The 1,153,433-nt window shown below is 45.6% G+C and overlaps 2 protein-coding genes across 3 annotated transcripts in view; one reads left to right on the top strand and one right to left on the bottom strand.

Annotated features, from left to right (window-relative positions):
- The window catches only part of NR1H4 (nuclear receptor subfamily 1 group H member 4), a 570,288-nt gene extending 203,861 nt beyond the window's left edge, over positions 1 to 366,427 (top strand). For both annotated transcript variants that reach the window (XM_069629349.1, XM_069629350.1), the window contains exons 2-9: positions 61,532 to 61,897; positions 132,727 to 132,867; positions 169,695 to 169,834; positions 187,729 to 187,827; positions 220,210 to 220,309; positions 238,003 to 238,149; positions 352,873 to 352,986; positions 366,019 to 366,427. In XM_069629349.1, the coding sequence (XP_069485450.1) occupies positions 61,532 to 61,897; positions 132,727 to 132,867; positions 169,695 to 169,834; positions 187,729 to 187,827; positions 220,210 to 220,309; positions 238,003 to 238,149; positions 352,873 to 352,986; positions 366,019 to 366,257 (1,346 nt within the window). In that variant the 3' untranslated portion in view covers positions 366,258 to 366,427. The remainder of the gene's footprint in view (positions 1 to 61,531; positions 61,898 to 132,726; positions 132,868 to 169,694; positions 169,835 to 187,728; positions 187,828 to 220,209; positions 220,310 to 238,002; positions 238,150 to 352,872; positions 352,987 to 366,018) is intronic.
- Positions 366,428 to 528,187: 161,760 nt separating this feature from the next.
- On the bottom strand, positions 528,188 to 1,118,189 carry LTA4H (leukotriene A4 hydrolase). Its single transcript, XM_069629348.1, has 19 exons — positions 1,117,962 to 1,118,189; positions 982,490 to 982,620; positions 975,912 to 976,032; positions 932,847 to 932,915; positions 859,029 to 859,133; positions 851,125 to 851,177; positions 792,018 to 792,090; positions 782,169 to 782,309; positions 777,471 to 777,494; positions 728,306 to 728,376; positions 726,171 to 726,282; positions 703,060 to 703,204; positions 671,412 to 671,515; positions 642,990 to 643,060; positions 640,490 to 640,544; positions 634,406 to 634,501; positions 583,459 to 583,541; positions 547,012 to 547,116; positions 528,188 to 529,051 (listed from the first exon to the last, which is right to left on the bottom strand). Exons 1-19 carry the CDS (start codon positions 1,118,106 to 1,118,108, stop codon positions 528,925 to 528,927), a joined length of 1,833 nt encoding a protein of 610 aa, XP_069485449.1. The 5' UTR covers positions 1,118,109 to 1,118,189; the 3' UTR covers positions 528,188 to 528,924.
- Positions 1,118,190 to 1,153,433: the final 35,244 nt, after the last annotated feature.

Here is a 1,153,433-nt window from a genome sequence, read left to right as displayed (position 1 = left end):
TTGATTGATGAAATAAACAGCATCCATCAAAAGCTGAACATCATTTGCTGTGGGGATTTAAATCTAGATTGTTTGAAAGTATACAAGACCGACTGTGGTCTGCAAAATCCACTTAGAAAATTGGCGAAAAAATGGAGTACTGACCTAGAAGAAAGAAATGTAACCATGGTCAATGGGAACATCAAGGGAGACATCCCTCCTGAGTCAACTTGGAGATTTATGAAGCAATCGTCAATTATAGACTATTTCTTCATATCAGAAAACTTACATCACGGAGCGATGTCCCTCCAAATGACAACTAATGGAAATAGTGACCACAGCCAACTCAAGCTATCGTTACAGATGACAAATTCTGTAAAGCCTCAGCAATGGAATAATCAAGTGATAGTAGAACCCAATAGATTGCGGCTCAGAATAAAACATCAGGATGTGAAAATACTTACAAAATCATATGAACAGTATCTAACTGAAGCAACATACAAGAAAGTTGAATACACCACCCTTTTGGAACAATTCATGATCAAAGATAATGGAGGTAAAAAGTCAATGTTCAAACCGAAACATCAATTTGATCAACAAGTCAGTGAAAGAAAACAACAACTTCGAAAGGAATTAAGGCAACATAAAGATCTTAAAGGCGAGCAACAAAAACAAGCAATTAAAATCAGTAAGCAAAGATACAAAAACTGGCAGATCTCGCATAAAGCTATTATGTACCAGCAAGACAGTGAAATTATGCTGGCCAGTCTTAACTACAAAAACTCTTGTGATTTCTGGAAATTGATAAACGACATTGAATGTCGTCAAGATGCAATACAAATCAACATGGTGGGTGAGAGTGAGTGGGTTAAACATTACCAAGCAGTGTATGAGAAAAAAAACAACTCAATTGACCCTCCATTACCACAACTTGCAAAATGGGACCTGCTATTTGAGAGAGAGAACATTCTAACAAGAATTCGACCAAGCTCCTCATCAAGGGCCCCAGGACCTGATGGCCTAACTAACTGTGTCATCAAACAAAATCCTGATGAGTGGTCAAATTTCCTGGTATCTTTGTTTTCCTCAATTGCCAACAAAGGCAAAATTCCTGCAAGCTGGAAAACAGCAATCGTGATTCCAATTTTTAAAAAGGGTAACAGAGCTGATCCGAAAAACTACAGGCCAGTTGCCCTTTTAGACGTCTTAGGTAAAATATTTGCCACCCAATTATAGCAACAACTCCTAAAGTGGATCCAAGAGTCCAATCATATGGATTGTCGACAATCAGGATTTGTTAAAGGAGTAGGCTGTGGCCTAAATTTATTCCTCCTTAACATACTCAAAATGGATACAATAAAAAGAAACAGAAAAATCCCGCATTTGTGGACCTGTCACAAGCTTTTGACAGTATAGATAGAGAATTACTTTGGAAAAAAATGTCCGATTGGAAGTGCCCAATTAGCCTACTACTGGCAATAAAAGATCTGCACACCGACACCGAGATAAAAATAAGAATGGACAAAAATGGCACCTTATCCGAATCCATAAAAAACTTATCGCGGTGTAAAACAAGGGTGCCCTCTTGCCTCGATTATTTTCAATCTGTTCATATCGGACTTGGGTGACGCTTATGAAAATGAAAACATCTACCCTCCAAAAGTAAATGGACAACCTATCAACTGGTTACTGTATGCGGATGATCTAGTTTTGCTAGACCTCACACCAATAGGTCTTCAATGGAAATTATGCATCCTAGATAAGTACATCCAGCAAAATGGTCTGAATGCAAACACACAAAAATCAGAAATCTTAATCCTACAGGATCTGCAGAAAAACAAAGATCCTATAGGAAAAAAAAGTTTTCTTGGAAACTGGGTGAAGGAAAGATTGAACTAACAAAACAATCAATGTATTTGGGCATGTTGCTGAGTTCAAGTATAAACGATGCCCCATGGGTTGAAAAAGTAAAGAGCAAATGCAAACAACTAACAGCGCAAGCTTGCATTATAAATGCAAAGTATGGTAAACACCCTTTAATAGCCATCTTGACATTCTACAAAACAAAAGTAATTCCGGCGTTAATCCATGGAGCAGAAAGTGCCTTTGGCTGCCCCCGAAGTGTGGGCATCACTGGAACATTAGTTCTGGTCCAAAGTGTTGCGTCTACCACCGGGTGTGCCAACTGACTGCATATGATTTGAACTCAGTCTTCTATCAATCAATGGAAGAATAGCATGGAACACAGTTAGTAAATTTCGCAAAGCAACTGCCAAGAAACCAATTCCACAATATAACCTCCTAAAAGATTTGGCTAATGGATCGAGCGATTCTTTGCTAGTGTTGTGGGCAAAACGCTGCAAAAAACTCTTAATGGATATAGGAGCAGACTTGAGCCTACTACAAGAAAATCCAAATAAGGTTAAGTTAATGCTTTGGTCTCAAGACTGGATAGACACAGGTGATTCATGCAAAAAGCACAGAATCATGAATCTGATACCAATTGAAGAGAAAAAGCTAAATGTGATCCAGCCGTACTTACAAAAATTTCCAGAAAATAATTGTAGAGCAATTTTCATGAAATATCGCTTAAACCAATTTCCCACTCGAGGAAATTTGAGTATACGAGAAACACTAAGTTCAAGATCCTTGACATGCAGACTCTGTGGAAATGGTACGGAAACCCTGAAGCATCTAACACTACTATGCCCTGACTTGAACCATGAATGCACAACGCATTTGGGAAGATTTATAATGGAAAAAACATCAATGACTATGGAAGAATGGTGGAGATATTCTTATCTAGATTTGGATCGTAGACTAACAATGGAGTTAACATTTTTTTTGGAATCATTGGAAAAGAAACTAACAAATGTAGAAGCTAAATGAGTTCTCTATTAATGTCAATCTTTAAACATACTTGAGACATTCAAAAAAAAAATGGAGTAGATTGTACATTGTGCTCTTGTTGTAGATTAGCTTCAATGTTGTTAGTATGATGTTTTGTTGATGTTTTTCTTCTTCTTTTTTCTTCTTCTTTCTTTTTTTCTTAGTTTGATGGTTTGATGCCTTAGGGTCTTGATGTATTTCTTCATTCAAATTTTTTAAAGGTTTGTAACAAACCAATAAAAAATAAATAAATACATTTAAAAAATCCTTTATATGTGAGTAGCACAGTGCGGAGAGACAGTACAGTAATTAGGGCTAGGGGTACTCAGAGGTGCAGTTGGATGCAAATAATTGCTTTAGTGGAGTGTCAGAGTTAGATTTGAATGTTGCTTATGTGTTGTGTGCTAGGCATTTGTGTGGCAACCTGTCGAAAACAGGGGCTAACAGGTAACACTGAATGATACAGAGAAGGATATAGTAGCGACCCTGAGCTCTTCTTCCCTTTGCTCTACATGCCCAGGCGAATGGACACCCAAAGGACAGTGCTTCTATATGTGAAGTAATCCAGAAGTAACTTTGTCAGAGGTCACAGGGGCAGTGCCTAGATTGATCCTGGATGCTTCTTTTAGGTCTCCTAACCTCTGCAGGCATCCCTCAGGCAGATGGAAAGAGGGCTTCTGGCGGTGTTGGTGTGAGCTCTGTGTTGCTCCCAGCCCAGTTGAAGCCCCTTTTGGATGGGGAAATACCTTCAAAAGATGGTGGTTTAGGGATTAGAGATCACAGGGGCAGTCCCTAGATTGATCCGGGATGCTTCTTTTAGGTCTTCTGACCTCCACAAACAGCCTTGGGCAGATGGAAGAGGGCTTCAGGGGGTGTTGGGGTGCATCATGTGTTTCTCCCAGCCTAGTTGATGCCCCTTTTGGAGGGGGATTGCCAATGTTCTATACACTTGCCAACTGGGTAGTGTTGATGATCTTAAGCAATTCTCACATGATAAGTGGTCAGTGTGGCCATCTGAACTTGTCTAATTAGTTGTGGAAATCCTAAACTGCCTCACGGCTGGCATGCAGTTTGAATGGGTGATAAGCACTGCTCTGGCTATTTTCTCTGATGCAGGAGATGCATCAATTACACATGTGCGTGAGAGATTACTTCATAAATTTGAATGAGTATCTTATCTCCAACTACTACAGTGGGAGAAAACACCAAGGATGATAAAGATTCCTGTGCAAACCAGCTATCGTCATGTGGATGAAGCAGCATCAGTAAAGGTTGCAGAGACTTAGACTCTGACAGTTTTGATTGAATGCATTGCAAAATAAGTATTGTGGTAGCCCATGATCCTAAATATACCACACAATTGCAAATTGGAGGTTCGGCCTCAATGTCTTTGGCTCTACTAAACAGTGATGCCTCGAATGCCTTTTTAATAAACTCCAAGTGAGCAATGTCTTCACTTTTAAAACCCTCTTGCCCAGTCATCTAAAAGGGGGTGGGAATTGTGCAGGAGCATGTGCTTCGTCATAGCTTCAACCACTAGCTCACCTTTCAGCTCACACCAATTGACATTGGTCAGGCAATTCACGCAGTATATGCCTGCAATCCTCATCATTCTGTCTCACCTGTTCTACCACCACCAACAGGAGGGTGTGCTGCTAGTGGCGTTAACAGGGTCCTGCTAGTTGATGGTGCCCCTGGGCTCCTTGAACACATCATTGTACTACATCCTAACTGTTTGTACATTTAAAAGGTACCCAATGCACTCTTACTTGGGTTTTCCTGATGAAGTGTCTGCTGGCAGAGGTTGCATATTACACCACCTACCTTCCCACCAACAGTGAACCCGGGCAGTGGCGTCATGGGTCGGGATACAGTAGACACAGCCTCCAGGTCTTGCACCATCTGCAGGGGGACCATCTCTGGCTCTGTTTCCTGGTGCTCTGCTGCCTCCAGTAGCAACACCATCTCTTCCTCTCCCCTCTTCCTTTCATCCCAGTGCACCTTTGGGGATACCTCTCCCTGCTGCTTCGGGCATACCTCCTCCTCTCTGCCAACTTCAAAGTCAAGGTCCTTGCTGATCTTCTGATTCCTGCTGAAACCACATCCTGCTCCAGACTGATAACCATATTCTCTTCTAACCCTGTCTTCCCCTTTTTAACCACCATCTCCTTTAACCACTATGTCCCCATCCTCAACCCCAACCTTCCCCGCCTCAACAACAGTCTGCTCTCTTCAACCAATGTCATCCTGTCCTCAACCACTGTCTTCCTGCGCTCATGTCCCATCCTCCATTTGTCCAGCTCTACCTCAACCTTTGACACTGAGGTTAAGGGATAGTTTAGCTCCTCGTCTTCTCTCCCAGCCACTCCTTCCAAATAAAAATAAAAGGTCTCAATGTGCAAAACTCAAATGTGCCTTATGTGTCTAAGGTGTTTGTCCATGGACAAAAGAAAAATGTGTCCAAAAACAAGTAAAGGGATTCTTGTAAGACTCCCATGTTGGGAAAGGCCTCATGAAACACTCAAACATTAGGGAAGTTGATTGAGCCCAGCATGTAAAGGCTTCTCGGTTTCACGCCAAAGGTTTCACTGCAAACACAGAAAAGGGAACTATATTAGGAAACCTTTTTTTTATTTTAATGTTTGAGGTGCCATAAAAGGAACAGGGAAATGCACAAGGGGAACTTTTAGTTATTTTTTTTAAAAAAATAGGGTGATGTTGAAAAGGGAAGATTAGAGTGCTTCTCACAGATTGGGGAGGGCTATGGAATTTCATAGCAAAACTTTCATAAATCCTCAAGCTGAATAATGACACTATAATTAATGAATGTCTTTTTAGCAAGGCAATTGTACCTTCTCTTTTTAATAATAACTATTTTGTTAGGGAATTTCTTATTTATGATCAAGGGTCAGGATATTTTTGCAGCAACTTAACTGCACTATGCGTTCATGTTTTCTGTTATCTGGAAGGGTATAGTAATGCAACTGTTATAATAAGTTATATTTTTATATGATTGTGTGTGATGTTTATAAAACTTTATTTCCAGCAAACAACACACATTATTATGATTTCTCCTTTAATTTGACTCGGAATCTACTCGTAAGGGCCAGGATGACAAAATGTCATGTTTTGGTGAGTTGGACCCACTTAAGCAGAGCTCCATCCTACCTCCCAGTGGAAATGTGATTCTTCAGTGTAAAGAGCATCATTGACTGGGCTCTATATAAGGTGGTTTGGGGAACAAGTGCAGTGACAACAAATACAAAAAAAGCTGAAGAAGACTCTTCTAAGCGGTCTCTCGCAAGCACAAAAGCACAAAGCTAGTTTTGTCAACTGATTCCAACTGCAAGCCAGCAAGAGAGCTTTTAGCTAGTTATTTGAGTAGTTAATGCAGGCAGTCTTAAATAAGTATTCCATTGGGATAGGAAGCCAGCACAGCTCCCTTAGGATGGGAAACATTTCTTTGAATGTCTTATTTCCTGTTCTGAGTCATGCTGTGGTGCTAAGTGGGGTCAGAGTAATCACCAGACTGCCAGTGAGGAAGGCTTTTTCCCCATCAATGTGGGAAGTTAGCAGGGGCTGACTCTGGTTCTGAACTCCTCTGCTAAAAGGTTGGTTTTTATATTCCAGCTGAGGGTTACTTGGTACCAAGCAGTTTGGGCTTTTTTGTTCATATGGTGTCAGAAGGAGAGAGTGCCATCCTTAGTGAACCCGGATACATTGGCATTCTGGGCAAGCTGAAGTGTGAGCTCATCAAGGCGAATGTTGTTTAGGTACAATGGATTGGTGTCCTACTCAGATAGTTGATAGAGTATGCAAAATGTCAATCTTTGTGGGAGTGAGCATCAGGTATGTACTTGTCATCCAGGCTTGGACGGAGACAAGTCAATTCCTGAGGCCTAAGATGTCCTGAATACCACTGGATTTTAGGTATAATTGGGTGTTGTCAGCATATTGGTGGAGTGAGATGTTTGGGTCGTTGAGAAATTAGGGCTTTGGAATTTCGTAGCAAAACTTTCATAAATCCTCAAGTTGAATAATGACACTATAATTAATGAATGTCTTTTTAGCAAGGCAAGTGTACCTTCTCTTTTTAATAATAACTATTTTGTTAGGGAATTTCTTAATTATGATCAAGGGTCAGGATATTTTTGCAGCAACTTAACTGCACTATGCGTTCATGTTTTCTGTTATCTGGAAGGGTATAGTAATGCAACTGTTATAATAAGTTATATTTTTATATGATTGTGTGTGATGTTTATAAAACTTTATTGCCAGCAAACAACACACATTATTATGATTTCTCCTCTAATTTGACTCGGAATCTACTCGTAAGGGCCAGGATGACAAAATGTCGTGTTTTGGTGAGTTGAACCCACTTAAGCAGAGCTCCATCCTACCTCCCAGTGGAAATGTGATTCTTCAGTGTAAAGAGCATCATTGACTGGGCTCTATATAAGGTAGTTTGGGGAACAAGTGCAGTGACAACAAATACAAAAAAAGCTGAAGAAGACTCTTCTAAGCCGTCTCTCGCAAGCACAAAAGCACAAAGCTAGTTTTGTCAACTGATTCCAATTGCAAGCCAGCAAGAGAGCTTTTAGCTAGTTATTTGAGTAGTTAATGCAGGCAGTCTGAAATAAGTATTCCATTGGGATAGGAAGCCAGTACAGCTCCCTTAGGATGGGAAACATTTCTTTGAATGTCTTATTTCCTGTTATGAGTCATGCTGTGGTGCTAAGTGGGGTCAGAGGAATCACCAGACTGCCAGTGAGGAAGGCTTTTTCCCCATCAATGTGGGAAGTTAGCAGGGGCTGACTCTGGTTCTGAACTCCTCTGCTAAAAGGTTGGTTTTTATATTCCAGCTGAGGGTTACTTGGTACCAAGCAGTTTGGGCTTTTTTGTTCATATGGTGTCAGAAGGAGAGAGTGCCATCCTTAGTGAACCCGGATACATTGGCATTCTGGGCAAGCTGAAGTGTGAGCTCATCAAGGCGAATGGTGTTTAGGCACAATGGAATGGTTTCCTACTTAGATAGTTGATAGAGTATGCAAAATGTCAATCTTTGTGGGAGTGAGCATCAGGTATGTACTTGTCATCCAGTCTTGGATGGAGGCAAGTCAATTCCTGAGGCCTAAGATGTCCTGAATACCACTGGATTTTAGGTATAATTGGGTTTTGTCAGCATATTGGTGGAGTGAGATGTTTGGGTCATTGAGAAATTATGCCAATGGTTCTTTGCATAGATTAAAAGTCACCGGGGAGGAAATTGAATCTTGTGGGACTCTTCAGGTGATTAGGCAGTGGTTTGACCTGAAGTTGCCCATCTGGGTTTTCTTGGCACCTGCCTGACAGGTATGATGGGAATTAGTTCAGAAGTGTTCCTGTTTGCGAGTATGGTGGTCAGTGTCAGGTGGCCAACTTTGCCAAACACAGCAAAGAGGGTGATGAGCACCAGGAGGCATGAGTCTCCTTTGTTCATGGTAAAAGAAGTTGCATGGGCTTCAAGGATCTGGATCTCATTATATGTGATGAAAAAAACATGCATCATGTACTGATAATGGGTAACAAGGTTTTATCAGAATAAGGAGTGCACTGGTTGGTATATGATAGCTGTCCTAGGGGCAGCTCAGACAAATTCTTTGAGATCAATACCAGAAAAGGTACTCTTAACAATAGGCACTCAGCAGTCTTATAGCTTGGTCATGCCAAAAAGACCTCTGTACACAGTGGAGGGTAAGACCAGTATGGCATGAATGCTGAGTCTATCAAAACTTTAAAGGACTAGGAAGAGTGAACATAAGTCTTTGCTTTATCTGATCTGGTGCAGCGGCCAATCTAGGACTCACATGGTTGCATATATTGGGCAGATTAAATAACATTAGACTGATTTAGAACTGACAAAGAAAACCAGGGTGGAGCAAATAGCAAGTAAGCATAAGCCTACATCAAGGACAGAATGGCAGATACTAAACAGGGGGTAACAGAGGTAACTAACTCCTACTAAGCCATACTTATGTGTCAATGCAAGTACAAGAGAAAGTGTATTTAACATGTAAGGAAAAATTTCTAACTCAAGAAGACTTAGATAGCAATGATACAGGATGTCTCAGAAGGCTTAGCAAGGAACATTGTGTTCAATGCAGAGAGGTGGCACTGCTGAAACAACAAAAACAAGGAGGAGTCACTAGAAGTAGCAGTAAATCCAAGACACAAAAAAAGACTGGCTCAATCAGTGAGTTAAGAACCCTGGTTTGATTGTGGGTGTACTCAGTTCAGGAAGCAGGAAGTCACTGAAGAATTAATGGGTTCAAAGCACAGTGTGGGTCACTGCCCACATAGTCAATACGTGAAAGATGTATGCCCAAAAATAAACTTAGCAACGAGTTCCAGACTATCGAAACTACGCTATCAGGATCAAGAAAGACTGGAAAGCAAGGATGTCAAAAGTAAGTCACCAGGCTGCATAGGTAGCACTGAAAACAAGCAAAGGATGGGAGGACTGACCTACAGGGAACTCCGTAAATTCCACGGTGGGCCTCTGCATCATTGGCCTCTTTTGTGTTGACCCCTGTTATGGAGTATTAGCACTAGACAGAACCATTAGAGTTTGAGTCTGGGTTGAACCACGAGTGAAATTTTACTCATATTGATCTACATTGGTGGGAAAACATTTTGTTATACCAGGTTCCATGTTAAGTACAGGGCTCAGGATCTCAATCTGGCTGAGTCTGATTTCCCAGTCTATTGATTGAGGTCTTATGCACAGGTGTAAAGTTTGTATTCTTTGAGGAAGGTTGTGTTGGATCCAGTTCCTCGATGCTCATCTGTGCTTTTTTTTTTAAAAAACAATTTTCTTTATTTTCATTTAACAACAAACAAACACAAAACAAATAAACAACAACTCTCAACATTTGCTCTGGCACTTTCGGGTTTAAGTTCATAATGTACGTTATCCTCTCGGGTCACGGCTAGGCACCCTCCTCCTCTGTCGTGTTGTCCTGTCCTGTCTGCGTGCTGCTCCCGGCTGCGGGCAGGTCAAGTCTCCACTCCTCTCGGCTCACTCGAGTCAGTTGCGCTGTTTTCCTCGTCGCTACCAAATAAGTCTTGTACCAAGGTATGGTGTCCAGTCAACTCGTCGAAAAAAAACTGGTTTACTGCAATTTGGTCGACGCAATTTGGTCGAAAACCATTTCGTCGAAAACATTTTTTTATTTATATATTTATTTTTGGGTTTTCGTTTTGTAAAAAAATGGGTTTTTAGAGAAAAAAAGGGGGTTGGGGGGGGGACCCCCCCAAAAAAAAAAAAAACAAAGGGTTAAAATAGAAAAAAAAAAAAATTCGACGAAATGGTTTTCGACCAATTTGATTCGACCATTTGTCTGGTCGACCAATTTTTTTCGACGAATTCACTGGCAACCCCAAGGTATTCCATGCTAGTATTCTGGCCCCACTGTTCTCTTCTCCCCTCTGCGAGGTTCTGGTCCAGGCTGTAGTTTCTGCTATTGCTCATTTTTGTAGGTCCGGCCACCAGCCTTCTATCAATGGTCCTACGCTTGCTTTCCATGTCATTGCGATGCGGCATTTCGCCAGAATTGTCATCTGGTCTATCATCTTAGCTATATGGATCCTTTGCTTGTCGCCCCTCGGGAACAGGCCCAGTATGTAGGACGCCAGCGGCCAATCTCGCATATGGATTCCTGCCTTCAACGCCCTTTCCTGTATCGTATTCCAGAAGGCTGTCACACCCGCGCATGTCCAAAACATGTGTACCATATCTGCCTGTTCTTCCTGGCAGCGTGGACAACTCCGTATTTGACTGTCCCCCATGTATGACATTCCTTTAAGCGTTAAATATGCCCTGTGCACTGTGTAGAATTGCAGCTGTCTGAACCTTGTGTTTCTGGAAACTTTCTTCGCGTATTGAAGGGCTCTGTTCCATTCTTCGTCCCTGAGGGGTCGCTGAAGTTCCTCCTCCCATTTTGTCCGGCTGTTCAGTGTCCTAGAATTGATGGTGCCCAGCAATTGTTCGTAAAGTCTGGACACGGTGTGTCCCCCCTCAGATACATCGAACCAGGTGTCCAGCGGCCCATCCATGTCTTCCTCTTCCGGCAGAGTCTCCCACCACTTCCTTATTCCTTGGACCATGCTATTATACAGTATGAATTGGCCACTGTGTATGTCCTGCTCCTCCGCCAGGGTCTGAAAGTCTACCCAATGTCCTTCTTGCAACAGGTCACCTACTTGGGCCACTCCATTGTCTTCCCACTGTGTTCTGAATCTTGCCATGCCTGCTATATGGGTGTCTACCAGTCCCGCCAGGGTAATGTCCCTTGAACAGGGGTCTCTTATGATCTGCACTTTCCATGCTCTCTTCTACAGTGCTCGGCCTAGTTGGACTATTCTGGGAAGGATTTTTGCTTGGGTCTCGTTTATCCACAGTAGTTCTTTCAAATAGTATCTCTGGAGCGATGGTCGAAACAGTATTGCATCTATGGAGGTGTCTTCCCCCAGCCATCGGACCACGAATTGAAGTTGTGCAGCCAAGTAGTAACGCTCAAAGTCCGGGAGCTTGATCCCTCCCCATTCATAGCCCCTTTGTAATGTGCTCAGTGCTACCCTGTTCCTCCCTCCCCCACAGTGCTATCCTGTTCCACCCTTTTTAGCCGATTGGCCATTGCCGCTGTCAGTATCTTGGAATCCTAATTTATCAGAGAGATTGGCCTGTAGGACCCACACTCGAGGGGCAGCTTCCCGCTTAAAGTATCAGGACTATTACAGATTCTGACATACTGCTTGGGAGTTGTCTGCACTCGTACGCCTCCTCCAGTGTCTCTAGTAATCTCGGAGCCAAGCTATCTTTGTATCTTTTATAGAATTCCCCTGGCAACCCGTCGGGCCCCGGGGACTTCCCTGTCGGCAACTGGGCAATAACTTCCATCAGTTCCTCCACAGTAAAGGGGGCGTCCAACATCTGGGCCTGCTCTTCTGACAGTCATGGGAGTTTGATTTCCGCAAATGCGTCCTCAAGGTCTCCCTCTTCTGCTTCCTGTACTCTGGTATATAGTTCCTCATAGAATTGCGAGAACACCGTATTTATACCCTCCTGGGACCTTTCAATCGCCCCCTGACTATTTCGAATTGCGTTTATCGGTTCTCGCTTGGTCTCCTGTTTGGTTACCCAGGCGAGAAGTCTACCAAGTTTATCCCCTTGAGGGTGTAGCTTTTGTTTGTACTTCCCATAGTCTAACCGCCCTAATCTCTCCCAGGCTGCCATACACTGTTGTCTCAGAGTGGTGAGGTCACTCGTTCCCCCCCCCTCTCGCCCTGCCTGTGCTTCCGCCCTCTCTATCTTCCCTTCTATCTCATCCAATTCAGCCAGGGTTTCTCTCCTAAGGCCTCCCATTTTCCCAATTGCCGCCCCCCTGATCACCACCTCAAAGGCCTCCCATGTCGTACCCGCACTGTCTACACTACCCGTGTTGTGCTTGAAATAGTTGTCTATTGAAGTTTGGATATGGTCTTGGAAATCCCCCTCTAGGAGTGCTTCCGCCCTAAGTCTCCACGTAGGGTATGGGGGCTTTCCTGTATGTATGTGCCCATGTTGCTTCCAGTGGGGCGTGGTCAGATAGGGTTCGTGCGTGAATGTGTGCCCCAGTGAATTCCCCTAGTGTCTCTTTGCCTGTGAATAAATAGTCGATGCGGGTAAATGTCCCGTGTGGGGCGCTATAGTGCATGTATCCCCTTTCACCCCCATGTACCTTCCTCCAGACGTCCTCTAGCTCGAGCTGGTCCAGTGTCTTCTGCAACACCCGTGCTGGTGGTGCAGCCCTTTTGTGTTTGTCGTCCAACCGGTCCAGCCTGGGATCCAGTGTGCAGTTCAGATCTCCGGCCCAGATGGTCGTGGCGTTCCTATACGGCGCCAGCCGGGGTGTGAGTGGTTTAAAGAAATCTGTTTCATCGTGGTTTGGGGCATAGGTGTTCACCAGACACACGTCCCAGTTCTCCAGCATTCCGTGTACGATGAGGACCCTTCCTTCGATGAGTTGGAATGGGATACCCGGGGCAATCCAGGTCGCTACCCCTCTCGCGTAGTTAGAGTATGTGGAGCTGTATGTCTGGCCGCCCCACTTCTTGGCCATCTTGGCTTGTTTTTCTGCCATCAGGTGGGTCTCCTGCAGCATTGCAATGTGGACTTTCGGGTTGTTTTCATGCATGAGTAGACCCTCAGTCTCTTCATGTAAGCGTTTAGCCCCCTGACGTTCCAAGTCACCACTTTTAATTCATCTCGGTTCCTGTGTCTTACAGTTTCCTGTGGCCCGCTTGTTCCCATCGGCCTGTTTAGTTTGCCCTTTCTGGCCTGCTGGCCTGGGAGGTTCGTCCCTCATCTTCTCCCTATTATTCCCCTGGTAGCTTGCGGGTCCGCCTTTCCTTTACTTCCCCTGTCCTGGCGGACTGCTCTGCCACCCGTGTCCGCTTTTCTCCACCTCCGCTCTTTGGTGTTCCGCGCCGGATTCCCGCATTTGAGTGCAGCCTCACTTGCACTGTTGCGTTGTCTTTGCCGTGTCCGTGACCTCCTTGTTCATTATGTTTCCCTCCTCTCGTGCCTTCTTTTAACAAACTTAACCACACTACTACAACTACTCTAAACCAACGCCCAGCCTCCCTCCCCCTGTTCCGGCCCCGCCGCATTCCAGGTGCCGCCCTTGATCTGTGGGCGCACTCGTCACGGCGTTGTGCCTTAAAAACTGACACTGCTAACTTGTCACTACTTGGGGTCCCCTCTGTGGGTCCTGGCGGTCCAGTGCTGGAGGCCTCGAGCTCCCGGGTTGATCCATTAATTTATGCTTTTGGTTCTCATTCTTGCCATATCTCGATTCGGCATGGTGTCCTCAGTGTTTTGTCCGCACCCTCATTCCCTCCTTGCCGGGGTGCCTCACGATTCCTCTCAGCCCCCTCTCTTAGTTGTGGGATCCCCTGCTGGTCTATCCGCTCCTGGGCGTCTGCAGTGGTCAGAAAGATCTGTGTCCTCCAGTTGTGCAGGATTTTGAGCTTGGACGGGTAAAGTAACATGAATTTCACCCCTGCTGCCCGAAGGCGCTCTTTGGTCGGCCAGAACTGGGCCCGCTGTCTTTGCACAAGTGCTGTATAGTCAGGGTAGATGGTTATCCTGGCTCCGTTGCGCGTTATCTCCCCGCCTTCCCTCGAGAATGTCAGGATTTTCTCCCTGTCTTTAAAGTTCAAGATCTTCGCGATCATGGTTCTCGGTGGCGTGCCCGGGCGTGGTTTCCTGGTTAGTGCTCTGTGCGCCCTTTCCACCACAAAGCCCTGGGACAGGGTCCCTGCCCCTACTTCCTGGAGCAGTAAGTTCTCTCCGTAGTCTGTGGAGTCTCTGCCTTCCACCCCCTCCGGTAGCCCTACAATGCGCACATTGTTGCGCCTGACCCGGCCTTCTGCAACTACGGCCCTGCGTTCTAGAGTTTTAATTCGCTCCAGTGCATCCAACATTTGTGACTGAGAGGTGGTCACGTTTGCTGTATTGCTCTGCACCTGTTGTTGCACCGTTGTCACTCTCTCCGCTAGGTTCCTCGTGTCCTGCCTGAGGAGCCCCACGTCCACGATCACTGCCTCCAGCTTGCCCTCTATTGAGGCCTTTAGCCCCTCTATGGCCTCTAGGATACTGCCTTCCACTTGTTTGAGCTCCCCTTTCGTAGCGTATGATGTGGTTGTGTACACCGCCGCCGACCCAGGTTGTGAGTCCTCTCTGTTGTGGGCAAATGTCTCCATGCTTGTTTGCCTCCCTCTGCTGCCTTTCTATTTCTCAGGCATGCTGATGTTTGTGGTCTTGTGTGTCTGTGCTTGGATGGGGGCGTTGTGCCCCTGGGCGGCCTCCACTTTGTAGTCGGTGTTCTCCCTTCCATGCAGGTTATCCCAAGCGTGGGCTCTGCCGCTCCCCAGCACCTCCCTGGGCCCGGCACGCAACAGCTAAAGTCTCTTTGTGGCCACTCTGTCCAGCTGCAGCCTCGCCGTGGCCGTTACAGTTTCCTGCCTCTGCTGTCTCGACCTTACCGGGGGCTCTGGTTGCGTCTCTGCTGGTTGCTGCTGCCCTCTGCGCCGCCGTGGACCCGGGTCGGCAGCCCGCTTGCCTTCTGTGTTGAGGGCTGGAACAGGGTCAGGGTCTCCCCCTCCGGGCTGCCGCTGTGAGGGCGCACTCCGGTAGGACTTCTGTGCGCTGGGGGGCGCCCTGTTGGTGCCTCGGGCCGCAGACGCTGTGTTCTTCCTGTGTCTCGGCCCTCCGCTCTCCTCTGCCACTATCCTCGGTTGCCTGCTCCCCCTTCACGTGGCGTGGTGGTGTGCGCCTCGTTCCCCATCCATGTTAGGGAGGGCGGTCGGGTTTGGCACCTCTCTCGATCTTCAGCGGGTGGTCTGTGGGTATCCAGTGGGCAGCCGTCCACGCCCCCGCGCCCAGCCGTCTGCGTACTCAGCTTCCACTGCCCTTCGGAGCGCAGGCGGGTCCTCAGTGGGCCGCGGCCGCTATTTTGTGTGGTGGCCCCGCACCTCCGCTTCACCTCGTTTCTGGTCTTTCCGACCTCCGATTTTGTTCGGGCTTTCGCCCATGCGTGCCCTGGACCCTCCGGGTGCCGTTCCTTCGATTTGTTCAGGGTCTCCTACTGTTTTTCAGCCGTTTATAAGGATCGTGTAGCAGATCCCCCAGCATCTCTCGTGACTCGCTCACTCTCGCATGACCGCCAAGCCATGCCCTCATGCTCATCTGTGTTGTAAGATGTCACAGCGGTGTGCTTTAGTTTGTCAGTGTTCTTGTGGAGAGCATTATTCTCAGGAATGGCTGTTGATTCAGATTAGTCTAGTATGCTTCTATTTGCTCTGGTATTTGAGGGTACTGTTCTAGTATGTCGATGCAGTCTTGCCAACAGCCAATGTATTCACGTTTTTCTGAATATTAGGTGGTCTTCTGTGCACAGACAACTAGCATTTAGCTTCTAGAAAAATGAGAAAGAGAAGGAGGATCCACAGTAATGTTTCCACATGAAGTTTAGTACTGCCACTAAAACCATGTTGCTGGAGTGGAGCACTCTAGTTGGCGTGTAGTGGGGAATGTACTTTCATGTATTCTGGGCCTCTGATGTGGAAGGTGCAGTAGCTGGTACAGAGGGTTTTGAATTGTTTCCTATGTTTTAGCAGGTGCCAGTTCAGTGTTGGGTTGATGGGATGATGTGTGTGCATCTTTAGAGTATTGCTGCTCCGCTTTGCCTTCTTTTTTTATATGTTTAGCATGTATTGCATAAGGTACTGGCAGAGGCTGCTGTCGTTATCTATCAAGAATAGTACAAGTTAGATGACTGCCATGGACCTGGGCTGGAAAGTCAGATTTGGAATGCTACATGTATATTGCAGTTGGAGGAAGTACCTTCTTACAATTAATTTTACTTGAGATTCAAGTGGGAGGGTACTGTTCATGATGAGAATGAGGTTTCTGATCATTGTAGTTAGTTATGAGTGGGTTCCCATTTCTTCAGGGTAGAGGATTGATGTGGGACTGGTTAATGTTGAGCCGCATATCATAATTACAGTTTTGATTGGGGTAAGTTCGAGTCCGTTTGTTATTTATTTATTTTTTTAAGTTGTTTTAATCAAGAAACTTGATTTTTCAACAAATATCATAAATAATACTTTTGAAACAATTAACAAAATACAAAATATTAAGACGAAGGAATAATTGAGAAATTGTAGCAATAACTTGCAAGAATTTCAGAATATTCACAAAGACATTAATAACAATAGGAAATGCAATGGTTGATGACATTTTTAGGAAAAAATCATATCATTCACGATTGCTAACATGAAATCACAAAAGTTGCCAGACCATTCAAGAGAACCTCATTAGTATTTCGCTATATATGTTCACAATTTGCTATGATTTGATCTTTTGTCTTGGAGTTTTAAGCTATAAAGATAATTCAAAATAGCGTACTTGATTAACTGGAGTGAAACAATAGCTCCCACAATTTTTCAGTTGTTGTTATGACATAGTCTTGTAATAGAGGTTTAAAATGCAAAAGTCTCTGCTTAAGGAGTGATGGGCATTCTGCACATAAATGTTTCATGGATTCAATGGCTACTCCGCAGAACCTACATGGTAGCTCGTCATCAGTTATTAATTTACGATTATGCAATATTTCGTGAGTCGGCCATAAATTTAAGCGAAAGCGCAGAAAATCATTTCGCAGTCGAGAATCAGGAAAAATCATCAAATATTTTTCAGTAGATCCATAACATTTAATGTTAAAGGGGTTATTGGCAAAAGAGCGGTATTGATTACACGCTCTTCTGGTTTGTATCCAATCAAACTCCCATGAGCGCATCTTGGCTTTGTTTGGATTGGCTATCAAAAGAGATGTAGAAATGCCTGTATTGGTAATGATTTCCTGCGCCTGCGTTCGCCAAGTAAGAGGAAATATATCGTTTGATACCTTGCAATGATGTTATTGAGGCCATTTTTGTTCTCAGCCATAAGGCATTTTCTGTAGAAAGTACACATTTTCCACTTGTGCATGGCATATAGGGACAACAAACCCAATTCGTGCCTTACGATACATATTGGCTGAGATAACGGGAGACCTAGCACTCGTTTCCAATAGCAACCCTCAAGTAACGACCAATGATGGTATGATTTTTTTAGGGCAGCTTCCGTACCATACATTATGACTGGAACAAATTTTTGCTTATAATAAGTTATAATGGGACTTATTGAAAATTTGCAGTATTTAATTTTAATTAAACGTGCCTGGGACACCGCTGTCAGTACTTTTTGCTTAATTCTCAATTCATCAGGATTTGAGCTGCAGTTGTGCGTGACAATGGTGCCTAAATAGATGTAAGATGGCACTATTCTTACAGTTGTTAGTTGAAGGGGCCATTTTGTTTGGTACAATGTTGTCTAGATGTTCCGAATTGTATGACTTTAGTTTTAGATATATTAACAGTTAGACAATTTGCTGCTGTATATTTATCTAAAATTTGCAATAAGATGCAAAGACCATTCGCAGTCTTTGAAAGAAGCACCATGTCATCTGCATATAGCAGATGTTTGACGTGGGTGTTGTTGATTTTTGGCGAATCTGTAATAGCAGTTTCAAAGTCCTCTCTTATGTCCGCGATGAAGAAATTAACTATCGCCGATGCCAATAGACAGCCTTGCTTTAAACTACGTGCAGTAGTTATTGGCTCAGATAGTAAGCCTTTGTGGTTCAATCTAATTTGTATGGATGTACCACTGTGTAGTTGAATGATCCACTTCAATACGTGCCAGGGGCAACCTCTGTCCATACGTTTTTTGAATAATATTTCACGAGGTATGGCATCAAAGGCCATACGAAAGTCTATAAACGCCATATATAATGCCTGTTTTCGCTGGCGAGCTTGGTGGATGATTGAATTCAGAGTGATGACATTGACAGATGTGCCTAAACCTGGCAAAAATCCAGTCTGAAATGGATCACGCAACTTGCTCACATCCAACCATATATTCAATTGCTTCAATACCAAGCGGGCGAAAATTTTACCCGGACAATCAAGGAGGGCAATAGGACGATATGCTGAAGGGTCTGCTCTATTGCCCTTCTTGAAAATGGGGACTATGATAGAACGTTTCCATGAATCCGGTATACTGCCCTTTGCAAAAATGTGAGAAAAAATTGTGATGAGTATGGAGGACCACTCGTAGGGGTGATCCTTAAGCATGCCATTGTGCAAGCCATCTGGGCCAATGGCCCTCGATCGACTTAGATTTTTAATGCATAAAAGAATATCTGAAAATACAAGTGGGAAGGCATGTGATGTTACCATATTCAGTGAACTCAGATTAAAGTCTGGGAACGGAGATTGGTACAAGGTATTAAAGTGGTCATGCCATTTATCATTGGTTACAGCAGATGTAAGTATAGCTGCTTGCAATTTAAAGGTGGCAATGTTCAAACAATTCCAGACACCACTAGTTGATTTGGTGAGTATCTGTTTCAACATTTCTTCTCCATTCTTTTGATAGTGGAGGGCTCTCTCACTTTTTAACCAGCATCTATAAATTTTAAGCGCAGATCTATTGGCCAGGGGTTCAAACTTTAGGTTGCGTATATCTTGTCTTAGTTTAGTTTCTTTTTGCTGAAGAACTGGGTTATATGTGTGTTGATGCTTATATCTAATAGTATGATCTGGTAATTTGATCTGCTTAAAAAGCTGCATCATGCTAGCATAGGACTTGGGGGAATTATCAGTTGGGGAATTGAAACAACTAATCAATGCACGATTGTAGTGGACTAATTTCTCAGGGTTCCATTGTAAGCGAGAGCCACTATTATTCACGTATAAAGAGGATAAATGGGTGGATTTATAGACAGGACGCTGACCAGATGGTACTTTGAGCAGCATGATAAGTTTATGGTGGTCGCTGGCAGGAGAGGGTACTACATGTAGAGATTCAACCTGGGAAAAGTAATTTTTGCTGATATAAATGTAGTCTAGAGTTGCCTGTCGCGATAAGTACGCCCAAGTCGAGCAGCCAGGTACATCACCAGGCACAGCGTTATTAACCATGATAAATCCTCTTTCTTGCATGATGTTAGACCACATTAATTCTTCAGGAGTATATTTGTTATTATCAAATGGCAGGATATGTAGATTTAAATCACCGAGAATGATGGAACATGTAATGTTAGCATCGGCAGCTATAATGTCAAGATGAGCAGATAGGCAGGTAAAAAAGCAATCGACAGATAAGTTTTGTCTACTCCAATATATGTTTACAATGGCTAAGTTCAACTCACCTCGAGTCAATTTCACGCTCTGAAAGTAGGGAGATGGGAGGGATATTGTGTAATTCTAAAGCCACAATCATGCTTAATGGCGCCCCATTAACTTCTTAGTTGCAGGTGTTGAAACAATTGCATGTGAGGCCCAACATGGGGTCTCTGTAAGCCATGTTTCTTGTAGAATCAGCAGGTCATATTGGTTCATATTGCCATCTATTGAATTAATAAAATGAGCATGACCTCTAGTGTTCCAGCAAAGAAGGGTGATTGTGTCTATGTTATTTTCTAGTTATGAATGTGTACTGCGGTCTTGTGCGCTTGAAATTCTTGAGTCTTGGGAAAAAGATGTAGTTTTAGTTGTATCATTTTGTCGGGACTGATAGATAGGAATTTGTGATTTCTCAATTTTATGAGTACTCGGTTTGGATTCCTGAGACAAAATAAAGCCCATATCAAAGAAGACCATCCTTGCTTGCCAAAGTAAATCAAACACCAGACCTGAGCGGACATGTATTCTAACTTCCGCTAGGTCGTTTAAATTTATGAATTCTACCAAATCGATGTCAGTAGTAGAGAGTTCTTTCAGTTGTGGTACATCAGAACAAATGTTCAAAATACTTGTCCTGTTGAGGACATAGTTGGGAAATGGTGATGCGCGACACTTTAAATTAAGGGAGTGAAGTCGCAGTTTACCTGGAACGCGCAAATCTTGCAAGTTTGTTATTCCTTTGCGAGCTTGCGGATCACTAGTCCTATTTAGATTTTGCTGGTGGACCTGTTGTTTGTTTGTAATGTTAAATTCTTGTGGTGCAATGCACATTTTGGGCAAATTAGTCACTAGGGGAATTCTATGGTCTCTATCACAGGATTTAAGTTCGTTCATATATTGGTCGATGGATGATTTAATATAGTCTTGTACCTCTTGTGGCGAGGCAGTGAGTATAGGATTCGATTCATTTTGGATGTGGGTGACACCATTACAAGCCGCCTCAGAGATTGCTTGCACCTGTGGCCGATCTATTGAGGCGGTCAAAACAGACTTATTCTCGGCCTTGTTGGAGGTCAAGTCAGTAGGTAGTAGCTCACTCAAGTCCTTTGGGGGGCATATAATTAGAGATGATGCCTTCAGTTGGTCCACCGTTTGAGATGGCAAGATAATTTGGGGAGTTGGTAGCGAGTGGAGAGTATAAGCATGAATTGAAGCTCTTATTTCATCTCGCAATTGAGACATGATAGATTCAGTTTCTTGCTGCAAGCTAGTATTAGATGTTATAGGTATAGATGTGGCGGTGCCAATGAGACCATACTGCTTAGTCATTGCGGTGGAGACATTGGGAACTGGAGTAGGAAACATAGTGAGTGGAATAGGGTTCGGAAAAAACGGTCTGTTTCGCAAGGGTCACTAGATCACCAAGTGGCTTGTATGTGGCCACTGCTGGAATCTTGACCGCAGGAACGCCAACAGGAAGTGTATGTATAGGGGATTCTAGCCGAGTAGGAATTTTGATATATTTACGTGCAGTGTCTTTGGATTTTGGACAGTGTTTTTTTTTTTGACTTGATCTCTTCATCCTTTTCCAATCTTTTCTTGAACGACGAGCTCCTATTACTTTATTTGGTAAAGTTGCCGATGATTGCATGAAAAGATCGAATATGTTTGTTGACTTTTCAATGGTTACTTTAGGGATCTGTGATGGGTCTAACTCAGACACTATTTGAATTTCTTCAAGATCTAGCTGAAATTGAGTAGAATTACAATTGTTGGGCAAATCATGTGCTACAGATCGTAACTGTGCAATTTCAATAAGTGACTGTTGCGTCACTTTGTCAGCCCCTACTATATTTGATTTACTAGGAGGCGATGTTAATAGTTGTATTTCTTCATTGTTAATACTAGTCGCAGTCCCAAGACATGAGGTTTTGACGCAAAATTGTTCAATAAGTTTGGTCTGGTATGAAACTTTGTGATCTAACAGTTCGTATAGTTTTGCAATAGTTAATAAAGATGTATTCATAGCAGTCAATGTGTTATTAAGTGCCGGGGCCTCAGGAAATGAATAACGTTTATCTTGGGATTTGTGTATGAAAAAATCTGATGGGCGACCCTCTTCATGAAATCTAGTACGCCGTGGAGTAGGCGCAATAAAAGATGGAGATTCGTTAATGGTTTGATTATGAGTTTTGTCTAATACTGGGGAGGAAACAGAATTCAAATGATTAGAGCGTGAAGGGGGGCCAGGGATAGCAGGTACTACTGTATTGTTATGTGACTGATCCTCGTGCAATTGGATTAAGTCACCTGTATTTGAGCATATGTATAGTACATCAGTGCTAGGACAGGTTGAATTGTGAGATAAATTCATGGATTCCATAGTGTCTTCGCCCACCTCTCCCAATATTCGTAATTGCTCATGCGCTTGCCGTAGATTAACCCGTGCAGCTACAGAGCACTGGATGGGTGCCAAGGGCAATATTGAAGTTACTTGTACCTGAGGTAAATCGATGTTTTGTGCACTGTTTATCGCCTGAGTTTTATGAACAGGAGAGCAATATTTCTGTTTATTTTAATTGAGATGAAAGGTATCATGTATGTCTCCCGCTAAACATGCAGACTCTAATGTGGTATCTGTAACTTCTGCATGACTGCTTGTAGGCGGAACGCATTCAGCAGAATGGCACATGGTTGAGATGGTGCTAGGTAGATCGATAGGGATGGAACAGGTAAGTGGGATGTATGTTTGCTGTGCAGATTGAGGTATTGCTGAAAGTAAGGTCTCTGTGACACTGGTGGCTTGTGAAGACACAATGCCAATTTCTGTTGTAATTGCCATAGGCTTGACAGGGGGAGACAACGTTCTATCTGTTGATCTTTCACAAATTGTTTGGGAGTGGGCAGTAGCAGCACGCATTATTTGACTTTGAAAATTGGGAGAGGTGGGCGTAACAAATTACAAAATGGACTGCTTTAAAGAAGGGTGAGAAACAGCAGTAAGAGGGCCCGGAACCGAGTTCGGCATGCCTGTTTTCAAAGTATTTTTCACCATGACCATGGTGTTCTGCTATACAAGAGTAAAAACTTACCAATAAACAATTACGGTGTATATCAGAATAAATGATGATAAAAACCTATGTTAAATAACAATTCTCCTAACTTACAAATATATCAACTATGATTGTATCGCCTTGGGAACGCCCGATGGCTTGAGGAGCAGCCTTAATCCGTCTCTCCTCCCCACAGTTCAATTAATAACTAGTGAGCTGCACGATTTACCTTCTTTTGAGCCACCAGAGCCAAACAACAGCAAAACAGTTCTTTACATGTAAAATGCAGTGCCCTTTACTCTGCAGTCGGGCTTAACGCCGCAAGGGTGGCTGGGGCGGATTTTGTTGTCGGAATAAAGTCATGTGACAACTCATGTGACCGACGCTGGGCCCCTCCTCCTCCAGGAGGACACGCTGGCAAGAGTATTCCCGCACTCGCAGTGCCAGCAACAAATGGAAATAAAGAGCGTTTCAGTTCCTTTGTCAATAAACACGCCACTCGGGCGGCTGGAGCGGATTTTGTTGTCGGAATAAAGTCACGTGACAACTCACGTGACCGACGCTGGGCCCCTCCTCCTCCAGGAGGACACGCTGGCAAGAATATTCCCGCACTCGCAGTGCCAGCAACAAATGGAAATAAAGAGCGTTTCAGTTCCTTTTTCAATAAACACGCCGCTCGGGTGGCTGGGGCGGATTTTGTTGTCGGAATAAAGTCACGTGACAACTCACATGACCGACGCTGGGCCCCTCCTCCTCCAGGAGGACACGCTGGCAAGAGTATTCCCGCACTCGCAGTGCCAGCAACAAATGGAAATAAAGAGCGTTTCAGTTCCTTTGTCAATAATCCAAGCATCAGCTTGCATGAAGTGGCAAGGTCAGGTTTATTCAATAATGAAATATGTGTACGTTTAGTTGAAGCATTTGAGGCCTGAGTTTTTGATGCATTGTAGGTGGGAAGACATGTAAATGTTGAAGAGCATTTGTGAAAACCTGGATTTGTTGGGGTACTCTGCAGGTGATGAGGCATGTCAGGATCTGAAAGGAGCCAAGTGCATGGAATTGGTCCTGTCCATGAGAATTGAACCCAATTTCCTCTACTGCCAAGCCCGTAAGTGTTTTTACCAGAATGTATTGGCTGATCATATGGAATGCTGCTGATATATCCTGGATGATACATTTAGATTGTGTGTTTATATATTTAATTTATTTATTTGTATTTATAAAGCGCTCACACAGCCTAGGGGCATCGAGGCGTTTTTACAAGAATACGTCTTAGTTGCAACACATAGATGGGAGGATTAGGTTACATTAGCCCGCAAAACACATGTCTTGTTACCAACTGTTTAGGAGAGTGGCATTGTTACAGACGCCCTTCATTGGTTAGATCAGCGTGAGAGGTTCTTTCATTACTGTGTGCGGGCTTGATTACATTGCTGAACATGTGTAGGAAGCAGCAGGGTTACATTTTATCTTCTATAATACAGAATACATTTTTAAACAAACAGTCTGGTTTTGATGGCTTTGCGGATAGCGAGAAGTGTAGGTTCACTTCTGATGGAATAAGGGAGAGAGTTGCAGTGTTTACAGGCAATGACTGTGAAGCTAGCGCCATAGCCTCTTGCACATTTAACTCTTGGGATCCGCAGTATGTTGGCATATGGTGTTCGGATGGGTCTTGCAGCCGGAGGCAGGACGACTCTGTGGGATAAGTATGGAGGTGCGGTGTAGTGGATTCATTTATGCGTGATGGTGAGTGTCTTCAACACGATGCGCTGGCGGACCAGCAGACAATGTGCTTGTTGTCTGCCTGCAGAAATATGTTCCCTTTTAGAGATGCCCAGTGCTGCGTGGAGGGCATTATTCTGAATGTTTTGTAATTTATCTAGACTTTTTTGCTGAGGTTCCTGCATAGAGTACATTACAGTAGTCTAGCCTTGAGCCTAGGATGGCTTGCGCAATTGATAGGCAGTTGGTGGTGATAAGAATAGTCTGGTGGCATTGAGGAGTTTGGAGTAGTAGGCTGCAGAGGTAGCAATTGCGCTTACTTGTCTGGACATGGTTAGGTTGGTATCTAGGTAGACTCCGAGTGTTCTGACTGACTGGGAGACTGGGTTGGTGATGTTGGCGATGATGAATGATTGGTATTTAGCATCAAGGATGATGTGTGAGTGAGTGGGAGCTAGCAGTAGTAGTTCTGCCTTGTCCCCGTTCAGGCATAGCCAGTTTTCCGCCATCCATGTGTGGATGGTGGCGTAGATGGCGTTGAGGGTGTTGGAGTCATTCTCATAGTTGCCGGAGAGAGGAATGAGGACTTGAGTATCGTCGGCATAATTAGTGTACATCATGCCGAGCAAGTCAAGTAGATTGATAAGGGCGATTGTAAAAATGTTGCAGACTGTGGGCGATAGGCATCAGCATCAGCATTGTCTTTAAAAATGTGGTCTTATTCCAATTCCCTCTTGCCTTCAATTTATTTTGTGAGTTATATAAGAGGGTATTATTTTCAACATGATGTGGGAATTGCTAGATTAATTCCTCTAGGATTTTGGCTGGGAACTTGGTTAGCCTGCTCTTCACAACACTTCAGAATGAACAATTTACCTCTACCACTCCTTCCACTAAAGTTCCTCTCATCTCGTCCCTTTTATCTGGAATCATGGTTGAAGAGAATGCCAAAATAGCAGAGGACACACTATAGAAGACCACTTTATATTACATTGAATAGATTATCAAGGCAGTTAATACTTGAAACATTTTTTTAACAAATTCTACCGACAAACTGTTGACAACTCTTACCACATACCACAGTTTGGATATAGCAGACAAGGCAGGCATTGCACAGGTGAAGAAGGATAACCAAAGCCCACACCCTCCTCCTTGAAGAATGCTCTCATGCACAATACTGTGGCCAGTGCATTCACCACCATTCTAAGTAGTCATGCTTCAGATTAGATGAGTTCTTCATACCGAATTTCATTTTTCTGTGGATATATATCAATAGTGTTCTAATTCCTGCTTCTGATATAGACCTACTCTAAAAACGCATTTCACTTCCCATGTACTTTATTATAAACGTTTTTCGTATTATTTTAGTTTCATTTCTTATATAGCCTTTCCTCTCTTTTAACTTAACTTCTTCATTTCTTGCCAAACAACATGCAAACATATATCTGCCCCGTGAACAGTTGGTATCCCCTAATATGCTCACTTAGTAACAATTGATGTTTGGCTGGAGGCTTCAGAAATTTTGCATTTCTTAGAGCATTTACATTTTCTACAGAAATGTGGAATGTCTGGATCTTATATCAAAATTATGCAATATATGCATATTGATACAGTTTGTAAATTCCAATGCTACTTAATTTTTTCATTTTTCAAAATGCCCTCCTTGACCAGATAACGCAATCCTGATTCTCCTTAATTTCTCACAGTGATGCAGTGTTCAGGCTGGGCCATGATGAGACTGCAGAACATCGTATTCTTTTTATATTTATTCACGTATTTATATATTTTGTGTAACAGTTTAAACAAGCTAAATACACTTTTCACACAAAATATCACATTTAAAATAAACAGTACAGTTTAAGAGCAAATTAATCTATAAACAATTCAATAAAACAGTAGTCCCCATTACATGTTACATCACACAACAACATTCTAATTCAGTATATAATTTAAAACCAAGTTACAGACGAAAGTCAAGATATAACTCATGATATGATATGATATGATTGTTTATTTATATAGCGCCTATACACAATCAATCTATCCCCCAATATTTTAATTTAACAGGCCAATTTGTCAGGAAAGCTCATATCTAAAAATCTCATAGCTTCAATTATCATAAACACAGGTGGATCTACAAACAGGGTGTGCCACATTATTTCAGTTCCTTCTAGTATTGTAGCAGACAGAAATCTTCCAATTAGTAAGTTTAGAACATACCATTACCAAGTGATATAGGGTTTCAATTTCCCTATCACAAAGCCGACATAACCTCTCACATCTAGGAATGTTTTTTCGGGTCCCTTTTACCTCAAATGTGGACAAATAAGTTTAACTTCAAATAGAGGCACTTGCGCCTACGTTTTTTGGAAGGGTATTTTTACAATGTAACATTAATTCCCCTGCTGGATCTTATGTCGCAGATAAAGTGTTCAACACCCTATGTACCGACAGACGCCTCCTATTCTCAATCCAATCCAAGTCAAAGAGGCATTTCCTGGCTGCATTTGGTCTACACACAAGCATTTCTTCAGAGATTACACTCTCTGCTATAATCGTAGTACATTTTGTAACCCAATCAATGAGAGGTTTACAAGCATCTGCCCAAAGTGCGCGTCACAGCTCTCCAAACAGTGGGACAAACCGGCAAAACCGGTAAACTTCAACATAGTTGCAGGCTTCTCCAATCAATCCTGGCTTGGATTGATGTGGTGCCACTAAATGTCTTATTGCAGGGAAAACTGTACCCTGTGGCAGAGAGAGCACCTTGCGCCAAAGATTGCCCTCAAACTGCAACCAGGCCCACTTTGCATGTGTCACTTCAGCACCATGTATTACACTGGGAATAATTTTTAGGCAATAGAATTTCAATACAGGGAGAAGTGAAAAACGACCATATTTCCTGTCAAGTTGCCTCAACTGAGATATTGATTGTAACATTGAAGCCTTAGTAGGTGACCATTGTTCATAGAGTTAATTAGTGCTACAAATCTTAGTTCCCAAATATGTAAAACACTGTTAGTTTATTTAAAACAAAAACTTTAGATTTTGCAAAACACTAATTTCTAGGCCAACACTCTTCAAATAAACATTAGCTGCCAGGATTGCTCTCTGGAGACCGATATGGGTATAATCAAACTGAGGCAAGTCATCCACATGCAGGTGGTACAGGATAGAACAAAATCCCTGTCGTAGGCCCCTCTCACTCCTTATCCAACCTGAGGTGTTTCCAGTGGCCTCCAGTGTCACTTTTAATCTAGTCTCAGAGTGAAGGGCCTTCAGCATATCAAGCAGCGCAGCAGACAGCACTGAGATTTTAACTTTAACCACATAAAGGCTAGGTTGACACAATCAAATGCCTTTCTTATATCTAGGAAGGTGACAAAAATCTGTCTTTTGGTTACCCGTGCCTGAGTTGTCAATAGTGGTATAATATGACAGTTCAGGGAGATATTTACCCCTTTCTTAAAACCTGATTGGTAAATATCATTACTGAACGAGACTCTTGTTTGCTTTTGTAATTAATTCGAAACCAAGGTTGAGAAGTTTGTATATGACCCATCCAATAATGAAATTGGTCGATAATTTACCTGGGTCCAATCTGTCTTCTGTCGTATAGATTAGCACAACTGTCACATCCTTTCAAGAGGGAGGGATTGTTTTTGTTTTTTTGATGTTCTCAAAGAGCTCTAAGGGTATCCAAGATCATAGGTCTGGTGATGATTTTAAAGTGAGGTTTGAGAGGCCATCAGGCCCAGGCACATTCAAGCTTTTTTGACTTCATAATGGGCGCATGTACCTCACCCAGACTAATTTCCATAAAATCCCAATAAAGTGGGTCTTGTTCTTGATCCTCATTCGGTTCACTTACCTCCAGGGGCTTCTCCCCACAAAGGTTAGTAAATAACTCAACCTAGCCATTACTCAAAATCGGATTGGCCTGCACCGAGCTCTGGAAATTACTTTCCTTAACCAAAGACCAGAAAAACAGCATTCTTCTGTGTCATGCTAGTATTTCAAATGCCTCTTTGCCTTTATCCGGTTCGGGTAATATTATTCTAGAAATATACTGCACTGAGCAGGTGACCAAATTCTTTCAGGACTATCCTCTTATACTATACCATTTCCAGCTTTTTCCCCTATGGTACATCTCTACACCCATACACATGCCAATTAAACACGGGTGGCTGGCAGGGACTCAGCCAAGCCCTCATAATCGGTAATGGCCATTATGCACACACGCATACTAGCACCTCCTAACTTTCCCATAATTTGGACTTCGGCCCCTTCGAGGACATTCCACCGACAGTGTTTTGGTACCATACCCATGCTGAAAGGTGCTATACAAATGACAGCATTACATGAATGAAATAGTTTGCCACCTTAGTGTGCTTTTGTGTAACCACAATAAGACGGAGGTTTGCTCAATTCTGTAGTCTCTAGTCCCTAGTTCTTATTAATCAGCTCTGATATTACATTTTGAGTCTCACTGGTAAAAGTGTCCTTTTCCATGGCTGTCATGGCATTACAATGATACCCTTCATTTCTGTCATCAGACCCTACACAGCCACTTTGAATCAAACATGTTCGCAGGGTGCTTTATTTACTTTCTTCTAGTTTGCTCACAAGTGGTTGTGCTTACCAGTTGCATGAGAAGTGCATATTTGAAAATGTACCTACCAGAACGTTTACATTTTTACCCACCCCTACATAATGATAATGATTTTTTTAAAAAGTTTATTAAAACTCTTTAAATATTGTTTTGGTCCTTTGTTGTAGGTTCCTGGAATGCATTAGGCATTTTTTTTTAACCAGTCCCGACCTTCACTGAAAGCGTGTACGAACGGGATGGTTTGAACCAAAACATCCAGGGCAAACATTAGTACCTAGACTTACAAAAATGTTGAGAATTTGAGTGAGGTAGAATAAACCAAAAGCTGGTTGATATAGGTTTAACTCAAAAAGGTTCAACCAGGACTACTGGCTACCTGTGTCATCATGAGCAGCAGCATGTCATTAAATGTATAGTTCAGCTGAGCCCCTGCAAGAGCTGCCAACCATATACAAATCATTCTAACCTCAAAACAGCAGCCTGCCCTTAACTTCTATACAACATAGCGCCGCAATAGGACAACAAATAATCCGTTGTGTGTGTTTTGCCTCGTTGTTGACCATTAGTCTGATGAAGTCTGGCTCTCTATCTAAAATGATATGTTTCTATATGAATACTCCTTCTGGCAGAAATGTGATATATCCTCTGGGAATTACTCCAGCAGATTTAGGGTCCGATTTGCAGAGCGTTTTTCAATGGTGTTGCACCATTATAAAATGCTTCGGTGAATCAGGCCCTTATTCGCAGCTGCGCGATGAGAAAAGAAGATCAGCTGCATGGACATCTGTCCACTCAATCTTAATAGGATAAGAACTCATCAGCTAGCAGTTGCATTAAAAATGTCGGGTAGCGATCCACTGGGGAGGCCTTGGTGCTATGAGGAACATCTGTGTCTTAGGATGTAGTGGAAACATCCAGTAAATTGAGCCCATATTTGTTGTGAATTTAGGGCATGATTGATGGACTGCTGACTAGCAAGTGGGCAATAGTTGTATGCGGCAAAATCAGCTTTATGTACCACGTGCATGCATGAGAATCTCATGAAGGGAGAACATCAGAAAATCAAGACCATGGTCACTGGTGGTCCTCAGACACCTGGCCCACTGCAATCGGTTAAATTCCCAAAGCCTGTGATATATTCTGGCAGATGCTGTTTGCAGAGCATGAGAAATCCATTCCGTACATTTTAAAATATGGGAAAAAAGTGCAATATTCACAAAATCTTGAAGAAACCTTCTTTGGATCCCTCTATTCCCACTAACGTTCAGCCTATTTCTCTTCTTCCATTCTTATCTAAACTCTTTGAGCGTGCTGCCCACTCACAAGTGTCTGTCTATATCAATGTATACCGTTAGTATAACTCAGATGCAACGCGATTGTCTTGGAAGCAAGACAACGGAGCGCATCACAGGTTTGAGTTTGCGCTTACCTCTTTGGTGTAAAGCGTATTATAAATAACTAATTATAAATGTTCATTTTCTTTTGCCTCCTCTCCAATCTGGATTTCGAGCTTCTCATTCAACAGAAATTGCCTTCCTACACAATTCTAACGTTCTTCTTACAGCTCATCACTCTAAATGCACTTCTATCCTTATCCTCTTGGACTCGTCAGTGGCTTTCCACAATGTCAATCACTCCCTTCTGATATGATATGATGTGATAGGTTATTTATAACGTGCTGAATACCCAGAGGTTTCTAAGCGCGGACCCGGGATCAAACCTGTGTGGCTCTGTGTCGTCTTGCTTCCAAGGCGAGAATTTTGCCGCTGAGCTATCCTCCCGAGACCTATCCTTCTGATTTCTTCTCTTTCCACTCGTGGTCTATCTGGCTCGGTTCTCAAGAGGTTTCGCTCTTATCTTTCCCAGCACTCTTACTCAGTAAAGTGGGCTGCACACACTTTCCCATCTTACCCTCTTCTTTACGGTGTTCCTCAAGAATCGATTCTTGACCCTTTGCTTTTATCGCTCTACACTGCACACTTCTCTGCACTATTTGTATTTGTGTTTATTTTATTTGTATAGCGCACCTTGCCCTGGGGCAACTGGGCTCATGACTTAGAAAGGAGTGCATAAGGTTACATGAGGATGCATAGGATTATTCATAAATTACATAGTGAGTTACATAGTAATAGCAGGTCAGTACACAGTATTGAGCGGGTGCTAGGTTAGGCAGGGATACGTACATAAAGATTGCATACGGTAGTTCAACAGGGACAAGGTAAAGCAAATACATACAGGTGTAGCATAGTGAGCAGGTACATGAAAAGAATAGAAAGGGAAAGGTGGATAAGGTGAGGAGGGGTGGCGAAGTGGAGGATCCTCCAGAACACAGGCCAAGGGATGGTACCTTGTGTGTGCGAGCTGACGCAGTCAAGCTCGTGAAGCCAAAGTTTGGTTTTATTCTTAAATAGGTGGTAATTGGGTTTGGATCTAAGAGAGGAAGGTAGTGTGGTCCAAAGTTTGGCTGCAATCACCGGGAAGCTGGAACCACCAGCTTTTTGGAGCTTAAATCTAGGGATGAATAGGGAATGAGCTTATGTAGATCTTAATGGTCTCGTGGATGTGTGTGCCGAGAACCGGTTGTTTAAGTATCCCGGGGCGAGGTTCAGCTGGGCTTTGTGTGTTAATGCAAGGGTTTAAGGGAGATTCTATGATCTACAGACAACCAGTTAAGGTTGTGTCTTGTGTCCGATATGTGGAGTTTCCTTGAGATATAAAGGGCGGCTGTAATGGCATTGTTCTGTGTTACTTGTAACTTGTTGACATTTCTTTGGATAGTCCCAAGCTAAAGGGCATTGTAATAATCCATTTTTGCCATGATGAGGGTTCTAACAAGGGTAATACAGTTAGGTACAGTAAGGAAGGGCCTACACGCAGTAATTAGTTTGCAAGCGTAAGCTGAAGCTGCTACCACAGCATTAGTTTGTCGAGTGAATGACAGTGTGTCATCAAGGTAGATACCCAACGTTTTAGTGTTGTTGGATTTCCTCTTTTAATCTCTCTTTCCATCTTTACGCTGATGATGCTCAGATGTGTTTCTCCTTTTCTTCTTTTGATGATACTTTACATTATAATGTCTCTGTCCCTCTTCTGTTCAGAATTGGATGTCTTTACACTTTATCTGCATAAACTGAGGTTCTATTCTTTTCTGCCGCTGCGATTTCCCCCTCTCTTCCTCCTCCTTCTCTTTCCTTCAACCTTCTTCTCTTATCTTTTCCACTTCTGCTTGTAACTTGGGGGTAATCTTTGACCCCTCACTTTCCTTTTCTTTACATATTTCTTCGACTGTGCAATCATGTCCCTGTGCTCTTTTCAATATTCATCGTGTTCAACCCCATATTTCCTTTCATGCCACTAAGCTTCTTTTTTCCTGATTGGTCTTCTCTCATATTGACTATTGTTCATCTCTTCTTGTTGGTCTTCCTGCTTCCCATGTTCTTTCTTTTTGCTCCATTTATAATTCTTCTATCCATCTTCTTTTCTCTCTTCCTCCTTAATCTACGATCACATCTTCTTTACTTTCGAGATCTCTTCTCCCTTTTGTGTCTCGTCTTCTTTACAATTTTCATTCGATTGTCTTTAAGTGTATTGTAGTGTTTTATACACCTGTGCTTCCGTGTGAGTGTTCCTGGCGAATGTTGTGTGCGTAAGGTGTGGAATGTTTGGTGTCCGGTTCTTGAGAGAATGTGGAGGGAGTTTGAGGTTAAGGCGGTTGGAGAGGTGGATGTCAGAGAGAGCGCAGGGTCATTGGTGTATTATTAAAGGAGCTTTCAATGACTTACCGCTGGCTCCTGTGCCCATGAATTGAACACCACATTTGGCGACGAGGAGACCAACGGCCAATGAGGGACCCGTGCAGCAAAGAGGCTGAAAACGCTTTGAACTGGAGCTCCCTCCTGGCTGATTCAGGTGCTTGATCCCAAGGCCAGAGGCAAGAAAAAGTAAGTCACAGCATGAAGCAGCTGCAGCGATTTGTATTGAGAAATTAGCCTCAGGCACCCATGCGTCGACGTTGTGGACAGGTTTCGAGAAAAAGACCCTAGAATGTCATACAATGTGCCGCCATTTTGTGTAGGAATAAGCAAACCCTGGGCCCAGAAAGCGATCAGCATTCTTCCTGAAGAGCTTTCTCTTCCCAGTGATTTTAAAAAAAAAGGAAACAAGAGGAGAAAAATAATAGCGTGCAATGGAATACATACCTAATACTGTGCCACAAGCAAATACCTGTGTATTTTGCAATAAGGAAAATATAGTGAGTGATAGAGATTACAGTGCAAAATGCAAGGCATCACAGTGCATTCACCAGAAAGTTTTCTGCCGATTCCTGGTCAGCCACATTTATTGTGGCCAGAATGGAGAGAGTATTGGAAAAATTATATTAAAACAGTTGAACAGGCAGGTTTATCACCACAAAAGAAGACGTTACTATTATTAAATGCTTTGGGGCTCGAGGGCCAGCGCAAATATAGAGAAATGTCAGAATTGACTGGTGATGATGCTGGTGACATTGATGAATATGAATGGGCATCGATGCAATTAGACAAATGTTATGCTCCCGAGTTTAATGTCGCCATCAATAGGTATAATTTTTACAACAGATCACAGAAAGAGAACAAGACAGTGAAGGGGTATGTTTCTGCACTTAAAAAGCTAGTTAACATATGTCGATTTGGTGCAAGTATCACGTTAGATGAGTGGATCAGAGATCAGATCATCATCCACACCAAAGACCCCCTAGTTTAAGATCAATTGTGGATGGTGAGTAATCCCTAACTATCTGAGGCTGTGGTGATAGCAAAAAGAGTTGAACACACCCACCTTTGTGCTAGAGAGATCAAGAATAAGAAGACTGAAGTCCTACAAGCACAAGCTGGGAATCAGAACCAAGCGGAGACAGAGTCTGAGGAACAATCCCTTGTAAGTGTAGTAAGAAGCAAGAGAGACACGGCAGAGGGTGATGAAGCAAGTGAAACATGTTTGAAGTCAAGGGATCAAGATTGTAGAGAAAACAATAGAGGTATGAGGAGCACAGGGTTAAAAAAATGAGGGCAGAGATGATAGATGCTTCAGGTGTGGCAAAGTAAGGCATTATGATTATTCAAAAAACTGTCCAGCAATTAACCAGACATGTGCAATATGTAAGATGAGGGGACATTTTGCTGTGGTCTGTAGAAACAAAAAAAGCTGTCATTGGTACAATAGGATACGGATATAGAAGAGGAGCGAGTAGTAATAGAGGAACGTGAACCAGCAAATGAAGAATTGAAGTGTCCCAGATGTGACATAGTGATTGAAAACTGGAAGATATGGGTTATGGTGGATAGCTGCTCTCCTTGCACCATATTTACTGCTGGAACATGGGGGAGACATAAGTACCAAGGATTAAGAGCAAGAGTCCATCAGACCGACATCAAGAATCCAGAAGGGTATGAAGGATCAAGAATTCACATCTTTTTTTTTATTTTTTATTTAAAGTGCATTAGCCAAAATTTGACTTTTAACACATTTCATACACAATGTATTAACATGAACAATAAAAACAAACATTTGCAATTTCTAGATAAAAATAAAAGAAAAGAAAAGAGTAAAAGATCTAACCAACAAAATTTATTTTATCCTAAAACGAGAAATGAAGTTGTTACTAACTTCAATTTCTTTAAAACTCTACCCACTTCAATTGATAAAGCCATCTCATTACCAAAGGATAGTCTCACCCAGAAATCATCAGTATTCAAATGAGACTCCTCATGAACAAATCTGCCAAAAGAACTGACCCTGATACTCCAAGTCCCGATACACTTAGAAAGTAAATGCTTAGTAGTCTGCACTTCCATAGTTAAGCATCTATCACATGTTGGTGCAGTATCCCCTTCTTTATCCCTTATAGCCAGTAATTCCAGGGTAGGGAGTAGATTTAAGCGAAATCTCAAAAAAGCAGATCTAAACCAAAAACTGGGGGACTTCTTAAGATAAGCCGGAAGAAACGATAAACGCTTATCAAACAGTGTCAGTGAGGCTGATCTTGTAGTTCTCCGCATCTTATCAATCGTGTGAATTCAATCAGTCACTTTCAATCTTTCCTTTACTTTTAGAGGATTCTGTAAAAGGGACTCTACATCCGAGTCACCGCCAGACAATAGTGCTAAGCAAGTTAGTTCTAGCCTACACAAAAAAAGCATTATCTCCTTGTTCCCGCTCTACATCAATTTCCTCAAAAAGTGAGTTCCTAGGGGGATCAAGAATTGACCTATAGAGGGTAAGCCACTTCCAGGCTAGCCATGATTTAAGTGAAGACAAGCCAAGCTCATAACGTAAAGAAACAATCGGAACACAATCAGGAAGGGCCAAAGTGCGTTTCCAAATCTTTGATTCAATAGCATCCCAGTCTAGTTGGAAGGATAAAGGATTGTAGTCCATGCCATATAGGATTATGGGAACTACCTTCCCGTTATAAAATCTAATAAGAGGGAGGATGGTAAATCTGCCAAACTTAGAGTAGATTTTTTTCATCTGGGCTCCCAATTTGATCACCTTTAAATCAATAGAGGCCATCAAAGTAAGCCCAGATGGGAAGGATCTTAATTCAGCTCCCAGATAGGTTAATTCGGAGACAACCTCTACCCGGGCAGAATCTAACTTACAGATTATTGTCTTCACTATTACAAGAATATACAAGAATATTGGACTTGAGGGATTTATTTTTAATTTATTAGTCCTAGCATAATATTCTAGAGCAGTTAACAGACGCTGCAACCCCACTTGTGAGTGGTCCAAGACTACTATATCATCGGCATATGCTAACCAATTGATTTCGACGTTACCGATGGAAGGAGATATTAACCCTATATTCTGGAGCCAAGCCGCTATATTCGCCACAAAAAGGATGAAAAGCAGGGGAGCTAATAAACAGCCTTGGCGTACCCCTTTAGTTATCCTGATTGGGTCGGAGGGCAAACCGGACCTGCCCAGTCTGACCTGCATATAATTGTTAGAATGCAGCCCTATTAAGATAGAAAGTAGGCCAGCAGGAATACCACAGGCATCCAATTTACCCCATAATAGATTTCTATCAACCATATCGAATGCCTGGGATAAATCAATCCAGGCTCCAAAAAGGGCAGGACCCCCCTTGGTGAAGGACTTCTCTGCAAGAAAACTCAAGACTAACCCATTCAGTGAGGTAGAAAGACCCTTTCTAAAGCCAGATTGCTGCTTTAGAATAATTCCCTTTGTTTTCGCCCAAGATTCCAATTCACCTAGAACAATGCCCGTAAAGATTTTACTATCAGCGTCTAGGAGAGAGATGGGGCGATAGTTAGAAGCCAGTAGCCTATCACCCTTTTTGTAAATGGGAATAACTATTGAATGAGTGCAAGAGTCAGGGATTCTCCTCTGGACAATTATGTTGTCAAAGAGGGCTTTAAGGATCTTCGCCCACATTTCTGGGTCCGATTTCAAGATCAAATTACTTAAACCATTTGGACCAGAAGCTCTGGAAGTTGAGGATTTTTTAATTAACAATTCTATATCCAGAACGTTAAACTCAAGAAGCCAACTACGGGATACATCCGCAACCGAGCATATCGAGGCGTCAGAACCCTAAACCTTAGAAAAATGGTCAATCCAGATCCCCTCTTGAATAATTGAATCTTGTTCCTGATGTTGAGTAACCTCATTCAGATTCACTAAAGTCCAGAAATTTCGAGAATTCCTAAGAGACAGGGCGTAAAGCATTCTCTCAGCATCCTGTTGAACTACCAGATGATTATGTGCACAAAGCCAATTCCTATAGCTATTTTTCAGCTTTACTAACCCCTCTCCATAGGCTTTCTCACATAGGCCTGATCTCTTTAAGATAGATATCTGGGACCTCAATTCTTTTTTACGACTTATAATTTGCACATTGAAAGAATGTGTTTATGCAGCTTATGTGGTTTCTGCGCTCCACCGACGCCTGTACCGTTAAAAAATTCAAAAAAACACTAGGGATACAAAATTTAGACAAATTCTGAGTAGATAAAGGGCTCGTCCTAAAACGCAACTCGCCATTTAATAACTGGCCTCCTTTTTGAAATTTTTTAATTCACATCACAGGTTGGATCAAGTATGGTACAATTCAAAGGTCATCAGGCAGAAATCAAAGTTTACATAGCAAAGAAAGGGGTAAACGTTCCTGGCTGGAGAGATCAGGCTGCGTAAAGGATAAGATTGGATCCATGCAAGGATGAGCCTGTGCTATTAGTGAAGAACAGCAACCCAGATGTGGAGAAGGGTTTGAACAAAAATGATGGTGATGTATTTCATCAGGAGTTGGGGCTGTTGAAGAACTATGCTCATAAGATTGTTTTGAAACTGGGAGTGGCTCCAGTTGCACATACAAAAGCAAGGCCAACTCCTTTTGTCTTGATGGAGAGTGTGGAGCAACAACTCATTAGAATTGATGATGAAGGGATTGTAAGGGACTTCAATCAGGCACACACCCAAGTCTCGCCTAGCATGTAGCGTGCAAATGAAACCCTTATTTTATTTTTGTCTATACGTTCAATATTCTGAATGACATACCACTCATATCACACCCTTCTCAAAATACCCCCATGTCACACAGCCAGGAATCAGGCTAGTTTGTAAAGGTAAATATGTATTTATTTATTTTAATATTCAAATCACACATAAGGTGAATCTATATATATGGGGCAGCAATCACCCAAAGGGTGACAATACAATTCAGAAATAAGCAAAGCAATTGAATTCACTTATAAGGATGCACAATAGAAACACAGGAAAAAGAACAGTTTTGTGTTGTGCACAGATAGCGTTTAGGTTAAGATTCCCTCTGGATCCTAACATACATGAGCTATTATATAAACAACAATACACACTTTTGATCAGGATGGGATGGAAAAAGCACTTTAAAATGGGGAAGTGACACGTGTAAACTTGTGAATCTTGCACATTCGTGGCAAACTTTTACTATGCAATATTGAAGAAAAACAGGCCAAATACACTGTTCCGCGATGCTTTTAGTTGTGGAAGGGTGTTAGGTATCAGTGAGAGTTGAAATTTCGTTTCTATCTTTAAACCTAAAGGAGTTATAAAGGTTTTAGTGAGAGGCATTTTTGCAAAATAGGTGCGAAAATGAAAACAGAAATGCGCTTTTGAAAATGACAGATGGGTTTGATTACACTATATTATGGCTATGAAAAAGAGGATGCCACATATGGATCTTACAGTCACGTGATCAGCGTAACCCGTCCCGTTGTGAATACTCTACTTCCTGGGATTTAATTTAGTTATTCAAAATCACTAGGGAGTTATGGTTTTGGAACACAGGTGAGACAATCAGCGCAAGAAGGATTCTAACAATACTGGAGTTCTGAATTAAAGATGGGATGCGTTGAGATAGGGATAATACAATGCAGATATACTATGGGTCACTGTTCTTCCTGTTAATACTTACAGAAGAAGTTATTAAATTGGACCGTCAGCGCTGGTCAATGAATTGGATCTGGTCTACCGGCAGCAGGGCACCTCTAGCGGGATTGGATCAGCAAGGTGGTTCTGGTCAATTTGGACCGCATCTCAGACTGGATTTGGATGGGCCCTTCTGGTTACTGTACACGGTAGATAGCAGGATGCAAGTTTGCAGCAGGCAAGCCTTAATGGTAGCAAGCCAAGCTGAATCAGAATTAAATCCCTTCAAGTTTGGGATGTTTGCAATTGGGTCAGGTAAGCAATAATTTTGCAATGCTAGGGTCTGGATTCTGCAAAGAAATCTGGATCTTTCAAAGAATTCTGGAGTCAGCAACAAGATGAAAGGTTCTGCAATAAGGTGCTGAGCGGACATCTGAATGGGTTCTGGAAGCAGTCTTCTGGAAGCAGTGTGTTTCTGTGTGTAGTGAAACCCCTATATTTATCCATTACAAAGTTTATGGCATGGGCAGAACTTCAAAACACACCCCCATGGTTGTGAGTGGCTACAGGCATGTGCTTTGTTTTGCAGCCTGAACAGAGCTGTCATCTTATGACAGGATTTTGGAACTCCCACCTGGATTTTTACCCAAAACATACTTTTGTACAAACGTACATTTCTACCATTATGTACCCTCATAAAATTAGACACATATACTGTATATTCGAGTGTCTAAATTTACATTCACTTCCCATCCTTGTGAGAGCTGTATTGGTCATTCTATGTTTTTTTTACATAAATTTTACCCATAACACTTTGTATTGATCATTTATAATTTGATACATATCTGGGTGCTTATCAGTGGATCGTGTACATATAATTGTAAGTTTGCAACATTAATAGTTTTGCCACAATTAGACATTTTTCATAAGTGTGGTTCCTTAAATGGTATGAGTTTCCTCAATGTCTTCAAATCACAAGGCTGAAATTAGTTTAATGTCTACCAAGTTTCAGATTTATCCCTCTTTAGGTTGCTCAGTTATAGAGTTTTAAACTTTAATCAAAAATAAGGATTTCACACCAAAGTCCTTCTGTGTAACCTCCCCTTTTCAGGCAGCAGCTGTCCAGTCCTTTGAAGTTCACTGAGAAACCTCCTTCACATCCTGCCCCTCCTTGCAGAGGTCAATGCTCAGTCTGTCCTTTGTTCTTTGGTCAGCCAGCAGACGAATGTCTAATGCAGCCCCATTGTGTGGATTGTTGGCATTATGCGGGAACCATTAACAGCCATTAGCCTTCCTGTTCTCAAGGGAGTGTGAAGCAGAGATGTCAGATTTCCCAGGCCAGGCTGTCAGATCAGAATTACATAGTGGATTGGCACCAGACTGGGCTCTTTGACATTAAAGTCTTTTCATTTCAAATATAAAATATAAGCACAGTTTATAAAGGATTTAAACATTTTAAAAGAATTAGCCCTTCACAAACATGCTTGAAATAGTGGATTTTGCAATTTTTCAGGAAAAAGAAAAAACATTTAAACTGGGTTTGACAGCCAATTTCCTTAGGCAGCTGTCAGGCAGTGATGCCTGGATTCCTCTGACTGCCTGGAGAATCCATGGTTTTAGCACACTTTCCTTTCCGTAATTCTCTGGGAAAATGACTGAATTCTTAAGGGCATTTTCAGATTACGTCCTTCTGTGGCCTTTTTTCAGGTGACAGATGCCAGGTGACAGTTGACAGATGCCAGATGACAGCAATGATTCCTGCTTTTACACCACTTTGCCTGTGTATGTGGCAGAGCGTGCAGCTCTTTTGGTGGTTTATGAACTCTGCGCAATTTTGCAGATTTGGCGCGCACAAGGGTAATTGCCTCCATTTTCGTAGTTTTCTTTCCCCATTGGCAAAGGGGTGCAGTGTGGCGCATTGGTGTGTAGAAAAAACTGCACAGGATAATTAAGAGGATTGAATTATACAAATGGGTAATCTCCATTATTGTCACAGTCAAAAAGAATGGAAAATTGAGAATCTGCATAGATCTCAGGGATTTAAAACAAGAGTATTTTGATGGACAGATATCCGCTTCCCATAATGAGATGTTGAACTGCATTGAGGAGTCAAACCTGTTCACAACTCACCTCACAGAAGATTGCAAGAGCCTGGCAGCTTTCATCACACCTTTCGGCACGTACTGCTACACAAGAATGCTGTTTGGACTGGCATCTGCTGCAATGGTATTTCAGAGGGCCATGACCCAAGTGCTAAAGGGTCTAAAGGGGAAGTAAGTCTACCAGGATGGCATCATTGTGTTTGGAAAAGGGGAGTGTGAGCACAATGGAAGGTTGCATGATGTGCTGGGTAGATTGAGTGAGAAGGGTTTGAAAGTGGAGAAGAGTAAATGCAGGTTTAAGGAGCCTGAAGTGGAGTATTTGTAACGCTCACCTGATTCTCGCAGAGGCGCCGGTCTTGACTGGGCGACTACCGTATCTTCAAAGGTGATGTGTAGCACCCGGTTGGCTCTTTGGGCTGGACCTCTGTGCACTGTATGCCTGACGTGTAGAGTAAGATGTCTGCAGATAGAAAATATGGGGTTAATGAACTGGGGTTATTGGGGTGTCCCTATCTCTTTCCTCTTCTCCTCTCCTGTAGACCCCAAAGGTTAACGCTCTCACCTTAGGTAAGTGAATGCCGAGCTCTCCATCTGCCTCGGGGCAGGGTGCTGTAGCCAGTTTCTTCACTGGATAGGTAGCGCAGGCCTCTTGACTTCAGAGGACTGCTGTCCGTCGTTTACTGCATGAACGGTAAGTTTCAAGTCATTCAAATGTCTTTTTAAAGTCTTTAGTAATGATGTCTCTTGTTTTGCAGGGTTCCGGCGATGGCGGATGACGGGCTGAAGTGAGTTGAAGATGGAGCCCATGTGATGAATAGAAGCGCCTGGAAGCACGTGAGTAAGCGCTTGTTGCCTGCTTCACGATGCGCTCTAACTGTCTTTTTATTTTGCAGGTACGAGTTCGGAGCGGCTGCAGGGTGCCGGAATACCCACTGGATTAGATGTGGAAAGGAGTAATGGCACGTGAGTATTAAAGTTCCCCAATGTCTTTAAACGCACCTTGTTTTGTCTTTCAGATGCGGATGCAGCGCCGAAGGCCTCGGGAGCGTGCGAAGAGTTGGTAAGCTTTTGTCTTTCAGATGCCGGAATGCAGTATGAAGACCTCCGGAGCGCACGAAGAGTAGGTAAGCCTTTGCCTTTCCGATGCCGGAATGCTAACCTGTTCTTTCTTGTCTTTATAGGTGTTGCTGAAGACTGGATTCAGGATGGTAAGCCTTTGCCTTTCAGATGCCGGAATGCTAACCTGTTCTTTCTTGTCTTTATAGGTGTTGCTGAAGACTGGATTCAGGATGGTAAGCCTTTTTCCTTAGGCCCAGGACTGGATGCAGAAGACACGATGAGCGTCCTGCTGCAGAGGGTGCAGAATAACGCAAAGCAAGATTCATCCACCGGGTGTGGTTTAAATAGCCTCCTGTAGTGCTTAGGTGTCTCCTTCCACAGCCACGCCTAAGTAAGAAAAGAGTTCCTGGTAAGAAAAGAGTTCCCGCCTTCCAGAAGAGTTCCAGTGTTCTAAATCTAGGGAGTGGCTCCAGCCCCACCCAACAGGAAAAGTAGTTCCAAACAGAAGAGGATCAGAGGCTCAACTGGCAGGCAAGTAAGCAGCATGGTCTGCTGCAGGTAAGTCCACCCAAGCATTATGAGCCCGGCGCTTCCAGCGCTGGGACTGGGCATATTTATGAGCCTGGTGCCACTGGCGCCAGGACTGGGTCCAAAAGGTCCCAATTGGGACTGGTTGGCACTCGGAACCTGGGTTATGGATCTGCTTCCTAGGGAGTTGGGAAAACCCTGACCTTTTGGAAGCAGAGATCATGACAGTATTTGGGAAATGTAGTAAGTGGGGACTGTTATAAACCCAAGGTTGATGCTATGAGAACCATCAAGAGTGTGCCAGATCCCAAGAATAAAGAGGAGCTCAGGCCATATTTAGGACTTTGTGAATTTTATAAAAAGTTTGTGCGAGACTTTGCTAGCTTGACAGAGCCTATGAAAAGATTACTCAAAAGGGAAATCAAATTTTAATGGGATGCATAATGCAAGAAATCAGCTGAACAAATAGTGTGAGTTGAGGAAACTCAGAGGATTTGTGATTGAAAACAAAACCAAGATGACTGTGGATGTGAGTCGTATCGGATTAGGGGCAGTGTTATCAGAGGAAACGGAGGACGGACATGAGAGAATCATCTGCCATGCATGCAGGGCAGTAACTGAAATAGAGAATAGATACTCAGTATTTGAGAGGGAGCTGTTGGCTTGGGCAGTAAACTATTTTACGAAGTATGTGTGGGGAAATAGGTTTACAGCCTGTACTGATCACAAGCCTCTTGTTGAATTCCTGTTGGTGAGAGGCATGTGTAGGGCAACACCCAGACTTGCGAATTTGAGTTTGAGTTAAAGTTGGAGGGAGGGGGGCAAGTTGATGTAGTGGAGGTTGTTGCAGTAGTTCTGGATGTGATCCCAAGAGAGACGTGGATTGAGGAGTTGCAGAGTGGTGTGGTGTTGTGCAAGGTCATGGAGTATACAGTAAGAGGTAGCCAATAAAGGTTTGGTGGATGAGGGATGTCTTCCGTTTTGGGAAGTTAGGGATGAGTGTTCCATTCAAGAAGATTTACCACCCCAGAGTCTTAGAGAAGGTTTAGTTGGGAGGGTGCATCAGGGATACCCAGGTTCAACAGGCACCAAGCAGAATGTTAGCTCTAAATATTGGTGGCCTGGTGTAGATCTTAAAGTTGAATGGTTTTTGAGATGTTGTTGGCCTTGTCAATACTCAGACAAATGTTGTAGAGTCAGTAAAATTGAACCAGTGGATATGCGCAGGCTAGATGAACCATTGGAACAGATTGGAATTGATGTTGTTGACCCCTATAGTAATCTGGGTCGTGAGAATAGACCTTTGATTGTCATGGTGGATTATTGTTTTAAATTGTTTCAGATTAAAATGGTACATAACGTAGGAACGTCTGATGTCATATCATTTTTGGATCATGTGTTTAGCAGAGAGGGTTACCCAAAGACCATCATTAATGATAACAGTGTGCAGTTTAGGAGTAATGAGATAGCAAAGTATGCCAGGTTGGTTGGCATTGAGTGGAGGTTCTCAGATAATTACCACCCACAAGCGAATGGGTTAATGGAGAGATGTAATATAGTGATTGTTGAGGCTATGGAACAAGCTGTCAGAAACAAGAAGTCAGTACAAGGGGCAATAAAGGAAAGGTTGTGGAGTAGTAGGACATCTGTTCCAGCTGACTCAGTGAAGTCCCTGTTTGTGTTAATGAGAGGCAGAGAGCCAAACACAGCATTAAATCCTGTGTGGATGAATGGAAGGAAGGCAAGGAGTGAACACAACAGAGATTTGTGTAAAGATGTGGTTAGCTGTCCAGTGCAGGGACGTGTAGCACCTGGTGATTTGGTCAAGATAAAGAAATGAAGATTGGTGAGGAAGGAAGAATTGAAGTATTCCAAGACTGTGAAAGTCACAGATGCTTTCCACAATGCTGCCAGGGTGCAGGATGGGTCAATATAGAATAAGGATTGTGTGAGTAGATGGAGATGGGAAGATGCGAGTGTGGGCATTGAAAACTTTGGCGAAGTGGACCGAAATGGTATCGGGTTGTTTAATATGGATGCGGTGGAGGAAAGCAGGATGGTAGAAGAGACTATTACCATTTCAAGAGAAGAGGAGGATGACAATACTACAAGTCAAGGTGGTGTTTCCGGAGGAAGAAAAGGGAAGTTTCTGTTGTGGGCAAAAGACTATTTCATGAGATGACATTTAAGAGCTGGTTCCCATTCGTGTGTTTTGGAGCACTCTTACAAGGACAATTGTCTTGTTTTTGATTCTGGCTTATCATAATACGTTTTATTGTTCATTTGCTTTTAGGTTGGAGTTAGGTGTAATGTGTAGTGTCTTATACACATGTTCTTCCATGTGAGGGTTCCTGGTGAATGTTGTGTGTGTGAGGTGTGGAATGTTTGGTGTCCGGTGCGTGAGAGAATGTTGAGAGAGTTCGAGGTTAAGGCGGTTGGAGAGATGGATGTCGGAGGGAGTGCAGGGTCATTGGTGTACTATTAAAGGAGCTTTCAATTACTTACTGCTGGCTCCTGTGTCCTAGAATTGAACACCCCATTTATCCATGGTCTTGCTCCTCTATATCTTTCTTCACTCATTTTGTTCTACTCCCATTCTCGTCACCTCCGTTCCCAGAATCAGTTTCTTCTCTCTGTTCTTAAACCTCAATGTGCATCTTCTCATTTCCCTTCCTTTGCTCTTCTCACCCCTAAACATTGGAATACCCTTGCTCTCTCTATTTGATCCTCCTCTTCCTTTGTACTTTTCAATCTTATCTTACAGCTCCTGTTCTATCTGCTCCCTCTAGCAGTTAATCCTTACTCTTTTACCCTCTTCTGGTTTTCATCTGGAATGTTTTACTCATTCGTATTATTGGTTACTAGTGCTTTTGCCAAAACAAACGCTATATAAATGTAATAAAAATACAATTCCAAATACACTATTTTGGGGATCCAGGCTTTCAGAGGTGAACCTGAGAAGAAAACTGTGGCCAGCTGTTGCCACGCTTCATTTTTGGTGAGTCAGTCCAGAAACATGGATAAATATGCATTTGCTGGAGCTATCCAGCAAACAGGGACCTTGGCTGCTTGTGGTTTCAGTTCATGATTACAGGATGGTTTGATAATTGTGTGTCACAACGATTTTGAGATGTGGTTGTTATTCAGTGGGGTGGTGCTACCTCTGAAAATAGTATTAGTTTAAAAGTAAAGGCAACAGCAAAGGTAAAACAACAGCATTATTGAGTATAACCACTAAAAAAATAGGTTGGTTGAGGCTCTGATGCAGGTTCAGCGGCAAGCTTTGGTTAATGTGAGACCCGGCTACTTGTGAGCACAGGCAATGTTTGGTGGATCAGATCTACAAACTGAGTCACCAAACAAGGACCACAGGCACCTGCATACATGGTCCATTTTTGATGGATTAGTCAGGAAACATATATTGTAGCTCGGATTTGGTGATCTGTTCTGTCAAACACAGATTATGTCTATTTCTGGCAGTTGACCATCCTTGCGGATGGGTCCCACAAACATATTTTGGTCATTGACTGTGTTTGATGCAGTGATCTTCCAAATGTGAGCTATGACTCTTTTTCCTTATCTGATGAGTTGCTCAGACACTGGAGAGCTTCTGATTATGAAGAGGAGTCTACTAAAAATGGACTATCGCTGTTCATGTCTATTTTCTGTGTGACTTGTCAGTCTGGTAAGTGCATAACATGGTTGATTTTGTTCTTGGTCTGTGTCTTGGTTCATATTTGGGATACCGGTATAGTGAAGAATTTAGATCGTTGGTACTTGCAGGTATGCTTTGCTTTTGGTTAACTGGTGTGGAAAAAGCAAGGTGAAGCTACTGCAGTCTGGCCGTGTGCTCATGTTTGTTCATTGTTAAGGCACAAGCTGAAAGTGTGCCTATCATTTGCATTTGAGTACATTGCCAGGTAAAAAGGACAGGCAACCATTGTGATTTCCACCTGTATGTTGTGGTCTGTCAGTAATGAAGATAAAAGGTGTAGTGAGTAATGCACTCCGTGGCAGGGGCAAGAAATGGAATGAAGAGATATTCAAATGAATGTGTGCAATTTAGCAAAATCAACAATCTGATCTGGAAATCTCCAAATAAATACTGGAAAGGGCATTAGTGCCTCAAACATTATACTGAAGCATGAACACGGCTGTGGTATAATGGGAGACGGGAACCTGCTTAAAAGATGCATTTTCGAAATACTGTTAAAGTCAGAAGTGCATATTTTTAAAGTCTTTAACATAACAGACAGCATTTTTACCAGAGGGTTACATTTGAACGAAAGAAGAAATTGAATGGGGAATCAGCAACACCCTGTTATCTGTTGAAGAAGGAAAACATCTATTGAACATTTAAACAAATTTGGCGGCAAATGTTCATGGACAAAAGCTGTTACAATGCATATTCTGCAGTGGAAGGAGAGCGCGAGGAAGGAAAGACGCGAGTCTTAGTTGTGAGAATATCCACATGGAAACCGGTTGAGTGGGATTTAGAAAGTAATAGTAATTATAAGCTAATGTTTGCAGAATGAACTGTGCATCAACCAACATTACGATTATGATGATGCCTGGGGTGGGTGGCTGAAATGACACATTAGAAGTGAATTAGCATTTTAGTTAAGGAATGAGGTCCTGATCGGATGGACCTAATGATGCCAATGGACGATGTATACTATGCCAAGCAGCTATAGAATTGGAATGCAAGTCAGAGAAGAGGATTTCGGCTATTTATATCTCCCTGGATGAGAGGCCTAATTGCTGGCATGTTCCTAGCTAGGAAGAGAGACATGTGCCTGGTTGTCTAAAACATCAAGTATGCCGATGGTCGTGAACATTTCTTAGCAACAAATTGCGCATTTGGTTTCGAGCACAGGCTTCACGAGCCAGCTACTACCTTCTATTGCACAGCAAAAAGGGATTTGGAGTAGTGTTGAGGAGGGGCCTGACATTGGCAGATGCAATTCTACTTGCAGTGCTTGTGATGGACCTTCTGAGGCCTTATCTGAAACTGCTGGCCTTCAGCCAGGGAAAGAGATGGATAAGTGAATATGTGACTAAACCTAAACCACAGTTCAAATTAAACTGACTGTTTAGTTCTGTTTGTTTTTTCTTGAACAAGGATGCTATAATAATAATAATTATTATTATTATTAATATTATTATTATTGTTGTTACTATTATTATTTATTTATTGTGCACAGAGTTCACGCAAACGGAGCACTTTACAATCATAGGGGAAGAACGTGGGTAGGGAAGCAGAGTAATAAAGGAACAGGGAGTTAACAGAGGAGGGGGAGGGACCGCAGTTTAATAGCAAGGGAGTTGCAAGCAACCAGGGGAGGAAACAGTGGAGAGCAGATCGCCCCAGTCTCAGGTAGAGTAGGGGGTGGGGAATATGTGGGCCTAGGTGTTAAGGAGGAGCCATTCATTGAAAAGGAGGTTTTTGAGCTTCTTCCAGAACTGTAGAAGAGTGGTAGTGAGTCTGATATTGACAGGATATACATGCTAAACTCTTTGGTCACTATAATCAGTGAACATGACACTGGCACAGATTGTGCACATTTGTATGTCTCCTCAGGATTGAACAAATTACTGCACATTCTTCCATTTGTGGAATTCCACAAGTTCGTACTTTTCCAGATAAAACATTAGCATAAAAACCTACTCCAATGCCTGATGTTCTTTTGAAAGGATTTATATTCGTGCAGATATGCATCTTTTCCAACCTCTGCATATATAAATTGGCCCTGCTGCGGGCAAATATTGCCCCCATATTTGTTCCCTTGGCATTGGCATATCAGTTGCCATTGAAGATAAAATAGATCTTAGTCATTGTAATTCCTGTGAGTTTAACTATAAACTGAGTGGAGACATCACAATGTCAAAACCCTCATGGAGTTTTTGTGTGATAACTACTCTTTGGTATACAAAAAATGTAAATGACCAGCATGCAAGCGCGCTCTCCCTTAGAGTTTCAAAGCTAAATGATATTTTGATAACCAGTTCAGAACTGCTGGGCTGAAAACATATTATCAATGTCCAAGGTCCTTCGATATTAAATGTTACAATTTGACAGTCATAGCTAATATCCTTGTTTGAAAGTGTTTATTGTTTGAAGAAATCAGCTGACACGTGTTTCGACAATCATGTTGTTTTCAAGGCTGACATTATTAAACAACACAAATAAGTGTGAGCAATATAATTGCTAGCAACGTAAACAGAAAACACAAAAAAAGTATCCATGTCAGAAAGCAGTAACAGATTAAACAATACATTGTAATAAAGCATAATGTGATATAACATACCAAATTGGATGTAAAGCGGTATGGATTTGCACGAAGGGAGCAAGACAAAAGAAAACAAAAGGCGTTTAAAATGTATGATGTATCATACAATGAAAATATTGGACAAAAAGAGTCATTTGGCATGTGTGTCCAACATCACCAGTGCATAGACCTTACCCCCAACCTTCACCAAAGGGTGCATGCCACATATATGTGTATGTGTTATAAGTGTTGCGGTCAAAAATAGAAACAAGCTGTGTTATTAGGTAACATGTGACTAGGATGCTGTCTCTCCTTGGGTTAATTCTACGTGCATTCAAATGCAGTGTGGGTGACTGTTACAATGGGGCAAAGTGAGTTATGTCATCATCGTAAGACATGCTGTAAGAGCGAAGACGTGAAATGCTTGAATTGTACAGCATGTTTATATGTGAAATTCATAAGGCGTTATAATGCTGTGAGATAGATGGAAAATATGAAATGGGACTCACTATCCAGTAGTGATAATGCGTACTAAATTGCAAGCTTGATAATGGCTTGGTATTCTTTAACGCTGGATGCTGTTCGCTATGATATTGGTAAATAGAGCAATCTGCCAAATAATTACAACGTACATATTATACTGACATAACCGTCAAGTTATAAAATATTGTTAGGAATCGAATTATTGAATAATGTATCAGAAGTCTTTCGCTCTTACCTTATTAATGGGATAGATCCCAAGTCAAATAAATCGCACGCAAAGAAGCGAGTCCGCCGAAGGAACCAGTTTAAATACCGTCCGACATAGACAGATGGTAAGAGATTAATAGATGTAGTTGCGCATGCCCAGAAGTGGATGCGCTGATCTAATAAACATGCTCAATAGCATGTCAGTGTATTGGGGGTGCGCTTGAGTACTTGATATATTTGGCTGTTGTATTGGACAGTCAGGAAGGGAGAATAGTGTCTCAAATGTGCATGTGTACATTATACGTAAAGCATTACTTTTATGTCATTAAGAGAGTGTATGCAAGAATATCGCCAATGTATAGGATTGGGAGCGGTGCACAGCAATCTGGACATGTTGACACACATGCACAAATGTTACATATATCAGTTAACCAAAATTGTGAAAGAAGTGATCTCCTTAATCATCACAGTGTAAGCAAATAGACACAATCCGGTGGTATACACATTTATCAGGTTGTCATAAAGCTCAGTCAGCGACCATATCAGCTTCCCTACGGGGTGAGTTATATTGTGTATGCTTAGTCAACACTGCGTCTGGATAGTTTGTGGACGAACATAATCCCAGGAAATGCTAGTACTAAAAATGTGTATTAAAATATCTGTTGTGGAAGTCTTAAGTGAAGATGAGAGATGCAAGCAATGCCTAGCTTCAGGAATGTGTGTACCCTTGAGAGAGTCATAAGAAAACATGCATCTCATTATCGGTGTTGAGACCCATTACAGTGCATCAGAGAAAACAAATTAATTTAGCTTCCATTTGTCTCAACTTGAGGGTGATGTCACCCCCTCTTTTGCCCAGCTTTGCCTTTCTTAAACCAACTAAGCGAATATCTTCCTTGTTATCGGTTTGGTGTTTGGTTTGCCAATGAACTGCTAAAGGCAGTCTAGCATTCTGGCTGCCCAAGCTAGCCAAATGTTCTCGAATTCTAAAGCGTAACTGTCTAATGGTGGAACCAATGTAGATTGTGTTGCAAACACATATCAAAGCATATACTACATGGGTAGTTCTACAGTTAATAAAATCATGTATCTGAACTTTTTGACCGTTAATATCAAGCTGCTGAATCAGGTTGTTATCCACATGCTTGCACATCAAGCAGTTACCACATTTATGAAAACCAGAGACTGAGGACAACCAAGTTCTGCTTGTATTGGGGTTTGTAGGCTTGATCTGTAAAAATGAGGGACTGATTCTGTCCTGTATTGTCTCTGATCTGGTGAATATAAGCTTCGGTTTATCTGCTAAATAGCACCTAATATCTTGGTCAAGTAGTAAGATGTCCCAGTGTCTGTATAGTAGCCGATAGAGATGTTTGGAGTCCCTGGTAAACTTGGTGATCAGATCAACAGTAGGTTGGTGGCGAGATGTATGTTTTTTAGGTTGCAAAGTAGAAGATCTGTCCATCACACGGTATTAATGAAGACTGTTGCTAATGTTGGCTTTAGCATAACCACGTTGGATGACTGTAGTAGAAAAAAGTGTACATTCACGCTCAAAATCTGAATCTCTATTGCAATTCCTGCGAGCTCTATAAAATTCACCTCTCGGGATATTCTGTATGGTCGATGACCGGTGACAGCTGGTAGAGAACAAAGTGGAATTAGCCTCAGAGGGTTTACGAAATGTGTTGGTGTTAATACGTCCATCTTCAATGAAAATAGCGAGGTTAAGAAAGTCAATATTAGTATTACTATGTTGTGCAGTAAATTTGATGCCAAACTTGTTGTCGTTAATGTGTGCAAGAAAGTTTTGTAGTTCCATAGTGGAGCCTGACCAGATCATAAAAATGTCATCAATAAATCTTTTCCAAATAACAATATTGGACAAAAACTGCCTGTTATTAAGAATATGTATATCTTCCATTTGAGCCATAAACAGGTTGGCCAAGGAGGGGGCATATATAGCCCCCATGGCTACCCCTTTGACCTGTGCGTAATATTGTTTGTTGAATAAGAACACATTGTTTTCTAGAGTGAATTGGAGAAACATCTTGAGCATAGTGATATGAGCTCTATATGAGGCAGATTCCCCACGATAAGTGTAATCCAAGCATGCAATTGCAAGTTTGTGATCAATGCTAGTATAGAGTGCAGATACATCGAAAGTTACCAAAATAAAATGGGGTTGCCATTCTGTCTGCACAAGGATTTGTAATACATCTATTGTATCTCTTATATATGATGGCAGCCGAATAACATGCTGTTTAAGTGCATTGTCTAGGTCCTTGGATAATCCTTCGGTTGCCCAACCAATTCTACTTAAAATAGGTCTAACCTCAGGTAAGTGATCGTAGGGTTTATGAATTTTGGGTAAAAAATAAATGGTGGGCATAATGGCCTCTGTGATACTAAAAAAACTTTTTTTCCTCGTCTGTTAGCTACTCCAGGGAGAACCAGTCATTGATCAGGATCAACATTTTTTTAATCAAAATATTTGATACCTTGTTCAATTTGTCAATTATCTTTGTCAGAATTGTATTAATTAAAGCTATTGATCTATTTATCAAGATTTTTTAGAAGCTTTTTAACACCATCAATTAATTAATTCTCAAGTTTTCTTAATCAGTTCTACTAACTCATGCATATATCTATCCAGATGGTGTTTGACATTTTCAATAATAGGGATAATCTAGACCCTGGAGTATCTATTTCCTATACTGCTAAATTGTGGAAGGAACACTGACTCATCTATAAACATTATACAGATGTTTTGACCGGTAGATCCTCTAGTATTATTTTTGTCCTAGGTATTCAAGCATACATTTGTCATGAAGTTCAGTATGACAATGTTCAGCTATTTGATCAGTGTCAAGTCAACAGGGGCTGGAAACCCTGTATCTTTCCCCCAAATCTTTACCCTAGTTTCTCCAACAGGCCTAAAACTGCTCTCGCACAGCACACACACCTACAGGCTAGAAAGCAGCACCCACTCACCTGTTATTGAGGAATCTCCATAATGTTTGGTTTCATGATGTCTTAGGATGTTGATAACCCCTTGAAGGAGGTTCTTGATGGGGAGGCCAATGAGAAGCTGGAAAGTTAAAAGAAGAAGTTAGGATTCCTCCAAGTGACCCACAAAGCAGAGTGGACCTTAAAGTGGATTCTCAAACATTTACTTCTAATGGTGTTCTTACTTTGCTAACTGGGTTCAGTGAATTGTGGTTGATGGGTGTTATCCAGGCTTATTGAATTCAGGCCATATTGTATTAGATAAGCGTAGTGCAATTTGGCCAAACGAAATCTGTTCTTGCTTTGCTAGTGAAATATAATCGAGTCTGGTCTTGCTATGATAATCAAGAATAATAGAATATGTTTTTTCTATGCTAATAGAATCTTAACTTACTATTGTTACTGGGTAAATTGGAACCTTTTTATTGCTGCACTACCTGAACATAATGGATTCTACCCATACTGCAGTAAGTGGGCAAGATGCAAACTGGCGCTGTCATTCTTGGACATAATGTGATCAGGCTGGATTGTGCTAAATGAACATCATACTATAAGGCCTGAAATGTGATTACCAGGCAAAATGGAATCTGGGCATGCTGAGCTAACTTTATCAATCTGTACATTAACCGTGCAGGAATATAATGACACTTGCCATAATATTATCTAGCCATGATGAGCTTGCCTGAGCACAATGGAATCTGAACATTGCTGTGCTATCTGAGTATAGGAAAAACTGAAAATAAAGTACTTGCTGACAAACAGGAATCTAGCCATTATTTTCTGTAGCTGTGATGATGTCCCCTGCCTGACCCCAGATGTCTGTGGGTGAGTGACTATGAGGGTCAGGTGCCACCACTTACTACGTGATGCTCGGCCCACAGGAGGTATGGGGAGGACCCCCCGGTCACCTCCTCAACATGAGAATCAGGGGTCAGAAGCTCAGCTCTTGTGTGCTCCCAAATCCCCTGCCACTCACAAGCTCAAGTGAAGCACGCTAAGGGTAACAGGGATATGAGAGAAGGCCACATGGGTTCTAGTTATGGGTCCTCAAGAATACAAGCAAACACTTCTTTTCACTGTGCAATATCCGTGAAATGCACTTTAAAGCTGTGGGTGTTAGCTACAAGCAGAAGTTGAAATTTTGTTTCTAGCACAACAACTGACATAGTTATGGACGTTTTAGTAGAGGTGGTTTTGTCGGCACAAGAATGAAAAACAGGAATGCACTTTTAAAATGACAAAAGGGTTTCTTACACTAGAGGATGACTATGAACAAAATGAATACCACACAGGAACACAGTCACTTGATCAGAATGACTGCCTGTGGAGGAAACTCGCCTTATTCAGATGAAAAAAGACCAGCGCAAAGATAGTTTTAATAATACTAGTTGTGGAGGAAAGAAAGGATAGATTGGATAGAGGCTTCAGACAATTCAAAAATACTCCTAACAATACAGGTTCTGAATACAAGATAGGATGGGTTTAACATAGGGATTGGACTATGCAAGGTACATATGCTAGTGAGACAGTTCTTCCTATAGATACTCACTAGATATGTTTTTAAACGGAACCCTCGGGATTCTGGACCGTCAGGATTCTGGTCAGGGAATTGTATGTGGTTTAGGAAACACGGCTGGGCACATCGGACTGGGCAGGATCGGCAAGGTGCTCTGGTCAAAGCACGGCACAGGGCTGGACTGGATCTGCAAGGCACTCTGGTCACAGCACGGCACAGGACTGGATTGGATCTGCCCTTTTTGGTTCTGATGATAATTATTTTCAGCAGGCAAGCAGTACAGCGCAGCCTGGCTTTATTATGATGCTTCCCCTTAGGTTTGTGGGTTCTGGTTCTGGAATTTGAGGCCTAGCTGAAAATGGTTTAGCTATGCAATGGGTTTCTGCTTTGCCAAGTTTCTGGAGTCTGGAGCAAGGAAGATGTAGAGTTCAGCAGCAGGGTGCTCAGCCAGCATCAGGATAGTGAGTGAATCCGTCTCTTATGAGTGGTTTATGCTATGAACAGATGTCATAAATGAGGTGTGTGGGCCGGTTTAGCCTAAGCTTGCCCCTTTGACAGGTGATTGGGGCAGAGTCTACTCTCTGCTTTGATAGGAGAGAAACAGAGTGTCACCTTTATGGTGTGATTTTATGAGGCTGAGAATCCACCCCTAGCACCTGGAACACAAAATCTACTTTTGACACAATACATATTTACACATGTGCAACCTCGATAACAATCACATATACAGATTACATATTTTACATAGCAGGTACACCTCAAAACCCGTAGCTGTGGGATCTTGTCTCCGCTTTTCACAGAATTTTGCCCTTTTCATCAGGAACACAATGTTCAATTTTTAAGCAAATTTCTACAAATATGTGTGTTTAACATGAGCATGAGTGTATAACGTTTCATACTTCTAGCAGAAATACATTTTGCGTAAAAACACATTTCTTGCCATTTCTTTTCAGAACATGTCACACAATTTTTCTGCCTCTTGAAACGTGCAGCCAAAATTTAGATTCCCAAATCTGTTACTTTTATATTTTTCACAATTTTGACTGGCAAGTTATAAGTCTTTAAAAAAATGTCTTTGTTAATGTTCAGCCACAGATGGTTGTTTGGGTCTGCCTCTTTTTGTCTCTCTGCAGTCCAGGAGCAGTCTCCTCCCTGTTTGCTCCTGGCAGACGACATTTACGACTGTCTTCGCACTTCGCATTTCCTGCTCTGCAGCTGGTCATTGTTCCCTTTTGCCTCTGTAGACCAGGTTCTTTCCAAACCCTATAATTAACGCTTCTGTGTGATTTCCTGCTGGGTGGAAAGGCCTTCCTTCTGTGAGGAAACCTGTTATTCCAGTTTGATAGCTTCGGCCAAGCTTAATTTAATTGTCAACTCTGTTGAATTTTTCCTTAGCAAAAAACAAGCTTGTTGTATCAAATCACAGCTAAATTCTCATTCAAGATTTTAAACCATGGGATCAAAACAATTACAACATGGGTTACTATCAGTAATAGGCCTCTTAGTTTGCAAACATTTGGTTTTCATTTTATACATATTAAAGTTTAATCAGGCAGGCTCCTGACAGCTGTCATCACAGCAGCCCTCTGCTGCACAGAGATTTTCCAGATGACACGACAGGCCACTTTTGCTGTGGCTCTCAGCTTTTCAGGACCTTGTAAGTTCACAATGATTTCTTAAACTAAGTGAATTGTAGCACCCCGCAAGAATTTTGGATATTTTAAAGTGTTCTGTACCAGCATTCTGTAGTTTCAGCAACAAAGGAAAGGGGATTTAAAGCAAGATTTTGGGTGTTTAATTTAGCAAAACACTGCTTTTTCCTTCTGTACTCCATTTTCACGTGTTGTTGAACCCAGTGACATATTTCAGGATTGAGAGCTCTGTTCCACCATTGACAACATGCGTGGCAGATTGGGCAGCCATCTTTTTGTGCGTTGCAAAGCGCGATTTTCAGAGGTTTTGGCGCGCACAAGGGTTTTGCGGCCATTTTGCTATTTCTAGCACCATCATAACACAGGGATGCATCATAGCAGAGCAAAAGTGGGTCAATACATCCCACAGTATGGTTGTTTATAGCAGTGAGATGAGCACAGCCGAAAGGAGCATAGGAGGTATGAGGTGAAATAGAGTCTGATATGGAGTGGGGGCTTGGAGATTGAGGTGCAAGAGGAAGAGGTGAAGTTGGTAAATATGTAAATATGTAAATGTAGAAGTAGGTTAGGTTGGAGAACAACAAGGACAACGGAGCAGGAAAATGACAAGAAAGAGAGTGGAGACCAAACCTAGAGGAGAGTAGTTGCAAGGGACATGAGGAGGGAAAGAGATTTGTTTAAAGAAGAAAAGGTTTAAGTAGGACAACAAAGGAAAATGAAAACCCTAAGAGGAGATAATCAGAGGTTGGAGTGAAGGAAGAGGAGAGACTGTAGTGAGGGGGAGGCACGACCTATGCTTAAGGGTTGTGTGAGTGAGCTGGAGCAATGAGCATCTGGTGAGCCATTAAGGAGGAGTATCAAGAGGTAGAGAGAATGCAAGGACCAGACTAGGGTTTAGGTCACATAAGGAGACAAGAAGTAAAGTAAAAGTGCACTGGTTAACAACCAGGAACAGGACCCAGAGATAGATCCTGTGCTGCAACCTCAACTCTGGGAGAAATTGTGGATCTTGCTTAACATGATGGCTCAGCTGGAGGTGGGACTTTGGAACTGTTTGGAAAGCTGGCAGACTGCTAGGCTGGGGGGAGGGGCCCACCAATGTAGATCATTGACAAAAGACTGAACAGTCAAATACAGGGGAAGCTGATTTTCCTAAACAGAGACTGTGAGTGACACCAGAGAGACCCATACAGTCTGTTTAAAACATTATTGTCCCTGAATTAACCAGAAGACTTTAAACCATTCTGGCCCAGATTTGAGTTGCCCATGTTTATATGTAGACCCTTATTCAAAATTGTTTAACCATATTCGAGAGTTATGTTTTTTTCTGGATTCCACTCAGCTTCATGAAACTTATAAAGTAAAAAGGCCTGATTTGCTAAATGAAAAAAATGTATTCTGACAATGCTGCTACTAGCTACTTTACGGATAAAATAAAGAGAAAAACTTCTAGCAGACGACAAGAACTGCCAATTCCAATTGCCTGTTAGTACCAAGATTTAAACTCGCCAAAATTGGCACATCAGTTTCCCTGTGATAGCTGCCAAACTGTGGAATGCTCTGCCACATAACTTGAGAGCAGACCAACCGTTCTCACACTTTAGAAGGAACTTCATCAAACACATTAACTCTAATAACTTGTAGTCACCCTTTAGATACCTCTGTAGCCTTAGCATAACTGCACTGTATATATGTATTATTAGAAATACATCAACAAATGTATATAACATTGCATGTAAACTTATTGCATCTTTTTATATTAATCGTTTGTAACCACTTGCTTATACTTGCATCAGTGCAAAGTATGTATACTGTACATTTCTGCATCATTGTAAATTCTGTAACATTGTAAATTCCAGATTCTTGTAACATTGTAAGCTTTACATATTCTTTCTGCTGAGCCTAGTTACCTCTGGGTCTGGAGCTCATTACAAATTAATAAACAAACAAACAAACAAACAAACAAGACATGCTAATTGGCATTATACAATATGGTAATTGGACTGAAAACATTTGCGATCAGGGCCTGGTGTAAATTAGCAATGATGTGCTAACTGGGCATAATAGAAACTCGCAAAGGTGGGCTACTTGGGTGTAATGGTAATGTTCAAATAATTGACCGATCTTATTGCCCCAATGCGGGTAGCTCAATATATGGTTTGAAACATTGCAAATGATGTGAGTAAGGTCAATATGATGTCAGTAGCTGGGGTATGGCAATTATGTGAGTTCTGAGGCTTGTGCAAAAGGTGGAAGTAGGTTGATTTTTACGACAATCATTGACAGTGGTGTGTGGGGTTTTGATGGTAATACATGGAAATCGTTAGAGTACCTTGCATTTGAAGGCAATACTTGGTATACAATAGAAATATCTTGCATAAAATGTCAGTACCAGGACATATCATGGCAATACTTGACAAATGATAGTAATATCTTTGCATATAATAGCAATAGGATACGAATGGCATGAGTAAATGGGTACCTGATGGCAATGCTTGGCCAAAATGCCTTCATAATGCCTAACAGAAAAACAATGGGCTTGTGTGGATGGCTGACTAATATGTGTTATGATGTCGCCTTTAGGTGCCCTCCTGTTTTGCCCTATGTGAGACACCAAGGGATGTTTCACCTGCTAATCCCCGGGGATCTCTCTCTCTCAGGTGGCCAGGGCATGGTTGTGGCCTTTAGATCCAGACCCTGGGGGTGGACCAGTGTGGGAGGATCACCTGGGTGACGGGTCTTCGGGAGCGGTGTTGGACCGCTGATGGTGAGCCGCGGTATTCCTCCCTTTCCCGTACCCATGATCCATCCTATTTCATAGGATTCTCCAATGTCCCAACTCCCCCACCTTTTTACACATACAGCTGGCCGAGGAAGAGTCCAACTGAGAGTAACAATGCTAACTCTTACATATCACATTGGACATGTCCCGCTAATTGGGTCAGGCAATGTCAGGCACTTGACTCTAAGTGCATACATATCACATTGGACATGTCCCGCTAATTGGGTCAGGCACTGTCAGGCACTTGACTCTAAGTGCATACATCTGATACAAATTAGCTCTCCTCACACAGATAAAAGGCAGAACATAGAGACACACTCTGGTAGATACCAGTAAAAGCATGGCTTCTGGGGTGAAGGCGTACCTACTGGAGCAGAGCAAGGATTGGGGGAGGAGAGCCATAGGTGGAAAACTCCAGCAGTTTCCTGCAGGTGGTCATTGCCTCCAAAAGGGCACGAAAGAGGCGTGGAGAAGGCCAAAGCCCAACCAGAAGGCTGCATTGTCTTACTGGATGCCAGCGACCCTGCTGGGTGAACGGCAGAGTTGGGGAGGTGAGGCCAAGCCTGTGGTACTAACATTGACTCGCAAACTGGAAGACAGTAAAGACAAGAAAGAAACACACACAGCCGGTGAGTTGGCAAGCAACATGAGAGACCGGTGTGTGCTAATGAATGATGGAAGTGGCGACATTATATCGCACAATTGAAGGCTGCACACGTCTGGGTGAGACATGAAGAAAGGCAGACCTGCAAATGAACCTTGAAGTAATAATGATAGCTGTAAAGTCAGTGATACTGAGAAACAGAGTGGTCCGGCAAAAGGAAGTAGCCCACTTAAAAGTCTATGTGAAAGGTGAAAGGTTTGTAGCGATAAATTGAACAAACTGTAAAAGCAAGGTGATGAAAATTAACCTTGAGAGAAGGGGAAAGTAAAAAGGTGAACGTTGAACTGTGATGCATAAGACAGTGAAATACCCAGACCAAGAAGCACTGGGGAAAATAGCATAAGAGTGTGTGTTGAAAGCTGAAAGTTGAAGTGGTCCTGCAGAGGTCTGTAGAAAAAGCCACGCACACTTGAAAGTCTTCAAAATCAGGAAATGGTGCGAGTCCGACTGAGGGAGACCACAAGTGTAATAAGTTAGGGGAAGGGAAATCCTGAAGGAGGTGAATTTGGCTTGGGGAAGGGAACCCCTGCAGTGTTTTTGTTTTTCTGTGAAAGGTCTGAGCCCGACTGAGGGAAACTGATGTGAACTTTTGCATTGAAAGGTCTGAGCCCGACTGAAGGAGACCAATGTGAACTTTTGCTGTTAGAGATCTGAGCCTGACTGAAGGAGACGGATGTCAACTTTTGCCTTAAGAGGTTTGAGCCCGACAGAGGGGGACCAACGTGAATTTTATGGTGAACTGTGTTTTTGAAATTGGAAAGTAAGAAATTGGAAAGTAAGACTTTAACTTGAAAGGCCATGCAGGCCTCGATCTATGTTTTGAACTGCCTTTGTGTTAAGAATCTAAGCCAGAGTGTGTCATTGTGCCTACAGGAACCGCCGTACTCCGTGCTGTCCAACGTGGGGAGGAGAGCTGACTCAGCCACATTTACTCTTTATATTTGAACACTGACTTTCATTGCATACATATTCTCCTTTTCAGACTTTTTGCACAAGATATAAGACAGGCATTAGGTTTTGCTAGTATAGGCCATTTGTATTTGACAGACTATACTAGGACTGTTTTATTAATCATTTTATGGCCAAGACTATTCCCATTTTAGCTATAGAGAAAAGTAGGAGTTTCTCCAAACCCATTGAACTTCAAATAAAGGTTTTACAAATTGTACCTTTTGTGTCAGTGTGATACTTGTGATACCATGCCTCCCTTACACCTAGCATAGTTTTCTTTGTATCTACATATCTGTTTTTGCAAATGTTTTCATTTGATTTCATATGGAGGTGGCAGTGGACTGTACTGTGTGATTTACATAATGTGAAGGGGTTTATTGAGGCGGTATGCCCTGAGGTGGTGGGCCAATCCCTATGGGTAATGGCCCGCCACCCAAGATAAAGGCTGAAAGGCGCAGCGATGGTCCCTTATCGAGGGTTACGGTGGCATTACCAAAAGGGTTGGCACGCCATCTGTCTAGCTCCCTACACGGGTCCTAATGGTGTTTTAAAAAATAAATGTAAATATAAAAGGTAACTTTGTTTCGCGACCCGGCGCTGCACTGTGGTGCTGTCATCAGAAGTCCATTTGCCATGTTGATGACTGCCGTCAAAATGAAAACGGATTTCAACTGACAGCGGCACTGCACGGCGCAGGGGTGTGAAACAAAGGTACGTTTCTTTTTTACAACATCAGCACCCGTGTAGCAAAGAGGTGAAGAGGGAGCAGGAAAGGGAAGAGAAATCCCCTAACCCAATGAAATGCTCAGAGCGCTGGCTTTCGTTGGTTAATACAGGCGGTGTTCTAAGTAGTTTCATTGGTTAAAGGCGCTACCAATGGTGCTAATGTTAGAAGGTGTGTCAATGTTTTTCATATATGTAAGACTATGAAAAATAAATTAAAACAATGCAAGGGACATGATAGATGGTTTAAAAGAAATATCTCTGAGTGGGACATGAGGTTATCACGTGGGTTATCATGCAATCACTGATACTTATCTTGATACGTTCGATGCAGTGTAGATAAAACAGCTAGAATTCGACAGCAATAAAAGAGACATAAAAGGCATGGTATAAATCACAAGGATAATGATTTAGTTCATAGTGCATCAGTGATCCCTTCCCATCCCTGCAGTCTGCCTTCTCTTTTTGCAGCCATAATAAACGCAGGGACAATTATATTTAATTGGGGGACCATTTATTGTCCATGAAAGTATAGAGGGCCTTGAAAAAATAATAAAGGAGGACACGGGTACAACATTTCAACCATTGTAATCAACAAGAAAGGGAAATTACATGTAGACGAATATCCCTAGAGAAATGTCTAACTTCTATAACTCTGTGCAGGTGGCGCAATCTTCTTCAGACAAATACTTCTCAGTGATTCCGGAAGCCTCTATACATTTGCAGCATTTGCCAAATTCAACAGAATCGTTTTTTCTTTCCGAGAAAAACAGCACTGCAACTCGTTTTAATCTTAAATGGTTAATGGGTAAACTGTTTTTCGAGATAAGGCTTACACTACAGAACGTCATAGGACTTTTCATACTCATTCACACTGCCCTTTTTAACTCAAGGCTAATTGATTTTCTGACATGCATTAACCAAGTTGTGGTAGAAGGCGTTGGAAAATAACAAACACTTATTAACTCCCTGATAAATCAGTTGGTCATTAAATGTTATCACAATTAAACGTGCACTATTTGAATTATTTGTGAGTCATGTTATCGACAAGTCTAGAACATTTTTTGTGACTGATATTTTTACCCTTTCTATTTTTTTTTCTTAGCTACATTTGCAGATCAAGTTCACCCACCAGTGCAAGATCACAATGCTGCTATCAATACCACAAATTATTCCACAATGCAGTTTCCTGCAGTAATGCCTCAGATGTCCCCATCATCCTATTACCCCAATCTGGGCTATTGCCCCCAGCATAGAGACAAATGGCTTCCATCGGGATTGTATGAAATCAAAAGAATTCCCAGTGATGACAGCTTCAAGGCAGACTCGGATACGATGGAAACACCTGTAACAAGGAAAACCAGAATGGGAACCGCCTTTGGGAGAATTAAAGGAAATGAACTATGTGTGGTTTGCGGAGACAAGGCCTCTGGATACCACTATAATGCATTGACGTGTGAGGGGTGTAAAGGTAAGGACATGTCCAGGTCTTATGCTTCAATATTGAATTAACATGGGCATTGTGTAACTGTGGTGCCTTTTTGCACACTTTGAAATTAAGAGTCTCTTTACAAACCATGAAGGCAAACTTTGCCTTGAGGAATTGCACACTGATTGAAATGTATCGATCGTTTTTTTTCACAAAAAGCTCCGACATGAAAAACACTGACATAACGATATGGATCAGTGTTTGGCACATTAACTGTGAGGGCATTATTGAATTGATTATTGATTTCCATGAGCACCCATTGTATTGGAGAATGGATCAGACGCTATTGGAAGTGAGATTTATGTATGTATGAATTGTTGCTTTGTAAGACACCTTTTGTACCACAGCTACTTCAAAGAATGCACAGGGGAGGAAAAAGGGAGGTGTAGAGGTGTAATGGAAGGTGGATGGGGATAGGGAAAGCACTGTAAACATTCACAATACAGAACATAGTGCATGCTGGTATACCAATAAAACATACGTAATGTAAGTGATGCTGGCTATAAGTTGGATGTGACGGTTGCCATGGTTGTGGAAAACAATCACACACCACGATTTTGGTGTGGTTAGTTCATCAGATCTTTAATATCATCACTATAGGAAAACACAGACATGAAGAGAACAGAGATGTGCAGGACACTTTACAATATCAATCACTGATCCACAAAACCCCTGAAACAACCTCTCTTTGTACCTTCTTCACACTGTTCGTTTCAAAGCAGCAGACAGAATATTACTAAGAGATCATTCTTAGGAAAGATTTACTTTCTGCTGCTTTCCTCTGATAGCCTTCTTGTGGACACCCTTTCCTTTTGTGTGCTTTGAACACTGTACTGACTTTTTGGGGGCAAGTAAAGTCTTCTGATTTATTTCTCTTGCCTCTTTTGCTCATTCTTATGGGGAAACTGACTAGTCCCTAAGAGTATCAGTACTGTGAGACTATGGGCTCATTAGAAGTTTGCAAGTGGCATTCATTCTGTTACCGCCACTTTTCCTGCACCATCAAACTTTAATTTTGGTGCATTTACCATCGGTGGAGGTACCGTGCAGTAAATCTGCTGGTTTTTTGGGGGTAAACTGGCAGATTCACCTCTGGCTTGTTGGTGGTAAATCCTCCCCTTTACTTCCAAAAATCGGCAGATTTACTGCACAGTAATTCTGCCGGTGGTAAATCTGCCAGAAATCCCATGCAGTCCTATGGACTCTAACATTGGGGAATTACCTCTACTTGTAATCCTGTGGTAACTCCACGAGACCAAGTTGCAGTAACAGTAATGGAGTTTGACAGTATTTCGGCAGATTTACTGCCGGAACACTGCCAAACTCGTAATGTGAACCTATCTCTCGCTTTGCAAATTCTTGTAATGTTACAATTGCACACATCACCCTGCTGTGAAGTGCAGTTAGAATTCTTTGGATACTTTTATCTTTTTATATAATAATTTTTTGGTTACTTTGACAATGTGACTAAGACCAGCTGGCAGCAGCTGTGATAATGTTTCAATTTGTTTGACATTGTACTTGTGCACTTTTGCATTTAGCTACTAAAGCCCAAATTGTTCTCTCGCCTTCTTGCTGCCTTCTCAGGTCAGGAAATGTCTTATATGGAAATCCCTTACCTGGGGAAAGCTGTGGCTTTTGTGGGTCTAGGGCCGGTATGTGTGTGTGCCAGACAAGTCTAGTTGCTATCTACATCTCTGGAGCCTGAATCTCTGTTGCTAGACCAATGTGGTGGCCAGTGGCTATCCATGATGGAGAGCCATTGCCTGTTTGAATGGTGCATATCCTTTCCATTGATGGGTTTGGATTTGGAATTTCTCCCAGCCGGAATCTTGAATAGAAGGAGAGCTCCTGCAACTGTTCATCCGATCACCGCTGGAGCCAAGAACTCTAAGACTAGCATCAACTCCAGTGCTGTCCTGGTGAAGCTGTGCTCCTCTGTCCTTCCTGATCTCAAGAAAGCCTTTGTTGGTACTTCAACCCCACGACTGGTGGGAACAACCAGTCTTGACACCTGCTCGAGGATCTTTGACTACTGAGCCTTCAGCAGGGTCTATGGACCAATTGATGGGCTGACCAGCTCTCGCCTGGGCTACCTCACTGCAGCCGTTGTTGTTCTGAGCAGAGCCATGGAACTTTGCAGATCTTTAGCATATGCCACAAGTCACACACTCCTGCATCTTCAGCCATATCACCACGAGGGAAGATGTGCTGGGTCTGCTCCTGTGTTCGCAGATCGATGATCGCCCGTTGCTGCCATCTTCGTGTCCTAGAGGTGTCCTGTGGCTGTCTGACCTGGAGAAGTCTTTACCTGTCCTTGTTTGTGCTTTCTACTGGAAGCTGTCTGGAACTGATTCCTAAGCACCACGACTGACCAAAACTAACCCTTCGACCAAAAGTAACTTCTACTGTGTGGACATCTAGATGACTCTCACAAAAGGAATCGAGGCACAAGAACAAGCCTGCAACAGCTTCTGGAATCACCACAAGTGGTCTGCAGAGAACGCTGAGCCAGGGAGGTTAGTCTGTTTGCCTGTTGCTGTTCTCCCATAGGGTTACAAGGGCATACATTCCTGATCCTAACTTACTTTTACCTGACCATTTGTGGTCTAACCAATTACCAAGTGGTAATTCCACCAATGATCTCCAATAGAGTTCCATGGACTCAATAAATCGGGACAAACACTACCCTACCCCCACTTGTAATCCCATGGTAAATCCACATGACCAAGTGATGGTAAAGGTAACCGATTTTGGCAGTATTCCGGTGGATTTACTGCCGAAATAACACCAAACTTGAAATGAGGCCCTTAGTGTCTTCCCTGTTCACCATAATAAAGTGCCCTCCCAGAATCCTCCCTGATTATGGCAAGCCATTTTAGTTTTGATCATGGAAGGGTTTTGGTCTTCTCCAATTGGGACAATAGCAGTTCCTGTGATGCATCCCAGTCATCCAAGGTTAAATCTCTACACCTATGCAAGATAAGCCTGCAGCTGCAGACAACAAATACAATTAAGCCTTGAACATTTTCTAAACTTTACTAGTCTAAAAGTAACTTTATCATTGTATGTGAATATCATTTTGGCAGTGTAGGCGTTTCTCTAAACATTAGTGCTGCTGCAGCAGTTTCAAATGTGTGAGTGAACACATACTTAATTCGAACGATATTTGTTTCCATTCTTCCTGAATGTACAGTTTCCAAGATGAATTCTTCTTCATAGCTAAATTGAGGCCTAGTCTTCTCAACTGAACACACATTTCATGATCCCATCAGGTATATTTAGGTTTTTCACCTACACCACCAAAGTGCATTTTGGGAAAAGTTGGTTACTGTAGGCGTAGGGATAGTCCTGCATCTTCATAGAAGATAGTCTGCTGGATTATTGATATACTTCAATTAGGTACTTCAATTAGTCAACACCCTATCTAAAGAAGCTTAAAAACCCACCCTCAAACACCATGTGCCCAATTTATTTTATAGTTCTGAGAATCACTTTCTGGTCTTGAATAAGCCTCGGTTTAACATTTTAATTTGTAACTATCCCACCCTCACATTTAGAGACAAGCAACAAGCTGGTTTGCACTGACAATTTATTTTATTAAATACAATGGCATCAAAATAATGTGACAGGTGATTCCATACTAGAATTACAATGGGAATGCACCCACATCTCAGTTTAAACCAATTGTAAGTTATGACGTGAATTATGCTTTTAAATCCACAACCATCTTAAAATCAAAAAGGTGAAGCAGTTCTCAGAATAAAGTTTAAAATAAAACAGCTTATTTGAATTACAACTCATGTAATATTCTCCTATACTACGGCTGATTTAAATCTAAAATGTTAAACACTTTCTATGACAAAGTATTGCTTTCTAGCATCGGCATTAATGATATTTGACTTCCTCTTCAATGGAGTCCGACAGGTTGTAAATAATTATCAAGGCTTTGGTTTCTTGTAATTCCTGCTGCTTTTAAACTTCTGGGACAGCGGGGCCTACTTCGCTCACTATTTTCTAGGTATCAGGTTAACCCTTGAAACATCCGACTGTATTGACTGTGACAGACACCAATCAAATTACTTGATATTACGCATTTCAATTTGAGATCTCTAAAACCGGCATTTGGATTCAAAATGGGGGGAGAAGCCTCCCCCCCCCTTTGATGATTCGACCTAGGGTTTACATTTTTATTATACATTACAAATTGCACACATCTTGTACTAGATTCCTTTTTTGTTGGTACAGCTTGTACACAGGGCCCCTAAAATGTGTTCTAATGCTATATGGGATCATAGGCACTCCATTTTAGTTTTTCTTTCAAAGGCTCTTCATCGTTAGAGACATAGATGGCCCTTGGGAAGCTCTGCCAGGTATGTGTTCCCTTCAGTCAGTGCACCTGCACCAAAATCCCTCTGAGGTAAGCGTGTCCTGCATTGGGAAAGGACTGTTCATTCAGTCCAGTCTAGATAAGAGATTTTCCCATCGGCTGCTTCGAGTTGGAATTCAGATCGGTCTCTCTCCTGTGGGATGGAGTCCAGATTCCTATTGGTCACTGCACTTGACTGGTCTCTGGATCAAAGGGAAAATGACACATCCAAAACCCACCTTTTTCCTATTGGCTCTCACGTTAGAAGGCTGGATACAGGAGTGTCTGTCCCAGATTTTGGGCTCATTTCCCCACATGCCATCCTCCTAGCATCAATGAAATACATATTTTAGGCAGAACATATACACAATTTAAAAAATACAGATTCTGTTTATCCCTCAGCTTATAAAATCATATTTTTAAGGGTCTTGCACTGGGTAATTTGTGTGCAATTCACAACATATCTAAGATAAAAAGCTGAAAATATGTGATTTTCCTATTCAAGGTGCAAAACTTCACTTATTGGCAGCAATCTTCATATGTGAGGATGTGCACAAGTTCACACTAATGTTGCATGCTAGTTTTTGAAATCGGACATTGGGAGTAGGAGCCAAACATATAGCATTTTAGATACCTCTGAATTGTATACATATTTAAAATGTAATTCACCTTAAACATGACTTTCTTCACAGCAATCTTAAGATTGAGTTTCCTTTCTTTATAAACCTTTCCCCATGTCCTGCCTCTCATGTGACCTAGAATAAAGAGATCTCTGTTTCATTGAGGGTTTACTTTGAAAAGCTACTTGCACTTGTGAAATGCTTTTAAACTTTATGACTTTCTATAATTTGTGACCTGGGATTCATTTGAACACAATAGATCCAATAGGGCCAGCTCTTTCATTCGTATGTACTAATTTAAAGTTAATTAGCCAAGCAAATAGGTCATCATCTAAGAATACTCCATGGCTTTGACCTAATATGAGTGCATGGGACCTCATCTCAAGCTATTTATGAGGGAGTCTGGTTTTTCCCTATACAATGGGCTATTCAAATCCTATTGACCTGTATGTATTTGTATTTGTATTCATTAAGTTTATATAGCACTTTACGCCAAAGCGCTTTACATTATAACAACAAGAATACATAGAACATGATAACTAGAAGCATAATTACAAACATGAGACAAGCCATTAAAAACAGTATGTAGAACAATTTCTAGGTTAAAAGGAGTGAAGGAGTTGGGGGAGAGATGAAGGGAGTCAGGGGGGAATAAGATGGAGTTTCAAGGGGAGTGGAGGAAGTGTAAGAGGGAGGTAAGAGAGAAGAGGAAGGGAAGTGATGAGGAACATCAGGACGGGTAAAGGAGAAGAATAGATTTCAAGGAGGCTCGGAAGGAGGAGTAGGAGCTAATGGAGTGGATGGAGAGTGGTAGAGAGTTCCAGTGTAGGGGGGCAAGGAGTTGAAAGGAACGGAAACAAGAAGAGGCGCAAGGGGAGGGAGGAACAGTAAGTAGGAATCGATCAGCTGAACAGAGAGAGCGGGAGGGAGAGTAGAAAGAAAGGAGAGAGGATAGATAGGCAGAGCGAGATCATGAAGATATTTAAAAACGAGACAAAGGAAGTGAAATTTAAGTTGGGAGTAAAAGGGACGCCAGCCAAGGTAAGAGAGCGAAGAGGAAATGAAGAGCAAGAAGACAAAGGGTACGGATGGCAGAGTAGTGGAGAGATTTAAGGGGAGCAAGATGAGAGGCAGGGTGTCCAAAGAGGAGAGAAGAGCAATGGAAAAGACGAGAGAATACAAGGGAAGAGATTAAGAGTTTGGTAGCATGGAAGGTGAGGGAGGAACAGATTTTACGAATATTGAAGAGGTGGTAGTGACAGGCGCGAGAGGTAAGGGAAATATGGTGGGTAAAGGAGAGGGAGGAGTCAAAGTGGAGGCCTAGATTGCAAGCATGAGCAGAAATGGGGAGATTAGAAGGGGGAAAGTGAATGAAAGGAGGGGGATGAGGGGTGAGCATGTTGGAGGGAAAGAATAGGACTTCAGTCTTATCAGTGTTGAGGGAGAGAAAGTGTCATGTCATGCCGATTCTTCTACAGCAAATTAACTTTAACAGATCTGCTTACTTTGACCATAAACCTTCATTCTCACAGTTGTCTAAATACCTGGGGCATTGCTCTGAGAAAAAGGAATATTTAGAGAACACTGTTTTTAAATGAAAGAAACACTTGGTTCTTGGCCGTTTATATTACATTAAGTACTTTGAGCATAACACACCTGTGTACATTTAATAATTATGGAGAATAAATAATTAAGATAACTTTACTTTGCCTGTAAGTATAGAAGTCAAATATTGGAATAATTATCTTACTGCAAGCATTGCTACTAGTAATAATGACCAGCTCAATTTCGTTTTTGCGTTGTTTTGTCAGTTTAAGATTATTCTCTTGCTATTTCAATGCAAACTGCCTCATTTCAAGTTTGGCAGAGCGGTAAAAAAGTGATGGTAATTCCGTTACAACCACTCTTTTTGAGGTATCAGAAAAACAGCTGTTTTTCCCACACTTCCAAATCCCGAGTTTGGCTTTCAAGTGCAGGATTTACCTCCAGCGTGGGGCCTACTTCGCTCACTATTTTCTAGGTATCAGGTTAACCCTTGAAACATCCGACTTCAATGTGTTTATTAAGGAATAGATTTCAATTATTGTATTGACTGTGACAGACACCAATCAAATGACTTGATATTACACATTTCGATTTGAGATGTCTGAAACCGCCATCATGCTGGAGGTAAATCCTCCACTTTGAAGCCAAAAATCACCAGAATTACCGCAGAAGAACCGAAAACCCCATGGAGCCCTATGGGGACTAACACTGCCCTACCACCACTTGTAATCCCGTGGTAAATCCACAGGGCCAAGTGGTGGTAATGGTAACCGATTTTGAAGGTAATTCGGCAGAATTACCACTGAATTACTTCCAAACTCAGAATGAGGCCCAAAGTATCTTTTTAATCAAATTCATTTTAATAGACGACTTTACATTCAATCAGATAATATATTACAGTCCCGTTCTGTGGAGAGCTACAACAATAAGTCGCTGTCTATCTTGACATTTTCTGAAAAGACTTTTTTTTTAAAAAGCACTTTATTCTTTACACATATTTGCCATGATGTTTGTCCATTCTTAGGTCTTTCTGAAGAACGTTCCATTGGTTGGGTTCTATGACATTGACAGGTCTTCCACTCTGTCAAATTCTCTTGAATTTGCCAGGCATGAGTTTCTGCTCCATTGCAGATTTGAGGTCTCTTAGTTGATCACTTTTTAGATAGGGGGAAGGATATTTAGGAATAGTGGTTAAGTTTTGTTGCGATTAAGAGTGTTATAAAAGTGATTCTTGGTCCTACTGGCACACGGTGCAGGGCCTTGAGACCTGGCAAGATAAAACCCTGCTATTTTAAACCAGGAATCTTTCTGGTGAATCTTTGAAGTTAACGTATAATGACTTATGCGGTCGGATTAACCGAGGCTCACTAGGACCAGAGTTCTGATCCGAGTAATCTATTGTTCCATTTCTAGGTTTCTGGTATGATCTTACACAGAATATGAAGCTGGAAGCATTCTGTTGTTTTTTTGTTTTTTTTGGTTCAACGTTGCTTTGCAGCAGTTTGACAAAATAACTGCGCTTTTTTAAATTTGTCCTGATTTTTTAAATCAGAGGTTCCCCTGTTTACCTTTCACGGACCCACCCCTGCCCTACCCGTCTCCCACCACCCTCTTACCTCTAACCCTTAATAGATATGTATGTAGTAACTTCCCCACAATGTTATTTTGTCAAAGTAAAGTACAACAAAGTATTTTATTTTGGCCGAACAACAATATATGATATCTTTATTTTGCTGGTGGCAAGGCATATCAGGGTCAAGAAGGATACCTAGATTATTTATCCTGCTGGATTGGATTGGTGGGGTGCCCTGCAGTTCTTGCCATTTACATGGTAATAGAAATGATGTAGGAACAATCCCTCATGTTTCCATGTTGTTGGCATGAAGACACAAGTTGTTATCTATCATCTAGACGTGTACCCACTGTGGGAAATGTGTAATGGTCTATGGGAGCAGGGGATCGCTAACCAGCTAGATTGAAAACAAAATGGGAGTCATCTGCATAAAGATGCCATTTCTGGACATAGGGTATGGCCTCTCAAGAAAAAAAGAATACTTCTCCATGATGACTTGTGTGCTATACAACAAAACGTGATACACAATTCACAGTGCTGCAGGTGTTAACTGGTAAGGCAATCTAAGAGCAGCTGAGATCTTATCTTATCTTCAGTAGTAATTACTTATCTTTTTATATGTCATATGTTTCTGTGATGGTATAGATTCACCACTGGAGGCAAACAAGAAGTAAACTGACAGTAAATCAGCAGAGTGTTCTTTCTTGTTGTGCAGTATTTGGCTGTTCAAAAGTTACCACCAGCAGAGTTTGTCAGTTACTAATGACAGTATCATTACCACCATTTTCAGAATGAAGGCCAACATATAATAATGCCATTGGGTGATGTTTGGAGGGTTAAATAAATTGATCGCTGAGAGAAGCACAGATGGAGGGGTTAACATGGGCACTGTGCCTAAGAGTTGTTGGAACAAGGAAGCATGTTAACCATGAATGGGTGTGGATTTCTAAATACCTCATAAACTTTGTACTCTGTACTGTGTAAGCAAAGTAATTCCCTATATTTAAAGACATGTTTACTTTATGCGTTTTCTTTACAAATGAGATATTAACAGAGTCTGCTTTGATATGGATATAAATCTTTAGGTATGCCGAAGGAGGTGTGCCTTTGAATGCATGTGCTCTCTGTGAATAGTTGTCATCAAAAGCACTGTTTCTTTTCCTGTCTTCAATCTAATTGCTTAGTTCTAAAGTCTTACCTGCGATATTATTTAAACAATTATTAGAACATTATTTGAACATGTATCCTGTTATACAGGTGCGGATTTAGAGGTATCTTAAAAGGGGGTGGTGGTGTGCACAGTGTGCTAAAATTGACCTCCCAGCAGCATACTGTTTAAATATAGCAACCTACTCTAGTCACCTACTTTTTCAAGTGGACCAACATCAATTCTTACGTAACAAGCATTGTGCTATTGTACCTTCACACATAATGTACGCAAACTGGGTCTGGTATAGCATGCCCTCTGCCATTTGGGTACCTTATTGTAAAGCAATCAGCACTGAATCTATTGTGTCGGTTCCCAGTTTCTATTCACTACCTTGTTGCCACACACTGATTTACTTTCCAGATATGTCTTCAGAGATGTCCCCATTAATGTTGAGGGATTGTTGTGGCCAGTGTGAGAGGTATCAAACTTCTCACAAAAGTTCAAATGATCCCCTCTGTATGTGTGACGACCACCACTACTTCAGCATCTATGCAGCCCCACTCTCTCCCTGAGTGTACATCCTGTATGTGAAAAGGGACTGGAAACGCTCTGATATGTCATTGAACCCTGACTTTAAATATTAGATGTGGACGCATATATTGCAATGATATAGGATCAGGGAACCTCCTCGCAAAGTAAGCTACACAACTCGCTGGCACCAAACTTGAAGTAAAAATGTACTGTTTTGGAAGTTCTCAATTCCTCTAATGGCTCGGCTGCAAAGGCCTAGACCGGTAGGGCCTAAGTGGGCAAGGTCCATCCAAAATCTGTAAATGCCCACTTAGCAGCTGAGCATCAGGTGCAGCAGTGAAATGGTGGCAATCCGCCTCCACTGTGCATGTCAGGATCCAGGAAGCTCTCTCTGCTTCCAGAAACCTATGTGCATGGAGCAGGGGAATTGGAGGCGCTAACTGGAGAAATTAACCAACGGGATTAAGGGGGTTCTCCATGAGAAATAATTTTAAATGAAGAGCTAAAATGGTGCATTTTACAGCACACTTTTTGTGAAAAATTGTGTAAAAGGGCGCACAGTTTACAATCGATTTTGTAGGGTATGACATGCAAAATTCCAAAGATGCCAAGTCACCAACAAGGCACAGCAGTGGGAGCATTTTCCAATGTATTTTCATGCTGCCTTTGCACACTAAATGTATTTATTTTATGTACTGATTATTTATATAGCGCTTATACACAGGTGAAGTGCTTCAAAGTGCTTCAATGCATGAACAGAGCAAGGAAATACAGTAATCATTCTTAGGCCTTGAAGATTTCGAATGATCTAAACAGAAAAAACTGACATACTGGGCCTGGCAACATTTCTGCTACATGGGTACAGTTGAGACCAAGCTCGGGAGGGAGGGTGGAAAACAGTGCGGGCGGGGCCGACAGGAAAGACAAACTAACTGGTCCTATTACATTTAGGTCATGCATACGTACAGGCAGAGGTGAAGAGATGGGGGGGATTATTCCAACTATTATTCCATGCTGCACCAATACATGTGAGTATCCCCACATAAGAACATACTCTTGTTGGCTTTGCCCTTACTGCCAGTAAAAATGAAGTGCCACAGTAAGAAAACATTTCCTTGCTGGCTGCACAAGTACCCCCCATGTAAAACACTCATCATGTTTGCTTTGCCCTTAACGCAAGTAAAATAAATCTCTAAACTGCTAGGGGGAATTGCAACATAATAACCATGCCGAAAAAAGAAGGATACGCAATGGAGTGACGCAGTTCCACCTAATGGCCCACAAAGATGCACAGGTTGAGCAGATGGGAGACAGTTAAGTGCTGTAAGGGAACAGGGGTGGGATGGCAAGAGGAAGTACTGCAGTGGGAAAAGGGTTGTGGAGGACCCTGCTAAAGTAAAAAGGAGATAGGGAAGATGGAAGAAGCAGCCTTGCAGAGGGTAGCCTACAGCAGGCTGCCCTCTGCAACGTGAGTCTTTGGTGTTTGGTTTTTACTCAGATCTGACTATCCCTTGCACCTATTTGTGTGCGTAAAAGGAGATGGCCATCTTTAACTGCTGTGTCCCCCTGGCTCCAGGACTGGGGTCTTTAGTCACTCTGAAACCTGTTCTGACTGGCATATGCAGATGACTTTCTAAAACAGTCAGGATTAATTCATTTGTGTGATAGACCTTTACAGAATGCACGTCTCTGTTTGTCAGGATGGTCTACCCGCATCTGACCAACCCTCTGCTTGAACTGGATCTCTGAACCTGCGCTCTGGAAAGCCTGCTGCCCAAGGAAGGACAGAGGCTCTGCAACAGAAACCTTTGATGTGCCAAACAATTGGATGCTGAAGTTCTGTTTCTCCATAGAAGACCAGGAGGAACATTTTCTCCTTGAAGCTCCTGACTGTGCCTGCAGCACAGGGCCCAGAAGCAGGCACACCTTTGATGTTGAACCATCCCGGGAATATTCACCACATGAACCTAGGTAAGCACCTCTCCAAACCTGGGAAACTGTAGAGGTTGTGATGCCCCAATCTTGTGACGTCACTGTCAAAGTTGGCTTCCTTGTCCATTCTGCTGAGACTAGCTCTCGCCAGTGTGCTTTCTTCATCTTTTGTCCAATATCAGCTCTTTGTTTGGGTATTGCCTAGCCAAAGCTTCCCTCAGAAGTTGGGTCATGTGCCCGAGGATGACATGGGAACCTTGCATCCCTTTGTCAACCACAGACTACAGCAGTCTCTCCTATCTGCTCCTCTAGCTCTGACCTCTGATCTTGGAGTTTTCATGTCTTGTATAATCATCCTTAACAACAATCTTGCGGGCTCCATCTGCATCAGTGTGCCATAACTGGAGACCTTGAGATGGAGCCCTCTGTGGTTGCTGAACAACTTGCACAGCAACCACCTCTGGAAACCCCAAACCATATCCTGCTCACCCGTACCATGGGTATTGCTCTCCTGTCCATGTGACAGGGATTTTCTTCATTGTTTTCTTTAAACCCGGGGACTCTTCTTCATTTTCAGAAACTCTTCAGGGTCTCCCTCTAACTGAACTTCAGGGGCACTTTCCCACTAAAGTAACTGCCCCTATTCGCAATACTCTTCCATGCCTCTTGGCCTCTTGTGAAGTTTATTTTTCAGGAATGACCTTTGACTCTAAAAAGAACTCTTATTGAAAAAGTGATACCTACTTACTAAACTGTGACCTCCCTATTTTACAAAGTTTTGCTTACTTGTTAGTGTAATGTTTTTCCCTTTGCCTTTTCGTTAATATAAAGATTGCATTTCTGATACAAATATAGTGCATAGAACATTTCTCTTTCTGGTATCTAATGAAAAGTGTGTACAGTACCTGGGAACCCCACTCACAACCTCATTTGAATTCCGCCTGGTCTGCTATGTCATGAATGCTGCTTGAAAAGTTAGATGAGGGTAAGGAAATCATTACTAGATTCTCCTTGACCTCTCTGCAGCCTTTGATACCATCGACCATGGGATCCTGTTACAGAGACTGGAAAAGGCGGGGGTTGCAGGCTATCTGCTTCTTTGGATTTCATCTTTTTTGTCTGATCGTTTTCAGACAGTGTTTTTTCCCCCTTTCTAATATTCCCCGGTGGTGTTGACATCTGGCGTTCCCCAGAGCTCTGCCCCCTCTCACCTTTTAATTTATACCTGCTGATTAGCTGATCTCATTGCAGAACACAGGTTGCATTTTTACACCTAGGCAGATGACAAGCAGGTGCTTTTTCGTCTTAATACGGCAGGGTCAGATCCTCGTTCTAAGCTGCAGAATTGTCTGTCTTCCATTGGGCACTGGATGGCCCTGAATTAGTTAAAATTAAATGGAGAGAACACATGTCCTGGTGGTTGGCTCTCCTGCATTCAGCTCTTCTTGGGGTGCTGACTACTGTCCACCCTTTTTGGGGTGTCCCATGTCCCCTGCCAGTTGAATCGGTTCAAAGTTTGGGGGTTAAACTTATGTCCGGCAGCTCCAGAAAAGCTCAGATCTCCTCTGTCTGCCAGACCGGTTTTGTTAAACTGAAGATATTGAGTAAGATCTTACCTTTCCTCCCCTCTTAGTTCCGGGTTAAGGTGGTGTCCTCCACCATTATGGGGTCTGCGGACCATTGTAACAGCATCTATCTCGGTCAGCCAGCCTTCTTCAGCACTTACAGATCTTACAAAACTGGGCAGCATGGTTGGCCCCGGGGGCCCTAGACTGTCTCATTCTAAAGATTTGCTGTGCCAACTGCATTGGCTCCCGATTGAGAGTCAAATCAGTTTTAAGATACAGCGTATTGTGCACCGCACCATCCACAATACTGGTGCTGAATACCTTTGCTCGAGACTAACTCTCTATGGGCCTAGTAGAACTCCCTGATTGTCTTCTCAAGTCCTCTTGAGAGTTCATAGATTCTGCAAGGTTTGGGCTGGGAGTGCTCGTTTTCAGTCCTGACCCCACTCTGTGGAATTCTCTAGCAGTGTCCTTTCGGACAATAAAAAAGTGACATGTTTGAATTACCTGAAAACTCCTGGTGGGCCTCCCCTACCGTCCCACTGCCCAAATGGAGATAAGAAGAGACATTAGGGCGTAGGTCATCAATTCCCAGACCCCAGGATGTGCACAGTAGGGCGGTTTCACAGATAGCCTGCTGCTATGTGAATGCAGGTGCACGAACAATGGGAAAGAACTACATTACTTAGAAATCCCCAAGGGCATTTTGAATTGCATGCTATAAAAGAAGGCCTCAACTGAGGTGCTTTGCTTGGGAGCCTGAACATTTCTGGTGAAGGCACACATCTTCTAGAGGCTTGTAGGGATCTGGACCGACTTCTGGAAGAAATGAGGTGGGAGAAACATGTGCATCATGGCCATGTCTATCCTGAGCCAGGGTGACTCTAGACTTCCATTGATGTGGGATTCCTGGTGCATTAAGCAATGCGTTTGGACCCTAGCTCAGTGGACTGTATTACTGTGCTGAGTAGGAGAACTTTTTTTGAGCATTGAGTGATCAGCCCAGCCCAGTGATTGGTTGAGTATGCTCTCTTGTTTTATTTGTGTAAGTGATCTCAATCCGGAACTTCACCTAAGTCAACGCCTAGCGTGTAATGCACAACTGAAATCCTTATTTATTTTGTGTCTAAAAGTTCTTTTATTCTGAACGATGTACCACTTATATCAAGCCCCTCTCGTGGAACCCCCCTGGTCACACTGAACCAAGAATCAGGCTGGTTTGCAAAGTTAAAATATTTATGTATGTATTCACAATATAATCACACTATGTTTAATGGGTATACAATAATCACCAATGGGGTGATGTCACACTAAGCAATCTCTTTAATCACAAGGAGTAATAGTGAGCCAAACAATTCAGCACAGAAATAATACTTTGGTGTGTTTTCAAATCAAATAGCAATGTGGTTACTCGTTCCCCCTGCACACACCTCAACCCCCCCAACAAGAAATGTAAAGAGATAGGAGGAGAGAGAACAGGTTTCAGGAATGCAGAATTCAAACAAAATGTCAATTCCAATTTCCCCCCAGCAAACACAAGAGAGAAACAGAACTGATTGGCAAACTGTAAAAATGGTTTTTAAAGTTATCTGAGAATGAAATGGATAAAGTTGGAATTCCGTTTCTAGCATTAATTCTGAGAAAGTTATGGACGTTTTAGTGGAGGTCGTTTTTCTGAGATAGGCGCAAGAATGGGAAAACAGGGTTGCGCTTTCAAAAGACAAACAGGATTTCTTTAAACTAGGGGATGACTATGAAGAAGCAAATACCACACAGAAGCACAGCCACTGGACCAGGGCACCCCTGGATCAGGGCGACTGCCTGCCGAGGAGCTTGCCTTCTTCAGATGAAATATGTGAGCGCAAAGATATTTAACAATACTAGTACAGAAGGAAGTTAGTAGGGATAAGATAGAGAGTTCAGGCAAGTCAAAAAGATTTCTAACAAAGCAGGTTCTAAAGACAAGATAGGATGGATTTAGATAGGGATTACTATGGACAGTACATAGGCTAGTGACAGTCCTAAACTATGGATACTCACTAAATAGGTTTGAACAGAACCGTCAGGAATTCTGGTCCAGCAAGATCAGGGATTCTGTTCAGAAATTCTGCTGGGCACACCGGACTGGGCAGCAAGTCGCTCTGGTCTGCACGGCACAGCATGACTGCACTGGGTCTGCAATGGCTCTCTGGTCACATCACAGCACAGCACAACTGGATTGGATCTTTAGATTCTGGTAATAATTATTTTAGCAGGAAAGCAGTTACAGCACAGCGCAGATGTTTATTTTGTTCCCCTTAGATGTCTGGGGTGAGTTCTGGTTTCTGGAATTTTAAGGCCACACTGAGAATGGTTCAGCTATAGAATGGGCCTTTCTGCTTGCCAAGTCTCTGGAGTCTGGAGCAAGGAAGATGTATAGTCCTCTCGCATGGTGCTCTGCAAGCAATCGGTTATTGGGTGAATCTGTGTGTCCTCAGCTGTCTATATTTATGTGTATGATAAGGGGGTGTATGCTGGCTTATCCTAAGCGTGCCCCCTAGGTGGGCTATTGGCTAGAGTCCCCTCTCTCTCCCTTGATTGGAGGAGAAAACAGGGTGTCACCATGACGATGTGGGTTTATGAGTCAGAGAATCCTCCCATTGCCTTTTGAACATAAAATCTACATTTAGTACAATACATATTTACAATTGTGCAACCTTTATAACAATAACATATCTAGATCACACATTTTGTGGAGCAGATACTCTTCCAAGCCCTGTCGCTGTAGGATCTTGGGTCTGCTTTTGACAGAATTCCACCCTTTTTGTCCGGAACACATGGTCCAATTTCAGCACAAATTTCCACAAATGTGCACATTGTATAGGGGCATAAGGGTGTGAAGTTTCATGCTTTTGACATAATTACATTTGGTGTAATACCATAATTTCCACTGCTACTCCCCAGAACATAGCACAGAGTACTGGCGCCTCTTAAAATGTGCAGCTAAAAATCAGATTCACAAGTCCGGGGCTTACCTATTCTTCACAATTTTACACAGTAAATTATCAGTCTTTTAAAAAATTAGCTTTTTGTCCTTGTGAATCAACAAATGGTTGTTTGTCTCCGCCTCCTTCCTCTTCTTGCACTCAGGAGCAATCCCCTCCCAGTTCCTTCAGGCCATTTACGATCCTTCCTAATTAGCATCTCCTTGAGTTGGAGGAAGTCCATTGTCCCCTTCCCACAGCAGCCCAAATTCTCCTCCCGCCCCTTAATCATCACATAGGTGTGAGTTCCTGGTGGAGAGAGAGGCCTGGCCTCTTGGGGGAAGGTGTTATACTGGTTTGGCTTTGAGTCCAGCTTAAATTCAATGTCATTTTGTTACATTTTTTTTCTTGGTTTAAAACAAACTTGCAATTTTCAAACCAGCAGCTAGAACCCTTATTCCAGCTTCTAAACCATGGGATCTAAATAGTTACAACCTAGGTTACTCTTAATAACAGGTCACTTAGTTTTCAGACATTTTATTTCAGTTGCACAAGTTTAAATCTTATGATTCAAGCTAGAGTCAGCTGTCATACTGGCGGCCGCTGGTACTACGCCCAGATTTTGACAGATTTCACAGGCAGGCCCATTTTTGCTGTGAATGTTTTGATGACAAATTCAGCTTTTCTGGACATTGTCTGTTCATAATTATTTCTTGAATGAAGTGACTTGTAAAACCCAGCAAGAATATTGGATTTTTTATGGTGTTTTGAACCGGCCTTCTGCCATTTCAGAAACCAAGAAAAAAGGATTTAAGAGCAAATTCTGGATTTCTTTCAGCAAAGCACTGCTTTTCATGAAGTCTCCATTTTTACTTGTTGGGTCGCCAAGTGACATGTTTCAGCAGTGAAGTCTCCGTTCCACCACTGACAACATGCATGGTAGATTTGGCAGCCATCTTTTCGTGTTGTAAAGCGTGATCTCCATAGGATTTGGCGCGCCCTGGGGTTTTGCAGCCATTTTGATAATTCTGGCACCATCAGCACACAGTGAGGCCGCAGGGCAGAGCATAAGTGGGTTAATACATCCCACATTTGGGACTGACTTCACAGGCTTATTTAAGGCAATGTCATTGTAAATAACTGCAGACATATTGAAAAATACAATAATACATTGAAAGCACTCTGATAGGACATCTATTATCCAATTCAGTGAATGAATCTGGAGAAAGGCAAAACATACCGACATTGGTGGACACATTCAGTGCTAGTTGCTTTAGTTCGTATTAGTTAAGGTAGTTCGCAGAGAACATACGCAGGGAGAGGAGCCACTGTGTATGAGTATACAGGCTCTTAAGCTAGTAAAACTGGCACCCTCATACCCCTAACTCCAATTAAATGAGTAACTCTCACAAGACTGCTTTTAATAAACAATGACATTCACTTCAAGTGCAATGTTTGATGGCAAGGCTTGTTTAAAGTAAGCTCAACAAGATCCCATGAGGAGATGTTTTGGGCGGGGAGGGGCAGGAACTGGGTGAGAATGGCCATAGTGATTTATCATGGCCATGGCCAGTCAATGGGTGGGTACATAACCAAACAACGGCTCAGGCTGTGTGCCATTTCTCCCTATCTTTACTCTAATGCAATAGTTTCGGCTTATAGGTGTCGCATGGAACACCTACCAGCCCAATATAAAAAGGTCAATGGCAGTTAGATTTGGACTGTCAATTTCATCAGTCTACCACCCAATTTGAAGGACTTGGGGACACTGCTCTCAATACTTTCCAGACACTGCCAGGGTCCCACCAACCAGGGATTGTGGAGGCAGTGATGGAAGCCTCAAGTCCATGTTACCTTTTGACCACTGACAGGTAGCTCAACAGTTAATGATAATAATAATAATAATAATAATTTAGCATTTATATAGCGCTATAAACCCTCAGGTATCTGAGCGCTGCTTATTATTACCCACAGAGTGTGGTGCTCATTTATTAACCTTGGAAGGATGAAAGGCTGAGCTTGGCCCTGCCGGGATTCGAACCTGCATCAGCAGGCTCTGCACGGATGTCAAAGCAAGCACTCTACTCGCTGTGCTATCGGACCGGCTCATCTATCAGTTCTATCCTTTGTGCTGAGCACATGCTGCAGATACACGCACCTCCACGGCTTCCTTAAATAAAGCAGGCTGCATTGGGTGGTTTGCTCTGTTAGTACTTCTGCACTTACTTCGATGGCCGCCCGCCATGAACTCTGTCACACAGAAATTCTTTCATCATGCAGAGGCTCTAGCACCTCAAGGCCCTGAGAGAACATCAGACCCCAGGCCACTCTCTGCAAAGGGGAACAGGGATTGTGCACACAGATTGCACATGTGCAAGCTGAGTATTTAGGCGGGGTTCAAGGCCTCTGTTTACACAAAATTGTACTTACTTGCAGAGATAGATTTCTCACTAATGGCTAGTGGAAATGTGGTGACCTTTGCAGCAAAATGCATAAAAAGCTTGATTAATTGAGGTGTTTATTATCCGTGTGCAAAGCACCACACAGGTTGCCCTCATTTCCCAACAGCAAACTGAGAAACAAGTGCCACCCTAAAGCAAAGTTAAACTACATACATAATGGTTTCAATAGCTTTTTAATTTGAGTTTTCATTTGAAGATCCAGACTGATCTCATATGGATTCCTATTTTGGGTTACCTCAACCTTCCACAGATGCACCCACGACTTTCATTTGATGTGGTGAGGCCCCCATACAATATTTTGCACTGGGCCTGCGGCGGCACCTAGGGAAACAAGAGACTATGGAAATCTCTCCTTGAGTTTGTGTGCAGGATCCCAGATAAGGTTTATTACTACAACTGCAAATCAACTACAGCAAAGTTAGATTTCTCTAATGAAAAAAAGGTTTATTCCAGACTAACTTTTGTATCATAGGCATAAATATATATAGGATGGCATGAGCTCTCAACTCTGCCACCTCCAACTCTCTGAGGGTCATTCACATTTCCAAGCAAAGATTTGGGGGCAGATCTCTTTCTTCGGCTGGGGTCTCCCTCTGGAACAGACTCCCTACATCTCTGAAACTTGAGCAGAACCATCTCCGGTTTCGGAAGCAACTCAAGACCTTTCTCTTTGCTTCTGCCTTCTCTCTTCCTCTCCCTTGATGATCACCTGCCTGATCCATGCACTGCTTACCCTCTGAATTCGTGCCCAGGTCCCTGCCTGTCCAGTTACAATCCTGCACTGCCTCTTGGCTCCCCTGCAATTGTGGTCTGTATCTGTAACCCTACAGTCCCCTCTCTTGCACTTATTCTCCACCCGTTGGCTGCACTTATGAGTACCCGCACTTGCCACCCATAGGCTGCAGTCTTCTTTCTCCTTTGTTCCTGCACTTCTCCATCCTACCCCACCCTCTGCACTTCTCCCCTCCACCCTTCCCTGCTCTTGCACGATATGAATGACACAAGGCCTAGTAAGATCAGTGTTTTGTCCTCCTTTTTTGTTTCCCTCTCCTTGCCTTGTCGCGCCTAGAAACACTTGTGTACAGGCGCGTTATAAATGCCATATATCATTAAGGAGCACCCTGCCCCTATGTGCGCATTAAAACACACATCATACACAGTGACAAATGATGTACAGTGGAGGCTGGTACATTTCTGAACTTGAGGCTTAAATGTTTGTGCCAATTATGCAGGATCAACAGAGCACAGTAAGGGAAACCAAACCAAACAAGTGTTGCTTGAGGGGGGTTCTCACTCCCAAGAAAATGTTTGAAACATTGGCTTAAAATTATGCATTTTACAGCACTTTCTTTGCAAAATTGGGTAGAAATCCATACCATTTGCAATTGGTTTTGCATGGAAGCACATGTAAAATACCAATAGTTGCAAATAACAAACAGTGCAAAAAAACATTTTCCAAAACATTTCATGCCACCTTTCCACACAACATATGCTAGTATAAGTATATATTCATGCTTGTTGTTCTCATGTATGTCCATTTAGGCTGAATCAATATGTGCCATTATTACCATGTACGGACTCCCAGTCAGTAAACATGCCATGCCACAGAAAGTATATCCAGGCTGACTGTACACCATTAGTGTTATTACTGGCTAGATTGGCCTAAATTCAATGTGGGCCAATTTAGCCAATTAGTATGTTTGCTTTAACCTTGATGCATAGTCCTGTGCATCAAGGGTAATGCAAAAAGAGCATTGGCAATGCTAACAGTTTGGGCTTTCGTGTAGGCATGGGAAAGGCACTTCTGTACTGGTATTAGCTGGCCGTTGATGGTGCCAGGTGCAAAATGGTTTGAGTACCTTAGCAGCTAATAGCAGTGCCTGGCAAATGCCTGATACTTATACACAAGCCAAAACTGTTGGCTTTTCCAATACTTGTTTTTAACAGGACTTCAGCTAAAGACACGCAGGGTGCATTTAAATCGAGTGGCCGAAGGCAGACCTGATCAAGACATTTTTATTACACCAGTTCCATGTTTACAACTGCAATCAAGTCATTAACTCTCCGAAGACTTCTTTGAGAAAACACTTTCAGGAACATTGAGGGCAAAGTTTGATGGCTAGGCTTGTTTAAAGCTAGTTCACAGTTCCAATGAGGAGGTGTTTTGAGTGGGGGGGGCAGGAACTGGGTGAGAATTGCCATAGGGATTAGCATGGCCATGAGAAGTCAATGTGTGGGCAAATAACTAACCAACATCTACAAGCTTTGTGTCCCTCCTCATATGCCATTTCTTCCTATCTGTACTCAATCCTGTCATTGCGACACATCTTCCCAGATCCAGGATCTGGCAAAGAATTACTCACCAGATCTCAGATACAGCCCCACAATCTGGGAAATTTATGTGCACTATATGTTTATTTTAGAATGCTGTGGTGTGTTTGTGCTTTAAACTGTGTTGGCAGGGATTTGAACCGTGGTCGCTAGGTTCCAAAGTGAGACATTTCCCCACAAGACTTCTTGAGGGTCTGAGCGGGAGCCCTGTGAAATCACTTGTCAATGTTGCACTGTACTGGACATTTTGATGTGCATTTTTTAGGTTTAAAAGGGGTGCAGATTTTGAACTTTGCTGATGATAAATCATCTGAGGGAAGAGGCAAATGTTCATGGGGTGACTAAAATACCTGCCCTACACCCTCCTAATCCTCCCATCGCTGGACCCTCTTTCACTGCGGTAGGAGGGATGCCTCAGAAACAAAATTTATTTCCACCTCTGTCTGTTCGATAAAGCAATAGTTTTGGCTTATTGGTGGCACACAACGAATAACCCAAACAAAAAGAATGCTGTGCAGTGGTGCAACACCATTGAGGAGATCGTTATGGAGCGGCATCAGTTTCAAACATGCAAAACACAAAAACCTATCCATGCAATAACAACAGACTCACTTTGATAAAACCAAAGTCTTAACTTCTGGTCTCAGCTTTTAGATAGCCCACCTCTCCAGAGATTATGAAAGCAAACATCCTCTGAATTGGGGTGAAAGGTACGACTAGTGGCCAAAGGGAAGGTGCAATAGCTATTTGGCTTCCTAGCCGGGCTCAGGGAATTGGGAGGGGAAAAGGGAGCAGGGCTGGCTGAAGATTTGTCAGGGCTGGTGGAGGCCCATTTCTTTTGAATGTTAGGGCTACCCCTGGCCTTACTGATTGGAAAAATAGTCCAAGGCACCTCTGGAGTGATTAAATCAATAATGAAGTCAAAATAATGCAGCAAGGAGGTTAAAAGCTGCAGATTATCAGTAGGTTTCTGTGTCATAAGACTGCCAATATGGGGGCAACTTCTTGGCGGGCCATTTCAACTGTAAAAGCTGAACGGGCAAGATAGCATCCCTCAGTGGGGAGACCGACAGCGCAATGGGTTTATTGTCCCCACTCACTATCCACTTTCAAAACTGTCATCCAGCCCTTGCCAGGTTGACCAACAGAGCCATGGCCAGACGGAACAGGACACAAACGTTAAACGGTGCCTGGGCTTCGCTGTTAACAAAGGCCCTGCAATTACTAACATAAAACATTTCACTGTTAGCACCTGCATTCATATGCATACATTTTTAGGTAATTGAAATCGTGATGTGGGGTTAGCACTTGCATGCCAGGGAAGTGATTATAAGGGAAGTGGTGACGTTTCAGAAATGAAAGCGAGAGTTAGCTGCTTGTAACATTAAAGCTTCACCAGGATAGTCTAATTCCAATGTGGAAAGATGTTAGATGCCCCCACACAAGTAAGTTTGCCCCCCCTCACAGCCTCTGAAGTTAGCGCCTCTCCCAACATTTGAAGTGTTAGACCTCCCCTGACATTTTAGCCTAGGTGCACCTCTGATGCCATGAACCCACCCCTTAATGAAGTGTCCTCCAGGGTGGCTACATTAAGGGGTGGGGCTGAACACACACTCACATAAAATACTTTCACGCATACAATCATCCATCAGTTACACAACTCCTTACATGCATGCATACATAAAACCGAACACAGCATTGAAACAAACATAAACACCAACATGCACGCATGCATTCATACACATATACATTCTAATTTAAATAAAAAACACCTCCAGGCACCCTTCAAAAGCATCCATGCAGCCGACACGTAGGCATGCTGCCTGACAGGAGAGAACTCGTCTCCTATCAGTCAGCGTGTTCACACTTAGCAATGTGAATACATTGACTGACAGGAGAGGAGTCCTCTCTTGTCATTCAGCATGTCCACGTTGTCAGCTGAATAACGGGAGGCAGCAGAGCTCACTTCTGAGCCCTGCTGTCTCCCATTATTTTGCTGTTTGTTACAGAGCCAAACGACTTTACAAAAAACTGCAGATCATTGCAGGCCAGCACAGTCCCCTGTGTGAATAAAGGGACTCGGATGGACTGTGCTGCCTTCTGCTTAGGAGGGGGTGCAGCGAGGCCCCCAGCAAGCGCCAGGCCCGTGGCAGTTTGCCCCCCCCGCACCCATTTCGTGATGGCCCTGGATGCACCAACACATCCAGTGCGTTTCAAATGCACGAAAGGAGACGTTTTCTACCATTACTAACTACAGTGCCAGTCAATAGTGGTAATTTACTAACCCTAACTTGACATATAAACCCAGACCGCAGGCAAGTGTGCTTATACATGGCAAGTAACAATGTCAAAATGTCACTGACAAGGGCAACATTGCTCTGAGCACATTTCAAACCACCACCACTTCCTACTGCCCCCGTTCACTCCGTCTATGCATTTCCTTTGCATTTATGTTACAGTCCAACCTAGCATGGGCCTTTCATAGAAAAACAACCCACTGCACCTGGCAGTTAAGAAGGGAGGAAGTGTGCTAGAACTCCTGCGTGACATGCATTCCAGTTACAATTAGAACTTCACAGATAACCCATTGGCAATGTTGCTGTGTGTTAGGGGTGAGGGGGAGCGGCGCTCCTCCATTGTTTTCTTTGATTCTTCAAAGTTCCCATAGTATTGTTGTAAAAATAAATCGTTCTGGAATAGTTTCTTTTAACAATAAAATGAAACAAATTTGGAACTCACTCATGAAACATGCCCAGTGGCAATACTGCACTGCACAGCGTTTGTGTGATCCCCGACTCATCCGTCATTACTCCCTCGGGCCTAGGCAAGGGCTTGAATGCACATGCAGCCTGAACAGGCATTAGCACTGCCTTCATGATGTCACCGGCCTGCTACAAAGAGGAACATCTAGTTTCTGTTTTTAGGCCCCACAGAGGAAATTTGGGTACTTGCAATAACATGTGCCCGTGTACAACAACCGAATAACCCAACAATAACATTTGCACTTACAAGTGCAAAGGTGACATTTCGCACTTGTTGGACTGTGTAAATACTTCGGCAAAAGTGCAAAATTCCACAGTTCCACTACTATTGTTTTCACTTCGACCAATGATCATCGCAACGGTTTTCAAAATATATCACCTGACCAGCCTCACAATGACACTCAATAATAAAGTGGTCGGATCATGCCATTTGATAGGGAACTGGCGTGCATTTCTGCAAACTGAACTGCCTCTAGGCCCTTCCACAGTGTGGAAAAATAGGTAGAACTGCAACAAAGGAGGTGTTCTCCATTTCATTCTCAGATGCAGGTGATTTGCCTCGGGGCAAGGGTATGGGTGCAGTGTTTTATCTAACTTCTAAGTTACTCATGGCCTTGCCTGTGGATCCACTCGAGGGTGTAAGTCTTGGTCATTCATCGGAGACCCGGGGATGCCATGATTAATGATGGAAGCAATCAGAAACCAGAATTTCCAACAAGATATAGATCTGGATGCATACAGCTGGGTGATTCCAAGATGGGAGACTTGGCTTTCTGTATTAAAAGCTACAGAAATTTTGCAGATTTGTCTCTGGTCAGAGGTTCAGTAACTATTGCTTACGCTTTTCTCCAGCGCCTGTTACTTCATATGACCTTGACAGGAAGTTCTAATGCAACAGAGGTGACGAGTGTGAGGTGACTATTACCATTCCTATCTTTTAGTATGCGTAGCAAATGCAAAGCTAAGCTACTGTTAGCGCAATCCTGTACGACAAGCATTCAGCAACTCCTGAATATCATTGCAAATGCAAATGACACCTAATAGCCCAAAATAATAACCAAAGACACTGGAAAAAGTAATTCAGGTTGACTGCACCATCATCAGCTTAGTGGTTCAGGCAGTGGATAAGAAATTAGGCTTTCATCTACCATATTATGCTGGAGGAGGTTTTTACCCTCACATGGATTTTAGTGGTTCAGGTATGGGTTTGGGTTGCCTGGAGAGGTAGAATGTGCGGTGGTGCATGAACGGTGGTAACACTTTTTCTTTTCCCTCCAGTGTGTCACCAGGTTCAACTCCCAGCAGATTCTCCCTAACTCTTTTCCCACCCACCCTGTGTGTTGTTACAGTAATCTCTTAAATATAATTCAGTTGCTCACGTTTCTGGTGGATCCAAGTCATTCAGTGGGTTCCATGCTGGTTCCAATCTGCTTCTGTGGAAGTGCCAGTGATGCTCTCATTATCTGAGCTAGACTTATCAATATAAAGCAATGCCACCTCATATGATCTTTTATAGCAGATTCCGTTTCAGTCACCTGATCTGGGTTATTTATTTGCACAATGGACCAAATTTATAAAGCGGTGTGTTCACAACTGCACATTGAATATTATCAGGCTTCACTTGTACACCGGAGCAGCACTGATCCCCTGAACACCCCCCCCAAACAAACTGTTGCACACCTCACATGCTAAATCAACTTGTATTGTTGCAGAAACAATAAAACGCCTTTTTTGTTAAACAACTCTGGCAGTGTAGGCTAATAGAGTTGCGTTCCATTTCTGGCACTGGTTACCTATTACTCCCTTCATTGACCACCACTGACTTCCTTCCTAACAAACCTTCTCAAGGGGCTCTAGCCCATGGGGCTTGATGGACAAGCATTCCAGTAGTACCTTGCTACACCAACCCAAATGACCTTCTAATTAAACCCTCACAACCAAACCTATGGAACGCTAGGCTAAACATAAAAGACGTAACTTCACATACAACCTCTACACGTGCCACTTTTGTTCATATTCACAAGGGTTGCAATAGCCTTGCTTGCAATATCTATGCATTGTAGCCATAGCCATGGCCCTAGATAAGCAGTCACCACATGGTCACATTACTGTCCTATAAACATGTGCAGTTAACACTTCTCTAATTACAGTCTCATCCGTACCTCTAAGAGTGACAAACATCCATCAGGCTAAGCCCACCTGAAGCAACTGGTACCCAGAACTAGCTGTCTTCTGGAACCAAAAGTGTGCAGCGGTCAGAGTAGACTATATATATGGGACTGTATCCATGCGCTCATGAGATATGTAGTTGTCATCCTTATTCTTCCAGTTTCTGCTTTCTCCCTCCTCTATCATGCTTCTCTTGGACCTGTTTAGCCAACACCAAAGCACACTGTGGGAAGCCCTAAAATTACCTTGACCGTGACTGCACCTCAGTCATTGATGCTCCCAGCATTGGCCCCAAGCATGTTGTGCTCAAATCTACCTTTTGGTCAAATAGGTGTGATAAACCTGGGTGTCAGAAAGAGGTAAATAATGCTGGACTGGGGCTTTCCCCTGGATCAACAGCCTAAGGTAGAGCGATGAGGATGACCACCCCAGAACGCAACCGCAGGTCCAATGCCCCATTTCCTTGGATCCTGACATCGTCCCAAAACTGCTTTCTACCACTCCTCTAACTCTCATTCCATAACTCTCATTCACCATAACTCTCATTCACCCACCACCTCACCTGGAACTCTAAACCTCTTTTTCCATTACTTGAACCTTCTACTGAAACCTCTGTGCACCGAAGTCTCAGCCATACTCCTGGGTGAATCCAAGCTACCGATTTTATCTTTACTCGTCCCTCTGAGACCACTCTCTTGATTGCTTCCACAATTAGCCTAAACCCATTTATGGCAACTCTGTGGATCGCATCTTTCTTTCATCCTTCCTCCAATCCTCACCCGCTCTATTAAAACCTGCACCTCCAAACACCCACTATTGCATTTCACTGCATATGCCCCACCTCCACTTCTCTGTTCGTTTTCCCTTTCTCTCTCACTAAGTGTGAATTACGATGTGATTCCATGGCTCTCAAACTTCATAAATTCAGATCCTAACTCCAGGCGTTCTCTCCACCCTTTGCTAACTCCATTCAGAATGCCTTTCAACCCTTTATATATGCACTCTGTACACTTTTCAACCACCATGACCCCATTCGCTCCTTCATTAACTTCTGTCAAAGTTCTGAACATTGAATCACCCCACCAACAATTGCGCACTAACATGACTTCCTCCTACACCACTGGCACAACACCTGTTTCCCAGCTCACCTTACTGCATGAAAGGAATATCCTTTACTAAACCAATCTTCCTTCTTCTCTCCACTCTCTCTCTCACAAACTATTCTGACCATTCATCCTTCTCTGGTCTCCTTCCTTTTTTTCTCTGTTATTGATGTTACCTGTCACTTCTGTGCTAAAATCTCTGAAATCTGCAACACTCTCAATGCCCTCTTTCGTTCTAACCCTCTCCCTCTGTCACTCTTCTGTGCCATCCCCACTCCTACCGCCCCCCTCTTGCTAACTTTTTCATCACCAGTTTGGTGCAACTGTCATCAATTCTCCAGCCTGATAACCTTTTCTGTGCTCTTGCAGATCCCTTTTCCACTCCAGACCCAAGGCACATTTTGCTGCACTACTAATACCATACAAACTGCCCCTGGAATGACGTGTAAGAAGTAACCTTTTTTGAACGCTCTGCCTGTAACACCATTACATGTGTGGTGCTTATTGTATTGGCTGGCTGTTGTGTTACTCTTTGATGCAAAGAATGTATTTATCTAATATAGTGGGTATTTGTAAAGCACCTATACACAATTTGTTTTGGGGCACAACAAAATGGCAGCTGTTTTCCTTTCTCTTTGATATTTGTCAACTGTTTTCTTTTTTCGATTAGTTTTGGGATCAATAAGCCATATTGGGTTGAGTTATAAGGTGTTCCTTTGTAATGAGCCTTCCTATATTCTGTAGGGTGGAAGATGTGTACATGACCAGCATTTATGTCATCTTTGTTTATTTTCTGATTTTATAGTTTGTGAGAAACATGTGTTTTAATTGGAGTAGGGTGTGGAGCTGTAAAATAATCTGTTACTTTAGTTTATGCCTGAAGGCATAGGACAATCCATATTATAAATGAACCATTTCGTTAATACATGACTTTGTCTAGCAGAATTTGAAACAATATGAATTCATTATGTTTTACAGTGCTGAACCATTGCTTGCGCTACCCACACAACACACATATGTTCTCCCTTATCTGAAACATTCAAAACCATTAACCTGTGTTCTCAAGCCTTTATGGCACCCAACCCTTTCCCACTCTCCTACCCCACCCCTTACCTTAAGCATGATGACACACACCGCCTCATAAGCACGTTCTAATAAAAATCCTTTCTAGAAATCAGTCAGCTTGTTAAGACATTTTCATCCTTTTTTAAAAAAAAATCGAGTACCCTGTGTTTGTCCAAGTCAGTCCTAGCAGCAACCTTGCACACATGCCAACGTGCCACACTCCAATTGGAAGGTTTCATTCGTGAAACAAAGTGTGAGCAGGCGACTTGAAGGCAGTGTCCGAGCTACTTGTAGATCCTTTTAAACTGAAAGTAAAGCATGGTTTGAGGGCTGCACACATATACCCTTTGGTAACAGCCTGCTAGTCCCCACAAAACAACTTTAAAAGGTTCTGTAGTTGAGCAGTGGTTTCAATTAATTCGTGCTATTCAATGTTCAATCTTCTCATGCTTATATACGCCAATAAATAAAGTTGGTTCCTCCAATTGACATTTGGCTGGAATTATGAGTTGTACTTAGAAAATGTAACTCAATTATATTTAAAGCAAATGTAATGCTTTCTAATTGCATGTCATGGTTTTAAAATGGAAATGTATTGTTTTTCATTTGTTGTGATGAGTAGCCCGTCAACGTCATTTAGAATTACGCTCCATGGTCATACACACACAAAAACAAAATGATTAGGTGTGGTGAGAAAAACCGAATTGTTAGAAGAAAAATCTTTTGCCGTGTATAAGCATTGAAAGATTGTTAATTGAATGGCACCAATTAGACCCAACAATCACATACAGTAATAGTCATTTTTTAGTTTCGCCTAGGTGGAGTTACCAACTAGGAAATATTTGTGCAGCCTTCAAACCATGTATCACTTTAATTCTAAAATAATAATAACAAACACCTGTTAATCCAATTTACATTGCCTCCTCCATTTCGCCTAAAATTCATGACACTCTCATAGCCGTTCTCTCCCTCCCGCCTTTCACTGCCTCTCTGTCCTACACCTTCTACGGTCAACTACTTCTCGTCTATCTCTGCGACCAAATTAGCACTGATCCTTTGTATCGCCAACACATCGTAATCTTATGTTCGTACCAACCCTTTTGCTCCTAAAACCATCAAATACTTTTTCATCTGCTCTTATCTGTCTCAGCTCGTAAACCTCTCTGTTATCTGGATACTGCATTGCTTCCTTCAAATCAGCAACTGTGCCACCGCTTTTGAAGAAACCCTCTGCTGACACAAACGTACTGCAAACTACTGCACAGTTTCTCACCTTTCCCATTATTTAAAGGCCCTTGAGTAGCTAGTCTTCAACCGGATCACGAATTGCATTGGGGATAACGACCTTTAACTACTGAGGTATTTCCTTCCCAGTACTGAGCTCTTTTTTTGCATATTTCATTATGTTGGCATTCAATACCCTATAACTTTTTTGTTGCAAGTGAGATCCTTACCAAATGTGCACTTTTTTCTTCCCACATGAAGGCCGTCGTAACACCACCAAGGATTTGTGGTTCGCTGTTGTGGGATGAGAGAAAATATCAAAAAAGTGTTACATGTGTTTTTTCAGAAAATGCCAATAAAATGATGCACAAATAAGCATGTGTTTTTTCTTGTAAGAGCTAGGAACAAAAGGTTTGCAGTTTTGAATTTGACATTTTCCATGATTTCAAGAACAGGTTGAGAGGAAGCAAAAATGATACATTTTCATAAGTGTCCCTTTAGTTTTGTGAGAGATTTGGCAATTTATCCCTTTTTTCTAATAGCACAAGCTTGCAGAGAATGGAAGAGGAGGGTAGGAAAGCTGAATGGGAACACAGAAAGGCATACATTTCTGAAAAGTATATACAATTCCAAGTTCAGGAAGGGGTCATTTGCACAGATCAGGCAAGAGCTATTTACACACAATTCCCAGAATTTGCCAAATAATTGAAAAAATGACTGGGAAAAAAGTATGTGCTGGACATGTTTGCACTTGTAAAGTAATGGCTTCCATGAATTTTCAGAAAAACAAGGCACCGTTCTTTTCCCCCAACTCTTCTAGTTAGGAAATCACAGATTTTTCATAATGTTTCACAAAACAAGCCAGGAGTCAAAAGCCAAGCCATGGTAGGCAGTATTACATACTGACGGCCTATGGTGACCTAATTAGCATTTGAAAATAACAAAAAACAATGTAGTGAAGAATACCAACCATGCATTTTTGAAAGAGCACAGGCTGGCCTTCTGAAGGATAGGTGATGTGAGCATGTTACAAAAGCGTGCAGTGCCTGGAGCAGTGACTAAATGTCAGGCGCATTCGGGAAAGGAAAGGGTTGTGTAACAAAGAGCGGTAAGAATTGTATGAAAACTTTATCACAACCAAGAGAAAACAACAAATGTCTTACCATCCCTCATTCCCACAGTTGTTCTGCTAAAAATGGTACCTCACATGTGTGGGTGCACTGACCCTTGCCTAAAAGGAAATGGCGAAACCACTAGTATAGCAAACGCTCTCTGAAGTGTGTATTGGGTCTTGTGGTCAGCCCATAGATTTAGGGCTGGGAAATTATTTCCACAAAAGAAAATAAGGAACCAAATACATTTTCGAAAAGAAGACACATGTGGGAATTCAAATACACCCACTGTGCATTGTTGGCGCAAAAATGTCCTATCCAGAATGCACAGCAATTGTGAACAAGTTGAAAAAATACAGCATTTTGAAATATTTGCTACTGGGAAAACACTGAAATGTTCAGCAAACAGTGCATGACCTACCTTCTCACATTGCACAGGTGACCCGATAAAAATGGTACCTCACATGTGTGGGTCCACTGGCCTGGACCGAAGGGAAAGGACTAAACTGCCAGCATGGAAATGCTCAGTGAAGAGCATAGTTAGGCTTGCGGCCAGCACAAGCTTTGAGTGCTGCGGCATGCCATGCAGTTTTAAATAGGAGAAACCCAGGGCAAGCCAAATACATCTTGCTTTTGTTGATCGCAGAATACATTTTTACCCAGAATGCATGGCAAATTTGAAAAGTTGGAAAAATGCCATATTTTGATGTGTTAGCCATTGGAAAGCCAAAGAAACAGATGGGAAACACAAATATTTTTACCTGCCCACATTCCCACAGGTGTCCCATTGGAAACGGTACCTCATATGGTAGGTACACTGACCTGGGAGCAAAGGGAAAAGTGTAAACCACTGGTACACCAAACGGCCTAGGAAGTCCAAATCCATACTGTATTTGCCTTTGTAGACAACCCACAGATTTGGGAAACAGGCAACCCCATGTATTTCTGAAAAGAAGACACCCGTGGGAATCCAAAGAGGTCTCCCTTGCATGAAACGCGCTAGAATTTATTACACAGAATGCCCAACAAATTCCAAAATCTAGGGGGGAAAACCCCAGCATTTTTAGATACTTGCAACCAGGAAACCACTGACACACAAGGGCAACAACACATGTCCTACCTTCTGTGAGAAACCTAGGGCTATTCCCACATGTAGACCCTGAGAATCCTCTATTCAGCTCGCCAAGCGAGGGCAATCGCTCTTGGATCCCACCACTAGAGGAGGACGAGCGAGGCAGGATCACCTGGGTAGGAGAGCCCGGGGTTGTTCTCCAGATGAGGTGCAGTATTCCAACGGGGCGGCAGGCAAGTAGGAGCAAGTCCCAGAAGCCTTTGTGGAGTGTTCAGGTACCAGGCCCCTAACCAAGAAGGAGGTGAAAGTGTCACAGTAGAACACAAGCAGACAAGGAGGAGGGTCAGATTAGACAAACAGATAGTTTTAACTTTAACACCTACTTATCTTCCCCTGCCTTAGGCCAGAGAGACAGGAAATCACCCCAGGCATATACAGACAGGCCAGGGGACGTCCCTCTTTCCTCTATCAATCACCTTATACTGAATCGACCCCTAAATATCGACGAGTAACAGTCTTTCAGTCAGCCCTACCTACCAGTCTCTCTATGCTGGCTATTGTGTGTGGAAGAGGAGCGTTTCGCACTCAAATTGCCCATTGCCCGCGGAGCGGCGCGGAGTAGCGACAAGTAGAAGTCTTGCCGTCTTTGCTGGCTGCATTGCGAAGGTAGCAGTATTTCCATTACTCCGAGCATTCCAGGAGAAGTGGTGAAGAGTAAAAGCCCACAGTAAGTCCAGTGCTGTCTCTCCAGAGGTGAAATGCGAAGGTAGATGCTTTAAGTTCAAACTGCATGCATTGGGAGCAAATTGGGTCTTCATTATTACTTGTGAAAGACAATAAGACTGTCTTCGTGTGACTGCCATAAAAAGAGACTAAAATCTAGAAGATAGTCCTCTGGCTTTACAGTCTAGGTGGAATTAGCCTGATTTTTCTTTTCTTTCTTCCACTGTGCGATGGGCGACGACTGCGAGCAGAGTACCTTTGAGTCGACCGTTGTCTCTGAGCTACTATGGCTCATACATTGTGTACAGGGATGCCAAGCTGTAGCCAATTTCTGGAGGAAGATTTTGGGCTATTACATCTGATGAGGTTTCCGTTAATACAAATAAGGATGTGTCAGTGCCATCTGTTGCAGACTCTGAACTAAATTTGGATGTAACATATGTGACAATTAAAACGTGGGATGCTCTCAAACTATAGCCTATGTCCCCACAGGTGGTATTAGGGACGGAGGCGAGGTGCCTTGACTCTGGCTTTGTTTTGACCACAAAACCAGACCCACTATCAGGCAATTTGTTCCTTTCTGCTGCCCTTCCTGAGGACTCATGTTCTTTAAAGCACTTGGATTTGGAGGAGTTTGTCCTGTCCCAACCTAAGGACTTAATCTCCAACACTTCAATTTTCGCTCTGGTTGTGTCACAGGAACTGGCAAAACGTGTGCAGTTCTCTTTGGATTCAGCAGCTTTCCACCTGCCTGTTAATGACAGGAGGGAAAGTGTTTGTTTTTTCCCCATTCCAAAGACACCGGCCAACAAATCATCTCCTAAAGTGTTTCAGTCTGAGGTTTTTTTTACTCTTCATGGACCAGGAAGCCTGCTACTTATAACATTATGGACCATTCTCCAGTAACATTTAACCCAAATGGTTTTCACCAACAAGTTCAAGCAAATGTGCCCACTGATGAGGCGCCTATTCACATTTTTTTTTCCCAGTGTTATCTAGGCTGTTAGACACTATGGACAAGAGTCATGATATATTGCATGACGAAATGTGGGAAGTAAGGCAGGTATTGAAAATACTGTTGGGGAAAATGTCCTCTATGGAAGGCTTTATTATGGCAACTGTAAGGTCTATAAATGTGTCTGCACCTGATTGGTTTACGAGTGAAGTGGTATCTCCTAATATTGTTTCTATTTTGCCGGAAGCTATCCAGGTGCTTAAGTGTGATCCCAAGATTGACAGAATGGGTAAAGGCAAGATTAAGAAAACCCAACTTGGTTCCTTTAATATTGGCAAGGAGATGAGAAGGTTAACATTTTCAAGGAAGTTTTAACTGGGTTACCGGGTCCTTCTGGCTCGGGTATGAACCAGCCAGTTAAATTTTTTCATGAAGCAAAGACTTCAAAACAGAAAAAGAAACCAAAAACTCAAAAGAATTCAATTAAGTATTGTTCTAAGGGTTCACATAAATTGTTACGTATATTAAAACAGCATTGCCTTGACACTTCATTGTGGAAAACAACCGAGACTGGCCAATGAAAGTGTGATTGGGCCAAAATTCACACTTGGAGATGAGTAATTCTCTGAAGACTGGTAAAAATAATAAACAAAAAACTAGTGGCAACGTCAGATGTTGGTAAATAATCAAGGTACTATAACTAATTATTTAACCAAACTCGACGTATGACCTGAACGCTCCTTTAATATTAGTATTTTGACAACACACTCTACCTCTGACCTAAACGAGAGTGTATGGAATACTGAGTTGGAAACCACCACTTGCAAGGTTAGGAATGTTGATGGCAAAAGCCAGCAGTTAAACGGTACCAATACGAGCGATGGTGTGACTGCGAGGTTCTTCGAGGGTGATGTGATATTTTGTCAAGAGCACCGTAGAGATATCCCGAAATATGAATGTTTTTCCCATTTTTCAAAACTTTGGAATAAAAACGATAGATGCTTAATAAAATAACTCTCCCAAAAATGTAGTGAGTCAAAACCTGTCTAGGAAGCAAACACATGCAGGGAGAAAGGTGCCCTTTGTGTTGCAAAAACTGATGGATAGCATCAAGGAGTTAAGCCAGCCATCTCCCCTAGTAAATACCAAGTTGGTCCCGAGAAACATTGGCCCATGTCTAATATTGGAGCATACATTTAGTCTGCAAGGCTTTTTTCCTTTAAACCGACAATATATTCTGGCTCTCTTCAAAGAGTTACCTCATTGATCACGACCTCTGATTATTTTATACATTGAGTTTGTGGATAATGGAAGTATTGATAAGGTCAGAATTGGGTTTTAATCTAGGATGATGCATAACATTGTGTTAAATGAGATCTTCTAATTTAAGATCTTGGGCTATGGCTTGCAAGAAGCTGCAGCAGTGTGGCCGGGTGAGGTTGGACCCACTTTTGTCTCCTTAAACACACCTTCAATTATTAGGGAACCCTTAATGATGAGAGTCGATGGTATAAAATCCCAGGACCAACAGGGGGGCTTTGATGGATAGGTGCTTTGGAGCCACCCAAAGGGTGGTATCTTGTTACTTGGCTTCCGCAGTAAGTATCTTGCAAAATAAAAACAACTTGGCACAATATTGAAATTAATACTTCTAGACCCTTCAATGTTTTTCATGGAACACCTGTGGTTTTCAGCACTTGCTAAGTTAAAACGACCTATGATGTAATTATGGATTGTAGACATACCTTTGCTGGATGGTTTTGAGGTTTACCATGTCCCTGATATTAGGGGGAAAAGTTTGCGCCAGTGGGGGGCCTACTATGAGCAATTAAGATTTATGAAGATGTAACTCTTGATACCTTGTTAGATGACAATTTTAATATTTTGCAGGTGAAACGTAAGTGGAGGTACCTTATACATCAAAGGTATAGATACCTTGTGATTGTTAATGTGCATTTTAATCCTTCGGGATATGATGTAGATTCTTTTATCTTTGATCTCTGCTCGCTGCTCGCAAATGTCATGTCTGACGAAGTACATGTTATTATTATAGGTGATTTTAACGCTGATGGCCTTGATTCTAATTTAGAAAGCTCCAACAGTAGGAGCAAGTGCCTATCTGAAGCTAAGTCTATGGGCTCAAGGTTTAGGAATGTTTTGAGTGATTGGAGTCTGACGTTGGTCAGTGGTAACATGCTTGGTGACTTCACTTCAACTCCAACATGGTTTAATGGTGTTACTTTTTCAACCTTGGATTGTATTTTTATCTTTCAAGATCTTTTTACTCATTGCGTTTCAATGCGGGTTAATGACTCCCTTAAGGGTAGTGACCATAGACCCCTTATTATGACCATGGATTGGGATTTAGGCCCGTTAGATCTTGGCCCCCCTCCTCTTGGTGTAAAGGTGGTGGAGCGGAATCATGCTCTTCTCTGGAAGCCATATTTAGCAATAAGATTTAATAATGCTATGGAAAACAAACTTATTGGAGGCAGGTTTGTTTCCCTGCATCCTGATGACTATGCCAGTTTTTGCAAACAACTTTGAAGGGGTTTTCAACACTCTTCATCAACCAAGGTCTGATATGATATGATATTATATGATATGATATGATATGATATGATATGATATGGCATTTATAATGCGCCTATACACAAGTGTTTCAAGGCATGACGAGGCAAGGCAGGGGGAACACAGGGAGGACAGACAACGATCCTACTAGGCCAGCTATCATTCAGATCGCACAAGTGCATGGTATGGGGAAAGGGGAAAGTGCAGGGGGAGGGGGAAGGGACACTGCAGTACATGGGAATAGAATAATAACAATAATTTAAAGTAACAGCCAGCAGGTGGCGAGTGCAGAGGTAAGTGTAGACACCAGGTGTCAAGTGCTGGTAGTGGGACTGTAGGGATGCAGAAACAGTCTCCAAGTGTGGAGGTTGCCAGGCAGGCAGTGCGGGGGAGGGACCTGGGCCCAAGATCAGAGGGTGGCCAGGTAACCAGTGCAGTTGCCGTTTCAGCCAGGAGGTCAGCAGGGGAGAGGAGGAGAAAAAGCAGAAGCAAAGAGAAAGGTTTTGAGGTGCTTCCGGAACTGGAGATGGTTCTCAAGTTTCAGGGAGAACAAGGTAATACTTTGAGTAAGCCTTATACTCACACGTTTGATACACAGACTCAGAATAAAAAGAACATTTTGCGAAAAGCTGTTAGACAATTTAAAAAGGAAGGAGATCAAAGTATCCCTATTATTAGGAAACTTAAGCAACAATTTAGAAATTGGTGTAAGGCGCATTGAATATTCAAATTAAATAGTGATGCAGAGAAAATGGTTGGTATTATGGTACGTAGGTCTGCAATGGATTTTTGGTCATTGATCAAGAATCCTTTCATTCAGACCTCTTTGCAGCTCTAGCCTATCCCTGCACAATTGTGGTGGAAAGAACATTTTTCTATCTTGTATTCATCAAATTCTAATAATGGGAATGTTTCCTCTGTGTATTCTGGCGAGAAAGATTTGATATGTTGGGATGGATTGTCTATTGATCGCTCATCAATTAGGATTGATATATGCTCTGCTAAATCGTCAAGAGCTCCTGGGGCGGATGGTTTGTCCAATGCTACCTTTAAATCGGCTCCAGATCTATGGGCAAATATTTTATATGATTTGTTTTTAAAGGTGACACACGTGCACTTTATTCCTACGACATGGAAGGAAGCTACTGTTGACCTTATTTTTAAAAAAGGAAATCGTTTAGATCTGAATATTTATAGGCCACTTTCATTTTTAGACAGTTCATATACATTTTTTTAGTGTTCTTTTATTGAAAGAACTCCAGACCTGGGCGAAAGAGGTGAACATCATTGATCGTTTTCAATCTGGTTTTAAAATAGGTGTCAACACTGCCTCAAATTGTCTTATTCTGCAGCTACCTATTTCAGCAGGCTAAAGATCTAAACAGGCCACTGCATGTGGCCTTCCTGGACATATATAAGGCTTTTAATTGTGTCTGTAGAAATACTTTACGGAAAGAAATGTATGTTCAAGGATGCCCGAGGGGCCTGCTTAATTTACTGATTGCTAACTATTCTGAAAATAGGTTGAGGGTTCGCTTGGATCAGGCAGGATCCTATTCTGATTTAGTCCCTGTTAATCGTGGGCTGTGCCAAGGCTGTGTGTCAGCGCCCTTTTTATTTGGTTTGTCCATTCGGATTTTAACCTGGCATTTAAGACATCAGAGTTAACCCACCTAAATTGGGATCTGTGGCTTTCAAATATCTTTTGTTTGAAAATGACATTGTTTTTATTGATTATACCATGATAGGCCTACAGCATGCCCTTACTGCTGTTAAGGACTATTGCCAGAAGCTAGACTTGACCTTGAACGCAGAGAAATCAAATATTCTGGTGGTTAATGAAAAGCAATGTCAAAGATTGAAGTCGAATAAGCCATGCACCCAATGGTTTATTTCAGGGAAAAAACTGGAAAGGTTAGACAATTTTAAATACTTAGGTATAACACTGGCCTCTATTCCTGTTCTCCAGTCAAATTCTAACCGGCAGAGTCTTTTGTTCTCTTGGCAATTACCAAAATGTGTTGCCTAAATGGGAAATTTGGAAAATTCTCCTTATCTCCAACTTTACTTTATTATCACCAGAAACAAGTCCTGAAATTGATCTTTGGGGCTGAGGCATATTTGTTTATGGGAAACTGGGCTCAGGTCGAGGGAATGATATGGAGAAGGGTTCTAGGCTTACCAAATGGTGTCCCTCTTCCAGCAATTTGCCACATCCTGGGCACGCCCTCCTTAAGCTCAAGGATAGCTTGGACTCACACGCGTTTGTTCTGTTGTTTTTTGGATCCTCCAGAGAATTATTTTTTTGTGTTTTTGGCGAAAAGTCTTAACTCAGAGTCTTGTTCTGTTTTGAACGCTTGAGGGGAGAGTTTATAAGGGTTTTGAATAAAGTGGATACATCAGTTAATTAATTGTTGTGCTCCTCTCTAAAAGTCAAGAAAAAAGTCTTCCTCGCTGACTGGATTTCGAACAGAGAAAATCGATGTGCAGTCATAATGTCGAAAAAATAATGTTGAATTACAAAAAAGTCGAAAACTTAATGTCGAAAAAAAAATGAATGCTTTATTTTTTTATTTATGTTTTTTTGGGTTCTGCATGTAAAAAAAAGGTCAAAATAAAAAAAGTGGGGTTGGGGGAACCCCCCCATTTCGAACAAAAAACATAGTAAAAAAGACATTCAATTTTTTTTTTTTCAACATTATTTTTTCGACTTTATGACTTTCGACATTATTTAATTCGTCTTTATGACTATAAACCGAGACAATCTAATGGCATATAAAATCTCAGTCCACTTTCAGTATGATTTGAAGGCTCTGAATGGTATGCAATCTTTTTTGATGATACACCAATCGAGATCCTATTGGAATATATTGATTAAAATGAAGCTGAATTTATTTCTGGCATTGGATATTCTTGGGGCAAGAAGAAAGGTGCCCAAAGCAGAAAGACAATTTAGGTTGTGTTGCAACAAGTTTGAGCATTTGGAACACTTAGTTACTAGTTGCCACAAGATGTCGGACCATCGTTATATTCTGTTTTGTAAATGTATCGATCCTAACAAGAGTGAAGACGAAGTCTCCATGTACTTATAGCAATGTTTGTTATCTAACGTCTCTGCTTTATTGGGTATTGCTGCTATGAAATTCTTATCTTATTTATCTCCTCCCTTCTCTCCCTTTACCCATGTTCACCCCAGACAATGGCCCTCATTCCGAGGTTGGTGCTAGTCATGGCGCTTTTAACGGCATGACTAGCTTCAAGTCGGTACCACCACCGACTTGGTGGTATGGGGACTTACCGGTCTATTCCGACCATTGCAGGACCGGTAAATCCCCATTTGAAAAGCCATTCCCCATTCCCATTCAAGCCCCCATAGGGCTCAATGGGAAGCGGGAAGGCGGCAATAACGGTACCGTAAATTACGGTACCGTTATTGACCCCAATATCCCTTGGCGGGTCCCGTCCTTAACGCCTGCTAAAACCAGGTGTTAAGGAAGGACCCGCAAAGGGACCTCGGAATAGGGCGCAAAGGGATTACCGGCACCGGTGTCATTACCGGTGCCCGGTATCCCTTTGCGCCAAGCTTGTAATGAAGGCCAATGTTTCTAGACATGTCTGATCTATAAAAGTCTTGCCAAAGCAGGTTCTCCCTGCTCATTCAGAGCCATCAAGGACCACATTGACACCCTTGCTCCAGCCTTGGCGGATTTCTGCAATCACTCCTTTGCCACTGGAACCTTCCCCTGCCCCTTTAGCACTACTTTGTGCACCCCCTTCTTAAGAAGCGCTCTTCCTATCCTTCCTCTCTGGCTAACTATCACCTGATCTCCATCACTCCTTTCCTCTGCCAATTCTTGGAAAAACTGGCCCTTTCCCAGCTTAATCTTCACACTGAATCTGTTGGTTGTCTCCATGACTACCAGTCTGGCTTCAGAGCTAACAGAAGCATGGCAACTGCATGGAAACTGGTCTCCTGAACACCCTTGAAGACCTGCTCTCGAACCTTGACTCTAACCTTCCTTGTGTCCTCGTTCATCTTGATCTCTCTTCAGCTTTTGAAACGGTCAACCATGCCATCCTATTCAATCACCTCAGTGATAACCTGGGTATCACTGATTAGGCCCTGGCCTGGCTGACCTCCTTTCTGACTGATCAACCCTCTAAGATCCAACTGGGGTCTTTCCTCTCTTATATATCTCTCTCTACCTGTGGTGTCCCTTAAGGGTCTAACATTTCTCCCTGGCTCTTCAACCACTGCCTGGCACCTCTTGCCCACCGCATCGCCACTTTCTACTCCAACTTTCAGTGTTATGCGGATGACACCCAGCTCTCTTTCAGGCTCCCTTCAGCCACTTCTTCTCCTGCTCTCGTACCAGTCTTCTGGTCATACTTCAGGAATGGTGTACCGCCAATGATCGATGCCTTAATGCCAGTAAGACCGAGATCCTCCTCATTGGAACAACAGCTCCCATCTTTCCTCTCTCTCTTTCTTTGGCCACCCACTTTGGGTTCTCTTCCTTCTCCTACCTGTGAACCTTGGTGTCAACTTCTACTCCACCCTCTTCTTATCTCCTCGCATCTCTCATGTCTCTAAGAAGTCAAACAATCAGCTACACTTCCTCAGAGGTATTCTTCCTTTCCTCACTTTCCCCCAGAAGCTCACTGTCTCCAGAGCTCTGTTCCTCTTAGACTAGATTATTGCAACAACCTCTTTCTAAATATTCCTGCGTCTACACTCCAACCTCTACAACCTATCCAGAACAGGACTGCAAGACTTGTACTTGGCCTCAAGTCCAGGGATCGTATCTCTCCAACTCTGAAATCTCTTCACTGGCTCTGTGTGGTGGCAAGGATCAAGTTCAAGACCCTTTGCATTGTCCACAAGGCTTTCTGGGGCCTGGGACTGCACTATATCCAACTCTCTCTTCCTAAACATCTCCCTTCTTTAGCCCTCCACTCATCCACCTCCAACTCTCTGAGGGTCAGTTGCTTTTCCAAGCAGTGAGCTGGGGTAGATCTCTCTCTTTGGCTGGGGCCTCCCTCTGGAACAGGCTCCATGCCTCTCTCAAACTTGAGCAGAACCAGCTCTGTTTCCGGAACTAACCTTTTCGCTTCCACTTTCTCTCTTTCACTCCCCTGCTGATGCCCTGCCTGGCCCACACACTGGTCACCTGGCTACCCTCTGAACCTGGGCCCAGGCTCCTGCATGTCCAGTTGCCCGTTGCGCTGCATCCTGGCTCCCACAGCACTTGTGGCCTGTATCTGCAACCCTACAGTCCCCGGTTCCGCACTTATAGCCACTCGCTGGCTGCACTTATTGAGTTACCTGCACTTCTCCCATCCCCACCTCTGCACTTCTCTCCCTCCTCTTCCCTGCACTTGGGCGGTCTGATTGACACAAGGCCTAGTAAGATCGTTGTTTTGTCCTCCCTCTGTTTACCCCTCCTAGTCTTGTGGTACCTAGAAACACTTGTGTACAGGCGCGTTATAAATGCCATATCATATCATTTGTAGGTGATAATTGTATTTTGAAATTATTGTTTTTATGTTTGTGATGAACTGAATTGAATGTTAATGTCATTTTAATCACAGTATGAAAATAAATATGTTGGGATACGCAATATCTGAATAGAGTCCTCTGTACAATTTTTCAGTGCACACTGATATGGTAATACCCTGGTCTAGAGCGTAGAGTGTTCCTGCGTTTTTCAATACAGGAAAGTCAATTGGAGTCAGGTGTGCACAGTTGGGGAAAAGTGCCTGACCTTGCCTGGCTCTGTTAGTGGTACAGTTCAAAGGTGTTAGATGTTAGGCCTCACTGTGTATCCCTATGTTGTTGCTATGCGTAATTTTCATTATTCTCAGTCACCTCTTCCTCGTCCCAGTACTTGTTGGAAATGGTGAGAGAGCAAGATGGAAATTGATATTTTATTTATTTATGTATTTATTTATATATAAAGTATGATACAGTTAATAACAAACCTTCACTTGATACAAAATTTGCAAAGATGACTCAATCATGTATACATCAACACTCTAAATCACATTTAGGTTGCTGGAAGAACAAGATTTAAAAAAGTGCAGATGACCAAACTAATTTCTGCAGTGAACTGTTCAATCATTCATCAACATACATTCTCATACACACATCTACATACAAAAATACAAACACAAAAGTTTGTTTTATATGTAAAAAGACATTCAAATGACAACATGAAGATTTGGAGAGAATTTCATAATATTTCAGTAATTTAAGAACGTGTCATCAAATGTTGGAATGGATCTGGATAATAATTGACACAATTCATTTGATCACATCTCCAACAATGTTTCATTTCTGACCGGTTTCGACGTGTTGGAATTATTTAATCCACGTCTTCATCAGGAAATCCTAAATAGTATACCGAATAATTGGTCGCTGGTTCTATGGACACAAAAGAATATGCCTGCAATGGCGTGCCTGTGAAAGTGACACAGAGGTCTCACAAGTTGGAAGAAATCATTTTTCGCTTCCACTTAATAGTGCTGCAACCAATATTTTCATCAATTTGCAGCATAAGATTACTATTATAGTCTGAGTGACTCTTGTAGACAAAGTGCATATTCCAGTTTCACTGCATTTCAGCAAGGTCGTGTTTAGCTCATGCGTCCGTTCTGAAAAATATGTGTCCTTCGGCCTATCAATCGCAACGCTGACTCTCACCTGCAGTATATAAAGGGCGATACTGCCAGGGTCATTGAGCGGGCTGGAGTTGCTGGATGGAACCAAGAGGCCAAGGAGCAGCAGGATGCATAGGGAGGAGCCCAGAAGGAGCGGTGAAGTGCGGGACACTGAGATGCTGGCCCGGTGTGTGTGAAGAGCTGCAGCGGGGTGAGAGAGCCCTGTCTCCAGGGAGCGGGATGGAAGGCAATTTAATGGCCTTGTTTAGGCCAGTGCTCGTTCCCCTGGGATGTGCATGTGTCGTAGGGTTATCTCAGGGGCAGGTGGTGAGACCCTGACCTCGACCCAAAACCATTTGGACAGATTTGACCTGCTGATGAGTTTTGTGAAGCAGGGTGAAACTCAGTAGCATGCGGGTGTCCGGAGCGGCAGCAGGAGCGATGGGAAAAGAAGAGCCCAGTGACCGAAAGCGGGAAGAAAGCAAAGCGCTGGGAAAAGAAGAGCCCAGTGAGCAAAAACAGGAAGAAAGCAAAGCAAAGAAGGAAAAGTTGAAGGCAAAAGCAAAGCCGGCAAAAGTAAAAGCGGCAAGAGAAAGAACGCGTAATATATGTGATTAGCGCGCTAGAGGCACGGAAGCAGAGAAAGAGCAAGTGCGCTGGTGGCACAAAAGCAGCTAGGAGGGTGTGCGAGTGACCCAAAAATAAGGAGGGGGGCACAAGCAACCTGAAACAGAGAGTGACTGCAAAGAGACAGTGCAAAGGAAATAGACAATGAAGAGAGGGTGAAAGTAAGCTGAACATGAGAGAAGGGTGCAAGTGACCAACAGGAAACAAGAGAGCAGGGTGAGACAAAAGAGAGTGCAAGAGAGCACGGTGGAAAGTAAAGAGAAGTGTGCAAGAGGCATGCAAGTGTCCACAACATGAAAATACGGTGTGCAGGTGCAAAACGAAGTAAAGAAATAACAGAGCGTAAGAGGAACAGAAGAGGAAAAGGTGCTAGAGTAAAAGGAGAGGGGCTAGAAGTCAGAGTGGTCACGCCTGGTAGGGGCCAAGAACCCAGTGTTCCCAAAAGTCTCTGATACTACCCCCATGAAAGAACTGCAGTGAAAGGTACAACCTGGCAAGAGGAACTTTTTTTTGTTTATTTGAGACCAGAGGAGAACCCTAAGAGGCACACCTGAGACATTGGTGAACTTTGTAAGAGCCTACGCTTGGGGAAGGAAACCCTGGGAGGCCTGAATGGAACTATGAATCCTCGGTTGAGTTGTAAAGTAAGCAACTGTGAATCTTCTGACCCAGAGGGGCCTTTGTGAAGAGAGGCCTATACTTGGGGAAGTGAACTCTGCGAGGCCTAACAGGAACTGTGTCTTTTTGTTTGGAACTGGAAGGATCAAAGCTTGGGGAAGGGAAACCAGCAGACCTGGTGAACTTTAGTGATTCACTGCAAGAGCCCTACATGGAAGGTTCCAAGGGCAACCCTTTTGAGTTGGTCTATTTTGAACTGGCCGAACTACACCTGTTGGTAAAACTACCTGAGACCAATTGTGGTTTACTTTTTCTATTGAATCGCCAGTTTTCCTTTAAGAAGACCCCCTATCACATGTGCTTTAAGAGTGAGGGCAAGCATAGTTTTGGACAGAGGCAAACTTTGGTTTTGGATTTATGGATTTCAACAGCCCTTAAAATCATCAGTTGAGGGAACAACCCCCTTAGAGTTAGGGCCAGATAGGCATTACACCAACCGCACAAAGTCTGATAATAAAGGTTTTTAAACTGTTACTTTTGAGTCTGTAATAACAAAAACTTGCAGCCTTAAATGACAAACTGCGGTGAGTATTTGGTAGAAATGAAAATTGTTATTTGTGGTTTAATTGGTTGGTGCTGCCTTCATTCATGATATGTTGCTCTAAGGTCTGCACAGAGCTCACAATTGTATATCCAAAAAATACAAACACTGTTGACAGGTGCTCCACAATAGATTTATTTGTTAGTCTCTGTTTTCTTCACAGTTTAGTAGCATAATTTGCTCAAAATGTTTTGCACTTTTATGTCTGTGCCTATCTTGATACCATACCTGTCTCACACTTCCCACATTCCCACAAGTGTCCTGATGAAAACAGTACCTCACATGTGTGGGTGCACTAACCTGCAAAGACCAAATCCATTGTGTATATGGCCTTGTGGACAACTCACAGATTTATGCTTGGGGTGTCACAGCCACCAAGGAAAACCGGGAACCACATGCATTTCTGAAAAGAAGACACCCGTGGGAATCCAAAGAGGTCTCACTTGCGTGAATCGCAATAGAATGTATTACCCAGAATGCCCAGTAAATTCCAAAATGCATAGGAAAAAACCTAATTTTGAGGTATTTGCAATCAGGAAATCACCAAAATATGTGGGCAACAGCACACGTCCTACCTTTCCACTTACCACAGGCGTCCCAATGAAAATGGTACCTCACATGTGTGGGTGCACTGACCTGGGCGCAAAGGGAAAGGCTAAACCACGGGTACACCAAACGCCCTGGGAAGTGTAGGGTTTTATAACTCTGCTTACCTTCACTAGTTTGCTACCGCCACCTGCAAGCACATGCAATAAAGTTGAAAAGGAGTGTACTGAGAATGAACATGGATCAAATAACCTGCTCTATGGAATTTCTTCAACTCAGGAGGGGCTACAACCACCCTTCACAGAGGGTAGTCCAGCACTGAAATGCTAGGCAATTCTCCTCTGTAGGAGAGTACCAACAGCAACCCCAGACATGATATGCAAATGGTTATTTCTCCTATGTGAAAGGTACAGTGAGCTAAAACGTGGTTGTAGACCCTCCCAAGTGGGCATCTTCTGATAGAACAGGTTATTTGGCCGTGTTTGTTCATGGTAGAGGGGCTCACACACTGTTTTTTGCTTGCAATAATGTTGTATATCTCTTGTTTGCTAATGCATGCATCTAAACATGGGAAATTAGCATCCTCTTAATTTCTTTTATTCAGGTCCACTTTGGTTACAATCGCCAGACCTAGCGTAGGGCGGTGCACACTAATTTTACCACAAACAGTATACTGGGTTGCCGAATTAAAAGCCAGAGTAGATCTACTAGACCACACGAACAATGGACCAGCACACGTACTTGTGTCATCATGGATTTTTATATGTAGTTTGAATATCTCAGTTTATTATGCAATGTTTGTATGCAAAAGAATAAACTCAATGTATCAAAATGGATGTGACATTTGCAATCATGGAAAAATAAAAAAAACAATTGTAGTCTCACATTTTACATTGTAGAGAATGTACTCTCTATTTTTCAGACCAAGATAGTGATGCCTTAAGCTTTAAGCTTAAGCTTAAGCTTAAGCTTTAAAGCCACCCCTCTCCCTGCAATAAAGTTCTTTTCTCTCTTAGCAATTTTATTTACACTTCACTGTTTGGCTGAAAACACGTAGCTATCTGTAAACATGAAATGTATTAGAAATCTTGGCAGGCTTACGTTGCTTTCAGTTTGCTCTTAGAATATCTGCCCCTTTCACATGGAAGGGAAAGACACATTGAAAATATCTGTGCTTTTTTCACCTTTTTTGTTTTGAACCCAAAAGTACACCTCCCAGGCAAAGCTAGGGATCCTGCTAACCAATTGCTTTATTCATTATAATTGCTTTGAAAGGGCATTCTAACCTAATTCAGTGAGGAAACTCAGCTTGCATGGGAAGCCTTCGATAAGCCTGGTGACCTCTCCCTCATTGAGGTCTGTGACAGCCACTGCCTGCTGGAGCAGCCCCTCCTTCCTGCTCTGTCATCAGCTGCAGTCTCCAAGCGCTCAGTTCTGCGCACAGATGGTCAGCATACAGCACCCCTTTAATTTTCTGCTTCTTGCATCTTCTTCCTTCTTTCATCCAACCTCACTTTTCCAGCCCCTGGCACTCCTCCATCTCATCCTTTTAAGTCCACTTCTCTGCCATCATCTTTTACCCTCATTCCTGCATAAATGGTGATGTCATGAATAAAGTGCCTACAAAAGTGCCGCCCAACTTTAGCACACAGCCAAGTAATTTTCCAACCCTTCGTGATGCTCCATAGTGAACCTTATACACTGTTGAGCTCAGTGGTCCCGGATGAATATTTGAAACACTTGTATTCTTATTTTTGGTGCTTCCAGCTCTAAACAATGGCTGCTTTAGGTAAAATGATTCTGCAAATTCCTTGTGCTCTGAACCTCATGCCCCCATCGTAAAACAGTTTTAATTTGTGCATTTTATTTTCCAAACCAGCATCGCAGAGGCATGCATTCTGTATCTACACCCCCAGCTTGCACCCATAGTTTGCACAATTCTAATCACTAATCATTTTATTATGTTAGGGTTAATAGAAATTAGTAAAGGTTATATTTGTTAGTCCCTATGCTTCAACTACACTATACCTATGCTATGCTATGCTATGCAAAGCTAACTCCCAGGTCACCCCTTCTGTAGTTCACACCAGTGCCTCACATCATGCCAAGCCACACACACACACACACTGTATGCAATACCATCATCATCTTTGCACCGACACACATGTTTACAAGTCTTAGGTGCTGATGAAATTCCTAGACTGGTTAAAATGCTGCACTACTTGTAAAATACTGCATTGCTTGTCCCTACACTTCCCCCCTTGTTTCTTTAGAGACCTGAATATACATGGGCTCCTACAGAAACACTAATCCTGACTACACCACACCACTCATGTCATCTTGGGTGCATTTGTGAGAACATAAGCATTCCCACTCACTGGCTTAATAATCATCAGTTATTGTTTGCAACTTCAATCATTCACAAGTTTGAATGTCATTAAACAGGTTATAATGTGTTTTGCATATGAATTTTGCATATTATTGGAATCCTTTTTTCTCAATAATATTGATATATGTGTTCTTTTTTTAAAGTTTGTTTTAGTAGCTTACTAATAAATTGCCAATACACAATTAACACTGATTCCTTATTTGAGTCCTTTTGCTAAATAAATGATTAAAATATGTAATATTTGTCTATGTAGTTAATAAATGTTCATCCGAATAAATGGTTCTACAAGTCCATATCTAAAAATATGTTGAAACCAATATCTCTAATTTGAAAGGAGTGGGGCTCACACCCAGAAATAAATTCAGTTCAATGGTTCATGAGTCAAGAATGGATAAAGATTGGAAGAATGGTTCATCATTGAATTACTGTATTGTATTGATGGAAAATTAAGTTTCCTTTAAACTGCCACCAGTGCCAAATCCATCAGAAGGCCTAGAGTTGGCCCAGTGCACAATGCCACACATTTTCGCACAACATGGGTGCAGGCTTCCATTCCCCACATCTGTGTCACTCCTTTACACTCGCCAGTTTCACCATCTTCTTTTTCGGTCCAGGAGGTTTTAGTACAGGGGCCTCCAACTCGGGTTTCTCCACGGGTCCCCTCAGAAGACACCCAGCTCCAGGGGTGCTGGTAAAGGAAGTCAATTAATAATCTAAATCAAAAAAGAAATAGATTAAGTATCAAGTAAAACACTTTTTTGTAATATATATTACCAATATCGCAGTTCACTTCTCAGTCTGAAAAAAAATTATGTATTATACAACCTACAGGAAAATGATGTGTTATACAAAATACAAGTGCATCATATAACATCTCAACTCTACATCTCCTGGAAACAAAAGTATTTGTTAAAAGCATATAAACATATACATTTTATAATAAAACTCCATCTGCAACACTCTGAAAAAAATTGTATACATAAAATGTATGGCATAATAATAATGAAAACATACAATTCAAACACATCCCCACATTTGTTCCACCTATTTGGAAACCAAAAATGTATAAAACGTATCATTAACCTAGAAATACAATATTACCATAATCTAAACATTTTGAAATTTGTTTTCTTCCCTATTTGTTTTCACCTCTCACGTCCATACTCTCACACACACTGACTTACCTGTTTTATGCCCTTTTTACTACTTATGTTAGTAATACCATGCACACCTACTTACCGGCTACAGTGCATCAGCTTATCTGTTACAGTGAATTCCTTCAAAGTAAAATGCACATTTTTTTGGTGGTACTTTCATCTTAGGGCACACCTACACTTTTCATTCCCTGCTAGTTTCTCCAGTTTGTTCAAGCCTTTTAACCTCATGCTTTGAATGAAATGGCTTGATTTGATTGTTGTGGACAAATTGTTCCATAGTCAGCTCTCCTTCCCTTATCACAATTCTGTAGACAACAGGTGAAACCTTGTCCACAATTTTGTATGGGCGTGACAGGATGCTAGAAAGTTGCCATTTTTGTGTTTACCTTTTATAAAGTAAAATTGAAAAACCTGATCACCTTCTTCATACTCTCTCACAGATGTTTTCTTACCATAGTATGATATCGCATTATCAGTGTCTCTTTCTAGATTCTCCTGCGTAAATTCAAATGCATGCTGCAGATACCTTCTCAGCTCTCCCACTTATTCATGAATTGTGGCTTGATTTGCCAGAACCTGTTAATTGGTGTGGTATAGCAAATGTTGTGGCAAAACCATTTTCCTGCCTGTCATAATTTCATGTGGGCTGAGACAGTGGATTTTGATGCTGTTGACCTAATAAACATCAGCACCAGAGGGAGTCGCAAATCCCAGCTGGATCCTGCTCCAGCTACAAACCTTTTCAAAATATCAATAATTGATTTATTTCAACATTCCACACCTCCAGAAGAAGAAGGCCAATAGGAAATGTGCAGTTTCCTTTTCACTCCCAAAATTTGCCACATCTTTGTCATCACTGCACTGGTAAAATGACTCCCACGGTCTGATTCTATTCTTTGAGGTAAACCAAACCTATAGAAAATATGAGTCCCCAGCAATATGGCTGCGGTTTGCGTACTGCCGTCAGGTACTGGGATGCACTCCAACCATTTGGACATTAAACATGTGACTGTCAGTATATATCTGTTTCCCCGTTCTGATCTTTGGACTGGGCTAATAAAATCTACCCATAAATCTGACCAGGGAAGTGTCAGACCTCTTTTCATTAGTGGAGCCCTATGGGTTGGGAAGGCAGGCTGAAACTGTGCACACACTAGGCATCCTCGTGTATACAGCTCCACTTCTTGGAGCACGTGTGGCGAATAAGCATATTCTTTGAACATTTCAAATGTTTTCTGCGACCCTTTATGTCCTGCTGTTATGGCATCATAATCATGATGTAGCCTAAACCCCCGAAATGACAAAAGTACCACCCCCTGCATTTGGGCTGAAACGGACTCCCGAAACATCAGACCATCTTGTAATCGAATTCTCTTTCTGTTCTTTAACAACACCCTCAACTCTTCTCTCCCTTCACAGTCCTCGTCAGTCAGAGGATTTTGCTCTGAATCTAGTAAATGGTTATAGAGTAGACCTAAAATGGGATCTTCTTTTTGTGCCTTGACAAGTCCTGATCAGGGGAATCGAAACTCCACTGTGCCACAGGCTGATGAACTGTTCCCTGAGATTTGGAGCATGTTATCGCATCCACCTGGATTTCACCAAGTAGGTGCTCAATAGGAAAAAAAAATCCCCCATCACTGCCCTAATCTTGGCCAACTGATCTGCCTTGTCATTCTCCTCTTTGTCTTCCCCTGGTGTTTTCCATTGACCTTGTATTTTTCTCCAGTAAATAATCATATCATTATCTGACACCAGCTTATCTATGGCCTGAACCATTTTACTATGTTTGAATGGCTACTTGTTATATGTGACCATTCCTCTCAATTTCCACCCAGGTAAATATTCCACAAAACTATTTTGGGCATAATCGGAATCAGTAACTAAATCTACTTCGTTGAATCTATTTTCTACTGCTGTGGATATTGCCTTATTGATGGCAGCCAACTCCGTAACTTGACTGCTTTTGGAACCTAACCTCATGCTTACTCTTGGGATGCCATTACACTAGACCCACAAATTCCCTATTACTGCTACCAATTCTTTTTAAGAATCACCCCCCAAGTGATATGCACAGCCATCTACATGCACATTTGGGAGATCCCTACATGTCTCGTCATTGAATGCCTCTTGTGGGGATTGTTCAATTTCAATCAAATCTCCTTCTAACTCTGTGTCATCAGAGTCACAGACAGCTGCACAATCATGTAAGTCTGAGAGCCCTTGAACAAATGGGCTTTTTTATTCTGTCCATATCTAACTTTAACTGGGAACCCCTGCAATGACAACATCCATGATGTGATTCTTGACTGAGCTAAATTTCCTGATATGATTCTTTTACTCCGTAAAAATTGGGCAGAGGCTGATGATTTGTCTCAACAGTTACTTGCTCTCCCTGAATAATGGGGCGGAAGTGCTGTAATGCCCACACAGTGGTCAATAGTGCCTTTTCACATTCGTTAAATGTTGTTTCTGCTTGTGGCAGCACTTTGCTGGCACATGCTATGGCTTTATTTGAATCACGTTTTTGATATAAGAATGCTGACATACACTGATCTATGAACCCTATCCCTATAAAGAAATCTTGGTTCTTTATTGGATAAGCTAAACATGAGGCCTTTATCAAACTGTTTTTTTAACTTGTCTGCTACCACCACACATTGTTAATTTTCCCACTTCCAGTAATTTAGTAAATGGCTCTGTAATTTCTGCATAATCTTTAATATATTTCCTGTTGTAACTTGTCATTCCTAACAAACTCTTCAGGCCTTTAAGATTAGTGGGATCCTTTCATTTCTGAATAGCTTCAACCTTTTTCCTTTGTGGGTTTAACCCTTGCTCTGTTACTTCATGTCCCAGGATGTTCACCCTTTTTCTACACCACTGTGCTTTCTGTAATGATACGTTTGCCCCAACCTTCTGCACCTGGCTGAGTACATGCCTAATTTCATTGAAGTTACTTTTTATGTTTTCATTTTTTATCAGGACATCATTCACATTGATCATAGTTCCCTTCTCGGCCGCATCTGTGAATGTTCTGCTCCGAAATATCCCAAACTCGCTCCCACTAATGATATACCCAAATGGGTACGATTCCATGCATACTGTAATCGGTTAAACAGGAAGCCGAATAGGTTTTGAATATCTTCATTTAGTGGCACATCCCATTACCCTGCAGTAAAATCCAAAGTGGTAAATACCTTTGACCCTTGAGCCTCTGCAAGGCCTTGATCAATAAACGGAAGTGGTCACCTTGACAAAGGTACCCTCTTGTTTAATTCTCTTAAATCTGCACGCAAGCACCATTGACCATTGGGATTTAGCACAACTAATATGGGTGTATTTGAAGTACTGTGGATAGGCCTAATGATTCCTCTGGATCTAAGTTTTTAATTTTTTCTGCTAGGGGCACCAGACAGGCCATGGGTAACCTATATTGTTGTACAAATACAGGCTCTCTGCCACATCCCTCTGGAAGTGTATCAATATAAAAGTCAGTAAGCCCACAATCATAGGCGTCTTTGGCAAATACGTTTTTGAACTCCATGAACATTTTCCTCAACTGATCTCTTTCTTCTTCACTTGTGTAAGCATCTGCAGCTTGAATTTGTTCCTCTACCATTTTTGAGAATTCGGGGAAATCCTCTAAAGGATGGACTTCCGTGATTTCCTTTAGCTGTGTGGCAGCATCTGTTTGGATGGATACCACGCTCCAATATCTTGGCACATCAGATTCCATTTCAATTTGCTGTATTTTCTTTTTGCTGTTTTTTCTTTTTCATATTCACTCATCTTAAATAGGATACAATTATCCTGATGACAACAAATCACATCTTATAATTCATAAGGGTAAAAAGATTGAATCCTGAAAATCCCTTTTGGTTTAGAATCTAAGTACTCAGGCAATTCATCCCATGAAGTGACCTATATTTCAGGGATGTTTCCGATCATCAGCAGTGTAGTGGGATTCCTGCACAGCCATACCTAATGCTGTACCTTCTTCCAAATTAATGTTTTGTCACCCCTTGTTATTCACCATTATTAGAATAGGGCCATCCCCAATCTCTAATAATGGTGTATATTCACATTCTAGACCCTACTATCTATTGGATTAATTGAGACACACAAATGCATCAGGCCCTTGGGCCTCCTTACAAGTGTGCCGGTCCCGTAACAACGGTGCCGTTAAGCCTACCAGCACTATTGTTACCTGGACTGGCACACTACGAGAGTGCCGTCCCACCCGCAGAGTTTCAGGGAAGAACCAGCACTGTTATAAACGGTGCTGGTGCTTCTGTGGTCCCCATTCCCATTGAGTCCTAAGGGACTCAAATGGGAATGGGGATTAACATTTACCGGCACCTGACTTCCCGGAACGTCGTAATCCTCTGGTGTTTCTGGCAAGCCAGGTGCCGGTAAATATTGCAAGTCCGGCAGAAACCTGCCAGTTTTACCAGCACAGTTACCACTGGACTTGTAATGAGGCCCGTGTGTCTGTTTTTCCTTTCTGTACTTTAATGCTACAGCAACTTGCCTGATGAAAGCAGGAATAGTGACTTTCTTCTTTACCTGAAGTTCAATTGCATAGGGCATCATTTGGGCACAACAATCCACTTGTCTTTTGTTCTCAAATTCAGGTGCTGCTCCCCCCAGCCTAGACCAAACCTTTTGATTCAGATGGTGCAACACCATACACATTATGTGCATGATGTAATTTCCCAAATATAATTTATTTTTGGGCCCACTTACAATCCATGCATTGTGATGAAAGCTTTTGGACCCAATTGTAATTCTCAACATGCATCTTCCCACAATACTTTGTCCCAAATCAGGACCATCCAGACCAAAGATATGCTGATTTTTAATTTTAAAACTTGGTATCACTTCTCTCTCCAAATTTTTTTTTAAACACATTTTCTTTAATGAAACTCTTTTCCTGCACAACAATTCTGAAGATACACTTCCTCTGCATTCTCTGATTTTGCAATGTTGTGGCATTCTTTTGCACTGCTACTCTAGCACATTTCTTTTGTAGGTTTCAGGTTTTTTTTGGACAAAGACCACAACACCCCATTTACCCCATCATTGAGGGGTGACAGTCTTTTAAGGCAATTTGCTCCTATAAGTAATTGTATTTCTTCAATGGGTGTGACCACCACCTCCTGTCTCATTCTATGCGCCCCAGTCTTCATGTCCACTTCAATGACACCCTCCACTGGTATGTCTTCCCCATTGAAATTATGCACTGGGCCTTCACTCTGCCTCAACTTTAGTATGTCTTGTGGGAATCTTCCTTCATTTATGCTTTGCATTAATGTCCTTTACATCATAGTTGCCTGCGCGTCTGTGTCAATCATTGCAAATGTATTGCACCTCTCTTCAACAGTAATAGGGCCATAATACCTGTCTTCGCATTCTTCAAGTATACAAAAAAAGTGCAAATTATTGCTGATCTATGGGCTTATTTTCTTCAGGCCTTTGTCGCTTCTTGCTAGGAAAAAGGACATATGAAATTATGAAATGACATTTTACCACCTTTTTTTCCCATCTCTTTTTCAAGGTTCTTATTTATTTTTCTATTCTGAGGATTCAATTGGAGCATTGCCACTGACTGCCCTTCTGTGTCGGGACCACAGGTGTCCATCCCCAACTCCTCTTTTGCTTTTTCCCCATTACCTGGCTATCTTCTACTTACCTCCACTCTGGAACCCAGTTGTTCTGTAAAGTGTCATGTGGCAGTACATCAGTTTCTGGTGTGTGTGACACTTACCTATTTTTTGTACCTCATGAAATATCTGTGGCTCAAAATATTTTTCAGGGAATTAATTATCATCTGATCCTTGCAATATTTCTTTTCTGCTGTGACATGATCAGTATTAGAACAGTCTGGGAATGCAAACTCTTTACTTGTTTTTAAAGCATCACCTATCACTGTCATATCGCCTGTCCCTTTTACACTGTCTTTTGACTCTTTGTTCTTTGGGTTCTTCTTGTGTATTTATATTTTGTTCTTTCTCATTTTCACACACATGAATGGTTTGGTTCAACTCCAGATTAACCCATACCCCTTTTTGAGTGCATTCTCATTTCCTACTTAATTGTCATTCCTTTGTTTTCTTGGTTTGAGGTCACTACGCAATTCAGTTTGTTCTTTCAATGGTAAATCATTGTCATTGGCACTTTCATTGTGGGAAGCCTGGCTAAGTAGTCATTTGTTGTCCCTTCATGCAATGTCACTCTTGTGACCTTCTGCTCTTTTACACATTTGCTGGTTCTTTACTGCACACAGTTTTCCAATCTGCTCAGACAACATCTTCACCTGTGCCTCCAAGCACTGAAATCTGTCCATAGGCCCAAACTCATCCTCTGTGCTCTAGGCCAGTACTGGTTGCATTCACCCTGATTAGGCCTGTTCTGGCACCTTTCAAGTGACTGGTTCCTGTTTCTGTTTGCCCCTGAATTCCCTTGACGCAGGGGCTGGGGAGCATAGGGGGACCATCCTCTGACCATGCTCAACCTGTCGGGTGGACTGAGTATAAGGGTGAGGTGCATAGTTTACATTATGTCTCATTATGTCTCTCATTTGGCTGAAAGTGTTCCCTTTGTTGATTTCCATTTTCAATGAACCTATCTGCATACCTTGGTCTTGCTTGATTGCCGTATACCATTTTGGCAGGGTCAAACCTTCTCTGGGTCCCCAATGCCTGGTATGGCCCGCTATACATCTGATTCTGGCTATTATTTTGCCCTAGCATATCATAGCAAAATCCCACCTTAGGAGAGATACCAAGATACCGAGGACTAATATAGGAGCTTTTGTCACTGGGATCTGTGGATTGGAATAAAGGTATTTGGGGTGTTACTGTTTTCGTTTGCGTGGCCATGCCCCTCTGTTGTATGTCATTCCTTATTTGAATTTGAGCTGTCTCCAATGGAATCTTGCCAGATCTTACCTCTAGAATTGCAGGAGTAGATTCTTTAGCTTTTTTGTTTTGGTTCCTTACTCCTAACCTCCCCCTTCTCATGAGCGATTATTTAATAGATTTTAGTGGCTTGTTCAATGATCCATTCTAAAGTTTTATCCCTACTAAATTAACGGGTAAGCTGAGAAACCATGCCCCACTGCAATCCGTAGAAAAATGTGGTCTTGAACTCTGCTGAATGAGGGTCACATGCCACATCAAAACATGAGAATGCTATTTTTATTTTTTTTTGAACTTTTGTTTATTGGCAGGAAGTCAAAACAGGTACAGCATGGATAGCATACATGTAAGCGAGCATCATGACAGCACATAAATGCATTGCAAAACAGATAGAATCAACAGTACATAAGAGCAGGGGGGATATTGTGGGATAGCTCGGGCGGGGCATGCCTCATTTTTAGTCCGGTTGGGCAGGTGAGGGGGTGGAGGTCCATTCAACCCCATCCTTATTATTTAAATAGCTGCAAAATTCTGACCAGACATTCCTGGGGCGGGAGGGGGTGGGCAGGGATCCAATGTACTCCTCTTCACACGTTTGTACCCACGTGAGGGCCCTCAGCCACATGTTGAAGGATGGGGGGTTATGGCGCTTCCAGCATTGCAGTATACATTTTTTGGCAACAATAGCACCCACATTTAAGAATTTCGACTTTTTCCTCTCGTCCTCCCCAGTCCAAATACCGAACAGCAAGGCTAGTGGGGTCGACTCAATTGGGGAGCCAATTATCTCCGATAGCGCTTCTGTGACCTCACCCCAAAATGTGTCGAGCGCAGCGCAGGACCAGAACATATGACCGTGGTCTGCCTCGGGAGCTCTGCATCTCGGGCATGTGTGTGTGGAGTTGGATGCGAATTTTGCCACTCTATGTGGCGTGTAGTAGAGTCTGTTGAGAAGTTTGTATTGCATGCAGCGGAACCTGGCATTGAGTGAGACTTTGCGCGTGTGTGCACACATTTTGCTCCAGACTGCGTCGGTGATCTCTGTGTTCAGTTCCTCCGCCCATGCTCGGCGTGAGTCTGGGGTCGTGTTACCCAGTCTGTCCAGCTGCATTTTGTACAGGGAGGAGATTATACCCCTACAGCCTGAGGAGTTAGCTATATATTGGAGTTCAGGGGAGTCAGGAGGCTCATCAGGGAAGGAGGGCCACATCTCCCGTACCGCTGCTCTCAACCTGTAGTACTGCAACAGGTCCAGTGCTGAGCCGGGGTGTCCTGAGCGCCATGTTTGGGGAGTAATAAATGTGCCATCGTGGTAGAGATCTGTTAGGGCCCGATATCCTAGGTCCTCCCACCGCCGAGAGAGAAGGCGATCATGTGTCGGAGGGAGGCCAGGGAACCGCCATAGGGGGAGCCACTTGTAATACGGACGCTGCTCCCGAGTGGAAGGGAGGATATTGTTCCAAGCCCTAATCGTAGTGGCCACTGGGTCCGATGGGGCATCAGTACGGTATGTATAGTGTAATAGTAAGGTCATGGCGTGGGTGCCATCGCCAGCCATTTTCTCTAATTTGACGTGTGGGGCGGATTTGGGTGAGTGTACCAGTGGGTGGCATGTTGGGCCTGTGCAGCATTCCAGTATAGAGTCAGATCGGGGGCAGTGAAGCCCCCTCTTTCGTAAGGGAGGGCCATGTGTAGCCACTTCTTGCGGACTGCTCCGGAGTGCCATAGAAATTGGGCAAACGCTGTGTGGAGGTTCTTGAAGTACTGCTTGCCTGGCCATACCGGCACGTTGGCGAATATGTAGAGGAGCTTGGGTACCGCGATCATTTTGATTAGGGAAAGTCTGCCCGCCAGGGATAGTGGCAGGTTGCGCCACTTAAGCAGCTTGGATTCGATGAGCTGAGCTGTGGCTGCGTAATTGTCTGCCAACAGGGATGTTTTAGCTAATGACACTTGCACTCCTAGATATTTAATTCCGCCCGGGGACCAGCGCAGAGGGAACTCACAGGACGGTTGCTGAGTTGTTTTAGTTAGGGGGAAGATTTCAGATTTGGAGTAATTTATAGTAAAGCCCGAGTACGTTCCTATTTTGGTTATGTCGCGAATGATAGGGTCAAGGTGTATGGAGGGCTGTCTGACATAGAGGAGTACGTCGTCCGCATATAGTGAGATGATTTCTGGTGAGTCCTGCAAGCGTACGCCCTTCCGGGTGTGGCGGTTCCTAACGTGATCAGCCATGGGTTCGATGGACAGCGCAAAGAGGATGGGGGAGAACGGGCAGCCCTGGCGTGTGCCTCTGTGTAGTTCGAAGGGGGAGGAGGGGACGGAGTTGATGAGGACCCTCGCCGATGGCCTTGTGTATAGCAACTTTATGTAGGAGATCATGTTCGGGCCTATCCCCATTTTCTCCAGCACAGCCCATAGGTATTGCCATGAGACCATGTCGAATGCCTTTTGGGCATCTAGTGTGACTGCCACTGCGTCGGCATTTGGATCAATTCTGGACAGGACATTAAAGAGGCGCCGGATGTTGAGTGCCGTGGAGCGCCCAGGGACAAATCCGCTTTGGTTGGCATGGACCAGGTAGGGCATGGACGGGAGAAACCTGTTGGCAATTATTTTGGCAAAAATCTTCGTGTCAGTGTTAATAAGCGACAGGGGCCTATAGGAGCTACATTCGTCTGGGGGTTTCCCGGGCTTGGGGAGGACAGTGATCAATGCCTCTCTTAGGGAGGGAGGAAGGATGAGTGTACGTAGTGCTTCCGTCCAGACCCCGTGGAGTATGGGCGCTAGTATGGCAACATGCTCTTGGTAGAGCTCAGCTGTGAGCCCATCGGGACCCGGGGCCTTGCCCTTCGGAAGATCTGAGATTGCCCGAACTATCTCCTCTAGGGAGAACGGGGCGTCGAGGAGTTCTTTGGTGTTTTGGGAGATCAGGGTCATAGGAATAGATTCCAGTAGGTCATCTAAGTCCTGGGATGAGTGTGTCGGTTGGGGACCGTATAGGTTGGCGTAAAAGCCAGTAAAAGTGTCGAGGATAGCTTGGTCCGACCAGTGTCTCACGCCCCTTTCGTCGATAACACTATCGATCCGGGTCCTACCTCCCTCTGATCGCACCAGTTTAGCAAGGGTCCTGCCCGGCCTGTCCCCCTCTCCATACTTTCGGGCCGCAATGGGGCGAGCATGGTATCTCACCTCACTCAGGGCGTGCGTCTCAAACCGTTCCAGCTCCGTTCTGATCTTCGCTAGGGTTGCAGGCGCTGGAGTAGAGGCGTAATCTCTTTCTAGGTTTTTAAGCTTAGTTTCAGAGTCCCTCAGCGCCTGCCTTATGGCCTTGAGGACCCCTGCCTCCCTGGAAATGCACATACCTCTAATATAAACTTTGAATGCCTCCCACCTGGTCCCCTCGGGCGTGTCGCAGGCGTTGTTGTTTTCGAAAAACAAGGCTATGTCCGCCAGAATCTCAGCCTTAAAGACTATATCTGACAGGGCGTCGGGCTTGAAGCGCCATGCAGGGCGGGCGTCAGGGGCTCTACCAAGTTGGATCTGTAGGAGCACTGGGGAGTGATCGGAGAGCGTGCGCGGAAGGATCCTGACATCCGAAACCCTGCCCATGCGGTCACCCGACAGGAGGAATAGATCTATCCTCGAGGAACTGTCGTGTACCGTAGAGTAAAAGGTGCAGTCCCTCTCTCGGGGGTGGAGTGTCCTCCAGGCATCGATCAAGTTGAGGGAGCCCATATGAGTTTGAAGCCGTTTAGCCGCGCGAGACATGGGTCTACGGGCAGTGGCCGTCCTGTCCAAGGTCGCATCAAGTATGAGGTTCATGTCTCCGCCCCATATGATAGAGATATCGATATATTTCATGAGAATGGCAGATATGGTGTCTATAAACTCCGGGGAGTCAATATTGGGGGCATACGAGTTCACGAGCAGGCATTCGTCCCCGGCCAAGGTGCAGTGCAGAATTACATATCTACCTTCTGGGTCGATGTGGGATGTGTGAAGTGTAAACGCAACAGCCTTGTGTATAAGAGTGAGTACCCCCCTGGACTGGGTGGAATACTGAGTGTAGAATCTGTTTGGACCCCAGGTCTGTGCGAGGTTCGATGACAGGAGTTTCTGAGCGTGAGTTTCCTGCAATAGGAGCACTTTGATCCCGTGTCTCTGTGCGTACGCCGTTATCCTACGAGACTTAGTAAAGTTGGTCAGACCCCGTACATTCCAGGTCAGCACTCTGATGGCCATAGCAGGGGGTTACGGGACATCCCAAATGCGGGAACTGACTGCCACACCCACCAGGGGCGCCAGAGTGAAGTAGACCCACCACCCTGCCGCGTCCGTCAAGACCATCCTGCCATTTTGAATAAAGTAAACCCCAACTGTCCCACCCCCCACCCTCACCGCCCAGTAACAACTAGCAGTGCCTCGACACCCGCCCACAAAGCAACCTGCGTGCCATCCCCAACTCGGCAGCACCAAAAACATAGCCCAACAGGGGCTCGATAACATAACCCTCGCCTTAAGCGGCATTGCAGCTGCAGTGGGGGCTGCTGCTGCCGTCTAGACCACCTTTGTGCGATCATTGCATAATAAAGCATCGTTACAGTTTACAGTTTTTCCCCACCAGTGCGGCGGGGGTTACAAGCAGGAGGATAAACCGTGTTGTTCGAGATTGCAAGGACGAAGGGGCCGGGGATCCAAGATGTGAGCAGGCATCCCCCGGAGGAGATGCAATGTTAGACCCAGGGCCATGGGCCGGGGCAGGCCGGCCAGAGGGAAGTCAGGAGAGGGCCAGCACCAATCCACAGATGGGCAGACCTCAGTAGCCAGGGCACAAGAGGTTCATCTATGAGCACAGGGATGATAGTCTCAGTCCTCGCCAATTGGTTCCTCCGGGGGTTGTGGCAGTGGAATCTGTGCTTCTATAAACTTAACCGCTTCATCAGGGACCGTGAAGAAGTAGCTCTTGTTGCGGTGGATGAATTTCATGCGGGCAGGGAAAAGCATAGAGTATTCAATTTTCCTGTCTCTGAGCATCCTCTTCACCCCGCCAAATCGGCGCCTCTCCATTTGTACCCCTACCGAAAAGTCCGGAAAGATCCTGACAATTTGTGATTCAAATCTTAGCTCCCCCTTCTCTCTGGCCAAACGGAGTATATGGTCTCTGTCTTTGTAGCTCAGTAGCTTTGCGATGATCGGTCTGGGGAAGTCGCCAGGCTTAGGCCGGGGCGCCAGAGAGCGGTGCGCTCTCTCGATTGTAAAGAATGGTGAAAACTCCGGATCGCCAAGGAGATCTCTAATTAGCTGCTCGACCGCCACCTCCATGCGCCCTTTAAGTGCAGACTCGGGAACCCCCACAATGCGTATGTTGTTCCACCGGGATCTAGATTCTAAGTCATCATTCTTGGCTTTGAGCTGTTTCATGTCGTGGACGAGCTCAGTGACTGTGTTTTGGAGAGTATGAATATGGTCCTCGCTGGCCCCTATCCTCTGCTCCGTTTCAGTTATCCTGGTCCCATGTTGGTCCACCTTAGTCCGTAGGGAGGCCACACTAGCATTGATGTCGTCCAGCTTTTCGTGGAAGGATGCGAAGTTTTTCGCCATGGACTCCATCAAGGTGGTCAGATCCGGGTGTGGGGGGTCCAGGGGGGGCGCGCTATCTTCCTGTGCCGCAGAGGAGGACGCCAGGTCTGCCCTGGGCGCCGCTTTGGCAAACTTGTCCATAGCGCCCACTTTATTAGCACCCCGTGCTCTGCTGGACATGGCCAAGGTCGAGTCAAGGATGGGGCGACACGTGGGGGGTGGCAGCTGGTCAGGGGTAGCAGGGTGGAGGAGCCGTAGAGTCGGAGACTGGGCAGAGAAAGCGGGATATGGTGGTGGGAAGGTGGCGTGGTCTTGAGCGGCGGCAGCAAATGAGTGGGATCCCGTGCACTCCGGTGCCGCCGTGAGGTTAGCCAGCCGGCTGTCGAATCCCGGGAGCGGTGGCTCGTAGTGAAGTGTGTGGCTAGGGCAAAGGAGTGGGCCCAGTTCTAGCAGCAAGGTGAGGTAGGGGGGGGCCGCAGAGGTCCCAGCCCGTGTGTGGACAGCCCTCCGGGCGACTTAGGCCGATGGTACGGGGTCCGCACCAGAGGGGGCGGAGAGGGGGGGCCCCCCGCGTAGCGCCAAGCACCCACCTTCCTGCCCGTAGGTGGGCGAGACCGCCGCCTCCCAGGAGACGTCAGGGGATCAGGTCCGGATTAGCGGCCATCTAGTGGCGTGGTCTCGGTGATTTCGGGGGGGCGGGCTGCGTCCCTCAAGGCGCCCCCCGGACGGTGTTGCCGGCGGCTCCCGCCGCGGAGCACGCAAGGCCGCAGCCGGCAGGGGCGAAGCCCGCAGGGTCCAAGGGATCAGGCCGGGAGGCGGTGTCCGTGTGGGGGGGGCAGGAGGCCCCCGAGCGCTGCGCACAGGCAGACCAGTCGCGCCAGCCCCAGCCAGGGAACGGTCCACGGGAGCCTCGGCAATCAGTCCCGGCGGCAGGGGAGGCCTCGGATGGGCGCGGAAGGCGGCGCACAGGTGACGGGCGCCGGGACGCCACGCGAGCCGGAGGTCGCAGCGGCCGCGGCAAGGCCGTGGGGGAGAACCCGCTCCGGCGGGGCCCGCGCGGCTCCCAGGGTCCGATTCAGCCCGGGATTTCGGGTGGGTGTCGAGGACGGCTCCTGCTTTCAAATCGCAGCAATTGCTGCAGTTGCGAGTGCGGATTAGCACCGATGCGATGAGGATTCCGGTGGACTGCGACGGAGCTCTCGAGCTAAGCAGCCATTTTCGTTGGCTGCTCAACAGCGCCCCCTCAGAATGCTATTTTTAAATGAGCTGGCATGGCGACTCATTTAACTGAGCTGTCATACCGTATGTGGCATTCTTGGCCTCTTTGATTGAGTGATATAGAGAACATTGTCTCCTAATCTCTCTGTCAAAGTGCTCCCATGAAAAATGCTTCTGCTCATTTAAACCTCGAATGAAGTTAGCAGAAGCAGGGTCCATGGTAAAGTGAAATAATCTCCCATTTAGGGTCTTGGGGATTTCAAGTGTCTGAAATATTTCAGTTACATTCTTGATATGTTCTTCTATCGATATATCTGGATCCTTTTTGAATGGTTTGATTAAAGTCTTGATAGACTTCATTATGTTTAGTGTATTGCATGATATATTGCATGATGGATCACTTTGACCCCCCCCCTCACTCTGCTCTGGGTAGGCAGACTCAGTCTCGAGCACTAGAGAGCAGCTAGCTCTTTCTGAGTGAACAGCTGGCAAATTTCCCAGACTGTGGCTGCATTCAGCCTCAGTGAGAGTAATGCCCTGATGTCCATGGGGCAAGAACAGCTCTACACTCCTAACAACCCTGACACCCGAATGTTGCCACCTCTTCTCCCTACACTGTGCTTGGAGACACCGTCTTTCACCATACAGTGCAGAATTGTCTCTCCTCAATTTGGCGATTTCCTCATTTAATTCTGCAATTTGCATTTTAAAATTATCAACTGATTCCATTATTTTATCATTCTCATCCCTAAGCCTACCAATCTAATTATCCATTGCCTGTAATTCTTTAGATGATTGAGTACCACTCTTTCTGAGTGCCTATACCTCTGCAAGTGCTAGGTCTCTAGCTTTTCTAACACCATCCAAAACAGTTTTTAAATGCACAATCTCTTCCTTAGTCTCCGAAAACTGTTTCTCTTTCTGTGCCAATCATGAACTTGCATCATCATATTGGACCTGCAGGCAGTGCTTACCCTGGTTCAATTTCTCTTCCAATCTCAACATTTCCTCCTACATCACTGCCAAATCTGTGTGCAAGGCTGCAGTTACCAAACTGTCCTTCACTCTCAGTTAAACTAACTTATGTAGAGTAAACCAGGTCTTTGCAACCAGGCGGTTTAGACAATGTATCTGTTCTTTCCAATCACCTGAATTAAAAAGCCTCAACATACACATTTGTAGCACACTTCCATCAGCAAACAATTCTTCAGGAATTTACTTATCATTCTAAGAAGTTATTAGTTCCCGCCAACTGGCCAGTGTGTCAGCAGACCATGTTGCCAGAGCACACATTTCCATCCCTGCAAAAGTGCAAAGATCAGTAATCCCAATTTCAGTCATATTGTAGTGCACTAATGTCCACCCTATGCCACTGCAGTAAATGCCTTGTCAAAACACAGTCCAAGTGCACTTGTACAAATAAGAGAGAAAGAAAGTAAGAATAGATTTTAAAATGCACCCAGCACCATCACCGTTCTAATGAAAATAAATCAACCAGTAGAGAAAAACAAACTGGAATTCAGAGTTCACCAGCACCACACAAAAGACCATGTTTAGCAATTGTACTAACCAAAGAACACTGGCATCTCCACCAAAAATATGTAGAATTATATACCTCTGCTTACCTTCAACAGGTTGCTACGGCCACCTGCAAATACATGCAATAATGTGCCTATCTCTTGTTTGCTAAAGCATGCGTCTAAACATGGGGAAATAGCATCCTCTTATTTTCCTTTATTCGGGTCCTTTCTAGTTACAATTGCCAGACCTAGCATAGGGCGGTGCACACTAATTTTACCACAGACGGTTTATTGGTTTTCCTAAAAAAACTGTCAGAGTATATTTACAAGGCCACACGAACAATGGACCAGCATGCCTACTTGTGTTAGCATGGATTTTTATATGCAGTTTCAAAATCTCAGCTTAGTTATGTTATGTTATGTTATTTTGCACTTATATAGCGCCTTATATACCATTGATATGGTCTGAAGGCGCTGGTAGGTTGAACGCCCTTGGGAACCGAAGTTCAGATCAGTAGAGAGAGTAGAGAGAGTCAAAAGGTGCGTGTGAGCACCGGATATGTGTGCAGCTCGTGCGGTCTTCGTGTGATAGCTGCTTCTTAGCGATAGGTGTGGTGGTTAAGAGTTCAGGAGAATGTGTTCGTTCTGGCAGGATTTATCCAGAATGGATGTGGCTGCGTTAGGCCTGAGGAGAACGGCTGGCTGGGGGGGGTGAAACCAGCAGTGTTTACTTAGAGTGATGTGGAGTAAGCGGCAGATGTTGGTATGAGAACAGCTATACCGAATGGTGTCATAGTATCTCTGCGTTCTAGTTGAGTGGTGATGTAAAGGAGAGAGTAAGCGTGGTGGTGTGATATGATGGGTTATATGCTCTTTCAAACGTTCTCTGCATTCCAGACTATACTATATACGTCATGCAATTCTATGTGCTCCAGTCCATTCCGTGCACACCTATCTGCTCCATGCACCCACGTCTGGTCTATACACTCTGGTCTGCTGCACGCACTCATGCATTCTGACCCGCCCCGCCCCGCGCGCTCTAGTCCACCCCGCGCGTTCCGGTTCGCCCCGCGCATTCCAGTCTGCCCCACGGATGCACTCTTGTCCGCCCCACGCATGCACACTTGTCCACTTCACGCATGCACTCTTGTATGCCCCACGCATGCACTCTTGTATGTCCCACATATGCACTCTTGTCTGCCCCACGCATGCACTCTTGTCTGCCCCACGCATGCACTCTTGTCTGCCCCACGCATGCTCTCTTGTCTGCCCCATGCAAGCGCTTTTGTCTGGCCCATGCTATACGCATTCAGCAGCTCTTCGAACTCATCCTTTCTACGCACTCATCAGTACTGGATGCAATCCGCGCCAGTTTGTTCTACGTACTCGGCCACTCTACGCAACACATCCGTTCACTCTGGACACTCGTTCGCTCCAGGCACTCATTCGCTCCAGGTACTCATCTGCTTTTTGCCCCCTCTACGCACTCATTCTCCTCTACGCACTCATCCCCCTCCACGCACTCATGCCCTCCATGCACTCATGCGCTCCACGCACTCAGGCGCTCCAAACACTCATGCGCTCCACACACTCATCCGCTCCATACACTCATCCGTTCCATACACTCATCCTTTCCATACACTCATCCGTTCCATACACTCATCCGCTCCATACTCTCATCCGCTCCATACACTCTTCCTCTCCATACACTCTTCCGCTCCATACACTCTTCCGCTCCATACGTTCATCCGCTCTCTGTTTTTGCTACAGATCGGGCATTAAATAGGATGCAGTTCACGTCGGCAGACGAGGTTGGTCTCGGGGCTGGGGCGGAGAGGGGTAGTGGCGGAGTGAGTAGAAGCTGGGGAGGGAGAGGGTGGGTGATGATCGGTGGAAAGAGTGGGCGGGCAGAAGGACTGGCGGGCTTCGGGCGGGATTGGGTGGCTGCGTGAGTTGGGATGATTGGATTTGGTTCGGGGGATTTTAAGGTGGGGTGTGGGCGGTTAGGAGTTTCCATTCCAGTTGATGAGAAGTCGAGGGAGACGGGTTTCAGGGCAGGGGAAGCTACGGGGGACGGAGGTGACTGGGGGAAAGTGGAGGTGGGTCGGGACAGGGGAGGCAAGGAGTGCTGAGAGATTGAGGGGGACCAGGTGTGATTCCTCTTTAGTTTCCTTGTTGCGATTGGAGTATGAGAGAGGGAAGGGGGATCAGAGGGGGAGAGGGATGCGGCTTCGGTTCTTGCTAGGGCTAGGCGTGCAGTTTTTAGGGACGGGAAGGGGTGTGTTCGGGGGGGGAGGTGGTGGGGGTTTGTGGGCAGGGCGAGAGGTGGATGCTTGCTGGGCAAGATGGCCCGCTAAGATAGTGAGGGGAGAGGGCGTGGTTAACGTGGGCTGGCCGGTGGTGGGGTTCAGGGTGGAGTGGTATTAGGGTGGTTGCCTCGCCATCGTGCCCCTCTGGCTTGGTGTTTGGAGAGTGGAATGGTAGGGAGTGCAAAGGATGGTGGGGTGGTTTGGGGCAGAAGGTACACCGGGAAGTGAGGGCAGTCCACGGTGGTCGTTTCCAACAGACTCTGTTGGAGTGGGTGCACTCATGCTTAGTACGAGCTGTTAGGTGTGGTCTCAATTGAAACTTAAGTTTATTGGGCTTTATAGTTTATAGATATTAGGCTGTTTTGGGATGTAGCTAGACCCTAGGCTATGCAAGTTAGGCATTCTATTTAGTTGTAGCTACAGCATAGTTACGCAGTTGGTAGAGTTTCCTTCGTGGGCTGGCATTCCTCCAATAAGCTGGAATATGTGTAGGCTATTTAAGGAGAAGTTGAATGTAGCAACGCTCCAGGTATGGTTTTGGTTGGACTTTTAGGTGGAGTTTAGGAGGGCTTTCTGATTGTAGTTCTAAATTCAGTGGGAGCTCGCTGTTAGGTACACTTCCAAGTTCAATTTGACTGTTGGGTGCACTTCTGGCTTCAACTGTACACGGAGATGATGTACTGCTAAGTGTACTGCCAAGTGTTCTATGTGAGAATAGGAGGGGAACAATTTTACAATACCCCGTAACGGTTGGGGAGGAGCTTGTTTAATAACAAATTAATTAGCCTGCTTCACATTTGTTCAGTATTCAAAAGAGTTCCTTCTGTTTACCGTTACTTTGTTACAGTTTACAATGTTACAGTTTAGATTCCTAGCCTCGGACAGAGGGTGGTTACAATGTAACAGTGAACCCACCGGGGCTGGCTAGCATGTCCGTTTCTCCTCGCTGCCTCCAGGTCTTCTGCATCTGTTTCCCCCTGCGGCCCGGCCAACTCTTCCTTGCTTTTTCCCGAAGCTCCGTGTCTGCCAATACTAGAGCTCTCCTGGCTCCCACAGCGATATGGAGCTCGTCTGCTCTCAGTGCTGGGCTGAAATTGGGAAACACTATGAGTAGGTACGCTTTCAGCTGTGCGACCTCTGTAGCTGAACACTCGTGTCCTGAAGACCCTCTTAGGACTAGCATTTACTACGCACACCTCTGTGGTCCTGTCGTCTCAGCTCACAACTGAGTTCTGCTTCTGATGCCACATGGAGGTAGGAAGACTACTCCACCTTCTACTGCTGCTCTGATTCACCTTCTTCTTCGCCATGGCCTGAAACTGAGGGGGCTTTTTATGCCTCCCAGTCTCCCTCAGGTGTGGTCCATTAGTCCTTATTGACTGTGACTTGTAGTCCTGTGTCTCTGCAATCCTCGTCCTCAACCCAGTACCCTGGGAATTCTGGGACTTGAAGTCCACAAAGTCAAATTCAGCTTTTTCTAGGAATTTATCTGACCAACTTCATTATTCTCCTTATACATACTTCTCAGAGGAGTTCCGGAAGGATTCCATGACGCGTTTGTTTTACAGGCAAAGGGGATTTCTTATGGGTTACATTGATACCACTAAAAGACTCCTCTTCCTTATTTCTCTGGGACTTCTAGAGGTTTTCAATTCTATTAATGTCAGAAACGTGTATACTCCTAATACATGACAGGTTAAAATTGTATTCACCCTCATTATGACAATCAATTTGAGAAAATGAAAGCTTTCTCTGACAGCAAGCCGCTGCATATTCTGGTATCATGGATATTCCCTTCTTTGATAAAAGTAAATACTGCATCTCATCCCACAAAGTTCTCCTGTTCCCCAGGGGCCCTTCTGCTCCCAGGTGATCATCCCAGCTAACACGGCCCCCAGGGTTAGGATCACGAAGCGTCTGGCTTTCCCTGCCCCCCTGGGAGGAGACTTTAGGTAGGGTTCTTATGAGGACTCATCACATTGCCCTACACCCAAGTGCAAAGAATTCCTCTTAACCCACTACTATTTCCCATTTGGTACTCATATTTATCTCCAAATGATGAGGAGGACTGGAATGGCCGCTCAATTGGCACCGCAGTACATTAATCTATTCATTGCACAACTAGAAAATGATTTCCTTGCCATCTGTGACTGCATACCACTAAGATATCTTCGCTACATTGACAATATCCTCCTTATTTGGACCACTGGGAAATAGGATACTTTAAGCTTCTGAAGAAGATTCAATGAGTTCCATGCAACAATCATCAACCTCAAACTCTCCTACTCTCCTGTAAAAGTGCATTTCCCTGAGACCATCATAACAATAAATGATGGTTTGCTACAGAACACAGTGTATCACAAACCAACAGATCGTTCAAGCTATTTGTAAAGAGTGACAGCTTCCACCAAGCATACACAAAGCATGCCACGATATTCCACAATGCATTCAGCTACTACCAAATATTCTCAGACACAATAGACCAGGATAAAAACATACAAGCTTTCCGATCCGACTTCCTTAACCTTTGATGCAACTTCAGAATTGTAGGCAGACAGATCCACGGTGTAACAAGGATTCCTGGCAGCAATCTCCTCGAATGCAGAACAAATGGGGCACAAAATTGAGTGCCTCTGGCTGTCACTTACAATCTAGAGTTGGAATACCTTGACGAGATTGCTCGAGAATTACAACCCATTGTGGAATATGACAAACAACAGTGTGAATACTCCCTGGGAAATGCTGCCCCTTGCATTCAGACACCCAGTCAATCTCAAAGAAATGATGATAAGAAACAATTTACATCCACATCACGCACAACATTGAACACATCCATGCACAAGCAAAGGATTCTTAACACGGGACAGGATTCCAAAAAACAGTCAGTTTCACGTGTGCATCCAGCAGTGATGTTTATCTGATTTTGTGTATGAAAGGCGCCCTGGAGGCCACTAAATTGAGGAAACTGGCAAACAACTGCATGCGTGGATGAATCTCTACAAAGGCAAAACTTTGAGAGGCGAGGTAAGGACATGCCCATTAGTGAGCACCTTTTGGAACCAAATGACACCCTTGATGACTTTGAACTTGCAATGCTGAAAGGTAACTTTAGGACAGAAAATGCAAAAACACATAGGAATACAAATGCATGCAAACTTTCAATACACTGGAAAATAGTTTGAACAAACATCACGGCTTCATGAGTCAATATCTCAAATAACAAATTGCCATGATTGTTACCCAGGAAAGACCAGAGGTCGAAACAGATAGACCTGATGTTTCAAATAGCATTTTATGTGCCTCTTTACTGACACTTGCCTGACACAAACACAACCCCATCTGCTTCTCAGAGGCAATGTCCTGTTGTTGGACTCACTCCAATCCAAGCCCTCCCAGTGCTTTACTAGATATGCACCACAAGCTTCCCAGAGTCTGGTGCGTGTTCCTGTTCCATGTCAGATAGTTTTTTTCAGATGTAGAGAAGCACACTCTCAATACAGCATTACACTTTTCATGCCAGCCTTCACAAGCCAAAGGCCCAAACAATGACTGTTGTTCACCAACACTATTGGCCTTCCAGAAGCACGAGCCCAACGCATGGATAACTGTGCCACTATTAATCTTGCTAAGAGATCAGCACGACAAATGGTTGGCTCTATTTAAGTCTGGTCAGCCGTTTAGTGGCTATACTGAAAATGTGTCCACAGCTGAATCATTTTCTAAATCCAATTATCCCTCTGAGAGCGGCCAAGCAGTATTTCATTCTCTTGCCGCATGTCACTTTCATTGCCCCATTTAAATCTTTGATACTGGAATGCATTGGGGAACCTCTGAAGTGTAAGGCTTTTTGTGAAGGCAACACAAATCAGAATCAGACAGGATCAGATAGGACATTAAAAAAGGTGAGTACTTAAACTGCCCTGCTGTTTCAAAAGCCTTATTCTTACTGTGCCTGATGAAATAATCTGATGATTACGAAAGCTTGCAAATAAAGGACCTTGTTAGCCTAATGACTGTATCATCCTGTTTTCTTTGATTCAGTGATTTAACATGCTGAGAGCTGCATGTAGTGGCAGCATATGAGAATGTAACATATTAGATGCTGTGCAGCAAAACCGAAGAACCAAAAGCTTTTTCTTCCTTTTGTTTGGCAATTAAATCAATCTCCCTCCTGCTAGCCTGTTGTTTCTTCTGAACTTCTGGTCCCTCGGTCATCCAGAGCCAGTAGAGTGGCAAGTGAGGTCTTCCTTTGCGTTTTGGTAAATATGTTGACTCTCTTTTAACTGCAACTCAGGTTTAAGACTTGTCATTGGTTATGATGCACACAAATCAAAGATGTGTGATTTGTGCCAATTCATCCTTTATAAATGTTATCTAATGCCATGAAAAGTCATTTCAGATTAGTATAATATATACACACTCACACATAAATACATACTTACATATATATTGGTGGCATCTCTCCTTCCACCATGGTCAGGAGGTGCCCAGTAGCAAGCCCGATTCTAGGCTTCTAATCCTTCTCTTGTGGGAAAACGTTGGGTTTAGTTCCTTTTGATGTGCTTTCCAGCCTGTCATGCCAGTGACAGCGCCTTGTGCCCAGAAGCATCTGCATGCATTGCAGAGTTATCTGTGGTGTCATTTGAGATGTTCAGTGCTGATCCACTAGCCCTCATTGGAAAGATGAGAACATACACCAAATAATTTTGCAGTTTAACATATGCTGATGCATGGTCCCCCCTGAAAAGTGGCACAGTAAATCGGAGTACAGATTGTAATGCAATATTTCTGCACTTTCTATAATCAGTACATGCATCTGTTAGCACCATTTCAAATATCCAAATATTATTTTCACAGGTTTTTTTAGAAGAAGTATCACTAAGAATGCTGTTTACAAGTGTAAAAATGAAGGAAACTGTGAAATGGATATGTACATGAGGAGAAAGTGCCAAGAATGTCGCTTACGCAAATGCAAAGAGATGGGCATGTTAGCTGAATGTAAGTATATTGGCACCATGCAAAACACCTATTCAATAAAAAGCATACCAGATGTATTGAAATGTATGCCGTACAAGCCATTAGGAACCTTTTTCCTTTATGAATGTTGAACCCTCCTGCTATGAGTTGAGTTCAAGTCACGGCATTGTGGAATTCATAACTGCTATCGTTTTGTCTGTCAGGTATGTTGTGGGTCGCTTTGGAGAGTGGGAACCTGGTTTTCATCTAGCTTCCCCTTGCCGCCATCTGCAACGCATGTCTTTGGTGACACTGCAGAGAGGGAACAGGAATGCGGATGATGAGGTATACAAAACCTAACATTGTGGATGAGTAGCTCTAGGAGTTCAGGGTAACATGAAAGGCAACTCGAGCTTCACCTTATCTGTTAGATGCCACTGGGAACCTCTAAAAGGATTATAGACTGAAAGTTGCTAGCTACACATGTATAATTCTATAAGTGTTTTACCTATCAGACCTTTTCTCATTCAAGCTGCTTGTAGTTTCATGGTTTTATTTTGTATTGAGCACATGGTCATTGCATACAAATTCGTCACGCAAACTGGGGGAATTGCAAACAGTCAGAATTCTGCAGAGAAGCACGAGGCCCCAGAGGTGTTGGCATTTTCTTTTATTAATATGCCATAGTAATTGATCACTATGCACTAAGTACTTTTGTGGGGCCGCATTCTTGTAACCCTGAATCATGCCTTCATCCATGTCCTTCACAGCGCCTCGATGCCTGAGGGCTGTAGTGCGCTTTATAAATATAAAAATAAATAAATAAAAATAAATAGTCAATACATTGACTTTTCATATATAACCAGCATAGACATACTCATCAAAGAACATGTCTTGACCATTTAAAATCATTATAACAGAAAGAGAAATAAAAGAAATACAAGTTCCTACTAGTCCGCAGGGATAATCATTGTGCAAATCTAGAAATTTAAGTACTTTTACAAGTTCATGCGACAGAGAGGTTTCATGCCCTGAGGACAGTCGGTACCGAAGTCCATCGTCTGAAACCAGTCCAGGGAATCTACAAATCGACCAAATGCAGAAGTCATAGTTTCTCTTAGCCCTTGACATTCGATGATAATCTGAAAGAGAGACTTTTGATGACCTTACCCTAGATTTACAAGCTAAAATTCCCCCAGTTGGAAGAACACTTAACCGGAACCTTAAAAGGGCTCTTCTTCCTCAACCATCTAGAAATCTAATCAAATAATTAAGCAGCACCCCTCTCGGCTTATCCAACACAGAAAGACGACCATGAAGCTTTGAGTTTTGCATTCTGGCAAGTGTTCCAATACAATCTATTTCATTTACCAGCCTTTTCATTTTTTCTGGATTTAATATAGTGCAGTTGCAGCTGGAAGGGAGCAACTCCACCTGGGGGATATCACGTCATAGTGGAAAGACCTCGGATTTGCTCCAGTTGATCTTATACCCTGCCATTGGGCCATATTCCTGCAGGAGGTACCGGACCCTTGGAAGGGAGGCCGGGCATCTACTGGCATACAGCAACAAGTCATCTGCATTAAAGGAGACCCGGTGCTTGTCTGTTCCCCGCTTAATGCCTAACCAATCTGGATCAGTATGCAGTTTGACAGCGAGTGGTTCTATGGACAGAGTGTATAAGAGGGGTGAAAGTGGGCATCCTTGATGTGTACCTGATTGGAGATTGAACGGGGGGGATGTTATGTCATTTGTGACCACTGATGCTGTAGGTTCAGTATATAATAGATGAATAAAATTAATAAATGAGACCAGAAAGCCATATTCCATCAGGACCAAGAACATAAATACCCATTGGACTTCATCAAAAGTTTTTTAAGCGTCAACGGCCAGGATGGTGTCTCCCGGGTCATCGGCAAGAATGTGTAACAGCCTGATTATATTGTCCTCTGAGTGCCTAGTTCAGATGAAGCCTGTCTGATCTTTATGCATCAAAGATGGCAAAATCTCTTCCATCCTTTCTACCAAACACTTAATTAGCGATATTGGGCAATACGAGCTGCACTTGTCTGGATCGCGCAATTTTTTATGAAATTCCACTGTATTTGCTGCTAGCATTGTCTGTGGTAACCGTCCACGACCCCTCACTTCTGCGAATTCGGTTTCTAATTTAGGCACCAGAATGTCCACCATGACTATGTAAAAGTCAATGGGAATTCCGTCTGGCCTGGAGGCCATGCCCAGGGAAAGTGATTGAATCACGCTGTAAATTTCCACTGCAGTGACGGGGGCATTAAGACCATCCCGCTGAGCACCAGAGATCTTGGCCAGGAGAATGGACCCTAAGAAGCTGCACATGTTCCAGTCTGTAGACAGTCTGTAGACGGTCTGTAGACAGCTCGGAGGCCGTGTATAGCTCCTGAAGTATTCCGCAAACCAAGCATTCATTTGTTCATCTCGCGTAAGGAGGGTTCTGAGAGAGTCGCGTATAGAGGCAATCGTTTGTAAGACACTCTACACTATTCACCACTACCCTTTGATTGTTTATTAGCCGGCTTTGTTTTCCCTCATCCAGTGCAGTTCCTATTCCACTCCGCACTTGGTCCACTACAGATCTCATGTACATTCTCAAGCGTTTTGTATTTTTTCCATGATTGTTATTTTTGTTCTTTTTCTTCCTTATCCGCTCCTTTCTTTTCATCTTACCTACCAAATTTGTATTATCAGTCTGGACCATATCAGAGACTACTTGACTCACCACAACTCCCCCATGGGCTGGCAGAGGATCAAGGCCACCATTTTGTTGTAGGTTGGATAAAGGGATTTTCCCTCGACATTCTTGACCCCAGCCAACTTTAGGCACTTGAGGAGTCCTCAGCGCTTTCTCTTTGGCATTGACAGCAAGCATATTATCTGGGACACCTCCCAGCCCTACCACTGACGCAATCTGTGTTACATTCTTAATCAGGTGGTTCATAAGTAAGCAGTGGTGTGTCTCCATGGTATTCCCTAAACTTTCCACTTTCCAATTCAAATCTTCAAGAGAAGTTGAATTTTTTGTTTAATTAAGTTCTTATTAAGCTGTTTTCCCATCATGTAGTCCAACATACTAATCATTAGCTTTATTTTCCTTGTCTGTAATACATTTGCTGTGTTAAGGATTTCAATCGGGTGACACACACCAGACCAGGAATCTTGGTTTTAGCCTAAGAGGTAGCGTGCAATTGGAATGTTTTCTCTTTATTTTATGCAAATTCAAATTGAGATGGCACACAGCCTGTCTCACACCCCCTTTTACAAATACCCCTGTAAAACAGAGCGAGATACCCACCAACGGCCCATAGGTCAGTGCTCACCCTCTAGTACCTTTAAGACAAGATAGCTGCACCACATGAGGGATGGGGGTGCAGGATTCACTTACTCCAACACGACTCAATAATGAGGACTCAGTAATTTGGCAGAGGGAAGTCCGTTTAATGACAAGTACATCAAACAGGGAAGCAGTTGGGAATCAGCATCGTTGCGATCACCTGTCTCACTCCGACTTCCTCGAACTTCAGTTGAACAGCAATTTTTATACACAAAACTCATCATCATTGACGTCTAATTCTAAAAAGCTCTCATGCAATATAATTGGTTAGGAAAGGTAACTTAAATATAGGTGCTATATCTGTATATGATAATGGAGCATGCAAATTAGATAACTCTTATCGGGTGGGCGTCTACACCCCTCCCTCTACATCACACGTGATAGACGTCACTGCAAATACGACGCCCTATTGGTTCTACTATCTATAGGACCCTAGATAACTTGGTCCATTGTGATTGGGCAGGTTACACCCCTAGACATAAATTTCCACTTTAAATAGCAGCATGCAGACTGGACACCCAAGTGCCTAGTGTCCCAAGATTCACCCGGCCTCCCTTCCATCAATCAGTATCTTAGGGCTATGTGTCAATTAGTTGGCTGGGCATGGCCTCGAAACTGTAGCCACTTATCTGGAGAAGTTATGGCACCCTTGGATCTGGGTGACATCAGACATTGGTAATTCTTTGCGCCTTTCTTGGTCACATGTCTGTTCACCATGAATCTGCTTCAGTTTCCAGCTTTTAGTGTATTTAATTATGTTTCGGCCTCGCCACCGGCATGGGCTTCCCTTGACATTCATGGGGCAGGCTAGTATGCTCTGAAGTTTCGATTCCTGTTAGCTGACGCTCTCCTCCCTTTCTCTGGTTGACCTCGATTTCCCAGGCATGAGCTGCTCTTTGTTGAGTTTCGATTCTGCTTCTTCTCCTGGCTTTGGCTGGGATATGAAACCAGGCCTGTTAGGACATACTTCTGCTTTTACAAAATGGAGTCGCACTTGTATAGCGTGCCTTATTGAGGTAGATATAGTTGGCGCTTGCCGCTCTTTTCTTCTACTAAGCATTGCAAGCAGTATCGTTTTCTTAGCTTCTTGCGTTCCAAGCCTATTTACACGTGTTTAACTGGTTGGTTACTTCCATCTTGTCTCATAGCAACGTTTCCTTACGTTTTAACATCGACTCTTTCCTGTGTCCATTACATCTATTTTCATAGCTGCTCGCACTGGCGTGCTATGTTGGATAGCTGCTTTCATTCATTTGCGAGTCTGTCCAGGCCCTTGTGGCATTTTCACTGGCCTTCCATTACATCTCTTTCGATCTCTTCATGGACCGTCTGTAGGTACTCTTCAATTCGTCTCAGTGGCTGGTACGGCTGTCTGATAGGGTACCATGCTGCCCAGGGCTGTCTGGTTATGGGCGCTTCTACCGGTATGGATTTTCTGATGTACACTGGGCAGAGTCCCAGTGCAGTTCTTTGTTGGTTCACCTGCTCCTCATACGTCACATACCTTGGCGAGTCCATTCCTGGTACCTCGAAATGAGGGGCAGGGGTGCAGGCCATGTCTGGGACCTCCTCTACACTCCCCCCTCTGGTCGGTTCATCAACCACTTCTGCGATCTCTTTTGCATTTATTTCCTTTGATTCTTCGGTGTCATGTTCATCGTCTTCAGGGTTTGTACATGATGGTGTGAATGTGAGTCTTTGGAGTCCATATTTTTATCACCCCTTTCAAACTCCCTGCTGTTTTCATGTGTTCGTCTTTGTTCCATGTCATTAGCTGACATTATCCATTTGGACTGCAGTAGATCCATTTTCCTTCATACCTTCTTCGTTTCTTAGGATATGTGAACCTTGTTCCTTCTGGTGCAAATTTGCTGGCCTTCACAAAGTCTCTTATTTCTTCATCAGTCAGGTCTCTGGGTTTCCATCCTGGTTCGACATCAACCATTATTTTCATCCCTATGGCTTTCTTCGCAGTTTTCTGGCACTGTGTAATGATTATTTTAATAACACAGAATCCTAGCAGTACCACTGCTAGTAGGGCTCCCAGGAACCTGAATATGTCTGCCATCCATTGTGGGACCCATGAAAACAGAGCTCCAAACCAGCTGTCATTGTCCACTTCATCACTTTCTCCGATCATCTGGTTTTTCAGGTTTGTCAACATACTTATGGCTTCTGTCAGGGTTCCATTTTCTTCATCGTGCGATGGTATAAATGTGCAACATGATTATCCGATTTTTGCACAAACACCTCCATCTATTGCTGTGATCATGTCTAGTACATATCTGTTCTGGAGGGTCATCAGTCGGATTGCTCTTAGTTCTTCTTTGATCCCGTTAAATCCCTTTATAAGAGAGTTGATGGTCTGGAATAACTCCCATCTGGTTATCTGCAACCATTTCGTATTTACACCAACTTGGACGTGGGGCAGGAGTAGTGTTGTGAATACTGTTGAGGTGAGGCTAAACAGTCTGTGCTTGTATGGGATTGCATGGAATGCTTCTTCTGATTTGGTAGAAAAGTAATTCTCTCTCTTCATCCTGGGTACCAGTTCCGCAGATCTCCTTTTTCTTAGATGAGCATATGCCCTCAGGAAACTGTCAATACTCAGGTCATTTTTTGGGATCACTAGTGCAGGAACGTGGACGTTCACTAGTGTGCATATGCCTCCCCAATTTTTTGGCAACCTTTTGTATGCTTTGGATCCACACGAATGGTCCATAATTTCTGCGGTCCCTTGTGTCATTCCTGGGACTTCAAAAATTCGTCCGCAGTTTAGATTCTCTTCCATCTTCCTTGTGCCATTGTTTCTGAAGCATAGTTTCGGGCTCTCCAGTGGCACTATCTGCAGGGGTCCCCATCTATCTTCAACCCATGTTAGTAACTTTACTAACTTTGGCCATAGGGGTTTGCACAGTTTTTGAGAGTTTTCTATTGCTTCCTTGCAGGCTCCAAGGACCAATCATGCTCGCCATATTACTACTCCTTCTTCCCATCCACCAGGGGAAACTACTGTCCCCCAGATCTGCATTTGGCCTCTGTTCTTCCAAATTTGAGCCTCTTCTGCAGTTTTTCCTTGAACATTCAGTCTCAGGTTTATTTCCCATCTTATTCCTGATCCTTTGACACTAGGGTTCTCGTATCTGATCACGTGATTCCTAGTGTGCACCCTGTTTCTTGTTTTAATGTCCTGGATGTAGCCATCTTCATCTGGGTAGTCCTTTTCGGTGGCCCATATCAGTGAAGCGTCTCTTCCCATAAATTGTCCTCTGGTGTTGCACATTGCTACGTGTGACATACAGTGTGCTATGGGGACATCAATTTCTACAGCCACGAAGATCTTGGATTTTCCCATGCTGTACGGTAGGAGCACGCAGACGAAGCATTCTCCTTCTGATTTTCTTCGTCCTACTTCCTTCATGTGCTGATACCATATGTTGTTTCCGAGATGGGCTGTGCTGTCCAGGTAATTATTGAGTTCATTGTTGTCTTCATGTGGGTTTCTCTTGATCCTCAATGTCCTTTTATAGTTAGCTATAACCACGTCTCTAAATGTGTCTATATGACTCTTTCTTGCTGCAGGATTCTTGGGCATGCTTGTTAGAGGAACAGGTTTCATTACCTGTATCGCTGTGGTAGGAGAAGGTTTTGCGTTTCTTTTCCTTTCCTTTTGTAATTTTTCGTAGATGTTCTCTAGCCACCATTGACTCACCGGCTTCCCAACGTGTGGCTGTGTCATAGGCCTGGCACTTTTTTCTGGCATTAGAGCTGGTGTGCTTGCTGCTATAGTCTCTGTAGTTCTATTTTTCAGTTCCTCGTGTAGTTTCTTAGCTCTGACTATGAACGGGAACAGATGGTCCATTAGCATTTGTGTTTTCTCTGTGAGTTCCTTTGTGGCTACTTCTGTTCTTTTGAGGGATTTTGCTATGCCCTCTCCCTTTGGTTTCTCACTTGGCTCCTCTTGGTTACTTCCACTATTTTCTGGAGCTGTTCGTTCTGTAGGCAGCTTCCCTTTCTCTGGTGCCCTTGTTTGAGGCCCTGTTGCCATTGACACTTGCCCTTGTTTATGTGTGTTCAGCGTGGATGCAGTGGTCAGTGCTACATTTTCATTCACTCCATGCTGACCCTGTCTCCAGCCTTTTTCTTCATTCATTACCTCAAGTGTGTATGAATCACTGCTAATTACAATTAGTTTTATCTCGTTTGTTTTACCATCAGCTTTTCTGGGGACTGGGATCACTATATAGGGTCTAGGTGCTTTCGTAGGCACCAGACGTTCGTTATCTGGTGGATGCACTGACATTGGGACGCTTCATGCACCAATAAAAAAAGCAGTTCTGATAGTCAACGACAGAAAGACAATGATAATTAATAAGCATATACACATGATAGACTTGTAGGACATCTGGCAGCATTTCCTCCCAGGGAAGCGGGGGTGCCCCTCTGCTGGTGGTAAAACTAAGTTACTGTTCTGGGCCCCCATTTCGAACAAGTCCATAGTCAGTTATTTATTCCTTCTCTTGCTGTGATCTCGTAGCTCAAGAGTTCATTACTACTAAATTGACGAGTGCTTTTCAAGTGTCCCCCCTCTTGTGGGTGATGTCGGTAATCTCTGAGTATGCAGTACAGTTCCTTTTGCTAGTCTATGGAAAAAAGGGTTAGGCTAGCATCAACAGGTACATCACATTCATAATGCATATCTATAGTAGGTAAAGTCCCAGTGCACTCCTTGAATTTGCCTTGCTCCTGAGGACATGCTGGAACCTGTTAAATGCGAAGGAATGAAAAGACGGAACTGCCAAAAATCACACAAAAATAAAATGACGTAAAAATAAAAACAAAAATAAAAATAAAAGTGAACATAGAAAAAATAAGAATAAAAATAATGAAAAATAGAGGAAAAAGTAAAAGGAAAAATAATATGGTGAACTTTCTTGTTTCTGCTCTTCTCGATCTGTCCTTCGGCGGAAAATATGGCACTGTGTCTGTTTCTTTCAGTCTGTCCCATGGTGGAAAATTGAAGAACTGTGTCTCTGTCCCTTCGGTCTGTCCCACGACGGAAAGATAAGCACTGTCACTCTGTCTCCTCGATCTGTCCCACGGAGGAAAGTCTCACTGGACCTTCCTTAGGTATTCTCGCTGGAAGTTAGATAGCTCCACCTGGAGCATTATGTCGTGGAGGAGTGTGCCCATGTGTGAGATGTGGCTGGATCTCTAAGGAAGGTGATGAGGTCAACATCTGCAGACCTCCCCACCATTTCCGGATAGTCTGTGACTAGTCTAAAGAGGACGTTGTGCGCCAGCCGGGTGTCCTCGGGTGATAGGGACATTTGTTCTGTTTGGCTGGGTCCTGCTCATGAGCTTTCCTTTTGATTCGCACAGTCTCTGCACCTTCCTGTTACGTGGACTGCCATGAGGTGCTTTAGTTTAGTCCACAGCTGGTTCAACTGAGCTAGGTTTCCTGGGTCTCTGATGAAAGTACGTGTGTCAGTTGTTCTTCTGACGAGTCCTGGGCATTTCTCGATTAATTGAAACAACAAAGTGAATGTGAGTTCATCAATGTCTACCGGCGGCGGAAGCATTTGTGTCTTCCGCGCTGTGCTCGGGTAGCTCGGCGAAGGCTTCCGTGATGACAGTCAGCAGTTGCAAGATTATTTTCTCATTCGCAGGATCTTGAATACTGGTTTCTCTCCCTATGAGTGTCGGATATGATATTACCACCAGCTGAAAGTAGGTTAGCACATCCTACTTGAGGTCTCTGCTTGGAGATACCATAAATTCTGTAAACAAAGTCTTGACACTGGTTGCTTTCAGGACGCTGTGTTGCGCTCTCAAGAAATGTCCTTCTTTTTTTTTAGTCTTCAGAGTCTTGATTATTTATACTACTTGAGTGTGACGTTATTTCAAAAGTTCGTTTTATCAGCGTTGTTGTGGCTTTGTGTATGTAGTTCTCTTCTTTATCCTGCAACTGTGGTGCCCAGAGTGTCCGTATTATTGTTCTTTATCACCTTTCTTGGTTTGGGGAAATGTTCTTATTCAAAAGTCACAAATTAAACAGACTTCTTTGTCATTGTGTTGCTGCTCATGCATCCTTCTTCCTTGCCATGGATCTTGTCTGCACGTGCTGAGGTTCTTCCCCATTGTCTGTGGCTTCTTTGTGGTTGGATGCAGCTGGAGGGCTTTCTCCTATATAAGGTTTAATGTCATTCAGGAAGAGCCATGCCCTTCTGCCCTGGACTTTGGGGACAGCAGGGTAAGAACAGCATCTCCAGGGAAGATGAGAGGCGCGCCTAAACCTTGCGCAGCATCTGTTTCAGCATTTCCTGATGTATTTTGTACTGTGCTGCACTCTTTTCGCCGTCGCTGCAGGTGGCCTGAAATGACAGAGATGCTGGATGTCATACAATTCAAGTACTCCTGCATCTCTGATCTCTGTCCCCAAGACCTCACTTGTTGGTTGGGCATCACATCTAGCTCTGTCTCGGGGGGTAAGAGGGGTCCTCATCCTTCTGCCTGTGACTATCTCGTGCGGCGTGAGATGATGGTCGGAGCCTGGTTGGTTCCGAAGTGCATACAATGCCAGTGGTAGACAGTGCAGCCATCCCTTTTTCAATGTGAGTTTCAGGCTATCCTCTCCTTTAACAAGCCATTGAGCCATTCATATATGCCATTCCCATCCGGATGATACGCCGACGAGAACTTGTGCTTTATACCAAGCAACAAGCTGATTTGCTCGAAAACTGCATTAACAAAGTGAGCCCCATTGTCTGACCTCATTACTTCGCACACCCCCATCTAGGGAACACTTCCCTCACTAGAAATTTGGCAGCACAGGTAGAGTCTGGGTGTGCACAGGGACCTGCTTCTATCCATCTAGAGAAAGGACACACCACCACAATTAAATACCTGTACCCATTGCACACTTAAATCATGTCGACGTAGTCGATATGCTAGTGCTGGAATGGCCCATTTGGCCGGGGGATAACTCCTCTTACTACTTTTAGTGTGTGCCCAGCAGTGATTTGCTGGCAGATTATGCAGTTCACCATGTAGAACGCAACATGCTCTGATAAATTCGGTGTAAACCAGTCTTCTGCGAGCGTTGCAGCGAGATTTTCTTTTGACATATGTATAGGGTAGCGTAATTGCTCCAATGCTACTTTCAGTAGGGCGACAGGCATTACTGGTTTACCAGTGCTGTCTTGCCTCCACAACCCGTCAGAGGGGTTTAAGGAACACCCTCGACGTTTCCACAAATTTTTCTCCTCCTGAGGTGCTCCCCCTTGGAGTTCCATTAGCTGAGTCTGTCCCATGTTGCTATATGCCTCTGGTGTGGCTCAAGCTACCATCATACGCTCATGGGTACGTGCCACCTCCACGTTCATGATTGTTTCATCCTTGGATGCCATGCGCTTGGCTTCCGTGTCCGCTTCATGATTTCCACGTGACATGAAATCTGTCCCTTTGGTGTGGGCGGCACATTTCACGACCGCTATGTCCACTGGGAACTGTAGTGCTTTTATCAACCTGTCCAATAAGGCAGCATGTTGCACGGCGTGCCGTCTGCTCGGAGGTAGCCCCTCCTTTTCCAGCGTGCTAAGCCTGTGTGCACAGTAGATGTCACATAGGCAGTGTCACTGTACACCGTTACTTCCTGGTCTGCATGATTCTCAATGGCGAGTATCAGCGCCAATAGTTCTGCAGCTTGTGCAGAATAGTGCCAATAGCTCTGCAGCTTGCGCAGAATAGTGAGATGGTATTCGTCCACTGACGGGTACCTGGAACTCTCCATTCGCTAGGTGTTTTATCATGGCCACACCTGTGTATCTTTGTCCATCTTCTTGGTTGATTCTTGATGAGCCGTCAATAAACACGATCTCACCACCTGCCAGAGCATTTTCCTTTACCCTGGGGATTTCATCATAGAATTCCGCATAATTTGCACAGTCATGTACAAGTTCTCCCTCTGTGACTGGTTCGGCTATGAATGTAGCTGGATTCACAGTTTTACATCGCACTATCTTGATCGATGGGTTAGAGGTAATCACTTCATATGCGGATGCTCTCTGAGATGTCAGCGTGCACTTCGGCTTCTCTAGTATGGCGAATAACGAGTGCTCGACATACAATGTCATGGAGCACCCTATCCCAATGGATGACACCTTTTCAATGGCGAACGCGGCAGCAGCTACATTTTGTTTGCATGGGAAGTGGCCCTTCATGACCGTGTCCGGACTCCCGCTGCAATATGCTAGGGGCTTGTACCCCAGTGAGGTTTGCTGAGCGAGCACTGCCGTCATAAAATTGCCATCGGTATGTGAGAACATGTAGAATTCCTCTGCATAATTGGGAATCCCGAGAACTGGGGCCTTACAAATCACCCCTTTGAGTTCTGCAAACACCTTTTCCATTGTCTCGGTCCATTAGATTTTTTCCCTTGTCGCCTGGGCCTTCCTTAGGGCCTGAAGCAAGGGCTTGGTATACAAGCTGTAGTCGAAGACCCATGCTCTGACATAATTGCACAGGCCTAAGAAGCTTTGCATTTGTTTTATCGTGAGCGGTTTAGCCGTGTTCATGATAGCTTCAGCCCTTTCTGGAGTTACCTTTTTCCCTTCGTGTGAGATTAGCTGGCCTATGTACAGCACCTCTCGCTGACAGTATTGTAGCTTTTCCTTGTCAACTTTATATCCTTTCTCAGCCAGGATAGTCAGTAGCTGGACAGAGTCGTGCCTGCATTGTTCCTCAGTGACGCTGAAGATTAGAATGTCATCCACATACTGCAAAACAACACTGGCTACTGGAATATTGCTTAGGTCCATCTGCAGGACTCTGTTGAAAATGGATGGAGACTCACAGTACCCCTGTGGCAGCCTCGTGCTTTTCAGGTGCATTTGCCTGAAAGTAAATGATGTCAGGTCTTGTGAGTCGCGGTGCAACGGGATTGAGAAAAACGCATTTTTCAAGTCAATCACGGTGAAATATTTTGCCTCAGTGGGTATGTTGCACAGAATTGTGGATGGATTAGGGACTAGAGGGAACTTGGCTTCAACTATATCGTTTAATGCTCTTAAATCTTGGATTAAACGCCAAGACCCTCCCTATGATTTCTTGACAGGGTAAATCACTGTATTGCAAGGTGATTCTCACTAGAATGCCCTCCTCCATCATGGCGGAAATTGTCTTCGCAATCTCTTCATCTGCCTCTCTGGACATAGGATATTGTCGTGCTCTTGGTAAAATTGCTCCTGGTTTCAGTTTAATTTTCACTTCACCTGCCCCCTTCAAGAGGCCTACGTCATAGGGCCCTGCAGTCCATACCACAACAGGCACTTGGGCCATGTCGTCATCAAAGTATTCTGGACGTATCAGCGGCAACATCATTCTCTGTGGCACCTCCCGTTTGATCATTTTGACCCAAAATATGAGACTCACTTCCACCCTTGTCTCTGATAATCGCACACCATTGTCTGCCTTCGTCGTCATATCCTTTGACCAATACCACTTTCCCTCGCACTGCGGCAGATTGTATCATTAAGGGAAATACTTGTCCCTCTTCTTTATGCATAGGTATTTTTGCTCTGAATAGGAACTCATCAGGTGTCCTCATAGTTCTATCAGCGAGGCCTGGCAATCCCACCATGAGCACCCGCACGCCATATGCGAAGACTTCCGGATCTAATGGTATAGCTCTCATGGCTATACATCCTGAGTATGCTCTGATCATCTCGCACATGTTTGAATAATGCATTCCCAGAGTGGAGCATACTATACCATTCTCGGTAAACGAGATTGTCATATTCAACGTAGTCATTAAGTCCCGACCCAGGATGTTTACTGGGGTCTGACGTGAATACAATAAGGGTATATTCATCTTGCGTTCTCCCACAGAGACTGGGAGCACGTCTGTAAAGGGAACTCTACTGTGAGCTCCTGTGAAACTCTGAGTATCTATGGCCTCGCCGGACAAGGAAAATGTGCCTTCTCGTATGCACGAGCGCGTCGTACCCGTGTCAACTAAGAAGGAATATTCCTTACCCCCTTATGACAACATTCACCCTAGGCTCCCTATTAGGGTCTGGTGTCACTGATAGGATAAAACGCATCTGAGTCCCCCGTGAGCTGTCCTATTTCATATATAAGTTCGGCCCACTGTATACTTGCTGATTTTCCCCATTTCCAGGGTTGACTCCCCCGCCGGAGCTTGTGCCCCGCGACATTTGCAGCGGTGCCTGCTGGGGTTGTCCCTGCGGTACGTTCCCTATGTGCGAGGGTTGAACCACTTGCTGCGCACCTTGCTGCAAGCCTGATGCCTGCTGCTGCACTGTGTGATTTTGGGTACTGCTCTGGTGTGGTACAGCAGGCTGATTCACCATGCCTATTCCCATTCCTTGGCCGCTTTGCCACATGCCTTGGCTTCTGCACATGCGCGCCACATGTCCTGTCATTCCACACAGCCAACACACTGGCGGTGGTCGGGCCATCTGTCCATCTGGCGTAGCTGGATTGACCATCTGTGTGTTCTGAAAGCCACCTTGATTATTCCAAAAGCCACCCTCGTTACCTCGAAACCCACCCTGATTACTCTGCCATCCTCTTCCTCCAAAACCCCTTCCCCTTGGGTAAAATCCTGTGCTACCCTGATTATTCAGCAATGGGTTAGTCGCTTGCGGGGCGCGTAGTTCATCTGGGCTTGTCAGCATGGCTCCCTCGAGAGCATACTTTGAGACTTTCTTTTGCACCAGCTTAGCCTCCTCACCCTTACGAGTTGCCTCCTTTTTCCGATTCTTTTCTTGCAACAATCTACAGTAATGTGCAATTGTCAACTATATTTCAGCCCATGGTTTGGCTTCTATTCCTACAAATTTCTTGAGTTGTTTTTGCACTGGCTCGGGCAACCCTTGGCATAATATATGGTAGAATACAGGGATAGATTTCGTCCAAGACTCATGCGTTTCGAGCACCCACGCATCCTGAAAATTCTGGATATAAATCAATGGATCCTCTGACTCTTTCATTTTCCGCGTCATTATAGCTCCCATATCGGAAGTGTCTGGATATAGCGTTTGCAGCGCTTTCCACACTGCTGCTCTACAATTATTAAATGGCGCTCTGTCATGGGAGGTGTTAATTAGGGTTACCCTAGGGTAGCCTGCCCATTTCCATACATAGGGCCTCATTACACGGACGGCGGTGGACCAAGGTGCCACTTGTATAGTGTGCCTTATTGAGGTAGATATAGTTGGCGCTTGCCGCTCTAGTCTTCTAAGCATTGCAAGCAGTATCGTTTTCTTAGCTTCTTGTGTTCCAAGCCTATTTACACGCGTTTAACTGGTTGGTTACTTCCATCTTGTCTCATAGCAACGTTTCCTTACGTTTTAACATCGCCTCTTTCCTGTGTCCATTACATCTATTTTCATAGCTACTCGCACTGGCGTGTTATGTTGGATAGCTGCTTTCGTTCATTCGCAAGTCTGTACAGGCCCTTGTGTCATTTCCACTGGCCTTCCATTACAGCTCTTTGGGTCTCTTCCTGGACTGTCTGTAGATAATCTCGTTATGGGCGCTTCTACAGGTTTGGATCTTCTGATGTACACTGGGCAGAGTCCCACTGCAGTTCTTTGTTGGTTCATCTGCTCCTCATACGTCACATACCTTGGCTAGTCCGTTTTTGGTACCTCAAAATGAGGGGCATTGGTGCAGGCCATGTCTGGGACCTCCTCTAGACCCCAGGTCACAATGGACCATGAACCAGGCCAGTTGGTGGGAATGCAATATTTATTTATTTTAAAATTCAAAGAAATCACAAAAATTTTAATATTGGGCAGCAATCACCAATGGGGTGATAATCACAATGAAAAACACTGAAATACACTTGGTTAACCTTCAACAAGAACATTTCCAAAGCACAAAGGAAGAGGAGCAGTTTTGAAAAACGGGTAGATACCACCCGAGTTAAGATTTCCCCTTGCAATGTTCCCTCAACCCACAGCAGGTTGTCAGAGATAAGAGGCAACAAACAGAATCAAAATCCAACCTTCCCTCACAAAATAAGAGACATTTTAAACATTTTGCAATGGCATGAAATGACACTCGGCATTTGACAAATAATTAATTACTGTATGGTTAAATCAATGAAGCAAATATGATTTCTCACGATAGCAGGAAGGTATAAGCACTAGCAACCACAAGGCAGGGGATCAACAAAAGGCATACAGTTCAAAAATCAAGTGGAAAGCAAAAACACGATGCAGCCGAATCACACGATGGAAAGTTGCATTTTACTAATTTGCAGTTTTAAATGTCAAAAACGGTTTCTACGAAAAATGGGTGAAATACTTGAAATCAGAATGTGGTTTTTTGGTTGAGGAATAGATGCACACCACAGGGACAATATAGAAGTGAAATGATGTCTCTAGCTGAAGGATTGGATGAAATTTGCAAGATAAAAAAGGTTTGGTTTTGGAAAAATAAAGCCGCTAAGGAGAGAAAATTGGGTTGGAAAGAAAAAGTTTACTTATCTAGATTATCAAGAAGATAGTACTGCCCATGAAACAGGGTAAGCGGCCAGATTAACCCGCTCCACGTCACGTTTCTCTTTATGTGGAAATTACTTACCCCTTTAAGTGCCAAGGACGAGGTATCTCGTCCTTGGGATTACCTCCCCAGTGCCAAGGACGAGATAGCTTGTCCTTGGCACTTAAGGGGTTAATGAAGGAGAAAATGTTGGAAGGCTTTGCATGGTGAAATACTGAAATCACCAAAAAAGGCCTTGGCACTGGGGGGAAAACCCATGGCACTTAAAAGGTTAAATTATTCAAAATATTAGTAAGGATTTACAAGATGGGGTGAATGAAAGAATAGCTCTAGCACTAGGAATCAAGGACAGGATGCACAAAGAATTCTGACAGTTGAACAAATTACCAAGTCATGGATAGGATTACTTAGAGAGTAGAACAAAGACAAAGGGCCTCATCACGAGTTTGGCTGTAACCCTTAAATCCGGCAAGTGGTGTGGAGCGACACCCCCAGATTTAAGGGTCCGCCAAATCAGGTCTTCGGTGGATTTCTCCCCAGCTCTGAGCTGGGGGGAAATCTGCCAAAGATTCGTGCTATTACCGCCGGCAGAGAAATCCGCCGGTGGTAAGAATGCGAAAATTCCTCATTGAGCCCAATGGGGAATGGGGAATTCCCGAATGGGCTCAGTGGGGAATGAGCAATACCCGTTCCACCAAACCCGTGATCCTGCGCAATTAGCACCGGGGGGTTGGCGGTAGGGCTATTAACGCTGGCGCTAATAGCGCCGGCGTTACCGCCCAACTCGTGATGAGGCCCAAAGTATCATGATGGGGTAGGCTATGTGTTGCTATGGGATGGGGAAATACTCACAGTCCACGCTTGATTTTGGGACAGTCAACAGGGTTCTGGTCACCGCACGGTGGGCGCCCCTTAGAGCAAACAGGCAATTCTGGTCACTGGATGGCAAAGGTACAGCTGTATGGCAGGGGTACAGCGGGCATGCAGTTAGTGGGAAAAAAGCTGGTCTGGTCTCAGGATGCTCCCCAAAATGGTACCACAGCTTTTCCCCTTTGTTTTGGGGTTTTTTAGTGGGATTTCTGTATCAAGGCCTTGCCGAGATAGGGTCAGCTATGCTTTGGCCTGGCATCAGAATCTGGAATCTGGCAAGATGAATGTAGAATATCAGGATATGCAGGCGCTGGAAATTCAGGAGAGAGGGTCTAGAGTTCTGTCAGCCTCCCTTATTTATAAGGCCTGGTGACATCATAGGATTATATGGAGGGCCAGGCTTAGCTGGGCACACCTCTAAACAACTGGATTGGTCAGGGGTGATTGTCACCACCTTGCTGTCAGCTGGTTGGATTTTTTAGGGACATGACATCAGCTTTATGATGTGGCTTTACAATGCAAATGATCACCCCACAGTTACTTTAGCTAAAAGCATTCTTCACATAAATCATACATTTACGCAATTGTGGCATTTTTACAAATGATCTAGGCATCTTACATATTTCCCGCAGAGCATGACAGTCCAACTCTCTAGTTTGTGAGACTTTGTTTCGTCGTGTAATAGTTTTTTGTCATTTTCCCTGATAAATATTCGACCTAAAATTCTATAACTTTATACATGGGTATAGATTATCATAAGGCATGTAAGTATTGAATTTCAAAGTGGCATCATGTACACTTTCCTCAGAATATCCCCTTCTCTGACGTTTCTGTTCCCAATATGGCAGTGTAGGCTTCCACGTCTTGTTTAAAAGCCACACAAATTACATTTAAACTGTTAACATTTTTACATTCCTGGAAAGTCCTGTTGCAGAGATAAAAGTCTTAAAAGTCTATTAATAAGATAGTCTTTTGAAACAAATGGTCATCATTGTCTCCCAACTAATGGCATAGCTTACAAGGCTGCTCTTGAGCTGGCTTTGAAGCTCCCAGTGAAAGTTGCGACGACGTGTGATTTCCTATTTCACACGCATGTGTCCCAGAATCTCTATTGCAAGAGGCCTCTGCCCAGGTAAAAGTCTGATGGGCATTGGATGTTTTGCCTCTTTGTCTATTCAAAGTTTCCAAGGGCATCATTATCACACAGGTGTCCCAGAATCTGCTGTGGCTTCTCTTGGTGGTAGGGAACTCCTGTTGTCAGCAACCCCCCCAGGCAGAAATCCTGCTTGGCTAGTTCCATAATGCAGCCAATGCCTTTATTTATTTAGTTTTCCTGAATCAGAAAGCCAGGCTGCTGAAATCAAACATTATGTTATAGTTCTACCCAAACCCCCTTACATTTCTATGCAAGGACAGGTTTGTATTCAACATTGTACTTTTAAAGCAGGCATTTTTCTTATTTGTAAAAGCACATTTGGCACGTGGTGAATGCTGCTGGATGTCCCTTTCAAATTCGATTTTTCTCTCCCATCTGGATTACAAACACTGTTTGTAGCCCCAGGGCCTCATTACGACCCAGGCGGTAAGTTACCGCCTGGGCCGTGACTTTACCACCATGGAGTAAACTACGTTTACGCCATGGTGGTTGGCGGACTTACCGCCCCATTCCGACCTTGGCGGGGCAGTAAGTCCCCAATCCCCATTTCCCCTTCCCCATTCCCATTTTTGCCCCATAGGGCATAATGGGAGTGGGGAAGGCGTTAATTACGCCACCGTAAATTACGGTGGCGTAATTAACTCCATGGTCCCTTAGCGCCATGGATTTTAACACCTGCTAAAAGCAGGTGTTAAAAGCACCATGGCGCTAGGGGACCTCGTAATTGGCGGTAAGGGGTCGGCGCAGCTAACGCTGGCGTAAACCCCTTACCGCCAGGGTCGTAATGAGGCCCCCAGTCAGTTTCTCTTACACCACAGTCTGTATAAAGCAAAAGGTCCCTTGAAATGGACATATGCACAGATCTATTATTTCTTTTGCACGGTTTATTTTTGACACGTTGTAGCAAAAAGTCAAGTGCTTTTCCGTACAGCTGAAAGTAAAGTTCTTGGTGACTCCCAGATCAGGCCTGACACAGCCTGTCAGTCAAAGATAATGCTTTCTTTTGCTGGCACAATCTGGATATGGATGGGCATGGCAGGGCCTCATTGAGAAAATCAATGTGGTGTTGAACAGATGAAAATAGCGCCAGGACAGCATCCTATTCAATGTAAAATATTCCCTTTTCAATGGGAACTTTTTGCAAGCAGCAAAGCAGCGCTGCTTTTGAATTTGCTTCTTTTGGTGCACACAAGAACACATACTGGCGGCCTTTCTCAGTGTGCTCTCTGTTCCAACTTGCCCAATAGTTGTTTGGCAAGATGGTGCAGCCATCATTTTGTAGCTGCAAAACGCAGTTTTGATGCGGGGCAATGGTGCTCCAAGGGGCCAGCGCAGCCATTTTGCTGTTAACTGCTGAAGTGCAGCTTGATCATGGATGGGAATTCTGCTGAGTGGGTCAATGTACCCCACAAATTCCCCCCCGACTCTTCTGAAACTTTCTGTCAAGGGAGAGTAGGGAAAGCAGAGTTCATCAGGTGTAGTGCTTCCATCAGGGAGCGGTAAGCCACAATCCTCCCGTTGTCTCTCAAGTGGTGTGGAGCGACACCCCCAGATTTTCTTCGATCTCTCCTTTCCAGGCCCCCGGGGTGGTCCACCTTGGTTGATAAAGGGCGCAGACAGCACAAATCTATTGAATGAATAAGAACCAGTTACTACATTTTCCCACTGACTGCCTTCCAGGAAGGTTGACAGCAATGGAACACACATGCATTCAATTATTACAGTGCTTTGATAATAAAGACAAAAGATCACTCACAAGACACAGATAATCATTGATTTGACTAGATTTTTTTGGGAATCCCTTTCGTCCTGACAATGAAGAAAATACTTCCTGTTAAATAATTATACCTCTAACACTACCTGTTCCCTTCTGGTTCTTCTTGTTCTGGTCCTCATTCTCCAGATGTCCCCTCTACTTGATTTTCTCTGAGCTCCTCAATTAGTTGAAACGTGTGCCTAGGGTGACAACTCTTTCGCTGATTAATATGGACCCATTTCTCTTCTGTCAGCTCTCCTTTGGGGATGCGGATTCTACAGGCGACAGGTGAAATTTGATCTACAATTTCAAAAGGACCAAGCTAGCTCTGTAAACATTTCCGCTCCTTGGTCTGTTTCCTTTGGAAATTGTACAAGTAGACCCTGTCTCCTACTTGGTATTCTTTTTTGGTTGTTTTTAAGTCATATTGAGTCTTCATCCCCTCTGCATTTTTCCAGATTCCGCTGAGTTTATGCAAAAGCATGTTGAAGGTGTTTTCTTAGATTCTCAACATACTCATGAGTTGTGGAGGCGTCTATCAGTGTCTGCTCTTGTGTTCTATAGAGCAGATGCTGAGGTAGCAACATCCTTCGTCCAGTCATTTTGTCAAATGGAGACATCTTGGTCGCAGAAGAAGGTGTACATCTGATGGCCATCAGGGCAAGCGGTAATCAGATGTCCCAACTTGGCCCAGAGTCTGCCACAAACTTTTTTAGAATGCTCACAATAGTTTTATTGTACCTACCAACCCCCCCACTAGGGGGCTGGCAGAATGAAATGTGAAGTTTCCTTTTTACCCCAAGTATCTCCCAAATCTTTGACATCATTTCGCTGGTGAAGTGACTACCTCGGTCTGACTCAATCCTTGCAATCCTCCAGCTGCTTTTTCTGCCTTGCAATTTGGGTCGGGAGACATTTCAACCATTTGGTAAAGAAGCATGTTACTGTTAACATGTACTTGTTCCCCCTAGAGGAGCGAATCACGGGTACAATGAAATCTACTTGTAAATCTGAGCTTGGTGTGTCAATGAAGTTGGCTGAAATTGTGCACACACAAGACACCCCTTCAAATATTGGTCGAGGTCCTGCCCCATGTGTGGCCAGTATGCAACCGCCCACAAGATTTCTAAAGTAGAGTGAAACCCCCGGTGACCGGCTCTGGCCGCGTCATGGGCGTGACTAAGCATCAGGCTTGGGAATGAAGTAGGTACCACCCACTGGTCAAAGCCAGAGATGGATCTCCTCACCAACAAACTGTCTTGGATTTGGAACATTTTTGGACACTGCATCACCACTCTGAGGTCCTCTTTCCCAATGTAATCGGTATCCGTCAGGGGAAAGTTCTCAGGGTCCTCAATGTGTTGATAACATTTTCCAATAATCGGATCCCATTTTTTGTGCCGTGATTAAATCAGCATCTCGGGTCTCCTTACTACACTGGGCAGTTAAGAGTTCATTGTGAGCATTTGTCTGGGACCTAGTGATAGCAGTGACCTGGATTTCTCCCAACAGGGACTCGATCTCAAGGAGATCCCCCTGGATGGCTCCTTTTTTGACCAGCTGATCAGCCAGGTCATTTCCAGTTTTGCCTGGCCCCTCTATCCTGGAATGACCCTTGATCTTCTTCCAATAGATGGTCACCCCACTAGAGGTGACCAGATCATCAATATTTTGGATCAGTTCACCATGTTTAAGCGTTTTGTTATTAGCACATAGCATGCCTCTGGTTTTCCAATTAACCAGGAACTCCACAAACCTGTTCTGGACATAATCTGAGTCAGTGATTATGAGCAGTTAGTGGAGTCGGTGTTGGACGGCAGTGAGGATGGCCTGATGAACTGCCATCAACTCCACTACCTGACTACTGCGGGGACCGATTTTGTACCCAGCGATGGGTTCCAGGGCATCATTCACCCAGGCATTCCCAACGCCGGCCACCAGTTCCTTTTTGTCATGATTCCTGCCCCTCATGTCCCCAGCCCTCTAAGATGTCAGGCTGGAGCCAGGCCACGATCACCTACATGGCCCTCAAGGGCCTCTCCATCCCTCCAAAGACCGACTTGGAGTCAGACTTGGCGCTTGTGGCACCAGACTCACTCACTCCCATAGGATAACATTGGGGATTGGACTTGTAGTGCATTGATGGGGACAAGATGGATGCCCCCACATATTTCAATTCCCAGAACTGCATGTGCAGTCTAGTCTTTTGGGTGTGGTTCACCCCAGAGACACCTGGGATACGCAGAGACTATTTAAGCCACACCCAGGCTGAGAAACATGCTTTGTGTTTTCTGCACCTACAGCGTGACACTCACTGTATTCGGATCGGTCTCCAGTAGGCCTGCATCTTTCTTCTGTGCTCAGCTCCTGCAAGAACAAGAACACATTAGTTACCTTGCGGTGCTTCTGCCCATCATTCATCGCTTCTTCTGTTCTGCGGGCATCTTTGGCATTGTCATTCCCATCCCGGCACGCCGCTTCCTAAGGAAAAGGGAAAGAACATAAAAAAGGCATTAGTAAGCATTCAGCAAATCTTCGCTTATTTTTAAAGACTGTACGAGCTTTAGGTTTTGCTATCTCAGTGGCCTCCTCCTGCTGGGTGGAGAGGTCTCTGGTTAGACTATTGACCTGGACAGAGGGATTCAGGTAGGAGAGGCAGTCATTGTGAACCTGGAATATCACCTCATCCTGCCTGATGTCACAGGCCACCTCCTCCTCACCATAAGGGCAGGAAGAGTACACCAAGAAATTCCCCCCTTACCGGGTGAAGATCCTGTCTGGTGGTAAGTCATTGTCACTGTCATTTTCAAAACAATCATTGGGGATTGGTCCTATCAGTTAATTTCCTAAATCCATGGAAAAATGTCGGTCATCAACCGCCATTCCAATAATGGTGCCTGCGCCCAGAGTGATACTCCTGAGGTCACTGTTATCCACCACTATTGGAATGGTGTTGCATTCTAGATTGACTAATGGTGTTGGATTTAACCCCAACCCTGCTGTTGGAGATGGGCATTGAGGTGTACATATGCGTCAGGATTCTGCAGTTGCTTTCCTCTTTTAATTTTTAATTCAAATGGGAATTGTCGGTTTCGTCCTGGAATGGTGACCTCCTCTCCAATTTGAACTTTAACTGCATACGGCAGCAATTGGGCTGACCGAAAGGCTTTTTAAGAATCATCAAACCCTATGGGATTGCCCCCTAGTCGGGACCAGGCCTTGTAATTTATCAGGTCCAAATTAATGGCAAACCGATTGAGAATGTCACTACCTAAATAGAATGCAGCAGGGACATCTCGCACGACCCATCAATTATGTTCTATGCTTTTGTTACCTATAGAAATGTTGACCATACACCTGCTAGGCAGGATATGTTTGGAATTAGGAGTTTGCAGGCCCATTTGCCATTATCGATCAATTTAAATTTGCGAATGGCTGGATCTTTTGGGAGCTTTCTGAACATGGCTTCACTGATAAAGCCCTTTGCGTTGTTCATGCATACTCGGGCGAGAACAGACTCCTTCCCCTCATTTAACTGAATAGGGATGAACAATTGTTCTCTGATTTTCTGAATATCAGCAAAACTTTGAGCTGGCTTCTCATCACTTTTGACTATAGAATTGGGATTGTTCGATTGGGAATCAGTATAAAATTTCAAAGGTTGATTTTCAGGAATGGAGAGGAGTTCCCATCACCAGTTTGTTGTCCTACAGCAATTACTGTCATGTCAGGTATTTGATTGTTCTAGAAATTAAACTCAATATGATCAGATTTTTATTCAACCTTTTGGCATATGCCATTTAAACTAAAATGGTTGACACTCTGTTTTAATTTTATTGGCCTGTTAGTCTTAGTCCAGAGGACCTTGTTCTCACAGTCTGTTAGGAAGGGACAACCCGTGCAGGATGTCATTCCCTAGTAGACAGGGTGTTCCCTCTGGAGTCACGACTATGACCGGGTGTTTCACTTTGTGTCGCCCAATTTTTATTTCCAAATTCGCAGTGCCCTCGACAGGAATTTCCTTCCTTTAGAAGTTCTAGAGTTGTGCAGGAAGGGGGTGAGAGGGATCTGGTATCTCTCTGCCCTTCCTGAATTTAGTTGCTCAAAGGCCCTTTTTGACAGAAGAGTGGCTTGGGATCTAGTGTCACCAGTGCTGAAATTGTACATTGACCTTGCACTTGGACCGGGCATACAATCTCCCTTCCATTCTCCTCAAGCGAACAAAGGTAATGTGCATTTTGGGCAAGCTGGGTTGTCAATTTCTTTATTTTGTACTCCGGCATGGTGGAGTTTTGGACAATTATCTGTGGCGGAGTCTGGGAATCTGTCATGGAAATTTAGCATCCTGAAATAGTGGAGATTTTGTAATCCCCTGTTTTCCTTACTCTGTGCTGCCCCCGCTTACCAGGTGGCAGTCACTACAACCAATTTGTGGGGAGGATCCCTCCATTATAATTTTTTTCTCAGGATGACAATTCTGAGGTTCGGGGATGGGTGACTCTGAATCAGTCCCCACACCCACCCAGTCTATATTTAGATCTCTTGGGACCCATTTTTCTTTGGGAGGAGTACCCCCGTCCCAGAAGGAGAAGATTTCTTTCCCAAAATCCTTGTAAGGATTCTTCCCCTTCAAACTGGAGGATACTAGCTTCCTCCACAAAATGGGCCTTTTTACTGTCTTTGTTTCTCCAACCCACCCTCTGTTCCCTGGGTTGCCGATTTTCAGGGGCAAGATATTTTTGTTCTGGTTCCTGGGTGTCCAGGGGCTTTTCACAGGTGAGGAAGGAAACTTCCTCTAGGACTTTACACCCTCCTTCCCCCATGCCCCCTCCTCTGGAACCGGTGAATTATCGGGTTCTCTCCCTGTCATTGTTCTGGGGTGCCAGACCCTTGGTTTGAGGGGTTCTGAGCCGCCATGCTCATCTGAGGGTTATGCTGAGCCCTCAACATGCAACCCAAATCCTGTGTGAGGTTCTGGACCTGGTGCTCCATTTGGGACACCCGTTCAGGCTGATACGGGGGTCTCTGTCCATATCTAGGTGGTTCACAAGAAAGGTAATTATCCCTTCTCCCAGAGTACCCAGGATATTGTGGATTTCGGTAACCCTCCACCCTTGGCCTCCCCTCTCCCAGATTGGGTTGTCTGGGATCCTGAAAGCGGGGAAAGAAAGGAGAGTTGTCCTGCTGGTTGGGGTTTTGTGGATACCAGGGAAATAAGCTTAACCCAGTATTTGGGGGATTACTGCCCTCCTGGGGAAAGTTTGGAGGGAAGTTTCCCGGGGCAGTACTTACCTGATTGGATCCCCCTCTTGGACTGGGGAGTCCATACATACCTTGTATCTGGGACTTATATAATCAGCAGAGTTAGGGGTCCCATTGGTGGGATTGCCTCCCTGACCGCCGCCTGTTTGTGATTAGCCTGAAGGCTTTCTTGGCCTCTGGTTTTGCTGGTTTGGGATTGGTGCATTTTTAGGCTCCACCATTTCAAGGTCCAAAATGGGGGCGACCTTCACCTCCGCCACCTTAGCAGCAGCAGAGGTGTTGGTTGGCTTTGAGTTTTTAAACTGATATTTCCGTGTAGCCTGCTCTATTACCCAGTCCAGATATCTTTTATCATGGAAATGCCTCACCATCTGGGTCATAATCTATTTTGGGAGCGCATGAAAGTAGGTAGTGATAAATTCTCTGCTATCTGTGCTCACCCTCCTGGTGGTTTGGGCAAAGATGCGTTTTAATTCCTGTATAAATTCTGGGGGGCCTGATCTTCTCCACACTGTAAATTTTAGGCCGCTTTGCAAGCCTCTTGGGAGTTTCTATAGGTGGAAAAGTGCTTCAAGATGGCCGTATTGTAGGTGGACCATCTTGAATATTTTTGGTCTTCCATTCCAGCAAAGAAGCTGGAGTATTCTGGAGAGAATGTCCATTTGGCATAATCTATACAGTTCTGGCTATCTTGTATGTGAAATGTGTCCATCATTTGTTCATAGAGTTCTGAATGCTCCCAGACAGAATATTTTGCGTTTTTATTGTGCAGTGTCATCAAATTCCTGATGGCCTTGATCTGTCTAATGGGGTCTTTCACCAGAACTCTTTTTGGTTTATCTGCCTTCTTTCGCCACGTCACCTGACTTCATTCGGCCTCAGACTCAGAGGCACTACTATTTGAGGACGCCTCGTAATCATCTAGGCGCTCCCTGAATCTGTGAGGTTGAGAGGGGCTCGCAGAATGGTGGGGCCTAGTTTCTTCTCCCCTGTGGCGCACAGGAGAGTAGTCTTCTGACTTGGCAGAGTATCCTCCCCACTGCCTTGATTGGGTGGAGGTCTCCAGGATGCTCTTGTGAGGCCTCTTTTCCTGTTGTTCTTGTGCAAATCGAACCAAGTGGTCCCTTTGGAGGTAGTGATTCTGCAGATCTAATTCCCTTACTTTCTTCTCATAGGAGGTTTCCTGGTCAGAGACATGAGCCATTATATTTTTGCATCTATACAGTGATGCCCTTCTATCAATTTCTGGGAGGCGCTCGCTGACCTGTCAGCTCCATCATGCTAGGCCTATTTAATTCTGATGGCCTCATGGTTTCTGGCTCATGTGAACCGGTAGCCATGAAGTCAGCAGTGCACAAAGTATTAAACGGGTTTGAGTCCCTTAGTACAGAGGTCATCATACTATGATCAGGGGTTGCCCTTTCCCTCTCTACCTGTTCAGGACGCCTCCGATTTGGGTTGAATCTAGTATATTCTTTCTTCAACCTCGCTAGTTTCTCCTTCTCAGCCCATATCTCTTGATAAAAGGCAAAGATCTGAGCCTTTTGCTCAGCTATCAGGGTTTTACTGGCCTCTATGACCCGTTCTTGAGCTACCACTTGCTTGTTGAGCCCATCTTTCTCCACACTGAGGGCCTCATTATCTCTTCGGGCTGCCTGTATAGTTTGGGAACACTGAGCCAATTTTTGTTGCAGGAGACTCACCTCCTGAGTTTGTGCATTTTTAGTTTGGGTGTTCTCTTCCAGAGCCCCTTGTACCCATCTGGTGTGCTCCAATAACTTTCCATATTCTGTTTTCAGTTCATTTAGTTTCTGGAGGCCCAACACACTTTCCTGTAAATCTGTTTTTAAATTGCTTACTTCCTGACATAGGGCATCTTTCTCCTGATTTAGGGTGCCCCTCTGTTCAGCCAGGTCATCCCTTTGTTGCTTGATGGCATTTAGTTTTTGGCACTCTTCATCAAATGTTGATTGAGAATTAATTTATTATTTTCCTCTTCGACTTTCTCAATCTGCTTCTGCAACACGGTTATTTGTTCTGAGCAAACTTTATTATATTTTAGTTGTTGATTTAATTTCTGAGAGTCAACCTTTTCCTGACACTACACTTTTAATGCATCTAAGTGGGACTCTTTGTCTGAATTCGTTTGCTGTTGTAGAGCCAAGTCGTCTTTTAATTCATGAATGTAATTTCCAGATTCTACTTCCCAATCTTGGCTGTTTTGCAATTTTTGTTTTGCTAATTTTAGTTCAGTCTAAATTTTAGTTAAGCGTTCAGATTGATTTTGCGCAAGTGTTGTATTTTCTTCATGCTTTTCCTGCATCACTCCCATATGGAGATACATGTAGGCCGTGATGTAGGCCGTGATTCTGACAGTTTTAATCTGCTCCTCTTTCATTTTTGGAGTCATGTATAACTCGCTCAAAGCTTGATGTAATAGGCCACCATCCTGCCACATGTCCATGTTCATGGCAGTGACCTGTTGCATCATTTCTTCTAGCCAGACTTTTTCATCTTGCTCTGCCCATTCTCCTCTGACAAATAACTTGTGCAGAAGGTGCTCCCTGGCCATATTTATCTCTACTGTGATCATTTTGGAAAGTGTTCCTTCTTTATTAATTTATTTATGTAAGGGTAACCTGTATTCTGTTGCTTTTTGTCTATTTTGGGGTTGATTTAGTTTTAATTTTATACACAGGCCTGGTACTTAGGATATTTGTTTTGGGGAGGCGCTTCTACAGTGTAACCCAGTGTTGCAACCAGACAAAGTATCACTACCTTGCAGGTTAGTCTGCTGTGTTAAACTGCCATGGGTGGCAACACAAACCCAAACCCCGGCTACGAGCCCCCAATTTTGTTAGGGATTTCAATCAGGTGACACACACTGGACCAGGACCCTTGGCCTTAGCCTAGGATAAAGCGCGCCATTGGAATGCGTTCTCTTTATTTTCTGTGAATTCAAATTGAGATGACACACAACCCGTCTGACACCCCCTTTTACAAATGTGGGGATGCAATATTTATTTATTTTAAAATGGAAAGAAATCACACACATTTTAATTTTGGGCAGCAATCACCAATGGGGTGATAATTACAATGACAATCACTGAAATACACTGGGTAACCTTCTACAAGAACATATCCAAAGCACAAATGAATAGGAGCAGTTTCGAAATATGGGTAGATAGCACCCGAGCTAAGATTTCCCCTGCAATGTTCCCTCAACCCACAATTACTTGAATTCTGAGTGGATAGAAAGAAGCAGCAGGTAGTCAGGGATATGATGCAGCAAACAGAATCAAAACCTTCCCTAAAATAGGAGGCAAAAATTCTAAACCATTTGCAATGGCATGAAATGACACTCGGAATTTGACAATAATTAATTAATGTATGGTTAAATCAACAAAGCAAATATGATTTCTCACAATAGCAGGAAGGTATAAGCACTAGCAACCACAAGGCAGGGGTTCAACAAAAGGCATACAGTTCAAAAAGCAAGTGGAAAGCAAAAACACGATGCAGCCAAATCACACGTTGGAAAGTTGCATTTTACTCATTTGCAGTTTTAAATGTCAAAAACGATTTCAATGAAAGATGGGTGAAATGCTCGAAATCGGAATGTGGATTTTGGGCTGGGGAATAGATGCACATCACAGGGACAATATAGAAGTGAAATGATGCCTCTAGCTGAATGATTGGATGAAATTTGCAAGATAAAAGGAGGTTAGGTTTTAGAAAAATAAAGCTGTTAAGGAGAGAAAATTGGTTTGGAAAGAAAAAGACAAAGTTTACTTATACCAGATTAGCAAGAAGATAGCGCTGCCCATGAAACAGGTTAAGCAGCCGGATTGACGCGCTCATCATTGCGTTTCTCTTTATGTGGAAATTACTCAAATTATTCAAAATATTACTAAGGATTTACAAGATGGGGTGAATGAAAGAATGGCGCTAGCACTAGGAATCAAGAACAGGATGCACAAATAATTCTGACAGTTGAACAAATTACCAAGGCATGGATAGGATTACTTAGAGAGTAGAACAAAGACAAAGTATCAAGATGGGGTAGGCTATGTTTTGCTATGGGATGGGGAAATACTCACAGTCCACGCTTGAGTTTGGGATTTTGGGACAGTCAACCGGGTTCTGGTCACCGCACGGCATGCGCCCCTTACAGCAAACAGCTGGGCAATTCTGGTCCCTGGATGGCAAAGGTACAGTTAGATGGCAGGGGTACGACGGGCATGCAGTTACTGGGCAAAAAGTCAGTCTGGTCTCAGGATGCTCCCCAAAAGGTTACCACAGCTTTCCCCCTTTGTTTTTGGGGTTTTTAGTGGGATTTCTGGATCAAGGCCTTACTGAGATAGGGTCAGCTATGCTTTGGCCTGGCAGTAGAATCTGTCAAGATGAATGCAGAATATCAGGATATGCAGTCGCTGGAAATTCAGGAGAGAGTGTCTAGAGTTCTGGCAGCCTCCCTTATTTATAAGGCATGGTGACATCATAGGATTATATGGTGGGGTTGGCTTAGCTGGGGATGCCTCTAAACAACTGGATTGGTTAGGGGTGATTGTTACCGCCTTGCTGTCAGCTGTTTGGATTTTTTTTAGGGACATGGCATCAGCTTTATGATGTGGCTTTACAATGCAAAGGATCATCCCACAGTTACTTTAGCTAAAATCAGTCTTCACATAAATCACACATTTACGCAATTGTGGCATTCTTACAAATTATATAGGCAGCTTAAATATTTCACGCAGAACATGACAGTCCAACTCTCTAGTTTGTAAGACTTTGTTTCATCATTCTAATAATTTTTCATTATTTTCAGTGATAAATATTCGACCTGAAATTCTATAACTTTATACATGGGTATAGATAATCATAAGGCAATTAAGTATTGAATTTCAAAGTGGCATAATGTACACTTTCCTCAGAATATCCCCTTCTCTGCTGTTTCTGTTCCCAATATGGCAGTGAAGGCTTCCACGTCTTGGTTAAAAGCCACAAAAATTACATTTAAACTGTTAACTTTTTTACATTCCTGCAAAGTCCTGTTGCAGAGATAAAAGTCTACAAAATGAAGGTATACTAACAGGTGTCTAAACCCAAAAATTACTATGCCAGTGGGTGCATCTTTTACTCCAGAATTCACACATGAACGTTAAAAACATTTTTTTATTAAACATATAAATGCTAGTACTCATAAAATGATCACATTACATAAAACTCCATAAAAAAACATATATTACACAGAAACACAAGAAAGTACAAACAATGTGGGTTAAATCTCTTGGTCACTAGATCAACACCATGTGATACTTCACATTGGAGTTGTTTGCTTTTTTTACAATAATATTGTTATTGTTTTCTGAACCCAACTTTCACAGGTATCTGTCCCTAAAACACAGATAAATGTAGGACATTCATCAGGGGTGTTTAGTTGCTTGTGTTGTATGATGGTGATAAAGTCTTCTTTCCTATCACTCCTTCTCTGCCAAGTATGTTCAACAAATTATGAACCCTGTGGGTTAAAGACACTCTATTGGAACTTGTATTCGCATATATCTGCTATCACTAAGATCTTATCATTAGACTTTGATAGGTGTGCCCCGATCCACCTAGGGGGCAAGGTATGTTTCTCTCTTACATACCTTATAGATTGTGGTAGAAGTTTTCCACAAGCTGTATTGTACCACCAAATGGTAATGGGGGGAAGGATTTCCTTTTCTTGGGGAATATCTCTCCAAATGTCTTCTATTCTATAATAGATAAGTACAAAGGATACTATCTTAGAATTGTATACGTATGTTTCACAATGGGTATTCTTTTGTCATGGCAGGACCTCTTACAGGTAAAATCTGTACTCCCTCCAATATGAACACTACACCGTTTGTGCAGTAGATTGGCCAATGAGAGAGAGAAAGGACAAAAAAAAGCCTAACTCAGTATATGCTTTCATAACCAATCAATATCATAAGTTGTATACTTATGATAGTATAGTAGTTAGGGCCAACCCACTTACTATGAAACTGCTCATTTGTGCATGTCTCTGAAATGGATCTTCAGTGATTTTGAAAGCTTTTTCTCATTAGATGCAGGAAGGTGCCTGTCTTGGTTTTTGTCTATAGGAATAGAACATAATTCTTGTTTAAAAAGGGGCTGTTCACTGGAGCTGTACAGTTCCATGACACCAATGGGGAAAAGGATATTGACAGACTATTTGGTAAGAATGCTAAAATCCAACTTACCCAAGTAAATACAACAAATCTGTATGGATTTCTCTAGGGCTGTAATTCACGTACCGGTCGCCACAAACAAAATGGCCACTTTTTATAGAGCATGACTCTGCGCCTAGGATCTAACACTTACAAACTGTATGTTATGTCACTTTAACTATACAGATGATCATGAATCATCTCTGCTTACCAGGAAAAGCAGGTTAGTGTATCTCCATTCATGAAAGTTACCTACCTAGTTTCTTAAACTTTCTAAAGATCTAATGAGTGTATCCTTATACCTTGTAGGAATTCCAACCGAATTTTGTTGAAACTAAAGCACATCCTGCCCTGAAGATGGATTTCCAATAATCCAAAACGCGTTGGCACTGACTACTTAATAGGAGTGTCTTTAGGAAACTTCTGAGCAGAGTGATTGTAACTGCTCAGAAGCAGGGAAACACAAATGTGGTGACCACCCTGCCCATGAATTATCTTATCAGCTTCGCTGAGATAAAGTGTACTTTACTTTTGTTTTCCTTACTAAACACGGTTTGTTTTGAGCATTCTCTCAGCTCAATTGGAATTCTGTCCTTTGTTTTTTAATTGTTAATTGACTTGTATGAATTAATCTGTGAATTGAATTAGTTTTCCCACACTTTAAGGCAACAGTGTGGTGTAAATTAAATTTGATTATGTGTTGATATAATGAAGAATTGGGTCTGTCTCATATCTGTCTGCTCTCAGCCGGATTTATTCTTGTCTGTAGATTTACAGATTGGCAGTGCCTCATGTACCATGTTTGCTATCTGAACATTAGACAAAGTTAACTATACCACTTTGAAGGCTGTTGAGATCAACCCTTGTAGAATTATACTCCCAGGTGGGAGTCGTTGGTTTCTGCAAGGTGGAATTACCACTTGGGACTAGTTCCCGTTAGGAGTGCATCATAGGGTTACCGGCTGGCAACTGTCGGTGTGTGTCTTGTTCTTCATATTTTGAACTTCGAGTGACCTCGAGGTTCTCCCTGCTGCACCTGAAGTATTATATACCTAAATTACTAAATTTTGGATGGTGTAAACACTAACAATGTTCTAAACATCTATTAGTACGTAACTTTCAACACTTCAACATTTCTTATGTCAGGTATACGTAATCACGAGAACTCCTTTTGTAAAAATCTAATATAGATTATATACAAAATTAAAAAAAAAATTAAAAAAAAATATACCTAAATTACATACAGTAGTTAAAACCCATTGGGATAATTTACATACAGTGAATTTTACCTATATTTCGGAGTGCCTCCCAACCCGTTATTTTCTCCATGTTTTGCTTCCTGCTCCATTCAAAGTTTCCAAGGGCATCATTATCACAGAGGTGTCCCAGAATCTGCTGTGGCTTCTCTTGGGGTTAGGGAACTCCTGTTGTAAGCAACCCCCAAGCAGAAAACTTCGTGGCTAGTTCCACAATGCAGCCAATGCCTTTACTTAGTTATTTATTTATTTAGTTTTCCTGAATCAGAAAGCCAGGCTGCTGAAATCAAACATTATGTTATAGTTCTACCCAAACCCCCTTACATTTCAAGGCAAGGACAAGTTTTTATTCAACATTGTACTTTTAAAGCAGGCATTTTTCTTATTTGTAAAAGCACATTTGATACGTGGTGAATGCTGCTGGATGTCCCTTTCAAATTCGATTTTTCTCTCCCATCTGGATTACAAACACTGTTTGAAGCCCCAGTCAGTTTTTCTTACACCACAGTCTGTATAAGGCAAAAGGTCCCTTGAAATTGACATATGCACGGAGCCATGATTTCTTTTGCAGGGTTTATTTTTGACACTTTGTAGCAAAAAGTCAAGCGCTTTTCCGTACAGCTGAAAGTAAAGTTTATGGTGACTCCCAGATCAGGCCTGACATAGCCTGTCATTCAAAGATAATGTTTTCTTTTGCTGGAACAATCTGGATATGGATGGGCATGGCAGGGCCTCATTGATAAAAGCAATGTGGTGTTGAACAGATGAAAATAGAGTTAGGGCAGCATCCTCTTCAATGTAAAATATTCCCTTTTCAATGGGAACTTTTAGCAAGCAGCAGAGCAGCGCTGCTTTTGAATTCACTTCTTTTGGTGCACACAATAACACAAGATGGTGCAGCCATCATTTTGTAGCTACAAAACACAGTTTTGATGTGGTTTAATGGTGCTCCAAGGAGCCAGTGCAGCCATTTTGCTGTTAACTGCTGAAGTGCAGCTTGATCATGGATAGAAATTCTGCTGAGTGGGTCAATGCACCCCACAGCTTAAAGAGTATCTTTAATATTCTAAAATAGATTAGCGAACAAGCTTAAAACTAAATTCAGGGCTGAAATTGTTGGAGCCGTCAGTTTTACTCTGTCATCCATATCTTTTAATGTTTCATGTAATCCATTCTGGACGTGACCCTGCATTTGGCTTTCAGAGTTGACAGCAGAAGTTCAGATGTTCACTGAGGAACAAGGCCAGATCACCCACAAGATATAACCCAGTCTCTTCCGTAGATGTAATCTCACTGATGTCAATCACAAGGGGATTCTGATCTTCTCTAATGCCTAATTCACTCTCCACTCTTGGCAGGGCTTCTAAAAAACTTTGATCAGAGACTTCCATAGCAGATTTTCCAGAAATGATTTAGATCCCAGCCTTAAGAAAAATACTTTCATATTTGTCTGTGATTTCACACCTGAGACTTGAGGGGCCATAGGCCCATATAGAGGATCATGGTTAGACCCAAAATGTACTTGCACCTTAATTTGATTCGTATATTTACGTATTATTTCTAGAATGGCCAACGAGCTCTTTACCGAAGACATCTGCTTGACCAGAGCAAGCTCTACTGTTTTTTGTTGTGTTATGTTACCCTGTACTGCTTTCTTTGGCATTGATGTAGAGCTCAAAGCCTGGGCTATCAGTCATAGGGAGGTTTGCCCTGCCTAATTGTATAGACTGGGCTTCATTTTGAGTTTGAACATGCAGTATTGAGTCAGTTATTTTGTCCTCCTGGTCATCAAACAGACATGCTGCAGATGTAGCGCATGGTGCTTTCCTGATCTCGCTCTTTGGGGCTAAATCTGAATTCAGCCCCAAATGCTGCTGCTACTGCAGGGCTTAGATCAATCAACTCTCCTGGGACCGTAGCACACTGTTCCATCCTCCCTTCCTTGGAGAGAACCAGTTTCTTTCTCATATGTTGGTTGGCCATTATTTAGTAAGAGAGTGGATAGCTAACACCCTTCCCTTCACGCTCCTACTGCTTTCCATTCCGCAATGTGAACATACACCCACCACCCAAAATGAGTGGTATCTCCCATTAATCCCCGTAATTTTGGGTGTACTTAAAGAGATGGTGTACTCCCACCCTTACAAGACCACGTACTCAGAATTTTCCCCAACAGTCCTTTTATGCCTTTAATGTAAAAGCGATGGGGGCGTTAAGACCGTCCGGCTAAGCACCAGAGATTTTGGGCAGGACAATGGACCCTAAGAAGCTGCGCATGTTCCGGTCTGTAGTCAGCTCGGAGGCCATGTATAGCTCCTTGTAGTATTCCACAAACCGAACATTCATATTGGGCCATTTCTGGCTACACTTGGCAGATGATAGCAGACCCTCTATGGTTTTACCCTTTACAAATTGAGTTATCAGGCAGGTGAGGGCTTTGTATGGGCACGTAGGCTTCATTTGATAAATGCTGGCAGTACATGAAGTGCTATGCCTTACATATGGTGAATGGAAAGGCATTGGGTGACATTATTGTCGAATGTGAGGTTGCACTGTTTTATATAATGGCAGTCTCTGCAGGGCTATACATTATATATGGTGACCTAGCAGGCATTTCATGACTGTATTTGGGCATTTGAAGCTGCACTTAAAATGTGATAGGAGAAGCTAAAGGCATGAGCGTATACATTACATGTGATAATTATAGCAAGCGCCATTAATATTGTGATTGCCCAAACTATGTTCTTTGCTATTCCAAGAAAATTCAAGGGTTTAGGTCTTTAATATTGGATTTTCAAATTTAGAGATTATTGTTTATTGTAACAGTGGGCAGATTGTCCAAAGTAGCGATAGACAGATTGCTCAATGTAACGCACCAGGCTGGAAAAACGAGGGGAGGGGGGCTCTCTAAGGGTTGTCACTCTCCATTCCCTTCCGAGCCCAACATCACTCAACCCCAGGATGGTATCCAACCCCTACTGTCCAAGGCCTCTTCTTTCAGGTTGTGGTGGGTTAAAGGCAAATGCGTTATCTAGCTCATTCCAAACACTCAGGCCCCACTGGGTCGTATCCTTCCACACTTCCCTTATCTCCCCATACTCTCCACCCTCGTAGACCACCCACCATCTCTCCTCACACTCCCTGATGCTTCCTTCTCTATTTCACTGATATTCCCGTCACTCACTCTAGAGTTTACCTCCACTCTTGGATATTAATCAGCACTACTCTCCTCTGCATCCCTTCTACTTTCCCCTCCCCAAATCACTACTACTCTTCTCTGTACACTCTACTACTACTGCTCTCCCCTCTCCACACTACTATTAATCTCTCTGCACTATTAATCTTTCCACACTACTTCTACTGCCCTTCTGCACAGTGATACTACTATCCCCACACCACTCACTATGCCTCTCTTTACATCTCTCACTGCGCCCTCATTCTCACCCCCTACCCAGGGATATAGTGCCTTGCTCACGCTTACAGTGATATAATGCCCTTCACACTCTCCCAATAGAATCACTCTCACTATTCTCACACACCCTCACTTCTCTCTTGCACCTTTCGCCTCGCACCCCACTCCTACACCTCTCTCTATATCCTTAGTCTCCCCAACACCCACTCCTTTCCACTCTACCTACTCCCCTCCCTCCCTTACGTCTATCTCCCTAACTTCCCTCACTACTACCCTCATCCTTACACTCTCTCATTCACTGCCTCACACTCACAAACATTAACACTCTCCCGTGCAAATTGTTGCCAATTTGGTTTGTGGAGGTTTTCTGTGTCCCGAGTGTCCCCTTACAGTATTTATTCACTCCCAGTTCATTTTCATCTGACCCCCATTTACCTGGGATCGGTCTGGGCTTGTCAGGTCAGGCGTTTAATGTCTCATGTCTGTTTGGCAGGGAAATTGAAGTCCATCTCCTGATATGATAGGTTATTTATAGCGCGCTTAATATCCAGAGGTTTCTAAGCGTGGACCCGGGGATCGAACTTGTGTTGCTCTGTGCCGTCTTGCTTCCAAGGCGAGCACATTGGCGCTGAGCTATCCTGCTGCGACTGTTGCTGAGCTATCCTCCTGACTGTCCTTGGTTCTGGCCTCCTGGCTCTGGTCCGGTTTTTCCCAGTTGCTCCCTGGTGCACTGTAGGAGTTGGAGTTCTGAAATGAACACTGGTCAGAAAATGTACTTGGAAATATTTTTCAATAGGTGATGGCACCATTAATAGCAGGCAGGAATTACTTACAGGAAAGAAGGGATATGCGGGGTGCATAACGGGTCACGAAGTTGCAAACTGTGCACAACAGCAGAAAGGTCCACGTTTTGCTCTGTGTATGTAAAGGATATTATTATTATTTCAACATATATAGTCACAAAGATTACACATTAAACATAATCCATACAACTGTTTTTAAAATGTAATATTCTTGTTTCATTGTTTTCTGCTTTAGGTTTATTGACCGAAATACAATGTAAATCAAAACGACTACGAAAAAATGATAAGCAAGGATCAGATGCATCAAACAGCGAAGATGGTAGTGAGTTTGACTTGAAGCAATTAATATGCACATCAACAACACAATTAAATCAGGTAATGCAATGCTGCCTTTATTCTCGTGTGTAACCACTATGTCTCATGTATCATTTATTTGCATGGCATGATTACAGGAGAGTAGGAGAATTTGGGGTTGATGGTTGTTGCATGGAATTAACTGAATCTTCTGTGGAAGCTTAAAATGTACTGTTTCCTAGTGGTCCAAATAAGGAGGATACCATCAATGTTGCAGAGATATCTTAGTGGTATGCAGTCACAGATGGCAAGAAATCATTTTCTAGTTGTGCCATGGATACATTCCTGTACTGCGATACCATTTGAGTACTCATGCCAGTCCTCATCATTTGAAGATAAATATCAGTACCAAATGTGAAATATGATTGATTGATTGATTGATATTTTATTTCTATCGCGCTCGTACACAAGTGTTTCAAACATGACCACACAAATCACGTATGATTTAGAAAGAAATAAGCTCACTATTTGTAAAATGAAAAACAGGTAGAATTAAAAATGTTATACTAGATATGTATTGTTGTAAACATTATAATTGTTCTATCCAAAAATCCACAATTGATATCCAATATTAAATCTGTAATACTGTACAACATACAAAGTGCATCCCCAATATTGCTTTAAGAACTCTTCTGCTATAGAACACTAGTTATGTACAGAGAGATAAAGCACGTGAACCATCTAGCACCACAGAAATGTAGAAGGTTTACAACCATTAATTGTAAGGAATTCTTTACCATGCCACCTGTGCCACTTTTATATGCATTGAACACATTCTCCCAGATTAAAACTCAAATAACATTTTCTTATTGCTAGATCATGCATATCCTCCAGATACCTTTGGGCCTCACTTGCTTTAGGTGTAACCACTATTCCTGGCCAGTTTTTGCTGCGTTATGCAATTGCTCATGTCATTCATGTGTAGAATGATCCTTGAATAGTTTTTTAAAGTTATTATTTTAGCTACAGCTTGACATTTATGCTCCATAAGATTTAATTACTTTATCAACATCTTCACCTTTTTTCAATAAGTTATGTCTTCCAGGCTACTCTACCTCACAGACCGACCATTATGTGATGCATATGTCAAAGTGTCATTATCTGCAAGCGGCAATGCATAGCAGCTTCTAGCGATAGTAGAATACACTTTAGAAGTCAAATTGGTTAATGACAACTTCAGTCTAACTGCTTCCATTTTTGAAGATTTTCTAATCGGAAGGACATATTTCAAAAACGTACATTTGCCCTTTTCTAGATTCCTAAACAAAATGTGTGGCAAAGATGCAATGCCATACAGAAGAAGTGGGGCATTTTCAGTCTGTATGTCTAAGGGATCGATATTATGTTCATTGAACCATGCTATCTAAAGAAATGATTAGTTACTGTGCCACCGATAATGGCCTTTTTTAAAGTAATGATGAATGTTTATTCCATTTTAATATACAGTCAAACACAACTCTCAAATAGATATAATCCTATGAAATCTCGATGTTCTTAATAATAAGAAACAAAGGGTATTGGAGGTGTCTGCTACTCACAATCCTGGTGCAATCCATATTTATGGTGCTTGCCACAATACATTGCAAACCAATGGGAATCAGTCTGTGCAAATATAATTTTCTGCTGTGCACAGAATGAGGACCATCTGATATTTTCAGAGGAACAGCATGTACCATTTTGGGACAGTTGGTAAATTTCGATAAAGAAAAGGAGAATTAAAGAGTCTCAAGGAAACCACTTTGTTGCCTTTGTGTTGAGTGGTGTGATTTATTGGCTGTTCATATTGCCTTATTTAAAAAAAATTCTTTCACACAAAGCTTCTTTATCATACCAGTGAGAAATTAGATTTTAAAAAAGTTGTCATTTTTCTCTTTACACAAATACATACCCAATTCAAAGCTTCATCCTGACCAACAGTTTGTCAAACTGTTCTGTGACTGATGCCCACTAGATAACAATCAATAATCAGTTTATTTCGGCAATATTGCCATAAAAGCATAGAAACATGCATACACACATTAACAACAATACAAATCTCAAGAACCTGAATACAAATTCCATAATTACTAAGTTACAAAATCTGTTTGAATACCAATTCAGCAAGATAAAAATATACATAGATTATCAATACAGAAATACATAAAAAGCAACAGCTCAAATATGCTAAGATCTTTTCCATCACATTCCATTTCTTTGACTTTCACAAAGTCATATGTGTCTGCTCTTTTTGTTGTTATGAGCCAGACAGGTGCAGAACATCCGTCTGGTATAAATAATAGATAACACAGATGCCCTTCTAGCGAAAGCTTATCTCAGAAATGATAACAGTGACCAGCTCACATACAGTCTCTCTGCCCAGAGGAGATATAGCAAAGCATGTCAACATTGTGCAGAGTGTCTATCTTTAAGAACTGGGACCAGCGTTCTTGCTCTAATGTCTGTAAAAACTAATGTCTGTATCCTCCTCTGCATTGCAACCAAAGGGGCACACTTTGCCTTCCCTGCCCCCTGACCAGCGGGACAACATGGATTTTATTGGGAGGCAGTTAAATCATGCTTGAGTCAAAAGGTTTCTCTCTGCTGGATTATTTGCCATAATAGATCATTTGTAATTGCATCCGTTGAGATAATGGCATTTTGGTTAGTGGCCGTCTCTATTTCCATATATTCTCTGTCAGCTCTAGGGATGGATAACACTTAATGCTTGAGCTGTGTCTCAGCAGCTTTAGTGATGACCATGGGGTTACTCAGATGGTGTTCGGCATTCAATTTTACCAACCACTTCCTCACATGTGACAGCCATGGAATTTTCTTAATTCCCCCTCTGCCAAACAAATATTTGATTAGTGAATGTGTTACAACAGCCTTCCGATTCGCCATAATCTCAACCAGTGCAGAATTGGTTCCACCTCCATTGCATCGCCCCAAAACAGCATGCCTAGCTCATTATGGGCACCATAGTTTGGGGCTGATTGTGGAAGGCAGATAATTCGTTTTCAAAATGAATTCTCAGAAACCTGGATATTTTGTGTATTGCCATAGCACCGTAATGATGCTCCATATTTTTCAGCTGCTTTTGCTTTGCTAGTGTACATGGTCTTTATCAGGTCTGGTGGCTTGGTACTGGACATTGACATAAATCACCTAAACCCCCCCCTGCAGGTTTCAGATTGGGAGTAAGACATACCCCCAGATAGTTAAAGGACAACACTCTCTGGATTATTACACAATTCGTAAGCAGTGTTGCAATTTGTGGGCTCTTCCTGCACAGATGACATGACATAACAGCTGATTTGGCAGCATTAACTTTCAAGTCCAATGATGTCATAAAGTCTTTATACTCCGTGACAAGGTCCTGCAAGGCTCTTGGCGTGAGAGCTATCAGGTTTGTGTCATTCGCGTATGTCAAGACCGGGTATGACTTCCCATTCATTTTCGGCCTGCATCAATGTCTCCCTTAGCCCGTTATGTTCAGAGAGAACATAACAGGTGCTGTTAGGTAAGATTTTCACAGAACTGGTAAATCTTCCTGACCTGGGTACTTTTTCCACACTCACAGAATCTTTTACTCTTTTTAAGGGTGTCATTTTTTTGACTCTCCATAGTGTCTTTTTAAAGTTATCCTCTTTAACAAATTATTGGCAATAAGTGCCTGTTGTTGCTCGGTTGCCCTAGGGGCTCCCCTGTTAACTTTCTTTTGATAACCTTGGGTGAACTACAGTTCCCAAGGGTAGAAAGGATCTTTGGATCCCTTTTACATTTTATTCTGTGAAGCCAGCCCACCCCACCTTATTTGGAGTGCTTGGGAGATACAATGTATCCCCTTTCACAATAAAACTGTAACAATCCTGTTACAGGGACAAGCTTACCTTCAATGGCTGGTGGCAGTGATACCTTGTATTAATTTGGTGGACCTTTGCCGCGGGCTGTGTTCACAGCTGCAGTAAAGGGACCTAAGGGTGCTCATTTTACCAAAATGGCCCGTGTCTTCTTTTATTGACATTGTACTGTTTCCTGTTGTTTCTTGTTCCTTCCCCTGACATCCAGGGTGGGAAATTCATTTGTGTGATTTTTTACCTTCGGCGGGAGTCACCTGGAATCCCTGCCCAGGATCCAGTCTGTCTGTGAGGGCAGGAAGCGAGGGAGGAGTCCAAAACTCCCCAGCCCTTTGTCTTACATCTTGCCTGAATAGGACAAATCCCAGTGGGGGGCTGGCTGTCCTGATTGGACAACCAGACCACCCCTTCTTGTAAAATGCAAGGAGAGAATGCAGAGGTTGTGCCATAGTTCCTGATAAATACTGCAAACCTGGAAGCTGAAGAAAAGTCGACCACTGGAACCAAAACCGAAGAGGATGATGAAGGAAAAGCGGCTGAAAGGATTTCCAGCGACCAGAGAGCCTGCTGTCTAACCGGAGCCTGGTGTAGCCCTTCCTTCCAATACACCTGGGGACTCCTAAAACAATGACCCCGACCCAGAGCCTGGTGAGACCCACTAGATTTAAAAAGACCTGCATTTTGAGCCATCCCCCGCATTGCTGCGACGTTGCATTGCTGCAATACCCCAATACCCTGGGTCCTCAAGCCAGTGTGCGGTAGTCTTTCGAATTCCCAATCTCGCTGAAACTTCATGGACATCTTGGTGGATCTCCAGAGACACAAGGAGAGTCTGAAAAGTCCCCTCAGCAGAGTGCTGGGCCTTTGTAACGACAAGAATTCAACTGCGATTTTCTGTCTTCTTCTGTGCTCCTTGAAAAGGCACCAAATCTGCAGAACCACATTCAGCCGTGAGGGAAACCTTGCCTAGAGCCTCCTTCATCGATCCCTGCTGCAAAGTTCTTTCCAAGGTCTTGTTTTCAGTCACCACGACAAGGAATCCACTAACCAGGTATTTGGCTGCAGACCCTGAAGTCCTCCTGCTGCAAAATCTTTTTCAATGCTGAGGTACTGTGTTTGCATTGTATGTACTTACCTTAAGCCTGTTAGGTTTTCGGTATAGCTGTGAGTTGTTTTCTGTGATGGGGAGGCCTCTCATCCAGTGCACCAAGTCCCACTGCTAGAATCCTGCTAGGGTGTCTTCTGCGACGCGCCTGGACTCTCTTCTAACTTAGAAGTAAAAGTACTCACCTGTTTGCCCAGTTTTCCTAAAGAACTCTGACTTTTGCTACTAAAGAATGTATTCTGACACGCCCTGTTAGTCACTAGTCCTAGTGACCCCCCTTCTGCAACTGAGAACACTCATGCTCCAAGAATAAGGGAAAGACTTTCAAGGGATTGGGACTTTTGCCTTGAAAAGAAAATAAGTGTTCAAAAGTTACTTACTTGTAAAGAGTTGTTTGGTAACTGTAATTCTAAGAGTGAACAGTTGATGTATGGTTAACATCTTTTCTACCTTAGAAACTGTTTTGCCATTCTAACAGAAAGTAGATGTGAAGGTATATTACCCTCCTTCACTGGTGATTAGGTTGTGCCTCTTCCCAAAAGTAAAGTGTTGGTTTCACCAGATTATTCCTGCAGGGTAATTGTATGAGTGTCCTCCAACTGTTGGTATCACCAGATTAGTCCTTTGAGGATAATTGTATGAGTGTCCCCCAACTGGGTCTTGCTTCCCCTGACTTGCTGTTAGCCTGTCCAGAATAAGTCTGTATTGGGTTGTTGCCTACCTAGAATAAATTTGAGTCATTCAGTAAAGTGTAACATTGAGTTTTACTTTCCCCTTCATTGTGAGGTTAAAAAAGTATGTGGGTTTTACTTACCTTATGTTAGCTGTGTGCCATCCAAAAATAAATTAAAAGAGTTACTGCTTATCTCTATCTGTGTTTCACTGATCCCAAAAGCACCTGTGATTGAATATTACATCCTAAGGTTTTACTCACCTAGTATAACTGTGTGTTATCGCAAAAGTAGTTATAGGTTTTTACTGCACCTAGAATAATTCGGACCTCACGTTCCTTACGGTTCCCTCCAAGGGACCTCAGAATAGGGCGTTAGGGGATTACCGGCACCGGTCTCCTTACCGGTGCCCGGTATCCCTTACTGCCCTACTCGTAATGACCCGCATAGTGTTTCAGTGTTTCTTTGGACCATTTGTATTACAATTTCATGTGTACTGATTCTACAGCCCTCTCTCCCTCCTAAATAAAGCCTGGCTTCTCTTTCTATGCTACCATGTACTCAGATGGTACAGCCTTATACTAAGAGTGAAGTCTTGTACTGCCTCAGTTGAATGGTTTTACTAAACCCTTAGTTGGACTTCAGAAAAACTGTCCTAACAGGTGCCATTACACATACTTGGCGTAATCCCACCTTGACCTGAAAATAAGGAGTTCAATGGCCAAAGGAACCACTTCTCACACAGGCCTGGGACTTTATGTGCAAACTAGCCAGCAAATTATCCCCACTTGGCAGCCCTGTGACCTAAGCATAGCACACAACTTTGTCCTATTAACCTTATCATGTGCTCCGGTCCATGAAGGCAAGATATGTTGGTTCGCACTTTAAATAAAGTGAGTTGGCCAGAATCAGGTAGAGATTTTGAATGGGTGCACTTGTCCCAGTCCTGGGCAGAAACCCAGTTGAGGGCTGCTGGTATCAATCCAGGATTCGATTTTGCCTATCAGTACTCTTCCAAATATCTTGAACAAAGAGTTGAGGAGAGAAATCAGTCTGTACGAGCCCGGGTTATCTCTTGGACCTTGTTTGTAAATGATGTGAATGATCGCTTTCCCCCATAATTCCAGGAATTGCACCTTCACGCACATAGCATTAAAAGAAGCTGTCAATACTGGGGCCCACAGTTCTACATTTTCTCTAAACACGTCAGTCGGAATGGTGTGCGGACCTGGTAAGCAGCCGCATCTCTGATGGGCAATTGCGTCTGCTACTTCTTCATTTCAAAATGACATCATTTGCACTTCCTCTCTTAGTTGTCCTATTTCTAGAGTCTTGGGTGCACCGTAAGGGTCAATATTTTCCACACCCATTGCCACCTCAAGAGTATTGTAAAGGGTATCAAAGTGTGTGGTGCAGTCTGCATCTACAACGTTAGTTTGTAGCCCATCACCCAATCTTTTATGTTTTGGACCCAGGGAGACTAGGTCCCACAACTTCTTGGTGTTGTTGGTCTTGGCGGCCATCAACAAGTCATCCCATGCTTTCCTATCTAGATCTCGCTTACGCTCTGCTACTACCTGCTTATAATTTGCTCTAGCTGAGTGAATCAGGTTTCTGTTTGTTTCTTTCCTTTTTAACAGAAGAATCAAAGATGAGTTTGCCTTCTTGCACTCCTTGTTAAACCAGTCGGCCTGTTTTTTGGGACAATTTTAGTAACCTCCTTCTGACACCCTGCAGTCAATTTCCTGCACAAGAGATCAAAATCATCTAAGCCATTGGTGCCTCGACGGGTTCAGCCAGTTCCTCTATACGTTTGCACCAAGGTGCAGGATTACCCTATTCTCTTGCACTTTGAAGGTCACAGGCTGCAGTACTAAGGGGTGGTGATCAGTTAGGACATCCTCTAGAATATAAAAATCCTAAATCTTATTCCAAAAACGGATTGGGAGGCATGTGTTATACAGCCATGGAAAAACGTTGGCTATGGGATGCTGTTGTTCTCTTCTGAGATCCCATACTTTGGCACACTTTGTACTTTTCTGCCCTTTATCTAAAGATTTGTGGAATGGCACCTTCCCACCTGCTTTAGAAGGTTAGAAGTGCAGGGAGCAATCATAGCGTATTTGAGTTCTTGCCGGCCGTTTGCCGTACAAGTGGCGTCAGATTTTGAAAAGCACAAACAATCACTTAGCCTTTAGAATTCTGTCACAGAGCAGATGCAAACAAATTGGCCACTTTGGCCTAGCAGAGATTTTGAGGCGCCATTGACAGGAAATCAGAGTTTTAAATATTTCTGGCAAAATTAAATCCACGTTTGCACAGATTGACAGTCCCCTGACGGCCAGTCAATAGTAGGCTTTCGGATAGCACTATAATACAAAAAACAGTGTTGTGCCAAATCACCTTACATTTGGTGCAACATATTACCAGCGCCACAAGTAGCATGCATGTGCAATACAGAAATGAAGCTAACAAATGTGACTGATGGAAAACAATTCAGCGTATGACATATACATGCCGTACAGTGATGCCGGTGAAATCCCAATCAAAGAGACCAAAGCATCCAGGCATGTCCTTCTCACTGCCAGACTAGCGGGCATCTATAGAGGCACTCTCAGTGTGATAGTGACTCCCACAACTCTTCCGGAGATGATTCTGCAAAGCAGGTCCATGGCTGAAGATTTCACACACCATTAAATTACATTTAAGTTATTTATTTCTGATTTGCAAAAAAACAATCCATAAAACAACATTATCAAGAACAACAATAAAACAGGTGCCGGGTCAGATAAAAAACAGCACACTATGAGTATGGAAATATAAAGAGACACAAGAGGCTTAGCACAAAGAAATGTTAAATCACTTGGCAGAGGATCCCTACTTTTCTAAGCAGTATGCAAATTTAAAAGCGCTAGCAGCATCTTGTACACGTAGAAGTAACATAAAGGCAGGTCTCCAACAATGAAAACCAAAACCTTTGAGCGTGCTTTGAAGGTGCCATTCCACAAATCTTTAGATAAAGGGCAGACAAGTACAAAGTGTGCCAGGTATTCTGCTGCACCACAGGCAACGAACATCATTTTCATACTTCTTGGCAGACTAAATACTCGTCAATGCCCTAATGTAGGGTATTTAGTCTGGCTCTGGTTAATAAGGACCGGTGATGGTGCACAGTTATCAAGTGAAGATACCTGGCCGTCATTGCGAATGGGGAAAGAGAGAGGTACTTCCTTACCAAAGTCTTTGGAAGATTCACATCCTCCCTCCTGAAGCCCCATAATATGAAGAACATACTATTTGACACTTTCACGGGTATCATACTAAGTCTAGAGTGATTTACAAAACTGCCTTTCAGACCCACAGTTCCAAGAGTTTTTTTAAAATATAAAATAGCCGTTAGATTTTATGGCGGTTACCCAGAGACAGGACATGTTTGATCAGAAATGTGGTCAGATTATCCCTTGATCTGACCACAGGGAAAACCAAAATAGAACAGGCATAAGCAGTAAAGTCTCAGAAATGTGGTCAAGCCTGGTTTAAAGATGGGTGATATAAGGTGCTGTGTTCGAGGGCACACCGAAAAGACAGATGAAAAAAAGATTCTCAACTTGCAGCCCTTTTAATTGACCCGTGATAAATAAATAAGTAAACAAATAAACAAATAAATAAAAATATCAATATCAATACCCCACAATTCATCTCCATAGACTCCTCTAGCCACACACTTTCCTCTATAGGCAGTGAGCATGTGGCTTACACATTATTGTTTCCAATGTGTGGATAATGTAAAGATACTGTGTATAGCCTGTTTCATTTTCCACCTGCAAAAGGCTCCATTAGGTGACTATTAAAGGTTAGTCCTAAGTATTCAAAACTCTGTGTTACTTTTAACCTTTGTCCAACAAGTAGGATCAGTTAGGTCGAAAAAACACAGAACATAACATGTATTACTATTTACCTTCAGCCCCCTGTGAGACATAAAATGTACATATCCCTCGACAAGAGTTTGGAGAGAGTGTTTTTGCTTAAAAAGCCATGTCATTTGCAAAGCATAAGACGGGCAACTTCCTGCCTTCAGACTATGATACGTCAGCACCAAGACCTTCTAGAAAAGAAGGAACATGTTTAATGTAGAGGCTAAAAAGAAGTGGTGCGAACACACCCCACAGCCGAACCTCCTTGACCATGTTGACAGGAGAGTCAGCATGTAAGGGCTCTATGACTCTCAGAAGAGGCCTCAGGATGTCCATAACATCAAGGGTGCTCCACAAGAGACCCCTGTCTGTGTAATCAAAAGCTGAACTAAGACCCATAAAAGCCACCTAGACAGGGGTCCCCAGTAGGAACACATATGTGGACAGGAGCAAATAAAGACTGGCGCATTGATTAATCGTCCCCATGCCAGCCCTAAATGCCAGCCCTAAATGCCAGCTGAGTGTCAGAAAGGACATTATTCTCAGAGGCCCATTCCTTAAGGCTTTTCAACAAAATAGCAGAGAGAACAACTTTGATGTCCCATCCAGAAAAGTGATAGGGCGAAAGGATGATGGTAATGATTTCGTACCTTTTTTATAAATGGGTACACACATCATGTAGGGAGTTGTCAAATCACAAAATGGGAAGAGTGTGGTGGTTTTATTTACAGTTTTCAGACTGCTGGGCTTCCAGTGACAGAATAAGGTATCTTAATAAAACACTGCATGTAACCAAAGCGGCTGCACATGGATATTCATAGAACAATGACAACAACGCTTTGAGAATGGGCATGTCCAGGGTTCCTGGGAAAGGGCAAACAAGAAATGTCAAAACACGAAGCGTAAAAAATCATGGCATTAGCATCAAAACATGTTCCAGAAAAGGTTGTTTTGCATGGAAATCGAAGAAATTAACGAATAGAAAAAAAAAACAAATACCAGAAAATGGCAAAAAGGGCGTTGGGGAAAAACACAAATTACAAAAAAGTCGATCAATGGGTGCAGGGGCTGCAGGGGTGCCCCCCGCTCCCGTTGATCGACATGCGGGACTTCGCAACTTCCATAAAAAGTAAAGCGGAAGACAAGCAAACTTTAAAAAAAAAATGAAAGGGCCCTGCAGCTCCGGTTCCCTTCCACTGTCCTCATTGCACATCTACATGCCCTATTTATCTGTATTTATTTTATTGGTTATTTATAATGCGCTTATACAACATTACAGTGTATCAAAGCGCCACAAGGCAAAAAGGGAAGGGAACAAGGGAGCAATAAACATAGCAATTGACAATGAATAAAAAGACACAAAATAACGGTCCTACTAGGCCTTGTGAATTTCAGAGCGTGCAAGTGCAGTGAAGAGAGAGAAAGAGGGGGTGGGGGTAGATAAGTGCTGAAAATAACAAGTGGGGACATACCAAGTAGGAGTGCTAACAGGGTCCCCCAGGAAGGGAAGGAAGTGCCAGAGGTGCCTGTTGGAGGGCTTCAGGTAAATGCAAGGGCAGAGACATGCCAGGTAGGTGCAGAGTGGGGCAAGCAACATGATAGGAGGGTTTGGGCAAAGAGAGCAGTGCAGGGGGGATGCTGGTGGTGATTGGGCACGGGGCCAGGATCTTATTGGGCTCTTGAGAAATCAGGCCGTCAATCTCAGCGATGAGGGGGTGGTTAGCATGGAAGGGGCAGAGGGAAGGAGGAGGAGAAGAGAAAGGTCTTAAGTAGTTTGCAGAACTCGAGGTAGTCCGGTTGCAGATGGAGAGAGAGAGGGAGACTGTTCCATAGGAGGGAGATCTGCCTCCAGCTCTCTGCTTCGAGAACTGTTTGACCACCAGAGAGTTGGAGCGAGAAGATCGAAGGGATTAGTGGAAGATTGCGGATAGAAGAGAGAGGCAGGTTGAGGAAGAGGCTGTTACAGTAATCCAGCCTGGAGAGAACCAGAGCTCTAGAGAAATTAAGCTTCTGGGTGAAGGTGAGTAAAGGGAGATTGCCTCTAAGAAGGTAGATTTGAAAGTTGGCCTTCTTGGCAAGGTTCAAGTTGTGACGAGTAAAGGAAAGATAGGAGTCAAAATTTACCCCACGATTTCAGGCTTCAGTGGAAGGAGAGGGATGTGAGCCCATAGAGGACGGCCAGAGAGCAGGAGGGAAACGGGGAACAGGTGTCCCGATAGGAAGAATCTCGGTCTTACTTGCATTAAGACAGAGATCATTGGAGATGCACCAGGACTCAAAAGCAGATAGGAAGTCAGGGATGATAGAGGAGGAAGAAGAAGAGGAAGAGGGGACCTTAAAGAAGAGTTGTGTATCATCTACGTAACACTGGAAATGAGGAGAGAAGGCATAGAGTAGGTGTGCAAGAGGTGAAACGTAGATGTTAAAAAGCCAGGGCGAGTGGATGGAGCCCTGGGGAACACCACAAGTGGAGAGAGTGGTGGTGGAGAAGGGACCCAGGAGCATGTGTATGGCACAGTCCAGCCTTTGCACATTATTTGTAAATCCTGCTTTGTAACTTTTCACAACAACCTGAGGAGTACTAAGAGGTCGAATTTTTGAAAATATTGCATTTTTAAGGACATTGAGCAATTAACATGGTCACAACTACAGCTGCTCTATGTGATTGAAGGCAAGATCTGTAACAATAGAATCTGCATTAATAAAGAGGATACAGCCCACTTCATGGCAGAAAACAAAATGACCGCTCTGCCGAGTGTAGCCAAAACCAGTTATTAAATAATCTCTTTCTAAAGTTTGCTTATCAAATGTATGTATTTTTGACAAAAAGGCTGGGCCAGAAAAGGAAGACAAAAAAAGTAGAAAAAAAGAAAAGAGCGGATATTTGCCATGGTCTTCTTTAACACTTAACGGCAGAAGTGGGAGGAACCTACAATGATTCCTGAAGGGAATTTAAGATGGACATTCTCGCCCTTAGTACTTTAGGGCGTAACTGAAGGTCCTTGCCCCAACATTGCAGGTTTGCTGAGTTCAATCAGTCATGTCGTCTTTGTAACTTCCAGAGCCTCAGTATTACAGTTTTGCACATGTCACCGCTCTAAGAAGCTAACTATTCTCAAAGGGAGAGTCTGTTCATCCAGGAAGAGACTGTGCAACATGACCATAACATATTGAGCAGATATGCATGAGGTGTAGAGAAGAGCCAGCATTTGCCATTTTCTTTTAAGGCAATTTTGAACACTTATGGTCAAATTCTCAAATGAAATGTGGGCACAAATCCTGAGATACACTAGTACTACACTTGTGCCAAAGAAAGTGTCAACCCAATTCTCAAAAGGCATCTGAATGAGCACATCTTAGATTCACTCTTTCGGAGGCACTTTTAGAACCCTACGCAGATTTGTGCAATTACAGGGGTGTTCAGGGTGTGCATTTCAATATCCATACCAAATCCACAAACAGAATGCACATTGAAATGTGCAGAAAAAAGTCACTTTCCCTTGTGACTGTTTAGTAAAGGAGCAGGTGGAGCGCATCGCATGACGGGACATTTCTGACCATGCCACGTCTTTTTGACAGAGGTCTGACAGCAGGAGGCTGAAACGATGTTTTCCCACTTGTATTTCTATCCCCCAAACATGCATAGAAATGCTCTTTACATTTCATAATGATGGGCCTTGTAATGGCCTGTCAATGAGAAATGCTCTCCCACACTCCCGAATTTAATGTATGTGAGAGGGTTGGCCAGCAAATCATGTGTCCTGAAGTGAAGCGCTCTGGAAATGCATAGATCACCTTAAAATAAGAATAAGGTGACCTCCACATTTCCAGAAAAAGACACCCGTGGGCTTGTCCAATCTGCCTCTTTAGTATGCATGTGTAACACATATTATTTTAAAAAGCTGTTTCAGATAACCCCAGCATTACAGGCCACATTAAGGAGAAAACACTATCATTGCCACTGGTGCAAGGTGGCTTTTACCATTATGTAAGGAGAAAATACTGCCATTCAACAAAATCTACCAATGTTACCACCTGCGGTAAATTTCCATGTTATTTAATTTCTTAAAATGTGTTTAGTTCAGGATGACTGAAATGTGGCTCCAAGACACATTACAGATAACAAACAATAAAAATTGTACAAACATGACAATTTAAACAATATTTAATCAAAAACATAAACAATATTTAAAAGCATAGGTGAAGATTGTGTGCTTGATTTTGAATACTTGTGGATATAATCCAGTTTACTCATATTACTGTGATTGCTTAAGCTGCTGATTAAGTTGCACGTGTTTGCCTCCTTTTGTGTCCCTGGCCGACTGTTTGAGCTTGCTTACTTTAGATCTCTTAGCTCATCTAGCCACTATTTCAGATGATAGTTTGTTCTAAAAAGTTTGCCCTTGTTAAACCGAAGAATATTTATACTAACCTGCTGTTCCCTGTAATCATAACAGGAGCGTCGCTTTGGTGCATGTTTATTTAAAAAGATCTAGATTTGAATTTTGTTCAGTGCCTCAGAATACACTCAATTGTATTGTACACATATTTACTTACCTTTTGATCTGTTGCCTGACTTCTGCGAGCGCATCCCGCTCACTGAGCACTGTCAGTTTCTTGATACACGCTCTCACGCTGTAGCAAGATTCTGCAGTAGTCGTTGGGAACTCCATTTCCCAGATCTCCACAGGGTTCTTAAGACCCTCAGTGGCGCGTCATTGCCGGCGCGTTGGAGTAGGCGCCGGTTTGTGCCGGTTTGTGTCTGGGAGCACGAGCTGGACTCTTCTCCTCGCAGTAAGGTAAATCATAGTTGCCTGCTCCCTAAACTTTGTGTTGCCTTTATACTTATCATGCCTCAGCTTAATGATAATGGATAAATAGTGCTTGCTCCACTATCACTTGCCTACATTTTTCAATAGCTGAAGTAAAAGGCCAAAAAACCATGTCATCTACCGCTGATAAAAAATCAAGCAATGACTGATTCAACCTCTGCATTTCTAATGATTCCAAAAGACTCCACACCACGTTCTCTAAAAATGGCCCTCCTGAACACCCATTCCCTTGTCAAACAGGGGGTGGAGGTGGAGGACTACCTTTCCATCTCTGATGTGGACGTGATGGGTATCACAGGAACATGGCTGAATAACACAACAAATATGACAGGTGCTACCTCTACTCCTCAGACGTTTAACATCTACGGGCAGAACAGATGGATCAGAGGGGGGTGGAGTTGCACTAATAAAAAAGAAATCTGTTGACTATCATATGGTCACACATGCTGCCATAGAAGGCTGTGAAAGTCTCCTTATTAAAATAACAACTAGCCCTAATATTTCTGTTGCTATTCTAATTATCTACAGGCCACCCAAAGATTTACCTTTCTTTGAGGAACAGTTTCTGGCTCTCATTAACAGTATTACTAAACCCAAATCCACCATTATCATCCTCAGAGACTTTAACTACTGGGCTGAAGATAAGAAACAGAAACCCGCTAAATCTTTACTCAAAGCTTTGGACACCATTGACTACATCAATGGGTAAATGAATCTACTCATCAAGAGGGCCATATTCTAGACTGGGTTCTAAGACATCAACTAGAGGAATGTTTCAAGCACCAAATTTGTAGAACGGATGAAACCCAAACTGCCCTGTCCAGACTCATTCGAGAATTTTAGTGATTTGGTTGCTCATCTGTCAATTGCAATCAATGAAGTCACCGATGTAGTAACACCTGAAAAAATCAAAGCAATTAAACCAGAAACATTAAAAAATGCATGGTTTAATAATGCAGTACTGACATCCAGAATAGAGAAAAGGACTTGTGAAATAAATTGGCATAAAACCCCCACTGCTGAAACCCATTCCAAATACAAAAACTCAGTTAATAACTATAAAAAGGTTATTATCACAGAAAAATCAAGATACTTTGACCAAAGAATATGTAATACTAAATCAAGATCTCATTAACTATTCAAAGTCCTCAAAGAAGTCGAAAGGAAAAGTACTTCTTCTAATACCATCAAACAGGACTCTGGCTGGTGTCAATCAATTCAAGACGAGTTCTCAAATAAAATTCTTGGTCACAAAAAGACCATCTAAATTAAACAGCAACTATCAGCGGAAACAAATACTAGTACCTCCGACCCTTCCACTAACATATTCTAAAGAGGAGTTTACCTGTAAACAGTGCACAGAAACAGAGTTATTAAGAATCGTGAAACTTCTGAAACCTACTTCCTGTTGGAGTGATATTTGTCCATCTAGCATTATTAAAGAATCCATGTCATTTCTCATTCCTTGGATTACAAAGATGGTTAATTTATCATTTCTGGAGGGAGTGGTTCCTTCCACACTTAAAGAAGTGTGGATAACTCCCCTTCTGAAAAAGGGCTCACTGGATCATGCCTTGGCCAAAAACTACCACCCTATTACAAATGTTGCCTTTCTTCCTTTCTTCTCAAAATCCTGGACAAAGTTGCCTATCTTCAATTCCAGGAATTCTTGGAGCATAACAACATTTTAGGCCTGTACCAGTCTGGTTTTCGGGCAAGTCACAGGACTGAGACAGCCTTATTAGATCTGAAAACAACGCTGGCAAGTATAGTGGATGGAGGTCACCCAGCTCTGCTGGTGCTTCTAGACATCTCAGCGTCCTTTGACCTTGTCGACCATTCCATTCTTGTCAACAGGTTAAAAGACATACCTGGTTGTTTTCAAAAGACTGCGGACTGAATTGCATCCTCTCCTGGCCCCCGAATATCAAGAGTCCCAGTAGAGGAGGCCCAATCTGGCCTAGATGTCATAAATGCTGGAGTAGCACAGGGATCCTGCATCTCCCCATCTCCCCATCAGCTTGACCAACTGAGTGTCCGGTACAAATCTACACTGATGATATCCAGGTGGTCTTCGAGCTATCTGGGGATTTTGTACAGGATTCTGCAAGTATCAATGCAGTCTACAGGGCTATTCAGTCGTGGATGATAGCCAACTCACTGGCTCTCAATGACACCAGAACAGAGCTAGTTATAGTGGCTACCACGCAATGGCTGAACAAACTCAACACTGCCTATGGAAGTTTTAAGATTGATGACTCCTCTATACCAGTGTCTACTAATGTCAAAACACTGGGCGTCTATTTGGACTTGGAGCTTAATATGAAAGTCCATGTATCCCACACCCGAGCAGCTTGTGGGTATGAGGTTAAACTTCTCAATCAGATTAGGCCCTACATTTCACTTGCAAACAGATCGATAGTGGCCTCAGCTCCGATAATTTAAGGCTCAACTATTGCAACAGCCTTCTATCAGGTAACATCAAGAACAACATACAATACTAACAACTTATGCTGTTTGCGCTGTTTTTGGCCACTGAAAACATGAGCATGTTTCCAACTCCAGGAAGATGGTGCAGTGATCAGATCTCACACAAGATCCTGGGCCTCATTAGGACCCAGGCGGTGGCCGTGCCCTTATTAAGGGCACGGCTGCCGACGTTAATTCATTTTTCCCGGGTCCATGGAATGGGCAGTTACCGGGTCATGCCGACCTTGGCGGACACGGTAATTGCCCATTCCATGGACCTGGTAAAAATGTATCCCCATTCCCATTTGAGCCCCAGAGGGCTCAATGGGAATGGGGATGATACTAACAACGGGTCCGTTAATAAAGGGCCCGTTGTTAGCATGCTTGTCCCGTCGTGGGACCTCGTAATAGGGCGGTACGGGGTTAACGGCACCGGCACATTTACCAGCGCCGTTCACCCCTTACTGCCCTCCCCGTAATGAGACCCCCTGTCTCTGGCCTATATATGCTGGTCCTCCAGAGCTCCTGTATACTTGAATAAACAGCTATCTGCCGATCAACAGGCCTGTACCCTGCGCTCAGGAGATCTTCTCAAATTTAAACAGCCTCCCTTCAAGCTGTCAACATTCAGGGGCTGTGGTTTCTAAGTGTAGGCACATACATAATGGAATTCTCTCCCACTCACAATAAGGACTATCAACACGCTATCAAAGAAGCTCTTAAAACCCACCTATTTGGTTTAATTACTGGCTAAATCTTTGCTTGTCCTGCTTATACTTTGCTACCTTCCTGTTTCCTGTTTTGCTTGTCTTTTCTTTCTGTGCGCCCTGAGGCCCGTGGGCAAATGGCGCCATACAAGAAATAAAAATAAATACATAAATCAGGCTTAAAAAATTAGTTAGTGTTTCCAAATCTCAATTAAGTGCACTGAACACCTTTTTAAATAAAGGATGACGAGAAAAAACATAAAAAGTTGAAAATGTACTTCCTGGCATATGGCCTAGTATCTTTAAAGAGGGATGCCTGAGAGGTATGGTAATATGTAATGTGCAATGTTTTCTTAATTCTCTTGTTTTCTGTCAGCACAGGAGAACATGGAGTTTACGCAAGAACAACAGGATCTGCTGTTCTACATCATGGAGTCATACAACCGACAATGCATTCCACAGGACATGGCCAAGAAACTTGTGAGTACTGTCTGTAGCATGGGCCTGGTGGCAGAGAACGGCCAATGCTAAATTGATCAACTCTCTCTTTGCTGCAACATTGTATGTGTGGCCTTAATGTCTTATTTTGTGTTTCATTACCTTAGCTACCAGACATTTTCCCATTGTCTTTCTTTGAAGTTGGTCAGCGTTGTACGAACACACTTGAGTTGCTTTAATGAGTTCAGAGGCTTTTCTATGAATGATGACCATTTTACTGACAATGTTTACTGTCCCAAATTGTATTTGGGACAGTAAACCAGAAAGTCAGACCCTAACAGTTGGCCATGGAATCAGTGTTAGGGACCACCAGAACAATTGATAGTAGCCAACACTGGCCAATAACTGAGAGTCCTCCACTGACCCTCAGACTAAGACTCAATAACCCACAGTGACATAGTGTGTCCCATGCCAGTAAACCATAATCCCACTATGCACATTCTTACTATTGTACCCATAACTAATTTTGTGAACACAATACAAAAGATCAAAACATCAGCTCATAATTTCCACAGACTATTACAGGCGACTCCATACACTGGATGAGCACCTGACCATTAGGAAATCCCGATAGCAAGTCTGTTCACCAGACCACAGTAAGGAATATTTTGCTGACATTCTTACTTAGGAGGATGGAACCAATTGGGTCAGCTTGTTCACGTTTCCTCCTCATGATTGGACGCTACACACCAAGATTTTGCCCAAGACCAGGAAAACAACTCACACTCTACTATGGCCAAGCAAACAAACCATCAGGAAAAGGGCATAGAAACAAATCTAAATCAATGTCCCAATCTTTTTTAGCACCATTGCTATTATTAAAAATATTTCATTGTTGTAGAAGGAGAGAAAACAAGTAAAAGGGGTGAATGAAGGTAGATTGGCCATACCCAACAGACAATGTGACAAATGCTGCCAAAAACTGATGCAAAAAGAGAGAAACTATAACCAATCCTTTATTCCGCTCTCCCTTGAATTCCTATTCATGAGGTATACACAGTGTCTATATCTTGTTTTAGGGTATCAGCAACACATTTCAGATATCCCTATATACTTGGGTGACGATTTTCTGCAACACAAGTTAATTTAAAAAAAATGCTTGTGGGTTCAAGGTTGTTCTGCCACCTTTTGGGTGAAGGGAAATATGAGGTATTAGTACCCGGCGAGGGACCATCAGAGTGTTGCAAATTATCTGATTAGACCTCGCCGGGTCCTTACCAGCCCGACAACGCACCAGACACCTTCGCGACTCTCGGTGGTCCTTCCGCAAGTGGCCGCCATGGAAAGGGAGAAGGGACTGCATGTAGCCCCTTCGGACTAGAAGAGCTAAAGCCAGTGAGGATTTTAAGGAGTAGGCGTGAAGGAGAGTCAGCATGGGGAGAATTGACCCCCGGTTCCAAAATAGGGGATAGATTAAGGAGAGTAGTGGAAAGGCAAGAATGGCAGAATCGAGAAGATGCGACAAGGTTAGTAGAGAGCGAAGTGGAAGGGGTACAACAGGATATAAGTAAAAAGCAGGAAGACAAGAACAGGGAAACACAGGAAACAGAGGAAGGAACATGGAGATATGGTCCGATTCTCATATGGCTAGATAAATCTGTCATAAAGAGAGTAAGTGTGGACATGGAAAAGAAAGCACTGCTATAGATGCGGAATTAGAACAAAGGGGAAGAGAGGCAGCCTGCTACAGCAGCCTCAAGAGTGTACCTGTCCCCATAAAAGGATCAGGGGATGTGACACAAGGGACAGAGGAAGAAGAACAGGATGACTGGGAGACAGACAATGAGCAAGGAGGAGCCCACATGGCTGTAGGGAGAGGGGGAGGACAGATAAGGGAAGCCCCTCATAAAGGGAAAAGTGACTCAATACCCACTACTCCAGAAAGGTCAGGGGAGGTGGATTATGTCATGTGGTGACACATGGACTGGAATAACTTAATGAAGACACTTCCTTTGCTCACTGCAGGGGGGGGAAGTGGATTTATGCTCTAGAAAAACAAACTGCCAGTGCCATATTGGCAATTGGGCACATGAAAAACCTTTTCACAACCTTGATGGGGAAACGGGCAGATGAGTTGTGGAAGAAAGCGGGATATCTGGGAATTCAGTTAGACACAAACACCCACGATAGAGTGGCTTTCAATAATTATAGGACACAGGTTTGGGGAGCATTGAGGATAATGGATGCTGATAGGCATGCATAAATTCCATTTTTGGCAAAAACAATGAAGTTAGACTAGGATCCCACTGCCCAAGATCAATTGATTCAGGAGATGTGGAAGGCAGAGACGGCAGAATCATGGGACAAAAATGTGTCCACTTTTTATTATATGTTGAAAAGGGGACTTCCTAAAGAAGTACAGTATGATCTAGACAAGGTCGTAGGGATAGAGGCAAAGAGTTGGCAGGAGATGCAGGTGCACATTGTGCATTTCTGTAAGAGGCAACAAGAAAAGGAGAGTACAGACCAGGCATAAAAAGGCTGAGGCCACGCTGGTCCAGAAAAAAGCTAGCAAAGTTTTGTTTAGAGGGGGCAACGATAACCAGCACCATAGAGGGACAGCAGGGACAGTTAGGACAACAAGGAAAAATAGACTCTGAAATGGGACAAGCATGGAAAGATGGGTATGTGCCTGGACCAAGACTGATGAGAGGATTTCCATGGGGTAGGGGAGGATTTTCGCGAGGCGTTGGTTCATTCAGCGGATTTGGAGGAATGGGGCCCCAGTTCAATGGGCCAACAGGAGGGGGGTATTGAGGAATGTATGTAGTGCAATGTTGGGTGTGCGGAAGAATGAGGCATGTGTCACAGAATTGTTGAAGTCGACCACAGTATTTTAACACAGGTCCCCTCCAGATGAATACCCAAATATCGCCCTATGTCTTGAACTCTGTGCCATTGCAGCAAGTCCAGGTTGATCAGAAACTGGCAACTGAAATGACACAGACTCATGCCCCGATCATGTCAGCCCAGACACCAGTAAAGGCTTGGGAGAAAAATCCTCTGCCGAATAGGACAGTTACCAATTATACTAGAGGAAGTATACTCAGAGGAAACCCTTTTTCACATCCTGGTACTCAAATGTATCAGGAAAAGGCCAGCCCACAGGTATCTCTAATGTGTCCAATTCTATTGGTTACTACATATCCAGAAGAGGAACCCTGCATAGGTGTAAAAGTAGGTAAAAACACATTGGCCCTCATTACTAAGTTGGAGGTAACCATGCCGCATTTAGCAGCATGGTTGCCTCCTTACCGCATACCGGGCCTGGGTTCCTCAAATGAGGACTTACCGGGCCATGCCAACCTTGGCGGACCCGGTAATTTCTCGTCCGAGGAACCCGGACCCAGTCCATCCCCATTCCCATTCGAGCCCCCATAGGGCTCAATGGGAATAGGGAAGGAGCTAACAACGAGCCCGTTCATAACGGGCCCATTGTTAGCTCCCTGGTCTCCTCGCGGGACCCGGTATGGACACATGGTTTTACCAGGTGCCCATTGCAGGTCCCGCGAGGAGACCTCGTAATAGGGCGGAATGGGTTTACCGGCACCATTACCGGTGCCGGTAAACCGATTCCGCCAACCTCATAATGAGGGCCCTTCTCTTTCATGGTTGACAGAGGGGCCACGAAATCCTGTATTAAAGAATATGAATTTCCCCAATCAGGCAAAGCAACGGACACGCAGGGATTTTCTGGGGCTGTCCTATTGGTTCCATACACTGAATATTTGCGTATCAAGGTAGGTAATTCAACTTTATCTGCTCCCTTCTTATACTGCAAAGATGCTCCGACAAACCTTTTGGGAAGGAACCTCCTGAGCAAGCTTCATATGTCGATCACTTTTTCAAAGGACGGCATAGTGTGCTCAACTCCAGGATTGCAACTATTAAGAGAAGCAGCACTTTTCCCTGTGTATCGCAGTCACAGTGCACTTATGGGGATACCAGTACATTCTGCATTATTCTTGCATGGGCTAATAATAGTGGTAAGTTAGGTACCTAGAATAAGAGATCGGACATGGAGGCTACCCTTAGAATATGTGTTCCGGTCTGCCGAGTCACAGGAGATAACGCCAGGGACTATTGTTACCATTCATCTAGAAGCTGTGGTTGTGAAGAAGGACAGTGTTATTCTTTCAGGCACTGATGAGGAAGGAGGCAAAGGGCACACAGTGTTGTCTATTGATCCAATCTCATTGTTAAGAGACGTGTCTGATGAGCAATTGTTCGCGGATGCAGAAGACGCAGGAGAAATGGTTTTTGGGATTGGGGTGTCTTGTTGGGTAAAGGTGGAGCAACGGGAGGTACCACAGACCATGCTCATCGAGAAAAACATCACCATATTGGAAGGAGGATTTGGAGAAAATGCCAGACCACTTCCGGACCAGCAATCCCTATGATGTGGGATTTTTGAAAAGTGTAGGGGCAGTACAAATAAAATAAAAACCAGGAGCAGTTTTACCAAGGGTTAGGCAATACCCAATATGTCTAAGGAGGCAGACAAAGGGATTTTTTAGACCATTATGGCGTTGTTGAAGCAAGGCATTATAGAACCTTCTGTGTCCTCATGTAACACGCCCATTTACCCTGTGAAGAAGGCAAAAGGGTCTAGTTGGAAGATGGTTCAGGATTTGTGGCCTCTGAACAACATTGTTGAAGCAGACTTTTCAGAGGTACCAAATCCTGCTACCATTCTCTGTAACATCCCTACTGGGTTGACCCACTTCACTTCACAGTTATTGATTTGAAAAATGCCCTTTTCTCAGTTCCTTTGCACTCCGATTCCCATTACCTCATAGTGTTTACGTATCGTGGACAGAGATATGAACACACAAAGTTACCCCAGGGGTGCTGTGAATCTTCAAGTATTTTTAACGAGTCATTCAGATGGATTTGGGGAGCTTACAAATGGGTTATAGCGCTTCAGAGGAACAATGATGAGGAGACTCAGTCAAGGTGTACAAAGTGGACAAAGGAAAACTGCTATATTGTTAAACAGAAGTAGTGTATTTGGGACAAGTACTATTGTCTGCAGGGAGAAGGGCAATGCCTGAGAGAGCCACCACAGTTCAGAACACATTTCAACCGACTACAGTAAAACAGATGCAACAGTTTTTGGGGCTCTGTAACTATTGTAGGTCTTGGAGATTTGACTACTCTAGTTACACAAGTTTTGCGCATACAGATGGGAAGGTGATGACAGCAGTCCTAACACAGAAAACATTGATAGGTCACAAACCCTTGGCCTATTATAGTGGGTTGTTAGACTCAGTTATAGAGGGTCAGTTTCTGGGTGAGAAATCTCTTGCAGCAGAGGCCTTTCCAATACAAAAGTCCTCAGCCATCACTATGGACTGCCCAATGACACTGTACATGGAGCATGCAGTTTTTGCAATTTTGGAAAAATCAAAATCAACTTTGACTACTCAGAGAGTTTCATGGCACAAGGTTATTTTGTGAAATGCTTTCGTATGACCAGTGAGGTGTCACGTAGTAAACCTGGCAACATTTTTGGCTCACCCAGTGCAGCCTAGTGATAATGTTCATGATTGTGTGGCCTATGAGGGAACAAATACAAGTGTTAAAGAAGATGCTTTGGAGACAGGAAGAACACTTATAGTTGTTATATCATCAACAATTGATCTGGTGAGAGACATACAGGAGCAGCAGTTGTAAGTCTTGTGGTTGGTAAGTAGTGGGTGGAGGTGGAGGAGCGATTGCCCTCACTTTACTTGGAACAAGCAGCCAAATTGGTGCCGCTTATTGAGGCACTGGAAATGAGTAAGGGGAAGGCAGTCGTTATCTACTCCGACTCTGCATTTGTTACCACACCAATACATTCTGGGTTATCTAGATGGCAGAGAAGAGGGTTTAGAAGATCTGATGGGACCCCTGCCCAGCATGCTGCACTGTTTTCATGATTAATCAATGTGTTAACATTGCCTCTGGAGGTAGGGGTTGTCAAATGTGCTGTGTATACTAGCAAAACTGACTTTGTAGCACTTGGTAATGATGCCACGGAATGATCGGCAAAGGTTGCAATTTAATTGCCCCTCCCCGATATCCCAAAAATGTAAATGATGTCCCAACGAGCACAGCTGCCGGTCCCGTATACTGCAGTCCCCTTGTTACAAATTGTTGAACTACAGGGAAAAAAAACACAGGAGGAAAAGGAGCTTTGGGCAAAGAGGGGGTGTATGCTCTCCCTCACAGATTTGTTGTGGAGGCAGGAACTGTAACGCTCACCTGATTCCCACGGAGGCGCTGGTCTTGGCAGGAAGGTGTCTGTGACCCGAAAAGTGATGTGCAGGACTCGATTTGCTTCTGGGGCCGAACCTCTTTGCACTGTGTGTCGAACTCGAAGAGTGAGATTTCTGCAGGTGAAAGAATATGGGGGTTAATGATCTGGGTTGTTGAATGTCTCTCTCTCTCTCTCTTCTTAGCTTCTCCGTAGAGCCCCCAGGTCAACGTGCTCACCTTAGATAGGTGAATGCTGGACTCTCCATCTGCGTCTGGTGCAGGGTGCCGTTGCCAGTTCCTTCACTGGTGAAACATAGGCCTCTTGACATCAGAGGATCGCTACCGTCGTTAACTGCACGAGCGCTGAGTTGCTGGACACCTTTTTAGTCCTTTTAGTCTTTAGGTGCGCGGGCACGTTAATATAGAACAGGACTCTGTATAATGCTTTTTCCTATTTGTCTAGCAGGGCTCTTGAGATAGGAGATGGTGTGAAGAGAGCCGAAGTTGGAGCCAGAGCCTTGGAATGAAGCGCTTGGAAATGCGTAAGTAAATGCAAGCGCTCTAACTGTCTCTTTTCCCTTGCAGCTGTGAGTTCGTGCTGAAGAGATGCTGGAAAACGCCAGAGTATTTGCAGGCGTTCTACTGTGGCGAGCGCGATGGACGTGAGTAAATACCTGTCTAATGTCTCTTCGTTTGTCTTTCAGATGCTGGGTTGCAGCGTTGAAGAAATCCGGAATTCGCGGAGTGCCGGTACGTAATAACAATGCTTTTGTCGTCACAGGCGGAGGTGCAGTGTAAAGAAATGGTCGCTGCCGATGGATCAGGTGAGGAAAGCGCTGCGTGTAAAGGTTGCAGTGCTAACCTGTTGTTTCTTGTCTTTGCAGGTGCTGCTGAATACTGGATACAGGAGTGGTAAGTATTGTTCTTGCAGGTTCAGGATCGGAAGGAAGAAAGGCTGGAACAGACTCAGTGAGCGTTCTGCTGCAGATGCAGAATAACGCGAAGCACGTTTGTTCAATCGGGTGTGGTTTAAATAGCCTTGGAGTGATGAGGCGTCTTCCTCCACGGCCCCGCCTAGGTAAGAAAAGAGTTCCAGTTCCAGAATAGTTCCCGTGTTGTATCCAGGGAGTGGAGCTTGCCCCACCCAGGTAAGAAAGTAGTTCCTGTTCACAGAGGATTCCTAAGTGGCTGGTAAGTAAGCAGCATGGTCTGCTGCAGGTAAATCCACCCAAGCATCTTCATACATATTATGAGCCCGGCGCTTCCAGTGCCGGGACCGATGGCTTTGATGAGCCTTGTGCCACCGGCGCCAGGACAAGGTCCAAAAAGGTCCCAGTGGGGACCGGCTGGTGCCTAAGATAACGGTTAGGGGCCTGCTTCCAAGGACGTTGGGCTGTTCCTGACTCCTTGGAAGCAGTGATCATGACAGGAACTGACGGGGAAGGTAGTGATTGCCGTAGAGTTGCTTCTTGTGGCTTTGGAGCAGCTGCATTTCCGGGCACATGCTTGTCGGCAACAAATTGCAGCAGAACTTCAGGAGGATTGGTTTGTGCCCAACCTTTCTGAGCAGATGAGTAGGTCTATTGGTAATTGCACACCCTGTAAGGAATTCAATCCAGGAAATACTATGAGGGTGGTAAGAGGGGTTATACCTCGACCTTCAGGTCCTTTTAGGGAATTGCATGTTGATTTTGTTTATTTGGAACAAAGGTGTGGCACCTATCATGATTTAATTGTGGTTGTGTGTTAATTTTCCAGATGGCTTGAGGCTGGACCCTGCATGCACTCTGATGCCAAATCAGCAGCCAGATTCTTGGTGAGGGAGGTATTTCCACTGTGAGGTATTTGTGAAGTGTTAAGGTCCGATAACGGGACTCACTTCTTTAATTCTTTTCTTCTCTGAAATTACTTCATTTTTGGGGATACGGCACAGGTTTTGCTTGGTGTATCACTCTCAGGCTAACGGAGTGTAGAGCATCTCAATGGCTTGTTGAAAACTCAGTTGTCAAAAATGTGTTCTGATTTGCATAGGTCATGGCTATATTGCCGTCCATTGGTGTTGTTTTGTTTGCGGAATAAGCCTGGAAAGGATCACCACCTTAGTCCCCATGAGGTGGTGACGGTTCATAGAATATTTACACCTCTTCCACCCGCATGCATAGGTACTGATGTACATAAGTCAGCAGAAATTCTGGGAAATAAATTTGGGGACTATCTTAAGGCTTTAACCAAGAGTGTCAGAATTGTGTCCTCACAGGTTACTGCATCTCATCAGCAATAGAAGATCAAAGGCAGAATGGGACCAAATAAGCATCAGCATCCATTGTTACTCCCCAGGGAGAGGGCCTTCATCTGTTCATTTGACCGTGACCAACCAGTTTGGGCTGGACTGCCCCTTTTGGGGTGGGATCAAGAATGCTTTGCATATTGTCTTTCCACTTTTTTATGGCTTGGCAGGCAAGGAGGGATGGTCTGGAGGGTTTCTCAGGGTGGTGCAAATGGTTAAGATGAATTCTCAACCTTCCAATCATCACCTCTTTTGTTTTGCTTTAGTCACCACGAGTTGGACGCATATGCCCAGATGCGGGTCCCATACATGGTGGACCTAGAGACCCGAGATACTCCTCACTGATGAGGTCCAACAAGGCTGAAACATTTTAGGGGATGCTTGTGGTCTCGTGCAGAAGGTATGTGACCTAGCAATTCGGGCTGGACTGCCCCTTTTGGGGTGGGATGAAGCCTGATTTGAATATGGTCTTTCCCCTTTTGTAATGGCTTGACAGGTGAAGAACAGTGGTCTGGAGGTTTGCCCAAGGCAATGCCAGACGTTAAGTTTAATGTTAAACCTTCCAACCATCACCTCTTTTGTTTTGCTTTAGACACCCCGAAGCACAATTGGAGGCATAGAAGTGTGTGCACTGCCTTTTTACTCTCCCCTTTGCACTCCACCATGAAAATGAGTAAAATTGGGTGCTGGGGAGCATAAAAGTGTGAACTGAACAGGTCCCTACTGCCTGATTACATGGGACTAAAAAATGAGCCCTCATATGCTTTAAAAGAAAGCCCGTTCAGAATACAGTATCCAAGCAAATGTCCATTATCCTTGATTAGTCTGTCTTTCAATGGGGGGATGCTCCATAGTCAAATATACTTTTAAAGTTTCCCAGAAGTGTGCCAGGATGCAAGGCTGCAGAATCTGATAGAGAGTAGGATGTAGGTTTAAAGCTACTGTGATTACTACATGAAAAGCACAAGTTTCAGTTTGAGAGAAATAGGCATAAAATAAATATCCATGTGTCTATCACTTAAGATGCAAATTGCTACATAGCCCAGACTACCACTCTATGAAAGGGTAATCTTGGGCGTATTGTGATTTTGCAGTTCCGCTGGCAGTATGGAATCACTGCTGGAAGTGAATACCGCCTGTGGCAATTAATGCTGGCAGCCAACATGCAGCCAGTGGAAAACATGTGGTGACTTTTCCAGCAACTAAAAAAATAAATGCAGCCAGTGATAAAAATGTGTCTCCAGTAGTAATAAATATCCCTGGTCTTAACATATATAAAATCCAAGGTCAGGGATGGGGCCCATGCTGAACAAACCACTGGCTCATCAATACTTGAGCGTGCGTCCATCATGGCAGCAGCTGCTGATATATTTTATTCTTTTGTAACACTAACACATCAAGTTTCTGATTTTGACTCCTTTTCTATAATTGGTGGGTGGCACATTGTTATTTAATTGGGATAGTCAGTGGTAATGCAATTACCATAAGCAGAAATGCATTAACTGCGGATGCTAAATTAACCACCAGAAATAACTTTGCATAGTACATTTTTCAGCAAGGCAGTACTTTTCCTTTCTGTGAAGGACTGTATTTTACCAATTGTGATCATTTACATTTAATGTCTGTGCTAACCAGACCACGCTTTCTGAATTGAGGCCCCTACAAGTACCATGACCCCTTCCAGCTGCAATAATGTTCTTCTCAGGACACAACGATTTTGTAAATGCGCACATGTTCCTTGTTGATTGGGCACACATAGTTTCCCTTTGTCCCAGTATGTGGTCAAATCAATGGTATAGAAAGAGAGGAAGGGAAGGGAAGTTGAGAAGCAGAATATTGGATTTTCATGGCAACAGACAATGCGTGCAGCATTCATTAGCTGGGCTAGGTATGGTTGTGTTATGTGCTTTGCACCATATTAACCAACAAGGGGTTGCATTCTTAAATGTGGGTCACTCAGGAGTTTGGATGCAAGAAAAATCTGAATTACTGTACAACCTCGACTACTAAGTGCTGGCGACCTGAAGCAGTGCGTGCGCACTACACAGATCTCACACAACATTTGCTCACTGTTTCCCAGGGATTTCATGCATTCGTAGAAATTCATTGCCTTCTCCCTTCCCCTTACAGCCTAGGATCTATTCCTCTGCCAGTGTATACACTTCTCAGTCCCCCGTTGAATTTCATTGTTCACCTCGCTGTCCCCCCGGAAACGACTTTTTCAGAGGTGGGCTGTGCCTTTTCTCACACTTTCTTCAAGTGATTTATGTACATGCACGGGGATATAATGGAGCTGGCTGAGGAATTTGCATCTCAGGGGGGTAAAGATACTTTTTCCACCTTTGTTATAAAGTACATACTGGGTTTCATGTGTTCAGCCAAGCATGTGTTCAAAGTGTACCCTTTTGTGTGTAACAGAATACAATTGGCAGTCAGTATTGACTTTATTTCGGTTGATAACCGTAAAAGTACAAAACAATTTAATATAACTTTACATTATAACATTTGCAAACATCATTCCTAATAAATACAATACTTCAAAATTATTAGCATAAAAACACTTATGGAATACATTTAAAATAGTAATCCTAAAACAATTGTCCTACAAGGCAGTAAAACCTCTTTAACTAAATGTATAAGGATTTTCTCTCTTCTCCACCATGCCTTACCCAGATATCTTGAGACACAGAATATAATGACATGGTATTTGCCAGTTTGCATATTTCTTTGGCATTAATCTGGGAATATAAACTTCTTTTGCAAAACATGGTTTTAAGGTTTTCTTACGGATGTCGGCATACATGGGACACTGAAATAGAAAATGCGACACCGTTTCATTGTCCGCAGGACAAAATGGACAACAGTCAGAAAAGGCTCTTCGACACAATTGGCAGCATGCCCAAGCAAAACCTAATGAATAACGCTTGGTTGGTGGGGTTTATGATAAGGCGCAGGTACTCTTCTACCAAGCTACCTTTCTTGGTTAACAAATAGGTCTAACCAGTCGTTAGCTTCAGACGCTTGTCTATATGATGTTTTATGATATATTCAGAGTAGGCATCCAATACTTCCTTCCTGCTGTTCTTAGAAGTATGATTCAGATTGGCCCAATGGTGTTCTAGATTTAGCACACTCAACAAAACTTTAATATGTTTAGGTCATGAGATAGATTAAGCATTCTGGTAAATAAGAATGTCTCTTAAGGCTATTACGTACTTAAGATGGGTGTCGATACATACCCAGAAAATCAATGGCTTCAAATCAACTTAGTCATATTTGGACATACGGCCGAGTTCCATCTGTAATGGGGAATTTGGTGTATTTTTTGGGATCCACAACAAATGTTAGCTTTTTATGGCACTTCTTTGTTCTTGGAGCCAAGGATGATACCACGGCGGCTGCTGCTGCTCCTTCCTGCCTTGGTCAGCTAAGCCAACACACAATGCAGGATTCTTTACTCTGGTTTCCTGGCCTTATGCTTTCTGCTTTGAAGGTTTCTTGAAAGTAACAGCGTCTTACGAATCCTTCTGGTTTTGCCATCTTTCTCCCCTTATTCAGCTGCCGACTTGAAACTGCTGCAAATTCATGTGCTTTGCCTCGCTCCGAGTGTGCTTTTGTGCTCTGCCTTTTATCCATGTGGGGAAGTCTAATGAAGTCAGGTGTGAGTGATTGTCAGTAATTGCCTGACCTCACCTGATCACAGTAGCGGGACATGTCAGATACACTGTTCGGGTGTGAGTCTGTTTTATCCCAGAGCGGGCAGTCCATGTGAAAATGCTGGGAAAGGGAAAGGCATAGGGGGTAAGGTTACCACGTATCCTACCTGGAAGGATGGGGCAAAGGTGTTGCAGGGGAAGGGATGCCGCCTCTCGCCATCCAGTGTCCCACTCCCAGAAGACCCCTCTCCCAGATGATCCTCCCTCACTGTCCCACCCCGAGGAACTGGATCCAAAGCGATGGCTGTGTCCTGGCAGCCTGGATGACAGATCCCAGGGGACTAGCGGGTGAGACACCTTCTGGTTTCTCACACTATCCAGGCCACCCTCCCTGGGGCGTGGGTCCGGCGACAGCAGACCTGAGCAACGTGCATCACAGAGGAGGCCTTGCAGATGCCAAGTTCTCAGAGGTCTGCCTGGTCCCAAGCTCCGCCTGTGCTCAGTAGGGGGGTGAGCTTGTGCTGGAGGCTCAGTGTCAAGGGGACCTGAGGGACCCTAGGACGTGAGTTTAACCCTCCAAGAATGCACACAATAAAGGTTGCATGCCAATTTATTTTATGGTGTCTAGGATGCATGCTCAAGGAGGGAGGACGATTGGCTGTAGTAGGTTTTAGAAATTAGTGTAGGCCACGCAATAGGGAGTGGACGCAAGTGTGGGCACGCCTGCATTAGAGCAGGCAAGGTGTGTAGTGTGTGGTGGGCTCGGGCAGTTGGGAGTTGTGCCTAGTACCAGCGATTGTACAGCTGTGTCACTGGGGTAAGATTTTTGGCATCAAGTTTTTCTTGTTCTGGGGGTATAGAGAGGGAGAAGGGGAAGGTAGTTAGTGTTGTTTGATGGTGTGTGAGAAACCTGAAGGTGTTGCCTGACTAGTCCCCAGGGATGTGTCATCCAGGTGGCCAGGACATGGCCATCGCTATTGGATTCAGTTCCTGGGGGTGAACCAGTGCAGGAGGAACACCTGGATGTGGGGTCCTCGGGGAGTGGAAGTCGGACACTGATGGGTGAGACGAGGTATCCACCTTCTTCCAACACCTTTTCCCCATCTTATCAAGTAGGATATGCAAACACTCCCCCACACCCTTTTTCCTACACTAACACTTTTGCACACCTTGAAAGACAACACACTAACATCCGAGTCATTTACCTGACATGTCCCAACACAAGGGTCAAGCAAAGTCAGGCAATTAACCAGAATCACGCACACCTGACAACCTTTTCCCTTCCCCACAGGGATAAAAGGTAGAGCACAAAACGAGCAAGGCAGATGACATGACGAGAGAGCTTTCCAAGCACAGCAGTTCAAGAGGAGGAAAAAGACAGCGAGAACCAAAAGGGTGACAAGGAGAGAAGCGACCTTGCCCTTTCCGACCAAGGCCCGTGACACCTCTGTGGAAGGAATTGTAAGACCGCAATCAATAGCCAGCGTGTGTTGCACCAGATGTAAATGGTACACAGGCCCTCCTCCGCTGATAACCAAGCCAGGGAGAGACGCCTGATACTGTGGTACGGTCCTTGACTACAGAGACAAGAAAGGCCAAGCGGTTCATCACAGCCAGTGAGTCGAGGTGAGAGCGGATAAGAAAGCAAACTCAGTTGAATGAAAGTAGCAAACGGTTAATTGAAGAAAATACAAAGAACTGTTCATACGAAAGGGGAAAACCAGCTACATAGGTGTCAGGCACCACATGGGTGCTCACTTGAGAAACTCTCAGCGATTGCCCTATAGTTGAAACTACTGTTACCAGAAGACCTTGGTAAAGGTGCGAGAAAGGGGTCAAAGTGATCATACAGGGGTCTTGCAAAATCCTCTATACAGTCGAAAGTCATTGACCGGCAGAAGACTGTAAAGATTAGGAAAGTGAATCCCGCTTCATAAGAGAAGTAAAAGGAACTGTGTAATTGGCAAGAGTGAACCCGACAGAGGGATGCCAATGGAAAGGAGAAAAGTCTAAAGTCCCAATGAACAGTGTGTTGACAAAGGTGATCCCAACAGATGTCCACAGTGAACTGTTTAAAAAAACATTAAGGTTTGTGAGAACCATAACTGAAGTTGGTTTGAGGAAAGCCTTAGTGAACCTGATGGAGGGAGGCTAACGTTCGGGAGGGGGTCTGAACCCAGAAGAGGGTGATATAGGGGTGAAAAGGCATCACCCAGCATGCAAATGGAAAGGAACATTTTTTAAATTATCTTTGGAACACATCAGACCCTCAGAGGCAAGCGACTTTTTGTGAGAAAAGAGACTTAACAACCGAAGGTCCTGATAGCTGAAAGCGGAACTGTCACCTCGTGCTGGGGAAGCTCGAGGATGTGCTGTACTCCGGAGTCCCGCCTTATCCCGTGCTCAAAATGGGCGGACGGGACACCCCCGGCTACCATATCCAGACTTACCATTTGTGAACACTTCTTTCTTTCTTGTGAACCTTATCCGTCACTCTTTTGTATTTAGTTGTAAGAATTGGCAATATGTTTTTTTAGTATAGGCCCTTTTATTTGATAAAATGCTACTAGGACTGCCTTATTATTATTTGATGTTCGTAGCTTGCTCCTATCTCAGAATGTGGTTTAGATTAGGAGTTTTTCCAACCTACCTATACAGTTTAATAAACACTCTTGAACTGTGATCACTTGTGTCTGTCTTTACTGTTGCCACCATGAGTTCCTTACAGCTTGCGGTGGAAGAGTTAACACCAGGAGGTACCTCAAGTGAAATATTTCACTTTGCATTATGGCAGCAGATGCGTGCAGACGGTGCTGTGGAGGCACGGCACATATTTACTCTAACATAGGGAACATTAAGCCTGTGGAGTGGGCCGATGGATACTAATACTGAATGAGCGGTTGGGCCTGTGGAGAGAGCCAGTGTGATGAGTGTAGTGCCTGGCCGGGCCTGTACAGAGGGCCGGATGAACAGTGAGTTTGGAGTGATTGGGATGAGTGTGGAAAATGGGAGAAAGTGAGAAAGGGAACAAAGGGTAGCTGGGATCATAAGGAACAGTGGAGATAGGGGAATAATGGCTTATTTAGACAGCACCCTGGATCACATGTGCCGGAAATTACCCCAATTCCGCCATAAACTATTAAAGTATAATTTTCAATGGGCCCAGGAGACTGCAGATCAGTGCTTCCATGAATGGCAGAAGGTACTTTTGAAAGTAAACTAATAGAAAATACATTCTCATATCTGTTAACAAAATACAAGGGCTCCAAGCTGAAAAGCAGACAGAACATATTGGGGCTCTGGAAGCTATAGGTTGAGACAAAAGAAGGAAAAGTGAAAAAGGAGGAGTAGGAGACTGTGGGAGGGAGTGGATTGAGCTCACCACCCCCGCCCTATGGGGTTATATCCGATATTCTGGCTCGCTGCAGGGTACACCAACCCCCAGCGAGAAACTCAGGGTGGGGACCATGAAAGAACGTCAGGGGAAAAAGACAGAAATGCACAAAGGGAAGACATACACACAAGGGGAGAGAGAAAATATCTATCAGACAAATACGCGCCAACAGGTAGGCACATTATTCAGTGAGGCTGAAGGAGTGATAGAGGAGGAGTTGCGGAGGAAGAGCAAGGGAGACAAGGGGGAATGGCTATCAGGGAGAATACAATTCTTACTAGATGAAGAGGAGGAAGAGGGGAAGAAGAAGGAAGCAGAAAGAGGGGATGCCGATGATGCAGCCTCCGACAAAGGACTGATGGAGAATGACTGAAGTTATGGGGATAGTGACGAATGGACACCGGATAAAACAAGAGGGAGGAGAGAGAGAAAGCGACAGGACAGCAATGACAATATTGCCAGGAAGAGGTTGTATATTTGGGGCAAATAATATCAATTGAAGGGTGCAGGATAACACCAGAGAGGGTACACGTAGTACACTCCTCAGCTCGCCCCCGTACAGTAAAGGAAATGCAGAAGTTCCTTGGACTATGCAACTATTGCATGGCATGGGTGTTCAATTATTCCACATTCATAAAACCCCTTTTGACGGACCTTAAAGAGGCACAAAAAAAGAAGAGGGAAATAAAATGGATATCAGAAATGAATGAAAGCTTCACAGAGTTAATAGAAGCACTGGCCCATGCGCCGGTACTGGCCACCCCGAACTACAGGGAAAAATTCTATTTATTCTCACATTCAGATGGCTCAGTGATGACGGCAGTCGTCACACAAAATAAACCACAGGGACACAAGCCTGTGTCATACTACAGCATAATTCTAGACCCAGTAATGCAGGGCCACTTCCCCTGCAAACAAGCGCTTGCGGGTGCAGAGTTTGCAAAAGAAAAGGCAGCAACTATCACTATAGGGTGTCCCGTAGTACAGTACATGGAACACTCGCTATTTGCTATCCTTGCAAAATCAAAGAGTACATTGACAAAACAGAGGGCATCTGGTTATGAGGTAATCCTGACAAACCCAGCCATTGAAGTGGGGATGTGTCATGTGGTCAACCCAGCTACCTACATAGCAGAACCTATAGCAGAAGGGGACTACATACAGAATTTTGGCGCACCCATGGACAGAATGGAAGGGAACATACAGATAAAGAAGGATGAAATAGCAGGGGCATATATGGTTTATATTGACAGGTCATTAAGTATAGACCCAGAGGCAGGGAGGAGGTATACTGGAGCGGCAGTGGTGTGCAACATAAATGGGGAAAATGTAATAGTATCCCAACCATGACTGCCCTCCCACTATTCAGCACAGGCAGCAGAAATAGTAGCGATGATCAGTGCATTAAATATGATGGAAGGACATGCAACTAACATTTTCCCAACTCTGCCTATGTTACATCAACCATACATTCAGGTTTAGGACGATGGGAAAGGAGAGGGTTCTGAAGGAGTGATGTGTCCCTGGTACAACATGCAGAGTTGCTTCAACAGCTAATTGAAGCCCTAAAAGCACCATTAGAAGTGGCAATAATAAAATGTGCCGCCCACACAGGTAAACAAGACACAATATCATTAGGGAACGAAATAGCAGAGCAGCAAAAGAAACAGCCTATTTACCTAAAGGTAGCATCATACAGTCCCTAGAGCAAAAGAAAGTGCCTCACCCATGGCCGTGGAAAGGAGAGTAGGTGGGAAGGGAGAAAGAGAGGAAAGCTTCAACACAATACCCATTGTCCAAATTATAGAGCTGCAGGGAGAAGCACTGAAAGAAGAAAAAGAGTTATGGATACAGCGTGGGTGTTCACTCTCACCCACCGACTTGATTTGGCAGCAGAATAGCACAAGGAAGACTGTGATGCCCAGAAAATTGCTAAGTGTAGCGCTAGAGCAGCTGCACTTCCCCCCCTAGGCATCCAAAGAAAGCATAGCAGCAAAAATTAATGAAGGGTGGTACATGCCAAACCTGCATGAGAGAGTGGCAGAATGAATGAGAACCGTGTGAAGTGGCAACAGTTTTTGTCTCGTCATACATTAAAGACAATCCGAGGAGCACTACCCCTGTAAGAAGGGCCCTTCTAGCACTTGCATATTGACTTTGTTGACATGCAAGAAAGATATGCCTATTATAGGTGTATGTTGGTTGTTGTCTGTCCATTCTCACATTGGCTTGAGGTGGGACCCTGTGCAAAAAATGCTGCAAAAAGTGTAGCCAAGTTCTTGGTGAGGGAGGTGTTCCCTAGATGTGGAGTGTGTGAGGAGTTAAGGTTGGATAATGGTCAGCACTTCGCCCACAACCTTTGTGATGAGATTGTGTGTCTCTTGGGGATAAAACATAAACTTTTCACAATCGACCGGTTGCAGTGTAACATGATTGTAGAATGCATCAATGGCTTATTAAGAGAATGCCTGGCGAAGCTAACCTCTTCTCTGTGCGGAAATTGGCTTTCTTGCCTCCTCCTTGCCCTTTGTGCTCTGTGTAACTCACCTAGTGTGGATCATCACCTGACTTTGCCTGCAATTGTAATAATTGGAGGATGCATGTCCATGTCCCTCCTACCTGTTCAATTTCGGATGCTAACCCTAGCTCAGAAATACTGGTAGATGAAATGAAAGCATATCTAACTGAGATGCCAAATGTTCTCCGCTACACCTCCCGCCACGTTCAGTGACCCACATGTCAGCCGACCAATGTTGAAAAAAAGGACACAATTGCATGCCTGGAGGAGGACTTTCCGCAAGCACAGCATCTTTATCCAGGCGATAGAAATTGCCTTATCCAAAATGTGATCTGGAAGTGTAAGGAGTCCAAGTTTTGTGGCCCCTTCAAAGTGGTGCTTGCAACCGCAACTGCAGTGAAAATAAAGGAGAGACGCGCACAGACCCACACATCCAATGTTTGCAAAGACAACAGCACCGTAACGAAAGGACAAAGAGTGCCGTAATGGAGAGTATCAGCCAACTAACATTGACTTTGTGCACTGCAAAAAGGTTGTATAATAGGCCCATAGTTGAAAGAGAAGATGGGCAAGAGAATAGTACGGGGAATGGGGGAAGAACAGAAGTTGATGCAAATATAATAGGGATCGGATTGTTCTGTGTTTTTTTCTTTTGTCTTCTCCGCCTCTTCTGGTTCCCACTGCATAGGGGCAATATGAGCACGCCTACCGATAGTGAAAAGGAAACACGCACTAAGGGGATTATATCCAGGATTGAAGGATTTTACAATGCTATTGGGGAATGAGGGGACATAGCCTCTGAAAACATGGTGTACAGAGAGATGGAGAAGGGAGGCGGGGCAGCACCAATGGCACCTTCTACTGTGCTCACTCATTCCACACCTTGCAGGGACACCAAAACAATTTCTGTCCCAAGAAGTAACAGTAGAGGAAGGGGGATGTCTGATGCATATGTCATTGTTTAAGACCAGAGGGATTTTCCAGGGCCACCCCGTAGAGGTCAAATGGATAGATGAAGGGCAGGAGGTGTGCAACTAGAAAGAATGTCCCAGGGTAAAGGTACCAAGCGCATTATCCTGGAATATAACACAGAAGGAGCACAAAGGGGAAAACAGGTTATCACTGCCCATTGGAGAATATTCTTCAAGAGTGAAGCAGGACATGATATACCATGGTGTCACCCCAGACCCTTGATGCGAAGCTGGGGTTCGGTGTACTACGATGGAAAGTGGGAAAGAGGTATGGTATAGTGCCGAGCAAAAGGGGTGGTGGGATCTGAAGAAAAAGTGTTGAAGAAAATAGATACAGGATGTAGGAAGATATAGAATAATAACATACTTGCCTTAACTTTGATAGATGAAAAGTACCGCCCAGTCTACACAAAACAGTTCACACAGTATTCTGTGTGTACAGAGCAAATGGGACAGTGGTGCTGGAGATGAACACCGGCTGTGGGAAGAGGATGAGCATTGCAGCGTTGCTGAAGGGGCCTGCTGTTATGCTCACCTGGTCCACGTGGACGCCACCCAGCCCTGGTTGGATGATTTGCACTCTCGAACCCTTTCCCGGTCCCTTGGTAAGGCCTCTGGTTAAAGATGGGGCGGCAATATAGGAGAGCTGGATTCAATATCAGATTGTCTTTATGTTTTCCCACCTCCCTTGGCCTCACCTCCTTCCTCCCCCTTGGGCCTTCTCCTCACCTTAATATTGTAAAAGGTGGATTCTGCCTCATGCTCCTCGTGGCAGGGGTGCATAGATGTGGGGGGCGAGCAGCGACCAAGTTACTTCACTGGTGCAAGCCCCCTGTGGGAATCCAGGCCTGCTGCGACTCTGTAGGTTTGCTGCTTTACAGTCTTTATATGCAGTTCTTATGTTCCTCTTAGTTCGAATAATAATGTCTTGCTTCTTTCCTTTTAGGTATGGAAAGGTATTTTGGTCTTGTCATGCAGTTTGAAGATGAGCATGGGCCGGTAGGCGAAAGCGCAGTGTGCGCGATGCTGTCCGGTGAGTAATGCGCGATGCGCGGCACTGTTTTGCCTTTTATATTGCTAACCTGTGTCTTTTCTCTCCTTGCAGGTCGCGATGTTCCTCGCCGAGCCCTGTGATGTTCCAGCGATGAAACTGACCAGGAGATGACTACCCAGGTAAGAATTGTGTGGCTTTCTTCATTCAGGAGGAAACGTGAGTAAACGCTTACTAATGCTGTCTTTCTTTCTCCTCTTTCCAGGTTATGGTATTCCAGGATGCATGCGGTGCTGGATGATGGAGTTCGTACCTTCAGGTGAGTGGAACTGAAGTCGGCGATTGGATTGAAGACAGGATACTATTCCAGGTAAGTTTTGTAGTGTTCTTTCTCTCTCTGCAGGTCCTTGGTTTGAGGTTAGCTGGCATCAAAGAACTGGACACGGTGAGCGTTCAGCCTTCGTATTTCTTTCCTTAATTCCCTCCTTTTTACACATGTTTCTTCATTAAAGGAGTGCAGATGATTGTGCATCGGTCGATCTCCTACCAGTTTGGGTGTTTGAACATCCCACAAAAAGTCCACAAACGTTATGGGATTGTGAAGCAGTCTAAACTCAAGATCTTTTATTGACTGTACCTGTCTTTACAAACCTGTGTACAAACTTAACCCCCCTCCCACAGATTTTACCACTCTGTTTCTCTGATTGTTAACATTTACGGTGGGGAAGTACCGACTTTCAGAATTCACAACTACATTTTTGTATGACCAAACCAACGTGTCATGATCTCTCAACCCTGTTCTTTTAATTTTAAAATTTGTGCAATTATCAAATAAATCTTTTGTTAGAAATAGATAGTCAATGGTGGAACTCTGAGTCCCCCTAGACCAGGGCAATGCAGGAGGGACATCTCCCCAATGTTACTGTTAGCCATAAACATATTCCAAGCTTTTAAGAACGAGAGCCATTGCTGACCATTAGAAGTGGGTTCCTTCCATTTTTTTTTATTCACACGTGTTCTCGTACATTGGGAATTCAGATCCCTGTCAGAATTAAACTTGCTGACCCGTGGAATATCCCTATCTGGGTGAGAACTTGTGCCAGCCATCCCAGAATAGCAGAGAGTATTGAGCTGGAGGGTTTCCAGTATATATTGATCAATGATACAAGGAGAGCTTTTTATCGCTTGAATTAGTTGTTATTGCTAGAATTCCCAGGAATTCATTGCTAACTATCTCTAGAGAGGAGAAGATAGAATTTCTGAAAGCTAACAATAAGCCCCCTGCCAGTCTCCCTTTACCTTGGCATGACGCTAGTTGTTCAATTACTGTAAACCCATCTACCTTAAATCTTTTCACTAGTCAGGTCTCTTGCAGGGCTATTATATCATACTCACTAAAAATATCTTCTCTAGTTATCCTATTCTTAAATGAACTGAAGCCCCTCGTATTCCAACCTATCAATTTCAGTTCTCGTGAAACTAAAGTGAATCTTTGGCCAGCTTCAACTTATGAAAAGCCTGAGAAATAAACTCTGGTACCAGAGACCAAGCATTCTGTGACTTTATCATGAATTCAGTCATCCATTGTGTGTCACTCTTCTTTGTCATATGACAGGTTGTCCCTTTTGGGGGTAATGAGCATCCCTTGGCCTCCAATCCCTCCTGAGAATTCTGTCGAGTACCAAATGACCCATTATGCTCACGAAAGGGTTCTAGTGATATCCCTATACCATGGATCGTGAGGACCAGAGCTGCAGGCAAGATGGCTTTAGCCCCCAGTCTTGACTTCAATCCCATCTTTGTTATGTTATTAATACTACAGTCTGGGAATTTAACATATTCAATATTATGCGAAGAGGAAAGAAAGGGCTCATTGACCTTAGGAAAAATGGCCAGTATGCAACTCCTATTCCGAGATTTTCCTTTAATCCTTCCATCTATTTGTTTAGCCCAGACTTTAGAGATAGCAAATGGATTTGATATTGAGTCAGATTCCTCAAAACAATTACTTTGCCGATTGCACACTTGTCCTTGCAAGATGCCTCTCTTTTCCCCGTAGATTGAACTGGGCCTGGAGTTTCAACTGCCCTAATTTGGGAACAGTGCTGTTTTACTCTATCAGCAGATTTTTTTGCAGCCCCTTTTTGGGGCAAAATCATGTGCCCCACTCAGGTAATCATTATTTTGTGTACAATTTGCCTGACACCCAACATTACATGCCGTCTCCACTATTAGATTCTTAGCAGTATTGCTCGAACCTTCCACAACACTGTCAGCTGCACCATTATTCAGGCCTGTCAGTTTGAAAGCAGGCAAATACTGCATGTGTTTCTTCCCATGCACAAATATCAGGGCTACCCTTAGCAGTTTTTGAGGGGTTGTTGTTTGGACCCCAAAGGTATTTATTTAGCAATCCAGCCTCGCACAGAGGGCTCTTTCCCATGATGGTTTGCCCTCCCCACTTATAGGGCAATCTGTCACGATAATGAACCCATGCACATTGTCAGGTTGTAAATTACACTCTGTGGCCTTAGAAATGACCTTACTTGATTTACTGGTAGTACAGGGAACTGTAATACCTCACACAAACTGGAGCGTGGCTGATTTCTTCTTCCTGGAAGCCTTCTGGTTCTTTGTTTTTATACCTGAGTGATGTTTTGAGAAACCTTGTTTTCTCCCTCTACACTCCTTTTCTTTTCTTTCCTTCACGTCTTTGCCATTGATCTTATGTGGCTTAAGCCCCTGCTCAGTATTTACTCCGGTTGATAGTTCTTGAGAAACTAAAACAACCTTGTCCTTATCCAGAGGATTTTTGCAAGATTGACCCAAGCAAACAAACTCTTCCATAGTTGACTCGAATAGGGGTGTATCATTTCATTCATTCAGATCCCTCACTCGGTTATTCCTTTCTGACATTACATCTAAACTCAACCTCCTTTGAGTATCATCTAACAAAGATTTAACAGTAGCGGTCTATATATCAACTGAATCCTGTGTTGTTGACCATTTTGCATGCAGCTCCTCAATAACCGTGGACTGATGCTTAATATCCATTTTTAATTCTGCAAGTAATAGCCATGTGATTGAACATCACCTCTTAGCAATTCTAAAACATTGACCAAAGAATTTAAAACAAAATTCAAAGCTATTAAAATAGCCTCATTAGGTTCTTTATGTGACTCTAGCGGGGCATTGCCATCATTAGAATTCTTTAAACCCTTACTTTCTAAAACAGCCCTCCTTAAGGGCGCCTCCACCTGACCCTGTGTTGAACTTAGTGAGATATCCGTTGACAGAGAAGTAAGGAGGGTAATTGTGTTAGTCGCCTTAGTCGAACTTGTTTTCAGGGAGCTGATGTTACTATCTCCCAGGTGACAAGTTAAATCCAGAGTGCCCGTAATGTCATCCATTACATAGAGATCTGTGTCACCTACACTGCGACATTTCGTTCTTGGAAAGAAGTCTTTGATGATTGTTTTCATAGTGCTAGCTGTTAAAGTATATTCAAGACCCTTCTTCTGTGCCAGTTCTGAGCCCAGAGTATTAGCGAGTGGAACAGGACCCCTCATTTGTTATGTTATTTTATGTTATTTGGCATTCATATAGCGCTCTATATATCATTGGTATGACCACAAAACGCTGGTAGGTTAAACGCCCTCAGGGACCGTAATCTTGGTCAGTTGAGAGAGTAAGGTGTCATAGGGTTCTTGGGTGCACCAGTTATGTGTGCAGCTGATGCAATTGCCTGATGGTAGCTGCATCCTAGCATTAGGTGTGGTGGTATTGATATCAGTTGAATGTGTGCAGTCTGGAGGATGGACACCAAGACTGGGTTCTGGCTGCATTAGGCCGGTGTAGGACACTTATGTGTGCAGAGAGGCCGGTTTTGTCATGGGATGTAGCTGCGTTTTATGAGTATGATGAGATGTTCATAGGGTTATGTTCATATGTGAGCAGTTAGGCCGAAGTTTGTTCAACCACGTTAGCTCCCCGGAGGTTGAGGGTTTCCCTGAGTCAGTAGAGTGTTGAGTTTGAGCTCTTAAGAAAGTGTTACCCCAGAGTGAGGGTCGTTTTCCCACAGATCTTTCTATCACCACTGAGGCATCAAGTTCGGGTGCTCTTAAATCATCATCCAGTAACCCACTCCTTAGTTAATACATACATGACATCCTTAAAGTGCTGTGAGGTCAATGAAATGTTACACAATTATGATTTCTTGGCTCTACAGACCCTCTGTCCTATGTAAAAAAAATAATATGGATGGCTCAAAGGCACCTAATTCCACAGTCACCGCCCGAAAACTATACTATGCCATAAGCAAACTGACATGCAGCGATCAATAATGTAGGAAATGTAATTCCTCTTGCTCAACCTCCTTTGATGAGGTAAATCAGCTCAAAGGCACTCATAGCCTCCAGTCACTGATACAAAGGCGCCGATGAACAGATGGGCAACAGCTCGAAGGCACTAAATGCCTGCAGTCGCGGCCCAAAATACATATTTGGATCCCATGATGTCAGTATCACTAATCGTACATTTAAGGTCATTGAGCCACCACAATCGGCTCAAAGGCACTCGAGAGCCATAGCCACCTCCCTTAGAGTAGTTCAATATGCCAATTAATACAAAAAAAAAGTGAGTCAAAGAAGCAACACTCGTAACTGTTCAGTCTTGCTCCAGGAGTTACTTGGTAACGATGTAATAAAGTACAACACAAGCAGGTGTGAACACCCAGCTCACCTCTCCAGCAAGGTGTCCGCTTAGCTTCTTCCTGTCTTCGAGTTGTCCACAAGGCCCCTTGGTAAAACTGTGATATTACTGCCAATAGACAGACACAGTAGACACTGAGCGAGGGGGGCCCCAACCCACTCAGACTGCTCCGACTGCCTCTCTGTGCCTCTCCGACATTTAATTCTACTCCCCGACGGCAGTCAGCCGTGCCCATGCAGCTATTTTATTGGGTGGGAGCTGTGTGGTAACGGTTTCTTTGGGCTTCTTATTCTGACCAGTTTGTCGATCCATAATTCCAGCAATGCCACAATGCTCTGTCGGTGTAGCCGCCTCAACAAGAATTGCTGATATCTTGGTTGGATTGTCTCAGCCTATTGTCTTGGATAAGTCTGATATAAAATCCAGGCATTTTGCAAGGGTTTCTAAGTCCCTATTCCATGTGTCCTATATTGATCGCATCTCATAAGTTAGCTCGGCGATTGAAGCATTTAATTGGTTCAGGTATTTGACAAAATAGGCTATGCTACCATCCTACGCCTCAGTTGTGGTGTTCTTAAGGTTTTGAGTATGTTGAGTTAGTCTTGCTGGTGAACAATGTCATATCTCAGCATTGTTAACATTGTTATTACAATCAGTGTCCCCTGTTTGATCAAGCTGTAATATAGCTGATGGTACAGCCATCTTGACACCTGGTTGATGCTGATGTCTTAGGCGACTCACTGTTTTTAGGCTCGGGTTTAGAACAGAGCCGGTCAGATTTCGCCCATCACCAAGCGAATTGTCTGTCTCCTCTGTGTTATTGCCACTAAAAGCCAGAATAGCAGTAAAGGTTTTTTCAAAACATGGGCCTTCAGGGGTTCAGGTACTGACCATAGTTTTGAAGCCAGTATCCCATGAGACTTTCTATAACAGGCATGTTCTCTACATGAACTACTTCTTGGTTTGCCAGTTGAAGGCAGTTCTCCTCATGAAGGCGGTCAATACAATGTTTCAAGGCCTCCAGAATGGACCTATCAGAGAGAACCATAGGAGCGATAGAGGCACTGGAGACGGCAGGCTCACACCCAATTGGTTGAATAGGTTGACCCCCTCCCAATGGGACAAGGGTCACCGAAGAGACCAGGTGTGAGCACACCAAGAACTCTTCTTCTCTCACGTGGTCTTTTGTGAGCTGTACTGCACGTGGGCCTCCTCTGGCTGGCAGCTCACTCAGAGGTAACATCCCACTGCCACAGATAACCTGGTTATCGTCAGCGTCTGGTGTAGCAGTCATCGCAGGGCACTCTAAACATTCCAGTGGACAAGGTGGGCAGGGTGGGGGTAAACCGTGTCAGCCAACCTCAGAACCTACATGTACCTTCCACTCAGGGGATTCTGTTTGTATGTCAGACCCCCCCGAGGCTCCTTGGCATATGGGAGAAAGGTCTACCAGGCTATTTTCTGGCGAGAAAGGGATGACTGTGTGAATGGAAGCAGTGACAGCTCAGTAGCCCTTGTCAAGTAATTGGTTCACAGCCGCAGCCATGCTGCGCACAGTTCTCTTGTCAACCCACCAACCTGTTCATAAGCTGCAAAATTGCCTAACAGCAGCCCGGGCTCCTGTCGCTGCCCACTGTAGTATCTGGAGGGTAACGCTGTGTCTTCCTCACCTGACACATTTAAAACATCAGCCCATGCTTTGCACTTGTCCCTAAGGAGGCCTTCACTTCAGTGGCCAGTGGTGGTTGCAGCTTCTGAGTGCAGTCTGTGAGCTGGACATCTAGACCTGCCTTGCCTGCATCTATGACCCCCACCATTGAAGCAGCCCCCATCACTCCTCTGCATACCAGCATCAGGAGGCCAGCCATGTTCTGCAATGTGTCTCCCTTTAAATAAAGGCACCACCTTCCCATTCTTGCATTCAATTGAGCGTTGTTCTGAGTCATCCCAGAGCTGCTCTGTTTTTGGTTATGGAAGTGATCACTGGTGTGACCCTGAACACACAAGCCTTTTTCATGCTGTGCCTTCTGCACTAGCCACGCAGCATCACTTGGATGTATGATTCCACTGCTGTAAACCCATGCCTCTTCCTCACTTGCCCCACCATGAAGTGAATGTGGGAGCGCTATGCAAAGAGGGCTTTTAGTCCTCTGCCTCTCCTAGACCACAGCAGGTATGACCCCCCTTCCTTGTCTTTTACCAATGTCAATATTCCCTCCAACAAAATTAGGGTCATTCCGATGGGAAAACCGGCACTATAAACAAACATCTGGGAAATCGCATGCCTGATTTTTAAGCATCTTGAAGGTTTTGTCATTTATTCATGTATGTGATGTTAAAAGAGCATTATAGACCACAAGTGTTCTTCTGTTGTGCCCACTGCTGCAGAAGGGACAAACTATGTGAAATCTCACTCTGCATACTCAATATTTCCATAGTGTCACAGATGGCACAAGAATCAATCCACATTTCAGAGCATCCATTCCAGGCATCCATGAGGCCAGGTTAATACATATAAAGGTTGACCCCAACTGTTTTCGTAGGGAGGACGTACAGGCAGAATGACTTATCTCTCTAAACTCCCTCAGAGACTTCCTAACTTTCCCCGCTCCATTCACCTTTCTGTGTTCTACTGGGATATGGGAATGGTGCCTTACAGATATCCTGTTGGACTCAGTCCTTCCTCTATCATGCTCTCTCTCACCTCTCCCTTGCCTTCTCTTTGTTTTACCTCCATTACTCTGCCGCCTCCTTCCAATCTCCGATCCCTCGATGTTTCTCACTCACTCCTGACCTTAACACAACCCTTTGATGTTACTCCTTTTTCCACAGCTTTACTATTCCTCTACACTACTTTTCCCTCCTACGCACTACTACTCCTTCCGCCACAGTACAACTCCCTCCCCCACATTGCTAACTCCGCCTCTCTCCAACTACTCAAACACCCTCCTTTCACTCAGTACCATCCACTTCATAACCACTTCTTACACTAATCTTTCTAACAACACTTGTGACTCAAACACGCACACTCACACAGTAGTATCACATTCACTCACTCGTCAATACCTCCACACACCACTGCTCTTTCCTCCCTCCTGCTACTCTCTTTATCATTCACCACTTTCTCCTCTGACCCCACTGGTTAACCCACAATTCTTGCTACTTGTTGCTTCAATATATTTGCCCCACCTCCTGGTATTGGTCCTCTTTCCCTGGCCAATCTGGCCCTGTCTTCCCCAGCACCGGGTTGGTGATGTGTCATGTAAAGTTAGAAATAGCAAGCTAAGCCTTGCCCACTTTCATTGCTCAGGTCCACAGTGGAATGACCCTGTGCGGCCTAGGAAGTCAAATATCTATGATTGTGTTACGGTGCACCATTCAGGGTGCACCAATGGTAAGTTCCAAACGGGTGAGTGTGTTTTGGGTTCCCCACACGTCCCTGATAGCCTACGACATCTAGTGGCAGCTGTGTCTGCCTGCCCCTATCACCTGGCTTCACTGCGCATCTGTTCTCGCCACCACACAAAGGGAGTGTGTCTTCATTTTTCTAGTTTTGTTGGTTTCTCTCGGTCCAAAGGACATTGGGAAGATTGAATAACTGCTCAGGTTCAGGGTGCTCTGCTGCTACTGCTGGGTGCTCAACTCGGGCTCTCCCTGTGTTGCTTCGGGTTTGATTCTTGCCCCGATGTTGAATCTCCAGGAAAGTTAGCAAAAGACCAGCACGCATCTTGTCGAGGAGGTATGGCCTGAGAAAAATGTGGACTGCACACAAGCATGCTGGCACCAGGGCGTGAGACAGGAATTTGGTCCCTCTGAACTGCCACCCTCCCCCTCAGACATGACTCTGGATCGCTCCCTGGTAGTTCTCCCATGCCCAGCTGAGAGGGGGTCCCGCTAGCTAAGCAGCTAATTAAATTTCATCTAATGCATCCGTTTTTATGTAGCTATTTTCTAGAAGTATGTCTTTGCTACGTTGCAATTTTCTGGCAATATATATATTTATATATATGTATATATATATTGTTTTTTTGTTTAATGTTTACCTAAGCACCAAACTAGAATGCAGTGCTCAGGGTGCAGTTGTTGCCCTTGCACATTTTTGACAGTGATTGCACCAGCGTTATCAGGCATTAGTAGCTCGGCTGTATATAAACATCCTAGGTAAAAAATCAGGCTGAACTTAGCTCAGAATTCCAGTTGCTACAATAGTGCACAGAAAACCCTAAGTCATCCGGCAAACACATACAAGTAATCAGTAAAGTAAACATAGGATTTAGTAAGTTTAGAGCTAGTTCCATTCATCTATTCATCCGTAACAACATGGGCCAGCAGAGACAGATTGGATGAGTAGGAATAGGAAGGCTTCGGGTGAATACAAAGGGGAGTCCTGTGCAGGGAGCATTATGGCATCCTTCATCCCCATACCTGCAAGACACCAAATACATACGAGGTTAGCGCCAGCATTGCCAATACATCATAATCGTAACTAATGCACATTCATACCAGTACCTGAACCCTGGCTCACTCACAGCTCTGCCAATGCACCTCTAACCTGGCAAACACATATCTCTGACATTGCACCTCCATCCTGACCTCAAGGCCACCAAGCTATTCCATACTCGGCTACCTAGTGCATCCTAAACATGTCCTACAAACACTGCATCTCAATCCTGCCCCACCACTCATGCGTTTCCAGAATTGGACAGGCATTCAGCTCTGATGGTGCACCTCAGTCTTGACCTGAAGCAGAGGCGTTGCTAAGGGGGGGCTAAGGGGGTTATAGCCCCTGGTCTTTTGGTTGTAGCCCCGGATAGAATCTCTGGAGCTACAGCCAAAAGGTTAGCTAGCCCCGAGTCCTGACAGTTCCGACATCAGTGTAGCCCCGGCTCTTTTCCAGACCTAGCAACACCCCTGACCTGAAGCACCCTCTCTGTTGTTCTTGTTCTGGGGTAGACACGCAGTTCAGACAACCCACTGCTGTTCTGTCCCAGTGACCCTTGGACAGAGTCTCACCTTTCATAACCCCTCTGTACCTCCTCCTAATATCATTTGTTTCCTCTCTCAGTTCTACTTTTAGTAAGTGTGTTCTCTTCTGGGTCCAAACCCTTTGAGCCCTCCTGTACAGTGGCTGCCAAGATCTTAGCCTCAATAGAACCAGGAAGCCAGTGTATCCTTCTAGACTTCTAAGGACATCATACTCATCACCTGAAAGTGTCTGCAGGGTAAGGTACTAGGGAGCAAGTGTCCCCTACTTACATGCACCCCTTAGCGCATCCTGCCTCACACCTTTGTGCTTTCTCCCTTCCATATCTTTGGATCAAAATGCAATCTGCAATGAACTACAGCAAAGAGCCGTCTCTACCACGAGGTAGAAGTTGAGCTGTGTAAAGGAAGACTGTGCAACATAATATCAGACATGTAACAAAGTTCCATACTTAGTTCTGAGTACCACCAAGAGTTTGGCTCAGGAGGTGACTTCTACCCTGAATGACGGGCACAACGCGGTATGAGGAGGATCCTATGGTCACCATCTCTTGGTCACCATCATGTCTCAGAGGACAGATAAAGTTGAAACCTATGTGGACCCCTCCAAAACAAAGAGCCGTAAAACTCCTATTGGCAGACCCAATATCCTCTAGAAAGAGAACAAACACATCAGTTCATCAACCAACAGCTTTAAACACAAGATACCTTTAAAACCTATACTCTTACTGCTGCTTAATATCCTGTTGTAAATATGAAGTCATTTCAAAGGCTCAGAGAACTGCAAGGGATGCAATGCTACTGGTTCACAGTTTGTATTTTTGATAGCATGTTTTCCCTGAAAATTAACCAAGCTTACTTAACCATTGTCTACAGGCAGAGCATTCCCTCACAGGGGATGCAAAGTTGCATATTTACCAAGAGCCAGGATGTTGTCATTTCCAAGGGTTTAGGGTCAAAGATTCTATTACAAAGGTTTGAATAACAATACTTTCAAAACAAAAAGACTGAAAAAAAAATCAAAAGCATTTTTTTGGTTATTTGCGGGTGGGGGTCCTCCCACGAAACCCCTGTTTTTTGGCCAAAAAACATTATTTTTACCTATACCAAAACAAAAAAAAATAAAATACATTCAGTCTTTTTTTTCGGTCCTTTTGACGCAAATGTATTGCATTCAATCCTTTTGTTTTCGAATTAATGACTGGACACCATTTCCAAGTAGATCAGAGAGACTGCCAAAGGATTTACAACACCAGGTCCACACAATGAATCCTAGGGAATATTTGTCCTTTCCTGGCAATGCAGTGCAGTTTAAGGCATGGGGCAGTGGATTCAAAAATGGTGGCCAGGCTTAGTGAGGTCTTGGTCTGGCCTTTAAAGCCCAAAGTAAGTTCAGGTGAAACAAGGAAAACAGCCAATCTCGGGATTCACAACAATATTTGGACACAAGTGCAAACCCTTGGGGAAATCCCAGCCCAGAAGGAGGGAAAAACGATCTATAAATCCCAGAGACCCTATTGAGGCTGTGTGGGTTGTTAAAGAAGGGGGGTTGTGGCAGGAGGTTGGACACTGATACAAGTGGTGATGATTAGTTGCTGCAGGTGAGTGGGGTGAAAGGAGCATGAGAGGGATGTGGTAACATCAGGAGACAAAGATGGTATTGAGGATGGGGTGGTAACAGGAGGTGAGGTTGTTATTGAGGCGAGAGACGAAAGTAGATAGACTGAATAGTAAAGAAGGAGGCGGCTGGGTTGGCGCAAGGCAGATGGGGGGCAAAAAGGGTGTAGTCAGGGTGACAGAGGAAATGAGGTCCAATGACTAGTAGATGGGCATAGACAAGCCATGGGCACAGGTTGGGTCATGGAAAGTGCAGATGGTGGATCTGAGCTCTGATACATCCCAGCAGAGAAACTTTTAATTATGCCTGTGTTCTTGTGCAGGAAACCAGAATTCTCACTGCGAGGGATTTGTCTACACTGGAATATGGGTTCATGGATCCCTGAGGAAACCTGCCATAGGCTGTTTAAAGATTCGAGTGTTCAGAGATCCCTGGAAAACCCACAACAGGCTATTAAAGGATACTGTAGTGTTTGTCAACCACTAGGAAATACGCAACATCCATGACTGGATAGACATGGGTTAATGCCACACCCAGTTGGGGGAACGTTTGTTAACTTTATGATTACATTGTTGTTTTATGTTTTCTTTATTTTGTGTAATTAAAACCATTGATCTGTATTTCCTGAATGTGGCATTTTGTAGATTCCATGGGGCCCATATAACCAACAGAAGGCAATCTCGTTCAAAAATGTGTTCCATATTTGAACGAAAAAGGTATTTGAGCTGTGCATTTTCTTTAACATTGTGATTCGCATAGCAATTAAGAGGAGCATTTCAAAATAAATAGTATTTATGAGACTTCATAAGTCTTTAAGTTTCTCACAAATATTTGGACCCAGAGTTTCCAAAGAGCTTTACATCTGTTCAAACAAATATTGTAACAAAATAAGGCATTACACTGTTTCGGCTTCTTTCAATGTTTATATTTATTATGAAGTGATCCATATGGTTGAATATTTATTATGCTTTTATTTTTAATTTATGTGCTTTGTAGCTGCAGGAAGATTCCAATGCTGAGGAAAACTTTTTGCTTCTTACAGAAATGGCCACTAGCCACGTCCAGGTCCTTGTGGAATTCACGAAAAAATTACCAGGTATTCCTATTTGGATTTCTTCAGAAGCTTAATTGTGGTTTTCAAGTATTTCCTTAGATGATACAGTGTAAATCATGCCTAACATTTTCAATCATGTTAATGTATGTATATTTGTCAAATGCTGGAAATAGCTTGTCGCCAGTGCAAGGGGTATTACCGAGAAAAGGAGATTAACAGAGTATTTGCATTTGTATTTATTGAAGATTGGTGCTACATTTCGCCCAGAAATGACATACATAGGAAAGAGTATAATTTGTATTTTATTTGTATTTTATTACATTTATATAGCGCTTTAATCCAAAGTACTTTACAAGAGGATCAAGCAAAATACAACAAGCATTAATTAACAATAGAATCACAACCAGAAAACAGTACAAGGAACAATTTACATTATTGATGAGGTAAGACGAGAGTAGAGAGGGACCAAGGTGTGAGAGGGAGTGGGAGATTTGAGTAGTGGTAGAAGTAAGAGAGGAAGCGAGAAGGTGTAAGGGAGAAGAATGGAAGAGATAAGATTAGAGAAGTGCGGGAAGTAAGGTGGGAGGGAGTAGAAAGGAAGGAGAGGGTGAGGTGGTACAGAAGTAAGATAGGGAGTAGGAGGTGTGGGTAGAGGTAGTAGCAGAGATAAGAGAGGAAGCAAAAGGTGTTAGGGAGGTGAATGGAAGAGATATGATTTTAGAGAAGTGAGGAAGATAGGGTAGGAGAGAGTAAAGCAGATAGGGAGTGGGAGGCGCTTCCAGTGGAAAGGAGCAAGTAGTTGGAAAGAGCGGAAGCGAGAAGGGGCCCAGGGTGGTGGGGGAGGAGAGAGTAGGAAAATATCAGCAGAGCGGAAAGAACGAGAAGGGGTATAGAAAGTGAGAAGGGAGGATAGTTAGGGGGGGGCACGACCATAGAGGGATTTGAAGACTAGACAGAGGAACATGAGCTGGGAGTATGTGAGCTAGCCTAGAGAGGTGAGAGAAGAGGAGATGGAGTCATGGGGAGAAAGAAGGCAGAGGGAGCGGATGGAAGAGTGGTAGACAGATTTAAGTGGAGAGAGGTAAGAGGAGGGAAGTGCAAAGAAAAGAGAGGAGCAGTAGAAAAGTCTGGAGAAGAGGAGGGAGATCATTAAGAGTTTAGTTGCGTGAAAGGTTACGAAGGGTTGAATTTTACAAATGTTGTAAAGGTGAAAGCGGCAAGGTCTGTCAGTAAGAGAAATGTGGTGAGATAGGGAGTGGTGGGGGTCAATGTGAAAACCAAGGTTACGGGCATGGGGAGAGAAGGAGAGTTGGGAGGGGGGAAAGAGAATGAAAGGGGGAGGGAGGGAGGAGGGAGTGTGTTGGCAGGAAAAAAAAAGGACTTCAGTTTTGTCAGCATTAAGAGTAAGGAAGTGAGAGGACATCCAGGATTTAATAGCAGAGAGGCAAGAAGAGAGCTTATGCTAGATGTCGGGAGAGTAAGAGGAGGAGAGGAAGAGCTGGGTATCATCAGTGTAGAAATGGTGTGAGACACCAAATGAGGAGATGATGGGAGCTAAGAAGGAATGACATGCCTTCAGAATATATTGATATTGTCTGGTAATGAGGAGCCATTGCTGAGGACAGGTGACGGGATACATAAACCTGGCACAGAGTCCATATAAATAGCTAGTACACTTACATTATCCCTAGTGCCATGATATGTCATATCATACATATTCGCATACTTTCAACTGAACATAGGAATGGAGTGTTGTGGCTCTGTTGGATTGGAGTCAGGTGGGGATGGTGGGTAGAGCACCTCTGCAAGAGAGAAGATGGAAGTTAAGTCTGGTGTTGCAGCATAAAGAGATGGGATAGTTTTGATATCTGCGGCAGTGCAGTCCATTGGAGTGGGGTAAGCAAGGAAAGCAAGGAGAAAAAGCAGACATGGGAGAAGGCTAAAGAGAGAGCTAGTTTGGATTGAGAGCCAGTCGACACGGTGGCGGGGCTCAGAGGTGGGGGAGAAATAGGGCCGGTTTTGAAAATTGTGTGTAGCATAATTCAGCTCTTTCTTAAGGTGAGAGAAAGAGTAGGGGGATAAAGTGAGGAGGCTCATTGAGCAGTAATCAAGGTGTACACAAGCAGATATTTACATTTCAGCTGAGTGGTGGGTGAGGTGGGGGTACTCTTTTCTGATGTTGAGGTAATTGATTCTTTCAGCTGTGACAGTGACTGTAATAAACTCTTGAGGTTTAAGGTTGTTGTCAAAGTACCCATATATTTCAAGCCTTGGATGAAGGAATGAGGATATCCGTTGAAAAGGAGGTGGGAGAGTTGGTATGGAAATGGAGGGGGGGGATATCATTTTTGTGTTGGAAGAGTACAGCATCAGGCAGCATAATACCTAATTCCATCCAATGATGGATAGCTGTGGGCCAGTTCGTGATGTTTTGCGGGATGGCAGGGTGAAAGAAAGGAGGAGAAGCCAGAACATATGGGTGTCACCGGCAAAGCAGTGGTAGTGAATGCTGAAGGAGAAGATGAGCTTTGTTCAGGGAGGTGGCGTATAGAGTGAAGAGGGGTGGTCCTTAGGGAAAGCCCAAAGCAAGGGGCATCGAGGAGGTGATGTTCACGTGTTGGGAAATGTAAAAGAAGTGGTCAGAGAGGTAGGAGGTAACCCATCTGAGTAGGGCATAATTAAAGCCAAGGTAGGAAGGGCAGTGAAATGACAGAGGAGAGAGAGACATTGAACATGGAGGACAGTTGTGAGAAGGTAATAGGTGCAAGTGCATATATAATGGTTGAGGTCCAGAAGAGTCAATGAGTGTGCAGAAAGGGTTAGATGAGTGAAGGATCAGAAGCATTTCAGTGGGAAGTTGGGGTAAGTGAGGTAGTGAGATAGAGAAGAGCTGGAGACGGTGATAGGAGGTGGAGAGAAGTGGATGGGATGTGGAAGGGAAGAAGGGTGGTGAAAGCATTGTGAATTTCTGTAATTTAGGATGAGCGTGGAGCCACTCCTATTGTATACAGAAGCTCACTTTGATATAGTTCGAAATTGCCTTTAGTAATTAGACCACTTTTAGTCATCTTTTACATGAGTATTTTCCCCTACTTTGCAAAATAAAAAGAACAGTTAGTTTCTAGGTTTTTCATTAACCTTATTTAACACAGTGATTCTTTAGTCCTAGTTTTCATCCAGGGGGATCCCACTGTAGTCCCTTTTGCTAGGCATCAGCTTTTTCTACTCTTTGGTTCACTATACAGTACTCAGTCATGTTATTTATGTTTTCTTTAAGCAATGGATGTGAGCAAATAGGCGTTGGCTTCTCTCTCTTAACCCTTAATTCACAGAAAGTAACTTGTTGTTCGATTCTTTATTTTAGGTTCCCATTTGAACCACAATTGACCCTCCCTGAGACACCCCAATAAACGTGCCTTTTATATAACGTTATAAGATCCCATTATGTCCCAACCTTTACAAAAACTAACCACTGAGTGGAACTTACAAGAGCATTAGTCATTGCTCATCTGGACTACTGAAATATAGCCTGGCCACCTAGAAAAACATAACAATATCCTACAACAAGTAAAACAATAAACTGGTGGCCAGATGAGATCTCAACAGTGCAAGATGCCTGCTTTACTAGCGTTACACTGCCTTAAACTTGTGTTCAAACCTTAATTTAAAAGTCTTTGTACAAAGCACACAACCTACTGGTATAAAGGGAATGCTGGTACCTGAAAAAACTGGTTATAACATGTTTACTCTTCCGGACAATCTTTGCCTGACCTGCGAGTTACGTAATCTCTCATGGGGCAGTGGGGACTCTCAAAGGAACAAACATACAAATAGTCTATAAGGCACACAGTCACTGTTGATACACTAGAGAGAATCGCACTGGAATTAATGCATGTTCTGCACAAGCTGAAAACTGTGAAGTAGCAGTTCCTCCCCCTATCAAGTAAAAGACTGAGAATGGTGTAGAGGACTCCCTCCATAATTCACCTCTTCCTGCTCACAAATGCATCGGAGCTGGACTGGCTATTCCGTTAGGAGGGTGAAGACTACCGGTAAAAGACTCTCACAGTACTTCCTCATCTGTCACACTGATAAACCCATTACCAAGCTTACCTATAACCATGTCACATGGTTGGATGTCCAATACTTGCCATAACCAATCCATTTACTCCTTTTATGACCACCATGATCCTATGAAGCAGGACCCCCGTGAGCTTTGGCAAGTCCAGAAACTTGTGGGGAAGTTCTTGTTGCAGCCCCCACAGGAGCCGAGTACACCAGTCGTTGTTCTTGTTCCTGTCATTGTGGGCTACTGGATCATCACTTGAGATATTCCTTCTGCTCCGTAGTCTTCAGCTCTGGGTGGGGAGCCATGGCACCTCTACAACAAGGACTGTAAAAAAATCCTTCTAGCTGGTGGCCAATGGATGGCCTATACTGCATCAAAGGACTGATTGATACCTTCCGTCTTCTTCAACCATGAGCAGTGGCTTTGGAGGCTTGTGTGTGAATGAGCTGTCCCCTTCTGGCCCCTTGCACCTTATCATTTCTAGAGCTAGTCCTTAGTCCTACAGGTGTTTGTCCAACCTATATCTTAAACCCTATAAATTGTATACAAATACTGTTCACTGCCTCATCTCTAAGTGGTCCTCATTTTGCATCATTGCCGCACTGTTCACACCCGAAGTGCTGGACATGTCACTTTCGTATTGGAACATGCCACTTGGCACCTTAGAGTCCTCCACAGGTGGTAAGTGTGCACTATGCTATTTTTTTACACTTTGGGATATCAGCCCATGTGTTTTTCTTTGCATTGTCGCCCTCTGAAAAATTAAAGCAGATATCATGCAACAGAATGTCCTAAATGCTACCAGCCCTGTCAAGCGTGGGAGACATTTCTTAGATACCAATTAGGCACTTGAAAAAAACCCATTACCAAGCTTAGCCTTCACCCGAAGCCCCCTCTTAATAAACACATGCCAAGATGGTTGATAGAACCACTTTAGAATTGCACCCAGGGCAAACACAAAGCATGACCCTGCGCTCATGTGTTCCATAATGTGAGATATACAGTGGCACATGAACTAGATTTAAATCTCTGTATACAAGAAGAGAAACTCTGTGACTTATTTATGATTAATTCCTGGTTTAAGAAGGATCCAGAACCTTATAGACTGCTACTTATACCACCCAGAATGTCTAACATGTATCTAGACTGCCATTATAAACCTGGGTGTGAATTGGCTATCTTACATAAAGAGACTATAATACTACATCAGACACCCATGGTTAGATTATCTAACATTTGAACCAGTGCTAAAAATCAAGCAAATGCATGGATAATATGGATTGGCCCAAATGAGTCTTGTCACTATTCATATTATCTGAAAATGTTTTCACTAGTACAACAATGAATTAGACTGCTTTTGTACTATGTTTGCTGTGTAACATTCAAAGAAATATGGATACTTGCGTTTTGGTGCTGGACTCTCTTTGGGATGGCAACTGACTGATATGCAAATGGACATTTCTCCTCTTGTAAGGGAGAGTGAGCTACAACGGGATTGTCAACCTCCTGAATGAGAACTTTCCCACAGAACAGGCCTTTTAAGCAGTGTTTGTCCTCAGTAGAGGGGCTCTCACATTTGTGAGCAATAACTTGTCTTTGTTACTTCCTGAATTCTGCAAGCTTGGAGGCAGCCACATTTGGCACTGCTGTCCATGTAGAACTGTTTCAGATAGAACATAATCGGTGCTGCCTTTTACATGTGGTATGTGTTCATCTAAAAGAACATAGCAGCGATTTGATGCTTTAAACCAATACTGTTACATTGAATTGTATATTCTGACTCCATCATCTTAAAATCTATCTGATTTTCAAGTATGTCTGTGTAGCGGGGTGATCCGCCATCGCTGTGGGGTCTGGATGTGTGGCACGTAGCACCTGAATCAGTGGAGTAACTTTGCTGAAAATGTTGGGGGGGACATGACAACTGAAGGACAGGGGTGGGGTGAAACGGAGGGTGGATGGTGGCTCTCAGGGATTGTTTTGGCCAAATTGTTAAAAGAAATTTGGTCGAATGGTAGATTTGACCGAATTCGGTCACCACCATTAGTTCGAAGATACAGAACATGAAGAGCAGTGGTTTTTAGGGGTGGCCCCCTTACCCCATGTTCAGTATTTTTAGCTTCGGAGGTTGTGGGGGTGTCCCCCGCTTCCTCAGCATTGGTGGCAGGGACTGTGGGATATTTTGACCCATTCCAATGTGCCCCACTGCATCACGTTACACATGGTGAAAGAAACAGCCTAAAATGGATGCACTGACTCCTATGCGCGCCAAAATCCTGAAACTGCGTTTGGGTCACTACCAAAAAAAAAAAGAGCGGCACACCCCACACACAGTCAAGGGGGTGAAAACAGAGTTCTCACTGCAGGAGCATGTCAGTGGGCTCTGCCACATTCAACATGGAGCAAAGCAGCAGAATTGTGCTGAAAACCGAAAATGCCTTTTAAATGTTAGCTTTGCCACCTTAAAAAGTGCTGTTTTGGGCACAAGATCCATTCATTTCCATTGAATTATTCAGATTAAAAGGGTACTGCAATGCCCAGGATCATCCAGTGTGGCTGAGAGGAACCAGGCCTCATTGAATGACAGCTCTATAAAATGTATCTAATGAAAAGCAGCCCAGGAACCTTTGTTTTCATTTTCCACAGGAAAAATGCGGCTAAGATTGCACCACATTACAGAATCAGCTGTGCAGAGAGAAACCCTAAAAAAAAGGCAGGATACATGTATCCAGACTGCAAACAATCCCAGCTCTCAAGGGAGGAACTAATGCTGAATAAAATGTGTATGTGCTGCAGAGGAAAATCGGATTTAAAGGGGTAGTCCAGCTAAAAAATGTATTTAAAAAATAGATAGGCAACATAAAAGAAAAAATACTAGCACTTTTTTTTTTAAACTTCCTATGTAAAATTTTGAGCTATTCAAGCTCAAAATTCGCAAAAGCAAGCATATTCCAGATTCCAGATTTCTTTACAAAGCCAAGGCCTCGCCATTGTTGAACTCTTTTTCAGTTAGGCCCAAATCCTGAAATCATCCCGAAACAATTTTGATCCAGTCTGGCTTGCTATCATTCATGCTTGCCTGCTGAAACTCGCCATCCCACTGATCTACAGTGTCCAGCAACCAGAAGAGCCAATCCAATTCAGTCCAGTCTGAGGAGCCAGTCCAGTTGACCAGAACCGCCCAGCTGACCTATCCCGCCAGAAGTGCCCTGCTCTCCGTAGACCCGATCCGTGAGGACCAGAGCCCTTGACGGTCCAAAATCTTAATTTAAAGTGGACTGTAAGTATCAATAGGAATCATAGTAAACCATCGCATATATTGCCTTACATTGTCCTATCCCAATCTATAACCCATCCTATCTTTAACTTAAGAACTTGTAATATTGTCACCCCAGTGTTGAAACCTTCCCTTTGATTCCTTGTGCTTCTTTAAAATCCTTTTGTCTTGTGAAATCCCAAACCCTTAATCCTCCCTCGGTAATCGGACTGAGTCCTCTAGGGCGGACACGGAGGTGCTGGGGTTGGTTCCGCGGGTCAACTATAGAGCTTACTGTGTTTCAAACTGGTAACCAGCCTGAATGCCCTAGTGTAGAGCATAACTGTCATTGTAAAAATGGATTTCTGTTTTCTTTTTCGCTCCTTTATTCTCTAAAAACAGCTCTCATTTTCATTTCAAATCTGACTTAAACCTAAGACCTTTAGCTACATCCCTACCAAATAACCGCATAAACAAACAGTGTGTTTGACCAATTTTTCTTAAAAAACTGTTTAGTGAAAATTAGGCCGGGAATTCTCATTTCTGCTAAGTTTTACACGTGTGAATTTCGATTTCAAGTATTTACAAACTTCCATTCTGATTCAAAGTGTGTACTGTTGCTCATATTATAGTTTATGTTTGTTAGGATCTTTTCAGTGTTGCTCCCATAGTAATTTATATCAATGTAAGGATTTTTGCACACTTTTCATTGTTTTGCTCCTCCATTTTCAATGCCATTTTAAAAGTGTAAAATTTCCAAAACGTTTTTCTCTCGTGTTTGGGGAGGGAAGATTGGATTCAAACCCTATACACTGTTCTTTATTCCTGAATACCTGCTGCTTAATTACATCTGTGTAGAGTTGCTTCTTTGTGAGTTGAGAAATTTGCAGGGGGAAATCTTAACTTAAGCACTATCTTTTCAACAAGCCAAAACTGTTCTTTTTCCTGTGTTGTATCTTCTGTGTTGCTAGAAGCGAATTCAACTGCATTACCTACTTCCTTATTTGTATTGTCACCACATTGGTGATTGTTGCCCCATGTATTTAAACGTGTTTGATTTGAATTTTAAATAAATAAATAAATATTTCCTTTACCAGCCAGCCTGATTCCTGGTCCATTGTGACCTGGGGGTAATTTGAAAAGGGGTATGATATGAGTGGTATATCACTCAGAATATTGAACCTATAGACACAATAAATAAGTATTTCATTTGTGCATTGCATGCTAGGCTGAGACCCCAGTGTATTTCCTGATTGAAATCCTTAACAGGCCCCAACAAAAAAAAGAAGAAAAGGGGGGGGGGGGGGGGTTATGGGTGTATTGGCGGTTTGAAGGGACATGGGTTTGGTTATTTTACCGAGCTAAAAGCGTATTTTCAGCGAAAATGACTACAGTTAATTCCATAGTGATTTTATACGTCGGTATAACAACCTAAATCCCTGAGGGATAACACTAAACTACTACACCACAAGAGTCCATTGCTGACGCTCTGTTATAACTTTCATTAGACTGGTGGCGTATCTTTAAAATTCAATTGGGCCCACACACATCTACAGCCGGGCTGCCATGCACCAAGTGACACAAGCTAACATTCACAAACTCAATTCCACTAGAACATACAAACACGGCATTATTTATCATTCATTCAGACACAAAGGTCAACACACATATGATTGCACACACTCTAGCTCACACAGAAATGCACCCAGCACCTCCACTGACATACACTGTGTGCATACAACATTTATATGTACATTTACAATAACACATGGAAACAGTGGCGCAACGTCCATTGAGCAGACCAGATTTTATCACCCCCTGATACCTGAAATTTTGGGCCATGTTGACTTGACCTAGCTGAACTATTAAGCCCTGGCCGAAAGGACCAGATTCACTGTAATGTCAGCAACTTGCTTGATTTTTTCTTTCATTCAAAGGTAGAAACCATTGGGTAAAGCAGTGCAGTGGGTGACCAAGTATAATTGGTATAGATTGTTAAATGCCATATATCTCCAAACTTGGGTTCTGCACAGCACCTTATATGTCTACGTGATGATAGATGGTTTCTACAAGATTCTTACTGATTAAAATAAGGTATGTTTTCCTGTGTTCAAATGGCTCCAAGCAGTGGAGTACAGAGCAGGAGAGTTGCAACGGGTTGGTCAAGCTGCCCCCCTGTAGCTCTTTTAAGAGCCAGAACGGGACATTTGTCATTGGGACACCTCTCCATTCGGCACTTCAAAGAGGGCACCCAACAGCAAAAGTGTCCCGCTGGCAGGACAATTTGTGCTGAGCAATTCCTGCTCAGCACAATCATTGTCCTGGAAGCAGGACACCTTACCCGTTCTGAATGGTAGAGGTGTCCCACTGCCAGGACAATGTCCCAAGGAGCGCCGGCCAGCAGAGGGTCCTCACTGTGATGCTGGAAATGCATTGGAGGGACAGGGCCTCTGTTTTCTTGTCCTTTATTGCCTTATCATGTATGTTCTGTCTTGTTTTCTGCACAGGAGTTCATGTGGGACTCCTGGCGGTGCAGCTCTTCCTCTTTTTGGTTTGGTGAACAGACCCTTGGGATACCCTTATGGCACCCCTGGGTGGGAGTACGACCCTGTACTCCTAGTGTATGTTTTTGGGCACCTGGGTGTGGCCCACAGATCAGGGTATGGGCTGGTGGCAGCACCATGCTGAATTTGACAAGTGCTCTGAGTATCTTCCATTTTGGGATACCCAGGCCCTGCCATTGGAATCAGTTGATTCCTGATAGGAAACAAGATGGCCCCTGTGGCCTCTTGCTTTCTATTGCCTGTTACCTTGTATTCCCGAAGTCCTGGGAAGCCCTGACTCTGTCCCTTTTCTTCTGACTGGCTGGTGGGTGGAAGTTCCATATATGATAGTGTGGGGAAGTCCAGGCCAGACTGGCTGGAGCCTTCCCAATGACTGTATGTTGTGGGTACGCCCATGAGGTGGGACCTGGGTGAGTGGAGTGTGTGACGAACACGCATTTCATGTTATGAGTGTCTAGTATGTGGTGGTTGGCACAATGACTGAGACAGACCTGCCCGAAACTGGTATGAATGCAGTGTGGAGTGCTGAATGACAGCGTGCTTGTCCGAATCCACATTTCGTGTTGTGAATGTCTCGATGGAGAAGAATGGCCTGAATGCACTGTGAGCCTCATTGGCTGCCTGACTGCCTGAATGCCCTTCTGAATGATTGGTTGCCTGAGTCTGACCCATCAGAGTGAATGGGAGATCAACAGTATATCTGGGGGCCTCTCACTGATGGAAATTGTTCAGAAGCTGAAGTCAAAAGGGATGCTTAACCTTGAAGCCCAGTGGAAGAAGAAGAACTGCTGCTGCTGTCCTTCGCTAATCTGAAAGCTGCATGACTGTCAAGGAACTGATCCAAGAGAGGACCTGGCTTGGAGACCTCTTCCCGAGCTACAAGGGACCATCATGCACTAGCTGATCTTTGCCAAAGCTTCCTGAGGGTCAGACCCTCGCAAGACTGCCGACCAGGGATGGGGACCGCAGTGGAACTACGAAGAGTAGCTCCCAGACATTGGAGTCCACCACCACCGACCACCGCCGTCCACGACCGGAGCCGCAGTGCTCCCTTGCCTAAAAACATTGAAACATGGACTCCCTTGCTCATCCTTGTGGACCGCTTTCGTCCTGCCAGAGAAAGTCAAGGCCGCTGCCACCTGAAGACTGCATAGACGCTGACGACTTGACGCCCTTGCTGGATCAAAGTCCTTCATTGACTCCTTGCGGCAATGAACACTCGTCGAGGAGCACTGCACGCCTCAGCTTGCAGGACATTTTCATCCGATCGTCAACAAGCACCGCAAGAACTGAAGCTGCTGCCGCAACAACCGTGTTTACCCTTTTTCTTCACTGACTCTCGACGGCCCGTGGCTCCTGCCTGAAAAGGAGTGCACTCAAGAAGGGCCCGTCGACGACTCACCGAAGAACTCCCCGAAACCATGTACTTTGGGTTTGTGGAACCTTTTAGAAGAACTCGAGACTATATTAAGCATAAATGGACTGGGCTTGTCAAATACGCTTTATTTACAGTTTCCCCGGGTGAGGGGATCCTCACACAGACTGTCTCTAGTTAACGGGAGTCAGTATTCTGCCATAGCACAATTTAACTTGCATTATTTCTGTGGTCTATTGTTGATTCATTTTACAATCTGATTTGTATGTTATTGGGGCTGTTAGCCGTGGTGCATTTTTAAGGAATCGATAGTTAAGAGTGGTCCCACATAGACCTGTATATATTTGCCATTACATTGTGTGTTACTGTGATTGTGTACATAACGTGAACCATATTTTTATTAAGACTGTGTTTTCACTAACATAGTGTGTGAACATTCCTTTGCAGGTGCTTGGGGACTACACTGTACTTAAGAACCAGCCTACATCACCTCCAGAGAGCTTAAGCCTTGATTGCTAAACCTTAACTACCGCATAGAGAATCTTGGCTGGGGTGCTCTGTACCTCTCCTCTGCCCTATAGAGAGCAGGAGTACAGATGCCCCCTCCGGTGCTTTACATTCATGTTACTCTGTATCAACAGAGCATTACAATGTGAGTGATTAGGCACTGATGGGAGGGAGGGGGTACTATTAGCAGGAACGTTTGTCTCTTTAGAAATGTGAATGGGAGGGAGTGAGCAGAAGTGAGAAGGGTGCATAATGTTGCATGCTTTATGAAATAATGACTATGGTTTTAAAACCCAAGGAGGATTTGTTAGCCTCACATTAATCTGCATGATGCTATTGTGACTTGAATGGAGAGACAATATATATAGTGTATGGTTAGTTTACTATGAAAAGCTAGTTTATTATGTAATGTGGTTTGCTTCCAATGCATTGCTATAAATAATTATATGTTATATGTATTATATAAATGATAAGCACATGAAATGTAAAACAAAATCTTAATAAATATCGATATCAACTAAGCCTGAAAAGTTGTGCACGGTCGCTTAAATTGTCCACATCCCAGTTTCAACATTTACCCAAGTGTGTGATCCTGAGCAAATTATTTAATCACGTTGTGCCTTATCTGTAGCTTTGTAAGTGATTCTGATTCACTTCAAAGCTCATGTTAATGTATCATGCTATTATAATGGAAAATGCTAATGACTATAGAGTTGTTCCACATATAACAATAGTGCAACTTATTCTAAAGTCTCTTCCATGGTTCCTCCAAGTATCAAAGAATGATGATGTGCCTTCCAATCTCCTTTTCTGTGAATTCACTACTGTTGGTGCAATCCATATGCTAATTAGGATGTTTGCATGTATGTTGCATCAGAGGGCTTGGACAGAGCTCCCCAAGAAACATCACAAACACAATTAAAAAAATATGTTTAAAGTACCTTGGCTCTGCTTTCAAATGCTGCCCGGGCCACGTCTCATGTTACACTGACCTAACCTCTTTGCACTCACAAGCCTCCCGACAGAAACCAGGAAGCTGAATGAGCTTCCTAGTTCCTCTCTATGTGTCGCATGAACACGAAGCCGGAAAGCGATTCTCTGTGCCGCTGGCCCCAAGAAGTGCTGCTGCTAGCATGACAACACACTCGCCAGGCCCTGCAACACCCAGTTCAGCACCCTGGGTGCTGACTTTGAGTCAGGCCAGCAGGAGAGGGACTGAGCCATGCAGGGCATCCCAGCTCTGAATGTGTTGCAGCGCGGCTGCCAGGCATCTCTGCATTATGTAATGAGACAGTGAAAGCTTTGCTGAGCACCCCAGCCGGGTTTGCGCTGTCCAATTACATAATTGATGATTGTGGCCCCCCTGCCCTCCCTCCAAAAGATGGGGGGGACAAAAAGGCATGCCACAGAGGTTGGGGGGGACTAACCCCCCATAATTACACCCATGGCCTGAATCACTCTCAGTGCAGGACTGCGCAGACAATCAATGACGCAATGCCTCTTCTCCCGTTCGGTAGCCCTCCAGTCGTGTATCATCTGGTGGGTCTGGTCCGCCCAAAGTTAGTACTACTCTTCACCCCTCTGGTTTGGTTTCTCCCCTCCCCAGAGAAGGGTCTCAGGCGGACGTAGGGGCCATGCCCAAATGGTGTTGCGATGGCCTTGTGTAACACATCCTTAAAAGCAACCGGCATGGAGGAAGCAATCAGTTCAGCACTTCTATCCTCTGGTGTAGCACTGGCACACACTCTAAGCCCTGGTAGAATAGGGGTGCTTACGGGAGAAGACATGATAGCTTCTAAACTGGGTTCCTCACAGTGATGGGGTGCAGTGCTGGGCATGGCAGGATTTGGGCTAGGTATAGGTGGCGTGATTGGAACCCTGTCCGGGTGTTCAAAGCCCAGAGAGGATAGGATACTATTGGGTCGCCTCCATGGATGGTATGGGGCAATGTCTCAGGATCAACTCCATCAGGCCCATAGCAGGCCAGGATACTGGTTCCTGCTAAGCCAGGGGCTCTACCCATAAAGCAATGCTCCGACTTAATCCCCTCACCCTCAGCCCAGCTGGCTACCTGAAGCTGATCCAAATAAGGTGGCAAAGCCGGTAAAATAAAAAACACAGTGATTATAAGACTATATATAAATCCCTATCCAAAACTCGCACACACAAAAACTGATTGCAAAAAAACTGAAACATACACTAGCAAACTATAAACTACCCCAGGAAGGGAACAGGGTAGGTATAAGGTAAGTAGGTAGGATAGGGAGGCTATAGGCACACCGAAAGTGATCTCAGAAGTGCCTCCAAAAATGTAGCCCGGTGATCATCCAACGCACCTTATAGGGAGACAGTTGTGGGTGGGCACGCAATATACAACTTAACCATCCACTTATAACTTGACCCACCTCTTGCCTTTCTCCAAAACCCGCTCTCCTGGGTTCGAGATTACCCTGGTGTACTTTGATAGGAAGAAGGTAAGGGTAGGGAAGATCAAGATGTTAGGGCAGGTCGGTTTCCCAAATATCCCTAAGGAGGAAACACAAGGTTAGAGTAACTGGAGCACAAAAGGAGAGGCCGACAAAAGGAATGCCGGTGTATGGTTCTTTTTAGTTGTTTTAAGCTTTCTTATATACCAGTACACCAGCAGGGTTTTGTGAGGTTTTTTTTTTTACAAAAGGGGCAGAGCACATGTCATTATATACAGATTACACTAAACCTAGCAGCCGCGTTAATAAACAACACACATTTAAAAACAGTCCTTTAAAAATATAAAATGTCTTTAAAAATATACAGTGTATTAAAAAACTATTTAAAAAGACCTTACTTGTAAGACAATCTGGCCAGGGCTGTCTCAAGGTGCTTGCTGCTCGCTTGATCTTCCTTCCTTGTGCACTGTTTTATGGTGACTCTCAGGGCAGTGGGCAGCAGACGGCAGCAGCAACAGTGTGTGGGGGGACCAAAGTCTTTAAGTCTTTATGTAGGCTGGGCTGCGTATGTTAGATGTCAGATGCAGCCCAGCACTCAGAGGCAGTGTGGGGGGCCCACACTACTCACTCCAACTGGGACACCTCTGCCATGTGTGGCCCAGGGAGTTCTTGTGGGCCACCTGTAAGGGAGGTGGCCCTTATTTTTAAATTAAGCCCCCTAGAGGGCTAAAACAGATTCAAGGTGCTCCCTTGCTATGGGGACAAAAAGTAATTAAATGTGCCCCGGAATGAGGGCCACCTGGGGGCCAGCAGCATTGGGAAGGACACTCCCCTCCCTATCAGTGGAGCGCTTACAGGGCCCAAGCAGTGGTGTCTACAGGTGTTGAACGGAGTGCCATCAACCCTGTTGCAGGTTTTAACCAACTGACTCCGGTGCTGCGCTCGCACCTGCAACTGTTTTTTTTCTCTTTTGAGTAAAGGGTCCCTTGCATGCACACGCACAAGGGTCCTTTACTGAAGAGTTTTTTTTTCTTCCTCATTCGCGGTGTGGCTCTCGCGCCAGGAATCAGATTATGTTTTCCCCTTTTTGGGATCGCCGGCGCAGCATTCGTCGGGGGCCCGATTTTCCTTTCTCCAGATTTCGGGATCCCAGTGCGCTTGACGCATCAGGGATCCTTTCCTTTATCCTTTATCTGTATCATTTTTAGTGTTATTATAAACCCCTCGTGTAAACCTTCACTGGCCGCTATAGAGGACTTTTATTTGCCAGTATACCATCACTGTCTTTCAGAAAGTTCTGTCTATTAACTTTGATCTGATGAACCAGTTGTACTTTTAATTAGCAACCCATTAAGCCCACTTCCTGGATCTGATAGATGGAGTCCTTTTTTATCTGCTTTGCAGACTTTTTACGAAATTGCGTGAGATATCAAGATACGATCTATTCTTGAGAAGGCATCATGTACTTGGGAGAAGACTGTGTAGGCCCTTTCAACTGGGTGAAATGGATGCCACACAATACAGAGTTTGCATTTGTTTGTACCTTTTTATGGTGCTTTCCTGTTGTTATTCCCCTTAATTTGGAAATCTCTTTCCCCAACGCCATCTTTAAATATATCAGCTTTGTTCAGGAGCTCATCCTATATTTGGAAGATATATGTTCACACCATTTCTACATTGTTAATAATGAGGCTTAATATTTTACATCTGATGCAATCTGGTCTTTTAACCTGCCATTATGACATTTTGCACTGCTTCACAGACAATTTTCTGGATTTAGACACGGTTGCGTACACTTCTTCTGATTCAGTTTCAGAGAGGGAAGTCTCCTTAGAAGCCAGTTTTAATACTCTTAAAGTAGACGAGCAGCTTTTGGTCTTGGCAGGCAGGTCTGTGTACATTCCAAACGGTCAGCCAATGTGCCTGTGTTTTTTGTATGCAGACCTTTCCATTTTATTATCCATCCTAAAAAACATTTGTCACTGTTTTATTGCTCTTGCTGTAGTTTCAGTTTTTTAGGGGTCACGGTACAGTATCCAGGCTGGCCTCTTTTTTTCCATCCTATCTATAATATGATATTTTCACATTACAATTTCACATGCTGTATTGCAGTTCTTTGTTTCATTAAAGATGTTATAGCTCCTAATGTTCCTCTCTCCTATAAACCTGAAAGCAACCCCATTGAAGAGCTACGTACAGCATAGAATATGCTACCCTAAAATATCTCTATTGGACAACTGTACATTTTCAAAAATATACATTAGCAGATGCATTAAACCATATAGTCTGCCGATGTTTAAGCTGCACCCGTGCCAAGCTAGTAAAAAGCTAGTAATCGGTAGTCACCAAAGAAAAGTTATGCCAATGCTCTAACATATCTAGGAGTGAAGAGTAAACCTGATGGGCCAGTGGATTGCTCAGGGTCAGCACGCTCGCCTTGAGAGCAAGACAACACGGAGTAGCACAGGCTGGAAACCGGCTCCCGCACGCTGAGAGGCCAGAAAATACTTACAAAAATAAAAATAAAGAAGTTTCATGTAAATGGATTATGGATCAGGCATCTGATACATCTTTCAGCATGTTTCCACTTAATGCCTCGTTGCCTCTCCACGCCGTCAAGCGCTGATTTTAAAAGAGCAGATAACTCACAAAAGAAATGCAATTTAACATAACAGTCTTAATTTACAGCACCAAATGCAGTTCAGTTCATCTGGTCTCTAGTGTTGCGTGTCAGATCCCCGAGGCCTGTAGAGTGTAGTTACCACTTACACATATGTTTATTCATTTATTGAATATCTTTGTGAGGCACACCCATGTCACAAATGTCACTACACAGTGCAATAAACACAACTTCAATAAAATAAATACATAACTCATTTTTTAGGGAAAAAATATTAGCTTTCATGATTTAAATAACTTCATATTGAAGAAAATGGGTTGTATACGAATTGTTCGAATGTCAATTGTCTGAATAACAATTGACCTTCTGCACAATTGACCGAATTTAAACAGTCAATTAGGATATATATGCGGGGGGAAACCCCCTGCAGCCCCCCACCCAATCCAACCCCCACCCCAACTCCCCTCCCAATCCCCTTATATTATTATTACACCAACCCAACCCATAATATATATTAAAATGACCATACGGTCAATTGTGCAGAAGGTCAATTAGGACCCCTATTATTCGAACAATTGTGTCATTCGAACAATTGTAAACGAGCAATTCGGGTAATACCAGAAAATTAACATACAAATTTGGTTGTTTTCTCCCCACGCCCTACTTGCCTTCCCACAGTGAACATGAGGAAGCCAGTCCATTATTTGCAATCAATAAGCACTTTTTGGCAGTCACCCTCCTTTTTGAGGCTAGCCTTTTGTCCCTGTCACCAGCATGTAGTAAGCAATTCGCTCATCCTGATGCTGCAGGTGTATACATCATTCCTATACCAGAGAATTGGGGATTTTTCTATCTCCTTATATAAAGCAAGGAGCAACCCTTGCGTACCTTTTAAACTCCTTTTTACTAATTTTCCAGGCTTTCAAACATTAGATCATGAAGACCAGATTGCTTTACTAAAAGGCTCAGCGATGGAAGCCATGTTCCTGCGATCAGCTGAGATATTCAACAGAAAGTTACCACATGGGCACACAGATGCACTGGAAGAGAGAATTCGCAACAGTGGTAAGTATTTTAATGCAACATTAATTTTTGTAAATCTGCAAAATCAGTTTTTTCCTCGTGATGTGTGAGTTGACAACTCACGCAGCAGCAATCGAATATTGCAAACTGCAAAATGTTTTTTAGAAATGTTTTAAAGCTCTTCACTGTTATGTTATGTTGCTTAATATTGTGCATCATTCATTACCTTTGGGGTGATCTCCAGGTGCTCGTGTGACTCTGCAAGAAAGAGAGCATGGTGGGTTAGGGAGGGTAGAATGATAGGATTGATCCAGAACCAGGAGAAACTTGTGCTGTGTGTGTAGGCTTGCAGATGAGTTGATTGCATGGACTGGCTTGTTGCATCCGGGTGGGTGGAGGGGTTTAGTGGCTGGTGCCTTTCATTTGGTCCCCCATGCTGTCGCTGGAATTGTCCATTTTGAGCTGGTCATTGGCAGTTGAGTAGCCATGTTTTCAGTCATTTTCTGAAGGTGGGCCGGTCTTCTGTTGTCCTAATTTCCTTTGGTATTGTGTTCCATAGATTAGCAATTATGTGTGAGAATGCAAGTCCTCCAAATTTATTTTTTTCGTATTTGTTCATTATGGAGGTCGTTGCGTGATCTGAGGTCTCTTCCTGGTTGGTAGCATTTAATCTTGGCCTGGAGAAATTCAGCTCCTTGTACGTTTAATTACTTGTGGGCAATGCAGAGGGTTTTGAATGTTATGCGTTTTATTACTGGAGCCAATGCAGGCTTCTCAGAGCCGGTGTGATGTGGACTCCTCTGTTTAATCTGCAGTGTTTTGGATGTGTTGACGTTTTTTGGGTAGCCGTTTTGGCATTCCAAGGTAGAGGCTGTTTTCCTAGTCGATTCTTAACAATACTAGATAATTGCAAGGGTTCCATGTGGGAAAGAGAGACAGAGGATCATTCCCCTGAGTAGTCTGAGAAGGTAGATGCATTTATTTGTAATAGCGTTGTCTTGTCGTTCCAGTGACAGTGTTATCCGTGAGTATTCCTAGTTTTTTAAATCACGTTTGAAGTCTTTGGTGGGTCCCCATGCCCGGTGGCCAGTCCAGCTCTGAGTTGGTTGTGTTGCCCTCTGGGGGTAAGATTATTACTTCTGTTTTGGCCCAGTTTAATTTGAGGTTGCTTGTTGACATCCAGCTGTATATGTCAGTGAGGCAAGTGTTGAGGGTTTTGCTTCGGTCTTGGTTCTTGGTGATGAGTTGTGTGTCATCTGCATAGTCGTAGGCAGTCAGTCCGTGATTTCGAAATTATTTTCATCAAGGGGGACATGTAGATGTTGAAGAGGAAAGAGTAGAGGCTATATCCATGTGGCACTCCGCAGGTGATGTTTTTGGTGTTTGAGGTAACAGGCGGTCGGTAGGTTCTTTCGGTTCAATTTGTGAGAAAGGATTTTAGCAATTTTAAGACAGACTCTTTTACATCACATTCTACCAGTCTTTCTATTAGTGTTGTGTGACTGATTGTGTTGAACGCCACTAATATGTCAGGTAGTATGAGGGCAGATTGAGTGCTGTTGTCTGCATTTATTTTTAAGTCATCCAATATGGATAGGAGTGCCGATTCCATTCCTCTTGTGGGCCTGAAGCTGACTCGCGAGTGGCTGAGTGTTCCATTTGCTTCTGTGTATCTAAATAGAATTGTGTATACATGATTCTCCAGTATTTTCGCCGGGTAGGGCAGGTTGGATATAGGTCTGTCGTTACTGGGGTCTTCCGTGCTTTCCGTTTCATTTTTTACTAATTTAATATTTTTATTGAACTGTTAAAGCAAAACACAAAACACAGGCACAAGGTTGCAATACGACCAGAATCTCAAGTGCAGAGCAACATATGATTTATCAGTGCCTACAAAATGAATCAACTTGTGGCAATATACAAGCCAACAATCCTACCCCCGTTATAAGTCGCAGGCACAGTGCAACCTTGAACTTTAGACATGTGACGCAGCACAAGACCCCGAAACATCATATACCTGGGGAGGTCCAAAAGATGTGGTTGGCGGAGCCAACCGCCCCACTTTGCCTCCAGCAGAGGGGAGACTGGGCTAAGACCATAGCATATCATTTGCACGGTGTGTGGTAAGCACTATATATGATCTTGTACTGCATCTCCCTGTGCTTCAAAATGCAGGACACATATTTTATGGCATCAAAAGCATTGTATATGTCCTCGGCACAAAGTGGTGTACCCAGGTCCTCAGCCAAAATCTCTGCCAGTGTCATGTGCCTTGCAAGGTTGTTTGGCGTATAAAAGTTATAGAAAGTCCAAAGCTTGGGAAAGCTGTCTACATCCCCCCCAAATTCTGCCTCTCATTGCGATGGTTCCCTAACCCAAGCCTTCGCACTGATGTGCCAGGATATAATGGATTGTATAGAGGGATACGTTAACCAGCCCCGGGAGGTGAGCCCAAGGATCTCCTTGGCGGCAGTGAATGGTAGGATAGTCTGATCATCGCACAGATGCATGAATTGCACACCACTCCAAGTAGTGTTTTGCTGACTGTTAGGTAGGTGGAGGGATACAAATGATAGGAAAGCTCTCAGACTTATCCAGCTGGAATTTTTCAGACATCTGATCCCGTCAGTGTGCTCATACAGTGCCATTGCATTAACATGGGGCCTACATTGGGTGTGTCTTGTTCCGCCTTGGGAGCCATTTAGGCAGCATCATCAATATTTCATGTGGGGTAAACAGGCTCAAGATCTGCAATTCAATGGTCCTCCAGATGGATTTGTCTGAGACATTGACTCAACGATTAACTCAAGAGACCTGTGTTGCCAGGTCATAGGCGCGCCATGACAGGAGAGCAAGTCCAGAAGCTTAAAAGATGGCTTTATATAAGCACACTTTTTTGCCCGTCCAAATACATTGCAGCATTGCTCTATCAAACTCATTGTAAACCGGCTGTGACAGGGGCATAAGGATCATAAGTATATAAGCTTGGGCACAGAGTTCATTTTTATTGCATTCATTTGCCCAGTGAGCGATAGTGGTATGGCGTGCCACCTTTCAAGGTCTGCTTTTATTTTCTGCATTACTGGCAGATAGTTCAAGTCAGAGAGGCGTGCGCTGACCTTGATCCCCAGGTATTTAATGTGCTGGTCCTGCAACCTAAAGGTCACTACACCGCAAGCATCCCATGGGATATTCGAACAGATGGGGAGGACCTCTGACTTGTCCCAGTTTACGCAGTATCATGTGACTGGTCCATATTCCAATAGGATTGTTCGATTGCAGGTCACGGATCAGGTGCAGTTGCAGATGTAGAGCAAGCTATCGTCCGCATAGAGAGAGACTCTTTGCTCTTGCCCCCTTTCATGATCCCGTCCATTCCGCATCCAAACGTAATTTCATGGCCAAGGGCTCAATAGCTAGTGCATACAACAGTGGTGACAGGGGGCAACCCAGCCTCATGCCAGTATGCAGTGGAAATGGCTCAGAAGTGTGGCCATTGGTGACCACAGTGGTATGGGGTGCATCAGAGCAACCGGATCATATGTGAGGAGTAGAGATGCAGTATGACACCTGTTTGGTCTTGGTGTATTAGCTTGGGAACAAGCCTCTCAAGACATCTCGATAAGATTTTTGCATCTGCATTTATTATGGATATTGGTCTGTATGCGCTGCAATAGGTCAGGTCACGTCCCTTCTTAAGAAAGACCACGATACTCGCTTTGAGCAAATTCTCCGGGAGGTGGCCCATGTCAGTCTCCTCACAGAACCTATGTCCTAGTTTGGGGGCAACAACATTGCTCAGGTGCTTATGAATGTCAATTGGTAGGTCATCTGGCCAGACACTTTACCCGTCGTTAAGCACCTAATAGCGCGTAGTACTTCCTTGTCAGACAGGGGTGCATTCAGCGTGTCCAGATCCTCAGGGGGCACCATTGGGAGAGGCAGTAACTCCTGCACTAGTCCCATGTCACGAGGGGGGGTGCGGCATATAGACATTTACACCATTCAGCGAATCCCTAATTAATGGTGCTATCGCCGTTCTGAAGATTACCTGCCGCATCTTGCATGGTCTGTATGATCTGTGTGCATTGTTTATGGCACAGCACGAGTGCCATCGGTCTGAGTGGGTGATCGCCCTCAGAATAAAGTGTGTGGGCCTACTAACTAAACGCCTTCTGGGCTCTCAGTGTGGAGATTCGCACCAGCTCAGCCCTGGTGCGGAGTATCTGAGCATAGACTGTTGGGTACCTGGATAGTTTATGCTTGCGTTCATATACTGTAAGCGTAGCTACCTGCTCTTTCCAGGTGCGTAATTTGAATGCCCAGCTTGAAACGCACTGTCCCTTCAGGTTATGCCTTGAATGCATCCCAACAGATTTTATTCAAAACATTTTCAATAACACACAGAGGCGGCTCCTCGCTATCTCTCACAGAAATGTAAGAAATTGTTCTCTTCCAGACCTACCAGAACTGCATATGCTGATCGACTGGTCCAACCCAAATTCAAACGGCCAAGGCAGGTGGTGCAAGCTTTCCTACCATTGCAGCCACCCAATGGAACTTACTAATGATGGCCTTGCGGGCTGAGCAATCATACTGGACATTACAGAAATCGCTATAAACTTGGCTGTTTGCATAACTCCATAGCTTGGTCCACTATATTTCTATGCTCTCTGTAACTATGAATCTTACATGTAACCTGGAACCTAATAGCACCCTGATGCCCATGGGTTTGGTGCGCTCTACGAATGCAAAAATAAATAAATAAACAACATAGTTCTGAGTATTCCTCAGAGAGTGTGTCCCTCAAGAATCCTTCAGCATCCTCAGTCATATGTTGCACAAAGTCATGGAGGGTAAGCATCCTTAGATTAAGGCGCCAGGATGGACTGCACTGTAGCTTGTCAATTAGTGTAAGCAATAGAAGAACGGCTGCATGATTGGAGAGCATGGTTGGAAAAATAGTGCATTTAGTAACCATATGGAGGATAGTACAAGGAAGGAGCCAGTAATCTAGCCAGGAGTAGCTCCCGTAATGGTGAGAAAAGAATGTGTAGTCCCTCTCCCCCACCCTTGTGCGTAGCGCCAAGAGTCAGTCAGTCTGAGTTCATTCATTAGTGTGCAGAGCACCAATGACTTTTTCGGTGGTGGTGATATTATGTTAGCCCTACATTGTCTGTCTTGTGCTGGGTCCAGCGTGACATTAAGATACAGAATCCTGAGGTGTCTGTAGTTGGGGCATAGATATGTAAAAGGGTGATATGCTGGTGATACACAGTACCATGGAGCAGAAGGAATCTGCCCTCCTTATCTGATTTGGTGTCTAAAATCGTAAGGGGCATGCATTTATGCACTAGAATAGACATGCCCTGCTTCTCATGAACTGGAGCGTGAGCTGCTGTTCCAACCCACCTCTATCCAGTTTAGCTGATTTGATTGCATTTAGGTCAATTTCCAGTAAGAATAAGACATCTGCATTTAAGTTCCTGATATAATTGAGAAGTCAGCCCTTGGATGTTAAGGTTAATGCAACTAAGTCGCACAATCATTCACACACCATGATCTAGCACATAGATGGTAAAATAGTAGAAGCACATGGGTACATCAGTACAGAGAAGCCCAAACAAGGCGGTTGAGAAGAGAAGCACGACACAACATGCAAGTTACCACGGATGGAGCATAGAGATAGCATAACACAGCAATCCCACTCTCAGCTGTCTGACAGTAGGCGGGAAACAGTAAATTACGGCTGTCATGTGTTCTCAGAGGTTAGATCTTTTTCGTTTTTTATCAGTGGTTTGATGTAAGCCGATTTGAAGGATTTCAGTACTAGTCTTGTGTTTAGGGATACGTTCATCAGATGCTGGAAGTGTGATGCTGGGGCGCTGTGGTTGAGGACTTCTTTGTAGATGCCCAGAGACTGCAAAGGTCACTTGGAGATACTGTGAGGTTGGTGTCCTTTATAAGTGTGAAGAAAACGTCTTTGTCTATTGGTTCAAATCGAACTAGTCTTGCTCTAGTTGCCCTTTTGCCAGATATCATTGGTTCTGTAGTTGTATTTATAGTTGCAAAGTTTATGTCGATGTTCAGTTGGATTGTTTCAATTTTTTTACTAAGGTCGTTGGTGATGTCACATTGAGCTTGTGTTGGGATGGTGCCTTTTTTGCAGGATGTGGGTTTTTTTATCTCTTTGACGATTCTGAAGAGCTCTTTTTGGGTGTTGGTTGCATTTGATTCTTGTGGTGTTGTATGTTTTTTGGCTTTGAGGACTGCCAATTTGTAGTTTTCTTTGGTATTTTATTTTGTTTGGTTGATTGTAATGGTTTCTCCATATTGTTTTCAGTTTCAGGTATTTTTTGGAGTTCTCAGCTCTTCAGTGAACCACCTAGCTGCCATCTTTTTTGCTCTGGCTTTGAAAGGTTCTAGCTGCTAGTTGGCTTAGGGCCTCAGTGATCCAGGTGTTGAGTGTTGAGTTTTTTTCTCTGCTGAGTCCGGGGGCATTCTGTTCAGCTTGGCAGTGTTTGATTGAGTCACTTCCAGCAGGTCTGTTAAGGATTCCAAGTCAATATTCTTGAAGTTTCTTTTTCTTGTGGTGTGTAATATTTAGTTTTCGGGCAGTATGCAAGTTTGAAGTTTGACATTAAATGGTATCAGGTAGTAATCCCTCAATACCATTGGTATCAGTCGGGAGAATACACAGAGTCCTTCTCTGCTGAAGATTGCGTCCAAGGTGTGTCCGGCAAAGTGGGTAGATCCATTTACTATTTGCTAGAAGTGGAATGCTTCCAGCAGGGTGCAGAGTGAGTTTGCTGTGGTTTCAACTCTCTTTCAAACCAGATTTAGAAATCCCCCAGGACGGTTAGGTTGTCTTGGTAGGTGGAAAGGTTGACGATGGAGTTGGCGAGATGTGTTGCATAATTTGGGTAATAGGATGGCAGCCTGTAGATCAGACGGAACACTATGTTGGCTTGGTCATTGAGTTTGATCTTGACGAAGAGAGATTTGCAGGCTTCTATTTCAGTTGAAAGGAGTGGCATGGTGCAGATGTGCTCTTTGTGTTCTATTGCGATTCCGCCTCCTCTTTGGTTTTCTCTGTTGGCCTGCATTAGTTTGAAATTGTCAGGTATGGCTTTGTACACTATAAATGTTTGGTTGTCTGATAGCCATATTTCTGTGAGGAAAAGCACATATGTGCCTCCCCCGCTCCGGAGGTCATATATTTCTTTTTTGTGTTTACCCATAGATCTGATGTTGAGTAAACTGCAGTGTAGTGTGTCTATTTTCCCTTCTGGGTTGTTGTCTGTTCTTTTGTGTATCCCAGCCGGTGTGGTGTTCGACAGGTTTTCGTTACTAGGGATTCTCTCCTGGGTGGGGCTGCTTGTTGGGATTGTTCTTGGGTGTTCTATCTCCTCATTGAGTAGTCTAATTAGGTTGATGGTGGGGTTGCTTAGTTTTGGTTCATGCAGGTTTGTAGGTTGTTTCTGGGTGGGTGCTTTATTCCAGTCTTTGGTAATGTAGGGTGCGTTAATTGTTATGGACTCACGTTTGCCCCTGATTCTTATTGGGCTTTTAACAAAGGTGTTATCCATGTTGCTGTATATTGCTTTTTAGTGTATTTGGTGTGGCATCCTGCTGGGGTCCAAGTTTGTTTGGGTTCTTGCTTATGAGTTATTTGCCGGTTTGCAATTATCCATTGAATTGGAGTTGTAAGTGGAGAGTGTAGGGAAAAAGAGGCTCTGAATTTCAGCCAGGACAGAATTTCAGCAAAAACTCTGACTCTGACAGCAAGAGGTGTGAGACTCTGGTGTGAGACTCTGATATGGATCTGGTGTGAGTCAGCTCTGTGTACAAAGCAAAAAGAAACATTTAAACCAAGCCTTGCATGGTAGCCATACCGTAGCATAGTGCACCACGCCATGGTATAGCACGGACTGAGTTGCAATGAAGCATAAGATTAACAATTATTAACCGCTAACCTCTAACCTACTAATCTCTAATCTATTTACAGCTCAGTCCATAGCTCATTGGTGCAAAACATTGGTGAAGATCATTCGGACAAATTGGCCCAATTTATGAGTTCGCAAACACAGGCTTTGCAGAGTTGCTTGAAAAATGCAAGAAGTAAAGCTGCTTCTGCAATGAAGATGTGGAATGTGAAAAGCCATGTTGCTCAAAGTAGCTCCATTGTTCATGTTCTGCTGTAGGAAGCCAGCAAGGTGAAATGTAACATTTTGGCATCCATTTGCTGCCCTAAATCTCTATGGAAAGTTGACAGGCAAACACATGTTCTCTGGAAGATTCTAGAGGTTTGGCCAATTGGCGTGGTGTCTGATTGGCATGTGACATCACAGTCAGGGTCAGGCAATTCTTACAGTTTCTGTAGGAAAACATACATCTAGGGGCAGATCACAGAGAGAGGCCTTAATAAAAGAAGTGCAGAGAGAGTCAGGGGATGTCTCCCAGAGGGCCTGCTGCCTTTGCTGACTGATGACCTGGCAAGTCTTTTGCTGGGTTTGTCCTGCTGCAGATGAAGGGGGAGGCGCTGAGGGGGAGACAGCCATGCTGAAACCAACGGCACGCTGAAACTATTCCTCGCTGAATCTGCTGGTGTGAATATTTCAAACATTCTTTAGGTGAGCATAAAGTACAAATGAGGTGCGTGTAACTTTTTACAATTACAAACAGATAGCTATTTCCATGTGTTTTTCTTCACCATCCAAGAAGCAGATTTCATACATATAAACTGAAAGCTCAAGGCTCTGATAAAGTGAATGATACTTTTCAAGGCCATTAGATAGCAGTGTGTGTTCTGGGCTGCAGCGCTAGAAGTGTAATTGAAATCTATTGTGGGAGCAAGGGTTTTATCGCGGGGGAGGTAGTTACCGTGAAATGTGCCCACAGCTCTGATTTGGCCTGAAGTGTGGAGTCTGCTAACACTGAAAAAGGGAAAATATGAAATAACAATGTGTGCTTTCATTTCTGTATTGCAGAAAATTTCATAATCGTTTTATTACTCATAAACCCTAATTGCTTATAAAGTACCTGAAAAGAATTAGATCAGCTTTGGTCTATTTATTGTGTGTGCTAGTTACTCGCAATGGCACATAGACAGGTACAAAGCTAAGGAGGAATTATTACTACCACCAATGGTAAAAAAAACAGGTACACCAAAACACTGTGATCTGGGGCAAATCATAAAGAGTTGATTCTCCATATTACAGTTTCCAGATGACCTGGTAAGTCTATTGTGAGCCCCTACCACCAATGAATACCACAAAGTAAAACACCAATGTGCACACCAGGTCCGGTTTCTGGCTTGACACTCATGATCCCAATTTAGGAATAACACCAGGTAGCATGGGATTTCTGGGGCTCAGAAAATACTGCAACAAGAGGTAGCTGCCACTGTGCCATCACTGTAGCCCATGCAGTGAAGAGCAGAGAGTACTAGCTCAGTTTAATTTATTTTATTTTATTTATAGATTTATGTCTTGGCGGAAGGTATCACTGTGCTGGTACAGAAAAGTAGGTATATACAGACAGTACATAGTATGTTATGCATTCGAGTTAAAAAGACAAGTTTTCATGAGTCTTCTAAAGGCAAGATGTGATGTTTCATTTCTAATGTGTCCAGGGAGAGCGTTCCATCTGTTGAGCGCAGTGCTGCAGAAGCTAGATCCCCCAGCTCGCTTAAGATTGAATTTGGGCATACGCAGCTCAATGCTGGAAGAGGAGTGCAGAGGGGGCACCATTGATTTAACTTTAACTGAGATGCGGGGGACAAGATAGGAGGGCATTCTGGTGCAGGCATCAGTGTGTAATAGAGAATGTTTTAAATCTGATTCTCATTTTGATAGGTAGCCAGTGTACCTCTCTTCTCGTGGTAGAAATGTTGTCTGAGTATTTTCACCCTAGTGCTGCCCTTAGTGCCTTGTTTTGTAGGAGCTGAAATTTGGCAAGGTCTTGGAAGACGTGCCTGAAAAAAGAACATTACAATAATCAAATGTGCTACCTATAATGGCTTGTGCAAGAGTCAGGCAATTCTTTGGGAGATACATTTTCTACTCAGGGTGAGGGGTTTAACCATGTAGATAGTGGCAGAGGCAAGAGCATTGACATGGCAGGTCATGTTAAGTCCGGCGATGAGGTAGACCCCCAACATCTTCACGTGCTTGGGAACTTGGATGGACGTTCTGTTGACATGGAAAGACGAGAAGAAGGGGTCCATGGAGCTTAAGTGGTGAGAGGAGCCCACAAGTAGCAGTTCAGTTTCTCGTAGTTGAGGCAAAGATTATGGATGGACATCCAGTTCTGAATTACACTGTATGTTTGGTTAATTGTTATGACGTCCTGGTCATAGTTCCCTGATATTGGAAACATGATTTGAGTGTCATCTGCAAAGTTTGTGTAAGAAATGGTCAAAGCATCAAGGTGATCAAAGAGGGGCTTAGTGTAGGTACTATAGAGGGCAGGGGAGATGCACGAGCCCTGCAGGACCCACATGGGATGAGGATGGATTGGCTGTAGCGGCTCTGATGAAGACCCTGGAAATGTGCTTATTCAGCAAGTATTTGATACAGAGAGCAGCCTCCCGGATGATGTGAAAGTTTGACACAAGGTGTTGGCAAAGGATGTCATTATCAACAAGATCAAAGGCTACTGAGAAGCCGAGGAGGAGCAGGATGGCAATGTTGCCAGAGTCTCGGAAGCTATAAAGTTGGATTTTGAGGTCTAAAAACACTGTTTATGCACTGTGGTTAGGTATTAGGAGGCAGTGAAGTACAGTCATACTGGCCACTTACAGTTAGAGTACTGGCATTATTGGGCAAAGCAAAGGCATGCGTGTTCTTATAGTGTCTGATTCTGCGAGGATGGCAGGTCAAAACAGTCCTGGGTGTCTTTATATAGTTATAATACTGGCATTCTTGGGAAAAGCCAAGACAAGTATTTCCTTACAGTGGCTGGCAGTACTGCATTATTGGACGAAGCCATCATGGTTGTAGCCGTAATACATTGGAAATTCTGGCACATATTGTGGGTACTGGTATCCTATCCTGAAAATGTGCTGTAAAATGGGAAGTGTCCACTTTTAATAACATTGTTCACCCAACAGATTGACTTTGCTGACCAGTGGCCTGTTGGGATTAGCACATGTGCGGGATTGTGACTATGCTGAGTCACTGGTGAGACCCAGAGGCGACAGGGCAAACAGGTATGAAGTGGTCCAAGGGTTTCTGGGGTGGGTGAGAATAACTGAGGGAGGTGTGAGGTAGATGGATATAGGGGAGAAGCAGCAGAGTCATGAGACCTACAGGAAGTAGGGCGGGTGGGAGACCAAGAAGAAAAGGGTATCGCCTCCATGAGAAGAGGGATTGGGAGGGGGAACAATGTGAAGGGAGTGGGCCTGCCAGGAGATCTGCCTGGCAAGTTGCCTCCATGGGTTGCAGTGTTGGCCCCAAACATCAGATAAGGGATAAGGATGGGAGCTGATCCAGGATCCTGATTTCCCACATCGCCAAAGTTGGACCTGGAACACCTGGCTTGGGCAAACATGGCCTTTGGTAAAATAATGCTGTGTAATGTTGGTGACCTGGAATATATCTGATGTTCTCATTTCACCCTTGAAAAACAATTGCAAATTGTATGGCTTTTTTTTCCAGTTTCCAAATTTCAAGACTATTAAAATTTTACAAATTTTACCAAATATTTTTTAAAAGAAACCTGAGGTGGGAGAACCCCTGAATGCCCTTTAGTTGTTTTGGGCTCCCCTACTTCTCTTGTTCGCTCATGCTCATTGTTGAGAAATAGTTACACCCGCCCCCCCTCCCCATTAAAAAAAGTCCACCAGACCCCACTTAGTGAAGGAGAGTTGTGACGGAGGAGAGAAGGAAAATATAGATACAGATACACACGTCTTCAAAAAGGAATGTGTTGCAGCTTTAGGGAACTTTAAATAAAACTCAATTTCTCTGGCAGGTTGAAATAGGTGTAGCCAGAAAGGGAAGATCTGATGTGTGCAAAGAGCTGATAATATCGACTGGGCTGCAAACAGGCTTACTTGTCCAATGGATCTGAAATGACGCGTACAACTGATGATTTATAAACAGGCTGCACGCACGGACACCCACTTTAGATGTGTAATTTGTACATGAGTAAAATGCACATGAGACATAACAGTCAAAAGAAGTGTGATTTGCTCACGTTTCTCCGAACCTTCATGAACCAGCCTTATGTGGCACTCAAGAGGCAATTCACAAAGTTTCAAGAAGCGTTTTGCTTATAATGGACGCTTGTGTTTTGTCCTGGGATTTCTATTGTACTGCATGATGAGCTTCTTCACAGCAACAGATGAAGTGGGATGAGGAATGATAGGGAGCAAGATGAGTCAGGAGGGAAGTGAGAAAGAGAAGAGACAAAGTGCAAGAGGGGGCAGGAGGATAAGGAAAGGGATCCATTTTAAGCTTGACCAAAAGTCGCAATGTAAATACTTTTTTTCTGTTTTTACAAAACAGTAAATCTGTTATCGTTGCAAGTGTATGGTGGACTTCCATCAGTGGACGTGTGGAATTGTTCTCTTCGCTGCACAGTGGTCCGGGTGGGAAGTTTATTCTCCAGGGGGGTCATCAGCATCATCCTGAATTTTAAGTGGCCCCTGTGAAGACAAAGATTGTTATTTAGCGCACTCTACAATTTAGGAGTCGCACTAGGCAGCATCCTACTGACAAACTAATTTCCTCTTGAATTCTCAGAAATTTCTATTAGATTGATGGTTTATGGAGAGGGTGTATTGCCGTCGTTTTATGCTGTTGTAGTTGTCATTATGGGTAATCTACAAAACCTTGAAGATTATCAGGTACTCCAAAGGAAGCCAGTGGCAGAGATCCAGAACTGGCAGGATTTGTTCCTGCATCTTGGTGTTCATTATCATATGTGCTGTGTGAATGACCTAACGCGTCTTGTTAGTTTCCTTGAGGTGCTGATGTATACACTGCCACAGTAGTCTAGGAGGAGAAGAATCCGGCTAAACTATCTGCTAGTAGTCTAGGTGTGGAACTATTTCTTGAGGTTGTGCAGTTGGAAGTTCACTTTCTTAACCATATTGACCCGTGGCATAAAAAAGAGGACTGAGTCAAAGATGAAGCTGAGGTGTGTAGCTTTATAGAGATGGGAGCAGTGCCCAAATGTGTTGGCCATGTGAAAGAAAGGATGTTTATGTTTGCAACTTTTGCCCATAGTCGTACTAATCTTTTTGTCAAGAAATTTGAGTTGGTACATATTTTGAATGATAACAATCCATATTTAGCGTCCATTGTTTTGTATCACCGTTATATATATATATATATATAACATGTTAATTATATGGCTGAACAACTTGGGCTTGTTAAAAGCTTTCATTTTGTGGATGGACTCTCTGAATGGTAATCTGAAATTTACAGCATCCTTCAGTCATAAAGAAGTTGCATTTCTTGACTTTCTTATTCGAGCTTTGAAGGCCATCTTGGGGTAAGTAACACTGTTTAAAAAACCCACAGACAGAAATACTACTTTGCACAATGACAGAGAACATCCAGTAGTTTGCGCAAACAAATACCCTTCAAATTGTTTCTTAGAGCAAGAAGCAACTGCACAACATAGCCTGAATTTGACAAAGAGGCAGATGTTATGTTTGGAAGTTTGTTAAAAAGATGAAAAACACCTCAAATGTTCCCATCCGAGGGCCCTTTTCTTCACAAGAAAAAGTCTGGTACAACAGAAAGTACATAAATCAGTTAACAGATTAGTATCTGTCACTACATTTTGCCCCTTCAGTATTCTTTTTGAGAATTTAATTTTGAGAAATTGGCAATCTATACAATTCTTTGAGCGTGTGCTGCAAACTCTCACCTCAGAGCAGTTTATCATGCCATGTTCTTTCTGGAGAGGAGCGCCTGCTACCTTCTTTGAAATGTTTGAAAGGAACTTGGGGTTGGTCACCCTGAGTTACCTGGGGGCAACCAGACGTGGACTCCCTGCTCACTGTGCTCAGAGAGACAAAGCTTCACCTCACTGATGAGGCCCAACATGGCTGAAACACGTGTATGGGGTTGCTTTTGGTACTCTTGTTCAGACAGGAATTGCCATAGCATTTCGTTGCTGGACTGCCCATGTGGACGGGACAAAGACTGATGGATATTTCCCATCTGTGAAAGGTACAGTGAGCAAAAAGCATGTGCTGCAAACTCTCATTTCAGAACAGGTTATCATGCTATGTTCTTTCTGGAGAGGAGCACCTGCTACCTTCTTTGAAATGTTTATGTTGGCATAACAAAGATTATGCCATCCTTTTTTCCCATGTTAAGCAGATGTCACTCGACCTGCCACTAGTGACATAATAAATGCAATGCGTAATATCACTTGCCTGTTTGTCGCCTGCTCCCAGGTGATTAATCATTTGATCATCAGCATAGAGTTGGAAAGGTGGGGTCAAGGATTACATACGTGAGGCAAGGGGTTTAATGTAAATATTGAAGGGCAAGGGTCAAATTAATGAACTATATAGCACAACACATTTGTATGACCATATCTTGGAGAAGAATTGCACCTGTTTAATTTGGCAAGGTCTATTCTGACAGAACGATTAAAACCATTTGTGGGTTACTCAACCAATCCCCATAACATGTTAAAGGTACAGGATTAGTATAATGTGGTCCACCATATCGTAGGCAGTCAAGTGGGATAAGGGTGACTGGATGGTTCTTGTCAAGAGAGTGAAAGGACATTTTCTCTTTAGCTCACCACTGTAGACATAGTAGCCCTTGTTGAACAGAATTATGGTTGGCAGTCAGATGACAAAAAGCTATTTAATGTACATTGTAATACATTTTTATATTCAAAATCCAAGTGGTGTCTGGTCTCGATGATTTAGGCCAAGTTTCATTCTTGCTTACTCTGTTCTATGTCCATGATGCTGGCCTATGTTGTTCAGGTGTGTGCACACATGCATGCATGTGTCATGTTTTACTTCCAATGGCATATGATATGTTGTGGTGTGCATGACCAATGGATGGGTGTTAAGGTGCACTTGGAGTGTGCAGCGTTTGGTGGCATTTCATTTAATATCTGCTGCATTCATGTCTATTGGTCCACAGTGTGTTGGGGGTGTCCCATGTGGTGGTGCCTGCCTGCAGGTTGCCGTCACAGGTGGGGGGTGGGGACAGGTGGCGGGGCCTGCCTGCAGGTTGCTGTCACAGGCGGGGGGTGGGAACATGTGGCGGGGCCTGCCTGCAGGTTGCCGTCACAAGTGGGTGTGGGGACATGTGGTGGGGCCTGCCTGCAGGTTGCCGTCACAGGTGGGGGGGTCGGGGCATGTGGTGTGGGCTGCCTGCAGGGTATGGTCACGGGTGATGGGGGGACCATGTGGTGTGGGCTGCCTGCGGGGTATGGACAAGGATGATATGATATGATATGGCATTTATAACGTGCCTATACACAAGTGCTTCAAGGCATGACGAGGCAAGGGAGGGGAACTAAGGGAGGACGGACAACGATCCTACTAGGCCAGGTGTCATTCAGATCACGCAAGTGCATGGGAAGGGGGCAGGGACAGTGCAGTACATGGGAAAAGATGATAACAACAGTAAGTAACGTCCAACAAGTGGCAAGTGCAAGGGTAAGGGCATATATCATGTGTCAAGGGCTGTTAGGGGAACTGTAGCGATACAGAAACAGCCCCCAAGTGCTCTGGATGCCAGGTGGGCAGTGCATGTGTGTGATGCAGGATGGGGGGGGACCTGGGCCCGAGATCAGAGGGTGTCCAGGTAGCCAGTGCAGTTCCGGTTACAGCCAGGAAGTCAGCAGACGAGAGGAGGAGAAAAGGCAGAAGCGAAAAGAAAGGTTTTTAGGTGCTTCCGGAACCAGAGATGGTTCTCCTCAAGTTTAAGGTAGGCAGGGAGGCTGTTCCAGAGGGAGGCACCAGCTGAAAAAAGAGATCGCCCACCTATTTGTTGCTCGGAGAAGCGACTGACCCTGAGGGAGTTGGAGGCAGATGAGCGAAGAGCTTGAGAAGGAAGATTTTTAGGAAGAGAGAGTCAAAGGTATTGAGGCCCCAGGCCCCAGAAGGCCTTGTGGACGATGTAGAGGATTTTGAACTTAATCCTCGCAGCCACTCGGAGCCAATGCAGAGATTTTAGTCCTGGAAAGATACGATCCCTGGGCTTGAGGCCAAGGACAAGTCTTGCAGTCGTGTTCTGGATAAGTTGCAGAAGGCGGAGAGTAGAAGCAGACAGATTTAGAAAGAGGCTATTGCAATAGTCCAGCCTAGAGAGAACCACTGCTCTGGAGACAGTGAGCTTCTGGGGGAAGGAGAGGAAAGGAAGAATACCTCTGAGGGTGTGCAGTTGGTAGTGTGTTTACTTAGAGACGTCAGAGATGTGAGGAGAGAAGGAGAGTGTGGAGTCGAAGATGACCCTGAGGTTTTTAGTCTTGCAGGTGGGAGCAGGAAGAGGGCCAGGAGAGGCTGGCCAGAGAGATACAGGGAAGGAGGGAGCGGGTGTGCTGATGAGGAGAATCTCAGTCTTACTGGCATTAAGGCAGAGGTCATTGGCGGCACACCTCTCCTGGGTAGTAGACAGAAAGTCAGAGATGTGGGAAGGAAAGGAGGAGGCCGAGGGTAGCCTGAAAATAAGCTGGGTGTCATCCACATAGCACTTAAAGTTGGGGCAGAGAGCGGTGATGCAGCGGGCAAGGAGTGCCAGGTATTGGTTTAACAGCCAAGGGGAGAGGTTAGACCCCTGGTGGACAGCACAGGTACAGAAAAAGATAGCAGAGAGGAAGGACCCCAGTTGGACCTGGGAGGGTCGGTCCGAGAGGAAAGAAGTCAGCCATGCCAGAGCCTGACCAGTGATACCCAGGTTATCACGGAGATGTTCAAGCAGGATGGCATAGTTGACAGTATCAAAGGCAGAAGAGATATCAAGCAAGGTGAGGACGCAAGGGGTGGAGTCAAGGTTGGAGATCAGGTCTTCACGGATGTTCAGGAGAGCAGTTTCCGTGCTTCTGGCAGCTCTGAAGCCAGACGGATGGTCATGAAGACAACCAACAGATTCTGTGTGGAGATTAAGCTGGTAGGTGGCCATTTTCTCCAGGAGCTTGCCCAAGAAGGGAGTGATAGAGATTGGGCGATAGCTGGGCAGGAGGGGTCGCCGGAGGGTTTCTTAAGAAGAGGGTGCACAAGGGAGTGTTTCAGGGGTCATGGGAAGACTCCAGTGGCGAAGGAGTGATTGTAGAAGTCGGCCACGGCAGGAGCCAGGGAGTCGATGTGGTCCTTGATAGTTTTGGAGGAACAGGGGTGAACCTGTTTCGACAAGACTTTCATAGATCGGACTTGTTTATGAAACGTTGTCAGTGGAGAACAGGGGAAAGGAAGAGAAGGAAGGAGGAGAGGTGGCTGCAGAAGGGCCAGAGGAAGAGCAGGGAGTAAAGGGGGGATAAGAGGAGAGTGAGGACAGGATGTCCTCAGTTTTAGAGATGAAGTGAGAAGCCAGTGCTGTGCAGAGGGCCTGGGAGGGGACAGAGAGGTAGAGAATGCAGCAGGATTGGCCAGTTCCTTGCAGATTTTAAAGAGTTCAGCAAAGTTGTTAGATGCAGCAGAGACGCAGGCTTGGATATGTGCTCTCTTCTTGGTTAGGACAGAGAGCCGGTATTGCCTTTGCAGCAGGCTGCAGGCCAGTTTGTCAGAGGATGTACATGAAGCACGCCATTTCCTCTTGGCCACCCTGCACTTGCGTTTCAGGGTGACTAGGTCTGAGTCGTACCAGGAGTTGCTCTTGACTTTGGGCGTCAGGTGGATTCTCATGACAGGGGCAAGGATATCAAGAGTATCAGCTATATCAGAGTAGAGCGTGGAGAGGGCTGTGTCAGGATGAGAATCAGCCAGAGGGGGATGGTGGGTGAGAAGGTGGCGGCGAAAGCCTCCGCTGACACGCGCTTCATGGGTTGGATGACCAAGAAGGTGGGTGGCAGTGATGGAAGTGGCTTGGCCTGAGGGGTAGGGAGGGTGAGGTGGGAGGAGAGGAGAAAGTGATCACTCCAGGAGAGAGGAGTGGTGAGAGGGATAGAAAGGGGAAGGTCTGAGGAGATCAGGACATCCAGAGTGTGCCCTGCAGAGTGAGTCGGGCCAGATGGGAAAATAGTGAGTGAGAGAGAGTCGCAGAGGTCGCAAAAGAGTCCCGAAGGAGGACAGAAGGCATCCAGGTGGATGTTGAAGTCTCCAAGAAGGAGGAGTCGAGTGGTTGAGGCCAAGATTGAGGAGGAGAGGTTCACCCACTCAGAGAGGAAGGAGGAGATCTGACCAGGTGGTCGATAGATAGTAGCCACAGTAAGGGAATGGCCAGGGGAGAGAGAGAGCCTGCAGACGAGGCATTCAAAAGAGGAGTAGGCCTGTGTAGGAGTGACAGAGGCAGGAATCCACTTGGGGAAGATCAGGGATACACCCCCGGCAAAATTTCTGAAATGCATGTTGCATACTATAGTATGTACCATAATATTTGTTGTTATAGCTCTAAGGTCTACAAGCTATCTAGTGATCATAGCAAAGATGTTAAGTATTTCAAATAAAGTGCTTAGTGCATATAGATTGTAGGACGATTAAAAACCAGAATGTATGAAGGGGGCGCTGTTGCACAACGAAGATGGCCGCCTAAGAGCTGAGCTCCTCTCCGGCAGAAATCCTTTTTGAAAATATATCTAGCCATTGCATCCCCCGCACCGCCAAAACTAGCAGAGCTGCCTTCTTACAACTCACCGGAGTCTCTGAGCGAAACAACGGAGAGAATCCGAGCTGAAACACCCAAAATCCACATGAGGACGCGGGAGTGAAACAGTGAGCTGTCTCACAGAACCAGAGATGCTCACCCAGAGATCACGGCTACAGAAGTACACACAGGCCCTTACATGGGCAGAGCCTGCTAAGAAGATGACGGGCAGCAGCGACCATACTAATTCACCGCCGCGGCTCCTGGGGTCGGTGCCGGCCAATAAACAGGAAAGAAACTTCTGATCCTGGCAGGAGTGAGTGATGAGATGGGACACCTGTGGAGAGACCCACGCCACCTGTCCCCCGGTAAGGACACCACCATCCTGCCTGCCTCCCCGCAGCTCTAGAAGTGCATACGGAACTAGGGTTCTGGCTCCACGCTGCAGCGACCACAGACCATACGGTATGCAACCCCACTGGAAGCACCAGAGCCCCCCGCAGAGCAGAAGACATTGGAGGGGATGGATCCCCGAGAGCCTGCTTACCCCCACCACACCAAGGTCGCCCCACCCTTGCCAGGTGCCAACGCATACGAGCCCTGTCCACATCACAGGCCCAGGCTGACGCACGGAATCCTTGTCAATCCAGACGAGGTTGCCCACTGGGGCACCCAACAAGCAGGAAATGACCTTAGGGTCCCAGTAACAGCCAGCACAAAGGTCCCGAATGCAATGCACACACCACACAGAGACGGCCCTTGGCACTGTGAGAAGGGTTACCGAGTCGTGAGCCTCACACAGACCACCAAACAACGTAATAAGCAACGGCGCAATCAACAACATTAGCTCCCAGACCTATCCCCCGCAAAGTTCATCACGACCCACACCATATCCGGAACCGAGCGCTTCTGCTCTCTAACACAAGCTGGACACAAAGTCAACATGCTATAAAAATGTCCCACACGCGGGCACTACTCATCCTGGTCTGAACGCAGGTCAAGGAGAAGTAAATACGTGGGAGGACACAGTCCATTCTTGGAAACAACCAGAAAACACATAAATCAAAAGCCCAGCTAAACGAAATGCTCATACCAGCCCCCCAATAGAAACGAAATCCCTGGACATTATCCGACCTCATATTTGCAATTAATCACGTATAGAAATCCAACGCTGGGCTCATCAAGCAGGAGAAGTTCCGCAACCGAGAGACCAACTTAACGAAGACGAAAAGGCAAATAACACCCCTGCACTGTCTCTCACAACATCATTGCATCCCTGGCTCACATCTGCGTAGACCTCAATCCTGGTGAAGATGCTCTCGGAATTGGTCAGTTGACCAAACTCATCAGCCAGACAGTGCCACACAAGATAGACACTCTTGAGATGCCTGGGAGAAACGTTGTCAAGAACAGGAAGACCGGCCCAATGGATTCTTACACAAGCTCACAAACCCCAACTGACATCCCAGACATGGTCAAATTTGGTGTCGTCCAAGGCCGCTGAGGCCTTGGATGACACAAAATGTGACCGTCTCCTTGCCGCAGTGCAAAATGGATTCCTAGCGGTCAATGTTAAATTAGACGATATTGTCTCAACAATAGGGTCACTTAAAGCCTGTGTCGAAAAAGTAAGTCGGAAACTGAAAACCGAATCGTCGCCAATGAAGATTCAATTCATCAAAATACCCTCAACATAACACTTCTAAAAGGAGAGATGACTAAACTCTGGGGCAAATGCGAGGATTTGGAGTCGAGGTCGCGCCACAACAACATAAGGATTGTTGGGCTCTCCGAGTCCTTCTGCAAGGGCCCAGTGGAGTCGCACATTGAAACCGTGTTGAAATCCCTGTTTGGCGATGACTCCTTTTCCCCACAATTCTTGATTGAAAGGGCGCATCGTACCCTAGCCCCAGTGCCAAAACCGGGTGCCCCTGCTCGTACGGTCATCACTAAATTACTTAATTACAGGGACAGAGACGCTGCACCAAGATCGGCCAGAGAACAGGGACCCCTGAGACACGGAAACGACAACATCCACATCAACCCCGACTTTGCGGCGGGAGTTCAAACCCAAAAGCGATCATACGAAATGTTCAAACGTCAACTCAGGGTGATGAAGATCCCATACGCCCTACTGTTCCCTGCAAAGTTGTGAATACAACACAGTGGTCTGGCACATTTCTTCGAAACTCCAGCAGCAGCAATGGCTTACGTAGAGGCCTCAATCCCCCTCCCTCCTGGAAGAAATTACCACGATCTACATGACCTACAACAACCGGTGGAAGAAATGAGGAATCCCAATGACTGAAGGCAACTCCACAATATCCTTTATTCACTTAACTGTGTAACAATGGTGATAAGGGGGCGCAGTTCCTAAAATTAAGTTGGGGCCAGATGAGATGCGCTCAGATACAGGGACTGTAGCCGCAGCACACGCCCCCTCGGGAAGATCCACAAGATAGCAATAAGGGGTCATCATCATGTTGGGGTCGATGGTGTGGGTGGGTGTGGGCACAGAACACAGGGTATTGTTTTGTCGTTCGAGAATAATTGGACTTCCTGACAGATCCCCAGTTGGGCACCAGGAATCAAAGTTAACATGTTTGAATGTTTTAAAAATTGCGATCACACTATCACAAGCTGTACTATCCAAGGAAATTACTCCTTTTCTCACACACCACCCGATTATGACTGAACGGCACAACATACAAATCCAGATACAGGGTTAAAATTCAAACTGCTTACCTGGAATATCCGCAGGCTGAACAATAGATCAGAAGACAGCAAAGTGGGGGCATACATCAACAGACACCATCCGCATATAGCTATGTTACAAGAAACACATGCACTACAGAATGTTAACAATAGTATTTTATGACAATGGGGAAGCAACAGACATTGCACTGAATATTCATCCCAAAATAGGGGAGTCCTTACATTGATACATCCCGCTCTGGGTTTTGTAACCGAGAAAAGTAAAATTGACCCTCAGGGCAGGTATGTGATCGTATGGGGCTCTGTGGCGGGTGAGAAATTCATCCTAGTTAACACATATGGACCAAACACGGACGACCCCGACTTTTATATCAGTGTGTTAGCTGAAATTGGCGCGACATTAGACACATGTGTACTATGGGGAGGAGACTTCAACACCATACTCGATGTTTCTTTGGACAGATCCTCTGATAAACAGAGAAACCTCACTAGATCAGCCACGGTTCTACACCAGGCCTTGGTGCAGATAGCCTTTGTAGATGCCAGGAGAGGGATACATCTGGTGGACAGACAATACACGTTCTATTCATCGGTGCATGACACAGAGTCGAGGATAGACTACTGGTATATCTCCTCCTATTTGATCAATTCACTGACACAATGTGACATACTCCCCGTACGCTATCTGACCACTCCCCAGTTACCATTGAAGTGATGATCCAGAATATAAGACCACCAGCCAGGCGATGGAGAACGCCCCCAAATATTCTTAAAGACCCGAATGTGGTAGAGTCACTACATACTGAAATGGAAGTAGTTTTCCAGTTGAACAAAGGGTCAGTGGACAATTGGTCAACTATATGGGAAACCTTCAAGGTGTGGATAAGAGGCAACATAATGTCTAAAACAACTGGACTTCTTAAGTCTGTCAGAACCAAATTAACGGAAATTGAGTTGCATCTGCAAACGCTTGAAAATGATTATAGCACAACACACGACAAACAAACACTAGCTGAAATCAACTCACACCTCCAAAAATGTAATGAATTGGCAATAAAGGAACAAAAGTACATGGCCATACCAGTCAGGGCACGCAGGTATGGGGAAAGCAATAAGGCAGGGCACCTATTAGCACGCTTACTAAAAAGTGAATATAACCGCACCCCTATCACAAGTATCGTGACAGGAACTGGGGAGGTTGTAAATGGAGAAGAAGAAATAAATGCCAAATTTGCCAAATTTTATAACGACCTATACTCAAACCACGACACATGCTCTGAGGCAGACCTGAGGGGTTACCTGGGTAATATCACACTCCCTAGGCTCTCGCCAGGCGATAACATAGCCCTTGAACAACAGATAACCAGTAAAGAAATTACTGAAGCAATCAAATCACTGCCAACCGGAAAAACTCCATCACTGTATTGTTAAAACCTAGGCGCCCCTCCCATGAACTGTCCTCCTATCGTCCCCTCTCATTAATCAATCCGGATGCTAAAATTTTTGTAAAAGTACTCGCAACCAGATTCCTACCCAAAATGACTACCTTGATACACCCTGACCGATGCGGCTTCATTCCAACAAGATCCACAGCCTTAAACTTGCGTAGACTGCTCAAAGTCGTAGCTCAAATCAAACCATAGGTGCAGGCAGTCGCTATATCACTGGACACCGAGAAAGCTTTCGACTCGATCTCCTGGGCATACCTGTTCGCTGTCCTGGGGACATTTGGATTTGGCCCATACTTCATACAGTGTGTCAAACTATTATACACTGCCCCAAAAGCCAAGGTCCTTACCAACAGCACTCTGCCCAGCAATTTTATACTCAACAGGGGCACTAGGCAAGGTTGCCACTTCTCTCCCATCCTTTTTGCCCTCACGATAGAACCTGTAGCGGTTAGACAGGAGCAGAGAAGGGGGGGCATAACGGTTTATAGTGATAATTTCGAAAACAATAATGTCGAAAGTCATTATCTCGAAAAAAAATGTCAAAAAAAAAATGTTGAATATTTTTTTCAATACGTTTTTTTTCGAAATGGGGGTTCCCCTCCCAAACCCCCCCTTTTTTTTTACCCCTTTTATTTACTCCCGGACCCCAAAAGTAATATATAATTAAAAAAAAAAAGAATTCAACATTTTTCTTTTCGACATTTATTTTCGACATTTTTGTCATTCAACATTTTTTTTTCTAAATTATGACTGACCATCGGGCATAACGGTGGCTGGAATCACCCAATCCATATCGTTATATGCTGACGACACATTACTATACATACGTGAACCAGAGAAAAATCTTGCTCCCGTGAGGGAAGTAATGGAAAAATTCACTGCACACTCAGGCTATAAAATAAACACTAAAAAATCAGAGATTTTTCCACTAACACCAGCCACCACCTGCCCTACACACACAAGGTCTTAGATGGTCCCCTGACAATATCAGATATCTGGGAATTCTTGTGTCTAGAGATAGAACGTCCCTATACATCGACAATTACGAATCCCTGCTATAGGTAATCCATGTTAAACTACAAATATGGGCTAGCCTCCCTATATCATTCATCAGCCTTATCGCGGTACTTAAGATGGTAGTCCTCAAACTCCTGTACGTGTTTAGCAATGTCCCAATATGGCCAGGCAGATCTTTCTTTGATAATCTGCGATCCATGGCGACAACATTCGTATGGAACGGCGGAGCGAACAGAATGAAATGGGAGAAACTGGTAGAACCCTATGAAATGGGGGGCATAGCCGCACCCGACTTCAAGCTGTACTACCTTGTGGCTCAAGCAAAATTCGCTAAATATTGGCAAGACCCGACAGACAGAACACCACATGTTCCCATCGAGCGACACTCGGTCCGACCGATAGATCTGCGCTCCATAATATTCACAAAAACCCACAGGGATGATTGTAAATTCGATCCGGCAACCTCCACGATCGCAGCCTGGGCCGCAATCTGTAAAAAATTACAAATGGACACACCCTATGACTCACAGGCCCCGCTGTGGAACCTCCCAGGTATTAAACCCACATATGATACTAGTATACACAAGACATGGGTCCCGGAATATGAGATCAAAATGAGAGACATGTTCCCGAATGGGAGATTCGTAACACCAGAGGACTTTGCAGACACAGTGGGGGGAAACCAATTGGCCACCCTACAATACCACTGCATGAAATCAGCATTTAAGAAATGTTGGCCAACATTCGCAGAGGAACCACCCTTACACGCATGCTTCCAGTCACTATACTCTCAGACCGGCACTGGTGTATCGAAGTTATAAAACATAGTACAAACTCACTTACAATCATTGAATAATATCAAAACCTCTTGGGAGACAGACATGGGCATAACTATAGAAGAAGGGAAATGGTCAAGATATTGCCTTTTATCTAAAGAAGTCTCAATGAATGCCGGCCTCAGGCTGATACAGTTTAAAATGCTGAATAAACTTCATTACACTCCAGTTATAATGGCAAAATTCTACGACACAATATCTGGAAACTGTCAGAAATGCGGTAGTCCCGGTGCGGATGCTTTTCATATGTACTGGGCATGCTCTTTGATATCCGGGTTCTGGCGGGAGGTTGCGGGAATAGTAGAGGAAATAACACCATCCCTGTTCATCTCACACACCAAAAATACCTGTTCGGGGATATAGGGAAAGTGCCAGAGAAAACTAGAAGACTATTCAACGTTGCATGTGTAGTAGCAAAGAAATGTATTCCTCAATCATGGAAAAGCGTTCATGCCCCACGCACAGATCATTTCCTCAAAGAATTAACATACGTTAATGAATGTGAAGAACACTATGTAGGAATGACACCTACAACAAGTAGACCAAAAGATATCTGGACTCTGTTTCCAGCATATCTGCGCAGAACTTTATCCGACGCAGAGAACTCTGGCAATGAGTAGACTCTGCTCAGAACCTGTTGGCATGAAACTCTGTTTGACACATAAAACTCTGATAATGTGCAATTGTACCAGATTACTGTTTAGAGATATGGGATGAAAAGGATATGCTTTTAAACACTGTATACCTTGAAATGTGGAGCAGTTGTGATGTGATATGCAAACCAAAAATAAAAGTAAAAAAAAAAAACAGAATGTATAGTACATGGAGTAAAAGACGAATTGCATTACTCTCAATCAGGATGCCCTCACTTATAAGGGAAATCTAATGTATAAAAAACACATTACATATGGAATGCCAAAACCTGTAATGTCAAAGTGCATAGTGCCTGGAGTAAAGTGCATAATGCACAGCACCTAATATTATTATTCGGGCATAAGCATACATGCAGATTTTTAGAAATAAGGTTTGTTGCCAGACGCCAAATACCAAGCTCAATGAGTATTCTGACTTCTCTATTATTGAAGAGAATAAAGTGCCTAGTGCATCCACATGAGTTCTAATAAATCTAGGAAAGTTTTCCCTCACACATATATACACAGATGAGTCTATAATGGTCAGTGAATGTATGTCCTCATATACAGTGGAAAACGCTTGACATTCAAAGACGCTGGCTAGCAAGGCTCAAATATGCATTGATGTGCCCACTTGCTACATTTCATAAACAGCATCCCTACGAGAGTCACAGTTAATGTCGGAAAGTGGGACTAAGTGTTGTTTGTATGAATGTATGGTGCATGGATGGAGCCATAGCCTTTTTTTAACATTTGTAGTCGAAATGAGGCCCAAGGCTCCAGGGTTTCCTAGCCACGCCCGCTATGTTTGCAGAAGCAAATACTAATTTAATTTAATTTTGTATATTAAGTGTGCGCTTGGCAGCGCACATATTCCAGGGTGTCTTTGATGCACATCAGGCACCCACCTTGCAATATCCAGCAGAGCGCTAGTCATTAACACCCCATGGCATCAGATTGTGTGGGGAACCTGAACATTGAGAGCAATAAATTATAAGCAAACTTGTGTGTTCTTTATTTAGGTTTGTGACATTTTTTAATGGTTGGCAAAATTATCAATGCATTCCACTCAACTGTTCCGGAGGTAAATGCCAGTTCTGCACTAATGTTATCGATTCACTTGGAAAAAGTTAGTCCATTTATTGACTAGAGTGCGAGAAGGGACAATGGTAGCTGCAGAAGCTAGGAGATTATGCAAGTCCCTGATATCCAAGAAAGTTTGGGGCATTGTCTATTCTGATCCTGAAAAAAGTCCTCACTGATAACATAACATATTACATCACTTATAACATCCTCAATTGCATCACTGGAAACTATAGCACACGGATGAAATCACAGATGACATCACTGGTGACTTCACAGATGACATCACTGGTGACTTCAAATATACCATCACTTGGCCTCCTCAATGACAACACTGGTAAGTACCAGTCATGATGTAAAATGTATCATGCTCCATTTGAAGACATATGGGGCATACTAACACTGATCAAAACTTAATTGTCCAAAAAATATTTTGCCAGCATTGCAAATGATGGGCGGATATCTTCACAAAGAAGTTAATCTTCATGAGAAACTCCAATTCATGTACAGTTGAACGGGTGACTGCAACCTGGGAATCTATTGATGTTTTGGACTGCAACTACCGTTAGCCCTAGACTGCAAAGTCAAAAGTGGAGGTTCATGGGAGTCACCGTTGCAAACAGCTGGTGAACTCCAGGTTGCAGACCCCTGCACTAGAAAGATTACAACTTTATGCAGTGCAGTGCATTATCCACTTGTGTCCCGATAGCCCTGTGGCTAATGGTAGTTGCAGTCCAAAACATCAATGGTTCCATGTCCTTTCATCGCCAGTAATCACAACGCCTGGCTTTTAAACATGTACAGAATTACGAAAATGGTCATAGATTTTATGTGTGGGGCGGTTACCATCCAAACTCTTCTCCCCCACCTATTTTACCTATTTCCTACCCTCAACCCCTTATCTGTCCCCCCCTAAACATTTTGTTTACCATTTTCGTAATGCTGTACACGTTTAAAAGCCAGGCGTTGTAATTAATGGCGATGAAAGGACGTTATACCTGTCCTCAAAACATGCAACTGTATTTCCTTGTGGTTGTCCTTTACAGGCCAACCGCGATAACGTTTAGCTTTTGACGTGGTTAGGACATAATTCATGCACATTCTGCTCTAGTGCAAGGAGTAATTAGTACCCAAATTAATGGTACTTGTTCCTGCCACAGGATGTGAACTGGAAAAGGGCAAACCCAATGTCTGACGCATGCACTAAAACATGTGAGTTATCCGATGTGACAAAGTTACATGTTGGGGCAGGGTGATCGGACTGAGGTGCCACCACCTCCTTTATTATCTAAGCCCCAGAGAAGTTATACACAGAGTATTCTTCCGGCTCCCCAGCCACACCATCTTGAAGTACGCGGGCACCCGTGCAGAGTGGACATGCAATGCTCTAACCGCTTCTCAGCAAAACTCTGATGCATCAGGAAACATACATGGCTGTGCTGTGCTAAAACAAGGATTCAAGGTGATGGATATGTTATTCATGGAAAAGGTGCAAAAAAGGTCCTAGTCAGTATATAGGTTAGGGCTTCAAAAGGTGACCTGGGGGACAGGTTCAGCTCAAAGCACCTTAATCCAAGGTTTGGTGGTTTGATATTGTTGAATCAGGCTTCGAGCTGTACTGCAGTGCGAGTCGAACCCGGTTTCGGGTGCAGCGAGTCGTGCTGATTCAAGTGGTGACCTGGCATCTACTCAGTTCGAAGCTGGAGCTTGGTGAGGTTGAGTGCAATTTTACGGTCATGCAGTCTGGATGGCCAACTGGAGTCGGTTTAAGGGTCAAGTCGATTCAAGACATTGTTATAGGCAGCAGAGCTTGCCTCTGCCTTGGAATAGTCCGTCCAGTAGCCGAGGACTTTGGAAAGATCAACTCTCCCAAAATAGGTGCAAATTAATTCTTCCATAAGTTATGGATGGTCCAAAAGTGAATCAAAGAAGGTGATTAGACAAAAGGAGGCCTGCTTTAAGGGATCTGATTCCTGTCCTTGTGACAAATGGGCCTTGTCTTGCAACATACACAAGGGGCTTTGCGCTAAAGGGAGTAAAGGATACAGGAGAGGTACAGATATAAACAAAATAGTGGAACCCTTCTCCACTTGTGCTGAGCTCCCTATGACTCCACTAACCCCAACCCCATTCTCAGACCCATAGCATCAAGATCCCTTTGGTATGCAAAACCCTGGTGTGAGGCTAATCCTTTTTGTAGGGTGAGGCCTTTGATTCCTGTTTCGCTGGATAGCTCCTGCACCAGAGAGACAGCCAGTCTGGGCAGAATAAACACCACCTGTCTAACAGTGTTGACAAATGGATGATGCAGATTCAGGTCTGACTTTCATACTTATATGAAATACTAGCCATACCCCAAAGTCAAAAATAGCTCATGTTCAATGATTGTAACTGCCACCATGATAGTGATTTCTTATAATTATGTAGTTTGGTAACAAAGGGGCATATTTTAAATGCACCCCCCCCCCGTGCTGAAGTGACTTGGCTGTCACAGCTGTCAAGGGTACACCAGTGACCTCTAAACTTGCTGCGTGCCACTGGAGAGCAGGCGCAGCAGATCAGGAAACTGATGCAGGGTGGCAAAGGTGTACACTACGCTTTTGGCTTAGAGTTTCCTGAAAGGGGAGCCTGGAACACCCTTTCTGAGCTACAAGTATGTGCATCGTTGAATCACACTACACTCTTGCTCGATGGCAATCCTCCACAGTGAGAGGAGTTAAAGGAGGAGATAAGTCATCAAGTGGGTCAGAAAAATGTAACATCTAACAGAAAGAGTATGGCAAGGGAGGAGAGGAGATAAAGAAGGAAAGAAGTAATCAAGAGGTTAGAAAGTAAGCAAAATCTAAAGGAGAGTCGCGGGAGAAAAGTCTTGTATTGAGAGGAGGTGCTGAAAGGAGAGGAAAGGCATGGGGGGGGTAAGGAGGAATTTGTGTCAATGGGACCGGGGCAAGTAGAACACATGTCACAGGCATAGTGGATACAAAACAGTTTTGGTGACAGAAAGGAGAGAGGAGTAAAGGAAAACTAAAATGGGAAGAGAGTTGCAGTGAATTGAAAATCACGAAGGAGGAAAGGAAGGAGAATAAGTCAACGGAATGGAAGGAGAAAGGAAAGGCAGACAAGATGGAGGAAGAGGTGCCCCAGAGAAGGGGCAAAAGCCTGTTAGAAAGGGTGTAGCCTGAGTGCTGGTGGAGAGTGTGGCAAAGCCTGCCCTAACAAAACCCAGGCCCAAATAAATCTTGGCTAAGATCACCAGGGATTTGGTGGCCGGCGCACAGGGCCTTGCAATCCAGAGGTAGAGATGACTACTACAGGGAACCGTCACATCATGAAAAGTTTGATGAAAGCCAAAGTTCCAACTGCAAGAGCCAGGGAAGAAGTGTCAGGGCACTCAAAACCCCAAAGACTGTGAGGAATATTTCTTGACTGCCTGAAAGAGCATAATGGAGGGTGGAAGGAATGAGGGACTATGGACCTCCAGCAAGCTTGGTTTGTTCATCATTGTTTTTTGAGTTCCCACACTGCCCTGTTTCCAGTCCAACCCAATCCCTTAGAACATTTATGTTATAAAAAAAAACAGATGAACTTTCTAATCTGGGCTCTGAGTTGTTGGTTGATCCTACGGCCATGACACCATCCACACCTGTGTTTTAGGCAAATTCTAACACCTACCTGATTCCACTGTTCAGGTATGTATAGTGATTGTGGGCTTGTTTCTACATTAGCTAGTATATACATTGTTTGCTAGCAAAGTCATATACTTGTCTAGTTATAGTTTTACATCTTACCTTACCAGCTTTAAATGTGTAACACGGTACTCTGAGAAATAATTGCAGTAAAACATACACTTCTAGACGTTTAAGTGTGATATTATTTCAGTTAAGAAATATAATTTTACATTAAAAAATATTACTATCAAGCTGTAGTGTTACAAGCCAGAGATACAGAATCTATTGTGCTGCTAATATGGAGTAATGCAGATGTAGCATCTGTAAGTGGTATCAAACCATTGATGAAATCCAGCAGATGTTCCGCAGGCCTCCAGGAATACATGTTTACTTAATTAGAGTGAAATGCCACTTTATTGTCTTTTCCATTTGTAAAACATCTGTTAGTCTGCTGTTAAACAGCTGCTTAAGAATATGTGAATATGTCTCCAGTAACCAGAGGCATTGTTCTATAGTTAATTAAACAAACTATTCATGTAGACATTGTATTGAATTTGCATTGTAAACAGAGGGGTGGAATATAGGTTTTCTCCGGTTACATGTGTGCAAGTAAAGAAAACTCCCACTTTCTGCGCTCGTATTCATTCATGAAAGTGAATCTGCTTTTGTGCATCCAGATTCACTTTTGTGAATCAGGCTGAACATAGAATATGTGCAGTGTGGGTTGCCACCAATCAAAGTGCATGCAGGTTGACAACAGGATGAGCTTTGATCTGTTATTTATTTATTCGCATTTGTTAAGCGCACAGCAGCCCGTGGGCATCGTGGCACTGGTTACAGTGGTTGTTTGCAGCTTAGTTACACAGGAGAACAACGAAAAAAGCGCGGAAGGCATTGAGGCGCTCGTTACAGTAGATGAACATAGCATAGTGCATGCAAAAAACAGACATTAAGCTAACATAATATTTGAAGAGGGCAGTTTTAAGGTTTTTGCGGAAGGCATGGAGTGAGGTTTTGGCTCTGAGGGCTGTGGGGAGCGCGTTCCATAGCTTTGGGGCAAGATAAGGGAAACCTATTCCTCCTGCCTTGTCCCTATTGATTCGGGGCACTGTGAGTTGTATGGAGTACCCTAGTCTGGTGGGCCTTGTAGATATTGTTCTGGTTAGTGTGTCTGATAGGTGCTGTGAAATTGATGCATCTGTGTTTGGTAGTGAGAATTTTGAATGTGATGCGGTCTTTGACAGGGAGCCAGTGCACAGTTTTTCTTGCTTGTGTAATGTGTTCTCTTTTAGGTATACTGAGAGCTGCTCTAAGCGCGTTGTTTTGGGTGGTTTGGAGTCTAGCTAGTTTTCATTTGGAGGTGCCCGCTAGAAGTGAATTGCAGTATTCCAGTTTAGCTTCTATGGTGGCTATGGCAATAGAGAGGCAGTTGTCCTGTGTTAGAAATGGCTTTATCGCATTGATGAGTTTAGTACTCAGTGTGGAGGCCGAGGCAATGGCCCTAACTGGTTTATTCATGGATAGTGTGGCATCAATGTGGACTCCGAGCGTTTTAACAGAGGACAGGATCGAGATGACACAATTGTCGATACTGAAGTTGAGATAGGTCAAACCTAGTTTGGCTAGTATGGACTTTTGGCCAAGAATGAGGATTTAAGTTTGTCCCCATTGAGGTACAGGCCATTAGTGGCCATCCATGCTTGGATTGTGGAGTAAATTATTTGAAGGGTTGTAGCGTCTTGGTGATAGATCCCAGTGAGGGGGAGGAGCACCTGGGTGTCATCAGCATAGTTTCTGTATGTGATCCCAAGTGCATCCAATTTATCAAAGAGAGGCTTTGTAAATAGATTATAGAGAGTGGGGCAGTACATGATCCCTGGGGGACACCGCAGTGTATGATAGTGGGCTCCGCATTGGCTATGTTGGAGAACACTTTCATGGCTCTGCCTTCTAAGAAGGAGGTGACCCCTGTAACTGCGTGAATGGAGAAGTGTGCAGCATGAGTTAGGTGATTGGTGAGGGTGTTGTGGTCAACCAGGTCAAACGCTGCTGAGAGGTCTAGGAGTAGGAGTAAGGCTGGTTTGCCCTTGTCAAGGATGGTGGTGATTTGATTTTTTAAGTCTAGTAAAGCTGTTTCAGTTCCATGTCCTTTGCAGAACCCGACTGTCTCTTTCCTAGGATTGAGTTAGTTTCGAGGTACAGTTGGATTTGTCTGTGGGCGGCCGTATCTAGTATTTTAAGAAGAAACATAATGGTTTTTATGGGTCGGTAGTTATAAGGTTGAGATGGGTCTAGCGGGGTTTTCTTTAGGAGTGGGGGTACCCATGCCTCTTTGAGGCTGTCAGGGAATATGCCTGTTTTAAATGAGGTGTTGATGAAAGCGGTCAGGAGGGGAGCAAGTTGCTCAGCACATTCTTTGATGATTTTTGGTGGGCATACATCGCCCTTACATTGGGAGGGTTTAAGATGTTTAAGGATGTCTAAAACATCTACTTCAGAGATTTCTGTGGATAAGAATTTAGGATAGTTGTTATTTATGGGTCTGGACCGTGTCTGCTTCTGGTGGTTCTGCTTAGGTAATGCTTTGTAATGGTCTGCGATTTTGTTTTGGAGGAGGTCTATTTTTTTTTAGCATAGCAGATTGTATGCTGTTGCACCAGGCTTCAACTTTAACAATCTTGTCAGTACATATGGGAGGTACTGTTAATTCTTTACAGATAGTGAAGAGTTCTTTGGTTTGGGAGTTAGCAGAGGAGATTCTATTATTGTACACTTCTGATTTGGCCTTGAACATGGAGTCTTTGTATTCTTTAGCAATGGAATGGAAGTTATCTTTAGTAGTGTCACAGGGGTTAGCCTGCCAAGTTTTAAGCTTGGACTTGCGCAGGTTTTGGAGATCCTCTGTGAACCATGAATTGGAGCGGAATTATTTTTTCTCTTTTTTATTTTCTAGTGGGGCGACAGTGTTGATGGCACTGGTTAATGTGTCTTTGAATGATTTAGCTAAAAAATTAGGGTCAGGTGAGAATGGTGGTGCTAGGCATGGGAGGTTAAGATAAGCACTGATATTTTCTGCTATAGTTTTTTTGCGCTTCTGGCTATAGTAGCCGGTGCTGGTGTAGTAGGCTTGGCGCATGGTGTTAGTGGGATGGTGAATTGTAGGCAGTTGTGGTCCGTCAATGGGAGGCCAACATTGGACACAATGGTTGTGTCACAGTTATGGCCTATAACCCGTGCGTGGGAGAAATTACCTTCTGAGAGAAGCCAAGGTCAGTAAGGTCTTTCGTGAGTGAGGTGGCAGTTTTATCATTGGGGTCGTTGAAACCTAACTTGAGGTCGACTAGGAGCAGTGTTTTTGTAGATTTTTTAATATTATTCTCTAGAAGGTGGGTGACTTGACACTGGAAGTCAGAAGCAGTTCCTGGTGGGCGGTAAACAACATGGATATTTATAGTATTTTTTGGTGAGAGAGCTAATTTAGCTGATATGATGTCTACATTGCCTTCTCCTTGGTGGGGTAAAGGCCTGATGGATATGTCCTCTTTGAATATTAGAGTTACTCCCCCTCCTGTTTTGGCTAGCCTGCCCTGTCCGGACTATGTATGGAGGGCTGGCTGTGAGGCCATCAAACCCTCAGCCACCTGCGGCTTCGCCTTGCAAGTCTCCTAAGTACAACTTGCGCACGCCAAGCGGTGGGTACAGATGGGAGAGAACAAAGTGTCTCTGCGCCCACAGATCTTTCAGACCTACCCCTGTTGCATCAATGTGTCGCATTCGAAACTCCAGAGCGATGTCAATAAAAACCCCACACTTTGCAGGGTGACGTCTATATATTGTGGGTATATGCAAGGCTCCAACGGAGCAAGTTAGCAGGGCTGGTGCAAGGATGTATGTCCCCTCATGAGAATTGCATCTGCCATGGGACAAAATGTTATGTTTGTATGTCTCATTAATGTACCCCCTGAGCCAAACAGGGGATGAGTTGGCCAAAACAGTTTGCCTGGTGTAGAATAGCAGGGGATGCAGTATAGCAGAAAGTTGCACAGGCAACTAACCGAGCAGGTTTGCAGACGGTTGCTGAAATGTTATACGTTTAGACTTAGCTGAAAATCATGTCTTCTTTCCTATTCCTGCAACAAAATGTGGTGTTTTGATTTGGTGATGAGTATGGCTCCCACACTTCACTCATTGTGGGAGGGTTCGCCCCCATAGTGAAAATCAAAAGCTGGCACCCATGAATATATGTACAGTGAGCATATCTTAAAGTGAAACATACTTATTTAGTTCACTTGGCCTTTCCCCTTAGAAGAAACTTCACCACACAAATGAGCATTGGTCGTTTTCATTAGATACACTGGCCATGTATAAAGGTGCTCATCTTTTTACCCAGCATTATGAAGTGAAATATTCCCTAGAAAACAAAATCTTAATATGAGCATGTGCTTTGGTAATCATTTTATGCATCTTTGTGTAAGTGTCTGCACTGGAAACATGACAACATGGGCGAAATCCTGATAGCCAAATGCTTGAGCAAGCTTGCTGACCTCAAAAACACCCAAGAGGGTTGTGTCACCCTCTGAAAAAGGTTATGCTGACCACCCACATGTATCCTTTACTTGTGCCCTGAAAAGCAACACATGACAACAATCACGGAAAAATAACTGCACCATTCTCCGTGATTGTTAACTCTCTTGCGACATCCTGGGCAAATATTCAGAACTTGATTGCCCTCTCATCATTCCCCCTCCTCCATCCCACATCTGGCGTTTAACAATACTCTGCCTTGTAAAGATGACTTCAAAAGTAAACATACCACAGTAAGGTACCCATACAAATATACAAATCACTAGCAGAAGTACCCGTTCTCCGAACAGGTCCTGTAGACAGACATGATAACACTCTCCTTAATTGTTAAAAATGAATGATCCTGTAGGTCGCTGTGCCGTCTCATCCTGGCGTGGTGCATTTCGTTATGGTGCATTGCAGTGCAAATATCTTGGAAACCGTGCATCCTTGACCGCAGGTTTTGTTCCTTGTGTCAGGACCGGTTGAGAAACAGCATTTTTTGTTTCCCTTACCACTGAACATGTTTTGCAGCTTCGTCGGCAGGCACCATATCACAAAAATCCTCTGGAAAAGTTATTTCACCTGATGCTGCAAACATTTTTGTTTCCCTTCCCGGTGAACATGGTTTACGGCTTCGTCGGCAGGCACCATCCCGTAAAAATCCTCTGGAAAAGTAATTTCACCTGATGCAGGAAACATTTTTAAACTTCTGGAATGCTACCTGCCTTCTCCTTCGCCTCTAAGGTCTATTTACCTCTCATACATTTTTTGTTTCCCTCCCTGGTGAACATGGTTTAGGGATTTGTCGCCAGGCCACAAACCCACAAATATAATTTAACTTTAGGTGAAATCCAGAGAAATGGGTAGGGTGTCCAAATGTCATTTAGCCAGTTATATCTGCAGGGTCCTAACAGGTAGTTATGCACAATTTGGTGCTGATTGGTGAAACTGTGTGGAATTGTACAAGGAACAACGCTTCGCCAAGCCACAAACACACCAACATATTTTTTTGACTTGTGCTGAAACCCGGGCAATGGGGTGGGGTGTCCAGATGTCATGCAGCCATTATTGTCCATAGGGTCCTAACAGGTAACTACGAATCCTCACTAAAGTTTGCAAAGTTTGGTGAGGTTTGGTCGAGGGGGGGGGCAAAGGTGTAGGGGGGGTCCCAAAATTTCTTTTTTTCCCATAGACTGAATGGGGGAAAAAAATGTGCGCATGGCTACAGATCAAACCGCTGGACGGATTTTCACCAAATTTGCAGCAGGAGCAGCGATTTAGTCCCGAAAGCGTGCTTTTGCAAATTTGCTGAAAATCCATCCAGTACTTAAACGATCAAAAAGTAGGTCTAAAAAAATGTGTGATATCTATGTCTGCTCCGTGGTCACACTTCCCTGTTCGCTCCGCGGACAAGAAAACGATTGGCTAATCGGGCGCGTCATGTCTGCAGACATGTGACGCGTTCGCTCATTGGATGGTGAAGAGCGTGAAGTGCGTCAGATTGTTCCGATGCTTCTGCCATCTTTGATCCGTGTTTTGATGCCCGCGGATATCGCCGAAAAACCATATAAAAAAACAGAACATTGCACTTGTTAAACTTATCAAATACTGTCTCGGAAGGTGAGGGTTGATGAGGCTGGGATGGGATGTGGCAGCAAGAAGTAAAAAAGTGGTGTTTTTTTGTCAGGAAAATTATACCGTACATTTGGAGGTGTTCCTCTATATAATGTGCATAAAGTACAGGCGAAGGACTAATGTGTCTGTGTTACAATGTATTTAAAATAATATTGGAGTCTGACTGGCGGCCCCTAGCGTTTAAAGTACAGGCGAAGGACTAATGTGTCTATGTTACAATGTATTTAAAATAATATTGGAGTCAGACTGGTGCCCCCTAGAGTTTGGCATCTGAGGAAGCCACCTGCAGTGTTTGATGGAAACAGCGGCTCTGCACGTGTATGCGAGTACCAGTTCTCATGAATGCGTTGAGCCATGTTGTTGCAAAGTGAGAATGTATTTGGATTCTGAGTGAAGGTCACCAGCTTTGATTTTTTGATTGCGAGCTAAGGAAGCCCACGCATGGGACTGAAACTATAAGGGTCAATTGTTTTTTGACTTTGAGGGAAAGGGAATATTGAGTAAGAATGCAGGGAGAGGAGGTTTGTAATAATGAACATTTGATAAGGTTATGCATTCGAAAAGTTTGTAAGGAACATGTAAAATCAGTTCATGACGATTCTTTGGTGCGAGCGCATTGAGCATTGCAGTCGAAGTTACACAAAGAGAATGGAGACGGTGAATATCATGCAAGTTTGCTTTTGACGACTGTACACCGGAACAAGTTTTAATTTATTATTATCTGAACATTAATTTTGGCAATGTAATTGAAGTACTATCTTTCTGTGTGGTTGTCATTTATTTGTGGTTATGGGGAGTGCAGAATCTATGTAGACTATCACTAGATTCACCCAGGTTCAACGCTAATATTTCTTTAAAATGTCATGTATGACCATATCGATTTGTGTATCAGTTTCCAAGTTCTTTTTGTCTTTTTTGATATTGTTTGCTATTTGTGCTAATCGTTAGTTTAAACTGTATGCCAAATTAAAAAATCAATAGATGTATTGTATTAAAGGTTGGGTATTGATACATATTTTCTGTTATGTTTTCAAATTAGCTACATGCTCCCTTACTGTGATTGCCATGGATTCCAGGTGCCTACTGATGGATTCTTTATGTGCCAGGTGCACGTAGTCTCAACGGATGGATCACCGTGACTGTTTTGTGGGACGATCGTCCAGGGCCCATGTGTCCGTACGCTGCACTAGCGATTAGGAGTAACATAACATATTTTATGGTGGTCTAGGCCCAAGTTCATGCCGACGCCCTGGAATTCACTGTGCGACCCAAGCGGTTCCTTTATCGAAAACGAACACTTTGTGTATGGGAAAAGAACAATGTGTGCCTCTTGATTAACATTTGCGATCACAAGTGAAGAAACAAATTTGCAATTTGATTGAATATGGGAATAGTCGGATGTTCCCTGAGAGTTTATTGTGAAATAAAAGTACTTTACAAATTGTACAGTGTTATTGTTTCCTTTTAAAGACCGGTTTAATATTTTGAATTGTGACGTGCTATGTTGTTAGTCGATGTGTGTTGATTTTCGGGTTCTGTGTCAGAGCACGTAGGTGATTATGGGCGCATTTGGCTACGCTGAAGAGGAACGTCAGCGAGCAAGGTGTTGAATATCACTACGGTTGGTTATGTGGGGGTCAGGGGCAGAGCACATGATTTTCAGCCTGATTCATGGAATTATTTGCATGAAAAATGCAGATTTGTGCGCCTTTCTGCCCGAAAATCCCTGTTTGAAGTATGGGGATATTCGGGCAGAAAGGCATGCAAATCTGCGTTTTTCACGCAAATAATTCCATGAATCAGGCAGTTAGTGATATCAGGGTAGTTTACCTTAGGCAGATGCAAGAATGGATAAGAATAGCACAAGATGGATGTGCCCTGCTGTCACATTTCGAATGTTTCTAAAAGAGGAAAAATCAGGTAAGGTGCATTGGAAATGTTTGCCATAGATCAACGTATGTACAAAAATACATGGTCGAACCCTCGGGACAATAATATTTTCTGAGCGTTGCACTTGTGAAATTTATGAAATAATGTTTAGGGAAGTGAGGGGTAATGCTGATGGGTGGAATATTTCTGACGTGAATTCGAATGAGTTTACAAAGTTTGTTGGGATTTTGTGCACACCTTATATGACGAATCATTTGTGTATTCTTTTGACAGTTTAGAAAAAAATAAAACCTGGGTGGATTTCCAGCAAATTTGCATAAGGCTCATTGGCAACGATCGAAAAGCATGGTTTTGCAAATGTGGCAGTGTTTTCTTATTTGGCAAGCGTCATAATGTATTTTAAAAAAATTGCAGTATAGTTTTAGTGACTGAGGGGTAGGCTGTAGCCATGGGCAGTGGCCAGAATGTCAGGGTCATGGTATAAGGTCATGATCCGGACAATGTGGCTACTGGCCATGACCAGAAGGGACAAAACATAGGATTAAAGTGGCCATGTCCACCTGGGACTGGCTTTGTGGTAAAGTTATTCGAAATTAAGATACATTTGAAAGGGAAGAAAATTGTGCTTGTAGTAATATGGGCACAGGGTTTTGTTTTTGCCTTTTGCAGGCTGCCATGGAAAGCGAAGAGGGGCCCTGTATGGAACCCCCGCCTTCCCTTTCAATGATGGCCATCTTGGAAAAGGATTTTCCTTCCTAAACCGGGACGCCAAAGGCGTCCCGGTATAGGACGTAAAATCCTCTTTTTTAGCAGCACAGGTTACCGCTTTGGAAACCTAGCCTGCTAATGGCATTCATCCCCCATTTTAGGGGCTGAAATGGGGGGTAATGGTCCAGAGACCTCGTTATCCACTCTCGCTTCGATTGGGCTGATAACTTGGGCTGCTGGCCGTTTATCCACCGTTCCAGTCCCTGGAATGACCGCCACAATATTCCCATTAGCATAACACAAAATGCAAATGGAAATGTTGGAAAATCTTATTGCGACTATGTACTTTACTGAGAAATATAAAGTAGATGGAGACTATGCAGGTTTTTTTTAGTTCTATTCTTTAACTGTGAAAGGTGGTTCCTAAAGGAACATTTATTTTGGTTTTGAATGGCTAATATGGAGGGCCAGGTGGACGGGGGAAAATGTTGCACGTGTGTTATTTCTAAGGTAGGGCGCAGTGTTTCTCATGCTCCTTGATTACAGCAGTGGTGGTGTCTCTTGGGGAGAAGGGATGGCCTTAGCTGATGTCATTTTAAGAGAAATAGCAGGTTTTGCTAAAAGTATGTACTGTGTACTAGATTGTTAATGGCTGAGTATGAATAGGTGTTGGAGCTGTGCAAGGGAAATGTTGAAGTTGCAAGTTCCTACATCAGTAGAAAATGTACTTCCACACTGTCCACGAAGCACAGATCTTATTGTGAAATGAGTACGGGTTCTCGGACACGTCATCATGCTGTGCGCCACCATATGGTCATGTGGCATTCTCCGGACGGTGTGCAATGAAGTCAGACGTTCGTAGAGATTATGGTTAAGTTGTGGTACTAAAAACCTATGAAATTCAGTAAAGAAAACTTGGTTAAAAGGACAGTATGGTTCCAAGTAAAACCGAAAAACCCTTGAAATTTGCCAGTTATGGTAAGCTAAGCAACCATAACTCGCGCCACCACTGTGCACTGCTATGACTAACCCCAAGACATCAAAGATGACATCACAAATGTCATTGATGACATCACATGTGCATTTATTTTCATATGTACAAGGGATTCTTATGGTAATGTTGATCAAAAAGTGTGAAGGGTTATTGGAATAAATTTCATGAGGCACGTAGTGCATTAAGTAATGCATTGCTACTAACACCATTCTATTATCAGGTTCTTTCCAGTATACTAAGCTACTCATGTAGACACATAGGCATTGTGTGCAACATAGATGATGGATGTGCAATATTATTAATCTTACCATGTTCAATAGTAAAATGAAACATGCTTCTTATTATAGTTCTGTCTACTGGGCAACATTTAATAACTAGCTAATAAAACCCACTTACTACATAATTGCATTATTCAAAAAACGAAACACAAATAGCAACAACACATACAAATATCAGCATATACAGGGAAAACTAAGTATACAACAGTATTAGCAGCCAATCTTCATACCCCAACTGATTAACTTTAGAAACAGAAATGATCGCTGAGCTTCAAACCTATTAATTCGCTATGTATAACTATCATATAATGTGACTTGACCCTAAGGAGAGTACTGTACATACAATCTATACAAATATGAGCATATCCAGGAAAGTAAAGTAATTTAAAAAAGCCATAACAATAAGAAAGTGTTAATAACCTTACTGATTATCTTTATACACACAAAGCATTGCTGTTTTACAAATCTGTGGTTTCCCCTACGTATATGTTTCACATGCTGTGAGTGAAACCCAAGTGAATTACTGTAAGAACATATTTGAAGTATAACTCTACAAATATAGTACTTAAATATAAATAATGAGTTTATGATTTTTTAGTTTCTGACTGTTACTGGCCTAGATATATCAGTAAAGGAAAAAATAGGGAGCCAGACATGTGATGTCATCAGTGATGTCATCAATGACATTTATGATGTCATCTTTGATGTCCTGGGTGTTAATCATAGCAGTGCACAGTGGTGGCGCGAGTTATGGTTGCTTAGCTTACCATAACTGGCGAATTTTAAGGGTTTTTCGGTTTTATTTGGAACCATAACGTCCCTTTAACAAAGTTTTTTTTACTGAATTTCATAGGTTTTCAGTAGCGCAACTTAACCATAACATCCCTTTAACAAAGTTCTTTTACTGAAATATATATATATTATATATATATATATAATAGATTACAGCAATAAGTTAAGCAAAAAGTATACAGTTGTGGCATTATTCCCCCCTCTTGACTGGGAGACTACAAACACCAGAATGCAATTCAGCAAAATGCAAAAAATGGCCTTTGGGTTTTGAAAATGTATTTTCCAAAAGTATAAAAACATGTAATGTGTGAAAAGGTTACCTTTTGTTTTTGTGTTTGACAAATGCAGAGTTCATATATGATGTGATGAAACTATCACATTGTACCAAAAATAAACTCTTTTTGATGTGTTAAATATGAACATCTGAAAATAATGTAGCTAATGTATTTATGATTTTTTGCATTTATAGCAGAGCACAATACCCTCAGGCATCTAGGTGCCAATTACAGTAAGTGCCAAGTGACATTGTACAAAGTGCAAGATCACACATAGGGGTTACAACATACAGGTGGATCTTGAGAGCATAATCTGGCCGGGCAATGCCTCATGGTATTGGGGGCTTTTGCAGGTACAGATAAGCATGAAAGACAATCAGTATAGGTGCAGTCTGGAAAAGTCTCGCCTCAAACTACGGGGGCTACTTCAGGTAATATCTCAAATCCGGTAGGTTAACTCACGAGCACAGCACAGGGCTAAATAAGACACATCCGGTAGTTTCAGGAAGGTTACATTACAAACAGAAGTGTAAGCAGACTGGGAACCCTCATCACATGGTACAGAGCTGCCACCAACATGCAAAAAAGCACGCTAGACAGAAATAGTGCCTGGCAAGGCCTCATCTCATGATGAGGGAAGCAGCATAGGTAATGTGTGGCGGCAGATTCATGTGTTGCATACATCAGAGAATGAAGGTCCAAGTTAAGGTCCATAGGAGGGTCAATAGTGTCAAGATGGCCACTTGCAAGGAGCAAGATCAACAAGCCACAAAGGGAGAGGTGATATTGAGGGTCGTCCTATGCAAACTGGGAGAGCCTTACCCGAAAACCATAGCAGGAAAGATGCAGAGAATTAGAGAGTTGCTGGGTAATGGACGTAGTGTGCGTGCAGAGGGTACAAAGGAGGGCAGGGCATTCAGTGGCCCATGGGTGATAGCTATAGTTCTAGGTGTCGGGAAAGCAAACTGGTATGTGGCGGATCGTGCAGGGAGCAGTTAGGTGATTAGGTCGATCGGACCACATGCATGAGTGCAGGTAAGTCGGGATAAGGCTTTTCCTCACCTTATGTCGCAGTGGTAAACACTGCGGAAGGCATTGCAGCAGATGGAATATGCATGTTGAGTAGCAGATCCAAAAAAATATGTGTGGTACCTAGTTTAGTGCTGGATCGCCGTCCGCGCCCAGACAGGCCAGACAGGAAACGTAATGCCCCTTAGATGAGTTCCTTTGAGGGGGCCGGCTTGGCCTGCAGGCTCCCCTAGTGTCAGATCAATGAATCAAGACCACGCCGGTAGCGCAGGTGGGATTGCAGTCAATGGGACCCCAGTAATGGGCAGGGGGGCCGCTGAAGCCATGTTGTGAGGGAGGCAATGATTCACAAATGCTATTGAAAGCCTCACAAGCCTTACCTCAAGTATGCAGAGTCCAGGTGCACATCGGTCTTCTGTGCAAGTTTGATGGCCCCTGGATGTTAAACAGGCCCAGACAGGAAAACTGTTTTGTTTGATATATTGTAATTGGCCTGAAGTAGAGGGTAGATTTATGCAGCTCAGTGTTGCTCTGTGTGTGCTTTCAGAATGAAAATGCCTATTTGCATGTATTAACACAGAAAAGTTATGAACATCTCCTCCAAAACAATAGTCTCTTAAATGAGCCATCATTTGTAAATCGCCCCCACTTTCATGCGCTGCTTGAAGAAAGAAAGTGATAAGCAGTAATTAAAGGTCTCAAAGCTTGGCTCTTCTCTCAGGACGCATAACCTACCTCCAGTACTCTTTTCGGTTTAGTCAATGTAGTGGATTTAGGTAACGTACTTCAAGCAATGGAAAATGTACCTGTACTAACACTGCTACTGCTTGTAGTTCAGATCAACTGCGCCTCTGTAACCAGCGCCTAGTTGCCTCTGAGCTCATGTAACTGCTACTGTACCTGTACTAATATCAATTGTGTTCAAGTTAAACCTAACTGCGCTTACTGTAACCAGTGCCTAGATGCCTTCGGGTTTTGTGCGCTCTAAAAATGACAAAATAAATAAAAATAAAGGGCCTGCAGCATCTGATGGGCCGCTGGGAATAGGTGTCTCTCTCTAGAGTGCCACAGGGGGTTAGAGGTGACACTGTGGCCTCACACGAGCTTTGTATATGGAAGTTGCATAGCAGTTGAGGCAGACACTGGTGCCTTTGCAGGTTTCCTCTGTGGCTTTAAGCTTCTGGCAGTGGGGCTCTGGGCCACTGCACAGATTGTCCATGCCTTGGGCCACCTCTGAGGTCATCATAGAAGAAGAAACCTAATCATTTGGACACTATAATTGCAAGGCCGGCTCAAGTGCCAGGATGGACTGCCTTCATAACAGGGGATGTATACTTTTTGGACGTGGCACAATTGTTTGCGGCTGAATTGACTGTGGTCAATCGGGCCGCAAAGCCAATTTTGCCATGGCCAAAACCGCCATAATTTAAAATAATGAGACCCCCACTTACCTTTTCGCCATCCGTGCATGTTCTTACCCTGTAGCATCAGATCCGTCCCTCCTACGCGGGTCGGATCTAATGTCGCAGGGTCCGCTTTTTTATTTTGTAAACATTATTTGGTCCCCCGCCTCCAGACCTTCGGAAGTGGGGGACACCCCTGCTACCCCAAAGGCAAAGGCAATCACTACCAAACATAGGGAGAGGGGGAAACCCCTGCAACCCCCGCTCCCCATGTTTGGTAGTGATTACCCAAATTGGTTGTTTCCAAATGACCAAATGGTACTGGCCGAATTTCGGCCAGTTGTACCATAAGGTCAATTAGAACACCCTAGCAAGTGTGCAGATTGATTACAGCCTGTAGTTCGGGCTGCATGTGTATTCCTGAAAAGAACGAGTTAACTTTCCATTCCGAAATGCACGTTGGAAAACCAACGTGTGAACGTGGGCATGCCCAGTGAAATGAAACTGGGAAATGCACATAAATAAAAATGGGGCTGACATAAACTGCACTGCAGCCTTAGGTGGAACGTGTGGGAAAGATTGTTTGTAGGAGTGAAATGAAATGAAATGCTGCGCGCACTTCTGGGCGTTCAGGAGAGCAGGGAAGTGCCAATGGAGATGAAGGGCAAAGAAAGGTAAGTACATTGCCTGTTAATTTAATGTATGTGCAGATGTAACTTGCAGATGTATAGGAACTGCATGTTTGTGTTGAGTAATTGGTAGGTAACATTTGTGTAGTGGGGGGAGCACACTTAAAGTAAACTTAATTAGAGTAGAGGGCAGGCATACCCACACCCGATTCCACTTTACTATGATACTCCTCCCACCCTAGCACCTTCCACCACCCTATAAAAAAATATGAAACATTTTTATTGAAGTACAAAAAATGTCTGCAACAATTATTTACCATTTTGTAATATTGTGTACTTCAATTAAACATGTCTCATTTATTCAACTTTAATTAAAGAGTGAGGGTGTTCTAATAGCTTTATAGACCTGCAGCTCGTGCCGTACCAGGCATTATAGTCCCTCATACCTCGTTAAAGGCCCTCACTTCACTCGGGCCATTAACTCGCTCTTCAGGGCCCATAATGCCCCGTACGGCCGTCGCTGCAGGTCTATAAAGCTATATTAGAAATTAACCATTTGGGCAATACCATAACAGGTAGTGCTTGAAACTATTTCATTTCAGCAAGCAAAGGAATAAGAAAAGCGCTGCCAATTATCAGGCACAGCATAAGGGTCCAGAGGTGATCTGTATAGCTCAACAGTGGGCTTGGCGCCTGGAATTAAAATGGCAATTCCTCACTATGCTTTCAAACGGCATAGGGAGGAATATGATCACTTATTAGACTGTATATTAAAACAAATGATTTAAGATTTGTTCACAATAGGGATCTAAGAAAAACAAGTGGCAGAGTGCAAAACAAGGACGAGATGAGTTTCTCACACCTGAGTTTCCTAGCACCAGGTGCTTTCAATGAACATTGCATAAGAATTCCCAAACCCTGCATTATAAAAAAAGAAAAAAAAGAATCTGAATATTTAGTGTCTGTGGCATGTACACATCGTCAGATATGGAAATTACATACAACACGTTATGAGAAATGTACTTTGGCATCGTCCGCGTGATAACATCAAGTTAATTTTCATTACACATTCCAGTTATAAACAAAATACAATTTCAGCCTTCGATTTCTCACTGCTACATGTCAAGGCAGATAGGAGTATTTGGACAGGCTTTTAATGAAGGAGCTGGGTGTTCATTTGTTAAAAACAAACACTCCACTGCGGCAGATACTATCGGATTTAATATGGAATTTATTAAACTTGTTTTGAATAAAAACATCACTGTGCAATTGATGGTAGCTTTTTTTCAATGCAGATTCTGACAAAACATCTTATCTTTTTCAAAATTAAAGCCGCCTTTGCCCAACATAATTAGAAGAATCATCTGTTAGGACGGTGTGAGATTGGCTATTTTAAAAGCTGGGCTTGAATATAGAAATATGCGTCGGTGGTTTTTCATATCACTCCGTAGATATATTGTACAAAGGATACTAAAAAAGTGTCACTCACTGCTATTATATCTTTAAACGGTGATCAAAATTTATTTATAAAACAAATGAAAACGCACTTTCAATTCATTGACCTTTTTAGTAAAATATTCTTTTAAAAAAAGACCAAAACAGAATTTCATTTGAATTCCATCAAGTACATTTCACGGACCTGAAATCACTGCTAGGGAATCTAAGTGCTGGACCATTTAAGAAAATAAGTGAGAAACATATGGAGTGTAATGGCAGCACAGGATCAAATGAACTGCCTCTAGCCACGTTCATTTATTTATTTATTTACATGTAAGCGCACAAAACCCTACAGGCACCAGAGCGCTAGTTACAATGAAGTGGGAGGGAAGAGGAGGGGTGGAAGAGTAGGGTAGGAGTTGGGGGAGAGTGCGGTAGTATAGTCTTAGAGCAGTCCATAGTCAATTGAAAAGACTTGTTTTAGATGTTTCCTGAATGGCCAGTAGGAAGGTTTCAGTGTATAGGAGGAGAGGCAAGGCGTTCCATGGCCAGGTGGCAGTGGCTGGGAAGCTGAAGCTCCTAGGTTTGGAGCGCTTAAAGAATGGAGTGGTCAATTTGTGTCAATAGATTGACCTTGTGGGTCTTGAAGAGGTGCATTTGGTGAGCCTTTGTAAGAGAAAGGGTGTGGCAGAGTTGGAGAGACAGCGGTGAGTGGTGGAGAGAATCTTGAAGTTGATTTGTTCTCTAACTGGAAGCCAGTGTTCTGCTTTTCTGTGCACTGAGATATGATCATGTTTTGATAGGTTCAGAGCGGACCAAATAGCATTGTTCTGGATAGTCAAGAGTTGGTTGAGGTTGTGTGCTGATGTGCCAGCGAGTAGAAAGTTCCAATAGTCAAGCCGGGCGCCGATTATTGCTCTTGCTAGAGTTAGGCAGTCCTGTGTGGAGAGGAAGGGTTTGGTCGCATTAAGGAGTTTAGTGGTGTGGGTTTGCGATGAGGCAATCACGTTGACGTGTGGGTCATGATAAGGCTAGGGTCTAGGTAGACTCTGAGGGTTTTGACAGAGGAGGAGACCGGGATAGAGAAGGCATCAATGGTGAAAGATCTATAAGAGGGGTTCAGTTTGACTAGGCGTGCCGGGGGCCACAATAAGCATCTCTGTTTTCTCGTCATTGAGAGAGATAGTGTGCAGCCATATAATGTATAATGTTGTGGATGTTGTTGATAGTGCTTGAGTCTTGATCGTAGTTTCCTGAGAGGGGGATAAGGATTTGTGTATCGTCTGCATAGTTGGTAAAGGTAATACAGAGGGAGTCAAGATGGTCCAAGAGTGGTTTGGTATAGATATTGTATAGTGTTGGTGAGACATGGGAGCCTTGAGGGACCCCACAGGGAATCTGATTCGGTTGTGCTGCTGTGCTGCTGCGCTTCCTGAGAAGACACAATCAGTTCTGTCAACAAGAAACTAGGCAACCCAACTGGTGGCCTCTGGAGAGAAGTTAGCGGCTTGAGGAGAGGTGCAGGCAGAGTGTATAATGGTCCACAAGGTCAAATGCTGCTGACAGGTCTAACAGTAAGAGGAGAGCTAGGTTGCCAGAGTTGCAGATGTCATCCCTTTGGGTTTCTAGGTCAAGGAGTGGTGACTCAGTGCCATAGCCTGGGCGGAAGCCTGATTGACGAGGGCTGAGGATGTTGCTGTTCGCAAGGTAGGTTTGCAGGTGGCCCGGTCCAAGATTTTAGTAAGAAAAGGATGGTGGTGATAGGGCAATAGTTAGTGGGGATGGTAGGGTGAAGGGAGGCTTTTTTGATGAGGGGGAGATCCAGGCATTTTTGGTGTGGTATGGAGCTTGTGCTGAAGGAGGTGTTCACAAATGCGTTGAAAAGTGGCGTGAGAGCTGCCGCACAGTCCGTGATGAGCGGAGCGGGGCAGATGTCCCCTTAGCAACGTCATGGTTTTGAGGCCGGTAATGAGCTTGGACATTTCAGTTTAAGTGACAGGAAGGAAGCTAAAGGTGGAGGCTTCAGTCGGTAGGGTATGTGTGGTTGAGAGGGGGAGGTTGGGCTTGGGATATTTGGCACAGATGGCTGCTTGTTTCTCATTCATTTTGATCTGAAGGGTGGCTATTTCAGAGGTGAGGGCATCTTGGATGTTTTGGCACCAGGAGTCATTTTGGTGGAATTTGCTGTGGGGATGATGGAGTTTTACAGCGTGCGTACAATGAAAAATAATTCACGTGACTGGGATTGAGCTATAGAGAACTGTTAGAGAGGGCTGTGGCTTTGGCATTGAGGATGGCTTGTTTATATTCTTTGGAGAGGTAAAGGTAGCTAGTTTTGTTGGCAACCCAAGGTGATTTACACCAGGTGGTTTCTAAGGATCGCTTCTTCACAGGTATGCCTTGGAGATTTGGCGAGAACCCAGAGTTTATGTGGGTGGTGGGCTTGGCTTTGTGGGGTTTGAGTGGGGTGATAGTATCAATTGCTGATAGGATGGCTATGTTATAGGTGTTGAGTAGGTGGCTGGGGATGGAAGGTAGAGCTTCTCAAGTGAGGCTGTGATCAGCTGCAAGTATGGGGAAGTAGATGCTCTTTGGTAAGGTTGCGAGTGCATCGTGTGATTGCGGGGCATAAGGGTTGTGTCGTGGTGGTCTGCACATAGGTTTAAGGCAAATTGAAGAGGATAGTGTGGTGATCAGAACAAAGTTGCGGGTAATGGTGGTGTTGGTTGCATTACAGTTCAGGTCGGCAAGACACTCTAGAGATCTACCCAGATGGTGATTCGGGGAGGTCAAAGCTCCATAGCATGGCCAGCGTACTGAGGTGGAGTGTGTCAGGTGGGAGACCAAGACCGGCTGCATAGTCAGAGGGGCAATAACTGGTGGAGAGTGGAGCGGTGGGAGGAAAAGGGGAGGATGTGGAGTAGGTTGGTAGGCAAAGCAGGAGATATTGACTGAGAATCTGGTAGATGAGCTAAGCCTTGTTGTTGGAGGTTGGTGAGCACAAGCAGTGTATGGCATACGGTGTGTGGGGATTGGTGCCATACTGTGGGCAGTGCTGGTCATCAGATGTGACTGTCTTGGGAGGCCATGGCAGGGTGTAGAGTTATGGGCCATGGCCTGAGAGTTCAGGCCAGGTAGGGATTTGGACTGGTTTTTGGGGTCAGGGGTTTATGTTAAGGTGGTGAGTCTTCGATTATGGTACGATCAGAGCTGGAGGAAGAAGGTGGGCTGGATTGCTGATCAGTGGAATAGGGGCTGGCTGATCTGATGTTTGCAAATGGGTGGCTTTTTGATGCGGGAGTGCACAGGGGCTGTGGCTGTGAACATTGCAGCATCGGTGTCAGGCGCAATGGCGGGAAGGTGTATCAAGGTGCGGGTGAGGTTGTCTCCTGTTAGGCTTTAAACGGAAGACACCAGTAGTTGTACTAGCACCGAAAACATTACGGGCATTGGTGAGTATCTGTGCATGTTACGCTCACCTGGTCTCTGCGGGGGTGTTGGTGCATGGTTGCAGCCCTCCCGGGGTGAGGTAGCTCGGGTCCGACTTCGCCCTCTGCGCCTATCTGGTGACTGGTGGTAATAGGTGATGCTGCTTGGGACTGCTCCTGCATGAAGAATAGGGGGCGTGAGTATTCCAGCTTGTGCGCCTGATCCCCTTCCAGACCCCTTCTCCCAAACGGTGGTACCCGTGTGATCCGCTGTCCCTGGAAAGCTCACATGTTGATTAGTTTTGGCGAGCACTCCATCCTGCTGCTTCTGGCAGGAGCGCTTGTATGATCTGAACCAAGTTCCTTCACTAGTCCCTTGCATGTGGTAGTCATGTCCTGCTGCAACTAAGCCACTATACTTCAGGTAAGTGTTCCTGTTAGCCTTTGTCTTTCCTTGTCTGTTTTTGTTGTATTGTAAAGTTTGTTGTCTTGTATTGTTGTCCGTTCCACTTTTGATGTTTGCACTTTTGCTTTCTTAACTTGCAGGTGATGTTGCCGGCCCGGCAGAAGCTGCGGAGCTCGAGGTGACAGCTGGAGGGAATGAGGAACGAAGCTGCAGTGATACAGTAACTGGTAAATTGTTAACTAGGGAGCACGCAGGGTTCAAATGCAGCGCGGCCCTAGGATGGATGTTCTAACCTTGTCTTTCTTCTTCTTCACACGGTCTGAGTTTGTGGATGCGGAGTGCAGTGCTGCGGCATTGGGATCAAGATCACTGGATGTCAGTAGATGAGTCTGCAGATATGAAGCACCGGTTTCCTGGAGGTGAGTATGCAGGAGAACGCCTGGTTTCAAAGGTAAGTAAACTGGTCCAAGTGGCGGTGAGCATCACATTACATGCCAGTGCACAGTAAGGCGAAGCACCAGCCTTAAGGATGGATCAGCTTATACAGCTGAGCTTCTGAAGCCACGCCCACCAGGTTCAGCCTGCCCTCCACACCCTGACACACCCAATGAGTCAGCACATGAAGACCAGGCCTAGGAAGCCACACCCAATGAGTTAGCACATGAGGATGTTCTCTGGAATAAAGGCTTTCAGCTCCTGGAGAGTTCATGTAAAATAAAAGCACTCCTGCACTGAAATAAAGTGTTCCTTCTCACATCTCTATATGAGCCTGGTGCCAAAGGCGCCAGGACTGAGTCCATCCAGGGCCCCTGTGTTTATAGGTCCCAAAGGGACATAAGTGAGTCAAGTGACCCATTGCCTCCATCACTAGATGGTGTGGTTTTTGTGTTCTGGAGCCTGTGGGCATGACAGCACTCCCCCTCAAGGCCCCTCTCATGGGTGGTTCCCCCTGCCCCTGGTTTAGTGGCGTTATTGCAGTGGAACTGCCCGATTAATCGTGGAGCATGGAGATGCTCACTGGGTTCCCAGGTCCGATCTTGGGTTCCATAACCTTTCCAGTCTATAAGGTAGTATAACTTGGACCGGACCATCTTAAAGTCTAGGATCCTTTTAACTTCGTATTCTGGTTCTCCTTCAACTATTTCGGGATCCGGTGGAGTATCGATCCCCGTACCTGGTCTCAATGCTTTTAGGAGGGAGACATGAAACACTGGGTGGATCCGCATGTGGGCCGGTAATTCTAATTTCATGGCTGCAGGGTTAATCACATCTTCGATAGTCTAGGGTCCCAGATATCTGGGGCGGAACGCCTGTGGTACTTTCATGGGGATATTTTTGGATGCTAACCAAACCTTGTCTCCGACTTGGTAGTTGGGAGCTTCCCTTAGGTGTCGATCTGCAAACTGCTTCTGTTTCTCTTTGGCTCTGGCAAGATGCTCTGCTGCTTCCTTAAAAACCTGGGTGATGGTTTTGTGTAAGGTCGTTACAGCAGCCATTTCTAATGATTTGAGTGGGTTGAAAACGGATGTCTGTGGATGTTTGACCGTACATTATGTAGAACGGGCTTTGTCCCGTACTGGTGTGAATGGAGTTGTTATATGGTATTCTGCTAACCAAAGTATGTCCTTCCAGGTATCCTCGGTTTGTTGCCGCATACACCTTATGTATTGCTCGAGGGTCTGGTTAGTCCGTTCGGTCTGGCCGTCGGTTTGGGGTGATGGCTTGTAGATAACCGGAGGTCGATTTTGGTAATTTTATAACACCTTTTCCAGAATGCAGAGACAAACTGAGTTCCTCAGTCTGATATCAATATTGATGGAAACCCGTGTAGCTGTACAATCTGTTCCAAAAACACAGTATATTATATCGAAACAGAGTGGACCAGTGGAAAGGGATGACACAAAGTATTTACTCAAATATACATGTTTTAATATTTCATCACTATAAATTTCACATAATTAATGTATGTATGATATAAAACCATAAAACCAAATAATTAATTCTGTCAATTTGACACTCGTATCTCATACAGTCATTCTTAATCCCATACTCTCACTTTTAAACCATCAACAATAAAACCAATTTGGCATATCCGGGCAGTGTACAATACTGCTCTTAAATACAGTCTTCCTTAGTTTTTTTCATATACTGATGATCCGGTCCATGATATCAGGTGTCAAGAATCTGGTGTTTTTTATTAGTCCAGATGCACACTGCAAATCGCCGACACGTGTTTCGGTCACAAAAGACCTTCTTCAGGATGTATTGCACAGAATAACAACTCTGCCCTTTACAGAAGTGTATAAGCCAAGGTTCATTCCCCAAGACCAACTCTAGGGTAGTGTAACGCTCACCTGGCTCCCACGGAGGCGCTGGTCTGGTCTGGGTTGCTGTGACCTCTTCAAGCGTGATGCGCAGAATTCGGACCACCGACTGAACAGGACCCCCAAATCTTGCTTGTCTGGCCCGTAGGAATATCCTTCTGCAGATGAGAAAGGGGATTAACTGTCTGCTGAATAGGGTGCTTGCTCCCCCCTTTTCCCCTTCATTCTTCTCTGACTTCCTCCAAAACCCCTGGTTTAAGCTCACCTTATGGTTTGGAAGGATGAACTCTCAATCCTGCTTCTGGTGCAGGGGTGCGCGTTCGTCCAGTTACTTCACTGGTCTTCAGAATGGCACTGGCAAATCCACTTGACTTTTCTGAGCGATACGCCGTAAGTATGAAGATGCCAAAGTTCAGGTGTGAGCCTCCTTTTATGTTGTTTTTTCTGTCCTTTATTTCAGGTGCAGAACAAGAACAAAGGCGATGCGTTGAGGGGTTAAATTGCCGGTGGTAAAATCAGGTGAGTTAGTGATGAGGGCGACCCTTCTAAATATCTTTATAATTCCCCAGTAATGTCTTTTGTCCTTTCCCCATAGGGGCCGGGGTGCGGTACCTGCCAGAGATGCGGTGCCGACCCGAGATGTGGAATGGTTCACCAAGAAAAGCCGGTAAGTAATATGGATGAAAATTCGGCTTTCCTCTTGTGTTCCCTTGCTCACCTTTTGTCTCTTCTTCTCTCCCCTAGGTGCAGAGATGTGGCGACCGGTGCTGAGAGCCGCGATGGAGCCGGGCGGCGTCTCGGGAACAGGTGAGTGAAGCGCGGCGCTGCAGCGAGCAACGCAGTGCTTTTAAATGGAAGTCTTCCTTCAGGAATGCTGGCGTGAAGATTCCGGATGCAGGTAAGAAGGTTGAATAAGTTCTTGGTTTTCACCTTTCTCTTCTCTTATTCCCTTACAGGTGTTTCAGGTTCGAGGCGGGCGTGGCTGGAGTCCAGGTGCAGGAGCAGACACGGTGAGCGTTCAGCTGCTGGGATGCAGAACAACGCGAAGCACGTGTGGCTGTCCGGGTGTGGCTTAAATAGCCTTGGAAAAAGTTCCAGGTGAGTATTCTTCCACAGCCCCACCCAAGTAACAAAATAGTTCCTTCAGAAAAATAGTCCCTCCTAAGCCTTATTTGGCTTGGTTCTTCATGCAGCATGGTCTGCATCAGGTGAGTGTGCAGCATGGTCTGCTTCAGGTAAGTGCACCAAACACTTCCCCTTATGAGCCTGGCGCCTATGGCGCCAGGACTGATGTCCAACATGAGCCTGGCGCCAACGGCGCCAGGACAGAGTCCAAAGAGCCCCTATAAAGGGCTGCTGGGCTTTTACCCGGGGGCGTGATGCCTGCTCCCGGGGGTGCTGGGCCTGGCCTGGTGCTCTGGGGGTAGGCATCATGACACCACTCCCCCCCAAGGCCCCTCCCAAGGTCGTTTCCCCAGGAGGTTTCGAATTGTTCGGGAAATTCCGATGGAGCCTTTTTACTAGCCGAGGTGCATGTACGTGGTCGCTGGGTTCCCAAAATCTTTCCTGAGGCCCGTACCCCTTCCAATCAATTAGGTAGAAAAGTTTTGATTTTGAGATCTTAGAGTCCAAAATGTTCTTCACCTCGAATTCAGGCTCCCCATCTATCTGGATTGGTTCTGGTGGCTTTATTAATCTGGTTCCTGGTTGCACTGGTTTCAAAAGCGACACATGAAAAACCGGGTGAATCCGCATGTTAGCTGGTAGATCTAGCTTGACTGCCACTGGGTTAATTATAGCTTTGATCGAGTAAGGGCCTAAATACCTTGGATTAAAAGTCCGAGGTCCCTTGAGCGATAAGTGTTTGGTAGCCAACCATACTTGATCCCCTATTTGGTATGGAGGTGCCTCCTTTCGATGCAGATCCGCATTCTTTTTGTATTTCCCTTTCGCATGTTGTAAGTGTGCAGTAGCATCCTTGAAGGCTTGAGTAATCGTAGAATGCAAATGGTCCACTGCGGGCATTTCGAGGCTCAAAGGTGAGTCCAAGTCTGAAGTACGAGGGTGATGTCCATATAGGGTATAAAAGGGGCTCTGACCAGTTCCAGAGTGTATCGAATTATTGTATGCATATTCAGCCACCCATAAAATATCCTTCCAATTACCCTCCGATTGGTGCAACATACATCGTAGATATTGTTCAAGGGTCTGGTTCATTCTCTCCGTCTGACCATTGGTCTGTGGGTGGTGGCTGGTTGAGAGTCTTACGTCGATTTGTGCCAGTTGACAACACTTTTTCCAAAAATGAGAAATAAACTGTCTTCCCTGATCGGAGATTAGTATGGACGGGAATCCATGCAGACGGATGATATTTTCGAGGAATTCCTTGGCAAGAACAAAAGCTGAAGGTAATCCTTTCAACGGAATAAAATGGGCCATCTTGGAAAATAAATCCACCACAACCAGAATAGTATTGTATCCATTACAAGAGGGCAGGTCCGTGATAAAATCTAGTGACAAGGTGTGCCAAGGTGCTGGTGGAATGTCTAAGGGTTGAAGAAGATCGGCGGGTTTTGTTTTTTGACCTTTGTTTTGGGCGCAAACTCCACAGGACATCACGAAAGATTTAATATCCTTTCGCCAGGACGGCCACCAGAATTGTCGTTTAATTTTTTCCACTGTTTTGGCAATGCCAGGATGTCCTTCCATCAGAGTATCGTGATGACGGGAAATAACCAGTTCTTGCAATTCCTTTTCTGGCAAAAATAAACGTCCTTGGAAGTAAGGTAAGCCATCGTTGATTGAAAAGGCAGACCCCCTTTTGATCCAATCCTGCAAGGCTGAAGAGTCCAGGAATAGTTTTACCCGTGCTTGAATGTCTTCAAGGGTTTGTAAAGTGGTTATCCCCAAGATTCTTTGTTCGGGAATTATCGGCACAGGTTCTGAGTTTGTGTCCATTTGTCCCATTCCAATTCGAGATAGCACGTCCGCTTTGCCATTCTTACAGCCGGGACGGTAAGTGATTACAAAATCGAACTCAGCAAAGAATAAAGCCCATCGGAGCTGTCATGAAGACTGAGCCTTGGCAGTTTTTAAATATTGTACGTTCGGTGATCAGTGATCACGGTGATGGTATGCCTGGCACCAAGAAGATAATGCCGCCAAGCCTTAAAGGCGGACTTAATGGCTAATAATTCCTTATCGGTGATTGCATAATTTATCTCTGGCGGCGAGAACTTTCTGGACCAAAAAGCAACGGGGTGCAGTTGGTTGGTTTCGGGGTCTCTCTGAGACAGGACAGCTCCCATGGCTAAACTGGATGCGTCGGTTTCGACTATATATGGGAGATCAGGACGCGGGTGTTTCAAAATAGGTGCGGACGTAAATTTAACTTTTAATTCCTGAAAGGCCTGTTCAGCTTCCTCGGTCCATTCAAAACGTTTATTCTTCCGCAAGAGTGCAGTGATGGGTTGCACCACCCGTGAAAACTCCGGGATAAACCTGCGATAAAAATTGGCAAAACCAAGCATGCTTTGGACACCTTTCACTGAACTAGGTGATGGCCATTTGAGGATGGCATCCACTTTCCGTGAGTCCATTCGGACCCCTTTAGGTGTCAGGATGAATCCAAGAAACTCAACCTCGGTGGTATGGAAAACGCATTTTTCCAACTTTGCAAACAGTTTGTGCTGGCGCAATTTCTCAAGGACGGCCCTGACATGTTTTCTGTGATCTGATTCCGAAGAGGAGTACACCAGAATGTCATTGATATACACGACAACACAGACATCGATGAGTTCCCGAAGGACATCGTTCATGAAGAATTGGAAAGCAGCAGGCGCGTTGCACAACCCGAAAGGCATCACCTCGTATTCGAATAGTCCATATTTTGTACGGAAGGCCGTTTTCCATTCGTCGCCTTCTTTTACTCGTACCAGATGATAAGCCCCCCGGAGATCTAACTTGGTGTATATGCAAGCGTCCTTCACCTGGTCAAGGAGTTCAGGGATCAAAGGCGGAGGGTAACGATTTTTAACAGTTATCTGGTTCAATGCGCGGTAATCGATACAAGTTCTAAGGTCGCCTTCTTTTTTAGGCACGAAGAACAAAGCCGAGGATGCCGGAGACTTTGACGGGCGAATTAAACCATTGGCTAGGTATTGATCTAAATATTGTCTCAAATGCAGATTCCCCGGCTCAGTAAGGGCATAAATCCTGCTACAAGGGGGTTGTGCACCGGGCACCAGATCGATTTGGCAATCGTACGATCTGTGAGGAGGTAACGTGTTGGCCTGTTCCTTTTGGAAGACGTCCTGAAAGTCTTGGTATTCCGGAGGTAGTTGCCTGGAGACAGAGGTTACTGATGCTAGACTGATCTTCAGATTTTCTGGGTAGCAGGTTTGTGCACACTCCGGAAAGGTTATTCTCTTCGCTCGCCAATCAATTCCAGGATTATGTGTCTCTAACCAAGGGATTCCGAGAATAACCTGAAACTGTGGAGCCTTGATTACATCAAACACAACTGCCTCCTGATGGCCGTCCGGACCTATAAGTGTCACCTCAGCTGTGGAATGTGTTACCGGTCCCGAGGCAATTTCGGTTCCATCAACTGTGGTGATGACATCTTTGCTGGTTTTAGGACGCAGGGGGAGGTCAATCCTGGAGACCAATTCACGATCCACGTAGTTTCCTATAGCCCCACTATCGATGTATGCCTTTATTGCATGCAACCGCTTAGGCTGTTCCGGATCTACGAGGACCATTGGCACAGTGAAATGCGAGGTCTGAGAGTTCGTTTTCAAGCTCGGCAAGCGGACCCCTACGCTTGTCGGGCGGGGTCGTTTCCCGATACAGAGGTTTCATGGATTTTATCAGCGGCTCCTACCACCTTTCTGGGCGGCCTTGCCGGGCAATCTCGTAGAAAGTGTCCAGAGGATCCACAATAAAGACATAAGTGCATCTGCCGTCTTCTTTCACGTTCCTTTTGAGTTAAAGGTCCTATAACTCCTCCGATTTGCATTGGCTCAGAGGCTTCAGCCCCCTTGAGGTTAGCGTGGGTCTTGACTAACACCCGGGTCTCAAACTTTGACCGATCTGCTTTTCTGTTTTGCAGTCTGTGATCCAATTGGACCACTAAGTCTATATATTCTGAGCATTCTTGGGGCGGATTTACAACTTGGGCCAGGACATCTTTAAGTTCTCCGCGTAGACCTCGATAAAATAACGTGATTCTTTTATCCTCTGGCCACCCAGTTTCCACAATTAGTCTATTAAAGGTTGCAATGTAGGAAAGGAGGTCTTGATTGCCCTGTCGTAGAGATAGACGTTCGTCATCTAGAGCCTGCCCCTGGGAGTGACGAGCAAATAACCTTTGCATGCTTGCTTGAAATCCTTGAAAATCACGAAGAATCGGGTCATCTTGAGTTACCAGTGGAACTGACCAATCGGCAGCACTGCCGCTGAGATATGACAATACAAAGGCTACCTTGGTCTGGTCATTAGGGAAGGCCCCAGGTCTGCACAGGAAATGCAAACGACACTGATTCATGAATACGGCTAATCGTTTGGGGTCCCCAGCAAAGCGTTCGGGTGGGGCCAGCGGCATGTTTCCAGGTAGATTAATCTGCACCGGGTTACTGGAAAGCACAGGAGCGGGGTTCCCTCCGGAACCGGGTAAAGGAGTTTGTCCAGCTTGACCTTGCAAAAGCTGTCTAGCCAGGTCATCAGCTCTTTCCTTTGTTAAAATCACTTCCCTCCTGAGAGCATTAGTCTCTTGACGGGCGGCGTGTACTTCAGCCCGTAATTCCCCCAGTAGTTGGGCCAACTGGTCAGTCTCAGAAATTTCCATAGCGCCTGGGTGGGAATTTGTAGGAAGGCTTCGCGTTCTGTAATGCTCACCTGGCTCCCACGGAGGCGCTGGTCTGGGTTGCTGTGACCTCTTCAAGCGTGATGCGCAGAATTCAGACCACAGACTGAACAGAACCCCCAAATCTTGCTTGTCTGGCCCGTAGGAATATCCTTCTGCAGATGAGAAAGGGGATTAACTGTCTGCTGAATAGTGTGCTTGCTCCCCCCTTTCCCCCTTCGTTCTTCTCTGACTTCCTCCAAAACCCCCGGTTTAAGCTCACCTTATGGTTTGGAAGGATGAACTCTCCATCCTGCTTCTGGTGCAGGGGCACGCGTTCGTCCAGTTACTTCACTGGTCTTCAGAATGGCGCTGGCAAATCCACTTGACTTTTCTGAGCGATACGCCGTAAGTATGAAGATGCCAAAGTTTAAGTGTGAGCCTCCTTTTATGTTGTTTTTTCTGTCCTTTATTTCAGCTGCAGAACAAGAACAAAGGCGATGCGTTGAGGGGTTAAATTGCTGGTGGTAAAATCAGCTGAGTTAGTGATGAGGGCGACCCTTCTAAATGTCTTTATAATTCCCCAGTAATGTCTTTTGTCCTTTCCCCATAGGGGCCGGGTGCGGTACCTGCCAGAGATGGGGCGCCGACCCGAGATGTGGAATGGTTCACCAAGAAAAGCCGGTAAGTAATATGGATGAAAATTCGGCTTTCCTCTTGTGTTCCCTTGCTCACCTTTTGTCTCTTCTTCTCTCCCCTACGTGCAGAGATATGGCGACCGGTACTGAGAGCCGCGATGGAGCCGGGCGGCGTCTCGGGAACAGGTGAGTGAAGCTCGGCGATGCAGCGAGCAACGCGGTGCTTTTAAATGGAAGTCTTCCTTCAGGAATGTTGGCGTGAAGATTCCGGATGCAGGTAAGAAGGTTGAATAAGTTCTTGGTTTTCACCTTTCTCTTCTCTTATTCCCTTACAGGTGTTCCAGGTTCGAGGCGGGTGTGGCTGGAGTCCAGGTGCAGGAGCAGACACGGTGAGCGTTCAGCTGCTGGGATGCAGAACAACGCGAAGCACGTGTGGCTGTCCGGGCGTGGCTTAAATAGCCTTGGAAGAAGTTCCAAGTGAGTATTCTTCCACAGCCCCACCCAAGTAACAAAATAGTTCCTTCAGAAAAATAGTCCCTCCTAACCCTCTTTTGGCTTGGTTCTTCATGCAGCATGGTCTGCATCAGGTGAGTGTGCAGCATGGTCTGCTTCAGATAAGTGCACCAAACACTTCCCCTTATGAGCCTGGGGCCTATGGCGCCAGGACTGATGTCCAACATGAGCCTGGCGCCAACGCCGCCAAGACAGAGTCCAAAGAGCCCCTATAAAGGGCCGCTGGGCTTTTACCCGGGGGCGTGATGCCTGCTCCCGGGGGTGCTGGGCCTAGCCTGGTGCTCCGGGGTAGGCATCATGACAGGTAGGCAAGTTGACTGTCGGAATAATCCGGCGGCATGTCTCTCTTCTCGTTCGAACGAGAAGAGAGACGTGCCGCCAGATTGTGTGTTGAATACCACGAGCGTGTATCGTGGTGTAGACCTGGTTTGAGTCTGCGAATTGGTCTATTGGTGAACTGACTGGATACAACAATTGGAATATAACAGTGGACTGTGCCGTAGTCGTGTGAATGCTTTATCACATGAATCAACAGTGCTTGATGTCTGAAATACTATAGAGTCCTGTGGAGGATTGATTCCGACAGTCAACTTGCCTACCCTAGAGTTGGTCTTGGGGAATGAACCTTGGCTTATACACTTCTGAAAACCTAGGGAAGACTGTATTTAAGAGCAGTATAGTACACTGCCCGGATATGCCAAATTGGTTTTATTGTTGACAGAATTAATTATTTGGTTTTATGGTTTTATATCATACATACATTAATTATGTGAAATTTATAGTGATGAAATATTAAAAAATGTATATTTGAGTAAATACTTTATGTGTCATCCCTTTCCACTGGTCCACTCTGTTTCGATATAATGTACTTTACCTCAAGGACCAGGGACTAAAATTGCAGGTTTACCCCTTTCTTATAACCCCCCAAAAACACAGTAGCCAGAGTAGAAGCAGTTGCGAGACCTTTTAGGGGATTAAAGTGTGCCATTTTGGAAAACAGATCTACGACGAATAAGGTGGTATTGTATCCATTACAGGAGGTAAGGTCTGTAATAAAATCCATTGATAGTGTATGCCAAGGTGCTGGGGGTACTTCTAAAGGATGTAGCAGACCTGCAGGACTTTGTTTTTGGGACTTGTGTTGTGCACAGGTGCCACAGATTGTGATGAACTGGACAATGTCCTTTCGCCAAGTTGGCCACCAGTAATTTTTCTTTATTTTAGCATGGGATTTGGCTATTCCAGGATGCCCTTCTACTAATGAAATCATGATAGTTTTCAATGATTTGATTCTGTAATTTCTTATCCGAGATGTACAATCGTCCTTGGTAGTAAGGTAGGTTGTCCACGATCGTATACCGGTCTCCCTTCCCTAGCCATTCCTGTTGTGCTGGTGGACTCATCAAGTGTTGCAGGTCAGATTTTAAGTTGTCTAGAGTGGTGGTTGCAGCAATCATGCCTTGGATACGTCTTTCAGGGATGATGGCCACGGGATCTGGTGTAGTGAATGCCTCTTCTCCCTCACTCATGCGAGACAGGGCATCCGCTTTTCCATTGCGTACTCTGGGTCTATAAGTGATGACGAAGTCGTATTCCGCAAAGAAGAGTGCCCAGTGGAGTTGGTGTGATGATTGCACTTTAGCGGTCTTCAGATATTGTAGATTGCGATGATCCGTGACAACGGTGACTGTATTTCTAGCTCCAAGAGGATAATTCATCACGACCCTGGCGCTAAGTGAAAAACGATGGCGGTAAATGGTTACCGCCATCTTTTTCCGCCAGGTCCGATCATGACCTGTGACCGTTAACTACGATGCCATTAGCGGCATCGTAGTCAACGCTGCCGCTAACTGCGCCAAGGGTGCGCGCCCGCGTCCGCCCACACCGTACTTAGCGCCATGCCGGAAAGGTACGCAAATGCCGACCCAAGCGGACATGCACCTAACGCCATCACCCAGCCCGTTAAGTACCTTACCACCATGGTGCTAACAACGCCATCGCGAACCAACCGTAAAGGGCCATGTTAAGTGAATGCAGCTGCCACAGGTGCACTGAAACAGCACAGGTGAAGGCAATACAGACTCAGGAAGTACAAAAAGAGCCCACCCCACCCCTTCCCACACCCACACACACTCCACAATGATACCAATTCGAATGGCAATGTTGGGGCTGGAGGACCTGATAGCAATGCATGTGCTACAACAGCAACAACAACAACAACTACTACAACAACAACAACAACAACAACAACAACAACAACAACAACAACAACAACAACAACAACAACAACAACAACAACAACAACAACAACAACAACAACAACAACAACAACAGGCAGCACAGAGGAGACGCAGGAGGAGAAGGAGGGCAAGGCAGGCCCAGCAAGCCCCACCTGCACAGCCAGTGCCACCACGCAGGCAGCCCCCAATACCACGCATCAGAGCCAATCCATTCAACCTCACTGCTGAGCAGATCCACACCCTGTACCGTTTGGACCGGGACACCATCACCGCCATCGTAGACATGACACACAACGACATCGTCAGCATGATAGAAAGTCCAACCGCCATCCCCCCCTACTGAAGGTAGTGGCTGTACTCCACTTCCTGGCCACAGGCAGCTACCAGCACACAGTGGGGCACCTGCATGGCATTTCACAACCATTATTCTCGCAAACACTCATCCAAGTGCTTGATGCCCTCCTCAAGCACACAGACAACCACATCTCATTACCACGGACTGGCCAGGAGATAGCTAACACCAAAGTGGGTTTCCATGCACTAGCCGGCATACCCGGTTGCATTGGTGCCATCGACTGCACCCATGTGGAATTGGTGGTTCCACGTGCCGTGGAGGTACCGTACCGCAACCGGAAACAGTTCCACTCAATCAACGTGCAAATGGTCTGTGACTCCAACAAGATCATCACACATTGTTGTGCCCGATTCCCCGGATCAACCCATGATTCCATGGTCCTGAGGAACTCCACAATACCACGCTACATGGAGCGACATGCAGGCCCAAGATTCTGGCTACTCGGTGAGTCCAATGTAATGGAAGTGGGCAGGTGAATGACGTACCGATGCATACTCCACCTGGCTGAAAAGGGGGGGGGGATGCATACTCCACCTGGCTGAAAGGGGGGGGGATGCATACTCCACCTGGCTGAAAGGGGGGGGGGGATGCATACTCCACCTGGCTGAAAGGGGGGGGGGATGCATACTCCACCTGGCTGAAAGGGGGGGGGGGTGCATACTCCACCTGGCTGAAAGGGGGGGGGGATGCATACTCCACCTGGCTGAAAGGGGGGGGATGCATACTCCACCTGGCTGAAAGGGGGGGGATGCATACTCCACCTGGCTGAAAGGGGGGGGGGATGCATACTCCACCTGGCTGTGAGTAACACGGAGAACGGAGACAGAGGATGGGCACTCACAATGCACACAACCCCTCTGCATACATTGGGTGATGGCATGCAAAACAGGCCATGGAAGCCATGAGCATATACAGGTAGCATTGTGTGAATAAATTAGGTCATGTAGATGTGAGCCAAATTAACAGTTGGATGCAAGCCATGATGGAACATCATGTTCTTGATCAGACAACATGACTGACACATACATTCTCGCCTACATACAGGTGATGCAGGCTATCCCCTGAAGAGTTGGCTCCTTACACCAGTCCGGAACCCGCAGAACCAGCACGAGGAGGACTTCAACCGTGCACATACACGTACTCGTGTGGTCATAGAGCAGACATTCGGCCTATTGAAGGCACGGTTCCGAAGCCTCAGTAGGTCTGGTGGGGCACTCCTGTATGGCCATGAGAAGGTGGCAAAGATCGTCATGGCATGTGTAATGCTACACAATATGTGCGTCAGGCAGAATGTGCCCCTGCCCCCTGACGCAGAACTACAACCACCTGACGATGAGGATGAGGAGGGAGCAGATGGGGCGGCACCCCATGGAGGAGGCGATGCACAGGAGGGGCGTGCAATGCGCCAAACTATCATCGACCACTGCTTCTAGCACACATGGCTGGTGTGTGTCACATGGTGACTGCACTTGGGGCACTGTGTGGCACCGGGACATGCACACTGTGGACTGTACACCAATAAAGCACACATGCGCAAAGAAAAATTCAACACACTCTGGGTTTTTTTTCAAGGTAAAAGTGTATTCAAGCCATGGAACGTCGTGACCCACCACCTCCCACCTCCCCCCTGCACACACACCCCCCCCAACTCCCCCCTTAACTCCCCAACACACCTCCCCGCCACCCCCTTGCACACCCCAACACACCCACTCCCCCCTCCACCCTCCCCCCCCCCTGGAATCCCAACAAAGGTGTGAGTTAGTCTGTGCAGCAGTGTCTGAAGTAGGATTCCTACACTGTCCGGCCACTATTGGCAGCCCCCTCCACTGGCCCCCGGGGCACCCCTGCCTGTGCTGCGGAGGTTCCTCCCCGATCGGCGGATGGGGCTGCTCGGTGTCGAGCTGGCAACCGAGGAGGATCCTGCCTGCTCATTTGGACGCATGTCCCGAATTGTCTGCACAAGGTCAGTGATGGCGTGCCGCACAGCAGCAAGTTCCTCGCAGATGTCCTTTGTGGAGGACTCTATAGCGCCCTTCACTGTCTCAGCACATTTCTCCATTGCTGCACTTGACCCCCCACATTCTGCAACATGTTCTTCGAGCAGCGAGGAAAGTTGCTGCTGCCGGGTGACAATCGCCTCCAGGGAATGGTTGGTATTCTGGCCCATGGCTAATGGCAGTGGTATACCCATTGGGCTGATCACCCCCTGCAGCGGGGATGGAGTGGCTGGCCAATCGTCATCCTCTGGCTGACCCTGTGTGGCATCCGCATGCGGGCTGCTTAGGGACAGGTAGGGGGAATGAGGGTGGGCTGTGGGGCTTCTGACATCACTCTCCTCAAAGATCCCTGCTTCGCTATCGGAGGAGGCTGCAATGGCAGCAGTTTCCCCTATAGTGCTGCTTGCAGCAGAGGCTGTGCCTTCTGTGGGCATGATTTGTGTGATGTCTGCTGCTGCTGCTGCTGCTGCTTCTGTACTGCCTGCTGGGGTGGCTGTCTGTGCCCTGTCCTGTTTTCCTTGCATGGATTTTGGCTGCTGTGGGGTTTTCCTCGGGACGGCAGAGGTGGAGGGTTGTGGTGTTGGCACAGTTGTCCTGGCCCTCTTGGTGGGTGTGGAGGCAGTGGTGTCCTCTTCCTCAAGGTCGGAATTTGAGCCTGTGGTGGGACAAAGGAGGGAGAGTGTTATTGATGGGTCTGCGGACATTGGCCGGGCATTGTGGCGACTGGCATCTTATCAGTTAGTACATGTGGCACATTTCATGCAGGGGAAAAAAGTTGTCTCCCTTTTGTGTGGAAGTAGCATGGAGGTATGTGGGTGCCTGCAGTTAGGGTGTGCATACTGCATGTGTACAGGGTGCAGATCGGATGTATCTGTGGGCAGTCTCCTGCTGATGTGTTGCATTTACACTATGGGCCAACATTGTACTTCACATGAATGGACTTAGGTGAGATTTGCATGCCTTGATTTGAGCCACCTACCTGCATCGCCTGATGTCGGGGCTCCTCTCTCCATTCCTCCTACTCCTTCAATGCTCTGCATTCCGATTGTGGAGGCACAGATTTCCTCCCATGGCTGCAATTTAATAGGGGACTCCGATCCTCCCCCAGTTGCCATTGCCTGGTTCATGTTTGCTGATAGTATGCTCCTGACTCTGAGCCGGAGATCGTCCCACCGCTTGCGGCACTGTGTGATATTGCGGGGTGTTGTTCCCACGGCACTGACCCGCTGAGCTACCAGTGCCCATATGGCCTTCTTCTTGGATATGGCCGGTCTTGTCATTTGGTTGGAGAATACCACTGCGGCGTTCTCCTGGAGGGTCTCCGCTAGCATGGTAAGCTCCTCTCTGGAGAAGCGGTCTTGCCGCTGGCGGTCACAGGCTTTTTTCACCACTTTAGGCATTTTCCTGCAGGTAGAAGGTTGAAGCTGGTATTTGCGGGGTCTCAGGCTCGGATGTCCAGTGGTTGGGGAGGATGGCAATGGATTGTGTTTTTAAAGATGGCCGCCGTGCTCTTTCCCGTTCCGCCGCGGTGACGCTACTTCCGGTTCCGCTTATCTACGGTCAACGCTAATTGCGGTGACCGCTAACTACGGTCACCGCTATGTACGGTGGTCGGGGTGGCGGTGGTGCACCTTGCGCCGCATACGATGCTGGTAGGTGCCGTTTTGGGGGCATTACCGCCATGGCGCAGTTTACATTACCGCCATGGCGTAATGCTCGTGCGCGATGGGTCGTAATGTGGCGCACTTTACGCCATCGTCCCACGGCGTTAACGCTCATTACGCCATGGCGGTAATGACGGCGGATTACCGCCAGGGTCGTAATGAGGCCCAATGTCTCCACGCTTTGAATGCTGCCTTAATCGCTAGCAGTTCTTTATCAGTGATTGCATAATTCAATTCAGGGGCTGAAAACCTCAGAGACTAGAATGCCACGGGATGCAACTGATCTGTTTCGGGGTCTCGTTGTGACAGGACTGCTCCCATTGCTATGTTGGAAGCATCAGTTTCAACCACGTATGGTAGTTGTGGTCGAGGATGCCGTAGAATTGGTGCTGTGGTAAATGCTTGTTTTAGTTCCTGGAAGGCTTTCTCTGCCTCTGCGGACCAATTAAATTGTTTATTTTTCCATAGTAAAGAGGTGATTGGGTGGACGATCTGGGAGAACCCAGGAATGAATCAGCAATAGAAGTTGGTGAACCCGAGTACACTATGTACTCCCATTATGGATGTCGGTGAAGGCCAGTTAAGGATAGCGTATACCCTGCGCGTGTTCATGCGTACGTCCCGTGGTGTCAGAATAAAGCTGAGGAATTCTACCTGTGTCACATGAAAGAAGCATTTCTCCAATTTGGCATATAGCCGGTGTTGCCGCAGTTACCCAAAACTGCCCGGACAAAGTTGACATGGTCCTCCTAGGTGGTCGAATAGATAAGAATGTTATCAATATAGACAAGAGCGCAGACGTCCAACAGTTCGCGGAGCACACGTCATTCATGAAAAATTGGAACGCCGCCGGGGCATTACATAGTCCAAAGGGCATAACCTGATATTCATAAAGGCCATATTCCATGCGAAAGACCGTCTTCCACTTGTCTCCTTTTTTGACTCTTACTAGATGGTAGGCCCCTCCTAAGTCTAGTTTTGTATGTATCTGAGCGTTTTTGACTTGATCCAAGAGCTCGAGGATAAGCGGTAACGGATACCGTTTTTTTACCGTGATCTGGTTTAGTGCTCTGTAGTCAATGCAAGTTCTCAGGTCTCCCTCTTTTTTAGGCACAAAAAAGAGGGGCGAGGATGCAGGGGACTTGGACGGACGACTGAAGCCATTTGCCAGATACTGATCAAGGTAGGTTTTTAGATGCTGGTTTTCCTGTTCTGTTAGTGTGTAAATCCGGCTGCAGGGAACTTGAGCTCCAGGTACCAGATCAATTTGGCAGTCATACGTACTGTGCGGAGGTAGGGTGTTCGCTTGCCCTTTTTGAAAAACATCTTGGTAATCCAGGTATTCAGGTGGTAGTGAAATGTTGAGGCCTAGTATGGTTTCGTTTTTCGACGAACCTGGGTTGGTAAGACCGTTTAATGAGAATCCCTTGCTATAACAGGTGTTGGCACAGTCTTGGGGAAAGGTCAGAACTCGTTTACGCCAGTCAATCCTGGGATTGTGGGTCTCCAGCCAGGGCATTCCCAATATCATCTGGAACTGAGGAGTGCTGATGAGATCGAAGGTGATGTCCTCTTGGTGACCATCCTGACACAGAAGTGTGACCTTCTCTGTGTAATGCGTCACTGGGCCGGATGATAGCTGATATCCATCATCTGCTGTGACGATTTCCAAAACCTGCTTCTGTTGGAGAGGAAGGACTATCTTGGTAGCCAGATCTTGGTTCATGTAATTTCCCACAGCCCCACTGTCAATTTATGCCTCCAAGGCATGTATTTTCAACGGTTGCTTGTGGTTTACCAGGAGCAGAGGGATGACTAGATGTGAGGTCTGTATAGGTTCCTTTTCACCGCTCGACAAGTGAACGCCTACGCTTGCCGGGTGTTGGAGTTTCCCGAGTCATGTTCTTCTTCTTCACCCTTGTCAGTTGCTCCAACTGCTTTGCTGAGTGGTTTCACCAGGCATTCTCTGAGATAGTGACCTGCCTTTCCACAGTACAAACAGAACTGCTGCTGTCTCCTTTTCTCCCTTTCTGCCTTGGTGAGTGGGCTCTGCAAGCCTCCGATTTGCATTGGCCCAGACTAATCGTGTGATTTGGTTTGATTCTCACAGTGTCGCACGTAGACCGACCGCCGCTCGGCCTTGGCCCGATCCATCTTCCAATCCTGCAATCTGTGATCAAGCTGCACTGTCAGGTTGATGTATTCAGCAAATCTTTCCAGGGGATTTACTACTTGGGCTAATACGTCCTTAAGTTCCCCTCGCAAGCCTCAGTAAAAGAGCGTAGTTCTTTTCTCCTCTGGCCAGTTAGTTTGTGCTATCAGAAGATTAAAGGAAGTGATATATGTTAGTAAGTCGTGATTACCCTGCCGTAGTGATAACAGATCATTGTCCAGAGCCCGCCCTTGAGTATGCCGTGCAAATAGTTTCTCCATTTCACGTTGGAAACCTCTGAAGTCTCAAAAGCAAAGGATCATCCTGGTTTACCAACGGTATTGACCAGTCCGCTGCACTACCTCCCAAATATGAGAGTACAAATGCCACTCTCGCTTGATCATTGGGGAATGCCCCAGGTCTGCACAAGAAATGTAGGTGACATTGATTCATAAGGATAGCGTACTTATTCGGATCGCCTCTGAAGCGTTCTAGTGGGGTGAGGGGAACCCTCCGTGGAAGAACCACGTGTACTGGCGTGGGCTATGGAGGCACAGCAGGAGGGGCATACCCTGGCAGTGGGACCTGGCCTGCCTGTGCCTGGAGCATTTGCCTTGCTACTTCATCTCTCTGCTCCCAGATCACAATTAGATCCCTCCTTAGGGCATTGGTTTCCTGTCTTGAGGCATGAACTTCAGCCCGTAACTCTCCCAGTAATCGGGCCAACTGGCCAGTTTCAGAAGTTTCCATAACGCCCAGGCAGAGATTCGAAGAGGCTTCGCGTTCTGTTTCGCTCACCTGGTCTCTGCGGAGGTGTTGGGGCACGGGGGTGAAGTAGCTTGGGTCCGACTTCGCCCTCTGCGCTTATGTGGTGACTGGTGGTAATAGGTAATGCTGCTCGGGACTGCTCCTGCGTCGCGAATAGGGGGCATGAGTGTGTCAGGTTGTATGCCTGATCCCCTTCCAGACCCCTTCTCCCAAACGGTGGTACCCGTGGGATGCGCTGTCCCTAGAAAGCTCACCTGTTGTTTAGTTTTGGCGAGCACTCCTTCCTGCTGCTTCTGGCAGGGGCGCTTGTATGATCTGCACCGAGTTCCTTCACTGGTCCCTTGCACATGGTAGTCCAGTCCTGTGCGACTAAGCCACTATACTTGCCTTTGTCTTTCCTCGTCTGTTTTTGTTGTATTGTAAAGTTTGTTGTCTTGTATTGTTGTTCGTTCCACTTTTGATGTTTGCTCTTTTGCTTTCTTCCCTTGCAGGTGATGTTGCCGGAGGGAATGAGGTATGAAGCTGCAGCAGTACAGTAGCTGGTAAGTTTTTAACTAAGGTGTGTGCAGGGTTCCCATGCGGCGCAGCCCTAGGACGGATGTTCTAACCTTGTCTTTCTTCTTCTTCACAGGCTCCGAGTTCGTGGATGCGGAGTGCAGTGCTGCGGTGTTGGGATCAAGATCGCTGGATGTCAGGAGATGAGTCTGCAGATGAAGCGAGGAAGCACTGGTTTCCTGGAGGTGAGTATGCAGGAGAACGGCTGGTTTCAAAGGTAAGTAAACTAGTCCAAGCAGCAGTGAGCGTCACGTTGCACGCGAGTGCACAGTAATGCAAAGCAACAGCCTTAAGGAAGGAGCAGCTTATACAGCTGAGGTTCTGAAGCCACGCCTAACAGGTTCAGCACATGAAAACCAAGAACAGGGAATATGAGACTAAACTGGAGAAGAGAATTTGAAGGCACATGGTTGGCTGACAGACAAAAGGGCAGTATATCACTTGCAACTGCCAAATATCAAAATGCTGTTATCAGAGCACACACTAAATAAGCCTTGCATTTGAGTGACTACGCCAAAGGCCTGAAACGACTTTCCATTATGTCTTAACAGAAACAGTTACCATGGAAAGGTGTGCATTTGCAGCTCAGAACAATGAACACATGGAAAAAAAAATCACATTGCCAGAGTCATGTGAATATATATCAGGATCTAAAGCTGAACATTGAAGGCATGATACAAGATTAAAAAAAGGCCTTATATGTGAAGTAATTGTAACATTTAAAATCGCTGGTTTCTGTTCAGAATAATTGGCTTCAGTTTCTGTTCAAAACACTCAGACAGTGACTGTCCTCCTATCTTTGATCTACCTAAAACATCTATTTGAAGCCACATCAGTGACCATAAAGGCCTTTATGGTGAGTTGGGGATAGCAACTGGGTAAATAAAAGCAGCCCTTAATGAGTTGACCTTTCTAAAATACTTGGATTTAAAACTCAAATTGTGTTCAATCTCTCTGAGCTAATGACATTAGACAGATACCAGAAGGTGCTTTATGAGTCAGGTGTGGAGTTGTCTTAACCTGCATCAGGAGATGTGCATACCCAGGGTATGGCCATTGACTTTGCCAGACTGTTCATGGATTTTCACCAGGCCAAAACAAACAAAGGACGCAGATGGCCAGATCACATGTTCAGTTGAAGAAAATAAATGTAATGTCAATTGAAGGAAAAATATGTATATTATTATTTTGCCATAGGGTTACATAGAGGATCATCATTTGTTGATTTTCTCAGGGACCATAAGGTGCACAGGAACCATTCAAATACCTCTTAAAAATGCTTATGGAAAGCTCCATCCAATGATTTAACTATCATAGAAAATCAACCTTGGGAACTAAAGCTACACCCTAAAATGTGCTTCTAGCACCCCAGAAACTGTCACGAAGCAGAGAATTTGGGAGTTAGTAGCTTAGTGAATTATTTAACTGTATGAAACATTTTGCGACACTGACTTTTATCATTTTAAAAACATTGGTTTTATTTACTATGTGTTACGATTAGGCCGGGATTGTACAATTTGAATCACACACATGATATTATATCATACGCATTATCATTGTAACTGTGCCTTGAGAAAGCCTGGGCAAGGGTAAAACAATTGCATGTGCCTCCAAATGGAGTATGTTGTCACTTCATGAACAACTGTATTCTCACCTTGGTTTAGAACCAATAAATGTTCACTTTCACTTTTAAATCTCACTTGTGGGAACTCCTGATTTAACCAAGGAGTTAGGCGAAAGCAACCCAACAATACCACGCTATGTACCTTATTCACTGACTGACTAGTGGATAACAGTCATTGCTGGGCTCTGCAGCCAGGCCAGACCACCATATCAAATGCGCCAATAGATCCTAGACACCGAAGGGTAGGCACACTGAATATTATCCACTCCCGTCTTTCCAACATCAATTTACCTATCTTCCCTTACTTTTGCATCTGCTCTCTTTTTCTATTCTATACACTGCTCCCTCACCTTTCACCCCAATCACCTTCCATCAGCTAGCTCCCTCTGAACACCATTCCCCTCTACTACAACTTCCACCTACACCCAACATGCCTTTTTGTCCTAGCTGGGGAGAACTGAGGAAAATGCCTTTTCCTCCTCTGTGAGGGCTAAGCAACGAGGCTGCAGTACTTATTAAATCTCAGATGGTGTAGACTCAACAATGCCTCCTTGGACACTGTAGCTACTCCCAGCAGGCAATGGAGAAGGTGATTCTGATCCTGCCATCTTGTGGGAAAGACAGACCCTCCTCCAAAATACTGAAGCAAGGAATAGGACATTTTATTTCTTACAAAATGACATTTTGAAGCACAAAATTGTATTTATTTGTGTATTTTTGCAGCCACCACAATTTAGTTGAGTTGAGGGTGTGAAGGAGTGCTAGCATGCAGGTGAGAGAGGCATGGTGGGGGTGCTGGATCAGGGGGCAGATGGTGAAGGTTGAAGGGTATCCAGCCTCCTGGTATTGCTCCAGGTGTGGCGTGGCAGGGAGGAGGTGGCCTTTATGTCTTTGTCTGTTACATAGTAATATGCAATTGTCCATGACGACATCTTGTTTGTCATGTTTGCTTTAATTTGCTGTTAAATGTCGCAATTTTGCTCAATAAATGCAGTTTAATTTTTTCCAAGAAATATGTGTGTGTTTGTCCTTGGCCGACCTTGCCCCCTGTACTGCCCATCTATTAAACCAAGAGTGAGGCTTTTTAGAATAGATTATATTAGGGGCGCCTCATTTTGGCAGGTACTGCACAGTGAGATTAAATGATTTTCCCAGGATCATACACTATGGTTAAGTGGCAAGACCAGAATTTGAGCATAGCATTAAAGTTAGCTACTTGACCACACATCTTTCCTTGTTACAAATATGTGTTGAAGTTTGGTTTTGCATATATTAAAAAAACGAAATGTCATACATATTATTTAGAAAATGCACAAGTGACATAATAAATCAACCTGACAATGTATACATCACTGTAGAAACGTGTTGCTGAAAAAGAGCAAGGAGGGGGGGGGGTCATTTTGTTTTGAATCCTAAATTTCACAGAGGGGACAACTCCTGTTTCCATATGCTTGCAAAAGGGCCCCCTATATGCAATTTTAATTGTTTCCACCAAGCACTGGTAAGTAAATAGTAAAACGCAGGCAAAATTGCCTTTGCTCTTCATATTTCCTTTACATGTCTGAAAAAGTGTAAATCCCTCCAACAAATAACGATTGTGGGGAGCCATCTACAATGGATTGTTTTGCAATCTGCCTGCATTTACCAGGTGTAAAATTCAGGTGGTTTTCACAGGAATCCATTGGTTTTCCACCAGCATAAAAATACATGCTGGTGCAAAACCAATTGGATTTGGCAGCAGGAGCTGTAAGAGCAGACAAACATGTAAAGCCCGCTCTGCTCTCCAACTTTGCTTGCCAAATCATACAAAATCCAGCAGCACACAAAACGTAGCGGTAAATGCCTTTTGCGCCACTTTTTCCACTCTGCTTGACTTGGAAAATTACCCACTATGATTGTAGCTTTATTTTCACTATCCTAATTGAAAGCCTACAAGTTCCAGCATGCACATTTACGAGAACTCACAAAAAGTCACATAGAGACACAAAGTGAAATGAAAAACCTGACAAGGGCATTGTTCAACACAGCTTGTTCAGAACACCACAATTTCTAATTACCCAACAATCACAGTTAAATAGTTTTTTGAAAGCTTACTTAATTTAAAGAAAAATTTACCACATCAATGGTCACTGCCAGTTACCTTTTCCCATCTCTTATCACTTCCTGTTCTAAATAATCTGCTGCTGAGACACAATAAATGATAGGCCCTCAATGGGAAGGCCTGTGCAGCCCTGGTTGTTTGTCTTTCAGGGCGGAGAGGCAGAGCTGGGGGGCCACATGGGAAGTTGTCACTTGTCCCACTGTTGATTCTACCTCTGATAGAACTTTGCAGGTAATATGTAAATATACACATGTTTCTCCCTTGTGTTATATTCATGATTAATCTTCTGAGAGGAAAATGTTTATTGGGGGATGAGAACATTCCTCTTGTCCCACTCCCGGCACCCATGTCACTGGTGGGATACCACAGTAAATAATTTCCATTTCTGGCACTGCCTAAACAGCCAGAACCCAGCACATATTACCTTCTAAACATGGCCCACAATAAACATGATCTATTCTGTTGGCATACAAACTCTGTTGATAATTACTGAAACAGCATGAGGTTATCAAGTTAGGACTTATCAGTTTGAATCCTAAAAAATTCTGGCTGGGCAGGCTAGGCTTACACACACACAAAGATATGTTAAATGATGGTCCAACTCCACTGGTAAGTGTGCATGTGAAGATCTGAAACTGGGCCATACTTGTCATCCACAAGGCACAGCTTGATTCCCTAGGTGTAACAAGCAAGGAACCCACATCTGGCATATACACTTTCAATTGCTGAAACTAACTGGCATCGGCAAAGCCAACAGCTTGAGCTTTTGAGTAGGCATGGGATAGGCATTTCCCAAACTTTGCCATAAGTGTACCACCTAACCATGAGTTGGAAACAGCTAGAAACTGGTGCTGGTACCTTGCATTTGATGTAATTGCCTGTCTAATACCTATACACAAGTCAGAATTGTAGGCTTTGCAATAGCTTGTTTTAGAGAGGGCTGCAGTGCAAGGAACAAATGCACGACACATATATAGCTTATAAATGAACAGGCTACGGACACATATTGTTAGGAGATTTTCATAGCACCAGGATCTCATTTACAGAGGCATTGTAGTCATCAAACACTCTAAGGAATGCATAGATATAACACTGGCAGGCTATATACAGCGCACTTGTTGGTGTTAGATTGCGATAGAGCTTGCTCAAAGAGATCCCAGGAGGGTATGTTTTGTCAGGGAGGAGCAGGTAATAAGTGGGGTTGCCATTGGGATGAACATGGCAATGAGTAGTTCAATGAGTTTGTAAATGACCAAACACACCTATAGGCTGTGTGGCCCACCTCACATTCCATCTCCATCCTATCTGTGTTACAATGCAAGAGTGCTGGTTTACACCTAACAGCCAAAACTAAAAAAGTATGGATCTAAGTATCTGAATCAATCATAACCACCAGCATTTCTTTGGTCAGCCTACCAGGCCATTGTTTGCAAGTCAACCTTAGCTCTGCAACTAATGTGAGCAGCCATGCCCAAACTGCTTGTTCACTAATCCTAAAGATAGCTGTAGTTGCTTGTGTTTAAGTGCAGAGGGACATTGCCTGGCAATTGAGATTGAACTGCACCATTTGGTGGCAGAACCAAGACTCATTTGCTAATGACTTGTTCCCTTCTGTACTGGCACAGCCATACCAAAGGATTATGGCATGGAAGGTTGCCCAGAGCAATGATAGTGGTAATTTTAATGCAAAGGCTTGCTTCTATCACTTTTTGGTTTTACTACACTCTCCCCTCCAGAATTAAATCTTTCTTATTAACAACCTTATTTTTTCATGCATACCTAATTAGCAAATTCTGCTGAATATACACCTTGGAATGTAATTTGTAAGGACTCTTAGTCAGTAGATGCACCTGCTGCAGAAAGCTTGTGCAAGCAAAATCACCAGTAATGTATTGTTTGATACAGTTAACCATTTTATTAAGCATGATATGAATAACTGTTCCATTCCCACAAAAATAACATACTTTAAATGTCAGAAATCAACTTGTGGTTGTAGGTTTGGAAAAATAGCTACCTTGTAACTAAGACTGTAGGTAAGATGAACAGTGCAGTTAAAACACAGGATCTTGCTAGATATATTGTAGGCAGCCTTCTTGGGCAAGTGTACTACCACATGTGTGAAAAGCCCTCCATTTCCCTGGTCATTTGTGTTGTCATGGCTGTGGAGCATAAATCATTGCCCAGGGCAAGCAATCACATTCTGGCTGGGCCTACTGCAGTGCAGCCCCTCAGAAGTTATTGCTGCATGTTCAGAGAAAACTTTCCCTTGCCTGCCACCACTCCCCCCAACCTTCCCAATTTAGCACAACCGGCAAGGGCTCCTTTCTAGGGGGTTACGGGGTGGCCTTAGGGTTTTGGGGGGGCTGGCCCCCCTGACCTCCTGCTGGGGTCGGGCCTTCCTGAATGCTGTGTGTTTTCTTGGTTCTAAATATCTCATAACACACAGAATCTGCATTCTTTTTTTTAACTGTGCTACTGTCAGTCCTTGAAAGCTTTGCACCCATAATTCTTTTGCCTTTTGCTGAATTGCATTTTGGTATTTGTAGTCTCACAGTCAAGCTGGGGGGAATAATGCCACAATTGTACACTTTGTGCCTAACATAGTTCTATAAGGATTTATTTATTTGAGTGACACTATGGTATGTGTACTTTTCAAGTTAGCTTAATAAAGCAGAGTATTGGTGAAAGCCAGACATTGGGGTGAGGAGGGGAAATAATGAAAGGGCAAGTAAGTCACAAGTATTTGCACATGATGTGGCAAGAACGTTTGCAATCCTGGACACTGGTGCATTTATTTTCCCCTGTTTGTGGCAGCTTTTCAGGGCACCAGTAAAGGACACATGTGGGTGGACAGCGTAACATTTTGTTGGAGGGTGTAAAGCAACCCCTTGTTTTTTTTTTAAGTTGATAACCTTGCCCGAGTACTCAGGTTGTCATGTTCTTGACGCTTATCCACAAGACCACAAGCATTTGTTACGTATTGTGATTTTGTTTTCCATAGAATATTTCACTACAGATTGCTGGGTTTAAAAGGTGAGCACCTTTTATACTTTGCTAGCATATTTATCGGAAGATTTCCTCTCTCAGGTTATTTTTCTGGTGTTCATTACTTTTAATCCAATGCTATTTTGTCTTGCACATTTTCTTCTAAGGAGGTCAATTGAACTACATTTGTACATTTGTACATTTCACTTTAAATATATGGTCACTTACTGTGTGTATATTCATGGGTCAGAAAACAAAGGGAAACGGTGTCCACGAGCTGTGAAGCACTTGCGTCCCCTGCACACTCTAGGTTTTTGTCTAACAACAAACAGTGATTAAATTCAAATTTTAACAAGCTCACGCCCGTATTCTCAGAAGTTTATACTTGACAAGTGGACTGACCACTTGTAATGTTTATACACAAATAATTACCATATGCTCTTATGTTCAAAATTGTATTCAAAAACATTTCTTCATGATCATCAATATATACATGATGATTCAAAGAAACGTATACCTTAAATTAAAAAAAAACAAGAGATTCAAATTTTAGACCCATATTATATATAATATTCAGTCCATATTGTCTGTTGCATACTTGTCTATACATTTGATCTCCCACATGTTTAACAGTGAGCTCTACGCGTTTCGGGACTCTAGTTCCCTTCTTCAGGAGCAATAACTTATCAAGTGTCCTTAATTAGTGTGGTTTCTTCTAATACGTTCATCAAAATCTGCATAGTAAGAGGTAAGAAAAAGGTTTGCATTAGCTAATGTTGTGTCATTACTAAAGTGAAAATCCATGATTCACAATCATTATCATTGCATAATAGTGCCCTACCTCTCATAGGTGCCCCTTGGCGGCCCCAGGCTGAGGGATTGGTGTAAGGAGATTACCAGCCTCGGAACTGTGCAATCCTTGTAGTGAGGCCTGTGGGATGAAGATAAGGTATGTGTTGGACTAGGGCAGGATTTTCTAGGGGGGGTTACAGTATGTTGCTTTAATGACTCTAGAAAGCCTACCTGCTGGAGATCTGAATAGGTTCATATCCATGTTCCCATAAAGAAAAAGTCAAAATGTCTGCGCAATGCAGGGCAAAAACCACTGAATGGAATTGGACCACATAAGAAACAACTTAGGCATGAAGCATTGACTCAATTTCCACGAGGTGCCTGGGGTTATTCCATACAATAGTTTTTTAAATATTTGATGGGGAAGGCAGTTCCCCCTTCCCCCAAAATTATACCTATATTACCCATGGTGCGTGGCTTTTCAGAGATGAAAAACTGCCATATTCTTTTTTGCTCGATGCGAGTGATTAACACGATAATGTTAAGTTATATTATGTTATCCATTTGCTACTAAAGTACAGCGCAACTGACACCAAAAGGCAACCTGGCGCTAACAAGACTGAGAAGGCATCGAGGCCGAACAAGGAAATCAAAAGAGCATGGTTTTTAAAGCACTTGTGAACTGTAAGTGAGCGGAGATAGACCAAAGTGTAATGAGCAGGGCATTCCACAGCTTAGCAGCCCTCACAGAGGAAGAGTGGCCGCCAGTTCGGGCAAGGCAAAATCTAGGCACAGAAATGAGAAACCTGCCCCTTAAACGCAACAGATGGCCAGGAACATAAGGCCGAAAATTAAGTTGCAAGTACTCCGGCCCCACAGAATGAAATGCCCTGTGTACCAGACACAGAGATTTAAAATGCACACGCTTGACCACAGGAAGCCAGTGTAGAGCACGCAGAACAGGCGAGATATGATCCCTGAAAGGAGAACCGGTGGCAAGCCAGGCAGCAGAGTTCTGCAAAATTTGAAGGCGTTGTACCAGATAATGTGGTTGCGCCAGATATAAAGAGTTGCAGTAATCGATATGAATAAAGACTAAAGCTGCAACCACTAGGGCGCAAAGATTATAAGGAATAAACTGCAACACCTTTCTAAGGATCTTCATCTGGAAATGGCCCGCCTGGCAGACTGAGCTGATCTGAGAAGACATAGAAAGAGAGGCAGATAGTTTAACTCCAGGATTCTCTTCAGAAGGCACAGCAGAAGGAAAAGAACCAAAGGAAGAGGGCCAGATAGAAGGAGTGCAAAGAGAGGAGGCAGAGGCAGAACCCACGACCAAGACCTCAGATTTATCCCCATTCAATTTAAGCCAGTTTTTGCACATCCAGCTCCCAATGGCCTGCAGGCACCCCCTCAGCAGAGTGTCATGGGCAGGGTGGAGAAGGTCAGGCCAAACTATGATCTGAGTATCATCAGCATAAGAGTAGCATCTGAAGAGGTCGGAGCGGATGAGAGCAACAAGAGGCTGGATGTAAATATTGAACATGGTGGGTAGGAGGGCAGAACCCTGAGGAACGCCACACAGCAGAGCAGCAACAGCAGAAAGGAAGGGCTACAGAGATAGCGACAGAGCGATCAGAGAGAAAATAGCAAAACCACGAAAGAACTGGACCAGAAATCCCAGCAGCGGACAGGCGGCTGATCAGGATGGAGTGGTCAACAGTATCAAGCGTAGCCGAAAGATCCAGCAGACTCAATGCAGCCACTCCACCCTGATCCGCAATCAACGTCAGATCATCCAACACAGAGACCAAAACAGTTTCGGTACCCTGTCTAGGTCTAAACGCTGACTGAAAGGCATCAAACAAAAGCGTGTCTTCACAAAACCAGCCAAGCAAAGGGGCAACCAGTGATTCTAGTAGCTTCATAAAAAGAGGAAGCAACGAAATCGGTCGAAAGCTAGCAGGAAACAGAGGATCAAGAGAAGGCTTCTTAAGCAGAGGAATTACCAAGGCACGCTTAAGTTCAAGCAGAATCGTCCCTGTAGAGCAAGAGTGATTAATAGCAACCATAAAATTAGAGACCACCAAGGGCAAAATCTCTTTCACAATATTAAGAGGGATAGCATCCATAGGTGAAGCATATTTCACTCTCCCCACTGCCGAGATGATATCACAGGCCAAGAAGGGAGGGAAAGAGTCCCAACTGGGCCCAGAGGCAGGCACATGAATCTGAACAGATGCAGAGGATGAGAAAGAGACCATGGCTTCCATAGTTTGATAGCGTGCAAGCGAGATATGCTCACGAATATCACCTATTTTATGGACAACGAAATCAGCAAGTGAGTCAAAAAGGGTTTATAGTCATAATATCGAAAACATAATACCGAAATACAAAAACGTCGAAAAAAAAATGTTGAAAACAAATATGTCGAAAATGTATACATATAATAGAAAAAGACAATTAGTCGAAACAAAAATGTCGAAAAAAAAAGTCGAGCAACAGTACTAACATACCAATGTGAAGTATTGGTAATAGTCCCGTTTTTAATGGGGGGGGTTAATCACCCCAACCCCCCTTTACCTGTACGCCCTCAATCACCCACCCCCCTCTCGCCCACCAACACATAACTATTTGCCTATCTGTAAATAAAATACATTATGACTAACGAAAACCCCATAGAATGAAGAGTAGTAAGGGTTAAGCCAATAGGTGACACCCACGAGTAAAGAACCTTGCCTAAACACCAAGGAACAGATGACGGTTTTCACTCGCAAACACAGAGTTAAAAAAGAAAAAATACAGGGACTATGAGCAGCGACTTGATCAAATAGTACGTAATTTTAACCAAGATGACAAAGAGAACTACCTAGATTCAATAGCGTATAATTTAAAATGTTAACAATACTCACGTTTTTGAAGAATCACCGATCCACCATGAGAAATCCAAGCAGTAACCATAAAAAAAAACCAACAGCAAAATCCAAGGAACCCAAAATCCAGAAGGCAATCCATGGAAAAATAACATCCAAAAGAAATCCACATCTGCGATCCATAACAGTGAAATCCAGCAAAGAAAAAAAGTTGAAAATCCAAGAAAGCCCAGGAAAAAAAATCCACAATCCAACCCGAAAAAAAATCCATAGTTCAGAAAAACCAATACGTCCATCGAATCCAGCAAAAAAAAAAAAACATTGCATCCATGAAATCCGGTGAAAGTCCATGAAAAACCAAAAAAAAACAAATGAAAACACGGAGACGCGAACGCGATGGAAACGCTGCAAGAATGAACTTTAAAAATGGCGCCTACGCATACGTAGAGTTACGTAGCCTTACGTAGACATCAATGACATATCAACAAAATGAACAATCTCATTTCTTATACAATAGCACCATCTATTGGACAAAAACCTATTACATGGTAAATACTATTAATGTTCAAAAATACTTAATAAACCATGGTTAATACTATCAATGTTCAAAAATGCTTAATAAAAAATATATACATACATACATGGAAGTGAAATTATTCGAAAACAAATCGAAAAATATTCACATTTTTGGTATTTCGACATTATTATTTTCGAATTAATATTTTCGACATTTTGACTTTCGAAAATATTGCATTCGAAAATATGACTGGACACCATCAAAAAGCATTTGTGACGGAAGGATGGAATCAGCTGGGGCCGCCTTAGAAGACAGTGAACGTACAACCTTAAACGGTTCTTTAGGCTGATTGATGGACTTCTCAATTTGGAGGGTGAAAAAATAATATTGGGGAATGCACAAACAGAAAGTTTTAAAAAAGCTATTTGGAGGAGGAAAAAGATTTAAATTGCATAGAACTGGGGAGGGGGAAAAGAGGATATCATGTGACGCAGGGGAGTTGGGGGTGGTCTGTGGAGCCAGTTACAGTTTGGACATTTTCAGATTTTGGGGGAATTTCACTAAATTACCATGATAATAACAGAAGATGTGCTTGGAAAATAAATGTGTCACAGGAGCGTTATTGTGGTAATTGGCACATAATTACTGTGATATTACTGTGGTAGTTATTGGGAGATTATCGGGGGAATGGAAACTGAGGGAAAGAAATGGGGGGCATCTGTTGCGATCACATCTACTAGGCAGTGGGAAATGGGCCTTTGTGACAGTGGCCCTGGCCAGTGGGCCCCAAGTAAACCTATTGGCGCAACGTGTGCAGTGGCCACGGCCGAAGGCCATGGCTAGTGGGACATAAAGAAACCTATTGGTGCAACATGTACAGTGGCCAGGGCCAAAGGCCATGGTTAGTGGGCCTTAAGGAAACCTATTGGTGCAATGTGTACAGGCCATGGCTAGCGGGCTTGAAAGAAACCTGGTGTTTTAAAATATTGGCCCTGAATAATATATGGTATAACAAAGCCCTTGACATACACTGAAAACACATTAGTTAAGGGACAGGTAAGGGGATCAGATTTAATGCAACAAAACCCTCGAAATTCAGCAGATGTGGGAAGTGATGATCATCTTAACTCAGCGTGCCCGCGTTGCAAAGCCCATCAACACATACATAACAGATGGGATAGCTCCGTGGGTTGCGCGCTAGATGCTGCGATCTGTGTGGGATCTGCAGGTACGATTCCCAGCAAGGCCAACTCAGCCTTTCATTCTTCCGAGGTTGATAGATGAGTACCAACTCCGGTTGGGTGATATTGTTTGTTTGTTTATTTGGTATAGCGCAAGACCAAACCCGAAGGTAGCTGGGCGCAGACATTACAAGGATACTTGAGAACCTAGTTACAGAGTGATACAGTAATTCAGTATGATTAGGAAACATAGTTACAAACTGAGTAAACAGAAAACAGTTAAAGCCGGGTGACAGAAGCAGGGTGACATAGGTGCAACCATCAGATGGTCCCAGAGGTCAAGAGGGACCCAGTGACATTCCTAGATACTAACAGCAGATGCCAGAGTGTGTTCGGTAGGGGCAGGATAAACCGGAAGTGCAAAACGAGGGGTCCTAGGGAGGAGAAATGGTCAAGTTAAATGTCATTAGATCGTATCCAGGTAAGGACCTTCCGCCTGAAGCTAGGGTAAGGTTGGTCAGTTCTGAGATCTAAAGGGAGTCTGTTCCAGGATTGGGCAGCTATGACCGGAAAGCTGGAGCCGCCGGCTGTGCTCTTTTTGTATCTGGGCCCCACTAAGGTGTAGGCGTTGGTCATTCTTGTGGGGCGCTTTGAGGTTCTCTTGTTGACTCTATTTGCCAGGTAAGGAGGAGGTATGTTGTTGAGACATTAAGAGGTGAGAGAGAGGGTTTTAAGGGCAATCCTGTCCTTAATTTTTAGCCAGTGGATATTTCTTCTGGAGGCAGAGACATGATCTCTATTCGGGATATTTAAAGCTGCTCTAAGAGCGTTATTTTGGAGTGTTTGGAGTTTATCAAGAATGTACCTCTTAGATCCCGCGTATAGAGCATTGCAGTAATCCAATCTGGATATGATAAGTGCATTAGCCAGTGTGATAAGCTAGTCTCAGATAGGAATGGTCTACATGCTCGGATCAATTTGCAAGTATATGCAGTGGAGGATGCTAGGGTATTCATTTGTTTCTTGAAGGTGAGTGCTGAGTCAAGATAGACCCCAAGGGTTTTGACTGCAGGCATCACTTTGATGACATTGTTATCGATGCATATGTGTTCTATGTAAAGCACTTAGGCATATGCGCTATATAAATAACACATAATTAGCTTATATGGGTCATCAACAGGGGGACACCGAGTTAAGATGATCATCACTTCCCACATCTTCTGAATTTCAAGGGTTTTGTTGCATTAAACTTATCATCTTAACTGTCCCAACTAAAGTTTTTTAGTGCTGCCGCATCCAAAACATTGCTACAGAGTACTTTATTAGCAGATCTCTGAACAGGGAAAACACACGAAGTTGGATATTACACATTTCGCAACTAACATGTTGCTTGTTCACATACAGTACTGAATTGGTCGGTTACAGTATATATAGATCCTCTTTATGGTCATCATATAGAAAAACGTTGTCCCTCATTAGTGTTTACACTTTGTCTATCAGACCCCTATGTAGTGTAAATCTGTCGGCCATTTTAGCACTATGTGGCAACAGTTTATGTAATTAAACAAATCCACATATTTGTGATGTTTAAACCGTTTCAAAAAAAGGGGTTTAAAGTTTGAATAAAATTGCTGAACAATAAAAGTGCTTAGTGTTTATAGAGCAATGAGGATCACGGTCATATACAAAATGAAATGACCCTACAGTTAAAGTGCACTTTGCATCCTAATACAGAAAGCAATACAAGCCTACTGAATAATCCCTTATGGAAGAAACTAATAACTGCAGTGTCACAGTGCTACATGAATAAAATGCCTAGATCTTGGGGTGCATGATTTGCATGTTTAGAGGGACACACTGTATACAATCAAAATACAATTAAAATGATTATTATAACTGTGGACAGATTTCAATATATCACAGCTTGTAATGGAGTAACTCCACTGATGTGCATATGACTTGAATACAACTAAACTCATCATATAATAAAATGCACAGTGCTTGACCCAGAAGTATCTCCATTAAAGTGCATAGTGCTTTAACCTGGAATTTCTCCAATAAGGTGCATATGATTGAAGGTGCAAAATGCATATCATGAGGTAGTCACAATATCATCTCATAAAGTGCAAAAAGCTTTTCTAAAACAATTATTCCTCAATATGATGTTGCTCATTTCTAGTACACAAGACAGATCAATTTATCTCTAGATTAAAATACAAGTTGCAATCTCCAACACAATCAATATAATCAAAACATATAAATGGATGACCATATCAACAATACCAATAACAAGCCAGCGTAATAAACATCAAACATCCACAAATACATAGTGATATACCACCTAAAACAAAAATATCACATTTCCATAAATTTTACACAACTATTCCATGGTTCAATAGTTGATTCATCATCACAAAAATTGTTAAACCCACCCAAGAAATTCTTATACAACTTACCATGTGAAAAGATGGAAATATGAAACTATAAGTGATGACACCAAAAAAAGATACTGAAAGAACTGACTCAAATTAAATTAAATTAGATAACATTTTTAAAAAAACATAGAGAAAAGAGAAAGAAAAAAAACAGACACTGAAATCCATCAAAAGGCCTTAATTGACTCGCCCAACTATGTGTGAGATACATCAAAAATGAATGAATAAAATGCAGAAAGAAAAAGAAGAAAAGAAGAGAAAAAAGACAAAGATGGAACTGAGCGGGGGGCGTGGCTACATGGCCACAGTCTAAGATGTGTATTCCGTGTGCTCTCATGATCCGAAATTGATCTGGCTTAAAATAGGCATTTAACATCCGCGGAATCAAGTGGACCTGAAGCTGCTGCTGGGTGAACAGAAGGGGCATGCTGCGGTACGAAGTCTGGGAAGAACTGTGCTTGCAGGCAAGAATATAGAGGCTGAGAAGTTTGTGAGATCCTGCTGACAAATAACTAAAATGGCGCCCACCCGATAGAGGAACAAAGACATAACGCAGAGCTGCAGCCGGTGCGAAACGGAGCCCCGTTTTGCATGGAAAGCAGATCCGGTACACTAAATGGTCGATGGGAGATGTTGCGATCCAAGGACACACTGTAACGAGCGAGCCAAACTGAGGCAGATGCGTGCGGTAGAGGAGAGCACCCCCGAAGAAGGCGCTCCCACACAGTAAGCAGGGACGGCGAAAACGAAAGGAGGGAGCCGACATGCGTGTGAAGAAGAATGAAATAGCGCTTAAGGTACATGGGCCGCAGATGGCGTTGCAAGATCCTCTGAATACCGCGTGCCACACACAGAAGTAGCGGTTGTAAAATGGACAGCAGGCAGTGGATGGGGCGCAAGAGCTGCACGGCTTCACGGTGCGAAGCAGGACTCAACCCGCCGTGGGTGAATGGAAGAGTCAAGCACTACGACACTATAAGGAGTACAGCAGAGTAGCCACTGCAGAGTTCTGATTGCCGTAGGAGGGGTCAAGTGCACAACGGAATACAGCAGACCAGGTAGTCCGTGGGCAGACACAATCAGCTGATAACAAAAAGGCACCAGAACATAGATCTCTGGCATCCCCCCACACAATAAAAGGAACAAAACAACAAGGGGAAACAAGGAAGAGGCAGAGTACCAAAAGTGATACCACCATCGGAGTTTAACAGCTGCACGGATTGTGTGCACTCAACGATGAGAAGCCCTTGGATTAACCCAGGCTGAGCACGGCGAGTGCGCTAAGGTGGCTTCGATCGCACTGTGCTACATTGTTGCACGCATTCTGAGGCCTGTGCGGATGGACTGGCTCTTCGGTACTGCTGCCGATAAGAGGATAGCAACAATATTTCTATGAAGTGTCGGGAGTTGTTCCTATGCATGCCACTGTTAAGCAAGCGTAGCGTTAAGTTACAATGCAGGGAGCCAACACATGCATTTTTTCGGACGCAAGATAAGAACAGGAGGCTGAAGGGCGGCATGTGATTGGAAACATAAAGCACCTGTAAAGTATTGCAAGTAAGCTCGACAGCGACGGTCTAGATCCATTTCGGAACACTGGCCCGCAGACAAAGCAGTGGCCCCCAAGTTTGTGTGAATAGTCGGAGCCGTGCCCAAGAAACTACAAAATAGCCATCAGCTGTATTCTATGAACTTTATGGGGCACATGAAAGCAGTGTGGGGGAGAGAATAAGCAACCAGGAAATGTCCCACCTCGAACACCAGCAATAAGGGGTTTACAGCCCACCAGAAGATTAGCAGTGCAAAAAGGACATAAGACTCAGAGGGACAAGCCAACAGGCAGGCAGCAGAGATTATGGCGCAAAAGAGTGGCAAGACCAAGGTAAAACAACCAACGATGGATATCTTCACTAAACCATCACAATCCCCGGCCACGACAGCACAAGCGAAAGGTGACCCGCAGGACACTTCGGCCCTGCCACGAGAGGATCAGTTGATCCTGCAGGCCATCACGGACATGAAATCCTCGTGGACCACTACGATAGCGGATCTCAAAGTGGCACTGGAATTCAAGATCGATGCGCTGGGCGTGGATGTTAACCTTCTGCAGCAAGACTTCAGGAAGCTGGCGGAGCGCACAAGTACTCTCGAGAGCTCAGTGAAGAGCAACACAGAAGTCAGCACTACCAACGCTGAGTAGGTCCACATACTGAAACAACAAGCATGCAATTTGGAGGACCGAGCGGAAGAGGAAGAAGGGAATGCGAGACGCAACAACATCCGTCTGGTGGGACTGCCAGAGGAGAAGAAGGATCAGACCCCACTGCCTACGTCAAAAATATGCTGATCCAAGAAATCAGGGCTGGCAAGCTCTCCCAAGGGTTTGCGATTGAATGTGCGCAGAGAGCCCTAACAAGAAGACCGCAACCGGGAGCCCCCCCATGAGCGATTATTGCAAAGATTTTAAACTATAGAGACAGGGAAAAGATCCTGGAATTTTCTCAAAAGGGCGGAACAATAACCCGAGCGACAGCGACTGTCACAGTGTATCCTGACTATATCATGTTGGTGCAGGGACAACGCTTTAGCTATGTAGCAGTGAAGAGGCGACTAAGGGCAGTGGGATTTAAATATATGCTGTTATATCCCGCAAAGCTAAAGATCTTACACAAGGGCAAAGCACACTTCTTCGATGACCCAGAGGAGGCGACGAACTGGCTGAATACCCAAGGTTGCCCGGACGACGAAAAGGGGTCAGAGCGAGGCGGACAGGATAAGTGAACCAACGCTATACCAGTAACTCTAGCCTTAAGGGGGACGGTAGTGGGAAATGTAATGTAGCCACATGGGTCTGCCAAAATTGTATAGGGACTAGCGATTTCAAATTTTCAACATAAGGACTGGGAATATCACAGTTGGAGCACGACTTACCCCCAATAGTTAGAGTAGTCGGATCGCCAGTAAGGCGATGACCCCCTGCTGTGCACCTAGTATCGGCGGTAGCCAAGAAAGGAGCAAGATGTGGGATAGCCTGAGATCCAGGGATGGAGCTGGGCATCAGTTGGGGATTGGGGGAAGGGGGGGAGGACAGTTGGAGATTGGGGGAAGGGGGGAGGACAGTTGGAGATGGGTTGGACAGGGGGGAAGTGGAAAAGTTGGGAAGTGTGTAGTGGTGTTTTTTTTGGGGGCACAAGCTTACACCCACGCTGAAGCGCCTTCTACAGAGACAAGGGAGACAGAGGCGGGACGGGGCATGGATAAGGGATGGGAGACCTCAAGATAATAACCTGAAATGTCAGGGGACTCAACAGCAATCTAAAGAGAAATAAGATCATGTTATACCTCATGAGGCAAAAAATAGACATATGGCCTCATTACGAGTATGGAGGCAGCCATGCCCTTAATAAGGGCATGGCTGCCTGCATACCGGATCCCAGTACCGGGTTTCTTCAATGAGGAATAACCGGGTCATTCCGACTTTGGAGGACCCGGTAATTCCTCCTTGAGGGAACCCATCCATATTCCCATTTGAGCCCCCATAGGGCTCAATGGGAATGGGGAGGGAGCTAATAACGGGACCGTTATTAACGGCCCCGTTATTAGCTCCCTGTTCCCCTCGCGGGACCCGCTAAGGACGCCTGGTTTTACCAGCCGTCCTTACTGGGTCCCGCAAAGGGAACCTCGTAATAGGCGCTCCCGTAATGAAGGGAGCTGGTCCCGTACCGGCACCCTTCATTACGGGAGCGCCATGCTCATAATGAGGCCCATAGCCTTATTGCAAGAAGCTCACCTCACAAGAGAAAAACAAAGGACGATAGAGAAGAAATGGAAGGGGACCACTGTTGGAGCAACATATTCGGTTTATGCCAGAGGGGTGGTCACTTGGGTCGTGCTACAAGTGCCCTTTCAGTTAATACAGTCCACAGTAGACCCAGATGGGAGAATGGTGGTGATACGAGGAATGATGGCGATACGAGGAATGCTGGAAAATAGAGAATTGTGTATTATCAACACATACGCCTCAAACCAGGATACAGTGGCCTATTTCAAGACCCTGTACGGTAAAGTTAGTCAGTACATAGGAGGCACGGTCATATGGGGAGGGGATTTCAACTGTACGCTAGACCCCAGAGTGGACAGATCAGATAGGAAACTAGACAGGCCTACCCCGGCAGCCAAAACCCTGAGAACCCTGCTCGGCGATCTTCAACTAGTCGACATATCGAGGCAACACCACCCAGAGGATAGGCATTACTCTCATTACTCTGCCCTACAAAACCTGTATACATGATTAGATTACATGTTTGCCAACCCGGAACTTACCAGGGAGATAGTGAGCTCGGAATATCGGACCACTCACCCTTGATCTTAACGTGGCAACACCAGCCCCTCAGAGCCAAGATCCCAACCTGGCAGCTTAGGGCTGAGGCACTGAAGGATACAGGGTTCAGAGAGGACCTAAGAGAGGAGATAATAGAATATTTTGAAAAGAACACCGGTAGCGTAGAATCGGAAAGCACCTTTTCGGAGGCATTTAAGGTGGTGGTGAGAAGGGCAGCAATATCAAAATCCAAAGGGCTCCAAGGGGGCATAATGAAAGAGCTGCAAAAAACAGAAAGGAAATTAGAAGAAATTATGAGTAAAGGGGGCACCGCACAGGAAGATGCCAAAGCTATGAGCCAATTGCAACAAGAATGCGGGGAACACTGGGAGAGACTATGCAACTTAAACTACAAGAAATACATAGAAAGACAAGACGCTGGGAGAGATAAGCCGGGTAGGCTGTTGGCATGGCTATACAAACAGGAGATGCCTAGATCAGTGATAAGGGAGATAAGGGGAGTGAGTGGTCAAATAGCAGATACCCAAGAGAGCATAAATGAGGGATTCCTTCAATTCTATCAACACCTATACGAAGATGCAGAAGGAGCGGATGATAACGAGATGAGGGAGATACTGGAGGACATTGGGTTACCTAAACTGAGTGTTGAAGAGAAAGAGAGCCTAGACGCCCCTATTACATTGGAGGAGCTAGAAATGGTGGTCAGACAATTACCTACTGGCAAAGCCCCAGGAACGGATGGGCTCCCTAGTGAGTTTTATAAAACATATAGGTCGGAGGTGCTCCACCCACTGCTGACAATGTTAAACGAGGCCTTTAATAGGGAAACTACCGGAATCCCTGAGAGAGGCAATAATTATCCCGCTTCTCGAATCAAATAAGCCTAGCATAGATTGTGGGTCATACAGACCGCTGTCCATGTTGAACCAAGATAGTAAAATACTCACGGCGGTGCTAGCAAACAGACTCAGACAGGTTATAAGCAAACTGATACATCATGATCAGACAGGATATGTTCCGTGTAGGAGTATAGCTGATAACCACAGACAGCTCCATCATGTCATGGAACAGACTGAAAGAGATGCAAGCAGGGTCGCAATTGTCTCACTAGATGCGGTGAAAGCCTTTGATTCAGTAAGGTGGCTATTGCTGATGACGGCCCTAAAGGAATATGGACTGGGGCCTGGGTACTTGAGGTGGGTGAAGTTGTTGTACAGCTCGTCTCTTGCTAGAGTCAAAACGGGAGCGATCATCTCGGACAAATGGCAGCTCAGCAGGGGCACCAGACAGGGCTACCCATGGTCTCTGATGCTGTATATCCTCGCATTGGAACCCCTAGCGATATATTTGAGGCAACAATATGAAGAAATAGGGGTGCAAACTAGGGAGGGGCCGCACCTAATATCACTGTATGCAGACGACATGCTGTTGTATCTGAGGTATCCAGAAGAAAACCTGCAATACATCCTCAAAGTAATAGAACGATTTGCATCATTCTTCGGTATAGCGGTCAACCCCAGGAAGTCGTGCATATTCCCCTTAGAAGATATAAAGGCATTGCGCAGGATAACCTACCGGTATTACAAATACCCTGGGAGACTAGCACGTTCAGATACCTGGGGATTGATATTTACCACGAGATAGAAGAGGAACATAAACATAACACGGAGAAAGCAGTAGTTAACATTGAAAACAGTATGAAGTTCTGGGCTAAATTCCCCCTGGCTATGATGGGAAGGGCGGCACTGTTGAAAATGGTTGTATTACCTAGGCAGTTAAATTTCTTTGTGAATATCCCATACATGCAGCCCAAACGCTTTTTCAGTAAACTACAGAGCCTATGTAGAGGTTTCATCTGACACAATACTAGAAATAGGATTGCCCTATGGAAGTTACAAAAGGCGTATGAGAGAGGGGGTATAAAAATGCCTAACTTCGAGATATAACATCTGGCTGGGCAACTACAGTACGTGGCCAAATGGTTAGCTGAAGACACAACAGCAGAGTCCAGACTGCTGAGGTCAGAATGTGCACCCTTCTTTCTGAAAGAATTGATATGACTGCCCAAATCAGAGCTCAAAGTGCGATCGAAGCTGTTAGAATTGGGGTGGAGGACATGGCGCAAGGCATGCCACGTCATGGGGAACCTGACTCTGTGTTCCCCTCAAGTGACGCTAGTGGCGCTGAAGGGAGTGGATGCACAACTAAGAAAGACAATATGCAGATACTGGGAACCAGTGGGCATTGCAACACTGGGAGATGTGTGTCGGGATGGGAGGGCACTGGAATTTACAACACTAATGGAAGAAACCGGAGTACACCCTGGGCAGTACATTAGCTATACTAGGCTGGTAAGGCAGATAAGAGCCACATGGTCAGAAATAGTACTAGAAGACCAGCCAGACTCGGCCATATAGACAATATGACATTAATAATATGACATCTCGGAGGGAGGGCATGAGGTATCCCGGATTTATGAACTGGTAATGTCCAGGGTTGGGAAGGAGGTGACCCAGTTGAGACGGGAATGGGAAGAGGATGCGGGAGAACCCATGCAGGATGGGCAATGGGAAAGAGCACAGGTGTAGCACAAGAAGGTGTCCAGAAACAAGAGATTACAACAGATCCAGCTATATGTAACACACAGGGCGTACATGACCCCTCAAAAGATAGCCCGATTCAAGAGCACAGAAACACAAATGTGCCCCAAATGTGGGGAAGTAAATGCGGGGATGATGCATATGTTTTGGGCATGTCCTGAGTTTCTGAAATTTTGGGTGTAAGTCACTCACCGCCTCTGAGAAAGGGATCAAGTTAGACGTAGAATCGGTGTGGGCGTCTATGATGGGAGAATTTACCAGACCACGCAAAATGAAGCATGTCTGCAAATTTAAGGACTTGGCTTATATTTTGGCCAAACGCAGAATAGCCATGGGGTGGAAAGCGGGTCAGAGACCCAGGATAGAAGTGTGGTGGCATGACCTCCTGAAATGGGCAGAAGCGGAAACAACAGCATGGTATGAAGCAGCCTGCAGGGAGGAGGATGATGAAGTGGGAACGTTGATGGCCTGGAGACAGCTAGCGGCCTCATTAACCGAGCCCACCCAAGCCAGTCCAAACGAAACACGATACCTCCGGGAGCATGGAAGGAGGGGCGTCCATAGAGGAGTAAGAGTAGAAGTGCAATGGAGTAAGCTCCAGTTACGGGGGAGGGAATGGGATGGCAGCAGTGAATATATATTGATTCATCTGATGTTTGTACGCTTATAACTTTCACTGTCGGGTGTGCTGTGTTGTTTGTAAATTTGGAAAATGATAAAAATGTGTTAAAATAAAAAAATAAAAAGATGGAACTGAGCCCGTCATACAGGACCTTGACTCAATAACTGACTGTAACATCATCTTGGCTCCAATTTCTCAAGCACAAACCCATGACAAGATATCCCAGTAACAACCGATGTAGACTTTCTAGACTTCAGTTGGCAAAAATTTCAACGAAATCTATCAATACGCTGTATAGAAGATTATCAAAAAGTTATTAAAAAGTGTACAGTTCTTCATCTGTATTATGTCCAGATGGAAATTGGGTCTCAAGATCTAATATTGTTCTTGTCTCTTTTTGTCGCAAAAGTAATACATGATTGCCCCCTCTTAATGATTAAGGTATACTTTGCAGACCAAAGAACTTGAAACCCATCCACTCACTTTCATGTGCTTCTTTAAAATGGCCATAGGGTATGACTGATCATTGTTATTAATAGCACGGATATGTTGTAAAATACTTAATTTAAATGTACATAACCATGCTCCCAACATACCACTTATTGCATAAACACAGGAGGACATAAACAACAAATTCTGTATGGCATGATATCTTGTCCTTGATTTTCAATAAATGTTTAAGCACTGGATGCTCAAATGTAGTACAATTATGGGCATACTGGCCTGCCTTACATTTGGTACATTTCCGAAAACCTTCACTTGACATTTGCATCCACTAAGCCATTGAGGGTTTAGAATCTGTATGCATGAAACTCGAGACTAATAGATCTTTAAATGATGTGGACTGATAAGTGGTGCTATGATTGGTTGCAAAGTTTTACCCAAATTTTTGCCAAATTCAAACACATGCCAATATCGGTTCATAATAGTCCTGATGCTTTTGGATGCTTGGTCAAATGTGATGATAAACATGGACTCATCCACCTCTTTGTCACTTTCTATCATTGGATTAGTGGTTACCAAAAGACTTTCTCTTTGCATCTTACAAACTTTCATAAAAGCACACTCAATGACTTTCTTGGGATATGCCCGATCTTTAAAACCCTTAGCAGTCTCAAAGGTTTCCATAGTGGAACAGTTTCATCGAAGTCTCACAAATTCCCCATACGGTCTGCTCCAAATTAGCCTCTTGGGCTGGTTGCTTGTTGCATGTAGGGCAGTATTGGACCCGATAGGTTTTCTGTAAAAATTATTTTCAATTTTACCTGGTTGATGTTTAACTACCATATCAAAAATACAATCCTCTTGCGGCTATAGGACTCTGTAAATTTCAGGTTGGGTGAATTTTCATTTAAGTTTTTCACAAACCCCAACCACTCTCTTTCCGCCCCATTCCAGATGATAAAGATGTCATCTATAAACCACAACCATAATACAATTTTGTCCATATATTGCACATTCCCATCTGACCACACAATACATATTTCAAACCAACCCATTGTGAGATTTGTGTAAAAATGCACAAATGTCGAACCCATAGCAGTTCCCTGGAGTTGTTTATAGAATTTTTCATCAAACAGAAATACATTGTTCGTCAGACACAGTGCAATCATACCCAGAATCATTTCAGTATGCTTCAAGTAATTTAATGAGCTAGTATTCAAATGATATTGGCAAGCTTTTAAACCTATACCATGCTGTATCGAAGTATACAGTGATACCACATCCATTGTTGCAAACAGATATTTATCGTCTCATGGGATCTCATTGATTTTCCCCAAAAAGTCTTTTGTGTCTCTCAATAATGTGGATACAAATGGTAGAAGTACCTCATCAATTAATGTTGACATATGTTAATACAGTGAACCCACCAACGTAATGATGGGCCTCCCCCAGTAGTCTTTTTGGATTTTTATGAATTTTGGGGATGAAATAGATGGTGGATATAACTGAGTTCTTGGTAAACAAACATTTATAGATATCCTCATCTAGAAGCGCATCCATTTTCCACTGGTTTAGTAATAAACCCAATGAAATTTCCATTTCAACAATGGGGCTCCCAGTCAACACTCCATAACACGTTTTGTCATTCTGTTGTCTATTAGTTTCACGTATATAGTCAAGTCTATTCATTAAGACAACATTTCTCCCCTTATCTGAAGGCTAATAATACAAGTTGAAAGAGCTTGCAATTTTTGTATCGCCTTTCTAGATTTTGTATTGAGGTTATTAAACTTCATGGGTGTAGAAAATGTCCTTAAATTCCTAGGGTCCTTAATTAACAAACTCTGGAACGCTTCAAAATACCCACCCAATGGTGCTTGTTGGTTGAACTTCGACTTATATTTTAACTTAGATGTTTTCCACCAATCAGTACTAATACCAAGTTCCCCCCAATCTGCTGGAATCTGTGAATCCTCAGAATCTTGTTTATTTTCTGGATTTATGAGGTTGACAATTTATCCATATCTTCAATCGCAATGCTAGTGTGACCTTTTTGCCTGGGTATCTTTTTTCTGTGGTAAGGATTGGTACGAAAAAAGCTTCATAATCGCATCCTAAGCATGTACTGAAAGAAAATCGATCCGGGGCTGCACATAACCATCTGTTGCAGTGGGGCAAACATTGATACCTAAGTTCAACACTTTTCTTTGTTCAGCCGTGAGGATGTGATCTAATAGACACTTTCTTCTATTTCTTGTTGGTCCATCTTCCATAGTGTGTTGATCGCTCAAGACTGCCATTGATCTCTTTTCTGCCCTCGTTGGCCTCTACTTGGGTTTTTCTTTCGATGCCACGTGCTTGGCCCCTTCCTCTTGTGGTTTTGTTGGTTCTGCTGTCTTTTGAAAGAAGATGCATCTCATCTAAAAAACGTAATTTTACTATTGTCTCCTCATTTTCACTTGTAGAGATGTCAGACTCTGATGCCATGGGTAATTCACTGATGGATCCACTTCCTTCCTCATTTGAGGCTGGACACTTGACTGGTTGTTTGTGCAAAAGATCAAACATTTGTGCAAAGGTGTAAACCCTATATATTAATTGAACATTGAACCATATATGTTCTGCATCATTTGTAAAGGTTTCTAGGTTGTGGGAAGATCATATTGCTGGCTAAAAATTATTGGATCGTGCAGCGCTGATTCATTATGCTTTACAGTTTACTATCTATATACATGTGCCCATGGAGCCTGCCTATTTTCCTTTGCTGTGGCATGCCCATTGTATATTGTTCTGTGACTTGCTGTTTTTATAATGCTAACTTGTATTTGTTGTCAAAGTTGGGGAGAAGATTGGCGGTCTATCCTCTATACAAAAGATGAGAGGTTGCCCTATCTCGGTTTGTGGTCACCGAGTTGTATGGAACTCACAAGGCTGAGGAAAAAAAGATGAGAATTGGTTTCTGAATTTACAGAACCTCTGTACACTGCATTGTTACTGTGAGAAAGGACAGTGTCCTGGTGGACTCTTTTTGCATTGGTAACATGAGTAATCCTTCTTAAAGATGCCTGAAAGGTCATGGATGCAATATGGTTCTTTTCCAGGACATATGGTTCACAAGGTGCTGCCATCTGGTTGTGTGCTACCATAGATGAACCCTTGTTTATCTGTTGGTGAATAGTTTTGATTATCGAATATAACTGGCTAATGTAAGTGCTTTCAATCCAGCACTCCAACTAAGTCAATGCCTAGTATGGGATGCCCAATGGAAACCCTTATTTATATATTTTTATGTCAAAAGTTCTTTTCATTCTGGATGATGTACCCTTATATAATGCCCCTCTCTTTGAATTCACCCGGTCTCACTGAACCAAGAAATAGGTTTGTTTTGCAAATTAAAAGATTTATTTGAAGAATTGAACAATATATATATCACACTTTTATAAATATGGAAAATATCTGTATATCACACTTAGGAATATGAACAATGATCAGCAATGGGTAATATGACAATATCAACAATCTCTTTAATCAATTAGGAGTAGGAATAGGAAGAATAATGGAGCAGAGAATAACTTTGTGTGGTTCAAGGAAATGCAATGATAGGAAAGAATGCAACACAGAAAGAAACTTGACATGAATTCAACCAAAGACCATATAATCACTCTTTCCCCCTTTTGTTACTCACTCCCCCCAATATGCAATATGAAGAGATGAATGAGGGCACACAGGTATGAGGAATAACAATCAACAATTGCAGTTTCAATCCTGATTCCCCCAAGCAAGTTTAGAGAGAACAGTAATGATTTTAAAACAGGTCAATTGCTTTTAAATGTAATATGAATTGGATGGGAAAATGCTAAAAATGACTTTAATTCGCTAAATGGGATTCAGAACGAGTGAGAGTTAATTTGGATTGGGTCAGGTCAACACTAGCATTGATTATAGAATGATTAGCAGAGGGAAAACAAAATAATGAAGTTGAAATCAAGAAATAGCTGTTTTTACATGTGGTGAAATTGAGCCAAATGCAAATTTGCGGCAACTTTTCCGCGTGCGAGAAACGCGATTACGAAAAAACTATAACTTCAAAAGGAAGTTTAAATTTCGTTCCTAGCACATACGGTTCAAAAGTTACAGAGGTTTTAGTGAAGGTCAATTTTTCTTAAAAGGAGTCAAGATTTCAAATGAAATTACGCTTTGAATTACAAACAGGTTGGCTTACACTAACAATTCTCACAGGATTATATGGATGAGAGAAGGATTCAGGATGACAAAAGAGATTCTATAAAGCAGTCTGGATATGTTGGAATGGGTTGGATGGATTACTTTAAACTAAGAGATGATTATGGACAGTTCTACACTAAATACTCACAACTCTGGTTTAAAATGGACCGGTCAAAGATCTGGTCAAGGGTTTGGCCTGGGCTTCGCTCACCACCGGACAGGTCTCAGGCGCTTGGTTCTGCTCTCAGCACTCTGGTCTCTGCGCGGCCTCTTGGACTGAATCTGATGGGTCTGAGTTACAGCACTGCTGGACTGATCTGGATCTTGGGTTCTAGCAAAGGTTGTTGGCCAGAAGCAGCAAAAAGCTCAGCCAGGCTGTTGAATGAGTTAGGCCCAGTGGAAGTTTAAGGGTTAAATCAGGTTGCTAGATTTTTAAAGGCCTGCTGAAAAGGGTTCAGCTTTTTGGATTGGGCCTCTGCTTCAGGGTTCTGGAGGCTGGTTCTAGAGATGGGTTCTTCCAGCAGAGTGCTTCGCTGGTAGATCAGTGATGAGTGAAAGTGTGTGTTCCTGGGTCCTCAACAGTCCCTATTTATCAATTTTCCAAAGGGGTAGTGAGGCTGATTGTCTATGCCCAACCCTCTAAGGATCTGATAGGTCAGAGAATTCCCTGTCCCCTGATTTGAGAAAGGAACAGTGTGTCATGATGTGTCAGAGTGATGTTGCCATTTACAATCTAGGGAAGAACCTCCCCTTTGCTTTTACCCAGAAAATCTATTTTTCCCAAAAAACATTTTCAATATGCACAATTTGTTAATAATACATACACATCAAAGATTGCCTAAGGTACTTTTCTGTCAAAATCTTATCTTCCTACGAGTTTTGGTTCATAAATGAAAATTTTATGCGCTTTTGGTTGGTTAGACATTTTCGGATCTGTACAATTTTTATACATACATGCACATACCCTCTGGGCATATTCCTGTAATGTTTCATGTTCCTAGAATAATCACAATAGCTACAATATTAAAACATTTGTGGTTTAGTTTCTGAATGTCGCACAGATTCCAGATTAGTATTAAACTGTGAGTGAATTTTCCCAAAACATACAGTTACTTTAGTTTCCAATCCACATTTCCAGTCTGGCCCGCCTCCAAGCTTGGCTGAGTCAGAGAGTCACATGGTCTTCTTCCTGCCAGGGCAGTTGATGTCAGTCACACCCGAATTAGCATTTCATTCAGCTCAAGGAACCCATTGTCTCTTTCCCAGATCAGCAGAGCAACAGGCCAAAGTGTCCCTCCTCCCCTTATTAGCCTTCAAATGAAATTTCCTGTCCTTTTGGTGGGAAGCAAAAGGGTGGTATGTTCTCAGGGGAAGAAAGCCTCTTTGAAGTTTTAGCTGAATCAGGTTACCTTATGGTCAATTGTGACATAGTTCCTTGTCAAAAATTACAGTTACAAATTTAAAATAAGCAAACATATCTTCAATTCCAGTCTTTTTCAATATAAAAATCAATGTGTGGCACCCTATATGGCATTTGATGGAAGTCCCTTCTTTGGCATATTTAGCTTTTGAGACACAAGGTTCTCCTGTCAGATTTAGAGATCGCCAGCGTCTGACAGAGGCAAGTAATGGTATTGCACCCATTTTCTTCCCGGCAACCATCTTCAAAAGTGGGTTTTGTTCTGATAACATATACTCCTAACAATTTCCCTTTCTGCATACACCTCTCAAACTCCAAACCAAACACAACCAAAACCTACAGCACAACAAACCGCACAAACTTCACTACATTGCAACAACAAAACAAAAACACACATAGCCTTGCACAACAGTACACGACGACTACCGGCCGCAAACACCCCAGGCCCAGCCAACGGACCCACCAGGCTGAGGCCGCCAACAGCACATCACTGCTCTCTTGCACTCTTCCTGCTTCCTCCCACTAACTCAACCTCCCCTCCTCTTTCAGAGCCGCCAGAGCGCCAAGGGACCACTACAGTGGTGATAGTGCGTGGTACAAATGTCCTTTAACATTACCATTAACTCCTGCTGACATTATATTTATGTGGATTCTTGAAGAAGAAGAATGTTTAACACCCAACAACGAGGTTGGGTCTTTTGGGTGGTTTGTGAGCCATGATTTTGCAAATTTGACAACCAAGAATGGATTTTCACACAGCTCTGTGTTTCTTTTGCAATCAGCCTTGCTCTGTGGGCAGCCAATGGTGGGTTTTGACAGTGGTCTCCTGTGTTACCACTGAGATAAGCAAAAGTGGATGGCGGCTTATTTTTCAGATTTTTCCTGCGCAATTCTGGGTGATTTTTAGCGAGCAGCATGCTTTCCAGTGGCCATTCTGATGTTCCTGATACAAGCAATGCACAGTAATGTTGCAGGGCCTGGACTAGTGGGGGAACACATCCCACACTAAGGTGGGGCAAAAAATACACCTTACCTCCCAGGGCATTATTTTATCAATTCTGAATGTAAAGACAAATGTGGGGTGGATAAGTGAGTGAAAAAATAAGTCTACCTCTCTCCTTTACCACTCCATCACCCCACCAACTCTCTCTCCCAGGTTACCCAGTGAATCCTACCCTCATCTTTGTGGAGCCTCAAATCGTTTCCACCCACTTAAATACAAGCCACAATTTTTGGTTCCTGATTTTCATAGCCATTCCGCTCTTTTGATAAAAAATGTATTTGAAAATTAATTCTCACCATTTCTCAGTCAGTAAAATATACAAAATTACTTTCTCAGAATATCATCAGCTTCTATTGAAATAACATTCTAAAGTCACTTTTGCTAAATCATGCTATTTCAGAGTATTCTTATCAACGTCTGAGGGTTCTGCCGCAAAACTGAAGCTGTAAGTGCCCCCCATGCATCAGTTCTTAGATTTCTGCTCATCACCCTTTGTACCTCTGCCCTAGGCAGACTTGTGTCACCTTTTGGATTTCACTATACCCTCTTTGTTGAGAACACTCACATTGTATTCTCCTTTTCCCTTTCACTCCAGATATCTTTAACAGAGTACCAGCTGTCTCACTGCAATTTGTCACTGGATGGTGCTCCACTGTCTCATGCGAATCCTCTTCCAAAATGGAAGTCATCTTTCGTCTGGCTTCCAACACCACCTCTCCCCTCTACTCTTTTATCTCCTTTCCTTATGATCTCTCTGTTGCCTCACCCAAGGCTTGCAACCTTCGATAGTGGCCCTCGACTACAAAAATTCATCACTAACCACCTCTGCGGCTTGTATTACCCTACTCAACATTAAAAAAATATGTCAATTTCTTCTCACTACTCTACAAAAACTCTCTTTGCCTTGTGCTCAGCCGTCCTGACTACTTCCGGGTGCCCTCTCCTTGGCATTACTCTGTACTCCTTGCTCCCTCTAGACAAAGACCTCAATTTCACTACCCATGCTCTCTACAACCTACCCAGATGCCCCCTATTGTTACCTGCCAACATCATACTGGATGGCTCTCCATGCACAATTGCTCCCTTTTCAAGTTCTTTCTTCTAATCTTTGAAGCTATCAATGGCCTTGCTCCTCAGTACCTGGCTGAATGTATCTCTGTCTACTCACCCTCTCGATCCCTCTGCTTCTCCTCTGCACATACCCGGTTGCACGTGATATTATATTTTTTAAAACATTGGGCCTCATTACATGTTTGGCAGTAGCCTTGCCAGTAAAACCAGCAGGCTGCCGCCGAACTTGCGAATTCTTCCGGCACCCGCGAATGGGCAATTACCGGGTCATTACGGCCCCGCTAGACCCGGTAATTGCCCATTCGCGCGCGCCGGAAAAAATGCTCTCCATTCCCATTCGAACCCCATAGGGCTCAAGGGGAATAGGGAAGTTGGATGCACCGGCACCATTCGGAATGGTGCCGGTGCATCCGATATGCTCTGCTCGCGGGTGCCAGTACGCCCGCCAGGCCAGTCCTGGCGGGTGGGAAGGCACCCGCGAGCAGAACTGGTAGTTTGCCGGTTCGGTAGTAACGGCACCGGTAGCTTACTGGCGCAGTTACTACCAGTAGTATGTTCAAATAGGTATAAACAGTCCCTATAATAACATCCTACTCTACTGACAGGGATATCAATATGTATAATACAATAAAGAGTAAGATAACACGTCTTGTTTTACTTACATCCAACCCCCTTTACACAGGAACTCTATAAGGTTTTCCGGCATCACTAGTCCTGACAAAATGGACCGTCTGCTATAATTGATTAAAAAATGTGTATAACAAATTTTTATACAAATAATTCGAACTGAATTTAAACATAAAACACTACCCTCACCTAACACAGTGTACTAAACACTAAAAAACAGTTACTAAAACATGAAATACAAAGTTCACTTATTTGCATGACACAAAAGATATCACATAACATAACACAAAAAAATCTCAATGTGTCTCTAAAACAACAACCATCCCAACATGTTTCTGTTCTTCACTGCCCAGTTCGGGCGAACATTCTTCAGGGGAAATTTTTTTTAAAAAAAGCATCCACTAATCTCTTCAACACCGTGCTGAAAGGGTAGATTCAAACTTCTATACAGGCAAAGGAAGGAAAGAACCTCCGAGCCTTTAAATGGTGAAACTTCAAAGCGCGTCACAGGATGACAAATTCGCTGGTTTCTCGCCAAATGAGAGACCACTACTTCACAAAAGCGTCATAGTCCGCTAAAGTATCGCCACACCTTCACAGATGTAGGGATCAAGACTGTAACAAGCAAAGCAGCAATCAACGTGTTTGCAAAGGAGAAATCCACACAGTCAAGCCGTAAAGTATCAATCTGTACACTCAGAGGGATTAAATCACTCTAATGGCAGCTTCCAAACGCACACAGCCAACACTGAATTCAGTTACTACCAGACCAGCAAACTTATAATGAGGCCCAGCCTCTTTTTTCACTGGGAAATCAAAAAGTGTATAGGGGGAAGTTAGCACAGTATTGAATAAATGGGACACTATTCACCTTAGTAGCCAGGTCCGCCAATGTTTGCACAGAACTGTAGTCTTCTGTCCTTAAACTAATTATAAGCTTACCGGTACCGTTGTTACCGGACCGGAAAACTTATAATGAGGCCTATTGTATTGTAGGAATGTCAGTGAAAAAATATCTCTGGAAACATTGTCGGAAATTATCGATGCGCTGGAGATGGGGGAACCCAATATTGGTTATTTTTTAAGCCCTTAAGTGAAAAGAACAGAGAAATGTCATTCAGTGATTAACCAAGCAGTGCAGCTGTAAATTGTGCGGCAATGTGTAACTGCTTATATTACTGAGATAAGAGATGTGCAACTTCAGCCTAGGAAGAGAGATTTACGATCACAGAAGCCTGACCTGACAGAGATCTACAGCCACATTTCCAAAGGCAAGAAGTGGTTAGCTTACAAGAAATACTGAGTTTAAGGCCAATAAAATAAAGCGTGCAGCTTTGCGCTTCAAACTGTGAAGTCATTCTTTAACATTGTTTACAGATTTTATGACAGAAGAAACGGAATAGAATAAATACACTCACAGAAAGGAAGGAAGCATTTGGTCTACTAACCCTTCCAGGGGGACACCGCCTGCACCTCAGCCCTCCCATCCTAGTCCTCCCCCACCACTTCTTGGCCACAATATTATGTTTTAAACAGAATGTAGAACGACATTATATGTCATAGAGAAACATTATTTATGTGTGACATTATTCAATTCCTGCATTTAATTTTGTTTTTTCTCTGAACAACATTTAAGGGGAATGATTATATCACTGGCTACCTACATAACCTCACTTTCCCACACACCCTTGTGCGTCTTCCCACTTCAAGTCCTTCTCCCTACTCATCCCACTCCATCGTAACCGCTGTCCATAACAAATAAAGCATGCTTGACTGTGGATATCTTCAAAGCTCGACTTAAACTTCACCTATTCGCCAAAGCCGGAGCAAAGCTCCCCCTTCCACGTACCCTACCTGACCGCACAACTGCCTATAGTACTGCATAATAATGTATAGTTTATATTGGTACAGTACTCACCTATAGTTTGCAGTACTTAACCACCAAATTATCAAATGTAGAACAGATGTTTAGCTTCATGATTGCTAAAAGCTGGGTACATTAAGCTTCTTTCATGATTTGATTATATTTTAACATTTATAGAGCACATACCACATAGGGTCCAAGCAGAAACTGCATCTAAGTCCAGATGTTAAATTTCAGATTTATTATGAACCACACAGAGCTATCACTTCATACTTAAGTTGGTTGGTGAGCAAATTAAATAAAAAGATTAGTTTTTAGTTGCTTTCTGAAAGTGGACAAGGACGTAATCTGTCGAAGATTCAGTGCAAAGGAGTTCCAGGGCCGAGATCCAAAAGATGAGAAACGCCTGTCCCCCTGATGTTTTCATTTTAACAGATGGAACTGTCAGAAGACACTGGTCCATAGATCAGAGAGATCAGTTTGGGCAATGGTAATATTTGCGAACAAATAGGCTGGTGCAAGGCCATGAATGTACTTGAAAACCAAACATAAAACCTTGAACAGGATTCGATGATGAACTGGGAGCCAATGGAGGCTCTTCCGATATTGTGAAATCCTTGTCTTCCTTAGCAACAAAAAGATCAGCCTGATTGCAACAAAAAGATCAGCCTGATTGCAGAGTTCTGTGCAACCAGCAATCTCCTGATTTGGAATTTTTGGACACCCATAAGAAGGGCATTACAATAGTCAAATCTTGAGTTTGTAAGTATGGCTACCACAATTGGACGGTCCTTCTCAGTGATAAGAGGCAAGATGGACTTAATAAGTTTCAGTTGGTAAAACATAGATTTAACCATCTGATTGACATAGGTTAGAGTCCATGCTCCATTTTCCAGATACAGCTAAGATTTATTACTGCATCTGAGAATTTGGTAGGGGCTCCAAAAAGGCTGGACACTTGTAAAACCATTTACAAATTTTGCTTGAAAAATACATAGCTTTTGTTTTTGTAAAATGTACTTCTAACTCTTGCATTCTGAAATAAGCAACTACATTATGAATCTCATATAGCTGCCAGATGGGCATGTGGTCTATTTTAAAGAGACTGGGCCTCATCATAACCTTGCCGGTCCGGAAACAACAGTGCGGGTAAGCTTACCGGCACTGTTGTTTTCGGACCAGCCAAGTACAGGTCTTCCTGACGGAGCCGTTGTGCCCAACAGGTCTGACCGTGCCAGGCACAGCGGCCACGGTAGGCAGACTGTCACAGAAGCACCGGGACTGTTAGCAGCGGTGCCGTTGCTTCCGTGATACCGATTCTCATAGAGTCCCATAGGACTCTATGAGAATGGGGGCTTACAATTTGACGGCGCCTGACTTGTAATGCCCCGGTGTTACAGGAAAGTCAGGCGCCGGTAAATTATTGCGAGTCCGCCGACAACCCACCGGTAGCACTGGCAGGGTTAACGCCAGACTCGAAATGAGGCCCATTGTCTACATAAGCAAGTGACTGCAGACATGTTTGCTTAATTTAGGAGAAATGTACGTGTTTGAAATAAGGCCACAGAGACATCTGCTATGTACGAGTTGAATAGTAGCAGAGCTAAGACACACCCCTGTGTTTACCTAATAATTGTGGGTGCATCAAGTAGGACAGTTCCATTTGTATTAATTTAGACCCTCTATATTGTGTTTTCAGAAAGTGCAAATATCATTTTCAGTAGTCAACTCAGAATCACACACTTTCATAAATGTAACCAAATGTTGCTATTAATTACTCTGTCAAAATTAATCCACATATAGAGAGTATGAACTTTGCTTTATAGTTTATATAGAGTTAGAGAGCAAGTGATTATCTGTTCCAGTATTTGTATGCTTGTAGGGGCGGAGGGACCTATCCTTAGGCCAGTTTGAAACTTTGGTATGGTCTGGCTTTCCTCCAACAAGCTATTTAATTAAGAAGGCCTTAGCAAAGATCTTTGTTGGGGCATCCGGAAAAGCAATTCATCTGTAATTAGTGGGATATTGCCTCATACCTTTTTTGTTCATAGGAATTACAGTACTAGCTTTCCAAGATGTAGGTAACTACCCTACATTAATAATTTCGACAATTACAGAATTCATAACTTGACCCTGACAGAGGCGGACCAATTAAAATAATTGTTTACACAAACCATTTGGCCTACAGGCCTCAAATCCTTTTGTTCAACAATTAAGTGTGCTACATTGCTGCTGCTAGGCACATAGTTCCCTGAGCAGGCCAAAAGAAACTCATTCCAGTCAGGGGCTTTCTGACCCTGATAAAAAGTGTTCAGTATGTGTTCAACCCAAACTAACGTAGCATTTGAATTGAAATACATAGTCATTTGATTTGTGAAATAGCGATTTATCAGATCCCAGAATCATTTAGTAATGGAGTTATGAATGAAAATTGACATTTCATGCCCTTTCTCAGCCCTTTATCCCATAAAATTCAATGTTTCATTTCCAAAACCATATCTTGGCATGATATTAAAGGATTATGAAGAGACTGGTGTATTTGATTTTAAAACGTATAATGTGCATACCCCATAGGTACGCCGATGTAGACTAAATACCTAAAGGACAGGGGGGATTACAGAAAGAAATATGTTTTCAATGTTTTCCTGAAATCAGACAGAGAACCAATTTTTCGTAAATCCAGTGGGAGAGAATTCCAAGACCAAGGGCCCAAAACAGAGAGACATCTGTCCCTGCAGGTTATGGTCCTATGAAAGGGAGGAAAGACCATGAAAACTTTTATTTGCCTATGTACTTCTGTTTACCTTACCAAGAAACTTTGAAAAAGCAGAAGGTGTCTCACCTACTAGTCCCTGGGGATCTGTCATTCAGGTGGCCAGGACGCAGCCATCACTTCTGGATCTGGTTTCTGGGGGTGGAGCACTGCAGGAGGATCTCCTGGGTGAGGGGTCTTCAGGGAGTGAAAGTGGGACACCGGATGGTGAGATGCAGTATCCTCTTCCCTGTAACACCTTTACCCCATCCTACCAGGTAGGATACCTAGGAACTCCATCACCCCCAGCCCCTTTTACAGCACAAACACTGTCACATGGACAGCCCGCAATGGGAGAAAATATACTAACACCGAGCAGTATACCTGACGTGTCCCAATACAATGGTCACACGAAGTCAGGCAATTACTGAACATCCCACACACCTGACTCCCATTAAGCTTCCCACGTGGATAAAAGGCAGACACTCTGAGTGAGGCAAAGCACACAAGGAAACAGCACTTTCAGGAATGCAGCTGAACTCGAAAAGAAAGACGGCAAAACAGAGGGGGATCGCAAGGAGGGAAATTCCCTTGCCCTTTTCGACAAGGAACTTTAACTTTCCAGAATCCTCAAAAATAGAAAGCGTAAGACCAGGAAACCAGGCTAAAGAATTCTGCATTATGTGTCAGAGATATCCGGGGCCCTCCCACGTCAGTAATCAAGGCGGGGATAATCACCAGCCGCCATGGTACCATCCTTGGCTTCAAGAACAAAGCAGCATGAGTGAAATCAACACAGCCAGTGAGTTGAGGATACTGAGACAAGACCGGTATGTGTTGAAGCCAAGGTTGAAAGCTGCAACATTCTATATCGAGCGCTGGAACGAACATTGTTTGAAACACGTGTGATAAAAAACGTAAAGTTGAACTGCTGATGAGTGATTGTACTCTGAAGCCAAGATACGATACCTTTGACAGAGTGGTCTGGCAATGCGTGTGTGCTCAGTGGAAGGTCTCTGTAAGGTATCCAGCTAAGAAGCAGCAAAAGTGAAAGAGTTGTTAAGAATTTTGAATCAAAGTGGTTGTGCGATGGTTCAAGCAAAATCCTGCGCACAGTCGAAAGTCTTCAATGTTGATAAAGTAAAGAATGTTTGTGTTAAAGTAGATAAATTGGTCTGAGCCCGGCACAGGGAAAGTAATTAAACGTTTCATGTTAACATGGATTTGAGCTCGGCAGAGGGGGTCCCGAGGTGAATAGTGAATCACAGGAGAAATTGTGTACATGTGAAATCCTAAGATGGAAGGAACTTTAATGTGTGTTTGTTGCATCAGGCCCTCTGAAATAAGCTTTGAATGGCAGAGACTTTGGCAGAGAAAGCCCTCATGCTGAGATTTTGAACTGCATCCTTGTGCTAAAGAAGCCAAAGAGTGTGCTAAGCTCTAATGTGCCACCTTGTCACATGCTGAAATTGTGGGGAAGGGGAGCTAATGGCTCAGATATCCCGACATATTTCTTGAAAACTTTTCTTTTGCATACACATTGTTTCCTACACTATTTGTATTTAGAGGTAAGGATTGGCAATAGGTTTATGATTATTAGTATAGGCCCTTTTATTTTGCCAAGACTCTAATAGGACTTTGTTATTATTATCTGATGGTCGTAGCTTGCTCCCATCTTTAGATTTAGGATTCGGTAGGCGTTTTTCAAACCCCATTAAAGTGCAATAAACACCCTTGAACTGTGATCACTTGTGTCTGTCTTACTGTTTGATACCACACCTCCCTTACACAACACATTATCATAGCTCTTCTGTGCATTTTCTCTAATGTTCCCTCTAATAGTTTTCTTCCTGCAACTTAGGCGGGCCTGGACCAAATCATGCACAAATCTTTCATAGAGAATAAGTGAGTCCACCGAGTCGGGATTTGATGACTGACTCTACTACATAACACAGATCAGAGAAGTACTAATCATCTGCTTTTATCGTTGTATGTACTCATTTCCTGTTGGGCCATCTAGCATGATTCTTAGCTTGATTACTGGTAATATCACTGATATGGGTGTCTTTAGTTGATCAACATTTCTAGGCCTTTTGTAGTCATGCCCCTCAATACAAATGAGGGAAGCAGAAAGATCTATTGCATGTCTAAACGGAACGGGAATATCATCACGTCTTCTCCCTTCCAGTATATGCCTGTAGTTTAGCTTCATATATTGCAAACACGTTATTCCCTTTGGAGTTCAGAATTCCAGTTTGACAATAAGCTCTGAAATGCCCCATTCAACATCTAATATTTGTTTTCCCTCCCTTATCCCTAAAATACTGGGAATTATTGAATTAAAGCCACCCATAATACAAGATCTCATTAATGGTTTAATAGAGGCTTCTTCCCTTGTTAGCTTGCCCAGGTGGGTCATATGCACTGTAGCTAATAAAACAATAGAAAATATGTAAGCATGTAACTGTTGGATGTCAAAGGACTGCATATTGAGACCAGAAGTCCAACAGATTTCAGCATATTCGTATTGTTATTGACTGCTTTGAAGCGATTATTCAACAATCTGATATGTTTCCAGGATTTAGCAGAATTGTTCTCACATATTTTAGCTAAAGAAGTATGAACATAATGTAGTGCTGAGAAGGGCTCAGCGACTGGTGTAATTCATCAGCATTGGCCCATTCATTTGTAGATCTAATTATAGCATCATTTCTGGGATCCTTTCACTCACAGGTGCAGATGTTGCATGTAATGAAGAGATATCAGCGATTGTAGAATTCCTCCTTGGTAAACCTTCCATTAGAGCCAGGCTTGCATGCAGTGAGGCATGTTCTGGTTTATGCGCCGTAAAATACATTGATTTTTGACTCCATAATATCAGTTTAATTATTTCCTGACAGACCATCATACTCAAGATCAAGTAGTAAAATTGACTTCTTACAACATACATGGGTGGCAATTGTGTCCATTCATTTTGGGTCAAGACATTGCAGATCAGTAATCAGGGCACTGCTCGACTCCCGAAGTTCCACATTCGTTTTCAAAGAGACATTTGATGTAATTGTGTCTGATTATTTTCACTTTGTGCCTGGTTCCCTCACACTAGATATTAATGTAATCACTTCCATAAAGAATGGGGCTGCAGATTGTGCAGACACCAAACTATCAAATTTATATTAGTTAAATTAGGCATGTTTCCCGAGCTAACAGCCTTTTTTTTCTTGTAGCTTAAAGATGTACTGTAGGGCACACGGTTTAATTAGCATAGTTACATTAACATCATTTGCCAGTTTAGGTAAGCCACATTCCATGTCAGCTTGAACTATATTGCTTGTTGTGACTTTTAGGAATGTTTCTGCAGAAGTAGAATCATCTCGACATTCAGTATAGATGTCTCACTGTGGATGTTCAACGGTACAAGTTCAATAGCGTTTTGCCCCATTCATGTGCATGGGGTTTACCATACCATGGGAACAATCACAGGAGGGCAGTTTCTCCAAATTCCCCACAGGTATGGCAAGCTCTTCCCCTGCGACCTCTACCAGTCAAGTGGCTGACAGTGCCACATCAACACAGTTCGTGTGCTTCATATTCACTGCACATGTCGCTGAAGGGGCACTTCAACAAGACTACATTTGTTTGAAAGGGCAAGGGGCAGTGTTCTCCTCCCAAGGTAATTAGTGATTTAAAGGGCATTAGATAGTTCAGTAGTCACCATCAGCAATGCACAACAGACCAGCCAAATAATCACTCGGATTGCAAAGTGTGCTTCAGCGCGAATCGTTCTCATGAAGGTCCAATGCTGGGATTCGCCAAAGGTAATTACATTGTAAAGGACATTTGATAGTCCAGAAGGCTTCCTCATCATTACACAATAGACCAGTTAAGTAATCACATTGATTGCAAAGCACACTTCAACACAACTGTGTTCTTTTGACGGGCAGTGAACCAAACAGGTGTTCTCCTCTAAAGGTAATTGGTGGTTCAGAGGGTGTTTGATAGCCCCAGAGTCAGAAATCATAACCATGCTGAGTGCATTGCGCTGCTTCAGCTTTACCACATTTCTCTAAGGCCCAGTGGGCAAATATTCTCCTGATAGCCCCACAATCACTGTCAGCACCACACAACAGACCAGTCAAATAATCACACTGATTGCAAAGGGCTATTTCTGTGTGATGGCATTGTTTTGAAGGGACAGTGACTGTGTTCCCATCAAAGCTAATGAGCAGTTCAAAGGGCATTTGATAGCCCGACAGTCACCATTAGTAAAGCACAAGAAACCATCCAGGAATTCACACTGATTGCCATGGGCTGATTAAGTGAGTGAGTTCTCTGCTCCAAAGGTACTTAACACTTTAAAGTACATATGAGAGCTCTGCAGTCAACACCAGCAGTGCACAATAGGCCAGCTACTCACTTACGTTCTTTTGAAGGGTCAGTGGGCGAGTGTTCTTCTCCAAAAGGAAATAGCAGTTCAAAGGCTGTTTGATAGCTCCACAGTCACCAACAGCACAGCTGAATAATCACACTGATGCAAAGCACTACTTCAGCTTGGCTACATACTTTTGAATGGCCAATTAGAGGGTGTTCTCCGCCAAAGTAAATTAGTGGTTCGGGGGTCGTTCGATAGACCAACAGTCACTGTCAGCACTGCACAATAGACCAGCCAAAAAATCACACTGATTCCAAAGCAAAACTTAAGCCCAATTGTGTTCTTTCCTTTGGCAGAGCCAGCGGATAGATAGTCGCCTCCGAATAGAGCAGCTAAGAGGCTGTTTGATAGCCCCACAGTCACTTCCAGCACAGCACAGCACAATAGACTAGCCAAATAATCACACAGATTGCACAGCGCTTTGTCAGCTCAACTATGTTCTTTTGAAGGGCTAGTGGGCAGCTGTTCTTAATCAAAGTAATCAGTGGTTCAAAGGGCATGTGATTACCACACATACACTCTCATCACCATGCAAAACATTGCCCAAATAGTCACACAGGTTGCAAAGTGCCACTTCAGCAAATTTACTTCAGCACAACTGCATTTCTTTGAAGGACCAGTGGGCGGGTGTTCATCCCCAGCATATTCAACCTGCCACATACCCTTTCAATGCCTAGTGAAGAATGGTGTTAATGTTTTGCTATTCTGTGGCAGCTATGAACATTTACTGCCTATTGAATATCGCTTAACTTCCCATCCACAGGAGCTTTCCTTGATTACAAAGCTGGTGGGAAACGATTTGGCACTAGGTTTCTTACACAAATATCTAACCTTTAAAGAAGCATATAGCATATAGTCTGAGATCTATTTGATAAGGGAAAATATACAAATCTGGCTAAAAAATCAAACAGAAAGAAATGTTGCTAAATATAATCAGTGTACCCCTAACTAGAAGAGTTTCAGGTCTTTTTGAGATGTTTGCAGACCTGGGGCCGCAGTGGCTCAGTGAGAGAATCAACACATTTGGAGATTTAAAGTGTGAAATTAAGAGGTCAAGGTATCTTTTTCCATTATCAACAAGCTAAATTGTGAAAAATCAAAATACATTTGATGACAGCAAAGTGCTACATATTGTTTTCATGATGAGAGAACAAAAGGGGATACTGTCAAAATTATATAGCGCCGTATTAAATCTAACTGCAAAGGGACATCAGAAGATTTGACAAAATTGGGTGAAAATCGGTATTGTTCATAATGAACACAGTTGGAGAAAGAAGAGAAAGGGTACCCGCCAGCTCCCTAAAGGTGCTAACCTCAGGAGAATGCAGAATCTTGACTTGTATCTAGCAAATGGCTGCATGATATATATCCAACAGCGCACCCTCTTGTCTGGTGATGCCGTCAGAAGGTGAGGGACTGGCGTCACATTGTCTGGAACTTCCATTTACTGGATGAATTCCGGTCTGGGATTGAACAGGATGTTTTATTAATTGTAGGGAGAAAGGTGGTTTTAAAGAGTAGAGGAGGCAGACTCCTTTGAATAGGTGCATATAGGGGGGTTTCAAGATCTGGAATAAGGAGTTCTATTTACAGGAACTTCAATAGGTAGAAGTCTGATCTATTGAAAATGGAAATCCCCATTTCCTCTGACCCTTAGAGCGTGCAGATGGAATGTTGAATATGATATGACATTTGAAAAAGCAATCTGTGCAAGTAATCAAACACTCAAATCACTAGTCAGAGTTTGGGGAAAATATATATTCTTCATCAAAAAATGCATTTTGAGGGGGTAATTTTGGAATTGTATGCGGGGTGTAAAATACAGAATCTATTGATCTATCAAGCTTTTCCACTTGCTGTATTGAAAAATATGTGGTCTCTACAGTCGAGCATGTTGTTGCGCTCCAGTGAAACAGAAAAAAGGAAATGGTTGATACTTTTCTGCCTTCAACATTTAACTTTCTGCCCTTTCAAATTAGAGTGTTGCACAGAAAAAATATCTGAGCATGTAGGCGACCTAACACATGGACACTTAAACTACAAATAAATTAAGCCCGAACCCAAACGTGTTCTTATTACAGAGAATGCCAAAATAGGGAGGCAAGAATGACACCAGTGGTATTTGCCAATTGCATCCCCAGGTGTGGTACCACGCACCTCAGATGGTATTGTATTGTATTGTCTATTTATATAGCGCCTATACACATGAAAGTGTTTCAAAGCGCTCAAGGAGTGTGGGAACAAGGGCAAAAACAACAGTCGCTCAGAGCCCTTGAAATTTGGAGACGATAATAATAAGTGAGTAAAATACATTTAACAGTTGGGTTACAGCAAATGGGCCTCACAGCGATTCTGCAGTTTTCCAGTGCAATTAAGGGGAGAGGGCAAGGGAGAACAGACAGATGATCATCAGGCACGTTGCATTTGGGTTGTGCAAGTGCATAGAAGGTCACCGGGAGGGGGAGGTTCACATGCACCCAATCAGCAGAGACTGGGGTAAGTGCAGAGAGAGCCACTCTCTTGTGTTATTCTAAGTGCAGTGAGGGTGGGTTGGAGTAGGGCCCTGAGGCAAGTGCGAGAGAGGACTGGCGGGGGTGCCCGGGACTGGTGAGACTCTGCGGTACACCAGGCCACCAGTCAGCAAGCTGTAAGAAAGGGGAGGGAGAGATGGAGAGAGCAGAGGGCTAGGTTAGCAGGGTAGAGGGAGAACGAAGGAAGAGAAGAGGAAGGTCTTGAGCAGTTTCTGGAATTTAAGAAGGTCAGACTCAAGATGGAAGGCGGCAGGGAGGCTATTCCAGAGGGAGACCCCTGCTGAGGATAAGGATCACCCTCCAAATCTCTGCTTGGAGAACCGGCTCACTCGCATAACGTTGGAGGTAGTTGAGCGGAGGGCTCACGAGGGACAGTATTTAGGCTGTGTTGCAGGTAGGTGGGCCCCAGGCCCCAGAAAACCTTGTGGACAATGTAGAGAGTCTTTAACTGGATCCTTGCAGCCACGGGGATCCAGTGAAGAGATTTCAGTGCTGGAGAGATGTGGTCCCCCGGCTTGAGGCCAAGGATAAGTCTTGCGGTTCTGTTTTGGATGAGTTGCAGAGGGTGCAGGGCAGTAGAAGGGAGGTTGAGGAAGAGGCTGTTGCAATAGTCCAGATGATGATGAAAATGAAATCCAATCACCTGCTTGGTTCTTGCTGCTGGAAGTGAAATTATCAATGGTGGTTAATGTATTAAAGATAAAATGTAAAGCCCACAAATAGTAATAATTATCACTGATTATGGGACAAGATGAGCAAGTGAGATGTCTTCACAAATAGTACCATGAATACAGAGGGGTTCTGGAGCTGTAGAGGCTCTATTTCCGCCCTTCAATTTGCATCTCTTATGGCAGGCAGCTGTGCTGCTATCACGGTTGGTAAATGTAGCTGCTGATAATTATGTCAGAATCAGGACGCAGTAACACTGATTTTTATGTTTGCCTCTAGAGGCAATTCACACTGGCCATATTAGCAACAGGCAGTAAGGCCGTAATGCAGGCGCTAGTGCATAATTACCATACCACTAACTTTAAACACTCATCAGTGCTACTTTCTCAGACAGTGGTAATTTGCAACGGACAGTATTTCTTGTGTAATGAGACAGTATTGTTTCAGAAACATGTGAAGATCACATATCTTGGTTGCTTCGGGAACCATTTAAACTTAAAGCTGTTGAGTATGTTCTGACTCAGCCACTTCCCACTTTGTAGCTGGGGCAGTTATAGGTTTTATTGCCGCCCAACCGTGTAATATTGTCATATAGCCAACAGGGAAATCAATGAATAGAGAATGCCTGGGTGGTAGACGTCCTAAAGCATCGTCTGATATAGTTATGATTCCCACCAATGCGTATCACCCATGTTGAATTATTCCTCACTTCCCTGCCTCGGAGGGGTTTGGGGGGGTGGGGTGGGTTGGGGTTTGTTGGGCTTTAGCATGGTACTCTCCATTTGCATCTCATGTAATCAGCTAACCAGAAAGCTAACTCTGGCGCAGAGAATCAAGCAAAAGTAACGAAGGACTTGGTGATAATTCTGTTAATACACTTGCTATGCCCCTATCCCAAAGAAAGAGTGGGCCCTGGCTCTTTATCTGCCATGTTTGTAACAGCTGCCCTCTCTAAGGCATACTGGTGTGCCACCCACACTAGGAAAACATAGATACTAGTGAAAGGAAGGTTACAGAATGACAAGGCCCCCTGGGTGGACTTCTCTGTTGGAAACCACCTTCTATGTCAGGTCAGGACACTGGTGTTAGAAAAGCGGTTCATGCCCTATCTTCTTACATACATGTTTATGGCACGAAACAACACCATAATCCAATGTTACAAGCTCAATAGTGAGCAAGAAGCTGTGCAAAGTGTATAGGCGAAATGCAGTTGTTTACATGTTAGTAAATGCTCATAAAACAAGCCTTATCAAATACCTAGAATATTTCTGGCTTATTCCGAACATAAATTACTGCCTAGGATCAAGGCCAAATTAGCTGCTTGTACATATTTCTATAAGGAACATGTTTCTTTATTTGTATAGCGCACAAAACCCAGAGGTATCTAGGCGCGTATGCTTAAGAGATTGGTTACAGTGCTTCAGGTTACAGAAGGAAGCACAAGAGGTAATTACAACGGCGAGGAACGTACAGAAGTAATACATCACATGCAAAGTACAGAAAAGAGAACAGATGTACAAATGCATTTTGCCTAACCCCATGTTGCAGGGTGGCAGCAGCATACAAAGCAAAAGTCAGGTCTGACATTGATAAGTGTCAGGTTAGGTGGGACTTGATTTCTAAAATGTTGAGTGGATCATGAAGGATGGATCCCACATTAATGAAAGAAGAGGATTTATTGTTAGAATTGATCAGTATTAATACTGAGAACTTTGATCTGAATGTTGGGGTGGCCTTGACTGCCTGGGAAACCTCCACAGCAGTAATAGCATTGAAAACAGACCCTTGTAGAATAAAAATGGTAATTGATGGGATAATAGGAAAATTACGTCATCTGAAGAATATTGAAGTAAGTATTCAACTCATGCCTGCATTACAAAAGATCGTGTAAACTTTCCAAATGCACATATTCTCACAAATGCCATGAAGGATGTAGTATCGTGGGAAGATTTCTGGAATTTCAGAAATCATTGGTAAATGTTGTTTCAGGTGAGGCGATTGAGAAAGCAATTGCCAAATGCTTGCTGGTAAAGTATCAGGCATGGATGGCTTTGGTATTAGGAAATACAAAAATGCCAACCTATATGAATGCCTGAACTGCAGAAAATATACTATGTAATCATTTCTGGAAACCACCCACCAATCACATTTAAGTCTGGAAAAAATAATTACGTTTGCAAAATTGGTAACATGTTGTGAACTGTGAGGCTCTTAAATACCAGTAATTTTATTTAATTCTGTTTAAACATAATAAAGTTCTAGCTAAACAGGCGGGGAGAGCATTACTTCAATTGTTGGGACCAATGAAATGTGGTTCATTACAGGATGACAACATGCTGTCCACACTTATTTTGTATTTTATGTGTTGGACTATGCAAACATTAGTGATGCCTCAGCAGCTGTTTTATTGTTGGAAGCTGAAAAGGCTCCTAACTTGGGTAAGTGGAATTTCTTGTGGGCAACCGTGCAGGAAGTGGGCTTTCCCCCATAGTTTACCTGGGCAGGTTGGGAAGTTTATGGTCAGGCCAAGGCTGAGGTAATGGTTCATGAGGAACATGCAAGGCAGATTGAGATAGAAAGGGGAAACTTTCATGGGCCCTCCATGTCGCCTATGCTTTTTGCTCACTTTTCAGAACATTTAGCCATACTGATTCAGCAGATGGAATGGATCCAGAGGTGTCTGCTCATGGGGTTGCTAAGATACAGTATTACATTCACATCGCCTTGTATTTAGATCCAAATGTATAGCATTTTCAAATTGACACCTGAAAAAAGTTCAGGTTGGTTTAGGACTGTTACACAAAGCTAGGTAATCATTATACATTAGGGAGCTGTTTTCATTAATACAACCTTTCTGTCAAATTCCTTCCTGATCACTTTGTGTGCTGATTTTCTAAGTTAACCGTATGTCTCTATATCTCTCAGAGTCAATAGGTAGTTTAGTAGCAATTGTATAAATGCTGCATAGCAAAACCTAACATCTGATGCATTTACAATTTCAGGTATCTCTGAAGACTATATTACACCAATGTTTAATTTTTATAAAAGTATTGGAGAGCTGAAGATGACCAAAGAAGAATATGCTGTTCTTACAGCAGTGGTTATTCTAACCTCAGGTATGTTCACACTGATGAATATGGGTTCCATATGAAAAAGACTTCTAAAATAATATTCTATCATTATTAATGTGGAACAGCGATATTGCCAAAACCGATTTCTATATTTCATATTAAATTGAGATGTAGTTAAAACACAGGATGTTCACGTGGTCCCTCCCCAATCAGATGCATTGCTCATGAGCTATACCTACCATTAGTTTGTTTAACTTCTGTCAGGATTCATAGTATATGTGATGCCTAGAAAGCCCTTTACAACAACATCCTCCCTATGCAGTCTGTATAATGATTATTAATTACTTCCTGTGCTTTCTCCCTTGATGCCTGCCCACCTGTGCTTCGTTTTTAGTGATTGGTTATGCTTTAAGCTTGTAAAATAGCTCAGCGGGTTGAACGCTCTCTGCTGCCATCTTTGCATGATCTGCAGGTCGCAGGTTCGAATCCCAACAAGGCCAACTCACCCTTTCATCCTGTCGAGGTCGATAAATGAGTACCAATTTCGGTTGGGTGATATTGTATATAAATATGTGCACTGTAAAGCGCTTTGGATCAAGGCACTAAACACATCATTATCATCTGCCAAATGTAAGGGCATAGTTGATTCAACCATAATCGTTCCTATACTAGCCCAAATGAAAAGAAGGACAAACAATACACTAGTCGGTTTCACTTGCACTAATGAGTCACAGAAATTGGTCAAATGATAATCTCTGGATTATCAATTAAACACATTGCAATGTTCCATGTTATTGTGTACCTAAATATAATGACAGGTATACATGGAAGGCGATTACTGTTCTGAAAAAGCCAGCGAAGCAGCAACCAGAATTTACTTCTATACTCAAAAACAACTGATTTGTTCAAATGTATCCCATGGTACAGCACACGCTTTCAGAACTGAAAGGATATAAATCATGAGATGAGATGGGGAAGAAAGGGAGGAAAGCTAAGAAGAAAGACATTGAAAGGAAGAAGAAATGGAGAAACACATGAGAAGAAATTATTTAAATGGGAGACAATAATGAGAGGGAGAAGGGACTTGCCATGGCTGTGTAATAAGAGCAACAGGACGTTGAGCTTGTCAGGGGGCAGCATTGCATTCAAAGCCTCCAGAGTAATTGTTGTGTTGATTATGGTGGCAGGCACTTTCATTGCCCTGGTGTTATGGGAAGATCTCGAGCAGGTGTACATTCCTGTACAATCATGGCTATGTTCATGCACATGTCTTCCTCCATCAATGGTTGGTGCTGTCGGAATAAATTCATCATCTGAAATATCCAAGCAAGCAAAATATTATAATTTGGGAACACTGGCAAGGTGCCAAATTTTAGGCACAGAAAGTAGATTTACTCTTCTTTTATTAATGTATTAGAATAGCTGCTGCTTCTTCTTAAACGCTAGTCATGGGTTCTGTGCGGCTCAGCAAATCAGCTCTGCCCCACAGGGAATAATCTGCACACCATTAAAATCAGGAAGCTCTATGTTACCAGCCCTCTTTAGAGTTTTGAGTTAAAGGACGAACTTAGGCTTATCTAAACCGCACCGATAACCCTAGCATCCAATCCTGACCTGGATGTCACTTCTTAATCTTTTCAACCTCATAGCCACACCTTTTCTCTGTGGTTTGCTATGGGTTTTTGACAAAAAGACTGTGGAAATGTCTATCATGGTCTGTTATCTGGTTCTCCTGCCTCAACAAAACCTAGCCAGCAGACCACAGATTTCAGGCCCCCAACAAGTAAACTTGAACCAGCCCACAATCAAAAGTGAATCAGCTAGCTAAACCTTTTTATATAGATAAACAGTGGTTTTTATGAAAAGCCTGTAAAAATATTGGGTAGGCAACATTTGAATCGTTCCCTCCCATAACCATGAAGTATTTGTATTTATGGATTTAGATAGTGTATATAGCACAAACCTGGCTAGAAAGCAATGGTGCACTATACAATAAAGGGAGTGGTACAGGAAAGGGGATCGTCTTGTTAGCTTATTGTCCCACTTGTCAGTTAAGTGTTCTTTGAAGAGCAGGGTCTTCAGATCTTTCCTGAATCACAGAAGAGAAGGAGCCAGCCTGATGTTAGCAGGAAGGTTGCTCCAGAGAGTTGGAGCATAGAAGGTAAATGCTTGTTTCCTGGACTTCCCCTTCTTGTACTTCTTGGATTCTAGTCTGGCTCCTAGTGCTGCACTGACTTCCTGAGATGGTGATCTTTCCAAATAAGTCTGAAGGACATTAGAGCTTTGCACGGCATGCTGGCTGTCTTGAAGGTGATGCACGCTTGGTGGGGTAATCAGTGTAGCTCCCTAAGAGTGAGGTGTAAAGAAGCATTCTGGACAGCTTTCAGAGGGGCACAAGTATTTGTTGGGACACCTGCCATGAGGGTGTTGCCACCATACACCAGGGCAAGGATGATGTATCTGAAGTATGAGGCAGGGATGAAGGGCTGGATTCGGGGCCCATGTGGGAACTAGTACTATGCTGTTTATTTGTTTTCTATTGGCAATGTGTGCTTAGAATCAATGATGGAAGCTGTTGAGATCCATCTGGGTCAGCCAGGTTTAAACTTTGCTGTGTTTGATCAGTTTCTAAATGTCGTGAAGGAAGTTGACCTTCAGCTATGCGTCATCAGCATATTGGTGACTATTGATATTAAATGTAGCCAATTGTATCCTGACTGGTGCTAAGTAATAAATAAAAAGCTTACCCTAAACAGCACTACCAATAGTGTTGTTTATGTGATCCAGCAGTATATTTTAGGTGGTGCGGCGAAGAGTGGGACACAGAGGAGCGCGGCTTCTTCCAGACATGCCTGAAGGACTTTACAACCACGCACCGTAAAGCCTCTTAGCCATGACCTTACCCCTGCCTTTCATGTCGCTCCTCCTTGCTAACCCCTCACTACTAGAATCTTGCAACTCTAGACCACATTTGTTTCCTCTCAAAAACCTTGCTTGGTATGGTGCATTGAACAGATTCCCATGCAATCTGCTTACTATCAACTCTGCCACCACACCGACCACTGCCTTTACAATCCTGGGGCTGACCTTATGGCTAACACCTAAAGGTATCCACCAAACAGCGGTTCCACATAGACCCACAGGTAATGGGTGCCTCCAAAACTCACTCATCAACACCACAGGCTTACCACATTTGCTGTTCCTTCTATCTCACTAACACCCTCTGTCCACTTGTTTAGCAGAACCACATGCACAGGCCCGCATCACTGGACGAAGAGCACTATATAAGATCATTTACCTTACTTTAGCTTACCATGTGCCTCCAATGGTGACCAGGTCTGGATTTTCCTCAGCAGTATCACGTGATATGTAGATTGCATGTGCAACCGCATACCCAGCATTTAATGGGGATGTTTTCAGTCTGGCGAGTGATAAGTATTTCTAAAAATATTGGTACGTTTACTAGATGAACTAGATATTAATGTTCAATTTTACTTAAACTAGCTATTGTTTATAATAAAGTTGTGGAAAGACATCTGTATTTCAGAGCAAATTCTCCCCTCCCTGGTTTCCTTCGACTGTTTGAGGCTAACAGTAAACCTGTAAAGCTGCTCTTTTGCTAGTGCTTGATGAAGTCAGACCATTGGCTCTGTTGGGTAACTACAATGACATATATATATATATATATATATATATATTGATTTGTACTTGCATCCATGCATCACTACTCAGCTACATTAAGAGTGTGATATCATGGAAATTATATATTTAATCCTATTTAGCAATAAGTGTAATCATTATTATATAATACATGGCAGCCTGCAATATTTGTATAAAAGCTTGGAAATAATTGTCTTATTACAAGCTATTTGTGACATCAAAACGGATCTGTATGAAAATGACATCCCAACCGCTCTATAATCAGTTATTACGCTCCAATTGTAACATCACAATGTCTGCTGTGTGAGCCAGCTGTCACTGCAGCACTTAATTAAAGTTGTGAAAAGCTTTTCAAATTCCTTGCTTGCAAAGTAGCTTCCTCTGTCACTTTACAGGCATTAATTGACAAGGAACCATTTCTGGTAGTCTATTTAATTTGTGCACAGCTGGATCAGCGTGTTATTACTTATTTCAAAGCACAAAATGAACACTTTTTTCGATACACTTTTTTAAACTGCTTGAACTATTTTTCTGCAGCACAACAGGAGCTGCATTATTGCTTGCTAAAACCCAAATAGATTCTATCTGGATTATATGGATCAGCAAATGGAAGATCTCTTACATTATATTATGCAAGTGACGAGGTATTAAAGGGAATGACAGTGTGTGTCCATGTATTATAAGGAATAAAATACCCCTGTTAGGCAGCATTACATGCAGTACCCTTTGGGAACACTACACACAATTAAGACTACAGGTGTAAGCACAATCTCCCTACCTTTCTCATCCAGCTGACTCAGAACTGCACCTAGTATTGGAAGCGTCCGTTTGCACAATGAAGGTTTGGTTGCAGTCAGGAGCTCTTAAGACTGTAGCTTGACAAAGGGCTTTCTTAAGTCCTTCAAATGCTTGAGTGCACTCCTCATTCCACCTGACCTTTTTGGGAAATTTGGGTGAGCAGACTACATTCAAAGGAGAAGCTATGGTCCCATAGTTCTCTATGAAGTTCCTATAGTAACCAGTGAGGCCTATGAAGGCTCTCACTTGGTTTTGAGTAGTAGGGGTGGCCCAGTTTTGTACAGCTTATACCTTGCTAGGCAATGTCCCGATTTCACCTCCTCCTACCTCATGTCCAAGGTAGACCACTTTACTCTGACCAATTTGACACTTACTTGCCTTTATGGTCAGATGGGCCTGCTCAGGAGCATGCAACACATATCCTAAGTGGTCGACATGCTCTTTCCAAGTAGGGCTGAACACTGCAATGTCATCCAGGTATGCCATGCAGAAGTCCTCCATCCCATTCAGAACTTGATTAACCATCCTTTGGAATGTTGCAGGTGCATTCTTTAGTCCAAAAGGCATTACCTTACACTGGTAGAGGCCTGCTGGGGTGGAAAATGCAGTTTTCTCCTTGGCATGGTCTGTCAGGGCTATTTGCCAATAGCCTGACTTGAGATAAAATGTACTGAGGTACTTGGCTGAACCAGGTTTGTCCACCAGTTCATCTCTCCTTGGTAAAGTATGGGCATCAGTCTTTGTGATTGCATTAAGAGTTCTATAGTTGACACAGAATCACAACTCTTTGGATCCTGCCTTTGGCACTAGTACAACAGGACTAGACCATGGACTGGTAGATGGCTCTATTACCGCGAGATCAAGCATCTTGTTGACCTCTTCCTTTATGTGGGTTCTTACATGATCTGACATCCTGTAACCTCTGCTTTTAACAGGTAAACAGTCACCAGTGAGAATATCATACTGGCCCCAAGGGGTCAAACCTGGTGATAGTGAAAACAGGGAAGCAAACTGATTTAACAGAAACTTGCACTCCTCCTGTTGTTCCAGTGTCAGATTAGGAGAGAGATGGACTCCTATCTTCTCATCTAAAGGTTGTCCTCTGAGTAGGACAGTCAGAGGATCACTCTCCTCCTCCTCCTCTTGAGCTGAAGCTAGAAGCAAAGCTCCTACTTCTGGTATTGAGACATAAGCTTTTAGACGGTTGGTGTGAAAGACTCTGGGAGCCTCCTTAGGTTTGCCTAAATCCACCAGATAGTTGACCTCTCCAAGTTTTCCCACAACCTTGAAGGGTCCTATCCATTTGTCCTGTAAGGCCCTCTGCCTTGTAGGTACCATAACTAAAAATGTACCATAACTAAAACTTGCTGGTCTTGAGTAAACCCAACCATGCTGGCCTTCTAGTCATGCCAATGCTTCACCAGAGCCTGACCTGCTTTCAAGTTATCTGATGCATCTGCCATCATGTGTGACATTCTCCACCGGGAACCTATCACATAGTCAGTGACTATCACTGGCTTGGGGGAAGGAGCACTCTCCAACCCTTCCTTAATTAGGGCCAAGGGACCTCTAACTGGATGGCCATAGAGAAGCTCAAAGGGACTAAATTCTACTCCCTCCTGAGGGACATCTCTATAAGCACATAGAAGGCATGGCAGTAGAAGGTCCCACCTCTCCCCTTTCTTCTAAGGGGTTCCTCTAAAGCACCTATAATGCTGTTCATTGTCCAAACCTCTCTACCAATCCATTCGTCTGTGGATGGTAGGCAGTTGAGAACGTGTAAGTCATGCCACAGTTCTTCCACATGGCCTGCATGTAGTGGGACAGAAAATTGGATCCCCTGTCAGAGATGACTTCCTTAGGAAAACCTACCCTGGTAAAAATACCAAGTAGAGCCTTAGCAACAGCCTGAACTGTAACAGTCCTCATGGGTATAGCTTCAGGGTATGTATTAGCATGGTCTACTACAACCAGGATAAACCTGTTGCCTTAAGAGGTTGGAGGGTCTAAGGGGCCAACAATGTCGATTCCTACCAACATTCTTGGCTCCACTCTTGCCAGATGCCTGACAGCTCCTACAGAATGTATCTACATCAGACCCCAACCTAGGCCAGTAGAAATAAAGAGAAAGCCTTTCCTTAGTCTTCTTGAAACTCAAGTGACCAGCCAAAGGAATCTTGTGGGCTAACTGTAGGAACTGGTGTCTAGTTTCTAGAGGCACTACAAGTTGCCTGTAGTCCCCTGGGATAGACTCAGTTGGTTCATTGTAGAAGAGGCCATCTTCCCAGTATAACCTATGCTTCCCTGGCTGTTGCCCTTCCAGCTGGAAAGCTGCCTGTTGGCGAAGGCATTTAAGAGTGGGACACTCTGTTTCACCTCTGCTGAAGTCTGCCCTACAGGGGCCATCTTCTGCCAGTAAATACTGCAGCTCAGGATGGTCTCTGCAGGATCCAGATCTCCAAAAGGGGGAAGGTCTTCCTCCAGCTCTGAATCTTCAGCAGCTTATTCATCCAGTACTGGTTGTTCCTCACACTCAGCTTCAGCTGAAGGAGGAGTCACAGGTGTGACTTTGGACAGTCCTCTCTGAGATGTCCTTGTAGGTAGCACAGTAGTGTTTGCTGGCTTTTTCTTGGAGTTTTTAGGTTTCCCCTTTTCCTCCTTCTTCTTTGAAATAGCAGTCAGTAAGTCCTGTGGACTGGGGGATATAGTTTCCTCTATAATTTCCCCTAGAAAGCCTTTTAAGGTACTCTCTCTGGCCTTCCTTGTCTGCTCCTGTTTCTTTTTGCTGGGAGGCCTGGGGGTGCTTGATACAACTCCAAAAGTTTTTAAGTCATTCCCCAACAGGACTCTCCCAGGTACTTCACTCTGCACACTAACAGTTATCTTGACAGTCATGTAATTGCACTGGATGAGAGTTGGTAACTGTGGAAGCATTTGGACAGGGCCTCCAGCAAGCTTAGTGAGGTATTTGGGTGCCTTAGCAACATACTCTACCTTGAAAAAAGATTCATCCACTACAGTAATGCTGGCCCCAGTGTCTCTGATGGCAGGCGTCTCCTGACCATTCACAAGTACACTGTCTTTGTAATATTCTTTGGTATTGTCTGGGATGGAATTATAGACATCTAAGTTCTGTTGTTCCCACAGACCCAGGGACACTGAAGAAACACTGGCTGAGACTTTCATGGGTTTCTCAGCCAGTAGGTGAACGTTTCCACTTGCCATTTGTACTTCTTCCTCTGGGGAGAAGGCTATGGAGACAGTGTGGATCCCTGAAGGTTTACCCTTACATCTGGGATCCCTTTTCACATGGTCAGTTGACCCACAAGCAAAACATTTCCCAAATGTTTTGATAAATGGAGTTTTGGTCTGACCTCCCTCTGGTTTAGCACCAGAGGTTTCACTAGCCTGATTCGGTTTCTCACGTGGCTTACCCTTCTTATGTTTGTGGCCTTTTTTTTGGATTGGAGGTATTGGAATTCTCTTTGTTATCTTTCTTGTGCTGCTTTCCCTCATCCTTCTTCTGTGTAGTCCCAGAATCCATGCGAGTAGCCCAGTTGGCAACTCAGAGCAGCCTTTGCTAACTTCTTTGGATCAATTTCTTTGGAATCAGCCAAGTTCTGTCTGAGCTCAGGAGAGCAGGCATCATAGATAGACTCTAACATGAACAGATGTCTCATGCCTTCACAAGTGTTAACTCTGTAACCCTTAACCCAACCATCTAAGTTTTTCAAACATTCACACACCCAGGTAGCCCAAGGGGTACCATCATGCTTTTTAAGGGTTCTAAACCTCTTAAAATACTGGGAAGGAGTTTTCCCAAACCTAGCTATCAAAGCTAGGTTCACATTTTCATACTCCATCCTGTCTATTTCCCCCACCTCCATTACAGCATCAGTTGCAACCTGGGGTAGCCTAGACAAAAGCCAAGGAATCATCTGATTCCCTGTAATTTCCTGAATCCCATAGTTATATTCAAAAGCAGCCAACCAATCCAAAATATCAAGCTTAACCTCATACATACTTACTGCATCTTTGGGCATGTGAGGCCTCTTAGGACTGGAAGACCTGGAAGACTCTGGGATAGAACCATTCTCAAGAGACAATGGGCATCATTACAGGGATGGCGGTGGACCAAGGTGCTACTAGCACCTTGGTCCATGCCGGTAAAATACCGGCACCGCCTTGGTGGAAAGGAGAATTACCGCCCTATTCCAAAGGTTGGTGGGGCGGTAATTCCCCCTTCCCCCATTGCCCTTCCCCATTCCCATTTTTGCCCTATAGGGTATAATGGGAATGGGGAAGGTGCTAATTACGGCACCGCAAATTGCGGTACCGTAATTAGCTCCCTGGTCCCTTTGCGGGTTGGTTTTTAACGCCTGCAAAAAGCAGGCGTTAAATTCCCCAACCCGCAAAGGGACCTCGTAGTAAGGCGGTAAGGTTTTACCGGTACCGGTAAAATACCGGTACCGGTAAACCCTTACCGCCGTCCGTGTAATGAGGCCCAATGTCTTCATTTTAAGAACATGTTGCAATTCCATTTCCCTTAGTTTAAGTTCTTCATGTTTACTTTCAGTTTGTGCTTGGAGCCCTTTTAACTCTAACTCAACTCTCATCTTCTCAAGAGAGACAAACTCTGGACTCAGTACTGGACCTGGTAGGGTCCCTGTGGCTAAAGGTTGAGGCCTAAGAGCAGGTAGTGGTGCAGTGCGGCCTACATCCTGAGACTCCTCTGCCTCTTCTAACTCATCAATAACATTTGAATTGGACTCTGAAATATTATCCTCATAATCATTTTCCACATTTGCTGCAGGAGTAGGTGTAGCAGACCTACTTCTCAGACTTTCAAATTCCAACAATCTTTCTATCAATCCATTCTTTTTGCCTTTAACAGTGAGTTTCGTTGATCAACTGTTAAAATGACTATGGCCTCCTGTCTGTAGTTATTCCTATCAGGCATGATAAAACAATTGCTTCTCTGTGGTGTTTAGCCTTTGTGAAGGTTATTTGAATAACAGTAAGAGCAGCACTCTCAATGTAACAACTATACTTTATTCTTACCACTTGCCACCAGTGTTAGGCAGAATTACATGCAGTACCGTTTGGGAACACTACACACAATTAAGACCACAGGTGTAGGCACAATCTCACTGTTGGTATAAATCTGTACTACACAGTTTTGTGGTAGCAGGGCTGAGCAGCCAGACTTATCTCAAGAGGGATGTTAGCAGTACAAGGTGTTACACAAATGACTTGCAATCACAGTGGTTCAAACAAACACTTACTCAAGGTTTGTTGGTAAAACAATATTAATTTATTTACACAGTCATTTAGAAAACATTTCACTAGCAATAAGCAGCTCAATATCACGCTATAATACATCCAGTATCAAACCACTACGTTTCTGAACAAGTTAGGCTCCCCAGAAGTGGGAGCAAAATGGCACTTCAGTAACTTTAAATGGGAGTAAAAGAGCCAAGTTATAAGAATTAAATACAAATACTTTCTTAGGCAGGGAAAATAGTATCAGTTAACTATTAGAAGCAGTTCAATTCAATAGGCCTGGGCCAAAGTCAATGGACCAGTGTCTTGGATAGGATAGCACAGTTCTGGTAGTAAATGGTTAAGTCTTTGCCAATGTTCTCAGAAATAGTTTGCATGAAAAAGAGTTATATGTCGGATTAGGAGCGTACAAGACTCCGAAGTTGGAAAAGTGTCACAAACTTTCACCGCGGCAGAGAGGATTTCTTAACCGCGTTTGCACTGTACCTTGGTAATGAAGAAAAGCTGTAGCTGAGGCAATTGTTCCTGGCAGTTCCTGCAGATCTCGCCGTTCCTGGGTCTCAGTTGTGGGGACAAGAGGGAGGACTTTGGGAGGTTCCTGCACTGCACAGGGACGGATGCACAAGCTTGGCAAAACGTTGGTTTAAGGTGTGAGTGCCTTAAAGTCCACAAGCTGGTATCCTTCTCACTGGCTATCCGGTTTTCAACAGCACTCTGAAGAAAATTCGACCAGTATGGAGATGGTGTCCAGGTGAGTTGCGAGTTGGTTGTTCCCCCAGCTCAAGGGAAGAAGTTGTCCTTGAAGGGGCTTCTCTGTCGAGGGAGTTTCAGGCGATTCGGGCCTGCAGCAGGGCTTCACCGGGCAAACCTAGGAGTTGCAGCAGTCGTCTTCCTTCAGCTTGGCTTCAGTTCTTTCGTTCCAGTGGTCGTCTCTGCCTTCCAAGTCCCAGAGACCTGTCTTTTAAACAGTTTTCTCCCATTCATTCCAGCCTAGCTGCCACTCACCCAGCAGAGTGGCTGTCCTTGCCGGACAGTCAGCCAGCCAATCATGCCAAAGTGCATTCAGGTCTCCTACGGGACTAAGCACAGGGAGTTTCGGGCACCTCCCTAAATTCCTGTCCGCCCCAGACACTCAGGCGCCAGAGGCGGTCTTCAGTACTGAAGCCCACCAAAGGCAAGCGAACAAAGGGACCAAACCTGGTTTGGTGTGCAGAGACAAACACTAGAAGGACCTTACCACAAAGAAATGGCAGATAAAGTCAATCTGAACCTGTTTTTACAGAGGGGGCTCAGACGCCATCTTGAAAAACATGGCTCTGGTGAATTTTAGCTACCTAAGTGTTTAAACAGGTTGCAGTCGGGAAAATCATGGTAATACCACTGCCACCAGCCATTCTGAGAGGAAAGGGTAACATTTGAGTGCTACATGAGTTTTCTAGGCATAGGGAATACTAGGTATCCCCTCCAGCACTCTGCTGTAAGGCAGTGTGTGATGGGTCTAGCAATTTAAAAAGACTAGCAAAGTCAATTTAACTTTACATTCACTGGGAGACAGTAGTCAGTCCCAGAAAAGGTATTTAAACCTTTGGAAATCTAAAAGACATCCGTGTGCCACTGCATCGAGGGTGCTGTGTGACACACAAGAAAAGATGATGTCTATGGTGTTGTCTAAAACTCCATATCCAAAGAACACAAAAGTAAAACACACATCAAAATACATGAAAGAGTGGGAAAAAAGGCTCACACTCTTTCCAGGTAACAATGAAAGTCTTAAGAATCCAGCAAAGTTGCTGGGTCTCCAAAAGGTAAGGGAAATTAGCACATTTATGAGAATTCTCCCTAACACCTACCATGCATAAAAGTATATTACAAGTCACCTTGGAGTTCATGACCTTATAAAAGAACTCGCCCTTCTGCCTCTTTCCGCTATTTGGTCACAAAACTCCTCAGTAACCTGTAGCATCCTCATAACCTACATTAGGGGGTACTTTATACCATATATTAGCCAAAGCAGTGATGCAAAGAGCTTTTTTCTCTTGAACAAAAGATTACAAACCTACATAATTGTCATGAAAGCATGAATGTATTCATGATACATGTTTAAAATCGCAGAACACCACTGTATGTGTGGATAATGTCAGATCCTGTCCTAATATAGTAAAATATGTATGCAGCACAAATCGAGTGGCCCACCACAAGGCGGCGCATTAGCACGTGTTTCATTTTTTCCCTTTTTTGCCCAGCCAGTGCAGTTTGGTATTTCAGCCCACCTGTGATTCCAAATCATGCAACCATGCACAGTCAACTTAACTGGTGGAGCACACCCTCATTTGAATGGGGTGCTCGAAATGTAAATGCGGGAGTCCCCTCGTCATGTTTCTAAAATGGAACATGACAGGACAGAAACTGAGGGATGCGACTCGTTCCTGCCATGAAGGGAGTCCTACACACTTTGTGTCCTCCCCAACGGAAGCAAGAAGGGTCAGGAAGTGGGGTGGTCATGCAGGTCGAAGTCTCACCGAAGTGATGTCACCACGGACTTCCTTCCATTGCAAAGGAGCTGTGGCCCTCTCCCAAAGACCAACTGGAGGTTCTCGGTCCCGCGATGTGCAGCCTGGCCAGAGGACAGGTGATCCTGGTCATTGAGGCTGGTCCCCTGGTCCCAGTCAAGGCCTGGGAGCTATCTGGTACACGTTGAGAGGTTGGTGGATCAGAACCTCACTGTGTCATAGAGCGCTGTGTTGTGTGAGGTGCATGCATAAATTGTGGAGCACATTAATCAATGTCGTGGAACCGGCGAAGAATACAAGGCACAGCATCGTTTTTCCTTGTCTTGGTGCACATTACAGCGTGACACGTTCTACTGCAGAAGCAGGACAATGGGACATCAGGAATAAGGGGAATTTATTGATTTCCAGGCTAACTATTGCACTAAATAGCACGCATAACTCAACCTTTTTTTATATTTACATATTTATTTATTTTCAAAGTGCAACAGTTGAAAAGACAAAATAATCAAAGCACTTCAGTATATACAACATGAAACAAGAAATACAAACAAAACAGGATCAGCATGCCAAGCATACGACCATATATCAGATCATCTACACAAACCTCCCACATATTCCATTATACAGGTTCATTTTCTGTTTTTTGCCCAGAGATACTTTTTCCATCAGAGACAGTCCTCCATCCATGCAGAGATGCAAGGAGCAGTAACACGTTTCCAGTGTCTCATATGTTAACGTCACATGTTGAAAAGGTTTATTCTGGTATGCATGATTTAAAAAAAATATTTATCCCAGGTGTGTTTCTCTTGCCCTTGCATCCCAACAGATCGACAATACATAAACAACAAAGACTTAGTGGAAAAGCTCCAGGAACCACTGCTTGAAATTCTACAGAAACTCTGCAAGCTTTACCACCCGGACAACCCTCAGCATTTTGCGCGACTTCTTGGCCGGCTTACAGAATTACGAACATTTAACCACCACCATGCGGAGATGCTCATGTCATGGAGAGTGAAGGATCACAAATTTACACCTCTTCTCTGTGAGATATGGGATGTGCAATGATTACAACATGCAATTTGTGATGTGGGGCCTTTTTCAGGAAGTGTGAACACACTTTTGCTTAGGTCTTGAGATCTATTGTGTTTCACACACTTGGTTTTATGGATAAAATCTTGATTTGCTCAGAAATATGCATTTGCATGTAGTTGGGGGCAATACACGTGTTTCAATCTAGCGATGGATATTTAGTAGTGTCAATTGAATGTAAATGCACGCTTTTAAAAAAATATAATGTATCATACTTGACATCATTTTGAAAACCTTTTTTTTTCAAAAGCAAACAACTAAATATAATATTCATGTCTCCTAAAGAAAATATATGGTTTGCTTTAATAGCCAGTGAATCAAGGTGTTCTTACTTCTTTCTAGGAGTATGAAAACATTCTTTTATTTACTAAGCAATGTGCCTGATTTTAATTCTATATCATTATCCTGGCCCCACTTTGATAGATTTGGTGATAATCAGAAGTGGTTAAAAATATAATGAATGGGACAAAGTTGTCCCAAGTGAGGTCATGTAGCCATCAACAGCAAATCGTGTATTTATTAGCTGTGTATTTGGGTAACTAGAACAAAGGACGCGGAGCAGAATTGCAGTTGGAAATAACGCACACAAAATTGATAGATGTTGTTCTGATAGTTTCCTAACAAAACTGATATTGTGTTTTAATGTGTCTTTTGCCTGCCGTCTTGTGATCATATTGATTAGTATGCATCTGAAAGAAATCATTAACTGTACACTACCACCCTCAGCATGGCCACATCTCAGCCCCCCTTTTAGTAACATTTCGAGCAACCACAATGTCATGGTAAATCTTATGGCATTATATATTTTTTTAAATGCATGCTGGCTGGAATTCATGCATAAAATGACATAACTTAGTTAAGACCATGCTTTGATTCTACTGTCTAAGCCTCATACTGCGAATTATAGGCAATTCAGCCATTTCAGGATATCTATATGAGCAGAAAATGCATAATAATTTCCAAAATATCCTGAAGTCATGCATTGCTTATAAAATATCACTACAGGCTTTGGAGCCTCAGACCTACTTTTAAACTTCCCGACAACCATTCTTAGTTTTGGCTAGATGGTGGTGCTGTAGCGCCACTTTAAGCTGGAACTATGGCATGTGAGCACAGCTAGGAGGAGATGGCATATGAGGAGGGGCACAATGCTTATAGGTTAGAGAGGAGTGGTTGAGAACCTAGGTCATATAGGCATTGGATTAGTGAATGGTTAGCTGGAGCTTATTATCCGTTTTTGGAAGAAAATTCAGAGGAGCCTTGTCTTTAGTGTTGTTGTGATTGTATTACACAGTTCAGCTGACACGTGTCCTGACCAAGCTGGGTATTTTTCAAGGCGTGTGTAGGGTGACTGTAACAGTCTATGTAGATAAAGAGCCCTTCGTAAGTAGCCCAAGTTCAATAACAGCTGTGGGACCTGGATGGCCTCTGCATAAAGATGAGTGGTCTCTGCGATCTTACGATGATTGCAGAGACCGCTCATCATTATGCAGAGGGCATCCAGGCCACACAGATGATATTCAACGTGGGCTTCCAACAGAGGGCTCTTGATCTAAATAGACTGTTACAATCACCCTACAAATGCCTTGATAAAGACCCAGGTGGGTCGAAACACGTGTCGGCTAAACTGTGTAATAAAATCACAACAGAACTAAAGACAAGACTCCTCTGAATTTTCTTCCAAAAAACGGATAAGATCCAGCTAACCATTCACTGATCCAGCTCCTATATGACCTAGGTTCTTAACCACTCCTTTCCAAACTAAATTTCGAGACAGAAGGGCACCGTCTCCCAAGAACCAATTCACTGACAGCTGGAGCCTCATCGCTTACCCTTGATCAGTGCAATGATCTACTCATTCTAGTGCTCTACTCACCTCCACAATGCTTTTAGGTGTAGTTTGTTTATTTACGCACCATTGACTGCCCATGGCCATGAGAAACTCTATCGCCATTCCCATCTACTTCCTGCCGTTCCTTGACTAAAACACAACCCCCGGGATCTCTTAGAGTTAGCTTAAGCAGACTTAACTTCAAAGTTGGAGCTCGGTGTCCCTGTCAGTGTTTCCTCAAACAAGTCTTCTGTAACTTAATGTTTTAATTTGAGCTATACACGTGCTATAGTGTAATAAAAATGTCTGAGCCAGGTCTGCCTTAAGTCCCTTTATTTATTAGCAGAATGTGCATGCTTCACTGAAGTCCTGTTGAAATCAAGCACGGGCAAAGACAACAGTTTTGACGTGTTTATAGGTATTAGAAGGGCAATCGCCAGTCACAGCTATAAAATGCCCAGGTATTCGCACCATTTTGCAGCTGCTACCATCAATGGCCAATTAGCACCACTACATCAATGCTTTTCCGATGTACACACAAAAGCCAAAACTGTTGGCATTGCCAATGCTGGTTTATCCCTTGAATGACTCGCTCAATCCTTCCTTCCACTTCTTCTTGCCCAGCGTGTGGACCATGTTACACAATGTTACTATCCACCATGCACCTGTGCAACCGCCAAAACACCAACAGAGCGAAAACCTGCTTGAGACAAGGTTTAACTTGTGTATTTGTATCTGCTCCTTCAATTTGGGTTTCAGCATATTTTATCCACATTATTGTGTGGGAGGATAGACATTTGGGCACTTAGCAAGACATGATGTATACTCGGTAAGGGTGGGTCATGGAAGGGCGTGGAGTGAAAGAAAACTGTGCACTTCAGAAGAGGAATAATAAAGAAAGGTTGCAAACATTGTTCTCTGTGTCTTCTTAACTCTATAAATGCCACCAAAAACTACATGTGGGTATGAGCGGGGAATGGAATGGTGTAACCGTGAATGCTGCTGCTGTACCAGAGAGTGGTGGGATCGCCGTATGCTGTTTCACAGCCCAATTGTTGTCCGAGTGAGAGCAGTGTTTCTCTTTTCCTGGTGCCAGAGTGCATTGATCCCCAGTGCTGCTGGTGGCATCTGTTTCTGTTGTGGTGCACATCTGGCACTATGTCACTTTCGGTAGGACAAGACAGTCAGGGGGCCGTGGTTCGGTCTCTTGTACTTTTCCCTCAGATGCCTGTATTCCACGACTAATGTGTGAACTGTCTGATTTTCTTGCAGTATATGTTTAAAGAGCGTCATTGCGGTGTCTGAAATCTGGACTGATACTGATCTCTTCCTTCAGAGACAGACTTGCCTTCAGTCCAATAACATGTCTTTCGTCTATTCATTCCATTCAAGGGACTCACACTGGTCACTTCTGATGTCTGCTGGCATCCCGCTGACACCTGATTTTCAAGTACTTACATTGCAGCAGAATGTTCATGTGAGTCTACGGTTGTTTGATAAATACAGACTATGGGCATCATTACTAGTACAGCAGTATGGTCAAAATGGCAGTAATTCAGTTACTGATGTTTTACCGCAGAGCTGTACTACAGGTATGGCAGTGAGGTGGAGGAGAATCAGCCGCCTTAATCGGCAGAATTGCCACCAGCGGAATCACCGCCGGAGGTAATTCCACTGACAACCCCATGAAGTCGTATGGACTCAAAATAATTGTGACTTCCACTGTGGATTTACCACCGGAATACCACCAAACTTGTAATGAAGCCCTATGTCTGTCGATGGCAACTCCTTGGCTTTTGAAAGTTTTACATCTGTCCGGGCTTTTACTGCTGCAAAATAAACTAACTCTCAATGCACTGTCCCTGCAATTACCCATCCACATTCTCCACTTTGACATTTCTCAAAGTTGCAATCCCAGGTGGGTGAGATGGACATGTGACTTTGATGTTCTCATCTCTGCTATGACCCTTGTGGGTGGTGAAATAAATAGCATACTCTTAATGCACTGCATAGGCCCTGGGGTGCTTAGCATCACATTTGTGTTTCCTGAAGATGAAATGACTCGTGTGAAGGCCTCAGCCCCAGGAAAAATCTAGACTTTGGACACCAACTGTTTCACTCGACAGTGGCTGCCATATAGTTTTGTGATGAGACTGAAGGTGAGAATGAAACAAAACCATGCTGTATCCTTATTCAAATGGCCTTTAAAATATCAAGTCACATTGTGGTGTGAATGTCCTGTCTTTGGGAAAAAGGTTACTACAAAAAACAAAGTCTCTGCATGACAGTAGCCATGTGGAGTCTCTGCATGACAGTAGCCATGTGGAGGATATGCAAGTGAAGGCCAAGGAAATATCAGTCTCAACCTGAACTGTTATATAATCTCATTGAGTGACTGAAGGTGTTTAAACATGGAAAACAGGAATGCCTCCCCTGTGGCTACAAATACCCTCATGAAGGTAAATGTCGGGCACAAACAAGCAATACATGCAGTAAAACATACCAATTCCAGTCAGCCTGCTAAGCTTCCACACCCAAAAGACATGTCCCCTCAAGAAACGACATGTCACAATGACTGTATCATGCATGTACTAGTCTGTCAAACAGAGACACAAGGTCCACCCAAAGAGTGCACTGTGTGGGTGACCTATCTCACAGATAGAAAAATTGGCATTACACCCAAGGTGGGCCTAAAGCAGGTGGCTACATTTTTTCCATTGGGAAAGGGCACATTCATTGACTATAGACCCATCCTACTGCTACAGGTAAATGGGCAATCAGTTGAATTCCTTATCAACACAGGGTTCACCGAGATGGTGAAGAGGATACCTGCAGATCAAAGAGAGTCCTCCCTGTCTCCAGTCATGATGAAAAAATATCTATATGAATCAGATCAAGCTCTTTCTTGCAAAATGGCATTTCACAAACTAGTAAGATACAAGGACCATGAGAGTAAAGTTGGCATATTATTTCTTGTTATTAAAGTAAAGTGTGGCTGCATCCTAGCCTGCGATTGTCCTGCATGTCATACACATTCTATATCGAATCATGTGTGGCGGAAGAAGGTAACACCAGTTCATTCATATCAGCATAGGTCCCTTCATTCTTTAAAGGGACTGGAATGATGAGAGGCCAACAAATCAGTCTCAAAATGTATGACACAGTCTAGCCAGTAGCCAAACATTACAGAGGTGTGCCAAGCAAGTGGAGGCTGAAATACAATCGCTGCTTAAACAAGATATTAATGAACCAGTGGCAGGACCAATTTGCCGGCTCTCTCCTATAGCCTATGTACTAAAGAAAAGTAATGCACAACAGATCTGCATATGTGTCGACATGCATCAACCCAAGCACCCCATACAACATGAGTGACATGAGTGACCTGTCGCCCAACTTAATGGCCCTCATTACAAGTCAGGCGGTGGACCATGGTGCTATTAGCACCATGGTCCATGCCAGATTCCGCCATGGTGGATGGCGGAATTACCGCCCCATTCCAAGGTGAGTGGGGCGGTAATTCCCCATTCACCATTCACCATTTGCCCTTACCCATTCCCATTTTTGCCCCATAGGGAATAATGGGGATGGGGAAGGCGCTAATTACGGCACCGTAAATTACGGTACCGTAAATTACGGTGCCGTAATTAGCACCAAGGTCGCTTAGCGCCTTGGACTTTAACGCCTGCAAAAAGCAGGCGTTAAAGTGTGAATCAGGCGTTAAGGGTTAACGGCGCCGACGGCGCCGTTAAACCCTTAACGCCTGACTTGTAATGAGGGCCAATGACATGATACACATTCTAAATGGGACTACAGCATTTTCCAAGCTAGATCTGACGAAGGGCTGTCACCAGTTGTAACCACAACCCAGATAAATTACGACCGTTGTTGATACATAAATGGGCTTATATTTATGTTAACATCTCAGCTTCAAGGATTCCTCTGCAGCAATAGATTTCCAGGAGGACTTTATAAAGTCATACAACACATTCTGAAGTGCGTGAATTACAGTGATGACATTCTATTTATAACTCAGGGAGCCTGCAAAAAAAAGTGTACATGGCACTTGACGAAGCTCAATTGACACGTAATCTGGAAAAATGCCAATTCAATTTTCCAGTCACATTTTCTCTAATCAGGATTATGAATTTTCATGGTCCTGGGAGTGTCAAGATGATTTCCAGGATATCACAGCCTGCATTGCCAGTGCAGTGCGCATGGTATATTTCAATCCTGATCGGTTTACCGAAATGACCACTGATGCCATTTCAGTTGGCCTGGGAGGAATATTGGTACAATAGGAACTAGGCTATGGAGTCTGACGCACAATTTGGCTTACTCTCAAGCATAAAAGGGATGTTTAGCACCAGGCCTGCAACCATCATCCTCTTTTCCTTTATAGCAAGCAATAGAAATTCATCATTACTGATCCCCAGGTGCTTTTCAAAATATGTGTTCACCCAAAAGGAAAATGCCTCCAAGGACAGAACGTTTGGGTCTTCGTGTACAGGGCTATCATTTACATTTTCTACCCAAATCAGGTAAAAATCACCACCAGCTAACCAGGAAGGAAAACGAGGGGAGCAGATTGCCCAGTCTCATACTAAGTGGGTAGTGGAGGGGGTATGTACCTAGGAGTTAATGAGTTGACATTCCTTGAAGAGGAGAGGCTTGAGCTTCTTCCTGAAATGTAGAAGCAAGGGTTATTCTGGTGTTTACCGAGACCAGAGTCTGGAGCATAGACAGAGTAGGCCTGTCTTCTAGTTCGTTCCTTCCTGCAAAGGCAGAGTTCAAATCTGCTCATGTCCTTGCTTCTGGTGGATCATAGGCATCTAGAGATCCTGAGCTTCTCAGGGAGTTAGCCTGGGGATTTTAGGGCAACAGCCTTGTAGATGATATAGCTGGTTTTGAATGTGATACGTCCTTAGAGTGGACATCAATGTAGTTCGATGAGGGTAAGGGTGATGTGGTCGAATTTGCAGTGTTCTTCGATGAGTCCTGCTGCCGCATTCTGTCCACATCTCAGAGGTGGCACAGTAGTCACTGGAAGGCCTTGCAGTAGAGCACTGCTACCATCCAGGCAGGAGAGGACCAGGGCTTGGCCAGTAGATTTTAAGTTGTTTGCTTGGTGAAGGACAGGTGGTCAGCTGGGGGTGGGAAGCCCTTCAAGTTCATAGAAAAGATCCAGGTCTGGATTTCAGTGAGTTCAGAGTGGTTGGTCAGTAGTAGGAATTGGGTCTTCTAGTAAGCACTGGACACACAGCACTAGATCAATGTGAGGCAGGCCTTGAGTCTGTGGATGTGTTCAATGGAGGATATCTCAAAGCAGAGTTACATGTCATCTACATATTGGTGGATATCATTGCTGTATGGAGCCAGGAGAACTCAGAGCGGTTCCATGTAAAGGTAAAGGACCAAAGGATAGAGAATGCATTCTTGTGAGACTCCACAAGTGATGGGTAGCACTGGTGAGCTGGAAGAAATCCATTTCGATGAATGCATTCATGGTCATTTAAGTATTTCTGTTGTGTTATAGAAAACAGCTGTAAGACAAGAGTAACATTATCACTAGCTCTGAAACATCAAAAGAAATTGGTAATTAACATTCTAATATTTGTTTTCTACAAAAACCCATCACCTCTTACATTAGCAAGTGCAGGAACTCTAAAAAGAACAAGATCATATTGACATAATTGGCTATGGCAGGCTGATTGGTATTAACTCTTGTTAATGTCCCGAAACATTATGAGTCTGCTAGTGAGGATAGGAAATCTGCTCATTGGTTGAAATTCCAGGCAAATTCATGCTTTGTTGATTTGAGAGACATTTTGATGGCTTGAATGGCTGATTGGGTGGGGTCTAATGCAAAATGATTTAGAAGTGATGTGGTTGTGCTATTCTTTTGTTCTAAGCGCATGGTCAATGTGATATTGAATCTTTTTAGGCATAGCACGGAACCTTACAAGAATGGCAATGCGGTTTGGTTCTTGCTCTTCTTTTGTTATAGCAATTAAAACATCTTTTTCCCTATAAAGACAAATGCAAGTTTTCAATCATATTAATATCAAGAAATATTTTAGCTGGTGTTGGAACACAAAACCAGTTACAGAACACAAACTCTGTAAGAGCCAGCACCTCAAACAGGTATGAAGTTCTTTTTCCAATTGATGATGTAGATTGATTAAGGGAGAGGAATGAGCTTGCTAAATATTTTGGACACACCTCAAGTGCCCCACAAGTACTGTTAACACATTAAAAAACACCAACTGAGAAAATAGATCACTGTTCATTGTATGCCATAGTATCATGGAACACAGATGACTTTGGTGGTAAGTATGACTTCCTAAAACTTTTTGAAAGTTACTTTGCTTTGGTATGATATTATACTTTTACAATTAACTTGGTCTCTTTCCATTTTAATTCTACTGCTTGTTGGTTTTCATTCTATTTCAATCCAAGACAGAAGAATAAAAGGGTGTTTAACTTTGAAAATGTATGCACGTGGTCCTGCTGTGTGCAGTAAATGAGATCCCATGGAACTCTGTCCACCTATTCACAAATCCATGGTCACACTCTAATTGATAGAGATTTTTTATGATAAACGTTTACACTGCTCCTAGTAAGGAGTCTGACTCCTCTTCTGAACCGTTCAAGATTAATAGGTGTTTTTCTTACTCAGAGCATGAAAATACTTGGATGAACCAAAACACAAAGATACATTATTGAAATGTGAAAATGCTGATGTCATGATTGTGCCACTGGTGCACCAATTGGCACCCATCGTGGACTATTTGGGACTCAATTGTTTCCGTAATACTCCCTGGACAACACCTATTCATATTATTATCTTTACTTTCCGTTTACAAGGATTTGGAACTTTCGTATTTACTTTTACAAACTACATGTCCCATAATGCACCTTGTGGTAGCTCCTATTTCCTGGCTATTCCTATACAGCAGTTCTAACACTACAACCCCCCGGAGCCTTAGAGAACAGTGCAGCTTTCGCTTTAGCAGGACTAGAGAGGGCGGAGGCAAATTACATTCAGGTGTGCTGCTCCAGGTTCTGCTAATTAGCCTCCTTCAGCACAGGGCAGGTCAGTATTTAAGCAGCTGCCTGCAGGAGCACAGGCCTCTTGCATTGAGCTTTCTACCAGCCCTTTGTTGCCCTGTTCCTTGGATATTTGCTGTGTCATGTGGCTTCCAGTTCCTGCTCTTGTTCCAGAGCCCTGTGTTTCCTGCCTTGCTGCACTGCTTCTCAGCCCTCTCCCCCCTGCCTTTTGCCTGCACCTCTGTGCCATCCATACTGCCGCCCTGCTTCCTTGTTTGCAGCCCTCTGTTCCCTGACTACAGCCCCCTTCCTCTCTTCTTTGTTTGCAGCCCTCCGTTCCCTGGCTACAGCCCCCTTGCTCCCTTTCTCATTTAAATCCCTCTGTTTCCTGGCTACTGCTCCCTTGCTCTCTTCCTTGTCTGCAGCCCTCTGTTCATGATTCCTGTCCTTGTCTTCCTTGAGTCTTCAGTCCTCCCCTTTGGTTATCCACTTCAGTTATACCGCTTCCATAATTTCCCTCTGCTAGCTTTCTCTTGTCTTTCCAGACCTGAGTTACTGTTCTTGATTCCCGTGTACAGTTTCCGGTCGCCATTCCCTGCATTTAGATACTAGGTTTCTGCCCTTCCTTTCTTCCGGGTCTCTGTTCTGAACCTTGCTCTCTTTGGCTTCCATTTCCCTGGATATTTCTGTTCTTGTCTTCACTTGTGTTTATGTAAATCCTATGTACAGAGTTTGACTGTTGGATTCCAACAGGCAATCTCTGCCCCTTCCCTTGTCGCGTTTCAGTGTTGTACTTCGTGCCATTGTTTACAGTGTACTGGTTCCTGTTTCAGGAAGCAGTCATTGTTTGGTTCCTGCTGGACCCATACAGGCTTCAGTCTTGTGAGTACTGTTACCTTGTTCGTGCCTTAGGGTTCAGGTACAGACACCCACTGCTGTTGCTCCCAGCCATGAGCATTTAGAGTGGGCCCCTGTAATATCAATCTGTGCAGCAGGCTGGAGTTTCCAAAGGTCTGTGGAACACTCTTTCCCCATTCTGCGTACACCCCAAGAGGGAACCCAGCGTGTTTGTATCTTTGTATTCCCTGCCCCTTTTTGTTCACAGCCTCTGTTGCCGATCCTTTCTTGTCTACAGGACTCTTTGTAGTCCAGCTTCTTGTGTGCCTTTCTCCCTTTAGCTTAATGGGCACGCCCCTACCCTCATGCCCCTCCTGACAGCGGAGTTACTAACAAGATCCAAATGAATATGTATTCAATACATATATTCTTAAAAATGTATTTATTTATGAAAATTTACAAAAATACTTATAAATATACAAAACATTGAGACAAAACAAAAAGATAAAATCATATTTGTATAGGTGGTCAGTCATAATGTAGAATGCAATAATGTAGAAAGTCAAAATGTCTAATTTTTTTTAGAAAACAATAATGTCAAAAAACAATAATGTCGAATTTTTTCTACATTTTTTAGAATTTTTTCTAAAAAAATAAATAAATATATATATAATTAAAATGTATTGAGTATGAGGGGTGAGAGGGGGTGGGGGGTGGGGGGGTGGGAGGGGGGTGTTGGGTGAGGGGGTTGGGGGGGACCCCCCTAGTAAATGATACTCTTCTTGTTTATTTATTTATTGATAGTGCTAATTGACATTTTTTTTTCGAGATTTTTTTTTCTAAAAATTGACTTTTCATTTTATGTATAGGTTTTCGACATTATTGTTTTCTAAAAAAAATGTTCTACATTTTTGTAAGTCGACTTTTTTTTCTACATTATGACTATAAACCATTTGTATAGTTATGATCAGTATTAGGTTTTCTTGTACTCGCTTGATTGTTACAAAAAAGTTCAAATTGATCTTTATACAAATACATAATATGTTGTTGATAGAAGGCCTTGTAGTATCCTCATTTTCATGTAATGATTGCCCAGTTTATATCCTCATTTACATGATCAACTTTAGATACATATTTTAAACCTGATGTCCTTTCTTGTACTCTCTTAAATTTCCCAAACTTTCAAATTAATCTTTATATACATTCTTAGTATGTTGTTGGTAGTAGAGCTTATGATATTCCGATTTACAGGCGTATATTGTTAACAATGTAACCTAATTTGCGTATATTAACTTTATGTCCTTATTTCAAATGTGATGTTCTCATCCTTTCATCCTGAATTGCTTAGCTTGATAAATGTTTTTTGGAAACAATACCATTATAATATTAGAAAGTTGACTGACTGCTTTGTTGAAACTGAATTGAAAATGTTCTTTTTGCTTGTGTTGTTATTCTTCTCAAATCTTCTGTGACTAGCTTTTGAATATATCAATAGCATTGTCTGTGGGCAAACATGGTATACATTTATATTTAAGTTTTAAATGACTAAATACTGTAGCATCTGGTTTGATGTTTTGTTCTTCTGTAAAACTATGTATGCTGTGTTCATCTTCCATTCATCGAGATTAGTAATGTCAATGTGTCTTCAAAAAATGTCACTGACATATGAGATGCAATATTATAATATTCCTATAAGACTCCTTTGCTTGGAACTCCAAAACATTTTGAGCTTTAGATTTCTGCAGAATTTTAAAAGGTATATTTAAATTTGCATGTCATTAAAGTGATTAAGAGGGCTAATGTAAGGCCCTTACTTGGTGCTGACTTGAAGGTCTTGGGCCGCATTACAAGGTTGCTGGTGGGCGTTGGGTTAGCCGTTGGGTTACCGGTACCCCATAACACTGTTACCGCTGCCTGGCATCTCGATGCTACTGGGATATCACAAACGGCAGTGGTACGGTAAATCCCCATTCCCAATGCATGGGAATGGGGACACAGAAGCACCAGCACTGTTGTTAACGGTGCTGGTCCTTCATTGAAAAACATGCTGGTAGGGGCCTGAACTCCTAGCAGGTCAGGCCAGCCAGTAGCTCAGTGCCCCTGCCTGCATACTTAAAGTTTGGCGGTCCGGAAAATGTGCCGGTACGTTGCTACTGGCACCTTTATTTCCAGACTGCCAAATTCGTAATGAGGGCTGTTGACAAAGATGTCAGATACGTTACAAATGATGTATTCTTGGTATTCCGATTCATCCTCTTCTTGGATCCAATTACTATGCCTGTGTTTATTTCTTCTGGTCTTTTTCTTTTTCCTCCTTGCTTGACTCATTTCTTGCTGTTGACATTTCTCGTCTGCCTATTTGTTGTTCTTTTAACCTCTCCTGTCTTGGGTCACATTGTGTGGTCTCATACTTTTTGATACTTCACTAATTCTTCCAAACAAAATGATCATCTGTATCATGAGTAACTCTGTGTTCCCTGAATCTGAGGTGACTATCCGCCCAATACAATGGGACACACATTGCAGGTTTAAAAATCTTTTGCTGCTAGAATAGTCTTAAAAATTAATACTTTTGCATGTATTTTTTTACAGCACACAACCCCTAGTTATCTAGGCGCTAGTTTCATTTTGGAAGGGTAGGTTATTTATAACGCGCTTGTGTTCTTTTATTTTCCCCAAGCGCAGGTCCATGGATTTGAACCTGTGTTTTGCTCAGCGTGGTCTTGCTCCCAAGACGAGCGCGTTGCCACAGAGATATCCTCCCGTACTATCTGAGATAATCATGGACAACTTACTTTCCAGACACAAAGAGCAGCATCAACTATAGATAATTGTATTCTAAAAGGGATTGATTGAGCTTTGTTTAAAAACATGGTGATTATCAACAGGACTGAAAGTGATCAATCACCCTTGAGCCTGACATTGATTCTTTATTTAAACTGTAATAACCATAGTACTGACCCCAAAGGGTCCCCATGTTTTGATCAAATGTTGGTGCAACGGGAAAAATCGAAAATAAGGATGCCTCAAACAGAATGAGATTCAGCAAAAAATTATGAGAGAAGTGACCCCAGAGACTGAATGAACTGAGAAGCACTGCATGCGGCCTTATTAGCAGAATTTACAAGAATGTCAACAAAAGTAAAACGCCTCTTTGTAGCGACAACTCTACATACCAAACATCCTAGAACTAAATACAAAACTTAGGGTTGTTTGGGCAGCAGTGCAAAAGAACCAAAGAAGCTTTATTTAAGGCTTTAAAGATCAAGAGCACCTGCACACATTTATTGACAAGAAACAACCTCCTTCTGAACCCAGATTAAACTGAAATCATGGTGTGCTGCAATACTGCCCTTCTCCCGCAACCACTCCCATGCCCCCCTCCCTTGGCAGATCCCCTTCCTCCAAAACAGTCAAAAACCTTGGCTGCATTATGGACTCAGGCCTAACCCTCTCCCATCAAATCAATAATGGGCCTCAATACGAGTCCGACGGTAACCGAGCCGGAAAAACCGGCAGGTTACTGCCAGACTTGTATTACCATTCCGCCTCCGTGATTCCCGGAATTACTGGGGCATTACGACCCCGGTGACCCGGGAATTCCAGAGGCAGAATTGTGTAAGTCCCCATTCCCATGGAGCCCCATAGGACTCCATGGGGATGGGGACCATGGAAACACTGGTTCCGTCTATGACAGAGCCGGTGTTTCCATGTCTGCCTGCAGGCGGGTGGTGTTAAACCCGCCAGGTCAGACCTGGCGGGAGTGACACCTCCCGCCTGCAGGACTCTTAATCAGCCGGTCCGGAAAGAATGGTGGTGGCGGTTTTACCACCACCGTTCTTTCCGGACCGGCAGGGTCGTAATGAGGCCCAATGTATCAAAATCCTGTCCCTATACTTCAAACTCCTTAGACGCATTTTCCCTTACCTCATCTATCCCCACAGACTTGCCGCTATTATGTCCATTGTTATGTCAAGACTGGACAATGCCAACTCCTTATACCTAGGAGCACCGGCATACCAACTTAAACTCCAAAGAGCCCAAAACGTTGCCGCCAAACTCCTTCTTGCCCTGGGACACAGAGACCACATCACCCTCACTCTCTGCACCCTTCACTGGCTCCCTGTGGGATGAAGGACCACCTTCAAAAACCTATCCATTACCTACCGGGCAGTGCACAAGACCAGACTAACGTACTTTCAAGAGATGATTAAACCCTACCTCCCATCAAGCACCCTAAGATCAAGCACTGCCCTCTTTCCAGTGATTCCAACCTCCAATTCAGCCTGGATTGGAGGATCCGCCTTCTCAACCTTGGTTCCAACTCTGTGGAACTCACTCCCCCCACACATTTGGCACACCCAATACTACATGGCCTTCCGCAAACTCTAAAAACCTGTCTCTTTCCGTAATCCTGATTAAGACCATCTAAGGCCGCTGAAACCCAGCAACACCAGGAACCATGACTTCAATATCTTTAAATTGGAAAGTAATTACAGCCTGCGGACAAATGTTAGAGGAGATACCGAGCAATGACACCACTGAAAGCGACTAATAAATCACCAGGACAGAATCAGGAAAAGGATACCATAGATGACATCCTTAGCATCCTGCGGGCGCTGAGATATATGACTGCTGAATAGCCACTTCCTGAAGTCTACTACACTGGCCTAGCTGCCTCCTGTGCCATCTCCCTCTGAGTACAGCTACTGCGAAAGCAAGATTTTAATCCGGAACTGTGGGCTCGTAAGTATAAAACATCCACTCCAGACACGCACCTCTCCTATAACTATGCTCACTCTCTACTCTACACCAACATAATAGAGTGCAACTACATCACTTGATCAATTCGTCCTAGTTGCTCACATAGGAACAATACTCCATGCACACTCCAACATCCCACTAGAACGCAGCTATACCCCACGAACAAATCAGCCTAGCTGCATACATAAACGTCCTACACAAGCCTAATGCAGCCAGAATGCAGTCTCAGAGACCAACCACTAGACTGTACACATTCAACTGATCTCTTAATACCACCACAACTAATGTTAGGATGCAGTTACCATCAGGCAATCACATCAGTTGCTCACATATTGAGTGCATCCAAGAACCCTATGCTACCCTACTCTTTCGACTGACCTGGACTACAGTCCCCGAGGGTGTTCAACCCACAAGTGCTTTGAGGTCATACAGATATATTAAGCACTATATAAATGCCAAATAACATAACATAACATGAAGAGGATGTGATTATAGAGCGAGGTGCGAGAAGGCGAAGGAGGATTTTCCTCTCAATGCCTGGCTTAATAAGGAGGAGAATATATGTTTAAATAATAATATGACATTTTAGTAATGATTCTTTCAGGGCCAAAAACGTTCAATTTGAGGAAAAGCCAGGATATATATAACCTACCTACTTCGTGCAACACTTTATTAAATTTTTATCAAGACCCTCCTTTTTGTACTATTCAACTACCAGAAATTCTAATCAATGGTTACTGAAGGAAATCAGGAATTAGCATACTGAATACCCAAGCACTGCACAAAAGCCCAGGTCCAGATGCAATTCCGTGGAAATTATTGAAATATAATATTGACCTCTGGGCTTGATTTATGGGAGAGTTGTTATTGCCGTTTTGTCCACTGGATGGATCTCCACAATCTGGCATCACACCTTGATTGGACATATTTTCCAAAATGGGGGTGATCGCTTATCTCCGAGCTCCTACATTTCTATTTCCCTTTTAAATACTACATATATAATGTTTGGTAAATTGGTATAATTACAACTTAATGATTGGGTTTCAGCTAGTAACATGTTAGCTGAAACTAAAGGAGGTATTAGAGAAGGGCTGGGATCTACTGAGAAGCTTTGTTTACCTTTTAGTTGCTAAGGGGTCCAATTCATAGAATTCAGCACAGAAGTAGCGCACGCGCCTGGTGCAGTGAGGGATCGTACGCCAGGCGCGTGCACCAGGCGCAGCGCAAAACAGCATTTTGGTGCACTGTGTATTCATGGATTTCCCGAGCCATTTGCAGCCGTGGCGCAGTGATAATCCAGCCATGCCAGTAACGCCCTCAAGAACGCCCCTTGCGCCAGAAAAAGCCATAGAAAACTCCAATAGGGCACAAAGGGCCGCGCTAACCCTGGACCAGCATACAGTCCCCCTACACCGTATTTGCATGAAAAAAATTGCATGAAAAGGGCCTTGCAAAACTCTGCTAGATTTCGTTCCAGGCGCGCTAGCAAAATAGCGTGAAAATCTGCTTGCGCACCCCCTTGAATACGCGCAGCCCGCTTGCACCACCCAAATTGCATGAAAGACGCCTACCGTAACCCCTTCAATACATGTACCCCGCTCGTGACAGCCAAATCGGGTGAAAAGGGCCAACTGTAACCCCGCAAATACGCATACCCTGCAAGCGCCAGCCAAATCGCCTGAAAACTCCTTGTGCACCCCCTTGAATACGCGTACCCCGCTCGTGCAAGCCATATCATGTGAAAATCTACCCGCGCACCCCCTGCGCATGCAGGCCCCGACTCATGAACCCCACCCCACTAGTGATGGCAACCTGCATGCAGGCCCCTGACTCATGTCCCTCCCACCCCACCAGTGACGGCAACCTGCAGGCAGGCCCCCACTCATGTCCCCCCACCCCACCAGTGACGGCAACCTGCAGGCAGGCCCCCACTCATGTCCCCCCCACCCCACCAGAACCTGCAGGCAGGCCCTGACTCATGTCCCCCCACCCCACCAGTGACGGCAACCTGCAGGCAGGCCCCGCTCATGTCCCCCCACCAGTGACGGCAATCTGCAGGCAGGCCCCCACTCATGTCCCCCCACCCCACCAGTGACGGCAACCTGCAAGCAGGCCCCGACTCATGTCCTTGGATCTTTGCATTTTATGTGTAATGCGTGAGATGTAGGTAGGGTATGAGAAACATCCCCATGTATGAACACGTGCCATTGACATGACAGAGTTCTGTAGCTAATATGTGACATCTGTTCGCTAGCAGAATGATCTGTTCTCTTTCACATTACATTGTCACTTGACATTTGCCGTAACACTGTGGCCTCACTCCCGCCTGTGACATTGCGCCTGTACAGGATCTGTGCGTATGCGTAGTGTATGTATGTATGTATGTGGGTTGCTGTTGTAGTGATGCTTGGACACACAGGGCTGGATGTGCAATTTGATGCAAAATTGGATGATCCCATTGAAAGTCGCAAACGTGATTCATGGCCGCATATCTGGTGTCATTTCCAAACTTTGCACATGACACTTTCATTTGGTGCTGAAGTATGTGTGTAGTGATGGTATTTGGATCTGTGGCCATATCTTCGACTGTTGAATATGGATTACAGGACAACACACAACACTGCACATTGCTTCTTTCATCCAATCACATTCATACAACATCTTTGCACATGGCAAGTGATGACAGACAAGTATGATTCAGTTAAAATAGTTAATTGGTGCTATATACAGTCATTTGGGGAATGGCGAGTGGTGGATGTCACAATGTGGTGGCAGGTGGCTCAAGTGGGGAGTAGGTGGATCAGGATGAGGAGAAGAAGATGAAGACTCTGAGGAGGAGTAGGAGGCCACTTCCTGGGCCTCCCACGTCACTGTGTGAGTTTTGGCTCAGACTGGGATGCCAGTGAGGGCTGGGAGGCCTGGATATCTTCCTTACCAGTGGCTTGACTGCCTACGGGTTGATTGCCACCCTGGCGAGAGGTTGGCCTGCGGGTTGGCTGTGGCACACAAGGCAGGGTAACATTTGCCTGCAAGGGCATGTCCACCATCTCAGGTCTCCTCCTGTCCACGTTGTGGCTGTTCCTCTGCTCCACTGCCCTGCCTGCCCAGTCTCAACATTGTCTCACATGTAGTTTCCTTGCTAGTGACCAGTACAGCAATCTCAAGCCCTACGGTGCACCCTGTCTCATTCAAAGTAACCAACCGGCTGGCCACAGCAGTGATCTCACGCTGTGTGGCGACCCTACCTTGCCTGATTCCCTGCCCACATTGACCATTGCCTGGACCACGAGCCACTGTTGCTCCAGGATGATGTTTATCCAGTCTGAAGCCTCACCCTTGATGTTCCAGGAGGCTGATTTGGTTTGCCTGCCTTAGCATGGGGGCTGACAGCAGCAGCGGCCCCGCCTGAAATCCTCAAGTGCTCCACAGGAGAGGCAACTGGTTGATACTGGGGGCTTGGGGATGTGATGTGTGTGGACTCTCCACTGGTTGTCCAGGATTGGTTCTCCACCTGCATGAGGGGGATGCTGTCCTCGGCAAGTTCCTCTGAGCTTTCCTCCTTTGCAGGCAGGGCGATTTGGAGGCTCATGCACATGGCACCAGATGACGAGTCACCATGATGGACCACTTGTGTTGGCTAGATGACTTCTTCCTCCTACTTCTCCTCCTCCTCCAGCAGAGCACTCCCCACAGGCAGGTGTGGCTGATGTTCTTCTCTGTCCTCACTGCTGTCAGGGCATTCTTCTAGGGCACTTTTCTCTGTTGCAACAGTTGGGAAATGTAGAGAACGAGAGCAGCATATTGGATTCTTACGAGTTTCCTGAGCTGGAATGGCAGGGCGCCTGGATAAAGGCAGTTTGCATTATCTATGTGGCCGAGAATGATGGCAAGGATATCAGAGATTTGGCGTGGGTAGATGAGGTGCGGGAAGATTCAGCTTAGGATGCATCGGTGGACGAAACAGGTTCTGGGAGAGGGATAGATTGCAGTCCAGTGTGCATCCAAGGTATTTCACAGATGTGGATGTTGCTGGGGTTGTCATCTAGTGGTCGATATCAGAAAGGCATGAGTAGAGGTCTAGGCGGGCAGAGGCTGGTGATTTTGGGATCTTGAGGATGATCTGGGTGTCATATGCATAGTTGTAACAGATGAGGCTATGAGATCAGATGAGTGCAGGGAGAGGGCTAAGGTAGATATTGAAGAGGAGGGGAGACAGCGAAGTTCCCTGCTGAACCCCTTTCAGCACTGGGCAAGAGAGGCAGGAGAAAGGGGGAGGAGCATGATTTGCAAGCAATTAGAGATGAAGGAGGATATCCATGTTAGAGCGGAGTCCTTTATTCCAAAGGAGTGTAGCCTGTCTGTGAGTATGGTGTGGTCAATGGTATCGAGGGGGGTAGATAGGTCGAGATGGATGAGCACTGCACATCAATCTGCGTCCACTGTTCTATTTAAGTCATCCCAAACCGACACAAAGGAAGTCTCAGTTCTTCAGAGGGATCTGAAGCCTGTTTGTGCTGGATCAAGAACGTTGTTGGATTCTGTGATGAGGCAGAGCTGTTTATATGCTGTGCAGTCGAGGAGTTGGCCAATGAAGATTCCTAAGGAGAGGTACTGGTTAAGGATTGGCAGTGCAATGCTGCCTGTACAGGTTGTTGTCAGGATGTTCTTGAGGAGAGCAGGGGGTAGGGATCTCCAGGGGAGCCTGACGGAGGGCTTTGCGCTAGGAGCATGAGGAACTATTGGTGGGCAATGGGGGAGAAAGAGAAGAAGACTGGCATAGAGAGTGAGGTGGGTCTAGGGTCAGGTGGAGACTGGGGAGGGGGAATCAGTGCTATTTTAGAAAAGATGGCACATTGTCCATCAATAGCGATATTTGGAAAATTGTATAGAGTGTCACATAGGGACTGGGAGTCAGGGGGGAGGGGTTGAGCCATCTGGCGTCTTAAATTCAGAGATGATTCTGTGCAGTTCCCTAGTAGGGTTGCGCGAGTTCAGGATTCGGTTCCGTTCGAATTTTTCTTAGGCTTTCCTAATTTCTGTCCGGTAGGCCCTAGTCTGTGTTGCAAGAGAGGATTTGTTTTGAGGAGTGGGGTTGGTTCTTCAAGTCCACTCGAATCAGTGCTTGAGAGTATTGATAGATTTGAGGTGGGTTGTGTGCTATTTGGGGCTGTGGCCCGTTCTCTGAGAGGTATGTTTCGTTGGAGTGAGGGAATGAAGGCGCTGAAGAGCCAGTGATCAAAGAGTTCAATGGGGAGGACCTTTCTTGAGGGAGAGTGGTAGGAGTGAGTTGAGGAGATCATTTGTTAGATCAGGCTTAATGGTGACCTTCTTCCAGAGTGGGCTGTGGGCAGACTGGTGATCTGGGAGGGGGGAGGTCAGAAGGGAGAAGAAGATTTCGGAGTGAGCTGTGCAGATTGGGGGGGGGGGGTGGTGGATATAAGGTTTGTGTTGCTGAATACCGTATTGAGGGTTTGGCTTGCAGTGTGGGTGGGTAGGGATATGAGTTTTGTCACATTGAGGGCTTCTAGGTTAGGGTTGTAAAGGAGGGAAAGGGGGGGTCCTCTTGTATTTTATAGAGGGGCCTGAATCAGGAGGATATATATACTGTGGAGAGGGGGGGGGGGGATTCAGGCTACCTCTTCCTCTGAAACACTTGCAGGTGTGGCACACATATACATGTAACAGATCCTAGTACATGAGATCTGTGTTTTTATTATAATAGATAACAAACCTTTTAAGGTACACAACATTATTTATTTACACACAGGGGGTAGCTTCCTTTTTTTTATACATACAGACATATAAAAACTAAAAGTCCATGTTTACATTATATTGTATCATCGTATAATATAATTGTCTGGTAGACATAGGTAAAAGTGAGGGTTAGTATATCGTGACTCAGAGTGCGATGTTACTAAACATGCACCTATCGAGTCAACACTCAATTGTGTTTCCAGCTATGAACAAAAACAAGTGCAGATGATGTATTGTCCTATAGCTTTCCTCAGGAGTAGTTAGGCAGAGTATTGTAGGATGATCGTCCACATGTTGCTCGTAGTGCCAGTGACGCTGTGGGAACATAAAGGGTGTGTGTTTTAAAACCGTGTCTACATGAGGGGTAATGACTATAGAAAAACATGTAGTTGTGCCGTCACATACCTGTTACAAGTAATTTGGTGTCTCAGGGCTGGTTAGTTGTGAAAATGGCGTTGCTGGGTTCGCCAAAGCAGAGGGACTCAATCGGCTCTAGTTGCACACAAAATATGCGCTGAAATGAGGAACACAGTTGTTCACTAATCTGTCATTGTGTTTGACAGAGAACATGTATGCTATGCATCTGTGGGCGAGGGCCTGTGTGATATTTAAAAAAAAAAAAAAAGGATTAGTGATTGCACCAACATGGTTAAAGAGGTGCTAAAAACCCATGGGTTCGTTGGCGGTCAGTGCACGTGAGAAAACAAACCCCGTATTATTGGGTTTGCATGCAATATCCTGTCAAGTCGGCTATAGAGAGGGAGAAGAGTACCCGATACACCCGTGTGTGTTCTAGGGCAAGAGCGCAAGCGTGTGTCATTACCTGTTTGCTGCACGGTTCATTCAAAAAAGTGAGCTATGTTGCCCGAACGTCCTCTACAAATGCGCAATGGTGTGCAGGGGAAACGTGCGGTAACTCAAAACCCGTAGAACTGGGTTTGCATGCCATAGCAAGTGAAGTGGGTAATACCGCGGGTGAAAGTGCCCGATTCACCCAAGTACTTTTCTCGAGCGTAAGAGCAAGTGTTTCAGAGGAAGAGGTAGCCTGAACCCCCCCCCCTCTCCACAGGGCTTCTAGGTTATCCATGAGAGAGTGGGTCATGGAGCTTGAGGGAGTGTCAAACCAGATGTTGAAGGTGGTTGATAGTGCGTTACTCAGGGAGTCTGCGAAATTCCTGTTGTAGCCAGAGGATCTGTATAGGAGTTAAAAGCTGTGGGAGATAGCAGGGTGAGATTCAGAATTTTACAAGCAACGATTCACAATCAGTGTTGCAGGGTAAGGTGTCCTTGAGTAGGACTGGGATTTGGTGTTTGTGTAGGATGGGCAGCACCTCCTCCTCTTCTGGGTCTGTTCGGAACAATCAATTTGTACCCCAGAAGGGAAGGCGTCATGCGCCATAGGTTCGTAATCGTCTGCAAACCAGGTCTCTGTGATGAGGAGAATAACCAGGTTTTCATCTGAGATAAAGTCAAAAATGTAAAATGTGTTTTTGGAGACAGACCGGGCGTTGATGACTATGCAAGAGAGCAGGTTCGATTTCCGAGGGGGATTGTATTACAGATAAAAGCAGGGGTCGGTGTATGTGTTGTTGGAGAAGAATCTTGAATGGGAGGGCCTGATCGGGCTAGGGTCGCAGGGTGTGCTGTTGTAAGACAGGGAGTGCACGGAGTGGGAGGGTGGCAGATGAAAGGATGGGGTGTTGAGAGGACGGCATGGGAGCAGAAGGAGGGCAAATGGGGTTTGGTGGATTTGGGGAGAGGGGAATAGAGCTAGGACAGGGCTGGGATAGAGTGGAGCAGGGGAGAAGAGACGGGGTGGGAGGTCCCATGGCGGCCGAGACCGTAGCCCTTTCATGGGGTTCACACAGCCAGAAGGCTGTGAGTGAGAGTGTGGAGGAGCTGTTGAGATTGGTGTGTTGGCCAGGGCACCCTTTGCTGCACCTAGCATGGAAAGTGTGAGTTAGTGGGTTCAGGGGAGGTTGTGAGGGAGATGTAGGAAGAGGGAGAAGTGGATGTGTGTGGTGGGGAGTGGTTGGGTCAGAGAGGCAGGAGAGGAGAGATGGATGGATTCTCGAGGGGCTATTGTTTTCATTTCTAGCTTGCCAGCGAACAGCTCTGATTTTGAAGGAGCGAGATCTGCATCAAGGTTGGACGGGTGGGTAGATGGGGTGGTTGGTTTAGGGGGTGTTTAAGTGGGCTGAGTGGGGAGGGCGTATAAGGAGCGAGGAAAGCAGGTGGCAGGAGCCATGAGGAGGGTCTAAAAACAGAGCACAGGTTGCTTTGGGCTAACAAGTGGAGTCACAGGGCCTCACCTGATGGATTCCGCCTTCAGTGCTGCAAACTCTGAAATGCCGAGTGATAGACGTGGGCACTTCTAGCTGTAGTGCTTTCTACATCAGCTCATCCAATCACAATGGAGGAAGAGTGGGAGATGGGTGGTGTGGGTAAGGGGTAAGGAGCGAGGAAAGCTGGCTGCAGGGACCACGAAGAGGGCATAAATACAGAGTGCAAGTTGCTTTGACACAAAAGAATTGAGTCACAGGGCTTTACCTGATGGATGCTGCCTTGGAGGGTGTCTACGTCTATGTGTGTGTGGGTTACCAGACATTTGGTCGAATGCATTTGATCGAATTACAATATGGTCGAATCAATTTGGTCGAAAAAATGGTCTAATTTTTTTTTTTTTTTTTTTTTTGGGGGGGGTCCCCCCCATCCCCCGTTTTTGGTGTTAAAACAACTTTTTTTTACCTATTTTTACCTATACTAGAGCAAAAAAAAATATATACTTTTAAAAAAAAAATCGACCTTTTTTTTTCCGACCAAATTGATTCGACCAATTTGTCATTCGATCAAATATATTCGACCATTTGACTGGACAGCGTGTGGGTTGTAAGGTATGTCCCATGTTAGTGGTGTTGATGTGTCTTGAGGTGGAAGGTTGTTGAGGGTATCAGGGTGAGGGATGAGTGTGTGCACAGGGTTCATGTTTTTGTATCTGGCTTCTGGCAATTGATATTGGCCCTCATTACGACCCAGGCGGTAAGGGGTTTACGCCGGCGTAAACTTCGCCGACCCTTACCGCCTGAGTACGAGTTCCCGTAGCGCCATGGTGATTTTAACGCCTGCTTTTTGCAGGCGTTAAAATCCATGGCGCTAAGGGACCTCGTTGTTAATTACGCCACCGTAATTTACGGTGGCGTAATTAACGCCTTCCCCACTCCCATTATGCCCTATGGGGCAAAAATGGGAATGGGGAAGGGTAAATGGGGATTGGGGACTTACCGCCCCGCCAAGGTCGGAATGGGGCGGTAAGTCCGCCAACCACCATGGCGGAGTTGGCAGCTTAGCGCCATGGACCATGGTGCTAATAGCACCATGGTTCTCCGCCAAGGTCGTAATGAGGGCCATTGTGTGTATAGTGCTGCATAATTACGGCGGTGTATGTTCTGTCTTTGGTTTGCATTACTTCTGGCCACCACTGTCCCATGTATCTCCTGGGTGATGGAGTTAGGACTATTGTGTATGCATGTTTTGATGACTGATGGTGATGGTGTTCTCAGTGCAGGGGTACAGTGGGGTGTATGCTTTGACGTTAGCTACTTTGTCAAGTGGTGTTGCAACCTACATGCGTGTGGGTCAGAGTGATGTGGATGGTACTGCGTTGCCTGGACTAACACTGTATCGATGATGCAAAGGTCATTGCCAGTGTAGGCTTTCGTCGGGGGTGGACCTGTGTGAGGGATGGTTAGTGTTGTTTTGTGCAGATCTGCAGCCAACTGCAAATGTGGCATTTCTGATATCGAGGGTCCTTCTCTCTGTTGGCCCATATTGCCTACTATCTAGGGGCCATGCCATGTAGGCAGTTCATTGTATGCGTGCATTAAGAGTGGCATGTGGACTTGTTGATGTGTGCCATTTGGGTGAAGCATGTTTGTGCTGTTGCCAATGCGAAGCAGGCCACATGTCATTTGAGTGGCATTTTTCCTCAGTGCGTTCTGCTCTGATGCATTTGCTGGCATGTTGTGTGGCTTGGACTTGTCCTGTGATGTGTCCCGGTTTTGGCATATGTAGTGGTCACTTAGTAATGTGGCTTTGTACTGATAAGCATAAAACATATTGGGTTAGTACAAATCTAAATGTGAATTTTCAATGGTTCTTTGTTGCTGCTTTGTTAAAAAAGAATACTGGTTAAACAAAAGGTGCATACCTTCCCAACATTCAAAATCCTCAAATAAACATAGAATGTGTACTGGTTTTTAGGTTTCCCCAAAGGCACTAAACATGTATTGTCCTTTGAGAGACAGTTCCCCTTTTCCTTCTGAGATCTTGTCCTTGTCATGGTGGGCAACTGACACCAGAACACCAGTCTGCTGATGAACTTCAGCTGCTTGTGTAACATGGGCTGCCTAGCTTACAGTATGTTGCCCGCCATTTAGAGCATGGTTCCATCAACTGGTTAGGTGTTGGCAAATACTGTGCTCAGGTGTAATCCTAGTAATGGTGGCAGAATACTTGCTACATGTGGGGGTTTAGGCTGATGATGGCATTATGCCGCCTCAGCCAGTTCCCCTTGACTACTGACAGACTGCCAGAGGCTGAGCATTTGGTTTTAAGAAGCTAAGTGCCTATTCTTTGGTGTTTATGCTCATAAACACGTGTATTTAATGTATAGTGCTTCACGGTATTCGAGTTTACATTTTCTGTCTTGCAAATGTTGACATTATGTAGAAACAAAAGTGCTTTCAAGCAAATTGTTTTCTTTTTAGAGCAATAGCATGTTACAAGGGGATCACCTAAAAGGTGCTGATTAGTGTCAGCCGAGGCAGCCATTCCTCTATATTTGGGATTCACTGTAACTGCCAAGTAACGTGGATTGTTGCTGTGGTAGAGCGTCAGAAATGCACCATCGTGGCATGCTTATATTGAAAAGACACAAATGCAATCAATTAGTACCCAGCGAGAGACAATCAGATTGTTACACACAATCTGATTGGCCCTCGCCGAGGCTTTACCCGACGCAGAATCCCTCGAATCTTGAATATCCTTCATATACATATCCCCGGCGAGGGGGAGTGTGGCAGCCCCTCAGCCAATGAGGAGGCTCGGAACGGAGTAATCCCCGTCCCGAGCCACTACATGGCTGAAAGCTGCCATCGTCTCCCACCGGGGATTCAGGTAAGTTCCCCCACTTCCCCATCCAAACAATCCCCTCCCAGCCCTTCCAATCCCACTTACCTCGATTTTTGTCCTTTTTACAGAGCAAACGCGCTGGGAACACTTCTGTCCCCAGCGCCAAAGCTCGGAACGGAGTAATCCCCGTCCCGAGCCACCACACGGCTGAAGGCTGCCATCGTCTCCCACTGGGGATTCAGGTAAGTGTTTTGTCCCACCCTCCCCCCATATCCCCATCCAAACAATTCCCACTCTGTCCTCCCGATCCCACTTAGCTTCTTTTTGGTCCTTTTTTCGGAACGAACGCGCTGGGAACACTTCTGTCCCCAGCGCAACCTCTCCCGATTGCTCACATGGAAAGGGAAAGCGGACTCTCCGGCTGGCATTTGTTTTTACATTTTTTTTCTGCTCCTAAACGACAGAGCGTTTCAGAACAGAAAAACAATGCTATTAGTGCACCGGTCTTGCGGCCAGGGTACTAATAGCAATGAGCCCCGAGCCGCGGGGGCTTTACTGATTCAAGTAATCCCCCAGGGCTTTCGTTAAGGCCCTCGCTTCTCTAGGGCCTGTAACTATGGGCCCCGGGGCATTACCTGACTCGGTAATGCCCCCGCGGCTCAGGGTTTATTGCTTAATTAACTGTTAAAATGACTGTACATGAGCCAGTAAGAATGGTCTCCTATGCTCTTATAACTGACAGTCACAAACTTGGCAATAGGCCCCATTACATTCTCGTGATGATTGTCCAGCCACCAATACTGTAGTGCTCCTGATTTCACCTTATCCCTTTGGGATTCGTGGCATTGGTTTAATTTGACCATATTGTGTTGCTAGCTTAAGCTCTAGCTCATGGCCAGGATATTCAGTGCCTAAAAAGCATGCGTTCAGTAGCTAACAGAAACTTATAAAGTTCTTGGTCTCCTTTTTAACTTATCTATGTTCTAAACCTGAGTCTCCCCAGTCAATTTAATTACAAATATAGCGTGAGCTCTTCTATTTATGAATTACTGTAATATTCTGTTATTATTGCAGCATTGTGCCCGAGCTACTGTCAATGCATTCTAAAAATCTTCAAGGATATGCTGCGCTCTAGTGGATACTGTCACGTTGGCCTTCTTTTTCCATTGAGTCATTGCCATTGCTTCGATGGATTTACAAGCATATCCTGCATTCTAATTCCTTCTTTAAAAAGCAATATGACCCGAGTCGCGGGGGCATTACCGACTCAGCCATCGGGAGCGGACGTGCTGGGAACACAAGTGGGGAAAAAAAAAAACGTACCTGCGTCCCAGTCGGGGGACGAGGGAAGCACCCAGCCGTGTGGAGGCGCGGAGCGGGGATGACGCAGGAACAAGAAGGTAAGTTGGGGGGGGGCGGGTGGGATTTAGGGAAGGGAATAAAAAAAAAATAAGACTTACCCGAGTCCCCGGCGGGGGGCAAAGGCAGCCTCTCAGCCGCGGGGAGGCTCGGAGGTGGGATGGCCCCGCTTCGAGCCTCCTCATTGGCTGAGGGGCTGCCACGCCCCCCGCCGGGGACAAAGGCCGTGGAATCCCGATGGAGGGATTCCCGGCCTGGTAATGACTCGGCGAGTGCCAATCAGAATGGCACTTTCATTCTGATTGCGCCCCTGCCGGGTACTAATGTCACAATATAACATTCCATTTCATTGTTTCTTCACCTTCTTTGTGTTATTGCCAATGTTTAAGGGTTTTACAAGCATGTAATGCATTCTAGTTGCTTCTTTAATTTGACAATGTGGATAAATCCTGAGGCTCCAAAGTTGCAGTCTCTATTTTTACAGTGTAGGCTACCACACTTGAGCTCATGGCTGTAATAATGATCGATTCACCATCATCCGTGGGTCAAGCTAGCGTTCTTTATTACGTTGTGTTGTAATTGTTTCTGTTTTACCCTCCAGTTGTTCACAGAACAGTCTAAGAATTGTACAAGTATATGTTGCAATCTTGTAATTTGCTACATGACCATTGGGTGGATTGTTTTATGTTGTCCCCTTCAGGTAATTTTGTAATACTTCTGGGACATATCTACTACTTCCATCCTTGCTCCCCAAATAATTTAAGGCGATTATTATAGCCTTATGGAGTGAATGAGGAAAGGGTCATTATTGCCCAATAATGACTCGCCCCCAAGGCAGAGGGCCATATGTTGCGGAAAGGTCTTCATCCCAAGCGATCATGACCAATCCCGAAATAAAAGCAATATATGAAATTATTGTATTGAAGAAAACAGTTTTTTTAACACTGAGTAAAGTAAAGAGACAAACTGAGTTAATCAATTATGTGTGATTTTATTGTATGGCATTTAAATAACAAGGTTCTCTTAATAATTTATGCATTTTAATGGAAAGCTTAGTTGAAGTGGAATGGGTTTAAAAAGAACATGCATTAGACGTAAGAGTAAATGGTTTATCTCTGAGAAAGTGAAAGAATTTCTCCACGTTTTTACTTTCTCTTTGGTGCATTCAATTTAATGTGGCAGTAAAAAAAGATTCTCCCAGAGAGAGAGTGTTAGGCAGAATTATATGCAGTACCCTTTGGGATCATCACACACAATTAAGACTACAAGTGACAGTACAAATTCACCTTTGGTACAAGCCTGTACTACACAGTAAAGTGGTAGCTATGGCTGAGCAGCCAGACTTATCTCAAGAGTAAAGTGAGCAGTATCAATAGTTACACAAAGGACAGCAATTACTATGATTCAAACAAACACTGACTTTTTGAGTAAAAGAATATACAATTATTTACACATCAGTTATAAAACATGTCACTAAAGTAAAGCAGTTGAAAAATCACACTCTCAATACACTACACCACACCCAATAGATTCTGCACAAGTTAAGCTCAAAATGAAGTGTGAGGGAAAGACAGAGTTAGACAAAAGTTGAGCAGCACCAACAAGTAAGTAAGCAGGGCAATCTAGAAAAAGGAACTATAGTGAGGAAATCAAATCAAGGGCCCTTGGCCAAAGTCAATGGGCCAAAGTCTATGCAGAGTATTACACAGTTCAGGGTAGTTTGCGGTTAAGTCTTTGCCAAGAGTTCAGGACGAAGTTGGTCAGGCGAAAAGTTACGTTAAAGAATAGGGAAGGACAAGCCCTCGGATTGGTGAAATGTTTCACACACTTTCACTGCGGTCGGACGAAACGAACAACCGGATTTGAACAGTACCTTAAATGGAGAAGAAGGCTGTAGCTGAGACAGACGTTCCTGGCAGGTCCTACAGGCTTATGGTTCCTGAAGCGACTGTCGGACTGACACGAAGTAGGAAGAATGGAGGGTCCTGCACTGCCCAGCGAAGAAACCAGCAGCAGAGCAAAGCAACAAATAAAAGGTGAGCTCCTTAAAACCCAAGCAAGGTCCGTTCCTCCTGGCTATCCGGTTCACTGTAGCTGTGCACAGCAAATTCGACCAGAGGACGGAGGCCTGGCTTGCTTTTTGGCAAACTGTTTGTTCCAACCAGCTCAGGGGGTGAATATTCCTTGCAGATCTTCCTGTCATCGAAGCTTGGAGATTCGGACCCGCAGCAGGGCTTTAGCAGGAGGTTCAGTTGTGGTAGAGGTCCGCTTCTGTCAGTTTCTCTTTGGTTCTCACGATCCAATGGCAACTCTGCCTTCTCAGTTCCAGAGACCTGATTTGTATGCAGTTCCCCCCATTCACACAGCCTGGCAGTCAATCACACAGGAGTGCGACTTGGGTTACCAAGGGAGCCCATGGCAGGGGTCCTGAAACCCCTCCCTCATATCCTGCCGACCCAGACTTTCAGGCGCCTTAGGATGGCGAACAAAGGAACCAAACCTGGTTTGGCGTGCAGAGTAAAACACAAGAAAGACTTTTACAAAAAGAAATGACAAATAAGCACAGCCGGAACCAAATTAAAACAAATATGGTCCAGCGGGCTAAGTTCGAGGCTACCAAGATAGCCTAAAACAATACCAAGGCTATTTAATATACCCGCGGTAGGAAAAATCGGGTAGATACCACTGCCACCAGCCAAATCTTAATGAAAAGGGAACAGAATAATGTTCCATGAGAGACAGACAAAAAGGGATAACTATTAACCCTTTCCCGTACTCTATGTAAGATAGGTTGTACTGGGTGTGTGGTTTAAAAAGACTAATAAAGTCAATGGCAACTTTACATGTTCTGGGAGACAGTAGTCAGTCCCAGAAAATGGAGTTTGAGCGGGAAGTCTGAAAAAGACAACCCTGTGTCACTGCACTGAGGGTGCTGTGTAACACACAGTAAAAAGATGATGGCTTTGGAGTAGGTGAGGCTCCACAGTCTATGAACACAAAAATGTAACACACATGGCAAAACACATGTAAGAGTGGGGAAAAAGGCCCACACTCTTACCAGGTGAAAAAATAAATCCTAGAAATCCAGCAAAGCTGTTGAGGGACTCAGTAGGTAAGGGAAATTAGCCATCTTGGAGAATTCTCCCTAACAGAGAGTACATTGTGGAAAGAAATCATGCATGGAAAATAGCACTGTTTTCTCCCTGTTTGCTTTTGAAGTCATAATGTTCAGAATTCAGGCAACACCTGTAATTATTGACTAAACTCTGAACATTCTGATTACCTTAGAGGCAGTTAATAATCATCTCCAGGTGTTAATGCATCATTAATCCTTATCTCTTTCCTGGTGCTGCTGCTGTAACAGGATCCACACTGTAAGTACATGCCTTACCTTAACCTTGCCCAGCTCCTGTAATCAGATAGACTCCTTATTTCTTCACATTGCCCCACATCGCAAGTGCTCCTGGCACCCCCAGAGTCACCCGCTAATAAGCGCTACAGTGACAAAATTACAATAATATAGATTCGGCAGAAACCACCACAGGGGGCCAATGGCTAGATCTGTGAATCTTAAGCCTCTTCCTCTACTCCTCTTCCTATAGCATTGCTAAATCCACTAAATATAGATGCCCTGCCCTTACCTCCCCCTTCTGTTCAGCCTCCATCTTCTTCCCTCAAGTCCTGCTGCTATTCCTATACATACTCAAACACTGACCTTCCCTCCCTTCCTACACGTATCTTATTATCTCCTACCTCAAGCCTCATTCCCACAGTCACATCCATACCTCTCACTCTCCACAGCTGGTCCCAAACTCACTCACTCCAACGCTTGCCAACACGCCTACATCTCCCTTTAATCCCCAGAGTTTGCTGGGACTCACCCACACATCACCCTAAGGAAGACACAGCGCTGATTACAAATCTCCTTTCCATTTGATTGATTACTCACCAGGAAAACCGATCTCATCATCTGCCTGGCTATCGTCCCATCTTCATTCCTATCCCTAAACAGAGAGGATCTCTCATCATAACATCCACCATTCCATTGCTCATAAATGCCTAAACATAGCGCCTTGTTCAAGGACGTCAAGAAGTCACTAGTAAAACTTCACCTGGGACCTTTATCCGACCGAACCCCCCTTTCCTTTCCTTTCCCACTCCCACTCAGTCCTTTCTCTTCTTATTGACTAACGCACTCGTTAGATAAACATGATTCAGTACCCTTGGACTCACTAGCAATACCTCATCTGTTTCAAAATTTCCTCCACACTCCTCAGCTGTCTCATCCTAATGCTGGCTTGTCGGTCCTCCTGCTCCTCCTCTGACCTCAACCGAACAACTTCTGGTCTACCTGTGATTGGCCTACTTCTCCTGTCCACCTATCCTGTTCTTCCCCTGCCCAGGATGGGTATGTGTGCAAAGAACTAAAGCTCTCGCTAGAAAACAAAGATCATGTTTTTTGTAAGGGTCAATGACAATTCTGAAAAATGTTTAGTACTGTTTGGAAAATAATATTAACTGCGCTGCAAGGGAGGGCAGGCATCTCAGGAGCTGTGATCATTTTTGTCTTTCCTTAATAGGAATATTTTTGGTACCCACACGAAATACAGTTAATACAATTTCTCATTCGTAAAATCATTTCTCTTACTCCTGAGTTCAGGGTATGGTAGTACATACTAACCCTAGACAAACATGTTCCTGTACGCTTTTCCTGGCTCACCTAGTGGCAGATGTGGTCTAGCAACCAAGATCAATTCTTTGGAGAGAGGGTGAGCGGACAAACGTGCAGTACACAAAATTACTTTGAATAACAGAAGGCCTGTGTAGCGCTGTTATAAAAATATATATATATTTTTTAAAATGTTGCAGGAAAAGATTTAGGTGGGTAGACAGCTAATACAAGATAAATATGGAAAGTTTTTCAGTGTCTTCCACACAATAACCAACTGATACCCGGTTCTCTGCAGGATCAGCATGTTGACAGGGTGACAACTCAAGTAGGTTCCTGTCAGCTATACAAGATTGTTGAGTTGCAGACACTGCATCATGTACTCAACAACAGCACTGGATGGGCACCTAACGTCTGTCTGCATATTTAGAGATTCCTTAATCTGGTGACTTGGCTATGCCCAACAGAACTATGGAAGAGAGCACAGCTGTTTTCTCTTTGGAATGAACCAGTCCAACACATACAAACAATGGTAGAGCTTCACCATCAGAAGCAGCCTTTGATGGATACATTCCAAAAGTGCCTCCACACACTATCGATATCTCGTTCTCAGAATTGAAAAGGTATGGGTCCAGATGCTTGAGATAAATGGAAATTTGGGAGCAGAACATATTTTCAGCTCCTTGTGGCAGGGTTGCATCAATCAAATATTTGGCAGCAATCTAATCCATGGGTGTCGCTATGTTTAAGCTTTACCTGCCATCTTCCTGGCCTTCGCACTGTAAGGGTATCGAAGAAGGAAGCTGACACAAAGGTGGCATGGTTTTGGTTGTAAACCTTTATTTCTTAAGTAAAAGACCTCATTATCCTTATCTCTAAGAGGGGTTTCCCTGCCTCGGACTAAAACTAAAGGAATTGTCAGTATGTCAGTCAAATCAAAGTTCCACTGTCGTGTGTCGAATCCTACTCTAACCCTCACACTAAAATTAAAGTGTGAACAGGAATTTCCTTCTTCAGGAGAATGGCTCCTTTCTCCTTAACCAGTCGGCGGGTTGAGAACTTCCTTGGCATCCTCTTGCTGCTCTCCAGTTCTCTACAGCTTTCGGTCAGTATTTGAATCTCCCGCGCTGGAGACTTCGGGTCCCGGATGCTTTCCCCAACAGGACTGGATGCCGTGGCCCCGGCCACCACCGTGCTTCTCATTGTGGCTGACTTTTGCTCTGTGGCTGAGCTTCCTCAATCTAACAGTCCTTTGTTCATTTTTATACTTTGTATCTAGTTCCTCTCATGCAGAATGCACAAGTCCTTCTTCATTGTTTCTTTGTGACTGATCCTCATGCCTCCTTGGGGTCAGCTCATACAAGTGTTATCACAGTTCAAGATCTTTATGTCTCCTGTATTATTCTTCATCCTAGTACTTTTAGTCTTAGGCCTTATGTTACAACAATACATAGGCTTATTTCTCAATGTAGTGGCTCTGGACATTAGGAAGGGCTAGGGAATGGTGGGCAGTGGCAACATTCATTGGGCTGTACCCCCAGGTGATCATCCTTATCCCCAGAGGGGGGTTGTCTCCTGTTAAAGATATGGGGCCTCATTGTGAGTTAGCCGGTCCGGATTTAACGGCACCGTTTTCTGGACCGGCTACCTCTGAGTTATTTGGCTGTGTGGTGCTACACCCACCAGGCCTGACCTGGCGGGCGTAACACCACCAGCCGCACACGGACATGGAAACACCGGCACCATTACGACATGGTGCCGGTGTTTCCACTGCCCCATTCCCATGGAGTCCTATGGGACTCCACAGCAATGGGGAGTAATGGAATGCCGGCTCCGGAATTACCGGACCACCGGGGCTATAATGCCCCGGTGATTCCGGCAAGTCTGGAGCCGGTAAATCCCCACGAGTCCGGCAGCAGCCTGCCGGTTTTACCAGCACAGCTACTGCCGGACTCGTAATGAGGTCCATTGTCTGGGGAAGATACACCTAATCTCATGGTATTCTTTTATTGTGGTAAAATGGAGGTATAGTGTTATCGTGGTAATGCCATATATAGAGTGATAAGGCTCCACTCAGAGTATATCCCAAAACCTGTATTTCATCCTGGAGCCTCCCTAGGTGAAAGTTACCAGACTTATTACACTTGGATGTTGACAGTGTCACATTTTTCCCAGCAACTTATCTACGAGGCAGGGCTAATGCCTTGATGACAGATCTGTACAGCTGTAAACCGCAAAATTAAATATTGCACACTCACACACTTTCTAACAACAGAGCCCACAATAGATTAAATGACATAACCCAAAGGCCATAAAAATGTATCAGAACACATACTGATTTTTGTAATGTGTCTTTATCGTGACAAATAAACTTACCGATTATACAATACAACATTTATACATGACACATTTGTCAGTGCGAATGTGGAGAAGCAAGAAGAAAGAAAAAAACAATTTCAAAAGGCACAACTCAATAATAGAATGAACTGCAGTCAGCTCAACCCCGACCTTGAATCGTGGGACTTGGCAGAAGTTATGCTTAATAAAAAACACCTTGTAGTTTTAAAACTGCATTCACTTTCGACATTGAAACATTACACATGGAATGAATCACCCCTTGCTAACTAAACCGCATCCATCCATGTATGCCCTCACTTATTGACTGGTATATTCACCTTGATCCTCGCTCTGCTATCTCCTGAACACCCCTCTGTGTTGGTTTGGCAGCCAAAAGCAGTGTCACAACCTCCGCACACTCTGTCAGCCCACTGGAATGACACAAATTCTATGCCAGGATAGCTGCTTCACTTATTGACTGGTATATTCACCTTCATCCTCGCTCTGCTATCTCCTGAACACCCCTCTGTGTTGGTTTGGCAGCCAAAAGCAGTGTTGCGACCTCCGCACACTCCATCAGCCCACAGGAATGACACAAATTCTATGCCAGGATAGCTGCTTCCCCAGTCTCCTGGCACTTCCCATGAAGTTTCTGAAGTTCTGCTCTGTCAGTCTGGCTATACCCACTCTCTCCCTTGCTTTTAAATGCTAACTCTGTCAATCAACATGACCTGCCTCCCTTTCTGACGTGCACACATCATCCGAGCTGCCTCAGTATTTTTCCTTCAACACGATAGCTTTGCCAATTTATCTGCAACAATTGCTTCCTGCTCATACAAAGGTGCTTTTCAACAGTGCATCTTTCAGCCTTGCAGTTTGTACAATGCTGGAAGAAATTATACAGCCAGTAAAATATAATATTTACATGTATTTCCTCCATTGTAGAGAAGCACCTAATTTTGACATCTCATCTGAGCCCATTTTGCACTGATTTGTTAATGACAGGTTACAAATTATTGGGAAGGGTTGTTAATTGATAATTTCATTTTAGTATTCATGTACATAGTGCAAACCGGACAGATGATCTGATGTCCTAAACTCAACCATTTTAAAAATAATGCCATTGCCCAGAATGTGTGCCTTTCATTTGTAATGTGCACTAGCCATTCAAGATGTCTATATTCCCCACATGAACCTCCTGCCACTATTTCCCACCTCCTCTGTGTCATTGCTCACAGTGTCCCTACATCTACTGTGTTCTTCCTCGTCCTAGCACTATTAGTCTTAGGCCTTATGTTACAACAATACGTAGGCTTTTTCTCAATGTAGGGACTCTGGACATTAGGGAGGGCTAAGGAATGGTGGGTAGTGGCAACATTAATTGGACTATATTCCAGGTGATCGTCCATATCCTGAAAGGGGGATTGTCTCCCCATGAGGTGCTCCCATATTAAACCACCGCTAGGGGGACTATTGGGAAGTGTTTGCACTTAACTAGCCTCAAGGAAAAGGGCTCCCCGTGGGGAGTAGTGACGACACCTTGTGAATCATCAAAGCACACATGTGGTTTTAAGATCCAGTACAGAGACCATTAAAACAACAGAATATATCTGGTTCTGACCACTGCATCCCTCAAGCAGTAACCATGACCTTACATGCAACAGCTGCATCCCACTAGCAAGGCAGTCATATTATCATCTATGATTCCATACTCAATTTACAGTGGTGTTTCCATTAGGGACGTCATCTGGCACAGCAGATTGTACCCCACTCTAATCACACACAAGGCTGTCACAAAGCAGTGAAGGATTATATGTGCTTCTGTAGAGGCATGGCTTCTGGAACCCCCATCCATCAAAACGCACACACTGAATCACTCTCCTGTGGTCCCATCCACCAGAAAACCCTTTGGTCGAACCCCCTCCTTCCATTCCCCACTCACATTGCTAATGGAAGGATTCACCCTCCACATTTCACCTGCCCCGTTCATGCACTGAATGGAGGGCTCTGCCCCCATGCTCATACTGAGACCCAGCCAACCTGATGACCCCTGACCCCACTCCCCAACTTTGGCAAAATGACTACTGCTCTGCATTGTAAAGTTATATATTTTGCATTTAAACTTTGTCTTTAAGTCATAAACACTCATTAGTGTGACATGACTTTCTCACATCCTGGCTCATACAGTCTAACCCTGCAAAGGCATAGGCAATATTAGAGAAACTCAAAAGTCGTTAAAAGAATTAAAGTAAAATCCAAACAAAGGTGGTCTCCAGCTTCATGCCAGGGAAGCCATCACAATTTCATTTAGTACCCGACGAGGGTCAACCAGAATGTAAAAAGAATTCTGATTGGCCCTCGCTGGGGCATTACCCGTCCGGGCCATCTCCGCTCTGAGCCTCCACGCGCCTGGAGGCCGCCTTCGTCCCCCGCCGGGGATTCAGGTACTTTTTTTTTTGTTTTTTCCACCCCCCTCCCCTGGACAAAATACCCTCCCCGACATCCCAACCCCACTTACCTTCCTATTTCTGTTTTTTCGGGAGTCAGTGCGCTGGGAACACTTCTGTTCCCAGCACGTCTGCTCCCGATGGCCGCCACGGAAAGGGAAAATGGAGTCTGTTTTCCCTTTCCCGGCGGCCATTTCGTTTGACTTTTGTTTTTCTTTTCTGTTCCGAAACACTGGAGTGTTTCTGAACAGAAAAGAGGGCTATTAGTACCCCGGTCTTACATTCTGGGGTACCTGTAGCAATATGCCCCTCACCGCTGGGGCATTACCTGTCTCGGTAATGCCCCCGCGGGTCGGGGCATATTGCTTAAATATTAATAAACAATTAGTCAGCAAAACAAAATAAAAATTGTACCTGCCTACATGAATCTTACTAATTTACACACAAGAACTCACACAAGAACTCATTACCATATTTAATTTTCTATATCATTGAGCTGTTATGTTATCCTAACTTTATATAGCATAGCTATTACCCCAGGGTATATTGGCGCTGTTACTGTAGATCGGGGGGCTTTACGAAAGTTGAGATAGTCATCAATCAGCCTCAAAGTCAGGGGCAGGGCGTCCACAGGAGGGTCCCAAAAGCTCTAAAGAATAATAGACATTCTAAATGCACTTCTATTGCTTGTCCATGAATATCTCTCAAAATCCTTAACTTCACAAAATCATTTTAACATGAGGCATAACATGACATTTGAAATGCATCGAATTTCAGTCTTCATTTTCTCCAATGACACCCACCAGTTACAGAATCAAAGGACTGTTATACCATTCAGAGTGTCACACCTCAGGGTGGTGCACAGACTCCTTAACACGCGTGTGGCACATTAAATAAACAAGTGTGTGTACATCCTTCAATGAACATGTGTGTGTACAACTTTCAATGTGTGAATAGTATGGATTATCAGAGCAACTTTCTGTTGCACAAGTATCTATTTAATGACTAGGCGCCCGCCGGCGACAATGTTAAATGATATTCCATCAAGCAATAATATTTCATGACAACATTATGGCCCCGGTCATTCTCTATGATGATCGGAATTCATGGATTAAATTTTAAAGGGTGAGTAAATTTACAAAAATAAAAATGCATTTCAATTAAAAAAAATCTCAATTTTACACCTTCACTTTACAAAATGCATTATTTTTGTTGAACATGAAATCTCATTTTGCATTTCAGTTGAATAGGAGGCACGTGGCATTTTCCTTAACACTGCACCTGTTTTGCTGTCAAATTAGCGTCCCCTATTGCTCCTAACCCCTCTTATTGTCGCGATTTACCATGGACAGCTCTATAGGGCGATCAGGATTTATAACAGGTTTTCTTACTTACATTCTTAATGTGGCTTCTTAGTTTAGAGAATCAGCTTGGGCCCCCATGGCCTTGAATTACTGCATCAGAAAGGCCCCTTCAACTGCCTGTCTGGAAACCAGTCTCAAATATGTCCTGCTCATCTCTTTCTCAAAGGGTTCCTTTTTGCAGCTTGTATGAAAACAAGTCCCCCAGTTGGTCTCAGTTCACTTCCCAGGCAGCCATCTCTTTCCCAAAATTTCCAGAAAGCTCTCCTCCTCCGTTTGTGTGCCAGGTATTTTATAATATAAAACTCCTCTCCTAAGCTTATCACCCCTAGTCTTATGGCTGGAAAGGTGGGAGGGGAAATCACTGTAACCCTTGTAGGTATGCATTTGGACTTTGTAATATAACTATTTATGTCAATGTACTAGTTTACTAAAATGAATACATCAGGATGACGATTCGAGATGTGACATAATGTATATTTACAGAGATAATTATTTTTATTTTTTGATCAATACAAACCAGGCAGATTTAGCATCTGCTAAACAAATGATGTTTATCTCTAAATCACAATTGTTATCAGGGTGATAGTCTCTTTCACTGTAAAGTTATACATTTCGAAAAATGGCTTATATTTTTGGATTGTAATGCTACACGTGGCTTTGTTTCTTCAGCTTGATAAGAAGCATAGGTTAAATAAAGGCTGATTTTGACCACACAATGTCACTGGTGGTACATTGCAAATAAACTTTTTTTCTATAATACTTCTATAGCAAAGCTCCAAATATGATTTTATCTTGGGATAAACAATGAAAAACTGTTTAAATGGGCTTCAGACAGGTGACTCTTTCTGTGGAAACAACAACAGGCTCCTGCTCTGAGTCTTATGACCCCAATTCCTGAGGTGCAAGTAATGGAATTGGGAATGGAGTTTATTTTGTGAATGAAAACAGCGGGCTCGCCTGCTGTTCAATGGAACACTCTACCACTCTTAGGGATGACTCCTATGATTCATTCAAAAATGATGTCATCCACTTTGATGGTTTTGCACAAAATGTTTTTATATTTGTTTAAAGTATCCACAGTTGAATTTTGAATTGCCAATTTCATTCAAAATCCACATCTTTTGCTTGCTTCGGATGAACCATACATTCTTTAGCCTCCAAGTGTACAAAATTATTGCCACTAAATGTACATGTTTCAGTCCAACACATATCCTCTTCAGGTGGCTTAAAACCAATCGAAAAGGCTCCAATCAACAGAAAAATAAAGCTAGAAAATAATTATGATACTCTCACTTCCTAAATACTCACATTATTTGGCACCAATGAGCATTAAAATGCTTTGTGTGTGTTCTCCAACTCAAAACAGTCATGATTACCAACATGGTGTGGCTAAGGATTAATATGTCACCTAACTCCACCAGTGAATATCTATTGTGACAAGCAGGTATCTTTACAAATCATAAATCAGTGTGTGCCATGCAGAACATAAATGGCAAAGGTAACCTCACCTCTCGATGTAAATACCCTAAATGCGCTGACCAGTATGCCCTAAAACACAACATGTATTCAGTGCTCCATGTCTATACCCACATGCATACTGTGCAACTCAAGTGTGCTGCTCACTAAAACTCGAGTCATTCAACAACCCATTGTGCCACTGTGTATCGCGTGCTTACAAAAAACGAAGATTCTGCTTATGCGTGTGTCACCACGTTGTGTCAACACAGTTGCAAACATGCAAAACGAGACTAAACAGGAAAAGAACACTCCTTACATATACTGTCTGTTGTTTGTAACATATAATATAGCCAGTGCAGAGCTGATGTTCCCATTTCTTTAGCCGATGCACCCCCATCTGCACCCAGAGTGCCTGCCGTAACAGTTCGCTCGTGTTCCTGCTTCTCTCTATGCATACTGCACCCCGAATGCGAGCGCATTACATGGCAGTGCACCTGGTCTGTGTAAAAATTAATTAGATAGTGATGACGTCCGCTAACCCCTTAAGCATTTTACTTCAAATCTGGCAGCCATTTTGATGTGTAGTGCTCCCTCATGACTTCCTGTAATGTTAAAATTGAAAACCCAGACTTCACTGAACATTTGGACAAATCCTACCTGTGCATAATGAATATGTGACAGATGCATGCGATCAGTGCAGTAATAAAAAAAAATGAAATTAATTGGATGGTCACCTAAACAAATGGTGAAAATTCAGGAAAATAATGCAGTGAATCTGGAGAAAGTAAAGCAACTGCCACGTGTCATTCCATGATATGTCCATCCAGGATTCAACCCTGTGTCTGTGATACATGGTGTGTACCCCACCTCATGCTTCTAAGGTCCCCTCCAAACAATAGAGTACATGAAACAAACAACCACATTTGCTAAGCCACAGAGATACCTGCAAACTAAACAAAAGTGCAATTCAGGATATAAGAAGATAACTGCAAATATGTGATAAGAGTGATGTTCCCCATATGTAAATCTGGTGTGTCCTTAGATAATGAAAACCAAAACCAATGGTGCCATGTGGCCCCCACACCTTACCCCTGCCTATCCCTAAATCACATACATTTCTAAACCATCTTGTTCATAATTCTGATCACTAATGTCCTACATATTTACAAAAATGTTTCTAACGGCCATTCTTCGTTCATACCTGGCACCTCTTGCCTACCGCATTGCCACTCTCTGCTCCAACTTTCAGCGCTATGCGGATGACACTCAACTTTTATTTTCGGGCTCCCCTCTGCCACCTCTTCTCCCTCTTTCCTCTCTGACTGTCTGTCTGGAATCCAGAAGTTGTGTGCAGACAATGACCTCTGCCTTGATGCCAGTAAGACAGAGATCCTCATCATCGGCACACCTGCACCTTCCTTTCCTGACATTCTATGGCCGGCCTTCCTTGGCCCTCTTCCTGCTCCCACCTGTGAGGCTAAGAACCTTGGGTCATCTTCAACTCCACACTCTCCTTTTCTCCTCACATCTCTGACATCTCTAAGAAATCAAACTACCAACTACACCTCCTCAGAGGTATTCTTCCTTTTCTCACCTTCCTCCAGAGGTTCACTGTCTCCAGAGCTCGTCTCCAGAGATGTGGTTCTCTCTAGGCTGGACTACTGCAACAGCCTCTTTCTAAATCTGCCTCTTCTACTCTTTGTCCTCTGCAACTCATCCAGAACAGGACTACGAGATTTGTCCTTGGCCTCAAGCCAAGGGATCGTATTTCTCCAGCCCTGAAATCTCTTCACTGGCTCCCAGTGGCTGCACAGATCAAGTTCAAGACCCTCTGCATTGTCCACAAGGCCTTCTGGGGCCTGGGTCCTCTTTACCTCCAACTCTCTGTTCGGAAATATCTACCTACTCGAGCCCTTCGCTCCTCCACCTCCAGCTCCCTCAGGGTCAGTCGCTTCTCTAAGCAATGAGTTGGTGGTAGATCTCTTTTTTCGGCTGGGGCCTCCCTCTGGAACAGCTTCCCTGCCTCTCTAAAACTTGAGCAGAACCACCTCCGGTTCCGGAAACACCTCAAGACCTTCCTCTTTGCTTCTGCCTTCTCTCTTCATCTCCCTTGCTGATCTCCTGTCTGATACTGCACTGGTCACCTGGCCACCCTCTGAATTCGGGCCAGGTCCCTGCCCACCCAGTTGGACATCTGCACTGTCTCCTGGCAACCCTTGCACTTGGGGCTGTATCTGCAACCCTACAGTCCCCTTACCAGCACTTATTGACGCCTGGTGTCTGCTCTTAAACCTTACACTTGCCAGCTGCTGGCCGCACTACTTGTTGTTAATCCTGTGTACGGCACTTGCCCTTCCTCCCCCTCCCCTGGCACTTTGCCCCTCCCCTCTCCTATCTCCTATGCACTTGCGCAAGCTCATTATCACTTGTCCTAGTAAGATCATTTGTCTCGGTCCTCCCTCTCTCCTCCTCCCTTGCCTCGTCGCACCTTGAAACACTTGTGTATAGGCGTGTTATATATGCCATATCATAACATATCATTCCCAGTGGATACATTGTCTGTAATTTGAAGATCCAGAATACGTCGCGTTGTAGGAGTTATTTTCCCGGCTCCCTCCTCTAAGATATAGGGCTATTGTTTCAATGATTTAAAATTTCCATTCCATCACCATGTCCCATTTCGGAAAAATGTCTTGCAATTGGAGATTTCATGCTACAATTCCTGATGTCTCCTTTGTGTTCACCAATACTCTCCTTGATCATCCTAGTTGTTTCACCTACATACATCTTCCCACATAGACACTTTATGATGTATGCAGTGTACTCTGTTGATGTAGCCCCCGGCACCAGGAGGTAAGGCTTCGCCAGAATGTGCACCCTCACAAACATTGCCTTGTATACTTACCTGTACACCTGATGTAGCCAGAGGTGAGGCTTCGCCAGTATGTGCATCCACAGAAACATTTCCTTTTATGCTAACCTGTACATCTGATTTACCCCCAGGTACCATGAGGTGCGGCTTTGACAGTTTGTGCACCTACACACATGTTGATTTTATGCTTACCTGTACACCTGAAGTAGCCCCCGTACCAGGAGGTGAGGGTTTTCCAGTATGTGCACCTACATAAATGTTGCTTTCTTGCTCACTTGTACACCTGATGTAGCCTCCGTACCATGCGTTGAGGCTTTACCAGACTGTACACTCATGATCTACCACTTTGTTGTAACTGTCATGCTCAGTCCTACACACCATGTACTGTACTATTGCACTTGGAAGAAACTAGCGCCTAGATGCCTCTGAGTTTTGTGCGCTGCTATGAATGTTAAAAGAAAAAGAAAAATACATGTCATGAATTGTTTCAGGATTATCTTTTCTCCAGTTTGAGGGTGGTGAATGATATTGCCTCGAATGACATTGTTACAATGTAGGGTAACACAAAAACAACGGTTTTGTAGGAAAAATAGTATTCAAGGTGCATCGAATGTATGCCAAACAAATGAATAAATTGAAGTGCTCACACTCGATTACATGAAAAGGAGGGCCACCTGGCTCAGCGTACCTAGCCCTAAGGAAGAACACCCTGACCCTAACGGGGTGCCTCTCCCTGGGTTGCGCGTGATGTAACGCCTACTAAAAAGATATAGAGGAGAGTACTGTCCCTCAACCTTCTATACTGGTGGCGGTGTCTGAGAACAGGCACAAATAGTCCAACAGGGACATCTAAAAGTGGTAGACTTCAGCAGGTTGGGCAGCATGCAACAAAACTGTATATTAGATTTTGGGGCTGCTAAATTGTGTGGATACAACCTACCAAACAGGTCAACTGCTTATATTCCATTCAGAATGTATAACTTTAATGGTTCCCGTAGGACATTGTGGTTGGAGTTTAAAGCAGTGCTGCTGGAGACACCACTGGAGGGTGCAATAAAATCAAACACAGCCTAAGGGCTGTAGGGCTAAAAAAATGGCTCTTGTAAAAAGGGTGGTGTAGCTCGCTCTATTAAGGTGAGTGTGCTACAGTAAGCAATTTATTTAAGAGTGCAGTCTCTAAAGTTGGTGTGGAAGAGATCACGGATAGGTCATGAGAGCCCTCATGACCAAGGAAGGTCGACCGGTTTCGATGGCACGGGAAATTCAAACCATCTTCTTCAGGACCGTGACTTTGAAATGCAAGCTAAATTGCCAGATGTTCAGGTAAATACTGAACAAGGGGATGCTGGTGTCTCCTCTACGCCGAAATCTCTAAACACAAGGTCTGTTTAGGAGGCGAGGGATGACACTGGGTTGTTTAAATCATCATGCCGGTAGGAGGAATCAAAAAAACCCGCACAATTGGGTGAAAATGTGCCTATTTGGCTGTAACTGCTGGGCTCCGGAAGATCTGTGTGCTGACAGCACCCATGTGATCCCGTTAACGGTTAAAAGGACAAACACGGTCGTACCGTGCTTAGCTTTATAAGCTCTCCCTGTTGTTTTTGGATTGTTACAATGTATACAGTTGAGGCAGGGAAAAGTCCACATCTTTGGAGCTTGTAGATATGTTTGTTGGGATACTTTCTATCCAGTATCCGCTCATACTAACTTATCCCTCCGATTCTGTTGTCTCTTGTAAGCTATTAGCAGGAATTCATTGCAGATGGTACTCAAAGCTGGATCTGTTCTTAGAATGGGCCAATGTTTCTTCAATGCTGTAGTAACTTTATTAGTACCGGGTCCACTTGTCTTGGGGGACTAGACTTCCAATTTAACGATGAGTAGCGATCAGTACTTTTATGGAAAACAGTGAAACTAAGTGTGTGGTCCTCTTCTAAAATCACATTAGTGTCTAAAAAGTTCACCATATGTCAATACTGTGTTGAAGTGAATTTCATTGTTTCATGTATGGTGTTAATGTTACTCAGAAATGTGGCAAGATCAGATGATGTGCTGTGATGAATCAGAGCTGATTATTCCAAAGACCCTCACCTGGGACCCTTCTCAGGTGGCCAGGGAAAGGCAGACGCTTCCTGATCCTGACCCTGGGGGTGGTGTTCTGTGCAAGGATCACATGAGAGGGGACTTCGGGCAGGAGAATTGGGATAACCCTCTAACTAACTTCCCTCATGACCCAACAGTTTTAATGGGCTATTTCAAAATGTAGGCCTTTGATATAAAAAGGAACTAGAACATTAGGGACTTCAAGTCCCATAATGCTCTAAGTACTGGGACGAGGAAGAGGGGCTCAGAGGTACAGAACTGCAATGTGCAATCTAGTGGTTCTAATGACCCACACATGAGCAGACCTTTTTGAATATTTAAAGCCCCTTGAGGTGCAGACAATTAGAATAAGTAACCAGCAGCAGGGTTATCAGCAGAAGCAGAGAACTAAAGACGCCAGAGCCGCCGCTGTTTTCATATCGGATTACGGTCCCGAGAGGGTCATAGGAGTTGGAAACCTGAAGTGCAGAGGTCATGCAGCAGGAAGCGGTGCTGTGACAGGCTGTCCTGTTGGAGAGAGAAGCTCTCCTTATACTGTGCCCTACTCCAGTGGCTGGCGAGCACTGGTGTACGCGAGGCACAAGACAGATTCCCTTTTAGAAACACGCGGGCAGAAGCTCCGTAGCCGACAAGAGAAGAAGAGGTTGCAGCGGCAGTGGGCCAAGCTGATGCGCAGGAAGAAACCAGTGAGTTGCCCTTCGTTTGGTGACCCTGGGGGACTCTGTAGTAGACCGCTGGCCGCTTGCAAGTATTTTGAATACCGAAGTAATGAAAGAAAGCAATAGTGGCATGATATTCATATTGAAATAAAGGGGGGGCGTGGCTTGGGCAGCCATGAATAGGCTGCAAGCCCTGTGTGCTCTGTGATCCGGCATCCAGATCCGCCTGAAAACGCATTTTATTTTACACGATTTGAGCAGCAGAACACATCTAAACGTGTTGTAAGGCACCTGGCAGAACATGAGCGAGCGAGCGGCACACGAGAGACCGAGGAGGAGCCAGACGGATACTTTGTATCCTTGAGAGCAGCCGTGAATACAACACTAAAATGGCGGCGACTCCAGAGAACAAAGGGATCCCACAGGATGCGTCTCCGTAATGGAGTTGCCGGCTCCATTAGTCAGCTACAGTATCACGTGGCGGCTCCAATCAATTGAAAAGACATTTGCAGCTGCTCTGGGCTGTTGACAGCGTGCCTCCTCTGCCGGCGCAGCCTTGGACAGCACTGCACCAGAGAGGCACGTCGGGTGCGCGAGCTCGATCCTGAAATCCTGACGAAGGGGCTGCGCAAGGCCCGAGGCGGACAGCAGCGGCTGACCCAGTACAACAGGGGGCTGCCGCTAACATAAACAGCTGATGTCGGCCCGCGGCTGGGAGTCCTTGAAACGGGCGCATCGGAGCTTGATCCCTGGTAGATCAACCCTTGAAACAAAACAGAGCACACCACACTCATAAGGGCCAATAAATAGCAGGTTGGTGGACGCACAGGGACGGAGCATAGTGCTGTATGCTACGTGGAGTGCGAGTAGACTCCCTGCCACATTACATCCGGACATTACGACCTGTGGAGGTCCTGCACCAAAAAAGTAGCAGAATACAGTTACATATGATAGACCCTGCTGGCTGTAAGAAGATTGGAGGCAACCTGGGAAGTGGAGCGTTGCAGTACCTCCTGATGAGGAAAATTGAGAGTAATGGATATTAACTGGCAGATGAGGCATGTGACCGCGTGACACATTCTGACAAGGACATACCCTAACATTGCGAAAACCTACACATGACCTGGCAGGCCAATGCAAGGAGGGTGTGAAGTAATGTTGTGTTCGGTGTGATCCCCCGTAACACGCTGATGGCGCGTGTATAATTGTGCGCAGTAGGAAAACGTGGGAGAAGACAGTCCATTGGAAACATATTGTCGCGCGCCGCATCATAACGCAACCCCCCATGGCTAGCGCCCTAGCACCCAGAAGACCTGAGCACGACAAAACGTCACTGCATTGTGGGAACCAGATACGAAGGGGAATTGCGAGATGTCTGTGAAAGGACTGAGAGCCAAATCTAAACAATCCACAATGGAGGTCTTTGTGAAAACGCAGCGGACCCCTACGACAGCAGCACAGAGCACGGGTGTAGCCTCCGCAGATGGCGCCTCAGAAGGAGATAACCGTCAGGTCCTAGCGGACATAACAGAATTGAGCACCAAATGGGGCACAGCAATGGCGGACCTGCGGACAGCCCTGGAGTACAAAATTGACGCTGTGGGAATCGAAGTTACCCTGCTGCGACAAGATGTCCGAGCGCTGGCAGAGAGAACAAGTGGCTTGGAAAGCGCAGTGAAGGTTAACACGGATGTCAGCACAAACAATGCAAAGGAGGTCCACGTGCTAAAACAGCAGGTCGCCAACCTTGAAAATCGAGCGGAAGAAGCGGAGGGACGGGCGAGAAGGAACAACATACGGGTGGTCGGCCTGCCCGAGGGGGAAGAAGGCATTGACCCCACGGACTATGTGGAGAACATGATCCTCCAGGAGATAGGAGCAGACAAACCCTCACAGGATTTACTGTTGAGCGTGCACATCGAGCCTTGGTTTGGAAACCACGACCTGGGGCCCCGCCGAGGCCGATAATCGCAAGGATCCTGAACTACAAAGACAGGGAGAAGATCCTGGAGTATTTTCGTAAGGGCGGAACAATTGAGAGAGCATCCACCAACATCACAGCGTACCCCGATTACACGATGCTGGTGCAGAGGCAAAGGTACAGTTACGTGGTCGTCAAGAGGAGGCTGCGTGCAGCGGGCATCAAATATATGCTTCTGTACCCGGCGAGGCTAAAGGGGTTGCACAAGAGCAAGGCGCTTTTCTTCGACACTCCGGAGGAGGCGGCATCGTGGCTCGATCTGCAGGGCTGCCCGGAACAGGAGGCTGATGGAGATCATCTGGAGCATGATAAGTGAGGAGTCTGTGTCGCGGACATTAAGGGAATAAGTGGGAAGGTGGACTTGTTATGAGAACATGGGAGATTTGATTGACATTTTTGTAGCCTTTGGATCTTGTGCTCTGGCTGGACTAGAATATAGAGAATTAACTGCATGCTGGAGCTGAATAGCATTAACATCATGCATAGTAGTATGGGAAATAGGAGCAAAGGGATGGAAGCAACCTACCCCCGAGAATTAGTAGTTAAGTGGCCATTAGGGCGACTTCACCGTGCTGAGCCCTGAGTATAGACTTGCTAGGCAGGGCTAGATGTGGGGGTGCCTGAGATCCAGGGATGGAGATGGGCAACGGTTGGGGAGGGTGTTGTTGGGTGCGAGTGGGGAGGTGGGTGGGAGGGAGGAGGGAATGTTTGTGTTGTATATAGTTTTGGGGAGTTCTAGTTTAAATACGAGCCTACATAGAAGAGTCGAATCGTACTGCCCTGGTGGGAGGAGGAGAGGGATTCGGTTGTGCCATGGGGGACCTTAGAATAATTACTTGGAATGTCAGGGGTCTTAATAGTTATTTAAAGAGAAATAAGGTGATGTTATACCTCCAGAGACAGAAAATTGACATTGCTTTACTGCAAGAAACTCATCTGACGCGAGACAAGCTAGAAACGATCAAGAGGAAATGGAAAGGAACGGTGGTGGGGGCTCCATATTCGGCCTATGCCAGGGGAGTGATCACCTGGGTGGCGCCACATGTCCCGTTTCAGCTGTTGAAGACGCGGGTGGAGGCAGATGGGAGATTGATTGTGGTGAAAGGACTAGTGGAAAATAGGGAAATAAGTGTGTCAATGCGTACGCCCCGAACCAAAACACTGCAGCTTATTTCAGGACTCTGTGTGGTAGTCTGAGCATGTGTGTAGGGGGTGCGGTGATCTGGGGTGGGGACTTTAATTGTGTATTAGATCCTCGGGTAAAGAGGTCAGATGGGAAGCAAGATAGGCCGGCCCCATCGGCCAAGGCTTTACAGGCACTTCTAAATGATTTTGGATTAATGGATGTGTGGAGAGAGCGCCATCCACAGGCGAGGCAATATTTGCATTATTCAGCCCCGCAGCAACTGCACACGAGGTTGGACTATGTCTTCACCACTCCAGAGATATTGACCGAAATTACGCAAATTGAATTTAAAGCAAGGGTCCTCTTGGACCACTCGCCCCGGCTCCTCCATTGGCAATGTTGTCCCCCTAGAGCAAGGATACAGACATGGCGCCTCAGAGCAGAGGCGCTTAGAGATCCCATCTTTAGAGAAGACATGAGGGAGGAAATTGTCAGCTATTTCGAGACAAGCACGGGCAGTGTAGACTGAGCGGGTACTCTGTGGGAGGCCTTCAAGGTTGTGATTAGAGGAGTGGCTATAGCGAAGTCTAAGGGTCTGCAGGGAGGGATCCTCGCAGAATTACAGGAAGCTGAAAGAGAATTGGAAAAGGCACTGAGGGGCAGGAATGAGGCCACTCTGGAGAGTGACCTGATACTGAGACTGCAGCAAAAGTGTGCTGAGTGCTGGGAAAGACTGAGTAACCTTAATTATAGGAAGTATATAGAGAGGCAACATGCAGGGGGTGACAAACCAGGTCGGAATTCGGCATGGCTATGCAAGAGCGAAACTCAGAGACCCCCAATTAGAGTGATAGAACGGGAGGATGGAGGGGAAGCAGACACCCAGGAAGGAGTAAATCAGGAATTCGCGAAATACTATGAGTTGTTGTACGGTGATGACGGGGGGATGATCGCGAGAGAATAGAAGAAACACTGGAGGACATAGGATTGCCACAGATTAGTGCAGATGAGATAGAGGAAATGGACGCACCCATTACGTTGGAGGAGCTGGGAGAAGTGGTAAGGCAGTTGCCAACCAGTAAGACCTCGGGAGCTGATGGGTTACCGAGCGAGTTCTATAAAGCATTCCAGGAGGAGATACTCCCCCCGCTGTTAGACATGCTAAACGAGGCGCACGAGCGAGGCAGACTGCCAGAGTCATTAAGCAATCATAATACTGCTCCTCAAACCTAACAAGCCTGCACACAGCTGTAGTTCTTATAGACCTCTGTCAATGTTGAATCAAGATAGTAAAATTCTGACTGCTATCCTGGCTAATAGGCTGCGTAAAGTCATAAATATATTGATACACCCGGATCAGACGGGTTATGTCCCAAACAGGAACATATCTCACAATTTTAGAAGGCTCCACAGAGTCATTGAATATGGGAACACGAGTGGAGATGACCTGGCGGTGGTGTCGCTGGATGCAATAAAGGCCTTTGACTCGGTCAAATGGCTGTGGTTGTTGGCGACCCTTGCTGGTTACGGGATGGTGGCACAGCGAGTAGAGCGCTCGCTTTGACATCCGTGCAGAGCCTGCTAACGCAGGTTCGAATCCCGGCGGGGCCAAACTCAGCCTTTCATCCTTCCGAGGTCGATAAATGAGCACCACACACCGTGGGTAATAATAAGCAGCGCTCAGATACCTGAGGGTTCGTAGCGCTATATAAATGCCAAATTATCATTATCATTATCATTATGGGTCCGGGATACCTACGGTGGGCCAAATTGCTATATAGTGAACCTCTTGCTAGGGTTAAGACAGGGACAGTGATATTGGAGAAGTGGAAACTCAGCAGAGGTACCAGACAGGGCTGCCCATGGTCCCCCATGCTCTACATATTGGCTCTAGAACCCCTGGCTATTTATTTGAGACAACAGTATGACACAATAGGCATTCCTGTGGGAGATGAGCGACACCTGATATCATTGTATGCTGACGATATACTACTGTATCTGCGATATCCAGAAGAGAACCTTCAGCACATACTGGGGGTGATTCTCAGGAATGGTGGGTAAACTATCCAAGAACAATTCTTCTGACCCAGACTCCCCTTCCTCCTCACCTGTCCGTGATTCCTCGAATGAGTCTTCTGAAGATATCTCCCTCTGGCTTCTCCAGGCGTGCTCCGGCTTTTTTAGACGAGTCTTAGGAAGAGCCCTGCCGGAGGCCACCCTGCCTAATAGCAGCCGGCCCGGCAGTGGGGACCTCCAGGGGGACCGCCCCACAACCAGGCAAAAGCAAGGTTATAAAACCCTGGGACGGTGTTAAACTGCGGTTTCTTGAATGCAGTAGACTTCGTTGGACGAAAAGGCGTATCCAGTCTTTCCAGAAGGTGCTGAAGAGGATTCTTCTTAGGCAGCGACCCTGCCGCAGGAAGGTAGAAACTCCGATACCCAGAATACACTGGTGGGAGAACAAGATGCAAATGCGGGCTAACAGATGCGTAGTAGAAACACAAGGTAAGTGGAAGGGGGAAAACTCCAAGAAGACTCAGAGCGGAAGAACGCTCCGAAGGAAAGCGGAGCGCAGGGGAGGGGCAGAATGGCGGCCGATAGATCAGAACAAACCGCTAGGAGAGAGGGAAGAAGGAGGCACGGAGAAGGCAAAGCAAGGGAGGCGGGAAGGCAGCGGTAAAAACTAGGGGACACAAAACCACCAGAACAGTGGATGGAGAACAAGCATGTATACCCAAAGAAGGAGGGTTGCAACGCATCGTCGCTTAGGCGTGACGCGTATATGTACGTGATGCGCCGTAAATAACTAGAGCGCTGCATTAGTGTCATCATGCATACCCCCGGGCATCCAGACCACGTCCATCAGCCCCGGGAGCAGGCACCATGTTGCCTTGAGAAAACCCAGCAACCCCTGCTAGGGGCTGTCTGGGTTCAGTCCTGGCGCCTATGGCACCAGGTTCATATGGGACACCAGGCTCATAGGTGCAGACTTACCTGATGCAGACCATGCTGCAAGAAGATCCAAGCCCATGTGAGGCCTGGAAGGGACTACTTTACCTTAGGGACTATTTTGTTACTCGGTTGTAGTTGGGGAGGAAAACCACGCCCGAAGAGCATCACACGCTTTGCGTTATTCTGCATCCAGCAGCGTAACGTTCACCGTGCCAGCAGCAGCATCCAGCCTTCTGCCACGGCCACCTCGAACCTGGAGCACCTAGAAAGAAGGAAAGAAGAAAAGGTTAGAACAAGAGTATTACCTGATTTCTTACCTGATCCCAAATTCATCGCATCTTCAAACCAAGGCTTTGTTTTAAACGCGTTGCATCGCCAGCGCCGCGCCCTACTCACCGTTCCACGCAGCATCTCTTCAATCCGGCGCTGCCTCCATCTTTACATCGCCGAATCCCGGCACCTAAGGGTGACAAGAAACAACAAGGTAAGCAAAGAGAACAGACAGAGACAATCTCTTTAGCCGCCATATGCTTACCTGATTTTACCGCCAGAGGTATTATTCATCAGCACGCCACATCTTCTTATGCCGCACCTGTAAGAAAAGGAGAAAGCAGCAAGTTTAACCCTTGGCATTATTTACCGGACAGTGTTGGGTAACACAGACTTTTACCGCAGTGCTTTCAGCTGTCAATCTTCTTATTGGGTCAAAGCTGCAAGATAAAAAGAGGAATTGGACAGGAGTGAATTCCAGACATTTTGAACTCTTACGAACTATAAACTTTCAGCTCTTCGAAAGGACCTTTTGGAGTCAGGATTCATCTACAACTCTTCCAATATCTTCAGGCCAGTGAAGTAACTGGTCATCAATGCGCCTCTGCGTACTTCGCAGGATGGAGGGCTCATCCTTCAAGAATATAAGGTGAGATTGCTGAGAGGGCACTTCAGAGGTGATTAGTGGGGAGGACAGTGGGGGTGCTATCACTCAAATCCACAAGTGGCTAAATCCATCTCTCCACTTGTAGGAGAATATTTCTACGGGTCAAGCAGACAAGATTAGGAGGGCAGATCCAGTCAGTCATCGCTGCACTACGCATCACGTGGGTGGAGGCCGCAGCAGTCCGGGTCCGACCGACGCCCCTGTCGGAGCCAGGTGAGCGTAACAATTAGTTTCCGCTCAGCAGCCCTTCTTCCATTTCCACCATAGTTTCCAGGGACGGTGGATCATGACAGTATGACCCCTTCTTATGCGCACCCCTCCTGGCTTGCCTGGATGATTTCAATGAAACTGACATAGGAGCCTGGGAGCCTTCACATTCCTTTCGGTTTCCCATGATCTTTCGGACCAGGGATACCCTTTCCAGAGTATGAGGTATTGGACTCTGCCTTGTTTGTACCTGGAGTCCAATATTTGGGAGACCTCATATTCCTGGGTGTCATCTGGAGTTGGTGTCTTCTTTCTCAATCGCCTTTTATATGGGTTGAATTTGTATTCCTTGAGCAGGGATGTGTGAAATACAGGGAGGACTCTGCATAAGGAAGATGGCAAAGAGAGTCAGAAGGCTACAGGATTGACACATTTTTCAATGGAGTAAGGACCAATGTATCTTGGGGCAAACTTCCCAGGATGCACCCATCTCAGAAGATGCTTGGTTGACAACCACACTTTATCACTGACTTTCCATTTAGGATTGGGTCTTCTGTCCTTGTCGGCCCATCTTTTGTTCTTCTGGAGGCTGTCCGACAGATTCTCTTGAACCTCCTTGTGCATGTCTCTGAGCGTGTGCAGCAGCTGATCGATGGTAGGTAACGAGGTGGGTTGCATGGTAGAAAACGGGATGTGACGAGGATGGTATCCATAGATGCACTTGACTGGACTCATTCCGATTGTTGAGTGTACTGTGTTGTTATAAGAAAACTCAGCCACCGGTAATAGCTGATGCCAATCATCCTGTGTTTAGTGACAAAAACAACTTATGTATTGCTCGAGGGAGGCATTAAGACGCTCCGTTTGTCCATTGGACTCAGGATGAAAACCTGAAGATAAGGCTCTTTGGATCTGAAGTTGTTTGCAGAGAGCAGTCCAGAATTTCGAGGTGATTTGGGTACCTCTGTCAGAAACTATGGTAAATGGTATTCCATGTAGACGCACAATTGCCCTCATTACGACCCTGGCGCTAAGTGAAAAACGATGGCGGTAAATGGTTACCGCCATCGTTTTCCGCTAGGTCCGATCATGACCCGTGACCGTTAACTACGATGCCATTAGCGGCATCGTAGTTAACGCTGCCGCTAACTGCGCCAATGGCGCGCGCACGCGACCTCCCACACCGTACTTAGCGCCATGGCGTAAAGGTACGCGAATGCCGACCCAAGCGGACATGCACCTAACGCCATCACCCAGCCCGTTAAGTACCTTACCGCCATGGTGCTAATTACGCCATCGCGAACCAACCGTAAAAGGGCCTTGTGCAGTGAATCCAGCTGCCACAGGCGCACAGAATCAGCACAGGTGGAGGCAATACAGAGTCAGGAAGTACAAAAAGAGCACACCCAACCCCTTCCCAGACTCAGTCACACTCCACAATGATTCCAATAGGACTAGCAATGTTGGGGCTGGAGGACCTGATAGCAATGCAAGTGCTACAACTTCAACTACAACAACAACAACAATAGGCTGCACAGAGGAGACGCAGGAGGAGAAGGAGGGCAAGGCAGGGCCAGCAAGCCCCACCAGCACAGCCAGTGGCACCACGCAGGCAGCCCACAATCCCACGCATCAGAGCCAGTCCATTCAACCTCACCGCTGAGCAGATCCACACCCTGTACCGTTTGGACCAGGACACCATCAACACCATCGTATACATGATACACAAACAGCATGATAGAAACACCAACCGCCATTCCACCCCTACTGAATACCCCACCTGGCTGTGAGTAGCAGAGACAACGGAGCCAGATCATACCCTAAAGCAGCACAAACCTCAGCTGACACCACTAAACCTAATGCCCGATGTATGCAGCCCCACCACGTGAATGAAGGTGTGCCCCAACATTGACACAACCATCTGCAAGTGCATTGTACCAATTCACACCACATTGACCTCAACGAAATGCACCTACATGCACGTCACCAGACACCATCCACCGAAAGGCCTGTCCCCATAACTGCGCACAAATGAGGCACATGACGGACAGAAACATCAACACACCATCACACAGACAGCAAGGCCCACAAAATGTCCCTATCAACATCAGTATTGCTCACTGGGGTCATGATGATGCTGACAGCAATGTTGCAATGATGTGAGCGTAGACCTCACAGGACACGTGCCAGGCCACCAAAACAAACGGCATGAACGAACACAGTGGATGGACACTCACAAGGCACTTGACCCCCCTGCATACATTGGTTGATGGCATGCACCACATTCCATAGGAGCCATGAGCATATACTGGTCGCATAGTGTGAATCAATTAGTGCATTCAAAAGAGGTCCGAAGTAACAGTTGGATGCAAGCCATGGTGGCACGTCATGTTTTGAAATAGACGTCATGACTGACACATACATTCTCGCCCACATACAGGTGATGCAGGCTATCCCCTGAAGAGGTGGCTCCTTACACCAGTCCGGAACCCACAGAACCAGCACGAGGAGGACTCCAACCGTGCACATACACGTACCCGTGTGGTGATTCAGCAGGCTTTTGGCCTATTGAAGGCACGGTTTCGCTGCCTCAGCAGGTCTGGTGGGGCACTCCTGTACCGCCATGAGAAGATGGCAAAGATCGTCATGGCATGTGTCATGCTACACAATATGTGCGTCAGACGCAATGTGCCCCTGCCCCCTGATGCTGAACTGCAACCACCTGTCGATGAGGATGATGAAGGAGGGGATTCGGCAGCACCTCATGGAGGCGGCGATGCACAGGAGGGGCGTGAAATGCGTAGTACTCTGATCAACCAATTATTCTAGCACACGCGAATGGGGGGTGTCACCTGGAGATGACGATTGTGGCACTGTGTGCGTCTGTTATATGGACACTGGGGACTGTTTACCAATAAATCACACATACGCAATGAGCAATGTCCACACATCTGATTTGTGCAAATATGAAAAGTGTATTGTGAAAGTGATTTTGTTGAACACACCCACTCCCCCCTCCCCCCTGAACTCCCCAACACACCCACTCCCCCCTGAACTCCCCAACACACCCACTCCCCCCTCCCCCCTGAACTCCCCAACACACCCACTCCCCCCTCCCCCCTGAACTCCCCAACACACCCACTCCCCCCTCCACCCTGAACTCCCCAACACACCCACTCCCCCCTCCCCCCTGAACTCCCCAACACACCCACTCCCCCCTCCACCCTGAACTCCCCAACACACCCACTCCCCCCTCCACCCTCCACCCTGGAATCCCTACAAAGGTGAGAGTATGTCTGTGCAGCAGTGTCTGATGCAGGATTTCTCCACTGTCTGGCCACTATTGGCAGCCCCCTCCCCTGGCCCCCGGGGCACCCCTGCCTGTGCTGCACAGGTTCCTCCCCGATCGGCGGATGGGGCTGCTTGGTGTCGAGCTGGCAGCCGAGGAGGTTCCTGCCTGCTCATTTGGACGCATGTCCCGAATTGTCTGCACAAGTTCAGTGATGATGTGCCGCACAGCGGCGAGTTCTGCGCAGATGTCCTTCGTGGAGGACTCTATAGCAGCCTTCACTGTCTCCGCACATTTCTCCATTGCTGCCGTTGACCCCCCACATTCTGCAACATGCTCATTGAGGAGCGAGGATAGTTGCTGCTGCCGGGTGATGATCTCCTCCAGGCTTAGTTGTTCTTTCTGGCCCATAGCTAATGGCAGTGGTATTCCCATTGGGCTGCTCACCTCCTGCAGCGGGGATGGAGAGCCTGGCCAATCGTCATCCTCTGACTGCCCCTGTGTAGCACCCGCATGCGGGCTGCTTAGGGACAGGTAGGGGGAATGAGGGTGGGCAGTGGGGCTTCCGACATCAAACTCCTCAATGATCCCTGCTTCGCTATCGGAGGAGGCTGCGATGGCAGCAGTTTCCCCAATAGTGCTGCTTGCAGCAGAGCCTGTCCCTTCTGTGGGCACGATTTGGGAAATGTCTGCTGCTGCTGCTGCTTCTGTGCTGCCTGCTGGGGTGGCTGTCAGTGCCCTGTCCTGTTTTCCTGGCATGGATTTTGGCTGCTGTGGGGTTTTCCTCGGGACGGCAGAGGTGGAGAGTTGTGGTGTTGGCACAGTTGTCCTGGCCCTCTTGGTGGGTGTGGAGGCAGTGGTGTCCTCATCCTCAAGGTCGGAATTTGAGCCTGTGGTGGAGCAAAGGAGGGAAAGTGTTATTGATGGGTCTGTGGACATTGGGCGGGCATTGTGACGACTGACATCTTATCAGTTAGTACATGCGGCACATTTGAGGCAGGGGAAAACAGGTTGTCTCCCTTTTGTGTGGAAGTAGCATGGAGGTATGTGGGTGCCTGCAGTTAGGGTGTGCATACTGCATGTGTACAGGGTGGAGATCGGATGTATCTGTGAGCAGTCTCCTGCTGATGTGTTGCATTTGCACTATGGGGCAACATTGTACTTCACATGAATGGACCTTGGTGAATTTTGCATGGCTTGATTTGAGCCACCTACCTGCATCGCCTGATGTCGGGGCTCCTCTCTCCATTCCTCCTACTCCTTCTATGCTCTCCATTCCGATGGTGGAGGCACAGATTTCCTCCCATGGCTGCAATTTGATAGGGGACTCCGATCCTCCCCCGGTTGCCGTGGCCAGGTTTCTGTTTGCCGATAGAATGCTCCTGACTCTGAGCCGGAGATCGTCCCACCGCTTGCGTCACTGTCTCACATTGCGGGGTGTTGTTCCCACGGCACTAACCCGCTGAGCTACCAGTGCCCATATGGCCTTCTTCTTGGTTATGGCCGGTCTGGTCATTTGGTTGGAGAATACCACTGCGGCGTTCTCCTGGAGGGTCTCCGCAAGCATGGTGAGCTCCTCTCTGGTGAAGCGGTCTTGCCGCTGGCGGTCACAGGCTTTCTTAACCACTTTAGGCATTTTCTTGCAGGAAGAAGGTTGATGATGGTATTTGCCGGGTCCCAGGCTCGGATGTCCAGTGGTTGCGGAGGATGGCAATGGATTGTGTTTTTAAAGATGGCCACCGTGCTCTTTCCCGTTCCGCCGCGGTGACGCTACTTCCGGTTCCGCTTATCTACGGTCACCGCTAATTGCGGTGACCGCTAACTACGGTCACCGCTATGAACGGTGGTCGGGGTGGCGGTGGTGCACCTTGCGCGGCATACGATGCCGGTAGGTGCCGTTTTGGGGGCATTAACGCCATGGCGCAGTTTACATTACCGCCATGGCGTAATGCTCGTGCGCGATGGGTCGTAATATGGCGCTCTTATCGCCATCGGGCCATGGCGTTAACGCTCATTACGCCATGACGGTAATTTCGATTTCTTAGCGCCTGGGTCGTAATGAGGGCCAATGTCTCTGAGAAAGGCAAGGGCCGTCTCCGAAGCTGAAGGAGTGCCCCTCATTGGAGTGAAATGAGCCAATTTGCTAAAGGAATCGACTACCACCATGATTGCCGTGTATCCTGCCCAGTCTGGTAATTCTACAATGAAATCCATCGAGAGGTGTTGCCAGGGTCCTGAAGGAGGACCGTCTTGTTGAAGGAGTCTCAAGGGCTTTGCCGTATTATATTTGTTTCCTGCACAGGTGGGACATGAGGAGACGTACTCCTTGGTATCCTTAGCCATCCTAGGCCACCAGAAATGTTGACGTAATAGTTCCAGAGTTGCAGACTGAGCCCAGTGGCCTGCGGTAGGTATATCATGGCACTATGTAAGTGCCTTGGACCTGAGTTCCTGAGATGGAAGATACAATCCTTCCTCCCGAAACCAAAGGTTCCCTCTTTGAGTCAAGAGAGGAATAAGGGTGGTGGATGGGTCTTTCTGGGCTTCAAGAACATCTTGTAAGAAAGTGTTTATGGAGTTGATAAAGGTTTTACCCTGCAGTAAGTATTCGTGACCTGAGTACTTTCCTGATTCTTCCCCATGACTTCTAGAAAGAGCATTGGCTAAATGATTATCCTTCCCTGGTAGATAGGTCCGTTCAAAGTCAGATTGGGAAAAGTAATATGCCCATCTGGCATGGCGGGAATTCCTGCATTCCATTTGTTGTAGGATGCTAAGGTTTCTATGATCCGTGCAGACTTGTAAAGAAAACCTTGCTCCCTGCAGAAGATGTCTCAACTCCTCGCAAGCTTGTCGAATGGCAAGGAGTCCCTTTTCGATCACCGAATAATTCTTCTCGCTAGAATTGAGGGTTCTTGAATAATAAGCAATTGGGTGTTCCTACTGGTCTTCCTTTTTCTGTAAAAGAGCGGCTCCGAGGGCCCCATAAGAAGTGTCAGTTACAATGATAAAAGGCTGTGTCTGGTCAGGTTGGCTAAGTATTGGAGCCGTAGTAATGTCATGATGCCTACCCCCGGGCATCCGGATCGAGTCCATCAGCCCCGGGAGCAGGTATCCAGATACTCATTAAAACCCCAACAGCCCCGGCTGGGGGCTGTTTGGATTCGGTCCTAGCGCCTTAGGCACCAGGCTCATCATAGAAATCAGTGCTGGCGCCATAGGCGCCATAGGCTCATAGACTTTACTTACCTTATGCCGACCATGCTGCAAATGAGTCCAAGCCAACGTCAGGCCTGGATGGGACAATTTTATTACAGGGACTATTTTTCACTTGGGTGTGGTTCTGGGGAACTTCTTATCTGGGACTACTTTGCAGGCTATTTAAACCACACCCAAACAGCAGCCCATGATTTGCGTTATTCTGCATCCAGCAGCGTGACGCTCACCGTGTCTGCAAGTCAGCATCCAGTCTTCTGCCACGCCCGCCTCGAATCCGGAGCTCCTAGACAAAAGGCAAAGAAAGGAGAAGAGGTTAGATCACAGACATTATTTGATTCCTTACCTGATTCTGGACCCAGCACATCTCCGAGCCTGGAAAGGACATTATTTCAGCACACGTCGCTTCGCCAGCAGCTCACCAGTCCACCACATCTTTCGATTCGGCGCTGCCTCCATCATTTTCTTCATCGAAATCCAGCACCTGGGGGGAAAACAAAAGGAATAACAAGGTGAGCCGAGAAAACCAACAAGGACAATCTCTTTGCCACCATAGGCTTACCTGCTTTACCACCGGAGGTATTATTCTTTAATTCGCTGCATCTTCCTATGCCGCACTTATAAAGGGAGAGAAAACAGCAAGTTAAACTCATGCAACTTTTACCGGACAGGCAATATTCATTTGGACCCAGCTGCAACCTAACGAGGGAATGGAACAAGAGTGAACATCGGACATATTGAACTCTTTGAACTTTATAGACACTGGAGTCAATATTCCTCCAGAACTCTTCCAGTACCTTCAACCCAGTGAAGTAACAAGTATCTACGCGGCCCTGCATGCCATGCAGGATGGAGAGCTCATCATTTAAAAACATAAGGAGAATACTTCTACGAGTCCAGCAGACAAGATTAGGCGGGCCAGTCCAGACTGTCATCTCTTCACTACGCATCACATTGGTGGAGACCGCAGCTGTCCGGGTCCGATCGACGCCCCTGTGGGAACCAGGTGAGCGTAACAAGTAAATGCTTCTTTTAATTGATGGAAGGCTTGATCGGCTTCGATTGTCCATGTGAACTTTACACCCTTTTTTAACAGGGCGGTTATTGGTAGGACAATGTTGGAAACCCCGGTGATGAATTTCCGGTAAAAATTGGCTAAGCCTAAAAATCGCTGTACATCTTTGACCGAAGCGGGAGTGGGCCACTAGGATATTGCATTGACCTTGTTCGGATCCATCGTCAGTTGGTTTTCCGAAAGTATAAATCCTAGATAAGGAACAGAAGAGGCTTCAAACTGGCTCTTTTCAGGTTTTGCGAAGAGATGATTTTGTCTGAGCCGTTCCAAGACTTCCTTTACGTCCAGACGATGCTGCTCAAAGGTCTTTGAGAAGACCAATATATCGTCCAGATACACTACCATCTTGCTGAACAACAAATCAGAGAAAATCTTGTCCATAAACCTTTGGAATTGATCGGGAACATTAATTAAGCCAAAGGGCATTACCCCGTACTCCAAGTGACCCAGGGGTGTAAGAAAAGCCGTCTTCCATTCGTCTCCTTTATGTATTCTTAGTAAATGATATGCACCCCTGAGATCCAATTTTGTAAACCATTTTGATCCTTGCACAGCCTCCAGAATGTCCTTGATAAGAGGCATCGGGTAGCGGTCTCTGATTGTCTGACTGTTCAGACCTTGATAGTCGATACAGGGCCTGAGCTCCGTGGTCCCCTTCTTGGGGATAAAGAACAGAGAAGCCCCTGCAAAAGAGGTCGATTCTCAGATGAGACCATTCTGTAGATTGGTGGCTAAATATTCCCTCAGGGAAGTGCCCTGCAAGTGCTGTTGGGCTGGAAGGATTGCCGGTGAGCTGGTGTGTCGCTCGCTGTTTGTTGCCTGCGAGAAAGGACTCTCGCGCCCGCTTTGTTGGCGCCTATGCACAAGAGGAAGCTTGTGCTTTTCCAACTGAGGCAAAACGGTCCTCCAACTACGGATACCAAAATTCAACGCATGCGTGACACGCCCCCTGCCTCCCGTCGCCGAACTCCCGCCTTGCATATAACTCGGGTGCACACGCACCCACGCGCGCACCGCCGAAGTGCCCTGCAAGTGCTGTTGGGCTGTTTGGCGGTGCGGCGAGGGCAAGGGGCACCTACCTTTGGATTAATTGTGAGTGATGCTATGCTCGGTTAAATTAAGGCTGCACAAATATTGAAATGGTGTATATAATTTGATGTGGTTATCCTAGTCTGTAAATTGCCCTACTTTATGGTCAAGGGGGATCTTTTTGCTTAATTAGTAAATTTTGATTTCTCCTCAGAGTAACTAACACTCTATTATACTAATGCATACTCCATAATGGTGAATAGTCTACGTAGTGGACGGCAACTAACATATACACAATTATTATTACCTCCTGACTCTGATAGCCAGGATTTACCATTACCCATTGAGGATTTACCTACTATATCAGAGTCTATACAAATAGATGAGAAGGAGGAAACTCGCAGCATGACAACTAATACTTTAATTGAGTCAAAATCAAGGATATTAGAAGAAATGGGTATTGTTTCAAAAATTGATGTTACTGCTATGATCCATAGTTCTAAGAGTGATGCTGATGATGTTGTATCTAACATCAAATTTAAGCTTAAAGATTTAAATAATAGCGCATTAAATGGAACTACCCAAATAGATTCATTGCATGTTAAGGATACTGGTATGTATAGTGCCACCAACAATTTCTATACAGATGAAACTATTGATTGTTCAATGATGGGCCCTATAATAGAAGCTGAACTAAGTAAACGTGTACAACTTTCTTTGGGTCCTTCCACCCCAGTAAATCAGAAAATGGCTGGTAGAGAAGATGTCTTTATGATGAGCAATTATGTATCTAATAAACCAAATACTGCACTCAAAAGTAAACTAGAAGGCATAAGTGGTGAAAAGGCAAAATCGACATGGGAAATTGACCTTGACTCCAATGAATCCCTGAATAAACCTATGGTGAGCTCGCCTAATGTAAAGAGTGCTCAAAAAGCACTCAATGAAAGAATGATTCTAGATATTCAAGAATTTCAATCTAGCTTGAATGATAGAGCCAAAGAAGCTTCTAATAATGAAGCACGTTCTGAGAATATTACTCTCGATGCTCCATCTCTCAGTCCCGATTTTCCAGTACTAGCAAAAATTCTTAACCTTCTCGACAAGGGCCATGAGCGTTCTCATCATGAGATTGGAAGCATGAGGGTGGAAATTGGTGATCTTACAAATAAAATCAGTAGAATTTAAGGCCTTTTGTTTACATGTGATGCTGTGGCGGCTCTTTCTGAAAGGCAATTTAAAAAAAAGGATATGGTTGATAGTGCCTCTCAATGTGATGGAATCCCTAATATGTCTATGCAGAAAAAGTGCACCTTTGCGGGTGTACTGAACCCCATAGTATGTAAATCGGTCTATTCACAGACTGACGTAAGGGATGATGTAGTGCTCAAGGTTTTGACTACTATTCAAAAAGTTGAAGATTTTATGCATAACAAACAAAAAGACATATCTCTGGTATTGCCTTTGGAGATTCCCCCTATCAGTGTGGTTGAATCTACAGATAAATATCAAGGTCCAGATAGTGCCTCTCAATTGACAGACTTGACTGATCTTCCTGACGAATGTTCTGTTATGGGGCAAACTAAATCCTTGGATATAACAAAATGGGAGTTATTACCTAAATCCAAATTGGTCTTAACCCGTAGAGAAAAAAGGCTTGCGGGAAGGACACAAAAATGAAAGCTAAGGCAAATGCCCTGGCGAAGAAACAAGCCAAGCCTGCACAGAATGTGCAATCGAATGTGATATCTGCTAACTTTGAGAATGAGTTGGTGATTGATTTATCCCAATTGGATGATGAACGTAGGGTATTATTAGATGTTAACCCTGTCAGTAAAAATAAAGAGAAAATAATTGGGACAAACAAAAATGTGAGTGTGAATGTTCCTGAAAAAAGAAATAGGGACAAGAACCAGGATCAAAATACTCTACCAATAGGCCCCAATGTCCTAGATACTAAGAAGGGGGGATGCAAATGTCTCTCTCCCAGTTTTATCCCATGAGCCACAAACAAACAACACATGCTAAAGGGAAAAACTAAGAAAAGCAACCAGTGCCTAGCAATATAGAGCTAGGAGGTATGGAAGTATCACAGATTGCTACCTATGTCGAGCCTTGGATGTTGGGTGTTTTGGGTAGAGATCCGATACGATATGATGAACATGTGGAAGATCTCCCGGCCAAAAAAGGGGTAAGAATTCCAGTGTTAAAAGTAGAAATCCCAAAAGAAAATGTTAACATGTCAACTATGGGAATGACTATACCTGTTGTGGCTGGGATATCAAATGGATTAAGTATTACTCAAAAGGATGTTCTAAATGAGTTTGATCTGATCCAGGATCAGCCATATATACTTGGATGGGAAAGTGATGCAAAAATTAATGTAAAACTAAATTTGAATCGCTCATCCCTGTTAAAAGCCTTTCACACAATACCGTGTTTAAGACCAATATGTTCTGATGATATTGATTGGGTAAGACTGGGTAACAAATACCATAATAGGATGACATGTGGTTTTTACTCAAGATTAATTATGAAACTGGTATGGGAACAGAAAGAGAATTTTGAGTATATTGGATTGACGCCATCTATCATCCACTCAGACTTAGAGGCAAGAACTTTCTTAGAAAAGCCAATTGCTTCTTCTACAAGCGACAACCAGAATATTGAGCACGTGCAGATACCACAAATTAATGAAGATATCGTTAAGCAGATATTAGCTATGGCCGCTGCTCTTTCTGGCTATAACAACAAACCCCAAGTGGTGCCGATGACAACATTGACAGCATTACCCTAACCATGTGCATCACAGTAAATTATTCGAATGTTTGTCATGGAACAGCTGCGGGATGGCAAACTTCAATACATGGTGGGGTACCATTGATGAAAATGTACTTCCTGCTGTAATCTTACTCCAAGAAACCATGCATGTTTCCCATTTTAATATGGAAGGATTTGATTGCTTTTAGCAACCAGCAACCAGAGGGGTTAAGGGTAGACCTTCAGGGGGTTTAGCTATTCTCGTTAATAATGTCTGTGCATTTTCTACAAAGCTTATCTATAAGGACGCACATGTAATAGCTATAGAACTAACCCCTACCTCTCTAAGTGATAGTCCCCTACTTATTATGTGCATCTATTGGAACAGAAGCTTAATCTTGTTCAATGACATTATTGATATTTTGGATTCAATATTAGAAGGTGCATACACGCGACATGCACAGGTGGGAGTAATTGCTGGGGGTGACTTTAATTCTTCCTGTTTGCCTAAAAAAAAAGGTTCTGCCTCGATTAATATGCCATCTGCTAGTACAGTGAAGAATGGGAAAAAATGGGTGGAATTCTTCCTCAATTGGGATATTCAAGTAATTCCCACTGGTGAGAAGGATCCCTCCCACACATGGTCTAGAGGTGATTTGTGCTCACATATTGACCATTTTTCTAAATCCTCAACTCTTATTAACTCATCTGATATTGTTGTCATTAAGAATTTGGGACTCGTGACCATCATGCCATTTCCATAAAATTGATACTAGACGGCTGGGATCTTCCCCCAAATGAGACTTTAAAATTGATTGAAAATGATCGGGTAGGATTATTGGTGAGATGGAATCCCTCCATATGCCATCAGTTATCACAGCGAATTAAAGCTGACCTCGAAATGAATTTGATCCTGCCAACTTCCCTTTTCGATTCGCCTCAAGTAGACACAACCATCTCTAACAGGATTGATTTTAATCTATCTGAACTGATAAAGCATAGAAAATCTGACCCCAATTAAAAACATCATACTCACACCTTTAATGCAGAAATGTTTAAACTTAAGAAGATGAGGAACTATAAACTTCGCCAACTTTATAAGATGTCTCTCGAACCGTTAAAATATTATCTTCTAAAAAAGAATATCCTCTCAACCTACAAAACATCCGTGAATAATTTAAGATAAAAACTTTACTTGAATGATAACCAAAATATGATGTACTATATTCTTAAAAGTGACACATGGAAAATTTGGTCCACTTTAAGGTTGATAAATGGCTCGACAGAAGGTCAAAAGGAAAATGGTATATCTGCATTTCAGTGGGTAAATTATATGAAAAAGAAATATGACCTACCCGATAATCTCGAATACATACCCAGAAATGTATATCAGAATAGCATACTGCCACACTCTCCCTGGAGCCTAGAAGATGTATTTCGGGCTATCATGAAAGTAAATCCTTCTAGGGCTATGGGACCCGATGGGATTCCTGCTTGTTTATTTAGATCAGATGTACAATTAAGGGCAGAGATTTTGAAAAAAAAATGTGATGCAATATTTCTCTCCCAAACCATACCAATATCATGGTGCTCCGCAATTATTATTCCCATCTATAAAAAAGGTCCCATTGACGATCCCGGTAACTTCAGACCGATTGCCCTTACGGATGCATCTTCTAAGGTATTCTGCCAATTAATTCTCGAAGAACTTCAAGAACACATGAAAACAAATTCCATTCTCTCTAAATATCAGACAGGATTTCAACGCCAAATGGGTTGTGCTCTTAATGCCACCTTGATTGCCCATATTCAATGGAATTCTAAACATAATCATATGGGTGCTGTCTATATGGCTGCCTTCGACCTGAGCTCAGCATTCGATACTGTCTTAAGAGAACGATTGTGGGCTAAGATGAGGATGATGGATTTTCCAGGATATCTGATAGTGCTCATTAGACTGCTTCACTCATGCACCACATACAGAGTGCGTTTAAACAAACAAGGTATGCTTACCAATCTAATTCCCTCTAAAATAGGTCTAAAACAGGGTAGTACGCTGGCTGCTGTGCTGTTTAATGTATACATATGTGATATTGAGGAATGCTGGGGGAAGGAAATTATTCATCCCATCACAATTGGCCTTACTAAACTTAACTATATTGGTTTTGCCGATGATCTCATTTTTGACAAAACCCCCTTTGGGCTACAGAATAAGATCAATGCTTTTATTTGCTATGCTTCTGCCCATAATTTAAGGATCAATCATACGAAATCTCAAATTCTGATACTAACTGATGAGAAAAAAAAGAGTTGCTCCTTTAAGTGGATGATGGATGGAACCAAAGTTACTATAAATCAAGAAATTAAATATCTGGGGTATCCTCTATCGCACTCTTTTTCTAAGGCTTAATGGAAGGGAAAAATTCAAGAGAAAACTAAACCATTAGTCTCTCAAATGAGACTGATTATGGCTAAATACTGCGGATTCTCGCTTTTACCTGTCATCCAATTCTACCTCCTCAAAGTGGAACCATCAATCCTTTATATTCTAGATATGTGTATATTTGAAGTAGACGACATCTTAGATACTATACAAGGTGGTATATGGAAGAGAGTTCTTGGGTTACATGTTTCTGTCCCCAATGACATAGTTCGTCATGAACTGGGTCTTTTACCTCTATCTGCTAAACGTAACTGGCGGTTACTAAATAATTATGCAAAAATTCTTAATCCGCCTGGTAACTCACTTTATGAAGTTTTGCATGAACATCTTACTACAGGTTGTATGAGATCATTAACTAAGCATGCTGTAAGAATGAATGATCTATTAGAACTGCTAGGAATTGCAAAAGAAGATCTATTATTAGGTTTACCTAGTTGTAAATCCAAGTTGCATTTGTATTACTGGTGCTGCCAGGCAGATAGAATTGGATCTTATCGATCCTACTATGAGTATGCCCAATTCATAAGAAAATGGGGTGATAGATCATGTTACATCATGCAATTTCCATCTGTATCTGGTCGTAATTTATATCTGCGATGCAAATTCAACTTATTTCACACCAACAAACGATTATTACAATGGGGAATACGCAACAACGAGATTATAAATGGTTCCTGTAGATTCTGTAAAGATGTGTCAACTCTTGAGACCCTTAAACATCTAGTTATATATTGTGATTACTATGAGGGACTGCAACTCTCTCAGTTTGAGAACTATATGCACTCATGTTCTACCTTGTCTCATGAAGCATTATGGCAGAGATGTATGTGGGGTAATAGTATCAAGCTCATTATAAGATTAACTATGATTTTGGCAGAAATGGACTGTAAATTGAAGGAAATCAATGAATTATAAGAGTATGATATGTATGTAGATTAGAGAGCATTATTATTTCTGCTTCTTCCGCAACTTAGTTTGTACATAGCAAATTTTGAAATTGTTTTTAGCGAAATCTAAGTTTCTTTCGTATTGATATGTTTTGATTTTTGTTTTAACAAAATGTGAATATGTAATTTTGTAAAGGTTTTTAACCAAATACAATAAAAAAAAATAAAAAAAATATTCCCTCATGGCGTCTTTCTCTGGTAGGGACAACGGGAACATTCTCCCAACGGAACCTCTGCCGCTGATCTTAATTCAATTCTACAGTCTTCTGGTCTGTGAGGTGGGAGAGGCTTGGGTTGGATGTCGGAAAAGACATCTGAATACTCCTGGTATTCTTCCGGGATACAAATCACGCTCTTGATGGGCATCTTGTTATTAGCTTGAAACGGCTCGGTCTCTTGAGACAAACAGGTGTGTAAACAGAGGTCAGAGCGGAAATTCCAGCGTATTTGCGCTCCAGTCAATATCGGGATTGTGTCTCCTTAGCCAAAGGATTCCCAGAATGACTGGGAAGTGGGCCACCCTTATCAAGTCAAATGCAATTCTTTCTCGATATGTGTTCGTCCTGACTGTTAATTCATTAGTCTCTTGTTTGATGGGACCCGAAGATAGGGGGGAGCCATCTACCCCTTCCACAGGTATTGGTAGATGCTTACCTCTTCTAGGTATGGTGTGCTTTGTTGCCCATTTATCGTCCATGAAATTGTCAGCTGCTCCGCAGTCTAGCATGGCCAGGCATTTCACCTTACAGTTCTTCTTCCATTCTAATACCACCTTGAGAATCATGAGCTGGTGTGAGACTTACTCCGCTATGGTTTTTTTTGAAACACAGGGATTGGCGCTATAGAACCCTTCTGTGTCCCTGCTCACAGACGGGGTTGTTCGTTTCCCGACCTCCTAGGAGGGACCTCAGGACAATCCCTCAGGAGATGCTTGTCAGATCTGCAATACAGGCACAGGCTTAAGTCCTTTCGCTGTTTTCTCTCTACAGCTGTTAGGGGTCCTCTGGTTGTCCCAATTTGTATGGGTTCTTCGGTTGAAGGTTTACTCCTTTCTGGGGTGGTCTGCACACTGGTAGAAGGAAGGTGAGGAGCAAGCAACCTGGGTCGTCTTCTTTCTGCCCGGCGCTCCGACAGTCGGAATTCAATTTGTAGAGCTAGGGAAATCAGTTCCTGAAATGATACAGGGCTAGCAATTCTTGACAGTTTGTCCTTTATCTCCTCTTGTAAACCCCTTCTGAATAAAGTCTGTCTTGCAGAGTCTGGCCATCCAGTCTCCTGGGCTAACCTCTGGAAGTTGGTCACATATGTCTGAACGTCAGATGTGCCTTGCTTGGTGCCTAAGAGGTTTTCATAAGACGTAAATAACACCCCTGGTCTTTCGAACCTGGTCCGGAACTGTTGGATAAAAGTTCCATAAACAGTGAGGGCTGGATCGGCATCGGTGACCAGCGGGGTTGCCCAGGCCAGGGCATTACCCGTTAAGTTTGAGACAACAAATCCGACTTTAGCCCGGTCTAATTCAAACATTTTGGGACGAAAAGTGAAGTAAATTTGACAGGCATCCAGAAATTCTTTAAGTCTTTTGGGATTCTCATCGTATTTGCCACACGGCAAGGATACTGGTGGGAGATCTCCCCGATCTTCTTCTCTACGTAAGAACTGTTGTTTTAATGCAGCATTGTCTGCCTTCAATGCATTGTTCTCTGTTTTTAAAGTCTGTAATTCAACTGTAATACCTTGTATGACTTTAACAAGCTCTTGGTATTGTTCTAAACTGGCCATCTCTTGGCGTTGCAAACTCTCAGGAATGTGAGGTAAACTATCCAAGAACAATTCTTCTGACCCAGACTCTCCTTCCTCCTCACCTGTCCGTGATTCCTCAGATGAGTCTTCTGAAGATATCTCCCGCCGGCTTCTCCAGGCGTGCTCTGGCTTTTTTGGACGAGTCTTAGGAAGAGCCCCGCCGGAGGCCATCCTGCCTAATAGCAGCCGGCCTGGCAGTGGGGACCTCCAGGGGGACCGCCCCACAACCAGGGAAAAGCAAGGCTTAAAAACCCTGGGACGGTGTTAAACTGCGGTTTCTTGAATGCAGTAGACTTCGTGGGACGAAAAGGCATATCCAGTCTTTCCAGAAGGTACTGAAGAGGATTCTTCTTAGGCAGCGACCCTGCCGCAGGAAGGTAGAAACTCCAATACCCAGAATACACTGGTGGGAGAACAAGACGCAAATGCGGGCTAACAGATGCATAGTAGAAACACAAGGTAAGTGTAAGGGTGAAAACTCTGAGAAGACTCAGAGTGGAAGAACGCTCTGAAGGAAAGCGGAGCGCATGGGAGGGGCAGAATGGCGGCTGATAGATCAGAACGAACCGCTAGGAGAAAGGGAAGAAGGAGGCACGGAGAAGGCAAAGCAAGGGAGGCGGGAAGGCAGCGGGAAAAACTAGGGGGCACAGAACCACCAGAACAGTGGACGGAGAACAAGCATGTATACCCAAAGAAGGAGGGTTGCAACGCATCGTCGCTTAGGCGTGACGCGTATATATGTACGTGATCGCCATAAACAACTAGAGCGCTGCATTAGTTTCCGCTCAGTAGCCCTTCTTCCATTTCCACCATAGTTTCCAGGGATGGTGGATCGTGACAGTGATGGGAAGATATGCAGATATGTCTGGTATAGCGGTGAACCCTCAGAAGTCAACCATGTTCCCACTGGGTAGGTATAGAGGGATTCCCCTGGATCGCCTCCCAGTGCTACTGGTTCCATGGGTTGCCAACACATTCCGCTATTTAGGAATAGGTATCTACCCCTCTGTAGAGGAAGAACACAGGCGCAATACAGAAGTAACGGTCACGAAAATAGAAAACTGCATGCAGTTCTGGGTTAAACTCCCCCTGGCAATGTTGGGACGTAGCGCTATGCTAAAGATGGTGGTTCTGCCCAGGCTTCTCCACTACTTTGGGAATATCCCGTATTGGATACCTAAGAAGGTTTTCTGCAGACTAGCCAGTATGTGTCGGGACTTCATTTGGCAGGGCACGTGAAAGCGAGTAGCACTATGGAAGCTGCAGAATCCCTGTGAAAAAGGGGGTATAAAATTGCCCAATTATGAAGCCTATTATGTAGCGAGCCAGCTGCAATATGTGGCTAAATGGCTCTCGGAGGAGGTGACCACCGAAACCAGGCTGTTCCGACGGGACTGTGCCCCATTTTACTTGAGAGAGATAATGTGGTTCCCCGGACTGTATTAGACCGGCGCCCCAAGATGATGGTGCTAGGCTGGAAGATGTGGCGCAGGGCGTGCCAACTGATGGGGAACCCATCCACGTGCTCCCCTCTGATACCGTTGGTTGCACTGGCGGGCGGAGATGTACAATTTAGGGCGACAATTAGAAACCAGTGGGAGTCGGTTGGGATAGTGACAGTGGGAGATATCTGACAGGGCGGGACCATAACAGACTTTGAGGAGTTGGGGGTAGAAACAGGGTTGCACACCGGCCAGTATATTACGTACCATAGACGGGTGAGGGAACTTTAGGGAATGTGGTCTGAACTGGTACTTAAGGAAGAACCAGATATTACTATAAACACAATCTATGATATAGCCGAAGGGGGACACAAGATATCTAGGATACATGAGTTGGTGATGTCTAGAGAGGGAAATGAGTTAGTGCAATTAAGACTGGAATGGGAGGAAGAAGTGGGTATCTCGATGCAGGACGGGATGTGAGAACGAGTTCAGGGGTATCACAAGAAAGTGTCAAGAAATGCTAGGCTACAACAGATGCAATTGTACATTGCGCATAGAGCGTACCTGACACCCCAAAAGATGGCCAGGTTTAAGAATGTGGGACGGCAGGCTTGCCCAAGTGCGATGAGGAGAATGTGGGTATGGTACATCTGTTCTGGTCATGCCAGGTTATTGAAGGCTTTTGGGGAGAAGTTGCGCGCGCCTTAGAAGTAAAGGGTATTGGGCTTGTGGTGGATTCTGTGTGGGCCTGCTTGTTAGGGGGGTTCCCTGGGCTGCAAAAACTTAGGCATATTAGCAAATTAAAAGATTTAGCATATGCGCTTGCTAAGTGAAGAATTGCTATGGGGTGGAAGACATGCCACAAGCCGAGACTGGAGTTATGGTGGATGGACCTGCAAAATTGGGCAGAGGCTGAAACCATGGTATGACAAGAAGCTAGCAGCAGTGGGGAAGAAGGTGAAACTGAGACCCTGATAGCCTGGAGACTGCTTATAGCAGAACTATTTGGCACAACCCAGGACCCTTCAGATATAACGGAAAGCGGAACCTCACCATACAACGCAGGAAAGGAACGTCAGCAGTAGTAGGCTCGGAACGGGGGGAGGGTAAAGGGAAGCAGTGAACATATTTGACCAATGTATACATGAGAAGTTGTTGTATTTACTGCAGTTTTTGGTTTGTAATGTTTGTTAAAATTCAATAAAACTTTTTTTAAAAAATCATATTGAAATAAAGCGAGAGGAGAAGTTTATTACTATCAGTTCCAAAGTAAACAGGGGGCAATATTGAACCAAGATAATAACCATCATTGCAAAAGTAAAGAGGAGGCAATATTGGAGCAATACAACAACCAGCATTGCCCAAGCCAAAGGACAATTATAACTGAAAGGGGAAACAGTTTTCCTATAGAGAGAAGCTGGAATAAGAGACATTACCAGCAGTTAACTGGTGTGACTGTAGGAAATCAAAAGGGACAGGAGACAAGCCCTCCTTCTAGAATGTCTCATCCTTCTAGAATGTCTCAAGGGGGAGAGGCACAAAACGTGCATTGCATGTCGCAAACAAATCAGTGGAACAAACAGCATCAATGCGTATTGTATCCTTATAGAAGAAGTTGTGAATTTCAATGTTGTTGAAAGTCAAATACTTTTCTAAAGTTTGAAGTAAGCCTCACCACAGAGTACTTGTAGCAGTGTTAGGAGTTTTTATCCTGACATGCGGGTATACCAGGAAAGGAATTATTAGTGGCAGTCCTGGCAGGTTAGTGGACCAGGAAGAAGATATTGAAGTATTACATTGTGGTGGAAGGTTGTGGTGGAAAGAAAGTGGCAACGCCACTACTGTGTTATGAGTAACTGTGGTAAAACTATCCTGACAAAACATTGTTGTTGATGAAGAAGTAATTTTTTCTTCAAAGAAAAGAAGTAATATTGAAATATTGACTTGGAATAAGAAGATAAAGTCTTTTTGGTTTTGTGGAAACTGTGAACAATTATTTTGAAGAGTGATAAATCGTGTTCAATCAAAATACCATCCAAATGCCAAGTGAAAGACTTTTGGAGTGAGAAGAACTTTCTGTTGTATTCAGAGCAGAGCTGGGCTATTGAAAAATAACTTTCTTGATTGGAACTTTGACTTGGAAAATCCTGCTTTAAGTCTGTGGAAGGGGATCCGACCTCAGTTACAAGGATATATAGTTAAAAAGTTTATGTTTTAATATAACTGTTCTTTTGTTGAACTTGAATGGCCATATGATACCTGTATGATTTTGTTGTATGTACAAGTGTGAGGGACAGCATCATTTTATTAGAGTGTTTTCCTTTAGTCTTAGTTTGATAGGCAGGGAAATCTTGGTTAGGTTAGGGAAAGTGAGGTGGTTTTCACACCCTTATTATTTAATAAAATGGCTACTTGTGAAAAACCTTTATCTAGTTGTCCGCCTTGCATTTCTGACCACTCAGATTGCACTCCCATACACAGCAAACATTGTTTATGTACCATACCCATAATTTGCCACATTTTTTCCATTCTTCTATGAAAGTTTTTGGGGCCGATTCATGGAACAAATGTGCATCGAAAATCGTGGCGCAAGCTGGCGCAAGCGTGAAAAAGCAAGCGCATGCACACGCGTACGATTCATGGAAGGCCCTGCCTGCGCGTTTTCCCCGGGATGTGCGCCAAATCCGTGTGTGGCGCACACGGCGCACACGTCATTGCAACATCCAGAATGCCATACGCGACACGCACAGCGAAAGCGCACAACGTTACCACACACACCAAAAAGGAGGCGGAACACATGGTGGAAATTGCGGAATGGGGAAGAACGCGTGAAAATAAGGGCGTAACTAGGGAAGTACTGCTGGGAAGTACACGGTACGCCCACACGCACGCGAACTACATGTATTAATGGAATCGAATAGGGGAAACCCGTGCGCGGCCAAAGACACGCACCGGCCTAAACACATCTGCCACAGGAAGGCAGGCGGTAGCGTCCCTGAGCATTACAAAAGTGCACGCAAAAAATAAACACATATATACAGCTAGGATGAATGTCCCATTCTGTGGCCCCGTAGGAGAAATGACGTGTCACGCAACGCTCAGGCATCCCAAAAAAGCAAGAAAAAGAGATAAGCGACCCCTGCAGCCCACATGCATGTAAAAAAACACACGCAGTATGCTGTGGCAGCCAGGAACACAAAAAATACATACGTGATCAACATGCAGGCTAGTATGCCTGAAAAAAATGGGTACGCGACTAACAGGCACACCCGCATTAGGAAAAATAGCGTGTGCGACTCACTGTCTGCCTTGCGTGTAGAAGAACGTGTAGCCAACACGCACGCCAAAAGAAGAAGTACGCACTGTAGCCAATGTGAAGTAATCGCGTGTGAACCCCAACGTCTGGAAAACACACGCACTGCTTTTCATGAAAAGCACGTACAGAGCGATGGAAACCCACATGGGACCTTCAACCTGTGCCAGGGAAACGCCCACGTGCACGTTACATCACCTGCACGCTTACGCGCTAAGGGTCTTTCCTCAGAATTCACGCAAACGTGCTGTTTTTCACGTGCCAAATCACTCCGTATCAAGCTGACCACGCGACAACACACAGAAGACCATGCTCCTTCCCAGAAAGCCGAATTACTGTCCCCCAGAACCCAGAGCAGCCTCCCACGAGCCATCTGCTGCTGCCTGCCTGCCTGCTGCCACCGTGCCCTGCCATTTGGTGCCTGCACATCTGCCCTCTGCAGGGGTCCAGTTGCTGTGACCACCCCTGCTGGAGCAGAAGACTCCCGACTGGTGTTCCATCACTCCACAACCCAGCCCCAGGACCCAGTTGCCCACCCACACCTGCCTCGGGGGTTGCCATGTCCGACACAACACCTTCCGGCACCAGTGGCAAGAGGCAGAGGGCTACCAGCTTCAGTGAAAAGGAAATTGGTATCCTGGTGGAGCAAGTTCTGGGGCATTATGATGCCCTCTTCACACCATCGCGTGCCAACAAGGAAGGACGGAAGAGGATCTGGAAGGACATAGTGGGTGCCATCAACGCAGAGGGGGCGGCACCCTGCGACATCGAATACATCCAGAAGTGCTGGGAGGACTACAAGTCCAGGACCCTCAAGAAGGCCTGGCACCTCTTGGAGGCAGTGGATGCAGCGGGGCGCCGGGCCCCGCTTACCACCCAGCAGATGAGGGTCCTGGAGCGCATTCGCCCAGTGCTTCACCACCAGATCCTCAGGATGCAGGCTCGTCTGGAGTCGAGCAGTAAGTGGCCATGCATTCACGTTTAAAACAGTGAATGTTGCAGTGTGCTGGTAGTTAGCTACTTGGCTGCATGTGTGACATGGGTCATGTATGGATGTGTGTGTGCAGGGACATGATGGTGCTGCATGTGAGTCCAGTCAGTCGTGACCCACACGGATGGTGTATCTGTTACAATGCATCATGCAGAACGGCATGCGGAATGCACACATGTGTCTGTACCTTGACATGTTTGCGGTGTGATAGATGTGTGCTGCTGTCATGGACATGCATGGTGCACATGTCCGTGTGTCTGAGTAGTGTGTGCACCATGGATGCATGACACATGTCTGTGACGATGTGTTGAATCACTGATACAGCCTAGTCATCCTTGAATCCACTGTGTCAGGGGGTGTACAGGGCCAGATGCATGACCCTCTGGTGATGTGTGTGCATGTGATCACTATGTCCCATGATGCATGTGAGTTTCAACCCACCATTGGATATTACTACGGTGCCTTGGACATGTATGCAAATGTTCGTTGCATGTGCCATGCCTGTTTCTGCATGTGTGCTGCCTGCACTGACCCCTGTGTTGTGGAGGGACATGATGGAAGTGACGTTTGACAGTGCCACTCATGTGCTATTGCTTCCTGTCTAGGGGACTATTCTACAGTACCCTGATGCTTGTGTTCAATGTCTCCCTTTACACAGCGGCGAGTGAAGAAGAGGGCGGAGACGGCAATGTGGAGTAAAGCGGCATGGATGCTTCCACCGGATGGTGACGCAAGGCCCAGTCACCCTCCCACGAAATTCCATCATCCGAGAGCAAGGGGACTGGTGCTGCGTCCGCCAGTACGGCTGCAGCGGAAGGGGAGGGTGAGCAGTAGCGGCCTCCTCCTCTTCCGCACACACCACTGACCTGGATGGCTCTGCACCGTCTTCCGCCGTCGCAAGCCCCTGTGGGTGCTCCTAGGGGTGCGCAAGGATTTTTACATGCGATTGGCCTGGCGCGAGCGGGGAACGTGTATTCCTAGGGGTGCGTGGGAGTTTTACATGCGATTGGCCTGGCGCGAGTGGGCTATGTGTATTCCGGGGGTGCGCGTGGAGTTTTACACGTGATTGGCCTGGCACGAACGGGGTACATGTATTCCTAGGGGTGCGCGGGGAGTTTTACATGCGATTGGCCTGGCGCCAGCGGGGTACGTGTATTCCAGGGGTGCGTGTTGAGTTTTACACGTGATTTCGCTGGCGCGAGCGGGGTACGTGTATTCCGAGGGGTGCGCGGGGAGTTTTACATGCGTTTTCGTTGTTGGGGGGCTGTATGCTGGTCCACTGGCCTTTGCACCATGTACTGGATTTGTGCAATGTTTTTGGCGCATGGGGCAGGGTTGGGGGGCATAACTGGCGCTGCTGCAGGGTCACTGCGCCACTCTGCGCCACGGCTGCTTATGGATGTATAAATCCATGAATACGCTGTGCACCGAAATGGGTTTTGACGCAAGCGGCTGGCGCAGACCACTGGTGCGCCAAATTCTATGAAATACCCCATTTGTGTTTTCAAAATGTTGCATGAACAGGTTTGCATATATGCTGGTGCAAATATGGCCCCCAAGGAGGTATCTTTCACTTGCTGATAGAATTCTTTCCCAAACTTGAAATAACTGTTAGTTAATACAAATCTCAGGAGATCACAAAAGAACCAATGGTTTACGTCCATTACTTGCCTCCTTTCCAGTGCAACGGCTACTGTCTCAATCCATTCCTCATGTGGAATGTTGGTGTGAAGGCGTGCTACATCGAGTGTAACTAGCCAACATTCATACAATGGTACAGTCACGTGATCTAGTAATGTAATAAAATGTGTTGTGTCCTTACATGACAATTGTCCACTACCAGAAGTTGCAATATATGGTTGACATATATACAAATTTCCTCAAAAAGGGAGTTATTCTGTGCCAGGATGGGACGACATGGGGGACTATTTAAGTCCTTGTGGATTTTTGGAAGACAATAGAAAACTGAAATGGTTGGATGACTTTTATAAAGTGTTCTATGTGTAGCTTCATTTATGTAACTGGTTTGTTCAGTCTCCTCCAAAATACATCCCAAATCGTTCTGGATTCTCCATGTCGGATCTCCTGAACGCAGTTTATAAGCGTGATGGTCCTGAAGTTGTCAATTGCACTGTGCCTCATATTTTGATTTGATTTTGATTTTGAGAAATTTGTAACACGCTCGGAACAGGCTAAACCGTATAATGGCGCAGATGACATTGAAGAAAGCCAGCTACCAGAATTGTATAAATACATTAGGTCCCACCCTCAGAACCAAGTAAGGTTCCTAATAGGCACAGAAATTGACTATTTTTATTTAAACAGGAAAGTTTTAGGGCCTTACGAAACTTGGGGAGTGAGTCAAGAGTCCTAATTTCCCTAGGTACGCTATTCCAAAGTCTTGGGCCAAAGACTGCACATCTACTGTCCCCTCTTGATACACACGTAGACTGAGGAATAGACAGAATGGCTTGGTCCTGTAAGCGTAGACATCTGGAGGGCTGGTATGATTCATATGTAGAAGTGTTCATTATGTTGATCGCCCCGCCTTTATCCGCAGGTTTGATCTTCACATTTTTGTTAATACTCAGTGAATTGATCACTTCTGGCTATTATTTTAGAGATGTTTGTATTTTGAAAATGTTTCAACAAAACTTGATTTTTTTCAGATCCTCATGAAACAATTTTTGGAAACATGACATTGGGCCTCATTCGGAGATTGGTGGTAGTCATAGCGCTATTTGCGCCATGACTGACACCAATAACGGGTCCGGCACCGGTGTAGTTCAATGGGGATTTACCAGGGTAGTCCCACCCTGGCGGGACCGGTAAGTCCCCATTGAACATGCCATTCCCCATTCCCATTTGAGCCCCCATAGGGTTCAATGGGAATGGGGAAAGCGCTATTTACGGGCCTGCTAATGGCAGGCCCATAATTAGCGGCCTGGTCCTCTAACGGGACCAGTAAGGGGTGTGTGGTCCGACCAAACGTACCTTACGGGTCTCGTTAGGGGACCTCGGAATCGGGCGGTAGGGGATTACCGGCACCGGTCTCCTTATCGGTGCCTGGTATCCCCTACCGCCCGACTTGGAATGACCCCCATTGTATTTGATTGTAAAGTTGGGATGTATTTGCTTTTACCATGATGTTCTTTGCAAGGTAAGATATCTGTATTCTCTTACATTTGGTTTTGAAATTGTAGTTTAAGTTTGATTTTCCTCAAGAATGTTTCCACCTCCATGAACGTAGCAAAGCTTGAATTATGTGCAACTGTTACGAAGCTGAAACCTTCTTGTAGTATCCGTGTGGTTTCTGGTGTCACTGGTTGATCTGATAAGTTTATGACTAGGTTTTCTTGGAAGTAGATGCCGTTTCTCTGCATTTGTTTTTCTTATGACCTCTTATGGTAGGCCTGTGTCTAAAAAAGGTACAGTGGATACAATATTTGTGCGGATGTTGTTGGTCTGACTTCAGCAACACTTATATAATCTGCTTCCGTTTCCATTGAAGAGGTCAAAGGTTTGGTTGAATTTGAGGTTGGTTGAGTGTTTGTCTATTGAAGAAACGGTTCTGTCTATTTTCTGGTTTGTCATCTAGCCAAGTGTAAACTCAGTCAAACTGATGGTACAGAATGTCTCTCTTGAATTTTCACAGTTTTAATTTTTTGTAAATCACTTTTGTACTCCTCCAGTAGGGTGTTCATGTTTTTTAGTGCCTCTGTATATTCTAAAATGCAGAACTGTTGGTCCAGTACCAATTTAGTCTCAGCAATCTCAATTTCAATGTTCTCAATGTCCAGGGATAATTATTTGACAGTTAATAAGAATTAATCTAAGGAGCATTTGTTCAGAATCATCCTCCATTTTAGCAAAAACCCTTTATTCTGATGGCAGACAGTCGGCTGTAAGAGAATGCGTAAGCCTCATGTTATTCTCTTGACTTGATTTATTGGCCACTATTACTCTTGATGGCTTTGGAGGGACAGGGGTCCACCTGTTTGGACAAGGCTTTCATAGACCAGACTTGTCTAGTGACCTCCTCAGGTTTGACGGGGCGAGGGAAGAGAGAAGGAAGGGAGGGGTGGGGGTAGCCAAGGGTGGTGCAAGATATATTGGTATATGAGGTGGTGAGGAAGAGAGAGAATAGGATGTCCTGTGCTTTTGAGGTGAAGTGTGCAGCCAGGGCCGAGCAAAGGGCCTGGGTGAGTGCGATGGTGGAGGAGTCTGCGGTAAGATTGGCTAGTTCCTTGCAGACTTTAAAAAGTTTGGCCATATTATTGGATGCTGCAGAGATGCAGACTTGAATAAAGACTCATTTTATGGAGCGGATGCAGAATCTATACTGCCTTTGAAGGAGGCGGCAGGCCAGTTTGTCAGAGGGTGTTCCCAAGGAATCCCATTTCCAGTGGAGTACCAGTGTAGAAGCATGCATGGTGATGTTCAGCTGTCTTTTTATGAGGTATTTCAATTGTTTTAAAGAACTCTATTTTGGTTGATCCTTGAATAAGGACCCTGGTTTATTCAAGATTGTGTATAATCTGTGCTGCTTCTGCTTTGCTGAGGCAGAGCTGGTCCGCTCTGCTGTCTGTAGAAAGTGTGATTTCCTCAAATGTTGCCAGTGTTGGTTTTGTGTGGTGTGTACGCAAAACAAAAATGTTTCCAGCCTCATCTATGAAGTTTTTTTTATAAAGGAACATTTTTGAAAACCACCCAAATCGCTATATTTACTTCAAGTTGGTATGCATTTTTGTTAATGTTTTTAATCACTTTGCAGAATGCTCTTGCAAGTTGACCAAAGAGACAATACATAGTTTGCGAGAAGGAAAACCACACCTATGTTTGGCATCTTCCGTGTGTGTTCCAATTGTTTTGCCCAGTAAGGGATTCAAATGTGGATGGAACAAAAGTAGTTTATTTCTTCATTTAAAAAGTGCCTCATTTTAGTTAAATATGTAAAACACATTGAAAGACATAATTGTTGAAAATTAATAAAAGGTTATTTTATCATTTCCCTGTGGATCTTAATTCTCGGTGCTTGGGATCCAGGAACATGGTGGTGAAATCCTTGAACTGTTAATTTATCGATAGCTCCAAACTAAATATTCTGCGTCCTGCTGAGTTCTTTTGCTGGTAATTTCAAATTTAGCTTTGTGCACATACTGATTATCTGCTGCTGTTTGAAAGTCAAATTTAGCTGTGTGCACATCCTGATTGTCTGCTGCAGTTTTAAATTCGAATTTAGCTGTGCGCACATCCTGATTGTCTGCTGCTGTTCTAAAGTCAAATTTAGTTTTGTGCACATCCTGATTGCCTGCTGCTGTTTTAAATTCGAATTTAGCTGTGTGCACATCCTGATTGTCTGCTGCTGTTTTAAATTCAAATTTAGCTGTGTGCACATCCTGATTGTCTGCTGCTGTTTTAAATTCAAATTTAGCTGTGTGCACATCCTGATTCTGCTAATGTTTTCAATTCAAATTTAGCTGTGTGCACATCCTGATTTTCTGCTGCTGTTGTAAAGTCAAACGTAGCTCTGTGCACATCCTGATTGTCTGCTGCTGTTGTCTTAAAGTCACATTTTGCTGTGTGCACATCCTAATTGCTGCTGTTTTAAATTTCATGTTAGTGTTGTGTACAACCTGCTTATCATTAGAATGTGTTGACAGTTACACCCCTCTGTTCTCTGTCTAGTCTTCTATCTGTTCCCTCACCCTCGTCATCTCCCATTGTGTTCACATTGTTATTTGTTGGGATTACGGTGATTGGTTACCCCCTCTAGTCTGGTTTGTTACCTGCTCCCTCAAACCCCTACCCCGTCAGTTCCCATTGTCTCTCTATGTTATTATTCCTTTCAGCCCTACACCCGCTATCCCCTTTCCTCTGCGTGTTCACTGTTTTCTGTGCATTTTATCTCGCCCCAGTTCCCAGTGTTCTTCTCCCACTCTTGTTCCTTGTCTCCCAACCCAACACTACATACTGCTCTCCCGGCACCTCTGTGTCCTCAGCCTGGTTACGTGCACCCCATTCTCTGCAATTTGCTATGGCGCTCCCTATGTCTCCTATCTTCTCAAACTGCTTCTCTATCTCTTATCCTTCACCCCTTACTAAGTCCGGCAGGAAGAAACTGAAGAAGGACACACTGGGCTGTAACCTAGAACTTCCAATTGCAGACACCTATGTCACTGCCTCTGACAGAGAGACTCTCACCAACATCTTCTTTGTTGATCCCTCACCCGACCTATGGACTCTCCATATGATCGCTGTTCTCTCTCCTTTCTCTTCCTTCGCCCATCCATGGTGGCTCCCGCTGGGAGGTCATTCTTACCCTCTTCTCCACTTCCAGAGTCATCATCAATGTCTACCACAATGGTACCATCATGGTACAGGGTCCTCAATCCAACTGTCTACTCTTTGATAGGCTCCTCCCTGCCTTATTAACCTCCCTTCTCCTACTGCACCATCTCCTTCAGCATCTCTGGCTCCCCTGCCAGCTGTGCCCAGCTTTCTCCCTTGCCGCCTCCTAACCACCCTTCGACCATCGCCACGGCCTCCTTGCCGCCATTCCCCCACATTGACAACCCTGTCAGCCGCCTCCTCTTTGGTGAACCTGCCACCCACTAACAACGGATATCTGGAGCTCTCTTGCCCTCTGCAGACCCTCCTGCACTTGCTCCCTTCTCAACCATTACGGTCCCGGCTCCCTTGCCGGCCTTGGCTCCTCCTCCCACATCTACCTCTGTCCCTCTGGCAATATGGCCACTTATGGGGAGGATCACTATCCCCTGCCCCCCTGTAAGTCTTTCACTGATGGCAATCTGCTCCACATGGCCATGCTTAACACTCACTCAGCTATCAAACACTCCTCTGACATCTGTAACCTCCTTGAACTTATGGATCTTGATGTTCTTGCCCTCACTGAATCACGGCTCAAGGATAACTCTGTCATGAGTTTTGACACAATTCTCCCAGAAGGCTATAAGATACTCTCTCTGCCTAGACCAAACAGACCAGGTGGGGGAATAGCAGTGATCTTCCCTGAGTGGATCCCTGTGTCTGTCATTCCGACTCAGACCTATTCCTCCTTTGAGTTCCTGGTCTGTAGGCTCTCCCTCTCTCCTAGCTCTTCACTCCTGCTGGCCACCTTCTATCGGCCACCTGGTTAACCCTCCCTCTTCCTTTCGGAATGGACTGACCTGGCCTCATCTCTCCTTTCCTCCTCTTCTCAACTCCTCCTACTGGGTGATCTCAACATCCATCTCGACTCACCCGATTCCTCAGGACCTTTCTGCAATCTTTGCAACGCTCTCTCTCTTTCCATCCTATCCTCTGGCCCAATGCACACCGCTGGCCACACCATGGATGCTCTCATCTCAACTGACATGCCTCTATCTATCCCTCTCACTACTTCTCTCTCCTGGACTCTCCTGGACTGATCACTCTCCGCTCTCTTCTTACTTGAAGCTCTCTTCTCCTCCTGCATCGGTAAGCCTGACACTGTCTCCCGTCTACAAGGTCATCAGACCCATGAAAAGAGTGTCAGTAGCTGCCTTTGCCTCTATCTACTCTGTTCCTTCTACTCCTGTTGCTGACGCCCACCTTGACACAGCCCTCTATAACCTTAACCTCTCCATTTCCAACATTCTTCGTCCTATCATGAGGGTACGACTAGAGCCTACCAAAAAGTGCAACTCTTGGTACGCCTCTGAACTGTATGCCCTTAAACGCAAATGCAGGGCAGCCGAACGGAAATGGGATTGCTTGGGCACACCCTCTGACAAACTGGCCTGCCGCTTCCTTCAAAGGCAGTATAGATTCTGCATCCACTCCATTAAAAGAGTCTTTATTCAAGCATGCATCTCTGCAGCATCCAATAACATGGCCGAACTTTTTAAAGTCTGCAAGGAACTATCCAACATTACCGCAGCCTCCTCCACCATCGCACCCACCCAGGCCCTTTTCTCAGCCCTGGCTGCACACTTCACCCCAATAGGACATCCTATTCTCTCTCTTCCTCGCCACTGCATATACCAACATCTCTTGTACCACCCTTGGCTACCCCACACCTCCCCTTCTTCACTCTTCCCTCGCCCCATCACACTCGAGGAGGTCACTAGACAAGTCCGGGCTATAAAAGCCTCATCCAAACAGGTAGACCTCTGTCCCTCCAAAGCCATCAAGAACAACATTGACTCTCTCGCCACACCTGTGAATATCTGCTCTCAAACTTTGATTCTAACTCTCCCTCTATCCTCATTCTACACGACCTCTCCTCTGCCTTTGATACTGTGAACCACAACACCCTGATCATCTCCATGATATCCTGGGCATCACTGATCAGGCCCTGGCGTGGTAACCTCCTTTCTCTCCGACCTCCCATCCCAGGTGGAATTGGGGTCTTGTTACGCTCAACTGGTATCCACGAGGACGCCACTCAGCCCTGGTTGCTGGCTTTGCACTGGACCCTTCCCGATCCCGGGTGGTGCCTTCGACGGAAGTTGGGCCTGAAAGCACAGGAGGACTGGATTTAGGATCAGGTACAGTCTCCTCCCACCTGCCCTGGGTTCGGCCCGATGGCCCTCTTCTCACCTTGTTGTGATGTCTGGCGTGCTCTCCATCCTGCCTTTTTTCAGGGGTGCGTAGTCTTCTGCGGGCTTGAGCGACCGAGTTACTTCACTGGTGCGAGCCCATTCAAGTATCTTTAGAGGTAGGTCTTATTGTAGCAGTCGTTATATGTCCTTGCCTTCCTTTCTTGTGGTTAATGTCTTTTCTTTACCTCCCTTAGGTGAGCGGAGGTTCGGCGTGTGCACAGCTTGGATCGCGCTCCTGCCGGTATGGAGGACGCAAGAGCGTACTACGATTTGGTAGGTAACGCGCTAAGTGCTGCGCTGTTTTGTCTTTTACTTGCTGACCTGTACTCTTTCTTCCTTTTCAGGTCGCGATGGTCTTTTCTGATGTGCAAGGTGTTCCGGGACGATGCTGGCCTAAAACCAACCAAGCGAGATTCTCGGGGAGACTGAGGTTTGCGCCGTAAATAACTTGTTTTAACGTTGTCTTTCTCTCTCTCCCTCCAGGTTGCTTCGCTCCGGAGCGTTTGCGGTGTCCTGAAGATGCTGATGACTGGATGGATGACAGCGAACAGCAAAAGCATGGACGAACGTCAGGCAGAGGCGGGTTGGAATTTGCAGGTAAGTAGAGTCTAATAAAGATGTTCTTTGTCGCCTCTGCAGGTCTGTTGTTTCAAGGATCGCCGGTATCAGGACATTGGACACGGTGAGCGCCACTCTGCTGGCTGCAGAATAACGCAAAGCGTGTTCTGTAACTTGGGTGTGGTTTAAATAGCCCTCTAGAAAAGTAATCCAGGTAAAGTAGTCCCCGGCTACCACACCCCAAAACGCTGTACTGCACAGTCTGGTTCTAGGAACTAGACTGTGTGGGTGACTCCATGTTGGCTGCAGGCCCCAAAGAAAAGTACTCCCTTCGAGGAGGTTTCCCATTCTGAACATGAGCCTGGCGCAAAAGGCGCCAGGACTGACTCCAAGAGAGTCCTGGAAGGTAGTGCAAGGCTCCTGAGGCCCCAATGGAACCCCGAGGCCTGAGCCTACCTGGCATGTGGGCATGCCAGAGGGGTTTTGGGTCAAGGTTCGTGACAGCCCTTCCTCTCCCCTATTACTCTCTCTATGTGTGGTGTCCCCCAGGTATCTAACCTATCCCCCTGGTTTTTCAATGTCTACATGGCGCCCTTGGCCCGTATGATAGCCACCTTTACCTACAACTTTCAGTGTTACGTGGATGACACGTAGCTCTCCTTCAAGCTACCCTCAGCCTCTTCCTCACTCATACCTGACTGTCCGCAATTCAGTCATGGTGTGCTGCAAATGACCTCTGCCTCAATGCCAGTAAGACAGAGATTGTCCTCATCGGGACCCCTGCTCCCGCCTTCCCTCTTTCTCTCTGGCCACCTCCTTTGGCCCTGCACCTCCACTTACCAACGAGGCAAGAAATCTGGGGATCATTTTCGACTCCTTCTCGTCTGACATCACAGACATCTCTAAAAGGTCCCACTACCAGCTGCACCTTCTCAGAGGTATTCTACCTTTTTTTACCTTCCTCAGAGGCTCACTGTCTCCAGAGCTATGGTCCTCTCTAGGCTGAACTACTGCAACAGCCTCTTTCTCAACCTGCCCTCTTCCACCCTTTGTCCTCTTCAACTAATCCAGAACAGAACCGCAAGACTTATCCTTGGCCTCAAGCCCAGGGACCACATTTCTCCTGCACTGAAATATCTTCACTGGCTCCCTGTGGCTGCAAGGATTAAGTTCAAGATGCTTTGCATTGTCCACAAGGCTTTCTGGGGCCTGGGCCCACTCTATCTGCAACGCTCTCTTCCTAAATACTCACCTTCCCGAGACCTCTGCTCGTCTTCCTCCAATTCTCTGAGGGTGAGCCACTTCTCGAAGCAGAGACTTCGGGGGAGATCTTTATCTACCGCAGGTGCCTTCCTCTGGAACAGCCTCCCTGCTTCTATCCGTCTTGAACCCAACCTCCTTAAGTTCCGTAAATTCATAAAGACTTTCCACTTCGCCTCCTCCTTCTCTCTCCCCTTCCCCTGCTAACCACCTTTTGCTGCTCTCTCGCTCGCTCTCCTCTACTTCTGCTCAGTTTTGCCGACTGGCTGCCTGGTACACCTTCAGAGCCTCACAGGTCCCAAGCTTCCACGCCAGTCTCCTGCACTTGCCCCCGGGCCTTTCACTTGCCTCAGTACTACTGCACTTCAGTTACGACCCATGAGAGTGGTATCTCTCTACACTTAACCTACGTTGAGATGGGACTGGGCGTACTTGGTCCCTATTGCGCCCCACGCACTTCCTGTTTCAGTTCACCTGCATAATCTGAATGTACCATGCCTGTTGGGATAGTTTGTCTTGTGTTCCCTATCTCTTCCCCTCCCATCCATGGATGCGCTTTGAAACACTTGTATATAAGTGCATTATAAATAATCAATCAATCAATCACACTTCAAATGCCTGGGCCTTATCCTTTTGGATGTAACCATGTTCCTATTTCAATATGAAAAGTTTTCTGCATGTCTTTGGCATCGACAATGCTGTCTCTGGATTCTATGTATTTAAAGGACCTAGAAATGGTGATAGTTTGTCTCTTTGGTGCTCAGATAAATACCTACAGCTCGCAGGAGTAACATTTCTTTCAACGTATCGAACAAGAGGCGGAAACTGTTGCATAAACAAACTCTTTTGTGCAATGCCTCTCTTGCTCTCTAGAAACATTTTCAGTTCTCAGTTCACTTCAGGACTAAGGTATTCGGCTGCATATTTTCTAACAGCATGAGTACAAGGACAAGTAGTGGATAAAGCGGTTTAGCCACTACTCATCCTTGTACTCATGCTGTCTGAAAATATGGAGCCTGAGTTGGCGGCTACTCAGCCCTCACACTTCTACAAACCAACAGTGATCCCAATAACAAAGGTAAAACAAGCACAGATAAAAGATATACCTCATCCACCTATTGTGTCTTTAACTGTCTTTAGGCACAAACAATGGCAGAGCATTATTTGTAAACAGTAGTCCATCACACCTCTATCTGTGAACTTCTGGCTGATATATGAAGCCTTGTGTTCCCCAGCTTTCCTAACCAGCTGTGACTAGCCAGCTCCTACCCATTTATTGATACGATATGATATGGCATTGATAACACGCCTATACACAAGTGTTTCAAGGCACAACGAGGCAAGGGAGGGGGAACAGAGGGAAGACAAGGACAACGATTTTACTAGGCCAGGTGACATTGAGATCGCGCAAGTGCAGGGGAGGGGGTAAAGGGAAAGCTCGGGGGTAAGGGGAAGGGGCAGTGCAGTATATACGATCAACAGATAAACATAAATAGAATAAATAAAAACAGTAGGTAAAAAAGTATGGCCAGTTTGTGGCAAGTGCAGGTGTGAGGGCAGACATCAAGTGTCAGGAGCTGGTGGGGACTGTAGGGAGGTTACAACAACAGAGCTAGGTTGAATACCTAATAGGAACTAATTACTTTCCCTAACCGTTACAAACAACAGTCTTTTTAACACCAAAACAATGATTCTTTGGGAGAACAAATCTGTGCAGTCTTTAATGTGAGTAAACTCAAAACAAATGAAGAAAGAACAATGACCTGGCTAGTGGAAGAACACTGTGTCCCTGACAGGAGTGCCTGGCCCTAGGTGACGGATGGTGCACCTCCTATCTAATAGGGATAGGAAAGAAGGAACTGTCCCTAAACCTTACTGCTCAATTTGAAACAATACATGAGTTTTCGTAGTTAAAAAGAGAGCATAGAATAAACCATTTGCATTGTGTGTATTTTTTGACAGACAAGACTAGGTATTAGATCTTGTCTTGATCACAGGTAACCTAGGGAATTGTTTATAACCTGGGGATTCTTGCTACTTTTATTCACCCATAGAGGTCAGACTTCCCAAAGCACAATTGGTCTATTCTACTGCTTCATAAGTAAAAAGCTCATAAATCTGGGTAACCTTAAAAGGATCTTGATGTTGTGATATAGTATACCCCTTATTTGTCTGGGATATCGAAAACAGGTCACAGAAACACACGTGACCAGACGGTCGACCGGTTTTGATGGCGAATCAGATTTACTGCCATCTACTTCAGGACCAGTGGTTTGTCAGTCGCGAATCCAATTCAGGCATGCATCTGTGTATAACAGATAAGGCGGGCTCATCCGTCCCCCACCCGGGAGCGAAAAAAAGTCGCTGGCAGGAGGAGGCGAGCAGCACTGTGATGGAGGAAAAGTGTTCCTTGTTGTTCAATGGCCAACTTGGAGGATTCTGGCCGTGATATGCGCGGATGCTGTAATCGGCAGCTTGCCTCCAGGATACCGCGCTGGAGTGATACCCGTAGCACTCTAGCGGTATCCCAGAACAATGCCGCTGATGACACATCTGCATGTATCACGCCCAGAATCCTGCAAGTTGGCCATTGAAAAACTCCCCGTGAGCCTTTTAAGGTTGCCCAGATTATATGAGCTTTTACTTATGAAGCAGTAGACCAACTGTGCTCTGGGAAGTCTGTCCTCTAGGTGCCTAGAGAGAACCAGAGCTCTGGAGACAGTGAGCTTCTGGGGGATGGAGATGAAAGGAAGAATACCTCTGAGGAGGAGGTGCAGCTGGTAGTGTGACTTCTTAGAGACGTTAGATATGTGAGCAGAGAAGCAGAGTGTGGAGAAGGAAGAGGGCCAAGAGAGGCCAGCCAGAGAGCGAAAGGAAAGGAGGGAGCAGGTGTGCTGATGAGGAGAATCTCAGTCTTACTGTCACTATGGCAGATATCATTGGCTGCACACCACGCCTGTATATCAGACAGACTGTCAGAGATGAGAGAAGGAGAAGAGGTGGTGGAAGGGAGCCTGAAAATGAGCTGAGTGTCGTCCACATAACACTGAAAGTTTGGGCAGAGAGCGGCAATGTGGTGGGCAAGAAGTGCCAGGTATTGGTTTAACAGCCAGGGAGAGAGGTTAGACCCCTGGGGAACACAACAGGTAGAGATAGAGATGGAGGAGAGGAAGGACCCAGGTTGGACCTGAGAGGGGCTATCAGAGAGGAAAGAGGTCAGCCAAGCCAGGGCCTGATTGATGATACCCAGGTTATCACGGAGACGGTTGAGAGGATGGCATGATTGACAATGTCAAAGGCAGAAGAGAGATCAAGAAGATGAGGACACCAGGGTTATTGGAGTCAAGGTTTGAGAGCAGGTCTTCACAGATGTTCAGGAGAGCAGTTTCTGTGCTTCTGGCAGCTCTGAAGCCAGACTGATGCTCATGGAGACAACCAACTGATTCAGTGTGAAGATTTAGCTGGGAGATGGCCAGCTTTCCCAGGAGTTTGCCCAGGAAAGGAGTGATGGAGATTGGGCGGTAGTTAGCAGGGCAGGAGGGGGCGGCTGAGGGTTTCTTAAGAAGAGGGTGCACAAGGGAGTGCTTCAGGGGGAAAGGGAAGACTCCAGTGGCGAAGGAATGGTTGCAGACGTCTGCCAAAGCAGCAGCCAGGGTGTCAATGTGGTCCTTGATGGTTTTAGAAGAACAGGGGCGAACCTGTTTTGACAAGCCTTTCATAGATCACACTTGTCTAGAAACCTCGACTGGGGAGAACAGGGGAAAGGCAGCGAAGGAGGGAGGAAGGGTGGCCACAGAAGGGCTAGGGGAAGAGCGAGGAGTAGAGGGAGGAGGAGAGGAAGAGAGAGAGAGGACAGGATGTCCTGGGATTTAGAGATGAAATGAGAAGCCAGTGCCATGTAGAGGGCCTGGAAGGGGACAGGAGAGGTAAAGGCTGCAGCAGGATTGGCCAGCTCCTTGCAGATTTTAAAGAGTTCGGCCGAGTTTTTGGATGCCGCAGAGATGCGTCTTGAATGAGGGCTCTCTTCTTGGTGTGGACAGAGAGACAGTGTTGTCTTTGGAGCAGGCGGCAGGTCAGTTTGTCAGAGGATGTACAGGAAGCACGCCATTTCCTCTCAGCCACCCTGCACTTGCGTTTAAGGGTGACGAGGTCTGAGACGTACTAGGAGTTGCACTTGGCTTTGGGCTTCAAGTGGATCCTCATGACAGAAGCAAGAACATTGAGAGTATCAGATATAGCAGAGTGGAGCATAGAAAGGGCTGTGTCATGGTGTGAGTCAGCCGAAGGGAGGGGGGGGGAGAAAAGTGGTGGTGAAAGCCTCAACTGACACATGCTTCATGGGTCAGATAACTGAAAAGGTAGGTGGCAGTGCTGGAGTTGGTTTGGTCTGAGGGGTGGAGAGAGTGAGCTGGGAGGAAAGGAGAACGTGATCACTCCAGGAGAGAAAAGTGGTGAGAGGGATAGAGAGAGGAAGGTCTGAAGAGATCAGAACATCCAGAGTGTGCCATGTAGAGTGAGTCTGGCCAAAGGGGAGAATAGAAAGAGAGAGAGAGAGTCACAGAGGTTGCAAAAGAGTCCAGAGGAAGGACAGGAAGCATCCAGGTGGATGTTAAAGTCTCCAAGAAGGAGGTGTTGAGTGGTCGAGGCCAGGAGGGAAGAGGAGAGGTTCACCCACTCAGAGAGGAAGGAAGAGATCTGACCAGGTAGCTGATAGATGGTAGCCACAGTAAGGGAATGGCTAGGAGAGAGAGTGATTCCGCAGACAGGACATTCGAAAGAGGAGTAGGCCTACGTAGGAATGACAGAGCAGGAATCCACTAAGGGAAGATCAGGGCTACACCCCCTGCGGAACGATTGGACCCGGGCAGGAGAGGATCTTGTCACCATCAGGAAGGAGAGTGTCAAAGCTTGTGGCAGAGCTGGCTGTGAACCATGTCTCAGTGAGACTGAGGACATCGAGGTCAAGTTCCTCCAGGAGGCGGCAGATGTCAGAGGAGTGTTTGACAGCTTAGCGAGTGTTTAGAGTGGCAATATGGAGAAGGTTGCTGTCCTTGAAACACTTCCGGGGAGGGGTAGAAATCTGAGGTACACCCTGCGGAGGTGTAGAAGAAGCCCAAGGGGGGGCAGAAGACGAAGGAGGAGAGGACAAGGTAGCCAAGGAGGAGACAGCAGGAGATAAAATCCCTGACCTTGCCATTTGCCCCAGACTTTGTGCAATCGCAGCAGGCACAAGTTTAACAAAACCCATCGACTGGCCTATGGGATTCCACCGACCATACCAGCACAAGCATTGGTGCAGACATGGGGGAAGAATCCTTTACCCCAAGGAAAGGTTACTCACTATATTGGAGCAAGTGTGCCTAGAGGGAGTCCTTTTCGCTCCCTGGTGTTTATATGTACCAGGGGTAGAACAGCCCACAGGGGTCTCTGATGAGTCCAATCCTGTCCGTTACCACCGACCACCGACTGTTACCACCAATCTGGAAGGGAAACCTCAGGTAGGTGTGCAGGTCGGTGATCGAACGTTCTCATTCATGGTCAACACAGGGGCAACAAAGTCTTGCATTAAGGAAGGTGAGTTCCCCTTGCCAGGCAAAACTATGAACACACAGCGATTCTCTGAGGCTGTTTCTTTATACTGAAGATCTCCGTATTAAGGTAGGTACTCAAAATGTATCTACCCCTTTGTTGTATTGTACAGACACCCAAGCGAATCCTTTCGGAAGATACCTCCTGAGCAAACTACAGATATTGATTGCTTTAACGAGGAAGGGATATTATGCAGAGCATTTGCATGGCTATTGTAGCAATAGCACTCTTAGCGGAGTCCGGTACATTCAACATTGTTTCTTTATGGGGTGATAGTTTTGTTGAGTTGGGACCCGAGGATCAGAACTCAGACATGGTGAGTAGCAATGGAGTTTTTATTTCGGCCTGTTGTGCAACAGGAAGTAACACCAGGAACCATTGTGGTGATTCTCTTAGAGGCCTTGCTCATCAATAAGAAGAGGGTGGTTCTCTCAGGCACAGATGAGGAAGGCAGAGAATGGCAAATAGGTCTGTGCATTGATCTGACCTTATCATTAATGGACATGTTAGAAGAGCATTTGTTCAACAAAACTCAAGACACAGGAGATTTGGTTGTTGAGATTGGTGTGCCTTGTTAGATAGCGATAGAGCAAAGGGAAGTACCACAGACCATGCCCATTATTAAAGATATATCTCCAAATTGGAAGGAGGATTTGGGAAAGGTGCCGTACCATTTCTGGACCACCAATCTTCATGATGTGGGGCTGATAAAGAGTGTTGGGGCGGTGCAGATAAAGTTGAAACCCAGTGTGATATCACAAGGGGTTAAGCAGTACCCCATGTATAGAGAGGCGGACGTAACGCGGGCATGAGAATAGGGGGCGAATACCACATAGTTTCACTATACGCAGATGATGTGTTGCTATATTTGAGGGACACCCACCTTAACCTACCAACAATCCTAGAGGTCCTAGAGAACTTTGCCCGGGTCTCAGGGATCTCCTTCAATAGGGAGAAGTCTAGTGCATTCCCACTGGCCGGCCTGGATAGGCGAGCAGAAACTGACCTCCCAGTGATGGGAATCCAAAGGAAACTGCACACTTTCAGATACCTAGGGGTCAACATCTGGCACACACCTGAGCAGATGCATGGGGGTAACACCCAGGTTTTGGTACATGGGCTTAGAAATCGATGAAGTTTTGGTCTAAGCTACCACTATGGATGATGGGCAGGGCCGCAGTGGTTAAAATGATAGTGCTCCCGAGATTCCTATACTTTTTCACAACATACATTGCCTTATCCCAACCTCCTTCTTCAGGGTACTAGAAAAGCTATTGTGGGAGCTATTATGGGGCAACACCAGACACAAAATATCCCTCAGCACACTAACACTACCATACAAAGCAGGCAGAATCCAACTCCCAGATATCGAAAGGTACTTCCTAGCCACCCAACTGAGCCATGTGGCCAAGTGGCTAGCGGACGAGCACACCTCCGAAACCAGACTACTCAGGAAGCCTGTGGCGCCAGCGAACCTGAAAGAAATACTATGGGTCCCAGTGGGATGTCTAGGGAAAACCCTGATGCTGTCTGAGTTGGGCAGAAAAGTTTGGAACAGGACACTGAGACTCACAGGAGGGGTACACCCCTACTCCACAGACATACCGATTGCAGCAGGGGTGTGCAAGGGGAAAGCAGACATAGCCCCAATGAGGAAATGGGAGGAACACAGCATTTACACTTGGGGGGACACATACGAAAATGGGACTTACAGAGAATTTGAGTCCATGGTAACGAAAGAATGCCTGCCCAAAGGCCAATTCCTGTGGTACAGGAGAGTCAGAGAGGTGACCAAGTCGCAATGGAAAGAGTGGCCAGGCGAACCAGAACAAGACCCACTGCTAACACTACTAGATAACCTGGGGGATGGATGGAAACCAGTGTCCAGGCTCTATGCTCAAATAGCAGACAGACTTAATCCCAAATGCGAGGCCCTGAAACTGAAGTGAGAGGCGGACCTAGGAGAAGTTATTACAGAAAAGGAATGGGAAAGAATCCTAATATACCCCCGAGAGGTGTCAAGGAATTCCAGGTTCAGACTAGCTCAATTACAAGTCCTATACAGAACATACATGACACCAGAAAGGATAACCAAGTTCAGTAAGAACACCAACTCCTTGTGCGCCCGATGCAACTCAGAAAGAGCAGGGATGATATACGTGTTCTGGGGATGTCCGAAGATCCAAAAATTATGGACCAAAATACAGCACACCTGCAGAAGAGCCTACTGGGAGCATACCCGAGAATAAGTAAGCTGAGACATGTAGTGAAACTCATGGACATGGTGTGCGTGCTAGCCAAAAGATCTATAGCCATGGAATGGAAATGACCCAGGGGTCTGCAATTCGACAGGTGGCACAGAGACCAGGAGCACTGGACAGGGGCCGAAACAACAATATGGGGAGAAGGAGTGGACAGAGCGAGGGGTGAGGCAAGCCCAGTATACGAGGACTGGAAAGCCCTAATATGGGACGTGTTCCCCCATCGGATGATAACCCCCCTGAGCTACCCCTGCCCACCACTACACTGACAGACCTAAAACAAAACCTGAGACCCAGCAGGGGAACTATTAGTCTTGGCAGTCCTGACCAACTCATCACCCAGGAGTTTCCGAGGTCTGAAAAGTCAAACAAACTGGGCCACAAGTCCCAGCATGTTCACGTGGCAATGACGACTAGTTGTTTTGTTTAGTTTATTTGTTCTTCTTTATCATTTTTCTTTTATATTAATCAGCATTTTCTAATTGTTTATCATGTTAATGTTAACACATGCCAATAAATGTACACCGATTCGGTGACGTACAATATACATGGCAATAAAAACATTTAAAAATCAAATAAATAGAGAGGTGGACGAATGGATTTATGAGACCATTATGGCATTGATGATGCAGGGAATAATACAACCTTCTGTGTCCCCATGCAACACGGCCACCTACCTTGTGAAGAAAGCAAAGGGGTCTAGTTGGATTATGTTGAGATTGGGGTGCCTTGTTAGATAGCGATAGAGAAAAGGGAAGTACCACAGACCATGCCCATCATTAAAATATATCTCCAAATTGGAAGGAGGATTTGGGAAAGGTGCTGTACCATTTCTGGACCAGCAATCTTCATGATGTGGGGCTAATAAAGAGTGTTGGAGCGGTGCAGATAAAGTTGAAACCCAGTGTGATATCACCAGGGGTTAAGCAGTACCCCATGTATAGAGAGGCGGACAAATGGATTTATGAGACCATTATGGCATTGATGATGCAGGCAATAATACAACCTTCTGTGTCCCCATGCAACACAGTCACCAACCCTGTGAAGAAAGCAAAGGGGTGTAGTTGGATTATGGTCCCGGATTTGTATCCCCTCAATAATATTGTTGAGGCAGAATTCCCAGTGGTACCGAATCCTGCCACCATTCCTTGTAGCATTCCTACTGCGTCGACCCAATTCATAGTGATTGATTTAAAAAATGCATTGTTCTCTGTTCCCTTAAACCCAGATACTCATCACCTCACCACCGTTTATGTATCATGGTCTGAGATTTGAGCACACAATGTTGCCCCAGGGGTACTGTGAATCTCCAAGTGTCTTTAAGAGGGTGGTTCAAATGGATTTGGGGAATTTTCATGTGTCCAGTACCGTAATTCAGTGCGTGGTGTGAGAAAACTCAAGGTGTCTCCCTAGCTAGCTAGTCCCTGGGGATCTGTCATTCAGGTGGCCAGGACACATCCATCGCTATTGGATCCAGTTCCTGGGAGAGGACCAGTGAGGGAGTATCACCTGGATGGGGGGGTCCTTGGGGTGTGGGACACCGACCGGTGAGACATGGTATCCCCCTTCTTTCAACACCTTTTCACCATCCTTCCACTTAGGATATTCCAAAACACTGCCCCCCCCCTTTTTCTGACATGAAAGACAACGACTAACACCAGAGCCATTTACCTGACATGGCCCAATACAAGGGTCAGTCAAAGTCAGGCAATTGACCAGAATCACCCATACCTGACGGCCCTTTCCCTTCCCCACAGGGATGAAAGGTGGAGCACCAGATTACAGGACGAGCAAGGCAGACTGCACAACTTGAGAGCTAACCCGGCATGGCAGTCCATGAGGAGGTGAAAAACGGTGCATACTGAGAGGGTGGTAAGAAGAGAAGCGACCTTGCCCTTTCCGATCAAGGCCAGTGAAACCTATGCAGACGAAAGCATAAGACCACAAACAATAGCCAGCCTGTGTTGCAGCAGGTGTCAGTGGTACACAAGACCCTACTCCACTAATTACCAAGCCGAGGAGAGACGCTTGTCTTGGAGGTACCAACCTTGACTCCAAAAAGAAAGAAAGCCACACCGTTCATCACAACCGGTGAGTCAAGCGGAGAAGCCGAACTGTGTTGAATGAAAAATAGCTAATTTGAACTTTGAAAGGCTTAAAGAAACAATTGATGAAAGAGGAGGACAACCACCGCAACAGAAGCGGCCGGCAACACGTGGATGCTCACGCAGGAAACTCTTGGCGATTACTTGATGGTAGAGACTACCGTAACCAGAAGGCCTTTGGAAGAGGCGAAGAGAGGTCAAAGTGGTCATACAGAAGTCTTGTAAAATCCTCTGTACTGTTGAAAGTCTTTGACGGACAGGTGATTGTGAAAGCTAAGGGAAATTAATCCTGTATGGGGAAATTAGTACATGAACAATGCATTGCAAAGGTTGGCAAGAGTGAACCCGGCGGAGGGAAGCAAACAAGAACTGTTGATGTCTGAAGTGCCATGAACGGTGTGTTGACAGGAATTAACCTGATGAAGGGATGTCCACAGTGAACTGTTTGAAAATACATTAACTATCGTGAGTGCAAGAAGGATTGTAACCCAGGGAAGTGTATTGTCCCACTTGGCATTAGGATCCGAGCCCGGGATAGGGAGATCCAGGGGGTGGAAAGGCATCACCCCAACGTTCATTTGGAGAGGACATTTTTGTTTGTTTGTTTATTTGAATAAAGCAGGCCCTCAAAGGCAAGAGACTGTTTTTGAAAAGAGACTTAACCATCGAAGAACCTGATAGCTGGTCCGGAACAGTCGACTCATGCTAGGAAGGCTCGAGTTGGTCTCCAAAGTCTTTTATGCCATAAAGGCCTGGATGACTGATAATTTTCTAGCCCTCAACGACAAATAAACAGAGATTTTGATTGTGGGTAGTGTGGCCAAGCTTAAGTTCCTTGACTCTCGTTCCAGTGCCTTTTAAGTCGGAGGGCTAATGTTGAGCTTTATAGTCAAGACCGTGGGAGTAATCTTTGACCGCAATCTTAATTTCGACAAACATGTTGCATATATAAGTTCTAGCTGCACTTATACAATCCACTTGCTATGACAGATTGGATCCTACCTCTCAGAAGAAAATCGAGCCTTAATAGCCACCGCAACTATCAACTCGAGGTTGTATTACTGCAATGGATTATTGACAGGTACCACCGCTACCAATATAAAGAAATTACAAACTTTACAAAATGGGGCAGTTAGGGCCGTCTGCGGGAGAGGGCGCAGAGACCATGTGACTAGTGCACAGAGGAAGCTGCATTGGCTCCCCATGGCTCAAAGGATCCAGTTTAAGGCCTATTGTCTAGTCTATAAGTGCCTTGTTTGTCCCGCCCCTCGGTACTTACAATATTGCATTAAGAAAAGGCCCATCAGACGTACCCTTCGGTCTAATGGTAAAGATCTGTTGCAGCAACCACGCTTCAGATTAAAATTGGATGGGGAATTTAGCTTTAATGCATGGGGGCTGAAGGTTTGGAATGACCTCCCAATTGCATTTAGGCAACTGCCGTCATATGCTCAATTTAGAAAGTCCAACAAAAGCAGTTTGCTTGACGGCAGAGGCGTTTAGATTAACCCTCTCTGACTCTCCCTCTGGAAACTATGGACTTATTGGAATCTTGACCCATCTGAATATACTATCATGATTGTTTTGTCTGTTCTGTGTTTTTTGTCAGCGCTCTGAGGCCTGAGGGCGAGCTAGCGCTTTACAAAACTTATATAGAATAGAATATAATAGAATAGAATAGGGTGTGTGCTGTGCTCAGGAGATCCATCTTGTACGGTGCTAAAAACATGGGGAAGGGCGACCCCTGGCAAACACATCCTCAATTACTATTTGTAAACACTTTTTTCTTTATTGTAAACCCTATGCCACACTCTTTCTATAATTAGTTGTAAGAATTTGGCAATATTCTTTTTTAGTTTGAATAAGCCTTTTTACTTTGACAAGACTCCACAAGGACTGCCTTATTTTTCATTAGATGGTCGAAGCTTGCTCCCATCTTAGATTTAAGTTTAGATTAGGTGTTTTTACACCCTGCATTTACAGTTTAATAAACACCCTTTAACTATGATCACTTGTGTCTGTCTTTACTGTTGCCACCTGTGGGATATTTTTACCCACGTCAATGTACCCCACTGCACCCATTTGCCAATAGGGAAAGAAAACTGCCAAAAATGGATGCGCCAACCCCTGTATGCGCCAAATCTGCAAAACTGTGCATGGTTTATAAATCACAAAAAGGCAGCACCCCCCTGCCACACACAGTCAAAGTTGATGTCAAAACAGAACTCCCTGCAGGAGAATGCCAGTGGATGCTGTTACCTGTCATATGAAGCAAGGCCACAGAAGTGGGCTAAAATCCGAAATGCATTTAAAATGCACTTTTCCCAATCAATTGTAACCTTCAAAGTGCTGTTTTGGTGCTAAATTCAGTCATTTTCCAAGAGAACCATTGAAATGAAAAATGTGCTGAAACCACAGATCATCCAGTGGAGTCAGAGAAGACCGGGCCTCACTGACTGACAGCAGCTAAGAAATGTCTTTAGGAAACACAAGTCCAGCAACAATTGTTTTCAGTTAGAAGGGAACAATTTGCAATAAGTGGCAACATATCAATTTGAGCTGTGCAGAGGCTCCAAGCATAAGATAAATATTTACTTCCAGATTGCAGACAATTTCCAGCACTCAGAGACAGAATAACACTGAGTTGAATGTGTGTGCAGCATAAGAAAATAAGAAAAACCCAATTTAAACGTGTTTGTTTTTCCTGAAGAAATTGCAAAATTGCCTATTTAAAGCATGTTTATGAAGGGCTTAATTCTTTTAAATATCCAAATCCCTTATAAACTGTGCTTATTTTGTATGTTTTAAATGAAAGACTTTAAAGTGAATTTTAAAGTAACCCAAGTTGGAGTACCTGGTTAATTCTGACTTGACAGTGCCCAGCCTGGGAATGGTGACACCTCAGTTTGACACTCCCTTGCTACAGGAAGGCTAATGGATGCTGGAGGTTCTCGCATAGTGACAACATTGAGCTCATTAGCCATTCGTCTTTGACTGACCCAAGGACAAAGGAAGGCTTAGACACCCATCCACCCAGAGGAGGTGCAAGATGTGGAGGAGGTTTCTCAGTCAACTTCAAAGGACTGGCCATTTGCTCACTTGGGAAGTAAGAAAAAAAAACTGGCATGTAGTTTGAATGGAAATTACTTATTTTGCCTCAGAACTTTATGACATTCAACATGGCAGCCAAAATAAGTAGACAAGTGCAAAATACATACTTATGAATCTAAACTCATGCTAAACATTTGTAGATGTGGTAGGAGTTCTTACTGTGTAAGGAACCAAAGTTACACCAAAACCCTAATTGTGGCAAAACTATAAATGTTGCAAATATGATATTGTATACCCATGTTCTAGGGGTCATCGCCCAGATATTTATTGAATTAGAAATTGTTAGGCCAACTTTTATGATCATAATTGACAAAATTCCACAGAACTGTGATGGGAGTTAGATGCCAGGATAACCCAAACAATATGTAATGCATGTGTCTGATTTTAGTAGAGGGCATAAGTATAAAAATGTGTATTTATGGGAAAGTTAAATTGTGGCTCAAATCAATGTGGGAGTTCCCAAATCCCATCATAAAGAGGACAGCTATGTTCTAACTGCCAACCAGAACAGGGCAAGTGCCTGTGGCCATTCACAGCCGTGGGGGTGTGTTTTGAAATTCTGTCCACACCATACATTTTGTCATGTCATTTGGTAGGATACATATAGGAACTTCACCATACATACACACACTGCTTCCTGAACACATCCAGATTTCCGTGCAGCGCTTTGTTCCAGAATGATTCACCTTTCAGCTGACTCCAGACTTCTTTGCAGAATCCAGGCCTTAGCATTTGCTAAATTCTTGTTAGCTAGGCCCATATTCAACCATCTCAAACTTAAGAGAATTTAATACTGATCCAGTTTGGCTTGCTACCATCAAGGCTTTCCTGCTGAAACTCGCATCCTGCTAATCTGCCGTGTCCAGTGACCAGAGGGGCCAATCCATTTCAAATCCAGTTGAGGTGCCGTCCAAATTTACCAGAACCGTCCAGCTGACTGATCCCTCCAGAAGTGCCCTGCTGCCGGTAGACCCGACCCAATGACCAGAACCCTGACGGTCCAATCTTAAGTACAGTGAACTGTAAGCATCAACAGGAATCACAGTGACCCATAGTATGTTTGCCTTGTCTTATCCCAGTCTCAACTCATCCCTTCTTTAACTTCAGAACCCTAATATTGTCAGAACCATTCTTGCGATGATTTTTCTCTCATCTGTGTTATTAAACTATAACCCATTAGTGATTTGGATTAAGTAAAGTAATTCCCATACAAACGGAAACGAGAGCATCACACATGAAGAGTTATGAGCGGCCGTGAGTAACTGTGGAGATTCATGCGTGGCATTCTCTTTTTCATAGTCATTAATATAGTGTAATCAAACCAATCTGTCATTTTTAAAATCAAATTTCTGTTTTCATTTTCACGCCTATATTTCAAAAATGCCTCTCACTAAAACTACCATAACTTCTTCAATTTTAAAGATAGAAACCTAATTTAACTCTCACTGATACCTAAGATCCTTTTATCAAAAATCACATAGTGAAATTTTGCCGCAAATTTCATCTTTCAAAGGTTTCACATGTGTCTTTTTCCCATTCAAAGTGTTTCTTCACTCCCATCCTGATCTAAAGTGTGTACTGTTGCTTATCTTGTCGCTCATGAGTGTTAGGACCTGTTTAGTGGTGCTTTCACAAGAATTTTTATCAATTTAAGCATTTTTGCAACTTTTTGCATTGTGTCACAAAGCCATTTTCACTTGTCAGTTTAAATGTGTCAATTTCCAAAAACGGTTTTCTCTTTTGTTTGAGGAGGGAAGATTGCATTCAAACTCTAGACATTGTTTTTCATTCCTGAATACCTGCTTGTTATTTACCTCTGTGTAGGATTACTCATTTGTACCTTAAGAACTTAGCAAGGGGAAACATTAACCTAAATGATATCTGTTCACTAACCAAAACTATTCTTTTGCCTGTGTTTTCTATTCTGCATTATTATAAGTGAATTCAATTGCTTTACTTATTTTTCAATTGTATTGTCACCACTTTGTGATTGCTGCCATATATATATATATATATATATATATATATATATATATATATATATATATATATTAAAATGTATGTGTGATTTGAATATTAAATAAATAAACAAATCTTTACCTTTATAAACTAGCCTGATTCCTGGTCCAGTATGACCTGGGGGTATTTTGAGACGGGCGTGATATGAGTGGTATATCATTCAGAATACTGAACTTATAGACACAAATAAAATAAGTATTTCATTTGCGCACTACATGCTAGGCGAGACCCGGGTGTGTGCCTGATTGAAATCCTTAACACACCGTGAGTTCCTTACAATGGATGATCTATTAGTTTGTAGCACTTCACAGGAGTAGGTAAGAGGAGACTCAATAATGCTCCTCACCCTGCTTGCGGAGAAGGGGAACAAAGTGACAAAGAACAATTACAGTATTGCTAGACATAGGTAGTATATTTGTGGCAAGTAATATCGCCTTCACGAAGTGATATAATGGTGGATGGAGCCACTGCAGTTCAGAATACGCCTCAGCCAGTTAGAGTGAAACAGATGCAGCAGTTTTTGGGGCTCTGTAACTATTGTAGATTGTGGATATTTGATTACTCTAGTTACGCGAGGCATTACTGCAGGGGCTTAAGGAAGGAAGAGCAAGAGGTGAATAGTCTGATAGAGTTGTCTGAAGAAATGGCAATTTACTTTCAAGAACTCAAGGCAGTGATCAGTAATATTCCAGGTTTGGCGACCCTGAATTACAAGAAACCATTCTATTTGTTTTCTCCTCCGAATAGACAGGTGATGAAAGTGGTTCTGACACAGCAAACATCACTAGGCCATAAACAATTGGTGTACTTCAGCTGACTCCTAGACCCAGTGATGCAGGCACAGTTCCCTTGTGAGCAAGCTTTAGTGGCAGCGGCTTTTGTGATTCAAAAGTCTTCGACCATTACTATGGATTGCCCAGTGACATTGCAAGTGGGGCATGCAGTCTTTGTAATCTTAAAAAAGTAAGTCAAAGTTAAGGACTCAAAGAGTCTCTAAGAAGAAACTGAATACTTTGCTTTTCAGATGATAGTTTTGTATTTTTGGCATTATGTTATCTTAATCTCTATTATTCCTCTGACCTTTATACTTTTGTTGTCTATCTTGCACCCATAATCCTCCGGGTCTCGAGGTTCGAGGTACAAATATGTAAAGAAAGGTAAAGTAACTGTCATTTTATCAAATGCATTGATACATCCTGTGCAGTGTCACCTAGGCAATCCTGCAACATTTGTAGCTGAACCAGTGCAACCCGAGGACATTGTTCATGATTGTACCACATACGAGAGAGAAGAAGAAGAGAGGGTGAATGTGAAAGAGGATGCCCTGGAGGGAGGTGAGGTACATTTTGTTGATGGGTCTTCAAGCATCAACCAGGACACGGGTGAAAGGCATGCGGGTGCAGCTGTTTTAGGCCTTACAGACGAGGAATACCAGGTCAGACTGAGGCAATGATTGCCTTCGCACAAGCAGCGGTACTAGTGGCACTTATGGTGGCATTAGAAATTAGTAAGCGGAAGGCAGTCACTATTTATTCTGACTCTGCGTATGTCACCTCCACTATACATTCTGGGTTATCAAGATGGCAGTGAAGAGGGTTTATGAGGTCTGATGGATTCCCTGTCAAGCATGCTGCGCTGCTATCCCGACTAATTGAAATGTTAACTTTTTCTGCCGAAATAGATTTGGTCAAATGCACTGCGAACACTAACCGTATTAATGCAATAGCTCTTGGGAATGGTGCCACAGGCAAGACGGTAGAGGAAGTGACATATTTACTGTTTAAAGATTCCCAGAAAATAGAAACCGTGTCTCAACTGTGTAGAGTTGCCAGCCCCATACACTGCAGTCCTGGTACTTCAGATCATAGAGTTGCAAAGGGGAGCCCGTAAAGAGGAGCAGAAGCTCTGGGGGAAGAGAGGGTGTGTTCTCTCACCCACGGATTTGATTTTTGGAGACAGGAGTTGGTGGGGAAGGTTAAAATACCAGTATAGCTGCTTCTTTTGGCTCAAGAGCAAATACATAACCTGTCACACACTTCTCAGTGACAAATTGCAGCAGAACTCCAAGAAGAAAAGTTTATCCTAAACCTACATGAAAAGGTAAGTAGATTTGGAGGGAATAGTGTCGTGTGCAAAATGTTAAATCCTGGAAACACCATGGGGTCAGTAAGGGGTGTTTCACCTGGCCCTCAGGGCCATTCAGGGACCTCCATATTTCCTTTGTGGACATGATCATGAGATGCAATCATTATCGCTATTTGATTGTAATCGCTTGTCCATTCTCCTGGTGGCTTGAGGTTGGTCCCTGCGTACATCCTGGTGCTAAATCAGCAGCAAGATTTCTGGTGAGAGAAGTATTTCCACAGTGGGGAATTTGTTAGGTCTTAAAATGTGACAATGCAACCTACTTTTTTAATGCCTTTTTCACAGAAATGACTTCACCTTTGGTAATTAAGCACAGGTTGTGCTCGGTTTGCCAAATGCAGGCCAACGGGATCGTGGAGAGACTCAGGCCTGTTGAGAAAAACTGTGTAATGAGTTAAGAAAATCATGGTATCACTGTTTTCCCCTTGCACTATTCTATTTGAGAAATCAGCCTTGAAAAGACCATCATTTAAGTACCCATGAGATTGTGACGGGCATAGGTTACGTACTCTCTCATTTGCGTGTACGGCATCAGACGCACACAAGACCACAGAGGTCCTAGGAGAGGAGTTTAAGGAGTACCTTAGGGTTTTAATGAAAAGTGTTAAGATTGTATCTTCACAGGTTGTGTCTTCTCACCAACAGACTACAGGAGAAGACGGCAAAGAAACCAGCACTCAATACAAAACACAGCTGCTCCCAGGAGACCTCATCTTTATTTGTACCTTTATGCAGCGCTGAAACAAGCAGCGTTTCCATGAGCCTCCTCACATGATCTAAGCAACTCTGACAGCTGTGAAAGTGGAGGGCAGCAACAATTGGATTGACCTTTACTGATACCCGGAGGGATACCGGCACCCCGCCACTGGCACAGGAGCAAGAGCAGGCAATTATGCCTTAAGGGCCCGCCGTTCAGTCCAGTGGAAAGGGGAGGTGGGAATGAAAATCCAGAACATGAGTATTTTTGCTTAGGAAAAGAAGAAATATTTATGTTTGCAAAAATGTGTGTTTTATGGTTTTTATGGTCCTTTTGTCATCATGTCTGGAGATGGCAACAAGTGTAAATACAGAAGGTACACATGTATCTAGTTTTGTGAAATTCGAAGTACTAACAAGAGAAAAGATAAATGTTGATATTGATTTCCTGAATAATGGGGATGATGAACTAGATCCCAAAACACATGCACATGGTTTATCAGTGGATAATATATGGTATAGCCATATAGCCATATGAGGAAGGTTGGGAGAGAGAGATCAGTAGGATATTGCTACATCTGCTCTCTCATCCCCCATGCCTCGGGTATCCGTAGGGTGTTTATCCCGAATAAGGTAGAGGTAGCAGATGCACTATGCCTAGCGCCCCAAGCCGTGTGCAGGGTCCGAGGGCAGTTTAAAGGACAATCAGTACCTGTCAATGAAGACAATTCAGTTGTCGATCGTAAAGAGCAGAAATCATACAGTGTATGCAGAGAGCACAATTGAGTCTCGAAGGGGCTATTATTTCTAATAATTGATGAGAGCAAGGGGTGAAGAGTTGCAGAGCTGGAGGAATTAAGGGATTCTCAGAAGAAGGGGTGGCACGAACAAACCAAGAATGTGGGAGTGTGTGGCAGAATTACTTACAGCATTTGACATGGCTCTAAGAGCCAGAAAAACCTGTTAAGATACAGACATTTACCAATTTTTCTCTGTGTGTCAGGGGCGATGGGACAGTGCCGGTGGCACAAATGGGAACTGCAGTCGCACGCTTTGCATCAGTGATCTGACTGGTGGTACGGCTGACCTTCTGGACAATATTTGCACCAGTAGATAAAATGCATATAGGCAGTCGCCTCCAGCCTGGCGAGGTGTGTGCAGCTTCTCTACACTTCACGTGCCTGTCCTCAACATCACCACGGAGGACAACCTGGTACATGTCTGTCCAATGGCCAAGGCTACATCTGTGCCCCCTTTATCCCATGTGCCCCTTGCGTTCCCTTCATCTACATATATGCACAAACCAATTACTTTGTTTGATGACGAGAATCAGGAACTATTGCAATGCAGCAGACACTTGAATTACTTGTCAGCGGCCGCATCAAAAGCTTTAATGGACATTCCTGATCAGTACCGGCTGTTTAGGCATGCTGCAACTTTCTTCACTTCTATTCTCTTCTGGCACCTGGTGTCCAAACTGCAGTAAATGGCAAGTGGCTCAGGTGACCAGATATGAACATTTACTGTTTTTCAAAATGTCAGAGTCAGAGTTTAGTGCCATCAAGGAGAGTTACTGGCACTTACACTAATGACTTTGCAGAACCGTCACATACTCAACCTCCTGACCACAATAGAGGGAGGAGTGTATCAATAAATTGGGAGTACTTGCTGCACATTTGCAACTCCCAATGGCACAGAGAATGGTAACCTAACACAGAGTATTGCTGCTTTGCATAAACTCAGAGTGATCATGGAAAATGAGGCAGAGATTACCAATGATTCATGGTTTGAGTCTATCTTCTCTTGGGTACCATCTTGGATGAGTCTCACTGTGAAGATTCTGTTCCCTATTTGTGTCTTTTTTCTTATTTGTTTCTGTTCCTGTCAGATGTTCTTATGGTGTTGTTCTGCCCAGGTACTCAAAGCAGCTGCCATGATGACTGTGATCCTGTCCAAGGCTATGACCACTACCACTTCATCCCATATGGGTACTCAGACTGAAGCTCTTTTGTATCCTCCACCAAGTTGGATTAATAGTGTGGAGCAGTGGGTAGATAGCGGACATGGTAGGCGGATGAGTTGGGGTTGTTCAGCATAGGAGTTTGCCCATGTTGAGACCGGTATGGCAGATGCTTGTAGAGTTGTTCCCTAAGAGGATGATTATTTGTTATTTAAAGTATTAACTAAAGGGGGGAATGTTGGGGTGGTCAGGAAAGGTCCCCACAATAAGAGGGGATTTTGTTGCATGTGCCATATTTGTGACTAGGGTGTAGCAAACTGGGCACCATGTTGCAATTTCATATGTATCCAGTATAGTTAAATGTGAATGGCATATGTTACTTAGGATATCCGTAGAAAAAATCAAATACGAAAATAACCAACAAGAAATTACTGAATTCTCTAAATTTGGTAAGGATTTGGGTATGTTTTTATAGAAAAATAGGTTGGTTGGGGTAAGGGTATAGGGTATAGGTTAAGGCAGGAGGAAGTGAAAGGGGCTGTGCCCCCCCCCCCACATTATAAAAAAAATGCAACTGATCCCAAAGAAATTTTCATTTTTTGACCCCAAAAAATGCAGTCATTTCTAATTAGGTATTTTTTTCTAGTTATTTCATGGACAACTGTTACTTAGTGTTACTTTTTGGTTAAACTGATAGATATTAGCTTTGCCTATGCATAGAAAGTTACCTCAAAAAAGGTAATCTCCCTTATTTTTTGTTTAAGGGGGATCTGTTTCTCATAAACAGGAGATCAATAATCAGCTAAATATAAACAAAAATACAGAAACAGATTACCCCACTCTCCCCCTATAGATATAGGGTTGTATGATATTATCTATTGTACACTACAAAACCTAATTTACTCTTCACAAAATGTGAGATACATAACAGGTGTCCCATGTGCATAGAAAGACAAATGCTAAAACCACCACATGAAATGTAAATGCGATTCAGACATAGATCTTCATCACGAGTTGGCCGGTAGCCCTTAAATGTGGCAGTAACGTTATTGCTGCCACATTTATGGGCTGGCCCTATTATGGGTTCGGAGGTAAGTTGGAGTTTTACCTCCAGCAAAAGCAGGAGGTAAAAATGTCCACTTACTGCCTGTTTTCGGCAGTTTTCAGAACTATTACCACTGGCACAATTACCACCAGAGGTAATAGTGCCCCCCAACGCAATTGGGTCCTATGGACCCAGTGAGTAATGGGCAATAACCACACAACCACTACTCATGATCAGGCGGCAAAAGCACTGAACCGAGTAGCAGTAACGCTATTTGCACTGGTGGTATCCTGGCATTATTACTGCCGGGACACCTCCAGACTCGTGATGAGGCTGATAATCTGCTATGGAGTGCCCAGAAGCAGGAATTGAGGAGTTTTTTTTATAATGGGCATGAGAGAAAGGGGGCCTGTCTTGCAAGAATCCACTGTGAAGGAAAGAAGGTATTTATTAAACATGCCTGTACACTGAGAAAACACATAAAGGGGATTTATGAATATACATGTAGTGAGCGTTTTATACACAGATGAAAACCTGGCAGTCAGGAGTTGACTAGTTGTGCAGAGTTTCAAAGGCCAGAGAATGGGTGTTACACTCACCTGGTATCCACGGGGCGCCACACGATACTGGATGGAGGTCTAAGCGCTACCCCGGACCCCTCTCTACTTGGTTATGTGCCAGACATTGGGTAGTGCCTATAACACAAGAATGGAGGGTTAAAATACTGGTTCTGTGATAGGTGGACTCCCACCTCCCTCCAGTCCAAATCCCCTCCCTTGCGGTTATTGCTCACCTTAGGTTTTTGTGCTTTGAACTCTCCGTGCTGCGTCTCTGTGCAAGGGCGCGTGGTTGGTGCAGGCGTTCTGTGGACCTAGTTGCTTCACTGGTCCGTGTGCCCTTATGTCAGGTCCAGACAGGCTGTGACTCCGACACTGCTTGCTGTCTTCCAGGTGAGTTATAATGTCTTTTCTTTATTCGGTCTCTTTCTTTCCCTCCGTTTTCTCTGTCTTCTCAGCGTCTTGCTCCACTACACTGTTCACTAACAATGTCTCTTTTTGTTTTCACAGGGATGGCTGCGATCTCGGAGTTGCCGCGCCAATGGCGAAGACCACGGTGAGTTATTGATGCCTGGCGCGCTGCGCTGTTTATTGGTGTTAATTGCTAACCTGTGTTCTCTTCTCTTCTTTGTACAGGTTGCAATCATGCTCCAGAGTGATGAGCGATCGAAGCGCTGCTTGCCCAGGTAAGTGTTTTGTTAATGCTGACCTTGTTCCTTCTTCCTCGCAGGTTGCGGTGAAACCCGGAGATGGGCGAGGTAAGAGAAGGGCAGGGTGCTGCCAGGACTCGCTGCTTGCCCAGGTAAGAATTGTTATTAATGCTGTCCGCGTTTCTTTACCTTCACAGGTTGCAGCGAACTCTGGAGATGGGCGAGGTAAGTGAAGCGCAGGATGGATTCAAGGCTGGTTACTTCACAGGTAAGTGTTCTTGCTTGCTAATGCTGTTCTTGTTCTTCCAGGTTATTAATGGAATCTGGATCTAGGGCTTCAGGATTGGGCCAATGGAGAAGCAGATGAGCAGGAGCTGGACACAGTGAGCATTACGCTGCAGGAGTGCAGAATAATGCAATGCGTGTTCTGCTGTTTGGGTGTGGTTTAAATAGCCTAGGTAAAGTAGTTCCAGGCTCAGAAGTTCCAGGCACAGCCACACCCAAAACACTAGACCGCATGGCTTGGTTCTAAAGAACTGAGCTGTGAAATAGGCCTCCATGTTGGATTAAGGTCCAAAACTGGTATTGCTTTATTCTTGACAATGAGCCTGGCGCCAAAGGTACCAGCACTAACTCAATGTATGTTTCTGATGGAACTTTAAGGCCCTTGGGGCCGGTGTGAAGGGCTTTAGCCCCACTGCTGCCAGGGGGCTGTTATACCTGAGGGGGTCAGGGGCATGGATCGTGACAATGGGAGAATAAGTAGCTACAACCTTAGCGGTGGTCAACTGAGCTGAAGAAGCTGGCCATAGTTTTTATGGTCTGATAAGTATTGCAGATATATTCTCCTGAATGCATGAGAGCTTGACAGAGGGTTCTCGCTATTTGTTTTTGACCAGCAGTAAGACATGGGGTGAGTCAATGCTTGAGGCTAAAGTAATGGAACCCCAGGAGTTTCAATTATAGTCTCAAGTTGAGCCATGGTCAATGCTAAAAGCCCTAGACCTCATCGCCCCATCTAAATTAAGAAACCTAAACCTCGAGCTCACCTCAACTCCTGGTTCACACCCCTGCTTAGAACTTTGCGCAAAGAAAAACGAATTGCGGAATCACACTGGAAAAGCAACCCTTCCATAGCTAATAATTCCTGCCTCTTCCTTGCTACCCTAAATTATAAGGAAGCTATATTCCAGGCAAAAAAAGACACTTACAACAAACGTATCAAGCAAGCTAAATCCAATACCAAAGAATTGTTCAGAATCCTAAAAGAACTTGAAACTCATGTCACTGCACCAGATACTTGCATAAAAGATAGTACTTGGTGCACTAAAATCCAAGAGGCTCTCCTTGGCAAGATTGCTTCTCTCCAAATCAAAATTAATAATAAACAAACTAGCCTACAATCTAACCTGCAACCCAATTCTCTTCCAATTATAAATAACTCCATCCCAGACTCTCTGACTCCGTTCAGCTTCTCTCCACTCTGCATTACTGAAGTGGAAAAGATCATCAGCAGCCTTAAACCATCCAATTGCCAAGGTGATCTCTGCCCAGCGCTTATCATTAAGGAAGCAGCTCATGACTTAGCTCCATTCATCACCACGCTCATTAATTCCTCCTTCAGCTCTGGGATCGTACCTGACAACCTGAAGGATGCTTGGGTCATCCCTCTCTTGAAAAAACCAACATTGGACGCCAGCATACCCACCAATTACAGGCCTATCACCACGGTCCCGTTTCTACAAAAAATCCTTGACCGAGCCGCATACCTACAAATTCAAGATTACCTTGAATCCAACAAACTCTTAAGACTTAGGCAATCTGGGTTTCGGCCGCGCCACGGTACTGAAATTGCAGTTATAGATCTTAAAACACAGACTGAAGACCTAAAAGACAAGTGCAAACTTGCTCTTTTACTCCTCCTTGACCTCTCTGTGGCCTTTGATCTCGTCAATCACCAAATACTATGTCATCACCTCAAATCAGCTGCACACTTGCCTGGATTAACTCCTTCTTGGACAAATATATTGCGTCACACTGGCCAGGACCCTTGTGCTATCTGAAATTGATTATTGTAATGCACTCGACCTGGGCACCAACCGCTGCAACTTAAATAAGTTACAAATTGTCCAAAATAATGCTATTAGAGCAGCCCTTAATATCTCCAGGCACCAACACATTTCTGAGACCAGACGCAACATACGTTGGCTCTCAGTCCCTTAAAACTCTCGCCCTCACTCACAAATGCCTCTACAACCAAGCACCTTGCTACTTGGCCAACAGATTTGCCCTTCACAACTCTATCAGACCCCGTAGAATGGCTCAGACCAACTGCCTTGTTATTCCACGTTTCAACCTTCAAAGATCAGGTGGAACCAGCTTCCCTGTGATGGCAGCTAAATTATGGAACACGCTCCCGAAATGCGCTAAGAGCAGAGCCTTATTTCCTTAGATTCAAACACTTAACTAAAGCTTGGCTGTCCGCCCAAGACCTCTAGCTATGATGTTTACCGTGTAACTGCCTTGTATATATCTGTAGCCTTGTAAATAATAATTTGCTCTGTCTGCCTACTGTTATATTTCTGTAACTTCTGTAATTATCGCTCTGCCTGCCTTATCATGTTGTAACTAAGTGATGCGCCCGGTTGCCCCTGGGACTGGTGTGCTGTACAAATAAAATAAATACTAAATACTAAATACTAAATGGCAGTTATTTAGATTAGAATGTTCCAATGGAGATGAGGAACCGGGGGATGTGATAGTTATCGCTAGTTCAAAGAAGAACTTGTTTACTCAGCCTTCTTCATATCGCTTGAAGCATCTATACGAACCCTGTGCAATTAAGAGTTAAGGTTATAAGGGCTTAGGCCAGTTATTGCTAATAATGAAATATGTTTGCACATAAATGTTTAACTGGTTGTTGATGGCATGCGCTACCACTGACAAATCCCAAGAGCAGGTGTGTTCTACACATGAGCTGAAGATGGTAGTTAAGCTAATGGCTACCAATGAGAGTGTAGGAATTGTAGAAAGATGGGATTTGTTTGAAGAGGTTTTAACCAATCACATGTGTGGGGTGGAATGCAATAAAGTATCTAGGAGTGTTTTAACTGTTGCACAAATGTATACAATGTGTTAACTGATGTGGTTCGTTTGTGACTTGGGTTCGTTTGGCTCCTCAGCATCATCTAACTGCTCCCCAGATAATTGTACAATAAGCTTGTTTTATGTACAAAACGTGCACTCGTTCCTCAGGTGGTGGGCTCGCTTCGGTGATAATTTGGGTTCCGCCCCCACATAACATAGAGCAGGTGAACATCAGCCCATATAAAATACATGTAGAGTGTGCAATATCTGTATTAAAGCATGTAAGTGATTTTCTGATAATATGTGGCAGCCTGGGACATTCGAATTAAAACCTGTAATACATGTCTTATTACAACTAATTGTGACACCACTGATGGCCTGCAATGAGAAAATGACATCACTAATTTAACTGTGATCCATTATTAAGGTTGAGTTGTGACTTCACAATGCCTGCTGCTTAAGCCAGCACATGACAAAATTCCAGCTGTCACTGGGGCACTTAATTAAAGCCGTGGCTAGCTTTTCAGATTCCATTCTTCTAAAAATAGATTTTCATGACCCTTTATAGCTGTTTGATAAGGAATCGTTTGTGGTATTATGTTTATTTTGTGCACTGCTGGTGCTGCTTAAAATAGGAGTGTAAGAATCTTCCCGTACGGTATATTTATTTTAAAACACAAAACGGGTTTCAGTTGCATTTTGTAAAACGGTTTGAACAATTTTTCTGCAAAATATTACACGGTGTCTGTTAGATTCTATATTGATTATATGTATCAATACCTGGAAGACAGTAGATTAAGCAAGAGGCCTGTATGAAGGGGATGGCAGTTTGTGGCCAGGTGTTATAAAGAATAAAACACCACATATCATACACAAAAAGGGTATTGTAAGTCACTTTGGAGTACTGTGACCTTAAACAGCTCTTCTTGGTTACTTGAAATATCCTTATTTTGTATGGTAAGGGGTACTTTATTCCATATATTACAAAATAGCAGTGACATCACTAATCAATATTAATAAAAAATTGCATCACTACCACAACTGTAATAACTTATTACAGTTGTATTGTGATGTCACAACATCTGCTGCTTAAGCAAGCAAAGAGCAGAATCTGGAACACAAGTATTACAGAATGCTTTTTTACAGAAAACTTTTTAAACCTGATAAAGATTCTCAAACCCACCAATGACTCGCTTTTTGATCTACCAGATTGCAATGCTCAACGTATGGCACACGAGATAACTCCCTTTATGACCCGGTTCGCTAACGCCTCCTTACCGCAAGGTGTAGTGCCTACAGGGCTAAAAATGTCAATCATAACCCCACTATTGAAAAAAAGCTAACTAGGACAGAAACAACTTTTCTGAACTTTCGCCCAGTGGTGGGTTTTCCTCGGCCTGGTTAAATCCTAGAAAAGGATGTTACAGTTCAGCTCCAGGATCATATAGAAAAGTTATCTCTGCTTGATCCTTATCAATCTAGGTTTCAGCCAATATTTGGCACAGAGACTGCATTGATGGCAGTTTGGGATGAACTTCTTCGGGTTTCTGATGAGGGTGAAATGTCCCTGCTAATCATGTTAGACCTGTCTGCAGTGCACAATACTGTAGAACATGGTATTATTTTAGATCCCTTAAAGAAGGTTGGAAAGGTCTCAGATCATGCCATTAAATGGCTCAGCAATTTTCCTAACAAATGTCAACACCAGGTGATATTGGGGAGTCTTCTGTGGGACTCTATTCCCCAAGAGTGTGGGGTCCCCTAGGCATTGTCCCTATCTCCATTGCCATTGAAATTATACATACAACCGTCAAGGTCTTGAGGAGCCATGGGGTGGAGTTTCAGTCTTAGAGGGATGATACCGAGATTGTTTTGAAGCTGTGGGACTTTAGAGACTCATTCCCTCAAAGTCGGGCAGAACCTGACAGATGTGGGAGACTGAATGGTGTCAAATTGGCTCCAACTCAACCCCACCAAAACAGAGATGGCACTCTATGGTCAAAAATATCTACTGTCAGACAATGAAAAATTCCTTCCCAACCCATGTTGTTGTTGCATATGGCAGAACAATCTAGGATGTGATATGCAGGCGACGCAGGTGGGTGTGCTGATGTGAAGACCCTCCTGGGCCTTTGATTTACTAATTTGCCACCATTTTGGAGCCTCCAGATCCGGCGTGCAGCTTATCCCTCCCGATCCCTCCTGGCTTGCACTTCCTAGATTCCTCCCTCCTCCCGCCCCCAGCTCCAATTGGCTTCCACGCCATTTCAACCATACTAAGTGTACGGCCACATTCCCTGCTCGCCTTCTTAGCTGCTGGCAACGCAGGTGAGTGTGCTGATGTGAAGACCCTCCTGGGCCTTTGATTGACTAATTTGCTCCTATTTTGGAGCCTCCAGCTCTGGTGTGCCACTTATCCCTCCCAATCCCTCCTGGCTTGCACCTCATGGAGTCCTCCCTCCTCCTGCCTCCTTTCCGTGCCCCCTCCTCTGATCGGTCCCATTCTGGTCTTAACAGACCCTCCCAGGTCAGCACTCTGCCTGGCAGCCCCTGCGGCTAAAGGCCCCAAGGCAAAGGGCAGCTCCTACACAGGCAGCTCCAGCTAGAGTCTTCAGGTGTCAGCAGGGGAAGCCAGTGGTCAGCCGTCAACCAGCCACAACTAAACAAGGTAGGTGTGGCCCTGGTTAGTTATTAGAGCCTGCACTCTACCCTGACAATCCTGGCCAAAGCAGATTCTCAAAAATTGCATTGTGAAACCTAGGCCTTTTTTCCCCTCATACTGGACTCTCAGACTTAGGTGTGTTTTATCTAGGTGTGCAAACAAAATTGCATTGTGAAAGTATTTTAAAAACTGCATTGTGAAACCTAGGCCTTTTTCCCCTTATACAGGACTCTCAGACTTAGGTGTGTTTCTCCAGTATCTAAAAATCACTATGACTGTAGTGCCACTCTTCGGTCAGCACTCATCCAGCAACTGTCTACCATTGTCTGAGTGCCTTTCGCCTTGTCCAATTGTCAATTTAGCTCATCTTGCTCTGTCTCGTCTCTGTCTCATCTGCTTGCACCCCGCCCTGTGTCCTTCCCTGGTGTTCTCCTCTACCCCTCGCATTCCCTTCCTCTTCTCTCCTCTCCCTACCTACTCTATGGTGCTCTCTGTCTCTCCTATTGTTTCTAACTGCTTCTCTATCGACTATCCTACTCTCAATAAATCTGGTAGGAATAAGTTTAAAAAGGATATCCTGGTCTCCAACCGAGGCCTCCCTATCGCTGACACCTATGCCAGTGCCGCCTCTAGGCAAACCTTCACCGACATCCTCTTTGCTGTTCCCTCGCCAGACTTAGGGACTCTTCATATGGTCTCTGTGCTTTCTCCTTTCTCTACTTCTCCCATCAATGGGGAAACCCGGTGGGAGGCCCTCCTGGCCTCCTTCCACTCCTCTAAAGCCATCACTAATGTTTACTTGAATGGTACCGTCTTGGTCTAAGGCCCTCAGACCAATCTTCTCCTCTTTGATAGATGCTTCCCATGCTTCATCAATTTCCTTCCTTCTCCTGCTGTTCCCTCTCTTCCCTCCATGGCTTCCTCGCTTTCCTCTGCTGTCTCCTCCTTGGCTACCTTGCCCTCTCTTCCTTCCACTTCTACACCTGTGCAGGGCGTACCTCTGATTTGTACCCCTCCCCGGAAGTCTTTCAAGGACGGCAACCTTCTCTATATTGCCACTCTTAACTCTCGCTCAGCTGTCAAACACCCCTCCGACATCTGCCGACGCTTGGAGGAACTTGACCTCGATGTCCTCAGTCTCACCGAGACATGGTTCACGGCTAGCTCTGTCACAAGCTTTGACACACTCCTCTCCGACGGCTACAAGATCTTCTCTGCGCCCAGGTCCAACCACTCCAGAGGGGATGTAGCCCTGATATTCCCCGAGTGGATTCCAGCCTCTGTCATTCCTACGCAGGCCTACTCCTCTTTTTAAAGCCTCGTCTGCAGGCTGTCTCTCTGTCCCAGCCATTCTCTTACTGTGGCTCCTATCTATCAGCCACCTGGTCAGATCTCCTCCTTCCTCTCTGAATGGGCGGACCTTTCCTCTTCCCTCCTGGTCTCGACCACTCAACTCCTCCTTCTTGGAGACTTTAACATCCACCTGAATGTTTTCTCTCCTTCCTCTGTGACTCTCTCTCACTCTCTATTCTACCCTCTGGCCCGACGCATTTTGCAGGGCACACTCTGGATATTCCGATCTCCTCAGACCTTCCCCTTTCTATCCCTTTCACCACTACTCTCTCCTGGAGTGATCACTTTTTCCTTTCCTCCCAGCTCACCCTCTCATCCCCCGAGGCTAAGCCAATTCCAGCACTGCCACCCACCTTCTCGGTTATCTGACCCATGAAGTGTGTGTCAGTTGTGGCCTTCGCCACCACCTTGTCACCCCCACCTTCCAATTTGGCTGACTCACACACTTACACAGCCCTTTCCATGCTCCACTCTGCTATATCTGATACTCTTGATGTTCTTGCCTCTGGTACGACTCAGACCTCGTCACCCTCAAACGCAAGTGCAGGGTGGCTGAGTGGAAAGGGCGTGCTTCTGGTACATCCTCTGACAAACTGGCCTGCCACCTGTTCCAGCGGCAATACCGGCTCTCTGTCCGCACCAAGAAGAGAGCTCACATCCAAGTCCCCGTCCCTGCGGCATCTAACAACTCGGCCGAACTCTTTAAAATCTGCAAGGAACTGGCCAATCTTGCTGCAGTCTCTTCCTCTCCTGTCCCTTCCCAGGCCCTCTGCAAGGCTCTGGATTCTCATTTTATCTAAAAAAACTCAGGACATCCTGTCTTCTCTCACTTCCTTTCTCCCTCCCTCCTCTACTCCCTGCTCCTCCTCTGGCCCTTCTTCGGCCACCTCTCCTCCCTCCTTCTCTGCCTTTGCCCTTTTCTCCCCAGACAAGGTTTCTAGACAAGTCGATCTATGAAAGTCTCATCAAAACAGGTTCATCCCTGTTCCTCCAAAACCATCAAGGACCACATTGACTCACTGGCTTCTGCTCTGGCTGACTTCTGTAACCACTCCTTCACCACTGAAGTCTTCCCATCCCCCCTGGAGCATTCCCTTGTGCACCCTCTTCTTAAGAAACCCTCTGCTGACCTGTCCTGCCCGGCTAACTATTGCCCAATCTCCATCACTCCCTTCCTGGGCCAACCCCTGGAAAAGCTGGCCATCTCCCAGCTTAATGTTCTCACTGAATCTGTTGGTTGCCTACAGGACAATCGGTCTGGCTTCAGAGTTGCCAGAAGCACAGAAACTGCTCTCCTGAACATCTGTGAAGACCTGCTCTCTAACCTTGACTCCAACACCTCCTGTATTATCATCTTACTTGATCTCTCTTCTGCTTTTGACACAGTCAACCATACCATCCTGCTCAACCGTCTCCGTGATAATCTTGGTATCACCCTTCAGGCCCTGGCGTGGCTGACTTCTTTCCTCTCTGATAGACCCTCCCAGGTCCAACTTGGGTCCTTCCTCTCCTCTATATCTATCTCTACCTGTGGTGTCCCGCAGGAGTCTAACCTCTCTCCCTGGATATTCAACCAATACCTGGCACTTCTTGCCCACCGCATTGCCACACTCTGCCCCAACTTTCAGTGCTAGGCGGATGACACTCAGCTCATTTTCAGGCTACCTTCGGCCACCTCTTCTTCATCTCTCATCTCTGACTGTCTGCTATCCAGGAGTGGTGTGCCACCAATGATCTCTGCCTTAATGCCAGTAAGACTGAGATTCTCCTCATCGGCACACCTTTCCTGTCACTTTCTGGCTGGCCTCTATTGGCCCTCTTCCTGCTCCCAACTGTGAGGCTAAAAACCTCAGGGTCATCTTCGAATCCACACTCTCCTTCACTCCTCACATCTCTGACGTCTCTAAGAAGTCACATTACCAGCTGCACCTCCCCAGAGGTATTCTTCCTTTCCTCTCCTTCGCCTAGAAGCTCACTGTCTCCAGAGCTCTGGTTCTCTCTAGGATGGACTATTGCAACAGCCTCTTTCTAAATATGCCTGCTTCTACTCTCCTATCTGCAACTCATCCAGAACAGGACTGCGAGACTTGTCCTTGGCTTCAAGCCCAGAGATTGTATCCCTCTAGAACTGAAATCTCTGCACTGGCTTGCAGTGGCTGCGCGGATTAAGTTCAAAACCCTCTGCATTGTCCATAAGGCCTTCTGGGGTCTGGGGCCTCAATACCTTCAACTCTCTCTTCCTAAATATCTTCCTTCTCGAGCTCTTCACTAATCCGCCTCCAACTCCGTCAGGATCAGTTGCTTCTCCAAGTAATGAGTTGGTGGTAGATCTCTTTTTTCGGCTAGGGCCTCCCCGTGGAACAACATCCCTGCCTTCCTGAAACTTGAGAACCACCTCTGGTTCCGGAAGCACCTCAAAACCTTCTTCTTTGCTTCTGCTTTCTCTCCTCCTCTCCCCTGCTATATTCCTGGTTGAAACTGTACTGGTTACCTGGCCACCCTTTGATCTTGGGACCAGGTCCCCTCCCCCACCAGCTACACACTTACACTGTCTCCCTGGCAACCCCTGCACTTGGGGACTGTTTTCTGTATCCCTACATTCCCCCACCAGCACTTAACACCTGATGTCTGCACTTACCCTTGCACTTGCCACCAGCTGGCCCTACTTCTCTTATTGTTTTTATTTATTCTATTATCACATGTACTGCACTGTCCCCACCCCTCCACCCCCCACTCCACACTTTTCCTCTTCCCCCTTCCTCTTCACTTGCACGATCTGAATGGCACTTGGCCTAGTATGATCGCTGTCTCTCTCTTCCCGCCGTTCCCCCTCCCTTGCTGCATCATGCCTTGAAACACTTATAGTATAGGGGCGTTATATATGCCATATCATATCATATCATAGGAGCACAACTGCAATCAATCTTCTACTCCTGGCGGCTTCTACAATTCACCCAGCCATATCTTCCTTCTGAAGACCATGCTAGTAATGTGGCGGCACTGGTGAATTTCCAGCTGGATTACGGTAAAGGGATTCTAGCTTGGATTCATCGTAAACACCTGATCCGGCTCCAAAAGCAGCAAAACGCAGCATTAGGCTGATTTATAAAGTACAAAAGTCCTCCAAAATGTCTACATTGCACCAATTTCTCCATTGGCTGCTGATTGAAGACAGAATCAATTTTAAAATCCTCTGCCTGATCTACTAATGCCTACACAACCTGGCACTGTCATATCTGGCCAAAAAACAGATAAGATAGCATCCGCCTCGTATTATATGCTCTGCGGACAAGCTTCAATTAGTGGTCCTGCTGTCTGGTTTGTCTCAAGGGTAGATAGACGGTTTGCAGTTTATGGCCCCAGGCTCTGGAACAGCCTTCCCTGGGAGCTTAAAGCAAAGGACTCCCTTATTCAGTTTCGTAAAGCACTAAACACATTCCTTTTTAAATAATTGTCCATCAGTGTCATGGGATTCCTCCCATACTCGTTATACGGTATTGGATCATATCTTTGCTTGGTTGAGATCTCCTGCGCCTAGAAGCGGTTAATTCCGCTCAGTTTGTGTGTTACAAATGCTTCAACATCAAATCAAAATCAATCAAAACTCCTCAGTGACTTGCAATAACCAATAACGTTACAACATACAATACTTATCATCAACATTTGTTATGTCATCCAACACTTTGTGAAAATTCTGGGGAATTGGGAGATATAGAAATCGCTTGATTGCCCCTTATGTAAACTTTGTTTATTTGAGCAATGGTTTACATTTCAGTTAACATTTGGGAAGGTAGTTGGAAGGTTCTACTAGGTGCGGAAATTGATAAAGGTATCTGATCCATTTATAATTCATGGGGATATGGAAGCCTTTTATTAGTCATGTTACTTTGAGGGGGTTTTCTTTCCGAGTTTAAGATTGTTTGTCAATTATATTTCCTTACTAGAGGTCCAAAAGGCCATTGACGGACAATGCGCCTTTAGAGTCCCATGATCTGATAGTGTCCCGGGTGACTTGCATATTCCTTTCTTCCGCAGATGTTTGTGCCCCTTTGTTACTTCCATTATTTCAAGTGGTTTCCATTACTAGAATTTGATCAGTTACTTTGTCACATTGAGTACTGTCCTGATATTTAAAAAGGGTAATCATTCTGGTACTAGCTTCTTTTAAAATACTTGGAAGGGTTTTTGTTAAAAGTCTTCAGCTGTGGGTCAAAACCAATGAGATAATATCTGGCTCGTACCTGGGTTTACGTGAGTCTATGATAACTACTGAACAGGGCCTTTACCTCTCATTGACCTTGGACAAGTACTATGAGACCAGAGGAGATGTGCTCTATTTGGTTATCATGGATTTGTCAATGGCCTTCAACAAAAAAGTATAGACCCTTGGGATGGTTGATTCTCTGTAATTTGGGAATTCATTGCCATTTATTCAATATCATCTAGGTGTACAATAATACTGACGCATCTGTAACTTTTTGTAAAAAAGGATGACAAATTGATTCTTCTAAGTTCATCCTAGGCATTTGTCAGGTTTGTGTTATCGGCCCATTATTCATATAAAAGCTATGTTGAGGGTATGGAATAGCATATTTTATCTGAACCTGTCAATGTACTTTGCTTTTCTGATTGTAAGATGCCCTGCTTATCTCATTCGGACTTTAATGGGTAGAACACCAAATGCAACGCAACACTTAGTGAATCTTTATGTTGATTTTATGGAGTCATGGGCGGTCACTAATATCCTTAAATCTGTTTCATGGTATATTATAGAAATGTGAAATTTAATCCATCTATCTTTCTGGGCAAGGATACACATAAGAGAGTTAGGTCCTCATACAGTTAAAATAACATCAATTATGAACCAATCAAATTCAGGAATTATTTGTTTTCCCACCAACTATGGTGGTGGAGCAGTATTCCCACCTTGAAGTCCTGTTAGGCCAAATCTGGTGTAATTGCTCATTGTACTGCTGGATTGTTGGGTTTTCACCTGTGGCCAACATCTCAGTGAGTGAACCTAGGTTTCTGTGATCCTTGCTGGTGTTTCACTGGCAATCACCCCTTAGTGCCTTTATCTAGAGAGTGACTTGACTCCATTAGCTGACCAACTAAAAGTGAGATTGATATTGTTATGGCTTTCAATTTGGAATACTGATAAAGACATTCTTACTATAGCTATTCAAGTTAAATTATTTAAATGAGTCAAAAGAAGGATGTCTAGGTAGATTAATTATAGTGTTGAGGTGCGAAAATAAGCGAGCTCATAACCTGTAAGAAATAATATAAGGAGTGAAAAGTCATAGGGCCTCATCACGAGTTGGGCAGTAGCCCTTAAATGCGCTGGTAACACTATTAGCGCTGCATTTAAGGGCTGGCCCAATCACTAGTTGGGCGCTAAATGGGCTGTTTTACCACCGGCTTTTTGCTGGAGGTGAAAATCCCGATATTAGAGCACAGTATTTGCGCTGAAAATGCCCCATTGAGTCCAACTGACCCAATGGGTAACGGGGATTTAGCATTAACGCCAAACCCGTGATGCTGCGCTAATAACGTCAGACAAGGTGGCACTAACCCAATTACAGTTGGCACTAACCCAATTACAGTTGGGTGGAATTATCGCTGTGGCAACGCACAACTTGCCATGAGGCAAATAGATCAGAAACACATTAATACATTCCAAGGCATGCTTTCCAAAAATGGTACAACTAAAAAACCAAGAGGGAAATAAAATCAAGACAAAGCCTCAAATGTTTGTGAGGTAGGCAATCAGCCTATGATATCGCTTGCATACATATGGGACTGGAGGGTTAAGTATGTGACCCATGAGATAAGAAAAAAATGTTAGGTGGCAACGAATGCAGTGATGCTAGGAGAAACGGAATAAGAACAGAAATACCGTGAAATTGAGAATATCAAACTGAACAAACGCATAGAATCATTGTATTGCAGACACATGAAATAGTAAGTCCCTATAACCAATATGTAAGGTGATAATACTTGACATAATACTGAGCTGCTTGTTTAACCATTATTTCCCTGATGAATGTCTGGAACCAATGATAAAAGATAGAAACATGTTGGAATATGGTCTGTATCTGATACTGCATATGCCACAATGGGAAATTCATTTTTTGCATAGATTTTCTTGTAGAATGATGAGATACATTTTGTGTAACTATGTGTACAGTTAATCTTGATATTTAAATGTAATTGTGGGCGTTCAGAATATTCTGTCTGTTATGTCATTCTGATTGTCATTCGTATTGAGCTGTGGTGTTTTTTCTTTAACTGTTTTCTGAATTGTACTTTTTTATACATAAGGGTGTTTCAGCATCACTACACTGTTTGGTTTTAATTAATAACGATGAATAAACCAGGTTGGCCATACTTCAGATGTCACAACATTATGCAAACTGGGTTTTTCGTATTTGATTAACAATCCCATCGCCTGTGACATCAAAAGAATATTAACATCACACGCATTAAAGACTAGCTGGATAACCATGCTCAGATGACAGAGTTTTCTAAGAAAACTGTGAAGGCTTCTGTGGCCTGTATGCACTTGCACTTTAATAATTAAGTTGATCTTTCTTATGTTAACAAAATCGTTTCATGGAAAGCAATTAAAAGGTTTGGTTTTATCAGTTACCTTTAGCTGAAAAAGGAGCGTCCTAGAATTCATATAATGACTCAAATTCTGTTGTGATAATATTTGTGCAGAAACCAAAATGCATGCTCTGTTCTTGTGTCCATGGTACGGTACCACATTACTCGTTTGAGATATTTATTGTGTCCAAATGTTTTAGGATTTAGGCAATGCAGAGCTGCTTATGTCTGCCTGATGTTTGCAGCTGATTTTAGAGTGTGCTGCAGCCGAGGGCATTTTATTCCTCATTTATGAAGAGTAGAGGCGCTAGGATGTTGTCTATAATGGACAATTTGTGTACTGTTCAATTTTAAAATTGTATCTGGATTATATTGATACATGTTACATTGTACATGTACATTGATACAAGGCCAAACTCAGCCTTTCATCTTTACGAGGTCCATAAATGAGCACCACACACCGCAGCGCTCAGATGCCTGAGGGTTTGTAGCGCTATATAAATGTAAAAAAAAAGAATTGTATAAAACAGTACAATAAAAGAAACAATTATATTTTGAAATAAACATATCACCAGTACTACTACTAATGTATGCTCCCATAAGAGTGTCAATTAAAGAAAGCAATAACATATACCTGAATCCAGGGCCAATACAATTTAGCACACTAGTCACAACTTTATTATAGGGTTAGTCACATGCTAGATAGAAAACGAAGGCTGTCTTTATGTATTTAACATCAGCAACATATAGTTGTTAAGAATACTACTTAACACGCAGTGGTGCTGGGTGAAGAGTAGTGTTTTAACGTTGGGGCACACATAGAGACTTTTTTTTCTCTCTCAAATAATGGATCACCCCAGCAAGCAGCATTGGTGTTCAATATCAATGGCCTGTATTATTGGCTCCTGGTGTTGCGGACCACCAACACAGACCTCCAGTGACTTACCATTTTAACCTGTACTAGCTTACCTCTGTTAGCGGCTTCTCCTCACTGTGTCTCGGGAACCTCAGACAAGAAGGTTTGACTCTTCTCCCTTGACTGATGTTCTTCCTATCAATGAACCTCTCTATCAGTTACATATCACTAACAAAGTGGGTAATCAACTGAAATAGCAGGGCTACAGAGCGCCACCAACAACGCCAGCTGTAGATCAGCGAAAACAGCTGTTACTGAATGGGACAGGTAACATGAACAGTAATGAAACATATGGAACACGGCTGACCTCTAGAACAAAGGAGAGCTGGCTTTGCAGAGTGGGGACCAGAGTTCCTCTGAGGTGAAGTGATGACCAGGGCCGGTACAAGATCTAATCAATACAATAACAGTGAGTAGTTAGCTTTCAGATGGAGGAGAGAGAGCGAGAGTTATGAAGGAATAAGGGTGTGGATCTTACCAGGGGTTGAGGTAGCTGAGCGTCAAGAATGAGGTGTTCCAAGCAATCCAATGAGGGTATCAGCATACGTAAAGGGAAAGGGAAGGTTAGTAGGGAATTGTCTTCCCTTAGGCACGCAGGCACCTGTTCGGCCGGGCAGGTGCACCAAGTCAGCTTAGTGTCCATAGGGAAATCGAGGCATGTGCAGGTTTGGCTGTGTGTGGGCAGCGTGGTATCAAAACGTTAAGCAAGGCAGTCCAGGTTACGTGAAGCAGGGTTCGGCTTTGTGCATTCTGCGGGCAGCGTGGTATCAGAACGTTAAGCAAGGCAGTCCAGTTTACATGAAGCAGGGTTCGCCTTTGTGCAGGCAGTGTGGTATCAGAACGTTAAGCAAGCTAGTCCAGGTTAGGTGAAGCAGGGATCGGCTTTGTGAGGGCAGCGTGGTATCAGAACATTAAGCAAGGCAGTCCAGGTTACGTGAAGCAGGTTTCAGCAAGGAGTGATAACAAGGGGACAAACACAGCAATCCAGAGTCAAGGACAAAAAACTGGGTCAGTAAACAGGAAATCCAAGAATACGAAAGTCTGCAAACAGGAACGTAACTTCAATCAGAAGCGCTAGCTACAGGTTGACTGCAGCGTTATATTCTGAACAGAGGTAGCGCATGCTATGTTCCGCTGTGTCACCTGACGGTGTGCGCAGACGTGTCCCTTGACAACCTTGTAACTGGATGCATGCTGCCGGATGTATAACGGCCTCCAGCACCGCAACAAAAGTTTCCAATGCCATAGAAAAGAGGAAGTAACAGGACGAGGTAGGAGGTGTTGTACAGCAGAATGACAACACGCCCTAGACATTCTAGACCGTGCAGATGATGGAATCCTAACAACTGGGTGCAGATACACAAACCTTTACCAGATGGTACTGTAAAAACTTACAACAGCAGTATTAAACATTTGTTAATATTTTAAATTGACCTAAATAAGAATATCCACGCTGTCGTTAAAGAACAATTTGTGCATGTATTATTTTAATAACTCTATTACAAAATCATCAGAACTGTCCTCAGATTGTATAAATACCTAAACATTCTCCTTTTGAAGAAGTGATTTTTTTCCCCACACACAATGAGTGCAAGTTTGTCTTGACAGTTGGTATTTTTTGTCACCAACATCTAGTAACAGTAGATATAGCTCTTGACATCATGAGGGACCAGTGTCGCATCTAACAGTATTTATTTGTGATGAGCCACAGACATACATGAGTCACAGACAAATCGGAACTGCAGCCATAGCTGGGCTATGACCCAGTGACCGCAGCCATGTTTAGGGAGATGGCGCAGTGAGATATTTGATTGGTTGGCATACACATAAGACCGTGAGAGCATGATATACGCCTCTGTCCAACGTACAGGTACACCCAGGAGCATGTCCCTGTCCATCACATGAAGGGTTGGTTAGCATCCTGAGACCCGTAATCAAAGTCACGTGAGTGATAGGTGAATGATCAGGTCTTATAAGGTGCAATGAATAGGTCTGCTACAAGTTGAGGTCTGCATCATGTGGCTTAGCTAAGCAGGATTTTAAAACGGTCCTGAATGTTTTTGCAGAGCCATGCTGTTAGGCAAAGTTTGCATGCAGTACCCTGTGGGACCACTACACACAACTATGACTACTGGTGTAAGCAAAACCAACCTTTGGCATAAGTGTGTACCACACAGTTTTTGGTAGCGAGCTGAGCAGCCAGGCTTATCTCAAGAGGGAATGTGAGCTTGCAATGAGGTTACACAGAGGTCTAAAATCCCACAAGTATTCAAATAGACTCTTACACTCAAGGTTTCTTGGTAAAACACTTATTGATTGATTACACAGTCAGTTAGAAAACATTCACTAAAAGGAGGCAATCAATATCACACAAAAATATACTACAATACTTCACACTATCCGGTTCTGAGACATTTAAACTACTTTAAAGGAGGAGCAAAATGGCATTCCGAGAATTTGAAGTACGAGCAAAAAAGGCAAACGTTAATAAAACGAGTAATAGAGTTGCTCTTAAACAGTGCAAATAGTTTGAGTTCACCAAAGGAGTTGTTCCAATGCAAAAGGTAGGCCAAAGTCAATGGGCTAGAGTCTTGTATAAGTAAAATTGATTCTGGTAGTTAAACAGAAGAGTCTTTGCCACAGTTCTCAGAAGTAGTTCATAGAAGAAAGATTCATATCTCGGGTCACAAGCTGACTAGGCCTGCAAGTTGCCAAAGTTTCACGCACTTTCGCAGTGAGAGGTAAGTTCTCTCGGTCGGGTTTTCACATGACCTTATTTTGAAGAAAAAGATGTAGCTGAGGACGTCTCTTCCTGGCATTTCCTGCAGATCTCGCTGTTCCTAAGCCTCAGTCGTGGGTACAAGAGGGAGGACGTCAGGGGACTCCTGCACTGCACGTGGACTGGTCACAAAGCTGGCAAATCTTTGATTCCGGTAGCTGTCTTCAAGCACACAAACTGGTGTCCTTCTCCCTGGCTATTTGGTGTCCTGCAGCACTCTGAGGAAAATACAACCAGCTCTGAGAATGGTAGCCAGGTGGCTTACAAGTTGATTAGTCCCACCAACTCAAAGGAAGAAGTCGTCCTTGAAGGGCTTCTCTGTCGAGATGAACTTGGCGATTCGGACCTGCAGCAGGGATTCACCGGGCAAACCAACGGTCCAGGAGTTGCAGCAGCCGTCCTCTTCCAGCTCATCTTCGTGACTTTTGTTCCAGTGGTTGACTCTGCCTTCCAAGCCAAGAGACCCGCCTTTTAAACAGTTTTCTCCCATTCATTCAGTCTAGCTGCCACTCACCCAGCAGAGTGGCTATCCTTGCCGGACAGTCAGCCAGCCAATCACGCCAGAATGCATTTGGGTCTCCTATGAGACTAATCACAGGGAGTTTCGGGCACCTCTCTCACTTCCTGCCCACCTCAGACACTCAGGCACCAGAGGCGGTCTTCAGTCCTGAAGCCCGCCAAAGGCGTATGAACAAAGGCCCCAAACCTAGTTTGGCGCGCAGAGACAAACTCTAGAAGGACCTTTCCAAAAAGAAATGGCGAAAATAGAAGACCGGGAGCCATTTAAACAAAGGAGGTTCAGACGTCATCTTGAAAAACATGGTTCCCGCGATTTAACGCTACCGGTATTCGCGGTCGGGAAAAATCATGGTAGTTCGTGGTAAAACCACTGCCACCAGCCATTTCAAGAGGAAAGGGTAGCATTGGACTGCTACATTAGTTTCTAGACATAGGGGATACTAGGTAACCCCTCCAGCACTTTATTGTAAGATAGGGTGTGCTGGGTCTAGGATTTAAAAAGACTAGTAAAGTCAATTTAACTTTACTTTCTCTGGCAAACAGGCAAACAGTAGTTTATCCCAGAGAAGCTATCTAAACCTTGGGACAGCCTGAAAGGCTTCCCAGTGTCACTGCACTGAGGGTGCTGTGTAACAGACATGAAAAGATGATGCCTATGGAGTTGTCTAAAACCCCATAATCAAAGAACACAAGAGTAAAACACACATCAAGATACATGAAAGAGTGGGAAAAAGGCTCACTCTCTCTCCAGGTAAAGAAATCAAGTCCTCAAAATCCAGCAAAGTTGCTGGGGGTCTCTAAGGTGAAGGTAATTAGCACATTTATGAGTATTGCTCCCTGAAACGTGCCTTCAAAGGTTGAAGGATGCTTTGGTAGGAAGTTCATTGTTAATGACTCGTGTATAAGATGTATTGTTTGTGTTTATTTTGTATTATAATTTGTAGTTAATTTAACAAAAAACCTCAAACACATTCACTGTTAGTGTATCAAAAATAATGAAAACACATTTTCTGTTTCCATGTACAGTCAGATTTAAACATTCATCATTCTTAAAAAACAGAGTCACTTCAAAGTACCTGATTGCAGTTCAATGGTGTTGAACCAGACCTTGAGGTACTGTGGTTGCAGGTCAAATCAGGTTTAGATGCAGCAAGTCGTGTTGGTCCAAGCAGCGAGTGGGTATCGAGTCGGTTCGAAGCAGGTGGTCAGGGAGGTTTGAAGGCAGCAGTAGAGCAATGCAGTTTGCAGGGTTTGCAAGTATTGGTTCGAAGGTTAAGTCAGTTTGAGAATTTGGTAACCGCTAGTTCGAGTTGATGAGTGACATGATGCTTCAGTGTTTCGAGTTTAGTTCCAGCGGTTTGAAGCTGTGACCCTGATGGTCCCATGTGATGTTCGAGTGGCGGTAATTCACAATCAGGTGCAGCGGTGAGCAGGTTGTTTGAGATTAACAGGTGACATGCTCTACCTGCTACGATGTGGCAGTTAGCCAGTTCAAAGGTGCAGCAGTAGCAGTTCGGAGTTCGAGGGAGTGCCAAAATCAGCACCGGCAGGTCCTGTTATTTCAAATGGTAGAATCAATTTTAAAATCCTCTGCCTGATCTACTAATGCCTACACAACCTGGCACTGTCATATCTGGCCAAGAAACAGATAAGATAGCATCCGCCTCGTATTATATGCTCTGCGGACAAGCTTCAATTAGTGGTCCTGCTGTCTGGTTTGTCTCAAGGGTAGATAGACGGTTTGCAGTTTATGGCCCCAGGCTCTGGAACAGCCTTCCCTGGGAGCTTAAAGCAAAGGACTCCCTTATTCAGTTTCATAAAGCACTAAAAACATTCCTTTTTAAATAATTGTCCATCAGTGTCATGGGATTCCTCCCATACTCGTTATACGGTATTGGATCATATCTTTGCTTGGTTGAGATCTCCTGCGCCTAGAAGCGGTTAATTCCGCTCAGTTTGTGTGTTACAAATGCTTCAACATCAAATCAAAATCAATCAAAACTCCTCAGTGACTTGCAATAACCAATAACGTTACAACATACAATACTTATCATCAACATTTGTTATGTCATCCAACACTTTGTGAAAATTCTGGGGAATTGGGAGATATAGAAATCGCTTGATTGCCCCTTATGTAAACTTTGTTTATTTGAGCAATGGTTTACATTTCAGTTAACATTTGGGAAGGTAGTTGGAAGGTTCTACTAGGTGCGGAAATTGATAAAGGTATCTGATCCATTTATAATTCATGGGGATATGGAAGCCTTTTATTAGTCATGTTACTTTGAGGGGGTTTTCTTTCCGAGTTTAAGATTGTTTGTCAATTATATTTCCTTACTAGAGGTCCAAAAGGCCATTGACGGACAATGCGCCTTTAGAGTCCCATGATCTGATAGTGTCCCGGGTGACTTGCATATTCCTTTCTTCCGCAGATGTTTGTGCCCCTTTGTTACTTCCATTATTTCAAGTGGTTTCCATTACTAGAATTTGATCAGTTACTTTGTCACATTGAGTACTGTCCTGATATTTAAAAAGGGTAATCATTCTGGTACTAGCTTCTTTTAAAATACTTGGAAGGGTTTTTGTTAAAAGTCTTCAGCTGTGGGTCAAAACCAATGAGATAATATCTGGCTCGTACCTGGGTTTACGTGAGTCTATGATAACTACTGAACAGGGCCTTTACCTCTCATTGACCTTGGACAAGTACTATGAGACCAGAGGAGATGTGCTCTATTTGGTCATCATGGATTTGTCAATGGCCTTCAACAAAAAAGTATAGACCCTTGGGATGGTTGATTTTCTGTAATTTGGGAATTCATTGCCATTTATTCAATATCATCTAGGTGTACAATAATACTGACGCATCTGTAACTTTTTGTAAAAAAGGATGACAAATTGATTCTTCTAAGTTCATCCTAGGCATTTGTCAGGTTTGTGTTATCGGCCCATTATTCATATAAAAGCTATGTTGAGGATATGGAATAGCATATTTTATCTGAACCTGTCAATGTACTTTGCTTTTCTGATTGTAAGATGCCCTGCTTATCTCATTCGGACTTTAATGGGTAGAACACCAAATGCAACGCAACACTTAGTGAATCTTTATGTTGATTTTATGGAGTCATGGGCGGTCACTAATATCCTTAAATCTGTTTCATGGTATATTATAGAAATGTGAAATTTAATCCATCTATCTTTCTGGGCAAGGATACACATAAGAGAGTTAGGTCCTCATACAGTTAAAATAACATCAATTATGAACCAATCAAATTCAGGAATTATTTGTTTTCCCACCAACTATGGTGGTGGAGCAGTATTCCCACCTTGAAGTCCTGTTAGGCCAAATCAGGCGTAATTGCTCATTGTACTGCTGGATTGTTGGGTTTTCACCTGTGGCCAACATCTCAGTGAGTGAACCTAGGTTTCTGTGATCCTTGCTGGTGTTTCACTGGCAATCACCCCTTAGTGCCTTTATCTAGAGAGTGACTTGACTCCATTAGCTGACCAATTAAAAGTGAGATTGATATTGTTATGGCTTTCAATTTGGAATACTGATAAAGACATTCTTACTATAGCTATTCAAGTTAAATTATTTAAATGAGTCAAAAGAAGGATGTCTAGGTAGATTAATTATAGTGTTGAGGTGCGAAAATAAGCGAGCTCATAACCTGTAAGAAATAATATAAGGAGTGAAAAGTCATAGGGCCTCATCACGAGTTGGGCAGTAGCCCTTAAATGCGCTGGTAACACTATTAGCGCTGCATTTAAGGGCTGGCCCAATCACTAGTTGGGCGCTAAATGGGCTGTTTTACCACCGGCTTTTTGCTGGAGGTGAAAATCCCGATATTAGAGCACAGTATTTGCGCTGAAAATGCCCCATTGAGTCCAACTGACCCAATGGGTAACGGGGATTTAGCATTAACGCCAAACCCGTGATGCTGCGCTAATAACGTCAGACAAGGTGGCACTAACCCAATTACAGTTGGCACTAACCCAATTACAGTTGGGTGGAATTATCGCTGTGGCAACGCACAACTTGCCATGAGGCAAATAGATCAGAAACACATTAATACATTCCAAGGCATGCTTTCCAAAAATGGTACAACTAAAAAACCAAGAGGGAAATAAAATCAAGACAAAGCCTCAAATGTTTGTGAGGTAGGCAATCAGCCTATGATATCGCTTGCATACATATGGGACTGGAGGGTTAAGTATGTGACCCATGAGATAAGAAAAAAATGTTAGGTGGCAACGAATGCAGTGATGCTAGGAGAAACGGAATAAGAACAGAAATACCGTGAAATTGAGAATATCAAACTGAACAAACGCATAGAATCATTGTATTGCAGACACATGAAATAGTAAGTCCCTATAACCAATATGTAAGGTGATAATACTTGACATAATACTGAGTTGCTTGTTTAACCATTATTTCCCTGATGAATGTCTGGAACCAATGATAAAAGATAGAAACATGTTGGAATATGGTCTGTATCTGATACTGCATATGCCACAATGGGAAATTCATTTTTTGCATAGATTTTCTTGTAGAATGATGAGATACATTTTGTGTAACTATGTGTACAGTTAATCTTGATATTTAAATGTAATTGTGGGCGTTCAGAATATTCTGTCTGTTATGTCATTCTGATTGTCATTCGTATTGAGCTGTGGTGTTTTTTCTTTAACTGTTTTCTGAATTGTACTTTTTTATACATAAGGGTGTTTCAGCATCACTACACTGTTTGGTTTTAATTAATAACGATGAATAAACCAGGTTGGCCATACTTCAGATGTCACAACATTATGCAAACTGGGTTTTTCGTATTTGATTAACAATCCCATCGCCTGTGACATCAAAAGAATATTAACATCACACGCATTAAAGACTAGCTGGATAACCATGCTCAGATGACAGAGTTTTCTAAGAAAACTGTGAAGGCTTCTGTGGCCTGTATGCACTTGCACTTTAATAATTAAGTTGATCTTTCTTATGTTAACAAAATCGTTTCATGGAAAGCAATTAAAAGGTTTGGTTTTATCAGTTACCTTTAGCTGAAAAAGGAGCGTCCTAGAATTCATATAATGACTCAAATTCTGTTGTGATAATATTTGTGCAGAAACCAAAATGCATGCTCTGTTCTTGTGTCCATGGTACGGTACCACATTACTCGTTTGAGATATTTATTGTGTCCAAATGTTTTAGGATTTAGGCAATGCAGAGCTGCTTATGTCTGCCTGATGTTTGCAGCTGATTTTAGAGTGTGCTGCAGCCGAGGGCATTTTATTCCTCATTTATGAAGAGTAGAGGCGCTAGGATGTTGTCTATAATGGACAATTTGTGTACTGTTCAATTTTAAAATTGTATCTGGATTATATTGATACATGTTACATTGTACATGTACATTGATACAAGGCCAAACTCAGCCTTTCATCTTTACGAGGTCCATAAATGAGCACCACACACCGCAGCGCTCAGATGCCTGAGGGTTTGTAGCGCTATATAAATGTAAAAAAAAAGAATTGTATAAAACAGTACAATAAAAGAAACAATTATATTTTGAAATAAACATATCACCAGTACTACTACTAATGTATGCTCCCATAAGAGTGTCAATTAAAGAAAGCAATAACATATACCTGAATCCAGGGCCAATACAATTTAGCACACTAGTCACAACTTTATTATAGGGTTAGTCACATGCTAGATAGAAAACGAAGGCTGTCTTTATGTATTTAACATCAGCAACATATAGTTGTTAAGAATACTACTTAACACGCAGTGGTGCTGGGTGAAGAGTAGTGTTTTAACGTTGGGGCACACATAGAGACTTTTTTTTCTCTCTCAAATAATGGATCACCCCAGCAAGCAGCATTGGGGTTCAATATCAATGGCCTGTATTATTGGCTCCTGGTGTTGCGGACCACCAACACAGACCTCCAGTGACTTACCATTTTAACCTGTACTAGCTTACCTCTGTTAGCGGCTTCTCCTCACTGTGTCTCGGGAACCTCAGACAAGAAGGTTTGACTCTTCTCCCTTGACTGATGTTCTTCCTATCAATGAACCTCTCTATCAGTTACATATCACTAACGAAGTGGGTAATCAACTGAAATAGCAGGGCTACAGAGCGCCACCAACAACGCCAGCTGTAGATCAGCGAAAACAGCTGTTACTGAATGGGACAGGTAACATGAACAGTAATGAAACATATGGAACACGGCTGACCTCTAGAACAAAGGAGAGCTGGCTTTGCAGAGTGGGGACCAGAGTTCCTCTGAGGTGAAGTGATGACCAGGGCCGGTACAAGATCTAATCAATACAATAACAGTGAGTAGTTAGCTTTCAGATGGAGGAGAGAGAGAGCGAGAGTTATGAAGGAATAAGGGTGTGGATCTTACCAGGGGTTGAGGTAGCTGAGCGTCAAGAATGAGGTGTTCCAAGCAATCCAATGAGGGTATCAGCATACGTAAAGGGAAAGGGAAGGTTAGTAGGGAATTGTCTTCCCTTAGGCACGCAGGCACCTGTTCGGCCGGGCAGGTGCAACAAGTCAGCTTAGTGTCCATAGGGAAATCGAGGCATGTGCAGGTTTGGCTGTGTGTGGGCAGCGTGGTATCAAAACGTTAAGCAAGGCAGTCCAGGTTACGTGAAGCAGGGTTCGGCTTTGTGCATTCTGCGGGCAGCGTGGTATCAGAACGTTAAGCAAGGCAGTCCAGTTTACATGAAGCAGGGTTCGCCTTTGTGCAGGCAGTGTGGTATCAGAACGTTAAGCAAGCTAGTCCAGGTTAGGTGAAGCAGGGATCGGCTTTGTGAGGGCAGCGTGGTATCAGAACATTAAGCAAGGCAGTCCAGGTTACGTGAAGCAGGTTTCAGCAAGGAGTGATAACAAGGGGACAAACACAGCAATCCAGAGTCAAGGACAAAAAACTGGGTCAGTAAACAGGAAATCCAAGAATACGAAAGTCTGCAAACAGGAACGTAACTTCAATCAGAAGCGCTAGCTACAGGTTGACTGCAGCGTTATATTCTGAACAGAGGTAGCGCATGCTATGTTCCGCTGTGTCACCTGACGGTGTGCGCAGACGTGTCCCTTGACAACCTTGTAACTGGATGCATGCTGCCGGATGTATAACGGCCTCCAGCACCGCAACAAAAGTTTCCAATGCCATAGAAAAGAGGAAGTAACAGGACGAGGTAGGAGGTGTTGTACAGCAGAATGACAACACGCCCTAGACATTCTAGACCGTGCAGATGATGGAATCCTAACAACTGGGTGCAGATACACAAACCTTTACCAGATGGTACTGTAAAAACTTACAACAGCATTATTAAACATTTGTTAATATTTTAAATTGACCTAAATAAGAATATCCACGCTGTCGTTAAAGAACAATTTGTGCATGTATTATTTTAATAACTCTATTACAAAATCATCAGAACTGTCCTCAGATTGTATAAATACCTAAACATTCTCCTTTTGAAGAAGTGATTTTTTTCCCCACACACAATGAGTGCAAGTTTGTCTTGACAGTTGGTATTTTTTGTCACCAACATCTAGTAACAGTAGATATAGCTCTTGACATCATGAGGGACCAGTGTCGCATCTAACAGTATTTATTTGTGATGAGCCACAGACATACATGAGTCACAGACAAATCGGAACTGCAGCCATAGCTGGGCTATGACCCAGTGACCGCAGCCATGTTTAGGGAGATGGCGCAGTGAGATATTTGATTGGTTGGCATACACATAAAACCGTGAGAGCATGATATACGCCTCTGTCCAACGTACAGGTACACCCAGGAGCATGTCCCTGTCCATCACATGAAGGGTTGGTTAGCATCCTGAGACCCGTAATCAAAGTCACGTGAGTGATAGGTGAATGATCAGGTCTTATAAGGTGCAATGAATAGGTCTGCTACAAGTTGAGGTCTGCATCATGTGGCTTAGCTAAGCAGGATTTTAAAACGGTCCTGAATGTTTTTGCAGAGCCATGCTGTTAGGCAAAGTTTGCATGCAGTACCCTGTGGGACCACTACACACAACTATGACTACTGGTGTAAGCAAAACCAACCTTTGGCATAAGTGTGTACCACACAGTTTTTGGTAGCGAGCTGAGCAGCCAGGCTTATCTCAAGAGGGAATGTGAGCTTGCAATGAGGTTACACAGAGGTCTAAAATCCCACAAGTATTCAAATAGACTCTTACACTCAAGGTTTCTTGGTAAAACACTTATTGATTGATTACACAGTCAGTTAGAAAACATTCACTAAAAGGAGGCAATCAATATCACACAAAAATATACTACAATACTTCACACTATCCGGTTCTGAGACATTTAAACTACTTTAAAGGAGGAGCAAAATGGCATTCCGAGAATTTGAAGTACGAGCAAAAAAGGCAAACGTTAATAAAACGAGTAATAGAGTTGCTCTTAAACAGTGCAAATAGTTTGAGTTCACCAAAGGAGTTGTTCCAATGCAAAAGGTAGGCCAAAGTCAATGGGCTAGAGTCTTGTATAAGTAAAATTGATTCTGGTAGTTAAACAGAAGAGTCTTTGCCACAGTTCTCAGAAGTAGTTCATAGAAGAAAGATTCATATCTCGGGTCACAAGCTGACTAGGCCTGCAAGTTGCCAAAGTTTCACGCACTTTCGCAGTGAGAGGTAAGTTCTCTCGGTCGGGTTTTCACATGACCTTATTTTGAAGAAAAAGATGTAGCTGAGGACGTCTCTTCCTGGCATTTCCTGCAGATCTCGCTGTTCCTAAGCCTCAGTCGTGGGTACAAGAGGGAGGACGTCAGGGGACTCCTGCACTGCACGTGGACTGGTCACAAAGCTGGCAAATCTTTGATTCCGGTAGCTGTCTTCAAGCACACAAACTGGTGTCCTTCTCCCTGGCTATTTGGTGTCCTGCAGCACTCTGAGGAAAATACAACCAGCTCTGAGAATGGTAGCCAGGTGGCTTACAAGTTGATTAGTCCCACCAACTCAAAGGAAGAAGTCGTCCTTGAAGGGCTTCTCTGTCGAGATGAACTTGGCGATTCGGACCTGCAGCAGGGATTCACCGGGCAAACCAACGGTCCAGGAGTTGCAGCAGCCGTCCTCTTCCAGCTCATCTTCGTGACTTTTGTTCCAGTGGTTGACTCTGCCTTCCAAGCCAAGAGACCCGCCTTTTAAACAGTTTTCTCCCATTCATTCAGTCTAGCTGCCCCTCACCCAGCAGAGTGGCTATCCTTGCCGGACAGTCAGCCAGCCAATCACGCCAGAATGCATTTGGGTCTCCTATGAGACTAATCACAGGGAGTTTCGGGCACCTCTCTCACTTCCTGCCCACCTCAGACACTCAGGCACCAGAGGCGGTCTTCAGTCCTGAAGCCCGCCAAAGGCGTATGAACAAAGGCCCCAAACCTAGTTTGGCGCGCAGAGACAAACTCTAGAAGGACCTTTCCAAAAAGAAATGGCGAAAATAGAAGACCGGGAGCCATTTAAACAAAGGAGGTTCAGACGTCATCTTGAAAAACATGGTTCCCGCGATTTAACGCTACCGGTATTCGCGGTCGGGAAAAATCATGGTAGTTCGTGGTAAAACCACTGCCACAAGCCATTTCAAGAGGAAAGGGTAGCATTGGACTGCTACATTAGTTTCTAGACATAGGGGATACTAGGTAACCCCTCCAGCACTTTATTGTAAGATAGGGTGTGCTGGGTCTAGGATTTAAAAAGACTAGTAAAGTCAATTTAACTTTACTTTCTCTGGCAAACAGTAGTTTATCCCAGAGAAGCTATCTAAACCTTGGGACAGCCTGAAAGGCTTCCCAGTGTCACTGCACTGAGGGTGCTGTGTAACAGACATGAAAAGCTGATGCCTATGGAGTTGTCTAAAACCCCATAATCAAAGAACACAAGAGTAAAACACACATCAAAATACATGAAAGAGTGGGAATAAGGCTCACTCTCTCTCCAGGTAAAGAAATCAAGTCCTCAAAATCCAGCAAAGTTGCTGGGGGTCTCTAAGGTGAAGGTAATTAGCACATTTATGAGTATTGCTCCCTGAAACGTGCCTTCAAAGGTTGAAGGATGCTTTGGTAGGAAGTTCATTGTTAATGACTCGTGTGTATAAGATGTATTGTTTGTGTTTATTTTGTATTATAATTTGTAGTTAATTTAACAAAAAACCTCAAACACATTCACTGTTAGTGTATCAAAAATAATGAAAACACATTTTCTGTTTCCATGTACAGTCAGATTTAAACATTCATCATTCTTAAAAAACAGAGTCACTTCAAAGTACCTGATTGCAGTTCAATGGTGTTGAACCAGACCTTGAGGTACTGTGGTTGCAGGTCAAATCAGGTTTAGATGCAGCAAGTCGTGTTGGTCCAAGCAGCGAGTGGGTATCGAGTCGGTTCGAAGCAGGTGGTCAGGGAGGTTTGAAGGCAGCAGTAGAGCAATGCAGTTTGCAGGGTTTGCAAGTATTGGTTCGAAGGTTAAGTCAGTTTGAGAATTTGGTAACCGCTAGTTCGAGTTGATGAGTGACATGATGCTTCAGTGTTTCGAGTTTAGTTCCAGCGGTTTGAAGCTGTGACCCTGATGGTCCCATGTGATGTTCGAGTGGCGGTAATTCACAATCAGGTGCAGCGGTGAGCAGGTTGTTTGAGATTAACAGGTGACATGCTCTACCTGCTACGATGTGGCAGTTAGCCAGTTCAAAGGTGCAGCAGTAGCAGTTCGGAGTTCGAGGGAGTGCCAAAATCAGCACCGGCAGGTCCTGTTATTTCAAATGGTGGTAAATGTGGTTGGAAGGTGTCTTGAAGTGGTTTGATGGCAGAAACAGGGAGCCTGGCTGTTTTGGCTCTTAGGATGCTGTGAGGCCCACTGCAGGGACTCTAGGACAAGGTGGGTCCTTCCATCTTCTGTCCTCCCAGTCTAGGGAGGTTTGGAAGCAGAGTAGCAGGTATTGGTCTTCAGAAAGAGTCACCCTCAAAGTGGCCTAGGAGTGGCCATGGAGCAGAGCTTGCCTTTTCCCTGAAGCACTTTTTCGTCACCTCAAGGGCTGACAACTTGGGAAAGAACTCTCTCAAAAAAGAGTAAAAATTAATTCTTCCTTACATCCTCGGTGGTCCACATGTGAATCAAAGAAGGGGTAAGAGAACACACCTTTTATAGCCAAAACACCACATAGGATTTGAGGAAAGCAGGCCTCCTTTATAGGGTCCTATCCCTGTCCTTGTGACAAGTGTTCTTTGCCTTCATACCCAAAATACTCCCCAGGGCACACTAGCCCTGCCCCTCCTCAAGCCCTTAGCATAAAATACCCTTTGGTATGCAACACCCTGGTGTGAGACTAGGCCTTTTGTTTATGGTGTGCCCTCTGAAGCCTACTTCCCAGGCTGATCCTGCCGAGAGCTCCCTGTGCTGGAGAGAGGTGCTACCTGACTTAACAAAGGATCAAAGGAGCAGCAGAGACAGCAACACTAAGGTGAATACACACAGTCGGTACATGGCTGGCCTGGGGCTTGCACTGTTGGCATGTGTATGATACAGACCAGACAAGGTTATACTAATTATGAGAACTACCAGCCACCATACCCCACATTCAAGTATGGCTTGTGTTTTAAGATTAACCTGCCACCAGGATGTGGGTTAGAAACAGAGTTGCACATTTTAAATCATTCTCTGCACTGTACGGACATTGCTGTCACTTAAGCTGTTAGACAGGACACACGTGATCTCTTAACCTGTTCTGTGCCATTGGAGAGCAGGTAGTGCAGATTAGGATACTGGTGCAGCAGTGCACAGGTGTAGACTCAGCTTTTGGCATGGAGCTTACTGAAATTGAGGTTTGGTTAGCAGATCACTCTTTTTGAGATGGATTACACAAAACATTTTATCATTAATAATAATCAAAAATGCTTGGACTTTTACACATTTGCCAGATGGCAATCCTTTATACCTTCCAAATGCTACTAGTACATTCTGAGGGTGTTTGCTATAAAATCCATGTTTGCCTTTCATTGATCAGAATCAGTGAACCTTTGCAATATTATCTTAATTACAAGTGTGATGTACCGGTACAGAAATGTGTGTTATGGTTTTTAAATGTTTATGCGACATGCAGTGCCTTGAATTACAGTGTACATTTTCTGAACACAAAATGCAAAGGATGGTCATGATTGGGCAAGTTTGTGTCACTGCAGAGAACCAAAATAATGCAATAATGTACGTACTGACAGTACAATATACAATGGCAACAGATGATGCGTGATTTAGGACCTGAGCATGTGAATTTATTCTTTAAAAAGGTAATGATGCATCCCATATCAACTCCTACGTGGTAGTGTGCAGCCTCTCAGCTAGGTAACCTTCTGAGTGATAAAAAGTCATTCAGATACCGCTCATTTATTTCACACTGTTGTGAACTATAGCATAGTGTTTATACATGTGTTAAATGTACTAATGATGCATCAGTAGGGAGTCATAGAAGTTACAAGAAAAGAAGCTGCTGTTTAATTCTCAGAATAACAAAAACCCTCCCACACATGTTAAGAGAAGTATGGGTGAGTTTTGCATTTTACTTTGGACTTGCCCTCATCCGGAAATCAATGTCTGAGATTGTGGACCATCTGTTTGACCAATGTAGATTCCCAATAAAATAGGTGCAGGGGTGCCAATGCAGCATTTTAAAATGGGCGCTGCTGACATTCTGCCTCCCCCGACTTGAAAAGCAAGCCAACCTCGGAATGCGTGGGGTAAACTTGATTCTTATTCATAGAGTGTCTAAGGGCCTCATTACACGGTAGGCAGTAAGGGCTTACCGGTACCGGTATTTTACCGGTACTGGTAAACCCTTACCGCCTTACTACGAGGTCCCTTTGCGGGTTGGTACATTAACGCCTGCTTTTAGCAGGTGTTAAAAAACGAACCCGCAAAGGGACCAGGGTGCTAATTACGGTACCGCAATTTGCGGTACCGTAATTAGCGCCTTCCCCATTCCCATTATGCCCTATGAGGCAAAAATGGGAATGGGGAAGGGCAATGGAGGAAGGAGGAATTACCCCCTTCCCAACCTTGGAATAGGGCGGTAATTCCCCTTTCCTCCAAGGCGGTACCGGTAAATTACCAGCATTAACCATGGCGCTAATAGCGCCATGGTTTATCGCCTACCGTGTAATGAGGCCCTAAGTGTGTAATATGGTTCAACAACTCAACAACAAAACATAATATATCAATTTCCTCATTTTCAGATCCGCCAGAGCATCCACAGACCATGCTAATGGCAGTGGTGCCTGGTATAAATTCACATTACATAACAAATTACAATCTCGTATATCAGGCACAGCCTATTTTGCCATCTAATGCTATGCTGTTCCCTCCTTTCTCCCTGTCAACCTTCCCTTCCCGTTCTCTCCCACCATTGTTCTTCTCTGTGCTCTAATTTTGCCACTCACAGTCTCTAATTCGCTGACCCCCTCTTTCATTCCTTTGCTAACCTAATTCACATTTTACAGCTGAAAGTTCAGAAATCCAACTGTCCGGGAAAAACTTGCCTGGAGAGCTGAAAAGAGGAAATCGGACACTGAAGCAAAAATCCCAATTTTAGAGAAGAAAACAACAGGCAGATAGATACTCAATAAAGGATTGTCTGAATGCAAATGGCCTTTTCTGCTCAAGCCTTGCTTTCACTTGACTCTGTCCTTTTTCTGCTATGCTATATTTACAGTTAGAGACCATTGCACTGCATATGAGTGCTCTGGACAGAAAAACAACAGAACATGCAGAAAATGTAATCGCTCTCATGTGGTATTGGTGTAATAGCTGTGGCGGTGCAGAAGAAGGACGCAGACTCTGATGATTCACTTTAGTGAATTCTTTATTAAAAAAACGGATAAAGGTCTACCTTTCACTATACTGTGAGGTGTCCCTACCTAACCTAACTAGCTAAGGTGGTCGTCAGTCATCAGTGAAAAATGTTAAATGAATCTGTCTGCCGTCCAAACTAACCCTGTCTGACCGTACCACTAACCTAATAACTAAGGACAGGAGAATTGTTCCCTTCTCTGGTTATGTTTGCTGCTTGCAGATTTCATTTCAATGTGTTATCTTCAAATAGTCTGTTGTGACTACTTTTATCAATTCACACAGTACTTTCTTGGGTTTTCCGCTATCTTTTCTTGGGCTGCGTTTTCTGTTCTTTTCTTATCTTTCTTTTGACTTTACCTATCAAGGATACTGTTCCCTTCTCCCCCTGGTAGGGTTGCTCAATACTGACAATTGTCTCCCTTAATATTTTCTCTGTTTCGTGATTTCTCTTCTTTCCTTGATCTCTCCCGATTACCTTGAGTATGAACATTCCAACAATGTTTCTCCTTATCTCTTCTAGATATTAACTGAAGATTTCTCTTTCCTTCACTGGGACGAGTATGGGTGGGCCAGTAATGATTTTTATTAGCTTCTACACATTAAGGTGATATACTCTTCTTCTTTTCTGGAATAAGTATGAGCTTTCCAATAATGATTCTCATCAGCTTCATTGACTTTTAATGTTATAGTCTCTTTATCCCCATTTGGAAACTATGAGCATCTCAATAGTGATTCTCTTTATCTTCACAGGCTTTTAACATTATGCATCTTTCTTCACACTGGGACAAGAATGAGCATCCCAGTAATGGTTCTCATTAACTTCACTGGCTTGTAAAGTTATAGTACATTTCTCCACACTGGAATATGAGCGTTCCAATAATGATTCTCATTAACTTCACTGGCTTTTAACATTATAGTCTCTTTCTCCAGACTGGGACAAGCATGAGCATTAAAATAATGGTTCACCAGCCTCCTTCCAAGTCTCCCATCTTCCCTATTACTTTTGACTGGGTTCTCTGTTTACTACTGGTCATCTGTCAATTTCGTCATGTTTGCCTTTGATGTTTCCTTCACATCTCTTCTTTCGTGATGCCGTAACTGAAAGCTGTGGTTTTCCGGTTTATTCCACTTCACTTGAGTGGTATCAGCGTTGTTAATGGGACCACAGGTTTCTTGTGGTCTTGCCACCACTCTTCCTTTCCCCGCTTCTGGGACATGGCGAATCGAACAGTCCTTCTCTCCTGCTCGTTCTTGCGAGATGCCACCCATCCATCTCGGGTTCCTGCTCTCTCACAACCTCTGCTTAACTAAGTTGAGGGTGAATCCCAGCCTGTGAAGGGAGTGGCAGGTGACTGACAGATGATCCAGGACTTGCTCGGGAGAGCGCACTCTGATCAACCAATCGTCCAGGTAGGGGCAGACGTGAATCCCCCCTTTCTTGAGATAGGCTGCCACCACCACCATGAGCTTGGTGAAGACCCGGGGCGGAGGTCAATCCCAACAGCAGGACCCAAAACTGAAAGTGCGAGTCGCGAACCGCGAAACTCAGGTACTTCTTGTGCTTGGGATCAATTGGCACATGAAAGTAAGCGTCCTTGAGGTCGAGAGACACCAACCAGTCCTGAAGTTGAAGGGCCTGGAGGACTTCAGAAAGAGTAACTATCTTGAACTTGTCCTTCCTGAGGAGCTTGTTCAAACCACGCAAGTCCATGATGGGTCTCTATCCCCTGTCTTTTATCAGGATCAAAAAATATGGGTAATACCATCCCTTGTTCCTCTCTGCTACAGGCACCAGTTCTATGGCGTCTTTCCCCAGCAGGGATTTGATTTCCTGCGAAAGGAGCGGATCCGGACTCTTCAAAGAGAGATTCCCTGGTGGATTGTCGTGAGGCCTCTGCCGGAAAGGAAGACAGTAGCCGTAGGCTATGATCTCCAGAACCCACACATCTGAAGTAATGGCACGCCATTCAACAAGATGCTGCGCCAGCCTTCCCCCAACCGGCGAACCATGGAACATGGCTTCATGACTAAGCTGAAGCGCCTGCGGCGGTGCTGGAGGGCAAAGAGGCAACTGATCGAGTGGCCTTGGCACCTTGAGTACCCTGTTTTCCACCTCTAGTACTCCTACGTTGGCCCCTTTGACTGGCCGCTCCCCTCGATCTACCAAAAGACGAGTAGCATCGAACGAAACCTCCCCTCCAATTCTGTCCCCTAGGACAAAAAGGTGGAGGTTGGCGGACTGCAGCGCTCAACGACTTCGCTGCAGCCTTGGAGGTCTGCAACCTCTCAATGCTCTCGTCAGCATTGCTGCCAAAAAGATGTACACCATCAAAGGGCATGTTGAGAAGCCGGGCTTGTACGTCAGGAGCAAACCCCGACTTTCGCAACCACGCAAATCTGCGCATCACGGTGCTCGCCACCATGGACCGGCTGACACAGTCTGCCATATCCAGACCCGACTGAACGGATTCACACATGGCAACCTTGCCATCCTGAACGAGGGCAAGAAAACTATCCTGTTCCTCCCCTTCGGGAATATGTTCAGCCGCCAAAGACACACAATTCCTCAGAGTGTGAGTGAAACATGCTAAGGCATACACAGAGTTGGCTGCCTGTAAAGCCATACCCCCTGAAGAAAACACTTTCTTCGCCCAGCCATCAAAATGTTTGTCGTCCCTATCAGGAGGGATGGTAGGGTACAACGTCTGCTTTGCTTGGGTCATAGCCGCCTGCACCACCAATCTCTCCGGAGTGGGGTGTGTAGTCAAGTAGAAGGGGTCGCTACTGGCTGGACGGTATTTTTTCGGCAACAACTTGCTCACTGCCGGGATACTCTCCGGAGCAGTCCAAGCCGCCGCCACCCTTCTCTGTAAAGCCATATGAAATGGCAACACCGGGTCAGTGGGTGGACCTTGGTCAAGTATATCTGTCAGGTCATCTTGCAGTAAATCCACTGGTGGAGAAGACCACCCCAAGTACTCTGTCACCCTCGACATGAGGCACCTGTACGAAGATTCAGCATGCGTACCAGGCTCAGGCCTAAAAAACTCGACCTCCCGGGAGGTATCAACACCACTGGCGTCGTGCAAAGACTGACGGAGTTCTTCCAACTGGCTATGACCAGATAACAGGTCGTCAGGAACCTCATCAGGTACCAAACCTTACTCAGACCCTTCATCCACCTCAGATATAATCCAGAGGCTGGAATAAATCGCTGGAGGAAGGCACAGAAAAAGGTTTAAATACAGGCCTCACTGACATCTTCAGGGCCTTCCTCAGAGTTTCCACCGATGCACAGGGTACCTTCCGTTAAAGCCTCCACAAAATACGTCGAGAGTTTCGATGGAATCGGCGTCCAGCGTGGCGCCAACAGCTTCGACACAGGCCTCGAGGGCGGTGCCCTGAGCGTGTCCTTCGACGGTCTCGGCGCCGATGGCGTCGACGACTTCCTCGGAGACGGAGCCTCGAGAGTCCCTCGACAGACATGGCGCTGATGGCGTCCACGTCTTCTTAGAAGACCTCACGGGTTTCGCCGGTCTCGAGGGCGTCGAGGACCGGGTCCTGGAGCGGGCATGGCTAGAGCTATCCACCTTGTCTGATCGGGACCTCGAAGGCTCCCGATGATCGCGCCGACCGCCCGAGCCCGAAGGCGTGTGAGCAGTTGCCCTAGCACGTTCCCTGCCAGCTTCCTTCGAAGTCGCGGATGGAACAGAGCCCTGCGATTGGAAAATAGCCATCATCTCCGTACCAAATGCATCCCATTCCGCAGGAGAGGAATGCTTGTTGGGACAAGCAACCCGCCGTCTGGCGGAGTCCTCAGGCGAGGACGGGGAAGGCAACCGGTGACGGCGCTTCCGCAAGTGCCTCGAGGCGGCAGAGGAATGGCGGGAACCACTCCGGGACCGAGACCCCCTGGAATTACGCCGATGACGCAGAGAGTCAGCCCTCGAACCGTCGGTCGAAAGCCCAGCGGATTTCGACTTTCGGGTTTTGAAAACCTTACCTACAATAAGCTTCTTCCGCTCCTGCAAGGCCTTCGACGTTAACGACTAGCAATCGTCACAGTCATCGGTGGCGTGGTCCTCGCCGAGGCACCAGAGGCAGGTGTCGTGCGGGTCCGTAGGTGCATCTTGGAACCGCAGTTCCGACACTTCTTGAATCCCGACTGCAGGGTAGAAGAAGACAAAAACATGATATCTTCACAAAACATCAAGTTCGAATAACCGATAGAACAGAAGAACCGAGGCGCGCCGAGATCTCTGAAGTGAACACGTTCACAGAAAAAACAGAACTGTGGCTATGGGCGTCATGCATCCTACTTATAACATCCGGTGACGTCGAATTGACCGGGCCCTCTGGGACAGCGTATCGACGTAATTGACGCAGGACGCAGACGCCGAAAAGATTTTCCGAAGCAGCACAGCTGTGGTGATTACCTGTCATAGATGTGGAATACGTCGGAGGAACCAATCCCTTCAAAATGCGTCTTCTGAAGAACTCCTTTGAACTCCTTCTTGATCATGCTAATCCTCTGCTGAGGCAACTCCAACGAGGCCTTCCTGGTGTCTATCATGAAACCTAGAAACTCTATCTGTTGCCTCCTAACCAGCTCCGACTTCTCACGATTTATCAGGAAACCTAGATACATTAGCAATCTTAGTAATACGTTAGTAACCCATCACAAATGGTTCAATAGCGCCTGCTTGTCCTGTGCTAGAATCAGGATATCATCTACGTAGACTATAATCCTGATCCCCCCCCGTCTCTGATTGCTGCCGCCACCGGCTTCATGACCTTGGTGAACACCCAACATTCTGAGGCCAGTCCAAAGGGAAGTCATTTGAATTGCCAGCTTTGCCCTTTCCATAAAAATCTGAGGAACAGTCGTCTGTGCTCCAGAGCCACCGGGATACTCAAATATGCGTCTTTCAAATCTAACCTCGGTAGCCAGTCCGCCTTGCAGAGTATGTCCCTGAGTAGGTAAATTCCAACCATCTTGAAGTGCCTGTAGACCAACCAACTGTTCAACTCTTTCAGGTTGATCACTGGCCTTGACTTACCCTTCCTGTGAACCCGGAACACATTGCGGTAGAAACCGGGCTACCCCTGACTGTTCTCTATGGCTCCCTTCTCTACTAGACTGCGCAATTCTGCATTCAATAGCACTTCCTCCTTCCTTACCATACTGAGCCGTGCGGGAGTGTGAGCTTGGTACGGATTCTCAACAAACTCTAGCTTGAAACCTGCTACTGTCGGCAAGACCTAAGTATCACTTGATAGTTCCTGCCATTTGGCTATAAACCGCAGCATTCTATCCCCTACCCTGTATTACTTTTTGAAGTAGTGCACTTACTGCTTGCTGTAACTCTCCTGTCTGAAACCACCACAACATCTCCAGCTGCAGAAACCTCTTTCTCTGCTGTGAATAAAGGCGTCCTGTTGCCTGGATTCCCAGTACTAAGCCCTGGGTCCTTAGGGACTTCTCATAGAACTGAAGGGACCAGTCTAACAGCCCCTATGCTGATCAGTCCCAGCGTAAACACTTCTGGGGAAAATGGTCCTAATTGATGAGTGCGCCTTCTCTAAGGGCGTGTACGCCCCCACTAATCTAGACATTTCTTTCGGGAAGGTTTCTCCAAAGAACATGGATTCTCCTGCCTCATAGGTGGTGAGGTCCCCAACTTTCTGTTGATCTTCAGCAAAAGACTGTGCCTCCTTTCAGAGAAGAGTGCGCAGTTGGCGTTAACAAGGAGACAACCCACTCTCTGAGCCCAGCTGGCCAAGGTGATGGCATCCACGGGTTCACCTGTATCTTTAGACCATTCTGCTAAGTCCATAATTGTTGCCAGTGACCCAGCTAGGTCAAGAACTTTGACCTATAACCTTTCAAGGCGCGATCTACGCCTTTTCTAATATCCTTGGTCACCTTTGTCACAAAAGTCACAATCTTTGCACCGAGTTCCGGCTTGTCCATCACCTTGCTCGGAAGCTCTGGCCGCAGGCATTCTGCCCTCCTAAAATGCACCACCTCTTTCTCTAGGGCTTCCTGATCCACTGTGCCATATACTGCACTACCCTCAGTGATGACAGCCAGTCCATAGATTTCGGATGCTGTATAGCCTCGGAATAAAACATGTCCTCCATGTCGTCCCCTTCCTCCAATTTAGCCTAGGCCCCCTTTGACCTCTGCTTGGGCTCTTTAGGACTCTTGCCTCTGCCATCCACTGTGGCATCCTGTAGATCACCATGATCATAATCATCACCTTCATCCTCTTCCTCATCATCGGGTGGTGTATTGCCTTCATTGCCATCCCCTGTATTATTTTCCCCTAGGGTAGTGGGTAAGAGGATTGACACTGCCGCTCTACCCAGAAAGGCACTTTTTTAGTTTTCCAAATGGGTCAGCAACCTCACTTGGTGCTTTCTGGACCCCTTCACCTTGACCAGGAGAAGTGGAAGAGGGGTGACTCGTCTGGGTCTTTACACTCCCCTGTGACACACCCACTTTCTTGAGGTGCTTGGCTGAGGTGCCCTCACCAGGGCTGTTCGTTCTCTGCCTCTTTTTAGTAGCTCCGGTGCCCTTGGCAATAAGTGCCTCTAGCACTTGTAGGTGGTCTTGAATGGGCTTAACCCCTGAGATACTGCCATTCCCAATGAATCCCCCGGGACTCTTTTAAAAGTTAGGGACAAATCCCTGTCAAATTCAGGGACCTCCTCTTCACTCCAGTCTGGAGGAGAACCTGCTCCATAATGTTTTTTATTTTCAGATCTAGCAATTCTCTGTGTGCCTGTGCTGAAGCCTGGATGATGCAGGTTGCTAAGAGAGAGCTGCACCTCTTGATCGTTAAAGCCATCACTGCCAGCTCGATAGCACTTTCCCCCGTACTGCGGCTGCATCAACGGCAAAGGTCCTTTATTGTAAAAGATGCAAGCTGTGCACACAAACATCAAGGTCTAAGCGCATTCCTGCCCTCTGGTACTCGTCAGGACCTGTGGCTCACTGGGGTGCGCAATGGTAACCCGAGGCAAGCAAGATCACTTGCGGTCCCGGTGCGCCCCACGGTGCCCTCCGAGGTCTCGGCTCTGCTTTCTGGCATCTGCTATGGCAGATCACTGTCCTTCCTGCAGCATGCACATGCTTGGAGACATAGAAATGCCTTTTAGAATTCACTGCGCGCTGTGAGATACCAGAGTATAAGAGACAGACACAATGGTGTGCTTCACAATTTCTTTATTTAAATGACAAAGGGTATTGGAAAAAAGCCTTCCTTGACCTAACTCTATGAGGTATTTCCCTGCCACAACAAAACTAACCAGTGGATCCGTCTTTGTCAGGATGTCCAAAATAAATGTTCACAGTCCTGTGTCCAAAACATATTCTTATCCTCACACTTAATATACCACAAACGTCAAACAGGGAAAATAAACAATACTTGGCTATCTTCCTGCAGCCTTCTACTTGTCCTCATACCCACTATCTTAGCAGTGGATGGTCTATGCCAGGGGGACACTCCCCTTCCCTGGTCTTTCCAAGATGTTAGGGCTTTAGAGTCCACTATGCCAGGGTGACACTGCACTTCCCTCGTCTTTCCCTGGTACCAATGGGGAAAATATACTTTCCGTGGTCTTTGCAAGTTGTTGGGGCTTTGGAGCCCACTATGCCAGCGGGACACTCCCCTTCCCTGGTCTTTCCCCTTCCAAAATAGTGGTTAGGTACGACCGTCGAATCACTGTTTTCCAGGCTTGGGAGGATTTCATTTATCTAAGCATTTATAATGCTTCTTTAGGGGGTTTCTGCCAAATCCAATGGGGCGAGGAAGAGTGACAATAATAGTTTTACTATGGTTTCCTCCCCCAAGTCCAGAAGAAGACAGTTCCTTTTGTGTAGTAACCCTTTTCCACCACAGGTGCTCAGATTACACCTGTCTATAAAGACAATAATGCCAGCATTAATTAAATCACACTATAAAACGAGTTCACTTCAGAAACAAGAGACAATGCAACTTATTACGGGTCCGGTGGAACCAGCGGGTTGCCGCCAAACCCGTAAAAATTTACCAGCGCCTGACTTCCCGATGCCACCGGGCTATTACAAGTCCGGCGGCTGGGAAGTCATGAGCCGGTAATTTGGTTAATTCCCATTCCCACAGAGTCCTTTAGGACAAGTGGATGTGGGGACATGAGAGCACCGGCACCGTTGTGCTCGCGTGACAAGTCTGCCTACCGTGGCCGCTGCGCCTGGTAGGGTCAGACCTGTCGGGCACAGTTGCTCCGGCAGGCAGACTTGTAGTTTGCCAGTCCGGAAACAAGGGTGCCGGTAGCGCCCTTGTTTCCGCACCGGCAAACTTATAATGAGGCCCAATGACTTATCTGCTTGGAAAGCAGCAAAGAAAGAGGAGGAGCATCAGACATGGCGTGTCATGAGGATGCCGCCAGTTTGGGATTGGTTACTTATCAAATAGGACAAAACCACAGGAACACAGGGCACTTGGGTGGTTTTATAGTCCCTTGTGGTGGACATTTGGTTAGTATATTGTTTTAAAAATAAAAAATAGTAAAGAAATAAATACAGAAAGAAGTTGATATTTTGAAAGGCTGCTGGAGATGTAGCATTAAAGAGTTTAAGCATAATGCTCACCTGCGGTCATGACATAGAATGAAAGGACATGTTTTTCTTAGCCACAGCAAAATTGAGCAAAAACACCGAGCAAGCTCTCGGCACACACTCTGTGTAGAGTCACAGGAATGTATTGCCTTGTGCCAGATTCTCTTTTGCAATACTAGTTATTTTAACCTTAGCATGGCCTCCGAAGGCTAGTGCTATTAACAGTCAGTCATCAAGCTTTATTCACAACGTTGTTTTACAGTGAACAATAATACAATAATGCAGTTAAAAATAAGACATTTACATTTAATAAAAGTGCTACTCGTGTTTGGAAAATATCACATAAGTGACCTTTTTTATTGTATTTTGATTTATAAAACAAATTCTAAACCTTTCACATCATAAAAATATTGTACAAGAAAATGGAAGAAAAAAAACGTAGTAATACAGTTTACATAAGAACAAGTTCCATCTGTTTACCTAAAATTTCATAGAATGTTCATAAGAAAGAAATAAAGGAGAAGCAAATTACAGCGTTGAGCTCTTTTTTGTTTTCCAAGTACCCTGTTCTTCCTCCTCCCCTCTTAGAACATATTGTGAATCCTCCATGTACCTCTTTTTGCGTTATGTAGGGTACTAATTTCATTTTGAAGTGGAGTGATTAGTGTTTCCCTATGCCTCAGCACAGAAAAACTCGGGACCATCACGACCCCAAAAGGCTGTCAGCACTCGTAGTGATGCTTAAAGGGTCTCCGGGCTTAACCTTAGAATTCTTAAAAAGGCACACAATGACAGTAGTATGGTTTGGGAGTCGCCCCATATTAGCCTTATCCAGGTCAACTCGGACAATTGTGCTGAAGTCAAGAAATACGCCCCTTGGCTCTCGTAGCGCGTAGCATCCCATAACCATATGTTTTAGGGTTTCCACAGCATCACCATTTTTACACAGTCCACATTGCAAGTCAGTTCCAGACCTGTCCCATTTCCCTGTCCACTCCAACGTTAAAAATTGATTTAAACGGAAGCGTAAGTATTGTGTTTGGGTATTGGGGCACGGAAAAAGGCCTATGTATTTTATGATTTCCTTCCTTTTCCTTGGAAACTTTGTATATTCTGTGTAGAGAGTGTAATTGGACAGCAAGTCCACTGTCTCGCACCAATCACACTTAAACAGCTTCTTTTTGACGTTGCATATGTATAGCTAGCTCCTCCTTTGTGGAGCCGATTTGAGATAGCAATTCATTCATAGATGTTTTGAAGTCGTTAATTGTGACTGCTGTGCTCGTTGTCGGATGACCTCCCCATTGTTGATAGAGTGAAATGGAGGAAACAAACTCACTCTAACAGACAAGGAGATCAGACCAAACTCGTGTCCAAGGACTGCATTTGGGATCGAGTTGGCCAGCCCTAGGTTTTTTTTCCACAACTGCCCTTGTATTGTGTTCAGGTAAGCCCCCATGTCAAACAGTGAGATATCTAACCCATAGAGTAGTGTAGGATCTATCTTTAGCAGGTAGAACTGAACCAGTGGCTTCAGGGAATACCGAAAAAGTTAAGAATAAATTCTGTTCATTTTAGCTAGGAGCAGAGGTGATTTATCCCTTAGAAATTGCTTCCATCCAACCATTGAACTACTGTTTGCCAAGCAGAAGCCCAGGTATCTTAGGGAGTCCACACTTTCCAAGGATTGATCTCCCACTCTCCAGTTAAAGGTCTTTGGCTGCTTTTTGGTGGTAAATATTCAACTGCATAGCTATGAAAAAGAGAGAGCTTTCTGTGTAAGCCAATTGGAGTTCTGTCAAACAGTACGATGTCATCTGTGAATGCCATCCAGTCCAGTGTGACAGTACCCAGTTTTATTGGGTTTGTTGTTCCCGCTTCCCATATTTTGCAAATGTCAGATGTGTATAAGTTGTATAGGGTTGGGGCCAGGAAACATCCCTGATGCAACCCCACATGTGTAGATATTCAATCTGTCAGAGCTCCTTCTTGGCTTAACCTGACCCTCACAGTAGTGCTGGTATGGAATAGGGCCTAGAGCTGCACAATATTAACTGGAGCATTCCAAGCAAGCAGTTTTGTTCAGAGGGTATGCCTGCTAACCGTGTTGAATGCACTAGACATGTCAATGGAGGCCATATATACAGTCCCACCACTCCCACTCCCACTCCCACTCCCACTCCCACTCCCTTTTTGACTGACAGCAGCCAAGAGATGCGACATGGTGAAAGCATTCAACGTGGTACCCATACCTGATGGCATGAGAGTAAGTTGCTTGTCGAAATGTGGTTTTTAAGGTCTTTCAAGAGGAGAGTGGCAAAGATTTTGCTAGAGAAATCCAGCAAAGCTACTGGTCTATAGTTCTAGGGTTTTGCCCAGTCTCAAAATGAAACTTTATACACCATATATTAATCAAATAGCATAATACATTACTATGCAAAATGACATAACAATACATTACCATTCAATCTACAAAACTCATTGTATAACAACATTATAAAAGGGCATCCTTTGTGTGTATTTTTTTTCATCAGGGCTATAATAAGCGACACTTGATAACCAGCTATCCAACATATCTAAAATCCATCCGTGCTAATAAACGAAGAACAGTGCACACATCTATTGAGATAAAAAGAGTAAACAGGTGTCTCAACATTTCATGTGCTGCTTTGGAACTATAAATTGATGAAGGCGACATATAAGGGAGTGCTGTCCATTAACGCTTTAAAGTAAGTGGTTCAAGAAGGAATATATTTCGTATAATGCTATGATCCTTTCTAAAACCTGGTTGAAAAGGATGCAGAAGATGGTTTTTGCCTGCACATATAGAGAGTTCCCTAAGCAAAATGTTCTCAAAGATCTGGCCTGGGACATCGAGCAGAGCTAATAGCCGTAATTGAATAGGTCTGCATGCTCATTTTTCTTAAACACTGGAAACAAATATGACTCTTTCTAGGATACTGGCATCACATTGAATCAGGTTATCTTATTAAAATATCCATGGAGAATTTCTGCCCATATTTCAAGGCCATCCAGCCCCGGTGACCGGAAATATTTAAGATTTGTAATAACGCAATTACATCTTGGGTATACCAGCTAATGTCCAGTCTCGTGTTGCATAGACCATATGTAACCCACTCTTGAGTTACATTAAAGAGGTGTGTTTTAATATATTTACACCAGTTTTCCTCATCAACACCATGAACCAAATTGTTCACAGTAGAGGTATTGAATTTGTGAAATACATTCTAGAATTTTTTGGAGTCCTCTGTAGCTAATGTACGTAGCATAAGCTGTCATTGTCCTTTATTAGTAGTAAACCTGTCATTTCACCCAATTACTGTATTTATTTTTTCTGTATTTTACTTTTGTCACTTGTTCCTGTGGTGAAAAGGAAGGATTGGCACGTATCAAACGAATATCGCTTCTCAATTGATGTGTTTGTGTGGCAATGATTACATTATAAGACATGCCGTTTTCTGGAGCCTATACTAGTGTGGGGCCCTACTTGGCCAAAATTGCGTGTAAGATTGTTTATCGATGTGGATAATTGCTCTATACTACAGGAGCCCAGAGTTTGCAAAATATCATGACAACGCAGGTTTAAACACTTGTTAACTCTCATAAGGTTTCACTCAAACCAACAGATCCTGATATCTTTGGTGTTAAAGTCAACTCCAGCCACCTTTCCTTTGTCTGGTGGTTTTGATATCAGTGCCTACCAATAGCGTGATCACTCAGTGAGTTATACTCCAGGTTTAAACTATTAGCATAATGATAGTTTTTCCAGGAAATAAAGAAATATTCCAAAGTGGACATTTTCACGCCCATAGACTAGGTAAAGTGACCTGGTACATCACCAGGGGTAAAACCATTGAGAATGCATACATTGTTAGTCATGAATAGCCATCTCTTGCCTTGCCTATTACTCTGTTTACAGTAGATATGTGCATGGAAAATGAAGACAGGGGCTCCAACAGCCAAATTATCGCCCTCAGTTGCACAACAGCAGGCATTAAAGTCGCCTGTCACAATAACAACATTAGCTGTATTTTTCCAGGATGTCAAAAATACCATCTGTCCCCCCATGGGGAACATACTATTGTGTACCAGAATTGATTTTAACCTCAACAAAGTGCTGGGCAATATGGATCACAAGTCACATCTCGATATTTTTTGGCTGAATGGCGATATACAATATATATCTCAATATTTTTTATGCGGGTTAAATGCTCAGTTGTAAGCTGCAACTACATGTGAGATGTCACGAACACCTTTATTTATAAGGCATTGATCTAAATAAAGTGAAAATTCCTCTTCCTGTTTGAGAATACAAACAGCTGTATAAATATCCAAATGTAAATAAAAAATTGTAGTATATGTATATTCAAGGAAAAAACTTTAATTGCAGGCACATAAAGGTGAGAACTTAATGGAACAAAACGCTGGAAATTCAGCTAAAGCCACCTTAACTTTGCACCCCCTGTTGCGCAGACTGTGACCACAATGATGACATCACAGATCATATCACTGATGGCATCACTAATTACATGTTGTATAGGAACACTGATGACATTACAAATCACAGCACTGATGCCATCACTGTTGACAACACTAATTGCATTATATATAACCGATTACATCAATAATGGAATTAGACATAACATCATTTATAAGTTAGCTCATGAAAACTTTAACTACCTTAGTAACAATTTAGGCTGTGGATTTAGCCATGACAATGGCTGGAGTCACTAGCCAGCACCAAAGGCCATAGCTAGTGGTTGGTTAGTGTTCAAAAATAACAATGTGCATGGTTAAAAGCCATGCCTAGTAGCCAGTCACTGTTTTAAAATATACAGTGGGAAACGTTGACCGCTGTAGTCAGTGGCCATGGCTAGTGCCCATTAATATGTTAGAATATACAATCGGCAAAGCCAAAGGCCGTGGCTACTCGCTAGTATTGTGTTGAAAACCATGTCTAGCGGCTGGTTAGTGCATATAATATACAGCGAGCACAGCCGAAAGGCCATCGCATATTGCATTTTATTATTTTTAAATTTACAGTGAACATGGCCAAAAGATGTACAAACTGATCAAGGGCAAAGGCCATGGCTAGTGGCCCATTTATATGTTAGAATATATAGTGGGCACAGTCAAAGAGTGTGGCCACTGTCCAGCATTGTGCTAAAGTTCATAGCTAGCGCCTGTTCAGTGTATATAATATACAGTTGACATTGTTGAAAGCTGCATCCACTGGTAAAGGCCAAAATCTATGTATGGTAGCTTGTTAGTGTTTTAAAATATTCAGTGCACCTGGGTGAAAGGTTATCCAGTGATTCCCTCGAATATGCACCATTGAATGCAAAAGCCTCGAAAAAATAATTTGTAGGTAAAGCTTTTTTTAATTAAAATGGGTTTTAAGGGGGTAAAAAAACAGGGGTTGTGGGCCCCCATTAAGAAAATGAAAGAAAATGCCTTTTTTTGATGCAATTTTTTTCCGAGGCTCTTGCATTCGATGCTTTGGGTGTCGAGGCTATCACTAGGAACCGGGTGAAAGCTGTGACCACTGTCTAAAAATGAAGGCCATGAGTTGTACCCATTCGATTTGCCCATGCACACTGACCATGCCTGAAGCCCATGTTTAATAGCAGTTACTGTTGTAATGTAATTAGTGATGTCATCAATGATGTGATCTGTGATGTCATCATTGTGGTCATAGTCTGCGCAACAGGGGGTGCGAAGTTAAGGTGGCTTTAGCTGAATTTTCAGGGCTTTGTTGCATTAAGTTGTCACCTTAACGTTCCTACAACTAAAGAGTTTTCGCTAAGTATTGCTCACCTCAACGTCCCTGCAACTAAAGTTTTGTCCTTGAATTTCAAGGGTTTTATTATTCCATAGATTTTTAGAACACTTCCAGACCACTAGCATGGTCTTTGGCCATGGTCAGTATGCATGGCCTTTGGCCGTGCCCACTGTCCATTTTAAAACATTTTAAAAACGACACCAGACCATTAGCAATGGCCTCCGGATTGCAGGCTTGGAGAACTCACAATGTCTTTTGGCAATGCGCAGTGAGATTAAATGATTTGCCATGCAGCACACACTTTGGTTAAGCAGCATTCTCCAAGCGGCACGCCCCTTTTCGGCGCCATCATTTTGGCACATGCCAATTTGGCACACCCATTCTGCTGCAGCGCCAATTTCGGCGTGCCCTTTTTGGCGTGAAAGCCATTCCAATGCCATTATTTTGGGATCTTTGAATGTGGCTGACATTGCACCCACGTCTAAATGCCCTCATGCTAAATAGGATCACAGGACTGCACTGCAACAAACCTCGCCACCCCCACTTGCGTTGCTTTTCTTTAATTAAATTAGTTACATTTAAGAAAAAAACATACAGCCTTTAACTCTGGTCTGCCAGAGCTCGAGGCCAAGCATTTAACCACTAGGCCACAATGGCTTGGTGCTTCATGGGGCATACATTTCATACTTAGCCTATCATTGAATATGTTCAATGATAAAAAGCTAGGTATGAAACTTGTGAAAATCCAAACAATAACATAATTGTAGCATAATGGTAGCATAATGGTCAAGTGCTGCATCTCAAACTTCTTAAGGCCAGGGTTCTCTGATGGCAGTGTTCAACATAAATGTGATAGTTTTTTTTTATTTCCTTTTTTCTGTTTTAGAAAAATGGGGATGTGTTATGAGATATTTAAAACTAAGAAAACACATGGCATTCAAGGCCGTGGACTGCCTCCCACCCATGCAGTAACCGGGACCGACCCTGCTAAGTTTTAAAGCAAGGAAGGATCCAGCCCCGTTGGGCCATGTTTCTCTACGTGTTCTTCTAAGGGGGGGCCCATATTTTAGGCAACATGGTCTTAGTAGGCTGACCCCTTTCTCTCTTTGTAGCTATGCAGGGTTTGTCCCAGTTACTGCAGGGATAGGAAACCCACTGTTGCTGTATAAATACCTATTTTTTTATTTTGTATTATTGACTGGGAGACTATAAATACAAGAATGCAATTCAGCAAAAGGCAAAAAATGGTCTCTGAGTGCAATACCTTCAAGCACCGACAGTAGCACAGTTTTAAAAAAGTAAATAATTCAGATGCCCATTCGGTCACCCAGTCATGAAGTAACCAGGACTGACCCTGCTTAGCTTCAAAGCAGGGCTAATCCTGCTTAGCTTCAAAGCAAGAAAAGGGTCGGCCCATTCCTCTAAGTGGTCTTGTAAGTTTGGCTCATTTATCAGGCAACATGGCATGAGGAGGCTGGCCCCTTCCTCACTGAAGCTAAGCAGTCTGTCCTGATAACTGCATGAATGTGAGACCTGGAAGGCAATTGAGTCACTGGCCATGGCCTTTGGCCATAGTCAGTGATTTTACACCCCCCACCGTCACTATAATTATACAAATAGCTTTTTTTTTTAAATGTAAAGAAAAGCAACTGCGGGTACCAAACTACCCATACCCGCGGTTATCTGTAGTCCTTTGTAACCTTAGATATAGCCACGAATATTGGCAATCACCAAGTGCCCCCCCTCATCTGTGACACCCCCCCACCCTACATGGCCTACTTGCCTCCCCCGCCCTCACAATCTCACCCCAGAGTACACGCTGCTTCTGTAACGCAGTTTTCTTTCAGATGTCGGCTATTCACAGCTATAGCTGAGGTTACAGAAAGCTTTGTGTTGCAAACTCGGTCCCTGGACCACCTCCAACTCCCAAATGTCACTCAGTGCTTTCTAGCCATCCCCCACCTCTACCCCTGGTGGCATTTGTATGTTTGTTCACCTGCAAATAGCTTTTTACTGCGTTTCAATTTCCCATAACCTCGGCTATAGCCACAAATATCTCTTGCATCGAGAGAAAAACAAGATGGCAGTCATTTCATTGCTGAAAACCATGATCATGCAATGCACCATGGGAGATACAACTATACTTTTTGGGGAAGGGGGCACCCCCTTCTCTGCCAAATTTTAAAATAACTATGGCACGGGGGCACTGTTGCACGCATCAAGATGGCCACTTGAAAGGAGAGCTCCGGCTCATACGAACATCCTGATTAAAAAACATCCTTTCTACGGCGCTCTACGGACAAACGACACGAGGATTCCTGTGCCGTGGAACCAGCTGAATGTCCCTTGCAAGAATCGAGCACATCTGTGCCCGAGCTGCCGAGTAACACCACCGAGGGAGAGCGACGGCTGCGTGGCGCGGACGTCGCCGCCCCGCGGCTCGACAGAATTCCTGCTGCAATCCAGAGGCTGAGCGCGGCAGATCAAGCCGCGGAGGGGGAGGGGCACTGCGTTGCGCTCGGCAGTGCCGAACCCCCATAGAGGAGCTGCGGGGACCCGACACCCACGGCCTGCTGCGCCGGGAGGCTGCCGCCGCTTTGGCATAGGGGAGGCGGTGTGCAGAAGTGAGGCCGGCTCGGACGGGGCTGGACGTAGCTCCGGTGGCCGTGAGGTGTGTGGAGCGGCGCCAGCTGTCTGAGGACTGAGCCCCGCTCCCCTGTGACACCGCCATTGCGAGGGCGACTGGAATGCAGCGCAGAGGGGCTTTGCTCTTGCGCCTTGACCCGGCGAAACAAGTAAGTGCGGCGAGGCAGGAGGGGGCCCACGCTGTGAAGTTACCCAAGAAGGGATGGCGCCGGGATTGACCATGGTGATACCTCTGGATGGGGTGGAAAGAGGGTGACCCAGGTTGCACTTATGCTATAAGGTCCGGTGACCACAGCAGGTATCCAGAAACATAGCTCGCAGCCTGGATTGTCGTTGTGAGCCCGAGCGCCATAGACAGAGGGAAACGGAGGGCTGCGCTCCATGGCAAGAGGAGTGGTACGATCGCTAGCTTACTGCCCAGCCCAGCTGTGTGACGGAGGGCCTCCTAACATCCTGGAGGCCGCAATAGCGGAGCTGGCCCAGGACCTCCTTATATCTTCCAGAGTGTGCTAGTGTGACACCCAGCTAAGAACTGTAATCCATCGGATATCCTTAATACCAGGGGTGGGACTGCATGGTGGCAATATCTGTCTATACGATCGAGAGCAAGTGTGGGAGAGCAGACATTCGGCCCAGGCAGTTTGCGAGGGAGATACTGGGCTCTCATACTATTGGGTCCTCAATAACAACACGATACGTGGAAGGACATAACCCATTCTTAGGCTACACACTAACCTACATCGGCCGCTCTGAGAAAAAAGGCACGGGAGGGAAAAAGGTAGGCCCTATGGATCCCTTCGCCAGCTCCCAATCAAGTAAGGCACCTGATGAGGCGCGACAACCACCAGACAGGCAAGATGAAGACCCCCTAGAGCGCCTGGCAACGCTAGTCCAAAACGGGTTCATGGCGGTAAATGTCAAACTAGATGACATTGTGGCAACGATCGGGTCCCTTAAGGCCAGAGTTGAGAAAGAAAGCTCACGCATCACAGAAACTGAGAATAGAATCAGCGCAAATGAGGACACAATCACACAACATGGCCGTGACATAGCCCTAATCAAAGCAGAACTTCGTAAAACCCAGAGTAAATGCGAGGATATAGAGTCGAGGTCCCGCAGAAACAATATTCGGATTGTTGGGGTGGCAGAGTCCTTTGGCAAGGGCGACATGGGAGGCAAGTGGAACGTCTGTTGAAAGATATCCTGGGGGCTGAAGCTTTCTCGGAACATTTTCTTGTTCCGAGCCCACTGCACTCTGGCACCTCTGCCGAAACCTGGAGCACCACCCCGCACCATAATAGCACGTATCCTTAATTATTGGGACAGAGATGCTATCATCCGACTCTCTAGAGAGAAAGGTACTTTGCACTTTGAGCACAACAGAATCCACATATACCTGGATTTCTCTGCAGGTGTACAGGCGCAACGTCGATCCTATGAACCCGTGAAAAGGCAGTTGCGGATCCGGAATATACCCTATGCCCTGATCTTTCCCGCAAAAATCAGAATTCAACATGGCGGCAGAGCCCATTTTTTTCGAAAATCCTGCGGAAGCCATGTCATACGTGGAGGCGTCCATCCCGTTGCCTCCCAGAGATAGGGCACATAATCAAAATGCCGGAATCCACCTGGGAGCAGAGGGACATGATGCAGCGGACTGAAGGGTCCACACTATCCGATTCCCATCATGGGAAACCAGAAAAATGGCAGAGAGCGGCCTAGACACAGATTCAATGTAGTCTTGAGCCCCCGGAAGGTGGCCAGATGGATGCAGCAGGCACCCTTAGGGAAGTTCCAAAGTTATTTGGGGGAAATGCCCATCGGGGAAGACCTGAGCATTATTGGGCAGCATCATCATGTTGGGGGTGATGATGTGGGTGGGGGGACGAGTTGGTATGTTACAATGTTGGTTGTTGAGATATATGTGATTCATGATGGATGGGAGGGCATTGGAGACCCAATTGGAAGAGTTTTACAGGTTAAAATTGTTGGTGGCGTCGCTGCACATGACATTCATCCGGGACAATCCGGTACAAGTGAAATGGTATTAAGGGACAGTCATGGCATACTCGGGAACAAGGGTTAGCGGAATGAAGTTAAAGCTCCTCACATGGAATGTTCATGGTCTGAACAACCGGGCTAAGTCTAGAAAGGTGGGGGCTTACGTTACTAGACATCATCCGCAGGTGATTATGTTGCAAGAGACTCATGCACTCCGAAAGGTAAACATGGATTTTTTGAAAAACTGGGGACAGAATAGATTCTATACAGATTACTCTACACAGGCGAGGGGAGTTCTCAATCTTATACACCCTTCGGTGGGTTTTTGGCTTGGTAAGAGCAAGGTGGACATTCATGGGCGCTATGTCATAGTGTGGGGTAGTGTTGCGGGGAGGGAAATGATATTGGTGAATATGTATGGCCCGAACATTGATGATCCTGAGTTCTATGTAGATGTCGTACAGGAACTGGGGTACACGGGTTCTGAACAGATCCTCTGTGGAGGAGATTTTAACACAATCCTTGATATCACACTGGATCGGTCCAATACAAAACCTCAACCCCCCCCTCCAAGGCGGCAGTGATGCTGCTACAAATCCTGTTGAAACTGACAATAGTGGACACATGGAGAACGGCTTCACCCTTACAAGAAACAATACACATTTTACTCTACAGTACATGACAGAGTCCAGAATAGACTACTGGTTGACCTCCACAAGCCTCATGGGCCAGATAGATAAATGTGAGATACTCCCCCGCACCCTTTCAGATCACTCCCCTGTTACATTGGAAATGTCACTAAGAAATACAGCGCCCCCAGTTAGGCGATGGAGGATGCCGCCGGACATCCTCAAGGACCCGGCAGTAGCGGAAGCATTACATATTTAAGTAGAACACTTCTTTGAAACTAATAAAGGATCAGTGGATAGTCAGCATACTCTTTGGGAGGCTTTCAAGGTATGGGTGAGAGGGATATTGCTTTCTAAATCCACAGGCATGCTGAAAGCGGTTAGGAGAGACCTTGATGAGGTGGAAAAACAGCTGGGAAACCTGGAAGCGAAATTCACTGATAAACATGACAACGAAACCCTTGCAGACATAAATAGTACCCTACTGGAATTCAATAATCTAGCGGCTAGAGAACTGCTTTATATGACAACACTTCATTAGAGCGCGTAGATACGGCGAGGGCAACAGAGCAGGGCACACCTTGGCCAACCTACTTAAAGCAGATAAACAGCACTCGATGATCTCCAGTATATTGACGGGTGACGGCTCGGTGGACAATAGTAAAGAAGGGATAAATAGGGAATTTACCCGCTTTTATACAGACCTATATTCGAAACATGATTCAAAGTCCCCGGGGGACGTTGAAGCGTACCTCGACAACATCTCCCTCCCAACGCTGCCTGTGGAATACAGACTCACGCTGGATCAGCCCCTGACCACTGAGGAAGTCGCTGAGGCGATCAAATCACTGACTAGCGGCAAGGCACCGGGCTCAGACGGACTGGGGGTGGAATTGTATAAGGAGTTAAGCGAGGAACTATCCCCGGTGCTACTATCGGTGTGGGAGGAGGCAGTGGAGGTAGGCACCCTGCCACCATCAATGAGAGAGGCCATAATAACAGTTTTTGTTGAAACCCAGGCGACAGCCCAACGAGAAGTCCTCCTATCGACCCCTGTCCCTTATAAATTGCGATGCCAAAATATTTGCCAAGATCCTCGCCACTAGACTCCTGCCGTACATGCCCACATTGATACATCCAGATCAGTGCGGCTTTATCCCCAGTAGATCAACGGCTCTCAACCTTAGGAGATTGTTTGGCATCATGGCCCAGATAAAGCCAGGAGCTCAGGCGGTGGCGGTGTCACTCGATGCTGAAAAAGCGTTCGATTCAGTATCTTGGCTGTTCTTGTTTAAAGTGTTGAAGAAATTTGGTATAGGACCATATTGAGATGCGTCGGTCTGTTGTACTCTGATCCCGGAGCCAGGGTACTGACCAATCGCATGATGTCCGACCGGTTTGGGCTGGGTAGGGGTACGCGACAGGGATGCCCTTTCTCCCCAATACTATTTGCCCTCACAATTGAACCGGTGGCGGCAGCAATTAGGGAACACCAGGGACAGAGAGGTATCACAATGGCCGGCCTGACTCATTCCATATCTCTATACGCTGATGACACATTGTTGTATATCCGCGAGCCGGATATACACTTGGGCCCGGCGGTCGAGACCATTCAGGAGTTTGCCGAATATTCTGGCTATAAAACCAATAGATCCAAATCTGAGATATTCCCCCTGACCCCTTCTACGCGATGCCCAGCCAACACATATGGGCTGAAATGGTCCCCAAGTAAAATAAGATATCTGGGAATTACAGTGTCCGGCGGCGGTGCCACCCTCTACTCTGACAACCATGAACACCTCCTGAGTAGTATATCCACCAAGCTCCATTTATGGACAAAACTCCCTATCTCACTCATTGGCCGAGTGGCCATATTAAAGATGGTAATATTACCGAAATTATTGTATATATTCACAAACATCCTGTTTTGGCCGGGGGCACAGTTTTTCGCGACCCTTCGTTCATTGGCGGTAGAATTTGTGTGGGGAGGAGACGCTGCCAGAATGAAGTGGGAAAAAATGGTTGAACCTTACAATAAAGGGGGCATAGCGGCCCCAGACTTTGAATTATACTACCTAGTAGCACAGGCCCAATTTATCAGATACTGGTATGACGAACAGAACACCTGGCCCCATGTTGGTATTGAAAGACACGCTGTATGTCCAACCGACGTACGTTCCATAATCTTTAACAAGAAACATAAAGACGACTGCCCATTCCACCCAGTTAGCATAACAGTACATGCATGGACTAGACTCTTCCACAGGTTGGGTTTGGAGACTCCCTATTACTCGGAAGCCCCCTTCTGGAACTTCTCCGGTATAGCACCATTTTATGACCCGGATGTCCAAAAAAACTGGGATCCAGAGGAGGAATTCAAACTAAAAGATATATACCCCAATGGTAAATTCATAACAGAGGAATTTAAGGTTGGTATGGGGAGGGATCAACTGAAGATACTACAATATCACCGAATGCGTATGGCCTTTAAGGCCAGATGGCCTCTATTCCCAGATGAACCACCCGTCCACCCATGTCTCACCACACTGTCTACACAGGAGAGGGTTAGTGTCTCCGGGCTATACGCAGTTGTACAGGCGAACACGCCTACGACCAATAGTATCAAGGCCTCATGGGAAGCTGATCTAGGAACCACCATCTCGGAAAAGGCATGGGAAAAATACTGTGATTTAATCAAACGAGTTTCCATGAATGCAGGCCTACGCCAGATCCAATTTAAGATATTAAATAAGTTACACTATACATGCGAGAAGGTAGCCAAGTTCAGCCGTGATGGCCCGACCAGGTGTCCGAAATGTGGAGACACCCATGCCAATTCATTCCATATGTATTGGAGTTGCCCACCCATATACGAGTTCTGGGGTGAAGTTGTGTCCTTCCTTGTTGATATCACACAGATCCCGGCAGACCTGACGCCCCAAAAGTACTTATTTGGAGATATTGGGAAGAGTTTGGAGGTGATCAGACGTTTATTTAATGTAGCATGTATAGTAGCTAAAAAATGTATACTGCAGCAGTGGAGGAATGCATACCCACCAAGGGTAAACCACTTTTTGGGGGAACTGGCTTGGGTCAATGAATGTGAAGAACAGTATGTACTGTTGCAGCCAAGACCATGCAAGCCTAAAGATATCTGGGCCCGCTCAGAGTTTACTTGTGTGAATTAGGATCGTCCGGAAATAGTCCGACTAGACCCGAAAATGAGCAGACTATGTAAGAAAATACAGGTTGTAATTGAGTTTTGATATTGTTATAGAACTGTGGAATGTTATGTAATGTCATGTTTAAGCGGCGACGTGTACCACCATAATTAATAAATAAAGTTTTTAAAAAAAATAACTATGGCACGGAACAACCCCAAACCATGCATGGATCGTACCCAAGTTATTTCGGACCTGGTCCAAATCCGTCCAGCGGTTTAGGATGTGCGCTTTAGCAAAAAATGACCTTTTTGTCTATGGGAAAATTAATGGGATGCACTTGGAGAAAAAACATTTTTGGACGCTGAGTTTTTACACTGTTGAAGGCAGAATCCAAGAATCCTGGCAGTGATTGAGCACATGTTGGGTAAAAGCATTTCACAATGCTAGCTTCATCCAATCACAGGTGTGACATTTTGTTTGTGTGGAGATGGTACTGCATTGAACATGAAGTTAGCACAAAGCAGCACATTTAGAATATGGAGGCAGCCCCCAACAGGAACGTTACAAGCAGTGAAACAATGCAAAGGTTTTAAAAATATTTATTGATACCATTCATACATAACTGGCTCAAATTCATTATAAATGCCAGAAGTGGATCTTTACAGTCAGATCATAGAACTGTCTGCCATTTTACAATTGAAAACGTGTCTGCACTATGGATTTGAAAAAGCAGATAGAAAACATAGCATTCCAGTTATAAATATATCCGATTAAAATGTGTGCTTTTCCCCCTCTTACAATAGGAGGGGAATTTAATATAATGGTACACGGGTTGCCCAATTTTCTTTCATAACGTGGGCTGCGAATAGTCACAAAATATGCAGCGCAAATTTGCCTCAGCGCTGCATTTAGAGACTGATTCTAATCAATAATAAATAAAAACAATGGCTCTCATCATAGATTGCGGTTGGCAAACTAACTCACAAATATACAAGTAGGATGTTCTCAGTTACCAGACCAGGCAAAGTTTACCTACAATCCTCATCCGCCAATGGTCTATACCATGTATAAAATGGGGTTTATATATTAGAATGCCACTCGGAAGAAATACCACCTTCATGTACAGCTTTCATAGCAAAGTTAAATACACTGTACTGTGCATTCGAATTCTTTGTGATGCAAAATATAAAATATGTCAACTTCTAAATTTGTGATAAAGTATTAAAAAAAACTGACGATACATAGGAGTCTAGCATCAACAATTAATCACCTTTACATGATGTGAGTTAGATGAAACAACGTTGGCAGTTCAAAACAAGATTATTGGGCGGTGACCACCTTCAAGTCTTGGCCTACAAGCATGGCAGTCACCGGATGCATAAAGGGTCTGCGTTCAAGGTACATGGCAACTGCTTGATCACGAGCCTTTTCAAAGTTATAGAGGTCCCTAAAAGAAAACACATTCAGCATGAGTTATGGACTCAGACACAAAATCCATTTGCAACACTGAAAACATTTAAGAAGTATTTTAACCACAAACTCCTTCCCATCAACAATAATGACTCATAGCATGCATTAATGTAGCATATTGGTATGAATCAGTAACGTTGCAGTCTGCTGAACAAACAGTTTGCAAATGTAACACGAAAACGTGATATGGCTTGACTTAATCTGAATCACTGGCAATTGTTATGGGTAGATTCCATTGCATTTTGTAATCCATATGTGCCATTAAAGAAGGGGAAAAGCAGATTCAAATGTGTTTTACCCATGCCCCCAAAAAGGGGTACAACAGCCCCCACATCCTTGCCACACAGGGAAACAAAACACAGGTATGTTTTGGCTGTGTTCTGCTTCAATGAAGTAAAGTTTAATACCCTATAGTGACTAAGCACACTGCCTTGCCACTGGGATGAAGGGTGGGGTAGACAGGGAGGCTGGATGATGCTACCAGCTAAGCAAAGCTGGGTCCAGAGTCCATTGGCACTGTCAAGATACCTGGCTCACCCAACCAAACCCCAGCCGTGTTGCAAGAGCCGGTCACCAGGAGAAAACCTTTCACTTTAGCCCTTAAAAGAAACCTCACATTTTGACTAGGTCCTGGAAATGTGTTATCCTGCTTTTTGCAGTATTCCCCAAATCAAAAAGTGTGCAACTACCAGAATCACACAAGAGAAGGAGGGACCAGATCTGCTAAATCAGACTCCACTGTGGCAGTCTCTTCTTCCCCATGAGCAGTCTGACAAACCAAGATGGGGGCCAGGCTAAGTACGGATCCATGTAGGAGAGCGTGGGGGGGCTCCCAAGGAACAGGAGAGAAACAGACCAGAGAGCAGTAAGCAAGCACAGATTAGAATACACCAATGCATATAGTATAACAGGGGCAGTTCAACTGAGGAAGTGCAGGCTGAAGACTTGTCAACAGAGGATCGGTGGTTGGCACAGTACAGGAGCGTTTTGGAGGCAGAGATAGAGAAGGAGCAGGAACAGTAGAAGTGGAAAAGAGGCTGTAGAAAGGAGACTGGAGAGAAGGAGAGGAAGAATAAGGAGAGGAAGAATAAAGAGCAGGTGCTGGTTCTGAGATATGTGACAGCCAAGGAGACGGTAAGTAGGAGAGTAGAGAGGAAGACGAAGGCGCTGAAGAAAGGTCAGGAGGTGGAGGATGATCAAAGGCAGGGAATGAGCACAAGGTAGAGTAGACAGTGAAAGACATTGGGAAGGGGAGGTGAAGATACCTACAAAAGAGGGTGAATGAAATGCAAGGGAGAAGTCAGAGGGGATAAGCTTCAGCTAAGAAGAGGCTGCGGGAAAGAGAAAGAAGCAGGCATTCTATGCCTGACACAAGAGTTTGAGGGGGAAGGAGGTAAAAGCATGTGGTGGAGCATTAAGGGTGTGTGTGAGGAACCAAAGGATGTCTCACCCCCTAGTCCTCTGGGACTTGTCATCCAGGTGGATCCAGTTCCTGGGGGTGGACCAGTGCGGGAGGACCACCTGGGTGAGTGGTCTTCAGGGAGTGGGGGTGAGGCGACCGATGGTGAAACGCAGTATTCTCCCTTTCCCGTACCCGTGACCCCTCCTATTTCATATGATTCTCCGATGTCCCAACCCCCCTTTTCTACACAAACACTGGGCAGAGGAAGAAGGCGACTGAGTAACAAGACTAACCCTTACATATCTCATTGGACGTGTCCCGCTAATCGGGTCAGGCACTTGAGTCTAGTCACATACATCTGATACCCATTAGCTCTCCCCACATGGATAAAATGCAGAACATAGAGACAATCTGAGCAAGGTGGAACACGAGAAGCAGTAGAACTTCTGTGGCCGAAGGCGAACGTAATAGAGCAGAGCAACGGATCGAGGGACGAGAACCAAGGGAAAGGAACCCAGGAGTTCCCGGCAGGAGGTTGTTGCGTCCAAAGAACAGTAAGAGATGCATAGAGAAGGTCAAATCCCAAACAAGAAGACTGCATTGTGTTTCAAAGGTGGCCGCAACCCTCCCAGTGAACGACAGAGTTCGGGAGGCGAGGTCAAGCCTGTGGCATTAACCTTGACTCGTGAATTAAAACGGCGAAGACAAGAAAAGAATGCACACAGCCAGTGAGTTGGTGAGCAAAATGAAAGACACCCAGTGTTAAGTAAAGATTGAAGTCGCAACAATATATCTTACAATTGAAGGCTGCACGTGTAAGGATAAGACACAAATAAATGCAGACCTTGGAGAACAGAGTAGCAGAGTGGTATGGCGAAAGGAAGTAGCCCACTCGAAAGTCTCTGCGAAAGGTGAAATGTTTTGTTCTAAAGCCACGAAGTGAATGAACTTTAAAAAGCGTGATGATCAAGATTGACCCAGGCATAAGGGGAAGTAGAAAGTCAACGTTAAACTCTTGTGCTGATGATATTGAACTACACAGACCAAGATTACCACAAGATAACACAAGAGTGCGAGCTGAAGGGAAAGTCAAAGTGGTCCTGCGGAGGTCTATAGTAAAAGCCTTGCACATTTGTAAAACTTTGACAACAGGAAAAGGTCACAGCCCGACTGAGGGAGACCGGAAGTGTGATAAGTTAGGTGAAGGGAACCCCTACAAGTGCTGTGATTGAGGGGTCCAAGCCCGACAGAGGGAGACCTATGTGAACGTTTTAGTTGAACTGGGAACCCTTTTGTTGAACTGTGAAGGAACTTTTGGAACGCTGGAAAAGTGACTTTAACGTAGAAGGCCAGGCGGGCCTTGATCTACGCTTTGAACTACTATGTTTTGAGAACCTCAGTCACAGTGTGTCATCCTGTCTATGGGGCCCGCATTACTCTGTGCTGTCCAACGTGGGGAGGAACGCTAACTCAGCCACTTTGATTCTTTATATTCTAACACTGATTTTCCTTTGCATACATATTACCCTTTGCACACTTTTTGTATAAGAGATAGGGCAGGCATTATGATTTTGTTAGTATAGGCCATTTTGATTTGACAGACTGACTAGGACTGTGCTTTCTTTATTATTTGATGGTAGAGACTACTCCCATCTTAGCTATAGGGCAAAGCAGGAGTTTTTCCAAACCCTGATAATGGAATAAAGGTTTTACAAACTGTACCTTTTGTGTCCGTGTCATACTTGTGATACCATGCCTCGATTATAGGTGTAAGAAAGAAGCTATAGTGAGGAGAGAAGAATTAGGGACAGGCCCCTTAGGCACAATGCTGTCCTGAGCCATGAGAAGGTGGAGAATGGGGTGTGGGGAACCACCACCAGGTCCTCCAAGTCAAAAGCAGGAAGGTGATACTCCTCTAACCTGCTAACCCGCCTAAGCAGCCTAACCCCGGAAGGAAGCGCTGGGGCTTTGGTTAGTTGAACCTCAGTCTCCATTCTGTCACTGCCAAGATCTGGAGGGCAGACAGCTGGGAGCTTGGTGGAGTCGTCTGCGGGGATAGCAAGTGATCAGGCTGAGAAGGAGAAGACAGATCAAGGAACCAAGAGTGTAGCGACACCTAAACCACAAGACATTGAGTGACTGAAACTGGCAAGTCTTCCAGGAAAAAACCCAGATTGACAGCCTTTTGTTGAACCTGCAAACTTCTGATAAAACCAAGAGATCTGTTTTACATGTACGCACAAGGAAGCAGAAACACACCAAAATGTTGAGAAAACAATAAATGTACGTTTACTGCGTAAATGGTAGTAAACTAAAATGATGAAAACCCATTAAATCGTACAAGTGTGCAGGAGTTGCGGGTGTGTCCCCCCTTCCCTTGTATGGTATAATGGGTTTGAGGGTTGCAGTGATATGCCCCGCAGTCATAAGGCAGGGATTGTGGCAGGAAAACAGATGTGCAATCTATGTGATCACTGCGTGCCTGCATTTTCACATTTGTAAATTCTGTGGGAAATGTTTGTCTGCGCAGTGATCACACAGAGAAGCCATCCTGCTGTTTTGTAACAATTTTTCTTTAGTTGGCCCTTTTTGTGGGTTTACCCCACCACAACTAATTGTCCAAACCTAATTTTAGAAACGTACTGAATTAATCACAACGAATGGCAATTACTCTGTGCAGCATCTATCTGATAATGTTTACCAATACAGATGGGTGTGCAGTACGCCAAATGGAGTTGTCCAATCGGTACTACTGTCATTCCTAGTGTGCCTGTTCACAAAGGATAAGGCTCAGCATTATACACAGAGGAGGACTTTGAATTGAAAATGGTGGCCTGCCAATACAAACAGTAGAAATTTGAGATGACGGTCGTGGATGAGCATGTGGAGAAAAGCATCCTCCATGTCCAGGGAAGTCAGGGAATTTCCCTTGGTCAGTTGGCTGAGGATCGTTTGCAAAGTGACCATCTAGGATGATTGGGAACATGGCATTTGTTCTGAAATCGCAGGTCTAGGATGGGTCTCAAGCCACCTGGCCAGGAAGTATCGTAAATAAACCCTTAGATTCCACTGGGAGCGTGGCACCGCCCTACCAGACAGATTGCAGCATTCGTGTTGGAGAGTGATCCACCACGACAGGGTCAAAGCCATGCCAGCAAGGGCACCAGCATATTCTCTCTTTCGAGAGACGTAGTAGCCAAGGGCCTGCAACGGGTCAAGCCGATGGAAACATTCCTCTTCCTTAGAAGAGGAAGACATAGGAAAAAAGACAGGAAGATGGATCTTTGGAAATTACCTTTGGGAGAAAGGAGGGCCTAACTCTCAAGGTGACCGCCTCCTTGGAGAAAACCAAGTAAGGAAGCTTAACAGATAAAGCCTGGAGCTAGCGGAAGTGATGGCGACCAGAAAAATCACCTTCAGGGAGGGCAACCTTAAACAGAAATGTTGGGGTTCAACCGTAACACCCATTAAAAACGACATTACATTTAAATCCTACGCCGGGACCAAAAATTGACAAATGGGAATCATATTAGAAAGACCCTCAGTAATTGAAGAACTTTAGGGATCGTGAAGAAGAGCTCTGCTCTGGGTTCACTTGAGGGTGGAAATGGCCGCAAGATACCCCTTAACTGTATCAATATCCAGGCCTGTCTGGGCCAAGGATAGCAGATACTCCAAAACAAAGGATGTGGATCACGTACAAGGGTCCAGATCCTCCTCTCTTCACCAAGCCAAAAACCTTTGCCACTTGCAGAAATAGATGGATTTGGTGGCGGGCCTTCTAGCAGAAAAGAGTATGTCCAGAACGCCCTCTGACAAATACCATTTCTTGTATCTCAACCCTTCAGCAGCCAGGCATGAAGGTCCAAGCTGCACAGATTCGGATGAATGACCTGAATCTGAGTAGGAGAGGAGGTAGGTCCTCTGCGGTAGGCATCAGGGAGGGCGAGATGGCCATGTCCAACAACTTCAGGTACTACATTTTCCAAGCCCAATACGTAGTATCAAGATCATTGGGGACCCACACATGCATAGCCTCCCGAGAACCAGCGACAGCACGGGGATCGGCGGGAACACAGAACAGATCGGAGTCCCACTCGACTCAAAGCGCCCCCCTCGCCCCCCAGATCTCAGACAATGGCACTCATTACGAGTCCGGCGGTAGCTGTGCTGGTAAAACCGTCAGGCTCCGTCAGACCCGTAGGAATTTACCGGCTCCAGACTTGCTGGAATTACCAGGGCATTACAGCCCCAGTGATCCGGTAATTCCGGAGCCGGCATTATGTAAATCCCCATTCCCGTGGAGTCCCATAGGACTCCACAGGAATGTGGAAGTGGAAACAGCAGCACCATGTGGTAATGGTGCCGGTGTTTGTCACGTCCATCTGCGGCCGGTGGCGGTACGCCCACCAGGTCAGACCTGGCGGGTGTAACACCACACGGCCACAGAACTTGTAGTTAGCCGGTCCGGAAAACGGTGCTGGTACGGTTTTACTGGCACCATTATATCGGACCGGCAAACTTGTAATGAGAGACAATGGCATTCCCTGGAGCATAACCACTTGCACTTACTGGTCACACTGGAAGCAAGGGGATCCACTGGAGGAGTGTCCTTGAGAGAAAATCTCCGCCAGAACTTCCTGGCGGAGCACACACTCGTTGGAGGTCAAAAGACTGTCTACTAAGAGCATCTGCCAATACTGTTAGGGTATTGTGTTCTCCAGAGCCCAGAACCACAACCTCATTGCTTCTCTGCACAGAGGCAAGGAGCCCACACCTCTCAGTTTGTTGGGGTAATGCATAGCTACCATGTTGTCCGTTGGGACCAACACCGTATTGCCATTCACAAAGGGTAGAAAAGAGACTCAGGCCAGCCTGATCACTCAACAGCAGCAAATTGATATGTTCCAGCACTCCAACGGGGACCACATTCTGCTCACTACAAGGTCCTGAAGGTGAGCGCCCAAGCCATTCGGGCATGCATCCGTGTCCAGAGGCACCTGGGGCCAAGTTTAACAAAACAACAACCCTCTCAGGAGGTTGCCCTTCACAAGACATGAAGATAGTCTGATGTTCATCCCTGAAACTGACCACAGAGAGCTCAGAAGCAACTACAGTGACATCATGCAGAGTTGGGCCTCTGGCATCACAAGGATACAGGAGGCCACAAGACCCAGCAATCACATCCTCTGGGGCATCCCTTGAGTGGTGGCTCCTCTTCTTCAACGTAGAAGAATAGTGCCTCGAAGAACCACCGGGAGATCTGAACTTCTTGCAGTGTTCCTTCTTTTTCTTGTACTTTTGAACTGGGGACCGTTCCTCAGTGCCACGGTCCACGCCCGGTGACCTCAAACGGATGAGCTGATCACCTCTCCTTGTGAAAAAAGGTAAGCGATTTTGATTCTCGTTCTCAAAGCATGTATGGGTGCTCAAATGGCATGATGTGCAATCCTGCGTGTCATGGCCCTTACTGAGACAGTTAAGACGAATCTGGTGTGGATTCGAAACTGACATTTGATGCCCGCTAGCTATCTCTGAATAAACATCTTTCCAACCATGTTTGTGGTGGAATTCTGCAAGTTCATTTTCAGTGCAGCTATTCATCAAAAAAAATTGTTCTACAGTTCCCGGTTCCTCTATTAATATATCTCTGCCCACTGTATAATCTTGCCCACTCTACTCTTTTGCTTTTATCTATACAACCGGACGATTGCAAATCTCTTGTTTTCAGTTGGTGCCTTGTGAAAATGGAGACTCAAAATCTGAGTCCCACTGGCACATTTCCAGTGGACAGATCCCACGTCTTTTGCTTTTTATAAAATAACAAATGTTATTTTATTTATTTTATTTATATACTTCTATAGCGCCGTAAGCCCGCAGGCATCAGGGCGCTGTGACACACAATGGGTACAGAATTAGACATACTGATCTCTGGTTCCGGTGGGTATCAAGAAAGACTATTTAAATAGGTGGGTTTTCAGGAATTTTCGAAATTGTAGGTGACTTTCTTCGCTTCTCAGTGCTATCGGAAGGGCGATCCAAATCTGAACCGCCTTTACTGTGAATGATCTGCCCATACCGAATTTGAGCCTGTGTTTCTGTTCAACTAATAGGTTTTTACCAACTGAGCGAAGGTGTCTCTTGGGTGTATAGACTTCGATATTTTTCTTCAAGTAGTGGGGCGCTTTGCAAAAAAGGCATTTGTGTACCAAGGTGAGGGCTTTAAATCTGATCCGGTCTTTGACTCTTAGCCAGTGGAGAGATTCTCTAGCTGTGTTAACATGGTCTCTTCTAGCCAGTAGTTTTACAATCCTGACAGCGTCATTTTGTATGACTTGGCAAGTATGTATGTCTTTGGCACTTCCCCCTATCAATAGGACATTGCCATAGTCCAGCCTTGATAACACTACTGCCCTGGCAATGGTAGCCATGTTGTTGTCATTCAAGAACGGTCTGATGGCCCTCATTAATCGCAGAGAATAGGCAGTATTCTTACGAAGGAGATTAGCCTGGGCCTCTGAATAAACCGAGGAGTTCATCATCATACCCAGCGTCTTTACTTGACTGGAGACTGTGATGATGGCTTTTTTATCTGGAATGTTTTATATTCCCCACCCAATTTATCCAGTTGACGGCTGGAACCAAATAGCATAAGCTCCGTCTTTGAATCATTTAGGCACATCCAGTTGGATTGCATCCATTCATCAATTTTGCTATAAATTGCGCCTAATTTCTCACTGTCTTTCTGATGTGATCTCGCTCCGTTATAGTCATGGTTGCTCTCCGTCATATTTCAGATTCCTTCTACCCTACTGTAAACTGTGCGAGTAGCTCCATTACCTGTACAAAGTCACCTATACCAGACTAGGTAGGTGCTTGTTCACTTCACTATCCGTCCTCCTTCCTTGCTATAGCCTTATAGCAGCCAAGGTGTCATGGCCAAGGGCACTCAGGCAAACCCTAGGTTGCCATCAACTATTGCATCCCTCTGCCACAAGCCCCCTCCTTTAAAGGGTTCTGTTGTTGCTTCATTGAGACATAACATCTTGGCTACAGACTGCAGTGCATATGGGGAGGGGTGGTGGAAATCTAGTTGGTTTTTGACTCGGTCATTCCCCTTATTTTTTTATCCAGCACTCCATTGCTTTTTCTGGTGCCAAGAACGGACTCAATCTTCCTAATATTACCAGGACATTCAAGGGGTCATAGAAGTCTGCCTTAAATTCCTTAACAGATGACAACCTAACTGGAGGTGTTATGTTTGGAAATGGTCTTTCCCTTACAAGGCTGCATTTGACTTTGTACTAAAAAACCCAAAGCACATCCAAGGTACTATCATTTACGAAGATCTATACAAAGCAACTAGAAAGATGGGGCGTGCCAAGGGTAACAATTCATTTAACTTCACACAGTAATTTGTTGGCTGCATGAAGCAAAACAGGCACAGGCCAAGACACGTCTGTCTTGGGGACCATAGGGAGATTTGTCCTACTTGACCCAAGAGAGCACCAACAAAATGTTGGTAATCAATCAAGTACTCCTTTCCCCAGAAGATGAAGTAGTAGAATGCTTGTTTTAAGTGAATACAATGTACCTCGACTCAGTCGGAGATGGAGGCACAGGAGTTGAGAACTACTGAAGAGGAAGCTAACAACAAGGCTGAAGCCCCAAGAGGATCTTCGGCAAAAATGGGGTCTCACACAACCGTTTCCATGGAAAAGCCAAGAGTGCAGGGTTCACACAAAGTACCTGTCTTTCACTCAAGTGGTGTGCAGAAGTAACAGCAGGAGCCACCACTGGGAAGATAAGGACAAGGAATTCCACTGTGGTGTGCTTTAAAAATACAGATCAAAAGCAACTCAGTCCAGGGTGCCTAAACCCCCTCCCACACCCCCTGTGGTACCCAGACAGAGTGGCACCACTTTTGGAGGCTTCTGTGGAGAAGCCCCATCAAAAAGTGGAACAAAGGGCTCGACTTGGGTTGGAGTCACAGAAGAGAACACAAATGCCATTTTAGAATAGAGTTCTGGCAAAAAATACCAACTGGTGAATTAATATTAAATAAATTAACCGGCGGTATGTTCGAGGCTATAGGAATTAAATAATTAAAGTTGGTAGCATCGAACAATGGGAAAATCCCATAGAGATATATTTGCGGTCGAATATAAAAAGTAGTATCCACTGCCACCAGCCAAAACTCGATCAGGGGGGACAGAGACGTGCCCCCTCAAACAACAAACCCCGGGGCAATCAAATTGCCCCGACCAGTACGTCCACAATGTGATGGTTTGTACTAGTTTCTGTTCATAATTTGGGACTAGTAAAGCCAATGGTGACTTTACATGCCCTGGGAGACAGTAGTCAATTCCAGGGTAAGGAGTCTATGTTTGGGGGTCCCTACGACACCCCTGGGTTACGGCACAGAGGATGCTGTGTAACCCACATCAAAAACACATGAGACCCTATGGAGTAAAAGACCCCCATAGCCCATAAAACACATGGAAAGACAAAGGAACACCTCAAATCATGTCCAAGAGTGGGAGTAAAAGAGTCTCACTCTTAGCAGGAGAAAAAAATAAACCCCAAAAATCCAGCAAAGCTTCTGGGGGACTCACTAGGTTTGGGAAATTAGCCTTTACAGAGAATTCTCCCTAACAGTTTGTCCCACCAGTGAATCTGCTTTAGAATGTGTGTCAATGCAGTAATTCTGAGTAAAGGTATGAATGGAACTCCATGCAGCTGCTTTGCAAATGGAGTCTAGTGGGACGTTTGCAATAAATGCCAAAGGAGCTCCTGTAACTTTGGTAGAGTGAGGGAATAGCAGAGCTGTATGCATTTCACTATCCATCTGGAGATGGTGTACTTTGAAAGGTGATCACCTTCCCTGCCAGGTGCTATGGAGACAAACAGTTGATCTGTTTTTCTTAGCGGTTTTGTTTTGTTTACATAGTATAAAACTGCCCTCCTTACATCCAGTGTAGGGAGGTTTTTCTCACCCGAGTTGAATGGATTTTGAAAGAAAGCGGGTAGTTCAATGGATTGGTTAACATGGAACTTGGATATGAATTTAGGTGAAAACCTAGGGTGTGTTCTAAAGAGTCTTGCACTGACAAAGGGGGTTATTACGACCCGGGCGCAAAGGGATACCGGGCACCGGTAATGACACTGGTGCCGGTAATCCCTTTGTGCCCTATTGCCGAGGTCCCTTTGCAGGTCCTTCCTTAACGCCTGGTTTTAGCAGGCGTTAAGGACGGGACCCGCAAAGGGACTTCAGAGCTAATAACGATACCGTAATTTACCGTACCGTTATTAGCACCCTCCCCTTTCCCATTGAGCCCCATGGGGGCTCAAATGGGAATGGGGAATGGTATTTCCAATGGAGACTTACCAGTCCCGCAAAGGTCGGACTAGACCTGTAAGTCCCCATTGAACCAGGGCGGACACGGTACCGGTAATGGTGCTAGTCATGGCGCTAATAGCGCTATGACTAGCTCCAAACTCGGAATGAGGCCCAAAGCGTGTAGCTCATTAACCTTATTGAGGTGATGACTACCAGAAAAGCTGTTTTGTATGTTAGCTGTTTGAGGCTGGAGTTGTGCATAGACTTGAAGGGTGGACCCATGAGCTTTGAGAGTATAACATTAAAATCCCAACCTGGAGGCGGGTTGGAAAGGTAAAGTTTCTTTACTCCTTCCATGAAAGTCTCAACAGGAACTTTCCACCAGGACACCTTATTTTGTAAAGTGGTGTACACGGACAGAGCCGCTAGGTGAACCTTGATGGAGTTAAATACCATGCCAGAGTCTAGCAAGTGGAGCATGTGGTGAAGCATGTGTGATGGAGTACATTCAATAGGGTTTACACCCTTTGATCGGCACCATGTTACAAATCTTTCACATTTGTTGAAGTAGCAGTACCTGGTGTTAGGTTTGCGGGCCTCCTTGAGGATTTCCATACACCTTTGAGGTAATTTTAAATGTCCAAACTCTGACTTCAGGAGCCAAGCTGCCAAGTACATAGACTGAGGATGTGGATGGAATGTTGGCCCCCGTGCTGGGATAGCATGTTGTAAGGCCATGGGAGCTTGACTGGTTCGCACATCTCCAGTTTGAACTGATGTGTCTCGCCCACATAGGAGAAATCAGGATTAGTCTCGCTTGTTACTGTTGCATCTTGTGCACTATCCTGCTCAGGACCAGTTTTAGTGGAAAGGCGTATGCAAATTTCCCCAACCAGCTCATCCACAAGTCATTCCCCTTGGATTTGGGTTGGGGAAAAAAAAAAGATGCGAAGTCTGGGCATTGTGTGTTTAGACTTGTGATGAACAAGTCTAAAGGAGGATAACCCCAGAGGGAGAAGACATTGCCTAGAATTCCTCTGTTGAGTTGCCACTCGTGTTCCTCGGGAAGAGGATCTCTGCTTAGAGAGTCTGCTCGAGAATGGAGTTCCCCTCAAACGTGTTGAGACACTAGAAACATGATCCGCTTGAGTGCCCACTTCCACATTTTCTGGGATAGTCTGGACAGACTTGGAGAGCGTGTGCCTCCCTACTTGTTTATGTAGAACATGGCAGCAATGCTGTCTGAGAGGACTTGCACCATTTGGCTTGTTAGATACGACTGGAAAGCTTGCAGTGCTTTGAATACCGCTTGTAGTTCTAGAAGGTTGATGTGGTTTTGGGCTGTGATCTGTGTCCACAGGCCATGTGCAGCGTGGTGAAGGTAATGGGGTGACCCCATAAGGAGAGTGAGGCGTCTGCTGTAATTATCGCATGTAATGGAGGATTGTGAAAGGGTTTCCCTTTTCACAGATTTTCCTTTGACCAGCAGCAAAGTGCTTGTACTAGGGTTAGCGAAACAACCACTAGATCGTCCCACTGACCGCTTGCCTGAGACCATTGTTTTGCTAACCACTCCTGCATTGGGCGCATGCGCAACTGTGAGAGTGAAACTAGATAAATGCATGAAGCCATAGCCCGAGCAGGCGCATTGCCTTGCGTATGGTTATTTGGTGATCGGCAAGATAACGAGGTATTTGCAGCAGAACGTTTTGAACTTTTTCGTTTTGAGGGGGAGACTAGCCCCTCCTTTGTCTTTATGATGGCTCCTAGGAACTGCTTGGTTTGGCTTGGAACAAGGCTTGATTTTTTTCTCATTGATTGAAAACCCTGATTGGAACAGAAGGTTGATTGTCATTTGGGTATTTTGCTGGCAGATTTGAGGGGATTCCCCTGTTATCAGCCAGTCGCCCAGAGAAGGGTACGCTGGGATTGATTATCTGAGTAAGTGCACCGCCACTACCGCCAATAACTTGGTGAATACCCCTGGAGCCAAAGCTATGCCGAAGGGGAACACCTTAAATTGGTCGTGTTGATTTGCCATTCTGAAGCGCAGGAATTTTCTAATATATGAATATGAAAGTATGCAGTTTTAATTTGCAATGTTGCCATGTTGTGCCCTTGTTTTAGCAGTGTGATTACTTCTTGTAGCATTGTCAAGCGAAACATTTGTGGCTTGACATATGTGTTTGCCGGGTGCAGGTCTAGGACAGGGCGCATTGGAAGGTCTTTCTTTGGCACAAGGAAGTACAATGAATAGATACCCTTGTTTGCCTGGTTTGCCAGGACGATCTCTATAGCGTCCTTTTCCAGCAGTGCGTTGACCTCTTCCAGCAGAATGCGCTGTTCCTCCTGCATTGTTTGTCTTTGTCTTGGCGAGTGGTTGGGTGGTCTCTGTATGAGTTCTATGCAATAGCCTCCCGCTACGGTGGAAAGTACCCACCTGCCTGACGTGATTCCCTCCCATGCGTGGGTAAAATGACAAATGCAACTTGGAAAAATATGGGAGGGGACCTGGAGCGGGTGGTCATTGCTTTTGGGTGGTGGAGCCTCTGGTGGAGGAGGCTCTGCCTCTACTCCTAGACCTTCTGTGCCCGCTTTAAAAAAAAATTGCTGGGAGGACTGCCCCTGCGAGGAACCCAAGAGGAAGTTTGTCCAACCGGACTATAGTTAGAGGAGCATTGGGAGTTTTGTCCTTGAATTCGGCATGTATTAAAGGCGCCTCACTGCACAAAAGGTTTGTTGGTAAACTGTCCCAGGGACTTGAGGGTGTCGTATTCTTCTTTATCATTTTTCAGTGCGTCCTCAACTGCTTTCCCAAATAACGCATTTGGTTCCATCGGCACATTAAGTAGGGTGGCACGAGTTTCCAGCTTAAAGCTGGATTTGTCTTAGCCATGCATGGCGCTTAATGAGAGTACTCTCTGCTACTATACAGCCTGCTTTATCTGCTGCGTCAAGATTATTTTTCGGGATGCAATTTGCCACCTACTTATCTCTCAGCTATTGTTAATAAAAGTTGTGTTTAAAGGGGCTCTGGGACAGAGTCGATTTGTTGCGAGAATCTCGTCCCATTTGTGGCAGTTGTAACTTGCCAAGGGTGTGGTGTTATTATTAGCTGTCTGTACTTGGTATACAGCCGAGGAAGCTACTTTCCTGTCTAGTATATAGATATATATATATATATATATATATATATATTTATATATATATTTGCTCTCCTTGCCAGGAGGGGCTTCAGCAGAGGCTAAGGGCATGTCCGCTCTCTTTCTTGTGGTAGTTATGACGAGAGAGTCAGGCTTTAATTGACCTCTGATATAGAATGCTTCGGAGGGGGCTGGTCTGAACATCTTTTCAATATAGGGGTTAACTGCCCTGGTAAGGTTGGGGGTAAGTAAAGAAGGCTGACTGAGACTCAGGATGGACTGCAGGAGTGGTATAAACTGTGCTGCGGACATCTTATCCCCAAGGATGTCCTCTACAAACTCCTTGTCGACTTGTGCCTCTTGGGTATCGATCTTAAAATGTTCAGCAGCCTTTAAAAGGAACTCATTATACAGAAGCTGATTATCCACAGGGGAGTCAGCCATGGGTTGGTCATGATGGTCCGGAGATTGTATGATGTAGATTCCGTCATAATACTGGTCTGTCTTATCTAGGTCCCCTTGGTCTGCTATTGAACTAGGATCTTGGGAGCCTGAAGTGTCAATGTAGTATAGGTCTTCAGGCATGCCCTGTGAAGTACTTGGCTGGGCAGTGTCTAGTCGTAGTCTTTTGGCAGTAGGTTGGTTTTTAGCTGCCTTCCCCTTCTGAGGGCCCTTAAAGGTTGGACAGTTGATCAGGGTGACGATCAAAAAAGTCAAAGCATGACATTCTCTGCATTACTTTGTCAAATTGTTCAGGGGTCCATTGGGTGGAGCTTGGAAAACCTGTGGGAACAGCGGTAGAGATACTCTCTGATGTAGAGGGTTGTTGTGCTGCATGGCCCCTTTCACTGGAGAGAAAGAGGGTTATTTAGCCTTTGAAATAGGGGATTTAGGGAGTAGGGGTGAAGATTTTGTGGTTTTCAACGTTTTGGACGAGGAGAGTGTCTGGGACATGTTTTTTAATAAGCTCTTCATTATGGAGATATTGGAAAGGGCCGTTGAATCGTCCTTCAAAGCACTTTCATCGGTACCCGAGGGTTTGTCTGTTTTGTTTGTGGTGTCGGAAACAGACTTCGGCGTCTGTTTTGGGGGCCTGTCATGTGGCGAACGCGATCATGATGGCCCAGAGGACAGGGATTTTTCGGACCTTCACTTCAACAGTGCATGTGGCTTATCGGTCGACCTAGTGGTCGACTGTCCGCCATCGGGGTATGCTTTGTGTGGCATGCAGTGTGGGTTCTTGAGCCGCCATGTGTTGTCTCTGTAGCAGAACCACCGGCCTGCCTGATGGAGTTGGGGGCTCACACGCAGGAAACCGTGGGGTCCCGATCGCCCGCAGGGTCACTTAGGATGCGACAACGCTGGAGGCTCCCTCTACGTCCAAAGCGGCTTCAGCCTGTATGGCGTGATGGGCCCAGCACTTAGTCTTATGGTGCTTTAGTGTCTTGGGCCGAAAAAGTTTGCAGAACTTGCAATGCTTTTCGGGGTGGACCCTGGGGAGGCAGAGGTTACACACCCTGTGCCAGTCCTTCCAGGGAAACTTCCTGTTACAGGAAGGGCAACATTTAAATGGTGTGTTTTCCATAGTATGGAAAGAGGTCAGCCTGGCGATGGAAAAGGAAGAATAGGAAAATAGGCATTTTTTAAAGGAAAGAATTTATGACCTCCCCCCCACTCTCCCTACTGTGAAGGGCTGAGGCCTGTTGAGGCCTAAGTAGGCCACAGTCAAAGTTCGTCAAGACGGTCGAAGTAGTTGTCGTCGACTAAGAATCTGTCCTTGCAAGCCGTCGCTTAAGATGTTACTTTGGTACGGCCATCGAAAGGAGAGAAATAAATCTAATCTTTAAAACTTGTATAATCAATGTCGTTAGCCAGAAAGAAGGAACTCTGCATCTTGCGTCTCACAATGATGGCAGAAAAAAACAATCTGAGGGACCTAGCCGCGTGAAGGCCTATGGGTACAGTGGACGTCACACGATGGATAGGATTACTGACACGCCCCGTTAACGTCCCTTTTGGAGTTTCGAAAACAAAATAATGTAATACTCTGCGACTACCGCTAGTATATATAGATATATATATATATATAAAAATGCTTTCATGAGACACGGGCTCAGTGCATATTGCGCAAGGCCAATCTCCCATGAAATGTTTAAATGTAGAAGATGGACCCTGCCATAGTAAATATAAAAGATTCATAGTCCATTTTCTATTTCTATGGAGTGTGCCAAGGACAAGAGGGAGCGGCGGGAACAGTGGGACTAAGCTGCAGTTCAGCAATTAAGTAGGGAAGCTGGGGAGGGGTCTTGGTGGTGTGGGGGGGCGAGGAGAGGCAACAGGGTGAGGCTCCTTGTTGCCTTCCCACAATCAAGATGGAGGTACCCGGGAAAGGGTCTCGGTACACTTTGTGTTCTCCTCCACATTTCCAGCAAACTAATTGACTGAGCACCCTTTCCCTGGTGTGAATAACTATTTGAAGGAGGCTGAATATTTAAGAAGGGTTATAAGCCAGAAAAGGGATAATCAGACTTGGAAAATCTCTCAATTATGCTACAAGAACTCTGGATGGATGGATAAGACGTGTCACAGTAACTTTTGGATGCTCAGCCCAGAGACATGCGTCTGTACATCACTGATTCCAAATGGCTGGACAATAAGTGCTAGCAGTGTCCGCAGACTGGTGAGTGCCTCACTGAGAGAATGGGGAATGACGGGCAACAGAAGCAAGAGGAGCATCACAAGAATCAGAACTGTTCAAATCCTATACCTCAGGTCCACAAAGTAGGGTTCATTAAATCACTAGTGTGTGGGTCCCAGTAGAGTAGCAACCCTCAGAAAATGGGAGGTGGTATGACCAAAGACAACCATAGATCCGAAAAGTGTAGGACTTGCCATGAAGCAAGGATCAGACTTGAGCATGGAATGTTTCCCAACAGGTCCTTAGTTGGGGAATAAAGCCAAACTAAAGCTGATCTCTTAGGGTCACAAAGTGTAACTCATTGAAGTAACTCAATGGTAGTCAGAACAGTCGTACTGTAAGAATACATACATTTTTCTCAGGAAGGTACAAGAAAAGAAAAAAAGCAAAGGTTCTCAAAGTTCTTTTTAAGGTGGTCCTTCCCAGTTGCTTTAACAAACAAAACCAAATAAGTGAGTAGGTTCTCAGTGTCCCAAATAAAATTTAAAAGAATTTCCAATAAAAACATTGCTTTCGTCCATAACAAATTCTCATTCTCTGGCAATTTCCTTGGGGATGTTCAGGTGCAGCAAGAGTATGGTGGGGAGTCATCCTGTGTCTCAAATCTGCATTGGAGCCTTGATTCTATAGTTGCCGTCATGCTGAAGCTGCTCTTAAACTAAGGACGGAAACCAGATGGTAGACAGGAGGCCACTCCACCTTTACATGGTCCTCTCTAGGCTTCACACTACCTCCCCTCTTACGATGTCCTGATTTTAGGGCCTTCTTTTCACTCCTCCAGAACGTCCCACCACAAGCTCCTACTTGGGGAACCTTCATTTATTTATTTATTCCTCCCTTCAATCTTTAACCATGTGCTTCTCCTGCACTTCAACACTTTGCCCCGGGGTTGCTACTCCACCCAACCAAAACGTCACCTTGCGTCTTCTCTTAGTCTTCTTCTCCCCCCGATTTTCCTTTCCTCTCCTGGCGATTCTTTTTAGTTCGCCTCTCCAATCTGGTCACCCTTATATTTAGTGGTCTCCTCACTGTTCAAGACCTTCTCTTTAGGCACCTCTACATCGCTAGTTTCTTTCTTAACTCCCTCCTCCTTAATTGCTGCTTTGGCATGATAAAATATGAAGCGGCAGGGGGTAATAGGATTGTTCCATTTGGGGTAGAGGTGGGACTACACGTTTTTAGTTGAAAGATTTCTTCAGTCATTGTTGCCCTTCTGATGCGTATGAACATGCACTCAAGCAATAAGGCCAGACTGGACCAGAACTATCAAATATATAAAGCAAGTAAAAAGAAAAACATACAGAACTCTAGTGCTCATTTTCGAACTAAAAGTTACCAATCTGTTGTGGCTTACCTAAATAGAGGGCGTGTAAACTTCATTCTGCCTTGTTCTGTGGCCATTTTCAGAGCTAATGTGATTGCCTGTTCCCATTTGGATCTAATGCAGAGACGCAGCCATCTGAAAATCACAAAACACAAGTGTGAAGAAAGAACCCATTACAGAGACTAACAAACAAGTAAAACACAAGCATTGCTCAAACCACTCTAGCTTTGTGTGCTTAGCGGGCACTGCAGAATTAAGAATGTTTTTTTAACTTTAAAGTAAACGTTACATATATGATGGCTGTGCTACCACCAGTCCCAGGCGGTCTCCTATAAACAACGTGAGGGGTGCTTGTGTATGTGTGTGTTTGGTAAACGGAAAATGTCCAGGGCAAGGACATCATTACTTGCCTCTATATGCAACAAACGCTGTAATCCACAAGTTATTTTTTAAAACAAACATTGATCTGAGAGGAAACTACAAGGATAGAAGCTAGGGATAATTAGGCCTAAAGTGCTTAGGTTCTTGACTTCAGAATGTCATGAACAATACTTTAGTCCAGTTAAAATGACTGTAAATAGTTTCTAGGTAATAGAGGCTCAGGATAGAGAAGTTCAGTGCATAGCTTATTTTTGCATCTAGCCTACCACTGTTAGCCATCTACTGCGTGTAGCTTATTTTTGCATCTAGCCTACCACTGTTATCCATCTACTGCGAGTAGCTCTAATGTCACATTTAGCCTACTAGTACTAGCCTTCTGCTGTGAGCAGCGTTCGTCGCATTAGCTCTCGTCCGTTAGCCACCCACTGTGAGTAGCTCTACTACCGCCTACAGCCTACTACAATCTAGCACTGCCAGACCTAGCCTAGCTGTGTCATGCCAAACTGCAGCAAAAAACAAATACTCTCGGCTCTTGTCAGTGCCTACCTAGTCATGGCTCTAGCACGGTTAGCCTCCAGGACTACTCAGTTGTATATACCCTCTTGTCAAACACCTTATACAATGGCCTGTAATTCCTGGCCACTGACCAACAACACAGCTATCTTTACCCGCACTAGCTATCAGAGGAATAATAGACTTGGAGTTAGGACAAAAAATTGCTCAGCAATTCAACATTGTAAGCCAGCATCCCATCTAGCCAGCAATGTAAACCTAACCAGTACCATAGCCACTAACCTAGCTGACAAAATCAGTAATACCTATGAGACCCAAATTAAAAGAAATAATCTGCATAGACTCAGGCCTTCACGGGATGCAAATACAACTAAGCCTAAACCATCTAAAGACAAAGCTCGCATCCTCTCGCCACAAATTAAATGGGCCCTAATCAACGCCAGATCGATGCCCTAGACATCTCTGATGTCATCACAACAAACGACCTGTACTTTATTGCTATTACAGAAACCTGGTTGCATTTGGCAGCAGTTTCAGCACTAGCCTTGGCCTTACTGGACGGCTATGCGATCATTAGAAAAGACCGGGCTAATAGAAAGTGAGGAGGCATTGCCGTCATCGCCAAATCCAACCTTAATATTAGAGAAATTCCCAACATCCCTTTCTCCTCGGGAGAACTCCTGTCCACCAAAATCACCATCTCGGCCACCTCATCAGTAAACTTACACCTGATCTGTAGGCCACCAGATCCCATCTCGTCATTTGAGGGGGACATCGCCACACTGCTAACCACAGATACAAAACACACGTCCAAAGAGATCGTCCTTGGACACTTTAATCTACGCCTTCACGACAGCTCAGACTTTCAAGCCTGCACACTAGTCAATACCATTAAAACACATGGCTTCACCATTCGATCTTCTGGCCGAACCCACACTAAAGGTGGAACGCTTGATTGGCTTGCGGGCCATAATTGCATGACTCATCTCGAACAATGATCCCTGCCCTTGGTCAGACCACAATATTATATGATTCCAAATCAACACCAACACATCCACCAACTTGCCTAAGCTGATAGCACCTGCCATCCAAGCTCAAAACATGTGCAACATTACACCAAAAACCATTCTCCGACACATCTCGCAGCTCACTACACATGCGGTAGAGCCTTCCGACCCTGCCTCTCTGGTTTCTACCTATAACCAAGGAATGGAAACAGCTTTAGACACAGTAGCCCCATTGGGCAATTGCAAAGCTAAACCCAAAGCTCATCTAAACCAATGGTTCACTCCCGAACTGAAAGACCTTCGCAGCAAAAAAATGAAATGCAGAAAATAACTGGAGGAAAAACCCATCTATCTCTAACAAACAACAATTCACCTCACTAGCATCTGACTACAGAAAGGCCATCCATCAGGCCAAAAGCAATGCATATAACTTGCGCAAAGAAAATGCTAACTCTAGCTCTAACGAGCTCTTCTCAGTCCTAAGAGAACTGGAAGCTCCTTCTCAGAACCCTGACCTATAAATCAAAGTCCAAGCATGGTGTGAAAACATCCAAAAGGCTCTTCGAGACAAAATCTCGACACGCCAGCTCAAAATCAATAATAAAAAGCTAAAACCCAACTCACCGCAGCAGCCTACCATCGAACTCACCCCGCCTAAACTATTCCCTAAGTTCGAGTTCTCCACTATCACAACAGATGAGACCATCAAAATCATAAAAGGTTTCAAACCTTCACGCTGCCAAGGTGACAAATGTCCTACGACACTAATCAAAGATTTCCGCATAACTTGGCGCCTTTCATCACCTCACTCATAAATAATTCATTCATTACTAACAAAGTGCTGGACAACCTCAAGGAAGCTTGGGTGATGCCATTATTAAAAAAACCTATGCTAGACCCAAATGTACCAACAAATTATCGACCTATCACGACGGTACCTTTTTTGCTAAAAATTCTGGACATATGTACAGATCCAAAAATACCTCTAATCGCATCACCTGCTGGGCCTTCGCCAATCTCGGTTCCGTCCGAGCCACGGCACGGAATCGGCTCTAGTAGACCTTAAAGCACAAATGGACCAGATCAGGGATAGAGGTGGCGTAACTATCCTCCTCCTAAATTGAGTGTCACATACACAAACTACGCTGATGACACACAAATACTAATTCCTATAACGGGGGATTACACCACTGACACAAATGCCTTACATGTGATCTATCTCACGATCCAAGTCTGCATGGCCCAGAATGAGCTTTGTCTCAACAACGGTAAGACTGAGATCCTTATCATGGGCAGTCAAGCTAAACTCAAAAACCTGTCCCCACTATACCAATCCTTCAACATTGATGGAAACATCATCACCACAGCCAAACATGTAAAGACTCTAGGAGTCTATCTCGACTCCTCACTTACTCTATCACGCCAAATCAACGCCATCATTTCGGCATCCGCCTACACAGCTAAACTTATCACAGCCTGTAGACCCTACCTTACAGAACAGAACCGCATCACTCTGGCGAGAGCCTTAATCCTCTCCAGGATCGATTACTGCAATGCCATCTTTGCCGGCTCTTCAACTAAAAATATCACAAAACTCCCCAAATCGTGAAGAACAACGCCATAAGAGCAGCTCTAAATATTCCTAAATCAGACCATATCTCTAACATCAGAAGACACATTCACTGGTTACCAGTGAAGAACAGGATTAAATTCAAAGTACAAACACTAGCTCACAAATGTTTTTCTAACACTGCCCCACGCTACCTCTTTTGTCCAATATCAAAGAACTAAACTGCCATACCCACACGCACTGTTTATCTCGGGCAACTAACTAAGCCTAGATTCAAAAAACAAAAAGCAGGGGGCTCAAGCTTCCCTGTCATGGCAGCCAACTATTGGAATGTCTTGCCACTAGCTATAAGACTGGATCCTGCCTTACTATCCTTCGGCAAAAAACTAAAAACGTGGCTCTTCACTCAGGACATCTAGCAACACCCACCTTATCGGCCAGTAACCCAACAGGACCCACACCTTCCATGTAATCCCCTACTAGTCAAGGAACCACACTTTTTGAAGCAAACTTTTTGTGTAACAAAACCAGCAGCTGCATCACCCGGACCCCATAACAGCTGTAACTAATTTCTCAAGTATGCATTATATGGCCTGCATAACCTGTAACCAAATTCTTAAGCTTTATACATATGTAACCGAAATCTTAAGACCGCCAAATGTGTAACCATTTTCTTAAGTTTGTAACTCTTGCAACCATTTTCCTAAGCATGCTCTTCTTGTGATCTGCATTACCTGTAACCAAATTCCGAAGTCTACTAGCATGAAACCAACATAATATGCCTTGTTACCATTCTGCTTAAGCATGTATTTATTAACTGTAACAATTCTCCTAAGTTTATGCGCCCAGTTGCCTGCGGGTTAGGTGCGTAATACAAATGTAACAATAAATAATTAAATACAAAGGTTCACAACAGTAGAATACATGTCCCTGATAACATTTAACAAAATAGCTTAACAGTTTCATTCCCAGACACTTCCATTATAGCCTATATGTATTTGGAAAGGACTGCCGCATTTAGTCACAAAGGCACACCTCACTTGCAGTCTATGCAAAGAATCATTGGCTGAGGACAAGGATGTGAACAACGGTGCATGATTGTGAAGGTGACCCTGCTTCCAGCATCCTAAGCCTCTGCATAACGTGATCGTTAGCAAAAGCAACATCTATGTATCAGGACTTTCCAGGCACCGGTGAGCAGGGACTTGGGATGCTTAGAAATGAATCTTGCCAGTGCCATATTAGGAAGTGTCTCACCACGTAGACAGATCCACAAACAAGGCCACACCTTTATTTTTAATGCCATAATCCTTTCCGTTATTACATTTCCCTTGTGCTCCTATCTAAACACAATACAAATTCTGGTTTTAGGCAAACCCCCAATTTATCCCCTTTATCTAAAGAACCCGACGAAAATACCCAAGGTCGGTCACTGACGGACATTTCCCACAAGGACCAAAAAAGTGCACACGAGATACAATCTTCCCCAAGTGCAGGCGTAGAGGTGTGAAAAATAAACTGTTGAACCCAGTAGATCGGCCTGCTGCATTTAATATAGTCAATCATAAGATTAAAGATGTTTATATATTTTATTTATCATTCTTGTTTTCTGTTAATACACCTAAAATAAACGTGAATACAAAAAATATAGGGCTTCATTAGAACTGTGCCGGTCCGGTTACAATGGTGCCGGTAACAAATTAATAATTTTTTGTGGAAAACGTGGCCCCAAAGGAAGGGTTTGTGGGTGCGCACCACTAAAATAACAGAAACTAGCTGAGATTTTAGAGTGATAGAACCAGCTGCAGCCGTGTGGTTAGACTGGTGATTTTCCACTATCACCTATATAGAAGTAAAGCTTAAGACGATGCTAACCTCACAGACTGCGCTCAATCATACATATGCCACATCTATGTGGTATTGGTTTGGTAGAAGTTGGGATTTTAGAAAATAAGGAAGTAAGTGAGAGAGACACCTGGTAAGTGTTTAAAGAGCAATGTTTCTGTATTTCAAATTTAACAAAAAGGCAAAGATATTATTTGCATTACATTTCAATTTTAACCAAAGAATAGGGTAATGCATAAGAGGAACTTGGTCACACTTTACATATGTGCTAGATATGCATTCAAGAAAGAAGAAACTTGTTTTCGCCAACACGTGTTTCAACCTATCTAGGTCATCAGGGAGTAAAGTTAATAATGGTTGATACAATTAACATATCCATCAACAATCTTTGTTGGCAGAGAGAGTCTTTAGTGCAGTTATGCCTAATGTATATAGACCATATTTTTTTTTTGCGTCAAAATGTAATTCACATTGGCAATCCAGAATTAGTTGTTGACCGGAAATCAATTTCCTGAATGGTCAATCATTTTGTTGCAAGCCATTACAAATGATGGAAAACCATGTTGGACATTTGTTATGACTTGCAACAAAATGATTGAATATGTTAATTGTATCAACTATCATTAACTTTACGCCCTAATGGTGCGATAAGCCTACCATCACCGTTGTTACCGGACCGGCCAAACTACGACTCTGCGGGCGGCTGCCGTCCCACCTGTCAGGGTTAGACCTGCTGGGCGGGATGGCACCCGCTCGCAGAGTTCTCATGGGAGCACCGGCACTGTTGTTAACGGTGCCGGTGCTCCCGTGTCCCCATGGAGCCCTATGGGACGGCTCAGGAATGGGGACTTAAAAAATTACCGCCGCCCACCGTCCCGGCCGGCAGGGTTGTAATACCCCAGTGTTACCGGAAGTCAGGTGCCAGTAATTTCTTTCGGATCTGGCGGCAACCCACTGATATCACTGGCAGGGTTACCGCCAGACCCAAAATGAGACTAATAGTCAATCATACATGGAGATATCTGATTGTCAGACCCACGCTAGAGGGTCAGGTGTCCGCCCCACCTCCTCTCCGCACTCATCGCCTCTTTGCAGTCAAAGTTGTTATAGTCAAGCTGGGCAGAGTCCTACCAAGATGGTTGCGTTTTGCTAGTAGCTTTGCCCGTTAGGACCCGTTATATTAGTACTTACTTTTTTCTTCTGCGACCACCCTGAACAGCCCAAACAGCAGAGCCCTTGGCCTGAAGCAGGCTTTTAGATGGCTGTGATCCGCTATGGCTTTTAAGCTGCCTCCTTCCTCTTCCTCCATGTTTTGGGGGCAAGCATCAGCGAAGGCAGCCTGTAGGTGTGGGAGCGGGCAAAGAAAGGCCAAACAGCAGCACCCTTGGCCTGTAGCGGGCGTCCAAGTAAGGGAGACAATGACAACTGTGCTCACCCATTAGCAGCAACCGTTACTTGCATAGGCAGCTGACAGCATCTTCAGAACTCACCATAGTTAGGGTGGAAGCTGCTATCATTTGTTTCCCCATATATTCCCTAGCATTGTTACATAGAGGCATGTAGCATTCCTCCTCTTACAATAACCCACCCACGCTTCACTTTGGGCGATTTGCATTTGCCAATATCTGGCCCAATAAATTAATACCAGGTATTTGAAGGAAATCTATAGCAGATGAACTTCAGTTCATAGTTGATACCTAGTCTATGATGAGAGCATCTCAATAAATTACGAAATACCTTCAATGGTGGAAGTACCTGGCAAAAGATAGCAATACCAGGCAACACAGAAACCAATTTCACTACACAATAGTGTGACGAATCGAGGGAACACATCCCTTCTCCGAAAGGGGGAGCCCCACCTGTGAAGCTAGGGAGGTGAGCCTGGTCCGCAACACCCTCCCTGGGGCAGAGGCAAGTGGGACCTCACTGTCAAAGACTCCCCCTTTGGGGACAAGGACTCCCGGTCCCTTGAGGAACTCCCTGAAGGCCTCAAGTGATGGCTTATATGGACTTATACAATATAACAAACGGTTATCAAACACATGAAGAGAACGTAAAGTTATATTCTGAACGACAAGAAATTGAAGATATTCCTTTATATTCAAGTCTCCAATGGACTGCAGTGAGGAGCCTGAAAAGGGATGCGACACCAACAAGAGAGGAGAGCGAATAGCCGAGAGCAGAGAGAAGACCGAGAGCAGAGGGAAGGCCGAGAGCAGAGGGAAGGCCAAGAGCCGAGTTAGAGCGAAGACCTGAGACACGCTGGGAAAGCTCCCTCTGCGTAACCGAGCAGGAGATGGGGCTCTGGGAGAACACAGAGCCGACGTGCAATAGAGCCGCTCCAGTGCGGAACCAGAAACGCAGAGCAACCGGCGTGCAAGAGTGGAAGAAAGCCAAGCGAGGCAGAGGAGAAAGAGCAGTGGTGGGGTGACCACAGAATCAGAGTGGTGGCCAGTCTGCCTGTACAGCAGCACAAAGACCATCCAGAGAAGTAAGCAGATCCCAGTAAGAGTCACAATCGCTGTGACGTCCCAAAGATGAAAACGGCACATCCAAGAAGGAGACGTCATAGAGAGCAAGCCGTGGAGCGGCCATGAGAAAGAGATCCCAAGGGCCTGAAGGTACCACCGACATTGCCCAGAACTCAGAAGGTAAAACAGAGAATAGGAATACTGGCAAACCAAGCAGGACGCATAAGCTAAGCAAAACTCGTCCCAGTACTAAGGTGAAAACTATTGGAAATAATCCAGTGAAACAGAACTGCGAGAGCTAGATGAGAAGAAATACGAAAACCATAGAGTGTGGAAAAGATAAAAGTGGAGGCGTATCACTTTGGGAAAAAGGCAAGGCCCACGGATATCTTGAAGAAAAGAAAGAAGAAGTTTGAGGAAAACAAACCTGTAAAGCCGTTAAGCCCAAACTCATGAAACTGCACGCTGGGAATGGAGGAATTGCAATTGGAACTTGAAATACTATAAAAGAGAGAAGAAGAGTAACAGATTCAGGAACCCTACACTAGGGAGAAAAGGAACCTAAATAGATTTAATTGGCTAGAACAAATGTGTAAGGCCAGGAAACCCAAACTCATACATGAAATTGCACCCTGGGAATGGAAATATGGTAATGGAAACTTGAGATACTATAAAAGAGAGAAGAGTGTAACAGATTCCAGAACGGGATACAGTGGAGGGCAAGGAACTATTTGTATTTATTATAAATAAAGAAACAAACAAACATTTTCATATGGTCTTTTGAATATAGCAAGGGAAGTGAGACCAGGAAGAATAAGGAGAAGGGAATTACTAACCCCTTAAAAGAAATGCATATCTTGATACACTGGATGACAAGTGACTATTTGCATATGGTCTACCAAAAGACGTAAGAGAAGTGAGAAGAAACGTGTGCCAAAATACGAGCACCATGAGAAGGGAATCATTCTTCTGACCTTAGTTAGTTATGATAGTGCTAGGGTCAGATAGCTTAGATTGGGCTAGAGGACAGATTTGTTTTTTGAGATTCATCCTGACTGACAAGCACCTTAGTGAAAGATATGCAGGGGACACCCCATATTTATAGGGAGAGATAGGCCTTATTTTACTTTAAATAAAGTTCAAGGTAAGAACATGCCTTTACCGCATCAGTGTCCTACTTCTGATCCTCTGCAATAGTCAAAACAATAGGTTTTGCCAGGGTTTGTTGCTCAAGTGGTAGATGTGCAGACACCTGCTATTGCCCAAGATCTTCCCAATATGGTGCATGCACCAGCACTCTTATTAAAGGAAGCTAATAAAACAGCATTGGGATGTGGAGGGGGAAGGAGTTAACTAAAAAACTGTAATTTAAGTAACAGACACGAGCAAGAGATGTGGAATGCTTGGAAGGCCTTTGCTACACACCATCATTCAAAATTATTTTCAGGTTTCTTAATTGCATGTTCCCCTTATAAAGGGTCTAGCACATTTGTATGCTTTTTTCTTCACGCCCATTACTTTCTTTTGCTTTTAGAAGATTTTGGGCCTCATTACACGGAAGGCGGTAACCATGGCGCTATTAGCGCCATGGTTGCTGCCGGTATTTTACAGAGTCCGCCATGGTGAATGGCGGAATTACCGCCCCATTCCAAGGTGTGCGGGGGCGGTAATTCCACATTCACCATGGCACTTCCCCATTTCCATTTTTTGCCCCCCTAGGGCTCAATGGAAATGGGGAAGGTGGTAATTACGGTACCGCAAATTACGGTACCGTAATTACCTTCAGAGTCCCTTTGCGGATCCCGTACTTAACGGCCGGTAAAACCAGCCGTTAAGGTAGGGACCCACAAAGGGACCTCATAGTAAGGCGGTAAGGGATTACCGGTACCCTTACCGGTACCGGTAATCCCTTACCGCCATCCGTGTAATGAGGCCCTTTACATTGTTTTATTAAGAGAAATTTCACAATTGCAAAAAGATGGTTCTCAAAACAAACCTTTTTCAATTTTCAAACTACTTCAATTCTATGTCGAGACAGGAGGCGAGCATTATGCTTTTCTTTCTTTATTACTGCATGTTAGGCAGAAACCTGTGCAGTTCCCTTAGGGACCAATGCAAATGATTTAAGACTACAGGTGTTGGCAGTAAACCCACTTGGTAGCAGTCTGTACCACCCAGATTTACCTGGTAGCTGTGGCTGAGCAGTCAGACTTCCCTCAAGAAGAGTTAGGCAGTATGCAAAGTATACTCAATAGGCACTCAGATACAATAATACAAGCAAACACTGAGCAGAGCTTTGGTATCAAAGTATATAATTATTTATTTAAAAACACACAGTTGAAACACTTCAGCATTCTTATTGTAAAATATTCTAAACACAGTTACTATTATGATATATACACCCCTTTTTCCCTATTAGATAAATCACAGTAAAACACCACTTATTTTCATACAGAGGTGAGCGCTTAACTAGATTGCACTCTACTAAGTTTGTGAGAAAGGGAGGGAAAAAGATAGAATATGAAGAGGTACACCACTCTATGATTCAGGAACACTGTTAGCAAGGCAGAGAGCAAAAAGTCACTGGTGAGCCAAAGTCCAAAGGCTGGGCCCACTCTTGGAGGGAGCAGAGCACAAATGCGCCCAAGATCACAAAGTTACACTAGGCTTAGAAAGTCTTGCAGAGGGTTCAAAAAGAGCTTAGAGAGGCTTAGAAAAGTTTAGCCAAGGTGTCCCAGGCTAACCCAGGTTCGAAAGCCGGGGGCTAAATCTACCCCACACAGTTGGTAGCAAGGGAAGCCAGGCGGGACACGGTACCTTAAGTGGGAAGGATCCTCCAGCGGTGGCAGTTGTTCCTGGTAGTGGGTGCAAGTTGCATCGTCGTCCAGGGGAAGAGAAGATCTCGACTTGGGGGAAAGATGAAGGTCGTTGCACTACCAGGGAAGAAACCAGCCGCGGAGTTTTCCGGTTAAAGGTGGTACCTTGGTTTCGCGGTCGTGGTAAAACGTGGTATCCCGGTTGCCGGGGTGCTTGGCACGGGCATGGCGGCCACGAGGTACGTCGGGAAAGCGAAAAGACGGTGAAACTGGTTATCCCCACCAGTCAAAGGAAGAAGACTCTCCGGCGGGAGATCTCCTCGGTCGTTGGGAAAAGTGGTGAGGCAGTCCAGCAGGGCTCCACCGGTGGTGGTGTCGTGGCAGGTCGGCTCAGCTTCTCCCTCGTCAGATTCTTAGGTCCTGTGGCGACTTCTGAAGTTCCAGTCCCCAAAGCCCTGCTTTTATGCAGCAAACCCCCTTTCACTCAGCCTAGCTGTTACTCAAACATGCTAAGTGGTGAGCCGGCCGGCTCACCACTTGGGCCAATCAGGATGGAGTGCGACTTGAGTTGCCTAGGCAACTCAGTCCAGTGTGCCTAAATTCCCCTCCACCCCTCCTAAGTACCCCAGACAGAGTGGCACCACTTTGGAGGGCTTCTGTGGAGAAGCCCGCCAAAAAGTGGAACAAAGGGCTCGACTTGGGTTGGAGTCACAGAAGAGAACACAAACACCATTTTAGAATCAAGTTTTGGCAAAAAATACCAACCGGAGAATTAATATTAATTAAATAAACTGGCGGTATGTTCGAGGCTACCATAAATAATTAAAGATAGTAGCCTAAAACAATGGGAAATCCCATAGGAAAATATTCGCGGTTCAATATAAAAGTAGTATCCACTGCCACCACCCAAAACTCGATCAGGGGGGACGGAGCCGTGCCCCCTCGACTAACAGACCCTGGGGCAATCGAATTGCCCCAGCCAGTACGTCCACAATTTGATGGTTTGTACTGGTTCTGTTCAGAATTTAAGACTAGTAAAGTCAATGGTGACTTTACATGCCCTGGGAGACAGTAGTCAGTCCCAGGGTATGGAGTCTATACTGGGGGGTCACTAAGACACCCCTGTGTCACTGCACTGAGGGTGCTGTGTAACACACATCACAAAAACACATGAAACCCTATGGAGTAAAAGACCCCATAGCCCATGAAACACTTCTAGATTCAAAGAAACACACTCAAATCATGTCCAAGAGTGAGGGTAAGAGAGTCTCACTCTTGGCAGGAGAAATAAATAAACCCCAAAAATCCAGCAAAGCTGCTGGGGGACTCACTAGGTTAGGAAATTCAGCCTAAACAGAGAATTTTCCCTAACATTGCATATCAGCAAAATCAAATCTTAAACATTTTAACCACATTTCCAAACTGATCAACAGATTTTTATTTGTTTCCTTGAAACTAAAAAGGGGTTGTTAGTAGTTTGTCCGTGTTAAAATGTTCCATAAGGGCTACCAAATCCCAGAACTCTCTACCTTCTTGTAGTCCAGGGTTGATCTCAATGACCAATCAGGCCCTGCCCCTTCCTATATGTAGTCCTCTCTCCTATCCTTCCTCCTCTTTCTTTGTTGCTGCATGAGAGATAAGTACCCTTTTTATAGCTGGTTAAGTGTACAATTGCTTGGCCAATTGTTTACATGCAAGTGTAATTGCTTCGATACAAGAGGTACGCGAGTGTTTTCAGAACCGTTATGGGACAACGTTATTGCGCAAGCATAATTGTTTAAGAGCAGATAATACGCTAATGTTTTCAGAGCCTGTCAGTTACGTACACAAGTGTGTGACAGGTGGATTGATACGCGCTCGAGCGGGGGCGCACATTACCGTTTTTGGTCTAGGAAGAGTTTTTCATCAAAGTAAACGTTTGGAGGCTGGGGACGGAGGCGCGAGCGTACGCACCCGCGTTATGCAGCCGGCCCGGCCCGGCCTCCTCCTTCATAGATTCAGTTGGATACATGGTGCATGAACGTTTTCCCTCCTGGCTTGCCTAGCACGACGGATCTCGTCAGAGATTTCATCTGCACTTTCACTCGGCCAACTTCCCCGAGTATTCTGACGCGGCAAAGACTGTTTATACAAAAAAAGAAAAAAAGAAAGGAGAAGCAATACTACGTGTGGCTGAACAGCTGAGTTCCTTCCAACAGCTCACAGCAGCTCATTATTACAATGGCACACTTTAAAAGTCACACAGCCTCTCAGAGCTGAATGAACCTCCCCAGAATGGAGTGCTGAGGAATGGGGAGAGCAACCTGCGGCAGAAGAGGAGGAACTCTCCCTCAGCTTCAGGAGGGTTCTGGGAAACTCCCTGTCACAGGCAGTTACTGAGGATATGATGCCCCTAGCCCAAAGGCTAGACTACCTGTAGGCCATGCTTTGCAAGCAAAAGGCGGAGAGTGAAGTACCCAAGAGGAAGAGGGCACTGAGCCCGGGGGAGGGAACATCAGCGAGACGCTCCGCATCAGGGGTTGAACAGGGCTGTAAGAAGGCTTGGAAGAGGACTACCTTTTTGACACCCCCGAGCACCACAGAAGGGTGGGCTTAACACCCCAAGAGTCAGTCGACCCAGTAAGTAGGCTAAAGAAGGCATTTATGATGAGGGCGGCAGTGCCGGGCTCTCGACCCCCGGCCCCAGGGGTGAACAATGAGGGGGAGGAGGATGCAGGGTACTCGCCAGATGATGAGGGTGAGGAAGACATTGTCATGCCTCAACCCAAGATTACGAAGGAGCCTCAGGACGAGGATGAAGAAGTGCTTCTGGATATGCAGCAAAAGCCTCAGATACGGGCGTACCAGTGGACGTAGTAGTCCTAGGAAATTGGGCCCAACGGGCACAGTGTCTGTTGGGCAATGCTAACGGCACCCTCTCGGCCGAGAGGAGACGAGAAGTGTTGCTCAAGATCGATGGCAAGTTGAGCGATCTGGCCTCTTACGAGGCAGGCGGGGAAGTGAAGGGTCTGTTTGGAGACACCTTTGCGAAAGAGACTTGAAGAAGCACAAAGCTCCATCCGGTGAATTTTCCCAGGGCGAGTTTTTGCAGAGACCGGACGGCAAAGAGGTCAGGCGTCCGGTCGCTTTGGTCAGAACAGTAGACCTCAAGGACACTGAGCCCAATACTGGGAGAATCGACAATAAGACAATTTTTTCCCGACCAAATCCTGTTTCCCCAGGAGCCGCAGGGGGAGCAGCGCTTACAGGCAGTCGAACGCACCAAGCAGTGAGTACCCAGAGAGCAGCCCTTTCGATTGTGGGAGGCAGAACACGTTGGTTCTTGAGTGCATGGCGAGAATTGTCCAGCGATGCATGGGTATTGCAAGCAGTTTCGGGCATGCAGTTAGAGTTTGTTGGCGCCCCCACGCAAGCGCGAGAACCTGTGAAGATACATATGCCCTTAGAAGAGAAACAGCTGCTATACAGCTAACTGTGCAACCTAGCAGACAAGGGGGGCGATAGAGAGAGAGAAGAGGACGTAGGGTTCCTCAGCAACATGTTTTTGGTACACAGGGGAGAAAAGATCAGACCAGTCATCAACTTGAAGAGTTTGAACAAACGGGTGGTATACCGACATTTCAAAATGGAGGGTATTCACCTTCTGTGCGACCCGCTCAGAGCGGGAGACTGGCTGGTCAGATTGGATTAAACGACACTTATCTTACCATCCCCATAGCAGTACATCATCCGAGATATCTCCGGTTCAGATGGGGGGGGTGGAAGGGGAGGACATTTGGAGGTTTACATGCCTCCCGTCGCGCTGTGGGCATTCACCAAGATTATGCGTCCAGTGGCAGCAGCCATTCGAGAGAGGGGAATCAGGATTATTGTATATCTAGACGACATCCTCATCCTAGGGCAGAGAGCCGCAAGCCTTCCAAAGACAGGCAGCTTGGGTGTGCAAACTCGTATCATCTCTCGGTTTCGTAGTGAACGAAGAAAAATCCAATCTACGCCCAGCTCAGAGGTTGGAGTTTCTGGAGTTTGTGGTGGATACCAGGAAAGCTTCCTTAGAGCTCCCAGCGGCAAAGATAAAGTCAATAAAGAATGAGCTGAGAGCCGTTGTGGCGAAGAAAGTCGTGTCGCTTCGCAGTCTAGCACGGATAGTTGGGCTACTAGCAGCTTCCATACAAGCAATTTTTCCCAGCCCTCTGCACTACAGAGCTCTTCAGAGGTTGAAGATAAGACATCTCAGAGGGGGTCTAGATTATCATCAATTGGTGACGCTAGACCAAGAAGCCATGACCGAGCTTCACTGGTGGTTGCAGAACATGGAGGCCTGGAATGGCAGAGCCATTTTCGGAGACAGCCCGGACATAGTGATAGAATCAGAGGCGAGCGGAGCCGGATTGGGAGCGTGGTACGGCTCTTTGGAAACAGGGGGGAAATAGTCCGCAGAGGAGTTGTCCCTTCACATAAACGGTTTAGAACTTCTAGCAGGCTCTTTTGCAGTGCAGGCCTTCACCAAATAACGAACCAAGTGCTGGTACTGCTCAAAATTGACAATATTTCGGCGGTCTGATATATCACCAAGCTAGGAGGGACCTCCTCCAAGATGCTAGCCGAACTGGCGAAAGATTTTTGCCATTATTGCCTGACAACGAATATCAGTGTCAGTAGAATACTTGCCAGGGTTCAGAATACGATAGCGAACTGGAATCCGTGATATTTGGTAGACTCCAGCGACTGGAGACTCCCTTCGGACGTCTTCCACCGGTTACAGGATTTATGGGGCCCCATGGATACCGACCTGTTTGCACCCAGGCTGAATGCACAGCTCACCAAGTTTTTCAGCTGGAGGATAGACACAGCAGCAGCAGGAACAGATGCGTTTTTGAACCCGTTCGTAATGTTAACAAGAGTGCTAGCGAAAGTGCGCAGGGAGCAAGCATAGGTAGTGCTAGTAGTCCCAATATGGAAGTCGCAGCCGTGGTTTCCAGTAGTGATGGCACTTTCTACGGATTTCCCGAGAGGGATTCCTCACAGGGCCGATATTCTTAAGGGCCCGAACGAGCAACTCCATCCACTAGTACTGGCGGAGGCACTGCGTCTGATGGCATGCAGGGTTTTGGGCAGAGATGGCAGCTGCCAGGAATTTCGCAGCTCGCTGCAGAGTGTATCAGAGACTCATGGGCGTCATCTACCATTAGTAGCTATGGTGCCGTGTGGAAGCAGTGGAGCGCATACTGCACAGGACTTAGTACTGATCCTGTTTCAGCCCTGTAGTGCAGATACTGAACTTCCTAGCTCAACGATTCGCAGAAGATGCCGCTTACAGGACAATAGGCGTGTACAGGTCCGCTATTTCGGCGGGGCACGAGAGAGTAGGGGACAGGCCAGTAGGAGAACACCGGCTGCTTTACAACTCCTGAAGGGTATTAAAATGCATAAGCTGCCGGTACCGAGTTATTCGCGCTTTGGGACATTCAGTCAGTTTTTAAGCTATTCCTATCGTGGCCGCAGAATAAGGATCTCTCCCGGTCACAACTGTCGGGGAAGCTAGCTATGCTTCTTTGCCTTATAGCGTGCAGGAGGGTCTCAGACGTGAAAGCCTTAGAGGTAGACCGGAAGATATTTTACCAGGAAGGAGTATCATTTAATGTGCCAAATAGGACAAAGTCAGATTCCACTATAATATCGTACCCACATTTTCACAATAATAGCAAGTTGTGTAGCACAGTGTATTAAAGACTACAAGTTGGCAACAGCGCAGTTTAGGCCCAGAGGGGATAGGCAGCTTTTGATTGCGCGTCGGAAACCTTTTCACGCAGTAGCGATGGCCACGATCGCCAGATGGGTCCGGGATGTAATGCACTGGGCTGGCATTGATTTATCACAGTTTGGAGCATATTCAGCAGGGGTGCCATGACACAATATCATGAAGGCAGCTGATTGGTCGAATGAGTCCACATTCAAAACCTTTTATTTCAAACCCATCTCCCAGATAGCAAATACAGTGATGACAGCTTTGAACAAGCATAATGCTCGCCTCCTGTCTCAACATAGAATGAAGATTGCTCATGCTTAGAGCGCTGGACAGTCTTGATTCTATTAAAGACGAGGAGGCGAGCATTATATCCCGCCCAGGGATACGTAATATGGAATACGTGATATGAATTATGAAATATGCTTAGTATGGTTTATGTGGCATATGTTCAGTAGAACCCGCCCTTATGATATATTTCTATTGGTTGCAGGAAGACCAGAAACAAACCTGAGAGGAACACATCAAAAAGCGCAGGAGTGCAGTGCTAGAGTTCTGTTGGATTGTCGGGATCCGGAGAGGGATTCCAGTTTCATTGGTTCGAATTTAACAGTTGGTGTTAAAGTTACATGGACATTAGCTGCCAAAGATAGAAGAGGATGGATAGGAGAGAGGACTACATATAGGAAGGGGCAGAGCCTGACTGGTCATTGAGATCAAGCCTGGACTACAAGAAGGCAGAGGGTTCCTGGAGTTGGTTGTCCTTAAGGAACATTTTAAAATGGACAGAAACTAACAACCCCTTTTTAGTTCCAAGGAAACAAATAAAAATGTGTGTAGAAATGTGGTTAAAATGTTTGAAGATTTAAAATTGCTGATATGTAGTAATAAAGAAAGAAAAGCATAATGCTTGCCTCCTCATCTTTAATAGTATCAAGACTGGGCAATCTTCATTACACACCACACTTTTAACGATCAACTTTGAAAAATCACAGTACAGACTGAGCTCAAAATGTAGCAACGGTAAAGGCCACATTCAACTTTTCAAGTCATACATTTGCAAATCTTTCCAATTTAATGCACACCTTTAGAGGACAAGCTTGAGGCCATTCACTTACAATAAAAGTGTGCAGAATACCTCTAAGCTCTATTCTGGCATATTAGTGTTGGAACCTCTGACTGCAGCAGGAACTAGTCTCTGCGATTTTTGAATGCAAAGTGAAAAAGAAGAACAAATTATTTTAACATCCAAATTTGAAACCAGTCGAACAGTTCTGGGATGAACGGGCTCGGCAAAGGGTGGAAGACAATGCTGCTAAATGTCAGTCCAATTTGATCTCAATGTAGCTGACGGGAGCTTCACAAGAACTGGGTCTCAGTTTTCTGCTCTTTGATTCATTCAGGAGTGACATTGCACAGGAAACAAAGGAAAATTATAGGAGGTATTACAGATAAATGTTCCAAGGTTGAACCCCTGCAACCCTCCACCCTCGCACTCCTCATCCTAAGGCTACAGGCCACACTAAATTGCAAGTTCCAGAAATCTTAAGAGGTCTATGATATTATAGCTTAGGTCCAATGCTGCTAACATCAATGTCTTGCACTTTGGATCAGAAGTCTGGAGCAATGGCAACAGCGGCAGCTGTTGACTTCCAAACAGGTGGAACTCATAGTAGGAGTCATCTATCCACAAACCTTTTGAAAATAAACACTCAAGAATGTCTGTTCCTTGCTGCAGCCATATACCACATGCTTTCAATTTTCCCTGTATCGTCTGCAGGGAGAGGAGTTGTCAATCACTCATCTGTCTGAACCCGGCAGTCTGCACTGTCAAGAGCAGGCAAGGATCCAGCTTCAAAGCCAGTGCAAGAGCAGTGTGACTAATCTGGACAATTCGTCCCTTCTCCCAGAAGGGAGACACCCCCCTTTGAGGCTGGTGAGGTAAGCGCTATGCAAGACCCACCGTAAGGGTCTGGGCAAGTGGGAACTCACTGAGAGTGACTTCCCTCTTGGGTACAAGGACTCCCATTCCAGCCTGTAACTGCCAGTCAACACGACCCTTTCTGCATACATGGATGTCCAAAAAACTGCTGGATTCCCTGTTACAGCTGTAAATCACCAAGATCCGTATGTGACCCTATTGACTTCAGGTAATGGGGAACCTCTCCTGTGTGCCATAATCATGGAAGACTGTCATAATTTCATTAATTCTAATGACGTGGATAAGCGCATGCGTCATGTAAATGGAGAGGGAACTCCCATGGTGGGAGGAGAGCAAGAGCTACGCAGAAGCGAGCCCCTGAAGCACCTACATCCTGGAGGGGTGGAGCCAGCGCAGACAAGCTGAGCAACAAACCCGCTAAGTGAAGCCTGGAGAGTGGATGCCTTGTCCGAGCAAGAGGCTCTGGTCAAAGTGAGACAGGACGGAAAGACAATCGTCTTCGTGTGTGGTGTGACCGCTGAAGACTGGTGGCGGCCTGACGCCCAGCAACCCGCAGTGAGACCCGATAGGAAAGAGGAGCCTGAGAACCTGAGTTCCCATAGACAAGCGTCTTTCCCGCCACGAGAGGAAGCAGCGGGGAGACAGACACTAGGGACTTGTGGAGGTGAACAAGTACATGACTGTGGGTTTCAAGGAGCACAGAAACAGACGCAGGTATGAAACCCAGAGCAAATTTAAATGGCACACAGCCCCATTGAACCAAAAAGCAAATAAAACAAACATTGTACTGAAAGGCGAGAAGAGCTGACAATACTACGAACAGTTAAGAGAACCTCACGGGCACCTAGCCCCTCTGATCCATTGAGAAAAGGGATATGAACTGTGTAATACAAGGCTGCAATAGCTGACAAAGCATGCCAAGTTACGAGAATGAGGACGCATGGCCAAGAGCCATATGAGCGAGCCGTAAAATTTTGGAGCTCTGTCTCCCGGCCTGCTGATATCCTGTAAAAATCCAGGTAGTTCACTCCGATTGTTAAGAGTGCAAGTGGCCACACAGGCTGTGTAAAGCCCTGGCAGTTTGCTGAAGCAGGATCAGTGGAGACGAGACCGGGAAAGCGCCTTCAGCAGCTTGAAGGGCCATCTTGGTTTGAATTGCTGTGGAGTTATGCCTCTGGTGCCTTGACCTAGAAGGTCAGAGGGGGCGGTGGAAGTGGTGAAGTCTGAGGCAGCTGACCCAGAACACTGATGAGCAGCCTCTGAGGTGAGGACCGAGGAGGTGCAACCTTGGAGCATGTGGCGCTTGTGGGGTTGGACGTAATACTGAGGTGCTATACCCCCCTCTCCTGCCCCTCCCAAGCCGGTTCCCAGGCGGAAGGCAACACCGCTCTCCCACGGAGCTGGGAATGTGGAGGGGGGACCCTCCCGACTGCTGGGCATTATCCGGCCAGACGGTGGGCCAGAGTAGAGCAAAGGCCCGGGCCTGGAAGTTGAGGCGGTGTGTTGGCCGACCGGCTCCCGCCCCGACATGTGTGGCGACGGCCACAGGGAGGCTCAGAGGCCATATCAAGTTACCCCTGATGGACAAAGATGGAGCAGCAGTTGGGGATGTGCCACAGTGCACTGGTCTGTCTGTTCTAGTGTTCTGCCATAGAGTCCCGGTGGTGGGGAGTGTAAAGAACTCATGGTGGCAACAAGTAAGACAGACAAGTGATCACAGTTCAAGGGTGTTTATTGAACAATGAATGCTGTATGCAGGTTGGAAAAACGCCTAATCTGAATCTAAGATGCGAGCAAGCGTCAACCATTAAATGAAAAACAATGCAGTCCTAGTGGCATTGTGTCAAATAAAAGGGCCTATACTTAGAAACCTATTGCCAAACCTTACAACGAATACAAAAAATGGCGTGGGATAGTTCTCAAGAAAAGAAAGAAGTGTTCTCAAATAATACATCAGGGTGAGTACCCTGGGTCTCCCTTCCCCATGTTTTGAGCATGGGGTAAGTTGGGATTGTGGAGCACAGCACACTCTCTCATGCTTTCCCAGTAAGAGATGACAGTTCAGTTTTCAACTATCAGGGCCGTCGATGGCCAAGTCTCCTTTCACTTGAAAGTCTCTTGCACTCGAGGATCTGATGTCTTCAAAGTAATAAAACAAAGGTTCCTTCAACAAATTAAAGTTTGTTTCTTCTTTTCACTTTGGGTGAGGATTCTACACCCTTGGGTCACCCTCTTCCGGGCGCTGACCCCTCTTGATCTAAGCCTCCCTTGGTCGGGTTCACTATGGATTTTCCTTCTTCACAAATGTTTGTCTTTTTAAACAGTTCCAGCGGACATCCCTCGGCCGGGGTCACTTCTGTCAACACACTGTTTCTTGGGACTTTAAACTTTGCCCCTCTTGGGATTCACTTCCCTTTCTCTCACACAGATTGTAAATCAAAGTCTTGATTGTACTGGGATTTTGCTTGACCCTCACTATGATCACTTTGACCTATTTCGGTGGCCCTTCTATGGCCTCTTAGTATCTGTAGTTTCGCTCAGATGGGGATCGACGAGAGTCTCTTGAGTTGGCACCCATGTGGTGCCGGTTTCCTTCTGCAGCTGGTCTCCCCTATACACTTTTACAGTTCTTTCATAGTTGATTGAACTTGGTTAAAAACGTGCCACTTCGCAATTCTCATTCAACGCTGCCAGGGTTCTTATCGGTTCTCCCCTCGACTCACTGGCTATGATGAACCACTTGGCTTTCGGCTTCTCTGGAGTCAAGGACGGTACCAAGGTCGCGGAGTTTCCCTCGCTCCTGCTTATCGGCATAGGCTTGCCCCATCTACCGTTGACATCTGCTTCAAGACACTTGTGCGATTGTTTGCGGTCTAAGGCTTTCTTCCTCAAAGGTTCTTGAGGTCTGGGACGAAAACTACTGCTGTTCTGTTTCTTGAACTGCCGCGCTTAATTAGCCGTCTCGTTGTGCTGTCTGCCGTGCTTGTACTGTGCTCTTGGGCTCCAACTTTCATCCCTGTGGGGAAGGGAAAGGGCTGTCAGGTGTGTGTGATTCTGATTAATTGCCCGACTTTGCCTGGCCTTTGTATTGGGACATTTCAGGTAAACGGCTGTGGTGTTAGTCCGTTGTCCTTTCTGTTGTGCGACAGTGTTCGTGTTGGAAAAGGGGGTGGGGTGGCAGTAGTTTTGAATATCCTACGTGAGAGGATGGGGAAAAGGTGTCGAAGGAAGGGGGATACCGCATCTCACCCATCAGTGTCCCACTCCCCGAGGACCCCCCATCCAGATGATCCTCCCTTATTGGTCCACCCCCAGGAACTGGATCCAATAGCGATGGCCGTGTCCTGCGTACCTAGATGACAGATACCCGGCTACTAAATAGAGAGACAACCTCAGGCTTCTCAGAACAGGTGGATCGCTGGCTCGTCGGAGGTGACTTTAATGAGGTATTGATATTGATAGTTTAGTTGTATGACGCCTATACACACGTGTTTCAAAGCGCTTTGGATTATGATTGGGACAGGTTCCCAAGTTGAGGGGGCAGAAGCAGACCAAGCTCCATGATTTTGTACACGCAAACGGCATGATGCACCTGCAGAAACGGGGATACTCCTTCCACCCTGGGGCGCACCTCCCCCTCAAGATTTGATTATTTCTTCATGCCTCACTCAGAAGAGCACTGTGTTAAGGAGGCTGAACTGTGCCAAGGAGAATCTCCGAACACTCTCTGCTGCTGGTATCAATGAGCACGTGTGCTGGGGAGAGCCAGTCCTCGTGGCGCTTGAATGTGTATTTTTTTGGGCTTCCCAAAGGTGGGTAGTTAGATTGTAGGACAAAACGTCAGAATACTTTGCTTTAAATATGGCATTGGTGCAGAGCCCTGGGACTCTGTGCTGTTAGGGGGAATTCTCATTCTATGGCTAATTTCCCTGACCTATTGAGTCCCCCAGCAGCTTTGCTGGATTTCTGGAGTTTACTTTTTCCACTTAGTAAGAGTGTGAGCCTTTTTCCCACTCTTACAGGTGTTTTGCCATGTGTATTTCTACTGTTTGTGTGATCGTGGGCTCTGGAGGACACCACTCCATGAACACCACTGTTTATGTGTGTTACACAGCACCTTCAGTGCAGTGACACAGGGTTGTCTTTGAGACTTCCCACTGACTCCATTTTTCTGGGGCTGACTACTGTCCCCCAGAAAACAGGTAAAGTTGCCATTTACTTTACATAATCATTTAAAACTACAGACGCAGTACACCCCATTTTACATGGAGTACTGGAAACGGTTAATGCCTATCCCTTTTTGTCTGTGCCTCTCTGAGCTTTGTTTTGCTCTTAACATTTAGACTTGGCTGGTGGCAGTGGTATCTACCCTAACTTTTCTACCGCGATTATGCTGCAACTACCGAGTCCCAGTGGAGCCCTGCTGCAGTCCTGAGCTATCTACCCTTCAACGGCAAGAGAAGATCCAGTCCGGAGTCTTCTTCTCTTGAGCCTGGTGGGATCCACCAACTCATCTTCCACAGGCAGAGGATCCTCTTCTTGGTCGAAATCGCTGCACACAGCTGTAGTGGTCCTGATAGCCATCTGAAGAGCCTCTCCTGTTTTAAATGAGGGCACCTTTTATTCACTGTTGCTTTTGCTGCTGCTGGCCTCATCCCTGGGTAGTGCAGATCGCTCCAGACGTCCTGCTTCTGGTCTCCACGACTGAGGCCACAGGAACCGCGAGTCTGCAGGAACTACCAGGAACAACTGCCGTAGCATCAGCTCTTCTTCACTTTGAATAAGGTACTGTGTCTGACCACGAGGAACTAGGGTGAACCCCCTTCTCCTCACCAAAGGCTTGTCCTTAACTTCCTTCCCTCTTATAACTTTTGCTTCCTCTTTTGACAATATCCAAGTACTCCTGGCAATCTCGAATCGTGAACTGTACTAACCGTGTGATCCTCGACAACAGGGACCCTGTTCCACTTGACACTGGCGCAGGCCTATTCATTTTTATTCACTTGTAGGAAAGGTTCCTCTGATTCTATCTGCCTTGACAAAAGTATTGCCTTGATTTTTATCCCCAACTCTCTTGTGTTGATTCGTGTGCTAAGTGTGGTTTAACTCCGGTAACATTTTTTCCCGCGGGTACGCGTATTTTTATTAAGACCGTAATTGTAGTCCTTTGTATAATCTCTACTACTGCTCATTTGCTCGAGATACGTCTGGCTGCTCCGCTATTGCTACCACTTTAATAATGTAGTACAGGATTGTACCAAAGGTGAACTTTTATTGCCACTTGTAGTCTTAATTGTGTGTAGTGGTCCCTAAGGGCACTGCACAGGATTCTGCTTAACATGTGCCAATGCTACAAGGCAGTTATCCGGAGGCGGGGGAGGGGGAGGGGATAACTGTGCTTGCCACCAGGGAAAGGAAGAGAGGGCTAAGGTGGCAGAGGTTGAAGTACCGACCATTGTTGTAAGTGGAACAACAATTCCGTGCGGAACAATCCCAGGACATGCAGGGTCAGTTGTTGCAGGCTAGGGGCCTACTCTGCGCCCTGGCAACAGACACAGCAAGGCAAGTCCACCCGGCATCCAGGGCTAGTGTGTATGAAGCGGAGGACAAGGCTTGGAGGCTTCTGGCCTAGCTGGACCATCGGGACTCACCACAATGACATGTTTGGTAAAATCACGATAATGCAAGGGGTAACGTTCACGGGAAGCAGAGGTGTGAGAGACCTTTGCAAACTTTAGGTTTACATGCATTTCCAGAAGCACATGTTACTCCAGCCTTCCCTGACGTTTTAGACAAAATCCCTCTCTCTCAAATAACAGGTGCTTAGAGTGAGGCTTTAGAAGAACAAGTTACTTATCATATCTGGTAACGTTCTTTCGATGGCATGTTCCTCTGACGTACTCCACATCTATGACAGGTAATGTCCACAGCTGTGCTGCTTCGGAACATTTTTGGCAGAGGGCGTCCTGCGTTGATGGGGTCGATTCGTTGTCCCTCGAGGGCCTCCGTCGAGGGTCGACATCACCGGATGTTATATCTAGGACGTCCGGCGCCCGTAGCCTCAGTTATAGGTTTTTCCCAGAACGTGTGCACCAATCTCCTGCGGGTATGACTGCAGAAAACCTTGCGGAAACGTAGCAGCAATCACATAAGAAATTCAGTAGAGGGGCAGGCTGGGAGGGCGACGTGGAATACGTCGGAGGAACATCCCATCGAAAGAACGTTACCAGATATGGTAAGTAACTTGTTCTTCGAGTGGATTGTGTCCTCCGACGTATTCCACATCTATGACAGACTCCCAAAGCAGTACCAATTTATGGAGGTGGGAAAAGAATTTAGAATTTTAGAATGTCGAATCAAATGGCTGACTAGAGGACTGCCTTACCAAAGGCCAAATCCTGCCCATGGATGGAGTCCAAGGAAAAGTGTCTCAAAAAAGTATGGACAGAGGCCCATGTGGCTGCTTCACAAATATTGCAAATAGGAACGCCCCTCTGTAGAGCAGTGGAGGCAGCCTCACCCCTAGTAGAGTGAGCCCGTAAACCTACTGGAGGGTCCTTTCCCGCCAAACAGTAACACGCAGAGATCAGCAAAATGATCCATCTAGACAAGGTCTGTTTGGAAACAGCCTGGCCCAAGCGCCTTGCAGCATAACCAACAAAGAGCTAATCGTTCACTCTGACCCGGGACATCCGTGAGAGATAGAAACTCAAAGCTCTTCTAGGATCAACCTATGGAGCCTCTCCTCTTCCTTACCAGGATGTGTAGGAGGATAAAACGCCAGAAGAATCACCTTCTGCCTCAAATGGAATTCCGACACAACCTTCGGAAGAAAAGAAAGCCGCACCCGCAGGACAACCCTGTCCTTATGGAACACAGTAAAGGGTGGCTTGGCAGAAAGTGCCTGCAACTAACTCACTCTGCGTGCGGAAGTAACCGCAACTAAAAACACTGTTTTAAAGGACAACCGTCGCAACGGACAAGAATGTAAGGGCTCAAACGGAGCTCCTATTAGGAACTTTAAAACCAAATTCAAATCCCATCCCAGCACCTGGAAAGGCGACGGTGGAAACACATTAGTTCGCCCTTTTAGAAACTGAGAAATCAAAGGGATCTTAAAATAAGAACATTCTTCAGAAGACCGCTTAAATATGGACAGCGCCGCCAGGTAACCCTTAATGGTACCCACTTGCAGGCCCTTGTGGGCTAAAGAAAGCAAAAAAGACAAAACCAAAGGAATGGAACATTGGAAAGGATCCACATTCTGTACCCTGCACCAGTCACAGAACTTTCTCCAATGGCAACGGTACAGGGATTTCGTTGCGGGCCTTCTGGCCGAAAGCAACACCTCCATCACGTCTTCGGGGAGGTCCCAATCCTTATACCTCAACCTTGAAGGTCCGGGTACCACGCTCTCCTGGCCCATGCCGGAGCAATGAGGATCATTCGGGAACCTAACCTCCGCAACACTTGCGGAATGAAAGGGACTGGAGGAAACGCATACAGCAGTGGGAAGGACCACTCCACCACAAATGCGCCCCCTAAGGCTCCTCTTGGAGGAAATTCCCACGAGCAGAATCTCTCGCACATCCAGTTGACACTGGTGGCAAAGAGATCCACTTGTGAGGTTCCCCAAAGGGTGAGGATCTCCAAAAGAGCTTCCTGAGCCAGCTCCCACTCGTGAGAGACCGTGCTCTGCCTGCTCAGAGCGTCCGCCGCCGCTTTTTCGTCTCCGGCCAGATGAACTGCCGAGATCGAAATTTCCTGCTGGATGGCCCAGAACCAGAGCTGCATCGCCTCTCTGCACAAAGGGAGTGACCCTGCCCCCACTTTTTTGTTGAGGTAGTGCATGGGCACTGTATTGTCCGTCATAATCAGGACATTCTTCCCCCGCACAGACGGTAGAAAAGCCTTCAGGGATAGCCTGACGGCCCTCAGCTCTAACAGATTGATGTGGAGTCTGGACTCCGACGGAGACCAACGTCCACTGGCTGTCAACTCGTTGGCATGAGCTCCCCAACCTGTGAGGGATGCGTCGGTCACGATCGTCACCTCCGGCCATGGCTGCCAAAATGTTGCTCCCTTCATCAGATTGTCTTCGTCGGCCCGCCATAGAAGATCCTGGGTGACTGAGGTTGGAATCTAAACGGGATCGGACATCCTGTCGGAGAACTGCGACCACTGCATCTTGAGAGCCCACTGCAGAGATCTCATCCGCAGCCTGGCCTCTGGCACCAGGAAAATGCAGGATGCCACGAGGCCGAGCAAACTCAAGAATTCAAACGCCGGGAGACTCTGGGCACGTTGAAATTTGTCCACGATTTGCACAATGTGATGAGTCCTCACCTGGGGAGGCGAACACTGCCCCAGGGATGTGTCGAGCACTGCTCCGATGTACTGGAGCTGCTGGGTAGGTGTCAAATGAGACTTCTTTAAATTGAGGGAGACGCACAGCTTGTGAAGGGAGTGGCAGGTGACAGACAGATGATCCAGGGCTTGCTCAGGAGAGCGCAACCTGATCAACCAATCGTCCAGGTATGCGTAGACGCGAATCCCCCTTTCCTGAGATACGCTGCCACCACCACCACCATCAGCTTGGTGAAGACTCTCGGGGCGGAGGTCAATCCGAACAGCAGGACCCGAAACTGAAAATGCGAGTTGCCAACCGCGAACCTCAGGTACTTCCTGTGCTTTGGATGAATCGCACATGAAAGTAAGCATCCTTGAGGTCCAGAGACACCAACCAATCCTTAAGTTGAAGGGCCTGGAGGACTTGAGAAAGAGTAACCATCTTGAACTTGTCCTTCCTGAGGAGCTTGTTCAACCAACGCAAGTCCATGATGGGTCTCAATCTCCCGTCTTTTTTCGGGATCAAAAAATAAGGGGAATACCATCCCTTGTTCCTCTCCGCTACAGGCACCAGTTCTATGGTGCCCTTCTCCAGCAGGGATAGGATTTCCTGCGCAAGGAGCGTATCTGGATGCTTCAAAGAGGGCTTCCCCAGTGGATTGTCGTGAGGCCTTTACCGGAAGGGAAGAAAGTAGCCGTGGGCTGTGATCCCCAGAACCCACACATCTGAAGTAATGGCTCACCATTCTCCAAGATACTGCGCCAGTCTGCCCCCAACCGGCGAACCATGGGACATGGCCTCATGACTGAGCAGACGCGGCTGCAGCAGTGTCTGAGGGCAAAGAGGCAACTGCCCGAGTGGCTTTGGCACCCCGGGCACCTTGCTTTCCACCCCTGGTACACCTACGGTGGCCCCTTTGACTGCCAGCTCCTCTCGATCTACCAAAGGAAGAGTAGTCCCAAAAGGAACCTCCCCTCCATTGCTGTCCCCTAGGACGAAAAGGCAGAGCTTGACGTACTGCAGCACTCAAAGACTTTGCTGCAGCTTTGGAGGTCTGCAACCTCTCAAGGCTCTCGTCAGCCTTGCTGCCAACAGATGAACACCATCAAAGGGCATGTTCAGAAGACGGGATTGCACATCAGGAGCAAACCCACGACTTCCGCAACCACGCAAACCTGCGTATCACTGTGCACGCAGCCATGGACCGGCTGACACAGTCTGCCATGTCCAAACCCGACTGAACAGACTCACACATGGCATCCTTGCCGCCTTGCACTTGGGCTAGAAAACCATCCCGTTCCTTCGGGAATATTCTCAGCCGCCAAAGACGCACAGTTCCACAGAGTGTGTGTAAATCTCGCTAAGGCACAAGTGGAGTTGGCCGCCTTCAATGCCATACCTCCCGCCGAAAATACCTTCCTCGCCCAACCATCAAAGAGCTTATCGTCCCTATCAGGAGGGATGGTAGGGTACGCAGCCTGCTTCGAGGAGGCCGTGGCCGCCTGCACCACCAAACTCTCCGGAGTAGGGTGCGTCGATAAGTAGCAGGGGTCACCACTTGATGGGCAGTATTTTTTCGGAAGCAAATTATTAACTGCCGGTAGACTCTCCGGAGCAGTCCAATCCGCCGCCACCCTCCTTTGCAAAGCCATGTGAAACAGCAACACCGGGACAGTTGGTGGACCTTGATCCAGGATGTCCGTCAAATCATCCTGAGCAAAATCAACAGGTGGAGCAGACCACCCCAAGTATTCTGTCACCCTTGACATGAGACGCTGATAGGAGGAATCTGCATGTGCCCCAGGCTCAGGTCGGCCAAACTCCACCTCCGGAGAGGTGTTAAGGCCACTAGCGTCATGCAATGACTGACCGAGTTCCTCCATCTGACTATGCCCAGATAAAAGATCATCAGGGACATCAGGAGGCACAACCATCTCCTCATCAGACAGTTCCTCAAACTCTGAAATATCTTGTAAAGGTTGGAAAAACTCCAATCTAGGAGGAGGTACAGAAAAGGGCTCAAAAGCAGGCCTCACAGACTTAGTGAGAGCCTTCCTCAGAGGTTCCACAGCCCTCTGGGGCACCTCCAGCAAATCCTCCACAAACGGCATTGAGGGAATCGGCGCCGACGGCATAGACAACTTCTTCGAGGGCGGAGCCCCGAGAGTGTCCCTCGACGGCCACGGCGTCGATGACTTCTTCGAGGCTGGAGCCTCGAGAGAGCCCCTTGACTGACACGGCGCTGATGGCATCGATGCCTTCTTCGAAGGCTTCACAGGTTCCGACGATCTCCATGGTGTCGAGGACCGGGACCTGGATCTGGCACGGCTATGGCGATCTCCCTTGTCCGAGTGGGTCCTCGGCCGCTCCCGATGATAGCGCCGACCGCCCGAGCCCAAAGGCGTGCGAGTGGTGGACCGAGCCTGTTCCTTGCCGGCTTCTTACGAAGGCGCGGACGGAACCGTGCCTTGCGACTCGAAAATCGCTAACATCTGCCGGCGGAATGAATCCCATTCGGCCAGAGACGAAGAAGACTTAGTCGGACAAGTCAACCATCTGGCGGAGTCCTCCTCTGACGAGGATGGGGAAGGCGACCAGTGACCGCGCTTCCTAGAATGTCTCGACGAGACAGAGGAATGGCGGGAACCACTCCTAGACCGAGACCCCCTGGATTTTCACCGACGTGGAGTCGCACCTCGAGTCATCGGTCGAAAGCCCAGCGGACCTCGATTTATGGGGCTTAAACACCCTACCTAATTTCAATTTCTTCTTACGTTCCTGCAAGGCCTTAGATGTCAGGGACTAGCAATCATCGCAGTCGTCGCTGGTGTGGCTTTCGCCGAGGCACCAGAGATAGACACATTAATACGATATCCACAAGGTGTCCAAGCCGGTAAGGGGGAATCCAGCGTTGATACTGCTAGGAATACGGGGGGGAAACGGCTTATTTTCCTTATGAGAAGCTGTTATTTCTAAAGTTTGGATAGTGGCTAAAAGGAACATTGCTATGCTGTGGTGGGCGAGAGATGCACCCACGTTATCTAAATGGATATGGATAATTCCAGAGCAATGGAGGAACGAATATATAGGTCCAGAGGTTGCTCCTCCAAATTTGTGAAGATCTGGGACAGATGGGGGATGGCAGTGTGAAATAAAACGGTACGTAGAAATGTGTTTTATCTAAACTCGTAAATGGGTCGTACACCAGACTGTAATACTATGATCGCCTATACCAATCCCTTCCTCTTTCATATGTGTTAATGCTTGTCAGGGCTTATGTTTCATGTAATATCAACACTGTGCTGCAACTATGGTTTTGGTTTTGTGTTCGATTGTTACTCTTAAAACAAATAAAAAAATACCACAAAAGTTAAGATAATGAGATGGGCACACTGGCCTCACTAAATCAGAGTGGGGAAAATATACAGAAACTGCATATTAAAGTTAAAGTCACCGTCAAGAGTGTCAAGGGACCACAGACAGAGGTCCCATGTTGAGATAGAGTACAAAATAAGCAATGATGCTTTGCGGGTGAGACGCGCTTTTGCAGGGTGGTCCCGCATAACGAGAGAAGGAGCGGTAGGGGAGTCGGGGCTGGTGCTCCGTGACTGTGACTTGAGTACTCGAGTTGCGCCGGGACCTTTGGTGAGTGGTCCCACTCAGCGAGAGACAGAGAAGTGCGAGTGGCGGGGCCCATGCTCCCGGACTGCAGTTGGAACATCTGAATGGTTGCAGCGCTCATGAAGAGAGGTACCGCAGAGTACTGAAGATCTTGGTGGCGGAGCGGCCTGGCAAACAGGACATCAGAGAGGTGTTACAGTCAAGGGGGACCTGGAGTGGGTAGAAGTGTGTGCATCCCCCCTCCACCCCCCCCAGAAGCCGGCGAAATTGCAGCTGGACTGTTTCCTGAGCTAAGGAGAATACACAGCAACTCAACGGTAAGGACACTGGTGTGATCTACTGAAAGTGGAGGCAGTTGTATACATGGAGGAGGATCGGGCCCTGAGGACCTAGCCGACGGCCTGTGCTAGGAAGATAGTGGAGCTAGAGAGGGAACAGGTAACAGCCACTGGCTGAGCTTTTCCATAACTGCAAAGATGGGACATGAAACATCCCCTCGACACTGGTGTTGCTTAACATTGAAAGAGGCTACTGAATATCGGTGAGCTAGGACAGGCCCTCAGTCAACCTGGGATACCCTATGAGAGCCACAGAGGAGCTTATGACTTTGGCAAAACCTAAGGGGGCTGAGCTATTTGGGGTGATTGAGCTCCTATTCAGCACCAGAGAGCGCCAATGAACCTACTGTGTTGCTAGCTGGGTGGTGGTGAGGGGAGGCTTGGCACTGGGCTGACATAAGTGGCTCAGAGTGGTGACTGGAGGACTTGAAACATGTTATCAGTGGAGTACCGGACAGTGCTGTCTGGTGGGGCAATAACAGTTTATGGGAGCCATAAGCAGCAGTAAAGTGAACATCATATGCAGATGTAGGGTGGCCAGTGGGCTCGGGCGTTCTCCCCTCACTGGATGAAAGAAGGTTAAGGCTGGCCACGCCGCAGAGGGGTGCGACGAGGGTGGAGATCAGGGTGCTGCTATCAGATGGCCAAAGGAAATAAGAAGCAGGGCCACCTGCAGTTTATGCAGAAGGAGGGGTTGGTGCTGTGTAAGGGCACCATGGCTGCTCCTCGGTCAACGGGGCAGGAGGAGGTGGCATCACCCGGCTTGGTCATGACTACAACCGGAGAGCCGTCGGGTAGTCCTTGGAGTTGAGCTTGGTACTGGGTGAAATTAAAAGTGGTTTTGCGTCAGTGAATACTAAACTTGATGGTATGGAATATAGGTAGGGTTTTCGCCGACTACTGAAAAATTCCGATATATTTGCCCCCCGTTAATAGTTTTATATTCTTCGGGGAGCTTCGATAAACCCCAGTATTTCATAATTGCGGGAGCAGGAATCTAAACCCTATTGTTTTGTGTTGTGTTTTTCCAAGACAGAAGTGTTGTCGATGAGCTATCCTCGCAGCTCTGCTTTTCAGTTGATATTGGAACTGACAGTGCTAAAACTGTAGTAGTCTGACATTATTTTCCACTATTGCCAGCTTGAAATCACAAATGGCAACGCTGGGGTTCTGTCAAGGTAAATGTCAGAGGGAATCTGCATGCAGGAGAGGATAGAGAAAGACAGCAGTCGCTTATGCAAAGTGGGGGTGCTGGAAGACATGAGCAGTGAAGTAACTCTGGCAATCCATGGGTTGCAGAAGGAAGTGAAAGAAATCTGAGATAAGAATGAAGATTTGGAAGCAAGGTCCCAACGCAACAACATTAGAGTGGTTGGGATCCCGGAGTCACTACCAATACTAAATATGGAACTGTTCATGAAACCTTCATCAAAGAGGTCCTGGGTAATCCCACATTGTCCCCTCAATTATTAGTAGAAAGAGCACACCGACTCTGTGCAGAAGCCCTAACAAGGGCAGTACCCATGCCCAGTCACTGCAAGACTGTTGAACTATCGAGACCGTGATACCATCTGGCGCAGGGCACAGAGCTGGGAGATCTCCACTATAAGGAGGCTAGAGTGTCGTTCTACCAAGATTTCACACAGTCTGTGGAATGGGCCCGGCTCCAATTCTTGGCTGGGAAGCGCCTACCAAGGGAGAAGGGGATACAATACGCTATGCTGTACCCATCTAAGTTGCGAGTTATCCATGGAAATACGACTCATTCTTTTACGGAAGTGATTGCTTATATTGAATCCTTGCCAAAGACCTGAGAGGGTGGGGCTCTACGTGGGCATATCATTGTATGAGAGAGTCTTCTAATGAGTGTATAGTTATGACAACTTTTATATTTGATCTGCAAGTGTGGGCTGGAAAAGGGTAAACCGTCAGAGATAGGGCATTTGGTGCAGCTTCTAAGTTGGCTGCTGTGATAACTGTTATGTAAAGAACTGGGCCAGTTGCTGTTTATCCTGGTAAAAGTGGGCCTACTCCTCCTTAAGAGCAGCTCAGGGTGGTTGGTCAAATGAAGTCATTGAGTTTGGTACCCCTGGGTAGGTGCCCGGTTGAGAAGGGTTTGTTGTGGTTGCATAGGGAGGGGGTGGATATCACTGCTGGCTGGGGTAGTGGGGTGGGCAAGTTCTGTTATAAGGGTAGGGGGAGGGAGTGGGTGGAAGGTGTTTGAGCAGATAGGGGAGTGTTATGGTTCGAGGTACTCAAATGAAATTGGTTCGCATGTTTTGTGGATACTGTGAAGATTACAAAAGGTTATTTTTTGGTCTTGCTAAACTTAGGAGGGTATGTAAATGAAACCAGCAGGGTGATGGCTAGAACCCCGACGCATGGTCATTGCACTCTCCTCAGTTGGCATGTGAGAGGACTGGCTGAGTAAGTACCCAAAAACGCGTACATTTGTGGTTTATGGGGAGCCCAATGGTGCGAAGATACTTTTTCTTCAGGAAACGCATATGATGGGGAAACTGAATGATGGGCTAGCAAAGTCCTGGGAAGATGCCAGATTTTATACGTCTTATTCCTCCTATTCATTGGGATTTAGGTTGTTGCATCATGAGAGGGATCCTGAGGAGAGGTTTGTTTTAGTGTCAGGGCTGGTCTGGAACTAATTATATTGGTCAATGTGTATGGATCGAATGTGGATGATCCTGGGTTTTATGATGCCCTTTGGGTTAAATACATGGTGTATTCACATACACGATTAATAGTGGCTGGGAGGTAAATGTGATCCTACATCTGGTACGAGATAGATCCACTGCAAGTACGATACCACTATCCTCGATAACTAGAGCAATACTAGGGGGGAGGGGAGGGTGGCAGACCTTGGGTTGGTAGATCGGTGGAGAACGTTGCATCCTGATGACAGAGGGTTCTCATTCTACTCCTCTGTTCACAATAGGAGTTCTCAAATTGATTACATATTAGTGGGACCGGCGATGGTCTGCAGTACTGGGTATTGCGTCATGCTTCCGAGGACATTTTCCGATCATTCCCCGGTTGTGTGGCAGTTTCGGCTGGCAAGCCTAGCAGTTGCTCGCCTGCAATGAAGCTTCAAGAGTCAAGTGATATTAGATGTGGTATACCGAAGCAAAGCGTTTTCTTGTGTTCCTGCAGTTGGCACGTACGTATGGAGAAGAAGGGAGACCTGGTAGGTATTTGGCGGACTGATGAAGAGCGCCAGGGGCCAGTCGGATATACCCGCAATAAGCTGCGTGGATGGCTCTCTGGTTTCGCATCCTTAGTTGATAATGGCAGAATTTCGCGATTTACAGGAACCTGCATGCGGCTGGGGATAGGGCAGATCCGGATACTATGAGGTACTTTGCTGAGAAGGCTGAATTGAAGGAGTTAAGTGGTCAAGCGAGAGGTGTTGGGTGCGCCAATAACAACTGAGGATATTATGAAAGCCATTAAGGACCGCCCGACAGCCAAAGCACTGGGATCGGGAATTACCTCTGAGGTTTTTTCGGAGTTTGGTCCCGATGTTGTGGAGTTCTTGTTACAGGTATGGTACGAGAGCCTTGAAGTGGGATCTCTGCCTACTACGATGAGAGAAAGTATCATGTATTTGATACTGAAGCCAGATAAAGACCTCTTGGATTGTGCCTCTTACAGACCGATATCCCTCATCAACACGGATACGAAAATATCCTCCAAAATATTAGCCGATAGATTACTCCCCTTTCTCACCTCTATTGTGCATGTTGACCAGACTGGTTTTATCCTGGGTCGATCCACAGCCCTTGATTTACAGCGGTTGTTTGTGGTATTGGCACAGATTGATTCCTTTGTACAGGCAACTGGGGCGCTATTAGATATGGAGAAGGTGTTTGACTTGGGATTATATATTTGCTGTACTAGAAAAGATTGGAGTACCACTATTCTTTTTGTCATGCGTTAAAGGTAATATACTTTTTCGGTATGCATTCCGCAGCATTCGAACAGCGGGGAACGCGACAGGGGTGTCTGCTATCCCTGTTCTGGTTCGCAATAGTGATGGAGCCGCTACCTGCACGTTTGAGGTCGCTTCATGAACACCAGGGGCTTGCATTGGGGGACTACCCGGAAGTTGATCTCATTTTATGCAGATGATATTATTGTATAAGTATCCAGGTAGCAATCTTCTGCCTCTTTCACAGGAGATAGAAGTGTTTGGAGGAGTATTAGGTCTATGGGTTAACTGGACTAAATCAATCCTGTTCCCACTGAACAAGGTTATTATGCACCCCCTGGGAGCAGAAAGGTTTTGTTGGGAGCACGTTATTATTACAAAGTACTTGGGTTTCCATGCGAGCAGGAGTCGCCCCCAGCTACTTATAGAGAACCATGGGGCTTACCTTGAGACACTACAGGGTAAGATTGACCAGTGGGTGTCGCTTCCAGTCTCCCCTTTGGGGATGGTAGCGATTATAAAAATGATTGTCCTCCATAAGCTATTATATTTGTTTCTTAATGTCCCGTTGTGGCCAGGTGCTCAGTTTTTCATGACACTGTGGTCATTAATGGTGAAGTTGGTGTGGAGCCCAAAAACAGCCAGAAGCAAATGGCAAACGCTTACTGGGTCGTGGGAACAGGGGCTATTAATGTACCAGACCTGGAATTGTATTATCCAGCGGCGCAGGTGTCATTTGCGTCATATTAAATGCCGGGCGCCCAAAAGTTCCTGCATGTCAGGATAAAAAGGAAGTTGGCTTTCCTGTATTCATTGCTAAGGTGCGTACCCTGGAGAATAATGGCAGAAGGCAGACCATTCAGAGACAGCCTATCAAAATGAAACTTTAAATTATATACATCAATTTCTACAAGGAAAGAATCAGTCATCTATATACCGAAGGAAAGTGGGATATGGGTAATGACAGACAATTAAATTAAAACAAATCTGGGTGTTCTTTATTGCTTATGTTCTTCAAGAGTTTGGAAAAATTGCTTAGACATCTTTTAAAGCATTTTTTTAAAATAAACCTTTTTATTGTGTTTGAAAGCTTTGATTTCCATGCATTTTGTACCTAAAACAGTAAAATAAACACATTTGCCTCAAAGAAAGACTTTTTTATATTGTCAATAGCTTTCAACCAACTTCCGTGATAGAAGATAGGAAATCGCTGTTTCCACACAAAACTCAACGATACCTAACTTATCTGCTTCAGAAGGATCTAAGTTTTGCTTTTCCAAATTCCAAACTGATCAGCTGGTTTAGGAGGGCACACAGTTTTTTCACAAATAATATTGGTTGCTGCCAATTACTCATGTTTTAACTTATGCCCACTCTTCAGATTAAAATAATTTCAATTTATCTTACTTTTATTTGTGTGCTTTTTTTTTTTTAATAAGAGTTTCTCAAACTTAGGCTGTCCACCATTTTGTGAGCCGATTACCATCCCAAAACATGGTCTGCCACCAGAGGAATAACGGTCTGCTGATCTACAGCAGCACAAAGTAGCAAGGCAAAAGAATACATTTTATTTACTCTCCCACCAGCAGGTTTACAAGTATGGCACTCCTGAGCAACATTGATAAACGAGGCATACAGCTACTGAGTACTTTGAGGTAGAACGTTTTCAAAACAGCAAAACCAATCTATTAGCTTTATAAGGATCATATAATAACTGTACTGGTGCAACTCCAAGTACACGGACACCTTGCGTTTTGGGGATTTCATCATTGAGTGGGATATTTAACTGGAGACATATCCGACATGATGGAAGGAATACGTTGTGTGTCATAATTAGGATCCCAATAATGAGTTTTGTGCGGTAGCATTCATCACATCTGTGAATGGTCATAAAGCAACCATCTAATTCTATTGTTTCTTCATTAACAAACCTGAATCTGATTTCAGAATTTTTCACGCCATTAAAGCTATACACCTCTTGCATTCTCTTCACATGCGTCACTGGAAGCGGTTCCTAAACAACATGTAAAAAAATAATATTAGGAGTATGAAAGGGAAAATGAAACCTTTAAACTAGAAAGCTAGGTCTACATATCACAGAAAAGGACAAGTAGATACAGGCAGCTAAACAACGTAAACACTTTGCATTTGTCACTGGAGACAGCACACTACTTTTCAACAGACAATGCTACTCCCAGATGAATCCCCATACTTGACCCAACTAATTATAGACTCCGGACTAACAGGTCAGGCTCATTGGGTTTGTCGATGATTCTTTCTAAATGTGTTGGAAGCAGAAGAATGACACATTAAAGGGGAAGTGGGAAAAGAATAGTTGCTATGGCCGTGTTAAGGGAAAGGTTAAAGTCACTGAAAATTGTATCCAGGTCAAGACAAAATGGGACTTAATCCCAATTGATTTGTACTGATTACAAAAGGTTTCCTTTAAGTGATGTGGATGCATTCAAAAGATTCCTGGAGGGGGTTTGTTGGGTACTAGTGTATTGTGGCCTGAGGAAACATGAACTTGAGAGGATTGCGGTCACACTCTGAGTCAATCCTACTGAATGCATTGATGCAGTTATGTGGGATTTTGGAAATGTTTTGACAGTAATTAGGGTGTTTTGTGAAGAGATGAGTGAATGTTTGGCTCTCAACTCCTTTTCCTATCCATTGTTTTGCTTCCTAGGAAGAAGTTCAAACTGTTTTGAGGCAATATAAATATAGATCACATTAAGTCTTTATGTAATTGTTGTTTTTAGTGTACAACTGCCACTCCACCTCCACCTTTTTCCTGATTGGTATTTACTTTGGATACCTGCTTTATGTTGACATGGGCCAATGCTGTTCCTTCTGTAAGGGTGTAGAAGTAGGACTCTGCTAACCATCATGCCACCACTGTGTCAAACACTTTAATTCAAAAAGATAAAAGGAAAAGAAAACCCATTCTTGCCCCATTTCTAAGAGGCGGTTCCCTGCTCAACTAAAATGCTAATAGGTCTGTCAGAATGTCCAAAGTAAAAAGTCCACAGTCCTGTCAGAATCCTTACTCTTTCCCTTACACTATAAACTAAACTGAAGAGGTGGTAGGTTTCTTTGGTCCAGGTGAATGATCTCTTTTTTCTGGGCAGGGGATCAAAACCTTCGCTGTATAAAATTGAGAGTCCTCAAAATAAAGTTCAAACTCAACTAATGGGGGAATGTCTCCCTTTCCGTGGCCTTTCTCAAGCTTGTGTGGCAATTCAATAACTAATGGGGGAATGTCTCCCTTACCCAGCTCAGTTCGGCTTCTCGCGTCCTCTCGCAAGCTCTGCCCCCTTTGTTGGGACTTCGCAGTGATGGGTCCCAGACCCTGGTTACCGAGCTTCTGGCCAGGCAAGGAGTGTTCCTGTTGCTCTGTTCGGTTTCCCGCGTTCTATCTCTGCGGTGCTCCAAAGTGGTAGAGGCTCGGCGGCTGGAGTCTCTCTCCACAGCGCGTGGTTCGAGGGCTTGCTTCCGATCTGCTTCCGTTCCTCCAGCTTTCTTTTCAGTCTGCTGATGGCAAACCAAAAAAGGACGTCACCGCCGTGTCCCGTTTGGTGTCCTCCTCTTTGCCCCAAGCCAGACGACTTCCAGGTTGGGAAGATCGACCCTTCCTGGCAGTCCTTCCTTCCTTTTTATCACTAGGCTTGTCTTACTTGGTCACAGTTGTCTAGACCACTCAGGTTGGTTCCACGGTCTACTTGGTAGGGCTTTGCAGCTCTTCCTAGTATCAGTGCTGTTACACATTAGTTCCTTCAACTCCCGCCTATTGTTCCTCGTCTCAGTGGTTTCTATTTCGATAGCTCTGCAGAAACACATGGGAGAGGATGGTGGGTATAGAGCGAGTGAGGTTGAAGGAGAGGGGGGTGTGTGTGTATATATATCGCATTCTCCCCGAATAGTCGTCACTGGTCCCATAGGGGTTTTCCCTACCCATGAGATCAGCCGACTGAGTACCACCCCCAGGGGGACTATTGGGTAGCGGCCTAATCTCCCTGGCCTCATGGGAAGGGGCTCCCCCTCGGGAGGAGTGACATCTACGGATTTGACGCACTTCCTTTGGACAAATTATATTACATAGTGTTTTAGCCTTAGCTATGACTTTCTCCCGTTAAAGACTTAGATATGGTTAATACTAGTTTTGCGCTGTAGAGGTTTAACCGTAAAGACAAGTTAAAACATTTTTTGCAACTTAATGATAAACCGTTGTGCCGGTGTCCAATAAGCATAGAGCCAGTCGGAGACAGCCCACCATTACTTGACTTTAAATCTTTGGATGCCCATACTGCACGAGTAGATTATACGGCTCTCACAAATAAACTGGAGGAACAGATGGATATCCCCACAGACCGTTCTGAATTAGGTTCTGCTAGAACAGATCTAGATTCTGTACCTGATTATAGGGGGTCTTACCTAATGTAAGTGCTTCGAGCCCTTCAAAATTTAAAAAAGAAATATTGAGGTCTCTCCTAAAGGATCCATGAAAGACAATCTTACTGAACCACAATGGATGACCTCCAAGAGGCTCTGAGAAGAAACTAGTGTAACCATGAAGGCAGTGGATAAGGTGGATCAGTGGTGGTCATGATGACCACTAAACGGAACTTGGAAGAGGATTATTGGGAGACCCCTTCATTTATGCGAAATTTTAAACCAATCTTGGACAATAAATGTGAATATTGCCAATTAATACGCAATTGACACAAAGTTGGTCTGCTAGGTGATGAGCTGGGTTTCCCGACCTGTACATATATTATTCCAACTGTCTACTTCCCAAGGTTTAAAAGGATACTAAGCCATTCAGAAGTCCCATAATTGCCTCCATTGATTTGTTATTTGATAAAGCATTCACACAGATTGATGGATACTTGCAATGTTCAGAATACCTTTTACAGATACTTTTGTTCAGAATTTGAGTAGCTATGCACATAATACAACAGATGTGTGAGCCAAAATAGAGACCATCCCCAGTAGAAGAATTACAAGGTTGCTAAACTCAATGTGGTTTTACTTTATACACACATAATACATGACAGAGAAGGGCATGTTCGTACAACACACAGATATTTTTGGAAAGGTGGACACTCTTGTCCTAGCCGCTGCTTGGAAACATTTTTACAAAGAAAACGTGAACCTAGCTGGGAAACATTCCTGCCTCAGCAGGCACCAAGCATCAAGAGACATTCAGAATACATGGGCAGCATCTGCTGGAACAGATTTTAGCTTGGGAGTGAATTGCCAATCTCTTGGAATACAAGATGGGAATAACTATACACATGGCAATGGAGTTGAGGATCACGTTCTGGCTTTTGACCATGAAGAATCTGCGATGCGATATAACTGACAAAAACAGAATTGCTCTCATTCAGCTGTAAAACTCTTGCAGGCCTCAATATACGTGGAGGCACTCACTGTATACAACAGCATCCCTCTTTACCTCATGTTAGGGAGAATTCTCTTATAAGGCTAATTTCCCAAACCTAGTGAGTCCCCCAGCAGCTTTGCTGGAATTTTGGGGTTTGTTTTTTTCTCCTGCTAAGAGTGAGACTCTTTTTCTCCCACTCTTAGGCATGATTTGAGGTATGTCTTTGACTTATTGTGTGCTTATGGGCTATGGGGTCTTTTTACTACATAGGGTATCATCTGTTTTAGTGTATGTGTTACACAGCACCCTCAGTGCAGTAACACAGGGGTGTCATAGTGACCCCCAAACATAGACTCCATACCCTGGGACTGACTACTGTCTCCCAGGGCATGTAAAGTCACCATTGGCTTTACTAGTCCAAAATTGTGAACAGAACAGTGTACAAACCATCATATTGTGGAAGTACTGGAAGGGGTTAATTCGATTGCCCCAGGGTCTGTTTTCAAGGGGGCACTGTCCAGTCCCCCCCCCCCCATGTCGAGTTTCTGGCTGGTGGCAGTGGTTCCCACGCGAAATATTCCACCAGAATATTTCCTATGGGATTTTCCCATTGATTTTAACCGCACCACTTTTTGGTGCAATGTTAAAGATACCGCCGGTTTATTTATTTAATATAAAATCACCAGTTGGGTCTTTTCGCCAGAACTCTTTCCCAAAATGGCGTTTGTGTCCGTCTCTGTAACTCCAACCAAGGTCGGGCCCTTTGTTCCACTTTTTGGCGGGTTTCTCCACAGAAGCTCTCCAACTGGTGCCCCTCTGTCTGGGTTCCACAGGATGTGTGGGTGGGGGAATTGGCACCCTGCACTGCGTTGCCTTAGCAACCCAAGTCGCACTCTGTTCTGATTGGCCCAGTGGTGAGCCGCCCGGCTCACCACTTAGCATGTATGAGTGACAGCTAGGCTGTTGAATGGGGGTTTTTCTGCATAAAAGCAGTGCTTTTGGGACTGGAACATCAGAAGTTGCCACAAGACCTAAGAAATCCGAAGAGGGGAGAAGCTGAGCCATCTGCAACGACGACACCACCGGTGGAGCCCTGCTGCAACGACCTCACCACTTTCCCGACGACAAGAGAAGATCTTCTGCTGTAAGAGTCTTCTCCCTTTGAGCTGGTGAAGACAACCAGTTCGCCATTCGCCTTCCAGAACGTCCCTTGGTCGAATCGCCCATGCCAAGCATCCCGGCGGCCAGATAGCCAAGCTTCACCACTGTGACCATGAATAAAAAAGGAACGCACCTTTTTACCGAACTAACTCCGCGGCTGGTCTCTTCCATGGGCAGTGCAACGACTCCAAGTTTCCTCCTCGACAAGATCTTCTCTTCCCCTGGTCGAAACCACGAACTGCACCGGCTGCCAGGAACAACTGCCATTGCTGGAGCTTCCTCACTCTTTAAAGTAATGTGTTCTTCCTGGCCTCCCTTTCTGAGGATTGCTAAAGGTGACCCTTAAATCCTTGGCTTTCCAACTGGGTTGGCCCCAGACCTTCTAACTTTATCTTTCGCATCAAACCAACCTCCTTTGAACATTTCTGCAAGGACTTGAGTGCTTTTTAAACTGTGTGATCTTGGGCACATTTCACCTTGCTCCATTTAAAGTGGGCCTGGCCTATGAACTTTGGCTCTACAGTAGACTCTGTCTTCACTAACTTGCTGTTGTCTTATAAAAGTGTTGGGAACTGTTTTATTTTAATGACCTGCCTTTTTCTCTCCCTTTAACTTAATTATTGGAGTGCCATCTAAGTTACGCGCTCACATCGGTTTTGAAAAATAGTGGTGTTTTTACCTAGACTTGTCTAATAATTATTAAGGGAGGTGTGTATACTTTATCTGACTGTGTTTGAACTTGCTTTGATTTAGAGTGCTTAGTGTATTGCCTAAAGTGTGTTTTAAATAAATAATTATATACTTTTGATACCATGCTCTGGTCAGTGTTTGCTTGCTCTACTGTGTTCTTAGCCCAATTGTGTATCCTCTGTATACTGCTCTACTCATCTTGAGAGAAGTCTGACTGCTCAGCCACAGCTACCAGGTAAATCTGGGTGGTGCAGACTGCTACTAATTGGGTTTAATGCTTACTCCGGTAGTCTTAATCTTCTTGCAGTGTTCCCCAAGGGAACTGCACAGGATTCTGCCTAACACCTCAGTTACAGATCCACTGCAGGAAATCATCACCACCTCAGTTATAGGCATGTATACAGTGAGCAGGGATCCAGATGACAAAAACATATCACAATAATTGTTTTTCTTGAGACAGGTTTCGTGTAGGGGGAGGTTGGGGTGTATTGGGGGGAGGGTGTTAAACCAATACTCAATTATTGGCATTATTACCTTTTTTCTTACCAAGACTAACACTTAGATTGGAAATAAAACCCTCATTTCTTCTGAGCCAATGTAGTCTAATAAAAGTAATGTCTACGTTCTTTTCTTCTCAGACGAATGTTTCACAATTTACCTGTGGTTTTTGCCATGGGGTATATTATCTGGTGAGTGCCCCCAACAGAAGGCTGCATTATCCTCCAACTAAAAGGCTTCTCTGGTACTCCAACTGAGACTATTAAACAAGAGGTGGTTGGGGTGTAGAGTAGATTTCCTTGCAGATATCAGTCTACAACTGGGGGAAGTTGCCATTGAGCAATCAAGGCATGGAGGCAATACTAACATAATAATGGGACCAGCAGTGCTTTGAACTAAGCAAACAGAAGTGGAATTGCTGGTACAGCTTTCAACCCGTCCTCCATCCACAGCACCATTCTTCTTAGTGAGTCCCACAGTGGAGGATGACTCGTGCATGTTCAATTATTTCAGGATGCACACCATTCAGAGAAAAGTGCTAAAGCTTTGTACGATGGAATATCTGTATCCCAGCTGGCTTCCACTCCTGGGGACATACTCCTAGACCAAGGCACAAAAGGTGCACTTGCCACTAACCACTAGTCACTCATTCACATTGGGCAAATGTTGTGCTTTAAAAACCATGAACAAGATGGGAAATAGTGAGCTGTCTGCATGTAGAGAACTAGCATTTATTCAAGCTGAGTGGCCCATCCCTGGCTGGCACCTTGAAATGTTCAATGCGGTCTTAAACGCACTGGCCTTTATGAACCTTTCATACACAGTGTAGCCCTGTTCGTTTTTCAGGCGAGCACCGACTACACAACTTATGTAAATCAGATGTTGCCATCTTCCAAGGCAGAAAAAACACTGCTTCATCAATATACGCTCAAGATGAAGACATGCCACAAAGAATCAACACATGCAATGAACATAATGAGCACATTTACAAAATCATGCTCAGAAATATTTTTTACATTATTTTTCATTATTTTTCATGCAGATATCACCACCAATTGCATAATGGTGGTACATGAGAAAAACAACTTCTACATTCATTACGAATGATCAGGCATAATGCAGGTTTTGGGGCACGTCATTACATTTCAATTCAAAGGAATTTAGTGCGGAAAATATTGTAGAGGTTAAGTAGGTTAACATTAAAATAGATCTACTGTTACGTCCAACAACAAATTTTGTTTAGGAAATAGTGTGTGGCTTGGAGGGGACTTGTGAACTGTATGTGTTCTGTGGTGTTCTGTGACCACATCTCGTCATTGGCAAGAAAAACGCAAAATAATTACCAATTCGCCCAGTGAAGAAAGAATCTTCAGAACTGAATTCTCGCTTAACAGAATAACCTGGGCATTTGTCCATTAGTTAGGCCAGTGTATCACCCATTTCTCATTCTTGCCCGCCCCTTTCCTTTCCCCTATAGTAAGGTGCTGAATGAGACATTTTCTTTTGGTTTGGCGTAACAAGGCCGCAGATTTATTTTCACATATATACAACCACAGCAAACAGATCTTGAAAATAGTTCCAAAGATGTAGCGACTGCTCCTTGTCCTGCTTCCCCCTTTTTATCCATGTCCATTGCAGGCCCAACTCCCCCAAGACCTTCGAGTCTGAGAACCGCCTGCCCCTGCAGGTATTTGCGGACTGGGGGAGCGCCGTTTGTTGGAGGGAAGCTGAACCCCAATTGCTACCGCCAGACACCCCCCCCGTTTAGGCTCCCAGGAGGCGCTGTCCAGACTGGGCGAAGCCCCTTCCGGTTTCGCCATGGCTCATTCGGAGTCTTTCTCTTCTCATTGGTCGCCACAACACCGCCACGCCAAAGGTGGGTTACCGCCCACCGTGGCTCTCCCCTTTTCCTATTTTGTAGTTCTAGCAGTTCTGAGTACACCTTGCTGCCCAGTGCAACTCCGTCTATCCTCCTTTGACCAGGGATTTCACCTTTGCCGGTTGTGCCAGTTCTAGGGATACTTCAGTCCCCTCCATCTTTCCGTCATACCTTGACCTGCTCTTGCACACCGGCTCCCTGTTCGACCACCGTTTTGAGGCCAACTGCCTCCCCTTTCTTCCAACCATCCCTTGGTAGCCCAAACTCTCTCAACCCTCCGCCCTGCAGGTGTTTCTGGGCTGAGAGAGCGCCATTTGCTCGAAGAAGCGGAGCCCTCGTTGCCACCACCAGACGCCTCTGCCGTTTTAGGCTCCCAAGGGGCGCTGGCCCGACTCCGTTTCTTGCATAGTCCAACCATCTCCTTCGTAGACACCGCTCTCTCAACCCTCCATGCCTGATGCCCACCTGCCCCTGCCGGTGTTTTGGACTGAGAGAGCGCAATTTGCTCGAGGAAGCTGAGCCCTCGCTGCCCCCACCAGACGCCCCTGCCGTTTTTAGGCTCCCAAGAGGCGCCGGTCCGACTCCGTTCCTTGCCCAACCGTCTCTTTCGTAGACACAACTCTCTGAACCCTACGTGCCTGATACCACCTTGCCCCTGCAAGTGTTTTTGAGCTGAGAGAGGGCCATTTGTTCGAGGAAGCGGAGCCCTCGTTGCCACCACCAGACGCCCCTGCTGTTTCAGGCTCCCAAGGGGTGCTGGTCCGACTCTGTTCCTTGCCTTGTCCAACCATCTCCTTCGTAGACACGATTCTCTCAACCCTCCGTGCCTGATACCCCCTGCCGTTGCAGGTGTTTTTTGGGCTGAGATAACGCCATTTGTTCGAGGAAGCGGAGCCAACGTTGCCACACCAGACACCCCTGCCTGTATTTGAACAGAAAACAATTTGTTATCCCCCCAATGCAGACCTGAGGCATACTGTGGACACCTTTTTTTTTTTTTGGACTTGTAGGCTGTGTCCCAGAAGCATTGCCTTGTGGATAGGTACCGTCCCCCATACATAAATTCATTTGTCCGCTGAGTGAATAATTAACCACCCTGCCTTTTCTGGGAAATCTTGGTCGGTGCCCTCGCTACCTGTCCGTATGGATCATCTCCCCCAAGTAATGCCTCCTGGAAAACCCTTTCTAATGGCTCCCGAAAACCAACCAGCATATTATCCATCGACATTCCTCATAACTACTAGGTACTCCCATATCTAAACAACTTCAGGCCATGCTACCGCCTTCTTCCGAATTGTATTCTGGTATTTGTAGTCTCGTTATCCAGAAGTGGGGCTTATTTGTATCCATACAACCTATACTATTAGCCATCATTATATTATCCACCAGCAATGTTTCCGCTAATCTTTCAGTAATTGTGCCTCTTAAAAGCATGTTAAGTCCTGTGGCACGCTATCCTGTCCTAAAGACGTAGAAACCCACTTTAAGAAACCATTACACGGTCCAGATGCATCCTAACATTTCTCTTGGATGTTGCATAAAAATCCAAGCACACGAGTTCCGCACGTTGCTGTGTTATGGCAAATGTACTTAACTATTCACCTCCCGCGGGAGGGACCAGGGACTCACTACACACAGCAGTGCCCCCCCCACGCAACACTACCCGGGGCTGTCCCCCCCAAATGCCTTGGACACATGCCCCCCTGCCCCAAGGCAAGGCGCTCAACCCAGGAGATATGCACGCACCCATCTCTCAAACCCAGCAGTTTTGGGCTGTGTATAAGCCTAAGGGATACGCCTGGCACAATTCCATGGCCATGCACCCCTCTTGCCCTGCTACCAACGATGGCTAGTGAATACCCCCGAAAACAATATTACATGGGCATGCACTTACCCTGTTACCATCAGTGTCCAGTAATACCACAGGAAACCATATCCCATGGCCATGCACTTACACCATGTTTGCACCTACTAACATCAATGGTCAGAAAATCCCTATTCGTAGAAAGTCTTCCCTATTATTCGTGTGGACGTTACTGGAAACCAACTCTGATTACATTCGTTTTTTGGAAAACCAATCCCCTGCATGTATAATGAAAGAAAATGTCTTCACTGAAAGCCGCCATTTTTCCATTTCCAAACCCTTGAGCACCTTAACCTATGCGTAGCAGCTACATGAAAGCTGCATTATTCAGAAATGCACGTGGCAAATGCCTAAACGCATTCTGGGACTTATAGTCTTGCAGGTATACGGGGAACTAAACCCCGGCCAGGAGCATGACTGCGTCTGGCATAAATTGAATCTACAGAATAAAAAAGCCAATCTGGTATCATTCTTGTGCCCAACTACCATTCCCATAATGCACCAAAATGGGCTTGAAACCTTAAACGCAAACTCCTAAACACGGCCACTGACCCCCCCTTTCAATTCGGCCCGCCAGTATTGCAGCAGTTCTTTAAAGCTGTGGCCGTACCTAGACCTCCCTGTAACGACACCACATTGCCACACCAACCTTAGGGGTTGTCCATTCCTTCTGCAAACACGGCCTCCCTGTTTATTTCTCAAGCACCATATGCTGCCCTGTTGCCCTAAGGGACATGGGCTTCTCCTTGCACATATCCGCTGGTTAAAAAACTGCGGCCCTTATGGAGTTCAATTCATGGCGCAAGCATAATGCGCCCCTTGATTCATCATTCCTTAAATCACTTAATCCCACAGTATTACCTCAATTACTGCGCCCCAGGGCCATGAACCGTTGGGCGTAGAATTCGAATTAAATACAATACCTTACCCTAAACAACGCAAAGGGCGAAACTAGGGCAGCATATACCAACAATTAAACCACCCCTGGGCAATTTAGAAAAATGTTTTTCTTCTTCTCTTCCCTTTCTTTTCCTAGTTGGGTATTTATAACGTGCGCGGACCCGGGGATCGAACCTGTATTGCTTTGTGTCGTCGTGCTTCCAAGGCGAACACGTTGCCGCTGAGCTATTGTGCCCTTTCACACATAGCCTCCCCTTCATCAATAGCATGCCGTCTGCCCTTAGCCGCCCCGCAAACCGCTAGTATAAGAAATAAAAACACGGCGTTCGTCACCTAGCTCCTAACATCCTGCTAGCAGCCGACCAGCGACATTGCATTGTCGAATACTATCTCCGCCCGACATCAGCAGCGTCAAACCCAGCAAACACGTTGTTCGGTTGCCGCGGTAAGAGATTATCACACTTGCTATTAAGTATATATCATTATAACCTTAGCCGTGTATTATATACCATTGGACCCAGAAAACAAAATGCTGCGCGGCATTTTACCATACTAAGTCCTCCTTAAACAACAATGCTCCCACACCTCAAGTACCTTCCTGTTTTGTTAGCCAGCGCTTCGCCGTGATGAGAACAACAACCAGTCTCTCCCTTAAGGAGCTGCATTTATAACAAACAAGTTCCGGTAAGAGCTGTTGCTCCCAGGGCCTCCCTCATCCTGAGCACTAGTTTTGTGCTTGGGGCTCATTCAAAAAACACGATAATCATACCGTAAGCATTCATAAATACAGCTGCTCCGTGTGGCAGCGCACCCCTTCTATTATCTGTGCTTTTGATAACGCGGGCTATTTCTAGAAGAACACAATCCACCACCGCCCCGGACACCTACCACGCGTTGGTATTCCTGCGCCTGCACCCGGTGGCCCAAAAAGTGGAACAAGGTGGCGCCCGCGCTGTAACCATTGCCTTAGTGACCTCACAGTTGGCAAGTGCACACAACCTCCCTCATGTACAATATGCCGGGCAAAACTATTTAACAACAACCATTAAACGTACTGCAATTGCTGCATTTCATTCCCTGGCAACTGGGAACGAGAGTTCCTTTCATGCGTTTCCTTTGTCTACTCGCCGTCATTCTCCCCGAACGTGACCGTAAATGCCACGAACCACCGCAGATGGGACGCAAACCCACATTTTCTGGCCTAGGAGGCCAGTGCCTTATCCATTAGGACACTGGGACCACTCCATTACATTCATCTCTTCCTAATCATTACCCCTACCTTCATACAGCCGGTCAAGTGACACAGCGAGCAGAGCGCTCGCTCCGACATCCGTGCAGAGCCCGCCAACGCAGGCTCGCCTCCCGGGAGGGCCCAACCCAGCCCTCCATCCCGACAACCGTGGGTACAATAAGCCGCGCTCCGCGCTATACAAATGGCAAACTATTCTCTTTATTATTATTATTATTATTATTTCCAAAACTGCACGGCTAAACCACGATGTAGGCATGCGAAGGACTGGACCCGCCTGCCCCACTTGCTCCTCCTATGTTGCCTTCCATAGCTCTCAACTCACCCGTTTTTGGCGGGTGTCACCCGCCCTGTAAAGGGCTGACTCACCCGCCAAGCCCGCTGCACGCCCATTCATTCTAATGGGCGTCTCACCCGCCAAAAACAAAATCGGGTGATTTCACTCGCCTTTGCAACACAAATGGTTGAGAGCTATGTGCCTTCTGCCGTTAGGCCCACTCGTTTTGGCGGCCCCCCCCTCGTCGCGCAGGACGCCGGGACTGGTCAGCCGTCCCCTGCTGCTGACCCCCAGCCCTGTGATACCCGCCACGAGACCTAAATCCATTACTTCGCGGACCCGCCCTTTGCTCAAAGCGCCGCGGCCGCCACAGGACAGGGGTCTATTCTTACAACCCCGAAGGCGCCAGCGCACCCATACTGGGCCCGTTCTACCGCCTTCCCCTCTCCCTGCTCCTTACCGGAACCCTATTCCTGGCTGTCGCACGGTTGCTGGAAACCCGGCACAAGCTGGAAAACCTTCTTCCACTCGATCGGGAACACTGCACAGCATCCCGGACAGCCAAAACTGGAACCCTCCTTCCTCCATGTCCGGAACTGCAACAAACGAAATCCTCTCCTGGTTGACGGGCGCCCGGCTGCTGGAAGAGCTGCAAGTGCTCCTGTGCCGGGCGCCCGCTGCATATGAAGCCCTTGCTCCTCCCCTTTCCATTGTTGCCCTTCGCGGGCTTACTGTTGCGTTTGGCGCTCTTTTGGACTCTTGCCGCCCTCTCCCCTGCCCCCGAGGGGGGAGGGGGGACGAGAGAGCGGAAGGAGGAAGGCCCCTGCCCCGGTTATCGGGGTGCCTCCTCCATTTTCTTTCTGTATTTCCGTCGTCACCTTCATAGTCAAGCTATTTTCTGACACAATGGAGCACATAAGATCTGGAGAGGAAGACCCACTGCTCCAAGAGTCTTTCAAAATATTAGGCAGCTGTGGTAACACTACAAGCAAGACAGGTGAAGCTGCTACTCTGACGCCACACAGAGAGAAATTTAGAAACTATGCCTGATAGGGTGTATGGGCAAGGGAAGAGAAATCAGGACATCAGCCCCGCACTCTTGGATTCATCTGCCCTTGGAGGGGCACCCCTGTTCATGGAGAGGTCAAGTAAGGGACTGCAGGGCTCAGGACCCTTGTTTGTGGATGGCTAGGAAGTAGGGCCTGTTGCAGGAACCACTGTGTAGGCGCAGACCCCTTGCCCCAAGTTAACAGTCTCAAAATCTGAAAAGACTGAAAAGCTTAGAGTAATGGTGGGCAAGGTAGCAAGGTAGTGGAGGAATAGTCTGGCCCTGGCCAAAGCATCATCGCAAGTGCTTTGCATAAACCCATGAAGAAAACAGAACTGCATTTCCCAAAAGTCTTTGCAAGTTCTAAACAGTCATCAAACATACGACCCGAACGTCATGACGGGGAAGCCCTTCAAAAACCTGCTGCCCTCCTCCTCCTCCTCCTCCTCTTCCCTCTTCCCTCTTTCTTTACTGCTCGACCAGCAGATATGTTCTTTCTATTTACATTGCTGTTTACATTGTTGACATATGTGGTTTGTCTTCCGCAAACAGTGCTGTCACCCTACTCTCAGCAGCCGGGGGTGACAACCTCATCTGGAAGAGGGAGGTTCTTGAAACCTGTGTTTCTTGTATTCTGTGGCCTGCACACGAGCGGGCAGGTGCTCCACAGCGGCCCCGCTCCAGAGCAGAGCCGCACCGGAGCACGTTGTGCTCACAGCCGAGCGCGTATCAGCTCGCTTCGCGGATCGGAGCGAGAAGGAAGACAAACGGTCTGGCGCCGCTCAATGGCCTTGAAAGCCGGACGGCAGAGCCCATTCGGGCGGCCAGCCGGTCGGGTCCTCCTGGCATGGGCCAGTGTTGGAGGCGCGGGCGGACGTTTTCCACCCTCTTTGGACCTATACTCCTATTTTATTTCCCTTTCCTCCCTTCGTGGCCCGGTGACACGTTTCCCCTTCCTATCAGGAACAGTGCAGAACGCAACCTGGTGCAAGTGGGGAGAGAGGTGCTATGAAATGCATACCGAAGCAACATAGAGAAAGCTAACAACCGTGGCCAGGCCACCCGGAGTCTCAAACTACTAAGGCAAAATAAACAAATGGGGGAAAAAAAACAAGTATTTAATAAGGAAGACTTGATATGAAGGTGCTCCTGAGCGGCACTCCGCTGGTAGGTGCCACCAAAGCGCCTACGAGGGAAGGAGGACACACAGTTGGTAGCACTCCGACTCTTAATAGGAGAGAATCCTCCCAAACCCCCACACGAGCCAGACAGAGTCTGCTACGCCAGCCCTTTCAGATGCCTTTGGCCCAGAGGTTATTAAGCTGGGAAGAATGGAGAAAGCTCCTCGACAGCGAGCGATAAGGACTCAGTGGAGTCAGCTGGATCCCAGCCAGCGAGCCCTACAGCACCAGATGATGCCCAGCCCGATGTAGGAAGTCGCTGAGAGATGTTGCAGCAGGCGGCAGTGGAAGAGGGAAAAGATGAGGTATTCATTCCAAAGGGTCTTGTGCACCCTAAATCAGCAGAATGGTCCCCGTTCCTTAGGATGGCAGAGTACATTAAGACCAGGCTCCAAAAGGCACTCAAGGTGGTGAGGGTCAGAATTAAGGCAGAGGGCCTGAGGCCAGAGATAGAAGGAAAAGTGGCCCTTACACCTGAACTGGACACCAGAATGATCAACTTCCTGGGTAAGACAAACAAAGACCTTAGGAAGGGGATTGACTGAGCCTGGAAAGCATGCCAGGCCAAGTTGTTAGACGTCGCTGGCCCTCTGACAAAGCACCTTGACCTATCGGAGCAAGCGATAGACGCGGGCAAGGCCATCGATCCACTCATGCTAGCAGGGTGGGCCAAACATGCAGTATGCCTTTTGGGCAATGTCAACTGCGCCATCTCAGAAGAGAGGCGCAAGGGTGTGCTTATAAAAATAGACCCGAAATGGGGGTTTTATCCTCTTCAGAGTCGTGACCAGCAGACCAGGGGCTCTTGTTCGGTGACCCCTTCGCCAAGGAAATGGAAAGGTTTGTCAGTACATTTACAGCTCAAAACAAAGCACAAGCTTCAATGAAGAGGGTGTTCTCTTCTAAGATTTTTGTGAGGGCCGGAGAGGCAGGAGCCGCTCCTCCGGCTGCTTCGCGCTGAATAGGAGGTCCCAGCAGAGTCACACATCGGGCCAACACTGGCACAAGTAGAAAACTGATATGTTCTTCCCCACCAGAGAGAGGTCCAGAGAGCGCAGCTGGAGAAGTCCAACTAGGCAACCAACACAGGCTACAGATGGGTCTAAGTTGCACTGCGCCAGCTCTGCATTTCCGATAGGAGGCAGGACTGCTTGTTTTGCGCAGGCTTGGGATGCATAATTCAGGAACGCAATCAGGGGGTTCCAAATAAACTTTTTTCAAAGTCCATACAAGCACAGCGGCCGCAGCCAATAGTAATGTCAGAGACATACAGAGCAGCACCAGGTGTAGAAGTGGCCAAGCTAGAACAGAAGCGAGCAATTCAGCCATGCCGCGAGCATCAAGCGGGCTTTGTTAGCGCCATGTTTCTGGTCAGAAGGAAGGAAAAGGTGTGGCCGGTTATCAATCTAAAGAACCTGAAAAGGTTTATTCTCTACCGACACTTCAAAATGGAGGGCATTCACATGCTCAGGGACATCCTCCTTCCCAGGGACTGGCTGCTTCTTTTACATCTCAAGGACAAGTATCTTACTGTCCCGGTTTGTCAACAGCACAGGCGGTTCCAGCACTTCAGTTGGGAAGGTGGTTTCTGGGAGTCTGCCCTTAAGGCTCATGTCTGCAACCTGGGCCTTCACCAAGCTGATGAGGCCGGTCATGGTATCCCTCAGAGAGAAAGGGATTAGACGATAGTCTAACTCAACAATATGATCCTCATGTCCCAAAGCAATACCTTGCTGACAGTAAAGGATCAGGCGACGGTGGCTTTCTCATAAATTGGGAGAAATCAGAACTGACCCCTTGGTGTCGACTCGAGTTTCTCGGATTCTATTGGACACACATATTGGGCCTGATCATGAGTTGAGTGGCAGCCCTTAAATGCGGCGGTAACAATGTTACCGCCGCATTTAAGGGTCTGCCCAATCTCAAGCCAGCAGTATTACCGTGTAGTAATTGCGCAGAATATTCCCCATTGGGTCCAATGGGGAGTAACAGCGCCCAACCCGTGATCCGCCGGTAATACTGCTAGATGGGTGAGCGCTAATGCAAATAAAGTTGGGCGGTATCCCTTTCGGGATACCGCCCAACTCGTGATGAGGCCCATTGTGTTTTGTGGCTCCCCATGGCCAAGATACACGCTACGTGCAGGAAGACCCGCTATCGCTGGGGCAAAGTATGATATCATTGAGGGAGCTGCAGAGAGCGATAGGTTTACTATCTTCCTCCATTCAAGCCATACTTCCCGGGCCTTTGCATTACCAGGAGCTCCAGAGGCTCAAGGGCAGATATTTGAGGTGCAATCTGTCATATATGCAGCGTGTGGTACTATCTCCTGAGGCGAGGACAGCGCTGCACTGGTGGCAGACCCACATGGATGCCTGGAACAGAAGGGAATTATGTGGTCTACGGCAGATCTAGTCAGTCGGATACCAGCAAGATTATCTGTGGGGCGAGATGGGGACCGATCACCACAGGGGGAAAAATTGTCCTCTTGAGAGCTAGAGCTCCACATCAACTGCTTGAAACAACTTGGGGGTTCATTCGCGAACCGTTCATTCACCAAAGTTAGAGCGAGTTGCTCCATCCTTCTGAAGATAGACAATATATCAGCAGTCAGATATAGCAACGAACTAGGAGGGACCAGCACCAAGCCTCTAGCAGAACTGACTAAGGACTTTGGCACTTCTGCCTACAACATCAGATTTCAGTGACAGTGGAAAATCTGCCGGTACTGGCGAACAAGATAGCGGACTGGAACTCAAGGTTTCTGGTGGATTTCAGCAACTGTAAGCTATGTATGCATGTTTTTCTCCGTCTGTGGCTTAGTTGGGGTCCTCTGGCAAGGGATGTCTGTCTCCCGGCTGAACGCCAAACTGCCATAGTACTTCAGTTGGAGACTGGACCCGGCAGCAAAAGCAGTGGGTGCCTTCCTGCAACAGTGGTCCGCTGGAGTGTGTTACGCATTTCCTGTTATGATCGCAAGGATCCTGATGAAGGTCCGCCAGGAGCAGATGTAACTTGTCCCGATAGCCCTGGTATGGAATTAGCAAGCCTGGTATCCAGCTCCTCTGGAACATTCGTCGGACTCTCCAATCCCACTTCCCCCACATCATATCTTCTGACGGATCCGAAAGGGGAGCAGCATACTCTCATTAGGATCGCGACGCTGTCACTGGCGGCCTTGAGGATTTCAGGTCTAGATGCAGAATCCCAGACATTTTGGGCAAGGCAATTAGCCTCATTAAAGAAATCTGGGCTCCGGCCACCTCAACACACTGCGCCAATTCATGGGCAGCCTGGACACGCTGGTGCATCAAACAGGGTTCCCATCCAGTTTCAGTCTCTCTAGCGGAAGTGTACAATTTTCTGGCAGCAGTGAAAGGCTGCAGGCTAGCGTACATGACAGTGAACGCTTATCGGTCAGCGATTTCAACCAGACATGAGCCGGTAGACGGACTACTAGTAGGCAAGCACCGGCTAGTGTGTCATATGCTGAAAGGAGTGCGATTATCGGCGCCTCCGCTGGCTCGATATGACAGATTGTGGGATGTGAACAGGGTGCTGAATCTGTTCCTGTCCTGCCCACATAATTCGGAAATGTCTCTTATGGCCCTCTCTGGCAAGCTCACAACGTTGCTATGTTTGGTACCATGCAGGAGGGTGTTTGACGTAAAGGCACTAGACTTTGCAGGGAGACTATAATCACCTGGCAGAGTGGTGTTCCACCTGTGCAGACACACAAAGTGCTAGAGTGATTTCCTATCCAGCGTTCAGAACTCCCCTAAATGATGTGTGGTGAAGTGTCTGAACGCCTATGAACGCCTATGAACTGATAGGAGAGGCCAGCTACTGATAGCTTTACGTATGATATGTGATATGGCATTTATAAACTCATAAAGCAGTGGCAGCACCAACGCTCGCACGTTGGGTACCTTGGACGCTCACTGAGGCGGGGATAGATACAGCTCATTTTGGGGCCCATTCAGTCCAAGGAGCCATGGCCTCGAAAGCCTTCCAGGCCAGGGTCAGGCTGGAGGATATTATGAAAATGGCAAGTCGGTCATCAGGGATATTTTCTCTCAGACCTATTGAGCAGCCAGCATCGTTTGCTGTAAGAGAGCTTTAAACAAGCATAATGCTCTGCTCCGGCCTAGACATAGAATGAATATTTTCCATAATAACTTTTTGTAAAGTCTGGATTAATTTAAAGACATGGAGAAGAGCATTATTCCCGCCCGATATTTGATCATTGACAGTTTGGCCCAATTGTTATTGCAAGTCCCTTCTCCAGATCTTTTGACTCCTCATCTCCAATATCCTCCCTTTTACATCCTCTACCATTAATGGTGGCACCAAGTGGGAAGTCCTCTTAGCCGGCTTCTCATCATCACGCTTTTGATACTGTAGACCACGCCACCCTATTGTCCCGCATGGAGTCTGCTGGCCTCTCTGGCCCTGTCCTGGCCTGTTTCTCCTCCTTTCTTGCTGATAGATTTCAATCTCGCTCTCACGTCCTCCATTTAATTTCTCTTCTTGTGCACTTTTATGTGGTGTTCCTTAAGGTTCCGCCTTGTCCCTGATGTTGTTTAACATCTATGTCCAGCCACTGATGGGCCTCATCCACTCCCATGGTCTCCAGTGTTATTCCTATGCCGACGACACCCAGATTTTAGTCCATTTAGATCTGGATCATTTTGAGGTGTCGGGACGGCTGTGTGACTGCCTAGCAGCCGTGGGGGAGTGGATGGGCAGAAACTGGCTGAAGTTCAACTGGGACAAGACGGAGGTCCTGGTGGTGGGGTCTTCGACTGACAATGTTCTTCGGTCTGCCTCTCTTTGGCCCACTACTTTGGGTGTTGTTCCTACCCCTGTGTCCTTGGTAAATAATCTTGGAGTAGAACTGTCTTCTTCACTGTCCATGTCGGTGCGGTTTACAAAACTGGCCATTTTCCTCTACAGGTACTTCAAGAAATCTTACCTTATCTCCCTGTCCACCTGCGTCTGCTGGTGGTAGCTTCTGTTGTACTTATTCATATTGACTATTGTAATGCCTTGTTTCTGGCTCAACCTATGGGGCTGGTTCATAGGCTGCAGCTCCTTCAGAATCTTGCGGCTAGGGTGGCTACATTTACCCCCTAATGTGCCCATATTACTCCAATACTCTGCACTCTTCATTGGCTCCCTGTGATTAAGAGGATTGATTTTAAAGCCCTCTGTCTGGTACACAGAGCAGTCTATGGGCAGGCAGCTGACTACCTCAGTGAAAAATTCTTACCCTATGTCCTGGCTGCATCCTACGCTCCAGTAGTGCTCTTCTGGTGATGGTTCCGAAGTTCCACTTTTCTAGGATGGGTGGCTGGGCTTTCTCTGTCGCAGTGGCTAAATTATGGAATGAATTGCCTGTTGCCCTTAAACACATTGAGAATCACTTTCAGTTTCTTTGTCTTCTGAAAACTCATCTCTTTTAGACTTCTGTTACTCATTAGTCCCTCCCTGTGCTATCCTCGCGCCGTGGTGCCCTTGGGCGACCATGCGCGTTAGAAATACTAATAACATAACATAACGCTGCATCATTAATGTCTACCACACAGGCACCATCTTGGTTCAGGGTCCTAAACCCAACCTCCTCCTCTTTGACCGGCGTCTGCCGTCCCTCATTAAATTCCTTCCTTCCTTCCTTCACCTGCCTCGCCCCCTACCACTCTCTCTGTCTCTCCCCCTCTGTCTGGCGTACCACGCCCCTGTACTCCATCTCAGAAAACCTTAAAAGGCATAGAGCTTCTTCACCTTGCTACTCTTAACGCCCGTTCTGCCAACAAACTCTCCGCCGACATCTGCCTCCTTCTTGAAGACACTAACCTCCATATTCTTGCTCTTACCCAGACATGGTTCAATGCCAGCTCAGTCACTGCCTTTGACACCCTTCTCCCTGATGGCTTTGAGATCATTTCCAAGCCACAACCTCACTGTGCTGGCAGTGGGGTTGCCATAATCTTCCCCGAGTGGCTTCCTTCCTCCGTCATACCCACCAAGCTCTATTCTTCCTTTGATAGCCTGGTCTGCAAGTTGGTCATATCATATATCGACAGTAGCCTACAGTTATTAACAGGTCTATTTAAAAAGATTAGTTTAGCTTTTTTATGAAATATTGACAAAGATTCCACTTTCCACTTTCCTTAGTTCCAGTGGGAGGCTGTTCCACAGTCTGGGCCCAAACACCAAAAACCTGCAACCTCTCCTAAAAACACATCTTGTCATGGAGATAGTGAGCAGGTGCTTGTCCTTGGATCTTAAAGACTAAGTTGGTTGGTATTGCATTAACTTGTCCCTCAAGTATCCCGGTGCTAAGCCTTTCAAACACTTAAATATTAGACAGCCGATTTTACACTTGATGCGATCTACTGCTAACCAGTGAAGGGAATGGCGAAGGCCAGAAATTGGGGCACATTTTGATACCCCAAAACTGAGTCCAACTGCTGCATTCTGTGCCTTTTGTAGCCAGTGGATTTGTTTGGTAGGAGCCCCAGCGAGTAGGCCATTACAATAGTCCAGCTTTGAGTTCACTGAAGCTCCTACCCCAAGGGCACGATCCTTCTCATGCACGTAAGGAAGAGAGTGTCGCAGCAGACGTAGGTTACAAAATGCTGCCTGAACTTTGGGTGAAACCTGCCCGTCGCAGCCCATATCACTTTGCCAAATACACCCCAGGTTTTTCACTTGGGACACATACTTCAGTTCTGTACCCAGAAAAGGATCACCTCAGTCTTGCTTGGGTTAAGTTGTAGCCAATTAGACCCCATCTGTGTCCCAATTTCTTCCAAACACCTACCCACCCTAATGAGGGAGTTTTATACATCGTCAAGCCTGATATACAGCTGAGTATCATCAGCATAAGATTGAAAACTGATATTATGACTTCTCAGAATGCCCATGAGTGGGCGGAGATAAAGGTTAAACAGAAATGGTGATAATGTGGAGCCCTAACGGACCCCACAATTTTGTGGGAGAGTTTCCGACAAGAAGCCCCCCCAACTGCACCCGTTGTCTTCGCCCATTCAAAAACGAGACAAACCATTCAAGAGCACTCCCTGAAGCGTTACCTGTGATTTTTAGGCATTCCAGTATAAAATTATGGTCCACGGTATGGAATGCCACGGATAGGTCGAGAATTACGAGTAGGGATAGTTTACCTTCATCTCGCGCTCACAACAACTCATCCCAAACTGCGACCAGCTCAGTTTCGGTACCAAATTTAGGCCAAACCTCTGAATGAAGGGGATCTAAAAGGCCCTCTCTTTCGATATATTCTTGAAACTGTATTGTGGCCACTTTTTCTAAAAATGTTCCAGGCCAAGGAAGACCTGCAATAGGGCAGTAGTTCTGAAGGTTTTCTGTGTCCAGGTTTGGCTTCTTCAGCAAAGGGGAGATTACCGACAGTTTCAGTTCTGCTGGAACTGTCCCCTGATTAAAATGTGTCACAAAGGGGGTTCGCTCTGATGCCAGGCGCTTTGCCGCACATTGAGGAAGAGGAAAGAGTGTGTTTGAAGGTCTGAGAGCTGTTAGAGTAAAAATATTCTCTTCTGACACTGTCTTGAAAAAGAATGGTGGAGTATTAGAGTTCCCTCCTCCCTTCTGCAAAGTCCTTGAGTCTGGAAAGTTGGGGGAAACCATTCCCTCTGCTTTCCTGGATCGTTTTGATCGTATCCATGAAGAAAATATTAAAAGCATTAACCTGATCAACCGAAGGTTGCTTTGCAGGGAGTGTCTTGTTTGGATATTCAAAGGGTTCCATGTCATTTCATTTTGGGTTGTTTTTTCGCTGGGTTTTTTACCGCGAATTTTTCATTGAAAAAAACCTATCAAATTTCTTTTTAATTATTACATTATTAAATTATTCAGTTGATTAGGTTAATGCTTTTAATATTTTCTTCATGGCTAAGATCAAACCCTCCATTCCCTTTCATGTTTTATCCATTCTCAAACAATCACATCACATATATATAATTTTCTAACGCCCCCAAAAAAATGAGATGTTTTTTTTTCCTTAATAAATTTGCGGTAAAATAATCCACAAAAAAACATCCCGCGATGAAAGGACGTTGTACCATATAAAGTTAGCAATCACTCTGAAAAGTTCTCGAGTGTGATTAGCAGCTACTGCAATCTTTCCTGCTAAGAAGTCAGACTTTGCTCTGTAAATAGCCATTTTATACCTTGTTAGGGCTGCCTTTGCCTTGTCGACATGTTCAGGCAATCTTGAGCAAGGGTGTGATAAATGCCTATCTAAACTTAAATCTACAGATGGGAGCAAGCTACGACCATCAATTAACAATAATAATAGAGTCCTAGTAGAGTCTTTTCAAATAAAAAGGCCTATACTAAAAAAACTATTGCCAATCCTTATGTTACGCTCACCTGGCTCCCACAGAGGCGTCGATCGGAACTGGACAGCTGCGGTCTCCACCAATGTGACGCGTAGGGCCGAGATGACGGACTGGACTGGCCCACCTAGCTTCGTTTGCTTAGCCCGTAAGAATATTCTTCTGCAAATGGAGAAAGGGAATTAACCACCCGTGGAGTTGAGCGTAAATCCCCCCGCCCCCGCTGTTCTCCCCACAGATCACCTTTGATGTCCCCTCTTATAGTCTCACCTGATGGTTTGAAAAGATTAGCTCTCCATCCTGCATTGAGCGCAGGGGCGCGTTGATAATCAGTTGCTTCACTGGCTCGAAGGAATTGGTGAGTTCCAGAACAATATTGACTCCGAGATTCCCGGCAAGACGCCGTAAGTATAAAGTTTGTAAGAGTTCAAATGCCTGACTTTCACTCTTGTCCGATTCCTTGCAGGTTGCAGCTTGACCCTAATGAAGAGTTCCTCGTGGCAACTGGTAGTATTCTGGTAAGGATTTGTATTTTCCAACACAGTTCGATAAAATAATGTCAATATGTAACGTGTTGCTTTCTCCCTTATTCAGGTGCTGAGAGAAGAGAAAGTATGAAGTCACGGGGAATAATACCTCCGGCGGTAAAATCAGGTAAGTCTATTGTGGTGAGGAGGGTTCCCCTTGTTAGTCCCTTTGTTTCACCTTGCTGTCCTTTTGTTTCCCCTTAGGGGCCGGGGTTCGGCAAAGATGAAGTGGAAGCTGCGCCGACCCGTGAAGAGGAATAGTACCCCCCGGTGGTAAAACCAGGTAAGACTATGGGGGGGTAACTAATATTCCTCTGTGTATTCCCTTGGCTCACCTTGCTGTTCTTGTCTTCTCCTTAGGTGCCGGAGTGCGGCGGGAACATGCAGGAGGATGAGGTGGAATGTGAAGATGCTGCGAAGGCCGGTGAGTTCAGCGCGGCGCTGCAGCAGGCGAGGCAACGCGCATAAAATAACTTCTTTCTTCCAGCTCGAAGGCACGATGGATCGGGAATTCAGGTAAGGATCAAAGGTATTGCTCTTGTTCTAACCTTTTCTCCTTCTTTCTCCCTTTTTCTAGGAGCTCCAAACTGGAGACGGGCGTGGCAGAAGGCTGGATGCAGACTTGCAGGCACGGTGAGCGTTACGCTGCTGGATGCAGAATAATGCAAAGCGTGTGCTGCTCTTCGGGTGTGGTTTAAATAGCCTCCAAAGTAGTCCCAGGTAAGTATTCCTCCCCAGCCCCGCCCGAGTAAAAAATAGTCCCTAAGTAAAGTAGTCCCTTCCAAGCCTCTTTTGGATTGGAGGTCTTGCAGCATGGTCTGCATCAGGTAAATTTGCAGCATGGTCTGCATCAGGTAAGTTTTAATCTATGAGCCTGGTGCCATAGGCGCCAGGACTGACTCTCCATATGAGTCTGGCGCCATAGGCGCCAGGACTGGACCCAAATAGCCCCTAGCAGGGGTTGTTGGGCTTGCTTAGGATAACTTGATGCCTGCTTCCGGGGTTGCTGGACTTGGTCTGGGTAGGCATCATGACACCTTACTATTAATTTACAAATAATGTGGGGTGATGTTCATGAAAAAGAAAGAAGCACTCACAAATGATAGGTCAGGATGTTCAGACCGTTGGCCTCCCTTCCCCAAGTTTTCAACACGGGACAAGGCGGTTCACTCGAGCAAAGCGCACACTCTGGTTTATGCGGCTCAAGGGTACAGTTCAATTTTTACAGTTCAAGACCTTCTGTGCTCAAGTCGCTTTACTTCTTGCAAGTCTTTTGAGGGTCTAGTACACAAAAAACAGCAATGAAACTTTATTTTCCTTTTCTAGTATTCAATTTGGGTGCTCACTCTGGATCCCCCTCAGCCAGGCTCAGATCCCTTTCCAAAACAAAAGTTCAAAGTTGGATCTCCCTCAGTCGGGCTAGGATCCCTTTCAAATTATGTTGAGATAATTATTTCTCGGATGACTCACGGTTCACCCAGGATTCCCCTCAGCTGGGCTCAGATCCCTCTTTCACTCGATTAGTCTCCCTCAGCCGGGCCCGGACCAATGGTGATGTACTTTAAACTATCAAAGACTATCGAATGTGCACAGGGTTTAGCTTGACCCATTGCATGACCACTTCGATCTCAATATTGCTTTTCTCAGACTCTGCATCAGTTGGATACCCAACAGACTTTCAAATGAGCACCCACGTGGTGCCGGACCACTTTGTGTATGGTATATTTTCCTGGTCTCCATAGTTCAATTATAACGTTCAATTACTCCTTTTGGTTTTAACTCATATCTGCGTCGCTATTTGCAAATGCCTCACACACTGTTCTCTTTGTACAATGTTGCCGCCTGCAACCTTGTATTGTATTGTATATTTATTTGTATAGCGCACCAAACCCTCAGGTAACTGGGCGCATTGGCGCATTATTCAGTTATACTTGTACAGGATATAATTGATAAAAAACAAGATAATATTTACAAAATTGGCATATTACATGAGCGGTAGATAATACGAGACATTGTGTACAAGCAGAGGTGGAAGCGACAAGCGGAACCATTGTAGTTAGTTTCATGGGTAGTGAGCCATTTTTTAGCGCTTATTCTGAATTGGGGGAGAGCAGGTACAGTTTTTAATGTTGGTAGGTATGAAGTTCCAAAGTTTGGAGGCTAATATAGGGAAGCTGGTGCCTCCTGATTTCTGACGTTTATACCTTGGGACTTCGAGGCAATGTAATTCGGCTGATCTGGTGGGTCTGGATGACTGTTTTTTTGCGAATCTGCTGGCCAAGTAGTTAGGTGCTTAAGTCTGATAGGCACTTGTGAGTGAGGGTAAGTGATTTCAAAGAGATTCTGCTATTAATGGAGAGCCAGTCGGCATTCCTCCTAGTTTCAGAGATGTGGTGGGATCGGGGTATGTTAAAGACTGCTCTAATAGCATTGTTTTGGAGGACCTGAAGTTTCTTTAGATTTCTTTTGCTGGTTCCAAGGTAGAGTGTGTTGCAATAAACCAGTTTGTATAGGATCAAAGCTCTTATTAAGGTGGAACAACTTGAGCACGGAGAGAAATGGTCGGCAGGCGTTTATTAACTTACAAGTGTAAGCTGTAGCGAGGCAACTGCGTTCACTTGTTTTGTCAGTGTTATGGAGGAGTCAACATAAACGCCTAAGGTCTTGACGACTTTGGAGACCGGGATGTTAATGCTGTCAATACAGAAAGAGTTGAAGGAGGTGTTAAGTTTGTTTAGTTTAGCTTGTGAGCCGGTTAATAAAACATCTGTCTTCTCATCATTGAGGCAGAGGCTATGCGTGGCCATCCATGCCTGAATGATGAGGTAGATTTTATTTAATAATTTGGAGTCGGTGTCATGATTAACCGATATCGGGGTGAGGACTTGGTTCAAAACACAACCTGGTTTGGTATCAGTCTCTCTGACTCACCGGCTGTGCTGTTCTTTCTGATGCTGCTTTGTTATAGGAGCCAAGGACATTACCCAGAGTGGCAATTGCTCCTCCCCACCTTGGTTATTGACACGGGATAGCCCTGGGTACCTCTGCCACACTGTGCAGGTTTGATCAGCCTTAATTCCTGGTATTCGGTTCCTACTTTTAAAGGCTCACAAAAGTAACGGTCTTTAGAGGTCACAGTAAATACTTACTTGCGACTCTCTCTGATCTTGCCTTCCTTCTCCTTGTATTAAACTGCCATCTTGGAACTGCTGTTTCCTCGTGTGGGTTGTCTGGCTCAGAGTGTGCTTTCGTGCTCCGCCTTTTATCCATGTGGGGAAGGGTGATGGAAGTCAGGTGCGTCTAATCATGCCTGACCTTGCCTGGCCATGGTGTTGGGACATGTCAGGTATAGAGCTCTGGTGTTAGTCCGTTGTCGCTCAGGGTTAACTGTCCGTGAGAAGGCGTTTGAGTCGGAAAAGAGGGTGAGGGGGTTGAATTCCAGGGTATCCTACCTGGTAGCATGGGGGAAAGGTGTTATTGGGAAGAGGATACCGTGGCTCACCCTCCGGTGTCCCATTTCCACTCCCCAGGGGCCCCTCATCCAGGTGATCCTCCCCCACCGGTCCACCCCCAGGAACTGGATCCAAAAGCGATGGCCGTGTCCTGGCCACCAGGATGACAGATCCCGGGGCACTAGCGGGTGAGACACCTTCAGGTTTCTGACAAGTGTGATTCAAGGGAACTTCTAAGGCTGTAGCCAAATGTTCTTTGGGTGAAATTCAGTACTGGGCAGCTGATGAAACAAAAAGGCCATGCAGTTGAATGAGACACTAGAAACCAGGCTGGCAATACAATGATACCAAAAGGTTTTGGCCAGTATAATTGTATATTTCCATAGTCCACCATATCAAAGTGGATATGGTGTATAGTTATGTATTAACCAGACTGCCACCAGTTTTCAAAGGGATTCGAGGCCGAAACATGTCTGGGGATGTCTGTGGTCTCGTACAGAAGGGATGTGACCTAGTGGTTTGGGCCAGACTGCACCTTTGGGTGAGGGTCCAAGCCCGATTTGCATATGGTCTTTCTCCTTTCTGTAATGGCTTGGCAGGCAAAGAATGATGGTCTATGAGAACGTTGCCAGGAGCAATTGCCAGAGGATTAAGATTCATTCTACACTTTTCAGCCATCACAACTATGTTTTGGTACCAAATCACAAACACAAGTTTGTAAAACACAGAAAGAAGTCTGAAAATGAGACTTTTTCGCGTATATGACTTTCATGGCAGGATCCATTTACTAGATCTACTAAAATTTCAAAAATTCTGGGAGATTTCCCCCAGCAAATGAAAATCTGTCACGTACATGCTTCTAGATGGCCAATGATGCTGCCTTGGGTTTGGCAGAATGAAGCATACAATCCCTGTAGAACCATCACCTTCTAATACCATATGTGTTAAAAATTCAAGAAACAATCCATCTATCAATAGTAGCTCCAGATGTCTTATTGTCATGGGACAGGTTACTATATCCTTTTAAAGTTACATTTACAATGCTCTGGACACATCCACGTTTTGTAACACCACTTTAACTGATGAAGTGTGCAAAACAGGGAGCATTCCTTTCCTGTAGTAGGCACAAATCTAAATCCAAATGCTATAAAAAACAGTTCTTAGGACTTGTACTTGCGAAAAATGAGTTATGGTACTTTAGACACAAAGGCAAGCAGTATGCTTATTATTCTGGTGGACGTGAATACTTTGAAGAAGGCTGTTGTCAGAGTAAGCAGAGCTAGTTCACTTGAAACCATAGGTTTAAAGGGTTATGCATTAAGGATGCCAACAGCATATTCAGATCCCACTAAAGAGGAGGTTCCTAATAATCGGTGAAGACAAATACATCCTTCAAAATGATGTTTAATAGCTTCATTGTTTTATGAAAAAGATTGGCCATGATGGTTCTTTTAGGCACACATGTCTGACACTGCTTACATGAATCTAGCAGGTTGTCTTTAGAGGCCGAGTAAGAAATAAAGCCCAACATATAATTCATCAAGGTAGAAATAGGACTGATTTTTTGTTTTAATATTTTGTGTGCGACTTTTTGGCTACACACATATTGAGCATGTTGTAAGAGAAGAGAACATGGCCATTAAGTAAGCAAAAGTTGGGGAGGCGCTGTTGCGCGCACACGAGATGGCTGCCTGAGGTGAGAGCTCCTCTCCGGCTAGAATCCTATACCAGTTAAAATTCCTGCTCGGGAGCCACCCAGAAGACCCACACGACGTGTACCTGACCCTAGCATATGGGTGCACCTCCTGCAAAAAATCCCAAAAAATCTGCTTATCAGATTCAGCGAGTGCAGCGGGAATAGGGCGCCGAGAGGAAGCACTGCGCTGTGGCCACTCGAGCCCGCTGGCTAGGAAACGCTCCAAGGCCACTAGGTGGGGGAATACTGTGTGGCTGCCTGGATATAACTTGCAGGCTTTCCCACAACATATCCAGCAATAAGACAGAGGCTTGGTGGTCGCTGGAGAGGACATTCCTAATATAGTACCACTTCGACACTGAGTCTTGTGGCGGTGACTCCAACTACTGCCAATACAGCCAAGCTAGCGGCTGCAACAAATGAATGCTCTGCGGGCGGCCCATCAGCTCTCGGATTATACAACCAGAGCCTGGAAACCATAAAGGACGCGCTGCTCCTCCCACGCCGAAGCCTCTGCTACTCAGAGGCGTATGGCTCTGTCACTATTGAACCTGCACCCCGAGGATTTACCAGCTGCGTTTGTCTCTGCAAAATCAGGGCCGGGAGAGGAGACACCCCGCCCGGCTGTGCACCGGTGGATGACCTCTGGGCCGCATGGATCTGTGTGACAAGACCCTCCAAAGGGACATCCTGCGGCGCATCAGAGGCAGTGGGCCTGCGCCCCACACCACAGCGCTGATCCGGAAAGACACATCCTGCAGCCGGGCCACACTGACAACACGCAATTGCAGGACACAATATCCGACGTGCAGAACAGACCCCAGATGAAGTGGGCGCCCTGCCAACAGTCCGTGGAGGGACGCGAACGGAGGATACTGCCCACTTATACACTTCTACACTACGGGCCACGTATTGTACGACAGTGCCACCAGACCACGTGGAAAACTCAGAAGGGACTCCTGAATTACCCTAAGATATTGCTATGGTGGGGACGGAGGCCGGAACAGTTGCTAGCTATGTTGTGCGCTTCATGACTGAGATCCCACGAGGAGAGGGTGCTGTACATCGGTATACACTACGAGACCCGTCTGGCTCAACGTGCAACGGGCCAGATGCCGGAGCTCTGATGAAGTGCCCGAGGAAATCTAGAAGAACTGCTGGATCCTCGCTGTGGGTACGTGAGAGGGCACAATACATCCAGGATAATTAATACTATCCAGACAGGCTGTTTAATACTCACTGGAGGTTCAGCGATTCCTAGGCGAGTTATCCCCCATGGCCTGGAACGTGTAGGTGATTCCATGCTGGCGTGAGCTGTGAAGACCGCTCCAGCCAACCGGTAAGCAGGGTGCCACAAGGGCCTGTAGTAACCGAGATATCCATCTGGTACTAAGCATCAGAATAGCATTAGACTGCCTACCCATTCAGCTGCAACAGAGCAGAGCAGTGGATGAATTATACTATACACAGGATATTGCTGGAACAATACATGAAGTAAGGTTTGCCAAGGCAGAATAATAGGGTTCATACATGCCCATTGTTGTGGTTATGTGAGATGGCACAACCCAGTCATTTCAATATTACACGGGCAAGGGGTCAAGCACTCGCTGTTGAGACAGAGCTACTTACCTATGGCCCTGTGAGTTAACCACTTTCTGCTATGAAAATCTCAAATAATACATTCTGAACCATTCGTTGGCTAGAAATAACTGGCTTGGTGCTTGACTGGAGTCATACAAGGTCACTTGGTCCCTGTCACACAGTGTTCTGAAAGACCCTCCCCTTCGGGTACCAGGTCCGCCACAAGAACCAAGCCCAGTCTAAGTGCCTCACTAAACCACAACCTCAAGTACCATTGGCGATAGGGGGGACAGATAAGCAGAGGACTGTTGCAGAACCACAACAAATGTCCATAGCGGCCTGTCCTTGCTGCGAAAGCCCTCGTGTGCCTACCACGTGCGAAGCGAATCGACAACTACGCCTCGATTACTTGGCAATGACCAAGGAACCCAGCTCCAAGAAATGGAAGACTGGGCCCATGGACTCCTTTACAAGCTCCCAGTCTCCGGCTGCCATGCCTTCACCACTTGCTGAGCCCCCGTCAACCTCACCCGAGAATGCCAGATATGAGCAGCTCCTTACCATGGTACAAAGTGGGTTTATGTCAGTCAATGTAAAATTAGACTACATCGTCGCCACCATTGGTTCATTGAAAGCCTGCGTTGAGAAAGAAAGCGCCCGTGTGACTGAGGCTGAATTACGGATCAGCAACAAGGAGGACTCTATTGGCCAAAACACTCTTGAGATCACCCTGTTGAAAGGCGAAATTGGCAAACTACGAGGGAAATGCAAGGATTTAGAGTCCTGATCCCGTCAGAACAATATGCACATTGTGGGGGTGGCTGAATCCTCTTGCAAAGGCCCCATGGAGACGCGTGTGGAATCGCTACCAAAATCCTTGTTTGGGGACAATGCCTTCTCTGAACATTTTCTAGTTGAAAGGGCTCATCGCACATTGGCACCAATGCCCAAACCCGGAGATCCACCCCGAACCATAATTGCCAGACTGCTGAACAACAGAGACAGGGACACTGCTCTCCGCTTGGCAAGGGAAATAGGCGACCTGCGGCATGAAGGCAATAATATCCACATCTATCCAGATTTTGCGGCTGGGGTACAGTCCCAGAGGAAATCATACGACCAGGTCAAGAAACAACTCCGCTCACGATAGGTCCCATACGCATTGATCTTCCCGGCGAAACTGCGCATACAGCATGGAGGAAGTACACACTTTTTTGAACATCCCACGGCATCCATGGACTACATTGAGGCTACTATCCCACTACCACCGCAGGGACTGAGAAATGATCAAAATAGACTTCCGTATCCCGCAGGAGACAGAAGAGATCCAGCTGATTAATCACATCGATTTTGATATCCTTTTTACAATTGCATAAGTGGGGGGAAAAAAGGGGTGCCTGGGAGGCACGACAGATGCTTGTTTTGCAGACCGGATGAGTGACGTTCTAATGTGGCAGTTGTGAGCAGTGATAGTTGCACCCCCACAGAGTTCCAGAAGTTGTTCATGGGGTTTCATCATCAGGTTGGGGTTCATGGTGCGGTTGGGGATAGGGGGAAGTTGCAGGAAGTTTTGGCCTCAGCACTAGGCAGAGAAATGTTGGGGCGGGAAGTTCTACCATCGGCACAAAGCCAAGGTATTTTGGAGCATCTCGGGGAATGTTGGGACTTTTACAGATATAAAACCAGAGAGTTGCACAGTCATTGGCTGGGGGCAGAATGACCCAGAGACCAGTGATTGGGTACTACTGGGAAAGACAGATCAGAAACTAAACTGATACTGATTTTTTTCTATACCGAGGATTCCCGGCCTGACGACGGGGAATATTCATGAGCATGTGAATCCATGCCAGACCCCATGCTGGAGAAGGTCGCAGCATATGTAGCACGACATAACCCGCAGCTATTGCTACTTCAGGAAACACACGCACTTAAAAATGTGAATTCCAGCCTTCTCCCACGATGGGGCCCCCTCGGGTCTGGCACGGAATACTCGTCTCAGTCCAGAGGAGTCCTTTCTCTTATACACCCAACAGTGGGCTTTCGATATCTAGACTGCATATCAGATGTCCATGGCAGATTTGTACTGGTGTGGGGGGAGATAGCTGGTCGTACTATGGTAATTGTGAATACATATGGGCCAAATATAGATGACCCGGAATTCTACCATACGATACTTAGACGCAGGGGAGGACGCATTGATACTGTGGGGAGGGGATTTCAATACGATCCTGGATGTGTCGCTTGACCAATCCTCTATAACCCCTGTGGACCCACAAAAGCTGTGTCCACCCTGAGACAAATGATGTCTCAGGTGTTCCTAACAGATGTCTGGCACGTACTTCACCCACTCGAGAAACAATATGAAAATTATTCATCTGTCCATGACTCGGAATCCCGCATAGATTATTGGCTTGTTAGCTCATCCCTAGCAGGATCGGTTTCTGACTGCAATATCCATCCGCGTACCCTCTCGGACCATTCCCCCCAATATCCCTCACCTTGGCCCTGCATGATGATGCCCCACAGGCTAGACGTTGGAGGATGCCTGCATCCATACTTCGAGATCCCCATATACGTGAGGCAATTCACACGGAAATAGAGGAATTCTTTGAGTTAAACGAGGTCTAAGTTAACACCTATTCCACACTATGCGAGACGTTCAAGGTGTGGATATGAGGCATCATTATGGGTAAATCCACTGGACTACTAGCGGTCTTCAGGAGGGAATTGGGAATAGTGGAAACTAAACTGGCAGGGCTCGAGGCAGAATACAGCACAACACACAATAAAGAGACCCTTTCTGAGATCCATGAGGCTTTAGGTGAATTCAATAAACTAGCCGATAGGGAAATCCTGTACATAGCCACCCCCGCCAGAGCTCGTAGATCTGGCGAAAGTAACAAAGCAAGGAAATTCCTAGCAAATATGCTTAAAGCAGAAGACTACCGAAACCAACTGTTAGCATCCAAACTTCAACGCGTGAGATGGTAAATCGGGAGGTGGACATTAACACCACATTTGTTGATTTTTACAAAACCCTATATTCCAACCGAGACACCAAATCCATAGACGAGATAACTGATTATCTGCAGGGTATTGAGCTCCCTACTCTTGTCCCTAAAGCCCGTTCTGCACTAGACTTGCCCATAACACTAGATGAAGTTACAACCGCTATAAAGGCATTGACATCTGGTAAGGCTCCCCGATCAGTGGTCTGGGTGCAGAACTATATAAGGAGTACCAAGACACCTATTATATTAAAGGTGTGGGAGAAGGCAATGGCACAGGGCTCACTCCCAGCGTCCATGTGTGAGGCTATAATTATTGTGCTTCTTAAGCCACCTCGCCCTGCACATGACTTGTCCTCGTACAGACCCCTCTCCCTGATACAGACGCCAAGATCTTTGCCAAAATACTCACGACCAGACTCCTACCACATATGCCCTCCCTGGTCCACCTAGACCAGGCAGGCTTTATTCCCACGCAATCCATTGCCTTTAACCTGCGGCGTCTCTTTGGCGTGATGGCTCAGATCAACCCAAAGGCCAACGTGGCAATTGCAGGCTTTTGATTCGGTTTCATGGGCTTACTTATTTGCAGTACTCAAACAATTTGGACTGGGTCAATACTTCCTCAAATGTGTCCGGCCTCTATACACAAATCCGGACGCTTGGGTCCTCACAAATCGTACCATCTGTTCCATCTTTTCTCTAGGTAGGGGCACCAGACAGGGCTGTCTCTTTTCCCACATATTGTTCGCCCTTACAGTTGAACCCATGGCGGAATTTGTCCAGCAACACCACACACATAGGGGTATCAGAATGACAGGACCTTCTCAACTAATCTCCCTGTACGCGGACAGCACCTTGCTGTATGTCCGAGACGCCAAAGCTAACCTGGAGCCAATTATGGCAGACATTCATATATTAGCTGAACACTCCGGGTGAAAAATGAATATCTCCAAGTCCAAATTGTTTCCCTTGACTCCAGCTACCCAAGATCTGTCTGACATGGGGGTTCAAGTGGTCCCCTATCCGGGTCTGATACTTTGGAGTGTTGGTATCCAAGGACAAACGAACATTAGACATAGATAATCATGAGGAACTTTTACAGTCATTAACAACTAAGCTACAGCTGTGGGCCAAACTCCCCGTTTCCTTATACGGCCGAGTGGCTCTCCTTAAGATGAAAGTCCTGCCCAAGCTACTGTATTGTTTTGGCAACATACCCATCTGGCCCGGTAGTCACCACTAGTCAATCACTAGTCACCACGTTTATATGGGGTGGGAAGACAGCCAGGATGAAATGGATCAAATTAACTGAACCATCCTCAAGCGGAGGCATCTCAGCCCTGGACTTCGAACTGTACTACTTAGTGGCTCAAGCGCAATTTGCCAAGCACTGGTATGACCCGGACGATACGGCTGCACATATGCCTATAGAGAGATTTGCGGCCTCCCGCTCCGATGTCCAATCAGTCATAGAATCAACACAAAGACTCCTGTGAATTTGATCCGGTAAGTGCCACCATTCACGCATGGTTTAGGATATACAAAAGGATTGGGCTAGAGATCCCATACGACCCAGAAATCCCATTGTGGAACTTCCCTAATATTACCCCCATGTTTGATAAAGCACTACAAAGGTTGTGGGACCCGACTAAACAGTTTTAAATGCGAGATATGTTCCCAGAGGTGTATATATTGAGCTGAAAGATTGTGTGGACACGATGGGAGGTGGCCAACACAAACAATTCCATTTTCATCGCATGAAAGCCGCGTTTGCAGCTAAATGACCAACCTTCCCTGCAGAACCCCCTACACATGAATGCACAAGGGCTTAAACAGCAACCAATGGGCAGAAGAAAGGGGTCTCTATTCTGTACACCCTAGTTCAATCACACTCAATCTCCTGCAACAATATGAAAGAGACCTGGGAGCAAGAACTGGGGATCACACAGTGATGAAAAATGGCTCAGATGCTGCCAGCTTACTAGATCGGTTTCCCTAAACTCTGGGTTGCGATTAATTCAATTTAAAATAATTAACTACACTATTCCCCTCCTAAACTGTTCAAATTTGTGGAGGGCTGCACGGGGAAATGTCTGAAATGTGATGCACCAGATGCAAGTGCATACCATAAGTACTGGTCTTGTCCCCCAGTGGCAAGGTTCTGGGGCGAGGTTGCAGAGATCCTGGAAGAGATCACGTCTATTCCTGCATCCCCTGCCCCACTGAAATACCTGTTTGGGATATTGGTAAAATGGCAAAGACTACTAGACGACTATTTAGTGTGGCATGTGCAGTTGCTAAACGCTGTATATTAAATTACTAGAAATCAGTAAATGCACCCTGTAAGGAAGACTTCCTCAGAGATCTCACAATAGTGAATGAATGCGAAGAGCAATTTGTGTTAACTGTGCTGGCAACATGTCACCCCAAAGATATCTGGGCTCCCTTCAGAAGCTACTTATATATTATGGCATCGGACAATGATTTTACACCCCCTGATAACACCTTGAACAGTTAGACAATGCTTGATGTGCTTTGAATGTCGACTTGTTGTAATGGTCGTGGTATACTGCTGAGTTTGTGATGCTCTGTTCTGATGTAACTCTTTAAAATAAAGTTTTTTTTAAAAAGGAAGCAAAAGTTGTCTCTTCAGGAATTCAGCACTCTATCAATCAGTAATTCTCACAGCTGAGCACCATCAATCAGTTATTCTTATAGCTGCCACCAAATTCACAATGCAGCCCCCCATCAATCTGTAATCATCAGTGCAGCCTTCAGCACAGACCTCCCCATCACTCAGTAACCCTCAGAAATTCAGTTCAGCCTCATGGTCAGGCCCTCCTCACTCATTCCGTGACAGCCCCAATCACCCAAGAATTGTCAGTGTTGGCACCCATCAATCGGTTATTCTCAGCGGACCCCCATCCCATCCTTTTTTAGCAACCAACCCCCCCAGCACCCTCCCCCACCACTCCCACTGCAGGCCCCCACCACCAGATTCTTCAGCAAAGCCCCCAAAAAGTGAATTCATTTTTATGGCAGCTTCCCGACAACTAATAAATCAATGGAGCCTGTTAAGGCAGAATTCCAATTTTGGGGATTCTATGTCTACTTTTAGCTTTTTCCACCAGTCATCTTTGGTAGATCGATCTCTTTTCGGAGGCCATGTGGACTTCCCCTTAAGTCACCCTGCCATGAAGTCCCTTCTTACCTCAAATAAGGTATATGGTATTGGGTCACCCCCTAAGGCATCCAGTCCACAGACCTCTCATGGACCCCATTTCTGCCCTGGTGGGATTGTGTCCCTGTGACCTGATTTTAAGGAATAGGGTATTGGTAAAGGTGCTTTACTGTTGGCTTCAACAAGAGTGCATGCCGTTTTACCACATTGGTAGCCCAATATATCTTTTGGGTAGCCGTTGGGGGTATCAATATTTTTTTATTATAAATCCTGCTCCCGGCCACTTTGTTTCTAGGGCTTCCCTTTGTGTGTCTCTTTGTAAGCCCATCAGGACATCCTCCATATTGATCCTTAGAGGTTTAGGCTAGCATAGGTCCCTGGACTAACCCTTTCACTTCCTGTGGGATGGCTTTGACTGAGTGGCAGTCCCAGTGACCACGAAGTATGGGTGGTCATCTGACTAGCCCTTTTTTGGGGATTGTCTCGCTGTTAGGATACTAACCTCAGGTAAACGCCTTCGATCCTGGCGGTTTTACCCCAGTTTCCGGCTGGCGGGCAGATTGGTTCCCCGACGCCCATCCGTGCTCGTTCCTAAGAGACGCGGATGCACGTCGGGGAAACCAGACCCTGGCAGCTTGGGCTTGCGTTTCAAGCCTTGTTCTGCTGTCAGGGGACGTCGGCGCATGCGCGGTGCGGCATGCGCATCAAGCCTCGGTTCCATGCCGAGAGCTTCTTATTGAGCTCGAGTACGGGAATGAATCGCGTCTTAACGCGGTTCGTTCCTGACTCGCTGCTGCGCTCTCCACCCTGCTGGTTCCTGCTAGCTTAACCTTGGCCTGGGTTCCCTGTTTTTGGTTTCCTGTTTGGTCTCAGCCCTGAGCCCCTGTGGTGTTCCCGTTTTTTCCCTCCTCGATTCCTGACTTGGTCTCTCTCCCAGCCCCCTGAGTTACTCTGGGCTCCTTATTCCCTTGGTTCCCGTTTCTCCTCTGGAGCCATTCCTCCTGGGTTCCCTTTCCTTGTCTCCTGGCCATTCCCTTCTGGCATCAGTTTCTCGTCAGTGCCAGTTCTCCAGAGGGTCCTGCCTTCATTGTTTTATTGTTCTCTGTTCCTCCTGTTTTGGTATTCCCCACCATTCTCTGCCTGTGTCTTCCAGTCGGGGTACCAGCTCCTGTCTTCAGCTGTTCATCATTGGAGCTCCAGGATACTCCTGCAACATCATCTGGACAAAGTTCACTGGCAAGTTTCACCGTACCTTGGAGTTCTATCTTCAGTCTTCTGATCTGGACATTCCTGAATCATCTACCTTCCTTGTCAGTGCTTGCACTGTCCTGGCGTCACAATAATCCGCAGGGAAGTGTCTCCGTGGCGTCAGGAGCGGATCCCCATCCATACCTGTTCTATCAGGACTGGGTGGAGGTTGCTTCCTTACGTCATCTTTTCATCATTTGACTTCCTGCAGCTACAGTCTGGCTTCTCCAGTTCGGCCGTCTTCAGGAAACGCAGGTACGCAACGTCCACGTGACGTCCACCTTAACACTCGCTCCCTTTGGGCCCCTTTCACATGAGTATGTATGTTCTGCCCTACAACTAACTCGCGCTCTTGCTTGCTGGTTCTTGAACTTGGCAGTGGCAGGTCTGCTGACCTGCTGAAGGAGTTCTCCTGCTGATTCCTGCCGTTTTGCCCATTTTTAAAGCCCACACTTGGCTGGAATTAGTTGATAAGGGTTGTGGCTGGGGCATATAACTTAAGGTTTTTTGCTGCTAGAAGTCCAGTCTGGATTCCTTAAAGACTCCAGGTGACTACTCACATCTACTGGGTCGAGCCATGTACTTTGGGACCATTTGTGGCCCGTCTTAATGTTACATCTGGCAATTTACCACCAGGATCTTCCGCTTGGATGTGGGCTGCTGCAAGCATCCAGAGTGGTGTTGGGAGTTCATCACTTTACCAGAGTGTTGCCTTTGGATGTCAGAAGATCACCCCAGCCACTGGCCCCATCCTGGGATCCTTTGCTGTCGAGCTGCCTTCATCCTTTGTTCTGCAAACTGCTGGGAGATGTCTATTTGGGTTCCCTTGTTTTCCTGAAGTCTTCTTCATGGGATCACTCCTCGATTGAAGGAAGGTGTCCTAGGAAGAGCCTTTGTTCTTCTCCTGCGTCGCAGGAGTCATCCCTGGTTCAGGGTGAAAGGCCCTGGGAACCAGATGGTAAAACGCGTACTTGTGGAAAAGAGCTGTTCACTTACCAGGTTATTGCGAGTCACTAGGGTGGTTCCCGACAAAACCAGAAACTTAAGTACCTACCATAATGTCTTTGGAAGAGTGATTATTCATGATACCCCTCTTGGTGTCCCCCTAGTCCATGGTATAGATTCCTGGGAGGAGAGTCCAAACTGCAATTCCCCATGCACTTTCATGGGGGTGGGGAGGGGGTTGGAGGGGCCCCTGTTCCGCAACTTGTTCTGGGGTCCATTTACGACCTCTGTAACTCTTCATTGATGTCTCCTGTGGCCTTCCCTGGGGTTGACCATTGCAGAAGTGATCAGACTTGTTTCCAGTAGTGTGGATGGGCCTTTAACATTTCCAATTTGCCATAGCAGAAATGAAACACTGACTGCATCTAGTAGCAATGAGTATATTTTTCCATGAAATTTATCAGGAAGGTAACAGTTGCTGAAATGTTTATTGATACTTGGAAGCTTTTGCTATGGTTTACTGTGGTCCCATGATCTTTATGGTATTATTCTGGTTTAAAGGGCATTAATACTGTTCTAAGGTCTAAATTGCTTCTAAAATGGTGTTTTCCTTGTTACACGCATAACCTGCATATGCATTGGGTACTGACCATCTGGTCTAGGTCCTTCCACATATGCTAGGGCTGGATTGGGTAACTGTACCTCTGTGTCGACCTACTACCCTCTACCTGAGAGTGAAGTCTTGTCACTATGCCCACGGTAAAATGTTGGAGGTTTAGCTTCCATTTCTTATCATGTTTTTTAGCCTTACTCCCTAGAATTAATTGTTGTAGCATCCTCAACAAAGTGCTTGTACAAAACCTGCCTTAACAGAGCCCCACCTAGTGCAGGCCCCACCGCTCTAATCCTCAGTGCAGCCCCCTAGCACACGTTAATCCTTAGTGGAGCCCCCATTATAGGCCCACCTCACTCAGAAAATCTCAAGACAGCCTCAATCCCTCAGTGTATGGTCTCCCCACTCCGAATATCGCTGCATCATCCCTATGCAGGCCCCACCATCACCCAGTACTGCAGGTCTCATAACTTAATTCTGTGCAGGCTTGAGTGCAAGCTCCCATTGCTCAGTAATTCACAGTACAAGCCTCCATCACATACATGTTCTCACTGCCTGACCCTTCCGCTCCCACTGAGGCCTCATCACTCAGTGAGGTGAATGTACATATGTTAATAGTGAATGTGTGGTAGTTTGCTCACCCGCGAGAGTTTATGCAAGGCCTAATATTACTTTAGATTTATACAATTTGCCCAACTTGAATTATTAAGATGGCACTGAATGTGCTTAACTGAACCCCAATCTCCCAAGGGTAAGAATTACTTCTCAGTCACACTACCTTGATATAATTTGGCCTTTCCTGTTCAACAGAATAGGACAGCTCCTTAAAATATAACCACTGGGTTGATTCTGGAAATGCATCTCATTAAGCACCCTGCCCATCACTCAGCAATTTCCAGTGCAGCCCCTCGGGAGCAGGCCCCCATCATATGTAATCCTATGTCCCCCACCAATCATTTGTTCTCAGTATTAGTGCCTCCACTCCTTAATTCTCAGTGTAGCAACAGCTGCCATGAAGACAACCAACAGCCTGTAATCCCCAGTGCATACCTCCAGCACATACCCTGCATCATTCAGTAACCCTCAATTGAGTCCCCATCAATCAGTCATTCTCAATGCAGAACCTCCCAATTCAGGCCCCACCTCAATCAGTGTGCTCAGTCCAGCTTCCCAGTGCAAGGCCCTCAACCATCATCACATCTCAGTGAAGCCTCCCATATCACTCAGTATCACCCCACGCCCTGATAGCTGCCCATCTTTCAGTATAATCAGGGCAGCACACAAATGCAGGTCGAGGACCCCATCGCTTTAATCCCTGCAGTCCAGTACCCCCAAGATCCCCAAGTGCAGGACCCCCATCACTCAGTAATTCTCAGTTGAGGTCACCATCACTATATTCCTTAATGCAGACTCGCCATCAGTTAGTAACAATCAGGGAAGCACCATCGCTCAGTAGATGCCCCAGTGCAAAAGTGCAACACCCCAGTGTACACCTTATCAATTAGCATTTCTCAGCACAGCTTCCAGTATCTCTGTACCCCTCTGTGGAGACCCACATCACTCTGCAATCCTATCACAGTACCCCCCACCCCATCACTAAGTAAAGCTACCATAATAGGTGCAGCAGTAAGGTAATCTGCATTCTAGCTCATTATGCAGCTCTGCAGTAAGTCAGAAATGCTCAGTGCAGACTCAAGCCCCACATTTTTCAATCCTCAGTGCACTTCCCACCTGGTGCATACCCCTCATCACCCAGAAATGTTCAGTGCAGACTCAAGCCCCACATTTTATATTTGTATTTTGTATTTGTATTAGATTGTATTAATATATTGACTTAGATTGTGTTGTATTTGTATTAGATATAACCCTCAGTGCATTTCCCACTTGGTGCATACCCCTCATCACTCAATACATTTCAGTGCATATGCTTGTCACTGCTTAGTGCATCACCCAACTCCCACAGCAGGGCCCCAGTAATCAGGAGTTCCGAGTGCAGGCCTACCATCTGTCGATAATCATCAGTTGAACCCCATCTCACAGTACTTCTCAGTGAAAGTCCTCACCACTCACTAATGCTCCAAGCACCCTCAACCTCAGGCCCCCATCATTTAAGAATCCTCAATGCAGTTTCAGCCCCTTAGTACTCAATAGCACTAAGTGTAGCCCCCCTAGGCAGGCCCTATAACTCACGTTATCCTCATTGCAGGCCCCATCCCTCCAGTCCTCGATGAAGATCCAGCCCATGCATTCCCCTTATCACTTGGGAAATTTGAGAGCAGCTCTTTGTGCAGGCCTTTACCACTACTTGGTGTAGTCCCCTCTGTAAGAGCATGTTCATCAATGCCCACCCCAGTGCAGGTCACATCTGTCAGTAATCCCCAATTCAGCTCCATTACTCAGGCATTCTCATTTAACGCCCCCAAGTTTCACTCCCCCATCACCAATTCAGTCTCAGTACAGCCAACAAGTGCAGGCCCTGGCCCAACCACTAAACCCTCTCCCACCAGTGGAGGCCCAGGCCCATCACGAAGTAACTCTTAGTGAAGCTTCTGCTGGTTGTAGGATTTGCAAGGGTTTGCAAGGGCTTGAGCAGCCCAAGACTTGCAGGACTCCATTTTATTGCATATGTATTGACATCACCGGAAGTGGCATCACAGAAATGACATCACAGTGAAGGACAGGAGTCTTTGATAATCGAGGGGGGGGGGGGGGTTCCCCAGGAAAAAGCATCATGAAAAGTTGTAATAAGCAAAGACATAAAAACCTTTGTGACGTGCAATATATAGTCATTGTTATTTACTGTACATTGAACGACACGAGTGCGGCTATGTTTTAATCCTGTGCACTGTGAACTGAATCACTTCTAATGTTGACAGATAAGACTCAGTGTGATCAAATTGTTTGCTCAGGGCCACACACTTTAGTCAAGTGGTGAAGCAAGGAGTTCAGTGCAACCAACACACTAGGCACTTGACCGCATATCTTCTCAGCTCTAGTTGGTAGAAATATGTTGTTTGGCTTTCAAGAATAATTAAAGTTATTGACCGTAGTGACTAGAGTACTCATAGTACTTAGTCCACTTTGCTCAATCGTTGTGGGCGCCCCCCAAAACATGGGGACCGTACCGGAACCTTTGGTAGTGAAAAATATGAGCTACACCTTTAAATTTAGTATAGCGTGCATGGGCACAGCCCCGGGTGTAGGAACGCCCCCGAGGCCCTGCCCTCTGGTGCCTCACCCCAGTCCCCTTTGACAAATCAGACGCTTGTAAACCCGCCTGTAATGACAATTTTAGTCCCTGGCATACTTACCCGGGAAGGTGGGTGGGACTTATGGAGGAAAGGCAACTAAGACTCCTCTCACTACTGTGAGTAACTTTAATTACTCATAGGTCCCATCCACTTTCCTCCTTCCTTGTGGGGGATTCCACCGAAACAAGACAACTGGGTGGAGATGTAACACATAACTCAAACCTAGGTAGAAGCGAAAAGGTTTCTCAGAACTGCCTGACCAAACTCTGCATCTCGTTTGGAATTGGTAGTCAGAGAAATATGCTTACAGAAAGAGGACGGAGTGGCCCAAGATGACTTCCCAAGAAGCGTGCCTCTGAAACGCGACATCAATATCCTTGGCCCGAACAGCGTGAGCATGGATACCCACGGCACCGTCTTACCGAAGCCTCTGAAATGGCCTACACCATCCAACAGGCAATGGAGGCCTTGGAGGACAGGGAGCCAGGCCCCCAAATATGATCAACAAAGCTTCTGAATTCCAGAAGAGTCTCGTCTGGGAGAGATAGAACTGAAGCCCTCTTCAAAGATAAGGGGAGTCCAACACTCTTTCTACCTCCGACTGTGGATTTGGGAAGAACACAGGCAAGCATACACAGGATCACCTTGTCACTGTGAAAAGTCGTAAAGGGTTCACAGGATGACAGCGTCTGCAGCTCGTTGATTCTACATGCAGAGATGAGAGCCGCCAGCAGAACTGCTTTAAGCATGACCCACCTGATGTCGACCAATGCCATGTGTTCCAAAGGTTTACACTAAGGCGGCGAGAACCACATTCCCATCTCAGATCGAATGTGGCCTATGCACAGGTTGGAAAAGTATGGATAAACCCTTGGGGTGGGCCTTCACCACCGGGTTGGCCGCTGAGAAAGTCAGATCGGTTGAGTTCTTTTACGCATTGATGGCCACCAACTAAGTGCGGCAAGTATCCACCAGGAAACCCTGGACAGGCCAGATGCACAGAAAAAGACAACACACTGTCCAGACATCATGAGAGGGGGCTCAAGATCCACACCCCGAGCCCAGTGACAGAACCTGGTCCACTTACTCCTAGTGTGGACGGCCTCCCGTATGATCTCCAAGTTTTTTTCAGAGAACAGCGAGGATTGAAATGTCTGCTGATCAGGCCGAGAGCCAGTTTGGTTGGGTCTGGGTGCTCCACTGCCCCGCGCAGGGTGTGTCTGGCTGGAAAGTTCTCCTGTCGCAAAACCCCTTGAAGCACTGAAGGAGCACGGCTTAAAGTCCAAACTGCCCTGACCTTGTGGAAAGGACTTCTGCCCTTGCTTCGTTAAGATCGCTGACGACTTTGCAAACTGGGTGGATATCTTCTTTTTTGTTAGCTTGTTGACGAATGGAACAGATCTGTTCCCTCGAAGGGGAGATCGAGAATCCTATCCTCCACGTCCGAGGAAACCTTTGTAGCATGCATCCATGCTGTCCCCCTCATCTCGACAGCCAAGCAGAGGCCCCTGTTGGCCGTGTCAATATGGGTGAATGTGGACTCCATAAGATCCTGCACAACCACATGCGCCTCCGCAAGACCTGCGTTGAAGGAGGCCTGACTCTTCATAGGCAGCATGGGAGAAAGTCCTCAATCTCACGCCACAATTTCTGGTTCACTGCAGCGAGGATGGTCTCGGCATTGCCCTGGCCTAGATGAAGACCAGAGTTGAGGAAGCATCTCTTTCTGAGAGACTTGAGCGCCTTGTCCTCTTTAGACAAGCAGTTGGAGGCGGCACTGGCGGCAGAAGACGAAGAAGAATTTGAATATAAGAACAGAGCCGCAACGGCTGAAGAGTGAGGCTGTGGGTGGGATGCAAGGAGCACTGGTTCCCCCCCTCCAGAAGCCGAAAACAGCCATCGAGCATTTTGTTCACCTGAGCATTGACCAGAGGATTCTCCCAAACCTGCCTGACCAATGAAAGGACATCCTTTTGCAGAGGAATTCCCGAGCGGAGTGTGGCGTGAGGCCAAGACCAAGATCTCCGTCAGCACCCCAGGTTGTTCAGGATGGGTACCCCCCAAAAACTCTGCAAGGCCCTTAAAACAGTCATGAAATGCCTTGAGGCTCCTCTTGCTGTGAGCCATCGTCATCCCACCCCCATTTGTGTTGGGCAGAGGGGAGTCCGGGTCCTGCAGCAGCAGAGCCAGAGGGGGGGGGGGGCCGGTCCGCTGCCAGGGAAGGCTACAGAACGACTGCTGTCTGCAGCAAGGATGGAGGTATTGGTGGCAGTGGAGCAGGCCCCGGACCAGCCACGGGCTGCAGTACTGGGGTACCAGAACTCCCAGTGGAACGGGTGGAGGGGCCAAATGAGGGGGACTTGGGGGCACCAATTGGGGGACCACCTCCTTAATTAGATACTTGAGGAAACCCACCATCTGCAGAGAGTGCAGAGGCAGAAGAAAGCGTTCGAAAAACGGTCCTCACAGGCTGCCAGGTCACGAGAGGGAACATGGCCCTCTGACACAGTGGGTCTTCAGTCCTGCTCAAAGCGCCGGGGCACGTGTGAACGGTATCCGATTGGCTGGATAGCATAAAGATAGCCCTGCAGGGACCACCCGCCTGGACCCTGAGGCCCGGAACCGCTCCCAAGGGGAGTGGACTGAATCCACCCTGTGCCGCCAAGCCCGAGGGTGATGGGGCCGCTGGAGGCCTGCTGTCAGAATCTAAGATGGCCCACATAAAACTTGCCCACACTAGCATTTTGTGTTTTTGGTTCAGGCATTGCCCTATAGGTCAGTCCGAACCTGGGAACATCTCTCATTTCAGATACCACAGAGCTATCTCGCAGGCTGGCCTGCTTTTATTTCTTTTAGTAGCCTGCTTTTGACATAAAGCCCATTCCCATGTCACCATAGTGATCAGCGTTTGCCTAATGCATTTAAACTCAATAAATGTGAAATTGCTGTAAGCACAGCCGTGTGTAAATAAAGGGTGGATGGCTTTAGTCTATGGCAATGGTCCTTAAGAGGTGCGGATGGTGGGTGACTAGAAAAGAGGGTGTACAGCGGAAAATGTAGTTCCACTCTTTTTGAGTGCCCCGGGACCAATTCTGTTGGTGAATGTGCGCGGTATAAGTATCTTTAACATAAACTTCCACCCCTGCTTATATCGGCTTTTTTACATGACTTTTCCCTCCAGGTAGATGTGATTAAACGGGTAAACAGCATTATATTTAACTAAGTTATATGCAATTATTTCACTTCCCATAGCATCACGCCCTGTTACTCCATCCTTTACCTAATTGCCACTCCTAATGACAACAGCACATTTGTTCCATGACATCAAGCTTCCATGTTCCATGTACCACTGAGCTCATACTGCAGTTTTCCCTCACAGTCTGTCACCACCTATATGATCCAAATGTTGCTGTACATGTGGTGCCCACCTCACCCCCCCCCACGAACTCCCCCACAGACGCCTCTGAACCCCATCTGAAATGTGCCATGATTAATGCTAGGTCCATCAATACTCATGCTCTAGACATCCACAACCTCCTCACCACCCATGACCTCGACTTGCTCATGATCTCAGAAACCTGGTTACATGAGGCCTCCGGCCCTACACTCTCCCTCGCCCTACCCCCTGGCTATTCTATCACCAGGCAAGATCAACTCTCTAAAGGTGGAGGTGTAGCAATTATTGCAAGAGATTGCCTCTCTATCAGAAAGGTAGAGAAATCCCTGCACAACAACAGCGACTACCTCCAAGTCAAAATAACCCTCTCTCCCCACTGCACAATTACTGTGCACACTATCTACCACCCTCCAGGCCCAACAGGAGATTGTCAAGCCTCTCTCATTCACCTCCTCTCTGACAACCTCAAAAAACAGTCTAAAGCCATTCTCCTTGGGGATGTCAACCTAGGTCTCCAGGATAGTAAGGACCTAGCAGCCAAATCCCTTGACTCAGCCCTCAAGGCTCTGGGCTACAAGAACACCATATTTAGCCCAACTCACCCCCAGAGCAGAACTCTGGACTGGATCGCACAGCATAACTGCCCACTCATCACCGGAAACACTCCCACCCCATGGTCTGATCATCACCTTTAGGATCCTCACCACTAGCTCCCCCACTAAACCCCACCCCAGCCCCTCACACCCTGCCTCGACAGAAGCTCCCACCAGCTCACAAAGGCAAGGCTACCACCCTTCCTCCAAGGCCCAGCCTTCGGACCACCTTTCTCCACAGACCCAGAAACTCTTGCGACAGCTATTATACTGCCATCAAAGCAGCCATCACCTCCAATGCCCCTCTCAAACCCCGCAAATCCAAACCCACTACCCACTCCAACTCATGGTTCACCCCGGACCTCCTTACTCTCCGCAATGAGAAAAAGGCTGCACTCACACAGTGGCAAACGTCCCAAACTGACAAAGATAAAATGATCTTTAAAGCTCAATCCATCAAATACAAAAAGGCAATCACCCAAGCAAAGGCCAAATCTTTTGAATCCAGAATATCCGAAACTCAACCTAGCACAAAATAAATCTTTGCCATTTTTAGGGAGCTCGAGACACCCACTCCCGCCCCCCAGAATTTCACTAAAGACAAAACCTGGTGTGATGACATAGAAAATGCCATGCAAACCAAATTGAGCCTCCTCAAAAACAAAATACGAGCCACCAAAGAAGCCCTACCGAATAAACACATCCCTGTCCCACCACCTGACCCGGACCCCCCCCCCCAACCTTTCTCCTTCAAACCCATTCAGGAAAAAGAAATCAACATAATGAGGAACATCAAACCCTCAGAATGTAAAGGGATGCCCAGCCCCCATTATCAAATACTGCACTGACGCGCTAGCTCCCTTCCTGACAGTCTTCGTTAATGCCTCCTTTACCACAGGAAAAGTTCCCATCTCCCTCAAGGAAGCTTGGGTGCGCCCTCTCTTAAAAAACAAACTCTCGACCCCCCCCACAACTACAGACCTATCACCACTGTCCCATTCCTCCTCAAAATACTGGACAAAGCAGCCTACCTGCAGGTTCAGCACTTCATTGAAGAAAATAAACTCCTTGGACTCCGCCAATTTGGTTTCCGCCCCAGCCACGGGACTGAAACCGCCATTCTTGACCTGAAAAACCAGATGGACGACGCTAGAGACATAGGTAAACCAGCACTTCTCCTACTCGTTGACTTATCCACGGCTTTCGACCTCGTAGATCATGACGTCCTATGCCGCCACCTTTCCTCCACTGCCATATTTTCCCCAGAGGCCACAGCATGGATCACTTCCTTCTTACAAGACAGAACCATGCAAGTATTCTCCGACCTAGCCTCCGCCTCACCAATCATCATACTCTGTGGTGTGCCCCAAGGCTCTTGCCTCTCCCCCACCCTCTACAACATTTTCACACGACCCCTCTTCCTCATACTCGACGCTATGGGCATCTCCTACACAACTACGCCGACGATGCACAGATCCTCCTCACCCTCACTGGTAACTATGACACCGACTCCTTGACCCTCAACAACCTATACAACACCATCCAAGCCTGGATGGCAGACAATGGACTATGCCTCAACTCCGACAAGACTGAACTCCTCCTGGTAGGTTCCCCTGACATGCTAAAAAACCTAGACTCACAATTCAGCCACTTCACCATCGACACCATTAAAATTCCTGTCTCAGATTCTGTCAAAACTCTTGGAGTCTACCTGGATTGCAGCCTATCCATTGACAGACAAGTCAATGCAATAGCCTCCACAGCTGCATATCATGCTAAACTTATCAACGCAGTCAGACCCTTTCTCTCCAAAGAGAACTGCACCAACATTGCCAGAGCCATCACCGGCTCTAGGCTAGACTACTGCAATGTACTCTTTCTAGGAACCTCCAATAAAAACCTAGAGAGACTACAAGTCATACAAAACAATGCTCTCCGTGCAGCCCAAGAAATTGCCAAAAGAGAACACATTTCTGAGGCCAGGAAACTAGCCAACTGGCTCCCAATAAAGGAAAGGATAGTCTTTAAAGCTCTGACACTGACCCACAAGTGCATTCACCTCACTGCTCCTGCCTACCCCGTCTCCACTACCAGGCCAACTAGATCACCGTAAAGCAACATGCTCTCTGTGCCACTAGTAAAAAAAGCCAGAGCGGGCGGATTCAGTTTCCCCAATCTCGCACCCATTCACTGGAATGCCCTACCTCCCACGATCCGAGGTGAGGCCTCCCTCACCACTTTCCGCAAAGCTATGAAAACCATCCTCTTCACATAAGGCCTCGCACACTAGCATGAATACTCACCACATGACCCAACGCATAAATTGTAACACAATGACCAAGTGCAATGTCTGTAACAACAGTATGATGTTCTGTAATATCCATAATGTATCAACGACCGCTACCATGCCTGTACCTGTGTAACTAAATTCTTGCAAGTATCAGCGCCTCAATGCCCTTGGGCTGCTTGCGCGCTATATAAATATAAATAAATAAAATACCTCTGCCAATGGTAGACGGTGGCCCCTTTCAGTGCAATAACCAAAGTGTAGTAGCACTTCTCTGACAGTCAATTCACAATTGTCACCTTTGCCCTTAAACATACATGGACGGCCACTTTCATCATCACTGGCACCTGGAAACCCTTGTGTATAGGTGTGAGGAATTCGACCATCCGCACAGGGAGTGTGCACTCGCCTGAGTTTAACATTTTTGCAAGAAATAGAATGATGGGAGATCAACCTCAGAAAATGTGTTGGGCTAACCCGCACAAATTTCCCAATGCTCACTGCACAACAAACACATAGTCCAGTGTATTCTGGGAGACACAGCATACCAGCGCTGTCCCCCTGTCATGTTTAGCTGGAATGTGACAGCCACGGGTACATCAAAGCATCTCAAGAAGGGGGAAAGCAACACCTTCCTCCGGCCATGGCCAGCCTAATATAAATATCAGAGGCTCCATGGATCTGAACTGCCTATTGTTAAGTTCTGTGTGGTGGCAGCGCATACTTATGAGAGTTAATTGAAGCAGGCCTGCGAAGAGGGCGAAGAACTAACAAAGGGCAGGCAACCCAAACACCTTTTTGATATGCAATGTGCCAGCTTGAAGCTAGCTCCCACCCCTCTGTATGAAGGGCAGTGAATGTCATGTCTGAGACAAATGTTTACATTAGGCAACCTCTGCAGGGAACCCCCTTTCAGAGGGAAGAAGTATTGATTTGATGGAGACATTCTGTTCTTGCCACACACTTCAACGGAGACCTGCGCTTTGCTCAGGAGTCACAGACAGCTCAAATAACCAGAGAGACACTTTGATCCACAACAGACAGGAAGATGGGTGGGACTACGTAGTACACATTGTCACCCCTTACCTTTCCTGTTCCACAATCACTCTGGTTATGACCTGGCGCATAACAGAAGATTGTTGGTGGGGACCAGGATTGGTTCATTAAGGTAGGTTTAGCCTGCACCAATCACTGGGGCCCATTTGGCTTTAAAAGAGGATTGAGCCCCTCTTTTGGCAGATCTGACGACTTCGAAAGAAGAAAGGAGGACTCATTTGGACCCTGGCTGAAGGAGCAGTCTGCCTTACAGCTTCCGCCAGTGAAGGAAAACCAGGATTTCCAAGAGGGAAGCAAGATTCCTCCCCTAAACATCTCCTAGGGAACAGAGGTAGATACTGACTTAGAGAACCCGTCCAGCAGCTCCAGAACTGGTACCCAGCCAGCACACAGCGTGCCCCTGCTAGGTTCTGCCAGCAAGCATCCTAGATGGGAAGTGCCAGAGAGTCTCTGAACAAAGGACAAGGCTGTTGCCTGCAAACACTCCTCAGCTTTGGGCTGCCCGCATTAAAGGACGCCACCAGCCCTGCGGAAAAGCTAGGCATACCACCACAACAAGCATCAGCCAGAGTCCATCTTTTAAGGACATTTGCGATGCAGTCAAGCCCTCGAACCGCGACCGGCTGCACCACTGACTGTTCTCACGCTGCTGTCGCTAAAGCAGTCTAAGATGCCTCGACCAGTTTTCCAGATCCACCAACCAGCACAGAGACAATGATTCTTGACCCCGAGCAGCCGGGTAGGCCGGGCTACAGCCGTCCATCCAACCTTGCTTGCCGAACTGCCTGCCGCCTGATACCTGCAGATGTCTCCCGTTTTGAAGTCTGTTGCAGGAGCTGCAAAGCGTCCTGGAACCGACTCGAAGCTGTCGAGCATCAAGATCATCTCAAGCACCAGGTACATTGTGGTTTTGTCGCCCTGGTCCTTCTCCGAAGGCCCCTAGTGATATTTACGACCCCTTGGTGTGAAAACCAAATAACCTTGAACACTTAAGACTGATTGCTTTACCGACTACCCTCCTGTCAGTACCCAGAGTGCATCCCTTTCTTTCGTGAAACTGTCTGTCCTCTGTGTTCCTTTACAGGGTGGCCTGTATTTTGTAGTGTGCTAGAACTGTCTTTTGTAATAATAAAGTAGATTTTTTATACAACCTTGACTGGACAGACCCTTTTACCATTGGTTAATTGTATTTTTGCTGTGTTGCAACCAACCAACAATCCACGACCTTGCCGAGATAGGCCTGCCATTCCGTCCAGGTTACCAAAATATGAACAAGGTTTGGAAACGCAAGTAAATTATAATCTGTTTGGATCCCTTTGCTGTACTAGGGGTGTGGGGCTGATTGGTGGTTTAGAAACTGATATTCATCCCTAGACCACTGGTGCCCGGGTAGTTAATTCGTCACCATAGGCGCCATAAAAATGCACAATAAAATAAAACAAATAAATGTGTGTTTTATACATTTCTTAAATGGACAGTCCTGAAAAGACAAAGGAGAACAGATAGGTGTTATGATTGATGAAAGTTACCTCAAGAAGCAACAGTGCCAGAAATTCAATGTGTTGATGAGAAGACAGTGCCTCGATGTCAGCAGCACAGAACGCACCCAAGTCAGATTCTGTGGCCTGAATCACAAAAACAGACAATATATTAGTATTCAGAGCAGGAATACGTGGATCATGAAAGCACCTACAAGGTAACACAGTTATCCATGCAGTTGCATATTTCCATTGCACCAACTTGCAATACAAAACTAGCTAACAACACTTCGACCCACCATGTCTAACCTGCCTGTTTCACAATGCAGAAAACAGCAATATAGAAGTGGGAATCTGAACTAATGTGTAGTTTTAAAAAGAATACATTTATCAGAAGAAATGTCAGCGAGACTCACTACTACCATTGTACCCCAAGAAAGCTTCAGCAAGAAAAGTGCACAAGGTTTCTTTTCCAAGCTTCATATTCCTGATAGCTTCCAAAATCTTGAACCTTCTTGTCTGAGGAAATGAGACCACCAAAATAACTATTGGGGCAACTACATATCAGTATACAGATCTGTGCTGCACCTTCCGACAACCTGGCTCGCTCACAAGTCTCCATTGTCATGCTTCAGTCCCATTAAGGGATCAGTGGACTGCATACTGCGTTGGTCGGCTAGTACTGCCCTGCCCCCTCGCCCCCGGTCCTCTGGAATTCTTCGGTGTACCGTTTTCTTGCATCACCAGGTGGGACGTGCTTGCCACCGAAGGAAAACACACGGCCATTCACCGTAACAATGTAAAATATATTCCTGGTCACTATTGTCCCTGTAATTTATATTTTTATTGTCGCCAGTTAACTCTCTCACCTGTATCTAGATGTTGGTGAACTTTGACCCAGTTCCCACGCACAGTCACAATCCTTGCTATGGACTTAAGCACTCTTATCCTCTTAGTCAATACCTTCTTCCTACCTTTCTCATGGGGATTCCCTACTCAACTCTCCCTTTTCTGCCCATCTTCTGGCAGTACTTGAGCATTCCACAAAAGAGGCCCTGCCTATTTTTCTCACTCCGACTTAATCTACCCCTCTTGCTTTTGCCTCAATAAGGCTTCTTTCAACTCCTCTGCTCTCCTCCATCTACTTGGCTCTGGGGTTCTACACTGACCAATCACTATATCGCAAGTTTTCCTTCCTCAATGACCATTTTGATTCTCATAATCAACCGCTTGTGTACATGGCTGGCGCCAAGATGTTCATCACCCCCAACACACAGTTTGAAGCGCAACAAGCAAGACTGACACTGCTAACTCCCCTAGCCCCCCACTTCCTTCAAATAGATAGGTGCGGTGGAAGGGTCAGACTTGTGATCGAAGTCACCTCACCAACCACTTACCTGTCACCTTTGAATTCACAGCTATTCACTCCTTATTCACACGATCTTCCTAACTTACAGTCCTCACAGCAATTTCCAATTTGTGCTCCCTCATCTTAACCTGCTTATTGAATCCCTTCCCACAGAGGCTCCGATTACTGTCTTAGGTAACTTCAACCAACCTTAAAAAAAATCACCTCGTCCCCAACTTCTAGCTTGAATACCTACGCTCCGGCCACATATTCCCTTAATGCACTTCATGTGCAAACTACCTACATCTATGGCAATTCCCTCAACCTTGTATTTCTATCACCTCATCTATCCATCTGACCAGTCAACTGTCCATTTCAAAGTGGTGGATTCTCCTCCACTCTCCCTTCTCCACAATTCTTGTTCAATATGTCAAGTCCAAACCTGACGCCTATGCCTAAGCACCCTATGTAGTGGTGGGTCTGGTCCTCTCTACTCACACTTGTCATACTCCAGTATTTATCGGTTTAGTAAGTCGTTCTCGATATAAACTCTGCCCTTAGCTCTCCATTTACTACTCTTTTCAACACTTGAACATTGCAAGCCCTCACCTTGTACCTCCACTGAGATTTGCTGCCTTAGCGCTAGTAAGCATGTCCCACTGCAGCATTGGCGCAAACAGTTTCTCTTTCCTCCACACACTCTATGAGGCTGTTGCCCCTGCATTGACCAATGTCTTAGCAAAGCCAATGCTAGCACTTTTGCCAACCATTATTTTCACTTTGACCCCACCCCTGCAAACTACTACTCTTTCAGGCCATACTGCCCTCCCCGGTCACCACCTCCCTGCTGCTCACACTCAATGTCCTCTTTCTTATGTGGTAAATACTTTGCCCTCCTCCAAGATCTCTCTTCTATGTGACACTCAAACTAACATCTGCTCTCTCCCAACTCGTACCTTCTTCACTGATTTTCCTCTGATTCTCAATCTATATTATCCTTTATCGCATACCTCAAATGCCCCAGCTAGACCCAAATTCTCTTATCAGCCAACCTACCTCAGCTTGTCCATTTTGTTCCTCAAACAATGAAAGCACTGGTACCTCTTATCTCCTCTGTTTTCAACCAGTCCCCTGTATCAGGGATCTTACAAGCCTGCTTCAAAATAGAGACAGCAGTTTCCATCCTCAAAAAGACTGCAACTGATCCTGTACGTATCAGCCATGACCTGCATGTCTAACATTGTAACCACAGCCCACAATACCAAGCTTTGATCTATCCTTGTCCGTCTAAGCCTTATGGCAGCATTCAATACTGTCAACTACCGCTCTATCCTCCTAATCCTTTCTCAATTCAGTGCCTCAAACGGTCTATTCCCCACTGTGTTTCCTTACGCTTCTGCTCTGTTGCCCTCCTTTCCCCTTTTGGTTTAAATGCCCACCCCCTGACATCCATATTATTACTACTAACCCTGCATTCATGTTGCCCCTGACCCTGAAAATCCATCTCCTCTCTCCAGAAAGATGCTCTACCAAGCACTTAGTCCATCTACACTGATCCTGATCCCCACTACCCTATTTTTTTTAATGTACACATGCTGTATTTTACAACCACTTTTAAATCATACTACCTGTATATATTGTACTTTGGGATCTACGTGAATAAAATGAGAAAATAAGAATCTAGCTGGAAAAGACCCATTTTTTTTGGGTCGAATTACAAACATAATTTTTGGGCTTTTCGCACTTTTTCTTCACACTTCCCCCCCCTATCTTAAGTTATGCCCTTATCACGCCCCCCCCTTTTTTTTTTTTTTTTTTACAGGGGCACCAATTTCACAAACATTCGACCAAAATGAAACTGTCTTTTCCACCTCGATTATTTTCTTATTCGTTTTTTGGAGTAATCCCATTTTATGTTGTCAGCAAATGCTGTCCCCGGTTAATGTTCACACCATCACCTCAACACACACACCCCACTACCCACCCCTCCACTAACTGGATCTCAAACTACACATGTATCACTCTGTCTTGTTATAAAGCATCATGATAAGCGATTGCTGCAGTCAGTTATTTTTCCACTTACAGCATTTCTATTGGAAGTGCCAATTTGTGCAACAATAAATGCAAATACATAAAAAAATATAACTGAAAAAATGTTGTTAAAGGAGCGTTATGATTGCAAGGAAAAAAATCGAAAAACCAAAGAAATGAGCAGGTTATGATAAGTTATGCAACCATAACTCGCACTAACACCCAGGACATCAAAGCTCACATCACAAATGGCATAATTGATGGCATCAATAATGACATCACATAGGCAAGGCAGCTGTTTTTGTTCAAGGACATTGAGAATTTTAAGCAGAAGGCGTGATCTGGTCATACTGCATTTTAAACATGATGCATACTCTAAAGGTGCTGTATATGTTGACCTCAACTTTGTGCTACGTTCTTAAGGTACTTTCCTTAGGGTCTGGCCTGAGCTCATCTCATGGTGCACATACATGGAACAATAAGCAGGCCCCAGACAGACAATTATATATATATATATATATATATATATATATATATATACTAGAGTTTCCCTGTACGTACCTCATATTTGTGTGCATTGATGCTCTCCAGATATATTTTTTGTACTAACACATGTGTGTATTCTTGTATGTTATCTGTTAATTCCAGGATTAGCATTAGTCAAGATTCTAAAAGGCTTCGATTTAGGATTCTACAGGCCAAACATCAGATTAAATATACTCGACTTCTTTGGTCCTTTCTGCAGCCATTGCCTATGTGAATGTATTACTACACTGCTGTGTTAACACCAAAACTTCAGTAGAACGTTTCTGTTTCAATAAGTACCTTTTGTGATTCATGGAGTAGTCCTGAGAGGTCTCCCAATCACCCTTCATATGTTCTTAGCAACACTTTAAATAGAACCCCTTGTTGGGACTTTCCATCAGAACTGATGTCATATGTGATGTCATCTTTGATGTCCTGGGGGTGTTAGACTTAGCAGTGCATGGTCGTGGCACACGTTATGGTTGCATAGCTTACCATAATTGGCAGATTTGTTTGGTTTTTCGATTTTACCTTGCAACCATAACGTGCCTTTAACAAAGTATTTTTCAATGAATTTCACAGGTTTTTATTTGTGCAACCTAACCATAACTTCCCTTTAACAACGTTTTTTTCTCATATTTTTATGATGTTACACACTGCAATATAGGTTACTTATAATTCCTCTTTGAACATATATGACAGGACTATAAACCTCCTTTAACAAACATTTTTTGCAGCGCATACTGATGTGTTTTCAGCAGTGCATGCTGGGGATGCAAGTCATGGTACAATCACCTAGGGCATGAGGCTCGAACATGACCCCAGCCCCACCAAACCACCCCCGTTATCCACTGCACCTAGCCTGCATTCTGGTCCAGTGTCCACTATACCCCCATAATGTGACTAATGAGTGTTCATGGCCTGCAGCCATGGCCAGTGTGCACAATCAATGGGGCATGGGCTTCGGCCATGCTGCAGGCCCCAATAAGCAAATCAGAGTAGACATTTTTCCTTACCGAAGGCCAGGCCCACTGCGCAGGCACCAAAGTTATATCCCTATTTTTTGTAAATACATTTTGACACTTTGGAAAAAAAAATAAAAAACAGGATAGATTTGCAAAAGCATGCTTTCAGGTCCTTGCTGATGCCCCTCGCGCAGGTTTGCTACAAACCCATTCAGTGCCGGGGCAGTCGGCCTGGTTCTCGACAAAGGATATATGTCTACTCTGATTTGGTTATTGGGGCCTGAGGCATGGCCAAAGCCCATGCCTCATTGAATGAGGAAACTGCCTATGGCTATAAGCCATGAACACTGGCATTCGCTTTGAAACACTCACGTGTAAGCGCATAACGAATAAACAATCAAACACTGGCCATGCCTCGTACAATCGTGCCACTGTCCATGTCCACAGGCTATGCCTCGGGCACCAAAGTTATATCACTATTTTTGTACCTACATTTTGGGATCTATGTGGTTCAATATGAGTCATAGACAGGGCTAGACTGAATCAGACAAATGATATACTGTGTGGACTTTAACGGGTTGGGGGGTGAACTCCCCAAGTCAAGGGTAATCTCTAAATATATTGTTAGAACTGATATTAAAGGACAGTGGTAAGGTTTAAGTTCATTTTGGTTGTAACGAGGAAAAAGGTGAACTAAGTGCTGCACCGGAGGGAGTAGTGAGGGTTTATTGGGTAAGCATTCATACTTCTTTTAGCCACACCGGTACATGAATCAAGCACAGTCTGTGGTACAGTCCACTGCCACGCGCACACATATGGGCTGGAGGAACCTTGACAAAGGACCTGCCGTTTAATTCACCCCAACAGATTAAAAATGTAATTGTTTTCAAACTACAATGCACCACACATTTAAAAAGAAAATGATCCTTTTATAATTGCTTTGGGATTGTTATAAACCTTTCAAAACAGAATACATTTGTTATTTTACCACATATAGCACTAGATGCATTCTGTATACCAATATCAGCATTCTCTAGACAAAAATCGCCAGATTATTTCTCCCCTGCAGCGCACTTCATCAGCTAGCCTACTCGAAAGTCAACCTTCATAATCAGAGAAAAAGTAGGGCCCAGATAAACTAAAGTGGATTTATGTGTCAGCTGAAGAAAAAAATGCCTTCAACAGTGAGTAGTTGAACCTATGTCAATTTAACAAACAAAAAAAAACAAAAGAAAAATCGGCAAGCTATTTTTTCGACGAACTCACTTTGCTCCATCTTTGGCTCAGGGAGATACAGGCATTCGACATGGTCATATCATACCTGTAAAGACACAAATGAAGAGTGGAGGACATGAATATTGTATAGTGAAAACCGTTTTTTATTTTATTTTTATTTTATTTTTAGAGTTTTTTTTTACTTTTAAACACAAACACTATACCCCCAACTTACTATTGAATCACACACTGCTAGTTTATGAATTTTTCTATTGAACAGATAGTCCTGATTCAGGTGCAGAGATTAGACTGGCTGCAGGGCTCAAGACTGTCCATACTGTGGCTTTTCCACTGGTGAATCAAAAAAACGTATTGTATTGTATTGAGTGATGGCGAGATGCATGCATACCATGCTTTGTTTGCATGCGATGTGAAGGGCTGCAGTAACTACACTGTATTTGTTATGTTAGGTCAGCCGGTAAAGGGCATGAGGCAGAAAACGTGGAAGAAAACACTAGATATTTAATTCCATTTAGGGTGTAAAGGAAGGAGATGATGAAAGGCTGCAAAAGATACCAATGGTTTATAATTTTTTTGGGAATGCATTGGAAGATTGAAAGAGATGGGGAAAGGAGGAAGGTATGAAACACCAAGTGGTATTATAGCAATAATACCCAATCCGGCCGGATTGGGTGGTAATGGCTCAGGGCACAAGTTATACGATGGGCCTTGACGCCATAAACTCCCGATCCGGGGCACCGGTTCGGGTATTATTGCTTTTAGCACCCAGAGTTTTGAGTCCCCTCGCACCACTTTTCTGAAACCACAGGTTCTTTTCTATGCCCCTCCAGCCACTGACACAGATCTCTGGGGCTCTGTGCCAGGGCCTGTTTTGCACATCCATTTCCCTGGCTAGGCTCACATTTGGCCCCATGAGCTAGGCCACAGCCCCTGGCGTGGCCCTGGCTCGGCCTGAGCAACGACATCCCTGGCGCTCTCGGCTCTAGGGGAGGGTCGGTGTGGGGGAGGACAGGGAAGCAGCCATTAGGCTGCTTGTAACACAAGCTGGGATAGTGGGATTCAGCCCATGATCCAAACAACCTGATAGGTAGGCTCCTCCGCCGTAGGTGCCAATGTTTGTTTGTGTTGGAGTGATGGGATGAATAAGTCGACAGGGAACGAGCATTCTTTTACAACTGATGGGGCCAGAAGCTTGAACAGAACATGGAGCATTTAACCATGCAACTAATTAAAGGGCTGCCTAAGAGGGGTGCCACATCTTGTGAAATAACAGGGGAGGTAGAGCGAACTGTCATCATTCTTCTTTTTGGGGTGTCACCTTTCATATTGTTTCTTAATTACAGGCTCCGACCCCCACAGGCAGAGCGGCCTTCGGGGGTCAGAGCCTGAAATAAAGAAACTATAGAGGAAGGTGCACAAAAAGAAATAAGAAGTTTGCCCTGCCTCTTTCACAATCAGCGCCACCCTCCCCTCCCCCGGGTAGCCCTTCAATGCAACATATCCACAACCCTGTAGGCAGCTGGTTTAACCTTGCGGCAATGTGGAATTACAGGGATGCCGTGGGAGGGGTCTATGCGAAATAACAGGCGAGGCAGGGTACAATGCCATCATTCCTCTTTTTGGGGTGTCGACTTTCCTACGGTTTCTAATCACAAGCTCCGACCCATGCAGTCAGGGCTGCATTCGTGGCTAAAGAACTGCCTGTGAGATCGGCACCGCTCCTGTTTTCCTAATCAGAAGCGTCGACCCCACAAGCAGCCCTTTATGCCATGTAGCTATGGCTGCCTGAGGGGGGTTGGTGCCTCTAGGGTTCCTTGGGGGGAACCCGGCAGGGCATCGGCAGCCCTTTTTAAAAACTGCCAGGGCACTGCCCCGGATAGCCTGGGCCACTTAAAGCCCTGCTTACATATCTTCTACCCATGTCTCCAGTTGCATGAGGATGAACTATGATGGGGAAGGTTCTCTCAAACACTCAAGGTGAAGGATGGGGAACTGAGGAAGATTACATCAAACGGTTGAATACTGGAGGTACCAGGAACTAGGGATTCTGCATTTTGTTTGGTGTGGGACAGCTAGAAAACAATTGATGGTTCGGCATGCATGATTACATATGTAAATGTAATTTTAATTTGCACGCCTCTTTTTTTTCTTTCATCTTTTATCTTCAATATTGTAATTAACATACATTATGTGTGATATGTACAGTTTTAGTATTCTGATTGTTTATTAGCTATAAATGTTAATTATGTTATTGTCGGTTTTGTTCTATGTCGGCAAAAATTGTTAAAAACTGATTTTTTAATGTACTTTGTTTTATGATTTTGTATATTTGAAAGGTTGATTCAATTCAGCTGATACAAATAATTAAAAAAAAATTGCACGCCTCTGTTACTCTTCATTTTACAAACAATACAAAAACCAGCATTAATGGAAATTTTGTTATTATAGTGATATTATCAAGCAAGCTTTTCACTCTTGTTATTATGATAGAAGTAAGAGTAAAGAAGAAAACAAAATGTCAGATACTTACTCTGGTTTAACTGGTGGCATTCCTGGTGTGTGCATCCAAGCATTCCAGTCAACCTTGTCAAGGACATCGACCTATGGTACCAATCAAATGCACAGTTAACTGAAACACGTAATTACAGTTTTAATTGAACGTTAATTAGTACAAAATTACTGTTCTGGATTTAATCCTGGAAAGTTGGTGTAGAAACGTAATCAACTCTGTGGGAAACTATGCTACGTTAGCTTTACAGGGGTCTCAAATACTTGTTAAAAGGTGGGAGATTGATGTATCATTTACAAAGTCAAAAGCACTTGCGTCCCAAAGCATTGGGTTTTCATTAGAAATAATAACAGTGATGATCAGTGTCTAAGAATGCCACCACACCAAGGTACCACTAGTAGTAGCGCTCACTGACTGGCGAGTTAAGGGGCTCAGCCTGGCCTCCTGATCACATTGATACACATGTGGTATCTTGAATGCTACTGTGCCAAATGTTACTCCACGTGTCCACCACCACTGAAAATGAGCCCCCAGTGTAAAACCTGTAATCTGCAAATCCCCCAACTCCCACAGTGCAACCACTCCCTCCACCTCGCCCTCTCTCCGCATGAACCCCCCCAGAGCCACTACTGAACCCCATCTGAAATGCGCCATGATTAACGCTAGGTCCATTAATGCTCACGCTCTAGACATCCATGACCTCCTAACCACCCATGACCTCGATTTGCTCATGATCTCAGAAACCTGGCTACATGAGGCCTCCGGCCCTGTGCTCTCCCTCGCCCTACCCCCTGGCTATTCCATCACTAGACAAGATCGCCTCTCTAAAGGTGGAGGTGTAGCAATTATTGCCAGAGACTGCCTCTCTATCAGAAAGGTAGAGAAATCCTTGCATAACAACAGCGACTACCTCCAAGTCAAAATAACCCTCTCTCCCCACTGCACCATTACTGTGCACACAGTCTACCGCCCTCCAGGCCCACCAGGAGGCTTTCAAGCCTCTCTCATCCACCTCCTCTCTGACAACCTCAAAAAACAGTCTAAAGCCATTCTCCTTGGGGATGTCAACCTAGGTCTCCTGGATAGTAAGGACTTAGCAGCCAAATCCCTTGACTCAGCTCTCAAGGCTCTAGGCTACAAGAACACCATCCTCAGCCCAACTCACACGCCAGGGCAGAACTATCGACAGGATCGCACAGCACAACTGCCCACTCATCACAGGAAACACTCCCACCCCATGGTCTGACCACCACATCATCACCTTTAACATCCTCACAACTAGCTCCTCCGCTGCCCCCTCACCCCAACCGCTCCCACCCTGCCTCGCCAGAAGCTCCCACCAGCTCACAAAGGTAAGGCTACCACCCTTCCTCCAAGGCCCAGCCTTCGGACCACCTTTCTCCACAGACCCAGAAACTCTTGCGACAGCTATTAGACTGCCATCAAAGCAGCTATCACCTCCATTGCCCCTCTCAAACCCCGCAAATCCAAACCCACTACCCACTCTAACTCATGGTTCACCCCTGACCTCCTCATACTCCGCAATGAGAAAAAGGCTGCACTCACACAGTGGCAAAAGTCCCACTCTGACAAAGATAAGATGATCTTTAAGGCCCAATCCACTAAATACAAAAAGGCAATCACCCAAGCAAAAGCCAAATCTTTTGAATCCAGAATCTCAGAAGCCCAATCTAGCACAAAAGAAATCTTCGCCATTTTTAGGGAGCTTGAGACACCCACTCCGCCCCCCAAAATTTCACCAAAGACAGTCTGAGTGGTGTGATGAAATACAGCCGGCCATGCAAACCAAACTAAGCCTCCCCAAAAACAAAATACTAGCCACTAAACAAGCCCTTCCTAATAAGCACAACCCTGTCCCACCACCTGCCCCGGAGCCCCCCAACCTTTCTCCTTTAAACCCATTCAGGAAAAAGACATCAACAACATAATGAAGAACATCAAGCCCTCGAACTGCAAAGGTGATGCATGCCCAGCCTCCATTATCAAAGACTGCACTGAAACGCTAGTTCCCTTCCTGACAGCCTTTGTTATTGCATCCTTTGCCACAGGGAAAGTCCCTTCCTCCCTCAAGGAAGCCTGGGTCCGCCCTCTTAAAAAAAAAAAAACTCTCGATCCCAACTCCCCCAACAACTACAGACCTATCACCACTTTCCCTTTCCTCCTCAAAATACTGGACAAAGCAGCCTACCTGCAGGTTCAGCACTTCATTGAAGAGAACAAACTCCTTGGACTCCGCCAATCTGGTTTCCGTCCCAGACACGGGACCGAAACCGCCCTACTTGACTTGAAAAACCAGATGGATGATGCTAGAGACATGGATAAACCAGCACTTCTCCTACTCTTTGATCTATCCGCGGCCTTCGACCTCGTAGATCATGGTGTCCTATGCCACTACCTCTCCTCTACTGCCAAATTCTCCCCAGAGGCCACAGCATGGATCACCTCCTTCTTACAAGACAGAACCGTGCAAGTATTCTCTGACCTAGCCTCCGCCTCACCAACCATCATACTCTGTGGGGTGCCCCAAGGCTCCTGCCTCTCCCCCACCCTCTACAACATCTTCACACGACCCCTCTTCCTCATTCTCGACGCTATGGGCATCTCCTACACCAACTACGCCGATGACACTCAGATCCTCTTCACCCTCACTGGGAACTATGACACTGACTCCCTGACCCTCAACAACCTCTACAACACCATCCAAGCCTGGATGGCAGATAATGGACTATGCCTCAACTCTGACAAGACTGAACTCCTCCTGGTAGGTTCCCCCGACACGCTAAAAAATCTAGACTCCCAATTCAGTCACTTCACCATTGACACCATCAAAATTCCTGTCTCAGATTCTGTCAAAACTCTTGGAGTCTACCTGGATTCCAGCCTATCCATGGATAGACAAGTCAACGCAATAGCCTCCGCAGCTGCCTATCATGCCAAACTAATCAACGCAGCCAGACCCTTTCTCTCCAAAGAGAATTGCACCAACACAGCCAAAGCCATCACTGGTTCTAGGCTAGACTATTGCAATATACTCTTTCTAGGAACCTCCAATAAAAACCTAGAGAGACTACAAGTTATACAGACCAGTGCTCTCCGGGCAGCCCAAGGCATTGCTAAAAGAGAACACATCTGAGGCCAGAAAATTAGCCCACTGGCTCCCAATAAAGGAAAGGATCGTCTTCAAAGCTCTGACGCTGACCCACAAGTGCATGTACCTCACTGCTCCTGCCTACTTCTCACAAAGGATCCACCCCGTCTCCACTACAAGGCCAATCAGATCACTGTATACCAACATGCTCTCTGTGCCATTAGTAAAAAGAGCCAGAGTGGGCGGATCCAGCTTCCCTTATCTTGCACCCACTCACTGAAATGCCCTACCTCCCACTATCCGAGGTGAGGCCTCCCTCACCACCTTCCGCAAAGCCTTGAAAACCATCCTCTTCACATAAGGCCCTACACATCAGCATGAATACTTATCATATGACCCGTTGCACAAATTGTAATATAATGACTATGTGCAATATCTGTAACACCAGTATGATGTTTTGTAGTATTCACAATGTGTCAACGACCGCTACCATGCCTGTACCTGTGTAACGAAGTTCTTGCAAGTAACAGCGCCTCAATGCCCCTGGGCTGTTTGCGCGCTATATAAATATAAATAAATAAATAAATAAATGCTTGCAGCCCATTGGAAAGTAAAGACTGGTTTTGCATTGAAATACTTGCCATGTTTCAATTCTCCATTGCAAGTAACTGTGGCTACCTGAGCATGCGTATTTCCAGAGCCAGGATGCCAGTTACAAATCCTGACCTCATGGCTTGGGCACAGGCAAATAACATGAAAAGAAGCGCAGAAGGTTAACTGCAGCTGGTGCCGCAGACGTTCAGCGGTCTGCATTAAATGGGAGCACCCGCTATGCTGAGCATAGCCGAATGCCCATCACAGATACTCTGAAAAGGGACAATGATAAAAGAAAACAACTTTCAAGCACATTTAAGATAGCAAGCATGGGGCAATCTAAAACATGGCAGTAGAAATGGAAATAGTAATAGAGAGCTCTGTATATTAAAAACGCCCACTTTATTTTATCACAGTAAACAGTCTTTCAGAGCACCTCTCCACAGGTACGCACGAGGTAATCCCCACAGGGTACAAGGTCAAGTTTGCCAACAGAAGAGGCAAGCGAGGAGGAGGACGAATTGCGCTTCTACAGAAAGGCACAATCAAAGTGAAATCGCCACATGCTGACATCATCTTGGACTGTGAATCACTCCCAATCTGCTTCACCTCAAACGCCCACACTAAGCCTCCATTTTATCTACAGACCATCGTCTAACAACCAGTCTTTTGCAGACAACCTCAGCGACCAGGTTGTTAACCTTTCGGTAGAACACCAACACCTCACCATACAGGGAGCCTTCAATTTCTGTCTAGAAAGAGGACAACACTGCCACAAGTTATTCTCACCAAACCTCAGAACGCTACACCTCCAACAATGGATTAAAGGGCCCACCAACGAATCTGCACATCCCTTAAATGACAGCCTCTTCAATGAGCATGTCGCCAATGTCTCTTCCCCTGTCTTCTTACCCTGGGGAGACCAGCCCTCCATTCCGTTTCGCGTCTTCATGGTAGCACCACCAATTACAAAATCAACCAAAGCTCTCCCAGTAGTAATCAGACCATGAAAAGAGATCCAACTGTAGATATTCCTGGAAAATATGAAGCTCCAAGGTCCCAATTCGTTAAAAAAAAGGCTGAGAATTCTGGGCAACCAACTTAACATCCATAACTGGATATCCAACATCTTTGACAGCAAAGCACAAAAAAGTCTTTACGTTCTCACAAAAGAAGTTGCCAAATGGTTTAGTCGCCCGCCCCCAAATCTAATCTAATCTAATGAAAAACAAAAAACTAAGGCTTGTAAAAATGTGGAGAGGAAACTACCTTCATACATGCATCAATCTTTCATCAACAGGTTTGATTCTACTGAACAGAAGCCAAAGTAAAGAAAGCCCAATATGCACATAAAATATAGTCAGCACAACCTAGTAAGTAGGAAGTCTGAAAAATCTTCCACATATTAAAAAACCATGCAGCCTGCAATACAACACCAACACCATCTCAAGAAATATGTGACTACCTCAACACACTTCAGTACTAAAATTCTTCAAATTCAAGACCAACTGGACAGGAAAGGGCAGATTTCAGCTATTTCAAGAAGGGCAAACAAAACTGGCAAAAGCACCTACCCCAAAACTAACAGCCTTTCGTCCCATCTCCACCCAGGATGTCCTAATCACGATCAATGCTACCAATCCAGCAGGCCCACCAGAAGATTGCCATCCCTGAATGTCTAAAACACAGTAACTAAGCAATCCAGACAAGCACCTGCCTTGCTAACCCTCCTCAATGCCTCCATCAAAGTTCAAAACTGCTTTAGTTCTGCACCTCTGCAAAAAACAAAACAAAGAAGCACAGCTGAACCCTGCAATCATCAAGCTGCCAACACATCTGCAACACACACCTTTCACCTCCAAACTCTTCGAGAAATTCATCTACCAATATTTACTGGGATAAGTTTAAAAACAAGAGCCTCTTCGACGATTCACAAGTTGGAACAGGCCAACAAGAGGAACAGAATTCACACTATACTTGATATGCAACATCCTTAAAACAACACGAACAGCAACTCGCCCGTGCACTCATTATACTGGACATTTCCACCACTTTCAACTCTCATCCTAAAGTAAAAAAAAGAAAAATAATACTATGATGGGTCATCCCATTCCTAAAAGAGTACTGAAACACATAACGCCCTCTTCAGATCACTTCCCCAGAGGTTGACATGAGAAACAGCCCAGGCATCCAGCCTCTTGCCTTTACTCCTTTGAAGTCTACATGAGCCCACTACTGGAACAGATTAACAACTCAGGGCGTTCATGCTTCAACTGCACAGATGACACACAAATCATCATCACAAAGATCAAACAGAGTGCACCTCCACACATGCCTTAAACATGTGGACTTCTAGATGTCTACAAACATACATAACTCACTGCAAGCAAAACGGAGTACACAATCCTCAACAAATCACAAACAAAAAAAACCACACCAATCCACTGGACAGATGAAAAGTGAACCTGAACTCTGCCCAAGACAACACTCAAACCTTGGCATAGACGGAACAGTGACCTAACAATGGAACCACAGGTTAAAGCCGTTTAGAGAAATTTCAGCTCTGAACGATCAGCTGTATTTTATCCCAGCCGACCTTCACACACATGTTGTGAGGAATCTCAGGATGCCGTCACTGCTTCTGAAGGAGGAGCCCCTTCCCATTAAGCCAGGGATGTGAGGCTGCTAGACGATAGTGCCCCTGGTGGTGGTACTCAGTGGGTGGATCCCATGGGAGGGTAAACCCCCTGCGAAACCAGTGACGACTATGGAAGAACAAGGCATCCATCAAAGACCTATACCTCTCCTTCACCCCCAGTCTCTTCACTCCTACCCTCCCATCACATATACTTCTATAGTATGCAAGAAGTTAAAAGGACAGATGAGGAAGAATAGGGATGACTATCATGAAAATCCAAATCTAGAATCTGTGACTAGAAAGAGGCGCGTATCCGCAGGGATCACTCAGATCAACCTTTCTGAGTGGTCTAGTGTTCAGCCACAGAAGTTACCATATACAGATAAAAATCTGGCAACTGACTCACCTGAATGTCAGATGCTCTGGAGAGGAACCGTGAGAGGGGTCGGTGCTCAGGGAGGAAAGCAGCAGGAGTAAAACCAGGAACAGAGACGCTGAAGTGGCAATCTCCACCAGACATGGCACAAACCGAGAGGTTGGCTGGAAAATGCACAAGGAGCGCAGCACTGCAGGATCACACGGTCCGATTGGAAGAAAAACGTCTAACAGGGTCAGAAGCTGCAGAGCTGCTGCAGCATGCCGAGAGGAGCCCAAGAGCACCGGCGAAGCAGAGAAAGACCCGGGGAAGCCTGCGACCGACCAGAGGGCTGCAGCCAAAACCCTAAAGGTGTTAAGAGTGGCTGAGCCTATGGTTGGGGGTCCCAGAGAATATAGGAAATTCTAAAACCAACAGTGTATGGAAAGTGGGGGAAGAGGATAACCCCTATGGCACACTAAGAGAAACATTATCACTAGTCCCTTACAAGAAACAATCATATCAAGTAACAAGAATATTCAATCGTCCTCGTGACAGTACTTGGAGGGAAGGCGACCCAGGGTTGTCAAACCAGAAGGTAGAAGGTGAAGAGAACTCTCGCCTCTATTACCCCTCAAGCATACAAACCACGCCACGTAACAGCATCACCTCTTACGACTACCCCACATCCCCGCCTGACACTGGTAGGCCCAAACCTACCACAGAGAAAACCGCACCGTCATGCCCATCTAGTTGTTTATCCCCAAGCCCACTGAGCAAACCCTGTGTCACCACAGTCCGTAACCAAAGATTATCAACTAGATGTCACCATTGGTCCTACCACCTGAATACAGACAGTAGGGATGATGCTACTAACGGCTTGAACAATACCTGTACACTAGCTACCTCACCAACAACCGAGGCCCTGTCAGCCATCACCCCCAACCACCAAGCCAAACTCAAAGGCGCGCTCATTAACGCCCGCTCGGTCCCTGCTCACGCGCTAGATATCGCTGATTTCATTGTGACTGAAAACCTTGACTTTTTGGCAATCAATGAAACCTGGTTACATGCGGCGTCAGGACCTGCCTTAACCCTCGCCATCCCCGACAGCTACTCCATCATTAGGTGTGACAGGGACACTAACCAAACCAAGGGGGGTGGACTAGCATTCATATTCAAGAGTTCTCTCAATCTGAGAGCTGTCAACACCCAACAGTTGCCCTCCGCGGAGCTACTCAATTAAAATATGGGCACATCACCACAGTTCTCCATAGATTACCGTGATTCCTGATCAAAGGGAGGATTTGCATAAACAACAGGGGCCCTAAAACCATCACAAGGAAATTCACCTACCATCCCTCAACCCTCACAAAAGGGAAATGTAAGGGTGCAGAAGGAGGAGATTGACACATGTGGTATTGTGATTATTTTCTTAATGAATAAGTATATAACAAAGAGAAAACCTAACTTTCCCTATCTCTAAGAAGAGTTTCCCTGCCTCCACTAAAATACTAAGGGTTTGGGCAGAATGTCTGTGTAAATCAATAATCCACTGTTGTGTGTCAAAAATCATAATAATGTCCCTTACACTTAAAACTAAACTAAAGATGAGGTAGATCTTGGTCCTGTAAGAAACCAAAGGGTGTCTAACCTACTAGTCCCCGGGGGATCTCTCTCTCTCTCAAGCGGCCAGGGTACGGCCATCACCTTTGGATCCAGACCCTGGGGGTGGACTAGTGCGGGAGGATCGCCTGGGTGAGGGGTCTTCGGAGAGTAGGGATGAGGCAGCCGATGGCGAGACTCGGTATTCCGCCCACTTTCCCATACCCATGCCCCATCCTATTCTATTCTATAGGATTCTCCAATGTCCCAACTACCCACCCCTTTATGCACAAACAATGGCCTGAGGAAGAGGGAGACAAAGTAAAGAGGCTAACCATTACTTATCTCATTGGACATGTCCTGCTAATCGGGTCAGGCAAAGTCAGGCACTTGACTTTAATCACATACATCTGATACCCATTAGCTCTCCCCACACAGATAAAAGGTGGAACACAGCGATACAGTCTGAGCAAGGTGAAACACGAGAAGGAGTAGAACTTCCGGGGCGAAGACGAACCAACTGGAGGAGAACGACTGGCAGAGGAATGAGTGCAAAGGGTAGAGAAACCCAAGAGATCCCTGCAATTACTGATAACTGTGATGCCAGGGATACAGAGTAGCGGAGTGGTCCGGCGACAGAAAATATACCTCTCAAAAGTCTCTGTGAAGTATGTGATATCTTATTATAAAGCAGCAAAGTGAACGAACTCTGAAAGGTGCAATGGTCAAAATGAACCCAGCCGAAAGAGGAAGTTAAAAGTTGATTGCTTCAAGAGAAAGATTTCTATGAACATTTGTGCTTATGGTACTGAACTACCAAGACCAAGAGACACTGGGGCAAATAACACAATAGTGTGATCTGAAGAGAAAGTCGAAGTGGTCCTGCGGAGGTCTATAGTAAATGCCTTGCACATTTGAAAGTCTTCGACATCAGTGAAAGGTCTGATCCCTGACGGAGGGAGACCAGAAGTGTGATAAGTTAGGGGAAGGGAATCCCCTAACAAATGTGAATAAAGCTTGGAGAAGGGAACCCCTGCAAGTGCTGTGACTGCAGGGTCCAAGCCCAGCTGAGCGAGATCAACGTTGAATCAGGTACTTGTTGTTTGAGAGGTCTGAGCCGGAGAGGGAGAGCTACATGAAGTTTTTGTTGAACTGTGAAAGAACTTTTTGTGAACAGGAATAAGTGACTTTAACGTGGAAGGTCAAGTGGGCCTCGGCCCACGTTTTGAACAGCCCCTTGTTTTGAGAACCTGAGCCAGATTGTGTCATCATGTTTACGGGGGCTGCCTTACTCCGTGCTGTCCAACATGGGGAGGAGAGCAGACTCTGCCATCTTGATCCTTTAGGTTATAACACTGATTTTCCTTTGCATACATATTCCCTTTTACACACTTTTTGTATGAGAGATAGGGCAGGTATTAGGTTTTGCTAGTATAGGTTATTTTGATTTGACAAACACGGACTAGGACTGTTTTTCTATATTATTTGTGTCATGATGCCTACCCCCAGGCATCCAGATCGGGTCCATCAGCCCCGGGAGCAGGCATCCAGATACTCATTAAAACCCCAACAGCTCAGGCTGGGGGCTGTTTGGATTCAGTCCTGGTGCTTAGGCGCTAGGCTCATCATAGAAATCAGTCCTGGCGCCATAGGCGCCAGGCTCATAGACTTTACTTACCTTATGTATACCATGCTGCAAATGAGTCCAAGCCAACGTGAGGCCTGGATGGGACTATTTTATTACAGGGACTATTTTTTACTCGGGTGTGGTTCTGGGGAACTTCTTACCTGGGACTACTTTGCAGGCTATTTAAACCACGCCCGAACAGCAGCCCATGCTTTGCGTTATTCTGCATCCAGCAGCGTGACACTCACCGTGTCTGCAAGTCAGCATCCAGTCTTCTGCCACGCCCGCCTCGAATCCGTAGATCCTAGACAAAAGGAAATGAAAGAAGAGGTTAGATCACGGACATTATTTGATTCCTTACCTGATTCCGGACCCAGCACATCTCCGAGCCTGGAAAGGACATTATTTCAGCATGCGTCGCTTCGCCAGCAGCAGCGCCGCGTTATACTCACCAGTCCACCGCACCTTTCGACTCGGCGCTCCCTCCATCATTTTCTTCGTCGAAACCCAGCACCTGGGGGGAAAACAAAAGGAATAACAAGGTGAGCCGAGAAAACCGACAAAGACAATCTCTTTGCCACCATAGGCTTACCTGCTTTACCACCGGAGGTATTATTCTTTAATTCGCCGCATCTTCCTATGCCGCACCTATAAAGGGAGAGAAAACAGCAAGTTAAACTCGTTCAACTTTTACCGGAAAGTGTTTGGTAATACAGACTCTTACCTGAACGCCATCAGCTGCCTCCAGGCAATATTCTTTTGGACCCAGCCGCAACCTAACGAGGGAATGGAACAAGAGTGAACATCGGACATATTGAACTCTTTGAACTTTATAGACACTGGAGTCAATATTCCTCTAGAACTCCTCCAGTACCTTCAACCCAGTGAAGCAACTGGTATCTACGCGCCCCTGCATGCCATGCAGGATGGAGAGCTCATCATTTAAAAACATAACGTGAGGTTACCAAAAGGGGATTTCGGAGGTGATTGGTGGGGAGAGCGAGAACTGTTGGGGGGCCATCACTAAAGTCCACGGGTGGCTAAATCCCTTTCTCCACTTGCAGGAGAATACTTCTACGAGTCCAGCAGACAAGATTAGGCGGGCCAGTCCAGACTGTCATCTCTTCACTACGCATCACGTTGGTGGAGACCGCAGCTGTCCGGGTCCAGGTGAGCGTAACAATTTGATGGTAGAAACTACTCTCATCATAGTTATAGGGCAAAGCAGGAGTTTTTTCAAACCCCAAAAATTGAATAAAGGTTTTGAAACTTGTATCTATTGTGTCAGTGTCATACTTGTGATATCACACCTCCCTTACAGTCCAGAAGAATGACTCCTTTGATCTGAACTGAGGATAAAAGTTCACTTCTGGGTGTTGGTTTCTTTTCAGAGAGAATGGTTCCCTTCCCCACGTCCAAATTGTCTTCCATCATAAAAGGCACATTTCAAACACTTATCCTTGACCGACCCACTGTCTATCTCTAAACACTTCGTGTTAGAAAGTCTTTACAGTTCTGGTTACCAGGAGAATGCCTCCCTTCTCCTAGTATCTGAATTTTACAGTTCAACACAATCGGGGGGGGGGGGGTTGACTCCCTTCCCTTGGTCTTGGTTACCAGGAGAATGACTAGCTCCTCTTGGTATCTTGACTTCCCAGTTTTACACAACCCGAGGAAATGCCTCCCTTCCCCTGGTCTTTCTTGGTTGCCAGGAGAATGCTTCCCTTCTCCTGGTATCTTGGTTTCAGGGTTTAACAATGCCAGAGGGAGTGCCTCCCTTCCCCATGCCTTTCTTCTACTTGTTTGACCACAGTTCACAACACCAAGGGGAATTACTCCCTTCCCCTGGCTTCTCTTTATATTTGGTTTCACAATTCAGAACACCAGGGGGAAAGACTCCCTTTCGCTGGCTTCTCTTTATACTTGGTTTCACAGTTCACAACACCAGGGGGAAAGACTCCCTTCCCCTTGCTTCTCTTGTTTTTTGTTTCACAGTTCACAACACCAGGGGAATGACTCCCTTCCGCTGGCTACTCTTTGTATTTGATTTCACAACACAGTTCTTTTCTCATTGGCAGCCAATTAGTGTTTTTTCAGAAGCAAGAAAAAAACGCTAATTGGCTGCCAATTCGTGAAAGAATCAAGTTTAAATCTCTCTCCACAGCCCATTGATGCCTCACGAACAGTGCTCCAACATACCTCTCCCTACGCATTGAGAAATGCATCCCAACTCACCAACTGAGATCAGCGAACTGCCACTATCTCAAAGTACCCAAGTTCAATCGCAGGTGTGCAGTAGGTTCCAACTTCCCTGTGACAATGGCTAAGCTTTGTAACAATCTCACCATTGCACTCAGCAAAGTACCGTCCTACTGGACTTTCAGAAAACACATGGAAACATGTTTCTTTAACTAAGTCGACCTGCTTTTGCACCCGCCTGGAAATGGACACATCTCTTGTGCGACTCCTCTTAACAGGTTTTTCTCCCGGTACTGGCTCCACTGTCAATGTAACAAGTGCCTAGATATGATTTTGAACAGATGTGGGGTTTGATGTGTCTCTGCGGTTACCACTCGCTTGTAATTCATAAAGTGGACTGTCGATACACAGAGTGATCTAAGGCATTCCCATACCTTATTGAGTAAAACATGTCGAGGTCTATCACTCCTTAGCGCCTGTCCCATTGGACTGTATTTATTGACTTGACTCCAGTTTTAGTATGTCACATTGGACTTTTATTTGTGTGTGTTGCCTTATGTTGACACACGTTTCAACCATTTGGTCTTCTTCATGACAGGGCTGCTTATACATACATACATACATATATACATACATATATATATATATATACATATATATATATATACATACACATACATACATACTCATGTTGTTATCATAGAAATTATATATCACATTGATAATAAACCAATACAAAAATTAAAACAAAACGAACCATCAGTTTTGTTATCCATTACAACACCGAATTAATATCGTCCAATAGTTAAAAAACAGAAAACATAGGTTTGGTAAAGGGAGGATTGGTAGGGTAGGAGAAAGAGAAATAATCAAAAGGAGAGAGCAATACATACATTCCCACCCCCAGGGGGACTATCGGGTAGCAGCCTCGCCTCTCTGGCCTCATGGGAAGGGGATCCCTCTCTGTGAGAAGTGATGACATCTCGGGATTCGTCACAGAAGAAAGATGGCTTTACACCAGTACCAACATAAATGTCAGCAGTAAATTGGTGGAAATTCCTATCTAAACATTACAGGTTGATTTTCCCCAAGTCCTGTAATGGTGCAGAAGTAAGACTCTGACACATAGGGGTCATGGTGATTATTAGAAATTTGTATTCAAGTGAGAACCTTTCAAGAAAACCCTATTTTGCCCCAATCCTAATAGGGGTTTTCCTGCCTCAACTGAAATAACTAGTGTCAGAATGCCCAAAGCAAAAGTTCCAATGTCCAATGTCAGAATCCTAACTCTGTCCTTTACAATCTAAGTTTTAAACTAAATGAAAACAAGGTCTTTATAGCCCAAAGGGGTGACTCCATTCCCGTGGACGAAAGACAGTTCTGAAATCTTCACATCTTGAAGCATTGGGGAATATCTCACTTCACCAGCCTTGTTCATGGTTGAACTACAGTTCAGCAATGGTTGGGGAATCTATGTTCCCTAGTTGGCCCTTCTCGGGCTTTTCTTCTGTCTCTGGGTCACCCGGCCCTAACGGGATGATCTGGTTCATTTACACCAGGCACAGTTGCAAAGAAAAGGAGCTTGGATATGTTTCTAAACTGGTTGGCAGACCTGGTTTCCTCCACCCAGGAACTGCAATGAAGAACCATAGCTTGGATGCACTCCCAAGCTGTGTGGGGTCCCGGACCCTGGTTGGCAGACCGTGTTTCCCCCTAAACTTCTTCTAAGCAATGTCACACTGTTTCCTCTAGAACAGAGATTACACCATGGTCTTGGCTCTGTCCTCCCATCACTTGCAATAAAGCAGATAGATCAGGGTCCCATTTACAACCTGATTTACTTAAAGTGGCACCTGACTTAGGAGGAGGTCCCATGCCTCTGCTGTGGTCAGGATAAATACTGATAAAGAACAGTGAGCTCTGATAAATGAGCTTCTTTAGGTTTCTTTGCAGGAAACTTCTCAGGCTTGTTGTGATCTGAGATGCGCAGAGCTAAGGCAAGACCCCTGCTTTCTCTTCATCAGCTTTCTTCGACAACGAATTCCTGGACATCACCAGGAAAAATGTGGATCAGAACTATCCATACAACATATGAAACTATGAGGTTTATTAACCATTCATTAAAATTATTTTTGAAAATCCATTGTTCCACATTGTAATTATTCATTCATCACTCCTACGAAAAGAACAAACTGCAAAAATCACTTGTGGGTTTACTATTCAGGTGTGTGTAATATAACTCCAATCAGTGGAGGAAGTTCAAAAACCCAATTTAGGCAGGAACGGACATCCTCACTCTAACATTGTGGGATCGGTAGTCTATGTATCTCCCTTATTATATACCCAAACATAACATTTATAACAAACGTACATCAGAAAACCATTTGCCAACCTAATTGCTCATTGAAGCCTGAAGGCCAAAGAGTGCCCCAAAACCACAGCCAATGGAATTCACATTGTTTTAGATGTTTGTTTCAATCTCCTACACAAAGGCCTTCGTCCACATGTTCAAGTATTCTTTAGCATAGCTGTGCTATGGAGTGGTTTGCTTGATCAAAAAGTCTTGCCACAGGGGATTTCAGTGGCTTAGCTATAATGGCTCATTTTCATTAATGAATGCAGTCTTGCTGAGCTAGACGTCTCACCTACATAATACAATTCACCTTCAGGTAATTTGCATGGCCCCTGATACACACTGCAGCAAATGGGCCTTCCACGTAATCCAGTGTGAAATGTCCATTTAGAAATGCGTGCTGTCATTTTCAAGAGAAAGACATCAATCTAAATTTCAGAATGAAGTAGAACACCCAACATAAGGCATCTGATCTGGGTCTTGTACATGGTCATTAATTATGACACCCTTGGATAAAACAGGGCCAAAATCCCCTATGGTGCACAGCTTTAACTATTCGGAGTACATTCTACTCCCAGAATCTTATTACAGAAGGTATATTTAGCATATTAAATATAACATTTTACATTTCGATGTTATGAAAGCTACATGAATGCAAACAAAATAACATATCTGACAAAATTAACTGTCTGCTTTAGTTTTGCCTAGACCGAAATTAGATCATAAAACGTAGCATCTTGAAAATGATGAGAAACAATGCAGGGCAATGGTGTTTAATTGGGTATTCTCTGAAAAGGAAACTGAATAAGGAACATTTTAAATGGGATTCACTGTAAGTGTCACAGGTTTCCCCCTTTCTCACCTGAGTTCGAAGTTTGCTGGAATTCTTGGAAGGAGTCTTCTTGCGTACGGTTCAGGTTTTGTACAACCCCGTACGGGCATCTTCGGGTTCCAGCGTGCGTGCAGCGTTCTACGTCCAGGATCGCCAGGAATCTCCAGGAAACGAAGGAGGTGTACTCTGAGGCGGGTACACGGAATCCGGGATGTAAGACAGGATAAGGAGGAAGGGAAGATAGAAGGAGGAAGCGAGGGTCCGAGAACCAGGAACTACAGAGTTCAGCGAAGGCGAACTACGGAGCACACGTCTAGCCACAGCGATCAGTAGCGTTGAGACGCGTGGGGCCGTGGGAGCGTGGCTTCTTTATAGAACGTGCTATGTCTGACGTGAAAGCTGGTAGACAGCGTTCTGTGTTTAACGGCCATGTTGGAAGTACAGCAGAGTGTAAGCCCCGATGTGTCAAGGATCAGGAAGTCCAAAAGGGACGTATCCGACGGTTCATGACAGCATGCCTCCTCCGAAGACCTGTCCCTCTGGGCTTGCCCGGGTGTATGAGATGATACCTTCTGAGTAATCTGGGAGCATTGCGTTCACTACGAGGGTACCCTTTCCACTCAACCAGGTATTGCAGCTGACCACGTTTGTACCTGGAGTCACATATCCTGGACACTTCGTATTCCAGCTGGTCATTGATGATTACAGGATTAGGCCTGTGGGCAGCCTGGGAGGATTGGATATAAGGCTTCATTAAAGACTCATGGAACACTGGATGGATCTTCTTCCAAGAGTCTGGTAGTTTGAGCCGGAAGGCGACTGGATTAATGATTTCCTTTATGGGAAAAGGACCATAGTACCGGGGAGCCATCTTATTGGGTCGTAGATGGCGAGGCAGTAGTTTTGAGGATAGCCAAATGTTATCACCTACTGCCTAGGATGGTCCTGGTCTTCTTTTGGAATCCGCATACTGCTTGGTGTGATTTCGGGCACTTTCTAGGTATTCCTTGGCTTCCCTGTGTACATTGACGAGAGTTTCGATCCAGGTGTCGAGTGTAGGTACTGGTGTAGAATGTGGAAGAATGGAAGGTAGGACTGAAGGATGGAATCCTTGGCTGCAGAAAAAAGGGCTGGTCTTGACAGCTGAGTGGTCCGAATTGTCATAGGTGAATTCAGCCAGGGGTATTAGAGTGACCAATCGTCCTGTACCTTAGTAGTGAAGCAACAGAGATACTCTTCTAGAGTTTGGTTCACCCGTTCCGTAGCTCTGTTGGTCTGTGGATGATAACCAAAGGAGAGGGCACGTTGGATCCCTAGTATTCGGCATAGGTGTTTCCAAAACTGAGAAATGTATTGGGGACCTCTGTCTGAAATCATCTTGGAGGGGAATCCAAGAAGTCGGAATATGTGTTCCAGGAAGATTCCAGCAAGTTCTAATGAAGATGGTAGTTTATACAGAGGAGTAAAATGGGCCATGTGAGTGAACAAATCAATGGTGACCATGATGGTCGTGTATCCCCTGGAAGGGGGTAATTCTACTATGAAATCTGTAGCAATGACTTCCCAAGGTCTTGTTGGTAATGAAGGTTGAAGTAGGAGACCCGCCGGAGTCTTATTATCATGTTCATTTTGATTGCAGACTGCACAGGTTTGGATATACAGCTGAACATCAGTCTTCATTATTGGCGACCAGAACAGATGGAGAGTATCGGTGATGCTGCGATGTCCTGAGTGAAGGGTATCGTGTGCAGACTGCACAGGTTTGGATATACAGCTGAACATCAGTCTTCATTATTGGCGACCAGAACAGATGGAGGGTATTGGTGACGCTGCAATGTCCTTAGTGAAGGGTATTGTGGCAGAGATTTATGATCCTTTGTTGTAGCTTCTGTGTGGGGATGACCAGGCTGTTATCCTTAAACAGATACCCGTCCTTAGTTTTTAGACTCCAGCGATTCTTCCCTGTAAATTCCTTCCAGAGGTCAGAGGACTGGGTTTGTATCCGAACATCTTCCAGGAGGCCGATTGCTTGGGCTACAAAAATTGTGTTGGGAAACATCTTGGGGAAGGACCGACCTTCAAGGGTTTCGTAGTCGGGACGTCAGGATAAGGCGGCAGCTATTATATTCTGTGTTCCAGGGACGTGAGGGATCTGGAACTGATACTGGGCAAAGAAGAAGGCCCAACGGGCTTGACGACTATTTCTACATTCCAGAGCCTGTAAAACTTGCAGATTCCGATGGTCCGTGCGGCCCGGGACAGGATGTTTTGCTCCTAGAAGTAGATGACGCCACTCTGTGAAGGCTTGACGGATGGCTAGCAGTTCCTTTTCCAAAACAGAATAATGGGTTTCACTGGGAGTTAGTGTCCGTGAAGGATAAGCAATGGGATGTTCCAGGTTGTCTTCGAATTACTGTTTTGGAACTGCTCCAATGGCGTAGTTAGAGGCGTCTGTTTCCACTAGGAAAGGTCGATTGATGTCAGGTTGAGCCAGGATGGGAGCTTGTGTAAACTCTGTCTTTAACCGCTGGAATGTCTCTTCTTGGGCTGTTGTCCAAAGAAAGGGAGTATCTTTTTTAAACAAGGCAATGATCGGTTGCTCTATCTCGGAAAAGGAAGGTATGAATTTCCGGTAAAAGTTAGCAAGCCCCAGGAAGGATTGGATTTGTTTCACGGTAGTCGGAACAGGCCAGGATAGTATGGCTTTTACTTTGGAGTGATCCATTCCAATACCTTCTGGGCTAAGGACAAATCCTAGATAGTGAAGAGTAGAGACATGGAAAAGGCACTGCTCAGGTTTAGCCAGGAGCTTGTGTTCACGTAACTGTTGTAACACTGCCTTAACATGCTCCTCATGCTTAAGATGGTCCTTAGAGAATATTACGATATCGTCCAGATACACTATGATGGAAAAGGAACAACATATCTGAAAACACCCGATCCATGAAGCGTTGGAAGCCCGCTGGGGCATTTGCAAATCCGAAGGGCATGACCAAGTACTCAAAGTGACCGAAGGGTGTTCTAAAGGCGGTTTTCCATTCGTCTCCTTCTCTAATACAGATCAGATGGTAGGCACCTTTGAGATTCAATTTAGTGAAGATTACAGCTCCTCTTACTGCTTCGAGGTTATTTGAGATCAAGGGCAAGGGATAGCGATCTTTCAGGGTGCACGGATTTAGACCACGATAATCAAGACAAGGTCTGAGCTCATTAGTACCCTTTTTTGGAACAAAGAAAAGTGAGGCTCCGGCTGGAGATTTGGATGGTCGTATGGTGCCATTTTCAAGGTTAGTATCTAAGTATTCACGCAGGGCCCTTTTCTCAGGTTCAGATAAAATGAACATCCTCCCAAGGGGAATCACAGCTGAAGGTTCAGTATCAATAGCACAATCTTCAGGTCTATGGGGAGGTAAGGCTTGAACTATGGCAGAAGAGAATACATCAGCGTATTCCTGATAGACTTTAGGAACCTGGATAATATTCGAGACTGTGAGCAGGCCTTGCTGGTCTGTCGAAGTTCCTTCCGAAGGTGTCGGCGTGGGATCCAGGAGTAGGCAATGAGACATGCAATGTTCGGAACCCAGGAACAAGGAACCTGCTGCCCAATTGATGTATGGGTTAAGTTTTTGTAGCCAGGGCATACCCAAAACCATTGGGTAATGGGCAGACTTTATGATGTCAAACTTTATCTTCTCTTGATGGTGGTTTATTGAGAGCTCAATTTCCTTGGTTTGAAGGGTTATGGGTCCTGAAGAAAGGGGTCTTCCATCGATTGCTTCTACGGGTTGCAAGATATCTCGGGTTTCATATGGAATCTGGTGTTTAAAGACCCAATCTTGATCTATGAATATCCCCATGGCTCCACAATCCACCAATGCCAAAATGGGGTAGGTTTCCCTCTTGGATGGCGATAGAAAGGCCTGTAAAATTACCAGATTGTTTTGTCCAGGAGAGTTCAAGGATGGAATAGATGTGGAGCAAACATCTCTCTCCCGAAACTGTGCTCCATCTAGGATCGGGAGCTGGCGTTTCCCGAACGCCGTGGAAGGGCTAAAGGACACTCTCACTAGATGTTTGTCCGAGGCACAATACATACATAACCCCGTGTGGATCCTTTGCATCCTTTCCTCGGGGGATATGGGTCCACGGACAGCCCCTAGTTGAATGGGTTCAAGTTCGTTACTATGGGCAGGAGTAGAATCAGACTTCAAGGAGATCTCTATAGGGATTTTCTGGAAGGGCATCTTGGTTTTCCTTTTCTCTGCCTTCTTTTCCTGGATGCGGAAGTCTATCTGCAGAGCGACATCTATAAGGGCTTGGAATTAACTTGGGCGAGCCACTCTGGCTAGTTCATCCTTGATGTCTTCATTTAGCCCTCTTCGAAAAAGAGTGAAGCAGGCTTCTGAGGACCAATCCGCTTCTTTAGCCAATTGTTTAAAGCGCGTTACATACGTAAGCACGTCCTGGGAGACTTGTTGGAAATCGAGTAGACGTTCCTGAGCTCTATAGAGCTGTTCTGGGTGGTCAAACATGGTCTTAAGAGCCTGAATGAATCCAACATAGTCATCCAGGAGGGCATCTCCAGCATTACCTAAATGTGTGGCCCAGGTTAATGCATTCCCGGAAAGGTGCGATATAATAAAGCCCACCTTAGCCCTGGGAGTAGAGAAATAATAGGGCTTAAAAGTAAAGTGGACTAAACAGGAGTCAAGGAATCCACAAAGGTTTTTTGCAGATCCATCGTATTTGTCAACAATACTGCCCAATAGTACGGTTTCTTTCGTAGCGGAGTCATGGGACAAAACTAATTGTTTTAATGTGGCATTCTCCGCTTTTAGGTTTTGTACTTCAGTCGTTAGTTCTTGCATGCCGCGCATAAGATCTTGAACGGCTGCCTCCATGTCTGTATTAACTTCAGGTAGGTGGAGTCTCAATCTGTCACAGGTTTCCCCCTTTCTCACCTGAGTTCGAAGTTTGCTGGAATTCTTGGAAGGAGTCTTCTTGCGTATGGTTCGGGTTTTGTACAACCCCGTACGGGCGTCTTCGGGTTCCAGCGTGCGTTCAGCGTTCTATGTCCAGGATCGCCAGGAAGCTCCAGGAAGTCCAGGAAACGAAGGAGGTGTACTCAGAGGCGGGTACACGGAATCCGGGATGTAAGACAGGATAAGGAGGAAGGGAAGATAGGAGGAAGCGAGGGTCCGGGAACCAGGAACTACAGAGTTCAGCAAAGGCGAACTACGGAGCACACGTCTAGCCACAGCGATCAGTAGCGTTGAGACGCGCTGGGGCGTGGCTTCTTTATAGAACGTGCTACATCTGACGTGAAAGCTGGTAGACAGCGTTCTGTGTTTAACGGCCATGTTGGAAGTACAGCAGAGTGTAAGCCCCAATGTGTCAAGGACCAGGAAGTCCAAAAGGGACGTATCCGACGGTTCATGACAGTAAGAATTTGGACAATATTGTGATAGTGATATGGTTTGAAGAAACATCTGAGATGTCATTTTCATCAATCGTCTGGGACTGTACATGGTTCTATTCATGTCTTGACTATGGTAGATTATTTTAAAAGAAAGGAAGCTAAAAGAACTTCACAAAGGTCTGTGTTTGGAAAACTCATGCATATGTTATATGTAATAGTATGTGTTATTATGATGTGCTGTAATCTAGAGGGAAAAAATGTTTGCTTTACACTGTAGTTTGATGAAATTTAGAAACGTAATATTCATGATGGGCAAACATTGTAGAAGCTTCAAAGAATGGTGATGGCACTTTATGACTTGGGGATGTTTGGGCGACATACGCGAGGTGAAAATAAATAGAAGATATCAACCAAATATTGTGCAACTACAAAAGAAGGAGTAGGATAGATTACTCTGTGTTTATAGATGAACGGGCTATGGGAGATGTGAAGGGAAATACGGGCTAGATATAGTTTTGTAAATATTATGGTAGATATACAGTGCAATGGATTAATATATAGAATTTTGTATAAAAAGGTGGCATTAGGAAGCTGCAGCCACTGATAGATAGCTGGATTTTAAGACTGATACAACAGATCTGGACGTATACATGGTACTAAACTGTTTAATGCTAGGGAAGAATGTGAAGTGCTGGTTGATAAATGGGAAAGCAGATAAGAATACAGGTATGTGAATAAGGTTGCAGTTTAGGGTGATACACTGTAAGGCCTTGCTTTAAGTTATAATTCATATAATTAATAGGGAGGTAATTAGATAAGTTAAAGGGGGTAGGCTTAAGATGTTATGGCTTTGAAGTAAGGAAAGAGATTAATAAAGGATAGATGTTCGGTTGTATATAAGTCTGCATACCACAAGTCTGATGGTTGTTGGACTTTTGGAACTGATACACATCTGTGTATATTTAATGTTTTCTGTGTGTATATGTGTTATGTGAGGGTTTTTTTTCTCTTCCCTCTTCTATCTCTATTCTTCCTTTTTACTTTTCCCACTTATGAGTCAAATTTTTTTATCTCACATTTGAAATTGAGGAAAGCATATTTAAACCTGCGGGTGGAGATTTCAATTCTACAAATAGAGATAGTTTATATAGTGAGATACTGATCCTTTAAATTTAGTTTGGACCGTAAAAGGCATTGGATGTGTGATTAAACGACAAAGTTTTGGGCCGAATATGGAGGAGCAGGGGTGATGTGATATTCCTTCAGGAGACACATTTGAATGAACACATTGGGGATTATCTATCTAATCATAAATACCCACAGGTAGTACAAACTATTATGACACTAAATCTAGGGAAGTTAGCATACTGTTCAGGAGAGGATTGTCAATTAAAATTGAAAAAACAGTAAATGATCAGGAGGGTCGAATTCTACTAATTGATGTAATATATAATGGGAAGAAACTAACTGTTGGGACAGTCTATGCTCCCTGCGCACCATATATACATTTATTTTAGGAAATTAGATAGTTTCTTGGATGAGATGGAAGGGGAATCTATAGTTTTGGGGGGAGACTTCAACTTGGTGATGGATACTGATCTAGATAGGAGATCGGATTGCAGGTATAATGGGGAAAAAAAATCAGTGAAGAATTGAAAGTTTGCTTTTAAATACAATCTTGTTGATATTTGGAGGGTTCATCATCAAAGGGATAAAGAATATTCATTCTACTCCATGTTACACAATTCATATTCGCGGATAGATTTTTCAAAAATTAGTGATAAATTAGTTGATGAGACATTTAGTTAAAGTATTAGAGAAAAAGGTATTTCCGACCATGCGCTAATACACCTAAAAATCAGTTTGAACAATATGTGTAAAAAGAATAACAGGTGGCGAATGCAATCAAATGCTCTTAATGATTCGTTTATTAGTACAGGCTTAGATGACTTAATCAGGGAATATTTTAAAGAAAATAATGATTCGGCAGATGTGAAGATAGTATGGGACTTTTTTAAGGCAGTTTTGCGGGAAGAGATGATTAGAGCCTCACATGCTAAAGAGAAGAAAAAAAGAAAAGGTCGAAAGGTTAGAAAAAGAGGTTGCAGAACTGCAAAGAAGTTGTGCGCAGGCAGAATCGGAATGCAAAAAATTGTAAAGACTAGAAGAGGAATTAAGGAATCATGTGCAGACTCATGCAGGGAAAGGTTTATTTTATACAAAGCAGTTATTCCTAGCAAATAAGCTTAAGGGACTAATGACAGCCACGTGTATTTCGTCCATGGAAAATGATGTAGGCGAAACATTTCATAGCAGTGATAAAATTTGTGAAAAATTCAGAAATTTTTATGAAAAATTATATAAGGAAGAACTACATCCTAATGAAACAGACCTACAGGAGTTTTTTGATAAAGTAAAAATTTCAGAACTTCAAAACTATAAAAATTAAAACTTGAATCTATAATAGATGTGGCAGAGGTTAATACTGCTATATTACAATTGAAGGATGGGAAATCACCGGGGTCAGATGGGATCATCTCAGTTTTGTAAAAAAATGTGCTAAGCAGTTGTCAGCAATTTTATGTGAACTCTTTAATGATTTTTTAGCGTCGGGAACAATATGTGGATCAATGACAGATGCAATAATTGTTATTCCCAAGTCTGATAGGGATCACAAAAAGTGTATTAATTATAGGCCAATTTTATTGTTAAATGTAGACCAAGATATTTACAAAAATATAGGCAATTCGGCTAATGGTGAATATGGGAGATCTGGTGGATGAGTCTCAAGTAGGTTTCATCCCAGGCAGGTATGGATATAACATCAGGACTGTGTTGAATGTCATAGGGGTGCATCACAATAAGGACTCAAAGGGGATAATAGGGTTTATTGATGCAGAAAAAGTGTTTAATAGGGTAAATTGGAGATTTTTGGAATACACCTTGTTGATAATGGGTTTTGGGCCAGTCTTTATGCAAATGATCAAATGTATTCATCATGAAGTTAAAGCACGAGTGACTGTGAATGGTGTGATTTCTGAATCGTTTCCACTAACTAAAAGCACGCGACAAGGGTGTCTTCTATCACCATTCTTATTTGACTTAGCGCTTGGACCACTAGCTACCTATATTAGGCAATGTGAGAAAATTAAAGGATTATGTGTGGAGAGGGTAGAAGTAAACATTTTATCTTATGTGGATGACACGTTAGTCCTACTGTCAAACCCAGAAAAATGTGGATCACTACTGAAACAGATGTTTGAGGAAGTAGGTAAGCTTTCTGGTCATAAAGTAAACTGGGACAAGACAGATTTTCTCACTGTCCAAAAATTGTAATAGAAACATTCTTAAAGTGTGGAACTGTAAATGGTCCCCTGAGAGTGTTAAGTATCTGGGCATATACATCATTGGTGATTTAAAGAAAATTATTCAATACAATATAGATAAATTTATGGATAGAATTATTTACCCTATAAGAAGATGGGAAAGATTTAATTTATCATTGTTATGGGCAATAATAAATGCCATAAAGATGATTTTACTACCAAAAGTATTATATATTATGCAGTCGATTCCATTGATAATTACCAAAAAGCAAGTACTGCAAATTGATAAAGTTTTCCAATGTTTATTATGGGGTTTGGGCAAAAGGCCTTGAATTCCAAAATACATATTGATTCAGAAGGTTGAGGAGGGTGGATGTGGCTATCCAGATTTGTAAAAATATTGCATTTCTGCTTAAGAAGGGCTCTTAGTATTACAAGAATGAAGATTTTAAAGGTGTTCTTTGGTTACGCATGGAAAGGGATATTTACAGTCCATATAGTTTAAAAAACCTCTATACTATGGGGAAAATATCAGCCAGTAGATTAAAGTTAAAACCAATAATGGCAACTAGACCAGCTTTATGGATGTGGTTTGGAGAGAATAATCAGACGTATGGATTTAATGACAATTCTTCAATCCGGCATAATGAGGTATTACAGCTTAACAATAGGTGCCTGAATTGGCAGAGTTGGGTTAAGAGGGGTATTTTGACTCTGGGTGATATATTGGATCGAAATCGTCTTTTGACATTTGAGGAAATACAGAGGAAATATGATCTGAGTGCAAGAGAAAGTAGATATTTTGATTTAATCTCATTGATTAATGTCAGGAAAAAATATGGTTAATAACTCCATGGGGGTCAGACCTTATGGGACGGCTTATGGGATAGAATATACTGTGCGTACATACATTAACTTTATGCAACTGGAACACAAACATGTTGTGGCATGGGAAAAACTTAGAACTGCATGGTCAGTTGATATGAATATTCATTTCACGGATAAAGAGTGCAATGGCATACTTAGAGTGAGTGCCAGTGTGGGAATGGATTTGAATTTGCGTATATTCAGGCAGAAATTAATAGGTAGAGTGTACTGTAGACTAGTTAAAATGTATAATTTGAAATTGCAAACAAATGATCTATGCTGGGGGTGTGGAAATGAAAGGGGTACCCTATTACACCTTCTCTGGGACTGCACAAGAGTTCAAAGTTTCGGGAATGAGGTGATTGATAGAGTTGAAATGATATTAAATGTAGTTTTACGTAGATCAGCGGAAAATATAATCTTACTCTACACAGGGATAAATGTAATAGCTCTATAAAATACAATATTTGGATATACAAGGCTATGTTAATGGCAGTAAGACTGATCCTCCAGGTCTGGAAAACTGGGAAGAAGCCTTCAGTGGAAGACTTGTTAGTAGATTTGCAAACTTTATCGAACTATCAAAAACTCTCATTCAAGGCAAAGGAAAAAGAGGAAGAGTACAATTTAGTATGGGGGTCATTCAATGCCTTATATGATTAAATACATATGATGTGGATAATATTGAGAAGTGGGCTACTTTTTTCTTTTTTTTCTCTTCTTCTCTCACTCTCTCTCTCTCCTCTTTCTACTTCTTCTTCTCCTTCTCTGTCCTCTTCAGTGGTGGTTTAGTTTGGTGTTGTCTGAGAGATGTTTTGTATTTGTGTCTGTGTCCTAAAATAGATGGTGTTTTTATCTTTTGTAATGTACTCTTTTAATGCTTGTATAAAATGAAAGTTCATAGTATGTGTAGGGGGTGAATTTGATTGTAATGTTTATTTATTGATATGTAACAAACAAAATGTTACTGAACTGGTTAGTTATGGTTTCGTTAAACACCTCTGTATTGTGCTGTAATGAAAATTATTTGTTGGCATACTAATAAAAAGATGTTAAAAAAAAAAGAAATGCATGCTGTGCAAAGGGGGAACAACAGGCTTGGCAGCAAGGCTGTGTGGAAGAACTGTAAGAAGGAGAAATTAGTACAGGGAAGGGGGGAGCAGACTGGGGAGCTGAGGGGTAGGGAGTGGTGGAGGTTCCAGAGGTGGTTCCCAGATTAGGTGGAGTGTAGAGGTATGGAACATCAGCAGGGTCGGGAGGAGGAGGATCCAGGGATTACATGGATGTCACTCTGATAAGTAGCTGAGGGACTTCAGGGTGGGCACATAGTGGGGACAAGGGATTAATTTCACAACTTCCGTTATGTAAAAGTCTCGGTGCAACAGGCGTTCCAAATTGGATTTCGGAAAGTTAATTTAGGACCAATTTGCATACCTATAGAGTACTGCTGCGTGGCTCTGATCTGGAGGTGAACTTCCAGTGATGGCTACTAGGTGGCGCTGTACATGTGTGGAAGTGGAGCTGAAATTGTTTTCTCTACTACATAATATAATCCACACTTGCATTGAATTAATTACCACATATGTTGTCAAACAAGTGGTATAATGCTGTAAATTGATGATCTTGTCATATTTTGGATGTGTGAACTTTGCTCCTTTCAGACTAAACAAGGAACATTCCAGTCTTTCTTAGAGATAGTAATATTTGTAAACTCCTCAAAGTCATAACATCAGTTTTGGTTACTGTCCCAGCCAATTTTCTTGCTCCTTTATGCGCAAACAGTGAAGAATCCTTGGCAATGGTAGGCATTTCAGAACCTTGTTTTTAATATTTCCCAATTAGCAATTACCATGATTCTCAATGTTTTGATATAATGCAGCATAAGGATTAGAAGAAAGACTACTTGAAATGGTCGTTTAGGTTGAATCATCACTACTGCTGCCACAGTTTAATCCATGTGCGCTTACTTACAGCCAGACATTTAAAATCTGTGTTTCAATTGCTCTACGATTCCTAAACAGAATCTTCAAACAAACATATTCTGTTAATTCAATGAAATTGAGGATAAGACAGAGAGCTGATTAATGCTGGCGGATGGCAAGGCGTACTGTACTGCATGGCAGGGAATTTCTGTAAGCTGTTTTACAATACACTTTAGATTTCAAGAGTTTCCATCAATGTCAATTAAACTATCCAAGAAAATGAATGGTGGATTAGAAGCAAAAAATGTAAATTTAATATCCTGATGCCTTCAATGGAGTTATTTAATGTATTCTACGGGGATCCTCTGCAAATTAGGAACATTTCATCAATGTGCCGAGTATAGAAAAGGATGACTTTAGATGCATGTGCATCAGTATCCATTTTGCTTCAAAGTTCTGCATTAAATTTAGGCCCATATGAATACCCTTCAATTGTTTGAAAAAAAACGATTTGTGCCTAAAAATTCTATTTGTAATCACATGCTTAGTAATGTTATAAAGAATTTAAAATGTCATTTTGAAATGTTCGATTTTGCCAATTGTTCTCGTAGAATGTGAATGCGAATGCTTTCATGCTGCGGTATTAGAGTATATATTTAATAAATAGCCAGCATCACCTGGTACGTATCATGTGCTGATATGATAAACTAAATTTTTTATGTAAAATCCGCCATGTTTTTTAAAAAGATCCATTTGCACAATTAGTTGTTGGAAAACAATTATCAATGTACTTTGGCACTGGGGTTAAAAATGGTGTTGCTTGTGAAAGAATTTGTCTTCCTGACAATTTAGAGGGATGTTTATGAACTTTTTAAAAACCAAAGAGCTTTTTTGATTACGTTTCACAACAGAATTCTGTTTGTTGTGAAATGTAATCTGCAGTCAAGTTAATGTCTTTCATAATTATCGCACCATTCTTATCTGCTTTTTTGATGTTCATACTGAAATCCGCATTAAGGGTGTTTATTGCTTCTCTTTCTTCTTTAGACACTGTGACAAAACGTAGGTGCTTTCACTTTCAAGGTGGATTTCAACATATATTGAGAGAAGGTATGGAATGTGCATATATGAATACCAGAAATAATAGCTCTCAGCCTTATTTCCACATGTTGTGGATCAATGGGTAATTTCAATTTCGAACACTGTACTTTCAAAAATAATTGTAATGAATGATTAATAAACATACTTTCATTTGGAAGAGATAACAATAAACATTTTGCTCCACCTGTGAACGAGTGCACTCATAGGGTGAAATGACTGTTTGCCATCAAATGACTGTTTGCCATCAAGCTACAATCCCTTTGTGGATACCAGGGTCGAGGGTGTATGTGGGGTACCATTTAAAGATTAAGTTGTGAGTATGGCAGAGCTATGTGTCGCAACACAATATGTATTATAGGCTGTGCAAGATATAGATAAATTATCAAAAAGTAATAGGACATCAGTAAGTAGTTCATTATGCTGACTGAATATTAAAAAACTTTCCAAATCCTTCACTTCACCAGTAAATCATATAATTTGCACAGAAGAAGCCTACCTTATCTTGAAAATAGGTGTACAGAAAGGTCTTCCAATCATCTGTCACAACACTTTTGTAGGCAAACCTATGAATGTATGCTTTTACAAACCCCATGAAGACATCTAAAATAAAATAAAGACAATAAAAAAACACAAACAGGCTTAAAACAGGACCGATATAGGATAAGTGCACAATTTATAGTAGTTGCGCAAAACGAAGTGCCTGATAAAAAAACAATGCAATACATTAATTATTTTTATTGGGGATTTTCCAAAAGTGGCTTTGTGGCCACAGGGCATACAAACAGTAACACATTTTAAAGGAACGTTTGAGAATTGTACAGCAGGACACCAAGGAAATGATTAATATAATTTTAAGGATGGGGTGGAAGGGTTAATATTTAGTTGAGAAGGTAAAGGCAAATGAATAAACAAGCACAGAAAAGAAAATGCAGAGGGGAAGCAGGGAAGAAGGACTTGGGGTGGGTGAAAGGTAGACCCAAACACACATGCAATTAAAGAGAACATTTGTTTTTTAAAAAGGGAATAACTACAGTCATCAAAAATTAAAACCCAATGTAACCCATAGAAAAAGAAAGTCTTACTTTCAGAGTAAAACCCAATAATATAAAACAATCAAATAGAAATTTGAAGGAGAAAAACAAGATTAAAAATAGAATTCATGAGGCCACCAGGGGGCGTAGGCATAATGGCTGCCTGAGGGCTGTGCCCCTTCCCCAGCTGTGGAATAACTGGAGATATCGAGTTTAGCAGCACCAAGCCCAGGCAGAAATGCCTCTTCGAATGGGTGAGGCTGCGCTCACCCAGGGGTGCCTAGAAGGGTGAACAGAGGCTACCCACAATCTGTTCGCCAGGGCGCCTCCATACGGGAGTGGACCCTACCGGACCTGTGCAGCCTTGCACAGGCTGCCCTGATGGTGTGGAAACAAAGCAGTGTCTGAGGTATGGCGGCGTAGTGAGAGCCCAAATCCGAGCTGCGATCAGGCCGGACCCCCATATCAACAGGTGAGTCAGAGTGAAGAGTCCCTGCCCCCCTTGAGGTCGCAGCGGGAGGGGAGTAAAGGACCCGCACACCCCGGACTGTCTGCCTGCGAGTCGTGGGCGCACACAACTGAGGGACAACAGTTCCCGGCTCCTGTGCCTCAAGAAGAGGATGTAGCCTCACTCAGCAGGTCCTGGAACAGGACTGCGACGTGGGATGGCGGAGCCCTGGAGGCAGAGACGTCTTTATGGGAGGGCAAAAGGGGCTCTTGCCCCGGGCCCCCATCTTGGAGGGGGGCCCCACGGAGCTGCCCGAGCTAAAGAAGTCCGTTTCCACTGTTCATTAACTTAAATAGCACGTTAGGATATTTTTTGGCATGCTGCTGAGGGTCTAAACCTAATGGCAACCTGATGACAAATCCTCTGGTCAATTCATCCTGTAATGGTTTGTGTTCACTGTGGTGTACATAGTTTGGGCATTCACTACGGCTCATTTGGATTGCTGCGAGGCAGCATATCAAACTTTGGGTCGTGATCGGTTCGGTGGAGAGGGGCCCCAAAGAGGTCTGTGCCCTGGGCCCCAAAAGCACATCAGCAGCGGGACCGAGGGAGGGGTCCCATCCTGCCTTCAAACAGCAGAGGACAGGCTGTGAGGACTTTATGGACCTCGGGTGGATCGGACCGGTGCTAGGGGACGGCCATGCCAGTTACTAAGGCCACTTAAGGAGGGATGCGCAGTGCATGTCTGACCTCGGGAGGGAACACCCATGTGTGCCATCACTGCACCAGAGTTGTGGGAGGGGGAGGCCTCGGAGGACAGAGAGACTGCTGTGGTGTTCCTCGGCAGTTGGGAAGACCACCTGGCACACGGGCGCAGTGCTGTCTAACATGCTGGTCCTCCTAGACGTTGAAGCAGCAATTGGGAAGAGAAGGACTACGGAGAGAGAACGGTGAGTGCCCCCCCCCCCGGGATCTCTGGGTCCGGGGGAACAGCGTGGGAAGGAAAGACCCCAACTGCAGAGAAGAAGTGGCCCGGCGCATTGAAAGCTCCCAGGGCACGGTGTGCCTGGTCTGCTGGGCACCTCGGCCTATGGTGGAACCCACCCCTGGGGTGTAGTCGCAGTGCGGCAGAGTGGTGCCGGTGGCCCCTGCCTGGGGCTTCAGGAGAGTCACGGACCAGCGCAGGCATCCCTGTCTTGCTTCCCAGAGGATCCACCCCAAGCCGCTCCCAGATAAGTACCGCTGTCACCTCTCGATTGGCAACGTTGAAGACCATTAGGAGAACAGGGAGAAGGCTTTAACACGACAGCACACCTTGGAGGGCCTCTTCAAAGAGGTTGTTGGTGGTAACAAGCCTGCAGTCACCTGTGGCCCTACTGCAAGAGGTAACCATTGGATCTGTAGAGCTAGAAGGGGCCCTATCGCTTCCTTTTGTGGTAACCAAATGAAGATACATATCCCAGGACTTTTGAAGTGTTGAGCAGTCTTCGTGAGCCAGCTTCACCTTTAGCTCAGCACTGTCTAAGCGCTAAAGTGAGTGGGACACCACCTGAGACTAAGAGGGGAACTCTGCGAGAGAAACTCTCCTGCTAAAATCCTGCCAAATATAAAAGCTTGCTGAGTCCGTCTCCAAACCAAAGTCCTACACCACCTTCAAGAACAGCTGCGTCTCCCAGGGAACCAGAATCCCAAACTTCAAGGTGGACGACATTGGAATTGGGAACTGGGAGACGGAACAATCTCAGGTTCTTTGGGTTGCGGGAGGTGGAGGGTGAATCACCAATGGGCCTGGAACAAAAGATACAAGACATAATAAGATTGTTCCTAGGCTCCAGGGAGGATGAAACGGTTACCATAGAGAGTGGGAACCCGTGTCCACACTCAGCCTTGGCACGCATGGATTATTATGGGGCCAAGATGAGGATCCTCGAAAAATCGAAACGCATGAAGGAGTTGGACAGTGGTGACTCGAGGGTGGCAATCTTCCAAGACCTCTTGGCCCATACGCTACTGAGGCGAAAGAAGTGCAGGGCTCTCGCTAGATGGTGGCAAGAGAAGGGTGTGAGGTACCGCTGGGGCTACCCCTTTGCCCTTATGTTCAGATGGGAAGAAGAGAGATACCATCTGGTAGCAGAGGAGGAGTTACAGCGGGTTACGAAGGACCTGGTGGGCTGTCGAGAGGGGTCAATTTGAGAGCACAGTAGACAGGGTCTGGACCCTAACCGGGGTCCCAGAGGCCCATAATCAGTGCGAAGGAAGTGCAGGGCAAAGGGAGAAAAGATTGAGGGGAGGTCACTTATGGCAGCAGTGGTAAGGAAGGGGAATCCATGCAATGGAACTCGTACAAGACAAAGGTTTTTTGCCTCACATGACACTCTTGGGAAAACCAGCAAAGGGTGAGGATGGGGTATGGTTGAGCTGATTGTAGGTACGCTCAACGTGAAGGGATTGAACTCCCCAAACAAGAGGTCCCTGACTAGCAATATGTTCTGCAAACAGAAACTGGCAGTCCTCTTTCTTCAAGAGACCCACTATCGTCAAGGGGGCGGAATTTCCAATAAAAGGTAAATAAATTGGCAGCATCTTCTGGGCCTCCCACAGGAACTCCAAGAAGGAGGGGTGGGTATATTACTCGGTAAGTCCTTCCGTTTGACAGAGATTCAGGTCCAGTGCGGGCATGGGGGCCGATTCATAGGCATAAAAAGGCACGCATGAGGGAGCGCGGATCACCCTTGCTACCCTGTACACGCCTAATGTGGGGCAGGTGGGGTTCCTGCGTCAGGTGTTTAGGATGATGGATGGTTGGGAGGAGGGTGCTATAATTCTGGGGGAGACTTCAACCTGGTAACGGACCCCAAGTTAGATTGGTGGTCGGTGAAAGGAGTTGGTATTAAAAGGTGCGACTAAAGATAACCTGGCCCTGCAGGACCTCTAGCTGGACCATTTCTGAGTAGATGTTTGGCGAAAGCACTGGCCGGGTCTGGGGGAGGGCTACACGTTCTTCTCTCCCCCACATCAGACTTACACAAGTATTGACCTTCTCCTGGTTCCCAGAGAGCAGGAAAATGAGGTTGGGGGGCCCAGGGTGGAGGTGGTCACATGGTCAGACCAAGAGTTGGTGGTGGTGAATTGGAGGCTCCCTGAGCTCCCCCCGGGGTTTTTGGGGGAAATGCAACAACACCTTGTTGGGGGATCAGGTCTTTAAGGAGTTTTTGGGGGGGTGGGGGGCATACACACCTACTTTGAAACTAATGACAATGGAGAGACCGGTATGGCGACGGTCTGGTAGGCAAACAAGGCCACCTTCAGGGGATTACTTATTGCTGAGGGGTCTTGTACGAAGAGGAGAGGGGGCTAATTGAAGGTAAGTTTCCAGAGGAACTGAAAATGCTGAGATTCCAGTTGACCCAATGGGGCACAGACAGGGACGGGTTCTTGGACGAAAAGAGGGATAAAAGGCTCCCCACACTTCTGATTGGGGAAGTTGTAAAAAAGATAACATTCACCCGACAGAGGTATTATGAAAGGGGGGACAAGGTGGGGTCCCTCCTGGTGAATAGGGCAAGAGGGATTCCGAGATACGGGGGGCAGGTGGTGAAGGAGGGCAACGACATTGTGACTTGCTTCGCAGACTTTTACAGGGACCTGTATGCCAGACCAAGGGAATGTAAGAAATGTCGGCTGAACTCTTTTTGTAAGGGGGCCTGACTCTAGAGCGTTAGGAGATACAATGAAACGAGGAGAGATAGTTATAGGCTACCCTAGACATAGGCGTGCGCAGGGTCACCAAACACTTGCAGCGAGGCCAGGTGGCTGCTGGCTCCAAGAAAAGGAATATCACCGTGGAATACAGGAATGTTAAACAAACAAATGTTTATTTTAACTAAAAAAAGACTTATTTACAGAGAGTGCTGTGGCACGTGGAATATGCATGATCGAGCACTTTGTGGTCTGCATATTTAGTGAGTTAGTAGACAGAGTGACAGTTTATTTTATTTCTTGTATTGTTTTACAATAACAATATGTTAACACTGTCGACAAACTGGTAGGTGTTTCTGGTTCGGTATGTAGTTTGTGGTGGCCAGCGGCTGTACAGGGTGAAGCAGCGCTGCTGTAGTGTACCGAACTGTCTTCAGGACAAATCGTCGTGATCGAGGATATACGGCAGTACCTGGCCGAGCTGAATCTCCCCAAGCTTACGGAGGCGGAGAGCAGGGCTCTAGAGGATGAGATAACGCAGGAAGAAGTGGTAGAGGCCATTCAGAGACGGAACACAGGGAAGGCCCAGGGACATGATGGCTTCACTGCATACTTCTATAAGCAATACCAGGGACAACTGGCGGCGCCTCTGACCAAACTGTTTAACTCAATATTGGGGGGAGACAATACAACCAACGTTCCTCCAAGCTTTAATAGCAATCATTCCAAAACCAGGCAAGGATCAAGCCAACTGTATACATATAGGCCGATCTCCCTCCTTAACGTAGATGCTAAGATTTTAGAATCCTGGGGTCGCGCTTTGAGTTTTACCTTCCTCGACTGATCCACCCCGATCAGGCGGGTTTTGTGTTACACAGGCAGGGGGCAGATAACATGCGAAAGACGCTTCACGTCTTAAATGCGCCGGTAAGAAAGGAGGAGGGGGCACTCTTTTGGCCCTGGACAGAAGGCGTTCGACCGGGTGAGATGGGCTTTCATGGGGGGAGGGATGGGCCCCAGATGGATGGGATGGATGTCGGCTCTATAATCAATGCTGACTGCTAGAGTAGTGGTCAATGGGATTGAATCACAGACTTTTCCACTGCAACGAGGCACGAGCCAGGGGTGCCCCCTCTCCCCGCTGATATATGCATTGGTAATGGAACAATGGGCGGCGTCAATCAGCAACAACACAGAGATCAGGGGTGTCGTGGTGGGGGGGTTCACTCTTTCGGCTGATGCCCTTCTACGTAGCCAAACCGTCTCAATCGGTCCCCCCTTTGCTGGAAGGCTTGGAGCGTTATGGGAGGCTTTCGGGGTTCAAAGATAATCTGGGGAAGTCAATGGCATATGTGGTGGGGGGACTGCCGGATGAGGATAGGCAATACATTAAGGGGCTCCCGTTTTAGGTGCAAAATGACGCCTTCTGATACCTTGGGATCCAGGTGACACAGCGCTTCGAAGATCTGTTTCCCAGATATGTTCTCCCCCTCTGGTCCGTCATTAAAAAAAGATATGGAGAGATGGGCGGCCTATGGATGTCCTGGATGGCACGTTTAAATTGCATAAAGATGGTGGTTCTCCCCCAAGAAAATGTCCTATTTCAGAGGTTGCCTGTAATAATATCCGATTTGTTTCTCTCCGAAGTGAAAGTGGCGCTGCTGCGGTTTCTCTGTGCGGGGGCTAAGCACAGGGTCGCCTATGGGACGTTGATCCTGCCAAAGGAGGAGGGAGGAGTGGGATTCTCCGACATAGTGACGTACTATAAGGCAACCCAACTCAGAGTCCTAGTGGACCACTTTGATCCGCTTTCATGGAACCATGTGTGGCAATGGATAATGCGATATTGGCCCCAGCCTCACTGGACAAGTGGCTGTGGGTCCCTAGAGCCTGTATCCCAAAGAGAGTGTTGCATCATCCGATCTTCGAGGTCCTGGGGTCCATATGGAGGGAGGGGATAACAGGTGGCTCACCACAGGTGGCTCACCACGTGGCCGTCCCCCTTGAGTTGTATCTGGGCTCCTCCACTCAGGGACTGGATTGGAGAGCCACTGGCATTCCAGCCATGGTATGAGGATGGATTAGGTAGGGTGGGTCAAATGTGGGAGGGAGGGCACCTATATCTCTTTGAACAGACTGGAGGAAGCTCTGGGTCTTCGCAAACTGTCGCCCTTTCACTTCTTGCAATTGAAAGGGGCTTTGTCTGAAGGTCGATGGGGGGGGGGATTTAAGGAGGGAGCTGACAAGCTTCGAAGAATTCTTGATCACGCAGAGGGGATTCAGAGGGTTGATAGCGGGATTGTATAGGAGGATCCTTCTGGTGACCCGAGAGGGAACCCCCCCTTCCACCCCTCTCCAAGGAAGAATCAAATGGGGACGAGCTCTGGGTAGGGATATTGATGACGCTCTATGGGCCCAGATGTGCCGGAAGCCCAGCGCCCCACAGTCTTGCTCTAATATAGACATCAGGCCCTGAAGCTATTACACAGATTGCACTAAACCCCCCCTCCCACACGGGGATTGCCCGAATGAGGGTAAGTTATGACCCACACTGTTGGAAGTGCCACCAGGAAAAGGGGGACTATATTCACTTGTGGTGGGGTTGCTCAGTGGTGCAGGCATATTGGAGGGAGGTCCTTGTCCTGGATAAAAGGGGTCGATGGAATTCAAAGGGAGCTCTCACCCTGGCTCCTCCTCTTTGGTGTGGGCACAGAAGAGGGGCCGCAACAGGAGCAAGGGCACATGTTTCAGATCATGATGGTTGCAGCGAGATGATGCTTAGCCCAACTGTGGAAAAACCCAAGGATGCCAGGGGAAAGGGAACAGGTTTTAAAAATGTGTGCTATATATGATCTGAGTAACTCTCCCACCTCTTGGATGAGTTTAGGTCCGACATTGCAGGCCTGTGGCTTCCTTTCTTTGAGAAATACAGGCAGTGAGACCACGGGGGGAAAGGGGAAGGATGAAGGGTAATGGGAGGGGGTATTACCCTCCGCAAGGGGAGACTGATGGGGCCCGACCACCCTTCTAACGAATTGGGTAATTCTTTGGATTTCGAGTGGGGGGTTGGTGGGGGGGGGGGGTCTTCCCTGGTTCGCGTACAAGCGTACCCATGAAACACCCAGGTGAATTTGAGGTACCACCCTTTGTTTTAACCTTGTGGAGACAATTGAACTTCGATGCATAAAGGGGGACGTGGGGGGGGGTTGATGTAAATGTTTTGGTTAAAGGTGAACGCTTTACTGCTGAACTGTGGTGTTGTAACAAAAATGTTAATAAAGTTTGATTTTGAAGAAAAATTGAATTCATAATTAAAGACTAGAATTAATTCTGCTTCAACCACTAAAAAACAATCAACGCTGATATATTCCTGCAATTGAGCTTGAAAAAACTTTTTTCGAAGATCAGGTCTTCTAAAATCATGTTAAAAAGATCTAGAAGTTCACATGCATGACTGTCATAGGGAGCATATTTTTATTTCTTTGAAGGTCGTTGGAGTAAGTTATTGTTATTGTTATTTTGCATTTATATAGCGCCTTATATACCATTGGTATGGTCTGAAGGCGCTGGTAGGTTGAACGCCCTTGGGAACCGAAGTTCATATCACTAGAGGGAGTAGAGATAGAAAAAAAAAAGGGTGCGTGTGAGCACCGGGTATGTGTGCAGCTCGTGCAGGATCCGTGTGATAGCCGCTTTCTAGCGATAGGTGTGCCAGTAGAGAGGTCAGGAATATGTGTTCGTTCTGGCAGGATTTATCCAGATCGGATGTGGCTGCGTTAGGCCTGAGGAAAACGCCTGGCTGGGGGTGTGTAACCAGCAGTGATTACTTAGAATGATGTGGAGTGAGCGGCGAGTGTTGGTATGAGAACAGTTATACCGAATGGTGTCATAGTATCTCTGTGTTCTAGTTGAGTGGTGATGTAGGAGAGAGTAAGCGTGGTGGTGAGATAAGGTGAGTTATATGCCCTTTCAGACATTCTCTGCATTCTAAATCATACTATATTTGTCACGTGCTCCTCTACACACTCTCCCCCTCTAAGCATTCACTAGTTTTATGCACTCACCCCCTCTACGCACTCACCCCCACGAGGCACTCGTCCCCCCTACGCACTCGTCCCCACTACGCACTGGTAAGCAAGCAGTTTGCCAAGATTAAAGCCTTTCTATGCTAAGCATACATTTAAAAAAGCACCTTTAAAAAGGGGTCTACTTTATTTAACAAAGTAAATTACTTTGTGGTAATTTACTTCATCAAAAATACCTTGATTTTATTTTTATTCAATTTATTGTAATGGAGTCGCCGTAAGCCCCCCTCTTCCCCCTCACAAATACCCCCCGCTAATCCCACCCTCAATTTCACATGCCCCTGAAACATTAATAACATCTATAGAATTACTTCCCCATTAAGTAAATGGTCCAACATATGAACACCCACCAGTGGGATGTATCAACCCACTCATCCAAGCCCTGCAACATCACTGTGCATTGCTGCCAGCAGAAACATCATAATGGCCACTGGAAAGCATGCTGCTCGCTAGAAATCAACAGAAATTGCGCAGTGAAAACCACCATTGGGCTACCCACAAAGTAGCCTGAAACCACTTGGAAATAGCAATGCTGATTGAAAAAGAAACACAGAGCTGTTTGAAAATCCGTTTTGATTGTCGAAAATTGCTAAAATCATGGCTCACAAATCACCTAAAAGATCCAACCTCTTTGTTGGGTGTTCCACATCATTACTGCAAGAATCCACATCAATACAATGTCAGCAAGAATCATATGTTCTCAGAACAAAATCCTATTTTAAAGATACTTGGTGGAAAGACAGCTGTCAAAATGGGTGTAGTACCGTTACTCGCCTCTGTCAGGTGCTAGCGATTTATAATTCTAACAGGAGAACTGGTGTTTCAGGAGTTAAATATGCCAAAGAAGAAAATTCCATCAAAATGCCATATAAGAGTGCCACACAGTGATTTCATGTTGAAAAAGACTTGATTTATAGATATGTTGCTTATTTTAAGTTTATAAATGTTATTTTTTTTCACAAGGAACTATGTTACAATTGATCAGAAAGTAACCTGATGCAGTTAAAACTCCAAAAGGCTTGCTTCCCCTGAGAACCCTTCACACCTTGTATTCCCACCAGAAGGAGGATGTCGCGTTGGCATGCTAATCAAGAGAGGAGATTTTCTCTGCAGCCCGGAGAAAGGAACAATAGATGCCTTGGACTGAATTGGGAATGCTAATTTGGGGTGTAACTGACCACAAACTGCTGGCAGGAAACAAGACATGTGACCCTCTGAGTCAGCCCAGCTCTGGGGGCAGACCAGATGAGATGTGGATTTAACATTGGAGTAAATGTATGTTTTATAAAAATGCTTATAACAAAGTGAACTGAACTGACAAAAATTTGAAACTTTGAGATTGTGAAAATGAAAAATTCACTCAGTTCAAGACTAAGCTGGACTCCGTGCGATGTTCTGAGACTAAACCCCGGAATGTAGTCATATTGTAGATACTGTGTTTATGCTAGAAACATAAAAACTTACAGGAATATGCTCAGAGAGGATATGCATGCATGTATCAAATTTGGTGCAGAATGAATATTGAAAAACCCTCCAAAAGGTCAAAAATGTTGTCATTTCTGAACCCAAGCTCGTAGAAACATGGGACTTGAACAGAAATGTACCTTAGGCAAACTGTCATGTAATTATGTATTCTCAACAACTTGTGTATCTGGAAAATATGTTTTTTGGGAAAATAGATTTTCTATGTAAAGGCAAAAGGGAGGGATTTCTTTTGGACCATAAACACAGCATCACTCTGACTCATTCTGACACACTGATCCTGTCTCAAATCAGGGGACAGGGAATCTTCTAATCTATCAGATCCTTAAAGGGTTGGGCATTGTAGAATGAGCCTCCCCACACACTTTGGAAATACATAAATAGGGACTGTGAGGACAGATAGGACACACACATTTTTCCACTACGCAACTGATTTTTTGGCGCAGCACCCTGCAGGAAGACTCCAGACTCCAGATCTAGACAGACTCTAGAACCCTGAAGCAGAGGCCTAACCCAAAACTGAACTCTTTGCAGCAGGCTTCAGAATCTTTTGCAAACTGATTCTAACCCCTAAACTTCCACTGGGCCCAACTAAACCATTCAACAGCCTGGCTGAGCTGTTTTGCTTCTAACCAAGAACCCTGTGCTAGAACCAAGATCCAGGCCCAGAAAGCAGCGATGTATCCAGAACCCGTCAGATCCAGTCCAAGAGGCTGTCCAGACCGCAGTGCAGTGCGGAGAGCAGAACCCAGAGTGCCTGAGACCTGTCCGGTGGCGAGAGTGAAGCCAAACCCTTGACCAGATCTTTGACGAGCCCCATTCCATTCTAAAGCCTAGGAGTGAGTATCTAGTCTAGAACTGTGCATAGTCATCTCTTAGTTTAAAGTAATCTTATGCCAACCATTCCACTTATCCAGAACTGCATTATAGAATCCTGTGTCCATCCTGAATTCTTCTCATATTGTTTGTTATAACTGTAGCAATAATCATCTTCGTGCTGATATTTTCTGGAGAGGGACAAGTGTTTTGACGGACAGAGATCAGAGCGGGCGCCCTGTTCTGATGGCTGCCCGTTGAGTGTCTTGCTTCTTCATAGCTCCTTAGTCTAAGCCTATCCTTGTTGCTAAATCTTTAAAGCGCGATCTGTTATTTTTGAAATTTTGACTTTATTTCTGAAAAATCTTCCTTCACAAAAACCTCCGTAACTTTTGAACCGCATTTAACTGTCATTTTGAAACTAAGATCCTAAGCTTTCCAACGAACCTAAAACGACATTCCAATTCATTATACTTTTTCCGTAATCGAAAAGTTGCCGCGAATTGCAAGTTATCTCCATTTCACCACATGTCAAAATAGCCATTTCTTGTTTTTAACTGCTGAAATTCGTTTTCAATCTGATAATCCTTCATGAATCATTGCTAGTGTTGACCTGAACCAATCCAAAGTAATTTCCACTAGTGCTGAATCTCCTTCAGTGAATTAAAATCATTTTAGCATATTTTCCCATTCATTGCTATCCCATTCAAAAGTATTTTTGCCTATTTTAAAATTATGCCTGTTTTCTCTAAGCTTGCTGGGGGAACTGGGATTGAACTGCATTATTGATTTTATTCCTAAAACCTGTATGCCCTCATTTCCATCTCTTCATATTGCATAGTGGGGGGAGTGAGTAGTCACAGGGGAAAAAGTGGTTATATTATCTTTTGATTGAAATCATATCAAGTTTATTTCTGTGTTGCATTCTTTCCCATCCTTGCATTTCCTTGAACCATAAAAGTATTCTCTATCTTATCCTTCCTATTCCTACTCCTTACTGATGGTTGAGATTGTAATATTATCCATTGCTGATCATTGTCATATTCATAAGTGTGCTAGTCAGAGATTATTCTATTCATGAAAGTGTGAGATATATTGTTCAATTCTTCAAATAAACCTTTTAATTTGCAAAACAAACCTACTTCTTGGCTCAGTGAGGTCGGGGAGATTCAAAGAGAGGGGCGTTATATAAGGGTTCATCATCCAGATTTAAAGAACTTTGACATAAAATATATAAATAAGGGCTTCCATTGGGCATCCCATACTAAGCATTGACTTGGTTGGAGTGCTGGATTGAAGTCACTTACATACCACTACATGAGCCACAGGAAGCAACACTACTTTAAAAGAGGTCATGTGGGACTTGGACATAAACACCATAACAGCAAACCTTCTTCTCAAATTAATAGGGTTTTCAGAGTTCTTTGTGCAGTCAATCACATTTTTCTGCCAGTTAAAGGAAGGAAGCCTCTTGGATGTAATCCTGCAACCTCCCTCTGCACCCTTTGCTATGAGATTTCATTGGGTAATCAGAGATAATTCAGACAGAAGAAGTGGACATCATCTAGAACCTATTGATGTGGTAGCTCACTGGAGACCTGCATTTGCCAATGAGTGCTCCTGGAAGCTGCTCTTCTGCTAACTACATTTATAAAGGAGTACTATATGCAGCTCACTGAGGGATTGCATTCGTCAAGCATTTTTATTGAAGGAAGCTCTCTGGGGACCTTCATACATGCTTGATTGATTATTTATAATGCGCCTATTAACAAGGTGTTTCGAGGCGCAACAAGACAAGAGGGTGGAGGAAGGGAGGATAAAACAAAAAACAATCCTACTAGGCCTTGTGACATTCAGAACGTGGAAGTGCAATAAGGGAAGTGGAGGGGAAGGGGAGTAGGGGGGGGGCTGCCAGTCAGGATGGTAGGGCCCATGTGAAAAGCAAGTGACAGGGGAGGCCAAGCCCACGAGCTAAGTGCAAGGTAAGGGGCTGGAAGGGCTACAAGGGTGCAGCCCCAGCAGGCAAGTGCAGGGGGAGGGGCCCGGAAGGCCAGTGCAGGGTGGGGGGGTGGGTTTCAGGAGACCAAGTGCAGGGGTAGAGTGGAATGGGGGGCCTGGTGCCATGAAGACTCCGAAGGAACTAGGCAGCCAGTCAAGAAGCAGACAGGGACATTAGCAAAGGAGGGAGAGGGAAGGAAGAAGATAAAAGGTAAGGTCTTGAGAAGCATATGGAACTTAAGGAGACCCGGCTCAAGTCTTAGAGGGGCAAGGAGGCTGTTCCAGACGGAGGCACCTGCAAAGGAGCAAGATCTACCCCCCACTTGCTGCTTGGAAAAGCATCTGACCTGCAGAGAGTTAGAGCTAAACAACCAAAGGGCTCTAGCAGGGCAGTATTTAGGGATAGAGAGTTGGATGTAGAGGGGCCCTATGTCTCAAAAAGCCTTGTGGATGATGCAGAGGGTCTTGAATCTGATCCTCACAGAAGCCAGTCAGTGGAGAGATTTTAGAGCTGGAGAGATGTGGTCCCTGGGCTTGGGCCAAAGATAAGTCTCACAGTCCTATTCTGGATTAGTTGAAGTGGGCAAAGAGAGAATTTAGGCAGATTGAGGAAGTGGCTGTTGCAGTAGTCCAGCCTGGAGAGGACCAAAGCTCTGGAGACATTGAGTTTCTGGGGAAAGGTGAGGAAAGGCAGAATGTCTCTAAAGCAGGTGTAGCTGAAAGCGGGCCTTCTTGGCAAGGTCCGTGATGTGAGGAGAGAAGGAGCGAGAGGAGTCGAAGATGACACCAAGGTTTTTTGCCTCACAATAGGGTAAGTGAAGGGGGCCCATGGAGGGTGGCCAGAACGTGTGAGGGAAAGAGCAGGATCTCAGTCTTACTGGCATTGAGGTAGAGATCGTTGGCTCTTGGGACCTGATTTAAGGAGTGATTCTGGAGGCAGCTCACTGGGATCTGCAATGATCAAGAGGACCTGCATTCATCAAGGAATGCTTCTGGAGGAAAGCCATGCCTTGTGTCTCTTTCCAAAAGAATCCTCAGAGTTATCATCTACATTCTCAGCACCCACCTCCAAAGTAGACAGATGGCAGACATCCAATTTCCACCTCACATTTTCAACAAAGGCGGGAGCAAAATCACAAAGAAAAACTAAAAAACAAGGATTCTATTAGAAATTAAAGAGATCTTGCACATTTTCTATATGAATAACACCTCATCGAATATCAAAACACCAAACCAAACCCACCAATCACTTCCCGCCAATCCGCTTTCCTATGATCCCCATCACTAAACGGGCCCTTTCCCTCCACCTCTCACACTAATCACTTTGGCCCACCTTGATTAATGAGGGACTCGCACCACTAGAGAGTGGCAGGCCGACTGATTTGTTGAGTCAGGAATCATCCCACGGTGGCAAAACCAACTGAGGTGTTGCAGTTGGTACATGGCGTACACCTCCATCTCAACACAGCTCTGAGGTCCTTGAGGGAAAGAGCCTTGCTAATGAACACTGATGTTGTGAGCTTGAAAATGATCAGTTATTTAAGAATGAGAGTATATAAGTGGATAGCTCTCAGCAGAGAAAATAAAGTAATAATAAAATGGTTGACATAGGCTAGTCTTGGCCATCGGCATGTCCCTGGGATATCTTAAATAGTCTGCTTCTTAATTGCTGGAGTTCAAATGGAGCAGGATTCTAAAAGATCAGGAAACTGTGCATACCAAATACCTTAGGTTTTTGAAATTATATGTGGGCCGCTGTTCCGATTAGTTGATTGCTTGATGTGCTTTGCACCCTGAAGTAAACTGCACTGAGAATGGGCCTGTGTGGCTGGCAGACATACCCTAGAGCAGACTTTGGGGGGCGGTCCCGGTGGTGGGGCGGTTGAGAGTTGGTGTGCTGCTGCATTCTTGGACCTTCTGTGTTCTCTCCCCACCTGTCGCCTCGCCCTGGCGTGGTGCAGTTTGTTGCGGTGCATTATGGTGCAAATATCTTGGAAACTGTTCATCCTAGGGCCTGGCCCTCGGGTTTTGTTCCTCAAGTCGGCACCGGTCCTTCTATGATCACATTGATGTTGTGCGATTACAGACAACTGTCTCATGTGTGAAGGTGCTTAAATCCAGGGAAGGGGTGGCCTGTCAAAATGTCATGTATCTAGGAATGTCCAGAGGGTCATAGCAGGTAACTACGTAAAATGTGGTGCAAATTGGTTAAACAGTGTGGAATTGTATAAGGAACAACGTTTCGCTAAGCCACAAATTTTGATTTGTGTTGAAATCTGGGGAATGGAGTGGGGTGTCCAAATCTCATGTAGCCAGTAATGACCAGAGGGTCCTAACAGGTAACTATAGAAAATTCGGTGCAGATTGATGAAACAGTGTGAAATTGCACAAGGAATGACGCTTTGCCACAAATCCTGCAACAAACAAATCTTGACTTTTAGAAATATAGATTTTGAGAAGGGCTTCATGGCTGTCCCCCTCACGTCTGAAAAGCACCAACCTCCCTAACCAAGGTGCCCTAACTCCCCAGTTTAGTATATACTGCTGATTTCACCCTACTGTTGAAGTGCTTACATATGCTAGGCATGGGGACATAAAGGGGTGGGCGGGTTTAGCTGTCTTAAATAGCTGAACTCCATAAGGGACTTTCTAATTCTCCCTACACTATTCAGTGGTTAGTGATATACAAGGGATTCCTGGATGTACCGTACAGACTTCGTATCCAGAGTTTTCAACCCCGTTACTCCACATGCACTGACTGAGGATATTGTCATGGTTTTCGTTAGGGTCTCCACAAAAACTCTTGGGCAGGCTTAAACCAGCTCTTCAGTCGCACACAAAGGTACTCACAAAGGTTAGGACGGCTAGTCAATAAGGCAGGCCCTAAAATCCCCAAAACATACAGGTTCACAAACACAGTATGCAAATTGCTCTGTCTAGGGCCAACTCAAACCACAATAGAAGTTGAAGGTTTACACAAATACCATTTTAGACCTGCCTCGTGCTTTGCCTTAACCAAGGAATGTCCCAGAAGGAAAATGGCTAAGCGCAGGATTTAAATAAAATAATGGGTACCCCAGTTGGTAGCAAAACGTTATATTGGGCTACTAAGCAATAGATCAAGCTGCACCCCTGGTGAAGCCAAAGCTAAATTACACCTACCGCCAACCTACTTTATAAAACCAATGTACAAAGATAAAATCACCCTACAGCCAAAATGGATAAAAAACATCCCTCTCCTATGCGCCATAGAGGCTTCCATAGGCCCATATACTAGAAAAGGGTTGCAGTGGTAGAGGGACTTCAGCAGATATAAGTCAGAGATCCTGAAAAGCAAAGGGCAGAACTGCTAACCGGCAGCCGCCGAGAACCTCCAAAAATGTAATTCTATTGTAACAATTCCTGATTAAGATCAGCCAGGTAGGAGCAATAAGTAGAACATGTGAATATAGTAGGGGGAAGATTTGATACATTCTGAAATCAGCACAGTGGCAACATTTGGTGTAGGAGATCCCCCACTGTTGTACACATACCTCTGGCCAAAGGGAGTAATACAGGTGCACAAGTGCTTCCTGTCATGGACTGGAGGAAACGAGCAAGACGTAGGCACACATACAGCGTAATTGCGCATCTCTTACTCTCTCTCTGCAGATCTCAGTCTCTGCGTCCCTCCGTGTAGGTGTCTCTCTCTGCAACCCTCTCGGTGCCTCTGCACCCCTCTGTGTAGGTCTCTGACTCTCACTCACTCACTCTCTCTCTCTCTATCTCTCTCTCTACTTTGCTGCCTATCTCGCTTGCCCTCCCTCTCTTTCTTTCCCCCTCAATCCTGCTCTCTCAATCACTCTTCCTCCCTCTCCCTCGCCTGCTCTCTCCTCTCTCTCCCGGCCTCGCTGGCTCCCTCTCTCTCTCTCTCTCCTGCTTGCTCTCTCTGTGACCTGGCCTCTTTTTTTTCTCTCTCCACCTGCCACTCTCTCTATTGTGGCTGTTCTTGTGTTAGCAAGCTCTTCTGTCTCTCTTCTATCTGGTCTCTCCCAGAAAGTATTTCTCCTCCTTTGGTAGGGGATTATAAGATCTTCGACAAGCCCACCTGCAGCCACAGACCTATGTGGAAACATTGTCTGATACAGAACATTCTCTGGGGCAGCGCCCCCCCAACCTGGATTTTATCACATTGCAGCTTCTCCTCCTTTCAGTCTTGAACCTAGTTTGTCGATCTTACAGGTGACCCCAGAGCTCTTTCGCAGTGCTGATAGACTTGATTGTACAATAAGGAGTCTAATCAGCTAGTCACTGACCTCTCATCTACCTACATGTGACTGGTTATCCTCCTTTCCTATATGTTCCATATCAGGTGTTTTCCCAGTTCCATTTAATGCACCCAGCTGTGGCTGTTGATTTACTCCCTGTTGGTACCAGTGCATGGCAGCAGCGAGGGCTTAAAAAGTTGTGCTGCCATTTTGAAGGCAAGCATAAGCGGTGTACCCACCTTGTGACTCAACATGCAGGCCTGTATATTCCCTGTGCCTCTAGAGCGCTTGATATGGGCTTGACAGTGTGGTGCGTGGACTTCGTTCTCGCAGGCGAACTCTGGAGAAAATGCTGTGCTCTCCCCTGCAAACATTAACTTCAGAAGTAGCAGTACTTTTTAATAAAGGGAATGTGAGGCATACAAGTGCGTAGGGTTGGAAATCTGTACCAGCGCTGGGGACATGTGGCTCTTTCCCTAAATGGCAAATGAATTGCAGGATAGTATTAACCTTAGTTACTTTTGGTGATAAGGTACCAGAGGGCTTTGGAGGTGGATGGGGTGAGAGGTGCATGAGTGAGGGGCAAGTCAGTCCCTCAAATGGTGTTTCAGGCAAGAGCTTAGGTAATAACTCTTCCATGTACGCCGCCATTTTGCCCGTTTCAGCTTCCTCTCTTTATAGACGGATTTGCATATTACTTTTCCTGGATCGATTTTTAGAGCTTCAACCTTGTCACTGTCGCATAGTTCGGTTAAAAACTCTTGACCTTTTTATTTCTAGCGTCTGCTTTCGTTTCAGTTGTGCTGATACTTTCTTCAGCTGCTTTTGTCCAGCTAGCAATATCTGAAAGTTTGGTCGGTAAGCTGTCTACTCTGTAGGCCAATCCTTGAATTTGGCACAATAGCTTTGTATGACGTGCATTAAGCGCAAACAGTAATTCTGTGCATGTCACTGTGTCTTCCGCATCATCAACCACTTCCTACTGTGCCTGCAATGCCGTTTCTATTTTATCGCAATTATAAGCAAAGCGTTTTAAGCAGCCATTAACTTTGCGTTGCAACGACTTCTGCTTGGATTGTGTAGATGTTCCAAGGCCCCAGTTCCTTACCAAGCGTAGGAAATGTGTGAATTACTCTCTATATCTATGGAGAGTGTAGTGTGGGGATGGCAGGCAATTTCGGACTGCTCATTATCTCAGTTTGCAAGTCAGTAATGCTCCTCCTCAAAGATCTGCTTTGGGGGCACAAAGCAGCTCCAGACGGCTTGTGCCTCGCCAGCTCTGTGGCTAATCAGTGGGCACCACATCCATGGAAGTGATGGTGCACCGGGGCGCTGACCACACGGCACCGCACCAGCCGATTTGGGTCGTCACAATGTAGTGCCCATATGAGCTTTAATAAAAGCCAGTGCCTGACTTGCGAGTGCTTGAAGAATGCCCAATCACGTGCTGCACTCAGTCTTTCCAGTGATAGCGCCATCTTGCTTTCACCAGCGGGCATATGCAGAAACAGATAAACAAGCTCCATGCTTCCCAGGGAAAACCATCCAGCCACCAACACTAAGCAGGATTTCCACACAGAAAATAGTCTCCATTTCGGAGTGTGCAAGAGTTACCGGATGAATATGAAATCTTTGCCTGGCCACACATGAACTGTTCCCTAGACATCCATACACACGCCACCCATCATTTGATCGACCCATCCTACCACCTTTGTGCCTAAATTATTCCCAGGGAGGAACACCTTGTTAAGTTGTCGAGCAACACCCATACATGCTTAAGTCGTTTCTTCATACCCACCCCGCGGCCCCTTTTGTTCAAGAAAGAAATTAATCTGGTGAGACCCTATTCCCATAGAAAAGCGGATGACCCAAGTTTGGAGGACATACAGACCTAGTATCCCTAAAACCTTTTTCTTTGACCCATTCTAAGAACTTTTGCTTATAATGTTCACACGGAACAACACTCTGTTCACTTGTACGTAAGCCCTTAGTCCATATAAAGCGTTGATGCCAATCGCCTACTGATTATCAATAAAGTAGGTTACCATTTTTCTCCTTGTGTTTTGTCAGTCTCCCACAGTACATAAGCACTTTCATCAAAAGTCACAGAAACAAGCGTTCTTTGCTTGAATGGGGCCAAAATACTGTCCAACTCTGCATTCAGGTTTTGCCATGAATGAAGCCATTAGAAAGGGCAAACAGGTTAACCCACTACATAAAGGCAGTATTATTAATCCACAAAGTCTACTTCCAACACTTACAGCAGCCTGTTAGCAAGATATAAATCAAGCTAATGAGACAGCTATCAGAAAGTTATGCTACAAGAATTCAACTGTTGTCTTTCTTAGCTCATACCTGCTACCTCTGGATGAGAGCAAGAACAAGTCAATGGTATGTCCTCTTACAAAATGGGCGACCAGTGCCTGCACTTTATCCCATATGTCATTCCCGTCATCAAATGCTTGCATGCACAAGTGGATTTTTGGACGATATCATGCAGCTGTGATGACTCCACTTGCCCCCCATCTGGAGGGAAGGCATCCCAGGGCTTTCTTACAACCATGTAGTCAGTGCTGACACAATGGAATTCAGTACGAGGACTGCCCAGAGCATTAGTCAGCAAAGCAATGCTGAAAGTGACTACCGCTAAGTATACCACTGGATGTCGCCTTCTTTACACACTAAGGGGCAGCACATGCTACATGTTTGTTCTGTGCTATGTACATTTGAGGACGGCACACAGCGTGTACGGTATCTCTCTGTCACTTAGTGTGGTACCTCCATCATTATGCTCAAAGGAAATTAACCTATACAGAAATAAATCTTGATGATCCAACCATAAAAAGCATGAAAAAAGAGAAGCTTCAATATCATGCGGCATCTCCACTTGACCCCCACTGTAAGGAAAGGGGACTTAATTTCATACTGTGGGACGAGTGAGGGCTTATCAAGACACAACTGAAATATATCAAGTGGACTTCAGAGAAGCATACAACAGCATTCGCTTGCAGAGAAGTGGTTTGAAGGAGAGGCACCAGATAAGCAGTCTCAGCAACCAGAAAGAGATCAATCATCTGGTTGATGCCTCTTCCCCACTTCCACACTGATGCAGGGGAAATACTTGCATAGTATGCAACTCTCCATATAACCCTGCACAGGATGCACGTTCACAGACTGCTTTTTCGGAAGTGTCTAGCCGCAGGTGCACAACAGCTAGTACGCCTGCTGGTGGACTGATGGTGAATGTCGATTTGAGCGACAAGTGGCAACTATGAAAGGCCAATGATCCACTGCTGCACTGGTTGTCCAATCAGTCAATGTGGGCAGAAGCACTTGCTCCCCAGCTAGTGTGCAGTCAGAACAATTATTAGTGCTGCTGGGTAAACAAAAAGCCTCTCTGTGGCTCTTGTAGAACTAGTATTTATCAAAATGAATGAGGACCCAGTACCAACAGAGTATAAGATGCTGCAAGTGCTTTCAGGGGTGTTGCAATCGGAATGTTCGGAGGCTGCAGATCTTAGACTAAGTCTATGACATGTTTCATAGAGGAAGTAGTCATTTTGGCTAGAGTAGTGGAACCAGGTGTGTGGGGAAGAGGTGGTGAGAACTGGCGACTCCATTGGTAAGACTAGCTCAAGCTCCTGAAAATTAAATGACACCGTGGTGGTGACTTTCAGCCATTTTCATGATGCTACATTTTGCGCGGAATTGAACACATCAGGGATGTATGACCAATTTCCATTGAATCCACCACTCAGTAAAGGGATTCATTCACAACCAGATTTGTTGGGTCCACTCCTACACAGATGAGTATCCTCACCTGCAATGTTTAGCTGCACTCCCTCAGTGAAGGGTGTGCACACCCACAACATTTTGTGGCACGGCTAACCAACAATTTGTAAGTCTCACAGGAGACATACATAGAGAGGAGTTTTTGATGCATCCATTCTTAAGGCTAAGCCAGGTCCATGTTGTAAGGAACTCATGGTCGCACCAGTAACGACAGACACAAGTGATCACAGTTCAAGGGTGTTTACTGTATGAATGGGTGAGAAAAAGCCAAAGCTAAGATGGGAGCAAGCTACAACCATCAAATAATAATACGGCAGTCCTAGTGGCATCTTGTCAAATAAAAAGGGCCTATACAACCACAACCTATTGCCAATCCTTACCACTAAGTTACAAAAATAGTGTGGGATTAATGGTCAGCAGAAAAGAAAGAAGTGTTCATAAAATGTAAGTCATGATGGTATGGCTGGGGTCTCCCTTCCTGATGTTTTAAGCACAGGACAAGGTGGGACTTCTGAGCACAGCACACTGCTGGGCCTCTCCAGCACAAGGTTCACTATTCCATTAAATGATTCAGGACCTTCAGGGGGCCAAGTCTCTTTTCTACAAAATCTCTTTCCTTAGAACACCTACTGGACCAAAAACAACAAACAAAAGTTCCTTTGGTGATCTTGCAACTTGGGAGATTACTCTTCACCCCTTGGATCTCCCTCTGCCAGGCTCGGATCCTTCTCGCAACCTGGGCTTCCCTCCGTCGGGTTCACTACGGCCTTTCACTCTTAATATCAACACAATGTCCTTGGGTGCATCATGCTTCACCCTGATTCGCAGGCATCCCTCAACCGGGTTCACATTTGCCAATTTCACAGTTCACTGATTTTTCACAATGCAGGATTTACGTCTCTCAGCTTTTCCCTTGGCATTCCTCCATCAGGTTCATATATCCATTTTAACACAATGTTCTTAATCTCATTGGAAAGCAAGCTTTCCCTCTGCTTGCTTTTTCTTGGCAATGGGTCAGAGGCTTTCGATTGTAGAAGGGATTTGACGTGATCCTTGTAGGACCACTCTGACAACTCACGCCACCCTCTCCTAGGGCCTTCTGGTACTTGTAGTTTCAACACAAAACAAAGGGGCCAGCCAGAGTCCTTCGAATGAGCACTTCTCTGGCACCTGACCACTCTTCAGCTGCCCTTTCTCTGGGCTTTCCCAAATGTTCAAACACACACAAGTTCTTTGTTCACAAATTCCTTGCATTCATATAATGCTGCCAATTGCAACCTAGGGCACAACACAGTTTAGTTTGCTATCAGCTTTCTCCAACTCACCGGCTGTGCTGAACCCGTTGGCTTGTCTTGCTTCTGGAGTCAAGGACAGTGCCACGGTAGCCAGCATGCCTCCCCGCCTGTGTTATCAGCGCAGGAGGCCCCCCGAGCAACGTTGGCACCTGTCACACCACACGTCAGCTTTACTCCCCGGTATTGTGATTCCCTTTTCGGAGGCTTCGCGGGTCTGAGATGAAAAGGGCAAGAGCAATTCCCTCCTCGTCGTCCTTTTAAGTCTCGCTGCCTTTCTCCACCGCTTGAACTGCCGGTCCAGAATAGCTACTTCCTCGTGCGTTTGGCCTTGCTCGTAGTGTGCTCTCGTGCTCTGCCTTTTATCCCTGTGGGGAAGGTAAAGGGCAGTCAGGTGTGTGTGGTTAATGTCAATTGCCTGACTGCCTGACCCTTGTGTTGGGACATGTCAGGTAAACGGCTCTGGTGTTAGTCCGTTGTCTGTCACAGTGTAAGACTGTGCGTGTGTCGGAAAAGGGGGGTGGGCAGGTAGAGCTTCTAAATATCCTATCTCATCAGTCTGTGTCCCACTTCCACTCCCCGAAGACCCCACCCCCCCTCCCCCATCCAGGTGATCCTCCTCCACTGGTCCAAGAGGTTTTTGGGAGCTGCACCTCAAGTCTAGTGCTGATGTACCATGTAAATGTAAGGGAGCTGACATGTACAGCAGAGTTCAGCTTGGGTGATGCAGCCGTTTCTGGTAGCAGTAACACAGCAGTGGTGGAGGACTTCTGTAAGGAGTGGAGTCATGCATTGTGGGAAACACCGGCCCAACTCTAGAATGGAACCCTCATAATGGACACCAGTGTCTCCGGGATGTTACCTGTAATGGGTGCAAGCCTTCTATGAGTGGGTAGCACCTCTTCACTGCATGGGAAGAACTGTCACTGCATGCATACGCTTACACTTATCACAACATCATAGTTTTCCAGTGTGCTGTGAATTTCCAGGAGCACCTGGCTCCTTGTTCGCATCACAGGCATAGTTTGTGGTATGGGTTAGGAAGTGAAAAGTATCATGCTCCCAAGAGACTGCAACGCAGGTGGTTCAGGAGGGTTGAGGTAACCAGTCAATGGGTTTCAGAGATCCTGCACTTCCTCGCTAATGGACAGCAGTGCAGCCTCTTCTACCCACCCTGCTGTTTACTTCAGAAAAAACACAAAAAAAAACATACATTATATGGCGAACCAGAAGGAGGACGCGGACACAGTGTTGACATTTCCACTGCTTATTCATTAAATTCTAAAAATAAAGCCTATTCTTTCCTATTACTATGAGGGTATTCCCTGCCTATATAAAGGTGCTCGTCAGTCGTCAGACTGTCTACAAATAAAAAAAGCCTGCTGTCCACAAACTAGTTCTACCTGACCCAACCACTATTCTAACCAATGAAGCCAGAAGAATGACTTGTTTCTCCTGACTGGCTGTTCTCAAAGAGTTTCTTCTTCACTCCAAAGTTCTTTTAGAAGGCTATTTGCAAATAGTCTGTCGTCACCTTTTGTTATCAGTTCTTGTAACTCCTTCAGAAGGTTTTGTGGTTACTCTCTTTTCTCTGGACAATGGTCAATTGATTTTACGCTCCCCTGGTATCCGCAGGGACGCCACCCAGCCGGGTTACTCGCTAGTATGCTTCTCAGCTTTGCCCTGATGTGGTCTGCGGGGAAGCTTCTGCCTGAAAATACAGGAGGACTGTGTTCAAGACTGACCAACTGGGATAAGTATCCTCCCTCCACCCCCGTATGATTTCAGTCCCTCTGGCGCCTTCTCCTCACCTTGTGGTAGAATTAGGCGTGCTCTCCGTCCTGCCTTCTTTCCAGGGGCGCGTTGTCTTTCATGGGCCAGTGCGGTCCAGTTACTTCACTGACGCCGGCCCGTTTGATATTGTTCAGGTAGGTCTTATTGCTGTTCTTTAGTTTTGTTGCTATCCTGCTATCCTTTCTTTGTTTAAAATGTCTCTTTTCTCCCTTAGGTATGCGGAGCTTCAGCGCAGCGAACTGGCTTGGTTGAGTCCTGCTGGTAAATGATGGCGCATTAAGAGTGCTATGATGCGGTAAGTAAGCGCAATGCGCAGCGCTGAGAAGTCTTGCCTTTGCTAACCTGTGTTTTCTTTCCTTGTAGGTCGCAGTGTTCTTCAGCGCGAGTGGAATGTCCGGTGTAGTGCCAGCCGAGAGGCGACCAGCCAAGTAAGCCTTTTGAGCAGTTTGTAATTTGTAAATGTCTCTACTGCTTTCTTTAACCTCTTTAGTGCCAAGGACGAGCTATCTCGTCCTTGGGATTACTTCCCTGTTGCCAAGGACGAGATAGCTTGTCCTTTCAGGCATTCTGTTTTGTGTGATCCCAGCAGAGCAGGGATCGCACAAAACTGTAATCCAACACCGGGCTATGTGAGGGGGGGGTCCCCCCCTCACTCCCAGGGGTCTGGATTACCTTCAGTTTCACATCGGCGTGAGTAAAGCATGTTGGCGTGAAAGTGAAAGTAATTTTCACCGCAGCAGCCATTTCGGGCTGTTGCCGTGAAAACATAAGGTGAGTGTTCACCTTTCTCCGCCTCGATCTCCGGCGGTATTTCAAGCCGGAGATCGAGGCAGGTATCGTTGGAAAGGGGAGATTCTCAGGCGCGCGATCCGTGGGCAGCAATGTCACCGGATCAATGCAGATCCGTTTGTGACGCAGGTGGAGGGGGGGCTGCTTACTAGGTAAGCGGCCCCCTTCCCCCTGTGGCCCCAAAGCATGGGGCCACAGCGTCAGAGAACCCTGGGGGCAGATGATCACTGCCCCCAGGGGTGAACATGAAAAAAATTATTATAATAATTCGAGGGAATGGGGGAGGTGGGAGGGAGTTTGGGGCTCTGGGGCCCACTAGGCCACCAGGGATTGAGGAAAAAGTGGTGTACTTGGAAAGGGGAGGTTCTCCCCTTTCCAAGGACACCACATATACGAGGCATTGCTGGTCACGGATCAGCGCAGCGCTGATCTGTGACCAGCAACCCACTAGACCACCATGGATCCGTTTGTGACTTGGGGGGGAGGGGGTTTGCTTGAAGTAAGCAGCCCTCTCCCCCCCCAGCCCCCAAAGCATGGGGTCACAGCGCTCGAGACCCCTGGGGGCAGATCACTGCCCCCAGGGGTGAAAATAAAAATTTAAAAAAGTAAAATAATTCGAGGGATGGGGGGAGGTGGGAGGGGGTTTGGGGCCCTGGCGCCCGCTAGGCCACCAGGGATACTGGAAAAAGTGGTGTCCTTGGAAAGGGGAGGTTCTCATATACGAGGCATTGCTGGTCACGGATCAGCGCAGAGCGCTCGATCCGTGACCAGCAACCCACTGGACCACCATGGATCCGTTTGTGACTTGGGGGCGAGGGGGACTGCTTCAAGTAAGAAGCCCTCCCCCCCCCACCCGGCCCCAAAGCATGGGGGCACATATGTGCACAACCCTGGGGGCAGATGGCTGATCATCTGCCCCCAGGGAAGGGGGCAAAATAAAAAACGAAAAGCACAAAAACAAAGGGAATTTTGGGTGGGAGTGGGAGGGGGAACTAGCCACCAGGGATATATTTTACAGAAAAGGGAGGTGAAAACGGTACCTCACATGTGTGGGTGCACCTACCGGAGGCGCAAAAGGAAAAGGGTAACCCGCTGGTAATCCCAAGACTTTCGCCACAGCACAATTTGTTCATAGGGGCAACCTACAGATTTGGGCCTAGGGTGTCGAAGCCAGCAAGGAAAACAGGGAACCCCATGCATTTCCCAAAAGAGGACACCCTTGAGAATCCACAGAAGTCTGCCTTGCGCAAATTGCCCCAGTTTTTATAAGCCACAATCCCCGGTGGTCTAGCTGCACGACCAGATTTATGAATTCTGCGCAGTCTCTGGGTGGATCAACCAACTGGGCTAAGACGTCCTTTAATTCGCCTCGTAAGCCCCGATGGAATAACGTGGGTCTTTTGTTTTCTGGCCTCCTAGCTTCGGCAACCAGTCGGTTGAAGGTAGCAAAGTACGTTAACAAGTCCTGATTCCCCTGTCGGAGGGACAAGAGTTCATGGTCTACTGCTTGTTCCTGGGTATGGTGAGCAAAACGCTTTTTCATTTCTCTCTGGAACCCCCCAAAGTCATGTAATAGAGGATCGTCATGGGTTACCAACGGCACCAACCAATCTGCTGCACTACCACTCAGGTATGATAAGACAAAAGCTACCCAAGCTTGGTCGTTTGGAAATGCTCCAGGCCTACAAAGAAAATGAAGGCGGTACTGATTGATGAATGCCGCATACTTCCGTGGGTCGCCTGAGAACCTTTCTGGTGATGCCAGGGGCACTGTTCCAGGTAACATGATATGTACCGGAGTGGGTGGTATGGCGGGGTTTTGCATCGTTGGATTGCTTCCAGGTAGAGGCGTCTGCCCTGCCTGTGATTGCAAGTATTGCCTGCTAATCTCTTCAGTGCGTTCTTTGGTCTCTATTAGGTCTCTCCGGCAGGTATTAGTCTCTTGTCGGGCAGAATGAACCTCAGCACGAAGCTCTCCTAGTAATTGGGCCCATTGGTCCATTTCTGATGTCTCCATGGCGCCCAGGTGGATTTGTTATGGTAGGCTTCGCGTTCTGTTACGCTCACCTGGTATCCACAGGGACGCCACCCAGCCAGGTTACTCACTGGTATGGTTCTCAGCTTTGCCCCAATGTGGTCTGCGGGGAAGGTTCTGCCTGAAAATACAGGACGACTGTGTTCAAGACTGACCGACTGGGGTAAGTATCCTCCCTTCACCCCCGTATGATTTCAGTCCCTCTGGCGCCCTCTCCTCACCTTGTGGTAGAATTAGGCGTGCTCTCCATCCTGCCTTCTTTGCAGGGGTGCGTTGTCTTTCATGGGTCAGTGCGGTCCAGTTACTTCACTGACGGCGGCCCGTTTGATATTGTTCAGGTAGGTCTTATTGCTGTTATTTAGTTTTGTTGCTATCCTGCATGCCTTTCTTTGTTTAAAATGTCTCTTTTTTCTCCCTTAGGTATGCGTAGCTTCAGCGCGGCGAACTGGCTTGGTTGAGTCCCGCTGGTAAATGATGGCGCATTAAGAGCGCTATGATGCGATAAGTAAGCGTTATGCGCAGCACTGCGAAGTCTTGCCTTTGCTAACCTGTGTTTTCCTTCCTTGTAGGTCGTGGTGTTCTTCAGCACGAGTGGAATGTCCGGAATGGTGCCAGCCGAGAGGCAACCAGCCAGGTAAGCCTTTTGAGCAGTTCGTAATTTGTAAATATCTCTAATGCTTTCTTTAATGTTGGCTCTATCTTCCTCTTTTAGGTCGTTCTGTCCGGGAGACGTGCAGATTCGAGGAAGCTGTTCTCAGTAGCTGCGAGTGTTTAAAGATGAAGACTGCAGGTAAGATGCTGCTGCTAATGATGTTCCTTTTGTCTTCTTGCAGGTTCTGCTTCTCCGATGTTCGAGGGAATAGCTGGACACGGTGAGCATCACGTTGCAAGCTGCAAAGTAACGTGAATCGTGTTTTCTTGCTCGGGTGTGGTTTAAATAGCCCCAGCAAAATAGTCCAGGTAAAGTAGTCCCTAGGCTACCACCCCCAAAACACTAGACCGCATAGCTTGGAACTTAGGAACCAAGCTATGTGGATGCCTCCATGTTGGCTGACAATACAATAAAGTAGTTCCCAAACACATTGTTTTTCATGGTGTATGAGGACTGACCCCATGAGGGCTTTTGAAGAGGATGCCAGGCTCTAGAGGCCCGAGTCCTGACTCCACCTGGCCAATGGTTTTGCAGAGGGGGTTTTGGGCGAGGGTTGTGACAGTTGATCACCTTTTGCACTTTTTATGCTTTAATCCATGCTGCTATGCCTTTTGGATTGTTCGGACAAATTTTCTTAGTTGGGATAGGATTTCTTGGTGATTAACGTTCTCACTCTTATGGGTTCTCCTGGTGTTTTCCTTTTATGGGTTCGCTTTTCACTCATAGGATTCTCTTTCTGATATTCTCCACTCTGCACTTCTTGCTTTATGGGATATTTTCCCCTCTTCCAAGTATATTTGTTTCCAATGCTTAATGGTCTCCCTTATAGGTTTATTTGCGAATCTCTTCCTCACGTTGTTACCATTCCAGTTTATCACGTTTCTATTCCATATCTCGTCAATTTTACTGGGACGATTTTTTCCAGATGTATGATAATTCCCTGCCGGCCTCCCATTCTCCCCGTTACCTCTGGGTTGGCAGGGAAACGTCCCCGGGACCAACACTTGCTCTGATTTTCCTTGTTGGCCTGAGCCAACTTGAACTCTGCCGGCGTCCGCTCATGGTTTTGTTCTTTGTGAACAGCTAGGACTGTGGGTAACTAGACGCCTTGCTGTTCACTCAGAGTGGTCATTTCGGCATCATTGAACGAGCGCACTGCCCACCACGAAGCTGTGTGGTCAGGCCATTAACAGGACTTGGATTCTCGTCTTGTCGAGTGCCTGTGAACGCTGGGCCTCCATCTGTGGACTTGTGGCTACATGCTCTAGGATTTTATCTTAAGCTCCACCTGGGCGATCTGGGACAAACACTGATGGAATTGTGGGACGTCACTAACTAGGAATAATTAGGCAGGTAGCCTGGGAATTACTGCAGCGGTTATCCACACCTCTTTCCCAAAGATAGTAACAAGGATTTTAATCACAGGGTAAGTTTCAGTGTGTCCATGGATGCATCAAACTTCCTTCTTCAGTGTTCCTCTCCAGCCCGAGGGTATGAATTTCCAATGTATGGCACACCCTTTACTCCCGTATCTAGGTGAGCCCAAACTTTCTGCTGTTGGATAGTGGTGCTACCCTATAGATGGGTTCAGTTTCTGTATAGAAAGTTATTTTAATATTTTCCTCTTTTTTTTCTAACCTTAGGAAAGGAATAAGATGGATGTTCTTTTCCTATCAAGGTGGGAGGTAGCGTCGATGTCTACGCATATAGGGTAGTGGCAAAGGACAGCCTGGGAGTTTCTACCTGGTCACTCATCTTTTTGGGACTTCGTCTGGACGGTGAAGTGGAAGGTGGTAAAATAGGTTGGGGACAGCATCTCATGCAAAGTCTGAATTTCCTGGATGAGGAACATGCGTGTTCCTCAGTGGGAGGTAGAGGTAGCATTACATGATAACCCCTGATTTCTCCATCTGGATTGCCAGTAGATAGTTCACTACTTCTGGGAATCTCCTGTGGTCCTATTTTCCCCGACTCCTTGGATGTCTCAAACTCTTCTGAGCAGTGCATTATGTTCTCAGGGTAAGGAAGTTGTTCCTCCTTTGTTTTCCACAGGAAACATATTTTGCCAAGAAGACTGAGAGGGTGTGGACTCGAGACTCCCAGGATATTCTCTATCGGGGAGGAGGATTCAGCGGGCACATGAAAATTGGAGTACCCTATGTTTCCCCGGGAGATGGTAATCCTGTCTTAACTTTATTAAGGTTAGGGTCTAGCTCACTCTCCAACCCAGTATGAGCTGAGAAGAAATCCCTGGGTTTTTCCCTATGATGCCGTTTCCCAGGGTTCTCCACATTTCGCGCTCTGCTCTCCCAGTTAGGTAGGTTTTCCAGGAGGACCTTGTATATTAAATACCCCACCAAGTTTGGACTCTGGACCTCAATGGAATCAGAAGAATAATTCAGGAGAATAAACTTAAATTCCCTGCACCCAAGGCAAAAGTGATAACACCATTAGGCCATTCCTCTGCCAAGGTTTTGCGGGTAGGGTCACATATTACCGACCCAGTGGGCTCTCGTTGGCTCCACCTCTCTCAGCTGTCACGCTGTCAGGCGGCTTTCCCTGCTTACGCTCTGTATCTGCTTTGCCTCACCTTGGCATGTCCTCCTTTTCATGTCTACTCATCTCAGTCAAATGGAGGTTTCTCCTAAAAGAGACACATTCTCTTTATTTTTTGTGATGACATATCGTGGCCCTGACTTCAGGCAAATCTCTGGATTTCATACGGTTCTTCATTTTTGTTAGTCTCATTTATGCCATTAAAGTGAATGGCTTAGGGAGTTCCTCACAGGAACAGGAGTCCTTGTCCCGAAAGGCAGGAGTCTCTCGGTGAGGTCCTACTTGCCTCAACCCTTAAGGAGGGTGTTGCTGACTGGGATGACCTCCTTAGGCTCACGGACGGGCTCCCTCTTGGGGAAAAGGGATGTATTCCCTGGATTCGTCACAACACCAAAAAAAAGGTTTGAAATGAACACCACATCTTACTAATAAGGAAAGATTTTCCCCAAATAAAAGAAAATCGCTCAAACTAAACAAAATATTTTCATAACAAGACAAACAAAGGAAGGTATCTCTAACAAATAAAACATGGTTTCTCTAAAGAAACCAAACAAGTGAACCAACAAGGACAAAAAAGGATTCCCCAACAATAACACAAATATAACTAGCGTCCCTAACAAAAAGAAACTGACTTGCCTAAGACAAGGAAGGAATGCAGGTTCCCCAATTAAAACAGGACACGTTTCTCAAGCAAAACATTTAAATTACACAAAACTCATCTCCAAGCACTCTCCAACATCTCTCCTCCTTTTGATGTGTGGATCAGCCCTGCCAGGAGTACATTGGCGCTTGTGACTAGGCACCGGCTAGTAATTATTGGCTCTTGGCAAGTAAGAAATAATGTGCTGCGTTTATGTGTAGAATTGAAGAGGCTAGATGTAGCTTGCAATTTGAGCCCTGTATCACCTTCCTGCAGCAAAAGAAAACAGGAAATTGATTTGTGCAGATATGAAGATGAATTTCAGGGAGTCACCTTGCCTTAGTCCAGATAATAATACAGGTGCTAAACTTTACAATTGCCATGACTGTGGAAAGGAGAGGGCGCAACACTGCAGGTTCATACTAATCAAGAAATTTGAGGACATCAAATATTTACATTTTCAAAGTCAGTCTAAATTTTACAGCAATAAATGCCTGCTGATGAATGCTAAATAAATGACACAAAAAAGGGGACTCAACGTCTAGGAAATCCACTAGTCCCAAAGGCTTCAATAACAATGTTGATATTAATGACTGCAGCCAAAATGCACATTGGCGAGTGGCTATTCTCTGGTTGATAATCCTCCTATGGCACACTTAATAACATGTCCAAACTCTGTTGCAATCTTAACTAAAAACAGTGAGTGGTCTGTTACAAATTCTGTTAACTTCATGTTTTTCCTATCCTGGCATTTGAACAACTAATCTAGAACATGTTTTAGTTCTTACCTGGCCCTCCAAGAAGTTGTTCCAAGTAGAAGAGTAAAGCAAAGCCTTTCTCATATGGCACAGAAGAATACGCAGAATCAGGGTCTACTCCTTTCAGATCAGGGATCAAATTGGTAACAGGATTTGTAGCTCCAAATGTCGCTATCTGTAACAAGCAAATATTCCATGTGGGATATTGTAGACAATGAAATTAGGCTAATTGCCAGGCTGTACTGAAGAAAACAGGCACTTTCAATTATGGTAACATGCAGGTCTATATTTGGACACAAATTCGAAACATCATCATTTTTAGCATTCAAATGCCAATCACAAAAATGACTGATTCACCTTTCCAAACTCCTACCTTGATCTATACATTGGGAAAAACAAATTGTTGAAATTATTTCACACATTAAATATTTGGGGAGTCTTAGTGTAGCAATCTAAATGCTTATAAAAGTTACATTAATACTCAGATTTGAGGAAATCATTATTCTAAAGGGGTCATTTCAGCTACAGTTGTAGGTTAGAGAAGAAAAAGGTCCAAAGAAACGTGTTGTACAATGATCGCTCCGTGAAGCTCCTGGATCTTCAGAATCCCTTATAACCTCTGAGGCTTCCCGAGGAACTGCTTGCAGATGAGATTGGCTCAACTTTGGTACTGATGACTAAAGTTGAAGAAAGGGAACAGAATGAATCGCTCTTGCCATGAACAAGACATGACTCAACTTATCTATGTTTGTTTACTTAAGAACTGGCTGTCACTTCGAACAGAGATTACTTCCAAAGTAGTCAATAACAGAGAGTGCAGGAAGTCCTAAGGTAAGGAAGGGGGTCAGAGAGAAAGCACATTCTTCCTGCTCCCTGCCTACAGCGCGCCTCAACGTGCACCTTCATTCTCTAACAACTGGTTTCCTGCTGCTTGCCTGCAGGCCACACGCGGGCTTTTTCATCATAATTCAGCTGTTTTCAACTTCGGTGTGCAGACCCAGCGCACCTTTCTTTTTACATTAGTTGTTACTTCAGCTGGGCCTACAGACCTCGCGTTTACGCGTGCTTTCGCACCCCTACAAATCAGCTGTTCTGCACGTAGGGTGCCTTCAGTTGAGCCTGCAGACCTCGTGCTCATTGTGAGCTTTCGCATTTCCTTCGATCAGCTGTTGCCACAGCGCTTCCACCCTTCGATCTTCATGCTGCTGAAAACATCGATCAGCTGCTTCCAGTACTACCTCCAGCATCCACTCCTGCATTGCTAATCCAGCAAGCCTCGTTGCCACTGCTCCCTGGCACAGGCTCCCCTGGGAATTTCTGAATGCAGTAAATTGTGAAATAACTCTTTTTATCTCAGGCTACAAGGGAAACAAAACGAAATTAAAGTTTTGAAAATCTGCATCTTTGATTTTAGCTGCACATACCAAACAGTATTTTCAGGAAAGCACTTCTTTAATTCATGTGTTTTCAGCCTGCGATTGTGCTGTGCGTGCTTCTGGTTTTCCGATCATTTAACGAACTTTGGCCATCTTTATCTTGCCAGACTACCACATCCATGATGGCAGCCTTCCCTGGCACTCTGCTTATTGGCTGCCTCTGCATTAACTCCCTATCAGGGCGGACCGGGAGGCGGGAGGCGGGAGCCGGCCTTTTGTTCTATGGCCCACTCTAAAGCCCACTTCTAAGACCCCCGTCAGTTTCCCTGCCGGTTTACTGTCACGCTACATGATGCAATTACCACAGCCTGACCCCCCCCTGGGGCTGCCAGCGAACTCAGCTATGAAACCGGACTACCAAGACTCTCTTACTTCCCTTTCTATTGGTTAGTTACCTCCTTCTGCCTACCCTTTTGATCTCCCTTCATGCCCCTCCACTCTACCTTCTTCCTGCTCTAACTGGTCTTCCCTCTATGCTCTTGTCTCAGCACTCTCCTATGATCCCACCTCATTTCTTTCCCCTTTTGTTGCCTTAGAAACTGCCTTGAAAGAATGTGGGTGTGCCTGGGAAAGTCAAATTTGTGTGTGTTTGGGAAAGTCAAATTTGGGTGTGTTTCTGTAATTCCTTTTTGGGTGTGTTCGGGAAAGTCAAATTTGGGTGCGTCTGGGAAAGTCAAACGTGGGTGTGTTTCTGTAATTCATTTCTGGTTGTGTTTTACATTTTCACTTGGGCCTCAATTGTAACTTGCTAGCCCAGTGATGGCTCCATACCTTTGTTATTTATATATCTCCTACAGCCTCCTCTCTATACCTGCCCATGGCGTTATCTGACTCCCCTACCTACTCCAACTGTTTCTCTATCAACTATCCTTCCCTTCTCACTAAGTCTGGTAAGAAGAAATTCAAAAAGGTTATCCTGGCTTCCAACCCAGGTCTCCCCATCGCTGATACCTATTCCAGAACCTCTGCCAGACAAACCCTCACTGACATCCTCTTTTTCCTTCCCTCACCAGATCTCTGGACCCCTCATATGATCTCTATGCCCTGTACTGTCTCTGACTCTCCCATTAATGGTGGCACCCATTGGGAAGTCTGTATGGATCTCTTTGACTCCTCCAGAGTCTTCATTGATCTCCATCTAATGGTACTGTCATGGTGCAGGGCCCTCATGCTAATCTCCTCCTCTTCGATAGGCAGTTCCCTTGCCTCATCAACTTCCCGTCATCTCCAGCTGTCCCCTACTCTCTTTCCCTGGCTACCTTGCCCACCTCCACTTCCTCCTCTTCCCCATCTGAAGCTCCTTCCACACCTCTGCAGGGCATACCTCTGATTTGTAACCCTCCCTGGAAGGTCTTTAAGGCTGGTAACCTTCTCCATCTTGCCACTCTCAACTCTTGCTCGGCTCTTAAACACTCCTCTGACATCTGTCACCTCGTAGAAGAACTTGACCTTGATGTCGTCGGTCTCACCGAGACGTGGTTCATGAGCAGCTCCGTCACGAGTTCTGACACTCTCCTCCCTGACGGCTACAAGATCCTCTCAGCCCCCGGATACAAGATCCTCTCAGCCCCCGGATCCAACCGGCCTGGACGGGGTGTAGCCCTGATCTTCCCTGAGTGGATTCCTGCCCCTCTCATTCCCACTTATGCTAACTCCTCTTTAGAATGCCTAGTCTGCAGGTCCTCCCTCTCTCTTTTCTAGCCACTCTCTTACTGTTGCTACTCTTTAACGGCCTCCTGGTCAAATCACCTCTTTTCTCTCAGAGTGGGCTGACCTCTCCTCCTCCTCCTCCTCCTCCTCCTCCCTCTTGGCCTCAACCACTCAACTCCTCCTCCTGGGTGACCTCAACATCCATCTTGATTCTACCTGTCCCACATCTGCACTCTTTTGCGACCTCTGCGATTCACTCTCCCTTTCTATTCTTCCCTCCGTTCCGACCCACTCTGCTGGTCACACACTTGATGTCTTGATCTCCTCCGGCCTCCCTCTCTCTGCCCCCTTACCACTCCTCTCTCCTGGAGTGAGCACAGCTTCCTCTCAACTCATCTTGCCATTTACTCTCCCCTCAAGCCAAGCCCTCTCCAAGACTGTCACCCACCTTGTTGGATATCCGGCCCATGAATTGTGCGTCACTTGAAGTCTTTGCTGCAACCTTCTTTCCCCCCCCCCTCCTACATCCCAGGCTAACTCACACCCTGACACAGCCCTCTCTCTTCTCCTCTATTTCTGCGACTCTCGACACTCTGACCCCTGTCATGAGGATCCATTTGAAGTCCAAAGCCAAGTGCAATTCTTGGTACGACTCTGACCTAGCTACACTTAAGCATAAGTGTAAAGCAGCAGAGAGAAAAAGGAGGGCTTCTTGCTCATCCTCGGACAAACTGGCCTGCGCCTGCTCCAAAGGCAATACCAACTTGCTGTCTGCACTAAGAAGCGAGCCCACATACAAGCCTGCGTCTTGGCGGCATCTAACGATTTGTCTGAACTCTTCAAAATCTGCAAGGAGCAGGCCAACCCTGCTGTAGTCTCCACCCCTCCTCTCGCCTCTCAGGCTCTTTGCAATGCCCTTGCCTCTCACTTTATCTCTAAAACCCAGGACAGGCTGTCCTCCCTCTCCTCCTCCTCCTCCTCCTCCTCCTCTCCTTCTCGGCTGGCTGAGCCCCCACCCTTAGCTCCCCCTCCCCCTTTATCCTCCTTTTCTCCCACGATGAGGTAGCTAGACAAGTCCGATATATGTAAACCTCATCAAAACGGGTCCATCCCTGTTCCTCTAAAACTATTAAGGACCACATCAACACCCTTGCTCTGGCCCTTAACCATTTCTGTAACCTCTCCTTTGCCTCTGGCTCTTTCCCCTCTCCTCTTAAGCACTCCCTTGTGCATCCTCAAGAAATCCACTGCTGATCCTTCATGTGTGGCAAACTATCGCCCAATTTTCATTACTCCCTTTTTGGGTAAGCTACTGGAAAAGCTGGCCATCTCCCAGCTAAATCTTCATTCCGACTCTGTTGGCTCCCTCCATGACCACCAATCTGGCTTCAGAGCTGCCAGAAGCACGGAAACTGCTCTCCTGAACATCCGTGAAGACCTGCTCTCCAACCTTGACTCTAGCATTTCCTCTGTCCTCATCCTACTCAATCTCTCCTCTGCGTTCGACACGCTCAACCATACCACCCTGCTCAATCGTCTCTGTGACAACCTGGGTGTCACCGATCAGGCTCTGGCCTGGCTGACCTTTTCTTTCTGATTGATCCTCCCAGGTACAACTTGGGTCCTTCCTATCTTCTATCTCCCGCTCCACCTGTGGTATCCCCCATGGGTCTAACCTCTCGCCTTGGCTTTTGCAACTCTCGCCTACTGTTTATCCATTTTCTGCTCAACTTTCCAGTGCTATGCTGACGACACCCAGCTCATTTTCAGGCTTCCTTCAGCCTCCTCCTCTCCTAACCTCATCTCGGATTGTCTACTCGCCATTCAAACTTGGTGTGCCACCAACGATCTTTGCCTAAATGCCAACAAGACCGAGATCCTCCTTATTGGTACACCATCTGCATCCTTCCCTCTCACTCTCTGGCCCGCCTCTCTTGGCCCTCCTCCTACCCCCACTTACGTGGCTTAGAAACTCAGTGATATCTGACTCCACACTTTCCTTCTCCTCCCACATCTCTGACATCTTCAAAAAGTCAAACTTTTTGTTGCACCTCCTCTCAGAGGCACTCTGACTTTCCTCTCCTTCCCTCAAAAGCTCACTGTCTCCCAAGCTTTGGTTCTCTCCAGACTTGATTACTGTAACAGCCTCTTTGTGAATCTACCTGCCTCCACTCTCCGCCCTCTACAACTAATCCAGAACAGGACTGTGAGACTTGTCCTTGGCCTCAAACCCTGGGATCGTATCTCTCCAGCCTTGAAATCCCTTCATTGGCTCCCAGTGGATGCAAGGATTACATTTAAAACCCTCTGCATTGTCCATAAGGCTTTCTGGGGCCTGGGTCCAAAATACCTTCAACTATCCCTCCGCAAATACCTCCCTTCTCGAGCCCTTCGCTCCTCTAACTCCCTCATGGCTAGTCGTTTTGCAAAGAAACAAGCTGGGGATAGATCTTTCTTTGGCTGGGGCCTCCCACTGGAACAGCCTCTCGGCCATCTTGAAACTTGAGGAAAACCATCTCAGGTTCTGGAAGCGCCTCAAGTACTTCCTCTTTGCCTCTGCCTTTTCCCCCCTTCTGCCCTGTTGATCGGGTTCTTCTCCTGGAATCAAACACCTGGCTACCCTCCGTCACTCGGGCCCAGGTACCTGCTCACCCTGCCACCCTCCTGCACTGTCTCCGGGCTACCCCCTGCACTGGGCTTCGGTATCTGTACCCATAAAGTCCCCCTCCGCCTTTTCTCCTGCGCTTATCAGATATCCCTCATCTAACTTTCACTTGCCACTCGCTGGCCGCACTACCCTGGTTTATTGCCCTTATTTATTCATTTAATTATTTATTTTATTTATTATTTATTCTGTTCTCTCCTCTGTCCCGCACTCTCCACTCCCCCCCCTTGCATGCACTTTCCCCCCTTTTCCATGTACTTGCGCTTTCTTAAATGTCACTGGGCCTAGTAAGATCGCGTTTTTTCCTTTTTGTTCTCCCTTGTTCCCTTCCCTTTTGCCTGGTCGTGCTCTGAAACACTTGTGTACGAGCACGATAGAAATAAAATATAATTTTATTTCATTTCATATACTGGAGTCAGGGACTGGCGAGCATAACCGTATTTTTACATTGGGCGCCTAAGGTCATTATTTACCAATTAAATATAGTAGTCCTGAGGATAGAATGCAGGAGAAGTGGTTGTGGCAGTTTGGAAAGGAGGATCTCCCATCACTAGCAGATGGTGCATTAGCCTTCTTTTGAATAGTTCCACAGAAAAAATGACTGATGCCCAAGGAAAGAGCATTTTGGTGTAGTGGGGCAAGTACGGAAATTAAGAAGAGAAAGAGGTAGGAGGCACGGGTGAGTTGGGACAGATAGGTTGGAAAGAGACGAGGAGCATTTTATAGGGAGAGTACAGTGATAAATAGTCAGCGAGGTAGTGGGAGTAAGATAATGGATGGATGTATAGATAAGTAGCAGGAATTTAAAGAGAGATTTTGTATGCAGAGTCATTCAGTGTGGTAAGGTTAGGGAGAGGTGCAGTAGAATCTGGGTAGGTCATAAGGGTGCATGTTGAAAAGTTGCAGAAATGATGTAAGGGAGAAAAAGAGTAGTCGAGACAAACCAAAAGGTAGGCTTGTGCAGTAGTCCAGTTTACTACGCAGTAGCATAGATATTAGGGTTTTAATCAAGAGACTTGTGAGGGGTGGGCAGATTTGTTTAATGTTTATGACGTTAAGTTTGGCTGCGGTGGCAACGAGAATGTGGAGGGGGTTTCAGCTCATTGTCAAAGAGAATACCTAGGTTTTGAGTCATGGGTGATGGGGTGAGAAGGCCAGGAGGGGAAAGAATGGGAGAACAGGGTTGGTGTTCAATGAATGACTTTTGTCTTTCAAGAGCGGATCATGAGACTACATATAGCAGTTGCTCTATGCAGTTTCATGATCCGCTCTTCAAAGGCTGCGGATGGCAGTTAGGAAATGGATTAGGAGGGGGAAGGAGAAGATCTGTGCATCATGAAGGAAGAGGAGATATTTAAAGACAAAGGAGAACATTAGTTTGCGGGGTCAGAAGGAGTGTATATGGTGTAGATGAGGGGGCCTAGGACTGGTCTTTGTGGAATGCCTGCAGGAAAGAGTTTCAGGGAGGATGTGCTAGAACATCAGAGATAGGACACCCTGTTGGGTATGTTGACCTTGAAGCCAAGGAGGGAAAGAGTTTGCAGAATAAAGGGATGACCCACAGTATGAAAGGCAGTAGACACCTCTAGAAGGCTGAGAATGGAGGAATTGGGAAAGTGGTGGACATTGTTAAGAGAATTGGTGAAGTCACTGAGAGCAGTATCAGTGGAGTGTTTTTTGACTGAAGGTACGCAAATGAGTATACCTCGGGATAGTGGACTATGCGGCTGAAGATCAGTGTGGATGGTCGAACATTCAAGCCTGGGTGGACGGACCCTAATACTGGAACTGTTGCAACAGACAATTCTTTACACCAACGATAAAAGGCATTATTTTCTATTTGTTTTCACTTTTACAATAAATCCTGGTACATCACCAAGATCTACTAGTGGGTCAGACTCTTCTTGCAGCCCCATCCAGCTACTCTCTCAAAAGGTGTAAATCACAAAATCTTGTGTTATTTAGGTCTCCTTTGCATGTTTCCCATCTTTGATGAATGAGGCTTCCCTTTGTTGCAGTATCCTATTGCCTCAACTGGGAAGTGGTTCCACTCTCAATTTCAAGGATGCATGCAAGTGGAATCCTTTCTTGACATCAAATTACTTTGTCTATGTTCATCTTGGCATATGGCAGGACAAGAAATGTGGTGGCAGGTGACATTGTGGGATGGGGTGAAAAAATAATCCATGATGTTGTGAGAACGGATGTGATCTCAGTGTGTTCTCCCACAAAATCCCCAATGACCGATGATCAGATCAGACGATTTACCCAAGGTCACACAGAGAGGCCAACCCCAGTATTGGGTAAAAACCGTGTCAAGATAATCTCTTGTCAACAGTTTGAGCGTTTCCCTTTAAAATTCCCATAATTTCAGGGTAAATCCGCCCCCCACCCTCCGTCAACCACAGTCTGAGGTTTGTTTTCTCTGCAACTCCGCCTACTTGTCTCCCTTCTTTCTTATAGTTTGTCTAGTGTTAGGAAAGATTTTCTTTTTGCTGCTTTTCCTCCATACTCCATAGACATCTTTGGAACCCACCAACTTGTTGCTCTTGTTTTGACCTAGTCCTTACTTTTGAAGGGTAGGAAGCATAGCTCAGGGACCATGCGTTTGTCTTGGATGCAAGTGCAAAGCAGTGCATCACAGGTTTGAATCCCGATCCCGCGCTTAGAAACCACTCGTTGGTATTAAGCGTGTTATAAAAGAACAATTATAAATATAAGGCAAGTGAAATCTTTTTACTTCACTTGCCTTGCACTAAGATCATCTGGATTGTGGGCACTGATCAGTCCCAACAGCTATCAATGTAGGGGACTTTGTCCTCCATTGTGAAATTATGTGTTTCACAGTGCACACATCACCTTAGAGTGAGGTGCAGTAGGTGATATGTTGCGTCCCTATAGCTATATTCTTGGTAACTTGCATGATGTGTCCAAGACCGAGTGGTAGCAGTGGATATTTTCTTACTGCGTTTTCCTATATTCTCGCATGCACTTTTGCATTCTACTGCTTAATACAGTTCATTAAACCATATACTGTAAGATGGCTGTGCCATGAGATTTTCGCATGTCCTCTGGCCAGCTTGTATTTTGGTCTTCTCTCTGCCCTATTGGTCATATATGGTAAGCCCTTTCCATGGATATCCTACGCTTACCTCGGCAAAGTGGCAGTATGCGTTTGTGGCTGGCTGTGGGGACTGAAACTGTCTGGTTCCAGACCACATTCTGGCCAAAGTGTGTGTTGCTGGGCAGATGTGGTGGCCAGAGGCTGCTTTTGATTAAACAGCCCCTGGATGGTGCAGATCCTTATCATTGGTGGGGTTAGTGGCGAATCCGTCTTGAATCCTGCATGAAAGGAGGCGTTTTTGCAGCCATACATCAGATCGTCATTGGCTCCAAGACCCTGATGAAGGGGAGCATCTCACTGAAGACCAAGAACTCATTGTGCAGCCATGCAGCATTGTCTTCTGCAATCATCCCGGCAAAGTCCTGCTCATTTGCGGATTTCCAGAAGGCCTTTATCACTTCCTTCGAGCACTAGACCAGTAGGAACAATCAGTCTCTACCCCTGCTTGAGGATCCTGCCCATGTAACCTTCAGGAGGTGTCCCAGCACCATCCTGTGGGCTAAAAAGCTTCCCTGTGGACTCCATAGCTACATCAGTCTGTCCTGAATTCGGACTTGGGACTCTGAGATCCTTGACTTGTGAAACCAGAGGCATCCCCCTGCACTTGCAATTCTCCATCATGAAGAGGGGCCTTGCAGGACCAGATTCTTTGTTGACTTATGGAATTTGTTTGCAGTGTCCATCGCTGATCTGCGCCTGCATCATGTGCTGGGAGTCCTCTGAGGTGGTCCTTTCTTCACTGTGCCATGGTCATCTAGCTTCCCAATCCGAGGAACCTTATCGCAAGAATGCAGAGCCGCAGGCCAGCCAGACCTAAATCCTGACGCCGAAGGGGAGCGCTGCACCAGCTACCCCTAAAAACCCTTCCAACTGAGTCAAGAGCACGGGGCCGAGCAATTTACGGAGCCTCTGAATTGGTCCCTGAGTGAGTTGGAGTATGAGGTGAGTAGACATAACTGTTCCTACACCCCACTGAGTTTAACAGAAGTATAGTTCTTGAACTACCTCTCCCTTGTCTGACCATGATCAGTGGAGTGCTGGTCAAAGATCCCCCCTTGGGCCTTCCATGAGGTGGTTGCATTGGGAAGGGGTCTCCTAAGAACTTTCCTTCTATTGTTTTTCAACTTTGAAACACGTACACACTGCCTATTGGCGTTGCCAACACTTGTTCAGAGCCCTAGCTTCCTCAAAGACCTCTTTTAAGACTTTTGACTAAGGGCACTAGGCCCCATCTCAGCTAGCATGGGCAGGACTTGTGTAGTGAAGAACCTTATAATTATACAGTTGTGTATTGTGTTTTAACTCTTTTTCTTCACAGATTACTTCTCTAAAATTGGTTGTTACTTGCATTGCTCTTTTGTCACTTATTTTGCCATATACAGTTTTCTATTACTGATCTAGCGGTGTTTAAAAGTGCGGGTGCTTTGCAGCCAAAACACATTGTTACCTGTGGTTTTTAATTGCTAAAAGTCGTAGTTGTCCCGGGCCTAAATAAATACATTGTATTTTTATAAATTCTGCTTAGGCGGTATTACGAGTGCTCTGCATGTGCTTAACTGAACCCTTCACCACTCACACTCTCCTAGGTTTAAGAATTTCTTAAGAAACTTATGCAAAAGGTTTCTCTACTTCTGGGACGAAAGCAGAGAAGTATGGAGCACAATTCATCTTGGCGGAGTCGGCACTGAGTCTTGAGTGTCTTGGAGGAGAAACTGTGCTTTTCGTTTTGCTGCTACTGTTTGGAGTCCCTCATCTAGCTCACTGCCAGCCAGGAGGCGGAGGCGGAGCTATTCCTTCAAAAACCCAGTGCACCCGCGGAGCGGCGCGGAGTCGGCACTGAGTCTTGAGTGTCTTGGAGGAGAAACTGTGCTTTTCGTTTTGCTGCTACTGTTTGGAGTCCCTCATCTAGCTCACTGCCAGCCAGGAGGCGGAGGCGGAGCGATTCCTTCAAAAACCCAGTGCACCCGCGGAGCGGCGCGGAGTCGGCACTGAGTCTTGAGTGTCTTTGGTGCCTTTGGTCCCTTGGTTCCATTGACCCTGCTGGTGAGCTGGTGTTTTTTCTTCTTGTGACTTTCCTACCTGCATTCTAAGAAAGTGCAGGGTTTTTGTAACTAATATGATGGAAAACAATGATATAATGGACGTGCCTCAGAACCGGTCAGGCCTACGCCGAGGAGGAGGCAGCTCTACCAAACCCGCGGTAAGAAGAAAAGCTTCTACATATATAATAAATACTGATGAAAATGACATAGTCAATGCAACATCAGCCTTAAATATTGCCGAATTATTAAATGCTTCTAAAATGCATTTATCGTCCGGCGGTAGTACCGAGACTTGTATGCAACAGTGTATGCAGGAGTGTATGCAGAAGCGTATGCATGAGTGTTGTGAGAATGGCGAGTTTGATGAAATTGGCGAGGTGATTGAGTGCTGCGCGTGTTGCGAACCTAAACAGCTTGAGAATGGTACCGAAATTGAAAATGAAACTGAACTAGCTAATAACTCTATTGACGAAGGTGATAATGATTGCTTCATTACTGAAACCAAAACTGAAACTGAAAAGCGAATTGAAACTGAAATTCAAAGCAAAATATCTAAAACAACTACAACAACTATAATAAATAAATCTCCATTCACTACTGGCTCTGCGTCTGAACCTAGCACTGCCACTAAAGATGGACCCCGAGAATGCAAATACTACTCATGCTCTGAGTTTCTGATTGACGGAAATACGGATGGAAACAAAATGGTACCAGCAGAGATCTTTCCTCAATTAAGTGACTTAGCTGCAAAAATTGTCCAATGTATAAATGAAGATAATAACGTGCATACCTTGCCTCCGTCTCGAGAGGTATTGTGTAGTGAGCGGACTCAAGTCGAACTTAGTCCTAAAACAGGCCACGCAAAAACAGGCCACGCAACTGGAAAAACGTCATCACAAATAAGTGACAATGAACAACCCCAATTTGGCAATTGTAATATATTGGACCAACAACCTCTTATCAAAAGGCAAGACACAGTGACCTATGAAAGAAGGGATTCAATTAGCGTGGCTGATAAACTTCTGAAAGACTTATTAAAAATGAATCTGGACTTCCACAATCGGACCAACAATAAACAAAAATGCACTTCCACCTCAAAGATAAGGGGTGATATGACGCAGTTGATATCCCATGATGAGGCATATACGGAAAATTTCGAAACAAGAAACAATCTACCGGCAGATCTCAATACATCTATGACAACTCGCAGTCCTGCACACAAAAGGAAAAGAGGCAGAAATAGCCTTTCAGACGACATAGTCTGCTCACAAACAAGATCCCTACAACAGTCATATAAGCCTCATTCACCAATAAGATTTACAACAACTGAAAACAAAAATCAAACGCATTGGAAAGGACCAAGCGAAACTTCGATCCTTGTAAACGAGAATAGAAATATTTCATCTGCATCATCGACTTCTTCTTCCTCTGATACTGATGATTCGTCTCTAATGGAAAGACCGTTTCCAAAAATAAGACGTGGATTTGGGAAAAAAAAGGCGTCTTACTCAAAAAAGGATAAGGGCGTTCCTGAACTAAATATATCTGACATTCAAACAACGGTTATATCCTCTATGAATATCGTACTCTCTCCGTACCTTAAATTATATGAACAATTGGATGGAAACATTAAAGACTTAACCACGCTAATAACTTTGCTAAACACCAAAGTTGCAAATATGGTAACTGAACAACAAAGAAGTCAGGATAACCAAAAACAAGAAAAGACTCAAAATGCCAACTTCCTAAAATTAATCTTAGACGCTAATCACAATTCACGTGAAGATAAAAAATTAATAGCTGAAGTTGCCCGAGAAGCGCTGAAGCTTTTTAATAAACCTCACATTCCTGCCTCAAAGGATGGTGCCTATAACATTTCTAGTATAGATAACTGTTGTAATACTCCTACTTTGGAGAAATATCGTCTGTCAACAGAGCATCCGATTTTGGAGTGCGGAAACACTGAACAGGTATGTAAAAAGAATGACCCTTCACTGCTGAAAAAAGATAAAGCAACTACCATAGTGCTTGTAGAAAAAGATAAAGGAAAAATCTGGGAAGGATGCCAACCGATGTCAGAAGAATCATTTATTGCACCCAGGGCTGAGCGCGAAAGTTTAGTGGATGGTCTGCAAGAGAAAAACTTGGACAGACCTAAAAAGACTTTGAATGTATCACCAGAAGAGCGTACTTGTACACTACAATCTACACAGAACGAAAATAAAAACAATGAAAGCTGTGAAAATCCTCAAGCGAAAGATTTAATTGAAATAATAGAAATAATTGATGAACAAAATGTTAGCGAAAATCGGTCTAAAACAAGTGCTAAAGTTAGTGCAAACGAAGATCATGCCACTAAAAATGTAATAAATGATAAAACAAAAATAATGGATAAAGATGTATCAAGTGAGATTAAAGATCAACAAGAAAATAACATAGGAGCTCCCAAGGCTCTTTATGATATATTTGGAAAAAACAGCCTAAAACAAGCCCCAAAAGGAGTTCAGCAAAAAAAGAAATCTAAAAATCAAAAAAGAGTGAAAATAACAAATGGGGCACGAGCCTTCTTAAGAAATTTGAAATCAGTCACTGTTAATGTATCATCTAACAATTGCGATACTTTGAAAAATATCTCGGAGCCACCCCGAGATCTTGAAATACAAAATGTAACACCCATACCCCACAACACTGATCACGACACTATAACGGAGGATGAAGCAGCCGACATCGAGACTTTAATGAATCTCTCAACGTACGAAGATCCACAGGAAGTCAAAAAAACGGAATGTGATAAAGAAAATGAAGAGATTAATTTGACTCAGATTAAAACATTGACAGAATCCGTTGAACCAACAAAAAAAGGGGAGGAATTGGCGTCTGAGCGACTTTGTGAGTGGGTGTCTGAACCAAAAAAAACTCATCACTAACTTTTACAAAGAAACAGTCAGTCCGTTTAGAACCTTAGATGAAAAGAGGAAAAAACTCACATCCATGTTTGTAAGCCAAGATAACATCTTTTTAAAAAAGAATATCGCTTTGAACCACAAACCAGCAGACGCAGAAAGAACACTGATAGAGGACAATTTATCTCCAATAAATAAAAGTGTGATGACCAATGCAACAGCAGATCGTGATTTCCGTAAAGGGAAAGAAGACCTCCCTAAAGTTCAAAGAAGAAATGCCTATACTAATGGCGAGAAAAACAATATCAACAAAATAAAGGCAAAATACTGCCTAAGTCTAGAACGAATTCTGAACATTAAGGATGGACTCATAATGAATAGGAAAAATGTGTTAAGTCTGTTCCATCATGTCCCTGTGCTACGCACCATTGAGTCTAGTGACATCCAGGCTGTGGAATTTAAGGATGATACTGTATTGGACAGAGTGTTCTTACATGTAAATTCTAGACTTGTCTGTGAAACTCTACTGCAAGGTGCTGCAGCTCTACTACCCTGTGGTTTTGACATTGTAGAAGTAGACAGTTCCATCGTGACCAAAAAACCAAATGATGTGGTCCCTTTGACAGAATGTCACCGAAAGGAAGCTCCAAATGAAAAGCAATCAAACTCGCAAATAATTGATGATGAAAGTTGGAAAGCAGAATATAAACAATTCAACCTACTTCGAAATGAACAGCTCAATAATCGAAAAACAAAACAATCTGAGTTAATCCGAATTACAGTAAAAAACACTCACCAAATTCCACAAAAAAAAGGAAGCGAAGTGAATCAAGTATCTCATAATGAGTGGAACTGGCTAGCAGCAACCTTAGCGGATAATAACCGAAGTTAATGTTTACTGAAACCGAAAAATGCTAGCCTAACCATTGGCTCGTGGAATACAAGAGGCTTTACCCATTTATATAACTTCAAAGAAAACTGGATGAATGAAATAGATATAATATGCCTCCAAGAAACTTGGCTGGATATCTGCCCAATCGCAGAGGATTATGAAATAGCACTTAACCCTGCTATTAAAGGGATAAAAGGACGTCCAAGCGCAGGCATTTTAACTCTTGTAAAAAAAGCCTCTGGTTGTAGGCTGATGGAATATAACAACATATCATCCTACATAGTTGTTACCATCAAAAGGAACACTAATGATGACAATAAACATCTGACACTTTTTGTCATTAATTTATATTGGCATCATAGTAAAGCTGGAACATCGTCCTTTGTTGAACAAATTATGGATACAATTGACAAATTAATGATCAAAGATACCAGTGCTGGCCTGATCATATGTGGAGACTTTAATTTGGATCTTATGGAAAGAAGAAAGAATTATCTTCCAAGGAAACAGGATTTGATACAAAAATGGTCCGAAGAACTGACTTAGGAGAATCTCCAGACTGAATGGTAACGTCGAGGGAGACATACCTGCCAAATCTACCTGGCAAAGAAAGGAACAGAACTCCATCTTGGATTACATTTTTGAATCTGAAAATTTATCACCCCGTATTTTAGATTTCGAAGTCCTTAATACACAAGTCAGTGATCACAATATGATCATAGCACATCTTGAAATGCCACCACAATTATCCTCTACAACATGGAATTGGAAAATAATTCCCAACAATAGCGGCAAAAGATTAAAACTTAATTCACATCATGTGAACATATTGAAAAAAGATTATGAGAAACAAATTGACCTGTTAGGCGTAGATTACACTCCCCTGTTAGAACAGTATAAGATTTCTAGAAACCCAAATGGTATTCAGTCGCAAAAATACTCACATACTTACAATCTTGAAATCGTCATGAGAAAGAGAGAAATGCGCAAGGCCCTACGTCAACTAAAAAATGACAGCCACATGGATGCTCTAAAGAAGAGAAAAAAGATTAAACAAAACTATAAAAACTGGTTGATAGCACATCGTGCCTTAACAGAACAACATGATGCTGAACAAATAATGAATTCTATGAAAGAGAAAAACTCTGCAGATTTCTGGTCAATTATTAATAACCAATCTGGAATACCAACAGCATCGAATAAAAACATGGTCACTGAACAAAAATGGATTGAGCATTTTTCAATCCTGTTCTCAAAAAAGGGTAGCACACCTGATCCTCCATTACCTGCACTCTCTCCTTGGGATATTCAGTTTGATCAGGCTGAAATCTTGTTAGACATCAAAAAACTTTCCAATTCTCGAGCGCCTGGCCCGGATGGCTTAACAAATGCCATATTAAAATCTGATCCGGACGCCTGGGCTGAGTTTTGTAAGGTTCTGTTCGATAGAATCGCTATGGAAGGTATCACCCCATTGTCATGGAAAAAAGCCATTGTTGTCCCAATATTCAAAAAGGGCAATCGATCAAACCCAATGGATTATAGGCCTATTGCCTTGTTAGATGTATTGGGTAAGGTTTATGCAACACAACTCCAACATAGACTGATGGATCGGCTAATGTCAACCAATCATTTTGACCCCAGACAAAGTGGATTTGTAAAGGGTGTTGGCTGTTGCCTAAATTTAATACTCATTAACTTAATAAAAATGGACATGATTATGAAAAAATCAAAAGTGTACCTTGCATTCGTTGACCTATCTCACGCTTTCGATAGCATAGATAGAGAAACCCTTTGGACAAAATTAAAAAGCTGGAATTGTCCAAATAGCCTGTTACATGCCATCAAGGATTTGCATACCGATACTAAAATCTATATTCGGTTAGACGCAATCGGCACTCTATCAAAACCCATTCCCACTTACTGTGGAGTTAAACAAGGGTGTCCTCTAGCGGCAATATTATTCAATGCTTTCATCTCTGACATTGGTAATGCACTTGGGAAAGCAAAAGGATTTGACCCCAAGATAATTGACACTCCTCTAAATGGGGTCCTGTATGCTGATGACCTTGTCCTAATGGACCTTACACCCATTGGACTACAACGGAAATTACATGTGTTAGAAGAATATGTCCAAGATAACGGTCTACAGATAAATCCGAGTAAATCTGTCATCTTAACACTTCAAAACCTGACTAACGGTACATCCAAGAATTTCAACTGGTGCCTTAACGGCGAAATACTCCAACAGGTAAAACAGGTAAAATACCTGGGTATGTGGTTAAATTCCAACATAAATGACCATACTTGGGTTGAGAAAACTAAATCAAAATGTCGTCAATTAAGTGCCCAAGCTATGGCCTTAGACAAAAAATATGGCAAGTTCTCATTGGTTCCTACCTTAAAATTCTACAAACAAAAAGCGGTGCCTGTGATAATCTATGGTGCTGAAACTGCGTTTGGATGCCCCGCAAGTTTGTGGGATACACTTGAAAACATGTTTTGGGGCAGAATTCTGAAAGTCGGTAGAGGATTGCCGGCAGTTGAAGTAAGATACGAATTGGGGCTGATTTCAATAAATGCAAAAGTCACATGGAATACTCTGTCAATCTTTCGTAAGATAATCCTGCGAAATGGCGCACCGCAAATGAAAATTCTTCATAATTTGGCCGACAATCAATCAAATACAATTTTTTCATCCTGGTTAAATCAATGTCATCAAATCCTAATGGATATAAAAAGTGATGCGATCACTCTGATGGAAAATCCAGATGCTGTAAAAAAAGACTAGGGGAAATTGATTGGATCAACACCTGCACAGACAGAGCCAAATATTCGCTTATGAAAAATGTTCCCCCAGAAGGAAAAGCTTATAATTCAATCTATAAATATCTTGAAAAATATCCGGACAAACAGAAGAGAATCCTGCTTATGAAATTCAGGCTAAATCAATTCAAGACAAAAGAGGTAATTAGACGATGGCCTAAATATGAGAAACTGAACCCGAACTGCAGATTCTGTGACCATTTTGAAGAGAATATCAAACATCTGGTTTTAACCTGTAAAGCTTTCTCTACGAGAAGAATGACACTGTTTAATACAATTGTGGCAAATAAACCTCTTCATACCATGGAAGAATGGTGGTTGGAATGTTTCACAGAGGCTAATAATAAACTAACACATGCCTTGACATTTCTCCTTAAAAACATTGAAGATGAGCTAGCCAAATCACATGAAAATGGATGTAAATATTAGTTAACATGTTCTGTGATACATTTTGTCCAAATAAGTGTTTATTTTTTCTATTACTTATATGACTTTTATCGTTTATATCGTTTATATTCCTTACTCTGTGACATTCTCTGTCTTCACCTGCTTATTGGTCAATTATGATATCTTTTGAAATGAGTAATCAAATGTGATGTTACTTCTTTTAAAGGTTTTTTTTATAAACCAATAAAAAAAAGAAAAAAAAAATTCATCTACAAAAGTTCCTTTGCATAGGTCTAGTGAACCTAATGCTGGTACAGGCAACAGTGGCAGTTGGCCTAAAAAAAGTTTTTTAGCTAGAGCTTGCAACACTGTTTGGGGGTCGAAAGTCCTCCGGTGGGTCTGGGAATGGTTTTGGGTCCTCCTCTCATTCTAGGTTTCCAAAGGATCTGCTTGCTTGGTGTTCTTGATCGGAATGGTTAACTGCACTTGCTTGTGAAGTGCAAGAGGTTGAGATTGGTAAGATTGCTTGGCTTCTCAGCAGGCTGTCTCATAGTGGGTACAGTGGCATTATGGAGTTGCCTTAAGCAGATACAAAATATTTCAACAAACTGAAATAAGCTTTGATCTTGATCTTGAATTTTGGGAAGAATCCTGTCCAATAAGTAAAGTTTAGAGACCGCAAAAAAGGAGAATGTCGCTTGGGTCACCCAAGTGAATTAATTAATTAATCTTTTGTAACACGCTGTTATGTATAAATTAGTGCAGTCCAATTGGTGTGGGACTACACAAGACGTATCTCTTGGTATTAGGTAACCCACATTTTAATATAGTCCTGTACTACACAATTTGGTAGTGTGACTGAGCAGCCAGACTTATCTTAAGAGGGGTAATGTGAGCTGTAGAGCTGTACAATCAAAATCAGTAAGTACAAATAGCCAAGTAACACTTACTCACTTAAAGTTATATATAAATATTTATAATATACACATAAACATGCTAATACATGTTCCAGCACACAGAGTGACTTCAGTAAAGGTCAGTTTTGCACTTATTTTGGTTACCAATTCAGTTTTTGAGTTATTAAGGAAGGAAAGGTTAGAATAAGATTTAGAACATACCTTGAACAGTTTGTAAAACAATTACAATCTCCGAAAGGGAGGCAAGTAGACCTGCTAGTTGTATAACGGTTATATCGGGGGGAGTGGGGGGCAGGGAGGTGGTTTAAATAAAAAAGCTGACGGATACATGTACTATGGGAGAGGTTACAGGAACACTGAACCAGAACTGATGAGACTCAGAGACACACAATACCCATACCCGGACAAGACCAGTCACTCAGACTCTTAACATGGAACATTTGGGGATTGGCTAACCCCATCAAAAGTAGGAAGGTTCTTGCATATGTTAATAGACAAAGTAGATATACTCCTGCTACAAGAAACTCATGCAACTCAGAAAGTGACTGCCAATTTTGCTCGGAACTGGGGCACCATTAGGGTTGGGACCACCTACTTGTCGCAATCTAGCGGGGTCATTACCCTTGTACATCATCGGGTTGGGTTCTAACCTACAAAATCCGAAATTGATGAAGAGGGAAGATATGTAATCTTATGGGGTTTGGTTGACAATTTGAATTGACTAGTGAATACATACGGCCCAAATCTAGATTCTCCTGATCTACCTCACGGTAGTTGCACGAATCCTTCAGCTGGGGAGGCCAAGGTAATGTGGCGGGGAGACCTGAACACAATACTTGATTTGCATAAAGATAGAACATCACAGGGGCAAAGGACTCACACAAAGGCCGCATTAACCATTCTGCAGATCATGTCGACTCTCCCCCGCAGACATATGGCGGGAACCCCACCCATCACAAAATAAATATACTTTTCATTCCCATGTACATAACTCTCGTTCGAGTATTGATTACTGGCTATGTTCTCCTGAACTGAGCCCACAGACACATGAATGCCACATACTATTGCGCACACTGTCTGACCATTTGCCAGTCCTTCTCCACTTGAAGACAACAATAGTGGAACAAACTATGAGATGCTGGCGTATGCCTCCGGCAATGTTAAAAGATGAATCAATGGTAGAGCCATTGAGCACTGAAATAATATAATTTTTCGAACTAACACAACGGTTCGTGGGAACAGTGGCCCCCCATATGGGAGTCATTCAAAGTATGGTTGAGGGGCACTTGATGTCATTATCAGTGGGAGTAATGCACAAACTGAGGAGGGAATTAGGTCATACAGAGGACACTTGAAGTGTCATACACGCGAGCCCCTGGTAGCGAAACCCTTAGACTATTGCAAACCCAACTTACAAAATTTAGAGCCCTAGCAGAACACAAGGTGAAGTATACCATACACCCCATTCGATCACGGAGATACGGGGAAGGAAACAAGGCTGGCAAATGAATGGCAAATCTAATTAAGGCTGAACATGACACCACGCCCATAACGGGAGTATGCGGGCCAGATGGAGGGGTACACACAGGACCACATAAGATAAACACGATATTTAGCAACTTTTATGCAGCGCTGTATGCAAACACTGACCAAGTCACACGAGAGGAGATCGACCACTACCTCGCTTCCTTCCCATTCCCCCAATTGGAAAGGGAGGTAAGCGAATTGTTAGATCTCCCCCTCCCAGAGGAAGAGATAACGCAAGCAATGAAAGACTTAACAGTGGGTAAAGCGCCAGGTCATGACATTCTCCGGACAGACTTGTATAAAAAAATTAAATACAGATTTAACCCCAACATTGCTTGCAATGTGGGAAGAGTCCCTAGCTGTATGCATGCTCCAGGGCTCAATGAGGGAAGCCTTTATATCGGTACTCTTGAAACCGCAGAAACCACCACATGATCGAGCCTCATACCGCCCGCTGTCCCTAATGAATTCAGAAACTAATATATTCGCCAACGCGATTGCCAACCGACTACTGCCACAAATGAACAATTTGGTACATCCTGATAAGTTTGGTTTTGTCCCCACACGCTCCACAGCCCTAAACTTGCGCAGATTCTCCGCCATCAGCTCACAACTGGACCCGAAAGCCAAAACTATTGCTGTAGCCCTTGATGCCGAAAAAGCTTTTGACTCTGTCTCCTGGGAATACATGTATGCCATTTTACGTAGGCTGGGATTTGGGCCAGGTTTTCTAGGATACATCTAAGTATTGTACAGGGACCCAAAAGACAGAGTCAGAACAAACAAAACAATCGCCCGAGTTTTAATTACACCGAAGAACGCGCCAAGGCTGCCCCTTGTCCCCTCTTATATTTGCCCTCACCATCGAGGGTATGGCAGCATGCTTACGGCATAAACATTCATGGTGGGGTATCCGCTTTAGGGGCCCGCCACAGTTTATTTCTTTATATGCGGACGATACCATGTTATACCTAAGAGACCCCAAACAAAATCTCCCCCCAGTAATGCAGGACATTCTGACGTTTGCAAAGTTCTTGGGATATAAAATCAATCACTCCAAATCCGAGATCATCCCGCTTACACTCGGAACGGCAGAATTGGAAGCCACTGCGCCATTCCGATGGTCCCCGAGCTCAGCCAGATATCTAGGCATTACAATGGCCACAGACAAACAGACCCTTTATGACTTAAACTACGCACCCTACTTGATACTCCTGGAGTCCAAACTGGGGGTCTGGAATAAACGGCCGATCTCACTGTATGGCCGCATAGCCTTGCTCAAAATGGTCATATTGCCCAATTGGTTGTACCTTTTCTGTAACATCCAGATCTGGCCTGAACGACCCTTTTTTGATAAACTTCAAAGGCTCGCCTCCACTTTCATATCGAGGGGGGGTGCAAAGAGTTAGTTGGCACAAAATATGTGAACGCTTTGATACAGGGGGACTAGCCGCCCCAGAGTTCTTTTTATACTACCACGCGGCGCAAGCGCACTTTGCTAAATATTGGTTCCCCAACTCAACAATTTGCACACATTGAAGCAGAAAAATTTGCAGCAGCCCCCATGAACATGCAGTCCTTGATATTCAGCAAATATAAACAAAGCAAGGAGTTGGTAGACCCGGTCTCCAGCATGATGAGAGCATGGATGGCACTGTTCAAGAAAGTGGGATGTGCTGATCCATATGGGCAACGCACACCCTTATGACATCATCCAGATCTGGCACCCTCGTTGGACACAACCTTGCAGAAAAGGTGGGACCCGGGAATGGCGATGCGGGTGGGGGACTTGTTCCCAGATGGGAGATTTGTAACTTTAGCAAAGGCACAGGAGAAGATAGGAACCAATCTTACCACAGCATTACAATATCATCGCTTGAAGGAGGCCTGTAGGTGTCGATGGGCGTCCTTTCCAGCAACCCCAACTATACATCCATTTCTCTCCACTTTATGTAACAAAATGAATTCAAGGGTGGCATTTCCACACTGTATAGTGCAGCCCAACTACACGCTCCTACCCAGAATACAATGAAGTCCAAATGGGAGAAAGACTTGAGCATCACCATAGAGGACACGCAATGGGCAAGGTATTGCCAGTTCACCAAGGCTACAACTTCAGGCTAATACAGTTCAAACTTCTAAACCACTTACATATAACACCAAGTAGATTGGCTAAATATGGACAGAAAGATCAGACTTGCTGCCCCAAATGCAGAGCCCCGGAGGCAGATACAATTCATATGTTTTGGGAATGCCCCCTATTAAAGAATTCTGGGAAGAGGTAGCAGCCAAACCTATGGACATACTAAACATATACAAGTTACCCCATTGAAATATCTACTAGGAGATATAGGGAAAGTCCTGATTAAAATGCAACAACTTTTTTCTGTGGCTGGGGCAATCACCAAGCTGAACATTTGCAAATGCTGGAAGGCGAAGGAGGCCCTGACTGCCCATGTGCGGCTCAGAAACTAGATCTATACTTATGAATGTGAGGAAAGCTTTGTAATAAGTATTTCACCTACTTGCAGGCCTAAGGACATCTGGGCACCTTTACGGAGATACTTGGCAGAGAAGTGACAAAGGGAGCGAGGAGGATGGGTAGCTAAGCATTATATGTCCATATATGCAATGACAAACAATCTACCACTTTCCATATATTGCCTCTTGCATACTATATTGAGTTGAATATTGATGTTGTTAACATGTAACCGTCAGTTGAAAAATAAAAACAAAATAAGAACATTTGTAAATCGAGCACCAGATGCTTACTGAATTTTGAAGTTCCTTCCAGCCTCCCAGAGCTTGGAAATGTCTAAACTGCTCACTGAATAGTCTACCACCGATCCTTCGCTCCAGGTAAACTGTGTGACCTTCATTTAACCTAGGAAGGGAAAAAATATTTGAATTTTATTAATGAGCGGTTAGTGAAAAAGCAAGAAAGCTACATTGCGAGAGCTTAAATGGCCATCACCCACAAACTAAAGCATTCATTCTAGGAAGTAGTCTTTTGCTTAAGCAAGTCAAAGCCACAGACCAATCATTCCAATTTAATTAGTTGAAGTAAACTGCATACGCGTTTTAGTATAAATAGCTCTACCTTTTTGTCAGTGAGAAATAAGTTACACAGAAAATCTTATTACCACAAACCCATCGCCTCACAATCAAACAAAACTGGAAAACTATTTCCACTAACTATATAGGAGGTACACAGATTTTCCATTACTGAATTTGTGATGACAAAGGAAAACACTTTAAATCACCACTCTTTTGTCCTAAGCATCCCCTACTGCCAAGGTTTGCATTTTGTGCCTTACCATTAAACACACATGGCTTATAACTCAATGAGGGCGACACACTGAGACAAACAATGGTAGGTTGTTGTTAATATAGGTGATCTAGGACTAAGAGTTCCAGAGTTAGCAGTGTGGAAATGATGTGAATAAACCGCCGCACAAGCCAGCTGGGCTTAGACAAATAGGTAATCAAATAAAGACTGGCCAGCATGGATATCTACTGTAGAGCTTGTATTCAAAGAATTAAACATGTATAGGAATGTGACATAGACCAAATGATTAGTTTATCAGAATTAGCAAAGTGAGCAACCCCTACCCCTAACAAGGTTGGCTCTTCAGATGAAGTAAAGATATGTATTGTGTATATTTTCTAAGCGGTATAGCAATTTCACAGCCTTGGATGAGCGAGTGCAGGGGAACTGCAGAGAAATACCCATTTTATGTATGGATAGGATTTATAAAGCACACAACTAGCTGGGATGCACAGAGTGCTGTAAACAGGGGGCACACAAAGGGATGCAGGGATAACAGGCCGCTCGTAAATTAAGAGGGGAATTAGGGCAGGGTGGTTATCTGTATGGAGAGAAGTAGGGCTGAGTGGTGCAATCAGCGATAGGTGAGAAGTTAATTGAAGAGTAGGCTCTTCAGGTCCTTCCTGAAGCTAAAATTGGAGGGGGCCCATCTAATCTGTACTGGTAACTTGTTCCAGAGACTGGGTGCGTAGAAGGACAAGGCTGGGTTCCTACATAGTTACCGCCTCTTGCAGGCCTTTGTTTCCAGTCTGGCGTTATTGTGGCTTCTGGTGGTTGCAGACCTCAGGAGATGAAGTGTATCTCGGCCAGGTAGAATGGCTTTTGGAGTCAACTTCTTTGAAGGTGATGCAGGCTGTCTTGAACATTGCTATTAGCATGAATAACTCGTTGAACTATTTCTAACCCATTAACAGATCAGACGACTCGGACCAACTTGTCAAAACAAAATGTTTCTCCAGCCAGTGAGATAAAGCACTTGGGTGGAAGAACTGTTCACACACAAGGATCCACCCTTTGGAACACCATCCTCTTATTCTTTTGCCTGCAAATTGATGTCAGCAAGTATTACAAGGTGAACAAATGTTTTCCTCCAAAAAGCCTATGGTATCTACCAGTTAATATCGGCTGCCGTTCTTGCCTTTCAGTGTTCCACCTCCCTAATGTGACCTCTTGAAGCCCAACCTATTTGTCAAAAGCACCCCAAATGTGCCAAATAGTGGTATGGGTCTATGAAAAAATAATAAAATAGAAAAATAAATTGACTTTGTACTGAACATCTCCCTCGACTAACTACCTTACCGAAGACCTTAACCAAGCAGTGATTATGATGGGCATGCTTCTCCACAAAGGACACTTAATTTCAGCAATCACTAGTTGGTAGAAACTCACAAAAAAAGGTTTAAGAAAAAGTATGTTTAAGGAAGCTGTTAAACGTTTATACTAAAACATAATGAACTTGTATACTCAGGACCAAGCCAAGTGATATTTTGTACAATACATTTTTTAAATCAATGCGATAATGCCAGAGTTGCCAAATACCTTTAAAGTATGCCTGCCTAGTAAGAGAAAAACAACATACCAAAAGTGTTCCCAGGTTTTGTTTGTAACCAGATTTCCTGTCCAGCTATGTGAGATTTCATGTGCGATTACCTAGAGAATCAATCACAAAGACATTCATTTAAATCCAACCACAAAGCCATTCATTTAAAGACCAACTACATGCTTTTTAGACAGAAATAAATTGATGTCCATTGGTCATAAGTGTACTTTTACTTTGCTTATGAAAAAGATCAAGAGATGCACAACGTTCATGCAACTAATGAATGCCCTTTTCCCTAGAACATCTGCATACTTTATGTAGATTGGAAAGCATTGTGCTTTTTGGAAATATACAATTATTAGAATATATCATGGATAGGATATAACATGGAAAGCTGAAGATATTTAATTAATGAACACTCACTGAAAAGGGGTGTGCCATGCACGTCAGAGGCAGGTAAAGCAGGACCAGGAGGCCCCAAGGCCAAGTGATGCCTCCCGTTCTGTGATGGGATCCGTTGAGGCGGCAGAGTGGACCGCCAGTGGCTCTTCCCTCCCCAACCTATTGTGTATAGGGACCTTACTGAGGGTTCCAGGTCAAAGGGATAATGTAACCTCTGGCTTGAATAATGTTACCAACTCGGGAAAGTAATTAAAGGGTTTTATATTTGATTTATCAGACTGCACAGTGGTTTGACTAAAGGAAATTTGTAACTACTCCCTCAAACTCCTGTGGGCCCCCTCCACCTAGGCCAAGACGTCCCTATTTCCCCTAGTGATGCAATGCAAATACTGATCAGTAAGCCCTACTGTCCAATATAGCCTATCATATTGGTAAGGGAGTAAGTATCTATTTTACTCCCCCTGCAACTGTCTAATGGTTCCCTAATCGTCTGTTGCAGTGCAATGGGATTTTTTTGAAGGTTCTCCCCCTCTCCCTCTCTCTCTCCTCCTCCTTCTCCTCCTCCTCCCTCGCTCTGCTCACCCCCTATAAGGTCTCTTATGTTCTCCCCCTACTCCGTCCCCACCTCTGATCTTCCTAGTTCTTCCTCCCCTCTCTCCTACTCCCTCCTGTTCACATCTCTAGCTCTCCATGTCTCTCTCTCTCTCTGTCTCTGTCTCCCTCCCTCCCTCTCTCTCTCTCTCTCTCTCCTCTGCCTCTTTCCCTCCACTTATCCCTTCTTCTACCACTCTCTCCCATCGCCACTGTCCCTTCGATGTCTTACACTTCCTCTGCTCCTACTATTCTTTCATATCTACCACTTCTACCCTCTTCAATCTCTGGGAGTGGCTCCTGGCCTCCCTGAAACAATGTGGACTGGGTGAATTCTTCATCAGCTGGATTAAAATCCTATTTAGGTCTCTGGTGGCCAGGGTTAAAACTGGGAGAATGATGTCCCCACTGTGGGACATAAAGAGGGGCACCAGACAAGGATGCCCCCTAACCCCAATGCTATACATCCTGGGATTGGAGCCATTGGCAATATACATCCGGAAACAATTTTTCTACGCAAGCATAAACATTGGGGGGTCATACCACGTGATCTCACTGTACGCGGATGACATTTTGCTCTACCTAAGAGACCCACACCTTAATTTACCCACTATCCTGGAAGTACTAAAAAAACTTCACAAATGTATCAGGGATCTCCTTCAAACCGGAGAAGTCATGCATATTCCCACTTGCGGGACTGGCTGGGACCAGAGGGGCAGATCTTCCAGAGGTCGGAATAAAATGGGAACCACACACCTTTAGATACCTGGGTATTAATATTTGGCATACGCCCGAACAGACACATGGGGGAACACCCTATTGGCTCAAGCGCTCTACCAAGTTCGGGTCCAGGCTCCCACTGTCGATGATGGGCCGAGTGGCCATCACCAAAAGGATAATGCTACCGCGGCTTTCTGTACTTTTTCCAAAATCTCCATCACTATATACCGGCCTCCTTCTTCCGGCTACTAAATACATTACTGAGGGACCTGCTGTGGGGAAACACCAGACATAGGCTAACCCTAGACACGCTGACGCTACCATATAGGGCAGGGGGGGGAGACCAGCTCCCATACCTAGAAAGATATTTCCTGGCCGCTCAGCTCAACTTCGTGACTAAATGGCTCGCAGATGAATCCACTTCAGAGACTGACCTCCTTGGTCAGTTGATAGGCCCGATACACCTGAAAGAAATTCTCTGGGTCCGTTGGAAACACTCAGAAAAGGTTCCCCTTCTCGTCCAACTAGGCCGCAGAGTGTGGGACAGGACTCTCAAGCTACTGAAGATCGTGAATCCATACTCTCCAGAAACACCAATGAGCACGGACGTCTGCTCCAATAGGGGGGAACTGGCGCTCACGAGATTATGGGAGGACATGGCATCTATACCTGGGGAGATGTGTACGAGGAAAATGCCTTCAGAGGGTTTGAATCCATGGTAATGAACAAAGGACTACCGAAGGGCCAATACCTACGGTACCAAAAAATCAGAAGTGGCAAAACTGAAATGGAGCGAATGGCCGGAGGAACCTGAAGCAAACCCAACCCTAACCCTAATTCACAACCTGGGAGATGGTTGGAAACCAACCTGCAGGATATACGCCCAACTCACGGACAGACCCAACCCCAAAAGTGACACCCTAAAGAGCTCATGGAAAACAGACCTAGGAGCAAGCCTAACCGAAAAGGAATGGGAAAGAACCCTAAAATATCCGAGAGAAGTGTCAAGAAACGCGAGATTCCGACTAATCCAACTAAATGTCCTACACAGAAAATACCTGACCCTCAGCAGAAACGCCAAATTCAACAGGTCCACGACTCCACTTTGCCCCTGATGCAGCTCAGACGTGGCAGGAATGACACACATGTTCTGGAGTTGCTCCAAGATACAACACTTCTGGGCCAAAATCGAACAAGCCTGCAGAAGAACGGGCTTGACCCAACATGAACGTACACCGCAGAAATGCCTGCTATGAGCCTACCCACGAATAAACAAGATCAGACACATTGTAAAATTCATGGACATGGCCTGTGTGTTGGCTAAAAGAGCTATTGCAATGGCATGGAAAACTCTGAAGGGCCCCCAATACACCAAATGGCACAAAGAGATGGAACACTGGTCGGAGGTGGAAACGAGAATCTGGGGAGAGGGAGTAGCCAAGACTGGGGACGACCCGAGCATGACTTACGAGGCCTGGAAATCCCTGATATGGGACGTTTCACCCGTCTGATGACAAACCCCCGTGAGAAACAAAAACTGGCTGTCAGGACTTTGACATACGATTGGAACTAATCCTCAGCGACGAACTTGCCTACCTCCAATTAGCAGTCCCATCACCCCCTCGATAATGACCCCCTACTCCTACCCCGCCCCCGGGATGATACGAACACCCTAAAAAGAGCTGGAATATGGCTAAAAGCAACGAAGACCACTGTTGTTTGTTTTAAGTTATGTTATTAGCTACATTGTTTCATTATTGGTAAATGCTAATTGTTAACTGTCACCACATCAATGTATTTTGAAATGCCAATAATAACATTTTAAAATAAATTCAATCTCAAGTCTTCTTACACTCCTCTTTCGCTACATTCCCTGTCCTACTATTTTCTCCCATCTCTAACCTCCCCCTCTACACCTATCTCTTCCACTCACACTTCCTCTTTTCCTTTCACTCCCTCCTCTCTCTGCCAATCTCCACTCCCACTAACCATTCTCACTATTTCCTATTTGCCACAATCTCTTCTTTTAGTCACTCTAAAATACATGCCCAAAACCACACATTTCACACCGTGTACCACTCTCTCCCACCACCTGACCTGCATTTGCCTTCAACAGCTCAATAGACATCTTGGCACTCCACCTTTCGCCTACATCCTGATATAGCGGTGCACCAACACACCTCTTGACCTCACTCCAATACCTTTCTCAGTCTGCCACTTGTAAACTTTTCATACCCGTCTCCTCTTGTGTCTGCGGTACGTCCCTTTTCCCATTGGCTCCCTGCTTCACCCCAAGATTTTCCCCGGGGACTGGCAATCACAACAAACTGGTTTAAAACCCTGTAACCCCTCCCCCACCCCCTCACGCATCTTTTTCGTTCATTTTCATTCATGCAATCTCAGTAGTACGGTCAAGTTGTTGCTTGCCGGTTATCTCGCTTTCCTTCTTCATCGCAATTCTCCAATCCGTGCCGGTAAGTTTGGAGTTACTGTAATATTAAAGAAGCTTCTTGGTAGTGGTCTCTTTCTCTGTTAGTCTTGGTTGCCACTGTCGTGGATTCTGGATCTTGCCGTCCCGCTAATGGAAAAAGACAATTCTGGCCACAAAGGAGGCTGGTAGGCATTGGGTGATTGACAGTGGACCCACCTAAACCAACAGGGCACACTCAGAGTGGTCAAGGACTGCATCCCCTCATCCCTCCTCTGGGTTAAGATCGGCATTGACATAAGCTCTAGTAGGCCACCTGCCGCAAGTCGGATGGGGACCCTGTTCCCCGCTGACAGGGTGAAGATCCTGACACTGTCACAGTAACTAGATGAGGGTGTCCTGAGGGACCATGGGTAGTTCAGGGCCCATAGCAGTATACACCTTTGTTTATGACACTACATAAGATGCAAGTGGGAGGCTTGTGTGTTAGCTCGTAATATGTAAAGATTACGGAGTAGGCAAGCGGATAACAACCCCCACCCCCCCCTTGCGCATCCATTTCATTGCTTGCTGCCAGCAGGGGAACAGCGAAAGGATCTTGCATGCCATGCAAGCAAAGTAAAAGAGGGTCAACTGAAAGGCACAGGGAACTCTGTATCTGGGCTGCCATAACTGCGCTGTGGAACTCCAAAATGGGAGAGGCTGCCTTAGGTCCATGGCCTGCACACTTCCTGCAAATCATGTAATTAGCAAATATGAGGGAAAGGAGCTGTCCTCCTGAGTAAGATGAAGGAGGAAGGGGGATTGCATATAGATGGAGGAAGTGAGACTCAGAAGCCCCGACAAATCCAGAAACCTGTGAATCAAGATATAACAGTGCAACCAACTGCATGGGTAATTGAGACAAACAAAATGAGCAAGAGAGTATAAAAGGAGTCAGAAGGAAGAGGGCAGATAGTGTGTGAATTAGGACTAAGAATACCATATTTTCATCAAGTAAATCCCAGTCACCTCTAGTCTGTGGTTCACTCTGTGAGAAAGACACATCAACGGTTTTGGGGGTGGGGCAGGTTACGCTGCCGAGCAACATCCATATTCAGCACTAATTTCATAACATACAGCATCAACGCATATGCTTCCAGGTGATCACTTCATTGCATGTTGTATTTTCACCAAATACTTTTTGGGAAATATTTGCAGGCCCTAAAATCTACCTGAAACTCATTCATCTCTCAATGGCCTAGACAATCCTCTTTATAAAATGTCAGCCGAATCAAAAAACATTTTTGTACAAAATGAGAAAATAATTTGCACAGAGGAGCTGAATGTAGTTCATTGTGGTGCTGAAGAAGATTTGGAATGTGGAAGACTGGGGGAAGTGCATTAGGTATGGATGAGTTCTACAGAAGGGAAGGTAAAACCTCATGAAATTGCCTCTCCCTTTGACTCTGAACTCCAGTGTTGCTTAGGAGCAGGGCCCTTTGGTTTAGTCTGAGTGCTGGTGCTAAGACTAACAAATGGGACAGGAACTTATCTTCATGATGTTAGGGGGCGATGGGACACCAGCTGTAGTGCACCTACTTTAAAAGTCAGCTCCCGCTGCCACTACACTTCCTGCAACCATAGTAACTCCACTTGGAGTGGAAGGAAATAGGTTTTACTTCCATTTCCCAGATGTGCTCCCAACATCTGCTGATTTGTCACCCTGAAAGTGTTCATTGCTTACAGCAACAATCTGGGGCACTTTCTGGAGTGTGGGGTAGACAGAAAAAGGGAATTGAAATCTGGGCAAATGGTAACCTTAGGTTAGGATGAGGATTTTGAGAGCTAAGTAAGGTGACGAGTTAACCAAGAGAAGCAAAAGAAAAGGGCCCTGTACAGGGCCCTGGGCCCTGTAGCAATGCCTTTAGAAAGAATGTTGCAAAGAGACCTACTTGGGGCTACTTGGGGTTAGGATGAGGATTTTGAGAGCTAAGTAAGGTGATGAGTTAACCAAGAGAAGCAAAAGAAAAGGGCCCTGTACAGGGCCCTGGGCCCTGTAGCAATGCCTTTAGAAAGAATGTTGCAAAGAGACCTACTTGGGGCTGTAGCCCAGATACTGGCGAGAGCAGGGGGAACTTGAAGGAGAAAGGAAATGATTGCAAGCCTGCTGAATGCTACAACCCAGAGTCTGAATGAAGCCAAAGAGCCATAAGGAGAAATAGCAAAGGCAGAGCGTGTAGTAGTTATTATTATTATGGAATTTATTGAGCACGGACCTAGTTCGATAAGGATCCGAGCGCTTCACAGAGCTATACAACAGTACAGATGCATAATGGAGTGCTTTTCAGAGGTAACAACAGAACAGATATACAGCGGGGGGTGGAATACAGAGGATCACAGAGGAGGGGTACAGCTGCACCAGGTGGTTGGGATGAGAGGGGCGTGCATGGTCTAGCAAGACAGGTGGCATGAGGGGCAATGTGATGGCGTAGGTGTTGAGGCAAAGAGATTCCTTTGAAGAGGTGGGTCTTAAGTTCTTTTCTGAATTGAAGGAACGGGGCGGGGGTGCAAGTCTGATGCTGACGTGGAGGAGGTTCCATAGTTCCTTGGGGCGTAGGCAGAGAAGAACAAGTTACTTACACCTAGTAATTTCATTTGGATGTTCCTCCCACGTATTCCTCATCTTTAGATACATCGTTTTGCTGCTTCGGAAAACCTTTTTTCCAGTAGGGGGCACTGTGCGTCGAAGGGGTCGACTCGATGTCCCTCGAGGGCCTTTGTCTCGAAGACGACATCATCATTGGTACATATAGCACATGGAGCGCCCATTAGCTTCAGTTCTGTTTTTACGCCCTCATGCACAATTAACGGCATTAGTGTATAAAAAACATTATAAGACCTTGAAAGAGCATAAGGTGTAATGCACTAAAATTCTACTGCGGGGTGGCTTGGGAGAGATGAGGAATACGTGGGCGGAACATCAAATCGAAAGAACGTTACCAGTGGTAAGTAACTTTTTCTTCGAATGGATTGTGTCCTCCCACGTATTCCTCACCTTTAGATAAGCCTCCCAAAGCAGTGGTGGTTTTGGAGGCGGGGGTAAGAATTTTAGATGAAAATTTAAGAATTGGTATGGACAGCATATAATACTGTTTTACCAAATCCTCCTTCCTGACCCGATGATGAATACAGACAGTAATATTAAGTGTGAATGGAAGACCATGTGGCCACCGCACAAAAAGTGATCGGTGGAGGCCACCAAGAGGCGCACAGGCAATGGCTGCCTGACTGCGGTGTTCCCGCCGAGGCTGGGCCTATTTCGGGGATTGAGCCCCCCCCGAAGCCCCCTCGAGCGAACATAACATGAGGCAGGAGTGGCTAAACCCCCCGTGACACCCCCGCTTGAAGGAACGGGCTCCCAACTCCAAGCAGAACCGGAGTTCAGGGAGCGAAGGAGCGCGACTCCACAGATGCCGCGCTCGGCGGCTCCAGAGGTGGAGGAGGCCTCCGCACTGAGAAGGCTGCAGAGATGGTCCGTGCCCCCACCAGCCCCAGGGGTGAAAGGTGAGTGCTGGGGGAAAGACGCTCCCCGTAGGGGGACCAGCGGCGGCCCACCCGACCACAAACAGAGTGATCGGCCGCCCCTCCGGCCCGGCCCCGAGTCCCGCAGTGCGGCTGTGCGGGAAAAAAGGAAAACAATGTCGGGGGCTGGACCCCGCCGGAGGAGAGGCACACACAGAACCGGAGTTCAGGGAGCGGAGGTGCGCGATTCCACAGACGCCGCGCTCGGCGGCTCCAGAGGCGGAGGGGGCCTCTGCATTGAGAAGGCTGCAGAGACGGTCCGCCCCCCCCCCCGGTCCCAGGCGTGAAAGGCGAGTGCTGGGGGAGAGACGCTCCCTGGAGGGCGACCAGCGATGGCCCCCCCCATGCGACCCCAAACAGAAGGATCTGCCGTCCCTCCGCCAGGGCCCCGAGTCCCGCAGTGCGGCGGCGCGGGAAAAAGGAAGACAACGTCGGGGGCTGGACCCCAGCGGAGGAGGCCCAAGAGAGGAGCCCCACAACACCGCAGCACCTCGGGTGAGTGGCCGATCGGCCCCCTCCCACGGGGGCCGACACTACCGACGTTGCCACCTCACATGGGGCTACCCAGCACACAGGACTACCCCAGAGGCACACAAGGGGTGAGCGGCCTCGGCCAGGATCCCACCCAGATCCAAGATAGTACTCCGTGGACACGGCAGGGCGAGGTCCCGCTACGCAGCAGATGACCCCGGGGGGGGATAACCCTGGGGGGCGACAGCAACTCGACGGCCCAGGTGAGAGGGCCCCTGCCAGTAGCCGGTGGGGCGTGTGCCCGCCTGGGGGGACTATCCCATCCCTCTTGCAAGTTACGGCTTGATCCGGCAAACCCCACCCGAGCAACGCATATCGGCACGTCCCCGGGATAGCCTAACACACCCACAAGGGCCAACCAAATCGAAACAGACCGCGCAGCTGGGGATCAGTGCACCTTCACAGATTGAAGGAGGACCCCCCATGGGCTCTTTGCGAATTGGGGGGTGCTTTTGGCGTCCTCGACCTCAGCGGGCCCACGGCCCACCCTGAACCTGCAGGTGGCCAGCGACACTGGTGAGAGGCCCCCGTCCCCGGTTGGCGGGGAGAGTGCCCGCCTGGTGGGCTGCTTCACCCCTTGCAGGGGATAACCCGCTGCCCATAAACACCACTGGTGCGATGTCCGACGGCCCGACCCCGGGGCGACACGGGACCCCCCCAAACCGCAGCAGACCCCAGAGTGGGAAACCAGCAACACCCCATGAGCTGGAAGAAGACCCTACAAACGTTTCGCTTTCGAGAGACAGAGGTTGCTACCGAGGTCCCACCTCTCTCCGGAACCATGGCCCACCCAGAACCCGCTAGCCAACCTGCAATGACAATGGAAAGAGGCTTCGCCTCCATCCTCCTGGAGATTAGAGAAATGAGATTGGATATCGCCCAGAAGTTCGAGAAATTAGACCAAAGAGTAGACAAAATCGAGGACAGAGTCCTACAAGTGGAAAACTATCAATCGTCCTCTACATCCCTGGAGGTTCAACTCGGTACACGGCTCGCGGCTCTGGAAAAGAGGGACGAGGAGAGAGCCAGGATAATGGACGACTATGAAAATAGGGAGAGACGGAACAATCTAAGGTTCTTTGGGATTCCGGAAATGGAGGGCGAAACGGAGAGAGAGAGCTGACCAGAGTGGTGAGAGACATCATCACCCTCTTGTTCGCTGATGAAATGACAACGGAACTCATGTTCGATCGGGTGCACAGAGCCGGGGGAAGGTCGGGGAGCCCCAGAACGGTCCTGGCTCGCTTCTACTACTACACCGACAAGGCCAAAGTTCAGGAGGCTGCAAGGAAGGCAGGGGTGATAACTTATAACTGCCCCAAATCTCTATTTTTCAAGATCTCTCAGCTTACACTCTAGCTGAATCGGAAGGATGATAACAGTGACCCCATGAGAATCATCGGGTCTAAACAACAGGCAGACTATGGGGACACTTCGATTGCTGCAACTTCTCTATTTGCAAGTATAAAGGGGTCCGGGGGGGGGCCACAACCATGGGTGCAGTGTGACACTCCATCCTGGGCTCGGGGAACGTTCGCCCACGGGGCGGAGGGAGTAGCCCGGATCGTCCATGGTTCGAGCCCAGTCAACCGGGAGGGGGGAAACAGTTCAGGTTCCTCCTCAAGCAATACCCGAGCCGAGGTGCGCGGGAGTGGGGATGAGTTGGAGGGGGGGAGGGGCTCACATTAGTGTGCTTTGTTATCTACACCTGGCCGAAGGGAACCAGCTGGTGGTCCAGCCAAATATCCAGGAATGGAGGGACTACATGGCTGGACGCCTGGGAGGGGGGTGGGGGTTCGTACACGAGTTGGGGTCTTCGGGGTAGGGATCGAGTTGGGGGGCAAGTTGGGGAAATGTTTTAAAAGAGTTCAAGCAGGGAAACCTAGCAAGCAAGGAGGGAACGACCACGCGACACTGGTGACCAAGGGGGAAGGAGACAACGATTATGGCTGACGACCGACCAGCCCTGGGGGTTGGGACCCTGAACGTGCGAGGCCTCAACACCCCCACGAAAAGATCCCTAATTAGCAGAGAGTTTAGGAGGGCTAAGATGGACCTACTCTTCGTGCAGGAGACGCACTGGGCGAGGGGGAGGGAGCCCAAGATGCGTGGGGGCGGTATAGAGATGTTCTATGCATCCCACAAAGGAAAGAAAAGAGGGGTTGCTATCCTCCTGGCTAAAGGCTTGGGATTCGAGAAAGACTCCATCATCAGAGACCCTGAGGGTCGCTACCTCTTGGTAAGAGGCTCACTGCAGGGCGCACCCATAACCTTGGCTGCAATATATGCTCCAAACGAGGGCCAGGCCCAATTCTGGGAGGAAGTGGGGGAAAGGCTGAAAACTTTTGTCCAGGGCCCACTGATGGTGGGAGGTGACTTTAACATGGTCCTGGACCCATCCAGAGACAGACAGCGGGTGGGCACAATAAACCCTAGGCCCGCAGAAGAAACCGTGTCACGCAGCTTTCAGAGGGTGAATGAGGGTCTGGGCTCGGTGGACACGATGCCCACCCCCGGAACGGGTACTCCCTCTTTCTCGTATTATTCCTCCACTCACAAAGCCTTCTCCAGGATAGACCATATTCTTGTGGACGAGACACTACGTCCTTACACAGTAGGTTACAGTATAGACCCCGTACCCTGGTCGGACCACGATCTGGTCAGAGACACTTTGGCAGGGGACTGGAGTAGAGAACGGAGGGGACGTTGGAGATGTAACAACGCCATATTGAGAGACGAGGTACACGCCCAGGCTGTCCTGGAGGCCATTTCAGAGTTCTTCGAGCTCAACGATAATGGGGAGGTGGGCACGCACACCCTCTGGGACGCCTTTAAGGCTACCCTGAGAGGGGTACTCATCAAAATGGGTTCTCGACAGAAGAGGGAGAAGGAGACCCAGGAGAGAATTCTGAGGGAAAAGATTGCACGCCTCCAACCGGGGGGGGTCCCCAGTACAGACCTTGGACCGGGACCACGTGGCCACTCTGGAGGATTATAGGCTCCAATTAAAAGACCTGCTCCTCCACAAAACGGAGAGGAGCCTCCAAATGATCAGACAAAGATACTACGAGAAGGGGGACAGGGCGGATAGGATCCTTGCCTGGAAATTGAGGGCGGTCCAGAGAAGTAGGATGGTGAAGGAGGTGAGGGACAGTGGGGGAACACTAGGTTATGACACCCCCCCCACATAAGTGCAGCCTTTCGCCAGTATTACGAGTCGTTATACGCCTCGGAATATGATGGGGGTGATGCCCAGATCGAGGAGTTTCTCGACTCCATACAGATACCGTCCCTTCCCCGAGAGTTGGCCGAGGGGCTGGAGGGTCGGGGGACCGAGGAAGAGGTGGAGAAAGCGATTAGCGGGATGAAGGTGGGGACTTACCCGGGGGGAGATGGTTTTTTGGTTTATTTTTACAAGAGGTTTCGCTCATCCTTGTCCCCCTACCTGGCGAAGGTTTTCAACTCGGTCTTGGAGGGGGGATACTCTCCCCAACTCCATGATGGGAGCCATTATAGTGGTTCTACCCAAGGAAGGTAAGGACCCGAGGGAATGCTCATCTTACCGGCCAATATCCCTGCTTAACATTGATGTCAAAATTCTGGCCAAGGTGGTGGGTAGGCGGATGGAGGGGATAATGCAGAAGCTAGTCCACGGGGATCAGGTCGGTTTCATAAGGGGCAGACAAGGGTCGGATAACATCCGTAAAACAATAGACCTAATACATTTTGCCCAAAACTCGAATCTTGATGCATGCGTCCTGTCACTGGATTCGGAAAAAGCTTTCGATAGAGTTGAGTGGAGATATATGTCCCTCCTTCTCCAGCGAATGGGCTTCGGGACGCACATCTTGAGTTGGGTGGCCGCCCTCTATAGAGCCCCTACCGCACGGGTCCAGGTAAACGGCTTGCTGTCAGAATCCTTTCCTCTTACCCAGGGAACTAGACAGGACTGCCCTCTCTCCCCCCTGTTATATGTCCTCACAATGGAGGCTTTGGCCATAGCGGTCAGATCCCACCCAGACATTGGGGATATTAGAAGGGGGGAGGTGGAATTTATGCTCTCCCTGTTTGCCGATGACATCCTGGCATATCTGGTGGACCCGGCCTCTTCGATCCCTCCCCTTCTGTCCCTGGTCAGCTCCTTCGGGAGGTTCTCGGGCCTGAAGATTAACACGACTAAGTCCGTTCTCCTCAAAATGCGCCTGGTGGACCCGGTACTGGACCCCCTGCCCAGATTTCACGGGATAGCAGTTAGCAAGGACAACGTTAAATACCTAGGCGTCCTCCTCACTAGGGATTTATCGGAACTGGGTACCTCCAATTACGGGCCCATTCTATCTGAAATCAATTCTGACCTGAGGAGATGGGGAAAAATGATTCTCTCCTGGTATGGCCGGATGACGGCGGTAAAAATGAATATACTACCCCGGCTTTTGTATCTCTTCACGGCCCTCCCTACCCGGGTACCCGCCCAAACCTTCATAGACTTGCATAAAGGGGTCCGAGACTTCATTTGGCAGGGGAGAACCCTGAGGGTCGGTAGGGCAACCCTGACGCTTCCAAGGGAGGAGGGGGGTTTTGGTCTCCCAGACTTCCAGTTATACTACCACGCAGCACAACTACGGGTCCTGCTAGAACACATGAAGGAAGGCTTGCAAACATATTGGTCGTATTTGGAGGACATGGACGTCCACCCCCTCAAGGTCCGAGACCTCCTAGGGTCCCCTCGCAAGTTGATTCCGAAACACTTACTGTCCCACCCGACCCTAGGTGTTCTTTGGGAGATCTGGAGGGAGTGTCCTCGAACAGCTCATCTTTCATCTTGGCCGTCCCCTATGACCTCCTGGTGGGGCCCCTTCTGAAATTGGGCAGAAGAGGGTTCAGCCAATCCCAGTGATGGTCTGACGAGGGCTTGGAATGGGCAGGCCAACTGTTCAGAGAGGGCGAGTTCCTGCGTTATGAGGACCTCAGGGATGGGCTGGGAGGTGGGTCCCTCTCCATCTTCGAATACCTTCGTCTTAAGGGTATCCTCAGCAACCCCGCATGGGGCCCAAACCTTCGGAGACAATTGACTCCCTTCGAGAAACTCCTCCACTCAGCAACTTCCAGAAAGGGCGCGGTTTCCTGTATGTACACAGTCCTCAACACCCATAACCTTCAGGCTAGGAGAGGTTTTCGTGGGTTTTGGAATGATCTGGCGGGGGAAGAGATATCTGACGATGCCTGGGCTCGCATCTTTAGGATATCGTTTCATGGCAATCTTTTTACTTCATACATGGAACATAATTTCAAAGTCCTGCAGGGGTGGCACAGAGACCCGAAAAAACTCTCGAAAATGTTCACAGGGGTATCACCAGACTGCCCGAGGGGCTGTGGCCAGGCAGGGACCAGAGGGCACATGTGGTAGCTATGCCCGAAAGTGCAGTCCTACTGGGAATCCGTGAAGGATTGGATAGCGGAGGTAGCGGAGGACTCTCTTCCTCTCAACCCGCTGGCCATGCTGCTGGGCCTCCCTCCGGAGGAGGCGGAACTGTACCGGTACCCAAGGATGGTGGAAACTATGTTAAGGGCGGGCAGAGTGGCCCTGGCCCAGAAGTGGAAGAGCCCGGAAACGCCTTCCAAAGACGAAAGGATGAAAAAACTCAAGAATATGTTCTTGATGGACAAATTGACTGCCCTGGTGAACAATGACTCTTGTTCGTTTCTCGCAGACTGGTATGGGGTCCAGCAGACATGGGGATGGGACGTCCATTAGTGTCGGGACAGCAGATGTTTCCATGCCCCTTGTGGAATGGGCCCTGAGGCCTTCTGGGGGGATCTTTCTCAGCCAATCTGTAGCATTCCATAATGCCCAATATGATCCATCTAGACAATGTTTGTTTTGTAACAGATAGTCTCAACTTGTGACCCATGTATCCAACAAAAAGTTGGTCATCCTGACGTAACTTAGCAATCCTGGAAATGTAAAAGCTAAGTAAAAGCTAAGTGCTTGTCTTGGATCAAGCCTATGCAGTCTCTCCTCATCCTTGCTAGAGTGTGGAGGCGGAAACAAAGAGGGTAACTCAATTTTCTGGGATAAATGAAAATCTGATACAATTTGGTAGAAAAGTTGGTTTGACTTTAAGACCTACCTTGTCCTTGGAGGGCCTGTAGTTAGCTCACCCTTCAGGCTGGTGTTAGTGCAACTAATAAGATGGTTTTAAAGGTCAACAGCCTTAAAGGATACGAATGAAGTGGCCCGAAAGGAGCGCACATAAGGAATTTTACTACAAGATTGAGCTCCCAAATCGGAACTTGAAACGGAGACGGAGGGAACACGTTAGTGAGTCCCTTTAGGAATTGTACGATTAATGGCATCTTGAAGTAGGATACTGCTTCCGACGTGTGCTTGAAGATTGAAAGCGCCACCAAGTATCCTTTAATTGTCCCAAATCTGGAGAGCCAGATTTGACAAATGTAACAAAAAAGAGAATACCATAGGTGTACTACTTTGAAAAGGGTCTACATAGTTTTCCCTGCACCAGCTACAGAATTTCTTCCAATGGCAGCAGCACAAGGATTTAGTTGCTGGCCTTCTGGCTGAATGCAATGTCTCCATTACGTCATCTGGGAGGTCCCAATCCTTAGATCTCAACCTCTCAAACCATGCGTGAAGGTTGAATGGCTTGACCTCTGGATGGAGAGCCCGACCCTTCTCTTGCGAGAGAAGGTCATCTCCTTGTGGAAGATGTATTGGAGGGCAGATGGACATGTGTAGAAGGTCCGGGTAGCATGTCCTCCTAGCCCAATCGGGAGAATTTAGGATCATGGGTTTCCCGAACTTTCTCAACCTCCTGACGGGGACTGCATACAGGAGTGGAAACTCCCAGTCCACTATGAACAAGTCCCCTAGAACTCCTCTTGGGGGAAATTCCCTGGAGCCAAACAGTTTGCATTCCCTGTTGACACTGGTCGCGAAAAGATCTACTTGATGGGTTCCCCAAATGGTGAAGATCTATTAAAGGACTTCCTGAGCTAGTTCCCACTCGTGGGAGACTATGTTCTGCCTGCTCAGAAAGTCTGCAGCTGTGTTCTCCTCTGCAGCTAGCTGAACTGTCGATAGGGAGATTCCTTCTTGAATTGCCCAGAACCAGAGCTGCATTGCCTCTGCACAGTGGTAGTGACCCTACACCTCGTCTCTTGTTGAAGTAGTACATGGCCACTGTGTTGTCTATCATTATCAGGATATTATTCCCCCGTAGGGAGGGCAGACAGGCCCTCAGCGCGAGTCTGATTGCCCTCAGCTCCAAAAGATTGATATGTAGTTTGGACTGTGATGGAGACCAACAAACGCTTACCTTCAGATTGTTGGCATGGGTTCCCCATCCAGTGAGGGAGGCATCCGTAACTATTATCTCCAGTCTCTGAGAAGGTATCATGTGGGACTTCTTGTAATTGAGGGAGAAGCCCAGTCTGTGGAGAGACTGGCAGGTTATAGGGAGATGTTCCAGGGCCTGCTCGGGAGAACGAGCCCTGATCAGCTATATCGTCCAGGTAGGGGTAGACGTGAATCCCCCCCCTCTCCTGAGACCCGCTGCCACCACCGCCATTAACTTGGTGAAAACCATTGGGGAGAGGTGAGCCCGAATGACAGAACTTGAACTGATAGTGAGAACTGCCAGTGGTGAACCTCAGGTACCTTCTGTGCTTTTGATGAATAGGCACATGAAAGTAAGCATCTTCAAGGTCAAATGACACCATCCAATCCTGAAGCTGGAGGGCCTGAAAGATCTGCGAAAGGGTGACCATCTTGAACTTGTCCTTCCTGAGGAACTTGTTCAAGCATCTCAAGTACAATGTGGGTCTTAATCCTCCGTCCTTAGGGATTAGAAAATGGGAAGAGTACCACCCTTTGTTCCTCTCACTCACAGGTACTGGCCTTATAGCACATTTCTCTAGCAGGCTCAACATTTCCTGCAAAAGGAACAGATCTGGAACTTTGAACGAGTGGCATCCCGGTGGATGATCCAGAGGACTTTTTTAGAAAGGGGAGGCAGTAACCCTGGGCTACTGTTTCCAATGCCCACGCATCTGAAGTAATACCCTGCCACTCTTGCAGATGTTGCAAGAGTCTGCCTCCCACCGGGGTTTTGTGGGTAAAGGCCTCAGAGAGGTTATGAGGCAGCTGAAGCAGTGGCTGATGGTAAGGTAGCCATTGCTTTGGTGGACTTGGCACCCCTCCCTCGTCCACCACGAGGGAATCCTCTTTGGCCCCTTTAACAAGCCAGTCCTCTCTCTCGTCCAACTGAGGAGTAGAAGCGAAAGGACCTACCCCTCCAAGATAATCCACTGGGGTGAGATAGCTGTGGCTGTGATAGTGGCGCCAATGAATTTGGCTGCCACCTTTGAGGTCTGCTGCCAAACAGTTGAGTGCTGTCAAATGGCATGTTGATGAGCCTCCTCAACCACTCAAACCTGCGGATCACAGTGCTCGTTGCCACGGCTCTACTGATGCTGTCAGCAGAGCCCAGTCATGATTGAAGAGACTCATACATAGCCTCCTTTCCATCTCTTACAATATTCAGGAAGCTGTCTCTTTCTTCCCCTTCAGGAATATGATCAGCCGCCATGGCTATACAGTCCCACAGGGTGAACGTACATTTGGCTAAAGCGCTTGTGGCATTTGCAGACTTAAGAGCCATGCTCCCGGCAGAAAACACTTACCTAGCCCAAGCATCAAAGCGCTCATCATCCCTGTCTGGCAGAATGATTGGATAAGCTGCTTGTTTAGAAGCAGATGTTGCCGCCTGAACCACCGGGCTCTCTGGCATATGATGTTTTGACAAATATTCAGGCTCAGCGCTGGAAGGTCTATATTTCTTGGTGAGGTTTTTAGCCATGTGTATGGGGAAACAGAGTAGCAAGGAAAACAGCAGTGTTGGGTCCCGATTGGCTGGGCCCAAGTGGTTTGGGTGTGCATGATTTAGGTAATGTGGGTAGGACCAACCATTTATAGGGTTGCTCTGCCATCTTTTATTCTCCTTCCTTCCTTTGAGCTGCCCGGCCCGTTATGACATTCCAATGGTGTACATGGAGGGTTATATGGGCTTTGGGGCTGTTTTCTAATAGTATAGCAGAGAGAAACATTTGTAAATTTGACATTAGCTTCCTGCTCATGATCTCCGACTCTGCGCTGCCCGGAGCCGAACATGGCATTGCTCTGTTCATGGAATCCTCTGTTTGAGTGCCATAGAAACCCCTTGCCTTCGCTGTCTGCATGCATTCTCTTTGCAAGCAATTTAGGAAACTGAATTGTCCCTAATGTTTGAGCAAGGAAGCTGGGCTAGTGCTGTAGTGAAATGGGTAGTGCCTCTGCACTGTCGGTCTTCAAAGAATCAAAAGCCTGCAAGGATGCAGAGACCTAACAATACCAAATACCTATCAACATGCATTGTTTGTAATACAGTATATGAATTTACAGAAGTAGTACATTTTTTTAAACAAAATAGGATTATTTTTACAAGCAAATATGTACCATTTCTAGCACTGCAAAATTCTCAAACATGCTTTTCAAGATCTGTTACTTATATGCAGGAAATAATCACCCAAAGTGGGATGGGTCTGCTTCTGGAAATAAATGTATGTAGTATTCCTAAATATGCTATTTGTGTGAAAGTTATGCCACTGCGGATCAACAAAAGTCACTTCAATAAGTAAGTGCTTGCACAGTACTCGAGGATTTTTGCCAAACCATGTGTATTGCATTTCAGCTTTGGGATGGGCATTTTGGCTTATAAAATGTATTCGTAAGTTCAAACCTAGGTTTGTTATGTTGTGAAAGAAAGTTATGTAACTGCAGAAACTAAAAAAACACTTTAGAAACTCAACAGAATAAACATTAACTAAAATTCCTGTTCTCGGCTGCTTTAAGAGTAGAAATGCAAAAGGCCAACCAGGGACATCACTTCACCAAATGCCAGGGGTAGCGGAAGGGACACCACATGACCCTTCATCTCTGATGACATCACAGGAAGTGATGTCATTTGACCCCACCCCCCAGTGACATCACAGGAAGTGGTGGTACACAACCTTTTGCCCGTTGACAAAACAGGAAGCTGCATCACATAGCATTGTTCCTCAGTGCACTAAGAAAAATATAATTAAAATATCACTGTAATACGATATACATTTCATACAAGAATAGATCACCATATGTAGCGCTAATATTGTAACCTATTTTGGTGGTGTATATAGGCCCATATTACCAAATTACTGTGAATGTAAGCAGACATCCAGCACAACAACCTGGACTATTGTACATCATTCGGGCTAAACTTTAAACAGAAAGACCATCTCGGGGAGGCCTAGACCCCAAAGCGTGGGCATCCAGTGCCTGTCACGTGTCTGGCCACAGACTGGAACCAGCAACTGACCCACACAAGTCCAACCAGAAAAAGGATGGTCTGGAGGATTGCCCAGAGCTGTGCCAGTAGTTATGAATGATTTGAAACTTTCTAGCCATCACCTTTCTGTTTTGCCTATTTGGTTAGCAATCCACCGTTTTTTAATTTTAAAATGTAAAAAGCAGCAGCAGCTCTAGAAGATCAACCCTACGAAAGGCTGTTTTTATTATTTTCTTTAGTCCTTTATATCTTACTTAATGCCAGCCTCCACAGCTTCCAAGCACTGGGACAGGAACTGAACCCACGTTGCAGTGCATCCTCTTGTTCGCAAAGCAAGTGCGTTGCCCCCGAGTTAACTTTCCAAATATATTTGTTTTGCTTGAGGAAGCAACAGTTTATTTCAAAGGCGCAGAGAAACTTCATGTAAATTAATTATCTCACTGTGTGTCTATCTACAGTGTGCCTGTGAAGCAGGTCTGGCAGATCTGGGTCAGGTCACAGTGCCCAGGCAGGATTGGTGGCAGAAGCCACTGGAGCACACAGTGCTCTCATCACAGGCCCAGTGGCTCACTGGATGTGCCAAGCAGACAACGAGAAACACTGATGAAATTTGTGTTCATGCTGTGCTGTCACAGAGTACTGCAGGACGCCCTTACCCATTCCCAGCTAGCTAGACCTAGCCCCCATAGCCTTCCTGTTGCTACAGTACTTGGTATGAGCTGCACAGACAGCCCCGCCTCTGAACCCAACCATTCAGGAATTATTCACTAATGGACTGCCAACCTGTTAGTGATGGTGGCTTCATGGTTTTTCCTGCATCCCTGTTATTTCTCCAGCTAACGAGATCGAGATTCCAGGTGAAAAAAGATGCGGCACATTTTGCTGCATTTACAACTGCCTTTTTCAGGATCAGCACAGATATCTGCTCTTGGCACTGCCTCTTTGTCCAGTAGCCCAGGGGTAGCAAGGACAGGTCTAGGGGTAGCGGAATGGGGGCCAGGGGTAGCAGATGCTACCCCTGGCAACCCCCAAATGACATGCCTGAGGCCAACACATTTCCCTAGGATAATGTATGGAACAGCAGATGTCAAATGTAAAATTCATAATGAAAATACTATCTCTTATATAGATCATAACACATTTTTTCAGATTGACCTGCATTTTCTGCTAATAAATGTCTGTTACACTAACTCTTTCAGTCAATGTGGTATCATTGTAGGTTAATGTAGGATAGCTGGGGGGAAACGCGGTTGTCTTGGTTGTTTACAAGCATACTATAGAGATGTTATGCAATCTACACTAGAAGTAAGACAATGCAGAGCAACACAGGTTCGAATTCCAGTACTGCTCTTAGAGACTGGTCTCCGGTAAAATCGCGTTATAAAAGACTACATTAATGTACCCGTTACAAAGGACACGGGATCATACATTTTTTTATTGTAATTTCTAAAGGAACCATGCTCCTGAGAAGTTGAAATCCATGAGTGTGGCAACTGTGTTTTCACTGTCTGAAGTTCCTAAAACGATTGTCATGATGAAGCTTTGCCAAATGCATTTGGCCATAATCAAAAACACCCAAATATTATGTGTTTTTGTTGAATAATGCTTTACAAGCATGATCAGTAGTTTGGGCCAAATGTTTTAGGGGGTTCAGGCTCAAATTACATTACTAGGGCACGCTTTGAACAATTTCGGAATCAGTCTTGTTAGGAAGACACTGGCAGTTACCAGAGCAAATAAGACCATAAGCTTCAATGAGTTAAAGGAGAGGCAGAACATTATTAGGTTCGAGTTAAACCACTCCTTAAAAAACATGGCATGACTCCTTCAAAAACCAATAGCTGGCCCTAGCAACACAGCCAATTACACCCCAATCTCTAACACACCCTTCACCTGCACATTCCTGGAGTAATTCAGCTACCAACAGCTTTGCAAACACTTTGAGATAAACACATTCCTTCATGAATTACAATATGGTTTCAGAACAATGCAGACAATGAGGCAACATGTGCACTTATCCCTCTGGACTTCTCCGCCACATTCTTCACAAGATCCCACTAAAAAGACTAAAGGACAAAAGGACTCGCTCTTCGCTGGGTAGTAGCATCGATCAATAACGAACACTCTTGGCCCCTTTCAGATCACCCCCTAGCACCCAGGCATGCAGTGTACCAGAGCGTAACACCATTGTCATTTAGTAGGCTTAAACAGAGCATGTGGTAGGTTCAGTCCTCATTTGATGTACAGATATATTCCTTCCACTTCTGAAGATTATACTCAAATGACATCAACGTCCTCAAGTATCTCCCATGCATGCACATTCCTAAAAAAGTCCTCAACAGGTCCTTCTCCAATTATTTTTAAACCATTACAAAACACATTGCTTTTTTGACAATTATTTCTTGAATGAAAACATCCCACATTATATAGAGTGCATATGGGTTAGTACAAACTGATACTTTATAACAATAGTACATAATCAACATATAAATAGATAGGGGCAAAAATATATCAGGTTGCAAACTCCTATGTGACTTTGTTTCGTCTCCCTTCGCACTACTGGGGAGGTTACCCTACATGGTCTTCGCAAACAGAACAATTCTATGTCAAGACCGGAGGCAAGCATTATACCTTCTCCTTTTATTTCTACCCTTCAGCAGATTTACATGTTTATGCTTTCTTTACTGAAACGTGAACAAAGAAAACCTAAACTTCATTTCCCATGAACCCCAGTGTCTCTGGTAGTCCCCCATGTCCATCCTGAGTCCCATGAGGGGGGGGGCGTGGCCAGCACACATGGAGTGAGGACGTTTTCTCCTTGCGCTCCTGCCCGAGATCCTACAATGGACCGAATCGTTCGGCCTGCTTAAGCTGAACATGCACGCCTGAAGTAGCTACAGGAAGAACCGTTTCCCTACCCTCGACGAAGTTTCCGCAAGAAAATCGGACCGAGATAACGGTTATCCGAAGCGAACAGAGAGGAGGCCCCGGCCCAACAAAATGGCAGCGCCCGCCGGTCCCATCTGAGATGCACCACTGGAGGGCGGATAGCCTCCGGAGGCGATAGAGGAGGGCCCACAGCGTCCAACCCAGTGATCCGGCGACACCCCGGGGGGACAGACCCCCGCGGCCGGCTGTGACCCGGGTCTCTATCTCCGAGACCAAGTGCCGGGAGGAGGAGACGATTAGGGGGGTCGGGGGGGACCCTCAGCACGAGACCGCGTGCAGGAGAGGCGCTGGCTGGCGGGAGGCCGCGAGAGACACGAAGAAGAGAGAAGGCGACGGGCGGTTCCCTCCGGAACATCCGCGGGCTGACGACTCCCCATCTGCAACGACCCTACATACACGTCCCCGCTGAACGGGAAGAGGCCGCGGAGCACGCCCAAAGACAGGCGTACTCGCCCCCAAAACCAAATTAAAAACCGCGACCATGGACTCCTTCACCACGGTCAGGGCGAAACAACAACAGGGGACAGAGGCAGCCGACGACCCGACGGCTAAGGAGGACGATCCGACAAATACGCAAGTGCTACAAGCCATAGCGGCGCTACGAACGTCCAGCGAAACCAGGATCGATGAAATCAAGTCGGACATGCAACTGATGAGACAGGACGGCCGTAACCTTACAGAAAGGGTGACCACAACGGAGGCAACGCTCCGAGACAATGTTAACGACACCACAGAAATTAAATCCAAGGTCCAAGACCTTGAGTTGCAAGTAGCGCAGCTAGAGGCGCGATCAGAGGACGCTGAAGGACGTGCCCGCCGCGGCAACATTCGAATACTGGGGGTACCGGAAGACACGGAGGGCCCAGACCTGACCGAATTCATAGAAACAATGCTATTGCAAGAACTCGGGGCCGGCAAACTGACCCAGGGCTTCTCAATAGAACGGGCCCACAGATCACTTCAGAAGAGGGCCCTCTCCGGGCTCCCGACCGCGCCCTATTATTGCAAAAGTCTTGAACTTTCGCGACAGAGAGACTATACTGAGATTCTCAAGAGAAGGAGGGGAGATCGAGAAACATGGCGCCAAAATAGTCATTTACCCAGACTATACAACCGCGGTGCAGCGAGCACGGAACTCATTTGTACCGGTGAAAGCGAGGTTACGCAAGATAAACCTCCAGTACATGCTACTGTACCCGTACCGCCTTAAGGTACTATACAAGGGGAAAGCTATCTTTCTTGAGACTCCGGCAGCGGCAAATATGTGGCTTGAGGACAACAACCTTGCTAATAAGGAAAGCACTGCGCATGGAGTCACAGGCCATTGAAAGCACAAAATGACAGGTAAATGAAGGTTCGCACAACTGCCGAATGAATACCGGACCGCTTGAGATCTACAACTCTACGTACGCCATGACGGGCAGGAGCGCACCGATCCATGCGAATAACAACGAAGCCGACGCACCCCCGTGCAACACGTGGAGGCTGACTGCTGACACACCACCCACACCGGGCGGCCTGGAAAGGCCTGGAAGGACCGGGTGCCCCCGAGCGCTGCAAGTTTGAGGCAACTGCTGGGGCCAGTTTTGAGTTGAAAGGTTTGTTGCCCTTATTCACTAGAATGAGGATTGTTAATGTTAATAAGTCTCCAATTGACACTGAGAGGGAGGGGGAAAGGAGGGAGGAAACGATGAGGCTCGCGCCTCAACCCCAACACAGACCGACCCCTGGTTAACAGGTCCAGGCCCGGGACGGCAGAGGCAGGGAAAGGGGGGGACAACAGATCCGTTACTAAACCCCTATGGCTGCGACCACCATAAAAATAATGACATGGAATGTAAGGGGCCTAAGGACTTATCTCCGAAGGAACAGGATTAAAACCTACGTGCACAGAAAGGGGTAATGATACCATTACTACAGGAGACCCACTGCACGGCGGACTCGGTGGCCAAGCTACAAACACATTGGGGTGGACAGGGGTTTGGTACCTCTTATTCTAAATACGCAAGAGGGGTCTACACCTGGATTCACCCACAGCTCCCATTCCGGGTGGACAAAACTGAGATAGACCCGGAAGGTAGGTTCGTCGTAATTTGGGGATTCATTGAACAAGAAGCAGTATGCATCATGAACTCCTATCTCCCTAACAATAACATACCATCCTACCTGAACTCACTGTACCCTAGAGTTGCACAGTACAGGAATGATCGCGTTATTTGGGGGGGATTTTAATTGTGTACATGACCCACAGGATGGACAGATCCACACCACAGCTAGGAGGCCCATCGATCGCTACGACAGCACTATCTGCCATGTTGGGGAGGCTGGAAGTGACGGATGTGTGGCGGGAAAAACATCCTGAAGCACGAGAATATTCATTCTACTCATCCCCACATAAGTTACACACAAGACTAGATTATATATTCATAGATCGGGAACACTTACCCCGGGTGGAGGGAGCACAATACTTGGGGAGGACTATCTCCAATCACTCCCCGCTTCTGATAACATGGAACCACAGAGGGCCCAGACCCCCCATTCCCATGTGGAAAATGCCCACAGACGCCCTGAGGGACCCAGCCTTCCGAGAAGAATTACTCGATTCTATTGATGCATACCTAGAGGTTAATACCGGTAGTGCAGCTTACAATAGCACAGTGTGGGAGGCTCTAAAGGCGGTAACCAGGGGAGAAGTAATTGCAAAGGCGGGAGGTATCAAAAAGCTGCTCAGGAAAGAACTAGGCCTAGTGGAACGGCAGGTTGAGCGTCTTGAGGCTACCCCCGTAGACACCCAACAGAGGGAAGAGGAGCTTGTGAAACTAGAGAGCGGAACATAACTGCGTGGAACAGGCTGTAAAAGTTCGACTATACTGCCAGAACAAATAGAGCACATGTTGAGGCCGACAGACCGGGCAGACTACTCGCCTGGCTCTGCCGTAATGAGTACCCCAAACACCCCACCACCTCACTACAAGATGAGGATGGAAACACACACTGTACGCAGCAGGGCATAAATGACACTTTCACTTGCTTTTACACCCACCTGTATTCACATGAGGAGCAGGTCCCCCATGAACGGTTGATAGAAACACTAGAAGAGATGGGGCTCCCCAGGCTGTCCCCTGAGCAAGCCGACTCCCTAGAAGCAGAAATCACGCCCGAAGACATTACCGATGCAATCAGATCCCTGGCCACAGGCAAAGCACCGGGAACGGACGGGTTGCCCACAGAGTTTTTTAAAACGTACGAGTCCTCCCTGACCCCCCTATTACACGCAGTATACCAGAAGGCATACGAAGAAGGGATACTACCCGAAAGTATGAGGGAGACGCTTGTGATCCCGATCCTCAAGCCCAATAAACCGGCAGACCAGTGTGACTCATATCGCCCGATTGCAATGTTAAATTATGATGTTAAAATCCTGACTACGATCTTAGTGAAGCGGCTGTCTAGAATAATAGGAGACATAGTTCACCCAGATCAGTGCGGCTTCGTCCCGGGCCAAAATACGTCCATGAACCTACGCAGGCTGCAGCACATCGTAGCGCAAACCGATAAAGACAAGGACTCATACGCGCTGCTGTCCCTAGACGCAGTCAAAGCGTTTGACTCCATTTACTGGGAATGGCTTGTTGCAGTGCTTAGGGAGTTTGACTTTGGTCCCGGGTTTATCAGGTGGATTAACATCTTGTATGCTAAACCTAAGGCAAGGGTGAAATCTGGGAAGTATGTGTCGGAGGCCTGGGATATATGCAGGGGGACTAGACAGGGTTGTCCACTATCCCCAATGCTTTACATACTGGGACTAGAACCCATAGCTGTCTACTTTAGAAAGCAATTCTTCGATGCAGGCATTAGACTGGGAGACGTGGATCACATCTCGCTCTACGCGGATGATGTTCTCATATACGTCAGGGACCCACACCTCAACGTACCAACCATGTTAGAAGTGCTGGACAATTATTCCAAGGTCTCTGGGATCAGTTTTAGCATGTCAAAGTCTTGTATGTTCCCCCTAGCGGCCCTGAAAACAGAGAGTTTAGAAGCACTCCCTGAAGTTGGGATCCAGTGGCAGAATACGTCATTCCGCTACATTGGAGTGCACATTATGCATACCCCCGAGCTAATGCACGAACGAAACACAAAGGCAGCACTCCCCGCCCTGGCAAATCAATGGCGTTCTGGGCGAAACTCCCCCTCTCGATGATGGGCAGGGCTTCGATAACTAAAATGATCGTTCTCCCACGTTTCATTTATGGGTTTCAAAATGTACACTACTATATACACAAGCCCTTCTTCCGACTGCTTGAGACCATACTGAGAGAGTTCCTATGGGGGAAAGGCAGGAATTGAATAGCGTTGCAATTGCTAACCCTACCATATAGCCAAGGCGGTATTCAACTTCCAAATCTAGAAAAATATTACATAGCAACACAGCTCAGTTTTGTGACCAAATGGCTAGATGATGAACCCACATCTGAAACACCATTGCTACAGGCCATGCTGCCCCAATTCCATCTGAAAGAACTGGTCTGGGCACCGTCCAAACTGCTGGGAACTCTACCCTTTTTGGCTGACCTGGGAAGGAAAATTTGGCACAGGGCGAAAATGCTCACTAACTCACGGAACTCCTATACCCCAGAAGTCCCCCTGATCGCAGACCTATGCACAACACTTTCGGAATTGAAACATATCAGGCTCTGGGAGAGGGAAGGTGTCTACACCTGGGGAGATCTGTATGATGAAGGCACTTTCAGGGAGTTCACCTCGCTGCAGGAGACGGAAGGCATACATACCGGCCAGTTTCTGTGGTACCAAAGAACTCGTGTAGTGGCCCGACGCAAATGGGACTCATGGCCGATGGAACCAGATACAGACCCACTCCTCACCTTGATGTACAACTTGGGAGAGGGCAGTAAACCCGTTTTGCAAATATATGGCCACCTGATCGACATGCCAAATCCTCAGAGCATGGAAATGAAAAGCAAATGGGAGGAGGATATAGGCCGGGAAATGACTGAAGGGGAGTGGAACAGAGCTCTCACATTCCCCAAAACGGTGTCCAGAAACCATAGATTTAGGCAGATTCAGTTGAACATACTACACAGAAGTTACCTGACCCCGTGCCGCATAGCCACCTTCAATCCCCAGGCACAACCGACCTGCAACTGGTGCAAGGGAGAAAAAGCAGATCTGATCCACATGTTATGGGAATGCCCCAGGACAAGGGCTCTGTGGGACAGGGTCCAACAAACTTGCGAAAAAGCAGGCCTGAGTAAATATAATTGGACACCCGGCGAGTGCCTCTTAGGAACCTACCCCAGACCAGCCAAACTCAAGCATGCAACAAGGCTCATGGACATATCGTGCATACTGGCCAAAAGAACTATAGCAATGGCCTGGAAGAAACCCATGGGCCCTCAGTTCAAACTATGGCACAAAGAGACTGAACGGTGGGTGCTGGCCGAGACCGTGGCATGGGAGGACTGTGGGGCCAGATCCACGGATGACTCTAGTATGTCACTCGAGGCATGGAAGGAACTCACCAGACACATGTTCCACCCCTCGGATGATAAACCCCCCTGAATCGGAACTTAATCCAGGCCCATGTGGGACTTGTCATAAAGCCAGCAGCAGTGGAGGTACTGCAGAGGATAGAGACCTTGCAGAAGCCTTTCCCCTATTGTAGTTGCCGGATGGGTCCCCTTCACTCCCACCCTCCTCCCGAAACAGTTAACGATATATGAAACGGACAGAATATGGAGACAGTTATGGTTGTTTTGTTTTTGTATTTGTAATTTTTTGACGTCAAGTTAAACATATGCTTATAACTATTTGAGATTGGCTCCATTGTACACAACTTGTTTGATATTATTGAAAAATGCCAATAAACAAATTTGAAAATAAACTGAGTCCCATGAGGCACTTCCTGCCTGGGTCCTTTCATCTTCCTGTTCTGCTCTTCACAGAGGTAAGTGCCTTGATTTTTTGCCTTCCTGTATCTTACTGTTGTATCATAGTTTGTGCTTTACAAGTTGTGCCTTTTACATATTTATGATGCAGATCACGCCGCAAGTACAAACATGACCCGTCCAGTCGCTTGTAAGCCTTTTTTCTGTTTCATTACTCGGTCCTTCACAGTGTGTACACGCTGTCTCCCTCTTCTCCTCAGGCACACGCGTGCACTGCGTGCAGGGTCACCAGGACCAGAGTGCAGCCTAGCCCACGAGTATTTCACTTGTGCCCAGGGCTTCGGCTACGCTCCGGCACACACACAATGGATTTTAATTAAGTGGATACATATACATTAAGAGCAAGTGCTAAGTAGCTCACGAACATCGAAGGATCGCACGCATGCATGAAGCTTTCGGCCCAGTTCTAGGGCCTTTCTTCTAGCGTTGCCGGAACTCAACAGCGAGTTAGAAGCAAATGTCTCTCATCCCACAAGCTTAGGAGATTTTTCAACATTCTTTACGCTGCGGACAGGGCTTCAGGTGCACTGCAGTTTTACAAATATCAGCATCAAGTCCAGATAAATGGCACATGTGATAAGTGCTTGTACTTGGACTACAGGAGAGCTCTAATCTCGCATGGAGTGTACCCGTGGTACAATGAGAAAGGCAAGCAAGAGCCACACACATTTAACACCTACAAATAAAGAGGAGCCCAGCTTCTCAGCAGAGCCTCAGTAGCCCCATCAGGCCACCACAGCCCTTCCAGGAGGACATGCCATTCAGCCTGCATCATCCAGGCACAAGTTAGTATGGAGTGAGAAGAGGGGAGTGTCTAAAGCCAAGTACTCTCTGAAGAGGAGTATGCAGATCTGACTCTCAGCTTTAAGAGATTCTTTAACTAACACAGTGGCACAAGCGGTAAACCCACTCCAGGATAGGCTGGACGCCCTGGAATACCTCATTGAGGACAGGCTTAAGAAGACAGGCTCTAAAGAAACGGCCTTCTGGGGAACGCACACTGTGTCCTATCATCTAAAAGGAGAAGCCCTCTACTAAAGGTAGATTCAAAGCTGCAAGATCTGGCCTCCTACGAGGCAGGAGAAGGACTGCTTTTTAGCGAGGCTTTCGTAAAAAGAAATGGGGAGAGATGTGGGAACATACACAGCTCTCGAGAAAGCCCAAGCATCCATTAAAAAGATTTTTCCCACGAGCATTTTTGCCGGGACGGGTCGCAACAGTGGTCGTGCGTCCTGTCGTTTCCATGCACTAAGAAGACCTCAAAACTCCAGGGCCAATTACTGGGAATCCCGGCAACAAGACGCCGTCTTCCTAGCTTGCGGAAGCGGCTACAAAGGTCGCAGAGGACACGGTTACTACCATCACCCGAAAACACCAACAGGTGAGAGAAAGGACGTCCTATGCCCCCATTGGAGGCATGACACTGTTATTCTTAAAAAATTGGCAAATGCTTTCAAGCGATGCATGGCTACTTCAAGCAGTGATGAGCTGCCGTCTAGAATTCAGACCTCCGCCTTATCAACAAATAAGACCAAAAGGCATACAGATAGAGTGCAAGGATGCCAGCTTACTAAACAGGGAGCTCAAGATGCTAGAGAGCAACGGTGCAATAGAGTACAGCACAGCAAGACAAGCCTTCATAAGCAATATGTTCCTGGTTCACAGGAAAGAGAAAGTGAGACCAGTGATAAAGCTTAAGGAGCTAAACGGTTGGTTAATCTACAGGCATTTCAAGATGGAGAGAGTTCACTTTCTCAGGGACATCCTCTGCAACAGGGATTGGTTAGTGAGACTAGATCTGAAGGACACATACTGAACAGTCCCAATAGCCGAAGAGCACCAGAGGTACCTGAATTTCGTATGGAACAGACACACATGGCAATTCAAACGCCTTCCGTTTGTACTAGTGTCCGCGCTGTGGGCGTTCACGAAGATTATGAGATGAGTGGCTGCAGCCATCAGAGAGAGGGGCATACATATGATCGTCTATCTAGACAACATCCTAATGCTGACAGTGAGCCAACAAGTGCTCATCGAGCAGACTCAATGGGTGTCCAAGCTCCTCCTCTCACTAGAATTTCTAATAAACCTAGAGAAAACAGAACTCGCTCCCAAACAACATCTGGAATTCTTCTGGTTCGTACTGAACACAAAAGGGACTCCAGAGCTCCCGGGTCCTAAGATACGATCGATAAAGAAAGAGACTCTGGCAAGAGAAATAATATTGCTCCGGACCGTAGCCAGGATTGTCGGCCTTTCTGGCAGAGTCGATACAAGCTATCTTACCTGGGGCCCCTACATTACAGAGCCCTGCAAAGGGTGAAGATACAACACCTGCAAGGAGACCTAGGATATCACAAGCTAGTCCCTCTAGACCAGGGGTGCACAACTGATTTTGACAGAGGGACGAAAGTACCTTACATGAGGGCTATAGTGGGCCGAAAAGTAAATGTGGGCAGGGTGCTTTTTCAACCCCCAATTTGTATTAAACACATGAGCATGGCACCGGAACTTGCTTTGTGCCCACGAGAGAGTTTGGTAGAACAGGAATTTGGCCTGCTCCACTTTTGATAGTAATCTATTGCAAATATAGTCTCTCTTGTGAATACAGTTCCTCTTCAATTGGTTTTGTTTGCTTTGTATGAAGAGATGCGCCCATCCCCCATCAGGGGCGCCCATCCCCAATCAGGCACGAACTCGAACCCCCCACACCCCTACCCCCCAACTTAGCACACACACTCAAACATGCACCCATACAGACCCGAACCCCCCAACTCAGCACACACTCAAACATGCACCCATACAGACCCAAACACCCCACCCCCCAAATCAGCACACTCTCAAACATGCACCCATACAGACCCGAACCCCCCACCCCCCAACTCGGCACACACACTCTCAAGCTTACACCCATACAGACCCGAACCCCCCCACCCCGCAACTCCGCACACAAACTCTCAAGCTTGCACCCATACAGACGCGAACCCCCCACACCCCAACTCAGCACACACACTCAAGCATGCACCCATACAGACCCGCACCCCCCACCCCCCAAATCAGCACACTCTCAAACAAGCACCCATACAGACCCGAACCCCCCACCCCCCAACTCAGCACACAAGCTCTCAAACATGCACCCATACAGACCCAAACCGCCTCACCCCCCCCAAATCAGCAAACTCTCAAACATGCACCCATACAGACCCGAACCACCCAACTCAGCACACACTCAAACATGCACCCATACAGATCCAAACACCCCACCCCCCAAATCAGCACACTCTCAAACATGCACCCATACAGACCCGAACCCCCCACCCCCCAACCCGGCACACACACTCTCAAGCTTGCACCCATACAGACGCGAACCCCCCACACCCCAACTCAGCACACACACTCAAGCATGCACCCATACAGACCCGCACCCCAGACCCCCCAAATCAGCACACTCTCAAACAAGCACCCATACAGACCCGAACCCCCCACCCCCAAAATCAGCACTCTCAAGCATGCACCCATACAGACCCGAACCCCTCAGCCCCCAACTCAGCACACACTCTCAAGCATGCACCCATACAGACCAGAACCCCCCACCCCCCAAATCAGCATACAAACTAGCAAGCATGCACACATACAGACCCTGCATCTCAACATACACCGCAATTACACTCCAAAACAAACATTCATGCACATCCAACACCCCCCCCACGTCTGCATCTCAACATACACAACACAAACATTCAAAAACGAACATTCATGCACACCTGCCACTCACCCACCCCTGCATCTCAACATACACAACACAAACATTCAAAAACAAACATTCATGCACATCCGACACCCCCCACAACCCCGCATCTCAACATACACAAACATTCAAAAACAAACATTCATGCAAATCCGACACCCTCCGACCCCCCCCCCCATCTCAACATACACAACACAAACATACAGCAAAACAGAACCGACACACAAACACAAACAGACCACTTACCGGAGACGTGCTGGAAGGCAGGTAAGCTGGAACGCTGGCGAGGTAACTGGAATCATACTACGGCTGCCATGGTCCAAGGCTGAAATGCCTTCCGGCATCAAGCCTTATGGACCACGCCAGCCGTAGTGCTTGCACTCCATTGGTGCAGCACACACACACTACGTGGCTCGCAGGAGCGACATGGTGCGTGTTTGCTGAGCCAATGACGGCCAGTGTTTTGTCAGGCCCGGAAGATAAAGACTTTCCTAACAGAGGGCGGCCGATGCTGCTTGCCGGGCGGCCGATGCTGCTTGCCGGCCGCCCTGCATTAGGAAAGTCTTTGTGCCCCGCGGGCCGGACAAAATGGCATGGCGGGCCGCAACTGGCCCGCGGGCCGTATGTTGTGCACCCATGCTCTAGGCCCAGAAGAAAAGTCAGAACTGGAATGGTGGCTCCACAACATGGAAGCCTGGAACGGACGTGACATTTTTGAAGACACTCCAGAGCTAGTCATAGAATCTGACGTCAGTAGAGTAGGCTGGGGTGCAAGGTGCGCTCACCTAGAGACAGGCGGAAGATGGTTTTAGGAGGAGCTGGACCTACACATAAATTGCCTCAACTGTTGCAGGTTTGTTTGCAGTGCAAGCATTCACCAAGGACAAGGTGGAGTGTTGCATACAGCTCAGAATGGACATTGCAGCAGTACGATATATCATCCACTTAGGGGAGACACGGTCACGCATGCTAGTAGAGCTAGAGAATGCCTTCTGGCACTACTGCCTCGAGCACAAGATCTCTGTGACAGCAGAATATCTCCCAGTCACTCGGAACTGCATAGCAGATTGGAATTCACGCTATTGGCAGGACTCCAGCGACTGGAAGTTGCACAAGAAAGTGTTCGTACAGATAATAGTCCTCTGGGGAACCCTAGACACCAACCTTTTCACTTCCAGACTGTACAATCAATTACCAAAATTTTTCAGCTGGAGGTTGGACCTGGAAGCTCAAGGAGCAGGCACGTTTCTGCAAACCTGGTCGAGCACAGTGCACTACGCCTTCCCCCTACGCCAGAGTGCTAATAAAAATCAGGAGATAGAGAGCAGAAGTGGTAGTGATAGCCCCGAACTGAAAGTCGCAAGCATGGTTTCCAGTTCTGATGGAACATTCTATGGATTTCCCACAAGTCCTCCCTCCCAGAGAGGATCTCTTGCAGAATCTGTTAGGGAACTACCATCCTCTGACGAGGACCGACCAACTACCTCTCATTGCATGCAGAGTATCGGGAGCAGAGCTTGCCAGGCATTTTGGGGTAAGCTGCAGAATTCATCAAGCAGTCCTGGGACGCCCTCTACGCTCAAGAGTTAAGAGAACGCTTGGAAGAAATGGAGCTTATGGTGCGAACAGCACAACCTTCATCCTATTTCTGCCCCTTTAGTACAAGTTCTCAACTTTCTAGCTTCCCTAGCCAAAGAAGGGAAAGCATTCCATACTATAGGAGTTTACAGATCAGCCATCTCGGCGGAGCACAATCCCTTAGAAGCAGAGGAGAGCACCCGGCCGTGATAAGACTCATGCGGGGAGTAAAAGCTAGCACGCCTCCCCTTCCCAAATACACCAGTTTATGGGACGTATCAACTGTCCTAAATCTACTTCTAGACTGGCCTCGCAATAGGGATGTATCCGACCAGCAGTTATCAGGGAAGCTAGCTATGCTACTCTGTTTAGTATCGTGCTAAAGGGTGTCAGGCGTAAAAGCACTAGAGATAGACCGAAAAATCTTCGGCCCAGACAGAGTAACCTTTTACATAGCGAATAGGACAACTATCTTGTACCCCTATTTCTGAGAACATCCCAAACTATGTATAGCATAGTGTATCAAAGAATACGAGCTAAGGACAGCGGACAAACGTCCAGCAGGCGTAACACAGTTAATCATGCACAGGAAGCCGTTTAGAGCAGTGGCAGCAGCGACCATAGCGCGTTGGGTGAAATAGATCAGTACTCTAGCAGGCATAGATGTGGCTAAGTATGGGGCGCATTCAGTAAGGGGAGCCATGGCTTCCAAAGCATTCGCAGCCGGCGCCAGCCTTCAAGACATACTAAAAGCAGCAGACTGGTCCAGCGATGGCACATTTAAGACCTTCCTCTTTAAGCCTATAGTAAACGCTTCATGAGCATTAGTTCATAGCTTTGAACAAGCATAATGCTCGCCTTCGGCCTTGACATACAATAAAGAGTACCCCTGCCTTGATTCTATTAAAGACACAGTGGTGAGCATTATCCCACCCAGTGACGCAAGCAAATAAATATAATGATGAAGAATGTATGTCATCGCTATTGTTACATTGCATTATATATCCCTCCCCGACATATGTCTTCTCTGACAGGAGATGACTAGAAGACAACCTGAGAGTGACAGACTGGAGTGAGAGCAGGCTACAGTCCAAGTTGCCAAGGTTGGTCGTTGCAGGACTTCGTTCACAGATGGACCATATGGGGGTAATTTGAACGCCATGCTACGAGGACATTTACAAGTTTGTTACTATTACTACAGGATGTCAGTTTGAGGGCATCAAAAGAAGAGGAAAGGACCCAGGCAGGAAGTGCCTCACGGGACTCAGGATGGACATTGGGACTACCAGAGACGCTTGGGTTCATGGGAAATTAAGGTTCTTTTCGTTTTGCCCCCAAAAAAACAATGTTTAAGTTTCAGTAAAGAATGTATAAAGATTTCAATCTGCTGAAGGGTAGAAATAAAAGGAGAAAGCATAATGCTTGCCTCTGTGTCTTTAATAGAATTAAGGCTCCCTGCACCAAGGCAGGGGTAATCTTTATTCACACTATATTTGTCAGGATAACATCATATAGAAGTGTACAATAGCATCTTTATCTCTCAACAAACACTTTAGACACCCTGTGATTCAGCTCTCCTTCATGGGTCCAGACCTCTCCTCTGTCCCATCCTTAAATTTCCAGATACAGGTATACATCAGGACACAAGAAAATAATTTCACATATAATCTTGCCGACTTCGGCAGTGAAGCGCCCATTTCCACTGCAACCTGCTTTGGGTAAGAGGGTTTTTAAAATTGGTTCCCTTTGGTTCCATTTCCCATCACACGTATTCCTGCTTTGTGTGCTCATATGCACAGGCCTGCCTTCATCCCACCCACTGCCCGTCTATACTGGGGCCAATTGGCTCTCCCCATTATGAAAATGAAGAGGGTATCTCACTGCTAATCCCCGGGGATCTCTCTCTCAAGTGGGCAGGACACGGCCATCGCCTTTGGATCCAGACCCTAGTGGTCGACCAGTGCGGGAGGATCACCTGGGTGAGGGGTCTTCGGGGATGTGGGGGTGAGATAGCCGATGGCGAGACGTGGTATTCACCCATATTTTGTTCATCTACCCCATCCTATTTTTCAGGATGTTCTCCCCTCCCAGCCTTTTTACACAAACACTGGGCCGAGGAAGAGGGTAACAGAGCAATCAGACTAACTCTCTCACATCATATTGGACATGTCCCGTTAATTGGGTCAGACGCTTTACTTTACCCTAACTGCATACACCTGATGCCAATTAGCTCTCCTCACATGAATAAAAGGAAACACCTAAAGACACACTCTGAGCAAGGCAGAACACGAGAACAGGCAGAACTTCAGGGACGAAGGCACACCTACTGGAGCAGAGCAACAGACCAAGGGACAAGAGTAGCAGGGACCGAAAAAGCCAAGGCTTCCTTATTGAAGGCCTATGCCTCCGACAGGCTGAGAAAGATGCGTGGTGAAAGCCAGATCCCAAAAGTGAAGATTGCATTGGGTTTCAAGGACGCCAGCGACACTCCCGGGTGAACGGCAGAGTTGGGGAGGCGAGGACAAGCCTGTGGTACTAACCTTGATTCGAAAATCTGAAAACGCCAAACAAGAAAGAAGCGCACACAGCTGGTGAGTTGGCAAGCAACCTGAGAGACCGCTATGTGTTACAATGAATGACGTAGCAAAATCATATCCCAAGTGAAGGCTGTACAAGTGTGGATGAAACACGAAGAAAGGCAGGCCTGTGAATGAACTTTAAAGTGAAATACAGCTGCAAGATAAGCAATACTAAGTAAGAGTGGTCCGGTGAAAGAAAGTAACCCATTCGAAAGCCTCTGTAAAAGGTGCATTGTTTGAAGCTAAAGGAAAAACAAACAGCAACAGTGAAAGTAAATAGTGAACGTTGAATCAAAGTGGTCCTGCGGTGGTCTACAAAAGAAAGCCACGCACATTCGAAAGACTTCGACATCTGAAAGTGGTCCGAGCCCGATTGAGGGAGACCCAATACATATATTAAGCTGGGGGAAGGTAGCCCCCCTTGCAACTTTGTGTGAACTGTATCATGAGAGGTCTGAGCCTGGCAGAGGGGGACCTTTGTGAATGTTTTTGTTGAAACATTATTTTGGCAGCCAGAGTAAGGATCTTTAAATGTGGAAGGCCAGGCGGGCCTCGAACCACAGTTGTGAACTGTATACTGTGTTGGAAGCTGAGCAAGAGGGTCTCATCCTTCCTACAATGATTGCCTTACCTTGTGAGGCCTAATGTGGGGAGGAGAGCTGGTTCAGCCACATTATCATCTGAACACTGACTTTTCCTTTTGCATAAATGTTCTCCTTTCTACACTTTTCGTACAAGAGATAAGGCAGGCATTAGGTTTTTGTTAGTATAGGCCATTTTGATTTGACTGACTCCACGAGGACTGTTTTGTTTATCGTTTGATGGTTGAGACTACTCCCATCTTAGTTATAGGGCAGAATAGGAGTTTCTCCAACCCCTACATTATCAATAAAGGTTTTACAAATTGTATCCATTGTGTCAATGTCAATACTTGTGATACCATGCCTTCCCTACACCATACACCACATGACCAAAAGCACCCATCTTATGAGAATCATCCAGGTCAGCTTTGCCCAGGCAGCCGACTAAGGGCAAAGGGCAGCTTGCACTCCCTGTTTGGCCCTGTTTGCCAATGGACACCTGACGGGACACCCTTCAGCTACATCCAGGTAAGGTGGTATGGGTGGGGAATACAGCCATTACTATACTCTGGTAAAACTCTGCCACTCCTACATTACTGCCATCTATTCCTAACATTATGATGCCTTGCACTACGCTCTTTGTTTTACCTTTGTACTGCGCTCAGATCAACTGTGCAGGTTAACTGATGTATTGCATCTAGAAGAAATGTGAGGGTCAGCCTATGTATAATGCTTGGATGAACTGTGCAGGTTAGACTACGCATTACATATAGAATAAATGTGAGGGTCACCTATGCAGTGCTTTTAGACGAATTGCGAAGGACAGTCCTTAATGCTCCAGATGAGCCTGAAGGTTATCCATTACTTTGCACTTAGAAGAAATGTAAATGGTAGCCATGTATTGCACTTAAAAGATGAAGCTAGCCTATGCGTCACACACATTAGATTTATGAGGATCGCAAATACACTGCACTTAGATGAAATTACAAAGACAGACAAGGTATTGCATTAGGGGGATTTTTGAGGGTAGCAAACGTGTTGCACTTAGAAGAATGGTGAAGCTAGCCAATGCCTGCCACACAATAGATTTATGAGTAAAGCAAATACACTGCACTTACATGAAATGTGAGGATAGACAATGGGCCTCATTACGAGTTTGGCGGTAGCCGTGCCCTTAATAAGGGTACGGCTACCGCCAAACTCGGGACCGGCACCCGCAAATTGGCCATTACCGGCCCATTACGAGTTGAATGGGCCGGTAATTGCCCATTCGCGGGTGCCGGTATGGCCGGGCTCCCGATCGCAATTGTGCCCCATAGGGCAGAATGGGGGTGGGGAGCATGGTTGCACCTGCACTGTTTATAACAGTGCAGGTGCAATCACGAGTTCAGCTCGCGGGTGCCGCTCTGCACGCCTGGTCTGACCAGGCATGCAGAGCAGCACCCGCAAGCAGAACTCGTAATGTGGCGGTATGGTAACAACGGCGCCGGTAGCACTACCGGCGTCGTCGTTGCCGTACTGCCACATTTGTAATGAGGTCCAATTTATTGCACTTGGAGTTTTTTTGTTAGGGTGGCCAGTGTGTTACACCCAGGCAAACTGCAAACCTAGCCAATGTGTAGCACTTCGAAGAGTTGTGAAATGAGTCCATGTAGTGCACTTAGGAGAACTCTTGAGGACAGCCAATGTATTGCAATTAGAACTGTGAAGTTTAGCCAAGGGACTGCACTTAGACAAATTATGCCAGTTTGTATAACAACTCAGAAGTATTGTGAAGATAACCGAGGCATTGCACTATGAAAACATTGAGAATATCCAATGTACTAACCACCCCTATGCTCTTCTCCCGCATATTCACAGGTCAGTGATGGAAGGAAGAAGGCGAGAGATACAGTGTCCACTTTGTAGCTGTTCATGCCCAGTCTTCTGTGAGAACAGGGAAGCTGCAGGGACGCCAGAGGGGAGGAGGTGGGAGGAGTGGCTGGCTAACTGTGCATGGTGCCAGGGGGAGAGCTGTAGGCCTGCAGGATGGCTTTGTAGTGAGGCCTACTTTGGCACATGCAAATGGAGTCGGGGTTTGTTACAAAATGGAGTCGGTAATCAGCCCTCTTCATGGGTGTTGCACTCGTATGTATCGTCCCGAGGCTGCCCGGCATCTCTGGCCACAGGCACATGGGCAGTCGTGGGACGAGCATAGTGTGCGTGCGGGGAGGGAATGAAGGGGAGGGGGCCAAATCGACCTTTCCTCCCATACACCACCCAAGTACCACACACGTCCCATGGGCCAGCCAAATCACACACAAAACACACATCCAACATAACAAACACTGGCATACAAGAACAATCCCGACACCGGACCTTACCCCTCTGGATACAACAACCAGTGCACACAAACTCAATTAGAAAACCGACTAGCACAGAATGCCAGTTCCTCCTGGTCCCTCAAGCATCAATAGAAGAGCACAACTTCTATTCTATCCCTCTTCCCTCACTGACCCACCCCCACCCTCTTTCTTACAGAGCAACGCGAGCACCTGAAGTTTTTGGCAATAATAACAGTGCGCGGCATAAGAGAACTTAACATAACACATGCACTGAATTTCCTCCCCATCCACAGCAATGTATTTCTCAGTGCTTATATTTGAATTCCTCCTTTACTGTTGAAAGAATTAGTATAGGAATTCAGACATCCTCTCTTGTAAAGTTCCCACTCCAAACACACAAACCGCTAATGGATTATTCCATTTTCCATTTTACGTGTGATGCCGGGGACATGCTCAACATACCGAATCAGCTCCACTACAAAGCGAGCTCCAGATCTCTTAGGCACTCACACGTGAACTTCCTATCTTCTGAACATACTATTCAATCACACATCTAACGCGTTGATCCAAAAGACTGACTGAGAAAGACTGAGCATCGCAATTCCTTTAATGTGACTTATATGTATACAAGAAATGAGAACTGAACCTTTCACATGCTCGGTTTAATAAAAATAAGAGTGTGGTAGGATCAGCATTTAGTACCATCCCCATCATCTAAGTCAATGATTTAGAGGGCTCAGAATGTGGTTTTCCTATTTAACTAGCCACTAAATGTGTAGGAAATGCTGCCTGGCACTTAGCAGTTAAAACCTTCAGATCAGTAGTTCTTTGTGCAATGTCATGCTGGTTGTTCTTTGATTAAGTGGCGTTGCACAGTAGTGGCAGGAGTCTGACAGTAGGACGAAGTCCGGAATCTCCATGGAAACAGGAAGGGAGTCACTGTTTTATAGTTACTGCATGACTGACAGTGGTCAGAGTCATTAACAGTGAAGGTACTCGATAGGAAAGGAGAGTGTGCTAGTCAGGCAAAGTTACGAGTTCTGGAGAGTGATGCTGCAAACAGTCCCTTACTGAGAGGAGTCCCACATAGGATTTCTTCAGATTCTCTCCTGCCCTAGTGGGAAGCAGCATAATTCAAAACACATAATGACAGGAAAACTGACATTATCTGAAACAAGACCTAATGAACGAGGCCCCTGGAGAGGGCTTACCTACCTCGTATGCTTAGACATGGACCAGACACCCAGGAATAGTATAGGAAATCATTACTTATTGATGACACAAACAGACAAGTAGGGCGTGGAGTATATAAAAAGAAATTTAAAAAAACGCATGTGTGAAGAAAGAAAGTGAGGGATGGCAGTCACCATGTAACCAGAAGAGTTACAGTGGCTCCCAAGGCAAATAATGACAAGGGCATTTATGGGGCGGGGAAGGGAAGGAGAGTTTAGTGGTAGCTGGTCACTTACTGTTGAGATGCATCTTTACAGGTGTGAAAAGGAGTGCGAGAGCCTGTGTACTGAGAACCAACATAGGTCAAATACCCTGATCTACAGAATTTCTTCCACTCAGGAGGGTCTACAACCACGTTTTAGGTCACTGCACCCTTCACTGAGGAGAAATATCCATTTGTATATCAGTGTTTGTCCCACCGACAAGAGCAGTCCAGCACCGAACAGCTAGGCAATTCTCCTAAACAGGAGTACCATCAGCAACCCCAGACATATGTTTCGGCCTTGTTGGACCTCCTTAGTGAGGTGAAACTGAGCCTCCCTAAGGCACAGTGAAGCAAGGGGTCCATATCTGGATTACCCGTGGTTACTTTGGGTGAAACCCCAAGTTTTACAGAATTGAAAAGAAGTATGGGAGCCCCTCTACTGAGAACCAAAATGGGTCAAATACCCTTTTCTATGGAATTTCTTCCTTTACAGGTGCACCACCCTTGAGCGGAAGGGGTGTGCTGCCCTACAGGCAACAAACAAGGAAAACTGACTGAGGTCTATCTCCTCGTTTCATCTTGTGAGGGTTGGAAGTCTAGCCTGGTGATCAAGGGAAGTCACAGAAAAGGGTTGCTCCACAGGCACTCCGCACTCCACTTGCCCAGACACTTGTTGCAACAGAAACCTTGGGCATCTTGGCAGACGCCCAGGAGAGATAAAAGGAGATGAGCTATTTAAAGCTTTACTATCCAGGCGGCTAACAAGAGGTTGTGGGTGGCAGGGAAAACATCAGTCAGAACATTGCAAACTCCATATTTTAAAAGGTCAGTTGAATATTGGAACAACATTCACTGTCAGTAAAATGGACCATTCGCCTATTAATGCACCTCACCATCAATTTAGTAGTGCGTTATTATTCCATGGATCCGGGCTTTGTATGTTAATACATTTCTGGCAATATATTGTAACTGTTCATTTGTGAATAATTTATGAGAAAGATATAAAAGCTACCATGGACATCTCTGTTGGTTGTTCTTGTGTTGTGTATGCAAAATATGCTGCACTGTCTCTTCAATGGGTTAAGGGCCAATTGGCCTTTATTCAATGCTTGGAAGCATTTACAAATACCACTGTGTATGGAGCACAGTTTCTGGGTAATACCATCTAGTAGGGGGGGCTGCATTATGGACTCAGCCGTAGCCCTAACGTCCAGAAAGTTTCACGGAACACCAGACAAACTGAGGGATCACACCAAAGTTAGAGCCTCTCTTCTTTAACACATACATGCCCCCTTCCTGCAGACCCCAACACCAAAGCGGACACACATGTTTCAAATACACAGATGACATACAAAGTATTTACAAACTTACCTATGCACACGTCCGACCTGAACACATTCCTTGCACGAGTGGACTCATGGATGAACGTTAAAAGATTTAACCTCCATCCCTAAAAAACAGAACTTATACCAGCTAACCCTGAAGCAGCATTTTTCCCCACTACACAATTTTACTGTGAGGAATCCTGAAATCAAAATGGACAGCGACTTATTAGAAGATTTCCATTGTAAAAGCCATTGTAAAGAGCTGCTTTTTCAAGCTCTGGACCTTACAATGCACCATGCCAGAGGCGTAGCCAGGATTGTCCAACTATTGGGTCCTGAAGCTAATGTAGCTGGGCCCACAGCAGTGACATTAACATCTCTAAATGCCCACACAGACCGGTTGAGTGGGCATTTACAGATTTGGGGTGGGCCTTGCCCGCTCAGGCCCTACCCTGTCTAGGCCTCTGCACCATGCGCTGCCTGGCTGTCACACATTGGACTGTGCAGTAATCTAATTGATATTATCAAGACTCTCTACGCTAAAAGCCTTTACCTTGGAATCCCAGAATATCTACTCAAAATTCAAATCATCTTCCCTTGAGCTGGTGGGACCAACCAGTTCGCCAAACATCAAGCAAGGCCTCCCTCCCCATGTCGAATTTGCTGTGCATCGCTGCAGTGAACCGGATAGCCAGGAGGTTTGGGTTTTAAGGAGCACACCTTTTATTCTTCGCTTTGCTCTGTTGCTGGTTTCTTCCCTGGGCAGTGCAGGACCCTCCAGTCTTCCTCCGTCTTGTCAGTCCGACAGTCGCTTCAGGAACCGTGAGCCTGCAGGTCCTGCCAGGAACATCTGCCTCAGCTACGGCATTCTTATTCTACTAAGGTACTGTTCAAATCCGGTGGTTCGTTCCGTCCGACAGTGGTGAAAGTGTTGGAAATCTTTCACTAACCCGATGGCTTGTCCTTCTCACTTTTCTTCTGACCAACTTCGTCTCGAACTCTTGGCAAAGACTTAACCGCAAACTACTCTGAACTGTGTGATCCTCTGCAAAGACTCAGAACCATAAACATTGGCCCAGGCCTATTGATTTCAATCCTAGTTGTAGTAAGCCTTTTCTAAATAGCCTTGCCTAGTTACTTGTTGGTGCTGCTTGATTTTGAGCAACCTTGTCTTCCCCTTCCTTTTTAAATTGCTTGAGTGCCATTTTGCTTACACTTCATTTTGAGCTTAACTTGTCCAGAATTCATTGGGTGGTGTGTAGTGTATTGAGATTGTGATTTTCTGCTGCTTTATATTAGTGAACTGTTTTACAAATGATAGTGTAAATAAATGTATACTCTTTTACTCAGAAACCTTGAGTCAGTGTTTGTTTGAACCGTAGCAATGCTGTCCTTTGTGCAACTTCTGATACTGCTCACTTTACTCTTGAGATAAGTCTGGCTGCTCAGCGATCGCTACCACTTTACTGTGTAGTACAGGCTTGTACCAAAGGTGAATTTGAACTTGCACTTGTAGTCTTAATTGTGTGTGGTGTTCCCATAGGGTACTGCATATGATTCTGCCTAACAACCCCTCAACTTGCACCCGATAAATCTGGGAACCGCAATTACCCACGGGCACGCCAAACCCTACCTCCCATCTGACAGCCCGTCTGGGAGGGTATGGCAAAGAACCTAACCGGCAATATTAACAGCAGAGACAGCACACCAGACTCTACTAAACCACTTATACGACAGACTACACTGCAGCAGGCCAAAATGGATGTACAAAACCAGCTACAGACACTCCTCACGGAAATGAGAGCAATTGGTCATAGCACCCAAGAAACAAATGTTACAGTGCTGGAAATCAAGCAAGACATTCAGGACATGCAGACCCACCTCAATGCCCAAGCGGAACCCACAACCGACAACGAACAGAGAATAAATGCACCCGAGGATAACAGAGCAGTGGCCAACACTAACCTTGGCGGCCTCAAAGGAAGTGCAGCACCTCGGGGCAAAAGTAGAGGACCAGGAAAACTGCTCTTGACGTAACAACCTCCAAAATAATCGACCTCCCTGAACAAGCGGAGGGCTCGGACCTTGAGGTGTTTGCATATCGACTATTCCAGGACCACTTGCATATTCAAGACCCTTGCTCCCATACAATAGAACGAATCCAGAGCCCCAGTCCCGAAACCGGCTGCAGGAGATCAGATAGCCCTACTCTGTGCCTACAGATGTGTGGGCACAATACAAGCTGAAGGGTCAGAAATCTGCATTTTCAATGACTACTCAGTTGAAGTGTCCCGCCAGAGGAAAAGGTTTGCCCGACTATTCACTGCATTTCAAGGCATATCCCACACATTTTATCTGAAATTTCCTGTGGTCTGGTGCATCCTACTCGCCAAAAAACGGCACTCATTCGACAACCCAGAAGACGCATGGTCCCTGATAAGACAACGCGACCTCGTCTCCACTGATTTTCCCGTCGATAATGAGGAGGAAAGGCCAACCCACCAAATGACACGCCGCAATGGCAACTCCAACAACAACGACATCCGCGGGGCAAGCGACAATGCACAGGCAGATGACCAAAAGGCCCTGACGGCAGAGACACCCTGTCGTCAACATGTTTGGTCCTTCCCCATACGGTTTTTCTCAAACCAATGGTGCCTTGCAAGGGTTTTTTAGCATGTTTCATTTACGAGGATGATCTACTCCAGGAGAGACTATTCGACCAAGAATGACAAATCTACTTGCCTAGAATGTTTGAACCCGAGCGACAGACAACAAACTAACCTGCCGTCTTATTGTTGCCAGCCTCTGCCCCACCAGGGTCATCCAGCCCCTGATGAATCCTACCATCATGTCTGAGGGGCGGCTGAGAGTTGTTCCATCTCTCCCATCTCTCTCAGTGCATGGGCTTTTGAGAAGCAATATTGGGATACTGTTTGTTTGTCCCAATGTTCATGTTATGACCTACAGGTTCAAGGTCATGTTTGTTTTGTTAAAAGTTGTAAGCAAGCACACACAACATCTTGGACCATTGCAGCTTCCCCCGATAAAGCCACACCCATAGCTTCCCAATCTCAAGCGTTGCATGACTCTGCCCCCATGGGAATGGCTGATCTGTGCCTTGTGACACTCAACGTACAAGGGTTAGGGCACCCAATCAAATGACAGCGAGACCTCACCCACCTACGTGACACACAATGTGACATTGCTTTCCTCCAGAAAACAAACCTTGATGCCCATGAATTGGGGAAACTAAACAGGGTGGGTTGGGGCGTCAACCCATTCACCACACAGGTGTAAAAGGAGTGTTTCTATCCTAATACACAAACGCATCCCGTTCCACACATTACACACCATCTCAGACAAAGATGGAAGATACGCTCTGATCTAGGGCCTGATTCAGCAACATCCCATAACCCTCCTGAACGTCTGCGCCCCGACTGGCGACACACCCACGTTTTTTTACACAGGTATTCGCAAAATGTGCACAGTTTTTGTGGAATCTCACATTCATAGGTAGGGACTGGAACACAATCCTAGATACGACGGACTGCCAGGGCACAACACTGTTGCTACCCCTTACCCCCACGCAAACGCACTACCCTACTAACACTCATGGCTGATCTGGGACTCGCAGATATATGGCGACACCTCCATCCCAAACAACATGAGTTCACATTTTTCTCGAACTGCCATAAGTCATACTCCAGACTGGACTACTGGATGACTCCAACGAAAATCCTCTCACAAGTGAGGCACTGCACAATCCTCCCTATAACGGTATCAGACCACGCACCAGTGCTCCTTCACATTGAGCTATCAGACACAGCCCTGGACAGGCCACCTTGGTGCCTAAATCTAAAAGCATTGACATATTCAGACTTTACTTAGAAGCTTGGCGAAGACATAGACCAGTTCTGGCGAGCCAACCTGACTCTTGACTATTCCTCAGCTACCTGCGGGGACGCATTGAAAGCCTTCCTTAGAGGACAATTAATATCTCGATGGGCCCACAAACTGAAGGGTTGGAAGGATCGAGAAAACAAGATTGGGACGGACGTTGCACTTGCAGAATCCCAACACAAACAGACCTGCGACCCCAACACATACACGCGGCTCAACAAGCTTAGAGGGGAGCTTAAACAAATCACAACTCAGCGGGTGTAAAAATCATTCACTAGCTGGTCACAGGCCGACCACCAAGATGGCGACAGACCACTCCACCTAATGGCACTTGCCCTTCACACCAGACAGGCATCCTAACAGATACTTAGCATCAGGGATAAGAAGGGGAAGCCACTGACCAATGAAAAAGACAAACAGGCTCTTTGAGGAATTCTATAGTGAGCTATATGCTAAGCCGAGCCCACTTGCCCCTGAATATATAGAGGCATTTCTTGCCACGGTCCAATTAAAAACAATCAATGACTCACAAAAGTTACAACTAGCAATGCCGTTAACTTCTGATGAAATCACTCCGGCCATAGCCTCATTACCTGCGGGAAAGGCATCAGGACCTGATGGCATAGCAATAGAACTATATAAAGTAATGGTGGACCGTATAGCCCCATTGCTCAAATCGGTATTCGCCGAAGCATTGTTTAAGGGCCACCTACCAAAGTCGATTATGGTGGCCAATATAATCGTCTTCCACAAACAGGGGCGCAACCCAGATGCCAAAATATTGGCTGAGTGTCTAGCACGAAGAATCGACAAAATACTACCACAACTTATCTACAAAGGTCAGACTGGATTTATCACAGGTCGTCACTCGGTAGACAACGTCAGATAACTTTTACATGTCCTCGCCAGACGGGACAGCCCAGATGAACTGATATTAAGGATTGATGCTGAAAAAGCATTTGACAAAGTAAGGTGGGACTTCAGTGCACTCACGACCTATGGGTTTCCTCCAGCATTACTAGGGCTTATACGCTTATTATATACGAACCCCCAAGCCTCGGTGCAAACGAAAGGAAACACCTTGAACAAATTCAATCTTTACTTAGGCACCAGACAAGGCTGCCTCCTTTCCCCCCTCCTATATGCATGGTCCATAGAACCACTGGCAGAAACACTTTGCAATTACCTATTTTGGAACGGCACGATTAGGGGGCCGAAGGAACACCGAAAATCCCTGTATGCTGATGACCACCTGGTCTACCTTCAGAAACCCCTCGGTGTCACTCCCACGCTTATGTCATCTGCTACACGAATTCGGACCCATGACGGCCTATAAGGTAAACTGGACAAAATCGGACGTTCTCCCCCTCAGATACGACATACCATGGGACCCAGGCAGGGTAGCTCCTTTCTGCCTTCAACATCATTCCAAATATCTAGAAGTCCATATTGCCCCATCCATTCACGAAATCGCAAACCTAAACTAGCCACCTACCCTGGCAAAGATCAATGTTGATCCTGTTAGATGGAACACATTAGCGCTATCATTAGTAGGTCGCATCAATGCCTTCAAAATGAACTTGCTCCCAAAACGGATATACCTGCCAATGATGCTTCAATGCGCTCCCGCACAAAAAATGTATAAGGATCTGGACAAGCAACTGGCCAAATTCATATGGAGAGGCAGAAAGGCTATGGTCTGGCTTGAAATTTTACAGGCCTCCAAAAGCGATGGAGGACTAGCTGTACCCAGTATGGCGGACATTTTATCAAGCCGCCCAACTATGCTGGGCCAAAAGATGGCTGGACACATCCGACTCATCCAGCTGGAGAACAATCAAACTCTCCCTTATATCGCCATTTACGCCGGCAGAATTCCTGGCCATGCCCCCGAACAAACTACCTAATAGCATCAGAACACACCCGCTGTTAAGCCCAACACTAACCCAATGGCATAGGATGAGAGGACAATTGGGATCAGATATCCGAGCTGCCTCTGCCTGGATCAGTGTATGAGCAATTCTCTCTATAGGCCTAGACCACACTTTACACAAACATCAAAATTCCCTATGGCCCGAGATTAGAGTGGTGGACCTTTCTGACAGGGATGAACCAATGGGGTTCCTAGGGGCCAGCAAAATACTCTGACTTCAGGATACGGAGTGGCTACACTATCATACCATACAAGGTGATTAGATCTAATACAACCAAACAGACTCTGCAGGATACCCCCTCAGAAGGTGAACTGGAAATGGAGCAAACCCTACTGAATATCCACAATTGCTTTCATTTTCCACCATTTGCACCACAACACCCAGCGCAATATAACTCTTTCAACACAATGGTCCAGTAACTTAAACACCCCAGTAGACGTGGGCGACATCTGCGATTATTTCGAGAACATCTCCTTAATGTCATACAATAGCAACAGAGAAATACAATATAAATGAATCCAGCGACTGTACGACACGCTCAGCAAACTATGCCGCATGAGCCTTGTTCGCTCCCCTGCGTGCCGCCGTCAATGCGGGGGGACGGGCACGATGAGCCACATCATGTGGTCATGCCTGGCGAAAACAAAAATACTGGAAGAGAATTCATAAATTGATCTCTCGTGTCCCCAATATTTCTATATGCTTCGCCCCCAGGCCCATGGTATTCGGAGCAGAGGACACACACTGGCACACAGACTCCATTATAAGACAGCTAGCACACAATCCTATTTACGGCATGCAAGTTAAGAATCATGCAGTGGAAAGCGATTAAAATTCCTACTAAAAAAGCCTGCCTAGGGTTGATCTCTAAGATGTGCGGTAATGAGGCGGCGAGGCAGACCTACGCAAGCAGACACATTTGGGGAAATTGTAGATGCTTACATCAAATGAATTGGTGGGGTGCCCTGACCTTCAGGCTCTGCATACACATACTGTGTTGACTCATCAGGCAGGGCGGTAAACGCTCTTTAATTCAATTCTGGCCCACATGAAAACATCCACTACAGGATGCAAATAAAAGGAAATGTATACATGAAACTATTTGTCCTAATAAGAAGGCCCCGATACGAAATCAGACATTCATGAATATTGTACTGTGTGTGTACTATTTACACTGTGGTCATTTTGGGTCATTATTAAACTGGGGGTCGGGGGGTGGTGTTTCAGGGCTTTGGGTGATGGGCAGAGGCATAGGGTACAGTGGAAGAAGAAGGGCGAGGTTTGTGGATACTTAGCCCGGTCCATTTACCAAGAAACGGGTCAAGTAAAACCTAATAAAAAGAGGTTTCAAAAAAAGAAATATGAAAAAAGCACATGAACATCAACCAATCAATCAGACATGAACTATAACCATTTTGTTGAACAGTCAAGCCCAAAGTGTTTTCCCTTTTTTTTTAATTATTCCATAACACCCCCCATGTTTTATAATGCACCATATATGACATTTCTTTCATAAACAATAGTTGTAGATAAAAAGAATATTGTTCATTTTGTCAGCACATTAGCATTTCTGTATCACCCGAATACAATGCATATGGTCTGTCACATTTTGAGGAATTGCAGACTGAAGACATTTATGTCAGGAAATGAGTCATTTCCAAACAAATTAAGTAAACCATTTTGCTAGTCAGGGGTGATTGGGGGACAGATAGAGACTCTGCACAACTGCTACATATTCAGATCACAAACTGGGTGAAGGCCTTCATATTCATGCACGGAGACAGATCAAGAGCCCACCTTCATGCGGTTATCCAGAAGTGTGAGATCATTTCTTTACCTATAGTCAGATTAGAACACCTAGAGATTCTACCTAAGCTACCATCTGTGAATCCTAGACAGTGATTGGAAAATAGTATTTATTAACTACATAGCCGAGCCAAAGCTGCAAGCCCTATAATCATTTCTAAGATAAAAAAGACTTCTGCAGACCTGGACTATGACTTCACATTAATGCTACCCTGAGCTGCATGCTGGGGATCGATTTAATGACCTGAGAGAAAGCCGTGATCAAAGTCCAAGCGCTTAGGAAGCCAAATGAAGATGATCAGACACATGTATTCAAAAAAGTCAGTACCAAAAATGCTCCTTCTCATAGAATACATTTGTGCAACCCAGATGGGCACAGAAGATGTTGTTGCAATGTACTACAACACTATACCAAAATACATTAATACTGTGCTGAAGCATATACTCACATTTGATAATGATCTGTCACCTGCCTGTAAAATAAAGCAGTCATGTTATTTAAAAATGAACTCAATAAAGATGTTAACACATTGTGCACTCTACAGTAGATCATTGTACACCATAGCATGAGGGAACATGAATTTGTGTTACTCTATGTCTTGTAAGGTTAAGCATAGAGCTCGACCTTTGGAGTGCCATTATTCCACTGAGAAATTAATTACTAGGCAATTTGCAGTCTAAGCTAGGCTGCTGATGAAACTGTTACACACCTTCCCACCCTGCATCAACAAGAGACATTGGAAATCTATTGAATTTGCAAATGTATTAAATCAGTTACCTCAAAGCTCTTTGTCTCTGCCAGGTGTTGTGAATGTATGTCCACATCAACAGTTCCTTTTCTACCCAGTATGCTATGATAATAAAATGCAGGCAAGTGCTAATCACCCTTAACATAGCAAGTGGAAAAGGGATAGTGATCACATTCTAACAGTCCCCTTTGCAGATTCAACTTTATAGCTTCCCAAGATAAGGGAAAAGTCATATTGCCTGGCATATTGTTGCCATCATATGAACGGACTACACAAGTAGTACTCAAACTTGTTGGCTGTCCCCCCTGCTCCTTCTGAAGCCCTTAACCTTGGAGTCATCTTTGACTCCCCTCTCTCTCTCTCTCTCTCTCTCTCTCTCTCTCTCCTTCCTCCCTCACAGTCAGGACATTGCCAAGAAGTCCCACTTCCAGCTCTTCCTTCTCAAAGGAATCCTCCCTTTTCTCACTTCCCCCAGAGGTTCAATGTTACCAGAGCCCCGGTTCTCTCTATGCTTGACTATTGCAATAGCCTCCTCCTGATATTACCTTATTCCACTCTGTGGCCCCTGCAGCTAATCCAGAATAGGGCAGCAAGACTTATCTTTTGCCTTAAGCCCAGGGACTGCATCTTTCCTGCCCTAAAAAGTCTTCATTGGCTCCCGGTTGCTGCACGGATTAAATTAAAATCCCTCTGCATCATCCACAAGGCTTTCTGGGTCCAGGGACTACACTATCTTCAACTTTATCGCACTAAATACTCTCCCTCTAGACCACATTGTTCCTCTGGAGCCAACTCTGTGTGTAAAGTGTTTTGCTAAACAGAGGGTAGGTGGTCCATCGCTTTCCTCAGCTGGCTCCCTCCTTTGGAACAGCCTGCCTATGCGCCTTGAGCAGGGCTTTCTTAAATTCCAGAAGCTCCTTAAGACCTTCCTCTTCACCTCCTCCTTCCCTTCTTCTCTGCTAATTCCACAGTTGCTGTGATTGGTGTCTGGGGCCCTTATGCATCCCTGGGAGCCCCTGACCTCCCACACCCAATCGGCCCAGCTCCTGTCTTCCCTCAGCACTTGCCTTGGCACACCCTCCGCCCAGTAGGATTGCACTTACTCCCAACGAGGCCCTTGGCCATGTAGCACTTCACAACCCAAGCACTTCATCTGTGGCTCACCCATGGGCCCGGACTCCCTAGCACTTATTCCCTCTGCCCTTTTCCTTGCTGCATTTGCACTCTCTGAATACTCACAAGGCATTGGTTCGTCCTTCCTGCTTTTCCCTCCACTGCTCTTACTTATTATTTTGTTCTGTAATGTATTTCACTCCCTTGTTCCCCCCCCTCGCCCTGTGGGCGCTTTGAAATGGTATTTTACTTGCTGTATAAGCACCTAGCAAGCAAACAACAAACAAAATAAATAAAAAAAGGCACAGTGGGGACAAGTAATTCAGGAGAAGATGAGATCCTATTAGTACCCGGCGGGGGCATGGCTTCAGTCTCCCAGCCAATGAGAAGGCTCAGAACAGGGACTTTACAACATGGTAAAGCCCCCGCTTCGAGCCTCCTCAGAGCAGGAGGACACCATCTTCCCTCGCCGGCTAACAGGTTAGTGTTCCCCTGCGCCCTGGCATCCCCATCCCTCACGCCACTTTTCCACGTGTTTATCTACCCCAGAGGCCCACTTACCTGCTGCTGCCTTTTCCCTCTCCTGAGCCAGGAACACTGGTGTTCCCAGCACGTCCCCAAAGGGCGACTAGCCGCCATGGAGAGAGAGAAGGGACTACATGTAGATCCCTTCACCCTGATCCATGGAGGCCATCTTATTTTGTATTTTTTTTTTTTAAGTAGAGAACGGCAAACACGTAATTTCTCTACTTTAAAAAGAAACACCATTTGTGATGCAGATGTGCAAAAAGTGAAGGTACAGCAGACTGAGGTTTTTTTAAAGAGGCACTGCAATGCAGTGAAAGACATTTTGGTGAGTGGCAATGTCTATTTTGAGAGAAGGCTTCTCAATTGATGTCACATAGAGGTCAAGTTAGATCCCTCTTGATTACAGTTTCAAAAACATTTTAGCCACCTAAGTCCCGCTTTAGGGAACAGTTTTCCAGTGTCCTGAAATAATTCAATTAAAGTGCCCCAACAATCATGATTGCCCACTGACCAACAGTTGTCCCCAACTGTTGAAAATCGAGGGGAATTAAAATATTGGTGACCTAAGCTATTGTGCTGTTCAAGCACACATGGAAGTGGTGGTACGCCCTCCCCACAAAGGCCCCAGGGAGATGTGGTGGGAGGTGTAACTGTTCATCAATCAAGCATACTTCATAGATGTCACTGTGATGAATGCAGAGACATACTGATGGTTGATTGTGTGTTGTGTGAATAGTATGTTGTGAAAGGGGTGGGGTAGTCTGTCTCCCTAGCACCTACAATCTATTCAAAAGCTTAGTTTTACAAAGGTAGCGGGCGCCCCTCTCTCGCAAGAACAGACATGATAACCTGTTCAGTGGTTATTAACCACTTGAGAGTTCGCAGCCACTGCTTTTACTCACTGTGCCTTTCACAGATGGGAAATATCCATTTGCATATCAGTCTTTGTCCTGCCCAGGGGCAGTCCAGCACCGAAATACAATGGCAAATCCAATCTGAACGAGAGTACCACCAGCAACCCCATACACGTGTTTCACCCTTGTTGGGGATCATCAGTGAGGTGAAGCTGATGCCTCTCTAAGCACAGTGAGAGGGAGACCACGTCTGGTTGCCCCCAGGAGACCTAGGGTTACCAATCCCAGGTTCCTTAAAAAATAGTTTTACAAAGGTAGCGGGCGCCCCTCTCTCGCAAGAACAGACATGATAACCTGTTCAGTGGTTATTAACCACTTGAGAGTTCGCAGCCACTGCTTTTACTCACTGTGCCTTTCACAGATGGGAAATATCCATTTGCATATCAGTCTTTGTCCTGCCCAGGGGCAGTCCAGCACCGAAATACAATGGCAAATCCAATCTGAACGAGAGTACCACCAGCAACCCCATACACGTGTTTCGCCCGCTACCTTTGCAAACTAAATTTCAAGGAACCTGGGATTGGTAACCCTAGGTCTCCTGGGGGCAACCAGACGTGGTCTCCCTCTCACTGTGCTTAGAGAGGCATCAGCTTCACCTCACTGATGATCCCCAACAAGGGTGAAACACGTGTATGGGGTTGCTGGTGGTACTCTTGTTCAGGTTGGATTTGCCATTGCATTTCGGTGCTGGACTGCCCCTGGGCAGGACAAAGACTGATATGCAAATGGATATTTCCCATCTGTGAAAGGCACAGTGAGTAAAAGCAGTGGCTGCGAACTCTCAAGTGGTTAATAACCACTGAACAGGTTATCAGGCCTTGTTCTGTCGAGAGAGGGGCGCCCGCTACCTTTGCAAACTATTCAAAAGCTTGACTGTCACTACAAGGGAAGGGTGGCAAGCGATTGGGATCCGTACAATTATTTAACTTCGGAAACAGTAAGGCTTTGCTATGTTAGAGGATTTGCAAAGCTAATCTCTGCCATTTAAAAGGTTCCAGGTCATAAAAACAAAACAATTAATAATGAATGAAATTATAACGAATTATAAATAATGAGAAAAATAATTTCTTTTTTGGGGGGGTGGGCCACCCCCAAACGCTCATTTCGCCTTGCTAAAAACCAACCCCCAACCACCTACCCACAAGATTTAACAATTTACCCCACTCCCACTTATATTTTCCTAAAAAAAAAAAAATCAAAAAAGAAAATCGGTATTTTTCCTCATTTTTGTTTATTCTGTATGTCATTCGTTATTTATTTTTAGTTATAAACATTGTATACCATTTAAACAACATTGTGGAACAGGCCTTGCTTAAGCATGTGCCGTTTACACTTGTGGGATGTTCTACCCTAAGCCAGACCTGGGGGAGGTTTGGGGGGGGAGGCTGGAGGTTGTAAAATATGTAGTAGCTGTGATTTACAGACTATAATTGTGAAACAAAGACTAGTATACAGTAGTCAGATGGGGGTAGCCCTGCAGGTCCAGTGAAGTACCAAAAAGACAAACAGCGGAGTGGAAGTACCATGAGGAAGAACGATAAAATCATGTTAGAACGTTTGCTTGGTCCCTTACACTTCTAATCACCTCAACCTTAATAGAAACGCCAGCAGACATTACAAGGATTAAGATCATCTAGTTACATGGTCTGAAAGTATTGATCACATCTCAAGTGCACTCACCTTGTTCACGGAGTTGGTATTTCGGGCAAAACATCAATTCGTGCTTTTTTTTTAAAGATATCAATATTTAATGACAGTCTCCCTTACTTTTCATCTTCTCTCAGAAAATGTTACATCAGAAAAGTTCTGGTTGGGGAAGTTATGCAATAATTATATAACTTACCAATAGGGTGGGAGTCACAAAGGTTAGACAAGGATTCTCCATGCCACCGTAAGGAAACGAGGGTGGCAGGACCAACAGATCATATTGCCCCCAAACATAATGTCCAGCTAAATCTTCAGCTATTTTCAACATGGCTTCTGTCTGTAAAATGGAATTTCATGTTACTTTCATAGTTCATACGGTAGGTGAATATTTGAATAAACTAAGTTGACACAATTTACAGTTAACACTTCTGCAGCAAGATATATGTGCCAGTGGGTCCCTCATCACAAAAGCATTTTCTTCAATGAATTATGAATTTAAGGTGCAAAAAATATATATTTTATTTCCTTAAAACACCCCACGGTATGCAAACAGAAACATACAATAAAGATTAAAGAAGAATATAAAATTAGTCTTTGCTCATTTTAAATGGCTCAGCCTAATCTTAAAGCATACACATGTTTGGTTGAGCGAATACAAAACTGCAAATATGAATGGCAGACTGTCAAGGCTGCTTAGCAGAGTGAGAGCCACCCATTACATGGTTCTACTTAAGGACAAGCTCAGCACTGTATCATTTATAAAAGAAAAGGAAATAGGACTGATTCCAGCCACAAGGGCAAATGGACAGCCCATTATTGACACTCTTGCACGTGCCTATGCATGTGCACAGATGCAAATAGTCCCAGTTTGAAATAAGCCACAACTCTTTGCGCCCTTGAAGCTTGTGGTTTAGGATCAACAGAACAAACCAGATCCATAAGTCAAATTCAACATGTGTTTACTTTCTCAAGATCGATATCCATGATGCCTAAACGTTCTAGGGTAATGTGGCAAGCCAGAAGGAGAACCCAGACAATGGGTCATGTTGCATATGTGTTTATTCAAAATAAAAGAAAAATGTATAACTGGATCTATCACTATGAGGGAAATTCCCTGTCATCTAAAACAAAAACTAAGGGTGCTTGTAAGTCCTGAGTCCAGATTCCCAAGTTCCTAACTGGCCCTAACACTTTAGAAAACCCTATGTAAAAAGGAAAAGAGGGTTGCAGAAAAACCTTGGCATTTGTTTCTGCCTGGCCCGGCTCTTGGAGCTCTTAGCTCAGTCTCAAAGTTCTAGTAGGATATCCCTATACGATATCCAGTCCCTAAATACAGTTAATCACCACTTAAAATATAAGTATCTTGTATACAGTTCTTGTTCTCCACCAGTCTGAGAAACCAAAAGACATTTCTTCTTGATTTATCACATTTGTTGTTTATCAGTGGCTAAATTCCTCCAGGATCTATGTAGCCTTTACCAGTAGTAATAATCCCTCCAGGATTACGTTTCTCATGTATTCGTATTTGCTTTACTTTGTGTGTCACAGGAACTCCCCAAAGTCCTGTGGCTTTGTAATAGGTTTGATATTTCTCAATTTAAACCCTTGTTATACATTTCTTGGCATCTCTAACCTGGATGCAATCACATGTACTCCTTGGACTCCCTGGTCCACAAGACGCGTGTCTATATAAATCTCTCACTTTTTGATACTGAACACAGTTTACCCAGCCTTGATAGAAATTGTGTGCGTCTCTTTTTCTTTGCACGGTGCGGCATGCCCGTTCCATGCTTTGAGGCTTTCACACTCCCGGTGCTTTCACCTGCCTTGATATGCGAAGTCAGCAAACCTCTCATTCCAGAGTACAAGTGTTATTGTGCTCACTTCAGTTCCCAGTGTTTCGTACCAGGAATGGTTGCAGCAATCTCCGACCCCACAGCTTTTTGCCTTCACTGGCGTTCTCACGATGGGAGCGTACGCCTCCCCGTTCGTGCTCATCCCATCTGGACTGGCACGTGCCTTGCGGAGTCTGCAGGCTCAGGCTCCTTGCTGGTTTCGGTGTCCGATAGTGGATGCCCGGCCCACCACTGAGCTTTCATGTTCATGGTTTGTTTTCAGTCTTGACTGCTTTCTTGCTCTGAGCCTCCCTCTTGATAAGCGTACCCGCTTTGCAGCCTCCAGCTAGCAGGTTCTGCGGTCGTACGTAGCTCCGCCCCTGAAGGGCTTGCCTCTGCGTCCTGTGGATTTGCCTGCCTGCGCAGGAATCACAAACGGCTCCCCCAATCTCTCTCCATTCTCAATTGTTATTCTATGCACATACGTCATCAAGGTCAGAAAAGGTGCATCCCTCTTCTACGGCATCCCTCAGACAACAGTCAGCATTACCTGAAGCCAATGGGGTCGAAAGAGGATTGCTGATACTTCTAGTAAAAAATCTGAGAGCACTACATTCTTTCCACTCCCATGTATGTGGATAACGTAGTCCTTTCAGGGAGGTCCTCTTTGTATTGGAGGAATCTCACTCCCAGTGAAGTCCCACTTGCCCAGACGCCTAGGGAGGGTCTTGCGGAGCGGGCTCACCCCCCTCGCCTCACAGGGGGTGGCTTCCCTTGCAGGGAGAAGGAACAAATTGCCTAGATTAGTCACAGTGCTCAAACTAAAAATAATTAAGTACACTATGATACAGGTATTAGGATGGTTCACCTCCAAATGTCACAAGGGGAATACTAATCATCCCAGTTTTCTCCAGTCTTGTATGCAGTCTCAGAATATAGCACCCACCATGCTCTTGGTTCCAATTCACGCCCCAGCTCCTTGACAGTCTTAGTTAAAGGAATATAGCACCCGGATTGGTTTTAAAACTTCTACCAGCAAGTTCTTCTCCTGCCAGGCTGTAGGGACCATCAACCATAGATACTCAAATCCTTTCGCTGCGAGTTGCCCTCCTTGGCACTAACACTGTTACCAGCAAGTATTTCTTCCCCCTTGCTTAGGGATTTTGTGAGGCTGTGATATTCTAACCTTTGGGCAAAAGGGCTGTCCCTCCTCAGCTCATGGTTTTTCTCAGTAACAAGAGTTTCTCCTTCTGGATGCAGCCAGCCTACCAGCCAATTGTAAAGGATTGGTTTGTCCTTTTTCCAAAATATAGTTACATTACTTTCCAGACACTGGCCAAAAGTCATAACAGTTTAGTCTGGGCTTTCCAGATGTAAACCCTGTCCCAATTAGGGGTTGGCTAGGAGGGCTGCAGCGCTAATCCCCAAAGGGAAAGATAGGAAAATAAGTAGACATGCACCAGGGTATGGAAGTATTTTATTTAAATATACATATGTTTTGACACTGAAAGGACTACCAGTTTCTTTATGAATTGAAATATCCAGCCCCACTCTGGGCTGGATGGAATGTTTAATGTGGCTGGACAGTGAAAAGTTCCCACCTGCGCCGAGGAACGAATTGGACAGAGGAGAGAACTTGAAAGTTATAAATGAACCATTGAAAAGTAACAGTTGAGAAGGTATGGGGCAGGAGCACGAGAGATCACAGGAGAAAGAGAGCGCAGTTCCCTGGGCAGGGACTGTGGCCTCGAGCGCCCCTCTGGGGCTTCAGTTAATCCCAGAGCTGGGCCGCATATGCCCGGCATTGTTCAGGAGCTTGGCTGCAACATTGTTGCAAATTGACACGGTCCCAGGCAACATAACTGAGGAGCTGGAGGGACAAACTGGGGGAAACCCTCTTTTGGCACCCTTCTATTGAACTGAAAAGACAGGTTAGGAAACCTTAAACTAATAGGCCATAGCCAGGAGGTAATCCTGAATTACTCTGCTAAGTGTCCCAGTTAGAGGCTGTGCATGTGATTTGTATCTTCATTTGCATTTTAGCAGCGCTGGCCGGGCTGGTGAGGGTCTCTCCTGGGTAAGCCAAAGGCTCAACAATTAGCTGAGATTCTGGAGCCCAAAGAGACAGCACTTTGTTGGGCACACTGCATGAACGGCAAATCCAGAGAATGAGTCATTGCAAAATTAGTGAGAGCTGAAAAGGCAAGAGGCCCGGTCATCTGTGCTCAGGGCCCAGTCACAGAGACGACAACACCTTCATATAGAAATTATGCATTTATTTTTCCCAGATGCCCACTGTGTAGACCAAAAGACAACAGGGGAGCCCCGTTGAAGCGAAGGCCGCACTAAATTCATGGAGGAGCAACATATAATGTTTGTAAGTCAGCCAGCCAATGTGCTTACAGTTGCATGCACAAATATTCTGGCCCAGAAGCAGTCACAGCTGCCCAGCAACGTAACTGTCAGTTTAAAAATATGTCTCACCAAGTGGCCAAATTGTTCTCTGTTCCCTGAATGTTAAGCGGCTGAAGTGGGCACACCTACATATGTGGTTAAGAGCATAACAAAATTCACATTTACATTACTTCAAATAATATAGTGTTCACTAAAACAAGTTCAAATGTTTACCTTTTTCTTTACTTTTTTACGTTCAAGGCAAGGAGGAGTCTGCAATATTTAGCTCTCTAACCATAGAGTATACAATGCACCCACTTACTGTGCAGAGCTGCGTCATACACCTCTTGGATTCCCCCACCACCCTTTGCTGCCTTATTGTGAAGTTCTCCCTTCAGGTAGACATTTTCAGATAAAGATGTCCTGCTCCTGATGTATGCTGCTTGTATGCACCCGTCAGCTGTAATCGATGCTGAGATTGAATGTGTGTGCAGTTAATAAACAGCCAGTTGTTAAGTCGTGCGTTGTGCCGGAGGCCCAGCACGAGGGGCTGGCTCCGGTCCAAGAAGGCCGCATGGCCTGGGCGCGGCCTTGGCAGGGGAGCGCAAAGAAGCACACACACACGCTGGCTCAGCTTCGCCCGGAACTGCTTCCCACTCAGGGGGCGGGGCTTTTATTAACATGCCCTACGTCACCGCGCTGCGGGACGTAGGGCGGATATAACATTCCTCCTTTATTTCAACATGACCTAAACAACATAAACCGCATGCTCAACTGTAACACTTCTGCCACTGCTGGGGAAATTAGCATACATAGTCATTCAGCCTCGCAGGCGGCCTCGTGGCCTTTCTCAGGCTGTACCGCTTCGCTTGGGGGCTGTCCCCGCTCGGCTCGTCAGTCTGCTCACCTTCATTACATGTGTCCTCACTGCTGGGTAGTCTCGGTGATTGCCAGCTGCAATCCCCCGCAGATCCTTCCTGGGGGTCTTGCGCCGGCACGTCGCTGCTTTGTTGCTCGTTGTCGTCGTGGTGCCCTTCGCCATCCGTCCAGAGGTGCTGGGGCACGGGCTTGAACCAGGAGGCGTTCCTTGTTACTTCCCGACCTCCCCGTGTGACCGTTATCATGGTCCCACGCCGGTTGCTGATAGTCCATGGCAGTTCGTCATACCTGGTGTCCATCTTGGATTTTGTGGGGTTTCGCAACATGATGACTTGGTCGCCCACTCTGTGGTTCGAGGGCCTTGCTCTTCTCTTGGCGCTCATGTGAGCATTGGCACGTGTTCTCCTCGTTTCCACACGTGCATGGTCGATGTCGTCAGGGGTTCTGCTTGGATGATGGGGAATCGACGAGTTGATGACAGTTCCGAACATAAGGTCAGCGGGTGGTATGCCCGTGGTGCTGTGGGGGGTGACACGATAGTTCCTTAGGAAACGGAACAGGTCGATCCTCCATGGGCTGCCGTTTGCCTTAGATACTCTGAGTACCTTGTTGATAGTTCTCATGAAACGCTCGACGTCCCCATTAGCTTGCGGCCACCTTGGCATGATATGGTGGTATTTGATGCCCAGTTCCTGTAGGTATGACCTGAATTCCTCCCCTGTGAATGGGGGTCCATTGTCACTCTTAATGGTCGTGGGCAGACCATGGGTGGCAAACATCTTTTCTATCACCGGGATGACCACCTCTGCGGCGGTGGACTCCAGTATCTCGACCTCTGGATATCGTGAGTGGTCATCGGTTGCCACCAGTAGATGTAGACCCTCTCTGATTTTGCAAAAGTCAATGCTGATCGCTTCCCATCGTGCCCGGCCACGCTCGGCCGATAGGATCGGTTCTGGGTCAGGGGGTCCACTCGTTATTTGGCAGGGTAGACATGTGTTCACTAAGTCCTCCACTCGATCGTCAATGTGAGGGAACCAAACCCTGTGTCGGATCCGTGCCTTTGTCCTTGCAAGCCCTTGGTGTCCTTCATGCGCTAGGGCAACTATCCTGTCTTGCAGCCTTGGGGGTATGATGATGCGGTCACCCCTTAGCAGGAGCCCTCCCTCAGTGATCGAGAGGTCTTGTCGAACCGTGAACATGCCTGCTAGGAACGTCTTGGCCCCCTCGGTTCTATTGCGTGTATGCGACATGAAGTCTTTCCAGTTGCCTGACAAGATGGCATCCTTTACCAGATCGCAACATGGGTCATTCTGGGTTTCTGTCGTAATGTCCTCGATGTTTATCGCTCTGGGCCTCATGGTGTGGACCACTTGACAGATGTGCTCCTCCGTTTCTTCAGCGACTAACACTTCCTGCTGGGTGGCTGGTCGTGGGTGTCTCGACAGGAAGTCCGCGGGGTTGCCGCTGCCCGGTTGGTAGACAAGTTCGAAATCATATTGCTGAAGGTGTAGCAGCCACTTGGTGATTCTGGCTGGTGGGTGTGCCGATGACCCAATGAAGATTGGTAGCAGGGGCTTGTGGTCGGTGATCGCCGTGAACTTGCGCCCATATAGGTACATGTGGAAATGTCGACATCCCCATAGAACGGCAATTGCCTCCTTCTCTATGTGGGAGTACCTTTGTTCCGTTGCAGTGAGCGCCCTGGATGCATAAGCAATCGACCTTTTTGTACCCTCTTTCGTGACCTGCATCAAGATTGCTCCGAGTCCGACTGGGCTGGCATCCACAAATAGTTCTGTCGGGAGGTCCATGTCGTAGTAGGCCATCCTGGTGTCCGTTGACAGGGAGTCTTTTATGTTCTCAAATGCCTCCTGGCATTCGGGTCCCCAGTCCCACTTGGTGCTGGCCTTTGTTAGCTCCCTCAGTGGTTCGGATAGTGTTGCTAAGTTCCGAATGAATCTGCCACAGTAGGTGGCCATACCCAGGAAACTGCGCACCTCGGTGGGAGTCATGGGGGGGCTGGCAGCTTGTATGTCCGCCACTTTCTGGGGATCAGGCGATATGCCGGTGCGGTCGAACCGGTATCCAAAAAACGTAATTTCTGGTTTTAGGAATTCGCACTTTTCTCGATGGATTTTGAGTCCGGCGCTTTCCAACCTGCCCAGTAGTGCTTTCAGTCTCACAATGTGTTCCTTGATGTCCGGTGCATGTATCAGGATGTCATCGCTCACGTTCAGTACCCCTGGTATGCCTCTGATGACCTCCTGGATGGTTTGTTGAAAAACCTCCGCGGCCGACGATATGCCGAAACTCAGGCGCTTGTACCTCCTCAGGCCCAAATGGGTTGAGAACGTGGTGATGTAGCGCGATTCTCTGTGTAGCTTCAGCTGGTGGTACCCCGCCTTTAGGTCTACCTTCGAGAACACACACGATCCCGTGAGGTCAGTGATGATTTCATCGATTGTCGGCGTTATGTGTCGCTCTCTCTTTATGGCTGCATTGGGCAGGCGCATGTCAATGCAGATCCGAACTTTCCCTGGCTGTTTGGGCTTCCGGGTGACCACCATCGGGGAAACCCACGGTGTTGGTCCCGTGACTTCTTCGATAATACCAGCGGCTTCGAGTGACCTTAACTCCTTCTCGACTTGTTCCCTCATGTGGAAAGGTGTCCGTCGGTGTCTTACTGCGCGTGGTTGCACTGACTGATCAATATGTAGTTTGATGGTCTTTCCTTTGAGACAGCCTATCCCCCTCTGTAGCATGGGGTGCTGCCTGAGAAAGTTCTCGACCTCGGATGTGTCGTCAACGTGGCATATGAATTTTACCACGCCCAGGTCTTCAGCCGCATCTCCGCTCAACAGGCTTTCAATTCCCGCCTTGACGACGTAGATCTTCGACCACAACTTCTGTTCACCATGCTCAAGCGTGGTGCGGAACCTCCCGATGACTGGTAGAGGTTTTCGACTGCCATAGGCAAATAGTCGAGTGTCTGTGGATTTTAGCTCGGGTCGTGGAGCGAGGGTTCGGAAAACGGTGGTTGGCATGACGTTTACCGACGCCCCCGTGTCGATGGTCATTTGTATGTCGTGGCCTTGTATGTTGACCATGCATTTTCGTCGCCTGGCGGTTCTTTTCGACTGGGCTGGCCCTTGGTTTAGTGTCGATACTAAGTATACCTTTCGGCCCTTTCCTTCGTTCTCCGTGCCTGCTGTTTGTCGTAGGGCTGAGAGATCATCTCCTTCTTCTTCCGTCGAGGAGTTGACTACCGCTACCCTCCTCGCGCTGGCTTGTTTCTTTTTCTTCGATGACCCTTTCTCCTGGGATCCTTGTGGGGGCTGCAACGGCGTACTCACGGATCTGCACACTTTCGCGTAGTGATCCTTCCGGCCACATGCTCCACACGTGGTGCCTTGCGCCGGGCAATTTCGCCTTCCGTGCCTTTGGCCACCACACCATCCACATTCAGTTGGTCCTGGTGCTCGAGGCTGCCACCTGTTCTGGGTGTAACCGCTGCCATATTCGCTCCTCGTTGATTGTCTGTCCGAGATTTGAGCCACCAATGCTGTGGACAGTGACGGCTGGAGTTTTTGTAGGGTCACTTCCATGTTTGCGGCCCTGGAGTGGGCAAGCTCCCTTTGTCGGCCCAGTTCCAGGATGCGCTGTAGAGGGATACCCTTCTCACTGAGCACGAGACGCCTCAGCTTCTCCGAGTGAATTCCATTTATGATTTGCCTCCTAATCTCCCTTTCAGTGTTCGTAAACTCACACGACATGGCCAGCTTCCTCAGCCTCATGTGGTAGGCGTCGAGAGTCTCGTCGGTGGCCTGGATGGTCGTGCAGAAGATGAAGGTTTCATAGTCTGGATTCAATTGCGGGAGAAAATGTGCTGTCAGAGCGTCCTTCGCGCTCTGGTATGCATCTTGGCCGTCGTCCACCTCCAGGGAGTTAAAGATGCGCAGCACCTCGTCGCCCACACTAAGGAGTAGATGAGCCTTCATTTTTCTGGATGACGTGACGTCCTTACATTCCATGGCCATCTCGAACTTCTGTAGCCATAGCTGCCATCTGGGCCCACTGGACGATGGGTCCGTGAATGGGTCGAATGGTTGGATCAACGTCGACGAACTTCCCTGCGTGCGAGGCGGTAGTGACGCCATGGACAGGTTTGCCGCCATTCTGGACGGTGTGGAAGGTCCAGGGGTAGATAGCCCAGTCGCCATGGTGATGCGTGCGCTCAGTCGCCGAGTGTCTACCTTTCAGGTTCGTGCGTGCCCTGTGGTGATGCAGCGTCCTACCGGCACATGTGCTCCGATGGATTGGTGCAGGAGACGACGTGCTGGTGGTGCCTGGGACGACACGTGAAAAAAAACTCTTTTTTTCTCTTCACCCCACGAGGATGAGGTGTGGAAAAGGGGGATGAAAAGAGAAAAAAAAAAAACTTTTTTTTTTTTTTTTGGGGGTGGGGGTCACGTGGTCGTGAGGCCCCCACCGGGTGTCCAAAAATTTATACGGAGCGACCGTGTGGTCTCCGGAGCGCGTGGATACTCGCTCACTTCCTCGTCGCCATTGTTAAGTCGTGCGTTGTGCCGGAGGCCCAGCACGAGGGGCTGGCTCCGGTCCAAGAAGGCCGCATGGCCTGGGCGCGGCCTTGGCAGGGGAGCGCAAAGAAGCACACACACACGCTGGCTCAGCTTCGCCCGGAACTGCTTCCCACTCAGGGGGCGGGGCTTTTATTAACATGCCCTACGTCACCGCGCTGCGGGACGTAGGGCGGATATAACACCAGTGAACATTAACATCAGACAATATTAGCAGCTTGTTCCTGGAGGAAAAACTATGAACTTCAAATGAAGAGAAACTGCCATTAAAATACTATTTTATTTTACAAATAATACTTTACAAGTCTTGAGCACAATGTAATTGTGATGACCAACCTCTGCAAATTCATATGCAGCTTCATCCACATGTTCTTTCTCAGACCACACCATAGTTCTCGGTCCAATCTTTCTGCAGGACAAAGCAAACTGTAGTTATACAACTTTACAACTGAAACAATAACTTGAAAGCTACACAGTTATTCAATTAAGTTGCAAGGTTCGACAAGGAACCGAAGAAAATAATACATAATGTATGAGAAAAACAATGCCTACAAACTCACCTGTACAGGTCCCCATCGCCCTGTGGGATTTCTTGCTGTGACATGAGAAACAGACAAAATCCCAAACATCACGATTCCATGAGATGTTACCATTGTGCCATTTCATGTTCAATGGGACATTCTCTTAAATGATAAGAGACACAGTAACGTCAGTTCTGTCACAAATAGCCACTAGCAAACCCTTCTTCGATAAACAAAAAGAGGCGCTCGGTAGGGTTTAGCTGCTGCTTTGCATGGAAATGCAACAACTTCTTAGTGGTTAATATTTACTACAGAGACGTTACTTACTAAAATCACAACATATCAAAGTTACACTGTGCACGGCAACACGTTAATTGCTGCAAGGCACTTGAAAGATAGGTCGTTATTCCCCTTTTCACAAATACTCAGGTTATAATCCTCAAAAGATTAAAGGATCGTGTTTGCCAGAATTCAAAACTATGGCCTACAGACCTGTGGGCAGTTGAGAAGCCCAATCATCGGACTCAATAATTAGCAATAATGCCAAATGTGGAGTGCCATTTAAAGGGAGAAAAAGCCCTCAGGCCATGTTAACAGGCCCGAGTGAAGCAAAGGTCTTCAGCATTTGGTAATGCCTCAAGGGGGGGGGACATTAAAGCTATTGCAAGATTCCACCCAGTAAGGGTGGGATGTTCTGTTTAAAACAAGGGGATGACAAAGAAGAAACATTAGAATGTTGGGATAGAACACTACATCAGTCGTTAATTCTCTCTGCCGTGGTTTTGTCTGCAATACAACTGCCAACACCATCCCAATAAGTAACTCTATCAAAGGCTTCAACCCAGAAACAAGATGCAAAACGTGAGAATGAGCTTGCATGTTTTTTTACTGGAATAAACACAGCCCTTTGGTTTTAGTAGTTTGAAGCAAATCTGCTGAATACAAACATAAACCAAAGTAGGAACATTCTAGAATGGTCTGTGGGAAATAACCAGGGATATAACCGGTATAAACAAAAATTACAAATGAGCTTACTGTTTGTCAGAGTATTTATTCCCCGTTCCCTATAGAAGACCTCTGCACCAACATCATACTTTATTATTATTTTTTTTTAACTTTATTGGTTTTCATAACAGTTAAACATAGGCCACAGTACCCATACGAACAGTAACTCCCCCCTTGTCCCTCGCAGCCAGGCTCCTAGTACAGAGCATATAATAGTACACATATTTGTCCATTCACTCTGTTCTATCTAGTAGCATGGGGTACGTTCACATGCCGGGGGAATCATTCCATCATTGTCCAGGTTCACCTTCGTTCATAGCCTAGTGTATGACCTTAATCAACGGGTATGTTCCGCCTTGCTATTTACCCCCTTGCACGCATTTAACATTTTCATCCCTAGTGCAGAGTCTTCCCGATAATGAATTAGGTCCCATTATTACATATTTTGACCATCTGTCTGCATATTTTGCTTCAGCTCTGAGTAATACTGTCGAAACAGGGGCCAGAAGTCTATCAGTCTGCTAACGACTGGGATCGTTGATGCATATCGGGTTTCACTTTGCTCTCATGTACTCATGCATTCCAGCCATCTCAAAAAACAAGGTGCATTCCGTTTCCCCCATGTTCTAGCTATCATGTATCTGTCCGTCACTGTGGCCATACCTAACAGCTTCTTTTCCAAGCGAGGGCCCTCCCCAATCAACGCCAATAGCCATAGCTCTGGTGTGTAGTTCCAGGATATCGGTAGCATCTCAGACATTGCCCCTTCAATCTTCCCCCAGAAGGGTCTAATACGTGGACAGGACCAGGCCATGTGATAGAAATCAGCAGGGTCTCCACTACATCTTTTACAGGCGGGAGACCTCTCAGGGAAGAACCTGCACAAACGGGACAGGGAGTAATAAGCCTGGTGTAAGAATTTATAATGTATTAATCTAAACCGCTTATTTAGGGACAGGTTGCGTGTCTGCATGCATATTTGTTTCCAATGTTCCTCGCTTGACACCAGTTTCTTGGTGGACTGCGGATTGAGTATGTGTAATTGGGTGGGGGGAACTAGGCAATATTGGATCTCAACAACTCTCTTAATCTAAAGTTCAGGAGCATAGTCACTGCAGTCCATTTGCCTTTGGCCTTCAGGATATCCCACGTTACGAACTGTTAAATCCCCCAAATTCTGGAAGTGTATCCGGAATACTCTCTCGTGTGTGAGTGGAATTCCAAATATTTTGTATATAGAGAAGTCTGGGGAGTGGCAGGTCATCTGGCTAATCTGTTCCCAGGATCTACATGTCACCTTTATAGGTTGGACCTCAGTCCATGGCGCCCTTTCCCTGCAGAGCGTCCCAAGTAGGTTGTTCGGGCTCACAAATGCCTCTGCCAGCAACGAATGAGGAAGGTCGGCGGTGGGAGCCCTCCACCCCACGATCTATTGGGTCTTTGTCGCCAGGAAGTATAAGAATAGGTCAGGATATTCCAACCCCCCCCCCTCCCCACCTCATAGGGTAACGTGAGGGTGTCGTAGGATACCCTAGCCTGCTTACCGGCCCAGGCTAATTGTATCATTTAACTTTTGACCAGAGACCAGAAATGCTTCAGGGCCAGATGGGTACATTATTAAATATATAAAAGCAGTTTGGGCAGAACAACCATTTTAGTTGGTGTGATGCGAGCAGCCTGGGAGATGGGCAAGAGGATCCAGGAATCCTCCCTTTGCTCCAGCAATTCCAGTGCCTTCACGTAGTTCCCTTGATATAGATCTCCCACTGATAGAGTCACAAGAAACCCCAGATACTTTATGCCGTGGGGACACCAGCGGAAGTTCCCTCCCACATCTGTTGAACGCATTGAGTCAAGGGCAGCACTTCCGATTTTTTCCAATACATTTTTAATCCCGAGAGGTCCCCAAATCAACCTACCTCTTGCATCAATGAGGGTAGGTAAAGTCTAGGATGTTTGATGTACAGAAGTATGTCATCTGCATATAGGGAAACAACAGTGAGATGCAAATGGATTCAAATGCCTTGGTGAACGTGGAATACACGTATGTGACAGGCCAGTGGTTCTACTGTGAGAGCGAACAGGATCGGGGAAAGGGGGCACTGTTGACATGTTCCCCCACATTGGGTATATGTATTCTGATGTCATTCCGTTTGTATATACTGCCGCCATGGGTGTGGTGTACAGCAGATGGATTCAGAACATAAATGTCAGGCCGAATCCAGAGCGGCGGAGGACCTCGAAGAGTAATGGCCACGCAACAGAGTCGAAGGCCTTCTCCGCATCTAACACCGCCAACACCATGGGGACCTCTAGGTCAATGTTATGAATGAGTGTAAATAGTCACCGTAGATTATTTTGAGTTGATCGGCCAAGGATGAAGCCCACCTGATCCGGGAGGACCAGTGCTGGCACATGTGGCAGAAGTCGATCCGTCAGTATTTTAGCTAGTATTTTGTTGTTGGTATTAAAGACAATGGCCTATACAATGTGCATTTTGGGGATCCTTTTCTGGTTTATGGAGCACTGTTACTAGGGCAGTTCTTGTGTAGTCTGGGACGGTACCCAGGGAAAGGGCACTTTCACACTTTCATAAATTTTACACATATAAAAGGAAGCAGATAATCTAAGTACGTTTTATAGAATTTGGCCGTTATCCCATCAAGCCCCAGGGCCTTTCTATTAGGGAGGAAGAGTATTGCATTCCAAATCTTTGTCGGTTATGGGTGCATTCAAGGCCTCCCCTTGGTCAGAGCTTAGCCAACCCAAGGATATCTCATCTGAGTATTGCATTATAATATCATGCCCTACGTTGGAGAGGGATGTATATAGCCAATCCTAGTACTCACGAAAAACACTATTAATCCCTGCCAGGTCTTTAATGTGGCACCCGTTCCGAATCTTAAGCTCCATAATGGGTGTTGCTTGGTGTTCTCGTGTAATGGCCCATGCTAACGTCTTGCAGGGACAGTCCCCTTCCCCATACTTTGTCACAGCAATTGGGTCTGTAAGGAATCTCTCCTCCCCGATTGCCAATTGATGCAATTCCTCCCTTTGCGCTCTCAAGGCATTGCGCGCCTCGGCCATATCCCGAGTCCCCTGCTGAGTCTCTAATTCCTTGATGGTCGCTTCCAGCGCCCGCATGGCCCTATGCAGGGCTTTCAGCAATCCTCCCCCCCTCTCCTCTTTGGACATACAGCATCCTCTGACTTATACTTCAAAGGACTCACAGATCACCCCCAGACCAGGCACTGAGCCCACATTAGTTTGGAAGTAGGTCTGTATGTCTTGGCCAATTTCCCCTCGGAATGCAACGTCATCCAAAGCCGTGGTCCTGAACCGCCACTGTAGCTGCTTCGGGGGACCCGTCAGACCGGCAATGCGGACCAAAACTGGGGAGTGGTCAGAAAGGGTTTGGGGGGGGGCAGTATATCAACCTCATCAAGTCGTGATATTTAGCAGTAGCAGACCACGCCTGGGCTGCTCGTGGTAGTTTTTGATGCGGTGTGGAGGATCTATCTAGTTCTAATGTGATGGCCATATTAAAATCACCTACCCAGATGATGTCGTAGCCCAGGAAGTTGTGGTTATGAATGGCACACTGGTGAAAGAAATCGAGGGGAGTCGGTATTCAGTGCATATATGTTTATTGACAGGAGCTTTGATCCAGAGACTTCCCCGGCTGATATAATGCATCGCTCCTCCTCGCCACCAATCCGCTCATGCAGTTTAAATTCCAAGGAGCAATGTATGTAAATGACCACCCCCCTGGAGTGTGTGGTCTAAGAGGAGCAGTACCTGTGGACACCCCAACCCGCCAATCTAGGAATGGCGGCTTCCCGAGACAGATGTGATTCCTGGAGGCATAGTATATTTATGTTATTATTCTTGCTATAATTCACTATTAACCGGGCTTTATTCTGGTTAGTGAACCCGTGTATGTTCCAAGACATTATTGACAATATGTTGTCCGATTTCTTCACTATTCTAGATGTACCCATGGTGAAGACAATAAAACAGTGTTTCTTGATTTATAGATCGGACATGGTTGGTGTGTACATTAGTCCCTGGACAGTGCACAAATAGGAACGCTCTCTTTTGCGCTCGACTCTGAGCCTCCCCCCCCAATCTCCAATGCCAACTATCGCAAATAAACTCCATTATTCCCAACCTCAATACCTGCCATCACCCTCCCTCGTCAGAAACGTAAACCTACCGTTCTCCACTCCCCCCCACTCCAACACGTTCCCAATTAACAAACCGTCAACAATTCCTGCAGTGCCTGCGGATATCGGGGTGCCGTGGGCGGCCAATATGCTCCTCGTGGAAGCAGCCACCGCACTCAATTCTGTGGTCCTGTCCATCACCTCTGGAACTTTCAATGTAAGCCATTGAGGCAGCTGTGCAGTGATTCAAGAAAGGATACATGGGTGGCTTCAGGGCGAGTGTCGAGGCGATCTCCCAGGGTCCGAGAGGTTCATAGCGAAGCGTTCAACTGCCTCGGTTAGGTAAAGAAGGTTGCTGAGTCATTGTGGAGCACCCTAAACTTAACCGGGCATATCAGAGTACTGGATTTCCTTTCTGTGTAGGATATTATTTACAGCCTGAAAGGTCTTGAGTTGTTCCTGAACTGATGGGCTAAAATCTTGGAAGAGGCAAATTGTGGCAGACCCCCAACACAGCTCCTTCTTATCCCTGGCAGAGCAGAGCAGGATATCCCTGTCACGATAGCTGAACATTCTAGAGATGATGGGGCGTTCCGGGGCCCCATGGGGGGGGGGGGGTCTCACTGCGAGCGATCAATGTGCTTGCTCCACCATGTACATGTTCCTGAGTCAGGGGTCCCCCAGGACCCGTTCTTCGCCACAACTTTGACAGTCTGCTGTAGCTCAGCCACCTCCCGCTGCAGGCTAGCCACCTTATTTTAAGCCTGCCCTATCCTTTGTTCTGCCTCTGACATTCGACCGCACAGTTTATCTATTTGTATAGCAGGAATGTCAACCTTGCAGGTGAGGGTGTCGATCTTGGCCCCTAGGTTGTCAGTACTACTCTTCGAGGCCAGCAGGGTCTGATTTAGGGCAGTCACATCTACTTGGGCCGTAGCATGGTTCTGCTCTGGAGGCGGGGAAGGCTGGGATTGGTCCAACCATGAAAATTGGTCCATTTTTGCCTGTTTGGGATTCACCATTTTATTGCTGCTTCTATAATCTACTGCTTATCCAGAGTGCTGTGTAGGAACCAGTAGTGCGCTGGTATGGTTAGCAGCCGGGGCCTCCGGATCGGCAAGGGTCCGTTTGTCAGGGCAATGTCCAGTGTTGTCGTAGGGCTGCATGACTACTGCATCTTAGGTGTGACAGTCTTTAGCAGCCCAGTGTATAGCTGTAGACATAGGTCCACGTTGGGCCTTGTTTGGGTGCACTCCCCACTACAGGGACAAGCTTGTCACAATGGGTTCTCAAAGGGGGTTTGCTGCACCGTTCCCTAGGGTGGTGTCGCCTTTAACACCAGCTGTACCCCTCAAGCGTGGCAGTAAGAGGTGGTGCAAGTTCTGTTATAGGCCTGAGCTGTGGGTGGCATGTCAACTTTCTTTACGGGCTTCAACGCAGGGTCTTGGTGTGACTATTCATCCTCAGCCGTGCTAGGGTTACAAAGTGGTATCCCCAGGATTCTGTAGCTTTGGTTCCTCTTCCCGGTCACATCTGAGATCCCCGGGCTGGCAGTGGTTGAGGGTACAAGTGGTGAGGGCCACAGAGTCCAGGGAGGCCTCATGTGTTAGCAACCATGGGGGAGCACTGAGCCAACATCCTGGGTGAATATAGGCTGCTGACTGTGCATGAGGAGTATTACAGGTTGCACTCTTTGTATTTATTGTACGGCCCTTGACCAACCCAGGCTCAGGATATGGGCAGGAGGTGGGCTGTTGCGTCCAGCGGAAGCCTGGCTAGGTTGATCTCTCCCCAGGGGTCCCGGGGAGCCGTGCATAGAGGTGGCGTTCTGGTGGGGCTGCGCTATCAGTGAGGTTACCTCTCCCGCCCTGATGCAGGAGACTCCCGCACAAATCAGCTGCGTCCGGGGGTTGCAGCAGCAGGGGGGCATCACCTGCGGGTGTAAATGGTGCTCTTCAGGTGCAGATGAATCCGGCGTCCTCGGAGAAGCACGGATGACAGCCTTCTTCCGCCCTTCTTCCTGTTCCGTCCGGGTACACCCGTAGGGGTATGAGCGCCCCGCGGCACGGCCCTCCCACTATCCCTGAGGAAACTGAGCTACATGCCCCTCATTTACTGCCACGGCATCAATGGCAGACCGTCTCCACAGGCCTCGGTTCCCTAGGCAAGCTCCGTCCCTGGCTGACACTCCTCAGCAGGCCTCACAGGGGGCAGGGCATTAGGTCGCAGTAGTGTTCTACTTCACACGCTGCACCAAAGCTCTGTTGCGTGCCGACACTGTAATCAAATGCTGCCTCCCACAATCACGGATCCATGCCACAAATTCCGGGGGAGAACAAGACCACTAGTCATAGTATTATTGAGAGGATATTGAGATGTCACCTGAACATTTCAGGCGGCGGCCATCTTCTTAGCTACGCAAAAGCACCCCCCGGGCAACATCATACAAACTCTATAAGGAACTAGACCTCATATAGTAGGAAGATGGAGCAAGGGGGAAAAGGCCATAATGGAAACACGCATGCACACACTCATACTGAATTATGAGGGCAAAATAAGAGCAGGAACAAAACAATAATATTGCTGAAAGGTAATGCTGTTACAACACGCACACATTTGAATCATTCTCAAGACCAAAATAAATATGGAGTTTGGAAAGCCCCTCACTTCCGTTTCAGACATCATACCCACCAGAGAATGATTACTGGGATGGATTAAGAAAAATCGGATGCATCATTTATGTTTCAGAAAGATCAGGGTATTGTGAGAAACCAGAGGGTGTCTCACCCACTAGTTCCCAGGGATCTCTCTCTCTCAGGTGACCAGGGAACGGCTATCGCCTTTGGATCCAGACCCTGGTGGTGTACCACTGTAGGAGGATCGCCTGGGTGAGGGGCGTTCGGGAGTGGGGGGGTGAGGCAGCCGATGGTGAGATGCAGTATTTCCCCCTTTTTTGTACATCCAAACCTTCCTATTATTTAGGATCTGATGTCACAACTCCCCCCGCCCCCTTCCTGCACAAACACTAAGCCGAGGAAGAAGGCGACTGAGAGTAACAATACTAACTCTTACACATTGAATTGGACATGTCCTGCTAATCGGGTCAGGTAATGTCAGGTTCTTGACTTCAAGTGCATACATCCAATTCCAAATAGCTCTCCTCATACAGATAAAAGACGGAACCTAGAGACACACTCTGAGCAAGTACAAGCAGAACTTCTGAGGGGGGAAGGCAAACCTACTGGAGCAGAACGACAGACCAAGGGACAAGAGCAGCAAGTCGAAAACCTGAGAGTTCCCTGCAGGAGGTCATTGCCTCCAAAAGGCCACAAAAGACACGTGGAGAATGCCAGATCCCAATATTGAAGACATCATTGTGTTTCAAGGACCCCAGCAACCCTCCCGGGTGAACGACAGATTTGGGGAGGGAAGGCCAAGCCTGTAGTTCTAACCTTGACTTGTAAATGCGCACAGCCAATGAGTTGGTAAGTGACCTGAGAGCAGGTGTATGCTAAGAAGGATTGAAGTTTGCAACAAATGTATCACAAGTGAAGGCTGCACGCGTGTGGATGAGACGTAATGAAAGGCAGACCTGTGAATGAACTTTAAAGGTGAAGACAGCTGTGGAATCAGCGATACTGAGTAACAGCGTGGTCCTACGAAAAGGAGTAGCCCACTTGAAAGTCTCTCTGAAAGGTACATTGAGTGAGGTGATAAAAGTGAATGAACTGTAAAAGCGAAAGTGAACGAAGCTAACCCTGAGAGAAGGGGAGAGTAAAAGCTGAAAATTGAATTCTAAGTCAAAGTGGTCCTGTGGTGGTCTGTAAAGGAAGCCAACAACATCCAAAAAACAGTCGGAGCCGGACTGAGGGAGACACAAAGGGTAAAAGGTTTGGGGACGGGAGCCCCAGCAAGTGTTGTTGAACTGTGAATGGTCTGAGCCCGGCAGAGGGGAACCAATGTTAAACTTTCTTTTCAGAGCTCTGACCCTGACGGAAGAGGACTAGTGTGAACTTTTTGTTTCGTCATTTGGGGAAGACTGGAACAAGAGCCTTTAACGTGGAGGGCCAGGCTGGGCTCGATCCACGTTCCAAACTCTTTCAGTGTTAAAGCCAGAGTGTGTCATCCTGCCTATGGGGACTGCCTTATTCTGTGCTGTCTACATGTGGGAAGGAGAGCTGATTCAGTCACATTTATTCTTTGTCGAACACCGATTTTACTTTTATATACGAGATAAGGCAGGCATTAGGTTTTGTTAGAATAGGCCATTTTGATTTGACAGACACGACTAAGACTGTTTTCTTTATTATTTTATGGTCGAGGTGACTCTCATCCTAGTTATAGGGCGAAGTAGGAGTTTTGCCAAACCCCACTGAACTGGGACAGCCGACCCAGCCCTTTAAGACGAAGTAGCAATACTATGAGATGAATGGGGATGCAGAAGATACTCAAACATCAATAATCGAAACAACTCAGGAAGTTGGCAAAAGGTTCACTTTTTTAATGTCAACTATCTAAAACTGGGAGTACAACAGACATCAATGGACTCTCGCAGCATGGTCTCAATGATTTTCATTAAAAAAACTTTACTTTTATAATGAAAACTTGTCATAGCTGATGTTTAACCTAGGTATTTGCTAACGTCATCCCACGTGGCAAACTACAAAAACCTAGTGGCAAATGTGATAGGCTCAAAGGGAGCATCTAAGTATACGTTCCATACTAGTCTAAGAAAGTGAGAGGCTCTTTAATGTCAGGTAGGGCAAACTAAGCCCTCCCTTCAAACAGGTCACTATGAACGTCACTAAAATCTCGCTGTTCCATTGGTTACACAAACTATAGGGCCCTTAATTACGCGGCCCCCTACAATTGGTTGGCACTCTTACATCCATCAGTACTTTTCCACCCACGTTAGCAGCACGCAGCCGGGACTTCCAGGTGATGCTGAGCTGGTGATAATCACAGCTTCCCACCAATTATCATATCATCTATCATCACCTCAATAAGCCTTTGTACTCAGCCTTGGAAATGTTCCTTGCTCTGGAGAACACAGGAGAGTAGAGGCACGCTCTGCCTCCCTGCGTAGGTGTGGTTCGTCATGTTTGTCATGTTTGTCCAGTTTCATCCCTCCACGTGTCTGAAGACCACAAATTTGAGCTCTGGCGCATTTAAAATACTACTTCTCACATTGCAGAGAAGCATTTCCTTTTGCAGACGAACGCTTTTACACTGCGCCCTTGAATCTGCGTTGGGAGTTTCCTAAAACTCACGCACGGCAATCACTCGCTCCCAGGAGGGGGCGGAGCTCAGTGAAACTCACGTGACTGCTCACGTGACATCCCCTGCCCACAAAATCGGGCCAGTCTACCCTTGTGGCGTTAAGCCCGGGGGAGTAAAGTCTACTGGCTGTTGTGCGGCTGTTCGGCGCTGGACGGGTGCAAGACAAGACAAGGCTAACAGACTAACGGATTCCATACATCTGGGAGATATTATCCCGAGCTGAGACCACTGCATCGGGCACACAAGGTGAGCTAATCCCGTACTTTAAGCAGATATCCAACTCAATATACTCTCATAAGCCAACCAAAAATCGCCTGATAGATATAGTCCATTACCTGGGCAGGGCTATATCGGGAGTCTGCGAGGTGCCTGACCCTCTCGATCCCTAAATCCCCCATAGTTTAGTGACTATTCCAAAACTGAGCTGATTTAACTACACAGCCGTAGAGTCTCGAGCACTTATACCAATTAGAACGCTGTCTGCTGGCCAAATACCGGCGGAAAGCCTGACACATCCGCACACAAGATCACAGCTGCGAAGATGGAACTCGCTAGCTAACCCACGTAAACCCCTACGGCGGCAGTCGACCAAGCCCAATTGTAAACTCGATGGTAAGTCTGATGGTGATGGCGACTACACGGGGGAGACTAATTGTTTATCACCAGCTTCTGACCCCGACAATATACAATACCTCGACCAAGACACAGATCAGACTCAATCAAGAGAAGAACTCCTGAAGACTACCGATGCTATTATCAATAACCAGCGAGACACCATAAGTCTACAGAATGTGGGCCAAAACTGGATAGCACGCTGCCCAGCGGCGTTAGACCTTGCTCTCACCGACACAGAAGGAAACCAAGAAGGTGTATTTCAAAGCGTGCCTCTGAGCAACGTAAACTGCGAGGGCGAGCCAGGTATTAATGGTTCACCCCGTAATTTACCTTTAGAAATCGAGAGGAGCCAGGTCTTGACACTTGATGAACGTGGCTCCTTATCGGAGGGCGCCGAGATGGAAGCGACGATAGCAAGCCCACTCACAAATAGACACGATGCCTCCACAACTTCTTTGAAGAACTTGCAAGCAAATGGAGAAGTACATCTGCACCCAAAGCAAAAAACGGGACTCACGGACACTTGCGTTGGTGCCTCAAATGACGATGAGGTTTTCCACCAAGCAAATCATGACACAACTGAGCCCCTACGCAATAAAGAGCCTATTGTCTCGGGATCCAACAGGAGAAACTCATTGGAGGTCGTTAACAAGATCTTAAACGACATCACACTAATAAACAAAACACGAGGTGCCATAGTAAAAGATAGTTTGGTCTCCCCGATCCAAGAATCTAATGTTATCGACGCTATAGAAGATATTGTAGACGTAATGAAGGAGACCTTGGGAGCGCCGGCTCTATCTCAATGGAAAAACGCCTATGGGAAACGTAGGCGTATCGAGTACAGTCGATCTCCTACCCCACCGTGTTCACAGAGAAAAGGCAAAAAAATCCCTTTACAAACTGTAACGAGACCCCCAACACTCTCACCTAGCTACGAAGGTCTCCCAGAGATGAGACAATCACCCCACCTTCCGTCGTCATCATCATCTGACTCTTCTTACTCAGAGTATCAGCACAATATACCGAGGCGCCTCAAACCTCGAATGCAACAACCCCGACTAAATAAGCACGAGGAGCTCTCCTCTGAACTTGTTGGTTGCATAATGAAAGAGATTCAACCACTTGTAATGTCTTCTCTTGCAATATCTATAGCTCCGTTTTTAAAACTATATGAGCAAGTAGACGGGAACCTCAGAGATCTGTCAACACTAGTTGCAATGATCAACTCAAAATTGGTAGGTCTGGACATGGAAATTACACTAACAAACCAAGTGCAACGAGACTCCAACAAAAGAATTGAGACTCACTTGACTACTCTTCTGGACCAAAGGAAAACGAATGGATCGGAAAAAAAGTTACTGGCAGAAGTCGCTAAAGAAGCACTTAACCTTCTAAAAACAAGGAAAATTACAACGGAGCCTGCCGACGAAGAACGAATCATCACCCGACCGGAATCACAAGAGCGGAACTGTAAGAACACCAAAACAAGCTCGCAGGTGACTCCCAACCTGGAGCCCGACCTGAATAAACGAGTTTCTCCATTGCAACAAGCCGAGAGCATATCAACCGAAATCCAAGGGGTGACTAGCCCTCTGCCTCTATCCATAGATCTAACCAAAGACGATGTCACACAGCAGATAAATTTGCACAATGACACAAGTTCGGAGGAGATAAGAAATCCTGAACTAATTGACAACGTCACAAAAATCACCTCGCCTAATACATACTCACAGGATCAACTAAACAAGCCTTGTTTTCAAACAATCTTAGACAAAACAAGATCGATATTGAATCCGGCCTCTCTTGATCCCCAACTACCAACTACCTCAACTGAAATTGAGAATCGTGCCAGACTGCAAGATTGCGCCCACGGGCAGCTTGATTCTGAAACTGAAAGAAATAATGGCATCTTTGCGATTTTCAAGCAAAACACTAAACAAACTACGGGGACGCCCCCAAACCCAATAAGAAAGGAATCTCAAATCAAAAAAACAAAAAATCAATGCATTAAGAACTCTCGACGTGGCAACAACTCCAGAAAGTTCTTACGTAACATAAAAACAGTAAACGTAACCGTAAATCAGAATATAAAAACTGCGGATCCAATTCTGGACAAAAAGAGCTCAGAAAAGGAGGCAACAACTGAGCTCTCTAACCAAAAAAGCGAAGAATCTAACAAGGAAGTTGAACAAATGAACGAGCTGACAAATATGTCAACTTACGAAGACATTGATGAATTAGAGCCAATTGACCACAAGAACTCACCTGAGTCAACCTCAAGTCTCAATGCCCCTCTCCGAGACACGGTAAATACGAATATGGAACAAAAATCAACATCTACACTGTTGTCCTCACATACTACAACGCCACAAAGAACTTGCTCAATGATTCCCAAGATCGTAAACACCGAAAAAGCCCCACTGGTTGAGGCTAGTACCACATTCCTCACTTTGACAGAAAGACGAGAAATGACGCTAAAGAAAAATGAGGATAGAGATTGCCAAAACATTAAAATACCCAAAAGTCTGCCCGAACCTGAATTCAGGAAGACTATTCGAGAGCCTCACGAAGAGGTTCGAAAATTTGCACCAAACAAGTGTTACGGAACAGGACCTCTGGTGATCAAAGCTCCCGCAGCAAAACAAATGCCTGGAGAACACAAAAGAAGAGACTCTTACCAAAATGAACACCTAGGAAGCAAAACTTCCACATTTACTTATAAAATAAAGATTGAAAGCTTGGAAAGTCAAGATGACGTGATCATGAACCGTAACAATGTTCTACGATTACTTCACTGCGTCCCGCGTCTGAGAACGATACAATCGTACGACATCAAAACAGTGGAATTCCCACAGGAAGGTCAAAACGACCTTGTACTAATACATCTAAAATCAAAAATGATAACCGACAGTATCCTGGATGCAACGCCAGAGCTGATGTCACTTGGATTCGACATTCTGGAATTAAATAACGAAGAAAATCACAAAACCTATTCTCACAAAACTACAGAACCACAGTTAGTCTCATCCTTCTGGAAGAAAAATAACGAAGTGAAGAGCCCTGAGAAAAAGCAAGAGGCTGGACAACTTAACAGAATTCAGCGCACCAATAGCGAGTGTGGTTTAGGAAACGCGGAACATGTCCAAAATGACATGGTGGAACAAATTCAAATCACTATTACTGGCACCCAAGCTCTAAACAAAAAAAACTGTACTGCCGAACAGGAAAACAATGAAAACGAATCATCGGATAACTGGGGGTGGCTGGCAAAAGCCCTGAACAAAACAACTCGAAGCTAATGCCAACTGGAAAATCCGCCCCCGACAGTCAAGTTCGGCTCCTGGAACACCAGAGGATTTGTGCACCTATATCAAGAGAGCTCCTTTCCGGGGCTGGATGTTGTGTGCCTTCAAGAAACGTGGCTGGACAAACACCCCATCTCTGGAGAATATGAGATTGCATTTAATCCAGCTATCAAACAACTGACGGGTAGGCCCATGGCAGGCCTTATTACCTTGATTAAAAAAAGTTCTGGATATCAAATTCTCAACACTGAAAACGTGACTCCCTACATTCAGGCCACAACAATTGCACAAAGCAACTTAGGAAACAAGAAAACCCACATCCTGAATCTATATTGGAATCACAAGACTACAAGCGGCAACGAATACATAGATCAAGTTACAACTGTCATAGACGATTGGCTCGAAGCAGATGTTGGCGTCGATATAGTGATTTGTGGAGATTTGAATATGAATTGCCTATCAACAAACAACAAACTAGATCCAAAAAACACCAATAAATTACAACTCGCCAGTAAATGGGCGACAGAGATGGAGCTAAGAAACCTCTTGCTGATGAATGGTAACATAGCAGGTGATATTCCAGCTCAACCAACCTGGTCCAGAGGCACACAACGATCGACGCTTGATTACTTTTACGTCAGCGAGAAAATACATCAATACGCAACTTCCCTCGAGGTGCATCCTATGACCAACAGTGATCATGACTTAGTTATTCTGTCATGCATCACAGCTTATGGAGCTAAACTTACAACATGGAAATTCCCGGTAATGATTGAATCCAACAGGGTCAGACTGAAACTAAAAAAAACAGAGGTTAAAAATATACTAACCTCATATGTAGTCGAGCAAAAAGAGACTGATTACATCCATCTCTTAGACGATTTCAAAGAAAAACATCAAGGATCCAAAGCTCGTGGCTTTGTCGCAAGACACAAATTTGATCTAGAGCTGAGAAAAAGAAAGAGAGAATTAAGAGCGCAAATAAGACATCTATCGAAAACTGATGCCAATAGTTATTTAACTGCAAAAAGAGAGTGCAAACAAAAGTATAAAAACTGGCTACGATCACATAAAGCGGACATGATGCAAAATGATGCAGAACTAATTATGGAAAAACTGCAAAATAAAAACTCCTCTGCTTTCTGGAAGATAATCAACAACGAAGGAGCCCCCCAAATGGCAGTACTGACAAACGCCATTACTGAAGCTGAATGGACACATCACTTCTCGAAGTTATACAGCAAGAGAACCACCGCAGCCGTGACATCATCACCTATCCGAGAAAAATGGAAGCTGGAATTTGAGAAAAATGATATCAAGGAGATAATAAAAAGAGCTAGCTCCTCCAGAGCACCTGGTCCGGACGGTCTAACAAACCACACAATCAAAGAAAACCCAGAGCTGTGGGCTGAGATATGCCACACGATGTTTAAAAGAATAGCAGCTAATTGTAAAAGCCCGGACTCATGGAAACGTGCAATAATCATCCCAATCTTTAAGAAAGGGAATCGATCTGATCCAACAAATTATCGACCCATCGCGCTGTTAGATGTGTTAGGCAAAGTGTATGCGACTCTCCTACAACAACAACTTGTGAAATGGGCAGCTGAATCAAATCACCTGGATTCACGACAGACTGGCTTTGTCAAGGGGGTAGGTTGCGCCTTGAATCTCCTCCTAATCAACCTTCTCAAAATGGAAGCCATAAGAACAAGATCCAAGGTGTACCTCGCACTGATAGACTTCTCACATGCCTTTGATAGCATAGATAGAGAGCTACTATGGGAGAAAATGAAGTCGTGGGAATGCCCGGAAGATCTGATAGCGGCCATCAAAGAGCTCCACACTGGCACAAGCATTAATATCCGCCTAGATCAAAAAGGCACCCTATCCAAAGCGATATACACCTTTCGCGGGGTCAAACAGGGTTGCCCACTGGCTGCTATAATATTTAACTTATTCTTATCGGACATTGGAGGAGCCATTGACAGCGTACGCTCCTTCTCTCCAAAAATACACGGAGCCCCATTAAGCTGGATGCTATACGCCGATGACCTAATATTGCTAGATGTAACACCTATAGGGCTACAACGAAAGATCGATGCAGTAGATCTATACGCGAGTGCAAATGGCTTACAAATTAACAAAAAGAAGTGCGAGGTGCTAACAATGCAAAACTTGAAAACATCAAAGCACAAAAAACCTAAATGGCACTTGGGAAAGGAATGGCTAAACAACACAACAAACTCAAGATATCTAGGCATGCAAATTAACTCAAGCCTGAATGATAGTCAATGGGAACAGGTAGCCAAAACCAAATGCCGGCAATTTGCATGCCAAGCCAGCATATTACATAAGAAATATGGAAAATTTTCAATGAAACCAGTAAGGAACTTTTACTGCCAAAAGGTAGTGCCGGCTTTGATCTTTGGTGCAGAAAATGCTCTCGGATGTTCCGCCGATGTCTGGTCTACCCTAGAAAACATCTTCTGGGTAAAAGTTTTGCAATTACCGAAGGGTACATCAACTGTGTGCATCAGATACGAGTTAAACTTAATATCAATTAATGCACGAGTTAGTTGGAACCTGCTGAGCCTCTTCAGAAAGATGACCATGAAGAAAGTGGCCTTGCAATTCGAAATATTACAAAATCCTAGTAAAGGAAATCCTAACTGTCTGCTATCGCTGTGGTACAAACGCTGTGAGGAAATTTTGGCATTTTATGACATCGACCAAAAAACCCTACACGATAATCCGGACGCTGCAAAAACCAAGATCTGGCGATTGGACTGGATCATGACTGGGACCTTAAGATCAGCTAACAACTTAATGAAAGAGGTGCCGAGTGAAGCAAGAAATCTAAACACTCTTCAGCCTTATATTGATCTGTTCCCAGACAATGGTAGCAGAACCTTGTTTCTTCACTTTAGACTAAACGCATTTAAAACAAGAGAGTGGTCTAGAGAACTACGTAAGACTGAAGACCCCAATGCGGTATGTAGATTCTGTAATCAAAAGGAAGAAACTCTAAAACATCTGACACTCCACTGTCAGAGATTACATGGGGAGAGAACACTGACATTAGGCCCGTATCTAATGAAATTTCAAACGCCAAGTGCGGACGACTGGTGGCAAGCCCTGTTTGATAGCCGGGAGAAACACCTGAACTATGCGCTAATTCGTTTCCTGAGTCTGCTGAAAAACCTATTGACATAACACCTAAAACAAAGTAAAACTGTGAGGCGGCACCAAAGAGGCCCTCAACTGGCGAAGGATCGAACGCGACTTACAAACATACGCTGTTAAGGTGTAAACAGACGAGAGCCACCTGGTCATTCGAGGAGAGAAGAGGGAATAGACTGCATTGCAAATATCTGTTCTCCTTTTTTAAAGGCATTTATGCCAATAAAAAAAAAAAAAAAAAAAAAAAAAAAAAAAAAATACTACTATTTAATGAACCTCTGACATCTTCCTTGTTTTCGTCCATGTCTTCTTAACGGGAGTTTCATTCTTTCACACGATTGTAACTAATGTCTGATCATCCCAGTCTGATACAACCTTGGCTTCTTGGTGCTCATTCAGCCTCGCCTTTCTGAGATTTACTTCTGTAATTCAATTGCTTTTCTTAACTGCGATACACTGGAAAGGCCTTCCTTCTCTGGTCCAGCTCTGCTATAACACGTAGTGGAAACATCCACACTTTACTCACTCCTATATATGTATACTTTGGCGCAATCCCGCAATCTATTCACTACATAGTTAGCCTCAAGAATACCTTGTCTGCTTGCGTTTCTTTGCATCTGCACGCGTATAAAATGACTTGGTATCTTCAATGTTTCTGATGCATAATCCTTGTCATCTTGAGCCCAAGATGTCACTTATCTTTGATACTTTCTTGATGCTTTATAGAATATCTACATCCTCTTGTCTCTGCATCTCTTCTATGTATGTCAGTCTTACTTCATGTGACATCACCAATCTGCTCTTTCATCCATTTGTCCCGTTTCTTCTGGGATTTCATTCAAATGATATGATATTTTATTTATATCGCGCTCATACACAAGTGTTTGATGGCCATCATACTGTCGTGTATGCAGGTATGGCTTTTTCAATGGGAACCTTGCTTCCAGAATTCTTCTTTGTATCAATATTTTCACTGGTACTGCACGTGTTTCACACTCTGGTTCCCAACATATAGGCAATATGGGAGAGATGGTTGAGGTGGGCGTACCTGGCTCCTTCTCTACTCCACGAAGTTAAAGGTTTTACAAATTGTATCTTTTGTGTCAGTGTCATACTTGTGATACCATGCCTCCCCTACAGTATATTGTTAGTTTAAGAAAGAAGTTAAGCTATTAGAGGAGGTTATTTGGAGTTAATGCATACTTGTATTTAATTGGAGCTTTAGAACCCGTTACATTGCAAGGAAGCTGCTCCAAAGCCCAGGGGCGTAACCGAGGGTCGCTGGGCAGGAGTGGACACAAGGGGTTTGCAACATATTTCCAGATGTCATCACTTTTCCCCTAGAGGGGCCCCTTGCTATGAGGTCTAGGAGGTGAAGCGCTACCATATAGCCCCCCTGTGGGTGATATGATATGAGTAATTTATAACACGCCGGTACACATGTGTTTCTAAGCACAACAAGACAAGGGAGGGAATGGAAGGAAGGCAAGACAAACGATCTTACTAGGCCTTGTGTCATTCAGATCGTGCAAGTGTGGAAGCGCAAGGAGCAGGAGAAGGGGATGGGAAAAGTGCAAGAGAGGGAAATGGAAAGTGTGATCAGAATGGGGGCAGCAATGCTCTGCGTAACTGCAGCCAGGGCAGCGCGGCTCTGCGTAAGTGCAAGGAGGCGGGGGCTGTGGAGGTTACAGTTACAGCCCCTTGTGTGCGTAGGCCTGGAGGCAGTGCAGAGGGTGGGGGGGGGGACTTGCAAAGAGGAGTCTGGTACCCACCGAGACTCAGAGGGTATCCAAGCAACCAGTCAGTGCAGCACGCAGACAGGTAAACAGGGGAGGGAGAGAGAAAGCAGAGTAGAAAAGGAAAGTCTTGAGCTTCTTCCAGAACTTCAGGTGGTCCAGCTCAAGTTTGAGATGGGTAGGGAGGCTGTTCCATAGGGAGGCACCTGTAGAGGAAAGTGATATACCCCCTACTCTCTGTCTGGAGAAGCGTCGGACCCTCAGAGTTGGGGCAGCAGAGCGAAGGGCTTGAGAAGGAAGGTATTTAAGAAGAGAGTGTTAGATGGAGTGCGGGTCCTGGCTCCAGAAAGCCTTGTGGAGGATGCAGAGGGTCTTGAACTTGATCCTTGCAGCCACCAGAAGCCAGTGGAGAGATTTCAGGGCTGGAGAGATAGTCCCTGGACTTGAGGCCAAGGATAAGTCTCGCAGCCCTGCTCTGGATTAGTTGCGGAGAGTAGAGGAAGGCAGATTGAGAAAGAGGCTGTTACAGTAGTCCAACCTAGAGAGAACCAGGGCCCTCGAGACAATTAGATCCTGGGGGAAAGTGCCCTTGAGGAGGTGCAGCTGGTAATGGGCCGCCTTTATGGTATTCAGCGGTTGGATCTCATGGGGAGGGAAGCCCCCTATGGGATTTGTCACAACCTGGGGAGAACATGGTATCCCCATGCCCCACCTAACCTTAACTGATCTGCCTACCTCCCCTCCACCAACACTTTCCCTAGTGTTCCTATTTGTTTCTTTCAAGTCACCGACATAGTAAGTACTGAGACGAGGAAGTGTGACCTTCTCAAGGAGCATGTATCCCTTACGTACTGAGACGAGGGAGATACAAACTGACTCACTCAAAGATCTAAAAGTAAGTACTGAGACTAAGAAGCAGTGCTTAAGCATAGAGAACACTCATCAAAACCTGAATGAACACTCTAGTCGATCCCGAAAGCTATTTAGGCAACGCCCATTCAAGGCTGAAGCAAGAAACCAGGAAAGGTAGAAAGGCCCTCCCTGATGTAACTGCGAGCATGGGGAACGCTCGGCTCAGCAAAGAGCTATAACAGTTGCAAGAGAGCTTACCGGGCAGGCGGAGAGGCTCTTACCTGGTCCGATGTGGAAGGACCATCCTGAGAGGCAGAGCAGCAGATGTCCTGGCTAGCCAAGCAGTAGGGCCGCACGGTTAAGAATCTGCAAGTGCCGTGGAGATGCAGCAGCATGCCGGAAGAAAAGAGAAGCCAAGAGCAACCTGAAGCAGTGGGCGGAGAACCCCCGAGACCGACCGGGCCAAGACGGTAGAGACACTAAAGGTACAAAGCCTACCGGGCGGTGAAAGGGGTATCAGAAGACACTGGCAGATGCTGGAGCTACGATATTGGGGCCGAAAGGAAGCCCCTCCCCTGCGGTATGAGCAAAGACCCCTAGCGGAAGGGAACTGCAACACCAAAGGGAGAGAACCCCCACAGGTCTGGGAACCGCATCCGCTTATGAAGATCAACAGAGGTCATCTTCATAGTCAGAAGTACCTGGCAGAATACTGAAGCAAGCCTGCTGCACCCAGTCAGGAGGAACACATGGGTCTGGGACCCGTATCCAGAAGATTGGGACCTCGGGTGAAATGAGAACTTTTGAAGGGAATCATTCCGCCCAGCCCTTGTAAACTGGAAAGCAAGGAGAGGGAAACAATGCCTCCTGCCGTCTTCCCAGAAGACTGAGTATTGTGAACCCAGTCAAAAGAAGGCCTGTGGAAGTCAGTTACTCCCTGGGCTCTTTGAGGACATTGAGAACCACATACCTGGAGAAGGGATATATTCTCCAGGAACCCAATAGTGAAGTACAACAATGCTCAAGAAGGAGACACTACAAACTGGAACTTAGATCGTTTCCTCAGAAAGGAACAGAGACCTAGAGAAAGGAGTCATTCTCAAGGGCGAAATTCCCCCTACGATTGGAAGTGTGGCTCATCATCCAGAAGGAGTCATACTTCTGGACCAAGAAGACACACTTCCCTTTGTCCTATTAGTTATAAGTGTGAGCGATAGAAGTAGGTATTTTGACACGATGGTGGACTCTTTATTTACTTGTACATTCTGACCGACTCATTAGTTTGTTATTATAGGCAGGGAAACCCCTCTTCGAGCTAGGGTGAGTTAGGTTTCCGCTTTATTTAAGCCTGAATAAAAGTCTTTGCCAATCACCATGCCACCTTTGTGTCATACGTGTACTTCTGCATCCTTACAGGTCTGAGATATATGTATGGATTAATAAGGTGCAAACTTAGCTGGGAAGCAATGGAGCATGTACATCAGGAACGCACCAAGGGCATTACACATAAGATTCCATTCATGACTCATATGCAGGTGCTCGGGGAATACCTTACATACATAACATTATGCTGGACAGGAAGGGTCGGACACAAGGATAAGTCTTCAGGACAAATGACCTGTGGAACCGGCCACTCCTGGCTCGACTAACGAATCTGGAGATGGGCATGTAAATGGACTTTCAGGGGTTAGGATGGGTGAACTGGAATGTTAATTAACTCATGTGAATCGTGTTGCCATGGCTTGAATGAGGAGATGGACTTTTGTCTGTAGTCCCTCCCCCATGGTTCTGTTCACTGTGTAGGTTTTATAGGCCAGTTCCAATGATGGTGATAATCCAACCAGTTCCAATGATTCTGGATGTGGCTTGTGGTTTGCTTTTACAATATTTCATTCCGTGTAGGCTCACAGGGCTTGGAGAGTTTTTTGTACTTTTGGGTGAAGCCTTATGGCCTAAGAGTAAGAAAGAATACTGAAGGTGGTCCTCTGTTCCACTGGGAGCCAGCAGAGGATGTCAAGGGCTGGTGGAATTTGAGTTTGTCTTTTGACCTCAAGGAGAATTCTTGCTGCTGTATTTTGGATGATTTTCATCTGCTTAATGGGCTAATTGGGAACTTCTGCCAGCAAGCTGCAGCAGTATTTCAAATGTGTGAGTACTAGTGGTCTCTTCAGATCTATTTTTCAGTATGAGAGGCTTGTAGTTTGCTTCATTTGCAAATGGTGTTTAGAGTTGGAAAAATAGCGATGAATCAAATAGGATTCCTCCCTAGGACTTTGCTTTATTAGCTGGTTCTGGTGGGGTACCACCAGCGGGTAGTCATGGAAAAGAGAGCAACGTTATGGGGGCGTACTGAGGCAATAAACCCCAAGGCGGCGGGCCGACTCAGTAGGTAACGGCCTGCTGACCAAGTTGAGAGCCTGAGCGCAGCGTATGCTAATGACATATTGCCATGGGTGTTAAAGGAATATCGCCATTAGCACACGTGTAGTTTTCTACACGGGTGCTAAAGTATATAAAACTTACCTGCTACCGAAAGCCACAGTCCGTTTTCATTGTTTTTTTACTAACGTCATCAACATGAAAACGGACTGTGGAACAACTCTGCAGGGCCCATTGCCGCGCAGGAAAGGTACTTTTCTTTTTTTTTTTTTTAGGGAAAAACAAGACACCATTAGCATCCGTTTAGGAAACTACACGGGTGCTAAGGCGAGTGGGAAGGGGAGCAGGGAAGGGAAGGGAAGCACCCGACACTTGATGAAAGTGCTCGGAATGCGGCCTTACCTTTGTGAATATAGCCAGAGTTCTGAGCATTTTCATTGGCTCCGGGCACCTCCCAGGTTGCTAAGGAACATTAGTGCAAGCTAGAACATCTTTTTTCTGTCCTTTATTCCATCCACATATCAACGGGGAAGCGACGCCAAGCTTTTTATGGCCCGTTGGGCACCTCATGGGGCCTAAATTTTGCGGGCCGTTGGCCTGGTGCCCCTTGGTCTCCCTGGGTCAATATCCTGACCAAGACAGGTGTAATGCTTCTTAAGGGTGGCAGTGTACTTTAAATTATTGGCTGCAATGTGTGATGAATCCTATGGATCCCTCACTGAAACCCTACCTAAAGTATCCTCCTGGGTGGCCAAGGAAAGGCAGACAATTCCTGATCTCCGATCTTGGGGGTGGTATACTGCGTGAGGATCGCCCAGGAGGAGAAAAGGGTGAGGAGAGTGGGGGGTACCTATGTGATGAGACATTGTATTTAACCTCTTTTCAAGAGGACATTCAACCTCTACCACAGTATTTAATGACTTGTTGCCATCATAATTCTATTGCCCCCCCCAGGTCCCAAAAACCTAATAAGAGGAAGTGGTATAGTAAGAGAATTCTTAAAAGTAAAGAACTATGTTCCTCTTCTCAAACCTGCCTTATGATTTACTCTGGTAGTAACCTTTTGTAAATTGTGGTAGAAAGCGGAAATCAAATTCACAATATGGAAAAATGAAGGAAAACAAACTTTTTCATTCGGACTTCAAGTCCCATAATTCCCTCAGCACTGAGACTAGGAAGAGGGATACAGATAGTTGCTCACCGTAGTGACTAACGTACTCTTAGTCCATAGTCCCCTTTCCTCCATACTGTATAGGCGTCCCTCGCGAGGGACGGGAGACGGAACCCTTTTCACCAGAAAAATCGTCTTCTCCTTTTAATTTAGATGCGCGCAGAGGCGTGGCCCTGGGAGCAGGCGCTCGCCTGACTCCGGCCACCGGCGCCACTCCTCAGTTCCCATTGACGCATCGACAATATACAACATTGCCTAATGACACCAGTATTATTAGGGGGAAGGATGATGGGATGTATGGAGGAAAGGGGACAATGGACTAAGAGTACGTTAGTCACTACAGTGATTAACTATTGCTCTTATGACCCGTCCCCTTTCCTCCATACAGTATGGGTGATTACAACTGAATGTAGCCCCAGGTTGGAGAGGAGACCCCTCCTTACGCAAATAGGTTTCTTAGAACCGCCTGCCCGAAGGCTGCGTCGGACATAGAGGCGGCATCAAGACAGTAGTGCTTGTGGAAAGCTGAAGAGGTGGCCCAGGGGGACGCCCTGCTGATGACTTGCAAAGGTAGGTGGCTATGACTATCTGCACGGGCATGCAAATTACACGGAGCAGGCTGGCGCTGCCCCTCGAAGGCCTCCTTGTTGGCCGCGACCATCCACCTCGTCATGGAGGCCCTGGAAGCCTGATAACCTGGCCGTGAGCCCCCAAAGGTGACAAAGAGGGCATCCGAATTTCAGAATTCCTTGGTCCTGTCCAGGTAGTATTTCAGACCGCGTCTGACATCCAGGCGGTGCAAGACCATCTGAGGCTCACCCTGGTGGTCGGCAAAGACGGTGGGTAAAGTTATCTCCTCGTTTAGGTGGAAGGCGGAGGGCACCTTGGGTAGGAACGCATGATGAGTCCGGAGGACCACCTTATCCTTGTGGAAAGTGGTGAAGGGCTTGGATGCCACCAGAGCCTGTACGTCGCGGACTCTGCAAGCGGAGGTGAGACTTACGAGCAGAGCGGTCTTTAGGGTGACCAGCCTGAGGTCCGCAGACGCCATTGGCTTGAACGGTTTGTGCGCCAATGCACCCTACACTACACTGAGGTCCCACGCCGGGTGTGGGTTCCTTATAGGCGAATAGAGTCTGTGGAGGCCCGCCAGATATCGCTTGACCACTTGGTTAGCAGAGGAGAAGAGACCCTCCTCTGAATTCCTGTAGGCTCCTATGATAGGTGCGGCATGTGTCAACCTGTACTCCAGAGTGGGCAAGGTGTGCCAAGAAGGAAAGTATGTCGTCCAGCAAGCACCTCAGGGGGTCAATATGCGTAGAGTTGGCCCAATGACAGAATCTAGACCATTTGCTCCTATATTGGCTTCTGGTAGCTTTGCTTCTGGCACCCTGGATGATCTCCAGGTTAGCCTGAGATAGGTTCAAGTGTTTCAGAGTGACCTGCTCAGGAACCATGCTGCAAGGGTTAGTTTGTGAGGAGTGGGATGAAGTACCCTGCCCCCCTGCTGGGTCAGGAGTGGAGCTGGGCCCAGCGCTAGGTGAATGGGAGGCCTGTCCGATAGGCTGAGCAGCTCGGAAAACCACAGTCTCACCGGCCACCAGGGAGCTATCAGAATGATGCTGAGGTGACAAGATTACTTTATCCTGCAGATCACCCTGTAAACCAGGGGTGTGGGCGGGAAGGCGTATGCCAACATGTAGTTCCATTTTATCTGGAATGCATCGCCCAGGGAGCCGGGGCCCAGCCCCTGCCAGGAGGCAAACTGCTGGCATTTCCTGTTGTCTTGGGAGGCAAACGGGTCCACTTGGGGATGACCCCACCTGAGGAAGATCTTTCAGTACCAGGTCGTTCAATTGCCACTCTTAATTGTCCGCCCCAGTCTGCGGAGCCTGTCCGCCTCCAGGTTGGACTCCCCCGGCAGGACGACGGCGGTGAGGTAGATGTTTTCCAGAGCCCATTCCCACATGCCGACTACTAGGCTGCATAGTGGGGGGGACCTGGTACTCCCCCCCCCTCACTCCCCCACCACCCTGCATGTTGACATAGTACATGCTGGTGGAGTTGTCCATCTGGATAAGTACTGTCTTGCCCTCTATGAGAGGGAGGAAAGCCTTGAGGGCCAGCCATATGGCCTTCAACTCTAGCCAGTGGATGTGGGACTCCTGCCGTGTCCAGATTCCATGGACGCTGTGGTTGTCCAGAGTGGCACCCCAGCCCTCTAGGGAGGAGTTTGTCGTGACAGTAACCCGAGGGAGAGGCTGCCGGAACGGCCTGCCCGGATGCAGGTTGTAATCCGCTGACCACCACTTCAGGTTCGGGTGGAGAGATGTAGGGATGTAGGGATGTCTACTGGCTCCGCTTGAGAGCCCTTCTCCTGATTCCATGAGGCTGTGGAGTGCAGCTGCAATCTCCTCATCTTGAGTCTTGTGTGGGGTACAGCCAAAAGGACGACCGCCATAATACTCAGCAAGTGCTGGTACCACCAGGCCGAGGTCACAGTCCTGGAGAGGAAGTGAGCCGTGGCCCTCTTGATGGCCGTGATCCTGTCCTCCGAGGCAAAGATGCTCTCGGATCCGGTGTCCCAGACGAGGCCCAAGAAAGTCAGGCTCTGCGTGGGTTGCAGCTGATACTTCTTGCGATTATTAAACCCCAGGACATGGAGTGTCTTCATGAGCGCGGAGGATGTGTGGAGAACCGCCTCCGGAGATCAAGCCGGGCCGGCCAGTCGTCCAGAAATGGGTAGATGTGGTGGTCCTGGGCCCTGAGGAGTGCTGCCACAGCGTTCATCGACCTGGTAAATACCATGGGGGCTGAATTGAGGCTGAAGGGTAGCACCTTGTATTGAAAATGGCAGCCCATGATCCTGGAGCGCAGAAAGGACCGATGCGACTGCCAAATAGGGACGTGTAGATCGTGTCCTTCAGATCCAGGGAGCACATCCAATCTCCCCTGTTCAGTGTCTCTGCAATGAGTGCTGGCGTAACCATCTTGAATTTTTGTAGAGGAAGGGAGAGGTTGAGGGTGGAAAGGTCCAACACAAATCTCAGGCCAGCCTGGTTCTTCTTCTGGAAGGTGAAAATCCTGGAATAGAAGCCCAAGCCTTGCTGGGAGGGAGGGACTTCCTCCACTGCCTGGCTCTCGACAAGCGAGCGGATCTCCGCCAACAGAGTTGCTGTCCCAATCAGTGGGAGAGGAGGGGAAGAGGGAGGAGGGGAAGAGGGAGGCGAATGGAAGGGACCGGTAGGCGGTACCCCATTGATACTACAGAGAGGATCCAGGGGTCTGAAATGTTTTGGCACCAAAACGTGGAAGGCAAGCCTGCCCCCCCCACTGGAGACACGTGGACCCGAAGGGCCGTGTCATGCCTGCTTTCCCTCCGAGGCTGGGCGGAGGAGGGGGATTGGAAAAAGCCCTCGAGCCCCCTGCACCCCCCCCTTTGTGGTTTCCTCCACTGCTGACTCGGGTAATGGTCAGGTTGTCTGGACCTCCATTCTTGGAAGCCCCGGAACCCTCCAGACATCCGCTCCTTGCCGGAGCGTTGATGTGACTGGGTGTACGCCTTGGGCATGGCCTTCATAAGAATAAAGACTTAGCAATTTGCAAGCTGTTCTTTTTATCTAATTCTTCATCCGTGGTGGAGTGGAAGATGCCACTACCCTCGAATGGAAGGTCCAATATGCGTTCCTGGACGTCTGGGTTAAACTTAGTAGCCCGGAGCCAGGCCGTTCTTCTCATGTCCGTGGCAATGCAGATGGCCCGGCGAGAGGTGTCGATATGGGCCACCGTGGACTCCATAATGTCCTGCGCTACCAGCCTGGCTTCTTCTAATCCTGCCTTGAAGCGAGCTTGGCTGTGTGCTGGCAGTTCGGGAGTAAGTCTGCAATTTCCCGCCACAGCCTTTGGTTAACGGCTACCAGCATGGCATCGGCATTGGTTTGACACAGATGCAAGGAGGCGTTGGAGTACAGCTTTTTTCCGTACGATTCCAAGATCTTCTCTCATCCTTGCCTAGCAGTGCCGAGGACAAGGTGGCGAGGACAACTGAGGCTTAGAAAGGAGTGAGGATGCGCCGAGAGCAAGAGTGTATCCCCCTCCAACTGCCTATACCTGCCGTCCACGCACCAATTGATAGGCTGGGCCGAGTGTGGCTTGAGCCACCCCTTCTTGGCCAAGGAGACTACGTCCTTCTGCATTGGGGTCCCCGTTTTGGAGGGGGGTCTTAGGGTGAGGACTTCTGCCAAGATACCTCGGGTTGAGGAAGGCCCAAAATACTTTGCCAAACGTGCAAGGCGTTCGTGGAAGGCCCTGGCTGAAGATGCTGTGTCGGGTCCTCCTCCTCATCTGTGTCCACCAGCGTGCTCGGAGGGTCCAGAAACTGGTGGAGGAGTGCTGGGTGCCGTGGGCTGCGGAGTGGAGACCGTAGCTGGTGGCTGGTGCAGAGGCTGGTGTGGAACCGGCTGTGCTGCGGGAGGCAGGGAAGCCGGAATCGGAAGAGCCGGCTGGGGCAGTTGAGGCTGCACTGGGGCCTATGGTTCTGGAGCCCTAAGAGGAATGACTATGGGCGCCGGTAGGGTGACCTGGAGAGCATGTCCCTGATGGTGTCCCGGAGAATGATCCCCATCTGGGGAGTTAGCATCAGCCCTAGGAACCTTTTGATGAGCCTTTCCTCAGAGGCTGTTGACGTGGCAGGAGATGTTGACTGAGTGGCCAATGGCTGCTGGGGCCGGAGCGCCCACTGCCTGGGGTGCAGGGGAAACCTGCCCAGCGCTGCTGATGAATAAACCATAGGCCACGTACCTGGTTGACACCAGTCCCACCTTGTAACTCGGTCTTCCACCCGCTGTGCTAGAGGAGGTATCGGACGAGCTGTCATCTAGTCTGGCGCGTGGCCATTTTTTCGAGCTGCGTGCCAAAGTCGTGGTGCCTGGCTCACTGGACCAGACCCTGTCCAAGACACTTGGTGTTGGAACATAAGGTCTATCCCGCATCTCAGGCCGAGGACTTGAAGGCGTATTGCCCTCAGCTGAACTGCCGGTGGTGCTGCGTGAAGACGCCCCCTCGGACAGGATGCCGGTAGTAGGGCGTTGCCCCTCAGGAGTAACCCCAGTAAAAGAACCTTGCGCCCCTCAGCACCGGCAACGGAAGGACCCGGAGACCCCTCGGCCATAAGGCCGGTAGAAGAACTAGCCTCGGGACGAATGCTGGTGAGAGAACCCGAGAGGTTACTCCCAGCCAGAGCTTCCTTGGAAAGGAGTCGCCCTTTCGGGGTGCGATGTTAAATAGAGGCCTTGTCTTAGGCCTCAAGCGATGTTTGACAAAGTCCTTTAGGTTCTTCGGAGGGGACTTCTGGAAGAGCTCCCTCCACATTGCAAGCCTGTTCTTCAGTGCACGCGGAGTCAACGCGTTGCGTGCAGAACGACCTTCCCAGCCGTGGTCGGGGCCAAGGCAGCGGAGGTAAAGGGTGTGGGGATCGGACATAGGGAAGAGCCCCTCGCAGGCTGGATACCTGCTGAAGTCGACATGTGCCGGGGAGGAGTGTGGCGTTGGAAGACCAAGTACCTAATTGAAAAGAAAAAGACAAAGATAGAAGAATATCCGGGGAAGAGCGTGTGGTATTACATGGCCAAAGCCAAACCCAGGAGTGCTGATGAATTTGGGCCGTTCCCGTCGATGCAGAAAAGGGGACTTAGGAGTGGCGCTAGTGGCCGGAGTCAGATGAGCACATGCTCCCAGGGCTGCGCCCCAGCGCGCCTTTAATTTTAAAGGGGAAGAAGCTTTATCTGGTGAAAAAGTTGTCTCCCGTCCCTCGCAAGGGACACCCATACAGTATGGAGGAAAGGGGGTGGGACGTAAGAGTATGACCCACACCTGAGGGAGAGTTTGCAGGCATAGAAGGCCCCCTCAGGTGCAGGTAGTAGAGAAAGAAGAAACAGAAGCAGTTTGATAAGCAGTAGAAGCAGAAGAAGCGCAGGCAGCGTAAGCAGCAAGAGAGGAGTAGAGAAGCTGGAAGACGCCAGGAGTGCTGCGAGTCCTGAGAGAGTAGGTGCCTCCATCGTCCTAAACTGCAGAGGCCAGGCAGCGGGAAGCATGTAGAAGAAACGCTTACTCAAGAAGACTACGTCGTGCAGAGTTGTCGCAAGGCAAGCGTAGTGTGAGCAGTCGTGAGTTCTCAGGTGGCAGAGTTGCACCAGAGACTCTATGGAGTCAGGACTGCTCCAAACCAAAGTGGCTGAGGGGGCAGCAGCAGCGATCGAAGGGAGAAGGTGTGCCTGGTCGGAGGGAGCCACAAGTGCAGCAGTCCTGTGGAGCGGAGCACCAGGAAGTGACTTACCTAGTCAGTCTAAGCCACGCAAGTGAGTCCGGGGCGCTCCAGTGCAGGCCACCGTTTCCGAGCAGGCGGGTTCACTCTCAAGTGAGGGACAGGCAGACTAAGCAACGCTACCAATTTCAAACTGTGCTTAACGTACAAAGAGAAACTAATAAGCCTTACAAATATCCAACAGTTACACACTAACAGAGGCAAGCTGATAACGCTCGCACATTCCGAACCACTGCACCTTTCAGAAGGCAAATCGATAAATCTTACGAATACCAAACTGTTGCTGACTTGAAGAAAGGGCTGACAATAAACCAAACACAGTCCAGGAGTGAAAGTTGGAGTTTGGTAACTCATGGGGAGGCTGTATTAGAAACCCAAATATACCACCAGTACGCAGGCCAAGAGACCTTGAGAACCTGGCAATATCAGTCCAATAACGGTTGCCAAACACCAGAGGGGAATAGTGAAAAGCCCCAAAGTTGTAAAGGTTGCCATTCAGGTTTGGGCATACCTATCCTTGTGGTTGATGTAGATTCATATTGCTACAGCCAAGATAGGAGCAGGAGAAGGCTTGATCCTGAACATTATTTTTCGGTACTAATGCAGAAGCGATGTGAACGTTCTGTCCCTTAAAGGCTGTTAACCTGCTTATTTTAAAGAAGGCTATTGAAGTTTTTATTCTGCGGAGAAAGTTACCATTGAATCACTCATCTGTTTTGGTAGATGGGCAGGCGAGTAGACTCATAGGAAAGAGGTGATGGCCCTGAAGAGACCTGGCGAAAGGTTACACCAGGCAGTAGAAGGAGCAACTGCTAAAGAGTGGTACCATTGGAAAAGCAACATATATTCTTGAAGCAAGCCATTCTGACCAAACTGTTGTTTTCAAACTTGAAGCAAGCCATTCTGACCATGCCATTGGTTGTTGCCCAAGATGTTTAGGAATTCTCATTCCAGGAGGTGTGAGAGCTTGTGAGTTTCTTTCAAGATACTTTGGGGGAGTTCGTATTCCAGGAGAAGCGAGAGCTTTTGACTTTGGCAAGTTACCTCATTGAAAAAAACAGAACTTTGTGTTAAAGCTGTATTTCCTTGGTTTGGAAATGTGAAAAACACCTTTGTTTGGATCTGGGGGAAAGGGAGTTCGCCCATTCCATGACAAGAGACATTGATTACACAGTGAATTAGTTTACATGTCTAGATTTGTGGAACTGAGTTGCCATATTATACCTTTTTGTGTTGATTGTTGTATTAGTGTGAGGGGTAGGGATCCCTTGAGAAGAGTGTTCCCTTTTAGTTTACAATAGGTAGGGAAATCCATGCTAGGATAGGGATAGTGAGGCGTTTATTTAACTTGTTATATTTGATAAAATGGCAAAAGTTAAAAAATCTTTACAAAGTTGTCCATCTCACATTTCTGACCCTTCACAACGGGTTGTAGCGTTCTAGCTCACAGGGCGCCTTTTCTTCCTGAAGGCTTCCACAATGGAGCCTCTAATGTTGTAAAATCCAGTAACCAACTAAATAAACGTTGTTGCCCTTGGGTGCGAATGAGCAGAGCAGGAATGTCCATGAATTTTTCCAACTTTGGTTCTGGGCAAGATCTCACAATGGAATTTGTGGGACTACCTGGGAGTGATTGCAGGGATTGGCTGTTTGGGATTCATCTAGAATACACATCCCCTGTTTTTGGTTGGGAGAAGGTCCACAACGTTTGGTGTGTGGTGGCAAGCACCGGCTGGCTAGCCGCCAAATGTTTGAATGGTGCAGGTTTGTATGATTGGTGCGTAGAGTTACCCTCTCCCCTTCAGTTTGGCATTTGACACTCTGCTCCAGGAACCTTGTTAACTGCTGCTATTTGATCCTGAAGCGTTTAGCGGGACCAATGGACAAACACAATCTCTGCACATTATCTTTTGGGCACCTGGATGTACATACAATGAAGAAGGAACCATGTTGTTTCCTTTGTTCCTTTCCTCTGATCCATTGAGGACAGCTGAATGTTGTCTTCAAGAGGCCTTTTTGTGGCTCTGCTATTCCCAGGTTGCACCATTGCTGCTTGAAATCTGAAGGCGAGCACTGCAGTCCAGGGGTGTTATAGGACGACATTTGCCTTTGCTGGACCCTTAGTTCAATAATTCATCTGTGTAGCAGGACTCCGTTACCTGCCTTGAAGTGTAGAGACCTTGAGTGGTGTATCACACGACCATGGTCACCATAGTTGGATCTTTGTGAACTCAGTTTAGCTCCAAGGTCCAGTCATTTGAGGTCTGTCTCTTTGGTTGCTGCCCCTGCCCATCCGTCTGACATCCACAGTGTTCCCTGGTGTTGCTCTATAGGCTCAACTCTGCAGGTGCTTCACTGGAACAACCGTCTTCATTTCTTCATCGGGATCTCCTCCCATTGGGTATCTACCAACCTACCTGGAGGGTTTGTTCTATTTTTCGAGACTGTTCAGTTTCTGTGATGAGCAAACCCATCCAGAACTGAGCCGTGACTTTCCCTGCTGGGGGCATGTCCATTCACTTCTGCAAGTTTCTGTCCTTGGGATGCGCGAGTGAAAATCCTTGACTGCCTCAGAATCCACTGAATCATCAGGGGGTCTTCTTTGTGTCTAAACTGCTTTCATGGCCTTGTGCACACACTCGTTACTTACACCCATAAGATAGACGTGGCCCATTGTTTCCTACTGGCCCAAAGACGTAACATTTGGACTTGAGGATCATAACATTTCTAAGTCCCGTGTGACTTCCGAACAATCCAGTTGGACCTCGGAGACCTGTGTGAACATTCAATGGCCTTGTGAGACCACTTTCAGTATTTTGTAACATATACTACTTGCCTGCAGATTTTGTAGCCAATTCCTATGTACAACTTTATTATAAAGAATATATTTTTTACAGATGTGTGGAGGACATTCCTTCATTGTGTGATAATCGAATATATAGTATTTCCAGCACTTTGAAACTGGCTAACATCTTCTGGAGGGTTGCCTTGAGTGCACTGGCCATCCTACCACTTGGAAAGTCATGAACCCAAAGGAAACATTGATAACCCAAGTAGGTTTCTATACTGGGCCCTAGAAATAGAGTGTAAGGGAGATCTCCATAACATATTAGAATTTCCAGTTGTCTCCAATGGGGAGAAAACTTCTATCTGCCAAACTTTCTTGCCTCTGGGGTATGTATGTTGGAAAGGGCTTGAGCTATGTGATATTTGTATTTGTTTGAATGTATTATTGCTTTCAACAACACACTTTACAATAATAAATTAACTGTGCAATAATGACAAAGGGTAATGTTTAACAGCAAAAAGGGAATTGACTGTCTTTGGCTACATAGAGTAGAAATGATGTGGATTTTAAACAGAGTACAAAATAAACCAATAGTAGAAGAGTGGATGAACCAGGGAAGAGAATTTCAGGATTTAGGCACCAAGAGAGAAAATGAAGGAAAGTGGGAAGCAGGGAGGAACTGGGATTGTGAGAAGGAGAATAGAAAGACACGAGAAAGGAAACATAGTGGAGCAAGACTATGGATGCATTTGTAAAAAGCGAAGCCGGTGAAACCCACGCTGTGTATGCAAGATACCTGCTGTTCTCGCGCACTAAAGCAAGAGTCGGGGAGGTGGAGCAGACGTCATGGTGTCGACATGGACTCATGATCAAAGCCACAAACAGAGCAGGTGAGTTGAAGTAAACCTGTGCAAGGCCGGGCTGCATATAAGCAGCAGAAGTGAAGATAGAAGTATGAACTGAAATGATCTGTGATTAATGAACTTTGACAAACTGCGAGTGTTGTGGAGTGACACCCACAGAAACTAAAGAACCGAAGTGATCATGCGATTGTCTAGCTAAAACCCCCACACAGTCGAAAGTCTTCGATGTCAAACTTGTGAAGAATAATCGATTCAAGCCTGACTGAGGGAGATTGGTTGGGATTAAGGAACTTGTGATTGAAAAGGTCCAAGCCCTGCTGGGGCAGATTAACAAACTGAGTTGAAAGAAGGAAAAGTTGTTAACAGCAAGTCCGAGCCCGACTGAGGGAGATTTGCGAAATGTGTGATAAATGGGGTCTGAGCCCGGATGAGAGAGACCCACAGTAAATAGTGAGCAACTAGCAGGTCCAAGCGTGGCTGAGGGAGATCTGTGAAGTGGTGCAAACCTGTATATGAAGGTGTGAGCCCGATTTAAGGGGACCTATACTGAACCTTTCTCATCCTGGAGAGAAGGAATGATAGTTTGTGTTGAACTGTGAAAAGAACTTAGACACCCTGCGAGCAAGAGACTATGGCATGAGAAAGACATGCTTGTGGAAGGCCCTGGCATGTGTCTTGAACTGCATCCTTGTGCCCCAGAAGCCAGAGTGTATTATAGAGCCCGAGTGTGCCCCCTTATTCCGTGCTGATCACGTGGGTAAGGGAACCCATTACTTTAACACTATTTATTTCAACACACATGTTTTCCCGCACACATTGTACTAGTGTAAGGGCAGGCAATAGATTTTTGTTAGTTTAGGCCATCTGGTTTTGACGGATACTACTAGGACTGTTTTATTTATTATTTGTTGGCTGAGCGTGCTCCCATTCTTAGCTATAGGGCTAGTTCGGCATTTTTCCAACCCCGATTGTTCAAATAAACACCCTTGAAATTTGACTGTCGTGCTTTTGATACCAAGCCTCCCTTATAGAAGCCATATACACATCTCCTGCCTGTACCAGTCGACGGGGACTATGTCCAGGCCAGGTGCTTTCCCCAGCTTCGGCGACAATAAATCCACATAGATATCATACATGGTCAATACTCGAGGGCAGGGTCCACCTCCCCGGGCCTTTTGGGGGCAACTCTGAGTCCCGTACAGAAGGATGCGCTGTCGTCCCTGTAGAGAACTCCAAAAATTGAAAACCTAGGCCGTCTCTGGGATACTATCCTGAATCAAGTTACGCTCACTGCCCTTCCAGGCATCGACATAATGCCAAAAACCTCCTGAATCCCTCAACTTAAAAGCCTTGAAAAGGTTTCCCCAGAGTTGATCAGAATTTATTATCTAATTTGGTCGAAATAAAGTTAAAGTAAATTAAATAAAATGCCTCACTAGCCCTACTCTGCGGAGGATTTCTGTGCCTAACCAAAGCTAAAGGGGGGTTGCCTTCCCCAGGATCCAAAGTGAATTCTGTTCCAATGTTCAACCAAAGAAAGAAATTAAGAAATCCTTGTAGGTAAAATAGTCTCAAATCAGTTCTTGATGTTTCATGTCAAAGTAAAGTTTTGTTAACCAAATTTCCTACAATAGCAAATCTTTTCTCCTTGGTGAAATATGCACTTTCCACTTCCTCAGAAAAGCACCAATGGTAATCCAAGCTACAATGCTTTGTCACAACTTCTAGTTGTCCAAAAAGACTTGCCACGGTTCACAAGAAATGCAACAGTTCTTGGTTAACAGTATGTCATTAGTTACAAGATTAGGATTTACAATAGGTATATTTGTCAGAATGACTTCACAGTGCTGCGGAGTCTACTTCAACAACTTCACTTCTACTCGAGTTTACTATGAGAACAGTTTTCTTTTGCCTCATAGTACTCCACTTCATTTTGGCTACTGAAATGTTGCATCTACTGACAACCGGATATACCACCACAGCCTCAGTACTCGATTATTCCACCACAGCTTCAGTACTTTCTGACAAGACTTAAGTTAAGGCACGTCATCACTTTCTACCAGGCAAGGCACTCTTCCTCTGAATCGCTCTCTTAAAAAGGGGCAGCCTCTTTGCCTTTCGTCTGTCTGCCACACTCCACAACTTAAGTTTGCCTGTTTGGACCACTTCTCTCTGTTGCTTAAAGATTAGGCAATTTAGATAGTGTCAACTTCAAATAATACTTATGAGCAGCAAGTTTCCCTTTCCCAACTTTGCCTTCTTCTCTCCAACAACTGTTAGCCGAAACAATTACCCAAAAGCCTTGGTGCCACTCTCTTGGCTCCAAGTAATGCTTGCACACTTGTCGTTTAGGCAATGTTACACTTCTATTGGGCTCACAGAGTTGGTTAGATTGTTTTCCGCCTCCTTTAAGATGCAATGCATGCTCTTTCTCCAACTGTAGATACACTATTTAAATGCTTTACTTATTTTATGAGCATTTAAACTTCACGTGAATAATGAGGTTATAGTCACTCTGTTTAAAAAGAGAAATTAGGCACCCGCGACCACTTCTTCATATAGTTTACAACTTGTAAAGTATTCAACAATGGCTTTCTGTAGCGTTTGCTCTTCACGCAAGTGAAAATAATATTTACTGATCACTCATTGTCCCATTCTTAAAAGGTTCACTGAACAACTTCAGCTCTCTTCTGCGTATACGCAAATGAAGATAGGACTGGATACTGTTGCCGGCAGTGCTGGCACAAGGAATTTGAATGCCAAGTTTGACTCACCAGCTTCTTTAATCCTTGTTCTGCGGGCCGCACAACTTCCACGACTTTGGGCACAACCTCTAGTGCTTCTGGCTTCACAGGGACCCAAACCCTCCCTCTCCCTCTCTGAAGATGTCTCTGGTCCAGCCACTCAACAAAGGAGCCCCTCTCGCTCCTGAGACCCCGGGGTCACCTGCAGTTCCTTGCCTCGGTCTCTGACATGTTTCCTGCACAGCAACCACAGCTATCGGGCTCAAATGGGGAAACACAGCCTCCCTGCACTTCTTCCACTGCGCAGCCTCTGCACATCAGAGTTTGGGGAACAGGAACCTCTCAAAACAAGCAGTTTTAATCTGCTGCATCCACATTCTGGCATCCTTCTGGTTCTCCCACTTCTGCTTGGTTTTCAAACTCTGTGCCTTCATCTTTCTACTTCTGCTACGGCAGCATACACTGCAGTCACAGTTCCAGCTCCTTCCTATTGCCTGCACCCAAGGTGGTCTTTTATGCCTCCCAGGTTCCTTCAGCTGTGGGCTGTTAGGCTTAATTTCCGGACTACTACTACTGCATGCCTCTTTGGTCCTCTTCCACGTCCTAGTACTTATGGGATTATGGGACTCTTTGTCCCCAACAATAAAGTTAGTTCTTTTAAGCAATTTTTTGATTTTAAGGATAGATCTATTCCCCTTAAAACCATTAAATGTTGAACCTTTAAAATTGGTTGTAATAGAGGAAGACAATTGACTCAAGGCAATCTTGCTAGATTATTTTTATATCTCATGCCTTTGGGAGTAAGGAGGGTTTTTATCATGAGACACATTGAAAGATCTTTCTGTTAAGGATTGTTCAGGTTTCATGGTATTTGTGCCCAGAGCCACAGATTTAGTTTGTGGGTCAGATACATTATAATGGCATTAAGTAATTCCCTGCTTTGGTAATTTGGAAAGATGTTCCCTTTCAAAGGACCCATACAGTGTCTCAGCCCACGGGATCTCCTCACCACTCTGGGCCTTGTCTCCTCACAGGTGATCCTCCAGCAGTACACCACCCATACCGTAAGATCAGGATAAGAAGTTTTTGCCTTTCCCTGGCCACCTGGGAGGAGACTTTAGGCAGGGCTTCAGTGAGGGATCCGTAGGATTCTTCACAGGATACTGGCACAATGTGGTGGAGAGAATAGAAAAAAATAGAGCAAGCAAATTGGCAGCAGGAGCATTGCCAGGTGCAAACAGTAGCAAATACAGAAACAATAAACACCCTTGAATAGGCTGCCCTTGAATGATGACGCCTTAGAGAGATGGAAGAAAGACAAAGAACAGCATATAACACACTCATGTACCCTCGCCAGATGGTGCTCAGCAGGGGCTCCATGAGCAATGAATAGTGGAGCAGGGGGAAGTTTAAGAGTGAACAAGATATGGCGGAAAGGGGACTTCGAGCGACATCCCTCTGCTCAGGCCAGATGAGGAGCACAGTGGAGGATTCTACCCGGAAGGTCCAACTTTGATCCAGGATTTTAGCTGAGTCGCCCTCAAGCCCACCAATGGTACAGATCTGCACCATTTAAACTGGCAGGGGATGTCCAATCATGGACAGACTACGGCCACCACATCTGCTCAGCAACCAACACTTTGGCCAGGATGTGGACTGGGACAAGACAGTCCCAGTCCCCACACCTGGCCACAAACAACTACTGCTACTTTGTCTGGGAATGCTAAGGCTTTGCCTGGGAACAGGCTTAACATAAAAGGCAAATCCAGCTACGAGAGGGTAAAACCGCAGCCAAAAAATAAAATGACTCAAGACGGGCCCAAATCGTGTGGCACAGCTATCTTAGCGTATGTGGTACTCTAAATTGGATGAAGTCATAAAATGCAAAAGTGCATGCAAAGATATACACCCTACTGCAAGGTGAAGAGAGCAGTCTAAAACAATAAGACCTTTAAAAAAGGAGAACAAATTTCTCGTGCACCGATAGCCATGGGGACTGATCAGTGCCCCAAAAACAAATTATGTTAACAAGGCAGGTGAAGTAAAAAGGCTTCACTTGCCTCAAAGTCAGGACAGGATCAAAACAACAGCAAAACGTTGGGGGGTTACCAAGATGTCTATGCAGGGAAAGCAGCCAAAGAAAACCTTTCCTAACAGAACCCATGCCCAAACGCAGAGGAACCAAGGATATTAAGCAATCCTCTGCAAATTGGAGGTGCAAGAATAGTCCCCCCCCTTCCTTAGTAAATGAACTTGCTGCCTGACTGGTGATCTCACTTTAGCTTGTGTTGAGAAGAGGAGAGGTTTTCAACAGGCCACTAGCTCCTCCTCTCTACTCAATAAAGGACCCCTAGTGCCTGGTGTTTCAATTTGGGAAGCCATGAAAGTTATTGAAAATCCTTGATTTGTCAGTACTGCTGGCTATGGCAGACAATGTTAACCCTCTAGCGATATCGCCGAAGACACTTCCACTTTATAATTGTTATGTTCCTCCTCAAATGGGGCTGCAAAGAATGTCCTGCCATTGAGGGGTAAGTATAATATCTTTCCTCTTGATTCTTGATAAAGGCATCTGCCTACGTAATGTTGCGGCAGGTCCTTCATCCTCACATTGTTTTCAAGTGATTAAGGGTAGTCAGCTTAAAGCGGCTGGATAATATCTTTCAGCCAACAATCGTTATGCCTCTATCAAGTGAAAAGTGGGGTGCAGAGGATCTAATTGGGATTTGACAGTCTCGGCTACATCTTGTTTGTGCCAGTGAGTATAACCGCTACCTGATGGAAGCGCTAGGAGAAATTGAAAGACTTTCTTCCCTCAGGGATACAGAAACCCAACTTATTTAGTCAAGATGGGACAACCGAATCACTACGATCTTGTTATAGCTAGCGTCTGCAATGGGGACCAGAAAACAGAAGATAACATGTATAGATTGAACAAGCAGTGCTTTTTATTGAAGACTTCCAAATCTTCAAGATGTCTTCCTGAAGATTATCCACTCATGGTGGCAACAGTAAAGACAGACAAGTTATCACAGTTCAAGGGTGTTTATTAAACTATATAAATGGGTGAGAAAAATGCCTAACCTAAATCTAAGATGGGAGCAAGCTACGACCATCAATAAGGCAGTCATAGTGGTGTCTTGTCAAATAAAAAATGCCTTTCCTAAAAAAACTATTGCCAATCCTTACCGCTAAGTTACAAAAACAGTGTGGGATAGTTTTCAAAAGAAACGAAAGAAGTGTTCACAAATGATAAGTCAGGATGTTATGACCGGGGTTTCCCATCCCCACGTTTTTAGCACGGGACAAGGCGGGGCTCTTGAGCACAGCACACTCCTGGGATTCTCCAGCACAAGGTTATAGTTCCTTTCATCGATATCAGGACCTTCAGTGGTCAAGTCTCTTTTCTACAAAGTCTCTTGCCTCCGAGGGCCTGATGTGTAAAAATAACAAACAAAAGTTCCTTTCCGTATTCTTTTACGTTGGGTGATGACTCTTCAACCCTGGATCCCCCTCAACCAGGCTTCGATCCTCTCGAATGTTAGCCTCCCTCTGTCAGGTTCACTAAGGCCTTTCACTCAGAATATTTTCACCTGTTGTTTTCACGAGTCTGTGTCTTTTTAAACAAACTTTCACTGTGGACATCCCTCAGCAGGGTTCACTCTTGCCAACACAATGTTCACAGGGTTATCGTGCTTCAGCCCACTTTGCAGGCATCCCTCAGCCGGGTTCACATTTGCCAGCTACACAGTTCACTTTGCTTTATCACAATGCAGGATTCACTTCCCTTAGCTTTCCTTTTGGTTACGATAGCCTCCCTCGGTCGGTCTCAGCCTATCAATTCACTGCAGAAATCCCCCAGTCGGGTTCATGCTTGTCAGTCTAACACAGTTAATGATTCCATCATCTCATTAGAAAAGCAGGGATCCTTCCTAGCTTTCTTTTCGGCATCCCTCCATAGGGGTCACACTTTCCGCAGTTCAATAGACCCCTTTGGTTCTTTTCTTAGTCAAGTCCAGGTCTCAGCCACCAGTCAGGCTTCACGTGCTTCTATTCACACAATGTTCTCGGGGTGTTACTGACCACCCTAGTTCGCAGGCATCCCTCAGTCGGGTTCACATTTGCCCCAGTAGCACAGTTCACTTTGTTTCTTCAGCATGTCAAAGACTTTCGATTGTACAAGGGGTGTTACTCGACCCTTGTATGACCACTTTGATCTCTTAGGTCGGGCTCTCCTAGGGCCTCCTAGTATCTGTCGTTTTACCAAAAGCGGACCAACCAGAATAAGCACCCACATGGCGCCGGACCACTCTGCAGCTGGTCTTTCCTTGGGTTTTAAAAGTTCAATAACACACAAGTTCTTTGTTCATAAGTTCATATCCTGTTGTCATTTGCAGCCTTCGCTCAACACAGCTCAGTCTATCGGTTCTCCCTCAGACTCACCAGCTGGGTGGAACGCCTTGGTGCTTCTCGTCTCTGGAGTCAAGGATGGTACCACGGTAGCAAGCACCTCTCTCCATCTTGGTTATCAGTGTGGGAGGGTCCTGTGCACCGTTGACATCTGTTACCCCACATGCTAGCTGTAATTCCCTATCTTGTAATTCCTTTCACAGAGGCTTTGCGGGTCTGGGTCGAAAAAGGGCACTCCCCTCCTTGTCTTTCTTTCCAGTCACACCGCCTTTCACCTCATCTTGAACTGCCGTCCTCGATCAGCCGCCTCCTCGTGTGTGTTGGCTTGCTCCCAGTGTGCTCTCGTGCTCTGCCTTTTATCTTTATGGGGAAAACAAAGGGTAGTCAGGTGTGTGTAGTCATTGTCAATTGCCTGACTCGGCATGTCCCTTGTGTTGGGACATGTCAGGTAAACGGCTCTGGTGTTATACAGAATTATAGTCCTCGTACTAGGGGGATTGGAAAACTCGGAAGGGTGAGATTTGTAGGGTTTGTGAAACAAATGGGAAAGATGTGTAAAATAATAGTTTGAAAATCTGTTGAGGGAATGACCAGGGTTATTGTCGTGAAATGAACAGGGGGGATTGTGGGAGTGGTAGTGTTTTGTCCAAGCAGATTGGGAGTTTGGGAAATAACCAGAGGGACGTGGAGAAGAATGACTGGGAGTATTCGGGTAGGCTACCGGAAAACAGGGGTTCCAGGAGATGTTGTTTCCTACTGTGATGGGGTTTGGGCTCTTAATAGGTTTACCAGAAGCCGAGGGGTTGTTGGATTCTTGTAAGGGAGATTCATTGGGTGCATGGGTGCCTATAAAAGCCTCAAGGACTTAGTTCTCCTCCTATTTTTTCCTGGTATAATACTGTGTCTCACCAGGGAGATTCCCCCAAGCATAACCCTGGGCTCCCTTTATCAGGTGATCCTCCCTCGCTCATCCACACCCAGAGTTGGGATCTGAGAGTGCCAGCCCTTCCCTGGCCACCTGAATAAGGGATTCTTGAGGTCTACTCGGGAGAACACCCTCCGGTTTCTCACAGTTTGCCCTCGACGTTCTTACCTCAAGCACAAAATGCACATTTCAGGACGTAATCTATGGTGTCCTGCTTCATTTTCAGACCAACACCAACTTTTCAGAATAGCCAGAGTCTTATCCCTACCAGGATGACTGTGTATCTTAGCATCACGAGACCACGTCATAGCTTGTCGCGCCTGGTGTCCGATGTAGGAAGATAGACGGCCTTGAAGATATGGGAGCCCATTCTGATAATCGACATTCAGATAGTTTAATTAGTCAATGAGGGATAAAGACCATTGTTTGATGGTGGAAAGAAGCGAAGGGGTGAATTACACAGACATATCGTGTGTTCGGGAGTCAGAAACGTAGCGGGCTAGGCAGAAGATTCCCCCCAAAAAATGCGGGACAATGAGTCTGACTTACCGTAATATGTTGCAGGACGATGCTTGATGGTGAAATTAAACACCGAAAATATGCAAATGAGCTTGTCGGCATTGACACACTTTACAGACATAAGGTCTTGAATGTTCCGCTGATCTGTGTAGACCAACAGAGGGTATGTAGCACCCATTAGACAATGTTTCCAGGCCTGAAAGGCATCTTTAACAGCCATGAGTTCCTTCTCTGTCACAGTGTGATGGAGTTCAGTTGAAGTGAATTTACGGGAATGAAAAGCTATTGGGTGTAGAACCCCAGTAGTGGGATATTACTGGGATAGGATGGCTCCTACTGCAAATGACAAAGCGTCAGCCTCCATCACATATGGTGCAAGGAAGGCATGGTATCAACAATAAGACAGACACAAGTGACCACAGTTCAAGGGTGTTTATTGAACTTCAATTGGGTTTGAAAAACGCCTATCTAATCCTAAATCTAAAGATGGGAGCAGGCTACGACCATCAAATAACAATAACACAGTCCTATTGTTGTTTTATCAAACTAAAGGGGCCTATACTAATAAACCTACTGCCAATCCTTACCTCTAAATACAAATAGTGTGGGAAACAATGTTATGCAAAAGAAAAGTGTTCAAGAAATGATATGTCAGGATATTCAAGCCATTGGCCTCCCTTCCCCACGTTTCAGGATGGGAAACGGTAGCAAACTCGAGCTTAGCATAGTCTCTGGCTGCTCTAGCACAAGGGCGCAGTTCAAAACTCCAACATCAGGTCCTTCTGTACCAAAGTCTCTTTGCCGTTCAAAGTCTCTTCTTTCAGAGGGCCTGAGGCAACAAACAAAGTTCCTTTCCTTTCAGCATTCTCCTATGCACACTTTTCTCAGGCGATTTATTGTTCACCTTGGATCCCCTCCTCTGCCGGGCTCAGATCCACTTCAACACAAAGTTCCTATTTTCACATATACACAATTGTTTTAGGATTTCCACGTATCCAATTTCTTGGGTGCTTCACAGTTCACCCTGGATACCACTCTGCCGGGCTCAGATCCGTTCTAACATAAAATCTTCAATCAGTCTCCCTCTGCCGGGCTCGGTCCAACTTGATCTACTTTGCCATGAACTTTCTTTACTGTATCAATATCAAAGACATTCAATGGTGCACAGGATTTGTCTTGACCCGTTGCAGGATCACTTCGATTCACAATCCTTTGCCACTCTTTTCCTTTTGTCAACTCTCAGCTGGACACCTTACAGACACCTTCGATTAAGCATGCATGCGGTGCCAGAGCACTCTGTCAAAGGTATCGTATATATTGGCTTCAAAGTTCAATCACTCATTTGCAGTTCAATTTTACTTGCGTTGGTTATCACACGCGTTTCATACAATGTTCGTTCCAGCGCTCGCCATACAATGTTGCCGCTTGCAACCTTGGCTTCAACACAGACCGTTCTTTTATCCATCTCCCCAACTCACCGGCTGGTTTGCTCTCACTGGAGCGGCTTTCTTGTTGGAGCCAAGGACAGTACCACAGCAGCTGGCGTTTCTCCCTGCCTTCCTTATCGATGCGGGAGGGCCCCGGTACCTCTGACACTGTCACGCTCTCCTGTGTCCCTCTGCGGGAGCAAGGGAGTCCTTCTGTTCTGCCCTGATGCTTCCTCTGACCCAGGTTAATTGGAAGGGTGTTCTGCCAAAACAAAGGAAAGATTAGGGAAGTTCTTGGACACTTTTTACCCCCCTTCCCTCCTATTCTCCACCCCCAGATAGTGTCTCACCTTCTAAATTAGTTTGGTGCACTCTCCATCCTGCTAGTACAGGGGTGCATATCTTCGGTCATTGAAGGAACCAGCTTTCTCCCACTTGGTCTTGGGTGCTGCCTTGTACTCGAATGGAGAAGGCGGCAGATGGAAGTACTGCTGAATACACTGTTTGAGTCCCAAGTGATAAAAGTCTCACAGGTAAGTGCAGCGGTGACCAGTTAGTTCACTGGTTTCCAGGTTTGTTCAGGTAAATTGCAATTGCGGATGCGGGAGATGCAGATTGCCAGTTACTTCACTGGTTTTGGAGCTGTTCGGGTAAGTTGTGAATACAGGTAAAAGTTAGCAGGTAGTAGAATGTGCTGGTAGCAGAGGGAAAGAGCTGTTAATTTCACAGCTAATTCCTTTCTGTTTGTGTTCCCTTACAGGAGTCGCTGTGACGGTGGAAACTGGCTCCCGCTCGACTGCGTGCGTAGGATCAGAGGTCAGTAATTAGTCCTATATAGCGCGGGAGATGGGGAAGTCAAGAGCGTGAACTTACTATTCTTGTTTTTCTCTCCTCTAGGTGTTGCAGCACTGGATTGCAGAAATGAGGAGCCGCGGAGAGAAACAGGTAGGTTTGCAGGAACAGGATTCGAGCATAGATGAGCGCGTGCACTCGGCAACAGAGAGCACGCGAAGCATGGGCTGGTCTCTGGGTGTGGCTTAAATAGGCAGCCACGCCCAGAGACTAGAGCGCGCTGCGAGTTGGCAGACAAGTCACTAACAGGAAACAGGAAGTGCTTATTATGATCCGCAAAATGAATGGATGGCCCTATGTCCTAAAGTGTTTTTTATGTGCCAGGCCCTTACCCAAATGGCTCCTACCTGACTTTCCTTCCATACACCCCTTCGTGTTATGGATGAGAGGGGCTTAAATGTGGGCCCAGGTCTTGTACCCATGACAGACACACAATGCAGGTTTCCTCAGCCTGGTTTCCTGGTCTGATGTTTTCAAATCTCGAGGTGTTGTGAAAGTAACGGTTCCTCGTCGAAAAGGTCATGGGAACTTCCCTCCTTGCGATCCCCTTCAGTTTCGCGGTCTTCCTCCTCATGTTAAACTGCCATCTTGGAACTGCTGTTCCCTGTGTGCTTTGCCTCGCTCAGAGTGTGCTCTCGTGCACCACCTTTTATCCATGTAGGGAAGGGTAATGGAAGTCAGGTATGTGTGGTGGTCCGTTTTTGCCTGACCATTGTATTGGGACACGTCAGGTATACGGCTCTCACATAGCAGACTGTCCATGATAAAGTGTTTGTGTTGTGAAAGGGGGTCGGGGTTGAGTTCCTAAGTATACTACCTGGTAGGATGGGGTAAAGGTTTTACAGGGATGGGGATACCACATCTTACCATCCGGCGTCCCACTCCTCGAAGACCACTCACCCAGGTGATCCTCCCACACTGGTCCACCCCCAGAAACTGGATCCAAATGCAATGGCTGTGTCCTGGCCACCGGGATGACAGATGCCCGGTGGACTAGTTGGTGAGACACCTTCTGGTTTCTCACAATGATAAATCAGGATTAGGATGTTGTGGGACAGGTGCCGTAGTACATGAGTCATTTAATGTTTCAAAACCGCGTTGTGCATCTTTTGACCAGACAAAAGGAACCACTTGACTGGTGTGTTGAGTTAAAGGGGTGACTATGGTGGAGAAACCTTGAATAAAATGATAAAAATTAGAAAAACCTAAAAAGGTCTGTAGAGCCTTTACCGAAATAGGGACGGGCCATTCCAATATAGCCTTCACCTTCGTGGAACTCATGGAAATCCCCTTGGCGGAGAGTAAGAAACCAAGGAACTCTACTTCCTGTACATGAAACAGGCATTTTTCAGTCTTAGCATATAAAGAATGTTGACGCATTCGTCTCAACACCCCAGAGACATGTTGAACATCACTAGAATATGAGGGCGAAAATATCAGTATGTCTTCGAGGTAAACAACGGTGTAAATGTCCAGAATGTCATGAAAGATATTGTTCTTAAAAGTCTGAAAAGTAGCAGGGCATTATAGAGGCCGAATGGCATGACCATATACTCGAACAGACCATGTCTAGTACAGAACGATGTCTTCCACTTATCTCTGGGTCGCATTCAAAACAGATTATAAGCCCCCCATAGATAGAGTTTGGTGTAAACAACTATCTGTTGTAAATGGTATAATAATACCGAGATGAGAGTTATAGGTTAACAGTTCTTGATAGTTATCTGGTTCATTTGTCTATAATCTACACAATGTCTAAGGTCCCCTCCCCTTTTAGGTGTGTAAAATATGGGACTGGCCGCAGGAGAGCAAGATGGCCTGATATGTCCATTCCTCAAAGATTTTTCTATGTATTCTTTAAGAACCTGACCTTCCGTAGGCGACCATGAATAGACCCTCCCAGATGGAATAACAGACCCGGTTAAGATGTCTATAGGCCAGTCATACGGTTAGTTTGGTGGTTGTTTGGCTTGTCGTATACATCTATGAACTTGTTAATTCAACTAGAATACCAGGAGCCATGGACACTATAAAATGTCCTACAGATACCAAAGCCTAGCATGGTGTACAGACCGGGGTTCAACTTACAGCACAGTGTTCCTGACAAAAAAGGGAAGGAGTCCGGTCAATTAAAGGCTCATGTAAGTGTACCCATGGGATGCCCAGAATAATGCCAAATTGTGGTGCAGCAATAAGATCAAATACAATACTTTCATGATGGTCAGGTTGAATAAGGAGGGACAGTGTCTTGGCCTGTTGTCGAATAGGGTCAGAGGTGAATGCGGTACCATCAAAAGCTTGAACCGGCAACCCCAGGGTCTTAGCTAAAGCAATGTCAACCTAGTTACCTGTGGCACCGGAATCAATTAAAACAGAAACAGCCTGTGCTTCCTGACCAGTAGGACAAGCAGGAACTGAAAAGTGTATGCTATTATCGAAAACGTCTTTGAGGGGGGTTTCCTATGAGAGGCTCATCCAAACCCCTTGGTTCAAGGACAAGCCCTCCAAAAAGCAATAGATTTTATTTGGTCTTTTGGGGCAGGCTTTGATAAAGTGCCCCATTTGACCACAATACATGCATGCGTTAGCAGCACAACAGCGTTCTCTTTAATCCACACCAAGAGGACCACAAACGCCTCCTATTTGTATTGGTTCTGATGTTGTGTCTAAGGGGTTTGAGAAGGTTGTGACTGGGGGCTAGAAGCAAAAGGCAGAGCTCTTTGTTCACCTCGACGCTTCATTCGACGTGAATCAACCCGTAACACTAAGTCTACCAAGTCAGGATAAAAAACGGGAAGAGTTTGTCTTTGAGTACATCACTCAAGCCTCTATAGAACACTGCCGATTTCTTTTGTTCGGGCAACGCGGTCTCAGCCACTAATTGATTGAAACGGGCTATGTATTCTAGTAATCCAGATTTCCCCTGGGTCCGTCCAAGGAGTTCAAGGTCATGAACCTGGGCTTTAAAATGGGTGTCAAAATACTTTGGTCATCTCTTCAACCAAGAGATCGAAATTAGATAAGACTGGACTGTTGCCCTCTAAAAGTGGATTAGCCCAGGTGGCACCCAGCCCTCCCAAATGGGAAAGCATGAATGCTGCCTTAGTGGTAGAATCAGGAAAAGCCATAGGTCTGTACAAAAAATGCAGCTTACACTTATTTAGAAACATCCGATATTTTTGGGGGTCCACAATGTACCTCTTAGGGGCAGCCAAAGTGAAAGGGATTGGCACATATACTGGCACGATGGGCAGTGCATCAGGTTGTCCCGGAAGACCAAGCGGTGGAGAAGCAACCCCATCACCAAATTTATCATCTTGCGGGAGAGGATGCGGACCGCTTTCTATGGCACCAAGAAGCTGGTGAAGGGTCACATTAGCAGCTGTCATATCAGCATGTAATGCAGCAATAGCTTGTATAAGTGCAGCAACGGGTTCCAGGGCTAACTATATTAGTCCAGGTGGGATAAAGGCTTCTTAGTCTGTGACAGTAAGGATTCCAGGTGTACTAATGCCCTTTACCCCAAAGAAGCAGTCGGACAGATATGCAATACATCTACTTACAAAATAATTGGGGGGAAAGGATGGCAGGAACAGGAAGCACCTCCAGACTCTTTGGTTGCTGTAACCAGAACAAATTGCGGTTACTGTATGTACTAATGCTAACTTTCCCAAGTGTCTCCCCTGGAATTCCAACTACCTGTAAACGCTGGTTACTATTCCCAAAAGCTTTAGAGGTGGTTTCCTGGGGACAGATTCCTGTGGTTAAGAGGTGTAAATATTGAGCACCAGTATCCAAGAAGCAAGAAAAAACAGATCCAAAGTACTGGACTCCAAGAACAGAAAAATCCAAATACGCAAAATCCAAAGTCATGAACCAAGGAAAAATTCTATCCAGTTAAAGTTCCAAAAAACGCAATCCATAGGCAATCCAAAAGAGTTACAAGAAGTTGAAAGTCCAGTTAATCCATCAGATGTGTCGTCGAAGCAAAAAGGGAATTTGGAGAACGGTAGTCCAGTGGGAGCCAAGGTTGAAGGAAACAAGAGTACAACAATGAAGCTTTAAACGAAACAGGAAAAGCCAGTCGCGTGTATCCGAAAAGCTAAGAAGCAGTGAAACGCAAAAACAGCCGTAGTTTGCAACAATGGCGTTTTGAGTTCTAGTGACAGGGACACAGGACGCACCATCTCGTGCATGGATGGACAGGCGCGAGCAGTGCTGGGAATTGTAGTTGTTGTCTCGTGGCCCGTCCTGGAGTCTCCAGGGCAATCTCCAAGAGCTGTCTGTCCTTCTGAGATGTCATGTCTGATCGGATTTGGTAACACATGAGCAGGTAAGGAAAACATGACAGTATCGTTTGTGTGTGGCCAGAGGAAGCTGGGAATGTCTAGTCCTAATCCACATCAGTGGTGCCTGAATGTCTGTTGCTAGGCTGATGTTGTGGCCAGTGGCTATCCATAATTTGATAGCCACCGACTATTTAAGTGGTGCAGATCCTTACCATTGGTGGGCTTGGACCTGCTCCAAGCCCAAAGGTTAGCTAAAAGTAAGGCACCTGCATCTATTAGACAGATAATCGTTGGAGCCAAAACCTCTAGGAAGAGGTCCAACCTGCTGACGACCAGAGGATGACACCTGCCACTGCTCGACATTGGTGCTGGCCTGGTGATGCCTTGCTCCTCTACCTGATCTCAAGCAGATCCTCGTCAATGCTACGAGCCCTGGACCAGTGAGAACAACCAGTCTCAACCCCTGCTTGAGGATCGGTGCCTTCAGAAGTGGCCCTGGACCAAAGGGTGGACTGACAAGCTCTCTCCTGGACTATGTCGCTGCAGCCGTCACCATCCCAAGTACATTCTTAGATCTTGGAGGATCTTCAGCCTATGGAACAAGTTGCCTGCTCCTGCATTTCCAGACCTCCAGCATGAACAGAAGCTGTGCTGGGTCTGCTCATGCGTTCATCCCCCTGAAGATCGCCTTTCGCCACCTGATCGTGGTGACTCCCGTTGCAACACTCCTTCAATTCCTGGAGGTGTCCTGAGGTGGTCTGCCCCACAGAAGTCGATCTTCCTTCTTGTGGGTGTGCTACTGGAAGCTATCCGGAACCAATTCCTAAGCATTGTGACTAATCAAAGCTAAATCCTGAAGCAGAAAGTGCCCTCCGCACCCGTGGCCCCTGGCCCTTCATTCAATGGGACTAGACACAGGAGAGTGTGTCCCCAATGGATTTCAGAACACCAGCAGTTGTTGCTGGAAGAGAAGAATCAAGGGGGTAACCTGACCTGTTCTCCCCACCCCCCGTTCTCCAATGGGTTCCATGGGTGTAAAGGCCTGTCCCTAAAATCACTTTTTCCTAACTTTGGATGTTGGAGGCCTGGTCAAGGATCCCTTCCTAAAACTATCCTAAGGGCTGGGATTAAGTGATTCTACTTACCTGAACTTTAACTTTTTAACTCGTATTAATCATAACCACTGGCATTGCAAATCTCTTTATAAACCTACCTGAGAAGTATATACTTTGGAACTGGTGATCCTGGGGCACAAGGCCCCAAACCACCTTATAGTTAGTTTATTTTATGATCTAGGGAAGCTGTTCTGTGATTATTCTTAATAGTTCCTTCGATTTCTATTGCATCAGAGTCAGGGCCATCTTAAGCACTTTTGGGGCCCTCCTCCACCAAACCAAAGTAATTAAGGGATCAAGAATACTGGTCACGCCCCCCCACCCGTCGCGCTCACAACCTATAGGTTGATATGCTGTCTTGCCGCATAATAAGCATGTTTACTTCCTTTACGTCCTCTTACATCCCCTTACACTCTTCATTCTTGCTCTAAACGGAATGATAAACAAGTAGCATTTGAAGATCAACATTAGCAGTCTACAAAGGGATTACTGTTCTAGTACATACAGGATACTTTTTATCAATAACATCCAGGAAGGAATGCAGCCTGTAGTATTAATGCAGGACCGTATGTAAAAGGTACATGTAACACATAATAGACAGAAAACTCACATTAGCTGCCTCACAGAATGCAAAAGTGCTCATGCATGGATAGAGACCACCAATCGGAAGGAATGAGAACTCTACACATCCCGTAGCATGGATAGTGAAGGCAGATTAGAAGCTACCAGGAAGGTGTCTTTATCCAGACAGAGTGAGATTAGAAGTGGGATATTGTAGTGTTGCCGTTAGCTATCAACGGAACAAATAAATGCCTGTGCTGTGTGATATAAATATGCTGACAATTAACACAGTGAAACCATGAATAAGGCTTTCATGAAGATCATACAATGAGAAGGATATCACTCGGAATGGCTCACAATTTTGAAAGGTTTAGGGACTGGCAATATTGAAAGGTTAGGCAATAGAAGAATAAATGAGATGCCCAGGATCACACATTGGTTAAGGGGTGAAGCTGGGATGTGTGCCAACTCTGCAGTTTCTGCATTTGAACTCTGCAGTTTCTGCATTTGAAGTCTTTATTTTCCAGTTCTTACTATGAACTAAGACTATCATTTTATTAAAAAACGGACTTGGAATGTACACAAATTACATTATCAAACATTACCATTTTTAAACAAAATATCATAGAAGGGTGTTATGCAAAATGAGAATGATTCTAGCTTTGTTCTATCCATCAAGGGAAGTATATAAGAACCAGCATACCAAACGCTGTGATTTAACAAATTTAATCTGGGTTTGTATTTTAAAACTTTATACTTCCAAATCAATGGCCTGTGACATTTAAAACCTTTGACTTTCACCAAAAAGCAAACCGTTTTTTGTGTCAAACAAGCAGACCTTAAAATATGCTTGCATGAGGCCTGCAACCTATGGTCCACTCTCTTCTGTCTAGCAGCCCTTCCACCCAAATGGCCTACATAAGAAGAAAGATCAAGTAATGGGCTAAACGATACCACCAGCATGCAAGAAGGAAAACCTCACAGAAGACAGCACAGTAATGTAAGATATATTAGATGATTTGACCAGGAACACTGTCTCGTCTGCTGACAAATCCAGGATACAAACATGAACGCTGTTGTTCCATAGTCTTGAATTTGGATACTTATTCACCTCTTGGACTAACAGTTTATGCCATCGTTGGAGGCAATTGCCTAGGTTTTACAACACCCCATATGAACAAACCATACGGATGATATGTTCATTTTTATAGCAACTCCTATCTGGTACAGGTACATTGCTGATAATAGCAAATGTTGATCTACAAAAGCAAGTACATATGCAGGCAGGTTTATAAACTTCAGGCATAGGAAAGGCTCAGCCAGACTTGCTGGAATGTGATATTCTAATTCTGCATATGAACACATATCTCTGCAATGGGTGCTTCACACACTGAGCTAACTTCTGAACCATTATGGCACTCAATTTATCAATATGCATTTCCATTGCCTATTGCACTGGATCAACATAATTCCCACAGGAGGGAAAGAATGCTACAGAGTTGTGCCATAAGGAACACACAAACTATGTATACCACAATGAACACAGAAATCAATACATCATGAATGTATCAAGGTTAGAATGCACTTGCCAAAACAGAAAGGCCATGGGTTTAGAGCCTCAGCAGCACCCCATAAATTATCCTGACGTGTGCTATTTAAGGCTGTTGCAAAATGGAAGGGAATAGTTTCTTACCTGTAACTCCATTTCTCCAGCATTGGTATCTTTCATGGATTCACATGCTTAGAATATTCCCCGTCGTCAGACTGGGACCCCTCGGTAACATATATAGCCTTTTCCTATAGGAAAACTTCCGACACTTTTGTGTCCTATCTACGTCCTTTTAGGACCCACCTACGCATGCTCCGCAGGCCGTCCCAGTATAAGAGGCCCGCCCCCGCGGTTCCCCTTCAGATTTCGGCCCCTCCAAAGTAGGAAGGGTTAAACTTATCCATCACATACATTGCAATCCTGGGGAGGCTTGGCGGGCGCATGTGAATCCATGAAAGATACTAATGCTGGAGAAATGGAGTTACAGGTAAGAAACTATTCCCTTCTCCAGCATTGGATTTTTCATGGATTCACATGCTTAGAATATATTGTATAGCCGTAACCCTTGAGACGGTGTTGAGAATGCAATGTAACGCACCCTCACCATACTACACAATACATATGTACAGCAGGAATAAGTTTACTCATACAACATTTCCCACATAAAGTATACTGTCATCAAAAGGTAGAAAACAGACTCTCCACAGCGTGGAGCTTAGCTTACTGAAACAGATGGCGCAGGACAGCTCTTCCCATCTGCACCTCATCCGCATGCTGCCTGGCAAGGCAGTAGTGGCGGGTAAACGTGTGGGGCACTGACCATGCCGCAGCTTGGCATATGTCCATCAGCGGAATTCCGGCCCATAACGCTGTTGAGGATGACATCGACCTTGTAGAATGGGCTCTAGGATGTCTTTGCAGTGGCCTTCCGGCCTTAGAGTGACAAAAAGCAATCGTCGACGAGACCCATCTGGCCAATCCCTGTTTCGAGATTGCTTTACCTCTCGTCGACGGACCATATGCGACGAACAGTTGCTGAGTAGCCCTGATGTCCTGTGTGCGATGTAGGTAGAATTTCAGAGCCCTCTTAACGTCCACGGTATGAAGAGTTTTTTCTGCTGCCGAGGATGGAGTGGCGAAGAAAGTAGGCAGAACCACGGATGAGTGTTTGTGATATACCGTCGGAACCTTAGGGACGAACGTAGGGTTAGTTGACAGGACTACCTTGTCCTTAAAGAATCTTAGGTAGGGCGGGTCCACGACCAGCGCTTGTAGTTCCGAGATACGTCTGGCTGATGTGATAGCTATCAGGAATGCCAACTTCCACAAAATGAATTTCATGTCGGACGTGGCCATAGGCTCGAAAGGCGGTTTCATCAAGCCTGCCAACACTGTGTTGAGGCTCCACGCCGGGGGAAAACGTTTCACCGGGGGAAAAACTCGAAATACACCCTGCATGAAGTGTTTCACCAGTCTGTCACTGAATAGAGGAGACGACTGCCTCTTCCTTGTGAACCTCGAGATGGCTGCCAGGTGTACCTTTATCGATGAGGGGGACAATCCCTTTTTTGCTAAGAGGAGCAGGTAAGGTAGAACTTGTTCCGGCGTCACCAACAATGGTTGTAGGTCCTGCTGTTTTCTACACCATTCACAGAATCTCCGCCACTTATAGGAGTAGGATTTGTTAGTGGAAGGGGCTCTAGCCGCCTGTAGAACTTCTTGGCACTCCTCTGAAATGTCTAAAGCCCCGAATTCCGAGAAGTCAGGAGCCAGGCCGTAAGGTTGAGACTGTCCGGGTCGTGATGCCACACCGTGCCTCTGTCCCGGGATAGAAGGTACGGGACTTTCGGAAACGCTATGGGATGTTCCAGCGATAGATGGAGGAGGTCTGAGAACCACGGTTGCCTCGGCCAGTATGGTGTCACTAGAATCACCCGGCAATTGTATCTGCGCATCCACTGTATTGTTTTCCGTATGAGGGGAAACGGGGGAAAAGCATATAGGAGCATGTCCGTCCATGGGACGGAGAACGCCTCCCCCACCGACCCCTCTTGGGGCCATCTGCTTGCATATTTCTCGCATTTCTTGTTTTCTTTGGTCGCAAAGGCGTCCAGAGGGGGGTGGCCCCATTTCTCAAACACTTTCTTCAAGTGACCCGTGTCCACTTCCCACTCGTGTATCTGGGCCATGTTTCTGGTGAAGGAGTCGGCTTGGCAGTTCCTCACTCCTGGAAGGTGATGAGCCACAAGGGAGATTTCGTGCTTCGATGCCCAATGCCATGTTTTCTGGGCTTCTATGGAGAGAGTCCTTGATCGTGTCCCTCCTTGTTTCCTCAGATAAAACATGGCTGTTGTATTGTCGGTCAGTATTCGCACTCGCGACCTCTTGATGTGTGGTAGGAACGCCTTCAAGGCCCATCGTACCGCTCTGAGTTCCAGTACATTTATGTGTAGGAGTGACTCCGTTGGAGACCAGCGACCTTGCGTTTGGAGAGAACCCATGTTCGCTCCCCATCCGGTTAGGGATGCATCCGTAACTATGGTGCTCTGGAACTCCGGCTCCTGTAGGGGCACACCTTTGTTCAGATTGTGGGGACTCTGCCACCACTGAAGGGTCCGAAGTAGCTTGTCGTCGTCGACGGTTATCCTGTCCGACCACGATCCCTGAGCTTGTGTCCATCGGTCTGCGAGGAATTCTTGGACTGGCCTCATGAAAAGTCGACAGTTTCTCACCAGATGGATGCAGGATGCCATGGCCCCTAGGACCGAAACATACTTTCTCACTGAGATCCTGGTGTTTCGCCGTAGCCGGGCCGCCTGTTGAATGAGTCTTGAGGTCCTGTCGAGAGAAGGTTTCACCAGCCCTAGCCGAGTCCCGAACTGTGCCCCCAAGAATACCAGCGTTCTTGATGGCCGCAGAGAGGATTTCTCAAAGTTTATGGTGAATCCTAGCCGTTGTAGAAGCTGCATGGTGGCTTGCAGACTTGTGTTGGTCGACGCTGGGGAGGATCCCCTTACCAGCCAGTCGTCGAGGTAAGGGTATACATGGTGGCTTTGCTTTCTTAGCCAGGCAGCCACTGGAGCCAGGCATTTTGTGAACGTTCTGGGGGAGGTTTTGAGCCGAAAGGAAGAACTGTGAATTGGTAGTGGGTTCACCCTATTACAAAACGTAGGAATTTCCTGTGTTTCCGACACATTGGAATATGGAAATACGCGTCCTGTAGATCCAGGGACGCCAGGAAATCTCCCTTTTGAACAGTGCGGATCACTTCCTGTAGAGTGAGCATCTTGAATTTCAGGCTCTTTAGGGACTTGTTGAGCTTGCGTAAGTCTAGAATGGGACGCCATTTGCCGTTCGGCTTTTTTACAACAAAGTATCTTGAGTAGACTCCTTGGCCTCTCTGTGATGTTGGAACTAATTCTATCACTCCCTTCACTAACATGAGTGTAACCTCTTGTTGCAGTGCCTTCATATGGGACTGAGCGGTGAACGCAGGTGGAATTTGCGGGGGGCTGTGTTTGAATTGAAGAGAGTGTCTGTGTCTTATAGTGTCTAACACCCATTGGTCCGTCGTTATCCTTTCCCATTCGTCGACATATGCTGAAACTCTTCCCCCCAGAACGGGTTGTGGAACGTCACTGCTGATCTTTAGTTTGCTTGTCTCTCACCGACGATGGGTATGATGGTCGTTTTCTGGAAGACTGGAAGTTTCGTCGACGGTTAGCCGATTGTGAGGCACGTCGGTATCCCTGGGAGAGGTAAGCCGATCTGGCAAAGGATCTGTCTCCAGAAGAGAATCTTGAATTACCTGAAGCTCCTCTAAAGGGGCGAAAAGACTTGCAGCTTCTGCCACTCTGGAGGGCACCCAAAGAACATGCCTTGTCCGAATCTTCTTTCATCCCTTTTAGGGCCTCGTCCACCTTCTCACCGAAAAGAAGGTCTCCCTCAAAGGGCATATCTAAGACCTTGTATTGTACTTCTGGTCTGAAGTAGGTACACTTCAGCCATGACTGTCGGCGTAATATGACCCCATTGTTGACTTGCTTGAAGCCAGACTCAGCAAGATCCACCGGGATGTTTATTGCGTGATTTGAGGCTTCCTCACCCTCTCGGACCAGTAGCATCGCTGCCTTCCTCTGAGCTTCCGGAAGATGATCAAGCAGCGAGCCAGCCTGTGCCACATCTCCCTATCGTATCTGGCCACAATTGCCAGAGAGTTTGCGGCCTTTACTGTGGTCGCTCCCACGGCGAGCACTTTTTTGCCAAAGGCGTCTTGGCATCTCGCTTCGTTCTCGGGTGGGGTCGTGCAGTTGTGCTGTGCCTTTGCCTTCCTCGTTGCCGCCGCCAACACCACCGAGTCTGGTGTTGGTTGAGAGGATAAACACTTGGGGGTAGACTCTGGAGCCTTAAACTATTTTTCTAGGCGTCCTTTCACTGCTGGTTCTGAGAATGGGTGTCTCATTGTCTGCAACCCCTCTTTCCATACATGGTCAAGTATCGGTATCGAGAACACCAACCTCCTTCTCTTGCCCATGTGGTCGAACAAAAGACAATCCTTTTTCTGTTCTTCCTGGGACAGACCAAATTCTTTACATGCCTTCTCCATCATCGAATGGAATGACGCAATGTCGTCCGGAGGGGACGGGTGAGCTGGGCTTCTGGGGTTTTCTAACTCCGCCTCTGACTCCCAGGTAGGATCCATGGAGGGGGATAAAGAGACCTCTGACATGGCTCCCCTGTCAGACTCCAAATCTGGCAGCTCACCTTCCTCCTGCGCCAGTGTTGAGATTGGCGTGCGTGGGTGCGGCGGTTGACGGGACGGGCCCGGCTCGTCAACGGGTGACTGTGGCAGGCTGGCCTGGGGAAGTCGCTGGTCCAACGACCGTAGCAAGGACTGAAGCGAGGACAGAATATCCAACAACAAAACCGATTGAGGATTGAGGAGAGGGGCAGATACCGGCCTCGTCGACGACTTGCCAGCCGCTCGTAGCCCCAGGTCTGCTGGGCCAGCCACTCTCTCGCACTCATCCTCCGAGGACAGCAACATAGCTTGCTCTTGTAGCAGAGCCTCTGGGGGGGTAGGATCGAAGACTTCAGGCCGCCAGGCCTCCTGTAGAACCCCCGTCGACGAGGCTCTCGTCGACGCCATTGTCGACGGGACGGAGGATGCCCCTTGCGCTAGTGGCGGGAAGGCGGCCGTGGACTGGGTCGCCGTCGACGACGCAGGCTTCGCCGGTGGTTTTGGCGGTCCCGCCTTCTCCACACCGTGCCCGCTTTTACTCGACTCTCGACTCGTGGTCGATCTGTGATGATCGCCAGAGGAGGATTTCTTTTCCTTCTCATGCTTTTTTGATGAGGATGATTTCTTCGACGAGGAGTCTGTAGTGGAGTGAGTACCAGACGACTCTTTTTCCGACGGTCTAGATTTCTTCGCCGGTGGTTCCGACAAGGCCACGCGGCGTGATGTTTTTGCCGACTGTGTGGAGCCTACCTCCGAGGGGGGGGCATGCTCCCGCACCCTCATTCAGCCATGTTACCAGGCGTCGGTTCCGGTCTTTGAGGGTTTTTTGAGAAAACCCCTTGCATATTTCGCAGGCATCCGCCGAATGGTGAGGGTGGAGGCAATATATACAATCTATATGTCCGTCCCCCTCGTAAACCTTTTTCAAGCCGCACGTTGCGCACGGACGGAACAGCGCTTTTCCTGATACAGAGGACATATCGTACTCGAAGTACAATAAGGCAACCTAATACAAAATAGTAAGATAACACGAGGAGATCCCACTGCTTTGGAGACGGTTGAAATCTGAAGGGGAACCACGGGGGCGGGCCTCTTATACTGGGACGGCCTGCGGAGCATGCGTAGGTGGGTCCTAAAAGGACGTAGATAGGACACAAAAGTGTCGGAAGTTTTCCTATAGGAAAAGGCTATATATGTTACCGAGGGGTCCCAGTCTGACGACGGGGAATATTCTAAGCATGTGAATCCATGAAAGATCCAATGCTGGAGAATCTTACTTCTTTAGATCAGCTAGCCTTGTGGAGCCCCCTTCCAAGGGGGGGGCCCTGGGCAAGTGCCCCGTTTTCCCTCCCATAAAAACGTCCCTGATCCGAGTACTTCCCTACATTACACTGGTCATGGAATAAAATGCTATTCTTGGTGAATGTATATATCTGTTTTATTAGTGTTGGTGTTATGTTGATTTGGACCGCGCACCTCTACCACCCAGGGGAAGTCTTAAGGCTGACAGTATTTGACTGGAGGTTTTACTTGCTTAGTGTGTATATTAAAGGCCTAATACACTATTGTACATGTGTACACTTACCTGTCTAACGGGAATGATTAGTGTTGCTCTGTGTGGATTTACTGTAGCCCTAACCAACTCTCACACCCTTCCTGAGGCTAAGCCTCACCACTCTACTACGGTAGAGTGGTGAGGCCTTGGGTTTGGCTAAACTCTGTCTTCTCTGTTCACCATTATAGGACGGCCTCCCAAAAGGCCCCGCCCTCCCCTCCGCCCCAGAGGGCCGATTTTGGAAATCGATCTTAACATTGTGTGGCAAAGACAGAGAAAAGAATAGCATTTCCAACTTTATTAAAAGCACGACATTATTTTGTGGAAACATCAGCTACTGCAATCATAAATCTGGCTACTTTGCATACACAATTAAACAATGATGGTGAAAGCATGCATTACAATCGTAATTCATACATCCACAATGTTCTTGAGTTATTGATTTTTCCACGGGGGCGCTGCAGGGCTTAACAGATGAAAATGAATGTATGCAGTATTAAAGAGAAACGGACATGAACAAAAAAAGCTGACACACAAGCAAGGAAATGACAAAAATACAGTTCTCACCTGCTTTCCAAAGCCCCAACAACCAAAGCAATCAAGTACGAAGGTATTGGAATCTGTGGAACAGGAAAGTATTACAAAGGTTTACGAGTGGAGGGTATATGCACTCGGACAGAAACAGACATACAATAAAAACAAGATGGACCCCTTTGGCTAAGAAACCTTCCAGAATCGATGGAAATGGTCCATCCATTTCCAGTCAGAGTTAATATTAACAATGGTGTTTTACTTTCCCTTTCTTTCTAGTCAGATTTAATACTTAAAATACTTTACAGGAAAACCTTACTACATACATAAGATTCATACCTGCTACAGCACACTAGACAGTATTTCCCTAGATTCACCCTGGCTATTCCCAAACTAGTACTGGCCTTTAGGAGCAGTATATCCTGTGCATTTTCTGTGGTTTTCAACTAGAAAACTTGTTTTTCGTATTACACTCCTTGCCAAAGAGGATATTCTGAAAAGGTGGTAGAAAACAGCCCTATTCTTGCTTCCCAAATTCTGCCAAATATGTATGAGATTTTCCCAGGCAAGCCCTTGCTAAGCAGGGCTGGACTGGGAACTAAAACAGGCCCTGGAAATAATTACTGGGGACCAAAAGAGGCCCTGGAAATAAAGTTCAAAGGGGCCCCATATGACAAATTTTCAGCAAGCCCAATGCTTTTCCTATGAGAAAAATTGGAAATACCACACAAAAGAGGCCCAGGGAGCAGATGCCCACTGGGAAATCTCCAGAGTTCCCTATAGGCCAGTCCACCCCTGTTGCTAAGGTTCTGCTACACGCTCCAGCTAGCGTAGTAGTCTGAAAATAGGAGTATGTGGCTCGTGACTGGTAGCAGGCACTCTGTTAGGAGGAGAAAAGGGTCCACTTCTGTAAATAAGTCCACTGACATGACAGCCCCAGCTCTGCTGTGGCACAGAGAAGGTTCCAAATGTCACCTGTGCATCCCTGACAGCTGATGGGACAGCATGGTTTGAATTGTTGGGAGCTATTTAGTTCCTGCTTCTAGCACTGAAGAGCCTGGTTAGCTTAACGCAACAGCTACCCAGGAGCTACTTTTGGCTCGCTGAGGCCAACTGGTGCGATACAAACATACCTCTGTGACATTAACATTCTGTATTTGGGATGTGTTTAAAGGGTTCCCTGTGATAATTTAGCTTTTTGTAGATCGGCCAACAAAAGGACCGAGTTTATTCGGCCGATTTTGGGCAGTCTACAAAAAGTGAAAACCCACATTGCCTCGACACCCAACCTCACCCCCCCAACTGCATCCGCCACCACCATGCCTGACGGGATTCGTTCAAAATCGAACCCCCTCCCTCACTCAGTACCCCCCCCACACTCTGAAAAAATAAAGAAACACAAACACACAACACACACACTTACACGTTCACCGTTGCGGCTGCTTCCGGGTCCTGGCGTGCCTGTCGGCACATGCGCGCACTCGTGTGCGTCGCAGGGGCGTGACAGTTCGATTAGAAAGAATGCTCCGTGTGGTCACAAAGCAGTGTTTCTAAATCGATTTTTGGGTGAAAAGATATTTATAAAAATACCTTTTCACCTAAAATGGTTTAAAGAAGCATTAGAGATTGGATAGCATCATGAATTATATATAATGAACAAAACGTTATCTCACATGGGACTGTCCTAAGGTAGCCCAATTCTGGCATGAGGTCGCTGCCACCCTGCAGGAATGTAGAGGAGTCCCCCCCCAGCCCGTACTTGACATTCCCTAAATACTTGTTCGGGGATATAGGGAAGATAACTATTAAGTTGAGACGCCTATTTAGCTTGGGCTGCTTGCTGGCCAAAAAATGCATACTACTTGGGTGGAAGTCTAGAACAGCCCCGGACATTAAAATGAGGATCCAAGAAATGACTTATGCCAACGAATGTGAAGAAGCCTACGACTCACTTGGTACACCATGCTGTAGACCGAAGGACATTTGGGGGCCATTCCGAGATTACTTCAGTGGGCAAAACACGGTATAATGATGCCTAAAGTAAATGTAAATATAATCAATCGCATGACTGGAACGACCCTTGCGTGTATATGTACTAAACCCCTTGGCTGATGTGTATTTTGCAACCTCAATGTAGATTGACGTGGAGGATGTATGTTTCTCACTGCATTCGAAAAAAAAGTTTAAATTTAAAAAAACGTTCTCACATAAAAGTTAGATTTGTTGCACACTGGCACAATATGTTCTAGCTCCTGGTTATATAGGGGTAGCCCCTGCCTACTAGGCGATGCCAGATACCCAGGAGCTGGCTTTACCTTTTTTTGTTATTTTGACCCCTGTGACAGCAAGTAACTGTAGGCTGAGGTAGCAATTTTTACGTTTGAATCACTGATCTAAATTAAAATTGTCTACCTTAAGGCATCTGGTGGCAGGTACATCTCTACATATAAGCTGTGCCTGGTTGTGGCATGGTGCGAAATAAGGGCACGCAACTCTAAAAGCCACAATTATCTGATATCACACCAGTGTTGGCTCTGTGGGCAGATGACATATGTGACAGGCCTTGTAAGTATTGAGGTCTATGCCTCCACAGCTCCCTTGTAGAACAATGACCAGGATATTGCCTCCTTTGATGTTCCAGGAGGAGGGGACACAACTCTTCCAAAGTCATGGAGGCCTCCCCCAGGAAGTATCTTGGGAATGGTGCTGCAGAGGCAGCACTAAAAAAAAAGCCAACAGACCAGGTTGCTGATCTCTGGAATGCCTTTGAAGCTACCAAGAATGGGGAGGTGGCGAGTAGCCAGAGAAGAAAGGTAGGCCTGGAGAAGGTTCCTCGTAGGGTTGTCTTCCCGTTGCTGTCCGGTCCATTTGTTGCAAACAAGGCACTCGGGGTGTGATACCATAAGGCAAAGGGAATTTGTTGCAAGCCGTACAGTCCGCATTTTTGCAGCAGGCTTGCTTTGGACCAATCCTCTGGTGCATTTTGCCTTCAAAAGGAGAGGGGCTCACAGCAACACACAAGTCCAAGAGCAGCTTGAGTCCTTTTTGTAGCTTCAAATAATTTTTGAGCTGCTTCAAACCAACACAGGACCCACAGGGCTGCTTTGGGCAGCCCACAAACTTCAAGCTGCTTACCAGTTTCTCTGAGCCATCTCACACCAGTGAAGACCACTACCGCCTCGACTTTAGTGCCGGCTCACCGCTGGTGAAGTATCAGACTCTTAGCCCCATCTCGACGCAGACTCAACGCTGCATCAGTGCAATTTGACCAGTACCACCACCCGCTCGACTGCAGGAAAGCAAATAGAAGCCCAGCTCACCGCTATCGAGTGTGCAAGACTAAGAAACAAGGTACTGTGAAGAGGATCGGTTTCCTTGGTACACATTTGGGATCACAGCGACTTTTAAGCCCCCTTCTCTGCATAAGACCTTCTTGAAAACGGACATTCTGCCAAATGAGTGCCTTAATACTCCTGCCCATCTACCTAGAGTGCTATTCTACAAGAGCTTGCCTTTTCTGTGTTTATTTACATGGGTGTTTTTTTGCTTGTGTTTTTAGTTAGTTATTGCATCTTTTAAAATCTATATTTTCATAGGACTCTGGTTGGCCATATCTCTCTCCCCTCAAAGAGTATAGCCTGCCCTCAACCCAAATGACCACAAAAGGCAGGATGTATACTTGTCAGGCTGTGTCTGTTTCACCATTAGGATTGGGATCGCTGCTGGTTTGGTAGTAGTGTGGGGCTGGGTAGGTTTTTAGCCATTACTCATCCCTGTAGTCCTGCAAAGCAGTGATTTCATCACACCAACCATTCTAGGCACCCAATCCTTTTTAGTTGTACTACAAATTCAAAAAGCCCTTATAATTCTTGTTTGACAAATGCAGTTGGGACGGCCGCTGTGGATCTTCCCACGCTGACTTTTACTTCCTCTTTGTCTTGTCAGTTTCAGAAAATGGTAGCTCACGAAGAATGCACAAATGACTGTTCGGGTGTTGGATGGTGTGCGCAAAAGTCGCACAGCGTTTCCATCCCTCCTGAATCCCTATACAGCATCAATGCGACAGTGATTGTGGGAATAACAACAGTTTCTCTTTTCTTTTACACTATATACCCATTTTTGTCTCCAAAAGCGAGCACAGGTTCACCCTAAAATGAACTACATTTTCAACAAGGAACCCGCTAGTTTTCAAATGACTGCACCCAGGATTGAAAACCTCAAATATCGCCTTCATGGCCTCACTCATTTGATCTATCAAATGGCAATTTTGCTTTGCGTTCCCTCCCTAAAGTGCCACAGTTGATCTATATATGCATATACAAAGGGAAGGTTGGAAAAGATAACCAGGCATATCTAGCCTATCTATGCATATATCTAGGCTGACCCTCTATTCTAACTGGCCTATGTGAGCCACAGGCGCTTTCAAATTAAATTTCTGCTCTGAAGACACTTTAACATATTTTATATTACTATTTATATGAGTTAATTTGAAGCCTTCCTCATTCCATTTCTAAATAACTTCAAGAAGAGGTTTATGTGCAGAGTTCTCTAGACATCATTGGGTGTCTGCCTAATGTGTGCCTTCTCCTCAGAACTGAAGCCTGATTGGATCCCTGCTCCATGTCTCAGCAAGGTGGTAGCCAGAAATTGACAGGGTAAGACCAGACGCAGACGCTATTGCAGAGATTGCAATAAAGATTTGAAAGCAAAAAGCTGCCCATGTGTATCGGGCATCGAACAACCGGAAGGAGCTTCTTCTGGGAAAGGAGAAGCTAGTAAAAAATATAAAACAAATGAAACTTCAACAACCATTGTGTCCAATCTATATGGCCTATTATACTTCTTCTAGATGAGCTCTTGGTCACATAGATATGTGTATGGCACAGGTAGCCTCAGGCGTCAAAAGTAGCGCCCGATAGCTGCTGGGGTCAAGCTCCCCAGTTTCTTCTCGGCTACAAACAGAAGCTAAATGATGCCCAGAAATTTTGACCACTGTGTTAAAATGTTTAGCACTGTATTACAATAGTAGAAAAGTCAATCTTAAATGATCCCCATGAACTGAGGATTATACAGAACAGAACTCTTCAATGTTCCTCTATATTAAAGGCAGTGATTCTTACTGCCTCAGATAGAACATTTCATCTAATGAGTGAAGAAGGGTGTCTAGTCAAAGGATCGACACCAAAGGGTCGACAGGACAAAGGATCACATTTTTTTTTAAATTATATATTTTTTTTCATTTTGGAAAAAAAGTGATTTTTAGCAACAAAAAAAAAGTTAAAAAAATTTTAAAAAATCGATCCTTTGTCCTGTCGACCCTTTGGTGTCGATCCTTTGTCCCGTTGACCTTTTTTTCGATCCTTTGACATACAACCGTGAAGAAGTAGATTGACAAAACTAGTGTGAATGCTCTTTAAACAAATCAATTACCATGATGATCGTAGCTACAATACAGACTGTTCTCCTCATGTACTGTTGGTACAAAACAAATCTTTTTTACTTGATCTTCTAAAAAGGCTAACAGAGCCTTGAATAGAGTCAAGCAAAGGTCAATTTCCGCAAGAACCTAATGGTGCAAGAGGGTTCTTATGAAAACTCTGGCAGCTGTCTTGTAGGTGGGACATAAGCCATTAACAGACAAGTGACCAAAACTCAGCCATCTCTGCTTATTGAATGTCTGTTAGCGGTTTCTTTTGTGTTAAAATTAGCTGAGTGGAGACAGTTGCACTTAGCATCCTGTTCTAAAAAATACTCTGGAGGACACTGGAGAAAGTACCATGTCTGGTCCTCTGTGTGGCCACCCATTCGGCTTTTTAAACCATGAAGAAGTCTCTAACTCATGCACTTTTTGCAGCCAACGCAATTTCACTTTGTGCATCATAACTAGTGTTCTGTGATTTACAGTGTGGCAGGCAGATGATGGATTTCTGCCCAAACAAGATCATTGATTCCGTGTGATAATGTTCAAGCTCAATATCTTTCACCATCTCAGATGTGTCTTTGCTGGTTCAATTCCAATCTCAAGACCTCTCCTTCCCAAAATGTAATTGTGATCCTAATCTGCTTCTTCGCCCTTTTTCTTGGGGAGTAGAAGGGGTTATGAAATGGAAGTGTTCCAGAACCAGGAAAGCTTACAGCAGTGATCCCAGCCAAACAGGTTAGTGCCCATTAAGAACATATATGGGAATAACTGACTTTTAAGAGTGCCAAAATCTCTCAGCTTTTACAAAGTGGAGACGATAGAGGAATGGCAACATTTAGATGACATTTCTGTCCCAGGATATCTTTTTAGAAGACGCACATGCAACACTTGAAGTGCTTGGGCCTTCTAGAAGGTGGAAGTCACACTATATATTCACACACCTTATGAGTATTGCTAAAAGCTACACTCTGCTCCAGGTCTATCCCCCACTTACTTTGTCACCCCTACCTGAAATTAATTGTATTTCGTGGGCTGTGCCAATTTTGCCTTTCAGGTTGCTAGATGCAATTGCTCTCTGCTCAGAGAGATCTTGAATCAGGGTTTGAAATAATTGTGTCTAGAGCAGGTCCCACACCACCTGGAAGGTGTCCTGTAAAATCAATGACAAACTAGGAGTGAGTGAAAATCAATCAAATTAGTTTGCTTTGTTTGCATTTTCTCAGGCTACTGAAGAGTCTGACTACTTAGGTTTTAACCTAGAAACAGAGTCAGAATACATCGGGCCTCATCACCAGTCTGCCGGTAACCCGCCGGCAGACTCGCCTTACTGTTACCGGCACCAGATATCCCAGATATTACGGGCGCCGGTAATGGAGGTAAGTTCCCATTCCATGGGTTCCCACAGGGCTCAATGGAATGAGAATCACTTAAGTTGTTAACAGTGACAGCGCTTCGGTGATTTCTATGCCGGTAGGGACCTGAACTCCCAGCAGGTCGGGTCTGCCGGTAGTTCACTGCCCCTACCGGCATACTCTGAGTAAGCCATTCCAGGAAAAATGCCAGAGCCGGTCGTACGGGCCATTTTACCAGCATTTTTCCCAGCCCAGTTTACTCGTAATGACCCCCATTGAGTGGACATGCAAGATAAAGAAAAGTGTGATAGGCAATGTATGAAATGACTTGAGCGGATGGATGAGATCATCAGGTAAGCAAGTCATAATACCACAGAGATAGTGGAGCAAAGCATTTTACTATTAAACATATTTTTGTCAAATCCATTTAAAGCTCATGGAAAGCAGGAGACCCATCCCTGTAAACCTCCAAGACTGGTATACTCTCTTTTCCATATTTTCAGTATCTCGGCTGGTAGGTGTCCCAAGATTGCCTAGAACCCTAATCAAAGAAACATCTAGAGGAACTGTTAAGCACAAGACTTACTAGTTGAGGCTTCTCTAATGATCTTTGAAAGTTCCTAAATTGAGTTAAAACACATTCTTAACGTTGCTTAGCAAAGGGATAAAAGGGCAGATCAATGCATTTGAAATGCAAATGGCAATTATACTTCATGGCGTAATTCCAGTTTCTTTTTTTCTGATGTATTCCCTAGAACCACTTTTACACCTGCCTCTGTACCATATTTCTCAACAGAAGGGGAGTGCTGATGCAACCCTTGTTCTCTGTGACATTTAAAACTCAGTCTTGTGACTTGGTTACGTAGAAGGACATTGTATGTATATATATAAACATATGTAGAAATATCAGTTTGCTGTAAAAAAGAAACTAGTGGCACAAGTTATTGGTATTTCTTTTGTATCAACAGAGAATACTAGTGCTTAAGTGTACAGTTACATTTACCCACTTATTTGAAAAGTGTAATAAACAAAGCTAAAAAAACATTCACTTTCAAACTAAAAGGATACACTCTGTTCATTGCTCCCAGAAAGCAGGGCTTACATTCAGTCACTAACACTATTATGAATTGTGAATACGCAAATTTGTGAATTGTGGTATACTGTACATTTTGCCTGAAACGGTAAATCTTCCTGCTGCTGTCTGCTGGATCAGGTGCTCCCCCATCTTGAACAGCACTCATAAGAGCCACCAGTTCTTTTGGCACAGATACCTAAGCAAGAATAACAAAAACTGTATAAAAACATAGATGCTAATACAAGCAACATAGGTGTATGAGTTTTAATGACGAAGCAGTCTTTCTCATAGTCCTCCTAAATCGAAAACATTTATTGATATATGAATGTATGCCTAAATGGAAACAGAAGGAATACAAAACAGGTTTTCATCTAACAGGATAAAGATGAAAGTTTGCTTAAATACATGAACGGCTTATGCATCCGCACAATGTCTCTGCAACACATCCAAAGGATGGCCAAAATAGAATCATTGCCCTTGCAGTAGGCTGGATAACTTACCAAATAGCATTGACTCCCCCAACCACCTGCTGTTACCCAGTCCTGGTCATCTACTGCAAGGACACAGGAGACGGATGAACACTATCCCTTCCCAAGTATTATGGTCACTAGTAGATTATCTGCAATGAAGATTGGATCATTTGTATGGGTTACTAATTTATGACCTGTGAGAAAAATTAAGGCATCCTAACTTCCCTCTCCCCAGAATTCTCTACTCAGGTGGCCAGGGAAAGGCCATCGCTTTTGGATCCTGACCCTGGGGGTGGATATGCGAGGGAGGATCACCTGAGTGGAGAAGACCTGGGGAATGAAAGGAGGGTGTCATTAGGTGAAATGTGTTATCCCTCATTTGCATTCCACAAAGCCTTTTATATGGTACTGTCAAACCACCTCCCTTCCTTCTTTACCAAACAAATCTCAGGTAAATCTTCTCTATAAAGGAACAGTGAAAAGAACAAGAGGGACACCATCTTCTCTAATGGGCAGACCCACATTCACCTCCTCTGGGTAGATCAAGAAATGGACAAAATACATCCTACCCTTCCCCAACCTTCATAGATTATTACCACTCTTCCCTGTTGACACACATTCTGCATATATCCCATTCGGGTCCCTTTAAGACTGGGACGAGGAAGAGGCGACCAGGAGGAATGCACCCTTTCACCTATGCACATCACTTTAGTACTGTGACGTGGAAGAGGACTGTAGAACACCATTCTGAACGTCAGGCATGTCCCAGTAATATCGTTTATTATAGTCAGGCAAAGGACTTGCATCTGCAACCCCTTAAGAGGCTACAGATACATATAAAAAAGAGTAACCCACATGACAGCGGGGGACCCGCCTGGGAAGCCAGGTGGCCGTGGAGCAGGCTGGAGCAGAGAAGCCGGTGAAAAGGACACCAGCGGCTGCATGAGAGTTGGAAGGACGGTGAGGTTGGAGAAAGTGACAAGGGAGTCCAGAGCACTGAAGAGCTCCGAGCAGTGTGTCCCCCAGCTGGAGCTTCGCTGCAGGATATAGCGCTAATGTCAGAAAGACGAGCGCGGTGCGCCAGTGCACACAATGTGAGAGAGGGGAGCCGCACACCGGTGAGTGACAGGGAGAGAACATTCGAACCGGGGCGCTTTGGGGGCTTAATCTGAGCCTAAGAAAGGGCCGAACAAATAAATGCATATAATGAAGGGGTCTGGATACCTGAGGAACATTATTAAGTGTTGAGAGAATTACCAAGTACTTAACCAATATTTAATGCCGAACTAAAGAAAAGTTATGCACAACTGAAATTAAAACACTGCCCAAATGGAGTGAAAGTGATATGTAGTTACGAACAGAGGGAAATGAAGGAAAAAGCATTTATAAACAATGTGAAAGTGAAAAGCAAAGTAAAAACCAGTAATGAGGATTGGTGAAGCACGTGAAAGACAAATAAGAAGCACTATTGGTTAGTATGAAAGGAAGGTGATAACAAGGAGTAAATACAGCGAGGTGAAGTGTGTGAAAGGCACGTGCTGGCAGAGTCACCTAACTGCCAAGAAGAAACAAGAGTGCAAATGAAGTAATGTCGCAAGTGCAGACAGGAAACATATGGTGGCAAAGTAGTCCAATGAGAATCAATGAACATGATAAAGTGCCAAGGGTTATCAGTTGCATGACCTGTGATGGGTGGAAAGTGTAGTCTGACAACTGCGCCTAGACTGAGTAACCACTACTTAGAGTGAGCCAATGAGAACAAGGAGATTGAAGTTGGTTTCTTTCCTCAGTCTGGAAGTGACTAAAAGAGAAAGAAGAGCAAGCGAATTGTGAGGAAACCTAAAAGAATACAATTTGTACTGAAAGCTAATAAAGTTGAATTAACTATGAACTGTGTTGAATGTGGGGAAGGGAACCCTGAGGTTGTTTGGAACTTTACTGGACTCGGGGAAGGGAGCTCCAAGACCTTTTTGTAGAACTGTTTTGAGTCTAAGGAAGAAGAAGCTGAAAACATAACAGGAGCTGGAAGAAGCTTAGAACGTTACTTTCAACACTGTTTCTCTGGTTGCTGCCATTCCCACACATTGTAAAGATTTAGTTGTGAGGGCAAGCATAGGTTTTGGACACAGACAGACTTTTAAGTTGAACTTTATGACACAGATCAGTTTCTTTAGGTAGATAAATCCCACCTTAGCATAGGGCAAGTTAGGCCTTGCTCCATCCTTGACAAATATAAAGCTATATTTTAGGAAGGTGAATCTGTTGTCTGGGCCTTACTTCATGATGCCTTCACAGATCCCAGTCTCACCATGAAGGGTGCTGTGATGAATCCTACGGAATCCTCACTAAACCCTATCTAGAGTCTCCTCTCAGGTGGCAAGGGAAAGCAGACGCTTCCTGATCCTGACCCTGGGGGCAGCGTTAGCCGGAAGGATCTCCTGGGAGATAGGACCCAGGGCAACAGGAGGATTTCATGGGATCAGACGCAGTATTTGTCTTCGATAAGGAAGGGAATATCATTAATGCCAGCACAGGTGATGGCATGTTGTCCAATTCCCTAAAGTTAATTGTCAGAGTATGAGTGAAGACAATCATAACCAGGCATGTATTATGAGGGAGTAAACCTCTTATAAAAATTCAAACAATCTCAGAAATAGGAAACTCTTTAAATCCCAGGGAAATCATGTCAAGAAGTCTTTAACAGCTGACTATTTAAATTCTGAAATACACAATTCCCCTTTAAAACCAAATATATCTTTTAATCCTTATGATACTCCTTTAAGGAAAATGTGTATATATATATATATATATATATATATATATGGGATACATTACTCACCGTAATCGTATTTCTGATGCTTGTATCTGCTTAGATTCACATGCTGTGCATAGGCCGACATCTAGTGGAAGCTGCGGAGTATTACAGTTTGTTTTTCGAAGTCGAAAAATGGGCGTCGACACAGGGCGTGCCAGTAATACTATCCCTAGTGTGACGTCCCCTGTACCCATGATCCCTCACGCGTCTAGGATCCCCAGATTGTGTTTTTCCTGACATGAGGTAGCATGAGGAGTAGCGTGAGTACAGATAGTCCAAGCAGATAGACAGAAAGGTAAGACTACAAGCAACCATGCGCCTTCTCTCGGAGGGGAGGAAGGGTGGGTCGCATGTGAATCTAAGCAGATACAAGCATCAGAAATACGATTACGGTGAGTAATGTATCCCTTCTGAGGCTTGTGGAATCTGCTTAGATCACATGCTGTGCATAGATTAGCGAGCAGTACCAGAAGAAGGAGGTGGGATGTGAGAAGGGTCATGAGCAAACAGGTGTCTTAGAACCGCTTGTCCCACTTGTGTATCTGCCTTGGAATGAGTGTCAATGCAGTAATGCTGAGTAAAAGTGTGAATAGAGCTCCAAGTAGCTGCTTTGCAAATGGTGTCAAGGGGAACATTTGCAATGAAAGCCAGAGTGGCCCCAATGCCTCTGGTAGAGTGGGCCCTTGGCGTAAAAGGCAGAGTTTTTTCAGAAAGAGAGTAACACAGCTGTATACAGTTGATAATCCACTTTGAGATAGCGCCCTTAGAGACGCGATCCCCCTCTCTGCCTGTAGCTACGGAGACAAACAGTTGATCTGTTTTCCTTAGCGGTCTGGTTTTATTTACATAGTATAAGACCGCCCTACGCACATCTAGGGTGTGTAGTTTCACCTCAGCTGAGCTCTGTGGGTTTTGGAAGAAAGCCGGAAGCTCGATGGACTGGTTTACATGGAACTTGGATATGAATTTTGGTGAGAATCTAGGGTGTGTGCGTAAAACCAGTTTGTCCTTGTGGATAGTAAAGAAAGGATCTTGCACTGACAGAGCCTGAATTTCACTGACCCTTCTTATGGAGGTAATGGCTACTAAGAAGGCCGTTTTATAAGTCAGGTGTTTGAGGCTACTTTTCGGTGGGTTCGAGATAGGAGGGTGAAGTCTCTTTACTCCTTCCATGAAGGCTTTAACTACTGGTACTTTCCACCACGAAACCTTGTTATGGGATGTGGTGTAGGCTGAGAGGGCTGCCAGGTGTACTTTCAGAGAGTTAAAAACCAACCCTGCATCCAGCAGGTGGAGCATGTATGTTACAACGTTGGAAGGAGTGCAATCAACCGGGTTGATTTGTTTACTCTGGCACCAGATAACGAATCTTTTCCACTTGTCAAAGTAACAGTGCCTTGTATTTGGTTTCCTAGACTCTTTTAGAATGTCCATACACCTCTGTGGTAATTTGAGATGTCCAAACTCTATGACTTCAGGAGCCATGCTGCTAGGTTCATAGAGTTGGGTTCCTGATGCACTGTTTGACCTTGTTGCTGGGACAGAAGGTTGTACCAGGCTGGGAGTCTGATGGGCTCGCATACCGCCATCCTGCGTAGGTGTGGAAACCATGGTTGTCTCGCCCACATGGGAGCAACTAGGATGAGCGTCATCGATTCCTTGTTCATCTTGTACACCACCTTCCTGATGAGGGGAGTTGGTGGGAAAGCGTACGCAAACATCCCTGACCAGTTTATCCACAGGGCATTCCCCTGGGAGTCCGGTTGTGGGAACCTGGATGCAAATCCTGGGCATTGTTTGTTTTCGCTTGTGGCGAATAGGTCTATAGTGGGGAAACCCCACTGAGAGAAGAGATCTTCTACTACGTCTTTGTGAAGGACCCACTCGTGTTCTTCTGGGAGTCTCTGCTTAGAGCATCCGCTAGGGAATTGAGCTCCCCTGGAACATGTTGCGATGACAGGAAGATGTTCCGTTTGAGTGCCCATATCCATATTTTCTGGGCAAGCTTGGATAGATTTGGCGAACGAGTCCCTCCTTGCTTGTTCAGATAGAACATGGCTGTCGTGCTGTCCGTCCTGATCTGCACCGACAAGTTTAGTAGATGGGGCTCGAACGCCTGCAGCGCTCGGAATACTGCCAGAAGCTCTAGCAGATTGATGTGGTTCTTGGCTACTGAGTGAGACCAGAGACCCTGAGCTGTGTGGTGGAGATGGTGAGCTCCCCACCCCGTCAGGCATGCATCTGTAGTCACCACTGCCTGTACTTCGGGATCGTAAAAGGGTTTCCCCTTTGCGAGATTCTCTCTTGTCCACCAGTGTAGGTTCTGTACGAGTGTTGGCGAAACGACCACTAGATCGTCCCACTGACCACTTGCCTGAGACCACTGTTTCGCCAACCATTCCTGCATGGGACGCATGCGCAGACGCGCGTGGGGGACCAGGTAAATGCATGACGCCATCATGCCGAGTAACCGCATAGCTTTGCGTACTGTTATCTGTTGACCTGACTGATAATGCGGAATTTGCAGAAGTATGTTCCGAATTCTTTCTTCCGAAGGGAAGGTCAATCCTTTCTGAGTATCTAGGATAGCTCCTAGAAACTGTTTTGAGGTGCTTGGCACCAGACTTGACTTTTTCTCGTTGATGGAGAAGCCTAATTCGTGGAGGAGGTCGATGGTCCTTTGAATGTTTGACCTGCAGATTCCTGGGGTTTCCCCCGTTATGAGCCAGTCGTCCAGATAAGGGTACACTGGGATTGCCTCCCTGCGTAGGTGTGCAGCTGCCACCGCCAGTACCTTGGTGAATACCCTTGGTGCAGAAGCTATCCCGAAGGGCAGTACCTTGAATTGGTAGTGGCGACTGTCCACCTTGAAGCGCAAGTATTTTCTGTGCGCTGGGAGCATGGAAATATGAAAATAGGCATCTTTCATATCCAAGGTTGCCATGTAATCCCCCTTTTTTAGGAGTGGGATTACCTCTTGTAGTGTGGTCATACGGAATTTTTGGGGCTTGACATACTTGTTGGCAGGCCGTAAGTCTAAAACTGGGCGCATTGTTAAATCTTTCTTTGGCACAAGGAAGTAAGTTGAATAGATACCCTTGTTTACCTGGTGTCCCGGGACGAGTTCTATCGCGTCCTTTTCTAGCAGAATGGCGATCTCCTCGAGGAGGATCTTCTGATGTTGTAAAGAGTGGACTTTTTGTCTTGGAGGATGGTTTAGGGGACGTTGCAGTAGTTCTATGCAGTACCCATTGGATACTGTTGACAGCACCCATCTGTCGGATGTTATCCCTTCCCATGCCTGGGTGAAACTTGATATTCGTCCCCCTACTGGGGTTGCATGGGAAGGGACCCTGAACTGAGCGTCACTGCTTTGGTGGAGGCGTGCCTCCTCCTTTACTGGGGCTGCCTCTGCCTCTACCCCGTCCTCTTTTACTACCCCTACCATACGCCTGGGTAGACTGTTGTGAGCTGGTGTTCCACTGTGTACCCTGGGTGTGGGAGTAGCTATTTCCTCTATTGGAATTTTGGCCGCGGGGGCGACGAAAATTGCCATTCCCTCTTTGGTTAGGTGGTTTGGTAGTTAACTGGCCAAGGGATTTGAGGGTGTCGAATTCTTCCTTAGCGTTTTTTAGAGCGTCCTCGACTGCCTTCCCAAACAGGAGATCACTTTCCACTGGTTTGTCTAAGAGCGCAGCTTGTGTTTCTGCTTTGAATCCCGACTGCCTCAACCAAGCATGCCTTTTGATGACAGTCCCCTCTGCTATAAGTCTACCCGCATTGTCAGCGGCGTCCAGAGTTGCTTTTACAGTGCAGCCTGACACGTTCCTTCCTTCCGCACAAATGCGAGCTAGCTGGCTTTTAAGGGGTTCGGGAGCAGAGTCTATTAGTGCTGCCACTTCTTCCCACTGGTGACAGTTGTAGCTAGCCAACAGTGTGGTGGAATTCGCGATTCTGGCTTGGTAGGCTGCCGTGGAAGCTACTTTCCTGCCAAAACCATAAAGTTTTTTACTTTCTTTGTCGGGGGGAGCCTCAGAGGAAGATAATGGTGTACCAGCTCTTTTGCGGGTGTTGGTTACTACTAGAGAGTCTGGCTTAAGTTGACCTCTAATATATAGGGGGTCCGACTGGGCTGCTTTAAACAGCTTCTCCACTCTCGGATTTACAGGTCTTGTCAGGTTTGGGTTGACAAGGGATGGTGCTATTCTGCGTTGAACAGATTTTAGGATGGGAATGGTTTGGGCTACTGGCTTCCTTTCCCCTATTAGTTCTTCCGCAAAGTCCCTTTCTTCCTGGACACCTTGTGTGTCTATGTGGAAGTGGTTAGCTGCCCGAAAGAGCAGTTCATTAAGGAGGGGCTGATTATCTATTGGGGAGTCAGACACTGGGGCTTCCCTTTCGACTGGTGAGTCCATTCTGAAAATATCTGGGCTATTTTCTGGCTCATCCTCGTCTTCGTCTTCGCCGTAATAATCTGATCCTGCAGGATCTTCTGGCGTGTCAATTTCCTGACCTTCTATAAGGGAAGAGTTTCCTTGGTCTGTAGGGAAGAGGTAAGAATAGGGTTGGACCTCGATGGGGTCTAAAGGCCTAAATGGTGTCTCGACCCGGGGTCTTTTATTTGAGGGGATAGAGTCCCTAGACCCTGAGGGAGAATCTTCCTGAGGGTTTAAAGCTAGGAGTTGTTCAGGGTGTCTTTCGAAAAAATTCGCCAAGGAAGACATCCTTGACATTACTCTGTCAATGTCCTCGCATGACCAGAGTTTTGAGCTTGGGGTGACCTTGCTGGGACTTTCTATGGATTGGCCCTGAGAAGACTTGGTCAGTTCTTTTGTAGTGGAGGACTGCAAGGGTTGTTTCCTTTGCTGTTTACCCCCTTCCCCGTGGGTGGAAGTGTGTTTCCCCTTTCCCTTATCTTTCGACGCCTGGCGTCGAGGATCGGAGGTGGAATCCCTGTCTTTCGAACTAGGCTTCGAAACTGGCCCCTCTTTACTCCCAAGTGAAGTACCCTTTTCCTGGGGTGCAGGCTGGGGGTGGAAGTCGTGTTCGTCTTCGGACGATTGATCTTCCGGGATATTAATGGTCGAGGCACTCTGTGCAAGTGTGGAGGCTTGCCTGACGTCGTGCGGCGACCTCGACCGGGACCGCCCAGAGGACGTCCTTTCGGACCGCTCCTTCTGTGCCTCTTTCCGAGGTTTCGACGACGTCGAATCTCGGGTGGATTTTTTGTGTTTAGCGTGTGTATGTGTAACGCTTTTGTCGCCGGGGGACTTCCCCATAGTCGCCGGGACGGACGACCTTCCGAGGCCGGGGACGTGCGTTCGGCTGTCCTTCGACGCCTTGGTGCCCTCGCCGTCCGAAAGTTCGGCGTCGCTGCCGTCGCTGAAGGTACCCTCCGCCTCCATAGCTGCTAGCTTGGCGTGGTGGGCCCAACGCTTGGTGGAGCGGTCCTTAAGAGTTTTTGCCTTAAACCTGCTACAGGCCCTGCAACCCGTCTCGGGGTGGTCTCTGGGTAGGCAAAGGTTGCACGTAGCGTGCTTATCTACCCAAGGGTATTTCTTATTACACTTGGGGCAAAACTGAAAGGGCGTACCCTCCATACGCGCCTGTGGGCAGCGGGCAAGTGTGTGTAGGTAATAAGGTGTCGAGTGTGGAAGTGTACCACCCCCCACTCTCCCTACTTGTAGGGCCGAGGCCAGCGGCCCAGGCCCGAGCCGAGGCGGAAGCCTCAAGGCCCAATCCGTCGGTATTCGACGTTGATCTCCTCCCCGGTTCGGCGTCGAGATGTTGATCGACGAAGGTTGACAAAAACGGGGCAAATTATAATTATTTTTAGTGAAAATATGGCAAAGCCAGGGAACTCCGATGAAGTGCTTCCGACCAGAATGGCGGAAAAAAACAATCTGGGGATCCTAGACGCGTGAGGGATCATGGGTACAGGGGACGTCACACTAGGGATAGTATTACTGGCACGCCCTGTGTCGACGCCCATTTTTCGACTTCGAAAAACAAACTGTAATACTCCGCAGCTTCCACTAGATGTCGGCCTATGCACAGCATGTGATCTAAGCAGATTCCACAAGCCTCAGAAATATATATATATATATATAATGAGTTGGTAATGAAAATATTATCAAGAAAACTAATTTTAATAATGTGGACTTCGAATCCCAGAATTCCAAAAGTACTGGGATGAAGAAGGCGGCTGCAGAGACACAAGGTTGCAAAGTGAAGCCCATTAAGGTTAATGACGCACACCTGAGGGTAGCTGAGGGGCACAAAAGGCCTCCTTATGTGCAGGCCATAGAACCAAGATGGATGAAGAAGCAATAGCCGAGGCAGCAGCTGCAGGAGGGCAGTAGGAGCAGTGGGTGGAGGAGTTTTGAACTCTCCACAAAGCAGCAGAGCAAGAAATTGTCGAAGAGCCAGGATGGCGGGACAACAGCGGCAAGATAAGTAAATGCCAGTCCTGAGAGGGTCACAGGTGCTCGAGATTTCATCTGCAGAGCACCACTGTGATTCTTGTTTCCCTGAAAGAAGTTAATAAACCTACCTGTGTGAAGAAGACATTGCTAATATTTTTGAAGTTGATCCTTACCACCAAAGTGCTTGTAAGTAGTAGTTTGGTCTAGCAAGTGAGTATACCAGCCTATAGAACTGTGTGCCAATTGATTATGTACAGGCATGATAGTATACCCAAACACAGAACTGCATCAGGTGTCTTGACTGGCAGAAGAGGATGCCAGGTGCAAGAATATTTGTAACAATTGGTGTTCTGCCAAGAGTACACCAGAACAGAGAGTGATAGTAGTGGTAAACCTGGCATGAGAGTAAACCAGGTGAATGTTGTTGAGGTACTTTGGTGGGGTAAAACATATGAAGAAATACTTGAAAAATCACTGTAGTGTTTTGGTGAAGTAGTACTGAAAATAAAAAAAGTGTTGCCAAAATACCTGCACAGGGATATTTATTTTGAAACTAAAGAAGCTTTGAAATATTCACTGTTGATGACAAGAAGCTGTCTCAAGACCTTGACTACAAGAGAAAAGTTTTATTAAACAATCGTAAATCACCTTTGGAATCTAAGTTGGAACTTTGTGTTGTCAGGCTGGATTAAAAGAGACCTGAAGTGGACATTTTTGATATGCGACAGGATTTCATTATCCTTACACTTAAACAAAAGTATGCAAAGTATGCTAAGTGTTTGAAGCAGCCTGTGTTGTGCGGCAGCGCGGTAGCCGTAGCCGTGCTTCAGGAACCTTTAATCCTCCTTCACTCTGCTCTCTCTTTCCTTGCTGGGCTGCAGGGACGGGTGGGCTCGTGTAATTTGGAGTGACTCTACGAGTGCCGTCTGCTGTCCCTCACTCTAGCTATTGGTGCAGCTGTGGAGGATAATTTTATTTGCAGCCTTTCACACCTTTCACATGGTCCGGATCGGATTATAAGTGACCAAAAACAACATCGCTTTCTGTGGAGAACAAGACTCCTTCATTCCACTGGTACTTGGACCAAGTCACACCCGACTCCCAGGAAGTTGATTTAAACGGCAGGTCGCACGCACTCAAGGAGTGCCTCGACGACTGTGGTCTGATGTCTGCGCATCGGTGCGTGAGGTGATGAGAACTAAATTATTGGTCAGTGGGAAGTGAGGTGTTGAACGTAAGGACTAAATCATAAACCAGTCGCGCCTCCCTGAGTCTGCAGATTATTACCATGGCTACATCCAACTGACTTTAGCTGCTTGCCTGAGCCTTTGATATAATACCACTTCTACCGTCATCCTCCCCCGCACCTTACTTTCACCACCGCGCACGGAGACGTGGAGTGTGACAATGCCTGGCAATGTGAAATTGAAAGCACCCAAAATTTCCATAAGTCCGGGGCTGTGCAGGTGGGTAAAAAGCAGAGAAGCCCCCTGTACAGTACACGCCCATCAAAGGGAGCCCCAAAGACAAAGAAGGATAAAAAAGGAAATCAGACTATACCACAGCCATAGCAGCCCATGATTACAAGGTTCTACATTAACAAGGGTAAAACTCCGACTTCTACAGTGACGGGGCGGCGCCTAGAACTTGTTCTATTGATTGTAACCCAAGATGATCACTCCTACGTTAGAGGGGCCACAAACTTTAGCATCTCCTCGTGAAGCCGAGGTTAATGACCCAGCCGATGACTTCTCTAAACATTCCATAGTGTCATTACCAGAAATATAACAGATTATTGCTTAAGCTTTGCTTCTAGTTGAAACGCAAATCATTATGCCCCGATACGATGGGCTGTGATGATATAATGGGGGCAAACCTTTCAAGTAGCCCAAAAATGGAAGCACTGCTACCCGCCTCGGAAAAGTCGGGAGTTAAAAGCTAGGTTGATGACCTCTCCCTTGCGACATGTCAAAATTGACAGGCTACTTACCCTCAGTAATAGTGCTGCAGCCTCTAAGCTGGCCTTTGAGACCTCTACAGTAAAGACCTTGGTGGCTCTATTGGCCAACAACACAACCATTTTGAAAACTCTACATGGCCACGCAACAAGAAGCAAGGGGTGCGAAGACAAAAAGTGGATGGTAGCTGGGCCCAACCTAATAAATGTCGGCTGTCCAATTCGGTGCCTAGCACCACAGTCATATCGGACACACAGGGTGAGGTCTCCTTACTGACCGACCAGTCAATTAATGAACAAGACTCAGTAAATATAGCTGCTTGTAATGAAAATAATGCCCTATAAGCCTTCTGTAACGAGATATCAATGATGAGAAGCCCACCCGTTGGAAATAAAACAAAAACAAAGCAAAGTGTCCCAAATTGCCAGAGGTGGAAACCGCCAGAACAAGGACCGACTAATCCCCACAAGCCGGGCAGTGGCAGGGATGAACTACTTTCCGCAAAGTTCAGGGGGATGGATCAGTGAGACAGGTCTCGTTAAGAGGCCTACTAGATAAATAGAATCACGCAAGCCCCCCACGCCCAGAGAGTAGAGTCTTGCATCCCTTTGACTTATCGCATAAGGGTGTAGCATTTGAAGCTAGTGAAGTAGTACCTACGGAAAACTTGAGTGACACTTGGGTATGTTTAATCCTTTGCCTGAACCTTTCAAAAGGAAGGGGGGGTGGTGACACCATAAGAGAAGAGGAATCTAAACCCACAGTAAGTGGCACTCCAAACCTCTAGAACCGGGAGGAGTCTAATAAGGTTTGCTATGACCAGAACCTACCTCAAAATCACATAGTGGAAGGACCAAAGGTGCACGGCTCGAACCTAATGGCCCCTGAATTTGAGCTTGCTGGTGAAGCGAGAACAATTGAATCAGACGGTGACGTGCCCCTTTCTTAACCGTTCTGTAATTATTGAGTCATGGAAGAGCATTTACACTATGTCCATGATGGGAAGTCGGCATAAGCTAACCATTGAACTGCCCAAATGGGACAACACTACTAATTGGGCATTGATTAAATGTTCATCTCTGATGGTGGTAGCATTGCTGTCTACATCTGTGCCTGCTCTATTAACACAGGGCTTTAGTCTAACGGTTTGTTATGAAGAGCCAATTAAGAGCCCCAGGAATTGTCTTGACCATTGTATACAAAGCTCTGTCCCTCAGTGTTTGGTAAGAAATCCTGGGGCGACGATGCAAGAGCCCCTATGACAGGCCAGAGCTCGAAGTAGAAATGAACAAATACGAAGGGGGCCTGATATCTGGAACCATGGTACTCCTGGAAATAAGTGGGGAAGGGGGAAATGATATAATACTATATTTAGCTGGAACACACAAGGGTTTGCCCATTTAAGTATGGAGGGCTTAGCACCTTTCCTTACTAAAGCAGATATGCTTCTTCTACAGGAAACCTGGCTGGATAGCCTCTCTTATCTAGTAATGGTCAATAAGGGCCCCCGGGGCAGACCATACAGGGAGTTAATAATTGGTGTGAGGCAGACCATTGATTCCTGATGTTCTGAACTCACTACCATTAGTAGTAGCATACACGCAGTTGAATTAAGGATGGGTGGTAGGAGTGAGAAGTGCACTTTGTTGATTATAAACGTCTATATACCACCAGACACATGCACCTTAGACCCCATTCACAACCTTATGGAGGAAGCCCTGCTGACAGGCACAGGAGCTAGTGATAAACAGATAATTCCTGGTGGAGACTTTAATGCCCGATGTGTTGATGAACAGGAGTTTGTTGCTTACCAGAATGTCAATGAAAAATGGGTGATGAAGTAGAAAGATAGTAACAGGAAGTGCTCTCAGTGGGTGAATTTCCTGAGGGATAGAGATCTTATCCAATTGAACGGCAGAACCAGGGGAGACTGCCCAGGGCAATATATGTGGGGTATGGGTAAGAATAGATCTACACTAGATTATTTCTTTGGAAATAACCGATGTCGGGAAGAAACAGTGGAGCAAAGGGTAATGGCAATACATTTAGCGCGTTTCTTCCCATCATGCGGGAAACCGTATATGTTGGACAGCCAGCCACATTCACAAGGCGAATGATTTCTTACATCAACTGACACCTAGAGATATGGCTATCCTGGTCCAGTTGAATAGCAACGAAATTGAAGATTGGCTAAATAATTTAACTAACAAGCGGGATCCATGGTAAAGGATCTAAACACACAATTGGCTTTGATATTGCTATTTGAGATGCTAAGAGGGGAATGAGAACGAATCTAAGAAAATTACATAATGCTGGCCTCACTGAGAGCGAGAGACATCGTAAGACTAAGACCATAGAGACTGAATATAAATATTGGCTAAAACAATGGCTATTATTGATTAAGAATAGCCAATGCCAAAACATGGTCATTGCCTTACGCAGTCATGAGACTCAATCGATTTGGAGGATTTTGATCCAGGCTAAAGGCGAAAGACCACACAAAACTGTTAATCCCATTAACGGGAATGTGTGGGTGGCTTTTCTTGGTAATCGAGGCTGTAGCCCAGTAAAAAAGAATGGGTGGATTGTTTGCCCTGGGGGTAGGCCCGTGATGGCTAGACAGGTTGATATAGAGCTTATTATATGGAAACTCAAGAGCTCTAAGGCTCCTGGCCCAAACGGCATTGTGACTGCTGTATTGAAATATGACCCCCAGAGGTGGGCAAAGATCCTACAAATTTTGTTTGAGAAAGTATGCTTGGCACAAGAGATACCCTACTCGTGGCAGCAGTCAATCTTAATCCCAGTCTACAAACATGCGATAGGCTGTTGGCCGAAAACTACAGGCTGCTATCGCTCTTGGATGTAAGGGGAAAAATCTTTGCATCATTTATACTGAAGGCTCTACAAGGATGGGTGGAGGAAAAGCAAATTGCTACAATTCACCCAGACATGCTTTCGACCTAGTTGTGCTACCACCCACAACCTCAGAGCCTTGGATATATTGACTAGGGCAGCTACCACCAAGGAGGGGTTAGGCCTATACATTATGTTCGTTGACTTTAAGGCAGCATTTGATGGCGTTAACTGTGAGAAGTTATGGAGCAAATTTGAGGGCCCGGGATGCCATTTGTGGCTACTGTGTATCCTGAAGGGCCTCAACCACAATACAGGGGAGGAAAGTGAGGCTGGATGATTCTGGCAGCACGTCGGCAGGAATCCAGATAAACAGAGGGGTCAAACAGGGTTGTACCCTGGCCCCTCTATTGTATAATATTTACCTAGCTAGATTACCCCTGTGTTTGATTAAGGCCAGTGGATGCTACCCAGAAATTGGAGGAGTGACAATAACTTGTATGTTATATGCTGATGTTCAACCACACTTACCTTGGGTGCAAGGGAGATGTTGGATGCGCCAGATAATTTCGCCATCGAAAACCACTTGTCCATTAATATGGACGTGACCAAAGTCATGTTGGTGGCCGTAGAGAATGTTAATCGGCCTCTCTTCTCTTCATGGCTGGGCACCTTGTCTTATGTCGACAAGTATCCATATCTTAGGTTGGAAATGAGTGGCTGTAAGAATTACACTCATTATAGAATCTAACAAAGGGAAGGCATGACGTCTCCTGCTTCTCATTGATAAATTAGCCAATAGGTCAGCGGGCTACTCCATTGGGGGGAATATCATGTTGTATAGTGTGAGAAACTCATGGTATCAAAAGGAAAGTCACAAACAAGATATGCAAGTTCGACAGCTTTATTTATAACTTTGCAACGGGTTGGAGACTTCTGTAAGGAAGGCATGGTATCAACAGTAAGACGGACACAAGTGACCACAGTTCAAGGATGTTTATTGAACTTCAACAAGGGTGTGATCAACGCCTATCTAATCCTAAATCTACAGATGGGAGCAATCTACGACCATCAAATAATAATAATGCAGACCTAGTGGAGTCTCGTCAAAATAAAAGGGCCTATACTAAAAAAAGAAATGTTGCCAATCCTTACTGCTAAATACAAATAGTGTGGGGTAGTGTTCATGAAAAGAAAGAAGTGTTCTAAAAATGATACGTCAGGATGTTCAGGCCATTGGTTTTCCCTTCCCCACGTTTTCAGCATGTGATAAGGCGGTTCACTCTAGCAAAGCACACACTCTGGCTTCTTCCGCACGAGGATACAGTTCCATTACCATCATCACGGCCTTCTGTGCCCAAGTATCTTTATTTATCAAAGTCTCTTGATTCAGAGGGCCTGATGTACCAAAACAAAATCGAGTAAAATTCCTCTAATAAGTACTCAATTCAAGTAATTCAACTTGGATCCCCTTTTTGCAATGTTCAGAGAATATTCTCTCTCAGACGACTCGCGGTTCACTGAGGATCCCCCTCAGCCGGGATCAGATCCTTGCTCTTACACAATTAGTCTCCCTCAGCTGGGCTTGGACCAATTTCAGTTCAAATAAACTAGCGAAGACTTTCGAATGTGCACAGGGTTTAGCTTGACCCGTTGCAAGACCACTTTGATCTCAAAATTCCCTTTTCACAGTTGCCAATCAGTTGGATACCTAACAGAGACATTTGAATGAGCACCCACGTGGCGCCGGACCACTCTGTCTAAGGTATCTTTTTTGGCCTCGAAAGTTGTCACTCCTCTGGTTTTCAATTATATTTGCGTCATTGCCACATACGTTTCACGCACTGTTCTCTTTAGATGTCTTCATACATTGTTGCTGCTTGAAACCTTGGTTCTAACACAGGCTGGTCTCATATCAATCTCCCCGACTCACTGGCATTGCTTTGTTGTAGCAGCCAAGGACAGTACCATGGCGGCAAATGCTCCTCCCGCCTTTGTTATCGATGCGGGAGAGCTCTGGGTACTCTCAGTCACACAATGAAGGTTTCTTCAGCTTTAGTCCCGGGTCTAAGGTTTCTTATTTTCCAAGGTTCACGAAAGTAACAGTCTGAAAAGGTCAAGGGCACTTCCCTCCTTGAAACCCTTTCTGGTCTTGCAGTCTTTCTCAACTGCCATCTTGCAACTGCTCATCCCTTGTGTGCTTTGCCTTGCTCGGAGTGTGCTTTCGTGCTCTGCCTTTTATCCGTGTGGGGAAGTGTGATGGAAGTTAGGTGTGTGTAATGATAAGAAATTGCCTGACCTTGCCTGACCATTGTATTGGGACATGTCAGGTATACGGCTCTGGTGTTAGGCCGTTTTCGCTGTCGGTGAGAACGTTTTCGTGTCGGGAAAAGGGGAGTTCGGGGTTGAGTTCCTTAGTATCCTACCTGGTAGGATGGAGAAAAGGTGTTACAGGGAAGGGGATACTGCATCTCACGATCTAGTGCCTCACTCGCACTCCCCGAAGACCCACCCCATATTCCCGCACGGGTCCACCCACAGGAACTGGATACAAAAGCAATGGCAATGTCCTGGCCACCTGGATGACAGATCCGCGGTGACTAGTGGGTGAGACACCTTCAGGTTTCTCACACTTCCTAACTGGCCCTAAATCTAAAGTGGACATAAACTCGACCATAAAGTAAAACAGTCCTAATCAGTACAGTCAAATCAAAAAGGTTCTAAACCGAATGCCTGTCCTAATTCTAATACTAAAAGGTGCAAGGTACACAAAATGAAAAGGCTAGTGTGCTCAACAAAAGGATCAGGATGGCAAGGGGTTAGAAGCAATGATGAATCCCTTCCACACAATTTCACCTCGGGACAATGGGATTCTAGGGCATAGGGAATTAGGCAGCCCAGTTTTCCCAGTGAGGCACACTCTGGCTTACTGGGGCCAGTCAATGTTCAGGCTTCTTTCATAATCAAATGTTAGTTTGGGGCTTTCAAAAACAAAGGTTGCAATTTTTTTCACAAATAGACTTCTTCATCTTGAAACAAAACCTTAAGTCACAATCTTTCATAAAGGTCTCAGGGATACCCTTCCCCAAGCTTTCTTGGCTTCAGACTATGCCGGACTACTTCGAAACAGTTTTCACTTTCTCCCAATGCTTTCTAGTACTTGTAGTTGCAAAATGATGGGCTTCCCTCCATTGGGCTCGAGACACTCACAATATTACTGGTTTCCCTGAGTTGGGCTCAGACCGCTTATCTTTCATATCAGTCTCCCTCAGGGCTCATGCCTTGAATACCATTTTCACAGTTCACACAAGCCTCCGTCAGGCTGGTTCAAGCCTGCAGATTTCTTTTTACACTTTCAGGGAGGCTTCCCTCAGTCGGGCTCGAACCTGTCTTGGGTCTTGTATTTTAAACAGTTAAATATTCAGTTTCACATATACTCCCCTCCATCGGGCTCAAGCCCGTCTTTGCTCCTGTTTTAAACACTTTTTGTTGGTGGGGGGGGGCGGGGGGTTTGGTTGGGGGTCAGGGGGGAGTCCCTTGCCCAAGTTCCTTGCTTTCTTGCTTTTATTAGTCAAAAGCTTTCGAGACGGCAGTATGCGTACTTCCTTGCCTGACCACTTCGACACTACTGCTTTCTGGTTAATGTATTTCCCTCTTGCATTAACCTCTTATGTCTACTTTTCAAGACAGTTCAAAACATGCCTTAGATAAACTTTCAATAATGCGGTTCCTCTTTGCAGGACTACTCTGTTAATGTGCACCACAGTTTGTATTTTCACGCATAAGTCCCTAAACCCACTCCAATAGTTTCACATTGTCCTTTCCCATATAGTGGTTTGGCTGTTTACTGCAAGTCCCACAATGCAGTTCTACAGTATTAATTCAAATTGCTCTTCTTTCACTTTAAACAAGCATCTGTGTCTTTGAATTACTTCAGTTTAATGGGGAATATTGCCTTGTTACTTTTCACACGTCATGTAGAAAACACTTTAAAATTGTTTTCAATTACACACGGGCAACTCTCAGAATGTGTACAGTTCTTATGGAGCCGTTCCATAACATACTGTTTCTTCACACGCATATGCTCTGCTACATTGTATTTGCTGGATAAATTGATAACAGCGGAAATCTTGTTTTTAGTTAACTCGCGGTTAGAAGATTTAAATGGGCTCCCGCTTCATAGCTTTCACTAGCTTTCTTTTGAGGTCTTCTGATTACCGCGTCTCGCCGGGATAGGCAGTGTCGGCTTTTCCTCTAACCCGCAGACCCTCCTGTGTTTTCCAAACCACAGGCCAAGGAATTCTCAAAAGAAAAGGGGGAAGGCAGGCTTTTAATATGGCCTCTTTTGCACGGTTGGCCTCAGTCCCCATAACTCCTGCTCGCTTGCCATACCCAGCAGGACTTTCTTGTTACATGTCTTTATATGGAAAAATATTTTATGAAGAATGAACACATATTGAATATTTTATAACGAAAAATGTTATGGAGAGTGCATTTTCTTTTTTTGTGGGGCGGGGCCTAAACACCAGTTTCCAATCCGTAAAAACCCACCCCAACCTTTTCCCAACAATTTTAAACCCTTTACCCCACCCCTAAGTACATTCTCCATAACATTTTTCGTTATACAATATTCAATATATGTTCATTCTTTATAAAATATTTATATATAAAGACTGCATACCGACTATCTCTTCTCAGTCTCTCCTAGGGCTTTGTCGTCTCTTGTATTTCTCACGGCTCTTCTGCAGCTACCTTCGACATCTCCCTCTTTCTTTGTGTTTCTTCTCCGGTTCCCAACTCGTTCCCAGCCTTGCTCAGAGTGTACCTGTGTGCTCGGCCTTTTATCCCAGGTGGGGAAGTTAACAGGTTTCAGGTGGGGATGATTGTAAAGGGTGGCCTGACCTTGCCTGGCCTCATTACTGGGGCAAAGCCATTGAAAAGAGTCGAAGGTAAGCTTCATGACCCTGTTCCTGATCTTCCTCGGCCCAGTAGTACTGATAAGAGTGGAAAGGGTGAGGATCATGGGAGTTGTAGTATTTTACAAAGTAGGTTGGGATAGAGGTACGGATTGTGTACAAAAAAAAAGGAGAGGGACAAAAACGTTGGGTTTGGCATGTTCTTCTTTAGCAAGAAGAGGCAGATTTTTTAAATGTGTTTGATACAGAAGGGGTATTCTTCACGGGTGTTAGGTGAGGTAGAATTTGTTCCGTCCTGGTTTGTTTTCCCATAAGGGATAAGGTTGTGGGGAGTTGGTATAACAGTAAGGCTGATGGGATGCTGGGTAAGGAAGATGAAGCCAGGGAGGAGGAATACCACGTCTCATCTTTAGGTGTTCTCCCCAAGGTCCCCAGATATACTTTACCCAAGGGATCCTCTGTCGCTTGTCCACCCCCAGAGTTGTAATCCAAAGCGATGATCAGCCCCTGCCCACCCTAACAAAGAAACCCTAGGGTCTACAAGTGAGAACACCCTCAAGTTTCTCACAATAGGCAAAGCTTTTGCCATGCAGTATTGTACGGCCTTGAGGCAATAGCCATGGAAAATTTAAGTTGGCTCGACAAGCTGGAGGGAGCATTTTGGACAAAACAAGGGGGTCCTGGGAGTCTCTCTGCTAGACATTAGTCCTGGTTGCAAGAGCCTTACCCCATACCGAAACACCTGTCTAGGGTTGCTGTTGGTACTCTTGTTCAGAGGAGAATTGCCTATCATTTCAGTGCTGGACTGCCCCAGGGCAGGACAAAGACTGATATGTTTTGGATATTTCTCCTCTGTGAAAGATAGTGAGCTAAAGACTCTGGGTAAGGCTCTTGTAACCAGGGCTAATGTCTGGCAGAGAGACTCACAGGACCACCTTGTTATTTGGGAGCATTTTGGAGAAGGTTGTTGAAACTCTCATTGTCCACCCTAGTAGAATAACGTAGGTTGGAGCTGGGTCTGGTCTCACTAAAGGGACAACTTAGGATAAAACGAGGTGAACTATTCCTGAAAGCTAATTCTAACCCTAAATCTGGATTATAAATAGTTGCAGGGAAAGATAGGAGGACCACACTGTGAATACGGGGTGGGATGTTTGCCCTCCTCAATGAAAACCTACATAAGGTTATAAATTGGTTCCCAGATTTCAAATGAAACCTTAAAGCTGATATTCAAGAGGAAGGTTGAAAATTGGGATTGGGTTAACAACTATACCCATCTAGCTACTTTAAGTCATTATAGATATACCTCCAGCTTTACCCCACCTCTACTTAAAACCTCAACCCTACCCCTGACTGTGCCCCAGTCCGGATGCCTGAAATTTGAGGCTAAGGCTGCAAACAAATCACCTCCCATTATGGGTATATAGGGGGGCACTACTTCAGATTCCATCAAAATTAAGAACATGTCGCATTTGTAAAATCCCGGGAATGATTGAAACCTCTAGGCATATCTTCACAGAATGTATAATATACTAGCAAATTATGTAGACAACTATGACTCAATTAGGACGGAATCCTTCTGGAGCTACTTTCTAAACAGAGTCCGGGGTGTTTACATATTGACCTATACTGGCTACGGCAGAGAATTGTGATTTTGCTCCCAAAGGAGCATAGGGCTACAGGATAGTATTCAAAGTTAGCAGGCTTTGGGCGAGTTGGGGCAAGATAAAGATTCCATATTATGAAATATAGAGTATGGACAGTGTAACTTTGGGTTTCCATGAAACGTGATATTAAATGTTTTATTTTGTGATTTTAAAATTGAGAATTATCGATCGAGAAAAAAAGCCCACAGTATTTAAGCTTAGGTAATGCTAACTTCTTGTGTTTGAACAATTATATCTGTACAGTGTTGTACCCTACACTTGTGTGCTCTGTACCGTCATTGGTATATGTATATTGTGATGTAAATATTGTTTTTTAAATATCGGTTTTAAAACTTTGTAAAGGTTCTTTTGGAATCATATACAAATAAGATAAAAAATAACAAAAGTATGCTTGAATCTGGGGAATGGGAGGTCACCCAGGTTATAAGAAGCAGTACTGCGACGTGTATTATATTGCTATATTTGTTGTTGTTGAATTGCCATATTTCCTTATTGATTCTAAGTGTATATAAGTGTGATGGTCAGGGGAAATCTGTTGTTGTAACCTAGTGCCACTGGTTGGTTTCCATCTGCTATGTGAGCTGTGCGTCTGTGTGAGTGGAGCTTGGAGTGTTCGTGTGAGGCATGGAATGGGGTGAGTGAGAGGGTTCCAGGGAGGACGGTTGGGGACTGGCAGGGAGAGAGCCGAGGGTAGAAGCATCTCATCATCTTATCTCCTGTCTCTACCTTTCACCTCTCACCTTATGTAACTGATAAAGAAGACTTACCCTTTTATAACCCTGGCTCTGGCGTGGTTCCTGGGTATCCTGCATGAGGAACAAGTTACATACCTGTAACTGTTGTTCTCCAGCATGGGTCTGGCATGGATTCACATGCTCCTGAATATTCCCCGTCGTCAGGCTGGGAATCCTCGGTAAAGAAAAATCAGTATCAGTTTCATTTCTGATCTTTCGTAGTAGTAACCAATCACTGATCTCTGCGTCATACTGACCACAGCCAATGACTGCCATCTCCCTAAGCCCCGCCTCTGGCAGCCATCTTCAGATTTGGTAGCACATGAAGTGGCAGTATGACCAAGTGAAGAGCCGCAGAGGGGTAGGCGGGAGTTACAGGTAAGTAACTTGTTCCTTCTCCAGCATGGGGTCTGGCATGGATTCACATGCTCATGAATAAAAGAATACATAGCAGTACACACATGCACAACCACGGGAGGTGGCAACAGGCTCAACATTAAGCAATACAACAACTCAACATTAAGCATCTCTTACCTTCTCACCAGGCTCACCTTAGGCGAACAGGTTGCGCAGCACTGCTTGGCCGATCCTGGACTCCTCCCTGGAATCCCGGTCGACGCAGTAGAATTTCGTGAAGGTGTGCGTCGACCTCCACGTAGCAGCCCTGCAGATGTCCAGCAGGGGCACACCAGATAGGAACGCCGTGGTAGCTGCGATCGCTCTGGTGGAATGGGCTCTCCGACGGCCGGGCAGCGGTCGGTTTGCCAACCGATGACAGTAAATGATACAGCCGGAGAGCCATCTGGAAATAAAAGCCTTTGAGAGAGCCTTCCCCTGATTGACAGGTCCAAAGTTCACAAAAAGTTGTGACGTCTTCTGAAAACTCTTCGTGCGGTCCACGTAGAACTTCAGCGCTCTAGCCACATCCAGCGAGTGCAAAGTCCTTTCAGCCGGCGACGAAGGCGACGGGAAGCAAAAAGGCAACACCAAGGGTTCGTTGAGGTGGAAGTCCGACGGCACCTTGGGCATGAAGGAGGGGTGCGTCCTGAGCACTATCCTTGTGTCGTGAAAAGTCAAGTACGGGGGCTTGCAGGAAAGGGCCTGGATCTCTCCCACCCGTCGTGCGGAGGTGATGGCCACAAGAAACGCTGTTTTCCACGACAAGAACTTCAACGGAGCTGAGTGCAGAGGCTCGAACGGAGGTCCCATGAGCTTGGTCAGCACCACGTTGAGCTCCCACGCCGGGGCCAGAGCCTTCACCGGCGGGAACGATCTGAACAGTCCCTTCATGAATTCTTTCACCAGACGATGAGATCACAAAGACGTCCGTCCCGTGGTTCTGGTGTATCAGGAGATCACAGCAAGATGAATCTTGATGGAAGCGTGTGCCAGTCCAGCCTTGGCCAGCGTCAGTAGGTACGGCAGTACTTGAGGAGCCGTAATCCATAGAGGGTTAATCTTCTGTGCGTGGCACCAGACAGAGAACCTCTTCCATTTGTGTCCGTAGCATTTAAGAGTTGAGGACGCCCTGGCCTTTGCAAGAACCTCTCTGCAGTCGGCCGGTATGTCGTATCCTCCAAACTCTAGTGCTGCAGGAGCCAGGCCTGCAAGTTCAGCGACTTCGGGTCGTGATGGAGGATGACGCCTCCTTCCCTGGAGAGAAGATCTGCGTCCACTGGCAGCTTGATTGACAGGGACGCTGACAAGTCCAGAAGGTCCGGGAACCATATCTGCCTCGGCCACGCAGGTGCGACGAGGATCATCCTGCACCGTGACCTCTTGAGCTGGTTGATGAGCCGGATCAGCAATGGCAATGGAGGGAACGCGTATAGAAACAGGCCCTCCCAGGGGAACGAGAAAGCATCGCCCATGCTCCTCGGCTGGGGAAACCTGCTGGCGAACCTCCGACACTTGGAGTTCGTCGCCGTCACGAACAGATCGATCTGAGGTGTGCCCCACCGTCGGAAGAGGCGGTCCACTAGATCCTGTCGTAGTTCCCACTCGTGGCACGAGCGCAGCTCTCTGCTGAGCAAGTCGGCGATGGTGTTTTTTATCCCTGCCAGATGAAACGGCACCAGAAACATCCCTTGGGCGACAGCCCGATGCCACAGATCCTGCGCCTCCTTGGACAGGGCTGGGGATCTGGTACCGCCCTGCTTCCTGATGTAGAACATGGTGGTGGTGTTGTCAGTGAAGATCCTCACCACCTTGCCCTTGAGGGACGGAAGAAAGGACCCGAGGGCCCAAAACACTGCACGGAGCTCCAGTACGTTGATATGGAGGGACTTCTCCGTCGGAAGCCAAAGGCCTCTCGCGTGCAGATTTTCGGTGTGCACTCCCCACCCTTCCAGGGAGGCATCCGTGGTCACTGTCTTCTGGTGGCTCAGGGTCTGGAAGTCCATGCCCGCCGTCAGATGCGCGCGGGTGCCCCACTACCGGATCGCTCGTCGGAAGCTCTCGTCGAGTGTGATCCTGTCCTCGAAGCTGCCTGTCGTCTGGATCCAGCGAGCGTCCAGGAACTCCTGTAACGGGCGCATCCGAAGCCTGCACAGGCGGATGAGATAAATGCAAGAAGACATCCTTCCGAGGAGGGATTTCATGGACCTCACCCTGGCCGCGTCCGCAACCAGCATCCGCTGCACCTTGCCCAAGATGGCCCTCGTCCTTTCCTCCGACGGAGAGGCCAGAAGCGCCACTGTGTCGGGTTTCGCTCCCAGAAACAGTGCGTCTTGAGCGGGCACCAGGTGGGACTTGGCGTAGTTTATGGAGAATCCCAGGTCCGTGAGTAGTTGGACGGTCCTCGCCGTGTGCTCCGCGGCAAGCTCCCTTGTCTTTGCTCGGATGAGCCAGTCGTCCAGGTAGGGCTAAACGTGGATCCCCTCCAGGCGCAGCTGTGCCGCCACCGGTGCGAGGCACTTGGTGAACACCCTGGGTGCCGACCTCAATCCGAAGGGAAGGGCTCTGAACTGGTTGTGATGCCCTTGGACCACGAATCTGAGAAACTTTCGGTGTCCCTTTAGGATGGGGATATGGAAGTAAGCATCCTCCAAATCCAACGACGACAGGAAATCGCCCTCCTCCAGCTGACGCAGGACGTGCTGGAGGGTGACCATCCGGAACTTCTGTGCCTTGATGAATTTGTTCACTATGTCCAGGATGGGACGCCATCCTCCTGTCTTCTTCTTCACGAGGAAGTATCTTGAGTAAACTCCGGAGCCCCGAAGCCTCTTTGGGACGAGCTCGATGGCGCCTTTCTTGAGCACCGCCTTTACCTCCAAGAGAAGTTGAGGGACGTGATGTTCCTTCCTGGCCATGGGGGGATGCGCGGGCACTTCTTTAGAAACTCGAGCGCGTGACGCTGGGCCAGGGCGTCCAGCACCCAACGGTCGGTGGAGATGGACTCCCACACGCTGACGAAGTTCGCCAGCCGGCCTCCCACCGGGATGCTTCGGTGGGGGCCCGACCCCACGGCCGGTTCAGTCCTGCTTCGACAAGGCTTTGCCGCCTTGTCCTCCCTGGCGACGACGGCGGGGTCCACCCGACTTGCCTTGTCCCCTGTAGCTTCCTGTGACGACGAATGAGCCGCTTGAAGGTAGGTGGAATAGCCGCCGCCGAAACCTTTGGAGGTACCCTGCTTGCCTCCGGTGCTCCGAAAGGGCGGCCGTCGTTGCTGGAGAACACCAAGAGCCCGGGCCGTCTCCGTGTCCGTCTTGATGGCTTGTAGGGAATCGTCCACTGTTTTCCCAAACCGGTTGCTCCCGTCGAACGGCATGTCCAAAACTCTGGTCTGCACGTCCTGCCGGAAGTCCGTTGCCTTGAGCCATCCACGCCGTCTAAGGCACACGCCGTTGCCCAACTGGCGAAACCCAGTGTCAGCGATGTCCGTCGCTATCGTAATGGCGTGGTCCGACGCAACTTCTCCTTCCTGCAAGATCTCTAGGGCCTCCGCCCTCTTGTTGTCCGGTAGGAAGTCCAGCAGGAGAGCGATCTTGTACCACAACTCCCTGTCGTAGCGGGCTACGATAGCCAAGGCGTTGGCAGCCTTAATCGTCGTCGCTGCCGATGAGATGACTTTGCGTCCCATCGTGTCCAATTTCTTTCCCTCGCCGTCCGGGGGGGAGGTTGACGTAGAGGCCAAAGCCCCCTCCCGCTTTCTTCCTGGCCGCCGCAGAGACGACCGAGTCCGGGGTCGCCTGTGCCCGAAGGCACAAGGGGGCCGCGTCCGGGTCCCGGTACTTCTTCTCGTACCAATCCCTTCTCGCAGGCGTTGTGGATGGGTTCTTGAGGAGGGCGAGACCCTCATCCCAGATATCGTCCAGTAGAGGTACAGCGAGGACCGTCTTCCTCTTGGTCTCGCGCCGTTGATAAAGGAAACCTTCCTTCTTCTCTTCCGGGCAGAGCTGGAAAAGCTCGGATGCCCTGGCGATCATGGAGTGAAACGATCCAATCTCGTCGGGCGGGGAAGCCCGGGGAGGAGGTGACGACGGAAGATCCTTGTCGTAAACTTCGTCATCTGTACCCGTCGCGGCCGTGTCCGTCCCCGTATCATCCCCACGGGTCGTGGACAGGGAGGAGGGCTGAGCAAGGCGCGATGGTTGAAAAGGAGGAGGAGGATGAATCCTTCTTCTCTTAGGAGGAGGGCTCCCAGAAGGGCCTGGCTCTGGGTCCCCCGTCGGGAGCTGTTCCTCCGTTGGTGGTAACGGCAATCTCGTCCTTATCTCCGAGCATAAGGACTGTATAGCCAACAAAATGGCCGCCGAGTTGTCTTGCGGCACTGGTTGAGGGGATTCCGACGGGCGGTCAGGAACCTCGTCGGCACCCTCGACGTTCTCGTCATCTCCTTCGTCGGGGTCCCTCCCGACGGGCTGGTCTTCTTCCACGCCAATGCCGTGGCTTAAGACTTAGATCAGCTCCTCTTCAGAGGTTGAGGCCAAATCCACGATGGCCTTCTGCCCCCCCTTTTTCTTCTCAGTCGGAGGTTTCACGGGGTGGCAGGGAGACTCTGGGCCCCGAGGTCGCCTCCACTGGTGTAGCCTCCACAGGCTGAGCCAGGGCCGGCCGCGACTGTCTCGATAGAGGCCTTGGCAGGGTGGATCAAGGCTTTCACCACCTTAGGTGCGCTCACCGCCTTCTCCTTGGGGGGAGGATCACCGCCTCGCTCCCCCTCCGATGGGGCCTTCGAGCTCGACCGGGGCCTCTCCAGAAGCTTCGCTGGGTGCTCGGACTTCCTCTAACCCGAGCCAGAGCGTTGGCTCGTGGTTGATGGCGCCGGGGAGGTTGCGCCCTGCCTGGCAACCGAAGAGCCCGACCGTTCGGCGCTCCCGGTGCCAGCGGACTCGCGGTGCTTGGCCTTCTGTTGGGCCCCCGTCGCCGGGGAGCCCTCAAAGGTCTTAGAAGACCACTCGGACTTCTTCTTCTTTTTCTCGCCTGACGGGCTCTTCCCTTCCAGCCAGTTGGCGAGACGCAGATGGCGGTCCTTCATGGTCCGCTCCGACATGTTGCTGCAAAACGCACAGTCCTTCTCCACGTGCGTCTTGTCCTCATGCAGGCAGTAGAGGCAAAGGGAGTGTTCATCCTCCTTGAAGACATTCTGAAGCTGGCATCCAGGGCAGACCCTGAACAGCTTTCCGGGCGTCGAGCTTCCCTTCTCCTGGGCCATTTCCGAGATGGGCCTGAGAAACTTCTGGAGTCCTCCAAAAGCGTGGCTCGACGAAATCTTCACCCTTGAGGGGCGTAGAAGAATACGACACGGGTCCCCGTTGATCGGATAAAGAAACGGTGGAGCTTGAGGCTCTTTTGACCGAAAAAAAGAGAGAATTTTTCTATGAAAAAGCGCATAAACGCACTAAAGCTCGAGAGCAATAGCATGAGGATCCCAACACTTGAACGTGCGGTAAAAATCTGAAGATGGCTGCCAGACGCGGGGCTTAGGGAGATTGCAGTCATTGGCTGTGGTCAGTATGACGCAGAGATCAGTGATTGGTTACTACTACGAAAGACAGATCAGAAACGAAACTGATACTGATTTTTCTTTACCGAGGATTCCCAGCCTGACGACAGGGAATATTCATGAGCATGTGAATCCATGCCAGACCCCATGCTGGAGAAGTTATGAATCACCCGAAGTTACTTCATTTGGCGACAAGGATTAAGCTAAGAGGACCCAGAGAAGGTGGGAGAGTGAAAAGAGGTGAAGGAGATAAAAAGAAATTCAGGCATGATGCCATTTACCAGCAGTGAGCTGCCCTGCCATGGTGAGCTGGTGGAGTGGAAAGTGAAGCTTGTGCCATTGAGTGAGATGGCTGTGGCATCAGGGGATGGAAGAAGCCCAAAGCCCATTCATGGGGCAGGAGACTTGCAGTTGGCAGAAGACAGTGGCAGAAGGAGGTTTGCCACTTGTGAGCAGTTTGGTGTATTGCTCATGATCTTAGCGCTGTTGCGCTCCTGATTTGCAAAGACTTATGGGACCTGTAATCCGGTGAAGAAACATCCAGCTTTTCAAGGTACTGGAAAGAAAAACAAAATGGGGGCCATGGGTGGCTGGCGCTCGGCAGAGCCCTCTGCGTTCCAGCCATTGCTGTTGGGCTGGAACGCATAGTAATAGCCCCTGCGCCATTGTTTAGAGCTCCGTAGGAGCGTTGTGTTTCCAGAGGGCCTGCATTAGAGTGAGGAAGAAACTCTAGAGGAAAGGCCTCATCAAGGTACGGAGCGTCGTGACTTGTTTGGAGCAATCAGGAAGCAAGAGATGCACATCGGAACTGCAAGGAAGAAAAAGAAAAAAAAGTTTGTTGTTTTTGTGCCGTGCTTTAACAATGGGCATTGTGTTATTTGTACTTCGCTGCTGGAGAGGTTCTATGAATTGAGGCCGGCAAGGTACTGTGATTTTCATGAGCATTCGTTATGGCACTAAGGAAAAGTGGTACTTTTATGAAGCTACCCGCCCAGCCATTAAGGAACAGCTAGAGGTTTCTTAGGGAGCACAGCGCCGTATGTGTTGTGAGGAATAATTAAGGCAATTTCTTTTTTTAAATGTTTGTTGCGGCGGCGCCTGGCTGGAACTAATTATTGACATTTATTGCTGTGTTGACTTATTGAACTGGAGTTAAGCTTTATGCGGTTGTGAGGAAACTACAAAAGCATTTTGTATTTCAAGTGTCTCTTCATGGAAATCATTGGGAATAAGTTTCTAACCAGCACTCACACATAGATTTAATTGTGAGAACGCTGGGTTGGTTCTCCGTATATTAGAACATAGCATTATAGATTTATGACGTTTATGCTCTATTTAGTTTCGAAGGATGAATGTTGTTACATGAGCTGCAGTGGGTGTTGTGGAGTATGGATGTTTGCAGTGTGATTAAGGTATTACAAGGTGAAACATGCGCAGTACGAGATGGTTGGAGTTGAAAGTTTTTAAATTGAATTGAGTTTTCTTTAATGAAGAGTTCTTAAATATGTGTAGAGTTCTAACAGTTCTTAAATTATTAAATGTTTATTCCTCAGGGAGCATAAATATGAGGGGCATTTTAATATTTTAAATGTACACAGAATTTTTCATAGAGATATTGGGTTGTTTTTATGTGGGGAGAGCCTCAATGACAGGTTTAATTGGAAAATCACCTAGGATGTTTTTGGTGATTTCACGTGCTTCCCAGCATGGTGACTGATCACCACCATGGCTCGTGTTGCAACACAATTTTAGTGCAAATTTAGAAAATGTATATTTTAAATGTGCATTTGTGTGTAGTGTATGTGGGTTGTGGACTGCAAGTTGGTGTTGCGTCTGTGAGCGCAGTGTGTAGTTGTGAGTGTATGTGGCGTAAGGGTGCGCACATTAGGCAGTATATTGCGAAGCAGTTGTGTACATGTAGCACGTTGTGTAGTGGTGTTGTACGTGAGAGGTTTGGCACGTTTGTAGTGGAGTTGCATGCATGTTTAGTGGGTTGGCTTCCAAACTGTGGCCAGGTGTGCTTGCCGTTAGTATTTTTGAAAACTTTCGGAGGAACCCCATATTGTTTATTTAGTAGTTGTTTAGACACTTGGTGTTGGAGTGCGCCAATGAGTTTACCTCTTGGAGTAGTGTAGTTGGGTATACTTCAGGGCAGGGGCCCCATGATGTAGCTTGGAGATTTTTCAACGCAGGTTGTTGCGTGTCGTTTTTAGGGTTTGGGGCACATGTTGTAGTAGTTGTGTGTTGTAGGTTACCGCATATTTGTTCCTCAGAGTTGAGGTTGCTGTTTTTTGGAGTAATGTTCAGACTCCTGGTAGGTTTTCTGTAGTGCCAGGCGATGCATTGTAGGGAGGAAGTATATTTAGTTAAGCTCACTGGTGATTTTTTTTTTTGAGGGTGGCACACAGAATTTAGGCCAGTGTTTTGACTGTTGGTGTTTTTAGGTAATATTGTGCTTTTTCGGAGACCAGTTTTGGAACACACACTGGCAGATGTTTTGATGATTTATGTTCAAACTAATTATTCTACAATTTTGAGAGTTTAGCAGTGCACACCTTATTTTTCATCTTTTGTGTGTCTTTGAACTGTTTTGGAAATTTGGAGTTTTTGAAATGCACTACATTTTTCACCTTTGTGTGTGTGTGCTATGTGGAGTTTATTATTGGGAATCTTCAGCAAGTGCTACATTTTTTCTATCTTTTGAGCACTTCTGCCGGAGTTTTCTTGTTTTTCACGGTAGTGTCTGTGCGCTTTCAACACACCATGCCTTTTGTGGTTGTGTCGGGTTTTTTGTGATCTTTGTGTTTGTGTCCTATCATTTTCTTTTTTGTTTTGTGTGGAGAGAAGTGGTGATGTGTTTAGTGGCGAGTTGGTTGGTGCTTTAGGGTTACTTTTAAGGTTAGTGACACTCAGACCTTTTAGTTATTTCTCCATGTGTTTTTATATTGGATGTGGGGAGGTTGCCCGCTTTACAGTAGTTGGTAGTGTCCTGAACTTGGGTGAGGTTGTGCCGGGACGTGGCAGGTCCAGGGGTTTGGGTGTGGCAGGCCCTTACAGAAGGAGAATGGTTTTGTACAGATGGGTTTTGTTTGTTAGTGGGGTTTTGCTCAGAGAGAGCAGATTGTGCTTGGGGGTGGCAGCACAAAGGTCGTGGGGGGCAGACCAGGACAGAAGGTGTTTAGTTCCGCGGGGGTTATTTCTTAGTGCACATGGATAGTTTCATTTTGTTTTATAAGGAGGGGGATGTTGTTGTAACCTAGTGCCACTGGTTAGTTTCCATTTGCTATTTGAGCTGTGTGTCTGTGTGAGTGGAGCTTGGAGTGTTCGTGTGAGGCATGGAATGGGGTGAGTGAGAGGATTCCAGGGAGGATGGTTGGGGACTGGCAGGGAGGGAGCCAAGGGTAGAAGCAGCTCATCATCTTATCTCATCTTACCGTTCCTACTGATACTGTAACTAATAAAGAAGACTTACCTTTTTATAACCCTGGCTCTGGTGTGGTTCCTGGATATACTGTATGAGTTATGAATCACCCGAAGTTACTTCAAAATCCTTGTTAGGGTAGGGATAGTGAGGCATTTATCCAACGTTTTGAGTTAATAAAATGGCATCTTTTGAAAAACCTTCACAAAGTTGTCCACCTCACATTTGTGACCCCTCATAGTGCCCAATCAGGCTCCTTCCACATGTTCATAGCACAACACCTCCATGTGCAAGGATTTCCTGAGGTTCAATACTTTAGCTGACACTTCTAGGATGCACTCATCCTAAGAAGGCAACTAACATGAGGGCAAACTAAAATCATCCAAAGCCTTATTGCGAGTTCAAAATCAACATGAACAAGGATATATTTGCTTCTCTTCTGATATTAAAGCTGAACTCCATGTGTGATGCTCAACTTGAGTTTCTAGCTGGCGAGGTGAACAAAGAGGTGGGCAATCTTGCATGTCAGGAACAGAAAAGGCCTGTTGAGGGAAGAATCAGAGTCCACCACTGTCTCCTTAAACTTACCTAAGCATGACTTGAGTAACTAAAAGCATCTGGCATATCAGAAGATCACCACACGGTCTGCATAAACAGCCATATAGGTAATGAGTGGAATCAAAAACTGTATTGGAACAATTCTGACCGTGCACCCTATCTTCAGGGATTCCATGCTACAAACCACAGCACACACAAAGGCAGAGGAAGTTACCATGATGCATTTGGAATATTAATGGCCTTGTTGCGGTCAATGGAGAGGCAGCGAGCATTTGCGGTATCCTGTCACTACTGTGAATATTCCAATGTCAATTCTTAGGTGGGATCTCCGCCCCCACTTCTTTTTCCTGTTGTTGATTTAGAAAGGGACTGAGAATCTATCAACTGGGAGCCAGCTTCCTTTTCTCATGTATGGAAGCTGATGTACTAGACTGACAGTTACAGTCAGAGCTGTGCATGGGAACTTGTGATCAACATTCTGGTTTGGCAACCGCTAGAACAGGGAGGGTAGCCACGCTGGGAGAATGTAAAGGAGTTTTACACCTCTGAGGACATGATTTGATACGAACATTGTGCTCTCTTTGGCCAGTATATTTTAATAGTGGTCATACTCCCTGCCTGCTATTTTAACTTTTATCTCTTATGCATCCTCCCCCTCAGTTTGGGCCTATGTTTGTGTAACTTAACAATCATAGACAGCTACATCAGAAAGCAATAATGCTCGAATACAACAGGCCTAAAACCTGTGAGAATCATGTGCCAAGGCAAGAAAGAGGTTTGCCAGCTTTTGGATTGATGAGTCCACAGAGCTAGGACTTCTGGTACTCGCCCCATTTTGTTTCCGTGGAATGCAAATCCCTCCTGCTAATCTGCTCTACCATTTCCACACTAAGCTTCCTTCTCAACCAAAGACGTTGCTCCAACGATACATCGTTCACAGATAACCAGGCTGACATGGCTGCTAACATTTCCATAGACTGACAATTTACCATACTGGGTGACTACAATATCTGGTTAGAAAAGGACAACACAACCACAAAAACACTCCACTATCTTGGTGCTCTACACCTTAAAGAACTGGTTAAAGGGCTTATCCATAAAACCAGACACACCTTGAATGGCGTTTTCTGCAACAAGAACTTTACTGCCATGTGCTCCCCAGTCTTCCTTCACTGGAGGAGATCGCCTCTCCATCTTCTTCAGCATATTCACCAAACCCCTATGACCTGCAAAGCTGACCAAAGGTCCTTCAGTGCTATTTGGACCACTGAGAGCAATCCAGGTGGAAAAATCAAACCACAGCAGCCAAATGAAAATATATGGTAAAACCCAACAATCGATTTAACGTCATACTTGACTGCATAACACCCTTTACAGCATGGCACCAAAGAAACCCTTAAAATTCTCGCAAAAGTTGCCAAATGGATCACCCACGACACTTATACAGAACCATCAAGAAAATCTGTGAAAAACAATCTCCTTCCTAAAGATTAATTCACCTGCCATCCATAGACAGAGCAGGCATTAACAAAGCAACCAATTCTGCTATGCACCTCAAAAAGAATCAACAGAACATGGCCCAAAAAGAAGCCTTTAAAATGTGTCCCAAATTAAATAATTCTGCAGCCTGCACAATAGCAGCAACACCATCACTAAAACTCTGACTCGAGCGCAACACGCTTCAGCAAGAAAATAATTCAAATTCAACAGTACTTGGACAACAAAGAAACAATTCCAACAAGGACAACACCACCTACCCCAACGCTAACAGGCTTTCAGCCCTTCCCCCTCGCTCACTTCACCACGACCAACAGCAGCAACCCAGCAAGATCGCCGGAAGACCCATGACCACTGTGACGAATCCCAGGGTATTGTCACTGCTCCTATGGGAGAGCCCCTTCCCAAGAGGCCAGGGAGGTGAGGCCGCTACCAGACAATCCCCTTGGGGGTGCTACTCAGAGGGTCGATCTCATAGGCAGGGAAGCCCTCCATGGGACCAGTGACGATTATCCTGGGAGACTGCAGTAAACACCACATCCATTTCTGTCCACTTTTTCCTCTCACCCCACTCAGGCCTCTGTGATCCCCCACACGTGTATGTATCTATGTAGGGTAGAAGACCCCATCCATAAAGATCATACTGTGTCTCGGGAGGATAGCTCAGGGGCAACAGGCTCACCCTGAAAGCAAGACGACGCGGAGCAACACAGGGTCGATCCCCGGGTCCCCGCATAGAATCCTCTGGGTATTAAGCACATTATAAATAACCAATTAATAATAAATACTGGGACGAGAAAGAGCAAGGCGTATCCAGAAAGAATGTATACAACCACTGACACAAACAAGAACAGGCAAGGAGGCAAAAGCCCACCACAGAACCAACATCTGCAGTACAATTAACTAGAGTCAGCCCCACCGTTAAAAAGGAAAGAAGAACTGTGTACCTTGTCAGATCCTCACTGAAGGAACCGAGAGTCGGCTGGAGGCATGCCACGGAGAACAGAAAAGGCTGACGGAGCCTCGCCAAACACACGCTGTGTTCCCCATTGTCCAGGCTGGAGAATTGGAGGCCTGGGGAAAACCTGGAGTTGGACCGCACGGTCAGGCTGAGAATCACACGCAAGAGGTGCCAGACCTGGGATCACTGCAAGGACACATGGAGAACACTGAAAGACGTGCGAAAGCCCGCAGCAGGAAGATGCAGTGCGGCAAAACCACCCGAGCAAGCCATTAACACCACAAAAAGGTACTTGGGTTACCGTAGCGGGTGGTGGACATAGGAGAACGGAGCCGTGGTTGGGGAAGGCTGAATAACTCCATCTCCCTCGTACCAGTACTTGGGAAAAACTAAGAGTCACATGAAAACCAGTGCCTGGCAGTTAGGCTTGGGTAAAACATGCGATAAACCCAAGAGAGGGGTCTGGGACCCTGCAAGAGCAGCACAGCAGGCTTTGGGACCCATACAAAGTTGAGGAAGCCCTGCAAGGGCAGCATACTAGGGTCTGGGGCCCATCTGAAGTTGGGTGAGTCCTGCAAGAGCAGCACACAGGGGTTAAGGACCCATACAAATCCAAAGAAGCACACAATCAAGGGGCTGGGGCCCAGAGCAAGTCGGGGAGGTCCCGAGATAACATAAAGGGGTCTGTGAACCACACAAAAGAGACAAGCTACACAACAAATTGGGGAGATCAAGGCACGTAAAGATAAGGGGTTGAGGACCCATTGCAACAAGAATAGAAATGTTCTAGAATGCTAACATCTGCAGTCGAGACTGGTAGAATAGTGAACCAGACTTGATGCTACATGTGTGAGCTGGAGAAAGAATAGGGGGGCGAGACTGCCGATACCTGTGAACTGTGTTTTTTGTGATAAGAAGATATACAGTCAGGTCTGGCAGGATAGTGACCCAGACTTGATACTACATTTGTGAACTGGAGTAAAGAATATGGGAAGAGACCCCCTGATACTTTGGAACTGTTTTTTAGTATACGTTTGGGAGAGCATTCTACATCAAGAACCTTTAAGTTAAAGAACAACTCATTGTGTTTTTTCATCAAGAACTTTTGAATTTGCATCCAAAATGAGAGAAGCCTCCTTCTCTTCTGGATCAAGAAGACACCCAGTTTTTCCTTAGTTAGTCTAGAGTGGCAGGGACCGAAATAGGTTTGGACACAGGACGGTGGACATTTTACTTTATTGGACATCCTGATAGAGTCCTTAGTCTTTTTGTTGAGGTAGGGCAACCCCTTGTAGAAATGGGGCAAGATAGGTTTTCATTTTCTGTACTTTTATAGATAAAGGTCTTTGCCAACAAACATGGCACTACTGCGTCAGACTCGTACTTCTGCACCCTTACACCACCCAAGTTCTACAGAACAAAAGATAAACAACCAGAACGAACTTATCTCGCCCTACTGAACAACTCAATTGCACAAGGAATTGTCCCTCATGCCTTTGTTTATCAACAGGGATCTGTAGGATTTATTATATCCCTGGTTACCTTCACCACCTGCAAAAGCATGCATCTAATAAGATGGGGAATTAGCTTGCTGTTATGTCCATTTTATTTGTGTCCTCTTGCCTACAATCCAAGTGCAGTGCAGAACACACAACCCTTTAAATTGTGAAATAATATCCACACAATGATAGGCCACCCACGTTTTTTATAATAGCGCTCTGGCTTTTTCTCGATTTGTTCAAAATAGCACAGGGTCCAAATGCGGTTTATCAAAACGCAGTTAGAAAAACTTAGCATAAAACACTCATGTACAAGGGACAGACATTAGCAAAAATCAAGCGTGGATGTCTCTTTTCTACAGAGAAGAACATGAAACATTTCACATTCAATACATTCCTAGACAGCGCAGCAAATGCAAACACTTTGAATATTTTTTTTTAATTCTAAACCTTGCACAAAAGCACTAGGCAGGCGATGCAGTTACCTGTGCAACTTTGGAATGTTCGGGTGATTTCGCAATCCTGCAAGTGACAAACCGCGCACAGAAAACAAGCCTCTATATTCCATTGTATGAAAAGACCATGAGCGCCCTCTTTTTAATTATATTTTGTAACGTATGCTTACCAAGAGCTTTAGAAGTGCTCTGTTCTGTCTATGCTGCTGACAGCGAGATCCCTCTCCTGACACACACAGGCTCCCTCTACCACCGTCAGCTACTGCAGTTCAGCGAAGACCACCCAACACCCTCCTTCCTACTGCAGACTCTCAGCACACACGGCAGCCTGGCTCAGTCTCAGCTCATCACACACTCCTTCCAGAGCAATCCCCAAAACTCCCCAATTGTCTTTTCTTAAATCACCTCTTGAACCCCCCCCTTTTTCGCGGCAGAAGGCCCTTCCTTCTCACTCGCTCGCTCTTCCTTTTAAAGCATGTTCCATGCCATCTCACTTTTCTTATACCTTCATACAGAAAATTAACCAGGTTACTCACCATAGTGACCACCTTACTCCTAGTCCATAGTCCCCTTTCCTCCATACTTGTGGGACATTCCTCCGTCTTGTGGGACGGGACCGGAGCACTTTGTAAAAAGCATCCAAAAATGTTGTAAACCTTTTTAGTCCTTCCTCTCTTTCTGCGCGGGGCCTGGCACGCGGCCGTAACCCTGCCCATCTCAGCTCCGCCCCACGCATCGCCCATCAGGCCTTTTCTATCGCCAGGTCAGAGACCCCTTAGCAATAACAGAGCAACCTAATTAGAGAGAACGGCGGGCGTATGGAGGAAAGGGGAGTATGGACTAGGAGTATGGTGGTCACTACAGTGAGTAACCTGGTTATACTCCTACGTCCCGTCCCCTTTCCTCCATACTTGTGGGAGATTCCCAAGCACTCCCTACAGGAGCTATGGGTGGATGGAAAAAAAAACCCTACTGAAAAAGGTTCTTCAGCACAGCCTAACCAGACTGAGCATCAGATCTTGAGCTCATGTCGAGACAATAATGCCTACAAAAAGCAGATGGGGAGGCCCAAGTAGCCGCCTTTGCGATAGTCTCCCAGGGGACATATTTCTGAAAGGCAACCGCGGCCGCCTTGCCCTGCACCAGGTGTGCATGAATACCTTTAGGAGGCTTTAGCCCTTGGACGGTGTAAGACTCTGTAATGCAGGCAGCAATCCATTGAGAGATAGTCACCTTAGAGGCCTGCTTACCTTGTGGATTACCAAAGGTCACAAACAGTTGAGAAGAACTCCTAAACTCGGATGTTCTGTCCGGATAGAACTTAAGAGCCCTTCAAACATCGAGGTAATGCAGAACCCTTTCTGCCTCTGAGGCGGGGTTCGGAAAAAAGACAGGCAGGGAGATTGACTGGTTCAGATGGAACTCAGAGACCACCTTCGGCAGGAAAGTAGGATTTGTCCATAGGACCACCTTATCCCTGTGTAAGACCAAGAAGGGATGCTCCACCGACAAAGCCTGGAGCTCACTCACGCGCCTTGCTGAAGTAACGGCGACCAAAAAGGACACCTTCCACCGCAGGTCTTTGAGGTCCACCGTGGCCATTGGTTCGAAAGGTTTATGGCACAACGCCGTCAGGACCACATTTAGATCCCACGCCGGGTGCGGACTACGAATCGGAGGATAAAGGCGCGACAAGCCTGCAAAATGCCTCTTAACCACTGGGTTAGACAGAGAGTAAGAGCATTGGTCCGTAGATAGGTAAGCGGAAACCGCCAAAAGGTAAGTTCTGCATGACAGAACGTGAACACCCGACTCTGCTAAGTGGGATACAAAGGACAGTACTGTGTCAAATGTAGCCCCCCTTGGGTCCAACTGCTTGTTTAAACAGCTAGTTGAGGGTTTTCTGGCTGCCTGGATAATACGCATGTTATCCGTAGACAGGCTAAGATGTTCTAAAGACCTGAACTCAGGCACCATGCCGCCAAGCTGAGCGATTGTGGGGAGGGATGCCACAGCTGCTGTTCCCGCTGGTGAAGAAGATCGGGGGTCACCGGTAACCTAATCGGCGGATATACCGTCAGGTGTTGGAAGTTCTGAGAACCAAAACCTGGTCGGCCACCACGGGGCTATGAGTAGAAGGGAACAGTTCACTGAGTTCTTCAATTTGCAAATCGTCCGATGAACTAGTGGCAGCGGCGGGAAAGCATAAACCCTCATGTTGTGCCAAGGGATCTCGATAGCATCCCCCAGAGAAGAGGCTCCCAGCCCGCTTCTGGAGGCATACAGAGGAAGCTTCTTGTTTGCCGTCGTAGCGAAGAGGTCCACCTCCGGTCTGCCCCAACGCAGGAAAGTACATGAGAGGACCTCTGCCTTCAACTCCCACTCGTAGCTGACCATCGTCCGCCGGCTGAGGGCATCTGCCGAGATGTGTACTGCAAGTAGCCAGACACCATGAAGAACTGCGCACTCGCAAATCTGGATGGACAGGTCCACGAGGGGGGGGGGGGGGAGACTTGGTTCCCCCTTGCTTGTTGATGTAATACATCGACACCACATTGTCTGTGCAGATACGGACCACTTTGTTGGCAATGATCGGTCTGAATGCCTTGAGCGCTAGGAAAATCACCAGAAGCTCCAGATGATTTATGTGAAGGAGCCTGTCCTGAGGCGACCAAAGATCCGAGACCTGAAGAAGATCCAACGTCGCACCCCACCCCAGAAGGGAGCAGTCCGTCGTGACCGTTACCATCGGAGCTGGGTCCTGAAACCCCGCCCCTATCGACAGGTTGCTGAGAGCCGACCACCAATCCAGGTCTGATCTCATGAAAGCCGGAATCGTTATCAGCTTGGAATCCGGATCCACAGCCTGAAGTCAAGAACTCTCTGAGTCCGCCTCATTTTGAGACGGGCAAGAGGAAGAGCCAACACGCACGAGGCCATGAGGCCCAGAAGCCTCTGGAACCACCAGGCCGACATGCTCTGACTGTGCAAACATCTGACACGTGGCCAACAGATCCGCCATCCTGTCCCCGGTGAGGTACATTCTGCAGTCGATCGTGTTCCAGCAAAAACCCAGGAAAATCAAGTCCTGAGAGACCATCATGGAAGATTTCCGCCAGTTCACCGACAGCCCAAGGTGGAACAGGAGCTGGAGGAAAGACTGAAGATTGCAGGCAGCTTTCAAAGGACATGGGCTGCGTAAGAGCCAGTCATCCAAATACGGATACACATGGATACCCTGCAGACGAAGATAGGCCGCGATCACCGACATCATCCTCGTGAAGACAAGCGGTTGCCAAGCTGAGGCCAAAAGGAAGCACTCGAAACTGGAAGTGCTCCTCCCCCACAGAGAGACTGAGATATCTCCTGTGTTGATTCCAAATCAGAATATGCATGTACGCATCCTGAAGGCCCACCACGCGGAGCCAATCGCCCATCTGCAAGGAGGACCGTATCTGGCTGGGCGTGATCAACTTGAATTTCTCTTGGGGTAGGAAAAGATTGAACTGGGAAAGGTCTAGGATGGTGCGCAGGCCAGCCTTGTTGGGTTTGGGCACCGCAAACAATCGGGAGTAGAAGCCCTCCCCTCGTTCCCCAAGGGGAACGGCTTCCACAGCTCTGAGATCCAGAAGTTTCTGAATCTCGGCTTTTAGGGAGGATGACCCCGACTGCTGGAAAGGAGGGTTGAAAGGTGGGGCAGGGGGTAAGGGTAAGCGTAAGCCCGCCCGCGCGACTTACAAGACCCACCTGTCCTTGGTGATGGTCTGCCACGCCTCCCAATGAGACACAATGCGTCCTCCAACCGGGGTCTCGTGCGAGCGCGGAGAACCCTCATTTTGCAGGATTTTCAGTGGTGTTACCACCTGAACCTGAGGAGGAGGCTGAGGAGCAGGAGAAAAACTGAGTCTGTTGCTGCCTCCGGCGGTTATTACCCAAAGGGCTATCCACTCTACAAGATTTCCGGTCTAGAAAACCTCTAAACCCAGAAGAGGGCTGGCTTTGCGACAACAGTCTCTGGGTCTTAAAAGGAGTTTTAACCAGGACGGACAAGGACTTAGCTGTCTGGGTGCTGTCCTTTGTTTTGGTCAGCTCCACATCCGTTGTAGAATGGAAAAGCTCATTACCGTCAAACGGAAGGTCCAACACCTTGTCCTGCACAGCCTTTGAGAATTTGGTGGCATGTAACCACGCCTGTCTGGAGGTATCAACTCCCAATATAAGGCCCCAAGCCGAAGTGTCCACGTGATGAGCCGTGGCCTCCAGCAGATCCTGGGCTAAGACCCTGGCATCGGACAATCCCGCCTTAATGTCTTCCAGCTTCTCGACCAGAATGATTGATGAAAAGTCCAGAGTGTGGCTTTTCCCAGACTCTACGGACCTCGGCCAAAACGTCCTTCTGCAAGAACAGACCTGTACGCTCCAAAGGAGACAGGGTGAATGCCCCAGAAAGCACACCCTCCTGCGGAGCGGGTGCCTCGGGCAGCGGAACATCCAAAAAGCACATCATGTCCAGTACCCGTTCATGAAAAGGTCTAATAGAGCGGGGCTGGTCCTTGTTGTCCTGATCACCCTGCGCATCATCCGACAGGTCAGGATCCTGCTGAACCGTGTTCGGCACTGCCTTGCCCACAGGGGCCAATGGGGGCAATGGCAGAAGGGTCGGGGGAGGCACCGTAGGCAAGGGCATGCCGGCGGAGCCACCAGTGGAGCCGGAGGCGCAGGTGGGCATATCTCCCTAAAAAGACCCTTCAAATATTCTCTCATGGGGTTGGTACATTTACTGAAATTTGCTGAAAAAAGCGTCCTACGGAGACGGTTTTGAAGCTACCGGAGGAGGCCTCTCATGAGGAGGATAATTCCAGGGACGCAAAGGGGAGGGTTGCCACACAGGTCCATCCCCCGAAGTGTCCACAAAAATCAAAGGTGCCGACCCCACAGGCAATGAAACATTGTGCAGAAGGGACATCCGAGCGTTCCAGTCGTAAACTGGGCGAAACGGATGCGCACAAGGAATTTTATGTTCACCCATAGAACCAAGACCTACACCTGAAGCCGAGGGCCTAGTTGTAGGGGAAGCGCCCAAAAGGGCCGTCGTGGTCATGGCAGGAACAGCCGGCATTTTGCCATCACCTGAGGGGAACTGCAGCACGTGAGGAAGTGAGGCAGGGGTCCCCATCGATGGATCAGGAGTCTTAACTTTAGCCTTTACGTAAGGAATCTCGGCCAAGCCGATATTATGAGGCCTGGAACGCTTCTGTGACATACCAATAGCCAAATTAGTCTTTTCAGGAAGGACCTCGGCACTGCCGGTAAAGGAAGAACTTTCCTTCTTTACCCGCTCAACAGTTCTGGCGTCACCACAAGAGCGAGAACGGTGAGAAACAACTTTCATCTATAAGGCCTTACCAGGCCTCTCAGAAATGTCGGCAACTTTAGCCTCTGTACGAGGGACCTCGGACCCAGGTCTGGTAACAGCCTTAGAAATACAGGCCTCGAACATCTGTTCGGTAACACGAAGCCCAACCAAGGCCTCAGGGTGCACCCTGGTACTTTTGAGGGAAGCCGATGAAGAGGCCTCAGTCAGAGCTCCGGTACCCCACGTCTCAGTAGAACTGGGTCTACAAGCAGCCCCCACAGGAGGGGCCTCGGATTGTACTCCGGTATCCATAGGCCCCTTACAGAGACACTCGGAGAAAACTATGGTACAATTATTAGGCCCAGAAAGCACCTCGGGGCAATCCCCGGTGACAGAGCGGCTAACGCTCCTCCCGGCTCTGGAAGAGCCCACTAAGGTATCTCCCGGCCGGGGTGCTCTAAAAAGTAAAGAATTTACCGGGCGTTTCTTCTTTTCGTCGATAAAAGCTTGAAAATGCAAAGGAGGAGTATGTCTAAACAACTCCTCCCAGCGCTCCAACTGACGTTGGAGTGCCCGGACCGAAAGGGAATCACAGTAAAAACAGGAGTCCCAACGGTGGTCCGGGCCCAAACACTCAAGACAAAGAGGATGGGGGTCCGCCCTCGCGAAGCGTCGGTGACACGATGAACAATCTGGAAAGTCTAGTTTGAACAACAGACTAGTACACGATCGCTAGCGAGAGCCAGAGAGGAAAAAAGGGAAGAAAATCTTCCGCGGATGCAAGTACACCCAGTCCGGAACGAGCGGAGAAAAGGACTGATGGGCGATGCGCGGGGCAGAGCTGAAATGGGCGGGGTTACGGCCGCGTGCCGGGCCCCGCGCAGAAAGAGAGGAAGGGCTTAAAATGTTTGCAAAGTTTTTGGATGCTTTTTACAAAGTGCTGCGGTCCCGTCCCACAGGACGGAGGAATGTCCCACAAGTATGGAGGAAAGGGTACGGGACGTAGGAGTAAAATTATTTCACCACGCCTTGCCGTAAGGTCACCCATCAATCAGGCACCTCCTCTAGTATGGCCAGCCTTTCAGTTCAGTTTCCAGGATTTTTTTTAGCTTTTTACCAGTCACCTTTGTACAGCGTTGATCCTCCAGGCCAGGATGAATATGCAACATTCTCAGCCTGCAGCTTCCTGCTCAAACAATGAGTTGCCTTTGCAAGATGAATTCTGCAGTTTCGTCATGCTCAGAGCCTCACATCCACACACTGTGGATCCTTTTGCAATTTGTGCATTTTATTTTCTAAGCCATCATCCACAGTCCACACCTACAGTTTGCACCCACAGTGGGCTATGGCCTAGGCTAACCCCACTCTAATCACTAATTAGATTAATTTGGTTAAGGTTAATTATTAATGGATTAGTACTTAATAAATTGAATTGTTGGTCCTTACACTATACTGTGCTTTATGCTATGCCATGCTATGCACTGCGCTCCTTTCTTTGGTTTGTATGATTCTCATCAGTGTCTCACATCAGTGCTAAGCCACACACACACCGGCTGCAACACCATCATCATTTGTACACTGGCATACACTTTCTATAGGAGTCTGAGGTCCCGCTAAAATTCTTGCATGGCTAAAATGTACACTACTTGTTCCTACAGATCAAATGAAAGGAACACGTTACTTACCTGTAACTGTTGTTCTCCAGCATGGGTCTGGCATGGATTCACATGCTCATGAATATTCCCCGTCGTCAGGCTGGGAATCCTCGGTAAAGAAAAAACCAGTATCAGTTTTGTTTCTGATCTGTCTTTCGTAGTAGTAACCAATCTCTGATCTCTGCGTCATACTGACCACAGCCAATGACTGCCCTCTACCTAAGCCCCGCCTCTGGCAGCCATCTTCAGATTTGGTAGCACGTGAAGTGGCAGTATGACCAAGTGAAGAGCCGCAGAGGGGTAGGCGGGAGGGTTCGCATGTGAATCCATGCCAGACCCATGCTGGAGAACAACAGTTACAGGTAAGTAACTTGTTCCTTCTCCAGCATGGGGTCTGGCATGGATTCACATGCTCATGAATAAAGAATACATAGCAGTACACACATGCACAACCACGGGAGGTGGCAAAGGCTCAACATTAAGCATTACATCAAACTCAACATTAAGCAAATCTTACCTCCTCACCAGGCTCACCTTAGGCGAACAGGTTGCGCAGCACTGCTTGGCCGACCATGGACTCCTCCATGGAATCCCGATCGACGCAGTAGAATTTCGTGAAGGTGTGCGTCGACCTCCACGTAGCAGCCCTGCAGATGTCCAGCAAGGGCACACCAGATAGGAACGCCGTGGTAGCTGCGATCGCTCTGGTGGAATGGGCTCTCGGACGGCCAGGCAGCGGTCGGTTTGCCAACCGATGACAGTACATGATACAGCCGGAGAGCCATCTGGAAATGGAAGCCTTCGAGAGAGCCTTCCCCTGATTGACAGGTCCAAAGTTCACAAAGAGTTGTGACGTCTTCCGAAAACACTTTGTGCGGTCCACGTAGAACTTCAGCGCTCTAGCCACATCCAGCGAGTGCAAAGTCCTTTCAGCCGGCGACGAAGGCGACGGGAAGAAAACGGGCAACACCAAGGGTTCGTTGAGGTGCAAGTCCGAGGGCACCTTGGGCATGAAGGAGGGGTGCGTCCTGAGCACTACCCTCGTGTCGTGAAAAGTCAAGTACGGGGCCTTGCAGGAAAGGGCCTGGATCTCTCCCACCCGTCGTGCGGAGGTGATGGCCACAAGAAACGCTGTTTTCCATGACAAGAACTTCAACGGAGCCGAGTGCAGAGGCTCGAACGGAGGTCCCATGAGCTTGGTCAGCACCACGTTGAGCTCCCACGCCGGGGCCAGAGCCTTCACCGGCGGGAACGATCTGAACAGTCCTTTCATGAACTCTTTCACCAGACGATGAGACCACAAAGACGTCCGCCCCGTGGTTCTGGTGTATCGGGAGATCGCAGCAAGATGAATCTTGATGGACGCGTGCGCCAGTCCAGCCTTGGCCAGCGTCAGTAGGTACGGCAGTACTTGGGGAGCCGTAATCCGTAGAGGGTTAATCTTCTGTGCGTGGCACCAGACAGAGAACCTCTTCCATTTGTGTCCGTAGCATTTAAGAGTTGAGGACGCCCTGGCCTTTGCAAGAACCTCTCTGCAGTCGGCCGGTATGTCGTATCCTCCAAACTCTAACGCTGCAGGAGCCAGGCCTGCAAGTTCAGCGACTTCGGGTCGTGATGGAGGATGGCGCCTCCTTCCCTGGAGAGAAGATCCGCGTCCACTGGCAGCTTCATTGACGGGGACGCTGACAAGTCCAGAAGGTCCGGGAACCATATCTGCCTCGGCCACGCAGGTGCGACGAGGATCATCCTGCACCTTGACCTCTTGAGCTGGTTGATGAGCCGGATCAGCAATGGCAATGGAGGGAACGCATATAGAAACAGGCCCTCCCAGGGGAACGAGAAAGCATCGCCCATGCTCCTCGGCTGGGGAAACCTGCTGGCGAACCTCCGGCACTTGGAGTTCGTCACCGTCGCGAACAGATCGATCTGGGGTGTGCCCCACCGTCGGAAGAGGCGGTCCACTAGATCCTGTCGTAGTTCCCACTCGTGGCACGAGCGCAGCTCCCTGCTGAGAGAGTCGGCGATGGTGTTTTTTATCCCTGCCAGATGAAACGGCACCAGAAACATCCCTTGGGCAACGGCCCAATGCCACAGATCCTGCGCCTCCCTGGACAGGGCTGGGGACCTGGTTCCGCCCCGTTTCCTGATGTAGAACATGGTGGTGGTGTTGTCGGTGAAGATCCTCACCACCTTGCCCTTGAGGGATGGAAGGAAGGACCTGAGGGCCCAAAACACTGCACGGAGCTCCAGGAGGTTGATATGGAGGGACTTCTCCGTCGGGAGCCAAAGGCCTCTCGCGTGCAGATTTCCAGTGTGCGCTCCCCACCCTTCCAGGGAGGCATCCGTGGTCACTGTCTCCTGGTGGCCGGGGGTCTGGAAGTCCATGCCCGCCGTCAGATGCGCGCGGGTGCCCCACCACCTGATCGCTCGTCGGAAACTCTCGTCGAGTGTGATCCTCTCCTCGAAGCTGCCCGTCTTCTGGATCCAGCCCGCGTCCAGGAACTCCTGCAACGGGCGCATCCGGAGCCTGCACAGGGGGATGAGGTAAATGCAAGAAGACATCATTCCGAGGAGGGACTTGATGGACCTCACTCTGGCCGCGTCCGCAACCAGCATCCGCTGCACCTTGCCCAAAATGGCCCTCGTCCTTTCCTCCGACGGATAGGCCAGAAGCGACACTGTGTCGAGCTTCGCTCCCAGAAACAGTGCGTCTTGCGCGGGCACCAGGTGGGACTTGGCGTAGTTTATGGAGAATCCCATGTCCGTGAGAAGTTGGACGGTCCTTGCCGTGTGCTCCACGGCGAGCTCCTTCGTCTTCGCTCAGATGAGCCAGTCGTCCAGGTAGGGGTAGACGTGGATCCCCTCTCGGCGCAGCTGCGCCGCCACCGGTGCGAGGAACTTGGTGAACACCCTGGGTGCCGACCTCAGTCCCAAGGGAAGGGCTCTGAACTGATAGTGACGCCCTTGGACCACGAACCTGAGAAACTTTCGGTGTCCCTTTAGGATGGGAATATGGAAGTAGGCATCCTCCAAATCCAACGACGACAGGAAATCGCCCTCCTCCAGCTGACCCAGGACGTGTTGGAGGATGACCATCCGGAACTTCTGTGCCTTGATGAATTTGTTCAGTCGTCGTAGGTCCAGGATGGGACGCCATCCTCCTGTCTTCTTCTTCACGAGGAAGTATCTTGAGTAAACTCTGGTGCCCCGAAGCCTCTTTGGGACGAGCTCGATGGCACCCTTCCTTAGCATCGCCTTTACCTCCAAGAGAAGTTGAGGGACGTGATGTTCTTTCCTGGCCACAGGGGGGACGCGCGGGCACCTCTTTAGAAACTCGAGCGCGTGACCCTGGGCTAGGGCGTCCAGCACCCAACGGTCGGTGGAGATGGACTCCCACACGCTGACGAAGCTCGTCAGCCGGCCTCCCACGGCCGGTGCAGTCCTGCTTCGACGAGGCTTTGCCGCCTTGACCTCCTTGGCGACGACAGCGGGGTCCGCCTTACTTGCCTCGTCCCCTGTAAGCTTCCTGCGATGACGAACGGGCCGCTTGACGGTAGGTGGAAAATCTGCCACTGGAACCTTTGGAGGCACCCTGTTTGCCTCCGCCGCTCCGAAAGGGCGGCCGTCGTTGCTGGAGAACCCCAAGAGCCCGGGCTGTCCCCGTGTCTGCCTTGATGGCTTGAAGGGAATCGTCCACTGTTTTCCCAAACAGGTTGTTTCCGTCGAACGGCATGTCCAAGACTCTGCTCTGCACTTCCTGACGGAAGTCAGTAGCCTTGAGCCATCCACGCCACCTAAGGCACACGCCGTTGCCCAACTGGCGAAATCCAGTGTCAGCGATGTCAGTCGCAATCGTAATGGCGTGGTCCGACGCCGCCTCTCCTTCCTGCAAGGTCTCTAGGGCATCCGCCCTCTTGTCGTCCGGTAGGAAGTCCAGCAGGGGGGCCAGTTTGTACCACAACTCCCTGTCATAGCGGGCTACGATAGCCAAGGCGTTGGCCGCCTTAATCGTCGACGCTGCAGACGAGATGACCCTGCGTCCCATCGTATCCAATTTCTTTCCCTCGCCGTCCGGCGGGGAGGTCGACGTAGAGGCGGCGCCCCCCTCGCTTTCTTCCTGTCCGCCGCCGAGACGACCAAGTCCGGGGTCGGCTGTGCCCGAAGGCACAAGGGGGCCGCGTCCGGGACCCGGTACTTCTTCTCGTACCAATCCCTTCTAGCTGGCGTCGTGGATGGGTTCTTGAGGAGGGCGAGGCCCTCATCCCAAATATCGTCCAGTAGAGGTACAGAGAGGACCGTCTTCCTCTTGGCCTTGCGCCGTTGATAAAGGAAACCTTCCTTCTTCTTCTCTTCCGGGCAGAGCTGGAAAAGCTCGGATGCCCTGGCGATCATGGAGTGAAACGATCCAATCTCGTCGGGAAGCCCGGGTGGGAGGTGACGACGGCAGATCCTCGTCGTCCGTACCAGTCGCGGCCGTGTCAGTCCCCGTATCATCCCCACGAGTCGTGGACGGGGAGGAGGGCTGAACAGGGCGCGATGGCTGAAAAGGAGGTGGAGGATGAATCCTTCTCTTAGGGGGAGGGCTCCCAGAAGGGCCTGGCTCCGGGTCCCCCGTCGGGATCGGTTCCTCCGCTGGTGGTAACGGCAGTCTCGTCCTTATCTCCGAGCATAAGGACTGTATAGCCAACAAAATGGCCGCCGAGTTGTCTTGCGGCACTGGTTGAGGGGATTCCGACGGGCGGTCAGGGGCCCCGTCGGCACCCTCGACGTTATCGTCGTCTCCCACGTCGGGGTCCCTCCCGATGGGCTGGTCTTCTTCCATGCCAATGCTGTGGCTTAAGACTTCGATCAGCTCTTCCTCAGAGGTTGAGGCCGAATCCACGACGACCTCCTGCCCCCCCTTTTTCTTCTCCGTCAGAGGTTTCACAGGGGTCCTGTCGATGGGCATAAAAGAAGACTCCCTCCGCGGTGGCAGGGAGACTCTGAGCCCCGAGGTCGCCACCACTGGTGTAGCCTCCACAGGCTGAGCCAGGGCTGCCGCGACTGTCTCGATAGAGGCCTTGGCCGGATGGATTAAGGCTTTCACCACCTTAGGTGCGCTCACCGCCTTCTCCTTGGGGGGAGGGTCACTGCCTCGCTCTCCCTCCGATGGGGCCTTCGAGCTCGACCGGGGCCTCTCCAGGAGCTTCGCCGGGTGCTCGGCCTTCCTCTTACCCGAACCAGAGCGTTGGCTCGTGGTTGATGGTGCCGGGGAGGATGCGCCCTGCCTGGCGCCCGTAGAGCCCGACCGTTCGGCGCTCCCAGTGCCAGCGGACTCGCGGTGCTTGGCCTTGTGTTGGACCCCCGTCGCAGGGGCGTCCTCAAAGGTCTTAGAAGACTGCTCGGATTTCTTCTTCTTCTCGCCTGACGGGCTCTTCCCTTCCAGCCAGTTGGCGAGACGTTGATGGCGGTCCTTCATGGTCCGCTCCGACATATTGCCGCAAAACGCACAGTCCTTCTCCACGTGCGTCTTGTCCTCATGTAGGCAGTACAGACAAAAGGAGTGTTCGTCCTCCTTAAAGACATTCTGAAGCTGGCATCCAGGGCAGACCCTAAACAGCTTTCCGGGCGTCGAGCTTCCCTTCTCCTGGGCCATGTCCGAGATGGGCCTGAGAAACTTCTGGAGTCCTGCAAAAGCGTGGCTCGACGAAATCTTCACCCTTGAGGGGCGTAGACGAATCCGACACGGGTCCCCGTTGATCGGATGAAGAAACGGTGGAGCTTGAGGCTCTTTTGACCGAAAATCGAAGTTTTTGAGAAAAAAACGTGAAAAAATAGCACTAACGCTCGAGAGCAATAGCACGAGGATCCCAACACTTGAACGTGCAGTAAAAATCTGAAGATGGCTGCCAGAGGCGGGGCTTAGGTAGAGGGCAGTCATTGGCTGTGGTCAGTATGACGCAGAGATCAGTGATTGGTTACTACTACGAAAGACAGATCAGAAACGAAACTGATACTGGTTTTTTCTTTACTGAGGATTCCCAGCCTGACGACGGGGAATATTCATGAGCATGTGAATCCATGCCAAACCCCATGCTGGAGAAAATCATGGTCTCTTATATTAATCACAACACATGAAAGGAACCAACACAATTGTATGCTCTATAATGGAACATTCTCAAAAACAATGCTGCCACCAACTCTGTTCGCTCATTCTACTGGGCATTTCTTCCTTAGACTCCATCAAGATTCTAATAAAAAGACGAGAATGCAGGATATCCAAGAGAATGATACCAGTGTATGGTGGCCTACCTCTTTCCTAAATGGGAACCAGATTGCAAGAACGTGAAACCTGGGAAGTAGGAAGGAGACGCAGAGACGAACAGGGAGGAACAGAAAGCAGAAAGCAGTCTGCTCCCTGATTCAGAAAAGCCAGCAATCTTCTTTTCCCCCAGGGTATGAACTGAGTGTTGGCAAATAGGGATCTGAAGGCCATAAGCAGAAAAGTAGCCTTCAGTCCCAGCATAAAGCAACAGTTCCGCAAGGGGAAGGGACATCTGTGAAACCGAGATATGAAGAGAAGAACCCCAGGAAGCACCAGCTGCGTACCCGAAGAAAAATGAAGGTAACGGGAAGTACGTAGGGAGTGGTCGGGCTGGAAACCACAGTCTACAAGTCCCTGTACCAAAATAACAAGTGGGGAAAACTTCCTCATCACAGTACTTGGCAGAAGCGTAAACAGGGTCAGCCAAAACCAAAGAATAAAGAAATACGGGTCTATTATCCGTGATGACAGGGGGCAGGAGAGCAAGCCGAATCCTGTTCCTCGTGGCAGCACTTAGCAAGCCAAAGAATCAGGTGGGCCATAGTGGGGAAGCCTTGGTCAAGGACCCTACTGGTGAATGAACTGTATTGCTGAGAAACCTGAGGGTGAAACCAAGTGCTGGATAGTGAAATCAAAGTGAAAGAAAGGCCAGGGGAAGGGAGTTATTCCCACTGGTGGTGTGAACAGTGAAAATAAAGCCAGGAATGGCTAGGGGAAGGGGGTCATTTCCCTGGCATTGTGAAACCAAGTGAAAAGAAAGGGGAAGGGAGTCATTCCCCTTGGCTTTTATAGGGAAAATCAGTGAGAGCCAGACATCAGGAGAAGGGAGTCATGCTCCTGGTAATTGAGTTTGCAAGGAGGATCAAACCAGTGATCCAGGGGAAGGGGGTCACTCCCCTTGGAGTGAAGAAATAGTGAAATTTTGATGGAGTGATAAAGGACCGGCAGTCCTTTGGGATGTATTAAAACCAGGGGAAGGGGGCGCTGTTGCGCACGACAGATGGCAGCCTGAAGGAGAAGCTCCGGTACTCAGCATGACGGCTGGGCTTCGGATTACACCTTCCAGGCTGTAGATACACCCATAAAGTGATCTATTGCTGGCATGGACTAGTGAATTGCCGCCCTGCACAAGCCTCTCCTGAAGCTGTGGTGACCTTCGGAAACTGCGAGCCTGTGTTTGGTGCTCTCCGCACCTAATTTGCAGTTGCCGCCTACAACGGCCAGATCACTGATGAAGCACCCCAACATCAACTAGGGATTCCCGCAGTGTGCCCAGAAGTCCTGGCTAGTGAAGCAGCACGAGAGTTGCCCAGAGAGAAGCTTCCCCTGCGGAACTCCTACTACTGGTGGCTTGGTTGCCTGCGGCGGCTGGACCGCAACAACGGCCTGTTGGGCAGGGTTGCAGCGGCCCTCGTCCCCAGGCGGCACAGCATTGGGGCAGCTGCTTTTGCTCAGACACTACCTCCCACTGCAGTGACGGATCCCCTCACCTGGCACTGGGACAGCTGCTCCCCCCCCCCGATCACTTGAAGGTGACCGTCCCAGCTCCCGGGTGGGGGGCGGTGCTGCCGCTTTATTACCAGCACAGCGGTGGAACCTTGACGCTCCAACGACCTAGAGTAGGACCATCTGCCATGGAACAGTAAGTTCAGTGTCCCTCAATTGTGGAAATGTTTGATTTGAGCCGCGTGGGTACGGCCGAAAGGGGGAACAGCTCCTGCAATCCCCGAGACCATAAAAAGTGTGGAGCCTTGCCCGAGACCCTTGATTTGTTGTGCGCTGCTCGACCCTCACCACCTATAAATAACGGTCTGGTGAGCCTCCACTGGCGCTGATCGGCCAGAAACACACCAAGAGGCTGAACTAGAGACAGCCTCCAGACCCAAAGTCACTAACTGCATAGCCTCTGCGCCACAGCTCAGAGGTGACACCTGATTTGGCTTGTGTAGACCGGGTTACACAGCTGAAGAGGAGGGCATGAGCGAACCACCCAGTGAGGGCGACGATCACCAAGGACCCAGCAAACTGCAATGCATGATGGAGTACATGCGGGAGGGGTTCACCACACTATAAATTGGATGACATGAGCGGCACAATTTGCTCCATTAAAGCCTGGATGGACAAAACGGACACACATGACCAAAGACGAGAACAGGGCGGGCACGACTGAAGATGAAGTGACTGAACAGGGCAGATGTCATCACGCTCTTGAAAAAAGTCCAGAACATCATCAAGAAGAAGGAGGACCTGGAATCCAGGTCTCGCTGCAACAACCTCAGAATTATTGGAATACCTGAAGATAACCTGGAGGGACCAATGGAAGAATACGTGGAACAACACTGATGACTATACTAGACAATCCGAAGATGCAATTCGCAATCGAACGAGCCCACCGCACATTGGCCCCAAAGCCCAAACCTGGGGCCCTTACATGCCCGATAATTGCCCGTGTACTAAATTACTGTGATAGAAACATGTTGCTTCATGCCGCAAGGGCTAAGGGCAAGCTACTACTAGGCTCTAACAGAATCCACCTGTACCCGGACTTCTCCGAGCCAGTGCAGCAAGATCGCAAATCCTTCATGGTGACCAAAAAGAAGCTCAGAGAACACAATGTAAAATACGCCATGCTCTTTCCCGCCAAGCTGCGCATTCAGCATAACAGCAAGGTGTATTTTTTCACCTTGTCTGAGGAGGCCCTGCGCTTTGTGGAGGAACACTTTCCAGGAAGACCAACAAGGTCTGCTACAACCTCTCTAAGTCTCTGCCAGCATACCCTAATAGAAACACTGGAACAAGTGGCTGAGACCTGGGTAAAGGTACTCCGCCTGCCCTATACATAATGAAGTTCATCTACTACCCAGGCTGCTTTATAATCGGAAGAGCAATATTTGAAATTGTAAAACATCAAAGCCAGCTGCGCCAAGCTGGAAGCAGTCGGCACACAGCCCCACCCCCCCATGCAATGTTGCAAATGTAGTTTGGGTGTTCACAGTGGGGGAATTATCCCTCCGATTGGGAGAGAGATGGGGCCACAGGGGAGTTGGGGTAAAGTTATACAAAATGTGTTTGACATGTTCGTAGGTATCGATAGCAACCACGATAACCATATGGAGGACGTACAAAGGTACTTGGTGAGTAACACAATGGCATCTAGTAGACACAACGTGATCTGTTCCAATGGGAGCTGACCCTATACACTTTGCGAGCTGGAATGTGCAGGGGTTGGGAAACCCAATTATGAGACAGCGCCTGCAGCGATACTTAGAACGGCATAAAATACAGATGCTGTTCCTGCAGGCGACACAAGTATTGGCACAGTGCAGAAAGGCTTTCGCCAAGACCTGGGGCCTGCAATGTTTTTACCCCACGTACTCGACCCAATGCAGAGGGTTAATGACCCTTATTCACAATTCCACTCACTATGCACATGTAAGACCCCATCTGGACCTGGTGGGACGGTATGTGTTGACGCACCGGAAGATACGAAGCCAAGAGATTTTATTGCTAAACACATATGGTCCCAACATTGATGACCCCGATTTCTATATAGAGATGAACAAGTTACTTACCAACTGGTAACGTTCTTTCGACTGGATGTTCCTCCAAGGTATTCCACATCTTTGACATGTAATGTCCACAGCTGTGCACTTCGGAAGCTTTTTCAGCAGAGGGCATCCTGCGTCGATGACGTTGGGTCGATGTCCCTTGAAGGCCTCTGTCGAGGGTGACGTCACCGGATGTTATAAATAGGACACACGGCTCCCGTAGCCTCAGTTTAAGTTTTTTCCCTCAGAACGTGTGGCACCAGTCTCATGCCTGCTTGACTGCACATAGCCTTGCGGAAATGAAATCGCATAGGGAATTCTCCAGAGGGGCAGGCTCGGAGGGCGATGTGGAATACATTGGAGGAACATCCAGTCGAAAGAACGTTACCAGTTCGTAAGTAACTTGTTCTTCGAATGGATTGTGCCCTCCAACGTATTCCACATCTTAGACAGACTCCCAAAGCAGTACCAGTAAATGGAGGAGGGAAAAGAATTTAGAGTACCCAATCAGATTGCGGAATAAAGCACTGCCTTTCCAAAGGCCATATCCTGACCATGGATAGTATCCAGGTAGTAATGTTTAACAAAGGTGTAGATTGAAGCCCATGTGGCTGCATCACAAATATTCCTAATAAGAACCCCCCGCTGGAGGGCGGTGGAAGTAGCCACGCCCCTAGTGGAATGAGCTTGCAATCCTTCAGGAGGGTCCTTTCCCGCCAATCGGTAACACTCCGTAATGGTGATGATAATCCACCTGGACAAGGTCCGTTTGGTAACAGCCTGGCCCAATCGGTGTCCAGCATATCCTACAAAGAGTTCATTGTCCACTCTGACCCTGGACATCCTAGAAATGTAAAAGCTCAGAGCTCTCTTAGGATCCAACCGATCGAGTCGCTCCACTTCTTTACCAGGATGAGGCGGAGGGTATAAAGATGGAAGTACCACCTTCTGACTCAAATGAAATTCAGATACTACCTTAGGTTGAAAGGAGGGACTTACCCGCAGTACAACCCTGTCCTTGTGAAACACAGTAAAGGGTGGCTTAGAGGATAGTGCCTGCAATTCAATCACTCTGTGAACGGAAGTAACCGCAACCAAGAACACAGTCTTTAAGGACAATAATCTCAAAGGACAAGAGTGCAAAGGTTCAAACAAAGCAACCATGAGAAATTTCAAAAACAAATTTAAATCCCAAACCGGCACCTGGAAAGGGGACGGCGGGAACACATTAGTCAGTCCTTTCAGAAATTGAGAAATCAAAAGGAATCTCAAAGTAAGAACATTCTTCAGGCGAGTGCTATCTCTGAACCTCTGGGATCTGGGAGGGCACGGGAGGGAGGAGAGGGAAGGGGAAGGGAGGGTGGGAGAGAGTTGGGGGGGCTTAGGGGGTTGGGCTGTTGACCTTGTTGCTCTTGTTTCCTTGAACATGTGTTAATAAAAACGTATTGGAAAAAAAAGGAGATATATATTTATTTTATACATTTCTAGTAAAACAAATGTATCACAGTTATCAAGCAAGTTAAATTAAGTCAAGGAAAAATATACACACTCCCTAGTTAAATTGTAGACCAAGTGAACCAGAGTGAAAACTGAGCAAAACGGCACAGTGAAAACCACACACAAGGGATACTCTAGCAATTTCTCACAAGGGAGGGAAAGCACAAGTTATATAGAAATAGTTTCTTACACACCCTAGCAACACTTCCCATAAGTTTGTGAACCAGATTAAGCAAGACAGTATCAGTATAGGCAATACTTAAATGAAAACTGAGCAAAATGGCATTTTACAAGGTTTAGAAAGGGGAAGAAAAGGGTAGTTATAAGACGTGGGTGCATCAACACAAGTCTAGTTGAGAATCAATCTAAAGAAGGTAGTTCTAACAAATGTCGCCAGAGTCAGTAGGCCTGTGCCAGAGTCAGTGGTACAGGGCAAGGGCCCAGGAGCAAAATGTTCTTGTGGCTGCAGTCAAGTCTTTGGTTAACGATTTTGAAAAGGTGGATGCAGAAGGTGAAAGACAATGTTAAGAGAGAGGGGCGGCCAACCCAACAGGTAGGTAAAAGATTTAAAACACCTTTAGCGCTACTGCGAAGAAAGGGCGGCCTGGTGGAACAATGTACCTTTAAAATGAAGTGGCTCCTGCGGTGGGGGTTGTTCCTGGTAGTTCCTGCAGTTCGGGGGATCCAGCAGAGGAAGAGAGGCTCTCGTCATGGAGGAAGGTTTGAGTGACTGCACTACCCAGGGTTGAAACCAGCCGCGGTACTGCCCGACGAATAAAAGGTACGCTCCTTTAAATCACAGTCCGGGTGGACTGGTGCCTGGCTATCCAGCATCCGAGTACAGGGTATGGGAGATTCGACCAAGGCAGGTCCGGGAAAGCGATTGGCAAACTGGTTGGTCCCACCAGCTCAAGGGAAGAAGGCTCCTGCAGATGAAGATCTTCTCTCGTCGTGTGGAGAAAAGTGGTGAGACGCTGCAGCAGGGCTTCACCCTTGGTTCAGTCGTTGCAGATATCTTTGGCTTCTCTCCTCTTCGGCTTCTTAGTTCCACTGGCGACGTCTTGCTCTTCCAGTCCTCAGGACCCTGCTTTTATGCAAAAAGATCCCCATTCATACAGCCTAGCTGTCACTCACACAGTGGAGTGGTCATCTTGGCGGGAGACCCTCCAGCCTCTCAGGATAGAGTGTGACATGGCTTGCTGAGGCAACCCTGTCCAGGGGCCCTACTCCCCCTCCCACACAATGGACCCACCCCAGACTCAGTGGCGCCGAAAGGAGGGCTTCTTGGCAGAAGCCCGCCAAACGGACGAACAAAGGATCCCCGACTTGGGTTAGGAGTTTAGAGAAAGACACGAGAAAGAAGTTATATTAAAGTTCTGGCAAATTAAACCTACTGGAGTAAAGTTAATATTAAAATGCACCGGCAGTATGTTAGAGGGTGTCAGAAAATGTGGTAGCCTCGAACAATGGGAAAATCCCATTAGAAAATATTCACGGTCGAATATTTATGGTAGTAACCACTGCCACCAGCCAGAAACTTTTGAGAGAGGGACTGTACGGTACCCTCTCGAAAATGAACATACAGGAAAAACTATTAACCCTTTCCAGTACCTCCATAGTAAGATGGGTTGTACTGGTTTAGTTCCTAAAAATTGACTAGTAAAGTCAATCGGGACTTTTCATGCCCCGGGAGACCGTAGTCGGTCTCAGGGAATGGAGTCTATGTTTGGGGGTCGCTGTGACACTCCTGTGTCACTGCACGGAAGGTGCTGTGTAACACATGTGAATAAAGATGGTTCCTATGGGGGTGAGAAAATTCCATTGACATTAAACACAAAGATAGCCTAGAACACACATAGCAAAAATGCCTAAGAGTGGGAAAAAAAAAAAGAGTCTCACTCCTAGCAGGAAAAAGAAACAAACCCTGCAAATCCAGCAAAGCTGCTGGGGGACTCTATAGGTAAGGGAAATTAGCCATAGAATGAGAATTCTCCCTAACACAACACAGTCCCGATGTACTGGAGCTGTTGGGAAGGTGTCAGATGCAACTTCTTGAAATTCAGGGAGAAGCCTAGCCTGTGGACGGTGCGGCAGGTGAGACCGAGGTGATCCAACGCTTGCTCGGGAGAGCGCGCCCGGATCAACCAGTCGTCCAGGTAGGGGTAGACATGAACCCCCCCCTCGCCTGAGGTACGCTGCCACCACCACCATCAGCTTGGTGAAGACCCTCGGGGCAGAGGTCAATCCGCACAGCAGGACCAGAAACAAAGTGCGAGTCGCCAGCCGCAAACCTCAGGTGCTTTCTGTGCTTGGGATGAATCGGCACATGAAAGTAAGCATCCTGTAGGTCCAGAGACACCAACCAATGCTGAAGTTGAAGGGCCTGGAGGACCTGAGAAAGAGTAACCATCTTGAACTTGTCCTTCCTGGGAAGTTTGTTGAACCAACTCAAGTCCATGATGGGTCTCAATCCCCAGTCTTTCTTCGGAATCAAAAAATAAGGGGAATACCATCCCTTGTTCCTCTCCGCTACAGGCACCAGTTCTGTAGCACCTTTCTCCAGCAGGGTTAAGATTTCCTGCGCAAGAAGCGGATACGGAAGCTTCAAAGAGAGTTTCCCAGGTGGATTGGCGTGAGGCCGCTGAAGGAAGGGAAGGCTGTAGCTGTGGGCTCTGGTATCCAGAACCCAAGCATCTGAAGTAATGGCTTGCCATTCTTCGAGATGCTGAGACAGTCTGCCCCAACCGGCGAACCATGGGACATGGCCTCATGACTGTTTGGAAGCTGCTTCGGCAGTGCCTGATGGCAAAGAGGCAGTTGCCTGAGCAGCTTCAGCACCATGATTTCCCCGACCACCACGGGTACTTTTTCGCTGGCCCCTTTGACTGGCAGCCCATCTCGTTCTACCAAAGGAGGAGTAGAACGAAAAGAACCTCCTCTCCACTGCTGTCCCCTAGGACTAAAAGGCAGAGGTTTACACACAGCTGCGCTTAAAGATTTAGCTGCAGCTTTCGAAGTCTGCAACCTCTCAAGGCTCTTGTCAGCCTTGCTGCCAAACAAATGTGCGCCATCAAAGGGCATGTTCAGAAGACGGGCCTGCACATCCGGAGCAAAACCAGACTTCCGCAACCACGCAAATCTGCGTGTAACTGTGCTCGCAGCCATGGATTGGCTAACACTGTCGGCCGTATACAAACCCGACTAAAGGGATTTGCACATGGTATCCTTGCCATCTTGCACGAGAGCAAGGAACCCATCCCTTTCTTCCCCCTCAGGAATATGCTCAGCCACTAAAGAAACACAGTTCCACAGTGTGTGTGAGAACCTTGCCAAGGCACAAGTGGAGTTGGCCGATTTCAATGCCATGCTCCCAGCAGTAAACACTTTCCGAGCCCAAGCGCTTGTCGTCCCTATCAGGAAGGCTGGTAGGGTACGCCCCCTGCCTCAAGGTGGCCGTAGCCGCCTGAACCACCAAACTCTCGGGAGTGGGGTGAAGGATAAATAGCTGGGGTCGCTAACAGAAGGGCGGTACTTCTTTGTCAAAGGTGTATTAACAGCCGGAAGAGATTCCGGGGACTGCCAAGCAGCTGCCACCCTTTTCTGCAAGGTGAGATGAAACGCTAACACTGGGTCAGAGCATGGACCTTGATCTAAGATGTCTGTTAGATCATTGTGTACAAAGTCTTCAGGAGGAATGGACCAGCCCAGATACTCTGAGACCCTAGCCATGGGCCTCCTGTATGAAGACTCCGCATGAGCCCCAGGCTCAGGCTGAGGCCTACCAAATTCCACTTCCGGAGAAGTGTCCAACCCACTGGCTTCATGAAGGGTTTGCCTCACCTCCTCCAATTGACTGTCTCCAGAAAAAAATGGAGCCACACCAAGTTCACCAGGGTCCTCAAAATCAGACCTTTCTTCCCTTCATAAATGTCGTCCAGAGGGAGTTGAAACCCAGGCCTGGGGACAGAAGAGAGCCTGGAGTCCAAAGCTGGCCTCACAGACTTCACAGTAGCCTTCCTAGAAGGATCCATGAGATCCGGGTACTCCACAGGCAAATTGCGGGCAAAAATACACGAAGGCGTCGAGGGCGCCAAAGTCTTCGACGCCGAGAGAGTCGACAACCTCGACGTTGTGAGCGCCGAAGGCTTCGGCGTCGACGGCGCTGTGGGCTGATAAGACAGCAAAGCGTTATCCGAGTCGGACGACACAGCGCCGACCTAGTCGACGCCGGCTTCCAGCCCTTAACAGGTTGCAGCGGTCTCGCTGGAGACGAGGACTGAGACCTGGAGGCACGTCTCTGGCAACTTTCCTGAGCCTTGTCCGAACGGGATCTCTAAGGTTCCCGGTGCGAGTTGCGTCACAGACCCGAGCCCGAAGGCGTGCGAGCTGCGATACTAGACCGTTCCTTGCCGGCTTCGTTAGAAGGCACAACCGGAACCGTTCCCTGCGATTGGAATATCACTAACATCTGCTCCTTAAAAGCAGCCCATTCCTCCGGAGTCAAGGACTTTGTCGGGCATGCCACTTTCCTCGAGGCACCATCCTCAGAGGAGGATGGGGAAGGCAACCGGTGACATCGCTTCCTAGAGTGCCGGGACGAGGAAGAAGAATGGCAGGAACCACTCCGGGACCAAGATCCCCGAGCCACCTCCCGACGCAGAGAGTCGCCCCTCGAGTCGTCGGTGGAAACCCCTTTGGACGATTTAGATTTTCGGGACTTATTCAGCATAGAGCCCCTACTTACCAGGAGCTTCCCCTTACACTCCTGCACGGCCTTGGCAGTCAGCGACTGGCATTTCGAACATTCGGTGTCGTGCGGCTCGCCCAAGCACCACAAACAAATGTGATGCGGGTCAGTGATTGACATTTTCGACTTGCAGTCCCAGCAAGTCTTGAAGCCAGACTGCAGAGTTGGAGGGGTTGAAGAAAAAGACATCTCAAAGATGAACACACAAGGCACACCGACTTTCACGATGCAACACGTTCGCAGAAAAACGGAACTGAGGCTACGGGCACTGTGCGTCCTATTTATAACATCCAGTGATGTCGCCCTCGACGGAGGCCTTCGAGGGACATCGACCCGGCATCATCGACGCAGGACGCCCTCTTCTGAAAAAGTTTCCGAAGTGCGCAGCTGTGGACATTACATGTCAAAGATGTGGAATACGTTGGAGGACACAATCCATTCGAAGTTCGACTTGCTGATGCAATATCACTATCCCTCGATCCCTAGCCTCTGGGGGACGATTTTAATACCAAAAAGGACCACAACCTGGATAGATCCAGCTCCAGACCCCGGCAACTGACCAAAGCTGCTCAGGTGCAACAAGAGGGCCTTAAAGAGATGGGCCTGGCAGATGCTTGGAGGACACAGATTCCAGGATCACAGCAATATTCATACTATTCAACGGTACATGACTCACACTCCCGAATAGACATGTGGCATATATCTGACACACTGGTCAACTACTTGAACAGTGCTGATATACTGTCCAGAATATTTTCAGATCAGTCCCCAGTAACAGCACAGTTAGCATTATGTGAAACACCCAATGTGGGTAGATGTGGAAGCTTAAGCCACTATCACTGTTAGATCCCATGTTCAAGGCAGAAATGACAAAGTGTATTGAAGAGTACTTCAGTCTAAACAGGGGCACAGTGGACATGCAGGCAACCCTCTGGGAAGCCTTTAAGGCATATATACAAGGGGTAGCCCTAGCAACTAAGACTGGGATACTTAAATGCATACAAAGAGATATACAACTGAGCGAGATCCACCTATGCAGGCTAGAGCAGACACAAGAGACAAGCTCTGGTAACCAAATCATAGGGAATGTAAAAGCGGAACTGGATCAATTCCCGATGCATGCGGACATGGAACTGAAATTCCTGGACAGCCCTAATCTGGCAAGGAAATATGGCGAGAGTGAACGGCCTGGCAGGCTGCTCGCCAGGATTATCAGACAGACTTGGGGCAGCCAGCAGGTCCCAACTACATAGAATACATCGGGGACGCTGGTCCACACCACTGTGGGGGTGAGTCAGGAATTTCACACCTTCTATTCAGAGCTATATGCCAACTCCCATACAGTAACCCCATAAGAAATAAATGAATACCTGGAAGGCCTCCCGCGGACGTCGCTCTCCGAAGACACCAAGGCAACCCTGGATAACCCCATTACCCCAGATGAGGTATCTTGTGCCATCGAAGCGCTTCCGGCAGGGAAAGCCCCCGGTTCAGACAGCCTGATGTTGAAATGTTATAAACATTTCAAGTCCCGCCTTATTCTGGAGCTAATGGTGGCATGGTCGGAGGAGTGTTCCCCCCCCCCACCCCTACGCTACGAGAGACAGTGATTACAATCTTGCTTAAGCCCAGCAAACCCCCTGAGCAATGCGGCTCCTACCGGCCTCTCTCTCATTAATTCAGATATTAAAATCTTTGCCAAGGTGTTGGTCCTGCATTTACTTAGCCCCTACATGAAACACATTATCCATCCAGATCAATCAGGATTTGTTCCAGGCCGCTACAAAGCACGAAATCTAAGATGCATCTTCAATATCCTAGCGGAAATAGATCCGGGGGCACAGGCAGTAGCCACGGCCCTCGATATCCAAAAAGCCTTTAACTCTGTGTCTTGGCAGTTTATGTGGGCTGTGCTAGTAAAATACGATTCATTTCGGGGATAAAACTATTGTATGTTCAACCTGTACCCAAAGTAAATGTGAATAATACCTTATCACCCCCGATAAATATATGCAGCTGGGGGGGCGTGGCTACATGGCCATGGAATAGGCAGTGCATCCCGTGAACTCCTGCAGATCGACGGTGCTCCTAATAAAAACAAGCGTTTTGAGACCCGCTGCAGAAATTAAACCTGAAGCTATTGTGTTATGAAGGCTGCGGGCACGCGATGGTGAAACGTCCGATGTGAAACTTGGGTGCAAATGTAAAGAAACGAAAGGTGAAGCCGGCCAAGCCCCGCGTAGAAGACCCAAAATGTCACCCACACGTGAGGGAGACAAAGGATCTGCAAAGCAGTGCCGGGTAAACAAAACTGATGCAGCCCTGCACGACGCAGACCCAACGTGAGGAGTGCGGGTGATGCACGACAGCACTGTTGGAGATACATATATATCGAGCGAACTCGAGGCCAAGCGGGAGCCACGTAAACAACTGAAAGAAGATACAGTGTAGCCAAGGACAGTGAAGCTGGAAAAAGGTACACGCAAGTCGGAGGATAGCCGGGCTGCACACAGCGCAGCCATGTGACAGGGAGACTCGCAAGCCACTGAGGTGCTTCCAAGCAGGAGGACGATGAAGAAGGCGATAGTGATAAACCTCATTCACAACTGGAGCCGGGCAAGGGGACATATGCACCCGGAGTGAGGATGGTAATGGGATGGAGCGGAAAGTCCGGAGGGTGGTGTAGCAGATTTAACAAGCCGCCGGGCAGACAGACCTTTGGAAATCGGAGCGCACCCAAGAGCAAGAAAGGAAAGGTGAATCCACAGACATACGCCGCGGGCCTGACGGACTGGAACAGTACAAAGGCACGGACTGGTAAGCCGCATTACACGCACCAAGGCGGAGGAGGCATAAAGAAAGTAACAGTGGCTGGGGGGGAAGAAGAGGGCACCCCCAGCAAAGAAGGAAGAGCAGGAATCGGCTTGAGGGTCCATAAGTTCTAAAGGATCGGTTTGGGAAGACAGCACGATAACAAGTAGCAGAGGGATTGGAGCGGGACAGTGGCTGGAGGCAGGGAGCGGGGGTAGACAAAAAAGGAAAAAGAAGAGGTTGATAAATGAACCCGAAACGGCCCCTACCACCGCTGCATAGGCTGGGGCCCTGAACTAACAGGGTTAAGGGGTCAGAAATACCCCACCCTGCCAAGCAGGACCCAAGGACAATAACAACAAGGAACAGTAGACAAGAAGGCTGAAGACAGCCCGGGCACTAGGTGGCTACACAAGCCCAGTGTAAATAAAGGGTGATGTGGTAGAAGCCAGGGCAGCTGAAGCTGAATAGTTTACACACATCCCAAGCCAGCACGAGTGGGAGGAAAAGACACCAGTAAAGGAGAAGAAGTACAGCATACATCTGGCCTCAAGCAGAAGAGGCATGAATGTAAAGGTGCATTGAGACAATAGACTGAACAAATACCTGCACACCTCACACTACAAATGGTGTAGGTAGCCACACAAGAGAGGAAATATAGTCGCCCACAGCGGTTTGAGCCCTAAGATGCATAGCTGACAAGTGGTGCAGTAGTTACGGAGGAGACGCCCCAAGAAGGATGGGGGTAGCATCACAAGTGAGGCACGTAATAAGCGGCAAACAGAAACAAAGACTAGATAGGGCGAAGGAAAACAGCAAGAAACAATATGAATGCCAGGAAGGAAGAGATCCTCCAGGCAGAAAGCTGTAGCGATGGCGACCAACGCGAACAGCGGCAAGGTGAAGCAGTCCTCTTTGGACATGTTTGCTAGGCCGACACAAACGACGGAAAGTGCCAAGGCAAAAATAACAGAAACTGACTAAGGGGATACACAAGGGAGGATGGACAAGCAAATACTAGCTGCAATAGCAGACTTGAAAACGTCCCTGGAGTTTAAAATAGACGCAATGCAAACAGACATGAACCTCCTGAGACAGGACGTCAGAAAATTGTCGGAGCGCACCGGGGTGCTGGAGAAAAAGGTGCAGGTCAATACCAGCGTCTGTAAAACTAATTTGTCAGAGGTGGCCACCCTGAAGCAGCAAGTGCAGAACTTGGAAAATAGGGCAGAGGAAGTTGAAGGCTGTGGCAGGCGCAATAACGTGCACATCGGTCTGCCGGAAAGTGAAGAAGGACCAAACCCGACGAATTACATAGAGGACATGCTCCTGCAAAAAATAGGAGCAGGCAAGGAGCAGAAGATCCTGGAACATTTCCGTAAAGGTCAGCCGAGCGTCAGCAACAGTTACTGTGTACCCAGACTACACCTTCTTGGTACAAAGACAAAGAATGAACTACAGGGTGGTGAAACAAAGATTGAGACCAGTTAGCCTTAAGTTTATGCTATTGTATCCAGCAAAGATAATGGTGCTGCATAAAGACCGCGCTATGTTCTTCAAAATCCCAGAGGATGTGAACAGTTGGATGGACTCTCAGAATTTGCCGACTAAGCAGCGTGACCAGAATGGGGAAGAAAGAGATAAGTGAGATGTTGTTGGGGCCTTATTGAGTGATTTGGGGTGGGGGCTGTGACAGAGGCATCAGCAGTTGGGACTTTTTGACAATGATTTGACTGAAAAAGTAGATCTGTATACAGTAGGGTAACGCAGGAGCAAGAGCACTGCAAGGACAGGCAGTGTCGGGAGTACGCCACCCCTCATTAGGTTAGTAAGTAGGGATACTGGTAGCACAGTATCCGCCTGCTGCGCTCCGAGTACTGGCAATGGGCCAAGAAAGGAGGGAGAAGTGGGATAGCCAGTGATTCATTTCTGGATCTGGGCAATTGTTGGGGGAGGGAGGAGGGGAGGTAGTTGGGGAAGTTTTTGAGGGGTTGGCCTACAGACATGCACCACGGAACAAAGGAAGGGCAGCTAGAGCCAGGGAGATGGGGAGGATAACTGGCGATGATGCGAGTAACCTGGAATGTGAGGGGAGTCAACAGCTACATAAAACGAAACAGGGTTATGACCTACTTCTGGAGGCAGAAGATGGACATTGCGTTGTTGCAAGAAACACACCTGACAAAGTAGAAATAAGTATTGGTCATGAGAAAGTGGGGAGGGGTGACCGTGGGGGCACCTTACTCAGCATACCCCAGGGGAGCCTTGACAGGGATGGCACCTCATGTCCCGTTTAAGATTCTGCAGTCCCATACAGATGAGGACGGCAGGTTGGTAATGATACAGGGTGGGTAGAAAACAGGGTACTCTGTATCATTACTGTGTATGCACCGAACCAAGACACCGCAGGATACTTCAGAACTCTGTACATGGGGATTGTCCTGTATATGGATGGGACGGTGGTGTGGGGGGTCTTCAATTGTACCCTAGACCTGACAAAGGACAGGTCGGATGAAAAATTGAGGCACCCAGCCCCAGCAGCTAAAGCCCTGAGCACAATGCTGAAGTCCTTCAGGCTGACTGGCATATGGCGGGCAAGACTCCCACTAGAACGAGAGGAACTCCCATTACATAGCCCCACACAATTTATACACCAGGCTGGACTATGTGTTTACAGGTACAAACTCGTTAAATGAGATAATAAACGTGGGATATAAGGCCATGGTCCTGTCGGACCATGCCCCTCTAGTGGTGACCTGGCAGATCCTACCACCTCAGGCCAGCATACCGACATGGAGACTCGGGGGGGAAGCGCTTAAAGATGTGGGATTTTTGGTAAGGAATGAGGGTGGAAGTGAAGGACTACTTCGAACATAAAATGGGCAGTGTGGAATCAGCAGGAGTGGTGTGGGAGGCGTTTAAAGTGGTGGTAAGAGGTGCGGCCATGGCTAAATAGAAGGGGATGCGGGAGGTCATCACGCGCGAGCAGCAAAGCGCTGAGAAAGAGTTAGAAACAATAATGCAGGAAGGCACAGTATACCTGCCAGGAAGGAAAAGGGGCGGCTCAACTGCAACAGGAATGCAGAAATCACTGGGATAGATTGAGCAATCTTAGCTATAGAAAATATATTGAGCATGCAAAAGGAAATTAACCAGGCAGATTACTTGCCTGGTTATACAGGAGCGACACTTCCAGACAAACGATAAGGGCAGTGCCTGGGAATGATGGGCGGGTGAGGGATACCCTGGTTGGAGTGAACGAAAGCTTTTTTACAAATTTTACAAGCAGTTATATGAAGACTCGGAAGACAGTAGGGAGGCAGAGATACGCGACACACTCACAGATATAATACCCCCCAGATGAAATGAGGGAGAGAGATAGCCTTGAGGTCCCAATAACAACTGAAGAGTTAGAATATGTGATGGAGCAGCTGCCCACCTGTAAGGCTCCGGGGGGCGGACAGACTTACCGGTGAATTTTATAAGATATACAGGGCAGACATACTCCCTCCCCCCCATCCCCTGCTACTTGAGATGCTGAATGAGGCGCTCTCAATAGGCAAACTACCCGAAACACTGCGGGAGGCGATCATCCCGCTTCTTAAACCTAATAAACCAGACACAGAATGTGCCTCCTACAGACCTTGAATCAGGATGGAAAGATCCCAACGGCTGTTCTGCAAATAGGTTAAGACCAGTTATAGACAAACTCATACACCCAGACCAAACTGGAAAGGTCCCACACAGGAACATAACGAATAACATATGGTTGCACCACGTTATTGAATACACCAAGGGAGGGGAACTTGAAGCAGCAATCATTTCACTTGACGCAGTGAAGGCATTTGACTCTGTCAAATGGCCATGGCTAATAGCGGCCCTAGAAGGATATGGGATTGGGCCCACATATCTAAAATGGGTAAGGTTGTTGTATAGCGAGCCTATCACGAGGGTGAAAACAGGCTCCATCATATCTGAGCAATGGCAACTAGAGAAAGGCACCAGACAAGGATGTCCATGGTTTCTGATGCTTTTTATCCTAGCGTTAGAACCCTTAGCAGTGTATTTAAGGGAGATGCACAGGAAAGTAGGGATAAGTACGACAGAGGGTCAACATCGAATATCGTTGTATGCAGACTATATGCTTTTATATTTAAAATACCCAGATGAGAACTTACAGTATATTCTAGAGGTGCTGGAACGGTATGCTGAATTGTCGGGTATAACTATCAATTCACAGAAATCAAGTATATCCCCCTAGGACAGTACGTGGGGCGCCCCATAAACAATTTGCTGGTGTTATCAATAGACTGGGAGATAGATACCTTCCGATAGCTAGGTGTAGATGTATATCATGAACCTGGGGTGGAACATATACAGAACACAGAAGGCTCTGGCCAAAACAGAGAAAAGTATGGCTATTCTGGTCCAAGTTACCGCTGTCTATGATGGGGGATGCAGCACTACTAAAGATGGTGGTGCTGCCGAGACTTTCACATTACTTCGCAAACATCCCAAATATAATACACAAACGGTTTTTTGTCAAAGTACAGAGTATATGCAGGGGCTTCATCTGGCACAATGCAAGAAACAGGGTAGCATTATGGAAGTTACAGAACCCATATGAACAGAGTGGCATTAAACTGCCTAATTTCGAAGCATACTAACCAGCAAGCCAGCTCCAATTTGTGGCAAAATGGTTATCTGATGAGAAGACGCCAGAATCAAGGCTGCTTAGGGACGAATGCTCTCCATACTTTCTGAATGAGATAATATGGCTTCCTAAAAAGAGAGCTAGAGGAGAGAGCTGGCTTTTGATACTAGGTAGAGATATCTGGAGGAAGACATGCCGATTGATAAACAATCCCACTGCATGCTCCCCGCAGATACCACTGGTGGTGCTAGAAGGAATAGCCATACAGACCAGGCTGAATATCAGAAGTGGTGGGAACCGGTTGGGGTGGCTACAGTGGGTGATATATGGGTAGAGGGGACACCAAGGGAATTTTGAAGAGCTGGCGGGGGACACAGGGCTACATATTGGGGGCAGCATATTACGTATTACAGACTCCGTCAAATTATTCAAAGGACGTGGTCCAAGGCCTTATTAGCCCAACAGCCGGATGCGACGATAGAAACATTTTATGATGTGGCAGAAGGGGGGCATGAGGTCTCCCGCATATATGAGTTCTTGATGACAAAAATTGAAAAAGAGATAGCCCAAACAAGACTACAGTGGGAGGAGGAAGTGGGGGCACCTATGTCAGACAGCATGTAGGGAAGAGTGCAAGGGTATCATAAGAAAGTGTCAAGGAATGCACTGCTGCAGCAGATCCAGCTATATGTGGCTCACAGAGCATTCCTAACCCCTGGGAAAATCGCTACGTTCAACCTGGCAGCAGCTCTGTCATGCCCGAAGTGTGCGGAGGTGGAGGCGGGGATGGTACACATGTTTTGGTCCTCTGTAGAGATAAGAAGATTTTGGGAAGAAGTGGCGCAAATCATGACTAGAGTGGAGATCGCCCTTGATGTGGGCACCCTCTTGGGCATGCTTGCTGGGGGAGGAGGGTTCCCTAGGCCTAGCAGAGCTAACCACGTGAGCAAACTAAAGGACCTATCGTATATGCTTGCAAAACGCAGAATAGCGATGAGTATGAAAGCGCAAACGAGTCCGTCGGCTACTGTATTGTTATTGTTATTGTTATTTTGCATTTATATAGCGCCTTATATACCATTGGTATGGTCTGAAGGCGCTGGTAGGTTGAACGCCCTTGGGAACCGAAGTTCAGATCAGTAGAGGGAGTGGAGAGAGTCAAAGGTGCGTGTGGGCATCATGTATGTGTGGAGCTTGTGCGGTATTCGTGTAATAGCTGCTTCTTAGCGGTAGGTGTGGTGGTTGAGGGGTCAGGAGTATGTGTTCGTTCTGGCAGGATTAATCCAGACCGGATGTGGCTGCGTTAGGCCTGAGGAGAACGCCTGGCTGGGGGTGTGTAACCAGCAGTGTTTACATAGAGTGATGTGGAGTATGAGACGGATGTTGGTATGAGAACAGTTATACCGAATGGTGTCATAGTATCTCTGTGTTCTAGTTGAGTGGTGGTGTAAAGGAGAGAGTAAGCATATGGTGGGTTATATGGTCATTCAAGTGTTTTCTAAAATGTTCTAAAGAGGCTATTGGGAACACTTCTAAATTCAACTTTCACAAAGAGGCTATTGGGCACACTTCTATAGTCAGTTTTCACAAAAGGCTATTGGGGACACTTCTAGGTTCAACTTTTCACAGAGGCTATTGGGCACATTTCTAAATTCTACTTTCACAGAGAGGCTATTGGGGACACTTCTAAATTCTACTTTTCACAGAGAGGCTATTGGGAACACTTCTAGGTTCAACTTTTCACAGAGGCTATTGGGCACATTTCTAAATTTAACTTTAACAGAGAGGCTATTGGGCACACTTCTAAATTCAACTTTTCACAGAAGCCAGAGGTAGCCAAGAAGAAACAGAGGAAGGGGTGTTAGAGGCCTGGATAAAAAAGTGGCTGAGCTATCTCTGCAGGACCAAACAAATCCGAGCTGCACCTAGAATTGGAAAGAGGTGTGGGGGGCTGGGAGATCTGGCTCAATGGAGAAAAGTGTGGAAGCAGTGCGGTGTAGGCCGAGGGGTGGGGCGGAAAGGGGTGGGGGAAGAGGGTGAAAAGAAAAACCATATGACTGTACTGCAAAGATGTGTTGACCAAGTCTTGTGAAGTATATTAAAATGTATGGTTGTATGCTGAAAACCAATAAAAATGTTTTAAAAAATATATATATATATATTTTTCAAATTTGGCCGGGCAACTGGCTTTAGCAGCTAGCCGTCTAATCAGGTCTGCTAGATAAAGATTAAATAGAAGGGCAGCCAGTAGACAGCCCCGTGTCTCCCGCTGTTGCCCCTCACCCCCCGCTCAGGCCCGTGTCTCCCTGCTGTTCCCCCCCCCCCGCTCTTGCCCTGTGTCTCTCTCCTGTTACCCCTCACCTCCCACTTATGGGATGTGTTAAGCTGCCCTCATAATCAAGACGAATTTGCACACTGTTTTTTTTCGTGCAATTTGAACAGAATATCAACAAGCCAGCTGGGGAATGCTAGTTTCGTCAAAATTTCCCACAGTTTACCTCGATCGACACTGTCAAATGCATATCTAAAATCTACAAAAGTCACATACACAGCAGGGCCTTTGCTGGTTTTAGCTTTGGTCGTTATTGCATCCAGTACACGGATATTAGGAGTTGTGCTTGTACCACGTCGAAAACCAGTTTGAAAAGGATGCAAAAGACTGTTAGTTTGGGCCTAATCATTAATATGCTCCAATACAATCGCCGCCGTAAACACCTTACTAGTGGAGTCTAAGATCGACAACAGCCGGTAATTCTCAGGCAGGGCTCTGTTTCCCGCTTTATACACCGGTAATAAAATAGCTTTCTTCCATGATTCAGGGATGCAGCGCTCCCTACATACATTGGTGAACAACCTAAACAGCACAGTGCCCCATAGGGGGGGATCATATTTCATTACTATGGTAGCAAGTCCATTAGGACCCAACGCTCGTGATTTATTCAACTTTGCAATTACTTTTTCTATGTTTTTAACAGAGAATTTAAGCAGCCACCCACCGCAATTAATACTAGGACAAGTCTCATCTATTTTCTTACACATCGTTTGAAAAGTTGAAATATATATATATGCAGCGGAACTAGGCAGGGCTGCCTGCTGTCGTCGCTGCTGTTTGCCATGGTAATGGAGCCGTTGGCAGATGCTACCCGTAGTAAACCCCTGCAAAGGGGTATCAGACTCATGGGGGAGCCTGAAATTATCTCACTGTACGCCGATGGAGCATTGTTATTCATACGAGACCCTGCCAGGCACCTGGCACCAATACTGCAACCTGTCCATAGGTTTGGAACTATGTGCAGATTACGAGTCAACTGCACAAAGTCGGAATTATTCCCGTTAACTGATGCAACCAGTCCCCCCGCTGGATTGAATGTGTTTTACTTGATCACCGATAGAAATAAAATACTTGGGAATAATTGTTACATGTCAGAGGGCCTCCCTATATGCTCAAAACTTCGGTGAATACCTACCTCAGTTGCACGCAAAACTACACACCTGGGCAGAACTCCCAATTACCATTGCAGGTCGTGTCTCGCTTCTCAACATGCTAGTGCTTCCTAAGATGCTGTATTACTTCCTCAACATAGTGTTATGGCCGGGTACTGTGTTTTTCGAGACACTAGAAAAGGCAATAAATGGCTTCATGTGGCACGCCGGTGTGGTACGCCTCAAATGGGATGGACTGCCCAGACCTTATGATAGAGGGGGCCTAGCCGCCCCAAACTTCGAGCGGTACTGGGTAGCGGCGCAAGCACACTATGCAGCCTACTGGTTCGACAAGGACACACAGCCCCCCCACTTAAAAATAGAAAGACACGCTGCAGGCACCCGTGATGTGCGCTCGCTAATATTACCACCATACAACAAGGAAAGAACGGATATTGACCCAGTAACTGTAACAGCCCTAGCATGGGATACAATATCAATGATATTAAATAACCCCAGACCGTATAAGGCCTGCCTCCCTGGAATTTGTTCCCATCATTTCCTACTGTAAGCAGGGTTGATGCATGCCAGTGAGCTAGGGATGCGTACGAGGTGATCAAAGATGTGTACAGTATGGATTCTTCATGGAATATCGAGACTCAATCAAGCCCTTGCACAGGCTGTCTGTACAATGGTTACAATACGCCGGGATCCACCGGGAAACTAAAACCACATGGAACACATTCCTGATAAACCACCAGATGAACCACTATTAGACATCATCATGAGGGGTACCTCCACAGGAGGGACGGTGGCCAGATTGTATGATGTATTGCAAAATCGAGGTTGCAAGCCTCTGTTAAGCTTAGAGAGTCCTGGTCAAGGGATTCAGGGGAACACATCACTGACGAGGGATGGGAGTCCATACGCCAACAAACCTGTGAAGTGTCCTTTAATTTGAGATTTCGGCGAATACAATTTAAAGTATTACACTGGTTCCATTACATCCCTGCCGGGCTGCACCGCTTCTCACACACTCATCCCTCCACATGCCCATGGTGTCACATAAGTAAAGCAAATTCTATACATATGCTTTGGAGTTGCCCGAAGTTGGAAGAGTGCTGGGCCAGAGTTTGTGATACTATGTCAGCTATTTTAAACTCTAAGCTAGACCCTACCCCAGCTAATTGTTTGTTTCACCAATTCGAACACTCACGCAACCTTTAGTTTGTTTAAAAGTGTAAGTGACAGAGATAGGAAAGTTTGACACAGAACAGTGGACTCAATTTACAAGGACATTGTGACATACCCATTAGCACTTTAGTTGAGGCAGGGCATCCCCTCATAGATATAGGGAAAGATAGTTTTTCTCTTTTATTAATACATTGAATATAAGTCTATAGCAATCAATGCGCCACCTGTGTGTCAGTCTCCTCCTTTTGCACCCTTACAGTGGACATGTGAATTACTTCAAGGATCAGGTCTCGCACTTCTACTCTAACATTCACATGACCCAGCTATTGAAACTTCAATTTAACAACAAATGCTTCAACTTCGAGATGACGCACAAATCATCAGCAAGCTCACAAATTACTCGACAACAACCCCTCTAGATCTCATTAAATGCCTTACATTTGTAGACTCATGGATGACCACAAACGGACTCAAACTAAACCAAACCAGAACAGAGCTTAAGACCTGTGGTACAACACCACCGAATCTGAGACCAAACCTTTGGCTGGATGAAATGGGAATATGTCCCTTCCCCACGGAGTCAGACACCTCAGAATACTGAATGATACAACCGTATGTTGTAACCCCAGGTTAGAGCTACCACAAGAAGCTGTTTTTTCCACAGGTGTACAGTGTGCTGCATCATGCCCCACCTGACTTTCACATGCAAGACGTTGGCTGTTGTCGCACTCGTACTCTCAAGAATAGACTATGCCAACAGTCTCTCTACCTTGGACTCCCAGAATACCTATTTAACAAACTATAAAGAGTCCCAAAATGCAGCAGCCAAACTGCTCCTTAGACTGAGAAGATACAAACATCATCCCAACCCTCTGTGCACTCTCCCTAGCTTCAGATCAAATGGCTGTACACATCAAAATCTTTGCATAGCCCACCATGCCTTCTATGGCAAGGGCTCTGAATCCGTAGCAAGAAAACTCACCTACAGTCAGCCATTGAGGACTTTGGTCCAGCAGAAAAATGTGCACTTTCCACTAGTCATTGGAACAGGATATTCACTCTTCGCGAGTGAGAAATCGTGTGCTGTGTGTATGTGGAGATTTGAGGGGAAATGTGACTTTTTATGCTTGGCTTGGAACTTGCATCTTTTACCCCTGGTTACCAAACTTCAACCAGAAATAAGACAATCCCGGCCAACAACAGTCTTCTGGCCAAGTCAAGGGCCAGATCAAAACAACTTTTAAGTGCACTGCCACTTCCCAGCTTCAGTGCTAGAAGCTAAAATCCAAGGACCTCACTAAAAGTAACTAAAAGTAACAAGTTGGATCTTTTGTGGCTTCAGTCTGTCCTTCCCCCGATATCACTAGTCACCAAAACTCTGCCTGTGTGGTTTAACCTGACTTGCTAAGTTGTCTGACAACAGGCTCTCTTAGCGGGTTACCATAGGTGCCCTGCTCTAATGGATGTGTGTGAGTATTTATCCAGATTGTACTAGATAACAATGAAAATTGTGTGTCAGAAAAATACTAATTGTGTGCCAGAAAAATACTGCACTTTTTCAAACAGGAACTCGATTTCATTTTCAAGCTGTTGAAGAGCCAAATGAGATCTTTGTTATGATTGCGTTATCAGCCAAGACTATTTATTAAATGTAAATAAGGCCTGCTATATCTGGAAAGAACAGTTTCCATTGTCATCAACCACCACGAGCCTGATGCAACAGAGTGGAAATATTTGTTCTGGGGATTAAGTTTCTTGCACAACTGTGAACGAAGGGTATGACAGTAATTAAACCCTGCTGTGCATGATTGAAACGCTGAAGATGTGGAGGTGGAAATGCAACTACACTCCCTAATCCGAAAATACAGACAATAAGCCTGGGTCTTACGCAACAGCCTGGCAAATGCTTCACAATTCCTAAGCCACATGCCAAGAGGAAGCAGAAGGGAAGCAAAATGGTAGATTCCCAAGAACAAGAAAAGAGAAGTTTTCTTTGGAATAGTAAAGAGTTCTTATTTTCTTCCCCTCTTTTCAGGCACCTGCTGTTGACCAGTGTATCTTCTGTTATCAAGACAGTTACATTTCGTCTCTTTCAGTTGAACATTTCTAAACAGTGAACTACAATTCCCCCACCTCCACTCCCTCCATTTCTCTCAGTTCTGTATTGGGTTGTGGGGGTTTGAGAGCCTGGAGGTGCAGGGGTGATCCCTTTCTAATTATTCTTCGATTTATTTTGTCTTGCCCCAACAGCTCCTAGATCCTAAAGGCCCAGTGGCTCTCTGTGAAAAGAGCATATTTCCATGTAAACCCCTGGCATACATTGGGTTCACCCTTGCATCATCTTTTAATCGAACTACAGAGGTGTGTCGCGAATCCAACCTACAATGTAAGCTGCTACACCTCAATTTAAAGAAGCCCTCTTAAGTCTACAAATACCCAATATCCCACTGTTCTATTTGAATTCAGGGGGCCAGTCAGGCAGTATTTTTATTTTATAAATGAAGAAACATGCTTAATTTCTCGATTTATTTTCCTTACCTGTGCATAATAAGTTAACTTCGCTGAAGGCGTGTCTTGACATGGGACAATGGTTCTGCAATGGGTAGCCTAAAAATAAATAAGTGACATTTCATTCATCATTGGCACCATATAAACAGGCTTCAAAATGCCAAACCACACTTCAAATCTAGTGCAAACAGAGAGGTACAGTGGGAAAAACAGGATGAGATGTTCAATGATTGTCACTACAACTCACACGATTTCGTCATCTATAGCTATGTGTTGGTCCTTGCAGCAGAGGCGCCATAACAACCCAATTAAGCTTGGGGCATAACCAAGACTAAATGTATGAACATGAATATCCCCACCTTGCGGCCTTTCAAGAGCAACTTCAAGAATAGAGTTCACATGCTCTGTGTGAAGAAACGTAATACATCAGGTAAAGTGTAGGTAAACGTAACTGATGAGCTTTATTTTTAACCCCATCATCCCCCCCCCCCAAAATGTTCGAGATAATGTTGGAGTCAATATGTATTGTGACCACTGCTGAAAAACTGCTCCTTCTGTTATCACCCTGAGCATTTGCCATTGAAGCCAAGTCCATTTGTTGCCAGCAGCGAGGCACGAATATGAGATTATTCACATCATAACAGGAGGCCGGCCAAGAACAGGCCCTTTCCCTTTAGGCAGAAGGAAACAGTGGATGACCCAAGTAAACCATCAAGTGGTTGCATTCACTGGACACCTCTGAGCACCGCATGTCCACCCCCCCCCCCACACACAGACAGACAGACAGACAGACAGACACACACACACCACCCCTTATGCAGCAACAGAAAATAAAACGTACTGCCTTTTCTATATTAAACATATTTAGGGTGTTTAGAAGGAACATGTATTTTTTGTATGACTTTGTGAGATGGTAGATTGTGCCCAACAGGCTTAGGACATCGGATTCATATATGCTATTTGCAGGGCTGGAAAAAAAATGTACTCTGGGAACACCCTCCCCCCTTCGTGCAGGGTGGATCCCAAGCCCAGGTCGAGCAGTGCCCTCACTCTTCGGGGGCCCAATCCTGTTGATTTGCAAAAAAGCAAAGACCATTTTGGGAACATAAGAGGGAGCCCATTTTACATGTGAAACATGTCCGCTAGAGCTTCAGCACAGCACCTTTCTGATTAAGGAATGCACATTGCGCTCGCTGCTCTTTTCCTTTGTCTCAATACTGGCCCTAACAGAAACGTTTCTGTAAATGCCAAGAAACACTCTGGCAAAAGCTCAGTTCCATCTGGTTCCGCCGGATTTCCTACCCCGGCTATTTGTTTGGCGAAGGGTAGCATGCTATCGGGGATGTTCAGATCTGGTAAAAAGCCGGCTGATTGCCAGTGTCTGCCTGCACTACTGTTTGACGGGCCTGTCCAAGAAAGATCCATTTTGGTCAAATTTCTTTTGAAAATCTGCCCAGCGAAGTTAGGTCACTGTGCTTCTCTTTAATGACTTGTCAACTTCAGTATTATTCTTTACTCCCTTTTAGTTTGGACTATTAGGTGGCATTTGAGTCACCTATAAGCCGAAACTATTGCATTAGAGTAAAGATGGGGGGAAATGGCATATGAGGCTGGACACACAACTTCTAGATTTAGTTTGGTTATTTGCCCATCCACTGAGTGCCCGTGGCCATGCTAATCCATATGGCCCTTCCCACCCAGTTCCCGCCCTAAACACCACATCACGGGAACTCTTTGGGCTCGCTTTACTCAAGCCTTACCATAAAACGTTGCGCTCAGAGTGCCTGCCGCAGTTTTTTCAAGGCAACCGTTTGCATAAATGACTTAAATGGAGCTGTACACCCACTGTCTTGACCAGGTCTGCCTTTCCGCCACTCGACTTAGAAGCACTATGTGCGTCTTTCACTGAAGTCCTGTTAAAAAAAGCATTGGCAAAGCCAACAGTTTTGGCTTGTGTAAAAACATTAGCCTTTTCCATGCCTATACAAAAGGCCAAACTGTTGGCATTGCCAATGCTTGTTTGAAGGTCTCGTCTAGTGAAAAGTCAATTGCTGTGGGTTTGAAGGGACTGTGCAGTGAGTGAAGTGTACGCCAGAGAGCAGATGTTTAAATCCGACACCCTCCGATTTGGATCAAGCAGTAGCCTACTTTCCCAGCGGTCGCACGCGCTTCAACAAAAGGATGTGACTAACAGTTCCTAAAAGCGAACGCGTGAGAGCGTGGAATGCAAAGCACTCGCGTTTGGGGAAGTGCACGCCCTAAACCTAATCAAAATCGGGTGCATCAGTCCTTCGTCTCCACCGTCACTCACATCTGACATTGTTTAGTAGCTGTCGTGGATTTTCCAGTTGCTCTATCACAAATGCACTGTTTTCAATTAGCTAAAGCTCTGCTCGGGTACTGCAAAGACAAGTCACTTGTGCCAGGCAGGCACACCATTTTAGCGTACGGCCTTCGTAGTGCTACAGAATTAGCATTTACAGTTTGCACAACCGGAACTTCCAGTTGTGTACATTGTAAAGGATGGTCCCGTCCATTGTTGCAACGACATGCCAGAATGTACAGGACATTCTAGCATTGTGATGGGATTTGACAGCTGTTTTTATTAGGAACGAGGAGTGAATGGGTCTTCCTTTTCTTTAAGCCAGTGAAAAGTCATCTTGCATTTTGGACTTTTTGGAGAGTGGTCAGATGGTACTCTCTGGGGTGATAAACATGTGGTAGACTGATGTGAGCAGATCTCTGGGTAATTTGCTCCCTCCCAGTTTCCCCTTTCACCTCTATAGACTCAGGTCGTTTTGCTCCAGGGATGGGCACAATGCAGTCTCCGAATAAAGCTCGGTGCCAGAAGACGTCCATGGTGATAACTTGCACTTTATAAATGATACGCTTACAATAGAAGTTTGGCTGCCCATAATGTGACCGAGACCTGCATACTTGGCCCATGTAGCTTCCATCAGTGAATATCGGAACTGCTTTGTCAGATGATATTCTTCTCCACTGTATTAGTATAGAAACTCATCGTTGTCCTTTATTTTGTCAGTAAGCCTGTTCCTGTATTGGGTGGGGGCTGGGCATGCTCACACTGAGACCCAGCCCCATCTCACCTAAAATTCTCCAGAAACAAGAAGCAAAGGAACCCCTGTACCCCATTTCAGTGACTGACGTTGCAGTCATTTTACGCTCGCATCCAAAAACATAACCTGTCCCAATGATTATCTATGGTTCATGGTTAGAGATTTTAATGTTAGGGTGTGTGTTGTTAACAGTGATGTGAGCCCCAAGCCATGTGTATGTTATGTATTTATAGATTCACACATACAACCCTTTTATCACAAACTTATTTATCAAATATAGAGATCTCCATACTCCTGAAATGCTCTTGTGATTTAATGCAAAGCAGACAGGAACACTCATTGGTGCTATTTGTGCCCTTTCCCACTCAGAGAGGTATGCTGAAAGAGTACAAAAGGGGTGTACCAGACTGTCCATCTTGGAATGATAACCTATCAGAAAATATTTCATATGTTTCGTCTAGTATAGCCCCTTGCTAAATACAAGTGAGGTGGTACGTATAGAACGCCTGCAACACAAGGCCAGTGGTCAGTGGGCCCTCAGACCCCAGCAGGCTGGTTACACTGCAGTGTGCCAGTACAGATAGTTTGAAACTGCAAGTCCTTCCCTAAGAGCAAGTGAAGAAGAACCATTTACTTGGGCAGCAACAGTTGTGTTTTCACATTAGATTTCTCCTGTAAAGTAATTGAATTACAATGTAATGAAATCAGCTTCATTTGTACATGATATGATTTGGTATTTGTATCGTGCCTCTACACAAGTGTTTCTAGTCGCACAAGACAAGGGAAGGGACATGACATGAAGAATGACAAGACAATTTTACTACGCCTTGTGACATTCAGATTGTGCAGGGGAGAGAGTGCAGGGCGGAGTGCAGGGGAATGGGAGTAGTGCAATCAGGGCAGAAGGGCTCTGAATAAGTGCAGGGATAGCAAAGGACTGCATGGGTGCAGTCCCAGACTGGAAGTGCTGGGTAGGCCAGGAGGCAGTGCAGGGTGACTGGTCGGGTGGTGGTACGGGGGGTTTTAATTTCTGTGCCAATTCCCTGCAACCTTAGAGACCCCCAGCTATTTTCGTGGACTTGGGACTTTTTAATTTTAACTCCTTAGTGAGTGGGACCTTTTTCTCCCTCACTCATGTGTTTTTACCCGATTCGGATTTTCTGTTTACACTGTTATCGGTGTCTGACAAACTCCATAGGCATCTGCATTTTGTATAGTGACGCACAGCACCTTCAAGTGCAGTGTCACTGAGAAATCCTTTAGATATTTTCTTAAGGTTTAATTACATTTTCTTGGTTGAACTACAGTTCCCAAGGATAGTAAAGTGAAATTGACTTTACTTACCTTTTCTCTTTGTAGGTCCAGCACACACCATCTTATGTTGAGTGCTCAGGTTTTACTTAGTAGCCCCTTATCCTACTTTCTCATGTAACATTTTTATGTTAGCCTCACTACTTTAAATGGCTTGTGGCAGTGGTTTAATGTTTCCTACCATTGTGCTTTTCTACTGCAGGTTGAACCCTCAAGCTGCAGTACATCACCCATGGGTGACCATTTTGTCAAAATGACCCCAGTCTTTTTTCGCCGTTTTCTGTTGGTGGGGTCTTTTTTGGCTTTTACTCTGTGCGTTGAGGTTTGAGCCCTTTATTTGTCTTGCCTTTGGCAGGCTTCAGCCCTGACGCCCGCCCCTGGTTCTAGTGTGTCTGGAAGGATAGGATGTGAGGGAGGTTCCCAAAACTCCCCTGTCCTTTGTCTCTAGGAATGCCTGAATGAAACTAGTCCCGATTGGCTGGCTGTCCTTTTAGGACAGCCACCCTGCTGTGCGATTGGCAGCCTATGAATGAATGGGAGAACCCTGCTTAAAAGGCAAGGACTTTGGGACTAGAGACAGAGTCGACCACTGGAAGAACATCCGAAGAAGAAAACGTGAACGAAGCTTGCTGCAACCTCCTGGACCTTCAATTGCCCAGTGAATCCCTGCTGCTGTGCTGACTTCTTGTTTCACCTTGACAGAGAAGCTCCTCAGGAACGACTTCTCCCCTTTGGGTTATTGGGACCAACTAACCCGAGATTAACTCCACTTGGCTCCCCTCGCGATTGCTGTGCCTCACCTTTGCTGCAGAAGCCCAATACCCGGGGTCAAGGGACCATATTCGAGTGCAACATCTGCTGCAGAACGAATCTGGCTAAAAGATCCAGGAGCCTCCTAAGGACCCTCCAGAAGCAGGACATCCCAATCCTCTGATGAGGGGAATCCCGATCCAGATTACCCTCACCAGAGTTCAGGACCGAGGGAGCACAGAGTCCAACCAGTGTCCAACGATCTGCATTGGTGCTGTTTGCTAAGCTGCCGACGAGTTTACCCGAGTACTGCCGCAGGAACCCACCAAGAGTCCTCCCTCTTGTCCCTCAGGAACCAGGGCCTGCTTGGCTGTAGCAAGACAGAATCCAGCTGGACCACCTTTTCTTCTAACCAGAGGTAGTGTTTGGGCTTGGGGGTACTTACCTTCTTGTCTTGAGTTGTGTCGTCTCACTTGAGACTTACATCTACTTTCTTTCTGAGTTGATTTCAACTCCCTTCTCACAGGCGTGAACAGCTTCTGGCCCTACAAGTGATTTTTCGGAACTCTCTAACTTTGTGCAAGATTTTTATCCAAGAAGTGTATCAGATCCATAGACTGTATCCAAATTACTTTCGCTGTCCTGGCTCCCAAAGGCACTCTTTTTAATCCATTGACTTTGACATTGCTTGCCACTCATAGGTTGTGGCTTGTTAAACACTGACTGCTGGGAAAGGCTCATCTAGACTTCATTGGAGGATTCAATTAACCTCAAATATTCGGAGAATGTGTTCTAACCTTTTTGCTTCCCTTAACCTTTCTTTTCTGCAACTCTGAATCTGCAGAGTATGCTAGTGTAATATATAAATGCAAATCTTGTGATTGAAGTCACCTACGGGTGTAGGAGCAGTGGATGAAGCATATCCAAAGATTATTCACTGGCTTGTTTGATTTTGAAAATTAATTTCCACGTTTATTCGTATTGTTACCAGCTTTACCTTTTTAAAGTATGCTTATTTAAAAAGGACGTTAAATTAATAACTATTTATAACTGAAACCTAGAATATAAGTGTTACTTGGCTACTTGTATTTACGGATTTCAATTGTACAGATCTACAGCTCACATTTACCCCTCTTGAGATAGGCCTGGCTGCTCAGTTATACTACCAACTTGTGTAGTACAGACCTATACCAAAAGGTAGGTTACCCAATACCAAGCAGATAAGATACGTCTTGTGTAGTCTCACACAGTGTGACTGCACCAACCCCTTATCCAACATTAGATTAGCGAGGGAGAGAGGAGGATGAGGAGAAAAGAAAGGTCTTGAGCAGCTCTTGGAACTTCAGGTATTTCGGCTCAAGTCTGAGGGACAGGGAGGCCATTCGGGAGGGAGGCACCTGCAGAGGAGAGAGAGATCTACCCCCACTGTCTGCTTGGGAAGCATCTGACCCGCAGAGAGTTGGAGGTAGTTGAGCGGAGGGCTCTAGAAGGAAGGTATTCAGGAAGAGAAAATTGGATATAGTGAGGACCACAGCCCCAGTCGGCCTTGTGGATTATGCAGAGGGTCTTGGACTTGTTCCTCATGGCCACCAGGAGCCAGTGGAGAGATTTCAGAGCTGGAGATATGCAGTCCCTGGGCTTGAGGCCAAGTATAAGTCTTCCAGTTCTGTTCTGAATTAGTTGGAGAGCGAAGAGTAGAGTTAGGAAGATTTACAAATAGGCTGTTGCAACAGTCCAGCCTGGAGAGAACCAGAGCTATGGAGACAGTGAGTTTCTTGGGGAAGGTGTGGAAAGGTAGAATACCTCTGAAGAAGTGCAGCTGGAAGTGGGCCTTCATGGCAAGGTCTGTGATGTGAGGAGAGAAGGAGAGAGCGGAGTCGAAGATGACACCAATGTTTTTTGCCGCACTGGAGAGTGAAGGGAGGGGGCCCAGTGGAGGGTGGCCAGAGAGTGTGGGGGAAAGCAGGAGCAGGGGTCCCAATGAGAAGAATCTCTGTCTTACTTGCATTGAGGCAGAGATCGTTGAAAGCGCACCATCCCTGAATAGCAGCAGATAGACAGACAGGAATGAGCGAGGATGGAGAGGAGGCTGAGTGTAGCCTGAAAGAGTGCTGTGTGTGATTCGCGTAACACTAAAGGTAAGAGGACAAGGTAGAGATCAGATGGGCCAAGGGGGGCAGATAGACATTGAAAAGCTAGGGTGAGAGGATAGAGCCATGGGGAACACTGCACGGGAAAAGAGGTTGTGGAGAGAAAGGACCCTAGTTGGACCTGGGAGGGTCGGTCTAAGTCGAAGGAGGACAGCCACATCAGAGCCTGACCCATGATGCTAAGGTTCACGCCGAGAGGATTGATCAGGGTGGCGTGATTGACCATGTCAAAAGCAGGGGAGTGGTCAAGGAGGATGGGGACAGTGTGAGAGCTGGAGTCAAGGTTAGAGAGCAGATCTTCACGGGCGTTCAGGAGAGAAGTTTCTGTGCCTCTCTGAAGTCAGATTTATGGTCATGGAGATAACCAACAGATTCAGTGTAAGTGTTTAGCTGAGAGATGGCCAGCTTCTCCAGGCGCTTGTCCAGGAAAGGAGTGCGGGATCGGGCGATAGTTAGCTGGACAGGAAGGATCAGCAGAAGGCTTTTTTTTAGGAGAGGGTGCACAAGGGAGAGCTTGAGGAGAGAGGGGAAATATCTAGTGGCAAAGGAATGATTACAGAAATTGGCCAACGATGGAGCGAGAGAAACAATACTGTCCTTAGTGGTTCTGGAGGAGCTGGGGACCACCTGTTTAGATGAAACTTTCATAGGTCAGACTCATCTAGAAGCATCATCAGGTGTTATAGGCGAAAGGGAGGAGAGAAGGAGAGGAGGGGAAGGGAAAGGGGGGGTCAGAGGGGGCCCTAGAGAGGTAGAAGGGGAAAGATGTGAAGAGGAAAACTAGGACAGGATGTCCTGTGTTTTAGTGGTGAAATGGGAAGCCAGGGCCATACAGAGGGCCTGGGAAGGTACAGTAGAGGTAGACACTGCAGTCGAATTGGCCAGCTCCTTGCAGATTTTGAAAAGTTCTGCCTTGCTGTTAGAGGCCGCAGAGACTCGGGCTTGAAAGTGGACCCTCTTCTTGGAGATGGAGAGTCTGTTTTACCTTTGAAGCAGCCGGCAGGCCAGTTTGTCAGGGCATGTGGCCGAAACCCTCCACTTCCACTCAGCTGCTCTGCACTTGCATTTCAGAGCACCCAGGTGGGAGACATACCAAGAGTTGCACTTGGAGGCCGGTTTCAGACAGAACCTCATGACAGGGGCAAGGATATCAAGAACGTTGGAAATGGAGAGATGAAGGTTGGAGAGGGCTGTGTCAGAGTGGGAGTCAGCCACAGGGGGAGGAGAGAAAGTGGAGGCAAAAGCGGCAACTGACACTCGCTTCATAGGGCGAATGAGCGCGAAGGAAGGTGGCAGTGTTGGGGTAGGTTTTGCCAGGGGGACAGCCAGTATCAGGTGAGAGGAAAGTGGTCAGTCCAACAGAGTGGAGTAGTGAGAGGGTTAGAGAGGGGGATGTCTGAAGAGATGAGAACATCCAAGTTGTGTCCGGCTGAGTGTGTCGGACAAGAGGGAAGAATAAAGGGGGGGGTCAGGGGGAGAAAGAGTCCGGTAGGTTGCAAAAAAGTCCAGAAGCAGGGTCAGAGGAGTCCAAGTGGATGTTCAAATCCCAGAGGAAGAGAAGCAGAGACGAAGAGAGGAGGCGAGATCGGCATATTCAGAGAGGAAGAGGGCGACTTGGACAGGTGGCGTGTAGATGGTAGCCTAAGTCAGAGCGAGCCCAGGAGAGATAGAGAGTCTGCAGACCAGGCATTCAAAGGAGGAGTAGGCCTGAGTGGGAATGATAGAGTTAGGGACCCATTCAGGAATAATCAGGGCCACTACACCACCCATCCAATTTGTCCTGGGATTGGAGAGGATCTTGTAGCCCTCAGGGAGGAGTGTGTCAAAACATGGGACAGAGCTGGCTGTGAACCATGTCTCAGTGAGAGCGAGAACATCCAAGACCAGCTCTTGGAGAAGGTGACAGATGTCAGAGGAGTGTTTGACAGCAGAGCGAGAGTTGAGATTAGCTATGTGGAGCAGGTTGCCACATTTGAAAGTCTTCCGGAGAGGGGTACAGGAGAGAGGTACACTCAGTGGAAGAGGTAGAGGGTCCCGAGAGGTGGCAAAAGTAGAAGGAGGGGGCATAGGGCCCAGAGAAGAGGAATCAAGGGGGAGCCAGAAAGGAGGCTGCAACGGTGGAAGGTAGTGTCAGAGGAGTCCGAAAGGTGGAAGAGGTAAGTGGTTGAGGAGCCAGAGAGGTGATAGATGCAATAGCAGGAGAAGGCAGGAAGTTGATAAGACACACGGAAGACGACTATCAAGGAGGAGGTTGGGTTGCTTTATAGCAATGATTTATTGATATTGAGGAGGGGGTTTGTCACACGACACAGAGGTGTAGTTTGGGAGTGACGTGTGCCAGTTGGAGGGGAGCTGCAGGCAACGCATTCTAGTGTTTCGCCCTGGGCACAAAGTTGGCTAGAAACTATCCTGACAGGAAGAACATAAATGTGGCATTAACACCAGACCCGGCAGCAACCCAGGGTGCTAAAGAAAAATAAAAAAATGAAAAAATAAATACATTTTAAAAAAAGATATTCGTCCGTTCACACTGTGCGCGACCCGATGAATGAAGGAACATTGTTTCCCAAGATGGCCACCATGGAAAGGGGAGGTGTGGCTCTAGACTGAGCCCCTCATCCCTTTCCATGGCGGCCAACCGGAGCGCTCAGGCCGACGGGGAGCATCTGCGGGCGGCGGCCAATGCTGCTGCCGCCAAAAAGGTAAGTGGAAGGAGGGGCATTTGGGGTTTATATTTTTTTTTAAATGCCCGCCCTTTGTAGGTTGGTAGCCTGTGGGTTCCACAGAACGCGGGCTGAGATCAGAGATTTCAGCCCGTGTTCTGTGGAATCTGATTAGCTTCGCCCCCCACCCCGGGTGCTTATTGGAGGTGAAACTCACTTTAAACATAGTTAAAAAAAGAACACATGCTTTCATGTTAATTTAAGGGGAAAATGGTGACTTTAAAGGATTGTAAATTTATAATCTCCTAAGATTTAGCATCAGATAGATTCTTAACCAGCAGAAAAAACTGCAAATGTCACTGGTCCGATTGACTAGTAGATATGGCTCATAGCAAACGACGAGACAAAGCTCTGCGGCAGGATGTGGGTTAATTGCACCAGGGCTCCCTGTGGTTAGAGCAAAGCCGCAGACATCTCCAGGTCAAGAACGATACTGGGCGGCCAGAGTTCTGCATATTATCGTTACGAACTCTTCATCCTTAGAGCTGCAGGATATACATATGCTTCTTTGTGCTCAATTCAACAGTTTATAGAATGATTCCGAACAAACGGAAAAGTCCTCAAATCGAATAAGGCTAGACCTATGCCAAGTCCTGGGGCTCAACCAGCTGGGATAACTCAATAGAAATATTAGTAAACATACCATAACATGGCTGATTAAACAAGCATCTGCTTGTATCTCATGTATAATAACGAGTGACAGGACCAAGATATGGAATGATGTGATGCAGAGCACCCTATGTGTGTGAGTGGACAACGTACATGAGGTTACCTGACGTTACCAATGTACCTACTACTTACATCTGATTAACAGATCTACTGTGAAGAATAAACTGCAGTTCTGCACGAGACCTGTCTCCAGAGCCATCACTGTGCACATCATTTAAATATGACAACTTTAATTATGGAAACATCTCCTAAGAAAAAGACCAGCTGAATTACAGCCCACGAATTACTTGCAAAGACCTACAACCCAAGTGAGCCAAAGACTCAGGGGATCGAGCTTGATTGAGCCCATGCCTGGAGCCTGCTCACCTACCTCACTGTTTGCTAAAGCACTTACCCAGCTAACCAACAATCATGCATTTCCCTGGTTTAAGAATAGGTAACCTGAACTGCATCCCTTTCATTACATGTTTTTCACCATCCTTAGGCAATGTGTACACTGGCCAGGATGAAAACGAATTGACCCCCTGTGACTAAGTTACCTGCCTACCTCGGGAGGGTGGTGGGGGGCGGGTGGCCAAAGGAACATAAAGCCTCCCCAAGCTAACGGATGATGGACCCAGCGACCTAGTGGGAGTATCCCTTGGCCACCCTCACTTAAACCCTTTGTGTGTGCAGGAGACAGTGACATGCGTTGCAGAAACAATGCATGCTGGCCCTTTAAGAACCATTCTTCTGGTTATGCAATGTCCACGGACTTGCATTAAAGGTACAAACATTGAATGTCCTTGAAGGACCATTCCACGTGTTTTTTTTCCAAATATGGGGCTGAAATTGTGCATTTTACAGCAGGAAAAGTGACCAAAAAGCCATAAGTTTACAATCAGTTCTAAAGGGGAACATGTGTCACCAACAGCATACAAGAACATTGTAGAACACAAGACATTTTAATGATCAATGTGTCCACAGTGTAAGACAGCACTGTCACTGATGTAACACATTGGCATGCTGGTTGTGCCCAAAATATGCCTCTGTAGCAACATGTCTATGCTAGCTGTTCCCAATTTAGACCAGCATTGTCCTCTACAAAGCATGATTGAGCATGTGCAGTGTGCCCAATACATATGCCAGCTTCTCTCTGTAATACACATTCATTACTTCTGTGGTAATGAAAGAAGCATAATCCAATTCCAGGGGGCACCTGAGGCAGTAAAAGTCCTCCGCCATGGCCCGGTTTATTGGTCGGACCCAACATTGCAGAAATAAATAAATTAATCCTGTCCACGGACCCGACAAACATTGAACAACTAAATAAATCGGGCAGGGGAGCCGACTTATGAATTTCCCGGGGGGTTCCCAAATATAGGAAGTGACATCACCAGCAGTTATATAACCGCATTTGCACGTAGTCGCTGACTTGCTGTGAGGGGGGACGGGGGTGCAGAACAGTGGAAACATTGGCTAGCATGTACTGCATATACTAAAGTCAAGTAAGAAGGAGGTTTAAGCCTTCCAGTTGCATTCCAGTAGGCCAATACTGCCCCTACTGCACCCCTCTATAATCATCCAGGTTGTAGTAGCCCTCAAAAGGCAGAGCAACACAACTAGGATGGAGAACGAAATGCCATCCCATCCTGTGAGTGTGTCAAACCTCAGAGCAAAGACTGTGCGTGTGCCTCCTACCTTGGAGCACAATCTCACTAATTTGGTGCAAATCTCGCAAGTGGGCGCATGGGAATCCCATACATGTGTGTGGGCTGCATACCCCGGATCACTTGCTCACTTCTTCAGTGTGAAACTCTGGCCAAGGCAGTACTGTCCCAATGGTGAGAAGTGTCGTATTTTCACATTAGCTATGCTTAAGCACTTTGGGTTGTTGAATAGTGCTGCTACATTCTGAGTTATTCCATCCCTTTAAATATATTAGCTCTTGTATAACCACAACAGTGTTGATTTATGCTGATGATGAAGATGTTAGACTTGCTCAATAGTTCTGGTTCTGTATCATTAAATGTACTTCAGATCTTCAGAGTCTCGGGAGGATAGCTCAGGGGCAACGTGCTCGCCTTGGAAGCAAGACGACATGGAGCAACACAGGTTCGAACCCTCTGGGTATATTATGCGCATTATAAATAACCAATATAAATAAATAAATCTGCAGAGAAGTGCTAGGGCCTTGTCAATAAGAGTGTAGCAGTTCAACTGAGAAGTGCTGATGTTGTCCCATCAAAAGTATAGCATCCCCACTAAGATGAACTAGCATTGCCTGAACAAAAGCATAGTATTACAATTATAGAAGCTCTGTTTAGCAAGCTAACTGAGGAGTACCAGCATTGCCCCATTTCAAATATGGCAGCTCTAGCAGAAAATAAGATTACACAGCCCTGCTGAGAAGTGCTGTTACTGTCGCTTTAAAAATACAGAAGCCCATTAGCTATGCACCATTAGGCCCAGCAAGTACTCTCCCATTGAATGCTATTACACTGAGCAAGGTCAACAGTATGGCAAGGTCCATACTGGGTTCTATGTGATAATTCTGCATTTTGAAGAACGAATACAAAAAAGACCGATTTATTTTGGCCTATTTGTGTGGTCAAAAGGCCGAATTATCACATTCTACTGCCCACCCACCCCGCTAAATCCCTCAATAAGGTGATCCCACCTCGCCCCACGCTGTTACCTTCCTTAGAATTCAGGGGAGTTACCTCCCTCAACGCCTCCGTTCCCCGCCCATAGCCTAGCATTCACCATCACCACGTAGACACTCAGAAACATGCAAACAGTCTCATTTGCCCTCTCCCTGCCACCTCCCCCCACAGATGCAATGCAAGAGGGGTGCACAGATGTACAAATACATCCAACCCAAAAAGATTTTTAGAAATTGAGGGACATACTTGCTTTGCATCTGTGCCTCCATTTCTAAAAATTTTTTGGGTTGGGTGTACCTCTACATCTGTGCACCCCTCTTGCCAAGTGGGATGAACAGATGTAGAAATGCATCCAACCCAAAACGATTTTTAGAAATTGAGGGACAGACTTGCTTTGCATCTGGGCCTCCATTTCTAAAAATCGTTTTGGGTTGGGTGTACCTCTACACCGGTGCAAAGATGTAGAAGCATACCCAAACCAAAACGATTTTTAGAAATTGAGGGACAGATGGAAAACAAGAGCATCTTGCTTTGTATCCATCCCTCAATTTTTTAAGCATCGTTTTTTACCCGGGCTGCCAGAGAGAGACACAGTATGGATGGAACAAAGGGCCATCCATACTGCGTCTCTCCTCTCCAGCCTGGGTGGGACGGGGGGGGGGGGGGCCCGAGCCAGTTACAGGCCACGGCCCGGTTTATTTATTTATTTGTTCAATGTTTGTCAGGCCCGTGGACCCGATTAATTTATTTATTTCTGCAATGTTGTTTCAACCACCATTGCAGAAATAAATAAATTAATCAGGTCCACAGACCCGACAAACATTGGGCAGATAAATAAATAAACCGGCCGTGGCCTGTTACTGCCTCTGGTGCCCCCCCCTTTTAGGGGGCACAAGAGGCAGTAACAGTCCTCTGCCATGACCCGGTTTATTTCTTTATTTGTTTATTGTTTTCTGTACAGCCTCGTGGGCCACATGAAATGGCTTGGAGGGCCGCATTGTGGCCCGCGGGTCGTATTTTGGACAACCATGGGCTAGAGGCAGCGCTCACTATTTCACTCAACACACCAACGTGGATTATGAGAGACATGTGTTCCATTCCACCAGACAAATGAACCATGGACGTATTCGTAATGCGAGTGCGAATCAAGCTAAATTTCAAAAACTATTCAAACAATAAAACATTATGCTAGCAAATCATTATAGGATGTGTGTCTCAAAACCTTTGAAAGAAGCTTCTACAAAAGCCTCGAACGCTGGAGGAAATGTTTACGAGGTCCGAACAGACAGTGGAATTACAGGTGGAAGCAATGAAAAACACAAAAATCTCCACGTCAACGTCCGACACAATCCACAAGATGGCCACTGCACCACCTAGACCCCAACGGAACAGTTTTGTTACCGATGTGGATATGAATTTCTGCATGAGGGGACGGGCCCAGCGTTAGGTCAACAGTACTCGGCATATGGAGGAGAGAACCATTTTAAGTAGGTCTGCATAATCTCCAGGGAGAAAGTGAAGGCAGTGGCCAGAGCAGACACAAAGACAAAACCACTAAGGTTATTTCGAGGCAACATGCCAAAACACAAGAAAAGAGAATCCCAGTTAATGTGCTAGCGACATCACCCGAGAGCGGATGCATCCTAAATTTCAATGCCACCATCGACATGGAATTGATACACATACTTAACAGACTGATGGTCAACAAGTACATAGACACATTGGACTAGATGGATCAATTGTCCCCACACTTTTCAAAGGCATAGGGATGTAAAAACACAGAGATCTGGTTCCACATTGATGAACCCATCCCACCTATGGCCCAACACTTCTGAGGAATTCCCATGATTCCTCTCTAGTGGAATTCCCATAATTCCTCTGCACATGCATTAGATATCAACAACTTCATCACAGAACACAATTGTAGAGGAGGTACCAGGCACGATTCGCACTCCAACCACCCATTTTGAAGTGCAGGAAAGTACATGCCGAAATATGGGACGTATGATGAGCAAATAAACCAGCAGAGAGCCGCAGTTGGGTTCTGTCCAGTACCCATCAGAAGAATAGCGCCTATTGAAGTACAGACACCAAAGAAAACCTGGACAGTGATGTACCCATTGGAAAAACCATATGACACTTGAGACAGAATGACTATTGTCAAAATGCAATACCTGAAGAAGCCAAGAAGATACTAAAAAAAGACGAATGGTGGCGTTTTAATCTCACATATAGAAGATATAACGACCTGAGAATGATGAAGACGCGAAACACCACGGATAATTGAAATCCCAAGTCTAAAGTGAAATAATTGATGTCAAATATCAGCAACTTATGCCATGAGCGTGATGAAGATATTCAGCCAGTTTTAACGTGTACATATGCACCGTAACCGCAAGAAGCACAGAAAATCGTGAGGTTTGCTTATACTTAGTAGTAAGATAGATTGCGGCAAGCACCACCTATACAGATCTACCTCAAAGGGAGCACTTTATATAAGTATACTTCCACTATGCACAAGAGCAGGATCGACCAAAGGTTACTAAAGGTCTCAAGGAGAGCTTCGAAGTGAACAAATCAAGAATTGAAGACGGAGAGAAACTCAGACGAAGACAACCATGCCAAGAAGCCAAGGTCGTATCGGCTGAAATAGACCCGCAGTGGATACAATTAATGAAAAGAAGAACAGAGTATCCTGTGCAGAAAGGTCAAGATAAGCCACAGATGGCAGATGGCTGACAGAATTAAATCAAATACACAAAATTGCATGGAGAATAAGACGATTTCACAGTGTCGAAATCATGTGACCAGACGAGCAAAAAGGGATGAGACTCACACCTACGCATAGACTCTTGCCATGCCCAGATGCCTTAACTTTCCCAGACCAAGAAGCAGACTCGAGGCCAAAATACAAAAAAATAATTGACACATGACCACTGAAGTGATGATTGATTATTGCAATAATTGGAGGGAGGCTGGGGGTGCAAACAAACTCCCTGCACCTGGCCAGCTATTCTGCTAAGCTAGTGGAAAAGTATGAGTGGGGTTGTTGCCAACCCAATCATAGTGGACCAAGTAATCTAGGGTCCTATAGTTAGAACCAATGGGACGCCGTACTTTTAGTGACGTCTACGTTAGCCATTTTGAAGGAAGGGTTTAGACACCCCACCCGACACTGTTTATCCAATCCAGTCACTTCGTTACCATATACAGATATAGTACCTATACCAATCAAGTTGTATGCTAACTTTTGAGATATTACACCATCAGTGATGACAAGTTTTTGGTATAAATTATGTGTTTTTCTGAAATTAATTGGAGTGGAAGCGAGAAGGAAGATCAAGCGATTGCTGATATTCATAAACTCCCTGTTTTTTTTGTACTTGTCATTAAACAGACACTCTTTGCCAAACTATCGAGTTGTCATTATTGACTTGATGCGAGAATATTAATCTGCATACCCATCCATCTCGAGGGTGCTGCTACTCATCTTAAAGTGCTGGTTGGGAAACCCCCAGTCCTATGGGCCGGCTGGGATCCCTACTGCACACAATCTTGATGCCCTAGCCATCTCAGAGACCTGGCTTCACGAGGCCTCCGGCCCGCACTACCCCTCGCCATAACCCAGGGTTCCATCATCTATCGAAATGACACAGCGTCCGCCACAGGAGGCGGCGTCGCTCTTATTGCCAGAGAATCCCTCGCCATCAGAGACTGCAAGTTCACCACTGGAAGCCCCTCAGACATCCTATTAAATTCTCACCCACTCCTACATGCACCATCACCATCCACTTAATCTACCGCCCACCAGGCCCTCCCTACAACTTCGAACAAAACCTACTTCACATCCTACAGGACAACCTGAAAGCCTCCTCTCAAACTATCTTACTAGGCAACCTCAACCTGTGCCTTCTTGACCCCAACGACCAACACGCATCCTTGCTATCGGATGCCTGCAACACTCTAGGATTCTGTCAACGCATCACCTACCCTACAAATTCCAAAGGACGTATACTAGACTGGATCGCTGACCATAACTGTAAGATCACCACCAGCGCTATCACTCTCTGTCTGTGGTCTGACCATAGCATCATCATCTTCTCCTTCCCACAGCCCACCAAAGTCAATACTAATTCCAACCCTCTACCTCCTGCAGTATCATGCAGCTCATGCAAGCTCATTGGAGACCACTTCCTTCCCCTGCTTAGCACCCCAGAGCTCCAGCACCCTTTCACACCTAACCGTGACATACATCTGACAAGGTACACCTTAAGCCTCTCCAAAGCGGTGAACATCCTAGCTCCCCTAGCCCCACACAAAGCCAAGACAGTAAGACACACAAACTCCTGGTTCACACCAGACCTCTTGGATCTCCGTACAAGGAAACGTCAAGCCCAACTCGCTTGGCGTAATGACCCTTCCTACCTTCTAAAAAAGGAGTTCAAGACAATAGCCAAACAATGCAAGACTGCCAATATCACAGCTAAATCCAACTCCTTTAACTCTAGAATAAACAACGCCTCCTTCAATTCTAAAGAAACATTCTCCATATGCAAGGAACTACAATCACCCATCTCACCACCCGCCATCATCACCAAAGACGCATCATGGTGCTCAGACATCCAAGATGCACTCTTAATTAAAATCAAAAAATACTTCATCAACAAGCCACATTCAAGAACAACCAAGCAACTACCAATCCTAACCCAACTCCTCCCCTCCCAATTCCCTCCACCAGACCTTTCGCCTTCAGAGACCTCACTGAAAACAAAGTCACAAAGTTAATCCAGGGCCTGAAACCCTCTAAATGCAAAGGTGATTTTTGCCTGGTCTCCCTCATTAAAGATTGTGGTGATGTGCTAGACCCTATCATCACTACCTTCATTAGCGCCTCATTCGCATGCGGCACCGTGCCAGACAGCCTTAAAGAAGACTAGGTTCTCCCACTCCTAAAGAAAACCACACTAGACCCCAACCGTACCAACCAACTACCGGCTGACTACTACAATCCCCTTACTACTCAAAATTCTAGACTGTGCTGCCTACCTGCAGGTTCAGCCATTCTTGGAGGACATTAAAATCCTAGGGATGCGCCAATCAGGTTTCCGCCCAGCACATGGAACGGAATCCACACTTGTAGACCTCAAGAACCAGCTAGATGAGATTAGGGATGAAGGAAAGTGCGCCCTGCTCCTGCTCATAGATCTATCCACAGCATTTGATCTAGTCAACCACCATATCCTCTGCCAACACCCGACTACATATGCCAACTTCTCCCCTCCTGCCATTGCCTGGATTGCCTCATTTATGGAAGGTAGAGTCATGAGAGTCTTCTCAGACACAGCCAACGCCTCTCCCTCCCCATCACCTGCAGTGTCCCCCAAGACTCCTGCATCGTCCACACCCTCTACAACATCTTCACCAGACCCCTGTTCAACATTTTAAGAATCCCTCAGCATAGCCTACATCAACTATGCCGACGACACGCAAATCCTAATCCCACTCTCAGGTAACTACCCAGGACTTCAATACTCACAACAACATTTACTACACTATCCAGACATGGACGGCAGCGAACTACCTCTGGCTAAACAGAGACAAGACTGAAATTCTTATTGACGGCTCGTCCCATGCCTAAGTTTCTCAATTCTCAATACGTCTCTTTCCAAATCGACCAGTGTGTGTGATTCCAGTCTCAACAACAGTAAAGACACTCTGCGTCTACCGTGACACCTCTCTAACCCTATCTAGACAAATGAGCGCCATTGCATCCTCCGCAGTTTATGCAACCTAAGTCCTCAATGCAGCCAGACCCTTCCTCTCACAAAACAACTGTCTCACTGTTAGGCAGAACTATATGCAGTACCCTTTGGGAACACTACACACAAATAAGACTACAAGTGACAGTACAATTTGACCTTTGGTACAAGCCTGTACTACACAGTTATAGTGGTAGCAGTAGCGGAGCAGGCAGACTTATCTCAAGAGTAAGTGGGCAGTACAAAGAGTTACACAAATGACTGCAATTACTATGATTCAGGCTAACACTGACTCAATGTTTCTAAGTAAAAGAATATATATTTATTTACTCAACAGTTGTATAACATTTCACTATTGTAAGCAAGTTAAAAAATCACAATCATAAATACACCACACCACTTCCCTTAAATTCTAGACAAGTTAAGCTCACAAAATGAAGTGGGAACAAAATGGCACTCCAGCAATTTAAAAGGGAGGGAAAGAAAGTTATTAGAAATTCGGCAAAACCAACAGTTAAGTACTCAGGGCAATGGAACAAGAGAGCATACAAGGTTAAAATCAGATAGAAAAGGCTTAGGGCCAAAGTCAATAGTTCAAAAGTCTTTTGCTCAAGATAATACAGTTCAGTGAAGTTTGCGGTAAAGTTTGTGGCACAGATTCCGGACGAGGTTGGTTGGTAGAAATGTTAGTTCAAAGAGAAGAGAAGGACAGGCCCTCAGATTGGAGAAAGATTTTAAACACTTTCACCGCGGTTGAACGAAACGGACAACCGGATTTGCACAGTACCTTAAAACGGAGAGGGAGCTGTAGCTGAGGCAGACATTCCTGGTGGTTCCTGCAGGCTCACGGTTCCTGAAGCGACTGTCGGACTGACACGAAGTAGGAAGACTGGAGGGTCCTGCGCCACCCAGGGAAGAAACCAAGAGCAGAGCAAAACAACGAACAAAAGGTGCGCTCCTTAAAACCCAAGCAGGGTCCGACCTTCGTGGCTATCCAGCCGACTGTAGCTCTGTACAGCGAATTCCACCAGAGGAGGGGTCCTGGCTTGTAGTTGGGTCGAACTGGTTGGTCCCACCAGCTCAAGGGAAGGTGTTTCCTGGAGGATCTTCTCTGTCGTCGGATTTGGAGATTCAGACCTGCAGCAGGGCTTCACCGGGCAGTTCAGTCGCGGTAGGGGTCCGCTTCATCCAGTTCCTCGTTGGTTCTTTCGTTCCAGTGGCGACTCTGCTCTTCCAGTCCCAGAGACCTGCTTTTTATGCAGTTTTTCCCCCATTCCTACAGCCTGGCAGGGCAAGGCCAGTCCCCCTTAGCCAATCAGACAAGAGTGTGACTTGGGTTACCTAGGGAACCCATGTCAGGGGTCCGAAGATTCCTCCCTCACATCCTGCCTACCTAGACTATCAGGCGCCTTAAGGAGGGCTTCTGTGCAGAAGCCCGCAAAAAGACAGCGAATAAAGGAATCATCCCCTGTTTGGCGCGCAGAGAAAAACACGAGAAAGTCTTTAACAAAAAGAAATGGCGAATAAACCCAGCCGGAGCCAAAATAAAATGTATTTGATCAAGCGGGTTTATGTTCGAGGCTAATAATATAGCCTAATACAGTACCACGTTCATATAATATAAATCGCGGTAGAAACGTTAGGGTAGATACCACTGCCACCAGCCAAGTCTTAAGGTTAAGGGAGCAAAACAAGGCTCCAAGAGGCACAGACAAAAAGGGATAAGAGTTAACCCTTTCCAATACTCCATGTAAGATGGGGTGTGCTGGGTCTGTGGTTTAAAGTGACTATATCAAGTTAATGGCAACTTTACATGTTTCTGGGGGACAGTAGTCAGCCCAGAAAAATGGAGTCAGTGGGAAGTCTCAAAGACAACCCTGTGTCACTGCACTGAAGGTGGTGTGTAGCAGACACAAAAAGTGTTGCTCGTGGAGTAGGTGAGGCTCCAGAGCCCAAGAACACACAAAATGGTAAAAACACACAAGGCAAAACACATGTAAGAGTGGGAAAAAGGTTCACACTCTTACCAGGTAAGAAAAATAAATCATAGAAATCCAGCAAAGCTGCTGAGGGACTCATTAGGTAAGGGAAATCAGCCATTTATAAGAATTCTCCCCAGCACTCACCATCGCCCAGGCTGTCATTGGTTCAAAGTTAGACAACTGTAACGTCCTCTTTACAGGCACATCCGCTTGCAATATCAGAAAACTGCCAACTATTCAAAATAATGCATTGAGAGCAGCCCTAAACATCCCAAAACGAGAACACATCTCCAGTGCCAGAAGGGAAGCTCACTGGCTGCCCATCCAGGAACAGATCCACTTCAAAACTTTGTCCATTGCCTACAAGTGCCTCGCTAATACAGCGCATCCTTACCCCCCAAAAGAAATCGCTAAAGCCCATTCCATTAGACCTACCAGGACCCCCTACTCAGACAGACTGCTCGCGCAAAAGTGAGAAGATGTAGAGCAGGAGGCTCTAGCTTCCCCTACTGCACGGGCAAACTCTAGAATTACCTCCCCCGCTCCCTAAGGGCTGAGAAATCCTATTGGGTCTTTCGCAAAGCCCTTAAAACCCAGCTCTTCTCCTAATCTCCCCTCCCTTATGACCTAGTCAACTACCCCTTGTCTCCCTACCTCGGTATGCTCTGAATAACTATTATGTATGTAACACTATCACTGTGCAACCAATGTATCCTTATGTATTTCTCCCCGTCTTTCCACCTATACCTTATTGTCCGACTTATTGTGTTCTCCATACCTGTACCTGACTTGTATGTGTAACAGCGTCTCAAGGCCTTCGGGTTGCATGTGCGCTTTACAAATGAAATAAATAAACAAACTTTCAGTGACAAGTAGAGGAGGAACTACACAAACTATTGGAACAAGATATAATAAAACCGGCATCAGGACCCCCACACCGTGGGTTTCCTCCATCGTGCAAGTGCCGTAGAAAGACTCGGAGGCCATAAGACTCTGTAGAAATGAGACCAAAACAAGCGATAAAATGGGAACATCATCAGACCCTCCGTATCACTGATATGATACACTTGCTAAATTGGTGCAAGGTATTCTCTAAAATCAACCTTAATAAAAGGTTATCATCAGCTGGTACTGAGCCACGAATGTTGGTACATTACCACATTTGTGACGCACGTAGGCCTCTACAGGTACAAGAGGCTAAGTTTGGCGTGTCCTCAGCGGCGGAAATATTTCAAGCCGAAATACACAATGTGATAAAGCACATCCCAAATTGCATCAACTACAGCGATATTCTAGTCTTCAGCACCAGTGTGGAAAAACACCACATGCTGTCACGGGTATGCATTGCTCTAGAAGCAGCAAATCTCATCCTCAACAAGGACAAATGAGAGTTCAGGAAATCCACCCTGTGTTTTTCAGGCAAATTTTTGGGGAAAGGCATGACACAAGATCCTGAAAAGATAACTGCATTGAATGGGACTCCTCCGACAAACGTGTCAGAGCTCAGATTCTTCCTGGGACTCGCAAGCTACTGTACGAGATACATCGAAGACTTTGCAACCATCACTAAATGCCTCAGGGCGCTCACGAAGCAACACATGCCATTTCACTTGTCCCCACAATGTCAGGAGGCGTTTACCACCATCTGCGGCAGAATATGGGAAGCCAAACATATGCCCTACTTCGACGTAACAAGGGACACTGAAGCAACAGTGGATGCAACTCCGGTGAGACGGGGGGCCATTTTGGTGCAAAAAGGTAAAGACACAGCGCACCAGAGGCCCATCATATACACCAGTAGAAGCCTATCAAAGACCAAACAGGCTTACTCCTAGGCCGAAAAGGAGCCTGGCAGTAGGATGGGCCTGTGAGCACTTTCATGTGTTCCTTTGTGGCAAATTGTGCACGATAATCATGGAACACCAAGGCCTGTTTCTCTACGGCAACCCTCAAGCGAAGATGCCACCAAGCATAACCAGGTGGGGTCTCCATCTACAGGCTTTTGACATTGTTCACAGACCAGGGAAAGAAGAAGATACTGCCGAATTCCTGTCCGAACACACGGGAAAAGCTGAGACGCCTGAGCAATCAGTGGCCGACGTAATACAGCAAGCTATCCCCCAAAGGGCTTGACCCACTAGAGATCTCACAAGAGGCAGAAACTGACATTGACAAGCAAATGGTGGCTTAAGCACTGCAATATGGGCAATGGAAAAGGACCAAGGAAAGAGGAAAACGCATATCGGCGGAGGTGAGACGGGACGTTGACAACTTCCTATTAGTCAAAGAAGAACTGGCGGTGTCGGAGGAGGGACTATTGCTCAAACGAAATAAACGTCATACCCACCACCCTGTGACAAGTGGTGGAACTGGCCCATGAGGGGCACTGTGGCATTGTGTCAACCAAGAGGATGCTACAACAGAAAGTATGGTTCCCCAGACTGGACACCCAGGTGGAGAAATGACTCAAAGAATGCCCCACTTGCTGTCTCATCACACCAGCAAGGCATCCTGAACCACTAAAAACGACAGAACTACCCTAGAGAGTGTGGGACAAAGTTGCCATCAACTTCTTTGGGCCTATAAAAGCGTGGAAATATGTGCTAGCAGGAAAGAATGAGTACTCAAGGATCCCAGAAGTGCAAATAGTGGGATCCACGGCAGCTCATCATGTCACACCTCTATTGGACAGAATATTCATGGCATACAGCATTCCAACAACGTTAAAGTCTGACAACGGGCCCGTGTTCACAGGCCAGGACTTTAAGACATTTGCAGAGTATATGGGGTTTAAACACAGGAAGGTAACTCCACTGTGGCTCCAAGTGAATGGGACAGTTGAGAGATTCAGGTCAAACCTAAAAATAGCACTACAAATAACCCATTTTATAGGACAACCATATAAACAAGTGCTTTATCAGCTATTGCAGGACTACCGAAATATGCCACACAGCACCATTGTGAAATATCCAGCGGCGGTGATGTCCGGAAGAAACATACGCACCAGACTACCACATCTCCCTGATGACTGAGAAATACCAGGAAGATGACACCATGAGGGCCCAAGACGGGGCAGCAAAAGAGAAGATGAAAAGAAACGCAGACATCAAGTGGGGAGCGAAGGAGTCCTGTCTGGACGTAGAAGACGTGGTAGTAGTAAAGCAACCACAAACCAACAAGCACACAGCTACCTTCCATGAGGACACACTGATAATCACATGCAAGCGGGGTTCCATGTTAACGGCAGAAGGTGATCAGTACCAGATACAAAGGAACTCCTCACACTTCAGGAAGATGCAGAGCAGTAGCAGGAAACAGATCCAAAGAGGAGGATACATATCAATAAGATAAATCCTACCATGGAGATAGGGGAAGAGTCAGACTGGGATGATGGGACTGATCCCAAGCCCACAGACATGTCTGAGCCCCATGAGCTGAGGGTTGAGAGACCACAAAGGGCCGGATGCTGCCAAGACTACTCATTGAAGAAATGGGGAAACGGGTATGAAGTTGTATAAAATGAGGGGAGGTTGTGGGGGTGGAAGCAGGGAGCGGTTGCGAAAGGAAGTGACAGGACCAGAAAGGGTTCGTAGTAAGTAGGAGAGCGAGAGATAAAGACATGTTGGAACTCGTTCCTGTGTCCACATCTTTATTATGGAGGCACCATGCAGGTGATCAAGTGTTTGGTTTGGCTGGACCCCCACACTCAAAACACAACAGTGGCCTGGCTTTTGAAGCTGCGCTCCACCCACACTTGGGAATTCCTATATCTTACATTAGATCGCCTGCAGTAAGGGAAACATCTGGACGGAACAATCCCTACCCAAAGCTAATCCGAGGCTTCTGGCACAAACCATTACTTGAGAAAGAGGCCTGGAGCAGGGACTACGTAGGGGGCAGGGGGTGGGTGGGCTAGCATCAGGTATCATGGGGAGGCTCGAGAGAAGTATCAAGAGGAAGTGCAGGAGGCTATCAAGGTCAGAGTTAGCAAAATCTAGAAGGAACAAGGGGGCACACTTGGTCCAAGGCAAGGGGTGGGGTGTGGCCACGATCTAAAAGGTTAATGCCTGCAGTGGGAGAAGGACCAAGCACATGGTGTGTGGCATCAAAGGGGAAAAGGCGCAGAGAAGAGGCAGAGGTAGTAAAGAGGGGAAGAAATCAGGTCCTTAAGACATGCTGGTGATGTGTTCCTCTCAGATTTGCTTACAGAACAGAGGCAGACAAACCCAGTGGCCTCAGTCACGATGCTGAAGATCAAAATAAATCAATATCTATAATACTAGAGAAGAATGATGCAGGAAAAACTAACTTAAGAAGAAAGATGGAGAGCATGAGAAAGAGACGAAGGTTGCGGGAAGCACTTAAACCTGTGCCCTGTAGCGTAGAGTCAGTAGCATTAACACGGTTTCAAGCACTATAGACAAATCAAACGACAAAGGAATAGAATTTCACTTGCTATGTTTTGGTCTCAGTTTCCCTTGTAATGATTACATCTTGTTGGAAAACTCCCAATTGCAAGATTCACTTTGCATCATAGCAGTTAAGAGCGCCTTCATATTTTTTCCATACCATAAATCTTTGATAAGGCAAGTGAAACAAACGGTATGATACATCCACATTAATGTGCTGAAAAAACAAACATTAACTTTGTCATTTACACATCACAAAGCCCCACACCACAAAGCCAGAAGAAGGAAAATTGGCACAGTAACAGGGCACTGTTTCAACATTCTGTAACAAATGTGCATATATTAAACACCAATAAAAAACAGCGTGTGCAATTAACATTCCTCAGCATAGGCCAAGAAACACACAACAAAACTTATGTTTTGTAGACCTTTCTTGGTACAAACACTCTAGCAACAGAGCTAAACACATACTGTTCATGCAATTAAATGTGACGGTACCCGAGTACATAATTTATGGGGTACCCCCTTTATGTCTCCATGTGTAGGTGATTAAGACTGGGCGAATGTCAGTTTGAACCGTTATTGTCGTCCATGTGTATGGCTGTGTTCTTGATGCATATAACTATAGGAAAGCGCTTGTGTGAAGTGGTATACACTTATATTTATTATGGCTGTAGTATAACATCACAACCTAATAAAAGATTTTTGGGGGCTCACCCCCCCTACCCTTTCTTTAGAGTACAGCCTTTTGGTCATCGATCAAATAGTACCATACAGATCAGTAATGGTGGGAATTCAACAGCCATGGTTGTTGGTGTTCATGGGCAATTTTTCCAGCTACACGAAGTACATTCATTGTATTAAATGTCAGGGGGATGATGGTCATTAAATAGACCTACTTTAGATTATTATTCTCTATCCTCATAGGTTATTCCTAGCAGAATCAAGGAACACTTATTCTTTCTGGATACAGAGTAAAGTTTTTAATGGAATATAAAGTCACTACACATCTATAGATAATTGTGGACCCTGAGGAATGTCCAGCAGAGAGTCCCTTGTCTTATTTGATGTTTGTGTATTGTATAAATGTTTAACACACTATGACATTTTTATTGCGATTAGGGATTTGTATAAGATGACAATGCATTACTTACCGTAAAAGCATTTCTGATGGTTGTATCTGCTTAGATTCACATGCTGTGCATAGTCCGACATCCAGTGGTCACTGCGGAGTATTGCATTTTGTTTTTCGTAGTCGAAAAGGGGACGTCGACAAGGCGTGTCTGTAACACTATCCCTATAGTGACGTGCGTTGTACCCACAATCCCTCACGCGTCGAGGTCCCTGTTTGTATTTTTTCTGCCCTGAGGGAGCCTTCTATACGTGAGTGAGTACAGAAAAGAGAGAGAGATGTAGAAAGGTGTCCATGTTCCTTCCATCCGAGCGGGGAGGAATGGTGGGCGCATGTGAATCTAAGCAGATACAACCATCAGAAATGCTTTTACGGTAAGTAATGCATTGTCTTCTGATGTTTGTTAATCTGCTTAGAATCACATGCTGTGCATAGACTAGCGAGCAGTACCCGGAGTTGGCGGTGGGTTATGAGAAGGAACAGTAGAGAAAAGATGTCTTAATACTGCCTGTCCCACCTGGGAGTCAGATCTAGAGTGTGCATCTAGACAGTAGTGTTTTGTAAAGGTGTGCACAGAACTCCAGGTTGCCGCTTTGCAGATGGACTCAAGGGGAACATTTGCAATGAATGCTATGGATGCCCCAGTGCCTCGAGTAGAATGTGCTCTTGGCTTGAAGGGTAGTTCTCTCTTAGCAAGAGTGTAACAGAGAGTGATACATTGAACAATCCATCTAGATATAGTGGATTTTGAAACTGCATCTCCTTCTCTTCCTGCTGCCACCGAGACAAAGAACTGATTAGTCTTTCTCAGTGGTCTGGTTCTTTCCATGTACAACATGACAGCTCTGCGCACATCAAGTGTATGCAGACTTTTTCCTCCCGAATTGGAAGGGTTTTGAAAGAACGTTGGTAGTTCTATTGACTGGTTTACATGGAATTTTGAGATTAATTTCGGTGCAAACCTTGGGTGCGTGCGTAGAACCACTTTATCTTTGTGAACTGCTACAAAGGGGTCTAAAACAGAAAGAGCCTGTAGTTCACTTACTCTCCTAATGGATTATAGCTATTAGGAAAGCGGTCTTAAGAGTGAGGTCTTTAAGAGTTGCTTTGTGCATGGGTTCAAAGGGTGAGCCCATGAGTCTGGTAAGTACCACATTCAGGTCCCAGCCGGGAGCTGGGTTTGCTATTGGAGGGTGTATTCTCTTTACTCCCTCCATGAAGACTTTGATAACTGGGACTTTCCACCACGACACTTTAAGCTGGAAAGTGGTGCATGCAGAAAATGCCGCTAGGTGGACTTTAATGGAATTGAACACTAGACCCGAGTCCAGTAAATGGGTCAGGTACAGGACAATGTGCGTGGGGGAGCAGTCAACTGGGTCGATGCTTCTTCCTCTACACCAGATGACAAATCTCTTCCATTTGCTAGAATAACAGTGACGAGTGTTAGGCTTTCTAGCCTCCCTGAGGATGTCCATGCATCTCTGCGGGAGTTGCAAGTGTCCAAATTCTATGATCTCAGGAGCCAGGCTGCGAAGTTCATGGTCTGAGGGCATGGATGCAGTGTCCTGCCCTTGTCCTGTGACAGCATGTTGTGCGGGCCGGGAAGTTTCACTGGGGGAGATAGAGACATCTCCATCAAGTGAGCGAACCATGGCTGTCGGGCCCACATAGGGGCCACTAGTATCATGGTAACTTGTTCCTGGTGCATCTTGTGCACAATCTTGTTGAGAAGGGGAGTCGGGGGGGAAAGGCGTAAGCAAATTTCCCTGACCATGGAATCGATAGACCGTTCCCCTTGGATTGGTTCTGGGGGTACCTGGAGGCGTAATCTTGGCATTGTGAGTTCTCCAGAGTTGCGAACAGGTCTATTTCTGGGAATCCCCATTGTGTGAAGACGTCGTACTCTGAGGGCAGAGGGAAGTCTCTGCTGAGTTCGTCTGCTAGCAGATTGAGTTCCCCTGGTACATGTTGCGACAGTAGGAACATGTGTTTGAGAGCCCACTTCCAGATATTCTGGGACAGCTTGGACAGTCCTGGAGAGTGGGTGCCCCCTTGCTTGTTGAGGTAGTACATGGCTGTGGTGCTGTCCGTAAGGACCATCACCGTCTTCCCTTGTAGGTGTTCCTGGAAGGCTTTTAGTGCCTTGAACACGGCCAGTAGCTCCAGTAGGTTTATGTGCTTGGATGCTACGCTCGGAGTCCACACTCCGTGAGCAGTTTGATGGGCTAGGTGAGCCCCCCATCCTGTGAGGGATGCATCTGTGGTTAGAGTGGCTTCCACTGAGGGTGTGGCAAAGGGTTTCCCTCTTACCAGGTTTTCCTTTGTCCACCACCGTAGCGAGAGAACCAAGACCTGCGAGACCACCACTAGATCGTCCCATTGTCCGCTGGCCTGACACCACTGGCTGTTGAGCCACTCTTGCATTGGGCGCATGCGCAGGCGCGCGTGAGGTACCAAATAAATACATGATGCCATCATTCCTAGCAAGCGCATCGCTTTGCGCACCGTCACCTCTCGACCTGCCACATATTGGGGGATCTGAAACAGCATGTTTTGGACCCTCTCGTTGGAGGGGAAGACGAGGCCGTCCTTTGTTCGAATTAGAGCCCCTAGGAATTGTTTGACTTGGCTGGGGTCTAAGCTGGACTTCTTCTCGTTGATGGAGAAGCCCAGTTGGAACAAAAGGTCTACAGTCTTTTGGGTGTTTGAGAAGCATGTCTCGTAAGAATCCCCTGTTATGAGCCAGTCATCGAGGTAAGGGTATACTGGGATGGATAACCTGCGCAGGTGGGCCGCTGCCACTGCCAGTACTTTCGTGAATACCCTTGGTGCAGATGCTATGCCGAAGGGTAGCACTCTGAACTGGTAGTGTTTGCCCTCTATCATGAACCTGAGGTATTTTCTGTGCGCTGGCAACATTAAAATATGAAAGTATGCATCTTTCATGTCCAGTGTTGTCATGTAATCTCCCTGTGATAGCAGTGGGATCACTTCCTGTAAGGTCACCATACGAAACTTTTGGAGTTTGACAAACTTGTTCGCTGGGCGCAGATCTAATACAGGGCGCATGGTTAGATCCTTTTTGGGTACAAGGAAGTACACTGAATAAATACCTTGCGTTACCTGAGATAGAGGCACGACCTCTATAGCTCCTTTTTCCAGTAGCTGGTCCACTTCTTGGAGAAGGATGGCGAGGTGTTCTGGTGTCATGCATCGTCCCCTCGGGGGTCTGTATGTTGGGGAACTGTTGAACTCTATACAGTAGCCGCGGGCTACGGTGGATAGTACCCAGCGGTCTGATGTTATTCCCTCCCATGCTGGAAGAAAGGATGTTAACCGGCCCCCGACCGGCGATGCATGGGAGGGGACCCGAATCTTCGCGTCACTTGGTGTTGTTGGTGGCTTGGGAGCCTCTAGGGGTGGAACCCCGGCCTCTCCCCTTGCCACGGCGTTGACCTCTCTGATTGTACTGGCCACTATTACTTTTACAGAATATTGAAGTTGTTGATTCTGTTGCTGGCTTTGGCCACGAAAAGAACACTTGTTGCCAAATCTCCGCCTGTTAAGGGGCTTTGAGATTTGGTCCAAGGTCGGAATTGCGAAGCCAGACGTTGCGCTTCAGCAGAATTCCCTCGCATCAGCGTAGCTTGCCAGCAATTCTAGTTATTATTGGCAATTCTAGTTGAGAACACTGCCGAGGTGGTAATTCTTTTGGCTAGGGCATAAAGCTTTTTCCCCTCTTTATCCGGGGGTGCCTCGCTGGTAGACAGTGGAACCCCAGCCCTTTTCCTAGTGTTAGTCACCACTAAGGAGTCCGGGATTGAGTGACCCTTAATATATAGTGGGTCTGATTGAGAGGGTGAGAACAATTTTTCGATTCTTGGATTAACCCCTCTTACTAGTGCAGGGTGGCCAGTGAAGGGTTGATTTGTCTCTTAACAGAGGCGAGTATTGGAATTGTTTGGCTGGTGGGGGGTTTTTCTTTGATAATCCTTTCCACGAAGTCAGTGTCTGGGGTGACCTCCCCAGTTTCGACCTCAAAATGTGCTGCTGCCTTCCTCAGCAGCGCATTAAAGTTGGGCTGATCGTCAACAGGCGAAGGGTTCCTGACTGGTGTGATCTGAGGAGACCTGATGTCTATAATGTCTGGCTCTGTAGACCCTGATGGTGACTGCCAGGGATTTGGGTCACCCTCACCTGGGTCTTCCTCGTACCCTTTCTCACTTATGTTAGTGTCCTCATAGAAGCCTTCTCCCTCTTGTTGGTTTTCATCATTAATGAACTCCTCTCCTTCCTGGAAGTGAGTGTCCTCTTCAGTGAGGTCGTAAGAGTTCATATCCTCCTGAAAGGGGTTATAGAACAACTTCGGGTATTTAGCCCTTGGACTTTCTAGGAGTACCTCCCTAGGTCTTTTAGGTGTCCTATTTTCTGGAATGGCCATGAATCTGTCTAACTTGTCCATACAGGACTGGAACTTCTCTAAGGTCCACTGAGGTAGGCCAGAGCGGTCTGGGAGTGAAAAAGGAGTTTCTTCTCCTTGTAAGTGTCTAGATCTGTCCCATAGTGTCAAAGATAAGATGCCTTCGCCTTCTGAGAAGTGTTCTGGCAGGCTAGGGCTTTCCGTCGACGGTGGGAGCTGTCCCAGCCTACTTTCTGGCACCTTCAGCGTTTCTTTGGCCTTGTGCGCGGTTTTCGGCGTGTCACTTGCCGTCCGTCTCTGGCCGTCCTTAGAAGATATACGCGCGAGGCTTTCGGCGATCATTCTCTCTGCCGAGGGATCGCTCGCCGTCGCGCTAGGTACCGTCGAGTCTTTACTGGCAACGTGCGCACTCTTACGAGGGCCGTCGCCGCCTGAGGGTTTGGGGTTAGCGCCCTTATTTCCAGAGTGCCCGGTCGCCTGTCGCGGGAGTGGTGGCGGGGAGGGCTGGCGACCCTTACGGTCGGCGGAAGACGCCGGTGGGCCCGGCGCCTCCGTTGGCGCTATGGCTGCCTTCGTCTTCGACGAATGCATGCCGTGGGGTATGTGTTTATGAGATTTCTTGTGTGCGTCCTTGTCGCCGGGGTGTTCATCCCCATAAGCTGGGCGTGAGCCGGGCTTGTCTGGGCCGGGGACAGTCGAAGAAGAGCGAGAACGCTCCCTCGAGAGGTCTACAACCTCCGTTACGGGGGCCGTGTAATCACTGTCCTTGTCACATCCGGCGGCAGCGGGCGAGGAATCTGACCTAGACATGGCGTAGGCCGCCCACCTTTTGACCCTGCGGTCCTTTATCGTTTTGGGCTTAAGTAATTTACAGGCCGCACAGCCGTCCTCCTTGTGATCGAGGGGCAAGCAACGGTTGCACCGTTTGTGCTTGTCCTTCCCGGTATATTTGCCTTTGCAAAGTGGGCAAAACCTAAAGGGCGTCCTCTCCATAGCTGAGGGCAAGAAGTGTGATTACGGCCTCGAAAGAGAGGGAGGGGAAAGAGAAAGGCATTCTCAGAGTGAAAAGAAAAGATCACACAACCCCACTCTCCCTACTGGGTAAGGCCGGCGAGGCCAGGCCACGTGTTCGGCGACACCGAAGGATCTCCTCCGCTCGTCCTTCCGTCGAAGATCTTGCTCGGCGGAGAAACAGCTTGCAGCTTCGTCGAGGGAGGGATCTATGTGTTAGATACTAATAATAATAAACGACCAAGGGTCGAAGAAATGATTTCGCAATGTCTCTCGAGGAGCTCCGCATAGAGGCGACCAATAACTGGGCTGAAAAAAAAAATCTGAGGGAACCTCGACGCGTGAGGGATTGTGGGTACAACGCACATCACTATAGGGATAGTGTTACAGACACGGCTTGTCGACGTCCCCTTTTCGACTACGAAAAACAAAATGCAATACTCCGCAGTGACCACTGGATGTCGGACTATGCACAGCATGTGATTCTAAGCAGATTAACAAACATCAGAAATACGTTTTCTATTGTTAATGATAGCATTACAGTGAGGGTCCATTATTTCAGGACTACCACTGAGCCAGAGTTCTACGTGAGCCTTCCTTTTTTTATATGGAATCAATTATTTTCCCGAGAAGGTAGGAAGGAGTACAAAAAATGGTCCCCTTGTTTTTCTGGGATTTCCAGAGATGGACATATAGCTATGCAGGAAGGACACGGGCAACAGAAGGGTAAGGACGCACAGACACAAGCTTTGCGAACAACCCATTCCTGTGTTTTTCTCTCCATTTAGGCTAGATTGCTGTGCTGCTTCTATCCCATTTCCAGCATATACGGAAATCAAGCAAGACAATGTATTCCCTTCCAAGAAATCCAGTTAACCCTGCTATCATCTGTTACCACAGGGAACTGCTGTACGGACCAATGCAGAGGAATGGAAAGACAGCGTATGATTACCAGACCTCCTGAATCAAAAATGGTTGTCTGGGGCTGCTCGTTTACAATGAGAGATTGAGCATCAACTCGCTACTCATGGATGAGCCAGGACAGTGAAAACACTAAGCGCTCCCTCGGGCTGAAGCAAGCAGCTGAGTCGACACTCCTGGACTGGATGTAACTGTCAAAGGGAAGCATGGTTGTCTGCGACACTTTACAGTACCCCTGTGCGGATTTCCAATGGGCGAATCAATGCAGAGGGCATTTTCCTTCCACAGCCAAATGGCCCATTGGGGAAGCAGGCTGGGGTACTGCAGGCTTATGGCACACGTAGACCTCCCCGTATGTTCGTGGGTCAAGAAGTAGCATGAAGGAGGTGCTCCGGCTGCACTACACATGCCCTACTGGACCAGGAATTTTCCTTGCTTCCTGGTTACTGTTGCTAGCTGTGTGGGAGCCAGAGGGCAATTGTGGAAGGCAAGGAAAAAGTGTTTGTGCAGCTACATGCTGGGGTTTGTGTCTGTAAGTGCATGTTTGAAAGAGTGTATGCTGTTTGGTTGCATTTGTGAAAGTGAGTCAGTGTTTGAATTAATGTGTGTGCATGGCCAGGGAGCAGGCCCTCTGATTGCGAAAGGATTCTAGGGCACGTTTTCTTACTGTGGCATGGCATTTCTACTGAACATAAATAGTAAAGCCAACATAGTTCGAGTATGTGTGTGCACAAGTGTGGTTGTTTCCGTGTGTGTGTGTGTGTGTGTGTGTGTGTGTGTGTGAGAGAAAAACAGAGCTAGAGTGTGTGAGAGAAAGAGAGGGAGAGAGGGAGAGGGAGAGGGAGAGGAAGAGGGAAAGGGAGAGGGAGAGGGAGAGAGAGAGAGAAAGAGAGAGAGGGAGAAAGGGAGAGGGAGAGAGAGAGAGAGACAGGGAGAGAGAGAGGGAGACAGAGGGTGTGTGTGCACGAGCGCAACAGAGCGAGCGTGAGACAGTGAGCGAGCGCGAGACAGTGAGCGAGAGATACAGTGAGAGCGCGAGACAGGGCGAGAGAGCGCGAGATAGGGCGAGAGCGTGAGAGAGCGCAAGATAGGGCGAGAGAGCGCTAGCGCGTAAGAGAGCGTGTAAGAGAGAGCAGAGCGTGTAAGTGCACGCACGAGAGAGAGCATGCACGAGAGAGAGCGCGCACATGAGAGAGTGGACGAGAGAGAGAGTGCGCGCACGAGAGAGAGTGCGCTCGAAAGCACGAGACAGCAGAGTCGAGAGCGCAAGAGAAAGTGTGTGTGGCTTGTGCAGCAGCAGCCAGAACATGTTGTCTTAGATACCATTGGTGAAGCAAATCTGGACATGTTTTTACTGCGGCATGGCATTATTTACTAGCATCAAGGGTAAACCAAACATTTTGAGTGTTCTAGAGGAATAAGTATGAAAAGAACATTGTTTTAATTTGCTTGACGGGACAACAGGTATTCCTAAAGTGAATCTTCATGTAGCAAACTTTGAAAAGTTAAACCTATATTGTTATGAAAAGTCGTTGAAATGTTTGGTGTCCTGGAAACCCTATGGATCAGGAAGGAAAAGCTGTTCTGTCTTGGTCGGACCCGATCAGTCCCTGTGTGCCTATCAAGATAGCATTTAAACTTATTTCAGTAGCTTAAGTCTAGGTGCTGTGACAAATCGCAGGTATTCGTCCCTTCTCCCCAAGGGGGGGGGGGGGTGACGCCCCCTGTGAGGTTAGGGAGTTGAGCCCACTCCAAAAGACCCTCCCCTAGAAGGTTGAGGAAAGTGGGACCTCACCGAGAGAGAATTCCCCTTTGGGGACAAGGGCTCCTGTTTCTGTGAGGAACTCACTGTTAGGCAGAATCCTGTGCAGTTCCCTTGGGGACCACTACAAGAAGATTAAGACTACAGGAGTAAGCAGTAAACCCAATTGGTAGCAGTCTGTACCACCCAGATTTACTGGTAGCTGTGGCTGAGCAGTCAGACTTCTCTCAAGAAGAATTAGGCAGTATACAGAGGATACACAATAGGGCCAAAAACACAGATGAGCAAGCAAACACTGACCAGAGCTTGTTATCAAAAGTATATAATTATTTATTTAACACACACTTTAGAAAATACACTAGCACTATGAATCAAAAGCAAGTTAAAACACAATCAGAAAAGTATTTACACCTCCCTTAGCAATTACTAGACAAGTCTAAGTTAAAACACCACTTTTTGTCAAAACAGAGGTGAGCACGTAGCTCAGATGGCACTCCAATAATTAGGTTAAAGGGAGAGAAAAAGGCAGGTCATAAAAATAGTCAAAATGTTACTTCACAACACACTTCCAATGATTGCAGACAAGTCTATAGACCCAAGCAAGGAGACCTATAAATGGCACTCTACAATTCTATCGATGAGACAGGGTGAACACAAGGCGCCAAAGTAAAACACTCTCAATAATTGCAGACAAGTCTATGGTCCCAAGCAAGGAGACCTATAAATGGCAATCTACAATTCTCTCTATGAGAGGGTTAAAAAGATAAGGCAAGCAAGGTAAAACGAAATGATCAGTCCTAACAAATCGAGGCAGCACAATCTAATAAGAGCATTAACCAACAGGGTAGATCTGCAAAAAGGCCTATGCCAAAGTCAATGGTAAAAGTCAATTGGCCCAAGATCACACGGTTCTCATAACGACTAAGTCTTTGTGCAGGCGCAAAACGAAACGGACTGTAGCAGACAATGTCAGTCGAGGTGGAGGCAGCACACCAGCCCTTCCGTAAATGAAAGGCGAGAACGACTTCCTTCGTGTTCGCTCCGAAAAGCCAACAATGGGTGTCCAGTACCTTATAATGAAAAACGAACACTCCAACTGCGTCGCGGGTCCAGGTGGGTTTCCTGCAGGCTCCGGTGTCCACCACTCAACTCACTTGCACAAGAGGAGGCAGACTGGAGGGTCCTGCGCCACACGGGACGGTAGGTAGCAGCAGAGTTTAAGTGTCAGAAAAAGGCTCCGGTACCCTAAGTGCAGTCTGGGGTCTCTCCCACTGGCTATCCGGCGATGGCAAGACATTACCAAAGTTCGACCAGGGGGGAGAGGGGCCAGGCACAGAGTAAGCTGATTGGTCCCACCAGCTTAAGGGTTTGAAGATTCTGATGAAGAGCTTCGGTCGTTGAGAGCAGGAATTCGAACCTGCAGCAGGGCTCCACCGGGGTTGATGTCGTCTGCAGCTGTCCTCTCCGTCTCTCCTCGTCGGGTCCCTTGATCCCGTGGAGACCTTGTTTCCAGTCCAAGGTGGTGGGTATTTATGCTAAATTCCCCCATTCAGACAGCCTGGCTGTCAATCATTCAGCAGGGGGTCAGTGTCCAGGCCGGACAGTGCCCCAACCAATCACACCAAAGTGCGACTTGGTTCCCAAGGGAACCAAGGGCAGGGGGTCTCAAACCCCTCCCTCGCATCCTGCCTACCCTAGACTCCCAGGTGCCTTTGGCAGGGCTTCTGTTCAGAAGCCTGCAAAAACGGCAAACAAAGAAAACCAAAGTGAGTGAAACTCACGAAGGAAGATTCGAGAAGGAACCCCTAGCAAAGAAAATGGCGAAAAACACCCCCGGAGTAAAGTTATTAACAATATAACCCGGCCGGGTTTAGGGTTAGAGCTAACGTGTAGCTTTTACCGTTACCGCGTATTAATGTAATACGGTAATAAAAGAAAAGTGTAGTAGTACCACTGCCACCAGCCAATTCTTTAAACTATGGGTGCCAAATGCAAGTCAAACAGGACTTTAGACAAAGGAGGCACAAAGTGACCCCTTCAGCACTCTATAAAAGATGGTGTGTGCTGAGTCTGGCAATTTTAAAAAGCCTGATAAAGTTAATGGCAACTTTACCTTTGCTCGGGGACTGTAGTCAGCCCCAGCAATGGAGTCTTGGGAAGTCGAAACGACAACCCAGTGTCACTGCACTGAGGGTGCTGTGCGACACAGAAAAAGAGGATGCCCCCAGAGTTGGTTAGACTCTGAGTCCATGAAACACATAAAAAGAACACTTATCACAAAAATGCAGGTAAGAGTGGGAATAAAAAGGGTCACACTCTTAACATGAAAAAAAATAAACCCCTGAAATCCAGCAAAGCTGCTGAGGGACTCACTAGGTGAGTGAAATTAGCCACTATGGAGAATTCCTCCCTAACACTCCCCAAGTCAACTACCATAGCCACACATATGGGACTACCTTCTAAGAGTAGTTTGGCAACTTAATGTTTGCTTGAATACAATGTGAAAAGAAAGGAAGACGTCGATTTAACCAGAAACTTGTATTTAACTGGACGAGTGAGAGCAGAAGGAGAGTGCTATGTGCAAGGGAAGCCCCCTGACATCACGCCGTGTGAAGGTGGAGACATGGCAGGTCACGGAGCATGCAACTTTTGACGAGCCAGAGAAACACAGTGAGAGACGCCGGAGCTCCGGTGTATGCAGCCGCAAAGCAAATAAACAACCCAGTCGGAGAAGACCAGTGTCACTTGAAGAGAGAAACTCTTCCCAGTCCCGAGGCCAAGCTAACATTGAAGAAAGCAGTTTTCAAAGGAAGTGAGCAATATATAAGGAGATTCTATATAGACAATGGCCAGAGCTACAGTCTCGGCACACACCACGATCCATAGGAGGTGCTGGTGCAGCGTCCTGTGCAGATTCCATGAAAAGTTAAGCCCTGCAGGGCCTTTTCAACAAAATTGATTGTGAATGGCATCATAAGGAAATAAAAACCGGCGAGCGGACACATCGTGCTAATTTCAATTGATGCGATCCGCTCATCCTCATTTACAAAGCGTTTATCTGTGGAAGCATTTTACGAAGGTTGCAAACTTTCTTTGGTGGCATTTTGTTTTTCGTGAACACAGAGTCTCCCACTCTGCAAGATGGCCGACCGTTTCTAGGTTGTGGAGCCATTCATCCAAGGCAGCTGCCCCTTGCCCTCATTGGCTGATTCTTCTTAATTAACCAATCAGTGGCAACGGCAGGCAGACGCTGGCCCCTACACTGAAGGCCCACTATGGCCCTCATTGGCTGATTCTTCTTCATTAACCAATCAGTGGCAATGGCAGGCAGACGCTGGCCCCTACACTGAAGGCCCACTATGGCCCTGTCTGTGCCTGGCCGGTCCTGTCCTGTCTCTGTGCCCTGTCTGTGCCCAGTCTGTCTTGTCGTGCCTGTCCCCGTCTGTTATTGTCGTGCCTGTCCCCGTCTGTGCCTGTCCCTGGACCTGTCCCGGTCCCCGTCTGTGCCTGGCCCTGTCTGGGCCTGTCTGGGCCTGGACTGGCCTGGCCTGGCCTGTCCTGTCCTGTCCTGTCTGGGCCTGGCCTGGCCTGGCCTGTCTGTCTGTCTGTCTGTCTGTGCCTGTCCTGTCCTGTCCTGTCTGGGCCTTGCCTGTCTGTCTGTCTGGGCCTGGCCTGGGCCGTCTGGGCCTGGCCTGGGCTGTCTGTCTGGGCCTGGCCTGGCCTGTCTGTCTGTCCGGCTGTGCCTGGCCTGGCTGTGCCTGGCCTGGCCTGGCTGTGCCTGGCCTGGCCTCTCTGTGCCCAGCCTGGCCTGTCCTCTCTGTGCCTGGCCTGTCCTCTCTGTGCCTGGCCTGGCCTGGACTGTCCTCTCTGTCTGTGCCCTGTGTGTCTTGTCGTGCCTGTCCCTGTCTGTGCCTGTCCCGGTCCCCGATGTGCCTGTCCCGGTCCCTGATGTGCCTGGTCCTGTGTGTCTGGCCTGGCCTGTCTGGGTCTGTGCCTGGCCTGGACTGTCTGGGTCTGTGCCTGGCCTGTCTGGGTCTGTGCCTGGCCTGTCCGGGTCTGTGCCCGGCCTGTCTGTGCCTGGCCTGTCTGTGCCTGGCCTGTCTGTGCCTGGCCTGTCCTGTCCCGTCTGTGCCTGGCATGGCCTGTCCTGTCCCGTCTGTGCCTGGCATGGCCTGTCCTGTCCCGTCTGTGCCTGGCATGGCCTGGCCTGTCCCGCCTGTGCCTGGCATGGCCTGGCCTGGCCTGTCCTGTCCCGTCCCGTCCGTGCCTGGCATGGCATGGCCTGGCCTGGCCTGGCCTGTCCTGTCCCATCTGTGCCGTGCCTGTCCTGGACTGTCCTGCCTGTGCCGTTCCTGTCTTGTTCTGTCTGTCTCGTGCCGTGTCCTGTACCGTGCCGTGTCCTGTACCGTGCCGTGTCCTGTACCGTGCCGTGTCCTGTAATGTGCCGTGTCCTGTACCGTGCCGTGCCCTGTCCGTGCCGCGCCTGTCCTGCCTGTGCCGTGCCTGTCCTGCCTGTGCCGTGCCTGTCCTGCCTGTGCCTGTCCGAGGAGGGCCCGGAGGCCCCCTATACAAACTATAACTCGACCTCCTGACTAGTTACTGCTCCCACATGTGTTTACATCTAATCCTTGGACACGTACGCTCCCAACAGATATGCAAGTGAGTGATGGCTGAACTCTTCCTCTACCTCCACTAATCTCTCCGAATCAATACACTGTGCATATGTACCTTGCTTTCCTTGCCTCAACTAACCTACATCCTCTCTCATTGAATTTGTGCCTCGAATTTGGGTGTGTGTACGTTTTCATCTGTGCACCTCTTGTTCTCCTAAAATTATATTTCCTTTCAGGATTGCATTCATGCCTTTGTGACTACTTCCACTAGGCCTCCTGGGGAGTTAGCTAGAACTGTGCTGTGCAGTCATTCTTCTTTCACTCCTTGATAAACCCCTGACATGCCTATGGCTCTCTCTATCTCACCCAACTTCTCTAACTACTACACAATCCTCTATCCCTTCTCTCTCACGAAGTCCGGTAAAAATAAAAGCACAAAAAAGGCATCTTCAGGGCAAACCCTGGCCTTCCCATCGCAGACACCCATGTCACTGCTTCCTCCAGAGAGGTCTTCACTGATATCCTCTTCCTTGTCCCCTCTCCTGATCTATGGACTCCCCCCCCCCACCCCATCTCATCTCATCTCTACACTCTCTCCTTCCACATCCTCTCCCATTAACAGTTTCACCAAGTCAGAAGTCCTCTTGGCTGGCTTCTCATCTTCACGTTGCTTCGTTAATGTCTATCACACAGGCACTATCCTGTTTCAGGGTCCTCAACCCAACCTCCTTCTCTTTGACCGAATCCTGCCTTCTCTCATTCATTCATTCATTCATTCATTTGCATCTCCCCCTACTACTCTCTCTATCCATCCATCCATCCATCCATCTTCCTCCGACTGGTGAACCATGCCCCTGTACCCCACCTCAGAAAACCTTCAAAAGGCAGCCACCTTCTCCACCTGACTCTTAACACCCGCTCAGCCAACAAACACTCCGCTGACATCTGCCTCCTTTTGAAGATATTGACCTCGACATTCTCGCTCTTACCGAGACATGGCTCAATGCCCGCTCAGTCACTGCTGTGGACTCCCTCCTCCCGGACGGCTTCAAGATTATCTCCAAGCCTCAACCTCACCGCACTGCACTGCACTGCACTGCTGGGTGGGTGGGGTGGGGGGGTTCAGGGGGTTGCCTTAATCTTCCCTGAGTGGGTTCCTGCTTCCATTTTACGCACTCAGCTCAACTCTTCCTTTGAGAGCCTGGTTTGCAAGCTGGTCATCTCTCCCATCTCCACCCGGACCATTGCTACCATTTACCCTTTCCCTGGATTTCAGCCCCTAGACACAGGAGACGGTTGCCTGAATTCGGCAAAGCATCAATGTGGTCATAGAAGGACTGGGCAAAACTCATTTGAAGCATCTTGATGCGAGGAACAAAACTCAAAGGCTCAAAAACCATGTTTCACATCCCTAGGATGCACCGTTTGAGCTATTTGCACAGCAACACACATGCAACAGGTGGGGAGAGCACACAGAAAGTCCCAATATGCTGCAGCACGCCAACTCTCGCCACCCCTCCATGTCTGCTTCTGGGTAGGACAGCCAGCCACACACACCCATTCTCAGTGCAGTTTACTTCAGAGTGCAAAGCACATTAAGCGATAAGTGACTCGGAACAGCGACCTACAGGATCATTGATTTTAAAAAACTGACGAGTGCATGTCTGTCTACAGAACCCATGCGGAGTACGGTTACTTTTTGTTAAAATATTAAAAAATGTATATATATATATATATATATATATATATATATATATATATATATATGCAGCTGGGGCATAGGAACTGTTTATTAGCGTGTAGTGCGTTTACTCCTCTATTTTATAAAATCTAAAACTGCTGGTGTAATGGGACTGGTTCAAGTCATAGATATAGAATCTGATCAATAAAAGACTGTGCACCATTTGCGTCTGTCTTGCCTTATGTTGTAGTGAATTTAACCTAACTAATGTTCCGTTATAGGGATGTGGGGTATTCCTACAGCTTTTACCTTTCCTGACACAGTCTTTAGCCCGAGTGCGGCACACCTAGGTAAGCGCGGGATGCTGGAGTCCGGTAACAAGCTGGATTAAGTACCAATAAGGTAGGAAAGTGATACCGTACCCACCTACAATGGTCTCCCGCCAAGTGCAAATAGAACCACTACACCACCATTATATAGCCTGTATTTGTGCGTTTTTCTACTAATAAGTTCGGTGGTTACGTTTTTAGTATTGTGTGTGATTTTAGAAAATATCTTTTTAGAACCTTGCTTGGCATTCTTTTTATTTAAGACTGACCATAATGCAGTTTTTTGGACAATTCCTGATGAATTAACTCTCTGGAAAGTATAGCCTGCTCTAGACTATTGTCACCATGCAAAGGTGGTATGCGATCTTCTAGTAAAAGTTCGGATATAACACATCAAAGCCTTTACGTTCATTTGTACTTCTGCCCAGAATATAATTTTGCAATATTGTCTGTTTAGGGACTCAACGCCTTTCTTTTGCTGTTGAATTGGAAAACAAGCATGGCTGATGGAGAGCATACGGTGGGAGGGTGTGAAGAGTGTGAAAAGTGTGGTGGGAGTAGTGGTGAGGGCAGAGTAAAGCACAGGGGGCAGTTGGACAAGATAGGCAGAGATAGTGTAGTAAGATTTGAGCAAAGAGGTGCATATTGGGGATTACGTGTAGAAAGGTAATTTGGGGAGAGTAGAGTAGGGAGGTGAGGAACGAAGAGCAGAGAGAGGGTGTGGACATAGGTGGGGCAGAAGAAAGAAAATGGGAAGAGAACCAGAGGGAATGTGACAAAATGGGACAGGAATAGGAAGAATGGGAAGATCATGGAGAGGAGATGGGAGAGATTGAAGGAGAGACTGAATCAGGGTGTCTGATATCGACACCGACACATGTGATCCACCAGTTCCTATTGCGAAACCTGGGGAAGTGTTAGGTCAGTGAACCCTTAGAAAATCCACAGAGGGGGCCAGATAGATGATGCTTTTACCAATCAGCCCTCTCCGACAGCTAGTAGTAGACACTAAGTATTTCTGATCGCTATCTTGAAAAATCGAGGATTAGGGGTGCCTGGATTAGGATGGCAGTAGCCCAAGGGAGACGAGAGAGGGAAAACCATTACTACTATACACTGCATGCATCCTGACGAAAATTAAAAATGTGATTTTTTTTAACATCTTGAAAATAAAAACCCTAAAACTAACTATCGAAGTCGAGGAGGTATTGGAGCCTTTCATGACACTTCCCGGATTAAGTTCTCAAATTCCCTTATTATCTGGATACACATCTCCCTGAAGCAGTCTAGAGAAACAGGCGACACTATACAAGAAACAATACAGCATTACGCAACTTCTTCAGTGTGGACTGTAGGAGATGAGGCAGGATTCTCACAAGTTCACACAAAAGGTGCATTTCTTTTCCATAGTGAGGTGCTGAAGGTATCTGGAGTACATGACAAGAACAGATTGTAGTGGCTTGACTAACAAAGGGTTTGGTGTAGTAAACAAAACAGTGAACACATTGCCGTGCTGCTAGAGACACGCTGAATTAGTGAGCACCTTATCAATGTTGTCATTTAATCACTCTTTCTGATTAGGTTTCACCCTTTAAGCCACACAAATCCACTATTCTGCAATTGCTTTTTGTCTTAATTCAATAACATGGATCGAGAAAGTCCTGCTCAAGATACACATAACATCAGAATAATAATTTCAAGTACAGCTGCCACGTGTTTTTAGACTGCAGGGTGGTGTCTTTAGTCACCTGACATTGGCTGAAGAGATACGGGTGCTTCTTTCCAGCAGTCAATTCTGGAGCAAGCCACTGAAGTGCTGAAGCTTTCGGTGACGTCTCATAAGAAACTTCCACAATCACATCTTGTCCCCTGTATGAATAGAAACATTGATTCACATATCATTCAATACACAACTCAAAATGCATTTTCAATTGTTTTTGTCAGAACTATTTTTACAAGCTGTGCTTGATAAAATAATCATACATGCAAATCTCTGTAATGTGTTCATGGTAAGAGGACAATATACAAACAATAGTCAATCACGAAACAAAGGTTTACTAAGAAGAGAGAATTTTTCTTGCACTGTGTTTTGTTGGGTGAATGGCAAACAGCACAGTAAATCAACACCTTTTCATTACTGTGCATTGTAATTGCCATTAAGCGGCTGAAATGTAAAGCTTAATTTAGCATTTAGTAATGGAATAAACTGCCACTATCCTAAATCAGGCTCAAATACTTTCCTTTAAAAATGAGGTTATGTCTTAGAGAGCATCGTTGATGTAATACTATGTTCACTGGCAAGGATTCAGCTTTTGAATGGTGAGAATATGCCCTCCCCATTGCTGTTGAAGTAGAACTGCATAACAGAACGCCTCAGCTCCGACTTTCCTTTTTTATCCTATACAGGTCTCTACCAAAATGGAAAGTGCCTCTTTAAAACAATGAAGACATAGAATTATGGATACATTTACATCCCCAAGAACACCCTTTCGATTAGGGTTACCCATTTACATCACAAACTAGAACGCACAAGGAGCAGTTATTTATTTTTTGGGTTTATTTTCTGCACATGTGCAAAGATAGCAATAGACCCCATTCTTAGTTATAATCGTGTTGGCAGGTTCAGCTTTTGAGCTATGCTCTCCATGGTCCTCCCACAGATTCATGACCCACCTTAGAAATCCCTCCTATATATGTCCTCTTCCTGGTGGGCAGATAGGAGACAAACCAGTCCGACCAGGGAAGGGTGCTTCTGCCTAAAGTTCACCTGTGATGGTGAACTGCATTAGAGGAAAATAACTTGGGATGACAGTCTACCAATCGGCCGTCTTTCTTGGCTGGGTATCTCAACTTCTTTGGTGCTAAATAAATCAAACCCAAAGAATTAGAGAGTAGCTTTTTGTGGTAGTTTGGCTGTAGGTTTCAGGCGCTGAACTAACATGGGTCCCAACCCAATATCGGGTTGTTCGCATCGCAGTTCTGACACCACTTGTAGAATGTCAGACATAGGAGATGAACAAGAGGACATGTTCTCAAATGTTTCCGTTTTATTAAAATAAAGAAATGCCTCGTCTTCCCCTATTCCTACGATAGTGGTTCCCTATTCGGAAGAAATAGCGAACGTGTGCTTGTCAGGATGTTTTACAAAAGTAAATGTTGTCCTCTGCCCAAACCTTTTATATCCTACTGACTGACCCTACCACTAACAACAAAGAAAACATAACCTGGAGAAGTGTTTTACTCCCACTTTTCGTGGCCTAGGGTCAGCTGATGGGTGGCCCCAACCCAATGGTCTCTCAGGTTTCACTCTTTGTAGCACAGGCCTCAGCCTGCTGGTGTAGTTCAAACCAATTATGAATGGTTCCTGTTTTTCTAGAAAGGGGTATTCCTGACACCCTCACCAGTGTGTTACTCAATTCAAAAGGTTTAGTCCTTACTTGCAGTACTTGTAGGTAGATTCATTCCTTCCTTCCCAGCCCTTTGACATATCCGAAGTGAAAGAGGAAACCACATTGGTTCCACATTTCCAGGACCTAGGCCATCAGAGTGGGGTCAGTAAGCAAGGCATTCCCAGTTAAAGACCCCTGTACATTATTATCGTGGTCGGTCTCCATGTAACCCACAAACAATTGGGATTCTTGTTTCAAGGGTGATGTTAAAAATTCTTCACCAGCGGATTCTGAGATCAACTAGACTGCGGAAAACGCACCCCCCATTTTCAAGTTCTCTCTGAGGGGCTCCAACACAGGAGATCTTCTTCCACCCCTCTACGGTGGGCCCAAATTGTGTTGTGGCCTCCTCTAGGAGCTGTAAAATCTCCTCCAGTAGGAGGTCTTCGAGTGGAAGGAAGGGTACAGAGGGTTCTTGTCTAGGAGATGGTGGACGAAAGGGAGGCATTAGCCCTAAGAAACAGCCTGTAAAGCCCAGAAGCAATAGATAAGAGTTTGTATACTCCAGGACAAACAAAGCTAGCCTGCCCCACACGGAAGAATAATATTGGAAGTCAAATTAAAAGAGGTTTGTACCTGGGTTTTGTTGAGAAATTGCAGAGTGGCTGAAACGCTGCCTTTTCCTCTACCCAGTCATTTGTAAGGCCTGTTGCTGCTTGCCTGAAAGCATCTGACCCATGCACCAGTGGGTAAAGAAGAAATGAAAGGTATGTCCCCTGGTGAAAGACGTTGATTGCTGTTGGATGCTGTGGTGGGTCAGAAGGGTCAGACACTTTAGTGGTTTTTAATGAAAGTATATAGATACGGCCTAACTTTCCTAATCCTATCACTAAAGGGTTCACCCTACACATCTAAAAGAACTAAAGTCAGGAAGTCTTCAAATAAAATTCAGTCCAAACCCAACTCTACCTGACCGTACCACTAAGATAAACTTCGACTCATCCAAGAGAAGATCCTTATTGTCTTGGGTTGGTGATGTCTTCAATGGTCTCTGGATGAAATGTCTATTTCACTAGTTTCCTCTCTTTATAATCTTCTTCAATAAAGCCTGGATCGCTCCTCCATGAGCTCTATTAATTCTTGGACAACACCCCTGGATTGTGTGCTTTCTTTAGGGATATGTTGTGGATAATTTGATCTCCTATTTTATGGTCTCTCAATTTAATATTGTTTACATTACGTGGGACTTCATCCCCTTGTATAATACTGCTCTCTACTGGGATTCATTTTAGTGCTTTCTCTTCGATTCTTGTACTCTTGGTTTAAGAGACACTATCGCTTCGTCCCAGTGTATTTGTATCTAGTCTCTCTCCATTTCCCTTTTCGATGTATTTGGTATTCGCTCTACGAACTCTCCACATTATAATTATAATTGTTATTTAGAACACGCTTAATACCAGCAAGTGGTTTCTAAGCGCGGAATCGGGATTCGAACCTGTGTTGCGCTGCGTTGTCTTGCTTCCAAGACTAACGTGTTGCCCCTGAGCCATCCTTACTTATCCTACCTTATCCTGCCAGATATTTAGTACTTGTGTCTCTTCTATACGTTATTCCCCTCACAGGAGTGCTGTTATTGGCTCTAGACACCTCTCGCATTGGTAATCCAACAATTGCGTTCCACTTAACTCGGCTTTATGACTGGGACGAGTTGTACACTTCACGAGTTCCTGCCCCGTCAGGCATCCTACTTTTCCCATGTTCCCTGTACCTTCATGGGAGTATGAGAAAATGCAGGGCTCAGCACTCGTCAGGGATTCTTCTCTGTACTCGGTTTCCTATCTTTCAGTTTTTGTCAGCAGGCTGCTCTCGGCTTCCCCTCGGCCTACTGCCTTCTTCGGGAGCAGATGACAGGGATCTTCGCTTGCTCCCAGCAGTGATGGTCTCAGCATAGTTGTGCGTGTACTTTGCCCACCACAATTAGTTTGTGGTCACACCACCAGCAGGTCCTGGACACCTCTTCCCTCTCGGGCAGCGGTTTCCCCAGTGCCTTGCTCCCCCGCCTCCCAGCATCTCGCTCTGGCGAACCTCTCCTGTAGGTCGCTGGCTCCACGGCTAGTCTTGACTATGCCCCTAGTTGGTGTGATCACATCAGGGGGCTTCCATAGCGTCCAATACACTCTCCTCCTCTACTCGTCGCAGTTAAGTGCTAGAGTCTTAAAGAGACATCTTCCACATTCTCTGATGGTTTTGCCTCAGCATTGCCTACAGCCATATACAAGTACGTTACATTCTTCTTCCCAGTAGGCAGTCACATTTATGCCAATAGTGTGGCTGATCCAAGGAGTTCCTCACAGGAACGGAGTCCTTGTCCACCAAGAGTAACTTAACCAGAATAGGTGGTGATTCCTCAGAGTTTAAACCCGCTTTGGGGCTTTTCTCACTTCTGCTCCCCAGTCTGGGGCTTCTCAGTACTCACCCCTCTCTGGGACATCTCTCTCACCATTCTGGGGCTTCTTGGCTCTTTCCCAACCTTGGGCTTCTCGGTATCGCTGATGCTTTGGTGCTCTCTGGGAGGGCTGTGTAGTCCGCCCATGCCTCCTCTCACCACAGAGCCACTTATGTGAGTCGCCAACTCTGTGAGCCGGTGTCTTCTCTCCATTTCCCGTTGCTCAGTGCAGAGATTTGTGAGCAGCTCCTCTAGGCTCTAACTCGGTCCTCTGTACCAAGTGTGGATCTCTGGGCACAACGCCACATCTGGTGTTTTCTTCATCCAAGCTTCCCAATGCCCACTGTGCGCTGCTGTACTACTGAACTCTGCGGGCTGTATGGATAGGTTTCTTATTTGTTCTTGTTCTGCTGTTTTCCAGGAGGAGTACTGAATAAAGTTGGGAAAAGAAGCCATGGTAACCATAAAGGGGCCATAGGTTTATCATACCCTTTACTCCGATACACCTCCACAAAGGGGTTGGTGTCTGGGGATGAGGGATGGTGATTGAAATCCCTCTCTGGGAGATTCCGGTCCCTTCAGGGGGAGTCACCTCCCGATGGATCCCGCTTACCCGTTCCCATAGGGGGTGTTAAGCATAGCAGGCTTACTTCCCTAGTCCTAAAGAAGGTGGTGACGGAATCCTTGAATTCCTCACATAATTCAGTCTTGGAGGGGTTAAAGCTTCAGGTAAGGACTGGACATCCATGCCTGGAACAATGTGATTTACGCCTTGAGTCTACGATGGAGGTTATCTTGAGGTAGAGCTGCGTGTCATCTGCCTATTGGTGGATGTCATGTGGAGCAAGAAGGGTACCAAGCAGTTCCAAGTAAAGATTGAAGAGTGTGGGGGAGAGGATGGATACTTGCAGGAGTCAACAGTTGAGTAAAATAGGTGATCCGGTGGAATCCATTTATACGAACTGGTGGCAAGAGAGACCCCCCCCCTCAGCCCCTCCCCCAACACAGCTAGGCTTTTTCAGCCAAACAGGAGTCCTCCTTTTAAGGCCAATGCGGCCAGAGACGTGGGCTATATTTTCCTGCACTTGTGAAGAGCTGTGCATTGGCTGGCAAGTGACCCACTCTTCTGTCTTGTGATTGGGTCCTGAACATGACAAACACATTTTTTGTGCAGGACAAAACCAAACATGTGCTTCCCACAGTCCTTAAAGGTTTTGAACCACATGGACTTCGGTGGAGACATGACCTAGGACAAAGTAGCAGGCAAATGTTTCAAAAGCAGCCTTCTGAGCACACTGTAAATAGCAACTTCCATCACTGGGCGTAGCCAGATCCATATATACAACCTACAATGTCACATCTGAAGTTATGGGTTCCAACAACACTGATTGGATTTGCAGTGCAGCTCCTGGAAGACAAAAAGGTTTAAGCCAGAGTTGCACCTAAATGGATGCATCTATGATGAATCTGTGGGAGGAAGGAATTGATTAGAATTATCAAGGAAACTACCACTAAATGGTGCTCACGCTGCTCTTGCCTAACACTTCGTGCCACTACCACGAATGAGAGAAACTCTCTACTAATGCACCCGTTTATATGCTCCACTAGGGCCCCTCATTCCCCAGATATCCATCCCTTCCTGCCTATTCCTTGCCTCCAACTCTTCCCAGAACCCCCCTCCCCTCCATCAAGCCATTCTGTGATCAATCACAGACTGTGGCAGTATGTTAGCTTCCCTGTTTCTGGTCCACCTCTCTGTGGCCCTAGCCCACTCACTTCCCATCTCTGTGCACCGGCATTACTGCTTTACAATTCCTAGTCCCGAACTTGGTTCTTTTCTCCATTGCCCTTCCGCCTACACTCCTTGACACAGCGTACCTGTCCAGCGGCTGTCCACATCAGTGAACACCAAAGAAAATATACGTCCTCCTTTAAAACATTATCTACAACTCTGTCCCCATCCGCTGCCTGTGCTGGTCCTAGCTCAAAATTTCTGTGTCCCTCTTATTGCTCGTTTTTTGTTGTAAACATGGTTTGAGGGCATTATATTTTGATCAGATCACAGCCAACTCTCCATTTCCCAGGAGGTCTAGTCAGAGACAGGCCTACTGGTTCATGAACCTATAGGACCCAACACTTGTGCATAATCTAGACCAGGATTGAAAATGTGCACTCGCCACTCTTCATGGTCAAGTGGTAATTGATTCCTGCTGAATAATATATGGTGGGCTGAGTACTAGTAGAGCACTGAGGGGGCAAGTGACGTTTTATGCCTGTGCAGTGGTTTGTAACTTAGAATGTTTACCCCTGATCTGCACAGATTCTAAATTCTATTATTGGGTGCTTGTTCTTGTTAAGCTGTACAATGATCATCAGTGACAGTCCATTGCGAGATGCAACTAAAGATTCTGTTCTACTGGATGCCACTTTAACAAATGTCTCCATTGGATTAAACATGGACTTCAAATGCATCGACAATCAAAACATGTACCTGGTTAGTTCAAAAGGAAGGGTGATTTCCAATGGAGTGCCTTTGAAGCTATGACTTTCCCCAAGAGCAAATTTCGTAGTTTGCCCATTAACAGCAACCTTCTGGATTTTAAGATCCTTGGTATCCAAAACCTGCAAAAAGATTTTAAAAAAATATCTACATTAGGCCAAAACAACTGCAATATATATCTGCAGTCACCTTCTAAAAAGGTTAACTTTTCCAATGCAGTGGGCTGAGACACTGTGCTGGAAAGAACATGCCATAAATGAATAAGGTTACTCACCAGCACAACTAAAAGTAAGAAACACCCTATAATAAAACACTCAACATCAATCGCAGCAATAATTCCAATAAACAAAGTTGTGCTTTGACAGACAGCTTCCTCCCCGTGTACAATGGAGGATGTGGAACATGGCAACATCTGTGCAATCCAAACGAATGGTGGCTTGCCAAAATTAACAAGTGTTGACAAAGCCAAAAGATTTACCCTTGTGTTAACAAGGAAAGGTGTGTGCGTGAAGATCTGTCTAAGTGTTTTATATAAGGATGGGCTAATCGTGAAAGACACCTTTATCCAGAAGGTAGCATCTATGCAGTGGCAGACAGATGGATACAACATTAAGGAGGTGGTTAGTGCAGGGATAATCCCAACCGTACAACACCTCTTTGCCCAGAAGAGGGTGGACAGTGCAGGGCCATGTTCAAACTGGTACCATCTAAACCACTAAGATGTGCAAGCTGAGATGAGTTTGTAGTTCCTGTAGCCGAGGGTCATGTAGGCCTATAAACAGCGAGTTCCAAAGACAAAATGGGGGATAATGGGAGCTTGGTTGGTCATTTTGAAGGCGTTCAGGAAGAAATGTATCCATAGTACGTTAGTTTGAAGGTGGTATAGCAGGGCACTGAGAGAAGATCTGTGGTCAAGCAGAATACCAAGGATTTAGCCTGGAAACTGATATCTAGGATATGCATGAACTGGGGGTAAAGAGGAACACTCTTCTGGGCAATTAGAAGCTATTATTTTGTGGTCTTATTTAGGCGAAAGAATTTAAAAGAAATCGGTGTTGGATGTTATAACAGCAACTGGCAGGCACTTGCACATTATCTGAACGCCTAATGGGTAATATTAGGGATGCGGACTAGATAAACCCACTGAACTGGAAGGGGGGAAATGACAGCTAAGCCTTACTGGACAGGGAAGAGCTGTTCAAACTATTGCCTCTGGTAGGCCTACCCTTTCAGGACATGGAAAAGAACAGCATGGTCTATGTTGTCAGAAGGAGAAGAGTGCAGCAGTGTTGGATGGTGCGTAAGAGATCCAACCTAAATTTTGCAGCTGAAGTTTTTGTTTTGGTGGCAGGGGGATCAACATACTTGTTACATAGGTCAACTGATGTGGGCTGTGTTTTTCATAGTGTTAAGCTTGGAGAGACCCTGGATTCTGATGACTAACTTAATCTACCCCTCGTAACAAATAGACCTTTATGTAGAAACGGAGACAGGTTGGCATTCTGGTTGGCAGAAACATCCATAATAATTACCCTGAGAACTGTCAACCTCATGTCTCACAATGGCACAAAAACCTAACACAGCATGTTTGGGGTTAGGATTATGGTGAATAGCTCACTCGTCAAACAGTAAAAGCACAGTTTTTAACCAGCTAATTGGTCAGCAGCGTGGTCTAGACAAAATAATTGTACATATACTTTACTGCAGAAAATAAATATTACACTGCTCCAAAAAGCTAGGATGGACTGCAAATGGCAACAAGCTTCATGCCAAAGAAGCATTTGAAGGACCTGCAATAGTCACTGCTGGCCAATCAAATATAGAGTTTTGCAAAGCCACACTATCAACTCTAAATATGACTGCACATTTATAAACCAGGATGTCTGAATAAAACACACCCAAAAGTAATCAGAAAACACGATCCAAAGACCTCAGAATGAATTCATAAAGGAAAGGACGAAAATATAAAAATAAAATTGAGAATTGGATCAATTTACAGGTATATTCTTGTATAAAACAAACTCTGAATTCCAGGAATCTTACTGGATTGACAGTCTAGACTCTATGGCCCCAGGGGACATGAATGAGGAATGTAATCTGGCAGGTTTCCTCAAACCTTCGTGCTTATCATTGGACTCTGGATGCACTTCTATTTTATCTTCAGTGAGTTACATGTAAATGCATCTTTTTTTTGTAGAAACCAGATGATTTTTATGTGTAGCCTACTATTATTTGAAGTTCCTATTTGATATGGTATTTTGCTCCGATTTTTATTTTAGACCCGCTTCGTTAATCCATTTGGTATATTTTACAGACACTCCATAATACGGTTCACCCTCTCCTTTTTTCGTGTTTATCACTATGTTCTTGTTTTTAAGTTTATCCTCATCTTTGTCTATTCATTTTGAGTTACCACAAATTTTCATTTCCTTTCCCTTCCCTTCATTTTTTTTATTTTTTATTAACAGCCTGTGCGGTGGCCAGGTCGAGTGCTGCCACGTCATTGCACTATCACGTGATGTAACCTCGCCGGTCTTTTAAAAAACTTATTTTTGTTGGCTTTTGCGCCTTTTGGCCTACCACAAATCTGTCAAACCGTACGTGGCACGCCTCAGTGCTGGTCCTGAGCACACTCTCATGTTGCTCCTCTAATGTGTATCTGGAGATTCCCCACTCATACCATCATATGTACCTTCCTTAGGTTTAGTTTTTTTACTTTTTTAGGCCAGAATACACTTTGTTTCAACATTATGAGGTACTACACGTTTTTATTTAGATGTTGCCATTGTTTGTGTGCGATTTCTTTACTACACGGTTTATTTATTGGTGAACCCCTGGCACTATTTTGGATGACAGTATCTCTGTTTGATTTTAGTCACTGATGGTCCAAGCTAGAGCACAGTGACAGGTACCTTTTCAGTTGGCTAGACTATTTAACCCAATATTTCTTCGTGTTTGGTACCTTTTGGATACATGGGATCACTATATTATTTTTGTCTTTTTTTAGATTCACCCTGATGAAGGCTTTGGCCAAAAAGCATTGGCTACTGCGATCTGTGTGCTTCAAATATAAGCAAGCGTGTTGGACATTATAAAATTACTAAAAGATGTTCCCATTGAAGATGCATCTCGAGTACTGGATAATATGGTCAGCATGCTTGCTGTACAACCAATACTGTGCGCACACAGCGCCTGAGCAGGCTGCTCTGGTATCTGAGATTGACTCTCCCAATTGAGCCCATGGGTATTACGTTGTGCTGCTTATACTATAATTATCTCTACTTATTTTTAGTTTGCACTGCGACACCTAATAGCCCAAACTATTGTATTCAGAATACAGATGTTAAGTAGACATAAGGAGGAATGCATATGACGAAGCACCCAGAGAAATGACATTCGAGGAGGGGCACAGTATTGTTTAGCTATGATCCCTTCCATTCGCTACCCAAGGCCATGCTAATCCCTATGCCTATTCCCACCCATTCCTGCCTCTCCCCGTCAAAACCCCGTCTGGCAGAAGGTCTGTAGCTTGCAATGCCCTACCTACGCCCCTCGCAGCCCACGACTACAAAACGTCAGCATGTTTGGGCCCTTCTTTTTCAACAGGACCTTTCCTTCTAGTGAAAGCAGACCAGGCTTTGGAAAAATATCCATTTCAAATCAATCAACAGCGACCAATGCTAGGTGGCGCTCGGTCATTTGTAGGGTGATCAGGGCGTTCGCTTGGGTGTTCAGCCTGCACTCTTCCTGCTGCTCCCGCCCATCCACATATGCACCCGGTCTCAACACATTGGGATAGTTCATGTTCTCACTTCCAAGACGACCCTGGCACACACTCTGAAGCCCCCTCCGTGACAGCTTGTTTTCTGATCGTCGTGAGCTGAGAAGGCACGGTGGACGCCATTTGCTCTTGATTTGCTTTTAGTGTGTGTTTATGCAGAAAGAATTCCAGTGTTAAGAATCCATCACTTCTTGGCCTCTACCCAAGAACATGTGCTCTCCCCAGATAATCAGAGTATTGCACCCATTCTGGCCTGCCTCACTTAATACTAAGCAACATGCTCATAATTTTCCAATTTATCTTAGATTTTAATTTAATTTCTGCACACCCAGTTTCATGTGCAAAAAGTAATTTCGCTCCCCGGTGCTGCTGTGCAGTTTCCCTTAATGGGTGACCATTGTATCGCTCGAACGAGCCACAAGAAGGTGAATAGATTCAACACAGAAATGACCTCGCATTTTATTTTGCAAATACAGGCAGTAGCTATGGATAGGCCATTAAAACAATAACACAATATCCGAAATGAAAAGGGTAAGACCCCATTTTTAGTTTGGCTTTTGGGTATCACTTGCAACACCTATACAGACCAAACATTTGTATTAAGAGTACAGATTTATTATTTATTTTTTATTGGGTTTTCATTTATACAGAAAGATCAAACAAAATGAACTTAACAATTCCCTCCCCAGTTTTACCCCAAGAGCCTCTTTCCAAAACCCTCCCAAACCCCCATCCTCCTCCCCCTTGTACACAGGATGCTAGTCCATCGTTAATTTAATGTCCAATATTCGTAAATTCTGCTGACAATGTTGTTCCGTATAATCCCCATGCAAGAAGTTCAGAATCGGCACTCATTCCATTGAAAATATAGCCTGCGCCACTTGTATCATATAGGTGACCCATTCCAATGATACAAAATTCCACAATTTCAGGAACCAGTCTTTTATATGTGGGGGGTCTGGGGATTTCCATTTCTGAACCACTACCAGTAAGACTGCCACTTGAAGGATAAAAAATGCCTCCCTCTTGTACTTTGGCCAGATTATATTGTCCTGTTTTGTTAATCCTAGAATGCTTTCCCCCCAGGGACCTCTCCATCTTGAAAGCGAACATTATTCCCATGTTTTCATGGACTTCCATCCAGAAATGGGCCAATTTGGGACACGACCACCAAACATGCAGCCATTCTCCTTTTCCCCCAAATTCCCTCCAACATGAGTCCGGTACCCCTGGAGTCATTAAGCGTTTGGGAGTATAGTGCCATTGGTACATTAATTTAAGACAAAATTCCCTAATATGTATAGATCTAGTCATTTTGAGTATGACTGACCATAGACGAGACCATGTTTCTTCCTTAGGTGAGAACCCCAAAGGTTTTTGCCCAAGCTTGTTAATATGTCAGAGGACTTGTCAGAGGTTGGTCAATCAGAAGTTCATAAAATCTGGAAATCAGATGTTTATCTCCCAAACTGGATGCCAAAAATTGCTTAAATGGAGTTAATGTTCTTAAATCCGCTGATTTATTGGATGGAGCCATCAGCCAATGGCGGACTTGAAAATATTGAAAGCGCTGACTCTCCTGGACGGCCAGTTCCTCTTTGCAGAACGCTAACGACTTAATGTCTTGCCCCAAAAACATATATCAGAACTTCGTACATCCCTGTCTTTTCCAATCAATTAAGGAATTGGGAGCTGTACCTGGAGCGAACTGTGGATTTGCGAATAAAGGGTTGAAAGGGGAGAGAAATGTGGTGAATTGATACTGTCGGATAGCCTGATCCCACATTTCCTCTACCAATCCTGTAATCTCGCTATAATATATGTTTCAAGGTCTATCTGTTCTAGGCAGCCAGATTTTCTCTGCCATTCTAGGTCCCACTATAGCCCTTTACATCTGTCTCCATCTCCTGTTCGTACCTTCCCAAACCATTTTTGTATTACTCGTTGCTGCGCTGCTCGATAATATTCTCTAAATTTAGGAAGGCCCAACCCTCCCCTATTAGGAAGGAGCATTAATGTTTTCAACGCAATGCAGGGGGTTTATTCTTCCATATGAAATTTGAGATTATTTTATGTCATGAACAGAAAAAGGAAGCCGGGATTCGGATCAGAAGGGCCTGAAATAAATACAACACCTTAGGTAAGATCATCATCTTAACTGAGTTAACCTGGCCCAACCATGAAACCATCAGGGGGTTCGAAGATTGAACTAGCTTCTGAATCTCCACCAAAGGTGGGCGGAAGTTAGCAGCGTATAATTCCCAGAGTGAACGTGTAATGTTCACTCCCAACACTCTAATGCCTTTTAGTAACCAGTGAAACTGCGTTGTTTCCATATCCAATTCACCTTGTTTAAGTCGAAGGTTTTAAGACCAGCTACTCTTCCAAACTCCTTCAAGTGTGCAAAAGCTACAGGCAAAGAAGTTCTTGGGTTAGTAATCGTAAGAAGCATGTCATGTGAATAAGCCATTAGTTTATGACTTTCTCTGCCAAAGGATAAGCCATGTATTTTATCTGATTGACGGAGTCGCGATAGCAATGGTTCTAGATGTATTGCGTAAAGCAGGGGAGATACGACAACCCTGTTTCATACCCCTGTGGAAAAAAAACCTACAGAGATAACTGCCTATTTATAATCAATCTGGCCGAGGGGTTCATGTAACTAGCTTGTACCATCACTAAATATTTAGGACCGAAGCCCATTGTTCATAGAGTGCCAAACAGGAAGAACCACTCTACAAGGTCAAAAGCTTTTTTTTAGCATCCAATGACGCCAATATAGCCTCATCCCCTTTTTAGCTACCTTTTTGAGATGATGGCAAATTCGCTGATCATCATGGGTTTGTCGCCCTTTTATAAACGCTGTCTGATCGGGTGGATAAGCATAGGCATAAGGCCTTCTAATCGATTTGCCAGAGTTTGTGTAAATATTTTTGCAACGATGTTCATAAGGGCTATCGGGCGGTAAGAGCCACATTTAGCTACATCTTTCCCCGATTTCGGGATAAGGAATATTTTTGCCTCCTAGATAGAAGCTGAAATTTTACTGCTTTTAGCAGAGTTGAAGAGGTTGGTTAATCTTGGGGCCAAACTTGCTTGAAACGCTTTATAAAAAGCAGCAACACAGCCATCTGGTCCTGGGGCTTTGTTTAAGGGCAAGTTAGCCATCACAAATAGTACTTCCTCCCGGGAAATGTCTGTCTAAATTTGTCCTCTCCGCCTCTGAAATTTTCCCTAGCTGAAATGTTTGCAAATATTTCTGTTAAATTGCCAGCTCCGGACAATCTGATTTGTATAGTGCTGAATAAAATGCATGGAACGGGGTTATAATTTCTTCCGTCTTCATTACCCACTTCCCTAATTAATCTTCCACCCTCTGTATAGTTTGAGCCGTTATTTTCTGTTTTAATTTTCTGGCTAACATTCTGTCCACTTTGTTTGCTTTTATATCTTTAGTTTGAAATATAATCGTTTTTTTCCTGCTTGTTTGGTGTGTATGAACTCCGGTCTACCCATAGCATTGCGGTATTGCGGTATTGCTTCTGGAGATTTAATGATGAATCTACCGCCATCTGTTTTAATGCATCCTTTACCTCCCCTTCCAGGTCAAGTCCCATTTTACGCCTACGTTTCTTCCTGTAGGCTTGTATTGCGATAATCTCCCCTCTAAGGGTCACCTTGAAAGCATCCCAGACTATATCTATGATCACTTCCTCGCTCAGATTAGAAAAGAAAAATCTCTATAATCTTACTGTCTAGTTCATTACAGAGAACTTGATCTGACAATATTCCTCTCGGAAACTTCCAGCTCCAAAGTGTGGGAGCGACTTTAGGGAGGTGGATTTCAAAAGTCAAAGGTGCGTGATCTGAAATAGTGATGGTGTGGGTATCGATTTGTGTTCCTCTACCTATCAAATGAACAGTGACCGAGAAATAATCTATCCTTGAAAAGGATTTGTGAACATGAGAATAAGTATATGCTCTTTCCCCTCCTTTCAGAGTTGGCAAGAGCTCTTTTAAGTGTCAACTGCTCAAATGTTTGTCTAAGGGCTATGGAGGGCAGAGGGCGAGCACTTCTGGTATTAGAGCTCCTATCTCTTACAGGGTCCCATGCAATGTTTAAATCACCCATTAGAATCATTTCACCCTGCCCAAACCTGTCTTGTCCTGTATTTGGGGAATATACAGAGACCAATGTTATAGTTATCAAACCCATCTGCACTAAGAGACAGAGGAAACAACCCGCTTTATCCACTTGGAGCTTCATAATAGAAACCGGTGTCCCCATCTCAAATGCAAGCAGTACCCCCACCGTCTTCCCTTTTGCATTAGCCTGCCTGATTATTCAGTAATGTTTTAACTTTAACTTATATCGATCCTGATATTTAATGTGTGTTTCTTGTAAAGCGACAAGATCAGGTTGATGTGTATGTAATAGTCATTCTAACTTCTTCCTTTTAACGAGGGTGTTAAGACCCCTAATATTAAGTGTCAAACAACAGAATGTAAGGCTAAAACACTACATTGGGGATGCACCTACCAGGACATCTCTAACCTGTGGATTCCATTCTTGTGTACTACCCATCCCCACCACTAGTTTCCCATTCAACACCCAATGTAAACCCTCCCCCGACAACCCCAACAACCTTTCCCCCCCTCTGTGGTGTAGATCATCCTTGCGATTCTTTCCTCAGAATGTGTCCTCGGAGATGACCTACTCCCTAGCACAGGGATAAATGCCGGGTACACTAAAACCCGATTTGTCTTTAGTGAGTTCCAAGATGAGTCTATACGAAACCCCAACTTTAGATAAGGTACATTTTCACAGATCACAAAGGACATTATTTATCCAAATCGTCTGCCTTCTGGCGTGTTGAATCCCAAGTCATTCAGATTTCTGGAGGCTTTTCCGTGGAAGAAGGGCCTTTTTGATTTCTTGTCCAGGTGCGTTCCTGGTTGACCATTCCCAATATCGCGGGCCTCTAGGAGCTTGTGCACATAACATGGAATTGGTGTCTACATGATCTTCCTGATCCAAGCGCAGGATTCGAGCTGCCTCCTCCTTGGTTGTGACTCGATACTGTTTACCTTCCCAAGTAAACAAGAGGCCAAATGGGAAAGTCCATATATATATATATATATATATATATATATATATATATATATATATATATATATATATATATATATATAATATCTTATGCGTTTGCAGACAATGTAGGATTTCGTGCATGTCTCCTCCTTTTTTGTAGCATTAACGGAGAAAGGTCTTGGTACAGGTGGAGTTCGTTTCCGTTGAGTGTAATCTGTGCAGCCTTTCTGGCCTCCCTTAAGATTTGTTCCTCCTGGGGGTAACATGACATTGCAGCCAAGGTGTTGCTGGGTCGGGCACTCGAATCTTGACGTTTTGGACCAACCCTATGTATTCTATTGGAATTGTTACCTCCGAGACCGTATCCAGTAAGTCTAAATATTCCTGCGACTTCCTCTTTCAGTGTTGAGTCATTGACTGATTCTGGAATGTTTTGTACCCGAATATTAGACCTTTGTGTTCCATTCTCCAGATCTTCACTTCGCAACTCCAGATTTTGTGTTGCCCTTGCCAACTGTTCCGAGAAGTTCTTCCGACTTTGAGGTGTTTTGAGCTAGATCTTGTATCGTCTTCTCATTGGTATCTGTTCTTTCCAAGAGAGGCAATGTCTTTTCACATGTCTAACAGGCAGATTTAAATTCTGCGGTGAAGGTATCAAATTGAAGTTGCAAAGATGCAGAAAGATTATCCTGGAAAACTTGGAAGCACCGTTCTACATCTTCCTTGGAGGCTGCCATGTCGACGTTCTCAGTGCCCCTGTGTACCACTGCCATCTCGCTACTGTGATCCGGATGTGTTTGAACCCCACTAGACCTGAGCCAACAGCTTCTGATTGGGTTCTCTTTTGGAGTGGGTGGTAGCGAGGAAGTGTGCTCTCTTTTCCCCCCTAGTCCCTGGCATTTACCAATTGCTCCTCTAGGACAGTTCCTACTACTATCTCGTGGTTAAATACCCCTCTGTATTCTCGCTTCAACCTAGGGCTTCAGATCTTTGGATAGATATTGTTTGTAGATAATATGGCAAATAGATCACCTCTGCAGAGAATAAAGGGGGGATTTCTCATTCTTTCACCCCTAGTCGCTTAACAAGTCGTTTCTCCTCTTCCCCCAGCTTTGTTAGAACAAGCGCTTTTCGCCATTACGTGTAGAGCAATTAGCAACAATAGTAGCTTGCAGGACTTTCTCTGAGGTTCATTGGTTCAAGTTGACCGAGCACAGCAACCCTCTATTCTCACACTTCTTTCCAGGGGCAAGTCTCTTCAGACACAACGATTCTGTGGGTGCTATTTATATTATATCTCACCAAATGTGTTGTATTGGCATCTGGATTAGCCCTCTTGTGCAATGTGTATAGATTTTTGCTGCTTCTCCCACAATCCTAACTCCCCGTCTTTCCCCGGTTCCACCACCGTGCTCCCGTTCCCAATATACAGTTTTTTATATATCCAGTACCTGAGGGGTGTTCAATTGCACAACACAACTCTCGTCGGGAGGGGGGGGTGGGTTGGGGGGTTTGTTTCCTCTTATTCCCACTTTGACTGTTCCTAGTGGGTCTCACCAAGGTGTTAGAGGTGGAGGAGTCTGCGTGTTAATTCTGTGCATTGGGAGCTTCATGCAGTGTTGGGTGGCAGTTTTGGGTGGGGTGGGTGGGAATAACTCACAGTTTAACTGCGCAAAGTGTCAATCGGGTCCAGGATGGCCAGCAAAGCTCGTTGCAGAGTCTGTGCCGTTACGGGTGACTGCATGAGTGGTGGATCAACTTTAGTAATGCGCCAGCGGTGGTTCCTACCCCTCAAAGTTACACGTAGCTCATGATTCTCTGTATCAAACCTCATGCAGGGGAGAAATCTGCTGTATCGCCATACCTTCTGCCTGATATGTTTGCCTTGTGCTCTCTGTGTGATATCTCTCAGCTAGGTGTGGCGTCCCTCAGCAGAGCCGGTCGGGGGGGGGGGTTCCATGTATTCCTCGGATGAGGCCGCTCCTCCTTTTGGGATTCAACTTCCCTGAATGAAAGCCGCCTATTCCAGAAATAGGAGCACTATATTCATGCTTATTAATATTCATTCCACAGTTGCAGCTTCATGTGGGGATCAAAGCTCAATCTGCAGTGTCCTTATTGCTAAGCGGCCATCTCGGGAGCCATCGAGAGTACAAATTCTAAGTACATATATAATCACTCTGAAGTCCTTTTTAAAACAAGAATTGGCAAAGCCAACATTTGTGGCTTGTACATAGGTTTTACAATTTTCGCCAGCCTCTGCTATTATATGCTATTAATGGGTAGTTAATACCACTATGGCTGTGCCTGGCAAGTGCCTTTCCTATGCCTACACAAAAGCCCAAACTGTTGGCATTGCCAATGCTTGTTAAACATTGGGTGGTGTCCACTCCCTATCTCTCCACGAGTGGCTGGATTAATGAAATCATTGAAACGGAGACAATGGATCAGAAAAAACCTAGTACATATGCTGGTCAACCATGTGAAAGCACAATATTAGCACAGTCGAATGGAATCTGGAATATCTTTAGGATTTATATTTTATCAAAACCTCTGAACCAGATAATATGATGAATGGGAAATCACCAACAATCAATCGACTCCTTAAAAAGAGGCATGTCCCTATATACCGAGTAATAATACATTTGATAATTCTCATAAAAGATCTCTCATATGGATTATCTGATCAACTGTTACCCAGTTTCAGAGTGATGATCAAGGCCAAGATCCAACAAAAAGCTGTGTTAGCAACCATTTAGATTGGCTTGTGAGCCTGGATGCCAGGCTTAGAGTTCAGCTCGAGTGTGGATGCGGCAGTGCTCGACAACACAAATGAGCAACTGTTCATCACAGACAAAGAAGAGCAGATGGATGAGTTTTGATAAACACTGAAATAAGGATATTCTGGTTGGTCAATTCGAATAACCCATCACTTTCTCCCTTGCCCGTTATATAAACTAACAGGGTTAACAGAATTCTGCCAATGAATAAAAGCAACCGTTCCATCTCAAACAGTAGAACATGGCAGCAAAGGAAACATACAGTGGGTCGCCAGCCCCAACATAGACGGAAGCTACTTTACTGAAAGGCATTAAAAAAGGACTACATCAATACAAACAAACACATCACAGTTTATGGCATTGTTTTAGTTCCCAGGCCAGTATATCAAGGCTGTCTGATCCAGATAAAGAGTTCTGTCAACTTTATTGAACGTGCACCCAATTTTACTCAATTGCTTGACATTTGGAAATTAGTTTAACAACTTTATGGCTTGAGTTGATGGCTATGCGAATGATGAAGTCAGACGTCAGCAGGACTTTAAGATAACATTCCATAACAATGCTTCTCTATGCGCAACTGGTCTTCTCTGGCCCACCGCTGCATGACTTTGGGCAGGAGATGCAAGAATAGGCAGACTTGCGCTGCATCAGAGGGGGCGCGGGGTTATTGTACAGGCCCGAGAATGCCCAATGTCAATTGTCGAACATGGAAAGCGTGAAAACATAGCTTGTGGGTATGGGCAATGGATTCAGCAGTTATTCCTAAAATGCATGGGTTGAGCCTTCCATTTCTGACTTTATATACAGATTGGGAAAACGGCCTCGTTGCTATGTTCCTCTAATTACAAAAAGGAGTTCTGGAACATATGAGGCACATTATTCATGTTATTAGCAACATGTAGGCGATGACTTGGAATGCGTCATTGCCTGGCTGCCAGTGCAACACCCACATGTTAAGCCCTTTCTCTCAGCAGCTCGCCACACCTCCATCCGTCATCTTCCCTTTAACTCTCTCCTGTGCCTGCCTTTCCTGCGCTTCCATCAACCACGTCCTCCCCCCTCTCCTTGTTCGGCCATCTCCTTTTCTCACCACACAAAAACTTACTGTTTGGCCTACTCTGGGCTAAGACAACGTTGCGTGATTTTCCCACTCTTTGCTCACCCACCTAACTCTCCCCTCAAATCACGCCCGAAGCACGCGTTGGGCTTCTTTTTGTCAGCACAAAACTGAACTATCGCCTCTGCTGGCTGCACCCGCCATACCAGTGCTAACCCCTGCTGAAGACCCTAAACATTGAAATACATCACATTGTATCACATTTTGTTACCCCAAATGACATACACCATGTTTTGATTGGAAAACATGATCACTTTATTGGAGTCATCCTAATGGCAGTGGTGTCACCAGGAATCCAATTTAGGAGGAGCAAAGAGGGGACCACAGACAAAAGAAGGGGGGGGGCACAGACAAAAGTAGGGGGGGCGCTTATAAAAGGGCAATGTATGACGTCAGAAGCACACCTGCAGAGAATATCTTGTGCACACCCCACTGCACCTTCCCTCCCATCAGAATGGAGGCACTAAACCATTAAGTCACTAATGATCCATCATTAGCGGTTTTGTGTGCTATATTCTGGTTGGAGGGGCTGTTCTTAGCTGCAGGGCGAACTTAACAGCTCTTCATTGTTGTGCGATTGTGGCTCTGTGCATGTGCTGTACAGTACAGGTAGACAGCACTGTAGACAAAACAGAAAGTAGCCAGGCTGAGGTGGGGGGGGCAGATTTCAGAGGAGGGTCCTGGCACCCCCAGGTGCCCCCTAGCGACGCCACTGCCTAAGGGGCAGTCCTAACCCTAGTGGTGCCCGGCCTGGTGGTGTGCCCGGCCTGCAAAGAGAATATACTCCTGCAGCCCGGGTCATTTTATGTGTCTTTCCAGGGCCAGCTGGTTACAGCCAGACCATTGGGGGGGGGGGGGGGGGTAACGCCCCTTGCACCTCCCCAGGAGAGGGAAGGCGAGCCGGACGTAAGGGGCCAAAGGGACGGCCCCCTATACCGGCTGCCCCTCTAGCGCCCCCTGCGTGGGCTGGCTGAAAATGTTTGTTGAGGCATCCAGATCATTGTAAAATACATTGATCATCTGTGAGGTGCCACAACCACTTAGAAGGCAAGCATTACACTAGACGGCATGGAGCATTTCGCAACCGGCAAGGAAAACAGTTACTAGAGAGACAAAATTATTTCTGAATGCTACCTGTGTCAGTATGGGTTAAGCATAGCAAGTGTGGGTCACTCAGTTCCTTGTCACGTACCCAGACGGACGATGCAAAAAACGAAGAGCGACTTGCAGAACGAACACTCCTCAAAAAGTCAGGGAGAAGGAGGCGGTAACAAAAGCCCGATCTTGCAGGGGTCGCCATCAGCTGCTGCCTTCCGCAAAGTAGATAGGTGCCTCATGATATATGATATGGCATTTATAACGCGCCTAGACACAAGTGTTTCAAGGCGCGACGAGGCAAGGGAGGGGGAACACGGGGTGAGACAGACAACTATCCTACTAGGCCAGGTGTCATTCAGATCGTGCAAGTGCATGGGAAGGGGGAAGTGCAGTACAAGGGATAATAGAACAAAATAACAATAAATAAATGTAAGGCCAGCAGGTGGCAAGTGCAATGGTAAGTGCAGACAACAGGTGTCAAGTGCTGGTGGTGGGACTGTTGGGATACAGAACAGTCCCCAAGTACAGAGGTTGCCAGGAAGGCAGTGCCGGTGTGTGTTATTGGCGGGCGAGGGACCTGGGCCCGCGTCAAAAAGGGTGGTCAGGTAAACAATGTAGTTTCGGTTTCAGTCAGGAGGTCAGCAGGGGAGCGGAGGAGAAAAAGCAGAAGCAAAGAGAAAAGTTTTGAGGTGCTTCTGGAACCGGAGATGATTCTCAAGTTTCAGGGAGCCAGTGAGGCTGTTCCAGTGGGAGACCCCAGCCGAAGAAAGATCTACCACCAACTTGTTGCTTGGAGAAGTGACTGACCCTGAGGGAGTTGGAGGTGGATGAGCGAAGAGCTTGCGAAGGAAGATATTTAGGAAGAGAGAGTTGGAGGTATTGAGGCCCCAGGCCCCAGAAGGCCTTGTGGACAATACAGAGGATTTTTAACTTAATCCTTGCAGCTGCTGGGAGACAGTGAAGAGATTTCAGTCCTGGAGAGATACGATCCCTGGGCTTGAGGCCAAGGACAAGTCTTGCAGTCCTGTTCTGGATGAGTTGCAGAGGGCGGAGAGTGGAAGTAGTGAGATTTAGAAAGAGGCTGTTGCAGTAGTCCAGCCTAGAGAGAGCCAGAGCTCTGGAGACAGTGAGCTTCTGGGGAAAGGAAGAATACCTCTGAGGAGGTGCAGCTGGTAGTGTGACTTCTTAGAGACGTCAGAGATGTGAGGAGAGAAGGAGTGTGTAGAGTCGAAAATGACCCTGAGGTGTTTAGCCTCACTGGTGGGAGCAGGAAGAGGGCCAGGGGATGCCAGCCAGAGTGTGACAGGAAAGGAGAGAGCGGGTGTGCAGATGAGGGAAATCTCAGTCTTACTGGCCTTAAGGATTAAGATCATTGGCGGCACACCACTCCTGGATAGCAGTCAGACAGTCAGAAACGAGAGAGGGAGAAGAGGCTGCTGAAGGTAGCCTGAAAATGAGCTGAGTGTCATCCGCATAGCACTGGAAGTTGGGGCAGATTGCGGCAATATGGTGGGCAAGAAGTGCCAGGTATTGGCTGAACAGCCAGGGAGAGAGGTTAGACCCCTGGGGAACACCACAGGTAGAGATAGAGGGCAGGAAGGACCCAAGTTGAACCTGGGAGGGTCAGTCAGAAAGGAAAGAAGTCAGCCACGCCAGGGCCTGACCGATGAGCCCTATGTTATCACGGAGACGGTTGAGCAGGATGGCATGGCTGACCGTGTCAAAGGCAGAGGAGAGATCAAATAAGATGAGGACATAGGGGTGTTGGAATCAAGGTTGGAGAGCAGGTCTTCACGGATGTTCAGGAGAGCAGTTTGTGCTTCTGGCAGTTCTCAAAGCAAAGCGCCCCTGTGATGGGGGAATATGTGGCACTTCAACCTGTAACTCATCAGGCCCCATTGACTTACACAGTTGGCTGAGATCAAATATTACGCCCCACAGCTGGACACCCTGACTAGACAATGGGATATGGGTAGAGAGAAACTACAGTTTATTCTTGAACGTGATGCCATTAGTCCGATTAGAAGTATGTATCATGAAACATTTGCATAGGATCCATTCCCATGGATCCTATGCAAATAGGCGAGTAACTTAGAGGCTGGTTAGTAGTATAAAACTTGCAACTGCAGTCTAAAAGCGATCTCCACAGCACCATAATGTGCTTACATCCTAACATTTTGCCAGGGCTCAGATGTGTGAAGATTACCCTGGCTCATACCTGCAATGTCTTTTGAGAACTACGATGTGTGTGAGGAGGAAGTGACCCCTCCTGTCTTGGGGTGGGTGGCCTACCAGGGCAAATGGTAGAGTGCATCCTACCCCAAGTAAGGGGTGAGGGAGTTTGGGGATTGGAGCCGGGGGGCGAGGGGGTCCCAGAAACCCCCCTAAACTTGCCTTGAATGTGATGACCAGTACCACTTGATTGCGTCAAGCGCTGTAGAAATTAAATAAAATACAAAAGGTCATGCACCCTCCATTTTGGCCCAGTTCTCTGTGTCTTTGCAGAACTATCCATACTGGAATTCACCACGAGACTGATTAATTCCAGCAGACTGTGAAAGAAAATCAACAACTTCCTGACAGATTCGGATAACCCGGCACAGCGTGTAGAAAAGAAGCATTGACACACTGCAGCCTGAAACCACTGGCAAGCAGACCCAAGACCCAGTAAACGTACGCAATGACGAACACGGTTACAATTTCTGTGGCTCAAAAGGAGGCGAGGCTAGGAGGGGTTCTTGTACCTTTTTAATGCAGCAGCCAGCCCCCAGCGACAAAGTCAGTCGCAGATTGAGCCCTGGAGTCAGGTTGCGCTCCTAGCCAATGAAGGGAGGATGGAAGCAGAAAACGAGGATGAGACGGGTAAAAATAGAAGGACAAGAACTGCAGGATGTGTGAGGTGTTCGGGGAGGTCAGGAGGCATGGAGGTGTACCAAGAGAAGGGGGACGAAAAGTGGAGTGGAGCGCTGAGCGGTCTGCAGAGCAGTTGGAGGGAGGGAGTGAGTGAGTGAGTGTTACTCCCGAAAAAAGAAAGAGAGAAAGAGAGAAAGAGAGAAACAGAGAAAGAGAGAAAGAGAGAAAGAGAGAAACAGAGAAACAGAGAAACAGAGAAAGAGAGAAACAGAGAAACAGAGTAGGGGATGGGGAAGAGTGTTAGAGTAGCAGTGAAGGAAGAGGTAGAGGAGGAATGTAGCAGGGGAGAGTGAGTGGAGTGGTGAATAATGTGGAGAGGGGTAGGTTGAGTAAAGGGGTTAGTAGGTGGTGGATGAAGGTGTAAAGAAAATAGGGAGACGCATGATCAGTGAGAGGGGGAAAAAGTGCAGGGGAGAGTCTCTGAAAAGATACAGGTACTACTTATTCCCAAAGACCACTAGTTGAGGAATATCAAGTCCCAGCTGGAGTCATGTAGATAAGGCCTCGAACTGCCATGCCCCGCGTCATTGGAATTTGCAGAAGCCGGATGTGTGGATTCATTACTGGACCAGGCCTGGAAAACCTTGGAAATACAGGACTGGAGAACACTCAACAAAAAATGTTCTGAGCAGATTTAACTATCCTGGAGTGTACGCGCACATTAAAGAATTCTTTGAAATAAGTCCCATAGGTCAAAAGACCTCACTGATAATGTTCCAAAAGCTCCTCTACTGCCACTACCCATCACCCAGATACCATTCCACCGAATAGGTATGGACATCATGATACCCCTAGAGCATTCCTATATGGGGAACAAACATAACATGGTTATAATGGACTATGCAGCCAGATATCCAGAGGCCTTCCCCTTTGAGAAGCAAAAACATGAAGGCAATCCAGAAAATGTTTATCCCCTTTCCCACACATGTGGGAATTCCCAGAGAAATTGTGATGGACCAGGGCAACTGCTTCATGTCGAAAATGATTGGAGAGAAAGAACTAATGAATGTCAAGACCTTACAAACATCAGAATACCCCCTCCCCCCCCCCACCGGTGGGCTTGCACAAAGGTTCAATCAGACTCAAACATATCCTAAGGAGGCTCTTCGACAATGAGGGGAGGAATCGGGATGGGCCAATTCCGTGGGCTCACTTCACCATACGGAAGACACCTTAAGCTTCAATCAGATTCTCCTTGTTCAAAAAGTCTATGGGCGAGGAATGGGAGCATCCAAACACTCGGCAAACCAGCGAGTATCCCCTGGTACAAAAATACCAGAAACAAAATGGAGAAGGTCAGAGCCCTTGTGGACACCTATGTCACCCATGCCCGAAAGGAGAAACCATAACTCCAGACAATCTGGTCCTCTCCTTACCTGAAGGTTACCGTCCTAACTGCTGAGTCCTGGTCTGTGGCCCTGACATCTGGGCTGAGGCATTGCTAAGGGAAAGACTCATGGCCATCCGGCCGCTTCATCGCAGCGGGCCCGGGCTCTGTCACCACTCCACCCACTTTCGCCGTTCAGGGTGTAAGGGTACAGAAGTAGACTCAGGACACAAAAGGTGGCATGCTTGTTGGTATAGACTTTTATTGAACGAAAAGAAAGGAAGAAACCTACCTGTCCCTATTGTCTGTCTAGTGCAGGTATATTCAACATCTAAGCCCTGTGCCCCCCTTGCACCTTGTTACCCCACTTATCAACTCAACAAGGGGATCTCACCAGTGCCTTTGCACCACTTGAAGACGTCTGCTGGGTTGTTCGGTGTAGCCGCACAGGCAGCATCTAGCTGCGATGCAGCCTTGGGCCAAGCCCCCACCCACGAGTATACTGATTGACTGCATGAACAGGGTAATGACCCTGTGCGAGGATGCCTGCTGGCGGAGCTGGGGTTCCTCAAAGGCCTCACTACAAGGCCTTCATTGCCTGTCTGGGGCAGCAGGGGTGCCCGCCCAGCCTACAATTAAGGTATGCACACGCTTCCGTATATAACCTTACTTTGAAATATTTCCACTGGCATGGCTGTAAGCCACACAACCATACTCCTGACCAGGGAACGTACCCCCATGGCTATTCCTCAAAATTATCGCTCACACCAACATAACGGACGCATTGTTCCCCTTGACTCACACATCCGACGTAGCCACCAGCCTCACTGGACACGGCTTTTCCAGTGTGCACTTATCACCCACCCAGTGCTTTGCTGCACCGCTTAGCTGCGCCACTATGCTCCTGCTAGCATACCATGCGTATATATTTACCCAGCAAGCCAAGCATACCTAAAAAGACACCTCCTCTCTATTATTTTACTGCTCATATAACTCACTTAACCATGCTTCCCATATGCAACTTGTTACTGCCTTTTCTATCTATTGTCTTCATGTATCCTCGCTCACGCTAGCTCACCATGCCCATTAAGAATCCAGCTAGTGGTGTTCGCACAAATACATTACCGCTGTCTTTTATCTCAATGTCATTTACCTCACCTACCATGCTCCTTATATGCAACTTGTAACCCCCCTCATGGTTTATTGTTTACTCGCTCCTGTAACTAGCGCCTAGATGCCCCTGGGCTTAGTGTACTGCTATAAAGAAGAAAATAATAAGTAAATAAACAAGAGGGGTTTCCCTGCCTCAACCAAAACTAATGATAATGTCAGAGTGTCCGTCAAAAGTATAAAGTCCTCTGTCCTAAACCTATTACCATCCCTTACACTTCAACCGAAAATCTATAACTAAACTACACCTTGCTTAGAACAGGATGCTTTAGGCAGTTCAACGTTCCAAAACAATAGTGGGAAGGAGTCTCCCTTTTCCATGCGTTCCTCAGGTTCTCTTTATCAATAGTCTTTTTATCACAGTTCTGTCGTCTGCCAAAGGATATGAATCCCTTCCTCTGGCTTTCTCGCAACTTGCGCAGAAGGGTTCTTTGCCCCTGGTCTTCTTGTAGCTTATGCCAAAAGGTTCTCTTCCCCTGGATGACTTGTCTCATTCTGTGGGTCCCAGACTGATCCACTCTGTAATATCTCTTAACTAGGCCTGGTTCACTAACCTGTCATGGCTCCATTCCAGTTTCTCTGGGGCGTTCTTTCACCACCCCCCCTCCGGTATCAACTCGTGTTTCTTTTCGGTCCCACTGGGACGAGGAAGATGGCTCTGCACTTCCTCCTAACCACAGCCTCTAGAGTATCCCTGGGCCTTCCCGGTCCCCCTCTGTGCACCTTTGTACTTAGTCTGAGAGGGTTCTGTTCCTTGGCAACACCAGACAGCTTCTGTGGCTTCCCCTGGGCTCTCGTGGTCTATATTCGGTGTTCAGCAGCTGTACCACGCTCGTTTCTCTCCATGCGTCAGGTCTCGCCTGGACCACTCGGGTGGGTTTGCTTCTGCCACAGGACACTGGATCCCACAACCTGGCAACTCATGGTGCTTCCTCGCCTTGAAATGACATGATACAACATGGGTATAAAAAAACCTGTATTCGTTTCTGGGTGTGTGGGGTGTTTGTATGAAGTCAGAGCAGTTGGATATGATATATGTCATTTATAACGTGCCTGTACACAAGTGTTTCCAGGCGTGACAAGACAAGGGATGGAAGACAGAGGGAGGACAAGGCAAACGATCTTACTAGGCCTTATGTCATTCCGATCGTGCAACAGAGGGAAAGGAAAGGGGGAGTGGGCGGGGGAGGGGGAGGAGTGCCAGGAAAAGGGAAAGGGGGGGTGCAATCAGAGCAGCATTGCTCTGAGTAAGTGCAGCCAAGGCAGCGCGGCTCTCTGCAAGTGCAAGGAGGTAAGGAACTGTAGAGGTTACAGTTACAGTCCTGAAGTACGTGGTAGGCCCGGAGTCAGTGCAGGGGTGACTGATCATGGAGGAGCCTGGTACCCAGTGAGACTCTGAGGGTAGCCAAGCAGCCAGTCGGCGCAGCAGACAGGTAGGTCAACAGGGGAGGGAGAGGGAGAGAAAGCAGAGGAGAAGAGGAAGGTCTTGAGCTGCTTCCGGAACCTCATGTGGTCTGGCTCAAATTTGAAAGGGGCAGGGAGGCCATTCCAGAGGGAGGCACCTGCAGGGGAGAGAGATCTACCCCCCGCTCTCTGCCTGGAGCTCTGACTGACACTCGGAGTTGGAGAAAGCTGAGCGAAGGGCTCGAGAAGGAAGGTATTTTGGAATAGAGAGTTGAATGAAGTGCAAGCCCTGGCCCCAGAAAGCCTTGTGGAAGATGCAGAGGGTCTTGAACTTGCTCCTTGCAGCCACTGGGAGCCAGCGGAGAGATTTCAGGGCTGGAGAGATATGGGCTTGAGGCCAAGGATAAGTCTTGCAGTCCTGTTCTGGATTAGTTGTAGACAGCGGAGAGTAGAGTAAGGCAGATTGAGAAGGAGGCTGTTGCAGTAATCCAGCCTAGAGAGAACCAGGGCTCTAGAGAAAGTGAGTTTCTGGGGGAAAGTGGGAAAAGAGAGAATACCTCTACCTCTAAGGAAGTGCAGCTGGTAGTGGGGCATCTAGGCAAGGTCCGCAATGTGAGGAAAGAAAGAGAGGAGTCGAAGATGACACCAATGTTTTTTGCCTCACAGGAAGGTGAAGAAAGAGGGCCCAAGGAGGACGGCAGGAGTGAGAGAGGGAAAGCGGGAGGTGGGATCCCAATGAGAAGTATCTCCGTCTTACTGGGATTAACGCAGAGATCGTTGGAGGCGAACCAATACTGAATCGCGGATATACAGTCAGGAATGAGCAAGAGAGAAGAGGAGGCTGAGGGGAGCCTAAAGAGAACTGGGTGTCATAAGCATAACACTGAAAGTCAGAGGAGAAGATAGAGATCAGGTGGGCCAAGTAGACATTGAAAAGACGGAGTGAGAGAATAGAGCCCTGAGGAACACCATCTGTGAAGAAAGAGGTGGAGGAGAGAAAGGACCCAAGTTGGACCTGGGAGGGTTGGTCCAGGAGTCTTGAGGTCAACCACTCAAGGGCATGATCCACGATGCCCAAGTTCTCACGGAGTCGATTGATTAGGATGGCATGATTGATTGTGTTAAAAGCAGAGGAAAGGTCAAGGAGGATGAGGACAGAAGGAAGACTGGAGTGAAGATTAGAGAGCAGATCTTCCTGGGTGTCCAGGAGAGCAGTTTCTGTGCCTCTGGCTACTCTGAAGCCAGACTGATGGTCATGAAGACAACCAACAGATTCATTGTGGAGAGTAAGCTGGGAGATGGCCAGTATTTTCCAGGAGTTTGCCCAGGAAAGGAGTGATAGAGATCAGGCGATAGTTTGCCAGACAGGTAGGATCAGCAGAATGCTTTTAAAGGAGGGGGTGCACAAGAGAGTGCTTGAGGAGAGCGGGGAAAGATCTAGTGGCGAAAGAGTGATTGTAGAAATCGGCCAAGGCTGGAGCAAGGGGGTCAATGAGATCCTTGATGGTTTTTGAGGACCAAGGGAGCACCTGTTTGGACGACTCTTTCATAGATCTGACTTGTCTAGAAATGTTGTCAAGTGTCAGAGAGAGTGAGGAGTAAGGAGGAGGAGAGGGAGAGGCGGCCAGAGGGGGGCCAAGAGAGGTAGAGGAAGAGGAGAGCAAGGACAGGATGTCCTGAGTTTTTGTGGTGAAGTGAGAAGCCAGAGCCTTATAGACGGCCTGGGAGGGAACAGCAGAGATGGAGATTGCAGAAAGATTGGCCAGTTCTTTGCAGATTTTAAAGAGTTTGCCCGTGTTGTTAGAAGCCGCAGAGACGCAGGCTTGGATGTGGACTCTTCTTTGACAGGACAGAGTCTGTATTGCCTTTGGAGCAGGCGGCAGGCCAGTTTGTCAGAGGATGTGCTCAAAGCCCTCCACTTCCTCTCAGCCACTTGCGTTTCAGGGCAGCGAGGTCAGAGTCATAAAAAGAGTTGCACTTGGAGGTGGGCTTCAGATGGCTTCTCATGACAGGGGCAAGGATGTCCAGAGTGTTGGAGATAGAAAGATGCAGGTTAGAGTGGGATGCAGAGGAGGTATTGTCTGTGAGAGAAAGTGGTACCTTGTGGAAACAGTATAGCTATGACTGTGACAGTATGCAAAAGTGAATGGTAGTGGAGGGAGGGTGAGTGTAAGAGTGTTGTACATGGGTAATGGGAAAGAGAAAGGAAATGTGTGCGAGTAGCAGGGATGGTAGAAAAAGAGTGTGAGAGCAGCAGGGAGAGGGAGAGAGATTGTGGGAGTAAGTGGAGTGAAGGGTACACACAATGTGGGGAGTGAAGAGGTTAGTGGGATGAAGGTTGTAGGCGGTAGGTGGGAGGAGCGTGTGGAAAGACCAGAGGGACAGGAGGAAGGTGGGAGAAGTAGAACAGAGGGGTGCGAGAAACCTGACGGTGTCTCACACGCTAGTCCCCGGGGATCTGTCATCCAGGTGGCTAGGACACGCCCATCTCTTAAGGATCCAGCACCTGGTGGTGGACCAGTGCGTGAGGATCACCTGGGCGAGGGGCCTTCGGGAGTGGGACACCAGATGGCGAGACGCGGTATCCCCTTCCCTGTAACACCTTTTCCTCCATTCTACCAGGTAGGATACTTAGGAACTAAACACCCGCCCCTTTCACAACACAAACACTTTCTCACGGACAGCTCGCTATGAGAGAAAATGGACTAACACCCAAGCTGTATGCCTGACATGTCCCAATACAATGGTCAGTCAGGGTCAGGCAATTACGGACCATCATGCACACCTGTCTTCCATTACACTTCCCCTCCCCCACAGATAAAAGGCAGAGCACGAGAGAACACTGAGCGGGGCAAAGCACAGAAGGAAGCAGCAGTTCCAAGATGGCAATTTAACTCGAGGAGAAAGATGGCAAAACAGAAGGGGATTGCAAGGAGGGAAGTGCCCTTGACCTTTTCGACAAGGAACTGTTACTTTCACGAAACCTCGAGAATAGAAAGCCTAAGACCAGGAAATGAAGCTGAAGAATCCTGCATTGTGTGTTGCAGGTACCCGGGGCCCTCCTGCGTCGATATTCATGGCGGGGAGAATCACCTGCTGCCATGTTACTGTCCTTGGCTCCCACAACAAAGCAGCGCCAGTAAAATCAACACAGCCGGTGAGTTGGGGAGGCTGAAACCACACCAGTCGGTGTTGAAGCCAAGGTTGCAAGCAGCAATATTGTATGGTGAGCGCTGAAGTGAACAGTGTATGAAACGCATGTGATAACCAACGAGAGTAAAACTGAACAACAGATGAGTGATTGAACTTTGAAACCAGGCTACGACACCTTTGGCAGAGTAGTCCGGCATCGAATGTGTGCTCATTCGAAGGTCTCTGTAAGGTATCCAACAGAGTTGACAAAGGTGAGTGGCAACGAACTGTGCATCAAAGTGGTCCTGCAACAGGTCAAGCAAAATCATGTGCACAATTGAAAGTCTTTGATGCTGATACTGCCAACAAAGTTGATGGTAAATTAGATAAAGTTGGTCCGAGCCCGAACAAGGGCGATAAATTAAGCTTTTGGTTAAAACAAGTGTTTGCTAAAGTGAATAAAAATTGGTCCGAGCCCGGTGGCGGGAGACAGATTGAACATTGTGTGAAAACGGATATGAGCCCGGCTGAGGGGGATCCGGGATGAACCGTGAATCACCCAAGAAATTGGATACATGAAAATCCTATGAGCATTGTGTCAGAGGGGATCTTAGACCGGCTGAGGGGGGTCCGAGGTAAATAGTGAATCACCCAAGAAATTGAGTATGTGTGAAATCCGGAGAAGAAAAGAACGTATTGTTTGTCGCAGTAGGCCCTCTGAAAGAGGAGACTTTGAAAGGCAAAAAGACTTGGGCACAGAAGACCCTGCTGCTAATGTTTGAACTGCACCCTCGTGCAAGAAAAGCCAGAGACTGTGCTAAGCTTGAGTGTGCCGCCTTGTCCCCCGCAGAAAACGTGGGGAAGGGAGGCCAACATCCTGAATATCCCGATATAATTTCTTGAACACTTCTTCATAACATTGTTTCCCATACTATTTGTATTCAGAGGTAAGGATTGGCAATAGGTTTTATTTTAGTAAAGGCCCTTTTGTTTTGCCAAGACACCACTAGAACTGCGTTATCATATGATGCTCGTAGCTTGCTCACTTCTTTAGATTTAGGATTAAATAGGTGTTTTTCAAACCCTTTTTGAAGTTCAACAAACACCCTTGAACGGTGGTCACTTACGTCTGTTTTACTGTTGATACCATGCCTTCCTTACAGGGGAAAAGAGGTAGAAGGATATGTGGGCAGAGAAGGGTGAGTAGGACTAGGCGGAAGGGAGAAGATAGAAGTAACTGTTGCTTGAATCGTATGCTTGAACAGCAGGTGGAGTCCTCTGCATACAGATCTATTTATCTTGGCTCAATGTCATAGGTTCTGCATTTTTTTAGCTGGATGCCAGACCCCAACGCCTCAGCCGGAGAAGAGTTTCTGCAACCTTGGTTTCCCGGGGTACATAATGAGTTTCCTTTGTTTTCACAGATAGTGAGGATGCCGGTGAAGGCCCAACTAGAGAAGTGGGCTTGTGACGATTAACCCTTTTGGAGATTGCAAGTCTGGTTTTCCTGCGATTCTGGTACTTTCTACTTATTCTGCAATCAAACTTCCCCGGAGCAGTCTTCTCCTGATGGACCATCTAGTCCATCTGCATCCGCTGATAGAAGAGGGGATGCTAGATCTAGTGGCCTGGAGGATTTCAGGGCATGCCGGCTGCTCCAAAGCCTTTGGGAAAAGCTGAGGAGCTCATCTGAGAATCCTGGCTCCCCTGCACCATACTGTGTTATAGTGCAGGTTGGACATTGTAGTGTGGCTGGTACATGGCAAGAGGTTTCGATCCGGTTTCAGCACCTTTGAAGTCAGTCCTGAACTTCGTAGCCAAACTGTCGACAAGCAGGTAAACTTATCGGGCAGTTAATATTTAGAGGTCTGCCATATGGGCAGGGCATGACCTGGTGGAAGGGGCTCCCCATGAATGAGCACATGCTGCTTTGTGGTCTTTAAGGGCTCGAAGTTGCAAGGCCGTAGGCAAAGACGTCATGAAGGGCTTTCAGTAGAAGCCAACGTTGGTAGTTCGTGGTCCTTAAAAGCCAAGTGTGGCCGTTCTACAGGTAATAGTTGGTGTTTACGTTGCTGTTTTTCATGGTTAATTCTCACAGCATAAGAAAGGGCAACATGGCGAATGCGAAGGAAAAAGTAGAGCCAGAAGCACAGACTTTGGTGGAGCCGAGTAGTGTGATCTGGGTCAGGGGCCGAAGATGGACTGTTATGTTTTTCTCCCTAGCGATACTTGGAGGAGATGGTTACGTTTTGGTTTTCTTGTTTTTTCATTTAGAAAATGTCATGCAGGCATGAAACTAACCGCATTGACAAGACAAAGGAGGAATGCATGGCATAGATCTCAAGGCATAAAAGCGCTACGCCTTACTTTTACGCCCTGATTTACTACTTCGCCCTGTGGTGTGTGGCTCTCCCACGTGTATTGCCCTTTTAAGATGGGCCATGTCATGGCCCAAGCTAATAAAAGGGGAAACTGCAGGCACGTGTCCCAGGCCAGGGGCAGACTCCAGAAAGGAACTGACTGAGTCCATGTCTTATTTAGGCATGCAGGCCCACACCGTGTGAGCACAGGCCTGCAGGCCAGGCTGCTTGTGTGAATTCCTTTTACAAGGGAAATATTAATGGGAATATCTCACTATACCTGATTTCTATGAAGTCGGCCATGATAGATACAGCACATTTTATATTACTGCAATGATTGTACGAATTCTCAATGTATCGACCATGGGACAATCATGGGCGGAAGCATCTAATTTAATTTGGCATATGACATGGTACTTTAGAGTCACTAGCTGCAGGGGGAATTTAGAATTATTTTCAGAGACGGGTTCAGAGCAATATGAAACATTTCTAGAATAATTACCATCTTTTTGCCCCCAAAGTATAAGCTAAATTGTATTTTTTTTTTTAAATGGCCGTTTCGTCACTTATTCCGCTTGCCATAGCATTGTTCGCTTACTTTAGGATAGCTCACTGATACCAGGTTCACTGTAACCACGAACCACAGTCAGGCTGTTTCTTTGTCTTGCCTCCTCACGGTTGTCTTTCGCTATAATAATTACTCTGCTTCAAATGCTGTAATAGTCCAAAATTCCAATCCCGGGAAACAATCGAATTGGATGTTTCAAAGGTCCAAAGCTATTAGCACATTTAATCACGCAATCAATGCTCACGTTGTGCTGTCTCAGCTAGAAGACAAATAAGACCAGCTCCGCAGGTTCAAAGTGCACGGGCAGTGTAGCTCTATATCACGCGCGCCTTCAGAACACTGATAACCAGTCCTTAGCTCCATATACTTGCCTGATGTGATTTTTAACAGCGTGCAACTGCGGTTTATAGATTAACTTTAAAGGTTTGATCAGTGGCAGAAACAGAGGACTTCATGAAGAATTAACTGCAACTGCTCAGCAACGCAAACAAAAAAGATTATCGGCGATATGATATATGACACGATATTTTATTTATTTAGCATTTTTAAAGCGCTCACACAGCCCGCAGGCATCAAGGCGCTGTTACAGGAATTGTTTGTTAGTTGCGTGATTTTTTTTTGGTTTTTTTGTATTAGTTACGTATTCATAACGCGCTTAAATACCCAGAGGTTTCTAAGTGCGGACCCGGGCATCGAGCCTGTGTTGCTTGGTGTCGTCTTGCTTCCAAGGCGAACACGTTGCCGCTGAGCTATCCTCCCAAGACAAAAATAGAAATGGCATTTATAACGCGCCTGTGCACAAGTGTTTCTAGGTGCCTAATCAACCTTACAGGGTTAATGTTAATGTTAAAGGACTTTTGTACCGCGCACTATCACCATCAAAGTGGTCCCCTGGCGCTCTGGCTGCTCTGAAAAAGGCGAGGAGAGGGGGTGGGTTAGTGGGAATAAGCTGGAAAAGTGCAAGAGAGCAGTGATGTGCTGTTGGCAGCCTCAGCCCGGTGGGTCCGTTGGCTGGGCTTGGGGTGTTTTATGGTCCGTAGTCATCGTGTGCTGTTGTGCAAGTCTATGCGTGGTTTGTTTTGTTGTTGCATTGTTGTGAAGTTTGTGCGGATTGCTGCATTTTAGGCTTGCGGTTGTGTTTGGTTATAGTTTGAGAGGTGTATGCAGAGGGATGGAATTGTTAGTTGGTTGGTTAGGTGGCATTGCTGTCCTTGCAATTGTGGGATTCCATCTAGGTGCGGTGCATGCTAACAGTCACATTTCTATCTAGATGCAACGCAAGCTAGGTTCAGAATTCTAAGTGTGGTGCATGCTAAGAATCACATATGCTAAGAATCACATTTCTGAAATTCCATCTAAGTGTGGCATATGCTAACAATCATATTTCTATCTAGATGCAACGCAAGCTAGGTTCAGAATTCTAAGTGTGGTGGATGCTAAGAATCACATATGCTAAGAATCACATTTCTGAAATTCCATCTAAGTGTGGCATATGCTAACAATCATATTTCTATCTAGATGCAACGTGGGCGAAGCTTGAGAATTCCATCTAGGTGTGGCATATGCTAACTGTCATTTCTGTCTAGATTTGGCGCAGACTAGGGCCTCAGTTAAAAAAAGGCAATTTGTTAATGCTTTTAAAGAACAGGCATAGAAATAATATTTTATGTTTTTTCATGTGCAAATACTCTATAATAGTCTACTGTACTCAGGAAAACATGATAAAACAAGCACAAGACAAACAAAGGCTCACCCTCTACGTTCGCAAGGACAGACCTATTGGCTTTGCCAATGTTTATAACTGTTTCACGAATATATTTTAAAACTTCTATTATGACCGTAACTGAAGGGATTTTGTTCAAGGGCGATATACAGAAAAAAGTGAACTGATTAAAAAGTTTCTTTTCTCCACATTGGGATACTTTGATGAAGGGATTTGCTTGGTATTTACGTTTTTGTGGACATGAAATTGCAGAGGCTTTGGATTCTTCCTCCAGAAGGAATGGGGTGCTAGAGTCATTCTGTGCGGTTGTGCAAGTTGGTGCTGCAAGATTGGCAGATAATGTTGCATAAGGGGCCGGCTATGGGCATCCAGCAGGCCCCAGGGTGCTATGGGGCATCAGCACCCTGTGGAGTGGGGGCAGGGCGAGCCATAGCCATGACCATGCGGACCTCTGCCCCATACCCACGGCATCATGGCCTGCAAGCCCATGCTCACAGGGTGTGGGCCTACAGGCCTAAATGAGAGACGGACTCAGTCGTTCCTCTTTGGGAGTCTGCAGCCGTTCTCATGCACGTTCCTGCAGGGGCTCCTGGTCAATACACATGGGAGGGACACATTCCCTTAAAGGGGCAAGACACTTGGGAGGGTCACACACCACAGATAAGAACAGGTTTTATATAGTGCTCCATGACGGAATCCTCCCACTTCGATGCACAGCTATTACCCAGTGTGGTGAGTTGACCAAACTCCCCATCCTGAAATGTTTGGGAAGTGAGCCACCAGGGGCTGGGCAAGTCCGACCATCACCAGATTTACTCCCACACTTTCGCATCCAACCCCAGACACACAGTAATATCACCATACAGGCCATACTGTGAGATAGTGATCTGGTGAAAATAATCTCTGCTAGTCCTCAGGATTCGACAGTCGCAGGGAAAGAATGTCTGAATCCCAACGGAGATAAAGAGTGGGGGAAATATTTCATATTTCACACTCCAGCACTCATACTGCAGTATGAATCCTGGCTGACCACAGAGATGATGGAATGAAAAGGGAAAAAGCCCTCCTGTCGCGCTTCTCAAAATAGAATAATGACACTAATGATGAATTACAACAAAAAGATTCTTTATTCACAAGTCATTGGATTTAAGCATAGATGGAATGGGCAAATCTAGATGTAGAAACAAAATCAAAAAAGTAATTTTTTGTACTGGTGCTTGGGCAAAATCCAGTTAGTGCATTCAACTAAGGACATCACAATTTGAAAACTAAGTATTAAATATTGAGGTAAAGATCCTGGTACCAAAAAGTTACTGGCGTAAAGACTTCGAAAAGAAATGTGCTCATTGGCTGAAACTTGAAGTGTGCTCAGTTATCGTCACTGAGTTCACTGATGCGATGTTATGGTCCAATTAAATTTCAAATTGTAATATCCTTAGTTGTATTCACTAGGTATTGAAATAAAAGTTCTGGTTTCAGCAAGATGATTCGTAAGAGTGATTGAGGCTCGGAAGGTTATGGTTTTGGCAAAGAGAAGCTATATGGTTCCTCAATTCAATTAAATTTCCAAGTTTTGGTGTCCTTAGTTATATCCACTAAGTGATGTAGTATGAGTCCTGGTTGAAGCAGTGTAGTTCCACTTGAAAGGTTGTGGTTTAACAGAATGGAAACAATATGGTAACTCTTGGAGGATGGTGGTTTGAAGAAGCGAAAACAATACGATTCCTCGACACGTGTTTCCCCGTCGCTGATGTGCGGCGGTTCTTCAGGAGGATTGTGGTATAGAACAATTGTGTTCAAATCTGAGAGAGAGGAGAAATTACCTCCCCTCTTCCCCATTTGATTCATGAACACCCACACTATTTTTTTTATACAAGTGCACCTAAATCTTCTCTCAACCTAGTATCTTTTTGGGTCTAACCTGTACTTGTACCATATAACCTCATATATTTTTACACTAATCTCGTGACATAAGTATTCTTATATATCCATTTATCAACAGATAAGACCCTGTGCTACAGACCAAACAACGTATTCTACCACAGGGTGAGAACCTTTATGCCAACACCATTGATCTTATACATAAGTAAGTACTCATCCTGCCTTACTTGTGACATCGTATTGAGACACAATGTGATATTTTAAACAATATACCATACTGCTTTCCCACCGATCTTTATCTGTTTCCCTTCTTTTTCCTCTCTTTTCTTCCTCCTCTCTCTCAGATTTGAACACAATTGTTCTATATCACAACCCTCCTGAAGAACCGCCGCACATCAGCGACGGGGAAACACGTGTCGAGGAATCGTATTGTTTTCGCTTCTTCGAACCACCATCCTCCAAGAGGTACCATATTGTTTCCATTCTGTTAAACCACAACCTTTCAAGTGGAACTACACTGCTTCAACCAGGACTCATACTACATCACTTAGTGGATATAACTAAGGACACCAAAACTTGGAAATTTAATTGGATTGAGGAACCATATAGCTTCCCTTTGCCAAAACCACAACCTTCCGAGCCTCAATCACTCTTACGAATCATCTTGCTGAAACCAGAACTTTTATTTCAATACCTAGTGAATACAACTAAGGATATTACAATTTGGAATTTAATTGGACCATAACATTGCATCAGTGAACTCAGTGACGATAACTGAGCACACTTCAAGTTTCAGCCAATGAGCACATTTCTTTTCGAAGTCTTTACGCCAGTAACTTTTTGGTACCAGGATCTTTACCTCAATATTTAATACTTAGTGCATTCAACTAAGGACATCACAATTTGAAAACTAACTGGATTTTGCCCAAGCACCAGTACAAAAAATTACTTTTTTGATTTTGTTTCTACATCTAGATTTGCCCATTCCATCTATGCTTAAATCCAATGACTTGTGAATAAAAAATCTTTTTGTTGTAATTTATCATTAGTGTCATTATTCTATTTTGAGAAGCGCGACAGGAGGGCTTTTTTCCTTTTCAGTCTTCCGAGCCCAGGTCAGCCTCTGTGGCATCCCTCAGTCGCAGCATCTTGAATTCATTTTTCAACTGTCAATCGATTCAATATTATCCACCTAGAGCGCCATCACTGTTTCTTAGGCTGATCCGTTTTCTTCTTTACTATCAGAGATGGTGGAATGCCTGACCAGAAATGGAAGAATGCCATTGAGTTGCATAACCGGATAAAAGAAAATCCAAAATGGTGCCATGGACACCTTTATTGCAAGTACTGCGGGTAGGCAAGACTTCAAAGACCATCAGTTAACAATCCAAACCCTCCGCGGCGTGGTGTGCAGCGAGGCGCTAAGCACTATGGCGTTGTCCAGACCGCTGTGGGGGCTAGTCGGGGCGGTGACTGGAGGGTTGGTGGCTGAGGTTGGCTGGCTGGAGAGGCAGAAGAGTAGAGTCCGGCACACCGCGTGGGATGCGTTTGGGTGAAGGTGCAGCTGTGCTCGAGGAAAGCATCTTGCGCTGTGCACAACATAGCCATATTGGTTTCTCCTGAAAACCTAACAGATTGCTGGTGTCCATAGCAACCGCCCACAGTCTGTTTGGAGGCAGTGTTTTCTTAAGAAATAGCATGAAGCATTTGCCAAGTCAGTAAGTCTGGACTGAAACTCCTCATTAGCAGCAAGGAAGTGACAGAACGTTATCAATTGGGACAGTTGGCCCTTGATGTGCAATCATGGCAGCAGCCAGCATGGCCCTGCCCCTCAGTTACTCGCTGAACCGGACACCTCCTCCCCTTCCCCGATGGGACAGATGGAAAAAGATTTTCAACACTTATTCAATAGCTAGAAGGGGTGATCATTTTGCCCCTGCAAGGAAACAAGCAGTCCTTCATAACTTCAGCACACAAGGCCACGGACCACTGCAGTTAAGAAGCTCCAAGATCACTTTAAACTGAATAAGAATGTCATGTTTGAGTGGCATCCGTTTTTCCAAAGGGGTTAAGGACTTTCACAAACCGGTGGAAAACTATGTGGCTGCTTTGAGAACACTGAAACATACTTGCAAGTTTGTAGCATTGACAAACTCCTTGATCAGGGATCAGTTGATGCGCTGCACCAAGAAACACAAGGGTGGAAGAGAAGCTTTTTACCAAGGATTTGTCGTTGGAGGAAGCTGTGGTGGTGACACAGGGCATGGAACAAACCAAGCACTACATGAAGAACATGAAAATGGAGAAGCAGGGACAGGAGTTATGCTAAGTCAGACCTCCCAAGAAGGGTGGAGAAGGAAACATATTTAAAATGCTTGAAGTGTGGCAGTAATAGCCACCATTCGATGAGTTTGTTTTGCCCCTGCAAAAAACCCAAATTATTTAAAGTGTAAGACGAAGGGACACTGCACGGGTTTACAAGGTGGATGCTGCCAACGCGCTGGATGTCCTGGACCAATGTCCTATTCAAGAAAAATCACAGCTGGGACAGGCTCAGCCAACAGTACCACAGGTGTGGCATGTATTTGAAATCGGTGCCGTGACAGGGCCAAGAAGGGGCCAATTGATGACATTGTACTCAATGGGAAGTTAATTTCTATGAAAGTGGACACTGGTTCGCCATGCACCATCATCTCAGCTGAAACATACGCCAAAGGTGTGGAGGCAGATTGGAGGACCTGGAGAAGCATAACATCGAGTTGTATGCTTATAGGGAAGTGAAAATTGAGCTGCCGGGAAAGTTCCCAGCTCAGATAGAGTACAAAGAGAGGAGATGCACGGCAGAAGTACATGTGGCCACTAAGGGGTTGTTGCTACTGGGTTGGGATGAACAGGATGAGCTGGGAATTCGGATTCAGACCATCTCAACCAGTGGCAGAGGTTGAAGACAAGTGGGAGATGGAGTTTCCACAGGCGTTCAAATAATGAGTCAGGAACATTTCAACATGTTGGAACAAAAGTCAATGTGGGAGCTCTTCCTGTTGGTCACAAGGTGAGGTTGGTGTCTCAAATAGCCCTGGAGAATCAGCACGTTACCACTTTCATCACGTACTACTTACTTCAAGTACTACAGAATGCCTTTCGAATCATCTTTGATGGCACACCCCTAAACGCTCACACCAGAAAAAAAATACAATCCGCTAGTGAAAAAAGGCCCAAGAAACTCTTGCAAGGATGAACGTTTTATTTCTACAAAAAGTAGGTGCGCCAGCAAAGAACTCTGCTCCTGAGAACGTTCTGAGGAAAGAGGTGCAAGCAGAAGCTTAAAAGGAGGCACAGCATCATCTGTGTACAGTGAAAACCAGTGTGGCTGGTTGGTGCAACCTTATATAGGGTGGGCCTACTCCATAGGGGATGCCAGGCTATTGGTCCCAGTCCGTCCGTCCGTCCGTCTTCCATCACGTGGGGTCTGCTGGGCTCATCATCTCCAAGGAACCAAGGTCGAAGCGACAATTAGCTACATTCGAAACATAGTGTTACTTTATCATTACACAGTGCACCCGGCAGTCTCGAAGACTGGCACTGGGGGAGTCTCTAGGTCATACTAACACACACTTCACTCATCCAGATCGCGTCTCTCGACTTCCAAGGCTTCCACCCTCGCTTCTTTTAAGGTCAATTGGTTTATGGTTGGTGGTCTGGAATCGACTACTATCTTGGAATTCAGGGGTTTTAGGACTGAGGAAGAGGCAGGGGCCATAAGTTGTGTTGGCTGGATGAAGGTTGGAGGCTTGCTTTGGCCTGGCTGTGATAACACTTACACCAAGGCGCCCAGAACGGTCCCGTGGCTTTGCAGGGCACATTCTTTCTTAGAGCAACATATTGGCAACACTTTCAGAAGAAAGGGGGGTTTCTTGTGAAAGTTAGCAGCAGCGTGGGCTTCTCTCATCAGTCCTTTGGGTCAGTTCAGATTCCGTCTCCAAGCTCTTCAGGCCTGTGCTTAGCACACTGAATACTGCTTGGCCATGCAGGCCCCATACTTTGACCATGGCTACAAAATGGCGTTTATTTAGAAGCACGCCCCATGTCTAAATCACATATAGTATTATGATTGTGTGGGGACCTTTGGGATGGCCCCTTCCCCCTGGTCTATTCGAGATCTCTCAAGGGGGACACCTCACCCTAAAGCAGATAGAGGGGTGGAATAGGTCAATTCCCTTCCCAACAGCTTCCACAGCTGCAGTATTTCAACAAGTTTTGGAGAAGGTACTTCAGGGGGTCTCAAAGACTGATTTTTCAAGATGATGTATTAATGCATGCTAGTTCTCAAGAAAAGCAAGATAGTGTATTAAGGGAGGTACTACACAGGATGGGTTTGGTGGGCCCAACTGTGCAGCACACCAAGTCCTGGATTAGGGTGGAGTGAGGGGAGTATATGAGACATTATGTGTTTGCAAAAGGGATCAGTCCCAAAGTGAGTTTTGGTTGAGGCGATCAGCAAGGCTTTTAAAACAAGGACAAGGATCAGCTCAGAGATTTTCAAGGCCTGCCTCGAAGAATATGATCACAAGTTTGTACAAGGTTTCGCCGTGATTTCTCCGTCGCTCAAATCGCTCTTGAAGAAAGGAGTGTAGTGAAGCGTTCGGGTGAATCTAAGAGGCCATAGTCAAAGCACCCTCATTGGGGACATTTTGTGTCAAGATCAGAACTGATCTCATAGTTGATGCAAGTATGCTTAGTTTGGGGCATCTTTAACCCAGTGTGATGGTGGCAAAGAAGAGCGAATTGTGGCGTTTGCCTCAAGACCTCTTAAAGGGCAGAGAGGAACTATTCAGGTGTGGAAAGAGAAACGCTTGTGGTCTACTGGACGATCCTACATTATAAAAAAAAATGTTGTGGGGACAGCAACACCTTGCTTGGATGCGGTCGAATGGGGATTGGAGCAGTGGCTCAATGAGGATTTGTAGGTGGATGCTGGATTTGCAGAATTAGAACTTTAAAGTTTGCCATCTCCCTGGAATGTGGAATGTAGTTGCAGATTGTCGCAACTCACTGTGGACATGACAGAATCTGGATGGGAGTGTATAGATAAGGAAGAAAAAGTGGCCAGTGTGGATGTACAGAGCATGGCAGAATCAGAGTTGGAAGTGTGTGAGAGGGTGGGTGAGGGGTTGAAGTGTGTCTGGGAATGGACAGTGTTGAGATGGCCCAGTAAGGAGATTTTGGACACCCGGTTCGAAGTGTGGTGGAAGGAGAAGGATTGCCTGTTTTGATTGGAGGTAGGCTCAGGAAGGGAGCCAGTATTGTTCCCCCAAAGGGGCTCAAAACAGGGTATATTGAGTTGGCCATTAGGGGAACTTGGGCATTAGTGGAACGAAAGGAAGACAGACATAGATTTTGGTGGCTGGGTATGGATGGTGTGGTTGAGAGAAAGGGTAAGCGATTGTGTAACTTGTGCTCTGAGCAATAAGAGTGAAGTGGTACATGAGACGCCCCTTATTCCAGTGTTTGTTCCTCCCCTGCCTTACAGTAAAGTGGCAGTGGACATTGTGGGTCCCATTCAAGGGTTGGAGGGGGGTCTCAAGTTCCTGTTTGTGATGGTGGACTATCACACCAAGAGGGTGGAGTGGAAGCTAGTCAAGGAAGCGTCTACTAAGGAGTTGGTGAGGTTTCTGGAGGCAGTGTTTCATAGGGAGGGGTTCCCGATGGAAATCGGGACTGGCAACAGTGTGCATTTCTGTTCGGGGCTGATTAGGTTTTTGGTGGGGTATTCCATTAAGCATACCCATACGGCTCTATATCACCCGAGGGCCAATGGTTTAGTTGAACATGTCCACAGGTACATTAAGGGCGCTATCCAACTTGCCATGGTATCTAACTTGCCGTGGCAGGGGATGTTGTGGCATGGTGGTATCTCACTATGCCCCATTCAGTCACCAAGGTGTCCCCCTTTGTGTCATTGAAGGGAACGGAACTGGGTCCAGGCTATACCCGAGTTGGTTGGGGCTAACCAACCCCATTTCTATGGATCGTGAGGAAGTGGTCAGGGTGATTAGAGAATACAAGAGCACTACAGAAAGGTTGTTTGATGACGAGAAAAAGGCCAAACCCTGCAGCTGGAAGGTTGGGGATATGATGTTAAGCCGCAACCTCGGGTTTGGCCACAAATGTCAAGAAAGCAAGTTTGTGGGCTCTAAAAGGGTTGCCGAGGTAAGGAGTGGTGTTGCGATTGTGGAAGGAGTAGAAGTTTGACAGTGTTAGGAAAACTTGCAAGGTCCATGTATTTCCACGTTACTATTGCAAAACATGGATTAAACAAGGGAAGGCTAGGAACTCAATTCAGGCTTCCTGTTGCAAAGCAAAAACCCAAGACACGATTGTGATGGCCCGTCCGTTCACCATCGCTTAAACGTACTGATACGTCATTGCGTGGCACGAGCCACGTACCAACGTCAACACCCGGAAGCTTAAGATGCTATGGAAGGGAAGCCTCGGCGTTCACACAACGGTTCTTACTCGTTAAAACCCCACCACCACCCCCACCAATACATCGTATCAGCCTTTACAGGTATTCACTAGTACTAAACTAGTATTTTGTTAGGTATTTAGAATATTAAGGGAGACTTACCCGTGAACCCAGTTCTACTATGAGAGAGTTGCTGGTGGATCATTTGTTTTTAGCCATTTTTGGTATATGTTTTCTTCTGGGTTTTCTATTCTCTTCGTTTAAGCTTAAATTTAGTAATATGTTTATTTCTTTGGAGGATGCCCCTTCCCGGTTGACATATTTTTCCTTTAGATTCAGTATGTTTTTTTTTCTCCTCTTCTGTTCATAAATGTGTTGTGTTTTGTGCTGGGTTCTATAGAATTTGAGAAGGCTTGGGTATTCGAGGGTGGTTGGTTGAAGAAGGCAGCTGAAGCTTGGTTGCGTTCCGCAGGCTCAAAACATCTACCTTTACTTTGGTCTCTCTGTCGTTCTTACAATACACTCACTTGTTATGCATCAGGGAGAAATGAGCACGAGGGTCCTTCCAAAAATGTGCGTGCAAGAGCCCTGGTAGAGATCAAAGCTCCACCACAAAAATACTGCACCAGTGATTCCAGCTCCTCCCTGTCAAGTTTCCCAGTTTCATGCGTGACACCTCGAGCCAGTCCTGCTTTTTGCTTCCAATTGCATGCTAGAACTGGTAGCTTCGTTTCCACCATTGCAAGGGTGTGCCTGAAAGTCCCAGCATGTAGTGCGGAAAAAGAAAGAGGACTGGCTCAAAGATTCGGATTGGAACTGAGAAACCTGGCAGCTAGAAATACTCTAGAGATGCCTTGAGAGTTTTTGCACCACTGAACAAATGTACTGAAACAAATATATATTTGCACTGGTTCATTATGGTGCATTCCAGGCACATTATGCACACGAACAAAAGGTGCACTGACTGCGCCTCATTTTCTTAAATATGGGCCCAGGTGCTTCTGCGACCCCTGCGCAACGGATGTGAAGAAAAGTCAAAGTCAGGATTGAAACAGTTTAGTTATACCAATAAAAGTTAGTCCTTTTGTTACCATCCACGCTTTGAAGAGGGCTTTCCAACGGTATTTCCTTGGTGTAGTGTCTTTTGTCTCTGCATTCTTGAGGGCATTTTCTCGGCACAACACACAAGTTAGGCACAAGAAGACCGTGTTAACTTCCAACTAGGGGATCAAATCATTGTATATCTCCGGAAAAGAATGTGCCTTTTTTCTTTTAATAAAGAAAGTAAAGCATTCATTCACCAAAAAGATGAATATTTTCTTTCTAAAACATACCACTGACAAAACCTTTTAATTTTAGACCATTTAACAAGATAAGGAACCTGGGCATGCAGCTCGGATAGAGTCATCTAGTCAGCTGGCACTCGAAGATCAGGGAAAGACTTTCACTCCTTCCGACTTCAGCTCACTGCAATCATTTCCAGGTTAACTCAATTGCCATCCCATTTCCCCTACGTCTTGCCCCTTAGACACGCCTTGCCCAGTCAAACCTTCTGAAGGGAACCAGGGAATTAGATCGAGAAATCCCAATAAAAACCAATGTAAAACTGTACTGTTCATTTTAGGGCACAAGCCGTGAGGACTCGTGCTAAAGAGGCTACAATGGTAGGCCAGATCAACAGATCAAAACGCACTATAGTAAGCAGTCCCCTCATCAATTAGGACCAGAGTTCCCTTATTAATTAGGGCTATAGTCCACCTATCAATTGGAACCGCAGTCCATTCGTCGATTCGGTACTTTGCCTGTTTAGACGGTTTTATGGCAGTTCCCTTGACTTCTGTACTTCACTTAATGCAGTAAGATAAGTTTTATTACCCTACGACTTGCACTTTGCTTTATGATTCACAGGTGTCTTTTGGCGTTTACACCCACGTTAGCACGTTTATAGGTATGACTAGTCTTGTAATCAGATATTCGTGTAATTGTGGTCCAAAAAGCTTTCAACATAATTTATGCTATGTGATTTTATTACACCATTCAAACAATGCCTCCTAGTCCAAACAGGCTTCCCCAAGAAGTCCCACTATTGAATTGCTCTTCTACCTAGCAGTTACTATCCCTTGCACACCACACCACTGCCTCTTACCCACTTAATTTTATGTTGACCCATCATCCTGTCCCCTTAAAATACAATGCCGGGTGTAAGGCCAGCAGCCTCCTGGGGTTGAGAGGGATGTGGAATTCAAAACTCACCCATACCCAAAAGACTCCTCAAGCTTAAAAATCAAGCCATTAACAACAGAAAAATGGAACTGTAATCAGTGAAGAGACTGTGCCGTAAACGAGAACCTTTCCTAGACGTGAGACCCAACACAGGCCTGCATTTTGAAGTTACCAGAAGTTTCCAGGCATCCCCGAGTGTAACAAACATTGTGGCAGCAGACAAGAGTTACAAAATGCATTGAGTCGTGAGCGAGTCCAGTCTGCCCCAGTCCTTGTGTGTTTTTCCTGAGAGAGGAGCTACAGAGACGTGCTCTTGTGAATTGCAGACTGTTCCTTCATTTCTGAAAGCCTGCCAGCTTAACCCGACTCCCGGCGTGTAGAGCCGCGCGTGAGTCGCGAGAGAGTCCAGTCTGCTCAAGTCTGCTCCCAGACGTGACTGGAGTGCAGGCAGTACTTGATAGTGTGAATGTTTGTCTCAGTATGGCTGGACTAACGGGCCCCTTAACCATCAAAAATTAAAGCAATCCCGAAGTCAGTTGGGAGCCGACTCGCGACAAGATGCCCAGGCCCATGCAGAGGTGAGTGTTCTTAAAGACATGTTCGATGACGATAATAATATTTTTCTTCGGTAGTGCACTCGTGATCAGCTCTTTTCAGTTGCTTGCCTTTGTAGTTCTGCTGCGAGTTCCGTACCGGAGGTCACCATCTCCAACAGACTCTCAACACCTGACTATGCTAGGCTTTCCTCTGTAAATGGAGCTGGAAAAGGGCCAGCGTGCTTACAAATGGCAGACAATCACCCTGACTTCGCAGTGAATCATTCTGTTTGACATAACTGATTCTGAGTTAATGGAAATACGACTCCCAAACTCATCAATACTGAAAAAACATCAGGAGAAAAATTGCTCACTACCTTGCATTCAGTAAGAACTCCTTGCGTGGGGAAATTGGTAACTATACTCTACCTGTAAACATGCATGATATGGCAACTTTAAAAGATACGGTTCCTGAAAATGAAACTTCAACGGTGCATGTACGTACCATGGACGAGTGGCAACAAAACTCGCCTGTCGTACACATTAACTTGCCAACAACTAAAGAATCAACGAATTAAGCTGTCCGCAATCATCAATTATCTTACTACACCCTAATACTTGGAACAGCAACAAGCATTGTGAGCGACTAGGAGGCGCAAGCAAGCTTGGTGATTCGGCACATCAAGTGGCTCCATTCGGCTCTGCTTCAGATCGAGTAAAGCGAACAGTGGATTAAGGTTGTATACCAGCCAGCCTTCCCTGTTACAATCCAGCGACTCGGGAAGCACTGCTAACTGAGCGTTTAAAAACAGACTTTCTATTATTAAGAGACTGGCTAAATGAAAGTAGCACTGATACTTATGGCAACACTCGCACTGAAACATCAAAGGAGGTCTGAATTGGATACTCATTTCAACGAATTTACCAGTACGCCGCAACTTAGAACACCGTCCATAAAGTCACAATTGACTCAAGTGTTTAGATAGTGACGTATTGTCATTTTCAAATAATATCGAACCAATAAGTCTGGTTGGGACTGCTGCATCAAAAGTTCAAAATTCCAAGTGCACTTCGACTACCTCACGACACTCATGCCGATACTGAAGCAGCAAACAAAAGCAATCTATCTGTAGCGGCTGGGATTCAAATTCATAATAACATACTTGCTGCAACATCAATCGCCCTAATTACATTTGTAAAACTTTATGAGACTGTGAATGAAGTGCTAAAAGGTCAAGGGTCTCTGTTGTCCACTTTAATTGCCAAAACAGAAGCATTAGAAAACTTGACTGTTCAAATTCAATATCGACTAAATGGAGAAGCTGAATCCTCACGAAAATGGCAGAATCGTTTAAGCAACCTAATTAACTAGCTGCAAAAGCTGATCTCATTGAAGCAGTGCTAGAATGCACAAAATGGATGCGTCATAATTCCAATGGACCTTCTATAAATGCAAAACTTTTGAAGTGCCCGTGTAATCTTAAACACAATGTCTACAACACCTGTAATAACCACGATTCCTCAAACAGGCAATGGATCAAAAACAGTGAGACAGATCCCTCCGGATACTTCTGGTTTCCAGTGTGGAGTGATATTTCCCTTGCTCTGCAAAGATATCCTCTTTTCTGCTATCTGGTGGAAGCATGCGTGTGTCTCAATTTTGTGATCCCTGGCTCTGCAGGTTTCATGAATTTTTCTCTGTGACAAGCTTTTATTTGCTAGACGAATAATGCTTAAACCGGAGTGAGCGTTTGTAGGGAGTTTGATGTCGGTGGGAGGATGGCTCACTTTATTGAGTTGTGCTGGATTTAGTTCTTAATATTCCCGTGATTATTGTAGCCACGCAGATTCTTACTATTGTGCAAACTACCATCTCCTTTATGCTTGCTATACACAAGCTTACTTTTCCACCATGAGCCACCCACATGCTCTCCCAAGCCACCACACCCTCTGTGCTTTGCGTCTTAATCGAACCACTTCCTCTTGTCTGCACGCATGCATGTGGTGGGAGAATCCTCAAGCAGCGAAGAAAAAGTTGAAGTGGTGGGATTGGATTAACACTATCGAGCAAAGGTCAAAGTTAGCCTCATCGCTAAAGGATGCAACTGTAGCACGAGGAGTAAATCAAACTCCAAACTACCTATTAAAATATCCTTCAAGGTACCACAGAGACCAGTTCTTGAGTTTTCAATTAAATCTCGATCGTACAAAAGAGATGTTGTTCCTGAAACGCGACAAAGAGACACCCTCCAACTTATGTTGGTTTTGTGAGACTTCGGTTGAATCCACGAGACATTTAATTACAGAAGGTCCGAGTATGAATAGCCAAAGGAATACCTTTTTAAGATCCTCTGCCCCCCTGAATGGTAACATGGAGGAATGGTGGTACATGTTGTTAACAGGAAAGAAGTAGAGGAGCACTGCTCCCGACCGCTCTCGCCCACTGGAATTCGATGACGATGACTCACTAGATATAATGCACTGTGGACTTGTGAGGTTACCTCGACAGAGGGGCTGATAAAAAAATGTGATTCTGGTTTAATATAGGAGGAACTAAAAGAAATGTAACAAAGAAATGTAACAAAAGTTTGAAATAAACTAGAGTTTACAATAAAAAAGAAAATAAAAAAATGCATCCTGGGAAACTGCGCTGCAAACAGATGGGAACCAAAGAAGACAAGAACAGATGTACAAGGACGAACCAGAAAAAAAAAAAAAGATCACACCATCCATGAAAACGGGACAGACACCCAGGGGAAAGTGCACAGGACATAGCTACCCTTCTCCCAGAAACCAGCATGTGTATTTACAGATAGGAAATACGCAGCTTCAAGAGAAAGGACTATCCACAAACCAATCAATCCAAATCTACATAAGAAAATAAAACCCTCCTGTTAAGCGCACACAACCGAATTCATACCACTGCCCTGTGCGTCATAAATACCGAGATTCCAAACAGGAAATCCTGTCTACTACACAGAAAGCTCAAAGCTGAACGCTCCGATTGAAGCCACAGAAGCAATCTGATAAACGAAAATACCAAGGGGGCAAGAATTCAAAGACATGTGCATGGGTGCTGGGGGAGCACTACGGATGAGAGAATCAAGCGGAGTCGCCCCCTCCCCCGTTGGCAAAGAGCGGCCGGAAGCAGCGCCATCCATCATTCCAAGTTAAGGATGTTGAAAAAAGGCAATTTTAGAAACTACAAGAAGGGGGAAGACTCTTAAACCTAATTTGAACAACATCGCGCGGGGGCACAACAACGTGTCTGCACTTCAAGAATGGGGAACACACGTGTAGAGACCAGGGGTAATAGATTTGGGACTATGCTAATTTTGGGACGGGCTAGCTAGCCTTTTTGGTTGTAACCCCTGAGCTTCTATCTGGGGCTACAACCAAAACAAGTGGGGCTATAGCCCCCTCAGCCCTCTTCCCCCCACCCTCCTAGCACCGCCTCTGGTAGAGACAAAGTCAAGTATCAAAGAAGTAAAAACATTGACTGAGCACTCGCAAAACAATTGAGAGGATCTGAAGATCGTTCCAAAAAAGGTAGAACACAGGACCCGAAATAAGTCCAACAAAATAGCATACTTGTATACCTAAAAAGTTCCCTTTTTTTGGAGGTCTGTCTGGAGCAGCCTTAACCAGTACATCCTGCAAAGAGCCCTGTTACAGCAGCGACTGTTGTGTAAGGGCCCGCGGGCCCGCTGACCCACGGAAGCGAGGGAGAGTTTTGCTGAATTGTGTTTTAAATTTCCTTGCTGCCTGTACATGGCTTTTTGCCACGTGTGCTGCGCGTGAAACAGTCTACATTGGGAGAGATTTGTAAATGGATACTTTTAATAGCATTTTTTGTTTGCATGTTGCTTGTACACTGAGGTTTTTCACTTTAATGATGCCGCAATATAATGTGGTTTAAAAATACAATAGCCAATAGCTGGCTGACAATCCGCATCATTCAACGAAATCTGTTATTTTCCAGGGGCTCCGTTCGAATGGGCGCACCTGCCCGACAGTTGTATCTCCAACAGTTGACTCACTTAAAATAGAAAAGAAGACTACACACAGATTAAAATGTCATTGAAAGCCACATTTAATCAAACAGCCAAACATATTCTCATAATGGACAAGCAGAAGAGTTTACAACGAACTAAAGAAGCCGAAAAAAGTTTGAATGAGATTTTGTTAGCCCGTTTTTCATTTTTAAGCTGCGAGTGGAAAAGTCTATATTGGGTAGAGGTTTGCTGAATGATGCTTTGAAGAACATCTTTTGTTTCTGCGCCGCGTTTCACTTTTATATTGCATCACGATACGGTTCAATATCAAAAAAGCCAGGCTCCCAAACCATAACATTACATTTGTGCAGAAACGTCCACGGACTCCATTTTGGAAAGGTCACGAATGGAATGACCAGCTGCTTACTGAACGCTGCAGTTAACCAAATAGCCCAAAGACATCCTCAAAATCGATAATACAGGTCAAAGGATACAGTTAAAACGTATGTAGATTGGAAGTCACCAAACAACCAACAGATATCCTCACAATCAAACCAGCAATGGTCATGGGCTCAATGTTTACATGCCTTAGCAGGTGAGTCATGCAGAGATGGTGAGACTGCACACACAACTACATTAATATGGAGAATGTTCTGCAGCAGACCTCGCAGAAGGTGGGTCATGTGCCTAGTAGCATTTTCTTGGCACCTCTGAAAGGGCTCGTTAAAACACCCTTCCAATCCCAGTGCAGACGAGTGCTGCACACGCTCATCACAATGGGCACTGATCAGTGCTGCAGATAAGATTTAGAAGCGATTGCATTTTACTTTTTTTTTTTTTAAAGTTGGGAGTAAAAATGCAAATCCAATTCCCAATGGGAGTATTTTATAAGTGAGTAAAAAATAAATAGGCTTTAACTGGAAAACACTTTTTTTAACCAATTGTTTCTTTGCACCAAGTTATTCATGCACATTACAAGATACATGTTTACTTCTTCTGATGGTGTAGTAACAATAATAGTGTCTTCCTACTACATGCACTCACTACTAGTCCAAACATATCCATGGAGTTGTGTGGGCGAAAGTTGGCACACAAGGTTCTACGCATGTTGCTTCCTATTTTCTGTTGGGAGTATTTTTACACCCCATTTTTATTTTTGGCAGCATTACCCTATTTTTAGGTAGTATAAGTGGCCAATACACCCCTTATATGTTGGGCTTGTACCGATAACTATGGAGCAACGTTAAATGATGACGCTCAGCAGGACTTTAAGTGAGCCAGGGCTCAGCTCTGGTAGTCTCCAAATATTGCACTTTAGTCAGGGATCTCCTAGCTGACCTCTGTTACTAAATGACTTTACAAATATGAGTGGCAATACTGCTCTTTGTCAGTAGATGTCACCTTGAGTAATATTTAGAAACACATCATCAGTTAAAATAAATTTGATATTAGGTAATTTCCAAACAGCATAGGGAAATTATAAGAGAATACATGGTTTGAATTTGACCACAAAAGTAATCTTTGCCATTGTATTAAAGTATTATCATTAAAATTGATTTCTTTCAGAAGAACTGTGGGATTGCATATTGTACTAGCCCCTTTTGATGTTCTGTTTCATATGTGAAAGCATTTATTTCGGTCAAAAGTTGTACACACATGAACCACATTTAACTACATCTTTCAAACCAGAATTGTTGCCCTTTTATTGCACATATGTAAACACGATTGGCTCCATTAGGCCACTCCTTTAAGTACACTGGCTACTCCAGCTTTAAAGCTTTATTAGCTACTTGGGATTTGAGGCTGCGCTGGACACTTTAGTCCCCGCCCACAAATATTGAAATATTGCATCACGATGCGTTAGAGCCCACTCCCCTCCCCCGATTTCGTATCCTACTTAAAGCACTGAAGCTCAGTGAGTACAACTTTTTCTCTCAGACCTTTACCTATACCACTGGTAGGATATGGTGCTAGGAGGTTATGGTTTTAGCTACTTGTGCTACGGGAAGCTCGCGTACACCAGCATTGCAGGTCTGGCAGAGGGCCATGCACAATGAGAAGCGCCCTTCAAGTGACTAATTGGATTAAGGAATCCCGTAAATTCTGACTGATGAAGTGTTCAGAAACTGCAAAATGGAACCGTGTAATGTCACAATTATTGGGGTTTAAGAGGAAGTTCCGGTTTGCAATGCAAGGACGTCACCACAATCAGAATATATGCCTTTCCCAGGGTGCGCCTCTCGAAAAGCCCTCCTCCCATAGACGCTTATTAATACAGAGAACTGCTAGGCGACCTAGTGAAAAAAAAAAAAATAGAAATAAATAAAAGAACAACATGAGACAAATAATGGTCAATTATTTGTTTTCATTTATTTTTAGCTTTTTTTTAGACATCTGACATTGCTTAAGTATTTTTTCAAATGTTTTAAAGGAGTACTGCGCACAACGCATAACTGCTACGGTAGCTGTGTGTGTTTATGCATGTGTTGCAAAGCGGTGTGTGATCTGCAGGCCACAGTCGTAAATCTTGGCTGATCGCTAGATAGCACGAGTGCCAATGGGTTGTGTAGTAGCAGCTTAAACGATTTTTTAAAATAGTTTTTCATTTGGTGGTTTGGCACGGGCAGTGCACACCCAGGACAGCTGTAGATATACCAAAGGCTGGTTGGCCTTATGTTGCAGGGTGAAATGAAAGGTCTGATACTCAGGTAAGGGAAGTGAAGTGAACTTCTTTATCAAATTTCAGTGACAAGGTATATACATCAGGTAAGTACAAGGGTAGGTAAGTAGGAACGTGCACAGGAGACATCCACCGGCCTCCTCCCTCACAGGCTGCTTCACTCTGACATTCATGGAGCTTACAGGGGCACTCACACCACAACATTACATTACACAGGCATAACATTCCATCAGGCAGGCACTCATGCAGGACCAAGGCAGGAAACAAAAGACACAACACATCTCCCTCCTCAACAGAAACCAAGATAAAGTACGGAAATCAGTGCAAGGGGAAATGCACGGGGTAACGCACCAAAGTATGAACCAACAACACTTTGATCACCTCCACTCCAAAACTCCAATCCAAGACCCACTCACTCCATTCCGAAGAACAAGGGGACATGCCTCATGCTCCCACCAGCATGGTCCCTTCAATGACCTGCAAAGCGGCCAATCCACTATCCAATACACTCACTCTGTAGCAGGCCTACCGCAGACACTTAGACCAAGGAACCAGTCTTAACTCTCAACACACCAGCATTGCCACACAATCCCAAAACAAGACCCTCATTCATCCCGCTGCCAACAAATAAGGTGCACTGAAACACAGCACACCCTTCATCTTCTAGTATACTACCAGAACAGTTAATCAAAGCTCAAAATGCACAGAGCACGGGCACCCACTCTGTGCATGGCAGGTGGAGAGGACCATTCCCTAAGTACCAGCGTCCAACTCCCCAAGTCACGGGCAGGAAACCGCCTGAAGTGCGGTGTTCCACACCCCACCATCTGTGGCACGGTTGGCAGAACACCCATTTAAAACTAGTGCTGCGGTCCAAACGCCCAAAACTGTTAACAGGCAACACTTTCAACATTTCACCAATGCACATCACGGGTACGATACACCCATCACCCTCAACCACAAACAGGATGATAATATGCAATCCATATAATGAAACTCTAAAACTTTTTAAGAAACAGTCCATAAAGTACACATAGACCCTATGGGAAAATTGTTAGTGCACATCACTTTTCACTATTGCATTGCTGTCACAAAATAATATTGAAATTCCATGCTCAAAACTTAGCCATTGCCATTACAGAAACCACGTCATGTATACTATCATCATCCAAAAATCAACCTTGCACAGTTCGCAGCAGCAAGTCAACTGCTCACTTCATGCAGGGCCTCTCTCCCAGCCTTCCGATATACTGCTCCAGTGGCCATAAATCTCAAGGATGGCCCCACTGGTTACGGATGGCCATAAAGCTCACGAATGGCCCACTGCTCTCCAGTGGCCATAAAACTCATGGATGGCCCCACTGGTTACAGTTGGTCCACTGCCCTCCAGTGGCCATAAATCATACGGATGGCCCCACTGGTTGCTAGCCTTCTCCAGTGGCCAGTTACCTCAAGGTGGCCCCACTGTTTACTGGTGCTTCCCCAGTGGGCAAAATCTGTAAAGCGGCCCGCTGGTGCTGTTCCAGGGGCCAAAATTTCAAGGTAGCCCCACTGATTCTCCAACTGCTGCTTCTAGTCGCTTCTCGCCCCCAGCTTCCCCCTTCCTTCCTTGTAACTGCTGTTCAGCCATGGGAGAGGGGTCAGCTAACCTTAGGGTGGTGAGGGGCCGGTGGATGGCCCCTCCTTGGTCTCAATGCTTCCTTTCTTCCTTCAGTCACTGCTTACTCAGGACAGCAGTAGGTTTCTGACCCTTCCATCAAGCCAGCTATTTGCCAGTGTTGCAGGGTGAAATGAAAGGTCCGATACTCAGGTCAGGGAAGTGAACTTCTTTACGAAGTTCCAGTGACAAAGTATATACATCAGGTAAGTCCAAGGGTAAGTAAGTAGGAAGGTACACAGGAGACATCCACCAGCCTCCTCTCACAATCTGCTTCGCTCCAACTGACATTCATGGAGCTTATAGTGGCACTCGCACCACAACATTCACAGGCATAACATTCCATCAGGCATTCTCTCACGCAAGCACTCATGCAGGACCAAAGCAGGAAACACAAGACACAACACGTTTGCTGCCTAAACATGAACAATGCAGATGACGTGATTTTGGCTAAATAGGCAAATACCTGCCGGAGCTAAAACAATGCACGTTGCAAGTCTTCAACTTTTGGAACAAGCCGTTAGGCACTCTGCTTAAATGCAGGCTCTCCCTTGTGTCATGCGGTCACATAGTGCCAAGCATAGACATCGGCTCCAGCTAGCCCCTTTGCCTTCACTCATTCTGCATGCATCACAACTGCAAATATGAAAAAGAACTAGAGTTCATCTGAAACTCATTGTGATTCTTGAAATCACTAGTATAACATGACTGACATCTTCCGGACCATGAATACAATCTACATTTTATTATTTAGGCTATTCCCGACAAATCGTTACTGTACCAAAATAGGAGTTATCATGTGGAATTAAATAGCATTACTAGGAAAATTGAGGCTGAATGTATGTACGATGACAGTGCCTACTATGTCATTATGCACATTACATATTAACATAATAGTAGGCATGTTATATTACATTTTTAATACTGCTTAGCGGTCAAACAGAACAACAGGTTGTCCGTAGAGGGGCATATTGTGCACCCGCCAGGGGTTTCTAGACCAGGTATAACTGGCATAAAATGGAAGCACCCACATACAGGAGGCTACACCCCACATACAGCAGAAACTTGAAATATGGAGCTGCATTTAGCATACGATTACTACAACTAGTGGCCGAGGCTTTAACTAGGGAAGGTGGAAGCAACTGGGAACATGCAGCTGTACCCACATATGAAGGCAGTGCGCCTCTGGCACCTGTGGGTTCTGCTGGATGCACCCCTTGGATATCGGGAAATGGAATACCAAGGCCTATCCACGCAGGGCCCTAGTTAAAATATGGTTAGTTACAAAAACATATCTTGTCTGCTTTAGTAACTATTTCTTCTTTTATCAATACTTGAATCATCTGCAATGTATGGCAGGTCGGAAGAAGGAGTCGGACACATTTTGGACATGTGAACTCTCTTTTTAATGAAATGATAAAGAAAAGGCCTATCTATCCCTAATGCTGAGGGATTTTCTTTGTCCGACTAAAGAAATTTAAGGTGCCCGTTTGTCGTCAGGAAGTCCAAAATAAACGTCCTCAGTCCAAACCCAACTATCTCACCTTACCACAAACATAACTAACTAAAGTAGGCCAAAAGAATGTCTCTCAGAAACGTGGAGGCAAAATGGCCGCTTGGCTGTAGAGCTCCGGACCAAGGCGGCAGATGCTGCAAGATTTGTCAGTACAAAGGACACCGAGAGTGATCGTGCTAGCATCCAGTTTAAGTACACCTTCAGCAGTGGAGAGTGAGCCTACTGCAAACCCCGGTCAGCTACCGAAAAGCAGAAATTCGAATATCCTCAAGTGAGGGACTGAGCGCGGGTTCCTGTGCGGCTCAGCAGCTTGCCTGCTGCGTAGTTGTGCTGCAGCAGAGGAGGAACGGAGGCCAGCAACCCGGGGAGTGGCAGCACGCTTCCAACATCCATTAAAACCACATGCATGGAAGGGGAACTGAGCGGGGGGCCTCCTACAGTGGGAGCAGACACTGCTGTGAGCAGCAGAGTTCAGGAGGCGGCAAGGCGCTGCAGGAACTGAACAACACTGGGCTGGTGGGGGTCTCCCTTGGCCTGAAGGAGTTGCTTGAGCGAGGACTCCGGTGGCCAGAAAGGAAACATCTTATTGAGTGAGCACTCTCTGGGGCCAGATATAAAATAAATGGACAAAGGCAAGTCATTTGTGATTGGAAGCCCCTTTAGGAGGTTTTCGGAGGGCAGGGGATTGAATGGGGTCTAAAGCGATCCATGCTGATGGATTCCCCAAGTTCAGCTTTGTTGGCCTGGTGGATCAGTATCTTCTGGAGTGGTTTCGCTTTCGAGTGCCGGAGCAGCCTCACATGGCGAGTGTGCTGTGACTTGAGGGCTTAGGGTGTGATGCTCGGAGCCCGGGACGCAGGATTCCGGGAGCCATGTGATCAAATGAACTGCTCTGCCTGAGCAGCTTTAATAGAGAATAATTTGCTTGAAAGTGGCGTTGGAGCCGACTGTGCTGCCCGGTGCCCTGGATCTAAGATGGTGGTCCTCTGCCGTGAGCTGGTGAGGAGGTCGGATTGCACCGAAGTCTAAATCACCTGGTCCCCCCCAGCCCCTGTCTTGGCGCTGCTGCACTGTGCTGCACCGGTGCCCCGATCATGTAGTCTCAGGCAGATTCATTACTATCTTAGCACTGTGATCCTCGGTGGGGACCTGGGCAATTTATTTTATCAACTGGGCCAAGCGGCCTCTGAAGTTCCTTGTCCAGTGCCTGCATGAGTGGGCCATGGCCTGCTGCAACAAGTGCTTTCTGTTGGGCGAGTCCACCCACGAGGCTGGTGTAACTCGCACCCAACAGTGTGGAAGCTCTACAGAAGGGGAGCTTCTGAGTGTTCACCCTGGGCCCTGCTGTGGGCCAATCCACTGGCAGCTGGTGAGCCTTCACCAGTCACCTCCGTGTGCTCTTAATTCCTACTGCTGCTGCACTCAGCCAGCTCCGCAAGGTGATGGCGGCACCAACATTGTTAACATCAATGAAGGTGTTTCACCTGGTCTCCCCTCCTCCTCCTACCTTCCCTTTGGCCTCTTCGCCACCACCAACAATCGTACCACACCCCTGCACCCCTCCTCGGAAAACCTTCAAAAAAGGTGGCAACTAGCTTCATTAAGCCACCCTCAATGCTCACTCTGCTGTTAAACACTCCTGATATCTCTCTCCTTCTTGAAGACTTTGACCCTGACATCCTTGCCCCAACTGAAACGTGGTTCAATGCCAGCTTTGTCAAGGCTCTAGACACTCTTCTTCCTTAGGGCTATAAGATCCTCTCCAAGCCCTGGCCCAACTGGTCTGCAGGCGGAGTGGCCCTGATCTTCCCTAAATGGGTCCCTGCTATCATCATACCCACTTAATCCTACTCTTCCTTCAACTGCCTCGTCTGCAGGCTTGGTAGCTCTCCTACCATCTCGCTTACTCTCACCACCATCTACAGGTCCCCTGGTCTGGTCTCCCTCTTCCTTTCTGAATAGGCAGATCTCCCCTCTTCTCGCCAGACTGCTACTGCCAAGCTTCTCCTCCTCAGAGACTTCAAAATCCATCTTGACTCTCCAGAAGCAGTCACTGTATTCTTCCACGATCTGTGTGATTCTCTTTCCCTAACCATTCTTCCCTCTGGTCCACTCAGCAGGACACACTTTGGATGCGCTCATCTCAGCAGACATCCCCATCTCTAACCCGCCCACTACACACACCTCTCTCCTGGTCTGACCATGCTCTCCTCTCTTCCCATTTGGAGCTCCTGGGCTCCCTGGCTGAGCCGCAGCCCGCACTGCCAGTCTCCATCTCTGTCATTCTACCGATGAAGCGAGTGTCAGTCGATGCTTTTGCCGCCACTTTCATCCCCACTGTGACCCCTACTATGGACTCTCCTACCGACACATCCCTCGCTAACCTCACCTCTCCATCTCAAACACCCTGGACACCCTCGCCCCTTTCATGAGGATCTGCACAAAGCCTGCCTTCAAGTGCAACAGCTGATACAATTCCGACCTAGCCTCATAGAAACCAAAGTGCAGAATTGCTGAATGGAAGTGGCAGGCCTCAGACACATCCACTGACAAACTGGCCTGTCCTCTGCTCCAAAGGCATTACTGTCTCTCCATACGCTCCAAGAAGAGGGCCCATTTCCAAGCCTGCATCTCTGGGGCCACCAACAATAAGGCTGAATTGTTCAAAATCTGTAAGGAACTCGCCAATTCTACTGCAGTTTCCACTTCTCCTCTTCTATCCCAGGCCCTCTGTATTGCACTGGCTTCCCATTTCACAACCAAAACACAGGACATTCTGTCCTCCTCTACTCTACTCCCCCTCCCCCTCCCCCTCCCCTCACTTCCCTACTCCCTCACCTGCTCCCTCACCTGCTCACAGGCCTCCCTTGCCCCCCCCCCTCTCACTCCGTCCCATGCACTCCATCCGTCCCATGCACTCCATCCGTTCCATCTGGTGGAAGCATGTGTGTTTCCGAATTTTGTGATCTCCGGCTCTGCAGGTTTCATGAATTTTTCTCTGTGGCAAGCTTTTATTTGCTAGACGAATAATACTTAAATCGGAGTGAGCGGTTGTAGGGAGTTTGATGTCGGTGGGAGGGTGGCTCACTTTATTGAGTTGTGCTGGATTTAGTTCTTAATATTCCTGTGATTATTTTAGCCACGCAGATTCTTGCTATTGTGAAAACTACCATCTCCTTTATGCTTGCCATACACAAGCTTACTTTTCCACCATGAGCCACCCACATGCTCTCCCAAGCCACCACACCCTCTGTGCTTTGCGTCTTAATCAAACCACTTCCTCTTGTCTGCACGCGTGCATGTGGTGGGAGAATCCTCAAGCAGCGAAGAAAAAGTTGAAGTGGTGGGATTGGATTAACACTATCGAGCAAAGGTCAAAGTTAGCCTCATCGCTAAATGATGCAACTGTAGCACGAGGAGTAAATCAAACTCCAAACTACCTATTAAAATATCCTTCAAGGTACCACAGAGACCAGTTCTTGAGTTTTCAATTAAATCTCGATCATACAAAAGAGATGTTGTTCCTGAAACGCGACAAAGAGACACCCTCCAACTTATGTTGGTTTTGTGAGACTTCGGTTGAATCCACGAGACATTTAATTACAGAAGGGCTGAGTTTGAATAGACAAAGGAATACCTTTTTAAGATCCTCTGCCCCCCTGAATGGTAACATGGAGGAATGGTGGTACATGTTGTTAATAGGAAATAAGTTAAGTTGTGCCGTGATAGACTTTTTGGATAATGTGGTATCCGCTACCTATATGGTTGATCGGTGAATTCGATGACGATGACTCACTAGATATAATGCACTGTGGACTTGTGAGGTTACCTTGACAGAGGGGCTGATAAAAAAATTTGATTCTTGTTTTATATAGGAGGAACTAAAAGAATGGTAACAAAGAAATGTAACAAAAGTTTGAAATAAACTAGAGTTTACAATAAAAAAGAAAATAAAAAAATGCATTCTGGGAAACTGCGCTGCAAACAGATGGGAACCAAAGAAGACAAGAACAGATGTACAAGGACGAACCAGAAAAAAAAAAAATCACCCCATCCACGAAAACGGGACAGACACCCTGGGGAAAGTGCCCAGGACACAGCTACCCTTCTCCCAGAAACCAGCATGTGTATTTACTGTTGTGTAAGGGCCCGCTGACCCGCGGAAGCGAGGGAGAGTTTTGCTGAATTGTGTTTTAAAGAGTTTAATTTCCTTGCTGCCTGTACATGGCTTTTTGCCACGTGTGCTGCGCGTGAAACAGTCTATATTGGGAGAGATTTGTAAAAGGATACTTTTAATAGCATTTTTTGTTTGCATGTTGCTTGTACACTGAGGTTTTTCACTTTAATGATGCCGCAATATAATGTGGTTTAAAAATACAATAGCTGGCTGACAATCCGTATCATTCAACGAAATCTGTCCTCTATTTGAATGTTCGCACCTGCCCGCCCGACAGTTGTATCTCCAACAGTTGACTCACGTAAAATAGAAAAGGAGACTACACACAGATTAAAATGTCATTGAAAGCCACAGTTAATCAAACAGCCAAACATACTCTCATAATGGGCAAGCAGAAGAGTTTACAACGAACTAAAGAAGCCGAAAAAAGTTTGAATGAGATTTTGTTAGCCCGTTTTTCATTTTTAAGCTGCGAGTGGAAAGTCTATATTGGGTAGAGGTTTGCTGAATGATGCTTTGAAGAACATCTTTTGTTTCTGCGCTGCGTTTCACTTTTATATTGCATCACGATATGGTTCAATATCAAAAAAGCCAAGCTCCCAAACCATGACGTTACATTTAAGCAGAAACGTCCACGGACTCCATTTTGGAAAGGTCACGAATGGAATGACCAGCTGCTTACTGAACGCTGCAGTTAACCAAATAGCCCAAATACATCCTCAAAATCGATAATACAGATCAAAGGATACAGTTACAACGTATGTAGATTGGAAGTCACCAAACAACCAACAAATATCCTCACAATCAAACCAGCAATGGTCATGGGCTCAATGTTTACCTGCCTTAGCAGTTGAGTCATGCAGAGATGGTGAGACTGCACACACAATTAAATTAATATGGAGAATGTTCTGCAGCAGACCTCACAGAAGGTGGGTCATGTGCCTAGTAGCATTTTCTTGGGCAACTCTGAAAGGGCTCGTTAAAACACCCTTCCAATCCCAGTACAGACGAGTGCTGCACACGCTCATCACAATGGGCACTGATCAGTGCTGCAGATAAGATTTATAAGCGATTGCATTTTACTTTTTATTTTTCAAAGTTGGGAGTAAAATGATTTTTTAGGGAGTAAAAATGCAAATCCAATTCCCAATGGGAGCATTTTATAAGCGAGTAAAAAAGAAATAGGTTTTAACTGGAAAACATGTTTTTTTTAACTAATTGTTTCTTTGCACCAAGTTATTCATGCACATTACAAGATACAGGTTTACTTCTTCGGATGTTGTAGTAACAATAATAGTGTCTTCCTACTACATGCACTACTAGTCCAAACATATCCATCAAGGTTTTGTGGGCGAAAGTTGGCACACAAGGTTCTACGCATGTTGCTTCCTATTTTCTGTTGGGAGTATTTTTACACCCCATTTTTATTTTTTGCAGCATTACCCTATTTTTAGGTAGTATAAGTGGATAATACACCCCTTATCTGTTGGGCTTGTACCGATAACTATGGAGCAACGTTAAATGATGACGCTCAGCAGGACTTTAAGTGGGCCAGGTCTCAGCTCTGGTAGTCTCCAAATATTGCACTTTAGTCAGGGATCTCCTAGCTGACCTCTGTTACTAAATGTCTTTACAAATATGAGTGGCAATACTGCTATTTGCCAGTAGATGTCAACTTGAGCAATATTTAGAATCACCATCAGTTAAAATAAATTTGATATTAGGTAATTTCCAAACAGCATAGGGAAATTATAAGAGAATACATGGTTTGAATTTTGCCACAAAAGTAATCTTTGCCATTGTATTAAAGTATTATCATTAACATTGATTTATTTCAGAATAACTGTGGGATTGCATAGTGTACTGGCCCCTTTTGAGTTGATGTTCTGTTTCATATGTGACAGTATTTAATTCGATCAAAAGTTTTACACACATTAACCACATGTAACTACATCTTTCAAACCAGAATTGTTGCCCTTATGTAAACACGATTGGCTCCATTAGGCAACTCCTTTAAGTACACTGGCTACTCCACCTTTAAAGCTTTATTAGCTACTTGGGATTTGAGGCTGCGCTGGACACTTTTTGGTCCCCACCCACAAATATTGAAATATTGCATCACGATGTGTTAGAGCCCACTCCCCCTCTTTCGTATCCTTCTTAAAGCACTGAAGCTCAGCGAGTACAACTTTTTCTCTCAGAGCTTTACCTATACCACTTGTAGGATTTGGGGCTAGGAGGTTATGGTACACCAGCATTGCAGGTCTGGCAGAGGGCCATGGACAAGGAGGGGTGCCCTTTAGGTGACTAATTGGATTAAGGTATCCCGTAAGGTCTGACTGATGAAAGTGTTCAGAAACTGCAAAATGGAACCATGCAATGTCACAATTAATGGGGCTTAAGAGGAAGTTCTGGTTTGCATTGCAAGGACGTCACCACAATCAGAATATTTGCCTTTCCCCGGGTGCGCCTCGCGAAAAGCCCTTCTCCTCCCATAGACGCGTATTCACTTATTAATACAGAGAACTGCTAAGGCGACCTAGTAAAAAAAAAAAACAAGTAGGAATAAATAAAAGAACATCATGAGACGAATAATGGTCAATGATTTTTTAAAATATTTTTTTGTTTTTTTAAGACATCTGACATTGCTTAAGTATTTTTTCAAATGTTTTAAAGGAGTACTGCGCACAGCGCATAACTGCTACGGTAGCCGTGTGCGTTTATGCATGTGTTACAAAGCGGTGTGTGATCTGCAGGCAACAGGCGCAAATCTTGGCTGATCAGTAGATAGCACGAGTGCCACTGGGTTGTGTAGTAGCAGCTTAAACGATTTTTTTAAATAGTTTTTCATTTGGTGGTTTGGCACGGGCAGTGCACGCCCAGGACAGCTGTAGATATACCAATGGCTGGTTGGCCTTATGTTGCAGGGTGAAATGAAAGGTCTGATACTCAGTAAGGGAAGTGAATTTCTTTACTAAGTTTCAGTGATAAGGTATATACATCAGGTAAGTACAAATGTAAGTAAGTAGGAAGGTACACAGGAGACATCCACCGGCCTCCTCTCTCACAGGCTGCTTCACTAACTGATATTCATGGAGCTTACAGGGGCACTCGCATCACAACATTACACAGGTATAACATTCCATCAGGCATTCTCTCAGGCAGGCACTCATGCAGGACCAAAGCAGGAAACAAGACACAACACATCTCCCTCCTCAACAGAAACCATGATAAAGTACGGAAATCAGTGCAAGGGTAAATTTACGGGGTAATGCACCAAAGTATGAACCAACACCACTCTGGTCACCTCCACTCCAAAACTCCAATCAGAGACCCACTCACTCCATTTCGAAGAACAAGGAGACATGCCTCATGCTCCCACCAACATAGCCCCTTCAACGACCTGCAAAGCGGCCAATCCACTATCCAATACACTCAGACACTGAAGCAGGCCTACCACAGACACTCAGACCATGGAATCAGTCTTAACTCTCAACACACCAGCATTGCCACACAATCCCAAAACAAGACCCTCATTCATCCTGCTGCCAACAAATAAGGTGCACTGAAACACAGCACACCCTTCATCTTCTAGTATACTACCAGAACATTTAATCAAAGCTCAAAATGCACAAAGCACGGGCACCCACTCTGTGCATGGCAGGTGGAGAGGACCACCAAGTACCAGCGTCCAACTGCCCAAGGCACGGACAGGAACCCTGCTGAAGTGCTGTGTTCAACACCCCAATATTAGTGGCACGGGTGGCAGAACACCCCTATAAAACTAGTGCCAGTTCCAAACCCCACCATCTGTGGCACAGGTGGCAGAACACACCTTTAAAACTAGTGCTGCCGTCCAAACGCCCAAAACTGTTGACAACACTTCCAACATTTCACCAATGCACATCACGTGTACGATACACCCATCACCCTCAACCACAAACAGGATGATGATATGCAATCCATATAATGAAACTTTAAACCTTTTTGAGACACAATCCATAAAGTACACGTAGACCCTGTGGACAAATTGTTAGTGCACATCACTTTTCACTATTGCATTGCTGTCACAAAATAATATTGAAATTCCATGCTCAAAACGTAGCCATTGCTATTACAGAGACCACGTCATTTATACTAGCATCCAAAAATCAACCTCGCACAGTTTGCAGCAGCAAGTCAACTGCTCACTTCATGCAGGGCATCTCTCCCAGCCTTCCGATATACTGCTCCAATGGCCATAACGCTCACGGATGGCCCACTACTCTCCAGTGGCCATAAATCATACGGATGGCCCCACTGGTTGCTAGCCTTCTCCAGTGACCAAAATCTGTAAAGCGGCCCGCTGGTGCTGTTCCAGTGGCCAAAACCTCAAGGTAGCCCCACTGATTCTCCAACTGCTGCTTCTAGTCGCTTCCCACCCCCAGCTGCCCCCTTCCTTCCTTGTAACTGCTGTTCAGCCATGGGACAGGGGTCAGCTAACCTTAGGGTGGCGGGGGGCGGTGGATGTCCCCTCCTTGGTCTCACTGCTTCCTTTCTTCCTTCAGGCACTGCTCACTCTGGACAGCAGTAGGTTTCTGACCCTTCCATCAAGCCAGCTATTTGCCAGTGTTGCAGGGTGAAATGAAAGGTCCGATACTCAGGTAAGGGAAGTGAACTTCTTTACTAAGTTCCAGTGACAAAGTATATACATCAGGTAAGTCCAAGGGTAAGTAAGTAGGAAGGTACACAGGAGGCATCCACCGGCCTCCTCTCACAGGCTGCTTCGCTCCAACTGACATTCATGGAGCTTACAGGGGCACTCACACCACAACATTCACAGGCATAACATTCCATCAGGCATTCTCTCACGCAAGCACTCATGCAGGACCAAAGCAGGAAACACAAGACACAGCACGTTTGCTGCCTAAACATGAACAATGCGGATGACGTGATTTTGGAAAAATAGGCAAATACCTGCCAGAGCAAAAACAATGCATGTTGCAAGTCTTCTACTTTTAGAACAAGCGGTCATGCACTCTGCTTAAATGCAGGCTCTCCCTTGCGTCATGCAGTCACATAGTGCCAAGCATAGACATCGGCTACAGCTAGCCCCTTTACCCGTCACTCATTCTGCATGCATCAGAACTGCAAATATGAAAAAGAACTAGAGTTCATCTGAAACCTATTGTGATTCTTCAAATCACTAGTATAACATGACTGACAGCTGCTTGACCATGATCGTCATCTACATTTTATTATTTAGGCTATTCCCGACAAATCGTTACTGTACCAAAATAGGAGTTATCATGTGGAATTAAATAGCATTACTGGGAAAAAATGAGGCTGAATGTATGTATGATGACAGTGCCTACTATGTCATTATGCACATTACATATTAACATAATAGTAGGCATGTTATATTACATTTTTAATACTGCTTAGCGGTCAAACAGAACAACAGGTTGTCCGTAGAGGGGCATATTGTGCACCCGCCAGGGGTTTCTAGACCAGGTATAACTGGCATAAAATGGAAGCACCCACATACAGGAGGCTACACCCCACATACAGCAGAAACTTGAAATATGGAGCTGCATTTAGCATACGATTACTACAACTAGTGGCCGAGGCTTTAACTAGGGAAGGTGGAAGCAACTGGGAACATGCAGCTGTACCCACATATGAAGGCAGTGCGCCTCTGGCACCTGTGGGTTCTGCTGGATGCACCCCTTTGATATCGGGAAATGGAATACCAAGGCCTATCCATGCAGGGCCCTAGTTAAAATATGGTTAGTTACAAAAACATATCTTGTCTGCTTTAGTAACTATTTCTTCTTTCGTCAATACTTTAATAATCTGCAATGTATGGCAGGTCGGAAGGAGTCAGACACATTTTGGACATGTGAACTCTCTTTTTAATGAAATGATAAAGAAAAGGTCTATCTATCCCTAATGCTGAGGGATTTTCTCTGCCCGACCAAAGAAATTTAAGGTACCCGTTTGTCGTCAGGAAGTCCAAAATAAACGTCCTCAGTCCAAACCCAAGTATCTCACATTACCACTAACATAACTAACTAAAGTAGGCCAAAAGAATGTCTCTCAGAAACCTGGAGGCAAGATGGCCGCTTGGCTGTAGAGCTCCAGACCAAGGGGCAGATCTCGCAAGATTTGTCAGTACAAAGGACACCGAGAGTGATCGTGCTAGCATCCAGTTTAAGCACACCTTCAGCAGTGGAGAGTGAGCCTACTGCAGGCCGCAGGCAGCTACCGAAAAGCGGAAATTCGAATATCCTGAAGTGAGGGACTGAGCGTGGGTTCCTGTGCGGCTCAGCAGCTTGCCTGCTGCGTGGTTGTGCTGTGGCAGAGGAGGAACAGAGGACAGCATCCCAAGGAGTGGCAGCACGCTTCCGACATACATTGAAACCATGCCTGAAAGGGGAACCGAGCGGGAAGCTCCTGCAGTGGGAGCAGACACTGCTGTGAGCAGCAGAGGTCAGGAGGCGGCAAGGCGCTGCAGGAACTGAACAGCACTAGGCTGGGCTGGTGGGGGTCTGCTGGCGTGCCGAGGTACGTCCCTCGGCCTGAAGGAGTTGCTTGAGCGAAGACTCCGGTGGCCGGAAAGGAAACATCTTATTGAGTGAGCACTCTCGAGGGCCGGATATAAAATAAATGGACAAAGGCAAGGCAGATTCGTGATTGGAAGCCCATTTAGAGGTTTTCGGAGGGCAGGAGATTGAAGGGGGTCTAAAGCGAGCCACACTGGTGGATTCCCCAAGTTCAGCTTTGTTGGTCTGGTGGATCAGTATCTTTTGGAGTGGTTTCGCTTTCGAGTGCCGGAGTAGCCTCGCATGGCGAGTGTGCTGTAACTTGAGGGCTTAAGGTGTGATGCTCGGAGCCCGGGACGCAGGATTCCGGTAGCCCTGTGATCAAATTAACTGCCCTGCCTGAGCGGCTTTAATAGAGAATAATTTGCTTGAGAAAGTGGCGCTGGAGCCGACCGTGCTGCCCGTTGCCCTGGATCTAAAATGGTGGACCTCTGCCGTGATCTGGTGAGGAGGTCGGATTGCACGAAGTCTAAATCACCTGGCCCCCCCCATCTTGACGCTGCTGCACTCTGTGCTTCACCGGTGCCCCGATCATGGAGTCTCAGGCAGATTCATTACTATCTTAGCACTGTGACCCTCGGTGGGGACCTGGCCAATTTATTTTATCATTTGGGCCGAGCAGCCTCTGGAGTTGGTGTGGGCGCCTTGGAGCCCTGCTGGCATCCAGCGATATCCTTGTCCAGTGCTGCATGAGTGGGCTATGGCCTGCTGCAACAAGTGTTTTCTGTTGGGTGAGTTCCCCCACAAGGCTGGTGTAACTCGCGCCCAACTGTGTGGAAGCTCTATAGAAGGGGAGCTTCCGAGTGTTCATCCTGGGCCCTGCTGTGGGCCAATCCACTGGCATCTGGTAAGGTGAGCCTTCACCAGTCACCTGCGTGTGCTCTTAATTCCTACTGCTGCTGCACTCAGCCCGCTCCACAAGGTGATGGCGGCACCAACATTGTTAACATCAATGAAGGTGTTTAACCTTGGCTGCCTCCTCCTCCTCGTCCTCCACCCATTAACTTCCTCCTTCCTCCTACCACTCCTCCTGCCACCTTCCCTTTGGCCTCTTCGCCACCACCAACAATCGTACCACACCCCGGTACCCCTCCTCGGAAAACCTTCAAAAGGTGGCAACTAGCTTCATTAAGCCACCCTTAATGCTCACTCTGCTGTTAAACACTCCTCTGATATCTCTATCCTTCTTGAAGACATTGACGTTGACGTCCTTGCCCCAACTGAAACTTGGTTCAATGCCAGCTCTGTCACTGCTCTTGGCACTCTTCTTCCTGAGGGCTATAGGATCGTCTCCAAGCCCTGGCCCAACTGGTCTGGAGGCGGAGTGGCCCTGATCTTCCCTAAATGGGTCCCTGCTACCATCATACCCACTTAATCCTACTCTTCCTTCGACTGCCTCGTCTGCAGGCCTGGTATCTCTCCTACCATCTCGCGTACTCTCACCACCATCTACAGGTCCCCTGGTCTAGTCTCCCTCTTCCTTTCTGAATAGGCAGATCTCACCTCTTCTCGCCAGACTTCTACCGCCAAGCTTCTCCTCCTCGGAGACTTCAAAATCCATCTGGACTCTCCTGAAGCAGTCACTGTATTCTTCCACGATCTGTGTGATTCTCTTTCCCTCACCATTCTTCCATCTGGTCCACTCAGTAGGACACACTTTGGATGCGCTCATCCCCATCTCTAACCCGCCCACTACACCTCTCTCCTGGTCTGACCATGCTCTCCTCTCTTCCCATTTGGAGCTCCTGGGCTCCCAAGCTCAGCCGCAGCCCGCACTGCCAGTCTCCATCTCTGTTATTCTACCGATTAAGCGCCTGTCAGTCGATGCTTTTGCTGCCACTTTCATCCCCACTGTGACCCCTACTATGGACTCTCCCACCGACACATCCCTCGCTAACCTCACCTCTCCATCTCAAACACCCTGGACACCCTTGCCCCTTTCATGAGGATCTGCACAAAGCCTGCCTCCAAGCGCAACAGCCGATACAATTCCGACCTAGCCTCACAGAAACAAAAGTGCAGAATTGCGGAATTAAGTGGCAGGCCTCAGACACATCGACTGACAAACTGTCCCGTCCTCTGCTCCAAAGGCATTACCGTCTCTTCATTCGCTCCAAGAAGAGGGCCCATTTCCAAGCCTGCATCTCTGGGGCCACCAACAATACGGCTGAATTGTTCAAAATCTGTAAGGAACTCGCCAATCCTACTGCGGTTTCCACTTCTCCTCTTCTATCCCCATTTCACAACCAAAACACAGGACAGTCTGTCCTCCTCTACTCTACTCTACTCCCCTCCCCTCACCCACCCCCCTCCACCTTACCTGCTCACAGGCATCCCTTGGTCCCCCTCTCACTCTCCCACACTCACCTCCTTCCTGCCCATATTACCGGATGAGGTCTCTAAAGTTGTCTGCTCTATGAAAGTCTCCTTCAAACAGGTGTTCCCATGCTCATCCAAAACTATCAAGGACAATATTTCTTCTCTTGCCTTGGCTTATTTCTGTAACCCCTCCTTTGCCGCGGGCTCCTTCCAACTACCCCTCAAGCATTCCCTTGTGCACCCTCTCCTAAAAAATTTTTTAAAATCAGTCTGCCAAGCCTTCCTGTCCGCCTAACTATCGCCCTAGCTCGAATACCCCCTTCCTTGGCAAACTCTTGGAGAAGTTGGTCATCTCCCAACTGATCCACCACACTGAACATATTGGCTGTCTCCATGACCACCAGTATGGCTTCAGAGCATCTAGAGGCATGGAAACTGCTCTCCAGAACACCTGTGAAGGACTTCTCTCAAATCTTAATTCCAACTCTCCTTCCCTCGTCATCTTTGTTGATCTTTCCTCTGCATTTGACACCATCAATCATTCCTTTCTCATAAAATGGCTCTGCGATATCTTTGGCATCATGGACCTGGCTCTGGATTGGCTGACCTCCTTCCTTACTAATCGACCTTCCCAGGTGCAACTGGGCCATTTCCTTTCCTCTCCTCCACCTCACTCTCTACCTTTGGCGTTCCTCAGGGCTCTAGCATATCCTGTGGCTTTTTAACATTTACCTTGCCCCTCTGGCCTACTTGATCTCCTCCTTCATTCCTCATCTAATTTCCAGTGTTACGCTGATGACACACAGCTCTCCTTTAAGCTTCCCTCCACTGCCTCTTTTTCCTCTTTGATTCCCGACTGTCTGTCTTCTATTCAGGCAAGGTGCACAGATAATGATCTCCGTCTTAATGCCAGTAAGACAGAGATCCTTCTAATTGGGACCCCCTCTCCCCGTTTCACCCCACTCTCTGGCCGCCCATCTTGGCTCTTCTCCCTGCACAATCTTGCGAGGCCAAATACCTTGGCGTCATCTTTGACTTCTCTCGCCATCTCCCCCTCACATCACATCACTGACCTTGCCAAGAAGGCAATCATCAGCTTCACCTCTTCCAAGGAATTCTCCCCTTCCTCACCATCCCCCAGAAACTCAAGGTCTCTAAACTCTGCTCCTCTTTTGGTTGGCCTTCTGCAACAGCCTCTTCCTCAATCTGTCTCTTTCCTCCCTTCGCCCCCTTCAACTAATTCAGAATAGGACTGCAAGATTTATCCTTGGCCTCAAGCTCAGGGAACGCATCTCTCCACTGGCCCCTGGTGGCTGCGAGGATCAAATTCAAGACCCCCTGCATCACCCACAAGGCTTTGCTATATCCAGTTCTCTCTCCCTAAATACCTCCCTGATAGAGCCCTTCGGTCCTCTAGCTCCAACTTTCTTTAGGTCAGACATTTTTTCAAGCAGAGAGTGGTGGGTGGGTCGAGATCTCTCCCCTTCTCTTCCCCCTTCTTCCCCCCCCCTCTCCCCCCCTACCTGACTGGCCTAGTGGACTGGGCATCACTCCAGCATTTCATCCACCCAGGTCCTCACACTTAAACAGTGGTGCACCCCCTGGCATTTACCCCTCCCCCTGCCCCCCCGCCCCCGTTTCCCCCTAAGCACTTGCCTAGCCCCTGCCCCCCCTCAAACTCCCATGCACTGTATGCAGTCCTCCCTCCCCCTTCTACACTTCTCGTTACCGCACTTGCATGATCCGAATGTCAAAAGGCCTAGTAGGACCGTTATTTTTAAATCTCCCTTCCCCCCCCACCCACTGCCCTTTTGTCTTGTGGCACTTGAAAAATATAATTTGCTGTATAGGCACCTTATAAAATAATCGATAAAATAAATAATTCCCTTGGTCATTTCCTTTTGTGGCATTTTCTCTGGGTTTTTAATCGAATTTCCTCATATGCTTAATGTACAAATGTCTCGGGGTAAAAATAAGTTCCTTACGTTGCTCTTCTCTGGGACCCCCCCTTATGTTCCCTATAGGAGCTCTTGTAGCTCCTTTCGATTGTGTGTGATTTATTTAAAACATTTCTCCTTGACATATTCTCTCACACTCCTGCCGTTAAGTATATGTCTCTCACTTTCTTGAGACTCAATCCTTCATAGGCGTTGGTCTCCTTTTAATTAAATTCGTAGTTCGCGTCCTGCATTCTTATTGGGTTACGTCTCCCTTCATTAGGTTCACTTGTCAGTGTTTATTCACACCACATGGGACACTGCATCCAAGCTTTTTCTCCACTCCAATTTAGAGTTCGACTGGTCTTCTCCCGCTTCACCAGGGTTCTCTTTTCCGCTTTCCTTTTTGGTCCCAACAAGCCTTTTTCGTTTCTTAACAATTTCTTTGTGTATCCAGTTATGCTGGTTTATTCAGGAAATATCACCTTTCTGGCTTTCATACGTTCCACTTCTTACATCTAGTTGCTGCGGCGGCCTTCAGCTCACCCCAGTACCTGTGTTCCTCCAGGGGTGACCTTGCGGGGCTCGGCACTTGCTCAGGTAATCGTTTTGCCTTTCTGACCTCAGACTTTGGCTTTGCTTTCATCCTGTTCTCGGCGTCTCAGTGAGAGGTTGTGTTTCATGGACGCTGGCGGCTGGGAGCTGAGCATGCTCCCTACACTAACGGTCTTGATGTTGTTCACCGGGCGCCTGGCCCCACCATGGTAGGGCTGTGTTCATGCCACCACATATCAGACAAGCTTTCTCTCCCTGCCTCTATAACAGTTTCCCCATGGTCGGTTCTCCGGCATCTCAGGCTGGCTTTCTGTAGCTTTCTAATTGCTGCATACTCTGCGGCTTCCTCCCGTTCCACCTCTCCAAGGCATGGTCATGTCAGTGAGCTTCCCCAGTGCAGCGTACTCTCTCCTCTTGGGATCCACTCAGATATTATCTTTAACTTTGTTTGATCCAATGTTGCAACATAGAAGGATGAGACAGTATTTTTCAAGGAGGGCAGCCCCATAAATACAGATTATGGCGGTTGGTCTATCGAGTTCCCCAAGGGAATGTGAATACTTGTCCTTTAAGGGGGAGTCACTCCCAGTGAGGTTCCACTTGACCAGAGCCCTAGGGAGTGTCTTGCATAGCAGGCTCACAACCCTGGCCTCAAAGGGGATGGCTACCCCTTGGGGAGAATGGACTAATACCCCCTGATTCCTGTGTTATCTTGGCCAAAGGTCATGTGATATCATTTCATGTCATCACTATGAAAATGGTAATTTGTGAAATGTGAAAAATCCTACTACTTTTTGGCCTCAGAACGTTACAAAGTATGCCTACCCACTCTTGCCCCGTTGTGTGGCAAGGTGTTTAAACATTGCACATGTGTGTTCAATGAAATTAGTATTTAGACAGCAGCATAATCCTGCCTATGTCTTCACAGTACACTGCTACCTATAGACATGCGTTTCTTTGACTTGTCATGCTTGTTGTAGATTGCACGCAGAGCTGGGGTCTTAGCGATTGCTGTACGGGATTCAGAATTTCATGGGAATGATAAACTCCTAGCTCTCAATCAATGTTCCCTCTAAACTGCGTGCTTGCCTGGCTCTCTTTTCGGTGATGCTCACAAGAGCTCTAGCAGTGCACACAGACAATTATAACCCCATCTGAAGACTTAAAGGCAAAAGCCACAGCAGTTACCTGACATTTGCTTTCTCTCTTAATACAGCCTTACAAACTTAAAAACAGAATACACCCTCAAGAAGTTAACAAATATGAATAACTGGCTCCATGAACAGAAGATCCATCTACCTAAGATATGCCTGCACACATTAACCAAATAACCTTCCCTCCCCACCCGTGACTCCTATACTTGACTCTATCACACGTTTGACTAACTTCCACCCCAGGTCACACTTTGTTACTCATGGTGGCTTAGCAAAAGCATCACCCACACTATTTAACCCAAATGTCAGCTGAAATGTCAGATACTGACCTTATGTAAGCAGACTAATTGGATATCTAACCTCATCCACGGTTCCTATTCTTTGTCATACAAGTGCTTTGAAGCGCTACCCTTGCAAGTTAACACACAACTCAAATATTAATTTGCCCTCCAAGTATTTCGAGTAGGCAAATGTCATGCTTAGCGTCTCCTACTTTAGAATTGTTAACATTACCCTATAATCGGAGAGCAACATTGCAATATAATTTACTTGACCTGCAAAGGATAATGGGTATTACTATGCCTGGCATTACTCGTACATAGTGTTAGGGCAACAGATATTAAGATATTCAAACAGCTAGAACAGTTTTCACACAATGTGCATGCTTTCCAAGTGTTCACAGTTCCAGTCGGTATCGACCTTAACAAATCATATGGAAACTCTCTGCTATACAAAAATGGTTTCACTGAGCACTTGGATAATCCTAACCGACAATATTAGGGTGGGGTATGTTGCAAACAATCTTGTATGCACTACAGAATTATTATGTACATACAGCTTCATGACTTCTCTTGGTGAGGTTTTAAATAAGTTTTGCTTGAAAAGTATTGTGGGTATTCAAATATCCCAGTGAGTATTTTTCACAATCCCTCACTTTACACAGAGCCATTTCAACTACTATTGGAGGCTAGCAAAGTATCCAGGAAAGGACATAGGAGAACACTCTTTGGGGGGTGAAGAACTGATCAGCAACTTTCAAAAATAAATCAGACATTTCAGCAGAACAGTAAAGGAAATGTCTTTGTTGTTAAAGATATGCAACTCTAGCAACAGTCTCGGAAACTGCACCCCCTCTTTCTTTCAATGCTCAGCTGCTGAGGGCTTTTCAATATAATCATGTGTTCTGTGTTTATTACATTTAGCATCCCCACACATCAAGGGGAACTGCAGAAGAGGGGTTGATAGTTACAGAAGAAGGCACAGAATTTAATGTATTGCTGCAATTACCTTAAAAAGCAAATATGTGATTTTATTTAACATGACTCCATAAGAAACCTCAGTAATGCTCTTGTCGAATTTTGTCTAGGCTGTGGTGAGGCAGGAAGAGCAAAACTATACGCTGTATTATGTGCTCTGTCATTCCACTTCTTATGTACATCACTGCCAATGAGGGAGCGCCGGCAGGTGAAGCCGGCCCACTATTAAGGCTCCTTCCTGTCTGCCCCAGTCAGTCCACGGAGGGTCGCAGGGCTAAGTCAATGCTCGACCAAGCTCAAGAGATGCTGGGTAAGCGGATCCTAATCCCCGAACCTATGCATGTCCAACTCTCAACCTTCCCAAAGCCTTCCATTGCCTTCTATCTTTCTCGCAGCTGTGCTGCCCGACCATCCGCTTCCAAGCAAAGCCCCAAGCAATACGGCCGCAACTGCAGCTGCACCACTTAACCAACTGTCACTTAAGGGACGCAACGCACGCCTAACGTTACGGACTGTAACTATAGAACCCCGAGACCTACCCTCACCATTATAGATAGTCCACAGTAAGGCCATTGGGCTGCCAGATGCCTACACATGCACGCATTGCATCGCAAACCAAAGCACAAAGAGTTCCATCACCCCCAGCATAACGTACCCCTGCCTGGCGCACCTTATGTATACTGCTCACCCAACCCCCACCCACCCCACTAGAAACTATCCAGCAGCTCCGACGAGGAACATACACAGTCCAAATGCAAAGCTCCACGCGCGAGCACATCCCCAACGGCAACCCCAACAGACATGTGACTTGCCTACGAGAGCCCATTGATATCACGATGTGTGAACCATGCTCGAAAATTTTTGCAACCACCCTGGAATATGCTACAACGTGTGCCAACCATGCTTAATGATTCCTAATGTACATACTGCATGTGACTTATGCCTGGTGAACCCCGATGCTGCTAAAATGCGTGACCCTCACCTAGTAAATCCTAGTGCTGCTACAATCTGTGACCCATGCCTAGTGAATCCCAATGCTGCTACAATGTGTGACCCTCACATAGTGAATCCTAGGGCTGCTACTATGTGTGACCCATGCCTAGTAAACCCTGATGCTGCTACAATGTGCGACCCTCACCTAGTGAATCATAGTGCTGCTACAATGTGTGACCTATGCCTAGTCAACCACAATGATGCTACAATGTGCGACCCTCACCTAGTAAATCCTAGTGCTGCTACAATGTGTGACCCATGCCTAGTGAATCCCAATGCTGCTACAATGTGTCACCCTCACATAGTGAACCCCAATTATGCTACAATGTGCGACCCTCACCTAGTGAATCCTAGTGCTGCTACAATGTGTGACCCATGCCTAGTGAATCCCAATGCTGCTATAATGTGTGACCCATGCCTATTGAACCCCAATGCTGACACAAAGTGTGACCGGTTTACAGCGTTTATACCAAATCATGTATATCGAATCCCCATATATCAAGTCAAGTCAAGTCAAACAAGTTTATTCGGATTTCAAAAAAAATCCATCAAACACAAGAAATACAAAATCACAACACATAAAAATTACCATCTGTGCTCCATATCCAAATTTGATAAATCAGAGGTTCTAGAAGGGAGAATAGGGTCAACCATAGGCCCCCCTTACATCCCATAATGTCCCTTTACTAGTCCAAAGAGACACAAGACTAATTGCCCACTCTAGGCACTCGCTTACATCCCCCTGCGGGCCTTTTTCCCCAGAGGTGTACAGTTTGCTCCGGACAGGACATTACTATGGGTGATAGTTCCAGGTGAAGCAGCTGCTCCCGGATAGGGGAGCGAGCTGATTGCAATCCCACTGTGTGGGGCCCGCACATAACCCTCAGAGCTTCTCAAAACTTCCCTGGCCATTTGAACATTCCTAAAAACCAGTTTAACAGAGTCGAAAGAGTTTATACCCTCGCCAGCCAATCTAACACACCCCACCATAGCTTCCCTGGCCACAAAGGGACAATTCCCAGCTGTACGAAGCCAGTGCAGGCATTTATTAGAGAGGGCATCCCTTGGTTCTCTCCTGCCCAAAAGCAGTTTTGGTACCCCATGCAGAAAAACAGTAGCGGTTCTTTTCCCCCCAGATACATGGCTCTTGTGGCTGCGCACCCTTGAACAGTTTCCATGTGCTCCTGTATCTCCCTCCCCAAAGGGATTTGTTCTCAAGGAGCTAGGGGGACCCTCCACTGGCATACTTGGCCTGGTACACCCAGGGGGGTGACCTCGAGCAGCGTTAGAGTACGTCAACTGCACATCCGGAATGAGGCTCGTTAGAGCAAGAACAGACCCTTCGCAGGAAACAGTGTTCAGAGGTTGCTGTGGAGGGTTGGGTCCCTTACCAGCAAGAGGCATGCTGGAAGACTCCCCCAGCGAGACCACTCCACCGTTCCCCTCCCCACTCCTCCCCTGGGCATCGATCAGTACCAAAAGTAGATTTTTAATGGCAGCTAGTTCGGAAAGCACCTATGCGCAAGGGCAACTTCCGACAGTATGCACCTCCTTGGGTGTTGGAACAGAGGAGGGATGACTGCCGTGGGTGATGGACTTGAGCGCCCTAAATGGTGGTAAATTAAGAGAGGAACTGGACCCTAAGGTCAATGCAGGTTGGTTCTCACTCCAGGAGCTGCAGATGGAACTGGGAGGGTGATTATCTTCGGTTGCTCTGACAGTTTCTATGTTCATTGGGTCCAGGGTAGCAGCAACAGTGATTCGGGGGGGGGGGGGCAGTCAAGAACAGAACCCAAGATGGACGGGAGATCAAGGGGCAAGCATGGACTTGCAAGGTGCGGGCTGAGTGGGGTGGTAACTGGTACAACAGGTGCCAGGGATGCTGATGGAAGAACTAACACATCATGAGCCCCCTCTATGCAAGTCCCAGGAGCATTAGCCAGCAGCAAAGCATCTGGATTCCCAGTTTCGGCGAGCAAAGTCTCCTTGCAGGCAATGGTTTTGTATTCCAGACTTGGGGGACTGACATTGCAGCTCAGTGCTGGGAGGCTAGCAAAATTGCTGCAGGCCCCCCCCACATTGTGATCCTGGGGTGGATGCTTTCATACCCTCCACGGTGTGGATGGGCCCTCGGTGGTCCAGGTCAATGTCAGGGCATGAAGATGTGAGGGTCTTTGCTTTGGCTGTTACTCCCTGTTGGCATCTTCTTTTGACAGCCAGGAGCTTTCGCGCTGGAGTATGTTTGGAAAGGTTGGTGGCAGACTCGCACTCGGACTCGGAACAGTTCAGGAGTGGGGGCGGGGTGGATGGCAAAAAGCTGTCTGTTTTCCTGGCCGGTTTCCTTGGTACGGCACGGCCCTTAAAGGACCTCAAGGATTTTAAAAGGGACATAACGGAGGCCCCCCGCAGCTGGCCTGAGGAAGCGGGGCTGATTTGCTGAGTGTGGACCCCAACAAACTTCTCAAGCTCTACCCCTTGTAGGAGACAATCACGAACAGTCAAAAGGTGTGTAACACTGGTCAGCACTTACTTTTCTTGGCGCCCCGTCCGACAGCCCACACAGCCCTCACAGAGAATGCCTCTCTCTGCGGCCGCCGAACACCTGCGGCGCCAAACACCGCGCCCTTGCCCCGCCGCGGGCTTCCCCGCTGCGGGGCTAGCGGCCGTGGGATATGTCCAAGGGGGCATGGCCACAGCAACAGGAAGTCCCTCTGGGGACCAGAAAGGCGCCAAACACCGCGCCCTTGCCCCGCCGCGGGCTATATCAAAACCTTTACCTTGAAAACCTTTATAGTGAATGTATTCAGGGTGGGGTAAAGGGTTACCTTTTTTGGAGAAATGTTCTGGATGGGTTTTTAGGGATGGGAAATGGGGGTTGGGGGAGGAGACCCCCACCCCAAAAAATGCATTCACTATAAAGGTTTTCAAGATTAAAGATTCGATATATGGGCATTCGTTATACATTACCTCGATATAAAGACATGTAACCTGTGGGACCCTCACCTAGTGAATCCTAGTGCTGCTACAATGTGTGACCAATGCCTGTGAACCCCAATGCTGCTACAATGTGTGAGCCCATGCCTAGTGAATCCCATTGCTGCTGCAATGTGTTACCCATGCCTAGTGAACCCCAATGCTGCTACAATGTGTGACCCATGCCTAGTGAACTCCAATGCTGTTCCACCGCAACAAACATCTATGGAGATATAATCAATGCAAGATCACTCCTAGCCCACGCACTTGACATCTAAGATCTCATCAACTCCAACCTACTAGCCATCACGGAAACATGGCTGCATGCAGCTGCCGGCCCAGTCCTCTCACTAGCTATCCCAGAGGGCTACACCATCCTTAGAAAAGACAGACCATTGGCCAAAGGAGGAGGTGTAGCACTCATTGCCAAAAAGAATTTGACATTAAGAGAACTGCCCAACTCTTCTATCAACTCAGAGAGTCACCATCTACAAAAATCTCTTTTGCGGATACCTCCTCACTCACTCACTCACTCCACATCGTATATAGGCCACCTGGCCCAATTCTATCTCTAGATGAGGACATCACCCTCATGCTTGGCAACAATGCCAAACCTTCCTCCAGAATTATTATTATGGGAGACTTTAATTTAGGCCTCAACGGCCCCACAGATGCCAAAGCTAAAACCATAGCCAACACAATTGAATCACTAGAATTCACACAACGCATTACCTTAACCACACATAACAAAGGCTGAACACTAGACTGGCATGCGGAAATGAACGGCGATATTAGTATTATCTCCAACCACCCCTAGCCCTGGTATGACCACAACATCACCTTCACTATTCCAAGATACACCACAGCCAAAGCCTCACCGCAACTGGCTCCTGCCTCACACTCCAGAAACACACGCAACATCACTCCAGAGAATATGCTCCCCATGCTCTACCCTATCACCAACTATCAACACTCAGATTGCGACCCTAACCTAATGGTGGAGGTATATAATCAAATGCTCCTTCTAGACATAGACAAAGTTGCCCCACTAAGTACCCATAAACCAAAACCTAGAGCCCACTAAACTCCTGGTACACAGCAGACCTGAAAATCCTACGAGCCACCAAACAAAACGCAGAAGCCACATGGAAAACCACACCATCAAAAGCTAATAAAAATAAGTTCCTTGATGCTGCAAAAGCACACAAACAGGCCATCATTTAGGCGAAGAGCCTCACCTACAACGAACGCATAGCCAAAGCCAAAACAGGTTCTAAAGAACTCTTCTCCGTCCTGCGTGACCTTGAATCCGCTGTGCCTCCTCCAGAAAGCTGCCACAAGGATTCCTCTTGGTGCACTAATATCCAGAAGGCACGACTTGACAAGGCCGCCCTACTACAAAGTAACATTGCAGACAAAAAAAAACAAATTATGCCTACCAAATACACCAACCAACTCTAACCCCCCCCCCCACCTATCCCCAACAAACTATTTGAATTCAGACCCGTTACAATACAAGAAGTCACAAAAATGACCAATGGCCTAAAACCTTCAAGATGCCAAGGCGACATCTGCCCAGCCCCCTTCGTCAAAGAATGTGCTGCAGATCTAGCACCATTCATCACCTCACTCATCAACAATTCCTTTCCTCAAAGTATCGTTCCAAATAACCTGAAAGATGCATGGGTTCTCCCGCTCCTAAAAAAAAAACCCTCCCTAGACCCAAACATCCCCACCAACTACTGCCCCATCACTACCGTCCCCTTCCTCCTTAAAATTCTAGACAGAGGAGCCTACCTATAAGTACAGGAACATCTGGAGTCCAACAATATCCTCAGTCTACGCCAATCCGCCTTCCACCCAGGACACAGTACCGAGACAGCACTCCTAGATCTCAAAATCCAAATTGATGAGATTATAGACAACAGGAACCTAGCCATCCTGCTCCTACTTTACCTATCTGCGGCATCGCCAAATCCTCTGCCAACACCTCTCCTCCGCAGCCCAGTTCTCTCCCCAAGCCACAGCTTGGATTGATTCCTTCCTCTCCAACTGCACGAGGGTCTTCTCCAACCTAGCGACAGCCAAACCAGCCACAGTCCTCTGAAGCGTGCCCCAAGGCTCATGTGTCTCGCCAACACTAACATTTTCACTAAGCCACTATTCGACCTCCTGTACGAACAAGGCATCTCCTACACCAACTACGCCGATGATACGCAGATCCTCGTGGCTATGACCGGCAACCACACTGAAGATACCAACACCAGCAACAAAATCTATCAAATCATCCATGCCTGGATGGCGCAACATGAACTCTGTCTTAATGATAAAACAGAGCTCCTAGTTGTAGGGACCCAATCCTGACTAAATAAACTGCACTGTGATTACAAATCCTTTACCATAGATGGGAACCCGATCACCGTCCTGCAGGAAGTGAAAACTCTAGGCGTCCATCTTCGACTCCTTGCTCTCCCTAACTAGACAAGTCAGTGCATACACAGCTAAGCTCATTAACACGTGCCGACCATTTCTAACACCCGACAACGGCATCACACTAGCCAGAGCCCTAATTCTGTCCAAACTAGATTACTGCAACACAAACACCACTAAAAAAATCCAAATCGTACAGAATAATGCCCTAAGAGCAGCACTGAACATCCCAAAAAAAGAACACATCTCCGCCGCTAGATACACCCCCACTGGCTACCTGTCCTAGACTACCCTCTCCATCACACACAACTATATCCCAAAAACAGCCCCCAAATGCCTCACCTGCAAAATCACCAAACCCAGCAGACCCACCCGAGCCATCACCTCCCTCCTCCTCACTACGCCTAAATTCAAAAAACCAAAAGCAGGCGGCTGCATCTTCCCAGTAGGGGTGGCCAAACAATGTAATGCCTTACCTGTCTCACTCAGATCTGACCCCTCGCTATACTCCTATAAACGTGGCTCTTTACATAAGACTCCTAGCTTCATACCATCAAGTTGTGTCACCACGGTCATTGTTACTTCGGACTTGGTCTACTTCTCCATATTATGTACTGTAACTATTTAATCTATGTACCGCAACCAGCACCCAGATACCTCCCGGGTTCAGTGCGCTTTACAAATGGAAATAAATAAATTAAAAAATAAACATGTCAGTGTTGCAAGCAGAGCTCGGATAAGATTTTACTCCATACGTCAGGCTGGTTTTGATTAAGTGTTGTCACAACACTGTTCACAGGTCAATGTCATGTGGATAGTAAGCAGTGGCACAGGAATTATGATCAACAAATTCTGTAGTACAATTATTCTGATGCAATTATCATCCTTATACACATTATGAGAGGTATGTTCTCCTGGCCCTTGAATTCCTTCATTCAAGTGGAATTTGAACTATTTTTTCCTACACATTCCTTTAAGTTGCCATTATTCCATCTGCAAATATTATCCTGTCTGAGTGTTTTGCCAGCCACATCATTTATGATAAGCGATATTTGTTTTTGTGTTTTTCCCCCCAATAGCATAAAAACACTTTCTGCATGGTCTCTGGGTAGCGTCAACAAATGAATAGCCACAACTGAAACTATTATTTATACTGCGCATGTTATGCTTTTTATGGCACGCACACTTTTTTCTCTGCACAGAATTACGCTTGGTAGGTACTGTGGCAGATCTTGAAGTCTTGGACTGGTTGATGAGCTTTTCGTTATTGTCACATATAACATTTTTTTTAACCTACATCTTTCAAAACGGTGCTTTCACATGCACCTTTTACTCTGATTTATAAAGAACTGCAGTGGTTGGGAAGGGGAAATTCCCTTCCAAACTCCCTTCAGAGATGATAGCTTATTAACTATGCATGCCTACAATGCAGCTTGCCTCGTTGGGCAGCTGCAAACATGCAAAATGATGCCCACACACAAGCCAACCATTTCCACAGTTAAAGAAAAATATTTAGAGGGAACATTGCTCCCAAGTGAACACTCTTTTGTGGGATCAACCCTCATTTGGATCCATATCATCTGCAGACTCTGCTGTGTTTCACCACATTATTCATTTCCGTTAATGCATGTCCACAAAATGGTTACGATACAACAGCATTTCAAAAAGAGCAGAGACTGTCATTGAATATTTGAAAGGTGCAGAGTAATTACAGCAATGGCAACTAAAACTGTAACATGGATTATCCATTAGAGATCACATTTATAGATGTCTTTTTTGTACATTCACCCCTTCCTTTGTCTATTAATGTCATGACAGCAACCATATTTGGAAGTAGGAATGTTGCCAAAGGTTGATGGCGATACTGTCCCCAGCGCTTGTGCCCATCCAAAGCAGCCACATTCGTGTCCCAGCGTTAGCTCTTCTCTGGTCACAACCAGTACATGGAAGCGAACTCACCAGACAGCATGGGAAATCTCGACGAGCAGGTATAGAAGAGTGCTTGACCCGAGGCAGAGACAGCTCACGCCTGAGCGAAATGCTGGCCCCAGTTGCAGGGCCTGTGGGCATTCGCACTGCAGTGCATCTGGGTGACCCCCCCCCCCCCCCCCAGGCAGGGAGCAACGTCAAAAAGAACCTTAACAGCCACCTCTCTGCCACTGTGTAGCTGGAGCTCTTTTGGCGTAGACATAGGGTGGTGGTAATACAAGCAAATTCAAATTCAGGACTTTACTGTTTTAGATGTTCTGGGATGATTTACTAATTTATTACAAGTATTATCACATTCCGGTTAGGGAATCCCCGTCACATATTTGGACACAGCAGAATGAAAACTGGGTTTACAGGGACATGCTGGAATATATTGTGGACCCAGCCATCATGAACATGTGCTTTTCAGTGGCCATGCCTGCATATGTTGTAGGCAACATCGTAAATCTGTTTTACAGTGATAATGGTAGCATATAGCGTCATGAAAATGCTGTTAAATGCTTCTGTGCCAAGCCAGTGACCTGGCATCGATTGGATTCTTTAATGTTATCATATAGAAGAAATTACAAATTGCACGCCATGTTACCCTATTTTTCACAAAAAGTGCACGTCCCAGGAAGATGTCCCCCATACCCAACATCTCCACTCCCACACAGAGCAACCCCCTGTAGCATCCACGTTTGAATGGTGGCAAAGGTTTCCAGAAAAGTGATGGCAAGGGAGAAGTTCACGTTAAAAGGTATAGCAGGGTGTCACCCATCTCATTCATGTACTGGTGTCGCGAGAGATCTAAAAAAAAATTAATCAGCGGGGAAAAGATTGAGCCCTGGGGCACTGCGCCGCATATTTGGGTTTTAATTTCAGTAACCAGCACCAATCGTAGGCATGCTCCAGAAATGAACCTGGCACCATTTGCACAATTCGTTGTACTTTACATAGCTGCATATACCTTGCAAGCCTTCTACGGTGGGTGGTCTGTCCAAGGGACGGTCCAGCTGGCCTTTAGCCCTAGAAACATGTCCTTTTGTTAACTAGGAGACGTGCCATTTTGAGGTGTACTTTCTGTTCTACCTTTAACTTTGTACATGTTTACTAACATGCAATACAAAATGCTAATTTTCTGAGAAAACCGTATAATTTTGCCCAAGATCACAAGGCTTCGCTCTAATGAAACCCTCGAACCCCAGCACTTACTGCTTCACAGATTGCTTTATTCCCCATGTCTCGACACCAAATAACTCCGATCATAAAGCTGCTCTACGTCGACTATCTTCAGCTCCATGGGCAGATTCCTTTTCTTTTTGCTCTTTGGAAAACAAGATCTCCTAATGTACTGCTTGCTCATGATCAATGCTTCCATCTGCTGTTGACGATTGCTTTTCAGCCTTTGCCATGAAGCACAAGAGCCCAGACTATAGCCACCATGCCAAGAATCACAGGGATGCAAACGCTACAACGAATGACTCGCCCAGTACTGACTTTTCCTTTCCTCAAGGAAGAGAAGATCTACAAGTATATGGCGTTTGCTCAGGACCCCAAGGCTGCACTGCAATGACCCCCCCCCCCCCATCTCCATGTGCTGACTGTACTCTTTACACCAAATGTCTAAAAAGGAAGATATGATGTTGCAGCACAAGCGTTATGGGGCAACAGGTAAGTACCACCAACTTTGGTGAAGTGGCTGCACATGCATGCACCAACTTTCTAAAACAGACCCACAGGAAAAGAGCCCAAAAGGTGCAACAGTTGCAGAACTTTAAAAGGCATCGCTAGTGCAAATGAGGAATTTCAGCCATCATACGCATGCAAAAACTTCACCCACTATCCCTGGGGCAGCAGCACTTAAAAAAAAAAAGGCCCGATTGTTGCTGCTCCGAGGCTACTTTACTCTACAAGTTCATTTTCTATTCACCAGGCACACATCCATGTCACAGTAACTTGTATTTTTCCATTTTCTCAACTATCCAGCTAGAAACCCTAAGAATAACGGGAAGAGCTCCATTGGCAGGCTGGTGGTTTTCGTTTGAAACCGTAGCAAACATTAGTAGTCGCCATCAACGCTTAACTGTTACGAACAGTAGCTGAAATTGCACCCAAAAAAGATACTGAGTCTTTGAATCCTTTTTCCCCCCATTAAAAACCGCTTCACATAGTTCCGTCCCATTATAATGATTACAGATATCTGAAACCCTGCCAGCTAACAGTTCTGTTCATCATTTGTAGTAACCGCATATACCACACAAGGCCAGGACCACGGGAAGCGAGACATCTTTCTGAACAAACACGCACTACGGAACGGCAGCTTTGCTGCGTTTCATGAAACGTACGCTGCTTGAGTTAAGCAGACTGTTTCAATTGGTCCAATTCAACCCCCCTCCTGCAAGAGGGGCCACTATTGTACTACGAAGTAATCAGTCCGTGGTGATGCCCTCATTTGAGCAGACTGAGCCCTCCACTATGATTTACGGGGGCCTGCTGTGCTTGGAAGAGGTAAGACGCGCTATTTTATTGCCAATATATTCAACATCCTGGCAATTGAAAACAAAAGGAAAGACCACCGAACGGCTGTGCGGTGGCAAAAGGGAGGATTCCCCATTTCCCCCCCCCATGTAGCCCAGCCACATTCTTTTTAAATAGACACACACAAAAAATGACCTTTACACTACCGTTTGGTATATACTATTTAGTATATGGTTCACCGTTTAAAAAGAGAACGCATCTCTGGCAGTGAAGGTTTCTGAAACAAATATACCCGCATTCCAAATACATAATGCACATTTTTATCAATTTCCCCATGACAGCAGGAATGTAAAAATGTTGCACTATACGTTACCTTACATTAAAAACAAGGCCAGAGGGTGGAGTAGAATTTACAAAGGGTCTTCATCGCAGAATCAAATATGTCGAAAGGGGTTAGTGCCAGCTGTGTTTCCAATGTACTGCCAATATGCGGATCAAGGATTTGAACATTTAAAAGGTGAAAACCACACAAATATGTAAAAACCTGCCCTTATGTACAGAATGTTTGCAAGCCCTGTGCCTCTCATAGTTCCATTAAGCAACGAATGTACAGATTTGTATGAAAAGGGATTCATTGGATTAGATACTAAGGATTTTGTAGAGCATGCTTAACCACATAAGGGACCCATTGGCTTTTTGGATCTCATATGGCAACACATGTATAGAAGTAAAGATTTGATGAGTGGACACTGTAAGCAGCTCCTGGTATCAAGCATCACCCATAAAGCAGGAGCTTCTGTGTGTAATGAAGTGTTAGTACATTGGGTAGCTGAAGCAAAGAGACCAAGACTTTTAAGCCTACGGTGTGGGCCGCACACCCTTAATACCCACTTCGGGTTCAGCAGTTTTGTGAAACTTTATCAAAAAATTGTCATCTAGGTATGGTTATGTTAGGCTCCTTTATTTCTCAAGTATCTCTTGGATTTCAATTATCCAATTTTTTCTAAGTGCAGCTTCACCAATTAGGCTAATGCTGTATCAGAGGCAAACAATTATGCAACCCTATGTGGCTAATGCATTTCGGAATGAAATCCTTCTTCAGAGCCAGGTTGTAAATGTCAACTAAATCATAAATACCAAGAATACATTATATATTGGAATGTTCAAATCAATTATGCATAAAGACATTAATGAAACACATTTGATCCATATAATATGTACAGGGCGCCCACAGTTACAAACACACAATCAACAGATAGGAGAAAACATAAGCAAAAAAGTATCTCATGAATATATTTTGTTATAGCATTTCTGTTATAGCAATTCTCAATTGTCATTCCTTATAGCATCTGTGAACCATCTTATTTATCATGCCCAGTGCCAATGTTGCCGTTCGATATATACGTGAAAGTAACCAAGTTATCCTTCTGTATTGTTGTGTACATTATCCAAGTAACCTTACTGGTATAAACCCATGCAGTGTGCCCATTGTTGTTGTTAGTATTCTCTTCCCTCATATAGTGGCATTTTATTATTAAAGGAGTATTCTTGTGTTTGTGGCAATATGCACCCTATGTGAATTACTGATCTGTTTGCCGTATTAATTCTCTGTGTGACGAGATACACTATCTCGTAATGCTCACTCTACAATAGGAGGTAAGATCGTGTTAACAGAACCCCATCAGTTTAAACAATATCGGCATAATGTTTTCTAAGCGATCCTTGACCGCCGTACTGTTGCGGTCGCTTACCTTGTTACAAGCGTACGATCGTTCCTTCTCACGCGCCGGCTGCAAATGTTTGCTAAGTCCTGAGCATTGCTATATCAATGCTAGGTACCAACATGGCTGCACGTAGCTACGTGCGTCGGCCATTTTGGTGGGGGCAACTTTGTTCCCTCGTTTTTGTCGACTGCTCACAGAGTTGTAAACATAGTGATGCTGTGTCTATGTACTCTTGTCTAATGACTACATATTTGTGTTGGCTGCAAGATAATGGGTCAGTGACGATATATGGGCATTTAGGATACAAGATTACTGATTATTTCGCAAAAAAATTAATCAATAAATACTGTTTATGCACATTATTGTAAAGACCAATTAGAGTCACATTATATCTCATTGTTATTATAAAAAACAGTTAAGGTCAGATTCTTCATTTAGTCATCTTGGGGATAGAGCCTCCAATGGGTCTATCCAGTAGGCTTCTCTCTGTTGCCTTCTTCTCTTGATGTCCATATAGGAACCCTGTGCTTGGAACCTTGTCCTTCAATAATTTCCAACACTTGAAACTTGATCTGTGCGATGTTGTGTTTCTTTTCGTTAAAGTGTCTTGCAACTGCTGAGTTTGCATTGTGGTTGCGTATGCATGATTTATGCTCATTCATGCGGGTTTTTATTTTTCTGCCTGTTTCCCCTACATAGTATTGTCCGCATGGGCATCGTATGCAGTAAATGCAATTTCCTGTGTTACAAGTGGCGTAACATCTAATTGTGATCTTCTCTCCGGTGTACGGGTGGGGAACTAGTTCCCCTTTTATGATGTTATTGCAGTTGCTGCAGTTCAAACAAGGGAAGGTTCCTATTCTTTTGGGTTTATTCATCTTCTTTGTTGTGTTTCTGGTATTAACTAGCAAATCTCTCAAGTTACTAGATCTCTGGTAGGCAAAGGTAGGGGAATCTGAAAAAAGGTTTTTTGTTCTTTCATCATTTTTCAGTATCGTCCAATGCTTGGTGATGCATCTTTTAATTTGCATACTCTGCGATAAGAATTTTGATACATGTACAAGAGTTGGTGATTGTTTCTTGTCTTTAGGTATAAGTGCGCTTTTTCGTCTTTGCATCCACTTTTTCTTTAGCGGTTTGTAAATCTTCATTAGGATATCCCCCTTCTTTCAGTTTTTCTCTCAGTTTTGCTAGTTCTTGTTCACATTCTTGATGGTCGCTGATAATCCTTTTTAAACGTAGCATCTGTCCATACGAGAGATTCCTCAAGGTATTCTGTGGGTGAAAACTCATGCGGTGCAATAAGTTATTTCTGTCAGTAGGTTTGGTGAAAAGAGAAGTTGTAATCTGGTTGTTGTGTACATTTACTTTAATGTCCAAGTAATGTATACCAGGAGATCCAATTTCTGAAGTAAATTGTATCCGCGGATCTATATTGTTAATGTAAATCATAAATTTGTCCAATGATTCTTTCGTTCCTCGCCAAATGCCAAAAATATCATCTATGTATCGTACCCATTTTATTAGTTGACTTTTCCATTCGGGTTTCTGTAATGTGTGTGTTGTTTCAAATCTGTACATGAATGCATTCGCGTACGCAGGTGCCATTGTTGCCCCCATAGCCGTTCCTGAGGTTTGTATGTAGAAGTCCTTTTTGTATTCAAAATAGGAGTTCATTGATATAAATGTGAGTAAAGTGAGGATGAATTATTTTACTGCTCCTATCTCTCCCTCTTGTAAAAGTAGCCACTCCACCGCTTCCTACCCCAAATCATGAGGGATACTTGTATATAAGTTGGTTACATCGATGGTGAAAAGGATATCTTGTTCTGTTAAGTGTATTTCTTCCAGAATGTTCAAAAAGTGAGTACTGTCTTTTACATAAGTAGGTGTTTTCTGTATCAAAGGCTGTAGAAAATAGTCAATATAAGTTCCTAATGGTTGTAGGATGCCTCCTGTGGCGGCCACTATCGGTCTTCCAGGTGGGTCGTTCAGACTTTTATGGATTTTTGGTAGAAGGTAAAAATGAGGGGTTTTAGGATTCGGATTAAGTAAATATGCCTTAGTTTTTCTTCGTTATCATTTCTCTTTCTTCTGCTTTATCAAGTAGTTCTTCCAAGTTTGTTCGTATTTCTGCGATTGGGTTATGGTCAATTTTAGAGTAAACATTGGAATTGTCAAGTTGTCTTTTACATTCTTTCTCATAATCTTCTGTGTTTTGTAGTACTAAGGCTCCTCCTTTGTCTGCCGGTCTTATAGTTATTGCGTCATCTGAATATAAGTTCTGAATTATAGACATCTCTCCTCTACTTAGATTTCTATTTTTTGAAGTGTTGTACTTAATTTTCTTGAGGTCTGATATAACCATTTTTTCAAAGATGTCAATTGCTGGAACATTAATAGGAGGTGAAAAGGTACTTTTGGGTTTAAACTCCACTAAGTCTGGTGGTGTCTGCATAGACTCTGTATTTTCCATTCTGAGAAGAAAACGTTCAATTTCAACTTTCTGGTGAATTTATGGTGAGTTTATGTAACTCAACCTTGGTATTGAATATGTTGGTGTTGTAGGTCGGAACAAATTTCAAGCCTTTTTGTAGAACTCTCACTTCTGGTTCTGTAAGTATTCTATTGGAGATGTTCACCACTAAGCGTCATTCTTATTTCGGGTGGAGAGCTCACGAGTAAAGCATTGGTCTCTGACATGAGAAGAGCCGGCACTTCCCAAGTTCGTATTCACGCAGCAGAGACAGCCTTTCATCCTTCCCAGGTCGATACATCGGATACCATAAAATGAGCTATTCATAATGAATTTTATTACAGTGCATAGCAGCAGGCGGAACACTGTGAAAAGCGCAACAAGTGAGCAAATTATTATTTTCACATGCGATGCAGGGTTTGAAATGGGGGAGCTGGAAGATATTTAGCTCCTGTGTGTGATTATTATTATTATTATTATTAGAGGAGCCTGCTTAGCTTAACACCAACAGCAGCTATGTTGGGGTGGACATTCAAGGTCCCAACACGGGAAATAGATTTACATTACGCAAGTTGTAATAGGCCATGATGCAGCTGGATTAGATGCAATGTAGCAACTAGATATGTGTTTTTGTGTAAAAAGAATCAGAATAAGTGTTACTTAGTGTGTAGTTTTGGATACATTTTAGATTTGCAATAGAGAGCAACATAATAAGTATCATGGATACAAGGTTATTGTGCAATGTACAATTTGTAGTTAGAATTAGAAGCATGTAACCGGGAGCTTCGCGCACACAAGAGAAAAGCTTGCAGAGGGGAAATCAATGTAAGGGGATGCAGTAATCTTGAACAGTGTACATGTGGGGATTTGACAATGGTTTAAGATGTAGCCACATTTTAGGACATTGGGAAACATGGGGTTCATTGTGGGTACATGGAGACATCGCAAAGTTTCGTTTTGGGGGTCTACGTGAGTCACAGAGTCTTTTCGTTTTGAAGGAATGGTTTTTGCCTGGCTTGGAGATCTGGATGACCAAGGTCATGGAAGAGGTAGGTAACAAACCACATTTGGGCAGCTTGTAATAGCATCACAAGGGATGAAGGCAAGAACAGAAAAAGACCATCTGGTTGGGTTTTGTGGCCAGATTGGGGTTGTAGATACAAGAGGCAATCTTCCTCATAGCATGTAGGTTTGTTGTTCGATGACCAGGGAAGTCCTGTTACATGGTGGGTTGAATTGGGGGTTAGTTAATAAAACACAAGCAAGGGGTGCTGGGGGCTGTATGATTTGAGATGGTAGTTGCAAATAAGGGGACGTGAAGGAATGTAGAAAGATACAATATGAGATGCCAGCACATCTGGGGCCATAAGAATTGTACCACTGGTTCAAAGGAATGATTGTTTTTCTTCCGCCTTGTTTTTGAAGTGTTTATGAAAAGCCTTGTACATCCCATACTGGGTTAACAGTTCTCTGATGAATGGGACAAGGTAACTGATGAATGGTTTTTAGATAATAAAGAGAATTATGTTTAGGATGTCATGAGTGACTACGGAAAATATCACGTGGTGAAAGAGGATTGTGTCTTGTTCATGTGTCCAGTGGGGTTACAGAATGTAGAGGAATTAGATTTCTTTGTATTAGGGTTAGCCAATGGGATTTTGTGGGATGCCGTTGTAACAAAATGTGTAATTACGTAGCTTCTTTCAGTGTGCATAAAAGCTGCAAATGGGTTGAGCAGTGGAAGGAACTGTTAGTTTTTAACTTCATGAGGCTGACTAACTCCTTCCTGTCGAGAGCATGCAATAAACTTGCTTTTCTGACAAAGTGCGTTTATTCTCTGTCTGAGCTGTTTTTTCGCATCGGATTTTGGGAGTCACGTTCCTACATTTGGTGACCTGTGTCGTTATTTTATTTTATTTATGTATTTATAACGCGCCGAAGCTCGCAAGCATCAGGGCGCGACAAGAACACGAGAAAAGAGGTCACAGGACTACATAAAAAAGAAAAGAGAGGGACTCAAGGGAGTCCGTGCTGAATATTTAACGAATTACCGAAAAAGTATTGTTATCTTCAGGCCCTCCTTTGGGGGTTGCCCTGCCACACACACCGAGCTGCAGCTCCAATCTGCAGTGAACAGTTTACGTGCACATCAACAGTGGTCTGCAGGCACCACATTGATTGAACACCTGCCTACTCGCTCAGCCAGGAAGCAGAGGTCCAGCTTTGTAGGTTCTTTTAAAGGGACCGGGAAACCCTCTCCCCACTATGTTCCTTCATGTCCCCAGGGGTAAACCCCGCTACGAGCCACCACACGGCTGGAGGTTACCATCTTCCCCCGCCAGGGATCGAGGTAAGCGTTTTCCCTCCCCCTCTCCCCAAGTCAAACAATCCCCTCCCCGCCGTCCCAAACCCACTGACCTTCTTTTCGTCCATTTCGGGAGCTAATGCGCTGGGTACACTGTCCCCAGCGGGTCTGCTCCTGATCTGCGACAGGCCGTCATGCAAAGGGAGAAGGGACTACTTGTAGTCCCTTCTCCCTTTCCATTATGGCTATTTTGTTTACCTTTTTCCATTCATTTTGAATGGTCGCCATGGAAAGGGAAAACGGACTCAGTTTTCCCTTCCCTGGCAGCCATTTGTTTAACATTTTATTTTTCGGTTCCGAAATGCCAGAGCGATCTTATGGACTGGAGTACTAATAGCAATAGGCACCTTGCAAGGAGGGCCATTACCACTTCAGTTAAGGCACTTGCTTCGCTCGGCCCTGTAATATACCTGAAGTGGTTATGCCCCCCCCCTGCTCGGGGCATATTGCTTAAGTACATATTTCTTAAAGTCCAAGTAGACGCCAGCAGGCTTGTAGTTTTACTCACAAAAAAAAAAAAATAGATAGTCAATTATGGCATCCACAGTGAGAACAATCTCCAAGCGTCTGGAAAAAAAAAATCAACCGTTAAACAACTATAAAAATACTTTATTGAATAAATATTAAAAACACAATCAATGACATACAAACTACTAAAATAAATACTAACAGACACACACACTAAATATGGTGTGTAACACAATTGAAGTTGATAAAATCACGATGATGCAATAAAGTGCAAAATGTGACTCACTCTCCTATTCAGATGGGAAAAAGCTATTTCATAAACAGCCTACAGAATTCATTCAATATAGTCTGTGATAGAATATCAGATTTCCTGGCATGTTAGAACTCCCTATGGTCCTAAAAATGGTCTGAAAAAGCCTTGCATATAGCAAGGCAGAGGCTCAATATGTTTCTGTTCTTTTAGTCCAAACAAATGGTGAACATTCCTCAGGAGCTGTATGTGTGTCACTATTAATGCTTGGGATTACATTTCTGTAACCCCCAAAAAATGTGCTCTAAAAACAATCTTGATCTTGTGTCTCTCTTGGACCCTTGAATCTCTTCCACTGTGGAAAACCCTAACAAAACCAAAAAAAAAGCAATTAACGCTATATTACTCTACTCCAAGCCCCTGTGCAAACTTGAGGTTAGTCCCTAATACAATTACCTCAAAAGGATCGTGATGTAGCTCACGAATGAGTCACAGGCACAACAGTGAAAATAAATCTCCCAATCTGGAGTAATCTGTGAAAAACACAAATATGTGTTTTAGAACTACCAAATTCACATAAATGTTACCAGAAAACAGACAATAAACCAGTCCAAATAGCATAAGTAAATAATAAGTGCGAGACAGCCCCTAACTAAGGGTCTATACTCACCCGGTGTAGTGGTCAGGTATAACCTTGACCACCTTGGTTGAATGCAAGGACTACCACTGCGATGTCCTACAGCTCTCCTGCAGAAATACATGAATGTCTAGCTGTAAACAGCATAGAAAACGAAATGGGACCTCTCATCCCTCTAGACCCTAAATCCCTTCACAATGCTTACCTAACGAACAGAAGAATTATTGATAGAGGCAGCTTCCATTGAGTTCATGTAATCCCAAATGCTGCGGTTGGCGTTGGTCACAGGATAATTCTTACTGTAAATTAATATATGAAATAGCCCTCATTAGAACACAGGATCTCAGTTAGCCAGTGTTCCAAAACCAATCAACTCCCTATGCCAGGGGAAATTTGTTTACTGTAGACACTGCTGCAAAGACTAGGTCAGCGTGTTGTTGCTCAGCAAGCTGTATCATATGCGGTGACGTGAACATGGCCTGTCTGTAGATAGAAAAGAAAATGGAGCTGTAACTCCTGCGACGTTGTCATTCATACAATCTAAAAATACACCGGGGCTCCATCACTCTTGGTGCCACAAGAGGAAGAGAAGGAAAGACTTCATGTCAAACACAGGTACCGAATATCAACCTCCCCACTGTTTGAGCATGCAGAAACCCAGACCAAGCGAGCGGGAGCCAGTTGCAAGGGACACAGAAGCCCCAGAGCAGAGGCGGCGAACCCAGAAAGAAGTAACGGGACACCGGAGAGCCGCTGCAGGTTTGCCGCGGGAGAACAGATGCATGCCAGAGTGCCGGTGAGTCCACCCAAAGGAAGTTGAGACACTAATCTCGGCAACCTTCCCGAAGGCAAATAAGATTAAAAAGCATATAAGAAAGAACAGGAGACTCAATATTTTTTAAAGATACATAACAGAATAAATACAAGATATCAACTTTGCAAGTGGGCACATATGAGAAACTCGTGGCAGGAGAGTATACCAGGCAGATTCAAGTTGCATGTGTGCTCATACGAGGAAGCTCTGGCAGAAGAGTATACCAGATAAAGTGTCCAGATCCAAGTCCACCTCCCCCTTCTCCTCACCTGTCTCCTCCGAGGCACGTACACTAGGTTCGGTATCAACTTTGCCTGGCTTCTTTATAGTCCTTGGAACCCTGACCTTCGGTGTTCTGGTCTTCTTTTCGTGAAGATAAGGTCTGGCCCCTCCGGAGGCCACCTTGACAGAAGAGTGAACCTATCACCGGGGAACCCCAGGGGGCCAGCCTCAGTCTAGGGAAAAAGCCCGAAGGCGGAAAAAACCCTAGTTCCTAGATGGGTTCTTTAGATGGTATGGTTCAATGATGTCAGAGTTGATGAAGTAGTCAACGTGTGAGATGGCAGGAACTCAAGAGACCGGGAATCAGGACACAGAGCAAGGGTATCAGACCCTGAAAGTAGGGTATGGGGAAGGTATAGAAAAGTAACGGGATACTGTGATGAGAAGAAGAGAGAAGGAAAGAGAAGGAAAGAAAAGGACTGCCGAGAGAAGGCGCAGTCTGGAATAGTACTAACCCCTGAATCCGACGAGATGGAAGGGAACCATTCGCCGGCAGGTATCCGCCGCAGGGGACGTAAAGGTAGGAAAGGGACAAAGGCTCTAGGAAACTCGGAGGCGACCGGTACAACAACCGGCACAGCGCTTCCGTGAGAGCGGAAGAAACAACCAGGCAGAAGGGCTGAAGGAACAGTAAGTCACGTAAGAAAGCTCCTGCCTCCGGACGCGGAACACAGTGCGAGAGCACCTTCACGGCCGGAGAGCGAGGGTGAAGTTTAAGGTAAGGAAAAAATAGAGGAGCGGAAGGTTACCGCAGCTGTAGTAACCGCGGAGAAAGTGAGTGCAGAGTAGACCGTAGCGAACACGGGATAAAGGGATAAAGGGAAGGTAAGGCAATAGGAGAAAAGAGAGTTATGAGGAGTTGGAGAAATACACAGGAAGGCAATAATCCGAGGTAGGCGCGATGAGAGCGTGAAATAACAGATACAACGCGCCGAAAAGTGGGCGGAGCCGGATATATATAGGCTCCATTGTCCTGTTGGGCGCCATGTTGGATGAGGACTAGACCGTTTACCGTCTGAACCGCCATCGATACCAATGCTTCCAATCTTGGTTCCTGACATAAAGTCAAGTTGGACAGTGTTTAAAGTAAATCACATGAGGAAGTCCTGATAAGGATACATCAGGAATAGCCAAAGACTGTGTTGAAAATATATTAAAGAGGACCAGAAACCTGGCAGGAGAGTACACCATGTGTCCTACCAAGATTAAGACTAACAGTGAAGTTGTTTTGCATACCAGTTGTTTTGTTGGCCAAATATCCTTAAAAGTTTAAAGCACAGTGAAGAGAAATCCAGGGGAAGGGAAGTATCCTCTGGAACTGTGAACTTTATCCATTTGGAACTTTTCTTGTGTTGGAGTTACACCTTTCCTTGTTGAACACTGGTAGATCTTTTGAGGCCAAAAGCATTTCCCTTTTCACCTTAGAGTAGATTTTTTTTTTTATGTGAGCGCCAGAATAGTTTTTCAGACATAGGACATTGTTGCTTTGGACATCTTGACATTGGACAGACACTTAGTTTTGTTTTACGGAGGGAAGTACCTGCTAGAATAGGGATAGCGAGGCATTTTCCAACCCCTTATTGTTTCAATAAAGATTTATGGCCAAAAACAGGAGTCCTCCGTGTCTGCATCTCATTCCTGTCTCCTCAAAGTGCACACTAAGCTACCAGTTGAAACTGCAAGAGATGAGCTGTTGTGTAGTGCACAAAGGATCTCTACTGCCGAGACTCTTGGAGCGAATTAGAGCAGCAATCTGTTCAGAACAACTGCAGAGGGTTAAGAATTGGCCATGCAGTGTAAGAGCCAGTTGCTGGTGCAATGAGCCTCAGAGTATCAAATGGCTCCTGGGAAATGCGTGGAGTTGTGGGTGGGAAACAAGCTGCCCACATCACCACAAAAGGAGGGCCCGTTTTCTCAAGGTTATGGAGAAGAATTTACAATTCAGAGTACCAGGAAGGGAAGAAGTGCTTCTGTAGTTCTGTCAGGAACTACATGTTCAAATGTCAGCTGCGAGTTTGGAGCAACCACAACTTCAAAACTCCCATGTTTAGGGTGGTGCCCAGTGTGGACTGTGGGATACCTACATCGTCACTGGAAGCACTCTTGGAACTAGCATTCCATGTTGTTCCAACATCCTGCGTCAAACTCAAGCAGTGCAGAAACTACTCCAGTGGAATGTAAAGCACAAGCATGGTGCGAGACCGGTTTGATGCGTTCCAGCTTTGTCTCTGCACATCAGCTGCACTCAGGGACGGTGGGGGGGAATCCCTCTAATTGGTGACGGCAAGTTCCCTTTCAGAGGAATGTGCCGATAATCATGGGTAATTGTGCATAATAATTTAAATGGTACCCACCTGGGATGGGTGGGACATATCACTTACAGCAAAATGTTAATGAAAAGAATTGTGAACTTTTCCTATTTGGTCTTCTCAAACTAGTCTGAGAAATAGCCCGAAGGATAAGCAGTGTACCAGTCACTTTTACTTCCTCAAGAGGCAAATACTCTGACCAAATTAAAATATGGAGCAAAAGAAATTAAAAAAAAATAGGAAACTCATAGGACCCTGCCTCCATCTGCCCCTTTCCACTCCCATAGCTCTACAGAATGTGTTTGAATCAGTGGTATCAGCAAAGTAGTGCCATAGGAAGGAGTTCTACTTTTATTATTTCCTGTTCTGAAGTGAAACTTTAAGGTTAAATATGCTTCCTTTAATTTGCAAGAATGACTAGATGCGAAGAAGTATGGATTACACACAAAAAATGTATGTTCTAAAATATTTTACTCACCTATGAAAATACCCACACTGGAAATGGGAATAACTTTTTTTTTTACTCACTACAAACATCTTTATATCCAATTACGTTTTGTCATGATGCACTATTGTAATTAACATAGTAGTTGGGGACAAATACTTGCAAAACAAGTCTCTTTAAGAGCACTTTTGGGAAGCCATGCAACTCAAGGAAATCCCTGCAAAAACAATAGTGTCATGATGAGACTAAACAAGTTTATGTCTAACCACTTGGTCAAATCTGTTCTTAGTAGCAGACTAGTGTCTTGTGTGTTTTGTGCATTCTTCCTTCTGGAGCTGCTGCTGGTGAGCAGAGGGTTGCAGTTCCCTTTCTTGTTTGTTTGAACAGCGACATGCTTATGTTATGGCTGTGAACGTATTCATTCCCACATAAACGTTAATCTCTTAATTATCAACCTGTATTTCAACCACTTGAATACCAACATGGAAGACCTCCAGCAGGCGCTGGATCTACTGCTCAGGATGGGTCTGGGAGTGGAGATTGAGAACTTCTAGTGGTGGGGGGGACTTCAATTCTGTATGTGTTTCGCCATACTGTATGGGGGGATTGGTAAAGACTGTAAGACGCCTTACTCAGTCTGTATGACAGGGAGTGGCGTGGAATAATTAGAGCAATGGGACCTTCTGGTTTTTCTACCAGAGGACCAAGAAGTGAAGGACTTCTATACATGGACCTTGCGGGAGAAGAGGACATGGACTGACCACCTTTTTGTCTCTAAAGATCTGGGACATTTCTGTGATTCGCTAGAAAAGGGGTATGGCCATGGTAGTGACCACTTCCCCTTAACTCTGGCAATCCGACTCCCACTCAGCGATAACCATGTACAACATCAAACAGCCTTTATCTCATCAGAAAGAGGGGGGCGGTCGGTAAAATGGAATGCTAGTGCCTATAGGACCTTTAGTGTTTTCTGGGAGGAGGAGATAGCAAAAATGTAGTTGGGAGGACAGAGTTTAATGGTTAATAACTATACGTTCATCTTATTGAACTGTCTAAAGTCTCTCATTAACAGGGGTCAAATAAGCAAAGGGAAATTACATCTCTTTGATGTAGAAGTAAAAATGGCAAAACAGGCAAAGAGGTCAGCCATTAGAACAGCTCCTGACAATTCCACCTATAGGGCAAACAAGAAAAGAATAGTGGGCCTTCATAAAACAACATTAAGACGGATTGGCATGGAAAGGTTGATCAATCAAAATCAAAAGTTGATCAAGACCCTTATCCAGAAAGACACAGCCAATTTCTGGAAAATTCTGGGGGAGTAACTAATGGTGTGAACAATTCCCTGGAGTGTAACATCACTAAGAAATACGCTATGCCCCCAGATGAGGAGATGTTATTTAACCTGAGCATGATGGACCCGGTACAAGGGGTTCTTCAGTGGCAGACTGAGGGCATCTTATGGGCAATTGACAGGGCCAAACATTCAAGGGCTCCGGGCCCAGACAACGTACCGGCAGCCCTGATCAAATCCAATCCAGAAGCTTGGGCAGGCCCTCAGAGACCTGTTCAACTACGTAAGCAGGACCCTTGTAGTCCCAGACACATGGAGAGAATCCCTAATTATCCCTCTACACAAACAGGGTGAGAACCTACAAATGTTAGATCAATAGCCATGCTCGATTCTTCCAGTAAAGTTTTTGGAACTCTTCTGCTAAGGGAGCTCAAGGGTCTTATAACATAAAAGGACTTGTATTCCCAGATTTAGATTGGGTTTCGTGCAGGCATGGGAACTTCCTTGAACGCCTTAGTTTTGTTACACCTGTTAGCAGCAGTAAAATAAAAAGAATTAACAAAAAAAATAGCATCTATAGACCTGTCCAGCCTTCGACACAGCTTGCAGAGCAAGGCTTTGGAAGAAATTGCTGGGTATGAATTTCCCTTTAATGTTGGTGCAGATACTGGCTTTGCTACACACAGACAATTGTCAGAGTGAGGTGGACTGTGGAGGGAGCCATGACGGACCCCACTGCTACACAAGCTGGTTTGCGGTAGGGGTGTGTGTTGGCCCCCACCCTCTTCAACCTCTACCTTGCTGACTTACTTCGTGTCTGGGGGTGGGGAGGCGTGCAAGGTACTACCAATCCTGCGAAGCAGGGCTCAGTGTCATTAGGCTGCATTGTTTTTGCGGACAATGTGGTCTTGTTTGATCTGACACTGATGGGGCTCCAAAGGAAGTTGACACTGTTTTTTGAATATGGAGTTGAGAATAACCTCAGAGTTAATGGCCAGAAGTCAAAGGTTATTATCTTTATAAGCAAAGGGAACTCCAAAAAACTTGACATGGAGGGTGGGTGGTAACTCCCTTGAAAAGAGTGGAATCCATTAAGTTTCTTGATTACCATGTCACCAATACACATTCCAAGGAGGCTAGGAAACTCCCGATTGTCAAAAATCAAGAGGGTATATGCGCAACTGTGTCACTTCTCCCTCAACCCTCTACTTCAATATTATCTTTCTACTGTGGAGGCTACCTTATTTTATGGCCTATATCTTTGCCTCTTCGAGTTGGGGGATTTCCTTAATGCCATCCAGGGAATGCTGCTTAAGAAACCATTGGGGTTGTCTAGGTCAATCCCAAACGCTGTGATAAGGCAAGAGTTCGGGCTGATTTCATTGGGGACTAGAGCCAAATGGAGGAAAATTGCAGAATATGCTAAATTATTAAATCCGCCAGCGACGCCCGTTCTACAAGAGTTGGGGGGGGGGCGGAGCAAACCAGAGACTCCGGGACCTCCATTACTAAATTCAAGGAACTAATGAGTGAAACACTTAACTTGATATGGTCATTAAAAGAAGATCTTCGTTATAATGTGGCCACTGTTAAGAACAAACTACACAAGTATTACTGGGTGATCTCCTCAGAACATGTGGGGACTTATAGTATGTATGTTGAATACAGTACATTTCTCACAAAGAGAGGAGCTCCCCAAGTATGTTCATATATCCCCTTGTCCAAACGCAGGATCATTTACCAGCGTTTTAGGCCAAACCAAATTCTGACTTTGGAAAGGATGAGCAAATGGGGGTTGGGCACGAGTTGCAGATTTTGTAAGAACCTGGCTATTAAAGAAACTATTAAGCATCTGGTAGCCGATTGCCCGGCTCTACAAAAAGAAAAGGAAATTCACCTAGGAACGAAAAATGTCAACGAACTTGTGTGTTCTAGCTTGATGGTTGGCCAGGGACAGACCTGGATGCTGGCACTAATGAGCTTCCTCACCCTGTTACTGAAAAGAATATCAGACTTATGATGGCGTTATTGAGTAACTACCCCTCTTTCTTTGATGTGGTGTTTTCATGGAATTTGCTCTATCTTACTTGTATGAGAATGTTGATTTTAACTGTTTCTTTTCTTATATGTGTTATGCATGAAGTGAAAGGTTCATACTTTTTTGTCTGAACCAAAACACTTAAAAAAATAAAAAACACTGGCATCCTTAAATTACATTGGCCAGCTACTAGTACATTTCATGATGCAATGCTAGGCTGGGGAGCTTATGAACTTGGTAGGATCTGCAATTAAGCGACAGGTAAACAAACTCATAACCGTGGTATTTCTGACAGATGGAACTGAAAGAAAATCCAGAGAGGGTACTTGGTAACTGGTGATCGGACGTTCTGGTGAGAGGAGCACAAGTTACGTCCGAGAACCAGTGCGCCAGATAAGATTTTGGAGTGAAGTCCAATTCCCAATGGGAGTATTTTATAAGCAAATAAAAATGTTTTAACTTGAAAGCGGAAATTCTTTTGTAATCATGGTTTCTTTGCACCTAGTTTTCATACACATTAAAAGATACACGTTTACTTTTTCCGATCAGGCAGTATTAAAGTAGTTTCTTACTGTGGTACTATGTGCAGTTCTGGTCCAAACATATCCACGTAGGCATGGGAAAAAGGGACTTGCCAGGCACAGCCGTAGTGATATTAACTGGACATTGATAGTAGCAGGTGTAAAATGCTGCAAGTACCTGGGCATCTAATAGGAATAGCTGGCAAAAGCATACTACTTAGACACAAGCCAAACCTGTTGGCTTTGCCAATTCTTGCTTTTAACAGACCTACATTGAAGGACGGACAGAGTGCTTAGACATCGAGGGGCTGAAGGCAGACCTGGTAAGACATTCTTGTTACACGAGTAACACGTTTACAATTCCAATTAAGCCACTAACTCTCAGAAGACTGCTTTGAAAAAACACTGCCAAGCACTTTGCATGCATAGTTTGATGGTAAGGCTTGTTAAAAGCTAGCTCAACGAGTTACCATGATTTTTGGGAGGGGCAGGAATGGCCATAGGAATTAGCATGGCCATGGGATGGGCACCTAACCTACCAAACAATATCTACAGACTGCAAGTCCCTCATATGCCATTCCTCCCTTTACTCTAATACAATAATGCTGGCTTAGCAGCCTAAAACTAACAAGAGTATTTTCCAGGAGGTTTGGAACCTTCACAACCGCCCAAGGGACACTTCTTTATGCTGGTCTTTTCAGGTTTTCTTTCACACAAATTATCACATTTAAGTCATTGATGTTTGCCAAGGGTGAGTGGATGAGTTTTATTTATTAGCGTTCAAAGAACCCACCTCTTAGTTCTGAGTAAGGACCCGTTCTGTCAGTGGTGCCAAGTCCTTAAGTTTCTCCACAAAGCCTGACTCACTGGCTGACTGCCTGACCACAAACTAGTCATCTGTGTTCAGAGACACATTTATTGAGATCAACTCGTGGTTTCCAAATAGACTTCACAGCAGGGGTGGACTGGTCTATAGAGAACTTTGTGGATTTTCTGGTAAGCCTCTGCACCCTGGGCCTCTAATGTGGTAACCTATTTTATTTCCAAATTCAATCATAGGAAAAGGGTGGGAGTGCTGAGCCTGAAAATGTGTAACATGGGGCCACTGAAAAGGATTTCCACACCCTCTATTCGTTGCCATTCCACCCCTCCTGCTTCACAGTACTTCTTGGAACCTGTAGTCCGTTTTTGGTGAACAAACTTGGCAAACATAAGTCTGGAAATTGTAAAAACCTGCACAGAATTTCTGTACAATGTCATACGTAAACTGCATTAAATGTGAGCAATGACCACTGAACGAGCTAATAAATGTGTTATGATTTTTTAAAGAATGCCGTGTGTCAATTTCCCTTTCACCTGTGCAAACATGTATTACCATCATTTTTGTTAAAAAAATAATAACCTCAAAATGTAAAAATATTGGTTTTCAAACAACATCCGCATTGTTGTGAGCAAAGTGGCAAAGACAATATTGGAGAATGTCAGAATAAAATGAGTCCAACCCCACCTCCCCCACCACAAAACCTTAAACAGGGATGCTTGGGTCAGGTGGTGTGTGCGTGTTTACTTGCATGCACCACTCTACCATCTTTGTACTCCAGGGCCATTCTTTCACACTTTGCCGATTTAACAAGTACATCATGCCTTTCAGTATAGTAACAACTTAACCGGTGGATTAAAGTGTATAGATTTCATTTGATTATTAAAGTAAATAGCAGACATAATGTACTCCTGCTCTTCCCAGAGGATCCAGATCACACTGTCCACACCACCTGGATCCCTACCCTGGGGTGCTAGCAGTTTTCAAGCAGCAGCACTAGGCAGTTATGTGGCACTGCAGTAAACCTACATGTGTCGGAATCTGATTCGGGGAAATGGAAGGGAAAATAACATTCCACGGCAGAGACAATGGACAGGGAGCACTGCACCTCTTTGGCTGGCTCCTGGATGCCACAGTGGCTCTGCAGGTTGAAATTTGCAAGACATGACGCTGCCGCCAGAGACTGATGACGGCCTGTGCCATGACCAGGACGAGTGCAGAGAGCGCACCAGCAGCTGCTAGCTCTGCCTTGGACACAGAATCCCTGTGTCGGATTTTGAATCAGCATTCAGCAGTAGCACACGTGCATTATAGATTTATAGTATATAATACATGTACCGAGCAAAGTGACATGATGTGGGTTGTCATTCACTGCGCTCGGTGCGTTTATTATATACTATTAAGCATTGCACACAGTCAGGAGCCACCCGATGGGCCTGTGGGGGACTGGAAACACACTAGCAACGAGGCTGGCACTATGGCATCGGACCCCAGCCGCGAGGCCGCCACTGAGGGCAAGGCCTTGGGCAGTTTATCCCCCCCCCACCTCCCTCATGATGGCCCTTAAAGGCCCTGCTCTCCCATACCAAGCCAGCCAGCTCGAAAGGAAACTCAGGTGTGGCGTTGTAGAGTTTAATGATGCAGACTGTAGTGCCATTTAGTGGAGGAAAGAGGATGCTTTTTTTTTTTTAATAAGTACTGTGAAAACTCTGCGTAAACGATACACAATGAAAAATAAAATGTTTTGTATTTGCAATAATTAAATGCATAAAAAGGCATAATACGCATTATATCTGCCCAGAACCATGGGTATTCCTTTGCAAACCCCTGAAGCGCCTCTCCCCAGTTTGGGTAGGGAGCCTTCAGCATACAAATACCTTCTATAGTACAATCCTATGGCTTCCTACTGACAGAATAGTACCATCAAGAGGGAGAATTGTGACGGATTGCCATATATCGAGGTTGTAGAAACCCTGGCTTTTATATATTTTTACTGAACTAATAAAATGATAAAAGGTAACTCAATCTCAGGAAAGACAATCTGCTAATCAGATCTCCTATTCAGGAGCTACATGCAAAAAGCAAAGTGTACACCTGTCCCTTCTGATCGTTACCATGATCTGCAGCACCTGCTCTCCAGTGGCAAAGAGCAGATTCAGAGGCCATAGGTGTCCTTGTGGCAGCTTTAGTGACAGCCAAGTCCCTGCCGTGCAGGGGCTACATTTAAGATATGCACCCTGTTCACAAAACCAAATAACTATGATAGTTGCTATCTTGGTGGCACATTAAACATGAAATATAAGCCATACCCGAGTTTAGGGTATGTTATCTTGTATCTCCCATAATTATCAAAGCCACATCAATTTGTTATCACATGCGTCAACCCTTGAGCCTAGCTCAGCTGTGGAAGGGTCATGTGTATTCCCCCTGTTCCCTCAGCCAGGATCTCCGTGTTGCTCCATGCAAAAAATGTAGCCTTGGTGGCTGACTCTCTTTGGTCCTTTGTGAGGGCAGATAACACCCTCTCCAGGGAGACAGCCACTCCACAGGAAGCTATCCAGGGAACAGGAATCAAAGGACACGCGCTTTGCAAAAAGACTTACCTCACACAAGGGTGCTGAATACCAAAAGGACCTTTGAAGCAATTGACATGGGAAGGCTGCGGGTTAGTGTAGACACAGGTAGATCAGACCAGCTGGAGGAAGGTTCCAACATCTTGTTGGCTCTCTTTGCCTCTCTTCCTCCCCCCCTACCCCCCACTCCCTTTAACACAAAGCACTTTAGGTCTGATGTCAGAAGGCAAAGTCCTCATTTTCCAGGAAGAGGGATTGAACACTTAAAGCAGGCTTGCTTTTGTACAATCACCTGTAGAGTTTTGCCTTTAAACGAAGGCGCTCCCACTCCTTTGATTCCCTTTGGTACAAATGCCCAAGAAAGAATTCAATGGACATCTGTTGGGAGAGTTGGCTTTTAAAAAATTCTGCCATCAGAAGAGGAGACTCAGTGTCCAAGGCAGAGGCAAGCTTTGCTTCCTAACCACCCCATGGCATGTTGGGGTGACCAGCTGCAGGAGGAAGACCTGCATCTCTGCCAGCCATACTGCTCGTCAGGACCTAGTGTGTGGAAATGTGTGCCAGCCTCCCCTGTGTTGGGAGCCCAAGAGCAGGGAGTAATTGTATCCTTGAGTTCCTGGATTGGGACTCACAGCAACCTGAGAGTGAAGACAGCCCATATCCATGTGTTGTAGCCATTGAAAAGCTGGAACTGTGATTCCAGTTGTTCGAACCAACAGGACCACCCAGAACTGCCTTTGGCACTGGACCCATCTTTGAATTTATGCTCTGTACCCTCAAACCAGTTCCTTGCCACACTGCAACACACCAGCCGAGCGCTTTGAAGCCTCGGCTCGAACTTGAAGCTCATCATTGCACCCAACACCTTAGAACTACCAGCATCTTCGCTGCCAATCTTTATCGCAAGTCTAACCGACCATAGTAGCCTTGTCGAACCGCAACCCTGACACCGCACCGGAGCTGCCCGACTCGAACTGTGGGGGTTTAAGATTTGCACTCCATTGAGGTCTCCGTTTCATGCCACCCTTGGAAATGCCAGTATCTTCACTGACTATCTTTATCGGCAGTCGAAAGGACCCTGGTGGCTTCATCGAAGCCACGACCCTCAACGCTGCATCAGACCGCCTGCCTTGAGCTGCACATCCAGTTGCCAGCATCTTTGCCATAGAAGCGACTATGGTGGCCCTCACGATCCACATTTCTCGAAACACAATTAACTTCAGCTTCACCCCAGCTCAACACCTGCTCATTGGCTGGAACAACGCAGGCAACGCATTAGAGCCTGATTCGAAAGGCACAAACTATTTCAAGAAGACTGGTTCGACACTTTTGAACTGCCAAGCACTACAGAAGGCATTACTGACCGATAACTGCCCCCTTGGTTCTTCTTTGGGTCCTAGAGACTGGTTAGGTCACTTTGATACTCTGCGCACTCATGAACAAATCCTTTTAACCAACATTGTGGATGTTACTGCCTTTCACCTCCGAATCACTACCCAGCGCACTGCATATTTCTACCTTTGCACATTTTCTGCTCTTTCCTCGTGGGTGGGTTTTGTGTACTGTTTTTCCATTGAATTATTGCAAATGGTGTGTTTAATTATATACATCTTTTAGGACCTTGCTTGGCCATTTCCTTTATTTTGGACTGTTACGTTTTGTCTGTTTGGGTTACGGATCCCTCACTAAACCCCTCTCTAAAGTCTCCTCCCAGGTGGCCGGGGAAAGCCAGGCGCTTCCTGATCCTGACCTTGGGGGTGGTGTTCCTTGGGACAATCACCTGGGAAGAGAAAAAGCCCAGGGGAGTGAGAGGAATTCATGGGATAAGACGCAGTAGTTTTCTTCCTGTAGGGACGATATGTCACACATTCAAAAGTACATCATGGCTTGTTGTGATTTATATATTCCACAAGTTAAACATCCTGCTGTTGGTAAAGAAAATAATCTACAACCCTTTGGCATAACAATAAATAAAAACCCTTCTCAAACCAAAAGGAGCTCACACACCTGAAGTCTCCACTAACTCCCAAAAAGGATAGTGAAAAGAAGTATATGAATAATACCAATCTGAATTCTAAAGAACTTTATTCCTCCTACTAATCAAGCCCCATGTCTAAACACTTCTTTAAAGAATGTTATAAACAACAGCAAAACTAACTTTGTTCCTGGGGACTTCAAGTTCCATAATTCCCTCAGTATTGGGATGAGGAAGGGGGAGCGGGTAGAGAGGAAACATGCGCGAGTGGTCAGTTAATTAATATAAATGACCCACACCTGAAGGAGGCTGGGAGGCTTAAAAGCCCCCATCAGGTGCAGGTGATGGGCTGGAAGGAGAAAGCAGGAGGAGAGCAGTGTGCAGAAGAAGCCGTGCAGACAGTGTATACAGCCGAGGTCGGAACTGGAGATGTAAGACGCAGAGACCGGTGTGAAGCCAAAGATTGTGGCTGGTCCGGAGAGGGTCCGTGTCTCCATAGGTCCCAGGTGCAGAGGTCGTGCAGCGGGAAGTGTGTCGAGGTAATGCTGTCCTGCAAAGGCTAGTTCTGCAGAGACTGCACCACGGAAGGCGAAATCAGCAAGGGACAGTTTTTCTTTGGAGAGGTGGCTGGTGTGCACCAGGAACTCTCAGGAGCCAGGAGGGGGGTCCCGCAACAAGTGGTGTGGGCGCAGGCAGAACAGGAGAAGGTGTTCGCAGAGTCGCTGGAAGCCACAGCAGCAGAGGACCTAGCACCGCGGAGAGGATCGGAGGCGAGCAACTGGATCAGTGAGTCTACAGTGGGAAAGTGACTTTGGGACGTTCTGATGCCACTCGCGTGGTGTACGCAAACAAGTTGACCTGCGTGTGAAAGAAAGAGGCAATAAAGTACATTTTGAATACCAAAATATTACAAAGCAGCAAAAGTGGCCTATTGCGAAACCAAGTGACTGTAAAATTGGGCATGTGAGTTTATGGCAAATCCACCAACCCGGGAAGGCGATCTTATTATATTAAAAGCTAATGCCTATGACTATAACCCAAGCCAGGAAAGTTTACACCCCGAGCAATACGGTAAAATGGGTAATGTTATAAACTGACTTTTCTCCTGTGCAATATGCTAGTTTACACAGTCTGGAGCATTTTAATCCAGACGCTTGTTATTACCACAACATTATTCACTTTATTTGTGTATATTCCAGATTGGAATTTTACAAAAGAGGATGTGTAAAATCAAATTGCATTATTCACTTTATGGAGGAGGATCAGAGAATATCGTGGACTATGCACTTATTTTGCAATTTGCACCGTGGATTATGCACTGTACTCAGGAGATTAGGAGACGGGCATGGGCAGATTAGAAATCAACAGAACTTTGCACTGTATGCAATTTTGTGTACAGGGTCTGACGAGGTTTAGATGCATGGAATGTTTAATATCTGCATCAATTTCGCCTATGCGCTTTGTTAGAAGCGTGGAGAGAAGGCAGCCTGTGATCTGAAGGTATTCTGCCCTCTTTGTAATCCACCTTCACCAACACACTATAGGCCAAATACAGACAAATTGCATTTTATAATAGGCACCATGATAGCAAGAGATGGCCTTTAACACATAGCTCCGTGTACCTGTACCAATTTGGTGTTTGCACTATGCACTTTATTTGGAGGACTGAGTGGGGCTGCTGTAGAAATTGGTTGCATCTTGCCCGATCAGCATATTTGCACATGTTGAAACACTGTAGTTTAATGTATGTAATTGTGGTTTTGAACCACATATTTCAAATCAAATCGAACATGAAGAGATTGTTTGGTACCATGTAATTAACTGGCAGACGGGAAGTCATGTCATTCATTTTATATAGGAGATCAGACAGAAATAAACTGTATTTTGAATCATGTGCAGTATAGTAAATGTGGCACTGTGAATGCATAGATCTATATGATCCCGAAATAGCTATAATATTATAGTGACAATATACGTAACAAGGACAGCATACAATATGGATTATGGGAAGACTGAACGTTACATACATGAATGCACACGCATATCTATAAACGGACCCAGGCATGGTTACACTGCAATCTGCGCGTGGTACTTCTAAAAAGAAACCCCTAATGAACAAGCAAAACTCGCAGTACCCTGAGCAATTGTTGGCATGAGAATACGTTTTAAGAATATGCATGTGCATGAAGTAGAACAAGGGATTTAAATTCATATTAGCAGTCAAGCACAATACAAACTAATGTTAAAACACTTCAATGAAAGACATAGCGTGCACTATGTCCCAAGATGGCGCACTCGATGTACATGCTGGGGCAAACGAGAGATGTCGGTCAATGAAACGGACAATTGTATCGATATATGTATGGTCTCAGCACAGGAGTGGTGTGTACTCTGACGAAGCCCAGGACCAAGAGAGAGAGATTAAACTTTTTTTTTATCCACTTGCAGTCTAATAAAGATGCTTTTTGAACCATTCCTAATGGACTGAGCAAACTGTATTTGGAGTGAGTGCCGCCGATTCCCTGCAGTGGGGGGAGCTTTGCTGAAACTTTTTCATTCAAGAAAAAAAAAAAAACTTGTTGCAGGGATGTCAAGGCCAGAACCTCTGCAATAAAACCCTTGAATTTCAGCTAAAGCCACCTTAACTTTGGGCCCCCTGTTGTGCAGCCTATGAACACAATGATGACATCCTTGATGTTATCACTACTTACACCACTCATTAACACCACTCATTACATCTGTGATGGCATCAAACATAATATCATTTATGACTTAGCTAATAAAAGCTTTGATTAACTAAATAATAATGTTGGCTGTGGCCTTTGCCATGCCTGAATGCCATAGCTATTGGCCAGTTAGTGTTGTACAATATACAGTGGGCACAGCCGAAGGCCATTGCCTCTGGGATGGCCAAAGGGTGTGGCCGGTGGCCGTGGCTGGTTAGTTTTGTGAAATATACAGTGGGCATGGCCAAAGGCCGGGGGCACTGGCCATAGTTGGTCAGAGTTGTAATGTAATCAGAGATTCCATCAGTGATGTCATAGATTATGTAATTAGTGATGTCATCATTGGAGTCATAGGCTGCAGAACAGCGAGGCGCAAAGTTAAGTCAGCTTTAGCTGAATTTAAGGGGTTTTGTGGCATTAAGTTCTGACCTTATGCCCCTGCAACGAAAGTTTTTTCCTTGAATTTCAAGGGTTTTGTTCCATAGATTTATTTCTGAGCCGTCCATTTTAAAACACTACCAAACAACGAGTCATGGCCCATGGTCAGTGGGCACGGCCATAAGGACGGGCCCACAATATATTTTAAAACACTTGCAACCCATGGTTCAAAGACGTTCATCAATCACAGACTGATGTTGACCTGTTTTGTATTGTTATGTAGAAAAGGTGGGAGACAGAGAACTCCCAATTTTTTTAGGCTATTCGCAAAGACTATTCGCAGTCAGATCAAATTATTTGCCAAGGATCACGTACTTTGGCTAAGAAGCGTGCTACAAGCCTCTTGTTTTATGGCTGGTCTCTTGGTGACTGTTGTGCTACATCGCAAGTCCCAAAATAACTGCATTTAAGCATCACGGAAAAGGGAAACAAAATGACTGGCTGCAAGAATAACATATGCTCAGGTACTTTGCCCCCATAGCGAAAATCAAAAGCCGGCACCCATGAATATACGCACAGTAAGTGAACAGAAATATACAAAAAGCTAGCTCAATAAACCTTCCCCTTCGAAGAAAATGCACAAGACAAAATAGCATTGGACTTTTGAAAAAAATTATAAACACCAGAAAAATAACCTGAGAGAGGAAATGTTCCATTAAATATGCTGGCAAAGTATAAAAGGTGCTCGCCCTTTAAACACAGGCTTTCAACAATACTCTGCTTTATAAAGGGTAACTTGAAAATTACACATACCATAGTGTCACTCAAATGTATAATTCCTTACATAACTATATTAGGCCAAAAAAGTGCACAATTGTGGCATTATCCCCGCCAGCTTCACTGGAATACAAATACCATAATGCAATTCAGCAAAAGGCAAAAAGATGTTCTCTTACAGAGTACTGGAAACATATCAGATCTTTAAAACATATTGGGATAGATATATATATATATTCACCAGAAAAAACTTTGTTAGAGGGACGTTATGGTTAAGTTGCACTACTAAAAACCTGTGAAATTTACTAAAAAAAAAAAAAAAAAAAAACTTTACAAACGTGATATTTTGGTTCAAAGTGCAATCGAAAAGCCCCTGAAATGCGACAGTTATGGTAGGCTAAGCAACCATAACTGCCCGCACCACTGTGCACTGCTAACACTAACACCCAGGACATCAAAGATGGCATCACAAATGTCATTGATGACATCACTGACGACATCACATGTGTAGCCCCTTCGTTTTTGTTCACTGCCATATCTAGGCCATGTGGGTTTATTTACTGACAGTCAGAAACTTCACTTTCAAAAGGTATTACATTTATTAATGTTGCTATTCACACATGTTCTTACACTACTTTCTTTAGAATTTAATCGCAGCGTTTGATGTACATATACAGTGGAAGAAGCAGGCCTGAAACACAACAATCATTTTTGTGCATGAATCCAATCATGTAGATCATACACAGTTGCTAATGATACTGCCTCTTGTATGCTTACTTTACTCTTTGTATGCATTGTAGTCTATGTTTTGTGTGTAGTACTAGATATATGTAGTAAGTGATGCATTATTAGCAACTTAGTACATGTTTCACAGACCAGAAAAGTGTGATACGGAAACATTCCCCTTCTTATTATACAACTTTGGAAAGTACAAAATTAGCACCTCTGTGGTGTATGCTGGAGCCAATACCTACATTTCTGTATGAGTAGGTTCCTGTACTAGAAAGAACACTGCAATTGAATTTTCTTTACAACACTACATTGCGTGATGAAGTATGTACTTTACTACACATGTCCCCATATTCCCTGATATTGTTTTGCTAAAATTACATTCACAACCCCTTGTCTGAAAAGTAAATGCACATGTGATGTCATCAATGACATTTGTAATGTCATCTTTGATGTCCTGGGTGTTAGTGCTAGCAGTGCACAGTGCTGCGGGCAGTTATGGTTGCTTAGCCTACCATAACTGTCGAATTTCAGGGGTTTTTCGAATGTACTTTGAAACAAAATGTCACGTTTGCAAAGTTTTTTTAGTAAATTTCACAAGTTGTTAGTAGTGCAACTTGACCATAACGTCCCTTTAACAAAGTTTTTTTTACTCGGTAGAGCAATTTAACCATACCGTCCCTTTTGCAAAGTTTATTTTCTAAAGATGACTGGTTTACAGTAGTGCCACATAACCATAATGTAAAGCAACTTCTGACTTATTTAAACACCTTGCAGAGAATACCACTTGACAATATGCTGGTGTACAGCACGGTAACGTGTCCCCGAATCCGTAAACACTTAACAGTAAGATGTTTGTGTTGTTGACAATGTGGAAACAGATTTTATATTGATGTAGGAACGTCCTCCTGCAACATTTGCCTTGCACAGCGCAAACACGTATTGGTAGTTAGCCATTAACAATGTAGTACACATTGCATACTTTCAGCAAACGTTTTAGTTATCTGAAAATGACATCAGCTAATGCCATCCTTGCTCCCCAAGAAACAGCAGCACTACTGTAATGAAGGAGCATGACAAACATTGCCCCAACCTTAGAAATAAAAAACGCACAATATTTTTGCACCGGAAACCCACTCCCCCATATCACTTTTTGGTGCGTCTTTCCTAATTTCCAGTCGCAAAGGGCTTTATTAGCTATTGTACCAAAAAAGAAAACCATCTGTTAACCAAGTAAATGTTGCGTTAAGAACCACCTTTCACAGTAAAGGACATAGACGCAATAATAGTATAGATGTGCAAGGCATTAACGTATGCTACGCAAAAATGGGATTTCTGGTTACAATCCGGCCCGCCACGGGCTGGATTACAAAACAAAATCCTTTTTCAAGACGGCCACCATCGAAAGGAAAGGCGGTTGTTCCATACATAGCCCCTCTTCGCTTTCCATGACAGCAAGGAAAAAGCAACAGTATGTATTTACAGGTTCTGCGTCACGGTAAACATACAGCAACGTATAACGTGCTACTTTACATTTCAAAATGATACAAGTGATTTTAAAAGAAAACGGTAACATTTTAGAATATTTAATAGTATAGATGTGCAAAGCATTAATGTATGCTATGGAAAAATAGGATTTCTGGTTATAATCCGGCCCGTCGCGGGCCGGATTACAAAACAAAATCCTTTTTCAAGATGGCCACCAACGAAAGGAAAGGCGATTGTTCCATACATAGTCCCTCTTCGCTTTCCATGACAGCAAAGAAAAATCAACAGTATGTACCGTGACTCAGAACCTGTAAATAAACATACAGCGACGTATAACGTGGTACTTTACATTTCGAAATGATGCACGCGATTTTAAAAGAAAACTAACATTTTATAATTTGGAAAGTACTTTTATTTAACAAACAACTGTCACAGATGAATGGACCAATTCCATTTCCAAATAATTTGTAGCAATGACTCCAGGGCCAACATTGAAAATGTTCATGGAGAGACACATGCAGTTAATTTTGCATACACAAAGTATGCGTTTCTGTTACAGCACTCGATTTCTTTGCACAGGTATTTTCAACACGGCGGCATCACCGTTGCTTTACACCACCATAAATTATATTAAGTCGCTCCCTGTCGCTAGTTCAGCGTAGGGACAGAGCGGCCCTGGCCTGTCATCCCATAACTTTATAAAGAACAGTCACCCGGTCACCAGCATTTGCATTTGGCGTGGAAAGAAGCCATCACTCAGCATCTGAAAACCATGGCACGCACAGTACGGCTAAATGTAGTTAGGCGTAAAACCTAAGAGATAATCTGTACCAATACCCAACCTTTACGAAAAATTTCCAAAAGACACAAAGATTGTGGAAAATAATACACAATGTAAGTGGCCAAACATGACATTTTAAAGAAATATTAGAGTTGATCATGGGTACATATAATGACACCCTACAAACGCAGATAAACAGCAACTACACAGTGAGATGGTAATTCAGTCATTGAGCCAGCATGAATGGACAAGCTAGAAAAAATTACATGGCGTACTGTTACAAAAGAACGACCAAAAGAACGTGCAAACTGATACACAAAGCTATGTGGGCAAGCATAACATTTCAAAGAAAAAGAAATAACGGTCACCAACGGTGATTCTAGTCTTAGCCTGCAAACGCAAACAAAGTACTCTTTGTTATTGGAGTAAAATTACAACTGCGCAAAAAAATAATACTTCATTTACATTGTCACAATTAGTGTACAGTCGTCAAAATTAAACTTACATCATCTTGACAGCCTCCATTATTTTTGCCAAACTGTTCGCATCAAAGAATCTTCGTGAACTGATATTTCATGTTCCTTACAAACGTTTTTAAAATATAACCTTATCAAACAGTATTTTTTTTACAAGCTTCCATTCCTTGAGTAGCTTTTAAACTTTCCCTTTCGCTCAAGGTCAAAAAACAACAGCCCCTTATGAATTGACTTGTATGCGTGGGCCTACTGAGCTCGCAACCAAAAAAGCAAATCAACTGACCTTCACTTAGAAGGCAAATACATTCTCACTTTGCAACAACATATGAGCATCCCATCATGAGAACCGCTACTCCAATACGCTGCGTAAACCACCATTTCCATCAAACATTGCAGGCGGCAGCCGCAGATTTCAAAACATAGGACGCCAGTCCGACTTCAACAGATTTTGGACAGATTTTCACCAAATTTGCAGCAGGAACGGGGGCTTGGTCCGGAAAAGCTTGCTTTTGTAAATTTGGGGTCATACGATGGCTGGAAGAGGGCATACAAATGATAGGGTAGTGCAATGAAGGCAATGTGGGGCTGTTTTTATATGTGAAGAAAGGGTTTGAAAATGCCACGGAGTCCGCAGTCTATTTCGGTGTCCACGGATATTCCTTCGATTGCAGGAGGGTCAGAGTGAGCTTTATTAGTTGACAGTTTATGGTATGTACTTGTTATATAGTTAATTGTGCTGTGGTCAGTGGCCAGATTCTGGGGCCATGGCCTCCAGAATATGTGCACTGGGCACAACCACCACAGTAGTAATAGTTGTATAGTCAGGGCTTTAAGTTGGGTAAGCAATCGAAGGGGGGGCCCTCATTTGGGGGCATGGCTTGCACGATGGCCGTGGCATGAAAAGTACAGAAACAAATATACAGCATGTATATATGTGTGTGTGTGTACCTTATGGTTTGTGTACTTTTCAAGCCATCTTTTTTACACAGTGAAATATTTCTGTGTTTATAAAAGATGGCTTGAAAAGTACACAAATCAATCCATCTTTTATAAAGTTTTGATGACGGACAAAGTCCAAGGCGCCTTTGTCCGTTGACAAAGCTTTATAAAAGATGGTTTGAATTGTGTACTTTTCAAGCCATCTTTTATAAACATAGGAATATGGCACGGCCTCAGTGACCTGGGGCGGGCGGGGAAACAAAAGGACAGTAACTTTCTTTTGTGACCCCTTGCGCATCACAGGAGGAAGTTACAGTGACTGACAGAAGTGCCAGCTATCCACACCTGTGGGTGGCTGGCACTTCGGTCTGCTTTTGTGACTAATTGGCGGGCGCATCTCTCAACTCGGCTGCGGTGGGATAATGTGTCCAGCAGTGGTGTGGTGGGACCAGGCGACTTTTGGGAGACTGCCGGCACCCAGCCCCGGCTGGCCCCATCCCACTTAAAGCACTGTGTATAGTAACGTTAGATAATGCAGTGGGAATACAAAGTGTTTGTAATATGAAGGAATGATGTAATTGAACTGGATGTAATTGGACACGCAGAAAAGTAGGTGCAATGATAAGTGGCTGCAGATTGCAATACACCAAAAGTGTATGTGCCACAGTGTTAGTCAACATTGAAATAACGGGCAAAGGAAATTGTATTGCCAATGTGCATTATGAACATGTGCCTGTGGCCTTTGCACATTTACATCTTACTGTGGAGGGCAACGAGGGGCGCATGCATGAATGCAGAAATGGATACGATTGCAGGAATAGATGTAAAGAGAAGCTAGTATGCCTGTTCTCACTAGAGTGCCTATACTTTTACACGATCGGTGTACTCGTATTTACGTTACTATTTTTCGTTTAGGATACAGCAATTATGGCAGACGTGTGATGCTTTTGTGGTTGGTTTAAGGATGAAAGTCAAGAACCTTGCATTTTCCACAAGGCTGTCTGAGGCGGGGGAACACTATCTGCAGATCTTCTTGACAAACTACTTTTCTTCACAATACCTTAGATCTTGTCAGTGCAAGTCTCTGCTGGGTAAAAACGCATCTCATAGCAGAAAGCAAGGGGCACATTATTATTGACGTGTAGGGAAATCCGGGCCTCTGTGGATTACGTCTGAGGTTATTTTTGAAAGAAAACGTAAATGTATTGGGACCAGGTACGTTGATAGCAGTAAAATGGAAGTAAATATTGTGGTATTTGGTTTACTTGAAGTATTTTGTTTCTTTTCAGTACACTGATTGCCAATAATATTGTTCATTATTTTGTGGCATGTGTTTCTAAAAACAAAACCGAACCGGGCACACTATGAACGGTACATGAAGGGTCCCATTGTTATGTGTCCCTGAATACACCGCACTAAGAATTTGAAGGAGTAAATGTGTCAAAAATACACAAAGAAATGATGAAGAGTCACTACATTGAAAGCTGATGTCGGAAAGTAAAGTTACTATTTCAGAAAACTGAGCTTTGAAGCGGTTGTTCCTCCGCTACATCGGAAAAAGGGATTCTCAAAACACAATGCGAGCAAGATTTGAAATAATATTTATTGAAGTGTGGATTGGAAGTGTACTGTGTGCCATATGATGAGCATCCTACCGGATGAATGTTCAATTCCACGCAAAGAATGACTTTGTACGTGTGAACTGCAACTTACATGTATAGCCAAAATAAGAATGTACTGTGTATATTTAGCTGTAAAGTGGTTACTGAAATATGTTTCTGCGTTCTTAATTTTATATAGTTATATAATCCCGATGTGCGCATGTCATGGGCCGATGGTTTTTTCAACAGTATTCGGACAATAATGATCAACAAAGGATATGTAATAACAATTATCTGGGACGACCGCCAGACAACAATCTGTCCTTTTGGGGTTGCAGTAACAAGGAGCAACCTGGGATTGTATAAGTTCTAGAAACGTGCGAATGTGAAAGTGTTGCTTGTATTTCAATTCTAAAGCACTAATTTCTCCTCTGTAATGGAGCGGCATGTGTGTACATTACTCATTGGTCATGGAAGATCATTTTTGGTGGTCATGGAAGATCATTTTTGGTGAAGAACACAAAGACTTGCATTAATGGATCGATGATCCTATTTGGCATTAGAAGATCACTGTATAAAAAGTTTCACTGAAAATGAGAATGATACAAAGTTGGGTAGCTATGAACTTTATACGAAAAAGGTAACCAAGTTTTCGTGGACTTCATTGAATATTTTTTTCGTTGTGCCAAAATGAAAAGTACTTTATGGTCCCAATTATTGTCTTGTTTTCTTCAAAATAAAATGTTTATCATGTCTGTAAGAAGAAAGAAAAGTTTTGCATTTGTTGTAGATGTGTGAGTCCAAGTTCCTCGTTTTGCATTAGATACATTTATGACATTGGTGAAGACTGGGTACGTTTGGCTACGCTGCCCACTACCGTCATTGAAATAGGTGGAGCTCATTCTGAACGTTTAATGATGTTAGCATTATGGGCAGGCTAACGTGATCAGTGCCGCGAGGGCTTCTGAAGTGAGTCTATACCCCTATCTAGTTTATTGAGAAATGTAAAGTAGATGGAGTCTATAAGATTATTTTTTAGTGCTACATTTTAACTGTGAAAGGTGGTTCCTAACATAACCTTTATTTTTCCATTTTTTTTTAGTTTTTGCAGGAGAGGTTAGAAAGTAAGGTGGGGGAGGAAAACGAGAGAAGAGGCACCGACCACAAATGTGGAGCGGCAGGTGGACACGGGAAGATGTTGCGCGTGTGTAACATCTAAGGTAGGGGGCAGTATCGCTCATGCTCCTTGATTACAGCTTCAAAAGCTTTTCAAATTTGCTCCCCCCTTCAGAGTGGTGTGTGGCAATATATACAGAGGACTGTTGTCTTTAAATGATATGTCCAACAGCCTCTTTTATTGCTTGGAAGGTAGCTTGTGGGGTTTTGTGTCCCACAGAAGTAAGGTGTGTAGTTACAGTACTGGTTGAGGAAGATGAGGTGGAGAAGACAGCCTACTACTTGCTAAGAAAGGAGCAGCTCTTCTGAGAGCATTGCGGTGGTTGGATTGGCTGTGGCAGCACAAGGAGGTAGTTTCATAGGAGTATTGTCCAGGTGGTCCACGACTGAGTGCATTTCACTTTCGCTGCTTTATCCTTTGGTACATTCCTAACAGTGGTAAAGAACTGCCACACCCATGATTCTCTCTTGTTCCTCATCATGGTCTTTAGAAGTACTGTGCTTGTTTTGTTGTGTAGGTCCTCCAGCTGGTGGTGGCTCTTGGTGAGGAGGGATGGCAATAGTGAATGCCATTTTTAAGATGAATAGCAGTTTCACTAATATTCTTCGAAGTATGTGCTCTGTACTAAATTGTTAATGGATAATGAGTAAGAAGAGGTGTAGGGGCTGTGCAAGGGGAACATTTTGAGCTTGAAATTTCCTGGATCAGTAGAAAATGCAGTTCCAAACTGTCCACGAAGCACAGATCTGATCGCAAAGTGCGAATGCGTCATAAAACCGGCGCGTGTGTGCGGTCACGTGACACTGTCCGGAAAGTCAGCGACAAGAAAGTGGGAAAAGTGTATAGAAGTGTTAAAAATAATGCTAGAAGGTGGGAAATTGCAGAGTTTTAAGGTGAAACTTTGTAAATTGGAGAAAAATGTTGCTATATTGGGGTTAAGTATGATATTAGTAAGTTGTAGGAAATTAGTATGCACTTGTAAAAACCCATGAAATTCACAGAAAAAATGTTGGTAAAGGGACGTTATGGCTAAGTTGCATTAATAAAAACCTATGAAATTCAAAGAAAAAACATTGTATATAGACGTTATAGTTACAAGTAAAACCGGAAAACCTCAAATTCACCAGTTATGGTAAGCTAAGCAACCATAACTCTTGCCACCACCGTGCTCTGCCAAGACTAACACCCAGGGCATCTGTTATGCTTGAACTAAAATGGCGCTGATGCGCAGTGCATTCTGGGAGCGCTCGGAGCCATGATGGATATTTACTTCATGCCGCAGTGAAAAGCTGCACACATTTTGCTGAGTGTTAGATTCACGGTGCTGAGAAAACATGCTTTCCAAACCTGGTATGCGGTCAAGGACATTTCTGCTGGGAAAGCTAACTTTGTTATGGTTTGGTACTGTTCTCTGTGGAGCGTGTTTTTAGAGGAGGGAGGCACTCCGCTCCTTGAGGGTGGCTGTCGATTGACCCAACTGGCAACCGATGGCTGCTCATCAACTGCGCAAGTGCCATTTCCAGAAGGTTCGAGAACTGCCACCTCTTTGCGGAGTGTGTATATATGCGGAAACCCAGAGGTGGTCAGGTGAGACTTCAGCCGGAGGAGGACGCTTACGTCCGGCACTCCTGTGAGCTGTGGTGCTCTTGGCCTGGCTGTTCCCGGGGTCTTCCAGCCGCTTCTGGGCGAGATGAGGAATCCAATTGCGCTCACGGTAATGTATTTCCTTTTGAATTCTTTGCTTCTTCTGTGATTTATGTCTATGTTACTTCTGTGATTTATGTCTATGTTATCACTGGTTGCTTCTAAACTTTGAATAAATAGCCGTATAAGTGCCGATTATCTTCTAAGAGTGTGTGGTTGCGAGTTATTGCGTCTTTCTGTGTTCAAAGTATTTGCTCTGTAATTGCATTGGTGATTTATGATTTCCATGCACTCTGGGGAGAGCAACACATTTTTGCCATCACAAACAGGATACTTGTGATGAGTTGTTCCGAGTATTCAAGAATCTGTTTGAACGTAGATAGGATTCGGTTGTCTTGCAAGTGAAGTTTTTGAGTTGTAAAGTTTTTTTTTCCTTTGTCGGTGTGTGCGTGCCTGTGGGAGTGATTGCAGTGTAGAGAGCAAAGATATATAGCTATAAAGAGGTTTTGTCTTGTTTGCGATAATGAGTAGTTTGTTCAGGAAAAAGAGCATTACCGCTGGCGGTGAATGTTCTGATGTTGTTATTCCAGGCTGGACTAAGAGTCCATATGATAAATTGGCCCAGGCATGGGCATGTAGTGCAGGTCTAAGTGAAACATGGGATCAAGGATTGGGAGATGCCGATCCGGCTGATGTAATGGCATGCTTGCAACAAGTTCCAGTAGAACGTGGCAGAGAATGTGCGGCATTAGGTAGGCGAGGTTGGGTTCTTTTGCATGCTTATAGGAAAATACATCAAATGAAGGTGGAAATGAAAAATGAGGTTTTGCGATTGGAGAGAGAGCTAGCTGCAGAAAAGCAGATTGTGTTAATGCAGCAGATTCAAATGAAACTTTTTAAAGATAAGGCTGACACATATCAGGCTGTGGCCGAGAGGGCAGCAGTCAGAGTAGCCCGGTATAAGTATAGGAAAAGACGGGGAGGGGTCAACAAAAGAAAGGTGGCAGCTGTAATTACTACCGCTGGTGTGGACTGGGATCCGGATAAGTGGGATGGTGATATTTTTGATTCAACCAGTCTAGAAAGTAGTTCCGCAAATGAGTCTGACCCCAAAATGGAAGTGAAACAGAAAAAAGTGGCGGCTAAGCCCGTTAGAAGACGGCGAGCCGGACCCCACCCGCAGAATCCTGCTGGCGGAATGGTGGATTTAACCACGCTGGAGGATTACACACAACAGGAGGTTGGGGAAATTATTACCCGTTTGAGGCAAAAATCAGGGGAAGTTTTATTGACATGGATGGTGAGATTGCTAGATGGGGTGCTGCAGGGTTGTTGGTAGATTCTACGGATTCACTGTGTTTTTTACCCCTGTCAATTGACACCAATGTACAGGAGGTCTTAAGGGCAGGACCACCCCCTGACGCAAATGGTCAAGATACACAGGTGTCTTTGTTGCACCTGGTAGCCCAAGCATGTAACCGTAAATACTCCATTACCACAGATTGGCCTAGCAAAGAAACCAAGTGGTATACGTTGAGAGAGGCAATTGAAAAAGTCAGAGAGCATGCTATGAAAGAGGCTATTCACATAGATGCTCCCGATCACATGGGAGCCATGCCGCTCTCAGTTTCAACTCGAAACATGGTGATTAGAACCGTGCCATCCGCATACAAAAGTGTCATTATGGCTTTGCTCGTAGGTATGACGGGCAAAGCTACTGATGAGGTAGCAGATGCCATTCGGCAACTTGCAGATTTAGGGGAGTGGGATAAGAGCGATAACAAGCCACGGGAGAGAGAGGGGCGTAGTGAGAGACAAACCGAAGGCAGACAGCAAGATAGCAGAGACTCCCGAGTGTCCCGAAAAGACATGTTTTTGGCTTTGTTAAAAGATGGTGTGCCACACGAAGAAATTGATGGCATTGAAACCAGAGTAGTGTATTAATTATACAAAAAATGAGGACTTGCAGCCAAGGAGCGCTATAAACAGGTTAAGAAACAAGTAGTCACCAAGCCACAGGGGGGACACCTCACCTCCTGCTCCCCCTGGGGAAGAACAAGACGAAGGGTCTATGGGGACACCTTCCCCTTACCAGCCAACATACGCTGATTTGAGAAAGGTGCTGAGTGCAATGTTAGAGGCGGAGTCGAGTCACACTCATTCGAAGTTTGACTAGGGCTTCGGCCAAGCTCCGTCAGCGTCTGCCCGCATAAAAGTCGATAGGCGGCCTCATGTCGATGTTAAGATTTTTTAGGGGCCAGGAAATACACAAGGGGTGCGAGCATTGATAGACACCGGGGCGGAGGCCTCTTTGATTCATGGCAATCCAACACGATTTAAAGGCAAACAGTTTACCATTACAGGTCTAGGGGGAAAGGAGACCCCCACAGTACAAACGAAAGTGGAGATGAAAATAGGCCATTTGAATAGGCAGAAATACCAAGTGTTGATTGTCCAGATACCTGAATATATAATTGGCTTTGACATTTTGGAAGGGTTAACTTTGGGACTTGGCGGTAAAACGTACCAGTTTGGGGTGAGTGCATTGATCTGTACACCCATTACCGTAGGCAAATTGAAGACGCCCCCAGTGCAAGTGCCGGTTGCAACCAAGCGGGTAGCAATGAAGCAATACTGCATTCCTGGGGGGCACAAGGAAATTTCAGACCCTGTCAAAGAGTACGTGGAGGCGGGTGTATTACGCCCTATTACCACCGCATGGAACAATCTTCTCTGGCCTATTAAAAAGGGGAATGGGTCATGGAGGATGACGGTGGATTACAGGGAGTTGAATAAACACACTCCTCCCTTAGTGCCCGCAGTCCCAGATGCCATTACCTTGATTGAGAATGTCCAAAAGTTCAAGGGGACTTGGTATGCAGTGATCGATTTAGCCAATGTATTTTTCTCTGTGCCAATTGCTGAAGAGTGTCAAGAGCAGTTTGCATTTTCATGGAGTGGACGTCAGTACACCTTCACGAGGCTACCTATGGGGTACATACATAGCCCGACTATCTGTCACCGGCTGGTGGCAGAGCACTTAGACAATATACCGTGTAAACCTGACATACAAATCTCTCATTACATTGATGATATTTTGATTCAGGGCAAGGATGAGCACAGTGTGCAAAGCCAGTTAGATGTCATTCTGGAAGGATTGAAGAAGGAAGGGTGGGAGATTAACCAGAGTAAAATTCAAGGTCCAGCTGAAACAGTGATATTCCTAAGGATTCAGTGGCATCATGGGCATCGAGAAATGATGCCAAAAGCCCGACAGAAAATACTTGAATTCACCACTCCAATGAACAAAAAGCAAGCTCAGCAGTTTATAGGGCTGTTTGGGTTTTGGAGACAGCACATTCCCTATTTAGGGCAGATATTGGACCCCCTCTGCAAGGTGACATGCAAGAAATAGGAGTTTCAGTGGGGGGAAGAGCAGCAGAAAGCCTTTGAGCTGGCGAAAGACACCGTGCAGCCAGCCGGTGCTTGATTTATGGCCATTGAAGGAAGGCAAAGTGGAATTAAATGTGTCTGTACAAGACAATTATGCTAACTGGAGTGTGTGGCAGAAACAAGACAGGAAACGTGTGCCATTGGGGTTTTGGAGTCATAAATTACCCGATGCCGGTAACTCATACACTCCGTTTGAGAAGCAATTGCTGGCGTGTTATTGGGCCCTTGTTGATACCGAGCAAATGACGGTGGGCCATGATGTAGTGATGAGACCAGAAATACCAATCATGCAATGGGTACCGAGCTCTCCTAAAACGCATAGAATAGGACATGCTCAAGAAGCCAGCATAATTAAATGGAAATGGTATATTCAAGACAGAGCCAAATCAAGGAAGGGTGGAGTGGCAAAATTACATGAGCAAGTAGCCAACATACCGCCCTCAGATTACATACCACCGGAAATGCCTGAAAAACGTGAGTCTCCCGTGAAATGGGGAGTACCTTACAGCGATTTGACCGTGGAGCAAACAGAGCATGCTTGGTTCACGGATGGTTCAGCTCGATATGTGGGAACTGAGCAGTACTGGAAATCGGTGTCGTACAATCCCAAAACACAAAAGATGTTGACAACGACAGGGAAAGGAAAGAGCAGTCAGTTTGCAGAGATTTACGCAGTTTACCAAGCATTGAAACAAGAGACCCCTGGTCAATGTTATGTGTACACAGATTCATGGTCAGTGGCAAATGGATTGGCAGTGTGGTTGCCAACTTGGCAAAAGAATGGGTGGAAGATTCATTCAAAAGAGTTGTGGGGAAAAGAACTGTGGCAAGATATTGCAGAAATGTTATCACAAAGTGAAGTCACTGTATTTCATGTGGACGCGCATTGTGCCACAGACTCATTAGAACGTTGGTTTAATTCTGTTGCAGACGAACACACCAAGATTTCATCTGTGGATGCAGAGGCTCAGCAAGACGATTTTGGAGAGTTTGGCCAAATGGGCTCATCAGAAATGTGGGCACCTTGGAGAAAAGGCTACTATCAGGTGGGCACAAGCTTGAGGAATCAATCTTCCTTTGGAAGTAGTGAAAATGATCATTTTGCAATGTCCAGTGTGCCAACACCAACTGCATAGACCTATCCCTCAGATTGTTTGGGGTACATTGCGAAGAGGAAAATTACCAGGTCAAATTTGGCAGATTGATTATATCGGTCCCATGCCAATCAGTAAAGGTTGTCACTATGCATGCAATAGTGTGGATACATACTCAGGATATTTGATGGTTTTGCCGTGCAAACGTGCAACACAACTGAACACCATCAGGTTGTTAGATCATATCATACTACATTATGGAGTGCCTTTGCAGATTCAAAGTGACAATGGGTCACATTTCAAAGGCAAACTAATCCAGGAGTATTGTCAGGAAAAGAGTATTGAGTGGTTGTATCACGTACCTTATTATCCAGCTGCTTCAGGGTTAATTGAACGAACGAATGGGTTATTGAAAGAACAGTTGCGCAAATCTGGAGATGGCAGTTTGGCAAGCTGGCGTGATCGTGTGTTTGATGCAGTACACTTATTAAACAATCGACCTGTGAATGAGCATGAAACTCCTTTGATGCGACTAATGACTCCTACTTTACGGGTTCAACCCAATTCAGTCAGGGAAACACTATTGTACTGGGAAATTACTCCAGGTTCTTTAGCTCCCTATCGAGCAACTCCAGAGTCAGCAGGGGTAGACTTGCATTCCCATGAAGAAATCAGATTAGACCTGAGAGGGATGGTTGTAATTGAAACAGGGATTGGAGTACAAATTCCCCCAGAGCATATGGGATGGATTGCCCCTAGATCTGGCCTAGCATTGAAAGGAGTTCAAGTGTTGGGAGGGGTAATTGATGCTGATTACCAAGGCGAGATTAAAGTCATCCTAATGAATAGTGGGGACCAATTGTTATCAATCCACAAGGGTGATCGAGTGGCCCAATTAATCATTATTCCCGTTAAGTTGTCCATGATTAAGAAGGGGGAGCCTCCTACAGTGTTAACTACCCGTGGGGATCAAGGTTCTGGCTCTTCAGACAGTATGGTACCGGGTGCAAAGGTGTGGGTGGAAAAGCCAAGTGGCCCACCAGTGCCCGCAGATGTCATTGCATCAGGCAAAGATCAAGTAGTTTTAGTCATGGAGCCTGGTAGAAAGAAATGGCAATATGTGCCCGCAGACAAATGTTACCTGAGAGAGTAATGTACAACACTGATCTGTCTTTTCTGGGTTTGCCTTGTAGATCCTGTATCTGGCTGGTGTAATTGTGGTACTAAATGGACTCCTTTTGGGAGAGTTAAACAGCCTGCTGCTACCAACGGAAAATGTCACTCTGTGCCAGTGATCAAGGGGATACTGATAGTGATGAATAATGTTGTCCCAAAGCAGCCTTATGCCGATGCCGAAAAGCCAGCCACACCGAAGACATGGATTCGTGAAATGCGGCAAACACGTCAGGAGCAAGTGAAAACAACCTTGTTGCCAGTCATTCGAGAAGCATTTCCAGGACGGCGAAAACATTCTCCTATGATCACCCAGACGGAGAATATGTGGATATATCTGGCACAACAGGTGCTCAACATATCGCAGTTCTGTCTTACTGATGTGCCCAATGCTGAAGCTTTACTGTCTACGTGCTTAGTAGCAATGCTGACGCCTGTTCCAGTTTTAAAGCATATCTTCGGCGTCACACACAATGATTCTTTGGTTCAAGATTCTGATATTAGGCAATCTTTTTCCGTTTATGAGTACTGTAGGTTCTGCCAAGAAACCAATCGCAAATGGAGAAATTTGACACGCGTTATTAATTACAATATAACCCAAGGTGATGTATGTTATTTTATGACCGGCAATGCACAATTAATTGGCAAATGCCAACAGATCGATTTAACCAAACAGCACAATCACACAATGTTTGAGAGACGACTGTGTTTGCGAGTGCCACGCAAATGCACCAGTGTAAATAATACTATGTCTTGCAATCATACAGTAATAGCTGCCAGTCATTTGAATCATGTGAAACTTCCAACAGGATGGCTCTTTTCATGTGGAAACATCACATACACTTATATTCCAGCTAACATTTCCGAAGGTCCATGTGCTTTAACTCGATTAGGACTAATGATGTTTCCTATACACCCAGCGATAACTCGAGATAAAAGGTCAACTTTCGGATCTGTGGGTCTATCTCCTGATTGTGATTCACATGTACACTTGTTATCAGAAGCTGAGGTTCTATCATTAACATCCAAACATTTGACAACTTCAGGAGAAGCCTCATATCTTGGATACTCAGTGAGAACTACATTACTACTGTACAGTACTTGCTTGTAAACAAATTATCTCTTGTATTTGTCTATTACTGATGCATGTACTTACTGCTCTGCTCTCGTCCATTCCATTACTGATGCATGTACTTAACCTTTGCCAATGTGTTATACCCTTTTGACTGTATGTATTCCACCCTCTGTCTAAGGGATTGCCATTATCACGTAACTGTACTTTAAAGCACCCAGATACCTCTGGATCAGGTGCGCTATATAAATAAAATTAACAAACAAACACTCATGCATAGGCAATGGCTCCAGCATGCACCATAGAAGTACAATATTTATAATCTTGTAAATTTGGATAACAATGAATGCTACCTTATCACAATTTTGAGTAATATTAAACATGTAATAACTAGCTAACAATTCAAGAGATACTGCACACTTGTGCTAGTTCAGAAATACATATGAAGACCCACAATGCATACAAATCAGAGGCACATACAGGGAACCTATAATAAGAAAGAAAGAAACAGCATCACAAGAAAATGTTAACATTAAAGTTTATCTTCATTTATACACATACATTGTGTGTTTGAAGCCTTCTTATTGCCCCGTGTATGTGCACTATGAACTGAATCCAAACCCTAAGGAAAGTATTTTAAGAACATATAAAAAAAAGGTTAATGTAAAGATGTCTAGCACCTTTTAAACTTTGGAAAATCTCATTGTCAGTAAAAACAAAAAACTAGCCTAAATCATGTCAGTAAACAAAAACAAGTGGCCCAGCTATGTGATGTCATCTTTAATGTCCTGGGTGTTAGTCTTAGCAGTGCACTGTAGTGGCGCGAGTTATGCATACTCAGATTACCGTAACTGGCAAATTTCTGACGTTTTTTCGTTTTTACTTGTAACCATAACGTCCATTTAACAATGTCATCCGGGACTGTGGGTCTCTTCCATCCGTGCAGTAACAGGGATGCACCCTGCTTACCTTCAAAGTAAGGACGGGGCTGGCCCCCCAGGTCATGTTGCTATAAGTGGTCTTGTAACTTGTGCTAATTTATTAGGCAACATGGCCTGAGGGGGCCGGCCAGCACCTAGCTATGAAACTAAGCATGGTTAGTCCCGTTTACTGCATGGACGAGAGTCCCGGATGCCTATCATGATTTTTCATCCCTGATGTCACTGTAAAAATATCAATGAATAAAACATTTTTATATCCACGCGTACAGAACCACAGTTACCCTTGGCTATCTATAGTCATTTATAGCCATGACCATGTCACCCCCTCCAATGTGCCTGCTCCCCACACACTCACGATGGCCTCCTCACCTCCCCTGCCCTCTCCCAATCCACCACAACACACAGTTTCCGTGAAGCAGTTTGCTTTGAAATGTCGGCTATTTGCGGCTATTCGGTCCGTACCCGAGGTTACAGAAAAGCTTTGTGTTCCAAACTTAGTCCCTAGATCCCCTTCAACTCTCAGATTTCACTTGGGGTACACTTACCTCCCCTCCCCCACCTCAACTCTCCCTCCAGCTCTACTAGTCTGATGGCATTTACATGTTTACCTGAAAGGCATTTTTTCTGCATTTCATTTTCCAATACCCTTGGCACCCCCTTCTCCATCAAATATTTTCAAACTACTGGTCAGAATAACCCCAAATCACAAAAAAAACCTCAAGTCAACGCTTCGTGCCCAAGTTGTTTCAGAGCTCGTCCAATTCCATCCGTCAGCTTAGACCGTGCAATCCAGCAAAAATGTACCTTTTTTGTCTATGGGGAAACGAACGGGAAGAAGGCCACAACTTCTTTTGTTTGTTTTTGTTTTCTTAATAATTTGTTTATTTTGTAACGGATCATTACCAAACTTTTTAGTCTGGGGGGGCATGCGTGACCTTAATTGTCTTCAGAATTTTAGCCAAATCCATTTCACGGTACAAACGTTATTAGCAATTCATTTTTTTGGGGTTTCCTACGCAAGTCCAACTCACTTTAACTATAGGGGGCGACCACCGCCTTATTATATACACTTGGTAGTTGGAGGCACATTTTAGATATATTACACCATTCAAATTGTAATTTCACTACACCATCCATTCAGCGCACTATACATTTCCTTTGAAAATTTGTTTACAAATTCTTTGTCCACCGCAAGGCAACAGCTGTACTTCTGCCAGAGTGCTCTGACCGGATCTGCAATAGCAGGATTAAACAATAATGGAGTCTCTCTCAGTGGACAATAACCAAGAATATCAGTGAGATCATAATGGTTGGAGCAGACAGCCTCACAGATTCTAACACTTTTGCAACTGTTTTCCTGTAGTTTGCTAGTTTGGGATGAATGCACAGAGGAGCCCGAATGACGTCTAACTGTGTTAAGCTATTGCAGCCCAGTTATCTTGGAGATACATGAGCAAAACAGCGAGAGTCACATCCTCTGGGGTAAAAATAATACTATAAATTGGTAAGTCAGTTCCATCCCCCGACAGTGGCTCCATGCAGTAAGATAAAGGATTCTTTCCTCATCGACAATTAGCCTAGTTCTTAAATTCGGGTCTGCAAGCTGTAATTAACTGACATTAATCAGGCAACCATCTTGGCAGATACTGGCATCAAATGAGATATTCTTGTCATGCATACTCCCTATGGGTAGATACGTCAGTATTCCACAAGAGAGATTGCCAGTACTACAAATACCGTGGGAGGTTAATACATTTAGGTATCTTGGGATAGACATCTACCATAGGATAGAGGGAGAGCACCAGCATAACATTGAGAAGGCGGTTAAGGGCATCGAGAATAGCATGAAGTTTTGGGTAAAGCTCCCTCTGGCGATGATGGGGAGAGGGGCAATGCTGAAAAGGGTGGTCCTACCCAGATTGTTGCATTATTTTGGGAATATACCATATCTGATATCAAGAAGATTCTTTGACAAGGTGCACAGCATGTGTAGGGGCTTCCTCTGGCATGGGACAAGGAGCAGGGTCGCCCTTTGGAAATTGCAAAATGTGTAGGATAAGGGGGGCATAAACTTGCCAAACTTTGAAATGTATTATCTAGCGAGCCAGCTACAATATGTGGCAAAATGGCTATCAGAAGACCCAACCTCAGAATCTAGGTTGTTTAGACAGGACTGCGCCCCATACTTCTTGAAGGAAATCATATGGCTGTCTAAACCAGACATGAAAGAGCGCCCAAAGATGATGACATTGGGGTGGAAGATATGGCTAAGAGCCTGTCAGATGATGGAAAATCCGACCCTGTGTTCCCCACAAGTGCCACTGGTTGTGCTGGCAGGGAAAGAGGTGCAGTTAATGAAGATAATCAGGAAACACTGGGAACCGGTGGGATAGCGAAATTGGGGGATGTTTGGCAAGAGGGGAAGATAAAGGAATTCGGGACGCTGGTGGAGGAAGCAGGGTTACATACAGGACAGTATATCACATATAACAGGGTGGTCCAGCGAATTAAAGAAACGTGGTCAGAAATAGTATTGGAAGAGCAACCGGACACCACCATAGAAATAATTGATGATATAGCAAAGGGAGGTCATGAGATATCCAGGATATATGAGCTGGTGATGTCCAAAGTGGGAAAGGAAGTGATACATCTACGACAGGACTGGGAAGATGAGGTGGGTACCCCGATGAGTGATGGGATGTGGGAGAGGGCCCAAGGGTACCACAAGAAAGTGTCAAGGAATGCAAAGTTACAGCTGAACATAACCCACAGGGCTTATATGACACCCTAAAGGATAGCCAAATTCAGCAATGCAGAAAGACAAACATGCCCCAAATGTGCGAAGAAAACGCTGGGATGACGCATATGTTCTGGGCGTGCCGGGAAATTGAAACATTTTGGGGAGAAATAGCACACAGATTGGAGGAAAAGGGTATTATGACAACTGTTGGGATAGTGTGGGCATGTCTGCTTGAGGCCTTCCCAAGATCACGTAAACTTAAGCATGTAAGCAAACGAAAGGGTTTGGCGTATATACTGGCGAAGCGTAGGATCGCCATGGGATGGAAGGAGTGTCACAGACCTAGGATCGAAATATGGTGGAAAGACCTCCAGAAATGGGCAGAAGCCAAAACTGTAGTATGGCAGGATGCTAGTAACATAGGGGGGAGAGGTGGGGCGGTTGAAGAAGCAGAAACCCTGATTAGCTGGAGATAACTGATAGCTACACTATTTGGGTCCACGCAAGAGTGGTCAAGCGAACAGGACCCGGCGGAGAACACGAGTAGGGAAACCCCTTTGGAAATTACAGAAGCAGATCGCAAAGAGATGTAGGCTTGGTGGTGTGGGGGGGGAGCAGACAACAATGATTGTGATTCATAAAATGCGATATATTGTAATATGTACTGCAAGTTTGGTTGTTGTGTTTTGGTTGATATAAAACTAATTTAAAACAAAATGAGATATTCTTAGCCATGGCTTCAACACCAGTTGACGGAGCAGACTGCACCATTTGGCTCTTGCCAACAGCATCCAGCAAAGGGATCTTCGTCTTCAGTGGAACGGGTGTGTGCTGTCGCTGTCCTTAGAGGTGCCGTTACTGAGCCATGGAAGGCGCAGTGGACCCTGGATCTGCCAGCGGTGCAAAGGTAGGAACCACTGGCACTGAGACCGTTGCAATTATTGCCAATACTTAGTTTTTTTAATCTTTCCACTGCTCAAAACAAAAACAAAAATAGAGGATTGTGTGGAGAACTATAAGCCGTACATGAGGTCCTGCAAGCGGCTCTGCAGAAGAGGTCACCCCCAATGGTCCCTGGGGATGGCTAGGAGACAGAGCTCACCTCTGGCTTGGAACACCTGTCTTCACCTTTCAGGATTGGAGTCCAAAGAAGTGGTGTGAGACCCCTTGTTCTAAAGGCAAACCCCCACAGGTGATTGTACTAAAGTTAGCCCGCGTCAGGGTCCAATCCCTCCTCTTTAAATGAGTGGACCTTCCCCTTCTGACACCACACCGAAAGGGCTTTGCTCCAGAGGAAGTGGAGGGGATACGACGGAGAGAAATAGGCAAAGAAATCAAAATGGCAGAATCTTCCCCAAACTGTACAGCTATCTCCCTGGCTACACTACCCCTCCCTTCTCAATAGAATTAAAGACCTTTAGAAATGCAGCCCCCTACCCTTTTAAAGGAACAATGAGGAAATCCAACAAGGCTATAGACCTGCCCAGTGCCTTAAGTGGCACTACAAATCGAGCCGGGGCTCATCGAGGGGGCGTGGCCTAACAGCGGGGGTCTTGATGGCCCGTTAGGCCACGCCCCCTTGACGAGCCCCGGCTCAATGGGCTACTGCCACCCCTGCCAGGCAGCCTTTTGTAGAGATTAGCACCCTCTCCCCTGACCTCTGCATTTATTTTGTGTAGGCTTGCCTGGAAGGGGACAGCGCCTGCCTATTCAGCCTTAATGGTGGTGCTGCCCCTCGCCAGCTGGGGAGGGGCAGCACCACCATTAAGACTGAAAGGGTGAGGCCACTGGAATCAGAGGCCTTTTTCCAAAATACTGAAACTCCCGCAAATCCGCGGGAGCTCCAGTATTTAGAAAGCAAGGCCTCTGCTTCCAGCGGCCTCACGTTTCTCCATAATGGTGGCGCCGGCCGACGGGAATCTCTTGATTAAAGGGATGCCTCGCAGGTGCGGCGCCACCATTATGGCTGAAAGGCATTTTTTTCTGTAGCCTGAAGCTCTCGCACACGAGCGAGAGCTTCCGGCTGTAGAAAAAAACGCCTTTTCGTGTAGTGGCCGGGGCTGTCAGGGGGGATTACTGGGCCCCGGCAGGGCCCAGCCTCAAAACGAAATTTCGGAGACTGCCGGGGCTCAGCCCCGGCAGGCCCCGGCCCACTTAAAGCCCTGGATCTGCCACTGGGCAGGGGGGGCTTGTCTGGAATACACACATCACTTCCACATCTGCACTGGGCCCACAGGGTTTACACACGTGTATAACTATGAGATTTACTGGGCCCCACACCTGAACTCTGGTATGGCTTATATTTGCAGTTTACCATGCCACCAGGACAGGAACCTCAGAGTTATGCAGTTTTTGTAACAGGGGTGCATATCTTAAATACAGCCTCTGCACGGCAGAGACGTAGCTGTCAAGATGGCAACGGTGACCTCTGAACCTTCCTGGTGCTACTGGTAGAGCAGACAATGTGAATCAGGATACTGATGCAGAAGGGCACAGGTACACACTATGCTTTTGGTATGGAGTTTATGAAAGGGGAATCTGATCAGCAGATTTCCCTTTCAGAGATGAGCTGGAATTATATAAAACGTATTGCCAGTGAGCAAAAGATCATGCAGTGTGTCTCTCCATGCCAACACACAGAGGTTCACTAGGACCCATGGAAGAGTAAATGTTACATACAAACCAAGCTAGCAAACACCAACGGGCCTGAATACATGAAGGGAACAAGTAAATCAACACCATAACGGCAAGGTATGGGGGAGTTGACGTAGCTTGGGTCTTGCTCCACGGTTGATCCCCTGCTGCAGTAACATCCTGCTCTGTTGTGTGTGCATGCTTAACCCTTTCTGTGCCGGGCGGATTAGAGAGGACTGCCATTTCATTAATAGATTGATGGCATATCATGTCTTTCGGTATCATTAACACCGACATAATAATGCATTACGATTGCACTATCAAGTGGTTTAATGTTATAGAACACATATATGCATTCAGTATGGGAGGTCACATGCATAACAAACACCTTGTGGGTAAAGTACACTTTACCACAATGTGAAATGAGACTGGACATCATGGGAAGGCTTGAAGCAACAGGGTGAGATTGTTGTCGAACAGGTTGAAAGGAAGTCTTGCAGCAGCGCTCTGTAACCACTGCAAGAGAGGAGCAAGAAGAGGGGCTCAGAAATTCACTCCCTGTTAAGATGGATTTCTGAACTCTGACCTGGTTGGTAGGGATTCAGAAGGCCAGCCTAGTTTCTTGGAACAGGGTAACCTTCTGGACAAGTCAGACCAATCAAGGTAGCATTGGCGGCTGTCAAGACCAGGGCTCAGGAGGGGTGAGGGTGACTGAAAGCCCATAATGAGCACAAACATTAAAGGACACTACAAATCACTCACTCACTCACGCACTACCCAAGGCCAATGTATACCAATCTCAGACCATAGAACCACCTACCACCATGCTCAAGCCCCCACTCTCTAGAGCCCTCACCACATGCTATTTAACACTTCCCATCATCAGTCACCTCATCCTATTACTCTGCACCCCACCTCACCCAACCCACATTAGTCATTGTAACACTACTTCCGATGATCCTAGTATCATTCCCATTAACTTTATCCCTTACCTCACAGGCCTGGCCAGACTACATTGCCCCAGACACCACCCTCTACCCTGCCCCACACCATTCCTCCCCAGCACGCCAGCCTTCCTACCCCAATACCCCACTACACCACCACACCCAAACCCTCCCACTACTAGGCAGAACACGTCGCTTACGCCTCTCCAATAGAACCGCACACAAACCCGTTCTAACTAGATCCGTCACTATAGCTAAGAGAAATGATAGACTCTCAACACGCACACACCAACAACACTCACTCCAAAAATCAACTCACCACTCCCTGTCCCAACGCTTCAACTGCATCTAAACTCCACCAGACACAGGAGAAACCCATCACCTACCCCCAGTGGAACACCACCACTAACGAAACCCTTCAAAACTCACCCAACACCATAGCGGCGCACACTAAGACCAACTTGACCCCTGCTCTGAGCTCTACCTCAACCATACAACCCTTACTGGGAGCCCTATTCAATGTCAGATCCCACGGAGCACATGCCATTTATATACACGATAACATACTAGAATCCAAACTTGACTTCTTAGTACTCACCGAAACATGGCTACACTCCGCCTCAGGCCCCCAAATTACCTTAGCAATCCCCACTGATTATACCCTTCTAAGGGCAGACCGCCTAGAAGGCATAGATGGCGGAGTAGCAATCATTCACAAAACCACTCTGCAATTCAGAGAATGCAAAATTGAACAACTCATAGGCTACGAACTCCTCTCATTAAGCTAGCCATCAACCCCAAAACCACCATAAATGTCCTAATACCCTACAGAGCTCCAAATGCCCTGAGCAGCCCAGACAGACCTACCTCTCCTAATTACACCACTAAGCCAAAACCAAATACATCCTCTTAGGAGACCTCAATTTAGGCCATAATGACCCTACGTACAGCAAAGCAATGGCCTGCCACAATGCCTTCCAGGAGATGCAATTTTCTCAAATTGTGAATGCCCCCACCCATTCCAAAGGCAGAATCCTTGACTGGATTCTCACGCTTAACACCACAGTTACCATAGTTGACATCCTCAACATGAAATGGACAGACCACTACCTTATTAAATTTAACATTAATTTGAACACAGATCCAATAGCCAAACTTTGCAACCCAGCACCCATACAGATCAGGAACACTCGCAAACTCAGCCCAGAAAATCTCAAACCCTTACTACACAACCTAATAAACACCACACCACTACAAAGCACCAGCACAGCTAGCATCGCAGACCACTACCATCAATGTCTGAAAACTGCTATAGATGAAGTGGCCCCACTTAAAACCAAAAAACCCAAACGTAACTCACCCTGGTTTAATAATGAACTCAGAACTCAGAAGAAAAAAAAAAAAAAGAGCCTTTGAACACCTCTACAGAAAAAAACCCTCATCCGAACTACAATCCAAACTCCATCAACTATCCAAAGATTACAAGAATAGCATACTCTCCCACAAAGCTGATTCGCTTAACAAACGCATCTCTAACGCAGCCTCCAACTCCAAAGAACTGTTCATGATTATCAGAGCACTAGAATCCCCCATATTACCCTGCGGCCCCATCAATACGAGCACAGCCTGGTGCACCACCATTCAGGATGCACTTTCTGCTAAAGTAAATACATTACAATGCAAAATTGCCTTGCAAAAAAAGCTCCTAGAACTCATAGCCAACCCGTCTCACCCTCTAGGTACCCCAACTACCAGACCAGATGTATCCGAGTTCCTTTTCGGCCAAGTTACTAATGATCAGGTCTTTAAAACTATAGCATCCCTCAAGCCCTCCAATTGCAAAGGGGACGGCTTCCCAGCTAAAATTGCCAAAGATTACGCAGCCACACTATCACCCATCATTACTGAATTTGTGAAGATGTCTTTCAACACCAGCAAAATACCAGCCTCTATCAAAACAGCAAGGGTCACCCCACTGCTCAAAAAACCTACTTTAGACCCGAAAATCCCTACAAACTACAGACCCACTACAACAGTGCCCTTTCTCCTTAAAATCATCGACAAAATTGCATACACCCAAGTACAAACCCACCTTGAACAAAAGCACCTGTTAGGAGACAGACAATCAGGCTTCCGTCCTAGACACAGTACTGAGACTGCCCTCCTAGACCTCAAAAACCAGATGGATCCAACAGAGACTCAGGTAAACTGTGCATTCTATTGCTACTAGACCTCTTGGCAGCCTTCGACTTGGTCAACCACGACAAACTATGCCAAAACCTTTCCACCAATTTCCACTTTTCCTCCAAAGCCACCACATCGATAAAATCCTTCCTTTCTGACCGCACCTCAAGTGTCTTCATAGGAGAAGAAGCAGCTGACCCCATCCCTGTACCGTTAGGAGTACCGTAAGGATCCTGCCTTTCCCCCACCCTTTACAAGGCCTAAACAAAACTACTCTTCACGGCACTTGACGCCATGGTAGTTATTTATACAAACTTCGCTGACGACACTCAAATACTCATACCCATCACAGGCAACCTCGATCAGGACACAGTAACCATTAACAAAATGTACTCTCATCCAAAACTGGATGGCCAACAATAGTCTCTGTCTTAATGGAGAAAAAACAGAGATTCTCATAGTTGGCTCCCCAGCCAGACTCAGCAAACTCCATCCTGACTACTCGTCTATAAAGATAGATGGCACCCCCATCCCCATCCCCTGTAAAGTCAAAACCTTAGGAGTTCACATTGACTCCAGCCTCACCATGAATAATCACATCAGCACACTCGCCTCCTCCACAGAATACACTGCAAAACTCATCACACTTAGCAGACCCCTCCTCTTCACCGATTGATTGATATTTTATTTCTATCGCGCTCATACACAAGTGTTTCAGAGTGCGACAAGGCAAGGGAGGGGAACAGGGGAGAACAAAACAGCGATCTTACTGGGCCCAGTGTCATTGAGAATGCGCAAGTGCATGGGAGAGGGGGAGGGGAAAAGTGCATGGAAGGAGGGAGAAGTGGAAAGTGCGAAGCAGAGGAGAAACAGATAAATAACAATAGATAAATAACAATAAATAAATAATAAAAGGCAACAAACAGTGGTAATGCAGCCAGCAATTTGCAAGTGCTAGGTTTAAGGCAGCAGACAGGGTAGGTCTGATAAGTGCAGGAAGAAAAAGGGGTGGCTGTATGGGTACAGATACAGACCTCAGTGCAAGGGGTGGCCCAGAGGCAGTGCGGGAGGGTGGCAGGGTGAGCATGTACCTGGGCCCGAAGGACAGAGGGTGGCCAGGTGCACAGTGCCAAGAGAGAACACATCAGCAGGTGAGAGGGGGAGCAAAGAGGAAGGTCTTGAGGTGCTTCCGGAACCGGAGATGGTTCTCCTCAAGTTTTAGAGTGGCATGGAGGCTGTTCCAGAGGGATAACTGCCTTACATTAGCCAGAGCCCTCATCCTGACAAAAATAGACTACTGTAACGTCCTACTATTAGGCACCTCAAAAAAGAACCTAAACAAACTCCAACTCCTCCAAAACGCAGGTAACACCAGCTTCCCAATAGCAGCTCCCCGCATCTGGAACTCTCTCCCTGCCCACCTTAGCAACGAAACCTCCTTCCCGAAGTTTAAGAAATTATTAAAAACCTGGCTATTTAACAAATACTAACCATCCTATCCTATCACACTTGCCCCCTCCCTACCTACCCCCGCTCCTCAACTCATGTAACTGTATGTAAGGTAAATGATTTTTGTATTTTTTACTCCTATGTTACGCACATACCCAAGAAGCAACCAAGACACCCTAGAATTTTGTAACTGTATAAGCTCAAAATGATATACGTAACCTACGCCGTGACACCCAAGTGTTTGGGCGTAAAACAAATGCAATAAATAAATAAATCACTCCCAGTCAGGTGTAGATATCAAAAATACATATGCATTTATTCAAGGCCTTTGAAATCAAACACAAAGCAAATATCAACAGTAATACTTCAAACCAACACAATACTACTATGAAACATATATACAGTTACCAAGTGGCCTAAAGGAATAGTGCACAGAATGGGTCCACCACCTATGAAGAAAGAGAGCAAACAGTGCAAACTGACTTCATCAATCAATCCCTAACTAAGAGGTAGGCCAGTCCTTACGAAGAGTGGAGCCTATCGCTCAAAAGTACTTTCGGATGCAGGTGCACGTGATGGTGCGGTAGAGCGAAAACGGTGTCTCTTGCGGGGGCTGTAACGACTCAGGAAGGTGGGTGAGGCAATGAAGAAGAGGTTGCCAATATTCAAGGAGGGTCTCCCCAACAAGGCAGAACAGGTTCCAGGAGTTGGGAATAGGACGGTAGCACAGGCTACCTGTGTAAAGGTCAGTGGCGCTCACAGGACACTTGTGTGTAAAAATGGATGGATGCTAGGGGCCACGTAAGGGTTGCAAGTATTCACCGACCCAGGCGCACTCCGGACCAAACTTCGGCAATCGAGTCCACTTCAGTTGCAGGTTCAAATGCGGCCATTGTGCGGCTTTGTGGCTTTCAGCGGCTGAGTTACAGCGATGATCCGTAGCAGGACAGTGGTGATTTCTCCACTCCTGATGAAGGGATCAAGCCAGTTTCACTGCAGCAGGATTCAGGGCACAGAGGGGCACATCAGCAGGGCACCTGCGAAGTTTGTCACCAGGGCTAGGCGACACACTGACGGTGTGCACTCGGGTTCAGGTGTCCTTCAGGTGTCCTCTCCTAATTCCAGACCAAGGGCACCTAGGAGTACAAAACGGCGGCGGTTTCAGAGCAAAGGTCCTGCGCAAGCTGGTGAGTTTGCTGGTTGGCTCAGGAACACTTCCGAAGAGGCTTGTTTGCAGGTTAAGATGAAGGTGCTGACAATAGTTGTTCCCACTATTGAAATGGCTCAACCTATTGAAATGGCTCGACTTAAGTTCGATCTGATGCAGAGGGGTCCTGCAGGACAACAGCGGGCTCAGGGTGCCAAACCTTCCAGCGGGTCCTTGACTCGGCTTCTTAGTTTCAGGATGCTTGGATCCTATCCTAGGTTCAGCGAGAACTCAAGAGATCGACATGGTATGGGTGTTTGGAGCCTTCTATCCAGAATCTCCTTTGCTCCAAAACGAAGAGGATACAATGGGAGATCTGCTCACATACAGGCACACCAGACATGGACCAATCACGGACCACGGTGGTCCCAGTCATTCCCAGCACACCAGAGTATCTGGCACCCAGGATGTACATTGGAACTATATACAGTCCAGCCCACATCCTGGAGGCACACACACAAGGAATGCAGAAGCCTCCGAAAACTTGGCGTTTATGTATGAACAAATAAGGACTGACCTGGGTCTGCTCGACCTGGGGAAGGCAAAAGGGACAAGATAGCCAAAGGGTAGGACAAAGAACCTCGTGGCATGGCAATTTTGGAGCCAGGCCAGCTTCCTGTGCCAACCGTGGTAAACATGGTATGTATGGCAAGAAAAAGGTTAAAAATATGCAAAAAGATAAGATGTCACCAGCCCTGTCCAAGGCACATCTGCACTTCTACCACAAAATCCTTTGAGGGAGCCTAGGGCCTTTAGAAACGAAAGGAAGACCCAAGCACACTGTACTATAAAAGGTACTTTGTGCACTTGTAAGATGTTGCAGAAAAGTTGCAACAAAGGAAAGGACTAAGGGAAACAAAGTCTCCCAGTACTGACTGTCTTTAAGGGCATGTTGGTTTCGCCATAACAAAGTGAGCGAAAACCCAGCGTAGTGCAGCAGAAGGCTGTGCTCCAATTGCAAAAGTCAGGCTAGGCTTGTCAGACAACAACAAAAAGTTGGGGGGTACAAAACTGGAGGGAAAATTACACATAAATGGAAATCTTTCCTAACACTACTGGCACAGACAACTTTTCTCAAGCACAGGGCCTGTACACCATGTAGAAATCTTAGCAATAAAAAAGACTTGCCTCAGTGACTACTAGTCCAATATGCTAGCTTTGGTGACTCTAGTAATTTGTGGTCCCATGGTCATAAAAACTGAGTGCAAATCTGAGGCTTTGGTGTATGGGACTATGGTAGTGCATATTACCAGAGCTGAAAGCCAAATCTCAATTAGCTGTCAGTGTCACTACTACAAAAAGGTCAAATTTAATAAGGTTCTTATTCAGTGTATTCACTCATCAATTAATAGAAAGCTGATGAATAAATGTTCTGGAGGCTGATCTTCTAAGGTATCTGTCCGGCACTGACACAATTATAGGACATCAAGCCAACAGAGTGAATGTGTTTACATAGCGAAAGCAGGTCAAGGCAAAAAAAAATAATAAGAGGAAGTCGACCACTGGAAAACTCCACAAATGAAGGGAAATAATTGTTTGGGAGGAACTTGCATAGCACAATGGTTATAGCATTGGACATTGAGCCCCACAGATGGGAGTGAGTTCAGTTTCTACGGAGGGCTTGAAGATAGAATTGTGTATCGCACTTCTTTAAATAAATTTAAAAAACGTGCAGATGGAATTTTCGATGCACTAGGTTTCGTACCTGCTCATCAACGCACAGACGTCGTCGCTAGAAGGCTATAGTTTAATTAAAAAACCCTAGTCCTCCAGTGCACAATGGTAACCAATCAGTCCCCGTTTGGAGTTCTTGGCCTTCTGGCAGCAGTTTAACTCAGCCTCGTTTGGAGGGTATAACCATACCTGGCCTTGCGCTCATGGTGCCCCACACAGAGGCTGACCCTCCATGGGAAAAAAAGGGTCAGCCTCTGAGTATCCCTAGCACTGTGGTGGATCCAGCCATCATGCAGCCACATGACCCTTCTCGGACAGGCCTGACTTCGTTCACGATGTAAAAGCACATCAAAAGAGGGCAGCACTTTCGGCGTTTACATTGTGAAAGAAGCCATGGCAGGCCGAGAAGGGTCCCAATTCCAGTCTCTAGAGTTTCAAAGCTCAGGCTGATTGCCATTCTTATGCAAGGCCATGCAGTGTCCTGAACTGGGCTCCCTGTGGCTTTTTAATGACCTACAATGTGACACTTTGTGTTATCCAGCACAGCCTTCACATGACACTGATGGGCTCATTACCTTAGCAAGAAGTTGTTCCCTTAAAATAAAGCTCCCAGCCTGCGCGGGGGAGGGTAGGTGGAGACATATGGTGGGACTGCAAAGGGGTACAGGGATTCTGGGCAGAAGTGAAGGTGCAACTGCAAGGAAAATTCCCGAATGTGGACCAAATGGGAGAGAGGGTGTGGCTGTGTGGGCTCAAGGACGCCGTCGAGAGGAAATACACTAAATCACAGCAGAGGAGCTTTATTGGCCTACTCATAGCGGCATGGGCAACGTTAGCCCAGAACTGGAAGCAACCAAACCCGCCGTCATTGTTTGGCTGGCTTCAGAAGGTTTGGACGCTAGGGACTATGGAAAAGCAAACGCATACCCTGCAGGATACAAAGGGATCCTTCGAGAAGGAGTCGGGGGGGTGGTACTGGAATATCTCCAATCAGACTATATGGTACAATGGTGTCCACACAAAATAAGAATTTTGGACATTTTTACGGCCTGTGCATACCCCACAGGAGCGGAGAAAGAGCATCCGGAGGGAGGGAGGGTTATATAGTTAATGATTTTGTTGGAATGTATTTGAAACAATAAAAATAATGTTAAAAGAAATTATAATAAAGCTCCCTTTTTAAAGGTGTGCCCCTATGTCTGACATGTAAACAAAAAGGATGTTTTATATGAATAGGCAAATTCTTTAAACATCTCACACAACAGTCTGCTGGAAGTTTGTAACAAAAGCAACCTTTATCCAAGCAGTGGTCTAAAAAAAAATAAAAAATGTTCTGGCTTGTAGTTTTTTTGCATTGTGTGCCTAATAGTTTTTCATTCAGGATGTGGAAAATAAAGCAACAATATTATTTTGCTTTAACATGCATCTAAGGATTGACTTGTAATGTTGCTATCAGATATGTGTATTTTATAAGTAAACTCTCTGAGGTGTCTCGGGGCCACGTATGAGAAGGCCACGAAGTTCCTGTTTTTTCCATTTGGATTCTGGGACCTGTTTCTTGTCTTCAGTTTGAAATTTAGGAAAACTTTAAGTCCCAGAATGCCACGGAAAATGAGAACTGGATGGCATTCGCAGCCCTAGTCATGGAAAACCGGAGAGCTCTGCTCTACTCTACAAGACATTATTGTAGGCCAAACCCTTGAAATCCAAACTTTAAATATTTGTGCCAAGTGGAGCGTGGAAGGTATGTGTTCAAGTGGTTAAACTCTGCATTGCTTAAAATCCTAGCTTTGCCGTTTCACCAGTGTGTGATCCTGGGCAAATAAGGTAATCCCTTGTAGTATAGAGGACTGGCCTCATCAGAGCCATCATTAACTTTGTTCTCATCTTGCTGCCAATGGGCCATTCAGACTACTGCCCAACAGAGAATGAGTGAAACGTTTTACTATGCCCTGTTATACTATGTTATTGAATCTTGTACAGCACATAGTCTACCATAAAAAAGCAAGTGTCTATGTGTGTGTGTTGGAGTAAAGGGGCAGGTAGACGACAAGAAAGAACCTTTATACTCAGAATACATTCCAACCCTCCCAATGTAGGAGGGAGACTCACGACTTTTCAGAGAAAAAAATTGCTATTTTTCACGTTCTCCCACCTAAAATTATTCCAGCGCCAATTCATACCTATGGTGAACTAATGTTCTCCCGATTTCTTTCACAAAATCTCCCTCCCAGGTGCCTCGGAATGTTGGCATGTATGTCAGTGTGCCATAAATCAATATGCATGCAGCAATGATAGCCATTGGGGTGGCCTACTGCTGAGATGTATGTTTAAACTGCTGGCTACAGGTTTCATCTTTCCAAGTTCAGGTTGGAGGGATATCACTTCCCATAATAATATATACACAGTTCCCATAAAAAAATTGTCACTTGCACTTACATTATTCCTGCAACAGATGGAAAGTAAGATGGATGAAACGACTGGCCGAAGACCATAAGTAGTATTCATGTTGTAACAAGTAAAATACATGAATCTAGTGGAAATATAATGTAGGATATGTGGAAAGGGAGTGGAAAATTCAAGAACTGAAGAATTTTAAGAATTTGTGCATAACTAAATGTTTAGTTAAAATGTTATTTTTTTCCTTCAAAAGTTTGTATAAACTAAATAAAAAACAATAACAAAAAATTTTACAAAAATATGCACATTTAGGGGCCCCGCAATTAATTTCCAGCACTTGGCCAGACAATTCCTAGGGCAGGCGCTGACTGGACTAACACGTGTACTGCTAGCAAGCTAAACGTTTTTCCATAAGGTTCAAATGGATGTTTCCTTGAAACACTATCCAAAAGTGCATGGCTTTGCTCACCTAAGAGAAGGAGGTGTCATGGGCAGATCGAGAGTCTGTCTATATATGAATGAGAATGAATAAAGACTGTCATTACCAGCGTGCGAAGATGGTCCTGCTGCGACTCCACGGTCAGGGACGCTATCCCCCGTATCACCTGGCTGTTGAAATCCACATGGAAAATGAGGTGCAAGTGCTTGGTGACACACTGCTCGGTTGAGGCGAAGGAGCTGTGATCTGCCATGGCACCGGGCTGCTAGAGACTGCGTTCGCTCACAGGAAGGAGCTGCCAAGGGATAGGGTTTGGAATCGCAAGGTAGGCACGTGACTGGTTGAGCTCGAGGCCCGCCTCTCCGGTGACGGGCCTAAATGGGCGGCCCTCGAGCCGGCAAGCTCATTGGTTTAAAGCGATGGGTGCGACCATTAAGTTGGGCGAGACTGGCGGCGTCTGTGGGAAGTCTGCGAAGCCTATGAAAAATATAAGTGGTGGCGAAGCGAGCTGTCTGACTAACGGACGGGAGACAAAGGGGTGGCTGTGGGCGAGGCTGCAAGGCGGTGGGTACGATGAGACAGCGCAAAAACACCGGAGAGGCAGCTGCAGATAGAGGATGTTGAGGAGATACATCGCAGTCTCGAGGAAGTACGCGTGGGATGTAACTGCGGTTGTCACGAACTTTTGTTTGTCACCAGCCGGCAGCAACTAACAACCAGTGATGGAACTGTAAAGTTAAACAAGCATTGGCAAAGGCGGGAGGTCCTTAAATGTGAGGGGTATTTCCCCTCACAGGACAAAAATATATTACACAGGCCCAAAAAGATTTCTCTCTACGTTTGTAAAGCCAGACGTACTGTCTGGCGTTTTCGCTGCTTATTATTATTCCCCAATGCCTCCAGGCTGCTGGGCGTTTTACAAATGCAAAAATAAATAAAAAAATAATATCGATTTGCCTTTGAGAACATTCCCATGTATTTCTTCCACTTAATAGCTTCCCATGTATTTCTTCCACTTAATAGCTGCCAGATTGACAAATCCCTTCTCTATTCTGCAATTCTATTTCAATTTCTGTGAACAACACTGTTGTGTAGTGAGCCCTCTTCTGGGCATCCATCCCCCATGTATTGCCCTTTTAAGATGGGCCATGATGTTGTCATGGCCCAAGCTAAATAAAAGGGAGCCCTGCAGGCATGTGCGGGAGACACGGCTGCGGACACCATGACTGACTAATCTGTGTGTGTGTCCTTTATTGTGGCCTGCAGGCCCGCCCTGGATACACAGGGCCTGCAGGCTACCTTACCATGGGGCCCCCTTACACAGCAGGCAGGACGAGGCCGTATGCAGTGACGCTGTCAGCCTGGCCGCATACCTAGGCGCTTAAGCCTACACAGTGCTGGTGTCCCATAGCACTATAGGGTGGGGCTGGTACGATGTCCCATGGCCAGCCCCCACCCTTGCAACCTCCGAGGCCCGGAGCCTCCTGATGCTGGTGTCCCATAGCATCCTATGGGGGAATTGGTACATGTCCTATGGCCAGCTCCACCCTCTAACAAACACCATACCTCCCAACCGTTTGAGTTGCCAGGGAGCGACACCTGCTGTTTCCTGGTCAGACTGTAATATAAAGGTGGGGCTGTTGGTATCACAATCTCTTTATGCTATGTCAGAAATGGTCACTGGGAATCACTTTATAAAGATATAACCTCACGTCATGAAGCTGCAGACACACGGTAGGCAAGGATGGCCTCTCATATCGCTTTGATGAAGCTTTGGCCATTTGACACTTCATGTACTTGCCTCTCTCCCAGCATACAAGCACATGCACACTAGCCACCATGTTTACCCTCCCACCATACAAACGCAAGCAAGCAATCCATTCATTCATGCCACACACACCTACCCAGGCACACTGGGACAGAATGCCATCTGTGGAGTAAGGGCTAGCCTAAACTTATTTTGATTTTTGGAAATAACATGGTGTGAGTAATTTATGTTTCTGAAAAGGAAGCCTGCTCATCAACCCTCCCCTCTTGTAATGTTTTTATTCATGCCGCACTAAAAGCCTGCAGGCATCGGGCGCACATGAAGACAAAAACATAAAGCACAGGACCCTGCTGAAGAAATAGGCGTAGACAGTTACGTTTGTGTACACAGAAAAGTCTTCAAGCGTTTACGAAATTGGAGTGGATTGACTTCCTGCCGAAGAATCAGCGGCAGGGCATTCCATGCTTTAGGAGCTAAAGTGACAAAGGCTCTTCTGTTGCCCAAGATGTGCCGTGCTTTAGAACGTGCAAGCAGACAGGTACCTGAAGTTCTTAAAGTTCTACTTGGTTCGTATTTAGCCAGTCTATCCGAGAGGTAGCGGGGTGCAGCATCATGAATGCACTAATGAGCCAATGTAAGTATCTTAAATTGTACATGAGCTGCCACAGGCAGCCAGTGCAATGCCTTCTGTATGCCAGAGATATGGCTAGATTTTTTGCAATGCAAATAGCATCGTTTTGTATTACTTGCAATTTCTGAATGCAGCTCTTCCTTGCGCCCCCACCCCTCCAAAACAAGGCGTTGCACTAATCGATTCTGGGTAGAATGGTGGCTCGAACAAGGGATATAAGACCTTTTTTCCTCAGGAAAAAAATTGTATTGGTCTCAGCAATTTAAGATGATATTATGCACTTTTTTACGTTATTCACCTTGTTGAGAACCGGGATAACACAATCCCCAATCACGAAGCTAGAATAGTTTCCCAAATTTTGACCTGGATTGGTGAGAGCCAAATATTAGCAGCTACGTTTTATTGCTGTTGAGGCACATCCAGTTGTCCGACATCCACTGCTTGATAATCCCATAAATGGACTGAAGATTGTCTATATCCGTTTTGTATGGCCCCTCGAGCTCAAACAGTAGCTGTGTATCATCGGCATAGTTTGTAAAAATCACACCCATGTTAGCCAGTATGTCAGTGGTTTGGTGTAAATATGAAATACAGTTGACAAACTTGCACCCTGAGGAATGCCTTAAACTATAGACGCTAACGTAGAGGAAGCATTTCCACATCTCATGGCAGACCTCGTGTTGCTCAGAAATGACTGGACCCAGCCAATGTCATTCTCTGAGCAATAACCCAACCTAGATACAGTGGTTAAGAGTTGGTCGTGATCCAGGAGGACAAAAGTCACTGAGCGGTCTAGCAAGACCAACAGTCCTACTCTCCCTCGATCCATGATGTTATGCATGTTGGACTGTACGTCTAGCAGTGCACTCTCTATCCCGTGATTAAGACGGAAGCCAGACTGCTTAGGATGTTAAAGAGCAGACTCTTGCCAGTGTTTTTGAAATTGTATACAGGCAATCTTGACTGGTACCTTAAGTAAAAAGTGTGAGATTGTAATGGGTCTAAGATTTGCTGACTCCATTGGACTAAATTCTGGTTTGTTCCCCAAGGGAGTGAAATGTAATTTCCTTAATGTCATCTGGCACACTGCCATGTGAAAATGATGAATTAACAAATCTTGTAAGAAATTGAGAAAATATATATATATTTTTGTAAATCTATTTTTATTCGCATTTTTCAATAAGAACTTTTTTTACACCCCTTCCACCCTTCACCCACAGCAGAGGTAGCAAACGTTTTTATTAATTAGATTTCGTAACAATAATTCGAGATTACATAATGTTCAGTAGCCTTATATTGTGGGGACACCATTGTAAAACAAAATCCCCATTGAGAAAGTCCAAAACCAACACCCATTCTTGTCGGAATTTTTCCGTTCACCTTGAAGATTGTAAGTCATCCATTCGAGAGCAATAAATCCTCACAGTTTGAGTAGCCATTCTCTTACCCCGGGTGCCTTTTCCTGTTTCCAAGCACTCGCGATAACCAACCATGCAGTTATCAACATTAACATAAATGCTTTACATTACATTTTTGGAGGGAAGACAATTTTCAGGATCAAATATACCACACATCCATTCCTTAGGTGACCATCTTACTACCGGGGAAACTAGTTTTTTAATCTGGCCCATTACCTCTTCCCAAAACTTCTTCAATTTTGGGCAATCCCACCAGATATGCCAACAAGCCCCCTTCCCTCCACATCTTCGACCGACATGTCTCTGTGGAAGTTAGGAACATTTGTGTAATTTTTCGGGGGTATAATGCCATTGATGCATGGTCCTATGCCAGGTTTCCCTTATCTGAATGGACCTTGTTAATTTGGGGATACTTTTCCATAAATGTTCCCATTAATTGCTCGGTAGGTCTATTCCTAAGGTTTTTTTCCCCATCTCTGCATATACCCCCACACCTGTTCATTACCCTCTTCCAGCAGTATCGAATAGAGGTTTAACACCATTTGTTTATTCCATGAATGTGTAGTAATACATTTTTCAAACATAGTGAGTTCTCTTCCCGCTGCTTCCCTTCCACCAGATCTGGTATACCAGTGTCTCTATTGATAATACTCCAGCCTATCTGTTTCTGAGAGGCCCAGTAGCTGCTTGCACTCTTCAAACAAATAGATATTTCCACTTTGTGTTATATCGTGCAATTTAGTGCAACCTGCTTGCCGCCATTGTTTAAATGTGCCCTGTACCATCCCACACTGAATGTGGGTTCCTAAATAGTGGGGTAAATGATGATGGGCTTGTAGATAAAGCTTCTTTTATCTAATAAACGATCCCATATATCGAGAACCACAGCTAGTATATGGCTGGTCTGTGTATTTATAGGCCTATCTTGTCTGTTCATCCACAATATCCCATCCAGTGGGGACCCTGCCACTGCCCTATCTATTTTTACCCACTGCTTCTTGGTGTCCCCAGTAAACCATTCTCGTAGTACTCGTAATTGTGCATTCTCATAGTATTTTTCAAAATTTGGTAGTGTCAATACTCACCAATAGTTGGGGTACCAGATAGGCGGACTCAGGATAGCTGCGTAACCTGGACCCAGAAGGTCCAAGTCTCCTCACAGAGGGTGACTTTTCTAGTGAAGTGCCCCTCTGCTGGTCTGTAAAAACGAAACGGAGGAGTAGATCAATCGAAAGAGCAAGTAAAGAACCAACACCACCAGGCATACACCAAGCTGTAAAGAAAGGGAAGGTCTTAGTAATGGTCCCCAGACCCAAATATCAGATATATGTAGCGTATAGAGAAACGAACCTTGCTGGAATAGGTGCAGGGACATTGACTATATTCTGGTGGGGTGGAGTTGCTTCCCCTAGATTGTTCACTCTATAGAATGCAAGGCATGGAATGAGAAAAAGACACACAAGTCAACTAAGGAAATTTAAGGTGCAGCTAGGTCTCTTACCTATTTATGTTAAGTGATGAGTCAATGGTTGAGGGTCCAAAGGAGAATCCGACAATCCAAGGAGCAACAAACACGAAAAAGGAAGGGGTGTTAGTGAGTTAGCTGGGACCTAACCCTGGGCGGCACAAGTACACACTAAACAACGGGGTGGTGCACACTTGGGTAACAGCAAGGCGTCCTTAGTCCTGTGCACTAAATGTAAATCCAATATAGGAAGGATTCCCCTTTGAGACCCAGGGAACACAATACTATGGTCAGTCCAAAAGGAAGTAAAGTATAAGATGAATCGAGGGGAAAGAACTGGAGGAGCAGAACCAAATCAATCCAAGAGACGAAATAGACACCAAATCAGAAACAAAGGCAGTCCAGAAATGTGCGAGTACTAAGCCATGGAACTGGATAAAAAGTAACTTCAAGTGGCACTAACTTCAATCAGAAGCGCCTACGCGTGCGGCTGGTTGTGCTTTATGGGACCGGAGTAGGCGTGCCATACGCGAGGGAATAGAGCGGCTGGTCAGGTGACTGATCGCGTCCGTAGTTAGCGCTGCAGTGGAATGCGGCGCTGCTGCGTGATGTCTGTATGCTCTACGAGCGGCCAGTCACCACAGCAACCTCAAACGCTGTATGAAGGGGAAAGCCCCTGAATGAAAAAAACGGGCAGACCGCCCTCGCAATGGTGAACCCCTGTAAAGAGACTGATTACATTGGTGCGGAACCATGTCAGGTAGGCCTACCCCCACCCCCCCATTGTCTCTATCAAAATCCGATATGCCATTCTTAGGGTTTTATTTCACCATACAAATCACCTAATTACTTTATTTAACTCCCTAAAGTAGGACCTAGGAACATTGACTGGTAGAGTTTGAAATGTATAGAGTAGTCTCGAGAGGGTAACCATTTTAATGGTGGCTATCCTACCCGACCATGAAACTTGTAACGGAGTCCATTTCACTAAATCCTCCTTCACCTTCTGCAATTTTTGTGGGTAATTGCTACCGAATAACAGGGAAACCTTTGTTATATTAATCCCCAAATATTTGATATACCTATCTGCCACTGCAAACGGCGAATAGGAAGACAAGTTTTTCTTCTGTTGGTCGGATAGACCTAATTCTAAAAGCACAGATTTTCCCATATTAACCTTGAGGCCCGCAACCTTTTCAACCTCGGCCAATTCTGCCAACAGTGCCGGAATCAATCTTTCTGGTTCCCTTAATGTCAACATATCTCTGAAAGACACAGGAGACCTTCTACTCTGGGCTAGGGTATAAGTATCACTAATTAGCTCAGAAGAAAAAGTCCAGAGGATTTGGTTTATAGACAAAGTATCAAAAATAATTTATTGTGCCTGATACATTATTTAAACAGACAAATTAATCGTGACTTAATCCACACTTTGAATGTTACTTACATCGCAGGAGAGTTAAGAATGTACAATTCATCCAAATGACAATCAAATCATTTACTCATTCGTCCACAAGCAGCCGTCACACATCCACACACACTCTATACAATTTTTATACCAAACAACAATACATATATGGTAAAACCTGTTAAAAATCATGGCTAAGAATTGTAATTTTTAAAGTGCAATCAATTTACATGACCACTATAGTTGAAAATGTGATCTACTCCTGGGGTGGGTCAAGTAAATGTCCAACACGACCTCATCCCCAATTTCTCGACCGGTTTCGACGTATTCACATCATTTAGCAACGTCTTCGTCAGGAGACAAGTATACACTCTAAAAGAGAGGGAAGCATATAACCCATGAGACCCTGACTTTCAGAGAGCACAGTGAACGCTAAGTGGGACCATCCATAATAGGGAAGCATCCGCAGTTCAAATTAATTTCGCCATTATTACAAATAAATAAAAACATTAGCCTGGTACCATCCAGAGGAGATATCTCTAGGGTGAAACATTTAGCACCTAAGGTGTCAGACGGAAAGTGCTACCATCCAAAATTGGTGCCCTAAGGTTAAGTGGAGGAACAGATCGTGGCAACCACAAATCTAGTGTAGTAAATTAGAATGCAAGAAAGTTCCAATCATGCAACTATATGTGAAATGGGCGGCCCAAATATGTCATGTGCTGGCACCGTAACTTTGGGAATCATGAGATTTAGAAATTGAAAAAGCTGCACCAGTGACAGGAAACACATTTTTATGCCAGAAACCTCATGCACAGGGCATAGTCTATTATCACTAACCTTGTAGCAAGAAAAAAGGGGGCGGGGCTGCTGTTCGAAGTGTAAGAGACTTCTGCAGCAAAGGCACAGCAGAGCTGAAGTGCGCCCCAAATCTAAGGGACAGTGACAGGTCTTTAGGGCCCGGGTTTACCAGGATGGTTAGTGTGGCCAAAATTGCGAATAAATTCGACTGACTTACCACGTGATGATGAAATGATGGCACGGAAAACAAATCAATCGTGATTCCCAAAGTAGTCCCATCGCCCAGGGCAGTAGTCCAACCGGGGTCTCAAGTCTGCGCTGACATTACAGACATCTACATAGCAAGGGGAAAATGACAAGCCATCAGCTTGTAGGCTATATAAAACTAGATAATACTAGATATCCACCCGTGGTGAAGGCACAGAGAGGCAATAAGAGTATATCGATTTCAGAAGAAATGACCTGCCATGAGCTTGTGCGACTATATACGTCTCAATGGACTGGTCGGCCGCCTAGAATGGCATGGGGCTGTCGGGGAGACTGGTGCAGTGAGCACTGTTCACCTAAGTCGTACAGTGCATCAATGGTGAAAAACAGCCTTCTAAAGGCTTTAGAACAATGTTTTGGCGGTCGAGGTCTGTCACCCATGTTGTGCAACATAGCATAGTGAAATGCAGCACAACTAATATGGTCCCAAGGATTGTGGTCCCATACGAGGGCTACATAGAGTTGACTAGTTGGCACCTAATGCACTGCACATGACGTTTCCCAGATGGATTCCTTACCGTGTTCTTCTTCTGTCCGCTTCTTAGGGCTACTCGTCCGACATCGCACCGGGAGAGAGCCGGAGTCTCTAATCCAGCGTGACAGCGTGTCTGTTGTTGTCAGCACGCAGATATCTATGGATGCTGTCGCGTCACATCCTCCAAGTTTATAGCGTCCAGTTTGGCAGTGCACCCGCCCACCTCACTGAGAGCGGTCACCTGATCTCTCACATTTACAGAATACGGCAGGCGCTACAGCTCAGGCCAATGTTTCCAGGATGATCGCATGGTCCTGTGCAGGGGAGTCTATAGCGGGTTGCTTGGTCTGTAATCGACCAATGTGTCGCACCAGTAGCGACTGTATAACAACTTGCTAACAACTTCCACAGAATTATCCCGTCCTGTATTAGGCGCATAGACCATTGCCAGGGTGATCATTTTATATTCCATTTGCAGCACCACAAAGAGATACCTTCCCTCGAGATCCGCAACATTTCGCACCACTGAGGCCCTTAAAGTATCTCTGTCCTATCATGAGCCCCAAAGTCTTCCCAGCTGCGTTCGATTGGTACAATCTGAAGAACCAGTGTATTTTCCCCACTAATGTATCCTTCTTTCTGATATGTGTCTCCTGCAACATTATGATATCCGCCTTTTCCTTTTTGGGTATAGCTTGTACATTTTTCCATTTCACCGGGGAGTTTAGCCCTCTTACATTATAAGATATAACCTTGAATTTGTTATATATAGAAATATTCACAATCCAAATCTAACAATTCACCATTCGCTTTTCCTCTGCCCCTCTAACCTCCTTTACCCAACATAACCCCCTGATCCACTATCCCAGGCCCAGGTCTCCAATCCTATAATAACCTTGGGAGAGTTCCCCCAACCCAAGGCACGCTGCAAACCTGGGGTCACCCCCACCGGGCAGTATCCTACCACCTCCCCTGGATTCCAAGCCATACTGCGCCAGCCCTCCGCTCCAGCCTTCCCATGAACCAGCGATTAATATTCCCCCCTCCTGTTTCCAGATACATAAAACCATCATCTTTTAAGAAGTTCCTTCTCCCCTCCACCTTGCCCTTTCCCTCGAGGACCCATCAAGTTCACACCATGACCACCCCTCTTCCTCGTTACGCGGACCAGTTCCAGCTTTGTGTTCCCCGTTGCGCGGAAGGGCCTGCTCGTCGCTCTCCATGTCCCACATCTTCTTCCATATTCCACAATGCCAGTTCTTCAGCACACATTGTTATGCAGTGTTTAACGCCCTCCAGGGTGAAAAGCGAACCAAAAAGAAATGTCCATTTATATTGATCTGTTTTGCCACCAAAGCCCACGTCACTTGACTCATCTCTCTGCGCTTCTAAAGTGTCACCAGAGACAAATCCAGATACAATTGTATCTGCATGCCATTGATTGTGATATCCCCTCCTACTCTTCTGGCCCGCAGAATTCTATCTTTCAAAGAATACGAGGTGACAGCTACCAGAACATCTCTGGGCCTAGCACCAGGTTCTCTCCTCCTTGGACCAACTCTGTGAACCCAATCAATTCCAATGTCATCCGGTGGGGTGTCCGTCACCAAGTTCCCAAAGCATTGTCGAACCGTTGCTTTTAAATCAATGTCTAGAATTGACTCCGCTAAGCCTTTGATACGGATATTAGACCTCTTTGAACAGTTCTCCAAATCTCAAATTTCTAAATTGTGCGAGACTCTCACCAGTTGTTCCAGCAGTTCACTATTCACTATTCAGCCAGGTCTTGTCTGATGTCTCCCCCAGACCTTGCTTTCTCCTAGCACTTTCCATTCCCCCCTCAGTTCAGTCATTGAGGATCTCAATTCTTCGGGTAACGACGTGAACTGTTGCTGAAAGTGATCCGCAAGTCTCCCTTAAGCATTCCTTGAGATCATATTTGCTGAATGCCATGCCGCAAGCTTCTGGGGTATCCCCTTTCTCAACATCCACAATATCCTGCTTATTATGTCCTACTCCTCTGTCTGCGCTTTGTTTCCAGCACCTCTCAAGTTGACCTTCCTGATCCGTATGAGTTTGCCTCCTTTTGGACTAGGAACCCTTATCTTTAGACTTTGGCATTAGGATTGAGTGAAATGTTCACTCAAGTTCCCTACAGTTGTACGTGCCCCTCTCTACTGGTTTCTGGCGTAACTATGGAAATCACTTAATTGTCTCAGCTTGTGCGTATATCTACTTTATATCCACTTCCGTGACCTCTACCACCGGCCAGGTCGTATTCGATTGTGGACTTAAGTACGGGGCTACCCGCTTCCACTTAATAGGAACAAACTGACACTATCCAAGCATAACTACTGTCAGCAGATACCGTTCTACAACTTAGTTTTTCCTGTGATTGTCATGTGAAAGCACCCTGTCCCCAACGGTTGCTACACTGTAGTCAATCCTCCAAGCCCACCATCTCCATGTCACCAAGATTCTCAGTCCAGTGTAGGCTGTGGCTGGATAGGTCTACTCAGACGCTGACACTCCCACTGTCTGCAGGGCACGCAGCGCCATTCATTTCCTTGCTTCTCAGAGCCGCGGGCCACTATGTTTTAGTACCTCCTCCTCTAACTCAGTCCCAGCTACTAGCCCACTAAGGAAATGTTCACATCGATTTATGCCAAAAAATGCAATGTGGCCATGGTTGGATCATGCTCAAATTCACTGTTTAATTTCTGGGGGTTGCGTCTGCATAGCTTCCAGTGGGCATGTGTACAATGGGAGACAACTGGAACACTTCTATAGTCAGCTGTATTTCCACGGGTTCCTGCTCTAGTTCCTAACCAGCCACTGTTACCACCATCTAATTCAAGCACTCTGCCTTTGAGTTTCTATTGCCAGATGTGGAAAAGAGCTTTAAATCCTTACTTGAGACGTGGTTTCAAACATGTAAAATATGTCCCTCAAAGTCCATTCTTTTCTGTATGGAGCAATGTTCCTTTCACAGTAGGGATCACGTGCAACTTCTCGGCCTCCTCTCCTCCGGCAACTCTCTTACTAAATATTACCTCTCTAGACCCCTGCGCTGCTCTTGCACCAACTCTTTATGTGTAAAGCTTTTTTCTAAACAGAGGGCAGGAGGTCAGTCTCTTTCGTCAGCTGGATCCATTCTCTGGAACAGCCTCCCCCTCCCTCTTCATCTTGAGCAGGATATTCTTAAATTCCGAAAGCTCCTCAAGACTTTCCTCTTCACCTCCGCCTTTACGCCTACTCTCCTCTGCTGATCTCACAGTTGCTTGTTTGGTGTTCAGGGCTCTTATGCACAACTGGGGCCCTGACCTCCCACACCAAATCCACCCCAGCTTCTGTCTATCCTCAGCACTTGCCTCGGCTCACCTTCCACCCTGGGGACTCACACTTACCTTACACTGCTCTTCATTTGTTTCTCACCCATTAGTATCACAGCACCTATCCCATTACCCCTCCCTTCTTCACTTGCACATTCTGAACACCCTCAAGGCATAGTAGGTTCATCTCCCCTCCCACTGTGTTAATATGTGTATGTATTTCAATCGTTTTTACATCCCTTTGTCCCCTCCCTGGTACCCTCTGGGTGCTTTGAAACAGTATTTACTTCCTGTATAAGCACCCAACAATCAATCAATAAATGATCATACCTTTTCTGAATCCACATTTATTTTCTTTTTCAAAAACATTTCTTAGTGCAATCTTAAAGTAGGAGACGGATGGATATCTACTAACTCAGCTATAATTAATATTATAAAACAGGGATACGGTGCTATTTGATATCCATTGGATAATCTGCATACTGACCAAACATGGGCTTTTCTTTATTCATGCACAAGCCTGGTATTAAACTACTATATGTATTCTATCTGGTTTGAAATTGAGAAATTATTGAAAGCATTCAAATGAAAAATTTGAAACACTTTTATATTGCTTTTAAGAGATTAATAACTGTAAAGAAATTGAATATGAAATTGATCCATAATAATTTCAAACTAATTTTGTATTGTGATAAACTTGTGAATGTTGTGAGTGATAAGTACTCTAATCAGATTTTTTGTAACCAAACACTTAAACAAAAACAAAAAACACTTTGTTATTCATGATTAACATCTATGCACTTGTTTTTTTAACAAATACAAAGGGCCTCATTACGACCCTTGCGGAAATGGAAAAATGATGGCGGAAATGCAATACCGCCATCGAACACCGCTCGTTGCGATCATGACCCGTCACCGTAAAGTACGATGCCATTAGCGACACCGCAGTGAACGGCAACGCTAACTGCACCAAGTACGCGCACGCGCGCCTTGCAAAACCGGAATCACCGCCATGGCGCAACGGTACGCGAATTCTGACCCTAGCGGACATGTACTGAACGCCATCAAGCACGTCGTAAAGTACCATCCCGCCATGGCGAGAAATACGGCAACGCGAACCAACCGTAAATGGCCCACTGAGTGCCTGTACTCCACTCCCTGGCCTCATTGCACAACTCCTGGCAGGCGCAATGTACTCACACTATGCAACCAGTGAAATCCACTATTCACCCATGCATGCCAACGTAGAAAAGCATGCAGGGGCTCAAAGCGCCCCGTGAGTGGGCATCCATGTACGGCATGTCACCATAGCCGTACTGACGCAGCACAGGCATGTGAAGGTACAACACATCAAAATGAAAATCAAGAACACATGACACAAAACAACAGTAGTCCCCCATCGCTTGCCACCAGCGCAAGGCAACATCCACAACAGCATCCTGAGGGGGATTGCACCAGCCCTGTACTCATGCCAGTAAACAAACCAACCATCAGCAGAAGCATGTACCACACAAGTCGGCAGAGTGACTGAGCAGCCAGGCTCATCCCAAGAGGGGCCGATGGGAGCTGCAGGGCACAGATGGCATCAATACAGAAGCTATTCCAATGGACATGACCCCAGTCCCCCTCCAACAAACGCACGCAAACACAGTCACCTGTGACCAGCCACATTCTGAACAACCCATCATTCCACCAATCGACCTGGCTGACAGGCACCAGTCGGCCAAAAGCCAATCCCCCGCCCCTGAACAGCACATCATGTAAACAGACACAATGGCAGCCTCTATCCGTGACCATACTGTGCTACGTAGGCAAACGCGGCCAGTACTGTACCACACAACTCAACTCAGAAGGCGGAACACAAAGCAGATCAACACGCAATACATACCGCCACAAAGCGAAAATCGCCACATCACCTGCAAAGAACAACGCAACACGACAAATATCGGAATACAATTTAAATGCACATCCAAATGACAAAGGCCCCACATCAATTTGCAAAATCCCACCAAAACAACCATCATCACCGAGGGCTGCATCTGCAATAATTGACCGGCTTCCACTTGTGTGACGCCCTGTACCATCATGGCACACAGGGCTTACATCAACGTTCCAAAAGGCAACATGGAAGCGGCAAGAACCGCAGGTCCGTCCCATGAGGCAGGCACTAGTCGAGCTGAAAGGCCGAAATGTTGCACCTAGCCACCAGTACAGCGTAAGGGCATGTGGCCCATTGGCGATCGTCCCATATGATCGAAATGGTGCTCCACTGATTCACCCGAAGCTGCAGGAGTCGAGAGTAAAAACCATCTGGAGGAGTGGCGTAGAGATGGCATCTGCAATAGGGCAGGAGATACCTGTCACCCAAAAGAAACACAAATCAACCGATTGCATTACGGGACTCATGATGCATTACAATCTTCATTCAACACACCAAATCCACACCCATATGCATGCTAGCCCACTCCAAAGGAATATACACACCCCTAATCCAGTATCGAATCACAACGAAACCAATCGAGCTAAATACACCATTGGCAACGTCGGTTACTGTGCATGCGTCCGTCAAGATAGAACCCATGACATGGGATTAGTAACGTGCCTAGACACAAGTGTATGAAGGCGCGTCGAGACAGGGAGGATCCGACAAGGGCAGAGAGACGTATGTCCCACTATGGCAGCCTTGCATCACATAACGCAGGGGAAGGGGAGTGAACCAAAAAACCCATGTACATGGCAGACCCTAAACGGATTCATCAGTCCATGCATCCACACATCATTCCCTCATCCCGCAATGAAAACGCATGAATATTCACTCACATAATATGTGAAACTTCCATCGCGTCTGTGCGTAATGCAGTCCGCAAAAACCACTGTGCCCCTGGCCGGATCTGTAGTGTTGTGAAGCAAGATGGATTTGGGAACGTCCTGCCTCATCGTCCACTACGCTATTGCGCATCCCCTTCAATTCATATCATTCATTGCCTGCTCGTTATGGGCCATGTCCCAAGGACATTCTACAATAGAACGTTACATTTCCAGCCAGACCTGTGGGCGTATCCTCGCCGCTACTTCAAAACCCAAAATGCTGGCCTTCGAATTCCTCACTTGCAACATTACGTCGAAAAGGCTTCTGTGAACGCTTGCATTCACAATTACATCAATGTAGTGCGGCTGTGTGTCATGATGCTAACTGGCTGCAATCACAAATGGGACGCCACGCCCGTCGGTGAAGTACGTTACTGTGCTGCATGAGGGTCGGCCATCGATCGAGCCCTACATACCACTGACTCTTCACAGGTATGTAAGCGGCTGCAATCATAGCATGTGTAACAATGGGAGCATAGCATGAAAATCAGTCAAAGTACATCACACTGCCATCGGGATTTGATACATGATTCCAATCCCAAGATGCCATGCGGCCAAATGCAGCCTTACGTGCGGGCCGTGCTCGACCAGAAGGGATTGCATCTGCCACAGATTCATTCAATCAGCACAGGTGGAGGCCATACAGGCCGACAGCACATATATTGCAGACCCAAACCCCTCCCACAACCACTCCCACTCCAAAATGCTACCGGCAGGACTAGCGATGTTGGGCCTGGGGTACCAGATAGCACTGCAAGTGCTACAACTACAAGAAGACGACGAACAACAACAGGTACAACAACCGGGCGCACAGGGGAGACGGAGGAGGAGGAGGAGGAGGAGGGCAAGGCAGGGTCAGCAAGGCCCACAAGCACTGCCACTACCACCACGCAGGCGGCCCGCAATCCCACGCCTCCGAGCCGATCCGTTCAACCTCACTGCTGAGCAGATCCACACCCTCTACCGTTTGGACCGGGACACCATAATCGCCATTGTGGACATGACACATGCTGACCTCGTGAGCATGATAGATAGCCCAACCGCCATCCCACCCCTACTGAAGGTGGTGTCTGCACTCCACTTCCTGGCCACAGGCACCTACCAGCACACAGTGGGACAGTTGCATGGCATTTCACAGCCACTGTTCTCACGGACACTCTTCCAAGTGCACGATGCCCTCCTGAAGCACGCCGACGACCACATCACACTACCACGCACGTACCAGGAGATTACCAACGCTAAAGTGGGATTCCATGCACTTGGCGGCATCCCGGGTTGCATTGGTGCCATCGACTGCACCCATGTTGAATTGGTTGTCCCACATGCCATGGAGGTCCAGTACCGCAACCGGAAACAATTTCATTCAATCAATGTGCAAATGGTGTGTGACTCCAACAAGATATTTACGCATTGTTGTGCCAGATTTCCAGGATCTACCCATGATTCTATGGTCCTGAGGAACACAAGAATACCACGCTACATGGAGCGACACGCAGGGCACAGATCCTGGCTACTCGGTGAGTCTCATTCCATGCATGACATCGTGGCCCATTTGATGCGTCAATGACCTTGCAGGGGGGGGGGGGCTACTTAGCACTATCATTCCACTGACACCCTTTATTCGTCTCATACAGGTGATGCCGGGTATCCACTGAAGAGATGGCTCCTTACACCAATCCGGAACCCACAGAACGAGCATGAGGAGGACTACAACCATGCCCACTCACGTACCCGTGTGGTCATTGAACAGGCATTCGGCCTACTGAAGGCTCGTTTCCGCAGCCTCAGCAGGTCTGGCGGGGCACTCATATACAGCCATGAGAAGGTTTCTAAGATGGTCATGGCATGTGTCATGCTGCACAACATGTGCATACGTAGGAATGTGCCCATGCCCCCTGACGCTGTACCGCATGCACCTGAAGATGATGATGATGATGAGGGTGGGGATGTGGAGGCACCTCAAGGAGTCCATGAGGCACAGGATGCACGTGCAATCCGACAGAGCATCATAGATGCATGCTTCTAGCAACCACGCATGGTGCCTATTACACGGAAAGGGGACCTGTGGCACTGTGTGTGTGTAGTACAGGCACATTGTGGACTGTACGCCTATGAAGGCCTCGTACGCAAATATCAATGTCCACACATGTCATTGGATGATAATGAGGTGCTGTATTGTTGATGTGATTTGATTTATACACCCTATGGACCCGCCACCCAGTGAAGCCCAACACACCCCCTCCACCCTACTACCTCCCCCCCCAACACCAGTGTCCAAATATGCATGCTGTCCGTGGGTAGACGCTATTGCAAGCCCCCTCTACGGGTATCAGGGGCACCCCTGCCCGTGGAGCGCAGGTTCCTGCCAGATCTGCGTTGGGGGCTGCCCTGGACGGAACTTGCCACGGATGAGGTCTCTGCCTGCTCGCGTCCATGCATGTCTCTGAGGGTTTGTGAGAGCTCCGAGAGCACACGGCGCACAGCAGCAAGTTCAGCACAGACGTCTTTGGACGTCGCATGCAGTTCCCCCCTCAGGCTCTCGGTGCTTTTCTCCATTTGTGCTCTCAGGCTCTCGGTGCTTCTCTCCATTTCTCCCCTGAGGCTCTCACTACTTTTCTCTATTTGTGCCCTGAGTGTCTCGGTGGATGTTTCCATGGCTGCCCTGGAACCCCCGCATTCATTTGCATGGTCCTTGAGTAGCGTGGACGCTTCCTGCTGTTGCTCGATCAGCAGGTCGAGGGACTGTTGCCTCTGCTGGGCCATGGACATTTGCGGTGGTGTGACAGGGGGGCTGCTCAACACATGTTGCCTTGGCACAGGACTTGTGGGGGTTGGCCAGTCGTCGTCTTCAGGGTGCCCCTGCGTGGTTTCGTCATGGTGTAGGGGATGGAACATGCAGGGGGATTGGGAAAGGTCATGGATGGTACCTACGTCGCCAGCACTGTTTTCCGTGTCGGAGCATGCTGGCATGACAGCTGTGTCACCTATGGTGCTGCTACCACCAGAGGCAGTGCCATCAGATACGTTCTTTGGGGGGACCTGTGGTGCTGGGGTTGTGGACTTGCTGGCTGCTGGGGTGCCTGTTGCAGTCCCCTCCAGTGTGCTGCCACTTGATTCCTGCTGCTGCCGTGTCTTGATCCTTGCACCTGAGGTGGAGGCTCTTGGGACGTTGGTCCTGGCCCTCTTTGCAGGCGTGCTGGTAGGGGTGTCCTGCAGCTCGTCGTTGGTATCGGACCCTGTGGTGGAGTAAAGAGGGGCGAGCGTTAGTTATGGGTCTGTCGGATTCGGAATGGCAACGTATCAAATGCATTGGGGTGGTACATGAGGCTGATTTGGGACTGGGCCTTGGAGGTGGTCTCATTTTCGTGTGGATTGAGGATGCATTCATTTGGCTGCCTGCAGTTAGGGGGTGCATGCTGCACATGTAGGGGTTGTTTATGGCTTCTTGATTGATTTGTTTGTTCATTCTGACTTTTAGAGGGCGCTGTCAGGGCTAAGTATGTATTGCACTATGGGGTCACATGGTACTGCACATGTTCGTGGTTTGTGGATTTCGCATTGTTTCTCTTGGCCAACCTACCTGATTCTCCGGATGTCGGCACTCCTTTCTCCATCCCTCCGACTCCCTCTATGCTCTCCATTCCTATGGTGGAGGCGCAGATTTCCTCCCAGGGGGTCAACTTGATGGGCGACTCTGAACCCCCCCCGGTAGCTGTGGCGATGTTCCTGTTCGCAGAAAGTATGCTGCGTACGCGGATCCGCAGGTCGTCCCACCGCTTGCGACATTGCTGTGGCGTGCGGGGTGTTGTCCCCACCGCACTTACGCGCTGTGCCACCAGGACCCATATGGCCTTCTTGTTGGCAAGGGCCGTCCTGGTCATTTGACTGGAGAAGACGACGGTGGAATTTTCCTGTAGGGTCTCGGTGAGCACGGTCAGTTCCTCTCGGGAGAAGTGTACCTGCCGCTTGCGGTCACACGCTTTCTTGGCTACCTTTCCCATATTTATTTTTTTAACTGGGGTTGCTAACGGGTTGGGATGTGTGTCAGGGTCGGATTTTTTATGGTTGTGTTGGGATTCGGATTTTATAGTTGTGCGGCGTGCTGTTTCCCGTTCCGGCCACATGCTTTTACTTCCGTTTCCGTATATTTACGGTGGCCGTAATTTGCGGTGCACGCTCGTTACGGTGACCGCTCATTACGGTGACCGCTAAGATGGGTGGCGGTATTGCACCTGGTGCAGCGTACGGCGGCGGTAAGGGCCGTTTTGGGGTCATTTCCGCCATCGCAGCCTTTCGGATTCCGCCATGGCGTAATGCTCGTGCCCGATGGGTCGTGATTGGCCGCACTTTGCTCCTTCGTGCTATGGCGGAAACGCTATTTACGCTGTTGCGGTCCGGTCAGTCAATTTCCGCCAGGGTCGTAATGAGGGCCAAAGACATTTTTGGACACCATCTACAACATTCTGAAGCATATCGTTTTGGTGGTTATAGAGAATTGGCATAAGTATTCTCAATGTTTGATATCTCACATGAATACACTTTCTTAGCATAATTCAACACATCTCATGCATGTGTCTATGCTAGTTTCTCGGGGTTCTATGATCACAGTGGTTATGAATATAAGGTTGGTAAATATTCCTTTGGATGGTAGAATTGGTTGCCAAACGTGTGTATATCAGTGTGCAGTGCAGGGGTGCGTGGCTGGCGGCCATGCCGTGAGGATGCTGAATTTACGGTCTCCTGCCTGATCAGTTTATTGATATGCCTATACCTGCTTATATTCGATGCCAGACCCCAGATACTTGCACCGGAATGGTGGGGGCACAGAACCGCTGACGCGCCGCTGTATAAAATCCCTGCCTGGCGCTGGAAAGGCGCATATTGAGCAGCTGGCTGAAGGGCAAGATGGCAGTCACTGTCCCGAGATCAGCTGTGTGAAGCCTCGATATGCCTTACAAACGGGAAGAACTAGCCTTGCTGGAAGCTCCCTGCTTGCTGGTACACTTGGGTGTGAGATGCTGAGCGAGTGCCTGTGATGTGCACTGCACGTCGGAGGGGGAGAGATGCCCGGCACAGCAGCAACGGACAAGCGCAGGGACACCTGTGTCCCTGCAGCCACTGGTATGCGTTCAGGGAACCAGTGGCAGTGAATTGAAGGTGCCACACCGGGGACCGGTCGCCCAACAGTGCCGTGAGTAGGGAGGGGTGTCCTGTGTTGCAGCGGGTCCCCCTGGTATTAAACATATAATGTTGGACACCCGCTGAGACGCCTGGGCGTGCGCTGTCCTCAGCAGGCACAACCACAATAGTGCATAACCCATGCGAGCACTGATGCGGCTGAATGTGCACTGGGGGCCCGTAACTGCCTGCTGGCATGCTGTGTGGAGCAAACCCTCCCCAAAGAACCACGGCAAGGGGAGACAAGACTGGAAGAGGGTAGCAAGTGGAGGGAACAGACCCTTGGGAGAACCTCTGGGTTTCATTGAAGCGCTCTTGGACATCAGGGGAACGCAACCACACAACTTGCTGTGCAACTAAGGTGCGCTCCTACACACCGCCGGTATAACTGTGGCCCTTGGGTTCTTCCGAAGCAAGAGTACGATTGAATGGGCAGAGGCTAAGCAGCACTGGGGGGGGGGGGAGACAACCCTGCGAACTGTGCATCACTCCTATTCCCCCGAAAAGTATGGTCCCCAGTGCTAGGAAAGGAGAAACCTGGGCCAGGGCCCAGATACTGCAATTGACCTTGGCTGCTGCGGCAGGACGTTTGGTCCTAGTGGACAGGGTGCAGTTGGCAGAAACGCAGGCCGAAGATAACAGGCCGAACATAGCTGGGACCCTGTCTGACGTGCAGGAGCTGAAGCTAAAAGTGGCTACCGTGGAGAGCAGAATGGAGGAAGCTGAAAGGCGAGTTTGGCGGAACAACATAAGAATATTGGGTCTGCCAGAGGGGACGGAAGGCAGGGATCCCATGATGTATGTGGAAAATATGTTGCTGCAGGAGATGTCATGATGCCTACCTCCAAGGAGCCAGGTCTGACCCAGCAACCCCAGAGGCAGGCATCATTTCCCCCAGGGGAGTGCCAGCGGGCCCAAGCTGGGGCCCTTTGGACTCAGTCCTGGCACCTTAGGCGCCAGGCTCATGTTGGACCTCTGTCCTGGCGCCTTAGGCGCCAGGCTCATAAAGCTAGACATGTGTTCAAGTGTTTTAATGTGCACTTACCTGATGCAGACCATGCTGCCACATCCAGGCCCTCTTGAGGCCTGAATAGGAACTACTTTACCTGTGGGACTACTTTCCACCCGGGTGTGGTCGGGGAAGGATACATACCTGATTGGAGGAAGGATACACACTTCTTCCAAAGCTATTTAAACCACACCTGATCAGCAACTCACGCTTCGCGTTGTTCTGCTCCTCGCAGCTGGACGCTCACCGTGTCAGCTCCTGCATCTGGACTTCAGCCACGCCTGTCAGCATCCTGGGTCACCTGCAAAGGGAGACAAGAGACCTACCAGCTAATCTGCACCACAGAGACATCACCGACGATCCTGAAAGGGAAGACATAATTTTTAAAAGCATTTCGTTACGATCGCTGCAGCGCTGCATTTCACTCACCTTTCCTGGGTTCCTCCATCTTCAGCAGCGATCATCCGGATACAGAGCCACTTCCCAGAGCCTAGAGAAAAAGACAAGAACAAGAGGTGAGAGAAGGAAGGGAATAGGAAAAGCTCAGTTTCCTTCTAAGGCTTACCTGTTGGGTCATTCCCATTTCATTTCGGGTCTTGCTGCTTCCAAGCAGGACCCCGGCCCCTATGGGGAAAAAAGACAAAGACATTAGATGAGCGAATGCAAAAACATTACCTGAGCGCTCATCTAGGATTTACCAGATCTTTACTGGAACTGCACGTTTCACTTCGGGTCGGCGCCATATCTCCGGCATTCCGAACCCTGGCCCCTATGGGGAAAAGACATCAACATCAGCGCTTTGTTGCAAGAAGTCTCCAAAGGAATCTTCATTCATCACCTGAAAAAAAGACAATGAACATTATTATTTAAAGCTTGAACTTTTGAACTTGCAACAGAACTTTTACAGCGCCTTACCAGTATAATCAAGCTTACCTGAACTCCCATCCAACCTCAATCCAGTGAAGTAACTGGGTTCAACGCGCCCCTGCGTCAGAAGCAGGATGGAGAGCTCGTCCTTTCAGACCCTAAGGTGAGACTTCACGGGGAATCGTGGAAGGGTATCGTGGAGGGTTGGAAGAGAGTGGGAGGCTTGAGCATAACTCAGTCAGTAGGTAATACTCCCTTTTCACGCACAGGGGAATATTCCTGCGAGCCGGAGAAGCCAGAGTAGAGGGCCCTTCCTGTCCATCTTCAGAGTCCTGCGCTTCACCATTGAAGAAGTATCAGCACTCGAAGCCAGACCTGCGCCTCCGTGGGAATCAGGTGAGCGTTACAGAACGCGAAGCCTACCCACAATTTCCCACCCGGGCGCTATGGAGACTTCCGAGACTGACCAGCTGGCCCAGCTTTTGGGGGAATTACGGGCAGAGGTGCACTCAGCCCGCCAGGAGACTAACGCTCTCAAAAGAGAACTGATCTTATCTAAGGAAAGAACTGATGACCTAGCCAAAAGGTTATTACAGGCCCAGGCAGGGCACACTCCTTTACCTAATTCCGGAGACATTTCCACATCAATGGGTTTGAGTAACCCGGTACAAATTAATCTACCTGGACACATGCCTTTGGCCCCGCCTGAACGTTTTGCGGGGATCCCAAGAAATATGCCGTCTTTATGAACCAATGTCGTTTACACTTTCTATGCAGACCCGGAGCCTTCCCTAACGACCAGACCAAGGTAGCCTTTATACTATCTTACCTCAGTGGCAGTTCTGCCGATTGGTCTATTCCATTGGTAAATCAGGATGATCCCATTCTCCAGAATTTTCAGGGCTTCCAGGCCAACATGGAAAGATTGTTCGCTCGACACTCTCAAGGACAGGCCCTTGATAACAAACTGCTATCCTTACGACAAGGTAATCAGGATCTTCTGTCCTACATAGCCACCTTTAATAGACTGGGTGTGGAAACTGGATGGCCAGAAAGCAAAAGGATCACATTGTTTCATCGAGGCCTGCGCGGAGAGCTTAAGGATGTTCTAGCTCAGATAGTAAACCCACCCCAGGTCTGCGCAGACTACATTGACTTGGTGGTTCAACTTGATCACAGACTTCAAAACAGAAAAGCAGATCGGTTCAAGTATGAAAACCGAGCACCGATCAAAACCCACGCTACCTCCAAGAGTACCGACGTATCTGAACCTATGCAAATCGGTGGTGTTAAAGGACCATTATTCAGAAAGAACGAGAGAGAAGGCGGCAAATGCAACTTTGTCTGCATTGCTGGACTTCCGGTCACTTTCTTCGAAATTGTCCAGTTAAACCACTTAAAGGATAGTTCCGGGACTTTTTTTTTATTGTCCCTACGGTTCGGCCATGTGTTTTTAAGCATAAATCGGTAGATCGTAGAAAACTTTCCTATGGACCTTACCCGACTTTTCGTCCATTAACGCACTCGAAATCAGCCGCCATTTTGTGATAATCCTATCATTTCCCCCCATTGACCTGGCTCACCTGCGTTTGCGGCACTAAATCAAATCCCCCGCCCCTGAGCCTGACATCAGCAGACGCGTACCGCCCATTTCCCAACGCCAAAGCACGTTTCGTGTCAACAATCGCTGCGCCTCAGCTAATGAAGTGTCGCCATGGAAATGGCAGGACGCCTCTTTCCTCAATAAGTATAAACACACCGTTTCACAACACACAGCAGCAGATTTTCGATTCCATTACTCTCTATGTGTTACTTTGAGTATTCTGTGACTCGTTTCTGTGCTCTGGTCAGCTACCTTCGCCGCTTCTAGGCCTTGTGAACACCTGTACCATCTCTGTAAATTATTTTACTTTCTTTACCACACAATGGCTACAATAATGCCGTATATGTACGAGCCCGAGTACACCGAGGAGGAACTACTGGAAAGGCAAGCACGCGAAAACGATGGGGATTCGGACGGCAGTTGGGAGGACCAGTCAACGGATGAAGAGCCTGGACCATGTTGCATGGACGGCGTCTCCACCTGGTGCACGTGCAATCGGTGCGAGCTAATGCCAACTGAGGAGGAGAACTGCTGCTGCCGTGAAAATTCCGTGTGCTTGGCCTACATTTCGGAAGGCGAGCCAAGTCCGCAATGAATCACCGAGCTGCCAGAGTTCAGGGAAGCCTGCCTCTCACGGACCGTGTTGAGGATGATGATGGTGCTTATGCACGAACTTCGCGGCACTGTTCGTCCGCGTAATCCGAGTAACGAGTAAGTATACTCTAGTTGTGATGTCAGTGATGCCACTACTATTTCATGGTCGTCTCCCACATATAAAATTCCATCTACATATCATTCGAACGCATGTAAATTGGTTCCATATTGTGCATTTTCTAGATAGCATTTTTTTCAAAGCAGAATGACATTTTTTACCTGAATCGACATTGATAAGAAAGTTTTGTCATTTTAATACAGTTTGTATCTTTCTTTTTCACAGGTGGTACAGGCTGGTGGCCTATCGTTGCTTCACTTGGTGGCTTCACGGGAGGCTCGGACACCGCGTTCGGAGAGTAATACCTGCCTGTGCGGTACTTGCCATTAGACAACATTTCCCCAGCGACAGTGGACAATACCGCGGATTTTCACTGGATGTGCTGCAACCGGAACTTTACAATGTGTAATGTTTATTATTTATGTTCAATTGAATTTAAGATCTAAAATAAAACCCAACATATATTTTAACAATGGTTGTTTTGATTTTTTAAATGAATCTAGTATGTCTCCATTGAATAGTCTTCCTGTGCCTTGTCTTGTCACACCACATGTCTCCGGCCAGCATCCTCCCTCACGCTGGCCGCCCACCTTCAATCCACATAACCGTTGAACCCCTATGCAGCAGACATACATATGTTATTTTGCGGGTTGGCATCAAGCCTCCCGGCCTTGCCTCCTCCCCCAAAAATACTTACCACACCACTTTGTTCAAGCGTTGGCAATAAAAGGCTGTTGGATTTTATTGATACAAAACATGGTTATAGGTAAATAATCAATATGGTTGATCATAATAAATCATCCTTTTGGGCACCGGGTACAGAGATGACCCCCTATGGCCCGTGCCGCCTTGCCACCACAGGCCAGCCTGCTGCTGACTAACTGCCTAGGCATCCAGGGTCTCCAGGGTGAACTGCACCCATATATTCTCCTGGGAGGGTGAGGTATTTATAAACTCACCCCCCTGCCTTCCATGTACTAGATCCTGCAGCCTGCCTCTTACATGCAGTTAGATGGCCTCTCCTTGGTGAGGCCCTGCGGCAAACGAGTCTTGTCTGCACGACCACCGCCCCAATCCCCCCCCCCGCCCTATCAAAGGCAGTTCGCACCGGGGTACTTGCGCTGGCAAGTGGAGCTGTCAGGGAGCGATAAAGGCCAAGAGGTGCCAAAGACCATGTACACTTCAAAGTGGTCTATAGAGCATGGGTTGTTGTTCCCATGTCTACCTCCAGACCCCGTGTCTCCTGCCAAGCATCCCCCCTCACGCTGGACGCCCCCCTGCAAACCGCATAATGCCACGACATATACACGTCATTCATTCACAAACACACCCCTGTTTCAAATTCTTTATAACCCACTTCATATTTCTAATGAGAACTTCTTTGCGCTTTGCTAGTCAACCCGTGAAGGTGCTATTTATCTGCTCTTCGTCTCTGTGAACTTCCGTGACCACTTCGAGCAAACTCGTCAGTTTGCAACCTGTGAACTGCTCCCTGTTCTACGACAAGAAACTACTCTGATCCCTGCATCTAACTGTTTGTTCGTCAAGGTAAGGCCATGTACCATAATCATTTTGCGTCCAATTTTTTAATTTATATCTATTTGCTAGTAGTCATCAAATTGCATCCATGTTTTCTTTTCGTTCAAGACAGTACATGCAAGGAACTAGTCACATGTTCTGAGTTTAGTCAAATTATTTTTCTATTTTTTTTAAAGTTATTCAAATACTTATCCGCATGTGAATAACGTGTATAGTTCCAAGAACCAAAACGAACCTTGCATTGAACCTTTTATGTGTCATTTAATTTTTTAACACATTGGTATTCATAGACAATTGTTGATCTTTACTTTTCAGAACTTTCCACAATGCTTGTCTGTTCCATTGGCGGTTGCCCTTCGAAGACACATAATAAATCTGAAGGTACTATAATGCATGTTTTCCCTAAGACAATAGATCAGATAAGAGAATGGGTCCGATATTGCGGATATCCACCTTCTGAGCTTGAAAGTAGAGTCCTAGAAGTCTTTGCGGACAAGAGGGGTGATCGATACCGCATCTGCAGCAGGCACTTTAGCTTAGACATGTACTCCACATCATTGCTAATAAAGAAGAAAACACCGCGAGCGACGCGAAAATTGCTCTCAACCGCTATTCCCACTCTATTCGTCCACATCCCTCCACTGGTGAGTCAAGTTTACGGATTTAGCTCTCGGCCTTGCAGTAGTGTGTAGCATTAGCTAACAATAATTTCCCCATTTATGTATCCACTCAATATGAAGGCGGAAGATTCTCCATCCGTGTCGTTACTGCAGTCATCAGCCACTTCAAGCGCCTATCGGGTAATCTTACTTAGCTATTCTGCCACTGACTTGTTTTAGGCATGTAAATCAATAGTTTTAATTTATCGTGTAATTATTTTACCTAATGGTACACCCTAGTACTCGTCCTCTAGTCTTTGTTTTCAGTTATAATTATTGTTATCCAAAATAATGCAAGTACTGTCTTTCAGGGAGATGCTGAGGAGTCCAACGCATTGACGACAACCCTTTGATGTCACTCAGATGCTCGAGGTACGTTTCCGGACAGTTCCATCGATGGAGATCATCAGATCTTGCATTCTTGTAGCGTGATTGTTACACACAATGTTTCTTTCGTTTTTAGCCATTGATATGTCCTTCTGTCGTCGACCTCCTATGTGTCTTCTTTTTTCAATATTGTGTTCATTACTAATGAAAGTCCTATGTTTCAGGGAGTCGATGGAGCATTAGTCCAAGAAGAAGGGGGAGCATGCAGTTACGGGTCGGCGCAACAGCTTGCAGAAGTGTGCACCGCAGTTACAGCGTACCTTGATGTTCTTATGCATTTCGAGGTATGGATACTGACAGTTCGATCAAGCGAGATCATATGACGTGATTACATCCGCTATACTTCCTTCTTTATTAACGCAAGTACTATGTTTCAGGGAGATGACGGAGCTTCTTCTACAAGAACATCACCCCTAGTAGTTGATGCAGATCTCTGGGTGGTGACACTTCCAACGATCGAGCAAATCGAATTATATTTAGATATCCATTATTTATTTTAAACAACTGATCATTTGTGCAGGTCTATTTAGATGAGCCGTTGACGCCTGCACAAAGTTTATGTTCTTTTTAACAAAATAGAAAACCATACTAATGCAATTACTGTGTTTCAGGGAGTTGCTGAAGCGTCATCTTCAATAATATCATCAATGGAAGTCTATGCGGAGCCCGAGGTATGGATCTTGACAGTTCCATCTAACTAGATCAACAATGCGTGAATAATTGTCGTTTGAATGTTCTACACAATGCGTTCATTCGTGTTTTGCTATTGAGATGTACGTGGGTATTGGTCCCCAAGTACATTTTGTGTTTTCAATATTATTATACATACTAATGAAAGTTCTATGTTTCAGGGAGTCGATGGAGCGTCAGTGCGTGATGGATGTGCTTATCATGAAAATATAGTCGTTGCAGCGCAAGAGGAAGTGGAGACATGCACACACGAGTCGGAGCAACAGCGTCCAGATGTTGAAGTTCGAGGCAAGAAAGTTTCAAAGAAAAGAAAGCAAAAGAAGGTTAGTGTCCTGGTCACTATATTATGTTGTTTTTCACTGTTAATAGTTCAATACTGTAAGTTGTGTTTAAACTGAACATCCCTTTTCCAATCTGTCCTCTAGTTGCGAGTGGGTGTACGAACTAGATCTACACAGACAGTGAAGCGAACGAGAGATGTTGCTTGTCAAACCTTTTGGCAGGGACTTGAGACTGGAGATGCATCGTGCCAATGGGAAGAATATGAAGTGATTGACAACGGAGCTATACCACCACCAGCCATTGATAGTGAATGTCCTCCTGGTAGTTCGGATGCAGTCGGAGATCAATTCACAGAATCCACACCCGCAAAAACTAAGACCGCGAGAAAGTTGAAGAAATTGTTTTATTCACCCATCGCCGGAGAAGGAACAGATGTTGCAATGGAAGAGAATGAAGTGGACGACAATGAAACACCATCAATATCACTGAACATAGCGGAAGACGATATCAGAGATTGTACCTTTAATGTGAGTGACATGTCCTCAACGTTACAGGCCGAACCAGCTGGGATGCAGAGTGACAGTATAAGGAAAGAGGCCAAATTCATTGTATTCGATAGTTGCTTGATTGATATTATTATTAGGATGAAATGTGGGCATTCGGTTGGTGGGGAAGTATGTGGGGAGCCATTGATTAATGTGACTCGTGCAATTCGAGGCACTAACCTTAAAATACATGCCACCTGTACAAAATATCATCCTTTTTCATGGTCTGCACAACCCATGCTGGGGCAACTGCCAGCAGGCAATCTACTTTGTGCAGCGGCCGCACTTTTTAGTGGTTCAAGTTTTAAAAAGTTAGAGTATTTCTTTCAGTTTGTGGGAATCCATTTCATTGCGAAAACTCAGTTCTACAAATACCAAACCGATTATCTATTTCCAGCCATTAGCGAAGCTTGGAGAATGGAAAAAATGTCTATTGATAGTACATTCGCGGGCAAACGGTTCAGGCTAGCCGGTGATGGACAGTGCGACAGCCCAGGATTTTCAGCCAAGTACTGCACCTACCACTTTCAGGACATGGAAAGTAAGAAAATTGTGAGTTCGGTGGTCGTGCAGGTGTCACAAAGTACATCCTCAGTGGCCATGGAGAAAGTTGGCTTTGTAGCATCATTGCAAGAACTACAATCGCCGGGAATGGTGATCGACCTACCGCGGTACTAATGGCTAGATGCAACATACATACCGTTGTGGTGGCCTAGTGCCTCGTTGTTGGAACAGCCATGCGATTATCAGTGCGACCGAAGAGCTTATTTTATCGTAAACCAACACCCTGTGTACTGCACACGAACATCGCTTGCCTCAAGACGAACTATTTTGGATCGAGAGCAAAGAAAAATGAAAATCGCTGAATATTCTCTAAACATTTGATGTCAAATAAATGTACTTTACCAAATTTACAATCTTGCGGTTTGATTTAAAAGTACAGTTTCATATTCCGAATTGTGGCGCGCTGTGTTGTGAGCTGATCTGTGTTGGTTTCCGGGTTCTGTGTGGAGTCGCGTAGAAGACGCCTGGGCGCGTTTGCCTACGCAGCACAGTCACGTCACGGATAGAGGCGGGGAATATGAATGTTTTGATAAAGTCTGTTTCAGGGGCGGGGGATATGATTTAGTGCCGCAAACGCAGGTGAGCCAGGTCGATGGGGGGAAATGATAGGATTATCACAAAATGGCGGCTGATTTCGAGTGCGTTAATGGACGAAAAGTCGGGTAAGGTCCATAGGAAAGTTTTCTACGATCTACCGATTTATGCTTAAAAACACATGGCCGAACCGTAGGGACAATAAAAAAAAGTCCCGGAACTATCCTTTAAGAAGGTGGTTGGAGCTACTGATAATGAATTAGAGACACCTGATTCGGGAAACGGCCTAGCCCGGCAAGCGTAGGGGTCCGCTTGCCAAGCTTGAAAACTAACTCTTTGACCTCACATTTCGTCATGCCAATGGTGCTCGTGGACCCAAAACAGCCTCAGCAGTTGCATGCTATAAAAGCATACATCGACAGTGGAGCTATTGGAAATTACATAGACCGTGAATTGGCTTCCAGGATTAAGCTTCCTCTCCGCCCGAAAGTAACCCAAGATGTCATTACTACAGTAGATGGAACCGAAATAGCCTCAGGGCCTGTAACGCATTCCACTGTTGAAGTGACACTGGTGGGTCAGGATGGACATCGGGAAGCAATCGTGTTTGATGTGATCAAGGCCCCACAATTTCAAGTAATTCTTGGAATTCCTTGGTTAGAAACACATAATCCCAGAATTGACTGGCGAGCAAAGAAGATAAGTTTTCCTGATTGTGAACCAACTTGTTATCCAAGAAATCCAGCTATGGGTCTAGCCACAGCAACTTCCACCCCTGTACAGCTACCGTCAGAATACCAAGAATTCCAAGACGTTTTTCAGAAAGAACAGGCTAACACGTTACCTCCCCATCGGTCTTATGATTGCCAGATCGATCTGGTACCCAATGCTCAACTACCTTGTAGTAGGATTTATGCTCTTACGGAACCTGAGAACCTGCATTTGCGTCAGTATTTAGATCAGTACCTAGCCAATGGTTTTATTCGCCCGTCGAAGTCTCCTGTCTCTTCAGCTCTGTTCTTCGTGCCAAAAAAAGAAGGCGACCTTAGAACGTGTATAGACTATCGCGCCCTAAATCAAATAACGATTAAGAATCGTTATCCTCTGCCCTTGATCCCTGAGCTTATCGACCAGGTGAAAGACGCTTGTGTGTACACCAAGTTAGATCTCCGAGGAGCTTATCACCTGGTGCGCATAAAAGAAGGCGACGAATGGAAGACTGCATTCCGCACCAAATTTGGGCTCTTCGAATATCAGGTGATGCCCTTCGGTTTGTGCAATGCACCTGCCGCCTTTCAGTACTTTATGAATGATGTTCTTCGGGAACTTATCGATGTCTGCGTCATTGTTTACATTGACGACATCCTGGTGTACTCTTCTTCAGAATCTGATCACAGAAAACATGTTAGGGCAGTTCTTGAGAAACTGCGCCAGCACAGACTATTCACAAAACTCGAAAAATGCGTTTTTCATACCACAGAAGTTGAGTTTCTCGGATTCATCCTGACACCTCAAGGAGTCCGAATTGGACTCGCGAAAGGTGGACGCCATCCTCAAATGGCCATCTCCAAGCTCGGTGAAGGGAGTTCAGAGCATGCTCGGCTTTGCTAATTTCTATCGAAGATTCATCCCGGAATTTTCCCGAACAGTCCAACCCATCACCGCTCTCCTAAAGAAAAACAAACGCTTTGAATGGACTCTTGAGGCCGAACAAGCCTTCCAGGACCTGAAAACCAAATTCACCTCTGCACCTGTATTGAAGCACCCGCACCCAGATCTCCCGTACATAGTGGAAACCGATGCTTCCAGTTCGGCCATGGGAGCTGTCCTGTCGCAAAGAGACCCAAAAACTAACCAACTACACCCAGTGGCCTTTTGGTCCAGAAAATTTTCTCCTCCTGAAATCAACTACGCAATTACCGATAAAGAGTTACTGGCCATCAAATCTGCTTTCAAGGCTTGGCGTCACTACCTTCTCGGGGCAAGACACACCATCACCGTAATTACGGACCACAGAAACTTACAGTATTTAAAGACGGCCAAAGCTCAATCTTCACGACAACTCCGATGGGCTCTATTCTTTGCAGAATTTGATTTTGTAATTGCCTATCGCCCTGGCTGCAAGAATGGAAAAGCAGACGCCTTATCCCGGATTGGCATGGAAGAACCTAATTTGAGCTTAGAACCTGTGCCCATCATACCTGAGCAAAGAATCTTAGGCTTAACTTCATTGCAATCTATTGAGAATATCCAAACGCAAGTAAAACAACTTCTAGACTCTTCAACCTTACTGGAATGGAGTCAAAAGGGTCCTCATTACACCGTTAAGGATGACTTACCCTACTTCCAGGAGCGGTTGTTTCTGCCAAGTAAAGAATTGCAAGAACTTGTTATTGCCCATTATCATGAATCTTTAATGGAAGGACACCCTGGTATCGCTAAAACGGAGGAAAAAATCAAACGCCACTTCTGGTGGCCTTCTTGGAGAAAAGACATAAAGGCCCTCATTACGACCCTGGCGGAGATCGTGGTGCAATATGCACCATGGAGCACGGCGGAAAGCTGCCAATAGCGCCATGGGGGTTGGCGGATTTACCGCCCCATTCCGACCTTGGCGGGGCGGTAAATCCCCAATCCCCATTTTACCCTTCCCCATTCCCATTTTTGCCCCATAGGGTATAATGGGAGTGGGGAAGGCGTTAATTACGCCACCGTAAAATACGGTGGCGTAATTAACAACAAGGTCCCGTAGCGCCATGGATTTCTCTGCCCGGAAAAACCAGGCGGAAAACGGCTCCATGGCGCTACGGGAACTCGTAGTAGGGCGGAAGGGTCCGCCGCGAATACCGCTGGCGTAAACCCACTCCGCCAGGGTCGTAATGAGGCCCAAAGTCTTTTGTACTGTCTTGTGGAATTTGCGCCCAAAACAAGGCTCAAAAGAAAAGGCCAGCCGGCCTACTTCAACCCTTGGATATTCCACCGGCACCATGGCACACCCTGCCAATGGACTTTATAACAGATCTGCCTCCTTGTGCTGGTTACAATACAATCCTTGTAATTGTGGACCTATTCTCCAAAATGGCCCACTTTATCCCTTTAAAGGGTTTGCCTTCAGCTTCCACCTTGGCCAAGGAATTCCTGGAGAATATAGTTTGCATACATGGTTTCCCGTCCATTTTAGTCTCGGATCGTGGAAGTCAATTTATCTCACATTTTTGGAAGAAGTGTTGCCAACTAGCACAAATAGATGTGCCGTTATCCACCAGCCACCACCCCCAGACCGACGGACAAACCGAGAGAACCAATCAGACTCTCGAGCAATATCTTCGGTGCATGTTACTCCAATCCGAGTTAAATTGGAAAGACATCCTTTGGATCGCAGAATATGCATACAACAATTCAGTGCATTCTGGAACCGGACAAACCCCCTTTTATACTTTGTATGGTCACCATCCTCGGACCTCTGATCTAGATCCACCTCTGACCCTGGAAATGCCCGCAGTAAATCATCTGCATTCCACAATAACCCGAGCCTTCAAAGAAGCTGCAACTCATTTACAGCAAGCCAAGAAAAAGTATAAAGAAAACGCTGATTTGCACCGAAGTAAAACTCCTCCTTACCAAGTAGGAGACCAGGTATGGCTAGCAACTAAACATTTACCCCTCAAGGGCCCGCGAACCTTCAATCCCAGATTCATAGGACCTTATCCCATCAAAGCTATAATCAACCCAGTGGCCTTTAAACTGGATCTACCGTCCAACATGCGTATTCATCCAGTTTTTCATGCATTACTTTTGAAGCCAGTACAACCAGGAACCCGATTGTCCAAGCCTCCAGATCCAGTTCAAATTGAAGGGGAATTGGAATTCGAAGTTAAAGACATTTTAGACTCCAAGGTGGTAAAGTCGAAACTCTTCTATCTTGTTGACTGGAAGGGATATGGACCTCAGGAGAGATCGTGGGAGCCTAGTAACCATGTCCACGCACCTCAATTAGTACAAAGGTTTCACCGGAGATTTCCGAACAAGCCCAAACCCCCGGAGGGAAGAACCTTGGGAGGGGCCTTGAGGGGGGGTACTGTCATGATGCCTACCTCCAAGGAGCCAGGTCCGACCCAGCAACCCCAGAGGCAGGCATCATTTCCCCCAGGGGAGTGCAAGCGGGCCCAAGCTGAGGCCCTTTGGACTCAGTCCTGGCACCTTAGGCGCCAGGCTCATGTTGGACCTCTGTCCTGGCGCCTTAGGCGCCAGGCTCATAAAGCTAGACATGTGTTCAAGTGTTTTAATGTGCACTTACCTGATGCAGACCATGCTGCCACATCCAGGCCCTCTTGAGGCCTGAATAGGAACTACTTTACCTGTGGGACTACTTTCCACCCGGGTGTGGTCGGGGAAGGATACATACCTGATTGGAGGAAGGATACACACTTGGAACTTCTTCCAAAGCTATTTAAACCACACCCGATCAGCAACTCACGCTTTGCGTTGTTCTGCTCCTCGCAGCTGGACGCTCATCGTGTCAGCTCCTGCATCTGGACTTCAGCCACGCCTGTCCGCATCCTGGGTCACCTGCAAAGGGAGACAAGAGACCTACCAGCTAATCTGCACCACAGAGACATCACCGACGATCCTGAAAGGGAAGACATCATTTTTAAAAGCATTTCGTTACGATCGCTGCAGCGCTGCATTTCACTCACCTTTCCTGGGTTCCTCCATCTTCAGCAGCGATCATCCGGATACACAGCCACTTCCCAGCGCCTAGAGAAAAAGACAAGAACAAGAGGTGAGAGAAGGAAGGGAATAGGAAAAGCTCAGTTTCCTTCTAAGACTTACCTGTTGGGTCATTCCCATTTCATTTCGGGTCTTGCTGCTTCCAAGCAGGACCCCGGCCCCTATGGGGAAAAAAGACAAAGACATTAGATGAGCGAATGCAAAAACATTACCTGAGCGCTCATCTAGGACTTACCAGATCTTTACTGGAACTGCACGTTTCACTTCGGGTCGGCGCCATATCTCCGGCATTCCGAACCCCGGCCCCTATGGGGAAAAGACATCAACATCAGCGCTTTGTTGCAAGAAGTCTCCAAAGGAATCTTCATTCATCACCTGAAAAAAAGACAATGAACATTATTATTTAAAGCTTGAACTTTTGAACTTGCAACAGAACTTTTACAGCGCCTTACCAGTATAATCAAGCTTACCTGAACTCCCATCCAACCTCAATCCAGTGAAGTAACTGGGTTCAACGCGCCCCTGCGTCAGAAGCAGAATGGAGAGCTCGTCCTTTCAGACCCTAAGGTGAGACTTCACAAGGAATCGTGGAAGGGTATCGTGGAGGGTTGGAAGAGAGTGGGAGGCTTGAGCATAACTCAGTCAGTAGGTAATACTCCCTTTTCACGCACAGGGGAATATTCCTGCGAGCCGGAGAAGCCGGAGTAGAGGGCCCTTCCTGTCCATCTTCAGAGTCCTGCGCTTCACCATTGAAGAAGCATCAGCACTCGAAGCCAGACCTGTGCCTCCGTGGGAATCAGGTGAGCGTTACAGGAGATTGGAGCGGGAGCCCTGTCACAGGGGTTCATGGTCGAGTGAGCCCACAGGTCCCTGACTAGAGGACCCCTGCCGGCAGCACCCACACGACCATTGATTGCAAAGCTCCTAAACTACAGGGACAGAGAAGCCATACTGGCTTTCTCCAGGCAAGGAGAGATCATCGATAGAGGGTCTGCCAAGATTGTGGTGTACCCTGACTGCACCTTGAAGTTGCAGTGGCAGAGAGCAGCTTTCAGACCAACAAAGGCGAGACTTCGGCAAGCGGGCTTGAAGTAAATGCTGATTTACCAACCCAAACTAAAGGTGCTGCAAAACAGCATAACCCATTTCTTTGACAACACGGAAGGGGTGCAGGCGTGGAAGGACAAGGTTAGTGCTCCCACCGCCAATAGCAAAGGACCAAGCTATGGACAAGCGAGGAACCACACCGAGACTAGCATTCCTGGCTCGAGGTACCAGCAGCAGGAGGCATGATTACGTACAGCAGGATTATTGCCCTAGCTAGTTGACTGTTATTTTGTTCTTGGGGTGCCTGGTAGGGGCACCCTGCTGCCACATGTGCTACCGGTGGGAGGGGAGAAGGACACCGGTTAAGCTTGAGAAGCAAGAGCCGTTGGGCATTATTTGGGACTTGTCATGAGGGCCGGTTCTTGGAAACACTGGACATGGTGGAAGCTCCACCATTAACGTGCCATCAGGGTGCAGGTTGACGGTCTAGTATTTCCTACCTCGTTTCCTATTTTACTTCCTTGGCCTGCTCCTCTGTGCGTTGCAACTCTAGGAAGTTTAATTTCTGCTCTGCTCGCTTCATTGTACCTTCGGTAAAACCTCTGGTTACTCTCTTGCTTATTCCTTTTTCCTCTGCAGCCCCCTGCCTTCCTTTGTTACCTTTTTACTCGTTTAGCTTTCCCCACCGGTGGCGAGCCGTTTCTCGCGCTCCCCTTGCAACCAGCTGTCTGCCTTTTTATTCCTATTATTTCCGTATCTTTCTATACACTCCTTCCTACTTTCTGGGCTTTTCATTTT

Source organism: Ambystoma mexicanum, chromosome 12 (assembly GCF_040938575.1).
Source record: "Ambystoma mexicanum isolate Mex_15411 chromosome 12, UKY_AmexF1_1, whole genome shotgun sequence".
Taxonomy (NCBI): Eukaryota; Metazoa; Chordata; class Amphibia; order Caudata; family Ambystomatidae; genus Ambystoma; species Ambystoma mexicanum.
This window is presented reverse-complemented; position numbering and strand designations above follow the sequence as displayed.

Bases quoted from the DNA above. Each gene is read 5' to 3' on its own strand.
- LTA4H (XM_069629348.1), bottom strand. From the start codon at position 1,118,108: ATGGCAGATCACAGCTCCTTCGCCTCAACCGAGCAGTGTGTCACCAAG. The intron at 777,495-782,168 runs GTAAGTTATATA...TTTATTTTACAG, and splicing joins TTGTGACTCCCACCCTATTG to GCAGGTGACAGATCATTATC. The intron at 728,377-777,470 runs GTGAGTATATGC...TTGATTCTCTAG, and splicing joins GTGACAGATCATTATCAAAT to GTAATCGCACATGAAATCTC.